General features: G+C 42.9%; 28 protein-coding genes, 3 long non-coding RNA genes and 1 other non-coding gene across 65 annotated transcripts; 13 read left to right on the forward strand and 19 right to left on the reverse strand.

The window, feature by feature from the left end:
• Positions 1 to 26,111: 26,111 nt before the first annotated feature.
• On the reverse strand, positions 26,112 to 28,164 carry LOC117235540 (somatostatin receptor type 2-like). Its single transcript, XM_033497672.1, has one exon. It carries the CDS (start codon positions 27,728 to 27,730, stop codon positions 26,456 to 26,458), a length of 1,275 nt encoding a protein of 424 aa, XP_033353563.1. The 5' UTR covers positions 27,731 to 28,164; the 3' UTR covers positions 26,112 to 26,455.
• Positions 28,165 to 103,451: 75,287 nt separating this feature from the next.
• On the reverse strand, positions 103,452 to 105,317 carry LOC117235571. Of its 3 annotated transcripts, XM_033497743.1 has the most exons (6): positions 104,839 to 105,316; positions 104,527 to 104,771; positions 104,328 to 104,432; positions 103,936 to 104,243; positions 103,769 to 103,874; positions 103,453 to 103,684 (listed from the first exon to the last, which is right to left on the reverse strand). In XM_033497743.1, the coding sequence occupies exons 1-6, from the start codon at positions 105,069 to 105,071 to the stop codon at positions 103,521 to 103,523; spliced, it is 1,161 nt and encodes a 386-aa protein (XP_033353634.1). In that variant the 5' UTR covers positions 105,072 to 105,316; the 3' UTR covers positions 103,453 to 103,520. The 3 variants fall into 3 exon arrangements, with proteins under 3 accessions (XP_033353633.1, XP_033353634.1, XP_033353635.1); XM_033497742.1 differs by having other exon boundaries at positions 103,452 to 103,684; positions 103,936 to 104,432; positions 104,839 to 105,317; XM_033497744.1 differs by having other exon boundaries at positions 103,454 to 103,684; positions 103,936 to 104,432; positions 104,527 to 104,700; positions 104,818 to 104,946.
• A 284-nt stretch (positions 105,318 to 105,601) lies between these two features.
• Positions 105,602 to 134,466, reverse strand: LOC117235522 (ras-related protein Rap-2a). 2 transcript variants are annotated; one of them, XM_033497640.1, is made up of 4 exons: positions 134,093 to 134,466; positions 109,744 to 109,854; positions 108,354 to 108,777; positions 105,602 to 108,180 (listed from the first exon to the last, which is right to left on the reverse strand). In XM_033497640.1, the coding sequence occupies exons 2-4, from the start codon at positions 109,836 to 109,838 to the stop codon at positions 107,881 to 107,883; spliced, it is 819 nt and encodes a 272-aa protein (XP_033353531.1). In that variant the 5' UTR covers positions 109,839 to 109,854; positions 134,093 to 134,466; the 3' UTR covers positions 105,602 to 107,880. The 2 variants fall into 2 exon arrangements, with proteins under 2 accessions (XP_033353531.1, XP_033353532.1); XM_033497641.1 differs by lacking the exon at positions 134,093 to 134,466 and adding an exon at positions 117,325 to 117,554.
• Positions 134,467 to 156,877: 22,411 nt separating this feature from the next.
• LOC117235586 lies at positions 156,878 to 164,945 on the reverse strand. The gene is made up of 3 exons (XM_033497764.1): positions 164,573 to 164,945; positions 161,433 to 161,615; positions 156,878 to 157,995 (listed from the first exon to the last, which is right to left on the reverse strand). Exons 1-3 carry the CDS (start codon positions 164,630 to 164,632, stop codon positions 157,807 to 157,809), a joined length of 432 nt encoding a protein of 143 aa, XP_033353655.1. The 5' UTR covers positions 164,633 to 164,945; the 3' UTR covers positions 156,878 to 157,806.
• A 24,077-nt stretch (positions 164,946 to 189,022) lies between these two features.
• LOC117235434 (probable G-protein coupled receptor Mth-like 1) lies at positions 189,023 to 342,684 on the forward strand. The gene is made up of 7 exons (XM_033497446.1): positions 189,023 to 190,074; positions 191,993 to 192,265; positions 194,592 to 194,827; positions 246,686 to 246,764; positions 308,975 to 309,159; positions 329,257 to 329,395; positions 337,845 to 342,684. Exons 1-7 carry the CDS (start codon positions 189,539 to 189,541, stop codon positions 338,176 to 338,178), a joined length of 1,782 nt encoding a protein of 593 aa, XP_033353337.1. The 5' UTR covers positions 189,023 to 189,538; the 3' UTR covers positions 338,179 to 342,684.
• An 890-nt stretch (positions 342,685 to 343,574) lies between these two features.
• On the reverse strand, positions 343,575 to 348,000 carry LOC117235433 (protein MTO1 homolog, mitochondrial). Of its 2 annotated transcripts, none has more exons than XM_033497445.1 (10): positions 347,937 to 348,000; positions 346,053 to 346,280; positions 345,686 to 345,985; positions 345,428 to 345,604; positions 344,944 to 345,351; positions 344,680 to 344,852; positions 344,150 to 344,590; positions 343,963 to 344,066; positions 343,819 to 343,879; positions 343,575 to 343,754 (listed from the first exon to the last, which is right to left on the reverse strand). In XM_033497445.1, the coding sequence occupies exons 2-10, from the start codon at positions 346,261 to 346,263 to the stop codon at positions 343,620 to 343,622; spliced, it is 2,010 nt and encodes a 669-aa protein (XP_033353336.1). In that variant the 5' UTR covers positions 346,264 to 346,280; positions 347,937 to 348,000; the 3' UTR covers positions 343,575 to 343,619. The 2 variants fall into 2 exon arrangements, with proteins under 2 accessions (XP_033353336.1, XP_033353335.1); XM_033497444.1 differs by lacking the exon at positions 347,937 to 348,000 and adding an exon at positions 347,772 to 347,900.
• LOC117235435 (MKRN2 opposite strand protein) lies at positions 346,367 to 347,765 on the reverse strand. Its single transcript, XM_033497448.1, has 2 exons — positions 347,324 to 347,765; positions 346,367 to 347,232 (listed from the first exon to the last, which is right to left on the reverse strand). The coding sequence occupies exon 2, from the start codon at positions 347,070 to 347,072 to the stop codon at positions 346,470 to 346,472; it is 603 nt and encodes a 200-aa protein (XP_033353339.1). The 5' UTR covers positions 347,073 to 347,232; positions 347,324 to 347,765; the 3' UTR covers positions 346,367 to 346,469.
• A 937-nt stretch (positions 348,001 to 348,937) lies between the features above and the next one.
• On the forward strand, positions 348,938 to 530,072 carry LOC117235448 (protein-tyrosine sulfotransferase). Of its 3 annotated transcripts, XM_033497477.1 has the most exons (10): positions 348,938 to 349,234; positions 394,413 to 394,492; positions 468,410 to 468,417; positions 519,202 to 519,521; positions 526,687 to 526,820; positions 526,955 to 527,063; positions 527,320 to 527,514; positions 527,913 to 528,166; positions 528,311 to 528,508; positions 528,591 to 530,072. In XM_033497477.1, the coding sequence occupies exons 4-10, from the start codon at positions 519,378 to 519,380 to the stop codon at positions 528,697 to 528,699; spliced, it is 1,143 nt and encodes a 380-aa protein (XP_033353368.1). In that variant the 5' UTR covers positions 348,938 to 349,234; positions 394,413 to 394,492; positions 468,410 to 468,417; positions 519,202 to 519,377; the 3' UTR covers positions 528,700 to 530,072. The 3 variants fall into 3 exon arrangements, with proteins under 3 accessions (XP_033353368.1, XP_033353369.1, XP_033353370.1); XM_033497478.1 differs by lacking the exon at positions 468,410 to 468,417; XM_033497479.1 differs by lacking the exons at positions 348,938 to 349,234; positions 394,413 to 394,492; positions 468,410 to 468,417 and adding an exon at positions 468,436 to 468,533.
• Positions 530,073 to 531,049: 977 nt separating this feature from the next.
• Positions 531,050 to 536,875, forward strand: LOC117235446 (DNA topoisomerase 2-binding protein 1-like). Of its 3 annotated transcripts, none has more exons than XM_033497475.1 (25): positions 531,050 to 531,202; positions 531,278 to 531,417; positions 531,512 to 531,644; positions 531,710 to 531,817; positions 531,885 to 532,091; positions 532,168 to 532,384; positions 532,455 to 532,592; positions 532,668 to 532,747; positions 532,833 to 533,002; positions 533,077 to 533,215; positions 533,273 to 533,402; positions 533,470 to 533,664; positions 533,726 to 533,907; positions 533,977 to 534,143; positions 534,213 to 534,418; positions 534,492 to 534,625; positions 534,696 to 534,926; positions 535,004 to 535,066; positions 535,137 to 535,300; positions 535,381 to 535,502; positions 535,564 to 535,628; positions 535,710 to 535,844; positions 535,925 to 536,125; positions 536,218 to 536,447; positions 536,556 to 536,870. In XM_033497475.1, exons 1-25 carry the CDS (start codon positions 531,095 to 531,097, stop codon positions 536,776 to 536,778), a joined length of 3,888 nt encoding a protein of 1,295 aa, XP_033353366.1. In that variant the 5' UTR covers positions 531,050 to 531,094; the 3' UTR covers positions 536,779 to 536,870. The 3 variants fall into 3 exon arrangements, with proteins under 3 accessions (XP_033353366.1, XP_033353363.1, XP_033353365.1); XM_033497472.1 differs by having other exon boundaries at positions 531,095 to 531,202; positions 536,218 to 536,487; positions 536,526 to 536,875; XM_033497474.1 differs by lacking the exon at positions 531,050 to 531,202 and having other exon boundaries at positions 531,278 to 531,413.
• LOC117235447 (cytochrome P450 6k1-like) lies at positions 536,598 to 539,399 on the reverse strand. Its single transcript, XM_033497476.1, has 6 exons — positions 538,965 to 539,399; positions 538,643 to 538,881; positions 538,312 to 538,533; positions 537,949 to 538,226; positions 537,234 to 537,423; positions 536,598 to 537,138 (listed from the first exon to the last, which is right to left on the reverse strand). Exons 1-6 carry the CDS (start codon positions 539,375 to 539,377, stop codon positions 536,978 to 536,980), a joined length of 1,503 nt encoding a protein of 500 aa, XP_033353367.1. The 5' UTR covers positions 539,378 to 539,399; the 3' UTR covers positions 536,598 to 536,977.
• A 1,924-nt stretch (positions 539,400 to 541,323) lies between these two features.
• On the reverse strand, positions 541,324 to 564,011 carry LOC117235480 (helicase domino). Of its 6 annotated transcripts, XM_033497541.1 has the most exons (33): positions 562,411 to 562,555; positions 560,873 to 561,081; positions 560,049 to 560,745; positions 559,552 to 559,683; positions 558,583 to 558,887; positions 558,166 to 558,492; positions 557,696 to 557,906; positions 557,410 to 557,624; positions 557,187 to 557,324; positions 557,026 to 557,116; positions 556,622 to 556,815; positions 556,438 to 556,539; positions 555,875 to 556,190; positions 555,632 to 555,806; positions 555,357 to 555,543; positions 554,945 to 555,081; positions 554,662 to 554,848; positions 554,254 to 554,572; positions 554,083 to 554,163; positions 553,537 to 553,794; positions 552,671 to 552,990; positions 552,295 to 552,587; positions 551,832 to 552,204; positions 551,553 to 551,749; positions 550,561 to 550,675; positions 550,152 to 550,484; positions 549,842 to 550,063; positions 545,081 to 545,116; positions 544,825 to 544,993; positions 544,229 to 544,713; positions 543,861 to 544,145; positions 542,643 to 543,779; positions 541,324 to 542,561 (listed from the first exon to the last, which is right to left on the reverse strand). In XM_033497541.1, the coding sequence occupies exons 2-33, from the start codon at positions 561,068 to 561,070 to the stop codon at positions 542,256 to 542,258; spliced, it is 8,541 nt and encodes a 2,846-aa protein (XP_033353432.1). In that variant the 5' UTR covers positions 561,071 to 561,081; positions 562,411 to 562,555; the 3' UTR covers positions 541,324 to 542,255. The 6 variants fall into 6 exon arrangements, with proteins under 6 accessions (XP_033353432.1, XP_033353428.1, XP_033353429.1 ...); XM_033497537.1 differs by lacking the exons at positions 541,324 to 542,561; positions 542,643 to 543,779; positions 543,861 to 544,145; ... (2 more) ...; positions 545,081 to 545,116; positions 562,411 to 562,555 and adding an exon at positions 563,702 to 564,011 and having other exon boundaries at positions 545,800 to 550,063; XM_033497538.1 differs by lacking the exons at positions 541,324 to 542,561; positions 542,643 to 543,779; positions 543,861 to 544,145; ... (1 more) ...; positions 544,825 to 544,993; positions 545,081 to 545,116 and having other exon boundaries at positions 545,800 to 550,063; positions 553,642 to 553,794.
• Positions 557,979 to 558,113, reverse strand: LOC117235642. The gene has a single exon (XR_004493710.1). It is a non-coding gene; the product is annotated as a small nucleolar RNA snoR639/H1 (small nucleolar RNA).
• LOC117235486 lies at positions 562,253 to 563,154 on the forward strand. The gene is made up of 2 exons (XR_004493680.1): positions 562,253 to 562,441; positions 562,551 to 563,154. It is a non-coding gene; the product is annotated as an uncharacterized LOC117235486 (long non-coding RNA).
• A 227-nt stretch (positions 564,012 to 564,238) lies between the features above and the next one.
• On the forward strand, positions 564,239 to 565,662 carry LOC117235484 (DNA repair protein RAD51 homolog 4). The gene is made up of 4 exons (XM_033497554.1): positions 564,239 to 564,582; positions 564,695 to 564,807; positions 564,873 to 565,083; positions 565,154 to 565,662. Exons 1-4 carry the CDS (start codon positions 564,439 to 564,441, stop codon positions 565,646 to 565,648), a joined length of 963 nt encoding a protein of 320 aa, XP_033353445.1. The 5' UTR covers positions 564,239 to 564,438; the 3' UTR covers positions 565,649 to 565,662.
• Positions 565,663 to 566,000: 338 nt separating this feature from the next.
• On the forward strand, positions 566,001 to 568,545 carry LOC117235485. The gene is made up of 2 exons (XM_033497556.1): positions 566,001 to 566,194; positions 566,667 to 568,545. Exons 1-2 carry the CDS (start codon positions 566,112 to 566,114, stop codon positions 567,211 to 567,213), a joined length of 630 nt encoding a protein of 209 aa, XP_033353447.1. The 5' UTR covers positions 566,001 to 566,111; the 3' UTR covers positions 567,214 to 568,545.
• On the reverse strand, positions 566,020 to 585,903 carry LOC117235482 (TRPL translocation defect protein 14). Of its 9 annotated transcripts, none has more exons than XM_033497551.1 (10): positions 585,604 to 585,903; positions 582,027 to 582,094; positions 580,847 to 580,884; positions 580,023 to 580,060; positions 573,666 to 573,782; positions 571,441 to 571,569; positions 570,877 to 571,350; positions 570,582 to 570,789; positions 570,318 to 570,499; positions 566,020 to 566,284 (listed from the first exon to the last, which is right to left on the reverse strand). In XM_033497551.1, exons 1-10 carry the CDS (start codon positions 585,641 to 585,643, stop codon positions 566,175 to 566,177), a joined length of 1,404 nt encoding a protein of 467 aa, XP_033353442.1. In that variant the 5' UTR covers positions 585,644 to 585,903; the 3' UTR covers positions 566,020 to 566,174. The 9 variants fall into 9 exon arrangements, with proteins under 9 accessions (XP_033353442.1, XP_033353443.1, XP_033353436.1 ...); XM_033497552.1 differs by lacking the exon at positions 566,020 to 566,284 and adding an exon at positions 568,465 to 568,605 and having other exon boundaries at positions 585,604 to 585,901; XM_033497545.1 differs by lacking the exon at positions 566,020 to 566,284 and adding an exon at positions 568,697 to 570,143 and having other exon boundaries at positions 573,672 to 573,782; positions 585,604 to 585,902.
• A 2,745-nt stretch (positions 585,904 to 588,648) lies between these two features.
• On the reverse strand, positions 588,649 to 592,813 carry LOC117235483 (kelch domain-containing protein 10 homolog). Its single transcript, XM_033497553.1, has 3 exons — positions 591,639 to 592,813; positions 591,229 to 591,558; positions 588,649 to 591,154 (listed from the first exon to the last, which is right to left on the reverse strand). Exons 1-3 carry the CDS (start codon positions 592,311 to 592,313, stop codon positions 590,978 to 590,980), a joined length of 1,182 nt encoding a protein of 393 aa, XP_033353444.1. The 5' UTR covers positions 592,314 to 592,813; the 3' UTR covers positions 588,649 to 590,977.
• A 120-nt stretch (positions 592,814 to 592,933) lies between these two features.
• Positions 592,934 to 597,165, reverse strand: LOC117235481. The gene is made up of 5 exons (XM_033497542.1): positions 595,581 to 597,165; positions 593,998 to 595,457; positions 593,740 to 593,872; positions 593,494 to 593,669; positions 592,934 to 593,406 (listed from the first exon to the last, which is right to left on the reverse strand). The coding sequence occupies exons 1-5, from the start codon at positions 595,825 to 595,827 to the stop codon at positions 593,335 to 593,337; spliced, it is 2,088 nt and encodes a 695-aa protein (XP_033353433.1). The 5' UTR covers positions 595,828 to 597,165; the 3' UTR covers positions 592,934 to 593,334.
• A 904-nt stretch (positions 597,166 to 598,069) lies between these two features.
• On the forward strand, positions 598,070 to 776,061 carry LOC117235528 (rho GTPase-activating protein 20-like). Of its 4 annotated transcripts, none has more exons than XM_033497651.1 (12): positions 598,070 to 599,277; positions 638,367 to 638,556; positions 638,711 to 638,895; positions 650,310 to 650,355; positions 651,009 to 651,181; positions 769,203 to 769,391; positions 771,648 to 771,803; positions 771,881 to 772,098; positions 772,391 to 772,517; positions 773,073 to 773,734; positions 773,813 to 774,111; positions 774,303 to 776,061. In XM_033497651.1, exons 1-12 carry the CDS (start codon positions 599,086 to 599,088, stop codon positions 775,472 to 775,474), a joined length of 3,609 nt encoding a protein of 1,202 aa, XP_033353542.1. In that variant the 5' UTR covers positions 598,070 to 599,085; the 3' UTR covers positions 775,475 to 776,061. The 4 variants fall into 4 exon arrangements, with proteins under 4 accessions (XP_033353542.1, XP_033353541.1, XP_033353545.1 ...); XM_033497650.1 differs by having other exon boundaries at positions 598,071 to 599,277; positions 774,300 to 776,061; XM_033497654.1 differs by lacking the exons at positions 598,070 to 599,277; positions 638,367 to 638,556; positions 638,711 to 638,895; positions 650,310 to 650,355; positions 651,009 to 651,181 and adding exons at positions 673,461 to 673,751; positions 679,471 to 680,103 and having other exon boundaries at positions 774,300 to 776,061.
• LOC117235531 (tubulin polyglutamylase TTLL4-like) lies at positions 608,095 to 611,326 on the reverse strand. Its single transcript, XM_033497660.1, has 4 exons — positions 610,627 to 611,326; positions 609,998 to 610,404; positions 609,231 to 609,621; positions 608,095 to 608,775 (listed from the first exon to the last, which is right to left on the reverse strand). The coding sequence occupies exons 1-4, from the start codon at positions 611,236 to 611,238 to the stop codon at positions 608,314 to 608,316; spliced, it is 1,872 nt and encodes a 623-aa protein (XP_033353551.1). The 5' UTR covers positions 611,239 to 611,326; the 3' UTR covers positions 608,095 to 608,313.
• Positions 776,062 to 777,726: 1,665 nt separating the features above from the next.
• On the reverse strand, positions 777,727 to 778,015 carry LOC117235532. The gene is made up of 2 exons (XR_004493688.1): positions 777,877 to 778,015; positions 777,727 to 777,814 (listed from the first exon to the last, which is right to left on the reverse strand). It is a non-coding gene; the product is annotated as an uncharacterized LOC117235532 (long non-coding RNA).
• A 98-nt stretch (positions 778,016 to 778,113) lies between these two features.
• On the forward strand, positions 778,114 to 787,426 carry LOC117235529 (serine/threonine-protein phosphatase 4 regulatory subunit 4-like). Of its 4 annotated transcripts, none has more exons than XM_033497655.1 (16): positions 778,114 to 778,317; positions 779,034 to 779,284; positions 779,401 to 779,474; positions 779,792 to 779,898; positions 780,082 to 780,311; positions 780,438 to 780,566; positions 780,637 to 780,743; positions 780,830 to 781,021; positions 781,095 to 781,253; positions 781,332 to 781,514; positions 781,597 to 782,043; positions 782,114 to 782,231; positions 782,310 to 782,352; positions 782,434 to 782,453; positions 782,536 to 782,581; positions 782,806 to 784,314. In XM_033497655.1, exons 1-16 carry the CDS (start codon positions 778,277 to 778,279, stop codon positions 784,247 to 784,249), a joined length of 3,591 nt encoding a protein of 1,196 aa, XP_033353546.1. In that variant the 5' UTR covers positions 778,114 to 778,276; the 3' UTR covers positions 784,250 to 784,314. The 4 variants fall into 4 exon arrangements, with proteins under 4 accessions (XP_033353546.1, XP_033353548.1, XP_033353547.1 ...); XM_033497656.1 differs by having other exon boundaries at positions 778,115 to 778,317; positions 783,115 to 784,314; XM_033497658.1 differs by lacking the exons at positions 778,114 to 778,317; positions 779,401 to 779,474 and having other exon boundaries at positions 779,185 to 779,284; positions 782,806 to 787,426.
• A 4,521-nt stretch (positions 787,427 to 791,947) lies between these two features.
• Positions 791,948 to 800,663, reverse strand: LOC117235530. Its single transcript, XM_033497659.1, has 6 exons — positions 800,219 to 800,663; positions 799,062 to 799,107; positions 797,944 to 798,174; positions 795,084 to 797,841; positions 794,711 to 794,942; positions 791,948 to 794,620 (listed from the first exon to the last, which is right to left on the reverse strand). The coding sequence occupies exons 1-6, from the start codon at positions 800,273 to 800,275 to the stop codon at positions 794,612 to 794,614; spliced, it is 3,333 nt and encodes a 1,110-aa protein (XP_033353550.1). The 5' UTR covers positions 800,276 to 800,663; the 3' UTR covers positions 791,948 to 794,611.
• A 545-nt stretch (positions 800,664 to 801,208) lies between these two features.
• LOC117235597 lies at positions 801,209 to 801,739 on the forward strand. Its single transcript, XR_004493700.1, has 2 exons — positions 801,209 to 801,427; positions 801,558 to 801,739. It is a non-coding gene; the product is annotated as an uncharacterized LOC117235597 (long non-coding RNA).
• A 374-nt stretch (positions 801,740 to 802,113) lies between these two features.
• Positions 802,114 to 803,802, forward strand: LOC117235527. The gene is made up of 5 exons (XM_033497649.1): positions 802,114 to 802,450; positions 802,554 to 802,604; positions 802,677 to 802,811; positions 802,882 to 803,098; positions 803,167 to 803,802. The coding sequence occupies exons 1-5, from the start codon at positions 802,341 to 802,343 to the stop codon at positions 803,710 to 803,712; spliced, it is 1,059 nt and encodes a 352-aa protein (XP_033353540.1). The 5' UTR covers positions 802,114 to 802,340; the 3' UTR covers positions 803,713 to 803,802.
• Positions 803,803 to 804,225: 423 nt separating this feature from the next.
• LOC117235331 (protein transport protein SFT2) lies at positions 804,226 to 805,212 on the reverse strand. The gene is made up of 3 exons (XM_033497234.1): positions 804,852 to 805,212; positions 804,608 to 804,759; positions 804,226 to 804,539 (listed from the first exon to the last, which is right to left on the reverse strand). The coding sequence occupies exons 1-3, from the start codon at positions 805,038 to 805,040 to the stop codon at positions 804,269 to 804,271; spliced, it is 612 nt and encodes a 203-aa protein (XP_033353125.1). The 5' UTR covers positions 805,041 to 805,212; the 3' UTR covers positions 804,226 to 804,268.
• A 7,824-nt stretch (positions 805,213 to 813,036) lies between these two features.
• On the reverse strand, positions 813,037 to 825,782 carry LOC117235329 (cyclin-dependent kinase 5 activator 1). The gene is made up of 4 exons (XM_033497233.1): positions 824,554 to 825,782; positions 823,523 to 823,765; positions 813,413 to 813,709; positions 813,037 to 813,274 (listed from the first exon to the last, which is right to left on the reverse strand). Exons 1-4 carry the CDS (start codon positions 824,998 to 825,000, stop codon positions 813,179 to 813,181), a joined length of 1,083 nt encoding a protein of 360 aa, XP_033353124.1. The 5' UTR covers positions 825,001 to 825,782; the 3' UTR covers positions 813,037 to 813,178.
• Positions 825,167 to 833,130, reverse strand: LOC117235606 (early nodulin-75-like). The gene is made up of 3 exons (XM_033497790.1): positions 833,110 to 833,130; positions 825,363 to 825,741; positions 825,167 to 825,321 (listed from the first exon to the last, which is right to left on the reverse strand). The coding sequence occupies exons 1-3, from the start codon at positions 833,128 to 833,130 to the stop codon at positions 825,167 to 825,169; spliced, it is 555 nt and encodes a 184-aa protein (XP_033353681.1).
• A 2,786-nt stretch (positions 833,131 to 835,916) lies between these two features.
• LOC117235607 lies at positions 835,917 to 837,809 on the forward strand. Its single transcript, XM_033497791.1, has 4 exons — positions 835,917 to 836,196; positions 836,284 to 836,558; positions 836,722 to 836,852; positions 837,671 to 837,809. The coding sequence occupies exons 1-4, from the start codon at positions 835,971 to 835,973 to the stop codon at positions 837,807 to 837,809; spliced, it is 771 nt and encodes a 256-aa protein (XP_033353682.1). The 5' UTR covers positions 835,917 to 835,970.
• A 7,534-nt stretch (positions 837,810 to 845,343) lies between these two features.
• Positions 845,344 to 997,938, reverse strand: LOC117235632 (protein gustavus). 5 transcript variants are annotated; one of them, XM_033497851.1, is made up of 6 exons: positions 997,843 to 997,938; positions 851,464 to 851,927; positions 847,841 to 848,070; positions 847,038 to 847,368; positions 846,807 to 846,965; positions 845,344 to 846,713 (listed from the first exon to the last, which is right to left on the reverse strand). In XM_033497851.1, exons 1-6 carry the CDS (start codon positions 997,857 to 997,859, stop codon positions 846,574 to 846,576), a joined length of 1,341 nt encoding a protein of 446 aa, XP_033353742.1. In that variant the 5' UTR covers positions 997,860 to 997,938; the 3' UTR covers positions 845,344 to 846,573. The 5 variants fall into 5 exon arrangements, with proteins under 5 accessions (XP_033353742.1, XP_033353738.1, XP_033353740.1 ...); XM_033497847.1 differs by lacking the exon at positions 997,843 to 997,938 and adding an exon at positions 943,584 to 944,125; XM_033497849.1 differs by lacking the exon at positions 997,843 to 997,938 and adding an exon at positions 880,612 to 880,763.
• A 36,923-nt stretch (positions 997,939 to 1,034,861) lies between these two features.
• Positions 1,034,862 to 1,090,878, forward strand: LOC117235525 (histone-lysine N-methyltransferase MECOM-like). Of its 3 annotated transcripts, none has more exons than XM_033497647.1 (8): positions 1,034,862 to 1,035,367; positions 1,067,274 to 1,067,657; positions 1,068,001 to 1,068,197; positions 1,079,767 to 1,079,898; positions 1,081,169 to 1,081,295; positions 1,085,681 to 1,085,780; positions 1,087,589 to 1,087,745; positions 1,087,827 to 1,090,878. In XM_033497647.1, the coding sequence occupies exons 1-8, from the start codon at positions 1,035,331 to 1,035,333 to the stop codon at positions 1,089,828 to 1,089,830; spliced, it is 3,138 nt and encodes a 1,045-aa protein (XP_033353538.1). In that variant the 5' UTR covers positions 1,034,862 to 1,035,330; the 3' UTR covers positions 1,089,831 to 1,090,878. The 3 variants fall into 3 exon arrangements, with proteins under 3 accessions (XP_033353538.1, XP_033353537.1, XP_033353539.1); XM_033497646.1 differs by lacking the exon at positions 1,034,862 to 1,035,367 and adding an exon at positions 1,063,543 to 1,063,959; XM_033497648.1 differs by lacking the exon at positions 1,034,862 to 1,035,367 and adding an exon at positions 1,063,543 to 1,063,959 and having other exon boundaries at positions 1,087,842 to 1,090,878.
• A 21,192-nt stretch (positions 1,090,879 to 1,112,070) lies between these two features.
• Positions 1,112,071 to 1,113,587, forward strand: LOC117235608 (collagen alpha-1(I) chain-like). The gene is made up of 3 exons (XM_033497792.1): positions 1,112,071 to 1,112,297; positions 1,112,545 to 1,113,011; positions 1,113,103 to 1,113,587. Exons 1-3 carry the CDS (start codon positions 1,112,071 to 1,112,073, stop codon positions 1,113,585 to 1,113,587), a joined length of 1,179 nt encoding a protein of 392 aa, XP_033353683.1.
• Positions 1,113,588 to 1,121,116: the final 7,529 nt, after the last annotated feature.

Here is a 1,121,116-nt window from a genome sequence, read left to right on the forward strand (position 1 = left end):
TTTTTAAGGATCTTTCGCGTTACGTTCGATATCCATTCCCTCGCGATCTCGTCGTTAGGACATCGACCCGGCATTGATATATTTGGATACTGTTTATAGTTATAGTTAATATTCAAGGCTAGAACTTTTTAGAAGTAATCGAAACGAAAAGCATAGAGAAAAACGTGTAACGCAACGAGAGATACAAACTTTAATCAAAAGCCTTTAAAAATCTGACCTATCTGCAGTTGTTCGTTCTAACAACTCTGGTAGTTGTAACTCGAACATACGCGACAAACAACGTTTGCAACTGAAAATTAAATTAAATTCTCTTGGCCCATTGCACAACGCAAAGTCGAGAATCCTAACGCGCCCGAAAGGAGATGAAGATTTAAGACGTTCCATTCGTGCCGATTTTCTGGAAGCGAGCTACCAACCGGATGGAAATAAAAATTCATGTTCCGTCGCGACGATCCGCGAGAGCTCGCTTCTCCGAAATTTTCCCCTCAAATTTCCCCGATCCTCGAAGCCTCGTAGATGACACCGTAGCACCAGGATTTTGTCAACCGCAAATAAAACCATGCCTTATCCGATGGTAGGGGGATTACGGAAGAAAGTCGGCCGATTCTTGGCCACCGTCCGACGTTCGAGAGAACGAGGCAGCATAGAGCGAAAGAGCTGCTCCCTGGTGAAACAGCGCATCGTGTTCCCTTCGAGTGTCTAATCCAGCGTCGACGAGTATTCAACCTCGCGTTTGCATCGACGAGGCTGAAACTTTCGACTCTCGTTTCATGCTACGTCCGAAAGTCAACGAGCGCGTACATACGATCTCGTTTTCTGTGTCTGTGTCTATACAAGTTGATCTTCACGCATGTACGTGTCAGTGGATCTATGCATGACAAGAGATTATTAACATCAAGTTATACCGGTGCAAGTGATATTGTCCTGGTTTGACGTCGAATGATATCGACATTCCTGTCGGAATGAATTTATACTCGATGGAGTCTGTTTCTGATATTATTCCATGCCACGATTATGCGTGTTGTACGAAACGTTTTGAAATTTCATCCGCACTGGAATAGGATCGGACTATCGCGATTATGTCGGTAAAATTTGAAGCCGTTTTAAAAATGTATATAGAAGTTGGGAGATCGTAACAATAGGGCGTATCGTTACAATGCTAACGAAATTTCAAAATGCTTCCTACGATATATACGAGAAGATGCTCCGTGATAAGCGCACAAATATTTCCATGACCCACTGTATCTTCTTGATACGTTCCAGATTCTAGTCTATTCTTTCGTTCTTCTCTAATGCTCTTGAGAAAACGTGGGAACCCAACGCTCCTACCAGGCACAAACAAATCTTCGCGCGCTCAGATTACAGATGAAATATTTGCCAGGCAGCTGTCGTATATTTTAAAACTACAAGAAGTCTAGAGCACCAAAGGCGTGCAAAATATGAAATTATGGTTCATCCGGCTTTACCGTCTTCTTCGCTGCTCCATTAAACATCGCCGATCTTGGGAAAGAAGGGCAAAAAAGTTCGCTGACAGCAACGGCCGAAACTTCGAATTTTTACGCTCCGCAGATAAATCTTGCCGGCCATATTTTTCCACGCGAGAGCGTTCTCCTTTTTGAACGCGAAGCCGAAAAAGCGCGATTGATCGATGGTGTTCGGTGGATCGGCTCGTGAAATTTTTCAGGTCCTGGTCGATCGAATTCGCCCACGAAATACTCGCTGTCACGTTGATCTCACGCGAAGTTTCGTCGCGATAGATCGACGAGGAAGGGGAGAAAGGAGGCGGAGTACGGTACTGCAGGCGGATAACCCTCTTTTTTCGCATCGTCCACCGATTATGCATTACGCAAGTGCGTAAGAACGCGCGGAACTCGCGCGTGACTTGCTTTGGAGAAAGGTGCTTCTACGTACTCGCGGGGACAAACCGTGCCCCTCGCCGCGAAACACATCGTGAATCCACTTCTTTTTCCAACTGTATTTCTGTCTACTTTCACGTAACACACGGCCCTTGTCCTATCGTAACTAAAATCCGAAATTTCCTGAAAACTCGTAGCTCGTGCGTAGTTCGACCCGAAATCGGACCGGTACCGCGAGTCGAAATTTATCGCCGGTTGAAATTTATCGCGAATGTGTTTCGAAGGCTCGTGGTTCTTTGGCTCCGAGCTCTTTTAAACGCCCGACCGGTGAAATTTACTGTAAGGACCCGTCTCGTTCGTTGCCCCAAGACAAATAATACCTTCTTTCGTAATTAACTTAACAAAGCATCTTTATTTCGCTTGGCCTCGTTCGTTTCTAATTTTTCAACGGTAATGGCCGAAGGAACGGAAGAATGGCAAATGAAAGAGGAAAGGGAGAAAACGATTTCGAATTCAGCCCAGTGACGCGATTAAAATATCGCCAAGCCCAACGGTGAAACGAAGAAAAAGTCAATCATCCGGCGGGCGTGAAAGTTCTTCTCGAGATTAGCCATACGCCCTTTCACGCTCGATCGAGGTAAATCACGCAGTTAGCATGGTAATCGCGTCTCCATCGTCGAGGAACGCGTCGTGAGTAAGACCTCGTGCGCACAACCTCATCCGCGATTTTTCTACCGAGCCAAGCGAGAAGAGGAGCGGCTCGTCCTCGGGATCATTGTCGCGCGACCTAGTTTTCCACACGGTTAATTAAATCTTTTTTTTACCCGGACGGCTCCAATCGAAATCGGGCCACATGGGGTGGGACCGGCCATTAAACGCTCGTTACGCCTCGTTTTCATGCCGATAGCACCGTCGAAAGTGTATAAAAAAGAGCAAATTCCGTGTAATTGCCATCCCCATCTCAGGCAATCGTCGATCTTGTTACACGAACGACAAAGCGACACGACCACCACGACGATCTTTCATCTCCTTCTGCGCTGCTTGTTTGTTTTTCCATCCCATTAAATTGCTTTTTCTTTTCCTCTCGTTTACCCTTTTTCATCGTTCATTTTTATTTTCTTTTTCGATCGAGGTTATACCTAGTCTACTCGCGAACGTCGAGAGGCTTTGAGAGGTTCTATTTGTTTCGATTTTACGATTTTCGTTTCTTTTTGTCTGCTTCATAGGTGTTTCTCTAATGTGTTCGTTTTATTTGTTGAGTTTACAAGATCGTATCGGCAGCGATACAGAATTTAGTTATTTTTACGTTTGCCGAGTTATATAGGTCAAGATACGCCATAAATTTCGTGTATTCTTTTTCTTTTCTTTTTCTTATGGGACGATCACCGTATCGTATTTTAAAATCAATTTATCGATACTCGTTGCACTAAAACTACACGCGACGAATTATCGGGGAAAAAAATCTGCGAAATAACCTAGTTATATTTAACGACGAAAGAGAGCAGCAGGTGGAGCGGAGCAAAGTAGCCAGTTAAGAGTGGCAAATTAAAAGACAAGTGAGCCTTTGGGACAAAATTCAACTTTGTGACAAGTATAACGACACAAAGATTCATCGATCATCATACGTGATCGGCTTGTTAAACAAAGCTGCTATCGTAGTCATCGATCTGGTTTCCGTATGTAGAATGAAGTTGTTGTTGATCGAACGAGACGAAGAAGACGACGAAGAAGAAGAGGAAGAAGCAAGAAAGGAACGATCAGCGGTTCAGAAGCGTTCTCACGTAAAAATACTCGCGTTAATTTCATTGCACGCGTTAATACATGCTCCGAAATGGTTCGCTTTCCGATCGTTCGTAATTACACCGATTATCCGTGGTGAGCGTGCATGTCCAGCCATTTTGAACATAAATTACTCGCGATCACCGATACGTCCCTGCATCGGTAGAGAAATAAAAGAAATCGCGATGGAGTACGTGACCATCGAAAGGTTCTGCCCTTTTTACCGATACTTTCTCGACGTTTGCAACTGTTCCCGAGTTGGCTCGGGGCCAACAATCATTTTATTATCGCAGTTTGCACCGCACGGGACTGGCTAACCACGTTGGTCGTTAGTATTTTGTTAGAGGTTTTCCCGGCTTAATAAATTGGATAGCATGGGACAAGTTCGAATTCACGATATCGTTTCGCCTATTCGTTAGAAAAATGGAGCAACGAGATGGTCGCGACCGAAAATTCCACCGGTCTCGTTGCTCTTCCCTTTGTAACTCGTATAAAACTGGCCGCAATTTAAAAACTACTTTACGAAACAACGTTTTAATTTCGGAATAATAGTTTCCGCTTAACGGTATCAATTTTTATCGCCGCATTAACCCGATAAGAAATTTCTGGCGAAGCGTAATTCTTGCGGTCGTAGCTTTACGACCGTGAAACCACAGACCCATTCAGGTTCTCAGAACCTACGCAATTATGTCTAATTCGCGATACATTCGTCTTATTTTTTCCTTCTTCGAGGATTTATCGGGATACACTGGGAAGTTTGGCGTCGAGCGTTCTTCACGGCAAAGTGGCTCGACTTTGTATGAAATTATCGATGTGGTTAAAGCTGTGAAAGACTATTAAAGGTGCTCGAACGACACCTGTTGCTCCACACCGAGTCTCCAACAGAAATTTCGTCGGGTCCGCTTTTCCATGGATTTCGATGTCGCTGCCAATATTTCACCTGGATAATTGTAACCTGCCCGCGGTCCTCGTAAACGTCGTTTCGTGAGAATTACGCTTGCACGTATATTGATAATAACACCGCTGCCACGTAATAACTTGGCAATACGTTTAATTTTCGCGATACTTGCCCCACCATCTCTTTACCCCGTGTACGTTTTACCTTACGTTTGGATTCTCGTTGTACGTCAAGACACGGATTCCACGAATAAAACGCCTGGAGCTTCGTCGCGATCCTGTATCTTTCGTATCCGTGCTTCGCGTAGTTTCAAAAGTTATTTAATAAGGACCGTTCGACGGCTGATGGCTAGGCGAAACTTCTGCCCGTTTTGCTGTCGACCTTCGCTCACGAACGTCTCTTCTTTATGTTTTCTCACGATGAAAATGCTTCCCCGGGAACGGAAGTCACGGACGAGCTTGATTAAAACTCCTTCCATAGCCTCCTTTTTTTTCCTTCTAGAAAACGTCTTTTCCTGTTTTTTCATTAGACTCGGACGATATCGAAGCGGTGCGCAATAAGAAATTGAATTCCAGATGGAAACATCGCGATAGATGAGTTTTTCTAGAGCTTCTGGCAATTTGAATTTCTGCTTCTTAAAAAAAAAAAAAAAAAAAAAAATTGAACGAGGATCGAATATTCATATCACTGTAGAGCTTCATTTGTTGGAACGAAACTTCAGCGTCTGACGAAATGAACTCCTGGTGACTGAATCTACTTATATGGACGCGAACTCATTGCGCACGAAGCACCGTGCTAGATGCGTTTTTCCGAACTTTCTACTAATTTAAACTTCTCCTTCTCGACCAAATTTAGACTTATCGTAGATCAATAAGGAAGAATCTCAGAATATTTTAAACTTATTCTCTAATATAATTAGTATCGAGACCGAATAATCTTATGAAATCGACGATGCTACTACTACTACTACGTTATCATGCTACTAATGCTACTATCGCGACATAAAATCCAAGATTCCAATTGTCGTTAATAATTATTCGATGTCAATTAACGGCAAAAACGATCAAAGAGCCACAATGAAAGGATCGAGACGCTCTCTGAGCACAATAGCAAAGTCGACGGCATATTTAATTTCCTGTCGCCGGAAACTCGGCAAAGCAAACAAGGATCGTTTCAGGCTAACTGAACGTCCCACTAATTCAAGCCAAGCGAACGGATAGATTTTGTCCACAAGGGATAGATCGACGCGGAATCGATGAATTCGACGCTGCAATTTAGCCACAGCCCTACCGACTACTGGTAATGCTATTTGCAAACGATGTTTAATTACTGACGAATAAGGATCGATTCGTCTCGACGATATTCAATTCACGAACCGACCAAAACTGTTCGATTAGTCAAAGAACGCGCAGATTAATTAGCTTCCCGAGAGTATCTTGTTTGAAATTGTTAATCGTACGATATTAACGTCTTGTTATTGGTATAATAAACGTTCGTTCGATTGCTGGGAGTTGATACAGACAGCGGAGATTCATTAGAAAAGTTTATATACCTCTGAGTGAGTACTAATAATATTGGAAATATTTCGAAACTTATTATTAACGTGGATATTCTTGGAACTGTTGGCTATCTATCTATATGCGGTTATTCGTACCTTAGATAGGTACGAGTGGAGGATGTTAGGTGAAAATTAAATAAAAATGAGATACGCAGCGATATTTCTGAAAAATAATGAAATATTGGGTGCTCGTTAGAAGAAAGAAACAACGAAAAAAAGAAGATCGATGTAACAAGGTTTGTTTGATAAATTGATAATAGAAGGACGTTTAAGAGGCGAGAGAAAGATGGCGCCACTAGTTCAACGCCGAGCCACCGAGTTCGCAACGCTTTCCTCATTTTTCTTTATCTATAACGGATTCTAATAAAGAGAAATTTGAAAAATTGCGCTAATTGCAGTATCGTTTATTGCCACAAAGTGTAATACACGATCACGTAGTAAAATTAAAATGCAACGTAAAAGTATTAATTAATTGCAATGATACTTTGTTATCGCATCCTCTTCTGTTGGTCGGCTTTTAATTCTCTCGACGACTCGTCCGCGAATCGATCGACAAAGCTCCGGGATTTCATGTCGAATCAGATATGAATAATTAAAACGTATCGCTGTTTCGATCTGGACGAAAAACTTTGTAACACTGGCGACTTAATTTCCTCGGAATTACGTATGGTTCGTTAGCGGCATGCGTTATCTAGCAATTCGACCGATAAATAATCGTCGATCTACGTGTAAACGCGAGATGCCCGCCTCTTTCCTTATCTCGATTCGATCGCTTATCGTTTAATGCACGAACAGAATCGAAATGGGTGCAGTGTGGTGAAAGAGGAGCGCTGGCTGCCGCGGAAAACACGATAAGAGTTAATTTGCATAACGCGATGCACGCTCTTGCGTTATTGGCCAGCGCGACTGTAGAAAATCGATCGAATTCCTTTTCGCGAAACCAGTCAGCGATCGAAAAAGTCGCAACTACTTCGTGCAAGCTATCGGTACATATGTATATTTGTATTCGTTTCAACTGTGCTATTTCAACACGGCAGATATTTGAAAACAGAGGGAAGATAAGCGAAGAAAAGCAAGCGAACGTGTTTGAACGATAAATAACGTTTTCAGGAAATTAGTATTACAGAGACGGTTATTCGGTACGTCTGGTGTAATGAAAAATCATCATTACCCTGTTCTGCCCTACTTCCCTCGCCGTGCCATTTCTTCCGTTTCTCTCTGTTCTCTTCAATGTTCGCCGTAACTTCGAAAACTATTCGACAATCGCAAACACGCGGAAATCTAATCTGTCGCGCTCAACGTCTAAATAAAATCGTGTTATTCCAATGGTTAGTCAATTTCTCGCGTAAATCGCAATTCGGTAAAATTGCGAGGAAACGAATTCTTTAAATTTAAATGGATCAAGGTATCGCGAAACGACGATACCATCATCGAGGAGCCTTCTTCTCCATATCGCATGGAAAAGAACGTTAACGTATCGCCGAAGCTTAAACGAAACGCGCGATTAAGAATAAGGGTTGGCGGCTGTGGCAAATTACCAGCACCGAGACGAGACTGGTTAATTAATTATGCATACCTTCTTTTCTTTTGCGACTTGCCGCTCGCATCTCTCGCCGTTCCATCCGTTAACTCACCCCATGACGCCTCCGCATCCTGGAACAGAGCGGTGCGGCGGGTAATTGGAAATCAATACTCGTATCCAACCCTCGAAACATTCTTGCCTTGACGAAAAAGCGATCGTGACCCCTCTTCAACCACGAAAGAAGCTGCCTCTTGCTCCGACCAGCTGAGTCTCGCCTTACGTACGAGCCCTCATTATCACTTTTTGCAACCGCGATATCCGATTTGGCCTGTTTCGCGCCACCCCCAACCGCGTTTCGCTTCCTCCTGCCGGTTTCTTCCGGGAAATACCAACGGGCTTTTAGAAAGATTCCAAGGAGATAGATGATACCGCGTATAAGTAAGGAAATATAATCTTTTCTTATCGACCTGGTTCTTTAGAGGGGCTTTTGACGATTCGTTCGCCATGAAGATAGGAAGCCATACGATTTCTTCCGAAAGGAATAAAAACTGTTGGAACTCTACATAAAAATGCAGGATTCATTTTTACCCTTCATGATGGAGGTTAACGTTTTCGTAGGAAGGTTACGTTCGATTTTTACGCGATTCGATTTCCTGGATGCGGCCAATATCGTTCGTTTAGTGGCCGTTTTCCTTTCGGGGAGAAAGTTGAATCGGGCCACAGGAAACTTGGCCCCTCGACGGTATCGCCGTGACGGGTTCCCTATTTCTTTACGATCTTCCGTTCTTATTGTGCCCGAAAAGAATTTACGCCGTAAAAAATTAATATGAATAAGTTCCACAGATTTTTAAAAGCTTGAGATCTTTATGGTCCATTACTTTGCCGCTTTTACGAGCTACCTACCCCCTTCACCGTCAATAATGTACCTTTATCGTTCCGATTTAGGGGACCATTGTACCGTTTCTATACGAGGACCCTTTATCGTAGTACTTTTTCACAATTAATAATCACATTCGCAACGCGATCCATGCCAAGGGATATCGAATTTAAAAGATGATCTTTTTCAATTTTGAATGTAAAATTTCGACCTTCGTTATTCGTTCGGTCCTTTACGAACCATTTATCTTCTTCAACGCGAATCGCGTACTTTTATCGTTCGAATTTAATGGATCGTTTCTACAGTCTTTGTAGGAAAAAGATCTCTATCTTGATATCTTTCTAAAATTGTCTCGTAATCGTCAATCTAATTCGTAACTCGATTCGCGAGAAGAGAGTGCAAAATTTAAAAGGTTATCTTTTTGAAATTTGCAGAGTCGAATTATAAATTCCATTACCCGTTAGTAACGAAACGACGAAACGCGTGATTTTAAAACGTGAGCGACAAAAAGCCGTGGGTATTCGTCGATACATTCAGTGGAGGAGAAATTCGACGTGGTTCGAATGCACGGCGTGTCGCGTCGCGTCGCGACGTCCTCGATCGAAAGTCGATCCAACTGTCAGAGGCCGGCTTTCCTCTCGTCTAATAGAATGAAAATTATGGCTCGAGGAGTGTCGTCACGTCGCCACGAATCTCCTCTACCTAACGACGCTAGATTACGCAGCAATATGCGTGCACGAAGATGCATTATCGCCGATAGAAACCGCTCGACGCGTTAATCCGTACGTGAATCGCATTCACACCGTTTGCCATATTTGACGCGTATCAATTTGCGTCGTTGCATTGAATTACGAACGACGTAATTTGCGTGCATCATAAGAGGTACATCGACCGATTATCTCGATAATAATGTTACCAAAATATTTGAAATTCCCAGTCTGTATACGTATTATTATCGCTTTTACAGCGCGAACGATTAAGAAAGTTTCTTCGCTTTTTCTGACTTTTATAGTCGAGAAAAAGCTTACGGAGATTGAATGGAAAAGTTTCATGAATTATGGAATATTCCGAATGAATTCCATCCAACGTGTTAAACTAATTTACAGGAATCACACTTTCAATTAGATTATTAATGTGGCAGGAAACTGTTATCGATTATTCCATGGTAATTTATTCAGCGTCAAATAAATTTCATAGCTTTTCAAAGAGGAAAAGCAACATCCTCTTCGCTGCCACGCTTTAAGCACTCAAATACGTGTGAGTTTCGTACATTCGTGTGGGTTTTATCGTTACAGCGCTAGCACGACCACGGTTCTTCGATATTGTCCCTCATCGAATTATGCGCATAAGCTTGAAACTTACCAACCTTCGCCGAACTCGCCGCTCGTTTAATTGCGTTCGAGGCAGCTTGGATTCCCAGTTATTTCATCGAATTACGCGGCGCTGTTCACGCAAACATAAGTTTCACGCGACGCATGCTGCCAGCTTTTCCCAAGCAAAATCCTGTCTTAACGATAATTGGATGGATAACGATGTTAAGTTACTTAGTGTTAATAACGTTTTTCTTTTCCGCGCGAACGAGAAGATACCATTAACAGGTAATTAGAAAATTGCTTTGTGGTTGAAGTTGAGAAGGTTTGTAGGGAAAAGGGTGGATGGTATAGACACCGAGCTCAGATTGAATATATATTTCCTGTTAATCGAAAGCGAAACGACGTTACAACTTTCTCACTCGCCGTATTTAACCCCTTAATTCGCACGAATCTCTTCCTGGTTTATCAACGGAGATATAGCATTAGTTTTACATCAGTTATCAATTTTTATTGTTAGAATCGTTAACGGAAATGCGAGCTAATGAACATGCAAATTATCGTTAACTGGAGGAAAAATTTTTTTGTCACGACGAAGTTTAATCGAACGAATCTATAATATATTCTTTATGAGGTACGAACTATAAATTTCTTCGTAATTTTCACTTTAACAACGAGTCTCTTTAGTCGTTCGACTCGAAGACCAAGTTCCACGATTTAATAACGAAGCGCGAGGATACTGGCGCGAACTTTCATAGTACCCGGTGACGAAATTTGATGGCCGTCAGTTAGGTGGCTTTGTAATTAAAGTTATTAAAGACTGGAGGTACGCACAGAAGCAGGGGTGTGTCATTGGCGCCGGTGGATTTGGAAAGGCGTAATGAGAAACGAGGTCGTCGAACGCGTCGCCCGACGACGAATTTAATTATCAGCGCGAAAATATTTTAATTCGTCTTTCCCGACCGTTACGATATATCGAAATTTTTCAGCCGTGGAAAGAGAATGCATTGAAAATCGTTGCGATTCTACAATGCGATTTCACCACGCACACGCTCGTAATTAAGTTTAAAAGCGTGCTTCGGCTGATTACGCTGCCGATGCTTCGCATGTGATACACACACGACGACAAGCCAATTAATTATAGGTGTCGAAAAAGCGACTCATTTCTGTTGACATTGCCAGACCCTGTTTTTTCGTGTTACTATACGGTACTGATTGAGCGCAAAAATTGGATATTCGCTTCTGAAATATTTCGCTATCACTTTGAGAAAGTATCGCCGATATTAACTGTACAGAGAAGAAAAAATTAACTTTTTGGAAAATCGTCAAATCATAGGTCGTAGGTTATACGGACTTGTGTTTTATATTTAATTTCACGATTTTACGTCGGATAGAATAATCGGATACGACTTGTAATTTGTAGAATTTCGTTCTACGATAGCTTTACAGTATCGAAAATTGTTTAGTTAAATATACGAACGTTTAGCCAGTTATCGACGCAAATAAGGACGCGACAGTGACGAAATCATGACCGTAGGTCAGGTATTTCTTAAAAGCAAGGCGTGGCGAATTTTCATCTTGGAAAGTATTGTACGTTGTCCTCTTGCTCTCTCACCGTCGTTATTCACTGCCCTGGGAATTTTCTCGTCTACTCGGTTGCCTGGCAAATGGACTGGCAAATAGGCTTAAAAGCGAGCGACGCAGTGGGAACAAAGGGATCAACTTCGATATTTCTGCTATTTTCGGCTCATCTGAAGATTCATATCGAGAAACATACTGACTCGCGAAAGTATTCGACACTTACCATAGGAACCTTTCGTATTCGTGTTATACGAAACATTTTGCAATTTCATTGGCATCCTAACGAGACACGACTGAATCGTGAGATTTAAAAATGTTTCGTACAATACACCTAATATATTTGTTTGTAAAAGGTGACGTCGATTGTTCGAATACCTCGACGTGCCTTCGTTTTTAGCTTCCCTATTCGTTGTTTAGCGAAAAAGCTGTTTGAAATTCAACAAATTGAGTAAAGCAGGAAGAGAATCGAAAGAATGGCGTCGGACGAAGAAGTTGCTGGTAGTCTCGAATTCAATTATGTCCTTGGTAATCCCAAGAGAAGAAAAGGAAACGTTGCTATCTTCCTTCCGCCGCTAATTGACACTAATTCAATGAAAAAAAATTTCCTTTCGAAGGTTAACCATGCGACACTAAGGGCAGCTAAAAGGGGTGGATCGCTTGGTCGTGTTTTGTCCCTGCTCCATCGATCTTTCTTCGTATCGGCTTCCTGGTTGTAACGTTATTTGAATATCGTAGCTACAGGACAATTGTATTTGCTTCTCAAGGAAACCGAGAATCCTATTGCGTAAAACCGGTGAACTGTATTGGCTTTTACATAAATATAAGTAGCCAAGAAACTGCCAGAGGAATATTGCATCGTTGCGGAAATGCTGCGTCATTCTTTATACCAACGAGGGAAAAGAGAAGCGAGGCAGGAGAGAAAAAAAAAAGGAAGTTCAATGAAAGTGATCAATATTTCTCACCCTATCAGCTCCCGAGGAAGACCTTCGCTGACTCTTCGTCTCTACCCGACGAGATTCTGTTCGCTTCACTGGCTGTGATATTTTGTTTCGCAATTTTTATGTACTTTTTGTTATTTGCTGGTTGTGTATGTAATTTCACAATGTCGTTCCTGCTATCTATCTTTCCAATTTGTTCGTAAAAAAAAAAAAAAAAAAAAACTGAAGTTGAACGAGGCAAACGTTTATTTTTCTTGTTCGGGATCGAATTAATTCGAGCCAGATATTATGTAACAAGTATTTCATCGTGTCGAAGCAGGGTTGCAGATAATTAAAGTTACCGTTATATGAATCTTCATTCACTGGAAAGCCAATGGTCTTGAGAAGGAAACTTGCCTCGTTTACGTTCAGCCTCTTCCATTCTGTTTCGGTCTATTCAATTTTATTGAGATGCACGTGACTTTTTCGATGATGTTATCTTTCATTCTAAACGCGTCTTTGTCATCTCGTTGGAAAGCAAAAGTATTCATCGAAACCGTCGAATTATTCTATTAACATGTACGCAGCATTGTATCTTAGTAAGTTATTTTATGATTAATTAAACGATAAGTAACCTTGTTCTCGATCAGATACACTGAAATTTTAGTTTCTATTATGCAGAATGTTTGAAAAATAATTTCTCTTGTCAAAGTAAAGAAGAAGCGAATTTTCCAATGAATCGACGAATAAAATGCATCGTGACTGAGGGAACAAGTAGAACAGATTAAGTCAGGATAAACTTTGTAATTTACATATGGAAGTAAGATTTATCTCACACAGGGAACACACACACATCGAGATATATTTACAATCGCTTATATTAGGTCATTTCCCATTGCTAACCATCGCAGTTACACATTCATTCTTTCATTTTCTTTCTTCGATTTTCCTTTTGAAATATCGAGTCTTATCTTGGTTCTGTGTTTCCATCGATGTAATTAAACACGTATGATCCATTGCTAGATGCTGTACAAGGTACGATTAAATTTATATTAAACTCAACTTAAACTTCGACTCACATAGTTTGGTTATTACGCTTATACGATTAATCGGTCTATGATTCATACAGCGATGTATGTATCTTAATGTACACTTGCGCTGATTCTGATTTTACAAGTACAACATACTTTCGAGTAAATCGAGAAAAGCGACGAAGGTGACATTGAGTGTTATACAATAGAGATTTATCGAGAGTCACGTTCAGAATAAACGTTATAGATTCAGTGAGTCACTCTTTAATTTAAATCAGACGTAATAATCGCTCGCTCCTTCGCACACAATTTACATAGTCGTGACATTCGTTCGATGCGCTATGAAGGTTACACGGTCGTCGATACGAACGGAAGCCGATACAATATTTCAACGATTTTATCAAAGTTATTAAAAAAGAGTCGCATAACAAAACTAGTCTCTTTTAGGTCGCTAGGTAATTGAAAAATACCAAAATTGGCGTATTTCGTATAAATATCTACGTTAGAGTAACTTCTGTTTGGTATCAAAATGATAAAAACACGCGTGAACCTGTGAATTTTTGAAAGAAGTATCGTGATCTTTCTTAAAAAAAAAAAAAAGAAAAAGAAAAAATGTGTTTTAGAAAAAGAATGGAAGAAATTTCAGACATTTACCTTACGCTTACTTTAATCAGACGCGAATTAAAATTTCATTCAAGTTATACTATACTTTTTGCACCTGACATTAAATGATACGAGAAACCTTGACGGTAAATAAATACTTATTCTCTAAGTTTGTTGCGATTTTTTGTTCGTTGCGCACAACACTGACAGATAACAAGTGACGACGAATAGAATGGAAATATTCCAGACGACTATACGCGTCTAAACATAGATCGTTGAATGGAGCAACCTGACTCGTCTGATGCGAGAAGCACGTTTCAAACGAATCGATCGTTTCAAGAAATCTCGACTCGTCGCGTGTCTGCGGTTCTCCGCAAAAGCTCGCGTTTGTGAACCGACTGCGGTTCGCGCCACGGAATTTCGAGCATCCGTGGCACAGCTTCGCCGTGGTGCATTCACATTCCTTCTAGAAAATTCCGAGAGTCGGTCATGGCAGAAACGTGGCTAGAATCCGGGCGAACCGCGAGAACTGGAAAATACCACGGGTTGTACTGTTTCCGCTACCAACCGCGATTCACTGGACCGTGCGATCTGATCGTTCGCGCGTTCGACCGCGAATTAATTATACCCTGGGCCGCATTACGATTAATTGTTTAATTGGCGTACCCGAAGCGATCGAGTTAGCCCTGGACAAAATTATTCGCGCGGAAGGATCGCGTTTTGTCATGAATTGGTCACGTTTCGCTGCGGTGCAAGTTGTTGTCGCAGTGCGAAAATTGAAGGCCGGAAGTGATAATTAAATTGCGGTCGAGTTAGAGCAAGTTCTCCTCGAATTTCTAACCTGCCTTCGGGTACAAAGTTTGTCACGGAATTTTTCTTATTGTTACCGAACATGTTCTATTTCATCGACGATTCACAAAAGACGAGATATTCCGTCGTTTGTGTATTTGCAATAAGTACAAATGGATGCTGCAAAGATGGATGGGTTGCAAAGTTAAATCTAAATATCTATTAATCGCGTATATTACGAGGAAAATTGGTATTCGATAGCGAAGCAACTTGGTATCGAAGATCTTTAGACAATTAGCCTCCTTATTTTTCCATTTCTTTATGAAAGATATAGAAACACTCGTACGAAGAGGGATTTATCTGCCGTCAATGTTACGAACGAGGATCTTTACTGCCACATAGAATATTTATTTCTGTTTGGTCGGTGGCATCGTAAAATTCGTTCTCGTATCATCGACGAACCAGTATTCCCGATATGGAGCGTGTTTTCTCGGCTGTCGAATAGACTGTATCCGGCTCTGAAGGGTACTTTGTCATACAAAGTAGCTGCGGTTTACTCGTGACCTATAAAAATCGCTGGGAAGAGGAAGAAAGAAAGAGCGGACACGTTCTCGAGCCCGCAAATCCTCAGCTTCTTACGTAAAGCTCGCATTCGAAAATTCAGGTGAAACTGCTCTCCGCCTGCCTCTCGAAGGAAATTCTCATTTGCATTGGCACAGCCCGGTGAGAATATCACAGCGAGGAACTCACCATGCCGAAAACAAATAACACTCTCGTCGGTTTACCAACTACCCACACCATGGGATAAATAATTTCGAACGCGACAACTTCTTCAATTAGTCGCAGAAGCCGTCTTATCTCTCGCTCGACGATCCGTGCTGCAATTGTTTCGCTTAATAGTTTCCATGAATGCATTCTCCAATTTGGGTTAATTATTCGTGCAAAAAGAGCCACTTATTGTTTCACATGACTCCATTGTTCCTCTTAAACGCAAATACTTTTGGTAAAACCTTCTGTGTATATAGATATATATGTTGTTCTATTTCCACAAATAGGTCGAAGACGTAGAATAAAATCTAATCGTCGGAAGCTTCGTTTTCTAGAATCTTCGTTGCGATTTCTGAAACTTTAGAAAATTGTCAATTTCATACGACTAGAAAAATTTGTCAGCGTGGAAATGCTTCGTTGGAAAGTTAGCTAAAGTTCTGTGTCGCTGCTCAAGTTCGAAGAGAATATCGAAACGATCGTAACGAAAATTAATTAAATTCCACGATTATTCAACGCTTTAAACTCGAACAACTATCGCGTATAAATCGTTTGACTCGTTCAAGGTTGCCAATTAATATCAGAAGCAACCTTGTGACACATTTCTTCGTTCGCGTCAGCCAGGTGCTGTTCTCTCGATGCAACCTTGTTCCAAGTTTTATCAGGAACTCGCTTCTTGACGGATGTTCATCGAAGATCGATCGTTCGTCGTGAGAACGAAGCTGGTGTTTTGTAATTCATTAAAACAGTTGTGGATTGATAGCTTCACTCGGCCATTTGCCATCGAGCTTGTACACACCGACACGGATGGAACGAATTCCACGCAGGAAGGTATCTGTTATTCACAGATCGTTACTTCCGTCATTCAAGTGGCACTCGATGCACCGTTACGAGCGCTCAAGCTTCCTTGAAATTTGTTTTCCATCGATTTACTCGAAGAAAAAGCAACTTTTAAAAGGGACCGATAACGAGGCGAGCACATTGTTCCACGGTAAACGAAGTAGAAACAGAACATAGCGTAACGTACTCTTGAAATATTCTTAGCGGATTTTTACGTAAATTCATGTTCTTACGGGTGCGACTATGTACAAAAATTTGCTTCATCCGTCAAATATTATATCGTAATAGAAGATGTTCCATTTAAGGTCACAGGTAGTTCCATTTAAGCTCGGACGAACGTTCTATCGATAGAAGCTTCGATGTTCTAATAAAGATAAATGAAGGGGAAAGATCGTTGCTAAGTGGAAGTTAGGAGCGTGCAGCGCACAATGTTACAACAACATGATCTCGTTACACCAGTAAATCTGACGAGTTTAACAGATCAACGTCACGGTTGATCGTTGAATACGCAATGAGCTCGATAATTACCGCGTGTACAACTATCTCGCGACCGTGCGATTAAATTTTCGATTAAACGGTGACGATAGATTTCTGCGATTTACTCGATCGTTTAAACATTGTTTCAACGCTGTTTCGACATTAACGTTGGCTCAACGTTAGCTCAACTTCGACGTTCCGTCGTCGCCTCTGTTTTATTTCTTGCATCTATCTCGTGGAATGAATTCGATCGAGCGTGGATAAAGTTCGATATATCGTAATAGGCATTATCGTTAACCGATAACAGGTAAAATTCGATTTTCAATTTCCCTTAATTTTCCAACTTGTTTGCGCGGCCACGAAGCCGTCATCGATCCATTCACTCGTCGTTCAAATGCGTGCGATCGAGAATTACAAGGTCGTCGTTGGGAAATTGTCGGAATACCTCGTTGTCGAGTAATAATTGCGCGAAAATTCGCGCCAAAAGATCGTCAACGAGCAGAAATTAAAGGGTAGGTCATCGAACGAAGTCGAATAGGACGGTTAACGACCCATTAGCGGGTCTTGAGTGCATTTCACGTTAATTAGTTTCTGAATTGGGAAAATGCTGACAAGGAAAGTACGATCGAGTTGCTAGCGCTTGACGCGTTTTTAGAAAATGGCTACATACTTTCATGGAGAAACGAATGGTCAAAGAAACGAGTCGAGTCGAGTGAACTCGAGATTGCGAATATTTATACGTTTATGAGAAATTTGACGACAGAAATTGAACATCATATGTGAAAATGTAGATAACAAATTTGTGGTAAGCGATCGTCCACGATTTACATCGTTGTTTATCGTGGCACGATCTGTAATTTAAAGTAGATCTTTGTTCAAGGCAGACACTAGCGTTATCGCGCAGTAAAATCGATTTTCACGAGGAATTTTTGGTGAAAACACGACAGGAACCTCGACAGCTCGACCGTTAGAGGTTCGAAGGTAATGTAATATCCGTTGTTTAAAGATTCTCGTTTTCATGGCACGGTGGACGTGTTAACGACATTCCATTTAGAAACTTCCGATGGAACGGAATAACAAGTGGCAAGCAAATTCGCGCGAGTGATAACCGGAAGACGAGTCTGATTACCGTAATCAGCATATGTATGTATGATCCGAATCCCATTTACTCGATAATCGAGTTTCGAAAAAAAAAGTCAATAACACTGGATTAATCAAGCGAATCGTTGACATTTTTGTCCTTGTATCTGTGTAACGTTCCTCCTCTCTGTTCTGATTTCAACTTAGTCGTCGAATCGATTTTCAAAACCGGAGAATTCGCTTCTATACGCTGGACAAACTTGGGCTCGAATTTTCTGGCGAATAACTTGGATCTTGAATTTTACGACAAACAGAGACTTTGCGATCCATGGGATCTCTATGTGTTTTCGCATGTAGCTTCTGCTATAACGTTTCCCTCGTTTCACAAGTTAGCGACAGTCCGTACAGTTTGCTGAACACTCGAGCTCACGAAGCGGTCACACGATCTGGTTGCGTAACATAGCCACGACTTCCGGTCTCGCTATGTCAACCATTGTTACGAGAAAACCGTAAGCAGAGTACGTTATTTCCATAGGTTTGTCATCGACGATTCGATTTTACGTTCGATTAAATAAATCGACTTCGATTAAAATAAGTCGAAGGAGACTCAGAGCCAAAATAGAATCAAAACAAAGATTATACGATCGAAGTGATTAGAAATCAATGAAATGGTAATTTGATTCTGAAAGTTCTTCTTTCGAAAGAGAAAAAGAAACACTGTTTTCTGTTCGAATCTCTCGCGTTCCTCGTTTGCCATTATCTTCCGACGGAATTTCAACCAATCGTTGATCAAAGAAGCGAAAACGCGCGGTGAACCGTATGCGAAACAGCGTAGGTGGCGAATTAATCGTCGACGAACCGTATCCATTTGCTCGTCTTCCCATTCGTTGCTCCTTGAACCGTACGAATCGAGACGCGCCACGTGTTTTCCGAATGCGAACGTCGAAGTAAATACGGACCAAAAAGAACCACGTGATCTCTTTTCTCTTTATCGTGCCCTCTTTTCGTATCCCTGGAGAATTCTCGGCTAATTTCTCAGAGTTTTCCCAAAGTACGTAGCTTGGAGCCGAAAACGTGATCGAAAAGGAAGATAAATGAAAAAAGTTTAACGGGACAAAACTGAAAAATTCAAACTTATTTATTTGTCTGAGAACTGTTACGAATCGTAAGGGAAAATAATTATTTAAAAATCTACAGTCGCGTGCGCGTTCTTCACTTTTGATCTACGTGACTTTTGAATTTTATGGACCATCAAATTCTCAAATAGCGAAATATAGATGAAACAGTGAAAAGGAGCCATACGGATTTCACGATAAGCATCGTATCTCGAAAATCATCTCGAATCCATCTTGTCGATTCCCATACGAGTATTTATTACTTTTCCGGAAATTTACGAGGCAATTTCATATCGATGAGATATCTAATCGGAAGCGGTGATGATTCTTTGTGATTGATTCACGCGAGAGCAACGGTTCTCTGATCTGGACCAAGTCCTTGATTTCTCAGAAATCGTGTAAGAATATTCCGGAAACGTTTCCTCGGACTTGCTGTTAATCAACGTCGAGAACCTTGGAATATTCCGTTTGACTTCCTTGATTTTCCCTACGACTTTCCTATTTCTGTGGAAAAATTTTGCTTCATAAACAAAGATATCGTCATCAGCCGATATTATCGCGTCATTTGCTCCTGCGTTTCGATTCTACCTGCCAGGAATCAACCGCGTCTTCATTAACCGATGTTCTGATAATCAACGTTCCCCTACATAGAATCGCTTCGAATCCATTGTTTGTTTCAAAATCTCGAATAAGAGGATCGCGGTGAATGAGCATCCTTGTATTCCCGTTACGACCGTCCTCGAGTCTCTGTGAAAGCAATGGTGATCGTAACATCGCGTTTCATTGGTAATGCCGTGGCGTTAAATCCGACGCGTAAAGCTGGAGGATTTTAATTATCGTCGAGAAGGCGAGGATCGTCAACGCCTACGTTCATCTGCCATTCTACAATTTCTGCATTTCAACGCCAACGAATTTCAATCTCGCTGCGATGTACGATAAAACAATTTCAAAAATAAAAAAGGAGAATAACATCCACTCAACCTTCTTCATTTTTAGAAACTAATTAAACGATTTAAAAGTATCGGCGTTAATACGTCCTTAATACGATAGAAAGAGCGCGATAATGAGAATAAATAAAAGAAAACTATTCTTTCGCGTTTTCTGACTATTAGCGTTCAGCGTGAACGAGACTTTGTTTTAATCTGTAGTACCGTTCGACTAGCAAATTACGGTCGTTTTCCGTCTCGCTTTTAACCGTATAAAAGCATCGCGATTAAACGTTCCGCCCTCGTAGTATACCGTGTAACGCCGGACATTAAAATTTAAATGTGATTGCAGTTTCGTTTAACGATATTAAATAGGAATTCCGCGGGCCAGCCACCGCTTAACGACCGTAACGACCGACCGGCACCAAAGTTACGCCTCCTTTCGCGTTATTTTAGCGTTCGTAACGTGATAGCGCCGCGACGGAAGCGAACCCATTGGCCGTACTTCTCTTCTCCCTGGTAAGAGGGTTCCTTGTAATGTAATTACCCGTTACCTTCGATAGCTCCGATGCACGTCATCTCGACGACATGATTCTGGAAAACGCACACTGCCTGGAAATGGTACAACACGGTACAACATTTGTACATTCAAGTTTTTCAAGTCTGTTTATCCGTTATTCCAATCTATGAATTTTTCTCTCGTTGTCGCTTTTCCGTGAATCAGCGAAGGGACTTTGGAGTTTTTAAGAAAATTTTCCTACACGAGGGTTGATTCTTTCGCAAATTTCTCTTTTCTGGAATTCGAGGAACACGTTAAGAGTAGAAAAACACAATTCGATAGTCGCGAACTGAAACTTTGACGATCCTTCGATTTTTCTAATCTCTAGAAAAATCTCTGGTAAGATGACTATTTGCGTCTCCGATTCACGCGATGTAAACTTCTGTCTGTTTCTAATTTCACGAGTAGAATACGTTTAATTATTACGATATATCGCAAATTCTCGTACGGAAAGAGCGAATTCGCGACAACGAGTATTTTACGCAATTTTACGATAAAAACTGTATGCGCCAAAACGATTATTTCGTTTGCCTCCTTCGAAAAATTTAACGAAAACACCTTTTTTTTTACAATGGTTCTTATTTTTCGAAACTTCCTTGTACTTTCGAGCGATGTACTCGTGTTCCATAGAAAGCATTTGTTTGTTCGTAACGAAAGAAATTCCACTTGTCTTACGATGATCGACTTCGTCGTTTAAATTTCAGGAGCAGGGTAAACTCTTTCAGCCGGCGTGCTTAAGTTTCATAAGAAGTTTCTTCGCCCTTCGTTTTGGAGATCCGAAAAGAGACATCGCTCGCGTACACAGGACTATAAATTTAGACGCCCGAGTACTTCGAAAGTGGCGCGTTATTGCTTGCGAACCGAAGTAGCGGTATTTTCCAACCGGATGTCTCCAAAGGACGAACATCTAGAATTCTCTCGAAGCAACAACCTCCGCTATGGCGCATCGTGTCACGAAATCGTTGAAAATTACAAGCATCTCTTGCATTCTGTAAAGAAATTGCTCTAAACATTTACAGCCATTAGTTTTCTTTTTAACGTTATTACTTTTTCTATCTTCGGCAAACTATCATATTCACCTTGCTTTAGTTTATATCAGCGTAACACAATCATTTTAGAAAAAATGAAATTTCTGTTATTGGAATTCTTTTGCACGATAATTTAACAGATAGTAATTAGACTGCGAATATTCGTGCAAATTTAAGATTTTACAGATAGAGTTAAAAGAACGAATTTCGAATAAAGATTTGTACCTCTGCGCATCTAAATTTCCACCCGTAAACATCTATGTTCTATCGATTAATATCGTTCGTTCGTTCGAAATTCATTCGTTCGTGAGAACCCAGGAAATACGTTCGGTGATACAGTTACGCGTTTCATCTGGAAATCTGTCGAACGACGGTGATACTTGGCGTGGAGAAGTTATAAAAATCAACAGCGGGTAACACGTTCCCTTGAAAAATCGTGTAATACGTGTCGTGTACTGCTTTAGAGGGCTATTAGAAACATTATCGAGCTGATATACGAAGGTATTATCGGGCTTATCGAGCAAGTTATGAGATCAGGACACGGTATTACCACGCCTCGTGTGGAAGGAACCCTGTCGAAGCCACGGCGGCAATAATAAATAAACAGCGTAAAAGAAATGGGAAACTGCGGACATACGTTCGACCGAGAATACTCTCGAAGGATACTAAAGCGAATTCTTCGTGAAAGCGTTTCGTTGTTTTTCTCGCCGTTCTTCCCTACCTAATTTCTAACCCCTGCGACATTAAGCTTGTTATTTTACGACTGACCATTTTGTCATTCGAATACGGTTAGGTAATTCGTAAAGAGTTATCCGTTTTACGCGGCAGAAATGATAAAACGAAACGCGGATGGTACAATTGGCAGAAAGTGTAGCATTTCGGAGAAAATCACCGTGGTTCGCTTGTGATTTATGGGTGGTTCTCGACGGGCAAAGAAACACCGTTGACGTGTCGGTTTCCAGTGGCAGCTATGTTCGTGAAAATAAAAGGCCAAAAAGAGAATCGTACGATAGGACGATATTTACATTCGTACGAGATGTCATGAAATACATTTTTCGGTACGATGAAATTTTCCTCTTTTATTGCCCGATTCACACTCCTTTAGCGTAATTGCTCATACGCGATTAACGTTAATTCGTCGGCGTGCTTCTCATCCCATTTTCCGAACCGTCCGTTTTCCGCGTAGAACCTAATCGTTCGTCTCTTGCGAAACTGTACTTCACCATATCGAACGTTCCGTGTCTTAACGATAATAGTAAAAAGCAACATGGAATAATTCGATTATTTTCTTAAGGAAGTATAGCACCCTGAGACGTCTAAAAATATAAAGTTTAGCGATTTTTCGCATAAATAGTTATGGAACGAAAGACTCAGATTTTTTAGGAATAATATCGATTATAAAAATACGAATATTCCGCTATTTTTTAAATCGTTAGGCTCGCGAAACAGATCCTTTTTTTTATTATTCTATCATAAGGACAAACTGGGCGACGTCGGACAAACAGAAACTAGCTAATCTCTCAAAGATTTCGCGTAATGATTTAAGCAGGGAACTTCATCTCGTTATGGACGACGGATTCTAATTGTTACAGATAGGTATTCAACTACTGTAATCCGTTAAGCGCGGCTGTATTTACCTGGATTCTGCAACCTGAATTACCGTTTTGCGTTTACCTGTTGTTTGCTGTACGCTGGAAACTCCAATGATCGCGCGGGAATATTCAGAGGGAGTTGGTAAAATGAGATTATCTTCCGCGGCGTATTGTATGTCTTTTGCAACGGATCGTGTCAAATATTTAGATTTTACTTTGGCGGAAATTAAGATATTTGGTAATTGATCAAGTTAACCTACAGTGTTTAACGAATATCCCGCACAGTTGACTGTTCGATCAGAGTTCGTATTCCTATCGCAAAATCGATTATGGAACTCGTAGGCAGAAGCGATAGCTTTTTAAGCAAATCTTCGAAAATTCCCAGCTCGTGTTTCCAGTGCTTCCGATATTTAACTTACGCTCTTCGAAGATCCTCGCAGTATCGCGCCGGCTTATATCGTCAAATAAAGACCATCCGTAGTATAAAGTTGCCAATGTTGACTGCAAGAAATTACTATCAGTTGGCGAACCCATGAAAATCGACTACACACTTTTCAACAAGTTCGCCACGGTATATCGTTTAACCTGTTCGTATCGACGATCCGATAATCGACGTTTGTTTGACATTTAATTAAGAAACGGAAATTTCTCACCGCTAGATCGCAATCTCGTTCATCCAACTGTTCTCGCTGAACGAGAACGCCGCGATGTTCTCGTTCGTTCTCGCAATTTCGAGTAAGTATTTTTATAACGACGTTTACGTTGCTCCTGTTCATTTTTTAAATGCATCCCCGCTGGGACTATCTAGGAGTAGGTCACATAATGATCCGCACTCGTGCTCGTTTCTTGGCTTTTACGAGCACGTGTGTAGACTGAAATTAACGAGCTGAAACGAACTGTGCTCGCATGTGATACGTTGAAGCTTGTTTCACGACTGGCCCCGTTCGAAACTGTGTGCGTATCTTCGATGTGGCTGTTGTAACTACTATGCTTTCTAAACAGAATGAGTTTCGTTGTTAGCTTGATCAGATCTTATACTCGAGCTGGTTTCGACGACGAATCTATTCTCTTTTAATAGTTGAACTGCGATAGCGCCTCGGTAATTTATTGTTAATTTAAGCGGGAACATGAGGATAATTGGAATAAAGTAAAATTCGATATTGGCTGTAAAATTTAAAAAATTGTAAAATTTCTGAATCGCGAGAAGCGACGAATCGATTCTGTTTCGTCGAGTATACTGGAAATTAGAATACATTGAAATTCAAATTTCAGTGTGATTTTATGAATCTCCCAGTCGGCGAAATTTAGTTTTTCTTGGGTAAAATTTCATCCCTCGTGAGGTAGATACATTCAGAAGAAGAATAACTCGAGGTTCAAAAGCATCGTACTTTTAAATTTGCGAAACAGAATAATTGCGTGCCATAGAACGACGCGTAGTAATGAAAACCTCTTCGCAGTTCAAAAGATATGCTGATTGAAAGGCAAACGTAGGACAATCAGCGCGACTATTCGCTACTTATGTCGCTAGTTTATTGAAGACCAACGTTCCTTAAACACGATTTCATCCTTTCATCGCCATCTCGATTCTTCAACGTGTTACTTGCGAAGGCAGCTTTTGATCTTTATGATCAGCTCTCGAAACTTTATACATTCACGCGTTAACTTTTACTTTACTTTACACAACTTGATAAGTAGAGAAAATTGATAGCGACTGACAATTTTCTTCCTCTTCCCGTCTTTTCTTTTTTATACGACTATTGACCGTCATAACGTCGATTTATTTGTTGCTCGACTTCATTGAACATTTTTCGAATTACTATCGAGTATATAGTGTTGTTGAAATACACGTTTTTGTCTCGAAGGTTCGATCAAGTCGAGCAAAAATCGTGATCCACGAACACAGTGTCCATCATCGGATGACGAAACGATGTTCTCTTCGTATTCTCCTCATCGTGCGCGTATACAAGAATTTTTCAAACTCGAACTACAACGACAGTTTTTTGTTTTTTTTAGTTTTAAGACTAATGAAAGCGGTAAATTCCCATAACTACGCAACACGCTGTCAAACGTTCGCTATTAGTCTCCGTCCACGATGTATTTTTCAATTTGAACGTTCTGAAAGAACGTTTAACTTTCTAAATGATCGACACGTTGTTTTCACAAAGTAAACCGATCCGAAATACAGCGATAAATCACGAAAATACTCGACCACTTCTTGCGATAGTCCTTGGAACAATTTTATCCCGATCTTCGCCACGATTTCTCTTCCACACAATGTGCGCCTTGTCACGAGTAAGAAAAGAGGGTGAATAAAAATCGAAATAATGGAACGAGGCATCGAGGAAGCAAGAAAACACCAAAGAAAGCTGTTCCAACCGCGAGTCTCCGGGGCAACTTGTTGTTCTCTACTTCGAGACATGCTGTATCGATCTTTCTCAGCCATAGATCGAATAGACTCGTTCGTAGAGACGTTGAAGCACTATCGTCGTGCTTCTTACTAGGCAGAAACGTGTCGCTGAAATACTCTGTCTTTGGCACGGAAACCATTCGCTTTTTCCTTTCGTTGAATCATCCACGTTAATCGATAAATACATCGATCGACTACGGTATATGTATATAATATGTACAAATTTGACTTGTTTTTCTTCTCGTTTAATTTATTTACCAATGGAATTTCATTAAATTTTATACGATCTCTCGAGCGATGGTATTCTGTACAGAAATAAGACTCGCCTCTTCAACAGCGATTTTATCAAAGGGTTTCTGTTCTTTGATAGCGCTTCTGTTCCCGCGCTTGGCAAACTCATCGACGATTCGTTTATTCTCCCGGTTGCTGTGCGTGCGTGTAGAGTTAACTAAACGGAATGACCGCGCTCTTGACCCGTTCTCCAAGAGGAGTAATGGCGGCACGTGCGTCACGGGTCAAGCAATGCTCGGCCTCCTTCCTCGACCGATTTCCAGTAATATTCCAGCCTTTTTGCGGCTATTGTTCGAAACCAGCTACTACAACGAAGGAATTGAACGAGACGACTGTACAGAAATGGGCGTTTACATTCGGTTGACACACGAACGTGATTTTGGAGCAAATCCATCGGTACCAGAATCGCGAGGGAAAGTAGCAAAAATTCGATGAACGATCTTATCGAGTCGCTGTTTCGACGATTCTAACGTCATCTGAAAATTCGTTCCACGACATCGATCTTCTTCGTTCCTTAAAATCAGTTCCCTTCTTGCACGATGATCCTAGGCTCATCTGGTCATCGTGACAAGGAAAAGAAAAAAATAAGAGGCCGTCGTTAGCCCGTCGTTCGCATTTCGTTGAATCGTTATCTTCGTTTTCTTCGTTTATTCTTTACACCTGCGTCAATAATGTCAATTGCGTTCCATTTTTCATCGCGTCTTTCTCTCTCTGCGTTTGATCTCTCGGCTCGTTGCCTATGGTAATATTCGATCGTGACGTCATGGTCACCGTCGTCGTGGAAGTTTTGCTGATCAGTAATCCTCTCTCGGCGTCTTCGTCTTCCAGCTCCATCCTCGATTGACCGGATGTAGCTTGTCGATTCGACTGAAGCCTTTCAGCGTTCGCCTTGTTCCTCCGTGGAAATACACTGTTCTCGATATGCAACGTGGCATTCACGTCCTTCCCAGCGGCGCAAGTGCACGCTTTCAAGAAACTTTTCTTGAAATTGTCGCTGAGGAAAGCGTATAAGATAGGATTCATCGCGCTGTTGCTATAACTGAGGAAGCCAGCCAGTAAGAAACTGGTAATCGTGATCTTGCTCTGACACTGTTTGGGTGGAGTGTAGATCAACGCCACTTGCATGAGCCAGTAGGGCAGCCAGCACAAAACGTACACCGTGATCACCGTCAGCACTAACTTGGTCACTTTACGATGCGATCGTTTCTTCTCCTTGGACTTGTTCTTTGGTCCGACCGTTTGAAGCTTCCTGATTACGAGGAAATAAAAGATCAGAATGAGAATCAGTGGAATGGCGAAGCCTAGGATGAACGTGTACAAAGTAAAGGTAGTGTGGCCTCCGCGATCGTTCGGCCAGTAGATGTTACAGTTGATTCCTTTCTCAGACTCCATCGCGTTGGCGTACAGAAATATAGGGATCATAAAGAGAGCGCTCGTGGCCCAGGCTGTTAGAGAGACCACTTTGGAGATGAATGGCGTACGAATCTTCGGCGAAGATATCGGATGACACACGGCGATGTAACGATCGGCGCTCATGATGAAAAGGAAGATGCTGCTGGTAAACTGATTGATGCTGGTTGTAGTCATATACGCTTTGCACATGATCTTCCCGAAGATCCAGCTACGTAGGCTCATCGTGGTCACCAAGAAAGGTATTCCTATCAAGAAACACTCGTCCGCTATAGCCAGGTTCACGATGTACATGTTGGTCACTGTTTGCATCTTCGAGAACCGTAACACCACGTAAATCACCAGAGTATTTCCGAGAAGACCAACGATACAGACGATAGAGTAGAGAATCTGATTGACCAGCGAGACGATCGGCAGATCAGCCTCGCAATTCTGGATCATCGACTCCTCCTGATTCATCTTGCGAGCGTAGTCGATCATGCTCGGCGTCGTCTCGTAGCTTATTATCGTGGCGTTCATTTTGCTCCAGCCGTCTTAGATTCTTCGTCCAACGAACGATCCTCGTCCCCTTCGTAAATTTACTTTTTTCTCCAACGATCTTCTCCCGGAGATTATTCACGCGACGGCTTTCGATTGATGGTTCAAGAGATCTAACTGCGATTACTCGGCACGAAGAAAGATTACCGAGACAGTCTTTACTTTCTCTTTTTCACGGGATTTGTTCGTCTTTAGGGGAGATACGAATGTATGAACCGCCTTTTAGGAATTAAACGTGTGTTCGTCGTATTCCGTCGAGGATCAGAGGATAGACGAAGGATCGCTGCGCCGACAACGACGATACGAGAGATGGATCCGACGTCATTCCGTCAGCTGTGAAACGATTGCGCTTCCGGACACCCGATCGCTCGGAAGTCAACGCTGCACGCTCGCCTTCTCCCGTTTCCTCCCGAGCACACGAGTCTGAAACAAAAGAAAGCACCGTTTTTCAAATTTGATTTCACCATGTTCAGGCGTAAATTAACGCCTCTTCGGATGAATCCGACATTTTTTCTTTATACATGTGGTAACTTATTTGGGTCTTAGAGTAAGGACAAGTAATGATGTTTTATTTAGAGTTTAGTTTAGTTTAATAAGCGATACTCAATACAAAGGAACCGATTACAATCTCGTCGTACGTCTTATTGTCATACTCTCCGGCTTCTCTGTTTACATTCTCTGACTTCTCGATTCACACTGCCCATTCTCAAACTGACACACTGCGTCCTCTCAACTAACATTCTAGCCGTTCTAGCATCCCTTTGTCTTTTCCTAAGCCCACCACACGCGTGTTCCGCAAACGCTCGTTGCCAGGGTCACGTAGGCTTTTTCTACAAAACTATACACTTGAAAAGACCGACGATACATTGATGGACCCGACGGCGCCTCGGCTCTCGCGACGTTGTTCATGGTTAACTCGATGTTTCTTAGGCCCTTTCCCCCGATACTACATACAGATTAAATTGAAATTTGTCTTTAAGCGGTTTCGATACGGACAGCGAGTGAGCTAAGCTATTGAAAACTTTCTGATTGAATTCCTGAGGATTTTTTAGATCTGCAGTACAAAGATTTCGTTGGCAAGGGTTCGACGAGCAGTTTCAACCCCATTATTGGCAACAATAGACTCAATTTGTGTGGTGTATAGCACCAGTTGCTTTCATCAGATGAATCGATGGAGGGTGTATCTCAAAGAGAAGGTGATCGAGAAGTTTGAACCATCTGAAATTCTTATTGCTTTTGTAATACGAGTTTGATCTTACGATTATAAGTTCTAAGTGTTTTCAATGGTTATACCTGATAAAATAATTATAGTCTCTTATATTGTTTATGAACGAGTATAATTTTTTATTTCGGTTGTGAAATTACAGTTGAATTAATCTTCGATAGCTCGCGATATCAAATTCTTCATATTTCATCAATTAAATATGCAATATTATGCACGCTTGCAAACATTAATCGTTTGAATGTTCTACATAATTAATAATCGATAATTAATTAAACATACATCTAAATGTAAATATGTATGAATTTGTAAATAATTATCACTTTTTGTTTACTATCACTATATTATATATATAACGATCCTTTTACGGCCAAAGCTTCGAAAGCATTCGCAACACGTTTGTTATACAATTGGCACGAAACGTGAAATTAAACAAATGTGCGCAAGTAAACTGCAACACCCAAAACACCGCCGTATTCCATTCTAATTAAATTCCACTCCAGTTAAACAGAAACAGACTGCTATATCATATTATACTTAACTCTAGTTCTCCAAGACAGTTCTCTATCCAAACAACTCTAACAGCGTAACTGTTGATTTAGATACTAGAACTTGGTGCAATTTACTTAAACCTCTTGCAACGTTTGAAACACCTAAAACGTCGCTCTGTGTCACTTTAATTAAACAAACTATGACTACACTACGATTGTTGTCGTTCCGCAAACTCTTTGATAGTAGTTGATATTTCACACAGCTCTCGTTCGGATTCTATTTTTGAGTTTGCTTTTCTTCTACTGACCTTGTTTCACAATTTCGTTAATAATTAATTAATTTCGTTGTATTATATGGTAAATCATTCATCGACGTCATAAATTAAGTACTAACCTCTCCAAGATCATTCTCTTTCCAAAATAAACCTAGCAACGCGATTGTTGATCAAATGAAACGTAAATCTTTGGGAACAGGGTAGCTCCGAAAACCGAGAATCCTGTTGACAACTCTGCAACAAGCAGGGAAGGTTAGATTGCGAGGAACATTACGGTGATCCGAGTTGACTCGTGACTTGAGAGTTCAACGTTTCGGGCAACCACAGCTTGTGGCTTTCGCCACGCTGGTAAGCCGAACAAGCGGCTCGAGAAACTCGAGAACTCGACGCGAAACTGTACCGGATGTTCTTCGTTGCCCCAATGTTTAAGGATGATTTTCAATGCAGCGAAAACGACTACGCACGATCCGTTGGTAAAAGCGTTGGAACACTGGCGTTGATCGCTCTGCACGATCGTTTCGCCAATCCTTCGCTGCTTCCCGAGACTCTGATGCTTTTAGAAGTCGCAAGATTCAGATTTGCAATTTTTTTTAGAACGAGGCAGCGACGCAATCAATTTTGACAGATTTCTGCTGGAGAACTCGGAAAACATGTAAGAGCTCATGGTGAAAAATTGCGAAGACTCAGGGTAAGGTGAAGTTCGTTTGATTCAGAAGTTGTTTTTCGATAAAGGTACGAGTGGCTGAGAATCGTAATGGTAAAATTCAATAAAATAACAAGACCGTAGCAAGTTAACATGCAAGAAACTAACGTTACTTTTCCAGTTGATACTTTCGAATGCTTTACAAGGTTGGCGCGCCTCGATTATCCATCGATTTTATCTGAAATAATTCAATGAAACTGTTAGGGAAGTGATACATTTACACTGTACATGAGAGTGTGTGTGTAAGGATTAGAGGGCGTCAAGGTCTTAGTGGAGACAAAAGACTGTTGCCAGATGTTAGAAGAATCTAGGATAGTCGGTTAGCGACAAGCGTGCGTGCAAGACGTTCTTCAGAGAGTAATATAGATGTATAGCTGTTGTGTGGGAAATATAGTCAATTATTCGTATTCCCAAATCCTCGAATTTCCTTAACAGAAACGATGATCGTCGATGTTTCACATCGGTAGCACGAATTCCTTGCTTCGATTACTCTCGCAAATTAGATCGCACGTCTCGTTTGAAAATCACGATGGTTCGTTCATGAAAGATCGTCATTATCGTTTCGGGCGCGAGTATTATTAGCAGGAAAGTTCGCGTTGTTCATGGAAAAGAGAGAACCTCGTTCTCGTTTAACTCGCTTCGCGTTTTCTCCAGTTTCATTAAACGCGAGTCATTATCGATATCCAATGGAAAGAGTTATCTGTGTTTTCATCGGGTCGCTGCGTTGAAATATTATTCGTTGGCGGCCTCTTGGACGTAGGAAGTTCGCCGAAATCCTCGTTAAAGCGTCGAACTACGAGATAATCGGGAGCCAAAAAAGGATCTCCTTCTCGTCCGACTCGATCGTGAAAATGTTCAAGGAGCATTCAGGACGATCGTTCGATTCGTTTTCTATTAAACTCCGTTGAAGTGGAATTAAGTCGACGCGCGATCGCAGCACGGGAAACATATTGTTTTAGAAGCACTCATTAGTCTCTGGTATTAGACGATGCGAAATGAATGGCGATATGACGAACGCTTAAACCGTGAGAAAATTCGCGGTGCGTCGTGTTGCTCCGCAAGCTAATGAGCGCCGATCGATCGCCATTATCGGGCCATCCTTCCTATAGCCTTGCAATTACCCGTAAAACGATCGTCTTAACGTTTCAGCAATTTACTTTCCGCCCCTTTTTACCCTGGCAAATTTATTTCCGCATTGTTTGAACAACGAGTAGAGCAAACGAAGATTAACCGTACGAGTGATCGCTTCACTGAACGAACGTTTTGATTAAACATTCACGACTATCTTTATTATAAAAACATTAAGCGCCATTAAATACAAATACCGTTGTTTAAATTGTAGAAGAAGAAGAAATTGTTGCATACTAAATAGTTTAATTACTAATTTTTTATTTCGAGCTAATTCTCTGAAAGATGTATTTTCCTCGGTTGTATGGATCTTCTATTTCTCCAAGTCATTTATCACGAACGATCACGAGCAGACTCTCCAGCGAATAATGACGCTTGTTCTGGCCAGGAAACAAAGTAGCAGTTGCGACAAGATATTATTAGCGTATTTGCTTGCAACGTTCCGAATAACCGCGGTACATCAATTTTGGCAGAAATCCAGATCTCAACAGCAACACGTGGAATTTTCGTATTAAACGTCGAATTTCATTCGAACTGCTTTCCAAATGAAACCTCCCTCTTATTGCGATTTTTTCTTCCTCCGTGTTATTCTTCCTCCGTGTTATTCTTCCTTCGTGCTAGAAAATATATCCTCGAGAAAAACACGACGAAACGTCTCATTACGTATACATCGTTTTCGTATTATTACATAGCCTCCTTCTGTCCCTGGGTAATATCGCATAAAAGATGAATAGCATAAGTCCAAGGAGAAACTAATATTCTACATTGTATTCGCTTGCCCCATTCTTTATCAACGTTCTTTATTTTCGCCGAGAAAAAAGAACCACAATTCTGTCCAGTATACAATTAACCATTGTGCACTTGCTACAAAAAGAAGAAAAAAAAACAAAAAAGAAAAAAAAAAGAATATCACGGTAATAACCTTCTTCCGTGCAGTTGCCGAGTACTTTTAATGAAGTGCAGACAGTTGTAGAAACGTATCAACATTTTATCCAATAAACTCGTGGTCCTCGTATTAATTTGATATATTCATCTAGCTACAAAAGACGAAGAAAAAAAGAACAATTAAGCGCAGATTTCCTAACAAACTTTCAACAGACTTACGATAAAACGAACGCTTAACAACACGCCAGCCTATTTGCAAGGTCAGATCTTATTCTGATAAATTTGTCACCGTATTACTGCTCGTCTGGCTTATGAACGACTCATATCACTGATATAGTCTGTGTTTATTCTTGTATAAAATTGAGAGTCGTGCAGCTTACGAATTTAAATATACGTCGATCTACATACAAAAGTGGAATTTCCACTTGACAACGAGCTTCCAAGGTCAAGCTAATTTTTCACTCAAGTTCTCTCTCTCTCTCAAAAAAAAAAAAAAAAAAAAGAAAAGAGACAAAAAGAAGGAAACGACAGATTTCAAGAGTTTATCTTGAAATATACGTAAGATAGTACAAGATCGCATTAACGATGTAAAATGTACAAAAATATCAAAGACGATATTCGAAACTTTTTCGTTTGGATATTGTTTATATTAAAAGAATTCTCTATACATAATAGGATTACACAGCAGTACGTTAGTCGCGTTAATATCGACTTAAATGATAAATAACTCGCTGTCCATAAATATTAAGCTCGTGGCTTGTTATCCGGCAATGTTTGCGAACGGAACAGAGAGTAGAGCGAAAGCATAGATACGATCTCTAATATATGAAGAAACCAGGGGAATTCGTATTTCATGAATTCAGCACGATACAGTGGTATCGATACTTGTTGAGCAAAAGTCGTCCGTTTCGCCACAGAGGCCATTTATTTCAATATCGTTGTCGTAGAACATAGTCCGCCGAGTTCGATAATTCTCGTGTGCCAGTGGTTGCAATATCGTAAAGCTTAGTTAGTCTTCGCGTGCAGTTTTGGAAGTGAAAAAAGAAAAACAGTCGGTTCAAATCGACGATGGTTCGTTAATAAACTCGACCTGATTCGTCGGATAAACCATCGATTAAAGGCGGAACAATTTTCGAGTGGAAACGATCGCGCTTGATACTTCAGCGAGGGGAATACGTAGCGAAACTCCATCTATGGACCTTGTAACATCGGTTTACGACCACCGGAGAAGATGTGCTGGTTACATCGGCAGTCGGTTCACACACAGCGTCGATCAATACCTATAGCTTGGAATTAAATTCAGAAATTCACGTAATTTACGTGGAACCAATAATATAGGGTTTCGCTACGTCGAACTGGTATTCTTGGAATTTTGAATTATGTGACAGCTATTGCTAGTTGCTCGACCCTATTTTACATCACAACTACCGACGAATGATGTATGAAACTGGTACCAAGAAATCAAAATGAAATGTGTGTGAGAAAATACATAATGTTACGTAATACAAGAGGAAAACAAGCTTGCACGTGTTTGCACGTTTAACGAGGAATTGTTCAAATTTCTAAATATTCACCCTGGTACTAATCTATAAAATTTCTATTCAAATTCTTCAACTGATCGTTTTCTATTTTTAAGAATAAACACTCCAACCGATCGATTTTCTACTTTTATCAGTGTGATTAGTTAGCTTGAATTTTGTATTTAACTTTAAAAATAGCGGTAGAACCAGGTCTATATTCCGACGTAACCTTAGTAATTCTTAATACGCTGGTTTCTCATTTCGACGATGCTTCTTATGCGAATTTTCATTAATAATCGGATGGACTGACTTTTGAATGTTCAATTATTTAGTCGACACGAACAGAAACGTGGCTGATAAATTATTAAATTTAATTCATATTCCTAGCGTGTTAATCTTTCCCTCCACAGGCAGATGAAATATTACGTCAGATTTCATTCCTACAAAGGATAGATCCGCAAAATTTAGGTACAGTTCTTTCATTCCGATCGTCAAAGGAATTTTCGGATCCGAGCGTAGGTGGGTTTCACGTAGAATATTTAACGAAGCAACCCAAGATCCGTGTGATAAGAGAATTCAGAAAGAGCTCGGCAGACTACGACCTCAAAGTTAAAATGTTGACGACCAACGTCACGAACGCACGTATTAAAGAACCTAAAAAATGTAGGCTCCCCATAAAGTGTTCCAGCACGTACAAAGAACTCCCCCGGTGTTTTACTTATGGTAATCACACTCGCCGGAAATTCTTCGCCATATAATTTATTCCTGCAACTTGTTTCAATTGTTCCAGTCTAAACAATTGAAAATTGTAAACGCAACCTAGAGTTTCTATTCACATCTATTCGTCCTGATTAACGCGCACTTTTAATTTCTCTCGTTCTATTAATCCTATTACCTCGTGTGATATGCAGCCGTGACCCAAACAAAGACGTATTATTACTCCACCATAATAGCAAGGCCGCGAGTGCTCAGTTGTTACCGTCGTCTACGACGAAACAATGCCTGCATTTCCGTATATGAGGTGAACAGAACCCGTGAATAACGAGGCGACGTAGCACGCGTAAATAAACCATCGCGTCGCCGGTTAAACCGGAAGTAATGACCATTCCCTCTGCAGTCGAACGAGGTAGCGGCGAGTCTCGTAACCGATACAAATGAATCGATTACGCGACCAGCAACGCGAATGCACAAGCTCTGCGAACAAATCGAAGAAGAAATCAAACGAAGATATACGCCAACGTGAAAGATCTGCTTTCCCGCTGGCTTTCGGATTCATTGTTCTCCCTCATCCTCTATTCTGTCTAGCAACTTGGCTTCTCATATAGAAGGCTGTTCTGCGCGCTTTGATCTTCCACTTTGCTTTATTTAAAGTTGGAAACACGGTATTAAACGGGAAATTCTAGGATTCTAATTTAGTCGTATTCTTGGAAGTGGTCGATCGAGTGCAAACGTATTAACTCGTCCTTTGTAAAAGATACGTTTTACGCATGGTCAAAAGTACGCGAACATTCGCTTATTTTTGGTGAAATTCAATGAAATTATGGATAAACTGGAAGTGGAGGAGAATATGGAACATTTGAATATAATTGTAGAATAAAGCGCAAGTTTCACGGGGAAAAGGGTCTCGATGTTAAATTTATCAAGAGAGGATTACGTGTTTCAACGTTAAGAGAGGATTTAGATCATACGATGTCATATACATATTTTAATAACGTATACTGTTAATAGGAATCGACTAAAATAGCCAGTTGATACTTGGAAACGTGACATTGCACGCGATAAAAAGAGATATTGTGCAAATTATTTCGGACAGCACGTTGAAAATTCGTGACTTTATGAAAAAAAAAAACCGAGACTCCCGCGACCTAATATAACTCGATGTTTCGCGTGGAAGCAAAAGTGGGAGAGGGTGTTGTGTACGTGAAATCGATAACTCGGCAAGATGGGTGGACGCGTTAAATCGGATGCCCGCGAAAAGAACGAAACTGTAGCAGCGATCGTCGGGAAAAGCAGGCTGCAATGAAATTCGAAATTCGTAACGGTCTACCAGGAAAATTAAATTCCAGCGCGAAGACGCAACATATTGAATGTGCTCGCGTTTAGGATGCTTTAATCGTTACGTTGTAAATCGTAAACCATGAACAACTGACGCGCCCATTTAACGCCGCGACTCTCTCGATTTTTAATCACACGCTGAACACCGAAGTATAAGAGGTCAATGAATCATTTTTTATCACATTCATCTTCATAATATCGCTCGTAGTATCGTTTTATTTTATGGTATCAAATTTTTGTAGCCATATGGAAGTATTAGGTTACTATGTACGTAACTTCTTCGAGATATAATATTTTCGTTATTGGAGGAACGCGAAATAGGAATCTGGAAAGTTCAACGAATCTCAGAGTCGTAAATCTCACACACTGGCACAGATTTCTTTGGAGCGGGATTATCGGTTGGCGACGTCGATAATAATCATGTCGAACTCGCGATTACCGTTTCCCATTCACCAAGCCCTTCTCTTATAATGGCAACTCTCCAAAATGGAAACGTTGTTTTCGTTTCTCGCCCGATATTTGGCCAAGAATCAAATCCAACGATTTCGGTTATCGCTTATTGTTCCTGCTAATTCTTCTTGTTTTCAATAGGCACGCCATTGTCTAGAATTTACATTTACATATTTCGAATCGTTCTACTCAACCTATAATTCTCGTCGATCAATCCTTCCTTCGACGGTTTAGCCCAATTATCACGTTTTATATTACGCCAGGTGTTCCAATACTCACGAACGTGAGAGTATGTGTTGTTAAAAACGGTAGACCTCGAGGAAGAACGAAATTCGAAAAGGCCAGTGACTGGAAAACCATTTTCGTTCGGATATTCCTGGCTGGAATAACAGCACCCTCACGGATCGCTTGCTCAATCGGATTATTCGAAATAACCTGGGATATTCTGGCAATTATGTAAAAGTCGATTTCGTCTGCAACGAAGAGCCAGATCCTTGAAATTTGTTAGATTTCTAGAGTACATCGGGAACTCGTGTCGTTTCGTGTTTGATTCTCATCGACGGTCTTCCCGCCAGTCCAGTTCGTGCCACTTTCTTTGGAAATTGTTTTAAATGGTACTATACAAACAGCCGTGATAGTTGGCGGATTAAACGAGAGGTTCTATTAAACGGTTTAATTAATTTTTGCGAGGAGGTTCCATCGTAAAGAATTCGAAAAACGGTTGAAGAAGGTATGCTGATAGCGCCGAAAAGATGGCGAATGGCAGAGGAAATTGTGAATTTCCGTGTCCGGGTTTTCCATAAGCCGGCCATTTCAAACGATAAGTAGATCAAAGGTCCGATTTTTCGTAAAATTTCGGATCTACCCCTTTAAGTAGGTTAATCTATTCGGTGAAAAAGTTCAAAAGAAAAGCTCCTTGTGGCCAAAAGAGTTTTACAGCCGATCTGAGATCTTTGAATGTCAGTATACTCGTACGTAACCGTGTTATTAAACTGACTAGATTCGAGGCTTTTATACGATTATGCGAAGTTTAAAGATGCAAACATGCACAGAATGCACGTAATATGCAAAGTGGGTATATGAAGAAATAGCAAATATATGGCGATGCATCTTCTTTTCTAAGAATATACGTCGATCAAGTTGCAAACATTTACGGTGTTTCTCATCGATCGCATTCCTTCCACCTTGGAACGTGACGTCCCTAAAGGGTTAATATCCGTTGGTGACTGATACGATGAAAAGTTGACACTGCAATTCATCATGTACTCGCTCGACGCTTGCGAAACCGAGAATAACATTTTATCAACTTGTGGCAATAAGCCGTGTATTTCAGTAGACCGAGAACCTTGGCTCTAACATACACGCAATTTTCGGTAAAATTACCTACATCTGTCGACTTGTATCTTAGGCGACGAACCACGTTATGCTTCTTTTGGCACAAAAACCTATATGTACTTAGCTACTCCATCATCGTCAACGAGACGGGTTACAGCGGTGTAATGCAAAAGTTTACGATGTTCGTTAATGCACGCAAGAAGCTGCCTCTTTGACACGGCTCGGACGATCGATGGAAAATGCCACAGACGCGATGATTAATGGAACGATGTACATTCGGTTTTATCTGTATGTTCCTAAAGGTCGAACCAAGCTTTTTCGATATCTGTCGAACTTTAATTAAATTAATTCGCGGCCCAGATTCTTCTCGTCTTTTTTACGATAACGTTTTATAAATATCAAACTAAAGAGCCACGATGTTCAAACGGGTAATTTACTTTTTACCTCCCGATGTAAAGTGGAAACTACGTAGTTTATCCGCGTTTCATCGGCAGATACAAAGTTTTTAAACCACTCGTACGAGTTTACAGGCTGGCTTCGTGAAAAACAGGCTTCGTACAGTTTACGACTCGAACTCGCTTTAACAGGCCAGCTCGCGGCACACCGCTCCTGATACTTCCTCCTTTTCTTTCATATTTATTTTTGCTTGGAATTAGAGCGCTCGTGGGAAGGAAACGAGGAGAGGGTTTTGGAAAAAATAAAGGTTTTGGTTTGATTTAAGTACCTTAAAGAGTACCACAGTATGTTATTATATTATTATTACAGTTACACAAAGTACAAGATATTTTTGATTTTCTCTTCGGTTCCCTCAATCAAGAAATTCAACATTTCTATATATGTATATATACAATACCTATTTAGAATTCATCGTTTGAAGACGGTCAATAGAAGTTTTTATATTCATCCGAAGATCGCCCTCTGCCAAAGTGGCTCTTTGATACGAACGCATAACCCCAGGTATAAAATCGGTTTCCGACAAAGTTTCCAACAAACTTAGACACTGAATTTATCCAAGCACATACATCAAAGGCATTATAAAGTGGGAGAAAAATGGGGGATCGTTCTGCGAGTGTCTCGAAAGAAACCCGTGCCTTTTTCATTCAACGTTTCCCAATTCCCTTATATATCGAGCTATCTACGACGATCCCTTTACGAAACTACGTTCTCGACGTTTTTATAGACTCGAAGAAATATTCGAAGCCGTAAAGATGACCGACTTGGAATTGGCCAACTTCTTTTCCCGCGGGGTTGACAAACTTTCCGGCCGTGTCTCGAAAATTACCCGCGAGTATCGAACACGCGTTTACATCGAGCGCGCCTGTAGAAACAGCGAAACAATCGTTTCGCGAATGTTGCATCCGCGGGTATGTCGTGTTTCGTCGAGGTTTCCTTGAAATGGAGAAAATTTGTCAGCAAGCGAAGCATCTCGAAATATTCGTCGGAGTCGTCGCTAAGTTCCATTCGTACCACGACTCTGTATATCTCGCGTATTGTTCGTAACAAGATGATCGTTTCGATATCACTGTGCGACGCGAAGAGTTTCAACGTCACGTACTTGTTCAACTTCGATCGATTCCATCGGGACGATAGCGACTCTTTTCCAGCTGTTTCGAGAATCGCAACGAGAGTTGACGTACGTGCCGCACGGAGATCGACCCACGCGAATATCAACGTGATAACGCTATAATACCGCATTGTGCTTGCAGTCAACTGATTTAAAAGTTCTCCGACGATATCCCGTGAGACGGACCAATTACCGAAACTAGCAGCTTCTGATGGAACTGCTGCTACGTGGACGACAATCTCCTCTGGAGATCTGGCCTGCGTCTCATTTGGCCTAACTTCGACTCGTTCCGTGGTAGCAGAGTTGGACGATTTGGTGTTTGAGCGACGATTACTTGGTGGAAGTTCCTCGTAGATCTTTAATGGAACAAACTTTAAGAAAAGAGTGACGAGTATAGGAAAAAAAAAAGAATGGAACTGGAACTGTAAGATAATATTTTGACGTCGTGTTCGTATATAAAAATATTATTCAGAAAGAATGATAGAGAGAAACTAACGTAAAAATATACGATCCACGTATATACGACTATCGAGCCATTCAAAGCTTCAAATTCAATATTTACAGAACTGTATTTTTGCGAAATATTTATTTCAATATCTTTTTTAACACGTTAGCTGCCACGCGAATTCTCTATAATTTGTTTAGGAGCTACGTCGAAATATACTACAGAGTAACATTTAATCCTTGCAAAATATTATATTTTATTTGCACACTTCTTTCTCGCAACGTTATCTGAATCATTAACATTGTTGACAATTTGGTGGTTCATAAAATGTATCGTATTTAGAAGAAGAATTAGTAACACGAGTCACCTACGACTATCGATGATAATCAACGTGTTAATAACATCGACAAACATACGTATAGCAAAGAGATAGTATAAATGATCACCAGTCTCGAGATAAATTTTCACGTACAATGTCTGTGATTCTAACTTTTCCTTTCTTTTTAATCCATTCATTTTTCATGTATACAGGGTGGTTGGTAACTGGTGGTCGGAAAAGCGGAAAGCGGGTGATTCTACGCGAAAAAAGAAGTCGAAAATATAGAATAAAAATTTTTCGTTCGAGGCTTTGTTTTCGAGAAAATCGACTTTGAATTTTCGCTCGGTACGCGTGCGGTACGTTATAACGGATCTCACAGTATATCGTTGTCTCGATGGAAAAATTAAAAAAAATAAAAAATAAAAAAAAAGTTTTTATTCCATATTTTCGACTTCTATTTTCGCGTAGAATCACCCCCTTTCCGTTTGTACCACCAGTTACCAATCACCCTGTATATCGTAGATTCGTGGTCACAGACTATGCCACGAAACGTTTAGCAATTAGTACGTGAATGGGTTAATCATTCAGTTTCTAACGTAACGCCAATCAGAGAGATGGAGACGCGGTTTCATCCGACGCTTGGTCGGACAACGTTCGTTCTGAATCTCCTGGAAGCTTTGATGGACATATCGGCGCCCGATTCCATCGATTCGAAATTTCTCACGGGCGCGCCGCCGGCTGTCGCGCGAGCAGTCTTCCTTTGCGGAATTTATGCGACACAGCTTTAGGGCCGTCGTAAACTCGCGACGAAACGACGAATCTCGGTCGAGGGACGATTTGCCGACGCTGAAACGGGGCCGCGATGAAACAACTTCTGGAAACGCGACACGATTCTAGCGTACAATGCCGAGGAGATGATACGAAACGCGATAGAAGAATTTACGAGGAATTGTTCGAGAAGAATGCGTGCATCGACGATGATCGCGGTCTAACGATATCACCGAGACGTTTTATGTTTCCAGACGAAATAACGTTAATTAAAGAAATCGCATGAATCGAATAGTTGGAAAAATATCTTATTCGTGGAATTTAATCGAAACTTCGTAGGATGAAATGGCAGATGAAAGTGGAATATTTTTATTCCAGCGAGAGTCAGGCTAATTCAAGATGACAGTAAGTTTGAAAGTAAGTCTTGCTTCTTTTACTGCGTCTCGTACAATGATATTAATTTGCAGTGTATAACGTTTTTCGACATACACGTGCTCCATTTATAATTTTGTGTATCGATAACACGAAGAGATGTACATTCACTGCGAATGCAATACGCAAAATGAACAATTGAATAAATGATGAGCAGCAATAATATTAAATTACGATTTGAAGCATAATTCAATAATAAATTAGTCAGTTATAAATTAATTTCCGCGTTATATTGGGAAATAATAAAAAAAACGTGAGTTAATTCGGCACACGGATAAAGATTTGTAAAAATTATCTCGTATTGTAAAATTTCTATCTAAATTGATACGAACCCGCTCGTATTTTCTTCGACCCATGAATTTCCTAGTATAACGTTGCTCGAAGAAACATTGATCCCGATATTCGCCACAGACTAGATTTCTTCTAAAATTCTGAACCATTTCGCGCAAGTACTTGTCATTTTTCTCGTGCATAAAGTCGATGTATCCTTAACGGATTTCCTCTGTTAAGGGGATCGTTGGGGAAGTAGAAATTTCACAAAGGACCCTCCGAACAGAGGTACGAATTTACGCTTCGCTTGGAAGCATTCCGCTGAGAAGTCACGTTCTAAGAAAGAAAAAGTGCCTGCTCAAAATGCGATGTTTAAAGACGTGTATCGCGTGCTGCGCGGCATTCTCGTTCTAACTTCGCGCCGTTACGTCGGTGGAACTCCTGTGAAATTTTCATGAATCGTTAATGTATTTCACTGTCGCGGCGATAAAGGGGCGATTCGAAACACGAGCCAGATCCCCCCGTTGGAAGACCGAAACACGAGGAATTGCAGTGGTCGCGCGATGCCTTGACACCCTGCGAAGAAACGCGAGCTTTTCGAATGTATAATTCGCACATCGCACGATTTCTCGGGAGAAATTTTCATGTACGAAAAAATGTCTCGAGCTAATTCTTCCAATCTATCAGAAGCATTTGAGATTTAACAGATTTAACGATTTCCCAGAGCCATAATATCTAAGGAACGTTTTTATCAAGTTTTCTTCCTTCGTTTCGTTCTACGAATTCGATCGTTCCATTTTCCGCGATTAACTTCGCTGGAAGAAATACAGCGAGCATCATACGGCAAAAACAGAAAGAGAAATATCGAGACAACGGTAGATCGTTGGTATTTACTCTCTGTCGGAGCGCGTCTAAAATAACAAGTAACATCAGCGACGAATCGTGCAGGCAACATGCGTTTCGTTGCGATACCGTTTGTTCAAACATCGAAATTGGAAATCGCCGACAAGCAAAGTCAGATAAACTCGTGCATTGAAAAACGGTTGCTCGCGAGGCAGCGAATGATTATTTCGAAAAGCGAGCCTCGCGAACGGCAATATCAGCAATGAAACACGAACGATCGAAAGAGCAACGATCGATGGAAAATAGTAACCAAAAAGTTTACTACGCGCCAATAAAAGATCCTCGCGATTGTTCAAGCGGATTCAGCTCGAATTAACCGGTTCCGTGTCGCTGTACTGATAACCAACCAAACGTTTCGCTGCTTCCTGACAGTTTGTATGCTCGTTCACGCGATTTCATGTGATTTTGAGATTATAGGACGAAGTACGATTTACGAATTTCAAATAAGTATAGTAGAATTTATATTTATAGACACTTCGTTTATACGAGCAAGATAATTTTCAATTTTAGGTGTGTGCGTGTGTGTGTGTATACCTGTGATTTGAAAGCCGAGCTTTTATTATCCGAACTATCTTTTATCGCGCGATAAAATGGAATCTTAGCTATATACGAGAGTGTTTTTATAATTACAATGTGGATTTATTTACGCATATTCGAGCTTTTACGAAGCTATGGAAATGGAATTTTAAAGCAGAGATTTGTTTCGCTTATTAAATATTACGACGAGTATCGGAATTTGGATATTTTGCATTTGTATATTTTTGTATATTACGTGCAATCTGTGCACAACTAAAGTTTCCATAAATCCACATATGTATGTTATATGCATAATCTACTTACGACATTTACATGTACGCAAGCATTTGTTTGTGTAGAATAAGTTACCTGTATCGTCTGCTAATTCTATTATTGCCAAAATAATATAGAGATTAATAAAATATCTAAAATTAATGCTACAGATATCAATAATAATGTTCTCAACTTGCACCAAATTTTGTTACTAAACAGTTTGCTAAGACACCGCGATTCAAACCGAATTTTCTCTTAAATTCATGCTTTGTATAAAATATATCGCGTTGTATAAAATACGTGGCTCTAACTTTTGACTAGTATTATATGTGAACACGACACAAAAATAGTTTAACAAAACACACTTTGGTATTCCGAACGCCAGTTGTACGTGGTAGTTAGCAACTCCTACTATGGCAATTATTCGTTCATCGAATCTTGTCCATTGACATGTTCGAGTAAATATTATTGAGATTTGTATAATTTTGTGTGCTAGACTAGATTAGACGCGTAGTAGTGACACACGTATGTGAATACGTGTCTGAATACGTGAGTACGTGAATACGAGTGTACGGAAGTATGTGTGTGCACAGTGTCTCGAAAGACAGATGAATGTGACTGTTTCGTTGGCAGTGTGGTACGGAAGATGGTGAGACAAAGAAAGTGCTGAGACGCGTGCAAATGTAAATCGACGAAGATCCTGGAAATCGTTAATTAAATAAATCTAAAACAATTTTAATATGAATTCTAAGAGTAACCTTAGTGTTGCTTTAATTTTATTTCGACAATTAAGATCCACAATTCTCAACAAATATAAAAGAGGATTATAATTGCACAGACAGAATTGATATTCGCACAATTGATCGTAAGATTCGAAGATCGACTTTTGCTCTAATTATTATGAATCTTCGACCAGGTAAATGTTACGTGCTGCTTTTCGAAGAGCGACGGTTTATAACGCTATTACGTAACGAAGGGATTCCTAGCTGGCGTAATCCTCATTTCGTTTGGTTAATTTTCCAGCTAGCTTGGGACGAGTACAATGTTCCGTATCAGACGAATCGGATTAATAATATAGAAGTTTCCATGGTGGCACCTGCATGGTTCCAAAATTTTCATACGATCAGTTTCTAAAAATGGTTTTGCAAGAAATTCTTTTTGTTAAAAAGATTGGTATACTATAAACGTGTTCGATAATCCTTCGCGTTCTTTAAATCGTTTCGTGAAGCGTTTTTCAAAGCAGTGCTTGTCTTCGATAAACCTTGCGAAAAGTGAGATTACATTGAACGAGCTTTTATTCTCTCATTTCCAAATTTTCCCTTTCCATCCGAGTGCATTTCATAAATTAATTATTCCGTTGAATCGTTTAACCAGTTCACCGAGGGCTACCCCTTCTCTCTCTCTCTCTCTCTCTCTCTCTGTATGCTTCCATCGATCGATAAATCCTGGCCAAGCAAATTATGGATGAATAATTCACACATACATAGGTACGCGCTGATGCCGGTGGCTGTTCGCAAATTACACGACTATTTTTATTTGTCTCGAGTTTTACGGTGCATGGGCAATGGGCATTCTGCGTTATTTAGCAACGCGTTTCGCCCGGGGAATAGAAGAGTTCAATCTCAATGTGCACGATGTATCCAATTGCCGAGATTAAATAACCCGTTAAACAAATTATCGAGAACGTGCGTTTATCTGCAAGGTGTATAAAATACGTACAAAATATATGGAGGATTTTACAAACAAGTATCTTTCCATAAAAGGTGAGGAACGTTTGATTGTATTTTTTACTTATAATCATTTATATATTTCAAAATAGAAATTTCGTCACACCATAGCATAAATAATTGTGAATTTCAAAGAAAATTTAGAAAAGCGATATTCGTAGTCCTACGCTCTTCCATGTATTTTAATTTATGTAGTTGATCAGCATGGCTTCTGAACGACGCCCTGTAGATAGTCGTAGGTATGGAATAATCGCGTGGATTAATCTGACACGATAAAAATTTTGTACTATTTTTCGGCGAGCTTCCACATGCAAATGTTTTGCTTTGGTTCGGGTCGATAATAGATAAAAGTTTCTGTGAGGTGTACGCAGTGCGCACGCGTCCGCCAGGTAATCTGCAACTTAAACAAAACGACAAATGGAAGGTTGACGAGATTGAAAACATACTTTCGTGCCTTTTAGTGTCCGGCAACGTAGGAAAACGCGACGTTTTAGCATTGTAATTAAGCGAGGAAGTCGTCGTATCCGACACATTAATTAAATGGGGAAAAAGCTGTAGCACGGGCAAAAGCTGTTGTGCTAATCATGCCAAGCGAGCGTCGGAACGGAGCGTCGCACGGAAATAAATCTTATTGCGAATCGATACGTGCTGTAGAGACATTGGAATTTCTCATTGCCCGTGATTTTTCCTTTGTTACCAACCCGTTTAATCTTTTAATTCGAAACGCTTTAATCGTAGATACGATGAAATCTATTCGGAACCTTTCAATTTGTTTGCTAATCTATTGCGTTGCGAATACTCGCACGAGTATCTCTCGATAACCTTCAAAATAAAGAAAAAAAAGGGGATGGATCGTGTAATTACGACGATCAGAAAGTAAACTGCGATCAATAAAGTCGATGGATGTTATATTTTCACGAATATGGAGAACAATTTTCGAGAGCGAATACGTCGCGTTTTCCTTATCACCGGAGAGTGGCGAATATTTGAACAGATTTGAACGATCATGACAAACTATCCGCGAAGCTCTTTAGCTGCGATTTCTCACGAATCATCTCATAATTCATATCGAGATTCTTAGAATGATCGATAGTCGCGAGCGTGGAATAGAAATACATTAGACGCGCATTTCCATTAGGTTACTCGCGAACGAATTTCTTGAGTGCTTTGACGAGATAATCGCTGGTTGGAACAAATCTGCTCGTTTCTTCGAACAGAGTTGTTGAAATTCCTGGTCGAACGTTGAACAACGAAAATGATAAAACGACGCACATTTCGAGAAATTTGTTTTCAGCAGAATAAATACATTTCTAAAGCGAGCAGCTTGTAGAATTTTCAATTTATTAAATTAACAATCTTATTTTTTAATTCCTGAAAATTGTAACATTTACTTTTAATTTTTTACAATTTTCAATCGAATTCCGATCGAATTTGGCCATATTCGTCCATTAAATTTTCTTTAACCCCTGAATGCCTGAATATTATAAGCCAATAGGTTAAAGATATTTCATAACGTTTGCATCGCAAAGTTTCCAAATGCTATCAATTCTGTAATTCCGTTGGTCGTGTAAGATGGACACCACGTGAAATTCAGATGGTGTGATATATAGATATCCGGTTAAACCTAGCTTGCCTAGTCCAATACAACAAAGCTTGTTACAGCAGGCTTATGTGCGCAACGTTTGGACTGTCTCGAGCTTAGATATCCTGCTAAATTTGTACCTACTGGTCTCTGATTACCTCGCGTGGCTGGGTCTTGGAAAATGATCGTTACTTCCATTCTGATCCTTTTCAATCTCCGCAGCCAAGTCTCCGAGTTTTCGCGAATAAGCTCGAAACCGGCTACCCATTCCGTTAAAGCGAATCGTTGCTTGTTTTCCACGTTACGTGACAAACTGTGAATGAATCATTCGAATGATTCTCGAGCGTTCCTATTGTGTCGCGGCAATTGTGCTGCCATGCAGAGGCGTTGCTCCTTCTGCCGTGTAACGAGCTCTTTGCACGATAAATTTTCCGCTACAGAGTTTACAGACTCGCTTCTTCGCCAATGCGTTGGCCGGATTACGTGGCACTGACAGATAAACCACGCGGGAGCTCGCCGTGCTTCAAGCAAGTTCGATGTTTTCATCGTACGGACATTGGCAAAAGTAATTTCATTTCCCTTGAAAAATGATCCTTCTAAAAATTAATCCAAAAAAAAGGTAAGATCTATTTTTTGTCGTTTTATACGTAACAAACGTAATAAAGTATCAAGTTTATTAACACGTGTCTCCATTCTCGGACCTCGTCCTATTTTATCACTGAACAGATTGCTCATTAAGACATTGCGTTCTCTACGTCGCGCTTCGTAATACGTTTCTCTCCGGAACGCTCTCCCTTCACCAAATACGATACTAGTCCATTCACGTATGTGGTAAGCTTTTCGTATTACCCTGTTTTTTTTTTTTTTTTTTTTTACCCACCTAATAACCCGGATCGCAAAGATAGACAGGTTGGCGGAACGACGTATAACGAGATGATTGATAATCGACGAGACTGACCGATTACTTTGATATTGGTAACAACGTCCAACGATGCGGAGTAGGATTGACGTTAATGCCATGGTTTGTTAGCCGACAAAGCGTCCCTTTAACCGAATCGTCTATCTGAAGCTTCGTGATTGTTCAAATCCTTTGTATCCAACACCGATTGACGACCATCGGTCGCGAATCAACTGCGTCTCAACTAACGTAAATTTAATTTTAATTAGAAACATTACGCAATTCAAGGAAAGCGTCGATAAAGTTGCAATTACAAACAATTTCGATCGGGGACAAAATCCGCGACTATCGATCGCGTCTATGATTTTATTGAGAAGCGATTACTATTTTTACGATGTTTGTTGCTTCCGTTATTACCTTTCATTCCCACTGTCCACGTAGATTTTTTTTTATTATTATTTAATTTTGTACCTTACAATTTGTTCAGCTGCACATTCGGTAATTTTCGGTTCTCCAGCTTAATCGCTAAATAACATGTGGATGATTAGCTCCAGCGAGATACCATCGTCCACGCAGATGTTCGAAGAAAATGGAAAGTACGAAGCCATTGAATTTTTGTTAATCGATCTTCCTGAACGACGCGTTCAATTTAATCTGGACGCGATTGTTATCGAACTACTTCGCTTAATTAATTCGAACAAGTCGATTTATAGTATTCCTGAGTTTTTACTCTTGCTCGATTAACCGTGCTCTCGTTACAGACTAATTAACATTTCTGTCCCACGATAGCGAACCTTGCAAAATTGACGGAAAATCCATCATCGAGCATTCACTTCCAATTCTATCTTCAGTGGTTCGTTACTGCACGTTAAACGTTTCCAATAAGCTCTTACAATATCAATATTACTTCTACAATTCCATTAACGACCCTTCACGTACCATTGGTACTACAAATACATATTTCAAACTAAAACTTTTCAACGTATTTAAATTTCCACAACATTCATCGAATTCATCTACCTTTCACTCGTTCTGTTTTCGACTATATGAAATTCGAATTCTACCAATAAAAGAACGGAGATTCGCGTGAAACGAATTCTCGATTCTTCTCGAGATTCGATAAGGTTTTCGTTTCTTTCGTCCTCCAACTGTCATCATTTTTAAACGAATTGAAAGCAGAACTTTCAGTATCCATGAAATCACGGATTTGAAATCAGAGGATTTTCATTTATTTTGCTTCGAACCGTTGCAACTTTAAATTCCAGGAACGTGAGACATAGAGCTTTCGGCATTCAGTGAAACCTAGACTCGAGAATTTGTACAACTTTTAGTCCCTTTTCCTTTTAACTGTTGCAATATTCAGTTTTAAGGGACGTTAGGAGCTAAATTTTCGATAAATAACGTATCTCTGTGATCGTGCTCGCAGGTGTTTCCTAGCTTTTATTTCCAACAGTTTCACATTTGAACATTGAAGCCATTGAAAACCGAGCTTGCGGAATTCAATGAATTGTATACCGGAACTCGCAAACTTTTATTCTTTTTTTCCTTTCGCGTCGCCGCATTCAAATTCTGCAGCCTTTAAAACCAGTTTCTCGCAGGATTCAATCATTTTCAAACTCGATGTTACTGCTTTCTACGATATTCCTGAATTTGTGGATTCGCTGCCGAGCAAATAATTCTCATATATATCTTTCGTAGGTTTTATGGGTTTTCGTGATTTATAGAAGTCGATCATATTAGGTCGTCCGGAAAGTTTCCTTCGTTTTATAAGAAAGTAACGGATGCGCAACATTTTTCGTTTTATATTATTTTATCGAATCACGTATGATTCATTTTGTTTTATCGAGATAAAAATCACAACGTTCGACAGATTAGGTTTCATGTTTGTATAAAAATGCGTTGTTGCAAAAGACGTGTTTGAAAGAAAGATACTTTTCGGAAAACTTAATATATTCTTCCTCGTTTTCCACTGTATCTTTCTATTTACCGTTCTTTCGTCGCTTTATCGATATTCTTAAAACGTATTGAATATTAAATACTGACTAAAACGATAGGCGAACTAAAATATGGGATTTTTATCGAAAATCGAAAATGAAAAATGAGAGGCCTTGTACGTATTAGGTTGTCCGAAAAGTTTATTTCGTTTTATAAAGAAATAATAGACGCGCGATTTTTTCTGTTTTATATTAGTTTATTGAATTATACACGAACATAATAATAGAGATATAACGAAATGGATCATACCTAATTCAATAAAATAATATAAAATAGAAATTGTCCATCTAAGATCACCTTACGAAACGAAAGAAACTTTTCGGACAACCTAATACATTTTTACATTTTCCAGTAGCTTTGAGACATTTTTAATAAACCCTCGATGTTTGATACAGATTGCATTTTAATCAAATTCCTTATGAAAACCAGATTGAAGTCTCGTCAGTAGTCGATTGCATCAAAAATGAAACTCGTATTCGGCTCACGAAAATATCATTCACTTGGACGAAAAGCGTCGATGTAGAGCATCGTAGAACTGTTGTAAGAAATCGTCGCTGAGGCTGACGACAATCCGGAATGACAAGAACGAGTGGCGAAGCTCGAGGAATTCTAACTGCTTCGAATCGAGTGGACTAAACTTTCCAAACTAAATTACGCGATCGTCGCTCCTTTTTCTGCAGCGCGTGTTACTCGCGAATGCCCCGAGCAAAACGGGTCTTTGAATAAAATCGACGAGAAAATTCGCGTCGCGTATGACGGAGTATAATTGAAGCAAACGTTCGCGACAGAACTGAAATAGAAATTTGATCGTTTCCGTGCAACTCGATTAATCGAATCACTGAAACGAAGTTGACTTGCCAGCGTTGATTTTCAATTCCTGGCCATATTTAGCCGTAGCGTATTTAGAAACGAATACGACATAGACACAATCTCCTTCGAAGCGGTGCTGTTTTTTAAAGAACCGATCTAAAGCTGCACTAATTTACTGTGAAATTTAGGCATAGAGAAATGTGACAATCGTTCAAACTTTACTTCCAGCTTTGTTATTATTTGTGCTACTTTTGTTTGCAAAAATTTATTTATGAAAAACGACAAATCGCGTAGTTCTAGAATTCATTTCCTATATCGTATGCTGTACACGATTTTTTAAAATATGCGACAAAGGAAGAAATAATTCTGGATATGCGTAATTTTCAACTAATTCTTTGGCTGCTTATATTTCATCGTGTGCCGCGAATTACACGAAACACGTAAACTTTAACCTTTTGTAGCGCCATACGCATTTCATCAATAATAAATCATTCATTCTTCCAGTATTGAACATTAATCCCTTTAATTGATATTAAAATCGAAGTTATCAGATTAGTCGAATCATCATATTAGTTCGTAGAATGCTCGCATAGATTGATTTGTTCATTCGTGCACGAACGTTGACATTCATTAAATTCCAAATGCCAGAAATCCGACAAGGATAACAAAGCGCATTTTAATCGTCAATGGCATGCAAGCTTTGCGCATCGACCAAATGGTCCAAGTTCTGCGAATATTCACTCGCATACGCGTGTACCAAGTTACGAATAAACTGTCAAATTTTTGCATCACCAACTCGATCCTCCCATCGAGGAAATAGTTGGGCGAGATCGCTAATCGCAACATCGAGAGCCATCCAGATCTATCATCGAAAGCAAAATCACTCGTTTTTACGCAATATCGCAAGTCCGATACGAGGAAAATTCGAGCTATTTCCTTCGCTCGGAAACAAAAACCAAAAATCGCTGAATCGCTCGATAGCCTGGTGGTTCAGTTACAAAAGTGAAGCTCGTTGCACGGCAATCGCGTTTCCAACTGGAAATTTCGTTCGTCGTAAATCTTGTTATATTTAATCGCGTCACTGCCACTGTATCGATCGAAATCTGCGCAACTTTCAAACGATTACCGCTACGATGGATTAATTTTTCGATCACTGTTTTCAAGGTTGCCCTCCTGCACACGATTCAATTAATATCGTTAGTGAAATTTTACAAGCCACGGGTCAAATTACTAATGCTAATAAATTTCTTCCTATAATAGCAACAGACAAAATGAAATTTTTTCTACCGTAAAAGAAAGAATAATAAATACCAATGAAATTTTCTCGCTGTTCTCTTGGAATTTTGCAGAGAAATCGACGAAACTTTCAACGTTAACACTTCACCCTACGGGGGAATTCGGCAGGACTACAACGATTCAAACTTTCTTTACCTCGTACCTTGTATTTGCAACGAAATTCGAGCGCAACAGCTCCCACCTTGCGTTGATCGACGAATAGGAGAAAAGAAACCGAGGCCAGGAGTTTCCACTTTCGAACTATTCTTCTTCTGGAAAAAACAACGACGCTTCGAATGCTACAACGAGGGAACTGCGATTATTTTCGGGGAAATTTTTGAAAGCTCGATCGCAGGATATCCGCGTCTCAGCTCCTCGTTTGACAATAGACCGCGATACGCTCCAACTGTGAAATCTTCCAGTTCCGTCAAAGGAGTTGACTATTAGAAGGCAATTCGTACGATACTGGTTGCATGCGATATATACGTTCCCGGGGAGCTTTAAATACGGTACTGCAGGTCGTACATTGTGTGATATTCGGAAGTGGACTTGGAATAATCAGTGTGGAACAGTCTGAGACACGGTTTGCAGGAAGAGGGCTCCGAGCGTTCTATTCCGTGTGCTCTAGGTGACCTGACACACTTGTGAATTTTATTTCGCCAACTGTTTGTTCTCCAGGGATACGGTCGATAATAGAGGAAAAAAGGGAAGCTCATGTAATATTTGCGTAGCTGTTTTAAGGTTCAGCCGCGGCTCGATATTTGCTAACGTTTAGCTTGTCTCTTTCTATTCTTGTATTCCATCCTGGATATACTGCGAGTTATCAGGTTTACTCCGTTCATTATTTTCAAAACTGAATTTCTTCTTAACCTGTGAGAAAATACGCTTATTAAAATACTGAAAGAAGAAGGGTCGATCATCACTCACAACCGTTCGTTATTTGCCTACAGAGAAGATTCAGAAAATTGACCTGCAGAAGCACGGAAGATAACTAGGATTATATTAAGAAGAATGGTTGCTGCAACCTCGCTACAGGATTAGATACGAGTTAGTTTGTTAAAATACCGTGGTGCTGAGAATTCGCGTGAGTTTGCCCCGTGAAAGGATCAATCTTTTAAAGCGAACGATAAAAAGACAAGCTTGCTATCCAAAATATCACTGATTTCGCGACATCCGTTATATTTCTCAGACTTTCGTACGTCTCGACGTTGCGTTGCTTCCTACGATAAAGATAGCAGCAGTTATCTAAAGAACAGGCGAGGGAATGGAATGAAACTATTAATCAAAGGTAATTTCGTAGACGATCGGCGATACCGGACGATAATAATCGACGCTGTCGCAAATTCCAGCAGGAAACACGTGAATCTCCGTGGCAGGGCTTGCTTCGTCGTTTCGTACCGATAGAACCGACCTTCGACCTCATTACAACTACATCCGACCGTATTATCTTCACTGGAGCATAAATGAAGTGTACATTAAGGTGAACGAGCAGGCATCGAGCAGGTGTTTGAGATCTCTCTGGTTTGATCTTTCACAAAGGAATTGAATAGATGCGCGAGTTAAGGGACGTATCGATCGATACGGGATCTATTCATACGCGTTCAACCGATTCGTTTCTTTGGCTCGCGTTTCTTTCCATTCGACGTATCTAACCCATTCGTGTGGAATAACGAGCTAGATCGTCGTACATAACCGAGAATGCGACCAAAACTCGTTTACGAGTCGCAATTCTTATTCTTATCAGTAAATCACGGACGTTTATTCGTTTGTGGGAAATGTATTGTGATATTTATCCAAACGAAGTAATTCGAAATGAAATCAAAATAAAAATAGACAGGGTACGATTATAATAGAGAAAAATAATAGACAGGGTACGATTATCCTTTTCAAAGTGTAAATAAATATGTTTGAAGTAATTTTAGCAGAGTTTGAATCGATAGCTACGGTAGTTCTCAAAGAATCTTCCACTTTTTATATTCGTAGAATAAATACAAACTTCGTAATGATTGAATTACACTTCTCGTCAAAGAGACGCGTGTAAAGTTTTTCGTCTGCAACGTATAATATCAAAATATTATGAGCTCAGGATATGCGGTTCGTTGAAAATAATTAAAAATATTATGAGGTTTAGTGTGTGGCAAAAAAAATTGTTTTATTTTGAAAACAAAATGATAGCACACTCTGTTAATACGTTTAGAAATTGCTGATTTATCAACGAGTAAAGATTACAGTACAATATTATATAAATTTGTAAGTATGTGGGACTCGGAAAAAGATTAAACGAGTCTGAAAAGAAGCAAATTCTTGAACTGAATCAGCAACAGCAAAAATATCGAAAGTAATAAGATGAAGTCGTAAAGTAATACACAATTTCTTAAAAAATGTTGAAGATTATGGCAAAAAGAAACGTACTGGTCGGCCGTCATCGTTATCCGATGCTGATAAGCGAGCAATTTTGAGTGTAGCTTCCAACTCGCAGTTAACAATGAAACCAATAATGGAAAAATCTAGCGTTATTGCCAATGTGTCAAATGTTCGTCGAGTTCTACTTGATTGGAAGGTATGTTTATCGTAGATCTATAGACTATTTTCTTTTTTTCACGAAGCTTCTCAATTAAGTATCATTAAATCTCTTGAAGTTGGAGACGCGGGATACAAAGGGAAGGAGACGAGATAAACGTAATTATATCCCGCAGCGAATGTGAGATAAAATGGCGAAAAGAAAGGTAGATACCTCACTGATAACTCGATTTTCTAGGTTTTTCTCTTTTGGTATGGCTCGACCTCTTGCCTTTTCTCGTCCCCGAAAATGCATCCTGTCACCTACCAAGCGATAATGTATTTTATGATAGGGCTACAGGGAACGTTTTAAATCTGATTGAAACGACAACGCTTTCGTTTAATGCATGCTGGAAACCGAGCTTGCCTGCTGGCATCCTGTGTTCTGAACCTTTTAACTTTATCTTATATCGCAATTCCACATAATCTTGTAAATTTTTGCCTATGTCCTTTCCCGCTTTATCAGAATCTTCTATAAGACGTTCGCGGAAATTTTCTGAAAAATCGTTGTCCCGGAAAATTAGGTTGCATTCGGTGATTCGGTTCTCTCGCGCATTTTACCAAATATTATTTCAACAGTGGCTATTCATTGGAGTATCAGCAGGATTTACGATATCCTAACTTGTCCGGAAAAGGAAAGGAAGAATTTCTTTCGAGGGTTGCGCGTGACAGCGGGTTCCGGTTCTTGCGAGGCAGTTCCGTCGGGACAAAAAGCCCATTACTCGTGGACGAATATTTTTGACGCAATAACTTCCTTTCCGCTATCGTGGGCTATTTAGTAAAACTTCACCGTTGGTTACCTTCTTCCGTATAAATTCCACGAAGAAAAATCGATGTTGAACGGTTCTTAGAATTCTGCATGTTCAGTACTTCTGCAAGTTTTTTTTTTTTTTTTTTTTAAGGCGAAATCGAGATTTAACGAATTATTCGAAGAACAGAATTATTATTATTTTCGACGAAATATAATTTTCTCGTTTCGACGTAATTTAGCATACTTTTGCTCGCATGCAACCGAAGTGTGAGAATCGAACTCCGAAGTACTTTGATTTTACTCGACCACGTTTAACGAATTGCTCAACCTATCGAAGAGCGCATTTCATTGCCAGGTTAGATCGTCGCTGTCTCAATTAAGCAGCAGTAAATGGTAGAAACTAATTTATAGGCTGACTTGGCGAGAATTGCAGACTTTGATTATCTCGTGGAACGATCGAATCTCCTTTTTCGCCTTAAATTTTACCACGGCATCGGCTACGATCGATTCTAGGATTCGCTCGATAAGATCGCAACACGTTCCTCTAGACAACTGATCAATTTCTCCAAGAGTGGTCCGTTATTGCTGATAAATTTCGTTGTTGTAACGTCATCGAGAATGAGCTCGTCATTCGATATATTTGGAAAATTTCTTCGCTAAATATCTCACGCGTACAACTCATTGCCGACATATGCAACTAAATTTCCATGCTCGTTTCTACGAATCGCTAAATTTCTACGAATCGCTCTACATTCTGCAACGATAATTTAGCACGAACGTTCGTTCGATTCTCAATCTTTCGTCGTCGCGCGAAATCTCACTGCCGCGATATCTCAAAAAATAACTTTTATCTAATCCTGTAGCCAGTTTGCTGCAGACGAGGAATTCTCGTAATCCCGTAGAATCTCAACCGTTCTGCGCCACTCTTCAAATAAAGTTTTCATAAGTTTTCTTCTAACCAAACGGTGAAAGAATCGCAGGAAATCTTTTGCCATTGGAAGTAACGAATCACGCTTTTTCTAACTTTTCAATCGCGTAGTAAGATAACATCGGTGTTGCGCAAGCTGCCATTGCGAGAAGAAGACAAAGAGTGTTAGAAGAAAAGAAGAGCGTAGCGACGATGACAGCGCTGATAACGATGCAGTGACAAACACGGTACGAAGGATTTTTCGTTTGCCTATGTATCGCTCATCCGTACCGATAACATCTTATTAATATTGCACGACGAGGTTTCCACGATGATTCGTCGACAATGCGTCCTTTTTTAATATGTTTTTGAAGTTCGAACTTTCTTCATATTCTAGCGACACACTATGGATATTATAACGGTAATCGGAGGAACTTATAATAAATAATAATAAAAATAATAAAAGGACTTGTAATAATCTCTGATGAATTAAGTACGTGTACTTTCATTCGTAATCTTCTTTCAATCAAATTAACAGCATTTTGTAACTAATTGTAATTCTAATTAGTGTCGCTATTCTATGATTGCCATTACTTTCAGGAAGCGAACTTCTGCGATAAAAGGGACGCAAGAAGTATCAGAAATATGGAAGAAATAAAATGAAGGAGAAAGCTTAATAATTAAAGCGTCCTCTCGCAACATGATTTTACTTTTTCGTTTGATTAAATGAGACAACCTGTTCCCGGTTCGATACACGTCGTACGTTGCACATGCACAATGTATTATATCAATAACTACCGTGAAGCGTCGGCAAAGTTGATTACAACAGCTTAACGAAAGCCGTTGATGAGTTTTCCATTTCACGATGGCCTCGACTGCAACGTATCTCTCGGCAAGAATTTTTTAATCCGATATCCGTACACCGTCGAGTATTTTTGTAATTTTCTTTCGTAACGCATCTGTTCTTCTTTCGCGTCTTTGAATGGACGTGCGCTTGTTCGAATGGAATGACGAATTCCGACTGTTTTTCGTGTTCGAGATTGATTATACTCGAACGACGCGTTAGGGAGACAATGTGAAAAATGTTAGTCTGTCAGGCTGTTAGATATGTACATCAACATGGATGGATGGATGGTTGAACCCAACGGTTGAATTTATTATCGTCAAACTCGAATTTCGAAATCTTCTCCGACGAGAAAATTGTAATAACTCCGTTTTTAAAACTCATCCCTGTTCGTCTGAAAAGAAAAAGTATTTCCGCAATTTTGAAATATGAATATCAAACGCAATTACGGCAACCATGATACCGAACTTCGGTGGAGATAACTGCGTCTTTGCATTCGTTTGTTACGGTATAATGTCCGACAGCTTCGTTCCCTTTCTACTTTCGGAAGCGACATGGTGAATATGCTATGCGATGGAGTATGTCACCATGTCGAGTGTTTCAGAAGCCAACATCGATTCCGCTTTGTGTATAGTTGTCAGTTTTGTTATCCAGTTACGAGATTAATATTCAATTCTTTAAAAAAATGATCTACCTGCGTAAGTTCATTGTTGGAATACAACGATATCAATCGCATGCAGATAAGGTGATTGATCGTACGGATTCTTCCGTTCGTTGCCCAGCGCCATCCCCACTAGCGTGCGTTCGTGAGATGCACCACGGCAGTTAGCACGTGCATGCTTTTTTAAAAAACACCGGAAGAAACGTGAGGATATGGATGGAACATTCTAGATGGGCACGTCGAGAAGCTACTAGAAGGTTCTGTGCCACATGTGACGCCACACAGACACCCACACAGGTCACACTCATTACTGCATAGAGAGTGGGGCTCTAAACCTTTTCAAGGGCCATGGCTCACTAAGCCAATTAGTCTGTGAATAACTAGCCAACTGTCTACATTCCAGAACGCACATTTATAATTCGTGTAACAATTGTTTAATAAATATCACATTATATTATTTCAAACACAAACATTGTGTTTTCCACAGATTATTAATCTTGATCCCAAGATTAAATTCTAACATTCATACATCAGAAAACGCGATACAAATAACAATGAGTACGATTCTTCTTTACTCTGATGTAGTACACGTAACTGTATAATATGTCGTCCGATTAATCCTAAAATCGTGCTGAATGTGATGAAATGTGCGTTTAATTACAGAGAAAATTTCATATATTACTTGAAATTAAATCCAAAGTATACACTTTCGTTGAATCAAATCGCGATAAACGTTATAAGCGACGCAAGCGATACGGAAGCGATATCTGTGAATGAAAATGCGATCGGTCGAAGTTCGAGCGGATAGACGCAAGCTTAATATAAATAAATGTAAAATATATTCGGAAAATTTCATTGATTTATAAAACAGAGCTAACGAATAATTCCATTTCGATGCGCTTCGGTGGTTTTAACAGAGGAGAAACGTCGATATTTTATTTAAATAATGCAGGTGAAATCAACCGGTACGTATTGTGCAAGGCTTTAGAGTGCAAAAATGAAACTCGATTACGTGGAATTTTCGGGCGAAACAGCGCCAATTCCGAAATTCATCCGCTATCTCGTTAACCAACTGATACGCATACACAAACACACCGACCATATGTTAAAAATATAACGATCTACAGCGGATCAAAAAGTTGGGCGAAAGAAATTCCAACTTAATGAACGTGATCGTCACGCGCGTTTAATAGCAGTCGGTTCGATACGGAATAACAACTGGACCGAGGTCGATTTCTCGCCACATCGGAAATAAACGTGATTCGGTTTTAGGTGGATGAGGAATATTCGTTAACTCGACGATACGCTGTATTACAGATTGCGGTTGTTCTGTGTACTTTTATAATTACCAAGCGAATAATGTCTTCCAATAAACGCTGTTTGATTGGAACTGATCCGTAAAAATGACGTATTACGTTTTGCCGTGTTGCGAACGATATGTCGAACAACTCGGTCGAAGGTTTTCTAAAAGCTGAATCTGAATAATGTTTGCCAAATTAACCTTGCTGCGATCCTCGTATTTCCGCGTTTCAAGCTTACTCTCGTTTTAACGAACAAACAGGATTTTCCATGTTTTAAGGAATTGCTAACGTAAAATCGAAACGAGAAATTACTCGTATCGATAACGATAAACGTGGAATTCTACTACGTTTACTTTATATCGCAAATTTTACGGTAAGATGTAAAATTTAGTAACATTGATATTTGCAGTAAAATAAGATTCAGTCGTCTAACTACCGTGTGGCCATTTTTTCGCTACCGGTGAAGTTATTTTAGGAGCGAGATACTCACGACTGTGTTGCTGTTCGATACGGTGGTCTTGGAAGTAACCGTGTCTCCCCAAGAACACACCGAAACACGCGAGAACCATTTATCTTTCGCGAACACTCGTTGCTGGACGGCTTCTAGAGAACAGGAACAACTGTTGTATGTAATTATTTCGACAGATATGTACGGCTCGGGTATTTGCCCGCATCTACGAAACACGGAGTTACATAATACACGCTAACGTTGAGGAATTTATTAAAGGAAGGATGAAGCGAAAGGTGGAATAAAAAGCGCGAGCGGAAGTTTCGAAGGTTTTCGTCCTCGCGAGGAGCGAATTCGCGAAGCAGGTGCACGGTTATCCTGGCTATTCTTCATTTTGAAAATTCGTTGCGATTTCCGGATGAACGCGAGCTTCCGGAAAGTTTCAAGAGCGGAAAGCTGTCTTGAGCGAGTCTTGAAAAACGAGAGGATCTTTAAAATATGAGCGAGATGTTTGAAACGGCGAGATTTTAGGATAAATTGAACGCTCTTAAAATCGCGGAGGGAATTGGATTTATCGGAACGTCCGATTCGAGCACCTCTTTTCTAGTTCTGAAATTCGAACGCGGAATCGGAAGCACGTGAATCTCGCCAGGATTTCAAGGACCAAGAGGCTAAAAGAACCTCTTTAATTATCTTGCTGCTTTTTCGACTTTCGCGTAATCCCCAGAACTACATGGCGATCGAGAGAGAAGAAAAGAAGAAAAAGAACGAAGATCATGCTGGAAGTAGGGCGCTCGTCAGTTTAAAACCTCAATTTAGGTGTCCCCGTTCAAACTGTAATTTCTCCGGTTGAGTAACGCAAAATACTGTTACACGAATGAATTTAGCGTCTCGGTGCGAGCCGATCGTTTGTAATTCGATTTCCACGAATCGACGAATTAAAAGAAGTACGTTGGTTCGTTTTCTGTTTCGTTTCACGGCAGGTAACGTTGAGTTTTCAGATCAATGGATGGGCTTTTATGACGTTTTACAACCGTGCATAATTTCCACCGTATCGTATATACGAGTCTTGCGATGTTCTTATTTACGAATTAGTCAACGAGCCACGAGCCTGCAGTGGTTTTTATGACGAACGATAAAAGTGACATCGACCGATTCTTGAAACAAGCCGTCTTTCATCACCCCACCTTCGCCGAATAATTGACAATAAACCCACTTTTACAGAAGCTTCTTATATCGAGCTCGATAGCTTCGCGTTGGTAACGTTCGTGGCCGGTCACGTGTTCTCTTCTGTGATTAGTCTTCTTTTAACTCGCTCCTCTATTGGAAATTTCCGCCGGAAGTTATACGAAGAAGGAAGGAGTGGGATAATTTTTGTTAATCTTCTTATGAAAGTGATCGATCTTGCAAGTTGGTCGAATATTTACTACCTGCAACGCCTTGTACGACAATTTACTAATTAATAACGTTGGTCGAAATTCTAAAATTTAATTACTAAGAGTAGCAACGAAAAGGCATGAATTCTTGGAAAGGCGGATTCTTGGAACGACTTTTCATAGTCGTCACGTAAAAAGATAGAATTCGATAATGTAAATTGGCCAAAAAAAAAAAAAAAATTGCAAATGAAATTTTGTATTAACGCAACGTTGGTCGTAATGAGTTAAGAGATAAAAGCGTAGAGTCCATAAATATTTCAAGATAGCAATCATGACACTGGTAAAAATTCTTATTCAGTTAAAATATCGCCTGGCTTTTTTTTAATCGCCAGGATAATGGAAGAATAGAAGGGTTAAATTTCGGGGAACCTCTTCCCTGTTGTAACGAAGCCAGTGTTAAATTGATCGCTTTGTCTTTGCCTGGCGTGAAGACAGCAGGCTAAGAAAAGTCGCTGTTTTTGTTTATCGAACGCTATCGCTTCTGAACCGGGTTTCATCGAAATGGTTACACTTGAAATCTCGCTAATCCATTACGCTTCTCCATTAGTAGCATACCCGATATAACAAAGACTCGCTTCTTTTTAGCCTCTTTCTTGTCAGCCCTCATAAAGGGGATCTCTTTTTACCAACTTCGAGGAAGTTCGAATTCTCTGATGGGCGTTTCGTTCCCAGCAGCCCGATTGAGTTTCATGAAAATGGAAACGTTGTTTACGAAACGTGGTTCTCCATAGGTGTATTTGTTGAGTTGTCAACGGACGCGACAGCCTGTGACGTAATAAGAGGCATCGGTGTTGGTAATTTGACTACCTTCGGTTTAAACGACTCGACGTATCAAAGTTCAAGATAATTCTGGATGTCGATTCTGATCGATATCGTAGAATAATCCTAATTTCTTTGATGCAGCGGTACATTGTCAATTTGTTGGTATCGTTAATCGATAAATCGTTGTAAGGAAAAAAAAGATCTATTCGTAAAAGAAGATCAGTCACGTTGCAGAAGATCGCGAATTCACCCTTTCGTTAAATTCCTTCAGGACATTGTTTCCACTATGTTCTTACACAATTAACAACGCGCCACTCTTGGAAAGGTACGAAGACGAGATAATTACCAGATTAAATGTACCGTAGCAAGGAGAAAAGTCAGCGAGGCGTGTTGATAAATCGCAGTGATAAATCGCTATTCGCGCAATAGCGCGAGTTCGACTACGATCGCTCGATCGATCGTCTACATCGAGCGTTTCGGCATCCCAGTCGAGGCGTTTCTCGTTTCTTCCAGGAACTCGCGCCGTTTCTCTTCTTTTTTTCTCTTCGCGAAACGTTTACCTCGCGAACGCCTACGTCGGATCCACGAGCATTCGAGCGCCAATGATCACGGAAAATCAATTAGAACGTCGGACGTGCAACACCATGACGGATCTAGCTATAATTATTCACAGTCTCGTACATCATCCGATCGATCCGTCAACTTTTTTACGGATGTTCTTTCGACACGGCTGAACCTCGATCGCCCTACCCGATATGCAAATGCGCAGAAATTTAATGGCCGGCGGATGTTTCGTAACTAAATACGAGATTATGAAGCGCTGCTTTTTCGCCAGGCGACTAAGGGAACATTACTCTATGGCGAAGTTTAAATCGCTTAAACAGGAAGCTTAACGAAGAAAGCACGCTCTTTTAAAGCGCGATGCTTCTCTCGCTGAAATTTTTCTCGTTGACAGTGAAAATAGAATATTCTGCAGACTCGTCTAAGATATTCGCCCTAAGTACGTGACGTTTCGGAAAGTTTGCGCTAGAAGAAAGGTTCTGCAAGCAGTTGACGAGAATTCCGAATAAACTGTCGAAACAAACGTTAGCCGCGTTATCGTGCGAGAATCGCGCATGACCAATCGTTTCTTTATCATGTAACATCTGCAAGTAGGAAATGCTTCGTTGAATGTCTCGTAACTCTGAAATGAATAACGATATTTAGACCCAGCTTTATTAAGACTTTTTCCGTTTGTTTCGATGAGTACTACGTGTTGTTGAAGTTCGACGCCAACTTGCCAAAACGTCCTTTACAATAGAAGTTGCAACTGAATTCAGAGTTGCCTTCGAGCGACGCAATAATGTGGACCGTTAAAAAGTTCTCAACTTGAAGAGGTCTTGCAGCCAACTTGGAGAGGATCTTCGAGGCATTTACGGTTCCCCGAACTTGTTTGTAATAAATCGCGAATTTTATAGCTTCAATAAGACATCTCTCTGTTCGAGGACGCTTTGCATCGGCAATTTCGCGTCCCGTTGTCTCCACAGCTATGATTTCCGGGGTGGCGAGCGGCAGCTTTATATTCCATCAACGTGTCCGCGTGAAAGCAGATTGATATGATTTTTAATCCGTCATTCTCCAGTCGATGTTTGGCGGTAACAAATAAAATGCCAGGAAATTTATAGGAAACACGCGAAACTGTACCGGTTCCATGGGAAAATTCATCGTTATTCGGCGAATTTGGAACGTGTCGCGCTCATAAGTCGGTTAATAAAATTATCGTCACTCGAATCCCTCCGCTCTTCCCGTTGTTCATGTTGTCGCTCAATTATTCTCAATGAAATATTCGCGAGTATCGTTACGTTCCATTAATAATATTTATTTGTTTGCCTGGTCACGGTGTTTGCATGAAAAATGCAATGAATCAGAATTATCGTGTCACGGTGTTTAGCGGTCTGTATTTTATATTATACTTCTAATTTAGCGGTTTCGATACACCAGCGTGGAAACAAAGAATACATAGAATATTTTTAGTCCGTTGAATTTCTCTTATTCTTCCTAATGGAAGAATCTCTCGAAAAGAAATAACGCAGAGATCGTATAATGGTTATTTCGTCCTAAGATTCGATAAACTACAACATACCGTAGAAATCCATTTATCCGAACTTGTCGAAGGATAAACGACTTATAACGACTGAAGGAGGGCGGCAACACAAAGTAAGAAACGTACGTTTTTCCGGAAAACAGGTTGAAATAGAGCGCTAATAAATAGATCGAAACCTCGCCGATTCTCTCTACCTATTTTCTGATTCGATCTCTGATTCGAATAAAAATATCCGTGAAAACAGGCGGATTCATGGAGAAAACTTCAGTTAATCAAGCACTAATTAAAAGTTCGTTCCAATGGAAAATTCCACTGTACATTTAATCTCCGTTTTTAATCACCCTGCTCTCTCCTCGCATAGCTCGCTATTCATTTTCCTACTATATTTACGAAAATCCTCTTTACAGGCACGGTTATCAGCATCGAAACTTTCCGTGCAAAATATACAAAGGCTCTAGTTACGTTCTTTTCATCGTGCGATTCACGTTCAGGCTGGATGGGAGCAGATGGCGGTCGCGTAATTGCCACACGCGGATCCAACGTTTTAGACGCGGCACGGTGAACCAATTAGACCTACTCGACACCGATGAAACGCGACACCAGCCAAATAGGGGACTAACGATTGGACAAAGGACGAAAATCGAATAGAACGAACGATAAGTAGGTCGATATCGCTAAGGCGATTAAGGTTCCAATGAAATTTCCATAATATCTTATCGCGTTTCGTCGCTCGTTAAAGCGTTTAATGCGCGTCAATTACATGGCAAGCTTGTTAAACGATTACGCTTTTGTCGGCGCTGGCTTGTCCGATTAAAAGCAACGTGGTTCCGTAAAATTTCGAAAACAGCCTCGAAATGGTCCCAACCTTCGTTGACCCGTATGCTCGTCGAACGGGATAATGAACAATCGCGCGTTCTGTCGTCCACGTCGTTTCACGATCGACTCGTGAAATTTTCGATGTTCTTTCTGTTGAGGTTATTCGATGTGTGAACAGAGAAAAATCGTGGATAAATTGTAAGGCAGAAAATATATTTAAATAGAAGTGTAATTATAAGTAAGAATACAATTTGAGCTGGTCCAGATCCGCACGCTAGCTGTGTTACCCAATAACTGAAAACCCCGAAGCCAACGTCGCCTGTCTACCGTTTATGGTCTGACTTTCTTCGCAGTCTTTTGTCTACGCGCTGTCGATGACTTCGGTGTTTGAGAAAACTAAAAAGACCAGATGTAGAGTTTTCTTAGAAGCGGTGACCACCTCGACACTTTCGATTAGAAAATGGAACGGTTAAGTCGACCTTTGATTTCCGAAAATCGAACGAGAAACGCCCGAGGTCTTTCCCGCGATGGGATCAAGTGATCGAAGAAATACGTGTTGTTCGAGATGAATAAAACATCATCTATCGTTTCGCTTCGTCCAATTTCGTGCGAATATTCCGTATAAAAGTTTGCCAATTCGCGAAGAAACGTCTGATAGTGGATCGATCAAGTATTACAGGAAGATATACGAAGGAACAAAGGATATAGCTGTGGAGAAGAAAATTCACGTTAAGAGATGCATTTAGATTTGAAACTAGAAGAATAAAAGATCGAGATTCAACGTCAGAAACATCTGCGACGAAGTTCGATCATCGAGCGTAAAAGTGAGTCGCGCTGGCGTGGAACGTCATCGGTAAATGTACATAGAGGAAAGAGACGACCGATAACGCCACTCGATTGGGAATATTTCACGTGACGAATGATAAGCAGACGGTGGGTATTACGCCAGACAACTATTTCCTCGCGCTGGCATATCGTTTGGAATGATGACCATGTGGCGTGTCAACGCGTTACCGTATAATAAGAGTAATAATTTAACGCCAACGTTCGTGGCCATGTTGGCGTTAAATTATTATTACCGTTGTATGTAACAACCATCGTTGCTTCGTTATTTACCGATCGTGAGAATGAAAATCTGTGATCGACGTCGTTTCGATATAATCGACGGATGATCGTTACTTTTAACGTTAACGTATGTGCACACACACGCATTAATAGATCCATATTTAATCCCTACATGTTCGCATTTCTTCGATTTAATTACAGATTTAGCAATATTTTATTTCTTTCTACGAGGGTTTCACTAATCGCTAGAGTGGCAATCGGAGCTACGAACAATAAAGATCATCAAAGTGGTGGAATGTACCAATATATTTATATCAGAAATTCTAAAGTACCTTTGATCATCAAAATTCATTATGAGAGTAAATAAATTTAGTAAATACATATAAATTGCTATCCATATAGGACACGAACTTGGGGGTTAAGGGGTTAAACGACATCAACGCCCGATAATTCCAATTTTACGACTCCATTTTTACACGTTTCTTTCTTTTATTACTCGTTTTATTGCTCTACTCCTTAAACGACTGTCATTGACCCGTTAACTCGCTATGTAGGTTTCTGTGACTTCAATCCCCCTTCCCCTTCCAGCTTTTAGGCTCCGTAATTTGAACTCGGTACGGTTGGACCCTTCTTCAACTTGTCATTACCATACCACAGAATCGTACCAACGTTTGTACACGACCGAAATTTCCATGACGGTTCTCCCAACTTCATTTCCATCCTCGCAAAATGGTCACGCGGATCGCTTTCCACCATCGAACAAATGCCCGATCCGTGACACGCTTTCAACGTACGTTCCAAAGTTTCCCTGTTCGAAAATCACGCGCAAGAAATACTATCTGACGTAAAGTTGCACAATTACGAAGAAAAGATTTATAGCGTGTAACTCGTCGCTTTCGTCGATTCGCTGATAATTATCAATCGGTAATTTATCGCGAATATTCCAAAATCGATCGTCCATCGGTGTTTATATTGGGTTGACAACTAAGTGATTGCGAATTTTGTCATTGCCACGTAATGACACTACCCAATAGTACATGGAAATGCTACTGGAACTGGAAGCTCCTAAACAATAAAGAAATAAATGGCACGAACTTATCAGAGCTGGTAGAAGCTTGAAGAGAAATCAGGCCACGAAAATGATAAATAGTATTAGCAGGTAACAGCGTGTGCGCGAACAAAGGGTGGGAAATAACGCGAAATAAATATTGTTCCGTGTCCCAGGGCAAATATAGGCAACCGGAGTGGCAGTCATCGGTTGGTTGTCGGTAATCTAGTCGTGCATGTGTCGCTTGGATCGCTGATATTTGGCGTCTCTGTTGGCGGTCACGGCCACTTGGCCGTGTGCACGTCTCCTCTAACCAGGGATTTAACCTTTGCGGCGTGATACGAATTGCGAAGGGTGGTCGCGCGGAGAAGGGTGGCTCACAGCTGGAAAACTGCCGCCATTCGTGCTCCGTTGAATGCAAATATCAAACTGGCGCGCGCGCGTGATCTCGCTTTTCATCCTTTCCTCTTTCCTCTCTGGTTCTTCCCTTTCTATTTTTTACTCCCCTGCCGGGCATCGTCGAAGCAACAAACATTTTCGCACGTACTTCAGTCAATTAACGGGATCTTTAATTAATCGACGTACACAACGAACGTGTATGCACAGGTTGCACGAAACGGGTAATCGAGTGGTGTGCGATGTATTTTTTACGTTTTTTTCTCGTGTAATTCTTTTTCACCCTCTTTGGCGTTGTCATCGTTCGTTTTTCAACGCTCCGCTTTGCCGTCAGCCTCGTCACGAAAGTGTCGGACGAAATAATTGAATATAACAGGGTACAGCCATGGTATTAGCCGACGTAAACGAGAATACGCGCGAGCAAAAGCTCGCATAAACAGCGAGAGGTTGTTTCAAAAGGATACAAAGGATCGGGGACACGGGTTTCGAAGGTTGTACGTTTCTATGTTAAGTTTCTAAGTCTACGCCACGGGGCTAGTGAAATTCGATTGAAACGTGGTAATGAAACTAATAGTCGAACACCAGGCACCACCTTTCTACGTGGCCGTCACTCTGACGGCCGCGGTGAAACGTGGCGTAAAGTCGGTCAGCGCCGCATCAAAGTGCGAACACGCCTGGCTTTATCGGCTGACCGTCGACTAATTCCACCTACGACTTTGGCCTTCGGTCTTGCGTTTCCATTGGCCACACCCAGAAAGGACCTGTTGATGTCGATATGCCTGGCCACGCAGTTAGCAGTGGCCGCCTTGTGACTGTCATCGTCACCCGTGAAAATCTTCCATTTGCTCGGTGATTTGCTGCCTTGAACGCGTTCCTCGAGGCGAAAGGTTTCGGTGCTGTTTGCCTGCGTTTGACGTCTCTTGACAGATATTAAATGCGATGTATCTCCGATTCCACCCTCTTTCGCGCGTATATTTATCACGATCGACGATGGCTTTTACTCGTATGTTTTGTATTCGCGGAGGAAGTAGACAAAATTCTATGGAAAACTTTCCTCGAAATCCCTTGCCAATCTATCGACACCTACACGAATTGGCCAGAGTATTCGGTAGAATTTCTGTGAAGAGAATCGACAGAGATATAGAACGATACCACACGTTCTAAATCCGATGTCACGTTTTTTGTCGATAACAAATTCGTTAACTTTCTGCAACGTGCATTGAATAATTGTTGTACGTTTCGCTTTGCACTTCCGTACTTTTACCGTCGAACGTACCAATCTGAACTGCAGGAATCGTTTGCACGAAACGAATATCGATGTCTCACGCCAATCCTCCAGGAAATGTCGCTCGAGATTAAACTGTTCTTCGGCATCTTTCGAAACGTATGGGATTACAGAGGGGCAGAAGAGAGACTCGATTTGTATTCCGGTTGTCGCTTCACCAACTGACGGAATTAATTTCGCCAGGTGTCAATCCCTGCGTGCACATCTGTCCGCAGATCTCTTAAAATCACGTTAGTGGAAAAGATGCAAAACCTACGAAGATAAAAAGTACGAAAAGAAAAAGTGTAGTACTCGTTTAATTGCAAACTAAAATGTTGAAGCGAGATGCAGAATCTTTTACAAACCGTCTACGAACTCTACAATGCTCCTCGTGGATCGTAAGCTTGTCCCTACTGCCAGACTTTCGGACAAAGAGCTGATGAAAAGTCGATTTGATGAATATTCGAACGAGCTACGTACACGGATACCAAATGGAAACGAAGAATAAATTATTTCCAGGCTGCAGTAGTATTGGTCGTCGTTAGTTCGGCCAGATTTTACGTAAGTAGAGCATCCTACTTCCTTGTTGCTTTATAGCTTCCGCTATGGTACTTCTCCTTCTCGTTCTTCCCACCATATTTGTCTCCAATCGGACATAAAGAAGCGAGAAATGAAACGTGAGGGTTGGAAAAAGGGTCGGACAAACGATAGCGGCAGGAAAGCAAATATGGGCAGCAAAGCACATTTGAAATGACCTTCGTCCGAGTATACTCAAACTTGATTTCTCCATTCTTTCTTTCTCTATTAATCGCGAATTTCATCTCTCAAACGATTTGTGTCACACAGTACTCGTTATTTCCTTTGTTCCAAGATAAACTTCTCTTATAATCGTCTTCGCGCTGGAAAAATATCTGTTGCCTCGTTCAATTTATCGTTTATACGCATTCTTCTAGTTCACGAAAATATTTTTTCTATACGAATATGATCCTGTGATTTTACGAACTAGTAATAAGCGAAACGAAATATCAATTATGCCTTTGTCAAAGTTTTCCCTGACGGAGTGGAACTGACAAATTTGTAGAAACAGGATAGAGGCAGGCATGTTTAATCGTTCCAACACGATTCCACGAGACATCGTTGCCTCCACTCAAAGGACCAGACGTTCTCTGTTCTTCCGGCGGATACATAATTTTCTGTGTCGTGGATTCACGACAAGCCAGCCGCTCTGGGTCACCACCGTTCCGTTTCTCCAGCACGGGTAGCGTTATTTTCGTACATGGACGAGCAAAGTACTTTTCTTACAATGGTGGTACGGCTACGTGACGCCGCCGGCAACGACCTCCTGGAAACTCTGTTATCTGAAAGTGCTGCTGTACCGGCGCATGCTGACAATAAAGCCAGCGTGCGCATTTTCTACCATGGTGTACTGATCGTGACTCCAGGGAGAAATGGAAGACAGGGATCCTACCGCGAGATAATCGACGACAACGCCAGAAAATTACCTCGATTAGCGATTGAACCTCCGCGTAAATGGTATATAGCAATGGTAACAGTTAATTGCGTCGTTGACTAAAGAAATTTCTAAGTGAAAAGGGTCCTCGAGATTCTAGTTTGTTCGATGATCGTGGGTTGGGATGCGTCGATACTATCGTCGAGGAAGAATGTCAAAGTGTGTTCTATCGATATGAAAGCAGCATGGAGAAATTACACGTAGGAGAGTTCCTGGCACGTGCACTTGTAACTCACTGCATTTTTATTAGCCAATACGCCGAGTATGAAAAGACCTGGAAATCGATTGCACTTATTACCAGGATTGCGAATAAAGAATTATGCTCGACGGTTTGTATCGAATTTCGCGTGGAAAATGTCACTCGATGTAAAAGAAACAATGACGCGCAGCAGACACTTGGGAAAATTTGCCGGACACGAGAGGGACGCTTGACGAAGGTTAGCTCGCTCGTCTCTGACGTGAAGTAGAGCCTAGGCTTTTCGAACAGGCCTAAGCGGCCCTTTCTCATCCTCCAGTCCTACAAATTTCGGGTTTTGTCCGAGACGAGAGTAAAGCGACTGAAACAAAGGACGGTCTGATAAGGTAGATATCCCGAGGGTATGAGGACAAAGCGTTGCGAGATAAACCGACAGAAGCGTCTTGCTCGTCTCGCGAGGTTAAAGGTACCGTGGCGCGCCACGCTGCCAGAGAAAATTACAAAAATAATTACTTTATGTACCCGAGACTATGTATCTCGCGCAAATTTTCTTTTCTACCACGTAATTTAATTCTTGCATTCGTCGTCACATTTTTAATCGGGGTGAAGTGATATTTGCACGAGTTTCAATTTCTTCGCCGTGCTTCTCCCGAGTAAACTTATCTCGAAAGCTACGAGCAGTCTTCGAGGACTACTGCACGCTGCCTCGTCATTAAAACAAACTAGTATTCTTTGTGCAACTGGCGGGTTAAAGCTCGCCTGGTTTCGCAATAAAACGGTAAATTAAAATCTCTTTGCGGAATTTCTCCTTTGCAGTTTGTTTCGGCGGCAAAGTTTCGACAAAATTTGCTCCAACGAGACCCTAGCAGGCACTCGTCTCAGGTACAGGATATTCAAAGGTGTAATGTTGTTCGTTTTACGTAGAGTTGTCCTCTGGTTACTGCGTTTGCATTTCCATGATTTTAGCATATTCGTCTGAACGATGACTATAAAAATTCCTAACAGAGAAATGTTATACGATTGTCTTGCTCGGTTCGTTCGATACGGAGCCTCTAATTAGAAACCAATTTTCAAGAACGATTTCGAAGTTCCGATGTGGGTTCCGGTCGTGAATTGTTCATCAAATTGATTCTTCCTTTATATAGGAACATATAATACTTTGTAATAATATAACGTAATGTTTTCTGCCATACTTTTACGCTATTTTATTTTCCTGATTGATAACGATAACGCGAATTTCTTGACCTAACGTCCATCGCATGGATGAGAAACGATATGAACGTATACGATAGGTCATCGATTCCGAACGAGTCGAACGATCTCCATCTTCTTCAAATTACTCGCTGTAAAAGATTTACAAATCATAACGATTCTATTCAAGAGCTTCGGCTCTTTACTGAAAAATTACATATCAAATAGAAAATTTACAAATCACAGTCGTTTCTATACATTAACTTCCAAGGAGAATATCGTACAAATAAATTTATCAGCATGATTCATCGAAGCAATCATCCATCAACCCCGTTTGCATCCTGAAGAATAAAATATTCAAGATTCTTTGCCTGGAAGGCGAACACGTCGAAATTACATCTCATGTTGCATCTTTGCAGTATATTGCCAGTGGCGAGGGACAAGATAGAACGTCTGCTTGGGAGGTAACAAACTTTGAGGAGTTCCTTCTAGATAAAGAAACGTCGGCAGTGGGTGTGTTTGAAAGCGGACGCCGTCATCGATCAAGGGAAACCAGACGACGCGACGAGTAGAAAACGAAGTCCAAGCGCATCTCATTCAGCTCGCGATATTTCTTCCTTTATTTTCCTCCCTTCGATCGTAACAGTCGGCTCGATATCGTAACGGAGAATAATGTCGGACACCGTTATTGCGTTCCCCGTCTACAGAAAAAACTTGGAAATTTTTTAATAATCGCTCCGCAATGCCGACATTTTCATCAAGCCATTTTATCTTCTTTCTCTTTTTTTATCTCTCGACGAAATGTGTTTCCACCTTTCTGCAACCTTTGTATTATTTTGCTCTTCTTAGACCAGGTTTTCGTTCGTACCTCCTCGGCGGTTCGTTATTTTGCTGTTCCGAGAGAATAATTTTCTTCTATCTAACATGAACGGAAGAAGTCACGTACGATAAAGATGTGGGAAATTTATGTAGAAATGTGTTGCATGTTATTTTATGGTAATGGTTCATGAAGGTTCAAGGAACGTGCAGTATGAGAAGAGTTTTTAAAAGGATTCTTATGTTGGATCCTCTGTCGCGTGTTGACGTGGCTGAGTGATGGTCGCGAGTATACTTTTATTTGCGTGAGGCAAACCAAAGCGTAAAAAGATGAAAGGGTTAAAAAACGAGCCAAGCTTGTACGAAGAGTTTTGACGTATATTTATCACCATTAACTCGTTATAAGCTGACGCCGCGTTAATGCGATATCTCGTTTGCAATCTTCTCCGATCGATCGATCGACATTATCAAGTTCGATGAACATTTCTTCTTCCTTGTTATTTCTTCCCACAATTTTATGAAATTTCAAAAACTTGATGTACCGTTAACGGATAATAAACGAACGCTCTGTGCTTAACATTATACGTAAAATTAATAAACTTCGTCTGGTAAAAAACCCACTTTCTTAGATTCTTCTTTGCAAGTTCGGCCTTTGTATACAACGAAAGACCCTTCTTAAGGAAACGGGCGAAGAACGGTCTTAAATATCGTTTTATTATTCACCGCGTACTTTTAACTTTCCATCCCTCTCGATGTTGCTCATATTTATTCGGAAAATATCGTTGCCAGCCTCGGCTCACCGCGCCCGTGTCCCTTCGCGCCATTAATAAATCATCGTGCATCGTAGAGGGTCACCCTGTCGCTTCCGTATTCTTCTCGACAAGCTGCCTTGGCCTCGTGAACTTGCTGTTAACTGGAAAAAATATCGGTGACTCGTCGAACTGATCGCGACACCGAATAAAGCGATGGATCGGGCTTTGGGACGAAAGATAACGCGGTTGGTTTATCATCCGAGAACTCCGTTTCCGTGAGTAGGTCGTGAATTTAGAGATTTGAGCGAGTCGAAGAAAAATGCGAGGTCCAATGAGACGCGATGTTGAGGGATTACTCGGCGATCTCGCCGGTTTCGCAGAAGATTGACTGACCTAGAACGAAGTACGAGGATAACTGTATTATCCGCTAGCGCATCCTGTTTGTCAGTCGACGAAATAATATTTCGTCGTATGTTTCCAAGTTTTTGATGTCGAATTTGCGCTGCGGTAAAGAGCAGATTCTTGAAAAGAACGGAAAACCTGGAGCTTTCAAAGGATAGCGAAGTCTGTGAATTTTTATATCCGAGCATCGTTTGTGTTAGTAGCTGGTCAAAACATAAATATGAATGAAGCATAAAGTACTCTACTGTCGTTAACATATTAATGATCTTATTTTAGCTTCGCTTTAGCTCTCGCACATTTAATGTCGAATATATTACCCGACGCTCAATTATTCGCAATATTGAACAAGCGAATACAAACAACGCATAATGTTCCGTAGAAATCATCATGAATGTACCATAAAAGTATTGAAACAACTAACAACGGTCTAGGGTACTTATCAGAAGCATACTTATCCTTATTCAACGACTCTCTTCTCCTTTAAAACACTCGAAAAGGTAATTCACCTCACCCACTGTCCCCGAATAACACACGTTACACCTACGCGCTGGCTGCCCACGTTCTAACTTCTAATTTTCCACAGTCGATAGGCGAGATACAAGGGATTTCGCGGCAAGTTTCGTAAGCGTGAAGGTCTCGGCTCACTCGCGATCCGCTGGAATCTCTCTTAAGTTGTTCTCCGTCACGTAGACGCTCGTATAAACAGGGAGAGATTAAGGGAAACCAGTAACGTTCTGAGATAGACAGAAGAGATTGAGGATAGCGTGGAGGAATTAAGCCAGTACGCTTTAATTTTCAAAGCGAAATTTACGAGACGACCTTATGATCATCGTCGCCATCTTCAGCATCGTTGAGTCATCAGTCGTACTCGCTATTCTCGGCCGCTCATGCTTTTCGGATGATTACATCCGTGACATTAGACGACGCCATTACCATATTGCTGTTCGTTTTCCGTTCTTGTCGCTCTTGGCTGAATGAAAAGCCGAGTCGAATGTTTTTGCTGTAGAATTCTAGGAGATCAGACCGAGCAACTTCTTAACTAGAGAAGATTGAAAAATAGTGGCAGATTAAGAGAAGTCACGAAGCGGAAATACGATGGAAATTAGAGAAATTTTTTTTAGGAATCAACGAGTAGTTTACTAAGAATAAGATCTCGATCTTAGCTTGATTTGCCTTAATGAATAAAAAGTAATATCGCGCCACAATGGCAACTGTGCTTCAAGTTTAATAGAAGCTGTAGCTCAGTAGAAAATAAAAGACGATGTCAGTCCAGAGAGAGAGAGAGAGATATGTATTTCGTTCTCCGCAGAGACAAAAAATAAAACAGTATTTCTTATTAGATGCCCTAATAGTTTCACTTTGCAGAGTGGTAGATTCTTCTTTTCACCTTTTCTTCATTGACTTTCCACGCTATCTGTGTCAGTTCGCACGCGACAAGCGGGACAAAAGAGGCGAAAAAAAAAAAAATACTACGCCTGTTTCCATTCGACTCGGGTAGAGTGAATTCCCGAAATAGCATCGCCGTTAAAAATAATTACCCGACGTCGACTCCGTTTTTACGTTCGCGACGTTAAGGATCCTCGAGAAGGTTCAGCCGAGAAAAACCAGCCTCCCTTTCTTTATCGTTCAGAACTGTTGCTCCGAAGAACGAGGGGGCGGATTTATGACACGGGAGAAGCGTAAGAAAATCTAACAGCAAGTGGTGGATCGTTGAAAGTTTAGTGTTTGGAAAAATGGATTTAACAACAAATGCAGTTGAAGACTACACAGGAAGAACATGACAAGTAACGCGATAAATTCCTTACTTCTGCGAGGAAACCGATTCGTTCGACTACCACGAAACTTTGTCCCTTCATCGGCAACTTTTTATAAAACCTACTATCTTTTTTATCTTTGAATCTAACAGCGAATTACGCCATATTAAAATCCATCTGTCATCAAATCCTTTGATCACAGAATATCGCTGATATCGGGAAGTCGAGAAAAGTATATGTACTTACGCTGTATTCTTCCGCGGTCTTCAATTTTAATTTAAACCCGTGGTAAAGATTACTTGTTTGCATCTAGATTGAGTCGAACGATTCTACCGACAACCGTGGAAACGAATCGTGTTTGCGATTCTTGGGAAAGTGGGTGGAATCACATAACAGCGAACGACAATTTTTATCATTAATATGCTAGCTGTCAGCGACAAGCTTTCTGTCAAGGTAGTTATCCGGCATGCGTAATCAGCGTGCAAAAAGTTCGATGGTTTCGAGTTTAAGGGTATTCAAATAAAGCACCCACGAGGGGCTTAAAAATTCTTGTATTCGCGCAGGATTTTGCTGCATAATGGATTAGCCTGTAATTTCTGAAGTTGACTCTTTCTAATTACTTTTAATCTATTTATTTTTAATTACACGTCTAAATGAAAATTTAGATTTGAATGCAATTTACATTCATCGAGATCGATCCTTTCAAATCATCGTGTCTGATTTTATTCAAGTTCCAAACGTTACCAGAATATTTTAGATATTACGAAGCTTTTAGAAATTCAGAATTTGTGCTGTTTGCTAGATTTCGGGACAAAATAAACATTCCACCGAGGATGAAGACAAACGACGCGCAGTTGTTCTGGAAACTGGAGAAGGATTGTATAATGAGTTTTCCCTGTGCTGATCACTTTTTTCTTTTTTTCAGGAAGTTCGCTTTCCAGTTTTAATCGCGTTACCGAGAAATCCAAATTGCATTGTCTTTGCCACGGAGTAGATAACACAGGCGGAACACGATTTTACTTTTTTCCCTCGCAGAAGTTCTACGGGACGTTGAATACGAAACAGTCTTCTGTAGAAGAACACGTTGTGGAATTACAATGTAACGCTTGAAAGGGAATTCACGTCACTTCCAACTGACTTGGAAAGTAGCTACAATAAAATCGAACGATTATATTTCTCTTTTTATAACTGGAACAGAGAGAAGGTCCCAAGGCAGCAACTAAGAGCAAAACTGTAATTTCGGGAAATATGTAGTTCTATTGATTTTCAGAAGTGACCAAAGACACGATTAATACGCCAAATATTTCATTGTATTGCAAGAAATATATGCAACGTAAATACTTCTCTTATGCTTACATAGATCAACGAATCTGCTATTTACTCGAAATACTTTCCTCTATGTTGCAAACATCGACTTTGTATTCTTGCGGTGCAGAGGCTTCGATCGAAAAATGAAACTTCGAACATCGATAGGATAATAACAGATGCTTGACGCGTTCAGTGAAAACACAATGGCCCTTGGATTGTAGTGCTTCTCGCGCGATTCGATATCCGTATTTATCGCCTGACGAAAAGCTGACAGTACGGACAAATAGCAGGCAAGCTTTGAAAAATTCGGTTATTCCTACGATCGAGAGAAAGGCCAATATCTGCCGACGATCGAACGTACGCGACAAAGGATAACATTCGGTCGACCGATTTTCCGGATGTCTATTCTTTATGGCTCGCTAAAAGTTGCGTAAACTGTCAGAGCCATAGCAGTTCGTGTCTCTTGTCGATATGCACGCTATTCTTTACACGTTTCTTTCTCACAAAGTCTAGTTATAGAGATGCTGCGTAAATAAAATTATAAAATCTATATTAAGTAATAAAAAAATAATTAAAAGTTCGAGAAAGAAAATTCTCTCTATGAACTACGAACTTCAATTTTCTCTCGACTCTTTAAACTTACTCGATATTATAGAAAATTTCATTATCACGGTATCGTAGAAGACTATACATCGCGTTTCAAGAAACTTTACGACGATAAAAAAGTCCTTGAATCCGTAGAACGTAAATCCTCCGTAACGATCTGTGTTTGCAAACTTCGAATTAAATTGCCAAGCAATTATTATCATAAAAAACTTTAAATCGCCTGACATTTTCACTCGCCAAGACCAAAGGATGACAAGTAGTTATGAGATAGGTCATCGAAAAGCATCCAGCGATGCCTATCGATTGTTGTTTCGTGAGACGCCAGTCAATATCCTGATCGTAACCATCGACGAATAGCCGCTTCTCCTTGGCCGTTCTATCCGTCTTGTAATTCATCGAATGTCGTCCGTTTCGCCATACTGTTTACAGCGGCTGTTTTATTACACGGTTGCGTAACGCTGATAAGTCGAGTAAGTAGCGAACGAGGATCATTCACGGAACGAGCCAAGTCCATATAGTTACACGGCTCGTAAAATACATCGTTGAAATAACGATTTGATTGTTAGAATGGGTAGGCCATGGCGAAGGCTGCTTTCACGCGCTACGTCCTCGTACAGCCTTATACCTGTCCGATCCGATGCATTATCCTCGGATCCGTACTTAAACCACGGCTATCGCCTTTGCACAGATCTACCGATCAAATTACGTAATTTGTATTGCGGGCCACACAGGTTTGGACATTATTCATTGTGTCCACCTACGCACGCTGTTGGAGGGGTACACAGCGAAGAACACGTCCTCGAAAGCATTCGTTCTACTAATCTGACGTCTACTATCTCGGCGTTTAATACCGGAAACGACCAGAATAGTCAGAAGGATTAATTCGTTATCTTTCATAAAAAATTTTATAACTTTACGAAGATGCGTTATTGCGAACTCGAATGATTTTTGGGAAAGCGTAAGTGCCTGTTGTTTCTGTAGCGGTACATGAGTCATAGGACGATTCGAATCGAGAGTGACTCATGTTGTTGTTTTGCCTCGGAGTATTAACACCGTTTCGATGTACAAGATTTAAAAGTAAACAAACTCCAGACAAAATAATATCACCGCTACGTGCAACCGTCAACCAGAGTCGAGTTCAAACTTTCCGGTACTCCCCTGATCGGTATAAATAAACGAACACGCTCTCTAGGACAGTTAGTATCGAGCATTCAGTAAGCATTACCTAGTAATACGAGCAGCATTGAGCAAACGACGATTTACTCTGTACTCTGTACTTGGAACAATTTTAAATTTATTGGACCATCACAAGTATTCACCCGCATCGTCGTTTAAAGTAACACATTGAATCATCCACCATATTCCCTTGTGCTACGAGTAAATATACTTCTTCATGAACTTCACAGTCGGATTTAGCAGTACAGACTTTATATTTTAGTTGTCAGTGGATATAACGTTTAATCATAGACCTGATGAGCGCGCTTTAACAAACTTCGGGCAGAGCTCTTCTCTTTTTTCTTTTTCGAACTATTTTCGAACTATTTCGAATATTACTATTGGTTCGTTCGGGTACGTCTCGTATGTTTGTCTTGGCCAGCATCGATCAGGAGCAGAATTACGAATAGTTGGCGCACTGTTTGCGAGCAAAAGTAGCATTGTGTTCACACACTCTGGAACTCGCGAACAGAAACTTACGTTTCCGGTGAATTTTGCACGTTGCTCCAGTTACTTCACTTACTCCAATTTCGTACGTACCCTTAGGAAGATTATTAATTATTAATTTCGGTTTTCTTCGTTCTATCGAGTTAAAACGCAGCACGATCTACGATGCATCGGTTTCTGAAAGAACAGCGCTCGCCATTCTCTGGAAAATTCGCTGCTTGTGAAAATATCTGTACTACGAACAGTTTCGTTTCGCTACTTATTCGCAAATTTCAGTGTGAACGCGGCATTACGATGTTCGAGTAACTTTCACGGCGGAGCAGGATGAAACACACAGGTTTACAACAGGATCATTGTCGCGCAACTGATTCTTCGAGGGACGATGGAGCGGCTAAAACGCTCGTGAAAACGTAGCGAACACCGCGATCCAATATTTTCCGTCTCATTGTTTTCGACCTCGTCGGATCGCAGAATGTTGATCCAAAGTGGCTGTTCGCTTGATATTTCTTCGGGCGCAATCGAGATCAACCTCGGTGGATCATCGAACAGCTCAGGTATCTCGAGTGGCTCCGAGTGGCCGAATAATAGAGACAGAAGCAGCGGTATGGACTATTCTACTTGAAATCCAGGGAATCGAACAGGAGAGGCAGCTGCAACTACGGCGCGCCGCTAGGAATCGTACTCGAGAGTGCGCTGGTTTGACGCTGGAATCACCCAGATTACTCTCTATTGAACTTTGACCTCGTCTACGCGATTCACTCGTAACTTGGATGAACTACTTCGCGTTCAACTCTGCTCATTAGAAAGGCGTGGTCGACTAACGAGCGAGTATTTGACGATTCAATGAGGAAATTGCGGGAAGCGATTCTTGTTAAACGAAAGTTCGTATTTAAGGGTATCATATTGATAACTTTCGTATTGTAGTTCAACTACGTCTCGGATCTTAGACACATGTCCAGCAGAATTTTACTTAGGACATCTCAGGGACTTAAAAGTCGTTCTGGTTCGATGACATGTTGGAATATATCCATTGTATTTTCACTTGTAAAAGTTTACTTTTCTTTCTTTTGAATTTTGTTTTTTCTCTTTTTTGCTTCGTTGCAATTTCTTTTTTGATACCTGTCCAAATGGTGCTTGTTTTATCGTTGCAGCTCTCTTTTCAGTATCCCGACGATTCTTTCTTAAATTCTGGAATTTTTTTCGATATTCTTATATTACTTTTTATTACTCCGGAATTGCTCCTTGCCAAGTTTGATTTCTCCCGTTGCCAGAGGATTCCCCCTAGAAATGAGGAAATTTTTCGAACTTCCAATTTCATTTCGTTATAGAATGCACTCCACGAAGATACCGTTGGATGGAAGTCCCTGGTGTAGTGAATTATTTTCAACTATTATTCAGACAGGATATTGTCCGCGGAAGTGATCGGAATCGGAAGTGAATGTTTAGGAACAACATTGCGGTAATCGGTACGGTAGTTGATTGGAAGAATTTTGGACAAAATGACCGTCAGAGACCACTGATCGGCCACGAAATGGCTGTTATTCGTGACAGATACTCGGTCAGGAGATAATTTGTAACGCGAAGCAATTATTGATAATGTGGACGCTCGTGGAAATGGAAGAAATAGGAATGGAATTAAAATCGTCTACTGAAAATACGCGGTCACCCAACTTTCTGTGAAGGATGCTTAACCTGGAATTGCACCTACCTGTAGACAAGCAATAGCTTTGCACTTGAGTTGATTATGCTTTAACGAAGCAGATGAAAATACATAACGATGCAACTTGATTGTGTCGTATCTCGCGACGAATTATCATTATTTTATCGTAATTTTTAGTATTAGAAACGTTAAATAGGGGTGTTACATACATAGACTAACATTCGAAGTAAATTTTCTTAAAAATAATGCCTCGTAGTGTTGGAATACAACGATATTAATCGCATATAGATGAGGCGATTGATCGAACGGATTCTTCCCTTCGTTGCCCAGCGATATCCTCACTAGCGTGCGTTCGTGAGATGTACCACGGCGGATAGCACGTGCATGCTCTTTCGAGAATTCGGCGGAAGAAGCGTAAGGATAGGGATGGAACATTGGGCACGTCGAGAAGCTACTAGAAGGTTCCGTGGCACATGTGACGCCACACAGACATCTACTCGGGTCACACTCGTTACTGCATAGAGAGTGGGGGTTCAAAACTTTCTCAAGGGCCATGGGTCACTAAGTCAGTCAGTCTGAGAATAATTAGTCAACTGTCTACATTCCACAACACACTTGCATTTCCTGTAATAATTGTTTAATAAATATCACATAATATTATTTCAACACAAACATTGTGTCTTCCACAGATTATTAATCTTAATTGCGAGATTAAATTCTAACACGTAGAAACAAACTTAGAATTTTTCTTTTTTTCATATAGGATTACCCCTATGTTGATCGTATCACACGGTGTACAAGTATACGTCAACGAATAACGATATCTTTAGCATTTCATTCGTGTACAAAGTTCCATTAAATTTTATTTACTACGTGTCTGACCATAAACGGACATTATCTACTTCGCGTAACCGCAGCCAGTCAGTCTGTATTTGGGTTTGCGCGCTATAAATTTATTCTACGCGAAACTTAGTCGTCCATAGAGAAATGAAATTTACTTTATACGAAATTCTAACGCGTCCGTGCGCAAAGCTAACGTAAGGGTCTGGTTCGAGCGCGGCTGACAATATCGCGACCGTAACTACGTGAAACCGCGTTCGAACGCACGCAAAGTCGCGATGAATTTAAACTCAACTAAGCCTGCTGTCCAATGCGCCGAGATTAAATCATACACTTGTGATAGATAATGCAATCACGACTAATATGCATCGAATTTGTACGCATACATTTGGCAAACAGTCACGTATGTCTCGAATTAAACGCGACCCTGGGCTGTTCAACCATCGACCGAAATTACTCCGTTTCAAAGCTGCTACAACTGTTTCAGCCACCATTAATTTATGCCGAATTTCAATGCGATCATCAAACACTACTGAAATTACTTTACCCTGATACCATCGAACGAGAAACAACTGAAGCCTCTTTGCTCTAAACTCCGATCTAGTTACTAGTATTTGAACTTCGACTGACATCCGCGCGTGTATGTGAATTTCCACAGTTGAAATAGTAAGACACGCTATTTTCATGCTCTTAGGAAATAACGATAACGTCTTACACAGTACGTACTTTTATGGCGTTTCTATGGAAAATCTTTCGAAATCTACGTTCACGCAACGCATCAAATTTGATCTGTAGATTTTTTCGGTACAGATATTTTTCAAGCTTCTGTCAGGAATTTTGAATTTTTCGATAGAGGAGAACGGATGCTTTATGGACGCCGAACGTACGTAGCATTCATTGGATCTTCGAATACGTAGACGTTGTAAAAGGGGCTGATTCGAACGTCGATGGGATGTTTGCGATAGATGGAAGGAAGGATCGAAGCGAAATGGATTTGAACGCGTTAACAAGAAGAATGCGCGTTAATATCTAGCTTCGAAAGAACTCATCCGTGTGTGAATCAGTTCGATCGATAGGGACGCTTCTAGACTGTTAACCTTTTTGAACGCGCGTTGAATCGTCAAAATACATATCGGGTTCTACTAATCGATCGCATTGTCTCGAACGTTCAGCGAGATGTCGCTTTTTTCTATTGCTGTGTTCGGTGTGGTTAAGCGGAAAATTTAACGGAAGGGTCCGTGTAACAAGCCATCCCACGTGGGCTATCGGTCTCTTTTTCTTTTCGTTATGCCGTTTTTTTATTTTCGCGCGAATGCTCGAGAGAAGACCGTAGTCGATTCTTTCTTTGTGCTTCGTTCAATCGTATCATTATTTTTGCTCGTTTTGTCGCCAAACGGACGGACATATGTCGCGTTTTACGAGACACGAAGGAAACGTAGGAGTCTGTGGGGAATAAAAGTCTATATTTTTTCATTTACCTAAAGCACGATATCATAACGCATAAAATGTTTCAATTCCTCCTAGAACGTGACATATCGGTCTCTTTGTGTAAAGAAACAAACACCAATGGGAATAAAACGGGAAACATAAATATATCTATCGCAGAAAGGTTTTTTTCTCGCGAAAACAACGTCGAAACTATTCATCAGAATTCCAATAAACTTTTATTTTCGTCCCACCGGCGGACATTTACTTCTTCCCTTTGAATTTCCTCCTGTAAGGTTGTACAACCGATGGCAACGATGCGGCTCGACCCTAATTTTTCACATTTTCCTTCGTTAAAGACCGTACAGATTGAGCCGGCCGAGTAATTCGTTCGTTGCTTCATACAGCGATGAGAACAGATAGGATGATTCTATTGGCCTCGTCGTTGGGAGAAAATTCGAAATTACCATTATACTCGCCGACACGCCTGTAATCCTTTTATTGCGTGTTACACCTCCGAGCACGAACACGATTCTCGACAATTACGGGCGTGAATCGCGAAGATGAAAAGGGAGAAATAGAGCGATCGAACGATTCGCCGGAACCGTTCGTTTTTGCCGTAATGGCGAATGGTTTCGTTCGATGCTACCGGGAATAACGGTGTAATTACATTCAAATGTAACATTAAACGTTAACAATTTTCAAACTGTGAATGTTCAGAAGAAACTGTAAAAGATAGATGTATTCGTATTTTTGCACTATTTATTTTTTAAAAAATTCATATACTCTCGTTTCTGTGCGCCACGCTTTTTAGTTAGGACAGTAAATATTTATATTTATATTTTGGAACGCGCTTTCGCCAGATTATTCGAAAAGTTATTCCAAGCGGTGACAGAAGTAATCTGCATTTTCTGTTCCATAAATGAACAGAGGTACTTTGAAGTTGCCTCTGTAACTCGAGAAACAAGCGACGGTAACAAATTAAAATTCACGACGCAAGACCACCTTGTTTTATTCGACGAGCAAGATGAGAAATCGTGACTGCAGCGAAATAATTAATCGTCGCGTCTTACTCTTCTTCGTCTGATCGGTGGATAACTGGTCGCTTTGGGACCGATGTTTCCAGCCGTCGAGAATAATTTAATACGTCAATTTATATAAACTTAATGATCGCCGTCGATGGATGACAAATAAATCCAGGAAGCCAGCTAGGGAACATTTTTGTTCGGGGACGAGGTTATTATCAGCTCTGTCAAGCTGTAACGCGACAGCTGGATTATGCCAGCGAAGACACGGGCAATCGCACGAAATTCTCGTGACCTGTCATGATTATTCCTGTGGCAAGCTATTCGGATAATAGAAGTACAGTTGTACTAAACGTAGTGTTTAGAAAAATTTAGAGATACAGCAAGCGGACAAACTACGTTGGAAATAATCTCGCTAGAAAGACAAAGTCGCGGAGTAAAAAAGACAAAGGGCCATTTGATGGAAGAACTCCGAAATTCGAGACTAAATACAGTTTCAATAATTCCACTCTGCGATAATCTAGTTATGATAGAAGTTTCCAACGTACTATATCCAAGTTTCCTGCATTTACACCTCTAATTCGATAACGAAACACGCAACGCGATTCACGAAAGGAATATTCGTGGCAGAGTTCGGAGAGAAGCTTTACAGATTTGAAAGCGGTCCCCACGGCGTTGCTGGAAACGGAAAATAACCGGGTAATATTCCATCGATGTAGCACGGCGTGCTCGCGCGCTCTTCCTTTCCACCCTTTCTTTCTCTCTCTTTTTTCTCTTTTTTTTTACATTTCCCACGCTTGAAACTATCGGCGAGGATAAAGGCGAATGAAATCCGGCGTTCTATCTGAAAAAGGAAAGGGGAAATATCATTCGTAAGAAGGCGAGATGTTATCTGCCAAGCAGACCGCGTTAACCCTTTTATCGATCGGTCAGCCAACGTCTGCTAACAATGTTTGCTTAACGCCAATTCAACGGCAACGCAGTTCGTTAAGGACATTTGCTCTCCTTTCAATCGTGCGAGCAAATATCTTTTGAACGCAAGCTGCCTGCGTGCACTCTGTTCAAAGAACAGCGCACTGCAAACGTATTTTATCGTTTTCTCCTCTCCTTTTTTATGATTTCACGGCGACACTGCTGCTTTGAACGCGCGCGTTCGTTATACCATGCCGGAATCGCACGCGTTTTATTTGAAACACGAAGCTTTGAGGTTGGGCTACTTGTCTGGAAAATAAATCACGAAACGCGATTCGTTTTACCCTCCGCTAAATGCATTTTCAACCCTTTCATCCATTCGCTTGTACGTAATTTCGTAAACGAACCTGTTTTCAGTAAAATCAGTTTGAAATTTTAATGTATTGTGTATTTTAATGTAATGTAATGTATTGTGTGTAATGTATCCTTTGCAAAAGCATCAGGCAATATGTACGCATTTCTATTATTTATAACCGACAAGGACGACATTTTCTTAAAGTCTAGAGGAGTATTGGTCGTAGAAGGTTTAATCGCGACCCTTGCAATTCGTTTAACTGCGTCTTTGTTCAATTTGACTGTGTCCAAGAATTTAATCGATTACGTTCATGCTCGAAATTGTTTGTCGAAGAAATGAAATACACTGTAACATTTTTCAGACGATACTCCGTATCGTTCTCGTGATAGAGACCACTATATTCTTCCTGAAGTAACATTTAGTAGAACAATAAAGTAAACTCGCGTATATTTCTAGCCAAATTTTCTACCGGACATTAATTTGTCGTAAGATAAGCAACAAGTTCGCCTAATCGGTATAAATTCTACTTCTTTCTTTCATTTTATTTTTCGTACCAGGCAGTATTCAATTAACTGGTTTTTATTACTTAAGCAATTAACCTCGTTTAGCGATGAACGCGAGGGTTGGTCTCACGAAAGCGTACGTGAGTAGTTATAGACTATATTTCGTTCTAACACCTTTTTCGTAAGCTGGCGAGTAGAGAACTCGGAGAGAAGCTAATTTTCGCTGTGGGATTTTTGGTTTCCGAAGTGTATTTGGCTACGATTCTAGGAAAACTCTGAGAGCGCGATTAGAAAAAGGGAAAAAAATAATTTCTCTTACGTGATATTTTTTCTACTATATATTATACCTTCGTATATTATACCTTCCTTCCTGAAGTTTCAAATAAAACATACAAAAATCGATATCATATAATTTTGTGGCGCATAAAATGATAATTCGAAAGTGACTTTAATGTTTTGTGAAAGTGTTAACGCTCGACTGCCGTGCCGAAATCACATGTTTCGCTCAGGACGCCACGGCAGTATTTTTATTATTCAAAGCATATAACGGCAAAATAATAATAAATCGATGATATAAGACAACATTCTTTCCCAATGGACCGTTTATCTTATTGGTGACCACCGTGGCTCCTTGGTAACAGTCGATAGCGACATATTATAACAAGGCTTTGTTTATTTCACCAAACCATTCGCGTTCGTTGTTTCGTCGTAAGCAAAACGTGCAGAATATATCGTTGAAACGCGTAGAAGATATTAGTAAACGGTATTTGCTGATTTTATATATAATAGTTAGGTATGTTCACACTTCTAACTTCAATTATATGATCATAAAGCAGCATTTACGATTATTTCCTAAGCTGTGTTTATAATAATATTCGTAGATTACTTCTCAAAGATATGGATATAAACACAGTGCACCTTTAGACGCAAGATTTGTTCTCATTTTTTTTTTATCGATGTTCTAATAAAAATGTTTAATCGTCCAATGGGGCACTTTTTATTTCAAAGTATCTTCTATTTATCGGTTATATTCAAAATGCCCTAACTGTCAATTTTCATTCAATTTTTACAATTGTAAGAAGTTCGACCACTTCGGTCACCAATGACCACTGTGACGTCACAGGAGAAACCGTGACCAACGTGGCAGTCAAAGTGTTAATATACATATGAAAATGACGTTCCTAAGATTCGATTCTTTGTCAGTTCTCCAACATTACCTTTGATCCTGCTACTTTGCAAGTTATTGTAATTTCTTAATATTATCTCCGATATCGCCGACTTAACAATTAAACGTAGCACAATTTAAAAATTCTCGATCAAGCGTCGAAGATTCCATCGTTCAGGCAAATGACAGAAAATTGCAACTAACAAGCTGTCTAAAACGCCACAGCAGAATCTCCAGCAGCGTTCGGCCTAGTAGTCGATTAAGTTGGTCGATGAATTCACGGAGTTTCGTCGGTGTTTGTTGCGTAATATGTTCTACGAGCGAGTAACACGCGTACTGAACGCGATCCGAATTTCGCTGTAGGGGGTGGCGCCGTGTAACGCACGGTGAAATCGCGTGAGAGTCAGAAATTCGCATCGTCCATTGCTTTCGGCCTCCAGGCGAATTTGCCCGGCAATTTTACGATCGTGAAAAAGGACTTTAACCATCGCCGGCAATATTACCGTAAAGTAGACCCATTCAATTTACCGGCGGCATCGTGTTAATGCCGGTTGGTTTGTAAATTTCTGGGCAACCACGTTTATTAGCCCCTCGATGCCATGCAACGTCTTGTTTCAACCAGCCGAGGTTAAGGGAATTTCGTTCTAACAGTGAAAACTGGAAACTGATGCACGAAATGGAAATTCGAAGCTGAAAACGTATTTCAAAGTCGAATGAAAATTCGTTTCGAATTGATTTCTGATAATTTGCTATTTTCTTGGATTATGGCTAATGGAAACGTATCTTCCCGGATATTTTTTTTTTTCAAGACTGGTTCAAATTTGGGGGCGACCAGTTTTATCAAAAAGAAACATACTTATAGTTGAGTTAATTAACAACTCATTAAAGCAAATTGTAGCAGCGTATACCGATGAAAAATTTCGTTAAAATAAATTTGAAATATCAATAATAATTATAATTGTAATCGTGTCCATAAAATCAAGCTCCCGTTAAGGTCTTCAGTTTTTACAACCCTCCTTGGAAAATCATGTTCTCAACAGGTTGTCAAGTTATATGGCGACCTATGAATTTTAGAATTACTATCGTGTATATCCAGATGAGAGGCATCAGCAGACAAACGTGAACGAAGGTTGTAGGGCTGGCTCGAGTCGAATGCGCGAGTGTGTTTGAAACGTACCCACCCGTCTGATGGCTTTTGTTGGACGAGTTCTATACAATGCCGCGGTAAGTGCATAAGTGAGATAATTTCGATTGTCCGCGTCAGCCGTTGGACACGCTGTAAAAGTCGACTCCTTTCATTCTTCGTTATTCGTCTCCTCGTTTTCTATTTTCCACTGTACCTTCAATCCCTCTACCAACTGCGCGCTCTTTGTGTAATATTCGTTTTTCTCTTTGCTCCTCTCTAGCGTACGCATTCTCTTTTTCCTGTAATCCTTTCGCGTCCACCCTTTCCCCCCTTTTTTTCTACATCTATTCACCCTGCTTCTCTTTTTGCTCGTCCTTTATCCACTTTGCATACTCGACTCCTCTTTTTCCAACGATTCCAGATTATACGGAATCGTATTTGAAAGGCGAGAAAAGAAGCGACGAGTTTCTGGCCCCGATTCGACCCTAAATGACGACAAGAGTGGAAAAAAGTGATCCAAATTCGATAAATCTGTCTGGCGAGTGGTACGATTTGCACAAGTATATTCTTGGACGTTCTGACAAGCGGTAGGAGGCGAAAAATCGATCCGACCGCGTTCGATTTACATCACAAAAGGGTGTGACCTCCGGTTTCCAGGAGATAAAGAACTGTGCGTGTCAAGTCGTTTAATCCCAGGCTGCGATATTTACCAGAAAAATGCGTTCTTCGATTTTTATAAATATTCCCCGAACCCGGACTACTTTTAATCCTTGGGTTTTCCTTTCCATTTACGTTGAAATAAAACGTTCGTCTCGCAACGTAAATTGCGTGTCTAGAAAGCTCGAATCGGAAACGCGTTGCGTGAATTTAGACAGATTGAGAAGAAGTAGAACGATTGAAAACACGTGTTATCATCGCGAAGAAAGAAGAAGAGCGAGGTCTATTTTTATTTCCATAAATCAACGTAGGCGACGTTCTATCTTGAAGTGTTAGACAGAAGATTAAATACCTCTGGAGAATGAAATGTTATAATCAACCTCATTGTCGCAGACCGATTGCATTCTACTCTTCGACCTTCTCAGAATTGAATTTTCCTTTTGCCTATGGGAAAAATATTTTTTTCAGCGTACAGTTAATGCTACAAACTTTTTGCTATGTTACGTTCAATTAACGATTCGTTAAAGCACAATATTGCGTTTACCACGTATGCAATACGAAACGTGAAATGGTGAAAACTTTGTCCCAAACGTATCGAATCCAGAAAGACCCAAACACGTATCTTTCCTACGACAACTCAATAGCAAACGCGTTATCAAAAACACATGTCGCCTGCAACATCTCACACTCTATTCCGGTATTACAATTCTCGTCGCGGCAATATACAGACCAGGAAACCAGACGCCATAGGAAATCGATCCGAAATCGATCTTGGATGCAAAAGGCACGAGCGTCACGTCGTTCGTTTGTGACGCTGCGCCATGGCAAAATTTAATATACCTGCTGGAGAGCGAGGCTAGTCCACACTCGAGCGACCTGTTCTTTTCATCAACAAATTCCAAGTAGATTTATCGTGGCTGGAAAGGGTTGGGTAGCGCGAGCAATGGATCCTGACTGGCCCATCCCTTGTGCTACCGACGGTAACCGGTGGCTAATAAGAGAGGGAAGGTTAGAAGATGACGCTGTTGGTATCTTCCGCGTGTGTCCGCGTGGACGCGCGTCCGTTCTGTCGACGAAACGACAGGAGAGGGAGAACGAAAGCAAGCGGAGAGACGTCGGAGAGCTACCTATGGATACCTATATGCGGGTCATGGCGCATGTCAGGCCCGAGAGGGTGCGGCAGAGAGTGGTACACCTCGAGGACCAAACCGCGCCAGGGCGGATCCGTCTTTTTCTATGCTCGATCGTGTTTTCGCTTGTACTCGACCGCCGCAAATCCTCTGGACGCGAACGCTCTCTTTAGCGGTGGCCGCGTCTCGCTTCAACGTGTACCAGCTCGGCTAAATCTCGCTGTGCTCGTTTCCACGCTCGACACACTTTCTTTGTTGCCGGCCGCCGATCCCTGGCAATTCGGCCATCGACGATTTTCCACCTCTCGTTTCCACGCGACTCTAGTTTTTTTCTCTTCTCTTCTCTTCCGCTGCTTTCGCTCTGCAATTTCTACATACACGCGTCCAACTCTCAAACGCTTTAGCCCTTTGCAAAACAGAGAAATTTCCCTCTGTTTCGCCGATCGACTTGCCTTTTTTCTGCAACATCGTATTCCGCTTGCTTCGATCTTCTCGTCTTCGTATCGTTACGCCGAATCGCAGAGAAATCGACGACTTCTATCGAGTGTCCATCGACTTATCGAGTTTAACGTGCTACGTTTTATCTCCGACGTATGGTTCCTCGCTCAATTTCTTCAATTTCCGCTGGATTCTATAGTCATAGTCTTTTTCGGGTGAGAATGGATACGGTTAAGATACAACGTTCTGATAAGGACCGGTTCCTGGTGCATTTTCTAGCAGAAATCCTGGTGTCACAGGTACCCTCATCGGCTTATCCTTCGATTTCATCGACTACGTGGAATCGCTTAGGAAACCAGTATCGCAGGTTTTCTTCTCCTCTGTTCTTCCTCTGTTTTAATTGGCACTTCGCTTTAATTTCTTCTTTAGAGATACGTGTTATTCCTTGCTGAGTTTCTAATCGAGCTCTTCCGCCAATTGCTTTTAATTCCATCCAAGTATTCCTATAGTCAGTTCTTTTAGTTTGGATTTTGATTTTAGAACGGACAGTGAATTCCCTTCGAGTTCCGACCGAAGCTTTTGTGACTCGAATTTCGATTAGTGGCTGCTCGATTTACCACTTACAGTCCTGAGAGAAACAAAGCATCAAATCCCGGTTTATCCGCGATTCGTTGCCAGGGTCACGCGGGAAGCCGACTTGTCGAAGACGCACGGATCCGACCACCCTAATCTCGAAACGCGAGCGAAATTTTTACGTAACGTTCGCGACAAAGCTTTTAAACTTCTCTTATTTAGAGCGATTGGTTTCTTGCTTCAGCAAGACGTTGACAGTAGGAAGTTGTCTTTTACGTCATTCGCGTGATTAAAGCTGCCAAAGTTTTGCCATTATTTGCCAATCTAACAAGGAAAACATCTTTTACATTTCCATTGTCATCTACTGAAACAAACGACGAAATTTACAAAGTGCGATCGACTGTAAGGAGGGAAATGTAACGCCTGAGGGCGCCGTATCGTCAACCTCGCAAGTTCAGCTAAGAAATGTGCAATCAAAGAGCACCTCGCTTGGATATTTCTCCGAAGATCGAACAGAGTTGTATAATAGTTAATGTAGCGAATTCGCAAATGATCTTCCTCGATGAACGAACAGATCGAACAGATGAATTAATATGGTTTCTTTAAGCAGCCGGATCTCTGTGAAATCAAAGGTAAAGGAAGTTTCATTAATGTTAGAAGTTTGACCTCGTTTCCTGCTTGCAGTCGATCTTTTGTTTGATCGAAGCAATCTTCCTGACCGATGCAAATCTACAGGTATATAATCGTAGAACCTTGACTGTTTTAGAGCGAGGCAATTTGCTGGCAATTGTAGATAGAACGACGGTTGATAGCATTCAAATATTCCAGCAATATGTCAATTTCGATGGGCTGCATTATTGGGCGTCTGCAGAACTACAGCGAGACGAAAGATGGCCATTTTGTGCGATTGTTGAAATAATATACGCGTTCGAAGCGAAGACAAATAGAGGCAGCTATACGACAAAGGAATTTCTCGTAAACGAAAAATACGAGGATAAGAATTAGAAGATAAAAGTTCGAAGGATGTAACAACTGTGTTTTTGGTATCGCGAAATCAATCGAGAACGTAACAAAAAACGCTTTTTTTATTTTTACTGTATCACGAAATAGTGGCGGGTGATGATATTTTCGAATCAATCCGAGTGACGAGAATATTAAATGGCGTTATTCGAATAAAAACTGGCTTCTGTCTATCCGATATATCCAATTTAATATTTGGACAATTCTTTTTGTTCCGCATAAAGCGCGAATATTCTGTCGGTGTTCCATCTATGGCCAGCGGAAAAAAATTTCGACTATTCAATAAAGAAACGACGTACATGAAACCGCGATATCCCCCGAATGAAGCTCCAGCTTTTCAAGCGCGAAGGAAACGATTTTACGAACGAAAAGACCACTGGTGATATTAATTCGAACGAAATGCTACCGTTCGGGAAAGTATTACGCTTGTGTGTTCGAGCTTCTGGGTTAATTGCAGTTTCAAATTATCCGAAGCATTTAAGTGACTATTAAAATCTCTGAATCTAAATTTGCCGCTTAACTGTCGTTTAATCATTCGTCGAGACCGGCAGTAAAAATAATATCCATTTCTGGAATATCGAAGTCAATGAAATTCCAGTGTCAGTTTACTCGCTAGCCTTACTTCCTTTCTATAACACACACCAGTAGTTCAAAAACGTCATTTCCTTAAACAAATCTATGAATAATCCTAAACCTTTAGATTTCTTGCGTTTAAATCAACTCATCCTACCAAAAGAGTTTGATAATTATTTATTTATTTTTATCGCATTTTATTTATTCTAATTATTTTTTTTATTGTTTCTCTCATTCAATGAAATTTATAACAGATCTGCCAACTAGGAACTGTAACTAATTAACCTGTAATTTAATACAGCTCTCAAATATCATTTTAATTGGTCTCTGCCACGCGTATATACATATTCTATATTATAGAATTTCAGTACTTGCATTGTACACTGGAATATATTAATAATCACAAAAGAGAAATATCGAAATTAACGATAGCCATAAAGATAGCATTGATATCTCTCCATATAGCGAAAGTTATTGGTAATAATCAACATGGCTCCATTTCTAGTCGAGCCCCTTGACCCATGACACAGTAGTATCAAGGGCCAAATTTATGGCACCCTCAAGAATTTATCGCCTTTTCTTCCTAAGTTCCATGATAACAGAAAACCGAACGACTATTGCAAAAGCTCGAAGCTTCACGTTCCCTAACGATACTTTGACAACCTATTTTCCTAATGAACAGTTTGCTCGGGAGAAGAAACCTCGTTACGATCGTCTCTTTAATCATAGATCAAGCAAACCTTCACATTCTCTGACAATTCCACAAACAACCTATCTTCCTTATGAAAAAATCGCCAGAGAGAAGAAACTATCTACTTTTTCTATTAGTTTTTTCTACGGACGCAACCAAGCGAACAAACTTTAATTCTCAGACGCGTAACGACATTTATAGGTATAATTATGATATTTCGAACGCGACAGGATCGATCGAAAGTTACGCAACATATGTCGGATCGTTCGACGCATATTTATCTAAGCGTATTCGAGTTCATAGGCGGATCAGAGCTGTTGCTCGAACGAACACGTATCCTGGTCTGTGATCTCGATTTTCACGCGTTATCGTTCGCGTGAGAATGAGAGCAAAGAAACGAAGAGGATGGAAAGTTGTAACGCGAAGGTTCGATGCTTGCCTGGAAAATAGTTAGGAACCTGCTGCCGTTGACGTGAGGTTATTAAACATTGAGCGAGTTATGTAAGACGCGTGACAGCATCCTGACAGCGGACGTACTTCTCACGAGTTTCCGCATATGCATAGTAGTACTCCTGAGGTTTAGTGGAAACTAACTAACTAGATAAAGTTTTTATACTATTTTTTCGTATTTCTGTTCCTGTGCTGCGAAACCACACACGATGCGATCAAATTGAACCTTACTTGACAATTTGAATATCTCGCGACTCTAATTACCACGTTCTGGGATCAATTTTATCTCTCTGGAATTTAGCTTAGTAACTTCAACACGTGACAAATTCGTAATTATTATATGCTAAAATCAATTCTATTTCCGCAATGATACGACCAAAACAGTAGAAAAATAAATAGAAATTTATTTTTGTCGCTCATTAATTAAGTAATTAATTACAACGATTTCATTACTTTGATTATTTTTTGCCACACTTTCGTTATTTCATACTTTTAAGGGTTTCCCGGAGGTTAATTTTCCGGAGATGCGTAAATCCCTGCAATCTGCTTATACGTATAGCAAAAGAGAAGTTAATGAAAGTTCGTAGAATTGAAGTGTAAACTAAGTTTCTAATTTAATCGTTTCCAAGTATTGTAGCAATTAGTCTCATCATCGATTCGTCCCGTTATAACACCATAGATAGAGCTTGATATAGTGTTACGTAATTTATAGATTCTTTTTCCAATCGATCCAAGTCCCGTACATACGCATCACTCTTGGCTAATTGGAAGCAACTATACGTTAAATTTGATGGATATTTACTTAATCGTGACGAAGCATCGACGAAGGGACACGTCCATTCGCCCCCCAGGTTATTCGTCGTCGTATATGCCATGATGTTGAAAATTTCATACATTGTGTTAAGGATGCTTTTATCTGAAAAAACGACGTCCATTTTCGATCGTCCAATTTCGAAACAACGCACTCTCTACGACTATCTCGAACAACGGTATATTTTAATCTCTCTATTCTTAAGATTTATTCTTTCATCTACTCTTCTCTACTCTACTCAACTTCTCACGAAGTTGAACTATTCGCCCTGGAACAATCGCAGGAATAAGATTATCTGTGCAGTAGAGTTCTAGAGAATAGTGAAACGGTATCTCTGAAATAAATATCTTACAATCGTTTAAGTTGTTTCAGGTATGTCTCACTTGGATAATAATTTCTCGATTTTCAGTGCAAACAGCCTAATTAATATCAAAATTAATAGCATACTCGACATTGCAAATTAGCAATAGTTATAAATAGTATCTGAAAATTCCTTCAATTATCAGAATTTCATCTAAAATTCCATTATAATATCCTCTATCCTTTCATCTTCTATTCCCACCGAAAAAAAACTGCTTTAATCAACCTACACGTGAAACATGAAACATATTCTGCGAGCATCGTACTAGCGATAAGAAAAACGAGCGAACAAGCTAATTTTTTCAAGCTAAGGGCAAACACATCTATCATAATGTAACCTGTTTATGCAGTGTTCTCGCGACAAGCCAGCATCCAGCGACAACGTTGAATCGTGCGGCATTTTACAGAGGTTGATCTACTTCGCAGCGGTGACACGAACCGAACGTCGCCAGTGCATATTTCCCATGGCTTGGGGAAGTTTGTGCCAGTACGCGACAAATATTGGGAGAAGAAATGAAGGAAAAATGGCAACACAGTGGTACTCGAAGCTAGAGTACAATAAGAAATGACCCAGAAAACGATAGGAAAGAAGGGTTAAGCGGAATGACTGAGCATCGTGATGTGAACAACGAACATGCACAAAGTGTATGATGAAAAAACGTATCGAGGTATGGAACAAGGTCAGTCAATTATTTTCCATCTCCGCGTACATTTGTGTCTCGAACGAGGCGTGAAATGTCGCTTTGATAATTTTTCACCCTGTATCGTGCATTCAAAAATGTTTCAACCGTTCGAAAAAATGTCAAACACAACGAAATGTTAACGTGGATTTGTTTCACAAATAGTTTGCTTTGATATTTATTGTAATGTTGAAATTATAACTGTTGGAAATGTTTAAAGTAGAGCAAATTGTTTACGTCGAATATGATCAATCTCGTAAACAGTACGCCCTGACATTTTTCATAATGGAATTCTCCGTCATATATCATGCATTTACAAACAATTTATCTACTCGAATAAATGCTAAATGGAGTGAAACGTGTACGTCATATTCATTCAGCCTTGTAAACAATTTGTCTTCATATTTTTACATCACAAGTATATTCGTTATAGACTAAAAATGTAACGTGAACGTTATTTATCGTGGTTGATCTATCTCTCCAATCTGATGCTCTGATATTTCGTAGTAAATGCTGAACTTTCTCGAAAAACGCGCTCGAGCTTTGTAGCGCTGCGCGTTCGAACGATAACACTTTATCGGGTCACGTCAAAAGGAAACGTCGATGGAAGTTTCCAGTGTTGTCTCGGCTTTCCACCTCGGTGGACAGCCCGTCGAAATTTCAGTTTTCGCCGAGTAAATAGAAGTGGAAAACACCGACGTGGCCACGGTACACGTGGAGCCTCAGTCAATACACCCCCTATGGAATGGTCGAGGCTAATAAGAACGGACTGTCTTTTACAAGCTTCTTCCGACGATCAGTTTACGGAAAATGGCAACGTTTTCGTGGCTAATTTTTTAATTTCCTTATCGATCGTCCGATGTTAAAAGAATTCTGAGTTTTCTCGCAAATAAATTCCGGACGACGAAGCAGCGACGTCCAGCGGAATCATCGTGCATGCAACATTTATGTCACGAATGCTCCGAAACGTTCGTTCATAACCATATGAATTATTCAGCTCCGTGTTTCTTTCCTGCCACTGAAGTACAATTTCCGCGCGACGCTGAGCGTCGCATAAATAAACGTGTCACCTCACCGCGTGTCTTCCAGTCTTCGTGCTTCACGATATTATTTTTGAACCGCGGATGGCCGACCAGGAAAAAAAGAATCGATGTCACGGCTCGCGTGAAGCGTCCGTACTCGTGTTCCGTCCCTTCACGCGTTTTACGAGACGGCGGCGTCTGTCAACGACCTGTTGAAGCGGGAACGTTAACTAGCTCGCGAAAAATTATTGGCCCGTCGGGATTCTTCAAAATATACGATTCAACCTCGATCCTTCGAAACGTGATAGCCTCGTGGTCCATCCCCGCGCTCCGAAGTTGCCCGCTAAATTTAAGTTTCCTGACCCGTTCCTAACGTCTTCGACCTTAACATTCGGTCCATTTAACTTCGACGTCGCGTGACTATTAACGATACCGCTATTATCGTCGTTTCTCTTACCTTCTCTGTTCCCTTAAATCCTGTGCGGCAAGATGGATCGAACCATTTGCCACATCGCGTCCTTCGTCGTTGAATCGAAACGGAATGCTTTATGGGGAGCAGAATCACGAAGAGTAGGCGAAGAAAATAGTCCCGGAACTGTCCGAATCTCGTGCTGACAACAGAGTCACGTGCACAAAGGGTAGTTAGGATGGCGTACGACAGCAGCCGAAATTCGTGAGCACTGGAGGATTGGAGCGACGAGTAGAGAGGAGCCGTGTCGTCGCGACGTGTGGACGCGCACTGCTCGAGAGACGCGGACGGCACGGTGTCTGGGCGTCGCGACGACGGCAACGAACACCACCACGACAACCACGACGTCGACGTCGGCGGGTGCTACTAGCGGTCGGTGGTCCAGGGACGTACGGCGGCTGCGCAGGCGCACCAACAATTCTTCAACTCTGCCTGTCCGATTAAATTAAAGCTAGACTTTTGTTTTCTCTTTCTTCTCCTCTGTTCTTTCCTTTTCCCTTCGTTTTCTTCCACGGCTTGCTCTTCCATAGTTTCTTCTTTCCTGCTCGCCTGGACTTTCCTTCTTCTCTTCCTTCTCCTTCGCCTACCCTCGGTGATTTCCAAAGGTTGCTACCTTCGAACACCTCTTCTCGTCACGCGATGGAGATTACCGGTTTTGGGGTTGCTTCCGGTGACGCCGGGACAATAATCTCAGGGGAACAGTGCTTTCGACGGGGAGTAGCTACCTCGCCTCTTTCCCCGTGATCCCATTGCTTGATCTCTCGGATTTGTCCCCGCGTTAATGATAACGCGTTAATTGTAACGCGCTTTTGGCACGAGAAGAGAGAATAACGGCGAAGTAAATAAATTAGAAGGGCAATGACGAGTTGTAGAGAATATGAGGGAAGTTTCTTTTATTTACACAGATAGCCACGCATCCCGGATCAATTCCCTCGAGTTAAATCAAGAAGCATCGCGTCCTGCGTCATATAGATCTGGAAATACTGTGGTAGTTGTCCAGAGAACCTTCTCAAGTATCGAATAACGTGTTGTAAATCTGTTGAACGAGTCAGTGACGTGCTATTAATTTTGAGTAACAGATTTTACTGACTAAGAAGAATGGTTCTCGTTTATTGAAAAACACTGTTGTCTTGAATTACAAGCGAATGTAAGTAGCGGAATATTGACAGCGAGGAAATTCAGTAAATTGCCTATCATTGTATATTAAATTAAGATGATAATCTTACCTTAAATCTTATCTTAAAATGATTATCAACCTGAAAAGTATCTCTACTCCTATACACTAAACCTGAAGAAAACCAAACTTCTGCAACAACATATCTGTCCTCCATAACACCTATCCGCAATGCCTATCTTGCCAAACGCAGCGCATAAGAGAGCTTCAACGACGATATCCAATGTATCGTTCCTCGCACACTGTTCCAGCTGAAATTCACGAAGCGAAGATTTTTGCAGACGCGAAAGTCGTGCGACACATACCGGACGCTTTTGTCATAAAAATTCGACTCGGTGAACTTGGACGTCTCGACAAGCAGCTTTATCTTCGACCGCCGTTTTACCGACGTCGTTCAGGACGACTTATCGATCCCCTCCGGCAGTGATCGTGAAGAGAGTCAACTTGCAAGAGTGGTATCGCGTGATCACGTGGCCGCAGATAAAGACCATGGATGTGCCGTTGCACGTTGCATTATTCTTATGATTTCCATAAAATCCAGTCAGCACACACACACACACACACACACACACACGCGCGTGCGATGTTCAAGAAGCAATCGTGGGTTATGAAGAATTGAACCTGAATTATAGAGTACTTTTTCAAAGTAACCCATTGAGAAAATACGCCGTGTTAGACGCAGAAAGAGACACTTTGCATTCGTGAAATTTTTAGTGTTCAGCAAAGTTACGCGAATACCTCGGGAATGCACTTTGCCAAAGTGACGCAGTTTATTGCTAGCTTGAACGTGTTTTGCTTAAAAATACCATATAACGATGTATTGAGGAAATTCTCAGTTACGTGAATAAATAGTTCGGAAAGTTCTCGATGACAAAGATTTGCAGTAGATAGTTGAAGAGGAATTCCATTTGAATATGTACTCTTTGGGAAAATCAGAAAAAGTCTTTCGTTTTTATGGCTGTTTATTCAACCCTATGAAGGGGTTGGTTTTAAAAATTGTATATGAAAGGACTAGGATAATTTGCTTCTCGGAGTAATTGTAGGAAATCGACGTAATATTTTACCGATTATTCTTGGCATTAGTTTTAATCCTTCGCTTGTCTGCGAGCGTTTTAACATGCGAAAACATCGGAGGGCAATTCTTTAATGGGAAGTTCAGCAGCTCTTTCAGAGGGAACATCTCGATCAAACTTTTTCAAGATTATCATTCAAGCCTTTTATCATGGAGAAACTTGCAGGATCGCAATTCGTCTTTGTAAACTAAATTTTCTTTAAAATGTAAGACCATTAAAGCGTCGGAATTGAGTTATGAGATCGTTAACTGACTACTTCCTTGGGGGACGTGTGCGGTAGATGTCAATTTCCTGTAAATCTCGGAGAAATATTGCCTGAAGCAACGTCGATACGAGCAACAGTGCTTTTTTAGCACGCATTTTTGTCGGTGAAGCAGCTCGTCGCGTCCAATATCGAGCTGGACTACTGTAAATCTCGTTGCAAAGTCTCGTTGTATTCTTTTCGAGTTTCATCCAGTTACTGAATTCGCGAGTCATAAACGCCGTTTCTTTTTACTTTTCTTAATAAACGTGTTTCCTAAACGAACTTTGTGCGAGAATACCAATCGAGCGTTGATCGTGATATCTCTTTAATAAACTGACACGAAACGAGAGAACCCTGCTAATATCTAGATGTGTAAATATGATTTCCAAGCTCTCCAATCGCTAGGATACGTTCCATTTGTTAATTAGATTTTTACGGTCAAAGTCGCGGACTATTTTTAACGATGACTCCGCGGCTTCGCTATCGATTTATTCGACTTTTTGCGCGTCGAATGTCGAATGTCTCTCCAGGAATAAGGTCATCCCTAAAAGAAGCTTTCGCCGGACGAGAAAAAGAACACGAGGAGGGACTGTCGAAGCGTCAAAACGTTCTGAACTCGCTTCAATGTCGTGTTTTTCTCGCCGTTTATCGAAATAGGGGGAGAACTTATGGATAAGCATCATTCGTGAACATAAGTACGACACGAGTCGTATCGAAAACATTTTACAGTAATATTCGCTTCAATTTACGACGTGTTCAGCAGCGTCTTTATCCCGCTTTTCAGCGTGAACTTTCGCTTACCTCCTATCCATAAGCGCAAACATTCGTCGTTAAAATTTATAATGGCCAATCTCCGGTATCAGTGCTTCTCGAGTAACAGAGATATTAAGATCTGGATCACAATCCTAACGAGTGGTGTGGAGAGACACTAGTTTATTCAAAATTTAGTCCACTCTGCTGAGGTAGGTACAGACGCACGATATCGTGGCGTTGTGATTTCGCAACCGGTGACGCAGGATTATATTTTTAATAATGCGATGCACGCAGACGTAAGATTATACTACTAGCAATATTATATATTACACGAAGGTGCATACTCGCGCAATATTATTATCATACAATCATAAGGATGAATTTTATAGGAGATAGTGCGTACTTAAATTTTGTAAAAGAAAAATTAGAAAAATAGATGTACTCAGTAATAACTAATTTTTAAATGTACGTAATTTGTGTTCTTTTTTTTTTATTTTGAAACTATACGGTACAGATTGGTCAAAATTTCATCGCTATCTCGTCGTAGCGTTTATTTTTATAAAAATCAAGTGTTACCTTTGTCACTCTTCTTACAATTTAATTTAGAGGACTGCGAGATCTTTATAGACTGTTTCAATAACTACGTTATATTTTATCTGTTAGTACGCACTCTTGTGCCATATCGATCGTTCGCACCTGGTTTCTAATACCAAGAAATAATCTCTTCTCCAAAAGCTTTTTCAAAAACTCCGATAAATTACCATCTCTCCCCGTAAGAATCCTGGAACACCGTTCAGTTACGTGCGTAGAGGTACTCGCGTGAGAATATGCGGTTGCTTCAGCCAGGGTAATGGGATGAAATTTCCACGAAAGGTTACCCGGACAAACTGAAAGCCTCCAATCTGGTTGGCTTCCTGCTCGCGCGACGTGCTCTCGTATCAACTCACGGATATGGATGCAATCATCTCGCTCACCACTGTCGAACAATTGGCTGTTTTATCGGGAATCAGGCGAATTTACACGAGAGATCCTTATTCCGTTGTAATTCGTAGAAAGCGATCGAATCGTCTCGGTACTTACGGAAAGCTGCTTACTCGTAAAATCCTCGTTGTGTGGCACGTGGTTTCGCGAAAGGAGGATTAAACTTAAAGGAACGCGGTCTCCAGCAAGGTAAGCGTTTAGATCTTCTCTGTGTGTAACGACGAAGGGAAGCTTTCAACTTGGGACTAACAATTTAGGGAAAGTTCCTTCCACTTTCTAATGCGGAGGCACGTGATATTAACAGGAAGAAGATCGTTAAGGAGCCGGGATCGTCCGAACTTTATGAGCTACATTCTTCATGAGCGACGAGTCCCTGTCAGAATGTTCTTTAGCCGTAAACTTAGTCAATACTCTCCCTAGTTGCTCGTCTCCGGTGCTCGTAATTTTCTTCGCGTGTTCTTGGGGAAATCGAACACCTCGTTACAGGTGACACGGAAAGTTTGCTCGTAAAACGTTTGACACTCCCGAAAGCAACGTGAACAAGTTCTTGGCTGGCTGACTTTGCGGAATTAACTTTGAACACCGCCACAGAAAGTCGCTTTTCGTAAGAGTATTCTCTCTGTTCGTGATTTATCGTTCAAACGGAAGACAACGCTTGCTTGTTACGAGAAAATCGCGAAGTACGTAAAACGTAATCGGGTTGAATTTAAACTTTGATCGAAACGTTTATACGATTCTACTTATCACAATGGTGAAGATCGATGCTAATTGGTTTGCTGCACGGAAACGTTCAGCCTTTTGAATTTTCAAATTTACCTTGAGCAGAATCTAGTGAGTGATTCGTGCGATTAAAACGAGTTTAAAATAGAAAATCACATTACGCGTGAATCTTCTAAAATATCCTCTGTTTCGAGAACGACCGCGGAAAAAAGGTAAGCAAGAAATTCGAGGTTACGTAACCGTGACGCACCCTCCCAGCTGCAATTTAGCTATGAATAATTCACCCTCGGAGAATAGAAATAAATCCATCCCCTTACACGGATGGATCCGCGAAGTTAGATCTGCGTCTGAATTTACTCTTGTGTTTTTATCTCGTGGATTATTCACATCCCGAATTACCAAGTTATACGATCAACGCAAATATTTGTACAGTATAGTACTTTCACGGTTAAAATTCCGTGATCATTATTTTTGTTCATTTGTCACTCTTCGACAAAAGAAAGGGGAGAAATATAGAAGGAAAGGTGAAATTTGAACGAGAAGTATGTCCTAGATCGTCTGCCGAAAGATTAATTGGTGTAACGAATTAGATTTCATCTATAGACGTTTGTTATTTGCTAGCTTTCTACTTATATCTATAAAATACCGCTTCGATACGCGGAGATTGGGTCCACATTCAAGATTAATAGCCATAGATTGTGGTATCACCGTTTATAAGCGAAAAGGATGGCACCGAAAACATACTCGAGGTCACGAAACACTATAACGTCGAGATTCTTTGAAACAAATTAATTTTCATCGTTTTATTCGGTATAGGACTAATGAATCATTGGGATTAAATTACTACTAGGTGAAACAAAGGGTACAACGTAGTGAGATGAATCGCCAGCTATTCGAGAAAACTAAGGAATAAGAGAAGAAGGGAGAGGAAGACAGAGATAGAAATAAGATGAAAGCTCTACAGCTAATTGTGAACATTCAGTTCGCTAGGTCTTTAATCGTTTTGTTACGAAGAACAAAGAGAATCGGTTAAGAGATATTAAGTCTACAATTTCGTGCAATGGCGCAATTTTCTTTGTATGCGGGTTATTAATAGCGCAACGGTTATGCGTATACATGGCCGTTCGCGGGAGCAAACCGCACGTTCACGCTGCTTTCTATTAACTGGTATTAATCCCAGGTATCTCGTTTGCGTTCAGATTTGTTGTCAAAGGCTGAACAACTAGGCGACGACGCGACGTGCTAAACTGGAAATGCTAAAACGAATTTAATTTCGAACTACGGTATCGTATAGAATCGTACGAGTATACATCAGTTAGCTATCAATTAAATTGAAATTTCAAAGAATATCTGCATTTGTTTTCTAACGAAATATACGCTCAGTACTGTGTAGTTTTATTTAATATAAAAACTGTTTTTTAATGAGCGAACATTTTCTGTTATTACTTGTACAAACCGTGGGATGGAATATGTAAAATTTTGCATATTATAAATATATATACTTCAGAGATGATCAATGTGAAAGGAAAAGAAAGAAGTTGACAGTTGAAAGAAACGTTTAATTCTACGATTACAAGCTCTAAAGCTTCTCCTTATCTTTTATGATTTTTTTCCTTGTTTCACTCTGAATTTATTGTGTTGGCAATATAGGAACAACGGTCAAGTTCGCACGCAGAAAAATGATTCGTCCATTAACATTTTTAGGTTGATTTTTATAAAAAAATCTGTTAATTAAAGATTATTAATAAAAGATAATCTTTTAATACAAAATAATGTTCTAAAGAAATATACATATTTCTATAAAGACTAATAAGAACAAACGAATTACGCGCGGAATTGTAAACTTGCGCAGTATTCCCTACTGAAATCTCATTGGTGGAATAAATTTGTATCAGCCAATCAGAGTGAAACCGCCAGAAATGTTTCTACCAACCGTCTTCTGCGTGTGCAATTGTTTCAGTTTTTCGAATGTGATGGACGCGATTGCGAAAGTGAATTAAATATAACAATAAAACAAGAAATGAAAGAAAAATATAGAAATATTCTGTTTTGTGATAGTGTTAGAGTGTTCAGTAATAAATTCTGTGAAATGGTATTAAAGATTTAGTCAAAAACGAATAGACATCGCACGTATGTGTCGTCACACATGCATCGTAGTAAAATTGTATGCATCGTACAAATTGTCACGTATCATTTACGAGCTTTTTTAAGTTGTTAATTCAATACTACTTATTATGTTTAAGTGAAATTAATTAAATTTATCCTGCGCTGTTCTAGTGTAAAGTGAAATTGAAGTGAATTATTCAACAATAGCAACATAATCTACAATTAACGTTCACGTCAGAAACGCTGTGTTTATGCATGGCAAGAAAAAGATAATTTTTATAAATCCCGCTCTTTATTTCAAGAGATATTTAATATATTCACATATTTAACATATTTAATTCTATTTAACATATTTAATTTTATTTGACATATTTAATTTTATTTAACATATTTACTTTTACTCACAAAAATATTTAATTTAAAATATATAAAAAAGTGTATGAAATTAACTAAGTGATCAGGAAGTAAACGAAAACGAATGTTTAGTGTTTGATACAGATACTAGTCTAGGTTTCATTATTTGTGCATAATTTAATTTAATTGTATTGTTCATCGCATGTTCCTCTGACTCATCCATACAGTTAAGTTTTCCAACTGGCACTTGCACTTCTGACAAGCCTTCTGCACAGAGGAATGTTAGATCGTAATTAATAAAAAATATATAGATATATCTTCGAGATACATTAATGATACAAAATCACATACGTAATACTTTAAAGATGTATAGTGATTTTTCTGGACTACAAGAAACAACTTCTGCAACAATAAAGTTTGATACTTGTGGTGTAAAATCTGAGCCAATCTTGAGCATCTAAAAATGAATTTCATGTAAAATTGTGATTAAAAATATAATTACTATTTAAAAAAATTACCTTAAATGCTATAATATCATTAATTTTTGGTTTTGTTGTCATGACTGGATATGTTTCAAGATCTGTATTCACAAACTCTTTTGATTCTCCCAATGCCATAATTGAAGCTATACTTGCGCTAACATTTGTATTGACTCCATTTACTTCATTGCTTTGATGCTTTGCATTCACCGTGTTCTTTACCCTGTTGTTCTCAAAGGTAGGTGGAGTAGAATTATTAACCATTGATAATAAATTTGTAAGTTCATGAACAGGTGATACAGTAGTATGGACTCCTCTTATCGTTTCTGGACATGTAACTGGATTTTCTAGACAAATTTCGTCATCTATGTTATCAAAACGAATATGTTTACCAAGAGGGACAACTTTAGCATTTATAACATAGGCTTTACTAGATCTGTCTCCTTCGTTTAACAGTAGCTGTTCAGGTTTCGAGCTTTTCCGTCTTCGTGTACGTTTTCTCCTTGCATATACATAAGGAATTTCTACATCTGTACCTGTAATACAACATAAACAAATAGAATCTTAATACCATAAATAAGTAATACTACACTTTTGATTCAACCAAGGTGCTTACATCATTTTACTTACTTTCTTTAGAATTTTGCAATTTGTCTGTTATATCACTCGAAAATTCGTGTTGCACAGGGCTTGACTTTGCAGCAGGAGAATTTATCGCTGTTGGTCCAATTCGTTTTGAATCTGCAGGACTACTTTCTGGATCTTGTTTACCTGCGTCTATTGGTGAAACTGGGTTGCTGACGGCTAAATGAAGCTGATTTATCAGTTGAGTACTGCTTAGTTGAATATTGCTTAGTCGAGTCTTAGGTAAAACCCTGCAACACTTTGACTGAAATGATACATTATTGCAATATCACATACCTTTATTGCAAGAATTCTTACAAAACCGTTTCATTCTCCTTCAAAATCCGTACGTCCTCGTTAGGTGGTAAATATTCAACTTCGTTTAGAAACAAATCAAATGGCTCATTAATGCGGAACAGTAGATTAATATGTGTTTTTACATCCTTTATATTTATCATTTTAGTCGAGTCAATAAAAATCCAACAAAAGCGATGCAGATCTTTATGGTATTTACACAAATCGAGTTTAATACGGAAATTTGTCCGGTTCATATTTTTTTTAGGTTATGCTTTCACTGTTAAGGTTATGCTTTCACTGTGAAGGCTACGTATATCATGTACGCATAAATATGTACTCATGTGTATTCAAACGCGTACCGAAAATTATTAAAAAATAAATCAGATGTATATGCACAGTAATAAATTTAGGTTTTTTTATTGCATTTAAGAATATTGCAGAGGTAAAGTAATAATTTAACCGTTATATAAAAATATTGACTATCTATCGATAATTACTCTTACTGTAACGAGTCTTTGAAATTCGTAAAGTCGGTATTTCAGTTCCCATTGAACAAAATTTCTACACAAAATTTCATAAAAAAATTAATTTATCCTGTACTTTATCTATGGTGCAATCAAAAAGATTCTGTAGTACCTAAAATCGTTTAGTACTTTGTTCGTAGCTAGTAAATGTAAATAAAAAATCTTACCAGAAAACTAAGCTTTTATTGTATACGTAAAATACGTAGAAAAGTATATTATATATTATGAAAATTTTAGGGGATAAAATGAACAAAACAAGATTATGTGGAAGTTAAATATGACATCCATCTTTTATTTAATTTCTGTTAACACAATGATATAAAGTCAAGGGCTTAGACTACTTAATAATTTGTTACCACATATTTTTTCCACAACTACGCTAAAAATAGTTACAGTCGTGTTAAGTGCAGTTTGCTCAGAAACTCCATATAACGTAGATTTATTGTACGAGTCGTAAAATTCTTTAGATTTCCGTAGTGTGATGATAAGATTTCATTTATTAAACCGATTGGTCTAACATTAATCTAAGTAACACGAAATAATGCGATTGCACAGGTCAGGCAAATACATGATTTCAGCAAAAGATTTCGTCTATAATAGATAATCTTGGAGCGATTAAATAGCTTTGATCTCGAACTGTTTTACATTCAAATAAATTATCCTCTTATCGTGATGTGCGATATTTCATAATCGTTGAACGCGTTAAATTACGTGCTGACCCGCGGCCACTTAATTACAATATACCTATGTAAAATTATACCCAATGTGGGTTTCGATTCAACGAGATATCCACATCACAATGCTCTGTTATTTACATAGACTTTCTACATTTACACTAACCTATATGTATTAGTTTTGTATCTGAATAATAGTTCCGAAAACGTGACATTTTTTCACAAACGATAAATTTATGTATCATGCGATAACGCGAAGTAATAAACTTTTGCATCTAATCTTAAAATCAATGATCGTTGCATAATATTTCCTTTAAAATTTATAGACACCTCTATCTCTGTTACCTAATTACGTAAACAGAAATCGTACACGCTACTTTCTCGTTATTAGCAAGTTTACCAAGTACAACGATACTACTTAAAAAGCTATCTGCAATCGATCAGAATTTGTACGTGGTTGTTCGTTTCACCTGAACATTATTGTACTCGCGGTAACTCAGATTCTAGGCAAGGCAATCGTGTACAATAAGTTCACGCTCATCGTAATTGACAAATAAGTCGATATTCCGTTTTTCCAATACGTCTCGTTAGAAGTATCTACATGTCGTAAATAACGAATAGAACGTTTCTTCTAACGCGATATATTCGCAAACTTTTTAATCTATAGATCAAATATGTGTAATATATATATATATATATGTATGTATATGGAAATGGAAATTATATGTATATATATATGTATATGGAAATTAACCTCTTTAATTAAACGATATATATGGTATAAAGAACAGCGTAGGCAAGTGCTTGATGTAAGATTAATCGACTAGCCAATAATGCTTTATAAAATATTGTTTGGCCGTTGTACGTGTCCGTAAGTGGATAATAAGATAGTGAGTGGGCAGTGGGAAACAACCCTGAAATAGGATACCTTTGTAAGATACTTTGATATATTTGTAAAAATGGAATTCTACGGTTTGATAATTCGGAATAATTATGTTAACAACAGCATATATGCCGTTTGGATCAGTTTACATTTCATCGATCAGCAACGTCGAATAAAATCTTTAAAATCATTTTGCATCGAGAAAGAAGGATAAGGATTTTTTTTCTCGATTGCGAATGAGAACCGGATGTCACAAGGAATAATTATCGCTGTCAGCTCAATCGCAGAGCGTTCCATTGATCTCTTCGTGGTGTTTTCTTCTACCTTGGAACAAGAGCTTCAAATTTTTCGAGACATATCTTCTAATCGGAGGCGAAATAGAGACACATCAAGTACGTTGACTCGCGCTACGCACATCGAATTGTTGAACGATAAACACGGAATAATTGAAACTCGTTTCTTTAAGAAAATTTGCTACCTAAATTTTTCAAGGTCGGACTACGAAAACTATGAACGGTACGATAACCGTACGAGAATTATAAAGCTTCCAATCGAATAGAGGCCATTTCTAAGGAAAGTGTTCTCCATTTTCAACTTGAAATTGTAGGCGGAATCTTCAATTGGGAAACTATGTTACTTTGTTTTAGCTTTCGATAATCTTAACGATATCGAATCCTCAGCCAATGAAAAAGAAGAAATTACCGCTAATGTTGAATTCCCTTGGCCAAACGTTGGCCTTTATCTTCTCGTCTACGACATCTTTAGCCGTGTAATTCTTTCGATCGGCCATTCGACGATCGATCCGAAGCGTGTCGAACGTGCCGTACGGAGACGTCGGAACGTCGAGCGGGAAACATCGATCGATCACAGCGAACGGAATCGCTAATAGAATCGTCGCGGCATAGCTTTGCCCTCGCCCTTTCGATTCCCTCACCCTTTCTCTTTTAGATCAGCTTTTGGATCAGTAGCGACGAGAGGCTCTTTACGATAGAATACAGGAATTCCTCTTGGACTCGGAACGTTCACGAATCTGCTGCAAATGCTGTAGCTGCGCCGGCGATGGAACGTGAGCGCTGCTGCTACGGGAATTCAAATGCTGCGGTGGCGGCAATGATTGCCGGCGACGACGTCTCAACGCTGGGCTCAAGTTGTATTTTAGTTTCGCTTGTATCAGTAGTTCCTTAAACACCTGCGAAATGTTCAGGTTCTCCTTGGCGGACACTTCTACGAAGCCGTTCTCCCATTTCATGATCACAAGTTCTCTCGTGCTGTCTGTATCCACCTGGAACAAGCGTGTAAAATAGTTCGAATACAAATGTAATGTTTCATATTCGTATTTTCAAATTCAAATTTCCAAATGCGAATTTTTCAAAATCAGACCCGTCGAAATCAAATACAGAAATTGAATGTCATAGACGAAAGAACTCTGTCGCATTCGGCTACGATAAAAGTTACCTCTTGTGCCGAGTCGGTCACGTCGACTTTATTGCCAACGACAACAATGGGCACGGCGCCTTTGGTGTTTAGGATCTGTGTTCTCAGAGTCTTCACCTCAAGGAACGTGTTAGCATCGTGAATATCGTAGACGAGAATAAACGCGTCCGCGGACTTGATGGATAGGTCTCTCATAGCCGGAAACTCGTACGAGCCTGAGGTGTCCAGGATGTCGAGCGTCAAATGTATCCCGGAAACATTGAAATCACCGTGATGCATCTCTTCTACCGTTCGCTTGTACTTTGGCGTGAATGTGTTGTAGAGGAACTGGTTAATTATCGCGGATTTGCCAACTTTCGCGGCGCCCATCACCACGATCTTGTGTCGTATGGAACTCTCCACTTGTTTTCCACCGCCGCTGTCTGACTCTGACAGTCTCTCATTTCTGAAATATATTTAGAAATATCCTCGATAGAGTCTAGCAAATTATAAGAAACATCGAAAAGATTGATACGTAACGTTCTAATGAATTTATTTGTTTTTTCTTCTTTTTTCGCGTAACAGCTATGGTTTGAAAAACAGTTAATAACAGGCCTGTACCTTAGAACGAAACACAGGGGACAAATAAGAGAGCCAACTGCCTCGTCCTTAAGGGGATAACGTCCTGACGAAGAGAATAGTGCTAATGAACATTGAAGATCCTCTTCGCTGTCTCCACGCGTTATTCAATATACGTTTTGTATAGGAGCTGTCTTGAATTTGAGTCGCTATTAGTCCCCGGAATATCTGCTGTGTATAGAGCATGCAAGTGGAGGTGGTGCACCAGTGCTTTTGCATGCACCAGATAACAACTGTTCCTAAGTATCTCCGTAATCATCCACGCTTATTACGAGTAGAAGTCAGACGCGGTTATTACCGAGCGTACAAAGGAGAAGAGCGCGAGCTTCTCTTTTTGCGAAGACTAGCCACAAAATTAAAGCTCGACCTAGCTTAAGAGCGAGTCAAGAGGAGGTCAGGGGATCGAGGAGGAAGTAAGGGGAGCGAAAAGAAGAGGAAAAAGAGCAGAGAAGAATGGTTGATGCTTGGAATTCGTTTCGAGAACGATGGAAAATGCACTTTCACCCGTAAATCGTTTTGTTCTTTCCCATGGGTTCGTGTAATTCTTTCGTTTGTTTCGTATTAGCGGCGATAGTATATTCCGCGAATGCAGGAAGGAAATCAGTCGACGCTTGTAAAAGCAGCGTAGCTTCGTTCTCTGTGAAACAAGAGGAAACAGAGGAGCACGAAGAATACGGATAGAAGTACCTTAGGGGCAAGAAAAGGAAGATTCTCCTTTTCTTGTCGAGACGAAGGATTTTCGAGCGCGAATAAGACAGATTTCGAGACGCTTGAAAAGTATAAATCTCCTTACCTAATGTTTTTCGTCGTTCCATCTTCTTGGCCCTCTTTCAACGATGACGGTTGTAGACTGAAGCGACGACGAAATTGATGCCGACCTTTCATCATTTGTGCAGAGGTATGCCTATAAAACAGACATCATGAAAACGTTCGATGTATGAAGAAGAAAAGATTTGATAAAGGCTAATTCTCGTAGGCTAACGTTTTAACGATAAAGTATCACTTGCTTATGATTTCGAGGAATTACAAACAAAATATTGCGCCGATCGATAGGAAAGTCACGCGGCGTTCAAAGAAGTCCAAGGTCTGTCGCGTCCAGCGTCGTATCATTCACGCAAAATTATGGTTCTCTCATGGAACGACGAACGCGAAAGTCGCAAGAGAGAGGCCGATATACCGTTCGTTATTACGTTACAGATCATCTCTTTTGCATTGTGTATCAACGGAGTTGCTCTCCAAGAAATCTCTTTAAACGCCTCCGACGCGTATAACGTCGGCGTTAAATTTAATTCCATAATTTGCCTTTATCTTTCGTCGGTGACTTTCAAAATTAGTTTACATAATTTACGAGCGCTGGAGACAGTTAACGTTGGGCGACACTCTCTCTACGTTCCACGGCGTGTGCATGTGGTTAAAAGTTTCGAACAGCTGGCACAAAGCTAGTCTATAGGAGCAACCGCGACCGATTGATCCACCTACGATAGGCAGATAGATGTTCGCGTCTCTTCTGATAAAGTGGGGCGAGTCACACGTATCAAATATCGTATCGATCGAGCTGGCGACTTTAATCGTGCTACGACAATCCCGATTGAGGAAACCCGCACGAACCAATTCATTACTGGAAATCCGTTAACTTCTTTCGATTTCCATAACCGTAATTTCCAGGAGAATCTTCCCAGGAAATTAAAGAAGGACGAGTCACGTTGGTTTAAATGAGAAATTTAAGGAAAGGAACGAATTTTAAGCGGCTCGAAGGAAGCGTTCACGCCTTTATTGGGCAAGGGTGCTCGTCTGTTAACAGGTTTCGAGAGATAGCGTTGGATCTGAACGTCGATTCCGCTAGGATAATTTCCGTCCGAGTGGATCGGTAACTAAATACGATTAGTTTCAGCTGATTCACCCTTTATGCGCGTGATAAGCCGGCATTAAGACACGAAGATCCTTTTAGGACATAGGTTTATGGTGGGCTTATTAATTCGCAACCAGCCAAGAAAATTATTCGCCTTGATTCTCCCGCAGCTTATACGTAACGTTCGTTCAAGGCACTTTCTAATGGAAATTATGAATACGCGGAATTTATACCCGTAGATGTCGTCTTAAGTTGTTCGCCGCATTCGACGCTACTTTCTTACCCCATGGTACTTTATTTAACAACTTTCTCGCGAATCTTTCTTCTTTCTTCTCGATTTTTTTTTTTTTGCATTGAGAATTCTCCTCCCCAGAAGGAAGCGCGTAATTTGAAATTCTTTCGGAAACTTTCTTATTTCCATATTTAACGAACTACGAAGTTCGGTGGGAACGGATATCGTGAAATGAAAGAACATTCGTTAGCGGTTGTCCAATTTTTCCACTTATATCGCGATTGGTTCCAATCCGAAACGTAGATTGTAAATTTTCTTAACTCTGCTGTGACCTGTTAATCTCTATTTATTTTACAAGCGAAAAGACTTTTAATCTTTTAAAAAGTCGTTTAACGTAAAATTGGAACAATAGATTACGCATGCCAGTAACAATTCTTGTATATTTTGCTCGAACTGGAGATATTTCTTTACCGTTGGAAGGATGCAATTGGGTTGAAAGAACGTAACGGCGTTAAATGCGCGTTTAACTTTGGATTTCATTCGCGTGAAATCGTTCCATTATTTAAAAAAAAAAGTCTGAAAGGCATCCACAAGTGACCTTTTGTTCCTCGGCGTAGGTGACATTTTCTGATCTTGTCCAACCGATTCTTTATTCCCTGTGAATAAACACGTGAACTTGCCACTATTTACGTTCACAGTCGCGTAACGCAATTTCCCATCTGGATAAATGATACGCGTGTTTCACGACATAACGTGCCTGTTGTGTATGTATTTGCACGGGGACAAGACTTCGTAGATCGATAGACTGTTACGATAATTGCCAGGCAACCACGTGAAAACCTCGCTGATATCGTCTCCGATTGTTTTGATTGTACTTTTCGAGTTCGGTGCAACACCAGGCGTATTATCAGCGTGATATTGTATTAGGTCGTAATATATCAAATGTTCGTATTATTCTATTATGATGAATATGCTTTTCATCGGAACGAGTTTACCAATGAAAATACTGTGTTGCTGTAATTGACACATATGTGCCATCGAGATGTGTATAATGTTTTTAATACTATGTTTTCAATACTATCGTAGAAAAATATTATTGTGTTAGATATTGTAAAATCTATATATCTGTTTATTGTGAAAATTAATATTGCTAAGAGGAAATAAAAAACTATGTTGGAAATTTAGGACTCAGCGTCTGGAAAACGAATAGTATGTTCGTTAGTAGTAATTCCTTCAAATACAATATTAATATTATCTATGACTTTGGCCACGAAGTAATTAAATTTATATTCGTAAAGGAAAATGAATTAAATTTTGTACGTATCCATTATGTTATTGCAGAGAGAATATCATAAAGCTTCTGACAGTATTTCGAGTAAAAATACGCAAGAGTATAAATTTACGCTTAATTTTATTCGGTAGATTATATCGCAGACAAATTATCACAGTCTATCATATAAATACATAAATGTATAAATGATATACAATGATATTCTTAACGTAATCTAGATAAAGAAGACATTTCATATGTTTCCAGTTAATGTATTAAAGACATGAAAACATAGGGTTTTGGCTACCACGAAGAAAATAATATTTTTATCGGGCATTTTACGGCGAGAAAGTATTTTAACATCCCTCTAACGTGCCACGTTGTTTCATACAGGGAATGGCTTTGTTGTTTCGTTAAAAATTGTAATGGGCTATTGCCGTGGTGTGGCTATAGATAAAGATGAGTAATGAACCCGACGTGTTTTAAAGAAAAGTCAAGCTCGAGAAAAACGGACGGTGGAGGGATTTCACGGCGCACTACAGGATCACACTGCTTTGTTTGCAAATGCCGTGCATCCTGCTTTCCTGCAGCCATTATAAATTACGCTTAAAAGTAGCCACTTGTTAAAATTCTTGGCGCGTTAATTTCTGACAGCTCTTTTCTAAATACTATCGCAATCTACCTTGCGGAGCGTATACTTCAGTTTTTATAAACTCGTAAAATATAACAAAAAGGTAATTGAAACTTTTATCGAGAATCTACTTTTAACGTCAATTACTTCGAAAGTGAAAAAGAATAGAATTGGTAAGAGTCAAAGGAGATTCGGCCAGTGCTCCGCGCACGTTTTAATCTTCGCGCTTATTGCTTCATAAAGCTTCGACCAGCCGATATCGACGCTTAGTATTGATCAACAATTTCCAGCGATATTACCCTCGTAAACCATCGATCCGCCGGTTTAACTTTTAATCTGGTTGCACGAGAATTTATTTCCATCGATACGAAACATTTCCAAATCTGGCATATCGCAGTGCGTTCGAAGTCGATCGGTATAGTTTCGTTTTGTAGGAAGCGACCTGTCGCGTCAAAATCTGTTTAATTAATTAAGAACCGCGGCTATCGGTAACGCAAATATACGCGTTGCGATTTGTTGTTTAACTGTAGAGAAACGATATCCCTATCGAGGGAAGGTAGCAGTTATGGTTCTACGAATCTTTAGAACGTTAGCACGAAACGCGCATGATAAACGATACTTAAAACCGTTTCATTTCCGTTTGGCCGAATATTTCACCCCTTGACATTCTTACTCGAATCCAACGTCTTCGTCGTGGAATTAAAATACTGTTTTTCGATAGGATTGTAACTGTCCTTCCGGAGACGAACGAATCCTTTCGTACAGCTGGGAAATTGAACGAACAGAAAGTAGAAATAAGTCACGCGAACGTGAAGTATCCGGACTGATAGCGTTACGTCGTTGTTCGCGTAATCAAATGCATCTCGAAATCCCCGGCTTTTCGAAATAATCCGAGCTAAGTAGATTCAGGCTCTCGTATCTCTTAGACTTCTGTTTTCTTCCATTTGCAACCATAATCCTCGCCTTAGATGCACGGAAAGAGCATGGTAGGAGTCCCGAGCCAGTTTGCACGAGACCCGATTTTAATTTATCGATGAAATACAGCGACGATCGAAACGACGACGCAATTCGGTGCGGGTATCGTTCGAAAATCTAAAATTATGCGGAAGCGGGTAATACGTTTCGGATCGATATTCAGATTAACTAGAAAAATGATGCGGGTAGATGCGTCGGTTTATCAAGTGGCATACCACGTCGCGATAAAGTCCTCAACGATTTATTTCCAATTTGACGGACGCATTTCTCCTTTTATCTGACACTCTAACTCCGTGTTTTTTTCGACAAACACGTCCGAGCAAATATATTTGTCCAACGAGTCGATGATGGCGGATAAGCGGAACAGACCTTAAACGCCGTTGTTTCGTCGACCTTCGCGATACATTTTAGTACAGAATCGAGTAAAAGAGGGGAGAGGACCACAGCTAGGAACAAAAAGCGGAGGATTTGGGCGGCGTGCAACGATCAAATTGACATGCGTCGTCATGGCACGACGCGTCGCTGCTGTGACATTAATTAAATTCAATGACTGCGTTAATGCCAGCGTTAACGGGTCGCTGAAAAAGTCACTTGACTGTTTTCCGATAAAGAACGTCGTGTCGATTTAACGTTGACTTTACGTTGAATCCGACTTGCAACGCGGATAACCCCTCGACTACATGTGTATCTCTGCGTCGGATTGACTTTCCTCGTTAGAACACGGATTTTCTCCCTATATGGGTAGATTTAGTTTCAAACATTATATACGACAGTGAAATAAATGAGCTGAGAATTTTAAAGATAGATAGACAGATAGATTTATCAAACGGAGGAAGAAAATTCATAACGCATATTAATTAAAAAGTTAATATTTTCAAAGTTACGAAGAATGTTTCGTTTCTTGAATTCTTTCAGAAATTTCTGCCGGTGTTCTAACGATATTTTACTTATATTTTCTCTTGAACCTTCTACTAAAATCTTCCAAATAATAATCTTCCAACTTGTATTTTTTTAAGGACTTTTTCCTACGCGTAGCGAATACTATTTTTCTCTGGACTTGAAGAGTTTTTTTTTTTTTATCATACTCTCGTTTTTGTAACTACAAGATGAAAAAGTTTGCCTTTACGCTCGGAGAAAACTCGAGAATATTTTCGCGTGACGCGTCAAATGAATTCTCGAATTTTTCCAGATTCGAATTTGGTATATCAAATCGTCCGAAACGTAGGGAAGAATAAAGTGCTGGAAGTCGTTGAAATTGTATTTCAAGAAGAGTAAATGGCGGGTCGAGCGTTAAGATAGTTCGAAGACGGCTGTACTTTAGAAAGAAGTTTCGAAAGGGAACGTTCCATGGAACGGTTCGACAAACATCGATTCTTCCACGTGGATTCTATTCTATGGTTTTTCCTCTCGCTGCGTGTGATTTACGACGTAGGGTTCCCGCGTCGGTTCATGAGAGCAACCAAGGGCTTTCCGTTGTCGAATCATACGAGTAATTTCAATTCCGCTTCAGGGTTCGTACCGATCTGTACAGGTTAATTCCCAGGACCGATTTATCTTTCATTTAACACACGTTCCTGGAAAGTATTTCCCCAAGTGAACTAAACTTGCAGACCTTTTAAACTTTTTCTCGAGAAGGTTAACTTCCATCAAACAGTAAGAGTAATTAAAGGAGGAAAAAGAAGAACGATCTTTCTGGAAATTTCTCACGACTACATATTTCGTGTTTTATTGTCGAGATTACATCGAATTCTGACGATTATAATTACAGTCAGCTGTAATTATCGTTCGAATCTCATTTGTTTTCGTTCAGTCCGAACGACGTTGAAGTCGGTGACTTCCTTTTCTCGGCGATGGTTCTAATTACGAACTCTTTAACATTTTCGCTGCGACCACAAAGGTCTTAAGAAATTCCTGATGATCCAAGGTTTCTAAGAAGTAAGGCCTCATTACCAACTTTTTGTCAAGAAATGAAAATGCTCCCCATTATACCAAATTGCTTCTCAGTCGAGCGAGTGACCTTTTAATTAAGAAAATTGCGACGCTCCGCATGCATATTCATAACATATTCGTAGCATAAGAATAAGCATTCTGATCGTAACTATATCGATGACTACTTCTCGCGAGAAAATTCTCTCGAACCTCGTACTTCGCGTTTATTATCCGAGTTAAAACGATTCCATCACGACGACGCGACGTTTTATCCAATGAATATTAACGAGGGAAAACGTAAACTGCAAATCAAACGCGTTTCCTCTTACAATGATCGAGATATGAAGCGAAGAGAGTACGACGCCTATAGAATCCCTTGTTTAGAGTGTGTTAACGCTTGACTGGAAATTTGTATGTAACGTAAAAAGGTTTGGCCGTTCACAGGACCGTCTAAAAATCCCACGCCGTTTACCGTCATAAAGGTATTTACTGATCGCAGACACACGTAAACACGGTATAAATGGCCCGGCAGCTCTGGCGGAAAATATCTTCACCAACCTTGCTCGACCTCGTGAATTAGACATTATGGAATAATGGCAACAAATTTGCGACAACTTATCGGCTGGCTAAGACTCTTCCCGTGAAGCTACACGATAATCGATACTCGAACGATCGTCTTCGAGCAGTTTTGCACACTCAGGAATGTTAGTCTGTGGTTGCAGTGGATACGTGTTTTGACAAACTATCGTTGACCATACGAAACCAATTGAGTATTTGATTAAGAAAACTGATGAACATATTCGAAATGGCTGTCATCTGGAAACCCATTATCGCGCAACGTGCATCTAGAGAAATGTAGAAGAGTATGATTTTTGAAAGTTTATTATCATTCATAACGTTATACAACAAGGCTATAAATTATTCTGTGCGAAGGACTGGAAACGAATATTCACGAGGATACGGAGAGGTCGGTTCGATTAATCACAGCGTGTGCGAGGAAAAACACAGAGAGGAAGAGCAAGGGCGGTGAAATTACAAGTTGAACCACGTGGGGTCGAAGAATAACAAGATCCGTCAAGGCATCGGGTGCGCGTTTCCTCGAACGATATTTTCCTCGTGCTGACTTGGCTAGCTTATTCCACGTCCGACGGCGTTCAATTCAAGCATTCGTTCGAAAGTAACTCGTGGAGGAAGCGAGACGATCCTTACGGTGACATATTCTTATATTGGTAACGCGATGTCGAAGAGTGAAGAGAGAATGAGCTCGTCGAGGGCCGAAATAAGGAAAGACGGTAAAGGAGAAACAGAGCGAGAAATAGAGCGAGCAAAGGAGAGGAGAAAGAGAAAGAAATAAAGAAAGAAGGGGGCGTGTGCCTAGAGTTTCTGACTCGACGGGACGCCAAAGTCGTGTCTATGGGGAAAAAGCTAGCAAAACCGAAAGGGAATCGCGCCCCTCTTGCTCGTCGACATTGGCGACGTCGTACTCACTGCCCTTACTCCAACTCGTCTGAACTGGATCGGTGCAATACGACGAAACCCGACAGCATGGAGCCGGCTAGTTCCGACTGACTTCCCGGTCGTTGCTCCACTTTCCTCGTGCACGCATTCACCGCCTCACAACCATTCTACATCCACACACATAGTTGGCTGATTATCGTCCAATACTAGATTCCACCGCGCGCGTACACACACCCTCTTTCTCTCTCCCTCTCTACGTACTACGTATCCGTATGACGCGATGATATGGCGGTATTCGAGTACACGTAACGACGCATCGAAACCTGACCGGTCGCTCGTGTTTCATTCTACGCGATCCAGTCAACTTCGGTAACAAAATTCACTCGTCATTCGCCGTCAGTGATCATCCAGAACACTTGCCGTGCGCGTACGAAGGGTGGACGTTTCGAGAGAAACCGGCCAGATCGTGTATGAGTTATGCGCGTTCGTTGCCAACCGTTGGCCAGCTTCCGAAAGCCACGACACGTTGCTTTTCGTTGACCTTAATGTACCGGACAACCGCGATATTAATGGAGCATTCTCCGCGAAGACAACGAGGTTGTTGACTACGGGTCGTACATACGATGGCTACTATTTTAGTCAACGTCGTCTTCCGGAATACGCGTCAAGGAAAGTTGTTGCGTTTATCGTTCCCATTTCTCAACGAGGTTCAGCTTTATAGATACCATTACAGTCCCTTAACAAAAGTAACTCCTCTCTTCGAGAAAGCCTCTTCGTCCTTTCCTGTGGCCTTGTTTCGTGCGATGTTGAATAAAATACACGCACGACTTATATAAACGTGGCCAGAGCGATACGCGTGTGTCGACCACACCTTTACAAATGTGCGGTCGCGTCGCGTCATTGCTCGCACAATTTTCTCAACAGCGATCGGTGTATGCTCGTAAGTAAACAAACGTGAATGTGAGTCACGCTGTTGACTACACGAATGTATGTATGTGTGCGTTTGTTCGATAGCGGAGACATTTTGGGAGCACTAAACATACTTGGTGCTCCTTCCTTCTCTCTTTCTCTCTCTTTAGACGTCTTCCTCTACAATCTTGACACGCAAGAAATTTACTATTGCCTTTGACTGAACTCGGTCCAACTGGGACGTTCAGGGCGTTACTCTGGTTTTGGTCGATGTTTTGGTGTCGCTGACGCCGCCGCCGTCCCTCGTCCCCGCGTCGTCGAACTCAACATTAATGGTACGAACGGTACTTCCCTCTTCGCCATTGAGGAGACGCTTCTTCGACAGCGAGGATATTCGCGATGAATTACGAGGCTTTCTCGGTACGAGCATCATCGTCCCGTTGCGTTTATTGGTGATCGTTGCGTTTACGAGCGGCGACGGCAATTTACAACGCGACGTTTGTCATGAGATTCGGGCTGTGGATTGTATCGAGGATCGTAGCCAGATCTGCGCGTGCTTCTTGCATATTCTGGAAGTATTCTAACGAGATGGAAAGCAATTGCTCTAGTTTCGTTGGCCTGTTTAGTTAGTCGATGCTGAAGCAAGCCATCTCAGTTCGATGCTAATGACGTCGACGATGGTTTAAAACTACTTTTTGGACGAGTGACATATGTTTCGAGGGAGATTGATAAATATGTTACTTCTGATTGATGGATGAGTCGCTTCTTCTTCTTCTCGAGCATCGATACACTACCCTCTTATTCCTTTTTGCTAACTTCTTTATCGTTTCAAAACAGAGTTTAATGTTTCAAAAAGACATTCTCGTACGTCATCAAGATCGATTTCTTATCAGGAATTATCTCCAAAACGAAATCTCTGCTCGCACCATTGTGCAGGAGCGTTCCTTTCAGAACATTGCGATTTATAAGCGTTAACCCGATGGATAAATCGAACCACCAAAAATTCATCTCCCGCTTGGCACTGACAAATAGCAGAAACGACATGTTTTCTCGATTCTAGGAGAAACGTAGATTCTGTCACGAGATTCGACGCGATGGTAAATACTGTTCTTTCCCATCAACGCCCATAGAAAGGGTTTCTCCTCGAGTGATTCGACGTTCCCTCCCGTGCCGTAAGACAGTTTCGAAGAAACGAAAGATTGTTAGAACAAGTAGGGACATAAAGAAGAAATTCGTTTTCTCTTCGTAACCCTTGAAGATGAGCTTTTGATAGGTTCTCGTACTGTGTTGATTCGTGGTATTGAAATACACAAACTTACGAATACGTGAGATTGGCGAAATTGGTTCAAATTGATGTTTTCCTCGCTTCCTATCGCCAGACATCGCAATTAACTCTTTGTATACTAAGGTGGAAGTCTTCTTGGTATAATATTTTTATCGAACGAACGTTCCTGCCGAGTCTAATGGAAATTCTACCAGAAATCTTCGACCTTATTCGTCACGTTATGAGTCCTACAGTTTCTATTTTTATCTCTTGACATTTAATGGTATACGCATAGTCTCTGAGAAGGAAAATAACAAACGGTAACTAACAATGTACCTAGCCCTTTGGTCTATCTTTAAATATAGATATTGTCTAAATAGTTTTATTAATCTATTACGATACGATCTAAATTTATTATCTAATCATTGAAAACAGTTGTGCATAGAAACGTATCGCTCGGAGATGATGCGGAACTTCTCTACTTGTTTGCAAACATTTTTATAACTGATCTTTCTCTACGTTCGTTCTCATAGGTTAGAAATATTTAATAACAAGATGCATAGAAAAATTGCTAAAAATATATATCTGACATTTACTCTGTCATTTGCTATTATTTTATTCTGTCGTTTACATATAGCACCTTAAAATATACTAAAGGTTAACGTATAAATATAACGTGAATATGGGTTCTTTGATTACCGATTAATTTGGTAAAATCCTAGAAGTGCATCGGCACAGATAAGCAGAGGATTTGTAAAGCAGGCACTTGGATATAAACTAATCCCGATCTTCGAGAGTTTCAAAGAGGTCAGTAGTTCTCATTCTAATCGCGAAGATTCTCTTAATACCACTGTCGCTCCATCGGTATACCTAGACTAGACTATTGGCCTCGTAATACGCTTGAACGCCCGCTTGAATCGCTCTCTCGTGAGCTTGCATCGCCTAGTTTTGCCAAATCTTCCATTTGTATCTTCCGCAACGATCTCGAGGAACTTTTATATTCATGTTAAGTGAAATAGAAAAGTGTCTCTTATCTCGAGTTCGTGATTTATCTCGAGATTCTTGCGCTCATGTGTAATCTTCTTTGAACTGAATTTAAAAGCATCGATTATTCCGCACAAAGTTTTCTTTCTTTTATACAACTTTCTGTCTTAAAAAGGAACTTTTGTCTGTATTGTTTAATCCCGCTGTCTTCTTTCCATCATTTTCGGCCCGATTTAAGTTCGAGTAAAATAAGAAAGAACTGCTTGTTCTCGTTTTAATCCGATACTAAGCATTTCCTTTGAAACGTTTCAGAGCATAAAACGAGAATTCGAGAATTCCTCGACTCGATTTTATTCCAGCTGATCTTTCGTTCAGATACAAGAATCGAAATCCGACCGACTGATGTCGACCACTCGAAATTCTAGGTCTGCCAATAACATTGATTAAATTACAGAGGGAAAAAAGCAGGCTAGAATCCCAGCCATTTCTCCTCTGCCTAGATCCTTTCGATTCCCTCGAGTTTGTCCACGTAATTCCAAAAGTCTCCATCCCATGACGTTCGATACTTACATCAGGAAAATTGTTTCACGAGGTAGAAACACGTGGCTCGCGGTAGAGACGAACGTTTGTTAAACAATATGTCGCATCTGTGTTCCAATGTAGACACAGGAGAACGCACGTGACACTTGTTACCGCGTATTTGGGTTAAGCCGCGATAACGCAGGCGACGCGATGCTCGATAAGTGGTGAAGCAGCTCGCAACGACGCATAAATTTCAAATATCATTACGGGGTTAGTCGAGCGTCTCTTTACATCGACTATGGCCTCTTTCCTTGTGATAAGTCGGGAAAAAAATCGTATCTCATTAAAAAAACACGGCGCCAACCGCTCGTTAAAGGGTATCGACCTGTGAAACTACGAAACAGCATCGTAATATACGCGTCGCTTCCACGAAGGGTTACAATTATAACGATGACGAGCTGTCCACTCACGAGGACAATCACACGTAGTCGAGCGGAATTCGTGATATTTTTCTCGACATTAACCGTAACGTTTATTACAAAATACGTGCTTGTTTCAATTTTGATTCTGAATTTTACTCTTCTATTTTTACAGCTCGTATTCGAAAAGGCTTCGTCGAAGAATAATCGATTTCATTTACGAGTTTCATCGTGAGAAAGTCTACAGATTTGATAAAATTATTTTCTCTTTATCAGATAGCGTTGGCGACATTATTAGGTAATTTAATAATACAGTAAAAAAAGTGATTTCGCAAAGACGCGTCTCAGATTCTATTCAATTTTTCTTCCCACGACTTTTAATATCCGCTTGCTTCGATTAACAATGAAGCAAACTTTAATTCCCTTGTGCAGCTTGAGTACAAGTTCTCGCGATAACATGAATCTTAATGTCTACTTTCCATAATTCATTTCTCCACGGCGCCAGTGCCGGGTTCTGATCGGTCCCGTGCGTTCGACTCTCGCACACAAATCCGATCGATTTCAATTTCCACGTTCGTTTGGTTCGCGGAGACCGTGTCTTGGTCTTGATGCGCAGAGGCGTTACGTCGAATACGAAGAATCGGGGTCAACGAAAGAAGTACGGAAATGCAAACCGAATCGTGAGTTGGGACAGCAATATTCCAGTGGGATAGAGGCGGGATGCGACCGGGGCAAACGATTTCTCGCGACAAAATCCGCTTTCGAGAGTAAACAATGAAGAGATCGTGAGTCGAATGTGAAGTTCGACCGTGACACGAAAATCCTCGGAACTCACGTTTACGAATTTGTATCGTTTACACTTTAAACATTGTTCTGTAGGTTTAACGATTTCATCGAGTCAAGAACTTTGCAATGAAATTAGTTGTCGGAAGCCAACGATATTACTTTATAACTTTTTCGAATATCGTTCGCCAGTTTTCTGATATCGACTCAAAACATGGCAAAGTAGCTTCGAAAATAGGATGACGAAGGAACCGGAGAAAAATTGCCGCGTTATAGTAGGTATTTTGTGACGAAACAATGTCAGAGAGGAAATAAACCACGATCGAAGATAGAGAGTGGGCTACAAATACAAATGAGGCGGTGAAAGCACCGTGGCGAGAATATCTTTTTAAAGTTCGATGAAGATCGACCGGTGGGTTCGTTTGGGTGGACAGAATGTACGGAGGAAGATAAACCGTGCAATTTTCTGCGACACGCGAAATCCATTGTACGAGAGAAATCGTCGAACGTTCTATTCTTCGCTTAGCGCCTGTAAATTCCTTGCCCGTAGGATGTCTTTTTCTCTTGCCACGCGGAATTTATTCAACGACGTATTCTCTCGAAAAGTCTGACGAATAAGCAGAAAAATTTCGTTCACTGTTACGTCACGATAAACATCCCTCATCGATATTCCAGACAAACGATCGCAGTTCGCGAGAACAAGATTCATCAGCCGTGAATAATATTTCATACAAAAATCGACCGAGTTGAAAGTTTGTTAAAAAATAATTTGCACGAGTTATCGCGCGATCATTCATACGGGTTATAATTGAAAAGCTTTCATAAAAAATTGATTTTTTAGTCATGTGGAAACAATCCGTTTAACGCACTTGTTCCGTGGGATTAATTCCTAAACGGGCATTAAACTGAACGTAGATCGCTTTCTCTTTTTTTTTTTTTTTTTTAATTCGTATTGATAGTCGATTGCGGAGTGTAGCGCTACGAGTTGACGGAGAATTTGGCGGAAATAATATCGGTTTCGATTAAAGATTTCAGTGGATTTCGACGTGCATTTGCGCGATCGGAGATTGAAGCGTTTACTGATCGGGATGAGATTGCGTACAACGAACGCAATTTGTATAGTACAGTTTGTCATCTTCTGCGGGGATGTCTGATCGATTTTGTATTAAACGATGATGTCCCCGTGTAATTTCGTTTATGTGTTCAAATTGTGGCGCGTTTGGCGAATTATGTTTAGTTAGGCCAGTAATGTTATTATCGATTAAACATTCGAGAGGCAAATAATAACTCGTAAGATTGGCAAAAATCGGAGAGATATTTTCAAATATAATAACGTGTTAAAGTGATTACTGAATCGTGCAATTATTTATCGCATTAATGTAATATTCATCGAGTGAAAATAAAGCGAACATAATCAGCAACGTATTAAATACGTGTCGCGTTAATTTGCAAATTGCCAGAGTAATAAATTGCTAGGATAAGTAATTCAAACTTCGGCATGTGGAACGGTGGGAAATTCACGGAGTTTCGTTTTAGTGGTTTACTTCCAGCCAAGTACTTCGTGTACCAAATTTTCCTATTAAGACCCGCCGTTTAATATGATTTTATTTTTTCAGAAGGAGAGAAATCTCCGTTACAGTTTCTTCGAATCGCGGACGTTCTTCTCATTTAGAGAGTCTTCTTAGAGGTTTAACGATTTACATGTAGGAGAGTTTACCTTCTAGCGCACCATCGTGGCATTGTACTTTCCGCTACATTATCGCTCGTTTAAATCGGATGGAATCTTGGGAAACTATATAAATTGATTCTGCCGCTGAAGCTTACGCGCTATCGAGTCGAAAGTAATTCAAATTCCAATGTTCATTCGCCAGGAACACGTGTACTTGGTTGTTCAAAACTTAAAGCAGGCTTACAACGAGAATGTAAATACGACGGGGCACCATATCCATTCAAATTTTCGCGGTTTAATACCGCGAAATTGTAAATTGTACTTTGCTCAATGAATATACGCGTTGAAAGCATGAACCAGAACAACGTTATTTATCTGGGCAGCATATTACAGCACGCGCTATCGATTCTTATACATTCGATACAATCTGTTAACCTTTCCCTGCCCCATTCGCGGGTGAAAATGAAATTTTAATCCGACTATCAACCCATCTTCACCAGATATTAAACGTTTCTTTGGAAGCCGGGTAAAATCGAATTTTCCCTACTTATCGATATCTGTGTATCCAGTTATACGTCATCAAAGAGTTATTAATCCCAGCCGATAGACGCCCGGTTTATCACGATGCAGCCATTCATCGCGCGAAACAGTAAGCCTCGGATACGAGAACCGTAAAAAAGAGACGAATACCTAGCAAACGTCCAGCCAATTATTTCACGATACTAAGAAACATTTAATCCTAACGTAGTGTGGCGTGAAATATTTCCCGCTAACAAGATCTTGTAACGCTCTATGACACTACGTTACAGTTTATATCAACAGGCACAAATATGTACTTTTGATCCAAAACTTCGCCTACAGCTAAAACGAGCAGATAATTGCCATGCTAGGAAAAACAACGGTTGTACTAAAAAATAGTATTACTTGTATAGTACGTATGCTTCACGCTAGTAAAATACTAGTATCTGTATGTGTATACCTCGGAACGGTAAAAAAGATAGCATTTACACAAAAAGTTAAACAAACACAAATCTCTCCTATCGAATAAAAACGATTACAAGATTCTAAATCCTGTTTCTTCGTTGGATCTTGTGAATTAGTTGTATCGCGAAAAGCCTATTCACAAGGTTAACGTGATTGGTCCCAAAATGGCAACGAAAATTTGACCAATGTGTCTTCTCTACGTCTGAAGTTGGATCGAAGAATAATTGGAAGGTGCGTCAAAAGTATTTTCCCGATTATCGTTCGTTATATCGTTCCATTGGCCGAATAATTCGCGATGCTAAGAGAAGAAGGCGTCGCAAAGCCCGTCGTAAATTCAAAAATCGACGTATTCACGGACGAGTTCCTCGAGCAATCGACGTAAGAGCTTCTCGCGGGACGCAAACCGCTGCCTGATGTTTCCGAAACTTCGCAACGTCGTGAAACTTGCGCTATGTTTTTGCGCCTCGTGGTCGTATTTTACCGATTGTAAAGCTACGATAGAGAAGCTTTCCAGGTTAATTACCTGTTGATTAGCCGTTTCTTCAGGCGGTTTTCTTAGAAAAACTGCGTAATCAAAAACGAATCTAAAAATGTTCCGATGTTTGGCACTCGATTCTTTAAATCGACGTGACCATTTCCATGACCATTTCCACGAATGCTTATAAAACTACGTTTAAAGAGTCTTCATCTCGTTGTTATTCTGTGTGGAAAGATTAAACGGCTAGGAAATGAAAAAAGGCGAGAATCCGTATAACGCGATTATTCTTCACTGACAAAGTTTCAACAGCTGCCGCACGACAAATCGTTCGCTGTCGCGTTGATTCAAAAGCGATTTCTCATTGAGCGAATTTCCGGCTTGAATTTCGTCGTAGCGTTATGGAACGTCGCTAACGTCGCGTGAAAACAGTCGGGCATTTTACGCCGTATCTTTCTACGTGGAAATAGAATCTATTGTTCCATTATGCCGAATGATTTTTTGCACATTTATTTTTTTCGTCGATGTTCGTGCACGAATGATTTATCAGCTCGCGCGTTAATTAAACACAAACTGTCTGGTAATTAAATCGTTAAATCGTTAATTCGTCATATCGTTGTAGAATTTTTTCCTCCTGCCTATAGCGTATGACGCGATTAACCGGATATTTTGAGAGATTTAACCGCACGGATTAAGAATGTTATAAAAAAAAAAAAAAGAAAAAGAAAAAATGGCATCCTCGGTTTAATCATCGTCCCCATTCGAAGAACGTAGTTACTTAATTGCTTGGACCCGTATTTATGAACCTCCGAGAATGAAGATCATACGCCCAGAAAAGAAAGAAGTTGGAAAATTGCGTTGCCATTTCGTGTCACCCAGTGAATTGTAAGGTAGAGATACGATTGATTTATACTTCTAACAAGTTGCGTACTCTCGGGATAGATCGACGCAAGTTTCAATTAAAAAAATTGTTACCGATGAACCTCGCTTATAAGTTGTTACAAAGTCTGCGGCGCGAAAGTGGATCACGCAACACTCGCTGTAATAATAGAAGGTGCGCGGCGCGAAATTAATCTTGTGTCTCCGGCGGTGCTATAATTAAACTAGAGATACATGGTTGGAAAAAGTGGCGCGATTATCGAGCAATTATTATCGCGTCGCACGAAACACCAGCTTCCTGTCTCAACCAGAGTTCATCTCAGTTGGTTTTCTTGCCTTCTCGTTCTATCAAATTGCCTCGTTTAGAGCAACGCTGTCCTCAAGTACAAGTTCTTGCGCGATTTCTTTCGATTCACGGCTCGCGTCGTTACGAAGTTACTCAGAGCGGAATCACGCGAGTAGAAGATAGTTGGAGCGGGTATACGCGAGCTCTAGCGGATCAAAGCGGATTGTAGGAGCAAGTCGGGGCGAACTGCAGCTGGCTAGAGGAGGATAATGCGAATCGAATAGCTGAACCAGATAAATGCAAGAGCTACGGGGAACGAAGCCGCGAACCTTATAACGTATTCCTGATGAATCTGCAATCTTGAAACAGCGAAATTTCCGATGCGGAGCACGCTATCTATCCGGTTGAAGTTGTAGAGAAGCAGGCAAACCGGGCGAATCGATGTTCAAAGGAGACAGAATCGAGAACCGCGAGACAGATCAATCTTTTTCGAAGCGGCTCGAAAGCAACGATGCAAGAGTGCGAAGCGAGGATATGAAAAATGAAAGGTGGGAGAATTATCCGACAAACGCGATTTCAATTTCCGAATATCCGACGGCAAGTTTTCAATGCGATTCTACTGAAAATCCATATTTTTACTTCTTTCAAAATATTTGACTCTCTATTCTTCCTACGCTGCAAAAAAATTTCGAACTTCGTCGTTTGTAAAAATACGTGATATTTTCGTGGAAATTGAAAATATTCGACATCGAAATTCGTTCCTCTATATGTATTAGGCTACACGAATAGGTGGTATATCTACTGCTTAGTTGGCGAAATACTAGTCACATCCGTGGCTAACCGCAGGAGAAATTAGATATCTGCCGCAACCATCGTACCATAATTATTTCTCTAACGCGACGGTATCGCTCTAACATGCGACGAGCAAAGGGAGAAAGACATTATTCTTCTTAACGCGAAACCCCTTACTTAGTTCGTATATTTTATGCATTCGCTGAATCGCCGCGCCCGTCCTAAGTAAATTTCTGCGAGTATTCACCGACCAAAATGCTGTCCATTCAACGAAAATCTAATTTCTCAGTCGGCCAAAATTCGTTGGTTTTGGTGGCGAACCATCCTTCTCAACTACTTTTCTTTCGTAAAGTACACAGGAATCGATTGATAAACCGTATACCGATCCTAAGTAAATTTTCTCGAGCGGTACCTAATCCGCGATCCAAAGTAAAATTCGATCCGCTATACCGAGGCAACATTCTAATTCTCAATTTGTAATTCGGTCTTTTAAACCGGTTCCAGGTGAATTAACATCGTTTCTTCTTTCAAAAAATTCATAGAGACAAAGGAATTTCGATTAAATCCGTTTTCCAGTCTTTGCAAACGTAAATGTGATATAGAGAATTTATTTTTAATAGAAATGAAAGAACATCTGAAAAAAAAGAAGAAGAAATCGCTGAACAAAGAAATCATTATTTTCAAAAGATTTACAATATAAATGACCAGCTATGTAACTCCTTTCCCCCGTTTAGTGGCTTAATAGAATCATATGCAACGAAACATTCTGAATTATAATGAAATGGGACGACCGGTCGTATGATCTTAACAACTTACGAGTGCATAAATGTTACCTAACTGTAATAGTCGTGGATGATTATACCAAATAAAGAAACCACATTTCGTATTTCAATAAGTCTCATAAGATCATGAAACTCTTTTCACGCCCACAGAGATCAGAGGTAAATCGATCTGTATGGCCTTCTATCTCCTCCCAAGTCCTATCTTTTCGTCGTCATGTTGCTCCGTGCAATCGATAGCAGTGTCCGCGCGCAGAGTGCACGAAGTTAAACATTATTATCGATAGTGGTCCCCTCATCCCTCGTTTCGTTGCGTCTAGCGTGCAACGTTAATTGGTCGTGCACGTACATCCTGTGGGTTTATGGTTAGAAAGGCGTCCGCTCGCTGTCCTTGCCGAGTCGCTCTCACAACTGTTTCCCGACGACAGCGTCCTCAACGAACCGTGTTTCACGGACTTATTGTTCCCGATTGATGCGACCGAATCGCAATTAATCGTTACTGTTGCGAACTATATTCCACGAATTTGAATTGCATACTGTTGTTATTGTTTAACCACGTTTCGGGTCGCAGTCGAGTAGAATGCGGTTTGCCTGGCGCGAAACTAATTACCTCTCTTTTCATAGTACCTTAGAAATAGTAAGAGAATGTGTAAAGAGAATGAGTTAGTGTAAAAGATGTTCGGTTTTTTCTGTTCAGATCTTAAGATCTTGAGGTGTTCTTATTTAAATCCACGGTAGTTCTTTTCACGAAGTTATATAAAAGAAGTTGCTGCGATAAATAATTTAACAGATTCCCCGGTGATAAATGAAGGGTGCAAACTTATCCAAGACCTTTGGGAAGGTATAGAACTCTTGCTAAATATAAAGATATACAGACGTTAATAGAGTTGCTCGTTCTTAATGGCGCACGAGCATGCAAAGGGTGAATGCAATTAGATCCTTCGCAGTGCTCAAATCGAAATATTCGTAGATTTATGTTTATGGGTTTTTGAATGTAAGAATATTACATGATCATAAATCAAAATCATACCATATACAGGGTGGTTGGTAACTGGTGGTACAAGCGAAAAGGGGGTGATTTTTAATTTTCTTTTTTTTTTTTTTAATTTTTCTATCGAGACAACGATCTACAGTGAGATCCGTTATAAGGAGACGCGATAAAGTGCACGCGTACCGAGCGAAAATTCAAAGTCGGTTTTCTCGGAAACAAAGCCTCGAACGAAAAATTTTTATCCTATATTTTCCACTTCTTTTTTCGCGTAGAATCGTCCCCTTTCCGCTTGTACCACCAGTTACCAACCACCCTGTACAATATGCTGACATTGTGTGTTATAATAAAGAATATTATATAATCGTATAAATGAGATATTCGCGTGCGTTGTCGTTGCTTGCGCGTTTAATTTACACGGCCAGTTATTGACCAATGCTCGAACCTTTATCGTTTGTCACCTTGCCTTGCAGCAAATGCAATTTGCCGAAACGATCATTGTGTAATATCAGCTGGAATGAGTTATGTACCAGAATGATGTTACCTGAACCAAAATCTAACCTCGTTACAATTTGCCGCGATCATTATAGGACATCGTCGCTTCACTCGGATGCAACAGATGTCTCGCGAAAAGCTATGAATATATCACCGGTTAGCTCGATCCAATTAATGCGCTTATCCTGAAAGATTACGTATCACGTAATTCCTATACCTACGTTGAATAATTGAATATCAAAGTAGTGACACCGAAATGCACAATGACGCACCATGGTGTCATAATCAAAGCTTCAATCTGTCGCACGAATCACATGTAATCTCCTTTGAACATATAATTTACAATTTAGATCTCTGACAATAAGACCAACACGTATGTCTAAATTAAATATTTTATTTCGGGAAATTTATATTACACTCGCGAAGTAATTTCGAGTTCTAAATTTACAATGTATACATGCTGAATATTCAATGAAATGCAAAAATATTCAACAACTTTGGACATCCTCCATAAATGTATTGTGTGTATTATCCGAAACATTCCGAAATTTCATTAATATTGTTACCAAGCCTGGCCATCATGATTATATTGGCAAAGTTTGAAACAAGTCTAACAATGTATATAAAACTCGCAAGACGTTCAGTATAACGACTATGTACAAGTATAACAAGTATAACAATTTTATAAAATATATATTTGCAGTAAATATCAGATTAGTTTCAAACACCGATGTAATCATGGCAGTCTTGTCTTATTACGCTAATGTAATTTCAAAATGTTTTATACGACACTTAGGACGTGGACAGAAAAGCTTTCTACGGTATCTTCCACGGTGCGTATCTTCAAATTAAATCACTTAATTTGGACACTCTGTATGAACTGTGAAGTTGCAGTTAAATATGATGCAGGTCAACTGTCGACACGGTTGCACAGCAATGGTGAATTACACTTGCGAAGGATGCAGTTGGGAGCGAGGAAAGCGTATTCGACACGTTCTCGCGCGTGCTCTTTCGCGGTTTGCGGCTCGTGACACGAGACCTCTTGCCTCTAGCTAGGCCTTGGGACCTATAGCCTGGAGTTATTCAGTCCAGGCATCGTTACGGGAAACAGAGAATGGGGTAAAATCTACTCGAAACCATCACCGCGGACAAAGAGAGACACCGAGTAGTTGAGCGCATAAGTAGGAACACAATGCGTAGACGAACGTTAAACCGCCAACTAATTAATTTGCGGCGAATAAAAACGAACAGCGTTATTCCAGTCACACACTGAATATATCGCGAGAGATGCTGGAAATAGAACAAAATTAGGACGAGCTTTTATAAAACAATGGGAGCGAAATTTTCGTTATTTAACACTGTGCGATCTTTAATTCTATTCGCTATGGATCCGAGCTGGCATTTTTAGCTTATGTCTATGGTAATGACGTGGGTCAAAGCGAATCAGAAAGTTCCAAAGTATTTCATATCGAACACATATCCTGCTGGTCAAATACGTTTGCCATTTCTTGATATTCGGTACAAATTGAATAGTTTCTACTGCTTTTGTCTTCCGACTGTTTTACTATAAATTTGTCAATTCACTCATCCCTGTTGTTCAAATACGTAGATTCTAAACGAGGTAAAGTTTTTTCAGAATTTCCCATTAAATGCAACTAGCGAATGTGGCAATACCTGTGACCGGCGGAGTATGTGATCAAATATGATAAATGAAAGTTACTTGATGAAAATCGCAGATCAGCGAATACGTTAATTTTGGTGGAAAGAACGTTAACCATAGACACCGTGAAGTCGTGTTGCTACCATTCGCAGGAAAGCTTCAAAGTGTCGTAGAAAAAACATAATTAGAACAAGAAACCCGTGAAACGTATTATCTCGTATCCACCGTGTTCGTCGTCCTCGAGAAACTTGTTTCGAGTTCCGGCCAGGCGATAATAGTCGTCACGATGATTGTACGAAAACTTTCCATGGATTTTTCGGTCGTGTTTTCAGACTTGGAACGAATGGACAGTTTCGATATTCTGCCAAACTTCCTGACAGTTAATTATCACGTTCTATCGCGATCACGAGCCACACTTTGGGAAACAAAACAAACAAAATACGACGCTCTCGATCGTCGAGTTCGCTGAAAACAACTATCCAGATTCTAAATTTAATCTTATTTATAGCTCTTACAGCTATTTTCCGCGGGCAATTCTCTTTTTGCAAACGTGAGTTTGGAATTATCCAGCGAATTTGCATGTTAGGCGACTGCTCTCGGGCGCAGAGTTTATATTGTTTCGCCGTGCAATTTTATCCGGGAAGAAATGTACATTGTCCAGGAACAACAGGTAGAAATTCCTAAACATTTTCTGCTTATTTGGACGTACGTAATTTATAATCAAAATAGCTTTCTTGGATGTCTAAGAAAATTTTGTAAAACCTTTTTCGAGAATAATATGATTTCATGAGACGTTGTAAGATGGAGCGGTCGTAAAAGAAGCTAAGTAATGGATTTAATAAAGAAAAGTACATTTCTACCTTCTGTCAATGTTTTCACGCGAAAGTTTATAGCAACACGTGACATGTTTCCCGCATGTTCCACTTTTTGACAAAATCACATTTCGAGATCGCCATTTTTTCGCGATCATAGTTCAATGACATGTTTATGGAACAACGAAATCAGTCTGAAACCCAAAACGTTGGTAAAAAACGACAATTGATCTTGTCATGGAAAAATGGAAATTGCTTTTAAAGAACCCGTAAATGTGAATCATTTTTCTAGAGAACTTCGATTGATATGAAACCTGACCTAAAATACGGTTCTCGCCCATAAATATTCCCGTTGCTTGCACATCTATCATTCAAAACGAAACGAGGATGCTCGTGAATCTATTGTATGAGATCGAACAACGATGGGCGAAATACGTGTCGTTAAAAGTGGCACGCGTGCGTTCGCGGGGATTCTGTTGGAGTCGCGGTCTGAAAGGACTTTGGTAAATGGCGCAATCTACCGCGCCATTTCCGACACCTGACGGAACAGTTGCACAGATAAAGCCGAAGGGGAACAAGGAAACATCGACGTGGGATATGCCGATAACCTGCTACGTTGTATCGAGATTCGTATGTGTTTCTCCGTGTCGTTTCAGGAGAAGGGGAATGCAAAGTACGAACTACAAACTCACGTTTAATAGGCAAATTACTTTCGGAAAGCTGAGATTTTAATCAAGACTACGATCAAGAGAAAACTCAAAGGAGTTCTTCAGATAGACTACGTGTGCAATGGGTTTAATAACGATGAAATTTACAGCCGCTTTGTAGGCAATAAATGGAAGTCGGATCGTTATTAAAGCAACTAGAAAGCATAGTGTCTCGCGCTCGCACCTTATCGCGATGGAAGCTGTATCTGTAAATAGAGTTTTCGAGGGACCAATGGGATGTTTACCGACTTTCCCGTCTTACATTAATTTCGTTCCTTGATACACAGAAGCGACAAGCTCTCCTTTATCGTTCTCGTTATTTCGGGAGAATGAATCGAGAGCGTTGCAATGAAAAGAACGAACCGAAATTGAAGCGCTGATGAGATAACCAACCGTTGATGGAAATCCGCCTTCGAGCGGAAAGATATGTACTTCGATACGGGAAACTTTCATTAGGTTTTAATCGAAATTCAGGTTGTCTCAACCACGTCGTTTCAATACGCAGGTGTATCCGTGAAAATCTGCGTAGGAAGATTAGAGGTTACATCGCGTCAAGTGACGTAACGAGAATGCATGATCCACAATATCGGATGCGACAGCGTTAATATCGCATCAGATACACGTAGCTGTTCTGCAACTTGTCTAGCAGTTGCTCCTAATACGAAAGTAATCGAATCAACGAGCCACTGTTTTATGAAAATGTTTCGCGAATAACAGTTTTATAGGAGAATTTTCGTTTCCCTGTTGCCAGAATCTGACGTTGCGAGGTCTATGGAAGTTTCATTAAGATTCGTTAGAGTTTCTGGGCAAACACAATGGTTGCGATTTAATATTCCACGAGGCTTAGGTAATTCACATGTTGCCCAGAGGAGTTTGAGAATGTTCCCAGCACAGACCAGCCGGTCAAAGCACCGGCTGTTTTCACTGACGCCTATGCGGGTACATTGATGTACGTAGTTTGTCGAGCGATGCGATGAATCGGAGAACCTCGTTTCAGCGGAAAGACTATTAAAGGAGCCCGTAGAGCGATGCTATTGAAATCATGACGAAACTTTCGAATGTTTGCAACCCCTTTTCGATTCAACGCTGATACTTCGCAAAACAAATATTTTTTAAGTACTTGAACGATATATTTGAACTAATATTTTAATCTATAGGTATTTTGATGTAAAATCGCGTTTAAAATTCCGACGATAAGCAATCCGAAACATAGGTATGTACCTTACGAATCTTCCGCGTGTCAGGTCACGCACCCTCCCTCATTTCCAAACCCTTTGAAAATTCGTTTCAAACCTTCATCGAACACGATCCGCGTGTTATTCCTTATCTTCCACGAACGCGACAATCACCTTCGAAAATCTCTATGAAAATTCACCGTACGAAGAACTTACCTGGACGCAAGCTTCTGAGAAAAGAAGAAGAGCGCGATGGCTCGGTTAACAGGTGAAAACCGAGTGTAGATACGGAGCGCGGGAAAGCGGCCCCTTTCGGTTGATCCACCGGTAACTCGTGTTCGACGGTGCAGTGATTTGATTCGGCCGGGTGGATGGGTTGCTCGCAACGAGTTCAGGAAGAACGTTCGAGCGGGCGATGATGCGTTCGATAGGTTCGGTCGAAGGAAGCAGGTGAACGTGGATCGTGTCCTAGGTGGACCGACTCGTTGCTAGACGAACACAGCGTTGCGGACGAGCTAGCTCTGTCCGGTACTTCGGCACCGTGCCGGGTACTATCCTCGATGCTTTCAGTCGGCGTCTGCGCTCTTGTAACCTTCCGACCTTCTCTTCCACCTGCACACCCCCACCGAATACCCAGCGTATTTTAGACTGCAGCCGTGCTAGCTGCTTGTGTCGCTTCGTAGCCATCCGCTTCTACTCGTCTCTCTCTCTCTCTCTCTCTCTCTCTTGCTCCCTCTCTCTACCTTTTCCCTCCTCGTGTACCTGACTCCCTACCAAGCGCTAGAGCACCTGATGCTGCACCTGAGGTAGTAGGGTCAATGCTTTCGCTCTCGTATTCGGAAGGGCACCAGTCGGAATAACCTGTGGACCAATCTACGAGCGAAGAGTTGGCGTTTCTCCGTGCTGACGGTAATTACCATCGTTCATTCTGTGTTTGGAGAATATTTACTGGAAACTTAACGGTCACACTTGCGGTCGTTGCGTGGATTACATATTTGGCAAAGATTATACCGTGTGTGGAGACGCGCGAATCGAAGGTGAACTATGGGAATATTTGACGAAATACGTGTGTTTAAGTCGTTGAATAATTTGTAAGGTACGTAACGGAGCTACGTTTGCTACTCTTGATATTTCTGACGGAGACCTTTATCCTGATATTTGATAAATGATAATTCTGGATGTTCCATTATTTCATCTTTCCGGTTGTTTCATTAATCTTTATTTTGTCAACGATTCGCTAATTATTTAGATTATTATTACGGTCGCTTTTAATTTTTCTGTACACACGTAGCACACGGTTTTCAACTGTTAGTTAACGTAATACTACAACGTTGTATCATTTGCTTTAAAACATAAACATGCCCTGGTTTCTCTTCTCTTCTTTTTCTCCTTTGACGATATATGCGTATGTATATCCAGTGACACCCATGCATCCATGAAAACCTTTTCATATTTCGCTATCAAATAACATCATTCAATAAAAATACGCGTTCCGAATTTTTAAATTACGATTCGATCTTTGGAACGTAACGTCTCGAAAGAAATCCTGATCGTCGGAGGTACGGTGTTTATCCTGAATTTAAGGCCAAACCAAATATTACCGTCATTTGCAAATAAACGGTATCGTTTATCGAAAAATCGAGATACCAAAACGTATCGACTTTCTAGCTTTCTTCGAGATATTCCATACCCCGGGGAACTCGTCTAATCTACGTTGCTCGACATGAACCCGTCTCTCATGTCCAGCGTCTAAATAATAAATTCAAAGATTATCTATAAACCGATAGATTTTTTTGTCGTTTATACACCGATGGAAGTTAAGGTGAGCGCCTGCAGTCGCGGCACGAATGAAATTCAACTCGTGTTTCGCTCGTTCGCACGCAGCCGCTACTCCATTTACGTAGACGAACTAATCAAACTTCGGTGGCGAGCGTAAAACGTGTCCATCCTCTTTGCTAAAAGACTCGTAAAACCGAACGATTCTCGCGGATAATTACACGTTCGATTTTTAAAACTTCCGTTTCGTCAAGTTTCTCTTGTTACGGCTGAATTCGAGTTATCGCCAGGTATCCATCGCGTTCTACGTCCGTAGACGAGTTTAGTTACCGTTCCACCCCCATTCTCCGAGCTGACTGGCATCGATGCACCTGAGACAGGGTCAATGTTTGTGCGCGCAACTTCGATGAGATTGAAGTTACTTCGCCGGTATTAGATGAATTCAACAACTAGGCGCAGCTCCAGCGTACGACGTCACGATGGTCATTCAATTTTACCAACTCGTCGAAAGTTTTCCAATTTTACGTTTGCGGATGGTCGGGATCAACGGGCGTCGTACGGTATTTATACCGAGTAAGCTATGCGTAACTCCATTCTCTTTTTCTGCCTGTTTGTTTTCGAAACTAATGCAGAAAAGAATACATTTTTTCGCCGGCGTATCTCATTTTCTTTCGTCTCTTGTCACTGCCTCTTTCGTGTTTTCCTTTCGACGAGATCGAGCTTCGCGAGTTTATCTTGCAACCCGTGGCTCGGTAGCAGAAAACATGGAAACTCGCGAGAGGGTCGAAAGCTCTCCGGATGTTTCTGACGGATGGATCGTTTGAACAAGCGACGACTGAAATCGAGCTGTCTTGTTTTCTTGAATTGTCCAATGAAAAAGTCGACGTTGACAAGTATCAGGGATCCACTCTGCGGAGGGAGAATGAATTTCTTTCGCGTTTTTAGCCCGTTTCTTGCGTGGTCATCCTGACACGCCCGACCGCGTACGCACCTATACTACTTGAATTCACATCTGACAATCTGGCAACAGCGAAACACAATAGTTCTGATTTAAAGAACGACTGTTTACTTTAACGCGATCGAAATGGGCCGATGAATGCTTCAAAGAGCGAAACAATAAATTAAATAAGTTACGACAGTTGATTCTCGATAAAATCTCCGGAATTTTTAACTACATTTTACACCAAATAAATTAATTAAATATCCTAATTATCGATGATAGAATTGTCGTTGTGGACAGATAGGACTAATATTTCTCTTCTCTCGTGAAATATCATCAGAATACACTTCTGTCTGATAAACAGTTAATTATAATGAAATTTCAATTAAACCGTATGCATGATTGGCTTTAGAGGTTACCGCGATACGGAGATATTAATTACGAAATTTATGATACCGTGTCATTTCCAATAGCTCCAAATATTTCCTGCAACATGGTCTTCTCGTTGGCCAGTTAATGGAGAAATAATGTCGATTTCTTTATTAAACATCGCACTTCTTCAAAGCTATTCTCATTGCCATCGCGAATATTTTTACCAATGAAATATTTATTTTGTACTATTCGAAATTTTCTACTATAAATTTTATTCTAGTTAGAAATTCACAACCGGAAAGACATAAAAAAATTGCCTGCGGGCGTCAACTTTAGAATTTTCAAATACGAGTAAACATTTACGAACTATGACGAATGAACACATTCGACGAATCCGTTAAAACTTCGTGGCGAGAGTAGAAGCTCGGTTTTTCCAAGCGCAACTTGTAAATAAAACCCGTGCTATTTCATAGAAAACATCATCCAATATTTGAGACGTTCCGCTACATTTATCTTCCATAGATCTAAAAACACCCACGCGCTTTCTCGCATCGTGTTCACTCTGAAAAACAGGGTCGCGCCGTGTACTTACCACGAAGAGGCTCGCAATGGTAGAGAACAATCGGCTCGCTTCGTTGGAATTAGGACGAAATAAAATTTTGTGCGCGTTCGCCGATCATTCGACCGTCTGTCCAGCTGCACGAAATTCCAGAAAGACGAGAAATTCCTGAATACCTGACCCGACGCAATCTCCACTGAATTTCTCGAAGGCGACGAGAATCGCGCGTCCTTAAAATAATTCAGAGTATTTGGTCGTTCGTCGCGTTGGATCCTTTCGTTTGCGGAAAGGAAACGTGAATAATTCATTTCGTTAGAATTTCGACTAGTTTCTCTTGTTTCTTGGTTCCTGTCGACTAGTCGAGTATCGGCCGCACCCGACCCAAGACGAATCGAAGGAACTTTATTTCCTGCCGCCTAGGGCTTTTATCCTGTGTCGTAATTTCATCATGATTGAGCGGAAAATGTCAAGGTCTACGATATCTGGGAAGAGGAGGGCTAAATGATACGCGGCTAATTTTATGATCGAGGCTTAGCCGATCTATGTTTCATTTAAGGATTATAAGCGGCTTCGAAACGAAGGTCGATCGCGTAGTTTCAGAGTATTAACGTGTAATAGTTATTGGCCTTTTAAGGTGTGTATATATAACCTATCGTTGAGCTTTTGCGAGTACCCATCGGATCTCCGACTTATGATTCCATGAGCTACGAGAGCAGAGGATTTAAAAGCGGGACGGTTTCGAGTGCGTTCGAATGATAGTCGTTAGCTTTAAAAAGCGGGCGTAAAAATGCACGCGAATGCTCGACTTGCTTGTTTTTCGTACATAATCGGGAAAACTGTAAATGACCTTTTGCTCTGGACGAGTGCTTTCTCGTTTCATCTATTTTGCCTCTAACCGCGTGCCAATTTTTAAGTAATTATTCCTTTATTTCTGACTATGCGCGGTAAAGGTGTATGGGACACAATGTATCGCACACAGGCTGTATGAATAGTAGATACGTGCTTTTTGTAAGACGTGATCAATGGACCTTGAACTTTTTCCACCGTAACCTGTAGAAGCGTGCTGCACTTTAAGGCACTCGTTATTCATCTGTTCAGCGTGCGTGATGTTTTAGCTCAAAGAAATGTCGTCTTAAACATCCGTGTTGCTTTAGGATACTAGCGGAAATTGACGAGATGTCTATAAGAGTCAGTAAATCTGAAAAATTAACAAATTCGTTATATGCATCAGATTGATCAGGTAATTCCGTAGTAACATTTTATTTCTATTTATATTTATACAATTTCATTTGGAATTTTTCGTAAATTGTAGATTATTGATACGCGTATTTTAGCTGAATATTTATCATATATCAGAGTTTCAATTAAAACAACGAAACATGCCGATCAAGCCACAGTAAAATTCAATTTTTGACGAACATCGAGTCTCGAGCACTCATCTTCGATTTTTATTTTCATCGAATCCCTTTCGTTCGGAGGGTCAAGCTTGAAAATGTTATTCGAGCGATTAATTTCCAAATTTTGTCCAATCTCGTACTGCGGAAGGAACTCGTTGCAGTTTGTTCGTCAGCATGTAGCATAATGCAACTCAACGTTCGGTATGCCTTTCGTCCTGCGGATACGCCGGTGAAATCGACACGCGACGGAATGGAATTTCCAATCTCCTTTCATCTTCGAATGAAATTAAGTCTCAAAAGCGGCGCTTTCGTGCGTTGATCTTGCAAGCTTGTCGATCGAGTCACGTGTACCCATCGTTCTCGAACCTCAACTACTCGCCTCATTCTCGTTAAATATTTCCCATCGACCTGTTAACCGATGCTCGATCAAGTTAAAAGTCTAATTTTCACCGCACAAGAGCGACAAAACAGGCTCACGAAAATATTCTAACACTTGTAGACTTTTATGAATAAATTACGCATGTTGTACGACACAGACTGAAATATTATTAGTACCATAATGAGACTCGACTATTATTATTATAGTGGCAAAGTTTGAAACAAATCTGAAATTATTCGCATATGTATATAAGAATTACTATAGGATTTATTTAGAAATATTAGAAATTAGGGTTTTCAATGATTTCGATTCTATATGATAAGTTTATTGATCGATAGATCTATTTACAATGGATTAAACAGGAAACGATTGTTATTTAACGTGAACTAAATACAGTAATGTGCTATAAATAGTGTAAATAGTTAATTCACAGATCACAACTAATAGTTTACAACTCATAACAACTCGGCAACTCGACTCTCGACTCCTCATCACTCGACTGTCAATTCACGATTACTACTCCACTCGACTTGACTCCTCACAAGTTGACTCTCAACTCACGACTATTTCAACTCCACTCTCACCACTCCACTCTCTACTCACAACTACTGCACTCGACTCTCACCACTCGACTCTCAACTCACGACTACTTCACTCGACTCTCGCCACTCGACTCTTCAGATAAAAAAGCTGCCGGTAAAAACTGTCAGGTAAAGACCACCCGTTAAAACTGCCCCTTTTGGCCTAACGGCACTCAAACCTTCTCGCAACATTGTTTATGGTTCACCCGATATTACTTAGACTATTTGTCCACGATACTGCAATACGAAGTATTTTTATCCAATATCTTCTACCGGTTGTACCCGCAAAATGGATTTGAAAGAGTTCTTCGAAGATAAAAGTGATACAATTTTCGTCTGATACACACATTTTTCGATGGTATCGCGAAGTTACCTGAAAGAAGCACAAGATAGTAGAAAATAACGTACAATACATTGTATAATGTGGTTTTAGTTAGAAACATAAAATTTGCCTTTGAATTTCTTTTAGAAAAGCTTTTGGCCAGCCCGATACTTTCGTCTCTTACGCCAGTGTACGATCGGTGGCACGAGCCTACGCTATAATCTTGTCCGCCACATTTTTATATGACTCAAAGACTACAAAGAGAAACGTTCGCTGCGATACAAATTGAACGCAAAATGAACTTAATGCGAGGCCAAGTTGGCCCCACGAGGACACACTTTGATTTCCACCATTCAGCGACTAAATTCTCCGTGAAACAAGCCACGTGGACTCGATTGCCCCGTGTTATTGTCGGTTACGACGACCCCATTCTTTTCTATCGTTATCTAGGAATAGAGATTCTCTTTTACGAAATTGGTCCTTGCCCTACTCGAACGGACAAAAACGAAAGAGGGTGCGTTTATTATACTTATCGTGAAAAATCAGGAAGCTAGACCAGTATTTTCGCCCACTTTATACTTTGCTCAACAGCTGCAGGATATTTATGAGAATTTTTCTCGAAATTCGTTCTCTGTACGCTTTAGATACTTTCGGCAAATCGAGTTAAAATATCAGAGGAAACAAACGGAATGAAAATAACGACAAAGGGCCATCCGAAAAACGTTTCCTGCGACCGGAACGCGATGCACGCTGAATCGGAAAACATGAATAGAGAAAATGTTACCAGCCATTTACACGATTCCACGAACAAAAAGTTGAACGTTCTAACGAGTGATTCGGAATTACCATTCTACCGAAAATACTTGAAGTTTCTACGGAAATTTCTGTTGTCTGACACGCGAGCGCCCGTGAAACGTACGACGCTGAGCTTCGTGTCAAGATCAAAGGCTGTACACGAGAACCACGTCACGCGTCGGAATTCCACCCTTATTTCAATCTTTAAAATTTTAGAAATTTTCTAAGCGCAAGAAATTTTAATCTTTAAAAACATCTATCTATATATGGCCAGATGTGAAAAATTTATCGACAAATATGGACTACTTCTGTTACCACAAATCGTTTCTAAATCGCTATGTGATGGTTATACGAAGGATTATTTAACGCTCATGGGACTACTGGTGATAATAAAAAACGAAATCGTGTCGGTTTGCTCGTTTCACTCGAACCTATTAATTCCCGTTTAGTTTTCGATAAAGGAACAGCGTTCCAGCTGAATCGCGTGAGTGAAGCTCTTTTGATCGCTGATGAAAATCGAGGATTTTAAAACGTTAAATTTTTCGTTTCTACAGAAGTAGAAAAGTAGATATTACTCCGCTTCGTATTTCTATGCAAAGTACAGGTGAATTGTTTTTGACGTAGAGAAACTTTCACGCCTGTCGAAAATGGTAAATTCGAAAGTGCGAGAGAAGCACAATCGAATGATATATTATAGTTTGCACGATCGGACTTTTCAAAAAAATATGATCGTAAAAGGTCAGCCGCGAATGCCAATCACACACGTATCAAAACAAAAATCCATTGGTGAAATTTATTGGTCGAAAGTTTTACTCGTTCGGAGACACGTTTTCAATTGTAGCAATAGAAAGCCCTCGTCCTCGTTTAAACTCATCCGGACTCATACGCTGGGTCGACGTACAATGGCGGCCAAGTACTTTGACCTGAACTTACAGCTTTAAGTCGGGCTTTCGTTGGCTCCTTGTAATGGTGTAACGATCCCCGGATTTTCTTGCCAACTCGGAGGAAACGTGACTCTGATAAACGTGTCTCCCAATAAAATCTATGACATGAGAAAATCGTTGCAGAGTACGCAAGCGTGTCGTACACGCGTTGTGTAAAACGCGGAGGGTCTTCGTTTCTCGTAACGCTCCACCAATGGAATTACACTGTCATTCATCTTTCGCGTGAATTCTGTGGACGCGCGCATCCTCGGCTGATATTTACGTTTGAGCAAAGTGGAAAATGGGAACGGATCGTCGAAGTTCGATAAGAATCTAAAACTTTATTTTTCTAATTAGCAAAGTAGAGTTTGGAGGGTGCGTTTTATAAAATCCTAAAATTTAATAAGCAATTACCTTCGAAAAAATGAAAGATTCAAAGTTTATAGCAGGAGCAACATAAATTTCTGGCTCATAATTTATATAACTCGTGATTATGTTTTGTGCCTGACTACCTTGATTAGCAAAATGAAGTCGTATAACAACGATAAATTTTGAAATTGCTTCTCGAGATTATTGCGCAATGGTCATGTGATAAAACTGTTATTGCATCGAGCATCTCGCCGCTTTATGAACTACCACTTTGATCAGGATAACATTTGTGTATCGTTGAACTGCGGTGATTTACGTTCTACAGTGAATACAGTGTAGCAGCGTTTGAATATCATTGATAATGGCGTTTTCCTATTCATAGTCGGAATAGCATTAACGGTTTTATTGCGATCCTGATAGTACTTCATAATATTCTGTATACGATCAGAACTAAACCTGTCGCGTATTATTTCAAAACGTAATCAAAGATCGATTCAATCTATGGAACGTACATAGGGTGATTATATCTAGAATTTCGTTATATTATTGAAGCGCAGGATACAGTTTCAGAATCGCAAATTCTGAACAAAATCGAAGTTAAAAGAGGTTATCGTATAGGTGCACCAATCTTCATTTTTCAGTTTCCTCGTCTCACTCCCTCGACGTTCATTCGAGAACCTTGCGCCGCTTTGATAAAGCAGTTCCGGACGCTTTAAATATTTGACGAGCTTGCGTGTATTCGTCGCGTTTCTATGTAATCTCGTCTTGTTCAGTCCGGTGCTATCGATGAAATGTTTGAAAGGGAAGCGTGGTATTAAAGCCTATTCGCTAAAGGCCGTCTCTGTCGTGAGAAGTAATTTCCGGATGAGCGAGGAACGAAAAGGGAGAAAAGTGATAGAAAAGAGAAGAAGAAGAAAAAAAAGAGGCGAATCTCTTTATATTTCCAGTCCGTTACAGATTTCCCACAGGCAGTTTTACATAAAATCACGACTGTAGGATCTCGGTTTTTAGAATCAGACCGCTTCGTCGTGTTGGATTCACGGAACATAATTATGCGTTTGTATGACGCTTAACTAACTGCACAATAGGGGTGGCGTGATAGCTCGACCTGCGGCCTCGTTCCGTGTTGGTCGTTGCAGCGAACGTTGAAACCTGTTGCAACCGACTGAAACGACCTAATGTTCTCTACTCCCAGTTGAATCCATTTACTTTTCTTCCTTTTTCCTCGATTTTGTTTCGCTTCCACTAAGCGACAGGGAATCAGCTCTTCCTGTCCTACTCGGTCTACGATTTATTTCCCGATTCCGTTGTGATCTCTTCCTTTATATCGCTCTAATCGTACAATATTTTTCTTCTCTGTTGTGGGGTACGATAAACTCTGAGATAATACAGAATATTCCTTGCGTAAATATAGATATTATCGATTAACCAGGCAATATTACACGTGATTTAATAACGACACAACAGTATAACATTGTTTGCATGTTTACTGACATTTATCTGTCTAATATAATATAATATAAAATTAATACAATTTAGAATTAATAAATTAATTATTAGAATTAATAAATACAACTGATGTCTATTAACAGACTAGAATATAATGTTAAACGTATAACATAAGGTGAAACGATTATTGACAGCGGTCGTTATTAAGCAATTATTAAACCAGTTAATTAACATTACTCCGACACGGTATTAGTATCCGTCAAACTACACAACTTCCTTGAACAGCCTATTGTATCGTGTCGGTGAACCAGCGAATTTACTTCAATAACAGGATCCTAAGGCTTTGTGTTCCTGTCAGAGAAGCGTGTGACGCGATCGCTGTGTTCGAAATATCTGGAAAGTTGAAAATCGACGAAGAATACAAGAGGAAAAATTTGCCACGGGAGGAAAACAGAATCGACGGACAGAAACGAAAACAAACGTCGCATCGATTTGATCGTGTTGTCAGTCGTCCTAACTTGGAAGTCGTAGGAAGCGCGCCTCGAGCACGAAACGGGAGTGCGACTGATTCGATAACTTCCTGGAACATTGTCGGGACACCTCCGTTCCTCGCTGAGCTGTCCTTATTAGGGTCGCTCACCGAGCACAAAGGCTTCGTTGAAAAGTTTTCCGCGGGAATCGAAGGAACGTCCGGAGAAATTTCTCAGAAGTAAGCCGATTTTCCGTAACGCTCTTAAGAATGTAACACTCTCCCCTTGAGTGTAACTCAACGAAAATACCATTAGAGGATCACGAAGTCGATTGATGAAACTATTTTAATTGAGCTTGCTGTGATTAACGCGTCCTCTTGAAAATTTGCGTGGATTTGAATCATCCTCTTTGAGACGGAGGTTAATATTTTTGTTTACTTTGTAATTCGTTTAAAGCGTAAATTCGTTGGTGGTGAAAAGGTGAAACGATAGAAACTATACTATTCCCGTTTCGAATATAAAAATTTCACGATCTATTCCTTCGTAATGAAGACGATTAACGAATAACGAAATTAGGAAAAGTTGAAGCGGCGTACGAGCCGATTGGTAATTAGTGAAATTCGCAATCAGAATTATTGTCAAACTGGACATTCGTGTGGTAATAGAATTCGACGTGATGCACAGACTTAAAATTGATCCTGATTGTATACATGTCACAAACCAGATTGAATATCATGATGGCACAACTCCCGGCTCTCTACTCCCAATCGAATATCCTCGTTTGCCGTGTCAATTCCACTTTGTTTACTTGATTGTCAGGGCATAATAATTAGACAAAGGTAAAAGTAACGAAGTTCGGATGTTAATAGTTGGTTAAATGTGCCTCATGAACTAAACTACAGCCTTTCCTAGTAGTAATCGATCAAATTATATCTTTCGTTTCATTTCGAAAAACAATATTTACACGAAATTATCTCAAGACACGAGTTACATTAGCGGTATTTCCTTTTTATTTTGTGTTGGAATACAACGATATTAATCGCATACAGATGAGGCGATTGATCGAGCGGATTCTTCCCTTCGTTGTCAAGCGATATCCTTACTAGCGTGCGTTCGTTAGATGTACCGCAGCGGCTGGCGCGTGCATGCTCTTTCGAGAATTCGGCGGAGGAAGCGTAAGGATATGGATGGAACATTGGGCACGTCGAGAAGCTACTAGAAGGTTCCGTGGCACATGTGACGCCACACAGACATCTACTCGGGTCACACTCATTACTGCATAGAGAGTGGGGGTTCAAAACCTTTCCAAGGGCCATGGGTCACTAAGTCAGTCAGTCTGAGAATAATTAGCCAACTGTCTACATTCCACAACACACTTGCATTTCCTGTAATAATTGTTTAATAAATATCACATAATATTATTTCAACACAAACGTTGTGTCTTCCACAGATTATTAATCTTAATTCCGAGAATAAATTCTAATATTTTGCCATCGATTAAAATATTTTGTTAAGGAGAATAAGCTCGAATAACCTTGAGTTCGCACGTACCGACCCCAGATCATCCTTATTTTAATATTCTTCCAACGTTACATATTTAGCTTGAACCGACCTGGCCTGTCCGTATGTACCTTATCGCGCACGTATTTGCTAGAGCCGTACAACAAGTTTGTTTGTTTTTCGAACCCGGTTCGAAATGAAATTTCCTCGGCCAGCTACCGTGCTCTCCTCATAAAATCTCGTTAATTTTCATGTCATCGTGTGAGGGAAAAAATGTCACCCCTATGAACGATACGCTAATGGCGCTAGCGGAAGTAATCCGGCATTAATTTTCTTCTTCGTGAACATCTGTCCTTTTCTACCTTCGATGGCAACCGTTAAATAAGGTTACGCAATAAATTCTCCACTGACTCTTCTTCTGTATTTGTCGTTTATACGTGCAGGATAAGATCGTAAATTTAATTGAATTTTCGTCAGCTCGTGATGAAATTCGACGCTCATATTTTTGTTTTTCCTTTTCCTTTCCTTCTTCCTTCGCGAAATGTTTTATAAATTTTTCTGAAAACGAGAATCGCTGGCGTTCTTGTTTACACGAAATGCATTATTCTTTTGTACGGGATTACGCTAACGCGTTGTCGGTATAATACGTTATAAAACCGGCGACATTGCTCGCCTTTGCACCGCGTGGGTATTAAGTAACGGCAAATGCACGCTCGAAGCATAGTTGATGCAATTACAATGAAACAACACCGTATCATAAAATATCTGTGCATCTGGTGGCTGATGATGGAAGCTACGAAAGTATTAGAAGAAGCGTGAGAACGACAAAATTCGCGAATGCTCGACAGACGAAGCGTTCGGATTTTCTCGTATAATTGAGGGTCCTTCGAAACTGGTGAACACGTTCGAATTCTCGTAATTAAACGTTGCTCGTGACACATGTTCTAAACACTCTTGCGCGCAAATATTGATTTAATATTATTCTGTTTTGGCGAGTAAGAGACACGTACGATGTACGTGTCCGAAATGTCCGATGAAATTTTCGTTAGGACGATGCTGGTCGATTTTCGACCAATATAAAACAAGGGATGAAATTCATTTACATTTAGCGCGGTTACAACATAGGGTTGTTTAAAGCGCAGATCCCGGAAATAGGTCGTCGTCAAATCGAATCTATTCGCGAGTCGAACTAATGAAGCGTGTCGAGACGTACTTAGCGGAAATTCAGCGGAAAGAACACTTGGCATCGATGAAAGTTCGAAGAAAGAAAATGCTTTTCGTCTTACGTCCACGTGTCGAACCAACCTGTATTCAAATAAACGGAGAAACGATTTAATAAAATCGAAAGCGGGGGAAGATATAATGCGAGAACTGGAGCGTGAAAAGCTCGTTCTAAACTCGCTGGAAAACAACCATAAATATGCGACTCGACCGTGGTTCGCACGAACACATCGAAAAAGTAAGCTTCGTTTCCACTCGCGGAATATCCTGGGCATGCAGGCAAAATAAGAATCCTCACGGTTAAGATTTGCATTCGATGCCGCGGCCTAATTATTCAATTTCACGTCGATTTGGAAAACAGCTTCAGAAATTTCTTACATCGGATTCGAATGTACTAATTTTCTCAGTTGAATTCTTATCCTCGTAATGTCAATACGGCCAGCTGTAAATTTCCAGGATTTCGTGATCTCGATCGAGAAAAGAGAAGATAAGGACATTAATTCAAAATGCAAATGATCCATTGTTTTCTAGAAATTCCATTTAGTATAGTAGCATCTATAAAATAAATAAACGCGACAAGCTTCTGTTGAATGGAGAAGATTACGTGCCCTTTGAAAAGTGACCCGAGATCCAACACCCTTCCTTCCCTCTCTTTAAAATTGCTTGGCTACTAAAGAATGAAAGTTCTCTCGGCTTGGCTATTACTCTGTGCAAGTTTTCAAGAAGCTTCAGCTTCGAGCCAGCAAAAGACCGCGTTCCCGATCGATTATTACATAATACTATGGTCATTAATTCTTAGCATCGATAGTCCTCGATTACATAACTCAACGTGATCGTAAACAGATTGTTTACCACGTTCCATGTCGAAACTCAAGTATAGAGCTCGCTGGAGTACGCTAATTAAATTTAATTCAACGATAGGCAGATTACTCACGTGACGCAAGTGTATTCGGTCGATTGGTTCGGAGGGAAGGGTAAAGTCCTGCTCTAGAAGTTTTCATGGCAAGTTTGCGGGATCCACGGAATCCACAGTCGAGAGAGGAAGGATTATTGCTTAGATTTACGGAGACAGTCACGGATTTACGGCGCCTGCTCGGAATTTCCATCTGGTCTTCCGGCAAATTATCCCTCGATCAAGGTTCGATGCACCGTTGTTCCTGGTTTCCTACCTGGAAATATTGATAAACAAACGCTCCTGCATAAGCTGAGCGTTAATTAATTGCGCAACGAACGATAGTAATCGGTTAATTCCTCGGCTAGCGTTTATTAACAACGCTGATCACCGAGCATACTGAACTCGATGCGCCGTTAAAACGGTGGTACGCTGCTCGATTTAGACTATAAAGTTATTTGTAGTTCGAATAAACATTATTTTAGTTGACTCTATATTGATTCAGCGCGTCTGGACAATAGTCGATGTTCTAAGTTAACAAGGACTGATTCCAAAAACGCCAAAGATCTTGAATATAAACGAATAATTATTTTCTAAATTATTTATTTGAAATTCTTCGTCTTGTTATTATACCGCCAAGGGGTTAATCCAATTCTCCCTTCGATGCACTGCTATCCGGGATACCTTTTCGTTTTAAATTCTTTTCAGCAAAGTACAAAAGTAATTGGACCGAGGGTAATCGCAAAGACAGCCTAGCATGACACGTTGTTACGGATACTGTCATGATCTCGTTAGAAATTCATGATTTTGTTTGTTCGATTGCATACACATATAACGAGGCGAACAATAGACATGCTGCAAGCGTATGCATGAGTTTTTCACACGACAAATACATATGCATGCAGTCGTTCCAATGTGTCCACACGACGCGTCGCCCCGGGTAGATTTGGAGATTGATTCGCGAGGTTATAAATATCGAAGTTTGAATAACGCATTCGCTATTTTAATTCAACTACTGGCTCGTTCCACCAATTTCGAGGACCATAGCTTTACGAGGATTCGTTTGCGGTGTTTTTTTTCATTAACGGATCAGTCAAACGACACCTACAAAGTGGACGAAATATTAGGTTGTCCGAAAAATTTCTTTCGTTTTATGACGAAATAATAGACATGCAACGTTTTTTCTTTTATATTATTTCGTCGAATTACGTACGACCCATTTTCTTCTGTCGAGATAAACACCGTGACGTTTCACAGACTCGGTTTCACGTTTGTACGAAGGTGCATCGTTGTAAAAAACACGTTTACGAAAGAAAGACACTTTTTCGTCAATCTAATATTTATCTCGAAGAACGCATTGCTGTGAAGTAGGAAAAATTTCGCTTTCCTCCTACTTCCTCGTATGCTTTTATTAAAAAATAGTGTAGAATAATTATACTTAATGATCGAGAGCCGGTATCTGTTCGATTTTACATCATTCTCAAGAATTTCATACCTCAAGCTTTAATTCGCTATTCGCTATTAATCATTAGCGACACCGTTGAAGACGTTGCTTCATTAATTATAAAACCATAGAACGTTCTTTTCATTTTACGACAGACTGTGACGACGAAGATCTCTTTTACTACCAGTTCATCGGTCACCGTGATAATGAATCTTCTTTCTTTCGCTGGGGGGAGGGGGTAGAAATAACGCAGGTAAAGAGATATCGTTATTGCGCAAACAAATTACTCGAACGTTGGATTTATTACGGGACCCATTCTTTTGGATCATCGCACTCGAATTAATTTTCCTCGAGAGAATAATGCGACCTGTCATTGCCCAAATTAAAGTTTCTCGACCGATTTATTAAACAGGAAGTAGGTAAATTTACAGGTAACGTGGAAGAACAATCACCGTGTTCGACTCACGGGCCGAGAAACTTTCGACGTGCACCGGTTAAGCATACTTCGCGTCAGTCCTTGAGAGAAACTCGGTTTCCTGCACTCTCAACCTTTCGATCCTCGAAACTGCTCGCGAAATCATTCGAGTCTCGTCGTACAGACGATTTCGAAGCTGTCGTATCGTATTTTCAGACACGATTTCGCCGTTATTCGCGTTTAGACGTTCGTCGTGAATATTTCAGAACGCGTTAAGCTGAAAAGATTCCTCTCGCGTCAAGGATGAATTGTGTCCGTACAATACAATTTGTGTTTACTCGAGTCTTACACTTACGCGTTTGATCAGGCTGATTGTTTCGTTAAAATATCGTTCGAGGTACAATAGAACTGCATTTATTGGATAAATTTTATTTAGTACACGATTAAACGAAGTATCGATCGAATCCACTTATGGATATGAATTCCAATTAGTTAAACGAGAAACACATGCATAATGAAGAGAATGATAGTAGGGAAAATTAGTGGACTCCTGTTACGTTGTTACGTATATTCAGTGACCACTGTTTAAAATGTCATGGCCTATGCTTATCGCGTAAATTCGAAAAGATAGTTGATCCTTACCGATATCAAGAATATTAATTAAATCGAATCTTTTAGGGGAAGAATAAAATAAAATCTTTTAGAATCTTGAATTGAATATTTATATCCAGCATCTCTCTTATTGTATACGTACGAGTATATATTCTACTCATGTTCATAATTAAACCTTGTGTGAATAAAAACGTAGACTGAATTAAAGCGCGATATATCTGAGAATCGATTGAAATTAAATTGATCGAGATGCAAATGATATTCAACCTTCTCAGAGATCCCTTCCATATTTATCAATCAACTTCGTTCCGATGAAACATGTTTCGCAGTCGACAATGATTGTTTAATCTTCCAGCGTATTTACAATTTACAAGTCTTCTACTTAGTCAATTTCGCACTCCCATTTTGTTAATTCCAGAGATTCTCAAATGTTACCGTTTTGTCATTCGAAAAGTTTCTCAATCTTCGTCCATCTTAATAACACTCGAGCGCTCGAACAAGATAATAATCTCTCGGTACAGTAACTACAGTATAAAATATATGAAATACATTCATGGAATACACGTTTTCATTCGCGAATACAAAACAGGAATTTCCTACTACTTTAGTTCGAATTCTGCTAGGAAATGACATTCTAATTTCAACAAAATTTGAAATTATGAAAGCTATGAACGGAATTCGTAGCATTACGAATTACCATGAGAATCTTGTATTCGCTTTAATGATAGAACCGACGTAAATATACCGATCGAGAAAGCGAAGATGAAGAAGGAATCTCATTCTTCAAATTTCTCATATCAAAAAGACAAAATCATCCTATTTCTTAAAAAAAACACACCGTGACAACTCTATAGAAATCTTTTGAAAAATTACTAATTGGTTATTTCGACTACTCTGTTGATTTTAACGTTAAGTATTTGCAAGCATCGTGTGCAAATTATTGTCGCTAGTATCAGAGGAATTTTACTCTGCGATCGTGCGATATTTCGCTAGATTCCTGAACATTCGGATTGCACTCGTTGGATTTTTTGACGTGTACTGCATAGGGCAGACTTGGTTGATTAATAATAAACGCATCGCGAGTTGCTACGAGCTGTCAAAACGGCGGACCATTAGCGTGAGACTGGTAAACTGGCAAAGTGACGAACGTGTGTGGCGGTTCGTTGAATTAATAGATGCCGCGATACACGTCAGTCTGTTAATGCAATCTATGTACGAGCTCGTCACACATACTTGCCATTCTCTTGCATGCGCACGTACACACGCGTGTCCATGACAACGCGATAACATTGAAATTTCAATTAAATGGAGACCACGCTGATCTGTTGCAAACATTCGTTCGTTTCATCTTTTACGTAGAGAATATCGAAACATCGCGTTATACTTTATCTCGAGTTGTTACAGCAAAGTCTCTTTTAATCTAGAATATTATTAGAACCTATAAACTCTGTCTAGTTCCTAAAAGTCTTCTTTTCGGGCACGAATAGTGCTATTTTGTATTTTAAATACTCGTACTTTAGCGAAGATCGCACGATTGAGGTTAAATCGACGAGGTAGTTACTGGTACAATCTTCTGTAAGCGGCGTGCTCGAAGGAAAAGAATATTCGAAAAGCGGTGTCGTTGTAACTTGTAATTTATCGATGCATCGAGGGGCCCGATTAAAGGCAGATTCCGCTCTAAGTACGTCGTAAAGCTTGATATATGTGGACCCGGTGCGGAAACGCGTTCCCGATATTCTACACGAGCTGAGATTTTGCCGAAGAAACGAATATCTCACGATTACTTAGCTCACGCTGCATGCTGTTTGTACTCCGATGAGATACGGACAGGAATTAAAGGCCATCCTCGTTTCACGACTCGCTCGAAATGGTATCTACGTAGACACGATCTCGTCACCAGAATATAGAGAAATATTCATTTGAGAACCGACCGCTTGGTATTCCGAAGGAACAGATAACGTTATATTTCGAATTTCCATTCGTTCTACGATCGCGAGATAAAGAGGAATCGTTGAATGTAATGAAAATATTCTTCAGGGTATGCGAACTTCTCATAAGGAAAGTTCTACTTCCTTATTGGTTCTTTAATTTCACTACATAAATGCACAATTAACGTGTATTTCAATTTTCAAATATTTATATTCTCAAGTATTCGAATACATGATATTTGATTGTTTCGATGTATCGAGTTTCCCAGAACGCGAATCAACCGTAGGCACAGCCTAAGCGTAAAGAACGTATCGAGATAGAAACGAATGTTCAATGTAGGATAAAAACCCAACTAATAGACAGAATGGATCCTATGCGTAAATAAGGGAGAATGTAACATCTACGGTACGAATCATTTCTCAGAAATCTCGTAAATACGTGTAACATGGACCACGGTTGGAAACGTGTTGGTGGTTCAAATGTAGGTAAGCGTCGATCCCCTGTCGCGAGGAAAGGAACGGGAAAGAATGGGTCCTGAAAGCTTTTTTCAATTGAGTGATCCACCACCCATGGCTTCCACGTTGAATCACGTGGCGTGCTCATTGATTTCGCGGAGAAACACTTTCAAAGAGAAACTTCCTCTTGGGAAGAATCGAACTTACAAAGTAACCTTTTCATCGGAGACTCGCCAGCCACGTTTCCGCGCAGCACTGAAACTCGTGAAATTCGAATTAACGAAGGCTAATTGATATACATTAATTTGGTGTCGTTGCAAAAACGACGAATACCAGATTCGAGGCTCGTTAAGCGGTGTTCAGAGCTACGTAAATCAGAATTATCGCAAATCGACGGTCGGTTCAATGCGCAATTAATCATCAGCAACGCCGATATCAACGCGAAATTTCGCAAGCACGCCCCACCCAGCTGGCGGCTACAATCAACACGATTCAGTCGACGAGAATTTACTGGACGCCGAGGACAGAAATTCGTCGGAAACCGCGACGTTTCGTCAGCCACGAAGAGAATACAATTTTATTCCGTGTGCGCTCATTCTCGAGCTTCGCATCTTACGAGATTGCTTGCTCGAGAACGAATCGATCCGATAGACCCGACGTTAACCCGATATTTTGGAAACGACGTTCGCAACTTTGAACGTACGCGAACGTGATAGCTAGATTTTTCAGTTAATTCGAACTATTTTCTGCTGCCATACCGGCAACCTTCAAAGAACGTGCTTTAACGGCGTCTGTCAGCGGGCGTTAATGCGTTCGTAACGATGGTCGTAGTGACACGGAAAGCGTAACTCGTTCATTGGAATTTCACGATAGCATCGCGTAAAAGTTCTGTTGCTTACCGTGCACATATATCTGTGTGTATTTTATACATCGGCGACAAACGTCACGCGTAAGTAGTAATTTTCAGAAGCTTTCCCCTATGACGTGAATATCGTCGACGTCGTCGTGACGAGAGTCGAAACAAGGATACCCTTTTCTATCGGAATATTTCACTTCGCTACGAGATCTGATCACGTTTAAGCGCAAGGAATATACAAGAGGAACACGATACGAAGAAAGTGTAGATGAAGTTTGGAACCTTTCGCTGAAATTTAAACGTGGAAATTTAGCGTGGAAAAGATATTCGCGAAAAGAATAGCAGATCCAGCGTGAGAATTATAGGGAAATTATTTAACATGGAGTACGACATGGATTCGAGTCGACACGTACTTTTACGTTATTTATATTTTGTCGATTGTAGTACGTGAATTATATATCACAAAAATCTGCATTTTATTTCTTGGATATAACTTACATTTCATATGTCAAAAAGCAAGACAATTATTTGTTAGCATACGGCATTGTGCGGAACGAAAACCGGATCCGAAGTGAACGTGTTGACACGCTAATACTTTTCGCCTTCTGTATTTCTCGTAAAATGCGTAAGATGCAAATTGCTTAGATTATTCTAAGTGGTAATTTTAGCTTGGATGTAGGAACATTGGTGTAGGAAACATTTTTCGGCAAGCGAACTTTTGTATTCTCTGGATCTTCCATAGATGAACGACTCACGGAATCTCTCGTTGGTTCTTTTCAGAATTTTTAGAGCATGTTGCAGCCAAGTGGCACAACCCACTTCCATTCTTTGGCCAGGTGATTTTAAATTTCGTTTCCTCGTATCGCTCGACTCGTGTGAAATTCGTGAAATTCTCTTCGAATTTCGTAGAACAAACGATCGAACGATTTGAAAGATCACCCAAGATCGAGTAACGTTTCTCTTCGAGTCTTAATTTCGAAAAATCAATTTCATCGGAGATCCAATCGTTCTACGACTACGTGACACAAATCGGACGAGAGGAGTTGCAGAAATCATATAAAATTTCAATTCTTATTCAGATAGAACACGGATATAACTTTTTCTAGAAAGAAAATATAAAAGTATAAAAAGAAGTATACTTGTTTGTCCAGCTTTCACGAATTCCTTTTCTCTTTCTCTCTCATCTTGCGTAAATACGTAGAGTGTTGATCGATTAATCGTTTCCTAGATAACTTGGATCAACGATCAGATTCTGCAGAAAATCAAAATACGCTTTAATTTAATACCTTAGAAATTGAATCTCGCGATTTGTTTGGGAACGTCATGGCTGAGATACGAGATTTTGGATAACGTATACGAAGGATATACGATGTCAACAAATTCTCTTGCAGGGAAATAGCTTCCCTGCCATAAATTAGCCTCTGTGCTCGTTAACCCGAAGCACAATGCCCCGAGACAGTGAACACCACCAGAGCGCGCTTTCTCTTCGAATAAATTCGAAGTTTCGTCGTAACGGACTGCTTGAGCAACTCGTTTAAAAGAAACCCCTTTCCTATCTACGCCAGTTTGATTACCACAACAATACGGAAGTTCTTTTTCGGCTAGGAACGAGCCAAGTTAATCACGACACCGATACCACGAAACTTGGACTCAATCGATCTTCACCGCACTCAGCGAGAAAACACTTACGAATTCTCTTCGTAATCGTGCCGCGAACCAGTAACAATGGCCGCAAAATCTTTAACCATCCTCGTACAATGCCTCTCAGAATGCTTCGTTTAAATAAACGATCGTTATCGATTCGATGGATTGTCAGGATCGAAACAACTGTAATTAGGTCACCGTGTGGTATTACAATCATAGACACAACGTCGTATGCTCGTTCCGCTAATTAGATTCTCCATCATCTACGTGACGACGATGACGGTCTATTACAACGAACGACGTCTTCAAGCTTCGAAATAATCAACGATTCCGAAATAATAAATTGACGCGCGAATAAAATTATTTCCCAACGAGAATTAATTAGAAAGTTGGAAAGTAATCGAAAAGTGTAATTGTTTTGAAATTGCCGCGTCCACCAAACGCGATTGGAAAGTTTCTGTTAACACGTCGAAACGAACACGGAAGGTCCTTAATCGATTATTCGCTCGCATGACCGCAGTTCTGGAAACGTTTCACAATGGTTGTTTCTCGTTGTTAGACGACTCGTGATAAGTAGGAATTTCGAGAGACGCCAGGATAGAGAGGAATCGAAAAAGCATTTAATCACGGTGTTCGCGTATCGAAATGGACGTGCTTCTTTCGCGGTGAAACCATTGAAAGATGGATGTTGCAATCGCGTGTTTCGTACCGGACCGAATCAAATTATCTCGAAATAGGATCGTAGCTGAATTACGGGACTACGTAATCCGCGGTGGGTCAGGGTGCTGGACTTGGACTGAAATCGCGGTTTCCTCGGTGGTCAGGTACGACATGTCGTGTTCCTCGTCGTTAACGCCTTTGTTAACGAGCTGGAGGATTTTATTTCACTGCCGTGGAAATTCTTCTCTTTATTTTCCCACCTTCCTTCGGATCTTTTCTCGTTCTCCGAGGTTTTCTCTTTCTCTCTTCCGTTTCCTTCGTCTTAATCGCTTAGCAGGTCGATTAATTAACCGCGTAAGAAATAATTAAAAGATAAGAAAAGGAACGGAGAAAAAGTATGGCGGTGGCTCGCGACGCAGATAAATCGCAACTGAAAGCTTCGCTAATGAATTACAACGTCGCTTTATATTCTTTTCTAATTAATGGACGCCATCTATTAAGCGCCGGAACATCGATGAATTGCTTTGTTTCGCCGCCCTTCGCTCCTCATCGTTCTGTGTTACGCGCCCTTGGCTTCTCCCCTCTTTTCGATTCGCTACGAATGGCCCTCCACGGTTATTGTTCAGGTGAGAAATTGAAACGAACAAACGGTAGCGCCGGAGGTCGTTCGAAACGATACTCGTGGTTACCACTTAATTCATTGTACCCGAGCTCGTTTCGTGTTCAAAGTCGGCTGCACAACGAATCGACGTTCGCAGTCTCTCAGAAAAGTATTTGGATAGTTACCGTAGAAAACATTGATCGGTATATTTCATATATGTAACGTGGTCGTATTTTCATTCTATGAACATTCATGCTATGTTTACGTCGACGTTTATTTGTCAAATATATTTGTGATCATTGCGTATGTTTTCAATGAATATCTTATTGTCTGGTTTCAAAATGCACGAGTGCAGTCAAAATAGCTGTGTCTCGTTACAGCGCTAATAAAATTTTCAAATGTTTCATACGGCACACAATATATATTCATGTAAGGTTTTTTACATATATCAAAATATTTTACGCGATCTAGCAAGAAAAAGTTATAATTCGTCGGTTTCATTCTTAGACAAAATAGACGCTTGTTGGATTTTATTGAATTTTTATTAAAAACAATGCTTCGTCGTTTTATTCGTCGCTTTCCGATTTGCTCCGTCGTTCGAGCAGAATGAGCAAAAACGATAGGATAAGGAAGCTTGCGTTAAGTCGTATTAAACGCAGCTCGTATTTTTCGACTATTATTCCGCGTCACTCTTCATAATCATAATTTACGAGCAGCTCGGAGTTTAAGTAACCATGGAAATATGGCCTTTCCACGGCTTCTATCTCGTAATCCGACACATGGACCTTCTAACCAATCTGCATGGACGGCATCTCACCCATAAGGATAAAAAATCACAGTGGTTCGTGAAATAAACGGATCCAAGTCGACCGTAGATCTCCAAGGGAAAGGTGCCCGAAATCGATCCACGCTCGAAGCTTCGTCCGCAAAATAGCCGCAACGATTTGTCGTGGCGATTGCTCGGAATAAATTTCCCAAGCGATCGCGACGCTTTTCGAAATTTATCTCCGCCACTGCATAGATTTATTTGCGAAAGAAGGGCGGCGTGCACACGCCGCTACCGCCAACGAAAACGTTGCGTCACGCAGCTAAATAATCCCACCGGCGGACCAAACAAATAATTCTATCTTGCGAAACTTGTCCGCTCGAATGGGACTCGTTCAACGCTACCGATGCGAACTTACGTATTTATTGCTATTAGCAGTAAAACGTAATAACCACCCGGCAAGAAACCGTCGCTCGAGTGATCGCTGAAGAGATGAGACGAAGAATTCGCGGCTGAAGGAAGGTATTTATCGAAGAATTCGTTATTCGTCGTGAAAAACCAAGGAAAGTCCGGTCGAAGAATGCGAGTTCTCCGTGGCTCCTTTCACGCAGCTTCGTCCTTGGATGAGAACGCAGGATTCTCGCGGGATGCTCGCGTATCGTAAGCCAGCTTCGACGAATCCGCCTTTCGTATCTCGTTCTTGCTCGTCCCGTTTCTGCAGATCATCTCGTTGGAAGTGGCTGGTACGCTGATTACTTCTGTCAGTTGCATCGCTGTGGCGAATCGTAACGCCTGAAAGCAAAATCGAGAGATCGTCAGCGCTCTGCGAAACTTGCAAAGCTATTCAGCGGTATGCACACAAGGGACTCACGTGTGTTCAATCGTGTTTCGTTGATGAGATCAAGCTATTGACGTACGCCGCGTGAAACAGTGTTGGTTGAACAAAGAGAAGGGAGTGCAAACGGGTCGGTGCACGCGCGTAGGGCAAGGGGTGTCGACTACAATGGTCGTTGAATCGCTCGGGAGTCAGAACCTTCCTTCGCGGTTTCACGCCCAAGAGAATGTTTGAATTGCCAAGCGTAAATTAGGGGATGACGAGAGTTTGACGCGTTCAGTGTTCTTCTTTGTTGGTTTTTTCAACTCTTAAATTTTTCTTATCTAATTGCTATTATTACTCTTAAAGAAAGCAATATCTTCTAGCCTTGTAAAGTGTTAAACGAGAAACGAGGAAGATGGAAAAATGCGAGTAAAAGTTAGTGCTACGTAAAACAATTACGAAGAGAATTCGATAACTTTACAAGGTTCTTAGGATAATTCTTTTGTGAGAGACGGAAAGTTACAACCTTCGCAGACTCGCAAAGGATCTGATGCAATTAGTTTCTTGGGCCGATATAAACGCGTTCGAGGCGAATTCATTAAAAAATTGTATTTTTCGCAGTTTTCTCAAGGCACCACTTAACTACAGAAAAATCCGCGCAACCAGCACCATTTCCAATCCTCGTAAATTACGAATCCGGACTACGAGTAGATAACGTTGTTTTATGTTATCAACTAACCTTGTTCCAGTTTAGACAGACTTTCTGCGCACCGTTCAGCCCCGCTATTTGTTGCTTATTTTTATCTCTTCGTTTTTCACCGTTTCCGTTTAACCATCCGATAAAACTTTCCTTAGTCGATGTTTCCGCGTTCAAGTCGTTTAACCACGTTCTCTATGTAAATCGGCCACGAATATTAAATACAACTCGTTCTAACAATGAATTTCTTACACGTATTGGGTTGTCCGAAAAATGTCTTTCCTCTTATAAGGAAATAATAGACGCACAATGTTTTCTGTTTTGTATTAGTTTATTGAATTATGCACGAATATAACAATAGAAATAGAACGAAATGGATCATACCTAATTTAATAAAATAATATAATACAGATATTATTGTTCATCTATTATCACCTTATGAAAGGAAAGAAACTTTTCGGACAACTTGATAGTATTTTGAACGAATAAACGACCACGTATATTCTAATTTTTATCTGTTATGTTCGGCTGCAAAAAATTATGGTTGAGCGATCTTGTGTAAAATCGCTGTATCCCATTGAAACGCTTTGGTCGATATGAATTCAGCGATTTGATTCAGTGGACAATTAAAAGTAATTTCAAATCGAAAAGTTATCAGAAAGGTTTCGCTATCCTGTATAGCAAGTTTTTATGAATAGGTTGGATAGGATTGAACGTTCGTACTTTCTACCTATCTCGCATTTAAATATACATATTAATGTTTTTATCGAAAGAGCTACGCCATTTCTACTGATCAAAGCCGAACTTCTCTGTTTAGTCGCTAAATTTGATATTTATTTGAAAGTAGTATTTTCTCAAGTAATATTTTACTAAAGTTTATCCCAAAATAACCAGCAACCACACCATTTAACAGAATATATCGGTAGTTGAAAGTGCTATAAATTTTTCGGACAACCCAACACAACGACCAAAAGTTCGATCTCGTGGAAATACAATGTACCACATAGAAAAAGCACAGCGGGAATAGAAATTGCATCCATCGAGGTGAATTTTTGACCCGCTGAAAACCAATTTCTAGAGTAGGTAAGTAAACCACGAACATAAAACAGGAAAATAAAATCGAAAGTATGTGCAAGTAACGCGAATCGTTCGAACCGATAAAACATACGCGCTTTTAACGAAGCGCAGCTCGAAAATGCTGAACCAACAAACGCGATTTCGCGATGTACAACTCAAGTGCAATTTGTTACAATGTCTACGAGTTTTAGATACGCGATCGTCGAACGATGCAGCTTCGTCGTCGAACTTGAAAAGCGATTCGCACGTGGCCGATTCCTGGACAATTCGATTAGTTTCTGCGCCATCAGTCGCGCTACAGCCACCCACGTGACTTATTACAAGATTAAAAGTAGCCGAAGGGCGAAAAAACTTGTCCAATTGCGAGGCTGTCTGTCGCTCGCGCAAACAGGACCCTCTAATTCGCCGCCATCCCGCTTTTTCCGCACTCTCGAAACGACATTTATTTCCGAACTTCATCCCCATTCAATTACGCGTTTCATCCTAGTCGTTTACGGAGAGTTTCGTCGCGCTCGCTTTCCACGAAAATTGAACGGAAATTCGCCAGTGGACATTCGGCTACAATTCGTTGCTACGTCCTCGTTAAGAACGTCGAGGACGTGTATATTGCATTGTTGACGACAACGTTATATGAGACTTTAGGCGAAATGAAATTACAAAGAGCGAAAAAAAGAAAAATAATGGCACACGATTAAAACGAAGAAGATCCAGGAGAAATCCATTTTTAACAAATGCCTATTTACTATTCTACTTTTGAGAAGAAATTCATCTTTTAAGAATTAACAGTCAGTATAAATACTCTGGTGACCAAAGGTTTTGCGACCGCCTGTAAATTATAAAATTCCGCGCAACTCAAATTTCGCGAAATAAGATATTTTTTATCAGAACTTTGTTACTTCGACAAGGAACAGTAAAAAATTGTTTAAATTGAAAAAGTATCGCTCTCTAAAGTACGAGCAGTGAATGAAGTTTTTGGTTCGACGGGAGTTCGACTAAGTTTAAGCGTAGCGGAATAAAGACAGCCATTGTAGAGAATCGCTCGAGTTTGATGGTTTAGGAACAAGCGCCAAACTTCTGTCTCGAAAGACAAACGACCGGGAGAAAATATCGCACCAATGCTTGAAATCATTTCGGCGAAAAATCGAATAATCATACACTCGTTCGATTCACTCAATTACTCTAGTCTTTTCGCGTAATTCAGAACTATCCAGCCAATCTTTTCGACTCATTGGCGTGCATAATCGTTTACCAGGTGGTGCGAACTATTGTGGCCTTATATTCTTATTAATTCAATCGTTTCGTTAATTGTACCTTTCTCTAAATTTTTACGCTCCACAGAATATTAATATGCCAAAGGATGAAAACGTAATCTCCAGTTTTCTCATCCCGTTCTATCAAAAGTTAACAATGAGTTTGGCAAAAGTTTGCTACGAAAATTCTATGGAAAGTAAGAAGATGAACAAAGAACGCTTGTGTAGTCAATTCTCGAGTTCACCGTAAAATTTGCCCCAGTATTCGGCATTCGCCGAGACTGCTGTAAACATTTAACGAAGCCATTGGCAGTTGTCCAATTCCGCGGAAGTTGACTTTCGTTGGCTGAATACGATTGCCGTGCGGTTATAACTTAAAAGTCATTACCTTTCGTCTGTCCCTGTGGGCAGAATACAGGATCCAGATAATGTAGCACACCATTATTATGGCCGGTATGCTGACACCAGCTATGGTGGACGCTTCCCGTAAGAGTGCATGATGCACAGCGAGTAGCATGATTGCCAGCACAGCTCCACCGGCGACGTATCTTCCGGTCCGACGCCGTTCCTCCTATCGACAAATAGCAAATATTCAGACGATGTTATAATTAGACTGCGAATTTTTATGGGAACTCATATTTTTATGAAAATAACTAAGAAAATGAAACCTAAGCGAAAACTTGTTTCAGCTGCCTAAGAATTTGTAATATAACGAGCGTTGTACTTTGAATATTTCATGTATCTCTGCATTTTGTATGCTTTCTATGTATATCTGCAAACCTTTCATAAATTCATAAAAATTCACTGACTATTTATGATTCTTCCCACGACTGTAGGTATACGTCATATTTAAATAGCGATCGCTTGAACACCTGCTACAACGAAACGTTAAGATATTACTGGACTATGGTTATTTACAATAAACGAATAAACCCGACCTGGCCTTATTATATAAGATATAATAATATTCATAATGTGTACATTAATACTAATTAACCATAATGTGTAGAATATGGTTCAGTATTATATGTCAATATTAGAAGACAATTCTTTCTGCTTGAGATTCTGTGATGGATAAGATTCTTGTAACCGACGTTTTGCTGCATTTTGTCCAAAGATTTCTTCATTAACTTTTCGCGTGTCCCGCATGAAACTTTCGCGATGGTTCGTTTAGAAACGTCCCGATGTAAAATGGACGATGATAAGATCGGTAACAGGAGGATGAACATGAACGATGCAATAGAAAGATTATGGTGCAGATTCTAAAGGAAAGATAGTGGCTTTGATGCTGACAGTAAATCTATGAACGCTGATTGATGAAATGGGAACAGTAACGCGCTTGAAAGCAGAGTAAGTAAGTCTCTGGAAACGGAGTTGTAAAGAGTACTGGTCTCTTAAAACAAAATCGTATTAAAGTAGTATTGTCCAATTAACGCGCTCGCTGTTACTGACGCAACCGGTAAATTTTTCATGCATTTTAATAAACAGATTTAGGAAAACAAGCATAATGGTAAGCAGTGAGGTTGAAACAATTGGCTAAACCAAGAATATTTCTGACAAAAAAGGTATATTGGTGAAGATGATGTTATTCATTAAAGTAAAACTGTTCCATCTCTTGGTAAGAAGCATAATTCAAAAAGTTCATGATCCGAACAAAGACTTTCTAAATTCGGTTCTATATCGAGAGATATAGTCATATTTCCGTGACAATAAACGTATTAATGTACAACACGCAGAATTAAAAAATGCATAGATGAAGAAAGGTACGTAAGCGGCAAACGTAAAGTAAAGATTTTCTTCGGGAACTGCATGGAAGAATCCCTGATACGCTTGATTCTCAAGATTCAACGAGGTCAGAGGATGGTTCTACGAATAGAATAGGAGAAAACCACGAGTACTGGAATTCGGACAGTCCGTATTAAATTTTGGATAACGGCGGCTAGCGGAAGTGACAGCTCCATTTCCATTCGTGCGACGCCGATGCAATTTGACCTGTCGCGCAGCTACTTTGCATTCGGTGCGCAAATGCGTCCATCCGCACCATCACTGATATCCTGACGCGTTTTCCTATTATTATCGTATTCAAATCGAAATATCGCCGGATATACACAGTCGGCACGCTCCGTCGCTGATCTATTTTGCCGTAAGTCGCGCGCAAGCGGAGGCGTGCCTCGTAGATACGCGAACGGTCGTATCACATGCACCACCGATTCTGAAATGTGTTTTGAGGATCGAATTCCCGACCATTCTTCCCATCGTTTTATTCGTTGAATATTTATTCGTTGTACGAAGTATACTGTAACATGCGATACCTTTCGGCATAGTTTCTCTTTAATAATTTAATCTGGTTTGAAGAAACTGTTCTTTAGATGAAAAAAGAAAAAACGAAGAGGAATCTAAATTCGATATCACTCGGCTCGCTTATCATTAAATCTTTGCGTAAGATGGACTCGATGCACGAAATATCTCTAGTAACTTTCAAAGACAAAATTGCGCGCTATTTCACTTTGGATTTTCGTATTTACTTCTTAACTGAATGAACTCTGCATGAATTTTTCTTTTTTTTTTTTTTTTTTTTTTTTTTTGATAGTTCAGCTTGGTTAGAAGAATCGTTTCTGTGAACGAAAACAAGCGATATATGTTGCCAATAGTTATTGGTTTAATCGTAACATTTAGAGATATGGAAGTGACGACGTCGGTCCTAATAGAAGCTACAGCTGGTGCGAAAAAGCAGCGAAAGAAATTATTATAAATAAATTTTTAAATAGAAAGAGTTAAGCAGGGAAATGGATAACGCGTTAATATCTGTAACTGCGTAATAAAAAATATTACATTTATACTTAGCAAGTTTCCAAATTGGGTAGAAAATACCATAGGGACACGGTTTCCTATTTCATCGCAGCATATGACCCGCTTCCGTACGACTCGTGTTATGCGAAAGCGAAGGATTAACGTTAACGATGCGACTATTCCTGTATTTTTATTTGCGAGAAGCATTCTACATGGAGCAACATGCGGAGGACAGAGAAACCAAAGCTTTACGGACTAAAAAATATTGCCACGGTTAAAATATTACGTTCTAAGAGCTTCGTTCGTGAAATTACGTTCGTGCGATATTCGCGTCTGCGGTGAGGCGTGCACTGCGTCGTTCTTCTGTAACGTACAAGCACGAATGGACTAATTTTTCATTCACGAGCGAATGTTTCAAAAAAAAAAAAAAAAAAAAAGTTCGTCTTATAAAATTCACATTCATAGCGTAACGTTACGAGAACCAGATGGCTGTCTAGCGAGGGAGATCTGCGTTCGAGGTTGCAGAGAAGTTTACACGGATCGTTGGAAAAGCTGAAGGGATCGAAGTAGGACGCATGGGACTGGAACAAAAGTCGAATGGAACTGTACTAAATTTCGAATAGCGAAGTTGCGGGAAAAGGTTCGTGCCCAAACACCTTTTACGAAACCTTTTCCCTCGACTCTGCTCTTTCGAAATCACCATCCCGCTAATAATCGTTTGAAAATATCGTAACTAACCGAGGTTGCAACAGTATCGAGGGTGTCCCTTGAAGAGGACTCGTTCGATCTGAGAGGCATGGTCCTGACAATGACATAAATCAGCTTCACCGACAGATTTAAATAATCCTCAGGGATAGGAAGGTCCCGGTGGATTCGAACTTTATTCTTTCACGAACATAGATCATCGATACTCCCTCTTCGCGATTCAATCTCCCGGTCGTTCTTCTCGATTCAAGCGACGACATGAATCATTGCCAGCCGAAGGACACCTTGCAGCACGACCAACACTCTCTTGCCGTGCATTTTATTATACACGGTATTTCACTTGTCTGGTATTGCAACTGGTTTCGTTTTCTTTTCTCTCTCTCTCTTTCTCTCTCTCTCTCTCTCTCCCTCTCTCTTTCTCTCTCCCTTCGGTCGACAATCGTCGAAAATTTTTACGACGGTAGGTACGCCTGAGGAGATGCCAAGAATTTCGCAGCGAAATTTACGGACATACCCGCCGTTAAATTAAACGTCGCGTATTTACGGCCGCTGTGGTTTAATTAGAAAGATTACGACGGTTGTAGTTTAATTAAAAAGATTACGACGAAGGGGAAGAACGCGAGTCATCGTGGAAAGTCTTCAAGTCTTTCGTCTCGATTCATCCGACATTCATACGCTGACAGATGTAATCACTTTGAAACAACAGACTGGACTAGCAGAAATCACCACTGTTGACTTCTTGGGTCAGGTCATCCCTTCAGCTTGGTCGCACCACGAAAGAAATGGCTGTATCACGATTTACAGCGACTACTTGGACCACGTTGGTCCCTTTGGTATAAAAGAAAGGATGGAAACAAAAGAGAAGAGTAACAAGGGTCTACAGTGGTTCACCAAGTTCACGATAGACGATCACGACGGACATCTCGCGTGCACTGGAAGCCGTGCGTCGATCCTCGCGTCGAACGGGATCGATGGTTGGTCGAACTGGCGCGAGAGAGCTTGGAAAATGAGAACGAAGAGGCGTTCGAAGGAAGATGTATCGGGAGAACAGTGCCAGCCGCCCATTTACAACGTTGCCCGGCACAATATAAGCCAGGCAAGCTAGCTAGCATAATAAACGAATAACACGATGGACCAACACACCCACGTACATAGACGTTCCTCTCTCAAACATGGCGCGTTGCGTTGCTCGCGGAACCGATCGACGATAGAAGATAACTGTCTTTGCCAAAATTTTCTCTGGTGCTTTGCGAACGTGCAGGTCGAATACCTTTGGTAAAATTGCTATACGAAACAGTTTGACGTTGCAGAAAATGAGCTTTGTACGTGTATCGTGTCCTAAATTGACGAGCGTTGCGATGAACTGTCAGATACCCGTCTTTCAATTCGTTTTTACATTTTATATGTATTAATGTACGCTAACACGTTGAAACGCGGCGAAGCTGACGGCAAACCGTGTTACGTTGAAATCGAATTAGCCTTGTTCCCGTGGTCCGTGAGAGAGTTTCGAACGGAATGTTGACTCCCGAGCATCTGATTGGAGATGCTCGTGAAATTGAATGCTACCCGCGCAAACCGTTCTATCGCAAATTCTGTTCCACGAATCTCCGATACTACTCAGTGCAACTATTATAGATAGCTTTGATTAAAGACAAGAACGTCTTTAATCAAACGTGTCTTTAATCTTACGTGTCACGATATTCGATATTAAATATCCCTAAATTTAACATTCTCCGTGTTTATACGCCACAATGTTCGATATTTGATATCTGAAATTGTTTTTCGTTTTCTAATGTGTGACGTCGTTCAGAATTATTCGAACGAGTTCGATAATCGATGGACATTGGCTTGAACGATTTAAACTTAAAACGCGTGCAATTCCTACACTATGTTTGTAGTGTACTGTACGCGTGCTATGTTCAACTAAGATATAAACTACCGGAGGAGAACACGATGAATCATATTTTCCATTTTTATACAAGTCTGCAGTTTTACGAATACGATGCACGCCGTGTATCGACCATAGTCGTGTTTCGATTCAAATTTCGAACGACCAAGAATTGGAAAATGGTAGGAATTAATGATAACGAAGAATTCTTGCTTAATTTTTATTATATCGGAGGTGAAGTAAATTATGAGAAGTTTGTCCTCGCAATAATTAAGAACTCAATTTTTACAAAGTCAATTTTTGAACGAGAAAGAATCGGGAAATGGTAAAAATTGAAGCGATCGTAAGCCGGCCATTTCGTTAGATCGTCGTCTTCTGAAATACCCGTCGTTACGTGTGGTTATCGTGGCGGAGTTCGTACGAACGTTCTAATGAAGAAATAAAATGGCTGTATTCAGAAGGGCCCACGAAATATCTCGCGATCAAATAAACGACTCATCGTGTGCCGTTTTATCTGAACATGACAATAAGCCCGCACGATATTCGATCAGTTTTTTCCATCTAGCACGGCCTTACGACATTGTCTCCGGGATGACAATTACGCGATTATGTTTCCGTGTATTCTTACCTTTTTCCCGGTTGGAAGTGTTGAAGAAAAAACCTCGACATCTTTATTTGTTTATTCCGTGACCTGGAAATCGCTATTACGCAAAAAATAGAATTTAGTGAAACAAAAATATTCTAAATAAGGAGAGGTGCATATTATTGTGCCCTTAAATATAAATTATGTTTTGGGTTACAAGGTCTAGGAACAAAGGAACTAATAAATAAATTTCTATTTATGTTCCTTGTAAGCTTTAGCCAAAGCTATAAGCTTAACTTTTTTGGTAATGTCCTTTTGTTATAAATAAACATGGTGATTGGTAACTGGTGGTACAAGCGGAAGGGGGGTGATTCTACGCGAAAAAAGAAGTCGAAAATATATAATAAAAATTTTTTTTTTAATTTTTTTCTTTTTTAAATTTTTCCATCGAAACAACGATCTACAGTGAGATCCGTTATAACGTACCGCACGCGTACCGAGCGAAAATTCAAAGTCGATTTTCTCGAAAACAAAGCCTCGAACGAAAAATTTTTATTCTATATTTTCGACTTCTTTTTTCGCGTAGAATTAACCCCTTTCCGCTTGTACCACCAGTTGCCAACCACCCTGTATAAACGTGCTCCCTATCGATTCTATTGTATGTAACACTAAGAGAAAAAGAATCTGGATCAGCATAAACTTATACATTATACTTATACTTACAGCTTTATTTATTTCAATATATTTTTCTATTACAAATTCATCCATTCGTTCTTCTATCGATCAACCTCAACAGGAAGAATGTCTCGCTGTGTATCCTTTACGACATCGGGAAAACCCTTAGCGACACGTAACGCGTCAATTCTGTGCCAGGCATACAGATCGTTTATCTTAAAGGGAACAGTCCCGCGTAGTATTCGAGCCACGTCGAGTTCATTTTTTAATCGTACGAGCAACCGTGTCGTTTAACAGGACAAATCGCGGCTCAGCCTTTCTCTCTTTATGCACAATCGAACGACTAAACGAAAAATCCACGTTACATAAGCGACGTCTAACAAAGAACAGTTCGGCGACCTTAATAGAAAACCAAGTTGACCAACGAAGATTGATACGACGACTGAAAAAGTTTTCGGATGTTCCGTCCCTTCTGTCTTTTCTCTGTTTGTCCGCAATTTTCAACTTCTTTGGTTGTTTTGCTTTCTCGCTTCGTATACTATGACCTAGTTGGTGACGTACAAATTCAAGATCGCAGATAGCCAAGTGTTCGGTGTTATCTGTTGTCGTGCTTCTCCGCGGATATTTTTCGAGGCTAAAAGAGAATAACAGCAACGTACATCGCGCAACGAGAATTAGCGAGAGTAGATTAGAGAGCTTGGAAACAGTTTCAACTGGAAGGTTTACGATTCGAGCGATGTAGGCTACGTAGATTTTGGAAATATTTCTTCCTCTTCTTCGTCGAGATTTTTCATGGACATTGCCGGCTGGAAATTCGCGTAGTACGCGTCGAAACACGATGCTTTCTTTCCGTGTGTGCGCGAGTCACACGGCTCGAAAATCTGATTCATCGATAGGCAAAAGATCGGAGGTACGTCTATAATAAGATTCTAGTGCAACTCGAACTGATGCGAATTCATTGAGAATCGCGCGCCCACGCGACCCGTTTTCAATCTTCGTGTCTCTGTTCTGCAAGAAAAGTCCCGAAAGAAAACGCTGATATTTTAATAATTCCTTTGTTATTTCATCATCTTCGCGATGCTCGAGGCAAGAAACATTGCTGAAACTACCGAGGAACGAGTAGCGAAGAAACTTTTAATTGCCAGTTACAACCGTGCCTTCCACGGCAAGTAAAAATCCATCTCAAAGCCCGATTCTTTCTTCGAATTATCTATTTTCGCCAAAACTGTCGTTAAAACTGGGTTGAAGCTATTTCAGCGAACCTAACCACCGTGTTCAACGAATTACGTGCATCGTCAAGATCAGTCCCCGAATAAACGACGATTCACGAGTGTCAATGTATCGTCGGAATACGTTTTCAATTATCGACGAATCTCGGTGGATCTAAACGTGCCGATGAACAAAATTAATGAGCGGTACAAATTGTGGAACGAATTTTGACCAAAGTCATCTTACTCAATTGTAGAATGAAAAAGTTGAAACCGTTGAGAAACAAAGGAAGGAAATATAGAGTATCGATTGTTCTTGTTTTATCTTCCAAGAGATTTCTGTGCATGTGGATTGGAAAAAAGGGATGAAAATAACTATCCCAAGAAACGAATCACTAATTGGTAAACCTAAACTCCGGTTACGTTCTTCTCCCGGAGGATGTAGATAGGCAATCGTCGGTTCGATTCATTTCCATTTACGTTCGGTTGGACGTCGCCAAGAATACATGAATATCAAGTGGTTTTCTATGCGATAATTGATTCCCAGCAACTACCAGGTTTTTCAGATTCTACAAACACGAGGAAAGAGATGAACTGGAACAGCAATTGCGAGGTAAAATTACTTGTATCCGTTGACTTTCAGTCGTTTGGATGAAAGCACGTGGGCGATTCGAGATTCCTCGCTAACATATCGCTCGTGTACGGCCAGTTAACACGCCGTGATAAACTGTCGTCGATTAATCGAAGTTTAACAACTCGTCTTAAAAAATAGCGTTAGAGAGAGGTCGTGTACTCTGTCGATTGTAACTCGTTTCTTTCTTCCAAGACTTTTGAATCATTCCAGCGTTGTTCGAGAATAATGATTGGCGAATCGTGTTTATCTTGAAGCGATAATTCGCGAGGGATACGCGAGGAGGAAGCGGGTATGCGCATGTTTTTTGTCAGTCGTCGCCTCGTAAAACGGACGTGGCTGGTGAAATTACGATATAAGCCGGATGTTCCGGTAAACGACGCCCCGATATTCCCTGAGTCACGAGGCTTTTCGAGGGATCATCGAGGGAAATACAATTTTCGAAAGTAAATCGTTTCGTTCGACGAAATAAAAATTTCACGTGGTTGTAGTTTTATTTGCTAGTGTATGTTTATATTTGGTACGCTTATGTGTATATTCGTTTGGAATCGATGGTGGCTTTTCAGCGTATATACGTTAGAAACATTTGTTTAATGCGCGTATATTCGTTTGCACAGGGTATCCTGCCCCTGGTTCGTATGTAAACGACAGGAAGTTTACTTTGATCGTGGAGAGGCAATACAGAGTGCGCCACCTTACCAGTAAGTAAATGTGCCGATAATTTTAATATAAAAATTTATTGTTTAATTAAATTAGCATGTCCCTGTTAAAAGGAAAAGCCGAAGTTGAAACATTTTATCGATGGAAGTTTAATGTAAATAATTAATCCAAGTCTAATAATTAATCCAGTCGCAGTACTCTGCATTATCTCTTGTAGATACGTGTAATCCTCATGAACGAGACACAAAACTTTTCATGTCCCACGTTTTGGAGATTACCCGAGTTCCTTATTATTTTCGTATCCAATACGATGTTATTTATTCGTTACAGTATTGCTTTCAACTATAACTAAAGTCTCCTGTGTAATTATAAATAAAGTATAGAACGGGATATCCTCTAACCGCAACGAAGTATAGAATTTTATACTTTTACAATAACTCAAAAAACATTGCACACTATGAAAATAATAAAATATCCTACACCCATTACGTAGATTACACGTGTACAATACATACTACCAAAATGATACATTACTGTACAATAACAGTTCCTTTTTTTTCAATTAGTTTCGACCAAAATTTAAATGTCATATATCTTACATGAAATAATTATCAATTTAATTATTTACGGTATTTTACGAAATTTCTGTAATTTGTATTTAATATACGACAGAAGTCCGTTTGTTTGAACCTGTCGTGCGACAAATGCTTATATCTCTACTATTTACGAGAACTTAAAAATTTATTTAATCGAGTACTAATTAAAATTTCGTTTTAACCAAGCGGATTCGATCAAAATCGTCGCAACGCGTTGTTATAAATTGTAGAGGGCGCGAGAAACACTGATCTTTTTCGAGGTCGGTATTTCAGAGCACGAGATACGAAGTTCCATGATACGATCAAATCTATCCTGTATTTAATTCGTGATCATGATTTTAATTTGGAAATATGTATGAAATATAATTTGAGCAACCGTTTTACCTTATTTATATCATATGCGGTGATTTCAATTTAATATAGAAGATGAGTAGTGGTAACAACATTAGTAGTGGTTAGAATTAGAACTAAAATCTATGAAACTATGAATATGTCATGGAACAGAATACTTGTCTTGTTATTGTAAACAAAATATAGAATTCTGTATGTACGTTTTTGTATGCTCGTTTGTCTTTATTGGAAAATCCTTGATCGAAACGATGATTGTAAACATACCAGAAGTTAGTCACTTAATTTCTAGTAAATTCAAATTTGAATTATCGAATCTAAATTCATACTGTACCGTTGTGCTATCTGGTGGTGGACACGAGAACACAATACTGCCACTCGATCGATGTAAGTCTACGATTCTCAAATTTTCTTTACTGACATACACTCTTTCAATTATTTCTTTATTACAATTAAATTGATCGTTATCATAGTATATCCAGTAGTTTGAGATGCGCATCGACTATCTAATTTTGCACAATAGGCCAGATTATCAGGTGTTAATGAACCTACACGCATAGTTTAAAAATATAGTTATTGAAACTTAAAGGAAGAAAATCCGCGACGAACTAAACGAATCGGAACAAAACGATAAATTGAAACTGGTTCTCGAACGTCTCCCTTTATATTTCTTCCATCAACTTGCATTCGACTCCTATCCCAATGAAATGACTGTTGTTAATCCCTTTTTCTTTGGATTTTCTTTTCTTTGTATTGACAAGAAAATCGAAACCACATTCCACCTGTAAATTCTAAGATTCTCTTCAATCTTTTTCCCCCTTTTCTCGTGAAGAGTCGTTTAATAGATTCCAAGCGCGCTTGCGATCACGATATTCCTCGAACAATGATTATCCAGGCGTAGGAAAAAGCGTATTCGTCCCCATCAGGATCGTACTTGCGTAAACCTTCGATTAAGATATCTGGTCGAGTGCTCGAAAATCGACGACCCAACGAAAACTCGATATCCTTGAAGTCGCGTACCACGGTCGCCGTATCGTTATCCTGCTCGTTAACGACGATAATTATTTTCTTTGCTCGACTTTTGTCTCCCTCTCGTCCACATATATGAGAAACTGATCCGTCTAGATCAAAGGTCATCCAGATCAAAGATGCAGTGGCGTTACTGTTCGTTGATCAACGCTCCACTCTATGTTTCCCTTCGAAACTTCCCTTCCCTTGGTTCAGTGATCTTAGGAAAAGTTGAAAACTAAGTTTACCCGATGTATAATAATCGCGATGGCTTCTCGTCGACAATCTCGATGCCCTTGTACAACTGAACTAATATTATTAATGAAATTTTATAAGTTACAAGTTACAAGTTGTCAGCTATAATCAGCATATCTTTGTCGCGAATCGGTAACAAGTTCGATAACAATGATAAAGTAAAGTTCTGCAAGCAAACTTTACGATTTACAAGGCAGCTAATTGTGCAATTCTAATATTTTAGAACCGTCTATAACATCAGTACATCTTGCTATTTGTCAATTTATTAATATCGTAGGTTGGTAGTATTATCTGCAAACTAAATAGTCGAGGAAATTCCTGAAAAAATAGTTTATAGCATATACATCGTTCACTGCATTTTCTAGCCATGTCATGGTAATTATCCATTGATATATTCGACGATAAGATAATTCAATTTCGCTAAAAAATAAAATCGTTTCTACAGTAATAAAATAATAGTACATAAGCACGATCTAAAAATTAACGTGCGTGAAATGTCGACGTAATAGTATCATAAAATTTCAAAGCAACTACCGAGCATGAACTTGGAAAATCAAGCAGTGTACAAGCATACACGAAGCGCGCATAATTTAAAGCGTCTCAGATCTCGATGTTTCGATTTATTTCCGCGCGAAAGACGATGCCTTTCAAAGAATATCGGCAATCTTTCGGTGGCAGCTTACGGTTCGTATGTGGGTCACGACTCGAACATCACGATGCAGACTCGAAGGAATGCGAGGGAAAATACACGAGAACGAATCTCGTAATTTTTTATGGGTTGTACGAGCTAGTTTACCGGCAACCGGATGGATACGCGTTGACAGTTTCGAGTACACTTGGAGCGTGTACACGCCGAAACGAAGAGCGGACGCGACAGCTCGTATCGTTCAGCCGATGGTGTGGCTATTTCCACGTGGACGCGTGGAACGAGGGTCGAAGAAGGAGGAACGCGGAAAAGGGGGAAGAACGAAAACGGGAAGGCGTGCAAATTCACGTCGAGTCGCCGTCCGCGCGATAATATTTCAGCAGGAGCGCGTAGAAGACGGGACGGAAAGATTGATGATCGCTGTTGGACCAATCCGCGTAACATGCGTCACTATCTGTTCGCTAGATTTGGCCAAGTTATTAACTTGGAATCGAATTAACGGTGACAGATGTTTTCTCTCGGGATTGCACGCGTTCTACCCATTCGTTCTCTTCTAATTATCAGTTTCCTTTTACTTTACCTAAAACGAACATAGGAGTTGAAACGTTTGCAGCGATAAACTGGCAGCTTCGATATTTAAAAGGAGCGAAGGAAAGAGGTATAGATTTCGTATTTGAAAAATAAAATAGTCGTGAATTTATAGCGCCTTTGAAAAAAAACCGATTAGTTTCGAATCGGTTCGTTCGGAAACGAAGAGAACGAGAATTTCTTCTTACCGGAGAAGCCCTCTTCGATTCGCCGATTTCGATTGAAATTGAGAAAAACACGTATAGATCGGAATTTAGAAGTTTTGGTTCCATTTTTGCTGTTTTAACTACGTTAATTTTCTACGATACTTTTTCAAATAACGTAATATCAAACTCGCAACTACGGTAATCCGGATTTCGCTGAGCGAGAATTAATTCATACGACAGTAGTTCACATTTAGATAACTGGATTCGGCCGGTGGTAATTAATTCGATAGGATCGTTTGTTACGATTTCGTTGCAATAAATAAATATTTCCATGACTGTTAAAGAAGAAGCGCTGCGAACAATTTCCCGAAAATTTCGTTATCGCTACCATCCCAGGTTCCAAGCGTAAGAGGAGACACCCTGGTGTCCAGGAAACATAGCAGGAACCTGTGAACGTCACGCGATCTTAATTAACAATGTACTCCAATTTGCTAGTTAGAGAGGCAGCATCGAACGGTTGCTGGCGGGTGGTGCAAATTTATGGGTCCTGTCTGGCTGCAACTTCAAAAGCCAGCTCCCCCGGTATAAATCAGTGAGAAACCAAAAGAGGGGGTTAGAACTTGAAAGGAACGAACTTGCCGGAGCAACGAAGATGTACGACTGTCATTGTTTCGGCATTTTCGTGACGTTTTGTTGAATGGATGCTGCCGGTCTGAATGAAGGTTAATCCGCATTCATAATCGGCCACGCAACGCGCGCGCGCTCGTGCACACGCACCATCTTAAGGTACCGTCCCCCATTCACCCGTTAATTCTCTCTTTCTTCTGGCTTCTGATACCTGAATGCAACCGGAAGCCCTTTCACGCGTCCTGATTTCGTAATCTGAATCAGAGCATGACTCTCCCTCTCTCTCTCTCTCTTTCTCGCGAGGGCCTCTCATCTTTTTCAATCTTCGTCTCTCGCTTCTCGATTCGCCAGCTGAAACACGCATCTTTGGCGACGAGACGATCCTTCGTTGAATTCTGTCAGGACACCAGGACCAGGGAGATCGAGAGACAAACGGAGATCGAGGGATTTCCAGGCTCCCTCGGATTATTCCGTGGGGTGTGTCGATCGAATATTCCTACAGCTTGTATACAGTTTAAGCGGTTCCATTATTCGGACGCGTATTATCCGGATGTATCGCTGGTCGAACATTCTGTTATTCGAACGCATTTTCTTGTACGCCATTGTGGCCTGTGTAAGCTTTGAGTGGAAACGCTCCGCGTGCATCTGTTTATAGGACGAATGCGGAGATCTGAATCTGCTGGCATAAACGCGCGTACATGCAGTAAGTACGTATTTCTGAGAGAATAGTTTCGCTGTTAAAATTCCATCGCCGTTTTCTCTGTACTTCTAACGACACACTCCGAAATCTACTGTTTGAATATTTCCCAGAGTCAAACGCACGATTCTTTAAGAACATCGTAAGCGTCCGTTCTTCTCTCGAGATGGAAACATCTCAGGCTAAAGTTTAAATATAACTCGCAACGAAAATCTCGTTGGAAATATCGACGATTGTACGGAGCGTCGGTCGATTAGCAACGATGGAATCGATCGAGCTACCCGATGTCAGAATTTTCGAGCCTCGACCCGATGCAGAATTCCATTAGCGTGCGTTGCACTCGTAACTACCGATCGTTCCCATTGAAAGTTCTCTTCTCGGAAATCCGAAGCGATCGCGAATCGTGTGCCAAAACACGCGATTCAGCACTCGATGTCCAAGAGACGCGGTGTACTTCCCTCTCGGTTTACGTTTTCAGAATTTGCAAGGATGAACGTTCGTTTCTCGGATCGCTGCACTCAGCAGCCGCGTAAACACTGGTTCGTGCTGCAGCTGCAGCTCGCGATCCTTTCGCCGTAACCTCGTGTTACCGTATCGCGTACACACCTTTGTCTTCAACTTCGACGCAAGAAACGTGACACGAAGACACCTCGCGAAGTTTCAACTCGTGAAATTCCAACCATTTAACCTCCATTCAGAAGGAACGTGAATTCTATTTGGAATTTAGATGTCCTCGTTAAACCGTTCTAATTATACCGAGAAGATCGATATCCGATTTTAGGCTCCTTCGACAAACACAGGAAACGTTCGTCAATAAACAGTTATCGCGCAGTCGTTGCATACTCTCGTCAGACTTTAAAATAACTCCGACCCGCCACGTCTACGTATAATAAAGCTATGAATTCGCATAATCGTCTTGGTTGTCCCGCGGAAAACGACAACCGACGTCGCTTGCTCGACTCTTTCTTTACAGACTTCAATTAGCAGGTAGCGCGTTATTTTCACGATAAACAGCACTATCGTCGTTATTATTCACGACGTCGCGATTCATCGATTCGACGATGTAATATTACGTGGTCGAGGATATTGCAACGGGCACCGGTGATGATATAACGGTGACTGGTCGTGATTCGCCTTCGTAAGGATTAATCGAAGCTGCAGCAGGCGGTGTAAAGCTTGAAATCGAATAAGACAACGTTTGTCGCATCGTACGTTTTACGTGCGCGAATACACGATCGGAAGTATGAAAGAAAAATGGAAATACAGTGGAGGTATGCCACGTGGAAGAAATATCACAACGAACAGTTTTTATCAGTAAAGTCAACACGCTGAGAGAAACGAAAGCAGATGATTTTTCTCATAACTTATTACATGTAAAGTTGGAAAACAAATATCAATTCTACGAAAATATAAAAATAGGGCGACTGTTTTAAATCGCAGTGAAATCATGATGTTTGGAAGTTGGAATTTTCGAACACATTCGATGTTTATTTATCCCGACGTCAATGTTGTTTTCTTACACCTCGGTGATTAGTGGAGTCGGAACGCGTTACGAGAGTTCGCCGATTAATTAAAGGAACTTTACGAGAGTACATAGTTATCGAGGTTAGCCAACCGCGGACAAATCTCTGTTGATCCGTTGGCGATACGAACGGTATCGGTCACGATGCACGTGGTGTAAATAGATAATAAAAGCAGGGGAAAAGTATCCGGGGTAGGCGACTGACCGGCGTCGAGTACGAGTGTAGCCTGTGCTGTTTATCTTCTGTCAACTGCCGATAGGAAAGCTTGCGTTGCGCTCCAAAGTCTCGTCGTGCTAACCCGAAAGCGGACTGAGTCACTTTTCACTCACGATCAGCGTTTGGTGCTGCTTTTACGTTTATCGAAGATCCGTTTTTTCTAAGCTTTTTAAGTTGCAACAAATAACAGAGAAGTTCCCTAATCGAGTCGTAAAACATCAGTTAACAGGGGAACGAAGATAAAAGAAACGAAGCGGATATGTTTGACTTACGGAAGAGTTTGTATTAATTCTTTCACTTTAAATAATCGTGTATTAGTTAAGGAATATTCTGTTTGTAGCTCGTTTCTACTTAACACTAGAATTACCACACGTCAGTCAAAATAACTGGTTCTACAATTTTATAAATGCGTCAACCCTCGTTTAGGGATAATGATCCCAGTAAAAATATATTACCAATAAAAATGTATTACGTAACATGGAATTCCTTCTGTAAGGAAGTAATAAATCAATAAATATAAAAATATTCTATTATTACGTATTTTTTAAGGACCAGTCATTTCATTGGTTTTGGTAGAAATAGCTACGTGTTGACTATCGGTAGTTCCAGTGTTAATATATAGATTCAAGAAGGTACTTGAACACCTACAGGCACCTTTTATGAATATGTTACGCGTGTAATTAAAATTTTGTTGGTAGCGTCACGAGGAGAAGTAAATTTTAGTTTTGTAAATTAGGATCTTAAAATTTTAAATTAGTAAATTCAAAGTTTAGAATGCAATTTCAAATGGTCAGAATACTTGGATTTTGTTAAACGTTTCAAGTCATTCCTAATCTGGATTCTTTTTATATCTGAAGCACGCTGTCAAAATACGAGCGCATCTACAGATTACGAAAGAATTCATGTAACATAATTGACAAGTACAAAAAATCTGTAACGTATCGAAGAGAAAGACGAGAGATACCGTCGCGTGTCACGACGCTGGGCCCAGAGGCGGTATCGTCGTGTTGGCGTTGCATCAGGCCCTGAAGCAGTCGTCGCTATCTCATCCGACGCCCACCACGATTATTTCCTCTCTCCCACGTGTCAATTAGTATTCCCTGAGATTTTTCGTTATTTCTTTCTTATTTTTTTTTTTCTACAAAATTCACTGCCTGTATTTGCCGAGACAAACGACCATGGGCGTGGATACGTTGGACATTCGCTGTATTGCTTAAAACGGTCGTTAAAGAAAATTATGCATCGAGAAGGTTAAAACGAGAATCCGTAGAACTGTTTCAATTATTCGAGGCAATTAGATACTCGGAGAAAGAGAGAGAGAAAGAGAGAGAGAGAGTCTTAGTCTGAAATTGTCGAGGCCAGTTAGCTGTTTGCTGATTAAACGTCGTGGCAAAAATGGCCACGTTTATTGTCACTCGGCAAACACGCGGGTGTCGTCGAGGCAAACATAAACCAAGGGTGTTAGTCATCGTAGGAAAAGCCACGGGATTTCGTGGGTAGCGAAACTGGCAATAAGCGGAACGCACCCTGCTGTTTTCGCCGGTCACTGATTCCGAAACTCAGTCGGATATCGGATTTCCTACAGATCATCGAAGAAGTTACGACTACCGGAGCCCTGGTAATCCTTCGTTAAACAACGGATATTTTGTTTAAAGAGCAAGCGAACCGAGCATGATAATTAATCGGTGGACGTTACGGTTATTTTCGCTACTGCCACCGCTAAGACGTCGTTCAATATTTGCGTTCCAGGACGCCGCTTAACAGTTCATCTTAACCTCGCGTTGCAGGAGTTTTTCGTAAAAAGTTTCTCTATTATACGCGTGATAAGAAAGCCATTATGCAAATCGGTCTAAAATAAGCGGGGTGCCTGAAGAACCGCATTAACTCAGCCGGCTTAAAAACGAGCTTTCGGTTAAATAAAAGCGACGTCGATGGATGATAGAAGCATCATAAACTAGCCTTAATTATCTTCGTAAATAAATCTCGTATCTATCAGGAGGAAATTTAGCAGAACAAAAGACCTTGCAGCGATCGATCGATCGATCGTTAAAAATAATTCTTCGGTTAAATAGTTGGAGCGTTATTCGTTAATAAAGCAACTTTGTTTTTACAATCACGTAAGCAAGTTCCGAGCAACATACCTAAACGCAAGATTACTTATAGAGCTAGCTCTTCTTCCTTCTCCTTCGTTGCTCGTCAAATTGTAAATTCACAGCGTTGAAATTCGTATACTGTATCTCCTGGAGCATCCAGCGAAGCTTCGTCGTTATTCCCCGGGGCAGTGGAAACCTTCCCTCTTGACACGGGACGTTTCGACCACGCGAAAGAAGCGTACCAGACGAATTTCTCGTCGGGAAACGCGTAGCCATCTGTTTCTGTGCGATCGACGCGCGGCCAACCGAGGGGTAAACATCCCCACGAGGCCTTCCAGTAACCCCCGTGGCTCGCAACATTACGCGTGCCCCAAGAATCGTTCATCCCACGGAATTGCAAGAGTAATCCCCGGCCGGTGGCGTTTGCCATTTACATAAAAATAATTAAACGGCTCGTTGTACGTTCGCCAACCCTCAACTTCCGAGCATCCACGTTCGAAGCTCGTAGGGCTCGTAAGGATCGCGTGATCGAACCATGCAAATCCACTGTTCCGAGACTTTTATAAAATTGTAATGTATGTAGATGTCGGTGTGCCAGCTTTCGGCATTTCGCCGTCATGAATTTTAACCACGACGATCGTCGTCTAACTCGACGGATCATCCTTCTCGAGAACGACTCGCGTTACCCGATTTCGTTGATCGACCATGGTATTAAGAAATTGCGCGTCCCGCTAATCTATCTATGTGCTCTTTGTTCTCGGTATTTTAATCGATGTCTCCTCCGATGCAAGAAGTTTCGTTCCATTAATAATTCATATTACGCGAACGATGCATCTCTGTCATCGTATCGAGAATACGATCGATTCGCTTCCCAAGCAACGCCACGAAAGGGACCCGTGTACGACGTTTTATTCTGTCTCATCCGGTCCAGTCGTCATTATCCCCGAAGTCCTATTACCGAGGCTCGATCGGGATCCCTCGAACCACGTCATCGAGATGAAAGGGAAAAAAATATCAAGGAGACCGTTGCTAGTCTGTGGGACTCGTGGCAGCTTCCCCACGTCGCGACCGAACCGTGTGACTCTTTGTCAAAAAACAAGTGGAAGAAGGGATCGTCGTCATCGTCGTAGAGGCTGTAGGGGACTTTGGCTGTCATCGTGAACGTACGGAAACGACGAAAGCAGACAGAAAGGGACAGTGAAAGGTAGAACGTGATGGAAGAGAAGTTTGGACCGGGAGAAAGGCGGACGAATCGAGAGTCAGGAAGGATGCTGCTTGCACCCTGCATAAACACGTGTTACGCGGTAGAGACGCGTGAAAGCATCCATCAGGACCAGCATGGTGCACCGCGAGCATGGTAGGCAGCTGCCGAGCTCCGTTCTACCGTGTCGAAGCTCGTTTCGCTGGCTGGGCAAGCTGCTGGTGAATTCGACGTGGCCCACGATACGAGGGTGGAAGCGTTCACGACGGGACGAACGCCGCGAGGGTTGCCACCAAGACGAGGGACAAAAGAGATAGGAGAGAGAGAGAGAGAGAGAGAGAGGAGCGAAGGAGTATTCCGGCGGATAACGTTGGATCGCGTTAGACGAACTCGATTGGGGTGCCTACGCAGCCGGAACCGAACGAAGGATGGAAAGCTCTCCGTCAACCCTTGACAGCCATTTCTTTTCTCTCCAACCCCCGACCCGACAATTTTGATCGATATCTTTAATTTTTACTCGACGACTCACGACTTCCAGCAACTTCGATTTTTGTTACTTCATAGATCGGTGAGAAGAGATAATAACAACTAGATCGAAAAATTTCAATCCATAACTGGTACAATTATCATAAACGTAACTTCGAGAGGTTTCGAAAAGTTTCTTTCGTTTTATAAGGAAATAATAGACGCACAATGTTTTTTTGTTTTATATCAGTTTATCGAATTATGCAGGAACGTAATAATAGAAATAGAACGATATGGATCACACCTAATTTAATAAAATAATATAAAACAGAAATTGTTGTTCATCCATTATCACCTTATGAAACGAAAGAAACTTTTCGGACAACCTAATATAATATTTCCTCTTTCGTGATATAGGAAAGAAACTTTCATTTTTCCTCTTTTATTGTTAATTTTTATCTGTTACCGTAAATCTCGGAATACCAATTAAAATTAAACAATCTGACCGGAGAGTGCAAATTGTTTCAATTGTCCGTTACCCAATGGCAGCGGTTAAACGTTAAAGAAGGATAACAATTACGAAAGAAACGATTGTTCGAGAGATGTCGGATTTCTGCGTGTGGTAAACGAACGCGCGTTTACATCCACATTTTACGATGTCTTTCGTTCAAGAAAATCGCAGCCATGGATTTCCACGTGCTCCATTCTGCCCGCTGCCGACTCCTTTGTCGACTGGTTAAATTTTCATATTTCTATGCATCTTGTAACGAGCCGAAACGCTAACTTCATTCTCCGTGCCTGCGTACCTTCTTGCCGGCAGACATGCCAGAAAAACGATGCTATTAATATTAACGCGACTCGCAGCAGGATCCGATGTTGCGAAAGTTTCGAAGTTTCCCTGACAGTGAGGAGTGCGAACCGTTTTGTTGTAAAATTCTGGCAAATTTCGTGCTTGATTTTCCGGATTAAACTCCTACCTGATAGCGATCTACTACACTTTGAGACACTTCCTTCGATTCTAGAAAACTTCAAAGGCTGTTCATAAATTTCTTCCTCTTTCGATTTAATGATAAAAGTCTTCGAAAAGTCTTCTCGAGGATTCTTAATACTGTATACGTATTACACGGATAAGATCACCGACGAAGCGCTGTTTCAAGGCTCTTTAAAGTAACTATCGATCAGCTTAAATCTGTTGCAAGTACCATTTGTATTGGAACAGATTTCCAAGGTTCGATGCAGACAAGATAATAATCACACAAAACGATATCGAGAGATTTATATTTCCTTCTTCGAATGTTAAAACTTCTGTTTTTCGATTCGTGAATGTACGTTGAATTTGATTCCATCGCTAAAACTAACCATCGTTGAAACTAACAATATTCGCGAAAGATCGTCGAGTATTTTAACGATGCTTGGCGCGAGAATATCTGCCGGATATTTGGGAAAATTTTAAGGCTTGGCGCATCTGATAATCCGGTATCTGAGAATCGCGCACCGAGCAAGGGTGCATTGTGCGCAACGTACACGAGGGTGTATTAAGTGCGCGTCCCTATATAGCTCATTCAACGCAATCACGATCGTAGATAAGACCTGTCACGATCTCGCGACGGGGAACTCCACGGCCGTTCGTTTTCCTCCGTTCATTATACAAACGCGATGGTTTACGTCCGGAACTCGCTTAGCGTCTGTTCCGTCTTCGCCATGGACGATCAACAACGATAGAAGGTACTCGTCGTCGGTGTGATTCATCGTGATATCTGCGATTTATCTTGCGCGAGAAGCTTGCCCGAACATACTCGGCGCCTACAACTTGATCGACATATTTAATGCGACGATGGAACATCGGAGAATAACAAATGGTTCATTACTCGAGCAAATATTTTTATATTCCAACATAGAGGATCTAAGAAATTTCATTAAAAATGTCGACGAGATTATCAAGGAAATTGAATCAACGTAAACATAACGAAATGTTGGCGTGGATGAAAGGAAGTAGAAATTTTGTATGATTTTCGTCTTTTACAAAACGATCGATTAATTTGCCACCCGTTGATAATTCGTCGATTCCTCGTTTTTTTAACGCTGTAACCTTACGTAAACGAAATTCTTTCGGTAAGATCCGATTCCGCGAAGCAAATGATATTTCGGTCGCCGAATGTTTTCGCCATTTTCACGCTATCGCACGTGGCCCGCGCGAATATCACCCAATGAAATATCCATTTCCGGAAACTTGTCGGCTCAGGAAGCCTGGCAAATGTTCCAGAAATTACAGCCCTTTGGCTTCGTAAATTCGACCATGATCGAGTAGCTAGCCGATATTGTTTCTATGGTACACACTCATTTCAAAAATAGATAAACAGACGTTGAATTTCAACGAACGAGCTACTTGTTTCTAGCCGAAAAATGAAATTACGGAGTACGGTGAACTCGTAACGATGTCGAAAGAGACCGGGCGCCAAGTTTCACGCGCGTGATAATACGATCGAATGACGGGGCAGTCTCGAAGGACAATCGTACAAGCCTGTCGAGCGTCGAAACGCAATTCATCATGCAGCTCGCCCCTGAAGAATAGGAGGGGAATGGCAAAGAGATTGAACGCGGAAGAGAGGGAGGGAACGCGGAAAAAGGGAAAAGCAGAAAAAGATAGCACGAGGAGAACGGGGGAAAGAGAAAGAGGAAGAAGAAGGGACGAAGAGAGACGATAGAAAGAGAGAAGAAGGAAGAAAAATAAAGGAAGAAAAACGGCCGCAGGCCCTGTAGGTACCCTTGCACGCACTCGACGCATCAATCTTCTTTGCCAACAATGTTCGCGTAAATTACCCTCATCGATATCAAAGTGACGAGGGTGGTAGGCGGCGTCGCTGTTCCCAGCTATGGTGCTGGCGGAAGAGACCAGCCCTTATCTCGCGCCAGTCAGAAAATTGAGTTTACAAAGATTCCATCGTCGAGCAGAAGGCTCTTACGTGTCCCTTTCCTCCGCCCCGTTCACGAATTCGCGCTTCGGAATTTTACTCCGGTTTAAGGGATTTTCGTATCTTTCGGAATGTATCGCAGGTGGAAATGATATAGCAAGTTCGTAAGTTATATCGTTAAGTAGAATCATCTATTAATCTAAGTTAGAGTCACTCGCAGGCAGCTGTGTTTCTTCAAGTTTATTTCTACCTTCGTTAACAGTTCAACGATAATACGAGTTAGAAATTATAGTCGTTATAGTCGTTCTGGTGTATAAAGAGATGACCTTTTTCAGATACGCTACGAAAGAATTTATATCCTCCGAAACGCCTCAAATTGGTTGTTTCGATCTTGGAAGTTGGAAAACGTTAATTACCGATCAATAGGAGTTGAATGAAAACCATGAAGACACTGTCACGTCAAGTAATTTATTACTATTTCGAGAAGCTTTACTATCGCAGAACGAAATTGTTCGTTAATAGACAATTTATATTCGACAATTTCGACAGGAAATTGTCTATAAAATCGGCATAGACGAAAATCTATCTACATGGGAAAATGATGAAAGGAGATTTCGTTGCTGCGTAGCTAGGATTGAGGTTTCTGCTTTACGATCCTCGTTTCTACAGATCATCATACGTTGCTAAGGCCTAACGGCCTGTTGCAGTCCAACCGCGTATACCTGCGTCAATTATTGGCCGTTTAGAAATTCCACGGTTGTCTGCCTGGTGAAACCGATCCGCTTGATGTCGTGAAGCCTATGAATCGCAATTAGTCGATCCTTTTCGGAGTAACCTTTAACTCGGACCTTTTGTTCGTCCCTTTGAAACCCAAGCTGCTTTGCACGTCGGGATCCGCATTGCCAGTGCTTTACAAAACTCGACTCGCGTGTTCGTGTTCGCTTTAAATTCCACTTACTACATGGTCGAAGCTCGTACCTGCCACTTTTCCTGTGGAATTTGTGATTTTCATATGGAAGGGTCGTTGCTGGGTAGAAATTACCTTCGATAATGGCAACAGCCACCGAAGCTGGGAAAAATCGCTGAAAACATGCGAGGCAATTGCGGAAAACAGGAAGCGGGCGCATGGTATCACGGAAAGACTGTACGCGAGCTGACCGACGAGCGCATAGAGCGTACAGACAGCGCAATCGGCCCATAAATTTCCAGTGATACCATGCATCGGTGGTAGCGGCCTAGCTCGAGCGTGCTTCCGATATGCACGGTCGGCTCTGGTCCGAAGCACCGCCTTAAATTCCCCTCAGACGCCTCTAAACAAGACCAAGAAGACGAAAGGGAGAACGTTGAACGTAGCTCTGCAGGAAGAGATTAGAGCGCACGAAAGTTTCGCGGTGCCGTGGCGTCCACGATACTCGGTTTAATGTACCGTTATGATCTTTATGGGGAGCGTTTATAGGCCATTACGATTGAGTTTTCACACCGAAACGGTGTTCCGTAGTCGTGCAATATTTTTTCTCCTCCCGGCACACCGTTGATAACTCGATCTCGCGAGACAGTTGCGCGCTCGCAATTATCGATGAGACGGCCGATTCGAAGTGGATCGTTTCACGTCAAATCGATGCTCGCGAACGATATTAAGGGGAAGAAAGAGAATGAAGAGGCACTCGTTAATAGTAGTTGCCCTCTTTCCAGCACGCCAGGACGTTTCCACTTTTAATCGCGCCTGCGTATATCTTCCACTTTCACCGGACTTTCCTCGGCGACTCTGCGTAATGAAAATCTCCAGCTAACAGGATCATCAGCGACGAATTAAGCGAATTTGCAGTAATCGCAAAGGCGGTCGTCACTCCGGCCAGGATCTTTAATTAACGAAGCTTATTTTAATCATCCCCGATCAACCGTGAAACCCTCCTCTGGCTACGTAATAATCGCGTTCGTTGGAAAAACTTCCGTCCAGCCCTTCCTTCTTTGGTCACGCCGCGATAAATTTTACTGCGTCTAGTATCACGTCGTGCAACAAAATTAATCGGCGCAAAAGCCAGGGGACGGTATTTTTCCGAAAATTATATCGGCGCCGATATTAAAACGATATCATCTTTAATTTTCGCGGAAGAACGTCTCGTGGTAGTTAATCGTAGGATGATAAAGACGAAGAAAATTGCTACTAGAAAAAGCATTTATCGAGAGTGTACGCGATTAAGCTGACGTTTCGTGCAATTAAACAGAACGCTTAATATAGATGGCCTCGGATAAATGCAGAAAATCTGGCAGTTTCGTGTAAACTCTGGAGGCCGCCGAACGATTATCTCAGGATGGTAAACGACTAGCTGTTCTTTCGACAAGAAGCGTGTTAATTTTCCCCGGTTGCTCCCTGTTTCGAGATCACTATGATCGACGACGGTTACTCCCATGGGTCCTCGTATTTATGGGGCTCGAGATTAGCTCGCGAGACCCCGGCGTAACCTTTACGACGAGGAAGAGTCTTTTACGACATTGCGACGTAATCGAACGACGTTATCATCGAGCCTGCCGCATGAGTAACTTTATTGCCTCGCGTTTACCCTTTTTTTCCACAACGTTCCTCCTACGTGTTTTGCATTCTTATTCTAGCTTATATAATGCCGGAATATAACAGGCGATTCTCTCAGCCGAAACGAATGCGAGAATTTGTTTATGGCAGCGCGAAGTTTTTTGAAAGCAAAGGGGAAGAATGAAAATCACGCGTGTCGTTTAAAGACCATTTTTACCACAACGTGCGAGTACTTTGCGTAATTCGTGTATTAGCGGAAATTCGACGAATCCATGGCGCCACATAAACCACCGTAATCATCATCGTCGACGCTTCACCCGAGACTCCAAAATATTTGGCTCGGCGCCGCGACCAACCGCGTTACGTATCTTTCCCGCTTCGTTTCATTGTTCCATCGTTCAATTAGTAAAACAAAACCACGTTTGGCGATCGCTTTTACGATTTATAATAAACCAAATGGAGAAGGGGTGGGCGAGAGTCGATGAGGGTGGGGGACGATGCATTATCGTGCAACCCGGAGCGCATTATTTTCGCGATAGGATCGTCGGCGCAGCCTCGATTCCCTTAATGAGTAACGGTCGATCGAACAATGATTTCGCCGGATTTCGAAATCGTCCGAGAGAACAACGTTGCGTTGGATCAAACCGTCTGGCTCGTACCCTTCACCCGACCAACCTAGACGACCACCGGCAACACACGGGGGTAGATAAAATCTGTATTACGTTTAGGGACGTTGCTGGGCGTGCGTGCACCCCCTTGCAAACCTATTAACGTGCGTGCACGCGTTGCATCGCGACCCATACCCGAGACAGAGACAGAGATAGGAGATGGAGCGAGATCGTTTCTGGATCCACGTGATTTACGCGTGCCGGCGCTGCTCCGAATTCCAAAGCTTCCTATTAACTGGGTGCAGCGCGCGGAATCGCGGCGACGCGGTGGTACGCTCCGCTTCGTGCGTTCCTACGAAATTTGAAAAACGATTTTATCGGCTAGTCCCGATTGCAGTCGTGTTCGAGCGGCGCTCGCGCGATATTTCAACCGCCATGGGACAGCCGCTTAATTGCGGCATACATCTCCGCCCTTAATTTCGCTATTAGCTTCGCATTAAGGCGAAAAACCAAAAAGAAACGGTGCGAGCCGTTAGTCCGACGACAAACAACTCACCTCTTCCTACCCTTCGTTCCTTTCCACCCCTTTGCGCCTTGTTCCAAGGTTTTTCCGTGGGTCGCGCTACTCGGCGTACCAAACGTTAAGGACACTTTAATTGACAAAATTTCGCAGACACACCGCCGCCACCGGCACCGCGACATAAATTTCCAATTTTCGTCACGCAGAAATGGCGAAGAAGTTTAATTGGCGCCGTCCGAAACTTTTAAAGCGTTTCCGCTTGTCGGCTCGGAACAGCGTCTTGTTCGTTCCTTAAAGGGGGTAAAAAGGAGTCTTCCGAGCGGTTTTTACCGTGAAAGCTTCCACTCTGGATGGAACCCGTCTTTCGAATCAATTTTCGACAGTGTTACACCCTAGAAACTCTTGGAAGCCTGGTATTTGCATCACCATCGACCATTAACCAAATTGGCCGCGTCATGCTAATATTCGAAAAAACCTTCTACCATACTGTTTTTGTATACGCTGTGTACTCCTTAATTACGAAATACTTTGGCGTTGCTGCTTCAAAGTATCTCGTTTGTTAAGAGGTTCTTCTTGATATGGACTCGAGGAGAATCGATGAAACGGCTGGATTCGAGGGAATAGACGGTAACGAGATCGAAAGAGTGTTCGCAGAACACCGTCTGCTGGCCGATCTAGCTTCGTTGAACGGGATCGAGCGGTACACTGTTAATCTCGCGCGAATATAACGCGACCATAAATTACCCAAACGAGCGGCTGAGCCACTACGTGGAAAGTGTGCTCCCCGACAGCGGATCTTCGTAGGCAGCCTCGGAGGATAGTTTATGGACTTGATCTTGCGTACTGTTACCTTGATTCTCGGTCATTATCATCGTCGACCTGCACGCGATCAGAACTCACCACCGATACATCGCCGCGGTTCAGGATGTTTGCGCGCTGAAAATACATAGGCAGAGATGGTAATTTCGCGATACCACGTCCGCCACGATAGTACCATATTTATTTTGTCAATAATAATGAACGCAAGGGCGGTGCTGTGTATTTTCTCACAGATTCCGTTCGAACATTGTATCTTCCCGGAAGCGGCGCGCGGCCGACTTCCAGATCTGGACGAGCGATTCTCGCTGGATTCTCGGCTCGTTTAACCTGCCTATTACCGTGCGAAATTTCCCGATTCTCGCGGTTATCTAATACATACGTAATTTTTAATCAAACCACCGAAGCCGGTCTCATCGAGAACATCGGTCGATGCGTTTGTATGTTTCCATCGTACGGAATCTCTCGAACCCATCGTAAAGCAACTCTCGTCTTCGGCACTAAAGCTAATTCCTTTGAAAACGAATCCACGCTGATGCATTTCACGCTACATATCTCAAGTAACATAACTCAAACAAACTTTTGGGGAAAAGCCAAGAGATAGGAAGGTTACGGAAATATTATTTAATTAAACGGATAGTGTTGGCGAAAAGAAGAAAATTCTAGGAAGCGATAATTTAATTAACAACACGGGATTTCGTTATTTTGCTCGATGTGTACTTTAATTCCTTTATACAAACGTAAGAGACGGAAGTATAAAAATGAGAAAAAGACGATCCTAAGCAGGAACCAGAGACGCGGGTGGCTTCCCAAGGAGGAACAGAAGGACTCACGCAAGATACCGTTGCACTTCCGGGAAGGAAGTGTGGTGGGAGCGAGCACGTGGTCGCGCCAACTCACCCCACGGTAGTCGAGGAGGTTCGTCGCGAAGAAAGAAGAAGGTTAGATGGTTGAATAAGGGCGGGAGTGGCGGGAGGCTGCGCGCGCAACCACAGGCCACGCTGCCGCCGGTGGGTCGAGAGTGAGCCGCGTGGTCGGCCCGCTTCAGTAACTCCGATACCTTCGAGCGAGCGAGTCACGTCCGATTTCGAACCCGACTGCCTACAGAGACGCGCCAAAACTTCTCTTACTCCGAGTATTTCGCGCTTATTTTCGTCCACGCTATTAAATTCAGTAGGCGTATCGCCATCGAAAGGATGCAAAAACACGCTTGCCTTTCCCTCCCATCTTACCGAATAAATTGATCGTTTAGTGAACATCGAACATTTGGTGTACGCTGTTTATAAACACGATAGTCGCGCTATCCAAACAAACGACTTCGAACTCTCGTGTATTCTACGCCGAATATGCGGTCGAATATTCTTGGCGAAGAGTGAGTGAATTTCGTAAATCCCATCGGATGTTTGATATATACGCGAAACTTTGACAACGGTGACTTGTGTAATTCTCCAAACATCGAGCTTACGAAACGACTGTCGAACGACTGAAACTTCCGTGTAATGTTCGTCTGATTTTATTCTTCGACTCTACTCGTCTGTTCGTCGTTTTACTTTTTACGAATGATTTTCGCTATGAAGGCGATTTATTACCTTACGATTCTCTGGACCATCGCAATCCCGGTGTTGTGCGAACCCGTGAACGTGCCTATGAAACCGAGATTGAACATTCTCAAGTGTTGTCGACACAACGAGGAACTGGTGAAAGAATCTGACAACGAGACAGACACGAGGACTCGTTGCAGACCGACCAAAAACGAATGGAAACCTATTATCTATTCGCCTTCCAAGGCAGATATGTTGGAGAAACTGCCCATGGAATGGGACATCGTCGAGGGAAGGAGGCCCGTTTGCGATCAGAATTCTGCGTTGATCTACGTACCCTACCGCATCACCAATCCGTTCGTGCTCATAGACGATGGCCACGCGGTCATCAACATTCACACGAACGAAAGATACGAGCCGAGCGAGTATTGCGCCGATTCGAACGCTCTTCTAGTTTGCATGAAGAATAAAACGGAAGGAAACCACGCGGCCGCCACAATGAGACCACGTATTAGAAAATGCTGCGGAGAAAACGCGACTTTCTACGAAGAAGAGTAAGTTTTGGAATTTGGGTGTCTTGAGGCGTTACGTTAGGTTTTGTTGACGTTCCTTCGATTCGCGCCATAGCTATTGCTTTGATAACAAAGGTAATAAGACACGTCGAGGATAATTGGATGATCCAGTGATATTAGCGTTCTGTTTACAAATAGGTACGCTGCACAGCTACGGAGAAAAACGATATTTCCAAGTATCGGTTCATAACATGTTGACATAAACTTTTACGGTTTTAGCTATTAACGTTTCGAACTGTGATATTTTATGATATGCTCGCATTGGGTTTTTTATTTGCGTTTATTGCGTTTTGTCTGGAAACAGCAAATATATAATTAAATCCTTTTAACGGAACATTATAGTTTACCGCAATTTCTGAAATAGCATAAGTAGTTCCATCTAACATGGAATTTTATATTTCCATATGTCTCATTGGCAGTCTACAACAGGCTTTCTAAACGTCACTTTGATACGTGATATACCATTAGTCTGTAAGAGGTTAAAGGTACAAGGAAACTCGTTTTAGAAACTCTTTTGTAGCTAGTGTCTGTTTCCATAGTTTGTCGGTATAAAATACGTTTGGCTGTTTGATAAACTCGTGATGTTTTTGTCGGAAATTTCTATCAAATAATTAAACGCGCGAACAAATACTGCTGCGAACAGAGTTAATATTTATGTACATATATTTACAGCCACATAAAGCCACTGATAGAGTTCGTATATACATGCACCGAACGGAAAAACAAGAAGGTAAATTAAATTTTATGCGGCTTAATATACAAACGAACCGCATAATTTAGACAAGTTAGAGACGATCGATATTCCTCGCAGACAAATATCCCGGTGATTTGTATTCTAGTGGCAAGCTCGGAGTCGAGAGGAACGCCGGCTAGCTTCGCGAATAACTGTAATCGTTCGGTCGGTTACACGAAATTTATTGGTTTACCCATGCCGGTGTATTTTTATTGAGAGGCGCCAGTTGTCGTTTGACGCGGTCCCTCCGGAAAAAAAAAAAAGAATAAATGTTCGAAAAGTTGCGCGAGGCTTCCCTCGGAAATGCGGTGTTTGCGATGCAAGCGTGACGCTCGAGTAAACAAAAAATGCCGGGTTTCGTTTTAATCGCGCTTTCAATCGTTCAAGCTTGGGCGTTCCGTGGACTTTGTTAGAATTCTATGTGGCCAGCCGGCGCGTTTCCTAGATAAATTCTTGCGATACGAACGATATATGCATTTTTCTTTCTCTTCTTTATCCACTCGTGCTAGCGGTTATGGTTTTCTCTGTCGCTTTGCCTCTATTCGTCCACGTCGAACTTACTTAGTGTAAGATGTCTTCGAAAACCCTAAATATTAGTTCTATGAACCGAGGTTCCCTCGAGACTCAGCGTTATCGGTGGTTTATTGGTTCTCGACGTGAATCTCTTAAACTTGATAGTGAAAGTCTTGTACATCTTAAGTATCTAACATCAAGAATTCAAGAAACGCAACGTAGAAATGTTGAGCGTAAAAGAACAATTATTTCCTAAATAATCATGGCGAATAATTTTTCAATTTATCACACCGTCGAAGGATCAACTGTCCTGGATAAAAGACAGATTTTACGCGAATGAGAAATATGCCGTTTCAAAACAATTTGCAATCCAACGTTAGTCGCTTTTTCTTGCTCAATCCTTCACTCGATAAAAACACAGAATATAGGTATATAGTATTTCTGAATCATCGCTCTTTAATATCCAACTTGTATACAATCGCTACCTAATCCTTTCACCTCAATTTCATCTTACTTAAACGTTTCTACAACACCATTAATCTTACATCACCAACGTATCCAGTCTTTCGTTTCTTCCATTATATTTCTAACGTTAATTTATCAACATCGATGCTTTCGAAACAAAGCGGAGTTCATTGAAAATTTCCATTGCAGACAAACGTGCGTTCTTTCGGAGGAAGCCGCGAATCCGACGCCTTTGCTGCCAAATGCCTCTGCCGCTGCTGAAATCGTGCCTGGCTTTCCATCTTGTCGTCGTTCCGATAATCTTACGATTTTGGGCGACGCTAAGGATGCCCTGTTGTTGCCAGATGGCGGCTTTGAAATCGGCGGCGTCACGTTACCTACTGATCAATTTTGTGTTGAGAGGATCAAGGAACTGAACCACGTGTCCAAGGTCTTCGCGTGTTCCGAGCACGGATCGCAAAGGTGAGTTTGATATATAAATTAAACGTAAAATTAAGGAAGTAAGAAAGTTATCTGGAGGCTTCTCTTATTTTTTTTTTTTTTTTTTAATTATGTTTCCTGATCTAAATCCTTTTGCATAATTGAACTGATATTGTTAGTGACATTTTGCAAGTTATAAGTTAAATTATGTTTCTTTTTTTTCCCTACTACTATGTGAAAGAGAAATCCTAACTGTTCCGATTTTTGATACATACCTGATAAGAATTGAAAAAACGAATATAACCTTAAATATCCCATATATTTTTATACGTTGTTACGAGCCATATACCGAGCTCTAAAACGGGAAAAAATAGTCCGCTATAAAAAAAAAATTCGCTGCCCTGCAACGTTGGAAACTTCAGACATCCTGCTTACGTAACCATACGCACCGATCTTTTACTATTTTTCCACTCGTTTCTCGGACTGGCATTAGGATTTCCTCTCGTTAGCGTCGTTTCTTCGCGTGCCTCCTCAAACGAGCGCAACGAGCGTTCTACTCGACGGACCGCGTTTCTTCGTTAAACAAAATTAAAGTAATGAACGAAACCGCGACTGTAACGCGACTGTCTCTGAATTTCTTCAGCCAAATAAAAGCGAACGAAAATGCAGGTTTCCAGTGAAATCGGTGAATATTATCAGAAACGTATAGATCTTGCGACTCGCAGCCGTAAAGCACGGGCTCGACGCTTTTTCACTCGTTTTTGTAATTTATTTTTAATCGATCGACAATCGATCGATTCACGCTTTTCAAGAGGGCAAGCTGGATCAAAGCGCGTCCTACTTGGAGGTTCGAAGCACGAATCGACTTTTTGTCCGGTCCGAGTATCGGCTGTCTCGATCTGGATTTATCGTACGGCTTAATTGCATCCTCGATGGTCGAGGTTCGGCGCTGGCCGCTTCTCTCCGCTTCGACAACACGAGAAAAAGTCGGTTCCTTCACTTTCACTTCTCTCACCAAGAATTTCTAGGTCACGTTCGTGCGATCGCGATGCGCCGCATCATCCGTGAACACATTTCCGTACGAGGTGGTGTATCGTGCTACTTGAAACGATGGCTCGTATCGATGACAAGATGAAATTCAGATTCCATATTTCGTTGCTATATGAAACACGAACTTGACGTATTCGTGTAATTTTTTACGATAGAAAAATATACGTATATGTAACGTGAAACATCTTACACGTCGTAGCTTGAATTCATCATGATCGATGGTCGAAAAGGACTTTTTTTTTTATCAAGTTTCGCGTTATCAATTCTTTTTATAATAGTTACATCGTCCAAATTGTATCGTTGAACTTTCTATTCGAAAACGACTGTAATAGAACGCTCGACACAAGAGTCTCGGAAATTGCACTCGGAAAACGTGTGGACGCGTACGCTTGTCGCGTGCAATTTGCAAAACAACGCTCGAAACTCAATTAACGGGACCGTTTACATGTGGTCGCGCGGAGGGCAGCTCTTTCACAAGCAAAACCCGGCCTCTGCGTAACGTTTTATTTCGAATAGAAGGTGGTCGATGTTTATTTACACAATGATCGTGATTATTCGTAGAAAAACCCCTGTCTTAGGTGGACCGACGAAAGAAAGCGAATACCTACGCGTAGAAAGCGCTACGCATCGTACATATGCCACGCATAATGAGCGTGAACGTTCGTGGTGCATGACTACACGCGCTGATTAGTTAGAAAACAGCCATATGCTTTTTTTCCTGTCCGCTGTCGGAGACACGGTTCTCCAACAGAGAAGCGATGAACGACGTGACTAAGCCCGAGATACCCTCACGAAACTCGGAGAAACGATTTCACCGGCGAGACTTTCACTGGCGAGGCTGGAGAGAATGGAGCGTCGATTTGCGTCGAAATTCGAGTATCGAGACACGAATGCGCGTTTCGTGGAACGAACAGGATGTTCCTGGAATCGAAACTGTCGACAGAGTGTCACAGAAGCGATCGGTGCTTGTAATGGCAAACAGTGTCTGTTGCAACGTAACGCAATAAAATCACTCGATCCTATATATCGCGTGAAAAAGACGCAATAGCCCCTCCAATAGACCGAAGCTTTGAATCAACGACTAATTACGCGAATTTTTAACAATAAGATAATTCACCGTTGACCGAAAATTTAACTTCTAACAGTCTCGAAATGTTTCGAGGAAAGATCCGCGCAGAATTGCAATCACGTAGATCAGACTCGCGTTGTTCGAGGATCAACGAGATTCTAATTTCGCGATATCGGAAGAAATTGAAACAGATTCATAAAGAGGCACGCAGAGAATAAAAAACGAATGCTTTTCTTGGTAAACTTTCAGGCCCATAATGCAGGCAGCCGACATCAGATTCACCTTGTACCCTGTGGGCTTCATCATTAGCGCGGTATTCCTGGCAGCCACGTTGGCCGCCGGTTGGTTGCTGCCAGCCTCTCATCACGTTCTGCACTGGCGTTGCCAGACTTATCATGTCACCTGCCTGATGCTCGGTGATCTCCTCATGGCCATCATTCAGCTCGCCGGTGACTCCCTGCACGGCGCATTCTGCAAGGTGGTCGGTGAGTCATTGCGCTTTATGTTTATCCCGTCCTTTTACATATATCGCATTGCAATCTTGCACGATTAGAACATCGCAATTAATCGATCGTTTCCTGGATAATTTAGATCAAGCGTTACGTGTTGTATGGAACCAAAAATATCCTGATACGTACTTACGAAGAGGAGTGTATTTCTTAAACGAAAGGTTACAGTTAGAACGACGAAAATTAGGGAAAATTACAGTATACTTTATTACGAGAAGATACACTATGTTTTCTATTCGGTTTGACACTATATAAAAGCATCGTGCAAATCTTTGGATACTCGATTCTTGAGATCCCCCTAGAATCAAAGACCCCGGAGCCACCGTTGTTAATCATTCGAGGTTCGATCATGCGGAACATGCGATTTCTCGCGAAATTAATCAACGACCAGCTTGTCGAACCGACGTTACCAGGAGAACGCGTTCCGCGGCTCGTTTTGATCTCTCCCTGCGTAGCGAATTTTTGCTCGTTTCACAGGGAACAATCGGCGGTGCTCACTCGTAACGCGCGCCAGCTATGCGAGCAAATATACACCGATGGAATTCGAATCGGCCAGGGCGAAGCTTTATTTGCTGTGCGCCATCCCACCAACTCCAGGCTAATTATTCGGATAATCGTGCTAATCCCTCGGCAAAGCTTCGCTTCTCCGTTTCGCTCGTTTCGATCGCGAGAATCGATTACAGCGTACACCTGCGAGCTATCCAACGGATGGTCTCGTCTGTGTCCACGAGTAACAGCGACTCTCATTTGCATCTCCGCTCGTTTCCGGCATTATCGCTTTGTAGTCGGCCTTTTTCGCATCTCTCTCTCTTTCCCCTCTACGTCCCTCGTCGTGGCCAGATTTAACCCGACCCATTCCGCGGGGTAATTATGTTGCGACCAGGGAAACCGGTGAATTTGCATCGAGCGTATTTCTTTCCGCGCGCAACGCGCGATCCCTTTGCGCGCCGGATCCACCAAGTCTCGCGGCTATTTCCGTTCCCCAGCCACCGGTAAATTTTCACCATAGGATCGCTCGTCCGTTTGACAGAGTACGGCGATTGCGCCCTTTGCGTCCTTTCACCTGATACCGCTCCGCTTCGCGTTCATCGATCGATCAATAGTCTTTGGACTTTTTTGCGCTTTCTACCGTGATATATTCTTTGGTAAATATATTCTTAAACAACAGATAAGAGAGCGAAGGATCTCTCTCGTTCGTGTAGACTCGTGTGCGTCCAAGTAACACGGAAAGAGGAGAAAGTAGGACATCGGCTGACCTACAATCGGACTCTCCACGGGTTGCTCTTCTTGCTCTTTTTCTTCCTTTTTCTTTTCGTCCCTTCTTCCACCAAAGTTTTCCTTCCCTAAGGTCTTATCGCCCTGTTCTCGAACCTTTTACGGACGAAGTTTATTGTATTGACACAGTTTGGTGATGAATTTGTTTGGTTGGCTAGAAGCAACTGGGCGCAACGTGTTGTAGGTTTGTTGGGAGAGACTAATGGTCCGAGTGACGACAGCGATTGTTTAGGAGATTACGCTTCCTAATAATGACATCACGGGCAATTTTTGTTTTCCGGGTTTTTACGCTTCTGATTTCGTTATGGCACGTTTTAAGCGAGATCGTGGAATTAGTTGGAAGTTCACTTTTGTTCGAAATACTTGGTCTGCCTTGTGCGAGGAGATTGCATAAGCGTGTCACGTTATACTTCCTCAGACATCTTACGCGTGGAGAGATAAAATGAGCAAACAGACGCATTTTCAAGGAGAGTCGAACTCGATGGAAGCCAATCTACTGTTCTATTTCTTACAATTACAACCGCTAACACGACGAGCCTCTCAGAATTCAAACTCATTTACTCCGCTGTACGTTAATTTTTCAATTTCTCGTTACTCGATCGCGCATTTTAAACTTTGTTTCATGGATAACGTATCTGTATTTGAATATGTGAGTCTCTCGGAGCTCTACTTTACGGTAATTCCTTCGTTTCATTGCATAGGTACACGATCCACATCTAGTTTCGAGGAAACGATTTATTTACTTCTGTAAGTTCGTTCGTCGTAAGATACGACACAAATAACAGTAAATTCTAAGGTAAGTTCAAAAAGCAACGATCGTAAGATGGTCGTATTTTTGTATTTTTCAACTTGCGGAATCGATGGAACGTGGCTTCGCGACTTCTTAACGGTTCGTGTGTACGCATATCGTCTAAAAGAAGAAGGAAGACGTCAGCTGTTATGACGCAACAAACAAATATAAAAGTACGCGGTCGATTAATTTTACTGAAATTTACAACCGTCACGATTACATATCGCTAAATTCGTGTTCCGTCATCTGGCTAAATTATTACTGTTCGACTTTCTGAAACGTAACTGGCATAGTTCCATAAATGCACAGGAATAATCGTAAATCGCGAAGTGAACGTTATAAAAATATTTTGCAATATCCTCGTCCCTTTTTACTTCTTAATTTATGGATCGGTATGTAGTTTCTATGAGCTTATATCTAACAGATACCAAGAACTACGAACAAAAAAAAAGACTAGACACGGTATTGGAATCGAACAGTTGCACAAGCAATCGAAAATTCAGCTGACTCGTCGGCGATCGAGCCGGGAAAACGAATTGGATTCGACTCTGTACTCATTTCATCGTAGCGGAAGTATTAAAATTCATGAGCGTTTTTAATTCGATTAGTTCGGTCGTCTTTCAGGAACCGACTACGACGGCGGCAACAGTAGCCGGTTAAAAATTCAACTCGATTATGTTCGCTCGGTGAAATCTAGTTTCCCCGAACTGTTAACTTCTTCTCCCTGAGGCCTCTCGCAGTGCTTCGCGGCCAGAATAATTTGTAGCCGGGGAAATCTCATCGGTTCTTAAACCGTGGATCGTGCTCGGACTTCTGTTTCCAAATCGATCGGTGATTCCGTTTAGAATCAGCTACATACACGCTATGTCCAGTTCGTCGAAAGCTATTAGCGAAACCGACGTATTTGAGAAAGCACCAGGACCACCGGTTCTACTGTTGACTCGATCGAAAGTTGGAATTTATTTTTCCATTGCCTCAAGTTCGCGGAAGCCCTCCGTTTCCTGTTACCTGTTTTCTCGCTGAAAATTCTACGCACTACTCCGCTGCTCGTTTTATACTGGCCGATACAATATTTGCGTAACGGAAACCTTGAAGGATGATCGGATCGATAAAAAATAAATTTTTACTCGTCACTGGAGATCGTTGTGTGTTTATCCTGGTACGTGCGGTTTCTTCAGGTAGCCACCACGTTCGAGTTCCAACGCTAGCACGATATCTTCGATTACGCGCCGCGCAAGCGGCGTACAATTTTACGCTAGCGTGACGCCACTTCGATCAACCAAAGAATTTCCCCGCGACGTTTAACACGTTCCGTGCCAGACCGATGTTTGGTTACTCTTTCGTTCAATCACGTTGCTACGATTAATAGTTTTGCCTATGCCTTACAATTGTTTTTTGTACTTCAAATAACACGATTATAAAGAAAAGGCTGTATCGTTTAAGATGTGTTAAACGTCAAGGCAATAAATTTCATTTTTATGGAATTGTTTCAACAAACACACGGTTGAACATTTACTCTGCCAAAATTCCAAATGATTTGAATGGAAAGTTGAGCGTGCGGCGTATACACACGGAACGCGTTAACGGTATCGCGATTGTCTCCCATCTTTTCTCGTTGTTCTCGAGCCGTAGGAAAATGTCAATGCGGAGACGTTATTGTTTCGTAGAACTAGATTGTTACGTATCGATGGCCTTGCAACGTCACGGCATCGAAAAACGGGTTAAACGCTCATTGCCGCAATTACGGGACTTTTTCAGCGTTTTAGACGACAGTCGGCCAGTGCCGGTATGCGGTCAAAGCGATTACACGGACGGGTTATGCCGTTTTTTTTTCGTTGAGGTTGCATTGCGATTTACGAACGCGTGGCGTAACGCGCGTATGCTCTGACGCGCGTGTGTTGCGTGCAAGGTTTACGCTGGTCGGTTCTTCGATCCTGTTAGATGGAAATAGGAGGCATCGCGTGGAACAGGTTGATCGCCATAGGTGTCCGTGATGTTACAGTAGCTTCCAGGACTTTATTCCTGATTTATAACGCTGTTGGGATTTGGAATGTTTCAAAGTCGTTACAATTTTAACTTAAAAAATATCTTTCTATCTTTTTTCCTTTCTTTTTTTTTTTTTTTGTATCGCAGTTGATAAATGAAAATGATTTTCTGTGCTGTTTATACAACCTCGTTCAGATTAATCAAGTTGTATGTTTGCATCCAAGTAAATTGAAATTCAAGTACTTCTCAAGCAAGTAGTATCGTAGCTTCGCTAACGCGAAACTGCTATTTTCACTTAAAGTACACTTATTCTTCCAAGTTTCAAGCGAAGCTCAGATTCTCTCGACGGTTCTTTGACTTTAAAAGAACAGGAGTTCCTTCCCAAGTAACTTGAAGTTATTTCCAGTTTCATATCTGGTAATATCGGTTTACCAAATGGTAACCAAGTCGACTGTCTCTATTTTCTTCATACTTGATGTACGTAATATTTTTATTATATTTACGCTTTATAGTTAATGTCTCACATACTTAATCGCTGCCTTCAACGTTATTTTCCATTGTGTTATTATTATTATTTATTAGTATTATTTATTAGTATTATTATTATTATTATTTATTAGTATTATTTTCCACTTACAACTCCTACGTATCTTTCAGCACATTCAGGTCGTTCAGTGAATTTTATCCGCAACTGAACCAAAGGCGTTTATACTCAACTTTACGTACAAATTTCCTCCTCGTAAAGGAGTTAATTCGGTTGATACACCCGGTATATAAGGGAATGCCTTCATCTCGTAACGCTTTAATTGCGCTCGTTCGCAAGTATCCACGTTCCCGTGGCTCGACTCTCTCCGCAATGGCTCGTAGCTCGATTCACTTTTAATTACTTTCGACCTTGCAAATATCTGTCGTGTCTGGAGCCGGATGACTTCATGGAAACTCTCTTCTTCCGGCGCGTACCATCGAGGCGTGACTTGACCTTCGCCAACGATCCGCGTTGCGTTGTATCGTAGTTCTTTTCTATTCACTTACGTATCTAACTTCGATAGCCGTGGAATAATTGCGCGTTGCGTGTCGTCCTTTCTCGTTCCACGACGCCCAAGAAAACTACGCGATCCTGCGTCTTCGTTGCTTTTCTTTCCAGAAAGAGTCATCGTGAAGGTAAGAAACGTTACTCGACTTGTTGATCTTTCTCGTGTTACCTTATTTCCTAAGAAAACACCGCGACCCGACATCGTTTCGCCGTGACTTTGGCCGAGAGGCAGCGTACACCCTTTTATGGGGAACCCTCGTCGATAGCGTATTCCGAGCGACAAACTGGAGGAGATTGAGAACGCTACGCCGGTTTCCATTCCTGCCTTTCGATCAGTTCCATATTTTGCTGTGATGCGTGTGCAAGCTTCGAACCAATAGCGTATTGTGAATAGCAGGACGATCGGAGTGCCGAAACGGGCAGTTTGTAATTTTTCATTGAAATCTTGTCAATTCGATACGTAGATGCAGCGGAGTATTTTTCGAAATTTGAATGATTTTAAAGTACAGCTCTGGCTAGAAGCTTGGAGTCGCGTTATCTATTCTGTGGAATTTTAGAATAAATTAGATTGGAATTTTATTTCCTTAGGAAACAAATAGAACATCCGTTGAATGTATATTGGCTTGGCTACTAAGCGATTGCGAATTACCTCATTGGATGGTAATTGCAAAATGAATGAAATGTAAGACCAGTGCCAAAAAGTTCAAGATAGAAACTACACGAAACAAATACGTGTTGCAAATATTTTTCCATGTACACAACCGGCTAAGAATTTGGAATCATTTTCTCAAACGTATCTACATTGAACGAAGACTATCGATCTATTGGGTTGACAACTAAGTGATCGCGGATTTTGTCATTAGGTGGTAATGTCGGTAATTCCTGTTAAGTTTGCCACCCAATATATAGAGAAAGGACAATTTGTTCGAATTTCTTGGGAGAATTAATAAAATACCGTTGAAGAAATTAAAGGTGAATTATTGGATTGACAACTAAGTGATTATGGATTTTGTCACTAGGTGGTAATGTCGGTAATTCCTGTTAAATTTGTCACCCAATATATAGAGAAAGGACAATTTATTCGAATTTCTTGGGAGAATTAATAAAATACCGTTGAAGAAATTAAAGGTGAATTATTGGGTTGACAACTAAGTGATCGCGGATTTTGTCACTAGGTAGGAATGGTAATCATTACCATTCAATACCATGCAATCACTTAGTTGTCAACCCAAGTGATCAGTCTTCGTTCGATGTGGATACGTTTGAGAAAATGATTCCAAATTTTTAGCCGGTTGTGTACATAGAAAAATATTTGCAACGTGTATTTGTATAGTTTCTATCTTGAACTTTTTGGTACTAGTCTTACACTTCACCCATCTGTACTTGTAGACGTGAATTTCTTAAGAACGATGCGTTCCAACGAATATGAAATTGGTTTCAGTCGTTATTTCCTCGTTCTATTTGTCTTTGTTAGAAGATTCAACTTTATTTTCTAGTAATTTCGATCGTGGTCATTTTCGAAGTCTCCTCCTTCGTCGAATGGACCTACTTTCGTTTCATATACGTTGCAGGAATTCGTCGAAAGTTTGGTTCAGCCCAGTTCTCCGATGCAAGTTCTCATTTACGAAAGGGTTCCCTGTTCCGTGATTCTCTGGACCGTCGAGTAAGCCTAAAAAAACGTACAGCAGCCTGGTGGGTGTCTTTCCTCTTTTTTCCTCTTTTTTTTTTTTAACCAACTCGTCCGCCGAGAAGACGACCTATAATCTCTTTTCGTGCAAAGGGAGAAAGTCACCCTTGTCGTGACGCCAGCGATATCCCGGAATTAATGACGGTAAAAAGCACGCTTCCCCGACGAAAAGTCACGGATTTTTGTCCGTACGCCGCCAACCATATTTGTTCTCCAGTTCGTTCCGAGACCGTTCGATATTTCATTTCGCTATTTATACGTTCCAGATGATGACTTCTTGCAAACTCTTTTTACGTCTTGGTTTTTCCCAGAATTCTCGCGTTTAGAAGGAACGCCAGTGGTAGAATCGTCTTAATGTTATTCGAAGAAATCAAGTTACCTTTTACGTAATCGAGCCAAGTAGAAAGAAGCAAATAGAAATCTTTCACTGTCACGAAAAGATATCGATGCAAAGTCGTAATATTCCCTTGCTCCCTGCGTAATAATTTCGATAATTCGATGCGTGGTTCTGTGGCTGTATTGTACCTTCTGCCATCAACAACGAATCGTTTCATAACTATAACTGCTTTACCGAAATCATAGCAGCCTAAACGGCACGCAAAAACGACATTGTTTCCAAGAATTAATTTCGACCGTCCGGATCTTTTTACAGCTACAATTTTAATTCCAAGAGAACCGTCAAACCTCCCTATTTCATCTATTTCTTTTAGCCCGTGATTATGGTTAATTGAAAGATTAGATACACCGGCAGTGTAGCGACACTCGAGGAAATCCGTTATCGTAGGTCGCTTTCTTTCGATGTCAAGTTCGTTTCTCCTCGGGTTGATTAATGACACGGTTAATTAGCCTAAAATAGCGTGGCACGAGCGAACGCAACGGATTCCGTGTTCCCTGACGACAACGTTCTTTTTCATTCAAACGCGTTGGCTCGCTATGCTCAGTCTGTACAGTGTACAACACGGTTGGCGTTCGCTTATCGTTGCTTGTTCCCTCTTTGTGGGGTAGCAGAGGGAAACCCTTTCCGTGTTCGCTTGCCTCGAACACTGGTTACGTTTCAAAGTCGCCAGGGAGAGATAATCGAAGTAATTGTTTCGCTGGAGATTTATAGGGTAAGATGCGTGAAGATTGGTGTCAAGAGCAAGGGGTAGATAATTGTTGGTATAACGACAAAGCCAAATTACCCTGTGGGGAGACCAGAATTTACTGTTAATCAGAATCGATAGGCCGCGAAGTTTTAGCTATTTATAGAAAATTTAAATACGCAAAAATATACAAAATGTCCAAAGGTAGAATACTTATTATAATATTTAGAGAGTGGAACAAGTTTCTCGACGTGTTCCATTTCTTTCCAGCCCCGGTTATAAAGATATAAATTCCTATAAAAAGACACGCTCAGCGATGCGAAACTTCTTGAACGTGACGAACAATTTTCTCAAATATAATCAGAGTTTCGATTAATACATCTCCATCGTCATTTTTCAGATAGACTGTGTATTTCAAACGTACAGTTGCATAAGAAATTGCATAGTGATTCTTGAAACCTCCAACCCCATCCCCCTTTCACATAAAGCGTAGGATTATGATTTTTAAATTGCCCTGCATTCGAGCTCCGCGTGAGTTGTAGGCAGAGGAATGGGCTATCCGTCTTCTAGGCCGGAAATTACACAGTCCTTAAGAAGTTGCGAAACTCGGTTGTTCCGATTGCTTAAGAAACTTTTCTCCCTGTGAATATTGCTTTCCCCGAGAGAACGCGAACTTTCGATTCGCTGGTTTTAATACACTTTTTACGAGTCCACGGAAAATTGTCACGCTTTCGCGATTTTATTATCTGCGTATACACGGTGTACGCTCCGTTTGTTCGACAACGCGAAATCAGAAGCACGAGCAGAGTTTACAGGAGACTGAAACACAGAGGAAACAAGATCTGGACGACGCGAGATCACACGTTATAAAACGAATAATTCGTAATATTTATTCGTTCGTCATACGGTCAGTGAACGCTGGTAATTTGAAGCAATTTTAAGAAAATCCTGAAGTTTGGAACTTCGGTGATAAAGTTAGGGTAATTTGGTGCGTATATCGGAGAACAAGTTAGAACGTAGAGAGAAGAAAGAATTGCTCAGTTTCGTGAAAGAGAAATAAACGAGACTATTCCTTTATGCCAGCAGCTATCATATTTTGGCTCGAGCATGGCACTCGGCATAGAATGTAACGTTACAGTCCTTGGTTCTGCCAAGCCATATGCATCGGTACGACCAAGATATCGTTTTAAACGGAGGAAAGAAATATTCGTTGTTTAATAGAACAGTATACGAGATATAAAGTTTCAGTAGATTATTACGACTAATACGGAATAAGTCGATGTACACGTCACTCGATCTGTCCAACGAATAAATGTCTTTTTATAACAAACGATAAATTGTAATTCCTATTCGAAAAGCTCATGTGTAGACACTGACATAATGTGTTTTATATTGGTCAATTAACGAATATTTGTTCCTATGGAATAACGCGTAAAATACGCTTGTCTGGCCACGAATGATCGTTTCTATTGACGTAAGCTAAAATTCTATTAAAATTCTTCCTCCAATTTAATTCAATTACAAAAAGAAGTTTCGATAAAGAGCGCTCAACTGTTCTAATCCTGTCAACGTCCAATCGTTGTTCTCTTCGTCGTTCTTTAGCACCCCATAAAAAACTAGATCGTAAATTCTTGTCTTGCCAGTTTATTACGTACTTCTGCCACCTCTCTATGAGTTCCACTTATCCAATTAGCCATTCGCCGTACAGTCAGATCCTCGACCAGGGTTTACAACGACACCTGGAAAAATAGCTCGTAAAAGGTGTATGCAACGACGAAAAGCTGACGAGAAGGATTTTCTCGAAAGTCCTCGACGGTTCCGCGCGCGGCGTGGCATTTTATCCGGCGGCAAATCGCGGCGTGCCATTTTTATGTTTGCAAGCCCCGGCGGCGCGGAGGGTGGAAAAGGGTGATTAAAGAGCGCCGTGGCGCTCTCGCAAGAAACAAGCCCGCGAGCAAAAAAGTAGCGAATCGTATGTCATACGTGGGCGGGGTGCGAGAATCGCGCAGAGGGTGGCGCAATTGGAAACACATGGGCGCGCTGGCGTTTCCTTTTTTCCCTGTTTTCCTCCTTTTTCTTCCTCCCTTTCTCCCGCTATTTCACCGTTACGCGGTCGTTCCTGCCAGCGGAATCGAGATTTTTACGTAATACCCCCGTGTTGGTACGCTTTGGATTTCGTCTACAAAGGGATTTTTCCTTAGCCTTTGACTCGTGCAAAGTCAGAATTCAGCCGACGCGACGTCTCGGTGTTTTCGAGTTTCTTTTAAGATAATTTAATGCAACGACGGCTGTTACTAAACTCTTTTTATTAAAAAATATACCATCGTTACGAAGCAGGTAGTGCATATTTTTTAATTCGATGTAACGCGATACGATTGACGCTAGATTTTGTAAATCCCTTAATTTTAGTATTAAGGTAGACGATTAGTAAATGGCGGGTATTTATGCATTTATCGGAAATCGAAACGAATTAACATAAATTTAAATAAATGCACGATCTATGGAAAATTTCGCAGGCGAAAAAGAGTAGCGTATTTTTTGTAATGCCTCGAGGCTGATCAGATTCTGTTTCTTTGATTATGATCGTAGGAATATTTTGTATTGAGATTCAACGTCTAACAGCTTACGTCCAATTCTTTAGAAAGCAAAATACCAACTACAATAAAATTACAAAATTTACGTTTCATATTTCTCGTATATCGTCGAAGTTTATCAACACCGAAATGAAAAATTCACGCCGATTCCCAGAAAAATTTCATCGCGGATCAAGCAGCAGCTCGTAAAACTTGTCGCGAACGCGTTAAGCGAGATACACCCTGTCAGTTCGATAACTTCAATAAACATCTCACGTGCGATTCGATTTGCTCTAGACGTCTCTCATCCTGCTTCCGCCTTCTGAATTCCTCGAATCAACAGTCGACGCTAGCTTTTCATCCTTCCAAGCCCTCGTCGTTTCTTAGTCAATCCAGGAAGCAACGTTGAATATTTCTGGATAACGTGATGGCCTTTATCGAGGAAGACACCGCGATTGTCTGGCACGGATAGTCGCGGTGCCTCTTTGGATTGCGAACGTCGGCGGTTGGGACACGACGATTGCCAAATAATTGACCAATTTAAGGTTACGTGACTGGGACGTGTCTCGTCGAGGCGAGACGTAATGTGACGAAGCAGGGGAAAAAGTCGAGGGGAGAGAGTACCCTGGTCGTGGTCCCCTGGCGCCATCATCTCTCTCTTTCTCTCTTCGTGTCGTCCCTTCGTATGCTCGTCTCTCCCTCTTTCCTGGCTCCTCGATTCGGCTTCGCTCGGCCGATTCTTGTCGACAAGCAGATTACGTTTCTGTCGCACAGTAAATATGATCGATAGGTTTCGTTCGGACCACCGTGAAAGGATTGCGAAACGGAGGCGTTCGAATCGCGCCCTTGCTCTGCTGAACGATTGTATCGAAAATAGTCGCAGACTTGATCGAAACAGCGTGGAAGAGCGAGTAGAAAGATTGCCAGGCGTTTCATAGCGTCGGATGGACCGTGCGATTTTTGTTATTTGTTTGTTGCGCGTATATGGGAGGATTGATAGAGCCAAACGTTTTCCTTTCGAGTCTCAGATTTATGGATTTTGATACAAAGATAAGGAATAGTGGCCGGTCGAGGAATAAATTAGGAGTTAGAAAAAATAAAATGGAGGTTTTAAGTTTCATCTGGTACTCACTCGAACACGGTGACATTAATTACACGTGTGCAATGTTTTACAATATATTTAGAGCTCCGTGAAAATTGTTTCTTATACAGTTTTATAGGAAATGGTACTTCGGGTAGAAAAAAATGTACGGATTATTGTCCAAAATTACCAAAAATCTTTTCCATAAATATTATGTCTTGTGGAATGTGTCGAAGTACGAAGCAAAGGGAAACATCCAATGGTGAAAAATTCGCGATACCATAGAGTGTAGAGCGTAACCAAATTGATATAACAAATGCAGCTCGGAAGCGGCGCGGAACGATTTTCAGACAGATCGTCTCCCGGCATTGGTTCGAGGGCTCGTTGTAAATATGATAGATGGAGCTCGTTCATTTGCTCGTAAGGACTGGAAAATATGTTACGCGGCCGACTGTAGGCAGAGACAGGGAGATCTCGATATGAAATATTGGTCGGGCTTCCATCGGCATGGAAATTTCATCTGTGACGGAGCCGGCGATCATAAATCTGGGTAAACAGCGTGCAGAGACGAAGAAATTTCTTTTTTTGTCTCTCTCCCTTTCTTTTCTGTCCCTGAAGCGTGTTCGAATGCACCGCGAGAGGGTGAAACTTGGAACCAGGCGCGCGTCCACGTCCAGAGAGCAAAATACGATCCCTCTCTTTCCCTCTCTTTCTCCTCTCTTCTCCTCTTTGTTTCCCTGTACCTCGGCCGAGCTTTCGTTCCAGCTCCCAGCTAGAGCTTTGTTCCATGGTGCATAAAAGCGAACCTCGGAGTCCGGAACTGTGCGAAATCCGCGATAAATAAACCGTCCTCCTATGCGAGCGATACGGTTCACGCGTAGGACAATTTACTTTTTACGGCAGACGCGGAGAAGCTGCAATCCCCCCGGAAAAAAGGGCTTTGAGATTCCTCGGGACAATTGGCCCGTAGAGGTTCTGCCGGTTGCGGACGATCGTCCACAGAGACGCGATAAGTCGCACTGGACACGTGAAACGAGAATCGAGAGAGCGCTAGAACGTTAAATATTTTTTTTCTTTTTTTTTTTTTTTGATACGAGGGTTGATTAACCCCGTAACAGTGGTAGGGTATACGTATCTGGAACCTTTGAAGTATGTTTTCGAAAGCAGGCAATTTTGCCTGGGATAATCAGGTTTCGCGGGAATATGGGCGACTCGTGCGAAGAGCGAAAAATGTTTTTTCTGGGAATGAAGTTTGTTAGGGCTGGTTCCTAAAATGTACGTGTGTGCCCTTTGAAGGGTGGTTCTTGAAAAAATATTTCCAAGAGGTAATCAAGGGCTCGCGTTATAATATTCAAACATACGGGGAGCGTGTTTATGCTAAGAGAATATTAACGCGTAAAATCTGTCCGATATAATTTATGTATTAACAACGAAAAACGTGATTTTTCGTAATGTAGGCGAACGTTTCGGAAACACTCACGGAGAAAAAGGAACAGCGGTTAAGAGGTGGTTCTTCCCTCGATCAAGAAGATGTTACTCGGAGCTCGAGGGAGGGAAAACTGTCAGGGGATAAAGAAATCGCTCTCTGATTACGTTTCGCCCATTCCGCACACACGCGGACCCGTTGGAAATCCCAAAGGGAAGCTCCTTTTTCCGTGTCCCGGAAGGTGTCTGCAGCTGGTGGATCTGAAAAGTCGCGGTTGCTCTCGAACCACCCTCTTTAATGCCGCCACTTTATCGCGAGGACGGCTCTCTTTTAAAGTTTCTCGAATTTACGCCCGGTTGCTGCTCCGCGTTCACCTGACTATCCTCGCTGCTGTGCAAAATCCCACTTCCTTTTTTTTCTTACGACGATAAATACACTCCAGCGGTCGATGATTTAGCGAAACGCATCAAGGAAAATATCGCGTCGTAGATCGTGGCTTGTAAGAGCTTTTCGCGATACGTTAGCGCGCAACAAAAATAAATAACACCGCGATTTCGCGAAAAGCCGGGGCAATCAGTTTCCTCGTGGAGCTTTTCCAGCCCAAGGGAGAGAGAATCCCGTTAGAAAAGTAACCACCAGCCAACGAGGAAGGGTGAGAGGCGACGCGCTCCTCGAGCTTCGCGTTGGTCGCGGCGAAGAATTATTTCCGTCGGTTCCAACGGCTCCTAACCTCGTTACTAGATGAAAAGGATGCTTCCCCCGCGTCTACTCGCGACGATGCATACCAGAGTGTCGGCGAAAGTCACATGGAAAACCGCGAGCCCGCGATCGAGCACACTTTTTCCACTGGCGGGGGCACGATATTCAACGAGTATGGCTCCAGAGGGATGAGACTCTCCGAGAAAATGTAGTTACACGCCCTATTCCACACGGTTTACCCCTAGACGCGTCCCCTTGCGGTTCTGTGTGTGCCGCGACACACCGAGCCACATTGGCCGACGTTTGGTTAGAACGTGAGTTTTATCTCAACGAGTAATTTTGTTATTCGTTTCTGCAGAAAAAAAACGTCTTTCCACCGATTTGACAAACGATGTATTTTTTGTCATTCTATTTATTTTTGTCATTCTACGGATATTCTCCGATTAGTGGCGATTGTTCGTCTCGCAAGGGCGTTGACTCGACTGCGACGTTTCCTTCGAAATAACAATTTCTAGTATTTGTTCAGGAGGGCCACGATTTCAATAACGGGAAAACGGTACGTTTCCTGGGCTTTCCGAAAACAATCGCATTAAGAAGATCTTGACCTGGCTCCTATACTATGTTAGTTCTTGGATATAGTAATAGTATAGCAATACCAGCATAGTACTAGTATAGTACTATGGTAATATTAGATATAGTAATTTGTATCGTTCGTTCCAAGGAAACACGTTCCTGACGGGTAAACAAGGCCTTTTTAAAAGTTTGCTAACTTCTTCGAGCTTCACTGGTGTTCTTCCGATCGAGCGAGATTGTTTGTTTCGCAAAAATCTTGCCTCGACCAGGAGAAAACAAATGCTTCTTTCGTCCGTTCGGAACGCAACAAGGGAGCAGAGAGAACAATTGGCCGGGGATGGGGTAAAAACACGAAGCGCAAATTGAAAGCAAGAGGACGGGAGGAGTAGCGAAAACGAGAATGGATGCCCTCTTCCGATTGCCCGGCTCGTTCCTGAGCGACTCTGGCGTCGCGATGCTGCCTCCACTCGTTGTTTTACCGTCGCTTTCTGGGAAACTCAGCGGCGAGACTGTTTCCTTCCGGAAAATGGACGCGTTCCAAGCGGCCAAACTGCCGTGTATACGCGATCTTCGTGTTTTCTGGACCCATGGCTCGCGACCCATTCCACCACAGCATATTCGTAAGTCGAAAAGTCGGTAGAAAGAGAAGCGCGATGATCTTTCACGGTTTTCCGCTTGAATTCGCCGCGACGTCTCGGTTGACCGAAGCAGACTGGCTGACTCCAGCAGACAAAAGATCGATTTATTGTAAAAATCCTCTGTTTTTGAGCGTCTTCGATTTTCATTCTTATTGTTCCGAAGTTGTACGCTTCTTCAGCAACTGGTTTGTCATTTCTTTACTAGTTTATCGGGATAACTGCTGGGAAATACATTTCCAATTGTGCAGTTTAATATATGTCTACTACAGGTCTTCTTTTAACGAAAAGAGGATAAGCTCGTTGCAATGATTTACCGCGAAAGTGTTGGTAAGGCCAGAAGAAGATTATTATTTTTAATCTTCCCGGGAGAAATAATCATTTATTTACAATAAAGTCCACTGAAACCTATCTTGACATTGTGTTTGTATGGACGAGAAATTAAACGGACACATAACGTGCTAGCATCCCTCGAGATAATAATTGGTCCTACCTTTTCCTATGTTCCAAATGAAATATACGTACAATCCCTGATTCGATCATCTCGTGGAATATTTCAATTCACTAGCGACACGAAGATTTTTGGTCGAAGCAAACGCAGCTTAACCTGCAGCAAGAAAAGCTGTCTTTTAAAAAAATAATCGCCAAATATTTGCCCCGCTGTGCCAAGCACCGGCAGTTCATCACGAAGCTCTGGGATTAGACAATGCACGGAGTATCATCAGAACGGTACCCTCTTGCTTCGTCGTCGTTCATCCTCCAGTTTTTCCTGCTCGCCAGGCCTACGTTCATCCGGCCGTAGCTCGCGGCGTATCTTCTTTGTCTGTCGACCTACTGTTTCAAATCCCGAATCTGCCTGTTTTTCGACGGACGTGAAAGCCCGATGAGTAGCGAAAAGCCGGATGTAACTCGCTTCACGTCGAGATTTCCGCGTGTCTTGCTCAATTTTTTAACATCCTCTTCGACAACGAGCTCCTAACCTTCTCGTACTCTCTTTTCTATCCTGTTGCGATTTTTCTTCGTACTCATATCACCGTTAACCGATCGATGGGTTCTATGTTTAGAAAACGTCTGAGACCTTTATCCCTTTTCTCAGGAACGAATAATAGCGTTCCCTGAAAGAAGTAACGTTCATTGTTCCTGGAACGACGAAATTATGGTTGTTAACACACCGAGACAACGAGACTTTTTAAAGATTTTTGCTACATGATGTCTCTGGGCTTCTTGGCGCTCGCAATCGACCAGAGGACAAGCGTAACGATGATTATGGGAATACGGCCAGCACCGGTGCATGCATATATCTCTGGAGTCGCGATAATAACGATAGTAGTAATAAATTGTCGTTGGCTGCGACAGCTCCGACCATATTCATGATTATGACTATAATAAATTGGTGGACGACCGCTCGGAGGACCGATCGCTTATTATTATTAGAGCGAATATAACAGCTTCACCGTCGATTATGCCCTGCCTACTCCCTCTCCCTTAAGTGAATTAACAGAGACCAGCGTGTTATACGTAGCTGGTCCGACCATTTACTTGCTGACCGGACATTTTATAACCTAAAATTAAACAAATCCCTTCAGAGTTTCCATTATTCATCCTGCCGGGTAATTTCAATATTCGTAATAGCAATTATTACCGTATTAAAAAAATCGAGGAAATTCATTTCCCTCTTGATCCACCCCTCCGACGACTTTCGGTCTCCGTTATTTTATTTTCAACGAATCAAGCAACCGTCTGCCTTTTATCACCGCGATAAAACTTCTTTCATCCACCGCGAAGGAAACGCGTTAACGTCATTAGAATTAGCGAGGACGAAGGCGTTCAAGAGGATTTTCGCCACGGTAGTCTCGATGAAATATTTTTCGGTGCAGCGTGGCGCGCGTCCGATTAAATTCGCGCGGCCGCGTCGCGCAATAATTCACGAGGACCGAGCGCAGTCGGAGCCTTTTCCCCGTTTTTCCGGTCCCCCTTTTTTGGCAACGTTTTTAAGGTTCCATGCGCGGCTAATAGGAAAAGATTGTGTCTCGCTAGGGTGACCGCGCGACGCACCCCAACCTCGTGCTTCTCGCGCTCGATTTATCATCGTGACGTGTACTCTGTGCTGGCTGCCGCGTCTCCCTTTCTCCGTTTTAGGGTGGTTTCCTCTGGATCCTCTTATTCCCCCCGATCTACTAGCTCTACATTGCAGCCCCCGATCCCGTGAAATTAAGGCGAATCGCGGAGTTTCGTATTTCGGCGACCTCGTACGCGATTAACTTTCTTCGATAGTCCTCAACCCTCGATAAATCCTCCGCGATTGGTGGGAGATTCTCCCGAGGGTTCTGATCGATAGCATGTTACTTCCTCGCCGAGGCTTTTTCAAATTTTGTTGGTGTAAGCGATTACAATTTCTTTTTATCGACGAAGAAAGGAAATTAACAATTGAAATATGGGGCTCACGTTATTTTTGCAAAAGTTTGTGCTTTCTTTTTTTTTACTAAGTATATGAAATCTTTAGCACAAATAACGCGTGTTATAAATAATATATTCATCCATTTATACATCCATCTTTTGCTGAAGAAAGATCTATTTCCGAGAGAAACTTGCCACTAAGAAAAGGCGCGAACTCGCAAACTCGCAGCTTCAAATACCTCGGTGAAGTTTAGCGATGCTAAACAAATGAGCCGTCTTCGAGAGCTAAAGAAAAATTAACATAACATTAACAATTTTCTGTCATTCGATCGGAATCCCTTGGAATTATCTCGGGTTGCCAAGTGGGACGATGAAATTCGAGTTGGACGAAATTCGGCGCGTTGCGGTGGCCGTCGAGCGATCCGTGTGTTCCCCTCGAGTGGGCGGGAAATTCGAAATAAAAGGAGCGCAGAGACCGCGACCAAGCCGGCTGCCGGACCTTCGGAAATTTATTCACCGCGACCAGGCGAAGTTAGCAGAGAAATGGAGAGGGGGAACCGGTCGTGAACGGTCGATGGTCTCGCGGCGGGTTGCCCTATGCGAAACACTCTGGCCACCGTGATCCGACTGTATTCCGTTTCGATAACATATTCAGTCGAGAGCGAAAACTGGCTCGCGAACATCTTCGTGTTTCTGTCTCCTTCGATCTTCCATAACCCAGTCCTACCTCAGTTTCTCGTCTCGGTCCCAGTAGGTTGTTGCTCGCAGGATATCCAACGAAATGGGACAGGTTTTACGTAGAATTTGTACGATCGATCAAACCCGGATCTATCTTGGAAGAGATGCGTCCGTACGTGGATGAAGAGCTACGAATAAGGAAATTGGAAAATTTGTTAAAGAAATAAGTACAGCTACATATAGAAGCTTTCATAAAGCATATCTTCCGTAATAAGACAGTTGAAGGGGTCGATGAAATAAAGATACAGCTCCATTTTCTAGTAATTTGAGCGAACTAAGAAAGATCAATGAAAATTAAATTAATTTTTTGAAACGTGCTGTGAATTTCATAGTCGACTATTATTAGTATATAGTAATAAACTTTTGAAGACACGACTGACAAGTGAAAGAAAGGAATGTTTGCCGGTACAGCGACGCAAAGTTGTAATTGATAAAAATCAGCTGTGCATTCAATTTCTAAGAATTTCCACGCCTCTGCGGTATCGTGTAAGAATCTCGGATAAAAGTTGTTCGAACGCGCGATACTCCGAAGCGCGAGTATATACCTACCATCCTCGTATCGGATACACGAGGACAGAAAATTGCGAGTACGGTCGCACAATACACGGAGTATTTCATCATCGAGTCCCGTTTCTCGTTACCTCGGAACTACTCGGAAGCGAAGCGGTTCCTTTCAACAGCGCCGGCAGCAGCAACCTGATTTCATTGTAGCGGCCAGTGGAAAGGCAAGAGCGCCAGATAGAGAAAGTTTCTCCCTGTTCACCGAAAAATTTACCGAGAGAGACGGGCTCTTCTTCCGTCAACGCTCAACTCTCTCTTTCTCTCTCTGTCTCGCGCGCGCGCGCTCGCAAGCTTCTTTCTCGTGAAAAGCCACCTTTATTCGACGTAGAGAAGTCGCGTGCTAGCAGCTTCTCACCGTTGAAAAGCGCGTCGAGATTTTTCTTAGCGTAGGATCTTCTCCCTGGTTCACGCTCGTTCTTCCTTTTTCCGATGTCCGTCACACGGATAACTCTACGAGTTTTCCCTCCTTCCTGCCTTCCTTCCTTCCTTCCTTCCTTCCTTCCTTCCTTCCTTCCTTCTTCTCCTTCTTCGCCTTCGTCGTTTCAGTCGTCCTCCATGAATTTCCTCTCTCTTCGCCCACCCACCCCTCCGTCTCAGCTTTATTTACGTGTTTTCGGACCGAGTACAAGTGTCCCCGACTTAGCGTGGCAAGTTCGCCGGCAGTTTACAACGAGAATCATTGCTCCCTTGCCCGATCCCGTGGGTGTGTCTAGGCCTGCGTCGAAAGTAATGGAATCGCGGCGGATTTTTCTCCCGTTTTCCAGGAAGAAAGGAAGAGGATCCTTTCTTCGCCTCGCGGTGGAAAAAAAAGGGACGTTGGCTCGGCAGCCTCTTTGGAGTCGCGGATTCTTTCATTCGTAGAGAGTGCTGCTTTGAGCCATCGGCTTTTCGCTGAGTTCACTGGAATGCGGCTAGAAGTTGTTCCATTCGAATATTCTTTGGTTTAGATCCGAGGGTTGCACAGGATTTTAGCTCGCTGGAGAGTTTACGACCAACAGCTGGTTAGAGATTTAGATACTTGGAGAGATGCGTTCTGTAAACTAAAGATCCTAATTCTAGTCGAGAGAGAGAGAGAGTCCCATGTTATATACAGTAACTCACGAAAGTGTTCTAATACATGTAAAACTTTTCATGAATATACTATGTTTGTTATACGAAACGTTTCGAGATTTCTCTAAAAACAACAAGTTTCTTTCGACTTACGAGAATAAACCAAAGATTTCAGACGAACAGCCTCCATTCGATTAGAATATCACACGAAACGGATGTATCTCCATTATGCAAGAGGGAAATGTCAATTTACGTGAAGTCGAGAAATCTATGTTTCTATCCTGAACAATGATATAAAGGGAAACCGAGTGATCGAGGGGTCGTTTCGCGTTGGAGTTCAGTGGAGCATAGTAATTAAAATTGATGCTCAACACGACTGAAAGAGAGAGAGAGAGAGAGAGACAGACAGACGTATGAAATATGGGAAAGGATGGGTCACTAGCCGCCAAATTTCAAGTCGGGACACGGGCCAAAGGTGGAAATCGCGCGTCGGCCTCGAGGAAATTGAAACCCATAAAACATAATGGTGAGCGACATTCAGAAGGATTTACGGGCATCGCCATTTCCCATGACCACCTCATTATTTCTCAGTCGTGTCATTTCGCATTCGTGGAACTAGCTACGTGCTTGGAATGTCTCGGACGTTGTCGACGACATACGATCGTCGTACGCGAAGAGCAGAGCTCATGCCAGGTGTTGCTGGCCCACCATAGACTCACTGTTCCATGGCTACCTATAGTGGATATAGTGCCATATGGTCGTATTCAGGGCTGTATCGATATCATCAGAATCCCGATCCTACAAACTGTTAACACGTGTTTCCTTCCATTTTCACTCGAGTGACGAAATAATGGTAGAGCTCTAACGGTTGACTCTGACCGTGATTTACAGTACTGCAGCTGGAATTTATTACGAGATCGTGTTACGAATGATTCTAGACGGTTGGAGGAAGCTCTTCGTGCTCCAATTAGCTTTTATTGTTCGTCTTATTTACGAATTAACAGTAGATCTATCGATGACTAAAATACAAAAATTCTATTAAAAGAATCTTTTTTCAACCGTATGAATCGGAAGCTAGAGAGAAGCGATCGTCTTACTCATATTTGTTACAATTTATCTTGGAATAAAGAATTGCCTGTACGATTTGTTTGCGACAAGTTCGTGAAAGTAAGTCAGTTACTGTTCCGCAAACACAATACTTGTGTATAAGAATGTAATTTAACAATTTTTTAAATACAATGAACTAGTTGCTTTAACTGCTCTGGTAACTTATGCGAAAACACCCAATATACTTAAAATCTCGACAAAACGATCCCAGATTTTCTTTGTTAACTATCGACAGCAACACGCTTTTAATGCGAACCCATGCAGAATTGCGATTCTTGCACCGTCGAACGATGCGTATCCTACGTTGATTTGCATAGAAGCTCACCGGACGAGTCGTCGTCGCGCCATTGTTTCCTCGATCGATCGATCAAGCGAATACACCGCAGAAGGTGCGCGCGTACTTTCAAAAGGAACGCGAGGAGTCGCGTATCTACGACCCGATCCACCGCGTAATGGCTCTGCGTGCGCTGGAAATCCGTGAAACGCGAAAACAGACGCGTTTCGCCGGTGGTCAAAGGATGCTGTGGACTCAACGATGCAGAGGAAGGGAAGGGAAATAAAGGCGCGACCTTCTACACGCGGGAGGTTAATCGCCGTGGCGAAAGTACACGCCTGTGTGTTGCCCTGTGGTGCACTTATCTTCAGTCGAGAGTCACCTTCAGAGACGTGCATTATACACACCGTGTATAACGCACAGGCACGCGAAAGTATTCGAACATTTGTAGACACTTTTTATCCTATGTTATGCGAAATATTTTAAAATTTCATTAGCACTGTTATGGAAATATAATATGTAGCAATAATATGTAGAAAATGTACTTGTAACATATAGAAATGACAGGACATTTAGTACAAGTATAGATTTCTCAGAAATGAGAAAAGTATTCGAGCAGTCAGTTATCTACTATATCGGTATAACGAGTCTCTGTGTTTAGCGGGACCATCTTCGACACTCGTGTATTTAACTCCCGGGAGTAGTTAACTCCGGCGTGTAGTAATTTTTTCATCTAAAAAAAAAAGCTGGAAATTTCAAAACGTTTTATGGAATAGGTACATACGATATGGACATAAAACTTTTTCGTGAGAAATGTTCAAACACTTTTGCGAACCGATGTGTATCTATGTGTTCGACTCCACTTGACGCTTACGTGAGCTGACCGACATACAAAGGAGCACAGCGGTGCTCAACTCAAACGATAGCATTCGAAAATTGGTTGAAATGTCACGAATGGATGGACACACGTAGAAAGTGCGTGACTGAAACTTCGTCACGGTAGCGGAGCTGCTGTCGCATTGTCGGAGATACAATTGGTGTCATTATGTCCATCTCGAAGACACGAAAACAGTGGCTCTCCTGTTCAATGCCATTCCATTCCACTATGAATGAATATTCTCTTGAGATTCTAATTTTCTCCTTGGCTCGTTTCTTTCGATCAAAGAGCCACTCGCAGCAGATTTATTCTTGTGAATTACCAAGTCGAGCGACAGAGATTTCTCGCTGTTCCTTTCAACCGCGTTTATGTAGACACGCTTGTTTAAAATATCTTTCGCGGCGTAATAGCGAGCTACATTTTCATTTAAAAAGAAAAAACAAAAAACCAAAGAACTTATATTGTAAAGTGATGGTACGAACAATCGGAAACGACCTCTTCGGCAGCGATGTTCCGAGAACGATCGCGTTGAGGGCTCTTCAAACGTATCGCGTTCGAGTCTTTTCGTCGGCGTTTCGCACGGGGAGCGAGCATAAAAAAAAAAGAAGAAATGACGAACCGCACAGAATCACCCCCTCGGTCGCGTTACGGTTAGCCGATAAATTGGTGCCGCTTCTGAAGCACTTTCGAGTGGCGCGTTCCGCGAATCGCTATATAAAAACGAGCGAAATTGCGTTTGCACGCTATTTTCGGTAGCCGATAATGCCGGAACGCGGTTTGATCGCGTAAAACGGGTAGCCAGAAGGGGTCTGCTTCGGCCTGTGTTTTCGATCGTCTGTAATTCGTCGATTTTTCCCTACGCGCGTGCTATTGACGGCTCCTGCGAACAATGCGACGAGTAAAGTGGCTAATACGCGAGAAAAAACGCTGGTTTCGCCCTTTTCTCCTCCCTGACAAATCTGTTAGTTAAAGACCGTGGAATGAAAGAGCGTGATCGCAGGACGAGAAAGAAAAAGAGTACTCGTTAGGGAATAAATCATGAAAATGTACGAAACCGCGGAAAGGAGACGAAGGATCTAAATGGACGAAGGTCGTGAAGAATGTCGTGTCGCTGGTCGTGATAACGAAACGAATTAAATGTTGCCGCTGTGAGCAACGAATTTTTTTGATAAATTCCACGGGACGATAAAATCGTCGGTCTTGTCCTGTCGGTCTCTGGTCCTCCTCGAATTCCTGCGCATAATTCCACGACGGAGCGAGGTCGACGGGTAGCGCTGGGATTGCGCGGATTCCTCGCGTAACTGGCTCCGATCGAACCGAAGGAGATATTTTAATAATCGTGCTCCAATTAAACATCTTGGCGACCGTGTACCATCCGCTTTATTGATTTCAAGCTACACACACCGATTATTCGTGTTCTCGTCGTGTTTCTATCTCTTAATTCTCATGTTAATTTCAACGTGGCTAATTGAGTACTCATTCCTCTATTAACATTTCAATCGTTTTCTAACGATAATACCACGACACTCCTTCGAATCTTCATTCGTCGAATACTCTTATGCAAAAGTTTAAAATATCGAATCCTTACATTTACTTAGATACATGCTGGATAACCGTAGTAAGCTTTTTAGTACCTACTAGCAGAGCTTTTTAGTACCTACGTAAAGATTCAACGCGTCTTACGAGATATTCTTACGAGAAATATACCACACAAAATTTTATTGAAAACGATCGAAATATACGAGGAACGGATGTAACAGTGGTAGAGGAATTCAGTAAGCATCGAAGATTTAGAATAGAAAATAATAGATTATGCATTAAAGCGGTAGTCGAAGTGGATGAAATACCGTCTTATTCGCACGAGTGCCAGCGATTGTTGGAATTCGGTGTTCCTCCTACACCGATTCGACCGCCCTTGAGTGTTGTTACAAGTGATTGGAACGCACCAAAGTTGCTTCGTTCTATCGTAGAATGGAGTAGTTAGTAAATTTAGTCTATCACTGTCTGGAGGGCAGTTACAGTCTGCGGAAGCTGCTAAAATTATCCAGTGCACTTAGCAAACGCTCGAAAAAGAGAAACTGTCGGGAGATTCGGCCATTTGACACTGGAAAGATACAACATCTGCTTATCCGGATCTCGAATTTAAAACTGCTGCGTTTTATCCTCGTTCCGCGTAATATGGTTTCGTTCAATCCAGTTCAAACTGCGACCTATTTTCTCGCGTCTAAGAATATCACGGTGACGCTGCAGTTGATCTTTGCAAATCATAGAACACTAACGTGAAAGATCTTTATTCGCCGGTGTATTTGCTCTCTGTACCTTCTCTTTGTATAATTACACCTACGAAACTCCCGAACCCCATCAGCATTTTATCGACCGAATCAAATCCATTCATTTTGCAATCTTGTTCCTTTCATCCGACGATCTAAGACCATCCCACTTCGTGATCCGCTCCCCTCTCTTCTCAATTAATCCCATGGAGATCGTGCTTGAGATCTGACAGATACATGCGAACTCTTTTTATAAATATCTTCGAATAGATATATCGTAGAGTCGACGAAGAATAGCAGCTATACGTTACATTAAATCTGTATATCTTCATTATATAGATATAAATATATAGATATACCGTTGGTTACAAAAATACCTGACTATGTTAGCAGAGAAGAGGAAATAACACGAAATCTATTTTCAACAAGCATTCATTATTTTACTTCACCGTGATGGACTAATCCTTTGAAAATTTCAAAACTGGATATGAAATATTCAGCTGGCCGAATATTTTTACGACCAGCCGTATATTATATTTATTTCTGTATATTTCCGTGGACGGGAGAAATTTTTATATTTTCAGCATACTAACATTATCCGTGATAAATGTTGCAGATATTTTGTACATTCGTCAACGAACTATCATCGATTGTTTATTCTTTATTTTCTCCCGAAATTGTCTATAAATATATACAATGTGTCGATACTGACAATTCGAAACTACTCGTTCTATAATTTTTCCAAGAATCAACAGTTTTAAATTGAACACCTTTCGCGCTTAATAAACGATAACTGTTTTGCTAAACTTAACGGAAGATTTTCGATCTGAAGCGGTCGACTCTCAAGAAAATAATAAAACCAATAGAAATTATCCTTATCGATACACGTATGGTATATATCCTCTTCCAACTTCTATCGCGATCTCAGATGCGTCTTCCAAACACTGCCACCAGAAAGTACAGTCAGCATCCTTCCACGTACGTGCAGCGAAGATCAATCCTTTCACGCTACAAATCTCGTGACTCGCTAGAATCTCGCGTTTCCTCCGACCCATCCTGACAATTACTCGCGTCTCGCCACCGTTCGTCAGATCTACGTGGCGGGATAATACGAAGAAAGCGTAACCGCGGTGACATTGCATTAGCGGAGAATACGGAGTAGTCCCTGGAGTAAGGTTAGCGAAGGCAGCGTGGCAATCGCGGTCGTTATTCAGCGGCTACGGAACGATCGCGTTACACGATCGCCGGACTAATAGCGCGAACTGGAACGCGCAACAAAGACTCGCTGGCCGAGCTCAGGCAAGAGGGAACTCCGGTTCTCGATAAGTAGAGCATGAATGAAACGCCGGTAAGTGAACGGACTGTAGCCAATGTGCAGCGGGGAAAAATGAATCGTTGCGGCGGCCTCGCAACGAGGTGTTACGCGAAAATACAGGATCGTGGCTTGCGCGCTTCGTGCTTCTGTATCTCGATATTACCTGTTTAGCCACTTCCGCCGGAAAGCGGGAACGCGCGGCAACTGGTCGATTGTTCACCGAAGAAGTAAAAGGTTTCGATCCGAACGAATCGTTGCGCCGTACTTCCGAACCATTTTTGTTCGAATCTCTTCGACAAATTTATGAGTGATATTGTTCCTTGATGAAAGTGGACCACCTGGGAAAGCGGAACTTTGGGGTTGGGAAGTCGGAATCATTAGAGGAGTTTGGGAGAACAGAGCTTCTTTGACGGCTGGGTCGCCGTCGCTGGTATATCGAAATGTCGAACAACTGCAGGAATTTCTGCGACGAACGAGCCTTTCAACGTTACAGATCGCAAGAGGTATTCGAAATATTGGAGCGATAGCAGTAGGCATCTCTTCTTTGTTCTAACAAAATTTCCCTATTGTATCGATATTTGTTAGATGTAGCAGTTTATACGTTTCTTACTATGTGTTATCAGTATCAAAGGCACAAAACAAGACTCTTGGAATAACACGATAATTTTTGCAACACAATGCGGGAGAACGCCGAAGTAGGTTGAAAATATTGCACCTTCGCTACTCATTTACAACCTAACGTGGTAGGTCTCGGATCATTTAAAAAGAACATTGCTTTCCGAAATAGACGGACGCTCGTCGTTTTTGTATCTTTTGGCACTGGTAAAGGAACCTCGTATTGGTAGAGACATAGGGACAATAAAATTTAGTATCGACGATTGCCTGTTTTTCGAATGCGACGGGAACTAATCGACGCCCGCTAACAAGGTCACGACACGCTCTCCTACGTACAATAAATCAGAGAAAATGAACGTAGCTCCGACGATTGCGTCACCCTCGCACCATCGGGCGCTTGTTCGCGTCATTTGTCAGTTATTAAAATACAAAATTAGAGCGGGAGAGGTACACGCGCGCGTGTTGAAAGAGACGAGCCGAGATCGGCGGCGCGCGTTCACGCGGATTAAAAGCCGCGGAATCGATAATGCGGCCACGTTGCTGGCGGTATGCTCGCGCAGCGTCCTTTGACGCGATTGGCATCATGCACAGATACCTTTTAATACTAGCGTCGCATGAATAAAATCCTGGGATAGTTATACGGCCCAGCGAAGTTAAAGCCGGCAAAAATCAAATGAACGAAACGCCGTTGGCGATAAGGGCGAGCGCCAGCTCGCCAGTATTACCACCGTTCGCTGGTTCACTAACCCGCCCGTTTGTTGCATTAATCTAGCGCATTGGCTATCGAAGATCTGCTCGATGCGCCCTTTTCAACCGGCGATGCCATATCGATACCATTTACTCGCTGAAAAGATACCGCGGTTTTCTTCTTCTTCGTCGTAGAACGAATCCGTTACATTTGCTGGCGAACCGGATTGCTCGTCGTTCAATGGCGGAATGCGGTCTTCGGGATGTGCTTCTTCATCCTCGTGGACGACGAGCGGATGATGACCTGGTTTCCGGTGTCGTAGTCGATGGAACGACTGGTCAATCATGCGTAGATTATGCACAAAAGATGGTGGATGGTGATTCGAAGTAAAAGTAGAGAAAATTGAAGAATATTTCGTAGGGTAGACGTTAGTGACAATTTAGGATGACATGGATACACGAACAACCATTCAGTTTGAAAGAAGTATAACAATTGGCTGGATATTTCGGATTTAGTTATTAGGGAAATCACGGCAGAAGAATTAACGATGGAAGCCTGCTCGGCATGCTCGCATCGTACGGAAGCGACGAGTGAATCTGGCCGTCGGTTCGGTTTTGCCACAACTGGTTCGGTGGCATTCAGCGACGCGTCGCTCTCGAAAATAATATCAGAGAGTCGCGCGCGCGCCGATCCGAGGGTTCTCCATTAGCAGTCGGCCGGTCTGCCACTAGAACCAGAAGAACCTCAGGTGCTTCATCCGGCTCCTAATTGACTCGCGTCATTCGAAATTTCCGGTCGAACGAAACGTATCGCCGTTAAACGTCAACTATCAGAGGAAATTAAGCGCGTCACAGAATGTTTCGAGATACGTATTCCCCACCCTTGTCCATCTTCGAGAATCTCTTGGACTAATTGCACACTGTCGTTATGCGAGTTTCTTGCGCCGAGTGAAGAGCGTTTTTTCCCAGACACTCGATAACAGAAGTATATAATATGTATTCAACCGGTCTCGTCGCTCCACGAGATTCATATACTTGGATCGTGAAGCAATGCTCGATAAACGACGATGGGAAGAGGAAAAAATGAACAGAGGGAAGGAAAGGGTAGCGAAAACCGTTTCGAAGACACCGGTTAGGCGTTTCGGTTTGACGACGCCCGGGATGCATTAAAATAATAAGCAGTCGCATTAAAGTGATTACGGCGCGAAGCGCCAGCGACCGCAGAAGGCGGAAGTTGAAGTGTCTTCGTTTAAAAGGATCCGCGACGGTGTTGGTGGTCGGTCTGTCGAGTCGCGTCGCTTTCGTCGCCATTGTTTTTCTTGCCGTTCTTTTAACGAGCTCAACGAGCCACCGCGACGTTTTCGCGAGAGAGTTAGAACAGAAAGACAGAGAATGGCCGTGCTTCGCTACGTCCCGATGAACCAGCGCAATTCGTCGTTCCTCGTTGAAATTCCTCTACCTTTTTCTATCTCGTGGGACGCCACGCTTCCCGTCTACCTGCGAGAACTCGTCGTCCACCTCTTTCTTCCTCTTCTCTCCTCGTCGTGGTCTCCTTTTTCCACCGCTCTTCCGGCCAAACTCGTGGGCTTTCGCTCAGGCTTTGCCTCGACCTTACCCTGTATTTTCAACTAAAGTTTAAGATTGAGTTTAAGACCTCGGCTAGCTGCTCTCCTCGAGGGAAGTTCGGATAGTCGACGCTGCAAGTCGGTAGTTTCTCGAGACGTTCCTCGGACAAGCCGTCGGTCGAATTGCGGGCAAAAGAGAATCACGGAGGAGGAATTCGATTTTCATTCTCGAATTTCATTGCTACGCTCTCGTGTAACGGTATCGACGTGGTTCGAGGGTCAAGGACATATTTTGCATCGAAAACGGCGGATATTCGAATCCAAACACATGTCGAACACACCTTCGTAAAACAGATGGTCCGCAGACTTTCGAACAGGGAAGGGCTGGCGTGCACGCAAACAAAACTGGAACAGAGAAACGCGCTGGCACTGATTTGGCAGCTGTCGAACACGTTCGCCGCTCGTCCAGCTGCCGCGTTAATTTTCCCGCCACCCTCGCGCTGCGGGAAAGCTGCAATTACGTCTGCCTCGGTCCACGAGCAAACTAATCGGTATACAATCTGGAAAGCGAATTTACAAGGACTCACTGGGAACTTTGGAGGACCTGGCCGGATAATTGGAATGTCGGTTATACGGTCTCGGAGGATCGTTGCTTTTAACGATACTTCATTTCCTTCTTTATCTGTTTCTATGCAAAAATAAATTATCGTCTCGTCTCGAATCATTTCTGTTTGCTTTCCCTAAGCATCGAAACTTTTAATTTCCATTTCACGCGAATTAAATAGTTGCTTCTTGTATACTCGTTTTACATTTCCAAGACGTAGATAGAGAAATCTCGACGAGAGACGAATCCTCGCGTCGACAAGATAGAAGATCGAAGAAGAAGAAGGATAAATATCGAATCTTCCTGGAAGGATCGCAAATTTGCCGAAATGCTTTACTCCGATCCATTCGAGTCTACTCAAATTTCCTCGGAACGACCACTCGATCGTGCACGGTCGCCTGAGCCCCGAGAATCGCAGGCGAAAGTAGTTTCAACCCTGCGAAGGGTGCGTTTATCGTCGCGCGGAATCCTCACGCGACGAGCCAAGGAGTTTATTCGATATTCCGTACGCGAACCAACCAGTCGTTCCTCCCTCGCTTTCTCACGAATCGGCTGGCTTGGCTTCTTCACCCCTTTACCTCCTGCCCGCGTTATCCGAACCGCCCCGATCGGTCGGTCGCGCGCACAGATCCTCACGACCCTGACTCGAATTTTTTATTAAATCCTTGCCACTTGATAATGGCGGCTTCTCGTGTGTATCGAGATGAAATGCAATTTTCATCGACCGCGATTCGCAAACCCCTCGAGCGCCTACGAGGGTTTATTTAGCCCCACCTCCCACCCCTTCCAATTGGATGCTCACCGTTCTCTCTCCTACCAGCTTCTCCCTTTCATTTCTCTCTCTCTCTCTCTCTCTCTCTCTCTCTTTCTCTCTCTTTATATATACCTTGCTCTCCTACTCTGTCTACGAGCCAGAAACAAAATTATTTCGTTTCTTTCGCGCATTTCCCGTTTCTTTCTGTGTGCACAGGTGTATCCTGTGCCAGCGTTTGCACGGAACGATATAATAACTCGTTGGTTCGCGGGATCTTTTGAGCCGAAACGCGCACCCTGCTCGCCGGTTAATTAATGCGCCGTATTAAAGGCGAGCAAGCGAATCTTGTGAAATCTCGTTTGGTTTATTAGCCCGTGGTACGTAAGTAGTCTTGTATCTAAAAAGTGGTAGTCTAGTAAAAATGTCGGACGAGTCTGCCGGAGGTATTCGGCCGACTTTGAAAATGACCGCCGATCGAAAAGCAATTTAACCGAGAGCGTGACCAGGGAAATTGGTACCTTCGCGAGGGAAACGCAAGGAAAATTACACGGCCGATTTCTACCAGCATAGTCCGAAGGCGTTCACACCAGACGATTACACGCTTTTGCAACTTTCTCTGTATCAAATAGCTACATTCTACCCGTCATGCGGAGGTTAATCCGTCGAGACATTAAAATCCATTCCTCGTGGCGAATACGAAACTTCATCGATTCCCTGTAATAAGCGGCTGTAACTAGCACGTTGCGTATCACGGAAAAGGAAAATGCATGGCCTCCGACTGCCGAGTGCAACGTCGAAGCACGCTCCTAATGCACAGCTCATTTCATAGCTGTATCGTTTCAATGTTTGCACAGAAACACGTGCATATATTTCTTCTTTCGTGCTTTCCACTCTTTCCAATTCCACAAATTAATTAAACTTGTCCTATACCGCACGGTTATATAAAATGGTGAAAACGAAGATTTATAACGGCAGTGCATCATAGCGATGGAAATTTTATAACGAGCGAATTTCCACCACGTGGAATTGTTTTTAAAATGCTTGATCGCTTAATTCTTCGTTCTTAATCTCTTTCAGCTTCTAAATTCTTGAGCATTCTTAAACGCAATGTCATTTGTCAATGAGAATTCTTAAGTTAATTTGAGACAACTCCGCTTAACGTTCGATGCTTCCTCTTCCCGTAAAAGGTGATACTTCTAACCAATTAGTTTTCGTATTATGGATTTTGCAAAGGATTGCGCAGGATGATTCTACATGGGAAAATTAATACTGTAACTCGTGCAGTTAAATCGTAGGCGATATTAATCTGCGCGACTTTCATCGTCAGACAACGAAACGCGAAACACCTTCGCATTTTCATAAATTACGGAGATGGTCCGCAACAAAATGATCGCCGCTGCGTGCGATCAGACGCGTATTTTTAAGGGTTTATCATTGACGAAATAACAGGATGGTGGAGGATCACGGCAATTCCAGGAGGGCAGACCAGCCATCCACGGTCGCACGAATTCGACCACGATCCTCCGTTATGTACATCGCGCGGCTCTCACCTTGATTACTCACCTGGGGTTCAGGGCAGCAGGTATGCATACCCGCATGTTTGCTCGAATAATTGGGGAGGCTATACGTGTTCCGGTATAACCCCCAGCGTAGCGCGATCCGATCGAAATTCAATCTACCTCTCGGCGAACCGATCGCTTCGATAAAGATCTGCGCCGCCTATTTGTAACTCGCGATCGAAATCGTTTTGCGATCGCGTGCCGAATTCTGTTAACGTTATCGTTGCTATTCGATTTCATGGGAAGTTTTTTTTTCTCTTTGCATCCTTTGCTTGCTTCGTGCCTTTTCGAGGTTTCCATTTGCGAACGCGACGGTGAAATTAGGGTGAAATTACTTCGCGATGTAATGACAGGGATGGAGTCGTGGAAAAACATCTCTTTAATAGGAATTCGTCGATTTCGTTGATCTATCGATGGCTCACCTGTTTCGATGCATCTTTGTTTGCACGAGCTACCATTTTTTTTTTCAAACCGTGCAAATTTTCTTGTATTTCTAATTTTCACAAAGAACATAACCTAACAAGCACGAAGATGGTACCCCGCTGGGGGTAGCCATTCACATGATAATCAAACAGCCAAAAAATTTTACCAAATGTCCAAATCGGACAAATTGTGAATGTAAACAACTAAAAAAAAAAAAAAAATTTCCAATTTGTATAATGGGCCCCTGTAAGATATCTACTGCTGTGATATATTTTAGGATAGTTTTATAGTTATGACCATAAGAAGATATAAATTTTTTTTATATTTATTTATTTATTTAAATTTTACAATTTGTCCAGTAGGACATTTGGTAAAATATCATAGCTTAGTGGTATAATAATATAACACGTGGGTGGCTACCTCCAGCGGGCTACCATCTTCGTGTTTATTAGGTTATATCCTTTGTGAGATCTGTTGGGTGTTTCCTTTTTAGTCTTCTTTCTATGCTTGATGTGTTACATAAGAAGATATGGCTGGGTAAAACAACATGTAGTTTATTTGCGATTTTTAGTGTGCAAACTGTTACACACTATCTCGCTGCTTGGTTTTTAATGGATTAAAAATTACTCGAGTATCAAGGGATATTAAGTGCCGAACATTTTTTCAGAAATTTTTGCAGTTAAATAGAGAACGAACAAAATACATATTTAATCCTTGTCCGACGATTTCCGTAGGCGGCCGGTGGTTTACGGGATGCTCGACAATAAAGATCCTGTTTCACGCACGAAGACATAAAGTATCCGTGACTTTAATGTGTTTTCGAGCGAGGTAATAGCCCGACGGATGCAACCTCGGGTTCGTAGTCGCGTTAATCGATTAACCTCGAATTCAGTTTACTTCATTGAAGGCACAATTTAACGTTATAAAGCTGTAACGAAAAATATTTACTAATAAAAAATCACGATGCACGCGTAGCTTCCAAATACGAGTTTATTCGATCTTGGTGAATGGGTCGAAAGTGCAAAATATTGGCATCGTAAATAACTACATACGCAAAATTCTTCGTGCACCTTATAATAAAAGAGCTATTTTTATAGAAATAAATATCTTTACTGTGAAAAATTGTTATTGTCGCATCAAGCAATAATAAAGCTACTTCGTAACAAATTTTCTTATTTTACAAAACTGCTCGAACCGTTATAAAGAGAATAACTTGTACTGTTTTATTTGCCTAGTTTATAGATTATGCCAATAATTTACGAGGGCCCGGCATTTCTTTTTCAAGTAGCTATCATTTGGTCCACTTAATATCTAGTACATTAACTAAATCAATATTCTTCGATATCTAGATTCTACGCATATAAATATATCTCGACGAAGTTTGCCAAAGTTTGTAAAGCTTCTTTCGCGAATTATAATCCCTGTTAAAGAGTAAATTGAATCACGACCACGGAATACCATCGTTCGTTCAAAAAGTCACGATAAAAAGCGAACAATTTTCAATCGCCGTTGATGAAAATTGTTTTCGGACTGCGCGAAGCGACTAGCCAGCGTGCTGGCTATTGCATCTCGATCGCGCGCGCCAGTTAATGAGCAAAGTTCCGAATTAATATCGGGTCCCCGTTGAAATTCGTAGTGGACGAGGCGTCGGGGAGCCTAGCAGTAGACGACAAAGTGACGGACGATCATTGCGGCGTAATTAATGACCGAGTCGCGTTGCGCGCGACGCTAATTTCGATCGCTGTCATAATTAAATAGGCGCGTGTACGGGTGACAATGTCTCCGACAGACAGATACACGAGAGTGGAACCAACTGGCGAAACTGTAATTTCGCGGCGAGACTAATAATCGATTCGCAAAAGCGGCCGCGCAAAGCTAGCCGGAAAATATTTCGAATAACGGGGACGTTGGAAAATTTCGATTAATTCTAAAAGAGGATTCGTTTCGATGCGCGCGCGCAAATATGTAACGCATACGTATATTGCGTGCTGGAAAGGGCCGACAGAGATGCTCGCCGCCACCAGTTTACGGAGTGAAAATCAGCGACATCGAGGGGCCATGGATTTCGCTCCTTTCCGGTGAACTCGTAAAAGAGTTTTAAAACTCGAGCGACGATGAAACGAACGGGGCGAGGATTGGTTTTCGCGGTAAAGCCCTGCAGAGAAACGCATTCGCGATCCTCTCTCTCTCTCTCTCTCTCGCTACTTGGTCTTAGACGCCGAGTAGTTAGAAAAGGAAGCAAAAGAAACAGAAGAGGAAGGAGCGCTTCTGAAGAGACTCTCCTCGAGCGTATCTTTTCTCGGTATTACGACCGCTTATTTTCTTCCGTTCGCGCCCTTACTTTTTCCTTCTTCTTCTCTTCCTTTTCACTCAACGTCTCGCACCATTTTCTCCTTCTCTGTCTATCTTCTTCTTGAGAAAATATCTCGCTGCAAGAAGATAGAAGAAGAGCCGCTCGAATGCGGAACACGCTCGAGAGAATGGCTCAATTCCCGGTGGTAAATTAATTTCCGCCGATGAAGAGAAGAAAATTAAAATTTCCTCGGCGAGTGTGTTTTCTCGTTTCTCGCAACCAACGACCACGAGTGGCTACCCTAGTCGAGGATAATCGTTACGACGCAATTTCGCAGCGGGTTAATCGAACCCTCCCACCTGCTCTACCTCTTGAATCGTCTTGATTCTCGAACGATTCACGAGGAAATTCCGCGCGGTCCACACAACGGAACAGAGAACGAATTGTGTAAAGCGTAACGAGAGAGAGAGATAGAGAGAGAGAGAGAGAGTAGTAGATCGGAAGAAGAGGAAGGAAATGGCGTTTCTGTAAACGCGTTTCATGAGATATCGTCGGAAACGAGGGAGCGTGGCCGACAATTTAGTCGCGATAATACGGAACGACGATCGGTTTCGGGGGTGGACCGCGAACGTTTTGAACTTTCCGTGTAGGCTGTGTAAACACGTGGACGTGACGCGTGCACCACCATTTCCAATGTACACGAGCATTGTGCGTGCATCGGAAGCGGCTTTTCAGCCGTTGCCAAAAGCCGAACAATGCCAAAGAAACGGCGGCTGTGCACTGGTACGTGCCAGTCGATCCTGCATACAGGGTGCTCCAGAACAACTTTGTATCTGTTAATGCAACGCTATTTAAGACATCGATCTTCCAATATCTTCACCGATTACGATCATTCCGATCATTAAATTAATCGTTATTAAAAATATCGTTTATAACGACTTCGTGTCCGACTAATAAAGTCGAATATTTGAATACAATCGAACTTGCCATTCTATTAACTCACGCCTCACTCACGTTTTACCGTTGTTAACGCATTGCGGATAGGTCGCGATAGTCTTCTATGTTCCGTAGCCACGTCGTTACCAATCCAGTCACGCCTCCACTCACGTCAAAACTTGGCGTACCTTCCGGCAACTCATTCACTCAGTCGAAACTGGCACTCTACGCTGCGAACAATTATCAACACCTACAAGCTATCGGTTCATTCGCGCCGAACGCTTGCCGTGACTCGAGAAAATGTGAAAAATCTCGAGTTCAACGAGCCAATGGGTCAGAATCGGATCGTTCGGGATCATGGAAAAAAGTCTGCCATTAGAAGGTGCCATTTCAGAGTGAAGAATCGATACGATGCAGGAAACGCGTCGTTTATCGAACACCCTGTGCGGTTCGGGCAAAATACGCCGCCAGAGATTCCCGTATATGTACGCGATAGAATCTATGTTCTCTGCCTCACTTTGCGACGTCTGCCATACGAGGCCGCGGTAAACGTGCAAAACCAAACGCTGTTCTACCAATAGCTGCATACCAAAGCGACTCCGCAAAAATGCGAGACGCGAAATCGATCGGCTCGGTATAAAAATACAACCGAGTTTTCGCCGGGGGTAGCTTTTTCGGCTGTTCAAAGGAAAACCACCGACAGACTAGTAATTTTGGAGTATTTCCATGGCACGTGTGTACATAGCTCCTACTTCCTCGTTTATTATTCTTCGTACTCTTTTCAGACCATTCACATAGATCTTGGCGTTTTCGGACAGCGTAAAATATCCTCTGTTGTACGAAAAGGATGCTCGTAGTATAGGAAGAATAGTGTAATGATTGGTCAGTGACTTTTAGAATAGTACGTGCAATCGTAGATGGAATGTGTAAACGCATGAGTAATAGTTTACCGACGAACACGAGCAAGAAGTCTTTTAGAGGTTCTGCGTGCGTCTTATTCATGAACGTAGATATACGATAACCTCGTTTATTATTTTCCGGTCATTTGATAGCACGTCGTAGAATTACGTTCCACGTTCCCTTGATTCAACATCGATTATTTCATTGCAAAATTATTTATAACTGATTCGCGCAAAATAAGGAATTCGATTCGTGCTTGAATCTCAGTTTCTCTCTTTTTTTTTTTTTTTTTTGCTGTTCAATTTTTGCGTCAATTATTGTACGTCATTCCGTACAATAACCATAAAGATTTTCTATTTAAAAACATTCTTGAAGATCTTAATTAATTAACGATCTCAATTTTTTATTTGATCGTTCCATGTATCCTGTCCATAATATATGGATTCAAAATAAACGCAACGCGAATAAGTTAGTTCCCCGTAATTTCTATTAAGATACAAGTACGATTGATTCTTAAACACGAAAAATAACGCCTCGGAATTTATCTATCGCGATTATTGATGGAGCATACAAACACGAATCACACTGAGATTCACTGTATCCATATTTACACAGTTCCTAACAGAACCTTACAACAAAGAGGTGATTATTTCCAGACGCGAGCGGAACGTTATATTGCAGAAAATAACGCGCGATGGAAGATTAAAAAACACGTGGATAAAGTCGAGCGGTATCATGGATAACGTATCGTGGATATTTTTCAGCCGGCCCGTGCTCCACACAAGCAAGCATCGAGTTAAAGCTCGTTCGAGTTTTGACGAATGACAGGACTCGCGAAATTCGAGCGTTCGCGTTGTCAGGGCTGACTCGTCGCGCGTGTTACCCCGCGAATAAAACAAATCAGCAAGGATCGTGGCTCGAGCGATAGATGGCCGCTGCTATTCAACGTCACTCTTGTTAATTATAGCGGCCAATTAACCGCGGTTTTCACCGTCCTCTCGCTCTGCCGCACGCGTCCATCAGCAACAAAGCTAATCTCGCAGTTTGTCGTGCGCTAAGGTCTATCCGGACCGCTTGTATTCCAATCGACACATACATTTTCAACTGTATCGATGTGAACGAAACTCGAAAACCGACGCGATGCGGTCTTTCAATTAATCGTGCCATTCGCGCCCATTTCGTATAACGGTGCGCGCCGATTCACGATTCGCCACTCTACGATCGATTAATTGTTTGCTTTCCATTTTTTTATACTCAGTTATGCGAACAATGGCAATCGACAGAAAGCAAAAATGTGAACGAAGTGCTTGAATAACGCCGAACGTTAATATTCCGCGAGATAGAGATCAAACGAATAGCCCAAATTAAACAGTTTCGAGCGATTCGTATCGCTAATACTAGGATCTTTCATCTTTTATATTTCACAGCGCACGACGATAATCGTGGAAACTTTTATTCGATTTCTTTCCATCTGTGGAAAAGTAGAAACGAAGGAAAGGCTATACAGATACATTTTTTAATACAATTTTTAATGAAAAACATGTAATTATATGTATTGCACTTCAGTTACCAATCGATTACATAGTAAAAATTAAATTTGACTCTTCAAGCAAAAAATAAAAAGTTTTGCGTCTACATTTTCACGCACGGAAGTTTAATTTTGCGAAGTAATAAAAATAGAAACGTATCATCCATCGGTAAGCTGAGAAAGCCAATTTAGTTGGAATTTCGAGCTCTTATATTAAACGAGGTTCGATCAATGAACAGAAAGAGTTGGAATCTGAACGAGATGCGGTAGACGGAGTTGAGTCGAGGATGATTTCGGATACTCTCACGTCCATCAGGACGCGAAGCGAACAGGCTGCCGGCCGAAACGGTGGCTGGCGCCTCGTTGTAACGGGTTTCGGGCGTCGCGCGTGTCAAGGCGCATCCGCATGTCGGTCGCATCCTTTGGCGCGTAAATGCTAACGCGGTGCACATGCAGCTAACACACGTGACACGTTCCATCGACAGATAATCGATACTCGGCTAAGCATCGATGATTCCTGTCATTAGGCCGGCCAAGCCTTCGATCAGAAATTTCCCGCAATTTGCCAGCACCGCTTTCCTTCGTGTAATTAATTTCTCTCGCGTCGTTAAACTATTTACCTTTTTGTATTCTGTAAAATGCGTTTTTGCGTTAGTGAAAAAGAACTACCGGTAGAAAGCGTAGTTTCTAGTCTCGAAGATTATATTTCATCTTCCAAACGCGATTTCCCTGAGAGGAGGTCACGATGTCGAGCAACAAAGAAAAAAAGAAAAAAAGAGAAACTCTGTATTCGTTTTCCAATATACATATTGCGCGGTTGATTATCCTGGGATAAATTGATTCTCGAGTCAGTCATCCTGTTTTCTTTAAATCAAAATTACCGTCTAGTAGAAATAATATAAGAACAATATCGAATTAGTTTATCTAACTTTTATGCGGTATATTTATATGTTAAATTACGAACAAACTTTTTATCGTAAAAAGTATAAACAAACTAGCATACGCGAAAGGGACAAATTGTAATTGTTGTAGCACTCTGGTTTTATATGAAATAAAAACTATTCGTCCTAGTATTCGTTTGTTATAACATGCGCTACTATTTGCATCGTTATTCCGGCGAAAACAGTCCACGGTTAGTTCAACTTGAACAATGCCCAGTCCAGCGCACCCTCGCTATAATCGTCATAATCATCGCAAATTCGACCTCATATATCAAGGAGCCCTTAACAAGCTGTCAGAAACTAATTGCACCGGATCTCCAGAATTCTTTCTTCCCCGTGGAAAATCTATTCCCAATAGTAAAACCCACGTTCCCTAATTATCCCACAGAGAGCCAGGAAAAAAGAGAAGGAACCCGGTTCCAAGCAGAAACTCGAAGCCAGAAGTCTGGAACATCTGCTAGGAAATCGAACGATTTCGAAAATTGAATCAAACCAAAGCGGAAATTGCGTAATCGCGCGAGTTCCCGAGGGAAACAGGGAGAGTGTGGCCGGACAGGACTGCGGACGAATATACACAGCCTCTGGACGAAAAGCTCCATCGGGAACGTCCGATCTACCACCTCTCTCGTCGCTCTTCTGGCTGGCAGAACCGGATTCGGTTTGCATTCGAAGCGTGTCCTCCGCACGAACGCGACTCGGAATTCGCCGATAGGGACGCGTTCGAGCGTCGGAACGTCGTTGGAGGACGAAGAGGACCATCGGACCTCTTTCCGGGATTGAGAAACGTCGCGGTTATTAGAAATCGTTGGCCGCTGAATAGCGAACTCCTTGTTTGCTTAGGACTTTGCTGACATTATGGGTATACACTGCCGGTCACGAGTATCGGGGCAGCTATTCGTGACACTTATTGAAAAAGTCGAACATATTTTACTTTGTTCAGTATTTGATACTTGTTTCATATCGAAACCGAAGAAAGTTTAAGTTTGGTCGTCTTCTTTGTGTCATCGTTAATTTAAAGTACTTGTTCGTTATTTCATAGCAGATTGTGTGTATTATATCATAATGTTACTTAAAAGACGAACACGTAGAACTTCGAATGTTACGACGTATTTCAAAAAATGTAAAGTACTAGATAGGAGATTTGAATTAGGCGAGTCATGTTTCCTTAAAATTCAAAGATGGAGCGATTTATTACGATAATACAGGTTGCCTCGTAGATTGATTAGGATAATGCATGGATCGAGATTCACGTCATTATATTTCCATCGAAGAATTTTCTATCGGCTCGTAAAAAGCTGGCTGTGACAGTGGCATCAATGTCAGTAATAACGTTCGAGCAGAGCCTCTTAGCGTGTATATCCCGGCCCAATCACGGCAAGGAAAACACAGCTTTATAAATACCGACAAAACGACATTTCCCTTTTTCCGCGTTCTGTTCCACGATTTTTAACGAGTCGAATCAGCGTGTGCTCGAGCGACGGTAGGCCGACGTACGCGGGAGTTTTTCACGAGTCCGTCGGTTTAATAGCCCCGCTGTGTACTGCGTACTCGAGCAACATTGGAAAGCGGCTTAACCCTCGAGGACCCTCGACTAGGTACGATCGACCGGCGTTCGACGTGTGCGCGGCCGCACACGCGTGCCACCACGTGGATCAGGAATACGTTACGTTACGGCTTCGTAAACGCGCGTACGTATAACGTACAGAGGGCGAGTCTAAAGTCTAAAGCCTCTCTCGTGTCTCTGCTCGTCTCGTTCTTCTTCTCTCCGTTATCTCTCCCTCTCTCTCTCTTTGTCTCTCTCTTTCACGAGGGACTCTGGAGTGGCTACAGAATTCCTAAGGCGGGCGAGCGTTATTATATCGCGACGCAACAAAAATTCGAACTTCGCCCCGCTTTCTGGCCGCTTGCCAGAACGACAATCTTCGGGGCTGGCCTCGTCCCTCCGCGTAAGCCGTTGTGCAATCGTGCGTGCTCCGCGATACATATTTTCCCTGGCAACCCTTTGTCTCCTGACTTTTTCCACCGTTTTTCTCCTGTTCCAAATCCCCCATCCCCATTAATCGTTCCTCTCTACGTTTTCATCTCGCGTCAGAGATTTCTCTGCCTGTACTCCTCCGCGTGTCACCTACGCGTTGCAGCTTCTTTCTCCAACCAAGTGCCCCTGTCTTGTTCTCGATCGTTCGCCTGACTGATTCGAAAAATCCCTGTATCGCTAATTCGTACCGGCCACGACTCTCGTTTATTTTCGCTTTACAACGGACCGATCGTCGTTCTTAATTTACGAGACGACAGGCCGTACGTCTGGACCGTAGGTCATCGTACCCTTTATTTCCCGAATAAAACGGGCGATCCGCGAAATTTTTCGCCGATTTATGCGACCATTATCTCCGGCCTATCGAGTCTCCAAGCCTTTGATGATTCGTGGCAGACGTCCGTTCCCTGGCACCGCTTCTTTGTCTCGATCCGCCGTCGACTCGACGTTTGGGAAAGAAAAATAGCTGGGCGAAAGAAGAGAAAGGGCGAAGCGCTCGGTCAAGAGCCGTTCGGGTAACAAGCAACCGGAAACGATGTTTCCTCGCGAGAAGATACAACGCGATACACGATTTCCAGGCCCTGGTTGCCAGGTTTCCTCGTAACGCTTTCCATATATTCTCTGTGCACGAGGCTTCTCGTATTTTTGGAAGCTCTCGTCCATTATTCAACGCGGTGTACGACGCGCAGAAGCGATCCTGGACACTGGGCCCTTTCGTACGAACTGCGCCACAGAAAGGAAACCGAGGAAAGAAAGACGGCCGAAGAACCCGCTAATTGACGTCCCGAGACCACGTTGTTACTCTTTGGCAACAAACGATGGAGAAGCGAGAGAAAAGCGTTCTGGCCCAGCTAGCCGCCGAGGTTCGTTCGTTAATTATCCGGGCGCAAAAGGAGGCCCGGTGTGTTGTAGTTTCGAGCGGAAAGGAGGAAGCGTCGAAGCTCTCGACGAGCGGGAAATTAATTAGGCGGGGAAAGGGGTGGAGGCTGGTTTTCAGCGACGTTGGAAGAAGAAGCCGCTTATTCTCCAGGTAATTCGTCGTGGACGTTTAGACTGGTAGCAGAGGGTCGAAGGAGAGACAACTATGAAGGTTCTGGTTGACGAGCTCCTCCAGGAACTCCGACGACGTCATCCGTCGGCAATTTCAGCTACACTCGAGACACAGACGTACACACAATCTATGGTGGCCCGTGTTCTGCTAGCGTCGCTCTGGTGGTTTCGCCGAGCAACCATAAGTGGAGATCTCGAGTGGAGTACAGAGTGTATACCGTGTTTCTCCGTCGTTCGACCGATTTCTAGTCCCGTTCTCTTGTTTGCTATATTCTACACGCTGACGCTGGTCCTCGCTGGATTCCATCTGATTGGCTCGTTACGTCTAAATATAACGGAATTTCGTCGGCACGGATCGCTGATTGCCTCCTCGAGAATCATGCGTCGATTAGAGTCGCGATGAGTGGCGTGACGAATCTGTTCGAAGAAAAGTTGCCGTGATTTTCGAGGCTAATCGGAAGCAGTCGAGACACGCGACGGTCCTCGTTGGTCGCTGGTTGTGTAGTTGGCATCTCGAGTCGCCTGGTAGCTCGTTTGCATATTGCTCGTCCACTTATGGCTCAGGAACAATGGGAAAGTTGAAATTTATTAGCCGGAGTTCGCATTGTCCGGATTACCAGGGTGCAGACCGGCAGACTTTCAGATGGACGCTTAATCCTCTCTCTCCGTTCTCCTGCAAATGTTTCCCACTGGTTTTCGTTAATCTCGATTAGAAATTATTTCTTTCTTTTTTGCGTATAACAAAATGTCTGGTATCTTTGTAGTAATTTGTCGCTACGAAACGACACGATTTGCTTCCTCGTTCGAACACGCTGTGTTTGTTGGAATAACAAGGATACACCTGTAGGATATTGTTCGACCAGACAACGCGTCGATTATATCGGAGTCCATATCGTGCTCCCAACTTTACAGTTCCAAACGTATACCATCTGCGAGAGTGGAAAATAATCATTGATTACTCGTGTTTTCCTTGATAACAGAGAGATGGCGCGGTATAATTTACAAGCTCGTCGAAGTTTCTTTTAAATAGCACGAACAATCGAGTTACGAAATATCGTTGTTGCTTTTGGCAACGAGAAAGTGGCCATTCCTGTTGAGTAGATGATTTACAACTATTATACGACAATGTGACGATTACGTCAAGTACTTACATCGGACTGTAGCATTATTCACCAGTCGTGTAGACACTTACTCGCTCTTTGTGGAAGCACGTAAGACGGATAAATTATGCTCGGTGGATGGTCTCTTCGACGACGATTGTGTCGTGGATTCGCATTGGGCGGTCTCGAGTGCGGCTTGTGTTCCGCGGAAACCACGCGAAGGGGTAGTCCGTGTGTATTTATACACCCGGTACGCTGATTCACCGTGCTTTTCATTAGAACTCCGTCTCCGTCGCGTAAACCTGCGTCGGCCGAAAAGCCAGAATATGGGCCACCTCCGCGGTTCTCAACGCCATCGGCCAGTATCCTCGTGACCTCGATTAAATTCGATCTGGCGTGAACGATAAAACGCGGGATTTGTAAGACGAGGTTTATTAAGATTTTCTTTGGTGCAAGTTAAAGCAAAAGTTAAGTTGGAATTAATTAAGGTAGAATCGTATTACGATGACATCCAGTGGAGTTACGGTAACGTCATGCGAATGTCAGTTATCGGTGGATTTCTATTTGTTGTTAAATTTTGTCAACAGTGTCGAAACTAAAATTTAATGCTTTACGATATTTCATCGACATCCGAAATTATTGAATATCCAATTACAGTATTTAGGGGCTAGAGACACACTTGTGAAATTTTATTAGTATGAAACGTCAAATTATAAATTGGAAATTTGAAAGATTCGAGGGTTCTTCGGTGTCATGAAGTCGCGTGCCACACCACGAAATAAATGCCAGCCACTTGTAAATTAGGACAATTCGGGGCGGGCAAATGCAGGAACGATGTAACCGTAGGTTTGTTTTCTTTGGACTTGCATCGAAGGCGCGTGTGCACGGTATACACTGCGTAATGCATTCTTTCAGCGAATCACATTACCCGGCACACCTTCCTCCAAACAATAAACCCTCCGCTTATTTATCTCAATTTCACCATACGCTTGCATCGAGATTGGAAACTCCGATTCGTTAATCGATGCAACAAGAAAAAAATCAAAAACCTCGCCAGACGTGACCGCGTTTTGTCAAACGAGCTCGCAGTTATCGAGATAGACCTTTTCCCCCGAGCATGGTGCCGGTGAAACGCGTTGTAAATTTCCTGCGCAGCTTCGATAGCGAACGATTATAGTCACGATACTTTTTCTCTCTTGCCCATCTTTTATTTTTTCGTTTCGCGTTTCACACTCCATAGGTTGCTGCGCGTTGCTGGCCTCTCGCATTTGTATTTCACGCGGGATTTATACTAGCAATCCATTTCGGAATCTAATATTCGTCGCATCAGTTTTATCGCGGGCTTGATTAAATTGGTTTACAGGCATGCGCAGGTGCGTTGTTTGTCGGCGGTGCGATGGCCCGTTTGTAAACGGGTCGAAGGAAGTGAAATGGAAAGAATCGCTTCGAATGGGCCGGTACACGAGTCAACGATAATTATTAATATTGTAGCGGATATATCGTTGTCGGCGTCGGATTTCCGCGAATAACCAACTTCGTCTACCTTCCCCTCCTCCCTCGTTCCTCTTTTTCTCTCGTTTTACCTCGACTTCTGTTTCTTCTTCCACCGTCCAGTAACTTGGATTCGCAAAATTTGAAACGTCTAAATGTTTAGACCGATTCATTTCCTGAAATCATTAATCTCCGCATTTCCGTTACATAAATTTTTCCCGGGTCGCGTTCCACCCTCCCCTAGTAGCTAGGCGTTCCGTTTATTTATTCACGTTAATCGTTTACACGGCCGGCGTATCGTATCTCCTCGTCGCGAAATGATTTTCGACGTCGAGGGCTGCGTGGCACCAATTAATTCCAGCCGGAATTATGGATGTAAAGTACGCACCGGCGAAACGCTGCTCGGTTCTCGAAATAACGCGAACGTTGCCGTAAAATCCCTGAACACTCTCTCCCTCTCTTTCTCTCTCTCTCTCTCTCTCTCTCTCTCTCATCCTGCCCGCGACCGATAACTCGTAAAAATGGTCGATCGTAATTCCATGGGAAAAGCGTACGACTTTTATTAATCCTGGCAAATTTATCCGTTTACTTACGCCTGTAATACGCCAAGACGACCGAGTATTTTTGTTTCTCTTGTCAAAGCCGCTCTCGATCCTCGAACCCGTTCCTTTTTGCCTGGGTGGTCGAGCGAATTTTTCGAAAACCCCGTGTCAATATGTCAACATCGTGTGATTAGAATATCCGTCGTGTTAGCGTTAGAGACAAATTGGATCGACTTATCGATTAGAAAAGCTTTAATCTCTTATCGATGTTTTCTCAAGGTTTCACTCATACTTTGTGGGAATTAGAATTCGATCGATATTTCTACGATTAGGAAATACATCCATCCGTACGTAGAAGTTCGCGAATCGTTCGACAAAGTTCAGTAGAACGATTCTGCTATCAGGTTACTTTGCTGACCCTAATCGATTTGCAGAATTAACAAATTTGAAAAACGAACGTGTAATTCCGCTCCAGATGGCCTGGTGGTTGATAGATTTTGCAAGAAAATGACATCGTCGTTCGTGGAAAAATAGGTCTCTCCTGTCTTCCTGTAACTGGGACAAAGACTGTGTATCTGTTGAGGGATTTTAGGTAACTAGATATTAGTGTTTATAACGATCCTCGGGCTAGCCGATCACGTACTGCGGAGACGCGTCGGCATCTGGTAAACATCCTGCCCGGAGAATAGGACCTGCGTGTGGCGAGCTACGGGACAGAAACCGTTGGAATGTTTATTGTCACGGGTCGCTACAAATCTTTCTTTTAAGGAGAGCTATAGGGTTACTCAATGCCTTTGATAGATGGAGAGTTCGTCCCGTTGACCGCGGCTACGTTCGGCGACTAATTGTCGCCTTGAGCCCAAGCTCATTGTCACAAGTCTCAAACAAATACAATTGGGTAGAATGACGGCAAATCGTTTAATTACAATGTTTTTATGGATTTTCCCGAGGTTTCAGAGGGAAGGCACCGGTGTCCTCTTATCTCCGACATACTAATATCATATAGTCGTTATTAATGCGTAAATAATAGGGAAAAAAGAATAGACTTGCGTTTTATCGATCGGAAAGAATACTTTTATCCTCACCTCTGTAAGTATACATTACCTTAATTAAACTCTAACACGGTTCAGTGGACGGACTACTTCACTTTTTCGACAAAAGTTTAGGTAGTCGGTGTTCGGGGAATCAAGTTGGTCCTGGTACGCGTCCACAGTGGCTGCGCGTGTCGTTCTTTTCGGGCTTAATATTTCAACTGACCGATAGAGGGTCCCCGAGGGCCTGTCGCTAACTTTCATAACTCATCGCCGCGTACCAACCCTTTCCGGGGGAACGAGAGCAAGCGAGACAGCACGGCACGGCGCGGCGCGGCGCGGCGAAGGGTTGCGACGCGAGGCGCGTTGAATCAAACTCTAATCCCATCTAAATCGGGACTACGCGATAAATCCAGTATGATTTAATTACGAGTCGTCGCGGTGCTATTCCCAAGTATTTAATTTAATCACCGATGTTAATGCACCGACATTAATCTCCGAAGTTGTTGCTGTCGGCTCACCCTGTCCATTCAGCCACGCTGAGGTTCTAATGAATTTCTTCCGTCGAAGACGCCAGACCACCGATAAGTTTCGCGGCTAAATTGACCGGGAATGAAGTTAACCGTTTGAGAACGGTACGCGCTTCTTGTGGTATTCGTGACCAGCACGCGGGACTCGACTAATTCCGTGTTTGGATTCGGAGGATCGTTGAAACACAGATCGTAGAGATTGCCGGGGGCCAGGTCTGTAGAATCGGTAATTTGCCACGCTGGCAAGAAACAGATGTTGAATGGGCGATTCGTGATTAGAAGGCAGATCGGGCAGTCGATGGACTTTATCTAAGGACTTGATCGAATTCCTACGGGTAGATGGAATTAGTGAATGAACGCTCGCAACGAGACTGTAATTTAAATCTAAGAAACGTACGACTTTTATACTAAAATAACGTTCGTTATTGTAATACGGAATCGCGTTAACAGTAGCGGAGTAGTCATTGTAACTTAGATTTTGTAGCAGAAGGGGATCAGAGATAATGGATAAAATCTGTTAAATAAGAAATCAACCGTTACTTCTTTCGAGCGTGTAATCGTAACCCATCGACATCGTGGCAACGATCCATCAGGGTCTCAACAAGATCGAGGAATCCATGGAAGAAGAAAAATAAAAATTTGGAATCATTTATAGATATCGCTTATTTCAGTCGAATTGAAACACAAACAGATGGTATAATTTCCCTTACACGTACGGTACTCGTGAATCGGTAGGTAGGCTAGAATTATGCAACGATTAAAAAATGATAAGGCGACGCGTTAAGAAGGAAATCGCAGTAAGCGGGCTCATCCGAGACATAATTCAACCCTATGATTCTGGTCGTCTGAATAACCAAGAGCAATCAACCACGGGGAGATCATAAATCAAGCAGCGATTCTACGAGCAGCAGTCGGGTAGTCTTAAGCTGCATTATTCATGCAGCGTGCAGAAACAAACTTCGGGCCAAGTTTCACGTTCAGAAGCTCGATCCGACAGATCAAACAGCATCACGCGAGCAACCCTTTCTCCGCATTAGCCTCCGCGAATCTCGCTAATGTCTCGAAACGAAAACGTTTCTGCTTGGAACTGAATCGAAGCGCCAGCGAGGTAGCGGCTAGAAATCGATAGTGTTTACAACGATTCAAGGGGTGCGTGCATCGCATCCCCTGGCAATTAGACGATCGCGCGAACGAAGAAAAGGATAAACGACGGGTCAAGGCGGCGCAATCTAATTCCAACCCCCCATGCAAATCGAGGCTCTTAACTAGCTGACGTTTCAACCCTTGACACTCGCCCTCGCGGCGCCATGGGGTCGTAACGCAGCAACCGGCCCGGTTCCTTCGGTTCTCCTGACTTAAATTAACCCTCGACCGCTTTCCAAGCCCTCTTTCTCTCTCACGTCACTCGTTATTTCCCCGTTTCCTGGTCCCGGTGTTGCCTGCCGCTGCGGGGTCGATTTCAACGACCGGCGCCAAATTACTCGCCACGATAATGGAAGACATTGCAACAGCCGAGTGAATGTCGATGGTGGCAATTTTTCGAAATTTTATCGCGCTTCTGTTAGCTCGCTAGCTAATTAGACTGTGGATATTTATGCACCTATGGGAAATTTAAATGGGCGAAGCTGTACAGAATGCAGCATAATATCTACAAAAAAAAAAGTATAAAATATCCAACATAGAATACTCGTTGTAATATATCTAGTAAAAATAATCTTCTACGTAGATACAATTTGCGTAGTTACATTTATAAAAGTATACATTTGCATGAACATCCTTATTCGAACCATAATTAGTAAAACGAGGAAAGTGTTTACGTAGATCGCTTCGTAGATAAATTTTACGTTCGACCTGGAAAACATTGGATCCGAAAAATTTCATTCAGTGGATACGAATGGAAACCGTGTCAGGCTGTTAATCAGAGCCTGACGAAGCACGTCACGGTGCTCGCAAACAGCGATTCAATCGGATTCCTCTCTGGGAGGCGTTCAACAATCCCATTCGGAATGCGAAGTTGCCGCGAAGAAAGGAAAAGCTCGATCGCGTCCTGGGTCGCGGTGCAACTGCATTACCATATCAAAGGGGTCTCGCGATATCGCGAAACTCTCGAGCACTCTCGATCCAACTATCGCGCCGTTTCTTCCGAGCGTTGTCACTTTCCTCTCTGTTCTCCTTCCCCTTTCCCCGTCCTAATTCCGACAAAGAAACTTGCACGATTGCTTGGAGGCGGGAATCGCTCGTCGTCCTTGTCGATCGAAATGGGAAACAGGAATGGAAACGTGGAACAAACAGCGAGACGCGGTCTTCTCTCTGTCCAAACGGCGAAACAGTCGCCGTAAATTTCGAAAGAAGAGCGAAAAGGATGGCGCGGCGTCGGCACCGGTTGGGCACGGTTTCGGGTTAAGCCGACCGGACCCACGCGCGCCAGGGTGTGTCGTTGCCTGTTCACGAATAAATGTCGTCGGAGTTGTAATTGCAACGAGGCGTAGTAGTTTTGGAAATTTAATTATTTCCGGGCGGGCGGGCGATAAACGCCGCCGGCGGAAGCCTCGACGAAGAATTATCGGAGGACTTTCCCACGTAGCAGCCGTTAATCCTGCTTCGAGCAACCTCGAACCAATGGAAAATCGTCGAGTTTCGAAACCTCCGCACCTCGACGCGCTTTCATCTCGCCCCGCTGCCTCTCCTCGGCTTTTCTACATCGCGTAATCCGTCGACAAGCGTCATTCGTTGCTTTGTTAATCAACCTCGAACGCCTTAGGACACGTCTAATTTGCGGGCTGGCGGCGAGCCGCGTAGACGAATGCGTGCGTACAGTTTTACAGAGAATCGATTTCCAGTCGGTGAAGAAATTGCCAACGAAAGTCGGGGGAATACGCGATGAGGCTATTACTCGTGTTTAAGAAAATTGCCTTTAAACGTCGTATTATCGCATGAATTCTTCAGACGGTTTTAATTTATCCTACATAGGTACAACGTGCGGCTTAATGTATGATACTTTAAACGTCGAGAAGAGTTTTCCTGAACGACACGAGAAGAAAGATAATATTGCTAACGTCGCTTGTTAGATTATGGTTCTTCGACGCTCTTGTGACACGATAAAGTATCTAAATCATGCAGAAACGTATGTGCGTACACTTTGTCCAGAACAGTGTTTGCATGGCTCGTAAAAGGTCAGTTTGTTTGCACCATACGATGTATTTATTTTTTAACACATAGGACAAGAATGAAACGTAATCGCTAAATGCGCAGTAAAATTTTCCAGCGCTTTATTGCAGTAGAAGTAACTTTTTGTACGAGCCAAGGTATATTTAAAAAGATCTGTTTCGTCTGTTATCGAAATTAATTCTCTCGCGCGTTAAACGCTGACTCTTCCATATACGAACCTACAAAGTTCGTGCTCACGTAAGCGAAACCAATTGTTCAAGGCCATCCTTGAAGGTGTTCGCTCTCGTAACATCGATTTCTCACATTTTACGCCGAACGGAACGATCTCGCGTTAACGCGTGTTAAATGCCCCTGCCACCGTACAGTTATCCACGTACTTGCACATGAGAAAAAGAGAAAAGATCGCAATCGTAAATATTCGCGATCGACGGTGCATAACGGGTGAATGCAAATCGCGAAGCGGTTACAAAACTTTCTCATGCGTCACCGGCATTCCTTGAACACACGTTTCCGCGCTTTGTCGGTGTGACATGTGTACAGAGCGAGATACATAACAGTGGTCCGACGCGAGCAAATATACCGTTAGTATTGCGAACGGGACTATTGCTTTTCTTCTACGGAGTAGTGTTTCCATTCGAGATGATGAAGCATATTCGAACGATTCTTTCCTACATCCTGTCAAGATATGCAAGAGACGTTGATAAAACAGGTAGCGAAATACGTGAATTTATCGAAAAATTTAAAGGCACGCTACTGGCAACAATCAGAGGATCGTTCTGCGTATTACTGCGATTTCTGTACCTGTTCCCTGCGTCTGCATTTCTTCCTGGTGACTGTCTTAAAGTCGATATATCGATAATACGTCAATCGCGGATTTATACAGAACTTTCTCGCTTCTCAATATTTCAGTAACATCTCGTATCCACGCGTATAATAAAATCGACGATTTCATTTCTGCTTCGAACTTAACAAATTTCATAAAGGATCAAAGAATACGATTGGATGGAAAGACGCAGCAAGGTTACTGTAATAGAAGCTTTCAAGAAGCTGCAATGGCTCTGGTTATCTTTAATTGTTTTCAGCCATGCCTTCAAGTAGTCACGTAGTATAATACGATTTATCGAGACGCGAAAGATGTTGGAAATGGTAGAAAGCAAGGTATAAATGCACGAAAGAACGTTTTTACGATACTTTTTGTATATTCATAGCGCACGAACTGATTGCTTTGCACAGCGGCCGATCGCGTTACAACCTCCGTTTATTGGAAAACACCGGTGAACCAATGATCCTGCGAATAGTGGAAAACAGTCGATGTAACGTGCGTAACAATACCGTGATACGATTAAATATGTACCTACGGCAATTCAATTCTATTAATTTAGACGTGCAAGCAGCCCCGTATTTGTCCAACCATTCTCCCCTGATCAGCCTATTACATCGAACAAACAAGCGCGCCAACCTTTTTGTCACGCCGTACATATTATTTAAACCCGCGTCGATCGAGTTTTCGGATATTCATGCGGCTCGTGGCTACGTTTACAAACGGACCAACCTCGACGTCTTTCGAATGCGCCTTAACCTTTTAGTGGAACAAACTGTAGTTCTTTGCTCGCCACCGACTATTCTTTTGACGAAGGGTGACAGGCCACCTACTCTTCGTAAGCGAAGGGTGTGCTCGATCGAAAGGATCCCCATGCGCGTGTGTTTTCTGTAGACGCGTGGCTCGCGATTGCGTTTTCAGAAATTAATGGCCAGCCGCGGTCTGAATTTCCACGCTCGTTGTATCCGCTGCCGCGATCTCTAAGAACGAATGCGCACGACAGCTTGAAAAATTTATCCAGTCCAACCGGTGTTAGCCCGGTGTGCGCTAAACCGTTCCCAGTCAACCGGCCGTCTTTTCAAACGGATCTTTACAAAAGCTGTCTTTCTCCCCCGAAGCTTTGTCCGAGGCCCCCCGACATACCACAGACTGGAACCTCTCTCCGCCCCTTTCCCGTTCATGAATCTTTGAGAGTTCATCGCGGAACCTGGGAATCAGCTCTGTCTTCTTTTGTTTCGACGGTTTTGGCGTTCCGTCAGCTGGGAACAGGCGTCGGAAGGACGGAAGAGCGATCAATGAGATCTTTTGTACTTATACCGGACTCGTTGATTAGAGATCTCCGTGGGTCCTGAGAATTTGTAGGTGGCACGATTTTAAATATGGCAATTTCGAATGTCATTCATCGAGATGTAAATTTCTGATCGTAAAAAGAATTTAAACGGTAAGATTATAGAGGGAAAAGCGATTATCAACGCGTTAATTATAACTTTGTCCACTGAAATACATAGTCACGGGAGGCCAAGCGTGGTCAATTAATCAGAGTGATTAAGTTTCAACGAATTGATTGCTATTATGTGACTGCAGCTCGTTCTATAGCGAATAAAATTACGCTGAATCAGCAATACAAAAACTGTATTTGCATTTTCTTATTTCCACGATGGCGGAACATCAACGAGTCGATCAATTTTCTTTTTACATCTCGTGTCCATTAAATTCTCCGTCCATTATCCGTGGGAAAAATAATTCTCTCAGGAGCGAGAAAAGCAACAGCTTTAAGCTCCTTACCCATTGGTAAAGAGGTTTGTAACGAAGTCCATTTTTCTCGTTCTGTTTCAGCAATCATGGCGCATTTCTTTTTCCTGGCTGCGTTCTTCTGGCTGAACACGATGTGCTTCAACATCTGGTGGACGTTCAGGTGAGTCTTGCTCCCTTTTGTCTGATCAGCTATAGGGTGCAAAGAAAGAAGATGGGTATAGATCTGTGGCGGAAGATTTCGCCGCGTGTGTACTCTTCCGTGCGACTGCTCTCGAATCAAACGGCTGTACCGCGTTAAGATTTATTTGATCGAACCTTCTTCCTATTTTTTCTTTTTTAATTTTTCTCCGCTCGAAAAGCTGCTGGTTTTTACACACGCCACGCAAACGTTTCAGATATACTTTTTAAAAATGAAATACACGAACAGCCGTCACGTAGCAATTAAGCGTCCGTTTGGTGGACGAGTCCCGTGAACAGGGTGATGAGGTAAAAATTATGAAAATTCGCGAAGCGTAATTGGCAGAGAATTTCAGAAGCGAAACGAGGTTGGTAACGGGAATGTCGAGGCCCCTGTCCCGAAGAGAGAGAGAGAGTAACTCTGGTGGTTTGTGCGTACGCCGTTAATTAACACCGGGTTGCAGGTTATCGACCTGGCCGAGTTTCGCGTTAGCCGCGTTGCCTCGTGTCGCATCTTCGATCAGAAGGCCACCACTCGTTACCTCGCAATTATGCAATTGCCACGTAATTACACAATCTATAGCGCGCTCTTGGCAAATAATTCATCGCGTTCGCGGCGAAATCCCTCGTCAATCTATCGAACAGTGAGAATTATTCCATTACAAAGCTATATGCTTGATAACGAACTCAGTTTCTGGAGCCGTTACTTTTTTCTCGTGACTATACTGAAGCAAATTCTCGCGGGAAATAATCGTTACGCGATATTAGTCCGAACGTTCGATGAACCGTAACTTTGTACGTTCTCATAGCCTCTTCGTCCAATATGCGTTGCATTAAACAACGCTAATGTCGCCTATCGAATTATCATAATTCGTTATTATCCGGTAATAACGGTCGCTAACAGACTATGGAACTCGCGGTTGACCTTTACCCGCGAGAAACGGATAGAACGCGCGCAGCACCTGCGAGAAATTACGTCTGGCGGTATGTTTCGCGGTGAGAACGCGTTACAGCGAACGTGAACGCGGGTGCGAACGTTGAGGTGGTTAGAACGATGATCTCCACCGGAGTAACAGCAGCAGATCGTTAGTGGCCGGATCACGTTTGACTCGAAGGATCGAAAGGGGACGAAGCAGGCCGTCGCGTCGTCGCGGTGAGAGATGGGATCAAGATCACTCGGTCGACTGGTTAATGCGATGCAACACGGTCGCTATAACGGGCCGTCCATCTCTTCTTCTTCTTCTTTTTCTTCTTCCTCTTCTTCTTCTTCTTGTTCGTCGATTTTGTCAATTTTTTTTTCTTCCGATACTGCCGAGTGGCTCATTTCTCACCTTTTTCTCTCGACAGCCTTCAACTTCTTTTGTCTCTTCGTTCGTCTTCCAAGTCTTGCTGCTCGTGTGCCATTGTTTCTCTCCGTTTTTATCTCTCCTTTGGTTTTTCTTTCTCTCTTGTCGAGTTGTAACATGTAAAATATTTCGCTTCACTAGCGAGATTTGTTCGATCGATCGCGTATTTCTCGATCAGGTTTCGGCGATATCGTTTACTAATTTTGCAAAGTCGTCGAGGTTTTTCGCAATAATTAAAAATTATTCGGTTTTGAAGAATTATGTAGCCGATCGTTATTTAAACGTTCGCGGATTTACAGCTTAAAAAATGCGGAGCTTCAGAATTTCAGTTTTAAAGTTTCAACGATTCGAAGATTAAGAAATTCGAGAGTTTAAATTCGGAGAGTCTGTTATTTCATTTGTAATTTACGTTAATAGCTACATTTCACTACGGGCTTATCTCCGATCTACCATCGCGGTGTTACGCGGTACACTGCATTCGCGAAACGATTCAAAAAATAGCTGCTCCGACTGGATGCATCCGCATCAATGACTCCGACTTTTCTCTGTTCCCCGAGCGTTGTACTTTTATCAGCGATTTTCGCGTGGGATGCACACGGCCGAAACGTGTCAGCGACACGTGCGCAACCCGTTGTATCCACTTGTTGAAGTGTCACCGACACGTTGCGTTCACGCTAGCTGCTCAGCTCCGTGATTTTCCAGCCGGAAAATTAGCCCGGTGTCATTTACCGCTGTGCAGCCGCGTTTAGCGCGATGCATCCTGTCGGATAACTCGTTTCATCCACAGTTTTCCTCCCGCTGCAAGGTCATTGCTTTCATGCCGCTACTTGCTTGCTTCGTTTAGGTTTCACAAAGATTCGAAAGGAGCTTTTCACAGAAGAAACAGTGACGCAACCTGGAAATAACTTATCGAATTTAATTAGCAGTATTATGAGAGTCTTCATAATTGGACGCATTGAGCAACGCCGGCAAAAGGTACGACTCTAGGCTGCTTGGAGAACGATTACGTCACTGACTAGTCTATAGACTGGTACCTCTTATAGATTGGCCATCGACTGAATTTCTTTGTTTCTCAACTCATTACCCCCTGAGTGGTTTAAGTCCATTAATCCTTACGTAGGCAATCAAGCGTATAAGGAAATCTCAGGTTTTGGTATTTTAAATCGGTGCATAAATTTCAACGTAGAGACATTCACGGAATAACGGTCTAACATAGTTTTTAATATTTTAATAATATAAATGCAGATACGAATCTAACTGTTCGTATTATAGAACTGGGTCAGATTGGAACAGACTGGCTCAATAGTCTTTGGTCTTGGTGTTGTCTTTGATATCGATTACGTTTGAATTTCGTTATTTCTCAACTTACTACAAGCTGTTTAAACTGTCGCGTATGTTTCGCTGCGGAAATATCCAAAGAATGGGAATTCGAAGTTTTATCCTTCTGAGAGATACAGTTGGTGCATTCGGTGATAAGGAAATAGCAAGTACAATTAAGTACAATGTACAAGCGCGATAACCCCGAGCGAATAGACGATTCCATCGCGTGGAAATTTATGCGCTTAATTGCTGACTGAGATAGCTGGTTTGATGCGTCTGAATACGCTTGCTTCTTACACCAAAGGTGAGCTCCTCGAACTTGCTCCTTACGACTAGTCGCGCGTACGCCTATTTTCCGAGAAATTCTTCAATTACCTAACATCTAGCAGCTTCCCACGGTCAGTGCAGTCGTTGCACATAGACGTTCATGTAAGAGAACATATACGAAGTCTTCTAACAGGGTTGACCTCGTCGCTCGCAATTCCTTGCTACCGCCGATGCTTCTGCTGTTGCTGGTTGCGCTCTCGACTCTCGGCGGTGCGTGCACTCAACGAGAGAGCGTTCCTTCTCTAAACGAATTTGCATTCTAGAAGCGAACTGGTTCGTCGAATGATTCGCCTGCGAGAATCAATGAGAGTGTCCTTTTATGCTTGTTCGCGAGCTTCTCGGAGATTTGGCGAATTTTCAGGAGAAAAATTTCTCCAGGAAGAAAGCCAGAAAATTTTTCGTTGCGAAAATACTTGGCTGCGTCCACGTTAATTTCTCTTCTCAGGGTAGAAATCAAAGAGATTTCTGAAAGAAGCTTTTCTAATCGGTTTCGATCGCTTCGAGAGTTTGGTCACGAAGATCGAAAATATCCTTCGAAGGCTTAATGGAATTCGGTCGAGCGAAAAAGCAAAGACTCGTCTATGAACTGGAGCTACGGCACGATCGGTCATTGTCAGCAACGAAGAAACGCCTAATCTCGATGCCTGCCTGCGAAACAATGCAACGACCAGGCCGCAGGCACAGGACAGAACGGAGAACAAAGGCGGAATGTGTCGTCTGAGGCTCGTGGTCAAGTGTATTAGCCTGTGACGGTGTAAGTACGCGTTCGTGTCGGTCGTTAAGGTCTCCACTGTTCTCGAAGAGTGGCTCATTAACTTCGTTTATCTCGTCCCCGATAGCTGCATCATGGACTCCACTTCTTTGGCTACACAAGATCGTACTCCCCCGCTGCCAAGTTAATAGCATTCACAAAATTCTAGATAGCGAGGAAATTCCTAACAAAATTTGCACGTCGAATGATTTTCGTTTCTATATTTCCTTCGACGATCTTTTCTTTTTCGTTCTTTAGATACTTTTAGATTGGAATTCATACAAGAGCTTTGATATCAAAATTTATACACATAGCAAGTACAAGTTAACCCCGAATAAGAATTAATTCCACTCCCGCTCAGAGATCAAATAACTGTCCTAAGATTTTTAAGTAGAAATATAGAAATGGGAATAATTTTCGAAACCCCTTTGAGATTTATGATAACTTTGCGATCGAATTCCCTAGAATATATTAATCGAATATATTGAATTAGTCCGACAATAGTCTCTCGAATCACAGAAACTAGAACGTTCTGTTCTAAGCATTAGAGCGTCTTACGTTTTATATGATAAGATCGGCCCGATACAAAGTCTGGTATACTTCGAAGTTAGTATTGCTCGAGGCAATGGAGATCTATATGCATAGATTCATCTTGCGCTAGGTCAAAGATCCGGAGCGTAGTAGTCGGAGCAGATGGTGAATTGATAGAAACGAGCGGAATCTGTAATCGGCGAAGTGGTCGTTGCCAAGATTCGTTTTCATAACGAGAAAGTTTACTTGCGTCGGGCGTGTAACACCGTCGCCCGAAGGCGATACCGGCAGAGTTGGCAAGCATGGCGGCGAAAAAGTACGAGGAAAAGGGAGTTTCGGAGACGCTTCGGGGACGTGATCAAGAACACCGGCCGGTCTGTCGTGGCGCGCATCCCAACGAAGCTTGATTAAGGTCCCTTCTGTTCTCGAACACAGTAGCTCATTAATTCCGTTATCTCATTTTCTGCAGTCACCGGATCTCTTGACCAGTGGATCGAATCAATTGCCCTCGTGTCATCCCCCTCTGTCGAGGGTCTGAAAAATCCCAAGAAATTTTCATAATATCGTCCGAGAAAGGCTCGAGTCTGTGCTTCGGTAGCGACAGAGAAGCGATCTAGTCGGTCGGTTATAAATAGATTAATTCTCGTTCATCGACAATTTGTTAGGGCGTCAAGTTGATGCCAACAGGAGCGTGACCTACATCCACGCGATGTTGGCTGTACCATGTTTCTAGATGAATTTCGTAACGAACATGTAAGTACGTTCAACCTATATTATGATCAGATTTCGTATCAACTCGTTGTTTGTACTTACGTCTTTCTTAAGCGTCGTTTTAAAATCAATCTTTGTCGCGTATCGTTCTTGGTAGCTATCCTCCAACTGTTTCCAACAGACTGTCTTTTATTGTACGAACCTTCGTCAAATCGATGACGAAGTTGATCTTTGCTACTTCGGAATTTTTGTAAATATCTAAACTTCAGAGATCTAATACGTCGCTTAGCGATTGTTCCGTGTCTTTCAAAGTCCGCGTACCAAAAATTCTCTCTTCGTACGACGAGGTTAACCCCTACAGTCATCGTTCGTGAAAAGGGATTACTCACACCTAGAAAGAAGCTAACTTTCCTGCTTAAAAAGTTCTACAAATCCAATGCAATCGTTTTCCTGAATTGTTCAAACTCTCCGTTTCGAAAATTGTCAGCTCGTTCGGCGAACCGTTTAGGTCAATTCCCTGGGACGTCCGATTAAGTTAATTGAATTAAACGGTCTCCGCGGCTCCCTTTGCGTCCTCACCGGAAGCGCTGCTCGAAACGCCCTCTTCTTTCGTTCGTCCACGTAACACCCACGAACACTACGGATTACCAGAGGATCTTGAAGAGACTTCCAGTTCGATGGCTTTTCAGCGGAAGAGCAGATTCTACAGCCGCGAGCAAATTAGTTTAACCCGGCGAGTAGGTTCGTAGTCTTCCCGGTCCCGATTCGGCAAACTTCTTCGAGGGTTCCTCAGTTCCTCGAGACTGTGGACGTGACGGCAACAAGATATCTCGCTGACCGTCACGTTTGCGGTTGTCCCTGTCGGTTTACCTTGTAGCTCTCTCTCTCTCTCTCTCTTTCTCTTTCTCTTGCATCTGCCTACGAGAAGAGAAGAGAAGCTTCGTGGCCGTCTTGGAAGCGACGCAAAGTCGTTGATCCAGCGAGTCGAGTTCTCCGAGCAAGTTTCGTATACATACTCCGCTGGTTCGACCACCGGACCGGTCCATTTCCCCTGCTCTGTTGACACTTCTCGACTCGACCGAGTTCAAATATTGCTCCGGACCAGCCGGCGCGGCGGACCGTGTCGAGGACAGCGTCCACGTGGTTCCCGAACGGAGCTCGGTTTTGTCTGTGGGTTGCTTTGAAGCGTAGTATTCTGTAGTACGAAATGAAAGATCATCGGCCAACAGATACGTGTTTTACTTTATTCCATCTTCTTCGAATGAGGTAAGACGCTTCTGGATAATATAGTAGGATTAAGCGAACATTTATTTTCACCAACTTTGATTCTCTTCCGTGCCAGTACTCCTGCGCGTAGCAGGTGAGCTGAAACGTGGAGTTTAATTGCCAATCGCGTTAAACATCAGACAACGCTACCATTTAATCTAAATTCAGAAATTAACGGCAACGCAACCAAAACGAACCAAAGAAAAACGTAACGGGGTAAATATTTTGGTTAATATCTATTTGGGTATCTGGAAAATGTAGGGAAATGTAGGAATTGAAGGAGGTTTCAGGATCCTTCGGTAAAGATATCGAAGTTATGGTTATAAATAATTAGATTGTATCACATTAACGTATTTTGTTTTGGTACCATTATTAAATGAAATTAGATTTCTGCGAGTTTATTCCGTGGGAGATGCTTCGAGTAATCGGAAAAAGTATTTCGGAAAAACGATATAATCTCGAACTTACATGACCAGCGGTACAAGGAAAGTTTGAGAATTTTGTATTTCATTTATTTAGATCACGGTCGTTTATTTGAAATATCACAATCGGAAGTAGCAAAAGATTAAAGAAAAGCGACGATATAAAAGTGATTGAAAAATTCCTCTTACCATTGACGTGTCTATCGAAAGAGCATGATTCGATCGATGTGGAATAAAATTAAAAGTAGGTGAACCAGGTATAAACCGAGGATCTACGGGGACTCGCGGTGAAAGTGTTTATAATCCATCAGCGTAGCCGGGACCGCGCCTATTTCTGTTCGCCATGGCGATCGTACTAATCCCCGTGGAAAAATTTTCTTGGCACGGACCACGGGATTCGACGGAATCGCGATCGCCAGCCTCGATGGAGTATATTCGAACCGACACCGAGGTATCCGGCAGTTCGTCGAAGATCTTAAATAAAACAGGAACAATTTGCGAAGCTTAAGACACGGTCGAAATAATTTTCTATGAATTTATCGCTATTCTTCGCCCTTTCTGAACTTCAGAGGATGAAACGAACCTCGCGGAAGCAAAAGGTAAAGCGTGAAAGCTCTATGAAGCGAAAATCAAGTCGACTCGGCGAAACTGTCTCGAAACGAAGTTATAATTCGAGGAGCGGAAAGGAAGAAGCAATCGGTGATGTCTGATTGGAGCCCAATCTAAATATAATCTCTCGTTTGATACACAGTAGCCGTGGGTAATAGCATTACTGCAGATTACTCGTTACGGGAGCAATCTAGCGACGAAGCTCGAGGAAAATCGAAAGTGTAGCGGATTCGCAGGAAATCGGAGGAAAAGATAATCGAAACGTCGAAGGCGTAACCGGACGTCCGTCGCAACGACTTTGACGGCAACTCGTTGTTTCTTTGCTATTTCCATCTGTCTTGACTCCCTTTCTCTCTCTTTCTCTATTTCCTTGCCTGTCTCTTGTGGCAGGGATCAGCGAGCTCGCGAGGTTAACGACTTGGTCCGTTGCTTCTTCTTTTCCTTCGTCCATGGCACTACGCTCGTTACGCGTTAGATAATGCATGCAAATTGCATTAAGTCAACGTGACTACCGGTTCTCGGGCACGGACGATGTAACGTCGCGTCGTCCAGCTCTATCTTTTTCTGGCTCTACCCTCCTAGTCAACGACCTGTCCATGTAAAGATAGGACGAATCGTCAGCGCGTTTACCGTTGCAGTTTCCAGGCCAATCTATTACGCCGACTGTCAGCCAGCTCTGAGTGTATTATAGATGTTCCGTGAGCCGGCCAGTGAATCACTCGAGACGTTCAGAAACATCGAAGACGAGATGCAGCGGTGGCACCCTTTGAACGGAGACTCTCGTTCCGACTCGTTCGCGTGTCGCGAGTCGTATTCGTTGCTCGCAGTTTCGTCGAATCTTGGCTCGCTCTGTTGGTCGTGCGGCTTCTTTGCTCGTCGTGCTTCCTCCTCGTCTCCGTGGTCCTTTCACGAGGTCTCGGCGTGCAATGGACGCGCGGGCTCTCCTCTCTCTACAGGCTTAATTACTTCGGAGGCAGAGATACCCAGCGTTGGTAGTCAGCTAGTCTTGCTTGAGACTGTAGACGGGAGTTCTCGTTTTAATGTACGGCAATTAGGAATGCCTCGAGCGCGGTGTAGATAAATTGCCAAGTATTAGCGGGTAAATTGCTACATTTCGTTATTGCCGCGTAATAATGATAATCTGCGATAATTGACATTCGCCGGTGGATGAGTTATCCTGCGTCGATGCGTTTACGCCAGTTCTCCAATTATTTCCTCTAATTAAATCGCGAGCAGATAGAGCAACGGTAGGGTTGGTACATCGCGTGTCGATCAGAGGAGGAAATTACGTTGGAAATAAGAATAGTCGAAAGTGAAGATTAACCATTTGAAGCAGCGTCCTGAAACTGATGGTGAATTATCCTCAAGTGGTACTCTACTCTGGTACTCTACAAACTACTTTCAACAGTTTTTCGTAATTTAAGTACATTTACTATTATTACTAGATATTCTGCGAGAAATTTGACGATGCGCAAAAACAGATAACACGTCCACAATATACAGCTTGTGATATCCGAAAGATATCACCGCGTACGTTCTATTTTGCATAGACGTTTCCAATCTGTTTACAACCGACAACGTATCTACACAGAAATATTTTTATTAAATCATCACACAATGTCCAAAGTGAAAAGAACCGCGTAAAATACAAAGTTTCAACTTCAATTCGACATAAAATTGCAAATAATTAAACTTCGATTTCTGTAATTACTGCGATGCTGGTAAGAAGACTAGCGTAAGAAACGCAGGTTTGTTTATCGGCCGAAAGTGTCTCGTACACAAATAAAACAATGTAGCAAAGGAAAGTTAAGTAGACGCGAAAGAACGGTTCTTCGCTGTATTAATGTACACTTTGATTGTCTCCATTTGCGTTCGTACGGTGCGCCCAGCAAAATCTACGTTCGTAACTCTGGTGTTTTCTGGTGGAACTCGACGACCTATTCGTTGTTACGCACGGCCATTAACTGGCAGCCGTGTGCTCGGAATTACTCGAGTGAATCACGCACGCCAGTCCGGATGTCGATGAAACCGGCTTCCTTTAGCCCACGTTACGTCTGTACCGATCGTGCGGATTATTCTATCGATGGAATTTCAATCCCCGCCGTGTTAATACGCTCGACGATACGATCTTTGTAGCCAGGGTTATTTGCATTTTACCTGACCCTCGATCCGCCACTTATAGATCTTTAATAGCCACCGTGGGCGTTGATTAAAAATACTCGCACGATGCTAAAAAGAGCTGCCACGTTGTCGAAATAGACGGACGATGATCCACGATTAGCGGAGAAAAAACAGCTTTAGGTGTTTCGAATGGTTGCTTGTTCGAGAATGATGCAGGAGATTGGTTTCTAATCCGTCAATTCATTGCTCGTTTGAAGCATCTTCAATAATCTCAACGAATAAAAAGGGTAGTTTGGAGATCGTAGATAGAATTAGAACTAGTAGATCAAGTTAATAGGTTTTTCTGATCCATACAAGGTACGATAGAAAAATAATGAAACTAAATCTATCATACTCTTATCTACTGTACGGATATGTATCAAGAACTACAAGTATCTGCTAACAAGAATTTTGACAAACGAAGAAATGTTAAATTCGTGTTATATTCGTGTCCAGAATTAAAATTGAAATTGAAAATTCAACATCAAAATAGTGTTCAAAGTATTTTAAACGCATGTATGAATCTCAGAAACACTGTATCAAGTATCTCGGAGATTACTTCAAAACTGTCGTCTTGTCCATTAAATGTCTTACTTCTTGTTAGCCTTGTTACTTTCTTATCTCACCATACATCGAGACAGTCTACGGTCAGAAATCGACTGCCTAAATTAGGAATATTATTCAAACGCAAAAGTTTCACGACGAAAAGCGGTAAGACCTATCAAGAAAGAACTGGAGACGGCCAAACCAATTACTTTGGAACTTCCATCTGTCCAAACGCGGCGCAACGCCTTTAATTGACACGGCGTCACGCACGGTACTCTCCTCACGAGGATCTGGTAACCATCGGCTGCTAACCACATCCCGTATGAACGAAAAAAGCACCGTAAAAAACCCCTATCCCCTGAACAACCCCAGCTTAACTTAACCCAGACCCGGATCTGTTAGGCAGATACGGTTCTCCCTCAAACAGAATCTTTATTTGACCGAGTCGTAGATATCAGGCTGGCGACTGCAAACGTCGTTTACAGATAAGAGAAATTACCAAACGGCCAAAGAAATTGCTTACGGCCAACACAGAGTTGTTGTATCGCGTACGTCGTGGTTGTTAACACCGTTCGAGTAAATCATGAATGGTCGTTAGGATTTGGACTATGGTTCCCTAGAGAGTAAGCTTCGAATTTCTCGGGGAGCAGTGCCAAGGAATTGCGCCCAAGTTCGTCCATCCCCTAGACCTTTCTCTCTCTCTCTCTCTTCCTCTGACCTTTGGATATACGCGATACATCTTTGTTCTTGCTCGAGGACTACGTAATGCTAGACGTTCATCCGTATTTTTGGTCGCCAAGATTTCTTGCTGGGTACACGTTGCTGGCATTTTTATTGACCGTCGTTGAGTCTCGTTTGGACCTGCTTGTACGTGTTTTAACTCGACGCTAGAATTTTATTAACCCGTTATTGCGCCACTCGTTCTCCCGAAACTGGTTTCACATCACCTTTACCGGCGAATAAAATGTACAATTTGTGTCAAAGAAATGTAGGAGTGTGTGAGAGGCGTATCGAAAAATATATAAGCGAAAAGGTATGCTTGAGTGAAAAAGAGGGTCATTCCAATTCTCAAATATATATCGTTGTAAATGTAAAAAATTGTTCAGAAAAGTTACGATAATTTTAATTACACTCTGCCAGTTTCAGCGTTACAGCTGACGGACTTGTGGAATGATCGTTTCATCGGTACGCTAACACGTGCAGATACATTCGTAAAAGTTTCCTTCTTACCTGTCTTCGGTCAGATTGCGTGCTCCTAACAATTTAACTTCTGCTTTCTCCAAGCAGACTTAATGAGACGTCTCTATCGTACCTGAATCTTAAAACGCTCTTTACAAGCGAGCGTTTTATATCGTCGAGAAAGGACATCTGCTAGCCATTCCGTTACTTCGTTCCATTCGAATCCATACAACTTTCGCGAATGTCATCGGTTAATACAATAATCTGCGAATAGAACTTCTACGTATGCTCGACCGCATGTAATCAAAGGATTAAACCCCTGTTAGCACACTTCCATTTGGCATCCGATTAGCCGGCTTTCCCCTGATATCGCTTTATATCTAATACGTATGCGTACAGGCAAACCAGGAACAATAGTATCGAAAGTAGTACCACCGTGTGAACTCGTAACTCGTGACCGCGTCGTTGTCGTTTTAACAGAGTGACTAAGTGTTAATACGTTTAGACGATCGTGGCTTCTCGTACGCCGTTAATCTCCAATTCCTCCCTTCGTTTCGTTTGCATACGTCGACCTACGGCTAATTAACTGTTCACGGTTACACAGTTTCGCCATTTCGGTATTGAAGCCGACCGAATGGCCGTCCTAAATTTCTCCTCGTTATCTCTTTCGCGCTGTTCACATCGTTATCCCTGGTCGATCTGGACGAGGATGGCCCCCGACTCGCTCGTGCATGGTGGCGAGACTCTCTCGTTACACGCATGATTTGCGCGCGAAGTGAACACGCGTAGGAGAGGATCAGCGAGGAGTTGCATATCCTTTGCATCAACCTTCGTCGAGTTTTTCTAGTCCTCGAAACGGTGTCTCGACAAGGGTTCGACAGCGATGTACTTACGCGGAATTCCTCCAGTCGTTTCTTTGCCGATGTCGAGAAAATGAAGTGGAAATTTAACGAAGATGTAATGAATCAAAGGGTATCGTGTTTGCAAGTTACAAAATTTACACGAGACATAGGCAAAATTGTAGTTCAACTTGATCGTGAATCATTGTACACTACGGGCTAAGAGATTCGAATCATTACGACTTATATATCAAAGTATTGTCATCTACATGTATTTTATAGCGTTAATCGAAAATTGCAATCATCTCGGTCGTTTAGACACTTTTGGATAATACTTAAATACGTTGCAATTATTGCATCACTGTGTTAGTAAAATATAAATATTCATATCGCTCAATGAGATTGTTTTTCAAGTAAAATAACAATTTTGTATCTTTCGTCTTCTGATTCAGAGAATGCCCCCAAAAAATGGTCACAGTCATCTTGCCCGCCAAAGTATTAATACCAAAATTTGTAAAATTGCAATGCTGTAAAACAAAGTGAGAAGGATTTAGAAACTAAGAAAAATGATCCCTAACTTCTGAAAGGTCGAACGAACTAAATGAAAATTGCGGTAAGACCGGTTCAGAGAGACTTAACCTTTAGTTGCCTGGAATAAATCGCGAAAGATCGCGAGATAATCGGACTAATTATTGTTTCATATCCGGCAATTTCGAGCACGCTGTGCGTGAAATGAATCAAGTCTGGTTCGATAAATCAGTACGGGGACGAGTTTCGGTGATGGGGGAAAAGATAGGCGAGCAGATCAAGACTCGTCCTACACGCCACCGTACCGCGAAAGAGGCCAGTCGATGGAATTACGAGAGTCCTTCGTTTATAAGTCTCTGTCTGTGACAGTGAACTCTTGGAGCGTGACATTGTCACGGATCGTGTTGCACGATACGCTCATCTTCCGTAACCGTGGCTCGTGATTGCGCACTTAGCCAGTCAGCCGAGGTTGAATTTCAACCGGTGCGAAACGCTTCGCGATACCGCTACCAGTTTTCTACGATTGGCCATTAGATGGTTTTCACGGAACTTGATTGAAACTGATTGCAGAGTCGTTGCACGATCGGCTTTACTAATGACGTTTCTTCTGGTATTAGATACTTGGAGATATAGAGACATCGTCGCCATATATCGATCGAGCGCCGAAGATTACGCGTTAGAAGTTGCTAAACGAAGTCTGCTCCAATTGCTACAATTTCTTTCCGTTTTGATTTAGGATTTAACTTTCTATTAATTTCACGCATAAGTCTTTATTAATAAGAAATTAAACTTTTTTATAAATGCTACGTTACATGCGTTTATCGACTAGGAATCAGAAACCGTATCACAAATTCATATTACAAAACAAGAAATTGAAGAACCTACGTAATAATAAATTTATCAGGAAGAAAGTAGGAGAATGTTGGTCTTAACGTTAACACACTTCTTCAATTAAGCTTTCACTTAATTTTACTTGCTAACACAACAGTTACTCGAATATGCATTCCCCTTTGGTAACCCTCACATTTTTCACGTACCGCGGTTCTTGTGTCGAAACTATTCGCACTCGCGAAACTTCAGAAACCGTGGACGATCCTTTGACAAGATTTTGGAAACAGGTCAAGCGACTCTCGGCCGGCACAAACGCGAATCTTGTCCAGGCTCGTAGGCTCGTTTCTTACCGGTCGCAAACTCGGTAACACGGTAACGCGAGGGCACGAGGAAGCAGAAAGTGGGATGAAAGAGCGGCAAAACGGTGGGAGAAGAGAGGGGCATGTCGATGACCCCGGCCTCAGGCTGCACCTGCATCACCTGCGGCCAGAGGCAACCCGTCGACGGAACTCTGACGATCGTCGCCGTTCGACCGTGCGGTGAACTTGATCTTAACCGTGAAAAAAGTTGCCCGGCCATCTGTGCCACGGAGAGGAGGAATTTCAAGTGGCGAAGCGAGCGCGTGGAGCTGCGAAGGACACGCGATCGCATCGAAGAGCAGAATGCAACGCGGAATTCACGGATTTAAGCCAAGCGTTTCCTCCTTCGTGCGTAAACATCGCCACCCATATCTTCGTTCGTACTTTCGATATGGCTCATTAACTGCTTGCTCTCTGGCATTCTAAGAATTATTTACCATACGTGGTTTACGAATTGATTACTTCCGGTGATTTCTGTGTGGTACTTGGATACTGTGGAAAATTACAGGCTAAGTTATGACTGGTAATTTGTTGGCATTTTTGTAAATAGATCTCGGCATCGTGGGTAAGCTATTTCGCGACCATTCTGTACTGGATATTTCGTGAAATTTACATTATGTTATACATAATTGGTAAATTGTTGGAACTCTTGCGAATGCATCGTGGGATAGAGAGTAAAGTGCAGATATGAATTATGACATTTTTTTTTATACCATGGGAGGTTTCGTACTTCAGATTCAGGAATTAATGCATCATTCTATAGACGAAGAAGTAGACGATTAATAGAGTCCTCGAGCTCTCCAGCGAATGCTATAGACGTTCTCTCAAAGATGATTAATGCCATGCGGTGGTAGGCCATTTAAAATACCATATATACAATCTGTCGATACGTAGGTAGATGAATAGTGCAGAAAATCACTATGCAGAGTAGCGAAGGAGGTAGAGTATTCTGGTGTGTATAAGATCGAGGCCGAGTTACCACTAAATTAACACGTTCACAGTCCCGTGACCCATACGCGCCTCTCGGAAATCAAACTGATCAAGTGCATCGAGGTTAATATCGTGTACTCTAGCACCAAAATGAAGACATTTCCGAGAAACACGGTCGATCAATTTGCTTTCATTCGCAATCAAAAATCATATACTCTTTTCACATAAAAAACACGAATATTCTGCTTTCGTTTCTCTTTCGATAAGCTTCGTAGAATACGTGTGCATCGTACAACATGTTTTTCGAAATATTATCGAATATACGTGATATTATACGATACCTGATATTATATGTATCTTTGGTTACCATTAGGTGATTATTATATCGCAATGGACAGAATTCATTCTTCTAGTACAACCATCCAACTGCCTTACTTTTCCATATTAAATATAACAAAATAAATTTATCACACCATTGATAGACAATGTAGCCCCATCGAGGCACGTGTATCATTTTTCTGAATGTATAAGAAACAAGAGCTGAATATGTGTTATCGAACACGTGTTGAGAAACACGGTGTGAATAGAAAGATAAAGTCTCTGCCTCTGAATAATAAAAGTTTCCACTTCTGTTCCACTTACACCTCCATATTTTATATTCTTTTATATTCTACATCTCATTTATTCCAGCGGATGAAAGCGGCCAGCAGTTCCTCCGGTTGATATTGCGTCGTTTCCTGTTCGAGGTAACGGTAACACCGTACACAATTCTCGTGGTGCAACCTGTGCCTAAGCACGCAGATCTTATCGAGGCGAACGAGTCGTGCACAAACGCTCTCGTTCCGATCTCAGCCCGATTTTCATTGTTCTCCGCGAAAAGTGCGCGTAGCCAGAAGCTACGCAGCGAGAACGCTTGCTGCTACTTTTCGTACCGTTACGCCACGTGCTCTCGAAACTTCGATAAAGCACCGGTAACGCGAGCATCATTGTCTCCTTCCTGGGACCAGACGCGAGACAGAAACGTGGAAAACCACTTCGTGACCGTGGAACAGAGATCCCGTTGCAAATCAAATACAAAACTCTCGTACGGAAGACACGGAGAACAAGTACGAACGTAGTGTCTTTGCTTGCCGTTCATATAATAAGTTTTATGAAATAAAGATTCAAATATCTATTGAACTAGTTGTTCGAGACTCACTTTTGGCCGTCTTTCTAACCTTCTCTCTTGGTGCTGCAGTGTCGCGGACGGATCGTCTTACATGACCGTCGATATACAGGGTGGTTGGAAATTGGTGGTACAGGCGGAAAGGGGGTGATTCCACGCGAAAAAAAGAAGTCGAAAATATATGAATCGAGGTGGTAATTTCAAGCGAGGCACTGTAGGAAAATAGAACGAATCTATATTACGGCCCAGCGCTATACTAATAACATCGTATATGCAATTGGTAGCATTTTGAATTCAACGAAAGTGTTCGTACGCTCAGCGTGATAGTCGAAAAAGAAAGCATAGCACTCACGCGATGGTGGGCACGTTTACGAGGGAACCAGTAGCTTTACGGGAAGTGGCGTAGAAATAGCGCTCTACCTAATTGTTCGTCTAGTAGAACTCGGGATTATTGCGATCTCGCCTTCGTTCCCTGTGTCCACGTAGAGTCCACGAATTTCCTCGTGGAAATGGGCAAAGGTGGTTACCGCGTTCCACGAGCCGCAACCACCACCGGACGATCCTCTCGATTTGTTTACGCACTCCGTTAATTAACCTCGATAATTGGGTACGTGCCAGGCATGCGTTACCGTGTCGATCGCTTCCGTTCTTTCCTATAAAAGAGATATTCAAACGAGTGGTAACTTTTCTCAGGTTCTCGCTAAAAAAACAGCTATCTCGATAGCTTTTAAAAGTCAGTGAATTCCATCTCTATTGATTTTCTAGAAATTTCAAAAAATTCAGCTTCTAAATATTATCTTTCTTGTGTCAAAATCACGCGTCCTTTAGTTATTACCTTGCAAATCACGAATGAGCAGTTCTCGTTATTTCGATAAGGAAGTGAGCTGGACGTTCTTCTCTTTTCTTTCTTCTTTTCTTACTTTGAACATACTTTGAATTTCCACAACTTATCGAATCTATAAGAAGGACATCATCGCCCCACATAATATAATCCACTAAAAATTCTTGTATCTTCAAACCTCGAGAACGAGACGTTCCAAGAACAGAAACTTCGTTTCGCGTCATAAAAATGCATCCCACCTGCCAACAGTACTACGCTCGTACGTTCCTCGTATCCTCTACCTTTCAGCCACTCTCGTTCAACCCTCATTTCCAACGAAGAACACCGAATTCCTGTGAAATTGTACTAAAAGCCATTTGACGGCCCGTGCATATTCCATACACGTAAATGCACTTCGTATGCAAGTATCGTGCGAGATGCAGCGGCCCCGTGGGCTTCTTTATTTCGAAAATTCCACATTCCTCGGCCGGAATAATAGCTGGCTGTCGTTCCGACGATTCATCCGCGAGCAATCTCGCGTTCGTCGCGTCGTGACACCCGCGCACGAGCCGATGAAACGACGCGAAGAATGCCTCTTTCTCTCCGGAGTCCATCCAACGTTTTAATAAACCCACGCCGGTCTTACCCCTTGGTGAACGCCCTTTGACCTCGTCTCTGTTTTCTATGGGAAACACGAAGTCACGAAAGGGACGACGGAAGCTCTTCCGTGGAGAAAACGTCCCAGTCCAGAGCGCTGTGAGAATCGATCAAAGGATAAGATTGAACGTTAATTGGCGACAGGAGACACGAACCGTCCGGACTGATTGCTGTAATCGCTGACCCATTGTCGTTCTTTATTAAATTAAAGGGAGTAGAATGATACGTAGTCGACAGTGATTCTCAGAACGATATTAGTTTCGTATCAAACTGGCCTCTTCGAGTTTAATTCGATTTTTCGGGTTCTGATTCCGTTTGATTAAACATATTGGTTAAGTGGCTATTGCTGTCCTCGTCGGTTCTTCGAAGTTTTAATTTATAAATTCACTAATATTATTAACTTGGAAATTATTTTTCAAAAAAGTCCTGATATTGCTTGCGTTTTTATTATTAACGCGTACGATTCGTTATAAGAATAACGAACATTGTGTCGATTATATTATCGTTTAGAAGTCGTTTAATATTCGTCGAATATCGATGTCGTTTAAATAAACGCGAACGATGGTGCGTTTAAAATTAACGAATGCGTCAAGTATCAGTAACGAGAAATATTTGGAATTTCTTGTCGATATACTATCTCGATAACTGATCATTGACCATTGAGTAACTCATGGCCAGTTGCCAAGACATTGGTATATATGAAATTGGAGAAAGAGATCCAAGTGGAATCAGTTGACAGAGCAATCTCTTAGCCGGAATATACGATTTGATTTCTAGTGTCGCTAAACCTTTTTCCCCTGGCGGAATCACGGTTTCTCGTTAGACACGACACGTTTTCGGAGAGAGGAGAGGAATACGCGTCGTCGCGTCTCCCCGCGGATCATGGTTGCCAGCTCGCGCGAACCCTCCAACGAAATAATTGAATAATTCAGGCAGAGTCGCGTAGTGCGCCAGTTTGCGAAGTGTCAGGCTCAGCTCGTGGCCACGCACACGGATATTCCGGTCGTATAACCGGCTGTTTCGGTGTCGCTTTTCGCGTCCGCTTGATACCGAAACCTTTCTTCCTACCAGCCAACGAATGGGACAGGTTTTCGTGCTAAAAGGACACCCGATACGTGGAAGCTTGTTTAAGAGGACACTTAATACCCTGTACAGATGGTGGCCGGAATTTCGGGGCTGTTCTTTTCAATTCTTCTCTTTTTTTTAACCCTCCTCCGTACTATATTCCATTGGTCGGAGTTCCACGAACTCTCTCTCTCTCTATATATATATATATACCAGTTTGTTTCCACGTATGTTGATTTTCGGTCGTAAAAAAGTGATTAACGTTGTTTAAAGACTCGTAGCATACCGGTCGTTATTAATTCCCGGTTTACCTCTCTTCCTCTCTTCTTTACGCGTTCGTCTAACTATCATTTACGTTCTAATAAGCTCCTAATTAAATACGCGATAATCAATGTGCATTTCTTTTACGATCGCGAAAGTAACGCGCAGTAAAAACATCGAGAAGAAAGAACCATTCTGTAGGAACGCAGACAATTTCTTTCGACCATAGGGGGATTCGTCGGAGGATAATAAATGATCGTTGGACGTGGAAACCGTTTGAAGAATCGATTCGATAAGGATCGCGAAGCGGATAGGAGAGGACGACGTCAGGCTGCCAATTAGACCGGCGAGTGCAAATCCCTTCGTTAACCGGCTATAGAGCGAATATAAACGCGGTGTACGGTTCGCGATGATAAAATTTGAATTGTCACGGTATCCGGTGCGGTTCTCTATCGCCTGTATTAATTTACAGAGCTGAATCGGAGAAGTGCTCACGACGGCAGAATCGTTGAACGATCGCGACGCGTTCGTGATTACGGGCGAGAAACGACGACGATCCACGAGTTGTTGAATCCACGAAGCCGTGTGGCACTTATCAAAGAGGAGGGTGGTCCTCCCGGAGGATGTGTCACTCGCGGCACCACTCAAATCAGATTTTCTTCGCTTAACGCCCTGTCAGTTCTCGCTTTGCAAGCGCGTTGCTCGCTTCAGGAATCACGTCGGCGTCCGTCAGGCCGGTTTATTGCATTTCCAGCGGGTTTCGTCTCGTTTTCACGGTTTGTTTCGCCCTTCATTTCCCGGCAGCCGCCTCGTCGCGCGAGTACCCCACCAAAGACGAGATAGAACGCCGACGACGTTTCTTCGGCGTCTCTGCCTCCGCGAAGACGCCGTTCTTGCAGCTTCTGACACTTTTCGTCGGGTCGCGTCACCCTTGTATCTTTTCTTCGCGCGTGTCTCCCCCTTCTGTCTCTCTTCTTTCTTACCTTCTCCTCTCCGTCTTTCCTTCCTTCCTTCCTTCCTTCCGCCACGTCAACTTCGATACAAAGAATTCCTCTCCTTTAACCCGTCAAACACTCAACCCTCGTTCCATATTCAGCCGGCAATCGGATGAATCCGCGGCGGTAGAAAATTTATAAGCGCTCGAAAGGTGTATCGTAGAAACGCGCGTATCGTCATCCGATCATATGGAACAAGAAACGCCGAAGACAATCGAGTACGAGCTATAGAAATAAAATACCGTTACTGTATCTGAATTTCATCGTGGATACTCGATTCTACCAAGATAATACCGGAGAATCGATCAAATTTTAACTTTCCATGGAAAGGACGTAGATATAAAAATGGTGCCATTCTCGTCGCTTTCAAATACGTTTCGATACGAATTCTTCTCTTCGGTGTTCCCTCTATTCAACGCGAGAGAATAGCTCCTCATCGAGCTCACTTGATCGAATCGAGCACGAAAGAAAATAGAATCAGTCGTTAACGTCGGGTGACGAAAAAACGCTGCAGTTATTTTTATTCCGTGGAATACATTTTTATTCGCGATCGACGAGCTTCTGAAATACAGCGTCTTCCCTCGCTCTTGTTCCATACCACGAACCGAGTACATTCGTTTCACGATCTCTCGAGTATCCGTCTGTTCACGAGCGCGTCTTTTACGAATCGAATCAGCCTGCCTGTGTACGCACGCCGAGCGAACGATCCGCTTTTCCGTGGCCACGAAACTCGCGGCGCCAACGAAACGCGTCTCCGACTGTGTCTCTGTACGCGCGAGTAACCGTACGAAATTCTCGCGCGGCCGAGCTGAGAACGCGCGGCTCGCCAACCGCTTTGCTTTATTTCCCTTTCTTGTCGTTCTGTAATCGAATCTCGAGCGTGCCGTTTCTTCCGTTTGCTCCTTGGAAACAATTGAAATATTTTATTTTAGAAATTTGTTCATCCTCGTCGATGAAAGGTTCTTTGATCTTTGATTTTATTAATTTCTCGAACGAGAGAAACGAGTCCTATATCCTTGCGTTCAAACGGAACTTCGTAGGAAAGAAGATTCTTCATCGTCCTAAATTACGAAATTGAAATTTTATTTCGTCCCGTGCCGATGGAGACTCTAATCATTAATCAAATTTCCCTGCGTTAAGATCCAATACGGAAATTTCGGATTGAAAAAGTAGAGAGCGGCAGTGAAAGCGGAGACGAGTTCTCGTTTATTTCGAATTAGAGGGGGGTGCTGTCCCCGCAAGGTCCTTCTTGCGATATGAATGAAGCTCAAAGGCGTTGTTCGAGGATCTCGCGAGGGGCCGGGCCCTTTCGGGGCTCGTCGAGCAAACATGCGGGATTATTAAACCGTCTACGCGCGCCGGAGACGTTTCATCTTTGATTGGCCCGGACGTAATGGGAATTCCCGGTCGATCCCAAGTTTACTAAGGGTGATACTATTCGCCTCGACTTCCGACCGTCTATATACACCGTGGCTCGGTTTCGTGCAGAGTTTCTCTCTCCATCTCTCTCTCGCATACATAGTATACAGTGTCACCATTGCTCTGTATGCTTCGTTGTATTCGAAACCAATGTCGGCTTTAATCGTGTGATTTGAAAGGCTGCGAGCGTGTACAGAAGAGCGCTCACTGACGGAAAATTAGGGTGGCTCGTGTAACTAACCTTTTTCTTCTTAGGGTATAAATCAATTTCCATAAGGAGATCCGGGGCGAGGATCGAAACCTTTTGAAATTCATCTACGCTTTACATTCCCAAAAGTTAGCGCGACGATTAGCGTAGATTAATTTTCGCCATGCTCCAGTTAATTGATCGCGAGCCGCGAAACAAGCAACCCTCCGACCACTCGTCACAACCACGAACACAAACTTTCCAAACAACTGCTCTCTCGTACCCGAACAAAGTAACTTCCTTCTACAAACTAACCGGGTGGTAGGCTGGCTAAAAAAATAAACCGTAACCAGCATCCGATTAGCCGGAGACCGATTAAAGCGACCGCAATTATCAAGAGTTTGATCCGGGCATTCGGTGTTTGCTTGCACCTCCTGCCCCTCTTCCACTGGCAAATTATCTCGCTGGAATTCGTAATTGACCCAGTGAACGGCCAATAAATCGATAACAGTAGAGTGAAGCTGCGCGGCGGTTCGCCTCTGGAATTCCAATCGTGTGTTCTCTTCTCTCGCTGTCTTAAAGGGGTGGTTTTTCCGCAAGCACGCGCGTATGTAAATCTTCGTGGCTTCCGTGTAGAGGACGGTGGCGAGCCGATATACTCGTTTGTCCTTGTTGTTGATACAGCTCGCTAGTTTTGGAAGCTGTTCCCAATGGGGGCACCAAAGGAAATCTCGCTACAGAGACGGCAGTACTATACGAGGAGCGAAGAGGAATGTCGAGCGCCGCGGGGGTCGACCGTTTTGCCAGCCAGATTTATGTAGCAAATATTTGCAAGGCGAGCCACCTTCTGTCCCCTTCTTCTAATGGATTGGACGACTCTTGTCTGCCGTTCCCCGTGACTCGTCGTTTTTCGCGACACCGACCCGTCTACCGATAGGTAGGCACTCCAATTCCCTTGAAAGCATCCGTTGTTCTTTTCGTCGGCTCGACCTCCTTCGCCCGTGGCCCGCGATGATTTACGACGAACCGTCTCCCAGGCCGCTGGTCCACCATGTCCGACGCGAAACAAGGTGTTTCGAATGAGACCTGTCTACGGATTTGGACTGCACTTGAACAGGTGTCTGAGTGACGACTGCTAGGGGAGATTTGATATGTAGGATATGTTTGACATGTATCCAGTATGTAAATAGCCGGCCCGGGGCTTTGAAAAGCTTCCAGGGATAATCTTATGAAAACCTGGAGTAAGGGTTCGTAGCACATTTTCAGAAAAGTTGAACGAACATTGAACGTATGGTTCTAGAATTACCTAGGATTGATCTTCCATCTTTAAACTATAGCGAAGCGGGTGAGTTCTTTGTTATCTACTCAATTTAGAAAACCTCATTGAGCAATAGCTCTCGATCTCAAAGGATCATACCGAGTAACAGATTTCAGGGACATTTGCATTATCTAAACTTATCATAATTCTTATGTTTCACCGTTTCAAAACTCATATACAGATCTGCGTACCTACTGATAATTTGTATTGCGGCAAGCTTCGACTTCCGACTGTCTGTTTCTTAAAAATGCATCCCTCGTCCCGGAATAACGGAGTCAAATCACGTTGCATAATTAAAATTTAATTTCCACGTTCCACTGTTCCAACGTAGTCCACTATCCAAATAGACTTAGCCGAAATAAACGAACGAATAAATAATTCGGCTCGACTCGAAGAAAATCGTCCCCTTGATGAGGGAAACACGGGAAAGAGCTAACGAATCCTCACGAAATCAATTAGCAGGCCGTCAGGTATTCGATAACGGGCAGGGAATCGAACAAGAGCAATTAAGTTGGAAATTAATTTAACCTCGGCGGAGCATCGACGCGGCTCGTCCCTGATTCGCGCGCAATTAGCCGACCGTTTTGTAGTTGTTAACAACCGAGGTATCGTTTAGGCAACTCGTGCTGCGTGTATCGTGCAGAGCGAGCTCGCTCGCCGGAAATTGAAGGTCGGCCCTCGTCGTCTACCGTCCCAGACGGGACGGAGAAACGAGGAAGAGGGAAGTCGGTGAAAGAGAACTTTGAGGGGAGACGAATGATTTTCTTTCCTCCTCCTCCACCCCCCCCCCCTCGCCTTTTCTTCGTTTCCTTTTCTGTTTCTTCTACTGCTTCGTTTTTTGTTACGGCTCTAGCCACGCACAATGGCCCATTGAGTTGTTTGGCGTGTAAATTTGGTGCCGGAATTGCTTTCTGTTAAATCGAATTTCGAACATGTATACGTGGTGTCTCGTAATATGTAGGATCCACTTCAGCAACTGATCGTACGTTGATCTGAAAACTATGACAACAGTTCGTACAAACGCGCGTCTTCTTAACGTTCCGTTAAAAATAAGAGAAGCATACTCTGAAAACGTTGGTAAAACGTAAAAAGAAGGTAGGGATAACGAGGAAACAAGGAACGAGACGAGGAGAAATAATTCTTCGTCGTAAAAAGCGTGACCAGTAAAAAGTAACCAGACATTAACAGAGGAATAAGGTGTCGTAAACGGGGAAAGAAGAGAGGAGTGTACGACGCAAAAATGAAAAGTCCACAGATAGACGAAACTAAACGAGACGATACGAAGAAAGGAAGACACGGAGATGGGAGGAAAAACGAAATGAAAGTGTGGCTACGGGAAGGAGGGAAGAGGTAAAAAGGTTTCTCTAGCGAGGAAGAGAGAAAAGAAGAAAGAAAAGAGGGGCGCGCTTGTGCCTGGCAGTACATCGAGGAAGAGGGTCGGGATAAATGAGTTAAGTTAGAGCGACGGAAAGGGACCAACCTCTGCCAGGCGCCGTGTCCGTTCCGATTGCCCTGCCCGTGGACGGAAGAGGAAGACGGCGAAACGAATCACGGAACAATAATGCTTAGAGCAGCGCGCCTTGTCCCGGCCACGATTAAAGTATTTCCCTCTTTACACCAAGGATAAGTAAGGCGTGCCTTTTTCTCCTCGGCTTGCCGGTAATTCGATTTTGAAAATGAAAAGACTCGACACCGGAGCCAAGGCACTAGCACCGAATCAGACCTAAGCGCAGCGATATTTCATTCGGTCCTTTCACCGATATCTTCCTGGCTAAATCTTGTTTTGCGAATTTGTATCTTTTAGCGGAGAAAGGCCCGCTCTCTTTTTCACCGAGCTACTCCATGTACATTTTCTCTTATTTTTCTTCTCTCTAGCTTCGACCTTGGCTGTAGAAATTAAATAATCCTCCCTCCGCCTGCCGACCGGATCAAAGAACGCGTTTAACCGTAGGAAAAGACGCGCTACTCAGAGGCTGACTACGTAATTCCTGGATAAGTAGGCCTGCAAGAGGAAACGTTTCGTAGCAATTTCTTACTTACGATCGTTTTACGAGGCTGCTGTGTTGCATCGAGCTTTCTTCGAAACAAGTATCGAGCAACGAGTATTCGTGAAACAAGACGAGAGGACTTCTTCTTCCTTGCTATGCAAAATGTAGCAGCGCGAGCCTGTAAAAACGTGTCAGTTACAAGGGAAGAAGTTGCTAGGGACAAGTGACAGCCGGTGGCTTCCGGGGTCGCCGGAAATCTGACTTTAAAATGAAGACGTTTTCAGTTCGTGGCTCGCAACGGAATCGCGAACGAACGCGACATTTTTCGGTGGTTCGTCCCTCGAATAATACGATTCAGAAGCGGCAGCATCAGGCAGTTTCGCCTGACGCATATTGTTTCACGTCGACGCGTTATAAAACCGGAAGGAAATTGCCTTCTCCGGAATCTCTATTCTCTTCCTCTTCTCTCGACGCCTCTTCGTCAAGGACCCCGTTTCTTTTTCGCCTTCTAATCCAATTTCCAGCGAAAACTTCTCCACGACCAACCTTCCAATTCCTTCGGACGCTTCTATACGCACAACATTCCTCGCATGCCTTTGGATTCGCATTCTTCATCGCCACCTCGGTCACGCATTCCGCTTGGTCGACCAATTAATTGCCCGTCCTCTCGTGACTCGCTGACAAGCGAGAAAAAATTCTATTTATCCTCGTTTCCAGTTCGCCTGCAGTCCGTTTTCGACGCGGTTAATGGATCACGAGAATCGTTTGTTTTTTCCTGGGTTAATGTATTCTGTGTAACTCTATGGGCTAATGGCCGTGATTTTCCGTTGAGGGGAATTATTTTTCTTAGGGAACTTCGTTTGAAAGGAACGGTGTGCGACCTGGATCTTCGTAAATGCACGCTAGAAGTAAAGTTAGGAACTAAGCCAAGTGCAATCGAGCTTCAGTATCGCCTAAACTTAGTGCACATGAGGTAATCTTTGTCCAGCGCGATGTCTCGGGCAAACACAGATTTAGCTAAAATCAGTATTATTTCTGGCCATCGTTTCAGTGAGATCCGCTGTATCCAAGTTCAACGTGACATAGGTCTAGAACGGTAGTAGGTTAAATATCGAGCTGTTTGGATACTACCTATACAGCTTATATTTGGAATATAATGGAATATCATAATCGGAGCTGTACATGGGCCATGTATAGCGCTATTTGGTTAAGCAGCTTCCGTAAACCCAGAGGCGTTTATCGAATTTAGGGTACCTTAACTTGCGAACTATACCCTAATGTCGATGTAATTCAACTCGTATTGTTATTTAAAGTTGTTGAGAATTGTGAATCTTAATTGCCGAAATAAATGTAAAGGAACGCTAAGGTTACACTTAGAATTCATATTAAAATAGTTTTAGATTTATTTAATAAACGATTTCCAGGATCTTCGTCGATACACATTTGCACGCGTCTCGGCACTTTCTTTGTCTCACCATCTTCCATATCAGACTGCCAACGGAACAGTTACATTCATCTGTTTTTCGAGACACCGCGCGCACACGTACTTCCACACACTCATATTCATACACGTGTGTCACTACTACGCGGCCAATCTAGTCTAGCACACAAAATTGTACATATCTCAATAAAAGTTTAAACAAATCGTCGTTGTACTATCATCTACTTCTACAAATATAATACACTGATATCAATGCTCAATAAATTATCGTTTAAGAGAGTTCTAGAAAAATAATTGAAGCAAAAGTATCAAAACTAGCGTCCCAAGTTTAACTGAAACGTTTAGGAATCCAAATCTTTGAGTTTAACGCAGCTCAGACTTCATCCAACTCCCCTCTCCCCTCCCACCTTTCTATCGTTCATGGAAGAAACTCTCCGCCTGTAATTAAACTCGTTTCATTGTAATCGAATCGATGATTAACACAGGCGGCGTTGTCAGTGGCTTCCCCCTTTCGAAACTCTCGAAAAGTGTAACCGGTAACTTCAACTTCACCCCTGTCCGCTTCCGCACTTGGGTACGGAGCCGTGACTCACCGTGAAAGGGATACGTTCGCACGTGTGCACGCGCATTTTAATTCGAGCCCGTTGTCGGGGCAGAGCGTTATTACGCGTGCGAGCCAACACCTCTCTCTGGCAAGGTACGATACGCAAAAGTGCGTGGAAGATTGGAGTCCTGGAATAGGAAAAGGGGGGAAAGAGGAACGGAGAACGTGACGATGGCTCGGTCTCACGCGACGCGGGAACGCGGTCGAGAGAAACTTATGAAAAGTTCCCTAACGAACTCATCCAGGACGTGCAACCGCGTAGGCAGCGTTTTCTCGTCGCCAGCTGGCAACGTTTAATACACCGTGGTCCAGAAGCAGCGGGTAATTACCGAGGGTAATTGCAAATAAAACTTCTTCCTCTGGATAGAGAAACTCGATACGCATATTGAATAGCCGCTAATTATTCCGAAACTTTTTCGAAACCTTGATGATGCTGCGTTTTTTTTTTTTTTGAACATACTTTTAGTTGTTTATCGCGTGTAAAATTTTTGAAGTAATAATCGGTGGTGAAGAGAGTCGAGTGGAAATGGAATTAAGTAATTGAATAACTTTAATAACGGAGCATTTAAAAATTAGCTTCTTTTTGTTCGTAGTCTTGGAAACGGGAGGTAATTACGGAGAACTGAGTGAATTTAATATAGCGTATGAACAAGCTTCGCTAGTTGCTTCCGCTTGAAAATGTTATATATCGGCCGTATTCGTTTCATAAGTAACGTCGTGCTTATGTATGTAACTCTAAAAAAGTGATGTACGGCACGAAGCAATCATTCGTATTGTAAATAGAGCTTTCAAAGTTTATTGCACGTTACGTCACGACGATTCGAATAGGATTGACATTTCGCGATTAAGATTGCAGCCGACAGAATGCCGTGAAATCTCGCGTTCCGTGTAAATATTAATGTAAAGCAGTAATAGCGTGCGCCATCTCTATATTGCGATCGATCGATTGCACAACGGGGCAAACATCGGTGTGCAAACACAGACTTTCAGCACGTGTACAGACCGGGTATTAATCCCATAATGGAAAGACATGTAATTAATCTGGTGACTGCGGTTGTTCGTGCGCGGAATGAAATAAGGTGAAAACAACATCCAGTTGTCAAAACGATTTACGAAACAATGACTTTGATAACGAATTATCGATCTCTTCCGAAAGATGCCAGAGAACTTTTTGCTGTCCTTGAAAAATGCAAACGTGGATGAGAAATTTATGAATTCTTTGATAATTTAATGGAATAAATCGCAACGTTATCGCGATCGGCGCAGAGTGAGCGACAACCAGGAAAAATTATCTTCCATCATTGGATATCGATGAGCGAGTGGGTGTCGGTAGCGCGAGGAAAAAGTTGCACGCGTCTCGCTTCCAAGATCGATCACTGTCTAATCTATCTCGAGAAGATTCGCGTCTGCCGTTGATAACTCTCTCTTCTTCAATTTTATATTGCTACTCGACGATCGTTTAACTCCACTGTCAAGGAAGGAAAAAAGAAAAAGAAGAGAGAGACGGTCCTTCTATTAAACTTCCTTCATCTTGTGAATTCTCGACGGACGAACGCTAACCTCGAAATGTACATCGTCGTTTTCCACGTTAAATATTAGTATTGAATTCTAAGCCGGAAACTGGAGTCGAATCCCAGCGTTGATGGAGTAAACGCGCGGAAATCGGCCAACCAAAATGGAGAACGCGATTTCAATCTCGATCCCCTTCAGTCGTGTACCTTGCCTGCTGAAAATTTCCGTCAAGATTAAAATTATATTTACACGGTGCGAGAAAGACGACGAGGCACGCGATCGATTTTCGTAGAACGTGCGACTTTTCCCTGTCCTGTGTACACACCAGCTCCCGGCCGCGTTGTGACGAGTCGTCAACGTTATCTGACAGAGAGATCCGACCGCCTAGAAAACCGTTCGAATCGAGTATCAGGAGTTTGCGTTCAAAGTGCCTGTCCCTTCCTTTTAAGAACCTCCGAATCCTGCAGAGGATCTCGAAGGGTCCATAAATCATGCGTTTTAGGTCCCGAGGGTCTGGCAATTAGACCTGACCCGCCTTATCCGTTCGACCCATCGTCGTCGTCTTTCCGATTTAATCCTCGTGTTCTGGAAACTTTCGGATTTCGAGCAACCTAGATCCCGTTTCGTAAAATTGGAAACGCTATCGATTCCTCGAAACGACTTCATCGATAGAATTTATCGTTAAACCACGTAACTTGGCACACCTCCAACGTGCAATTTATCACGTCGAGCGTCGTGTCGCTTGAATATAAATGATACGTTGCTCAAAGTAGATCGCGCCATTTAGAAAGTATTCATCCGACAATAGAAATAGAAATCTGCCTATCGTATAGAACAGGCAAGCGAGAAGCATACACCAAACTCCAGTTTCCACGAATTCATTTCGCTGCTCTTTCTAAGCTCCAAACGATCATCCACGATTCGACGATCCACGAACGTGACAAATATCCGAAACCCTGAAACCACCGTACACAAACATTGTACGTACGTATTGCAATGCCCTTCGCAACGATTTCCAGCGTTTAGATTTGCCAGAGGCATCTCGAAAGAAGCCTGGAGAGCTGCAACCCCGTGTGCAGCGGAAACGCGGCGGTTGCGCGGCAGAAAACAACGATTAAGCGAGCGTATCGGATCCTTTTGATGTGGGATAAACAAACAGCGAAGGCAGCTCTATCGACGCAACATATTGGGCTGGGGCTAATAAACAGAGAGACGGAGCCGGCTTCCTTCCTTTCGAGCCGGCCACGTACGGATTAATTAAACGTTATGCGACCAGAGGATCGATCGATCCTGCGACATTAATCGAATTCCGTGGGTGTACCACGGCCTAGCACCAGGTGCCCCTCGCTTACAATGCCATAACCTGCACGTCAGGCCTGTATTCGCAAATGTCGCGGGGGGAGGCAAGTTGCCTCGTGTCGTTAACCCCTTAACCGGCACGCCGAACGACCGAATGAGACTCGAAGCTGCGTTGATACCTGCGATCGCCTCGACGGAATGCAGCAGATACGTACGTGCATCGCGAGGAGAAGGCTGGATGAAAGGTCGCGGGTTAACTGGCTCCTTGGTCGTTGGAAACGCTTACACTCTCGTCGCGTTTCATGGTGTATGACTTTTGCTCGTTTCTACGATTCCAGCACGTGGCCACGATGTTCAGACGATATCTCTCGTTGGCAGAGTCTTCTTTTTACGTTCGATGGGTAGATCGAGTATTAAAGATGTGCTGGAATATGGGAATACAAGCACGAAGCTGAAGAAGAATAATAGTGGGACAAATGGAATGATCGATGATTATTGTAAAAGTTTATTTATCGTTTAAACACGTTAAAACGTATAAAGTTTTACGTACAACGGCTACAACAAATATTTACTAACCATTGTATTTATTATAGAATGTTATACATATTAATTGGTTCAAAGGTTTAACGCTGAGGTTGAGAATTGGTATTCTTGGAAAGTTCGAATAGGTTAATTAGAAAAACTATCGACCTACGAATGAACGATTTTGGAATGCCGAATTAGTTAAGGTTAGTAACCCGTGTTCCGCCTGTAGAATTCCCTCGGATAAGCGCACTGGATCTGTAACGTAGTTATCTTGGTGCCGATCTTCCGTACACTATTCGATAGGATATCCGGAATTTATTCACCCACGGTAAGCGTACTCCGTTCGCTACATATTCACGAGTACCCTAATTCCCGAAAGTGGAACAAGATCAGCCACCGACGTTCAAAAATGTACGACCTTTCGTAAATAATCGCGGTTGTCGAAAAGTCTCCGATCAGTCAGTTCGTTCGCCCCGGTTCGGTCCATTAATTAAAAATTATCCGGAATCGTAATTAGCTCGGCACGGAGCGAATCGATCGAGGAAATGCAGTGAATTAATTAAAACGGCGCACACGAAACACAGGCGACTGATCGCTGCTCGTACCACCGTAAACGTATATAATATATGATCCGTGGCCTATTCGACCGATCCAAATTATCTTTCGCTCGTTTCGCGAACGGATTAGAACCCTTTTCAAGCTCGACGTCTTCGACGAGTCGGCCGTTGCTGGACCTCTCTCTGGACGCCAGGTAATTATCCGTTCTCCCTTTTTCCGCTTCGTTCCCTTTCCCATCCCCCACGACGTCGCCGTCTTCCGGCTTTTCATCGCAGATTCCCTCCACCTGCCTCGATGTACCGTAAAAACTCATGACTCACCGATAGATTTTCCCGCTCGATGAAACGTTATCGCTCGGTGAGCCGGCGTCTTAACGGATCGCGGAAACGATCGTTGAAGAAAAAAAAAGAAAAAAGAAAGAGAACAAAAAGAGAGACACGATGGTGAGATGAAAGGGTGCGCGGGAAGGTGGTGAGGCGATAGACCATGGAAAAAATGTACCACGTTGAAACTGAGAGATTTATTGACTTAGGAGGCACTTTGACATGTTTCTAGAAAGGTTGGGGTTTGCTTTGAATTCCTCTTCTTATTTTTTTAGCATAGAATTTTTAGCATAAGATTATGAGATATCACGACTCGCTATCATACATGGAGTCTGGAACAGCGAGCAGGACCGAACTTGGCCAAGCCAAAATTCTGATCAGAGTCTTTTGGTCGTTGAGCTCGAGCTATTCTAATTGAGCTATTCAGGTTGTCGACGGATTCCTCTCCCTCGGCCTAATATTCCAAGTGGCCGCCTACAAGTTAGTTGGCTTGCCTCTTGAACAAGTCTGTTTCCCGATCCCTAAGTCGAAATAATGCTGTATTAAACTCAGCTTTCTCCAAACTTTGATGAATAGAAACGGACGCGTTGTTTGTTCAGAGTTAACGTTACCGCTGCTACCATTATAGGAAGAATAAAATGCAGGAAATTGAAAGAACTTGCTAACCGGCATCTACCTGTGATCAAGCTAGATCGAATTAAGTAAAATCAGGTCACTATATTCCGACCTAAAGTTAATATCGCTAATATAGATTACTCGTAGAATAAAATAAAAGAAAGTGAAAGAGCTTACTGCCAACGGTATCTGCCATGTTCTATTCTCTGTCTTTCAATTTCGAAGAGTTTTCACCCCACTGCTATAAATATCAATGTTCAGCATCGTAACCCTAATTACACCGCGCCGATGAACAAGGGAATAAGCAATAAACCCGACAAAGCCTGGCCAGGTTAAATTAACCTCGATATTGGAGGTTTTTCGTTGGTATCGCGTAATACAAGTAGAAATTCCTGGACGAGTTACATCGAAGACCACAGGTGGCCAGGCTGCAAATATTCGCGGAGGTTGTACAAAGAGAGCAGGGTCGTATTATAATTACGGCGTAATAAGTGCCGTGACACGTAATGAGTCTTTTGACGAGGCGGTAACTACAATTATCCGCGCGAACATCAAAGCGGAGCAAGCGGAGAGCCGCTTTTCGGGTTAATGTCCATTTCGCGCGGACATTTGCCGCTGCAATTTGACGCCAACTGTCCTGCCGGAAGTGGATTCGGAAACCGCGTCCGGAGAACAGTTAGCCAAGTACCGTTCGCGTAACGCAGTTCACGGAACTTTCGAGACGAGCTTTCGAGAGAGGAGAAGCGTCGCGACGACCGTGTACCTTCTCCTTCTCGTCGTCGTCGTTACGCTTCAACGACTCTCGTAAGTATCGAAATCGCGTTTAATCGATCCGTCGCAGGTAACGATAACGGTCGAACGATTGTTCACGAGCGACAAAATCACGTTTAATCGATGTGTCGCGAGCAGCGGGACGCGAACGCTCGAACGATTCTTCGAAGCGTCGAAATCGCACGCCTATCGATCCTTGTCCCACAGATTTATCGTCTCTCTCGCGCCGCTGAACTGACTGCCCGATGCCAATCGAACGCCACTTATGGCCCCACGTTTTTTTCCACCTGAAAGTATTAATCGCTCTTTGAGTTATACTTTGCACACTTGCAGTTTCCATTCTAGCGGTGAAACTTGTTCATTCTGGTTTGTAAAAGTTTAGCGCGTAATTAGATCGCGAACGTTTATGCATTGGTGGAAAATTTCAAGATGCAAAGATATATGGAACGCTTATAATATGAAAAATTATACGAAATATCTAAAGTTGTCTTTATAAAAATTTACAAACTTCTACTTCGTAAAATGAATCTACGCAAAGATCCGCGATCTACCGATAATTGGCAAACTATCTCAAGGTAAAATTTTCACTACCGGATTTTACAAGATACATTTAGTACTATTTTTCCCACTTTAATCGTAGAAGCTATTTTAAGGAAAATGCTGCGCTCCAAGTATTTATTCCGAGAAAACCATCGTTAAAGAGCAAACAACTTAAAACTTCCACGAACCTAATTCCATCGCCAAATGCACCAGTAAAGGGGCGCGAGACTTAAATTATGATACGATGAATTTCTCTAGTTCCAAATCCTGACAATCCACTTAGCTTAACGTTCGTCTTTTACGATCGACCAGAGGATCGATGTTCAAACAGTGTCAAATTAACGAGGAAAATTACCGTCGCGGTTCACAGATGTCCAGACTGATATATCGTTCGCCGCTTTGGAAACAAGGCGTCTCGACACTCTCGACAGGCGAATTCGTCGCGACGTGCGTGCACACGCTTCCGGGTGTCGGCGAAATGGAAACCGCGGCCAATTGCTTAATTGCAGCCATGATGTGTCGTGTAATCAGGATGCCGTCGTTTAATACATTTACAGTGCACCTACGCTAATTCGTCGACCGGCTACTCGTCACGCGCACTTTTTAGTTACTTTCGTCTTTACTTGGAAGAAAGAACAGAGAAAGAGAGCAATGTGCACGCTACTTTGTGTAATTCTCGGAAATTTCTAGCAGAGATTTCGCGACACGCTTTCGACTTCATTCTAAATGGCATGTCAATAGAATTAGACGATATTCGATGGCACAGATACGGTGGATCGTTAACCGGTGACAAAAATCGAACTGTACGTATTAGGTTGTCCGAAAAGTGTCTTTCTTTTACACGTATTTTACAACGACGCACCTTTGTACAAACATGAAACCTATCTGTCGAACGTTGTGATCTATATCTTGATAAAGCAAAATGGATCATGCGTAATTCGATAAAATAATATAAAATTGCATTATTTCCTTATAAAACGAAAGAAACTTTTCGGACGACTTAATATTTCATAGAATTATCTTGGATTACAGGCTGTCGAATGATTTGGAAATTGACGTATCTATCAGATTTATTTACGTAGCAAGTAGCAAGTTGAGTATTTCAAGAATCACTTTCCGATTTATGTGTTATTCGTAACTTTTTAAGTTCGAAATTAACATCATATGTATATTGCCGCCGTGTGTACGTTTCAAGCTACCGTTTCTGTTCTCGAAACACGTAAACTTTAACACCTGTGCAATTCTATAATCTTGCTATGTACACGATGAAAATCTCACACTCGTGCTTCCGTTTCTTTCGTTTCTTCGATCGAATTCTTGCTACCGCGCTATCTTCTTAAATAACCGAAACCGTCGCCAAGTGTTCGAATTCCGTTCTTAAGCCTGTCTCATAACAACGACCACTCAACGTCGAGAGATCTCAGAGCGTCGGAGTATAGAAGCGCAGCCAGAAGCATCGTTCCACCATCGAGAACTCGCAACAAGTTCAGCCCACAACATTTAAAACGAGAGTTTACGATTCGATGTAGAACGAAGCTCTTCCAATTCCTCGGCCTTTGTCTCCTTTAAAACAGAGACAACTGCGAGAGGTCATAAAGTCACGACGGTGTTAGAGAATTCTTGGGAAGCGGAACGAGGCAGACAGTAGGGAGTCTACGATCTTTTCTCAAAGCGCGGATTTATTTCTGGAAGTCCGACGTCCCAAGAATCGACGTGTACGCGTATTCTTAGATCGTGTTGCTGCAGTCGTTTCTCTCGCGTTCGACTACTTGAAAAAAGCTCGTTTCCTAGAACGAGCTGGAACGCGGGACTACTTCTGCCGGAAACCGCGTAATCACGCCAGGTAGGACTGGTTGGCGGGAGGATCAAAGGGAAAACAGGACAGAAACGAGCGGTACGATGACGCTTGTACGTGCCGTGGACCGATTAGCAAACCTGGCGGGATTAATCGATCGGCTATTTTGCCATTTCCGGCGACATTGCCTACCGTCAGCGGCAATTTGCCAAAATCAGAATGCCACGTCGAGCGATCGACGCGACCAATTCGCCGCTAATGGATTTATGATTTCGATCGTCTGGCAACCGGAATACGGTTACATCGTCACTTTGGTCTATCCGTTTCTACGCTCTTCTGTGTTTACGACACAGCAAGATGAAGCGAAAGCATCGAGCGAAGATTCGTTTGATAGGAATAACATCACTGATTAATCGTAGCAGTTTCGTTTGAAAAGCGATTTTAATTGAAAATACGAAAACCTTATAGACCTGTACCGTAGAGAATTGTTACGGGTATATCGCGTCTGTTGTACGAAACTTACTAAGATTTCACGAGCGCTGTAATTAACGGTGTAAGTAGAGTCTGGAACAAATCCAGAAATGTATATAGAAACTCACTGTAAACATAGATTTTGCAGAAACCACCTGCTAGAAAAGTGTTAATGGAGGCCATTTGCGGTGCAGCACGAGAGATACTCACGAATTTCACATTTTAAACATCATACATAACTCAACGATTAACATCCATTTTCTGTAGATAGTAGAAAGGGCGCGCTTCGTTGTATATAACAGCAGAAATACGAGAAATCTCGGGGATAAAGAGACGATTTTCTTCTACACCATTCACTCTGAATTCTTCGTTGCTCCGTTACACCGTGAAAGTGTCAGAAACAGGAAATTTTAGCGGCTGAAAGACATTGAACGCTGCGAAATGCCAACGTCTCTTTCCACGCGATCCTTTATAATTTCTCAACAAAGAATCCTCCATTCGGACGATAGATTTCAGATTTAATTCTCGGTGGCTCGTCCCGGAGGAATCGCGACCCTTTACGGTCGGGTAGAGCCGCGCCATTAAGAGATAACCGGAGAAGAGTAAGATCGCCGATGGCGTGGAATTGCACGGCGGATAGGTTACTTAGTTCCGTTGGCACGTGCCGTAACTTCCTGTCGCGGCCAGTCCGAGGAAAACGAGCCAATAGCTTGCCGGTGACAGATGGAACGGCTAGGAGTCAGGACCAATTGGCCGACATCGGAAATCGGAGATTTCTCTCTTGGTTGCCATCTCCTGTACCAAAAAAGACTTCGATAACGCGTCGACGCGACACAAAAGGGGCTGGCTACCGGCGTGAGTTAGTCGGGAAAATCGGAAAGGGGAGGGATACGCTGACGATACCGGTCCCCGACTGACACTTTCTATCCGTGGAAAAACACAAAACAGAAGGGGGACAATCGCGTTAACAATGTGTAATGGACGTTGTTGCGTGTCCCTGGGCAATAGACCCGGCAGGTATAAACGCGTCGCGTGTATGCACGTTCCACTAGCGTATTTTTTAAATGCTTCATTGACGCAGCAGTGTTGGTAGAACGGTACTTGGTCGACTGGATTTTCTGAAATTGGCGAAGAATATACGGCAACAAGGGTTTGTTCGTTCGTTAATTAAAATATACCGGTTTGTTAAATATATCGTAAGAAAGCACGAAAAACAATATACGACTCGTGGCAGACGTTTTACTCCAAACAAGCGTGATAACGAACGTTTTAACCGTTGTACACGAACATGCTAATAAATTCACAGTGTATGGCGAACAATTTTTTGAAAGCCACATGCAGATCGTTAGAGCTGAAACGATTAAATCGAATTCATTCTGGCAAACTCGACTAGTTTTCCCTTTTGTTCGAGAAATTTCCATTGATGTATGAATATTCGAAAATCAATTATCACACGCTTTACCACACAAGTGATATAAATTGCACGCATGAATCGAAGGATATTAAAGAACGCGTTCGTTAAAATAAAACAGAACGACAAAATCTTTCACCAGCTTCTCGAGAACTTAACGAGCGATCGAAAGCCGAACAGACGGAAGAGACTGAAGTCTTCGCGATCCGCCCACCTGATCTCGGTATCTCGTGGTTTATTTACACAAATCAAAGTCTCGTCGCGCGACCGAAGAACCAACGTGGATGTCAAAATTATGCGAACGCGTACGAAACACGCGTAGACAGACCGCGTGACACGCCCACGGGCTTTTGAATTTGCGCGAAAATTACGCAATTCGCATGCGGGCCTCGCGGAAGTGGCTGGTGGAATTGCGGCATCTCTTCGACGCTTCGCGATCGATCTTCGCGCTGGCTGATGGTTACGGTCACGAAACGCCTACGATGCAGAAGATTGCTCTTGTTAATGTCTTGCTCGTGGTTAGATCCGCCTTTCGATCGTTCTTAGTGTAGCGACTAATTGCTGCTAACTCTCGCCTAATCTGTTTGCAATGGTTGCCTTAGAAAAGGGGGATAGACCATTCGAAGTACCATAATTAAGGCTAAAGCTGGAAAGAACGAAAATGCCGATGCATAAAGATTGGAATTAGAGACGATAACGGTAACTACGTACGTGGCAAGATCTCCAACATGCAAAGTGTAAATTGCAGCCACAGCTCTGAGCCGTATCGATTCGTTTCACGTCCCCCCTTTTGTTTCCCACTATTTCTCCGCCATTTAAAATTCGCCTCTGTATTGTTTTTCGATTTACACAACTCGCACCCGCAACGGTGTGTCGTCGTCGGCGAGCGGTGTAAAGCGAACGCCGCATAAACTGTTGCTGGCTACGTGGTCGGCGCATTTTTATTCGATACAGGCCCAGAGATTTATCGCTAGGCGAACAATCGGTTCGCGATCGATACGCCACGAACCGGTCGAACGCGTCATCGATTGAACGCGACTGAACGGAGCCGGCTAGAAAAAACAGACGTAAAAAACAAAAAGCGGAAAAGATAGTAGAAACGAGGGGGAAAAACGAGCGTGAAAACGAAACAGAAGTGAAATTCCCACTCTCTATGGCTTTCTCGTCGCTATTTCACTCGGTCAAGAGTACCTAGTGCCCATAGCGCGCAATCGTAACCGGCTAGCAGCTCTCTGAACCGTAACGCGATACGTTTACGAAACCTCCTGGCTTTCTTCTTCGTTATATCGTTTATTTTCTTGCGAACTTGGACGCGACGCAACGCGTGTTGTCTGTTCGCGAATCGCGTGTACCAATAGCAGTCGTAAGATGTACGGTGTCGTCCGCTGCGATCCCCGTATCGTGTTCCATAAAACGATGAGTCGAACGGATCGATTTTCTCGCGGACGACGTCTGGCTTAAATTACGCGCCTCTGCTTACGCACATACTTTCGCACGTGTTTGATAACTCATGTGTGCGGAAAACTAGTACTTGTCGCCACTGTATGGTAGATTGGAAGTGATCGTGAATTTTCTAGAAATTTATCTGATAATACTAAAGATGCTGATATGGATAAGAGAATGAAGTTATTTCCAATTGGAAAAGGTTGTCAAGCTTTCGTATATTATACGAAAGAATTATTTCTATTGAAACGAGGCGATAAAAATAAGCTGAGATAACATAGATGTTAACATAACTAGGCCTATTTTATTATCGCTTCGTACCTCACGGAATAAATATGTTATGTTTTTTTTTATTTAAATGTATCGTCTTCATCTTCTAAGGTGTACGAAGATATCTGTAACCAACACAAGATTTGATAAGATCTATTACTTAATAAGAAATTGTATAGTATCGTGCAATGCAAAATCTGCATTAAAGCCAGCCGAGCATGAATCGAACGTCGTAAGTCTATTTGATGTAACGTGCCCCTTTATTCGCATTACCCGTATTGTATTCCCAATTAAGAATTCGCTCGGTTTATTTCCCGTTAGTCGACAAAGATAAGAATATTTAACCTTATGGCTGAGTCAGACGGGATAGCTGTTTCTCCGTTATGAATAATACACAGGTTCCCATCAGTGACATTGTTAACACGAACTTTTACGAAAATATTCTACAGCAGATCTCGGTTCGTATAAATCTATCGAAGGACAAGCAACCCACACATAATGAGAGTTCTATCCTCTTCGTTCTCTCCGCTAGTTATGATTTTCCGTTCACGCGATAGGAGTTGAGACTCGTATAAGTAGATTGAGTCGGTAAGAGCTCATTTAATCAGACACTAACTAAAATTCCGCTGAAACAAATGGAATTCATATCGATAGAATTTTACTAACTTCAAAGGATTCTCAAATTCCACTTGCATACCCCGAAGTTACTCGATGCCAACTTTTACTTCGCAAAGATCGATGTCAGTACGGTTCTCCGTCTCATAAATGACACATTTAACAACCTCCTGGACAGGCGACCCTCGTTTCACGCCAAATCGACCAATTCACATTTTACCTAAACGAGAAAGAGTACGTTGCTCTTCGAAGAAAGATACAGACGCTCGTCCGATCTTTACGAAATTGTCTTTTCTTACGAAAGGAAAATTCTCCTTCGTAGGCAAAGGTTTCGCTAGCAAAAGCAGGCGAGGACGCGCGAGCGTAAGAGTGCGAGGAACGTGCTGGTGGAAGGTGCGAGGCCGTTTATGGCGAAAGTCGCCGTGCTTGGCCAGGACCAGTCGACGTGGAGAACGCGTTTTTCCGTTCGATCGAGGGATCGTGATTCACGGCGCGACTGCTCGCCGCCTGATTAGATAAGGAAACTGGCCGACGAGGACGCCTAAGGGCGCGGCAAAGGGAGCATTTATATCGCGAATATTTACGGACCCCGTGCCGCGATCACCGATAAAGCTCTCTTTCTCGCGAGGCTACAGGATAAGATCGATCGTCGGTGCAGCACGGCGGGTACCTAATCATCGACTGCGGTGAGGAGATTACGTGCGTGGTGCCAGTTTCTGGAGTTTGATTCGCAGGCTGTGCATGTGTTTGCGACGGTTTGTGGTAGAGCATAATTACAAGACAAGTCGGTTTTGTTTATTCGAGGCAGGTAATTTGTTTATTCTACGAAAAAGTCCATATTTGTTAGAAAGATTTAATATAATTGACGTTCAGATACAATGCGGGGTAGAGTTTTAATATTAAAAACGCGAGACTGGTTTTCCTGCCTTGACAGGATACTTTATCGTCGATAATTTCAGATATCAGTGTACGATCTTCTAAAATTTTGGACGCATTCTTTATTTCGAACTGTTTTCTTCGTTTTTCATCTCGTTGTATGTCGGTTTTGATAATACGTGAAATGCCCGTTTGAAGGCTTCGGATTTTTCACTTAAATGTAGCAAGAATAGTTCGCATAAAATCGAATGGCCATTTATATTCTTTCGTCCGTTCGAAAATAGGTCGAATCGCGTACATGTGCTATCCGACGATTCTGCTTGAATTCCACTTTTCTTCTTTCTCGAGACCCTTATTTGACGGATGCGATGTCATAAAATAATATTTTAGAACGTTTGACTGTCCGTTTTACAAGTGACATTTAAAGTTATATTTGCCAGCTTTGAGAGGTTTCCGTGGCAACCACATGACAAATAGCTATCACGGATATAATTGCTTCCCGCGAGAACGTATTGATTTCTCCGTCATCGGATGCTCAGAAGGGGACGAAACCGCGTAAGGACACCACCCGTGGACTTTGCCGATCTAGATAGACCAGTTGGTCAGATTATCTAACCAGAAGACGGAAAATCCGGATTCGAATCTCATTGCACCAATCCATCGTCCCGCTTCACCCCCGTGTATCAACCTCGTCTTATCTATTTCCCCGAAGAAAACTTGGAAAAACATCCCCTACAAGTCAACCCATGTTAATCCTCGTCCAATTTAATCTTCGATCAGTGTTTTTACTCCTCGAGATTCGCGGAAAAGACTTTAACGGGACTCGGAGGAACAAGTTCGATATTATCCACGTTGGAGGTAAATAGTTGGAATAATTGCGCGACGATCGGCGCATTTGGCGAAGAAATGATCGCCGGTCGTATTTCTTGTCGCGGAACGATGCACATCGGGTCGTCGACACGCCGAGAGAAAACATTGCACCGAGTAGTGGCTGGAGAATCGCAATTGGCAAGCCAACGTCGAGAGAGAGAGAGAGAGAGAGAGAGAGAGAAGCCCGTAGGACAGCGTTGCTTGATTATGGTCTTCGCGTGGGTCGTGGTTCTTTCGCGATGCCGCTGGTTGTTCGGTCCTGCCATCGCTCGAGAATAATGCCCGACACGAATGACGGCCGCAATGACGACGATGATTGCGACCATCAGCAGGACCTTCGTATCCCAGCAAAACGGTGTCTTGATTGTCGGTCAAAGCATCCGCGTCGGTGAGCCACGAACGTGGGCGCCATTTCCTGCCGTACTTGCTTGTACTTACTTGTACTTGCTCACTCGACCAGTTTTAGCGTTTCTGTCTTTCATCCGTTTCCGTTGAAACAGGGAATATAACGGGTATTAGTCGCGATGATTTTGTTTTCGAAGACTGACCGATAGAGGTAATATCTGGATATTAATTGATTGTTTAATTGGTACGAGAGAAAAAAGCTGGATTATACTTGAATATATGTATATGATTACCGAGGGATTGGGTTAATAAACGTTATAATCAACGGGTTTTTCTTATTCAAAGGATCCTCTTAATTATAGACATTGTGGGGAAGTACCTGGCAATTTAATTTTATAGCTGTGTACATATCGTTGACTCGCAATCATCTTACCCGAAGCACTTAGGAGATACGCTGATAAAGTGAAAAATTACACGGTAAAATGTTCTGACTTTGTATGAAACAAGTTAATATATTCCCCTGAAAACGGAACTCTGAAAACATCGCGATAGAGTCGACAAATCCCGTTCTCTTCTAACGACGATGTTAAAAACGCTGTTTCTAGTATCGTTACGAGTATGTCGATTAAAAAAAGGAAACAAAAGGGGGAGAAAAAGACGCGCAACAGAAAGAGAAGCGTCCTTGTAAATAAATCGTCCGACAATTTTCACAAACCGAGACCAACGACGCGTCTGGACCACCGAATTTATCCCGTTTTGGCGAATAATCGTATGACGATTAACGCGTCGAAAGTCAGGGTGGAAGAAAAGGCGTGCTTCGTTGAGAGCAGGCCGTGGTCGTGTCGGGAAAACACGCGACGCGTCTGGCGACCACGCGGGGACACCTTTTTCTCGGAGGAGGAGGATCTGGCCATCTGCCGCCAGCTTTGGGAACGGAGAGAGGCGCGGCGCGGCGCGGCGTGCAGAAATGCGGGTTACTGATTTGAATATCGGAAGAGAGAGACAGAGGGTGGTCGACGGAGGACGACCACGGCTTTAATTAAAACCGCTGTTTCGCTCGAAGTGCCGCTACGTGTCGTGTCTAAATGAAAATCGAAATATCGTCGAGCGCGTCGAGACTCGCCGTTATGACCGTCTCTCTTTTCTCTATCCGGCCTACGTTTGTTTTCTCTCGTCGTAGACGAGGCCACCCCCTTTTCTGTCCTCCTGCACCACCCTCGCCCAGCCACCTCAAACCCTCGTGTCAAAATCGACCTGGCAGATCGGTCCTGATGGAGCCAACCGAGTTATTCGTCATTCGTGAAATTGGAAAGCTCTCTACAAGCGGATATTGGATCAGAGAGAGCGGACTGATTTCGGTCGATCGGCGACAACAGCAGGAGTTTGTACGGGACTTATATTAGACGAACATCCAGAGACGTTCATCGTGGCGTTGTTGTAATGCGCTGGGTTGATCGAGCTGCATCGATGTTTGGTAGGGTGTTCCGTTTCTAATTTCCCTGCTTGCAAATTTCCCTGCTTCGATGGGAGTTTCGTGAATTAGAATTTCCTGGAGACGGGTACACCCTGTTTAGGGGAGAGTGCTCCCAAATAAAAATTCTTTGCAGTCTTATTAAAACGATCTTTACACCAGCAGAAATTCGCCGTGCTCCAATAGCGCACGATAGAGATTAAAATATCTTTTCATCGAAGGATCGATCGTTCCGAATTTGCGTAACATTGTCTCAAATAAACGAGCCATGTGGAATAAAAATTCGCAACAATTCGTACAAAGTTATCGTGAAAGCCCGGAATAAAGTCATACGAATCTCAATAACGTCGGAAGAAACGAGACGGACGACGATAGATTACAGAAACTCCGTACGATTGCTCTGCTCCGCTTCGAAGAATCAGTCAACGTTCGATAAAGCCAGAAACTATGCAGCCCCTGCCGAGTGTCTCTCCAAGCGCGTTTCTCTTGCGGTAGTTTACGGTTCGTGGTGAAAAGAATTATACGACTGGTTGAACCGGCGGCTTCTTCTCGCCAGCCGGAATATTCATAGAGGACTTAATTACGACCGAACGAGCCCGCTCGTTCTCTGGTAAGGAAGAGAAAACGTCGGGAACGAGAAGAAGAGAGACTAACAGGTACCGAGTCTCGCAGAGGAAGAAGGGACTAATCGGCCGCGAATTCGCGGAACGAAAAGGCAGAACGATCATGGAGAAATTTATTGACCGTCGTTAATCGCACGGAGCACGATCGAGGCGGGGCTGAAAAATTCGAAGACATCGGTCTGCCGACCGTTATTGACTTCTTCCGTGAATTCTCGCGTACGTCATACTTTCCCAAGAAACATCTTACTGCGTCTACCTCCTTCTGCAACTAACGTCTAATTTACTTGCTCCTTCGTGCTCAACGAAACTGTCAATTTTTAATCGCGACGAAGTTTCACGCATCTCGCTACGGCGCCAAGTTTCGCTCGAAAACTATCGAACCATACGCACCACCGAGTCGATGTTTACTCGTTGCTCGTCGAGGAGAAATTCGGTTGCTCAGCAAGTTGCATCGGTTCGTTCTTTTCGTAGCACAAAACTCGATGAAAAATATTTTGGAAGCGAACGCTGTAAGCAAACAATAATCCCAGCGAGCGAGCGTTGCATCGAGGCCGCCCACGCGATAGATTCATCATCCTAGTTATTCGTTCAGCTCACGTGTCGGCCACATGTTCATTCTCCTATTTCTTCCTTCCTGTTTCCTTTCTTCTGCGGCAGAGACGAAGCTCGTGGGGGCTCGAGCGACGAGCTTTCCAACACGACCAAAAACAGCCTGATGGGACCTCGTTCCTCTTCGATAAATGATCGCGCGCTTCTTCAGCGATTTTCATCCAGCCCAACGAACAGCTTCTCCCCCGTTCTATCCTTCTCTTTGTCTCTCCTCTCGCCAAAAGAATCCTTGATAAATGATGGTGGCTAGCCACCGTGCACTTTCCCCCTTGGTCGATCCGATCTGCGCGAGGCACCGGTTTTACTGCCCTTTGCAAGTAAATTAGTACTCGACTCCGTTTATCGATCGTTCTCTCTCTCCTTACGCCGCTTCTAGCGTGCAGGTGTCGAAACGATTGATTTTCTTCCGTTCGTTCGATTAACGAGATCCGTCACAGACAGATAAATTATCGTTTACATTCACGAAAGCAGAGCAACGATGAGATATTGCGCTTGCAGAGAAAGTAGCAGAGATATCGCGTGGATCGGATTTTTAATGGACGCCCTTCGAACGAGTTCAACGGCCTGCAACTCCGAAGGTCGTTCTAGGTTGTACAGCAGATGGAGTTCTGCAGGTGTTATATATAAGGCTCCATTTAGATCTTCGAAAAGCTACCTCGCTACCAAATGGACTGTAGAGTGGATTTAAAGTTCGTTCAGGCTGCAAGTTCCTCGCGAGGTCCAAGGTTAATCCCTTCGAATGCACGAGCCTCGTTTTTACGCATAATCTCGAGATTATCAACTTTGAACCTGAAGAAGGTGTACTCGATCCCAGTTACTACGGTACGTCCAGAATTGTTCGATACGTCGTCCTCTAAACTTTCGCTCGTGCGTATCTCGTACACAGTCGAATTTACCTTCGCGTAAAGTCTCGTAGACCAATTAATCATACGGTTTAATACGATTTCTCCCGATTCCTGGAACGTCGAACGCAATGCCAGTGTCGCGGCTTCCGTGAATTCCGTGTTATCTGCGCGAAACGGAAATAGGGTGAGGCATTTCGTCGTGTCGGCGTTCGGTTAAGAATAACCAACGAAGAAAAACCGAATACGGACGAGCCAATCGGCCGATCGAGTTTCGGAAGCTACCGGGTGCAGCCACGTAGAGAAGATTTTTCTGCCAAATCCAGACATCGAGTTCCATTCTCCTCTTGTTTCGTCTATCTTGGTCTCTCGTTCGATGCTCGCCTTTTCCCCTGGATTCCGCGTTCCTCTGCTCACCCAGCGAGAAGATTCCGTGGGATTTGAAAAAGAAAACGTGCATACGATTCAGGCTCTGATCTTGAGGGAAGACGGCTCTCGGAGATGGAGAATTTGCCCAACCATTCTAGGATCTGTCAATTGGAAACTATTCCAAATTAATTGGTCGCTCTTCCTTCATCTTTCTGTCGCGTCTTCCAGTCGTGGAAAATCGCGTTATAGATAAAGCGTTCCTTCTTGCAGCTGAGAGCAAAGCTGCCTCGCTTTTCATTATTTCGCAGACGACACGTAACGAGTCGCGAGTTTCCATGAATACGAAGAGGCGGCGAAAAAATGGACGATCGCACGAGCGAACGGAAAAGGGTGCGGACCGTTGGCAAGAATGGTTTCTTTGTTGATAGTCGCGGGTGACCGAACTTCCGTCACCGGGGGAAGAAGAGACTTCCCTTCTTCTCCCTTCGAGAGGGTCTTTCAGTGGGGCGCGCAACGCGCCGTATCATAATAGGGGGCCGCATGAATGCGTAACGAGGCGGTTCGCGAGCCGGTTCGATTTCGCACGGAATAATTCCCATCGATAAATAATTCTCTCAACGCCGTCGGGTCTCTTCGAGGCGTCTTTTCCAACCGTGGCCAGTATGCTACGTCGATGAGACGAAGCGACGAGAAGAGACGAAAGGAGAAAGGGAACTTGGTCTTTGGGAGAAGTCGTCGCTTAAGCCGGATTCAGGCCTAATGGGCCGAGCAGCAGTTATATCACCGTCGAACGAGCGCGACCAGCACCAAGCTTTCATCCATATCAGACGTTTCGCTAATGGCAGCCGAACTACGCCGCGAGTCTTGCATCTGCGAAACGCAGCTGGACGTTAATCTCGTTTCCCGGTGTGCCGGGGATCTCTTCCTTTCTCGGCGACCGATTAGACCAAACGGGGTCGTCTCTCCCCAACCCACCACCCTCCTTTTTTTACCGTGAGACCACCGTGCTCGAATTCCGCATGGAATCTCATCATCGTATCCCGCGATACCATCGACCGTCTCTAAAATCCTATCGTAAAACGAGGCTTAAGCGTACCCTCGTGGATTTGCATTCTCAGTTCTTAACCTGTTCAACGGGACGACTGAAATCTGTTGGTCGGAAAGAAAAGAGATTTTCGTATTGATTGTAATTCGCGTTTGGTAACGTTTGAAATTGGAAATGATTCTGCCTAAAACGAAGATGTAAAAAGTAATTGGAGACACGGGAAGAACGTGATACACATCTTCCATTTTTTACAGGAAAGCAACCTTTTAAGATTCATTTGCGTCTATGTGTATCTGATATTAGAGCTAAACGTTGGTTGATCCTCTTGAAAATTTTCAAAGCATCGACTGACAAAATATTACAGTAACATAGATGTTAAAACATAGCGTGTCTTTAATAATTATGTACACCTTTGTTTCCCATGCAACTTGGCTAATTTATTATTTAAAATTCAATTATGTTATATTAAAATTCTCCTATCCATTCGACAAGTAGAAATAGAATCAGAAAATCAACAAAAATCTACTTATCATGTTTTTATCCTGTAATCTTCATCTTTCTGAATGCGAATAAGAACAACGTTGATTACGCGACGTGCAGATCTTCTGTGTATATCCTATTACGTTCACGAGTCAAAAAATGTCAATGTCCATCATGGACGATGCTCGGGCAGATAGAAACGCGTTTGTAGCGATAGATCGCAAGAAACGGGCAGGAAGAGTGATTTGCACGCGAGTTTTTTATCGGTAGATCCATTATGGCACATTTGTCAGCGCGCGAACGGCACCCTTGTGCGTGTCATGCGCCACAATACAAGGTAAAACGGGTGGAAACGCAACGAGACACAACGAACTGTGCATGGACAGCGTGTTGTTATCGTTCGATTTCATTTATCGCGCGGTTAATGCGTTTCTTGCGAACGAGATCTCGCGATGTCTCTGCGAACGCACCGAATACATCGCACCCTTTGTGCGACGAGCGTCTGCTACATACTTTGCCAGTCGATCAGAAGGTTGTTTGTAATCGGTTCAATGGCTCGCGCTGTACTCGCCGTGCGTCTGCCTCGCGATGAATTAATCTGCAGGTTTTTCGCGCGTGCGTTTCGTTCTTTGTGGCTCGATGTTCTTTCTTATTATCGGCCAACTGTTCGATGTACATATTTCCTTTCAAGTTGCCAGACCAGATAAATCTACGATATCATAATGAATACCCTGTGATTTTCATTCTTACGGCCAGACTGTACAATGTTCGTTGCATTTATGTGAGAAATTTACTTGAATATTAACGATACGTAAATGTTGCCATAATAATAACGATTAATTTCTCCTTTAAATAACTTGGCAACCTGACGTCGCGTATGTATCTATGTTACTGAAATATACAGGGTGGTTGGTAACTGGTGGTACAAGCGGAAAGAGGATGATTCTACGCGAAAAAAGAAGTCGAAAATATAGAATAAAAATTTTTTTTTAATTTTTCCATCGAGACAAAGATCCACAGTGAGATCCGTTATAACGAGACGCGATAAAGTGCACGCGTACCGAGCAAAAATTCAAAGTCGATTCTCTCGAAAACAAAGCCTCGAACGAAAAATTTTTATTCTATATTTTCGACTTCTTTTTTCGCGTAGAATCACCCCCTTTCCGCTTGTACCACCAGTTACCAACCATCCTGTATATTAGTATTATTTACATTTTCACGAGCACAGCTAAAGAGATAGAACTTAAATGGATATACTTGTGGCAAACATCCATTGGAAGATGCTAGATTTCCGAACGGGTCGTCACGAAGCGTCAACATTTTTCGAACGAGGTTACGAAGCCGAAGAATCGCGTACATCTCTCGCCACTTTATGATTCCATCGTCGTTTGCCGACGGGTGGCTCCGGCGGACGAGACAATCCGGTGCTCCAGTCGAAGGCGCCAGCAACGAGAGCCGCAAAAAGGCTTGGAAAGCCGCGAAGTGTACGGTGCACGAGCCTCGAACTCCCGGTGTCGCTTTTATCGCTCGTAAAGCTAGAATTCTCGCGGTCGTGCCAGCTTCTATAAACTCTCCAACTTGGATGCACGTTCGCTGCCGCGACTCCTCGCAAGCGCCGGTCCTATCTCGACGTTTCTTCTCGAACCTTGCTAACTCGAGAGGAACGTTAACGCATCTGGTCCTCTCAAGTTAGATCTTACCACGAGTATAGAAAGAACTGTGGAAAGTTGTGAGTTTGTAGAACGAGGCAACAGGAGAAGCTGCACGCTTGTTTCTCATGCGAACGTGTGCGGAAGCGTGCAATAAAAGAGATAAAGGCAGTAAACACGACGCAGTAAACGGTATGCGGAGAAGATTGTTTGCAGATAGCGGCTGTTAAACGTACAAGGTGTTGGATGGAAAACTTACAAGGGACGAATACGTCTTAAGAGCAAATTGTATTTTTTATTCTCACGAGCTATTCGATTTTATGGCGCATAATTGGTTGTAATTATTTAGGAGAATCGTTGAATGAAAGATTTGAAATGAAAAAGTTGTTTCAGAGTCATTTCTGGGTCGCGCGGAAGTTGTTCGCAAGTAGCGGTCGTAAAAGCGAATCGTTGAAAGAAACCCTTTGCCTGTAACCCGAAACTCTTATTTCCGCCGATTCGAGTGGCAGCGACGCCACCAGCAAAAACATGTCTCGCGTGAGTCGAACGTGTATCAACGAGCGGCGTGCATTAATTAGACAAGGATCTTAAAGACCGAAGCTGGGTCTTTTGAAACTCGTCGTCTTAAACATGGTCCGCTTTTTTTCGCCACTTTCATAAGCGACGCGACGTTGTGCGATTGATTCTGGCACGTGCTTCGTGTGTTTCGCATTTGGCTCCTGTACACATTTTGTTGGGGCAACAGATCGCAGATGAGATTTCTTTCGAAAAAAGACAATTTTACAACTTTTCTTTCCTCTTCAAAGAATAATTTCCTTTGAAAATAGATTATGGATCGACGTGTCTCGCATGTAGGCACCGTAAAACTTTTTCATTGAAACGACAGATTCTATACGATATTCTTTTCAAAGACAAAATCTCGCAATACTGTTTCTTTCTTTCCAGGAATAATATCTTTTTGCAAACGCTAGATTATACATATATCGAATAAAACGCAACATCTAAGGGGTACATACCAGACAGAAGAGAGCAATTACACCCTCGATTGAGCCATTCCAGGTCGAACTAAACGTCGATCGACCGTCGACGATTTTCCGTGCCGAAAACTTGGTGTTCGAGCTTAACTGTCGGTGAAAATCGGCTTCCGGTCTATCAATGGCACGCGTGCATTTCGGTTTTGTGGGTGAACATGGCGGACTAATGGCCATTTATCGACGCTATCGCCTCGGTAAATGGTGTCGAAGGGCTGAATGCCGCTTCCGTACACAGTCCGACGTCAAAGAGCTTCCTTCGACGTCGTCCGATTCGGACTACGTCAGTCTTGCGGATTTGCGGTTTCGGCCCATCGTCGCTTGGCCAGAATTCGATTGACAGTTTTCCGAGTATCGATCCGATTGCATAGTTTCGGTTTAGACGAGAATTCGTCGGTGGACTATTCGGTTTCGAAGAAAATCGGGATTTTGGTTTCGGCTTTGCTTTCTGTCGTTTATTGTAAATTGAAAGTTATAAATGTTAAATGTGATATTTATACGCTTAACATACGATACATAGCTGTTCAATGTTAAATAGACTACGTGGTTAATGTAAATATAGAGACTAGGTGCGATGGATTTTGAGTCACGTGGTTTCCATACAATGCGTGACGCGGTTAATGGCCTGTCCAGACGTGATGCGCTTTTATTAATTGTTATTCATTTCATGCATAGGTCCTAATAGTATATTAAATTAAACGAATTAATATATTCGCAAAGCGCCTCTATAAATTCCAATAGCGTTAAAGGATCATGATAATCACGAAGGCCAGAGTCGATACGTGAATTGAAAGCTCAGATCTCGATTACTTGGTCTTCGTTTCAATTCAATTTGTAGACATATGACTCCTCTTACCAATAACGAAAATTTTATCTTCATTCTAATCGTTGTATGAGAAAACATGAATTTATTAACGAATAATTTGAAAAATAATGGTGAAACGATTTCTACAATGCTTGTTCGCATATCAATTCTGTTGCCTCAAGTAGAATTAGTAGACGATCGTGAACAATGCGAAATCATTGGATGTACCACTCGGAACACGTGCAGCCAATAAAAAGACGTTATTTCGGAAGATGCACGTCGAAGCGAGGATTATCCTGATAAATTCGCGGCGTTATTAAAGTGAACGATTCGTCCTGAGGATTTGGAAGATGGAGAGGATTCGGATCATGGGCTGGCAGATATGACGTACGGACTTTGCGCGACGACGCTCAGCTTTCGGTACGAAAATCGCGCAGCGACAGAGGACGAAGGGGGACCGTTCTTTGCCGAGACGCCGTGAGAAATGTAGCATGCGAAACGAATGCGCGATACTCGGGATAAATGATCGTAAAAAATTTCCACAGCTTCGTGGATATTTATCTGGCAGGACCGTCATCTAGATATCTAGGGGATTCGAAGTTTCCGAGTGTAACGATTCTTCCGTGTCGTTCAATCTCCGAGAAAAATCTCCCGTCTGCTACCACTCTGTCAACTCGGAAATTTGTTTCCATCCGATGCAAACGTTTGCCCGGAAATCGAACATGTCCCTCTTAAACATCGAATTTTCTTTGTCCCAATTGGTTCTCGATTTTATCTTCGATCTTTCTCCAAGTTTCTTTTGCCTATGACATTTTAATTCGTCCTACATTACGGTCGAATTTACAAACGACGTGACTAAATTTACAGCTGTCAGTCGAGTGTAAGATACGCTTATTGTGAAAATGACTCGAAGAATTCAATCAATTTTTATAGCAAGAAATCTGAGAATCTAGAAAACCACCACCACAACCACCATGTGGCCCGTTCCAACTCTCTGTTTGCCTGTTTCCTTCCGGTATAAACTTTAATGTCGCTGCAATTTCTCCTGGCGACCACTCTCGTAGACTTCCCTACAGTTCCGCGTTTTGCCCTTCATTTGCAGATAACCACTCGTGGAACCACCAAACAATCGAGAGCACCCCCTCGAGTGCGTTCCACTATTCATTTTCTTCCTTCCTTTCTTCCTGTCTGCTTGGTTACCCTTCAGCCAGCTCCTTTTACGCGTGACAACGTTTAAACAGCTAACACCTGGAAAGGATTCGCGACGATAGAAAACGAAAGACAGGAGAACAGCAAGAGAGAAGGAGGGGCAAGAAGAACAGCGAGACGAGCCGAACCGTCTCGAGAGAAGCTTTGAAAAAAGAAAAAGGGGTGTCTGGGGTCGAAAGCGTGAGTCTCACCCTCTTCTTCTGGAATTATATCGAGGCGCGTGAGGGGTGACGCGACAGACTCCCGCCGACGACGAACGTTGTCCTTTTGCGCTCGCGAATGAAAGCTGATTTCCGCTTCCTTTTTTCTCTCTCCCCTTGATCCGAGTCTTTGACTCTCGGTCATGAATGAACGAGGAGAAAAAGAAAGGAGAAACGGAAATTAATTAACGACGAGAGAGCGTGTGGATTATCGGCACGAACACGGTTTCCGTTTACGAGTTTGTTGCTCAGGTTTGGCTGGTTGTTCGCCGTATTACGAACGGTGTATTTCAAAATATTAAGTTTCTCCATGCGCGGACATTATTGTTTTCCTTGTTTGCCGGCGGTGTGCACGCATTGTGAGTCCACGTGCACGTTACCGTCCGAGGAAATTTGATTTATAATGACGCCGCTTTATTGAAAACTGCGGCGGGGACGCGCGCGACACAATAAATATCGTCGACGGCATTGTGGGGATTAATTAAATCCGCGGGTTGTTTATATGCGCAGCGAGAACTGTTAATGAATTAATTGAAATATCTGCCCGTGAACCGAGATAATCCGACAATTATCGGATACCCGTTCGATTTCCATTATATGGCAAAAAATACACCGTATTACCCGGAACTGTGAAAAAGAGGACCAAAAAAGAGTGGGTGGTCCATTTCGTTGGAACGTCGTAAACGCGGATGTTTTTTCCCCTTCGTATCCGAACCAGCAAAAATCGTCGCACTGTGATCGATTCCTCTCGAATCTTTCCACGAGAAAACGACACCGAATCGATTCTCACCCTCGTCGTAGTTACAGGGGATGACATTTCGGTTTCTCGTCCCTTTAGTCAAACGACATCCAATACCGAGTAATCATCGTGGCTGATTTTTCCCCAATATAGCGCACCCTACCTTGAGGAGAACTTGTCTGCGAGCTTTTTTCTAAACCGCTAAGTGGATCAATATTGTCGCGGCGGGTGTTTTGAATATCCAACCCTCCGGCCAGTTTTAGGCGAGGTGACGTTTCGTCATCCAGGATGGAGTGTGTCGCAAGAACGAGTCACTCTTCGTTACCCCTCGACGGGGCTACATCTCGAAGAGCGGCATGCCTCGATAGCTTGTCCTCTTCGTAACCCTCCTGTTTGTTTTCCTTCTGGTCCCTTCTGTTTTTCCTCCATTAGCGACTTCACCACCCTCTCGTCTACGTACGTGCGACCCGTGTCCTCTTCCCTTTGCCACGTCTTTCCCGTCTGCTCTGTTGTCGTTCGGTTATCCGCGTCAACAAACACCTGACAACTTCTCACTACTATCTCAACGAAATGACTCGCGTCCTTGCTCGCCCTCGTCTTCGTGACACTTCTTGCAAACCCTCTGTGCAACGACCACACCGCGTTATCACCATCCGCCCCATCTCACCGTACATTTTTCCGACTTTTCTATCTTTCGTTCAACCAGAGACCAACGTACCGTGTAAACTAATTCACTTCTCTATCCGTTCCCGTGTTTTTAAAGCGGTCGAACGTCTATCAAGCCTCAAGGCCGGCAGTTGTTCCTCGAGAACTGCTCCATACCTACGTCAATCTTTCCACCTCCGGTGGTTTCCCGTCGATTATGCAACGGCATTCCTCGAACCAGTTACGTCAAGGACGCGCATTCCTCTCGGGCGCACGCTTCGGTTGCTTCTCGGGACACGATACGATCTGACCAATCGATCGTGCTTATTCTTATGGTCGAACGGCGCTACGATTAAGAGGATCATGGCGATTTTAATTGGCAACTGAATTTTAGACGCGTTCAAGAATCACTTTGAAGAATGAAATTAAGAAGGGAGTACGTACTTGAGTATGTTGGAGCAAAGGATATACCAAAGGAGAAGTTTCTGCAGGAAATTTCGTAGTCATCGAACGTTCCTCTCGTTCACGGCTAATGAAAGTTCTCGCGATGGTCGAGTTCCGGCACGCCTCCTACCTTTTCTTTGCAACAGCTGCAAAGGACGAAGGCAAAGTTACCACGGGAAAAGGAGCTGCAAGACTGTTCGTGTGGCACGCGAGACTCGATAACGACACGTGAACTCTCAGCCGTAGCTGTTTCGACCCTGATAGACCGATAACACGTACGGTGGCCGCGCACCGTGGCCACAACTCGACTTTATCGAGGCAATGAAAAGATTCTGACACTTTCAATTTCCAGCGTGTCTACCACGCAGAGTGACTAACCTAGATCTAACCTCGACCTAGCGTAACGTTTGCTTTAGGACGTGTTATAAATCGCTGCTCTTCTTTCTGATATCGATGCTTTTAGTGAAAATAACTAAATTCTACGAACGAGTGGGATTCATCAAGGATACGGAAGACGATGTTTTGAATGGTAATTTGATTGTTTTAAAAACATCGAAAATTTCGCTTAAATAAACGAAGATAGAACATAAACAAACAAACGTGGGATGTAAACGTACAAAATCGTGCGACTATATCCTAGTTCTAGTCGCGCGAGGAAACCTTGTAATATCTGGCTTATAATAATTCACCAAGTCTTTAAATATATTAATTTCTCAGAAAGAAACTCGACCTGCGTCTTTCGATTTTCTATTATAAAATAAAGAATAAACGTAAATGGCTGGAATAAAAATGCACGAGGTAAAAACTGTATAAGTATGAAAACAACGTACCCTACGATTTAGTTTCCATAACAACCTGTTAACTTACCCCAAACAAGTAACTCACATACATAGCTCACCGAAGGATACCGTGAAGGTACTTTTTATTCTTTCCTCGAAACACGATAAATTTCATATGAGGTTGAATATGACCTACAGTAAAGTAGTTGAAGATACCAAGAAAAAAGACTTGCCCGCTACAGTGTTTCCCATGGTCTAGGCCGATTCCATCGGGAAACTTCAGAAGAATTCCGTGTGAGAGGGCCACGTGTGCCGCATGAATTATTTCCCCAGGCTTTTCCATCGTCTACAGCGAATAACCCTTTCGCTCTCTAATTGCCGTAATCGCTTCGGCGACGTAACGGCGGTATATTGAAAATTCTGCGCGAGCCAGACGTCATTACCCTCTCGGTTTTCTATGTTCCTATCTGTTCGTCTTGAATTACTCCACGGAATTGCGTTAAGCCATCGCGGAAAGGGGTGAAAACGGAGTTGAACAGGGGTCGTGGAGGACAGTTAGAACCGTGTTACAGGGGGTGAAAGTGGCGAACCCCAGGTCGTTATCTTCCTCGTCCTTAATCGATGTCTAATTCCGAAAGTACGATATTGATTATGCAGAAACCGAGAAACGTCAGAGCAAATGCCGATGTAGTTGCGCAGCCTTTGGACTTTGTATCGGAATTTATATTCTCATCGACGTTACCTCGACGACGAGTGAGCCAGGTCACTCTGTAATTGTCGCGATCGTCGGTTATTGCGTCTAATTAACGTCCGTTCGTTCGTTAGCTGCTCTTTTCTCGAGCCGCTCTTCGCCTCTCTTTGCGCCGCTTTAACGTCGTCCTTCTGCCGGTCTACTTGTTTTTCAAGCGTGGCCTCTGTCGTTGAGAGGTTAAAAACACGATGATCACCAACCGACGGATCGAGGCAATGCAACTTTTGAAATGTATAAATGTTAGCGATAGTCGAAAGCGATTTAAGAAAATGACCTATCCTTTGCCATCGATAATATCGCTATCGGGATCATGAACGGTTAATTGGATGATCGATGAATCTCGAACTACCGGTTCTCGTGAAACCGATCTTCGAATGTGCATCTGATCAACAGAGATATAATATATTGGGGTTTGCTGCAACGATTTTAATTGGTTCTAGGATCTCGTCAAGCAAATTTACCGTTATTTAATTAAGATGATACCGTCATCTTTTTCTTGTTTGTTTTTACGCATTGTATACAGGGTGGTTGGTAACTGGTGGTACAAGCGGAAAGGGGGTGATTCTACGCGAAAAAGGAAGTCGAAAATATGGAATAAAAATTTTTCGTTCGAGGCTTTGTTTTCGAGAAAATCGACTTTGATTTTTCGCTCGGTACGCGTGCGGTACGTTATAACGGATCTCACTGTAGATCGTTGTCTCGATGGAAAAATTAAAAAAAAATTAAAAAAAGAAATTTGTATTCTATATTTTCGACTTCTTTTTTCGCGTAGATTCACCCCCTTTCCGCTTGTACCACCAGTTACCAACCACCCTGTATATCAAACCACGAACAAAGTCTAATATCTTAAAAAAGAAAGACCAGTTCATTCAAAATTATTAATTAACAGATATCGATAGAATTGTTCTCGCTAATAATTAACATTTTTCGTAGCTTTTGAATTTTCAAAGGTCAAACATTTTTGTCTACATTCCAAATTATAGATCGTAGATCACGTCCAGTTGATCTCTAGATCGACTTATCAAGACACAAGAAGTTCAAGCGCGAAAATTTTCTTTGTGCGGTGTTTCCGGTCTGGATAAAATTCACAATCGATCTAACGCATATATATCGTGATCGTTGTACCCGATTTTATCGATGGTACTTGTTCGCCCTAACATCATATGCTATAATTCATTACTAACACGCGTGCAATCGCGTTGCAGGCTAATTAGCGACAATAAGAACATATATTCGTGATAATTAATCGTTGCTTCAGCATGAAATCGGTGACGACGATAAATCAAGGGACACGAGCAAATGGCCATGGTTATAGGGATCGACAGGTCTGGTCGATGCTGGAGGATCGATCGTCCTGGGATAAACGAGCAAATACAACCGTCTCGGATAGATAAATTGACAGGGTAGCAGCGGGAGCTGCCGCAGTTCGGAAGTGAGAAATTCTCGCGGGTCGATGACACCAACTTCTCTCGCACTTAACCGCGTCTCCCGAAACTTTTCAATAAAGCGGGTCTCGGCTTTCCATACGTTCCGCCGGGGGACGAACTTTTGGGGCACTATCGTTCCTACGCAACATTTGCCGGATTCCCCGCGTGACACCCCTCCGAATGTCGCGGATTATCATTCTTGATCTTCTTTCCGAGAACTTTCCCCTTCTGGCTGTTCCGCGTGCGGTTTCGTTGAAAATCATCCGGGAATAAAATTGGTTTATCCACCAGGGATACAGTTTCGTGGACAAACCAATTTTATCCCCGTTTAGCCGATTTGAAGCGAAGCAATTATTATCGTACCACGACGATATGTACTATCTTCAGTCGCTAAAAAATCATGATTCGAAATTGAGGAATAAACGACTTCTCGACACTTGCGGCTGTTTCGCTGGTTATAAAGATCATTCGAGGTCGCTCGTATGTAATTAAAAGCTCGTCCGAGATCGTTCGATATCGATCCAGAGAGCATACAAATGTGATATCACGTCCGTTTGAAGAAAAACAGTATAATAAATTGTATTTTCGAGATTGCGTGCGTGCAAGGTGCACAAAAATTGCCAAGATATCTGTCCCTTAACCATAAGAAGCAGCGCGGTATGACGTAAAGAAGTCGTCTAACTTTTTCCACAGAAACTGTGACTTTTTCCCGCGTTTACGCGTACCGCGGCCAAGATAAATAATATCTTGCTCGTACATCGTGACTCCGCGTAACGACCTCGCTTCTTCCCGTTCCGTATTCTCCGCGAACCATGGCGTGATACCGTCTGCCAAGCGGGCCTTTACCTCTAACTGCCGCTAATTGCCGTCCGTATAATTACCATATCGGACAGATAAATATAGGGCTAGCACGTTCGTGGCCTCGGAGACAGTCGGCGACGTTTAGGTCGGCCGCGTATAAAGTCGACGGCGTGCGCTCCGCAGATACACAAGAACTCGCGACAACCGGTAGACAAAAACAGCCAGAAACCGAGACGTTGGTTTGTAATTCTACGAAATTCTTTTATTTCGTGACTTTTATTCCGCGGAGATAAAGCTGTCGTTCGCTGGTGAATGGACGAGCAAGTGGGTTTCGACGAGAGATTTGAATGGCGCAAAGTGGCGTGACGACTGCCGCTTCGAATACAGAAAACATTTTTGTCTCCCTATTCGTGCGAATATTGGACGTTCTACCGTATCTGTATTCGCTGCACGCGTTCGTCGTCGTCAATGATCTCTCTCTCTCTCTCTCTCTCTCTCTCGGATACTTTTAATAACTTCAAGCCGTCGACGGTTTAACTACAGCCACAAGGCAAGGCGATTCGTGTACAAAGGCTTAATGGCTCCGCGGCCCTTTACGACTGGCCTTCCCCTTTTTTTCCGTTCGCAAATACCGAACGATAAATAGTCACAGTGACAGGATACAATTAAAAGAAGCTATTCCGACGAGTCCTTTGTCAGGATTAAGCCGATTCGCTCCACCATTCTCCTTCTCCGTGTCTCGTGTGCTCGCGCTGCGATAATAGAATACGTATATTTCATCGAGAGCAACGCAGAGAGAGAAAAGGAAGAGAGAAGCCGTTCGTCCGGTTCGAATGGGAACCCTTCTCCGGCGAATCCATTATTACAAAAATAACCTTTATCTCTTCCGTGCTCCGACAATGGGTTATACTTTCGAGAGCACGAAGAAGAGCTGCGCAATAATCCTCTTTGTCAGAGAAGATGTCGTCGTTCGCAAATTGCCTGCATCGTGTATGAAGACACCGATGTGTAACCTATACTTTTCAACCCCATCCATATCCGGAAACACAGCGACAACCGTAAAAATATTTATCATGCGCGTTTTAGGGGTACAATCGAAGGAAAGAGAGAAAAAGAAACGATGCTATATACGTGTATTCCTACGAGCAGGGTAACAGCTCCCTAATTTTCTCGACAGCAATATTTAATGCGTTTTCCCTCGGCGTCCCTGGCAGCAGTTCGCTCCATTTCGTTCCATTTTCAGCGGGACACGACCGCCGGCCAGGGGTGGAAAATTATCGTGGCGCCGCACAGACATCGAAGCGAGACGCGAAAACCCACCCTCTTCTTCCTATGCGGCAAACTTTCTCTTCCGACCGGACGAGAGGCAACTAATCGCGCGCAACGACCGCGGTGACGGCTAATTAGCGTTCTCGGAAATGAGCCGTGCCACCAGGAATTAATATCTCCAGTTTTCTCTCACCTCTTCGTCGTCCTTTCGCGACGAGACATCGAATCGCGTGGCGTCACTCTTCCTACTCTTATTTCACAAGGTGCGACACGACGCCCGTGTTACTATACTACAATCGAGTCGACGATTAAGGAAATAATCGTAAAAGTAATTAGCGAAATAATACGATTGCATCTCGCTGCATGGTGTACACGACCGCGAGCGAAACTTACGACAATCGACTGGTAGTCTATACCACGTTACATTAACGAGCTCGTGTAATCAAGTCGGCTCCGTATATCCAGTGGAGAAAGCCAATCGAGAATCGAGAGGTAAAATAACGCATAATCGAATGGACGCGTTTCAAGCAGCGCAGTCCGACTGGCACCACCGGTGCGTCTCGCTTGTCCCAGCTCGTTTTATTTGAATTTTCACTTTTTGACAATAGAGCCACGTCGTTACGCCCGACATTTGCCATATCCGTAGTAACGTCGGTTCAGATAGGGTGCGATTTACGAGTAACAACCCCTGGTGCTAAAGCGCCGTGTTGGGTCAACCCCTTCCAATTCACTGTACAGGGGGTTTGTTGTTATAGCGACGTTAAACTAGCCAGACAATGACGGAGTCTCGTCGTTTCCATAGTCATTGCTCGTGATATCGGGGTCGCGCGTCCGAATTTAATTATTTTCAAGTCTCGTTAATAAGCCCTCGCGCTGATAAATTTGCAAGTGACCCTGTTATTCCGTGGTTCCGCTAATAATTGGGCTTCCCTTCGCTGTAACTGTGTCCCCGTTTCTAGGTTTAACGCAAGCACAAACACGTATTTTCTGTGTTATTTTTCACGTGGTGAATTTAACAAAAATACGTCTCCTGTTTTTAAGTTTACCTCGGAGTTTACCATCATTTATATCACCTTCCGACGTGAATCATCTTATTACGTGTTAGATCATTTGTTTCTTGGGAATTGAAAGTACATTCTTATGTAATGAAATTAGGAAATTAGATCGTTTTGATTATATCACGTCTTTGCTGTAATGAAAAATAGCGAGATCGGTTTAACTTCCGGGAGGCTCATTTACTGCTCGTATATCTTATAACTTGTTTATATAAAATTTAGCGCTTCCGTCCTGTTTCAGGTTTTTCATTAGACTCGACGTGATTTCCGTTATGTTTCATAACTCTTCGGGACACGAAGATCGACTCTTCGTTCGAATCCACAAAAAGCCAAAGCAGAAACACGTTTACCGTTCGTTATTTCCGTGGGAAAAGATTAACCGACGCCTAATAGGAGAAGGCAGGTCATTGAACAAGCGAGCGTTAAAAATTGAAAATCTTAATGGACCAGTTAATCGTTTCACGATCGAGTCCTTTTCCCTTCTATGAGTCGCGTGTCGTCATTCGTCACAGTTGATTATATCGTCGTTCTCGCGATGAATTCGTTGACTATATCCGAACGAGAAGAACGGAAGACACAGCCAGACGTGCAAACGATAGTCATTCTCGGACCACGACGTCCTACGCTACCAGCCGACATCCTTTTTATTGCGCGTCTCATCATTCTGTCGACTTTCATTTTTCCCTGGAATTTTGCCAGCCCTTTTGCCAGTGCTCTCTGCTCCTTATTGCATTTCATTTCGTAGACTTTTCGACTGGCTCCGCGGTGGCTGCAAAATTTCTAGCCTGTGCAAACTCTTGACCCAACATCGGTTGGTATTATAGGCGGAAGCGATATAGTAAAGTCGCAAAGTAAAACGTTGAGTAGGAGCAGCGATTGATCTAGTTGCAGCTATCCCACAGGCATTTGCATTAATTTTTTGACACGAATTTCTATCGTCGTTGATCGAGTCATAATATCAGGTTGTCCGAAAAGTGTCTTTCTTTCGCAAACGTGCTTTTTACAACAGTACGCCTTCATCTCAACAGAACAAAACGGACCGCACGTAATTCGGCAAAATGATATAAAACGAAAAACATTGTGCGTCTATTATTTCTTTATAAAACGAAAGAAACTTTTCGGACAACCTAATACTTATAGCCAACAGTATGTACGTGGCTAAACCTATTATACCTTCGATATGTAGCTAAATATGTTGTACATAGTTAATTAGAATCTAATGATATGTCGAAAATAAATCGGTATGTGTATGTAATCATGTTTCTGTCTCGACACAAGCAGATATCAATATTATCAAAAATATTTGGCTTCGGTAATTGAGAAAACGAAATATCTTTGTTGGAATACAACGATATTACACATGTAGGCACAAATAATCTTATACAGATACCTACACAGGCATTTGAACAGGACAACACTTACACAGGTCATACTCACTACTGTTTAGAGAGTGTGGTTGAAGATCTTTTAAGGGTCCATGGGTCACTACGTGCAGCCAGTCTGAGAGTGACTGGCCAACTGTCAACGATCCATAAATTCTTTACCTGCACACTTTCTTAATTATACCATATCACTCACTTATATTTTAAATAATTTGGTTCTGTAATTCTGTTTAATAAATATCACCTAGTATTATTTCAACATAAACATTGTGTCTTCCACAGATTATTTATCTTAACTTTAAGATTAAATTCTAACAATCTGAATCATTTTGACTGGTTTGGTAATTGTAGTGATGTGGTATTGCGTATATAACGCAGTGCTCAAATTATTTATTTCGGTCCCTAAAACCTGTAAGCTCTAGCCACTGACCGATTTTACCTCGCTATATCGCTTCTATACCGCGTATAAAAGTGCAGCTTGTAATTGTTAACTGCTTAGGAGGCAGTTTAACGAACGAAACAGCGTAACGGCGATCTATCGAAGTTGGACGTACCAGAGAAACACAGGGAGGTCTGTGTAGATTGCATAATAACATTCAGGAACGTACACACACGCATCGGAGATGCTAATGGTCGGGAAACTTTGCTAGCAAACTCGGGACGAAACTAGCGCGAAACTAGCGCGATTTGCTCTGCAGCAAGCCCTTTCGAAAAAAGGTCTCGGTGCCTGCATTCGATAGCCAGGAATGCGGACTATGCATTAATTGCATCTAAGGTAATTGTTTCGGCCATCACCCCATCGAACAGTGTGCCGGTAGTTTTTCACCCTTCTGCTCCGTCGATTGCTCCGTTTACCTCTCTAGAGGCTTGTTTGTGCTCGTTGAAACGTATGTAGATTACCTTTCTCGAGGCCCTTTGTCGAACGAGTGCCCGTTCCGACGATAAATCTATTTCGATGACAGTTTTTCTGCTGAAGGATAGAGTGCAATACACTTCGAGATCTGAACGTGTATTTCGTTCTATCGGTGCTACGAAATTGCATTCGAACTGCAATTGTCTTTTTTTTATCATGTGTTGGAGATCGAAGATATCTGCGACCTGTAGTGTTCTAGTCATGGAAGTACTATAGCGAGGTCGTAAATTAAAGTGCCATGTCCCGATAACCATTGTTTTAGGAATATAGAAGCTTTTAGAATGCTCTGTAAAAGTTATTTCCATTTAATTAAAGCATCGTATAGTGTATAACAATTATAGTATGTAACAAAGTATTTTTTTACGGTTAATCATCGTGAAACGAAACGCAATAACTTCGCAGCGAACTTTCGTAGCGTTCTATTTTAATAAAAATTACCTTTCTATAGAATGTACGAAGATTTTCATGAATGACTACATCGATATTAATTCCTGACCAATTTTTCTAATCTCGCTATATTTTCTCTATAAGTTCATCTTCCGTGCCAAATGGGCAGACAAAGATCTAAAACAAAGAAGCGATCATCATGCCCGCGTCCATTTTTCACTACTGATTACGCAAAACGCGAGACCATCCGTCTCCCGAAATAGCGTTCCGTGAAACTTTAACTTCCGCCGATTCTAATGGAACTCCTCTCTTCTTTTCTCCTTCCACGCGAAACTGTAGCGCGGGATTGCCGGAGTGTTTTATTGTTCGCGTTCCGTTTAAGTGCACAGGACGATCTCGTGTTTCGTGGCTTGTGCTCGCCCCCACTGACCATTCTTTTTTCTTCTTCTTGCAGAGACCTGAGACCAGCGAGCTTGGAGAAAGGCCAAGAGACCCTCCGACTACGCGTATACGCCTGCTACGCTTGGGGTGGCCCCCTTCTAGTCGCCGGTTTGGCCGCCCTTCTCGATCATCTTCCGCCTCAACCTCAATACACGTTCCTCAGGCCCCGTTTCGGCGACAAACAGTGCTGGTTCTACGGTAAGTTCCCATTCGCTTTCATTGCTATGAAAAAAGGAACTCCTCGAGAGATCCTTGAAATATCTCTCAGTTAGAGAAAGTTTGTCCTCGTCAAAGCAGTGGTTGAAACTTTGACTTTAATGAAAGCTCTGGTAGGATTTCTGCCTTTCTAACTGTTCAAAGAGGACACAACCGGATGAACAGAATGATCTAAAAGTGTGGAAGTTAATGTTGGACATGCGGGTAATAAACAGAAAGTATTTGCGAATGTTATTCGTATAATTTATGTATCTTTGCTTTCTTATACGCGAAATCAACGTAGCGATATTTTAAAGAAACGTCTGCCTGAAGAATCGAAAATAAACCGGATGCAATCTTTTATAAACCGAAGAATCTAAGAAAAGATTAACTGGCAGAAAATAGAAAGCGTTGACGGGACGATGCAGTCTGCTTCGTGTTATTCGAAAAATCAAAATTAGCGATTCAGCGTATACTCCGAGTATATCAAAATATATTGTATCATAATATTTAATTTTTGCAAAATATTACACTGTATCCTTCGCCTAAGTCGTTGGAAATTTTCTAGTCGATGAAGTATATCTTATTTTAATCGTTCTAAGAAATTTAGTAACGCGTGGTATAATAATATAATAATATTGCTTACCGAACGATACGGATTCGCGATCGACGTTACAATTAACGGCGTAATAACTCGGAACATCGTGTGCTCGAAGGAATTTCGCGAGGAAACGAGATCACGTCGAATAACATTTCTGTGGAACCAATGAGACGAGGTTTCCTCGCGATGATAATTAATCCGGTGCTGTACGAAAGCCGCAAATTAATTCGATCGCGTCACACACGACTTATCAGTGAATTAATTTCCGTCGATGCCACGAGCGTGGCCCTCGTTGGATGATTCCTCTGTCTCTCTCGTGTTCTGTTGTTCTCGAACGACAGTCGGTGCCGGACTTGCTGACATTAGTAACGGATCAGTAGCACAGACGGTAATGGAGCCTATTATCGAAAGTAATACAGGCTGGGAGGAGGACGGTTAACACGTAATTCCCTGTGATCCGATTATTCCGCTAATTAATAGGACTGGTCAGTCGTGTTCCGGGGCGCTGATTAAATCGGTTTCGTTAATCGATGGATCGATCGGCCGGCCGCGTATTAATTGCTAATCAAGCACCGTTTGCGGCGTTCCTTCGGTCGCTGCTCGTGAAAAAGTCGATTCATCCCGGAATCTGTCGTCTATGGAATTTCGAATTAATCGATAGATGAAAATTTAGCGAATTTAGTGAATTTTAATTGTACATTCGTGAATTACAGGGACACTTAGTAACGTTAAACGTAGGTTATCGTTAAACACGATTTTAACAAAAACCTTCCAGATATATATAAAATATAAATAATATATTATAAGTATAATTTAGCTATTTTTTTATAATACAGCGGTTTGACCGACTGACTCGGGACTAAATTATATCTATGTACTTTCCTGCTTCCGAATCTTCGTTAAATCCACCGCGATCGAAAGATTTGCGGACAATAGGTTCCTGGTGTCACGAGCGAAGGAAAATTCGAAGGAAACACACGGTGGTTAATAGGTGAGTATTCCGCTAAGTGGATTAGCAGAATATCTCGTTAGGTCGTGTACCCACGATTTTCCGTTTCTCTCGCCCCAACGATTCCTGTTACGTATGCGCAAGCATCGTAATCAGTTGAGATAAGAAACAATGGCACGCGCGCTATCAGGATTCCTTGCGTGGCAGGCACAGGAATACTTCGCTAAGAGGATTACATAGCTCCCGAAAGATTGTATTTAAGTATGACGTAGGGTAGCTGAATAAGAAGATCGATACCCCAAAGTACGTTTAATACCTCGAATCCCTAATAATAACCCCGGTGCAACCCCTGCGGCGCGGCACGGCGTGGCAACTGAACCACCAGCTGATTCCTAGGTACGCATGTACCCGCGGAATAGAGATTATAAGGAGGTGAACCACGCGACGATGTGTCATGTCTTTATTCATAGCACGGATTTACCATCGTTGCACGTTATTTAACGAGCATCCCCTGTAATCCACATTTACCGCAACCGATAATCCAAAGAGCATACTCTATCTTTCTACGTCTCCTAGGACAATACATATGAAATATAGTCTCTCTAAAGTTGCAATGTATTTGGGGTATGGATAATACCGCTCATTAAGTCTCGTCCTATCTGCAAACTGACCGACTCCATTTTCCGTAAATTTTTCAATTTCATTACGTAAATACCTATATAATATCTCTATAATACGTTATATAAATTAATAATAGATTTTCAAAAGAATAAATCACACTCCCATAAATTCATTCGTCCCAAGGAGATGACATAAACGTTGGCAATGACGTCTTAATCTATATCTGATTAAAAGATTTATTCGAAGAAACATTTTATATGCATCAACCTAACGTCTCTCTCTGTCTGTCTGTCTGTCTGTCTGTCTCTGTCTCTCTCTCTCTGTATATATCTCTGTATGTATGTACACCTCCTCGTACAAGCCGCTGGAAACTCTCTGGCCGCGTAAACACTCGTTTCAAACAGTGCAACTACGTTGCGTATTAATTTTCCGTGGCCGCGATATTTATCGACGCCGACCGGAGGAGAACACCCCCGGTGATTAATATTTAGCTTTTATATCCTTTGACAAATATAAACGTCGCTATACGCAGACCGGTTGTGTATTTTCGTTTCGGTTTCCGGGTGGGTCGCGCGACTGGTTTTCACCCTGTGCTTCCCTTCCCGTTCTCTCATTTTCGACTAGCTTACTTTACATTTCTATCGATCGTCCGCAAACGATTTCGTCGCTTGGTAGCTATATAACTTTTGAACTTGCAACGAAGAGAAAGGAATTTTAATTAGACCGAACCTTGATTCGTTTCAACAAAGTGCATCGTGAAATGAGATTCTTGCGACCACCACGCTACAGTATGAAGGACCAAGGGTCATGGTGTTCATCAGTCCATTGCTATTTTCTATAAAACAGTCGTATTTGTCCGGACTCGATGAACTCTATCTTGTCTATTTACTTTCTTTTTGGTTGATCATCGTTAGTCTCGGAACTAAACTTGGTTGATCTTCAGTGGAAGAAATTGAAACTCTCGAAACCAAGTATCAAAGATGATAGCGAACGTTTTTTCGAATAAGTACAAAACACGTTCGCCTGACGTTCAAGTACCAGCAAGATAATATTGGATTTACCATCAGGAGCTCATTGGAGCACCAATATTCAGGACTTCGACATTGTGTAACGCTGCGGGAACCACAGAGCCATTGAGAAACACAATCAGTCATCAAGCAACGCCCATTCAAGACGCCCTCAGGTCGGAACGCTTGATGCTATTTGTAAATATACGGAGCTTGTTGAGCCACTCTAGAGTTAAACATCGTCACGAGTGAGTCTCTTCTCGAACAATCTCCCGCAACATTAATTGCATCGCGAGCGGAAGATGCCTCCCGTTTACGTGTCTCTGGCGCAATAACTCTGCTGCCTTCTCCATCAGCCATGGAGTACCACCTGAAATATCCGAGCAAAATCCAAATCCAAGTATCGAGAGTGCTTGTTAGGTGGATGGAAGATGAGCAAGTTCTATCACATATATATATACGAACCTCTCGTCGAAAGTCAAATCGATCAACTCCGCTTTTCCTAAGTTTCTCGATTTTACTGTCCAAGTACATGATTAATGTTCAAATTCTCGAAACTTCGACTTCTCGAAACGATGAGTCTATTTCGCTAAGTCTATGATTAATGGTTACAGTGGATATATTTTTCGATGAACAAACATTATGCTACGTGCGCACTATGTAACACAGAGGAAAGATTCGTTCGTCCGTATCGAACCATAAGAAAAACGATCGAAAGCTGGTTCTCGTCGAGATGTTTGCTCTCTCACGTCGCACAGAGAGTACAATGGCGCGTCTTCGTGTCACGTAATCGCATTGGGACGAACATCAGGGAAGGGGAGTGAAAGAGTAAAAGGAAGGCGCTTCTCAAACGTGTCAATTCACTGGCCAGGCAGCGTTTCCTCTCTTTTTCGCGCAAATAAAGCTAAACTGGACAAAGGAGGGCGTATAGCCTGGAAGCGCGTAGGAAATAGAGTCGTAGCCGCGCGCTGCTAAATCAGGATAATGGTGCCCCATGGGAAGCTGCATCGTACTATCGCGAGTTGTTACGTTCTGACACAATGCTTTTGCACTGGTGGGACTAGATGAGGGGTTCAGAGGGACAAGCAGAGGTTGTTCTGCAACGGACGTTACCCTGCGTTCCATCGTGTTTCAACCCTTCCCTCTATCTCTCTCGACCCAGTGGCTGCTGTATCCATCCACTTTGCGGTCCTCCTCGTAGACCTTTGTTTCTCTCGTTCCGCTTTTTCTGCGGCTTCTTGCGGTCTACCCATGGAATCGAATTCAATGTTTTTACGCGATCGATCGATCGGTATCTAAATCTTTGCCGCGTTGTTCGTGGTTTATGGTTAATACAGAATGGTTACATTTGCGGTAACAGTGGCTACGCTCGAGCATTCTTTTTGTATTTGTAAATAGCTTGGATTTAATATATATTATATCTCTCCTGGTATATGGCGAGGTTGTAAATTAAACGACAGTGAAGCGATATCGAATAATATCTTGGGCTGTGCAATAAAAAAAATGCGACTCGTGACTAATTGTTTCAATATTCTATATTCTACATGTTCTATAATATTCTACAAAAAGAAAAAAATACATTGCAAGATTTTCTAATAGAAATTTCTTTGTACAGCTCTCGTTAAAGTTTCCGACTCTCGCCTTCTTATATTCCTAGCAAACGTCCTGATATTTAAAAAGTGATGATTTCACCCATGATTGACTTTACAGCTTCTCCGTATCGTACTTCGAACTACAAGAACGACTGCGATATTTCAAAAATAAATAGCAGCTTACTCACCAGAGATATTCTAATAGACCGGCGTGTAAACGTTCTAACTTGACAGCAGCGAATCTTAAAAGTTTCCCCTTTCACTTTCCCGAATGCTCCTTCCCATTTGATCGCCCGGCGCTTTTTGCTCTCACCTTCTACCCTCGCGTTCTTTCCGCTCTCGTCTTACACCCTTCGCGTCTCCGCTTTCTCCTACACACTTTCTGTTTCACGTCTCCCTCCATTTACTCTATTTCTACGGTGCCCTCGTACTTCATCCCCCACCCTCTGTGTCACTTGGGCACAGCCCATAACAACGTTGGCCGAGACGATGGGGACGAGAGATAAACCTGGCGCCAGCCAGTTCAACCCCTTTGAACGCGCGGAACTGTTGGAACTTCTACGACCCCTTTTCAACCCCCTTCCTGTGTACCTCAGGCGCGTAGATCACCGACAGGTTATACCGGTGAACGTCAGTGAATGATCGATTATACGCGTTTGTTCTTACGTCGTGCGCATAAACAGTCTAACTTCCTTCAGAGGAAGGATGCGTGTCCCTATCAGCCGCGATTTAAATTCCTAATTAATCGAGAGATCGAGTAACACTTTACGTCATCCGTCCTTGCTTTCTAACTTTCTAGACAAAAGAGAGAATGTAAAGTTGCAAAGACGTGTACTGATCGGAGGACATATTTGCGATCAGCGCTCGCGCGATTTTCCTAAACTTTATGATTTGATGGTAACTTTGATGATTTATGGTAAGATTTGTTTGTCGCATAATCGTGATAGTCGAGTCTACGAATTTTTACGAATTAACGGGAAATTTAAAGACACGAGAATTCACAGAATTTTATAATATGCAAAGATATAAAATACCCGAAGTAGAGTACTCGTTATATTTTCAGTAGACAATGTGATTCTGTATTTATAAAAATATAAAAGTCCACGGTATATTCGTAACGGTGCACTATGGCAGAATGATTCGTACAATACATTCATAAAATTTGTCGCACTTTTGACGTATTCGTCGGAACTCCGGTTCATCCAAATACGCGTCCATTGTAACCATAATCCAACACGTGAGACAAGCAAGAAACCGATGAATGGTGGAAGTGTCCCTAAGGGATGGGAGAGAAAAGGCTTCCCATGAGAAGGAGACGGTCGTGCAAAGAGGCTGAATAAACGGGAACATAAGAAAACTCATTTACCAGCACATCGAACAGAGATGGTTCAAAAGCCAGACTGGTATTCGAGCCTCCCCTTCACAAGGCCTGGTGCACTGGCATTCTGGCGTTCCGGTGTTCTGGCGCGCCCCATAACAACGTAGGCCGAAACGATGGGGTAGAGAGATAAATCTGGTGCCAGCCAGTCCCAACCCCAGCGTGCGAAACCAGCAGAACTCTCTGTTTCCCCTCTCTCTAAGCCTATACTAACTACCGTCCGCGGCCCACTAAACTGCACGCCTAAACGCACACGACCAAGTATTTAAGTAGCCTCGAAGCGAGCCCCTCCTTCGCGTTCATACGCATTATTACTGCACCTGCATACTGTTGATTCCTCCCCTGCTCGCCTCTTAGCTGCTTTTATCGGGGAACAAAAAATGTTCTACTTCAGTGTTGCGTTATATCGTTGCTGTTCTATTAGCTGCTTTGAAATCGCAATTTCTGCGTATACTCGTAAGCAGAGAATCGCATCGTATGGCGGAAGCTCTCTATGGAAAATAGGGGTAACTGTGGTAGCTACCGACAGAAGACGATTGTAGGGAAAGTAGAGGGACCGTGTGTGGGGTTGAAAAGGCTGAAAAGTGATGTTTGTTAGTTATGGGAAATCAACGGTTTTGCTTAACCCCTCGCAGGTTTGATAGTATTTGATATTTTATTTAAATTGGCTTGTGTTCGGTAAATTCATTTTTAAAAATATATCCGTAATACAAACGAATTTTCATATTTTTAGAACCAGTAACGTATCTACCTTGATATATATCTACTAAGATTCATTTATGACACACAAGACCACGATTCACGCGTAAAAGGAATCGAGTAGAATAGAACGTTAAATTTAGTTCGATGTAGGAATATTTCATCACATACGTAGAATAATAATGTAGGAAAGTAAATAGCGAGCTTAGGGGTAATTATGAAGGAAAAAATTCTCAGACCTTCCAGAATAAGTAAAAAATAACGTTTATCCGGAGTTTTGAGCCGAAAATTAGGCGAGTCCTGTTTAAGGAGAACTTAGCACGTTCTCAGTTCTGCAAAGCGAGTAACCCTGAAAAATAGTAAAAAAATAGAGTGGAAGTGCGGGCAAGGAGAGCTCGAGACACGTTTCGGTGGCAGCGGCTCGGCGGAATATTCAACTAACGTTCGCATACATTAGAATGGTAAATCTCTGGGCTATCCTCCGTATCTATGCAATCTCATGCCCCTGGAAGTTCGGCACAGGCTGGAATAGCGTACACCAAAACGATAGGATTAGAGAGATAACCTGTCCAACTCGACCGTGCGAAACCAGCGAAACGCCACCCCTATCTCTGGTCCCACTAATACACTCGCCCTTACGCGCATGCGACTATCGCGTGAGAGAACACTAACGTGCACTGTCCCGACGATATTTATTATCGTTCTGTTAGAGCCGCAAACTCTTATTGAAAGATACTCTCGACTGAAGAGACTTACCATGGGATTTACGTGTGGAAGTGGTATTGCTTGGATCAGAGTTTAATTAAGGGTATTCCCATTTGGAAGAGACATTTTTGGACCACGTGTACGTAGGATAAAATATCGTTAGATAATTGTAAAATTGTTGATTGGTCGTGTTTGATCACATAATTTTTGTAGACTTTTATTAATACTATTTTAGCGCACGATTAACTCAAAAAAAGGGGAACGAATAGTAATTTATTGGACATCTTTATGGAATTTGATAATCGTAGATCGATGGACATCAATTTTTTTAAGTATCTATGATCGTGTTTAGTTAACAATTTCATTAATTGGAATGTAGATTTCTGTTATTGCCATCTTTTTACAGAACGAATTTAGTCTTCGAAGAACGTCATGGATAAAATTGTATCCCCTGTGAATTTTAAATAAACTCAAGGATCTAACAAAATCGAGTCATCTGTCTCTTAAAATAACTCTTCTTCTAGTCTTTCCTAGTGTATAACTACAGAAATACGTGTTTTATCTTTTCACGAACCTTACAACAGACGTTTAAGCTTAAGAAATTGTTCAACGATAACAAAACGTGAGCACAGGAAATCCAACGACGCAGTCACGGACAGAAGACCAAAGAAATTCCTGTTCCGTGAGACAACGTTCGCGTAAAATTGGAAGGAAAACAGGATGCGGCAAAGCTAACGAACAAAGAACGTCAAACGTCGTAGAACGAGTCGGTAGCTGGAAATAAAACGAATCGAATGGGTGTAATGCGATTAATAAGCGCGATCGATCTCGTGGACGATTAAACGAATCAACGTGGATCGTTTAGCTGGTAATAACAGCGCGAATAATGAGCGAGGAAAAAAATCCTTTGTGTGTTCGCCGCGTCGACAGAGCGGAAGAGGAGGTGGTAGCTCGATGGGAAATCCTATTCGGAAAGATTGATAACGACCCACATTCGCGATGAACGCGTTAATAACCGAAAACCGATCGGATGCGCTTCGACGATACGAGAAAGCCTCGCGAATGATGGAATTAAAAAAGGATATCGAGGCTCGTGCGAATTATCGGATTTGCTCAGCCGATCGGTTGCTCATCGCGTGTCGAGAGCACGCCTCGTTACGCTTTTTAACTGGAATCAAGAGGTCGATCGACAGTAATCTACACGGTTTGAGCAAGAAACGCGAGCAATCTTTAGATCGATATCGGCTAATTAAAGCAAATCGTCGTTACGCTTAAATCGTTACTTGGTAAATCCAATCTCTAAGAACCGAAATCTTTCAGTTGTCAAGATTTTATCGACTTTTTCAAGAAAAAGAAAGGAAATCGCTCGAAGGAACGTTGATATAAGGATTAATTTTATCTCAATTTTAGAGATTCCAATTCGAATAAAGACAAAGCAGTCAAAAAGCAGTTAAAATCTCTGTAGCTTTAGACATTTTTTTTTTTTTTTTGGATCACAAAAATTCGAGTTAACAAGTCTCGGTTGCACGTAGTTTGTAGGAGCGTGAAACGAGTGGAGCTGCGAATTCGAAGAACGAATCGATCGAAAGGGGATACGCGATTAGAACACACCAACTACGAGGGTGACTTGGCAGAAGAAAATTAACGAATGCTAAAGAGCCGTGGCAAGTGTTTTGCTGTAAGCCCCTGGTCCGATCCCCCCGCGATCCTACTTTATTTATCACGCACTCCCTCTTTATTGGCCCCGAGCAATGAATCGGGAGTATCGGGGTTGAAAGGAATTTCCTTATTGTCTTTTTCGAGGGACGCAAGCTCGATCTGTCTTGAGGAAGGAAGAGTTCGGTCTTGAGAATCTATGATTGCTTTAGGAATGCCAATGAATCCTTCGATCCCGGAGGCTAATGGTTCTTCTTGCTAATGCGAAAAGTGTCTTCTAATTTATTTACTTCTTAAGCTAAGATTTGCGGGGTTTAGTCATTAATACACCGTGGATGTTTATTACACGTATCTGAGTAAAGAAATGGAATCTATGCGATGATTTGTTTCACTCTGGATATTTTGAATATTTTTGCATATTAGATGCAATGACTACGAAAAGTATATTCGTCATAGCATTTACGTACTAAATAATCCAACAGTTTCATATGGCTACAAACATTTCATATTACAGAGATAAAATATAGAAAAATAAGGGTTGTATAGAGATACTTTTCGCAGCCACCGTATATGCCGTAAATTTTGTTCACATTTAAATATCCCATAGATACATAAATATTCGTAGCCGAGTGACGGAGCGTGTTGGATCTTCAAAACGTGTGTTATCTTCACGGTTGTATGTACCATTTCGGTTACTTTTAAATCTTTTAAACTCCATTCTCACAGTTGCTCGCCTGACTCATCAATTCCTAGACTCGGACAGAATTTCGATAAAAATCGTATTTCTAATCGAGTTGATGTCGAAAGCCGCCGGGAAGTTGAACGAGCGAGGCAGCCAGTAAAATGTATAAAAAGAAGCAAAATATCCTAACGCGTGTAAATGAAACTGCTCCAAGTACCGGGAGGCAAAGGGTTACACAAATTCGTTTTTATTTGCGCTTGGAAAATTCGCGGAGCCATCGGTTTTTCAGGACGGGTCGACGTGGAAATTTGTTGGCAGCGGATTCGCGGGATTGTTGCTCGCCGATACGCTGATACAAGCTCGCGCAATCACTTTCGATTATCTGAAAAACCGTCGGTGATTAAAATGACGCCAACGATAAATCTCTGACTCTCTGTTGGAGGAAGAAAAAAAGTTGATTCTGGAAGCTTTGAATGCAAATCGGGAGCGAAGAGTCACGGTGCTCATGCGGTATCCTCGACTAATTATATTTGACAACGATTTGTGCTTGCGAGTTTCGCGCGTTTTTCAAATTCCTCCGGCGTTGATTTACGCGCGGTCGATTCCCGTCGCCTGGCGCATACATCGTAATTGATAAAGCGAGGAAAGCTTGTTGTTACGCCGAAACGGACGACCGTAAATCCCGTCCCCGATGATCCGGAAAAACAGCAACGATTACAATGACGCCCCGCAATAAATCCTTGTCGGCGCCTCTAAGAGGAGCGATAGCATTATCCAGCCATTCCGATGAGAGTTATCTTGTTCGACTGGAATTTTTGACGTTAATTCTGATCAAGATAGCGGCTTGCCGTCTTCGCGACTATTTTCGTCTTCGATAATTTTCGAGCTAATTATAGGGTCGCCATTACCGGCTAATTTTGAGCGCTGTAGAGATATAGTGATTTATGAAAGTATCCGGACATTTATCGTCGAACATTTTTCACGAATATATTTCGAATATTTAACGGACGAAACAATTTTTCCTCTGTGACATGATTTTATTAACAAAGTTTGGAAGAGAATCGAAAATGTCCGTGCTATGTATTAAAATGTACGTTGTCACGGTATATCCAATCTCATTTTTCATATTCACATTTTTATCAAACATATTTCTTTGTTAACTTCGAAGCTTGTTCACGATTTTTTTTTCTTCTTTTTTATTCGACGATTCCACGATAAGAATTTTTTACCGGGCGGACACAACAATAACGATAATCGTTAAGCGTATTAAACTGTTGGTACCCCGAACACTCGACACGCGCTGAATATTCATTAACGATTTGTTTCTCGTTACGCCGCTGATCTATCATAATCCCGATTTGCATAGCGTGAAAAATCTGTTTGTCGTGTTCCCGCACGCGATCAGCCGAAAAACCAGCCCCTATTAAAAGGATAAATCAACGACAGAGCGAAAGGGAGAGGAAGAGGGAGGAGGTAGGAAGGGACAAAGAGAGAGAGAGAGAGAGAGAAGGAGCAAAAGAGACTGTACGAGAGGGTGGAGTGAGAGCGTGAGATGATAGAAGGTGACACACGGCGCATGCAATTGATCTCGCGAAGCGTTTTCGACGCCGAACTAATCGGGTTTGACCGCCGCGCTTCTGTAAAGTATCGAACGCGGCACGCGTCGACATAATTCACTTATGTTTGTTATGGGTTGCCATGGAGTGAGATATAACCTAGCCGAAACAGCTATTGTTGGCGACCCGCCAAAACCCAGCAAATATAGACGCCCGTTTGCTCTCTGTACCCCCTAAGATTCGTAACTCGTTCATTACTCTCCGCGATTGTTCCTTTTGTTTTCCAACCGGGCTTCCCTCTTTCCCCTCTTCCTTCTCCATTTGCTACCAGCTTTGCGACCTCGTCCGCTGCCTTCTGTTTACGGACCGCTGGCAAAAATAAACTTGGCTACCTGCTTTCCGGTAATTTAATTGGATTATCAAAGTTGTTAATAGAAACGTGTCTCTGGTTCTGGCTTTAGCCGTTTAATTGAAAAGATATTTTTTTCAAGGACACTTTAGAAGTTGCAAATTTTACGTTATACACGAGCAATTCGATTAACTTCTCGTTTTATGGTTTCTTTCGTATGTAGTTGAATAAAATCAAGCCAACGATATACGAAATACTAATATGGAAAGCTTATTCGCTAAACTATGCTGTCTTTTGCTATAAATATTCGGATAAAATACATCTTCGTTTCATTACAGCGTCATATTAATATGTACGTTTGTACTCAGTAATCGTCGGTCCGAATAATCGAAACCGATGTCGAAATTCAAAAACTACGCTCTGTTGCGAGTAGAATCTACTTTTCGTCGAAACTACGATCCATATGAGTAACGCGATTCGATGCTACGAGACAAGAAACTCCAGAATGCAGCCACCTCCTTCCCAAAAGACACGGATACATAAACTTGGTTTCTCTAGAGCCAACAAATCCCATTTACTCAACTCGCCTCTGTCCACTCCATGCCGCCACGTCTTCAAAATGACTTGGGCCCAGAACCGACCAGAGTTTGAACAAAAACGCGCGGATTTCTCCTCTGCAGCAAACAAAATCTATTTAGAGTTGCGAGCAAAGACGATAACGGATATTCCTTTCCATCCTTAACGTCCAAGCCATGTAATCGCGATAGAAAAAGTTTCGCGAAGAGACCGGATCTCCCTCGATAGAAGAAGCGAGGAGAACACCCTGGAAAAAGTTGTTGAATTTTGGCCAGGGTCCGCCTGCACGGACGCTGAATTTTGAGTTGAACCGATGAACCAGTGAACCGAGATGAAAAAGGCAAAAAGGAAAAGCGAGACGACGAAGAGAGGCCGCGAAGGAGCGGCGTAACGCGTCCGATCCGACCGCGTTCGTTTAATATTCCGGCGCGCATCCGCGCGGAGTGCCGGTCCAGACGCAAGCTGCCTCGGTTATCCGGTCGAAACTCGGCGTTCCAAAAGTTTCGTGACAGCCTCTCGTTGAGTTTCGCTACGAACCTTCCCGTCCGGTCTGCTCGCGAAATTTCGCGGCGCGCCACTTGCAACCGGATCGGGCCTGATCGATGCGACCATACCAACGACTTCGTTAACTTGTACGAGATTGGGTTACATGGAGGAATAATGGGGTTGTCGGGAGGAGAGAGAAGAATTGGCAGGAGAAGCTGCTAGGGTTGAAAGAGATTGAGGAAGTAGAAGGGTGGATCTTTGGTATCGTCCCTATTATGTAGCTCTTGGATATCTTATTGTTAGCGAGACTACATGCAAGAACAAATTGTTGGAATCGGGTTGAAGAACAGACGCCGATTATACGCGGTGATTTTCTTGCTAGGGACCTTGGAAGAAGAAGTCGCTGGTCGGATATTGTTGTAATAATCGCTTGCGTAATGAATGTGCGATTCGTAATCCGTCTTGAAGTTGATCAGCCTGACTTCTCGGTGAAACTTTTTCGAGTCAACGTGTACTTTGTTCCGACAATTATCGAGTTATTCATGAAAGACGAGTAAGATATTTTTAAACGACGCCAGTAACAATAGGTACTTGTCGTTGGTTGCATGGAGGAATAAAGACTCGCGGAATTACTTCGACGATGGTTACTACAGTATGTGGCTGTTGGAAACAAACCACGAAAATATTGGAAAACAACAACGTATTGTACGTGTACAATATTCCGGCCGCACTATGCGAAAGTTACTGAGAAATTACGCACGCGGGGGATGAAAAGTGTCGTTCCAGGCTAGAACTTGGGTGCGGCGAATAAATTTGTAAGGGTGTATTAACCGCGCCGGAGGAAGATGAAATTAACGTTGTAACAAGATTCTACGAACTCGAGAAGTAACTTACCATCGCTTAAATTAATATCATTGCCATTCATAACACGATATTCTTATAGAGAATAAAGAACGAAAGATCCAGCCGCGTATATTTTTCATAGTATCGTACAAACTGAATCATGTACCTTAAAATTCCTAATAAAGGATCTAAATCTCTTCCTTGCTGAATTTTCAATATATTACATCGTTGATTTGACTAGAATTAGAAGATTTCCCATGGACGACTTAGCGAATCTTTTCTTCAAAAATCGTTTATCTTTCCCAATAACCATTTTCTTTAAACAACCCTGTGCAGGCTTCTGGACTATTTAATTTCGTACCTGCGTCTCGTGATCCTTGTGAAATATATCCTCGTAATTTCTACATGGCATATTTTCAGATTTATTTCACAGTTGTCGATAATAAATATAATCGTGATAGTCGAGTCTCGTAACAATTAATGAAATTTCATATTATTTCGTATACCGTACATAATACATTCATAAGAAGCGTTCACAAACGTTCGAACACGTCCGTGTGGGCCTTCCGTCCAATTTTCAATGTCCTTAAAATTCCCATGCAACAGAGGAAGGCGCGATTCAGCGTGAAATAGCGATCGATCCAAGAGCAGGTTTATTTATACTCGCGTGTCGTTGACAGTCACGAAATCCTCGGGATGGTCTTTCACTCCACGCCATGTCGACTGGATTAACGTTTGGCAACTGGGTCAGCTGCAGCCTCGATATCAACCGGCTCTCCATCTTTTTCGCTCGCTCCGTGGCGTATGCATCGCCATCCATGAAAGTTGCGGCATAAGGATTTTATTTATGAGTTTGTTTGCGGACGAGCGCGACCCTCTCGCCGATAAGTGGCTATGGGGCCCTCGCTGGGAGCGTGCTTCTGGCAGATTGCGCTCGTGGTTATGGGGATGCACGGAGGGAGAGACAGAGAGACAGAGAGAAAGAGAGAGAGAGAGAGAGAGAGAGGGAAAGAGCGGAGAGACCGCTTAGCGCAGAGGGAATTGGCCCGATAACGGGTCCGAGGCTTGTATGGTTCTTTATTTACCATAAAATTCGACCGGTGTTCGCCAAGCGGAATGGATTTCGCGACCGCGGCTAAAATTTTATTACCGTCGGCATGACAAACCGCCCAATTACTAACTACCGATACGTTAATAGAGCCATTTTTTTCTGGTATAAAAAAAGAGGAGAAAAAAGAGCAACCGCGATCCGCATACGAACTAACAAAAAAAAAAAAAAGAAGAAAAAAGCTGTATTCTTTATTCGATCAGCGACGCACTGTCCATCGACTGACCGCAACGGACGGCGGCGGAAAGGGGATGAAACACGGGGACATTTTTGTTCGCGTCCGTCCGCACGAGCTCGATAAAAGCGCAACGATCTCGGAATGAAAGAGCGTTTAGCGCTCGAATCGGTCGCCGTACCGTACCGAAAACGCGGTTGATGATCGGGAAAATCGAGCTACGCCAGTGTTTCGTCGGAACCGCAAGTTTTTCTGTTTCATCCGTGTAACGTGACGCATCGCAACGTTTTCCGCACTTTTATCCAACCAACGTGAAACGGACCAAGAAAAAAAGAAAAGGGGAAAGAAAGAAGGACGAAACCTTCCACCCTAGTGGTTATGGCAACTTGCACGATTTCGATAAGGGCTGCAATTACTTATCGACCCGGTAATTGTCCGGCTAGATTACAACTATCAAGGAAAAAGGCCCCTGTTCCTCGACCCTCGCCGCGAGGGTACACGCGCATGAAAATATTGCGCAAGATGAACGGAGAGGAAAAAGTGAGAGAGAGAAAAGCCGAACGCAACGTGTACGTGTACCGACGTATCAATTTACTCGGAAACTAGTTATCCGCGCTTCCCTGTGCGCGTATACTTACCAGATTGGCTGGTAGGAGGAACGTAGAGCATGGTATTCACGAAAACCAGCCCCGAGACCAGACGCATTACATTCGAACGAACGTATTCATATTCATAGGTGTTCCCGCGAATTCCCGGGATTTCGCGATCTTACCAACGGATCCAGACACGCACCCTCTCTCCCGTCTCCCTGTGAACGCCGAGCCGTTTCGATAAGTACCGGCTCACGTGATTTACCGTAATTTCGGCACGCGGAGGATCGTGTCTCGCGTGTTCGTGCGCCAATACCTTACTTTACTTTTATTACCGATCCACCGGCTTCCCTTCCGGCTGCTTTCCCTCTGTTGTGTTTCACAAAAAATTAGAATAGCTTAAGCTCGGCCGATTAAATCGTTGCTTGCGAGAAAATTGAGGAACAGAGCCCGCTTTCGTGACCTTTCGGCAATTGTTAGGGCTGAAATTGCGCGGCTTTTAGAGACGATTTCGGATAGTTAAGAAGCGAGGCAAGTACCTGCAATTTTTGATATTTCCTTTTACAAGGAAACTCGGTAGAGAAACGAATAATCGCGAATCTTCTTGTTGAGAGCGTAGTATATAGGATGGGCTTGGGTGGATTAAATTTTTGTCGATAAAATGAAAACGCTACAATGAAAGCAGATACGGCTAAGTTCCTCCTGACATACCACGCTATAGTTTCACTTTAGAGTTTATTAAGGAGAAACAAAGAAACTCGAATTAAAAGATATTGTTAGACAAACAGAAATGAGATTACTAAAAGAGAAAATATAACGCGGACGAACGTGTTTGTTATTGGAAAGAAACACAAGTGAAAATCAAGAATAATCAAATTGTTCTGGAAAACAGTTTGAACGAAGGAATGACAACTGGGTGCAGAACGGTAATCCAGTTGGAATCTCGTTGGTTTTCGTACGATAAAGTCGATTTTCGAGATCGGTTCGAATAACGAGCGAACAGCGTAACGAAGCAATAGAAATTGCAGAGAATAATGACATACGAGCCATGGCGGAAGCGTAACCACGAGAAATATCCGAAAACCCGGACTGCTCGTAATCGGATCTTGAAAAGGGAAACAAATGGATCCAATTAACGACATCCAAACGTGGAATATTGAAAATATCGGACGAAGTAATTAAAATACACATGGTCCGCCGGGTCCTTTTAACAAATTGATTCCGACGTTACCATGCATATATGTAGACCGGCTCGCGAATATATTTGAACATTTACTGTAAAATCTTTCTGTAGATGTATCGTATGTGCTATACAAAATATTTTGAAATTTCATTAGCATTGTAATGGAACACAATTACCATGGTTAAGTGGGAAAAATTTGTAGTATATCCAAAAATGTATGTAGAGAATAGTAAAAAATTAATTACAAACGTACTCTACCCAGAGATAAAAAAATATTTGAGCGAACGAATCAATTTGTACCAATGTGTATCAATAATCTGTGATACGCGTATCTATTTAGTGAAACCATCTTCATCTTCTAATTATATTAGGTTGTCCGATAAGTTTCTTTCGTTTCATAAGGTGATAATAGATGAACAACAATTCCTGTTTTATATTATTTTATTGAATTAGACACGATCCATTTCGTTTTATTTCTATTATTATGTTCGTGCATAATTCAATGAACTAATATAAAACAAAAGACATTGTGCGTCTATTATTTCCTTATACAACGCAAGAAACTTTTCGGACAACCTAATACATATGTTTAAGACGACGATCTATATGAAATATAATATTTTCGTGAAACGTATGTTCACAGTAATCGTCTTGTTACTTTTATGTGCATTTCTAAATTTGTTCTAAATTTTCCAAAAATTTTTCGTTATCTATGTTGTATGTATTCTACAATAAATGTTCGAATAATTTTACGAAACACTATATACATACAATGTACATATGTATGCGTCAAAATTGAATTTTTTGACAACAACGTATCATCGTTGAAGATAATCGTAGTGTAAGGATGTCGTGAAAATAAATGAAGGAAGGTTACGTCGTTCTCGTGTAGGCGCGCGGAATTAAGTATGACGACGCGCTCATTTCTTTTGAGCATCTTTTCCAACGCTTTAAGACGATAGGAAAACAAACTGTTGCTGTCAGCAAGGCCCGACTCTGCGATTTGTACCGGCCTCTATGAATTATCGATCTATTTGCAGCACCCACTGATATTTTTGCCGCATCTTATTTTCATCCCCCTGTCCTTGCACGTACTCCCCCAGGAACGATTTTTCTTCCTATCATTCGGACCGTTAAATTAACCACAAGCACAACATTGAAAACATTGGCGAACATTCGATACGTATTTCCCACTAATTCTCCATTCTTTGTTCTAAACATCTTGTCTGCCGAAGATTTATATTACCGACACAAAAATCTGGAAACACTTCTTCGATCATTTCTTTGTTATTAAATTAACGCTACAACTATTAATAATAATATTCTTTATTTTGATACAATCGTTGGCAACAGGATATTCTAGGATAGCAAAATTCCAAAGCGATCTTTCTCATTTCTACGGATTCTGTAGAATTTTATACATTCCGTGGATTTCCATGGATTCTGTGAATTTTTCTAGCGATTCGAAATTTTTCACTATACCACTGTATGTACCTATGTATCGGGAAATTCTATAATACGAGAAATTTGATCGAAAAATTGTTCAACCTAGACGTGGAAAAAATGAAGGCGACGAAATCTGCGTACGGCGCGTTTGTCTCCTTTCAATTCGTCTCATTTAGAAACGCAGATAAAGCTGTCAGGTCGGCGCAAAAATAGAACTTACGTAACAAAGACGGTGGAAATTGGTCGATTCGTGACCAGCGATTCCGCGAATAGAGAGGCGAGAATCAGAAGGAGGTCGGAATTCGCGAAATCGCGGGCATCGTCAGTCGTCGCCGGATTTATTTGTCTGTCATCGATTATCGAATGGTATTGGTCGTGTTGTTATTCCTATGCTGCCACGTTGTTCAGGAACTCGTCCTCTAATTCCTTTACTATTCGCGTACGAAGGATCTTCGATGAAATTTCCTCTTTCTGTGTTCTCGCCTACCAACTTCCTCTTCTCCTATTTCTTTTTATTTTCGAAGAAATCCGTCCTTGGACTCCTGCCTCGAATTAGCTACATGTTTCTAGTTAATTTTACACGCTAATAACATCTGGTGGATATCTTTCGCGCAAACATATACAATTTTTCAATGTTGATCGATTTCGAACAGTATTCGCGTTGTAGTTGAAATACCGTGGTAGATTCGAGTTAATAAATACTTCTCGACCAACTAATCAAAAGAAACATAGAACGAGAACACATCGCTCGTTATTTAAAGATACAAGAAAAGAAATAAGAGTGATTTATGAACAACTATAAGTGCTGAAAAAAATCTTGTCGCCATTTGCGACAGGTTTCAAGTTCGCTGAACGATACATTGGATGCGAGATATCGCTACGATATCCGCCAGATCTTAAGTCTATCAGTTTGAAACGCGTTTCACGTTCGTTGATAAGCCGTTCGAAATGTAACGAGCAGATCACGACAAGGCAGCCACATAATCATTCACCCGATGCGACATTTCGCGTAATAAGTTTAATCGCTAATGCTAGCTGGCGGTCAGTGTTCCACGACTTCCGGTTAACGAGTAGCTAAAGCGTTCGTTTCTTACGATCCTCCGCGTTCGATGAATCGAAACGCGTACACAGACCACGTTCCAATCGGACGTCGTAAAGATAAACCGATTCGCCATTCAAGCGATCCGAACGTTTATTATTGAACACGCAGGCGGACTCGAAGCGAACATCCAGATATTTAGAACGTTTCCAGGTCCGACTTCTTCTTCGACACTCCAGCTGCTTGCATTAACAATGACGCGGTGAATGGTAGATGGAAACATCTATTGTTCTTTTCGTATGACTATCGTCATTTCCGAAGAATAATATTTTTATCTATTTTCCACATTTTCGCTGAGGTATATTTTTTCCTATTTGAAGAATAATTGAGCGATAAATCGTAGTACGATAATTTAATTATATACAATTTAAAATATTCTTCCAGTTTTTAAATATCCTTGTAAATAGAGTGGGACATCGTCATTTCCGAAGAATAATATTTTTATCTATTTTCCACATTTTCGCTGAGGTATAATAACATTTTGTCCTATTTGAAGAATAATCGAGCGATAAATCGTAGTACGATAATTTAATTATATACAATTTAAAATATTCTTCCAGATTTTAAATATCCTTGCAAATAGAGTGGGACATTATTTTGTATCGTTTGAATATTTTAAATAAAAGAACATTATTCTGAAAAATACCGTAGAGGAAAAAATATTCGGCGATATCTGAATTAATATTCGATCGGAGATGTGGTTTCTTCGTGCTTATTTAACAATGCACGTGGTATATGTATTTTCTTAATATTTCAGAAAATTTCCTTAAATACTGAACACTAAAAATTTATTCCGCAGGTGACATGGAAATCTTGGCGTACTTTTTCGGTCCCATTGGCTTCCTACTCGCAGTGAACCTGTTATTCTTCGCAGCGACTGCCCGCGAGCTAACTTGTGGTCTATGGAAGGGCGAATTCGTGAAGAGCACCACAGAACGGTAAGCGAATTCATTCAGTTCGACCGAACGACTTGGAAAATCGAGGAGCACGGCTCACCGCGTCTGACTGTCCCCCCGAATCTGCCAGCTCTAAATTAAGTTCCGATCTGGTTTACGCGTTACTTCCCGGATACTCGCCAGTCTTGCACACGTCGGATATGACTGTTCAAACCGTATATCCCTGAAAGAAAAAGAAATATTTACCTTAAAAAGTTCCCGAGCGAATCGACGAGTCGAATTCGTAAACGTATTCTGTGCTTCGCGAACGGCCACGCGGTCTTCGTTTCGCGTAAATATTTGGCCAATTTCTTCCAGGAACGTGTGCCATTGGTACCGTTCGGCGATCTTTTCGCAGGACGATCGAGAAGAAGAAAAATCGACGATCCACGCGTACAAATCGAACTTTCGTCACGTTGCGTGCAACATTTTACTTTCGTCAGTTCCGTGGGTACACGCAAGACGCGGTTTACGCTACGTCCGGGTTATTTTCAGAATCTTGCAAGCGTTACACCGTAGCTACGTTTACGGAAGATGTAGATCTAGCGCTAAAGCCTAAAACGCTAAAAGTTTGCCAGTTACTTTAGATCGGAGATAGAGAGAAACCTCTTTCTGACCTGAGTATTATCTACAGTTCGATCTTGCCCACGCTATCGCCGCACTTTACACCCATACCATCTGGTAACCGAGTTCTCAGATAAACGGAAATTACCAGGAAACGTTTGGAGGCGCGCGTCCTTGCTAATCACCGCGAGATGCAACCGCGTCTCATTTCCTCGGGAAGTTAAGAGGGAAACGATTACGCGTCTCGGTGGTAAACTTTGAAGGAGTTTAAGTCGGCGATACAGCCGAGTTAAAGAAGTCCTGGTTTGTTTGTTCGAGAGTGAGACGAGCGATACACAACGATTAAGAGGAACAGGCGGCGCGCAAACGCGTAACGATCTTCGTGCTCTTGTTTTATCGCTGCCGGCGAACGATGCTTTATTTCGGCGCGAAGGAAAACGCTCGAGGCCGATGATAAATATCAAGGATAACCGGTTTGTTGCATTCGGTTCACACGGAATCCATAGATAATCGAGATCAGCGAACGCTCAACCTCGGGATGTTTGCTTAAATTAAGATACTCTTCGAATCTTGTCGCTCCCTCCCCCGCTCCCCGTCCCTTCGTCCTTTTATTTCGTGGTTTAACGAGCAATTATCTCGAGACGAAGGAACGGAGAAAGTGAATCGCGTCTCCTTTTGAAATCTGGCGAGGCCGTTTCGCCTGGGAAGTGGGGATTTACGAGCGCTTCCGTGTCGATCGGAATTCCAAGGAAATAAACGAGGGTGATTCTTAGCTGCTTCAGTGGGAAACAACGAGTCTTCTTCGATGAAATCGTATTTATCAATAAGAAAAGGGAGATTGGAATAAATAGAGAATCTGAGCCCTCTTACACGATTCGACTAATATTATTTCTGAGATTTTACAAGTCACGCGACGCGAACGCTATATAATAAACTCTTTGGTAGAATGGTTAACGAAACAAACGAAGACCCACGCAGGTGAATTTTACATATTACAAAATCAGTTGGCTTATCGTCTTATATTTCTTTCTCTGAATTTTCTAGTTGTAAAAAGACACGAGTACGCTGATATTGTTAGTTGAATTATCGTGCAAGAAGGGCTTGATCTACCAAACTTTACGAGAAGTCTAATCCCTCGCGTTGCAATATTAACCTACTCTGATACATATAAGTTTCCTCGATCGAAGGTGGAATCGTATGATAGAGGAATTGACCATTGTTTTCTATCCTTTGTATCCTTCAAGCAACGCCAAAGAGATATAAGAGCTTGGAATATTCGAATTAGCTGGTAACCGGCTGACGAATGAAAAAAATAGCGAGCTCTTGGAAAATTACGAATAGCGAAAAAATGGACGGAGAAAACGAGAAAACGAACATGAAAGAATCTCTATTCACCATTATGACCAGCGTGTGTCCCGGTCCCTCTGTATCGGCGGAAAGAGAACGGGCGAAAGTGAGGGAAGAGGAGGCTCGGCCGAAAGAGAATCGCAAATTGAGATCGTCAATATCAATTTCGACGGGACGAGGGAGCAAAGGTGGTTCGAAGGGACGGCGTGCGAATGGAAAATAACGATTCGATGCCTGATATCTGTCGGCGCGGCCGTGATAAAATAAATTCTCCTTTGAGCCCCGGTTGCTCTGTAAAAATGCTACCGGCTGCCAGGCATAAATATCCGAAAAAAATGCGATTCGTCAAACGACGCTCGTCGCCCGATGCCAAGGATCGATGGGGAAACGTGATATTTTCACATCCGGTTGGACGTATCCCTCAAAGAATTTACTGTTTATCCGACCCATTCGTCTTCGGGGAGCATTCTTCGAGTTTTCCGAAGTCTCGATAGTTCCTACAGCTTTGTCTTTGTTATTGTGCCGTGAAAATGATGATCGAAATAGACGTTGCGTCGTTGAGTCGATCGACTTCGCTACAGACCGATCCTCAAGTGGAAATTCCTCTTATAATTCCGCTAATATACGTTTGATATCTCAATATGCTTTTAAATCAAAGTAATCAGATGAAAACTAACACTGTGTCACGTGCAAAATATTGTATTCGTTGATCTTTCAATCGAAGAACAAACACGAGAGTTGAAGTTGAAATTAGAAACTCGAATGGAAAGCATAACGCGTGTTACAAGCGTAAGTTGATTAAAATAGCGTGGAAAGTAAAGACGAAGGTTGTTTTTCGGTGGAAGAGATGACTAAACCGGTGGTTTATGCCGCTAAAGGTGATTGATTTTGTTTAAAGGATTTTTCGAAACAATACGGTTGTCGAGGGATCTCGATTTCAATGAAATCTCGTTGAAAAGTTGATTCATGGTGCGTTAATTCGCAATATTTTTCATGCAACTTTCAGCGAGCTGTTATTTTGACGGATCGCTCGGATGCTTATTCGATTTATCGCAAATATTTGCAATTCTTCAAGGTGCCACGAAGAAATGAAACGTAAAAATACGTAGGTTGGATGAAAGAATACTCGTTAAACGAGTTGATGTTGTTCGAACGAGTCACGAATGTACAGGATGCAATAGAAGACGAGAACGAACAAGATCACTTTTAGAAAAAGAAAATAAATACGTAAAAATAGAAACTCTTCTGATCTCTGTCAAGGTTGATGCACGGGTCTACGTTAACTAAACTTCTTTTACTTCACTCCCTACAGTACGCTTCGAAAATATTTGATCGGATATCGAATATGAAAATAAGAAACTCGTATAAAAATGACGTTTTACGAGACATCTTTGAATAGCAAGTTCCAATAAAAATGTCCGATTTTGGAATGCGCATAAAAACCATTAGAAAAGCGATGTTTCGCTTGCTATAACGTAAAATATTCGAATAATTTGTGTTTAATCGAATAAAACGAAGAATTTAAACGCTTAATAAACAAGCGAAGATAGCAGCAAATAATTTATAAATAAATAATTTATCGTTTCGAAAATATCTCGTTATAATACATTATCGTTCAGCGCTTGAGAAAATAAAAGATCACAGAAATTAAAAAAATCACAGAAAATCGATGTTCAGACGAAATCATTCATTCACGTAGCGACCAATGAATGACGCGCCGGTCGTGAGCTCTCTGCTCGCGATTTAAAAGTTCAGCGTCGCTGCCAAAATAAACGCGTCGCAAATAAAACCTCGTCGGTGTATCATAGCGTTCAAAGGAGACAGAAGAAGAAGAAAAGGACTTTTACTTTTGAATTATGTTCCGAGCAGAAACGACAAGGTTGCCGGTCGAAACGTAAACGTGATAAAACACGCGCTGTAACCGTCAGCTGGATGATGCGGGTAGATGCAGTCCTTACGATTGCATCGTTCTCGTTTCTTCTCCATTTTCAACCTCCCACTGTTCCGACATCGTCTCTTTTCTGCTGGAAAATCTTCGTGGATCGTAAAGTGGATACCTGTGTATTCGCCAGCTTTTAGAGATTCCGGATAGATCTCGCGGAAGCAATGGAAAATATGCTGGTCGACGAGCTTTAGCCGTGTTCGCGACTAATGTAAATTCTTACAAACGTAATAGATAAATTTATTTTATAGCCAGTATTTCGTTTGATGTTCCTTTTTTCACCCTTCGTATTGTCGTTTCTCTTCTTCCGTTCGACCCTGATGAGTCATTTCCAAGAAAATCACATCTCTTTGTCACAAACGTCGCTCTATCTTTTCCGTTAAAAGTCCTTCGAAGACACGGAGAGTTCGAAATAAATCTTGATCGCACCAAGATCGTGTTTGATCTATCGAGATAGACTGCAATAAACGGAAACTCGAACGACTCTACTCCGGCCAGTGGTGTTTCCTATGCAGCTGCAAAGTTTCTCATAAATTGCAATCGTAATACCTAACACTTTGAACGTTTCTTCCTTTCTTTTTTTCATTATTTCACGCTGATTATATAAAGAACATCCATATAATAATAACGTCCAGACGAAATGGTCCTCATTAAACATGTTCCGCGTTACGAGTGTAACGAGCGATCGAAGCATGCATCGGTGTGTCGTTTCCAAATCTTTTTTTCTTCCTCTTTCTTTCTCCCTTCTTCTTTTTCTATCTTTTTCTTCTTTTTTTTTTTTTTTATTAGATGCCGTCGATATTTTCAGTCTCAGACAGACGCTAACAATCCATATTCACCCCTCTGTCTCGTTACGTCAATTAACACGTAGCTGGATCCGCGATCCTACTTTCTTTCCAAACGCGGCGAGTGGCATTAATTTGAAGCGTCGAACAAAAATACGAATGGCTGTCTGCTTCAAATGACTCTACTTCGCCCTTCCTCCGCCTCGATTCGATGGAAACCCACCCTTCTCAATTTCGTGCTCGATCTTTCAAACTGTTCATCGACTCGTTTCTCCACAAATTTTCTAGCAACGACGTAGAACGGAGGATGCAATCCTCGAGTGAGATGGCGTTGGTAGAAGTAGACCGAAATGCGGCCTTCTACGTTAAAATATACCCCGAACTTACACCAAACCGTAGAATACGATACGTGGTATTAAAAATATTTCTGCTTGTATTTCTGTGCCTAAAATCAAGTGTGGTGAATATACTGAAAATATACTAAAATTATTCTGAACGGTAATTTTTACAATGTACCCCTCAATATTTTTATCGGCAAGTGTGACGAATATACTGAAAATACACTAAAATTATTCTGGACGGTAATTTTTACAATGTACCTCTTAATATTTCTATCGGCAAGTGTGATGAATATACTGAAAATGTACTAAAATTATTCTGGACGGTAATTTTTACAATGTACCCCTTAATATTTTTATCGGCAAGTGTGACGAATATACTGAAAATATACTAAAATTATTCTGGACGGTAATTTTTACAATGTACCTCTTAATATTTTTATCGGCATACTTTTATCTTCTAACGAAGTGTTTTTCTTTTTTACCAGGCTCTACGTTTCATTTTCACAGTATCTAATAATCGAAACGTACCAAGTGCGCGTTATTCTGTAAAATTACTCAATGCATCAGTCGTCATGATGCTCCACATATAGCAAGTAGTAGATCAAAACAAAAGATGATAAAACATCAAAGATAGTCTGTTTGACTTGATCACGATCCAAGTGCAGTAAACGAACACTATTGATAAACAGAAATGGTGAAATCTTAAAAGAGGAATAAGGGGTATATAAAATTTGACCATTATCCGTAGCTGTCCTTGCTTCTTGCTCGTCGTTTGGCATACAAAGCCGATTCGACGGGGCTTTGATCGGTCAAGTACGTTCTCAAAAATCTTCTCTTTCATGTTCTCCTCGCCTTTCAAGCGTTCATCGTGTACCGTGGTTCTTGGGTGCAGCTGTTCCCGCACAGGTGATCGACCGTTTGTTTGCATTCCGCTGTTCGATGGGCCTTCATGCTTATCACGCGCCTCCACGTTTCCCACCACGGTGAAAGGTTCATCCTGCACGCGCGAGTTCACCTTCTGCATTCGTGGACGCGTGTCTAATTTGCTTTCTTCGCATATCATTACGGCTGTAGAGATTTTTCATGCGCCGATCGTTCCGCGAATTCGTTGTTTGGATTGAAACCATCGGCCCGCGGTGCACGCCGATGAATTTTTCAGTAGTCTCCGCACGATAAAATTTTCATCCGAATAATAATCGACGAACCGGTACTACCCGTACATACTCGTATAACGGTGGATCGATAATAAAAGCCTTGCATCATTGATGACGAAATCCCGACGATATTTCCATCAGTCTGCGTTCGTACCCATGTCACGTCTTGTTGACTATTGTTCCAATTTGAAAGACAAATAATTCTACACGTGGCAATATCAGATTTGTTGCTCGACTTGTTAGACGTCTGTGCTATTCAAGACGTGGAGATTCATTGGATCGTAGACTCGAAAAAATCGGATACACGAAGAATTAAAAATTAAGACAAAGGCTTCGGAAATTTTTGGCTACAGCACGCTATATAAATTTGGGCAATTAAGGATCTGTATAAAAAATTTGAAATATCAAAAAAACAAGGACGCGTTAGAAATTGTCTACTATAATTTATTATGGAAAATTAAATAATAATTATAAGCTTTAGATTTGTTACTATACTTGTCAGATATCTGGTATGTTTTTATATTGAGATGGAATATAGTAAAAAGAGCGACTTTAAAAGAGCTTTGTATAGAGTAGACCACCGGTTACAAATAGTTAATTGATTTCAAATAAGATGTAGTAAAATCTAATCGACAGCCGGTGCATTAAGATTATGTTTCTGCCTTTGATGGTTTTATTTCCACTGAGCATTAAACCGTAATTATCATAATACATATGCGTAACATGGTCGCGTGGCATCTCGTAATAGCTGGATGCAAGAATCTTCTATTTTCGAGGCGCCGCCTAATTGTTACGAGCGGGGAATATGCAAACATCTCGCGGCTTGCAACCGGTGGTGGTTCAAAAATAACGCGGCGATCAACGAGAGAGCGGAGAAGTAAGCAAAGCGGAAAAGCGGCGAGTAGAGTTGGCGTTCTCGCGTGGAAACGGCTGAGTCGACCTGATTCGAACTTACTTGCATGGGCCAGTTTCGCACATGGCAACCTGCTAAATGTGGCATCGGGAGGGATCGATTATAAAAGTCGAATCTGCGAGGCGAATTTCGTATCAAAATTTTAAAGTTTTCGTTGGATTATAGACTCGACAAAATCGGATACGCCAAGAATTACTAACTAAAATAAAGGCTTCGGAAATTCTTGGCTACAGCACGCTATAGAAATTTGTGCAATTAAGGATCTGTATAAAAAATTTGAAATATCAAAAAAAAGAACGCGTTAGAAATTGTCTACTGCAACAAAAAATACAGATTTTATCGACGTTCGATTATACGTCGTAAGTTGGAAAACATTGCGACAGCGATAATAAAGATTGGGCAACCACGAAAGTACTAAAATGGGGAATGGCAGGAGGGAAAGAGGACTCCGTGGCCTTTATAACGCTATAATTTCGCGACACAACACCGTAACGGGCTGCGAATACTCAGCCGGAACGAATTAATAATGCTTTGACTTCGACCACAATGCGATGCATACATTACTCGTGGCGGCGCAACGTGTCACGCTGAACAAACGGATACGTTTGCGGCCTGATTTATGTTCATCGTAATTGAACGTAGCGCTAATTGAATCGGGTCGCTTTTTGTCGCCGGAAATTCGTCGCGGTACCTGTGGCGTCGCGGCTGAACGATATCCCCGTAACACGAATAAAACAGCATTTTTACGAAACATGAAAAATAACGTTCCTATATGCTGCGCGTATAACGAGAAAGATAAATGTGCAGAGAATTTTCTTAAACCAACGTGTATCTCCATAGATCTCTGAATCACTGCCTTGTCATTCCTCGTTCTTTGAATTCAAGGCACAATAACCGTCATAAATCAAGCAGGCCAGACCCAAAAAATTCCTTTCACGCGCAACTGATAATAAATGCTTAAGATTCTCCGAGCAATGTGTCAACTACGCGAACCCGTATTCCCTCGGATGATCGCTTTAACCAATTCAATTATCCAAACCATCGACGAGTCTCCCTAAATTCTAATCGACCTTGTGGATTCTTTTTCTCTTAACCCCAGTGTGGGCAAGTGTCGAGTAGACATTTCTATATTTCTTTTAACAACTTAATTGATTTCTAGCGATGGTAACATAAAATCGCTTCAGAGCCGAAGAAAGTGCAAACGTTTGAAATATCGAAGCTTGAAATTTGTTTCGTGAAATTCTGTTCATGAAGATACGAGTTTGTAAAAAAATCCGACATCTAATAGGCAATCTCGACCGGAGTCCCCTATAGAGTTTCTAATGCGACTTCTTCGAGCACTCGATCATCTTCAAACTAAATACTCATTTCCTAGCTCTGACGAGGATCTAATGTTTCTGTTTCAGAGCCGCACTGGGCCGTGTGTGCATGAAGCTGGTGGTCGTGATGGGCGTCACCTGGGTAGCCGACGTGGTCTCGTGGGCAGTCGGTGGTCCTCAATACATCTGGTACTTCACCGACTTGATAAACGCGTTCCAGGGCGTGCTGATCTTCGCGGTAGTTGGCTGCCAGCCCCAGGTCCGCGCCGCCTTGAAAAGGATCTGCAACAGGAATCCAAGGACCAACGCTGGAAGGCAGGGAAACGGACTGAGCACCACCAGTCACGGAATGCCCAGCATGGGCGACAGCGTCATTCAGAATCCGAGCACGAAGACCGCTCCGCTGGAAACCATCTGCTAAGCGACTTCTCTGACCTGCCGCTTCCGACAGTCGAGCTTCTCTGACGGCGTGCTTGCTCTGTTTAGTCCGTTGGAACCGTCGCTGTCGGTCAGTTTAGAGTTACTCGACTCTCAAGCAGAGAGATCGAGACAAGATTCAGTGGACGGGAAGTCGAAAGCGTGTGTTGGAAAGAGGCAGATTCGCGAATCTCGTGAAACACGTAAAACAGACGCGGAAGTCCACGAAGCGGAAGAACACTGTATACGAAGCGACCAGCGTGAAAAGCATCGCATTGATGGATCACTACCAAGAAACAGCATTCTCTTTTCTCTGTTCATAGTTCGTGCGATTCTTAATACGAACGCTGTTGATACTTAATAATACGATCGTCTTCGAAGGAGATAGAGAAAAGCTTCTATATCTACTATCCGTTCCCGATTCGCGTTGCAGGGTCGACGACCTCGAGGCCGTGAACTTGAAATAACCGGACTTCCCCGTTCCGGATGACTTTGTGACTCGACGAGTGCCGTTTCACGAACATTGCCCGTATACAAGTAGGCCCGTCCAAGTAGGACTCGACTCGCGTCAAAAATCCTCGTCTACTAAGAAAAGAGGTCGTCGACCTTGGGAGAAGTACAGTCGCCAAGAACGCGTTTGCTCGCCGCTCGTGTCCCTGCGGACTAAACGCGGGGAAAGCGGTAGAACGCGCGAGCTGTCACTTTGAATGGTTGATTGTCTCGACAGGGAACACAATGGAGAACAGAGAAAACAACGCGAAGCGACAAATATTCATAGAGACACCCGTCCTGGTTCGAGTCCCCTCTCGAGAGAAAAGCGCGTTCCCAACCACTCTCGGTCCAGCTTTCACTCGCGTCGAATTTCCTGTTATCGTTGCAATTTGTAATTCGCGCCACTCTCTGGATTCATCCGTCTTTTCATCTCTCTAACGATGATTCGAAGCGAGAGTTGCGTTGTTCGTTGTCACCGATCGCTCAGAGATTCGTCGTCGAATCAACCAGGCCGTCGTTAACGCGCGTAGGAGCAACCAGTCACTGTCCATCGATTATACGCCGAGCGAAGTTAACGAGATGATGTGTGGCCGATACGAGACACGCTATTTCGGTATTAACAAACGGCGCCGGACGAGGTCGATTACGAGGGAATTTTTCGCGCGACAGTAAATACGATCATCGATATTAATACATGGTCGCTCGTTTTGCTCGTTTTTGAACGTCTGACGTTCTGCTATTCGCGATCACGCGTCGATTCTACAAATAAATGACACATCGGGACCACGAACATTTCCCAATAAACGAACGACGTGTGTGACGTGTACGATCGATGAAATCGCAACGACCTTGACCTGTGTTCGCGAGCACGCGTCAGGTGAATCCGGAACTTTCTTCGCGGCACGTCCTTCGTTATTCATCGAGCGTGCTTAAGGCCACGAGCGATCCCTCTTCAATTTCCTTCGGCATAAATTTGCATCAACCGACTACAATCGTGGCTACCATTAACGCGTTGCATTAGGAGTCTTGTAGCGTAGTCTCGTCGACGTCAGTCGCGCATCATTTTCTTGAAATACATTCAACGTCTCCTTATTCCACTTCTTTCGTACGACTGCCGGATCATCGACGACTTACATTTATCGATCCACGGCGTTAATGGCGTTTTTTCGATCATGCTATCTCGACAATGGACCGCGAAAAACACAGAGGGGCTCGAAGAAAAGCAACAACACTGCCAAAATCAATTTCAATGACAAAACTCGAAGCAATTTTTCGCCTCATGTTGCAGTAATTTTGATGAGATTTTACAATATCGCTAGTTTGATCGTAAACACAACGAAGCATCGTTCGCACATCTCCGTTAGGATAAACCATATTCTTTTTGATACTTTTAATACCGTGAAAATGATTTTACACAGGTGATGCGATAGGGACAATGTAAGTCGATCTAAAAAGCAATCAGTTCAATTGAAGTTGAATCGAGAGAGGAGAGTGTTTTTTTTTTTTTTGTACAGGTGAGTCACGCTTTCACGAAGTCATACGTAGGTAGGTCAGGGCATAATGGACGACAACTCGTGACAATACACACTAGGAATTCAATGCCTTCTGAAATGCCTTCCAAACGTGGTGTTCAACGTGCCGAATTGTATACAATGGGAAACCAGACGGAGACCAGATGAAGTCTCCTGTCTCTTTCGGTTCTCGCATCGCGTGCGACCGTGCGAGATTACCATTTCTCCAAGCGATTTCCGGCGTAACTTCCGATGACATTCCACGACAGATTCATTCACCTTGCAGCGATGAATTAATCACAATTACGCGTCAGTGTGCGATAAAATCACGACAAGCGATGAATATTGATATTCTTGATTTTTTATCAGTTCGCAAAACTATTTCTTTACGGTAGAGTCTTTTTCTCTTCTTTTTTTTTTTTGTCATCAGTTCAATTCCAAATCAAGTGCTGAGTCGTTGCGAATGTCATGGGAAATCGCTGAGTGCGATAACACGCACCGCATAAAAACCGTCTCACGTCTGCGTAGAATTAGTACCTCGCACTCGAGTTTGCTATTCTTTAGACCACACGTTCGCGCGAGTAACTCTGAACGCGCGAGCGGGAGTAAAGTAATCATTGTCATTGTTTCTTCAGGTGCATCCAAGAGACTGAGCCATGTACCCCTCCGCTCATGTTAATCGGAAACTATCTGAATTCTCTGCGAAGATACTCCACTACTGTTTTCTAAACAGATCTTCCTCCCTGAAATGGTACCAAAGCTTACACGTAGACTCAATTTCTCAACAACGTTTAAATCGAAAGCTTCTCCTTTTAGAAAAACCTTATGAGAGTTTATATGATCTTCGTAGAGTGACAGATCGTTTCTAAAATCATATTAGTTCCTTTTCTTCTTGTATGAATGAGAGTGGAGCGCAAAGTCGTCAAAGTTTCGTCGATAAATATCACGTGTTCGAAAACGGAAATTCTTGATCTTTCGTTTCTCGTAAATAACGAAACTCGTAATTGTTCGATTCCTTGTCGACATTGTTGTCCATGCCGCGTGTGTGTCGTGCCTGCGTGTACGTAATTGCGTGACAATGCGAGCGTGTGAATGGTACTGTGTAATTAGCGTATTAACGAACAGTAACTTCGTTATAAATCCCTTGCTATGTATAATCGCGGCCGAACAATGCGTAACGAGCCGGCGACAGTCGTAGCAGCTTTTCCGTTTCGTCCGCTCGTAATTCATCGCGATGTGGACTAAACCATCGCGTTTATTTTGCATCTGGCTCGATGACGCGAGTTCAAGGATCAATTAATCTCGCTGGTGATCGAGTCTGCGACAAATCGACGATCGTCAAGCTCGTACGCATCGATCGTTCCCCGTCATTGCATCTCCTTGTAGATAAACATTTTCTCGTCATTATGTTACTTGTAATTATACGGTAAGCGCATATAAGTTATTCGTGTCCGTCGTACGCGACCAGCAACAAGATTTAAGAATAATACAAGCCACTTTGAGAAATTGTTGCTGGTCGTAAGGATGGATCTCGATGTACATTAATTCAACATTCAGTGTAGTCGACGATAATTCGTTAGGTAGTTAGGGTAATCGATGAGCAAAGAGGAACAGCGTAGCCTTAAAACTAATTTATTCGGAGTAGTCGTTGTTGACGTATGAACAATAAGAGAAACGTAACATTTAGTATACACGTACATACACGTAAACGTATAAACATACACGAAAACTTGCCAGTATAGAGAATTAGAATTAAGAAGGGAACACGTGAATCACAGCGAGAGCACGATGGAGATCGTGGCAAGAGAAAAAGAAAAAGAATGGCTCTGGCGATCGTTCCGGGGGGAAAATACCCGCGATCGGCCAACGCGTTTAAACGGTTATTGAGGACCGCGTGCCTTCGCGTAATTTACGTGCGTGCATTCGCAGCGCGGAAAATCCAATGTTGAATTTAACATGGAGAACGTTCCCAACCACGGTGAAACGCGCTTGGTATGACAACCGTGGTCATTGGGATAGATTAGAAAGTCATTGATTTGGAATTTTATAGAAAATGCATTGTCCAAAATTGAACAATTAACACTAATTTAAAGTTATTGATAATCGATTCGACATTGGATTCTTCGCGAGGTAGGAAATTTCGTAAATTTGGCCAAAATAGTTCTTCACTTTTTGTATATTTTTTACCGTAATAGATGAAGAATGAAACGAAGGATTGTTGTGCGGAAACTGTTATATCGAGAAGAAGAAGGTTGATTCTTCGGAGACACGGAGGCTATTATAGGGAGACAATAGTATTAACTCGTCGTGCGATTTAGAGGACGAGTTTATGGCGAGCTCGTATTGGCTCGATTAACCATGTAGAGAGAGAACAGCCGGATTACCATGGTAGAGAAATTTATAATTACAACGACCCTGTACTACGGCCGATCGTACACCATTCCTGTACAATGTATCGTAACAGTATTTACTATTGCACTAATGGTAATAAAGAATAACTGTTAGTACATGTTTTGTTGCTGTTTGAAACATCGATTTATTGTCCAGTAGATTTATTTTCTAATCCTTATATATCCTCAAATTATTCTACTTTCTTAATTTGTTTTAGCTCCTTGTAGACAAATATAGGGACATCGTGAAATTTCTACGACATATAGATGTCAAAGTAGCCCTCATCTTCTCGATCTTAAAAAGCAATAAATTTCATTTAGTTCGTTATAAAATTTGAAGTAATGCGAGGGTACGTCGCGCGTGCCTTCAGCGAATAAATTGATTACGCGAGTAATCTCGTAACGACGTTTACCCTGGGTATGCTTCATCAATTCGGTAGTGAGAAGTTTGAAGCTGGACGAACCCCTCTTAATTCAATCAGGCAAACTTCCCTGCTATGGACTCTGACATTAGTTGCGCCAGCCGAAATGGAAACTTCGACCGCATTGTAAGTTAGAGACAATTACTCTAGTCTTATTAAACGAGCGTATTTCACAAGTAGCCGCAATTGAGTTTCGTCTCTTCCGCGTAAATTCTCACTACGGGATTCGTATGCGAACCAACCGATACTGACACGCGAGGTATTAATAATTTCGTAGTGTTTCGAAATTCGAGTAAACACGGAGTTTCGATAATTCTTGTCAAACAAGTGTAAGCAAGTTTCTATTTAAGGAAGATTGATGGTTGCTGGCACGATACATCCGGTGGTTAAACAGGAGGGCAACAACCTTCCATTTGTTCTACTCTTAAGACGAACGTTTAAGGCTGATAGTTGAGTGACATCTTAAGAATTGGGGTCCGTCTTCGAGTCTGAATAGACTCCAACTTTGTTTAGTTCCAGACGTGCATGCAAACGATTTTCAATGGGTTTTTTGTTGTTGATATGCACACATTAAATAAACATACGTAAAGTATATGATTTGATCGGCTATTTATTTTAGTTGATTTGCTATCAAAGTTGATTTGTTATTAAAGTTGACTTCCTAGCTCTATTCTGTACATTTTCCTGTATATTTTTCCGTATATAATTTATTAAACGAAAAATAGCAGGTGGAGTGACTCCTTGAATACGACTGGCTGCAGCGATCTATGCAGAAAAAATAATAAGGATAATGACTGCGAAAATTATGAAGATTTATTTCTACACTTACTGTATATGGTTGAAACTCAGAGAGTTTTTCTCTTTCCTCCAGAGATAAACTTAATTGAGGTCTATATCGGAACACATTCAGTCATTAGTAAAGATAACTGCACTTAATAGATATCACAATTTATATTTCAGATAATTAACTTACGAGTTATAGTCTATGGATGGCGGGATAAGCAACTGTTCGTTTTTGCGAATTTCTCTGATTTCTTCCTCTATTTTCTTTAAAGAATCTGCATACAATGCTTCTATCTATAAGATTAAATAGATGGTCATAATAAAAGATGATAAGCCGTACTGATTTAAAAATATCACTTGCAACAAAATATTGCTACCTTTAATCTTCTTGAAATAATTGGATCATCTGCGAGATGTCCAAAGCGATCAGGAAGTGCTTTGATAAATTTATCAACGTCATAAAACTGTATCATATCAAAACCAGATCTTAAATTAGTATTCTTAGAAACTGGAACACCCAGTAATTGACACCACTTTGCATTGTGATGAATTTCATTTTTAAACAACTCTATATTTTCTTTTAGTTTGGATAAAATTTCTTCTGTTTTTATCATTCTTTCCTCTGATACGCAACCACTTTCATACCCCTTTTTGGTAAGCCTTTGATCTGCATTATCTGGTCGTAGACTTAATCGAAATTCTGCACGACTGGTGAACATTCTATATGGTTCATTTGTACCAAGTGTAGTAAGATCATCAATGAGTACACCGATATAGCCTTCTGTTCGACTTATTATCAATGGCTTTTTATTAAGAACCTAGTAAATAGATTATTCAACGAAATAAAACAATGAATTTCTTCGTTATTAACTTAAAAAGTTCATAATAAAAAATGGGTGATAGAGACCTTGGCCGCAGCATTAACACCTGCTATAATTCCTTGTGCAGCTGCTTCTTCGTAACCAGTTGTACCATTTATTTGCCCAGCAAGAAATAGCCCTGGAATCCTTTTGGTCTCTAACGTAACGTGTAATTCTTTTGGGTCAATATAATCATACTCAACTCCATAACCTGGTCTCACTGCGCATAAGATTACAACGTTATATTAATATATTTAAAAACATGGAATGTCAGAATATACATATGTATATCATAAAGGGAACAGATTTACCCATTTTAGCATTTTCTAATCCTGGAATACATTTAATAAGTTCTTCTTGTTTCTCTGCTGGAAGTGTACATGATAATCCTGAGGGGTATATAATGGGTGAATCTAAACCTTCAGGTTCCAGCCAAATTTGGTGTTCATGTGTATTAAACCTAAGAACTTTGCTTTCTATACTTGGACAATACCGTGGTCCTGTTATCTCCTCTGTAACGTGTAAATTACAATGCATGTTGTCTTTTACAATTTTTGAGACAGCTTCGTTTGTATATGTTAGATAACAATTTATTTGTTGTTCTACAGGTAACCAGACAGTATTATTCATGAATGAAAATGGCGTTGATACTTCGTCTGGTTTATGTACATCACATTTGGAAAAATCGATAGTAGATTTTTCTAACCGCGGTGGTGTACCTAGAAAAATATTTTAAAACATGAGAACATTTAGAGCCTGTAAAGAAAGTATATAAAACATGATTATGACAATTACCAGTTTTTAATCTTCCCATTCTAAATCCAATTGTTTCTAACGTGTTAGCTAATCCAATGCTGGGTTCATCACCAAATCTACCAGCAGGTCTTTTTTCTAATCCAATATTAATTTGACCTTTTAGAAAAGTACCTGTTGTTATGACGACTGTATCACTGTATATTTTTGTCCCATCCCCTGAAACACGATTTTCATAAATATTTTATTTGTTTAAAAATTAATAACATACATATATCCAATTTAAAAGAATAAGCATACTAAGAATTATTCCATGACAACTTGGAGAATCTCCATGTACAATTAAATCTTCCACAGAGGATTCATATATTTGTAAACCAGGCGTATTGAAAAGCTCCTTCTGTATGTGCTTCTTATATAAGACACGATCAATTTGAGCTCTATATCCCCATACAGCTGGCCCTTTAGAACTATTTAGGATTTTATAATTAATTCCAGAGATATCACAGATACGGCAACAAATACCATCTAAAGCATCTATTTCTCTCATAAGGTTTCCTTTTCCAATTCCACCAAAGGATGGATTACATGACATTTCTCCTATGAAAGTATTGTCATAATTTTTATTCAATAATCTTTAATATTAAGAGAGAAACAAAAGTGATACCTATTGTGCTTTTCTTATGAGTAACTAATAATGTTTTTGCACCCATCCTAGCAGCTGCTGCACAAGCTTCTGTTCCAGCATGACCACCACCAATAACAATGACATCAAATTTATATTGATGATTGTTTGATGAAAGATTTCTTAATAATTGAAGAAAACCTCGTCTATAATTTCTGCCTAATGGAGGCAATCTGATCTTGTTATACTTCATTGTATTATCAAAGTATTCTAGGATGAAAAAAATGAGCATTTTATTAAACACGTACTAAATGATTTATTGTAATAATTATAAATATATAATATGTGTAAAAAATATACTCATATAATGATTTTAAAAGGCAAATACATAGAGATCTATATAATACCAATAATACATATAAATCTACGTAGAAAGCAAATATAGAAAATGAACTTTTCTTAAGATATAAAAAATTCATTATTTTCTAATTTCATAAATAAAAAATTATATGTAAGAGCATCTCTAAGTTTTGGTAATATTAACTTTTCGCATATAGTTTCTTTATTCGTAAAGTTCATATTCATATATTTCAAATTATTTATAAACTCTATAACGAAGTTAAAACAATTCATCGAGATTTCATCATAATTTTCAGATTTCCATTTCGAGTCTTTTAACATTATTTTTAATGTTTCATTCCAATGACTGTCCCAAGATGAAGGGATTACATTTATCGCAATGCAATTTGTCCATCTTGAACAATCATTTAGTATTAAACCCTCTTTGTCGTATTCAAAAACAAGGCCATTCATGTTAGTTATTCCTATATGCAAATCATTTACGATATGATAATCAGTTAAAAAATTGCCATTAGCTGGCCTAACAACTATAGAATTTGGTTCACACGCTGCATTTTTATATGGATATGGAACAAGAAAGGGCATTATTTTATATTCTGTAATACATAATTGACAAATTGGGCATATTTCTGGAACAGCTTTACAGAATATGCTTTTTGAACAACAATGACGAAAACACAATATTTTTGAGTCACAAGCCATAATTTTTAACTAATATCAATAATATAGTTTTGTTTCAAATGATGACATTGTATACAAGATGTTAGGTTATATCGCACAATTTAGTGACGAATGAAGTTATCTAGAGAAACACAGTCAAAATCCTGCTCTCTAATCTCATTTTTTACGCATGCGATAAGGGCTACAAATGAAATACATAATTTTAAATAAAAAAAAGGATAATGCAAATTATATTTGTAACAGAATAGTATGATTTCGAGAAAGCACATTACCTGTTATAATTTACTACATTTAACTGTGAAAATATCTTTATATCATTAATATACATATATTCAACTTTAATTTATTTGTTTATATGTATATCTATATTTTTACGGATTTCTCAACAAATACTTCCTCCACATCAATAAGATAAAAGCTAGAAGATCACCATTAACCGTTTATTACATATCTCAGTATATACTATACCGCCGACGAGGTACAATATGGGTCAGAATCATATAAAAAAAACTGTGGTCTGGACCACGATCATATAAGCAGATTTCATAACTAGGCTAAACCGTTCAAAAATTGAGTCGTGTCTAGTCATGAAAAATTAAAATCAAAGGTCAATAAAGGCAGAGACAACAAGATTTGTGCTATTTTTACACAATGGCGTTACACGACGAATCCTAATCTCTCGATTGAAGTACTCTACTGCGGAGAAATTAACGAACATACTTCGATCACTAAGAGCCTTATCTCCTCCATTAGAGTTTCAGATCTGTATATACGATCGTGTGATGAGAACCTTCTTATCTTCCATGTTGATTTTTCACAACTAATTACGACTCAATTTTTGGACGGTTACCCCTAGGCTTCGGCTATATGAGTGTCGAGACTTACAATCCTATTCTTAGTCAATGTTATCGTGGTGCCGTTTGTTCCTTCCATCGTGAGTCGAATCTCAGTCGACAAGTCGAGAGACAACCGGGTCCAGGCTACTCCTACACGATGGCGTTAGTCAATCAACCCTCGTTTGATTAGAGCGCCTTACTGCGGATAAATTGAACAACATTTGCCGCTGCCTAAGAGCCTCATCTTTTCCACGAGAGTAACTAGACTTGTATACGACCGTAGTTCTGTCTTATACGTGCCTATAGCACAGACAAAGCTTTGCACCTCATTGGTGCCTATACTTTATTTGTAACTTTATGGTAATGTCATATTAGAAGTTAGTTTTAATTCCAATCGCTGGAGGTACCGTAATCTCATTCTGCGCTGTTTCGGTAACGTTGGAAATGACACTAAAATGGTAAATGGACTCTAGTGACCCCGAAACCGTGAACAAAAAGGTACGTTGGGTAATAGGTCTATTTTGCACTTTGTTGGTGCTAATAGATCTATTCTATACCTGATCGGTGACTGTATACTCGTCTATATACAAAGCAGTTTATCTATTATCAACTAGTCATAATTGTAAAGTAAATGTTGTACTTTATCCATTGCAGGTAATAATTAATTAAAGAATTATTTTACATACAGTGATAAATACATATTCATATATATTGTTGTACTCCTATATCATGATTAGGCATCTCGAAAACAGATATCTCTTATTTGAAATATATGGATTTCATTCACAAGAGTGTTTTAGATTTTATCTAAATCCATATATGATATAGTGATTTAATAGTTTCATATACACATATAAACACATAAAAATTTTTGTAGTCCTCTTTTATTAATCGGAAACATTTTTATCTCAGCGCTCATTTTCACTTGCAATTTCGGATCAATGATACAGTCTGGGACTCGAAATACCACCAATATTACTCTTGACTAGCGCGTTCCCGCCCTTCCCCCACCATTTAGTTCAGGCGCGTGCCGCGCAGCGCGATAGCGCTGCTATAGTAGCAGCTGATCTATGGTACGGTGTGGAGCAGTCGTGTTCGTACCGCGTTTCGTAGTGTGTTCGTACCGGTACGGTTATACGACGTTTATGTTCGACTCTCGGTTTCGTCGCAGTGATTATCGTGTACCGTACTCGTGACAAGTGACTGTACCAAATCTGGTATTCCGACCGATTCTTTTGCTGACACATTGCGAAACGGTGAAAGGCAGAAGAGGACGAGCAGGAGAGGACAACGAGACGAAGGACGAGTAAGGAGCATCAGCCACAACGCGTTTACCAGGAAAGATCGGTGAGTTTTAATTCCACTTTGTTTGACATATACGAACATAACTGTGCGCAAAAATACATCGTGGATAGTCGGAAAGATGGCTACAATCGTGACACGTGCTTTGAAATTGCTCTTGAGGACCATCGTACAAGGCGCACACGTGAGACTTGCGTACCCTTTCGAGGTGACTGACACCTGATGCGTCAATGACCATACCACGCGTATGAGTCGCGTGTATCTCGCTTCTCTGTTTCGTGATTTCGATTCCGTTTGAATCTAATAGAACCATATTTACGAATGCTTCCTATGAATACAGTATGACTCTTGTACGAAACAAAAGATATCGGCATGCTTTTCGCGATTACCATGTCGCCAAGCGGACCGGAGATAGGTTATGTCACAGATGCCAGCCAGCATTTTTTTAACCGTGGGATTCACGGGAGTGGTGAGTCTCATAGTCTCACGATAGATAATTCTAATACGTATATACGTGTGTGTGTGCTTGATGCAATGCATCTTAGGTCATCGATGCATTATTCAGTGACGCGTCGTGGTCTTTGTCAAATTTATCCATTATCGAAATTTACTCTGTTTTCATGTTTAACGTCAGTTCAAGGTCACGCACCTACCGAATAGACCAACGTGTACACAGATTATAAACTCGCAGCTTCCGCATTAATCATTCTTTTTATACCGAATAATGCATAATCGTAGCAGAAATCATATATTTCATATTACATATCGTATTTCTTATAAACATAAGTGTCGAAGGAGAAGTTGTAACGATCTTATTTTACTACTGGAGTACTTTTGCACGATAATTTATTAACTAATAATATCGGTGATTTGACAAGTTACAAAATTCTTCTTTATAATTTTACAACCTTATGTCAAGTAAGATAATCAAGAGTTATTCTTACATAATAATTTACCAATTGATAACGTAAGGGAATTTGTTAGCGTTCATAATTTGTAACTTGTTAAATTTAGCTGATATGAGTACAATCGTATAAGACGTAGAATCAACCTAGGAGACGCATGTATCGATTTTTTGTCAGACATTCCATTCTCTGTTCATTCAATAACATCCTTACACTGTTCCGTTAACTCCCAAGTCGATCGTCGCAGGCTGGTACATAATATTTGCTGCTAGAACGCCGATGAAAATAGCCGCTAGATATTTCGCTGCTACGAGTGGCGTTCAGCTGTAGACGAATTATCCTTGTGATGCGATTTCACCGAGGAGAGGGCGTCATTAGCATCCGGTTCGAATGCATTGTGATATTTACCGAATTCACGCTTTGTTCACCTTAACGCGTTACGAAACTGCATTCCGTGAACTTTAGCCCTTGGAAGAGTAGGTCTACGTTTACGTGTATTATTCAATCAGATTGTACACCGGTAATTTCTATATATAGTATATTTATGTTCTACTAATATGTTAAAATCTATTTTCGTTCATACGGATCCGAGGAAACCCGCGAGATTAAACGAATTTTGTTATCACGTAGAGTAAAAATATATATATATATATTTTTTTTTTTCGTTTCGTGGCGAAGGTTAATGTACTATCACTATATCTTTCAAAATTTTCATCTATTTATTCTTTTTATTTTATATCGAGTTGAATGATAAGATTGTTGGTATTTTACCAGTATATATATATATATATATCAAAAAATGTTATAAAAATACAACGTAATGTATTCTTCGCTAAGTTCAATATCTTTTAACAATCTCAATCTTTTTTTTTATTTTAATATCTTTCGATTAACTATTTTTTATAATACGGTGGAACAATGTCGCCTTGTTTTGTATTCTCTGTCGTTGATGTTTAATAATGACACGAGGGGGAGAAGGAGAGTATCGATCAAAATAAACATAAAACTGCTTATGAAAACGAAAAAGTGGAAGAAGGAAAAAGAAACACGTAAAACTATAAAAACGCGTGTACGTGTGTTACACCGAGGAAATCTACAATTATTTCCAACGACGAATTTTGCTGCAGGGCCGCACGCGTGCGCTCGTGCACACGCTTCACCGGCGAAACTTTATGGAAATTTCGGAGCGGTTACGCTCGCCCCCGAGTGCTTCGTTTAAATTTCATTATCTCGAACACCGGCTAAATGACACGTCTCTCGTTCCCAGCGACGACACCAAAACTTACCTCGTCCCCGTTGGAAACGAATTAGGTGATAACAATTGTCGTTCGAGTGTTCGTTATTGCTTGCTATTCGTATCCACAAGGTATAAATAAAGGGTAGAACAAGAGAAAATTACATTTTATTTTTACCTCTTATCTTGTTTATAAGTTTCCGTATATTATTTTCCATTTCGTTATCATATTATTAGATTATTCATCGTTATCGTTTACTAATAGCAACAACTGCAGGATAACAATAGGAAGTGAAATAGGAATACGTGGAAAGATGTAAAATTTCATTTTTACCTCTATTTTACATTGGAATTATATCTCGTTATTTTTCGTTAATTGTATCAACAAGACGTTCTCACGATACATGGACAAACATAACGTTCAATTGCTATCTTTAATTTTTCCACAAATTTTCCATATTTCCTGCTATTTTATTCGACCATTTGTTCATCATTGGCCTGCGTAAAATTTCGTTGATAACGTAGACATTTTTGTTTCTCTTCTTTTTAAATAATTGATTTAATTGGGCCGGCTAGGAAGGTTTCTACGTAAATGGTTATATTGTAAATAATGGTAACGCGAGCGCGCTTTTTGAATCATCAACGCCGTACCCGAATGTGTACAATGGACCGGTTTCCGATATTTGAACGCGATACACCTTCCGCGGTCGACGAGCTTTGTCCATAAATCAGGAAGTGCACGCGAGTACACAGCGCGGATGGTTACACCCTCTCGTAATGCGCTCGTACACGCTTGAAAAATCATAGGCGGCTTTAATGTTTTTCGAGGGGACCGACGTGGTTATCGCAACACCGGTTGCGTAACTTTACATTTTATTGAATGTTCTTCGTTACATGACAAACTGAAAACTGAAAAATGTAGCGAGATGTAACGTGGCAATTCGAGTATTTATATACGAATATTTCTCCATTATATTATCCAAACGTTTACTGAACAAATTCGCTTGAAAATCGAGTTTCTCGTTAAATATAGATACATACACAGTCATTTAACGTGTAATAATATTTGACAAAAGTAATAATTGACAAAGAAACAATCTATGTATTCGAAACTCTGCGTACATTTGCTAATATTATTTGTACCTTAACGTAGCGATAGAACGTTCGTAACACACGGGTATCTGGTTGCTTTATAGCGCTTTGTGTGCTTTGTACATCTACCAAACGAATAAAGTCTACTATAGCGTCCACGTACATCGCTAACGATATTTGAACGTGATGTCGACTGGTATTTGGTAAAATTCCATCGAAATTCGACATAAGTCGTCGACTATGATCGTTACGGATAGTCGTATGTGTGTTTTCCTTTTTTATACTCATTGCTCTTAAAAATCATAGTTCGTTCAGATCTTCTAAGATGTTGCGCGATATACGTAAATAGTGACTTGTTAACGAGCTATTTAATTCTCAAAGATTGTAAGTGCTGTACAAATTACACGTCATAGTATTTTTACAAGTTTCCACTATATAAAACACGTCATTAAGCATCAGGGATATTACGGATAATGCAAGAATGTCGTTTAATACTTACGTCACACTTGTTTACATTCAATCCTAAAGAGATAAAACGCAGAATGTTGATCAGTCTCGCAGTATTCCGTTCGGTCAGGGTTTCTAATGGAAAACCCGTCCAGCACTTTCGCGTCGCAGATTAATCGACTATGAAACGGCGAAACTGGTTCTCGGTTCATCGTGTAATTCCAAGCACGCGTAACACGGCCGCGCGAAACTTGAATCGCGGCCGTAAAAACGCTCTCTTATTAAAGATTGCGATCGACGTTTCGTTTCATTCATCCGGCACACGCACTTCTTGTTATTCGACCGTCGTTTCTAGCTGTCAAATTGTTATGGAGTCACGCGGTAGAAACTTTCCTTTTCTGACTACGGTATCGCGTTATATCCATGGCTTTATATAAATGGCACATCGATATAAAAGGGTATTTGCTCGTCCATATTATTACCAAGTACGTATATTATGCGATTTGTTCAATTTATTAGTACGCCGTAGCGAAAAATATCTCCGTGTTTCCATAGTCGAGCAATTATATTCAACTTGTTGAATCAACCGTAGGTTCATCGTCGACTTAGATTATCCGATTTGAATTTGAAAATGAATATGTGGCGAAACGAGAATGTCAAATATGTCGAAGTACCTGTCACGTAAACTTAAGGGTTGGTTGGTGAAATAAAATAGCTGAGTCGTAACACAACTATTAATTTTGTTTTAATTAAACTTTATTATGAATTCAGCAACCACAACGGAATACACACTGAATTAACATAAATCACAATTCACTCCAACCACGTTATGTGAAACTTAGTTATGATGATACGTTAAGTACGCGACTGTTACAAGGGTAGAGATCGGTAAAGATACGTTGACTATTCTAAGGATACGGAATAAGTGAGTCTTACTGACGATACCGTGTCTGAGGAAGACTAGGGGTGGGTGTGTCTAAGGACACGGGACTATCGGATTTGTTGATGACAATTTTGGTTAAGGAAGCGAGGGCAATAGACACCGTCTCCGATTGGATAATAAGACGGCTGGTAGACCAGGAAGGGTTTTAGCCGCCCTCCTGAGAAAGTTGCTAACGGAACATACCAGATGTGAGGAAAATCAACTTTCCATGTTAACACGTGGTAGACGATAAACGTAAAAGGAAATCCAAGACAAGAGATACTCGCTTGGTCCGAAGGACCTTAACTATGAAAATTCCAAGACCCCTGGTAGGTACTTAAGACTACCGAGGATACGCGTCAAGGATGTGCAGACATCTAGGTGCCATCCTGTCCGCGGTGTGTGGCCTGGTCTCTGATGTGAATTGGCGTTACATACCGATCGCTGTTGTCATAACCGCGTTCGCTTAAAAGATCGCGGTTAAAAGGTAAAAAGCTAGAAAAATGTACCGAATGTCCAGCTGGACAAATTGTAAAGTACAAATTAAATAATAATAACAAACAAGAAAAAGGTAGAAAGCGAAGTAAAGGCGGCGAAGGGGAAGAAAAGGGAAATCGTTTTTGCTTTTGGATAGAACGTTCGTGAAAGAAGTGGCATGAAAACGCGAGGATTAACGGCGCGCGCATTCGCGGGAGAAATTTCTTGCCGTTTACCTTCCCACGAGTGTATTTTTGCGCACGCGAATCAAACGCAAGCTTTTCCCCGCGGGCGACCTCGTTTAATAGTTCCGACGATTCGCTAACGAGGTTAACAACGAGCCGCTTGTTTCGCGTCGGAAATAGAGTTGCCCCATTTGAGCCTAAGTCTTTCCGAACGCACTCGCCAAGTTCCTGTTCGTCGATTCTATCGATCATCGTCTTACAATGATAAAGAAAGCGACTAACAATTCGTATTTGAAAGACGAAATATGAAATCAGGCAAATAGAAAAATTATACAGTGTCTGACGCCTATGTAAAAGGGTTAAGTTTTCGAGAATTTCTTTCGACTATTTTATTTCTACTATAGGATTTATTTATTCAGAAATATTAGAAATTAGGGTTTCCCACGATTACAATCCTAAATGATAAATTTATCGATAGATGGATCTATTCTCAATAAACAGGAAACGATGGTTATTTAACATGAACTAAATACAGTAATGTGCTATAACTAAGACAACTAAATAGATAATTCACAGCTCACAACTAATAGTTTACAACTCGTAACAACTTGGCAACTCGACTCTCGGCTCCTCACAACTCGACTCTCAATTTACGACTGTCTGTTAATTCGTCCTTTTCCCTTAAGCATCCCTTTGTCATTTCTCATAGCCCCGCCACGTATGTGTTCCGTAATAGTCCACGGTTATGGTTACGTAGGCCTTCTTCCGCTTAACTATTCGACTGAAGGACCAAGGACACATTGAGGTTTCCAGAACCTTTTTTGGCCTGTCGACACTTGGGTTTTCTCGCAACATTGTTTATGGTTCACTCGATATTTCTTACGCAATCTGTCCACGATACTAAGCTACTGCGTGAAAATTACCATTCGTTTCGTTCTATTTTATCCTCAACTACGATCTTTTTCCCTTTCGAATAGATCTGTGGCGGCACTCGACGACGCAACTTTCCGCCGGCTTCGCGACACAAAGCGCTATACCATCAAAGCGTAAGGCCGACGTGCCTAATGTATCATCGTTATCCTTACGGTCCTTCCGAATATTCGGAAGAATGCATACGCGGCAATGGTCGTGGACGTCTACAAACGCGTGCGTAGTGGTGATATCGAGGAGCAACAAAAGAAAAGAATCTATCCAAAGATTCATTTGGTTTTGAACAGCGAAATCTGAAGGTGCAGTGTAATAGCGAAGCAAACATAGTCGAAAATCGTGGATCGTTGATTGTTGGCTATTGGTTATTAAATAAACTATATTGTTGAACATCGAGAGTATTTCTTGGGCACTTACCCGCTAAACCACCTCAGATGCAATTACAAATGGATAGAAAATAAGAAAACGAAAACTGCAATTATCCGATCTAGACTCCAAGGATTATTTTAAAACGCATTACGAGAACAAAGATGAGTGGTATCTGTGTCAATCCGATCGCATCGAGATTCTCCAAGCGTCTTTTCACTTGTCTATTATCCAGTCAGCATTGTGCTTGATCGAACGCGATGAAGTTTTAACGCGCTTCGTTCCAACTTATCGGTCGAACTTATTATTCGCGCGGGAACACAGAATAGAATTAAAAAGGGGGCGAAAGCGGATTCAGCCACTCGAACACGGTATTGTTTCAGAAAGATCGGTATAAGCCCGTACTACACGAAGCGAGTGTTTGATTGGGTCCTGGAACGGTTCCGTGTAATCGGGACAGCGATCATTTTAATTGAAATTTCGATAGTCGAATGAACATTCCGGGATTGAAAAGGCAATTAAGATCGAATCGACGATATATCGAGCCGGGTGACGCAGGTTCGTAATCGAACTCGGTTTTGCCACCCCGCGTTCGATCTTTTGGTTGTTCCTGCGAACGATTTGGAAAATTGAACGGTGATATTCGGATCCAGTTCGTTCGATACCGTCGTTAATCACGGAAAATGGTTTTTGCCAGCTTGGTTAACGATCCTCGCCTTTCCATTCATCCGGATAGCATCGAATCGTTGCGTCGATCGAAAACAGAAAACTGTTAAAGAACAATGAGTTGACGCGTGCACACCGTGTGCCTTCTTGTGTAATTGAAGTAACATCGTTAGTGAAACTTTGGTCACAAGCTGCAATTTATTAATATTAATAAATTCCTCTTGCATTAGATTAGCCTCCTTAGTTGAATTATCTTATTTAGCATCTTTCCATTTTTCGAGATACGTCGGAACATCCGAAGCTTACTGTGTCTTGTTTCTCGTACGTGAAGCCGTATCGAGCACAGGTTGTTGAACGAGGAAAAACAAAGGTTACGTAAAGAATATAATGAAACTTCAGTCTTCTTCAGCGTTGAAATAGTACGTAGAATATTTTCGCTAAGAAGAGTATAGCAACAGATTTTGATAATAAAACGAATCAAATTTTCGAAGTAAATTTTACGCGTCAGAAGTTATCTAATTGTTAGTCTGAAGATGTTTTTACATTCGTGGTACGTTTGCGTGAAATAATACGTAAAAATGTATAAAATATCCAACGTGTAATACTCATTACGATATTTACTGGGTAGAACAAATCTCCGTTTACATTCCATCTTTCCACTTGCTTCAATAGAAATATCAAATCGTATGAACACTCGTAATATATTCTATCTGAATTATCCTATTGCGATTAAACTGGAAAATTTGCGAAAGGGAATTCTACAATCTACAACTTGTAACTTAGCGCTTCGTTGATATTATTAGTTGATAAATAATAGTAGCCCGAAATGGTTCCAGGAAGAGGAATCTGTCTTTTCTTTTAATTTACGCCATTTACACAAAACGCGAAAGTGGAGTAAGCAACCGTGTAAGGAATAATGGAACGAACGTTCCGTGCCGGGAATTTCGCGATGTAGAGTAATGAATAGAGTCGTTGTATAATAAATACATAAAGGAAGAGCGCATCAAGCCGTCAGCTAATAAAACGAGTAAACAATAAATTGACTTAATAGCGCGTCATGTAGCGGGAAACTGGAACAGAAGTCTGTCGGACACGTACGAGCCACGTGAACTTTGTCTTCTCTTTCTTACTAACATTTCATTAATATCGTTGTTATTTATTGTCGTCGTTAGTTGAAGATTCCGGTGGAACATTCGTAGAGTCGCGTTTCTTTTCCAGAAGTTAGATAAATACACAAAAAGCGGCACATGTATATAAAATTCATACTTTGTTGGAGTTTTTTAAGAAAATATCAAAGAAGTTTTTCTAAAGGAACTCAAACGATGGGACTTGTAGAATTCTGTATTAAATTATGCTAATGAAATAAAAATTCATTAGAGACTACTCTCAGAAGCGTACAGTCTACAGTCGAAGGTTCAGTTGACCTACAGTTTCTTCGAATTTTTAAAATTCTACCATTCCTATACCAATTTCTTTTTCTAAACTCCTCGTTTAATATCGACCATTACTTATTCTTTTTTCTTTCTAATAAACGAATAAATTGTGTATTTTATAAACGTTCCATGAATAGGAGAACGTTTTTTGACTCGGTCGAATTAATGTACATGCGTGCACCGGTTTTTCCATTAAGTTTACGACGAGAAAGGAACGGAAGTCTTTGGTCGCCGGTTTAAATGCTATACTTTAGAATATTGCGTTTCGCGGCCTATAATACCCTGGCCACACGGTGCATTATTAGCTTTTAAAATGCCCTACACGAAGCAAAAGATATTGAATCGTTACGCTTTGCCAGGAAAATATCTCTAAGCCAGCGGATTTTAGCGAAGAATTTGCAGCAAACATAAAAAAAATTTCCAAGTAGAAACATCCATATTGTTTCGTATTATAAATTTATATATATCTTATCATTATAGTTTAAAAGATTAACTTATTCACGACACGATACTCTATTATACGTAGCTTTGATAATTATCAATTATAAGGAATACGATCATTGCGATTCGATTGTGTAATTTATAATTTTACAATTAAAATATATCGTGTGAAAAATAAACAAGTTACGTTTAAACGGTAGCGTACGTATTTTAATTCGCGAAGATTGTCGAGCAGGTGGTTGGTTTGAGTTTAGAGATAGTAAAGAACAGAGGCTCGTTTAAAAGATGATATTCGCGTTTTCTTGACGTTTCCCATAAACACCGGAAAAACACCTGCCTCTCTGTGGACCCGGGTCGTTTAAATATCTGGTCGTCTCACCTTTCTTCTCGCGTAAATACCGCGTCGCTGTACCGTGGTTCCATAAACAATGTTGACTGCGCGAAACACAGAATCTTATCGCGTAAAAGTACAAGTTTCGTCCGCTTTGTTTGTCGTTCCGCCATGTAAATTTAATATATCTCGTTTAAACGTCTGCGTTTGTTCCATGTACCTTATTACGTGAAATGAAATAATCGTTCAAACTAATTTTGCTTATTTTTTTTTTGAGATAGAAATTACCTGTTATCCTTCCTTTTTTCTAATCAGATCGTTGATTAAATGAATCGTCCTTGTTTCTAGCACGTTTATGGTATAAAGATGTTTAAATTGGATATTTATTGCGATCGTTGCAATATTTCAATGGTTGATCGGTAGAGCATGGTAGTTGGCTCATTGAATTCACGGTGGAAGCCCGCGAGGCGTTCTTTAAGGCGTGGTTCTGATAAATTTCAGCCGCACCAACTTCATCTTTGTCGATAACTTGGAATTTCAGAAGCTCGGCTGCCTGTTGTCGAAAACGATAACGCGAGATGAACTTTCATAGAGCCTCGCTTCCTTCCGGCTACGATTTTTGCTTGTTTTCACGACAATTGAATTGATTTTGTAAATTATTTGTTTATAGAAATCATGGTCGTAGCTTCTTCTCGCGTTAATCGCATATCTCATCTTCTTTTCTTAGAATTTTACATCGATCGCGAACTAATTCGAACGGTATAGTTGAAGCGTCAAACGTTACATTTTTAGATGATGATAAAATCAAAGATTAGAAAAATAGTAAATCCTTTTCGTAAATCAACGAACATATTGCTCGTAAGTGTAAAAATTACATGTTTAATCGTTGCCAAACGTCTGAAATTTTGTACAATACGATGTAATATAATTTCAATAATTTTAATAAATAAAATAACACTTTCTCGTATATTCCTTCGCACAAGCTAACGCATTACTGACACTCGCATGAAACGAACACACGACAGGGTTTGCCCGTTTGCATCGAACCCTAATAATTCTAAACACTCATCATCGCACGTACACAATGTTCAGCACACAGTCTCCTCTACACCAAACATTATCCTCGTTCTCGACTACTCAACAGCTCAAACACGATCCATGGATCGAGCAGTATGACGCTCAAACACAAGACGATGCGACGTAGAGACGTTCCATGCGCGATGGTGAATGATCGCGCGACCTAAGCCAAGCGAGCTTATCCGCATCATTCACCGTGTGAGACACGTGTTTGCGAAGGTTCTTTGTCGTTGCAGGCACATTTGCAGAGCGCGGCCGTCTGAATAATAGCTCAAACAGAGTGCAAGAGGGATTAGGAAGCGGCCACAGGGATAATCCTGGGCGAGGCGTTCGTGCAGCCCGAAACGAACGCGAGTTTCGAAACGGAAAACGGGGTAATTGGATCATGGTCCCTTTTCACGGCAGTCCGACTTTTAACTCGATTTGTTCCCGCGGCCGTTTATTCGTCCACGCGTCACATCGGGACACGGAGCCGCATGGAATTCGAACACGCGAACAGAGACCGCGTGTTTAGGATCTTTGATCTTCGTGTTATAGCGCAGTTGATTTTTCTCGTTTAACACGTGCGTTATTGTATCTCTGGAATCAGCGTATGTTTTAATCTAGATAGGCATTTATTTTCGCCGATAACGTTCGTTTCGATACGTTCGTGTTCGTTGTGATTTTTATTTTTCTATATAGTTTTGTCGGAACCACGTGGCATAGTAGCGAAAGTGTTAAATGCGTGTTTAATGCAGAAAGTATGGAATAGTTGGGTATCTATTTCGCTGTGTTTATGAGTCGAAGCGTTGTAATAGCTAGAATCTAGAGAACGTTGTCAGAGTCAATTATATAGCAAATAAATTAACATACGGTTGCTAATAAGTGTATTAGATATAAGTAGATATATTTGATATGTACAGGTTGAGATTGTCTCTAGTCTAGAACCAGTGTTTATTATCGTTCGTTTATGAATTCTCCTTGAACTCTGTACTTTCTCCTTTAATTCTTCACTTTCTCCCTGAACAAGTCGCTTAAATATGTCAAAACGAGGTTCCTTGTCGATCAAGCAAATTTTCAGTAGCAATTCGAAGTATCCATTCGTCGTAAGTTCTAAACGCGAATATCTTCTGTCATTCAGTTTTTGATATATTACGTGAATTTCTGTTGCAACTAACGGTACCTCAACAGTCAGCATCCACGTCCAAAGTAAACGATTCATGCGCTGAAATTGGATCTACAAACACGAGACCATAATTAGTGTGCGTTTGGGTACCTCTCGCAATGTTCCATATTTTTAAAAACGAAACATATCTACGTGCGATGTTATATTTTCATTAAAACGTTGTACCTCGAGTTTATAAAGTTCAAAGATCCCAAAGATAACTTTCAAACAGAAATTCTAAAAACAAAGACTTATCGAAATGGACACGTTGAAAATTCCAGGATCGCTGCTATTTATTTTCCTCTAAAATTTTCCTGTGTTTCAATCCTGCGACCATAAACCGTTCTGTTCCAGACTGGATACTTAAAAGAACTATAAAGTTCACGTTGGAATCTTTAACTGTTAATTGCTCTATTAAATTATCGACGCGTTCTCTTCGAGACTTCGCTTCGCGCGCTATAGTCTTACATCTTTTAGAGTGGTTCCATAAAATATGGAAGAGAGTCGTTCGGCTAACGTAAAACGTTTACTGGTTCGATACAGAGTCGTGCCGAATGGCACGATCATTCGTGATCGAACGCGACCGTTTCGACGAGAAGTACCACCGCATCGAGCTTCGTGACGCGTAGAAAAGTGCCACTTCTGAACTGCATCCGTGGCCTCCAGGCCGGAAATGGCCTTCTGATTCGAACGTCCAGTCCCGGGACTCGATGTTCTCGTGTAGTTGCTGTCCTCGATTTACTTGCGCGGAATTTTATTGCGCTCCTACGTGGCTTGGACGAGGAACCTCTGATCGTGATTTGAATACTATGTAACCGTGTCGACTTGCTGATTTTTCAGGTTCCAGAGAATATTTGTAGGTTTTTTAAGCTTTTACAATATCGCGATGCAAGTTTGTTAGGACTTTCTTTTCTTCTTTCTTATCGTGATTTCTTTTTCTGCGCGTGACTCTATGTTTGTCAGAAACGGCTGTCTGTTTTTTACTACCGAAGAGAAAAAGAGCGATCGTGTGAGTCGAACGTAACCCGGTTATATCCTGATTTGTATTTTCGCCAGTTCTTTCTAACTCGGTAAGACACGATCTTGCGTTAACGCGACAGTTCACTTTCAATTAGTTCTCATTCATTACGTTACTTAATTCTGTTGTCTCTATCGTAGCTAGTAAAAAGAGACTCCAACGATGTACTTTATATCGTTCCATCCCTGTTTCTCCCTTCTCTTTGATCCTACAACTTTGTAAAGTTTAAAGAACTTAAAGTATTTATTGCATCGTGATAAACTTCCTTTCTCTTAATCATGACGATCTCTTCGGTTAAAGTATAAAAAGAAGGAATCCAGAAAACTTCATTTTAAAGCAATTAAACGTTTCCTCGCAGTCAACAATTTCTTTCTATCGACTTGAAGAAAAGAAAAAAAGGAAAAGAAGGAAATCGAATCGAGTAGAATTCAGTTTAAACACACCTACCCCGAGAAATCGAAACTCCAACGCAGGTTCGATTTCCGTGTAGCAGACGTGCCTGGTCGTTGCACGTCCCAGAGACAGGTAGTTTCAGCCTTTAGTCTGGCTAAAATCGCGAAATTGTCCCGAATATCCCTAAATTCCGCACGAATCGTCTCGTAGCCATTCAGACGAAACGATTCGCCGTACCTGGTGTGCTGGAGCGCGGGAGGGAAAGGGACACCGAAACTGGAAATTTCCCAAAGTACACGGCGACAAAGTGGCCGTAACTGTGCGCGCCAGCTAGTTCAGAAACACACGTCGCGCGATACAAACATGGAGCGTTCGCAACACACGCACGAACGCCAGGGCGAAAGAACGGCTTCTGGTTCGCACGGTGCTACACCACTTTTACCTCTTCCACCTCTCTCCTCTACTTCCGTTCGCCACCTCGTCGGTTCTCTCTCCACTCGCAGCTTCCCTATTCGCGAGCCAGGCGCCAGTTTCCAACGACGATGTTTCGCTTTTACGTTTCTCCCCTCTAACAACGACGAGTTGCACTTTCCCTCTCGCCTCGCGTTCCCCGCCCTTCCTTCTGCCTATTCCCGTGTACTCTTCGACGAACGTTTTGCCTTCGTTTCGCCAACTCCTCCGATCTCTTTTCTCTTGCCTCCGCATCCTCCTCTTTTTCGTGCCACGAGAAATCCCTCGGGGGATGATTTTGATTCTAAAGAGAGAGAAACAGAGGGAGAGAGATGGAAATAGCATTTGGAAGCGCACAAAGTTGAACTTTGTTGGGATTTTTGTTTTTTTAATTGGTTAATCTCTTAATGAAATCATAATCTCTTTGTGAAAATGTACAAGCCTGAGCGAAACAGTCAATCAACCGTCACTTTGTACTAATAAACGATTGTTGAGAATTATGGATCGTAATCGCCGAAATAAATACGTAGGAACATTTACATTACACGTAGAGATGATAATAAAATAATTTTGTATTTATTTAATATACGATTTACAAGATGTTCGTAGATACCCGTTACACGTGTTTCAGCGCTCTTCTAGTCTCGTCGTTTCTTCCACCGTATGGAACAGTGACATTCTGTCGTTCTACGAGACGCTGCGCACGCGCATACTCACACTCATATATGTGTATCACTGCTACACGCTTGATCCGGTGTAACACACAAAATTACATATATTAGGTTGTCCGAAAAGTTTCTTTCGTTTTATGAGGAAATAATAGACGCACAACGTTTTTTTGTTTTATATTATTTCGTCGAATTACGTACGATCCATTTTGTTCTGTTGAGATAAACACCGTGACATTTCACACACTTGGTTTCACGTTTGTACGAAGGTGCACTGTTGTAAAAAAACACGTTTGCGAAAGAAAGACACTTTCCGGACAACCTAATATTTCAATAACGATCACGTTTTTTCGTATTTACAAAAACATTCGCTTTTTCTACTATCTTGCGTTTTTTTACACTCGATGACTTTTCTCCTCGCGTCGCTGCCATTTAAATCAAAGGCTGTGCGTAATGGGGTTGGGTGGGATCGTATTTCGACGATACATCGGCGTATTCGAATAGGCTTTTTAGTCGTAAATCTTTGTATCTTGCCGGCCATATGACTTGGGCTTGGCTGTGTTCTTGACACGCGCGCTTTGTAATGGTACAACACACATACTGGTGTTTGCGAACAGTTTGCGTTCGTTGACGGCACTGACGTTTTCGTGAGGTTGTATATCAAAGGTTGTAGTTTGTGTTCTGCTCTCAGTTCGTGTTGCTGTATAGTCTGCACACGATGATATTTTGGCTTACGATCAATATACCTGTCGTTCGCGAATAGTTTTCGTCTTAATCCATTAAATGTATCAAGGACAAAGCAACAATTTATATTTTAACAATTTATAATGTTGTAAAGAATTTCTTTGGATTTCGTAAAGCTATAGAATCTAGGCGGGAGAAATGGTATCTAAAAAAATTCCCCTTCGCCGCCGTAACATTGAAACCAGAATTGCATGATGTAAATTAACATTACGTTTATCCTTAATGGGTTAATAATACTCGCATTTTTCCATAACACCACGATTCTAAAAATTTCACGCGCACGACGGACATTCTTATCACGTACAACCAAATCTTCGTGTCTCACCGCAATTCTTGTTCTACTTACGCAGTCCTCGCATCCTACCGATACTTTATCATAAACATTTATCCGATTCTCAATTATTCACACGAATTCTCATGTAATATAGCTATCTCAGAGCTCCAAGAGACGAGCACAATATCGTAGAAGCACACGATGCGATTGTACTGGTTCAAACGTACTTGTACGAATAAATGTTGAAGAGGAAGAATAACAAGAAAACAGACTAAGAGAGTCGCGGTTCTCGTATTTCTCGTGTATTTTTATCGAGGTACTCCTTACTCTTCTCATTCGTCCACGTCGATATTTACGAACGTGTAGTGATGGAAGTTGGGAAGCAAGAAAGGGAAATCACGAAGTGTCCCGCGTGTAAACGAACGTGTCAGCGTCGACAGTAGGGAAAAACATCGAATCGAATGGAGAACGGAGTTGCATATGACAGTGAATTTGTACGTGTGTATTTTCTCATAGATATAAGAATTTAAATATTAATCTTGTTTGGATTTGATCCGCGTAGTCTGTTTAATTTTCATCAGAGTTCGCTTCTCATAGAAATTTAGTTCTCCAAGGAATTTGCTTCTTATTGGAATCTACTTCTCACCAAGTTTTGGTTCTTATCAGGATTTTTTGGTTCTCTGCAAATTTTAATTTTTGTTAGGATTCAACTCTGAAAACTTTGCTTTACCTCGGGATTTCTTTTTCGCCTGAATTTCTTTCTCGCGGGAATTCCAGCCTCTTCGAATTTTGGTTCTCATCGAAACCGAAAAAATATATGATACAGTAAGTAAGTTTGCATGTCCAAGTATTCCATGACGCCATTTTAACCCACATGCTATCGTATATAAAAATTTCAAGAGCTCTGAGATCTTCTAATCGCGCATGGAATTCTTTTTCCTTCTTATGTACGAGGCATGCGTAAAAAGCTATGTCTGTATGTGTCCTTCGTTCATCGTCTATTTCCGGTTTTCTCGCATGTTTTTGCTTCCTTAATCCCGGAAAATGCATATCATTGTACGAGCATGATTGACCATAACTTACGATTATCGAGGGTCCGCAAGTTACTTTATCATCGGGCAATTAGTTAATTAATATGGTGGCAAAGAACCGTGTCGAATAAGTACTCTTGTATCCGTTGGCTTTCTACCGAAAGCTTCATCTTGTACGAGCGAAAAGGGGATCGACTAATTGACACGGTGTGGCAAGGGAAAAGGCTGGAACGCTTTGGCCCGGCGCGTTTTATCGCGTTTGATCGAAGCATTAATGGCTTCTCTGCTAAAGGAGAGATTGGTTAATTGATACGGTAACGGGGCAATTAGTCGCTCATTGTTATGTTTTATCGCATTTTCACGCAGGCTCGATCGAACCGTTTTAATGCAAACAAAAGATAGGTAATCAGCTTTCCGCGAGACTATTCGATTTTACGACCGCAGAGATCCATTATATTTTAATATTCCACTTGCATCTTTGTGTGACTTCCAGAGCAAAATTTTAACCTACGATATAGAAAAAACAAGGAGAGAAAAAAATTGTAAATGAATAAAAGCATACGGAGGAAAAGAGAGAGAGAGAGAGATTTCAATCGATGGATGTCGACCCGATCGCGATGTTCTTTGTTATCGACACGACGTATTACTATATAACTAAAAACCGAAAAAAAGAAAGGAAAAAAAAAAGAAAAAAAAGCGGACATGTGCAGAAATAACCCGTTGCTTGATATTTGTATGGAATGGTGAATTTTTCGTTTCTACAGCGACCGATATGAACCATCGCCTGTGATATCGATAGCCACCTTCGCGAGGTACAAGCTGTACACGTATACCCCTGTTCATAGGTATCAGGATCTTTTTTGGACAAAAGCAAGATGAACTCGACGAATCGTTGGGAAATTACTAAACTTTATTTGCAACATTAGACTATGAAGAACTCGTATATTCACTATCGCAACATAAATCTTACGAATTATATCGCTGTCTGTAGATACACGATTCCACGAGTCGGATTTAGATTTTAATATTTTAATATCAAGTCTGACGTTCTAAGTAATGTCTGTACATGTCCTAATACCTGAGAACGGAAGTATAAGTTGCGCACGCGACAAGAGGCCAAGTAGAACAAGACGAAAAAGAAAAAAGAGAAAAATGGCAAAAAAATTAATGAAAAAAAATCGAGTTGGAACACGTCCAATTTTTGCGATCCTTCCCTGTCGCGTATCCCGATTCCCTTTGTCCGATACAATGGAGCGGTCGCTTTGTGCGCGCTGCGTAATTTCGGCTCTCGCCTATTAGCCAGCCAACGAAGAAATAATTTACCACGTGGATTCTCCGCTGAGAGAACGTCACGTCTCGTCCTACCACTCCGCTAACTCGAACGTCCTCTTTGCCTCGTTTATTCTATTCTTTTTTCTTGCTTTTCGTGCACGTCCAATCACGCCCGTTCCTTCGTTTCACTGTCTCACCTCTTCAGTTTTTCGCTTCTGCACGATGTTTTCTGGTCGACGAGGGATATAGTCTGATATCTGTATTGCAACATAGAAGAAGTTGGTCCTGTTGATCTAATTATTGCAGACACGTGGAACGCTTTCAAACATTTAGGTCAGGACGAAACTGGAAACGTGCAATTATATATCGGATGATTCTCCAGGGCCACTGTAGCCTACTAGTCGGTAACGTGAAACGATCCTTAACTGGATGTCACCGGATTACGGCGAGCAAAACGGAAGCTTTACAAGGCGCCTGGGAGCAATACGATGTAACGCTTATTATGCGCTACCTCGTCGTTTCGAGTTAAGGAGGAAACGTAGCCCGGGTATTTGGGCTGCACTCGCCACGGAAATATGTTAATGGCTGTACAGAGTTTAAAGTTGCATCTTCAGTTTCGCATGATCCCGTTGTGAAATGCTTTTCCTTTTGTTATTTAACAATGTGGCTCGTTTTGTCGTTGGAAATGAAAGTCGCTCGTTTGTTGCTCGCTTTTAATTCCTTTGTCCATTGTACAGAGAATTTTATTTCTTTACCGTGCTGTTTTTCATTCGCTGAATTTTCCCTCAGCGTCCGATATTTTCAATACGTATAGATTTATTTTATTTAATTTTCCTGCCGATTTATGCTCCTTCGTGAAAATTCGATATTTTTTATTTCTTTTTTACTCTCAACGAGTTACGTAACTGGCAGAGTCGCAGCAAACTCGATTTCCCTATGCACATCGATATAAAGGAGGAAGCCATGCATCACCATATCTCATGTATTATCTGGGCATACGTTACACGAAGGAAATCGACTTGCACGCCTGTCTTACCAAATTGAAGCTGCTTCGCTGGCTGGCTACGTCAAGTACAGACAGCAGCGACATACATCACGATATTGGTCATGAATCCGTGTTAGATGCACCTGGATTCCAACGAACTGATAAGAAATCCATTCTTTCTTGCGTCTCAAACTTTCATTCTCTTTTTCAGAACTAATAGTATTTGAAGTAAACTTGGAAGTAGTTTTTCAATTTGCAGTGTCTCGATCTTCTATATATACGTTCTTAGGTAGTTACGATTCGCTATTAGCGACGAAAAATCTGTTCAAGAGCTCCAGGATAACGTTGCAAAGACCTCAGACTTAGCTAGACAATAAAAATCACGCTTCACGTGATATTTTATTAACCGACTACGTAACACTTACTCTTTGTTTTTAAAGCCGATTAGATCATTCGTTAGTTCGCTTATATCGAGGATGAAAGTGGTCCACGCGATGAAAGGAGGCGGTTTCCGTCCGAGGGAAGTCATTTTTTTCCTCTCAAAGGAGCTTCACGAAAATTACTGTCGGCTTCGTGGAGCCTCGACTTTATTTACTCGTATACCTTGCAGCTTACCTTCCCATTTTGAAGAAATTCTAGACTCGAAGGAATTTCAAAGAGGCGTTCTGCCTCTAACGACAAGCCTCTTCCACGTACTAGCTGCATTTAGCGTTTGTCGAGCCAAACAAGAACCGATTTTAACCAGGAAAGAACACGTTTAGTATCCTGCTTTCATTTTTAAACTATTCGTTTAATTCTCTTCACACCGTGTTAATCTGTTAACCAGACCGTCTCAAATTTTAGTCGCAAATATAATGAAACGACAGATGAAAAAAATCGAAGGTCCATAATTAAAGTTAAATTGATATAACCAAGGAATTGAGAATCTGAGGATAATCGATGAACAGTTTATAAATCATTTCGCGTTACGTGTCATGAAACACTCGTTCGTAGTACGTTTATTCCTCTGGAAGCTGTGTGAGTATAGAAAATAGAAATCTTTTACATCGAAGATAAAATGGAGAGAGTAGGATACAAACTTGAGAGTAGCGAGAAAGAAATCTCCCACTTGGAATCGATTCGCGTTCTTGATTCTCGGTGCATGCGTCACGGGACCGCGTTTACTCGAGAAATTCCAGCTACGTTGCGAAGATACGGTACTCGGTGACCGTAAACTTGATAATAAAGTCGCGGGACGATGATCGCGTGGCCGAATATACACGTTAAAAAGGCCACGAACTCGCGAGAATAAGAATTCTTATTTTTATTCCGATATCTTTTACTTAATGAAAGGGAATACAAAATACCAGTATAAAATAGAACAAAACGATAATTAAATATGTTAAAACAATAAGAGGATAATGCAACACACCGCTACACGACGAAATATAATTCAAAGACTATTATTCAGGATCTAATTCAGGCACAGTTCTTTCACATAATGTATCCTAACATCCGTTCATTCTTTCCTTTTTTATTTTATAATTCTTTTCATTATCTTCAGGAAATGATCTCGAATTCTTCGCTCGAAATTCAGTCATACATAGTAAATAATCATCCAAAATTCCCATCCTTTCAAACGCGTTTACAAGTTCTTGAATATCGTGTCTCTTTGACTATAGAGAGAGGCAATTTGCGATTTAAACGTTGGATTCGACAAATCGAACAGGACACATAGCTGCAGCAATAATTCGATTTCCCTTGTTCACTCGTATGATTCTGTCCGATCCAGCGTCGATTGACGATGCTTTGACGGACGTTCAACGTTCTACAAAGATTAATCCAATGGGTTTCATGGGACTACCCTTTTGAGGATTCGAAGATCGAATAACTTGCGGCTGGTATCAAGGTTTTTTTCATTCGTGATTTTCGATATAACTGACCGGTGATGAAGGACACGGAAAGATCGAAAGGTAATCTTTTTCCAATCGATCTCGCGTGGAAATGGAGAGAAATTTTGGTTTTCGAAATGGATGTGCGTGGGAAATTGCGAATGTGAATCGAGCGTCAACGTGATTGCTTTTTCCAAAAGTAACTTTCGTAGTTTATAGCCGCGAGTAATGCAAACATTTTCGAATGAAATTGAATGGATGATTCTTTTGAAAATAATAATACAGAGTGGCAGAGCGGCAAAGAAAATTATTTTGAAATTTCATTTCAGTTATTCAATATTGAGGCGATCGATAATAAAAATGTTATTGAAATTATTATTTAAATAGTCGTTGAATTAATGACGAATTTACATTTATATAACAGGAGATTTTCCGAAAATAACGCACATGTCGCGGAAGAGAAAATTATTTCGAAATTTCATTTCACATATTTAATAATCGTGATGATTATTGCAGTTTAAACGGTTGTTGAATTATTAATTCGAATTTACGTTCGTATAACACGAGCGCTTCAGAAAGGAGAATACATGTTGACACGTCTAACGAAACCGAGCATTTTTCCAGCATAACGAAATCTCTCACTAAACTAACGCGTCCGCGTAGAAAGTAGCTCGTCAGTTGACGTAACGCTTTTGAGCAAGCTGCCGAGAACAAATTCGCACAATGAAACTCTTTGAACTTCTGGATATGCAATACAGCTACTGAATTCGCGTTTCCTCCTCGACGACTGTCGTTATTTTCATGTCTTTTAGGGCTTCGATAAGCTCGTATTCCCGTCACGAACAAGCGAATTTCCATGATACTTAAGAGCTTTGAAAGTCGTGTATTTGACACCCGAGTTATTCGCATTGCGAACAATTTTTTAGTCCATCATAATGTAGGATCTTTACCACAATTAATTTATTTACAATAAATGGATTAAACAGATGTTGGTTAAACAGAAAACGATGGTTGTTTACCGTGAGTTAATCACAATAACGTATTATAATTAAGACAACTAGATAATTAATTTGCAACTCTCGTCACCACAGATTCAACGCTCTCTCGACAACGCAATTTGCACTCTCTAACGTCTCAAGTCGCAATGACTGTTAATTCGTTTATCGTCCCTTAGCAACCTTTTGTCTTAGCCTCGTGTCTTTTGTCTTAGCCCCACCACGCACATGTTCCCCAACAGCTTGTTCATAATTTGCCCGACACCCCCAGGAGGTCCCTCGTCCACGATACTACAATAATTATCTTATTTTGATCATTATAAAAAGTTTAGTAACGCAGGTCACCGATGACCACCGTGGTAATTGTTCTAAATACTTTTGTAATCCCTTGCACCTAAATATTACGACATATATATCCATAAAAGACTGCTACAATTAGTTCGAATCCTTTCGTGTGTCCGCGTATTTGTCTCTCCCGTATCAAACGAAAATGTGTCCAACTTCAATCATTCCGAAAATTTTATCGAGTTGTCTCTAAAAAAATTCTACTGTGTCTCGAATAACTTCATAACGCTGGCAAATGTATAAAATCGCCGGGCGGCAATAGCGTGGAAATTTCTAAGAGATCGCTCGGTTGGATCCCAGCTACGGAAGCTCCCTGGCAACGGGTCGCGTTCGAAGGGAAGCAACAGTTGCAGGAGCGAGACGGTTCACGCGAATCCGCGCAAAGTGGCTCCGTGGAAAAGCATCCGCGTGTAGATCGACCGCTTTTGCGTTCGAGGTCGAGCCGAGAGGGATGGCTCGGGGACGGATGGCTCGAATCCATTCAACCCCGTAAATTATAAACGCGTACTCTTAAGCAGAGTACGCCGAAAATTCATAACATTTTACGCGCTGATGTTTGTGCATGCGCATCTTTTAATGGAACGTCGCCAGCGATACGTCGCAGGCGATTTATTTGTCAATTGGGTCGTTTAGTTGGTTCTGCAATTCATGGCCAGGATTCGTCGTAGGCTGTAAGAAGGTCGTTTTTTGATATTCGTAGTAGTTTTAACACGTGTTTGTCCATTACAGTGATTTTAATTGGATTTCGGTTTAACACATCGTTGACTGTGTATCGTGGAATATATTTTACCTCAGTTTTCGCATATTATTGAGAAATATGTCAAATTAAATAAAATGTAAAACATCGGTTCGAACGATTCCCGCCCTCGACGTTTAACAAAGTGAAATCGTCGATTTACGGTTCGCGTCAACAATGTGTTAATATAATTTTAACTTAACAAAAAAACAGAAGCAAAAGCCATTTCATTGTTTTATCATGATTTATCCGATTTCATTTATGAATACGAACGATTTCATTTGTGAGCTTTTTAACCTTATGTTAATCGTATTGATAATTTACGGTGTTTTCTATAAATTGAATTTGCTTGGAAATTTTAAATGCCTAATCGGTTTGGTATTTCAATTTCCGGAATCGATAGGAGAGTGCTTAGATACGAGTGTTCAAATATTTTGGGAAATGAATATACGTGATTCGCAAACAAGCTATTCGCCAAAAATGGTTGAACGAAGCAATTTGCGGATGCTAATTGAATGTGACTCAAAGTGATGAAAAATGATAAAAAATATTTTTTAGATTCAATTTTAAACGATAAATAAATTGCTGTGCAAGCAAGCGGATATATCTTTAAATATTACTTTCTACGTTTTCGCACTATTTGGTTAGAAATATGATCTCACAGGAGTAAATTAAATACATCGTATTCTTTCAGAGAATTAATTGTAAGATTTCTTTTACGTATCCCTCCTCCTGTTTCTTTCTCTTTTATAAATGGAAAAAGTAGACAAATTTTAAACGCTACAGTTTCGTTTAAAAGGTTCATTGTAAAATGTCTTTACGTATCATAATAGGGAATTCCGCTATTAAAACCGAAACGATCCCGGCCGAGTTGCGCGTTGTAACTGAAAACAAATAAAAAGCTGGCTCCATGGCGCGGTGTAACGAGCGCTTAACACGATGCAGATCATCGGAATGAAATAAGAGCAACAGCGCCGTGAGACGCAATCGTTCGAACGGCTGATAAAAAGGCCCGATGTAACTGGGACGATATGATAAAAAGCGGACTGGCAAATGAGCCGGGGATAATTCGACGCCGTTTTTAATTACTTGAGCGCGACATGGATTATTAGTACATCGCTGGGAGAGACAGTTCCTCGTGGTTAGACTTCCTCGTATTAACACTTTGACTGCTTAGAACGCCACGGGAGTATTTTTATTATTTAAAGTATATAATGGCAAAATAATAATAAATCGATGATGTAAGACGACATTCTTCTCCAATGGACCGTTTATCTTATTGGTGGTCACGGGTGACCACTGTGGCGCCTTGGTAACAGTCGATAGCGGCATATTATAACAAGGCTTTGTTTATTTCAACAAACCATTCGCGTTCGTTGTTTCGTCGTAAGCAGAACGTGCAGAATATATCGTTGAAACGCGTAGAAGATATTAGTAAACAGTATTTGCTGTTTCTATATATAATAGTTAGGTATGTTCACACTTCTAACTTCAATTATATGATCATAAAGCAGCATTTACGATTATTTTCTAAGCTGTGTTTATAATAATATTCGTAGATTACCCTTCAAAGATATGAGTGCAAACACTGTGCACCGCTAGATGCAAGATTTGTTCTCATTTTTTTTTATCAATGTTCTAATAAAAATGTTTAATCGTTCAATGAGGCACTTTTTATTTCAAAGTATCTTCTATTTATCGGTTATATTCTAAATCCCCTAACTGTTAATTTTCGTACAATTTTTACGATTGTAAAAAGTTCAAGCGCTCCGGTCTCCAATGACCAACGTGGCAGTCAAAGAACCACTAACTGGTGTGTTGCGAGTATTTTAAAAAGTTCATCAAGTCACGAGTATAATCGATAATTTGGAATCAGAAACGTAGTTACCATTGTAACAACGGTTACTAATGTTGGAGGCTGAAACTATGCGGAGCGCGACGTCTCTCGTGACATATGCATTGACCTAAAATCCTGTGAATTGGAGAGAGTTGAAGACAATCTTCGTTCCATATTTATCATCAGCCACAGCTTTTATAATCGAGTTGTCAAAGGTGCGTGAACACATAATCGTATCACGAGTGGCAAGATCACGTTCGAGAATCCCTGTTGGCAACATGTAACACCTCTGTCGCGTGTGTAAGCGCTGCACTGGTACAAAGGCAAACGGGACATCGATTACAAACTGTTCATTTCATGTGTATGTACTGCTGAAATTCGCACCCCTTGACGCACTATTATAAATTCGATACGGCAGATCTGACGCATTACAGGCCTGATTAATGATGCAACGCGTTGTTTCTAACGTTACAGATTACGCGATAAAATAAGATCGTAACATTAGCAAGCATTATGACGTGAAATTTATTTCCAATCATTTTTTCCCATAGATATATCGAGTATCAATCTTCGAACTTAGTTTTAAATTGATGTTTTCTGCGGTTACTTAGTTTTCAAATTGCAAATAAAAATTTAATCAGATCGTATGATTCAATTTATCTTGGAATTAAATGCGCTATAACAGAGGTCGGAATTGAACTAATTGTAAAATTGTATCGTGAAAGTAACCTGCAAATCAAACATACTGCATATAATAACGTCCACGTCTCGATACTTTTATTCGTTAGCACTGGATTGAAAGAAAAGCATCGATATCGAACAAAGCCAAGAGCACTCCAAACGAGAAACAAAAGTGCGTGGCGGAACAAAGCTCATCGGCGCAAAACCTGGCAACAAACAAATCGAATCGAATCAACAATTCGATTGCAGTGTCGTACTCGAAGTTCAGTTTATCGAGTAGCTTTCGGAGCAAGCGTATCGTCGGCCAAAGAAAATTTGCAAACAGCTCAACCTTTTATGTTCCTTTGTCAACGCGATATCACAGTCAAGCGGATTCTTCATCGCGTAAGCGTAAGTAACGTTTGTTTCGTTCGTTTCTGCGGAACTGCAACGAAAGCTGCAGCTGGGATTAATCTTGGAACTGAAATTCAATTCGATCCCAAGAGGGCGAGAGAATTATTTATCGGAGCGATCCGATCTCCTACCCTTCGTTACAAATCGCGTGGCGGCACGCGAACTGACGTTACAATTAGCGGCGTTCCGTGAAACTGGGATCGATGGTGCAATTACGCGTAACAGGCTCGGTAGTTCGCCCCCGATCGGCTTTGCCTTCGCGCCGTGTAAATCTTGGAAAAGTCTCGTTTTCTATCAATTGATAATTCGACCTTTTTCAGTTACTTGACAAGGTTCGTGTGGAACATTAATTCGTAGAATTAATAGCGTAGCGCGATAAAATTTAACAAAGTAAGATCAGGGTACCGATATCTCGTTCCATTCTTTCAGTTTTAGCATGTAAAGTAGATTCATTTGCATCAAATTTAATAGATTCTTATCATACAGATTTAATTTAATAGAAATTTTCTTTAGTCGTGTTCGGAAAGTGATGGATTTAACAATACACGTAGATCAATCGTAAATTTAAGATAGAGACATATATATATATATATATAGTAATAAAGAAAATTACCGGAAACGGGTAATTTTGAACTCAATCGTATTTTTCATTATCGATGAATTTCTTACGATATCTCTGTTTAAAGATTATTTTACTCGTTTCGACAAGAACAGAACGAAAATAGAAAAATTCGGAGACAATAGCTGGGTTGAATCGAGAATTTCGATCACCTGCTAACACCAAATCCATTGAAATTCATAAATAAACGACCATCTCTGATAAAATCGAGCATATTCTAGCCTCGGGTGGTCTGGAGGGTGCAACGACAGCTGAATATCGCCGCATCGACGAGTCATCCGTGTGTTCCATTAATTTAATTCACCGATGCCTGGTAATTCATCAAGAGTACGCATCGACGAGCGTTGTATCTTGAGTGGACATCGACGTTTCACGTCGATTCGCGGTGCAATTGGGACAATGTGTGCGTAATATCGTGTCCACCGATGGAAATCGCGGTGGTAACGCCAGCACGAACAAATGGAAGGACAAATCAGGCTATTTCCACGATCGTTTCTGGTCGAAACTCTGCGATTCAGAAATTAAGATCGCATCGGTCGTCGAGAGACAAATCCGCTTCCGGGGACACGTCGTTTGCAATTCGATTTGCGTCGACTAGTTCCAAACAATTCGGACAATTACGATCTATTAATTTAGCCCCAACTATTCCGCTCGGATTAACTAAACGTATTTCCAGCAACACGTGGAATAATTCATGGATCTATGAATTACCGGTAGGTTAACAGACGACGTCAGGATTCTCGCCAGCCATTATCACCAAGTTAATGAAATTATTTAGCGAGTTTAGTTGTGTAGAAAAACCCTCTGTTCGTTCCTGGTGGTTCAGTTTGAAACTTTACGAATTAGAGAGATTGGTCGAAGCTACACGGAATCTTCAGATCTCCTTGAGTCTGTTTCTTTGAGTCTATCGTTTCATGGTTCGTTGAAGTAGGACACTGATTAGATATTTGCCATCGCTGTTCCAGTGCAAATAAAAGATAACAGACTTGGATGGGTTGTTTCAAGATTTCGGTCATGAGGTCGCATGTTGGTCCCCTATGTTAGCGTCCTTTCTAGTATAGAATAGTATCTTTTGTAAAAACAACATAGATAACGCGTAACGGCTACACTATATTCTAATCTTACTTTGTTAAATTTGACCAAACTATGTTTGTATGTTATCGATGCTACATTTTCAGATTGGTTCAAAATTTTATTCATATAATTAACACAATCGCGTCTTATTAAAACGTTAATGAAATTTCAAACTGTTTTACATAAATCACGCGATATACACATAAAAGTTTTCTATGGTATTCCATTCGAACATATTTAAACAACGAGTACATGTACTTTTAAAGACGACTTCTTTAGTCGTTATACTTGTTATACTCGTTATACTCGTAAACAAGTTGCTGTCTTAAGTGGCTAAATGGAGCAATGAACGAGCCCTACACGAGACCGAGGCTCTGCGGCGACGATGCAACCGCCATAAACACTCATCATTTGCGCATTTGAAAAGACTAGAGTGTTTATGAAACGCATACAGACTCCTCGTCTCGCAACCACTGATGGCCAAATAACGATGCCGAAACGCGATGATGTTTTGTGATGGACGCGTAGAGAAGGAACAAATTCGCAATGAACGCGGTGGTGGAACGATCGCGAGGGGAGAAGAAAATTTACAGTAGCCGGCTCGGTAACAGCGTACTGCGTCGTTGTTCATTGTTTCATTGAAGGTCGTTAACCATCGTTAGCGGTCGTTCGTCCGCTTGTCGACGTTGGTTTGCGGACCGCCACAGAGGCCGCGAAACACGCGGCAAAATCGTTCCTCCGCGGGAACCACGACTCGCTATCGCCTCCACGAACGCTTAACGATCGTTATTCTCGCAAAAATTATGGTAATTCGCGAGACGATGTTCCGCCAAGATGCGTGAGATTTGTTCATTCACAGTTTGAACGTTAGATTAAATTAGAATTTCATCTTTTACAAGAGAGCAGCGTCAAAATTCAATTTGAAATTTCCGTGAAAATTTATGAACTGGTCTTATCTTAACTACTTCGGTAATTAACATGCAGATCATTAATAAACATTAATAATAATAATAATAATAAAGAGAATTCTCAAAACTGAAAGATTTCAAAACTAAACGCACTTTTGTCGGTGTAACGTGATTCTCCTTTTCATCGCGTTGTCTTGATTGCTCTTCATTCAACTGAACGTTTGAATGTACTCGAGTGTATCTAATATAACGCTCCAATATTTAATATTATAAATAGAACCTTATCAAAGCGACACTTGTTACGTATCGCACTCGACAAGACCGCCAAGGATAGTCACTCGTTACATACATTGTATTTACATAATAAAATTGCCAGACACTATCAACTCGAATCATCTACAACCAATTCTCCTGTGATATCTTCAACATACAGATACCCTGTTATCATTATCGTTCTCCTGGCATTAGAAGTCTGAAGAAAATTTGCATCTTACACGTTATAAGGATTCTGCTGTATTTTGATTTTCGATATAATTTACTATCTTTTATATATTCCGCGCTTATGACGAATAAAATATTTCAAAGAAAATATGTTAACGAAAGAATTTCGGCATTTTCCACCGAATCATTGAAAATTAGTCATCCGACCCTGATCTTACAATCGTCCTATCTTCTAATTAAATTAACCACACGATATCGGTACGGTCCGAAAGGAGACACCTTATCGCGGCTACACCTCCGCTACCCTTGCTCCTCTCGCCCTTTATCAACGTCCAACCCCTGCTGTTGCTAATGACTATTCAAGCCGACCTAGACTCGTGCCCCAGCTCCTAGCGGCCGATAATGACAGAGGAGGGCGACCGATGTGTAGCCTCGTTTGCAGACATCTCTCGTTCGGGACTTAGAATCACCGCTTGGCAAATTGGCCTGCGAACACGTTGCTCTCGCTGGAAACACCGCACGACTCTGTAATTTCGCGGTTCGAGGGCGGTTCCGCGGTAACAGCCGTTGGAACGGATGACAGGCGGTGGAAAAGACGAGAGCAGATTGACAGTATCGTTCACCGCAACTCGCTCGAGTCGAGCAAGTTTAATAAGATGATACGTACATAAGAAACCAGGCACGTGCTTGAACTTCTTCGGCTCGTGGCACGTGCTTGAACTTCTAAACAGATGTTACTACGTGTAGATTTTTTTCGATCGAGAAACTTTTTAACGAACCTCTTAGACGATATGTTGATCAACTGCTTAAATTAGAACGTAAAGAAAAACGACAATTATAAATACCGACTTTCACTCTCAGATCTTCCGTGAAAAACGAACTGGAATGTTCAAACAACTGGTTGACTTTTCCAACGTACACGACGGTTTATTTATCGTCAGTGGGGCGTGGTGCTGCGCTGGTTGCTGCGCAGGGTGGTTTTTGTGCGTAATTCTTACGGAGAATTACAGTGCCAGCCGGTGGTCACCAGGGACGGAATTAGGGATGATTTGTTTGCAGGAGAGAATAATCGCGCGGCTAGACGTACGTTCAGATTTTCACTGGGTGAAATTACCTTGCGGTTTGCGGCGAATCTCGTTTCGATATTTAAGTGGATAATAATTTACCATTTCAAGATCAGGCGTCTTTTGAAATGCGATAAAAGTGTCTTCCGTAGTAACTATTAATAATATTGTAGAAACACGATAGCGCGAATAATATAACTTTACTTTCGTTTATTTGATACTATGAATATATAGAAATAGTACGTGCCTGTATTTTTTATAACTATGTACGTAACAATTTTAAAGTAAACTTCTCGGTATTAAACCAGAACCGTATGCTTTCCCACGAGTATAACTCTACGCTCTATCTTAATATTATGACACAAGGGATCAAGATCAATTTTCCCAAAAATAAATACCATTTACACGACGCGTAACGCAGAGCGTCGAAGGGCTAAAAATTGCTATTTTCGAAGCTAACATCGATACACAACGCATCTTCCGTCTAATCTAAAATGCCGTACACGTTTAAAAGATTCTTTCATGCAGCACGAAACCGCGAGGAATTTTATGGCACAAAAGGATGCTCGTCCACGTATATACAGCCTAAAGCGACGTTCGTCAAAGTATACGAGACCACGCGTCTCGCAAAGTTGCCCGAGGATGGGTGGCATTTTGCGGCACGAAATTGCACGTGACACGGGAAGAAAATCTCCCATCCCCTTGCTCCAGCTTAGCTAGAAGTTGCCCGGGTAACATCCGTCCCATCTACAAGCACGTATCTCCCTATCGCGTGGGATTAATATCGCACGGTCGTCTTGTCGAGCTGAACGTGTCTCCCAAGGAGACAGAAATAGAAGAGTCGAAGAGCAATGACGGGTCAGCAGGTGGCGGAATATCGTCCCGTGAACGGGTCTCGTCGATCGACGCTCAAAGACTCGGGTCGTATGCATAGCCAGCCAAATTCGGTTTGTCTATCCCTCCGGACACGAGGCGTCGACCAGACCATCCAGATATCCGAAGTGAATCCCGACGAACGATCCTGGCACAGCTCCAACCGTTTCCGGTGAAGGGTTGCTGCCCCTCCTACTTTCTGAATACTTCACCATTCGGTTTCATTTTCATTATCATTTCTAACTGCCAACACGCAGGATATCCTGAGATTTGCCGCTGTTATCGATCATCGCGATAAAAATAGCGTGTTTTTATCTGGACGAGGAAATTGGACGATGAAGATCCGTTATGGTCTGGTGGAAATCGTTAATCCTTTTTTCACTCGGGAATTACTGAAACATACGTTTGTGTTAGCTCGGTAATTAAGAAACGAGCGCTGCAAATAAAGGACGGTTAGTTTATTCATATTTATATTTTGTATTTGCTATGGTTGAACAATTTTAAGTTTTATAATATATACATCGATGTATTCATATTTAGATGGTATGATATTTTTAAATGTGATATATTTGAAACTGTTTTCCGAATGATTAATCGGAAGATTAATTATGGAAAGATATTCGTCTATTTCAAGTCGCGTGCAAAAAGTTAAACACGTGGATGACCAATGGTGTTTGCGTCCACCGGGATGATTACTATTTACTGTTTGATTGGGAGGAAACACGGTTGTTCGTTGTCCCGTGTTATTTCGGCGAAATGGGACATTTATACGAAGGTAATGTGAATTGACGATAATGGTCTTTACTATATATTGCGATCGGAGGCACGATACGAAACTATTATCAAATGTCTTTTGGGCTTATTTTCTATCGCAGGAAAGCTTATTCGAGTCTGGTAGCCTGGCAGGTTAAATATATAAAAGCACGAGTGCTAGTCAAAGAGCATTAGTGACAGGAGCCAGTGCACCGCTCGAACGTTATCGAACATTGCTGCTGATTATGAATGCATAAACGACGTTTTATAAATGTATCTATAAGTTGTGGCAAAAAATATTTTGTGGAATAATATTAATGAGATTAAAATATTTTTTAAATTGTAAAAAATGTCCTAATAGTCTTTTGTATTTGTGTCGAGTAACGCATTAGAAACTATGTAATTGGGACAAGATTTTGTAAAATATCGAAGTTGATTAATAAATAACGAAAAGTTAGCGACAGCAGGTAACAACGCGTCTACCGTTTAACAATCTACTAATGATAATTAATTTCTTCCAAACTTGATTGCAAACTTTCCAGACTTAGCTCAATTAAATTAAACCCCAATACTCTTTATAATTCCATTTAATATTCAAAGGGGACATTATCGAATTTTTCGGGAATGGGTAGGGCAGCGATGGGTCGCTTCGTTTAAAGTTCTCACGAAACTCGGCTGGCATTATCCTTTTAGAAACGAATCGGTCGATTCGATGAAGCGAAATGGGACCAGAAACGAGACCGAAAGTCAGAAGAGGTTAGCTACTTGGGCGATCCTTTTGATTCGGTGAAAGGCTTCTGCTAGTATCTTCAAAGAGCTCCTCTGGCAGAAATACAGCCGCCGGACCGTAAAAACAGAGAAAAGGGGAGGCTGTTACTCGCTTTTAATTTCGCCTGGCGTAAAAGCCGCCATCTCTAACATCGATGCACGCTGCGTAAGGCTTTTTCCCCTTTTGTGGTTTAGACTATAGAACATTGGATGTCTCGAGATTTCTGCCTGTTCATTCCGTCGAATCGTCTCCACGAACGGGCCTTTCTTTTCCCCTTTTTCACATAGAACGATTAAACGAGTCGTTGCTTTTCATTCGCCACACGCGTGTTAGGAGAACCGTTAGGCTTTTAATCTTTCGTCTTGTTGACTGTTGATTATGTGGCAGATAGAAAGTGCAAGTTTCAATCTTGCGAGGTAAATGGTAGGTTCGGTATCCTAGAGTACGTCAAGTAGCATTGGGTGCAATTTAGTATGCTTGATTATTTAAGCTGTGCTTGCATTATCTAATTTTTGTATAATGACGTTAACGGCGTTGTCTCTGTGTCAGTGTCTCCGCGTATCTGCGCAGTTAACGTTTCCAGTGCTGATTAAGACAACCATGGCCTCGATTAGAATTGTATTGTTCAATTAGTATTGTTCATTCGTATTTAGAAATTGTTGTAAGTGGTATAAAACTTGAAGAACAGTGGTTCGCTTTCCTACTATAGAAAATTGTATATGTATTCTATTATATGTGTTATATAAAACATTTCGAAGCTACTATCGATGTATTGGGACACGACTGCGATGGTATAACGCGCTTAATATATTCGTAAAAGATTTCAACGATCTTAGACACTCTCGCTAGCCACTGTACCAATTCAACAGTAAAGAGGTTAAACATCGATCAATCGCGACTTACTTACATGTTTCGGCTTTGAAACGTGAAACGGCCGTCGTACATTGGCCCGATTCATCGAACGAGTCTCTTTGTCGTCTGATTGAAAATCTATCAAAGCTTCGCCACTCAAAGCTGGTCCGAACTGCTCAGGGAATCAAGTTGGCCGTGTATCGTTCATTACGAAACGACGCTGTTTGATGCGGCGATTCGCGTGACAGAGGCATGCATAATGCGACATCGTATCGGACGACGAATGGCGGTGACTCGGTTGGAGGCAGTAATCGCGTCAAGAGCGTCGTGTTTTATGCGCGGTGACAGAAACGGGATGGCGGGCCGTGTTGGCGACGAATCGAACCGCGTGAGATAGGATTACTGTACGGTTCGTCGGCTCCGAACACCCGGATGCGGAAGCTGCAGCAACGCCGCGTGTCACCGTAATCTATGTTCCGTCGAACTTAATCTGGTCCCGCGTGGAAAATCGACAAGACCAACGCGCAGCCTCCCTCTCTCTCTCTCTCTCTCTTTCTGGTCCATATACGAGAAACCGGAAGCGTAACCCGCCTCCGAGAATCTATTTACTTTGCGCGTCATTAAACTTCCACGTTACGAAAAGTTGGATTGCGTGAATGATCGATAGCTTCTTCAGGTGCCAGCATGAAATGTAACAAAGTTCTGTACGTGCATTAGGCCTTCGAATGACAGCACTGATTAATGCGGTGACACTTTAGACTCGCGTGTACGATTACATATCCCCGTGCAACCCTGTACTTAGAACGCGTCATTGATTTTACAACCCCGTATTTTGTTTAATGATTAATAGCGATGGGATTGAGTTCAGTTTGTAAATTTTTGTTCCTTAGTATTGCAAGTATTTGCAGTACTAAGTAGTAAGTTTTGTAGTGTTGCAGTATTTATGCAAACTTCTACTTGAACGAAGATAGTTGAAAAATGGAATTTAGATAGAAAATTTTTGCTCGCCAAATATTTAAGCGACTACGATGCTTCGGACATATTATATCCACCTTCGAATTTCCCGTAAATGCATAAAAGTTTTACTTGAGCCTATCGCAATGCTTACAATACCATCGTCAGAGTATTTATTTATCGAGATGAAACGGAGGATTCTGGCGGTAGGGACATTTCCATAATCGATCCAGGAAAATGCGGGGTGTCTAACCGACCTTGAACAAACATCTATTCATTTCCTTCGATCCGAATGTTCTTACCCTCGCGAACTAACGAGACTTCCAGGGGTGACTACGGGTCAAGCATAGGGCGGCATTAACCCCGAGTAAGCCGCAAAAAAAGAAACTTTCCTTGTACCAGCTGAGTGGCAACCGTTTCTATGAACGTTCCGCACCCTGTTCGCTACATATCGATTCGTCTCTCGGACAAAATTGAATTACGCTCCTACGGAAAAGAAAACGAGGCGAGAGAAAGCGTAGAAAGAAGAAAAGGTAAGAGCGGAACGAGTTTCTGAAGGGGAAAGAGAAATATAGAGATAGAATATCGAGAGAAATGAAGCAGCTGAAACGGGAAAAGAAACAAAATGGGAAGCGTGGCTTACTCACGGAATTTGCCGCGTTAACAGCCAGATCCTGTAATACCGTCGACACCGGGATTCCAATTAGCCTCTTTATCGATTTCCTAACCGAGATCTAACCTTCTGATTTCCTCTTCTTTCGACGAAGAAAAGAATTTGCCAAGGAAACATATTATCCGTTGATAAAGTCTGCTCTTTTTAGCTCATTTGCATCGCGGGCTGATGTGAAAAATCTTACTCGTTGATTTTTGAAGATTAGTTCGTCCAAGTGCATGACACTTGCCAAAGTATCAACGTCGTCACTGTCAGAAATTACTATTATATCAGGTCGTCCGGAAAGTGTCTTTCTTTTACAGACACCTCTTTTACAAAGATGCTTTTTTATACAAACTTGAAACCTAATCTCTGAACTCTTGAAAACTAATCTCTGTAATCTTTATTTTGATAGAACAAAATGAATCATACGTAATTCGATAAAATAATACAAAAGGGAAAATGTTGTGCATCCATTGTTTCCTTATAAAATGAAAGAAACTTTTCGGACGACCTAATATTTTTAATGATCGAGCCGTGAAAAATACGGGCGTCGAGCAATTGCATCTGCGTATTTTCAAATCTCTCAAAGAATTTTCAAATCGTGATGTTACAAGCCATTGGAAGAAAAGTAGCGGAACGTCGTTCTTCGCGTACGTTTTGACGTCTATGGCATCCTTATTTATTACGACGACGACTTCCCGTCGGCCAAGGAAAGTTTACTCTGACATTCTGCGCATTCCATCGGTAACCAGCCATGCCACGAAGGAAATTCCTTTCACGTAGTCAAAGGGCGGGAACGCGGCGTCTACACAGGCTGGTTTAAGGCTTTACGTGCACGCCAGATTCGAGGACAGCGATACCCTGGTTATTGTGGGAGATACCTCGATAACAGGGCAGAGGCAATGCCACCAGATCTGCGTCGCTTGCATTCTACTGGTGCCGGCCTAATGACCGGGAACGCCGGAACGGTACATAAAACACGAATTAGCGAACGGTGGTAATGGATCGAGCGAGCTTCCAAACGACGATATATCTTCGTACTTGCAACCAGTCCCTGGAAGATAATTATGTACCGATGTAACTGATCTGTACTGTACAAGATACGAATACCTATGGAAGATCCCGTGAAATTTCGTTAGATTCAGCTTGACATTAATTTATATATAGTGGCTCGTGTTGAAATTTTCTTTAGCTCTTTAATCAGGCTTGTTTTAAGCTTTACCAATATAATCATGACGATCGAGTCTCATAACAACGATAATGAAATTTCAAGATATTTCATATAATACACACGATATATAATACATAAAAGATTTTTGTATTAAGTGACCCACCGTAGATAGGTAGGATTCTTTTAATGTGATCGAACGTCACGATGAACATAAACGACGAATGGATAGATAGCTTTTGTAGATAAAATTGGTTATTCTGATGATCCTGGAGACATTGTTAGATCAACGAAACGAACAGGTGTTATTCGTTGATAAAATCGTTGCGAGTCACTTTAGAAAATAAGAATTCCTGGCGTGATCGATTGAAAGATTCTAACATCTAGATAACTAACAAAGATAACTAACATCTCCGTGTTAACTAACATAACTAGTCGATTAACCGAATTTCCAGCCAGGCGTTGATTGCGATACGATCACAGTTATCCTCTAATTACTCGAAGCTTGTCGGTAGTTCGACGTTCGACGCTAGTATCACGACGCGAACCTTAATCTGGGATCCGCTGTCAGACACCAATCGCTCGATGCGATTGTCGCGTCATTTCATAAGCTCTCCACTACACTCTCTGCTGGCCTATCGCTCGCTCCACGAGCTTCACCAGTCAGTACGCGAATACGTACGTTTGTACATTGTGTAAAACAACATTCCCCTCCATTGTTCCCTGGCCGAACCAAGCCGATCCTCTTCGCAATCTGCCAGTTTTCCGCGCTGTTTGCGAATTTCAGATTTTCGAAATATCTCTGCTCGCACAAATATTCCGCTTCAACCGACAAATCGTCAGCGATCGATTTGCCGGATTTTGTCGACTTCCGTGCATCGATCAAGGGCTTCGTGGATAGTCTGTCGTTCGTATTTCGTGCGAATAATCGTACGTTCATTTTCATTCAGTCGCATTAATCAAACATAGTTTGCAGTTTACCCGCGCGTATTCTCGCGATTAGCTGCCGTTGGACGAGTTTGCTCGTATTCATATAAGATTACCCGCGTTAATTTTCATTTCGCCGCACTGGTATCGCGTTAATTCGTCAGATTCACCCTCCGACTGATTCGTTGGTTTTCGTTTAATTAATTCGTAATAACTTCTGATTAACTGATTCTATGTTTATTCATTCGCGTTTAATTTCTGCTGTGTACACGCGTACCTGTAATATGTATAATATATGCAGGATGTTAGGAAAAATACACCGAAGACTTTGCGAGCCTATAGTTTTCGCTAAGAGGAATACAATGTAGGATCTAAGATCAACTCATTTCATTTCATTAAAAACACAGAAGTGGTCCTACCAAAAAAATTTTTTTGAATACGAAGGGTATTTTCATCCTGTCTGCCCACCAGAGATTCAATCGAAATATCGTTTTACGTTATAGTAAAATAAAATTTTAATACAACATCGGTAGAATCGACTCCAAGAGCGATACTTGTTAAAAGTTTTGTACTACTCTTTTTAGAAACACTTCAAGATCTTTAATTTTTACAATACCTTGTATATCTTCGTATGCGTACCATTATCTTAATTCCGGGCCGATTTCGATACGCTGGATCCGCGGACGTAATTTATCTTCTCCGTTGTCTATTTTCTATCACGAATCCGAAAGCTCCGACAAGAATATTTCTCACTTGATTTACCGCCCCCTGGACGTTCTGTTCCGCACGCGATCCGACACGGTACCGCGTAAATTTCGCTTTATCTGTATGCGCGTTTCTGATTTTCAAAAGCGAGGAACACCACGCGGTGATCTCCCAGGAGTTCTTCCAGTTCCGCCGGCAAAACGTGAATTTACGAAGCTTGTTCCTCGTTGTTTCATTTGCTCACGAAAATTCTCACTCTTCTCTTCTATGTTTACATCCACGTTCTGTACAGAGTGTCCAGTAACTGCTGGTACAACCGAGGGAAGAGTGACTCCGCGTGAAAAAAATAGATGAAAAATAAAGTTTTTGCGTATGAAGCTTCGATTTTGAGAAAAACCATTTTCAAAATCAGGCTGATATATATCTACTAACAGTAAATTTCGATTTGACACGCTTTTGCTCATGACATTTTATCGAATTAACTGTTGTACCATCTACCAGTTAGTTACCAGGCACCGTGTACATGCTCTGCTCGTGTATCTTCTGTTTCAACGTTTCAAACATCTCCAATCTCGCAAACATAAAAAAAGAAGAAAAAAGAAGACGAAAACGTCGTAATTTCTAGTAAAAGCCATCGAATATATCACCGGGAGGTTCGTTCATCCTGAAATGCATCTACCTAAAGGTTGTTAACAGAATCCTGGGGATCCATCAGAAAATTTGGTTGGTTTTTCGACGAATACCATGTCCCGAGTTTTCGTTCGAGCGTAACCAGATGAGGTTACCTGTCTCGTCCATCTGATATTCGCGTGGAATTCTCGAAAGTGTAAAGACGAGAGCGGAGATGTGTCTCTGTCGTTTTAACGAGTAACGCTCGAGTGGTTGCGAAAGCATTCAAAACGGCTGACCGCTGTAACAACGTTCGAGGTTATTTCAGGATGGTGACCGGCAAGAACGTGTGCTCCCAGCTCGAATTCTCTTCAAAGAATTGGACCGTTGCTGCTTCGAAAATCCCCGGCTCTCTGCCACTGTTTCTCTTTCCATGGTTATAGCAGGACAGAACGTGCGCTGTTTAAACGCGAGACTCGTAGTATTGGCGTTCCAGTTCGACGTTCCCAGCGAATTCGTCAAATCCTCGTTTTTTCACCATCGCTTCGTTCTGTTTCCTTTCTCTCGGTTATCCATGGCTTTTGCTACGTCATGGAAATTTTTCCTTGGAAATTCACAGAAATAATGGTATTTATTTAACCCCGTTGCACCTGCGGTATTGCTTCGGCTTCGCGAAATACGGTGTTTCCTTTAGTATCGTAATATGTATGAAGCAAGGTTCTTGTCAAAATCGAGACGTTAGTCTGTGTGGGAACGTGGCCCAAGAATACAAATCTAAATTAACAAGTTTGCAGTTCTGTGACCTTAGTGGATGGTCAGTGAAACCACACGTATGCTGGGCCACCTGTGGGTCGCATGTTCTATAGTTGAGCTAATCTGCCAGAAAACATTTATCTATCAATTCTTATACGAATAATAGAATTATTCGATTAAACGTAATAATTGATTCAAACATATCAATACCTCTTATAGATGCTTTTTATAAATCTGAAGAACATATCCTGGGAAATTAAAGCTATATAATCAAAATATCAAAGTATTAATTGTACAGTTAATTATTTATCGTGTTTGAAACCCTACTGAAATATTTCTAATTAATTGTTCATTTAATAGCGATCAAATAATTACATGGTTATTCGTGCATTTTACGCAATTCTTATTCATATTTACATAAATAACACAAATATTTTTGTACAAACATAATTGGATATACGTAACTATACAGTAGGGTGTATGAAGACGTAATATGTCTACATCTTGTACCGGGAACAACTTGAAGTTCAACCATTTTACTTCTCAAACTTCACAACTCAATTAACCGTTACAGTTTCATCCGAACGTTATAATTTCACTTTCGCGTGAGAAATCCACGAAACGAGCAAGTTCGTCTCGCAACAGAGGTATCGATGATTAATCGGTCTTTACGGAGAAGAAATAAATGGTCGATGAACCGTTGCGATGATAAACAGCGAACATCGTTAACGCGAACGATCGCGTGGATTCCTCCGATGGTAGAGTGTCATCGAGCTCGATGAACGTCGATTATTCAAGTCGAGCTTGTAAACGATGCTGTCTTTCCATTAGGTTGACATCTAGCGCAGCGAATGTTACATCACCGGCAGCGACCTTCTGTCACCATGGTCGAAATAACAAGGTTAATTAGTCCACGGGGAAGTTCTACTCGAAATCCTTCTATTAACGTCGTCACCTGCGAATCCTATTATCGTTGGGCGCCTGCTCCACCGGCATTCCGCAATTCGGCTGTCCCTCGTTTCTGTATCCCCCACGAATCGGCGACAATTAGTTCACTTACCGTCGAAATATTCAGCCGCTTCCGGTTCTGTCGGGTCGTCGAACTTGGCCGAGCGGTCACGTCGCGTCAACGGAGGCGCGTGTAAATTCGGTAACGAATTTAATTAGCGTTCCGCTTCGATGCGTTTTCACGCTGCCAACGAATCTCCTTCCAAATCGGCATTTTTCCACGTCGCGCAGGAATCACACGTTTAATTAATATCTTAACTAACATTTCGCTTTATTATTCTTGCATTGGCTGCTTGAGGGTTTCGTTGCTTATTGTAACAGTAACAGACGACACAATATCGAAGTATCGTACGCGTAGTTCGTGGTTACGGAACTAAATAGAATCTTTCAAAATTTTTAACACGATTTATCTTTCTAATAAAATTGTGAGTTCTGAACGAATTCCATATACTAGCAAGGTTTAGTGATCACCGGGCTCTTATACAGGGTGGTTGGTAACTGGTGGTACAAGCGGAAAGGGGGTGATTCTACGCGAAAAAAGAAGTCGGAAATATAGAATAAAAATTTATTTTTTAATTTTTTTTTTAATTTTTCCATCGAGACAACGACCTACAGTGAGATCCATTATAACGTACCGCACGCGTACCGAGCGGAAATTCAAAGTCGATTTTCTCGAAAACAAAGTCTCAAACGAAAAATTTTTATTCTATATTTTCGACTTCTTTTTTCGCGTAGAATCACCCCCTTTCTGCTTGTACCACCAGTTGCCAACCACCCTGTATATTTAACAACAATAATTTGTATATCTCGCCTCGCAAGAGCTTGTGCTTTATATTTTCATTATTTTACCAAACGTCTTCAATATCTTTGTCTTTAAATCGTAAAATACTGCTCGATAATGACTACGCAAATGTTATGGACAGGCCTCACACATTTTCGACAACGTAGATCAATATGTCTGTCTATGGCAGAACGATCTACCGTTTACGAGGGAATTCTGTGACGGATTTGCGTCTCTAACACAGTGTAGTAATTAATTGATCGTTACATATTACATGATCGTGCGCGTGTTTAAGAATAGTTTGTCATATAGCGTGGCAGTTGGACGAGTTTGATGGCCAGGCCTTATACTTAATAATCTCTCTTATCTTAGAAATTGAAACTGAGATTAGGCCCTTAACTAAACTTTAGTATGAATGCAATCTTTATGCGAGTCGTAACTACAAATTGCAAATGCAACTCGATGTTATATGGCAAGGCATTAGGTTGATCATAAAAGGAAAGGAACGAAGTGTTCGATTAAAGTCACGACAATGTCAATCTTCGTATCGATTATAGCCATTGTTTCAACGAACAGGTTGATAAGACCGAGATTCCTTAAGGTCCTCGAACCGGAAGATCGAGCTACAGAACACGTTCGATTGGCGGAGGGCCTGGTCTAACGTGCACACGCGATAACGAGGTTAATTAGCCCACGACGCCTGTCGGCGGTTCGTCCTGCTGCTGAATAATTTATCGACCTGTGGCAGGCACGTGTGTACACGTAAGTCTGTTGGCTTCGAAACCGGCTGACGTCGCTACCAATGCGATCGCGCGCACGCGCAAACCTTCGTCCTCTCTTTATATCCGTGGAAAATTGTTCCTCCTAATTAATTAGCTCCGGCCACCTTACGCGTTCTCCGATAAACTTATTAACGTTGAACCGAAGAGTTGCCAGCTTTCGCTCCGTGTATTCGCGTGTTACCCCCTTCATTTTGGCGAAATTGTTCGACTTTGTCGGGAACTCCGATGAATTGTTCAGTCGGAGGTAAGCAGTAGCAATCCCGAGTGGTATATAATTTAAACGACGTTCGTCGAATCGTACGAAATTCTTCGCAGATGTTTCGAGGAATCGACGTTGTGTTAATTGTGTAAAATGCACGACTAGAGAGTAGCGAACAGCAGGGTTGGCAGAATATTTGCGCAGTTCTCCGCCATTTACCGAAACTTGGAAATTCTCAGTATTCATATCGACGAGGGTAAGATGAATCGAATCCCATCGAACCTCGGATAAAGACTTCTCGAAGTCTGGTCGATGGAGGAAGATCTCGTTGCAAAGAGGCAAACGTCGCTGTTCGAAACTTTTGACCAACCGAGACACATCGAGCGCAGAGAATTTGCTCTTACTCAGCCATTTGCTTCTTCTTGCTGGCTCCATTTAAATGGGAACAACGACGGAATTTTTGACTTTGAAACTCAGTCGGCCTGTCCTCGTCGTAATCGACGTTGATGTTTAATTTCCAAGTGACACCAGAAATGGATTTTCCTCGTTCGTATCAATTATTTCGGCGAGGCCCGCGTTACACGGCTATCGATTTCCCGTCGACCCTCTCTTGTACCGAAACGAACGAGATTTAACGGTGCTAAGGCTGAAAATTAAATTACCCTGGTACTAAAATATCTCTGTGAAGCTTCTACGAGTCGGCTAGAAGCTCGCGTCACCGACCTACCTGAATTACGCTTGTCTCGTTGCGCTGGGATAAACACCACTTTTCGCGAGCTTTATCTCCGCGAGTGCGACGAGGGCCACTCTCGCGCACCTACGCTAACTTATACTCGTTCTCCATGGATATGAGCGAAATACGCGAAAATTTGTTTATTAAAGCTGAATTTCGTGTTAAGATTCTGGCTAAATTCTTTGTAGTTTTCAATTCAATCGATTAGTGATAGCACCAAATAATTGTCAGAAGTGTAGTATCGTGGACGAAAGGCCTAAGAAATATCGGGCGAACTATGAACAATGTCGCGAGAGCCGAGGCGCTGTCGGGCCCATCAATGTGTCATCGGTCTTTTCAAGTGCATAGTTTCGTGGAAAAGACCTACGTGACCCTGGCCACGAGCGCTTGCAGAACACGTGTGCGGTGGGCCTAGGAAAAAGACAACGGAATGCGGCAACGGCCAGAGCGTTAGTCGAAAAGCAGAGTGCGAGTCGAGCGGAGACAGAGGTTGCGAGTGGCGTTGCCGAGAGAGTGTGGATTGCGCTGTTTTCTGTGCGTTTGGCGTGAATAGTTCAGGTTGAACAACAATCGCCTTTTTCTGTCTGATTAACATCTCTATTGTCCACTCTTTGTAAACACATTATATCACGATATTACAGAAGTTGTTGATCAGAGTGTAGCTCTGTATTTGTGGATTTTATATGTTAATAAAATTCCTGCAAAAACTTTTACAACAGTGTATTTTATACGGTAGATGCTGAGTTCTTTCAGAAATTATTTATCTCAACGATATAGTGAAATTATACTTTGGATGGAAATTTTTAGCAACCAATATATGTAATTGTACATACGATATACATACATACATATGTAATATCAAATAAAAGGGGGTATACGCTTAGTCTATCGTATATTCCAGTTCCAGTTTTCTCGGGATGGTATAAGTTGTAAATTTAAGGTATAAACTAAGAATCGTAAGAGCGCTGGGGAAGAGAGAAAGAGAGAGAGTGTGTAAGAATGTATGCCTTGGTGACGTCAAAGCTAAATGAGTAAAGGGAGTGGTAGAAGGGTGCGAGGGTTGAGGGTCAGCATTTTTTTGACCTGGGAAGACAGAAGTTGTGAGCCGAGTGTTAGAATAGAACGTACGAAGATATTCTAGTCAGTTTTTGCATTGGGTATTGCTTGTTAAAATAAAATTAAATTTCACTTCAAATAGAACATCCTTTCTTGTCCTTACTCTAGACTATTTAGATACTACACATATATACATACGACTGGAATCTTCTTGTAAAGTTTCGAATAGCTCGTGAATATTTCAAGGAAGAAAATCACTCGGTACTCGGAAAGAGTGATAAGGTAGAACCGATGTTATGTTTAATATCGTTGATAAGAATGAATTGCAATGATGGCATAGGAATTCAAAACCAAAATTGATATCGCGTGTGAAAGATTACCGAAGCGTTGCACAAGCCCTGTTCCTTTGAATGCAAAGTAGATAAAAGCATCGCGACACATCGGTGAAGATGCTAAAACGGACCACAGTGTGCACATCTAACCGAAGAGCGCGATGAAAATCCATTTGCCAAATTACTCGAAACCACCAGTTTGTGAACTTAAATTCCTTAAATGCTTCCGAATCTCATTCTTTACAGTCCTTGCGATATTCGTGCGAATTCTGTACTCCGAATATCTTTTAACGCACTCTATGTATTTTTACATTTTATAATTTGATGCATTTTTCCATCTTTAATCGTAACATTACATTTCATCTTATCGATTTAGCTTATAAAATGTGCTCGAACGAACGCAGAGAAATCTGAGATCCACTTACGAATAATCGAATCCTACGAGAAGCAAAACTTTGATATCCTGATTCGACAGTTAGACGTGCAATTGTAAAGTGCTGTATTCCATCTATCCTACGTAAAAGATAAGAGTTTGCGCAAAGAAAGTTAAACGATTCTGGTGTATATGAAACATCTCGTTGTTCAAACGTCTCATCTCCAGTAATAACACGCGAAGGGAAAATGTAAGCTCCTGTTTGGCAAACAAAGGAATCTAACTCTGTAAACAGGTTGAAGATACGCAATGGTATAATGCTATGACATTTTTCTGGTTACCTGGTTTGTACGAGGAATCTGTCTGGCTTGGTACGTTCAAGCAATGCTGAAAATGAAAAAGGAAGAATCGTCGTAGCACGCGGATCTCGTCCAGCTTGTGGCTGGGAATACAGAGGGACGAATAAAACGAGAAAACGACCAAACCACCGGGGTTATTGTCTATTGTCTTGGTAGAATTCTGCGGGAGATTTTTGCCAGGCATTTCGTATTTTGACTCGTCGGTCGTCCCTGTTTACGTGACCATGGCAGAGAAGATCATTCTAATTGACCAGTCGAGAGTCGAGGCAGAATTTTACGTCTACCTGCTCGTTGCCCGTTATCCCGCGTCGTTTACCGAGATCAGTCAAATATTTTTGAACCCTTGGTTCTGCATGTTGCAGTATCGCAAAATGCAAATGAGGCTTGTAATTAAAGATGGAAAATGGTGTTTATCAGAATAACACGGGAATAATTGGATATTTTATGAGAAAATATCTATAATACATTGTTCACAATATCTACATATAGCGTGGAACTACGTTCATCCGAACACAGGTTGAATTCTATTATTTCAAACGAAACAACTTTCTCGTACAAAATTGTAAGAAAATATTATTCGCTACGCAATAACAAAGTTCTCGTGGAGAAGAGCTAAAGCAGACATTTGCAAGTACCGCCAGGCCTATCTCCGTATAACAAACGTAAACGTACATTGCATCTCGCTATCTGTTCCCCGGTTTGATTCTTCCTAGCGACACAATGAACATCGATCGAAATACGTTATCGGTTAATTGTTCGTCTCGCAGATGCGGGAATGCTGACTCGTTGCAGGCAACGTTCTCGTTTTCGAGTCGACTCGATTGCCGTCGTTCCGCATAACGCGAGGCTGAATCGTAGCACGATCGAAGGTAGAAACGTTGTCGGCGACACGATTATATCATCGTAGACCATCAACCGGGCGCGGATCGAATAATAATCCGGAAATTCACTGCCGCGTTCGTGTGGCAGGTCCGTGCGATTCCGTCTCGATATTCGTCTCGTTATTGCTGTATATCTCTGTCGGATCGTGCTACGAGGCGTCCTCGTGATCCGTAGAAATGGAACGACGCGCAATGATCCATCGAAGAATACCATACGGATAGCTTTATTCAACGATTTTCTATCTATTCTTGCAGAGGGAAATCTCGACACGGAGAAAAGGTGGCAGCTGCTCTGTCCGAGGCGAGGATCGTGTTTGCACTGGCGTCCACGAAACGTGAGTGTTACACGTTTTCTTTTTAAACGATTGGTTACAGTCGTCGTATCGGTTATTCGTAGTTTGCGGCCGTTTATGCAAATTTATATTCTTCCGCATATGATTGAACAAATGGTGTCTACATATATACATAGTTGTTTTACTTATTACGTGTTTTAACGAACGCTATAGTTTGAATATTTTATATATCTGCATATTGTATACACGCGCTGTGCATTCTTGGACCTTCAAATTATCCAAAAATGTATAAAAATCCGCGGTCTATTTGTTAGCGACTCGCACGAGTTGTCCGTCGTTTGGTATAGATCTCCAGGTGTTTTTATAAGATACGTATCTTTATTGCTGAAGAAAGTTTTTAGTTGTGACGTTTCCGCGAACAGGACTTAAACGTGCCGTATATTTCTACTTTTCCGTGCGACTTTAGTTTCAAGCGACTCTCGGAGGAGAGAGTAGCAGTTCGTAGAATTCAGGATTTTTATTTTAGCCAAAATGAGACAAGATAGAGAGAGAGGGAGGAGGGTGGATCGTTGAAGCAAATACGTGTTTTCGGTGTGTATTCGTTAAAATTGGATATGTACATGTGATATTACACGAGCACCGCGAATCAACATTTCCTCGCGAAGGATGACATGGAAAATAAAATGAAAAAAGGATAGAGGAATCAAGAGAGAAAAAGGAAACAAATTGAAGTTTTTTTTTTTTTTTTGCCTGGTCGAGAGGTAGAAAGGGGTAGTTTTTAACGCGTTCCGCAAACTGCCACGAAAAGTGACGTACGTGTATACGTGCGTGTACAGTGCAGTTCGTTGATGAGCAACAAAAAAAATCTTAAACATTGTTACACAGGTATGTTGACCCCGTCGTTCTGGTCCAACCATTTTGTTTTTCGTGCAAAAACAGAAATATCGGGGATGGGGTATTCACTTATTTATCATGAAAGTAGAATAGAAGAAAAGCAAAAAATTCGGCGAAAAATTAGGCTGCCACGTAGCTGTGACATGTCCCATTCGATTGTTTAAATTTCCTAAACATTGCTTTTTCGCAAATATTTTTAAACGTAAATTATCTCTTTTGTGATTTTAATTTTTCCAGCTTCGCGTGTTACACGTAAATATATCTTTCCTGAGATTTCATAAAGCACGACGTTTTAATACAATGTTACAACTTAATATTAAATTAATTTACTTATCGTAGAACTAGAACCGATGAAAACGAGAAACAGAATAGAAAATTATCAACTTTAGAATGATAAAAGAAAGTAGTCGATAGTATTTAAACTCTTTAATCCGGTCGTTAATTCGAGACCGCGATGGTATTGAAACGTTCCCTAAGCGGGGAGCAAGTTTCCTAAGCCGTTCTAAGCGATCCAATTGTGTTACTTTAATCGAACTGAAGAACTCGATTCCGAGTAGTACTTAGGTCGGTACAGTTGCTAGAAACGCATTACTTGGAAAGGGATCCTCTCCCGGCTGGCAAACACTCCTGGGGCTTGGTTGTTCGCAATAAACTGGCACTTTGGTCCGGCAACCGCCGTCACTCCGCTTCAGAAACTCGAACCGTATTTCTCTTCGTTCTGCTCCACGGATAAACCCGAATAAAAATATAAATTGGAATAAAGATATCGAATAAATCGCGAGAATTTTTCTCTAACAGAGATTTTTCATCGACACGGTCTTTTTATTATCGCCACTGACAGTTATTTTTCGGTGGATTTTTATATTGGAATATTTTTAATCGATCTAAGAATCTACGTGATTTATTGCTTACAAAAAATAAGTTTCTTCGTTATGACGCACGAACAAAGACTTGCACTTAAAAATATCGAAATTACGAAAGACGCAGATTAACGCGGAATGAAGGAAACACGGGGAAAAGGCGAACAAACGAGAGGCAAAAGGAAAGTAGTGTGACAGCTGGCCTGAAACGAGTTGTAGGAACTCTGCAACAGAAAAGCGAGAGCTGAAGTACCTCTTTTGAGGTTGGCCTCGCTTCCCCATTGCCAAAGGGTTGCACGTACGAGGCTCGAAAGAGGTCGCACAGAGAGACGCGTCACAAGCTCGCAAACGGTGATTCGTCAAAGACAAATCATCACGAACCGTGCACGGGGTAGAAGCTAAGGAGAAGCGGCGAAATTCGGCCAGTCGTTTGATGTTAGCGGCATCTCAGCGCGTCTACAAAACTGGCGTGACTGATAAGCGAAGCTAACGCGAATTTTAACGCGTTGCCTGAAATTGAAGCGGCTGTCGATCACCGGAAAGCGTTTCGCGCCTCTCGTACGGGTGACGGCCAGCACATGGCTGGTCTGGGTTAGGTAATCGAGAGCCATTCGAGCGACAGCACTCGCCGATCGACGGGTTCCCTCGTGATTGACGATTTCGTTAAATCTCCGGCCCGATTGCTTGCTTACCTTTTGCATTTTTATTACGAGTCTGCTAGAACGTTTGAGCTTCGATTTCACGATAGTATAGAAAATACCGTTCGTGTAATACCACGACATAAAGGTAGTCGGATAAAAAATAACAATCTTTTTTCATTAGTCGTGAATAATAGCTGACCTATTTTAATCGACGTGTATTCGTACACTCGAGGACTAGAAAGATAACATAAATATGATTGGAATAATTAATAACACCCGATGCATTCGTACGTCGATATATTTCTAGCGTAAAATAAAATTATTTATAGCTTGAGAGAAACAAGCCAAAAACTATCAGTATTTTCGTACATCGATATTTTTCATCGTTTTGATATCTACGATCGTCCGATTATTACGAGAAAAATTATTCCCATTCTCGTCGTTATCACGACGAAAGTATCTCGACATGGTAGATAGTGTGAACGGCGGAGAATAAAGTAAAAATAGTGAAATAAATCAGAGAAGAGCTCTTTGATTCATTTGACGGTTCTAACCGCGCGCTAACAGGGCTGATCGTTAAGGGAGCTGCCTTCGTCGTTTCATTAGCGTCGACCCGGTATACATCTTAATTAATGGCCGTGTTCGCATGTGCACGCACCACAGGCGTTAATTACGCGTTATCACGGTTAATTGCTTCTTAAACCTTTTCGAGTGGCGGCTCTCTTGCCAAAGAGCGAAGGAAGAGGAAGATAGAATAGAAAGAGCGTTTTATAGCTGAAAGCCTCCACTTCCGGTTTGAGTTCAAACGCCGTGAGATCGCGATTAAGCCGTTTCTCGCGTACTCGCTTTCGAATGAAACGATCGTTGGACATTTTGACGCCTTTTGCACGCGAACGATTTCGCACGCGTAAATGAACGTACAAAGAGAAACTTTGTTCAACGAATATCGTATAATCGATGAATCTCTGGCGAGCAAAATTATTTGTGTGCGTGTCTCTCTTTCTCTCTCTCTCTCTCTCTCCCCTCCCTCCCGATGGTAGCGAGTGTAACGCAATTTCGGGATACAATTGCCAGTTTCGAGCACCTGGATTAATGCCGAGTGTTTAACGGATATTGATCGTGTCGAGTCGTCGAGTGAATGGAGATATCGTTAAAGAGCTACCGTTCGTTGTTACAGTCTAGCGGAATTTATCGTGGAAAATTCAGTCGACCAGTCCGGATAGAGGATTCGTTACAGTTTCGAGTATCTACATCGTTTAATCGCTACTTACATCGATTTCCAGAATTAATTTGCGTTGTACTCGCGTTGCCTGGCTTTTACTTTCACTTCCAATTGTTCCGTAATAACTTCGATTCGTATGTAAGAAGTTGCAAATTGTTGGCTCAAAGAGTTCCTAACGATAGTTTGTATCTTTACAAAGGTATTATATCATTAAACAGCGCATTCAGTGTCGCTCGTTGTTTTGCTACTTACAAAGTAACTTGGTAATAATTTCTTGAAAGAAACTTGTCTCTGTTAACAAGCTGTTGCTCGAAGTAGATTCTTACAGACTTCTGCAACAATCAGTCGTTTTGTCGCGAATAAAAAGTGTTTCGTAAAAATGACAATATTCGTCCGACGTTCTTTCTGTTGGTCTAATTCGTTCCAGATTAATTATTCATACGTATTCGTCATTTCCATTCATTTACGTTATATGGAATGCTTCGCTATTTTGCATAAAGAATTCTGACTCGTTGTTTTACGAGATTTTACTACGAAACTCATTACCTTTTACAGACCGCAGCGGAGAATGCCAAAGAAACTGGTAAATATGTATTAGCATACAGTGGGATATCCGCGTTGCGTGGATCGGCAGGAAATTTACATCACGCGGATCTTGCTCGTATGTCGTAATGATTCGCGAACGAAGTGCGACGCGGACACAGGTATCGGATTAAAAATGTATAAAGACTCACACACGTGCTTCAGACACGCTAATGAAAATAGTACCGGCGCATTAACACGCTGACCAGAATCAAATATGTTCGTTAATGTCCGAAGCAGCGTGAATTAGTACCACTAATTACACGCTAACGAGACAGAAGTGAGAAAGGACTGCATGTGGCTGGACGTGAACGCGTATAATTACACAATTTATTTTGTTTGTGTAATTCTAACATGCTGGAGTATCGATTGTCGTTTGCGCGACGAATGATCCAATTTCTTTTTCACGTTATGCTGACGTATTTTTCCAGGAAATATTAGATATCACTTTATATCTCTATCGCTAGAATTGACGATATGTGAACGTAATCTCGTGGAATATTTAGAATAACTGACGATAGAGTGACCGACAATGAGTTTCGAGTATTTAATCGGTATAAAATTGAATGCAATTTGACAAAAATGCGAAGAAATATGTCGTACCGATGTTTGCGTAATTTGTCTGAAGCGAGTGGAAGAGATTGTAAAATAGAGGAAAAGAGAACGTGCAAATGTAAATTGTACGAGTATTCAAGATGCATTTACGCGGTAAACATTGAATCGAATTGAGAGTGAAAGTTATTTTACGTTGTCGAGTTGTAGTATCGTACTGAACTGTATATTTAGGAATTATTTTATTCTACTCCTGCATTTTGATAGTTACATCGTTAACGAATAAAAAATTCCCACAAAAAAAAAAAAAAAAAAAAGGAAAAAAGAAACGGATCAGATATCCTAAACTATTCGCTAGAAACTTTCCACCACTCTAACGCAAGATCCATTTGTGTCAAAGCAAATTACGACATCTCGACTTGGAATCCTCGGTCGGGTTCTCCTGGTGCACGCGTTACCTCAAACGCGGCGGTAGATCCAAGGATTCAACCTCAATTTCCTCGATCGTTTAACAGCGCTGCTTATCTAACTCGGTGCTGTTCCCTGTTATTGCGATCATTACGCGGACATGGAATTCAATATCCTTATCGGTTGGCGTCGCATCGTTGCGTTCGGTTCTCTCGACGAAGCGACGTTATTTCGACTTGCAGAGGATACGACGTGGCTCGATGGTCAGACGTGGCGGAAGAGGGTGGTTCGAGAGACAGAGCGAGGGTGATGAAAATCAGGCGGTGAAATGGAAAGGGAGAAGCGTGCGCGTGGCCGTGAGCCTCGGCTTGGTTTAGGCGAAATTGCTTTTGACCGGGTCTCTCTGCTCGCATGTCGCGAAAAGGAGTCCCTTTAGCCCCCGGTAACAAGATTTTACGGGACGTGTGTGCACACCAGGCTCTTTTCATCGAACTGTCCCCCGTGTGTGTGCACGCATCCCGACCAGAAACCGCGTGGGCCGTTCGCACCAGCATTCGAATGAACGACACATCGTTGTGCAGGAACTGTCAGCGGTTTAACCGAATTTCAACGCTGGTGAAGACGTAGGCGCGAATTCGAGCGTTAATGACTCGAAAACTCCTCTTCGTCTACGTTTCTCTCTTTCTCTCTCTCTCTCTCTCTCTCTCTCTCTCTCTCTCTCTCTCTCTCTCTCTCTCTCTCTCTATTTACGAGCAGTGCGGGCGAAATTCGCAATGGGTGTTTAGTGGACGGGACGTTTCCTGAATGTGGAACGAGGAAGCCTGGTTCTCGAGATTGTTTGATGAGATTTCGTTTGTGCGAGTCGGGCGTGTACAGTGTACACATGAGATCTTTTTATAGAGTTATCTTGCCGTGTTACGCATGATTCTCTAAGGAAAAGTCACGCGCTTGCAACAGTTTGCAAACGTCTTTGCAAATCTATGCCGAATTCGACGCTCTATTTTCTACGATCATTCGAAAATATAAAGACAGCTAAACAACAGGACAATAGACCGTAAATTCAATCCATATCGAAAGACTCAGTGGCTCGCTCTTCTATCTTCTGCAACATCTATGGAGTAACACGGCTAAAACACGTCTTAGATATTTAACGAACAAAATATTTGCCCACTCTCGATTCAAGCTACGTCTTTCTCGAGATTGTCTCGCAAGATCTTGTTCAGGCTACTTTGCCATGGATTAAGCACGAGTATAATTTCTCCGCTAATAGCTCACGTGAGCTCGAAACCATAGGGGATATGTCTCGATATCGTAGTTGGAATCGGCGTTCTCCGAGTCTAATCTACTCTATTGCCTCTATGCTTTTAATGAATCAATCTTGATAAAGAGGAGAGAAACGTCGAACAATTTATCTATCGAGATATTCCAAGGATGATTAAGTATAAAGACGATCCTCGCGTATAGAACCAATCTATAGTCGTAAGTAGAATACGTTGCGTGGTTCGAGTAGCCAGACTCGTAGAACGAACATTGCATATTTGAATCTCGAACCACTCAGCTGCTTTCGTTCGCGCTGTGTTCTTCTACATTTATTTATCTCAAGAGCAACGATCGTTGAATATATCCGAGTATACAAGAATTTTCTAGTATAATCTTTACAAATGTCGAGTCAGCACGATATATATCGCCGGTGATTACGTTTGCGTAACCCCGTATTACGCGATATTCGCACAAGCATGCAGTTTGCGGCAGGTGCATCCGGATCCGGGGATAAACAGTGCGTTGTAACCCATGTGTATATAGTGTACACGCGTCCACCTATGTATATACGCGCATAATATGATCGGTAATAAGCTTATTAAATTGTTGCCGCATAATACGAAATAATTCTACTGCGCATGAAAATTTCCTCGATTCCATGGAACGCTTTTTCAGTTGATTTGTAGAGTAGCAAGAAGCATCTCCGGTGGACGACACTAATTAAACGTCGATGCAACTTACAAGGAGCCGCGGACACTTTGCGAGACACTTAATTAAATCCGATGCTCGCCATTTAAGGTGCGCAGATTCTTTTAATTGAGGAAGCGTGCCGATTCGCGGAACTCGCACGGCCCATTTTCACCAGTCGATCTTTCATCATTTTTCCTGAATGCTGACTTTTTGCTATCACTGATATACGAGTCTTTCAACGCGCAACATCAGTTTCATTATCTACATTTTCGTATGTTAAGAGATAAATTTCGTACAAAGTTATTTATATTTTGTCGAATGTAGTTAGGTAACGAAACCGAGAGACCAATAAAAGGTGGAATTGATTAGAACTGGGATCCACGTCACGCGCGGTGAACGCGTGGAAGTTAATTTAAATTTAATTAGAATTTTGAATATATATGGATAAATTTTGGATGTATTGGGATAAATTTTGAAAGTTTGTAAAAAGACACGGATAATCTCGACTGTCGGTCGAGGAAACAAACGCACGAGTGCACAAATTGAACAAAATTAAAACGTATCGTGTGTTTGCGAGACGGCGGCGCTACCGGGTGTTGAAGACATCGTTACGAAACGCAATTAAATTCAAAACATTCGGCGGTCAGACGACATTCAATTAACGAATTTTAATTGCCACATCGTTATCGCGAAAGCAACTTCGAATTGCGGAGAGGCCGCGATTCAGTCGTGTTTTATGTTTCGCGGATTTTTCTCGATAACCGATAGCCCACAGTGTGGTTAACGTTGTTTCGCCACCGTGGCTCTTTGATTTACTTACGCCGGTGATCCGTTAAACCAAACAGCTGTTTGCATATTTATATTCGATTAGTGCCACTAGCGAAGAACTGTCCGTACGTAAAAAAAAAACTTACAAAAAATCCTCTGTTTATTCGTAAAAACAAGTTCGAATAAGCGATTCATGAACGATAAACCCGTAAAAAAGCTAACAACTCCAGCAAATAAATCATCGTTGCGAGTAAAACCGCGTAATTGAAAATTTCAACAACTACAGTCCGCGTATCGCTCGCGTATTCAAATTGAAAAATTTGCCACGCGAAAGTTTCGATATCATATCAATCCCCTCCCCCTTGGCGTCGTGGTAAACGTCGAATCGTAATTTCATCGGCCAATTTTCCAACTGTAGCGGCCCATTTCCGCGAGAACGATCGTCGATCTCGAACGAAAGCGCGTTCATAATCGCGCAACGCGTTTGTGCGATCGCCGAAACAGATTCACTCGATTAATATAATCGCACCGATACACGCGTCGCTCGTTATCGTCCTAGCGTTTTCGTCGCCACGTTCCCGTAAATTGTGATTACGTCGGGCAAACCGATCCTAACGAATCGACCGATATCCTGAATTATCGTCCTTTAGGTCGGACATCGCGCGCGCCAATGCGAGACCATCGCGTGCCAACCTTTTCTGCCCTCGTTTTCCAGCAGCGCGGAAAATATTCTGCTGGTAATTCGATTGCAGAGATGCCGTGACTCAAGGTGAAACTAGTGTACGGACTCTGTCAAGCATGCTTTGCTTTTACAATTTGCGATTCGTGGCGATCGAGCGCGAATTTTGAAATTTTGCAAATTTCTACTCGGGTGGAAAGAATTTTGGAAAGAGAATTGTCTGTCGGCTGCTTTCGTATAAGTGCGTTACGTGAAAGAAGGAAAGAGATCAAATAGAATATGTTAACTATGCGGAGAGAGGTTTCCTGCGTAAGATCTCTAGCATCAATTACGCGAAATATTTCGGTTATTTATCGCTAGAACGATGAAAATCTTTAAGGAATTTTAGCGATGCTTTGTTATTAAACGATACGCGATCCTCGACGAGGCAAATCTTGTGAACGCGACAGAAAAACGAGGATCACCGGAATGTTCTACCTGTCATACTTACACCATATATACGCGCGTTATCTCTTCTCAGCCTTACTCTCGTACTGAGACTCGGTTGATGCCAACTGCTGGGAGATCCAATGCGGTGGTGCCCACCGTAACTAGAAATCTTTGCTTAAATCGATCGATCGTAAACTAATCTGTTTCAGTTTCCATGACAATTCGTTAGTAATGAGGCAGCTCTATTTTTCTATAATTTCGATAAACCACCAGAAACCAAGATCAAAATCATTGAAACTTATCGATAACGAAAAATAAACAATTTTATCTCAACAATTTCGAACGATCTCGAAAAACATGGAACAGAGAATCGGATAATTCTTCCTGTTCTGATGTCGTACGCGAACAGGAATTTCCAGGAAGAAACTCTATTTCATTTCGTATTCGTATCGGGGACCGCCTGCTAAAAACGAGCAGCGCGCGTTTTGGAGCGGTGACAGGCAGATTCGATTTTCATACGGTAGTCGCCAGTCACCGAAGTGAACGAAGGTGAACGAGCTGCAGTTAGCACTGACAATTATCCAAGAACCTGCGTCGTTATCTGATCTGCTACGATCGATCAACCTGGCAAACGGAAAAGAGCGGACGCTGGCTATCGGAAACCGCCTGGTATGTTCACGGTGTCGCGTACGAGGAGCGCGTCGCAACGTAGGAGGACCGAGGGCTGTCATTAGCGTAGTTTTTCGTGGGAAAAGTCGAGGTTGGGAAACGCTGCATACGACTCGGACGTATCTAACGGCTGACCCGAATTCCGGCGAGAGTCCACGGACTCGTAGGTGGAAAACGAGACGGTGCACGCGAGGATGCAACGTTTCGCGCATAATAATTACGTACGCAACGTTTAACAGCCTTCTTTCTCCGATACTCGCTACGAGGAAAATTAGAAAACGTCGATCGACTTCTTTCTTCGCTGACTTTGACGCGCCTTTTTCCTTACTGGTTCGCTTGCTTAGGATTTTTTAAGTTAACGGTACATTCTTCGCGCGGTTCGTCAATTACTTTGATAGTTGGTGAATTTTGACGAGCGACAGTGACTGGTTATCTCAAACGGTGTAGTAATTTAGGAAATAAACTCTATTTAGTAAATATCTGAAAATATTTGTAGCTTACTAGAGCGACGATAATCTTTGCAAAACATCAGTCGTATTCGCTTCCTACGTTATGATAGTCTTAAGTAGCTACCTGTCGCTATATTATAAACGTTCAAACAAATCCAATTTCAAAGCAATTAGTTACCAGTCTGTATAATACATATATGTACATATTGTACAGAACATGCACACGTTGGTAACCATTCATTTCTCTATCTTCCTCTTTAAACAAATCCATTTGCAAACGAACGTTCCTAAGAAACCAGCCCTTAAATGCACCTCGATAAGACGTTATATCGTTCAAAATACAAGATGTCTATCTATCAAGAAGCTATACTGGAAGTAACGCACGCATGACGATAATCGAGAATCCAGTGGCATCCAATCCTTGCTAGATCCCCTGGTACACGTACCTCTATTAACCTTAATCAGCCTGGCGAGCAACTCGGAGCATCCAGCATGAAATCCAAGCTTACGCAGTCACAAAGCCGCGAATAGGTTAAGACACCGAGCTCCCCTTATCTCCTTCGTTCTCCTCCGTATCTTAGTTTCCACGACCAACACTCGGCCGTTTTGAATTCTCCAGCGGTGATTTTGCAACTCGTCCACGTGGCCACCTGTGTTCTCGCAGTTTCATCTTCTTCCGTGGGAAAACGCGTACGCGGGTTTCGTATGCGCGACATCGCGAGACGATCTACGGATTAATCGAGCAACGGAATTACCGTGCACGCGACAAGAGAATACGATGCCCGCAGCGTGCGTTTAGAGGCGTGCAGCGGATGATCCGCATTCCACCTGTCTTACAATGAACCCGACCGGGAAGTCGAGTTGACTGATGCGCTCGAGAATGCGTCCCCCGATGCGGAATGATTTATGCACTTGCACACCTCGCGTTGATTACACCTTTCCCCGGGTCTTGCACGATCCTACAATGCCGTTGCTCCGCAGTCTCTGTGCTCTTTCGATTTCTCGCTGGCTATGAAACGAGCTGAAAGCTCGCTGTTGTGTATCGAGTACGCGCTGATCGCAAAGTTTGATTCGAAAATGCGATTTTAATTGCTGCGCAGATTGATATTGCTTTTTATACAATTGCTTCTTCGTGGTAATTAGCTCAAGTGTGAGATTTGATTCGGTCGATGATGATGACTAGATAGCGGACTTTATGAACGTATTTTTACGAATGTAGTTGAAGAAATCGACAAATCGCTACTTTCGTTGCAACGAACGTCGATAGTGCCGCTTCTCGTGTAATTATTTCTTCGTGGCAATGAGTTTCAGCTTTCGATCGCTTAATCTTTTCGAAGGCGATAGCATTTTATGAATGGATTTTATTAAAAATAGTAGATGTATTAAGACTTTTAAATTGAGACTTTGTATCGTTTCTCGAATGTTTGGTATTCACGCGCGTATTACGTACGTTCTTTGTCGTTAAATTTCTCGTAAACGCGTCTGATATCGTTAATCCACCGATCCCACATCAAGTATGCTATTCAATACCTGCACAAAACAGCTAATGATACAGGTGCATTAGCCATTCTTTTCTTCGATATAAAACGAGAACAATTCTGATTCTGAAGATCGGTTTTACGATAACGCTCTGACTTAAAACAGATTAAAGAGAAAGAATTCACAGATAAGATCGATGCCTAAGTAATTTAATTCGCAACTATTTAAGAGAGACGGTTCGTAGATTAGAGATCTTTCGTCTTTCTACTTGCATTACGATGACGCGCAGACTTTCACTGATGCTGCTTCGTACAGAAGAATATAACTACGATTGCTTTCTTCTAGAATGTGTTACGCGCGATTGCGGCTTCGTTAGCAGAATATATCGAATTCTCCAACAAACCTTAACAAACTAACGGAAACCTTGACAACAGTAAAAACGTTATACGTCTCACGATGACTTGTGTTTCCGTGGTTATGATTGCACGGTAAAGAGGAAAATCCACAAGATCCCAGCGGGGATTCGTTTCAAAGCACAGCGCAATTTCTCGCGAGTGTAACACGAGAATCAAGCGCTGACGAATTCCTCGACCTCGTCCGAAATTGCATCCCACGCGATACTTCTTATCAAAGGGAACTCGACGCTTGCCTCAGGATTCTAGTTAACCGCACGATTGATATAATTATCTCACTGTCGTCCGTTGCTGTTCTCTGTTATCGTTTCAGCTTGGTAAATCCCATCAGCTTATCGAGATTCACAAAGTTTCGATAGATAATAGATAGGTGCAAGAGATTTGATTGATTCTATCAAGTTCTTGCAGGTATACGATCTTGCTCATAAATCACACGACGCTTGTTAATTCTAAACACACGCTTTGACCAAATAGATCTGCGATAGGATTTTCCAAATATAGTACGATCTAATTTTGCTATAATACACACGGTATATATAGATATCGATTTCACGTTATAATTATAATTTCGTAGTTGAGTTACGTAGCTTGTCAATATTATTATTAAACGAGGACCTAATCTAAATTTATCGAAAATCTTTTCAAATTTTCACTTGCAAAATAATCTTCAAAATTTAGACAGGCGCGCGTTCCAAGACTGCGTACGCAGTTAGGAACTCGTATTTATGTAGGTGTCATTCGTTGATTGAGGGAAATTTCATCGGCTCTCTGGAGCACGAAATCTACCCCATCGATGAAAATCGAAGGCTAACCAGACAAGCTCGAGGAACGAAGCTTAAATGGTAATTTCCCAGATCAGCGTAAATTGCTCATTGTCCGAGTGGAAGAGGCTTCGAGCCCGCGTGCAAGGTATCTCGCGTGTATTGTCGAACTTGCGCGCACGAAATGAACTTCGATCGTAGATCTCACGTGTTTACGAAGTACTTACAAGACGTCATAACGTAGACAACCACGGACCTGTACATCGTGCATGCATAAACGTATGCACAGTCAATTCTCCGCCAGTTAAACCAGATAATACGTTTATGGTAACCCATTGCTCCGTTGAATCTCCATTGAAACATAAACGTTACTCAACGAGCTGCCAGTTTGGCCTTGTCTCGCACTTAGACGAAACGCCTCATTACTGCGATCTTTTTCGACGTCACAGACAAGGCCCATTCGCAAGTTACATGGATGCTTCAGCGATAGTAATTTGTCACGAACATGATTCAAGGAAAATCTACTAGGCAAAACTACCGGTGCGATATTGTACAATGTGCGATACAATTAACCCCTTGACCTACAACTACGGCCATAGCCCGTAGTACGATGATCGGACCAAACGTAAATGTTACGGACACAGCCCGTCGTAGATGATCGGACCAAATGTAAATATTATGGGCATAGCCCGTAGTATGATGATCGGGCCAAATATAATATACAGGGTGGTTGGTAACTGGTGACACAAGCGGAAAGAGGGTGATTGTACGCGAAAAAAGAAGTCGAGAATATAGAATAAAAATTCTTTTTTAATTTTTCCAACGAGACAACGATCTACAGTGAGATCCGTTATAACGAGAAGCGATAAAGTGCGAAAATTCAAGTACCGAGCGAAAATTCAAAGTCGATTTTCTCGAAAACAAAGCCTCGAACGAAAAATTTTTATTCTATATTTTCGACTTATTTTTTCGCGTAGAATCACCCCCTTGTACCACCAGTTACCAACCACCCTGTATAATAGCTTGTTTACGTTTTCGGCCAAAATTCTCGAACGTAAATCGTAGATCGTAGAGATTAATACGTATTGTTGACTACGCTTCGTTCGTTTGTTTATATTCCCCATTTGTTTGTTTACTCCCCCTTTCTCTCTCTGATTTATTTACAATCTCCGTTTGTTTGTCTACAATTACTGGTTGTTTGCTTAAATACACAATAATTTGTCTATATTTGCGTTGAACAGAAGATTGTAAGGTAAAAGAGATCGTTGACATCCACCGTAGTAGCATAAACTTTTCGGAAAGTTCTCGACAACGTGGAAAAGTTCACGGTGCACCTTCTATGTAACGATCCTCTCTAACCGCTCTAACTCGATCTCATTCCTTGAAAGCAGTGGCTTTTGCCAATTTTCCAATGCACGCGTACTCGCTATTTAGTCGAACGCGCGAACAATGCATCGACAAAGGTCGATCACCCCCGTTCGAGACGATCCACGGTAATACAGCCTGCTCTATATCCGACTGACACGCGCACTGTCACGAAAGTACATCGCTGCACCGATCTATTATGGACGTTAATTGGTAATTATCAGGCACATCCATCGAGATGCGGTTGATGCTCCCGCGTTCTCAAAAATCACAATTTCCTCTCAGAAATCTCACGACCAACTCCCTACTTCTTCTTAAATTTCCAAGTTGCGCAAAATTATAGTAATTTGTTCTTTACTCATTGAGAACTAACGTTGCGATAATTCTTTTTTTCTTTCCTCTTTTTTTTTGTCGTCATTTCAAATCATATCAAATTCAGCGTTTTTAAATTTCAAATCATATCAAATTCAGCGTTGCAATTACGAAAGGGAAAATTCCAAGGATTCGCTTGAAATTTCTTTCTTGTCACCTAGATTTTATGAAACGTTACAAGTTTGGTCTGTAATATCCGTATCTTGTCTGCGTCATACTTTTTATCTTGTCGAATGGTTTACTTCGCGTATGCATGATAAATAGACTCTTGTTCGTTCGATTTGTTCGTTCTGTAATTATTCCGGACGATTAAACGGTAACGTCGAGACGTTAGAACGCTTACAGGAGACTACTCGGCCTCTTAAAGTGTCAGCCAGTGTCAGGACAGTAAACTGAACGCTACAAACTCAAGCGCATCCTTTACACGGCCAATAGACCGGCTAATTAACAACGTTAACCATAATCATGGCTCTCGCTGGAATTTCTTGTTACGAACGAACTTCCACGAATGTAGTTTCTATACAGTAATCACTGTTGCATTTAACTCGACTAATTTTGAGGGATGACGGAAGGTTAATTGGAAGTATATAAATTGCAGCGAGACAGCATGACGGGAATAGATTGCATTGTCTCTGATTTGATTAATCGGAGGAGGAAAATTAGGGTGGCAATCTCGTTGCAATAATTTATACATCACCCTCGAATATTTTTCAAACCAAATTTTCTGTCTCGGTGTTGTTTCTAAAACTCAAATTTCCAAGTTGGTAACGATCGGCTGCTTAGTTATTTGATTTTAACATAGATCGCAGTGATGGAACGCCATGAATCAATTCTATGGCGAGTGATTTGATTAATCGGAAAAAGTTATGCCAGAAACCTAGAAATATTAATTGAAAAACCTGGTCAGAATAATTCGCTACATTACGCTCAGATATTCTTAATACGCTGTATTCTAAATCAGTATCATCGCTTTGGAACCTAAAATTTGCAAATTTTACGCTCAGCTATTTAGCTAACATAATGTAACCATAGTGATTTCGATACTTGTTAAAGTTTCATATGTCAACGGTCGCCTAACACAACCACGACCCGACAGCTCGATACTCGTACAACCCTTTCAGTTGCCGCATCGATAGAGCTTATATCCGATAAGCTTATCGATAAACACGATAACTTGGTTACACGGTGTACATCGAATGAATTAACGTCAACTGAGAGGAAAGTGGCTATGGTGTATGGTGTGCGCGAAAACTGGATCCACGCGAAAATCACGAAAGTTCGTTGTGGTTGAAATCGGATAACGAAGAATCGGTATTAGATTGTTGGAATTACGCAACGCGCTGATCCAAGTCGTTAAATAATATGTAGTACTCGTATTAATAGGAAACACAAGTGTTAATTTTCACGCACGATGACGGTAATAACAGACGGAAAGTGGATCGATAACAGATGACCCGTAAACGGAACATCAGCCACTCCTCGATAATGCAACTTCTGTTCTGAAAAATATGCGTGCACGTAATTGACTCGCTTTTCGAGATGGTAATAAATTCTATATATTATTGTATGAATTGTTTCATTGTCATTGTTTCATGAAAGTCCTTTCTGTTGAAACTTTTAATAATTGGAATAATTCATTTGAAATAAAGTACACTGCGACTGAAGTTATTAAAGTTAGAAAAATACTGTTTATATCTTATCGTTGAAAGCGTATTAATTTAGCTGACGGTACGTAACGTTAAAATTAGCAATGAAAAATTAATCGCTGTTAATTAATTAATAGTTGTGAAACAATTAAAAGAATTAAAATGTATTAATGTATTTATTGGTGTTTGTAAACGAAGAACCTAACAATAAGAATTCTTGAAGAACTATAACACGTGTAGCCAATTAATCTTGTTTAACGTGGCTCGGTTCGGTAGTGTCGCTTCGGTTGGCTTCGACCAGCCCATTCTTTAACTGCGTTCTTTCACGTCTCTTTAACTTCCCGTTAGCTCGCCATGCAATCGCATCATCGCACGTTAACACATACGTTCTGGGTAATAATTCACAGCAGTTACGAACTCGCCTCTTGGAAACCTTCTTTTAATTCATCTTTCCAATAGCTGTCGAACGCGTCACCTATTCGTAGCATCTATAACTAATACTTTCTCTCTTACAACGTAGCAAAGAGGAAATATAAATTTTCCAAGTCGACTATCGACTATTATAACATAGAAAGCAAGCAAGAGAACAAGAATCCAATTTACGCAATTTACATTATTCCGTCATTCCGTTAACGTCATTTACAATCTCATTATTGACAATTACGATATATCGCTACTTTCTATAACATTTTACGCGAGTACACTTTACGCAATTCTTCTGGCCGTGGAAATAGAGCATTTTCTTCTTAAGACAGACATTTAATTCTTAAATAAAGAAGATTGGTATCTTCTTCTATAATTGTTCGAGATAATTTCGAGGGAATTAATTCGTTGATCGACAATTTCGCAACGTCACCATTTTCTACAATTTTTTTATACAAATACGCTTCGTACAATTCTTCACACAATCGAAACGCAGAAAATTTCCCAATTGCAACGAGTATTGCCAACGCTCTTCTGTTAATGGTCGAATTAATTTTGAGGGAACAGACCGATTCGTCGATGAAACGATATCCAGCTCGTTCGACGACTCATTACGATCCATTTGGCTTCGTTTTTATCAACAACTCTCTCTCTCTCTCTCTCTCTCTCTCCCCCTCTCTCTTTGCCCCTGCTTTTCTCTCTGTATTATTTACGAAGATTTCACTCGTTGAATTTCGCGGGTCATCGTTTAATCCTGTCGCGCGAGCCGTGGCTAATCGAGAATGCGAAATCCAATCAGCGTTGCAAAGCGGCTGAAAATTAGTTCTGGCTGAATATCGAGGAGCCAGGATCTTTAACGTGCTACCGACATTGTGTATCGGAGAATACAATGAGTTTGGCCTTTGTTCGGCATCCTGGCGTTTACGAGGACCGAACCTCGTTCTCGCATGCTCGAAATTATGAAGTCTGTTACATTGAAATGAAGCACACGAACGGGCAAACTTTATTCTACCGAAACGAAAACCTTGTTTTACAAAAACGAAAGCTTTATTCTACATTTTCCACCTGCTTTTTCATACAATGTAATCTCTCACTTCTAGCGATCGTACCATGACTGCTGAGACATTCTGTATATAGAGATTGAGATGTTACAAAGTGAGGCTGTTACGTCCTGTCGAGATACGATATGACGTGGAACTTTGGAAAGCTTGGAATTAGACAAACATTGTGTTAGAGTATCGAGTGTTTGACATATTGGCGTTAGTCGAGCTAGGTCAGTTTATTTTGTCGTCTACTTGTCATTCGATCGGTCGTGGGTCATGAAAATTTCATCGTTCGTTCTCGCACGACTGGCTAGTTCCATACAAAAGTTGAGAAATAATTTAATGAGAGTCATTCGTTCGTTGTTACACGCCAAATAAATGGAAAACGTCCGATTGTTTGCTGGACGAAATGCCTGATTTAAAAAAAAAAAAAGGAAAAATACAAAAAAAAAGCGAAAAAAGCTGTTTCATCGCGTCGAGTTCTGTTCGAGGCTCAATCGGTCGTAATGAAGGCTTTTTAGCGGCTGAATGCGACCGCGCAAAAATATCAGTTAATGGATCGTTTCGAGTGTCTAGCGGATTTTATTTCAGCGAATTTTATTTCAGCCACCAGGAAATTATTAATTTTACTCGGGCGGCGAGAGGCGACGCGCGTTACGCCGATAAAAGGCAACGGAAGAAAAGCGAGTCGATGCACCTGGATCCCGTTTCTTTTTCCTCTTCCTTTTCTTTTCTTTAGCGAGAATATTACCTGCGAACCGTCGTTGTTCTTCGTTTTCATTCACGTCGATCGGGTCACAGTGCGCTTCCACGCATAAAATGCAGCTTCTTTCGATCCTGCTCCACGGTTTCGTATAAATACTAATTACCACGTGTAAAACACTGCAACTCAGATCAGAGAAATTTAATTATATAATCGGACATACCTACTGTGAATTCCGTAAACGAGATCGCAAGATATCAAAGTTTCTTTAATACGTTAATAATTGTGTAATACTATATTTTTCTATAATCTCATTGCAGCTATTAGGTTGTCCGGAAAATGTCTTTTTCCCCCCAAACGTGTTTTTTTTATAACAAGACACCTTCGTACAAACGTGAAACCAAGTGTGTGAAATGTCGCGATGTTTATCTCAACAGAACAAAATGGATCGTACGTGATTCGACAAAATAATATAAAACAAAAAAACGTTGTGCGTCTATTATTTCCTCATAAAACGAAAGTAACTTTTCGGACAACCTAGTGCTATAGCTCTTGGTCATCGAATTAGAAGCAATTAAAATTTGAAAAACTACATTTACCAAGTTTTTTAATTGGACGATGTCGTCATAAACAGTTAATGGAAATTTTGAAAGTTCATCCTTTGTCTACTACATGTATACGGGATTGTAAATTATTCTGGCCGGGATTATTTTAGGAAAAGTTATGTCTGCCTATTTAGACAGAGAGTGTCAGAGGCGTATTGTGCCGCGGCGTCGCTGAAAGTCGAGAATTATGCGGCCGAACTATCCCTGTCTCGCTGAACCATCGACGCTGGAACAATGACTCCTGTTTGTCGATATTTCAAGGTAGTCGAATGCAAGCGAACGACAGACTTGGAAGAGAGGCGGTCGCGCGACCTGTGGATGAAATTCGGGTTTCGTGTACCGGCACGTTCCGTTCCATTCGTTTCCCGATCGTGATTTATCGTGCCTGATCCCATGATGTACGTTTCTTCCACTAAAAATCTTCCTTTGCTCGCTTAGAACCCAGCTAACGCTTGTCGATCCTGCGACAACGCCTTGATAAAGGATTGCTTGAAAGTAGAGAGGAAGTAAGGAATAATGGAAATAACGAAGTTTCAGGGCTGAAAGAAAATTTCTGAGAAATTATATTTTCCGTGGAATACTCCAGAAACTCTGGACACACCTCGTTCCTAGAAATTTATTGATTCACCGATTGTTAACACGAAGCTATTTCTACCAAAATCAATCAAAATGACTGGTCTTTAAAAAAATATGTAATAATAAAATATTTTTATGTTGGAATTTAATCTTGGAATTAAGATTAATAATCCGTGGAAGACACAATGTTTGTGTTGAAATAATATAATGTGATATTTATTACAGGAATTATAAGTGTGTGTTTTGGAATGTAGACAGTTGGTTAGTTATTCTCAGACTGACTGGCTTAGTGACCCATGGCCCTTGAAAAGGTTTAGAACCCCACTCTCTATGCAGTAATGAGTGTGACCTGTGTGGATTATTGTGTGGCGTCACATATGCCACAGAACCTTCTAGTAGCTTCTCGACGTGCCCATCGAGAATATTCCAACCATATCCTTACGCTTCTTCCGCCGAATTCTCGAAAGAACATGCACGTGCTAGCCGCAGCGGTACATCTAACGAACGCACGCTAGTGGGGATATCGCTGGGCAACGAAGGAAAGAATCCGTTCGATCAATCACCTCATCTGTATGCGATTAATATCGTTGTATTCCAACATTTTATATTTATTGATTTATGATCTTCCTACAGAAGGAGTTCCATGTTACGTAATAGATTTTTTGATATTATTAATCCATCTGGGGGCTACAGTCCCTAAACGAGGGTTGACACATTTATAAAATTGTAGAACCAGTCATTTTGACTGGTGTGGTAGTTCTAGTGTTAAACTTAACCACCAAATCGCTGTATGAAATTCGACTCAGGACTTATCAAACCCTATCCAGGATTTTATTCGATCTTCAAGATAGAATGAAACAGTTTGCACTCCGCATTTTGCTATCTTCTAAGCAAAGTTATATTGTATAAACTGTTACAGAACGATGGCTAAATATTTATATGGAACGAAGAAAAACAAAGATGATAGGAAGAAAGTAACGAAGCCCTAGCTTTCTCGTTTCGATACGACGCCTGATACGTTTGTACCTTTTCACATTTTTTACATTTTCGTGTCACTGTCAAGCCCTGGGACACCGTGTATATTCGGAACGTTCGAATCGCATTTATAAAATTTGACGCGTAAAATGTAATACAATTAATCGTTGCCAAAATTTGAACGATATTCCGTGGAAAATAAGGGAATAAAATAAGGGAAAAATCAATATCGCATTATCCAATGCTTTCAATGTTTTCCCTTCATCCTCTAATTGTATAATATTTCGAGCTGACGTTCATATCGAATTTCACGTCGGAAAACCAGTCATCGATCTCGACGTCGCGTTCGAGATACACACACAAAGGCTACTCGAGGTTAACTATCGACGGAGAAAGGGTAATAGGGCCGCGCAAGGTCTGTCGATATTTCGACTCGGTCCCGTGCACACTGAACGACAACGTTTGACATTTGACGGAGGATCCATCACCTGCCGTACCCTATGATACTAGTCGGATTTTATGCACTACCGCGTATTCCCCTGTTTCACCTGTTTCCTGGATGCGTTGTAATCGTAGGCGCGTCGCGACGGCTCCAGCCGCTCCATGATCGATGGTATTTATAACGACAGAGTTACGCCAAGCGTTAAACGACCAACCGCGTCCTTTTGCTTTCGTGCGAAATCCTCGATCTTCTGTTTCGAAGACAGCGAGATTCTGCTCGAGTTATAGCTTCTTGTAGAACGACTCTCCAAATGGAACTTGTGTCTATTTTTAACGCTGCTACTACTCACCTGTAATGCAAGATGCGTACGAAATTGGTTTTATAAATCATCAGGATAGCGAAAAGAGTTGGTATAATCGACGCAGAATTTTATTTGAAAATTGATCTTCTCTTATCTAATATCAGAATCGAATATCAGAGAAAACCGCAGTTAATCCACAGTTTCAAATAAATACGATAAATCTGATTTTCTGCATTCGTTATCACACGCTTGCATATATCTATCTTTAAAAACCTCAACGTTTGCACCGTTCATATTATTTTACAGAACATCAATCGAGGTCCATCAACGATTCCCAAACCACGGAGACCGCTTGACGGTCAATTTAATCACCAAAAACTGTTGTCATCGAGCCGATCGCTCGAATCGAACATCGAACCGTGCGCTGCGGGTTTCATCAGCTTCCCAATATGTGGCTGGTTAACCGCGACGTTCGTATTTCAAAAGTGGCTGGACAGGCTGCAGTTACATACACGGCGGTGCGATTACGCTCTCATTACGCTGATTTTCAGCGTCGAGAGACAAAAGGCCGTTCGCGCCAGCTCCAGCTTCCGAGCCTCGTAATTTTCACTTTCCACGGCCTCTACGCCGCCACATTCCGCCACATATCACTATACGGGATGAAGGTGTAAATGAAGAGAAAGAGATTTTGGCTGAAAATTCTTGGCAAAAAGAGCCGGCTGAAATTCAGTCCGATACTCGACGAGCTTCCTTTCCTCGTTCTTTTTTATTCACGAGAGATCAGCGTGGTAATTCGCAGTATTAATATTTCTCTTTCTTTATTCTCCTTTCGAATACACTGAACGACATATCGTATTTGTCGTTACTTCAGTTGCTTACAATCGCGATTGTTCTTTTCACAGAGAAATGCGGATATTGTTCGAACGTTTGATTCGTGTCGAGTGCTTTGCAAATAATTTCTATAAACAACCATGCTGAATGTTAAATAAAGAAAAAGAAAGAAAGAAAGAAAAAAAAAGAAGCAACCGACGCGAAGTCTAATGGAATTAGAGATCCGGGTCAAGCTCTCTTCACCTTATTCCTGTAGCCTAAATTTGAATACCTTCTATGTGCAGGGTATTTCCGTTTCCTTGGTTCGAATTTCTTTAGCGAAATAGTTACGACTCGGTTGGAAGTATACATATACTTCGAAAGTACCGTACAAGAGTTATGGCATTGCTAGTTTCCTGTAAAAGTCGGTCGCGGTCGTCTTTCATCTCTTAATACTTGACGAATTTCCGTGAAAAGTTTAAGACTCGAGTGGAATTCATCTTGTTTGGTCGACAGGCGCGAGGTAACTTCATTCTGTCATTTTTCTTTTGCGTTAGTCTATCTGTTCGGAAGTTTTCCTTTTTCGAGAGATCATTCGATATTTCCAAAAATACTTCCGTGTAAATCTAGAAAGTATCTATGAAACAGTGTACCAACTACCGTTTCCAGTGAAACTGCTCTTCCATTTCAGCGTATTATCTTCTTTTACGAAACCATCGGAAGAAATCTATTTCTTACGTCAATAATCGATAAAAAAAGACATAATCTCATAACTCAAGAACATTTTGTTCCTGAATGGATGAAATATATCTATACCGTTCTTTAAAGTTACACATCGAGCCAATCTGTTCGAATTTGAAGAGCATCTCAGCCTTTTTTGGACTATCTCGTCGATAGAAGCTCTCTCTCTCTCTCTCTCTCTCTTTCTTCCTTCCTTTCTTCACCTGCATTTCCCTCGACGATGGTACTAGGTGGTTTACGACACCTTATGCCTTCCCTATAGCGTTGCGTATAATGCTTTCGATTCTTGGGATACCGTAAAAACACACGAAGAATATCTTTCTCGGGGAACAAAGAAAGAGCCAGGCGGGAGAAATACTCCGGAAATGCTTCGACGTCTGCTACGCGACTCACGAACAACCATCTCATTGCCCCTGTAAAGTAGCAGTTTTAGGTTTCCCCGAGAGAGCTCTTTCTGTCGCGTTGAACCTCCGCCAATTGAACTACGCATCGTACCGCGGTTCTTTGCTCTAAGTGCACTCTATGTCCGAGTTGCTTCTTCAAGTTACGTTCTTTCTTAAACGAGCAGAAGAATGGTCAACCTTTACAATTATTCTGATTTATGGAAGATCGTGGAAGCCGTAGAGATCGTAAGACACTCATTTAAGTTTCAATAAATTTCAGCTGCTCGTAGAGGAAGCTGCTACAAGTTTTCTTGTTACGACGAGACGTTACGGTGGATTTGCTCCTTTTCGGCACTTCGTATTTCAACTATGTCGTGATGTTGAAATATTAAAAGAGTCTCTAGCGCGAATTATCGTCAAAGAAGAAGAAATTTGTTTGACGTTAAATAAACGCAATTATTAAGATACAAAACTCGTGGTACCTGGTGAACGAAGAAAATGGATTTCTTCGGTGATTTTGAAATATCGAATTTGTCTGTTAATTGTTACCTGTGTGTTATAATAAACAATCGTCAAAGTGTTCCAAAATATTCTGACGAATAAGATCGAAAACACGATTTGGCAGGATTCTCATCGAAGCGAAGTTCGCGTCGACTGCGAATAGAACTTGATGCAAAACTAGTTTAACCATTACGAAGCAACTCGTTGCCCGTAGAAGGAAACTTAGTCGCACATATTTCCCAGAATAACTCTAATTATAGTTGCGGCAAACTTAGATAGGGAAGAGTGCCAATTACTTTTCATCGGGTTTTACCTGCGCCATGTTTGGAGACAAAAAGCGGTATATCATTTTAAACAATGCTGCGAGCGCGATGCATCGTGAAGCAGGATGTCTATGCGCCTGCTTGTTTCACATTGAAACGAAAGAAAATTCTGATACCGGCGTTCGTTTCCTTTTCCTCGGACAAAACGATAAATCACCGGACAAGTTTTCTTGCCACTTGGCTCTCCGGTTGCTGTGATTTCTTTCGATTAATCAAACACGTACATCCGACATACGGATTACCATTAATTTCAACCGTTTCAACGAAACGTTCCGTGACATTCGTCGAATTAATCTTCGTTTTAACGAGAAAAACTTTCCACATCGAGTCCTCCACTATCGTCTAACTTTTTCCGTCGCCTTTTCCTTGAGAATCCTCTAGGCACCCTTCGCGAAAGTGCAAACACGCGTGGCAAGAAAACTCGGTGAAAAATTCACCAAGATTATCAAACGCACAAAAGGTATTGAAATATTTTCATAGAAACTGTTGCACGAGAACTCGATCTCGAAAATATCGAAACATCGAATTCCACTCGATTTCTGTCCATTAACCGACGATTTATTTTACTCGTTCGATCTACCGCGAACATTTCCAAAACGTATGACAAGCGAGAAATAAATCGGGCGCGTGGGAAACCCGTGCAGCTTTCATGGTGGCGATTAAATGAACGCGATTGTACGACCATTAGGGGAGAGAACACGGTTCAAAGACCAGTTTTCGAGTGACGGGTTTGCTGCTTATTCTTTGACCGTGACCGTTTCCAGTCCCTGCTTTCCACGCGGCTCCGCGAGACGCGAGAAGCTTCGTCGCGGCGCTTCCAATTCTCTTCGACTGATTGTCGTTTCATTTATCTTGCAGCGTTATCACGGCGAAAACTTTGTCGTGCGACAGGACGGAGACGAAGCACATTTTCGTCGCGCAGCGTGAAAATCCTCGAATTTAGAGCGGTTTGGACGTTGCAAATTATTTGGCGAACGCTGGTCAATTGATTAATGGCGAATTTGGAAGTGGAAAACGGATGTGTTTTGTGAAACTGAAGCTTGATCGTGCACGTGTTCGTAACTTTTTTTTAGAGCGTTGATGCGATCGAGATTTGTTTCAGTTTCGAGGAACCACTCGCTTCTTTTCGATATAAGTGTTTCTTCTTTCTCAAATAAATCTTTAGTCGCTGTATCGTTTAAATTTCAAGGCAATTTCAACATGATATAACAGATTTATAAAAATGATCTATTCGTGTCGAATCAATTTCTTAAAATATCGTTCGCGTGGTAGGAGACACACCCTACGAAATGATTTCTCTTTAGACAGAAAGCACACGGAGAAAGAGTACGGATTAGAGTACACTGTACAACAGAGTACAGTTAACAAAAACATCGAGTTACTCTCGCGAGGGTAAAACGCAACAGTACTAAAAGGGATTTGTACGGAGTTTGGAGTTTGAGAAAATGCTGCAATAATACAAATTGGTCGTTTTCAAGCTGGGAATATCTCGTTGCGTTCAGGAACAAAGGTTTCATTCTGAATTTCACGTGTCTTAAATTAATCCCTTTGCTAAATTTGGCAAATACATACGCGGAATGTTACTGCAGGCCTCTCGAGTAAATCACTGGATCCTCACGAGCCCGTAAAATCACAATTAATTTAAAGTTAGCTTCGTGGCTTGACCACCTGCACATCACTGTTACGTTAATTTCGCAGATGAAATTCAGAATTTCGTCGTCACTTTTGTGACTCGTGTGGATACGGTGCATCGAACTTGGTCGCGTATCATTGTCAGACTGCAGGTATTTAAATAAATTCATATTTATAAAAACGAAAACATTGTTCGAAATAAAAGACGCGACTTATCCTTGTTCCATTTTATGGCCATTTTATACAGGATGGTTGGTAACTGGTGGTACAAGCGAAAAGGGGATGATTCTACGCGAAAAAAGAAGTCGAAAATATAGAATAAAAAATTTTTTTTTCACTTTTCCATCGAGACAACGATCCGCACGCGTACCGAGCGAAAATTCAAAGTCGATTTTCTCGAAAACAAAGCCTCGAACGAAAGATTTTTATTCTAGATTTTCGACTTCTTTTTTCGCGTAGAATCACCCCCTTTCCGCTTGTACCACCAGTTACCAACCACCCTGTATATTACGTATTTATCTTATTGGTAAATATGATCTTTTATTTTATTTGGTATCCCATTTATTTTGTATTTCCTCTCATGGTATTAAACGACTATTGCTAAAGACCACTAGACATGCGATAAACGAGGAAGAAAGTCTCTCGGCGTAAAGGTTAACGAAATGGCAAGGAACTTTGTAAGAGGGTCTCGGCAAAAAGGATCATGGATTCTAGTAATCTTGCCTGGTTTTAAGTTTAAAAGAAACTACCCGCTAGTGTCTACTATTCCTCTGTTTCCAGATATACATTAAATTAAGTTCCGGTCCTTTCTCTGCGAACGATTTACCGGACCTTGTTAATCTTCTTGGAAACGTTCCACTAAAACGATATGTCGTTTAACGAGAAGCGTTTAACCGAATTTATATCGCGTATTCGATAAATTCTTGCTACGTAATTCCATGAAACGGCTAGCAGAGATTATTAACGGGAAAATTGCCGTGAATTTAGTAATTGCAAAACAAGATGTTTAAAATACATGTTTTCATGAGTTTGCTAATTCTTGTGTTAATATGTTCATATAATTCATCGTTGATAAAATCATCATTATCTGTGTTACATTTATGCTAACAAATAATTCACGTATCTCTCGCGAGACGTGTCTCTCCATTTCGAAACTTTGCATATTACTTTTGCCTTACAGAAGCTCTCACATTTTTTCGTACTCGAATTCATTTTTTAATGGACAATTTACTTTTTTTAAATTCTTATACAATTCTATAGATTCTAATCGCTTTTCGATTAATTGACATATTTTCTGCAATTATTCGGTACATTTACATATCTTTGAATTGAAAGAATAATTCCTATTTCGATATCATAATCATCGATGTTATTCAATTTATAGAAATTTATTTTTGTAGTCGTCAAGTAGATCGCAGTTCTCCTTCCAAGTCGACATTACACGAATATTGTCAAAAAACGTGTCTACTCAAATCCAAACACGCACAACGATCCTATTAAATACAATGTATTGTACAAGGAACATTGTCAAATCCGTATCGCATGCAATTTTTTTCGTAATTGGCTATGTTGTAAAAATACACGTCGATATAAATTTAACACGCACGCTGTAAACAAGCACACGAAATGCCAAATTACTCTTCGTTATTAACAAACAAGCGATATATTATCCCGAACAAGATTCACCGAGTATTCACAAGATACGATTCTCGCGTTCCACAAAGTCGTGAAAACGTCATTTCCTTTGCTTTATCGCGTCATCACACTATGTTTCATAATTTCACAGCGTCGCGAAACTCTTGCTCGTAGGATTTTCAGTAGCACGAAATCCCGGATAGCATGCATAACATGCATCTCATACCCGAACGACTCGAAATACGTGTCATTAAATTATTCTATGTTGCCGGTGAGGCTAACCATCGTAGGGTACATGCAGGAAATTAAAAGGAGATCCGAAGTTCGGGTAGCAACACAGAAGATAGAGAGACACGTGCTGCTATGGCACATTTGGTATTCTTCCGACAGACGGTCGGGTACCTAGGGATGGCAGCTTTTAAAGTAGTCCAACCCCTGTTGGTTTCATCCGTGTTGTAAGAAGTCGAGAGGAAGTTTCCGACCGGAGGAGGATCCGAGGAATCCGCGCTTTCCTCGCACGACCATAACTTCTGTCTCTCTGGTGTATGAAACCCCGAACGAAAATAGCGATCTTCGAGAATCCGGCGAAATTTATTTAGTCCTTATTTTGAGTACGCTGCATAGATTTTCTGAGAAATGAATTTTTCCCGAAGAAAAACGAAAATACGAGATAGTATGCGACGTTCTGTACTGTACGTTATCGTTCGAGCGATACGTCTATTACGTTATTTCTCTTCTACCGTAAGAGTTGAGTAAGGGTTCCTTGATATTACGTAAGATTTACGAATATTGTATCATTGTTTACGAATCGTACGCACGTTTTTCAATGATTGGAGCAATTCACTTTTCCAGTCGTTCATCTTGAGAATCGTGGATCTTAATCGACGAAATAAAAGTAAAGCAACACTAAGGTTACGCTTAGAATTCATATTATAATAGTTTTAGATTTAATTAATAAACGATTTCCAGCATCTTCGTCGATATACATTTGCACGCATTTCAGCGTTTTCTTTGTCTCGCCATCTTCCATACCACACCGCCAATGGAACAGTTACATTCGTCTGTTTTTCGAGACGCTGTGTACACACATACTTCCATACATTCGTATTCGCATACGTGTGTCACTACTACGCGGCTAATGTAGTCTAGCCCATAAAATTATACACATCTCAATAGTTCATAACGATTTGAAAATTATTGTCAGCAACTTTTACGGAAAGTAATAAATTAGCAGTTCTATTTTAACCTGCAAACCAACGGTATGTATCAAGGGAGATTTGTTAAAAAAATGCACATATTTTGGTGGAAGTGGAACTCGTTGGAGTAGCTTGATAACCGCGAGGAAAAGTAGTCGTCGCGAACCTATGCGGATCGAAAGTTTCCGCGACAGGCAGGCGCATCGATGTAATTTCATTCAGTCGATTCAATGATTCGTAAACAATGATACGGCTTTATCGCGTACGCCGACGTCCACAATGAATACATTATGCATGACGGGAACAGAATTGCCCACGATCCTATTGTTCCGCGACGAAACAGGGGCGCTAAGACCGCGTGCAAGCAACTTTTGTCATCGAAAACGCATCCTCCCGTTAACCCACCTTTTCTCTTCCTTCCTCCGCGATGTTACACAATGAAAAAGAAAGAAAAAAAGAAAAAAACACAGGAAGAAAAATATCCTGCTTTTTTTTCTCCTTGAAGATTTATCGCGAAACTGTGGTAGCTGGCGAATGGTCATTTTTTAAAACGACGCTTCTTTCATTCGTGGAAATATCGAGGGAGATATTTTAAAATGTCGAAAGGTCTCACCTTCCAATTTTTAGTAGAAATTGCTGGAAGGAGTGACGTCAGTGCGTTCAGTGTCCTACCTGAGGCAGGACGGTTCGGATCAATGGAAAGTAATTCGCGTCTCAGTGACACGGCCATGAAGAAAAGTCAGGCGTAAATCAGCGACCCGATGGAAATGGGTTAAATCCGCATCGATAGCGTCCTCCAGCGGAAAAGAGAGTCGATAGAAAAAAGGTACAAAAGCTTGCTCTAGTTCGTTTGGTTTTTATTATCCCGTAGAATCCTCTTCTTTTTGTCACCGTCTGTCGTCATTGTTCTTTAATTTTCTAAAGCGACAGGCAACCTTTTGTTTGGCCATTCTTTATCCAAGTTTTTACACATTTCGAGAAAACTAAGAATCGCTAAGAATCATTAAGATTCCATTAACGTGATTAGAGGACGGTTCCCGATAGAAAGAATATCCGATAGCTTTCTGCTGTTTTCCTTTTCCCGGTGTCTCCTAATATTCCTTTTATCTTGCTTAAAACATTTTACGTTCTGACTCGTAGCCTCTCGATCTTTCGTCTTATCTCGAAAATCTTGGAAAGTTTCCTCAGGGAACGACTTACCAATCGTTTCGAAAGACGGTCGCGGGAATCGTCGTTTCCGCGTCAGAATATCCGTATTACAGAAGATTTCATTGATTTTATATGACGGGATCTGTGCTTCGCAGACGATAGAAAGAAAACACATCCGGCCTTGTTTCTCGGCTCGTTGTTCCTCTTTACACTCCAATTCTCCGCAAATCCCGCTCCTGATTCTTCCCTTCCTTGTCTCTCGTCGCGTTGCTCTTCTTCAAAAAACGATCAAAATTATGAGCTTTCACGCGCTCGAAACCGAGCTCGCTCGCTTCGTCCTTCACGGCGAACATTGAAGAGAGAAAGAGCGTGAAATCTTCGCCATGATTCGAACTTTTTCCTCTTCGACCTTCCCCTTGATCTTCTCCTCGCGCGAATAAAACGTCGAAACCTTGGAAAGCGGCGCTGATCCGTGCATTCACCGGCACCATTCGTGCGACTTCCAATCGCTGACAGGGGAGTTCCGTGCGGATCATCGAGTCTTCTCTCGACTACGATCCATCGACAGCTGGTTTCGCCGTAAAAGGCCCGAATCACCAGCGTCGGATGCACTCGTCAAGAACGTGCTTTCGTATTCTACGCTTTTACGCGTTCCATAGCCCCCATTTCGCGCGTACACTATGGCAAATGACAAGGGGAACCGGCAGAGATAACCAGCTCGAGAGTATAGCAGGAGAACGAACATCGAGGGGAGAGCTTGAAGAAGGGGTTATTAACCGGTAGAACGTCGGCTCACGGGTCATACAGAGACACGTCTCTGTTCGCTAAAAATATTCTTTTGCGAATAGACGCCGGTCGAAGGGAAGAACGTTGCAGCTGACGACCGCCGAAACGAGATTATTTTCGCGACTTTGCAAGTACCGTGATGTCTTTCGTTTTACCGCTTTCTTGAGTACAATTTCAACGCGGTCATCAGTCAGTGGTGTTCGCGCAGAGTGTTCTATTTAAATCAGCACGCTCGGATATCTTTGAAATTGTTGATGCTACTGAGAAATGTTCCAAATGAAAGTTAGGAGGGACTCGTTATGTGAGACGAGTCAAGATACGCTTGTAACGAAATCATATATTTTTTAATATATCGCTCGATTTAGCGTGCGATTCAGTTTTCATAAAGAACATCCGAAGCTACGCTTTTAAATAGTAGCTGAGGTACTGACATCTTTTTAAACTTGGTATTCAAGAAGTACAAGTACGTCTAGTTTGAAATACGTACACCTTGGTATAGTTTCTAGCTGCTGATAGAGAACGAAATATTTCAAGTTCATCGCGAAAGTAGAGGAAGAACGAGATGGTGAAGATTTTCTATTATGATATCGCGACGATTTAATTACGGATAGGACAATATTTGCTAGAATATCCATCGGTGGGCAGTGAAATATAACGTGACGGACGAGGAGGCAACGTTCGTGGATAGTGACAAGATTGATTGCGCGCGTTAACTCATAAGCGGTGTTATTGTAATTAACATGGACGACGGTAGGCCGGCAACGGTAGAGATGCATCGAACGCGGTAATTAATTTTCGTAGTCGGGTATCGCGAGATTCACGCGCATCCCTCGATCGAGCCTCAACCAGGGTAGTTTCCTCTGCAAATAGTGCTTCGCCGATGAATAAGTTTGCGTCGTTAATACCGAGACAACTCGCTGCCACCTCCTATCAAGTTTTCCTAGCGAACAATCTCGACGAGTTTACGCTAACAGCTAATAGTCGAAAGATTTACCGAGTCTTCTCGAACGTTCGTTCCACCGACCCAACGTGTTTCTTCGGAATTGCCACTACCCTAGCCGTTTCAGTCCCAAGCAGCAGCTGAATCGCGCTGTTTCGATTTTGTGTCGAAAAGTCCCGGTACATTCGAACGCTACGGACGACTGACGGTATTTTGTATTTCGTTGTTATCTTCTGAATAATTTTTATTGAACAAAACCTGAAATATTTGCAAACTAATAATACGCATATGTAATAATTGCCTCTTGATTCGTTTCGTGGTTGAATTTAACGTAATTTTATATATCAAGGATTGTCGATAACTGGAAGCTTGGTATCTCTCTTTTTATGTTACTCATCGAAAGACTGAAAGTCACTGAAATTAAATTATGAAAATATTTTAAAGACTTCTATTCGATACACTAAAATACATCTTGTTAAAATAAGATACTTTTGAACGGAGGTGGAGGCACGCGAAAAGAACGTATATCGATTTGTAGTGGCAAACAGAAGTTACCTTGACTTTCGTTCGATTCCCGTTGGAACTTGTTCCGAACGAGGCGAGATCGATAAAACCGATCATTGGAAATGGCCAAGACCGAGCTAAACCGATCGAGACTAATCAATTGGCCGGAAATGGTCCTAATGTAAACCCGACCATCGCCTCTTGGACAAACACGAGATATTCCGAGTGTCTGGTGGCAGAGAACCTGTCATTTGTCCTCGGCCGATCGATCGCTTCGAGGAGGGATTGTGCCAGGCTTCGATTGTCTCCTGAAAAATTAATTAACTCGCCGTAGAACCTATTTAGCCCAAATGGAATTTCAAAGTTTGATCATCAAATATGTATACATATACATATATTGAACATTTTCCTCGTAAATAGATTTGTGAAAAAAAGAAAGAAAGAGAAATAGGAATTTTACTATTCTACCAAATAAATAATAATAGAAATATTCCGAATAACAAAATGTAAAAATAAAAGGCTAAACTTTGTTACTTTTTACACGCAGGACGATGGTTCGAATAAATGTTCATTTATTTGTCGAGGAAAATTCAACAATGTCCAGCACGGTAGAATTCCAAGCTCCTAAAATCCAACTATTATATTTACGCCATCGTTGAAAATGTTTCCTTTGGCTTTTAGCGGGAAGCTAGAAAACGCTAATACGCGGAGACACTAATATCGGCCGCGATGCTCGGCTTATTTCCACAGTCCATTCGCGGTGTCCGGAGGAAATAACTCAGACTTTTTTCGGAAGCTCGAACACGCTCGTTCCGCACGTTCTTCGTTTTTTCGCGGACGATTTTCGAGGAATTAAAGCGACGGCGTTCTCGGCCACGTGTCGGCGAAAGTTTTAAACGGTCGACACAAGCCGCCTTCTCGTGAAACGCGCTCTCGCGGGCCAATTAAATTTTGCTGCCTCCCTTGGGCCGAATAAAAGAAGTCTTCCCCTTGTGCGTTTTCCTTCCCTACAAAGCTCGGATTTTCTACGAAATTCCACGTTTTACCATACAATTCTTCTTTACGATGCTTAAATGTACTGAACGTTCGATGCATTAACCCGCTCGCCAAACTTCTCCTTACCGATAACGTAACGTGGCTTTTCCACAAAAGTTTGAACCGTAAACAATTCATCCTTCTAACATTGTTATTTCTATTGCATTTTCCTTTCTTCTGGAATAAATGAAATGTAGCGGCGCATGAGTTACAGGACATTTCAAATTATGTTGTTGTTTTGCCTCGGAGTATCAAGATCGTTAGATTACAAGTAACGCAAGAACAAATAAACTCCGAGCAAAACAATGTCGCCGCTACGTGTAACCGTCGAATGAAGACGAGTTTGAATTTTCCGACTCTCCCCCGACCAGTATAAATAAACAGACGCGATCGCGTGCGACACAGTATCGAGCAGTATCGACGAGCTATCTAAGAGTTATCGACGAGTATCTAGCGAGCATCTATCAAGTATTAATTAGCAATCTTTACGATTTATACACTGTACGAGCGACTTAGCGAATATAGCCTGTTTACTAACTTATTATTTTTTAAATATATTCCACGGTTTCAACAACGAGCAATAACATTTAATAAATCTCACGATCAAACATTCGCTATACAAATCCTCTCCACAGAAATTAACGCGTGATATCGTGATAAAAGTAATTGTTGCGCCGTTAATTTGATCGATCCAGTGCTTTCTTTCCCGTAACAGTTATAATCGACGCGTTTCAGGATATTTTATAACAATTTTAAAGGTTCTTCTTCACATACATGACACGTAACATGAATATGAATCGCGTCCTCGCTAAACTTTCGCAGAACTTTTTCCCCGCTTGTTTTACATGTTTGAATAATATTTGCAAAAATATACAACACTGGGTCAATTACACGAGCTCACGCGAGTCTCTTTGTAAATGTTGCAATTAAATTGTCACGCTTTGAATCGTTTCGCCTCGAGTTAAATTGGACTCGGATCCCTCGTGTGAATCGCAGCCCATTTAGCGCTAAACCGTTGCTCGTGGCTATTTCGATGGCTGAGTTTCTTGGTCAAGGTCGACGAGTCTAGGTTCCGAAATAATTAAGAATACCTCGTGACTACTCTTTTCGCGTTAAGTCTCTGTTATTAAAAGAAAGAGAAAAAGAGACAAATATAGCGTGCCGTTAAAAAAGAAAGTCACATAAATACACAAAACTATAAAAGAGAAACATAAAAAAAGACCGTGTGTCTTATTTTTCAACGGTAACAAACGACCAGTTATATGTTTTCAGACAAATCGTAGTAACAAAAATCCTATTTTATCCTGGCCGCGGCAAGCATAGAAATTCGCGGCAGCAAAAATGGAGAAAAACTCAGTCGCTGTCGCGTGCACAACTTCCATCAAAGCCCTGTTACAGCATCGAAAACTGGGAAACAATCCACCCTCGTGTTCCCTCGATATTTCGTTGTCAGAATAAAGCGTGGGATGTTTACGCCAGAAAACTGCTGCAACTACAGCCCAGCGAGAGATCGACATCGCGATGAAGCTCACGCAGCCTCTGCTTATCGAGTCATTTTTCGCCCACGGAATTCCCGATGCGCCCACGTACAACCACCGTAAGATGCATAAACTTTCCAAATTGCGTCTCCCTATTAATACAGGCGGCATGTATTCGAGCACATTTGCGACCGCAACCAACGCTACGCCGTGCTTTGATCACTCGCTTTCGTAACTCCCTGCCCCGCAAACGCCGGCGAAGTGCATTAACCGGATGAAACGGAATTTCCGAGTGTTACGTCGCGGTCCGCCCGCAACCGCCGTGTCCTTATCGCGAAAGTAACAACCTGAAATCGCGAAATATTTCAACCTTACGAATCTGTGTCTGACGTTTTTCCGTACGCTTTTGGCTAATATTACAAGAAGATGTGCTGTTTTACGTGTCAAAACGATGAAACCTGGTTCTTCGAAGATTCGGTAATCTCGGATCTTTGAACGATAGAAGAATAGGATCGATGAGTAACCAGAAATACGTACAAGAAAATAAATAAACGCGTACTGGACGCTAGTAGTTGACACATATTGGATTGGCAACTAAGTGATTGCCGATTTTGTCGATATCACCTAATGACAAAATCCGCGATCACTTAGTTGCCAATCCAATATAACGCTAGCGTCGCGTCATCGATCGCTGTGACGTTCAGTTGATCGAAAACTTTGAAATTGTATCGTAGATCGTACGATTAATAGAAAACTAAAGAGTTGCTCGTCATTTTTGAGCGAACAAAGAAGAATTTTTCCAGGGGAAAGCGTAGTATGTCCTAATCTAACAGCTACAGAGTAATTTTTGTCTGGTATGGACAAATATGTCGTATCACGTAGCTTTTGTAAAAGATTGATAAAATAGTGTTCAGCGTGCGAGGTATAAATCTTCTTTTTGAGGATTTAATTTACGACCGTGCTATATTGTTTTCACGTAGTATATACATGCGTAGTTGGGATCTGACGATCCGAGATTGGCATGATTTAAAAATAACAGGCACGGGAAAACAACGCGGTGTCCTATGAAAGCATCGATGCCGGTGGTAGATTATTTTTAACGGGTTAGAAGGTTTTGTTGCTTCACGGTCTATCAATATTCTATGTGTAATCGCTGGATAACGGAAGCTGTATACGATAGGAAAAACGTAGCGATAAAAATTCAACGACACGAATTTATAAAATGGGAATGCCCTTCCACCTTTTTTACTTGCATTTTAGCTCGATATAAACGATTATCGACGCGTCAAATTATTTCCTATCAATCGTATGTTTTGATACATTTTCCACAAACTGCTGGAAAAGCGGCGACAGACAGTGAATCGTGTCTAAAATATATACGAATGTATATAAAGACGTATATACGATATAATTCGCATTAGTTGAAACGTTGACCACATTTACAAAAACTATTCTTCGACACTAACGCAATATTAAGATCAACCAATTAAAGAATAGATTTTTGGAGATCTGGTGTACGTCCAATGATCGTGAAAAATTGGTACTCGCGCAATGAAACATAACGTCGAAACGACAGTAAAAATTGATTTATGGCATTTACCTAGAAAGTTAGGAATAGCATAAATCTGGTTATTTTGCAGACATACTGTGTCTTTTGATGACCACGGTAGCTATAATTTCACGGTTGTGCATTTTATCGTAGACTTACCGAATACAGAGAACATTGGATGTAAAATGGGAGTTGGCCGCGGACGCGGAACCATCGGAAACGAATAAAGTTACTCGAAGAATTTTCCGCCTCTGCTGACTTCACCGAGAAAGTAACAACATCACTGCAGGAAGTTAGTCCGATTTTTCGATGGAAATGTTTAAACGGGATAATAAATATCTCTGGGCAACTACGTGACCCGTCTTCAGAACGAGCAGTCCGGTCCATCCTTTCAACCAATCTTGTCACCCACTTCGTTCTCTTTCTTTTGTCCTTGCGCTCCTTCTTCCGTTTTCGTGCCAGCCACTTCCTTCCCTTCCTCGCCTCCTTTTTTTCTCTTTTCTCCTTTTTTTTTTTTTCTTTTTTCAACTAACCAGTGGCGCACGTTTTCTTCGACCACCCTCACCCCGTTCGTCGTTTGAATTTTAATCCTGTCCCTGGAACGTTCAATTGTCGAACGTCACGAGACTTTCTTCGCGGTTTCTCACGGCGAGTGTTTCTGTTTCGCCAAGCTGGGACCTGTTCCGATTCGAAGCGCGAACTTTAAAACGCTTGCCAGAGTTTCCATTTTCGATTACTTTTCGTGAGTTTTTTCAAGCCGATCCAGTTAACGCTCGACAACTTTATTATCGTTTCTCGTTCGCGAGATTCATCAGAGTAATTGTTACAGTTTGAAGAGAAAACACCGTATATTTCGTAATTTCTCGAGGGGAAGGAATTAAATTAACCGTCACACTCCACGAAGCACTCTCCTTTGGTGGCTGTTCTGACTTAACCTCCCTTCAGCTTTCCAAACTTCTGTCGTACCTTTTTCTTTCTCGCCGTATAGCTCGCGCTTTTTCTCCCTGATCCTTTTGTCATCCTCCTCGTCTCCTCGCCTAGAATAACGAGGAGAATGTTAATCCGAAAATTGCCGATCTCGACACCTTCTTTCGCTTCTTCTCTCGCTTCTCTCTTTCTCACCGCGTCAGCTTTATTTCTCACGCGCGGACACAGGATCGTGAATATTTTGCCCGACCGATTGAATATGGAATTTCCTCCGTTGCGCTGAATATTCGATTGGATTCCGCGTAACTCACCTGATATCCCCCTTTGTTCACGCTTTTTATAACGACGACGGCCTTTTCCCTGCCGACGTTCGCGAAACAACGAATCCAATTATGCTTGTTCTTTGATCTTTTCCCAGTGACGTCATTCCACCCTCCTCCGCCCCTCTGTTTCCCGTATTACGCGTTCACTACTTTATGATTCGTTTGTGTTTTACGTTTTTATTGTATTACGTTATGTTCCTTTCGTTGTTTGTATTTCTTTCCCTCTTTTTACGCTTGACGTTCTCCAAAGCTCGTACAAGGACCGGTATACATTTCATCTTATTTTCCGAGTTAATTTATATTAATTCATATTGCGTTCATTTTCGTCTGCTGAAACCGCCACGAGTCGTTTAATTAAATTGGACATTCTTTTATTCGGCAATTTATTTTTCAAAGTTTCCGTAATAATCGTTAATTTATTTAATTTGCTTTCGCGTTTGATTAAAGTATTTGTTCAGTCGCGAAAAATCGCAGAACATTCGCTCGATCGTAATCGCAGAGACGAACTAGAATCTTCAAAAATATGAAACGCCAAATGTCTGCTTGGTATTTCGAAAAGATAATTCTTCGTTACATTTGTTCTGCTGTAAATTTACACCGAGTTTCGACGCACGAAAAAGTTAATAATCGTTAATTTCAAGTTTCTTGTACTTCTCCTACGGCAGTCTTTTCCTACCTCACGATTTATTTCTGAATTTTCCCGGCGTCTCTCATCTTGATTTACACTTTTATTCTTCTTCCTAAATGTTTGTCCACCGAACATTACCATAGCTCGCAACAGTTGCATAAGAAAAATAATCGGCTCTTTCTTCTGGCCTGCTGTTTCCTTATTCTCTTCGAAACTACTTTAGCAGTATTTTCGCCAGCCCCTTTCCACCGTTTCGTAGTTCCATCATCGTAAAGCTCGACGCGAACGAAAAATTACTTCAACGCTGTATTACCTGCTGCCTCTGTTTCGTTGGCTTCTTCTATTCTTTACATCGGCTTTCTTTCTTCTTGCAACGCTGATCAAGCCTTCTAAGAAATATTCCGCATCTTCCGCCTTTCTCTTGCACCGTTACGTTTCGAGTTAATTCCAACCCTTATCTTTTAATTGCGCACGTCGTACGATGAATCTTAATTACCTCGGCCAACTATTTAATCGGTCGATTCTCCTTGATCCTCGGAGCCTAGCCAAGAGCTTCGTAGCCTCTTCTCGTTATTCCTTTTCATTACGAAAATTGCCAACACACCGCTCCTCCAACTATTTCGAATCTACATTCAGCTTTCGTTAAACGCAAGATGTATTAAGTTGTCCGAAAAGTTTCTTTCGTTTTATAAAGAAATAATAGACGCACAATGTTTTTTTGTTTTATATTAGTTTATCGAATTATGCACGAACGTAATAATAGAAATAGAACGAAATGGATCATATCCGATTCGTTAAAATAATATAAAACAGAAATTGTCGTTCGTCTATTATCAAACTTATGAAACGAAAGAAACTTTTCGGACAACCTAACAATTTGGTGAAAAAGCACTAACTCTTTGAGTTATTCTATTTATTTCGAAGATTGCAACACGTCTAATGATGGTTAAACGGTATGAAAAAACGTTGATTAATTTAATCTAAATTATCGATATATTTTAATAGTTGTAGATATATTTCGGTTAAATACAAGTGAAAATAAAAGATAATAATATCTTCCTGTGGCATTAATAAATTTTTGTCCGATCCCGAGGGATTAGTTTACCCTGTTGTTACCCTGCGCTGGATCTAAGCTTCGATATATTTAACATTTTGAAGGCACAAAGCGGATATTAGTCTAAAAGCAGATACTTTGTTGCACGTGAGCCGCACTGATTAAAGCCCCGGTCCACCTTGCAACTTCTTGCAACCATCTGTGCATTTTATTCCTACGTTTTACGTTATCCTACGCAAACCACGCGAGATATTCCCTTTTCGAACTTGTGTTCTCGAAAGCGGACAGCTTTTACAAAGCCAATGCACCTCGAGAAAACGGAAAATATTCTCTACACACAGAACCGCTAGTCTCTGCCTCTTTTATCCATGTCCTCGAGAAAAACACCATCGTGCTTCTCTCCTCCCAGCGTTCTCTGCATCCCTCGCTTCTTGTTTGCTCCCTTTTTCCCTTGAAATCTTATTGTTTCTTCGCCAAGTCCCCTACTCGAAGGCTAAACCCGGTGCTAGTCGAAGAAAGGCACTTGTGGCGCTCCCATTCTTCACGATTCTCCTCCTTTATTGTCTTTCTCTCGGTACTCGTCCACGGAATCGAATGAATCGAGCACGGCCCCCTTCTCGTCCCTTCGCTATCATGATTAATTAAAGCATTTTTCCTTTCTCCGTTGTGCTACGTCGGCCCTGAATACGTTTAGCATCTCTCCGCCAACTTCGCTTTGCTATTTCAACCTGTTTTTTCTTTTGCGAAGCTATCGAACGATCATCGATATTCGCTGCATCGATTGGATACCCGCTACGAGTTTTTACATTCTACGTCAGAGACTCTTCTCTGACTTTCGTTTTCTAAATATCACTCGAAACTTGGTTCAACCTTTTCAGATTCCACGTTGAATTCGACTTAACATTCGATCATAATTCTTCTCAGTTTTATGTAAAACATCGCGAACGTTGTTACATCGCTACAACATAATAGAAATTTCCCAACGTATCAGGTTGTCCGGAAAGTGTCTTTCTTTTACAGACACGTGTTTTACAACGACGCATCTTTGTACGAACATTTTTTTTTTTTTTTTTTTTTAATTAAAATTTACAATCAATTCTCGCACTGAGAATTTTCAGTAATTTTTTCTGGCGTGGCGCAGTGACATGGCTAATTATTTATAATAAGTTAATACTTATTATAGATAAGTATAATTTATAAGTAAGTATTATAAATAAGTAAATATTACTTGATTTAAATAACTAATTGAATCTAGCGTTTAGGTCTAGCGGGTAGTGTCTCTTCAGCTTGCGGATCTGGTCCGACGTATCAAGTAGTCCAGTAATTAGGGAGTTTCGATGTTTGTTGACTCTTTCGCTATATCTGTCGCTACATTTTGCTATTTCCTCTTTGACTGTTGATATCTTGAGGTCGCGATGTATTAGTTCGTTGGTGATATACCAGGGTGCATTTATAATGGATCTTGGCGTTTTAGATTGGAAGCGTTGAACTATTTCAATGTTGGAATTACTTACGAACATGAAACCCAATCTGTCGAACGTTGTGATCTTTAGTTCGATAGAACAGAATGGATCGTACGTAATTCGATAAAATAATATAAAACGGAAAATATTGTGCATCCATTATTTCCTTGTAAAACGAAAGAAACTTTCCGGACGACCTAATAGATGCTTTACTGGTTTTGAAGATATCAAAATATTTCTTTATTAGATATTTCCTATTTTTAATATATAAAAATATATAAATTATATAAACATAAAATAATTAAATATTTATTTCCACTACCCAGCCACCCATTTTTGTTCCCAACTTTGTACGCAACTGTAATAACTCGGATCGTAAATAGTTGAACAGCCGCTAATCGATCTTCGTAGTTAAGGGATTAACTCAATTTTCAACGTCTTGACTGATTCAATATTTAACACAAACGCTACTTAAGCTTCGAGCAGATGAAGCGTCGATCGTTCACGCGAACGATACACTGTCAGTTTCGAGCTGACTCGCCATTCATCATCGGTGTGCCAAGCATCGCTGAAGCAACACGTTTCAAAGGACCTCGAGGAATACGAATGGAAAAGAGACGCTGCAGGCGTGCAATCAGCGGTTCTCAACCTAGATATAACCAAGAGACCGATGGACGGTGAAGCGTTTTGGGCGATCCTTTGTACTCTCTTAATCATCGTCTCTTGTTTCTTTGACTCGTCTAGCCTCCGGGCTTCTCCGTTCCACTTCTCTTAAATTTCCACCATAGAACAATAGATCGTGTCCGAAAGTTGTTCAGAGAACAAACCCTTTCGGAAGAGAAATTTTCGTACGAAATAACTTTCGCACGATACGAAGGAACACAACGTTAGGGTTCGTCGTTATGTTCGGCTTCCTTCCTCTTCTAGATGAGGACAGGGAAATAAATGTTATCTCTGAAAAGCAGCAGTTGTCCTGACCATGATGTAAGCGATAAAGACCCTAACAAAAAGAAAGAGAAACTGTTGTACAAAAGACAACAATGGCGTGGCAGAAGTCATCGAAAGAAAGTGTCCGAGGAGAATATCTAGATCGTCGTAATCTCAGCCTTGTGCAACTCGACACGGCTAACTAGGAACGCGTGGAGGGTTGGTGGCAGGATCCCGCGGTTGTTCTCGGAAGTAAACGGCCGAAGCTTGTTTGCGTTGATCGTTATCGTTATCGTTAGTTAGCCGAGGGTTATTTCGTAACACCAGCTCGAAATGAACGGCACTCGCAATCGGCCTCGAAGATTTTAGTCGTCCGTCGACTGTAAGCCAGTTTTACCCACCGCTGTGTATTTTGATTACCGCAATTACCTATTTCTTGTTCCCACGTTCTAACGAGATTAGTTCGAGTTCAGCAAATGAGAGATTAAACGCGCGAAACGAGGGAAAAAAGCGAATAAAATAGGATAGACGATGTATAATATCTTGCGATTATCAAAGCTAGCGTTCTCTCGCAGAGTCTTTAATAAAAATTTAAAAATTTTTAATCGCGTTACACTCGCGACACTGAACGATAGTTTATATGCTAATTATTGCCGCAAAACGAGAAGATAAAGGAAAGGAAAGCCTGTATGAGCGAGATCGTATAACACAGGGAACGCGATAAAACGATTTCAGCGCGCATCTAAAAACTGTCGAAGAGGCTACGAAGCGTGATAACAGAACGACACGAATTTCAAAAGTGGCGGAGAAGTTGAAGGGATTTGCGAATGGCCGGAGGGTGCATCGAGCCGGATCCTTAAAAACGCGATATCTCGCGCGAAGAGGCCCTTATCGGTTCGCTAGAAACTCTGTGAAAGAAGATCGATCACCTGGAAATAATGGAGCCGGGCTGTTTGGCCGCGTCCATTGTTTATGGCCCACTCCCGTTTCCAACTTTTTCCCAGAAAATTCGAGCGCTGAATCATTCACAGGATCGGTTATCCGACTCACCCTCTTTCGAAAGGTAATTTCAGAGAAGCAGGGACCTTTCACGGAATTACTTATCGAGTCTGTCAGCGGTAATTGGAGCCTTTTTTTAAATCTCTCGGCAAATAACGAGCACTTTAATTGTATCGAATTTTATCGAACTACGGGAAGGTTCTTAACGAAGAGTTAGAAGAGAAACTGTTCTTCTCGCGACATTTCAGATATCAAATAAAGTCTTGAAATTGTATAAAATCATTCCAACGATACGATATTTCACGATGGTTCACGGTGCGTATCGTTTTAAAGAAATGCAAGGGAAAAATATCGAAAGTCGGACACGAGTGAAACGAACGAACCCGATAGCTGTTTACCCCGAGAGCCGAGAGAATTAATGGAATTACAAATGACGATTCGAATTAAAGGCGAGTCGATTCGCTTTAAGGGCGCCGCGAGAGATGCAACTTTCAATTTGTTGTTTTTCTTCCGTCGAGATAAAAGCTGATCGACTAGCTGACAGACGCTCGCTCTTTTATCGCTCGTTAATTACGTTTCCATCGCGAATAATTCCGTTGTACTCGCGTTCGATTATAATTCCGTTTGTACTTGAATCGCTGGACCACCTGAACGAAAAGACACAAAGAGGAATAAAGGAATAAAAGGGGATAAAAGGAGGATAGAGGGTGTATTACAGCCCCGGGGAAATCAGTAAGACACCGCCACGAATACTTGGCAACTTTTTCAGAAAACTTTTTATTCCGCTCGAGGAAAAGAGTAGAACGAACATGTAAAGTCCCTATGCCTTTCCATCTCGGGTATTTCTCTTTTGTCTTCTCTCCACTCCTAAACCGTCCCTCTTCTACCCCCTTCCTGTTCTCCGTTTTTCTTTTATGCGCTCGGAGAAAATGAAAAAGTAAAGGATTATTTCCGGCAACCCTGGTAGCGATCTCCCTGGTGCGCCATTTGTTCGGCCATTATTTCGTTACGCTCGTAAATCCATCGGCGATTCGGATGCAACGCAATTGATCGTACGAATTTTGCATGCGTTGCATCGTTGTACGCAAAAAAAACGAAAAGAATGAAAAATCTATCGATTCGAGGAAAAGGAGCGGAGACAACGCGAGCGGACAAGAATTGAAACTGTGAGAAATGTCTCTCGAGGAAAGTTGATAGCGTCCGGTTCAAAGTGGTTCGAAGTTTGTCTTCGACTTCCGTCTTCCTTATCGCGGCCGCTTTGGAAAAATGTGGCTGAAAAAGGGGCGAAGTCTTTGAAAGAAAACGAAACCCGACAGAAACTTTCTCAATTCGCTAAGTGGCCGGGAAGCGAGCGACTACTTTTTCAATGACCGCGAGTTTTCACGATTAATTAAAGGCAGAATTTCGACTTTCCGTCACTCGATGAGAAGACAGAAGGTAGCTTCTGTCGAAATAATGGAAAAATAAAGGCGAGCAATCTTCTGTTCCGTTAACGAGCTTCGTTGTAAAATCCCTTTTGGCCCGCTACAATTTCCTCCCGTTGAAGAGAAAAAAAAAAGGTCATCCTCGACGAGATTGTCCCGCGAAATCGTCTTACTTCGGGTTCAAAGAGCTGCGAATATTCCGCGGTTGAATCCTCGGCCGATGTAACTTTCGACCCTTTTTTCCCCCCTGTGCGAGTGTCTTTAACCGCTCCGCATTCGCATTGTTTTTTTTCACGGCCCTTGAAGAAAGGTCAGCGAATTGCAAAGGGTCGCAGAATGTTCAGGAACCTAAGCGAAGAGGGGTATCTTTCATCCTCAGATAGGGAGGGGTCTTCGAGGCTTGGAGCGTACTCGAGGAATCTCACAATGGCGATTAAGTAGGTGCGCACTCAGACGTCCCTCACCCTTCATGGAAAAACTCCCCCGCGGTCTTTGCGCGCCGTTCTTCGATTCAACCGTTCCCTCTTCCTTCGCCAACCCTCTCTGGCTTCGCGAATGTGAAACCGAGCCCCTGTCGCCGCTCTGAATTCGTTGAAGCTTGAAAACAGCGAAACCGCATCACTTTAATTTCATATCTTTTTGTGCAAATTCGCTTAGAATTTCTATAGAATTTTGAAACTGAAGATGACGAATGGCAATACACGCCACACACACACACAAAGATGTACAAATAATATTTAGACACTTTATCGTTCGTTAGGAAATACGAACGAAGACTAAGATCGAATATCTGGATAGCGAAATCGTTGAAAGAAAAATCCGCTTCGAAAGGTCTAAAGTAAAAATGGCTGTTCTAAAAGCATCGAATTAATTTTCTCGTCTAATGTATAGGAACGTACGGAGAAAACTATTTTAACGAAAACAATTTATATACTACGATTGACAGCACTTTCGAACTAACACGCTTTCGACACCATCTCGAGAGACGCGTATTTTCGATACATTTTCCTCGACCAGAACGTCTCGTCAATCATAATATCTGTGCTGGAAAAACAAGTAGCAATATTTTCCAAATAGTTCTCTATACTGTCGCAACAGACGGATCAGACAGTCGTCTGACTAAAACTTTCGTCTAATTAAAATCGTAAATCAGACAGGTTAACGTGGCAGTTTCGTCGATAGCGAGTTAAGCTTCCGCTTCGATTGCCTTGTCGCGCGAGATAGACTGTTCCACGGGTTATCTGAACTTCCGAGACACTCAAGTTCCTCGTAACAAAGCTTTCGAACGCTTGTCGAGCAAATCCGACGTCAAGGCGTCTTCGAATTTCAATCGTCGATACTTTCGGTCCAACGATCTGCCTCCGCGCTTTCCATCGAATCTCCCACGTGCACGACGATAATTTGAAATCCTCTTGTCTCGAGAAATAAGGAATATTAGATATTCATTAAAGTCGCAATTACGAAAGAGCGATTAAGTTTATGTTAGGTTCATAATTCGCACGTGATTCCTCTGTTACTTTTTAGGTCAGGATATCGATACGCGTGTTTTGTTATTTCATTCGCCGCTAGGAAAGTTTTCGATTCTTGAGAATTAATCGAACATTCGGAATTTTCTCCGTGTTGTAGTAACAACAGTCGACGTATTACAAGTAAAATCTCGAATTGCACGATTCCAGGTGATTAATCTGGTTAAACATCGACTAATTTCATCTGGTGGCCATTTTAAACATAGTCTTTCGAAAAAAGATATTTATCGAGGAAACTGTTCCTTTAAACTCGCTCCTAAATATAAATAATTTTTTAACGGTTAGATGTGAAAAAGTGTTTATTAAAAAAAAATTCTTCCACTTGAAACGAACGCACGAACGCATTAATACGTCAAACAACATTACGTTAGCACGTAATCGAAAGATAAAGAGACCAGCAGTTTAACGTCTTTCATTGCTAAAATTCTCTCTTTCAAACGCAAAATCATGGCGGAAACGGTTGCTCCGCATGTCTCGAGCTCGCTTGGGAAATCTCCCTGGACCAGGAGTCTCTGGCGCATAATTAGAATGTCAACGAGCTAACATGGTATACGGGACGAAGCTTAGCTACCCCAGAGCTGCTGTCCTCCAGCCGGTTTCTTCCAACCGCTACGACGAAGAGAACCACGATATCCGGATTCGCGTTGCCGCTGGCCAGGCAAAAGAAAATACCGCGTGCTCCAAGAAAAGCTTTCTACGATTCCACCAGTGAATCGTTTGTCGTTTTGTAATGTAACGTCGAATAGAGGAACAAGCAATTTCGCAATTAAAATATATTTCGACAAAACTAAACAAAGGATAGTATCGAGCGTTAGGATACGCATAACGATTGTCCTGTCGCGACTAGAAATTTCAAATGGAACTATTTGACCGATCTTTTGGAAGCCAACGACATGGAAACGAGGGAAGTGAACACAGAAAGAATAGAAAATTCACTTCTCGAAAGTATACCGCGGGAGACGGATGGTCGTGTGTACAAGTTTCGATTCTTGTTTCGAGCGAAACGGTAAAAGTTGGAACGCGCGATAGAACTTTCAATGGAAATATTTCTAGTCATTTTCTATCGAGTGTAGAAGCGATATATCGATGAAATAGAAAATCGAACGACGTACGTAGCTTCTATGAGATGTGAGAAGAATTCCGGAAGGATCGTGCTTTATCGTGGAAATATTTCATCACGTTCGCCTGCGCAACGGGAGACAGAATCGCATAAGTAAGAAAAGTTAAAGGAACGAGGGATTTCGCTTGTAAAATTTCTGCTACTACAGGTAAATCGAATAGTAATAGTCATCTAGGTGGATGCAATAAAAAATAACGACTCGATCGGTCGTTTAGATCGCACGCGTGCTTCGTGAACGAAAACTCTCAGGGGTGTTAAAGAAACGTGCGAACTTTACAAAAGGCGGCACCGGTTTCCCACGCGTGTTGCGCAACTTCAATGGAGTTTCAAGGCAGTTTCAATGTACCCTCGGTCCTGTGTAATTTCCCTGTAATTTCGAGATGGTATCAACCGTGGTTTGGTAGCCACTCGATATACCTCATTGTAGTTTCATGTAGGTCAATGGGGGGACCATCTCGAAATTTGAGACTGCGAGTTCCGAACGTGCACTGACCTTAATCAATTTCCGACTTCCGATTAATGGATCGGATTATCGTAATTCTTCGTAATAGGGAAAATGTTGTTCAGAATTCTATTAACGTTCTCGTCTGCCTTCGCCGATCCTTCCTACACAATTACGCTTTTCGCGGAAAATGCTAACAGGATTGCCTTGCATAATAATTTATCAACTAATGATATCGGTAAGCTATTAATCGTAGCACGCGAATTCTACAATTTTACGCCAAATAGGATAATCGACTGATTTGTAATTTGTAAAATTTATTCCTAGAGTTACGTTCGTTTCATTGTGTAATTTTCCATTTGTAACTTGTAAGTTACTAATGTTTAATAAATTATATTTATTCCCGTGGTTGATCAAGCGTTGATCGTTCGGAATTTGTCGACGTTTGCACCTGATGTACCGACTGATAAATTTCCAAATGCGTTCACAACGAAATGCGTACTTGTAGCTGAGGCGATGAAGCTGGTCGCCGATGGACGACGACTGTGTAACAGCGACGATTCCACCAGGTCAAGTCGGCACTGCGAAGTACCGAGAATCGTTAGCTTCTGCACCCAACATCTGGATTCCAGACGACCCTTTAGAATGTGACTTTACGATACCTGCAAACGTAAAACCGAACAAACGACCGGTCTTTAGCAAATGAATTTTCGCTAAAAGCCGCACGTGAGCTACGGGATCGATCCGCTAAAACGAATCAAGAAATAACGAATTGGAAATGCAGGAGTCTTCATTCGCTGTATCGCAAAGTCATGTCATCTCTTTTTATAGCAACTGATAATATCGGTTCGATTCTGCAAGAGGGACCATGGTGTACGTAATAGACAAGACAAAGATGGATTTTCGTTTTAGAAATGTTATTTAGTCAAAGAAGCATCTTGTAACTTTATCAAACTTGCAACACTAATTAATTGAAAATTTTAATATTGTTTGAAAAGGCACCGGATTAATTTACGCGTCTAATACTTTTTCGTGTCGTTTCAGTTTAAAAGTAGGTACTGTACATGATTAAGATCATCGAATCACCTTCTATAGAAATACTTTTATCCTCTTATAGACGGTCGAGACTAATTAGTAACAGCTGTAATCTGACTTTCTCACTGACGCGCACAGCTGTGAGTGGCACGTAGCTTCTCGTCTGCTGTTTATCCTGATCGATATTAAATTTCCGCTCTCTCTCTTCCTCTCTCTCTCTCTCTTTCTTTCTATATATATATTTCTTTTCTGTTTGCTTGCTACTTAGAACAGCTTTTAAGAGTTACTTTCGTGTAACCGTTTTCTAAAAATCTCGTAAACTTGGCTCGTTGCGATTTGCTTTAAGCTCGTTAATTAATTAGCTCGTTTCGTTAGAGAGGAAGGAGAGTAATCACGATATCGTAAGCGAATTAGGAAACGTTTAGTCGAAGGAACGTAGAAACACTTTGGATCCAAGACGCGTAGTTATTTATTTATGTACGTAACGAAATTAAGAAATGAATAAAAAGCAAACTCTCTTTGCGTTATATATCGTTTTATTGCGATTTCTTCGGTACCAATTTTACGCTGCAGTGTAGTGTTAATAAAGACGATGGAAAATTCGATGTCAGGCTTCTTCGTAACGAGAGTCCCAACAGCGTAAAAAGAGCTTCGTTCGCAAGTGTGTTATCTCAAATTTCCTGGAGAGCATGGCGCAGTAGATTTCGCCCTCTGGTATTGTTTGTCTGTCTCGATATTGTGGCAGTTGCGAAAACAAACTGCATCACTGGTTGCCGCCACGCTTTCGTTTCGAGTTACTGGCCGAAGGCAGTGCGCGCGGACTTCAACCGGGGCGGAAGACAATATTCTCAGAGACAAACGACCCCGAGTAATAATCGTCCGAATCGAACCTTGGCCGTAGCGTACTTCTTGTTTTTCTTTCTTCTTCTGCTTCCCTAACGCGCGAAGAAACGTCGGAGAGTTGGAAATAACGGGCCTGTAGTTTCTCGAAGAAAACAAACAGTTTGTTCTAGATTCGTTTTGTATATAATTCGGACTACTTTTGAACGAGGGATATTACGTTTTGTTGTACGTGAAGATTATTAACCACATGCGCTAGAAAGACGTGGCACGCTTTTGTTCTAAAATCGCCAGCGACCTGTTTACCACGTCGATAGGCATTCGTTGCAGAAATAAAAATGACGTGACTGCACATCGGCTAACAGTCAGATCGTTCGTTCGTCGAGCTACAGTTCCAGAGTGCACGGTGTTACGTCGCGTGAGATAATCCGTACGCCATCCCTCGTTGTCTGGCCGCCAAAGGTCCACGTAACGTTATTCAGACCCTCGATAAACCCGAGGACCCACCATAAAGCTTGATCTTTTTAACGTAATCGTTTTAATTTAATCTTTTTAACTCGAAGGACCAAATGTTTCGACCGCTCGCGGAGAGACGCGAGCGCGAGGAAGCGCGCCAACGGCAGTCGTAAATTCCCGTTACGATTCGAATAATCGACGCCACGAACAGATCGATCACCTATTTCGATTAGGGTAACAGGGGTGGTTCGATGAGTCAAAACACAGTCGCCTACTCGAAAAGGGGATCGATCTGTTCGTGGCGTCGATTATTCGAATCGTACCGGGAATTTACGACTCCCGTTGACGCGCTTCCTCGCGATCGCGTCTCTCCGCGAACGATCGAAACACACGGTGTCACATAGAGTCATCGATATCTTGTGAGTATTTATTCGTATCCGTGTAAAATTCTTTATGTAAGACCCTACCAACGCGTTGAGGCGCTGCTTAAAAGATCGCACTCGCAGACACGGCGAGGCGTGTTGTATCGTAGCGCACGGCACGCGCAACCGCGATTTTATTGGTAGCGCGAGTGGTTAAAAGAATGGTTCTAATTTTATCGATCTGCTAATCGTTTGATTGTAGAGTACTCGATTCTATTCCATCCAACATTCGGTGCATCAAATCTGTTATCTACATCAATCAACGGATGCTTTCAGGAAACCAGCACGTTCCATCAAATACCCAAAGATAGATGAAATAACAAAGACCAAGAATCAATATGTTCCTACGATCGAATATCGCCATCTCCATATTCGCAGTTCTATCTCGATCGAATACCATAGATGAATATCATCTTCTACGAATATGAATCTTCTTGTTCCTTCTTCCATTCACGAAGAACCGCATTTGGAAACCCGTTTAAACGCCCAATCTCTGTGGGCTGAACGAAAACGCGCAGGGCAATAGCCGAGGATAAAAGAAATGCGACATAGAAACAACGCGGTCGAGATTCACGATAATAGAAACGATCGGCGTCGTGATGGAAATGCAAATATCGCGTTTGTCGTTGGCGAGCACACGAAAGATCAAACGATCTTTCCCATTCGCTTTCCACTGCAAAGGATCCAGCCGTACGGCTCGATCTATTATTCGCTCGCTGTCGGCTTCAACCTCTCAATTACCTTTCTGGCGTTTCTGGGCCGATCCACCTCGACATTTGACGAAGCTGTTCGTGGTTAATTGCTCGCTGAACGTCGTGGAAAATTCTCGCTAGCCTATGGATCCATATAGAGGAAGCTTAATGTCGTTGGAACGTGTCGAAATTTGACCCGGGTGATTTGGGTGAACATTTTTAGGCTACAGGATTGTAAGAAGCTAGAATAATTGGAAACTATACAAAGCTAAAGAGAGCCAGCCACGTATGCATATACTTACGTACTGGTATAAACAAATCTTCAGCCATAATTTACATATATAGAGTTACATGTGTGGTTTTTTCTTCGCGACACGAATGTATACGTTCGGGGACTTGATAAAACTGAAGAGACGGCTAAGAGATGCAGATAGCCAGGAAAAGGGTGGAGTAATTACACGGTCGAGACGAACGATAGTCGGGAAACTTTGTCCACGATGTCCATCTAAAGGACGGCTGGAAACTGGGAACTAGATAGAGGTAGTTTGTTCGCAGGCAGTCGCGACCGCCAAATTCATGAGGTTTATTTATCGCGGCTCGAGTTGCCGACCGGGCAACCTGAGTTACACGCTTTAATTTACAGAGACTCGCGACGAGACAACGCGTTTTTGCCTCCTCGACTTTGATATCTGACCCCTACGAGCTACCCCTTTATATTATCCATTCTCCTCTAATAATATTTCCACTTCCTTTCTGGAGCACGTCGTTAAACTTCGATCGATCGAATGTTTGCCGGTCTTGTTGCGATATTTTAAGAAGAGAGTCTTGAAATTTAAAAAAACTGAAAGCAGACATCATGCGTATCGGTAAGACCATTTTCGTATTTCATTCACACTGTGAAGATATACTTAATGTTAGAAAAATATAACACGGTAGAAAACGTTCGAGAGAACACAGCAGACCCAATCGTCATACAGTAACCTTCTCTCGATAACTAAACCAACGAGCCACGTTAACAAGCGTGATCCATTGAAAGGCAAAAGCGAGAAGCCGGAGAAGCAACGTCGACTCACGTAGAATTTCTTGAAGTGAACGGTAGCCTATTAAGCGGTCGTCATTGATCGAGGGCAGCCACTTCCGGTGCACGAGAGCATCTCGATTCTCTATCTTCTGCAAGTCTCTAGCATACCCTTGCCACCTCTCTCTCTCTCTCTCTCTCTCTCTCACTTTCTTGTTCTCTTTCCCTGTCTTCCTGCTGGTGTGGCTCTCATTATGCAGAAAGCACACTGTGAAACTGGACACAGTGCAGGGAAATATACCTGCAGGCGGCTTTTGGCGCTCGAGTTTGCCGACTATAGAACCGGAAATTTCAACGACCTCTTTCACAACGACCTACCCCAAGAGAAAGGCGGTCGTTGCTCGACTCACCGAGTATTCAGACGTAGACGAACGTATACGTACCGCGCCCCGAGGTATGGAGCAATCCGCGAACCTCTGCATGATTCACCGGAAATCGTCTGCCGGTCTATGTTCCCGTTCCCGTTCTCATTCCCTCGATATCGGCTGTCAATCCCTGTTCAACCTCTCTTCCAGCCTTTCGTTTAGCGCTCGATCGAACTTCCTTTTTTTCGTGGATAAAAGTGCATTACTTCTCTTATTCTTCCTCTATGTTTCACTTTCTTCAAAGGGACGAATCGAATGGGCGCTGTGTAGAAATTTCGTATGTTTATGTTTATTGCGTTTTCTCGTATGTTTATGCTTATTGCGTGTTCTCGTACGTTTATGTTTATCGCGTGTTCTCGTACGTTTATGTTTATTGCGTTTTCTCGTATGTTTACATTTAGAAACTGTACATAGAGATAATATAAATTTTTCCTGTTAACATTGAGAATATCAGAAATGTCGGGCAGGGCAACTTGCATTTTACGTATATTCGGAAACATCGAGATCGACGGTTTTAAGGTTTAGTCTATTAACACGTCATTGAGTGGTCACGAGTGAACCCGTGTTTTCATGTATAACGTTCAGTCGTTTGATTTTGCATAAAATAGGCGGTGGCACGCGTTGCGTTTTGCATAAAATAACCGATCAACAGTGTGTTAATACATTTAGAAATTTCGAATAGGGGTAATTCAGGATTTATTCGTCGATATACCTATGTATATAGAAATTTCACATACGAGTAGAGACGATAACTAAATATAACTGTAGAACTGTTACAAAATCGACGAAGCTTTCTTTACACGAAACTATTTCTCTCCGTTTAAGAAATAAACAACAGGTGAAATGAAATTCGCGAGAAAGATAGACTCCCGTGTCGTTTCGATTTTCTTTCTAGATCAATTTCTTGGAATGATTGTATCGGACTGAATACTCGGTGGAGAAGACTTCCGCGCAACTAGTCACGGGTCAGTCGCGTAGAAAATCGTGGTAATTCCGTCAGTATTCCGTCGTTATTGCCACGGCCGAACACGAGTTCCTAGCTAACGATGACTGGAGAACCTCATGGAAGCCCAGTATTGTGTCAGAGCTATGCTATTTGCAAATCTGCTAACGTTATTTGCCTATCTTTTAAACCGTCTCGATGTTGATTTATCGCGTTGAACTCGCTCCATCGCGATCTTTCTGACTCAGCCGTTCAGTGTAAATCGATTGTTGCTTTAGACGTAACCGAGCTCTTTCACTTCCCATAAATTTTCTCTTATTTCTCGAAATTTCCCCAAGGGAAGGTATGCCCACTCATGCTTCGAGTTGTTACTTTGCTGTATACAGAGCTTTTCAGGCGTTCTGATCAACTTTTGCATAATCCTGCGGTGCACGATGTTACGTAAACAAACGTTGTCCGTAGATTTGTTTAAAAGTATATAGGAAAAAAATATGAAGGTTAATGCGTGCCTCACTGAACTTTTATGCTGTATGAAAAGACATATAAGTGTTAATTTTATAATAAAAGGTCAATTACCAATGGTTTTGGGCAAGGGAAGAATCCTTACGCTTATTTAAATCGATAATACTAAAACAACCTAGTTGAAAAGCTTAGAACATCTTGTATAATGTGAAGAAGAATATAGGAAAGTAAAGATATCGACTTGCCCCGGTCAACTTATCCAAGTCTATTTAACCGTAAACCGACCCGCTGACTCACAACTCTAAACTTTATGTTTCCTCGGGATACCAGGAAAGTTTTACGTCTGTTTAGAGTGGAAGATCTCATCGATCGGATTTGCCAAGAAATCAAACGATAAAACTATCGCGATTCGGTGACGATATAATCAAAGACGTGACCAATTCCTGCCCGCGACAACGAGCCTGGATCCAACGTCCTTTCGTCGAAAGGTTTTATCGCGCTGCCCTTAAACCTTTTACGATTGTACGCGATAGCGAAGCATCGAGTGGATTCTAACTCCTGGATCTCTTTCTTACTCGACTGCAAAGCTTCTTAACGTCGATCTCGCGATGCTAATTTCCGAATCGGTTCGTGGAATTAGCGATAGTTAGTCTTAAGCCGAATTTACTCGGCCTCGGGAAAGTATTCAAACACTTGTAGGAATCGTTGCATCGTTACGGGACTATCGCGATATCACGTAATACAAACATAAACGTTTTCTATGGTACGTTGAGATAGTTTCGCCGGCTACAGCTGCATCTTCGCTGTTAAATCTCTTTCCTCCTTTCTTCGTTCTCCGACTGTAAACTATCTTAACGTGAGTCTGGCGATGTTAATTTATGGATCATAACCGGCCACCTCTGAAGCAGCTATGAATTATGGATCGAATTAGAGCAGACCTCGTAAAGCGGTTTAGCACTGGCATCAATCCGGAGAGGACTAAAAAGATCTTTCATCAGGTTTACGAGCTCGCGACCACACGTGCTGCTCTTCGCACCTCTCTTGTTGGAGAATAAAATGGACGTATAGCGTACAGCGGTGGTACGTGGTTTGCATTCGAGTCGCCGAGATTCCTCTTCGCCGCGAACGTCTTGAGCCGCGAACGTTTGAACATTGTCCGTGGGAAACGAGATTATAACGAGTATTCGCATTTACCGTAACGACGCGACGGGCCGACTTAGAACGACCCTTTATCCGGTTAAATTGCATTAATTCAACGAGGGTACAGCAATTTTGAGTCTGAGACCAGATCTTCGCAAACTCTTGTCACGTGCCACTTTCTTGCCTTGCTAATCCGCCTACAAAAGCTTCCGAACTAATGAAATTTTTACCTGTTTCTCGTCATTTTCCTAGTTTATGTTGTTTATATGGCAAGTATTCTTTTTTGGGAAACCTTTGTACATTTTACTGACCGCTGGCGGTTCAATAGCATACGCACGTCCGACCGGCAGCCCAGGCGCAGATTCTCCCTGACGCCGGCTCTCTTTCGGTTTAGACTCTCCAATACCGTTCTTTTCGTTCATCGCGAACGGTAAGTTTTTCAAGTTGCTATAAAACTGTGGGAGCTTACAAGGCAACGCAACTGACGCAACTGAGCAAGGTACCTTGGTACTAAATAACAAATTACTGCTCAAATAATGAGAAAGATCGTCGACGACAAAAGGCCAATTAATCGGCTATCGGTGGGTAAAGTGTTAAGAGAACGTGTGTTTGCGACTATATTTTCTATGTTAAAAAAAGAAGAAACGATTGTGAATCGATGTTGTACGATTCGTAACGAGGTCTCGGGATCCTCGTCTCCATATTTCGAACGGTTGCTTTAACTCTTGAAACACGCACACGTTAATACCTGACATATTTCATAACGTCATTCATGTACAATCTCCTGTCCCAACGGTACTGTAATGAATCATTGGCATTTGTTTGTTTTACACGGAGACTCAAAGCAGTTTACACTTGACCCAAATTATAAGAAATGTTTATAAATAGAGGCGGATCGATAGTACTTGAGCTTGGTGGAAAGTGGGCCAAGTTGCTGGTGTAAATTGACGTTGATTACAAACCGTAATTTCGAGCCTCTTCGTCCCTCCTTCAAATACACGAGCACGAATGAAAATCTGATCCTTTGTTCCGTCATTTTTGTCTCCGGATCGCTCTCTTGTTTCTCGCGACGGATTTCTTCCCGCTGTTCCACTTGCAAAAATTAACCCTGCTTGCCCGAAAAAAATTACCCGCTAATATACTACGATGTTATAATAATCCACTTTCTTTCTAATTTCAGCTGCTCGAAGTAGGAAATTTGAGATAAAAATGTCGGTCAATCGTTTTTACAACAAAAGTATATTTCCATTGCAAGAGCCATCCGGGCTTATAAGTTCCACGATAAATTGCTATTTTTCTTTCTTCATTTTCCCCTAATCAAGATAACATACCGCGAAAGAAGTAGCTTGGGGAACAAAAGCCCGTCTTTCGTTCGCTACTTTGTTACTGCTCGTTATTTCGAAGATCCTTTAGTTGGCCGCGGAGTTTTGTTGCGCTCGTCGACGTCTCGACAGTTTATTAGCGGCGGGCTGCGGTAAAGTTTTCGATCGAGACCTCGAACACTGGCTTTTTTCAACCCGAACAACTTTCCAAGAAAATTTCCCGTGTAATTAAAAAATGCGATGCACGCTTTCTGTAAGAACATCCTCCGATAATTTCTCCTCTATTTCACAAGAAGTAATTTAACGCGTTTCACGAATTCTATATTACATCCAGACTATATATTTATTATCTAATTTAAGAGAATAATCACGGCAAATTTTCTCGTACAAATAAACGAAACGAAGATACAGACTAGACGTGGATTGATACTTGGATTACGAGGGCTTTGACGATCTTCTCGCAGAGATGAAAAGTCCTGACGCACGAAGTTCGTAAAGGAAATCGATAGTACGAGTCGCCGTATGGTCAGACACCGATCAATGTGCGTCACTATCATAGAATTGTTACTTGCTTTTCGAGGATTTCGACAATATTCTCGCAGAAACGAAGGAGACAGAGACACGAGATTTTCCAGGTAATCAAGTAGCACGAGTCACTGCATTATCAGACACGAGCGGATGACGACGATACGAGTCACCGGTAATTCCGACTTTCTCCCATGAAAATTTCATACCTTCCTGTGTATTTCCATCAGAAATCCCAGCATTCGGATCTCCTTTCCTCCCTCCTGCTCGTAGCAAAAGAGCCTGTTTAATATTCAGAAGTACGATCTCAAACAATTTTTCCCAGACGTTTGTTCCAAATATTTGTTCGAATCTTTTCTTCCGTTTAATCACTGTGTACTTATCACGTTCGTTCTTATCCTGGGAGCACACGATCCACAGCTAACCACGATGATCTATAGCACTCGAAAGAAGTTGGTCAACTTGGCGGATCGTCGTCGTCGTTCCGTAGATCCCGTCGAACTGTGCGTTATATTAATCACCAACGATGGTCGAGAGACTTGGAAAAACTTGTCACACTCCTTTCCCTTTCCCGCACGATATCGGCTACGTTGCACGCTGATCTTTCGGATGTATCGTCGCATTCGAGGCGAGCATGGAGTGCAAGAAGAGGACGCGTATGAATAAATTCAAGGCGACGAGGGCTCTCGAGGTCAGCCCGCGAGTGCTTATCAAGCAACCGCTATCGAGCTTATCATCTTTTATTCAGAACAAGATCTCGCGATACGGTGACGAGGATCATAGGCTGCGGCAGATTGCCATACAGTTCGCAGAGCCGACTATCCAACGGATAAATGAAACTGTGCGTTTGTTAACGTTAAATATCCTTAATAAATATATAACGCCTACAATAAATATACAACGTTCACAAATGTGTTCGAACACTTGTAGAAACATTTTACGAATTCGTATAACGTATTATACGCGTCGTGTGTGTGTGTGTATATTTTGTGCTGTAGATTTTCGCATCGGTTTCGAATTTTCCCAATATAATCACGATGGTCGTGTCTCGTTACAGTGCCAGCGAAACTTCAAATAACAAACTTCGTATAACAAGCATAGTATATTCGTAAAAGGTTTTCATTTTCGCGAGCAACTGTATAGGCTGTCCTCGATCTCGAAAGCGTATGGTCGAGGGCGTAAATCGAACGATCCGCGTCACGCTCGTATCAAGCACGGTGGAGGATGTCCTTAAAGGTCGTACTTGAACAGCAGCTCCTTGCTGCTCGAAATAAGATTAACCTTCCCGTTCCCTGGAGTTTCAGTTTTCCGCTAGACCTGCCCTGTTTCCGCCAGAAGCGCCGCCGCATACGTAAATTTCATGAAGCCGAAGCAAAGAGGGAAAAATAAGGAAAAGAAGAGAGAAGACAGGGGGAACGTTCGGTGGAAGTCAATAGGTTCTCCGCTCACGAGCTTGTTTCGCGTCTTTCGTCCTGTGTACGAGCAGATTTTTGAACCGAGACGAGTGGAAGGAACTGAGTGGACTGGTGGGATCGTTAGACGCGAGACTCGAACTCGAGAAACTCGGGTAGCTACTGGGATATTGGAATTATTCTCACGTTGTTGTCACTCGATTCTTCTTCACATCGGTGGAGTTACTCTGCTGGAAAGCGAACGGGATTTCGATGGACGGGAAATTGATTGTATCTCGGCGGTTGTTGTTGCTTTCTTTTTGCGCTTCGTCCATCGATCGAAGAGATTACTCTGCTCGTCTTTTAACGATATATCGCGAGAAAAGTGTGAAAATTAGAGCGAAAATTTATACGGGTAACATGCCCGAATCTTTGTAATTGCTTTGTTACAGTGAATTTTTGCGTTGAATTGTCAGTTTGCGAACAAGAAAGGATTTTAAGAACGCAAGAGTCGAAGGATCGACAGAGTCGTTGAAGAATTCAGATAGGCGAAATTCGAAAGAGTTTACAACGAGGAGACAAGGAGACAATGGCGAAACGTGTCTGCGATTCAACACCCCTACAAAATATTATCTCTCGTTATAAACGTAATACACGAATTTAGATTTCCACCTTCGATATTTCTATACAATTTACTATAATCCATGAATCTCTCTTTCGATGAACCGTAGTCGGTATTATATCGCGCGAATAGCGTGAAAGAGAAGAAACTGAAACTGAATATTCCTCGCAGAGCTGTAAGAGCGCGGAAAATTCATGAACAAACACGCTATCTTTCACTGGCGGCAAGGATGAATAGAGCGAAGGTAGCACGGATGGAAAACGGAATATAAAAGTCGCCATCAATAAGGATATCGCGTGGAAAACGGTTCGTCGACGGTGATGGAATAATAGCGACTATCTGTCCAGAATCGCGAGTGAAAATTCTGAGAGGCGGAGAGGGTTGCAGTCGCGGTTTTATTGGATCGTTTGTTTCGCTGGCGAGAAGGAAACGAATAAGACGGGGCAGAGAAAGAGAGAGAAAGAGAGAGAAGAGAAACTGTGTGGGTGTGTGTGTGCGTAAAATAGCGTGGCTACATCGACTCGAACAGAAGCTTACCCATTTTCCTGTTGAAATTTGCATGTTTCCGCAAAGCATCGAAACAAGAAGCTCGTGTTGCCAGATCGGAAGATCAGGTGGTTGTTCTCGTGTCGTGTATTTACTTGCTCGGGACAAAATGAGGGAGAAGGCAGATTCTAGGTAAGAATAGTCACCAGGTATTTTTTATTTAACGCGTTCTTCGTAAACGATGTACGGTAATATACTTAAACGCTTCGTGATCTATTTTGCCACGAGACATTAGCAGGTTAAACGATCAAAAATAAAGAACGATCCTTCTCACGAATTCCAACCACATTTTCATGGATAAAATTTCAGTGAACCGAAAACCTATTCAAAGTCACAGCGATCCGATCGTATTCTCTTAAACGAGGACCGAATGATACAGAAAATTCTGTTGAAAACGCATCGCGAGTCTTGGTGGAGCAGCGAGAGATGGAAATCTACGCCGCGACAAAGCATCCCATTGCACGCTACGATCTTAAAATCCGACGGAATCCGTTCAGTCTGTTCCATCAGCAGCGAAGAAAAATTCCATTGTTCGCGAGAATCTGCCCCCACCCGATGCTCTTTCTTTCCGTCCATTTGCCAAGCGTTTGCATATTCCATTCGGATTTGCCGGGAGTCGGAAGCGAGACGCGATCGTTGTCCCGCGCAAGACGTATTTTATTCCCATCGGTCCGGAAATCGACACCGCAGCGTTCGTGTTCCAGGTGCAACGCTGCTTTCCTAAACTCAATCGCGATGTCCCGAAACGAAAGGATTATTGGCATTCGGTTCGCCTCGAGAAGCTGGAAAAAGGATCCGTCCGCGTGGAGAATGGAATCTCAAAGGTGCCGGATTATTGGCTATCGCGAGGGCCGACCATCGCGACGATTCCGAAGAAATCCGGCTGAATAGAATATTGACTATCTTTTGTCACGTTATTTGGAACAGTACGTGTCGGTTTCCAGTTAAGGAGTCTGACTTTTTACACTATTTTTGTTCATTTTTTTAAGATTCTCTTTCGAAAGTTTATTTATTCAGTTGTTTGTTTGTGTTTTCGTCCACCCGTTTGCTGGTTCGCTCGTTCGTCGCTCGCTCGTTTATTCGTTTTATTTGTTTACCTGTTTATTAGCCTCGGGAAAAACACTTTAACCGTAAAAGGATACGCGTAATACACAGTGGCTATAAAAAGTATTTGCCCACTAGCGCATTTATCGTTGCGTTTACGTAGCAGTTAATTAGATCAAACTATAATAAATTTCGTATTGTATTCTTCCCCTCTCACGTACGACTCGAACGATGAATACCAAGAGAAACAATTGATTTACAGGCTTTGACGTCTCAGTTCAGTTTAGCGCGTCTCGATTTACAGAATGTCGTTCCAGTTCGTTTGGAGTGGAAAATAGGTCGAACAGCTCTCTAAATCGATTACTCCATTCATCGTAGGAGGCGCGAACGCTTTGATTCCAAACTCGGCTGCCGGTCGTTTCCATAGCGAGGGAAAAAAATCGATAGACAACGACCATCTTTCTTTCGAGTCTGACACACGTCAGCCCGCACATCGATCGTCACCGACGGAGGAACGAGTGTCAATAATTCTTTGTTCGTCAAGGACCACAGAGGAATTCGTGTCCCGCCCTCGATTCGGCCTCGACCGACCACTCGATTCCATAGATCACCATCGTCAATCGTTTTTTATCCTCGATTTATAGCCTAACGAAACCTGTTAACCTAACGAAATGGTACTAACGACAAGAATTTTTGATTATTACGCGAAGAGCGACACATCTCGTTCGTTTCATTGATCCTGCTACAATTGATACTAACGATAACGTAGGTACCGTAAAATTATCGAGAACTTTTTTTACGAGAAATCGAAAAATCTACGATAACAAGTTGCCCTCTTTTCGAGCCACGTTTAACATTCGACGAGAAATAGGCGAAGATGTATATCATCTGTCCAAGTTTCTCGAATCTCTACTATTTCAAGAAACTCCGGAAAACCATTATTCTAGAAGAGAGAAAGAAGTGGAAAGCACCGCTTCTTACCAACTATTTCTACGCACAGTTCGGGAAAACGTTCTAAAGCGCTGTTTCTTCCCGACTATCTCCACGGCCCTACGCACAGTTCCTTTTTCTTAAATCTTCCCCGACCCCGTACTTTGCATAAGTATCATCCCGATAAGGAGTGATAAATTGCATCCAGCTTCGTTATTTCGAGGACCATAAAGAACAGAGAGATACCTACTACGTAGAACATTATCTTCAACAAAGAATCTTCCCTCGAAAGTATGAGTCGAAATGAATGCAGAAGATATCTTTGTTGAGAACGCCCTGGAACTCTTAGACGATCTATTGTTACAATGTATTTTTTTAAACGAATGACCCAATAGAGAATAGCGTATGATGCGTACCTTTCGATTTACCAATCTCTTCATTCTCCTCGTTGCTACCATTGACAACGTAAGGCAACATAGAAGATCAGAAGATTGTGGCGACACTCGACAACAAAATACCGCCACTCGACGCTAACTTCTACCGGACGACGGTAGCGCAGTGATTAGCTCCTTAGGTTACGAACGTTCGGCACCCTGGTTCGAATCCCGACGCCCGTAGTCCTATTTTTCTTCCACGCATTTAAATTAGAAGAAAAATAGCAGCACCCCAGCAACGACATTTACAGCCAACGCAACAATTATCACGGACACAACTACACCTCAAGATGAAACGAAGAACAACCACCGGTTCTTCGTTAACGTTCTCATCGTATTAGCGGCAGGAGCAGAAGCACACTTCTCGAAATACGAAACTCGACAGTCGTGTACTATGTTTTCGTCTTGGAATCGTCACACGTACGCCTCTACACCGTCGAAAATAATCCTGATTGTAGGGAAGGAAGCGCATCAAGGGAACAGAGAGGAGACTAAAAGGGTCGTCGTAGCAACAGAAAAATAGTTTGAAGATTCAACGCCTGTTCTCCTCGGGCAACGCCTGGCCAGCCACTTGCCAGAGGCAACCGACCAAATTAGAGATTCTTGGTTGGATTAGAGATGACTGGAATCCACACCGAATTCTCGCCACACTTCCTTCCACTCGCTTCCACTTTTCCCTTTTCGCTTTTCTCTTTCCTAACCAAGCCAACAAAAAGACGTATCCACGGGGATCGAGTTTGCTATTACCGTGTCATCCGGATTTGTTCGCCGATGCAGATCCCTCGAAGGAAACAACACGTTGCTTGGGTCGGATTAGAAGAGTTTCTTTCGTTGTTTCGGGATTACTAGTTGGACAGGATCCGCGTACAAAGAACGATATATTGTTTTCTAGTTCATTTATCGTACGGAACTCTTTTCACTCGATACTTTTGCACAACTTCGAGTTATTTTCTTCTCCTTCGAGAGAGTTTCTTTTCTCGTCGTTGAAGATTTTAACGTCTGTGTCGTTTTATATAAAAAAATTCCAACATTATAATATTTAATATTACGTAACTTACCATGGCAGGTTTGTCAATTGAAATTTCATTTATGAATGTCATATAAATCGTTATAATCATCTTTCGTTACATAGTTATAGGTGAAATTACGTAAACGCGGATGATATTTTGAAACTGCCGATGAATAAGTCTAAAGCTTCGTTGAAATCCAATTATAATCAGTATCTAAAAATTGTAACTAATTAATTTTCTAAAGCAACTGCAAACCCAGACCTGAAAGGTGTTAGCTGAAACGTGGATCAGCACTTTTAGCGGGAGATCAAGTCATTTCTTCTAAATTAACTGGCTCAACTCGGAAGAAGATTAATCGAACGTAAACGAGTATTCGAATTAAATGCAAATGTACAATTTCTCCGCGTCGCCTCGCATCGATTCGCAATTTCAGGCGTAAGTTTATTTCAATTAGATGGAAAAGAGAAACAGGTGACCTGGTAATCGCGTTATCCCCAAGCGAGTCTTTGCCTGAAAAACACATGCCAGCCTTTCTTTCGCCAAGGAACGCGTAAAACAATTTCCACTGTGATTAACGCTTAATTGTTTCTCGATATATCGGCTTGTAACGATCCGATGAAATTCCTCGCGACATTCTTGCCAATTTCTTATCGTATATTCTTTTCTTGTCGCCTATCGCAGGAAATATCTCGCAATTTTTATACATATTTTCAGCTTGGTTTCAGATTTTATCGACGAATAACGAAATAATTCGAATAATAATAATAATAATAATAATTCGAAACGTTTGAAAAAAGAAAAAAATAACATCGTTCATAGGGTGGTAAATAATTTTCTTTTAACGACGTGACGCGAACCAACTTCCGCTGTCTGTGGCATCCGCGAAACGACACGGTCGATTACCATCGAGAAACGTTACCGATACCATTCAATTCACTCGGAATAATCGTGTTGGAAAACACGAGGCTTCGCACGCTGAGCACGTCTCGCGTGGAACAGTGATTTCGACCATCGAGATCGTGATTAAATTCCGCGATCGAGGCTAACACAGGGGTGAAACACCGGAGGACCGTGATCGTTGGAAAAGTCACGCATCGAGGAACGCGACGAAACTGCCATGTGAATTAACAAACCGGCGAAAAGCGACGCGTTTATAAAACTATCGTGACAGAAGAGGTCTCGAGTGATGGCGTGATCGAATTCGCGATAACGTGGAAACACAATGCACCGCGGATTATGGGAGAGCATAACGGCCTCTGATGGCCAGCTGCAATTAATCGATGCTCTTTGAAGCTCTCCTATAGCTGCCTACTAGTCAAAGAGTAGGGAAAATCGGGCTTGTTGAAAGCACGAATTGATCGATTGGTAATTGGATAGGATTTGTTATCTATAGGGAAGCCGGGGATGAAAAAGTTGGGAAAAAGTAGAGGAGAACAGATGGAATGGAAGAAAGGAGGGCAGATTTTCAGAGAATTATCGTCCAAGTTTGTAAAGCTTTTCTTGGTTACGGCAACGTGTTACGAAGGGTTGAAAAGAATCGTAAAGAATCATGGAAGATTACAAATGTTAAGAAGCGTTGCAAGGAGTATTATTTGACAACACGTGGCAAGCTACGAAAGAAGAATCATTTCGTGATCGAAAAATCTTCCCATAAATGGTTGTTAATTAATCGATAATTAAGAAACAGAGACTGATCGATAATTGGTCGCGACTATCCTCGCGTGTAATCTAAAGGCAACGCAAAACTTGTGGGAAAAGTGGCTTTTAACCGTGCAAAAAAATTCATTACTGCTAGTAATGTATAGTTTGTGTAATTCCGTTGACCATATTAATTCTACTGTATAAAAGACTCTTAAATCGGCAATGACCACATACACACATACACACATACACACTCGTATTTCCCACGTTCTCTCACAGTTACAAGTTCCATTTACGTGTTCATGAAACCACGACACGATACAAAGAATAAAATATCCTTCTACTATCTAAGTTACTTGCTTTCAGTGGTGGCGAGGGAATGGACAAAGGATCCCGATAAAAGGTAAATTGGGGATGAGAAAAGCGATGTGGGGACGATGGTATTCGCGACTGTAACGATATTTCGGGCACAAAATGTTGGATGCCGTAGCATGTATCCCGAGGGGAAGACGTCGAGTCACGAAGCTAATTAACGGAAACCGTAGTATGTACATTCGCGCAAACATATCCTTGGAAATCCATCCGTCCCGTTCCCGTAACCGTAGGCGTGCCCAACCACCGTCTCTTTCTAGTCTCAAGCGTCGCGACGCGATCTGCCGCGCGATACTAAACTCGCACTAATTGAATCGTACCGGTGCAAAGCCAGCGTGCCTCCTAATAAGAGCTGCAAATACATTAGCATCCAATCTCGATGGGAACTGGAGGCCTGGTCCGGATTATAATTCGTGAGATTCTACGTTGAAATTCCGTACGATGGTTGTTGCTTGCTATCGTATCGATTCGTCGGCGAATCGCGAAAGGAACGTTGCTTCTTTGTTCAGGTAGCTTTTCACCGTATCTCGATGATCATACTTTTGGGGAATGTTTCGGTTAATGTTATTAAGATATGTATAATTTTGTATGCTAAACTAGATTGGCCGCGTAGTAATAACACACGTATGTGAATATGAGTGTGTGGAAGTACGTGTGTGTACGGTGTCTCGAAAAACAGATGAAGGTAACTGTTCCGTTGGCAGTGTGGTATGGAAGATGGTGAGACAAAGAGAGTGCTGAGACGCGTGCAAATGTATATTGACGAAGATCCTGGAAATCGTTTATTAATTAAATCTAAAACTATTTTAATACGAATTCTAAGCGTAACCTTAGTATTCCTTTCGTTTTATTTCGGCAATTAAGATCCACAATTCTCAATAAATGTTAATCTTATAGTCGATTTTGTCAGCGTCGCGGAGCGTGTCAAGCCGCGGCTGTCTAACCGCGAAAATTTTGTAATCTTTTGGTTGCAAAACTTAGTTACGTATCTTTCTCCGCAAAGTCTATAGTAATTCTATTCAGGGACAAATCGCTTTAAACATCTCTTCCCTTCGAAACGACATTAAAATCAGAAAATCAGCAAGAACGTACTTGTCGTGTTTATTCTCTTAGGATCTTCATATCCATGCAATAAAGATTACCATCTCTCTGGTGTTTGAGATTGCAGAGTTTCGACTAAGAGGATTATACTGTCCTGGGAATGGGGTGTTATTTTGTAATTATATGGAAGTGAGTTCTTCAGAATTTATAGTTTGTAGCAGAATTTGTGGTTTGAAGTGGACTTTAATATGCATAAAAAATACAATTACAAGGAAACTCTGAAATTGAAAAAGGAAATATGCGACGATATTCAAGGAAATAAAAGGGCAGATAAAAAGGAGAATAAAATAGCGCAATTTCCGCGATATTGGTAATGAAAAAAAGGTAGGAGGAGGAATTCAAATCGAAAAGCCAGAAAGTCCATAAAAATAAAACAGTCATACTGAATTTAATTAAAGTGTAAACGAAAACTCGCGTTCCAATTAGATTATCTCTATTATCTTCCAATAACCATCCCACTGTCTAAAATACTTCCTGTGAATACGAATTCAAATTACAATTAGTCCACATCACTGCCTCTCTCTCTCTCTCCCTCTCAATCTATTCTCTAAATTTGCAAACTTCAAATAAAAGAGATCGCGTCAGAAGCAGCACCACCTTCAATTTGATCCAAATGCAAGCGCAAACTCGCGTTCCAATTAGATCGTCTTTACTATCTTCTGAATTTTTCTTTCGATACTTGAAAACTCGCTGTAACTACGAATTCAGCCCGCTACAGGCCATTGCTTTCCCAATCTATCCTCTCAATAATCACAAACCAATCATTTTTTCCCGATAAGAAAGAAAAATCCCTCTCTTGCCACGGAACAACCTCCATCGTGATTCGAAGAAGGCACACCATCCTCGTCGTTATCGGTAACGAGATTCCTCCGGAACGATTGCCGAACAAGGGTCCCGGGCTTGTTACTTTGGAGAAGTCATCGAGAGGGAGACAGTCGAAGACGAAAAGACGACGATGAACGCGCGTCCACCGGTCGCTCTCGAACGTTATCGCTTTCCAATAACACCGGACACAGGCGTTGCTCTGCATTAACAATTCAATTCCATATTTCCCTGGAGCCGACACGACTGGTGCTACCGGACTCCCGTCTCCCCAGGGAAATACGTTGTTAGTTAATGTGGCCAGATCCAGACCACGTGGATCCCAAAGCAACGCCCGTTGTTCTCATTATTGGTTCGTGATCCCATCACGAGACTCGTAATGCAACGGACGTGTTTCCGAATCCCGTTACGTCTCGGACGTGACACGCTCTCGCAAACCAGTACAGGAGATGTACTCCTCGTACCCCCTACCAGACAGTTTTACCGTTTCCTACCGTTTTATCACCAACCTCCGATAGCACGAACGTTTGTCCAGGATACGTCAAACGAAGCAGGCAAATCCTCGCGGTTCGTCCGAATGACGAAAAACGGAGAAAACGATTAAAAGTAACGATCTTCGAATTCTTTTTCTTTCGTTGGTGTTACGCCACGAGGCTCACCATACGACGCGATCGCGTCTCTCCGCGAACGGTCGTAACAATTGGAAATGATCCTACAACGCGAAGAACGTGTACGCGCGTATAGGACAATGAAAAGGTTAAAATAACGCGATCGATGTTGGTGGTGGTTTTCAACCAAAACGCAATATGATCTTCTAAAATCAATGTTCGTTTCAGATCGGATCAAATCCGAGAGAATATTTATAATATTATTATCCTTAATTTTTCCAATGCAAATGTATGTACACGTGTAGCTGGTCGCAGCGATTGCGTTACTCGTGTTAAAATTAAATATCTAGTTTCCTATGCACAGAGGGAAGAAGAGAGATAAATAGATAGATAGAGAGAGAGAAAGAGAGAGAGAGAGAGAATATAAAGCAGCCCAGGAGCATATCGGTATCAGCTCGTTGCAGATCCATTAATATCCGGACAACGCAGAGCGTTTTACGATGCAAATGTTGAAACACGCTGACTCGGTGTAATCTGTAAGCTTCAGCTCGACAAGGTAGACAAGGACGTAAAAACACCACCGAGGACGCATATTAATATCGTTCGAAATTTACCAGCGTTTCAATTTTCGGCCGATATAAGCGGCGCGTGGAGATCCCGCGTAGACGAGATCTTTTATTCTTAAAAACGTCTCGCAACAGTCGGTTACATCGCTGCTTGGCGCTGATAAAGGAAACCGTCAGCTACGCTCTCCATTTTCCAAGCAATTTTTTAAGGATTAGCAGACAGATTATTAAGTCGGTTTCATGGATAAAGATACAAATTCGATCGATGCGAACGAACACGTGGAATACCATTTTCTCTTCGCTACATTCCACGATTTCTTTGATATCAGACTTCAATGCGCATTCTTCTTCCGGTTTTACTAAATAGAAGGTATTTAGTATAATATTCCAAGCTTTTATCTCGAGTCTTGGAATATTTTTTGTGTCTCAAGGAATTGAAAGCAATTCCTATACTGTTGGCTGTTTCGTTCGAGAGCAATCTCGAAATAAGATCTCCGAGGATAATAACTAGTAATCGATATTTTAAAGTCACGATTGTCCTAGTTCCTTTCTTTATCTCGAAACCAATACCAGCTTTTTAATTTCACGTAATATTTTCCGCAATTGGCTGATAAAACGCAAATTCTTTCGTGCACGACGCACGTTCGTTAAATTAAAAATGCACGAGGATGGAAATCGCAATGGTGCGAATTAACGCTTTGAAAATCTCAATGAATTAGTTACGGATTTTTAACTCGTGAAAATATCGCTCAGTTAATTTCATAATTAATTAAATCGCAACAAATTTTCACCACAGAAAAGATATACGAATCACTTCGGCACCTCTTTTTTCCCAAATATATCATCGATATCCTTCGTGAAACTGCATCTCAGCTAATAACTCGCAATCTCGCGACAAAAACTGAACGTTAAGGTTCACCAAGAAGATCGCTCCATCAAATATATTACGGAGATCCGAAATCATATTCGAGATAGTACTCCGCCGACCAATTATCGGTAATCGATTGATCGAGTGGCCACTATGTTACGTGCAACTGCTACACTTAGCGTCGATATATCTTGTAATCAACCAGTTAACGGACATCTATGCATTAATCTGCGTTAAGTTATAACGTGCTTGTACCTCACCTTGTCTTTTTACACGGAGATCCTATCTTTGTCCTTTTCTCTCCGATGTAATCAATAACGTAACTTATTTCTCGTATCATGACATAATACTATCAAATTTACTAAAGATTCCCTTCGGAGAATGTAGGACAGAATGACGCTTTAAAGAAACATCTATTTTAGTAGAATGTAATTGAAAGCTGAAAGAAGTTGTTAAAGCCCAAATCTTTGGTCTTTTAACACATTGTTGACCGGCAATTTTACTGAGAATTTATCTTGTGTCACCGGTTATTTCGTAATTGGATGTGGAAGTAAAACAGTATAAATAAACTTTAATAAATTTTATTTATTATTCAACTTTTAATATTTCTTTTTCGTACGATAAACTGTGTAACACTCACCTGCGTGTAATGGCACACAACAGTTCTCGCAAATATATATTTTCGCTGCGTTTTCCTTTTGAAGAACATACTCTATGCACTATGCTGACCAACAATTGCACTATATTGCACTATATTATTTGTTAATTATTTATTCTGAAATGAATTAAACAGGTGTTGGTTAAAGAGGAAACGATGGTTATTTAACGTGAACGAAATACAATAACGTACTATAATTAAGACAGCTAAATAGTTAATTTGCAACTTGTTAATGTTACGATAAACGATTTTTTATGTGGTAACTTAAAAGGGTCTTAGAGTAAGGACAAGTAATGATGTTTTATTTGAAGTTAAGTTTAGTTTAACAAGCAATACTCAATACAAAAAACTCGTTGTACGTCTTATTATCATACTCGGCTCTCAACTTCCCGACTCTCCGGCTTCTCCACTCACATTCTGGCCGTTCTAGCATCCCTTTGTCTTTTCTTAGGCCCACCACGCGCGTGTTCCGCTCGTTGCCAGGGTCACGTAGGCCTTTTCTACAAAACTATACAATTTGTTGGAATACAGCGATATTAATCGCATACAGATGAGGTGATTGATCGAACGGATTCTTCCCTTCGTTGCCCAGCCATGTCCCCACTAGCGTGCGTTCGTGAGATGTACCGCGGCGGCTGGCGCGTGCATGCTCTTCCGAGAATTCGGCGGAAGAAACGCAAAGATATGGATGGAACATTGGGCACGTCGAGAAGCTACTAGAAGGTTCCGTGGCACATGTGACGCCACACAGACATCTACTCAGGTCACACTTTTTACTGCATAGAGAGTGGAGGCTTAGCTAATCGAGGTAGCAAGGCACTGGGTGTCTTGCGCGATGGTTGGGCGTAATCCCAACCCCTATGGCCCTAGGGGTGCCCGGGTTCTGTATGACGATAAGTAGACGCCGAGGAAAGTAGCCGTTAACGAAGTCTGACAATACTCGCATAGAGAGTGGGGTTCAAAACCTTTTCAAGAGCCATGGGTCACTAAGTTAGTCAGTCTGAGAATAACTAACCAACTGTCTACATTCCACAACACTCGCTTATATTTCCTGTAATAATTGTTTAATAAATATCACATTATATTGTTTCAACACAAACATTGTGTCTTCCACGGATTATTAATCTTAATTCCGAGATTAAATTCTAACACAATTGAAAGACCCACGGCGCCTCGGCTCTCGCGACATTGTTCATGGTTAACTTGATGTCTCTTAGGCCTTTTTCCACGATACTACATTTGAAATATTACGGAGTGCGTGTGAAAACTAAATAGGAATACGATTTTGGTAACGTGAAATCGATCGACGTCGTACTGAATTTAAAAATTGCTCGCTCAGAAAAAATGGAAACCGTAACATGTTCCCAGGATAAATAAAGTAAAAGTTATGTCACCGTGGAACGAAAGTAATCGCGACTCGTTAAAACTTCCATCGTGAAAGAACACCGTCTCAGACGTCTGTGTTTCTGTTGGTCTCGTCGACAGCTTGCACCAACAGGCAGATGAAACGTTCGGAGACAATGATACGAGAGACCGCAATCCCTTGTGCTGGAATCATAGCGACGCTGAACACGATTTCCCCCGAGCACGTGTCAGTGAAATAAGGCGACAGACGCGAAGCTTGTCGCTTTCGCCGCCGACGAAGTACATTCTACTTTAAACGTGTGGTGCAGATCGCGCATCATTGAATGCCATTATTATTCGCGCGCGACGACACGACAGAAGCACGAATTGCGGAGCTTTTGAAGCTTTCGTGCTCTAATTATCGTCGAAAGGCAGCCTTTTGTACAAATCCACCGAAATCTTGTATCATAAATCTTTTATCGAGATTCCTATGATGCTGGGATTGCGTCTTTGCGATGTTAACAGATTATAATCGCACCATTTCGAGAGAAATAAGAATTCATTTTGAAACGTAAGTCACGAGAATTTATTTTGCTAAAAAGTTTTGCTCAGGATCAACGAAACGAATAAATTTTGCCCATGCAACGAAAGTTGATCGTCGTACTCGAAGTATAGCAGTTGTCTGGAAGGAACGAAAAATCACTCGTCGACTTGGAACGATACGTCTTGCAAAAATGTAATTTCTAAAATTTCTCCAAAAAATTACGAATCCATCATTCCCACTCTAATATTACCAACATTATTAATGTCGCTCATCCTTCCATATTACTCGATCGAGGTAGATCTAACTTTAGCAACACTCAGCTTAGTTTAGAAACTGTGCCAGCGAATTCGAAGCACGCTCGGCAAATCTCGAAACGTGTCGATATACAGCATTTATCGAGGATGCGAATGCGATAGTAAACGCGCGCGAAAACCGTTTACGTGTTCCTTACGGCGCGTTATCGTACCGAAACGATCTTCCTACGTTCGTTAGCTGAAATTCGAAGAAACGAAAGATCGAGGAAAATAGCGTGGTCTGCCAAAATTTCGCTCGAGACAGCATCATCGCGTGTATTTTATTCGTGCATGCACGTACCATGGACGTTATCGCGCGCTTTTCAGCATCGCACGGTCTGTACGGAATATTCTGACTCGCTATAACCGTACACCATGCTCAGTCGCGCGCAAATAGCTTTTAGGAAAGCCACTCTTATATAGTACAAGGCGAGGCAACGTTAATGATACCTGCTCGCATGCAAATCCTTTTCTAGACTGAGAAGTAATTAAATCGGCAACTTTACGCGGCAATATACGCGAGGAAAATTACCGTGGATCAGAGACCAGGAAGAAAAGCGTCTGTTCCGTCTTAACACAAAAGAATCCGCGTGATCTTAGTCGGCGAAACTTATAGCACGATCACAGAGGAAGGAAAATTTTTCTCCTCTCTCGATGGCCGAAGACGTGTTATATACTCGGTGTTCCCGAAGAGTAATTTAGAAATATGCAATTGGCCGCGAAAATATTTCAGCGTTTATTATAGAAAACTTTTAACCTATATACTGCGTGTGTTATTAGGTTGTCCGGAAAGTGTCTTTCTTTCGCAAACGTGTTTTTTTACAACAGTGCACCTTCGTACAAACGTGAAAGCGAGTCTGTGAAATGTCACGGTATTTATCTCGACAGAACAAAATGGATCGTACGTAATTCGACAAAATAATATAAAAGAACAAACGTTGTGCGTCTATTATTTCCTCATAAAACGAAAGAAACTTTTCGGACAACCTAATATATAAGACACTGCGAAGTTTCATATTATAACAAGACACGACGAGTAACGACACGTTCCCGTAACGTGTGTTATGTTCGTGAGATACAATTATTCACACACATCGGCTCGTGCCAAAGTAGAAGGAACAGGAAGTCTGATTCTTGTTCGCTTTACGAAGCGCAACTAGAATTTAACGCGAGATCCTTCTCAAATGAAAGAGCGATTGAGAAACGTAACGACGAAAGTTTAAAAAGTTGGGCAAAGAGCTTCGAGCAGCTTCTCCTTTTCAGGAAGACCGTAATCGTCTCCTTTGTCAGTCTAATTTATTCCGTATGAAGCAACGATCTCTCATAACTGCAGTCCAAGCTGTATCCTGCCACTGTTTTGCGCTCTTTACGATTCGCCGCTCGTCGCTGGACGAATTTCTATTTTTCCCCTGAGAAAAATCTTCCCTCCCATGGATGTACGACTAGACGTCGGATGATCTACTAAATTTCTCTACTGTTGGTTCTGCATTCTCGTAGATGCTTGGCCAAAACGATTTCGACCCTCACGGGAAATTATATCTAAGGATGGTAGAAAAACCTATGACAATTCGTTCGATTCGTCCATGAAATTCCAAGTTTCTTTGTTCAATCTCGTTGCTGTTGTTTGCGACGATATTGGCTTTGTATAATTGACGGATTGAAAATCATAAATTAAGATTTCGAGTATTTGAAACATCAGGAATATCTTCCTCAGCTTTCTAAGTAATTACACATTTATTTTCTGATACGTTTGAAAGAAAAATCAGTAACGTTATATCTAAAACAAGAAGATAGAAATAATATACGGCGGAGTAAGGAAAAGTAGGACGAATGCTTTTCGTAGGGATTTGTAAAGAAAGGTCGAGGAACGCGTTGAAAGCGACGCATTCATCTAGGAAATACGAGAGAACCGCGAATATTCGCAACGGCGTATATCTCGATTTGTCTGCAGTGTCGATTCGAAATACGCTGAGCGTGCAACATTAGTCGATCGAGGCTAAAATTCCATTTGTGGAAGAACGGGAAACGGAGCAGCGCGTAATTACTCGAATCAGAATCAGACGGATCTCAGAGTAACGAGGAAAGACAGCCGGGGATGCATTCGAAATCCAGGCTCGCGAATCAGCTTGTTACTTCTCTCAGAAACGCGCGTGTTAGGTTTCAAATGAACGAAATACAGCCGTCTCGATTTATGTACGTGAAAATCGATCAATTTGCTCGATAACTTCGGGTCGCGGATACAAATTTTGTAAAATATCCAATTCGTTTTTCAATTTTTATCGAAATATCGTACGTGGACATTGGAAAGTTAATTTCGACGTTAGACGACGACAGAACGTTATAAAGTAACATTTGGTCGATTGTGAGCAACAATAGCGTGATAAGAGGTAGCATGAAGGAGAGAAAAGTTTGTCGCCGAAGGAAAGAAGATAACTGACGTAGACAGATGGAGGATAAAGTTGATTGATTACGTTATTTTCGATTTTGTAATGCGTTGAAACGTTGCTCGCGTCGAGGATAATGAATATTGATGATGACACGCGTCCAACGAATAGCGATGCGTCAATTGTGTCAAAATTATAATTGTGTTTCTGTTTCATCGAACATATATATCCCACCGATAATTACAAATGTATCCTATGAATTTTAACGCTATTGTATTACTACGCCTATATCTGCACCCAAATTTTATATATATATATGTAGAGAGAGAGAGAGAGACAGAGAGTAGATAAAATCATACACCTTTTCTCTGGTGTTTGATCTCTCTCTCCCTCTCTCTAAGCAAATTATTTATTATAAAACAGGGAACAATGGTTAATTAACACGAACTAAATACAGTGATGTGACACAACTTATACAACTTAAATGAATGATTCACAATTCAACTCACAACTTGCATTTAACAATTCGTCCTACAGCACTTCTCGACTCTGCACTATCAACGCTTATTTTACCTTTCTCTTTTTACCTGGGGTACATCGGCGTTTTCTCCAGGGCTTTTCCTCCGATAATACATATATGTATTAATTTTTCTTAGTTGATACTTCATATGAAACTATCGTCTTAAAAATGACACGAGAAATATCCGAATCTAATTACGATTGTTGCCAGATTATTAGCTCTTAATGACGATTAATAGCGCTCACGAGAATAACACGAGAACGTTGTTTTCTGTTTCAGATCACGAGGTACGCGAACGATTTGCTTTACGCCGAACGAGCGCGTGAAGCTCCAGATTTGTTATTCAATCTTCCTGGGCATTCGTTAAATTGGCCCAGGTGCTTCTCGAGGGGCTATAAAAATGGTAAAACACTTCTGGAGAAACATAAATTCCCATTTTACGCGTCTGACCGAGCCGACCAGGCCGAGTTCACCGCGCGCCAACTTATTCCCCCATTCTTCTTAATCCGATTAAAAAATGCTTTACCCGAATTAAAGTAACATAAATTGCAGCGGAGTGGTTCCTTTAACAAGTTTATTTCTCCAAAGCGAAGATGTACAGTAAGACATAAAGAGAATTTGCGCTTCTATAAAACAATTTTATAAAACTTCCGTCTATTCTACAGATATATGTTTTTTCATATTCTATGGGGAAAAATATCACGATTTTATTTTACGCTCGGCTCTGTAATTAAATAATACCGCAGAAATTATAGGAACGAGCGAGAATTATTTCCTGAAGAGGGAAAATCCCCGGAGCACTTGTTGAGTCATTTCGCGTCATAATTGCCCGCGCTAGATCTCTCGAACAAAATTTCCACGCGGCAATTTTCGAATAACCCACCACTTATGAATACCGAGCCGCGCAACTTTTTTAATAATAATACACCGCTAAAATCTCAAACAAATTGCAATTTTCTGTACGTTCTGCGTTTAATACGAACGCTAAAAAAATACCATTTCGGGGGGGAGGGAGATCTTCTCGAATTCGAGTATACAGGGTGATTCACAGAAAGGAGAACACCTAAAACATACACATTTTATTTATGCTTTACCGTTGCACGAAAAATCTTCTCAGGGTAACGTTGTATCTTAAAAAACGCGTGTAACGAGAGGAAAACTTTCTATACAGTATAGACTCTATTATCATCTTAAATAAGAATCGAAGCTGCATTTGAAAAAATAGGTCGCTGCTTTTTCTCTCCATTATTCCGTATAAGATTACGAGACATCCATCGAAGTTGTGTTCCTCCTTTCGTCCTACTTCGTGAATCCACGTTATCATCCGCCGATCCACTCGCGACTATATTAATATTCATCGTTGGTGATTTATTCCGCGCGAGAGACGAGTGGCCAATCGGTGGCCACGAACAGGGAGAGTAGGTGCAAGAGAGAATTGCGCGCAAAAAGGGGTTAAACGGGCTCGTCAATGGTTTGCGCCTTCGGCCTAGTTTCCGGATTACCACCGAGGTCACGGAGGTTCATCCTTCCTGAAGAACTATCGAGGTAACGCTGAATTTCGAAAGAGACTAATTGAAATTCCTGCGCAAGATTCCGCAAGAGGGTGAAACTGCAGGTCTCTCGAGTCGTCGCAGCTCTATCTTTGAAGTTTCTTAGTTTTACTTTTTGGTAGTCTTAATGCGAGATGCTTGAAAGGAGATGGTCTACTTTCCGCCATGATCGATACCGTGAAGTATTTCTTCTCGAAAAGGTGCCATTTTTTTGTCTGATTACTTTTCAGCTAACGTTCGCAGAATTTTAATTCAGAGCTGGATAGATAGGCGTCTTCTTACGATTGTAAAGAGATTATTTCGGAGATTGAGAGCGTTTACGTCCCATTTTTTACAGATTTAAACGGCAAAGAACCTACTCTCTCTCTCTCTTTCTCTCTCTCTCTCTCTCTCTCTATAATACCTAAATTCGCAAGATTACAAATTCAAGAGTTTGCCGCAATAAGAAAGTAATTCAAATTCTTCACGTAATGTTACACATTCTGGAAGAAAGGAAACGACTCGAAAGACGATTTCAAAGAATTAAAGCGAACGATAATGGCCAAGAGACGAGGGAATCTCTAATTACAAACAGAGATGGAAGGAAATGAAAAATTCAGTTCGATCCTGGCCACAGGCAGACCTGGGGTACAGGTTCTTCCTTCCGTGTAATCTCGACGCGCGCGTTTATCGCATGTATAAGAAGATAATGAGCCACGAGTACAATGAAACAACGGAGAAAGAAAGCGGCAGAATAATTTAGTAATTGCGCGGCCAGCGAGCGTGTAAAAGGTTTCATCGTACGGTTAATGCTTTAGCGAGGAATATTCCTCAGCTCTCTTAGTGTTCCTTTTAATGTTACGTCGTAAATGAAGGGCAGCACGGACGATATTGGAGCGTATTTCTGGTGTTACTCGAAGAATCGCGAATTATTACGATAAAGACCGTGTAACCATCGACGTGTATAACGATGTAATCATCGACTCTCGAAATATGGATATGTAAAAAAAAAAGGTACCGCCATAAATTCTTTACAAAGCAGTGGTAATCGGAGAAGTTAAAGCGCGTAGAACGAAATTGCCGCCCGCTTCGCAATTTTTTACGTGACCTTTTCTAGCCGCGTACGTCGCGTCATGTTTTCAGGTTAAAAAAGAACTTGTTCGTTCAAACAGAATTAAAGGAAGAAAAGGACACGATAAAAACGTTACCATCGAAAATGTAAATAAAAATGCTACTACATGCGAACAAATAAAATCGCGAATACCGTTAGAAACGCCAGTCCAATCGACGCAATCTCTTCATTTCGCAGTTTCGCGTAATTCCAAGCGATTCTTCGATGGACGTGTCGTTCGCGCGCAAATTCGGGGACATTAAGTGCGCCGCCACATTTGTATCGCTTTAATATCCGGTAGTTGTCGTGATTCTTTCGTATCGGGGTTTACGTTTGAACGCGCTACTCCTCTCCCCACGATAAACGAAATTGGCCCCGATTTGAGAGCGAAAAGATTAAAATAGCAAACTATTGAGCGAGTAGCGGCAAGAGCCGAACAACGATTTTATCAGCGACAATTTATTTATTGTTACATTCTCTCTTCCGTTTGACGCGCGCACCTACAATCGACACGAGATTGCTTTTCGCCGAATCGCGATATCGATAATGATAACGCGTTTCACCGGTCAACGTAATCGTTGGAAAAGCACGGCCGACGCCATTGTTGCTTACCAGTTTCATTATAACGCGCCGTAATCCGGAATTTTCCACGTGCGCGGCCTCGTTTTATTTATCACTCGCTTTTGTGCTTAAATCGCTTTAACGAACCTCCCCCGATAATATCCTTTCGGCTCATCGGACAGAGGTTACCAAGTTAATTCGCAAATAACGAGGAAATTTGCTGGCCTTTCCGAGACGCGATGCGTGAAAAATTCATACGAAACGCCATTTCAAATTTACATGCGTCTCGCGCGAACTCGAAGCTCCTGCGCGAAAAGTTTACGTTAAACTTCATTGGACATTTAATACTCTCAATTTTTCATAGTTAAAGCTGCAATTTAATTTCTTCAAACGCAGCATGTTCTTGCGCGTATCCGACTTGTCCAAAGAGCAGTGAAATTGCCAAAGTATTCATCGATGGAAGATCATTGGTCCCTCATTTTCTTCGAAGTAGCTAAGAATTATCGATAGTGAAAAGACAACTACATTTCTGGAAATATATTTCTGCAGTCGTTTTGTAACAGCTGTTTGCACAGCAGTTGCGATATTCTGGCTGAAACCTCAAAAAGACAGTAGAATTAATACGTAACATTTACACCGTCTAGAAAGATATAATTAATACAAATTTCCTTATTTTCCAGATAGATCGTGTGTATATGTCATATCCTTAAAAACTGCCATGAACGCGTCCTTTTACGCTACTTGATTACTCCCTGAAATATCGAAAAATATTCGTAAGACTCGCATCGATGTCTATCGGCACAGGTCGTTGCATAAAATTTTTATCGCCAGCTAGATTCATAGGCTAGCCACGAAATCGTGGTTCAATTTCACGCTGGAATAAGTAATCCTGCGTCGCGAAGAGTTAACGGGCCACCCCGTCCCTTCCGAGGCTTTTGATAACGTGGCTTAGGGTCGATAGCGTGGAGAATTTAAACGGATTTTACCTTAATTCTCGGTGAATTTCCACGGTATTCGACGGTCGATTAGCGCGTGTATGGCTGGTCCAGATATAGAACTATTCGCTTGGCGAATTATGGAAAGTTCCACGACTACTACATCGCTGATGATGCACTTTAACTTTACGGAACAATTCACAAAAACCTTTTCTTCGTCTCGATTCCTCTGCTGCAAGCAGAAGAAAGGGAAAAGATTGCATCGGTAAACTAGACCAGACCACGACGAAGCATCTGAAAAGGAATTCTCCCACGTATTTACATACGCCATGACAAACGTACCGATAAAGTATCACAGAACAGCGATTCGAAAAAAGGATACCGATAGATGACCTGTCTAGAGTCTCCTTGAATCATAGAAGGATACAAAGAAAAACCTTCGAACAGGAATTCGTATGTGGACAGACTGGTAAAAGGAAGGACTAAGAGGGAGGACGAGAACTTATTTCCATAGCCATAAGCCGACACGGTAGAAAGTACTTGAACGAAATAGTTTGGAGGTTCAAAGAGAATACGCGAAAAAGAACGTGAGATACACTGCGTGCTGGACTAAGATGGATTACCTCTGTTTCCCTGTATTTTTATCTCAGCCGCGTTCACAGTTTTATCTTCTTCCAATGAGAAACTATTTCACGCCGGTAATTCCCCGGATGGATAGATGATGCGCTAAAAAGATTCGCGGGGTGCAACGAGCCGATAAGAAGCGGCGCCTTCGCGCAATTTGATACATTCTTTTCCTGCCGACAGAGAATTCCATTTGGGGATACGGTTTACCAGACGAAGACCCAGACACTTTGTCCGTCTCCGTTTTCCGGGGAACATTTTTATGAAACGGCGAATCGGTGATCCGTTGAAGACGAAGGTCTTGTCGGAAAGAAGCGTACCCTCTTCCGCGAATGCGTTTCCGGGTGATCTTTATTGGAGAAGCTACGATGAAAGATGGATGAATTTGAAACGCCAGAGGCTGCACTAAAGAGGGAACACTCGTTCCCAAGGAAGCTTAGCTACGTTACTTCGCTTGTTACGGTTCAATTTACCTTTCTTACTCTGCGTCGAGAGCTCCGCGCTACTTTCAGACAGATATTTGTCATTGAGTGCATCCCGGATCTTCTCTGCTCCAGTATAAGAACCGATCTTCTTTCCCGTCTGTAATTTTCTCCCTTTTTATAAAGAAGCTTCCCGCTGAAGGGAATTAATTTTAATTAGCTACGATCTTGAATAATTCTGCTTTGATAGAGTGGCCACGTTTTAACTTATGCAAACGCGTGTCGTTTACGACGTATATACATTCTCTATCTCTCATATCATTTTCTTTATCTTTACGGTTGCTTGCAGCGGTCAATTTTTCGCAATAGATAGAATAGAACCGTGCAGCACAGACGTCTCAGTTTCGGTAGAACAATTAGCGTCTTCGGAGCATCTAACAAGAATCGTCAAATTATACTTTTCATACGTATCTTCTTCCTCAGTAGTGTAGTATCGTGGACAGATCGCCTGAGAAATATCGGGTGAACCATAAGCAATGTTGCGAGAAAGCCTAAGTACCTACAGACCGAAAGGATCTGAGGTCCCGGAGCATCCCAGCTGGACGTCAGCTGGTCTATCGTGGGGTTTTGAAGGTGGGGGTATGTCTATGAGGATTTCCCGCGTATGAAAAAAAGAAAAAGCTGAAAGGGTCTGGGAACTTCGATGGGTTGAACGGCCCATCAATGTATCGTCGATCCTTCAGTCGAATAGTTACACGGAAAAAAAGGCCTACGGGACCATAACAGCGGACTATTACGGAACACGTACGTGGTGGGGCTATGAGAAAAGACAAAGGGATGCTTAACACTAGAACTATCTCATCAGTCGAATTGACGGGTTTTACAACTTTATTTTAAAATTCCTACTTCGTGTTATATTTTTTTCCGCGATAATGTAATGACTTTAGTAACGATAACTAAAAGAATAATATGATGAATTTCATTTTGTTGTTTATGTATTCAAAGTCGAAATAATTTTGTATCAAGGCTACTTATACCAATACCAGTCAAAATGACTGGCACTTGTCAAAGTGTAAAAAGGTCCTGCAATCTGTTTATCGAAGCCCAATTAACCAGTTTCCTCGTTTTGTACAACCTTCCACGCGTTTTCAAAATTTTTAACGCGTATCATTCGGTATGATGATATCAGTTATCCGGAAAATTCCGGATCGATCGCTAGATGCCAACACGAGAAATACCACACCAGACAAAATAACTGATTCTACAATTTTATAAATGCGTCAACCCTCGTTTAAGGATCATGGTGCCAGATGGATTAATAATACCAAAAATGTACTCTACATAACATGGAATTCCTTCTGTAAGAAAGTAATAAATCAATAAATATAAAAATATTCTACTATTATGTATTTTTTAGAATCCAGTCTTTTTGGTAGAAATAGCTTCGTGTTAACTATCGGTAGTTCTAGTGTTAAGGGAGAAAGACGAATTAACAGGCAATCGTGAGAAGTCATTGTTGTCAGTGTCACGTAAAATTCGTAATAAAAAAAGCAGGAGCTGAGCAATAGCTTAACTTGACTGTCCTTGTACATTTTTATATGCTTTTATTCACAAAAGTGATCGAGTATAATATTACAATGAAGTAGCGAAGTTACAAAGTATTAAAATAGTTGTTCAAATCACGGCCAAGACTGTATCCAAGACTAGTCTCGTGGTCGAATGCTCGCAATTTTTATATGTTGAGTGTGTAGGAGTTGAGGGACAAGGAGAGGATCTTGAGTGCCCTACGTAATGGGGAAAATTTGGTGTTGGGCCGTGTGCAAAGGTAAGGTCAAAATCTAAAGGTTCATTGTCAGGTAGTGTGGAATGGCGTGGATTTGGATGTGTCACATCAGCGTTGTCGCTGAGGAGGATTGTCCGCGTGAAGAAGAGCGTTAGAACCGCGGCGACGGAAGTGAGCGACGAATGATGACTGCGTGCATGTAGACTGACAAAACGCGCCATACTTGATTTTGTGTTGGCATGAACGATATTGAAACAAATCATACCGTTACCAAACCTACTAGCACTATAATTTTTTCCCACGATAGTCTCTCCGTTTTCGAAGAGAATTATTCGTGCGATGAGATTACATTTAATCAATTACGTAACTAAATGATTCTTCTTTAGCAGAGTAAAGCTATCCAACAGGGGCGTTTTAATTTCACGAAAGATATCTTGGATACGTCTAATGGATATCGATCAGATTGGTGTTTATTTTTCTTCAAACCGTCCTATCGGAAGGCTGATCAGCCGACGCGGCTACAATTTCGATGGAATCGCTAACTTCGTTAATTTCTCTAATCGACTTCGTAACTTGCCAACTTTCTAAATTCATACTCTAGCGATGATCGGTATCGATAGTATTCCAAGGTGGTTTTCGGCACGTTATCCGCGAAGACTTGCCGCGCACGAGTAAAGACGAGCCTGTTAGTCGTCTAAATTATTCGAATTCATTCGCGCGTAGTCCACGGAAAAGAGTCGACCGCGTAGTAATTGAATCGAATTAAGCGCGAATTCGTAGCTAAGTCGAAGGAACGAGTAATATTCTCCGCGTATCTTGCAGGGTATTCGGGAAATACGATAACCTCGTTGACGGGGACGGTTACTGGGAATTGCGCGTTCCGTAGTTCAATACACTTTAATAATCCTCCGGTTTTCTAACGAAGATTGCGTTCGACGCGGTTTCCTGTAATTCCCAGCGAATCTAATTGTAGTTTGGTCCATACGCTGGAAAGCTTGAATAATCGCTTCTCTGCGATTTCATTTGGAACTCGCGAGAAGCGAACTCGATACTTTCTGTATCAAAAGATGCGAACTTTATTACGTGATACATTTTCGGTATCTTTTCTAATTCTCTTCGCTTCTCGACGGTGAAAGAAACCGAGGTAGTTTTTCGGCTATCGAAATGAAAGCGGGTTACGTCGGTGTTGGTAACAAAAACTTTCCTGATACGAGCAGCGAAATAGGCAGGCGGTTGAAAAAAATCGACCAGCTCTCCGATTCGAAAGGAACGGGAAATTCCTATCGGCGGAGCTGTTTGATCAACCGCTACGATCGAACGGGCCGAGCTACGAGAGTAGAACAACAACCCCGGAAAAAAAGAATGAAACAGAGAATAGGAGAAAAAAAGACAGGAGAAAGGAAGGAAAAGAATGGACCAATTGCTTGCACTTAAAACGATCGGACCAACTTGTTCCCGACAGGCAGAAGTTGCTCGCGTGCCGTTGAAAAATATTTGAAAGTTACTCTTTCGCTCTGATCCAGCTCGCCAGAGAACCGAGTACCGAGGTGAATGAATATACGAGCGGTGAAAATACGTCGAAAAGTTTGCCTCGTTTCGTCGGATATCCACGCTACCGTGACGATCGATTCATCCCCCGTGGATGACCATCCTGTAAACGGAATTAATCGGACCGGCAACTGATCCCCGAGTGGTTCGGCAAAAAACCGAAATACCCTAATTATCGACTCGAAGACTCGTCCGGTGTAACGAGTTTCCTATTTTCCAAAATTCTCTTTGTAGTTATAACGATCTTTTTCCACGCGACAGAGTAAATATCTTTAGAGATTTGTAATGGTAGGATGGTTGCAACATTAGCATGATTAAACTGACCAGTGCGCAGTTTTTATAAATTTACAGAGACGCATTTTACAGGCGTTTCATTTTTCCCTCGTTTTTACGTCTTTGTTAAGAATTTTATATTTTATATTTTACTTGGAATTTCATTATTAATGTTATATTTTAATTCGGCGTTTAATTACGCTTAAAATATTTCGAAAAATTGATTTATACTCGACGCAAAGGATACACTGCCCTGTTTAAAAAAAAGAAAAGAAAAGACCTATTTACGTTCTACCGATAACTGTATTTATGAAAAAAATAGGTGAAGTCATAGAAAGACCTATACTTCCCGATACCGTTCATTATTTCCAACATTTTCTAACCCGTTTCCGCCTATGCAACATTTAGTTGAATAATATGTTGAAATTGCACGAGGTAATGGAGAGGTTGTTTCCGAGAGTTTATTATTATCACCTGTACGAGTAACATAATACATTATTGTCTGGGGATTAAGTTGCAAAACAGCAGTTTCTCGGTACAGATTCTTCCTCTGCAACACAAAACCTTGAATATTACGATCCAACTATAGAACAATGTTCGCGTGTTTCGTTATCGCTCTTAAATTAAATTAAACGTAATATACATCGCGTGGTATTAAGTAGCAGCTTGAAAATTCTCCTAAAACGACGCGCCTCGAGATAGGTAAAACGTGTATTAAAAGGTGCAAACGGTTTGGTAACGAAGATTAAAAGAAGGAAGCTGTCCAAGTGGCGCGAGTCAGAAAGTAGCGGTTAATTGGAACAAACCGGAGGCCTCTCAAAAAATCGACGTTTTACACGTCGAGATATCTCGAACATGGTCGGAATTCAGAGGGGAAAATGCAGATATCCCGGGATTTTCTTTCTTTTCTTTTTTTTTTTCTTTTTCTCTTTTTTTACCCTTTTCCTGTGACTGAACTGTGACTTCAGCACGCGCGAAAAGGGAGACGAGGGGAACCGTGAAGCCAAAGTAATGGATCCAGTCACAATGTAAAACCGATGTGACCGACCGCACGGACCGAGTATAAAAAATTTCATTTCTCGGGCTGGTTAGGTTGAAGATTGAATGAAATCTGGGCGCGGAGGTTGCAGACTGGTGGAAAAAGTCGTTGCAGCTGTAGCCGCAAAAGGCAAGAGGGATACACGACGACCGCGACGGCTTGCATACTCGAGTGGGAAACATAAAGAGGGGGGAAATAATTCTCGCGGGTCGTCGACCAGGAAAAATATTTACGGCTCGAGTATTCCACCGACGGGCTGTAAATTTTTTGGCAAGGAGTGCTTTACTTTCTGTACTCCATCCCCAATCTTCTCTCTCCCTCTTCCTCTCTCTCTCTCTCTTTCTCATCTTCCAACAAGATTCCCCGTTCTCTCACACCGAGAAACGCTCTGTTTCTCTTTTTAATGTATCGTCGAATGGCCGACACGAGCCTCTGCAAGTTGCACGCCGACCTTAAATTGAGCGTTTTACGAACTACGAAACTCGACGACATCGTGACAGCCAGTGGGAAATACGGTATCGAACGAAAACAGTCTCGAAACGCTCCCTGAAACATTTGGCTCCGCGCCTTGCGAACACATTCCGCCGAGATTAGGAGGCTGAAATATATCGGCTGGAAAGTTTGCAGGGGTCGACAAAGAGAATCAAGTTTAACAAAAACATTTCATCATCTAGTCGAGGAATATGTATAGGGGCTAAACATATGTACAGTGACAATGTTGTACAGTCGATCTACATTTTTTTATATCAGCTGCCATGCTAATTTACTTTATCGATGAACCATGAGAGTATGATATCAACTATCTTATACTCTCGTTACAAATTTTCACTGTTAAACACAATGTTAATTATTTAACCCTAGAATATTACCATGGAGTATTGTTTCTCTCCGCTCGTTTTTATTTTAGCCATCTCTGAGCAGTGTTAACACTTTACTGACCGCTTGCGGTTCAACAGCATACGCACGTCCGACCGGCAGCTCAGACGCAGATTCTCCCTGGCGCCGGCTCTGTTTCGATTCAGACTCTCCAATACCATCCTTTTCGTTCATCGCGAACGATAAATTTTTCAAATTGATAGAAAACTGTGGGAGCGTACAAAGCAACGCAACTGACGCAACTGAGCAAGGTACCTTAGTACTAAATAACAAATTACTGCTCAAATAATGAGAAAGATTGTCGGCGACAAAAAGTCGATTAATAGGCTATCGGTCGGTAAACATCCGTAAGAAAAAGCCGATTAATAGGTTATCGAACGATAAAGTGTTAATGTTATAAGATGAAATTACTTCCAATCTTCAAATTTAATGTCGATGCTCGAGCAATTACATAATAGCCGTGATTAACGAATTTCTATTCTATTCTAAACATCACGTAACTGGAAACGTCTTAAAACTTTACGATTACCATCGAATCAATCTCGTATTGCCTCATGAATTTTTAGCTACGTTCGGTATGCAGTGTTCTCCCTCCGTGGAGAACATCGAGAATATCACGTGCCTGTGAAATTCTATTTCTTAGTTCATACCTAATTCACGATTTCCTCCTGGCCTGGAATAAGACAGAGAGAAGGATCGTGTTCTACCAACTTGCTTGCACTATCTGTTTGATCCCTTTATTACGACGAAAATGCAGATCACGGCGGAGACTCGCGTGTCCCGATGCATCGACGCTCTCAGTTTTTCCGAGTTATACCAAGAGATTCTCTACCAACAGTTCCGCCGATATCGCGGCAATTTTTATGATTCAATGGTCGAAACGGACGCAGAATAAAATTTCGTTCCCTACTGGTTGGCCAGTTGCAGAACTACGATACCGAACTTTCTGTCCGCCGTGTGAAATTATTATTCTTCTATGATGTCCCTCGCCAATCTCCATTCCACGTTTTTCCCAGCGTTAAAAGAGAAAGGAAATTGGCGTAAAAATGAAATCAGTATCGTATTTTTGTTCATGGAACACGAATGATTTTATTGTATATAAATATTGGAAAACGAGGACTTGTAAAAAATCACCAAAAAGATGAAATAAAAAGTAGACGAAAATAAAAAGGAACAAACGTAAATACGATCAACAAATACGATCTTTAAACTGTCACGATTCTAAACTCTTTCTGATAAAAACGTATCGTGATAACGTTGTTCGATGTCGTCTTGAAGATTTTAGCATCCCTCGAATACCAATAATAGCGAGAATATTCGGAAAGAAGGTGAAAGGTGCGAAAGGAGAAAGGAGTAACGCCGAAGGGGTAGTTAGAGCCGCGTAAAGAGTTTCAGATAAGCTGAAAGTAAGAATTTTACAAAACCAACGATGTTGAATTTTTTCGCATTGTCGACGGCTCGTAATCTTCGTCGAAACTCGGAGAATAATAATAGCAGTACCACGGATTTGGAACAACGGGGACGAAAGAAACGAGAAAACTCCGGCCAGTGGCGGAGATTTTATTAAATCCTCCGCGATGAAATATACAGAGAATATGTAAATACGGTTTCTGGGTTGGACGAATGAATAACTCGTAGTAACAGACGTTTAACTATTTCGCTCTTGTTTCGTGACTACCATAAACATCTTCTCAATGTTTCTTTCTATATAACATCAACTTATACATCTTACGATCCTCATTTGTCAAACAAGTAACACCACGAAGAAGCCGTGCGTGGAAAAGTTGATCGTCTCCTCCGCATCCAGATTTCATTGTCAAGTAAAGGAAAATAAAAAGTTTACAACGGAGCTCGTGGTTTCATCTTATCGATGCTCTTTTTTACGATTTATACGCTATATAATTCTACAATTTTCTGTACAACGTTCAACGAAATAAAAGTTACTTTAAAGAAAGCAGCTTTCTAAAAATTAAGAATTTAGGATCTTCGTGATTCGGTCCTATGTTATTTAAGACTATGCAAAGTTCCCAAATATGGGTCGTATACAGTAGAACTTACAATGAAACCCCATTTATCTAAAGTCACCAGGGGATAAACACTTCGTATAACTAAAGTTCTCATAATAGGAGTACGCTAATTTTCCTCGCTAGATATTATTTATCGTCCACGTAATAGAAGTTCGTGTCCACGTAAACAGAGAGTCAACCGACGAGAGCTCGAGTAGTCAGACTATTAACAAAAATAAGTAGATTCAATCGGCCGGAGATCAAGGCATACCATCACAGGCATTCATTAAAATAAGTAGATTCAATTGGCAGGGCTCCAGATAATCAGACGTTAACTAAAATAAGTAGATTTGATCAGATGATCGATTAATTAGGACCCGATTCCTGATCACACACGATCAACATATATGTCTGTTTTATCTCGGAATAGAGAGAGCAAACGCGTGGATGAATGTATTATAGAGATCCTTTATTCAGAAATGTTAGAAATTAGGATTTCCAGTGGTTTCTATCCCATGTGATAACGCGTCGCGTTCGTCGCCGGTGTTGTAGCTTTCGCGGTACTAAGAAAACAAAACACTACAAACGACGTAGAGCTTTTCTTGAAGCGAGACTCGCTTCGACAGAACACACGAGAATTCCTGTACAATCCTGGAAAAACTTAACTATAATACCGAGGAAACGTGCGAGTAGATAATAATTTCTTTTGAACGCAACTCGCACCCGGAAGCCTGCAAGAACCGATACTCCTTCCTGTAACTCGATTTCATCATAGAAAGATGAAGATAGATAGAGAAAAGTGGTGGAAGGCTCGGAGCGATCGAAACTCGTACGATATTCCAATGTTCACCTAGTTGGATTCTCGCTTCAGCGACGAAGCATAATTACAGCGCTCAGTTTTATCACGATCTAGGGATCGATGATGAAACACGGTAGTCACGGGGAGAGATCGGTTTTTCGTTCGAGTTGGCCGGCGATCATGGATATCCATAGCGAAGACGAACAGCTTCGAACGACGATTTAACGCGCGAAAAACGCTTCGATCGCGAAGGATTCGAGACGAAGTCTCGCGAACCAAGAAAATCTCGTTCCTTTCACGGACACCACACAGTCTCACAGTGTGTCTCGAATTTCTCTCGAAGTTGTACGTGTTCGCGATGGATCAAACGCATGTACCTGATTCGTATCAAATTCGTGCCTATATAAATACGAACGACACGCGGTTCCTCGTGATCCATACTTTTATTCCCTGTGCTCTCTCACTATACGGAAGTATATATTCTATGACGTTCCTTGGAGATCGTCGACACGTGACGCGCGTCCCCAACGAGGTGTGATGTTCCCCGTTCCATGAAAATTCTCGTATTGAACTTTATCGAGAAATTAATCGAAGATGGTAAGAGAGCTTCTTTTAACGGGAATATGAGAGATAGTCAATGGCTCGTTTAAATACGAGATATCGAGCAAAAGTTTGTAATTGCCAAGCGTTAAAAGATGCTGGTTATCGTGTTACCATAGAAATTCATAATTTCGAGCTTGCAAAATTTTGAAACCACTGCATGTCGCACAGTTAATGATCGAAGATTAAGAAAAGGAGTCACCTTAGAATTCTATTATCTTGGAAAATTCTTGAAAACTATCGGCTTAACTTTATTGGAACGGACACTAACTTTTGCACGTTAATAATTTTCCTATGCAAGGAGAAAAGTGATTTCGAATTTTTTTTCATCGATAACGTAGTCCATAGACTTTGAGTCGCGAAGCCTTCTTACAACGTTCTAGAACTTCCTAAGTTCTACGTTATCAAACGAGTAAGGTTTACTCGTGCTTAAGGAGTAACGAAAGTTTTATCGAGAAAATTCCGTATTTCATAGCTAATAGATGTTGCGCAAGAAATTGATGAGCAAGAAACGGAGGTACTAAACGCGCGATAAATTTGTTCCATATATCGAAATTTCTTGGAAGAAACCAGGGAACGTATATAGAGCAAGGGATATTTACGTATGTACGTGTACGCGTGTGTCTTTATGCTTTCCCATTCTGCGACCGTTATCGATACTCGTCTGGAATTGTTCTCGAATTGCTCTCCCGTAACGTGTATTTCCAGAGTGGAACACATCAAAGGGATCTCGCGCACAAAAGACGAACGAGAGGAAGAAAAACGGACGGAAAAATACTGCACACCCAAAAAGTGATTTCCGAAACTAGAACAATGGAAAACTTGGTACCTCTACCGTTCGAACTTTTAAATAGCCTTTACAGTGAAAAATTTCGAGCGAAACGTTAATTCTTTAAATAAAATAAAATGCCACTACTATTCGAAAAGAAGTAAGAAAATTTCTGAAGAAATCATCGAACTACAGCGTCGACGACAATAAGACTTTTCAGAGTTATCGTTATTACTCTGCTATTAAATATTCAATGAATAAAGAGCCATCTGTAATCTAACATTCCTAAACGTTCCTAGAATATTTAGGAACGATTGGAACGCCAAAATTAGACGCCCCAATTGCTCACCAGGGAGAGAATCGCTCACTACGTTTAATTTTAGGACTTTCATAAACGCGCGCGCCCTCGATATCCGCTTTCGAAGTGAACAACTTCTTGCGTGGCAAGCAGGAATCCCTGATACGGTTGAATTTTATTTCTTTGTTTCTTCTGCTGGAAATCGTAACCTTTCTTTGGTAATCTCGCGATTATTCGGCCGATCGAAGATGAAATGCGACCGAGCCAAGCGTTCTGTCGTTGATTAATTGTATCACGTTCAGAAAGAGGGTTAAGAAAAAGCTGGAGGAAGATAGAAAACCAGCAGAAACTATTCGTTCCTTCTCCGACCATGTGGTTTTTTTGCTATTTCCAGAACGAATGTCGAAAGGATATTAGGAGCGTAGAAGGACATCGAGACCGAATCCTTCTCGTTTTCTTTTTATCGTCCCGAGTGGAAGAAAAATTAAAGTCGAGCTTGCCGCCATCACCCTAGAGATCCAACTCTTATGAAATTTTTACCACCCCCAATCCGGATACTGAATTTTCCGCACACGGAATTATAAATTGCCAGGATATTGAATGAGCCCTTGAAAATGGTACGCTCACGGGTTCCTTGCCGAAATGTTACGACTTCTGCTGTTTCTGGAAAACCCGGTAGATCAGGGTCGACGAATTAAAAAGAATCTACGAGAGAAATATAAAAAAAGGAAGAACACGGAAAATTTAGTATGAGACGCGGAGTTATCGGAAGTGCGCGGATAATTTAGTTAAAATTCTATCCTCGATTAACGTTTTGTTACACTCTCGGCGCGTAATTAAAACACCTTCGCGGAACTGGCTAATAAAAAGCGAGAAATACCCTCGTATTTCCTGATTAACGAACCATATTCATGCAGAGGAGAAAAGAAAGAAACAAGCAAAGAGAAGAATGAAATTGTAAATTCGGAATGAAATACCGGATAATGTTGAAGATTCGTTGTGACGCGGATATCGCAAAGGGAAAGCAAGATAAATGTAATTATGTAATAGCTCGATCTATAAAATGAACAAAATACAATTTTTTCCAACGAAGTAAGCGATTTATGATTTTGATCGTAATGCATAAACCAGATGATTCTAATTTTTTTTACCGTTCTAGGAATCTAAAAAATCTGGAAAAATTCTAGTATACCTGCTATAATATTTCTACTATTCCCTTCATAAAAATAAAAATTCTGTTTATTGAGAGAAGTTCAAACGAAATTGTTGAAATTATTGGCAATCCACCGCTTTGCCTACAAAGGGTTAAAACGTACAAATTCCACGATTCCACCGATACGGTACGTAATTTCAATTCGGAATCGCGTTCGATGAATAAACAGGAAGAGGGAGAGCCATTTTTCACGAAACGTCGATGAAAACGATGACACACAGGATTCTAGGTGCACGCGAGGTTCGCTGGCGTACAGGCGGAAACGGCAAAAACAATAGACCGTCTCGAGCACGCGGCAGGATTTATGCCAGGCCTCCGTTGAAAATTTCGACCCCTTCGCCAGATATTAACACTTGTCATGTGCACTCTGCAGCGCTGGCAAGGAAACATAGCCGTTTGGCCGCTTTCGACTTTGACGGAGCTCGTACGATCCGTTAGATGTTCCACGGAACTGGATTTCGTCCCTGCTGGACACGAAACCGTTTCAACGATCATTTCACCGTTCATTCTACGCGATATTAGTTCTCTCTTGAAATCATACACGCCAATTAAAATTAGCGAATAACGTAAACCTTTTATTTGAATCTCGCGTATGAAACTTCCGCGGTTTAATCTTGCTACGCTTTTAAATTGGTTTCCGCTGTTTTTCAGCGGATATTTCTACAAATTCAAATTATCTCGCGCTGGAAATAAAATTCATTCGAAACACAGATACGTAATTTTTGTAGTTTGCTAGCGCTATTTCTTTAACGTTTCGGCGAAAGGTTTTGTCGGAAGAATACCTAACCGCTACAGGTGTCACGAAACGAAAACGGTGATAATCCTGTTTGTTCGGAGTAAGCGGTGACAGGATATTGTTCACGAACACAAGTCCATTCTAATTGCCGTGGCTTTGTCCGAAATCGCGGGTCCGCGAGTCAAGCTTCGTTAATTAGTTAGCATTCGATCGATCTCACGTATACCGGGCGGCAAATACTCTGCGTTAAAACATTGTTTACTTGGTACAATAATGCGCCGCGGTAAACGCCACAGCGAAATGATATTTGGCTGTGTTTGCACGATTGTTGATGTTCGTTGGTTGATTAAACCGTTACACGCAGATCAATTTCGAATACGCGTCTGGAGGATGCGTTAACGATTGGATATGAGGTTTCCTGACCACAAATTCGTATCTTAAAATCGTTCGTTATCCTTTCAACCGAATCATCTACTCTATTAAACGGACTTTCGAATTTTTCGCTGATGATCGAAGCAATTTACGACTAGGATTTATCAATAGCTAGGGCAAATAATTATTTATAACATACGAACGAATATTCGACCGCGCGTGCAATTTGTAGCGCGAAATTTCGTTCGATAAATTCATCGAAGTTACGTAAAATGGACGTGGCCCTGTTTTCCTGTTCAATTTTCTAATAACTTTTTATCGCGCCTGATGTGTTTTCCACGCAAAACATTGTTCGAGCGTCAAATAGCGGAAGCATCGCATCGCCGGCACACGAAATACGCGTATGCATTATGCAGCGAGCTTGTAAAAGCGCTTGCATGCTCTGGGATTAAACTGAAACTGGCTGAATTAAAAGCAAAACCCATCATCGCGTACCTTGCAACCGTCCCAGGACCGTGACGCTCTAGCGCAAAGCAAAGCAGGTTTGCCCCATATCGCAATCAATTTAAAATGCAAATATTGTGCGATTACTATAATTTTAACGAGACACTTTTTCATAAAGAATCCCTTACGTTGACTAATCGTACTTTAGACCCTAGAATTTGTTCATCTATCGTTCACAATATCTTCGTAATTTATTTATTACGCTCGACTTTTACGACACGTTACAATAACTCGTTCAATTCTTGCTGCCAAATAGAAATTAGTTCTGCGCTTTTGCAATCTACGTAATATTCTCTGGAAATATTCTATCGAAAATTTTGTCTGCTCCGAATTCAATAACCAGAGGCTCTAAAACAATCGAAGTCGCTTTTTGTGTCCCTTTTCAAAGCGTGCAGATCGAAAAGAACGAAACACGTAGAATTTTCCGATAAAAATTCGTTTTTAAAGTTTCGCATTGTAACGAGTTCTGACAAGCTTGCGTCAGACAGGTTTTTTCGTTCGCTTCACGATCTCTTGCTAGAAGAGTCCGGTTAAGGACAGACAATTTTTTGCTTTGTTCATCGGGCAGAGCGACGAGGGTACACGATGTTCGACTCGACTTTCAACGAGGATCAGCTCCGCGCGTACATCGTTATTATCGTAGTTAAGTGTAATTAGCGTTAATTGAACGAGAAGAGTGTCCTAGCCGAGCCGGAGCGTACGGCCGCTTAACGACCAATTAAATCTCTTCCCAAGAATCGCATCGGCGATTTCGCTGTCGTTGTCATTCCGCATCTTCCAACAGGACGAATTTTCCCCGGCCAAATTTCGTGCTAATAGATCGCATGTCCATTACGTCCTCCGAATGTCGCCTTTTTTATCATGTTTCCGCTAACTCCGCGTCCGAATATCTACAATTTCTGGCCAATGTTCCACCTTGTCTGCCTTTCGTCTCTTCAATCTACTTGAATTTAACGGAAACTTTGTTGTTGCAATTTTCCACTTTTTAACGCGATTATCTCCGAGTTCTCTGGCTTCGAACAAAAGGTTGAAATTGTATTTTCCACCCTTCTCTCTTTTTAAATCTGGCTTTGTCTCGAGATAGCGTTATTTCCACGATATATCGAGGCTAACGTTTAACGCGAGCGTCGCAACGACGCGACCCGAGATTGTAGATCGTCGTAGAAACAGAAACGCCGAGTTTACGCGTCGGTTATACACAGCCGGCACTTCCATCAAAGAGATTCATTCGGGTTCCGACCTCTCCGACTAAATCCTTGCAGCGACTTGTCTTAGGTGTTGCTGGCAATGGTCGTCGACACAAAAGCCCGGCAAATTCGCGTACACGCGAACCTCGATGGTCGAGCCGCCGTCCTTCTGCACTGTCCTGTTTCGCTTTTACATTCGTCTCTGCCTGTAATTCGAACGAACAATAAACCGTGCATCCCTGATACACCTGAACAGCACTGTGTAACGTTGTCACTTTGACCACGTCGTTCGAAATGCTTCTCTACGGTTTCAACATGCAAACGAAGTGTATCGCGTTTGTAAAACTGCACGTTCGAGAGTATGAAACGAATATAGAATTCAAATTTTCTCGTTTTATAAATTTCATAAATTTCTCTTAATTTTCTAGACGATCGAATAAAAATCTTGTACGCGAATCTGTGATCTTTCTAGCGTCCATCGTCCTGCCTTTCTCAGTTGGCAAACGAAACGTTGCAAACGCTTGAATCTCCGCGTTTTCCCCCACACAAACGTTTAAAAAGACGCGCGACGTTCTACAGAGCGTTTCGCTCTCGATCACAGTTCCGCTCCATTCGATAGAGAAAGTCAAATTGGCCTCAGGCTATTGACTTTGTTAAATTAAATGCACGCAAATTCTTACCACGAGCGATTCAAATATTTGCTTGTTAAGTTCGTCTTGTCGTATCGACCGTCGAAAGATCTGTTTTAATTCATTTCAGAAATTTCGAACGACTCTGAACAACGTCTACGTTGCAACGAGCGACACGAAGGAAGGGTAAAGACGAACGCGAACACGAAATTTAAAGGGCACGTCGCAGTCTGCCGGCTACTTTGTTAATAAGCTCAACAGGTGTGACTGGCTCTCGAAGGCGGCGAAGAATCGAGCAAGATGGTCGGGGGAACGATGCGCGAACGTTCGTTGAAAAATAAGGGAAACTCGTTCTTGAACTAATTGTTGGCCGAGATAGTCCTCCTTTAAGCAGAATTCTCCCCGAAACAGTTCATACCGACTGCTATTATATCGAGTGCTACCAAGCGTTCAGAATTCAGCCGTTCTATCCAACGTGTTTACGTGCAATCTTCTCGAAGAAATAGCGTATCTTGCGAAACTCTTGCGGAAGTCCCGTGAAATCGTAGAAAATTGCAATTTTCGGGAAGCATGGATCGCCTCGTGTTTTTCTATAGTTCTTCTATTTCTTCAATCTTCTTGTATATATAGCGATATGAGGCAAAGGTGTACGGTATGGTATCGTGAAATGGACAAACGTACGATGCACGATGATCGATCGACTGCGCACTTGCACACTCACGAGGACTGGTTTGTCGAGCTCGCGGTTTTCCGCTCGACTCGTCGTAACAACCGTACGAAGCAACTTTTACGATTCGTCTAGTCGATGGTCTGCCACTGATCGGCTTCGCGGATGATGAAACACGCTTAAAGTGAACCTGTTCGCGGCTGCCTTCCTATTAGGTTGGCAACTAAGTGATTGCGGATTTTGTCATTACCACCTAATGACACTTAGTTGCCACCTCAATAGATTATAGTTGTATCATTAACTGTCGAAGGTTGGGACAATTGAGCGCCTTGGAAATCAAACTCTGCTTTTTGCACATTTCTCAATTTCATTATTTCGATACACAAGTAGTATCGAACTTCTCCAAGTATTTCCTTTCAAATGGCGAGTATCGTGGAAATTAGAAAATCGACGAAAATCGACTCGTCGTGTTTCCTTCGTGTGGCGCTCCAGTAAATATAAAGCTAAAATAGTGGAGTACGGTGATCCGATTCCCATCAGATAGATGTGGCAACGAGTTTGAGAGAATTTTCAGAAGCGTCGGAATTCTGTATATTATAGAGGAAGATTATAGAGGTTTGCAGAAGTAAGGTGAAACTCGGGCATCGCTCGTTTACCTTCCCTATCTCGTGAACTATTAAAAGCGAAGGGAAGCTCTTGCGCTTTTCGTTGCCTTCTTGCAAAGTAACTCGCATACGAAAGATGCGTGAAACGTTGCCGCGCTCGCGATGCCAACTTGCGACGAGATTAATTTGTTTGTTGATGCTAATGCATATTTAATTCTGGCCAGGGAGAGGTTGCAGCTACTCAAAGTATACTAGCGATAAATTACATTTGTGACAAAATTCACGACAGAATCGAGAACTAGAAGTTTCGGATGGTCCTTTAATATCCCAGCGTCGTCTTTTATATTATTTATCAATGTTGTTTACTGCGCGCATGTACGTAGAGAAAATTTGCTATACAGCGTGAATAATCATGTTGAATGTATAAAAAGTGTTAAGAACAGTCCTATCAAATATCCAGACTTATCGATATAACGGATAATTTACTTTTGTAATATCTGCAAAATATACAGGGTGGTTGGTAACTGGTGATACAAGCGGAAAGGGGGTGATTCTACGCGAAAAAAGAAGTCGAAAATATACAACAAAAATTCTTTGTTTTTAATTTTTCCATCGAGACAACGATCTACAGTACCGAGCGAAAATTCAAAGTCGATTTTCTCGAAAACAAAGCCTCGAACGAAAAATTTGTATTTATATTTTCGACTTCTTTTTTCGCGTAGAATCACCCCCTTTCCGCTCGTACCACCAGTTACCAACCACCCTATATATTTTCGTCTGCTCCAAACTTTAGCGATACGATGGTGATAATCGGGTCTCGCCACAGCGTCGATAAAATTTCCCAGTTTTACGCAAAATATAACACGCGTAATATATTCATAAAAAGCGATCTGAGCGATCTGAGGTATATCTCACGTACGAAGAATATTTCCTTGGAGAAAATCTCAAAGGCAGGATCCAACAAATTTCTCCCCTACACGAAGCTCTTTCACGCAGCTTTCGTTCCCTTCGAATTGAATTGCCTGCGTTAGCCCAATGAAACAGGCCATTTCCTCGACTTATTTATTCATTTGGTCGGACGACTCGAGGTTCCAGGCCAAAAACGTACAGTTGCCTACGGCACCGGGAGTAATAAAGCTCCTCGGGGGTTCGTTCGTCGGCGTTACGACACACGACACACCAGCGTCGGCGAACCGCAAAAACCGTGCCATTAGTACACAGCCAAGACGAAACCGAAACGAAAGCCGGACGTTTGCACCAGCTCATGCAAATCATCGTCTGAATTATTCATTAACGACTCGCCCCGCCGCTCTCGCCTTTCCCAAGGACTGTTCCTTAAAATGTGCACCCTTATTTCGACAGTTTTGCTACCGGAGAATCGATACGACGGGAAACAGAGGTTTCGCAGCCTTTCAACATTGTGCACTTTACTATGGCCAAACCAGGTCGCAGATGTTAATTCGGGAATGATGGAGCTACGCTCGTATTTGACTACTTGATTAGTAACAGCTAGGGATCGTAGGTCGAATCTGGTACTCGTCTCAGAGAGAGAGGAAGATGTTTGAAGTTACCGGGTCCTTCCATTTTCTCTTCTTGCGAATCCTGCTAATGGACTGGCTTGTTTAACGCCGTTTAATATTCGGGTCGTTAAGACGGTTTATTAGGGGTTACGTATTCTGAATTTGCATTTGCTGGACCTGCTGTTTGTAGGAGAAATATCGAGGAATAAGATACGTCCAATTCTAAGTTGAGTCGCCGTAGTATCGTTTGTTTGTAGAGGAAAATTCAATTTTATTGTAATTCTCCGTTGAAAGGCGTTTCCTGTATAGCAGTTGGCTAAATGTTTGCCTCTCTGTTAAGGGTTAGTTACTACGAATTTCTGTTCAGTTGTGACCTAGATAGAAGGAATAAGAGATAGACATTTTTAAGCTGAATAATCGTAACATCGTACGTCCAAACAGGCAACTTCGATTCTATAATAACTGGAAGCTAAAGGTCTTTTCTTTTTTTTTTTTCTGTAGGACAGTTAGCTAAGCGTTTGTCTCGTTATTAAATATAAACGATATATCTTTCTTGACGCGTCTGACACTCGCTCCGTTCTATAAGTTCGTGTCGTTGTCACTCAAAGGAGATTGCCGGGCGACTGCTTCCTACCGTTAATTTTACACGACAGTTTAAGTGGAGAGAACGACGTAGCTCCAGTTTTACGGTGGAAAATCGTTCTCTCTCTTCTTTCTTTCTTTTTTTTTTTTTTTTTTAAGTAGCTCGATTTTTATGGTTCCAGCAAAATCGAGCGTCGTTACTTACGGACATAAGTTTTAAAGACGACGTCGCGTCGGTCAAATACGCTTCGATATTCTTAGCAAAGATATGGACGAGCGTTGTACGAGAAAGAGAAATTTCTCTTCTCTTTCCCCTTTCTTTAACCATCGATCGCCGAAATCGATACATTTAGATCTACGAAAGATGATCGATTCAACTGCCGCTAACGCCTATAGTTTTATCAATTTATTTCTTAAACTAACGCTTCTATGATATCTTGGTGTCACCGTATCGCCATCGTCAGAACCCATCGGTTTTACGCTTCTTCTCGCGCCTTCCTTTACGACTATCGATTACCCTCCCAGCAGAGAATGCCACCATGTCAGTTGCCATCGTACTGCGATTTTTTATCGACCATTGTAAAATATATTCACCGACGCGGAAGAAATTGTCGTACGATCGAAAGATGCTTTTGCAAAGACATTTCGAATTAATACCGCGTCGTAAAATAATGAGTTTTACGATTTAGAATGGTTGTTTAATGCGGAGATCCTCGTCGTCTTCGTTTCTCCTCTTCGTTTTTGATCCTTTCACAGCATAATGAAATAACGAAGAGTTCAGAACGAATGATGTCTATTATATCCGACAGCGATCGAAGATACTCGGCGATGATCGAAGGATTTCCTCTGAAAGTCGAGAACGACAGGAATCTCTTTGAGGCGCGAAATTGCAGGTTTTTCGATGCGTTAAAGCTGGAACGCGCAAAGGTGAACAGACGAAGGAGAAGTCGGAACGCAAAGGAAGGAGTATGGCAACGTTACGAATATAGAACACGGGGTAATATAACCAGAAGTGTGCGGGGGTTAGTTGCTCGCAACTTGCTAAGCAACGGTCCTTTTTGCTCGAGTCATGGCAAAAGTTCTTAATTAAATTCACCAGGTACCCGACGGGCGTAAGCGAAGGGGAAAAAATAGAAGTTCCCGAGGAAAAACTGCCAGGCTGCGAATCGAGAGTCCCCGCGAGGAGCGGCCAAGTATCTTCCAAGATCCTGTTCCCTTGCAAGGCGAAGGGCCGGTGACTGACTCTCCGTTCTCGCATGAATAAACAATGAATTACGGGACCGGTATCGTGTCAGTCGTTGAACGTCGTTTCACGGACATTTCGGAAATTGCTCGAACCACGAGGCATTAATAACGCTTACTCCTCTTTGCTTGTCCACGCGCGCTCTACCATCCGCGGCACTGCGATAAAACAGAGACCACACGCGCCGTTGCGTGCGTTTCGCGATTATAATTAATTGGTTTCACCGTGATTTCATAGTTGCGGATAACATTGCTTTCGTCAAATTGGTTTTCTCTGCCCCGCTGCCGGCCACCCAACGAAAAATGACTGTAGTTTTGCTCGTTATTGCTTCCGGAAATTGAACGTTATTCTACGAGCTTTCGCGGTTCGAATAGAATTTTTTAAAAAAGGAAAATTGCTACCGAAAAATAAATACAGCGTGTACGATGCACAACCGACGAGAGGACAACGTACAGTGGCCGGTGAAATTTTCGAATTCGTTTCGAATTTTATCAATATGATTACGATAATCGTGTTTGGCTACGGTGCTAGTAAAGTTTCAAGATGTTTTGCGTAACATGCATATTGCACGTATCTATTCGTAGAAGGTTTCTACGCAAGAAAAGGCATAAAGGCAAGTTTATCGGGTTGTAAAATAAGCAGGAAGCAGATAACGGAGCATCACCGCAGAAGCTCGGTGTATCGTAGGAGAAAACGTCTAAAAGCACTTCTTTGAAAGTAACGTAGAAGTACAGCGGGGATCAACTAGGCAGAATCCCTATTTATGGCAACTATTTCGACATACGTGCACCGGATATTCGTTTCGAACCGAGTGTCGCCGGTTCTCCATAAAACATTGAAATCTCCACGATAAACGGGAAATCGATAAAAGGCGCAGCAAACCCCGGAACGATAGATCGAGCTTATTTTGTCAAATAAAGGAGTAGCTTAATAACGAGACTTGGAACGGTGCCCTTTGGATCTTTCTCGGCTTGACAAATTCCCCTTCCTTCGCGGATATTCTCCAGCAACATCTTTATTGCGGCTTCAGAGCCTCCTTATTCGTGCGCGCCGCGATAAACTCCGAAATTTTACTTCGGAGAGAGCGACTACGTTATTTCAAAGAGTATAAGAGCATAGACTCGGGGTTATCGTTCTGTACAAGCATTAAAGAGCATCGATCTTTCGACGAACGATATTTTAACACGTTCGCTGTCAGCGTTACGTATATCTGCGTATTGATTCTGTTAGATTAATTTCGTCTTTTTGCAAGAATGGTTTTGCAAGATGGTTTAATTAATTTTTAATGAGAACGAAACAACGTGTTAAAAAAAAGTGGAGCCGTAAATAAGTAGGGGAACGAGACAATGAACAACGTGCTAAAAGCAATATTTCGATGTGAAATAAAAATGATTCCGACGAAACAAATATTTTAGTAGCAGCGCGTGCGTTAATTGGCCATAAAATCCAGCGACAGATAATCCCGTTACAAGTTGAGAACTTAATAGATCCGGAATTGTTGTCTCGTTGGTGTTCAGAGGAATATCGCGTTGATATTTTCTCTCCAATTACGCAAATATCACGGAGATTTAAGCATCGGTTGAGCTCAAATGGAAACGCGGCATCCAGGGATTCGAGCTAAACGCGAAAGAGGGTGAAACCAATTCTCACGGACTATTCTACGCGAGGTTAGACAATGATAATTAAATTGTTGATGCACAATAGAGATCAGGTGTAATTCCGATGAAATTTCGGAATTTCGAATGAAATTTATAGCGAGATAATTTCGGGAATTACAAGAGCACGTGTACCATTTCTAAGGAATATTCATCCCCTTTAACATTTCTCGCTTGTCGATGCAAACAGGAATTATTTAAAATGTACAATTATTTAGAGAATATTATACATTGATTGAAATAACGAATTAATGAATTTAGTGATCGCTAGCTGCGTTATTTGCTTGCTGTATCGATATCAAAATTTACATCGACTTAATAAAATTTATTAAATATCGTCATATGTTTATTAAAATTTATTTGAAAGTTACGACAAAAGGCACGAATACGAACAATACAGTGTTTTCGGTGTTGAACGTAAAATTAATTTAAATTTCATCGATTTAATTACTTGGCTATCGTATTATTGTAAATATATAATAAATAAACAATCGCGCGACAAGAGGATTTTGCTTTAAATCATGAAATTTTAATTATCTTTCAAATAAAGCTGTTCCATTCATTCTGAAAATCAGACTTGCGTATTCGTTTCGATAATTCATTGATACAATATTAAACTACGATTATCTGCTTTTTGTTTTACGTATTCAAGTATTTTTATACCGTAATTTATATCATTATATGTGTATGTTTACATTATTCCGTACAATTGTATCGAAATTTACATTGCTTAACACAGTTTGTTAATATTTCGATCGTTATATTTATTGAAGTTTATTTTGAAAGAACAAACGTGGACAATGCAATGCTCTCGAATACGTTATTTACCTACAAATTTCGTCCTTTTATGGATCTTTGACAAATATAGCACTGCATCGTTTTATTTAATATCGAACATGTGAACAGAATTTAATTTTATATCGCAAAATCAAATGAAATTAGTTCGTTCTTGTATATAGTATTGCATTAATACAAAATAAAAACCTCAAGCTGTTTGTAATATGATCGAGTATGCTACAATTTTAAGGCAGTAAATAAAAAACACATTTCAACGTTCCTAAGACGCGTTTCAAGTCACACACCGAAGAATACATTTTTCCACTTTGTCGCTTAAACTATCGATCACGTAAAAACACAAAAAAAAAAAGCGAAAATAAACGCGAAAGCGAACGAAAGCGGAAAGATGGTATGATAAAAATTTATGTCACCCGGTATTCGTAGCTGTCCCCATCGGTCCCTGTTTACTCGTGGAACTTTTCCATCTGTGTGTTACGAGTAAATCTCGTTGAGACAGCCGGATAAGTGCGAGGATGCGCGGTAAAGGCCACCAATGAACGACGCCAGTCTCGGTCCGATCGTGCACTGGAAAACGCAGTAAATCCTCGGTGACGTCACGGATTAGGCATACAGCTTATCCGATTCCCCAACCGGACGGATTTGCGCCAGAAAGTTTTCAACCCCCTGAAGAATCCGCGCGACGGTTTTCTCTTAAACCTCGTACCTGCTTCTCGCTCTCTGATTTCTCTTCCTCGACTTCACACAGCATCGCGCTCGAAATCATCGAACTGGGTTCTTTTCTTGCGAAAGGAAGTTCGTAAATATTCCCATTCGCAAGTACTTGGACACCTATTCGTAAACCATCGATTTCGTACGAAACGTGACAATTAATCTAAGGCACCAGGGAAACGATCGATCGATCAGAATTTTATTCCTGTTAAATTTACCATCCAATGTACGTAGAAAGGACAATTTGTTCAAATCTCTTGGAAGAATTAATAAAATACCGTTGAAGAAATTAAAGGTGAATTATTGGGTTGGCAACTGAGTGATCGCGGATTTTGTCAATACCACCTAATGAAAAAATCCGCAATCGTTTAGTTGCCAACCCAATAGATAGAGAACTCGAGATCTGGAAATCTGTCGGGGGTGTACGTGTTTCAAAAGGATTCCCGTAAACTCTCGTGCAAAGTATTTTGTCGAACGATATCTTTCCGCGGCATGATACACGGTGTTGAATATATCCGTGCTCGTTTACACGATGAAATCGAAAACACCCTTACTCACTTTCGCTCGCGTGTGATTTATCGAATCCATCGGTATCGAAGGTAAGCACAAGTGGAACGCATCCATCGTATCCGAAACGACGCGAGAATTCTTGGATTTCTTCTTCGTGGAACACATGAGAATAAGAAAAGTGGAAAACGATACGAAACCAGAGAGAACTCGCTAGGCCAATAAAAGCGTGTGGGAGTAGCACGAACGGAAGAAAAGGGTTCGAATTGCAACCGAATTCTCTGGCAGACTTCCCACGAGTTGAAAAGAATATCCAAATATTTCGTTCGTGTCTCAAGTTCGAAAAAGCTTGCCCACGCTACCAAGGATATAACGGTAGAATTTCGTTCTACATTAGGAGTCTACACGAACTTTCGGAAAAATCACGCGAAATTCTACCGAAGTTGTCTTCTGATTTCTCCACATATGTACACTTACTTATATACAACGACAGTATTTCTACATCGCTGCTTTCTATTATAACATTTACGTACCGAATAATCAATTATATACAATTTTGCTACTTTTCTATCATCGTCTATTCGCCTAATCATTTAGCATAATCGTTCCATCGTATAAATATAAAATACAGAACGTCGTAAAAAGTTGCTTCACTGATATATAAGATGCTGTGTAAATATGTATTTGTCTACACGATAAGAAATATTTAAAGCGACGGTTTCCACGTTAATATCTGCCACGAGAATTATTTATATCCGGCCAGTAAATATACGTCTTCTTCATTGTCCGTCGATGCAACAATATCATAAAGTCAGTTGGCTGGTCCAAAAAGCCGGCTGACCCAATACGAGCTCGTTCCACTGTTTGCTCTCGTGTCTGTTTCGCAGCCACCGTTCTCCACAGGCCTCTGATATATTGCCTGCATATACGAGTTGCTTTTCCGTTTCCCGATTCGGCAGGAAATGAATCGTCCTCAATTAAACCGGCAGCCCGATGGATCTTCATAAGCCCTAAATGTTTAACTGACGATTAATCGATGCTCGTTGAACGAGTCGTCCGTTCGATCGAACCTCTTGACCGTTCGTTCTAAATTTTCAATAGAACCGACTTTCCACGTATCGAATAAAAGATCTTTTGGTCTTTTTCCAGTCGATCTAACAACCACGCGACATCTAACAACCATCGAGCCAAGCAAGCAGCGCACCACGGAAATCGCTTATAAGCAATCGATGCATACGGCAAATCGGTCGCTGTAACCGACTCGCTCTGTCCCTAAATTAAAATCCTTCTAACCGACAACTCCGATGCCTTTTGGCATGAACGTTCCTCGTAAATTCCGAAGCGCGTCAATTTTATTCTATGTAGTACAGTGTATACCAACGAAACCGTATATGCCTGTCTACTTAATCGTTTCGTCGATTCACCGGCAGTTGCTTCGAGAAAATGTCAATCGATGCGCCGCGAAATTGCGCAAAACTTCGTTCGTTTTCGTTCGTTGTTACAACTTTGGCAGGAATTTGGAGTTTGGTGAATCGTTTCGGAACGTTATTCTACATTTTGAAGAGTTAAAACGCTTAGAGGTGGAAAGAAAGGTGTGTTCTTTTAATACTTGAATCGCCAAAATCATCAAAATGAGCAACTCGTAATTTTTTGATAGGTTCCATAGGTTCCATAGATCGTTTTACAGTGTTTCAGTTTTGAGAATTCGAATGACGCTAGTGTAAAATATATCAACGAATTTGTAAAACTTCATACTTTAACCGTCGCATTTTTAACGCAAACGAAGGAATGTTCTTTGCTGAACCTGAAAGTAAACGTTCGATGATTTTCAAGGCAGCGCGCATAATTTCACGCCGCTGGCTTTCGGGCAAATAGTCTAGCCAGAATTTCGCAAACTTTCGTCGATCGAGGACAACGTGCAACGTCCTACGGTCTCGAAATTCGAAAAGCTCACGTGTACCGAATGCTTACGTGACTACAGTTCCCTGAGACTCGTCTCACAATATCGGTTAGTTAATGCACGCGTACAACATCCACGATTAGTTCAATTATTCTGACAAATAGACTTTTGACGTTTAATGAAACGACAACGATGGAATTCCTTACAGACAAGTAGTTGGCGAAATATCGAACATCCAATTAATATATTCGATACTCGACGAGATAGTCGGTCGAAATAAAACGTGCAGTTTCAACGGCACCTTTGAGTTTTAAATTACTGCCGTTGGTTCGTTCCTCTAATTAAGTTACACTCGACTCGATGCGGTATTTAATACGATATTGGAAATGAAATATTCGAAATTTCATAAAACCGAAAGAAAGGCCTTTATAATTTCGTTCAATTCGTTTGTAGAAAACAATATCTCCAGACACGATGGCCCACGAACGTATTTGAACGCTTACAGAAACTTTTTCTGTGTATATCATGTATGTTGTACGAAACATTTTGAAATTTCATCAGCAACGACTATCGTGATTATATTGGCGACATTTGAAAACAATCTAAAAATGTATATAAAAGTTACGATACATTTATTGCAAACATAGTTTTCCTAGAGATCGTTATTAATTATATTAATAAACCACAATATTTATCGAGGCCATATTCGATACTAATTATATAATTAATTATAATTTAACACCGTTTTTCATATTGTATATCATTTTTTCATTTATTGCTAAACGCGTGTTTTCAATAAAAATCTTCTACCTATACACATTTTTGGTTTCAAATTTTATCGATATCATCGCATCAATCGTGTGTCACTGCAGTGTTAATGAAATTTCCGAAAGTTTCATATAACGTGTGTATTCGTACAAATTTTCTCTGATAATTGTTCGAATACTTTCGTGAAACGTTTGAATATTTGCAAAACACTGACGTTCCAGATAAAACTGTGGATCGAACAAGAATTGATACGTCGTATTATGGCAGAAACGAATTTCGTCGAGCATTGTCGAGAACAGCAGCGTCGAAAAAAGACTGACGTTGAACGACACGTGGAAAATTCGTCGTAGGATTCAGTTGCTGCCCGTGTTTTCAACGATTTTGATAACTCGATACGGTGAAAACGACGTTCGAATATCACAAACGACTGACGGATGTTCTAATTACTCGCTGCTTCGTACAACGTCCCCTGTTTTCTTTTTCCTGTTCCCTACCTTTTTTCTCGCTCTTTTCCTTCCTTTTTATTTTATTCGAAACAATCGGATCGACAGGGTGGTACAAAGCGACGCGCTGCGTCAAACCTCGGCAGGACGAAAGGGAACACGCGCTGCTGGCCTAGAACGATACGAGAAAAAGAAAATCGACAGCCGATATTTGCGGCACGCTGTATTGAAAAATTGAGCCGGTCTCAGTCCAGCTAACACGCTCTCGCCCTATTCTATTTCCCTACGCGTTGAGATAATCCTTACACTTTGCGGATATTTCGGCAGCAGTCAAGATAAGTATTATTATTATTATTATTATTATTATTATTATTATTATTATTATTATCGTGATTATATTTGCGACCAAACCGAATACTCGTTCGCGAAGATCGATTTTAGTTTTATTCGTAAGAAGGTAAATCAAGAGCCCTCGCGATTTAATCGCATCTTTAATAAACTTATTAATATATCGGGCTACCTTTATTTATCATATGAAATGGCAAATTAAATTGTATTTCGTCGTGACTTTTTCGATCGAATTTGATTCGCGCGAAATTTTAATCTCCATCTTGGTCGATTGGTCGTTTGCAATTCGAGCCGAAAAATAATCCACGAAAACATTGATCGCGGCCAAAAGAGCTTTGTTGCTCGATTCCGGAACTTTTCTCCCGATATTTATTCATCTCTTCATAGGTCACGGTGCGTACGTAAAATCAGAGTTTTTTCCGACCGAACGCAAATTGTACTCTCAATCCAACCGTGCATTCGCTTTAATGTTCTTAACGCATACGTTTCACTCACTCGCACAACCATTATAATCGTCTATCGTTATACACCGTTCGGGAAAAAGAGTCGAACTAACCATTTTTGTGATTCGAGATTCCATACCGCAGCTCTCTTCTGGGATTCAGTTACGTTAAAATGCCACTTCAACCGAATTTTATTCGATGTTCATTCGACACACTGTTGTCCATCCAGGCGGATTCAAAATCAGGAGTTTGTTCTGTAATTGTCGAAGCACTTTGTCAAAATTTATATAAGAACCGTGTACATTTTAGTTTTCTCGCTTGATCTTGTGTTCGGTTCAACGTGATAAAGATTGATGTAACGATAAATCTAAGAGAGAATATGTGCAAAAAATATTCTCGAAACGCTCTTGTTGCTTTGTTAAATCGTGTACGATTTTTCTGTATTTCCTGGTAATCTTTTTTTAGATGTCAAACTCGTATTAGTATTGTAGGAATCCTTATTTTTGAAAGAGCGAAAAACTGAAACCATAAAACACTACCAATACTAAATGAAGCTGCCATTCAAGAACTAACAGGAGCCTGCAACATCCACGCGATATATTCTATCACCCGTACATTCTCCTTTTCTTCTATTTTATTCGTTTCATCCAACAAATATTTCGGCTCGAAAAATTAAAAATCGACGTGCGAGATTGATGCTTATCCCCGTTCAAATAACAAAGCGGATCAAAATTGACGAGCGGCAGTGTTTTGTACGTTAAGCGGTGCTCGATCTCGTCGACGTTTAAAAGAATCACAGTACTTGAAAACTTTTAATAGGCAATCGTATAAAAAAAAGCACCGACCTTCAAGCTGTCACTCTCCCATTCTTCGAGACCTTTTAAACGAGTTCCAAGTTTTTCATAGCAATTTCCATTTTTCTTTTTTTTCTTTGCAACGATGGCTCGTCGATCTCGCGTATTTCAAAAGCGTATTTCTGGGGTGTATTTCATGAAATTTCATCGGAGGAGAAGGAAAGAGCATGACAGTCGAGAAGATCGGTCCATCTCCGAAAATGTAAATGGGATGAGACCCGCTTGAAATTGATACAAACGTCGTTAGCCGTGTCGCTTTGAGCGAGAGTCACCCTTCTTTCTGCTTTTTAGATCGTGCTTTAACCTTTTGAAAATATAAAACGTACTCGTGACCTGCTATTTTTTATCTCGTTTTCCGTTTCTCCTCTCTTTTCCCTTCTTTCCTCTTTTCTTTCTCCCTTTTTTCTCTCACTTTTTGCAACGCGCGAGTCGAAAGCTACATCAGCTACATCAAATGACCTCGACGAAGAGTAATAAGGCTTCGAAAACGTTTTATTTTTTTGGGCGATTCACGGTGAAAACACGGACTACGTAAATTACTATCTCCCTCTTTTCTTTCCTGCAAGATTTGCTCTTGCGAATTTCATAGTGTAAATTACGTCCAGGATATTTTGATGAACGTCAGTCGAATAATCGCGAGTACGAATCAGCTCGCTCTGAATGCGAGAAAATCTAAAAAAAAAGAAAAAAAAAAGGCGAATAAAAGACTAGGAACGTGTTCAAAAGAATTGTATTTCAACGGATCCGTTGTTATCGCTGGCAAGAGAATGAATATGCGCTTCAATCAATTATTCGTACGAAGATTGATCGGCATTTTTACAAATTAAGTTTACGTCGGAACGGGAATTCAGAGCAGGAAAGTTTCGTCATTAACGGTATAATAAATGACAAGACTTTTTAGCATTTTTAGTCAGTGATCTGAAAGAGGAAAGAAAAAAGATCTTTCGATCGTTAAAAGCCGCAACTGCTGACGCGATCGTCAGCTCTGGCGCATGTATTAATCACGAAGAACGATCGTTAGCCTTGGAATTTGCATAATTTCAAATACCCGCTCGGGAAACGATCGATTTTCCACCGTCGAGCCTTAATGCACCATTGGAATGTGCTGAATACCAATTTTGTACAGCGTCGCTCTATGAAACGTGCCTTATACACCTCGCATAGAAAAAAGAAGTTAAGTACGTAAATGAAATACGTATCAAGGCTCGTCGAACGTCGAAAGCGAATGAAATTTCTACGACGAATCGTATAAAACAAGCTCGATTCCTCGCACGCAGAGACGGCGTGTTTGAAACGCGATTTTTACAGCTGCGACACATAGCGGGACAAACAACAGAATATTTAATCGAGGCTTCGAATTTGCGATCGCAATTGCATTTCATTAACGGGAAACGCTGTAATTTTATTTCGTCTCGTTCTCCTGATTTATCCTGCGACTTTAATACCTGGTTTCCATGGGGATTTCCCGACGACCGATTTCATTATTGCTCGTTAATGACATTACACAACCGTTTTTAACTTCCGTCGAATCACTAAAAAATCCTGGGAATTCGCATAATTTCGCACGGCGACCGTCGTCCAATCGATTCCGCGCTGATGAACTTCAACGTGCTCGCGTGATACCGGCAAACAATCGCGTGACATTAATTTTTCCGTGTCCAAAATTTCGCTCCATCGATTTTTCAGTGGTTCCTCCTTCAAATGGAAGAAAGAATCGTATTTGTTATAGCACTTTCGTAACGATCGACTAAACCAATGTATATTAAATTTCCTTTCGTGTAGCAGTACTTTCGTATGATTAACAAAAATTTTATACCGTGAAAATGAAACGTAGAATCTGAGGAAAAAGCGTGTGAGTGGAAAATAGGGCAAATACTGGGAATACTTTTTATAGATAGCAACCACTGTAAATGATTAAGAGCGAGTGGTGGGCGAAAAAGCAGACAATATTTGGCTAAAGAATCGTATATACAGGGTGGTTGGTAACTGGTGGTACAAGCGGAAAGGGGGTGATTCTACGCGAAAAAAAAAGTCGAAAATATAGAATAACAATTTTTCGTTCGAGGCTTTGTTTTCGAGAAAATCGACTGTGAATTTTCGCTCGGTACGCTTGCACTTTATCGCGTCTCGTTATAACGGATCTCACTGTAGATCGTTGTCTCGACGGAAAAATTAAAAAAAAAAAAGAAATTAAAAAAGAAAACCACTAGTTACCAACCACCCTGTATATAAATTATGACGTTAATACAACATCGTAGAACTAATACGAAAGCTTGTAATTTAAATCTCACTTACTCGAAACCGCGATTCCTCCGTGTGTTTCGCCTCGCATTACGAATTCTCTAGCGGCAAGAGAGCTATTACACCGTAAAGGGTGGGAGTAATTGAAACGAAAGATACAGGGTCACTGTATTCGAAATGGATTTCGATTCCCTGGGTGGCAGACGATTCTCGCGATACGTAGCCCAAGTGTGACAAAGAAGGAGACGTGAGTTGTAATTCTTAAAGAAAATCATCGAACGAAGCGAATGCTTGGAGCAAGCAACTTAGATAACGAATAATAGAATCACCACGAGAAGAAGATACATTCTTCTCGTTCAGGATATTAGAAACGTGCGTGGATTGCAAACGGACAGGTCAATGACAAGAACCGGAAATAGGTACGGATGCCCGATAGCCTAGTGGAGTTTCTCCGGGCTTGAAGTGGACAGAGACGGGAAAAAAAGGAGATTTAACGGTCGAAGAAACTCGAACGGCCAAATGGAACAGGGGTGGAGACTGTGTAGGGGTTGAAAACCACCCCCTGTTCGTTCTGGGTTTCGAAATTGAACGCGCAAGTCTGCTTGACCGTACAGAACACCGCATCGCGACACGGAGAAATAGGGAATAACCATCCGTTTTATACCGGTGCGATCGCGTGAAATCAATTTTATGCCGGACTGGGACTGGACCGTTGATTGACATTTGGATAAAAACAAAATGCCGGAGATGCTTGATTTTCAATCGACGTTTTCATCGGCGAATAGCAATTTTGTTTTTTCATAAGAGAAATAAATGGGTTTCAAGGGAAATTTACAAATTCCATGTTGATAATTTGTAATTTGTAAAATCTCTCTTCTAACGTTAGTTCGATCGTGCAAGACGATGCAGGGCTGTAAATTTGAACAGCGCGATTAAACGGTAAATCGTGGATAAAAAGTAAGATAATTATTTAAGATGCAATGTAAAATATTTCTACATGCGCTGTTGAGCCCGGAATGTGAACGTTTTCGATATAAATTACCCAAGCAGGAGATGTGAAAAATTGAGGACAGATAACATCAATGTTCGTACGTGACTAAAATAAACCGCTCGCGCCATATTCGAACACCTGCAATTTTAACATCGTCGCTGGAAACTGGATCGACGATAAATTCATATAATCCGTATATAAACATATTTTTGTCACTGTCCCTCGCATCTAGCACGTTTTTGTCGACTCGTATCGACGCTTATTCCTTCGTAGATGAATACCCTCGTTCGCTCGTCGCGGCGGTTTCCCTGGTAATTTTAATTGCACGCTTCGAAACAAATATTGACCGGGAAAAAATAATCCTCGAGGTTGGTAAATAAACGCGATTGTCGTTTTTATCGGTATTTCACTCACCTCCGATCGCATCTACATGAAACTTACATTCGTTACGAATAATCTCGTATCGTTCCCATGGCACCTGGTAATTCCTATTTGCCTACCCTTTGCCAACAGCATTTCGTAAATAAGTAAATAAATCAGAACAGCGCAAATGAATAGATTGAGAAAGATGAACAAATAAATCAAACAAGAGAAATGATACACAATAAGAGTACTGTAATACTTTGATCTAGTGTGTGTTGCATAAAGCGAACCGCCTCAATCCTTTAATAAATCTTATCTTCGAAAAGCGATTCCAAAGGTCCAGCACCTCGTATACCGGATTACAGAGGAATAAAAAGTACTCTTTCCTACAGGATTTTATTCTCCATACTTTCAAGGGAGAAATTGATATATCTGTTCTCCTGCTATCCCTCGAATATATCCGAAACCGACAGCTTCTCGCGAACAAACGAGATTCTACCTTTGCCTCTGATCCTTTCATAAACGTCTCAAACAACGTTCACACAACTTACGTAACAGTCTCAAAAATGGCACGTATTTTCTACGCTTGGCTACGGCGTACAGCGACAATTTCGTTTCACTCGCGGAAGATAGTGTTTGCCGCCGCGTTTCCCCAACTTCCATATATTTGTCAAGAGTCAATCTTTATTATCCGTAAAACACTCTGTCAGCCATATTATAGTTATTCATTCTTAACTTGCCCTTCAATTTCTGTGTCTATCATTTTTTTTTTCTCTTCTGCACGTAATATACATATCATTTTCTCTCGCGTTATCTTTCTCATAGCATTATCGCGTTATCTTTCTTACGTGCGATGCTTCGTATCTTTATGAAAAAGCATATATAGTAAATACAACGAAACGTAATTCACATTTTCGCCCCTTCTACGGTGCGCTATGTTCGTCTGTGTTACCGTGGAAAAGAGGTCGGCTTGCGCGCTGACCTCGTAAAAGCTATGAAACCAGAACCATCTTAATAATGATAAAAATAATAATAATCGTAATCGCGACGGAAGACAATAATCCGTGGTGAGCTTAAGGCGCAACGAAATTGTCGGCAATAAAAGCTTAGCACTCCATCGATGCTGCTCGTTCTCTGTGGTTAAGCTCGACAAAGTCGAGTTTGGTCGGCTACGTTTCAGCCCTCTGGCCGCCGCCACGGAACAGACGAGTCTGCCTCCGGGAAAGGAACCGGAATATGGACGAAAAGAGGAGAGCGAATAGAGTGGAAACCCGGTTATCCCGTTGGAATTCCAATTTGTTGGGCGCGCCGCGTGTATTTTCGCGCGGGGGGAAAGAAACCAGCCGTAGGCGAGGAGATGAAGCGTATTGTCCGGCGGATGAGTTCGGCAAAGACAGAAAAACGGGACAGGGAATCGCCTCTTTGAATCCACGGCATCGTCGAATCTGTCGCATCGTTTACGTTCGATGGCTATTATCGCGTTTATCCGTCGATGCTGTGGTCGTGCGCGACATACTTTTATGTTTCCGAGGATAGCGTTATTTTTGTATCAAACACGCTAGATTTTACGAATACGTAATAGTTTTTTATTATATTACACTTTTTTGTTCTAGAAAAGTTTTACTGCGACGCAATTAACGTTACGAAGCGATTTATGTTTAACTCTAAATTTCAATTTTCACGACGATTTTTCCGTAGATTTAATATTCGTATTCATGAAAGGTTCGTTATTCAAAGTTCCATACATGACTGATTATATTTCATTGACGATTTACAACAATAAGGCCTCCGATGATCGTATACTGCGTAACGTGTCAATAACAAGCGAAGCATCGCACAGCCGTGTGGCAAATACTACCCGTAGAGAATTTGAAAGCTCGCAATGCAAGTAACTTGTAATTTTACGTTAATCACGGTATTGTGCAAGCTCGTTTACGTATTACCATGTATAATTGCTTTCGTTGAACGCTTCGTTCTACCGAATTACTAACTGAATCAGATTATCATGCTAGGTAACGGCTCGCAAAGCGATCGACACCGAATTCACTAACCCGAATAATCCGCTTTCTAATGGGATCCTTCTCCTCTGTGAACGAAATAAAACATCGATAATACATCGATGGGAAAATATTTTCAATCTTTATCTTTCGTTATGCTATTAACAAAAATCACAGGACGTTCGCACTTATCTACAAGGTGGTCCAAAGATACGACAACATTTTTTTATGAAAGGAGGAACAAAAGTGAAGCCACGTTTCACGGTGATGTAGAAAAATGGCAGAGATGGAACGAGTGCGGCCGCTGTAACTGATGCAAATGACCCGCTTGCACGGCAAAAAGATAGACGAACAATGTCATTCGTGTCAGCTCTTCTGCTGTTGTACGTCACTTTCACGTACTGGCGCATTATCGTTTCGGTCCTAGCGACGATAGATATCGCGACCTGTTCGACCACCGTTAACAACTTTGTAAATTTCTACGCGGAATGACAGATGGAAAGAAAAAGAATTTTGTTGGAATATGTCAGAAAAATTATAGACCGGGTACAGAATACCGACTGCACACTGGCTGTTACTAGATTTCGTTACGATATTAATGAAACTTGAAAACATTTCGTATAGTATATTCACAAGAGACTCGTAGTATTCGGTTAGATTCGCGAGCCTGTGTATATTCGCGTTACGAGAAGTCTTTCGAGTTTCGTAAACGAGAAAGATAAGACGTTTTATCTCTTCCTTTCCCAATGAAGATTTCGCACGAACAGAGTTTTAAAAAGTCTCTCGCGTAAAAGTATCGCTAACGAGAATTTTCTTTCCTTCGACTCGATCCTCCTCTTTCTCGCCACTCTTTTCTCTGCCAAGCAAGTAAGTAAGTAGCAGTCCTCGAATCTTCTCTGAGATTCGCATAATCAAACGTTCAGTCAGCGAGATGCATCCGGTATGAGGAGGACTTTCATTTTGCCCGATATGTCATCCAAAGAACAAGAAGGAAAAAGAACAAGAGACGTTTGAAAGGTTGACGAGGTGAAAACGAGGGCGATGCTCCCGTTTTCGGCAAGCTGACGGTTCACGCGCAAAAAGATGCGTGTCACTGGATCAGACTTTGTTCTTATTGTCCTACGTCTTCCCCAGTGCTATTTGTCCTTCTTTTTAGAGCTTAATACGTACACGGACTGTGATAGGCAAGTTTTCTGGTACGACGTCCCGTTGGTACTTCGGCCCTTTTCTTTTTTCCTTTCTTTTCTCGTCTCGTTGAAAGTTTACCTGGAAGATTAATACTAAATCTACACAGTTTTCTCTGCGAGTTGCCTGAATCGGTGGTTTCGTCGTTTTACTTGGGGAAATTATCTGTTTCAGAAGAAACGAGGTTGGAAAGCTCATTGAGAAAAGAAGGTTCGGAGAGTCGAGCATTTGGCAGCGGAGTTGAAAACTGAAAGGCGACAAAGTTTCGCCACTAAGTTGGAAACTTTGAAACTGATATAAATGGCCGGTCGGTCACTCGGGCTAAGCGGTTTGCAATTTACTCGCGAAAAGTTCTTCCCCCCGTTTGCGGTAATAAACCGAATCGATTAGAGCTTCGCACAGGATGCAATATCGTTGAATGAAATCGCTGCTATATCGCGATGGGAATGGCTATCTCTCTCTTCCGACCGAATTTCCATTTCACAGAGACAACCTGTCTTGTCCATCGAGGCTCGGTTTTCGAATTCCGTTTGATATCGCTGGCAAAATTCTAATAACAGAAGATATTCCTCCTTGCGCGGTAAATTAAAACACGAAGTAGCGATACAATTAGAAGCGGCACTGCAGACAATTTTGCTACGAAGATTGAAAGATGACAGTATAATGCTGCTCTAATCAGACCCTTGATAAAAAAAAGAAAAAAAGAAAGACAATAGAAAGTTACTAAAAAGAAACTTGGTTCGTTCGAACAAAGTTGTGTAAAGGCGTTGAAAGAAGAAAAGCAGCAATAAAGAAACAGCTTGGAAACAATCTAGCGAGAATTTCAGAGTAAAAATGAAAATAACATAAGCGTACTAGAAAAAAAATTCCACTGAAATAAAGACGGTGTAGGAATAAAAAACACCAGAAGTACAACATACGTAAAGAACAGGCACCATAAAGAAGATAGAAAATATCACGTTAGGAAAAGAAAGAAAGTTCTTCTAAGTAAAAATATGATGTCTGTAAAGATCAACAGGCTTCATAATTTCTAGGATATCCTAAATGGACTACGCGAAACTTGGAGACGACGGCTTTAAGCGAAGCACAGTCGAATTACAGAATCCTTAATGTGAAAGTATGATAATACACGAGCTGTAGACGATGCCTGATGAATGTTTCGTACAAAAGAACTTGACTCGCAAAAATTCGAAACGCAACAGCCGTTAAACTTTTCAAGAGTGAACAATCCAAACAGCTTGATGAATAAAAAAGGCAATTTCCATGTTATACGGTCGGGTGGATTTTTATGTCGAACATTTCCACGTAAGCTTTTTAATTACACGTTTTTTCGACGCGTTATCGCTACGATGAGTGTTTCTCTGAAAGGTATTTACCGTTCGTTGGAATTGAAAAAAAGTGGATCGTTTACACCCCCACCATTTTACAGATCAAATACGTAGTCGAACGGTGTTTCGACGATGCACGGTTTGTCGACGAAATTTTAATCGAACCATACATTTCCGTTGGTAATTTCGAACAAAGTTACGGCCGATCGCGCATATCGTGTCATCCTTCCTCTTTCCAAAAACCGAAAAAAATATTCCCCCCAAAAAAAACAACGACGGAAAAATCGGCAGTACATCGCAACTAAAATAGCAGATTCGCGACATACCACCAACGGCGTATAAGCAACCCTGTGCTCCGTTATTTATCCAGCGAGTATTTCAAAACTGTCTCGCGTTTAATTTACCGTCTCGCATTGATCAAAACTGTCTGCCGTGTTTTGACAAAAAAAAAAAAAAAAAAAATAATGCAAATGCTACAAAACAGAAGGGCGAAACGAGCGTACGAGGGAAATATAAACGCGTCATAAAGTTGCAGCCTGATCTCGCGCGAAAAACGGGCGGTTCACGCTTCTCATCGTGCCTACCCCTTTTTTCTTTCTCGTTGACTGGAACGGGGTTTTATTCCGACCGGGGATGGCTGCCTCTAAATTAGATTCGAGAAAAGTATTTAACTTTCGATCAGATGCGGCTTCTCGATTGGCGTAGCAGAAACAAAAGGGTCCCGAGAGCCAGCTAGTTTCGACCATTTGTTTCAATTACATAACATGCTCGAGACATTCGCGCGTGATTTGCTGTTCCGCAACGCCATTTACTGGTCATCGCTGAATTATGGTTTCCCAACAGCCCCATATATATCCTATCAGATCCCTATAGGCTCGTTTTCCAGATACGATTACAGTTTTAAAACAAATTCGACAGTTATCGTAATCCTCGCCGATCCGGTTGGGGTAAAAATGCACGTTGCGTGGGATGTGTTTCACGCGCGGTTTCAACAACGGAAATCCGATTGCGTCGAACAATCGAACGCTATGCTTTTTTCTTTCACAGAAAAACGAACAGATCAGGATTTCGCGCGCGAACCCATCCCATTACCGATTATCGTAAAGCTGCTAATTGAATGTTATATTCAATATATCCGCGAATTTGTGCATACCGATATTCCGTTTTATTTCTGGTATTGTAGCAACTTGAGTTCGACGCTTTTATGGAGTGGCTCACGAAAGTATTTGAACATTTATCAAATCTTTTATTCATATGTTGCGAATGTTTTATAAAACATTTTATAAGAAATTTCATTAGTGTTGTGAACGAGACTGATCGAAAAATTATGAAAAATATTGTTTAATGTGAATTTGTTTGACGTTTCTGTGCAATGAGATAGAAATACGTGGTACGATGTCATCGTAGGAATATAATGTATTTGATATTCAAATCTTGCGCACTGCGAATAACATCCAGCATTCCTATTTATACAATTAATTTGCACATCATAGACGCGATGCTCATGAGATACCACGTACAGTGCAGAATCGAATTAATATAAAGTTCGTTTCATTTAATACGATATAATTGCATTTAACAGTAATTACAATTTAATCTATAAATCTAAATCCTTAATATTTTACCATTCAGTTTGCACATACTGCATTGCATACTAAATAACTAAATGAATATAACCGAAATAACATTCTTCAAAATATTCTTCAACTATATCTATCTATACATTGTTACATATATATTTCGGTTCTTCAAACCGATATTCCAGTTGATCTTTGGCAGTATCTATTTATTGTTAATAGTATCTAACTCTGCTGCATTCGTCGAAACGGTATCATTCTCGCTAAATATGGTTCCATTATCTAATATTGAAAGCAGTCGTCCCAGCGGCAAATCGACGCGAAACGGGATCAAATGAAAAGTGCTAATTAAGCGGTATCGGCGCTGAGCACCGAAACAGCATTTTTAGATTATCCGCTCTCCGTGACGTCCATTTGCCATAATCATTACAAACGCGATCAAACGCAAAGCAACGAGGCTGAGCTGCGCGTTATCCGCGTCCCTGTTCCCAGACTACAGTTTTTCCCGATGCACGCGTATTAAAGACGAGGCATCGGCGGAGCGGTGAAATAGGGTGAATCCGTCGTCAGATGAACGACACACGGCGATGCATATTGCGACTGGTAATATACGCGCATCGGCCTCGTTTCTACCTGAAAGCGCACTGCTGTTTGCACGGCCGCTGCATTATACGTGTGAGTGCACACGGACTTCGGCGATTAATTAGATTGCTGCTAACGCGGTGCATCAACGAATTGTACACAATCAGAGAGAGAGAGAGAGGGAGAAAGAGAATCTGATCCGCACCTTCATTCCTACGTTCTCTCTGTACTTTTTGCCCCCGATGCCGATTTTCAGCTACTTTCCTCGATCGTCTACAAACGCGCATAATACATTCATATACATTCTCGTTCATAAATATGGAATATTTATATAACACCAGGTGTATCTTGCCGATAATTTAGTAATTGAAATTAATGAAATTTTAAAACATGAATTAAAACCGACTCGATTGATATTTATTTATCTTTATTAATTTTTAACTCTGTAATTATAGAAGAATGTGGATAAAGGATTGTCCAGTTAACGGTATTTTTGCACGCTAATTTCAAACACTCAATACTTTCACGCATCTATAACGCTGAAAACTCAAAATCTCACCTTGAATTATTCACCCCCGAATTATTCACCCTCGAATACAATATATCACGTTTCAGATTACTTTCAAATAAAATTCTTTTCCGATTTTCACGACCATCCTAATGTTTTCCCGTTTTCCTTTTTATCTATTGTGATATTCTTGTTGAACCGTTCCCGTGCGCTCGAGTTCGACTTTAACGCGAGTTGTACCGTCTGTTTCCACAAAATTCTCCGCAACTCCTATTTCCACGGGCTCTGAACTTCGATTACCGTCTCAAGATGTTCCCCTTTGTTTCTGTATTTCGATTTCTATTAGTATTACGTCTCTGCACCTGTCTTCCGGCGGCAACCGTTCTCTCGCGCGTTGCGCATTTCGAATTCCATTTCTCTGTCCCGTTCCTTCTGTTTCCGCAATTCTCGGCACCGATGCCGGAATCTCAATTCCCGGGCCGAGAATGGTAAAGGAAACATATTAACGCGGACGATGTAATTACTGTGACTTTTCGAGCGCCCTCTTTGCTCCGCGAATCTACGATCAGCTCGTTTCTTTGAAGGGAAATATCTCTTCGTGGCGTCTCTTCGTTACTTTGAAAATTCGTGAAAGCTCATATCCCTCGTGTATTTGTTCGAAATTCATCTCGTTTATTCACAGAATTTATGCATTTGCGCCAACGTTACCTTTCGCTTGGTACAGATCAAATTTTCATTCGTTGATACGTAATCCGAAACGTTGATACACCGTAAATAGAATAAAAACATTCTTACGACAAAAAGTCGATGGCAGATGCAAGAACAATACAGTAATATGCAATTATTGGGGAGGGATCGCTATCGTAACATTTTCCTCCATAATTCATCGGTAACTATTGGTCCGAACGAAATACGATTAAACACGAGGAAAATCAGAGTATTACGATTTAGAGAACAATTAAGGTGACAAAGGATTAGTCGATGAAAGCAATTAAGGATTCTCCTCGCCCAGAAACGGCCAAAAACCTACTTCCATCGAATTTAATCCGCGAATGTTTCTCGGGAGTTCTTTGTTTCGTAGAAAAAGGACGAAGAATGAAAAGAAAGAGTAATTTCAAGTAAAATCTGTGTCACGCGACGTGCTTAGCGTTAAATCAGACGATTGCATAGTTGTTTGAAAGGTTGGCGAACGAAACGTCGTCGTGTCTTGCGAAATAGGTATTACGATTCTAACGCTATTAATTAAAGGGACGATACAACGCTGATAAGAAAGGAACTGGTAATTATTCGCAAGCTGACGCTTTAATAAACTTATGCTCGCGGCCTGTAATCATAATTAGTCAAAGCACAGCTACGTGTTTCTTGCAACAGACGCGTGTAGCACGGCATTTAAGTTCAACACAATTCGCAAGTAGGTAACTTGTGCGCACGTGTGTCAACATCTCGTTTCCGCTTTTCCATGGGTATTTAAAAATTTGCTAACTCTCGCTGCAAGTTTCTGCAATTTCCACTATCCAGAGATTCTCAGATAAAATTCTCTTGATGTACCAGGTTCGATAAGATAGGATTATCCGTGTCGCAAGGATATTTGAGTCGAGCTAAGTAATTTCCCTTGTAATTCAGCAAATTCGGTTATGAATTTTGTAATGCTTCTTGGTTGGATCTAAAGTACACAGAATTTTCTCATTCTCCCGTTATTATATTAAAGACTAATGGTGTCCCGTGATATACTAATAGTATCTCAAGTTTGATTATTCTATACAAAGTTCAAAATTGAATCTTGAAACGTTCGAGCTAAGTTGGATAATTCTACTATATCGTTAAACTCGAAATTCAACGACAAAGGATCGAATCAATGATATACTTGGTGAAAAAGATGCCTCTCTGGTTAAGCGTAGAATTTGAACGCGTATCGCTTTGAAGGTTTTCGAGTAAGGGAATCGATAGATATGATTTCCTTGGAAACGAGACAGGCTCCCTGATGGAATCGATTCGTTCTCGTTAGCGGCGGTTAAACGACCGTCGATTGGAATATCGGCTTAAAGTTGCTCAGTACCAAACTTCTTTCATTAAACTTGCGAGAATTCACATCCGCTCGTTCAACCCTGTAAGGAAATCCTTTCGGATCACACAAAGCGACAAGGAAGTTCGAAAATTCGCCCCAAACCGCGACAAATTTAAATAGCGAGGCAAACGAGCCGTATCATTATCCGGTCGTCGCTGACCCTTCTGGTGACATTATAAATTTGAACGCGACCAAAGGCCACGAGAGACCGATGGAATCCAATTACGAACCTGCTAACGAAATTATTGCAAGAGGGATTAACGCCACAAACGTGTGCCAAGGTGTGAACTCTTCGTGTAAACGTTTCTCATGGAGAAGTCGCCAGAATCGTCGACGCGGTGGCAAGTGTTATTTTTTTTACTCGACGTCGCGTCTTACGCTCTTTTATCCGGCAACCGTGTACACGTTTTCTTTCGCTTGCAAACTGTTATGGCTGAAATCGAAGCTTTAGCCGAAGTATAAAGTTGTTGGCTGCGAGCCCAAGCTCCTTTTAGGCGGCTCGTAACACGACTGAATTATACCAACTCTACCTCTGGCTCTCGAGAGAGACGCGTCATCTCTTGCGACTTAGTTTCTCGAATCGCGACTCACGCCACGATCCACCGAGGTTAACGTGTTCCGTGACGCGTCGGTTATCGATGCCACATGTCGAAGCTTATGTTTAAACTTACGTTTTATGGAAAAATAAGATCATCACATACCTTTTGATTCCTAATGTATTTTAACGAATTTCCTTCCACATACTTTGCGGATAGAACTGATTTTCTCATTTTGAATACTTCACTTTTTCTTTTCCACTCTTTTCCACCTTTTCTAAGCAACAATTTTCGGCAAAATTTATTTAGGTAATACATTTCTATGTATTAACGATTAACGCTACGTGTCATCCGTATCGTCATCGCTAGCTGCACGAGTATGTAAGATAAAGACAATAAGACAGATTACATTAAGAAAATTATAATTTTATAAAGTAAAGACAGTCGCGTATATTTTATAGATCAAGCCTTTTGTTTGCAATATAATAACTTTTTAAATTCTGTAACCATTAGACAATATAATTCATCCAACAAGTATAACGAGCATGCTATACACGTCACAAAATCTTCTAGAGAATGATAACGTGCTTTTCTAGAGAAAATAGAACAGGTCCAAGTAATTATATTTTATGCTTCGTGGTCTCGGACACTCGATCCAGTTTTTTCTTCGTTCAACGGTTTATTCCATCGGAATATCGGATCAACGATCCGCGGCATCGAAGTTCTTTCATTAAACTTGAGAGGATTCAGTCGCCTCCGTAGATCCCCCGAGGGAATAACGCGTCGAAGGATCGATAAAGTTACCGGTACCGAGACAAAGAACGGTTTATGGCGCGCATAATTTCCAACCCTCGATCCTCTCTCTTCGGTCAAGCCTCGATTTCTCACGAAATCGCATGCACATCGCGAACTTTGCCGCTTATCCGTGACACGCGAATTTTTCCTTCTGTCCGACACGCGTTCCCCGAGCTATCTCAACTTTTTGCGTATCCTGCCACATGTAGCATAGTATTCGCATCTGCGATCATTCGTGCGATCGCTTTGACGCGAAATTGGTCGACGAAATTTGGAACGATTCCAATTTGAAACGACCAAGCTGAAAGGAAATTCGTAGGGGAAAGTAATGAGAATTCGAAGCGAGTATATGGAAAATACAGAGGCTCGCAAAATTCGAATATTTAACGCGAGAAATTTTTACAAATGCGTTACGTACGTCGTACGAAACTTTTTGCAATTTTCAACGATTATATTAGTAAGATTTGAAAACAATCACTTTCTTGGGACAGAGAACGACGTAATTTTGAAATAAGAACGCGGTGCAATTAATGGAAACAGAACTTCGATGGTAGATATTTCTAATAATCACACAACGATTGATTATATTTTTGCTCGAGTGGGCTCGCATCGTGCAGTTCCACGATAGCTAGAATTTTCGCAAAAAGCTGGTTCGCATAAAGTGGTTCCAATTGAAAATTACTGCGTGCTGCTCGCGACTATTGCGTTATCGATAATCAGAAATCGGTTCTATCCGTCATTTCCGAGAAGGAAGAAGAACCGGTGAAAAATCTCGGTCAGGCGGAAAATGAATTTATCTTCGTTATACATCTATGAAAACGAATAGGATTTACATTATCGAATCAGCCTAGAAAATTACGATTAACGATGCGACATTGATATAAACGCAAATGCTGTATGGAAGAGTACAAAGCTCAGTTTAATTAACAATAGCACGACTGGTCCATAGGAGGACAATCGGAACTCGCACAGTGGACTCTGTGGAGTGTGCAAAAGCGTGCAATCATAAAGGCAACGACCAATAGGGGCGTGTAACACGGGGAGAAATGCAGTTGTCGTTCAACGCCAGGGCGAAAAGCAACAATATGTCTAAGTGCCAACAGCCAAACGCTATCGTAAACATCGATCTGCCAACGTCCAGCGGTTCCCCTCCTGATATCAATTTTCCACCAACGATTCGCTGTCGTAGACAAATGTCGAATTTAAGAAACCTACCAAAACGAACAGCCTCCATATGGGTCGCATTTATGCAAAAGTTACATATATACTTGAAGACGCTTTGCAGAGTATGTAACGAAATTAATCAAACCAATACTGTTCGTATTAAAAATTATTGATCGATAATAATCAGGTAAATACGAAGGTTTAGAAATGTGACTATTGAAGAAAGAAGATGAAATTGATTCGTCTTCCCTTCATTAACGGTTAGGAATACCAGGATTTTTCTTTTCTCGTGTTTGTCTTATAGATATCTACACTTGCATAAAGACACTTGCTAAAGAAATTATACAGAGACGATAAGCGACGATAGCGACGTCACTTGAAAGGTAAAGTAGACATCGAAGGAGGGAAGACAAGAATTGATAATGTAATCAGCCTCATTTTTTGGCGCAGTTATTTCAACGAATTCAGCGGCGAGTACCACGTGGGAATACGAGCCTCACGTTCATGGATATTAAAGGCGGCATAAATATGAAAGTAAGAAACGAGGGCCAGCCTCAATTGCGTTTCTACGAACGATGAAAAGGGGGAAAAAATTTGAGTGGTCGCCGGAACGAATGCAACAACATAACGGAGCGAGCCCTTAGGCAACCAGGACTTGAACTTTCACCATGCTCTCACTAATTGAACGCTCTACCGGTAGCGAATTGCAAACAAAGAAACGTTTAAATTAAGACTAACAGGCAAAAGCTTTTACAACGACCATTGATATGGCATGTTAATCGAATAATGTTGTCAAATAGAAACGCTCGTATCATTTGTAATTCAAATATTAAAGGAGATTTTCGTTTACTATGAAAGTATTAAACAAAAAGCTTTGGCTCTACAGACATAAGACGATGCTGATAACTTTTCTGTACTTTTTACTTTAGAGATCAATGATCGATCAATGTGAATGATACATATATCAATAAGCCAAACTAACTTACGTAAGATACAAATTTGTACGAATTTCCACGCATAAATACACACGCTGACACACAAATATAGACGTGTATTTTGTAGAAAAAAATGCAACGTAAAACTATAATTAATCGTGCAGTAGAGTAAATAAATTATAAAGCGTAATGGTCGATTACGGCGTCGCAAAATTCGCAGAAAATTCAGAAATTCAAATTTTGAAACTCGAGCGAAATCTTAATATCGTGATTCACGAAAACAACTGAAAAATCTTTGTATACTATCAGTGCCAGAATGGTTGGTGACAGAAGTGTACCTATTTGAAGAGGGTTTATTACTCGTCTCGATTCAATTCCACGGACAATAGAGAACCACGCGTCGCAATGAAAGGCGTCCAATCCAGAAAACAATTGGTGTTGGTACAAGGAAACGAAGTGATGTTTTATTTGGGAGTGAGCGAGGAAAACTGGCGAGATTGAAGGTACAGCACGGCAGCGTTAGATTGGAAGGTAGCACAGAGCTAGCAATATGTGGCGATTGTCCTCATCTTTCATCGCGCGAGGAATGGTGGACCTCCAGAGTGAGAGAGGTCAAAGGCGAGGCGCGAAATGGAAAGCTCTCCTTGAAAGCTGTCGCCGGAAAATAGATACAGGTCGCTTATATACGACCCAGTTCCTCTTCCGTTTTCATCCCCCTTTTCTTTTTGATCCTTTTCCCGTTCTCTCTCTCTCTCTCCCTCTCTCTCTCTCTCTCTCTCTTTCTCGTTATTTCGTCCTCTTTTCCTCTCTTTGGTCGTAGACCACGTTTCACGAATCACCGGTTGACCATCCGCCCCGATATGGGTCTTTCAAACTCCTATTTACTCTCTCAGTTTTTTCCTCTCTGAATGTTGCCTGGAATCACGCGAAACTGCATCGCGAAATAAAAACGTATCGACCAGTCTCCAAAGAATTGTTTCCCCTCGGGAGTTCCTTCTTCATAGCTCGTTCCAATTTCATTACTTATACATTACCTCGGGCTTATATCAAATAAACGCGACCACCTAACTTCCTAACGAAATTTGCAAGCTTATCTTCTGCAAGTATTGGAAACTCTTTAAGCACACAATACGATGTTATTAACAAGTTGCTCGTCGACAAGCACCACCGCTTGCAGGATCCTCCATCGAAAATTCTATTCTATCGTGGCCCTGTTTCTTCTTCTTCTTTTTTTGCTAGCTCGATCGATTCAGCACCGATGATTACGATGCTCACGCACAATGAAACACAGGCGAGGACGGTTCCTATTTCTCCTGTATTTTTTCTCATTTCTTTGGCTGTAAAATCTAAATGGACTTTGGTCACGGGCTATTCGATAATCCACGAGATTTATCGTATTAATGCATCGCTGATTTCTAAGTAGAAGCAACGAAGATCTCTGGCACCGTTAATAAATTATATCAAACAAAGCCGCGAAACGGAAGAGGAGCAGCTAAATCAAAAACGCTCGAGGAACCGCTCAAAGGCTCAAACTCAGCCGATGGCAGCGAGCCATCGAAATGAAAATTATGACGGCACGAACGAGCTTCCGCCTCTTCCGAGATAAATATTAGTCGGAAAACGTGGCTACAATTTCCTCCAGCGGATTATTCGTCTTCGTGTATGATTTATACAAAGTAATCGTGGCAATTAAAATTTGTCATTCCGATTGAATTTATATCGAGACCCGCCATCGTTACCTAATCAAATTATTACAAGTACAGCATTCGTCGTAATATTCGGTAAATAAAAGAAATGCTTAGATTCCATTTCTTAGAATTCCGTTTCTAGTCGTATTCGTAAAAATATCATAAGTATCCACGATCTATCGATCGCCTTAAACACCGTACTCGATTCCGCTATAAACTTCGCCGCTGTTACCTAATCAAATTTTCTCTTTGGTTGAACAGGTGCAATGAGCTAATGGCGTAACCGGGAACACGAGGCCCCGAAACCTTGGCCTCGAGTAGCCCGCCGTGACCACCACACCGATCCAGACGATCGCATCGGCGCTCACTAACGTGCCGCCTAAAACACGTCCAAGTACGTGCACGCGAGTGACGTGGTCGTCGTTCGAAACGACGACATGTCGTTCTTGCTTAGTCGAGGCGGCCGAAAGGGGCCCATCATCTGCTTCGTCGGCCTTCTTCTGGTCTTCGCTCTTTATCAGCTAGGCATCATCTGCGGCTCCATGAAGTACGTGCCCACAGCGATGATGGTCGCCAAAGATGTAAGTCTGTTCGCATTTTATATCCGCTAATTAGGTCATCGTTACAACGAATACGTGTTGTATCGAACTGTTGTTCTCGTCATAGCCTACAAAATAGATGAAAACTTGACGAATCGGATCGTTGGAATTGAATTATTTTAAAGGGAACCCCTCGAACAAACAGCATTCGAAAACTTTTCTGGAAATTTCTCCACCACGCATGAAGTTATTATCGTATTGACGATTTACGAGCGTGCCCCGACTACGGAGCCAGTAATTACGAATTAGTTTTATCCCAGTTTTCGCGAAATTGTCGTGCAAACAGTGGGTACGTGCCGCAGTCGGAGCCAGAACAATCGTCGGTGCCCGAACGCCTAGACAAACGCGTGTTTCCGCCAACTTTGTCTCCCCGTATGTGTTGCTACGATGAACGAAATGCCAGAATTACATGTTTTATCGAACAGTAAGGATCAACTGACCATGGTGTGAAGAAATTTTATGTGGGAAACTCGGTGGAAAACGAGATGGGATTTAATGATATTTGTATACTTCACAGTTGGATGCGAGAGATGAAAGGGCTGTTTATCTATGAGCACGAAATATTACGGGTTCTCGTAAACCAGTTTTTCCCATTTTCTCCGTGCAGAGTTACGTTATTAAATAATAAACGACTCTAGTCGGAAATGAAAATAGTTTTGCAATTTAAAGGTTTGATTAAAAGTCCTCGTACGTGGTGTGTAACGTTTTAAATTTATATACGATTGATTTAACTTTAAATATAGCTTACGATGAATTCTATATATTTCCACTGCTGATGTTTTACGAGATCTTTAAGTTAGACTGAAACTCGATCATAAATTTGAAATGATCTTCGGGCGGCCTTAATGTCATTGACGCGATCTCCACGATCATCTCGTTACCTTCGAATGAATTTAAGGGTCAATAACGCAACCTACGAGACCTTCGAATTCACTTCTACCATCTCACCTTCCATTCTCGTCATTATGTTCGCATCGTCTTATATCATCGTATTCCCCAATCCAGTATATACAAATCTGCCGTGTTGAATCTAATTTGAATAAAAAATACTCACGCTACGAGTATAATCCTGCGAAATTTTCGATGATTTAGTAACAATAGATCAGTCACGTCGCGCAAAGAGAAAACGGTCGTGACCCAATAGAAATTATTGCGTAATTAATAATAATAATAAATAATAAAGACTAATAGTCTAAAGAAACGAACTTCCAGTACGACCGCTGAGGCATGAAGTGGGTCGTAGGTCGTTTTACAGTGTTTCTACGAGTTCCCCGAGAAGATTTTCAATGGAGATCCGGGTTGGAATTAGGCGAGACGCAATTATAGCATCGTCAGTCGGATTTTATCGTGCGAATTAACCGCGTCCCAGTTGTTCCTTTCCTTATACCCGGTCGTTGTCTAGGCCCGTCTTCAACGCTGCAGAAATTAAATTTCCTCCAACTTTTTGTTTTACCACCCGAAAATTCTTCTCTAATTCAACAAGAATGCAATGCTCGTACATAAAACTCTTTATATCCGCCTGGCAGAAACTTTATTCGTTTTGCGATTCTTCCATCCCCCCCACTGAGAAACCGCTTTAACTCGTCGATGTTTTACCAAGCGATTCCTTCCATTCAATGTGCGTAATTCAACGTTCGAGTAAGACAGTAAAGGCTCGCGCGATTTTCACGCCATTTTCTCACAAGAGGACCGTGTTTACCTCGTCGCACGGATGTCCGGTAAAATCAAGGAACTTTTAATCGAATTTTCAACGGTGGCGCATTATGAAAGCAATTAATTAACAGGGGCAAGGGTCAGGATGATGAGATAGGAGAGAAAATCGATCGAACGACGAACAACGATGGAACAACGAACGCTCCTGGCCTCTATAGGCTTCATAGAATTCGAAAGAAAAACAGAAGACATACACACGGTGCATTCTAATACGTGATTCTTGCGAAATTCCAGGTCAGTTGCCACTGCTTTGACAACCGTAGCACGCGTCTCTATGCATAGATTACGAGGGAAGTCGGAACGCAACGGGCGCTATGAACTCATATTGTGGGTTCCGAGAGGACAGAAATTTCCTTGGAACTTCGTTTATGCCGTGGAAAGTTTGAAATTGGATTTTTGTTCGTCGAAATTAGTCGCGACGAGAAATACGTCAACCGACGTTACTTCGCGCCGTCATTCTCCATTTTCGTCGAAGTAAAAAAGGCGAAAAAGAAACCGAGAACTAGCAAGAAAATTGCGGCTTAGCCTCCGATGTGGGTTTATCCGACTAATTACTCTGTCATAATCGCGAACTCCTGCCTTTTAACCGATCTTTCGCTGAGCAGAATGAATCGATTAATCGAGTCCTATTATCGGCGTGAAAGTTTTCCCTCTCCAATAATCGATGAGACACGTCTCGAAGACGCGTTTGACTTAATAAACGATTAGCATAAGCTGCCCTCTTCGTGGGGAAATTTTTTACGCCTTGATTTACATGTAGTCAGTGGCTCGTGAAAGTATTTGGACATTTAGCATAAAAATCTTTCGTGTGTATATCGTGTGCGTTATATAAAACATTTTGAAATTCTATCGGCACTGTTACGGGACACAAATGTCGCGGTTATATTAACCAAATTTGAAATCAGCCTGGAAATTTATATCATAATGGTTACAAAAATATATTTAATAAGAAATTTATACGAATAGCCATCTTAAATATACTGCGAACGTTAAAGATGGTGGACCTGCTGAATATCGAGGCTTCTTAGTAGATGGTATTTCTAATAATTCATCCTTTCTCGACAGGTGAATAAAAAAATCATTATTTCAAAATCTACCTCTCGAGAGATATCAAAGAGTTGTTGAAATTAAATTATAAGATAATATTTCCATTTTGCTGGTTTCGTTCTTCCTACGGGTCCTTTACTTATTAAATTTTCTCTGCAAGAGAAAAGAACGCACCATCAGAGAAAATAATAGAGGACGAAGCAAAGAAGAGGAATAGAACGAAGCAAGAAATTATCCTTTGGGTTGCGCAGAGAGGAGCGGAAGTAAATCAAATTTTGAAAACGTGCGATAACCAACGATAACGCAGCGATAAGAGGAAACTTTCTAAAGCTCAGACACTCGATCCGCTGGTTGTACGACACAGATGCGAAAAATCGCTTGACGACGAGAACAGCGCAGAATGTTCGCCGATTGATCGTACTCGCTAATTGTTTCGTTAGCAAACGAAAGAATGAACGAAAATAAAACCGAAGCGGCGAAACTTTTTCTCGTCGAGACTGTTGTAACGAGGAACAAAGAGATTCCCGTTAAAGGATGCACTGTCATATTAAATCCTGTAGATAATGTATCAGAAGCACGAACTTTAAAGGGAACTCGACAGCGTGTGCTTGATCCGACCGGCAAACAGCTTGGTCTAGTGAAAATGGCAAAGGAAATGTTGCGTCTTTCTAACGACCAGATGCACTTTCCTTACCAGGGCTTTATTACTTTCACATTTCTCCTTCAAATAAAAAAAAAATCGACGTTCCATTATCTTACCGAGGGAAATATGTGCCCTTTTCTAATATTTTCACGAAAATAAAATAGCTGCTACCCCTTGAAATAATTAAGAGAATCTTATCATAAACAATTCTATCGTATCGATCAAGTGAATTTCAATACATCAATGAACAAATATATTGAAACAGTAATTCCATTTCTAACTTGCTATTTGAAAGCTCAAGGGAAGAACGAGTAATATCTACCTATAAAAGAGCGTTCCACTAGCAACGGAAATATTATCATTGATTTTACTAACGTCAAAGAAGATCCTCGAACTGATAGTTTCGAGCAATTTAATTAAATCGTCCACCGACATGTGTACAGCACGACCGCATTTCCGGCACAGATCATATAGAAACGGGGCTATTCGTGTTAAAAAAAAAAAAAAAAAGAGAAAAACGTTAGAACGCTTCTGCTGATTCGTGTATCCAGCGTTAAACGTGTCGCTCGTGGAGGAAAAGTGGGTGGGAGGCGTGTCCCCGTGAAGAGACGAAATCGCGGTTGTTCGCCTCGAAACTTTCCGCCAACGCGTTCGACCTTTCTACCTTTTTGCGAGAGTTTTCAGAGCACGCGCGTCGCGACGTCGACCAACCAGAGAGGATGGGAAAGACAAAAGAGAACGAGAGACGCAAGAAGATGCAACATGCGTGAATACGTGCACGCTCGAAGCAGCGAGCATAGTTGTATTCGTAGGTTCCTGGCGGGAAACGCGCGCCAACGGAAGAGAAACGAATTTCTGTCAGACTCACCACCCTCCGCGCAACATAAATCGCGTCGGTTGAGCTTCACGCGTACTTTTCCTCCGTGTGCTTCGATGCTAAAAGCAAAAGAGAATAGGAAGGCCGGCTGACGGCAGGCCGAACAGCGAAGCCACCACTGTTACCCGAGAAATGCTAATTGCGAAATGTAGTTTTTTCTTTCTTCTCATTTCTATTTTTTTTTTGCTTCTCCGTTTTTCCCGTTGTTCTTTTTCTTTCTTCTCTCCCTTTTTTTGTTTTCAACGTCGACCTCTGACAACGATGTCTGGCGCGCGAGAAAAAAATCGTAACGCGAGCCAGCCTAACAACACCCCTTTGTTCAAAACAAGAGCTTATTTTACAGGGGTAGATGAGGGATCGCGATGGAATCATCCATCTATCTTAACCTTCTGTTCAGCCTTCGTGATCTTCTTTTATTTATATCTATTTCTCGTATCCTTTTATTATTTAGAATAGGAACATCATCCAGGTATCTGCTTTTTCTTTATTACCAAATCAAAATCTAACCAAAACGAAACCTAAATCGACATTACATTTACTCACAACGCGATTACACGCAGAGTGTTGAAAATATAATTCGAAAACTAAGTGGCGGCTATACGTATACGGAAAAATTACTCGGTACGTTGATCTTGACAGTTTATTTCAGGCTCATTAAAATCGGTCGAGGTGTCTCCTATTGTAAATAAGTGTTACTTCTTTTTTTCTCGTTTTTCATTTAATACTCGGTACTATTGCACAGCTTGTATGCATATTATCATTTATTGTTTTTCTCGGCCGTTTAGACAGATTTATTTACGCGATCGTAACCAATGTTACAACGCGATCGCAGCTGTGATACACGCGAGTTGCGGGTCGTAACATCAATTGTTCCAACGATTGTTCATTTGCATGCCGGTGTAATTTTAATCGCGCAGCTAATTAAACCGACGATCGCTAAATTTTGCCGCGCGTTGCACGTCAGCCCCGATATCCAGCCGTATTTTCAAAAGTACAAAAGTCGCTAGACACTCGAACGACCGTGTGCAAAGTGTATTTTTCATCGCCTCGAAAACCACCGACGCTACCCTTTGAATTTCAAAATGCGGACACCGCTTTCACCTCTGAAAGATACGACCGTGTTTCCAATTAACCCGCAATTAATTATTTTTATCGCGGAGTGCCGCGATCGATACAATAATTAAGCCAATATAACTACCAATTAGAACGTTAATTGCTAGTTTTTATTAGAACCTGGTTGCCGCCTAAAGCATAAATTCTACGGGCAGCGTTTCAGACGCCAGTTTATTCGACCTTTTCAAATAAAAGCACGGGAAGATACAGAATGCCGGGCAAGAAACGACGTAAGTTATTTGTTGTAGCGCACGAAGGCGAAAAAAATATACATTGAAATTCGTATTCTTTGCGAGATCTAGTTGGAGCACCTAAAATACACGCGCACCGAGAAGTTTCAAGCATGTCAAAAGAAATAATGACTCGCTTAAATAAACCATTCTTAATTAATTGAATTAATTATTTACATTAATTAAATCATTCTTAAAAATAATGTACGAAAAAGTTTGTCTAATCCAAAACGCGAAGTATCACCAGCTACGCCTTTAATTAGTATTAAATTCGGTTAATTTTGAAAAGAAGAGTCACGTGTAGATAATGCGTGATAAAATTATATCTAGTAATTTAATTTCAATTTGTACGCCACATAAATGAAGAGTAACGGACATAACATTTATTAATAATCATGCAAAATAGATGGACGATTCGATCAAACGATAAAGTTCTTCGTATAATGTTCGCTTAATCGAGTCCGAGCTAGTTGGAATATTATCCTATTTCGCATTGATTGCGGCTAATTAAATCCTATAAAATGTGCTGTTAATTTTACCGTTCGTCAAAAGAGGCTATCGTGAAATTTATCGCGAGTCATTAACGTGGTCGCTTTACCGAGAACGAAATTTACCTTGTGAAAACATTTTGATAAACTATCGATCTGCGTCTCTCCGATCGCGAAATTTAGGTGCAACGCAACCGTGTACATAAACAGCGTAGAAATTGCCGCTAAACATAGATCGAAGTCACTCTCTCCCTTAGATATAGCACAATTTATGATATAATTTTTAAGTGTGTAATATCCACAGGTCTAAGTAAAGAAAGATACTCGAAGATAAGAAAATAAACGAGAAAAGATCGAACTTGAGAAAAGTACAAACTTCGTAATAGCAGGCGAGTCGTTTGAACTTTTTCCATGATCGAATCGTCATCGTTTCGAAAAAGAGGTGACGATTCCTCCGTACAAAATTCAAAGCGTATCGATCCTAGTTCGAGGCTTACGAAGTATCATCTTCGTAAAGTTCGTTCGTTAGGCGATATTGTAGGACAAGGCAGAAACTCCTTCGTTGCCGAGGTTTAATCAGACTCGCATAATTTTAGAAGAAATCGTTCGACAAACTGCATACATGCACATGGCTAGCAGAAACTTCTCGATCATTCACCGAGCAACTACTATCGTCTTCGCTAACCAACACCAAACCAAACAAGAAATTATCGTCTATCTTTATCGCTGTTATACGGGAATCTATGTTTTATCAACGTTTTCTAAAAATATGAAACCGAATTTTCCTGCATGAACGAGTAAACTTTTTCTGCGCAAAGTTACTGGACCTTAAATATCGGATTTTACGTGTTCTGCTCTTAAAATAACCATCTCTGCTTTAATCCTCTGTTTTAATTATAATCCCGTTGTAAAATAAGGAGAAAAACAGTTCTGGTCGTGTATTTCGATGGACGTAAAAATTGAAATAATTAATTCACGATCCTCGCTGATGAATCGGTTATTAAATATAAATATTAACGACGGGTATATTTTTCAGAAATACGTGGTGGGCCCGTTCGATCACAAGAGATACGCGTACGATCGCTACATGCCGCTAATTTTTATCGGTGGCGTGCCACGATCTGGCACTACCTTGGTACGCGCCATGCTCGATGCACATCCCGATGTCAGGTGAGTTCCATACACCGGACAAATCGCCAATTATCGGCGGATACGACCGACGTTGAGTGTTCTTGGTCAACATTATCGTCAAAAATCAATCCATCGTTCGAGTATTTTATACACGGATAATTTTTCATCGACAGGTGCGGACAGGAGACACGGGTGATACCAAGAATCTTGCAGATGAGGATGCACTGGCTGAAATCTGAAAGGGAAAATCTGCGTCTTTCGGAAGCGGGCATTTCGAAAGAAGTGAGTATTTTTAGTAGCTTAGATCATTTTATGCAAACGATTCGTCTATACGGTTGATCAAAATAGAGTCTTTTGAACGACTCGTTCGATATTAAAATCAAATAAAAAGAGAAAAATTGATAATACGAAGTGATTGGAGCGACGTATTGAATTTTAAAATTATTCCTCGGTAAAATATGAAAAATTTGACATGTTCTTCTCCTGTGATTTTCGTGTCTAATTAACGATATTAATGAGAAAATAATCGATTGTTTAGGTAATGGACAGTGCTATAGCAGCATTCTGCCTGGAGATAATAGCACGACACGCGGAGCCGGCACCGCGGTTATGCAACAAGGATCCCCTCACTCTGAAGATGGGCTCGTACATTCTCGATCTCTTCCCAAATGCCAAGTTTATCTTCATGATCCGCGACGGTCGTGCCACCGTGCATTCCATTATCTCGAGAAAGGTATGGCCCGATCGAAGGCTTCGACCTCCGCCCTGTCGGCCATTTCGGCTGATGTATGCAAATTTATCCCACTTCATTCGCGAATATTAAAATGAGACGTACTCGTCGGTACAAGCGAGAGCGAAAAAAGAGGACGAACAGGAATTTACGTATTTCTTTTATGCAAAACAGAATGAATCGAAACGAGATGTAATGGCAGCATGTAAAATCATGCAAATCCAAAAGCAACTCGTCGTAATCTTGTAATCGAGTGGATCGTTGATTTTATGCGCAGTTGATCGAATATTACCTTATCGTTTCGAACGAGACGAAGGACGTATATCCCTTTTCGAATAACTATACAGATCGATGGTTGTTCTACGTAACTATAACTATATAGAGAACGATTTGTCTTTCAGGTGACTATAACAGGATTCGATCTGTCCTCGTATCGACAGTCGTTGATCAAATGGAACCACGCGATATCTATAATGTACGGCCAATGTAAAGAAATTGGCTCGGACAAGTGTTTGATGGTTCCGTACGAACAACTGGTGCTACATCCGCGTGAATGGATGAAGAAGATTCTCAAATTTTTGGACGTTCCTTGGAACGAGTCTGTGATGCATCACGAGGAATTCATTAACAAGCCAGGCGGCGTGCCATTGAGCAAGTAAGCGTATACGTATGTACTTAATTGGTTCGATGAAAAATTAGGGTTTAATAAGAGACGAGACCTCTGTTGAAATGATAAATGCAAGACACGAAAATGAAGAAGCGGTCGGGGACTAAAATCTATCGTATTTTTGGAATGTAGAGTGGAAAGGTCGTCGGACCAGATCATAAAGCCGGTCAATCTGGAGGCACTGACCAAGTGGGTAGGCCACATTCCGGATGATGTGGTCAGAGAGATGCCTGACATCGCGCCGATGCTTTCTGTGCTCGGCTATGATCCTTATGCTAATCCGCCGGTGTACGGAGCACCGGACAGGCTGGTTAGCGAAAACACCAGACGGTATGTAACCAGATAATCGGGCAACTTTTAATTATATCATTTCCATCGGTAAATTCTTGACTAGACATCGTTTTCTTTTCAGGGTGCTAGCAAACGGTGAAGTATGGGCAGCCAGGGCACGCCAGTTCTCTCTAGAGAAGCTGATTGAGCTGAGCAAAGAGGACGAGGCTACCAACGCCCCAAACGCGTGACCTCGGACACATCTTTCCCTAGGCACGCGAATCTCGAACCCGTACAATTTCTGTAACGTCTAACGACGGTCTTGGGAGAGCCAGTAACGAATAATACTACCGGAAAAACGCCAGATGAGTGCGGTCTTTTTCATGCGAAGTTGTTTCTCTAGATCAGAGCCACGCTCGGACGTCTTGTCAAGAGAATATATTCGAGGACAGTGAATTGTAACCTGGCGAACGAAAGGGACGCAAGGATCCGTCTAGTTTAAGGTTCACTCTCGATTATATGTACATGTTCAATCTCGGCCCATAAACACGGAGTTATAGATTGCTGTGCAATTTTTCGCATACGCGAACGTGATTATTCTCTCTGTACAATATATGTTAACCGGTAGATATTCATCTTCGATTCGTACCGAACGCGTAACGATCTCGTTACTTTCCGTGATTCAGTACTATTCTTTTTCGACGAATTAGATGAATTTTCTGCGATACATGATTGCACAGTGCGGAATACAAGCGTACTGAATCAAGCAAAGTGCAAACGGGAGAAGAAAATGCCATGCTAGAGTTTCTAATTGTTTCGGTATTGTTTGTTCTTTTTTATTATCATGAATGATATAAATCTCGCCGAGTATGTGCTATGTTGAAACTGTTTCTGTACGATTTCGTCTGATGGCCAGTGACAAGAACCTATGTATGCTATGGAGCTCCTATGTAAAAAGTGTACAAGGTGAACGTGCTGAATGTCCTGGAAAGGAAGCGAAAGTATTGTATCGATACGAACAGGAAAATCTCTGTACAATATTTTGTATTGTGATAGAAATGATTTCTATGACGTTCTACATACAAACAAAATACGCGTTTTCGTATGTAATACTTATTTCTTAATGAGACATGAACTTTGATCGATCACGGGATAAAGGAAACTTTTGTGTTCCCTTCCTTCTCTGCTTTTTGTTAACCTTTTTTCTACATTCATACATTAACGAAAATCCGAGCTGGTAAACTGGCGAGAACTTTATCTTTCTATCGTATTCATTGTATTATGTATATTAGCGTGATCGTGATTCGATTAATTGCAAGAAAATTATATTTATATGCTAACGAAACGTGAAAAAGTGTACCGAATTAACAATTGCAAAGAAAAAGGGTGTCGAAGAAGCTATTCCCTGAATTTATGATTTCGTTATTGACTGTCAATAATGATGCGCAGCGAATGTTGCTGCAAGAGCTACTACGATTGTAAGAGGACCGAATAATGTTCTTGATTGTTGTATCAACCGGCACTTGATACAAATGCAACAACTTCGATGTGGCATTATGTCATTCGTGTCAACCGTGTTACTGTCTATCGAATTATACAATTAAATTATTTTAATATTACAAAACCTGCAGCTATTCCTTTCCCTCCTTCGAGCACAAAATTTTAATGGAAGAAAGTAAGTATGAATGTTACATACCAAACTGAGAAACTCGAATAATTTTGATTTTACAAACTTGGAGTTAGATTATACACATAAAACATGCTAAAAAGAAAATAACAAAACAAAAACAATTTGTCACATGATCGTTGACGCAGCTGAAAGGGGACACAAATTTTGAAATTTTAAAATCAATGATGCCAACTCTAATAAACTTAAAATAAATTACACTGTTAACTGATGGAACATAAAATTACATTTTTGCAATAGATATTTATTTTATTCCATATTTAATCGGAATAAAACATACTCTTTAGTAATTCATACAATATTTTAGTAGTTCATTTTATTTTGTATCATAACTTTGTTCAGACTGTAATGAGAACGAACATTGTACTTGTTTAAAATCGCTACAAAAGAGTTGTGAACTATCTCATAAATATATTAATGTACTATATTTAATTTAAAAAAGACATACGACATACTATTTAATTGTTGACATTCGTCTACATAAATTAAATTCTTTTTAAAGTTTTAACCATAATTATAGAAATACTAATATTGACTTGAGTAGTAAAATTGGGCGCGAGATCTTCCACATAAGTAACTGTGGTATTAATATCTTACCATTTAAAAATTTTAACAAAAAATTTAAATAGAAATTTAAATGAAATATTAAATATTGTTTTATTGGGCGTAAAATAACACGTCTCTTCAAAATTAGCGATCCTTCTAAAATCTATTTGTGAAAGCAATCTAACCTATCATCACGACTATTAAACTGGTAATACCTAAACCTTAACATAATTTGTGCAGTATAATTTTTTAATAAATAAATAATGAAGCTTTCGAGTTGTTTTAGTTATAAAATGTGTAATGTGTAAACATAAGTCTCTGACATATAAACATTTTATTTTTTCATTGAATATCTATTTGTCAAATAAAAATCGTATCAGATTCAAAGAGACAGTGAAAGACAGTATTTAAAAATGACGAGTCAAGGGAGCCAAATTGTAAATATAAATGTCTATTTTATTGTATCAAATGAATATAATTCTGAAGATGATTGTGGTGAAGATATGTGTCATGCATACAATGTTAGTAAATTCATTTTTACATAAATAATAACTTTTAAGCAACAGTAAAAACAATGTAATGAATTGATCTTTTAGAAATGTTGTGAAAATGATTTACACCCAATATGGATCAGTGAAAAAGATTGTAATAAAATGAAACCTAACAAAACTGATGTCTTTGTAATGGAAAAATTCGAAGGAGATACATTTAATAAATTAAGAACATTTAAATGTTCGTAAGTAGGAGCTTAATTACTGATATAATTAGTAACAGTTTAATGATACTTTGATTTTTTTTTAATAGTAGATAATGTTATTTTACTTCTACAGCATAATTGGACCAAAATGTTTATTAGTTTGTTTTAACAATGGAGAACCAATTCCAGAAGGGACAAGCCCGGTGTATACAACAACAATGAGAGGTCTATGTGTATGTGCTTCTGGCTTATCTTCAGAAGAAAAGGTATACCCATTAACTGTTTCTACGCGCAACAAAGAGGAAATTATCAAAAAATCTTATTATTACAGGAACATGTACAAAAATTAGTAGAATATATGGGAGGAATTTTTACAAAACAGTTACGTAGTCGTGTAACACATCTTGTAACATCATCTGTCATGTCTGCCAAATATGAGGTAAGTAAATTTATATCGGTAAAATTACATAGATATTCTTATCGTAATGTTTATTTCTTTTTAATAGACAGCAATAGATATGAAAATACCAATAGTTACAAAAGAATGGATTGAAGCAATCTGGGAAATGAATTTAAAGGATTTTGTTACACCACATGACAAAATGTTTGATAAATATAAAGCTTCTGTGTTTCTTAACTTAGTTGTAACATCAACAAATCTTCCAAAACGTCAGAAGGAAGAAATTAAACGTTTAATTAACACTAATGGAGGAGTAAGATATATAACTTTTTAAATTTTTATTTTCTTTTTTACCTAACTATTGTCTTATATTATTATTCTCTTTCTAGATATTTATGGGTCCTTTGGATGGCGCAAAAGTGAAAGTTGTACTTGCACCTGAAAATAGTCCAATAAGTGAGAAGCTTAAATATGCAAAAAAAGCAAATATTGCTTGTTTAACACCAAATTGGGTATATGAAAGTATAAACATTGGCTATGCTTTGCCTTTTAAAGACTACCTAATTAAGACACTAAAAGCATGTTCCACTCCAGAAAAGTTCAACGGTAAAAATATTTCTTTAATGTTATAAATCTATAGATTAGTAACTGATATTACAATTTTTTTAATGCACAGTATGTGAAAGTTTTAATTGTTCTACGATAAGCTCCATAACATGTGACACACAGCAAGGCAATTATATAGATGAAACCTCAATAACAACAATGAGCAATGTTTCTACCCTCGATACTTTATATAACAACATTTCTACTGGTTAGTATTATAAAATGCACGAAAGTGTCTTATAACAAGGATAAATTGTATTTTAAATTTATTTAAATTTCTCAGTTTCTACAACTACTACAGTCTTGGATAGACTTACATTTAGTGAAGCTAAAGCGGCTGGTCCGTTTCTAGATGGTTGCAATGTGCGTAAATTACATAAAAAATTTGTCATGTTCTATAATATTGTCCCATGATATTTCTGTAATCAATTCTTGTTTTTCTCTTTAGATTTACCTAGCTGGATTCGCTTCTAATCAACGGGATAAACTTAACAAAATATTAAACGTAGGTAGTGCAACGCGACTTGATGATATATCTGACGCTCTAACACACGTTGTCGTCGGGGACGAAAACAGAGCAGCTAGTGAACTAAAACTATTGAAATCGAAAAGATTATGGTATAATGTTAATTTAATGTCTATAAATATCTATTTAGAATTCTGTAATTTAATACCATGGATATTTGATATAGTCCATACATATTGACATTGGAATGGTTGGAAGAAAGTGTCAAATTAAAACGGCCCGCGCCAGAAGAAAATTTTTTATGTGGACAAAAAAATACTGTAGTTCAAAAAGTTACAGAGCCAGCATCACCATTAAGTAAGAAGGTAAATACATAAAAAATATAGTATATAAGTATTTGACGTGTGCATGTATTTTTGCAGAATTTACAAATGCTACAAAAACCGAAGAAAGTTTCTATACCGTCTTTTGACATAGACCGAAAATTGGCGATGTTAGAAAAAGAGAAAGAATCATCCGATCTACTTCAACATTATCTTCAAGATACAGCTGGTAATATCTGTAAATAATTGGTTACATTGTTATAAAGGAAATGAATATATATCTTATTTATTATCAGATGCAACAAATGATAAAACAATGCAAGAATTTTTAAAGCCCGATACACTTGTTTTGGGAGAAGATAATGTTAAAACCTTGGTAGATGATCATGAAAGTAAAAAAAAATGCTTAAAAGAATCTATAACACTCGCAGCAGATGATACTGCAGTACCGATTAATCAAACATCTACTATGAATGATAGACTATTTGAAGGTAATGCACTAGTAGAATATGTATAGCAATGAGCTAAAATAATGCTAAAGTATACATATAGGTTTGACATTTGTCGTAACTGGCTTCAACGAGGAAGATAATTTTGTAGTTGAAACTATAATGGCAATGAATGGAAAAGTAGTTTCAAGTACGTTCGCTGGTATTCCAGATTATGGTGTAGTACCAAAATGTGGCGCACCTTTAAAACATACAGTGAATGAAATCGTTACCGATTTGTTTATTGTAAGTTTAAGCTTTTTATTTCGATATTTATATTTTGATATATCTTTTAATATTAATATTTTTTTGTAGGAAGATTGTGTAAATCAGGAACAAATAGTTGAAATTATGTATTATCATAAACCTCTATCTATAAAAAAGCATTCTACTCCATTATCAGACTGTGTTATTACAATGAGCACATATGTTGGAGTAGAACGAACGTATCTTATAACATTAGCTGCGGAATTGGGTGCCATGTATTATTCTTATCATACACCTTAAAGATAACTAAACTGAATCAAGTATTAAAGCATTGTTAATTTTAGGTGTCAAGATATTTTCGTTCGTAAAACTAATCTTGAAAAAAATATATGTAGAAGCACCCATTTGGTTTGTCCGACACCCGAAGGAAACAAATATAATGCTGCAGTGAAGTGGAAATTACCAGCTGTTACTGCAGAATGGTTAAAAGCCTGTGCAGTTCAATCGAAACGGGTTGACGAAACACCGTTTCTTGTAGGAGAAACCATAGGTACACAAATATTTAACACATCCATATTAAATATGTATACACAAATTTTTTTAATATTAATCCCTCCTCCAAGCTCCTGAAAGACCAACTGAAACTAACGAAACAGACGCAAGTTCACTTAAAGTGAACTCAAATCAAATGGATCTACCAACTGAACCAGCAGCTAGGAACATTATTACTCCAAAACGACATTTATCAAATTTACAAGTATATATATAGTTTTACATATTTCTTTTATTATTAATTTGCGATTTATTAGTAAAAATATATATTATAGAATCAAGATGGCAGTTCCGGCGATAAACCGTTAATAAATAAAAGACTCAGTTTACTTATGAACAAAACTCCTCAATCACAGTTTCATATGTCTACGCCAGAAACAACATCTAGTCAAGTATCCAGACCCAATTCTTCACCAGACACAAGAAAAGATTGGGCAAAATGGGTTGATAATTTTCCAGAGTCAAAAATAGAAGAACCTCCTTTAAAAAAAAGGGCACTTAGTACAGTTAGTATTTGTTTTAAGCTTAATTATGTGCATAATGCATAAATATCTAATAGATATTAACATAGTTGAATTTATAGCCTCTTTCAGAACTTAAAAGACAGTTATGGCAGAAACTAAAAAGTGAGACTTGTGATCCAGAGGTAGCATGCTTTATTTATATATAATATATATATATTGATATATATATTAATAAATATTATAACATTACAGCGGAATAATGCAGATGAGACATTATCTCTTAACAACGATCAAGCGTCAAAAGAAGCACCGGAAGAAGCAAAAGATGATAGCAAAATAACCGCTACTACTCCCATTAGGAAAAAATTAGAATTCACAGATGAAAATAATGCACTGCCAAATAATGAGATTAATATGTAAGTTAATACATAAATGTGTTTCACAATTTATGTATAAAATTCTTTATAGACCTTTCATAGGATTTTGTTTTTTATAGGCAAATTGCACAACTGGATCAAGTACTTCAAAGAGCATCAAGTACTCCGGAGAATAGGTATTCTCTTTCCGGAGAGAATGCAGACACATATAGCGCTGAATGTTCCGATCCTATACAAAAATGTACGTACATTTATATCTATTTGTTAATATCTAATTATTTAATATATATTCTTTGTTATAGTTATTGTAAAAGATTCTCAACCTGTCGATGCTATTGTATGGGAAGATCCCAGCCACTCAAAACGGGTAGGTTCTTTTCATAAATCGATTCTATTTTGAATATTTGATATCAATTAACCGTAATTATAAACGTTGCTCTGTACTAAGTTGATAACGCATGGAGAACAAAATGAAAGTATCGCACACGAAGGATATACTATAAACAATGATGAAGAAGAATCCTTAGAAGAAGAAATTGAACCAGTAAAAAAGAAACCAAAATTCATGCTATCAGGCATGAAGGTATATTAATTGTTATATCTATGCATTATACATATTCAATACGTATATGCATGCATAATATTTTATATTTATCTCAATAGGATAGAATATCATATGAAAAAGTGATAAGAGATCTCGACGGTGACGTATCATCGGATGCTTGCTTTGATATAAGTGCAACACATTTGCTTTGTATTAGACCATCAAGGAATGAAAAAATGCTTGGAAGTATAGCATCAGGAAAATGGGTTCTACATTGCATGTATTTGCGGGACTCTGAACAAGAAGGGAAATTCCTTGATGTTAGTATTGATTCTCTTGATCGTTATCATATTTTACCTATATTTTATGTTTACGAGTAGTCTTTTACTTCACTCCAATTGCTTATTGGCAGGAAGAAAAATATGAATGGGGGAATCCAAAAAGTAAAGGCATTATACCGGATCCTAGTGACAAAATTGAAGAAACAATCGCAGCAGCCGCGTATAGATGGAGGCTTAGATTATTAAAAGAACCGAATAGGCCGTTTCACAATATGGTTGCTTTGTTATTAGCTTCTGGGGACAAATACGATCAGTTTAAAAGATTAATCGAAGCTGGAGGTGGGAAAGTTGTCCAAGCACGGTAAGTTTGTTTTTTTATTAAACTCTTATTATTTACATATTATTTGTTACATGTTATATATGTTATATACAATATTACATATTATAGTTTACATGTTATTTGTTCTAGACCACCATACGATACAAGTCCAACTGGAAAGAAGATTACTCATTGTTTCGTGAATCCTAAACAAGCCAGTCAACCGATCGACTGGGCAATGTTGGCCAGTAAAGGTATTCTCTGCTTTATGCCACAATATTTAAGCGATCATCTTACTGCACAAACCCCATTAAATCCACGAGAATGTGTAATTGACGAATTTAAGAAGTATTTAACATTATTACCGAAATAAAACGTTAACAAATAACGCCTCCAAAAGATTTTGTATAATAGTATTTACAAATGTATATCTGTATATAGAAAAAATACATATGTCATATTTTATTAAATAGATTCTTTATTCCTTTATGACGTTCCCTTTTGTTCCTTTTTATGGAAGTATAAGAAGAAGAAGAAGAAAAGATATATTTTTCAATAATGCGATAGATTCCTTATAGTTTTGTAAAATTTAACCTAAAGTCTTCCGTTACTGTCAAGAAAACATTACGAACATCAATGCCATCTTTGTTGCATGTGGGATCTAATGAAATTTCGTAATCTTTAAGTATCGCAATTAAAGCCATACTACTTTGCAATAGACCGAGTCGTACTCCTACAATGAATATGTCATTAAAGTGTAGAAGTTAACAATATTATATTAATTTTACAAGAATATTTTATGTTAAATAATGTTAAATAAATATTTACCGACGCAAACTCTTGGTCCATCGCCAAAAGGCATGTACGTGCATTGTTTGATATTATCTTTATTTTCATCGCTAAATCTGTCAGGATCAAAATGCTGTGGATTTGAAAAATATCTTGGGTCACGGTGGAGACCCGTTAAAGCCACATAGACGGGTGTACCTTTTTCTATAACTGTCTCAGTTCCTGGAATCTAAAAAATCTATCATTTAGAACGTTATATGACCAATGAAATATTCGACTACAGCGTGTAAGAGATCTTTAACGGTACAAAAAATAAGACTCTTTTTGTCTTATCTTATAAGATAATAATATGAACTCATATATTATAAAAGAAGAACAAAAGAATAACATCTCTGTTATTGTGGCTATATATAATATTTTTTTCATTTTTGAAACTTATAAAAGACTCGAATAAAATACAAAATTTTGATAACAATCGAATTAAAGGAAAATATGATCTTCATAAAAATTTTTACGAGGAAAATAATCCGTGTTGTTTGCTAAGAATTGCATGTCCTTCGATCTTGTTTGCAATGGTAAGTAAACAGTTATTCGTTTCCTTATTTGTTACATAATAACTAAAACAGTTAGATAATAACTAAACACACGCTCGCAAGAAAAAGATACTCTTCATATTTTAATATTCGAAATATCCGAAGAAAATATTTCGTTGAACAAGTTTATAACGAATCATTATTCTAATTTGTCGATTTACCTTGTAGTCTTTCACACAAATACGGTCAATAAGTGGAGCTGGAGGATAAATTCGTAGAGTTTCCGAAATAACTTGATTCAGATATTTCATACTCTGGAAGGCCTCGTAAGTCATTCCATGTTCCTTCAATTTCTCGTGAATTTCTTCTCGCGTTCGTTTCTGAATCTCCGGATATTTAGCAAGTTCGTAAAGCGTGAGGCATATAGTTGTTACGCTTGATTCACGACCAGCAACGAAAAAGATTGCTGCTTGACTCACTAATTCATCGCCCTCAAGCTCTAAAGATAAATCATTATTTTTTTTAGACAAATTACACGCATAAGAGAGCTAATCAATGGTTAAGATTAAATATCTAGCTCTTACTCAAATCATTTTTATTTTTCAAATCTATTAAAGAATCGATCAAGTCCCCTCGCTTAGCTTTGGTCATATTTCTGGTATCCATAGAATTCCAAAATATTTTACGGAAGTAATTTGTAGACGATCCTAGCATTTGACCGGCAATCCACTTCGAAAATTGTGGAAAGAAGAACATAACGCTAAATTGGATAGCACGAAGAAACGTTATTCGAGTGCCTTCTTGAGCTTTTACGAAAAAGAAAAGAAGAAACGCAATAAATGTGAGATCGTTCAAACTTGCAAGAAAACAATAAAATAAAATAATACACAGCATCGAAAAACATTTGACAAATACCTTTTTCAAAGAATTGTACCGTTTCAGGATCGAACGAATTTACTTTAATTCCAAAAGCGACGGAAGATATAATGTCAGTCGTATATCTCAAGGCAATATCCCTTACGAAAATAGTTTTCGTTTTCGCGTCATGTGAAAATTGCTGTTCTAAATATTTGATCATTGAACCAGCGGTTTCGCCGATCAAATGAAAAAGTTTCTTCATTTTCCCGCTGCTGAACACCGGCGATATTTTTGTTCTAACAAGAGTACACGTTCGTCAATAAATTCTTTTGCCATGCTCATAAACATTATTTTGATAAACGTTTTAAAAATTAGAAACCTCATTTGTCTCCATTCCGGATTGTGCATCGTGAAGAGATTACTGCTTCCTATTTTATCGCGAATCGATTGAGCCGTGAAATAACGATCCGGAAAATAATCGAAGTCCTTGACTAAAATCTGTTTAATTAATTCCGCATTTCTCAATAACAAGAACGGTTTGTGGAAAATGTAAATTCCAAGAACATCGTCGTTGTCTGAAGCTTCACTGTGTAGATCACCGATCACAATGGACGGAGATTTCTTAAATTGTATCACATCTTTTACGTTACCAAAGAACCAGTGGGCAGGTAGGGTAGGAACACCTCGTCTTTGCCAGTAGGTACGTCTATACTTTACGTATAAAAGCAGGAACGTCACAAGGATGGCGATCGTAAGAAAAATATTGAGAAAGCAGGAGTTTAGTATTGCCATCTTTTGATGACACTCTCCCAGCTACTTTGAAATGATACTGATGGAGTCTGGTTGTCCGCACTTATATAAGATTGGTCATCAGTTGAGTTATCTATAGGTGATACTTGAAATTATTTTATAAAATTGGAGGAATAATGCATAGTTTTCTAATTATATATTGAGCATATATAAATTCTTTTATATATTCTTTTTTGTAAAATGAGATGAAAATATTTATTATAGTAAATAATCATAATAGTAAGAGTTTATTTATTTACTTTAGTATTGGACACTTCGTGTTTTCGTTAGAACATAAGCTGTATCAATGACGTTTATAATAAAACAATGACTGTGCATTTTAAATATATGCATTCTTCATGCAGTTAGAAGATAAAACGTATCGGATAATTGGATCGGTCGGATAATAGTCCAGCCAAATTAACATTTTTTTAGGAACAAATTGATATCGAGGATTTTCTTGTAAAAAAGGTTGAAGATGTTTATTATGATATTAAATAATCATAAAGGTAAAAATTTATTTATTTATATTATTATACAATGCTTTATATGTATGACAACATAAGCTCTATCGATGACCTTTACCAGTGTTTATCGAAGAATGACTATGCATTTTGTATACATTCCATTTATCTGCTATAATCAGTGGACAAGATATGTCATATAACTGGATAATAGTCGGATAATAGTGCAGATCATTCGTAATTAACATTTTTCCAAAAACAAATTAATGGTAGAAATATTTCGTATGATATGACTCGGAACGATATTGAAAACAAAATAAGCGACATTTAATAAGCTCCTCCGGAGCCCCGTGAACAAAATATCAACTGAACGAGAAAAACACGAATTCTTTTTACGTTTTGCTTTGTATCTTATAAACTATTGGTCGTACGTGGAAAGTTCCGATAGAGATAGTTGCAGTTAATAAAATTATCTGTAAAGTGAGATCTATTACGTTACGATAAGTCCAATTGTTAGGTCGCAAATTAATAAAAAGCGCAAAGAAATCCATTTTTAGTAGGAAATGACCACAGACACCTCCACGCACCGTTTCTAACTCGACCGCGCGAAAACGGTAACTAATGGAACAAATCGCATTATCTCGGCAATTATAAAATAAGCTCGAGTGTAGTTAGACTAACAAAGGCTCAGTTATATGTTCATATAATTAACGCATATAATTAACGTTCGTATAAAGAAGGAACGGATAAACGAAGTTCCACTGTACACGATCAAAATTATCAAATGGATGTAAAAATGTGTCTGTCTATATATATGGGTGTCCGGCTATAGGTATAAAAAGATTTAAGGGGTGATTCTTGAAGTTAAAATAAGATGAAAATCAGAAATAAAAAAAATTGTTTTCAGCTTTGTTTTTTAGTTACTGTCAATTAAAAGGCCACCGAAATACCCCTGTACGCGTGCAAACCTCCTTACACGAGCGAAGTAAGTCAACCAGAGCAGCGGGATGCACAGCAATACTCAATGGAACATGGGCAGCAGAGCTTACCTGGTACAAGTCATAGAGAAGATCGTGGCATTCCGGATGTAAAATATCCTGCAGGACATTTCGTAAGAAAAATCGTAGATTGAACATTAAATGTATCTACTCATAAAAATCCATAAGATAATCCGAGGTATTTCGGCTGATTTTTAATTATCAATAACTAAAAAACAAAGCCAAAAATGCCAATAATTTTCTTCTTATCCTTGATTTGTATTTTATTTTAAGTTCAAAAATCACCTCTTAAATTTTTTACACCTGTAGCTGAACTCTCTATATACAGCGTAGCCCACGAACTCTGTCCACCTGAAATATGTTTGTTGTTTCAAACAATACGCGAAAATATTTCTAGCAGAAGATACGGGATTTAAAGGAATACATAACATGGTAATAACGGTTTCTTGACAAGTTATTTGACAAGATTTCGTTGGAATACACAAAATTCCTTATGATAGATTTATTTTAGCGTCTATGATACACGAATTATACATATTTATATATATTATTAGTACAATCTTACACAATTCGGTAAAGATTCTAGTATAAACATCGTATCATCGAATGAATTTTTAATTCCTACAGGTAACTATAGATACATATACAGTCGTAGCTTCGTAGTACTCTTTTCCATTCGTGTGTATCAACAAATTAAACATATTTCTCGAAGCTGAATCGCCTCTTCTTATTTCTTACAGAGTCAAGAAAAATACATCTTAACATATGATCAGGATTATCGTAGAGATATCTTGAATTTCATGATTGACTTCTATAAATTACTTGCTTCTCTCGGGATGACATATTAAGATTAACTCATATACACCATATTATTTAAACAGAATTGCATTACTTAATATAAATTAGTACATCAATACCTTCGCAAAACATTCAAGTCGCATGGACTTACATTTCAATGAAATTAAAAAATTAAGCTGTGTACTTGTATTGCCTTGCCACTTCTGTTGCTGTTTGCAATTTCATAACCTTTTCCGAATTTTTATGAGCACTTAAAACAATGTCATAATACCATATCGCAATTTCTCAAAACTTAGTAGCGCACAAAGTTTTTCTCTTGATGTTATATACAAATTCGACTAGCAAATTTTGAAAGGCGATAGTAGAAATATCAGTTTTCGTAGATAGAATTGAAATACAAAAGAAAGAAAACCTTCTAGTAATATAAACGTAAAGATGTAAGAAGATAAAAGATCACATCATCAATTATAACATCAAATTAATTGTAGTTAAATTACTTGCAATATTTTTTGGAATGTCATCATTTGTTTTTTATTCCACAAATAAAAGCTTTATTTCGACTAACGTAAGTAGAAAAATTTGTAACATCTAATAAATTTGAACGTATGTAATGAAACATATTCACTTCGGTTGAGTATCTGGTTGAGTTTGTGATTGCTGTTGTTGTTGTTGCTGTACCTGCTGGGGATGAATGGGATGTGCAAGAGTTTGCAATTTAACTTGACTAGGACCAGGACTACCTCTTGCAGCTGTAACGACAGGTTTACCCTGAGCAGGTGCAGCTTGGCGCAATTGAGCACTACTTGCAGTCATAACTTGGATCGTCTGTTTCAAAGCAGCGGATGCGACTGGAATTACTCTCGTCTGCAACGGAGACTTTGCTAAAACTACTTGTCCAGGTTGAGAAACTGCTTGTCCTGTAGAAACCTGAAGTCATATTTTATTTTAAAAGAATGTAAAAGAAACGAACGATATCAACAAAATCGGCATCTGAGGTATATAACATACATGTGTAAATTGTTGCATCGCTGATGGTTGAACGTGTTTCATAACTTGTTGAATCTGCTGCACGGTCATAGTCGCAGGCAATGATTTCTGTTGTACAATCAGTTGAGTCTGAACACCAGTTTTCGCAGCGACTTGCGTTAGTTGTGCAACTTTCTGCGCTGGCAATTTTCTTTGAGTGATGATTTGTGGATGCAGAGCGAGCTGACGGATTTGTTGAGGTGTTGCTGTACGTACACTGGCAACGTTTGCAGTTTTTACTAAGGTAGCAACTGGAGTTCCACTAGCTGATGTTCCAGCTTGTACCTGCAAACCTGCCTGAGCAAATATTTGGGCCGGAGTAAGTCCAGTCTGTGCAGGTACCTGTACTTGAGCTACAGCTTTTGCTTGTTGTTGCAAAGCCTGCCGTTTTATTAAAGCAGCCATTTCTGTCTCTGATACTGTACGAGCTACCGTCTGTTTCCCAACAGTTGCTTGTGCAACAGTACCAGCAGTTATATTCTGCTTCATCAACGTAGCCCTTTGTTGCGCAGCGGCAGCTGAAACGGCTACCGATACCTTTTGACCATTTGCAGCAGCCTGTGCTTGCAATACCTTTAGTTGCTGCTGTCGCAATAAAACTTGCTGTTGTCGGTAATATTGTAATTGCGCCGCAGTTAACGTTTTAGTACCCGGAGCTGTCGCCACGGTAACCCCAATACCTTTCTGCGTAGCCGCGGGTGAACTTTGTGCAGCGGATACTAAACTCGCTGTTGCAATTCTTTGAGCGGCTTGAAGATTACCAACACTGACAACGGTTGGCGTTGCCCGTGCATCTTGCATATTTAACGTTCCTCCTGGTCGGGCTTTAACTGTCGACGTAGCAACTGTCGTACCACCCGTAGTAACACTACTAATTGTGGTAATAGGTTTCATTGTAGTTAACCCTGTTGTGACGGTGGTCGCAACTTGCGTTAGTTGATGCACTTGAGGACTTGAGGTATTTGAAATATTTTGTTGAGCTTGTTGTTGCTGTTGCAGTTTGATTTGCTGCTGCTGCTGCTGAACTTGTTGCTGCTGTTGCTGCTGCTGCTGCTGCTGTTGTTGCTGTTGCTGTAATATGCGAGCGGCTACTTGTTGCTGTTGCTCTGCTGATAAAACCTGGATACAAAATATTGAATTATGCCATTAAATGTTTAAAAATTTCGATAATTAAAAGACATTACGCCTTATTATACTAACAGCATGTTTCAGTTTCTCCTTTGCGATCCTATCGGCGCGTCGCGTTGCAACTTCTATAGGAGCTAATGGGTTATCATATTGGATACCACATTCAGCTAAAACTGCAGCGTTGGTAGGATTTTTCATTAATGGATTAACAAGCAATGGTTTAACAGTAGGCGTTCTCTTATTCGAAACAGATTTAATGGTGTCAAATCTCTGACAGCACATTAATGTAAACGAATGATTTTTATCCTGATTATATAACTGAGACGTTTTCATTGGCCTGTTTGTTTTACTTTGTTGCTAAAAGAAGACGATTAAAAAATGATAACTATTTTCCAACAAATATCTCTCGTCAAATGTAGAATAAAAATATCTCGATATACCTCGGAAACCTGAGGCATTTTGTAAACCCCTTTCTGTTTCTTTTGTTTCTTCGGCGTAGTATCATAAAGTAACTTTCCCTCTTCTCTTGGTACTATTACTGATTCGTATCTGCTTCTACATTGTTTAGGAGATCTATATATTCGAGAAGTATTATTAACTATATCCGCAACCAAATCCCAATTGGGAGTATGACCAGGAGATAAAATCATCAAATTCAGCGGCAGTCCTTGATAAACCTGAATTGCTTGCAGAAGGGCCCAATCCTCATGTATCATCCAATCTAAAACATGTTCTTGGTCCGCGGAAGACTTTGACATATGCGACGGTTTTATACCAGGCAGTGGAATTGGTGGTCGAACTATACGATATTTATGTAGTTTCATATCGCGACGTATTTTCATAAGCGCTGGTGAAGGTCGATCGAATAAGGATCTCGGTGCATAAACAGATTCTTCCTTGTGTCGCATTTTAACCGTTCGCCGTCCTACATAGAAGATAAACAATTTAATATACAATTAAAAAAACAATATCAACTGTATATGTACATAAAGAAAGTACCATAGATAGATTTCTTATAAATATATAAACTACTTACCATCGCGATCAGTAATTCCAGCTTCAATCCTACTTCTTTTTTGTTCCTTTTTAATGTATATTGGAGGTAATTGTGCCTCTGACATAGGAGTATTTTCATAAAGGAATCCCAAGGAATAGTCGATGTAAACATCATTATCTGTTGTAGGAGGTGTAGGAGGGCACCACATCTAATCATTAAAATAAATTTTACATAGATTAAACTGAAAATATAAATAAATAATAAATGAAAATAGAAATAAAATTTCTATACTAACCGGCATTTGCTCCATATTGTCGTCCGATAACCATATCTGCAAGACATTAAAAAGTACGTCTATGAGATTCGAAAGTTATAAATAAAAAATCTGCTTCAACAAGATTTAAAAGAAAGATTACGAAGAACGAGCGTCGTGTACGAAGCACTCACTTTTTAAACATGACGAATAATTTGAAGAAAAAATGATTTCTTCTTCGTTTTTATATATGTCTTCATATGTCTTCTATTAAATGCAATCGAAAAAATGCTAGAATGCTTGAATAACTGAGTAATTTTGGAAGATCAAGGAAATGAATAGGAAATATACATACATTTTGCTCGTTCAAAGGCTCATTTTTCTACTCAAGAAATTCATTACTTCAATCCCGCGTAGATATTAAATATTGTACAAGACGCTCATTAATGTGCCTGCTTATACCTTGGCTGACTCCAAGTTTGGAATGGCAAAGGCAGTGTTTTGGTGCCATTTTTCAAATAATTATTTGGAGCTTTCTACTGCATGCTATTATCTAATATTTGCAAAAAAAATTCTTTTCTTTAATGTGCGGTCATGATAGCCTTGCCACACCAAAACATCGCGAGAATACAAGATCATTACTTTCAATGATCTCAGTATATATAACCAAGCACACTGAGCAAAATTTGACACCAAAACGGAACTGAACCTTTGATCGAACAGACTTGGATCCGCACCAAGAAATAAGAAAACACATGATCTTCATAGCAAGGAATATTTTGTTTATTTCCTTCCTCAGACTCACTCGATCATACAAAATACAGGCACGCAACTTAAATATTACAGTGGGGCATACCATTAAACGAAGAATCTCTTAAGTCTAATATGTAATCAGGTCGCGACCTTGCAAAGTATGTAGAGTGCAAGGCGTTAATGAGAACAAAGTACGTCGCATTCACAGAATTATTTCTGCTTTTTACTTTTGACTCGATTGTTTATTTCTTTTTATTTAAGAAATCAAACGCTACAAAATCGTCGCAAAGGTGAGACTTTCGCAACGTACTAATGAGCTAAGCTGTAATGAATCTTTTTCTCCTCTATATATCCTATTATAATACAATCGAATGCCTTGCCTTATTTCTTTTATCATTTTCTTTCGTTCGTTTTTATCACCAAGTATAAATTACAATGTCAATTAAAGACACTTGAATTCTTTACAGGAAAGTACAATTTACAATGCTAAAAATGTTACACGTATGTACTTAGTACAATAAAAGAAACATCTCTCACTTATCTTTACTTTTGTGATTATATACAAGAATCATGTGAAAATTAAGAAATAATTAGAACTTGGTTTCTTTTATGCGCACGCCGCTCCAGGTAGTAGTTCAAGACAATGTTAATGTCTAAATTATGAGAAATATTTATACAAACACGCTGCTAAATGTTACAGCGATAAAGTTTTAGCGGGACTCAAGATATAGTACCGCTACTGAATTTTTCCAATTGAGTTGTTTGCGAAGAAGGAGGAGGAGGAGTAAGCTGAGTACGAATCGACTTTTTCATTGGCGGTATCTGCTCTTCGTCATCTGGAGCGTCAGCTATTTGTGATACATTCGTTTTTCCACTTATCAATGGCTTTGCAAACGATGACAGTCGTGTTCGTTTAATTTTCCTTCTTAATTTCTTTGATCCATCTGATGAATCGTAATTAGAGTCGTTGTCCAAATCGACCAATGCTATCACTGTTGATTGTATCGGAACCTTATCAGTTTTAAGTTTAGAATTCAATGACGTATTTTTGTTCAATGTCGGTGATTTTCCTGCCTTATTGGAACTGGTATAAGTACTTGCTACATTGGAAAATACATTAGAGGAAACGCGATCTCGAGAACCAGTATCCAATCCAGAATCACACCACCCATCTACTTTACAATTCGGAGTAACATCTGAAATCCTAAGAACGCAATTTTTCCCTGACGAATCAGATGCAGAATTTGAATTAGAATCGGCGTTTTTTTTATTATTTTTCGTATCAGAGGAATTGCAATTAGATGTTTTTGCATGAACGGAACTAGAAGCTTTACTGGTATGATTACTTCGTGTATCCAAAGTAAGAATAGCAACGACTTTAGCAGTTCTTTGTGGTTTCTCGTTAATTTCATTAAAGGAGGATAGGGTTGAATCATCTTGTTTGGGGAAGGTTTCTGATACAACCGCGTTACCATTTGAATCTGTGTTCAACGTTTCTGTTTTTCCAGACAATGGTGAAACGGCAGAAGAAGGCTCCTCTTCCTGTGATTTTGAATCAGAAGACGAATCTATCTTCCGAATGTGCTTATTCCCTTTGTTCGACACATGATTAGGACCCTTTGCCGAATTTAGCGTAAAATTCAATCCAGATCGAGTAACTCTCGATCCTTGTTCAGAAGTAGGAACAGGTGTATCCGGCCGTCGTCTCGGTGTACTTGTATTCGTACTTGTAGATTCACTATTTCTTTTACATCTAGTTGAAATAGAACTAGTACAATCTTTCGAATCGGATGTTGGTTTCATAGGTGGTATTGAACTGCTTCTTCGAAACACAGTTGGATTCAAAACACCATTATCCAAAGTCTTTGACCTACGCGTCATGGGTTTCTCATATGACGATGTATTTTGTTCTTCGTTTCTTAGTGATGAACTCAAATTTGACATAGACCTTGTCGCTAATCGTGGGGAAGATCTAAAGCATTCAGGCAAAGGAGTGTCTGGTCGTTTTTTTTGCAATGATTTTGTGGAATTTGAATTCGGTGGAGGTGTTAAAGAACGAATTGCACTTGACCTTGTAATCCTAGAATGTTCTATCGTCGGTCGAGGTGTGTCGGGCCTTCGAATCTGTGTTACTTTGCTAGTTTCTTTTCGATGAGTATTCGAATTCGAATTTGAAATTTCGCTTCCTTGACTTTCACTTGTATCACTACATAATATCAAATTTTTATTTTCAGTAGTTTCTACGCTAATGTTTACTTTCGCGCTTCTTGTAGTCACTCCGTAAGATATCGTATCTGGTTTACGAAATTTAATCTTATTTTCTGCATTAAATTCAGATCCACTTGATTCATTCGAGCCTAAAGTATCAAAGGAAAAGGTATTGTCACTGTTTTGTGTCGATGAGATCGACTGAACTTTTGTATCATCTTCGTCGCGCACACATTCATCTAATTTAGTATAGTTTTCTTCTTGTTTGCTGCTACTAGGTTCTTGACTAGAGCTTGATTCTATCACAGAAATGGATTCATTATCATTGACAGACTTATTTGTTGTATCTGAATTTGAAGTACTTTCATCGTATTGTTTATTATTTGTTGAAGTTTCTTTCATATCCATGTCTTCTTTCATTTCGATAGGACTCTGCGCTCTTGTACCATTTTTTACACTATACTCGTCATTAGAAATATTTATATCTTGGAGCTCGTCTAGAGATTTATTTTTTAATACCTTTGATTCTGCGTTAGAGATAAGTAGTTCTCCTTTTAATCCCTTATCTGGTTCATCAATGGCAGATGAAGTTATCTTACTCTTAGAAACAGTATCACTTACTAATTTCTTTATTGTAGATTCATCATTCTCATCTGTATCTTGAACAACTATTTTATTTTTTAAAGGAGCAATCAATGAATCTTCCGATATATTAATTTCTTCATCTATCTCCAAAGTCATTGAACTTTTCAAGCATTTTGAATCAGAAATTCTTTTTACCATGTTCGATTCCATTACAACTGAACGAGGACTACTATTCTGTGAGATCAAATCAACGTTAGAATATTCGGAATCGTCATTACAACTTGCAGTACCTTCTAAATTACTAGATTGCGCCATTGCTGTAGACATTAACTTTGTAATATATATTGAAGATGTGGTATTCTCTGTTAACTGTTGTGCTGCTTCACCACCGTCTTTGTTATCAATTATACCTTCTTCTAAATCTTTACTCTGTTCTGACATGCCCGATGAATTACCTGATTGAGAACACGGTTCTATTTCTAACGAATCTAAAGCTATGGTGGCATTAGATTCGTCTATGACAGTTTTATCGCAGTTCGATTTTGGCGAAGTTGCAATGGTGCAATGATTTACAATCACTTTACAATTTTCGATGCTTTCAGATCGCTTTTCATCAGTAGGCAGAATTGTACTTTTTTCAGCATCTGTATGTTTTAAATCAGCTGTTACCACTTCTTTCTCATTCACAGTATGATCTCCTTCATTGGGATTATTCGAAATGTTGGTATTATTTAACTTTTTCGGACTTGAAACTGGTGGCAAAGGCAAAATGAAATTTTCTTCTGCTTTCATCCTCATTTCAAGCTCACGTTGTTTGCGCAAATTGCTGGCTCTACCTCGGCATTTCGGTTTTATACCAGGCAAGATAGGACTTACGTCCAATGTCCACAAATTAATTTTAACATTTCCCCTTGATCTCGTCCGTGGACTGTTCAGATCAAAATGATTTTGACTAAATGATTTATTAGAACGGTTCTTACGTTTGGGATATCCGCCCTTTTCAGAATCATTTTGATCGTGTGCCTCTTCCTCCTCCTCATCCTCGTCGCCTTGACTTTGACTTTCCGTATGACTCGACTCTTCGTCAAGGCTATCTTCTACCACATCTTCTTGTGACTCTGATTCTGATTCTGTAGTAGTCTCAGTTTCACTTTCCGATTCTTGAGCACTTTTACTAATATTCTTACGCGAATTCCTCCTCCTATTCGGTGGGAGTTTCTTATTGACTAATTTCTTAGAATTACTAGCACTATTAACCTGATTTTGCGCATCCTCGCGTCCAAACGTCAAAGGCTTCTCATCGTCATCTGCTAATCGCATTCTCCTTTCTTCCTCTTCGCGCAATGCTCGTAGCCGATCCAACTCCCATTCTTTCTTCTGTTCTTCGAGTTCACGTTCGGCTGCTGCAAGTTGTGCCGCAGAAAACGCACCCTCTGATTCCTCGACAAACTTCATCGCGTAACGTTCTATAGGTGTTAACTATGTACAAAAACACAAACATTTTTATCGATATACATGCTAAGATTTGAATAAAATATTATAAAAATGGATAAAAACGTTATTTTACCTGAGATACTAAATTTTGTACTTCAAGCTCAGCCTTGCTAACTTGCATGTCATCTCTGTCCGCGTCATCCAGGGGTATATTTTCGTCAAATTCTGCTAAATCAGCAACAGCCTCTGCTTTAGCGGTCTTTGCGGCTTGGACATCAAGATCCTCTTCAGCAGCAGCAAGAGCGCTTTCAAGCGCACCCATCGCTACTTTATCCTCTAAAGTTTGACCTTGGTTATCCTTTTGCAAGAACTTCTCTCGATCTCTATTTTGTTCCAATACTTCGGCCATTCGAGTCGTTGCATCATTCTCCGATTGATCGATGTTAAACAGATCTTGAATCGTAGACTGTAAAGATAATTACAATCATAAAATATTATGTTTTAGAGCATATTTCTTCGTTAAAATTTTTCAAAATACTTACACTTTTGAAATAAGCTGTTGTGAAATTACCACCCTCGATAGCTAAATCTCCAAGTAGTCTCTTCTGATTAGCTTTTTTCAGAATATTTTCTTCTACGGTTTTTTCACTTACTAACCTAAAACATGTGAAGAATAATTAAATATATTCATAAATATAATATACGTATATATATATTATTATTATATATGTCGGGTTAAAATCGGAATTTTGGGCGCGTGACAACTCTTCACGTGAACTAGCCATCGTTTCACAAAGCCAAGATTATATGTACACGTATATACAAGATTATCACTAAGCTTAACAAATAATTAAGTCTAATGAATGATAAATTTAATGAACAATGAAGTTAATGAATAATATGATTTACGAATAATGAATTTATGTACACTATTAACAATGTTTTTGTTGAATTCAAACGAATCCACGGCCAACGAGATAACTCTTTACTAAGCGTAAAAAAATAATCTTAGGCGCAAAATACGATTGACGGGAAATGTTCGATGTGTCACTCTCCAAGGCAATCGCACGAATGCCAGCCTCGTCTGCAATTCGATACGCACTCGTTAGAGCATCGAGAAGTTCCGAACGCCGTTGCTAGGCAGTTTCTGCCTGGAGTTTGGTTATTGATACAATGTATGTCCCATCGTCTCGGTACCTCCGAGGTAACCTCACACGTGGCTAGGCCCGCTCAAGAGGCCGCCTGCCACCACAATCACACTTCTCGGAAAACCCATACAACCACTCCAGACCTCCGTTAGGCAAAACGCTTATCTCGTGACCGTGGCTACGTTCAACGACCAATTGTCACTTCGAACCCAATCTCGCTATCACAAATTTTAAACAATTACAGCTATAATAAAATCTAGGCTAATGTACTAGAGGATGTTCCCAAAATTTCCAAAGAAAGGCTTCGGCTTTCCTTTCATCTCCGACATATATATATATATATATAATATATTATATGTATATGTATATATTTTTTTTATATATACCTGTAGATATGTACATCACGTGTTTGACCTATTCTATGACACCTGTCTTGTGCTTGGGCATCCATCGTAGGATTCCAATCACTATCATAAAATATAACAGTGTCTGCTCCTGTAAGATTCACACCTACACCTCCAGATCTCGTCGATAAAATGAAACAAAATATTCGTTTGTCTCCATTAAATCTTTCCATCAAAACCTACAGTTCCCCGTAAAATAAACCATGTTAGAGAACAATAAAAGAAATAATGACATAATAATTTACAGTAAATAATTATTACCTGCCGCTGATCTACTTTAGTAGTACCATCCAAACGTAAATATATGTGTCCATGAAAATTAAGAAAAGCTTCTAATACATCTAACATTCTGGTCATTTGTGTAAAAATTAAAACTCTATGGTTCTCAGATTTAAGCTTTCTAAGAAGTTGATGTAAAGATTGCAATTTTCCACAGTCATACTGTATCAATCTGGGATCTGGGAACTGCGTCATCATTGCACTAGCTACTGGATGGAACAATGCCAATTTTGGCGATAGTTGACGTTGTAACTCCATTTGTATACGTCGTTGAGCGAACAATTTATGTGGAGGAGGATGAGAAACGTGAAAACGTGGCGTAGGGGCGCACACAGCAGGAACATGTACAACAAACCTAGCATATATTATATTGCGTCAAGAATAATTAAATAACTTCAATAAATTACTGAACACTGAACTCTCTTTTTTTATCAATATACAATACCTCTCAAAAACTTCCTTCAGCTCCTCAACAATTTGTTCTGTACTTTTGATCGCCTCCGCAAGTGCTTCTGTGCGAGAAAAAAACTGCCTTCGTGTACGTGCATTATCTTTAGCAGTTGCACAGTGAACCCAACCATTATGCCACCGACATGCCGTAGATGGTTTACCAATTCTTAATGCCATAAACAAATCTTCTCCATATAGAGGACATGCGGCACATCGCCTTTCATTAGTATTTGCAAGTAGACGAAGTTTAGCTTGTCTTCTTTGTTTCCGTTCTTCTTCTAATTGTGGCTATAAAGAGATATTATATTTTAAATTTTCTAAACCTTTAAATCCTTCAAATATTTACTACCTTATTTGATTAAGATAATTACCAAATAAAATTCGGATTTTGGACGTTCTTTGATTTGTGCCTTTTCTGATTCTTTTTGTGCGTGTCTAGTAACAATACCACAACGGTTCGATTGTTGTTGAGATTGTCCATTGCCAGCGGGAGACTGTGCAGTGACATTAGGAGAGGCAGTAACATTAAGAGGCGGCACCCTCATAACGGGTCTTCCACTTGTTCCGCTTGTAGTTGTCACCACTCCTCCTATAACTTTGTTTACTGTAGTTGCCGAGGTAGATAGGCCCATTAAAGATTTTGGTAAAACTTTCAAACGTGGTACACATGGAGTCATTACTGGAAATGAAACTGTAAATATAAACAATGTTAATCATTCGTATATAAATTTAAATAAGATCTGAAAAATATATCAATTTACTAGGATAGAAATATTGCCTATTAATCCTTCGCGGACTACCGCCGAATATATGCGTTCTGCGTAAGCCATCAATTTGACCGAGGAAGTCATATATCCGTTTGGCGAAAACAACTGATAGAGCCGAACGACTCATATATATGTGTCATTTTATTTATCCTGTGGAGAATCTGTGCATGTACATATGTTAGAATTTGACACCTATGAACGAAAAGCGCGTCTAAAGCAGAAATGTGCGCTGGCAATTTTAAATGACTATCGCGGCAGCAGCTCGGCCCAACGGTACGGCAGACTTCGAACCGTCCCGTCCGCAAAGGGTTAACATACGGAATATTGTAATCATGCATTTTTGTATTATTCTTTAACATTCATCTAAATGCATACAAATGACATGAAAAAGGATATATGTATATGGTGCACATTTTTTGAACACAGAACATAAATGAAATCAGTGGGATATGAGCACTCTTAGGACAAACCTGTGTTAGTGTTTTGTTGATTTGAAGTCAGAATGATATGTCTACCAATAGATGTTTGAACCACTTGTGCAAGATTAGGCATTGCTATTCTTTGGACGGAATCACCTTGTTTAACTGCAACTGTTTGTGTTGCTAGCCGTTGCAGTCCATCTATAATATTTGCATTCCCTACTGTAATCCTCTGTGCACTCGTTGCTGCTGTAGTTGGTGTCACTGTTGTACTTTGTGGGTTATGTGCTAGTGTTCCAACAGGAATTGCTATTTTCGAAGCAAACACAACAAATGTTTTACACAAACTATGATTCACAAATGTTAGATTGTAATTAAATGTAAGTTTTGTTAATGTGCTCTCGGTTCTAGAATGCTTATAACATGGGAAACTATAAACAAGCTGGCCCGAGATCAATTGCTCTAGCACCATTGCAAGAATGATTACACAGCGATAAGTTTGAGTGCAACCACTGATCGATGATGCACAAGGATTTCAGGTTTTGGATATAAATATACGTAGTAAAGGTGTAAAAACACACAACAGAAAACCCTCACCTTTTACACTACCCTGATGTTGAACTAATTGTACGGAATATCCTTGCAACTGTTGGCCACCTGCTACTTTTAGTGTGACACCTATGAATTTATAAAAACAGAGAAAATTAATTGCAAAAATTGGAAAAATCCAAAATATGAAATGTCTATAAATCTTATAATCATTCTTACCTTGTCCTGGAGTGCTTTGATTATTTGCTGTTTTTATTAAAGGAGATGTTCCAACTTTTGGAGTAGGCAATATTCCAGTCAAATTCTTTAATTTTGTTTGCGTCTGCCGCGGTACGGATGACGGTTTAACTTGATTAGATAATCTAACATTAATTTTAATCTTTCCAGGTGGACATCTTGGAGACGGATCTGGTTGTGTGTCTATTTCTTCTATAAGCTTGTGTGGTGTTTGCAATCGTCTGACTCTATGCGCCACGAACGCAGTAAGACTTAACTCCAAATCACATAATAAAAGATTAATACTAGATAGATCGATATGCTAGAAAGTAAAAAATAAATATATTATACTTTCCTCTAAACTTCTAAGAGCATAATTAGTATTAGAAAAAATTAAATTATATATTTTACCTTAAATGGATCATAATCAAGAGCACTCCATACTAACGAAGCTGTGACATATTCAATAGCTTCCATTTGAAATGGTGATACAGTAGGTCTAACTTCAAATAAATTTGGGTGGTTGCATACCTTCCGTAATTGCATTAATACATTAATCACACTTAACAGATTGCCACTGGCAAGGGTCTCCTTTGTTCTTCATGAAAAACAATTATAAATATATATATATATATATTCATATTACATAAATCTTTGTGATATAAAAAAAAGTGACAAAATATGTAATACTTACTTTGCTCTGGACATAAAATCATCGTATAGGTATCGCTGACGTTTTGACAAACGGCACATAACGACGTGCTCATACTTTTTGGGTAATTGTTTTTCTACTTCTGTTTTTAATCTTCGTAATAAAAAAGGCCGCAAAACCTACAAACAATATAATTGCTATATAAATAACATATAACAGAAATACACAAATTTAGAGGAAAAGATTGATACAATGAAAGTTGTAAGTGTTTCTCTAGACAGGATTCGTATGTCAAATCAATACTTTACGACACGCGAGTTTTAATAGAGAATTTTTTTAATATCTCGCTATTTATATAAAACAGACATGCGATACGTAATCATCATATATCCGTGTCGGTAGCGAATAATTGCATATGTGAAACAAAGTATATAAAAATAAATTACGTACAGACCTTATGCAGACGACGAATAATATTTTCATTGTATTCACTATTTCCTTCTATCATTCCAGTAACAGGATTACTAAACCATTCTTTAAATTCTCTATGTGACTGGAATACATTTGGCATTAAAAAATGCATCAATGACCATAATTCCATTAAGTTATTCTGTAGAGGTGTACCAGTAAGCAATAATCGTCTGTAATAATAAGGATTTTTATATATAAGTTCTTCATATAATTTAAAGTAATATATTTATAAATTATATTATCCAAATAGATATTTACCGTTGGGTTTGAAAATTCAATAGTAATTGCCATCTCTGTGATTTGAAATTTTTTATATTTTGAGCTTCGTCCAATATAAGATATTTCCACTTTTTCCTTCTAAAGCTTTGATGATCCTGTATAACCAGTTTATATGATGTTATGCAAATATGAAAAGCATTAGGTTTAGTCCAACCTAAAAATAAATAAAATATTACAAATATTGCTATTTTCACTTATATTTCTTCAGAGATAAACTAATACCTGTTCTTTTTTGTTTCCTTTCTTTTTGCGTTCCGTAATAAGTCAAAATCTTAAATCCTGGACACCATTTCTTACATTCCATTTCCCAGTTAAGCATCACAGATGTTGGTACTATTATGAGATGAGGACCCCAATTTCCTTTTTCGCATGCCAAATGCGCAAGTAAAGCAATCGTTTGTATGGTTTTACCCAAACCCATTTCATCTGCTAAAATACCATTTAATTTCCTGTCGTACATTGTAACAAGCCAGTCTAAGCCTATATGTTGATATTCTCGAAGGGGATGTTTCAGAAGAAATGGAATTTTCGTAACAACCTAAAATTATATCAGTTTCGTTAGACAATCATACATAACTTTATTTTAATTCGTATAACTGGTAAAATTTGTCATGATAATTCTCTAAAATAAATCGATGAATCAATTTACTTGTTAAAAGAAAATCACTTATGCTTTAGCCTTCGTAAATGGTCATGTGCAAAATATTGTTACACAACCTTGGATGAAAGGCTGAATAATTGATATACCCACAATGGAAATACAAAAATATTTCAATGACACATACACTGGTGGTAAGTAAAGTATTTCCTTTAGGTTGGATACTTTCTGCCAATGCCGCGACGTTATCCATTTCATCGCGAGCATTTGAATGGTCCATCTCTGCAGTCTGTAAAAGGCAGATTGACCAGTGCAATTATTTTTTTGTATACAAAATTCCTATATGAGTACTAATGAAAACACCATCTTACCTTATCATTTGATGATTTTTCCATGGATACATCTTCTAAAAGAGATTTAAGTCCAATATCGGCTTCATTATCAGTTTGTGTTTGAGACTCTTCCTCATCAACTTCGTTGTCACTCTCTTCACTTTCACTTTCGTTACTAGTAGATTCTTCGTCATTTTCCTGAGCTTCTTCTTTTATGCTTTCTTTATCTGACTCTACACAAATAAATACATGTATATACGTATTATAAATTTTCATGTTTATTGGATTATTGTAACAAATGTTAATTTTCAGACAAATGCCTCAAGTCACATCAGTAACAGGAATTAAGAATGAAAACCATTTCTTAAACCATCAGGATCGGTAGAATATCATCATCAATGAACAAATATAATATAGCGAAAATTAACTTAAATAATATTGACCTTGAATAGGTTCTTGTTCAACATCTATTGGCACATCCGACATGTTACCATATTTGGCCATAAGTTCGTCAATAGACATTTCATTTTCAGCCTAAAAGTATTAAACTTTTATAGAGAAAATCCATAAGTCCTCCATAATAGCTAGAAGAGTATACACATACTTTAAGATCGTCTAATTCTTGTTTATAATCCGCATTTTCTTCCAGTTTTTCTTGTTCCATAATAGTCTCTTCCTCATCGGAAGATTCATCCGATGCGGCAACAAAATCCATATCGCCATCTGTTGTCTTTTCACTCTCCTATTAATAAATACATATAACAAATTTTGTCTTACAGTAAGAAATAGTGTCATTAAAACCCTTGGTCTAAAAATATTTTACATACTTCCTCTACTCCTTTTGATGCAGGTGATAAACTTTTATTTCTATTTTCCAAGTAATCAGGTGGTAGCTCTTTAAGGAGATCTTCTAGGGGTAGCTCTGATTCTTTTTTCAGCAGTTCAACTTCTTCTTTATGGTTTGTCACAGATTTCAATTCTTCTTCGGCTTTTGCTATGGTTTCTTCATCATCATCTGAGCTTTGGTTTGGTTGAAAATCCTCTATATTAAGAAGATTAAAACTATTAACATAACTGAAATACGATGAGCTTAGGAAAATGTATTTTACATACCATCAGAATGAGATTTGCCAGGTGGTACTGGGGAAGAAATACGCGAACTATTCATGGAGGCTGGCACACTTTGAGGACCATCAGTTTTATTAAGTCCTTCAGTTAACCATGTAGAATATTTCTCTGTTTGACCCACAATAAAATTTAAGTGTTGATCTAGTGCCTGCTTTCTTTTCTCTTCAAGCCTTGTCTGTTGTTTATATTCCACTAACTTGAAAACAAAATATAAACATGAAATATACATTCAGTCTTATAAATAGTTTAAGTGTTATATAAAAATATATGTCCAGCATCAATTCTTTGATTATACCATAATAATAAATACAACCATACACGATGAGCAGACTTTGCTGTTCCCACAACGAGCACACAGTTTCAATTGAAATACATTGAAATTGTCGGCTTAATAGTGTGGGGTAAAATCTTTATTATTATAGTTTACAATTCTAACTCCTTTTCTTGTTACTTACTTTCTCCACATTTGTCCAGAAGGTTTTGATTTCTTTAGCAATAAAACTAGCAATTTTCTTTAACCTAAGCTCTTGTGATTTTTCAGCTTTTTGTGCTTGAATTGCTTTCTCTTGGAAATATTTCTGTACCATACGCGCACACTTTTTCGCTGCAGCTTTTTTCCACTTTCGTTCTTGAGCAAAGTCAGCAGCTAACCAAACCATCTCTTCTAACAAATAGTCCCAGTGAGCCTTTGTACGAGGTGGTTCTTGTACTTTAGGCAACCTTCTTTCTGACCATAATCCTTCCCGCTGTAATTCCGCAATCCTTTGCATAACATATGCTTCCTACAAACATTTTATGTATCAAATTATACCAATTTGTAGTTATCACAATAATTCATTAAGTGTTGCATAATTGCATAGAAATTACTTTACCTGTTTTGCCTTCTCTACAATTTGTTCTTGGTTATTTGTGATATCACATGACGTAGCCGCATTAGAGGCAGGTAACTTAACAAGTTTAACAATGGGCTGAGTAGGTATAGTAGGCGCAGAAGATGTTTTTGTAACAGTAGTAACAGTAGCTGTAGTGGTGGTAGCTCCAGTAAAAGTAAGGGTAGGAGTAGTCATTGTAGTAATAGTTGTTGTAATAGATGTAGCTATTGTAGATTTATCTATCACTGGACTTGTAACAGTTGTTGTCATAGATTTTGGTGAACCTGGAACTATTGGTGCATTACCTGTAATAGTAATAAAATAATTTAATACATGAAGAAATCTATTTAGAGAAAATTAAGAGTATGTATACATGTATCAACAGCGCCCTTAGGCTGAAAAGCATATTGCTAAACAACCTTACTTATGCTGTGAATTAATATTTCCACTAAGAGTGAACTGATCCAAAATGTGTAACTTGAATCAGCCGTCTACTGTGGAATACTCTACAATATCAAAAAGAATATACTATCATAATACATAAATGATTAACATAAACACAGCTGTAAGTTTTTTTCAAAGGTATAAATCACTAAATGAAAATGAACTATGAATTTAATATGATTGGATTAAAAGATAAAATAAAAAAAATTACATCTAATATGAAAGAAAATGGCCTATTGCATTTTTTTTAATGAAAATCGTTGCTCTTAATACTTTAAGGAATATACAATATTATTTGAGTACAAAAAGTAGCCATGTCATGTTTCACTCACCATATCATGTTTATTTAATGAAACCTATAATAAACTGTTTCACTAATAATGCAAAGTAATATCTAGTGATATTTTCTCAATTAAGTGAAATTTTTTTTAGATATATTGAAAATAAGTTTACAGAATTCAATAAAGATTATTTTTTAAAAAAGTAAGGAGTCTAAACATCAAACGATAAGCCTGCAGTAATCACCTATAATGAGCGTGGGTGCTAGAGTAGAAGAAGTAGGTGGAGGGTGAGCGGTGACTGGTGAAGACTGAATTGCTGCTCTGAAGGCAAACACCATGCCATGGCGGCCCCCTTGAGGCCTACCTGGTACATGTCCTATTATGCAAAGTAATTACATATTTGGTTGTTGTAAAATATATACTAAAACTCCTAATTGCTTCTCCACATTCTCAAAAAACTACTTATTAATAATGAGAAACTAGTATAAGTACCTAAATACAGAACATATTCTAAAATATGTTTATAGTTTTTGTGCAAGGTTAATACATTACACATGAATTGAAATTATCTTTTACTCTATAATATTTATACTTTTTTGAAAATAATGGTGTGCCTTTTAATATTCTAGTGAAAATGATTAGTGTTAAATGTAAAACATCTTATTAGGAAGTAATATTGCTATAATATAATTTAAATTATCAAATCAGTTACAACTATATTCACAATGACAATATGATTACCTTGTTGATTAAGTTGAGCTACTGCAGCAGGCAATGTCGTGGACACAGCAACTGGAGCAGCATTCATTCCAGAAATTTTTACTTCTGTACACTGATTCACAGGAACTATTGTAGAAACAGTTGTTGCAGTTGGTGTTAATGGAATTTCTGATATTGCTGGCAGTGGAGCTGTTAAATCTTCATCATCATCTGGATCTAATCTATTTTGCTGTAAAAAATGCAAATATTGGGGTGTTGGAGGTTTCTTCTTCCATGATTGAAAATCCATCATATTGCCTCCAGCATGAAGAAAGAATAATTCTGATGCATTTTCTGCATATCTCTCTCTTATTGCACGCATCCTTTTCATTTTATGTTCCATAATTCTTCTTCTATAACCCATTGCATCATCAACAAGCATAGTATGTTTTTCAGTAGAATCTGTTAATTTCAACTTTTTTCTTGCAGGTGGTGAATGCATAGAAGCTTGCGAGGTTGGTGCAACAAACATATTTCCAATAGAAGTTCGAACAAGTTTTGGAGATGTTGCTAAAACAACTTTAGGTGAACCCTGACGAGTAGGAGATGTAAGAGGTGAACTGCTTGCACCTGCAACTCCCATGCTACCTGCACGTGGTGGTGTACCACTGATATTAACAATTCTTGTAACTCCAACTTGTTGAATGTTTGTATTTGTTGTTGCATTACTTGGTATAACCTGCAATCATATAAAAAACAAAAAATCATTAAATTTTTATTATACAACATTTATTATATATAAAATTTCATAAAAAATTATGTATAAAAAAAGTTACAAAAATTAGAATACACTAAAAAATATGCACCTGTGTAAGGCCAGGGACCTGTGAAGTAATAACAAATTGCTGTCCAGCGCCTGTAGTAAGGACATTAAGTCCTTGGGCAGTAGCAAGAACTTGTTGTAAATTAACAGTCTGTTGCGGTGCACTTCCATTGCTACCCCCATTATTTCCTCCACCCCCATTAAGGGGTGGTAAAATAGGTGCAGTCTGCTTATCACTCATTACACATTACACTATAATATAAAGTAATAAGAAATGTTATTAATAACTTTGTCATTTGCAATCGAAAAATAAAGGAATGAAACCATTTATCATTTGTAGCAAAAAAAAAAAATGATACATAAGAATAAAATATTGATAATATTTAAAGAAATATAAATGTATACAAGCACATTACATTGAAACTGAAAAACATACTTCAATAGATAAATATAAACATATATTGTTACCAATAAATGTTAAATTGGTATATTCTTACTCAAAATCCAGATTTTTGTATAATTCTATCTATACCTTTATCTATCAAACCAACAATACAAATTTAAATAATTTCTAATTATATTAAAAAAATATATAAAACAAATATTTTTTATACTTTATAATAAAAGTAACTTTACTAAATGTGTTTGTTATTCTCATAAGTATCTTAGTAATAATGTATCAAGCATTAAATATTTTAATCTTTGTACCTTACATTTATCAAGCAAGCTTTTTTTTAAAACCTATATGTTTGTATTCAGAACAAATTAATAAAAAACAAACAAATAGGGAAAAGAAAACAAACATGAGCAAATTAAAAATTGAAAAGATGTGAAAATAAATTGAAATTGTGCTTCTTTGTAATAAATTGAACATTTCTGTAACAATTACATATCTATTTTGCAATAAAAAAATAAACATATGAAATTGATAATAAGAGAAAAAGATGTATAAGAAACAACAAACTAAAGCTTCACAAATTACTAACAGTTTATTTTTCAATTATTTAAAATGTATATAAGTAATTTATTATTTAATTGTAGATCAAATATGTACATTTCAAGCTTATTCTAAGTAAAGTAATCTCAATAGTTCAAAATGAGAACGTTAATTGATTTGTGAAAAAAGCGCCGAAATCAAAATTTCTCCGTTGATCCAACTGATACACCACATTGGAATTTGTAAAACATGCGTATTGCGCAGAAGAAAAAACACCCTCAAAAATACGGCATCATGAGTAATAAGAATGTATCTACAATCAACCGAATAGTGAAATGAACGATGTCATTTAGAATATCAAAAGATTGCAACGAATACGCAAACGTCCAATATATCAAGCATTCAGGGCGTTCAAGTCTTTTTATTAGAAAAATGTCAATTTATCTTAATGTAATAACGACAATCATCACACCGGTCTATCAGTTAAGCTTTTTAAGAGTGGAAACAGCTTTTCTGGTCTTTTAAAGTGTATCGCTTTCCAAATAATACATTTTTCACAATTGCGTCAGTGGAGCCTCGCGGCGATACAAAGGAAATTTTTCGTCCGCCATGTTGGCGTTGGTCTGATAGGAGGGCGGACTTACCATACTGTAATCACAAAATTCTGCAACGTAGGTGAGCCATCCACAAAAATAATTGTTACACCCGTGATCGACAAGCATTAAATTGTAATTAGGTACTTCACGTAATGTACAGTGCATGAGCTATATCTAATATTTTACAGAACATTTTCGCTCGACTCGCTCAAGGACGCACACACTTCTAAACATGGCGACGGCTCCCGACAAATTTCGACCGCGACCAGATCTTGAGCTGCTCGCTACTTCACGTTTACACAAGCCACGGAGAGATGCCGCTCCAACTGGGCGCTGAATCTACGATTGGCCGAATACAACCGGATACTTGGCAACGTGGCAGTATCAGACGTTCCCGATTGGTTAGTAGTAAAAATATTAAAAGGGCTCGTTTTCCGACTAACAAATCAAATCAGCAACTATTATTTCCAAGTGTAAAACATGCATTCTTTACAATCTATCACTATATGGATTACAATATGCATGAAACCTATTAATAAAAAGATACTACATGTTATTACTTGTTGATAAGGATTGAAGATATATAAAAGCTTTATCGTATTTGGTAAAATAGTTTTATCTGATTATCTGTAAAATAATCAAATTTCTTAAAAATGATCACAAAGCGGGCGCTCTTATGATGTTAAAAATATAGAAATTAAAAGATCTTGTAACAGTAAATTATTATTATTATCCTTCGGTAATAATTTTATACTATTGTATAGTAACCGACAAATATAGGCATACATTACATGTAGTATTACATCATTTTACATTCCTGGCATCGTATAGAAAGCCGTTATCCAAATGTTTCGCTTTAATTTATAATGCAAACAAATTGTTGAATAATATCATGAAACTACAAATCTTTTAAAACGTTTTCTCTTTTACTTACAGCTACGCACCACGTGATTCGTGCATTATCTGTATATAGTATTTTAATAATTAAGTATTATATTTTTTCTTATTGTTTCTTGCTTTGATCATTATAGTTATTTATAAGGGAAAATGCCATACATATCATTAAAACACTTGTAAAAATATTTATGAATTTCATATTTTTAATTGATAATATATTTATTCAATGGTAATGTTTTCTATTTTAAATATACATAATTTCTGAAGTATTATTAACACGGTGTATTTATTAGAATAATAAATTTTAATCAAGTTTCATACTAAGCTCCGCATTATATACACTTAAATATACCACATGCTACTTATAACCATTATAATGTAACTACTGTTAATAATACATGTAAGAGGAAGTACAGTTAAAAAAGAAGAAAATTGTACTTACTTTTTCGTTAATTCCGTCTGTGATTTTCTGTATCCGTGAATGTGCACATTTTCTACCCAAAATCGAAAAAATATATATCTATATGCTGAACACATGCGCAACTTCTCGTGATACAACGTATGCTAAACACATTTTCAAATGCAATGACACAGCCTCGATAAGTCTTCTCACAGAAAACCATAATTATATCTACGATAGATTCTATGTGAATCGTAATCGAATAATAAATGAAATTTTGTATACTTCAAGTTTGTGACACGTTTTTCTGACTCTACTCGACTCTAGTATGCTCAACGAGATGTCCACGTGCGATACGGTACGTACAATCGTAAGAATGACGCTGAGGTCATTTCGGTACTCGGCGCATCATCTTTTGATTGCCTCTGTTACATTTACATTGATCTACGTAGTACGGGAGATAATGATTTAAAATTTTTACCTAAAATTAATAACGAAAGATAGCAAATTTATTAAATTATTTTAGAACGATTATAGATTTTTATACGAATATTTTCAAATTCGATTATGATTAATCATATATATCATGCAAATTGAAAAGTAGGGTTACAATATAAATAATAATCCTAACTTTCCGGAAGTTTGTAAGTTTCAGTTTCAATTAATTTAAAAGGAAAATTACAAAAAAAGATTATAATACAAAAGTAGGAAGTTTAAAGTATGATGTATAGAACTAGCGAATAGCGACAATAACGACTAAAGTACTGATTATCTTAAATATGACAAAACTAAGTGCGGCCATAAATTCAAAATTATCAAGCTCTGTGATAGAACAATTAGAACGTCAACACATTTGTACTATTATACAATTTGTAGATGAAGATCCTGAAAGATTGGCACATTTTACAGGATTATCGTTCAAGGTATATATACAAGATTATTTATAAAAAAATAATCGTAATAAATATTTCTGAATTAAATTTACTAATAAATAATAATTTTTATAAAATGTTAATTTTAAGGTTAAATTTACAGGACATAATTGAAATTAAGCAAAATATTTTAAAAAGGTTTGGAGGTATGATTAGAAATGCACTTGATTTATTTGAAATGGAACAGAATGATATAATTCCTACTAATTTATCAAGGTATATAAGTATGTTAAATACAAATGGCATTAATTGAGAAATTGATATAGGATTTGATTGATTAGTTTAGACAATCTATTAAAGGGTGGTTTGTATTATGGTCAAATTTATGAAATATGTGGTGTATCTTCAAGTGGCAAATCACAATTATGCTTTGCAATTGCAACTAACATTGCATTGAAGACTAATAATATTGTACGGTACATTGATACAAAAAGGGATTTTTGTGGTTCAAGAATAGAGCAGATTTTATTAAAACAGGATTTTAGTAAGCAGGTATATATAAATATAAAAATATAATTATGATTTAAAATGCCAGTAAAACACATTTTTATTTCAATTTTAGGTTATAGATGAAACTATGGAACGTATCAAAGTATGCTGTGTATACAGTATACATCAGTTGTTTAAAGTTTTATGCTTGTTAACAGTTAGTTTGAAAGAAGAAGGTGAAGAGTGTCGTACTAGGATTATAATCATTGATTCTTTACCAGGAATAATTTTTAAATTTTGTAAAGATAGAAAAATAACAGTTGCTTTAAATCAGCTAGCAAATATGTGTCACTATATTGCAAAAGAATTTCGTTTGTCAATTATTATTGTTAATTTGATTACTCAGTGGGATGTTGTCAGTGAAGAAGGACCTAGCACAAGTTCAAATGAAAATTATAGTGTAACTCCTACTTTAGGAAAATATTGGTTACATATTCCTAATACAAGACTGTTATTGGAAAAAATTGAACTTGGAAAGAGAAAAATTTCAATTTGGAACAGTTGCCAATTGGAAGCAAACCTTACATGCACGTTAACTATAAATGATTCTGGTATTTCATGTCCATAAATACATCATGTACATCTATAATTAAATATAAGTTTATTATTACTTTGATTTACAAGGATCTTGTAAATAATATAAATAAATATATATACATATATTTTGTATGCTACATAAACTGTTTGCTAAATTATCAATAAGTATGGAACTCATGTTATTCGTAATATATTAAAAATATCTATAAATAAAATAAATTAATTCTATTTTGGCATTTAACCATTAGAATTTTAATATCGATTAATGCGGTAAAACTAATCTGACAGAATATAAAATATAGAATAGACTCGCGTAGTAAACTTTACGTTTACCGCTAATTTCAAAACTACAAGAACGTCGTCAATAACTTCCGGTGACGTTAGATTTCCAGCGTTGCCATATTTTGTGAATGTGGACAGAAGCACAACTGTTTATAATGGTTATATTAGATTAGTGTTTGTTAGAGAATATTGTTAATTAATTGCTAAGAACCATGGCTTCCTTAGTTGCGGATTATGGAACTTCCTCGAGTTCAGAAAGTAGTGGCGATGATATTTCAGACGGTGCCGATAACACGTAAGCTTTTACCCTCATGAATCTGTTTCCCTATTGTTTGTTTTCTCCCTTCCTTCGTATAACCCTTCATAATCTCATAAATTTTGACTCCTAAAACAAATTACATATTATTATGTCATTACATTCTTAACACTGTATTTTGTGTAAATGTATGTTTATTTTTCGTGAAATATATGACTTTATATATTTTCGTCTGAATTGGCGAAATGAAAATTAGAGAAAGTATGTTCACTTCTTAAATTTTATGTTCTACAATATTAATGTGGTATTTTTTTTTTCTTTTCTTTTGCATTAATAATTTTTTAATATCACGTTTCGATATTAATAAACTAAATGCATAACGACATTCTGCATTTTTTATAGATTAATGTTATTTTTATATTTATATTAATATAAGCATATTAAATCACAGTTAGTAGTTACACATCAGATTGAATTTGTTCTTTGTAATCTGATATTGCCTAACCCTTAGTTTTAAGGAAGAGGAAGAAGAGGATGACGAAGAAGAAGAACATAATGAAAATAATGAAATATGTAAAACAGCTTCCAAAGAGAAACTTCCATTACCAACTCCAGACTTTAATGGTATACCCACCATGAAAACTTCGGTCTTCTCAAATCCATTTGTTGAAGCAGAAAAAGCAAAGAGTGCAATTCTTGAGAAACATGTGAAAATGACGCCGACTCTTGATGATACAAAAATGATAAATGGCAGAAAGATTTGTTGGAACTATAGGAAAGGTAGATGCCGATTTGGTCATAATTGTACCTTTGCACACGATTCAGATTTACATCGTACAGCAGCTGAGTTAGAAGCAATTAGAACACCACAGGAAACAGTTATTTGTCAGACTCAGTATAATGGCCAAGTTCCCATCAATGACGATGATGAGATAGATCAAGAAAATAATCAAATGAATAGACGCAAGAAAAGGCCAGGATTAAGTCAATCTTTAGTACCAAGCAAAAAAGTCTTAAAAATGTACAAAGCACAACAAGCTAAAGCTATTAGTAGATAAATGTAACTGTGTCAAGCATACGAATGATGTTAACATTTAATTAGATGCTCTGAAATGGGAGTAACTTATGATTCATATGCTTTATAACTCAAATGAATTTATACAAGTGAAATTGATTATAAATTGTATAAAAAATGATAATCAAAAAACATGGAATGGTTTATAAGCGAAAAACAGTATAAAAGATTAATAATTTCTTTACATATGAACAAAGGAAAAAAAATAAAACAAATATATGCTTCCAGTAAAATTTTACAAAAAAGATATGACACATGCAGATAATGCCTATTTCTAAATGAATTAAAAGTTTCAGGATGATTTAAATACTACTTAATATTTATAAAAAGAAGCGTTTGTTATGTATATAAAGAATATAGAGTTTAATTGTATAATTAATACTTCCAGGGACCTGTATAAGTGGATCATAATTCATTGTCTTGCATGCAAATAGTTTTATAAATATATTTCTATTTATACTTGGTATTCTTAACTTGCCCATGAAAAAATGATGAAACATGTCTTCTTACTACTTACATTTTGTTATGTAATTTAATTACCTATATGTCTCTCTTTCATTAGAAAGAGGCAGCTATTTGAAAGTTTTCCTGTATCAGAATTCTGAAATATTTACAAGTAGCTATAAATAGTTATTCTACCTAGATTGGGATTAGATAGATACAAAATATCACTGCAGCTTTACTAAAAATTTTTTTAGATCCTGTTTAATGTACAGAGCAAAAATTATCTATATGAAAGCGATGTATGTAAAGAAAGGATTACGCGAGTTGTGTACAATATTGTTAATACTTTTTCTTGATAAACTATTTAATCTAGTATCTACCTTAGATACTAATAACACAATATTATAACAATGGTATACCAAAAAAAGAAAAAAACTATAATTACGCTTCCATTATGCATTACTTTTTATATAATGTTATAAGATGTAAAATAAGGCTTTATAATTCTACATGGAAGAATGAAACGTTAAATATTTGGTTTCATCAATGTAACGTCATGTAGCTCCCTTTTCACATGATTTATCTGTGTCAGTATTTTTACTAATTTTTTTACTGTGTATTATAACACACTGTATGTGTGTACTGTCTACTTCCTATATACATAATTCGTATTTCATTAAACTTCAGCAATATATTAAATATGAAAAAAATTAATTTATTAAACCAGAAAATGAATGTGAAGTCCGAAAATGCTTATATGTCGGAGAATGTAACACAAACACAGGTTTACGACTTTCCTTCTTTATTTTATATAGCAATAAGTTTATGAAAGGAAATTTTTCGAAAGAGCAATAAATTACAATGACCAAGATATTACTAGTTTTTATCCTTCTCCTAGCTGTACCATATGAAAATCGGTATAAGTTTCAATCTGCAAAATAAAATGATAATAAATTACTTGGCTTATACGAATAATTTGAAAGAATGAAAAAGAGAAGGGGTATATCAAAATGGGTAAAAAATGATAGGCACATGACATTTTATTAGACAATCATGGGTACAATATATGAATTCAGACCAATTATATATGGCATAAGTGCATTGATAACTGATTATTGCATCTTTCATTGAAAATATATATTTATATATCATTTTTTTCACTTCTGTGACTGAACATCTCACAGGCACTTTGTCTCTAAATAATAGTAAAGTTTGTGACAAATGTTTTTATGTAAAATATATATATATATATATATATATATATATATATCTTATATATTTTATGTTCATTAAGTTATGTTCAATGAGAAAACAATGTTTGTTGATAAATTAAATAATAAAATGAACGTTCTTCATAAGGGACTACAATATAGAAATCGATATTTTTATTTAACCCAACAACATTTCCAATAAATTAATTAATCATACTTTTCATAGTTACTCAACGATATTATTCATCTAAAGACAAGTCAAATATTAGATTTATGTCAGTATTTTACAAGACACCACTAATGATTAATTTATTTGTAAAATTTATGTCTATAGCAGGGACCGAAGTTTTCCGTCTACAGTACTATCCATAAATTTAAAGTTGTTCACATTAGTGCAGAGTGTTACTTTTCTATTGAGATAATGTTAAATATTTCTAAAGAAAAGTATACTTCATACAGATCGTTTGTTCTTGAATAATTACATAGCTCCATAGTTTTGTATGCTATGTATTACATGTGTTTTGTATCACAATTATTCATAGTAATATTCTTAAATAAAGAGTTACTACGGTACTCTAGATAAAACACACAACGAAGCAAAGAGATGAAAAGTGAAATGGAGTGATTTAGATGTAAAAATGCTTGGTATATTAATCGACATCACTTGTTAAACAAATTGGTAAAAAATAAGTTACAGTCGAATTATTAAGTACATTTCGCATTGGTACCTTCAAAGTGTGCACGCAAGATTAATTAAAAAATAGGTATTTTGTAAGTTTCGTATCGTTTGTCATTTTCGTATTGCCTAGGAAATTTTAGATCGAGATAGCAGCTGTCAGTGCCAATAAAATATTTTGTTTCTTTTTAGAATTGTGTAATTTGTCCCTTATCATTGCCTAATGTATTTATACCGTCGTGTTTTCACATCGTTTCGAAACCTGCTCTCATTGCACCTCTTCGTACTTTTTCGTTTTAAGGATCGTCATTTAATGTTTCGTAGGACTACCGCATTCTTGACTATTGCTTTTTATACTATTTTGTTCGGCAAATTTCACGATACCATTCGTAACACCGTAGACACCATTCTGTACGCCATTTACAACTTTATCTACACTATTTATAACAACGTCCACACCATTGACTCTACAACAATCAAGTCCATTTACTGTTTTTTTAACCGATGTATCTTTCGCTTCCGAAGAGCAAGTACTTTTTGTTTCTGTTGATCCAGATTCCGTTAAGCCTGCAAGAGCGTAATCTGTGCAATTTAAAAGAAACTGATCAAACAAGAAAGACAATCAAAGACAGATCTACGCGAAAAAGAGTGTATCAAACGACTTTCTCGATATATCTTTTTCATTAAAGAAATACGCGTAATTTATTAGTTACGGATGTCTGTATAATTTAATGGCAAACGATATTCGATACGTACCTTGTAAATTATGGCAGAATTTATTCGTATTGTTCCATTCTTCTCTTAGACTGAGATTGAACATACTGTAATCCGGGTTTCCAGTGACCTCTTTTTCGATTGTCAGGAACTGTGGTAATATGTTCTTAAGCTCGTCTCCGGACAATGCTGTGTACGTTTCAAGCAGCATCAATCCCCGACACCTGTAATCATATTAGACACATTTATCTATATATATAATAAATTATTTCGTTACACGATTGCGCGTGATTTCTTAACTCTCACCTTGGATGAGCGGGTTCTCTGTATATATCTAATTGGAAATACTGATTGTTGATGAGGAAACATCGTCGACGCTTGAAGATGGTGAAATGCGAGTCATCGCGTTGAGCGAGCATATTCAAATAATCTCGATGAGTCAATTGTGTTTTTACTTCGATCACTTGGCCGCACATTTTTGGACGTCGAATTGTATGAATGTAAGACCAGTGACCTATCAACGTAAATTTATACGTGATTACGCGTTATCGATACAGACGTGTTAGCATCGTAAATCTCAAATAGTAACTGTCTCGCGAACCTTTTTGCCCGCGTTTACGCAGACGAGCCTGCATCTTCGGATTATTACTTTGGAGGTAGTTATGGACGACATCAAAGTCCTGGAACGGCGGGAACCCAGAGTCCGCCGGTAAAGGACCTTTGACAAGGAACTTGACTTTTCTGCTACTTGCTCTCAATCTGTCTCCGGTATCGATACCCAGCTTCTGGCACACGCATTCGATCATACGACAGAGTTTCGTTTCGAAGTCCTGCGAATTGTCTATCACATCGAAGTAAGGATGCCCAACCCAGGCGGCCGCCGCTTTATAATCGAGTTCTCTGGCTACCACGACGCCTTCCGAACGACACGCGTGATCTTCCGTCGAGTAGAATTCCTCGGCGCCGTTTGCTGCCGAGACCATATGGATGATCTGATTGTACCTATTGTCTCGCAGCTCCACGTTGTTCCATCCGTTCGAAGCCATCATCAATTCCCATTTATCTTTCGATATAACTAAATTAAAGAAGAGAAAGATCTGGTTTAACTTTGATTCGTAAAGGACCAGAGGAAAAGATAGGCAGCATAGTTATTAATATCGCTCACATGCAGAGGCATCCATGGCACCACGATCACAGATAATAAGACAATTTCGCGAACAGCTGTCACCCAGCTGGAAGAACGTATTCTCTATCTGTATCATCGTGCGCAGAAGATTCTCTTGAAATTTGAACGCTGAAACAGAATAACATAAATCACGTACAATTTTAGATCGGTCAATGCGAAACAAGTAAAGCAACTATCGTTATAGTTTCTTGTTTCTACGAGTCAACTTTTACATGCTACCTGGCTGATCGGTAACTACGCAACAATTACTTTTTCCGTCTTTGCAACTGTTTACGTAATCGCAAGCCATGAATTAATTGAACGTAGGAATTTATTAACACATTTGCACAATTGCATTGATAAGCGATAATGATCGTGTATTTTTCTCAACGAATGATCATATGCGTAACGATATGCTACTACGAGCGTAACACGGTGATTAATTTAAATTTCTTCGAAGTAGCGTGCTCGTTAACTTCTACAGGTATTTCAAGTCTTCTCGTTTCGACGTCGTTCAAAGAAAAAAACAAGAGAGAGAGAGAGAGAGAAAAAAAAGGTAAATATCAAGCACGAGGTTGATGCTATATTTTACGTGAAAATTATCTTAATAGTTCGCGTAATAATCAACGCGCTACTAACTAAAGCGATTAGGATCGATCGTATCCAAGAACAAATCACAGCCTTATCTAATCGAGGTCAACTGCCAAGAGCTTCGATACACGATTCTTTCAAATAACTAAAATCGCGTTATCGCGAGAGCCGATAAATCAAATGCAATTAATAGTAGCTCGAAAAGTTTTGCAATTGTCGAAATAGGAAATACGAGGGTCGAAGTTGGCTCCCTTAACAACATCTTTCGAGCATCTCTTTCCTTTCCTTTTTTTTTTTTCTTTCTTTTTGTACAGACGATACTCCAGATCTGTTTATGTACGTGTCTCACAGTGTTTTATCTACATGTATATTTCTAGGTTTCTCGTATCTTGACCCAAAGTCAAGTTGGCCCAGCTGATATCTGGTACGGTGCACGTATTCTTTTGCAACGAAATCCACCACAGACAAACAAGTTTCGCATTAGTCGTTGGCCGTTCAGACACTCGTTGCTTGCACGCATCTGCCAGAGATGCGACGCATCGTTTTAGACGGGCCAGACGGGCCAACCGGCTGCTATTACTGCGTGTATGCGTGTGTGAGTTCTTGTCACGATAGGTTCTCGTTATCGAAACGGTGAGAAAAACTCGAATTAACGGAATGATCGTCCGCAGGCTTTGACGGTGTTCGATAATCGTTCGAAACGATTGGCGTTTTCGATTATCAAGCCGTAACCAGATTCAGCATTTCCCAGTATCAGCGTCGTGAACGCGTCTTCGTCTCGACGCGCGCGGTTCCACGAGCATAAAACAATCGCGACTAATGGTCCGTGGGACGTCTTTATGATTTAACGGATGAACGACGACGAATATCGTGGATATCGTGCGTGCAATTAATAGCATCGAACGCCTGCATACGTTTATTAGCAACGGGCTATTACGCTCCCGAAAGTTAATAGAATTAGCAAGGAGAGCCGACAAGTACATACGAGGTTGATCTTTTATCACGGAGGAACGTACTTTCTTAAATTCTTCTCTCGATGTATAAGTACATCGATTAAAAACGCTCGAGCAAGGTTTCTGTACACGTACACGAATATGATCCAAGTATACAGAACGAACGAAAGTAAAAGTTCGGAAGGAAATGCTGGACGGTGTATGCGATGAGAATGCTCATACCTAATTTACCAAGAGTGGCACAATGACACGACTCGATCGGTCGTACAGGCGGATTTCTAGCAGCAGGGATCGACACGAATCGCTCTAGCAAGGCGACCGGACGGCGAGCCTCTTTTACTTTCGACAACGTTAAACAGCGTACAGAGATTACCGCTTCCGAGAAGTAAATACAATTATCGGGTACCAATGATCGCGTTGTTCCTGTAACTACATACGGTGCATAGAATTACAGACATTACACGAACACGAGCAACAGAATTCGATAAAACGAGAAAAGTGGGTTACCGACAACGGAGAAATACCGAGAAACGAATGTCGAACGAACGTCTTTAGGATCGTTCGGCGTGTAATCTCTGTATTTGCCAGCTTTTTCGTTACGTTCGTGGTGAAAATAAAAGATAGGCAAACTTTTTTTCGTCTGTGTCGCTTTTAAAAACGGGGGCACTTTCTAAAACTCACCCTCACCAGAGTCAACTTCCAAGATCTCCGGCCACCTTGCTTCGCCTTTGTCCGACCTGTTCCTGTAATGTCGCTGCGAGGACTTCGTAATCGAAGGACGCGACCCGGATCCCTTTGCTAGAACCAACCGACCTTGAAGACACTTCCAGTTCGATAAGCCTCTGTTGTCGTGTATTCTCCCCCTCCCCCACCTTCTAGCCGCTTTTCCTTTTTCTCATGCACGGTTTAATTAAATCGTGCCAGGACGATCCATAGCTACGCGTTATCCGCGATCTTCCACCTGTCCCTCCGCATTGAAATTGCTCGACATTTTGCACGCAAACTCGTCTCCACGCGATACCGAGCGTTGCGATTCCCCTTGCAATTAGTTTCTTTTAAGAAAATTTCTTTAAATACACGAGCGACGTTACCAGTTGCTTTTGTATTTGCGAAACTTTCGTTACAAACGTATAATTCGTCAACGTTCGATCTTCTACGCTATAGCCCGGTTCGAGTTGGTCGTCACGTGCTTGAACTTTGAGCGAAAGAGCCAATTTCTCGCAAGCACGATTCTGTGTAATAAATCACGGTTAAGCTTTCGAAGGATAAAATAGCTGGACGAGGGTTGAAATCGAGGAGCGAGATTTACTCGGTTCTGCGCGTCGACAAATACGACGAAAGGCAATTGCTGCGTTGACAGACACGTGGGCTCGATAAAAAACACTGGAAATGTATCGCACGCCAGTGGATAATGTTTCCATGCGTTGGCGAAAAAAGAACGAAGGATACGAGCGGTACCAGGCGCTTTCGACTTCAGCTTTCCAACGACGAAAGAAGGAAGATTCCAATTACGATTTTTAACAAGCTGCGCGAAATTCAACGCATTCTCAACAACGCAGTAATCGTTCGCGAAGGTTTTTATCAAAGGAATTGCACGATCGAAAATCGAGCAACATCTGCATCATCTATGTTTAATAATCGCGTCGGATAGAATGTTTTTTCTTTTTTTTTCTTTTTTTCTTAAATAAAGAGAAGGGATTTAGCCGTCAGTTAACGAAATTTTTAATGTAATTTTCTCAAGTACGACGCAGATAGAAAAATCTACATAACTGAATATACATTAACTATTTCACGATGCGTCAACACTCTTTTACCGATCGCGCAAATTCATTCGGCTCGCTCCAGCTTGAGATATCTTGTCATAACCAGAAGACTTGTTAATTGTAACCGGTTGTTATTAATTCTTGGGTGCAGCTCGACATTGAAACAATTACTGCCGCTCCACTAAATTCACAGCAAAAAGACGAAAAAAATGTTTTGCGTTGTTTGCGTATATGAACTTGTACGACGCGATAGCGTATCGATATTTCATAAGCTACATTTTTGTCGCTTCATTTGCATACCCAATTACACTTCATTACCGCGAACTGTTTAAGGCTTAAGTGTTTCTGGTCGGAACCGGAAAGCGTTAACGCGTTCGTGTCTTATCAACCATATCCTATCTCGTGTACGAAACTTCGTAGGAAAACGAAAGATGAAATTTTGTGTAAGAACAGACACGGAAGAAGTTGATCGATCAACGAACGGTGCGGTTCTTTGACGACTAAATTATTTTTTGTGAACATCGTGCATGAAAAAACGTTGCGTTTCGAGCGTATACTTAAATCGTTTGAAACTGTGGCTCGTTTCATCGCTTTTCCGCTACGCTCGTTTAATCATCTTGACGAGCCGACGAGTTCGCAACGATATTCGAGGCGCCTCTTTGAAACATAATTTCATTTCCACACCAACTTTGATCCGCGAGAGGTTTGACGTTTCAAAAGCTAACGGGAAGCGATGCCTTTGGAGGTCCTTTTCTTCACCTTTCTTCCGACTCTCGTTTTCATTCGAGTCTTTGACTTTTCGCGGAATACGTTAAACCTACTAATCGGTCGATGTTACGTTAACGCAACGTTTCATTTGTAGCTTGCTTCCAATCGGTTTACTATTCCACTTTTATCGGTTTAAAATTCCGCTTTTTAACATCGTAACCGTGAAAGAAAATTCCAAAGATTTCCTCCATCCTACAGTTTCGTGAAATTTAAAGAAATTGTAACGCTTATAACATTGCGATAAACTAATGCTCGATCCATAACGGATCATAGAAGAGACAAAGCTCGTAACGAATTCTTTATTCCCATCATCTTTAACATATCTTGTCAGTTATCGTCTCTGACAAATATGTTTTGTGCCCTACCGTTTGCTGCAATAACGTACGATACAAGGAGGACTGTTTTGGAAAAGGGGTGAAAAAAAGGGGAAGAAAGAAGCCGAGGCGATTGGCCAGACGCGAACTCATAACATGTAAAAGCAAATTGGCGTTAAGCCAGAGAACGGTGCGCGTACCCTAACTACGATAGAGGGGAACTGACAATCGAGTGGACAGCGTCGAATATGAATTTATTAATAACCGGTGCTCGGTATAACGAACTTCTTACGAAGTGTCTGATACATCGGAGAATATATGGAACGCACTTCGTCACAATCGACCTACATTAACCAATGAACGTTGGTTCTATCGCGCGTATCGATACCAGCGAATAATGATAAACTGTAATGACTTCAATTACGGCCTACCACGCTCATTTACACCATTTCCCTTTGTTATATTTCACGTACGGATAAACAAAAAAATGCATCAATTATCATTCTTTGCTCGATAGCGTAAATGCGATATAAGCGTAAGAAGAAATCGTGCTTGACGATGGCAAAGAAAATCGACAAGCATTATAAGCACAATTCGATGAATCTATTTAAAGAAGAAGCCAAAAGGAGGGTATAGTCGTATGAAGCCCGATTTGTATCGGTGTTTCAATGCCACGGATCAAACCCGACAAATACAATTACATAAAAGCACGTAAGACAGGCTGAAGCAAATACATGCTTCACATGAAACAACAATTTTAAGGTGCTTTAGTACTTGGTACTTAGTACTTTAGTACTTGGCGCTTTGTACTTTAATACTTGGTACTTAGTACTTGGTACCTTAGTGCTTTAGTACTTGGTACTTTAGAGCTTTAGTACTTGGTATTTTAGTACTTGTTGCTTTAGTACTTGGTGCTTTAGTACTTGGTACCTTAGTGCTTGGTACTTTAGTACTTAGTGCTTTAGTGTTTTAGTACTTGGTACTTAGTGTTTAGTGTTAGTGTTAATAGCACGAGACTTAAAGGACAGTGTTGTCTCTGTTACAAAAACACGCACGTTTCATGTTAATTGGTGAAGTAACTTTACATGTGAGAACGAAACACGATGCACGGGGAGAATTGGAGCAATTTGGAATGCAAATTTCTAAGTGGTGTTTGCATCGAGAACTTGGCGTTGGTCGTTGGATCGCCAGGTACATAGTTACCATCCGGCGACTCTTTCGCATCGAAAAACCTGTTGGAAGCTTCGAAGACGATGGAACTGGTATTTCAATTTCATATAGGATGAAGCAACGAATCTGGCAAGAAATAGCGGATGATACGTAACGACTGGTACGTTTTACAAGAAAATACATAGGAAGACGTGTTAAATAAATAGCAGTAACGAGAAATCACGAATTTCAGGCTAGGCACGTTGCCTTTGACAAAACTCTGATCCCAATTTTCCGTTACGTAATTCTTTTCGGGTGGTATATTATTATCTCATGGTTAATCTCGTAGGGTGTGCAAATAGAATGGAAAATATGTATAGATCGATGTGACACCTGGTTGGATCAGTTGGTCGCTTTAATCGATACGTGAACGAGCATTTTGAATTAATAATTGATAATTATAGCTTAATTTACGTGGGATTTACGTGGAAGATGAAAAGCGCATAGCTGTGGATTGCGCTACAAGATGACGAGTTGCGGACGAATAAAATGGTTGGGACAAAGGTAAAGCGAGAAAGGTGAAAGAAATATTACCGTGGTATCTTTTGCGTTATTTTAAGGCAAATGTGCTCCACTATCGCGATACTCGGGTGTATACAGCTGTCTGGTACAATTCCACGCAAAAAGCTTTAAAAAATCTTTTTGTGGTAATTCTTTAGGATAATTGTAGCCTACAAAACCGTCGCGATAATATAATCGTGTGTATTACGTAACGAAAAGCGACTTAGCAGTTCTGTTTGCAAGAAAACGTCCTATCGTAATCCAGCTATCAACCATTTATCAGAAACATATAAATGCTTTTTTGTAATTAGGTATGAACGATTAATCGCATAACAAGTAGGCTCGCACAAGGAGGCACCTAACTGACCTATCGAAGAAAAGTTCACTATCCAGAATGGAACAGGGATGCTTTGTCATTGAAATAATTATAGAAAGCCCACGTTTCAAAGAAGACTTTGTATTCATGGCCGCTCCATAGAAGACTCTTTTAAATACGTACTTATATTTTGTCAAGCAGTCGAGATAACGATGTTTATAATATAATCAATAATTAGATAATTAACGATATACTTCTTAATGATATACTGTTTTATGTTGATAAACTTCCTCGTCAGGTCAACGACAAATATTTTCGATTCTAACAAAGTACACACATATGTATTGTACATAAATCTCGAAAGATCTCGACTATTTTCTCGTCGTCTTTGAACGTATCTCGGCGGAAATCAATTATTTTTGTTTTCTTTTTCTTTTATTCTTGTTATTTCTCTCTACTTAGTTACCCATTGAATAACGAGCGAGTTCAGAACACAAGGATCGTGTCGTGAAAAACACGGTCTGCATCTCGTGACTCGATCGCGTTTGCCACTTTGCGAGAATCTTGGCAAGTCGCCGATTTTGATTTTACGCAATCAACGAACGTTATACATTGGCCATTCTTCTTTGGCCCATCCGCAACCAACTGTATGAATTGTTCTGTTTTTAATGTACGCGAAATCCTTTGCTTTTTTAAAGGTTTCCCCTCACGGCTCTAAAACTAAATCATTTTCTACGTCGTTTCACTCGCTTCGACGTTTCGGCGAAGTATTTGACAGAAACTCGATGATGGAACACCGAGTGACGTAGACTGACGTAACGTTGCGTAATTCGACGTGAAACAGCCTCACGTTGGCAAAAAATTGCAATTTCGATCTTTGACGATCATCGACTGCTACGAACGTTTGTTCGGTTGCAAATACGCTTTGTTACCGAATCGTCCGTCTTCTTAACGAACGATACTGCGAAAAAACAGTGTTCAAGGTAATCCGATCTGATTTTCTCGTAACCGGTCACGTATTTTGACAAACACGATCCGATGAGTAACCATAGACTTCGTAATAATAATCACAAATATATTTTGCAAAAGATCAGAATTATCAGCTTTTTTTATATATATCGTAAAAAAATACACGCGCTTTTATCTGTTTCCGGTCCTGTATTTGAACAAATATCGTTGATAAACACCAAGAGACTTCGTAATGTTGATTTCGTTTCGACGTTTTTCAAAAGTTCGTTCTTTCCCCGTAAATCGTACCAGCGCTCTTATCGTTTCGCGCCATTTCCATCTCTGTCACATTTTGCGCGGTAAAAACGCGGTTGTGTTTTAAACGGATAGATTTGACGGGATTTACGTAGCACGCGACTTAAGGCCAGCACCGACGAGCCAGGTAATTTGAGATTGTCATTGAACATGGATGGCTTCTTCGGACCTAATGGAAAGTTTCGTCGATGACAGTCGACGCATACGCAATGATATCAATACTTAAGCGGCAGCAAGGGGTAAAACGAGAGGGCATGAGAGGTACTCGTGCAGACCAGCGATCGATACCGCCATGACATTGTGTCTCTCCGCGTATCCGCTCTACCATAATCGCAAGATAACCGCGTTCAAAATCCGCCACGAACTTCCATCTTCGTCGTAAATTCAGATTTATTAACTCCAAGACGTTTTACAAATAAGACAGTTCGTTAGTCGATGTTTTAGACTTTCCCGTACAAGCTGTACAATGTTTCAGCGAAGAAATAAATCGGGGAAAATATTAGGATCTCCGCGATTCGTTATTCTGCTTTTGAGTTTGATTCATTCTAGATACGGTTAAAGTTTCGTAAGGCGATTCACGGATATACCGGGCTTCTATGTTGTTTCGCGAAGGCCAGAACGCGCAGATGTAATAAAAGCGGCCAAGTATAAATTTTGTAGCCGGGTAACGTTTCCTTTCTCGTGGAAGCCTCGTAAACGCCTTGTTGCAAGTACTTTTTTATCAGCACCGTAAACTCAGACCGAGTCTTGCGAAGTTGCGGATACCAACAAGAGGTCATAGATAAATGCATAGTAGATAAAACGCGAATCTAAAATACGGTAGCTCGGAATACGCGGATACGCGTGTTCAAAACGAGACTAAAGCTAGAGGTCGTTAGAAAAGGAAAAGTTGAAGTGAACTTACCCTCTTCGGCGTTCAGGTCTGAAAACTTTATGCCGCCGCTGAAATGGAAAAAGCAGACGAGAAATGAAACAGTTGTTAAATTAAAGTTAGAGAAGTGGAGAGAATTTTGGAGAATTCTGTTCGTTCATCGGCCAGAATTTTTCCTCCCTATTAGGTATATAGTACAGTCGATGTTACTCTGTCACGAGTGTTGTTTTTCTAAAGAGTCGTGTACCGGCATGCCAATGTCTCGGCCAGAATAGAATTGTGCGCGACGCGTATATTCGTTGAACTGTTTCTGTAATGTATACATAGCGTTCTTTCGAATCGATTGATTTTACCGTTGATGAATCATCGTTTGTCACGATCGGAGTTTATAGCAACTTCCATCGATTGCCGTTCCGATCGTTGACAAAGGATCTAGAAGCACGTTAAACACCTATTGTATATTCTTTCGTGACGAATAGGATCGTGAATCTTTCTTACGCTGTTGCGATTATTACGTTTATTAGTACGGTTATGTGGAACGTCTTAATTAATCAATAATTCTATGACTGGGCAGTGGAAGGTAACGAAGTAAGTTCTCAACGAAAGCTTGGGCTTACGAATTAAAGCGATTCCTTGCGCGTGGAAACCCTATCCATTTCCATCAATATCCAAGGACGTTAAAAGAACGCAATTTCGCGAGTTCTTTTATCCTAAGAGATGGAGGGAAACGAGGAGAGACCGGATGGTTTCCCAAGCAGATCGAATCGGCCTCGGATTCGTATCGAAAACTTTCGTTCTTCGGTTACGTTCGTTCCCTTTCTCTGCGACTATAAATTTGTTATCGTGTAATTGCATACCTGAGCAGCACGGTCGCTGTCTCGGGAACACGGAACACCTGAAAAAGAAGACAACCAGCGCTCTATCGAATCCACATCGTAAGGTGATGATAACCCCAAAATCAGTTCGCATATTCGATTCATTCTCTTTTTCTCATAATTCGCTTTTTTTCATACCGTTTATCTCAATGGAATACGATTTAGCTCTTATTGCTAGCGTTGCTACGTGGGCGAGTAATCTCGATGGAGTAGAAAATCTTTATTAACAAATTTTACAAGACGAAAGAGTCATGTATGTAAAAGCATGTACACGGCGATCCCTTTGTGCGTTGTTAGATATATATGTCGGAGATGAAGGACATCGGGACCTTTCTTTAGAATGTTCGGAAAAACCAAATACTCCAATTCAGATGTTTACGACAACGACGTTTAAACGATAAACGAAGAAATAGCTATGCAGGTACTTAAGGTTTATGACCTTAGTTATATGACCACAAATAGTTGTGCAGCTCCCCTCAAAAGCAGAGAATGCCCCAAGGAGTGGAAAAAGGACTATATAAGATCAGTTTCATTTGAATTACGAGTTAGTTAGTTAGTTAGTCGTTGGGCGAATTGCTGATTGAGTTATCGAGAGAGTTATCCGAATCGTGTATTACGATGGTACTCGTCATCCCGTGGACCGTGGGTACGTTCGGTGGCTCATTATGTCACCTCGAGCCCAAACCCATCGTTATAAACCTTAAGTACCCGCATAAATATTTCTTCGTTTATCGTTTAAACGTCGTTGTCGTAAACATCTGGATTGGGGTATTGTGTTTTTCCGAAAATTCTAAAGAAAGGTCCCGATGTCCTTTCATCTCCGACGTATATACAAGTTTCATTGAACGAACCGGCTAACGTGAGAAGATTAAACCAAGTAAACTTTATGTCCTGGACGATCCGAAGAAACAAAATTAGATAAATGGATTTGCTTGACGGATTTGTATAACTCAGTTTGGCTATATATGTGTGTGTACATATATAGACTTTAATTAATCAAAAGCTACTGAACTGTTTGGGGTGTTTTATTCAGATCGAATCATCGGTCAAAGAGATAGGCTCACGTAGAAGGAGAACTCATGGGACCCTTTTTTCACAGGGTTGTTATAAACCCCTTTGTTATACGTAAAGCGGAATGAAAAACAGAGCGAAACATGCCTACCTTCCAACCCATGTTCTCGAAGAACGTGCATAGCCGTGCCTGTCCGGTTGTTTTACCACCACAAGGTCCTGAAACACAAAAGGGGAAAAATTCTTTAGCCACCTCGCTCGTTTCTTTATCTCTCGGCCGAGAATCCCGATCTCGGCTACTTTTGCGTCTCGTTATTATTCGTGAGACGAAGATCAGACGAACGACATTAAGGAAATTATGCGATATTAACCATTTTCATTTCGATAGATAACGGCATATCGATAAAAATAAATGGAAAAAATAGGACTTAAAGCACAAAACTTTTACCTTCTTAGATTAAACTATCGTACTTGGAACACTATTCTAAAGAAAATTCTATTTTATTCGCTCACTTTAAAGTAATATGTCGCAAAGGTCACGAAAATGAAAATTAAAAATGTTACCAAAAGTTGGTCCGGCTTTGAGAGACGAACAAATGCGGAAGGAAGGAAAGAAGAAAAACTGTCTGCTCGAAGATAAAATTACTTTTATTACAAACAATTATAATAAATTAATGACATAAATTAGAAAAAATGAATGATAATACCAGTGAAATCATAAGTGTGACTAATTACTCCTCCAAAATAGGATTAGTACTATCGCTTGCTTTGATCATAATACATACCGCATTGATATGTGTGATCTGTCGATCAATCTTCGCAGAGATATTAGAGGCTGATGTCGCTTGTGTGTCATCCATAATGCTGACCGCGTGTATGAAATGAAAACAAGAATGTGAGAATGAGAATGAAAACTCCTGAATCGGACTAGTCGACAGATCATACATAACGGTATTTAGCATAATCTAACAATACGATAGTAAAACTCCAATCTTAGATTCGCTATCAATTTTCAGCTGAAAGATACAAGAATATGATCATGTACCTTTACATGTTTTAAAACTACTATGAAGTCAAACGAGACAATGTTATCTTTGAAACACTAGCCGCGTTGTGTTTTAAGATGTTGCCAGATTATAAATATTTATTTTAGACTATCTCGTTGGTCATGGTATGAGAGAAATAGTATTCGCTCGTTACAGTTGTTATGAAAATTATTATTGCTTCAATCACTTTTTTAAATCTTCTGATTTTTTTGATGACAAAATTATCATGAATGTGATCTGTAATTACCCATTATTATGATTTCATCAGTATTATCGTTAATTTTTCTTGTTTACTATCCATCATCAATTTATTATAACTTATTTCTATATAATAAAGATAATTAATTTTGAATAGACGGTCCTGTCATTTCTTTTCACTCGATCTTTTCCTTTTTGTTCCTCCTCCTTTGTTGATCTCTCAAGGTCAGACCAGCTTTTAGCAGTATTTTTAATTTGCATTTTTCGTGACTTTTCGACATACAATTTCGATCTATATAAAAAGACCCTGCGTGATTTTATCATCAATTGAATAGCGTGACAGATTAGGTTTAAAAAGTCAAGTACTTTAGATAAGAAAACTATTTATTTTAAATAAATAAGATTTACTATTTCGAGTTATTATTGCGTTTAGGAAAGCACATAGCATTTCGTTATTTATTAGACACGCGATAAATTCAACATTAAGATTCGTCTGTTTTATGACACCGACTTTCCGTATGTTTGAGCATATTTATCGCTGTTGCTCCGAGCAGTGTTGGCGAATGAAACGATCCGCGGAGATTAAAAGACGCTCCCCGAGATATGAGATACGATGCATTCGAGATACATTAATGCACCTCAAGTGCATGCAATCGACGAATACTCCGCGTGCAATTGGCTAGCCGTGCGCTCATTGACTCGTAATTGGTTCAAATTGTCACTAATACGATAAATATGACTGATGATGACATCATAACGCGATACATAAGAATGTTTGATGTCCGTTCTTTGGATTTGTGTTCATTGGCCAAACGCTGTCGGTAAAAAAGTTCGAAAATGTGCGGGTAACACACTGGTCATTGAATGAATTCTACGAATATTTAATTTACTTTAAAATATGGGAAATATCCAAAATTGTACGTGTAACGATATATCGAAGTGTTTTATTATGGACGTAAATGTAAAATTACGATTATATGCTCGAGTAAATCGATAATCATTGATTATGATTTATTCATAAAAATGTTATCTCGTAGAAACATATCTTTTATTGCTACTGTGTATAACATTCGTGTAATTCCTGATAAAATAATTGCACGCTGAACACTCATCGACGGCTGACATCGTGGATATAAGAAAATGTCGTTTACAATTACAAACAATTGTAAAGACTAATCGTGTTTATATACCAGCGCAAAACGTTTGATTCAAGACTATCGAACCAGATGAAGGAGCCGATCATTGATCATCGTGATCTTTTATTTACGAAGGCTAATAATTCTAGAATAGTCGCTCTATTTCTGACATCAAGTTTTCTCTGTTCAATTAGTCCTTGTTTTAAGTTACATAAAAAGGAAAAATAAAAAGTAAGTTGCTGATGTATATATACATATAATGTACAATGTGTTTGAAAAACCATTCAATATGCATATGGTATATAAGACACACCATACTTAGTAAAAAAACTTTGGTAAACGTACGTCGAAAATTCAATCATTTCTAAGATATAAAGATTTTCTATCTAGCATTATAATTGACTTACTACTGACTTTCCGACATTTACAGAAAATGTTCCACGTTTTTTTCTTCCATTACACGCTTGGCATCTTCTTCTTGATAGAGTCGCAAAATATGGAATGGTTTTTTCTGAACACCCTGTATAGTCAATGTATATATATGTGGATTTTTATAGAAGTCGTAATTCGACTCTGTATTTTATTTACAAATGTAGAAGTACATAGCACAAACGGGAAAATAAGTTTTTATGCATCATATATTGCTCCGATGCTATGTAAATAATTCGAGATATATGTTTTCGACGAATTAAATATAGCCGGATCAAGTTTGTTTTGTCAACGTTTTTTAAGTAATAGCCGTATTCTATTAAATACAATATTTCGGGTTATTTTATTTCATTTGCTTTGTCTATTCTAAAATCAATTTCAACTTATCAAATGTGTGTTTTAAGATATTCGTGAAACAGCAGGAAATTTCAAACTGGGTTTGTATAGCTGTCCTTGCGATTAAGTTTGTACGGACTACAAAAAAGGGGATGACTTTCAAAGCACGCAAATTCAATTCGAAATAATGCAATTTCCTTCGTATACCATAGGAATTCAATCAATATTTTCACACCACGGATAAACTCGCAAAGCATTCTACGTGAAACGTGATTGTCACAGCAACGAAACAATGGAAACGAACCACTTTGCGTTTGTTTGTACGTAATAAAAGTTCAGAAATAAATTTCTATAAGTAAAAACTGTAGAATCAACGAAAGGATTATAAGGTAGTCGAAACACGTGGTTTCCGCAGCACGCACAGCACGCCTTTTTCGTAGATATCTTTGTCGAGATAAATATATTATTCGTTTGAAAATATATGAAAGTATCTATTCAAACGAACGAATGTTTTCAAAACGAAATTACGACGCACGGAATGCATGACAATGAATTGTTTGCTCTAAAGAAAAAAGCCGCTTACCTCCAGTGAGCACCACTTTATACAGACGTTTTTGTTCCATGTTTCAATGAATATTTTTAGAGGTTTTTTTCGCTGATCAAGTCCACGAGGTGTTTCGAGTCGACGTCGATGGACGGATCTTCGTCTGGCACGTGAACGGTGTCTACGGTTACAACGAATACTACATGAAAACTTCACCGTATATTTCGATATATCTCGAAGTTAAATACGTTGGAGACATGGGAATAAAGTGATGATATCTCGACGCAGAAAGATAGCAAACTGCTACTCGAGGAAGCAGACGTCCGCCTTAAAATGAAGCGATTCACGAGTTTGGTTAATCGGGTTATGCTATTCCCTCTGCGTTACAGTCATGCGCGACACGGAAACGTACGAATCTACGACCGCTGCTCACGAAACTACCCGAATAACACTGCACGTTTGTCGCCTTGCTCTATCAGCCGATCACCAATGAATGTTAACTTAAAATTTCGTATTTCGTAAAAATGCTTCCGTCAAAATTGTTTTTCTTCTTTCCTAATCAATATAAGAAAAAAAATTGCGGAAGATTTTTGAAATTTTAATATCGAATAATTTACGTGATCGAACTGTATTCGTTGACTACATTTAGGTACGTCAGTTATGCTTATAGAAGATGCAATTTTTAACACCTTCAAAGAACGTAATACATTCCCGGACAAAATTATAGCATATGTGTGTTATCTTCTGAGAGGGCAACAAAATAGGCTACTATACGTGTTGCCTCAAACTCGATGTTAACATCTGGCAAAATTGCTCACGTACCAGGTATCTCTGCAAACGTTCAAAGTGTTCGCTGTGTTCTTCAGAAGTGTAAATTTATTTAATTATTGAAAACGAAGCAAGTACCTGCGTTAATAAAACCTTTATGTCAAGGACAGCGATTAACATTCATAAAAGAACGTATTCACTGAAAGGCGTAATGGAGAAGTATTTTATTTACTGATGAAAAAATGTTTGTTATGGACGATCTAGATGAATCTTCGTTTTATTATCATGATTGACGAAAAGAAAAAATGGTGAAAAAGCGATGACAAATGGAGATAGTGGTGATGATGTTCTAAGTCGGAATTGGGTATAAAGGCAAAACCGATTTATGATTCGTTGAAGGGAAAATAAATGTTCAAAAACATATAAATTTAATCTTAACGTATTCAACGAATTACCAAAGGAAATTTATTTTTCAGTGTAGCTATGCTGCCGTTCATCAAACTAAAGTTGTAGAAACATTCTCTACGAGAAAATACGACATGACCTTCGCTATGGTTTGCACGTTCCTTAGTTTATATACATATATATAATTGAAAATTATCGAAGAAAACTCATACGTGCTGTATGCAAGAATGGAAGTCAATACGATAATATTTTACAATTAAAAGAATCTACTAAAGTAAAATGGGATAATTTATTCTAGAACACCATCCAAAAACTATACAAATTCTTACCATGATTGGTCAAAATTATAGAGAACAAAAGCGTTTATAGTCATTATTAATTTTATATTAATTATGATGTCAGTTTTCTTGTTAGGCTAAATATACGTATAGATTTTCTTAATTTGCTATCGTTTTCTCCACATATACTGAATGTTGGTAATAACAACTTTATTTAATAACAGATTCCTTTTTTATTATGTACTATATTTCCACTTTGGTGCTGTGATACATATGAGTCTCTGATACATATGAATATTCGCTACATTTAAAAAAGTCTTAAATTGTCTTCGAGAAATTAAGGATAGCACACATGTGTTATCATTTTCTCCGGAACTGTATGCAATGCCTTTTTAAAGGATTTTGCGCGCTAAATTTAACTTCGGTAATGTAATAGAAAGAAATGGTAGAAGCAGTTCATATAGCATCTCTTTATCTTTCCATCGATCGTTACCTGTACAATGGCTATAAATTACAACGACCCTTTTTTAAGCGTACAATAAAATTTTCCACTTGTTTTCGTAACGAAATTAATTTACAATATCTTTCTTGGCAATACGCCATTTAATAAATCAATCACAATGTACGTCTGTAAAATATATTTTATTTTCGCTTCGATGGGTATTGCGTATTTTTGTTAGTTCGAATACAACCAAAAGATACAAACATTAATTTATATATCTAGCTAGTTTAACTCTAATATTTAGAAATATAGTCTTACGTATTTGATCTCATCGACATAATAATTTTGAATTCTTTTTTTTTTTTTTATCTTCTCGCGTCTGTTCATATCATTAATAGAACAATTGAGATATTAAGAAATGTTGTCAGTCTATCGATATTCTATGAGCAGACGTAATAATACTTAAGTAGTATATATCTTATCGTTGACGTTTTGCGATCATCGTGAACGCGTGTACACGCATTTAAAGGCACGAAAACAAACACGCGTACTATAAGATACTTTCACTGTCATTATTAATAAGATAAAGGCAACAAGTGGAATTAACATCCAGACCGTCAAATGAGATCTTAATTGCTTCGTTAATGTACCAATTTAGATTTCAATGTAGTCTTTGCACAGCTGTCTGAAAACCCTTACTTCGTTTGGTAATTTCGTTTAATATGAAGTCGTAGAGTATGATACTTCAACTATATGCGATGTTTATAACGATATAATTTTTACAAAGTGTTTTGTTACATTGCTTTTCCAGATACACTTGCGCATTGTCAACCACCTGTTACATATGTAATTACAACATTTACAATTTCATACTATAGGGAAAAGATTCTTTTTACACAAACTTTTTGATCATAAAATTCGTAAGCATTTTCAGTACATTAGTTATAATATAAAGGGTGTGTGAAGAGAAATAAACAGGATTAAGGGTATCAGCTTGACTGTATTCAATTTCCTATTTACAATCTATCTTTGCTAATACGTTCGCCTATGGCGCGCGTCTCCTTAAATTTAGATAAATAGCACCGAGAATTGAACAATATAAGAAGAGAAACAACTTTGTGTCTACTTAAATGTAATTCGTGTGATTTTTCGCATGCCGATACGATCCACTCATATGGAAGGTCAATAAGAATTTTTTTTTACTGTATTGTAATTATTGACGTATCGCATACAAATATGAATGCATTTAGCTTATCTAATTTTAAGGCAAGAGTTACTTTGCGTTTCATACAAATTCACGCGAAATTTATCCTTCTCTTTACCATCATTTGTTCCCCGAGTTCTCTTTCAATAGTCATGCCTACTAATAATAATTAGATGCATTCTGCACTGCGTACTTAAAGTAACTTTTAAGCTATTTTGTACTCCGAAATTGGTACGCAAATACATCGTCTGTTTGATATGGAGTTCTGCTTCAGAGAAACTGCAAATGCAGAGAAAGGCAACATCCTATATGGTATTGTTTTCTGCCGAAAGAGAAGCAATATTTTAGTTTTTTTTTTTTATTGGAAGTGAAGAATCTTCTGTATAAAGTCATTTCAATTTGCTAAAGAAATTTTCTCGTTTCTTTATCTTAAATGTTCGATGATATTCGATCACTAACATCTCTTCGAAATTGTTAAGATACTTCTTTTCTATGCAGATTTCATAGTCCAAGTATAATTTACTTAACGCATAAATGAGAATCAATACAATGAGAATTTTGGTATTAGACTTTGAATTCAACTGCCATTCATAATGTTGAAACTTAGCTTGCAATGTCACTAAAATATTACTAAAAAGTATAAGTTATATCGTTACTGATTTCTGTTAATCTGTTATTCATATCCGCAGGCCAGCTTATATTTATTAAAAAAATAATAATCTGTAATATGATACAGATAATAAATAGATATTGTGTAATTAATATTCTTATCAATAATATCATTGTAAAAAGGCTGTCGTTTGCAATGGAGCACTTTCTGCTATTCAATTTCCCTGAATAGAAGTAGTGAATAAAATTATTTCGATTATGTCGTATAAAAATTAGATTTAGGAATCGTTTCTTCGCCGAACTAAATAAAACTGTGTTATCTGAAAGAGTAAACTTATATTGCCTAAAGATTTGTGTATTATTTGTACTGTTGATCTGTATGTGAATGTATAAAATTTGCTTCTAACCGTTGTAGATTACATTAATTCATATAATTTGTCTCTGCAAAACAATAATCGTTTATTATAAACAGAAGGAAAATTTTATCTACTAAATAATATGTGACAAACGACAATTATATTAATATATTACGGTACTATTGTGGTATTACATAAATTTATTTTTCGACATATTGAACTGAATAACTATCGTAGCTAAAGTGAGATAACATTTTTCGATGTCTTTGTTTACATGTCCTTATTCTTCCCCTTTCACTTCAAGATATACGTATATTATATGAATTATTGCTTATATATATATTTATATATACATACAATGATGTAGTGAATTTTATTGACAGGCGTTTTATAGTGCAAATAAAGAAAAAACAACATAGTTTTTTAACAAGGTGTGTGTATGCATAGTTCGAGATGAAAATTTATATGCTGTATTATAGGCATATCTGCTGTGAATGTTATATAACAACTAAATTAATGAGCATATTTACCAGCAACCTTGTATAGCATGCAATACAATTCTTTGTTCGCTATGAGAACCTGCTTTATTAAAAGTTCAAGTAAAAAACAGGAAAAGAATAATTCAATTCGACGAGGTAAATAATAATAAAATAAGATGTATACTATAAAAAATAATTTAGAAACATGATTTGAAAATATGATTCTGCAATTGTTTCCATAAATAAAGCTTTGTATAAAAAATTGTACTTACAATTTCTAGCTCCACAAACTTAGAATTCTTATAATCATAACTGAATAAGATTTGGAAGGAACAAAAAGATTTTAAGAGTATTATATATATCTTTCGTTATATCAAGTGTATTAAAGCATTTGATAAAGATAAAACTTTAGAGTGCAGATTCTATTTGTCATAACAAGAAAAAGAATTTATATAAACATATTTCCTGAAATGCTTCTTTCGAGAAATAGAATTTGATTTAGTTCTAGTATATTTCAATCTAATACGTTTTAAACAGCTACATATTTTGAAATTCTTTTGACATTAGTATTCATTTCTGAATATATGTTTATAAGAACTTTTCTTCTATTTTTAGTATGCATAATGCATAATTTCATTCAATACGTAAAATATTGCACGATATAAGTAAATTTGAAGAAAGTGATCCATTGATAATATTTGTCGTATTAATTGCCCAACACACTATGTACCTTTTTTTTATAAAAATATCGTAAATAAATTATGGCAATAATGATCAACAATTACAATATTCATGCAATAAGTAACTGGTAACAATGGTCGGAGTGGTAACGCTTTGAATGTGTAGCAAATATCAAAAGAGTTTCTTAAATATTATGCATCATACCAATCAATTCTTTGCACAAATTTTAGGGGTATACCCATGTGAAGCAATTCATCCTGTGACTTGTGCCTTAAGTCTGGATAGTAATGAATTAATGCTTGCCAACATATTTCTGATAATTTAGGAATTGTTAACCAAACAGAATGAACTGCATCTGTCCTTACAACCTGCAATAAGATTTTTCACGAAAATGTAGGAAACTGTATATATTAAAGTAAAAAGATAAGAAAGCTATAACAACCTTATTATTTTCCTTAACGATACCACCAAATGTATACATGCGTCCTTCCGGAGTAAGAGCTGCAGAATGAAAATACACAGGACATGGAAGTATACATTTCCTTAAACATGTCCATTGTAACAGATTTAAATCTAATCTCCAAACATCAGAGAAGACATGATCTCCATTATATCCTCCAGAGATTACTACCGATGTGACACCTGTTTTTTCATTTGTATATTGCACAGATCCATGACAACGTCTAGGTTCTGGCACTGTATTATCATCGTTATCACCATATGTGTTTAATATTATCCATTTATTTGTTTCTAGGTCAAAAGCAGGGATTTCCTAAACGTAATTTGTATTTAAAAAATTTTAATGCAAGTATTTAAAGCTTATTTTGGACGATTATATTAAAATTTACATACCGAAAAACCAAATGCTTCTGTAGCTGTTCCTCCTCCCAAAACATATATAAGTTTCCCATCAAAAGCTAATTCGTGTCTATATCGTCCTGTAGGTTCACTCTGATCTCTTCCAGAACATATATAAACAGTCTCCCAAATACCAGCCCTAAGATCAAATCTATGAATATCACAAGTATATTCGTATCCTGTAGTACCACCGACAGTATATAAATATGACCCATGACATATTAAAGCTTGTCCATATTGGGGTTCAGGTAGATCTCCTTTTGCAGGAACTATGTACATTCTACCATTATTAACATTACACACATACAGATGATTGCTACAACTATGACCAAATGGTACACCAGTTCCACCATAAACCATCAAGGCATTGCCCCTTAAAATCACTGCATTCGATGCCAACTCATTGGGCATATTATTTTGACCTGGTAAGCGTTTCCATTGTTGTGTAACAAGATTGAACTTCCAGACTTCTTTGAAGAGTGGTTTACTAGAGATCCATGTCTGATCATTTTGCATATCAGGATCAGTATCAGGGATACAGGGATTAAACCCTCCATAAGAATATAAATTCTTATGATCACAGACTATTCTATGTCCACTTCTAGCTTTTGGACGTTCTATACTCTGTGCTTCGTGCTTTATGAACACAAATGGTTTAAATGTATACATGTTTGTCAATTAATTGACAAACTGATATTAATTCCCCAAAAAGTAGTTAAAAGTACGAGTTGTTCTCGTCACAGGTTTTCTACAGAATCCAAAAAAAGATGTTTAAAAAGAACCATGTGTAACATTTATACATATCGTTCCCTGTCTATCTAAACGAATTACTTGTCGCGTTGAGGTTTATATGTTAAAATAAACGTCGTGCTACTTTGAATAAACATGTGAGCATTGTTTCGATGTTCATAAGAAATTTTTAACATAGACATTTTGCACGAACTCTGCAATACATCTGGTGTACTTTTCTCACATCGGTGAACATGGCGTAACGCAATAAAATTCTCCGCTGGTTTTCTGAACGATCGTTTAGTCAACAGATATCGAATATTCTACTCTAATACAATTTTTATATTTCACTTTTAAACCACCTTTTTTTAACTGTGCACATACAGCTGTAAACTTATGCTTCATTTAAAACAGCAAACTTGTTCTTTTACGCCTATGCAGTAATACAACTGCGACTGCGCGGAGCTGATCAGCTGACTGATTATATTCAATCGTATTCAGCTAACAGCTTATTGTGGAAATTAGTCTTATTTTATGCAAACAGTGAAATACTATATAAAATTGAACTACATATTTCATAAATCCTATTTAGCGTACAAATTATTTATTGAAATCTCAGATAAGTAGGTATTAAGTTCCAGTGCTGACCTTATATGGCTCTTACAGCACTTCCCACAAAATGTTATAGTTCACGACAATTTTATAATTTTATTTATAATAGAAAAGTTTGCTTTATACTTTACACAAGTTTAATGAATTAAAAAGAAGCGTATCCCACATTTTCCGTTTATTTGTAATTTTAAATTTATGTCGCCAACGAACTGCACGAACAACTTTTGTGCCATCTACTTGCTATATTCGTAAACAAGTACGAATTCTATTAACAATCGGTAAATATTCGCAATTTTTTTGATACAAAATGTATGTAAGCGAATAAAATGATTAATTTGATTTATTTAGTTTATACGATTTCATTTTTTAGAAAACTTTCCAAACGTCGTTTTGTTTCATTCTCTCCTACATTTTGTCGTATCTGAAAAAAATAAACTTAATAATTTATCATTCTTCGATATTATTATTATTCTTTTTTATATACAAAGGAATATATTTGAATACCAACCTCTGCAAGCAAAGGGCCAGTCAACTTATCCGGAACTACAATGTTATCCTCTATTTCTTCTTCATCTGTGGTATTCCAGTTTGAAAATACCGTACCTTGTGTCAAGACTTTAATGCTATTGCGCGAAAGGACCGGAGCAATTAGCGCAGCAAGAGGTACGCTCTCATCAATTAGACCTACATAAAAATCGAGAAATAAATTATAGATATCACAAGTTCTACGATATTAATTTAAACCGGATAAGACCTTGATTATTAATTCTCTTGGTCTTGAGAGAGGCACACATCTGTCCTACTAAGATTCTCTGAGTGTTCGTCATTCTTCGCAATATTACATGATTTGCGTCTAAATGGCCGAGATCCTGGGCACTCTTCCAAGACTGCAACCACATGGAATAGGAAAAATATTTGTTATCAGATCTCTTCCTTTTGAATATTTCAGAGTTCGAAATGCCGTTGCAATCATTTTTTCTCTCTTTGCCCTTTTTCTCTACGGAGACCTTACTTTGGAATTCGAAGTACGTTTGGCGAGAACATTTCCTGAAACTCTCGGTTGGTCGGCCGCTTTTATCTTCGATGTTTTCCTCAGGCTGTTTCCACACTTTGTCTCCGAGAGTTGCATAACATTATCTTCTTTCGACTTGTTATGTGCGAACGCATCTTTGCTGCAATCTTTACTCTTATTCCAGTTGGGATGATTTTTCAGCTTTGTTATGTTCGCACCTCTTTTCTTTCCAATTTTTCCTCTATTTGGATTCGAAGATGTCGTACCGGTATTTCTACTTGGTTCGGATTTCTTTTTTGTATTATCGAGAAAAATGTTATTTCGTATCTCGGTAATCAGAGCATCCAGAGATGGAAGTGACGGCATTTCTAGAGTCAACGCGATTATCTCCTTTTCTAGAATTCCTTCGAATCGAAGATCTATCTCATTCGCCATTGTCGCTACTGAAACTACGAAACTTTCTGGGGACGAGACCAACGATTGACCCAACAGATATTGTATAAAATTTTGTATTTCTGGACGTGATAACATCTTATTTATCTCTCCCATATCTCTCGCAGTATCGATTATTTTCTTTGATTTTTCAGGATTCACACGTTCAAGAACTCCAAACACCGTCTGCACCAACGCTTGCAGCTGATAATTCACAAGAATCGGTACGATTTGATATTCTTTGTTTCTAAGTTCGATGCATTTAACAGGTGCGTTCAGATAAATACATTTTCTATATTTTTTAATTGTCATCTCTGGATTTAATGTGGCCGAGACGAGAGAATTCGCGGATTGTCGACTGCCAAACATACTGTGAAAAGGAGATTTGGTGCTAGAAGTTTTCGAAGATGCTTCTTTCATCGCTTTAGTACTAGATTTTATAGCAATAAGATCTTTAGGCATGGCATCGTGATTCTTTCTCCGTCTCGGCTTTAACATGGTAATTTCACGATTGATTTTAAACGTGGATCCAATTGTAGACCTTCTCGAGGGACTATACGATTTTGCAATCCAATTTCTAGTCGATAAGTTCGTGGTTGTTCTACTGGAAAGATCGTCATCGTCATCGAGACGAAAGGACAAACTATTCTCATCCAATTTGTTCAATTCTGTATTAGGTCCAGCGTGTCTTCTCCTGACTATACCTTCGGCTAGAGCTTGTTTAATCCGCAGCTCATGCGAGGCTCCAAGTAAAGAGTAGACGTGAGGTGAAATCGCGGGCATCTTATCAATCCCCTGTAACATTATTCTCTGCGTGTGTTTAGCATTGGACGACAAAGCTCTCTCAAAATCAGCGTCGTTCTTCATATATTGCTTATATTTCTCCTCGAACTCGTAAATCGCCTGATCATCCAAAATCTTCTTCCGTGGATCTTCATGGAGCTTCGTGTCTGATGAGATTACCTGAGTGTCCACCACGTAACAGGGTATGACGTTGTTCCATGCGCCAGAAAAGTGTTTGTTCTTAGCTTCAAAGATTCACAAATAGATAAGTAGGTATGATTCATAAATGCTTGTTCTTAGCTTTAAGGATACAAATTCACAGAATTATCGAATAAGCGTTTTTTTATCTCATTCGTAGAAAATTATACCTTTTTCCATTAAAGGTGTAACGGGTCTGATGGTGGTGTCGTCGTTGCCTTTCCATCTCGTACTGTGAGCGGACAGTAGATGGAGACAAAGAATTTTATCAGGATCTACCTCGCCTCTGGTGAATACTATCGAACGCACGAACTCGTAGGAATCTTTCGACGCCTGCTCCTGTTCTATCGTCTGGCCACCTTTTTTTATGGCGCCCGTGCAATGGTAGCAAAAGCCGGGATTATGAGTTTCGTACATGCGCACATTAATAGCCTGCGCGTCAATTACTGTGCTCGCAATTAGATCGGAAGATCAAACGATGAACCGCGTATCCGCCGATCGTACGTGTCGCGTAATTGTCAGAATACACGGTGCCGATCTTTGATCTAGAGAAATCTAATCTCTAGTCGAATCGTGAAACGTTGCAATCGAAATCCTGCAATTAACGTTATTTCAAGCACTGTATAGACTCACGAAGGTATTCGAACACTTGCACGTTCAGAAATATATTCTGAATATGTGATTTACATGATACAATTATCATGATGAAATCTGAAACGAATACTTTCGTCAGTTCTAGAGACAGTGTAACATAAAATCATCTATTAGAAACGAAAAGAAAACCGTGCGCATCTTTGGTAAGCGTTTATATACGCATTTTCCGAGAGATCTTACGTTCGATCCAAAGGAGGGCTGCCGTGTTTCCAGGTTCTTGTGACGCGATCGAAACCGATGCCTCGCAGTCTCTAACATCCTCAAATCCGACTTCTCCACCTTCTCAAGTTTCGCAACCTCTTGCGCCAACCTTTGACGGCTAATCTCGTTCTGCTTAGCAAGCTTGTCTTGCAGCGTTGCATTGGATTTCATGGTCGTGGCGCTTATGATTTTCGTGGTAGTCGAGAAATTTTGTACGTCGGATAAATTGGTGGTAGGGATGCGAGAGAAAAGTCAAGGATGAAACGGTCCTGCTTTCCTTCCGCTTTGCTCGATTGTGCAGAAACGTGAATGTAAACGCGCTTCACTTCATATTGGATAATTCTTCTATTTAGTCGTTCCTGAGATTTCCCCTGACTTTCGACCAATTAGGCTTGGAATTCTAATAATAAGATTAATTGAGATAACGATGCTTCTTATTTTTATACTTCGTCCTGGGAATTACTTCTTCTAGCACCAGAGACACAGAAATCATCGTTACTATGCGTGATCTTTGTTTTAGATTGAATTCATTGCACGCTAGCGTATAATTTATACGTTTAAAGAGACGATAATATACCGGGGGTTTAAATATTTAGTTAATTGCGAATCAGCCTATTACGTAACTCGTTAGAACGATTGGCACGACTAGACTTACACAGAAATGAGCTTCCTTATAGGCTTTTGTTATTTATAGGCTAAAGAATTTATTTACCACGAACAAGAATATATAGCAATGGCGACTGTGCATCGTTCGAGCTACTACGATCGCAACAAGCGTAAATACGCTCTAATCGTGCCAATTGTAATCGATTGCTTTTCTTTGATTTCTCTCGTCAATGACAATCGTGAACATCGCCGAGTATTCCAATCTTTAATATCATTGAGCATCCAAGTACGTCACAATAGCAATGGCACATGGTGTATTCGAAAATTATTCTTCAGTCCTACGTCCTATTACAGACATACGTCAATTCCTACAGATCATCGAATTCGATTTGCCCTCGAGCGTGTTGATCGATCGCTTCATAAATATTACAGGGTACGAGTTTCGTAATCGATATGCGCGTTATCGATCGTTACATCGACCTTCAAGAATTACTGACTTTCGAAAATTTCATTGCTCGTATCTTCGTAGATACGATAAACTAATTAAGAGAAAATATGTCGTCTGGAATTTGGGAATTCGTTAAAACAAAATTATCTTTTATATGTGCAAGCTGTATCGAAACTCATACAATCGAATATCTACGGATGTCAAATATGCAATTATGTACAAAACATTTAAATGGAAGTACAGTATTTTAGTAGTATTTCTCTAGTATAGACTATAACAAGTTCGATAATAATGTACACATATTTTACAAACTACGCGTTATCTGATCATCTTATTTAACTTACAAAAGTTAAATTGATTATAATGTCTAAAACATATAGTAAATCTTCATTTAGACTATATCTCTTCAATTATATTCATAACAATATTAATTTCCATAATCATTTGATTTTAATCCAATAATCCGTTATTTCATTTCAATGTACTAATCGATAATAAGAATCTCAATTCTTTACGTTTCTATCGATTAGAAAACTTCGATATAAGAATAATATAGAAAAGGAATTTGAAAATGCAAAACAACGACATCGTCGATTGGCTGATAAACAATGCCCTGTAATTGGTGGAGTGCCTCTAATATGGTAGCTTTGATTGGTCTAACGGTTGGTTAGATTGGTTGAGATTGATCGCGCGCGCATCGGTTACATCGGTGTTTGATCGTGGAGCGTGCGCGCGGGTTACTGGTTTTGAAATGCGTTTTGTTTACGCGGATTTGTTCAGTAGGGTAGAAGCGAAGACACGACGAGAGTGACGAGAAGGCACGACGGTTAGGAAGGCCGGCAGTGTGACGGGCCGCGTGGTAGGAGGTTGCTGCGATTCAATTTCAGTCGAAGCGCGCCAGGCAGACCGAGCGCCAGCAAGAACCGGCTGCTCTCTTTTCCGCACCTCGTGCTTTGCTTTTCGAATACCATCGAATCTCCTGGTGCACGCGCGCACCATACTGTGTCTCTCTTCGTCTCGTTCCACCACGGTGTATATACGTATGTGAGCCTAGGATGCATGTGTGTACGTAGTCAGTATGAGAGATGTTGGGTTGTAAACGTAAAGGTGTGTGTGCACGCGACCGAGAGCGGCCCTCCAGCATCCGAGCAAGTGTTTACGTCGTGCGTGTAATCCACTGCGGACAACCGTTGGTCTAAAACCAGTATAACCCTTGTGCGTTTTTGAACGCGTTCGAAAAAACCGATACGTCAACGACCCAGGTTCATTTGGAGGAGCGACGAGACTGCCGGGAGTGATCTTTGGCTTCGATCGAATCATATCGAATCGAGTCGAATCGAATTGAAAGTCGTAGTCGATCAAATCGAATCCGCAAAGTCCGTTAACAACAACTGTTCGAACAGAACGAGCGTTCGTGTTGACGATTTCACATGAACGACGCGCGTGCAAGATATCTTTGAAAATAAACAGGCAAACGGTGGATCGACTCGTTAGTGTTTATGATTCGCGAAGGATGCGTTTGTTGACGCTGGGAGGAGACACGGTAAACGAAAGTTTCAGTCCAGGGACATGGACGATCGAAAGATTCCTACGTATTGTAAGCGCAGTTCTCGATCGTATACTGTAGTAAAGAGTTTTGACGACTCGCAGATAGACTTTCTTCGAGTTATGATCGTGTAATCTGTGCGGCCACGTGACACACGAGATGCGACCGTTTGCCTCCATGAGAACACGGGGATAAGGAAGGAGGATACACGTCTCTCAGGATGGAATTCGGAGGCTACAAAGGTACCGGTCCCCGTGTTAGGGTGCGACGACGCGCGGAATTAGGTAGACGGCTCACCAGGAGGCTATCTCTGGTCGCGAAAATGCCAGCTGCCATTCTTAGCAAAGCGAATCCACCTGAACCAAGGCCAGTCGAGATCACGGCGATCGCGCCTGACAAGACACACCTCACCGTGAGTAAATTCTATTTTAATCTATTTATTTATTTACCGTTAAAAATGGAAGCTCTCGCTAGTGTGCAAGAAGTTGCAGCTGAGTTTATTAAACGTCAAATCGATCAACTCTACTTTTCGCAAATTCCTCGTGCTTATTGGTTACGCGATTAATTTTCAATTCTCAAAAAATAAATGATTTATTTTTATAAGTTTCTCTATCGTAAGAAGATGGTACAGACAAAAACGATAAATTCTATAATGGAACTTTTAAGAACAGTGTTCGTAACATCGCCATCTTTTTGTTATTTTCAATTTATGAAGTTGATCAATATGGATTCCGGACGACTCGATTAATCATAGTTTAACCGTTATAAGAGAAGAAAGCATAAAATAGATTTCTCCCATTGGTGGCACGAGGAACGAAAAAGCACATTTTTTTTCTCTTATTCGAAATAAAACGATCTCGTCGTTTTAGCTTCGCGATTACGAATTCGAAGTTGAATATACGTTGGTTGTTGGTATTTGGCTTGCGAGTCACACGCGTCGATCCATTCGGTGCGATATTTTAGCGAAGAGTTCGTGAACGATCGGATCGATTCGACTGTATCGCGTTGAGACCCGATTGTTTCGAACTGTGTCGCGTATCTCCGCCGTAACATCGTGGAAAAGCTCGAACCTATATTCGAGCAACGCGGATTCCGTGGTAGAAATCGAAACTCTCCGTGTAGCTTAGGGTTTGAACGATTAATGTACCAACACGTACACCATGCACCAACTACAAGGTGGCGTACATTCTATACAGGAGTAAAAGGCGTTACCTTCGGTATTTAAGCGATCTATAGAAACGTTGCACGTCATTCTCTCGCGTGTTCGTACACGTTTGCTCTTGCCTCTTTCTCTTTGTGTGTAAATTGTACATACCCTTTCGATAACTTTTGTTGCTACAGTATACAGTCGGCGAGTAACGTTTATTACAGAATTTAATATATACGACATATACGATACGCTTAATTATTTCCGGAAGAATTAACGAATGTTTGGATTCTTGTTCGATCGTGTATTTACAACATTCCGATTAATAGAGCCTACAGGCTGTAGGAAGTAAGATACGACGATGTAGCGATAAATGGCTGGAATTTTGTTTCGTTAATGGGACATTGTTATCCTCTTTACTTCTTGGAACCGACTTTGTGGAGTGAGTCTTTGGTTCCCTTGTACAATTAAAGCAACGTTATTAGTGAATTTTGCCCTAGTGTTATCTATCTAACGTAAATAAATGCGTTATTACGTATTTGTATCTCGTTTACGCTCGGTTTATGGTCGGTTAACGATGAATTGCTATATATATATAAAGCAGCAACCTTTGATTCACAACCGCTTTTCCCTCCATTCTTTGACAGTCTAGCTCGTAACAAAGATCGCAATCTTTACATGCTTCTTCGAATAATCATCGTTTCCTCTTTTCTATTTTGTATCGCGGTTCTCTATCGTATAGGATGAGAAATATTCTCAGCTTCCGAATAATCTTTAATATATGTATAGTGTATGGTTGTTTGCACGTGCGTACGTCGAGCTCGCGAAAAGAAAAGTGAAGGCGTCGTTATATACGTATGCACGATGGCGTTCCTTGAACTCCGCCGACTTCTACACGTAATCGTCGTAAGAAAGAAAGTGCGCAACGTGATCGATAGCAGCACTTTCTACCGGTGAACAAAATGCACTTTGTCCCCGTTCGAGCTTTTACGAGCGGTTCGCGTTCGCGATGTATCGATCTCGCGATCGATCACGATATCGGAAGTTGTGCTCGACAGAACGCGTGGGTGGAAACAAATAGGTACGAACCGCGCGTATCAGTGATATCATTTTTTAACGCGTTACACGTACGACACGTGACGTGTCAAAGGCCTGACATTCTCTTGATTACGGAAAATGCGTGTATAAAGTTATCAAATCGAACACAGAATGAATTTCACCGTGTTTTGTACAAATTTTACCTAGGAATTTTCTTTTCGTTTAATACATTTGCTTTACGATGTTAATTTTGGATATTCTAGTTGTTAACGTGTTCATCTTTTTCTCCTGCAATTTTTTTTTAATATATTTCCCATTTTCAGATATATTTTTCGAACTCTATTCTTTTGCTTTCCTATCAATTCACACGTAGCTGTAGCAAATAATTTCTACAAACTTTCGCGACACACTTTAGCGATAATTTGCATTTCGGAATAAAATATGACGAAAGATCTACATGTCCTCGTACTTTTGAACGGGGGTGTATCTATACCGTGTATATCTATGTTGCTCACGACATAATGCAGTTCCAACTACCGATTGCGAACTAGATACCGATCGTTTAGACCGGAATGATAATTTTTCAATTTTTACCTGGACATACGTATAGCTGATTGCACAAAGTAGTCGCACGTGCACGCGTAACATGTAGCCACGGTTGCATCGTGCGGATAACTGTTATTTCAAACGAGCTTTCGTGCCGTTTACCTATAAACAGAAAACCCTGATTAAATGCTAATACGGCGTAGACAAGTGTTTTCGCCGTTGATCGAACGATCTCGCGTCTTTAGACGCGTTTCCTGGGATTTACGACGTAATCGCCGGATAATTTGTAGTCCTGATCCCTACGGAAGAAATAACTCTTTCCGTTGTCTCGTTAAACCGTCCACATAACGCTCTCCTCTCTACGATCCTCTTTTCATACATTTACAATCTTTTTCTTTTTCTTTCTTTTCATTTCTTTTTTCGTTTCTCTTTTATCGTCCAAAGATTTACACGTCGTTGCGTTCTTCGCCAAACGAACGTTGCAATTAAATCGTCGTTTTACAATACTATAGCAGGCTCGGCTGTTCGATTTCAATGGTCATCGCGTTATATAAGAGCGACGCGATTGCGAGTGTTAGAAAACCTTTCGAAAGAAAAACGACTTTCGTCGAATCGTTCGTCGGTGACAAGAAAATCGTATCGAACCAGCGATAAATAATTTCGCTCCTTCGTGATCTTTTCGCTCGTTCATGGCCACCATCGCGTATCATGAAATATCGCTACGATAGACGGCCGTTGTTCGCGCCGTGCTAGCTGATTACTTTGAGAAATTGTATGGTAATTTATTATATAAATCGAACGAGACCGGGTATAATCGCTCAGGAAAGGAGACTGATTGAATCAGCACCATTTCCCATTATACAGATGTAGATTTTATGCAACGCTTTCTCCGTGCAACTTTGTACGATTACCTTGTCGAATCAGAAATAATTAGCGGCCAAACATCCGGGGATTAGATGACTTTCCACGTTAGTCAGGGTAGAAACTCGTGTCCGTTATTCTAGAAAGATATGGCAGGATTGCACGTGAGAATGATTTTTCTTGGATCGTAAACTCTAAGAGCTTTCGGAGCACGATTCCAGTACAAATAGAAGGACCTTTAACGTCTTAACAGAAATTTTACGATCTTCTCACATTTTTCTTAAATTTAAGATACTTTTTAACAGTAGCGATTAACGATTCTATGGAATTTAATCGAAAGAAGACGGGGATAGTCGAGAAGATTTTTGGAAAAATCGTCGTAAGACGAGACGATGAATCGAACAAATCGCTTTGTAAGATTTCGCTGCGTTCGAACTGTAATATCTCTTAGAAAGTTTCTTTCTTTTTACGTTTATCTAGAAAAAAAAGTAAAGGAAAGTTTCATAACAATTTAACTACGTGACTAGAAAATGCACCAATATATTTACTCAGCCAGCGAACGAACCGCTATTAAAGCAAGACCTTGAATTCTCCACCTTAACAACTTCTTTCAAACATTGTCGACTATAATCCTGCTCCAATTATACTTCGTAAGATGAACCGGTCTATAAATGAAAGCAAAGTACTTTGTACATACGATCGAGCATCGAACGAGTCACTTTCTTCGACCAATTACAGTTACTACGCCATAAAATGTCTCATGACACCGAATTTATGGCCGATGGTATGTACACCGGTCACCGGTGGCATCACGAACCTCGTTTAGCTCGATCGACACGTGAGCACCCGTTTAAAGGTCACTGACACTCGGTGTAGCGCGAAATTCACTTTCGACTTCGAAGATCGAGGGACCAAGGCGACGATCGATCGCGGCGCTGACGAAACCAACGCGGTTCTTCTAACGAAACGGAGAAAGTGGCGCTCGAATTGGCCGCATATCCTCGCGTTTAACATAGAACGCGTTGAAAATAGCCAGCGCACGATCGTTCGTGGTCGATTCCTGCTAATTACGCGCCTTCTCGTTCATCAAGTCCCGCATTCTAACAGCCACGAATAGGAAACAGACGAAAGTACTTTTGCTTTATCTCGTCGGTATATCGCTCTGATTGCCCTTGTCCGTAGCATTTTTACCATGGATAGTATCAATCATGGTGACTAATCCAACGTTGGTTGCGTTCGATCGGATCGTAATTTCTATCGCGAGAAAATGTTAATTTTGTATCGCGTAGAATAGAACTCAATTTGCTGGAATTTATCGGTGGTGAAACGATTGATATAATAGGGATTCGTTGATTCTCCTCGCCAAGATTTCTCAGATAAGCGGATTTAATTAGTAGGTGTTCGTTCGATCGAGCATTACGCGATTAAAATTTCGTTGCAATAAATCAAGTTTTACCGTATCGTAGACTCGATGGCGAGAGTAGCGGATCGCATTTTCTTTTCTAGGCGAAACTAGTTGGGAAATTCGGTTCGGGCGAAAGACTTTAGCGCTTGAGTAACTTCCGCACCGCGTGTAACTCGCACAAAGTAAAAGTGGAAAAAAACGACATCTACGTTGTCGTGGTTCCGCGAATTCGAGGATTTTCCGAATAAGAGGCTGGTTTAACCTGTAACCACAGGCGTGGAAGTGTCGTTACGTTTAGCACGGATGCGTGGCCACAAATATGTATCATCGTGTCAATGTATCAGCTAACGTTCCACGAATATTTCTCACGACCCAAAAAATTCCAATTCTAAACATTGACATACAGCTTTACGCACGATCCAATTGACCCGTAAACGGAGAATCTACCGAACGAACGAAAGTATTCTCGAATTAGATTCCAATCGCTATAAATCTCGTTTGATTAACCGTTTATCCCGTCGTTGAATCGATTCCATTTAGCCGCTCTCGATTCCATCCTCGTCGAACACCTATCAATTATTATCGTCGTGAATGCACAACAGATTTCCTTTGCCGTGCATGCGCGTCTTGTTCTCATTGTAGGCTATAGTATGAGTCAACGTCAGTCAGAGACAAAGAACACCGGCGCTGAGTATCGTTTTGCTACGGTAGAAACGTCTGTTGTTTCTGGCGTTGAATGCAATTTCCGGTATTCCTATTGAACCTGGTTTATTTTCATACACTGCTCCGGTTTAATCTGTGCAGAGAATACGATATTTTTTTTTTATTTGGATGAATTTTACAATCAATTCTCGTTGAGAATTACAAGTAAATTTTCCTGGCGTGGTACTACGTCGCGTTTAATAAATGTTTATCGCGTGTTTGGTTCTAATTGAATCTAGCGAGAACACGATACTAACGCGAATAACGTAACGAGGATTTAGGTGAAAATACACGGTGCGCCAAATAAGTAGGCGACCGAGACAAATAAAATCGATTAGCGCGTAGATAAGCGATAGGTTTGACTAAACTCTAGAAAGATACTTAAAATGGGCCACGCTCTTTCCTATTTCCGTTTTACCTGCTGCGTTTTACTTTCTCTGATATACGCTTGTCATGCGGTTTGATTTGCGTATGTAACCGAGAATTCCGAAAGTTGTACATCTGCGGCTGATTGTTCCGAACGTCGGAGGCTAGCGATCACAGTGTCGTAATTAAGCGGACTCGAGTGGATTCATTCGTGAGATTGCGAATTTTAGATCTCATTCTGCTCTGATTGTCAGAGTCACGCAGCCGTACACTCGCTAATAATGTGACAGTCGGAACGCAGCCACGATAAACAGTCCAGTATTTTATCACGCTTGACCGCGACAAAGAACAGAGAACACTCGTATCTGCTTGAAAAAATAATTTCAGAACGATGATCTGTCGTTAAGATTAAGAAAGCGAACGACATCTGTCCATGCGTTTTTTAATATCCTTTGGTTCTTTGCGATTCAAATTATATCGAACGTCTCGTTACGACTAACTTATTATCCGATAAGTTCGATTCAAAGGCTATTCGTAATTGAATAAATGAAACATCGACGCGAAAGAATCAATTTTACGTATTAAGAGTAAGAGAAATAAAATATGACCGCAAACAGATAATTCTGGTCGATCGTATCGTGTCTGGCAAATTGGGTCCCGATATTTCTAGAACTAGACCCAACACCGTTTATCTAGTCGTCGCTTCACTCTAAAGTTTCTATCTGTGTTTCCAGACTAAAACGCCTCGCAGGTATCGCAAAGCTGAAAAAGTACCAAAGGTACACAAATTGGGATAAACAGGCTCGATAAGAGCGTCGATAAGGATTAGTGGAACCTACCGAAATTCTTGAACGTGACAGGAACTCTAAGAGAAACGCTGTAAAAATTTTCGCTTGTATTTCCAAGGATTTGCAGCGAAACGTTTACGAGAGTCAATCGAGCCGGTACCTTTTAACGTTTAATAGTTTTTAGGGTTCCATTCTCCTGTGTATTCTCTCCCATAGCGATATATCTTTGCACTTTAAGATGTTTCCTCGCCTATCGTTCCGGAACCTATTTCGTTTCCGACACGATAATAATCTTTGACCGTTGTTTAATATCTTAAACCGTGGTCGAGTTAGAATCGCATAGAATAATTACTTAGACGGATTAACGAAGGAAAGTTGGAGCAGCTTTCCGCCTTGGTCGACTAAAAAGTCGGTGGAGCCAGTGGCTTGCGTGGTTGATAAGTTGGTATGCGTAACGCGCGAGACAGATAAAATAGCGGCGCGTTAAAGCGCGATGCTCACGTGCAGTCGCCGAGGAGAAAAGTAGGTTGCATGTGACGAGCAGCCGGGCCGATTCGAGAGAACGCTCGTCTGAATGAACTGAAAACCGCTGGATGCCGCGTCTACGGAATTTTCAGGAAGTGATTCACGTTTCTGAAGCCCGCGGGGAGCTTTCACTGGCCACTTACGTCACCTTCGAGCGAAGTGACGAGCACGTTACCGATCGAAATTATTGCCAACGCGACCACGCTAAACGCGTTCCATCGAATAATTACGAGTCGACGAATTCCATCGCTTTGTAGAATTGCTTTTTTCGAAGTATCGACGAGATATTAGCTTCGTTGCTTAATTACAGATCGGTAGCCTCTGAGATCATTTGCCAGCTCCACGTACTTATTACGTTAGCGTGCTACATAGAAATTGACGTAATACGAATATCAGTATCGAATCGAAGTCTAATTATTATCATTCGTCAGGCGATACACGTATACTTGTTTAGCGAAATTGTTCGCTATGAAAGATATTCGAACGTTGCAGCTTTCGACATTCCCCGCTGAATCGCGTTAATGAAGTAGAAATTTATTCGTCCGAAAGACGACTAGTCTGTAATTAAGGGTCAAAGTTCCTACACGGTGAGTGGAAAAACTCCTATGAACACGTTTTTCAGCGTATGACCGGCAACAAGAATAGTTTGCTTTTGCCATTTGCATGCGGATAAAGCGTGCATTGGAGTGTTGTTGTGAAACTGGTCATCGACGTACGCGGGCAACTTGAAAGCTACGAACCAAAGCATAGAACGTTGCTTAGTTTTTGTCATAAATAATCATTCGCGTATAAATGTTTAGCATCCTCGCAAATTATCCTTAATGCGGCTGCTTGTGCAACGCGAATATTATTCAATTTAAACTAGTTTTTTCCCGGCGTGACTCTCGTTCCATTTAAATGACACATTGCGCGTTTCTTTATTTACCCGAGGCGGACTTGGCTACAAAGTATTTGCGCAACCGTGTAATTTTGGCTGCATAATCTCTCGACAAATTATCATCATGGGTAAATTAACTTGACTATACGACACGAGCGCTTGAACAATGGACGAAACGATAAGATTATTTCAAAGTTACCCATCTGTGTAAAGAAAGTCGATTCATCGTGAGACACGGGACTTGAACGTAACAAGGTGCGTATAGAAACGAGGAAGAAGGCGAATAATTTCGAGCGACGATGTATCAAGTACTTGTCGTTTCGTCGTTTGATCGCTTCGTCTTAAGAGCAAAGCTCAAAGCGCTACTACTATTTCGAAAGGGAAATTGAGTTACGCGTAATTCGATAAAGGAAGTTCTTCGTGGAAACGGATACTCCTATTCAGTGGAAGTTGTAAACGGCGAATGAATGACGTCAACGTGACCGATATAGTTAAAACGACTTACAGTACCTTGCGGTTATGGCGTTGCGTAACCCTCGACTAAGGTGGATTAACTGGCGTAAGGTTTCGTCGGATTTCTCGAATTCCTTTGACATCGGATGTCTCCGAAGACAAAATAATCTACGATTAAACTAGTCGCGATTAGCGTGTTAATCGCCCATCGAGAAACAGTAGCCGCGTACTTATCCAGCCGTGCAGAATACGCGATAAGCAAGAAAATATAAACTCGACGTAATTCCTGGGAATATGAACGAACGAAGGTTTCAAAACAAAATTACGTAATCGGAATTGGGCTATTCTATCTTCTCCTTCGCTGTTATATTTTCTTAAGGACACTCGTAGAAAGCGAGATCGAACTTGCAAACGACAAGGGAATTATCGAAGCCTTTGGCTATTATTATCTGTTGACGTAAATTAACATAAATAAAGAATTCATATATTCAGCGTTAGCTTGCACGAGTTCTGACTCGGCTAATCATTCGCTTCGTGATTTAAACGATTTTATAAGAAACCAGAAAATACCCTTACGAATATACTTAGGAACAGGCGTGTACGTTACGTAAGAAAGTACACGCGTCACGCCAGTGACCTTGCTCCGTGTGAACTATTTTAATTAGAGTTGAAGCGATTTCAGTGCCGTATTAACAGGATAATTTCCATACCGAAGCACGAACGAACGACAATGTTTGTGCTCAATCGGTGGCTTGATCTAAGTGCTGCATCGTTTCGCAATGTCGTTTCAGTCTACGAATTCCTTCCTTTCTGTTATCGGAGTAACGATATTCCCAGGCGTCCAGTAATCGATCGTAGTATCTTTCGACCTCGAAGAATTTGAAATACAAATAAGAATCCTTGGTAGGGAATAGTTTCTCAAAGTTATCAGCTTGACTGAGCTCGTCCTCGTAGCGGATCAGCTGCCTCAGGTCGTCCCTCGTCAAATTCTGCAGGATTCCATCCAGGTACTCGTCGCGAGTCTGCATCGCGTTGATTTCGTTCTGTTTCGTTTTCTCATGAAGGTTCAAGGCCGTGCTGTACAATCTGTAATTATGGCCGATCGAGTCGTACTTTTTGTTGCAAACACCGTTGCTCGAAATTTGCTCGTTCTTGGGGATTTGGTAGCCAGCCACGTTTAACACGTCCTTCACCAGAGGGCCCTGCAAAATAATAAAAATCGTAGCCACACGATGCTATTAATCGCTGCTTATGACACGCGTGACTCAATCGACCTGACCATAAATAATTTATCGCGTGTCTCGCGCGGTTTTCGTGCATCATTGCGGAGGAATTCGAAAGTTCGAAATTAACTGGCGACAAGTGCGAAGAAACCACGCTACCAGCCACGAGCGTTAGGATACCCTTTGATTACGCTCATTTTCAAAACTATGATATATACGCTGTTTTATTTTGTTAAAGCTCGTATTGGCAATTTTTTCACATATTTCAAGAAGTGTGTCCGATGACTTATGGACAAAAGCGTGCATGTAGTATGCGATCGCGTTTAGATATAATTATCCGCGAGTCTAACTCCTCCATTGTGGGAAAGTTGGTACCGCGATGGTAGACGTTAATTTCCAGTTAGCCGGCGAACATCCATTTAAATCATAAGTACCTTAATAGCGATATCGAGTGGCGAGTCTGTCTGCAGCGACGGTAGAATGTTCACTTCGAGTAACCACGGTCTTAAATCCTCGTCGAGAAGTACGTCGAACCCGTACAATTCGTAACAGGTGTAACTGGAGACCAAACTCTGTAAAATAGTCGCGTTCATGCTCGATTCCACGGATATGAAAGTCTTAACGATGATATCCTTGATCCGGGACCATAGGTCAGCGACGTCCACCCTTTCCTGCCTCAGATACGACCATAAACTCGCGAAGGACCATTTGTGTCCTTTGAACGAATTCACTCCATCGTTTACCACGTACGCTGGATTTTGTTTGTTCACGCTGCTGTTGGTTAGGTGCATGTATTTGTCGCTTAGATTTGCTCCACGAACGTATCTACATATTTACTATTGCTTTAACAGAGTATAGGATAAAGTAGAATTATTTAAGCGAACTGGGATACTTGGATCAAACTATAATTTGCTTGTGAATCATTTTTGAACGATCCACGTTTGAAAATGATTGATTATTTGTTACAGATCGATGCTGGTTTAAAGCTAATGTAATTAAAGCCGAGTATCTCGTAATATGTAAATTTGATTGTTCCAAGTAAAGCGGTAAATTAAATTTTAAGACGTCGAAGTTTAATCGATTCGAATAAATCTACTTCTCGCTGTTCGCAACGCTTATGTAAATCACGAAACGAAATCAGGTTCTGATCACTATCGTGAAAATCGATGAAATATCGAGTAAGTTAGGGTCGTCGAATTACCTGACCGAGGCGAAACGAACCAAGCCCTCTTTGTAGACATAAATTCTCATCGGGTTAATGCTTGTTAGGAGAACGTAAATTCGCAGATCGAATTTCAAGCCGTTAATGAGTTTCGGTCTGGTGATGTATCGTTGAATGATTACCGAATGCCACTTTGGTATCTCCCACCATTGATTAACAATCTTGATACCCTGGCCACGACCCGCTGACGGCGGTTTAATTATCCACGTGGTACCCATACCGTGTCTGCTCCACATGCTTTCGAATTTCTGTATCTCCTTCGGCAGTACGTACGTTCTTGGCATAAAGTTATATTCCTGAGGGCCGAACTTTCGCGACATTCTATTCAAGTGCGTCCATAACAGGTCCTTGTTGCCTATATTTTCAGATCCTGGTATGTTGTTCATCTGATTTTTAACATAAATTTCATTGGAATCGAGTAAATTATATCGGAAGTTTTAGTTCCACTTTTCTAATATTAGCTATCTTTCAATTCGTCGTTATAATGGCTGTTAAAGAACTCTGAACATAACGATTCAACTATTTCGCTAGAATTACGTATTTATATATTTACTACGAACTATATAGATGTTTCTTTTCCTCCAAAAATCTTCTCACTTAATTCGTACCTTTTGAAAGCTTTTCATACGTTGATACCTCGCCGTGTCTTTACTGGATAAGTTCCAAACGCCAGACCAGTCAGTCCCTTTATTCACCACTTGATATCCAGAACTGATTAAAATTTTGATTAAAACCCTAGGCATAGATGTGGTAAATTTCCATTTAAGAAGTCGAGCAAAATCCTTCGGCAGTTTTTTGGGTATATGATCGTGACTTTGGAAAAGAACGTAGGGCGAGACACGAGGGAAAAGGCTCGCCCTCAACGGCAGTGGCGAAATATTCTCGGTAGCCTTATCTCCATCGGCCCGTTTATCGAAAACAACCGGTTGAGCCGCATTTTTCAGAACAATGCTCTTGTTCTTCGCTAATTTCGCCGATTGATGTCGTATAACGTCCACAGATTTAGCTTGATTGTTACGTAAGAAGGCAGATCGATGATCGGTCGATTTCGCCTTCGAACGAAGGAAAACTATCTCCGTGAGTTTTTCGTACGTCAACCATTCTTCGTCGGAGTCTGAATTAAGGTTAATCATGCAGCCATTGGAGGTACTGGTGGCCGCGCATCGACTCGACGAGCCTTCGTATTTCCGTGGTTTAGGATGGCCAAGGTCAGCCTGCATCGTGTTATCGGTATACTCGTAAATTTTGCGTTCATTATCGTTCAATGTGTATGTCTGCACTGGGAATTTTAATAGAACTCCATAATCGAACGTTCGTTAGATCGGTGCGGGTTGAAGTTGTTCGTGAAACTCGTTTCGGTTCGCACGCTCGATACTCGATAAATTTGTGAAACACGCCGACGCGACGAGTCGTGTTATAAAACCGTGGAACCCTGATACGGCAAAGCGTGGCCAAAAAATCCGTTCACCTAACGTCGAGGAGACGCGTCTCCGATTCGAACCACGCTCTCCACTCTCTTTCTCCTTCGCGATTAGACGTACGGAACGAAAAAGCGGGGGTGTCCATTAAGTCAGTTTCTGTTGGTCTCTTTCCTATCACCGCGTCGCGAACAATGCCGCGATTGATTCGACGGCTTTCCGTATTTGCGTGCCAGCCACGCGTTTATCTTGCACGGCAGAGCGCTCGCACGCGGTAAACACGCGGCTGCACAAGCAGGGGTTGGTTTATGCGCGTAACGCGCGCCACATGCACTGCAAACGCACGTGCTTCTCTCTGGATTAATCGCTGCAGGGCAGTCGTCTCTAATGGCACGCATCTTAAACGAAATGTTTCATAATTTCATCGAAATTCAATGTTCCAGGGAAACTTCAAATTTCGTTCCTGCCGAAAGAAAATTGCGAGCAGCGAATTTTTAGTTTTAGTTTCTTAACGTTAGCTACGTTTGAGTGGACAATTACGATTGATCGCAAAGTTACAAAATAAATCCAAATTTCGTAATAATTCGACTATGCGACTAGGAAGGACACGCGAACGTTTGTTCCAACTAGTCTGACTAACCAATGCTTTGAAACTATCCGAGGAAAAGGACTAATCCTACGGAGGAAGAAGAGAAGCAAAAGGACGAAAGAGCCAGGGAGGGTCCTAGATAGATCGGCAAATACGCCTATCGTTCTCCATAGTTCTCCCATCCGGACTCTAATAGCGATGCTGCTCGATGCTAATTTGATTCCCGTGTAGCGCAATCACGGACCTGATTGTCGATGTTACGCGCATCACGCGCATTCCTGCGTGCACGTTAGTTGTGTTTTCCATCTTGCACGATTAATTGTTCGCGGCTGCGATGCGTGGCCGTTGCTTGGCTACTTTCGATCGGTCGGCGAGGAATGCGAGCCTCGTGTGTCTCTAATCTGCGCGCAGTCACACAATACCCGGGACAAACGCGAGCGGGCTGCTAGTGCTCTAGCTACGGAGTGTAATACTCGCGCGATGCCAGATATAACGCGCATTTACATACTGAGCAGCGGCGCGCGCGATCCACGATCGCGAAAACAGCTCGTCTCGGTCTTCCGGCATCGAGAACGCTCACTTTCCTCGTGACTCTCCGCTTTCGGCTTCCCGGTTCGTGTGTTCGAGCTCCGCGAGTAGAAATATCAGAAAATACTTGATTTAAGGAGATCTAAGCTTGTACGTTTCTGATCTAACCGCGCAGCGTTGGATCTTGGGAAACGTATATAATGCATCGATGTTAGATATCGCGTGGATTTACATGGCAGGATGAACGATCTTCCGAGCTATCCTTCCGGCACTCTCCGATCTTTCTCGTTTCATGGTTTCCATAGTTAGTAAAGCGATACTTGGTGTATCGATGCGACGAACTTTCTGCACGGTAAACGATGCGAATTATTAGCCTTCCCTTTAGACGTAGGATCTGTGGATTCGGCTAAGCGGAATATACAAGTGGCTACAAAAAGTATTGGATATATATCTTTATATTTTTTTTTATTTTAGTTATGATCACAATGTTTCGCGTTAATCTCACTGGCACTACGATGCCACGGTAACTTTTACACGGCTCTTGATGGATGGTCTACTTTTTGCTGAATCACGTTGCACTCTTTATACAGCGTCCGTAGATAAACATATCTTTTCATACTACGCGAGTAAACCGGGTCGTTTATATCCAGGCCTAGTTCTTTCGCTATTCTAGGCTTTTAAAAGATCTGAAAACACTCTTTCCGAGATACTTCCCCGTGTCTCTACCAGTCATCGTGCAACTCTTTCCAATCGTAGTTTCGTTGGACGTTTGAAATTTTTCCAGCAACGATAAAAGTTTAGAGGAAAAGCAGATTCGAGAATGAAATTTCGCTGGAATCTTCGAGTCGTCGAACCGAGGTTGTCCTAGTTTGCCAAAGTTAAAAAGCTTCGCGCGCCTATCGTATACTTTTGTCAGCCACTTTTCGCTTATTCGCGATACTTTGATACAAGTTTGCTTAATTTTCAATTACTTATATATCATCGACGCGTTCGTGCTTGTTCAAATCGTTCATGCCACTATGCAAACACTCAGGTTCACATTCGTTTCGCGTGCATATGGTGTTATACTTTTAGCGCGATTCCGAAATAAGATCCAAAGTAAAAGGGATACACCGCCATTTGTTTTCTTTCGAAACGATCCCAGAGACTCGTACCGTTAGCAGTCGACCAGGTCCACCGTAAATCACGAGCCTCGCGATACGTTTTTTATCGTTCGGCTTGAATTGGGGAACGAATCGGAAACGGTACCCATAGAGGTGTCTCATTGTTCTTCCCAGCACTTTTTTCTTCCCTCTTTCTCCTGGTTTTGTTTCAGCACCGTATTACGGTATATATATCTATATATATATATATCGATTCTGGCTGTTTTACGCCCGATATACGCCCCGCGTTGATAAAATGATAAATCACTCAGTGATACACGCGTTCTCCTACACTCTCACGGTTCACGCGACGAATATAATACGCCGTGAATTCCATACAGAGATATTTTCGGTAGAAATCTGTCGTATTAACTCTGCTGTTATTGATCGTAGCGTTTCGTTTTTCGAGAATGCAAATTTAGAAAATTTTCGAAGAATAAATTACTTCGAGATACGTAGTTACGTCGAATTCGGGTTATGCGATTGTCGTTTTCTCGGATGATCGAGAAAATCTGTAGTCGACGGGCTATTAGTTTCGCACATATACCGATGTTATTGCGAAACCGAACTTTGTGTCAGTAACACGGATACTGTTGTTCAGTTGGATAAAATCGTTTGCAGATTATTTATGTTTCTTCCACAGTTTCATTCGAATCGAAGTACTCCTTGATCGTTTATTTCTTTTATCACAGGTACGTCCTTAAACTAAGTAAATTATTGTAAATTAAGTGTAAAGTAAAAAAGAACGTATTTCTCGTCAAACGTAATTTCCTCGCCACGACCCAAAGAACGGATTGGGCTGCGAAAGGGCTAACGAAAAATGTCTTACGTTTCAAAAATATGCGAAGGAAGAGCCTGGTAAAACAGCGTTTATCGTAATTCTGCCACGTTCTTCCATTTTATGCAAATAAAAATATATAATCTTGGAGATCTGTTTCACGAAGATTCCCAAGCATCTTGTAAAAGGGAGAAGTTGCACGGCGAGAAAAATGGCGAAAAAGGAGGCCGCGGTTTTCTAAGGGCGCTCGAAGCGGTTAATGAAGAGGCCGCGTTGCGAAACTCGAGTGCGCGAAGGATGGGAACAGAAAAACGCGACAGATAAGAATGGAAGAGGCGCGAAAGATGTAGAAGCCTTGGAGGTGTCGTTGAGATCGCGGACGCGCGTTCAAAGCGTTTGCACGACACCATTCGAAGAGCTTCGTGCGAGAAAACGCGGCAATCCGAGACGTCCGTATCCCCGATGTATCTCTGGTTGCATTGTTTGGATGACGGGCAAACGTCCTTCGGTTCGTGAGTCCATGCGAGAAGATTCTGCACGCGTGTACTGGCTACGCGTATCGGTGCGTCGAGTACATTAGGAATTTCGCAACCAGTCGACGATCGGTATACGCGCGTGCTTTCCTGTCAGGAATGGTCCTCTTGCGAATCGTCGTTTCATTCGTTGGATCTTCGCGCGAAAAGATCTCTAATCTCCGATTCATAATTAAAAATCGATCGGCTTTATTCAGGTAAAACGTACGACAAACGGAATCTCAGGCGGCAAACTGGTTCTTCTATTAGGTTTCTATTTGCGTATATAATATTTTGATTATTACAAGGCTGAAAATACTATTAGATTAATTTAGATAATGGATGAAATTGAAAAAAAGAAGAAGACGAACGAACGTTATGATTCAGCATCGTTTGCCTGTTCTTGATCGATACGCAAACTACAAGCCAATTGCCTCGTAACTGGGAAAGTTGCATAAAAGTCGGATTAATCGATGGCTAATATTTTTTGCGTGCTGTTTATCGGTCCAGAGAGATCCATTGACTGTGAGAAAAATATTATCTTATTGAAAAACGAGATCACCGTAATTAATCACTTCCGGATATTTCTCGTCAATTTCTTTCGATATCCAACTTCTCGTTTAACCGTATCTTCCTCACTTGTATCAAACACATACCATTAATCATCGACTATCGAACACGTTGCAAACTTTCCGACCAAGCCAATATAAAAAAGAAAACGCGTCTTAGAAAGTACCAGCTGGTTTATTATTCGCGTATTGTCGATTCTTTTGCCTCTCCTTCTCGTCGAAAGGTTGCGTTCATTAATACAGTGCGATTGTTGTCTACGCCAATTAGACGCTCGACCGCATCGTCTTCATTGATTCATTTGTCTCACGTCCGATTCGGTTCAACGTACCGCGTGAATCTCTTCGCATCTACATATTTTTCCTACGTTTTCCTCCTTCCCCTTCTTACGAGGATTTAAGTCGCTCCGTTTCGAACACTTCCATAAGCAGAAGGGAATTCCAGCCGTTGTTCGCTATTCTCGTAATTTTGCAGTGCATCCACGGCTACATTCTGTACTCACGATGCATTAGCGATGTCGCAATGCCGACATACGTATATGCCGCAGTCCGCCTCTCTCCCCGAAACAGAGTTAAAATCTCGAAAGCGCAACCGAACGGCCGACGACAGATTCACAGACAGAGTTCTACTTCTTTTTGGAAACTCTGTCCTTCCACGCTTTATTCCAAGTTCTTTATCTTTGCAGAAACTATTCACTGTACCGCGTTCTGCACTCCTGGTGCATTCGTGATTTTGCAACTCGCTCGCATACACGCACGCACGTACGTACTACGAACGGTCGATCCGCGCTGGCACAGAAACAATCGCGACTACGTTCGAACGACGAACACGCTCCAAAGACTGTCCCACGCTTCCAGAGAAGATAATCCTTCGAAAATCGTCGAGCATTAGAAAAAGAAGAAGGATAAAAGATAAAGGAAAAGCGTTATTAACGAGTAATCGTGTAATCATTTGGGACGTTGCGCTATCGGTTTCTGTATTATTACCATTATAGACGTCTGATCGTGACGGTCATTAACTGGCGATGGTCATTAACTCGCGATGGTTCTCGCGTTTAGCCTCGTTCACACTTGCGAGGAACTACAAATTTCACGACTAAAGATCGCAAGGCAACAGTTTCTTTCTCTCGATAAAGCAACGTTACAGCTCGTACATCGAAGTAATTTTCAATTTTACTGGAACGTTCGTCTCCATCTGTCTCGTTTAACAAACGTGGTATAGTTTGGTCGTTGTTCGCTACGGTCTCGAAGTAAACTCGTTCGAGAGGCGAGAACAGACGAGAAATTAAACACTCTGCGAGCGTTTAGAAGCTACTCGAAGGAACTCGTTATCGAAGAAGACCAACGGTTTCTCGTGGAATAAATGGCAGAAAGTTTACTCGAATCGTTTCTTTCTTAGCTTTCGATCTGCGAATTCTTCGAAACAGCCAAACAGCACGCTCTTTCCAACTGCGTCAAGAAATCAACGCGATTTCAAAAGGCAAACGAATAGCAGCGTTTCCTGGCAGACACGTCGAAACGAGAACGTCTGGCGGAAAAAAAAAAAGAAAAATACGAACCACGTCGACCGACGCTGTCTTTTTCTCCGGAGAAGACGCATAGAGCACGCATTCGAAACGATGATTCGATTTTTCCATTGATCGCGAACGTTAACGAAGAAAATAACCGGGCACGTAACGATCGCGTGAATTATTATTATCGAGACGTCGATGCGGTCGATTTATCATCGACATCGTGTTTCGATAGCCGCCCTCGGGCAGGTGAGAGCATAATTTCCAATGCACCGGTCGGAACGGTGCGAGAGCTCGCTCTATTCGTTGACCTCGTTTCCGTCGAACCTTTGCATCGTTGAAATTGTTTAGCAAAGACAAACGAACCATTGCGGATTTATTTAGCCGGACGAAAGCTCATAGATATGCATCGAGGAATCGAGGGTCTCTCGCGTAGGCGAATATTTTGTTAACGCATTTAACGAGGATCGTGATCGTTGAACGACGTTTCGCATACAGTGACCCTTTCTTAATAAAACTGTTTCGACACCGATCCGTTACGAAACCGTATTCAGCTATGAGATTCGGTGTATATTTTTTTCATCTTGAAAGTACAGACAAGGAAGGAAAGAAAGACACGCGATTATCTCTTTCAAGATATACGCTTGAACTTCATTTATCGATAAATCAAAGTATTAGTTAACATCTGATTAGTCGAACTCCTACCGACCGAATCTAATTATCAGAATGTAAATTTCTATTATGCGAACGAAACATAATAGATAGTGGCAGGTGGATTCTCCTAATATACGAACTCTGGTCGGATAAACCGTTTGTCCTCGGAACAGTTTAGAAGAACAGAGTCGCAGTATGTTAGTAGCAAGATGCGCGTTGTACAAACGAAGTGCCGAATCGTAGTATTGAATTTTAAAACCGCTTGTTTGCGAAAAAATAGGAAATGCAAGGTATCGTCTGCGAGCGGAATCGCGCGTAACGTTGCCTGGTATTTGTACAAATGGAATTCGATCGCGTTGATAAATAAGACATCAGTGCGAAAGCATAAATATTCAACAGGCTTTTTTCTAAACACGCTCGATGGAGGAGGATGAATTCCACCAATCGTGTTTCACTTTGAATTAATCCATTTATGAAAGACTCGCGACCGTCGCTTCGTTAGCTCTTTCTCGTTGATTCAACGATTTATTATCGGCGACGTACTATTTATGTGGAATCCCAATGAATACGCGTTACGGTTGTCTTTTATGCTCAACTTCTTCGCGATCCTACGGTACCGACAATGAAATATCGCGATCGTATTTTATTTTCCATTTTTTTTTCCGGTTCAATTAAAAATAATTCCACCGCGGCCCGAGAATACTAGAAGGTACGACGATATATTCCTCTGTCTGACTTTCAGGTAATGACCACGCGAAACGACCTAATATGTAAATTCCACGGAACGTGATTCGTATGCGCTTCGCGCGGAACTCGAGGCGTGGCGAACATTTAATAATTTACTTCCCGGTGAACAGATGCATTTATCGTAACGGACACCGATCCGTAGATCGTGTTGCATGTTTATCACCTACTGCACTAAAAAAAAGAAAAAAAAAGAAAAGAACATCGTAATAGCGATTAAACGGTCTTAAACGGTCTATCGAGTTCTTTGTTGCACGAACAAACGAATTATATCGAATTGTATCGCTGTACACTGAATCACACAAGTACTCGTGCGATTGATATCTTTTTACAATTAGACATATTGCAAGGTGCATTAAAATTGAGAAAATGTCTGACTTTTGCAATTTATCAATGGTTGGTACCAATCGTTCCATTATTTATTGCGCATAAAAGCATAGTTGCTCAATACGAGCGTATAAATAAGAGATACATCACGCAGGCTTTACGAAAGTTTTCGAATGAAATTTTGGGAAGAAAGAGCGTAGCACGGTACCACAGGCACTCGCCATCGTCGCTATAGCAATGATCCGCATATGGACATCTTTTGCATCGACTTACAATCGAGAAAAGACAACGGATTTGAGAAAGCGATACTCTCTAAAGACGGTAACCTGTATTCGGCACGATGAGGTTATATTCGAATACGAAAATTTCCGCTCGATTTCACATTCGGTGGAAAATAAGAATACTATGGATTCTAAGAAATGACAAACGTTGTCTGCAGGGAACGAAGAAGGTCGGCCGAAGATATTTTCGGTGTTTGACCGCCGAAAAAGATCGAATAGGTGTTGAAAATAACCACGCGCATCGTAGCGATGTTAAAGCGAATATTTACACGAAGAAACGATCCAAGGAAAAACTGTATCGGTGTAATGTTGCGTTTGTATGGTGGAACATGTGGTCTATGAATGGTGTCTCGATCGATCGATCGATCGATCGATCGATGGCATCGAAGAACACACAGGAGGCAGTTAGGAACGCGGTCGGCACCGATTTGTCCAAGCAGTTGTCAATCTCTCTCCATGTTGAGAGATACGAGCGCGTCAAAGGCAAGAAACACGTCAAGGCCATCGCCATTGGTATAGTGGAACGAATACCAGTACTGGAGCAACTGGAAGACGGATCGAATACGGTTCAAAGCAGATGCCAACCGCGAGCGCACGTTATCCGCTCCGAGTCTCGAGAAGCTGGCAACTTTTCTTGCGGTTTCGTGGTACACCGGTCGGTGTCTATTTCCGATACGTTACGTAGGTCGCATTTAAAAAGCGCTAACTTTCAAAATGGCGTATCCAGGTGGCATTGGTTCACGAAATCGGTCGAGGTGTACGCGTTGTCACGGGAAAATTGCCAGTCGATCCTCGTGCACTGCTTTAAACGATCACTTTGATCGTTCACCGCGGTTCCGTTAACCCACGACAGGCGATTACGATGTGATCGACGATTGTTTGATATTCTACGGATAATCGATCGATTCGATCTTGCTTCGATCTTGCTACCGATACCGCGTTAATATCCATCGATACCAGCGTACGAATTTCCATCTTATACTCGTAACACGCGTGACTCGTTCGGAAGTCACATTGATTCGTAAACTGCGAAGCAGAAAAAAGCGACAATGTTACAAACATCTTTCTATACAACGTGAAACTTGCTGTTATTTATGTCGCCTTCTTGCGATAAACAAACTCGTGGAAATAGGTCATTTGCTTTTCGAAAATCAAACGTTGATCGTTTAAGTTTCTCTACGAAATTGGGAAAAGATGGACTTGATCGTCGTTTGGCTGGCGTATCATATCGGTCGAATCAATTGTTCGTTAGCCGTCGTTCGCGACACGTTGATTCCGCAGATGAAGCGGTAGAAATTCCCCGTTCTTCTCGAGTACGTCTCAATATTCTCGGACGACGAGTTCGCAACCGTGGTTGCGAGAGATCGGTAATAGCGTCGGTATTGTTTACGCTTGATCGATCAAAAAATCGGTGAGAATTTTTCCATAATCGCACCGTTCGTGCAGGATCGTCTCTTATCTCGCGTGTGAAATTACACGTGAGAATGAATTTCCCTGGAATTCCATCGTATCTTCGACAAGCGAGATCGCGGTTCGAAACAGCTGGAGATTCTCGTTTTTGGATCTGCGTCAGGGTTGATGAAGAGAGGCATAGAAAAGCGTGTAGGCACGTGTGCAGCTTTCACGTATCTGTTGATGTCAGGAAGGTCTCACGCCGTCAAGGTCTCTCGAGGCAAACTGCAACCGCATTATGCAGTCGTTGTAGACATTTTTATGCAAATCCATTTAGTAGTGTGTCGTGCCATCCGTTCCACTAATCGAGCGCCGATGCATCGTGTTGGTCGCTCGCGCAGAAAATCACGCTGTGTCCGCTTTATCGGCTTCATCTTCTAAATTTACCACGCGTTACGTAATCTATACGTGTTTAGTTTCATGCGTGTCTTTCATAAACCTTTCCTGCATCGTTTCAGACGTACGTCTGTACACCGTGTGATTTGTATCCAACCAGTTGAAACGTGCGTCAATCTTCCGAGAAACCATCGATCGCCTCGAATGTTCTTTCTAATTCTAGCTTAGATCCGTAGAAACAGAGTTGGACTCACGGTCCAGTGTTACCGCGAAAAATCCGTCGAAACTTTTTGGATAAACCGAGGAAGCATCGGGAAGGTTCGTCGTCTTCTTTTCCTTTGCTTACCTACCAAGGACTCGGAAGGTTTCATCGGACGTTATGCGGTTGCACGAGACGTTTTTATGCAAATGCGACTGGCATTGTGCGTGGAATCATCGTCGGTTTGGTCGCTCGTCAATGGAGTCGAGATAAAGCGGCTTTCCTACTCGTCAGACGTTTTAATCGACTCCACCGGTAATTTATGGTTCAAGCTGACGAAGCTGTTCGTGAATCGTATACGTAATACGCATTGACTAGAATCGCCGTAGGAGAAATTAATTTTCAGTCGTGTTTATCGAACACAAATCGATATCCTCTCCGGTCGATTCTTTTCTTTTTCTCTTATCGTTTATTTTACTCTTCGACGGTGCGCCTCGAGGAGCCTTCCTCGTCGAAATCATAAATCCAAGCGGAGCGGTAGTTATCTTCGCGCTATTGCGTATAATTAGCGTTGACTTATTAACTCCACGATTTCCCATTATCCACTGGTATACCAGGCACGTTTCTCCTATTACAAGCTTGCAGATTCGTGTCCGACTATACAGATCTGTTTTCACGTTCGTGGGAAATCGTTCGATCTAACCGATGACGAACCTACATCCAGATATTTGCGAGTTTTTCTTTTTCGCGTACGCTGCTCGTGTAATTGGGTTTTCGGAATTGAAATACGCGTAATCTTGCGTAATCGTGTTCGCCGCAGGAATGATAAAATTATCGTCGTGTATCGGCACGTATTAATTTCTTCGTGACGAAGATCGAGAATCGAATCTGTGTTCCGATTGGATGGAACGATGCGCGTGCGTCCCTGACCAAAGCGATCTTGCATATTAGTTAATATACACACGTATATCGGCTCGTGCGCACAATATATCGACTGTTCGCTAATATGGTTACACCGTGCATACCTTCGATCATATCGATACGCATATTCATCGACGCTACCAAGCTGTCCAACTTTTGTCCTTGTCATCGCGAACCAAGAAGGTATACGGCGTTGGAATTCGAAGTTAGATCGTCCAGACGGTATTTCACGTCGATAACACAACAAGCGATAATCGCTCGAGAGTCAAAGAGATTTCACACGCTGGTAAGAAATCGAGGAAATCTTCCGATTCAGCTTGGTTCGCTGGTAATAACTTCTTCGGCGTAGTAACACGTGCACGGTCGGAAAGAAGTAGAAATTTTATAAACGTAGTATTATTTACTTTCGTGCGTTTTACGTATTACACGCACGAATCGAAGTTTCACTCAACGCGATATTTCTATTCGATCGAAACGAATAGAAGTCGTTTCGATCTCGCTTTATCGTTCGAGACGGCGATAAGGACAGAAAATGAACGGTTGCTTTGCAATTAGAAGCAAATTAATTTTTGAGATCTTGATACGACGCATCTACCCGCAGCTCGTATCTTTCTACAGGTAAATACAGTGCTGATGTAGCTTCTTCTCGTGCCGGAGTGCGAGCCAGATTGTAATAATAACATAATAATAGTGGATCAAGCGTTCGTGTAACCTTTGTTATCGATCTACGAGCGATCGCGGTTCAAGTTGAGTGAGTAATTGCTACGGGCATTTGCTTATCCCCGGTCTACGTATTAAGTCGGCCATAGTACACGGCGTGGCGCGAAGTAATACGATAATATCCGCCAAAGAACTCGGAATGTCGAATAGTATCGATGGAGGAAAGCCGTGGATCGATTATCGGTGCTTACGAAAATAGAGCTGCGGTTATTCGCCTGTGCACAATTCATCGAGATGGACGATAATCTGCGAGAAAACTTCGTATTCGATCGAAACGCCACAGATTTATATCTTCGACGATCTAATGAAGTGGCTCGTGAGAGAAACTGAACGCGCATTACAAAAAATGAATCAGACGCTAGTGAAATTTCAAAGTGTTTACGCGACGTAAATTGCGCCCTTTGTTCTATCAATTTTGTAATTTACGCAGCAACTTGACAATATACGAACGAAAAGAGAAGAAGAAAGAAACGTAGAAACGGAAGCGGAATGGAGATTGCGTTTGATCGCGGTCCGGTCCACGCGAGGAAACAAAAATGGCATCGACGCAGTGGTTCGTGTCGAGCTACGATTTATCGCCTCGCGTGCGTTGTCACCCCGTTCTACGTTATATCACTCGGTCGTAAAGCCCTCTAGTTCTCGTTCACCCGATAACCTTTCGAGAAATTCCTTCCCTTCGCTCCACGTGACAGCCGTACGCATATTCCGCGCGCGATACGCTCGCGGACTTGGGTCCAATTCGAGACAAATTTCCAGATTAAAATTCTCTGTTAGGACGCGCGACTCGTTACCAAAGTTGGAGATCGTCGCGAACCATCTTTCGTTCGTGCGACTGCTATCGTTAATAGTGGCGATTGGAAGCCAAATCGTACGTTGGAAAGAATTTTTGAAGCTGAGATAGAATGAATCATCGATGAAAAAATTGAAAGGTAAAAAGAGTCGGGAACCGACAATTTCTTAGTGGAACTTAGTGGAACTGGACTTTGTCGAGAAGCTTTCGTTCGTCTGATTCGCGGTTTATCCGTCCGGATTAACAGACAGAATCGTACTCGCTAATAAAGTATAATTGACACGTCGACGTTACGCTATACAAGATTGTCGCATTAATTACGCGATACGGTTTTCGCTGCAAAATTATGCGCAAATGTAAGTACTTCTTCTTATCGATTAGTCGTCGAGCGTACGGACCTCGCGACGCTATAAGCGTAATAAATGCACCGACGATCGTTCGTCCGGGTCGCGAACTAACTCTAGCCAGCGTAATTGCTAATTACTAATTAGACCAGCGAGACCTGTATTACGACAGTGTGACAATAATTTCTAATCCACTTGCAAACCAGTTTTCAGTAATTGCGTCTAAAGATATATCGTTGCAAGATTCTCCAGTAATATTGTCTTATATCTTACAAGACTTTCCTCTTTCCATCTCGAACGATTTATAGAAAGGAGGAGCTTATCGATGCGATTTATGACGCAATTTATTGAACATCTAATAATATCGGACGACAAATGAACTTGTGGAATATGCCATTTGTTCTTGGCGATCGAACGTTAATCGTGTTCTTATGTAACGAGATGATAAGTCGACGAAAAGCGGAGTTGTTCGATTTCGCTTCCGAGAGACTCGATCGATAAGAACGAACTTTTCTCAAAGTCGGACGGAATTCAAATCTAAAATCTTGAAAGAATCGCAGTTGAGCGCGGCAGTGTACGTATGTGTACAAAGATAGTCGTAACGAGCGGTAACGTAGGTAACCAGGATGCACATCGGTTAATCGACACGCACTGAGTGATTTTCCCCTTTCATATCACACCACTCTTAATGAATTCGCCTTTTTTTATACTTTGATCGCCGACTCGGTACCACGTTCCATTCTTGTGAACTTGGAACCCCTCGCCAATCGTGTTCGTTCTTACTGTACTGTAGGCGTTGCCAATCTGCGAGAAAGAATAATCAACGAGGAGAATATCGTGTGTAGAAGATTAAGAAAAAATCTGACAAAACGCGATCGATTCTCACCACTGCTGATCGAGTCCCGAGGATCAAACGATATCCGTGTCCTTGACGAACCACGCTTCGGTAGGAGGAAATCCCAAATATTTTCTATTTTCTCACTTTTCCTTACCGAACGTTTGACAAAACGTATTAGCCATCCATCGTCTATTCTCTCATAAGCGCATTCGTCTTGCGAGACAATATCACCTTAGATACATCTTTAAGGATCTCCTTTCACCGTGGCAAAAAGAGGCGCATAATAGGATGAGTAACGACAGGAGACCAGCCGGTCGTGATCGTTGCGAAAACTTGTAGGCTCGACGTGCCAGCCAAAGATTTATTAAGCTGCATACTATAAGCGCGTGCCGCTCGATGGCCACCACCTTTTTTTCCTTGCAATTCGCTCGATGAACGTTATTTCCATGGAATTGTGTTGAACATCTACCACGCCTTGTTTAGCTCGTTTTATGAATTACGGCGTCTCTGTGTCGCTATATAAAGCCTCTTGTCTCCTTTATAGCGTGTACTTACTTACGTACGTTGTACGTTTCGTCGTATCCCCCGAAGAATTATAACATCGTGCACGGAATTTCTCACGTGGCGCACGCGACTTTCGTTCGCGCTCGCCTTTCAGCCGTACCGTTATCGAAACGAAGCGGTTAACCGTTTGCAACCTGCTATCTTCTATGGAAATGATACAGTGACAAGACGCGATGGACGATAGAAAATGCACGGAGATAATGGCATCGACTGCAGGTCAATTCGAAGATGCAATCCTTGTTAAAAGTTTAAAGTCCCCCAGGCGGAAGACCCGTTAGCAAAATGGATTCGTACGTTCCCTTCTCTGGGTTTCCTCTTCGCGATATATTCGTTTTAGTAATCAGAATCGACCCAACCTTGGCGCGAACGGGCTAATTCGTCGTTTCCCAGAAGTTCGACCGATTTTCGAGATCGTGCCAGATTCCGATCATCGAATCCACAATATCCGTTTCCTGGATAGAAGTATCCGGTACTAGAAACGCACCTACGTCGCCGAAAGTTCAAACGGAATTTCTCTTTTTCGCTTTGCAAAATATGGCGAGGAAGGACCCACGCGTTTTTCATTTTTAATGCCGATGACTTCACTCGTAAGCACGAAGACATTAGGCGAGCGAATGTAACTCGAATTCGATTCCGCAAAGGCGTTGACATCCTTTCGATATCCTCGTAGATCGCGAGCACGTTTTTGGATTCGATCGATGTGGAAAAAGTAGGCGGACGAGGCATCGAGGAAGGCGAGCCGAGCCAAACGCCGATGCTAATTGCAATTTCCTTCGTTTCGGTCGCCATCGCTGGCTCGTCGTGCGACAGCAATGGCGTTCCTTAAATTGTAATACAATACCGTGTTACGTATCGCTGATCGCGCCCGAAAACTGCACGATCGATTAACATCGAATTCTACGTGACGTAAATTTCGTCTTTCGCATAAAGTGCGCCAGCAACGGCCGTACATGCCGCCTCTCGTTACGTAGAAAGGTCATCAATTAAAAATATTACGAAGCTGTACCAGTCGTTGAGCGGCGTTCGGAGTCACACGCGGACATTCTATGCGAACGAATCAAGGTATACTGGTATTGATTAAAAAATGTACGAAATATCCAGGTAATCGTTGAGATATCGAAAGGCGACCTTGCGGTATTAATTACGGCTCGACCGTGGACGACGTTCGTCTTGAGGTCAGACATAACGGACACTTTCTTCAAAATTGTCGTCGCCGTGAGTCAGCTCGACGATTACTCGATTACCGTGGACGAGCGATAACGCTGCGAGTTACAGCTTGTCAATGAAAACGTGATCGAAAAAGGTTATCGTCGGATATGTTTCGTGTAAACGTTCGTTGAAACGTTTCTACGTTGACATCTAAATTTAGAGGGAGAGAGCCATTTTAAAGCTGACGAGGTCAAAACGTGGTCGATATCGGCACAAAATTACGATAACTATGCTAATTCGCGGTTAACGTGGTGACGCATCGGGGAACAGCAAACGCTCAACAAGTGGGTGTCTCTACTTTCACCATTATCGTAACGGTATACCCCTGTATTCTAATTCCTCTGCGTGTCACCAGTCTGTTGGCCGCGTGTATCGAGTTCTCTCGCGTATAATATTATATTTTCCTTACGATGTGCGCCTGCACGTTCGTTTTCTATTTAGAAATGTAGCTTGCTCGTAATATCCTTGTCGTAGTACGTATCATTACGTACGTATTATCCGCTTTATCACCGTGCACGTCGCTTGCCATGTATACGTAGAAAATATCGAATTTGTGAAAACGACCGAATCGAACCACGCGGCCCTCGTTGTTCGCAGAACGAAACGCACAATTTTCAAGAACAGTTTCGACGAGTAACTTGCAAGTATCGTGAACGGGTAACGGTGAAATAGAATCGAAAGTATATACACGATTATCGTTAATTATAAAACAATCCAGAATCGTGCATACATCTGCATCGTGTATGAATAGTTTCTCTCTTGTGAAACGTTGTTAGGCCATCCGAATGCCAGGTTTATCGTCTAAATACCAGCTCATTTTTCCCTCTCGTCGAATACTTCGCGAATGCATCAGATATTCATCGTTGGCAATCACGCGTTCCTCGATGAAACCGAGCCTCTCCGGAGTCAAACGGAAACTCCTTTTTGTAAATTTCTCGATCCCATTGGCCAGCTATATAATTAACGCGAAATTTTTGATAAAACACGCAACTTATCTCTACGGTAATTTATGTAACCGCGCGTAGCTGTAAATTAATAACGATATAATTGAACCATAGGAATTCGAAGGAAGGATATTCCAAAAGAATGTTTACAACATCGTCGCTTGTCCTATTTCTTACTTTTAATCTATGGAATTGCGTGGCTCGTAAACGGTTCAACGTCGACCGTCTGATTAATCGTACACGATGTTTATTCTCTCGATCGTGCGAGCGCGTCATTGTCCGGAAATGCACCGGTCTGTACCGGGTCGTGATAAAAATTGGAACGGTTTTATGGAGTGAAAAATTGAAAATCGCCAAAGCGAGACCGAACGTTCGATCGTTTCACCTTTCCAGCGAATCTCTCTGCCCGTCGTCGTGAACGATTTGGCAAGAGGCAGCAACGAGGCTCGCAGTCACGGAATACCGAGCGAATACTCGATCGAATTTTCGTGGAAACGTTTAGCATTTTCGCGAGACTGACGGTTGTGCAAACGCGGCTGTCGTTATTCCGAAATTTCCATCGAGTTCTCCCGATCTGGTTTTATGACTCTAGGATCGCGTTCGTTTGCGAAATCGCGTTGTGCTCCGTTTGTTTCGGTAAGAAGGCGATCGTGAAAGTATAGTACGCGGGCCAAGATGCAAGGAGGCCAGAAATTATCCTGCCACGAGTCATATTAACGTTATTTCTTGATCTTCCTCGAAATTTCTTAAATCGTCGCCTCGTTCACCGAAACATTTACGATTTTCTGCTCGCCTAACCGTATCGCGGATCGTGCGCCGCCATCTGTCTTTTTTTTCTTTTATATATCGCAAGCGAGAATTTGCAAAAATAGTACTCACGCGTTTTACGTTTATAAGAAATTTCACGATTAGACGATCTACGGTCGTAGGCTTCTCTCTCGCGTGTTTGCGTATTCGAGCAACGATTCGATCTAGTGCACGCATGTCGCTGCAGAAACGATTAATTATCGTTACGCGTTCGTCAAGCAACGTCTTCGGGCCTGACAGGCTTTCCCGATGCGATCCCCGACTCGACCGAGGGCGAATTAATTCCCAAGCCGTACGGATCCGCGCACACTTGCGAATTGTCGCTCGTGTGATTTGTAGGATAGTGGTTTCGACCCAGGCGACACAGTTTTATTAGTTCCGGAACATCGAATCGTTTGATTGCAAGTTAATTCTTAACTATCGATAGGTCTCTAACAGCAGCGTGGTCCTCGTTTCGCTGCTACGATTTAATCGACAGTTTTAGAAACTCTGGTAGTTGGGTACCTTCGATGATGAAAGAAACTGTCGAACGAAATTAGTCGGAACTGTTTTGTAAAAAATAGCCAGTGGTTAAAAATTATTCGACGATTGGGATTAGAATCTCAATTATCGCGGTTCTATGTCGCGTACTTCAAAAGAGCGAGATTGAAATGCGTGTGCTTGGTATACGGTCGCATCAAACTTGATAAAACTTCGAGAGTCTACAGAACCGTTTGGTAACGCGTTCGTCGTAAGCAAAGATTCCAATACCATTTTCGGAACGCGTCTCTTTGTATACGTATCGCGAAAGAGAATAGCGCACCTATACAGATTAGTCATCGAGTGAATTTCAATCGAGCCAGTCGGTTAAGTCACTGCCACGAAACAGATGCAGTCGGTCGATGTGACCGCTGAAACAATTAATCGAGGAACAGCAGAGATAATTAAAAATGCGTGTATCGCGCGAACGTGCGTTGCTTTCTTGCACTGTAAGCGTCGCCGTAGATCATCGAACCTCGCGAAATTACAACAAGAAGAGTGACGAAACCACGTAGAAAACGTTTTTAGCATTATTTCCTGCAGCGTCCCTCGTCCGCCAGAGAAACCGGATATTCATTCACGCAGAACGATAGAACGAGTTTCGATAGATCGGAACAGAACGTGCGATTTTCCAATTTCGAAAAGATCCAGGAACTGACCTTGCCGGCCGAACTAAAAAACTACGCGGATTCCGTGTCAGTGGGTTAACCGTGCGAGCTACGCGAACGCTCGGTTTCTACGCTTCGCCGTGTTCTTTTTAACGTTTAGAAAATTGCTGCTTATCGATCACGGATTAACGAACACGACGAATCGATTATGCCAAACGATTATCCGCCAGTATACCGTTCTTTTCTGCAAGACCGCGGTGCAAATGCTAAATCTCGAACCATAAACACGCAAAATTTATCGCCCATTCAAGGATCCGCGCACGGTGTAAATCGCCGAAGTGACACCGAGGTGTGAAAACTTTCGTAGCTTCCCCGACCGTTTACCTGTTAACATCAGGAAGTTGACTTGCCACGGATAAAAAAGACAAGATAGGCGCGGTGGCTTACAAAAGTATTTTGACGCTTGAAAATTTATCGCGAGCCACTGTATATTTCGTAAATTCGTATATTACGAACCTTCTCGGCAAGGATCGACGCGACTCGTTATCTAAGATCGTAACTAATCTCAACATCCGTGAGTTATCCTTGAATTCGCCCGTGGATCGATCGCACACGATAATATCTGCAAATAGGCGTGTACTTGGTAAACGAACGATCATAACGTCGTTGCCGAGAAACGATTATTCGGTAGATTAACATCAAGGTTCTCGCGTTTTTAAACAAAATGCAAGACGAACGCGTTTACATTGTACTTGCAACGAGTTCAATAGCGCGCGTGTAATTTCGATCGATCGTTGAACGATCGTCCGATAAATCACGGGACAAACGAAAAAAGAGAAATGGAAGGAAAGGAAGAACGGAAGCGAGAGCAAAGAGCGAACAGAATCTAATGCATTATCGCGAGCCAAATGCGCCTCGCTCGCGCAGATTCTGACCGTTAAGCCGTCTGACACGCGCGCAACCACCCACGCGAATCGTCCTTCCCGACAGCTCGTTTATCTCGCCTTTTTCGCTCTGAAGATCACCCTGCTGACCTAGAGAACCGAGTGGGTGTATCCTTCTTTTTCCCTGCCATCGTTATTCCAGCGACAATTAATGCAGTCTGCTGGCAGGTATCACCTTGACTTGGCGCGAGTCAGCAGAGTTATGGTAGCTTTTTTCTGCAGGGACGCGTTTCGAATCGAAATCGCCTCCTCTCGGGTCTCGACTTTTTGCAGCGTCGAATTTCGATAGCTTGGGAGACAGAGACGGAGACAGAGAGAGAGAGAGAGGACGTGGGTCGAGAGCGATTAGCAAGGTCCTCGGTGCCTCTACGACGAAATTCCACCGTCGGCTGTCGAGTAACGTTGACTAAAATTAGAAAGTATCATCGAGGAGTACTTGTACCGCGAAAAATCTATTTTCGAATGTATATATTGGGTAATGCAGCGCGCAATACGTTACGAAGTGACGGTTCCAGGAAATTTACTTTCGACGATGGGAGATCAGTGGCCCCTCATTGGGTCATGCAAATTTAGACCGAGTGAACGTCTATTCTCGAATGCGTAGCCCAGGCCGAGAGAGAGAAAGAGAGAGAGAGAAAGAGAGGATCTATCCTGTGTGCCTCTCTACCACGACAATAGGGCTGAATTAGCACCACTTTGCGCTCTTTGAACAACCAAACAAGTGGCTCCACTAGCTGAATCTCGAAAAAAATCCATCCATTTCTCTCGGAATTGGTTTATCAACAACTGCCTTGGAATAGGAAGGGCTCGAGCAGACGATGCACAAAGACAGAAATTGTCGCGGAATATCGCTCATCGTGTCGTGAATTCGGGTACTGTAGTCTCGTGTAGTCTCCAACAGGCTTAGTCAGACTGTAACAATGTCCTGTTTTCGAGGAGTGGAGAATTAAACTGATTGAACAATTACGTCAAACTGGTGCATATTTTTATCCTAATTTTCTAATTTTTCCTTTTCTACATCGTATTCATACGTCGTCCTGCGACGTAGAACGTACGTACGATGTATTATGAAATAATTTCTTCGCGAAGATTCGAATTGTCGGTCTGACTAAGAAAAAAGAGAAGAAAATGGTCGTAAATTCAAGTTGACGCGTAGCAGATGTCGGTGGTACCAGAATTATACGTTGAAATCGTTGTCATAAAGATAATCGCCTCCTCCACGTCGGTATTGTTCGCGCTATTAATCTCACGGCTATCGTTAACGCAGCGAAGAAACAGAAGAACGCGATATTAAGGCGAAGATGAACGAAGCTCGTTGTTGCGAGAAACATGTGCGTTCCGAAAGCAGGTCATCCGCCTCTAGCTCGATTTTACTATTTTCGACCGCTGCATTGCCACTTCTGAGACGAGCCAATTATTCGGCCGGGGATCTAGAGGATCTAGGATAGCCGGTCGCGCGTTTTCCACGAAACCAAGTTCGTATTTCTCTACTTTGCTTTGTACGGAAGACTCTTAACGGCTTCATTGTGAACAGCATAAAGCGTAAACAGTCATTAGAAGCTTTAACCTCGAGAGTCAACTAGCGGAAATACCGGTGAATCTGCGTTTCCTGTCATAGCTTTCTACGCAGGAAGGAGCGCTCATTGTCGTTTCGTTATGACGAATTTCGGCGAATATCTTCTCGCCGAAAGATTAAAACGATAGCGACTGTTCAACCTTTATGATCTTCTCGCAGCGATCTGCTGGCTGATGAAAAAGTTCTTGCGTCATCTCTTTATTGCTCTTCTCGAATGATTCATGTACGCTGCTTCTTTCGAAGCAACTTGCGTCCGAAAGCTTACGAGAGTCTGTGAAAACTCGAACGTTCTACGATCCGAGGTCTACGTTTGAATCGAGTTTGGCTTAGTTTTCGCTCGTATAAGTTTGAGTCACGTGTCCTTTCGTTCCTAAAGCAACCTGTACGATAAAACGTACGAAAACTTTCGAAACGTGGAATATTCCGAGACATAAATTCTACCGATCGTAGTTGGTGTTTGTCGTTTGATGCATAGAAGCGCAAGTTCATCGGAATTCTCTCGCGGAATCATTTCAGCTGGAACGATAGTTTTCAAGCAGCGATGTATAATGCATCGCGCGCATCCCGCCCGATCCGCGCGCTGAATCGCGATTTTTCATTTAACACCCGTGTTCTCACGAATCGACGACGCGACAAACAGCCTCTTCGTGTTCTCCAAGCGTTCATTTGTCGTCGTGGCAGACCGATTCGATTCTCGTAGCGAAAGGAATGAGAGTGGCTGTTGGTGCTGCAGCGGTTCGACGAATTGGTTCGGCCGTTCTAGCATGGGCGAGGCCTAGAACGCGCGTGCACCAACACATTTCTCACTCTCTTTAAGCGTGTTGACTGCATTCACACGCTTTTTTGCCTGCACACAAACCGGTAGCTTAAAGCCCATACTGGTCACATGTGTCTACATACTGCGGCGCACATTTGTACCGGGTGTTTGTCAAGAAAATATTCGTTTGTTCTTGAACTAGATTCAGAGTAGAAAATTGGTACGATTATTAACGATAGATTTATTCGCTTGCGTAGAGGAATTTTTGCCGTTTAATTTCCTCGCCAGCGGTTTGTATCGATAGAGCGGAGGTAATTTATTTATGTATGATAATTTACTTTTTTGCGTTGAAAGCGTTTAATTTTGACACGGAAGTACACGATGAAAGGAGATACGAAAGAAAGAAGAGCGGTGGAAAAATAAACGATGAGATACTTTCCCTCGTTAGCTAACGAAGTGTAAACGAGAATTTCTTTTCTTCGGTCCATTATCGATGATTTTTGTTAAAAAACGCGAATTTTTATTTTTTCATTGCGAATATTTGATTTCGGCGGAGGGACGAGGATATCAAAGATACGAATTTTCTCCATTTAGTTAATTTAGTGGAAAAGAACGGAACTCGGCAATGGTTCCACCGAATGTGTTTTCGTCCTACCCCCAGTGAGCGACGCGCGTCAGTGGTGGGACGACCTACCTGGTTGTCGCTACCCTCTTAGCAATTTTTGTCGAACGGAATTATACGAAATGTTCGCAATTTTATATTCACCTGGGAAGTTTTTAGCATCCGTACGTATATTATCGATTTTTTGCCAATTTTATCGCGCGATTATTTATGCTTTACGGTCGAACGATTTATTTGAATCCATCGGGAGAAAACAGTTTATGTAACAACAGTTCCTTGATTCTTTCTACTAGCTGTAATTTTTCAGTCAGGCGGATTCAAACGATCGTAGTACGGTTTATTTATTTAATTAAACGCCAAGTAATTTTACTGTACGATTTTACTGTAGCGTATGTGTACTAAATATTATTCCATCGTATTATAAATTGCGATCAAACTGTCGTCGAGTAAGTTCGATACAACTATTCGGTCGATCTTCGATTTACAATGTAAATTCTTTAATTAGATACGATTAAATACGTATGAGACCGAGTCTGAAATTCTTTAGGCTTAGGCGATCTATTCAAAGCAAGTGTATCTCTCTGTGTACTACGCAAGTACTTACATTCTTCTCCGTGCCACCACTGTGTCGAGCTATATATACTTGGTATGGCCTTCGTTCTCTCAGTCGCATGACAATCATACCTCTCGATCCATTATTGGCAGCCGTTATTGGGTAACAATGTTTTGACTAGAGCGTACGTTCGATACGTTCGACGATATAAATTTCAATAAAATAAATATCATTGATAAAATTAACGACACGCAAAACCGTTTTTGATCTTCAATTATTGAAACAATTGGTCGGTTCATTTGTTAAGAGCAGATCCCTCCCCTCAGTCGAACAACTCTTATAAAACAATTCCAGACACGCGCACAGCCCTCGATCATCCGTCGCGGCCACTTTCTTCTAACTGGAGCTCCTCCTATCCGGTAATTGACCAATGATGTAATTCTTCGAATTGAAAAAATTAGCCTCGTTGCCGCGTGCCTCGAAAATCTTTTGCAGACCAAGAACCGTCGTTTAAGATAGATTGTTTCATTATATAGTTGCAAATAGCGCTCACTTTAAATAGATATGTCTGAGTCAATTCTGATTCATGCAGATATCTCGAGATTATTACATTTCAGGTTATATTTATCCCTTCTTTTCCTTTTTTTTTCTTTTTTTTTAAAGTAAATTTAGTTTTCAATAAACCGCGGATATTTGCGCGAATCTATACGTCTATGAACGAGAAATAAGTAGAAAGTTTCACTCGTTAAATGTTAAAAAGGTACGCCCTGCTTTCCATATTTTATATAATTTCGAATCTTGTTAATTAAAAAGGCGCGTTTGAATTTTCCACGATGGCATAAAAATCCGCGAATGGTATGTAAAATTCGCTAAAACTTCTCGCTTTATCGCTATAAAACGAAATAAAAAGGTCGATATTCGTGAACTGCGGATTATCTCTCGCTATTACTAGTCGACGATGACACAATCCGTGCGAATTCTTACGTCACGTTATCGAGCAGGAACTGTATCACGGAAATTCCAATCGAGTTTAAAGTGGCAATCGTATCGTGATTGATGGTTTTTCTATACGTCTTAAGCTGGCGATACTTCTCGTTCAAACGCGGGAGAAATTAATCGGCGCGTTGCATCGACCGGCTCCTCCTGCTCGTGGCCACTCGAAATAGTCCGCTCTCTTCCGCCTCGACAGAATGGTCTGGCTTGTGATCGATGTAACGACGCTCATTGTCCCGTAATGAGTCTGGGAGGGACAGGATGCTCGTGTACGCGTATTTTCAACAGATACATGCACGAATCGATGTATGAAACGTACAGTTCGATAGACGCGAAACTTCTGAATCCTATTAAGCGGAGAAACTTTGATCGACTCGTATCGATATTTCCCATTTATTACTTTGCAAGTGGCGTTTAGATATTATTATTCTACGCACTAGATACGTACGTATTATCGTTCGGTTTAAATGATCGAAAACATTGTATTTCTCGAATGAATTTAGTTTCCACAGGGGCGAAAAGATTTTTCAATCGACTCTTCTTTCTTATTGCTAAGAAATAAAATATTTGATACTCGACTATAAATCGAAGCGTTCTACGATGGTCCATTCGATAGCGTGAAAAATATGTATGAAAATTTGTCAAGCTAATAGATTTATACGGTGACCCAATATTTCTGAAATTAAACACTCGTAAATACATAGTGGACGTTTAGCAAAATTATGGTAACGAAGGTATGCAGAAAAAGAAAGTGTATTATCATCTTGTAGTATCGACGCATCGTTCTTCGAGCACGACCAGTCTCCTCTCATCTCCCTCTCTCTCTCTCTCTCTCTCTCTCGTCCATTGGAACGACTCGTCTTGCGATCGAATACTGATTCGGATTCGATCGCGGACGACTCGTGGGACAGAGAAATATGGTCTATCGGTATTGGTAATGGGTTCAGTAACAGGTTCGACCGCGTTGAACATGACAAAGAGGCGTTTGCTTTTGTGAGTCGTGCTCGTTTAAACGAAGAACGGATGATAAAGCGGAATCCGATTAAGCTTAATGGAGAGGGATTTAATCAAAAGACGGAGAAGATGGGGAGGGGGTAGAGAAGGAGTCGCGGATATTCAGGATGAAGAATGAAAGTTTGCGAGGCAATTAGAGGCAATTTCCGGTCGGCAGGGGCTCGAGTGATTCGCGCGGTGGAAACATTCGCGATCCTTGGTCGTTTTTCTCTCGAACACCGTTCACGAAGCGTACGAAGAGACAAAGAAAGAGATAGAGTAAGAAGAGAAGAGGGAGGAAGAGAGAGAGAGAGAGAGAGAGAGTAAGAGAGGCAGAGGCAGAGACAGACTGTTTCTGTTTGAACCCTTTGCTCGAACGACTTGTAATTTTGTTGCTGTCCGGTCGGCGAGTGATACATTAAAAAAAGCAGCAGGCTCGATCGTTAGCCTAATATTAACATCCATAAAGTGCAATCGCGTGTAGCGCGAGACGCGCGAGCCCTCGTACGTCTGGTTCGTATCAAATGTTTAATTACAATATAAAGCGGCGAGCGAGCGGTTGCGGTTGCCGATGCTGCAAGGCATTTACTTTTGGCCGAATAAGGCCGGTTTTAAAAGCCGTTGCAACGGGGGATGCGCGCTGTGTACTCGTATTTCGCGCCAATTTATAATCTTGCTCGCTCCGATGTCTTCGTATCGCAGCGGCGGAAAGAGGACAGGGAAACGTTGCGAGGCGAAACACGAAGGCTGCGAGAGAATCGAAAAGAAGCGAAGGCGGAGGGTGGCGAAAACGAAGGAAACGAAGCGGAGGCCGTTCGCGATCGAACGGGTACAAAACGCCAGATGGAAGGGAGAAAACGGAGAGAGACAGACCGGTATAATTACGCAATTTAGATTCAGTTTTACGATTCCGGTTTGACTTTATTAAAAGCGAGAGTGGGCGTATACGCGAATTCGCCCTTTCTCCGATCGAGAGTAATATCAGTACCTTGCCGGTCGTGAAAAAACTTGGTCACAGAGATAACGCGCTTCTCGTTTAAACGAGAAATTGGTATATACGTCTCGAACGGGCATCGCTCTTATACCCGCGATGAGCTGATGAGAATCGTCCTGGATATAAAAGGGACTCGTAACGCGAGCCGCGAACGCGTATCTTCGACCATTCCTTTTCTTTAATCGCGTTTTCATCTACCGATCTATTAACCGAGAAAACACGTTCGTGGATGGTCGCGGAACTCCCAGATTTTCTTTTTCTCTCGTTTCTCTCTCTCGCTTCGAACGTTCTACCGTGAAAGAAGCTCGATCTTATCGCCGGACATTATCTCGGTACGTATCGTCGTTTAAATGTATCATAATTTGCAAAGGAAACGGCTTACGCGATAGAAAGAAACGGTGTGACGACTTTGTGCGTTCGATGATCGTTAAGAGCGTGGTTACGCGTATACTTGCGCGTAACTCTGCTTGAGCGGAAAGTCGCGAAGAACGTTCGACTTGGACAAAACGAACGCACCGAATTCCTGAACGAGGCGCGCGCGAGCCACGTTACACCGGAAAAAGAATTCGCAATATGATTAACGGTACGCTCGACGTGGAGCTCATCGACTACCGGATTCTTCCCAATCATACCGATCGTATCGTCGATCCTGGGTGATCGCACGCTCCGCACCGGATCATCCGACTCTGCCTGATTCCCTTGAACCGTCGATTATTCGGTCGAGAAGAAAGAATCTCGCTCGCGTCGCTTGCCCCGCGTCTACCGATTGCTCTCCTCTTCCGAGCCATTCCGAGAACGACGATTAGAAAAGATCGGCGTCGGGTGTAAGCTTGGCTGTTGTAAACCGAGATTAAATTGCATTGTCCGACCCGTTACTGTGCCAGCGATAATTGCCACGCCGGCGTAAGGTTACCAACGAGGTCGCGGGTTAAGCACAGTGGGCAACCACGAACTCGTGCAACACATTACAATTTTCGTTTGCCTGGCCCCGACGAATCGATACTCTCGCGGTTACCATCGTCCGGCTATATGGCTCGATTTAAACTTCGATTAAACTTGTTGGCTTTGTTGGAATTCATCGAAGGCGTGGATCGAAGCGAAAACGTATGGGTCGATGGAATATAGTTGTACTTTACAAAAGCCACGTGGTTATTACCTACTACCAGACTCCGGCTGCACGATTCTTCGGATTATTGGATATCCCAGTCAATCCGATAATTTCCTTTCATCGATCATCGAGCTTTTAATTTCCGGACAATTCGCAGAATTTCCGACGGTCCATGCGGTTGAAATTTGTCTTCCAAGGTTTTCCAGCGCCAAACAATTTTCACGGTTTCCACTTTTACGCGTACAACGTGTGAAAGATATTTGAACGTATTGGAACCTCGTCAGGAAATTTCCAGTCGTTTACGATTTGTCGATCTACTGTTTGTATTCTATCGATCCATCGATATCGTCGAAACAGATATACGATGGTATCTGTGAATCGCGCGCGTTTCCATTAAATATAAATTACGATACGAGACGCGTAAATCGATACCGGAAGCTAGGATTCTTGTCGCGACTGTTTATCGTTGCTACACGTTTATCGACCATCTGCCATGTCTGATTGCAGCTACCTGGTGCGTCTCCCGGAGCTATTTCGTCCGTGGTTGCTCCCGTGCTGTTGAAGTATCGGGTCTGCAGGCCTCGATTGTTGCTCGCTGGCTCCAGAGCGGAGATCGATCCAGCCGCCGATGTTGCCCTGTTGCACGGAGAAGTTTTGCTGATCGAGGACTCCGCGAGACAGTACGATCCGATAGGAGGTGAGTTTCCACCGCTTCGATCCGACTTTATTCGCCGAAGAAGTCGGTTGCTCTCTACGCTATCACCGTTATTGACGCGTATGTCGATAGCTGCTACGCTCTAACCGGTGAATCAGTGACGCGATCGTCGGTTTTTTGTTTCTTCGTGTTACAGATACGGACAGACGATACAGAGCTACGGAGAAGCTTCTTCATGCCGAGGAGGAGTACCACGAAGCTCTGTGCAGCGCGAAGGAGCTGTACGCAAGGCCGCTGGCGCGAAACTATCCCGAATTTCACGATGTTATCTTTCAGCCGCTCGCGGATCTCTCGGTGGTCACTTCCGAACATTGTCAAAGGGTGAGTGCGATTTAAAGAATTTTGAATCGAAGTCGCGAACGTCCTTGGAGAACAATACGCGCCAGTTTTCTACACGGATGGTAGAGCTCTTCTTATCGACCGCTTTCTGACCTAATCGCAAGGCTGACTGAAGCTCTCGGTTGAGAGATGGCGGCACTCGAATCGAGCCACGTTGTTCAAGTTCGCGCGGCACCTGTTACTTCGACCACGTTGTGCCTTTCTCCTGGCGTGTCGCAATTACGCTTCGCTCTTCGATCCGCGCAACCTTTCGCGAAAGGCAATTCCTCACGATGGCGGATGCGACGATTTTTCGCGTTAAACGCGTATCTCTTCTTTGCATTATTTTTCGTCTAAAAAAAAAAAAAAAAAAAAAAAGAAAAAGGGAACCCTATGCCTTCGAGCCTCCTTGTGGAGGATTTAGATTGCGCACGAACGTTTCTTTCTCGTCGTTTTTGCATCTTTTATACTCCGATATCGATTATTGTTTCAACGGTGAAAAGAGCTCTTAACGTTGGAAGAAGGTCGAAAGAACCTTTTCCCCTGGAAGAAACTTTCCAACGGAGAAATACGATTCGATCGAAATTGAGCGAAAAACGCGCGACTGTCGATCTCGCGATTGCCTCAGTGTTCGCTCGATACAATACGAATACAGTACGAAAGATCTGGACACTTGCTCGAAATTCCACTCGAACGGCCCTCGTTAGAATTCAATGTCCGGTTAGTTAGCTCCGCAAGCCTGGTGCGTTTCTTATACAACAATGTAAACACCTACCGAGAGTAGCCAGGAGGCAGAACTCACAGCTTACTTTGGCGCGCAGACCAGTCTCTCTCTGGATCGGTCGTAAGAAAGCGTAGAGAGATGATCGTTGGTCGGGCGGGCAAGGTGTTTTCACTAAAAACACCGTGGAAAATATGGTGGTCAGACAGAGCGGATACTGATAAGGCGATGGTGCCCGGGGCTCGACGAACGTTGGCTACTCTGGATGCAACGGTGGACGTGTTTTCTTAGGGCTGACAATAAAGAGGATGGCTGTCCTTCGGATGTAAACACAAAGCCACGCCGGCGGAGCTGGTTAACGAGTCGGGATGAGCGATGACGGTGGTTAGCATCCTCATAAATATTGACTTTTACAAGACGCAGCGAGAGTTCGCGAGGATGCAACGGCGTCGTAAAGTGAAAAAGCCTCTCTTCGCGCCGGCGAAAGATCGTTCCGCGGGATTCGAGCGAAACCGACTCGCCGAGGAAACGCCTACCTTCTTTATTCCGCGCGCTGAGACGCCGATGGTCATCGATAACGAAGTTCTCGCGCAAAAACCGTGCAAATATACGCTCCGTTCTCGATGCATCTCGCACCGAGACCGAGACACCGATCTTTTTCGCGCCAAATGATTATTACGATCGACGCGTGGATTAATTATAGCAGACACGTACAGGCTCTCTTTCGAGTTCCATCGTTCGGTCGTTGCGAAAGATATTTTCCAGAACGCCTTTGGTTATGGAATATCGCTCGATCTGATTCCAACTTGTGCAACGTGATCACGTACAGGGTGTCCAGGGAAAAGCGAAAGATACGATACAAGCAGTACGCAACGCGAGCGACACGATCGGAAACGAAACGTCTACGATGGAGTAGGAACGATCGTTAAACCAGCGAATAGATTTACGTTCGCGGAAACGACGTTTCGTCGTTCGAACCTGTAATTTGTCAGTCGGGAAGTTTCCTCCTAGGACACCCTGTATTAATTTTTCGTTTTGCTTTTCGTCGTTGCCCTCGAACAATGCACGTCGAAGATAATTTGAAATTTACGTTAAATTTATGACAAGACGATAGCTATTTACGGATTTCCTTTTATATTCTCTCTCGGAATGATTCATCCGAGAGATTTGACTCGATCCATCGATGGAATCTGACGCTTTGTCATAGAGTTACAGGAAAGGAAAGACGGTGTTTGCGAACGTCAGCCATCCTACGTACGTATACGAAACTGGTCGAGGTTGATCCGAGATCGTCAGGATGACGCAAAACCTCGCGCAGGACCGAAGGTTAATTAATGAAAACGCTTCGAATGGCAGGCACTTTCTGAAGCTGCGCACGAACCCGGCAGTTCTCTTCCCTGCACCCTTTTTATTCCGGGCTTGTTGTCGCCGGTCGGCTGTTGGCGCGATCTCCGCTGCCACAGAGCAATTTCACTTTGGAAGCACCTTGGGGCCAGAGCGCGGGCAATTAGAAGCAATCGCGCACCTGGAAGGCGAGGGAGACTCGTTCCGTCTCTCTTCCTCTTCCTCGTACACGCTCTCCTCTTCTTTCTCCGTTTTTCTCTCTTCAGAGAGAACGCCAAGGGACTCGGCGAACAAGGAGGGACTTATTCTCGTACGTTTATTTGCTCCAAGGATTCTTCGAGTTCTGGTGGCGTCCTGTGGCTAGCGATGGGCGTTCGAATCTCAGCCTCGAGGTTTTTCAAGACCACGGAATACGAGGATCACGAAAGAAAAACACCGTACGTACATTTCTAACGTCACTTCGTGATTAAACCGATGTGAAATATCTACAAACGAAAAGAATTCGTTAGATACGCGAAGATATCGACAAAGTTTCGTAGAAGCTGAGGGTATAACCGTCGAGACAAACGATATTCGAACGTGTTCGATGCTGTGACGTTACGACGAAGGATATTGTCAAAATTTCGAAGAGACGAAGAAAACGCTCGTTCGTTTCCAAAAGCAAATATCAAGACAACCTAGCGAATGTTGAAACGACATACGATGCTCTTCCGTGGCTTCGTACGTATACAGGTTCGAAGCGTCTCAAACCTTGTCGCTATCCGTGATCCAGCCTCTTCTGACCGTTTGCTTCCCTGACAAACCTCGGAGGATTCCACGAAAAGTATCGTCCCTAACGACTGATCCCTCGTTCGTCCTCTTCTGTACCGTTTCGTCGTCATCCAGAGCAGCGTGTCTCTCCTTCGGCAATTGAGCGTAGAATTTCGAGAAGGACGGATGTAAAGTCTGGCGCGGTCTTTTTGGTCCAATCTCGCTCTCTTACTCTTTTGCTTTCTTCCTTCTTTCTCCGTTTCTCTGCGACGTTCTCTACTCGCTACGACCGTAAATTACGTTTTTGCGGCAGAGCAACGCGCCACGGTAACCGCGGTCATGGCGGCGGCTCAAGAGTAGCTGCGTCGCGATGCGCACGTGCACCTGCGCTCGTTGCCCCGGCCACTGCCAATGCGACAACCAACGCCCTGCTATCTTTTATTTCTACCCTTTCCCCGTATCTGCCGTTCTTCCTTCTCGTTTACCAATCTGCTTGTTTACGGAAGAGGATACAACGATCGATTAATCACCCGCAATCGTATCGAACGTTGTCTTCGCAACCGGCTTTCTCGATCTTACAAAGCGGAAAGTAATACACGTGAAAAATGAAAAATTGCGGGGCAACTTTGAGAAAATAATCGCCGTGTTTATCCGCGTACGAAACGAGTGGATCGGCACGGTGTATCTCGCAGGATCGATTCTCATTCTCATTAGGAATAAAAAATAAGATTCGGTCGAGCAGAGCGAAGACGAGAATCGAAGAAGGAGAGCGAAGGAAGAAAGTGGAGATTTATTTGGTCTACTTCGGCCGTAAGAGTAAAACACGGAATGGAGCAGAAATGAAATTACTCGTGCGCGAATCTGGTGGACATGCGCGATAATAAATGACGGACGAAGATCGTTTTTGGTCATATCGTGCCGATCATCGTTATCCGTGTCCGTATTCGTCGCGGTAATATTCATGCAGCTGCAGGTCAACGTTTTTTTGCGAGAATGTGAAAGCACCGTCCGAAGCCGATGATCTCGCGAATATCGCCTTTCTTGCGACTCGTTCTTTCCAAAAGATCGCGACGAGAGTTCGCTGAATTTTCTGCAACGCGATCGTCCGTCTGGCCTTCGTTCGTCTGTCGCGCGACGCCTTCTTCGACGGAGGACCTTGGGTCGCTTTAATAAAATCCGTGCAAACGAAACGTTACGCTTACAACGGCCAAAACACCGTTCGTTACCGATCCTCCGTGACCGAATTCCACGATTCTTCGGCTAATTCCTCCACCCATAGATGTTAATCAGACCGTGTAAACGTACTTACAGATTGAGTTTCGGCCAACGATCCTGCTACACTCGCCGATAATCAACGTGCTTGGCTGAAAAGTAAATGTACATGGAGCCGTTTCTTTACGCTCAATGCCGGTCGGCTAATGAGTAAGTAGCAGTTCGAGTCTGCGGTTAACAGTCCTTCTCTAATCTCAAGACGAAGCAGCACGAGCCGGATATTGTTCGTAATCCAGTTTGATGGTTATGGATGTTAATTACACCGTAGATGCCGTAATCGTGCCACGGACGAAGAAGAAAAACACGAGCTGATATGTACATTGTCGGAGAAAAAGGAAAAATTTATCGTTGCGAGTTACGGCGAGTCCTCTTCACCATCCTGTACCATGGAATCGACGCTCTTATTGAAATTTGACGTGTTACGCCAGTATCGACGAGTACCGGTACTTTGCGACGTTAACGAGCTTGGTAACGAAAGAGACGAAACTTTGCAAGAAAATGTTACGAATTACGAGTTATCGCGTTATCCCGGATGACGAGAATACAACTCGTAACTCGTCCGTTTACCAATATCGCTCGCTCGGCAAATTATTGCGCGAGATAGCTGTAGTAGAAAATTGAAAAGGTGGCGCGTTGCGCATTCCGAACGCAAAGGATGGAAAAGGTGAAACAGACGAGAAGGAAGTTAGAAGAATGCTGGAAAATTAATTAGCCGGTGTGCAATCATCCGGCAGCGTATACATTATCGCAGAGAAACGAAAGAGTTCTCGGATACCGACGCTTAAGTCGAGTTCCTCTTTACCACCTCGCTCATCGACCAATGAAGCAGTCCGTAATAGCGGACGAGCTCTGGCAGACGTAATTTTATTCGCATTAGTGCATCGTCTGGCCATTCCATCGTCCTCTTTCCTTCGTAGGCTCTTTTCGTTCTGTCTCTCTTCGTTTTCCTGACTCGCGGAAAAAGAGGAGACGCGGGTAGAAAGTAGAGCAACAGCGAGGGGAAAAAATGTGCCGCGCGGCGTGCAGCACACGCGGGTTAACGAGAAAAAAAAAAAAGGAGAGACGATCGTGTCGCAGGAAAGTGGATGAACGTGGTGGTATTTTGTTGGGAAAGTGGACTCTGTTGGGATAGCGGATCGCCGAGAACGGTTTCGATTTCATCGGCAAGGGTCTCTTATTTTTCTGAGACGGGGGTGGGGCGGACACGGTCCAGTTTAATTCTCGCACGACGCGCCGCGGCAAAGTCCTTTACCTCGACGTCCACTTGCCACATTTTTCTAGCCGCTTTCCATTCTCGGTTCGAGAATATATCGCGATCCATCGTATATTTTGTTCGTTCGTGAGAAAAATACAAATTTATTGGCAACTACGATGTTTCTCCCGGATCTATCCGCATCGTCGTTGTATGTATGTATACGTATGTATTTTATTAAGCCTTAAACGACGGAGATCGAGTGAAAGTTTAAAAAATGTGTCAGAAACGATCCAGCCTGCACCGAGTGAGCGTTAATTTCTTGCGAATTCGTATTATCGTACGCGAGAGTCTTGTCAATGTTTCACTCAGCGAAGAAGAAAGAGAAGTTTGCTCGGAAAGTTTTTAAGCTTTACGAAAGAAGTAGCGATCGCTTGCTCTATCGATCGCTTTGCTAAATAGCCATTCGTCACGAATGTTCGACCAACTTGGCAACTTTAATACGCGCGATTTCAATCTTTCCATCCACGTCTTCCGGGAACCTGTCTTCTCCGACAAAGAAATTCCACGGTCGGATTATGTGTAACGCTCGTCCGTGTGATGACGCGCGAGCTTTTAACGCGAGGATAAGAGGGAAGAAGGAGGGTTCGAACGAGGAATCGAAAGAAAGGACGAGTGGAAGAAATAAAAAGTTCGTCGACGTGGAGGGGGCTTGATCACCTCCGGGCTTCGCCTTTCGGCAGCGACATTTATTTCCGAGCCACCTCTCGGGGGCGTCGAGTAGCCGTTGAATGAGAAACGCGATAGTAGCAGGAAATGATAAATACAGGGACGCGGAATTTCGATGGTTTTGATCGCGTTGCTAATGGGACCAGTTCTGCTTGTCGATCTCTAATTTCTTCTCACCTTGTGTCGAATATCTTTTGTTCGTGTCTTTGGTCCCAAAAAGCTACCCAAATTAATAACGTAGTTTCGCAGATGCAAATTAATCGTTGTCGGTGTATCTGAATTTTAAAAACTAAATTCACCCAAGCCAGTCTCTTCTTTTCTTTTTGCTGCGGCGATCCATTCGATTTTCGCGACGATCGAAAAGACTGGACAGTTATTATAAATTCTTCGGCCGTGTTGCGTGTGCGATGGAAGATGGTTTTCGAAATGGAAATCGAGAGAAAGAATACGAGGACAATGCTCTCGCGTCGTGGTGGTGGATGCATCGATCAAACCGATACTTCCCGACACCCTAGAAAATCGCAAATCGCTCTCACCGCGGCACGGCTTTTATCTCGGACGGGAGAAAGTGCGTTGTGCGGTGCACGCAGGTTGGTTCGTCGTGTGCGTGAACCCAGGACACGTTCCTTCGTAGCCTCCGTTCGTAAAACGGTTTCGCCTTCGCGTGTCACGTTGTTTCGTGGTCGCAGATTCAACGTCCGACAGTCGCACGATGCAAAGGCGTATTGCGTCAAACTTTGGCATTTCGGAAGAATAAGTTCGTTAACGAGTTGCATCGTTAGCTTTTGCCAATCGAACAAACGGTTGGCTTGCGTAACCAAGCCGAGAGAAATTAAGCATCGCGATCCCAGCCACTCGTTAATCGATTGCTCGGAGAATAAAGGTGTGACCAGTGGGAGTTACGATCGTAGTCGGTCCGAATCGACGTTGATCGTGACGGATCGATAAATTTTCATTGGTATCCATGCCGTCCTGCAAGTCGTAATAATCCTCGTTGGAATTCCAGTTGTTCCCTTTTCACGGTGTTACGTATCATAGTAGAATCGGTATCGCGAGAGAAACGTACGCCGTTCTAACTTGCGATGCAGTTCGCGTATGAAAAAATTGATCTGTGCCAAATAATATACACGTTAAACGTACGTCAGGAATTCGCTTCCGCTTCGATGATTTTATTCCTCCGTTCGACCCATACGTTTCTTTACGACGTCGAAACGATGATCGAAGAGGAACATCAAAGGTAATAATAACGTATCTTGGATAACCATCGGTTGAGTGTACGCAGCAGTTAGCAGTAGGAAAGAGAAAGAAGGTTTTTCAAGCGCGAATCTGCTTTCTCTGCACAATCGACGCGCGGTCAACGCTCTCGTTAGCAACGAAGACGAACGCGTATGTAGGGGCCTTGTTAACCCGGCGATAAAAGAATAAAGAGATTTACGCGCGGCCCACGTGGCTAGCTCCGCCTCTGGTTCAGCTTCCTGCAGCCGAAATTGTCGTTCACGCGCCGGTAAGATTCACGCTTGCGAATGGCTTCGATCGCGTGAAACGCGTTCCTCGTCGTGACGGTTACGCCGACAAACCGGCCGCGTGACAGAAGTGGAACGTATTCTCGAAAAATCGCGGCTAAAACAGAACGGCTCGTCGTAAATCGTCGGTCTCCGGTCGCTCCTTTTTGCCGGTTTGTCATTAATTTGCGACGATTTGAGAAAACTGGGACAACGCGAAACGAGTTGCACGCGTGGCTCTTTCGAGTCTTCCAACTCGCGTCAGTGTCAATAAACGAAGAGCAACAAAAGCCGAGCCGTTGGAGCACGTGACTCGGAAAAACGCGATCGAACGATTTACTCGATCGAAACTAGAACAGCTTTAAACGTTCTTTCTTACGCTTTTGTTCGACGGGACGACAAACGCGTATCTGACGCGTCTCATTTCAACGGAAATGCTGGCGAGCTCGGTCGATCACGAACGTAACGTTAAACAGGATGCAATGGCGTATCGATTATCGAGTATAATCGTGGATCGAGTATGTATAGTTCGCGCGTGCGAGAACGTTGCCAATGATAAGAAACAAGAAGCGTCGCGATAAAGGCAGGTGATGATCAGTGGCGATCTAAAAATTCCGTGTAACCTAATTATAAACCCACGGTGCTTTCGTCGTTCACCTATATTGATATATCTGGAAGAAAAAACCTGTTTGTGATTTAAATGCAACGAGGCGTGTAATTATTTAGAAGAGCCGGGGCGAAAATGCGATTCAGTTGTACCGGATGAAAAAGCTGATTTACATAAGCGAAATAGAAAAGCGTATTGACATCGTGGTTGGATGGATGCGACAAGAAGAAGCATGGAGCAGGTAACTTGGTGCCACTCCGCAGGTGCATATCCCGTTTATCGATCTTCGATCTCGGCTCACGGGGTAAAAAATCTTTATAGAGAGACCGTCCGGACGACTATAAAATAATAATGGGTGGTTGAAACGCCCACGCGTAGTCCCTAATAACACGTGGTCTGGCCTGTTTTTTTGGGAACGCCCTCCGGAGTACTCATCCTCGAGAGCTCGTCCTGGATGGATAATGCAGGCTCGAGGGGACGATCGCGGTCGCGCGACGTGTAATTAAAACCGCCTCCAAGAGGATGCGCGTCTCCGCGCACGATTCGCTCGAGCGAGGCAGCGGAAAGGAGAGAGGGACCAGCGAAAAATTGGACACTCCGGAGACTCTGTAATATTCACCAGGTCCTGGAGATAATCGGTGATCGGCTACGATCGTCTATCGCTGTTCCACGAACCTAGATATCGAGGAATCCCCTCGTCCTCTTCGTCTCTGTCTCGCGACTGCCTGTGCATCGTAATCTGACGCGGTGATGAACCACGGTAGCCGAGACAACGTCGTTCGACTTTGTTCCCCGTTGTAACGTTGGAAAATAAAGTCGAATGTTGACGGGGAGAGAGGTTTAACGAGGAGGTTGCCGGCTATTTTTTCCATTTTTCTTTCTCTTTATTAGTTTCTAAACCGATTTATAAAGTCTCTCTAGCCGGTAGAGCGCCTCATGAATACGAATCATTTATAATTAATCTAGGATTGGGTTTTCGAGAATAACGCTCGGAAATGAATGGGTCACGGCGTATGCTCGGACTCGCCGGCGCGTATAATGCGTTGCATAAATGCATGGGCGCATGCACTGCGTGTGCGCTTAACATAGATACGTATCTGACAATAAGAAACACATCGACACGCCGACGCACCGTCACGCCGCGCCGTCGCCGACGTGACAATGCAACCGACAACCATACGATGCCCCTTACAACCACACGCATCCCTTTTTTCAATTTACTCGGGCGGCAGCCGTCATCCCGCTGACGTTGCACCCTCTGCTCCAATCCCATACGTCCTTATCGAAACTTTAACTTAACGAATGATACCGCGAAAATTCATCCTCCGCGTTCGAATACATCGACGTATCGCACATCGGTACCCGTTCGTTTCCAATCTTGTTCGGCGTTCGTTCGTTTATCTCGACGCGGTTTATCACCGATCGTAAGTACCGATCGAAGAGTCCATCGAAGGTTTTTCTTCGTAACGCGATAACAGCAACCGCGTTGGATCACTCCCTCGGACGAATTCTAAGATTTCGGGAATTAATCGAGAAACGTTTCTAAAAGACCAAACGATTTCGAACACCCGCGCGCCACATAAACGGGCTCGTCACCCCATTTTAGATGCCTTATCGCGTATCTTATGACTCAGCGGGTCATCGTCGTAGGCTGCCTTTTTAAGGTACGGATAACAGAAGGTTGATGACCGTTTCCTAAACTGGTAGTCGGACGTTTCTCTCGTTCATTTGCTTCGGAACACGTGCCAGAGATGCACGAAACTACGTGCGTTTATCCAATTGTAATACATACTTTCGAAAATCTGTGATAAACGCGGATAAAGTCGGATAAAGGTTTCTCGATCGTTGGACGACGATGGTCTACGCAAAACGTAGCAATTAAAGCGCAAGAAATTGCTCGTTAACGAACCTGCGCACAGAGGCCAGCAATTTTATTATGATTACACGGTGTCCATGATAGATACGTATTCGTAGCTCGCAGGCAATTAACCGTGTATCATCGATAATCGCTTGTCCTGGCACAGCGTGATCCGAAAAGAAGTCGAAACTATACGATAAATATTTTTATTCGATGTAACGTCGGTTGGTTGAAAAAAGAAATGCAAATACCGTGCCCACGGTTACCACCTGTCCGTCGGTCTTTATTTACGCAACTTTCTCTCGATTTTACGGCCTCGCTGAAATTAACCATTAACGCGCCGATTAACATAAGGTCGATACCGTTGCTGTACAAGCGTCTTGCCACTTTACACGCCGCGCGGACCAGTCGTTTTCCCTTTACCTACTGTAATGGAAACGTAAGTGGATTCTCTCGTGACAATGTTACTCGTTAAAGAGTTAAGTGGGTGTCGGTCGTACCTGTACAAAGTCCTCGCATCTACCTGGTTGATCGGTTCATCGAGCTTCGAGCAACGAGTCGCCGTTGCTAGAAAGTGGTTTCGAAGGAAATATGAAAGTCGAAGCGTTCGTTTAAAAAAAGTAGTCTGTCTGCGCGTAAAAGTCAGATTACGGACGTTTACGTATTTTCGAAATTTTTCAATCGATTTAGAAATTTGTCAGAAAAATTTTATATTCCGACAACGAGATCGATAGGCATCCGGATATTTTGTTTTTTTTTTTTTTTTGTTTTTCCTTTATTCGAAGAGAATTTCATCCTCGTTTCACTCACGCTGTAACGTGATAATAGAAAGAACCTTAAGGACTATCGAGCTTATTCACGCGCTGATCGAGCATAATGCCGCGTTATAATTCAACGAAACAAGCTGGTTTCGAGGACGTGATTTAGCCTCTGAACCATCGAACCACCGCCCAGACCGAAGTAGTAAATTTGAAAAATGTCTTCACCTTCTCCTCTCTGTATTTTTATTCGATCGTCATTTCTTTCGAAAGATCGTAAAAGCAACGGGTTCCTCGATTCCGTTCTACATCCAATTGTGCGTGGTCCGGATACTCGCCTTAATTTTTTGTTCGCCGCCTAATTCGTATTTTGCTACGAGAAAGCAACACCGGTTTCGTTTTTCTTCTCGGATATCGTTTCTTCGTCGTACGAAAAAGATCAATTGTCCGCTAAGGCTATCGAGCGCAGGATGTAAAGAGGAGTATAAAAAAGTAATCAAATGATCGGTTGAAACTCGCCCGTTGTATAAAACTGGCGTATGGCGCCCCTCGAGCTCCACTCATTCGGGCATTATACATCATGTATTATACATGGTCCGCCGTATCTCTTCCCATCCCTTCCTCGTATCTTGGTCATTGTATTTTAAGAGCCAATTCTACCATGGCCGTTTTGCTTTCTTTCAGATCCGCACAGCGCTGGAGAATTGGGATGGCGGTACCTTCAAATCGGGTGAGTGTACGCTTTCGTTTTTCGTCAGATTTTCTTTAGATACTCGAACCGTAATACGATAGCGAAAGAACGCGAAGATTGCAAAGAAAAATGTAAATCGCGATAGGTCGTGGTGTCTTTCACGAGGAAGTTTATGGCGAGACCAAGTCGGATAATGGAGTCGGGGAGAGGATGTTAAAAAAGCCGAAGGATTCGATGGTAAATCATTGCCGATGCGCGAGTGTCTGTTCCGTGATGGCGAAGACCCCACCTGACGAAGAACGGTAGAAAAGAGAGAAAAAGATAGGAATCCTGGAACGGAAATAAGTTTCGTAGGGAAGGTAGCGAGATGATGTATCGCTGAATCGAATCACTTCGAAGAAGATTTTGGACGCGAGGTTCTCGTTCACGGTTATTCCATCATCGCGGATAAATTTTGCATGCCTTTCCAGTGCGTCTCGTATAATTAGCTTATTCTCTCTCTCTTTCTCTCGCTCGCTCTCTTATGTTTTGTATCGTCGATCATTCTCTTAAAATGGGTCAACGAGCTCACGATTTAGTCTCTCTCGGGACGATCGGAACGAGCCGAGAGAGAATTTATCGAATTCGTCAAGCACAGTGGGTATACCGACTTCGATACGGTATCTAATTGCCTCGTTCGGTGTGTCCACCAGGTGACTTATTCCCTGGCTCGTTTTGGAATTCTTACTGGGAATACCTGGAGAGTTACGGCGAGGCCAGGAGGATTCTGGACGAGCTGAGAGCATCCGAGGACCCCCTACTGCACTTTCTTAGTCTTAGGCAAGCCGCGGCCAGGCATTCCCCATCCTCGTTACTTCTTCTACCGGTAAGTTATTAATAGCTACATGAAATAGAGACACGATGTTTGCTTGTAAGCGATCGAATTATCCCGGCGATTAAGTCGAACCAGCTCGAGAGAAACAACACCTCGAGCAAACGTACGGGAATATAGATCCGTTGAAACACACCGATAGGTCGACACGAATATCGATAGGATCCTCGGCTCGACGATGAAATATACGGTAGTTAGTTAGCTCGACCAGCTACACGGTTTTCACTTTTTAGCACGCTAATCTATAAGGCGTTAAAGTATCCGCCGTTTCGCGTTATGCGTACAGCAACCAGTGGAAATATTCGAACGCTTACCATAGAAAACTTTAAACTTTTATCGTCCATACTTTACGCGTTATAAAAAACATTTCGAAATCTCGTTAGCGCTATAATCGCACTCGACTGTCGCGATCCAGTATATCGATAACGTAGGAAAGAAACCTGAAAATACGTACGAACGATCGAACAAATAAATAAGCAATTCGTAAAAGGTGTCTACAAGTACCGAAGCAGATACTTTCGCGAGCCACTGTACAGTGTTACGAGCACGTTGCTGATATATGTCGAGAATATCTCGAGCGAATTCTGTCGTGGATACGTGCGTAATTAATCGCGCGCTCGTTAATTCTAATTACGCTCGTTCGTGGCGAAAAGGAACCGGCGTTTTTCCAGCCGGAGCGCCTTTGACGAATTACGTCGAGGGCGTTTTCTCGCGTCCGAGAAATCGACCATGGTAATTGACCTTAACGATCTCGAAGCAATAACGAGACCTCCCCCTGTCTTTTTACCGCTTCTCGAAGAACGACGAGAGATCGTGGTCGTGTTCGCGCACAGTGAAAGTTCTATCACGCGGCTGGTGACGCAACGGTGTACAAGAACATCATCTTCGGTTAACCTTTCGAGTTCCTGCCGCGTCTGCAGACAGACGAAGCTGTCGATGTTCCCGATCGGATCGTCTAACGATCGACGACAACGTGCACACGTACGTGTGTATCATCGTTCCGATAACTTTCGTTTCGATGATCGAACACGTGACATCGTGTTGGTTAGGTTTACACCAGCACAGTCGCACCATTCACGAGATCCAAGTTTTGGGTCAGTCGGTTTAGGAATTTTATACGTACGATTCGCGTGTATTTGGCGCAACGACCAAAGAAGAAGAAAATATCGTACATCGAACAAACTTCTTACCTCTTGATATATTATTATATTCCGGAACGCGCACTCCTTAACCCACGCAATACGCGATTTCGCCATGTATCATTAACGTGTCAACAGTCTGTTGTCAAAAGTAGCCTACGAGCTAATTTAGCGAATTACCAGTGAAAATCGCTCGATCTGTGTCAAATATCCGAACCAAATATACCGACCGAACAAATAACTCTGACTTACCCTATATCAACGTGTATCGCAGGAATAATTACAAGAAAGAATATGGGTTTTAGCCTAGCGGCGCGTCCATCGTTTTGTGCGTGAATCGTCTTAAGAAAGATCGAAAGTGACGCGCGTAAGTTAGCCAGCGTCGATGCGGCGCTGATTACAAAATCGAAAAAATGGCAAAGTACCCCGGACGGGGTATCAGTGTGCGGGACCGCGGCATGTGTGAGATGAGCTATGTGACAGCTTATAACGGGTGTAATGATCGGACGCTTCGAACAGCGTCTCTCGGTACGATGGAATCGACCTCGACTTTAACGCCCGCTGAAATATAGACTCGAGGCTTGTAAGTCACGCAGCTACCCGAGTATCTTCGCGTATACCTAATGCTCGTAGCACGACGATCAGGCCTCTCGGTAAATGTGGTTTTGTCGTGAATACTTAACGAGCAACATCGTTTCTCCCTAATATCGCCATTGCCGGTATCGCTCGTTACTTTTGAAATTCGCACCGTCCAACCAACTTTTCTCCAGTAAGGTAAGTACCTGGATGCTCGGCGACCGCTTGATGGGAGAAAAATTCATTAGATCGCCGAGCACGATTCTCAGATATCATCTATCCTATCGTCTGGTTGCGTTAACGTTGATGCATTCGCATCGATCATTCCGATTTTCCATGCTTTCCCTCGCGCCGGAGTATCCACGTAATTGAAACTTTTCCCCGGAGCATAGCGGATTAATCGCGTTATTCGCTATGAAATTTCACCTGCCCATCGAAGCACCTGTAGCCACCGCGGCTAGTACCCTGCCTACGCTAAATGTCCGGGTAGATTATGCGATGCCTTGTCACACGTGGGTGTCCCTGGCACTCCGGTACTCGTTCGTATCAGCTCCCCGGGCCGCGTCACCTTCGTTCCCGTTTTGCTTTGCTCGCTCGATCCACCGGTTGCAAATCCGAACTTACACTTTGCTCCATCCGTACACGTGTCTTACCGCCTACCGCGTTACAGAAACCACCCTTCGATATCTCACAACACGCTCGTCTATACCGCGAGTTTCTTCCATCGTGAAATCTTTTTCGGCTATTTATAGCTGTAAACCAGATTGTTTCGCGAATTTCGTATTAAGTATTCTATAGGATACGACGTAACACCGTAAATAACGTGCTCGAGCGTAAATACAAGGCGTATATAAAGTGGCGATCGTTATTACGCGAACGAGAAATTACAAAGAGCGAACAAAATATGGCCAAGTTTCGTCACTCGCAAAATTACTCTTACGCGTTAAAAAGAAATCGGTAAACTTCCGTCGCATTCTGTTCCTTGGCGAGTCGAAGCGAACGAAATTCTAGGCGACGTAGAAAATGCTTGGACTCGCGAATCGAGAGAAAGCTACACGGTGTTGTTTGCTTGGTACGCACCTGCGTTCGGATATACGCGGCCGAGCAAGCGCTCATTGTTTCTCTCTTCTACCTTGGCGTGTTGCAGAACGGCGAGTGATTTACGAGGTGCACTCGTCGTACGCCGGTAATATGTGCTTTGCCCGAAGGGGCAGCGAGATAATTTTGTGAAAGGTGAAGCCTCCGGGACGCGTACAAATACTTTACGATCTAATTGATTCGGTTAGGTATATTGTCTCTTTCTGTCGGAGCTTTCTAAAGATGCGCGCATCTTAGAGATATATAGCCATCACCGTTGTTCGCGCGGACCGTTGCACAAGTCGCGGAAATAGTTAGGAGTATTAAAGCGAGGAATCATCGTGTAGGCAATTAAAAGCGTAAAATACTAACGGTTTCCCCTAGCTGGTGGATTATAGCCGTACGCAGCAGACGGAGCGATGCTTCGCGGATGATAAACGATCTTTCGCTCTCATCGATGGTCTCGGCGTAAAATTCTGACGTTAGTCGATGCTTCTCGAACTGTGGAAATATACTCGATGTATTATCGCGGCAAACGAATATGAGCGGCTGCATGATCTCTCTTACGTCGTAAGAATAAAAAGAATCTCTGATTTTTCACTCGACGATATCTCGAGAATTCTCGAGGATTCTTATCGGTGATAGTTCGAATCGCGCGCGAGTCTGAAACGAAGATGGTACTATTGGTTGGATCTTTCATTCCGAGTTAATGGAACCCATTCGAGCTAACAAGGAGATACGAATATTCGATTAATGGAATTACCCCCTTTGCGCGTTCAAACGGGGATTAGGAAGATTGTCAGTTTATCGCGATATTTAACGTAATTTCTTTTTTCCTATCCTTTTTTCTTTCTGCCTCTTGAATTATTTAATATTCCCGATAGTTTCGCGGTATAACGACGATACGCTTGGACGATGACAACGACGCTAATATGGTCGATCAGGTAACCGAACGATGATAATTGACAGCCTTGTGCGAAGAGATTTACACAAAGTTGCTTGCACACAGCGCGATGGGAGTAGCAATCTGGCAAGTTGGACGAGCCAGGGTTTTTTCTTTCTTCCGTTCAAGCGTGGATGAAAGACGATTTGATGGGCGATAAACGCGATAATATAAGGGACAGTATGGCGGACCGTTTAAAGACGAGCAGGCGCGACGCGATACTCGGAAAAACGAGCAAATCGGGCCCGGTTGCGACCGTAGAGAATTTACTTTGCTATAAATTGTGTCACTCGCCACGACGCGACGCCGGTGTCCGTATGGAAAATAAAACGCCGTCAGGTAAATTAATTAAACTCGGCGGATCGTCGTCGCGCCGTTTAAAAACCGAGAATCCGAAGAAGCGATTCGTACGGAGTAGGAATTTATCCCATCTTCGAGTCGGATGAAAGAAACAATCCAAGCTGCTGGCGAACTCTTGTTTCATGCAAACGCGGCCGTGTTTGTCTCCTGAATAAGTGCGCATTCCTCTCGGTGCCGCGCATGTTCCAACGATTTTGCTCGATGATAATTAAAAAACACAACCGGTAACCTGTTTCCTGAAAGCGTCGAAGCGCGTTCACTCGTGACTTCCTCCGTCAACGACGTACGTCCTGCGTACGTCCCGGCCTAAGGGGACGCTGTTAGACTTCTACGAGTGGAAACTGCTTACGCAGGTACGAGCACGAAGGGACAATGTTTCTCTCGGCGCGCCCTCGACGACGGTCACGTAACGCAAGAAGAAAAGGAAGAACTAGAAGAAGGTTATTAGCGATCGATCCGAGCTTCGACGTCTGGATAACAAATTGTTGCCGGACCAGTTTCTCGAATTCGAAGAATCGTCGCCAAGTTGTAGGAAAAAGATGAGAAGAAGATGGGACGAGGTGGAAGACGAGGCAGAGGAAGACCTACAGTGACGCGCACTTGCAAGGTCTCCCCGTTTCAGGCCGCGCATTCCGCTTATTCTTTGGAATTATTATCAAGGTCAGAGCACGGTATCGCTCCTCGGGCTTAACCATAGCCGACAGGGATCTCGCGATGCTTGCGATTCGTCGATCCGAACGAATCCGCGAACAATGCGATCGATCGCGTTTCCCGGGGATATAATTCGGCCGAGTGCGACGAGCAATTTTCGGCGAAAGCACGCGCGGTGACCTTTACGCGTATCGCTAGAGGGTAAACACGGTGCAGAAGTAACTTGAAAAGAAATTGTCCGCGGGCGTATCTCCATCGTAGGTGCGTAAATCGCCAGGGAACCTATCGGCGCATTGCTATAAATAATGCAACGAAAGCTATTAGTCATAGCCGGTGATCGCGCAACAAGCGTCACCGAAGAACTCGGTCTAATCGATTCGCCATAAAATCGCGTCGCGCGGTTCGGTAAGATTCGCTGTTAGCGGCGTTGATGTTCTCCGCGAGTAGGACGATGCTTCAAATCGACTCGCGTGTCGAAGAGATCGGATTGGCCTTAGAAAAGTTAGAGGCTGGCGTGTCCTTGACACCTCACTTTTTCACTTTCGTACTTTCCATTTCTTCAGGGGCAAAAAATGACGAAATAGTTAACGGATAATTGAACCGTCCGCTGGGAGAACTGGCCGAGTCTATCGAGCGTGACATCTGTCTTAGAAAAAGCAATAAACATTACTTACATAGGCTTCGCGTGTATGCATAGAGAAGAGCAGCGCATAATCGACGGCATTATTTTCTCGCAAATGGAGTAATTACGCGGTATGCGTCGACCGGATAATAATAACATTATTCGTACGAGGAATAATCACGGGATAGAAGTGGCTCGTGCAACAAGGGACACGTAAGTGTTTCCCTTCGACCGGCCAAGTCGGGCGCGCGTAAATTTTAACGCTAACGATTACCATAAACGCGAAGTTGGCCTAGGACGACCTCGAAAACGTTCGAATAATTGACGGCAGGCCGGCAATTAGTCGAGAATGGTTATCCGCAATTACCGTTCGGCCAAGAATAATAGACTACGCTAAGGGAGTCGAAACGAATCCCGGGACACGGCGAGACGAAAGTGGCACGAGAAAAAACCGTGTAACGAGCCATTGTCGGTGGAAAACGCTGATTGGGCAACCTACACGCGTGCACGGAGAATTTTCGCCGGCATTAATTTTACGACGGATAAGTGTGCGCGTATATAGCCACGCCAGTCGAGAGGAATCGGGCATAAACAATTACGATGGACCTTTACGCAACCCCGAATTATTGGAATAATTGCCACGTTCGTGGTAGTTAAACGACGCTTATTGCGCCTTGCTTGCATTCCACTGGTCTCGGGCTTACGGTACGCTGGTAAACCAAGCCCACTGTGCGTTACATTCTATTGACATGCCCGACAACGATTGTACGGTACGTTCTACGCGCCAACTATCCTACGCTTGGTATCTTGGTATTTCTCGGCAAGCGCGAGAATTATGGGCGAAATGGCAGACATTTTGAAAAATTACTACCGTGCTTGTAGGTGGCAATTTATAAGGGAAAATTTACTCATTACACGTACATATACGTATTATCCTTAAAAAAAAAAAAACTGGTATCTTTCAAACAGAGTCGCTGCATTTTCAGCAGTGACTTTGCATTCGCGAAAAACGTTTAACGTCTACTTGTCGACTCGATGTTTTTATCTAAAAAGTTAGCGAAACGAAAGTAAAAGCAAAAGTGGAAACGTATTTTCATCACGCAACGTACAAATCCTCCGACTATTTTTATTATTCGAAACGAGAAACGCTAGAGAGCAGCGAGGGATGGAAAAATCAGACAAGAAATGTATACTTTTCGTTATAGAAGAATCGTTAGAAACGTTGTTCGCAATATTTCCGCGAGTATCGGAGAGGATAAATCGTCGATAATCGCCGGTGATAAGCTGCAATTCTCCGACTTATCCGCGTATCTTGATTGGTCGGCTTTCCCCTTGAGGGACGCGAGCCCGTCCGCGCATCCCTTGCACGGAAATTTATCGACGATTACTTGAAAAGCGATAATGGACGTTCCGCAGAGCGAAGGAAAGTTGCTTTATCGGCTGGCTAACGAAACTAAATCGATCGCAGCTGACGATTATCGTCGCGATGTTAATTTATCGCCGACCGTTGGACGCGTCGCGAGTCGGCCCAGCGTTTAACCATCGTTTCGTAATTCGAACGACAGTTTAATTATTAATAATTGGACGTCTCTCTGGTCCCGATATTTCCAACTATGATCTTACGATGGAATCATCCTCGATGACTGGACTCGCGTCTATAGGAAAAGAACAATGGGTTGTTTAAGCGATCGTGATTTTTCGAGAGGTTGCTCCTCTCCACATACCTGGCGGACAGGTTGATTTCTCGTTAGAATCGAGGCTAATTGCTCCGTTATGCAATGCTCGCGGAGAGAGATCGTTTGATTTATCAATTCTTGCGACACCTTTGTCTTTTGTTGCTCGGGTTTTTGTCGCCGCCACGTTTCCCATACATCGTCGAATGATTGATTTTAACGAGCTGTCCATTGTTGAAACGAAAATTAACCTTTATCTATGTAATTGCTGTACTATAGACATACACCGTACATCTGTGCTAATTTCCTTCGAACACCGATCACACGAGAATATTTATCGTCGATGATTTACCTATCAGTAAGTAGATATTTAGTATCTACGCCGTGGACGCGCGTTCGTTTGCCAATTTCGTCATCGGAATTAATTAAACATCGGGTTTGCGCAATTCTCGCGTCGTCTATCAAGATCCTATCTACTTTCGAATTTCATTTCCTTCCAGCCTCCGGCGCTTCCGCTCCAACTGGTTAATTAATCGCAATTACGGCCAGTGAAATCGAGCTGTAGTTCGGCCAGTATCGCTTTTACTATAATTCGATGTTTCTCTTTCTTCCTCGCTTGTCTCCATCGACCGGTTAATTGCATTTACGCTGATTTATGTCCGTTTCGCGTTCCACACCTGAATTGTAATTTCTTCTATTCAATTACGATCAGCTTCGCGACCCATCCATCGATTCCGACCAACGTTTTCTTTTCTTCCCCGTGAACGACGTCGATATTAAAAACTATAGCGATCGTATCATCCTTTTCGAGTAATCCTGATTCATCGGCCGATGACGAAGATTGCTCAACGGGTTCTTCCAACGTTAAGGATCCTCGTTGGCGAATCTCGCGAACCGTTCTATCTCATTTTTTCAGATCGTGAACGTATCGCTCCTTCGGCTATTAATTTAACGCTTCGATAACAGAGGTTAAGAAAACCAAAAGAGGCCGTAAGAAAGACGTCGAACGTCGAAGGTAAAGATTCCGTTACAGAGCGATACCGCGATAATGGCAATTATTCTCAGTTGTGGCCCCTGCGGGTCGACGTTGCTCGTGGGCGATTACACGGCCCACGAATGTCAGAGATAGAGAGAAAGAGAAAGAGAGAGAGAGAGAGACAGAGCGATATCGCTTATATTTAATATTCATTCGGTATAAGCGAGCCACTGTCGTTAAAGCTCGGTCGTCGTAAAGCACTGTACACACTGTGGCGCGCACGTGTATCGCACTCGTCTTTCCTTTATGGTTTAAGGCTGACCAGTACGTACACGCGTAACGTCGTTACTTGCGGCACGTCGTAAGTAACACGTGTAAAGGCGCGTTTGCACGAGCGCGAATCGTCTCGTACAACCTTTTCTGTCTGAATATAAATACTCCACTCGATGTGTGCGCCTGCATGTGTACGCATACGGGCCCGTTACCCTCGCGCCTGTTAAATGCCTCCCGGAATTTCGTGGAACAATAAGTTAAAATAATCATTCGCGGAACCGTGCGAGACCAGAGAACGCTATCTTACGTCCCGGTGCGTCTCGGATTAATCGCCACGAAGGTTTCGCGGACGTTGGCCAACATAATTCTCGTTAAATCCGAAAGAAACGGGTGGAACGGTGTTGATTTCGCGCAGCAATTCCACGCCGACGATACCAGCTGCGACAGTCCGCTTACCAAAACGTACACGCGTTACCCGATTGTCGGGATTATTTTATTCTATCTTTTTCCGTTTACCGACAGGCTGCAATCTTGTTGCTTTGAAATTATAGCAATGAGAAACTAAGGTTTATTTAGGTAACCACCGAAGAAAGTATAAAGCAAACAGCTGGATAAAGTTGTTTGAAAAGCTACCGGAACGCGAGATTTAGCGCCGCTCCCGGAACGTTATCGTCGCGTCGTATATTTCGGGTAGGAATGCGTCGCTCGCTGGAGGAAGGGAACAAGAAGTTGGACGTTGTTACGCAACGGTAGGAAACTCTGGCATGTTACGAAAGGGGTGACGGAGGCACGAGGTGATGCATCGATAATCACTTTAGCGGGGAGGATAACCGAGAAGCGTCGCGTTTCGATGAGAAATATTCCCGTGCAACGTTACGTCGCATTCCGATACGACGTTCGATGAAGATACACGATGTACACGAGGACCCGCGATCCTTTTAGTAAAATTCAAAGATGTACGCGTAGACGCGAGGCAGTAGGGGCCGGATGTCACGCATACATTGCGTGCGACGCAAGCACGGGGGAATTGCTGCAGCATCGGGACGCCTTCTGGAATAATAAGCCATACCCGGGACGTACTCGTCCTGCTCGAGGACGGCTATCGACCGTGAAGGATCAGGCAAGAATGCAAATATTTCTCTGTATCCGCTTCTCATCGATTCGTTAAACGCGAGGATAATAAGCGGTTCGCGAATGTCGGTTCACGGGAAATACAGAGGCGAAACGAAAGTTTCAGTCCGATTCTTTCTCCGAATTTCTCACTCGACAAGATATTTCCATCTGTGCGAAGCGTCTTTCCGCTTCTCTGCATCGACTCGATTCTATCGATCGAGCATTCAGCCAACGGCGAATGTCGGATCAGCCGGTCGAAACCCTTTCAGTGGATCGCATAAAAACGATCGTTTCATTAGGATAGAATTATCGAGTAAGAACAGGCTGAGGTCATTAACGTGGCGCGCTGTACCTGTTTGCCGTTTATGAGGCGAGTTATAGTCGAACACGTGTTGCTCCTGCCGCGGAGGAAAGGCCGCCGTCGGGGGAGGAAATGAAAGTTACTTATTATCGAGAGGACGGGTTCGAAAGGTGGATATAATCGCGGTAGGTTGGCGGCAGAGATGAACGTTCGGCCGGATATCGGCTGGAAACACCTCCATGGGAAATGCCGCTCGGCTGCAGTTCGCCTCGAGCCACGCGTTTTCACGTGTACTTACCGATGTTCGATCCTTCGCGATCTAATCTTCTACCACTTAGAAATTTATCCGTTGGTTACGTGGTTTCCGGTCGGTGAAAAAGGAAGCGTCTTAGGAAAAATGGCGAAACGGGAAAAGCTGGTTAAATTGATGTTCGGCTTGTCCCGACATCATTGACCCGGTCATTGATAGAGTATCAAGAGGAACGTTGATGCAAGATCGCGAGCCCGGCGTGTAATTATCATTAATTATGCGGAGGAAATGCGAGAGCGAAGGTTGCTTCCGTGGATAGTAATTTGTTAGTATTATTAATCGCGTGGATGGAACGACCACCGTCCCAACGTGTACGATTGAATCGAAGCCATGAATCGAAAATCGAGAGACACCTATGCGCGATGCATGGCTGGCGTAATTACAAAAAGGACGCCACGATCCTCATGAATAAAACATCGAACTGCTCGCAACGCCAGGCACGCGCTGAATTATTGAGAAAACATGCCGTTTGATCTCTCTGGGGCGTGATCTATGCAACGATCGAACGATCGAATGGAACTCTACCCGGCAGGACTTTGAACTCCGGTGATACGGAGCGAACGGCGCGTTCTCTACAATTTTTCTATCGCCAATCGTTTTCGAGTTTATCTCCGTGAGACGTTTAATCGTGTTTTCTTTCTCTCGCGACGTAGAACAGAAGAGAGATCGTGACCGATCGCTTCTATCTCGCGTAGTCACGTTCCAGGCAGGTTACAAAATTTCGTCGTCGAACGATGAGAAGGAATTCGCGCGTGCCGCTCGAGCGCGCCTCCAACTTCGCAACGACGCAAGAAACATCTGCCTCGAAAGCCGTCGATATAAATCTCGGCTAGCTTTTCCAGAGTCGTATTCCGTATATTCCGACCGTTATGTAAATATTTCAGCGAAGATTCGCGCGCGAAACGTACCTACGTCGCGTATTCTCTTTGAAGCGCATCGAGAAAAATACTTTTCCCCCGACCGATGATGGCGCGTACTCGCGCGACACGCCGATGCGCGTGCATAGAATCGGCAAACGATCGATGTGTGCGCGTTTCGCGTACACGTACACGCATACCATGGTAGGGTCACGCGCCTGTGTGCACTTTCACCGTCGTGCACGGCGGAACTGCAAAGTAGCCTACATGCAGGGCGTTAAACTCGGCTCGCGGCGGTTTGATCCGCGACCGAGAATCGAGATATCGATCCGTTGCAACAGCAGCGAATTCCTTCGACACAGAGGACAGCCTGCACGCGTTCCAGTCGAGTTCCATGTCTGAGTATAGCCTTTTCGACCGACATCGTCCGAGATCGGTTGCATCATCCACGTGTCCAGCTTTATGCCGCGATTAACGAACCTGCGTGAAATCTTTTTCCATCGGTTCACCGATTTTTCGAGACTACGAGCGAGTATCTGCTCGGCTCTGGCACAACGCAACTCCGTTTTGTCTTATCCGGAGCAGGCGGGTTCGCGCGAACAGGTCGTTCGAACGCTTTATCGGGGATGAAACGACGAACGACGCACGGCAAACTTTAGCCAACTTCGATACAAAGTAATCGTTTATTTAACTGGAACAACGGTCGGTAGTTGTTCGGGTGGTACAAGCTTCGTTAAAGTTCGACGGATGGTGTGATTAAAACGTCGCTCGCATAAACGATACTCGCAGGAACAAAGTTCTACCGTAAGCACGATCGACGTGGAATTTGCAACATTCCGTTGGTTATTCTACAATTTCGCTGTAATAGGCGGGGTACTCATCCGACGAAAGTATTCGACACCGTTGAAATTGATCGGATATTTACGCCGTGTCGGCTGGTTTGCCAAGTTACCAGCGAACATCATCGTCGGACACGCGGTTCCTTTGTAACCATCGACGATCCTATGGAAAAATCTTAATCCACCGTAATTTCGCCGCGACTTTACGTACCGAGAGAACATACTCTACGTGCCTGGCGAGATTCGAAGTCTCGTTCCGGAGAATAACTTCCGGTATCTTTCGTGCAACACGGGATCCTCTCACCTTCGAACAATTTCATATTCCGTGTTGCGCGCGTTCGAGAGAGTTGCGCCGCGATTCGACCAATCGAACCGACGAACTATATCGTCGGATACTCGGAGATCGGTGAGCAATACGTGTCCGCGTTTATTTCTTATATAATACGTGGCCGGTTTCTTTTTGGCGTTACGAGGAATTTTGTAAAAGAGGAAGAACGAGGAAAGCGACTCGTTTTTCACGTAATGCCTGGTATCGAGGCTCGGACAAGAGTATCGGATTACCAAGTTAAACGACGATCGGACGTTGATTATTTTATATGAAATTGCAGCCGCATCCGATCAATTTGATCGCGATACATTGTCCGGTTAGCGTTTTGCTTAATTCGCCGATGAAACAATCCGATCTTTGCGCGAAAGTTTACAGCGTGGAAAGAAAGTATTATAATATCGAAAATTACTTTGATCGATCATTGATACCGCCGTAGGTTCCATCATCTTTCTTCCACGCTATTCTTTGTTCGCTATATTCCATACAAACCTGTAACGTACAAGGTATGCATGAAATATTCGTTTTGGACACGCCTGCTCGTTTCGGATCACCGTTATTCCTATTTAAATCCTATTTATCTCAGATATCGCAAAAAAATTTAATTTTCTACCGCCATACGCGTGTTGACTCTAAATATTCGTAATTATCGCGACTATCAAATATTCGTCGAGAGAGAAAGGGAGAAATGTTCCTCGTTTCGATAACTCTCTCACACACACACACACACATACACATACACGCGAAGGAACACTCGAGAACGAATCGAAATCTCGACTTGGAAGAGAGCATTGTTCGTAAGTGTATCCAACAGGAAAAGAAACGGAGACCGCGCGTGATAAATTGATCGATGCGCGTCTTCTCTCTAGAATCGCTTTCGAACCGATCACCGGGATACTCGTTAAAGATTTACGAAGACAAACAATCGATACAATAATTTATATAGCTTCATTGAACGCGGCGCGGCTCTTTCTCTTTTCCCGGCCGGACAAATCGTTCGTCCGCGATTCGAAGCGTACGCGTTCGCGTGCGGTAATAAAATTTCGTGCGGAATTTATTTATCGATTCGCCGCGTTTAACCGCATCGGCGAGACCAGATGTATTCTCTTTGTCGGTGTTGGCCGGGTATATATCTCCGCGAGCAGAGCGAGCAGACCGTGCAACGCGTACCTTAGAAGGTAGACGCACGATAACCGGCCGTCCCTTATCTCGCGCGGTTCTAAGCGCGATCCGGCCGTCCGCGGTACGCGTTTCAACGTATTTAAGGCTTAATCCAATTTCCCGAACCCTTCGAGATCGCAACGCTTCCCGCGAATGGATCGTTTCGTCGTGTTGACGTTTACGAGCACCGCGGTCTAATCGCTTTTACGACTTCAAGGTCCGCCACGAGTCTCCGATCGAGACGAACCGTGCAACGTCCGTGCGATTTAGCAGCCGTGTTATTCGGTAGGATTATTATGTTTTTAATGGTGCTACACACGAGCCTGCGATTTCGTTATTAGAAACATAAAAGCGCCGAGTTGCAGCGAAATTGCTACGTCATGAAATAAAAGTAAAAGCTTCCGATACGAGTTAGAATCCATAGGTGGATGATGGAGGAATTCGTGAGAAATTTTCAACCATCTTCGACGATTTTAACCATCGTAACGCGAAGATTGTACGGATACGCGATCGACAAAGGTCAACGAAGGCAAAGTATATTTCGAGTAAATGAAACGACCATAGACGACCAATATTGGATGGAATACGCGATACACGTATATTTTGAAGAATCGACGCCGTGTTTAAACCTCGTGACAAAGAATTTTTCCAAAGACAGGTACTTGTCGTTGATAAAAAGTGTCGTGCTTCTATCTCCATTGAAACGAATATACGTCGCGGAATGGAAGATTTTCGAGACTTTCGGTCGATACTCGTCGATGTAACGTTTGCGTCATAAATTCGTAACAACCTTCGTTCCGTTTATCACTGGCAATTTCACTTTTGCTCGGTCGATCTATAAATACGTATAGAGTGGCACGCAGGCCGCGAGGCCGGGAGATTTCGATGCGTGGAAGCCGCAGAACCGCGCGTATTTGTTCAGCTGGGCCCGCGTATCCACCGCGTCCACGTAGCTGCGAATTTTTTGCGAAAACGCATTCTCGTCAGGGCGTCGGCCTAACGGGCCGAGAAACCGGACACCGGAAGTCATTCAGAGGAATTTTAGGCACGTAAACCGCGTGTCTTCTGCTTCTGTTCCCAGCTTCCTTATCTTCGCTTCGGCTACTTAGCCGATGAAAATCAAGACCAAGCTTCGTCCAAGTGAACGCCTGTCGAAGATAATCGAAAATGTAGTTTCGATGGCGAATTTCGTAACGGCGGATGCGTGCGGAATATAAATATGCGTGTTCGCTTGTCCGTGAGCGTACGTCGAGTAAAAGGGAAAGCCGAACAGAGAGAAACGAGAGGAGACCGTTCCTTTTTTTTTCTTCGTTCGATCCAATTATTTGGCTGGCTGGATCGTTATTAATGTAATAACGTCGGGAACAACGAAATTGTGCAGTCGGTGGTCATCGAGGACAGGAGAAAGAGAAAGAAAGGAAGGGCGGTTCGACGTAGTGAAATCTCGCCGCGTTTTTTGATCGGTCGTGCACGGTACGCTTGGCCACCCAATGCGTGTCCTACAAAAGGCAAGATCGAAACGACAGTGAGAGGAAGTGGATGCCTCTGGACCACGATATTACCGCTCGAATATCTCTTCGAGGTGTCTTTATCGCGGTTATTCAACAGCACCTGGATTTCGTATATCATCGGGCTGCGATCGAGAGGTTCGTAAAACCGTTCAACGTGGTAATCGTTTAAATTTGCCGGAGCGACGTTGGATAAGAAAGAGCGCGTAAGTATTAAATAGCCGGTTTGGCGCGAGCAACGCGTCGGTAAAGTAAAATTGTTTCGAGTCAAGTACGCTTCGCGTGTTCTCCGACCGCGCTTAGATTCGGCTCTTATTCGGCCAACTTCGATCTATTTCCCCGGGGTTGGCCACGGATAGACCGAGAAACCTGTTCGTCGATCCAGGAATTCTAACGAAGGGTATCGGAGTAGAATCGTTCCGAGGAAATTAGAGGGCGAGACAGAGACCGACAAGAACGTACGGAAGATTTAGTGGATATGGAAATACCTGTTACTCGAATCATCGAGCCTGGAATATTTAACGCAACGTTAACGAGATATTAGAAATCGTCGGCGTCGTAAAGCAGGATACGGTCGTGGCATATATCGTCGTTGTACGATTATTGCATCGAAAGTGGGAAATATCGTTTGAAACTCGTAGCGATGAATACACGGCCCTCGCAATCGTGATTTCGCCGCAACCACGCCACGAGGTTTCCCAGATTGGCATCGACTGTTTCTAGCGGTACCAAAACGACTCCGTTACCGCAATTTCTTTCGGATCCTGTCGGTAGATAGCGCCTAGATTGTTATTAAAAATATCAGAAATCTCACGGCGCACGCAACACACCTTCTCGAAACCCTCGCGTTACCTAGCTTCACGTGCCAACTCGGTACTTGTAAAGGCGTGTATGTTCGTCAGCCGACTGTACGAGATGTTCATAAATATCTTATAACCGCTCTATGAATTTCCCGCGAATGCCGCTTGTAACAAGCTCGCGAACAGTTTTCGAAACCTACAAACACGTTACACGCGCGATACGCTGTATCACACCGTGTTCCCGAGAATTTTTCCATACACGTTTCAAAGAAGTACGTTTCGCGAACATCTTTGAAGATATTACTCGGCCGGATGAGAGACAACGAATTATTCGCAAACACCAGCTGCGACGCAACGTTCGCGAACGTAGCGCGTAGAATTCCTATTTGCACGTTATCGCTGGCGTTTCTTATCGTTGCTCGATTCGATCGTTTACCGAGTTTTATAGTCGTTCGGGTAAACAATGCTCGCTTTTCAACCTTGCCTCTATCGTTTTCACGTAAATCAGACATTCTAACGAATTGCCTGTATTATCCGCGAGATAATTCCTAGGAGAAAGCCGATCGATAAAACGTTGAAAAACGTAGGTTATACGACCGCGTCGATTTACTGTCCGGTCTAATAAGAGTTCGTTAACGCGTCATCGACGTGTTTCGTTCTGTTTTCTCGTGTTTAACTAATTTTAGCGTGACGAGACGAACAGGTTATCGTGGAGAGGACGCACGAGTCAAGCTCGTGAACGAACCTTTTTTTTCTCCTCTTTAAACTAAGAAGCGTACGAAGGAATAAGCGAGTAAACGATATCGATATCACGCGTCATTGTTTCTACGCAAAAGCAACGAATTTCAGATCCACGTAGTTAATTATTCCGAACGAGCCATTAACGACGTCGTTATCGTTTGTGGACACTCTACTTAATGAGATTTCCTGCGAGTTTCTCCTATCGACGATCAAGGATATGGCTGTTGTAAAATGAGCTTCGCCCTTGGTTTACGACTTTTCCAAGACGTCGTAGCGTCTGCGTTTCGCAGTTTCGATCGTACATAAATTAGAGAGGAAAAGACTCGAATTGGTATCTTGTAAGTAAATACGCGTTGCCAGTAATCGCTCATAGATTCATCGTCGTATCGCGAACCCGTCGATTCTTTCTCTCGTTTGTCTTTTCTATCATCCCCCCTTGGCTTTCCTTTCTTTTTCGTTTTTCTTTCTTTTTCTTTTTTCGTCAAAGCGCGCTTCACGGTTCCACTTCCGTTCATTTTTCATCGACGAATCGACGACACAACGCATTGAGGAAGGTCCCTAACCGGTCTCGCGATTCTCGTATACACGGAGAAAGAAGGAGGGGGACAGGTTGGCACGTATGCAGCGCGTTGAGCGTTTCACAAAGCGGAGCTTTCACCGATGGAAAGCTAGCCGACGGCCAAGGTGGCCGAGCACCTTGACGATCGCGCTACGTACAGTGGGTCACAAAAATTCGTGCAGCCTTTAAATGGGCTTTTAGTTCGCGTAAGGTCGTTGAAAGTGGGTCGTGCGCGCGGTAGTGCTCGATGTAATTGAGAAAATGAGCAGATTTATGTTCGCCACGCCGCACAGCCCGGCGCTCGTTACGTTTTACAGCGAAACTAATCTACTTTGTCGATCGTGATTTATGTAACGTCGAACTCCGTTAATTGGTTCATTCAGCTTTTCGTTCTACGAACGACTGTTTACCGTCGATCTGGCTCGATAGACACGGATGCGTTTCATCGCGCGACGAGATCGAAACGGAACGACGAAAGGCGTTAAAGGCGTTAAAATATAAGACGCGAAAATGTGGTAGGATGCGTGGTAGATCGAATTCTTAGCGCGCGACCTCCGTAAGGTCGAATAGACGACCTTCGCACGAAAGTGTCACCTAAAACGTTTACCTGTACGCTCACCTGCGACTTGGCTCGCCGCGTAACAGGTATACGAGGAAACGCGCGATAAAATACGTGCGAAATCTCGACAACCGCCTTCCTGGAAACCGCGTAACCAGTCGTGCAATTTTCTCCCGAGCAGGTTGCTCGCGTGTATTTAACTGAAACTCTGGAAATATCGCAATTCCAATTGCTACTTTAGATTTTCTTTCATTATGGCTCGAGTAGTTAAACGATCGACGATTTAATATCCTACTTTCCGACTTTCCTATTTTTACGTTTTAAGTTCCTACAGCGTTTTCAATCTCTAAGTCTATAATTTTCACGTTTGCGGTTTCTTCCTTTCCAATTTCCAAGTCCGTAGTTTCTATATTTTCTACCGTCCACCAACTAATTCCGTTTCTCGTCTCCTAAAGCTGCCAACGAAGTTTCCAACTTTGGTTGCCTATCGTTCCTTCGGCGAAGTACCGCGTACCACGTCTGCTCGGTTCCAGCTGGAACAAACGAGCGAGTTCGCTTTTCTGCGATCACGTCCGAAGACGGTGGTACGCGGCACCGGCAAATCATAGCTCTCGGTATACACGGACGTGGCCGAACACGCGGCAACGCACTTATTCACGCACCATCGGGACGTTTGCATACTCGTAACCGGTGTTCTCTCGGCGGCGCTCGTAACGCAGATTGAATTCCTGTTGAACCGCCTTGGATAAGGGTAACGACGGGCACAATCGCCACTATGCCGTAATATCGAGCTATCGCGGCTCCTCGTTCAGCCTCGTGATCGGCCACTCTCTGACGTCACTCGTAAGTCCTTTAGGGGAAACAGACTTCCGCGATACCGGCTCTTCTTGCTATGGCAGTAATGGTTTCCATGGATCGAGACGGTGACGATGATCGTTCTTTCGTTTAAACAGCGATAGACCACGTAAATTGTGTACCGTTTAATGGTAGGATAACGTTTCGGATCTTTATTACTCTGGTCTTTGTTTCTTCGACGGGAAAAGATACAGCGCACGTTGTTTCAAAGACGCGACTGAATCGACATCAGCGAAGAGACTCGATACGATTTTGGTTGATTTTCAGTTGTCTTTTGTCGGTTTGCTGAAATTTACTGGAACGCGCAGCTCTCTTGTCGCCACGTTCCCTTCGATTTCTAACGTACACTATAATTTGCGTGGAAAAGTACGCCTATAAATAGGTTTTCGTTCGAGAAGGAATCGCACATTGTCGTTCACCGCTGAAACATATCCGGTAGAGAAGCGTTAAATTATTCGCGTTATCAACGTACTTCGATATCCGTGTACTCGATATCGTTTTAACTGCCTTAACAATAAGTGGCATCGGTCAAGCGTTCGAGATATTGATCCGTAAACTGGTCGAATCGAAAGAATTAGATGCTTCTACACGAAGAACAAAAGGGGTCTTGTAAAGGGCGCAATTTAATCGGTCGGCAAGCCACGGCTTTTTACGTCGGCTAGGATCTGACGTTACGTGTCACGGTTTTCTGATTGTATTAAACTCATCCTACGAGAATCTCAGCCGGCAGAGTCGTTCAGCGCCGTGAAAAGAGACTGCGTTCCATCGATACGACGTTGAGTCGCATCGAGTCGAGTCGTCGGTGTTAGAACACGGTGTCTAAATAGCATCGAGAACGCAGCCTCGATGCGCGCTGTAAAGATCGGATCAACGGGAGAAGGATGGGAAGATAAAGAGAATGAAAAGGATCGAAGAGTAAGGCAACGAAGAGGAAAGCAAGGGAGGAAAGAAAGGAGGTAAGAAAGAGGAGAGAACGAGAGGAACGCCGTCGCGATGGAACAGAATCTGTGAGAATGTCCTTCGAGAAGTTCGCCCACGTTCGTTTTTGCTTCCGAAAAGCGAGTTCTCCGTGCGTTCGTGGAACAAAGTGGCACCGTGCGCGAAGGGGCGAGGGAGAGGGCTCGAGCGACCGGTACGTGAGTCAGTCCAAAGGAACCTGGTGTAAGGTACCGGCAGGAGGATTCTTCTTCTGCAGGACGTTGCACCGATGCTCCTCGAAAGATGTCTCTCGATCTTCTCGGCCCGAATTAGGAGACGCGTCGAAACTAGCGATCGCTGCTTTCTCCGTCTTTTTCCAACGCTTCTTTTCCTCCGCGTAACCAAAGTCCCACGCGAATTACAGACTCGTCGAGAGAACGATAGGTTTTGTAGGTTGGCTTTTTACACGATAGCGCGCGTGTTTTCAAATTGCTGGTAGAAACGCGAAGGAGCAAGTCAACGCCCGTTAAACCGCGAAATAGAAAAGGAAGCGCGATGAATTCGCGAATTACAGATGGAGAATTTAGAAATTTCGCGTTCCAACTGAAGAGAGTCTACAAATCTGCCGGTAAAGTGAGTCGATCGTTTCGTTTCGGATCCTCCGTTCGTCTTCGCGCATCGACGTTACATCTGCAATTTCTCTGTCTACCGTTTCAAGAGCGTCAGCAGAGGCAACGAGATACGAGACACAGAAACGGCTCTAAATACAAAGTATCGGTGATCGACCGCGGCTCGATTTCTCTAATGATCGAAACGGACGACTCGCGTCATTTATCCCACACCAGATGCGCGGCAACGTTCCGCAGTTTGTACCAACAATATTGCGATGGACATTTCCATAAAGGACTTTACGGACCCTTTACTATACCAATTTGCGGTACCGTTAACCAGGATCATTACCCCGAACGAGCGGGTTCGTATACGCGGCACGCTTGTGTTCCGAAGAGCGTTTTTCCGCGCTTTAAAGGCTCGCGCGCAATGCGGAAATGCTCGCTCGAGGGCGGTTTGCGCGTCGTTAGCACACTTTTGCGGAATAGGCTCGGCTCGAGGGGCATCCCGCGGATTTCTCGAAGCTCCTGTACCGGCCAAATGCGTCGAAAACGATCTTACTGCCATACCTTTCGTGCCACTTCCGACGTATCAACGCTGCTTGATCGCGTGCGGTCCAACGTAACCGAACGATATCGTTGCCGTTCCCTTATGCAAAATAACGTTAACGCTGTGTAAATGTCGATCGTTGGGTCACGGTTGTGTAATTCGGAGCGTTCAGCGTATTGCTACACGCGTCGTTGCGTAACGCGACGCACTTTCTCGAGCGACGCAACGTCGTCTCGGCGTAAAGCTGTGCATCCTCCCTGAAGCTACTCGAGCTACTTTTTCCTCCGTTATCGTCGCTGAAATATTACGACAGATGGTTAAATCGCGTTGTGAAGCGGTCGAAAAAGAGAGCATAACCAACCTGTGACGTTTTCAAGATACGTGGTACCTCGGCTAAAAGTTCCACGTTGCTCAAGACCAGAAGATACGGCTTACCTCGTCCACGAAGCGGAATCCATCGATCATTGTCGTAATTTTTCTCCTCGTGAATGGTACGGCTGTACAATTTTCTAAGCAAAACGCGTCTGACAGGAAGCGGAAAATCGTCTATATACTCGCGACGTAGGCAGTAGCCAGGGGCTTGTTTTCGAGGAGCACGTGCACGCCGGTAGCCGCGACTCTTAGACGTAGACTCGGTGGTAGCGAGATCAGCGGGCAGCGGGTGATAATGAAATCTAAATTGCAAATTATGACGGGACATAACTCGCGCTCGTTATCCTCCGCGTTACGCGCCATTGTCGCACGCACTCTCTCTTTTCCCTGGCGGATTTTCATTCGGCTCGAGCCAGCTAACTCGCAACTCGGTGGCATGCGGATACCTCGCGCGCCCATCTTTAATACCCATTCGAATCTCCCCGTCTACGCACGAAACGACCGATGCAATATGCCGTGGACCGTTAAGTGGCGCGACCTTACTGGGTCCGATGAAAAAAAGGAACGTACGAAAGCCAACGTTGGAGCATTGTCGGGATCCGCGTGCGATGCGCACGTTCCGCGAACGGGGCTTCGCAGGAAACGAGGAACCACGCGTGTTCCAAACACGCGGAAACGTTGCCACGGCTCGTGATTCTTCTTCTCTTCGAGGTTGATTCGCCTTTCCTGGAAAATTGCCCGATCGGAATCGCTGAGTGATTATTTGGAAGCGAGATCGAGCTTCTTCGAGTACCCTTTCGGGATGGAATCGCTCGTCTCTTACGACGCGGTGAAGCAGCGCAATTAAAGATTTATATCGCAAGAGGGCCCTCTTGCACGATAATTTATTAATACTATCGGCGAAGTGGTGTTTCTGGTCTATGACGCGCATAAGCAACGTTGTACCTTAACGTTTCGTCAACTAATTATACGATAAATTTATTGGAACGCCACGGCTGAAAAACACGACAAGTCGTATCTCTGATCTTCCGTAGACGAGCAATTACGAAATTCAGTGGGTTAACGACCAATTCGGCGTGAAAAGTATCTTTTTGCGCGAGTGATTGGTAAAGCTGTAAACGATTCGCGCAAGCACTTGTGTCGTATATAATTTTACAATCTTTCGTAGAATGGGACGATCGACCGCCTCGTAACGTACGAAATTTTATTAGCAAAGTCGCGTTACCGATAGACAAGAAAATTTATTAACGCTGGTAAATTGCAACTTGTAAAATTTATTAGTTCGATCGTGCGAGAGAATCAGGGTGTAAAGGGGAATTGATTCATCGAAGGGATGGGAATAAGTTAAACGAAGCCGTGCACAGAGTGCGAGGCATCAGGCACGCGGAAACGTTGCGTGAGGTCGCGGAATCCTGGCAGAGGGATCGTCTTCCGACGGAAGAATCGTCAATGAGATAATGGGGCGGGTTGCGAAACATAAATTAAGATATTATCGCCTCGGTGTCTAAGAGTACGACTGCTGGGGTGATTGTATTTATTACGACCGTTGCGTTAAATCTTTCCCACAATTACATAAATAACGAAACGCGCTCCGATCGCGTTATAAAAATGCGACCAGAATTTACGAGATGCTGAAAAGAAAAAAAACACCGGCTATGCTTCGTGCGGATGGTTTCAAAGTCGAAGTTAAGCTTCCATAAGCTGGCTGGTAGTTTAAGGTGCGCCCGAAAAAAAGAATTCAACATAGTAGCACGCGGAAACGTTGCGTGAGGTCAAGACTCCTCCTGGCCCTGGAACAGGAGGACGAGCCGTTTCCTGGCCACCCGTGGAAGATAGCCTTGGCGTGGCCAAGGTCTGAAAGATAACTCGCCGACGTCATAACAACGGACCCGTACAAGGTCTGGAATCCATTTAATTCGACGCCTGGTTAAAGCTTACTCACGGAACGAGTCGACAGTTCCCGCGCGACACGCGAGACTTTCATTATTCGTGATTTACGAGAACATAACGCCGCCGTTAAATCCCGCCAAGCTGAACTAATTTCTGGCGAAAAGGTAGTAGCCTGTTATTAAAGGAAATTAATTAACCATGTTTACTGATTCATAGAACTTTACCACTGGTTCCTTGAATAGTTAGTTACAGACGTATCCTATGGTTCGTAGGATCGATCGAACGTCGTTTTACACGAATCGGATAACATTTCGTTGTTAGGTGTCGACGTATAAAATATAAACTGATTCGTCGTAGAGCTTTGCGACGATATCTTTGAATAATTACGAACGAATATCGCGGTTCGTAGGGTTAATCAATCAGCGTTTCGTACGAGTCGGACGAATCCTTGAAAGGAACCGAGATATATAGGGTGACGCGTAGATACGTAGAAAGATATAATTTTCCATCGATTTCTCGTCGATTTCTCGTCGATTTCTCGTCGATTCTCTGCTACATAGTAGAACCGTATAAAACACGAGGCTAAACAAGGGGCAATCGCGCCTCGTTGCTCGAATTGGAAGATCAAGCTTCACCGAAGCCGGCGAATTCCACGCCCATTGTCCAGCCATTTATTAATACCTCTCCATCATTGACCTCTCCATTAACCCGTTTACGCAAGCATAACCGCGTGGTCTGCACACGATAGCCAATGCTCTCGAGCCTTTAGATCGCGAGTTATTAGACCGGTCTTTGCGGATCGTTATCGTTGCTCGATCGATGGAATGGAGTATTTCCTGGCGGGACTCCGTGGCCGTGTGCATTCGCGACTTTCACGAAGAAACGATCTCGTTCGCGGTCTTAACTCTCGATCGCATAGCTTGTTAAACGGGACGACTTGAAAACCGAGCGCCGAATGCGCGACGGGCACACGCGTCGCGAGTAGTGAAACGCTGTAAATCACTATTTTCTCTCTCCCTCTTTCTTTCTCTCTCTCTCTCTCTTTCTCTCTCTGTACTATTTCGAATAACTACGATTCTTGCGTGGCCGATTTTTTCCAATCTGCCGCGCCTACCAACGCGTCTATCTTATCTAAACCCAAACCTAAACCGTTCCGTTCATTCCAAATTCTTTCGCAATTTCCTCTCCTCTCTCTTTTTCCTCTGGAATTTCGCGGAAGTTAGGCGAAGTTTCTGCAATGGTTGCTTTGCCCAATGCTTTTGCTTGCGATTCATATTGATTATCTTCGATGTCTAAACGTTCGGCTCGCATATTTCCGTATTAGTCATGCGCGGATTAACTATGCAAAAACAGGGACTTTTAATGCACACGAGCCAGTCGATAGGCAACTATAAGCCCGTAAGTTTCAGTGTTCTGTGTAATATATGTACATGTTCTGATTCTTATTGCAGTAGAATTCCGTTTATCTCACCTAGGAAAGAAACAAATATTTCATACACCTAAGGTTCGTATAGCGTATTGCCTAATTTATTTCCATCGTACAAATTTCACGCTGCTGTTAACCGATCGACGATCGAATTCGTTTTATAACATCCTCTATCTTACACTCCTTGACCCAGTTGATCCAACTCGTTGCAGAGATTTCACGTTTGCTTGTTCAAACTATAGCTGGTACTATCGGCTGGTTCAACCTTGCATTCGAGTGACACCACACGAACCCTGCCGGTCGTACGCATAAATTTCTCAAATCGTCATCCTTGACGTATATCACCGAGTTTAGAACTGTACGAAGCATACAGGCGTATGTACGCATGGATTAAACGCGAATGGTTGCTTAAGCTCGCGCTTCAATGTCAGGGGAAATCGCTGTTCGACCACTTCCTGCGGCACGTTCACTTCCGTCTCGCTCAGGCTCTCTCGCGACTGATAATCTCCGAAGGCAGGTCGTACTGAAACGGCGGGCCGTGGTCGTTAATTTCTTGCCGGAGTGAAACCGGCACGGAGTGCGCAGCACCGGAGATCAAAGGATAATATTTCTCACACTGGCCGACAGTATAATCGGCACGCAATGTTTCCCTTCTCGTGCACGTACACGAGAGAGCACGTTCTCTCCCAATAAGAGAGGAGAGAGAGAGAGAGAGAGAGAGATGAAGTTAACTCTTGGATTTTACCAATCGGTCCACGGCGTGGTGCACGTGTGCATTCGCGATTCGTGAAAATCGACGACACGAGCGAACGCGCGACGTACTTTGCCAAGACTCGCTTTCGCGTTCGCAAGTCGCTTAGGATTGCACACCGGAAGGGAAACGACCTGTCGATCGAGGTATCGTTTTCGTGATTCGCTACAGGGTGACGATCAGTCACGGTAGATCGACCGACGATTTTTCTCTTGCTGCAGAAAATTCAATTCGATCGGTCCTCTCGGCTATGACGCGGTGAAACGCGAAGCGGATCGAGTCCGATGCAAATGTCGCGGCCAAAGTTTCGATTATGAACCGTATCCTGGACGCTGCTTGCGCGCAAAACGTTCGCGTGTGCTCGGTTCGTTGAGTTCGAGATGGTTTTGCGCGGCGCTGAAGAACTTTCCGCGTTCCGAAAGGACGTTGCGTTGGTCGGAGGGTCGAAAAAATGGCTGGCTGAAAAAACTTACCGCGATTTCTTCCTGATAACATGGATTTATTACGCGGAGGATCTCCGTGGCCACGCAGTTTTGGCATTCCAGTTTTAGCGCTGAGAAACTCGACCGAGGAACATGACTCGGTTTTCTGGATGTATACGATGCATTTTAATCGTGAGCCTCATTGTCGGCTGTCCGTACGTGCCAATACCTTTTGTAGCCGCTGTAGTACACGAGGGAGGAAGCATTACGTAAACTTACGCGTGTAGGATTTATTTTTCGGATTATGACTGGTGGAAGAGGAATGCGCCCAGCGACCTGATCTAATCGGATATTTATGGCGCTTTGACGTTATCTTCGATTCTAGGCGGGCACTACGTGTTTCTTCTAGCGGCGTGCTCCAGATTCGCTCTCGTGAGTGTGCAACGTAGAAACGTGGAGGAGGCGCGATGGAACACGAAACTACGAACAATAGGCAGACACGTGGCACGTTTCAGTCGCACGTACTAGCAAACTCGTACCGAATATCCTGAATCTCGTACTTTTACTTCGCAATGACGGGCATAAATCGAGGCCTACGAAAGCGAGAAAAAGAATGTGAAAAAAAAAGTCAGCCACGACCGCAGACTGACGCGATTCCACGATAGCTGGGATTTATTCAGCCTTTGCACCTGTCGCGGTCTTGAAATTTAAGCCTTCAGCGACAAGAAGCGCGATCCTACGAACGAAGATTCCGTACGTCAAGAAACTTGGACGAATTTCTCCTTCTCGCTTTCTTGTTCCTTTCTTGCCGCTACTTTATTCCTCCTTTCGCCGGTAAACTAACCGAGGACGTCTGCAAGAGTAATCACCGAGATTTTGGACGAGACACGATTAATTATTTCATACGTGCAAGGATATATTCAACAGGTAGCCGAGTAGGATAACGCGTACTTCTAGTTACACGCCTCTTACGTTTTATCGCATAGGTGAATCGCGATGTAGGACGAGCAGACTTCCGCGAGACGAGTCGAGAGGAGACTCGACACGACTCGACTCGACTCGACGAGACAAGACGAGAGACGATGAAGACGAGAGATGAGCGAGAAGAAACTAACGCGACTAACCGCACACGTTTCGAGCTGCATCATGGATCACGCGCTCGTTACAGAGGGACGAATCTGAATCGGTTTGCCTCGCGTAACTCAGATTCTCACGGATACCGTTGCCATAAGATAAGGACACGGAACGGAGAATGAACCTGGTATCGGACGATTCGCGCTAATTACGCGGCCGCGTAATAATTACCGAGTGGGCCTCTGACACGATTAATCAACTTTCCAGTATCACCGTATATAGACGCGAGAATAATTGAACTTTTGACGGGATCTTACTCTAATGATATCGTTCAAGCAAGAAAGAGGCACGTTGCGTTCGTTCTTGATTCGCGTCAGGCTTCGTTGTCCTTGAAAGCGACGAAGAATCACGAGCGTGCCTCTTTGCTTGATTACCGGGTAGGGTAGATCGCGATGCGTCAAAGCTCGATGAAAATCATCGGGAGTCTGGACGCGCGATTAACCCTGCGTCCATCGATTAAAAGCCGGGATCGGTCGGTGTCCCTTTGCCGCTTATCGAGCTCTCATTTTCGCCTCTCTCGTGCTTTCAACCGGCGAGTCTTCGTGGAAGCTGGCGTTCCACGACATCCCGGCAACTTCTCGCCATGTTCCGCACGACTACTCCCCATTTATCGCGTCCGACATGCAAGAATATCACCGCGAAGCAACCGAGAACCAGTCATCGTGCCATTAATTAGCCGGTTGACGCCTAGAAACAGGAATTCATTCCGGGGTCAGGCATTATCAATTCGTTTTATCGTTACCGAGACCGTTACGGCGGGACACGTTCCGCCGGTTGCAAATAGAGTACGATGCACCCTGCGGCGCATCCAGCCTCTGTACATCTCTGATATCGAATCCTTCGAAATCTTGTAAAATCAATCGGTACTTCGTTATTTATCTCGTTCGTAATCCGTTGCGATCTTCTACGATCCAGCGGAATAAATACCGCGTGTTTCTTTAGCGATCGCCGCGTAACAACAACCACATATACGGTCGACGTTTAGATTTCCGATCGTTGGACGAAACGATGATAAAGGGCTCCGTGGGAAAGAAAAGTGAAATATAAGAGAAAATCAGGCATGGAAAACGTGCGGAAGAACCTTTTATCGGCGCTCGGTTCGGTTGGTTCGGTTTCCCCAGTCAGGTACGAACGACGTGTAAGGCCCAACGGGGAATAAGTCCCGATCGCCATGGTAACCGGTGACTCGGTCTCGCGTCTCGTCGTCGTGGATCGTGCAACTTCGATCCGGTTCGTTCGAGTTCGTCCGTACTCGGGCATTTTCGTAAGAGCGAGGCCAACCGGTCGGCAGACGCAGTCTCCGCGCGACCAGTTCGATTCCGCACGTAGCCAGTGATCGGTGCTCGTAGCGTGTATGTTTCGCGTCGCGTTTACGTTCAGTCTCCGTCTCGAACGTATCTCGTGTTTTGTTGTCACGTTTCGGTAACACGGTTGTGCGTTCCTTCGCGTCTCGTTCCGATCGTTGGAACATAGCACGAGGGAAGGCCGTCTAGCGAACGGCGAGTAACACTGGAAACCGCGAACCGTATAGAAAAGAAACGGTGCACGTAGACTACCGCTTTAAACGCGGACCGTGTTTGCGAGAGAGCGCTGCACGCCCGAAGGCAAATACCTGTGCCTGGTTTCAAGTCGATCCGGCCCTCTGACACGTCGCTTCCCCGTAGGCCACTACTTTTCTGCTCGATCGGTGAAACGTGCTGTAGAACACAGGTACCTGAAACGGTATCTGTCTGCGTTCAATTCGCGTACGCACGGAAAAACAAGCGTGCAACGTCTCGCGTAGGATCAACCAAGATCCAGACTGAGAGAAAAAGAAAGAAAGAGAGAGAGAAAGAGAGAGAGACAGGCAGATAGACAAGTTACATACACGAGCTCTTGAACCTATCTACCTGCGGCGCAATAAAAATCGTGTGATAGTAAACAGTGACCGGTTTTTTCTATCGCGTCTTATCTTACGTTTTCGTTTCTTCCACTGCTCTATCCACGCGTTACAGTTTCAAGTGAACCACGGTGTTTTGCTTCGTTCCTACCGGCATCGTCCATCGACAAACAGAAAGCTGTGTATTGGCACGCGAGGCACGAGTGTATACACTCGGTGTGCACCGTGTATCCGTTCCGGGAACCACCTGTGGATTTCGCGCGAACCACCGAGTGACAGAGAGTGTTGTATACTCTTCTCCCCGTGGAAGAACACGAATCGTGTGCTGGCATGAGCTGAACCACGTTATCGAAGGACGAGGCGCGCACAGCTCGATACCACGATGTCCAAGTCGGAGTGAAGTATCGTTGATCGTTACGTCGGTGTTAAAGCAGGTCGAATGATGACCATGTTCGGCACCCTCGTCCAGAGGCTCACCTCGCCGGTGACCTCACCGACGAGTCCTCGACGTCGTTTTAAATCTCCGTCGCGTTGGGAGGTGCAGAGCGATCCGGAGGATGATCCGGCCGCGCCAGTCCGCAAATCCAGGGCGAAGCATCTGCTGGACAAGCGCAAGAGCAAGAGCAGGGCGCGAGCTTTGAACGTGCATTCGGAGCAAGTGCAGATGTGCAGCTCCGGATGGCACGACGCCGCGTTTCCGCCGCTTCGGGGTACCAAGAGCCTCGGCAGGCTCGATGGCATGAAAGAGGTGAGTCCCATTATTCCCTTCGAATATTTTCACCAAGCTGATACGTACATTTTATGGGATTACGATACCTGGAATTCTCGAGCGGCGTTGTTCGTTGCGTAATGTAATTAAGCAAGGTAACGTCGAAATTCCTTCGATGCGTCATCATCGAGACAATTCGCGTTGTTCGATGGAATTTCTTTAATTTAACCGGTCGTAGGAACGTACATGTAACGATTAATCCCTTGTTTTATAATATCAGATTCGTGACGTTCGTGGATTTTAGGGACAGAATTAGACGAAGACGGATTCTACGATATTTCTAATCGTTTCTAAATCGATATTTAAAATATCGAAGATGTTTAAACGCCGTTTAAAAGGACTAGGAATTCGTTACTGTGAACGGTTCAACGCAATGAACCAAGCGAACAAAATTACGCGCGTTACGTACGCTATGTTTACACGAATATCGCCTAAGCGAGCAGAGAAATCACGAAACAAAAGATAAATAAACAACGTGCAAGCATCTCTTGGAACGATTAGAAGTACGAATGGAGGTGTTCTAGTAGAGTAACTAGCAGGAATTTCTGTCTCGCGTTATTCCACGAATTCGAGAACGATAGTAAACACAGAACAGTCGAACGACGGTAGACGTAAGTGGTTTGTAAGCCGCGTCTGATGTTTTTATCACCGATAACGCTCTACAGCTCTACGACTTTAATCGAAAACAGGTTTCACCGTTTTCCATGCCGAAACTGGAACAGAAACCGTGACCTGTCTCGCGGCTCGTGGAAAATTGGGATATTAGGTTGCGGCTGGAATCGATTAGTCGGAGTGGCGGGGCCCGTGCGTTGTTTCTCGCCGATAGTTTTTAATTAAATACGATTGGAAACCTGACGATGTACGTGCCGCAACCTGATTACATAATTGCATCGCAACGTAATACCAGTTTTTAAACGGCTGTTTTTACTATGGTCTCGTGTTCCCGTACTAGCGAGTTTCGCGTAATCCGCGCGCGTGGTTATGTAGGCAAGCGTTAATGACTTTTTATTTCGCCGCGCGTCGAAACGTTGCGGCCATTACTTCCTCGTATCCGTGGCACGCTCGTTCCATCGCGTAACCGGAACACCGGATAGCTCGAAGAAAAAAAAAAAAGAATTCACCGAGCGAGCGGAATTTCTCGCTTGCCTCGTGTGTTTACTTCGCGTTGAAACGGATCGACTCGTAAGTTGACTCGCGATTATCGGCTATTTTCAACCGCGGATGTTTTCATCCTTCTCTACCTGTAATATGGATTTCTAGCTATTTCAAATATCGACGTGCATACGTATATTCGGAATTACGAGGGGATTGTTCGAACTGGTTTAAGTTATCTGAACGCGTTCTCCGGCTTCCACGGTGGAACCGATCAAGAAGGTAATCGATCTCGCTTCTCGTCATCCTTCGGTGTTTCAATTTGAAGCACGATTGGAAATGTGTCGCTCCGATTGCTTTCCAACGGGCTTACATCTCGTTCGACCACAATTTCCGCTGCATTACGCAAAATGGGCTGTATCGTGGTAATTAAAAGAAAGGAAAGAAAGCTGGTGGTAGCTAAAATTGCGAAGATCGGGTCGAGACAGCCAAGGGTAGGCCCATAGGATGTATATCTGTAGGAGAAGAAATTTGTTAAAATTTACCTGAGAATGTCCTGTTATCCGAGCCATCTCATCGATGTAAATCGTTTGTCCCCCGAGAAAAAGTGGAGTTTCCATATTCTTTGGTTTCTGAGAAGCTTCATTGATCGAATACTTCCAAAAATTCTTCTCGACGTGCATCTGTCCGATGGTACAGGAAAGCAACTACGAAATAACGAAAATTGCGCGCATCTCGCGGGTTCGTTGCGCGTGTTTCCTGGCCGGTGATGAAAAAGCGTACTTCGAACTGCAGCGCAGAAAAAGGATGATCGTAAAATCGGCAGCTTTCACCGAGCGTAATGCAATAGCGTGGCTCGTTCGTAACTTGAGCAAATTGTGCTCTCTCCGTAAAGCGGCGAGCAGTGGGTCGCGAAATTGTGGGTAGAAGGAACGGCGGTGCACGCGGACGGGGCGGGTTCGGTGCGCATAGCGGCCATTAAATGTCGTCCGCGGTGGTGCGGCGCGATTCGTAATTCGACGAAATTGCACGGTTTTAACGACTCGGTATTTGAACGACGAAGGCCCACCGACAGGCTTTTGTGCGTTTCTCTGGCCGGCGCCACACACGTGCACTCGCGTCTATATAGGATGCGTGTGCAACGGGGGGTATTAAGCCGGCCAGTAAAAGCGGACGTTGCCAAATGTTCGTAATTCGAGCGACTCTTAACTCTTAACGACGACAAGACTTTCGTCGTTCTTTCCCCTTCTCCAAGCCGGGTTGCAGCGTAGCTAACCTTCGTCAACTTGGTGTTCCCCGAGCAGACATTCCCCTTTTTTCTTTTCGCCCGCTGTTTCGCGAGGGTACGCGAAGTGCCATTAATTTCGCACGGAAAAAGAAAGAAGATGGATCTCGTCGAACGCGTTAGCGCTATGTAACTCCTGGTGGTACGCGCGCAGCCCTTAACGACTACCTCGCTCCCCTTTAGTCGAACGCGAGAGGAGACGAGAGAAGGCAGCGGAGCTCTTGTCGAGCAGCAACGACTCTTGCAATCGCGGCAGATAGGGATCTGCCTGGGCGCATCTAGTTAAATCGCTGAGCTCGCAGGGCTCTGGTTCTCTCTCTCTCTCTCTCTCTCGCTCTCTCTCGCTCTCCGCGAGACACAAGGAAGTCCCAGGCCGCCTCTCTCGATCAGATAACATCGACGATCGGACGTGATGGAGCACGGTAGCCGAATATCCTCAACATCGGCTCGCGTGAACGTTTGGTCGATTTTTTCTTCGCGCGCCTCCGCAGCATCCACGCCCAGGGGTCCTTGAACGCGGCAAGGCCTTGAACCACCTTCCAACATTAGCCAGACAGTATTTATCCCATCGAATAAACGAAATACACTGGCACTTACGTTCGATACTTGTGAATCGGTCGAATGGTTGGAAAGAAGTTGGATAAAAAATTTGAAGAGAATTCGCCGATTCGGCGATCTTAATGTCATCGATAGTTGTTGCGAATATTACGTTTAAGAGTACGAAAGAGACTGAGTACGTAGCTGTGCTGCGATCGAGTGTAAGATTTTGGTCGTTAGAAACCGGTGCCGGGGTAGACCGACTGAAATTCCTCGTTGATTGGAAAGCAACCTTGCGAGGAAGCTCGTTGGCCCGGAGGCTTAGCACGAACCGCGCGCATTCCGAAACTCTGAATCAAACCTCGTTTTCGTTCGCCATACCGCCGTAGAACGGCGTACCCGTGAGCGATCGTTACCGCAACAACCTGTATCTGGCGTTGAGAAAAACTTTGAAAATTCGTAAACTCTCTTTCGTCGATCCTCCCTTTCGCGTTCAAAGATTAAACGAAATTACCAGCTTGACCGATGCGTTTTCTTCGAAAGATTTACGCGCGAGATCGCCTAAACGCGAAACGAATGACGAGAGGAGCCATCAATTTCGAATATATCACAGCCAAAAGGGATTAGCGGAACACGCGGCGGGTTTCGGCTCGCGTTTTTATTTGCCAAAAATCCGCGTTGCTTTTTGTCCAATGGAACGAGCCAGTTCGCCGCGGGTGTCCCTGCCATTGTTCGGACGAATTCGAAAAGACGAGGCAGAGAACATGCTAATTGTGAATATGAAAATCCCGACGGGGGTGTTTGGTCATCGGTTTCGTTCTTTACGAGAGATACCAAGGATCGTCTCTCTCTCGAGAGAGAGCACCGCTCTGTAATCTTCGCCTTTTTCTGCATCCCTTAACGTCCACAGGGCCAAAGGAGTTACGACACGCTGCACCATTCCCGAGGGCCAGCAGATTTCGTAGAAAAACGAGTCTTGTTGATGGCAAAAAAGACGAGAGGTCTCTCGAAACGTTTTGACCGTGACATTCTTTGATCGTCGTTGCTCGTTCCTTCCACCTGTCCTTGATCCTTCCTAGAAGATGCTAGATTCTCTCGTTGAGAACGTTGTTTAGATGTAAATGCCCGATTGAGAAAGAGGAGGGGAAACAAGCTAATAAAATACTCACGAATATATACGAACCGGAGGTGTCCGGAACGCGCGAGCAGGAAGCTTTTGACGCGCTCGATCGTTATCCTAATTACTTGGACTTTTTTCTGCAATTAACTCTCCTACTCCTGGCCCCTCCGAAGATCTTTGCGATATCTCGTGAGATAGTTCGAACAAACCGATTCACCGAATGCCCTTTTTTCTTTACGCGATTCTTCGAAATCGTTCGCGTCTTGGCGCGCCAGCGATTTTTCGCACGGCGCTTCCCCTCGCCTCTGTTCCTTCTTGTTTGCAGTTTGATCGATGAAACGCCGCCGTAGCGCGACTCAGACGCGCATGAATAATTAAACGAGCCGTGACATTAGTAGCGTTATCAGAGTGTAAACACGTCGAGGAAAACGTGCGGTGGTTTCGCGAAACAACGCGCAACGATACTCGAATCTTGCTCTTTGGCACATTTCGATGGAAGCTTCTCGGAAGCGGATTAAAACGTCGCTAGTTGCTCGTAATTTACACGGCCAGGTGGAAAAATAACGATGAAAACTGAGCGATACGAGGCTGTAATTAGCGAGCCATTAAGTGGAAGTGTATGTAGAAAATGTAAATCGATGGTGGATTCACGCTTTTCAACCGTGTCGTTCTTTCTCAGGCTCTCTCCCGCCAGGCTTTTCATTTCGTTGTTTTCAGTTTTTCTCAACTTCCACTCTCGCGGTCGTAACAGCGCGTGGCGAATGAAATATCAAAGCGATGAATCGTCTCGTTACACCTGGCTATTAGGGCGTGCGCGAATTCACTGGCCCAAAACTATCGTTCGTTCACGGCCAGATCGTTTCGTTAACGAAGGTAATCGCATCTCGTCGCTAAGACGACACGCCTTACACCGAGGAAAAAGAAACCGGAGAATGTTTTCGCGGTTGCCACTTGCTGCTGTCTAATGTTGCCCGAGCGGGATCGTTACCTCTCAGGGAAATATAGCCGCGTTAATGATCGCAATTAGATTCGAGACAATTCCCTTCTTTCACTGTAATTCCTCTCTCTTCCCTGCTCTTTCTCCCGCTCTGTCTCGTTAAAAGCGCTGAACACGGCCGAGGAAGCGTGGTGAATTCGTTTGTTTTGTTCCCGATGCGATCCAGTTATTCGCGGTAATTAATATAGTTACCGGTTACCGAACGTTGCTTTATATTTATATACCATACGCCCGTTCGTTAACTTTGTTTCTCCTTGCAGTTCATTTTTCTCTTCTTTTCTCTCGGAATGTTTAAACAGCTTAACAGTTTCGTTAGAAAATGAGCCACGGTGCAATCGTGATATACGTACGTACGTACGTACGTACGTACACAGGTAGAAAACGAAAACGGCTTTAGGACTATCTCGCTGGGAATCCACGAGAAATGTCGTCGTTCCGATCGTAGCTAGATTTAGCGCGTTCGATAAGAACACGGCGTTTTCTCCTTTTCTTCGTTTACGGGACTTCATGGACGACAGACGGTTAATCGGGCACGCGTTTCAACTTCGCTCGATAATATCGTTCCTATAACAAAGATCTTCGTTCATGATCGGAGCCTAACTTTCGTTTTATCCATCGACCGTAAAATTAAGCAAAACAGACGGTACTGGACAAAAATATTTCCTCGTTTCGTTTCGTAGAATGTCACGAAACGAGTAGTCGGAACGAAATTAAAAATGAAAAAGAGCTCTTGTATTGGGTTGGCAACCAAGTGATTGCGGATTTTGTCATTAGATGGTATTGACAAAATCCGCAATCACTTGGTTGCCAACCCAATAGAAGAATTCCTTCTTTCTGTGACCATGAACGAAGAAGACTTGTATTTATATTCTGCAATATCCAAGTTTATCGAACTTTCTCTGCAATTCTCGGTTCATAGACCACGGAATAACGCGATATCGATCCAAGCAGGGCGTTTCGATGGTAATTGGCCGACACAGGCCGTTAGAAAACGCAACATCATAGAGCATTCTTTCATTATGGAATCAGATTGTATCTTGTCGAGGCGTGCTCCCATAATTCAATTCTCCGGTCTCACACGAGTTTCGTGCGAAACTCTTCGCCTCGCAATCGCGACGCATTTTCCTCGATATGCTTCGCGATGCACGATGCGAGATGATGATATCGAGGATGGCGCATGAATGAAAGAAAGATACCATGGCTCGATGGTATAGCTTAGGCTTGTTCGAAGCGATCGCGAGTAATCGATCGAGCATAGAAAGCTGGAAAGAATATCCTCATCGATGACGTAAAGTTCGATCTCGTGCGCTAAAACTCGATGCTAAAACTTGACAAATAAACAACACTACGTAATATTCTCGTGAATATGATATTGCCTAGGAATAATATTAGCATTTATTATAAATACTGTAATTAGACGGCGGATGTTTGTGGAAATTCGGAAGAAATAAAATTGAAATAAAAATTTGTTCGATATTCTGTACATGTTTCCGTATTGTACGAACTCTGTATGTACGTTCTTTTCACGGCTGTTTTCGCGTCTACAGTGACGAACGATATTTTTTAGAGCATAAAAAATGTAACTAAAGGAATACAAAGGTCTGAGTCTGCATTAAATTTAACGTTACGATGTTCCTTCTAAGAAAGAATTTTTAAATTTTCCGTGGTGTGATTTTTCATCGATTAACGTTAATTTAATCGTCGATTACCGATAATCGCTAATTGGCTGGTGTAAAGGAATGTACCAACGCTGGTCGAAGGACGCGCGTTCTTGTTGAACGAGTCATTCGCCAGATGCTTTCACCTAAATGGAGGGAACAATGAACGTGGAAGGGTCAGTAACTGCGTAACGAAAAGGCGGAAAAGGGGCGCGAGTCACCGTTGTACGCTGGCCGGCTGTAATGCAGTGAAAACGAGGTCTTAACGACCTCGACATTAAGTCGCTTCGTCGTGTCTCCTTTTCGCTCTTCCTCTTTGCTCGTTGTTCTAGTCATGATTGTCGGCCCGATGTCAGAGATCCTCGACCCGAAGAACGCGAGGTTCAGGTTAAAAGGAGAATTAACGTCGCGCCACGGACAAAGTGGCTGAAAACGAGCTTTATAGTAGCCTAAAAGACACGATTAAAACGGACGAAGGAATAGTCGAGGGAAATCGAGATTGCGTGCCATTTTTTTTTATAGCGGTGACTCTATTAACCTCTTAGCCTAGTGATTCTTTTAAAAATCGAACCGCTTTCTATCGTTACGTTTTTACTCTTACGCGACATCGCGCAAAATCTCTGATAATTAAGGATTATACGATTATTGCTTTTTACAGGCATCCGATCGATTAGTCGTAACCTCGCTTGAATCTCACAAGACGAACAATTTAAAGGGATTGCGTTTGCGAGAAATGAAATGCTCGACCTGTTCGATAGTACCTCTTACTTTTTTCGTCTTTGCTCGATACGATTGCGCTTAATCAGCGTCGACGAAACATCTTTCATCGAGCCTGAATCTCGTAGATGGTCGATATCGAACGTTTATCGCCAGAAATTTGCGTATATATCTTAATTAACGCTTCGTACGAACGTCTGGCGATGCAGAACCGCATTCCTCTGGACTCTCGTGCCGGATTAATTGCTACTGCCGACGAAATATTATTTTCGGCCGGTGAACGCGACGTTCGACATGCATGCTCGGCAAAATTACAACCCGTGAGCGTTCACGTTCGAAGTATCCGAGGTACCGTTACCGAGTTAACCAACGTAGCGCACGAAATGTTCGAATGACGGCTTCTCCGCTCCATGGTATCGTTCTTGGAGCTTCTCTAATCGCATCGCAGGGGACCATTGTTTCGTAGTTCCAAGAAAAATTCGAAAGAGAACGGAAGAAGGAACGATGCCCTGGCGTTTAGATCGCGATTCGTTGGCGGACACGTCCCTCGTGCGCTCGGGTACGTCCACGACATTTGTACGTGCGCTATCTCTCGAGTCAGCGCGATTAAATCATCGACCAGTGAAAATCGTCGATCGTAGCTCTACTACGTTCGGTTGTCGCGAGCAGAACGAGTTCCGATACGAGACGGCTTATTCATCGGCTTGTTATTCGCGGTATCGATTTTACCGCATACCTAGGCTGTCTATTATTGTTCCGGGGCTCGACCACCTCAACCTCTCTGTTTATTAATTATGCCGATTATACAAGGCTTATCTATATTTTACATCCTCGCTTGCGTACTTACGCGGCAGTCTCGCGGTGTCTAATCACATTCTAATCGCGTTTAACAGATCGGCATTCCGTATTTCGTATCTCGGCATTTACGATGCTTTACAGCCAATCGAATAGCTTAACCCCCGTGAACTATCCGTTCCATTCGTTATCCTCTGAGAGGCATAGAGAGAGAGAGAGACAGAGACAGAGAGAGAGACTCGTAGGCTGTCTCGTACCATTCGGAAAGCAACGACCAGTACAAGAAAGATCGATTTTTTCCTGACTAAATTACGTTTGAGAAACGCGATCGATGGCCACACGGATCGAATGCAGATACTTTGGTGAAGATGCGCGCGGAACGCGGGAGGGACCGAACGATCGCACCGTTAAAAAGACCGATGGACGATGCCGATTAAAGAGTCCTGCTGGATCCCAGGTGTGGCTGGTTTACGCGAACACGATTTTAGACCCGTTGTACTTTATTGGCTATTAGTTTGATTTGCGGTAAGTGGCTCGTTACGCAATGAACGCCATCGATTTCTGCCGCGGGTGCACGGTTCCATTGCCGTACCTCGAACTCGATAAAATCGATCGGTATCTCGAACGCGGTACGGCTGCCCAAGAGCGTATTAGCACCGATCTAGTTGCTCCACGTACCACCCCACGGTCTTTACGATCTTCGATCGCGATCCTCGATCGCACCGCGGGACATGCTTAATTCGAATTACGCTAATTGACGAGATACGACCATCGTATGTACATTGCTCTCTCTTTCTCTCTCTCTCTCTCTCTGTTTCTCTCTTTCTCTGTCTCTCCGCCGTTATACATAATACATGCAGAATGGTGCGCACCGGAAACGGAGAATGAAGTCTTCGTTGGATCTAATTCGATCGAGCGGATTAGATGGCGAAGCGGTTGCTACGCATGGCCTTCGGCTGACTCGCGTTAATCCGCGTTATATTTTCGTTCTTTATTGCACGCGATGCTAACTGCCAGGATGGGATACTCGAGGAACGACGCACATACCAACGCGTCGCTTGTCGAGGCATCGTAAATATTTGATATCACGATCGAGAGAATTTCCTGGAGGACAAGAACTACAAATTTCAAGTTTTTCTCGACTTCGGAACTTCCGGCGGATTATCGTGAATTTTTTTAACGACAAAAACCTAGATGATTGACACAGCCGTTCTTTGAAATGTCATTAAGCTACTCGATCCTCGACATTAGGTATTTTATCGTGAGAAAACGTTTCGCCTTAACTCTTAAATCTCGCTCTTGCTATTTCGGTCGGGCGAAATGTTTCTCACGATTTCTTCCGATTGCGTTTCCACCTAGTGTCGGAATACCGTGTTTCGGAAATTTTGGAAATTTCGCTAAACAATTTTGCGTGGGTTTGGCGACGCGATGTGGAATCGGTGGCGCGTCGAACAGGCGTTTGGTGTAGACAGGGACCTTGTTCCACGCAGAATACGGCCCTCGGGAATGCCGAAGGTTCCGGTTCTGATTCATTGTCGCGTCATATATCTAGACGCCGGTGCCTCCGTCTCTGTTGCGTGGGTTGGCACGCACGCAGACGCGTGCAACTTGACCGGAGAGATACATATTTGCCGGCTGAACGCGGCAGAAAGAGAAAGCCGAACGGTGGAGCTTAACGCGAAAAAGAGAAAGAGCCAGGACACGAAGTAAGGGAGACTCGGAGAGCCGGCAAAGAGAAGTAACGAGCATGCCTATCCGCGCCATTCATATTTCCTGGAACACAAGCCTCCTCCGTGCCCAGCCGCGGCCCATTTCATTTAACGCGTTACGACCGATACGTTATCGTCCCTCTTGCGTCCGCCCTTTCTCGCTTTTCTTTTTATCATCTTCGCAGTTACTCCCATAACGATACGTTCGGAAGACAGATGGTTGTTGTCTCTTTCCCAATACTCGGAGCATCTCTTTCGCCAGCCTTTTCTTCTTATTAGCGATTTTTTTAGGTCTCTTTTATCGATCTTTCGTTGTCAGTATTTTAGCTCTCTTTGCGTTCGTTCGTTCGCGGAGAGACGAGTTCGCGGCAGATCGCGTCAACGAGAGTCGTAAATTCTCGTTACGACTCGATAATCCACGCCACGAATTAGTCGATCCCCTATTTAGGATAATAGAGATGGTTGACTGATCATAACACTGAAGCAACAGGTTACAATATATGTAATTTATTCCAACAACTTTGTAGATATTATTGAGAATTTTGGATCTTAATAGCCGAAATAATGATACAGGAACACTAAATTTACACTTAGAATTTATATTAGAATAGTTATATGTTTATTTGATAAACGATTTCAAAGATATTCATCGATACGCACTTGTACGCCTCTCAGCATTCTCTTTCATATCCGACTGTTAATCCCTTAACCTACAACTACGCGCATAACCCGTAGTACGATGATCGAGCCAAACGTAAATCGGCCCAAAATTCACGAACGTAAATCGTAGGTTAAGGGGTTAACCGACTGAACAGTTTACATTCATTTGTTTTCTAGACGCCGCGCACATACTTTCACGTACTGATATTCACATACAAGTATTACTACTACGCATGTGACCTAGTCTAGCACATAAAGTTATACATATCTCAATAGATATAAATAGTCACGCGACGTGCGTTCAGACGTATTCTCAGAGACGCGTGGATAGTAAGTTATAACCGATGACTGATCAATGAACGAAAACCAGTCGGTACATTGGCCGATCAACGGAGGAAAAACCAGTGAAGAGATGTTGACTGATCCAAAGATCCAAAGACAAACCAGTGAAGTTCGGTGACGATACTGTCGCAGAGGAAAACTATCGCTGAGTGTTGGTCGCTCCACCACCGGTCGCTTGCAGGTGCAAATGATCGTTGAATATGGGAAAACACGATCTTCCGATTTTTTGCCCGATGAAACGATAACAATAACGATATTTTATAACAATAAAGGGCCTTACGGTAAATACAAATGCTGAGTTTTATAACAGTTCCTTAGGATCATTGCGGTCCGACTAATTATATTTGCACAGCTAATAATCGCCTCGATCGAGGGATGGATTATGGTTTATGTAAAGAATAATCGGACGCAACATTTTGAGTTCGTAGTGTGGTATCGTGGACGAGGGGCCTAGAGGGGTGTCGTGCGAATTGTAAACAAGCGATTGTCGAGCGTGTGCATGATGGGGCTTAGACAAAAGATATCAGACAAAAGACAAAGGGTTGCTAAGAGACATAAACGAATTAACAGTAGTACGAGTCGAGAAGCCAGAGAGTGCGGATTGCTTTGTCGAGATAGTGTTGTTAGCGTTGTTGAGAGAGAGTTGGATCTGTGTTGACGAGAGTCGTTAATTAATTATAATACGTTGCTACGATTAGTTCATGTTAAATAACAATTGTTTTCTGTTTAATCCATTTGTTATTAATTAACTAATTATTATTAACAGCTTACGATACTACAGTAGTATATTTATCAAATACACTGGGGTATCTTGTATCACGTCAATGTACAGTGTAAAATGTAGATCGGAGTTCGTGAAACAGGAATTGTACCGTACATCGTATCGATTTGATTGTTCTTCAATTGAAATCGTTCGAACGATGTCGATAAACTTTTTCAGTCGTTCGAATACAGTTGCGCGCTACTATCATGGAAGAAAGAAATGGAGGATGTATCCTTGATGGAATTGGACGACGTAGTCCGATGACGAGTCACACAGCGATGTCTCTCCATCCAGCTGCATCTTTTTCGTTTTTCCGGTGAGCGTATGCTCATTTGTGGCACACCCTGCTCGCGTCGTATTACAAGCGTCGTTCCAACCACATGTCGAAATCGGTCGTAGACGATTCCCCGCCATTGTTTGCAAACACCTACGAGCAAGCCAGGTATTTTCCTTTCGCGTTCGACCGCGACGCTTACACGCGTCTTCTAGGCGCGTTCAATCTTCGCTCGGTGAGCCAGATGATCCGATCATTAGGGAGTCGAGAGGCGTCTCGATCGACCAAACGATAATCCGTCAGTCTACGCTCGTCTTGGCCTTTACCGAGCTCGATGAATCGAGCCGAGCCTATCGTAATTTTAAGACACCGTCTGCCGTGGAATTATTTCGCGGAGAATCAGTAAAGAGTATAAAAGACGCGTGATTAATTGTACGCTTTAATTAATCTCGTTGGCTCCGATCCTGCTACATGTATTGCGTGGTCCGTGTAAAGATTTCTTTTTAGCACGAGATGGGAAAGGATTTCGAAAGATTTGACTCAATATCATTGTAAATTACACTTTATCGTGTCGTTGCGCGTTTATACGTCTTTGTGGAATTTCTCAGCAATTTCCAAGGTTTCACCCGTTTCTCACAGTAACCTCACGAACTCGCTACAAAGATACTCCTTTCGACTATTACAAATTCACAGATTTCGTTCCGTAATGCCACGTCGTTCGATCCATTTTTAACAGCGACTCGTCCACTCGCAAAACTACGAAAACACGCGAGTCAGAATGCGAAACGAGCAACCGACGATCAAAATTCTCAGCCGTAGCTCGCTCGTGATCTTCTTACGTGACCGGCGAAAGCAACGAATGGATTTCGGTTTCACCTTCCGAAAAACGCTTCTCCGCTTCTTTCGAAACGCTTTTCGACGCTCGGTTCGGACAACGAGATCGAAAAGTGGATTCGATCGATTCGGTTTCCGACAGGCACGAACATCACCCACGTATCTTCCGCTATCTTTTGCGACGACGAGCAAGTACCACAAGCGTATACGTTGCAGTATACGCGTGCGCAAACGTGTTGCACGAGCGAGTCGCATAGCAGCACGCTGCACCCACCCGCTGGCTCCGAGTACCGATCGATGATCCATCGATCGCGCGAACGATCCACCGCGGGTAGTCCCCGGGCAATATCACCGAGAACGAGATTTATCTCCGGACATGCTCTCTCGGTCAGCATCCGTGTACACGTCGCCGTTGTCGGCGCTTGTACGTACACGATGCCGGGTGTGTGCACACCATAGGCCTCTGTAGGCGAATAGGAGATCAGCGTGCCTCTTCTTCTTCGTATTTGCCGATCGTCCCAATTGTAACGTCCAGGGTTACGATGTTTGTCGAGTTGATTTCGATATTCGGTGTATTCTACGTCGATCGCGAAGTATAGACGAAGTAACGGCATATGCACGCTAACTCACGAAAGTGCTTGAACGCTTCTATGGTATACGTAATTCATCGACAGCATCGCGATTATATTAAATTACATTTTGCATTAAAATTTAAATTAAATTAGAAGTTGCGAGATGGCTGCTTCGAACATTGCACCGAGTACTTGAGCAGTCGATTGTTCGTTTATTGAGAAACCGGAACGTTTAACGAGATCATCTTTGACACCAATTATATGGAATTATATGCGTTACAATATTGCGATATTCGCGTTACGTTACGGTGCTAATGCAATTTCAAATGTTATCACGAATATTATCGTTCTAAATATATCGCAGCTCTGTGTGTCGTTATGTGTTTTTCTACGATTCTATTTATGATAGAAGGTTCGTTCCATTCGCTAGAGCTGCGAGCTGAATTACGCCTTTCTTCTTTCCCTTTGCTTTCGTCTCGCTAAATCTATAGGCTCTTAAACTGATTTGTATGAAATATGCGCTTTTGTGCACACGAGCTCTCTTGATCGCGATCTCTCGTTCGTATTCCTTCGCTTTGATACGTGTCAGATAAACGTGCACGCACTCCAGCGCCTCTTGCCCGCCATAGAATAGGAGAGGTATGATTTAAGTGCTCCCTGACGTGCACCGTTATACGCCACTATGCCATCGTTCTACGCGAATTCTACTCCAGACTCGATATTTTTTTACTGAAATCTCTTTCGCTTTTTCTAATCGCCGCTTCTTATCTCCTCTTTCATGGGCTACTACTCTTCGCGAATTCGCTGCGAGCTTCTCGTAGATCGCTTTCTATTTTAGAAATTTCTATCGTAATATCTTTTTTAAAAGTGAAAAGATGCTAATATAAAGCAGTTCCGACGTTACGATAAGAGTACAGTTAAATATATTAGAAGCGTAAGAATACGACGCGACGTAATGCAACAAAATACGCCTAACGAAACTACCGTTTTAAACTTGACTAAAAGAGTAAAAAAGAAGAGCGACCATGTTGCAAATACCATTTTTGAAATTTATCTTGTAATTAATTTAATTTACCTTGTAATTAATTGTTAATCGCCAACTTAAGCAATGAGATTGAGAAATTGAGAAACAGCGGAGTCGGTCGATTTGGCGTCCGACTCAATTATGAATTACAACTCCATCACCTGCTACAGACAATTGTCCAAATATACCTACTCTACCGTTGGTAAACTCGCCATAGTTTGCCTGGTTCGGGGAAGATTTAGTCGACAGGTGCGAAGATCGCGCGACCAGGCCAATAAAGCGGACTTGGAGAGTGCTCCTCGGGAGGACGAGTCGTCCCGTAACTCCATTACTTATACATTCGTGCGGCTGGCTCGGCGAGTCGCCGCGTTCTCTCTCTACCCCATAATCTACGGCGCACAATGTCGTCTGATTATGGCCGGGCCGATATGTCGTTGATTCGGCCGGGTCAAACCTACGCGCGTTATTCAAATATTAAGCCAGAGCTCGCACACGTACGTATGTCCCTTTAGCCCCGGTGGACGCTTGTATTCTGCCCATTACAAAAACGAGCAACGGGAGTCGAACGCGAGATCGAGAATTCGCTGAACTCCGACTCGCTGGGTCGATGAACTCTCTTTAGAAAAAGTTCTTCCAGCCCTGCGAACGCGATAACGCGCGAGTTTTCCTTGATTCGGTATTTCACCATCCGCGAACAGTCCGTACCTTTTGCGCTTTCCGTGAAACTTCACTCGATTTCTTCGAAGCGAAATTTGCTTTTCGCGAAGAATCTTCGAAATAATCCATCTTCCGATCGAAAAACCGATTCTACGATATAACCGAGACTTTGCTGAGCGTTTTATAGATCTTCGTTGAAGGTGTAAAACGGCGATCTTCCTTCTTTCTATCCGTTAACGCTTGTAATTTTGTAAAGTACCGTTAGAACCACGTCGCTATTTATTATGGATGGAGTATAGAACGTTGACAGATACGACGGCGAATCGATCGAAGCAACGAGCAGAAGAACGAGCATCTGGTTGTTAGTTTAACGGGGGAAGACACTCGAGGTCGGTTCGCAGGAATTCTCGCGAGTACGAATCCCCGGTAAATTTGCATCACAATGCCAAATCAAGTTGGCTCGGAGGGAAAAGGATGGTGGAACACGTGGTCCAGGGTCGAGATGTTCCGCGAAAGAGGCTTGGCCCCTACGAGGACGCGTACATACTTAAGTACTCTCGATACGATGGTACACGCGCGAACGATTCACGACAGGGTTGTGTTCCCTCTGCTTCTGTCTCTCCTTTAGGGTACTTCTTTCTCTTCTGCACCTTAAAATTTGCAAAGAATCTTCCCAGATGACGTACGTTTACAGCATCTCCTAGCACCTTCTTTTCTTCGGTCGTGATTTATGCATCTCTCGCGACAGTCGCAACGATCCTTAGAAGATCTTTGCCATCTTTTCGTATCTTCTTCGCTATTTAGAGGACGAAAGAAGATAAAACTCGCATAAAGGAGTCGATTTGATCGATTTAAAGATCGAAGATAGATTTTACGCTTTGCCCCTGATTGCACCCGATGACGGTTTCGACGCGTCATCGCTCGATTTTCTAGGCCAAGTCAATTTTCATGTTCGTTTCGGGCGTCGTTTCCATTGATCGCGTTTAGATATCGAACGACGCGACCTGGTTCCGCGCGCATGACCAACCAGACGACCTATTAAACGCGACTCGATACCGATTTCATTCGGAAACGCCTTGTCCTTGGACGAGAATCTCACGATATATCCACCGTTTGCGCAATTCCGCCGCACCTTCGTTTTTTTTTTTTTTTTTCTTTAATATCAATTTGCACCTGTGACTCGTAGCTGTCTCTCGGAAAGGAGTCGCGAGAAGTCAGGTTGCAGCACGTGCACGATATCTTAACGCAACGCTGTCGTTCACGGTACAGGCAAGGTAGGCGATCTGGAAGAGATCCGTTCTCGCGTTTCCGCCATGCATGATCAGTCAGGCGAAATGGTGTATGTAACCTCCAATGACGTTCGAGTTTACGTGCAATTACTTCCGATTGAAAATGGTTCTTTTTTTCTTTTGCAATCACGTCGGTCGATTAACCTTTGTTGGATCGTTCAAGGGAGATTTATTTCTCTATACGTGAGCTCGCTATATAATTACCATGGGAATAAAAGAAACTTTTTTCACGATAGCGCTGTATAAAGAATATCAACCTTGTTCCAATTGCCTAATAAAGATTTATGTACTTACGTTTATTTTCCTGAGTTTACTCACACCGTCGAACGAAGGGAGGTATTTTTCTGATTATTATTGTCTTCTGATCGCTCATTGCAAAGAATTAACCCAACTTCTATTAATCACCAATGATTCGTTTTTCTATAACCGAGTTAAACCATGCTATTCTCTACGAATGAAAGAAGCTTCTCTCTACGATCGTAATGGACTCCGTGATGGACTGTGACCATACGATTAAACATACGTTTGATTCCTGTGAAATAAATGCAGCCATTTTCCACGTACGTGCTCGCTAAAGAACGAATCCTCGTTCGATTAACCACCGAACACGTTTATTATGTAAAACGTAAGCTGGCAGGAACAGAGTGGAAGAAGTGGCTGGATCTCGAAACGTATGCGAATCCACGGTCTCCCTTATTCCCATGCGCGCACGAGAGAAATCCTCGGCTGGAACCCTCTCTTCCTCGAGAGTCCCTAATACGTTTTTATATCATAAGGGTCGTGCTCGGTATGTTTCCCGATTTGTATGGCGGACGGCTGGAAAGCAGCCCGCAGCAGCTGTCGCTTGCTAGAACGCGTGACGAGACACGTCGACCCGTGTGACGGACGTTAAAAAATGGGGGCTCATTGTGCATCTCTGACGCCGTGAATCTGTTCTCGCATCGATTTCACGGGGTCCTCTCTGTCCCCATTTTCTCTCCTCCTGTCTCTTTCTCTCTCTCTCTCTCTCTCTCTCTCTCTCGAACTTTCGATGAACTTTTGGAAGAGGAAGAATAAAAGAAATATAAAAGCAAGCGCCAGTGAAACAGTGAGTCGTTCGTTTTTTCATTAAGACGTCGCGCTCGTTGCACGTTCACTCACTTGACGCGTTCTTCGTTTCGACTCGCTCTCGAGGACCACCCTCGTTCTCCGTGTACAACGCATCAACGGGGTAATTAGTCTTGGGCCGTGACGTAATGCTGCGTTGTTTCTATGCAGGGAACCAGGTCGATGGAATTTTCACCTTTGACTCGCCAAGGTGAGCGTTAAACGTGAAATTATTACGAAACGTTAGCGAGTTTCTTAAGAGACTGAAGTTGTAATTATCGGTCTGTGGACGTCTATGATTTAATGAAAAATTTCGAGGCGCGAATACATCGGGATTTACGTAATTAATTATACAGAGAATTTTAGTAACACGGGATTAATCGACCGCGTATCGAATCGTAAAATTGTTTTCCTGTAAAAAAATGGTACGGAAATGCGGCTCGTCGCGTGTTTCAGCTGTAGTCTTCGAACGAAGTATCGCGTCAAAATTCTTAATGGTTTAAAACCACGAACGATTTTTCACTCTCGATCAACGAGAAAAACTAGATTAATACTTAGGTCGGTACTCTGGATAAAGGTTCGACGCTTATACCGGCTGATACGGCGCTTTCCCTTTCATATTCGACGAAGAACGCGTGTTCCTTTTTATCTCGGCGATTCCACGAAATTTACGGAGCATAACGAGGAGGTGGCGAGGCAGTTTGGTGGCTCGCAAGGGAACGTTCCAACAAAAGCAAGCCCGAAGAAGCAAGGGGAAGAGAGAATGAAACAGAGAGGGAAAAAGAGAGAGAGAGAGAGAGAGAAGTGGAGCGAGAAAGAGAAAAGGTAAAGGGAGAACGAACCGGAAGGAGGCATCCAACAGGATGCGAGCACGTCCTTTCGGCATTGTGTACAGCACCGGAACTGTGGGAAAACTTCCACACTAGCGAAGTTAGTCTCGCGTTAACATACGAGTCGCGAGGTTTTATAAATATTTCATCGCGGCGGACGCGAAAATTGCGATGCAGCGATTCGAGCCGGTCGCGTTCCGGATGCTAATTAATTAGTCCAACGGAGGACTAAGTCTCTCTCGATGTGCTGGTCGTTTCTTCTCTTTCGCCCTTCGTTCCTTTAAAACGTTGTTTGCTGCTGTATATATACAGGGTGTCTCAGAGTTTAACGACTCAACTTTGTCAATGTATTCCAGTATTCTATTCTAACACTTTATTTTAAACACACGTACCATTTCCCTCGATACGAAATTGACAGCGATGAAGAATTTAATTTACCTCGTCTCATCGAAGGAATATTCGTCTCGACGAAACTCTTCGTATCTTGCACCAACGTCGTCACCTAACGTATCAATGTTTTTACTCGACGTAGTCTTCTTTTTTGAAATTATCGACACACAGGAGTCCACTGAGTCGCTAATCGAAATCGATAGTACGCTTTCCTTCCTATTTTCGTGTTTTTCTTCTCGTAACTTTCTACGATGATAAAACTTTGAACGACCCATGTTTATATAACGTGTGTTTCGCTTGCATATAGCCATAGAACGCACTGACAAAATTTATCCGCTTAACCTTGGGACACTCTGTATACGTGGATATATGTGCGCGCGCGCTTGTGGATGAAAATAATCTTGGATCGCGCAATACGTCGACTTAATTGCGCGATTAAACGTTCTCGATAGGATCGCGAAGCCTTTGAGAACGTCGAATAGCCGCGCTGTGGAACGTGTTCCCGCGCGCCACGCGAGCGTCGCCCGACCCATCGATCGTGCCCATACAAAATTCGATTTTCGACCGCGTTCGCTGCCGTGCGTTATCGTGGAAACGCGCGAGCAAAACTTTCGCTTGCAAAACAAGCTGTGACGTTGCGCCGACACGCTCGAGGAAGCACCTATTGCGCGAATACGACAATGCTCCTACCCATTGCTAACTATCCTGCGAAACGATCCTCTTTCCCTTCCTCGAAAATACGCGGTGTCCCACATTTTTCACACTCCGCTAGCGTGTTCCATTAAGCGTAATAAAAATAAATATTATCGCGTTTTCTTTCTCTCTTCGTTCGCATTTCAATATTACTTTTGACGAACTTGGAACGAAACTACGGAATACAGGACACCCTGTACATTCATAGCCAAAGTTGCTTTCCCGTTCGTTTTGCACCGTGTTGCGTCTTGAATTATAACGGAAGAGTCATGCAGACTGAGAAAAACGTAGGAATAGAAATGGCGAAACTTAGACGCGACACGCGATAATGTTTGTCGGTTGATGGTGTTGGTGTAGAAGCTCGCGTCTTCCTGGATTTACGTGACATCCGTTCGAAGAAGTTTATGCCTACGCATCTCTCGAGGTTATTGATCTTCGCCATAAATCATGACGCCTAGTTTGCATCGAACAAATTCATTGGATTAGAAGGTTCGCTCGGTGTTAATTAGCTTAGGCTGCTGTGACGCGGCTGTCGCCGATATCCTGTCATCTCGCGTCGTTTCGCGAGTCCGTTATGAGAAACCTTGACGCGCTGGAACCGAGGTGGGATGAAAAAAAGGACAGCCAACCGAGAAGAGACTCCTGGGCGAGTCTCTCATTCTGCCTTCTCTCGGATCTCCGATGGATCGAGTCGATTTCTTAACTCCAAAAGAGTCGAGGTTCGATACTCCGGTTAGATACGTGACCAACGTACACACGTCGACATTTATCGATTTCCACGCGAGATCGCGAGAGGGAAAGACGTTGATCGAAGCCTTTAGATACTCCCTTGCCTTTCGAGCTACCGAGTCTATATCTCTCTTTCTAAGGCGTGCGTGCGTACAAACTGTCGGCCACGGAAAAAAGGAAAGATTCTCGCGGATCTAACCTGTTCCATCGACGAACCGAGAGGCAGACGAATCGGTTTCGATCCGCGTTTCTTCTTTTTTTCTTTCTATCCCTCTTCTCTCTCCGATCGATGCTACTTTCCTCCCTGCCGATGAAATATCTCGCCGTGCTCCCCAAGACGTTTCCACGAATTTCTTTTCCGCGAACAGGTGAAACCGAAGGTAGATCTGAAAAGGGAACGAATTTCCAAGGGAGAGAAATAGCCGCGTCGTAGTCGCATTTATTCAGTAGAATCTTCCAGCGACGAAGAGAAGATATACGATTACGTACGGTGAATCCCTTCCGTGGATCGTTGTATGTAAGTACAGAAAGTGGAGAAGCGATACGGCGAGATCGTAAAATCAGTCCGTGGTCGAAGTTTACAATTTTTATTTGACCGTTTCGTTCGAACAATCGCCATTTCGTTACAAAAAAAAAAAAAAAAAAGGAGAGAAAAAAAGAAAGAGAGAAAAGAAGAAAAAGGAAGAAGAAAGAAGATTGGAATATATCGAACAACGATGAAAGACGCTAGAGTAGCTGCTACGTACTCTTTTGCTTTCGCGGGGAAAGACAAATAGGTGCGTAAGAAAGAGGATAGTTTTCAATTGAAGAAGCCGTTGCAATGCAGAGATAGTACTAACATTTAAATTGCATGTATTCAAAGAGAAAGAATCCCATAGGTTTCGCATTCAAAGGCACGAAAGGATATTACCGCGAATAGTAATCGACTACTTCGTTTAACGATCTCGCTATATCGCTCTCACCTACTGTACTCAGCTCACGTTTCATTCGATACACTGGCCGAAGGTTTGCTCGAGGTCTCGGTCAGGGTTTCGACGCATCGATCCGCTTTTAAAGGGAATATCGACATCGAAGACTGGTCACAGAGCTGATGTACAATATACAATGCGAGATATACCGAAAGACGAAAGGCGAAACGTGTCTCGTTCACGTTTTACCGGTAATGCTCCTGTCCGGGTCCAGACACCGGCACCAGGCACGAATATTTCGATGCTCGCGTCACGGAGTACCGTTAGCGCGGGTGATCGGTGATTTTTCGTGAATTTCGGGACTCGTGCGGGGCCGAGGTGAGTGGAAAATTTCGCGCCCAGGTCACGGCATCGCGATGGCATGCGCCCGTTTCGCGTTCCAGACTCGCAGACCGCGGTCGGAAACGAGTCCGACCACGTACCGCTGCTTCTCCATTTCTCGTTAATTTAGTCCTCGGGTGCCCTCGCGAACCCTATTGCCAACGTGAGCGGACGCTCAATTATTTCGTCATTGTGTTGATTGGCCGAGCTCGTTCTTCGAGTCCTCGCGCCACCTCCTTTCGAGTAACCTAACCTTAGAAAGAGATGCTAATTGGTGGCCTGATTCAACGAAGAGCTATATAGCCGGCCATGTTCCATTTGTCTCTTTGGGATATCGTTCGTCTGCCGACGATGTTGGCTTTATTTTAAATATCGTCGCGAAAGTAACTACGAAAGTTTGCTTTCCCTAAGCAGATATAATAATTAATAGCTTCCACAGCTTCGATCAAGGAATATGAACGCGTAGCTCGATCTCCGAAGAAGAAGCTACATCTAGAAACTAGGACGATATCGTCGAGTCGAGATGTAATCGTCACTGGACCTAAGCCGCGAAAACTCGGAATTCTTGTTTTCGCTTTCACCGAAATTCACGATGCTTGGAACATCGAAGAGTTTTGAGTTTGCCACGAATCCACGATCGCAGCGTGTTTCGGTTCGGTTCTTAAACAAAAACCAATCATATTTTATCGACGCAGCAAATCACCGATTCCCCGAAGGAACGCGTTACGAGGATCGATCTTCTGGCTCGTCGACGAATCGGACAGTATGGTCAAAAATGTATCACGGCCCGTTGAAGAGTCGGCGAGATTATAACCGCGCGATTCCCAGCAGGAGCTCCATTTCGTTTTTCTTCTGTTTCCGCTCCAGATACAGACAACCAGGCCGTATAACTCGCTTGCGCCGATTATGGCAGGACGGGCTTTTGCGCGAGGCTCGTTACGCGCGTCTCTTGCACTCGCTCGCTCGAAAACCCGCCTTTATCATCGTACACAGTTCGTGGCCAACGGTGGGACCTATTTCGAACTTCGCTTCCGCACTAGAAAACGCGATCTGTCGCTCGGTCCGTTCGCGCTTGGCCGTCGTCGGTTCGAGCTTCGACAGCCACGCTGTGGGCTTTGAGCACATGGCCGAAGTCTGTCTTTCAGTTTCCGCCGACGTTGTCACGAATTTCCGTTACACGATAAGATTCCGAACGAATGCACGAGGAAGAAAGTGAAGATTGCGGAGAGGAGGGAAGCGAATGGTCCGTTCAGGTTCGACCAAAATGAATATCGTTTCAACATAAACGACCAAAATTTTCTACGAGATATTCTTTCCTCTGGCGACGTAATCCTGTAACGATCATGCTTATGTCGCGTTCATACGCGATAAGATCATCCGATCGATCGATCAGCGAGATTTTACCAAAGTAAATTTGAGTAATTTGTATCGCACGATACGAGCATTGTCTTTCGTCTCTGTTACCGTGAAAGTACGCGTCGTACGCGGTTCAAAATACAGAAAACGGTATAAGGAACGATATGCACAAAATATGAATTTGGAAAGAGAAGGTTTACGTATCCTTGAGGCGGTAAATTTAAAAGAAATGCGAGCATTACAGCGTTTAAAAGGCCAACAAATAGCACGAGAGTACACGCATACAATAAAATTCACGAACATCCTTTCTTCAACGTCCTATGGAGAGAATTATAGGGACGAGGGGTGGGAAATATTTGAAAAGGGATTCTCATTAATTCCGGGAAGGACCGCCAGTTGACGGGGCGTCGCGCGGGGAAAGGGTTCGCGTTACGGACGTAATAATGCAGGGGAAAAAAATGTGGAATTACCGTAGTCGCTGTTGTGCTGCGGTAACACGAGATCCCCACGGAAATCTTGATACACCTACGTCCGTGTAAAACGTATTTCGCGACGCGCTATTTACATAACGCAGTTACGTACCATGGATTCGTATTGTACATCCGCCATCCAGGTCTCCGGTGCGTATATTGCGTGTGATTCGCGCGCGCCGAGACGATCGTGCCGCGTTCGAACACGTGTCCAACACGGCGAGCGTCTTCTTCGTCCGCTCGTCCTCTTTACCCAGATGAATATCGCGTTCCAAGGACATTTAATTGAATCGTTGCCGCGACGCTCTTATCTAACGAGCCAATGCACCCTCGCCTTTCTCCGAATCTTCCTTCGATCTTTCGATGTACAGAGTAAAGTAGGGTTATTCGATTCGGATAAGCTGCGACATCTTAAAACTCCATCTTACAATTTGCATAGGATAACGAAACTCGATGCGTATTACAAACACGCGATTAATATAAAGTATCGCGCACGTACTTTACGCTCATCAAGAGGAAACGTTAAAAAGAGAAAACGATTCGAATGCTGACCTTACCCTATTTCTGACGTCCATCCTCGTGAATACTTACGTCAGAGAGCCTCGCTACTCTCTTTATACTACTAGCGTACGCGTTTATTTTCATACGGCTTGATCGTTTAGAAAGGAAATAAATCGTCAACGAACGTTGCTCTCGTTGCATCGATGCCACACTGTGGGTATCTTCGCTAAAATTAACGTTGCGCTAGCTACGCCAGGTGCCGACTATATCGAACCAGGTTATTCTAGACTCAATACTATTTTTAAAACTTGCTGCTAGAACAATATTCGATGCGCTAAGAGATTCTCTGTTACGTCGATCCTTTCTTCGCTCGCGAGTTGCCCTTTCCACCCTAGTTCGCTGTCGCGATATAATTCTATTTCTGGATACGAAATCGTCTTCTAATACGAACCTTAAAGCAATAATAAGCGCTCTTATTCCACGATCGTACCAAAATTCCCTTTGCCGTTTCCTCTCGGACGAGTTCTTTGCAATTGTGCGTATACGTATTTACGTAATCATCGACAGTTGCGACTTCCCCTCGTTTCACCCTTGCCCCAGGCACTCCATATTTCTGCGCGAGATTTTCCGGATGTCCCTTCCGCTCACACGCGTCCCACCTTGTCTATTTTAACTCCTTCCCTCGAGTTTTCACACCCCACGCCACCCATCCGTACACCTGTTGCAACTTCGCGAGTTCCTTGCTCCTCTTCCACGTCAGACACTTCGCTATATCAATGACGTTGTTGCAGTCACCTGTCATAATTCTACGTGTCTATACAAAGAGATATTTTATCGTTGTATGAGAAGAATTACCACGTACCAGCAGTAGTATCGAATCGAAAGAGGACAGATCTGTAAAACAGAGTGGCACAGTTGCGTAACCTGTTACAAATCGTCGTATCGCGTGCGTGTTCGCGCAGTCGCTCATCCCAGCGCAGCTTTGTCCGTACCTCGTTGACCGAGGTCCTCGCATTCGCGTGCAACCGCTAAGAACTTCGATCAAATCCGTCCCCAGGAACCGTTCACCGCGGAGAAAAGTTGCTCGAGGAAAGCATACGAGCACCGGCGACCGCATCAGCCACGCAGCGCGTATGAAAAGTAGCGTAGAATCCGTCGCTTATAGTCGCCCGTTCGCCAGACCTTTGTCGAATCGATTGACTTCGCGGACGTTCCTGAGGAACCTAATGACTGGCAGCACTCACGAGTATTTCTCGACGTTGTCGCTCCAGGCTTTTCGCTTCTACCGGTTCTATTTTTATTTGACGCTGTATAATAATCTCCATAATCGGTCTTGTAAACGCAAAAATTAAGCCACGTTCGAAGCATAAATGCCAACGAAGATTCCACCAGTTCGCTTTGCTCGACGCTAGACCCCATAGTACGTTTCTGGTTACTGGCGAATCTGACGTCGATCGACTCAACGAACGATCGAATATGTACACGTACGTGGATCCTTACGGGCGTACGAATCGCGATTCTTCGACGTTCGCAGCGTGTTCGGACGAAAAAACGATTCTATCGCTCTGCATCTTCGTTTCGCATTGATCTCCAGCGTCGCTCGTTTAAAGTTTAAACGCAAGAGTTGGCGCCGTTCGGCGACTTCTGTAACGTAAGGACGCTAATGCTTTCACCGTGGACGATCATTGGCATGGAGGATCGCGATGCAGTTAACGGACGATGGCGACCGTCGAGACATCGAGCGTTCTTCTCCGCGGCGTCGTATGTAACTCGCGGTCTGCCCGCTCGTTTTCCCTCTTCTTTCCTTCCTCGTTCGAGGGCCCGTTACACCGTTATATTCTACGTGATCCCATCGCGTCCAGCTGTCGGACAGCTGTGCAGGTGCGCGACGCGATGCGACGCGTCAGGACTCTTCCACTGCGAATCAAACTGATTCCGCATATACGCATTCTAGAAACTTGACGAAAAGAAGAGTGGAACGAAACGTAGCGCGATACGAAAAGCTTCCATCCGGGATTCTCTGCCCACCGGATCTTTCCGTCTTTCGCCTTTTCGCCGTGCATCGATCCTCGAGTAGAAAAGCCTCTTCTTCTCGTCTCTTGGTCCGTGGCCGTGTGCCGCGAACGCCGCCACCGCAGTACGACTCCGCTTGCGCGCACTTTATTCACGTCGCGCACGAGCAACGATCCGGAGAGAGCATCTTTTCTCCGCTCTTTGTCTCTGTCACCAGTTGCCGCACGCGATGCGTCTACACCTCGATCGATGACCGATCAAAGATCGGCGAATGCCCGCAGCGATAGATCTCGCGTCGTAGTTCCATCCTTCGATGCTACACGGCCGAGGTCTCGAGAGCTTTCTTCAACGTGCACGATTCATGCGAGAAGAATCCTCAGAATGCTTAGAAAGAGGCGGTGCATAGTTAAAGGCATGTTGCAGCTGGGCTTCCACCTGATGCGTGTCGCGACCCCTAAGGAGATTGCGAAATGTTCTCCGCGAATTACGTATTTTTGGTAGCCGCGGTTATTTTCAGTCGAAGATTCTTAGCATCGATCGAGTATCAATCGAGATCCGAAGGGACTGCTGCGATAAGGAGGCAGCACCGTTTCTCGGTAACTCGAGTGGAACTGGTTTGGAGGCCAGAAATTTTCTATGTTTTTTAAACGGCAGGAATAAAAGTATGAAGTATATCCGGCGTAAAGTATTTGCAATCGAACATAACGTCTATTCGCGTCGGTTAATGCAAGTAGTTTAGAACCCTGTCGATGGGCCTGGATCGAGGCTAAATATAGCGTGTCGATAAAAATGATGGGTAGAAAGCGAGCGAGCGAGCTCGGGGTGGATAAAGTAAATAAGCCGGAAGAGGGAGAACAGCGAACGAATCGAATTTGATATTCAAATGACGTCATTCTAGGGCGTTCGTCTCGGTTAAGAGCTCGCGTAACTCGTATTCGCGAACGCTAGCCAATCGGTTATCGATCTCTCGATAAGCGCAGCGAGCTAGCGCAACGCGATCGCGTTCCTCGACCAAGCAGATGCAGCATCGTTGCGCGTGATCTACCTACACCGTGCCAGCGAATTTATGAGTACAAGCAGATTAAGACCACGAACCGAGCTTTCGAGCTAACTGACCTTGACGGTCGCGAATACCTCGCGATTATACATCGATCGCGCGTGCTTTCTTTACGATCGAAGAATCCTGAAACGATTATCGAGAAAGACGTATACGTTTTCGTTCGTTTTCTCTTCCGATCTCTGAAGAAATCGTTTGCCATTGGTTTCGGGTTATTAGGCAACGTAACGTTTCATTCGTAAACGAAGAATCTCAAAGGAGAAGTTTTGAAACGTGTTTGGTAAAAATCGCGCGCGTTTCTTCCTCCGCGTTTTCGTTTTCGATTCGTTGGAACGAAAGGATTCTCGAAAGGAAACCGTTTCGGATCGTTTGGGATTGGTACGCGACCCTATCGAATCCTGGACATCGAATCGCGATAAATCTGCTTTATTCCTTTGGCCTGGATGCAGCTCCCCCTCCTCTGTCTTTCTCTGTTCGGTTCGCACCTATTTCCAGTTCTCGCGCTATATCCGTCCTCTTGCCATTGAGGATAAGACTTTTTCTTCGTTGTCCTGGCCTGGCTGTTTGCCTGGCCGGCTCCGGCTGCCTGCTCTCGCTGCCGGTTCTCTGAATGACCGTACTGCCTCTCCGCTGCTCTACGCTGAATCTTCTTTCTCGCTCTTCCTACTATCTCGCCGTCTTTTTCCTTTTGCCTGCGCGTTCGCGCACACCACCTATACGTTCACGCTTCGACGCGAAAAGTAACGCGTTCGCGTTGCCGTATGGAAGTTGGCGCATACACGGAGAAGAAACTTCCTCGCCAACCTTGATCCTTGGATGTCCGTCGAACTCTCGCACCTGGTCTCACGACCTACACTCGACGAATCCCTTCTGCGAGGTAGCAACGTATCACCATCTATAGGTATCGTCTTGCGGAAATAAATCGAGATCTCTCGACAGCCACGATCCTTTTCTTCTTTAAATTGCACTTGAGGCAAGCGTGCCTCGTATTCGTAGCGAAATTACGTTTATACGGACTCTATTTGTATTTGGACGAAATTTTGTTTAGCGTCAGATCGAACGAACTCTCGTCGATCGAATGTATTTCTTACTCGAATCTATCCGAACGCGAACTCCTATTACACGAACGAAAAAGTTATAACGGCGCGGTGAACAAACGCTTGTACTTTCTTTTATCGTAACATTTTTTTGCAAACAGATCGACGATCGCGCTTTCCGTTATTCGCCACTCGTCGTCTGACGTGACATTCCTAGTTTTATAATTCTATAGTTTGAACGTAGCCGGCAAATAAGCAAACCCGCCACTCCAAACCAAACTCTGTGTCCAGGGGTTAAAAGCGAATTTTATCTCGCGATATAGTCGCGCTACTTTGGACTAAATTTTGGTATCCTTGGAGCAACCCGCGTTGCATCACGCCGAAGGAATTCCTTGAATCGAAGCAGCGCAGCCACAAAGGGCTGCTGGCCTTAGCTTTCGTCCCGCGGACGCGTTCAACTTTTCGAATTCCTCCACACTCGCGCGGGCACGTTCCGATGAATCATTCCGATACGTTTCTCCGGTCTCATGGTTGCAGCCCTGTCAGACCACCGGACGCGATCATTGTACGCCGCTTTGTTCGCGATCTCGTTCGTTACCATTTCACCAAGGCTCTGGTCGCGCCTATCTATTACGTCTCGCAGATTGGCCGCGAATTTTTCCCCTCCGCTAAATTGTTTTTTTCAGTCCCTCGAATCATCCGTCTTCGTCCAGCGACCGGCTCGATTTTATTCCGGTCGAAACAAATCTACTCTATCTGCCTGGCGAGATTCGATCAGCTGCGTTGCCTGTAAATTATCTACGAGAGGCTCGTACACGCGCGTGCATGCCTCACCTAGCCACGAAATGACGTGGTTTTGCGGTTAATTGGCGCGGAAATCTATATCGATCGGGTACCGTTCGTTCGCGTAATTCGAGAGAATTGCCATGTCGGTTTTCACGATTGCAGATGCTGCTGTCATCGTCATACGATATCGTACCGTTGAAGGACCGAATTACGTCGAGAGAAAGTGATCCTATTATACCACTCGATCCAATCAGATCTACGTTCTTCGCGTTAGACATCCCGTAGCGACGATAACGTACGGTACGTTACCTTATCCACCGCTACCGTATCGATCGACCAGCGAAAATCGAGATCTCACGCTCGACTGTGGAATCCCGCGGCATTTCGCAAAGACCAGTATATCGGGAACAGGTCCGTGACACGGTCCCTCTTCTATACACTTTCTTTTTCTATCCACTTCCTTTCCTCGTTTTATTCTCTCTATCGCGGCGTTTCTGTGCCCTCGCGGGACGAAGGAGACGCGTGTGTCCAGCGAACGTGCATTCAGTTCGCACATGCACGCACGCACGCACGCACGCACTCACACGTCCGCCGCGTAACGCACAGGACGGCCTTCGCGGCGAATAATTATGTAGAGGATTTTTCAGTTGCTTGTACTCTCTCTCTCTCTCTCTCTCTCTCTCTCTCACACACACACACACACACACTCTTTTTCTTTTGCCCGTGTGTACGTTAGTTCCACTCGCTCGTTCTTTTCGATTCGTCCCTCTTCGAGGTTCTCTTTCTAGAAAGAGTGGTTCGTCCCCCTCGCTTCCTTCTCGTAGCCCTTGCACGCAGTCTACCCGTCTCGTTCCTCGAACTCGAGTTCGAAACGGCAATGCGGTGAACTGGTCCCGCAGGCTTCAAGGAAGACTCGTCCCGCACGGTCGATCGTCACCCAGAGTTCGTTCCCCGTTCAGCGACGGATCTGTCCCGGGACTGGTCCAGAACAGGAACAGGTCGCTCCGGATGTCGACCGTGGACGAGCTTAGATCCAATCTAAACGCGACGTTTCGTATAAGCATCGCCTAGACGTTTCAGAATTCGTTCGTTTAAGCGCGATACTCAGGTGTGAAATTTGTCGTCCAAGGTATCTCACGTGTGCTCCATTACCGACTGTTTGTGAATTTGGTTGACGGTTCTTTCTTACTTCAACTCCGTTCGCGCGAAAACACGAGTGGAACTCGGGCAAAGCACTGACAAAAGTCGACGCATCTATCGCGCATCGATAGAAACTCGATCGATCTGATAAAGAAGAGAAAATGTCGCAGCTGGAGGTGCGTTTCTCACAGCGGGAATTGCGCGTGCTCGGAATTCGCGAGGCGGAGAATCGATCGCCTCGGGGAGAAAATAATGGTATTACGAAAACGCGGTAATCTCGTGACCATTCACTGGCCATTTTTCCCGGATCCCGGTTCCATCCCTCGCAATAACTCATCGCTAATGTCGCTCGTCGCTTGTACCTGGCGAACTGGTTTCGATTGAATACCAACCGAGTTCTCGGTCTGCGCTCTCTCTAACGATTAGAGAGATCGCGTGTCCCTTTCCTTTCTCTCCTTCTTCAACCTCCATTAATTCCGTTTCCATCCACCGGAGCTTTCCACCTTGTGGCCCCCCACCAATGCGGTAGTTTTCTTTCCTGGCTGTTGGTCGCGCTGGTCGCGCGCGACGAGTCGCGCTCTTACATATAAATATTGCATGATCGAGTAAAATAATTCTACTCGAGCATTTCCATCTACGCTTTTCCTTCTTCTCTCTTCCTCTCCTCGGCTGTCTCTTTCTCTTGCCAGAGTTTTATCTCGTTGGTTGCTGGAGCGCGGCGGATAATTGGACGGGATGCAGTAGGACGGAATGCTGGTGCATTTGTCTACGGTACCAGCCGCGAATACATCTCTTATCCCCTTCCTCTGCTTCCTCTCGCGCATTCTCTCTCTCTCTCTCTCTCTCTCTTTCTCTGCAACGTGTACCGATGCGCAAATTAAGGGCGATTCCGCTCGGACGGAATCGCCATTTCGCATGAAACGACTGCTTCTTCTTCTTCTTCTTCTTTCTTCTTCGTCGTTCACCTTCCGCTCTTCCTCTTCTTGCTTCTTCTTCTTCTTCTTGTCTCTACTTCTTCCATGTTCGTTTTCTTCGTCCGCCACCGGCTTCGCCCGTGTACGCCGCAGCGCTGCATTCTCCTCGTAAACGATCGAGCAAAGTTTATTAAAATGCGGTGTAATTGCGCGGCATAAATATTGACTCTACTTTCAGAGCTTTATTTTAAACCGCGTCTTAGGATTTTCTACGCGCTCTCAACCCGTTCCGCGTGGTTTCTTGTCGTTCGCTAGCGGACGCTAGCCCGCGAGGCAAATTCGCATCGAAGATTTGCCTTCTGCGCGTCAGAACCTCTTCCTGTCTCTCCGGTTCTCTCTGCTCGGAGAATGCGAAACAGCTTACACGTCGGTGAAAAAATCACGGTGATCGATAGGAATCAACCGAACGATTAGTCTTGATTAGACGTTCGAGACTGTGATCGCATATGCGTAGCTGTATAGGAGGAAAAGCAAGAACAAATCGGCCGGTCTGCGGATACCTACGTATTTGCCCCAAGTCTATGATCTGTCACGGTTATGTTACACGTTCTATCAAGCAACTTGCGAAGTAGAGTTTCGTGAAAGAACCTGTTTCAATGAAATTGGTCGTGCGTACTATGAAGCATCTAGAGTTTAGGATGTTAAGCTTTATGGAGCAACCTTCTCTATAAAAAAAAAAAAAAAAAAAACATCAGAAAGAGGCCACGGTGGTCATTGGTGACCGGGGCGTTGAACTTCTTACAATTGTAAAAATTGATTGAAAATTGACAGTTAGGGAATTTTGAATATAACCGATAAATAGAAGATACATTGAAATGAAAAGGTGCCCCATTGAACGATTAAACATTTTTATCAGAACATCGATAAAAAAAAAAAAGATGAGAACAACTCTTGCATCTAACGGTGCACCGTGTTAAAACACTGTGGCGTCCCGAGCGAAACGTGTGAGTTCGGCGTGGCAGTCAAAGTGTTCAGAAATAATTAAATCCATCGAGAGGGATCGTCAAATTCGTGCGGCGTTACGAGTGTTCTGAAAACGTTAGACACGAGCAGAGAATAATTCGTGGTTCGTAGAAACAACAGGCAACAAGTGCCTGATGCGCGATTAGCAGGTGCACCGACGGGTGCAAACCTTTTCGGTAGCTCGAGGCAACCAAAGAGAAATTCATACCTATTCTTTCTTTGAAGAGTGCTGTCTAACGGGTGCCAGGCAATCAATCTGTTCAGCCGATGAAAACCCCACACTGTGCAAAACCATGGTAAAAAGACGCGGCGAATAAATTACGCGGATCCACTTAACTAGACTTAATAGAATCCGAAGCGAAAAAGAAACGGAAAAGGAAAAGAATAGATTAGATTCGACCAGATTGGACGTTGATGCGAGAGCCATTAGGGAATGCACGCGGATACAAGGGTCGGACGCATTCCCACGGATCGTCGACAGAGGTACCCCACGTCCTAAAGTCAAATTTTCGACCCTTCCGAGCCCGTTACGCGAGATTTGCGGCGCCTTGAAGTCTTCTTTCGGTCGGTTGCTTTTACCGACGTTTTACCGTCATAGATTTTTTCCCTTTGTTCTTCCGCTCAGAGTAGCACACCAGCTCCTGAACTCCTCTAATCTTCGTGTCCCTTCGTCCTTTTCTCGTTCATTTTCCCTTCGATTCTCTTTCCTCTCTCTCTCTCGCTCTTTGGTAGAAGCAGCCGCCCTACGGTCTCTCTTTTTACTTCGTTCGGTTGTTGTCTACGTTTCTCGGTGCCGACGAAGCTTCGTGGCACGCGATCGCCGTAGCCAGGAAGAGATCGACTCGAGTATCTCGTCGAAGCAACCACGTCCACGAAATACACCGCAGTCCCGTAACTACATATTTCGACACTGTCAAATTATCGCGAATACGGTACAGTGATATAATTTTGATGTAATTTTTCCTGTTGATCCTACCTCGAGCAACCGTGTACAGTTAATATTATTGGGTTGGCAACTAAGCGATTGCGGATTTTGTCATTAGGTGGTATCGACAAAATCCGCAATCACTTAGTTGCCAACCCAATAGATATCGACAAGCACGATAGTTAAGGTTAATCTTTTTGGCGTAGTAAGTTCGCTTCTCTCCTCCTGTTCCGTAAGAAATTTTCTTTCTTTTTTTACTCGCTTCCTTTCTTCCTGCGTTTCTTTACTTTACCGTTTGTTTCGTCCATCGATGTGGTTGTCGTCGTTAAGTATTATCGACGATTAGTACCTTGAAGCTTTCTCACGTGTGCAAACACACAGATTTGCTTTTCGACGACCGATTGGAGCCAGCCCTGGGAAAACATCGCCGTGTTTCGCTCAGCCCCTAACCAATTCAAACATTGCCAACCGGGTTCCGTTCGGACAGCTTCCTCTTCGGTTAAACGGTTGCGGGCTCCGAGCGAAGAGGTTTTTTTTTTCTTCGGACAGTCGATAGTGTAAGGGTTTGGCTGATTATGTAACGGGTAAGAGCATTGTGTGCTGGCGTCTAATACTCTATAGAATCTAAACTTTAAATGCAATTTAACCGCAAAGAGCCGCAAAGGTAATACAATGCCAAGTATCGATAGCCGAATGCACGTGTCTCGTACGGAATATTTTTATATTTTAAGTTGCCATAATTTAATTATACAGGGTGGTTGGTAACTGGTGGTACAAGCGGAAAGGAGGGTGATTCTACGCGAAAAAAGAAGTCGAAAATATAGAATAACAATTTTTCGTTCGAGGCTTTGTTTCCGAGAAAATCGACTTTGAATTTTCGCTCGGTACGCGTGCACTTTATCGCGTCTCGTTATAACGGATCTCACTGTAGATCGTTGTCTCGATGGAAAAATAAAAAAAAAAATTTTTTTTAATGTTTATTCTATATTTTCGACTTCTTTTTTCGCGTAGAATCACCCCCTTTCCGTTTGTACCACCAGTTACCAACCACCCTGTATACTTTAATATATTAAAGTTTCTATATCATCGTGTACACGCTTTAAACTAGCTTATTCGAATTTTGTATTAATTCTTCGTGTCCTTTTTTCTGTTACAGGTAAGCAAAGACGCACAGTTAATCGATCTACTAATCGTGAGTAACTGTAAAGAAAAACTAGTTTATACCGGGAAGAAAAAGGCTCGATTTTCTGAACGTCGTAGGGTTTACAGTTGTCTAGGTGCATTAAGAATATTCCTCCGCATCGTTCGACACGGATAAAGGGTTGCTCGCATCGGGGATTATTCTCGTGACGTAATCTCTGCCCAATAGAGGGAGAGGGCCTTTCCGTTTCATTTTCGTGCGCTTTTTTCTAGGAAAGTAATATCATCGCCCCATTCATCAATGGGATACGGTTTTTCCTCTTCGAGCCTGCAACCTCGACTTACCTCCTTGTTTTGTACGAAAACCGAGATTCCTCGAAATAGGCCACCCATATTCCTATAATCAAGATTAACAAATTTTCTATGGTCACCTGTAGGGTAGAATTACGAAACTAAGTTTTGAAAAACGCGTTATTAATCGGATCCAATGAAATAATTTCACATATTCGGAAATTTGTATGTTTCGACACGGCAAATTTTGAACGGAAATTCGCGTTTCAAGTTACTTCGTTGGGGATGTCGTTAATTCGGTACGCGTCTCCTCTCACGTTGATATTTAAGTCAATTCAGCTTACTATGTCGCAAGCGATGCATTTTTAACATTTTAATTTATCGATTAATCGATCCTCCTTTTCAATTACGTTCGATATTTGTTTCAAGAACACTCGCGAGAACGTATGAAATTTGTACGACCAATGCTCGTCTTCTGGTCTCGTAGGTATAATTTGATCTCTATAAAGCGTTGGTGCCGAGTTACTTCTGTAAGAATCGGTGCTAACGTACGTACTACAATTTCTCTGTCGCGAATTTTCCTGAAACGTCTGTTCCAGTTTTCTCCAAGAATTTCCTCCGTCCAATCTCGTACGATCACGACGCTGACTTTCCTTTCCCTTCGATCCCGTCGAGTTTCAATTATCCCCGGAACGGCCTCGTTTCGCGTTCACCGGCTGTCGTGGCCTACTCAGGCTCTCGTGATCCTCGCTATTGTGACTCCGGGGTCGGAGGTTGGGTCATCGTGGAAGGTCGTGAACAAGCGACAGCATAGATCCGCGGGAATGTGTGCCAGCAGTTGGCGCGGGCTTCGACGATACCTGATTGCCTGGGTCAAGGTCACTGCTTCCTACCGAACCGTATTCTCGTCCTACGTATTTTCTCTCACACGCGTGCACTCGTATTTGCTCGTGCGCCAGTCTTTTTGCCCTTACCTCGTTACCGAAGCTAACGTTCCTAGACTTTGAGATTCCTTTAAAATTGCGTGGCTAACTCTTCGCACGGCATCCAACGAAACGCGTTCCGTTACACCGTCGTGGCAAACGCAACGTTCGGATCGAACCGTATAAAGTTTACCTTAAAATTCTATATACCTTTAGCTTTGAAACCGCTGGAGGATTCTGTTAGAGGACGCCGATTGCTAAGAGTCTCTGTCCATTAGATCTGAAAGTTTGGCGAAGCTCTGTATTTGGAGAGACCGTTGCTGAAGATTGCATTCATAAGGGGAAGAAAATTTTCACAGGTAGCTGGAGACACGAATAAAGCGTACGTGGTGCTGTAATAGGCGAAGCTGGTCGCAACACGCGGCTCCCTTTTCCGGTGTCGTGACTCCATCGATTTATTCGTCCGTCCGTGTGTTTAAGAGAACCTATCAGCGTTGGAATTAGAATTTCATCCCGTGACCGTCGCTCGATGGGTCGAATTAAAGGAAAACGCGGAATCGAGCTACCTCTGCTGATCGTTAGCCAACATCTCGTATGAAACGCGAGATACTCGGTGTTGTATCGCGCTCGATGAAAAAGGTAGCGCATCCAACTTCCCGCTGAATCGCTAATCCTACTTGCCGGTCAATCTTTTCAACTCGACCGTCCAGAGTTGGAATTCGCGGGAATCACACGGAAAATGTACTTCGTGACTCTAACGATTTATTCGCATGAGCTCGTGCAGCCATCAATCCGAAGGGAAATCATACGCGTGCGCCTCGCGTACACGCCTATGAAACGTGCTCGCGATGCCTGCGCGTTTATATTTTTTTTCTATACGGCTTAAGCAGGTCACACTCGCGGTCAGCATCCAGCATTGTTGTCAAGATCACGATCTCCCAGCTAACTGGACGATCGATAATTGCTCCGGCGGTGGAATTTCGCGGCGTTCTCTGGATGGGTGCGCCGGTGATCGATCGAACAGAATTCCATTCTCGGTGCACCTTGCCACAGCAGACTCTCGGCCACAGTAGAGTTTTCCTAACGACTGGAACGTGGATTTTATCTGCGTAATTATCGAGAGCGGTACGTAACTGGTCAAAAGTTTGGAACCACTACGCGTTACGATAAAAATAGATTGATAACGATTAACAACGAAATTTATTAAAATTTCTATGCAACCTCGGTTGCACAACGAAGGGTTGACGAAGCAAAATCTCTGCCAAACCCAATTACGTAGCATACTCCTACGTCTTCAAAAAACCTTAACCTAATCGAGGGCTCGCTATTCGTAACGATACGCTTTGGAAGAAACGGATAATCGAAATGTCCAGTTTCACGCTGAGGGTCGGTAATGGGTCTCCAAGGTGACATCTATCATTCTCAAATAGGTTAATTCAATTCTCCATCTGGCCAGCCGCTAATGCGGTCTGAACTCTAGTAACTCTTGGCATCCAGGGAGTCGATTTCACCCAGTTTTTCTTCGAACCCGCGCTTCCACTTCTCGACTGCTACTTATTTTCTTTGGTCATTCCAACGATACATTCAAGCTCGATGTTCCGTGGCGAGAAGGGGGTTCTCGTTCCGATACACGTTGTCGGAGGATGCAGAGACGAAGGCAGAAAGCACCGGCGGCTACCGTGAAACTCGTAACGCGAGCTTCTTCTTCCTCGAGCTATTGTTCGAGCCAGGCCGAGCTAATCGACTGAGACCGATACCGTGATATTCCCGTAAATGATGCCGAGGAATCTGGCCGCGGTTTCAACGTTTTATCCGTGTAGCTGCAGGCAGGTCGATGTTAAACGCGCCGCCGATTCCGCGTAAAATCCCAGATCACCTGTTCACGTTGCTATTGGCCGTGCTGCTTCCGCGGTTACACGCCCTCGTCAATTTCGCCTTTGATAACCCTCGTCGATTACGCTGCCCTGCTGGACTGAAATAATTGTTTTTTCCGTGTTAAGCACGTTTCGTTCGTTTTATTCGTAGCTTTGCTCTCGTAGCTCGTCTTATTACGCGCGATGTGGCCTGAATCTTAATTTGACTCCGCCAACCGGAACGAGCTCTCGAGCTTTCCCCTTTGACATTTCGGATACTTCTCCACCTTTAAGAGGGACTTCTCGAAAATTTGAGAAAATAAGAAGCTCGACCTTGGCTCCAGCTAACTCGCACGATCTTCGTATTCTCCTCGCTACTGCGACAGCGACAACGCGATCTTCGTACGACGTTCAGCTTCCAAAGGATATTTTTCTTACAACACTCTTCGTCCCATTCTGTGTATGAGTTTAATCTTAACCTAGGATAACTCCGATGAACTCGATCCTCTTCGCTTTGTTCTTTCCGATTTGAAAAGAGTTTCCGATCATTTTTCCGTCTGGGACGATCGGTCCTAGCTACCAGTTTCTTCTGGATATTTCGGTTTTTTCGCGAGTCCTTCGTAGCACGTTGTTTCGAACCATCGTTAGTCGCCCTCGAATGATCTCGGCAATTGCCAGGACCGTTCTCTGTGCCAATCTCTCTCGGAAACGCTTTCGTACTAGCAGAGACGCAGCGTTCCGTGCCACGATCGTCCCATTAGCCGACGATTCCGGCAATGCGCCGGACGACGAACCGCGATGAACGACCTTCCGAAGGTCTCTCTCGCGTTTACCTCGGTTAACTAACTGCATCTCTTTAAAACTAACTTCCTTTGCACCTAGTTAGTTACATCACGGTTCTCCTACGATTGCATTAATTTTATCGGTGACATATTACGAGTGCCAAGATACAAGTTCTTAGTAGATATAAAAGAATTCTATTGCACAATGAGTAAAGTATAAATCGTTCGATCATTCCGTCTGACTTAACATCGTGAAATTGTAAAAGATGAACGCATCGAATACGCTAACGAATAATATCGACTGTTCGTTTAATTCGAATTCGTTTGAAAACTACCCAAAATAACCCAAGTCGGAGCTGCACGTTTTCTGTCACATTCCTGTCGGACTCTTTTAAAAGCTCTATAAAAATTACGGCGGCGGACCATAAAAAAGGCAGTTATTTTATAAACGAAGCATTCACGGTTGCTTCGTCGCCGCAATTAATAGCCAGCGCGTGAAATTGCTCTTCGACGTAATTTACGTTTGGCGAGAAAATGGAAACGACGTGATGGAAGAATCGAGCTGGAAAGGCGCAGTGTGGAAACTCGATCGAAGGTCTCTATCGTTCCTGGATTCGATCGTGTAGGTTAGGGTTCAAGCAGTTCGACTCTCGATCTTGCCTTATCCACTCGTTTCCATTTTAACGCGAACAGTTACGTGATTGTTTCCCGTAGATGATTGGGCCCGTTCCCTTGCCGATGCTCTCGCCTCTGTACACACGAGCTACGATTATTATCCGCGTTTCTTGCGGTATCGGGACGTGCATAGAGCTGTGTGCTTCGAGAAACCAGCCGCTTAACTGGTAAAAAATTGATAACAGGTTGAGAGTATCATCTGATACGCAACGCAGTTTCTTGCCATTGGTACGTTGCTTATCTATGCACCCTGTCGAGTCTCGAGTCGATTCATTCACTCTCTATGATCCCCTCGAGATTTCTCCTAAAAGCAAACGCGCCGTTTCTTCCTCCGCGTCGATGCTACTTTACGACGATCTCGCTTCTGTCTTTCGAAAAATATGATAAACTCGTTCACGCATCTGGTTCATCTTATCTTTCGTCGACGTGGGTGGATACGCCGGACAGATATATTTCTTTTACAATTTGTACAGCGAACGTGGGTGGCAGGACACGCGAACATGCGGTTGCAATTTTACTTGGACCCCGAAAATTGATATTTAACCGTGACCTGACCCAAGTTATCGATCAAGTCTCGGCAAGACGTAACCGAGACCTAATCACGGTAATACTATACCTAACCTACATCCGAACGATTCTCGCGTATCCGCAAACTTCTTTTATCCTTAGCCAATCGGAAGAAAACTCTCCGCTCCACGGACCTTCGAAAGGTATACTTTTCTTCCCGTAGAATAGAGACATCGATCGGATTATACCACGATCGATGTGAAAGAGTCGACTCGTTTCATGCGAGGATCGATCCTTCGACAATTTACATAGAACGTACGAGTTACGCGTTCGTGAGAGACTTCAACGCGCAAACATATTAGTACAAGTGTACAAAATATTCCAAGTAAAATATTTATTCTAATACTCGCAGCGTTAAGTTCTGCTTTCCAGTCAAGTACCTTTCTGGCCCGGGTTAGTAAAGAAGGTAGCCCCGGAGACCGACAAACCTATTCGGACGATAGTGCTACCAGATCTAGCATGACCGTGGCTCGAGATAAACTGTCTCAGGGATTTAACCGTTGTCCAGCCTCCTTTATACGGCCAATAGTAGAGAACCTTAACACATGTTAATTTTAACGAACAACACCGATCAGGATATAGTAAGTAGTCTGTCGGACGCGTGTAGAAGTCACGAGGCCGCTGCATTGCCGGCGTTCACGCGTGCTTTCGTTAAAGCCGCACCAGGAAGAGATGGCTCGTTACGCCGCCTCGTATTCGTCCTCGTCTCCTCGTCGTTTATTTCGACCGGAGGCGCAACAATGGCAGAGAGAGAGAGAGAGAGAGAGAGAGAGACCGGTGAAGAAGGAGCGCGAGCCGAGACTCTCCGGCAGAGAAAGTTTATTACCAGCCCGCAGAAGTCGCCTGTGCTCGTCGATTCCCTCTCCCTTTACACCATTAGCGTCTGTGAAAGGTAGCGGCTCTCGCAGGTGCCACGAATCCGCAGCCTGTTTCGTCGAAAGTGCACCGCACAGGTGGAATGGTCGCCGAGGACGCCCCGATCTGGAGATCGTCGATACCTCGCGGTGTATAGCGTATGTCGCACGGTCCACGATCCGTAATCCATGAACCCAGAAACGAATCGAGCTATCGGATTTTTACGTATATTCGCCATCCACGAACCCTCTATATCTCGATAAGTCGTTCGTTCGACGTGACCGGAGGGATTGCTACGTGATATTTTCGGAACGCGCGTACAAAACTGCTAAGGAAATTTACGAACGTGCTTCCAAGTATCCGATTAACTGTCTCAAGGTTCCAAGTATTATGTACTAAGTGCGTGTTTAAAGATTAGGAAAATTTGAGATTTTAAAGTGGAGAAGATTATTTTGGAAAGTCACGGCGTAACAACGTAATCGGAGAAAGGACAAGGCGACTAAACCTACTAGGTGGCAATCCGTAGGCGCCACCTTATCGAGTTCATAAAATGTATCGCACATAACGTCGAATGGTGGAAGGCGACGCAGAGGAAACCGATCTTTGCGGTTTTTCACCTAAAGATCCCCTGATAAAATACTATCGGATGTGGCGTACCTAGTTTCGTGGGCATCGTTTTCACGCGAACCCTATGTATTGGCTTCTTACGAGACGAGGGACACGTTGTTTCAAGGGATATATCCAGAAGCAAGAAAAAAAGGAATCGGATTTCCATGGTTTCCAAGAAAAATCTTTCGTTCTGGACCCTCATTTTTCTTCATCCTGGTCGTGTCGTACCGTTACCAATTATTATCGTCGATCGTGGAGAAATGAGCCTCGGTCGTTCCTTGGAACCGCCACGATTATCTCTGAGTCCGACCGACATAAACCACACCTTGCCTCAGAAAAGAGGATGAATAATCGGCGAGGAGAGCCGCGGTGCGGATAAAATCGCGTCTTTCGAGCGAACCGGCCTCCACCGGATGCCAACGAAACTGTCGTGCAAAGGGAACAGCTACCGAGTTCTCTCTCCTTTGGTCCCTTTGAATCGCTCGATGCGTGATCGACGTACAAAGACAGCCGTCGACGTTAAATTCAGTCTGTATGGGCCGCGACGGTTAATCGACAGAGTTTACGTTTTTCTCTATTGGCAGACAGGTTCGAGTTTTCGACGGTCGGACGACGAGGGTGAAGCGAGATGCGACAGGAAGTTGGATGAACTCGTAGGTCGAAGGAAATTTCCCGCAACGAGATTTCACCGCTAACCCGCATCCTGTTCTTCGTGTCCACCGCACAATGGCCCTGCGTGAAAACTTTCTTGCAGACGGTGAGACTTTAAATAAACTGAATTTTTCCTCCAACGATATAGAAATCTATTTTATCGCGTATACGCCAGACTCTCCGAAGGCAAGTCGATCGATTCCGCTTTTTCTACGTTCCTTGATATCGTTACTCAGCTTTCCGATTAACGTCCAACTTCACCGAACACGGATAATTTACTTTCACGGTACGCTCGTCGTGAAACGATGCGATAAATAATAGTAAGTTTCAAGATGGATTTTCTAATATATTTGAAAAAAAACTATATCTTTCTGCGTACGGTCGTTAAACGTTCTTGATCGATAAATGACACGCTTTTCGCGTAAATTATCGCCGAATAGTTAGACGCGGAGGACACCTCGTGTATCAAAGACACGGGCGAACGAAGGGCCACAAATTACCTCCATTAGCGTGGCAAATTTACGAGAAAGCGTGCCCTTGATTTTTCCTCCTCGAGCAGGTTCTAGACTGGACAACGGACAGGCACGAGGAGGCAGAGGGGAGAGAAAAGGCCACTCTGAATCGCCCACACAATGTACTTACTCGCCTAGCGGAACCGCTTTTCGGTGAATTGCGATGGAGAGATCCGGACAGGGAAAATCGGGAAACCGGCAAGTGGTCTTTAAGCACCGGCCGGGTACCGGTAATGACCACTGGATTTTTACTCGCACGTCCTCGATTCGGACTTGCGTCGTTCGCGCTAGCAAACACACGGAAGAAAGGTTCGATGAAAACGCGTTTGGTAGCAGACTTCGTCGAACGCGACGTACTGTAAGTCGAATTTCGAGTGGCACGCGTTTGGCCTCGATTTCGACGACGACGTCGTTAAACTCGCGCGGTCTAGTTTAACTACGCTGGCGCGTGAATCGAGACTGGTCAAGGGTACAGATGACTTTCACTGATTCGGCATCGAAGGATGCTCGGAAGGTGAATCGAGGCCGTGTTTAAATCCCCGCTGCTGCCCTACCTACTGAGGCCTCTCTTTCCTCGAAGATTCCGCTTGGTAATTCGCAAGGTGATTCCATCCGCGGCTTTCTCTCTCGTCTCAGTTTCCTCCTTTTGCACGAAGAAAGGAATAACTTCCTCGAAAGATAACACCCACGTGATCTCGAACTTTGATCTCGATTGTTCCGCTACACGTGTTTCCAAGCAGCGACGTACGAACCACTAGTCTCGCAAGCTTTAAACTTTACGATTTACGAATGTCATCCAGCTTCGACGAGTCGACGTTCGAACTCGCGAACTTCCGCCAATTTCGATCGCGAGTCGAACTCGCAAACCTGTAAACTCGAAGCTTACGTCAACGACGACGACGACGACGCTTCGATATCTTCCAACTTTGGACGATCGCTGTCTTGGAAATATCGTGTAGAAAATAGGAAATAGAAGCCTAAGCGACGATCGAAGATCGTAAATTGCCCTACAAAGACAAAACCAATCGCAGACACGGAGGAAAGAACTGGTCGAACGGCAAGATAGAAAACAGTGACCAGCGTGGCGATAAGTCGCGCAGGGTGTAGGCCAGGAACGGTACGCGTCGAGTTGTATGTAGGTTAGAAGGTGGGTGGACCTGCGTCGTCTGTTTGTTCATTTTACGTGTAGCACGTAGCGCGTGTAAATGTGCTCGTAGAAGCGGATTGTGTTGGAGAAGGCATGAACAGGCGGACAGGCAGCGTGTTCGAACCGTGTCTCGTGGCTCGGATAGCGTTCTCTCTAGCGTCGGCATGATCGTAACGGCGTGTTCTCGACGATCGAAGCCTGGCGATTAATTGAACCGAATCATCGATCTATACCGGCTGCCAGCAGATACGCTTTGCCCGGTCGATACGCTGTTGGCTAGATCGATGATGCCTCGCATTACAGTTAACGTAACAAGCCCACGCCACTGCAACGTAATTGCAGCTAATAGAATTTCGAAGAGATCGTGACTCGCCAACTGCGTTAAACGCTTTCGCCAATTTCCATTCACGTGTTAATTCTGGGTTAAAATTGGAGAAATTTTTCAGCAAAGTTCCTCGAGTTTCAGCGTTGTTTTTGCAACAACGTGTATTGAAATATTCATCGTACGAAGGATCACGTGGGAACAGCGTAACAAATCGTGGTTTGCTCGATTTACTAATTTCGATACTAATTCGTAACAAAATTAATCGTGGTGGTTTAAATCTTCTAAACATCGCCAGACGCTAAATCTACCGAGTCTTGTCGAAAGATGTGACTCAACGTTGCGACGAGACATTCAGAGAGAAACTTTGGTCGAACGCTATTATCGCAGTGTGCTACGCTGTCCATCGACGACCTTTCGTCCCCTCCGCTAAGAAATTAATTGAGCGCGTGCGTTACGGCCTCGAAAGGAACGCGGAGTATCGAGGAAGTCAATCTCGCAAAAAGCCGATGATATGATTAAACTGGGAAGGAAAACGCGGCTGAAAGGCCTGCGCTAATGATAATGCCCGGAAGGAGTCCGACCATCCGGATCGAACCTTCAGGTTACTTCGAGTTGACCGTGTCGCGCGACAATACATACGTAACGTATGTAATTTGCACTTGCATGCAGCCAGGCACGAAAAGCTGCGCTGGTCGTTGATCCTGGCGCGCGAGCAAACTGTGCGCAAGCAACAGATACACACGATGCTGCCAACTGGCCGCTTCTCGTTATACCGTGGCATTGTGATCGTTTTAATGGGGCGTCGTTAGGCAACGCGAATAAGCCAGCGGATAAAAAGCATCTGGATAGAGCTCAGCGTAATTTCAACGACCGTATACACCTCGGTTCGGTTTACGACGGGTGATCGTCTGTTCGCCAACGTCATTAATTCTATCGGTAATTGACCAGCAGAGTTATGTGATAATTTGCCGCGAGAGTTAACTGGAAAATTTTTGCTCAATTTTTTCATATTTCTTCTCTATATTCTTCCCTTAGATATCTATATATCTTTTTGCCTGTTTCTTTCGTCCGACGAACGTATATAGACAGTGACTCACGAAGCTATTTGAACGTTTACCGTGGAAAATTCTTACGAATACGTTACGCGTGTAAAACATTTTGAAATTTCAGTAGCGTCGTTACGATCGTATCGATAAAATTTGAAAGAAATTGGAGAACGTACGCGTAAGCTACCGTAGAAGCAATTGTCCAATCAACGGGATCAGTTTGATCTTTAACCGATCGAAACTGCAACCGATCGAGATTGCAACTTCTTGTCAAACGGATAGCCGTTATCAAAGACGGTGCAGCGTGCACAGCAACGTTCTGTCGTCGCTGCCTGCTAGCTTCACAGATGAGAAGCGAGGCGGTCACCTCCCTCGTGGAATGCGCGGTCAGTACCCCTTCTCGCTGTTAAACGCACACGCGTAAACCTGCGTACACGCGCGCACGATCGTGCAGCTCCTCTGCTTCCGTACATCATCGTTCCTAGCTGTTGGCTCGCGCGAATCGCCATAGAAATTTCAACGAACAGTTTATTCGATCCTAAGTACTTGTCTCCGTGTATTCTATGGATCTCGGCGGTGCTTTAGGTATAACAGTATACGAGCAGAGTCAGAGATTAGGTAATTCAGACAGATTAATCCGAATCTAGCAATATGTGTTTCCCGAGATACATATTAGAATGGCAAGTTTACGACCAGGAAGTTGCAGCTGCCCTCCAAACGAGCACTATCGACTACTTGGCTGCTTTAAATCCTCTCGATTTCTCCATTCGTTCCACGCAAACGGAACTCGTACGAAACGATACGCGCGATCATTTGCGTACGCGTAATGGGATAATTACGCGTAGACGTTCTCGTAAATTCTCGAGGCACGATCCAGACGAACCACCATTAGACCGTCGTGCTCCATTTCAGCTTCGTTCTCCTCTGTTCGTCTGATTGCTCAGCTAGAGCAATATCTCCGATGGATACACGAAATGTATACAACTCTGTGCAAAAGCGTCAGCGTATTTTGGCAACTGTTTCTCACGAACGAAACTTTCTAAATTCGCCACTGTCTTCGGTCTTGTCCGCTTCGCACTCTTCGCTCATCGACGCTTTCGAAAATAACAAGAATCCGAATTTGAGAATCGCGCAAACTGCTCTTCCGTGTCGATCAGCGACGAGACGATAAGCAAAGGCCAGCGCGAGAAAGCCCGAAGATAAGAATACTCGCGACGAAGCGTCCGTATCGCGTTTTGACCAGACACGTGTTTCGTTTTTTACAATTACAAAGCCGGTGACACCTGTACGACTCGTGTCCCTCGTATCTGCACAGATAAAGCTTCTTTCGGGAAGGAATACGACGGAGTTACGAGCACGGTTAACGCTCGTAACGGCGCGAAGCTCTGCAAATCGACTCGAAACCAATTCTTATTCGCCAGTACCTCGAGAGATTCAAGAAGTTTCTTCTCGAACGAAACGCTCCGTGTTCAGTCACGGTGTTCGATCTTTCTTTCTTTTTCAAAGATCCAGTTGGGTCCTGTGAAACCGAAGAGAAACGAAGACAGCCACGATACACGATGCTCACATTGTAAAACTGCAGCTGCACCGATTCCTTTAAGTGCAGCCGGAGTGCCGCGGACGCATTTTACGAGGGAATTGGAGATCAGGCCCCGACTGGCTCTTGGTTTTCTGCCTCGCTGCCTCGGACGGCCGTAATATGCAGAAGCCCGCGGGGATTCTTCCGTTTTCTCTGCCGCTGCCGACTCCGCAGCTTGGATTTATTTTATTTCTATTTAATGCGGCCCGCACTCGTATCGCCCCGTAATCATAATGTCCACGAACGTATGGTCGAAAGTAGCGCGTACCCCGCGAGTACTCTCAATAAACCGCGTAATACGAATTCCCCATCGGTGGCAACCGGATGCTGATTAAAAGGCTCTCGACTATCGGATACGGACGGAGAACAGAGCAAGCTACGCGTTCTTCCTCCCTTGTTCGAAAAATAGATCTTCGGTAATCTTCTGGCAATTTTCTGGCTGCGGTTTTTCTCCGAAAGCGAATCAATTTGAATAGCATTTGCTTTTCGGATCTTGTTTTCTTCGGCAACTGACGAAATTACTCATGAGCTTGCGCTGTTACACGGCGCCAGTTAATCCCAACTGTAACGTTTAAGGAGTAATCCAGCAACGACTTTCGTTCTCTATCGACGAAAGCATCGCCGGAGTCGTTGGCGCAGGATAATACGCGAGTTACGCCAAGTGGTGCCGAAACGCCCAATGCATTGGTCGCGATTCTTTCCATATTTATTTCGTTAACGCTGTAAGATCCAGCTGCTGAATATAACTTTCGACAGTGTCAATCGACAAAATACGCAAACGCGAAGTAAAATGTGCTACGAATAAATCGGAATCTTTCCATCGAGAGATCGATCGCGCCTCGACTCCGCATCGATCGCACCCGGCGAATCTTCGCTGTAATCAGACTCTGAACAGAAATACAAAAAGGTGTTGGCGATTTTCGCACTTTTTCGCCCAGCCACGCGAATAGAGTGCCTGGTGAGAAACGCCAGAGGTTTTATGATTGCACTGGCTCGAGGTTGTCTCGTCTCTCTTTTTCCTTTGCTGGTGCTGTACCAAACCGTTTACTCCTGTATATTTGCGTTCAGCTGTGTTCGTGGTTGTTCGTCCGTATGTATCGAGCAACAACAAAAGCGCGAAACGCGTATACTCGTATCTGGAGTCGTTGCACCGGAACCGCGCTGATTTTCTCTGCTCGATCATCCAACGATGAATACGCTTCGAGTAACACGAACGTGAATCGCGTGCTCCATCTTCGGATATGTAGATGAAAGGCGACGGACGCGTGAGCATGCGGACGCGTCGGGAATTTCTTTCTCCTTATCCCCGAGTCCGCGCATCGAGCAAAACCCCGAGGACGAGAATCGTAATGGATTGAGCCGCAAGAAACTTCTGATCGTGGATTCGATCCTCGTGTACTACATCTGCTCTTCCACGTTAGACACGCGCTCGATCGTTCCATGGGCCGTTTCTAAGCTTCGGCTGTTGAAGAGTTTGATCGCTAATTGCTGGTTGATGATTAATTGAGAGAAACTGCTAGTATACTTTCTATGATTTATTTCTTATTTGTTTATTCACCGGTGTAACTCCATTTACGTCAGGTTCTTAGCAAAAGGAGAAAAGATATCAAAAAGAAACAAGATGAATGTCGAAATGATAACAAGAGAGGTGGACATTGGTTTCGTATTAAGATATAAATAAAAATATACATGTGGGATAGTGTGACGTCAGGGAAGGACGTGGCGTGAGGGGTAATCGTTTATTAACGTTGTCAAGATATGTTAATGTTGTCAAGGAATGTTGCGAGCGTTACCAAGGTAAAGGTTAAGGGAAAAATGAGCATGGAAAATGCTGTCAGAGTTGAATTTAGTCGTGGTCGTATGAAGTACGTTGTGTTGTTGTGTCGTAGAATTAGTGAGAAAAGTATTATATTCGATTTCGTGTGAGTGCAACGATATTGTATTTATCATACTGTTTTCTATCAATTTATAATATAACATTCCTACATATATACAGATAATTGAATGATGCAATTGCAATGGTTGATGGTAACTTTTTGTCGAAGATGCGGTTGTGTATAGCAATCGAAATGGTAGCTTTGGAAATGAATTTTCGAAAATCGAAGCATTCCTCTTGCATATTCAACGAGTCGAGGAAACTCCATACCAAAGTCGAAGTATCTTGAAAGTTTTGCAGATTGAGATACTCGAATCGAAAGTTTAAACGTTCTGGAAGTTTGACGAACGAAGAGTGTTCCGTTGCAAAGCCAAAGGAATACAGAAAACCTCTGCGTTGAGAAGAGCGAACGAAAGTGTGATTTCGCGAAGAGTTGGAGTATTTTCGAGTAGGCCGAGCGAAAGAGACTCTGACAAATTCAACAACTGGTGCGAAAATCTCGAAGAGAACCTCAAATATCCCGAAGCTTCGAAAATGGATAACCGTTGCGCGGTATGCGTCCAGTTTCTTAGAAGAGACAACGAAAAGGCGACAGAGGTCGAGTGTCCAGTGGCGAACACAGACACGTCCATCCCGTTTCTTGGTACACATACCGCTCCTAGGGTTACTACGGCCCACTCTGTTTTTCCATTTGGCCAACGTTACGCCTGCTTTTGTTCCTAGCCTGTTATCTTGCTCACCCACTACGCCTGGGCACAGGTGCGCCAGCTGAGAAGATAACCGAGCGTCTTCGAGTTTCCTCGCGTCTTATCTAAGCGATTAACCAACTGCATGAGAATGGATAAGACAAGATGGTGATCGTGCCGACTCTGAGACTGGCAAAGAAAAAAGTTCTATAATTTTCTTCGATCTAAGAACTTCTTCGATCTAGGTAGATACGCGATAGGTCACAGTCGGACTCAACACTTTGACACAATAATCGCACGTCGTACTGCTTTTCCAAACTATACGTATTTTGGCTGAGCGATGCCTTACGGTGCGCTGACCACGTCGTTAAACCGATATTCGAAATATACGGAAAGAAAAAACTTCTCCGAGTCGAAGAACCGAGTGGTTTGGAAAAGTATCGTAAGCCGAATTTATATTAGGTTGTCCGAAAAGTGTTTTTCTCTCGCAAACGTGTTTTTTACAACAGTACACCTTCGTACAAACGCGAAGCCAAGTCTGTGAAATGTCGCGGTGCTTGTCTGGTTTAGAACAAAATGGATCGTACGTAACTCGGCAAAATAATATAAAACAAAAAACGTCGCGCGTCTATTATTCCCTCATAAAACGAAAGAAACTTTTCGGACAACCTGATATATTTTCACGCGCAGATCGTCGAAATTTTAAGTTATTTAGGATCGCCAAGGAGAAGAATTAAGGACCGGCGAGTATCGAACGTCGGCGCATTGCGATCGCGTTCCGGGCAACCGCGCGCGTTTCCGAAACAAATTACGCCGCCGACGAAGGAAGCTATCGTCCGAAGTACAAAGCCTGGATATCGGGTTTTTGCGGTTATTATTTGCCTGGAAGAATTCAAAAAATGAACCGCAGAGGGCCGAGAAGGGGGAAGCAAACAGGAAAGAGAAATGGGTGTTGGTGAAATGGTGTAGCTTGGCCAGCTGGTAGCCAGAGAGAAGAGCGAGCAGAAACGGCGAAGAAAAACGGCTGGTTAAGGACGAAGAAGAGGCGGAAGAGTCTCGCAGAAAGGTAAACTGCAGAAGAAATTCGCGGTTGAAGTAGCGTGTAGTAACGGCCAAGCAGAGAACCAAAGGTAGAAAAAAGCTGAAGCTTCTCGGTCTCGACGCCGATGCTTCTATCGATATTGAGATGATAAACTCGTCTCGCTGGAACGTTGCGTTTGCTAGCTTAATAGATGCAAAATGGACGCGAAGCGAGCAGATAAGTCGTTGGCACGTCATCTTGACGAGATTAACGTCGCAACTATCGACGATTCAAGTGGAAAGGTTGTACCAAAGAAGTTGAAACGAAGGGTGACTAGATCGAGTCACGATGGATGAATCCGAACCTGTTGGAGAAACTGATCTACGATTTTTCGATCGATCACGTCGTTTAATCGAGCACTAATGAACATTTCGTCCCCGTGAGTGAAATTCTATCGATTGATTGAGACGTTGATCCTTTTCCATGAAAATCCTGAGAAATGGATCGCTGTAAATGCGCAAAATGTGTTACGTCCGGTGATTCTTTGCGTAACCCGGAATCAATCCCTCGGTCGAGGCGGCCACAGAAGTGAAAATATACTGTTGTTGCTTATATTGTTGGAATGAAGTGTAAATTATAACCTGTTAGCTCGGCGTTATAATCAATTCAACTACCTCTATTATGCTAACCGAAATAGGGGATCGAGCAGTTCGTGGCGCCGATTGTATAATCGTAACGGGAATTTACGACTCTCCGCGAACGGTCGAGCGAAATGAAAAATTTCAAAGTATTAGGTGGTTCGAAAAGTTTCTTTCGTTTTATAAGCAAATAATAGACGCACAATGTCTTTTGTTTCATATTAGTTTATCGAATTATGCGCGAACGTAATAATAGAAATAGAACGAAATGGACGATACCTAATTCGATAAAACAATATAAAACAAAAATCGTTGTTCATCTATTATCGCCTTATGAAACGAAAGAAACTTCTCGGACAACCTGATAATTAAAACGATAAGTTATAAAACTTGCAGTTATTCTAGTAATAACATCGATGAAAAATTGATAAGACCTTTTGCCCGAAGGTAAAGAAGCAAGTTGGTTTCTTATTAGCACTGGAATTTCAGTGACTTTGTTCGTGTTCTCCAAGGAATCGGTGGCCGACGAGTAGAATTAGATTTACACAGCCTGGCAGTTCGATGTTCGTAGGTTACGGAAGAAAGGATTGTGGTCGGAAGACGCAGATAAGATCGATTTATTAGTCCATTACCATAATTACCGTTAAATGCGGTACACGAACAATTTCACGCGATCCAGCGATGGAGCTCATGTTCTATCGGAACGATTAAAAGAGAGAAGAGAGGTTTCACCGAAGCGTTATCCCGCCACACCTTCGGATGCACGGTTTCGCACTTAATAGAAACGGCAGCGATCTGAATATCCTGTTTAATTAATCGCCGACAGCGTCCTGACTAATATACCTGATTAAGGTAAACTCCATTCAACGGCAATCGGCGATTGCAAGGGGAACGTGCATCGTTAAATCATCGAGCACGCCACCTCTGGCTTCTCTCTTCGCCTTATAAATAGATTTCTTTGCGTCGCCATCTATAATTGGAGTTACCGATCTCGGATCCTATCGGAGATCGCTCGTGGACTTTGGAGAAACTACGCGTCCCATTGACGCAGACTTCTCTCCTTTAAAACTTCTACAGACTGTTCTCGTCTGAATCGGATCGCCTTAATTAGTTATATAAGTTAGCATCGACGAGTACAGGCTGATTCAGAGGTAATTTACCACGAAGTATTCGAGACTCGTACAAGAAGATCGATGAAGAAACGTGTACACGCTTTGACGCTTCTAACTCGCTCGTGTCACAGCTATCGTACGTACATATCGATCTTTGATTCTTACGACGAAGCAGAAGTATTACGTTGATTATCCGATGAAGCTGTAATATAGATATGCCGGTAAAAATAAAGCTAATTGCCGACTACTGAAACACTTGGTCTCGCGTGTTACTTGACATCACAATTACGACGTCTAATATCCATAAATATGCCGCAAGGCCACGCAGTAGCGGTCTTAATCCTTAAATTATCAGTCGAGAGACCAGAGTATCGAGCTACTCAGCCGAAGTACTCGATAGCAGGCGTAATTGCGATATTAAACGTACATCGGGCTCGATCGGGCGGAGGAAAAGCTGGTTAGCCAGGACTCATCACGATGCGGCAATTATATAGCGATCGCGAAGTCGCGTGATACACGACGCGACGTATCGTCGGTTGTCCCGCGACTTTATGATACACGACAAGGTTGGCGGCGGCACGTCGATTCTCTACGGTGTTCCCGATGTTCGGCCTCGAAGGAACGAGCTGCCAATAGACGTCTGTCAGTCGAAGGGACGCGGAGGTTTTTGCCGGCGCAACGAGGAAGCACGTTCGCCGCGCGGAAAGATTGCAACGAGGGGAAAAACCGGCGAAAGAGGCTCGCGCGTTGTTTTGCAGTTGCACGAACACAGCACGCTCGATCGCTCGTGCGCGTCTCCCGAGGACCACGTCGCGCCGTGACTCCTCATCCTGCCATTTTGTCCGTTCGACACCTTGCGGCTAAATCACTCGCAAATACGTACAGCTTGTACATTTATCTTAATATTTTAGGGGTACAGGATGGACGAGAAGCGTTGCTTTTTCATTTGTAGGACATTGTTTACGAGAACCGATAGCACGAACAGCGGGCACGTCGTTAACAACCAGTCGATTAGTTTGTTATCGAATATAAATCGTTTGAAAATTGCTCGCACTCAAATTTGGCAAATTACAAGGCAAATTGCTTTTATACAGCTTGACCCAGATATTTCTTAACTTCTCGACGATCGTCTTAATCGTCTCTGACGTTGGAAAAATTACTACGATCTCGTGGAAAATAAGAGCTAAGAAAACTGTATCTCGTGAATTAGCAGTAATTAAACAGAAATGTATACGGTAGAGATTTCTGCTTGCTGGAAAAAGAGAAGCGTGGCACAGTAGACCTTATTGAGACGCGGAACGCACCCACACACGCCGAACCGATACAAAACGCTTCTTTATGCTCCCCGATACCGATGTCAGCGGGCCACGATGCGCTTTGTAAATGTTGAAGAGCCGTACTTCTCCTCTCTCTCTCTCTCTCTCTCTCTCTTTCATTTCTTTGATCGAGAGAAACGTTTCTCAGGATTCTACGAGGACAGTGAGGTTCTTTCTTCGCTGCGTGGAAACGAGGGGAATCGGTCGTGCACGCCTACAAGTTTTGCGGATCGATGGAACGCAAAAAGCCAGCGGGAAACAGGCAGAGGACGAAAAATTGAATAATCAAGCCCGTGTCCGAGTGCCGAGTGGAAGACTCATTACCATAAATACCTCGCACCAGTGGAAGACACTCGCATAAATTTGAATCGCGTCCCCTAAGGAACGTCCTTTTATTTTTTTACTGCGCCTCGAGTATCGAAATTTTTCGACTCGGCTTAATCGATATATCCGAGGACCAACGATGGATTCTGAGTCGTTCGAACGGACATCTTCTCGATTACAGCGAGGTTACACGTAGACGCGTGACCAGAAATTTTGGATAAATTCGTCGGTGATTCGACGACTTTGATCGGAATTACGCGAACGATGTACAGCGAGTAATAAGGTTTGCGCCCCTCGGAAGCGAAATCGAGCGACTCTATTTTTTGTAAATTTCTCCATTTCTTTACACTGACACGTAGCTAACATTCAACTCTTAAGAAACAAATTATTTGTAACAGCGTCGCTTTTCGAAATTTGTCAGTTTGCGGAGTTGATCGATGCGATCGCCAAGTCGTTCATTTATGCAAACTTGCCGCGTGCGTGACCACGTGGGTCGGTCGATCTAAATTTACTCCTTTCCGATATAATTAAGCGCGAAAAAGAAAAAGAAAAAATCGACATGTCACGAAGTTTATAGAAACTTTGGACGCCTGCAGCTATTTTCTCTGCCCTATTGACCAACGTTGTCTCACAACAGACAAATCCAAAGACATTGAGAAAACCACTCTGCTCGCCGTACGCGTCGATATCATTCAAGCAAACACTCTTACGTTCACGGAAACACGAAGATCTTGTAACTAAAACAATATTTGTGGAGATAATATTCCGACTCCTCCTCTTTCTACGATATCTCTGACGCGCGACTAGTACGCACGAGATGTGTTTCGCCACGTTCATCGTGCACCCATGCAGTTTGCTTTCGAACGACGACAAACGCTTTTATCACGCTGCGACTGCGTCAGATTTTACTAGTCGTGGGATTAGAGAGACTCGTTTCGAGCAATCAAAAGCGCCGACTTGTGCGCCCATGTCTCTTTCGAGAACTCACACAGTCGTAAAACTGCGCTCTGAATGACGTTTTCAGGGTGGTATAACCGACGAAATTTTAACATCCTTGTACGCGATCTGCTTCAGCTATGCTTCTCGAACGACTTTTTTTTTCTTAACTGCTCACCCTATACGCTGTCATAATGGAGTAGGATATCTGGCGAGATTCCTCGGGATAAAGCACTCAGAGTACTAATTCTAAAACGATTACGTTTCTGGGATGCATTCCGACTTTATACGTGGATCGACGTTAAAGCCTTAGGACGGATTCTTTCGAATATCGAGGATCTCTTCAAGGATTCTAAAGTATTCGTGGCATGAGTCCGAAGCGAATTACGAACGATGATCTTCGAATTTGGAAATTCCCACCTGAAAGTCGAATATTCGTGTTCGAATACTTGAATCAGTTAATTCGAATCTAACGATTCGAACGGAACGTAGCGCGAGATAAAATTTGAATAAAACGTACGTCGCAAAAGAACAGCGTAGAATAACCTCCCCTCGAATCCGATCCTCGGATCGTCTACCTGCGTCTTCCCCCGTCAAAGTGTCGTACCCTCTCGATCCGCCAGCTTACGATCCAGATGACTGAAAAATTTGTTCGCGTGTAATCCGACGGTCTCTGCCCTTTTTTTCTCGATAATAGCAGGTAATGTCGGAGGTAAGCGGCTGATCCGGGGCTGTCCGCTTAATTAAGACATCCAGCGAGGAATGTATCATGGAAGAAACGAAGAAAGGTCTAATAACGGTGCATCGAGATCGTTCATTTGCAAAAACATTTCTTATTTAGCGTCTGAAATTACGACTTTGCATTATTTCAAAACCTAGCCGTTGCCACCTAACCTGGAAACTCGAAATCAATCAAAAAGCTGGAGAGTACGGCTGGAGGAAGGATCGTAAGATGTCTAGGAGAGGCCTGGAAGACCGTGCTACACGTTCCCAGTGCGTCATGGCGCGCGATAACTCTTCGTTCTGTCGGGACATGTTAATTCACAGTTGCGTAGACCGAGTCGTGATGGTCGAGGAGCCAGAAAATAATTAACTGCGAGGCCCCGAGTTCTTAAGGCGAAGCCTCGGGCGTTTTTCGACGACGATATCCGCGGCGATGGGCAGCGACTCGCGCGTCCACGCTGCCCACCGATCGTCTATGATAAATCCACGAATTAACCCAAGCCGCGCAGCTTATCTATCATACCGTGCACAGGCATTATGCAACAGCCTGTGCCGGCTCATTTTTCTTCCTCCGCCAAGTTTCTACGTAAGACCGAAGAGAAAGGAAGACGGAAAGCCCGAGACGGCTCGAGCCTCCTTCTTATTCCCATTGCTATTACGATTATCATCGTCGTTATTATTGACACTACCGTCATTAAACGTTGTTATTGAAACATGCGCACGGTCTAAGAAGCGAAAACTATTATTCCACGTACGGCGATAAAATGTCGGGGAGGCTTTAGCTGTCCTAAATGGCGAAGAGCCGGCGCATAATCGCGCGTTCCATTGGTTGCGGGTGCAGACGAGAGAGGTATCGGACGGCTCGAGAAACAATCGGCCCGTAATCACGGCCTCGAAGGTGATAAATCGACTCGCGAGACCGTGCAACGCCGACGATCGCGAGCCAGCCTCATAAATTTGCTCGACGATAAGTCGAACCGCGATAATGGAACAGGCGCGTTTGTCAGGAGAGACAGTCACCGGTCCTGAAACCCTTCTGACGGGTAATTTCGGATCATTTCGAAGGTATACGAGCGAAACGTAGTTACATTCGCGTTCCTAAGTATTGGAATGCCTGTTGATCGAGTATAAATTATATAAGCGGTAATTGGCAAATAGTACTTGGTATAAAACGTAATATTCTCGTGATACGTGGCGATACGTAGGACTAAACGTAACTACGAAATAAATTAAATAATAAATACATTGACCAGTAATAGGAATATCGAGATTGACCAAGGAAGCGGTTAACCGATGCCGCGGTCATAAACGAGAAGAACGTTTAATTTTATGACGCGTAGTTAATCATCGAAAGCATGTTCTCTTATTGTCTATAATTATAAATGAGAGGTTAGATTATAACGACACGTTAATGGTACCACAACTAAATCCTAATGCTTCTGAATTGAGGGTATGGGTCTAATGGTGGATAAGTAACGACGACGTATTAAAGTTCCTCTGTTTCTTCTCTTTCTTATAGCACGGATATCTCGGTCGGTCCGTGTTTCGATGATTTTAACGGGTGGTTTGTTACTGGAAACGACGAATCTTCGAAACGTGAGATCCGCGTCCACTGACAGGGCCAGGACGTTTACCTTTCGACCTCTTTCCACCACTCGATTCACCGAAGAGGATCTAAATCGGGTCTCTATAGATCTGCCCTCCTCTCGGCTTTCTATCGGCATGATGAAGCCCCGGTGCAAGGTAGGAGGAACGACGATGATTTCTCTGACCAAAAGAAAAAAAAATGCGATTCTGCCGCTTCTCCTCGACGTGACAAGGAAGAAAACAAGTTTCACCCTAACAGATGTCTCACAGCAACTTCGCTCGATTATCCATCTTTGCATTCTGTCGCTAGAAACTTTGCGATTTCACCACCGATACTTTCAACGCAACTGTATACGTGTACGTCGTTGAAGAAACTTCGCGAGTCGAAGGGAGATCGAGCAAACTTTAAGCGTTTTCCATAAAGCATCTTTTAGCGTTATCGGTCCGTTAGCGCGCTGTTTATCGTTGCACGACGAAATCGCTAATTTACAAACAATTGAAATTCATCACGCGCAACGATTCCCTTGCGTTCTTAAAGAAAGCGACCGTGTACGTAGAATCTTCTCATGGACGTGTTTTCTTCATCCCCCAGTGCCGCGCGTCGGCCGTAAATAAATCCGCAATGGGTTACCTCTCGAACCCTTTTATTTCGGCCGTCTATAAATCTCACGATCCATCGTTACCCGGTCACGTATGCCGAGAACGCAGGGGGGAACGAAATCGGGATTGCCAAGGGTCGATTTTAATTCGAACAACGATGTACGCCACCTCTATGACGATGATTCTACGACGACTATTGCTCGCGTGGTTGGTTCGTTTTCGAAGGTTCGAAGGGATCAGAGGCGTGGACATCCGCGCGTCACAAAATCGCCACACACGGTGGGACACGCGTTCGACCGTTCGGGCTTAACTCACCCTACCGAAACTCCGATTTTCGTAGCTTGGGTGTTTCGTGCTTCGAGGCCCAACTCGTGCTCCTTTTCTTCTCGAGCCGAGATCCTTATCGTCAGAAACCGAACGTCGGAGACCGAGGCGAGCGTCGTGACCAAAATCACGTAGGCACTGGCTCGGTTCGTTTTTCTTCCCTCGTGGAAAAGCTGTCCCGCATCTTGACTCGGATAACGTTGCTCTGTCTGTCGAACGGACCGCTGGAAAGCTTTATCGTAAGCAGATTAGCTGCGTACTTTCTATATAAGAGACGAGTAGTCGACAACCGATGAAACAGCTCACGAACCGTTAGTCCTTTCGAGATCGTGTTTTCTTTTCCCTTCTTGGAACTCTTCAATCTTCCAATTAGGGCAAAAGAAAGGGCCTGTAATTTGATTGTGACGCAAGCGATTCGTATAATATATCGATTTACAGTGTTCGAAGCGAGAAGTCTGTTGGGAATTTAATGGATCGGCGAGTTACTCGCTTAGCCGGTATCTTCTTTAAAATGCAACAGATTCGGCTAAAGAGATTTAGCACTGCTACTGTCGAAATGATATTCGCTTGTGTAAAATTGCCAGCTATAAATACGTACGTCTTTTTCCACGAGTAACGATCAAAGTCTCCCTTCGCGAAGCTTTTTTTCGGATATACGCACCGGTCCACCGAGAAAGCGAAAGCGGATGAAAAACGAAGAAGAATTTCAAGTGTCACAGAAACTGAGTCGCAGGAGGGTTTGCGTATTTCACCGTTGTTTACGAGTCACTTTGGAATGGAAGGAGAAAGGAGGGAAGCTTTTAAGCACGGCTCCGGGCAGACAATTTTTCGACTGACTTTTTTATCGTGCCGTTCGAAAGCACAACCGCGAAGAAACGCGGTAGTGTCGCGGGAGGAAACTATAAAAATTGTCGTAAAAGTCGCGCGGTCCTCGAGGTCGGTCAAGAGGGCCGGGAGGTCCTTAGGGACGTGGATTTTATTCCATTGGAAGGCGAAGTGTATTTATATTATACTCTGCGTCAACAGGCGATCCTTTCACGCGTGTTGCGTCACGCGAAAGAATTTGACGAAAGAGAAGATAAATAAATTGGAAAGGATCGATGGTCGAGGAAAGAAGGATCACAGTAATGTAAATGACAAAGGTATTCTTTCAGAATCCTGCGCGTGACAGGAAAGTACGACAGGATCGATTATTTAATAAACGGATCGATGGCAAAGAACTAAAAATCACGGAAAGGGACGACGAAAACGTTTTTCGCTTATTTATACAATTGAGAATTTAGCACGAGGCCACTACGCGTGACAGGAAGATGCAGTGCAACCATAAAATACAAATAGAACGGTGAATTGTACGGAAAAGTACGTGAAGAGTAATACAACGAGAGGCTTTAAATGGTCAGGATAATTGAATCATGCCCAGGAGGTCATTACAAGGGCGTCAGAGGACGGTTAGGGTCTTACAACTAAACAACTAACCTGCACGTGTTGCCTAAATGGTAAGAAAATCGTCGACTTTCCCTGGCGTCGTCTTACGCTTTGTCGCTTTCCTGCAACTAAATAGCAGGTGGCGGCGTGCTTCGGACCACCCTCCAGGCGTTCTCGTCTTTCTCTTCTCTTTCTTGCAAACGATTCGCAAAACGAAGGGCAGTTTTCTACGTAAAATTATTGTTACAACTACGGCGAGTGTGGGAACGACGAAAATGAAATTACCATTCCTCGGCAGAAATTTGATGGATTAACGATATTAATCGGAAGAAATAATAGCGCGGAGAAAAATATTCCACCAACCTCTGGAAATCCCATTTACAGTCAGGATATTAAAAACGGAATTCGATAACGCGAATCGATCGAACAAAATTGCGAATGGAATGTTGCGTTGATACGACGTTAGATCAGTCGGTAGATTAATATCACGCAGATCTGTTTCTTTTATACGAAGCAAGCTTTATACAGGATGGTTGGTAACTGGTGGTACAAGCGGAAAGAGGGCGATTCTACGCGAAAAAAGAAATCGAAAATATAGAATAACAATTTTTCGTTCGAGGCTTTGTTTCCGAGAAAATCGGCTTTGAATTTTCGCTCGGTACGCGTGCACTTTATCGCGTCTCGTTATAACGGATCTCACTGTAGATCGTTGTCTCGATGGAAAAATAAAAAAAAAAAGTTTTTTTATTCTATATTTTCTATTTCTTTTTTTATCTCTTTTATTTCTTTTTTTATTGTATATTTGAAAATACTCGAGCAACACGGAGACTTTGTCGAACCGAGACGGATGTAACGATGCGCGTCCATCAACGCATTTGCATGCATCGGCACGTGATTGACCCAAAGAATCGACGCGGCGCTAATTACATCGCCGCATAAACGTAAGCACGTAAGCACGCATTTAACGGTGATTCACGGATTAACGTGCATTCCGTTACATGGGCTGGCGAGGAACGTGAAAAATTCAAAGAGAGACTGGAATCGCTAGCTCGATGTCCGATCAGGCGAACGTCCATTTTACGCGTACTCCGTAATTATTCGTTTAGAAATCCAGCAATTTCCTCACACCATATAACCGTTGCAGTACTTGTATAATATTAGAAGACACGGAAAGAGCTCGTCTCGCGTGTTCTCACATTTGTTTCCAGCGATCAAACGGTTCTGGCGTGGGAGGCCTCCTAAGTCAGAGTGGTTGATGTTCGACTAACATCATCATCGCTATTAATATTACTTACGGGGAGGTCGCTATTGTCATTTCCGTCTTATCCTCGTCGATTTTACATCAAGTGTAGCAGAATATTTCTTAACGCGCTTAACCAATATTCAGTCCGTAAAAAGAACGAGAAAAATCGATAAAAGTCTCGTTCGCGAGATATATCGTCCATTATTTATAATTATATGGCGAGTTTTGTGTTGTAATAATAACTGTTGATCCTATTCCCTGGTTTATTTGAAATCCGGTATCTACGAAATATGCCAACATTTACTAGAAACGACGAAATACCTCGATGAAAAATCAAGCGAGCGTTTCGTCGAATTGGAAGAATATCAGGTTTCGAAGTGTCTTCGAATGTGCATTGTCACGCAAGGGGATGATATACAAAATAGCAGAACGCAAGATTTGCTACGTTTCGTTAATTCTTTCTATACGTTGAATCACTTCGTCTACTTGTATATTTGTATATTTTCGGAAACGGTTAGACACAACCATCTTTGACGAGCGCGTCAAATCAACGTCGAAGATAAGTCGAAAGGTTTCTGCGCGTTTATTTCCAAAGACGTTCGATTTCCGAATTGTTCCCATGTCAGTTCCTCGCTATAGGCGGTACCTTTCGGTATCTTGGGTAACGAAAATAGCCACGTCTTTTCGGAGTTCAAAGTTGAGAAGGAAACAGAGGGTCGACACAACCTCGATGTCGATTCGTCCAATCGGAGGCCAACTAGGCATCCCTACCCTTAGACTCGAGTGTTCGAAGCAGATGTCGCGTAACCGATGCGTCTAAAACTCAGTGTGATTCTGACTAACGTCGCGATAACTGCTTGATAAATCTTGGAACGCGCGTTAAACGTTTACTTTTTCTCGTTCTATCGTTTTTCCTTTTGTTTCTGTTTTTCTTTTTTAATACTTTCTATTCTTCTGCTTCTTTCGCTGTGCTTTCGCGATTCCTCGTCCCTTGAGTTTCCGTGAGTTTTTCATGTTACACGCGAGGAGCACAGCCACGCGGCGTCAGCGAGAATGTGCATCACGTTTGGAACAGTTAAGGTGATTATTTAGAAGTAGATCTTATCGTTTTTACCGTTCGCTATGTTTTATGTTCTCTAGAAAGAAGGGAATGACTATGAATTTCATTTATTAAAATTTCAAGTAATTGCATTATACAATGATGCAGTGATTTTTGTTAGATTCGTGACGAAGCACGTGGCACGGAAATCAAGTTTCACGGATCTTCGTGTTCGATATTTCCTGTTCGGAATAACAAATTTATTTCATGAATAAACAGAATTCTTATTCGTTCGGCTGATTTTTATCGAGAGGTAGATTCTCTAACGCGTGGCATAATCGTTCAATTTCACAGACCCCCGTTCAAAGTTCTTCCTTTGCAACGATGCGACTATTTCTCGAATAAAAAATTCTTTCCTACGAATCTTTATCTACGAGTTTATCGAAAGCTCGTGGAACTCCGCACGTTCCTTCACAGAACCTCTTTTATCTTCTTCAAACGTTCGTTGGTAGACAAATATACCAAACTCGCTCCAAAGCTTCAAAGACAACAAGAATCTAATCTCAACATTTTTTCTTTTCTTTCTTTTTTTACTCTACACGCTACAATAATACGAAGTAGAAAAGAATTTGCATCGTAACGCAGTTTCTCCTCGAGCTATCGATTAACCATTGTTTTCTTCTCTGTTTCAGGTAAGTTCCTATGACATGCTCGACGTGGCAGCGGTGAGTAACGTGTCTCGAAAGCCGTAGCAACGCGAGCAACTTGCAACGGACAGAAAAGCAGAAGAATCGGAAAAATGGAGCGCGTAACGGTTGGGTCGCTACGAATTCACGGTGCAAGGTGCATCGCATTGCTACGTCATGCGAGCTGGCTCTCCCCTAATCGCTCGGCCGAGCAAAGAATGGATTCTTGATTGCGCGTGGATTGCCCAGGCAATGGAATGTAGAACGATAGAGAGCCGAGGATACAGTAGGTGAATGATTCTGAAGCTTTTTCGTTTGTTAATTCGATAATTCGATTAACGTTTGATCGAGGGGTTCGATGACAAAGTAGCTCTAATCTTGGCTAAGAACGAGACGAGTATAGAAAGCGTTAAAATAACGTCGATATTTATAACCAAAAGATATTGATACTCTTTTTCTCCGAACCCTTCGCTTTGACATCCGATCAATCTAAAAAAACACATAGTATCTGGTAAGACAAAAATATCAGGTTTCTCAATAGAGAGAACGTATTATTAGAAAAGAGAGAAAAGTCTCTGTGTTGTACTAGTATAACAAATATTTAAAGTCTTAAAATTAAACACAAAGTAACTGGTTTTTCTTGGAGTCAGACTACAAGATAGAGCGATAAAGCGGCCAGTTTACCGCGCGGCCGATTTGCAAATCTGGCTTTCGCGGCTCGACTACCGAGCTCCCTTTAATGGAGCATTAAGCTCGAAGCAGATGCTCGTACGTTCGGTCGTGGCTCATTAACGAGACGATTCGCGGACAAAATACGCTTGGTTGGAATCGAGCGTTAAGGAGTATTATTTACGCGAGCAATTAGTCTAGCTTGCGAATTTCGCGTTCAAGCGGAGAAATTTTCGCGTTCGTTCGGAGAAAGTGTATATACGGTCGTTAATTAGCGTCTAGGTATTGTTGGATTAGCTCCACGCTTAAACCACTGACGATTCTTTCGATATCTCGTGGATTTAATTTGAAAAATATATAATCGTCGCAGAAGGTTTTCGTACATCATGTAAAAAAAAGAAATATTTTTTTTCTGATAAAATACTACAAAATTTCGCTACACCAGCCGCTTTATTATTGTTTTGAACGTTAAGAGAAAAGATATTGTGTCGTAGAATGTTTGATTTCGGCAATAGCCGCCAGTTTGCGAGGCAGGACGAGGATTTTTACGCGTGACTATAAATAAATTACGAAAGGAAAAGGCCGATCGTACAAATACAAGAAACGTGACAAAGAATATCAAAGCGTAAATATCGATATTTTTATCTGGGTCGATTTGCGTAACGAAGGAACTTGCAAGATAATTCGATCGGTAAACCCCTATTGTTCCGATATCGTAGAATAAACGGGCTCATTATCGTAGGGACGAGCATTCATTCCGATATCCGAGAGGCACATAAATCTGCCTTGATGGACGAATATAAAGACAGCTCTTATATCCACGGTCAGTCTTTTTCAAGTAGCAGCAACTTCGAGAAGACTCGTACAACCCGACACAAAATCCCCATTAATCCTCGATCTTTTCGTCTTAAAACTCTCGGTATCAAATAGATTCGTTGTAAGTATCGAGTGGCGTGGATCTCTTTGGTGAACCAAGGCAACGTGAAAAAGATTTAAAAATCAGAGAGAACTTTGGAAGAATATCAGGTGGTCGTTAAGGCGAAGAGCTGACTTGCGCCGCTGTGATTCTCACACTTCCATTTAGATGAGGGTTAGGTTCGAGTTAGGTCAAAGGATAGCTGCTATACGTTAAGGTAGACCTTCCTCCTCCTGCAACAAGATTAATATCAGTGTTTTTCATATATCGTATTTATTCTATTAGTGGGTTATTACAACTTGCATATTTCTTTTCTTCGCTGTCGCGCTTCGTTCGACGAATCTGTTGCGAGTCGCTTGACTGTCTTAAACGATCAGAGGAAAATACGAGAGAGGGGTTGGAAAAGGCGCGAGACAGGCGGTGAAAGATTTCAAAGCGGCGTGTACGGTCGATCGACGCAGGACTCTCTCGGGCTTCGCGATAATTGCCAGTGCCGTGCAATTGCACGGACACGCGAGAAGCTAGCGTTGCACCACCCTAAGCTTTGTAGGGAGAGATAAAGTTTTGAAAAGTGCACGCGTTGCTCGGCTCATAAATCAGGAATCGTCGGACGTGCGGAGATGATCGTCCGGTATCTCGCGAGTCCAACCACCGCGCACCAGTGGACGTCGTATTCCCTCCCTCTGTGGTATGGAAATCGAAATTGTGCCCAGCCTTTCCTTTCTCTCTCTCTCTCTGTCTTCTCCTCCTTTCTTCTTCTCTTTACCCCTTTCTTCTCCGTGGCCAGGATGCAATTATGCGCGCGAGCCCCCTTTCAACAGAAATGAATCTGCGATTTTTACGAGCGCGACCCGATAGTATTGATTAATGGGAGCGTGGTTCATAAATTTCGCCGCGATATATCGGTCAGCAGCGGAGCGGACGATGATTGATTTTTCGAGACGGCATTGATTTAAATTGAAACCCAGGAGCGAGATGGTCGCGACGACGTCGCAATTACTGGAATTTTCCCTAAGGAAACACAGACGATAGCGTTAGGATAAGGTAGGATTATTTTTGGGTGAGAAGAACATTTGAGTTATACCGACTCGAACAGTCCTACCGTATAATCGTTCGAGTAATTTTCTCAGTTTTCGTATTTTCTCTTCTCGAGTCTAGTGTACACGATATTTTCTCATTCTCCCGTTATAACGTTAAAAACTAAGAAAGTCACGTGATGTATAACAGATTCGATGATTCTATGCAAAGTTGAAGATCGAAACGTAAAACGACGAACCTTAGCTGCCTCGAATAACCATAGCTCGCTATATTCGTCATAACAGAAACAAGCATGTTCTTTCGCGCTTTTCAACGATCTTCCTTTCGTTTACGTCGTATACATATCCGTTCCTCGAGAGAGGATTTTTCAGCCAGTCTACGAACAGTGAGGAAAAGAGAGAGAGAGCGAGCAAGAGACCGGTCCTCATAAATTTTACGATATTGGCGCGGTCGAGATACGATCGATTGAAATTAATTCCGACGCCTGGCACCGCGAGCCCGTTGAAACGCGAGATTACGCGCGCGAGACCGAGAGCAGACACGGGGGCTGGTGCGTGTAGGAGCGTGCGAAGCCAATCACCGGCCGCCGGGAAAAATGTAATTCGAAGCGTTCAAAATAGATACAATCTTGAAAACTGCGTGAGGCCGAGCCGTTCATAAATCAGAAGTCGCCTGGTCACGCGGCAGATGATACCACTGGTGCTGCCTCCCTCCTGTCTGCGTACACCCTATCTATAGAAATTGTGTTTGCGTAATTACGATCTCGCGGTTAACGATGCGCATGAATAAGACGCTTGTGAATTTACGAGCGCATATTTCAGCAGGACCGCGGACGAGCGCGGAATATTTTACGGACCTGTCGATTGGTGAAAGCGAGAGAATCCCGTTGGACGTGGAATCGCTGAGTGATATCGATTCGATATTAAGATCTAACGTTGAACAAGTTGGTGTGTTTACGACCGAAGAGTATTTTTTATCCTGCTACATCTCGTTTCATAGTAAATATCGTTTTGTAATGGAAGATCTAAAACGCGAATGCAAAACGATTACACCTTGACTTATTGAGTTGGCAACTAGGTGATTGCGGATTTTGTCATTCGGTGATATTGACGAAATCCGCAATCACTTAGTTGCCAACCCAATGAATTGTTTCACCTAATTATATATGTCGGAGATGAAAGGACATCGGGGCCTGGTTGGGGGGAAACCCCAATACCCTAGTCCAGGCTTTTACTATAGTTACACTTAAGTAATAATGCTAAGATATAGTTGTAATATTCTAATCCGATTATGGGTGCTCAAGGTTTATGACGATGAGTTTGGGCTCGAATTGACATAACGGGTCACTGAACGTAACGACGGACACGAGAGGGACGCGTGCCTAATAGAGGTGTGGAATAATTATATAGCTTCCCTTAAAAACAAAGATTGACCCGAGAGGTGGGGAGAGGACTATATAAGGGCAACTGCCCTTCCGGTTCCACGTGTACTGTTTGGAGTATATCGAGGGCAGTACTACTTGCACGTTGAGTGACACCAGGATCGTGCATCGCATCGCATTCGTCGTCCCGTTGGCCGTGGATTCGTTATCGAACCTGAGGTCACCGTCATTCGTGTCTAATCACCGCGGTTACTCGACAACTTTGTAATACCTACGATTGTGATAATAAACGTTACCGCTATTGTATTACAACCATGGCTAATCCTAGCGAAAGTTCGTTAAACGCCCCTAACCCTATTCTTGACGTGAACCCGACATATATAAACGTTATTTCTCTTTGACAATGCGATGATATATGTTGAAACAATCGGTCGTTCAATTTTCTTTACATTTTCGAAACCTTATGAATGAAAACATAGTATGCATTTGAATAATCCCGGTTTATGTAGGGTAATTGATATAACTATAATATACCAAGAACTGCACCGAGGTCCCGGGAAGTAAAAATTCGATTTGTAATTCGCAGAAACAAAGAAAATACGAAGGATGGTTTGAATAGGTTTCGATGGATAGTACGCGCTAGTGTGGCCGAAACCGCTGATCATACGAACGGGATAATTGGTCGCGAATAACTGGCTGCGATTCCAAGATAAATCGGTGGCAACGGAGGGTGCATCGAAAGCTGCAACATCACGCGTTTCGACATAGCAATCATTCGCTCGAGTCGCAATTATCCCGATAATTGCGCGTCCGCACGGAGATTAATATTGCCCTCTGCTAACCGCCCTGTGATTGATAAATGTCGTTGGATCGCCGTGATTAGCCAGCTTTTTAACGCTTTTAATTCGCCCGGCTAATCGCTTAAGATACGAACGGACAAGCTGCCCTTTTAATCGACCGTGAATCCACTCGTAAAATATATTCGACTCGATCGTAATGCATTTTATCGCGACGCGCGTCTCGTCGCGATCGATTATCATCGAGTGCAAGGACGAACATCTCCGAATGTTCCGAGAACGGACGAGCTTTTAAAATCTACGCAAGGTAGCTATAAACCGATAGACGAACGTACAATGGGAAATATTTGAACATTTGTCGCAGTTACATGTTGCGCATGGATCTGTCAGAAACTAGACCGACCAACTCCGTTTTTTACGCGGTTATCAATTTTACTTTATTCGGTTACATGATTAATATTCAACGTGTCAGAAAGAAATCTTAGATAACATAGCTCGTTTATGCATTTTTAATATTTGGTTTGAACTCTACCAATAGATAAACTTTACCAACGATTATCCAGTTTCATTGCAGTGCTGAAATTTAAAAATGTACAACTGTACGTGTATGTATATACAGAGTGATTGGTAACTGGTGGTACAAGCGGAAAGGGGGCGATTCTACGCGAAAAAAGAAATCGAAAATATAGAATAAAAATATTTCGTTTGAGGCTTTGTTTTCGAGGAAATCGATTTTGAATTTTCGCTCGGTACGCGTGCACTTTATCGCGTCTCGTTATAACGGATCTCACTGTAGATCGTTGTCTCGATGGAAAAATAAAAAAAAATTTTTTTTTAATGTTTATTCTATATTTTCGACTTCTTTTTTTCGCGTAGAATCTCACCCCCTTTCCGTTTGTACCACCAGTTACCAACCACCCTGTATATTCGTGACAGATCCACATCCAGCGTTCGAATACTTGCGTAAGCAACTGTACGCGAACAATGGTTTTTCGGAATAAATGAACGCGAATACGAGCACGATGACTAATGGAAGTGCCGTTCATAAATTTCCAGACGCTGAGTAAACGAGTAGGGCCGTCGAGGATTTAGAAGGGGGCGGTTGATTCAGGCTGTAACGACGAACCAACCTCCTCAACTCGACAATAGGCCCGATTTCCTCGTCAGACGTTATAAATGATTTTTCTCGTTAATCGCGTTTACCTTACGAACGAAGATTATCTTCTTACGACGCGTCATTCAACGTCAAGAAAGTACGTTTATAGGTAGTTCCATAGAGGTATAGTACCAACGTATACAAGGGGAGACCGACAATGCAATCTCGACGAGATCGTCGATGTTTAAGAAACGATTTTCCAATTTATTCACGAGAAGAGCGAGTTCAAAGAAGGCTCTGGTACTCGCGGTCACGTGTTCGAGATCCAAGAAATCGATAGCCGCGTGTCGCCTTTGTGCGTGATGGTAGGAAGAGTGCATTCTAATTACTCGATCCATCGCGTCCCCACGACGCCCGGAAACCACGTGTACTGTCGCTTCCGTCGCCATCAAACGTTTATTCTTCCCTTCTTCTAGCGACTGTCTCTTGAATCTCAATTTCGAAGTATAGTTGAAAGTTCTGTGCTACGAAAATCCTAGTCATTTCGAATATGATTCGATACTTAGAACGTTTGAAAAACTTTACTAAAGTCCCGAATCGTGCGTCTTGATAGATCTTGAGCCTTTGAAGTTTCGATAAGTCTTGAAATACTCCATTGCTATCTAATTTCTTCGTATCTTGTATAAGATATCGAAGGTAGAGTATAACGCGAGATATCGAGTTTCCATGACTGATCGGAACTTTAGAGGGTCAAGATCGATCAAGATTCAATGATTATCGAGTCCCTCGAAGGTTTTGCAAGTACGGAATCGGTTCCAAGTTGTCGGATTTAATTATTTATCGACAAACGACGCGGTGATAATGCAGCGCGAAGGAGAATGTAGCATCGCGTTGAAACAATAACGTGCTCGTTCAAGTTACTGTTCTTTATCTGATAATCATGCTGTATCAGTTAGGTTGGCTAAGATCTGTACAATCTAAAATATTGTAACTTTAAAAATAGATTTCCCATGAAACGTTCAAACGTTAAAAAGATTCGACGATTTCTTATCGAATATTTTAATCTTGAAGAGTTTCGCAGATCGTATTGGTTTACTTGTCTTTTATCGAACTTATTTAGTTATTATTTAGTTACAAAGCAAGAAACGAACTAAAGCTATTCGAGGTGTTTCGAGGAATATCGCTAATCGCGCGAACAGGCGAATCGTTTATGCAAATAAACACGACAATTACGAGAAGAGGAGAAGGAGGTGACGAAGGAGAAGCAGGAGGAGGTAGAAATAGAAAGGGGAAGGTCGCACAAAGTCGGTTGACTTTTCCCAAAACGAGGTAATTCATTTGTGCTTAACCATCGTTCTTCCACGATCAATTTCAGACGCCTTGCCAATGGACCTGCAGCCCTTATAGCTCGTTAATTAATTACCGGTAAGCAGCGGCTTGCTCTCTGTTCGACCAGTTTCGGACAGGAGGTCCCCTGTACCCTCGGTTTGTAATTTTCGATGTTACGATCAGCGCTTTCGACGATTTACTGCGTTCCCGGTAGCTCGAACCGGGACGATAAATATTCCGTAAATTACCGTTGCCTCCGATGTTCCGCGATGCGATACCGCAGCTAGTCGCTCAGTCACGCGGCTGTCTCGTTAGCATGCAAAGCAGTTCGATAACATCCAGAAATTGGGAAAAACGAGTCTTTCGTTAAACGAACATCTCTATACTTTGAATATCGAATGTTAGATCGATTGAAAATCAGTCTTTGATACGATGTACGCTGTTACTCGTGATCGTCCTTCGGTTATCCGGCAATCTAATTCCGCGTTGCACTTTCTACGCGAGAATATTTTTCTAATTTACTGATTTGTTCTCCAACCTATACACTTTTGCATGTTATGTCCTGACGATTAAAATATTCTAACTTCGTAACTTCGAGATTTGGCAAAAACACGCAAATAAAATCTGACGTCCCGATCAATTTAACGTTGAAATAATTAGAAACGTTGTTTCAAAGATATGCAATGCACGCTGAAGATGTTTTGAAAAGTGTAATATCTTTCCTAGAAAGGGAGATAATCGTAGTTTCGTTAAAAACGATAATTTTACCAGCTTATTTTAACAGCCCTGCCGGTTCGAGAAAGAGGCCGAGTTCGAAAATTCTGCTACACCAGGATTTTCTCAGCCGAAGCAACGTCGTTATGTAAGCCAGAGCATCTTCTAATTAACCGAATCAATGGTATTTCGTAGACAAACGCGCGCCAGATAAACGTTATCGTTATGCGCGCAACTAGATAATATTTTTATTCCAGCGAGCTCTTGCAACCGGCTATATATAAAACGGCAGCCTCTCTTTCTGCAAGAACTTTGCACCATGCGGCAGGGGCACCAGGGGATTCGGTGCACTGGTTTTATCGAATCGCCTCCATAAGAGAACATACGAGATCTCTGGTTTTCGTGTGAAGTAACTGTTCAGCAAGCGTTTATTTCTCTTCCGCTTTCGATTATTCTATGGATCATCTTGTATTCAAGACAAAATACATTCTTCGATATAGAAGGACGGGGCTAGCATATTTTGGGAAAAATTTCATTTCAAAATCATCATTAAAGTTCGTATATTTAAAAGCACGAACAATGCGCGAAGAACGTGGCAATTTCATTTACGAATCGACGAATAATCGAATATGAATCGGCAATACTTTTCCTGGATTTTCACGACCACCTATTTAAACATCGCGACTATTTCCGATGCAGTACGCAGTCCCAGTCGTAATTAATTAAACACTGTTCTGGTGTGGATATTTCCGAATGTGTAATATCTCCACGCAAAGATAACATGTAAATGCGAGTGAATCGAATTATGACAGAATAGAATACAAAGTAAACTCGATCGCATATCGGAGAGAAAGTAGGCGTAATTGCACGTTCTCGATGACGAAGGGTAACGAGGCTCGTTGAAACGTTGAGCGACAGAGTTGACATTAAAATCGTCGTATCGCAAACACAAAAATATTCATAAGGTAATGAAAAATTAGCGGAATCCGGTTCGCCCTGACATAGTTCTTTCCACTTAGAAACTCGTTCGTCATTCGTTAGGAATCGATTACCGAACGATCACGGTTCACCGGCCGACACCTGATTAGCCTGCGCGATCTAGGCCGCGTAGATAAGCTAACGAGCCTTAATAGGACTGACTTTTCTTGCGTAAAATATCCTTGAAACGTTTAGAAATATCTAGATAAACGAATTTTCCAAATTCTCGAACGAATCACGCGGAAGTCGGTAGGCAGTTAATCCGGAAGAAGTTAATCTAAAATGTAATTCTGCTGGCGTAGTCGTAGCATGCGATCGAACTTCGCTCGTATACGCCTCTAATTATCTCGTTAGACGCTAACGAGAATTTATCGTAAAAATCTGACAGGCAAGGCCGGTTCGGATACACAAGTAACGCTTTGTGTCGCGTTTACGCTAGAAAGAAGACGAAGAGGCAAGACGAAGAAGAAGCGCGGTGCCGTAGTCGCGCGAAATCCCACGTGGCTGGAAAAAAAAGGATCGAACGCCAGGGAGTCCCGTTGATGAAACGGCTAATTAATTTTAGTGGCCCCGTGCATACACGGCAAACTCGCGAGCACGCACACAGAGGGAGGAAAGAGCGTAACTAACGCTCGCGCTCGTACACCAGCAGCCCTCGTCTATACTTGGCCCCCGAGTTGGCTATGCCGAGAGGCGAACAGTTTCCCAAAGGTCCTCGAGTGCATCGTATCACGCGCTTCTTTCCTCTCTTTCTGACTTCGTCGATCCACCGTTCCATTCCAATCCGTCTATTTATCTTGCGCCAACTTTATGCTACACCGATACCAGCTAGCCAGCGAACCCGTCGAACAGAACACTCTTTCATTCCATCGTTCGATGCTACGCAGACGGGATCGCGCGCTGACACGCCGGAAGTGCTCTTCTACACGGCCTTTGATAAAGCGACGAGACCACGGTGGCGTGTAGTGTGTGTTGCGTGTTTGCATATGCGTCGATTATTCTATAATATAAGACTATAATATAGGACTTATAATACAGGACCGTAATACAGGAAGTTTCATCGTGGATTCTTAATATCCTCGAAGAGTTTTTCCCCTCGTTACCTTTACGTGGTTACCATGCTCGATAGGGTGAGAAGTGAGAAGTGAGAAGTGATGTGGTTCAAATATTACAAGGGATACTACGACGTGCGCAAGCTGGAGCTAGAGCTGGTGAGTCGACGACCTGATCTTTCGCTTGGAATTTCCATTTAATCGTACAGTTTGCCAACCATCCCGTAGTCCTCGAGTGTCGAGGGTTTCCCTCCGTGCAACAACGGTAATCGAAGACGGTGGAAATATTCGAGGGAGACGCGTCGTAACGCGATTGAAATTCCACGCGGACCTTCAACTGCTAAACGTAGCCGTCCCATTACCGTGTTTATCGAAATTGTTTTTTCGAATTCCTCGACGACCACGCCGCTACCGTGCAGTCCAGCCGTGTATCTTGATCTCCTCGGTCGCTGGCTCGCGATAACGAGCGCGTGGAAGACAGTGGACACGGCCCTCGTCAACGGAGACGAGGACGCGTCTTCTGTTCGTTTTCCAACAGAGCGTGAAACCAGCGACCGCTTTTATCCTGCGAACGCGAACCTCTCGCCGTGGAAAACCGTTTTCTGCGCTCCTTTTCACCGCTGCTACGTAAAAAATTCAACCAGATTCCAAGTCGACTCGAATTGTATTTGCTCGATGGAAAAACATCGCAAACGACAACGGATAGATTTTCTATATAGACACGAGAGTCTCGAGACGAACGAGTGTTTTGCACACGGGAACGTCGCAATCGCGAAACGTTCGATAAGGAGGAAGAGACCGTTCGAGTCTCGTGAATGACGTGCACTGTCTTGTTCTTTGCCGGCGCGTGCAAAGACAGTCTCCTTCTTCTTGGACTTCTTCCAGTCGTTCGGTTATTTCGATGCATCTCTTCGTCGGTTTCTCCTCCTCCTCCTCCTCCTCCTCCTCCTCATCCTCCTCCTCCGCCTCTCCTTCTTCTTCTTCTTCTTCGTCGTCTTCCTCCCTTCGTGTTCGTCGTCGTCACTGACGTGTGTTCGTTTCACGACGTCCCACTTGTAGCGTTCACCCCGATGCGTTTCTATTTTGGCGCCGGTTCCGACCTGTCCTTCCCCTTACCCGCTGCTTCTCGTCGAGTATCCAGGGTATCCGGTTTCGAAATCAAAAAAACACACCCCCTCGACTCCGGGAAAGACGATAATACGAGCCGGACGAAGAGAACCGACGACAGGTGGCGAAATTATCGTCGCCACCCTGAACCGCGAAAAACGAGCAACACTGTCATCCATCCAGAGGCTCGTTGAAAAATGTGACTCGTTGTAACGTTTCTCTCTGGCCATTTTTCGTTCCGTTTCATCGCTTTTTCTTACCCGCGAAAAGAATATTCTTTACACCGTGTGTTAAACGTATTTTTGAGTCTTTGGTACAGAGAGACGAGCCCCATGACTTTGCCATTCGGGTTATTAGGTGCTTCTTGCCGCTAAATATAATGTTTCCAGTTCTGTTTCTACGTATCTCAAGAATTTATGCCTCTGTCCGTTAGCGCGTTTAATATTTCTTTCGATTCTTAGCAGGATTTAATAAGCACAGAAATATCTCAATAAATTCCGCGAGTAGATTATCCGATTCGGTGGTTTAATAAACAGAGAAGACGCCGACAGAAGCACACGAAATATTTGTCCTTCTGCCAGACAATTGAGAGTCGATCGTGCGAGGTGACCGATATTCCCCAAATACGCTGTTAATTTATCGATCGACCTACTCTATTAACGCTAGTATTATTTATTCACTTATTATACGATAACGCGATAAGTCAAGTAACATAAATCAAAGTCTGAGTGCACCGACACGGATCGAAGGATTAACAAAATACAGTAAATTTCATAACAAATATTTGATCATAAAAGAAGATAATGCGGAAGAATATATCAGGTAAAAAAGGGTTTCTTCAAACCGTAATAGCCAAAAACAGATAATAGTTGACCTGGGATCTTATAAGAAGGGTTCTAAGGATATGACCGCCATAATTGAATACAGAAAATTTAACAAACAATTTCCAAATGACCCATTGTTTAGACAGTTGTGGCATTGTTACATGCGATTTTGTTATCCAGGATATTAGTACACGTTCGTTAAAAGTACTGAATATTTATGAGGTTGATAAATATTGTCTCTTCCATCTCTTTGTATTCCTAATTGTCTCTTGACAATACTTTCGTGTTTGGGTAATTAACACAGGAAATATTCTGTAGGAAAGGTTTCATTCTTTTATAATAAATGTGTGCAGCTGTGTTCATAGTGTTTGCCGAAAGGTACTGTTAAAATCCACTTAAAATCGTTCTATACTTTGTAGTAAAATTCAAGAGAAACGTAAACGTGCAAGGGTGTGCGAAAATATATAAAATATTTAAAGTATTCGTATCGTAATATTTAAAATTGATATTAATATGAATATTAGTATGAAACAAATTTTTACTTAAAATCCATTACCTTAGTTATAATCGTAAAAATGCCTAGTTCGATAATTACCATATCTTTGACCATCAACGATCGATACAAAGATGAATTGCAAACGTGGAATAAAATTGTTTCGAATGTCTCGAGCGATCGATAAGATTGCATTCTCGAGCGATCAACGTTATTGGCTTGTCCCTATTATTCCCGCCAACTGCCAACAACATTATTCAACCGTTTTGAAAGCCGAGCAGAATAGATAAGCTCTCAGCAGTTTGAAGATCTCTACGTCACCGAGATAAAGAGTGAAAGGAAATCCAACTGTAAACGCTAATGACTTAGGGGTAGGTTTACTTTCTTTACCGACCACCAGAGTGTCACCTCCGATAATCGGTACCTCGCAACCCCGGCTGTCAGTCGTGAGCCAGTCGATCTTCGAAGCATCGATCCTGTTGGTTGCATTCGAAGCCGGTCTCAATACCTTAACGATACACGCGTGTGATTTGAACGTAACTCTGTTTTCGCGATATACGATCCAACGAACAATTTATTTTTAATTAGTTAGTGTAGTATTATTTAACTATCATTTGCTATAAAAGTGAATATTACAACGAATTTTCAAATTATTATTATTGCAAACGTGCTTCAACTATATTTTGAATTTTATTTTTGTGACATATTCGAACAAGTTGGAATTTTTGTGATAGCGAAAGTTGTATATCATTGTATTAAGTTTTCGTAAATATTATCAGGAGAAGAATGTTCTAAACTATATCTTAAAATTAACTGTGTTAATCATGTGTCTGACGAAGACGTCGAAGTGTTTTTCGTGGACTTTGAGGATCTTACTAAGAAGTTGCAGCAAGAATCGGAACAAGGTAAGAAAAGCTGTATGAGAAACGTGTAGTCGCACACATTGCAGAGAAATTTCTTCCAATTACGTCCGAGTCTCGGTGATGTATTTATAAGCGATTCAGTTGGTAGACCACGCACGATTATAGAATCGGCCTATGCATATTCCCATGTCGGTGCACAAATATAAAGTGGGCGATTTGGCGCCTGGTCAAGAGACAGTCTGCGAATGTCCGAGAGGGATATTCTCGATTCCGTGAAACGATGGGAAAGAAGAAGACGGCGTATGGTGGAAACGAGACAGGCAAATAGGCGCGTTTGAAGTTATTTTGAAAACTGGGCTGGTGCATTGACCGTATGCTGACTGCAATCCTCGCGCACAGTCTGCCGGCTGTCTTGTCACGCGTTTTCCGGGAATCGCCACCTTCCACCTGATACACCTTTCATCGTCCGTTTATTGTTATCGTTATGCTGTTTAGAATATCTATGTTTTTTCATCGCGATTCTATTTGATAGAATCCTAAATCTTCGTTACTCCGTGAACTACGTAGACGTGAAATTATTGTGCAGACTTCGTCGTTAACGCTTCGTTTCACTTTTGCACCGTCACATTTAACAAATATTTCATATCTCGCGATGTACTCGTTTAATATACAACGGGGTATAAAGCCAAGGTAAAAGCTCATTTTTCATGAAACGCGAAGAGTGAGTCGTTAAAATTTTTTTTTTTTTTATTTTCACTTTGAATTTTGAATTTGATTCTATCCGAGATTTATTAAAAGATAGAGAAAATTTGGGGCACGCCGCTAGACGTATTAGGACTAAAGAAAATAGTCGACTCCATTACTCGAAAGACGAATCCGTGGGTTCCATTAAGAATATTCGATACACAGCTGATACGCGTAACCGCGTCGTTTCCTTTAACTTCTGGCAGATAGAGGAAGTGCATCGGCATCCGTATATGCGTTTAGTGGACATTCCTACGATGACTAAGGGCCATTCTCCTTAGTCGGACGTCAACAAGGTCGTTGTCACGACCCTTCGCGCGCTTTATAGGATCCCTCTTAAGGATGTCAAAAGTATGCTCGTTAAAGGCGCCAGTCACTCGGTGCGCCGCGATTCTCTCTGTACGTGTCTACACTCTCGCGTGTTTCTCTTGACGCGTTATGCAGCTGTCGGCGCGTCCTATACGTCGTAAACGTCCCCTAATGCGAGAATCCATGACCAGGGTGCACGAGATCAATGAGTATACAAAGCGTTAAAAGCAAAACAGTTTTTCTTCGAAGACCCTACGTTCTACCTCTTTATTGTAAATTCTCCTTTAGGAAGATAACTTCATTTGGAGACGCCACTTTTAGGAGACAAAAAATTAAATTGAACGATTATTAGATTCGATCGTGGACCGCGAGATTTTAAAATTTTGAAATTATGTAAGTTTGGTTATATTTCGAGAGAACGCAGTATAACTTTTCCGTAAAAAATTTCACAACGATTTGTTTTACGAAATACTCAATTGTCCTGGCAATCTCTTCCTATGGCGATTAATTAAATAGCACTGAATTTAATTATTGAAAGGATTGAACCAAAGAGCGTCTGGCGAATTACGGTTTTGCTAGTAAACCGTCGACGCGTACCGCGAATCCTAATCAAAATACAGTTATCGTTTACTCAGCGAAACGTGAATTTCCAAGATGACATCAAGACTACCACCAACTAAGTAGCATCTCTCGACACGATTTCATCACGAACGGTTAACGATCCGCGCGAAACTCGATCCGATTAGAGGCGCGCCGCGTCAGGTCGGTTATTGCGGTCGTCTATTTCCTTCCTCGCGACTAATTTCCACGTAGACCACGGCCGAAGCAGTTTCGTTTATCAAGTCCGCACCTGTTCGTGACGAATGAGGAATCATTCTCGGAGCCGCGAACTAACAACAGGAAGAGCTCTCTCGAGCGGAGAGCAGAAGAAGAAGGCGGCGGAGGAACCGAAGTAATAAAGAAGTAAGAGGAAGGAGAGTGGATAGAGAGGCGGACCAGCTAGAGATAGAAGTTGGTCTCTATCTTGCTCCGTGTGTGCATTTCCTGGTAAGGGACTTGGCGGTCTTCAAAGCCCTCGCGTCGCCGAGAGTAGTCAGAAGCGGTGCTCGTTTCTTGAAATAGGAAGAGCGTGACGTGGAGCGCAAGAATTTCCGCGTCTCTTCTATCCGCTCGTTCTTTCGCGGCATTCGCCCGACGACGAATCCACGTCGAATACCAAATTTTTGTCTCTCCATCCAGGAGATCGTCTCGGTCTTTGTCGTTCCAGTGTTCGTCGTCAGGGCAGTCTATACGAAAGAAGAAGTTGTTCGATTCGAGGGCTGCCGCTATTACGCGTAATTTTGCACCTGTGTACGAAACGCGAAACGGCAAGCTGGTCGATATTTTCGTTAAAATACGACCTTGCTACATGGTCGAACGCGTTCGCGAAGAAAATTTGCATAAAGCGTTCTCTCGGTGTTGCTGCGTTCCAAAGAGAAGAGAACCTTCCGAGAGGAAGAAAAAGGCGAGGACGAACGCGGGGGACCTTTAAATTTCGGTCCAATTTCGCGCGGCCCGGACTGGTTTTGAACAGCTCTTCCCTCTTGGCCTTCTCCGAGACGAGTGTTGCACGCGCGAATAATTTGCGCGAGCCCGAACGAGAATTAAATCGTACGTTACACTATAATTATATATTGTATCGTTGCTACCTGCCGCGGGCTACGAGCCGATTTACGATCTCGAACGGGTGCAAAAAGGTGCCGCGACTCTACCAACGATCCGCTCCGCGATCTATTTTTACAGCAACGATTCTATCGAGACCTTAGCCTCTTTGTTTCTCCCGGACATTGTTCAGATTTTTTTATTCCTGATTTTAAACTCCCCGTTATTTATTAGACCCGAGCTTGAGAGAAACTGAAACGAGAAAAGAAGAGGAAAAAAATCACAAAATGAGAAATATCTCGCGTCTGCCTGTAATCGCTCCGTTTTAGCTCTTATCTTATGCACGAACATCGACCTCTGTCGAGTATCGCGTGCTCGATAAAGGCTAATTTTTTCTCACGAACGAACGACAATCGGTGCTCCAAAACCAATGTTTCTCTCGACAGCTATCGTTATCGTTCGAGAGGCCCGAACTCGAAACTGATCGTTCGCAAGCTCCTCGTTTAGCGCCTTCCACTTGTACAGTTCGTTCGTAGGGACGTGCAACCAAATGGAATAGCATCAAAGTTCAATTGTTTCCTCGCATAGAGTTTTGTCAAGCCGCGGCAGTGTCCCACGCGCATTTCCCAAATTCAGGACGCCAGCAAAACCCAATAATTGGACGATCGTAAAAAGATAAGCAGAAGATCTGGACGAAAGGCAAAATTAAGTTAGATAAGCTTTGATTTTGCCTCGATAGCGTTATCGGTGGATGGGGGCGCGTGCACGCACCTTAATCTACGTTCGAAGCTCCCTTCCCTTGGACGAGATCCATGACGATGGTAATGGTCCCTCGTGGTCGATGCTGGTGGTGGTTAACTACCATGTTTCAAGGACACCCACCTCTCCCTCCTCCCCTGTTCCTGTCGTCGTTCAGTTCGCTATCGCAGATCTGCACCGTGAAACTTCTGACTTTACTCCGACCAATCTCGCTGCGCTTCCTCTCTTTTTTTTTCTCTCCCCTCATGATCGTGATTTTTTGTTGTTGTTGCTGCTTCTCGTCGATTTTCGCCCCGTCCCTCTCGTCGATACCTTCGACGTTGCGTTAATTGCACGACTTTTCTTCCATGGAAAGTGAGCACAGCTCGTAAGAAGCGTGAAAAATGCCAGAGATACACAATACCCGACGATTAAAACACCATTTTTACTGTTTCAACTGCGCATCGAATTTAACGGTGACGCCTACGATGTTCGAGTCTTTGGAGCGAACACGCGATGGACAGAAATTCGTAAACACAGCTATTTACGAGGTTACGGAGAAGTTGCTTTTTCTCTTTTCTTTCAGCGGACCAGTCGCTCAATGAATATCTCGCGAGTAAAAGCTATGAATCTTTCGAGGAACTTTCCACGCGATTTCGGTTTCCGAACGAATCAACGACCGCGTCGCTGCCACGAATTACAACTCGAACGCGCTCGAATTTCCACGCGAGAGAATAATCGTGGGCGGTGTGGTCGGACGCCTGCCAGGAGAAGCGCAATTATCGGTCCCATCTCTTTCACGGAATGACGTCAAAAACTTTCGATGTCGCTGTAGGGAATTTACTCGGTAGGTTTCGAAATTTCTGCTCGTCTTCGATATCGACAGATCCTCCTCGATCACCTTGGGATATCGTGGTCGTAGCTGTCGACTATGATCTCTAGAAATTCCACGGTTCCCGATGCACGGACCGTATGCAGTGAGTTTGTTTCTTTCTCCAGTTCCTCTCTATCTCTTACGACAGTGCCATTGTAGTGGAAAACGAGTCGTGGCACTCCCATTCACCAAATTCCTTTCATCGGCACCGATTCTCCTTGTCCGACGACACAACTTCTCGATTCTTTCTTTCTCCCCACTCAGTTGTCAAATTAGATTACTTTTTACGGAGGGATCGAACGCATCCCCTTTGTTTCTTAAACTTCCCCGGTATTTTTCCTTTCTTACGGCATAACCTCTGACCTTTTCTAGTTTACTACGATCAAAAAAAAAAAAAAAAAAAAAGAAAGAAACTTTCAGAAAAATGTACGCAACGCCAAATCGGACAGACGGAACTTCTACCAGAACGTTTATCACGAGTCGATGTTTACAAGAGTAGTCCTGTTGTCTCCATTGTCGGTCGATCGATACCCGGCTCGGTATGGAGTATGGAACGACTTGAAGAGAAAGCACGCGACGCTCGTGCCTCGACAATGTTATCGTTGTTACGCCGTTAACGTACGGGCCGTCTGTCTTCAACCCGTTAACCTACAACCTGTGTGCGGTACCCCGCGATCGGACTAGCGAACGCGATACGCTGCGACTTTCGTTGTTCGAGGTCGAAAAATCGGTTACAGACCTGGCCAACGCGATTAGAAGAAACGCACGCGTGCCAACTTCTCGTGGTCGCGTATGAAACGCGCTAGGTCGCACGACTTCCACCGCCGTCTACCGACCGAACGGCTAACGGTATACGTTGTGCCTAATAAGACTCTTCTACCTGTCAGGGATTAAAGCCTGGATCTCTCTCGTCAGGTAGACGGCTCACGATCGATCGTACATCGTTCAACAAATTGTAACGTTCGACGCGTTTCTCCAGAATGGAATGGAATGGAAGTCGAAGTGAAATCGTTCGCCTCGGTGTCTAACTCGACGGTTGTAGATCTGAAAAGAAGTCTTGGAAGACGAACGTGAGTGGTGGTGATCGATTATATTGTTAGTTAGAAACCGGGACGACAGGGTTGAACGTTTGTAGTTGAATCGCTAGGATCGTGGTACGGCACGAAGCTTCTAAGCATGACAGAGGCTCGGTCAGCCTCTCCGCTATCGGAATTCCGTCATCGAGGTGAACGGAATGAGATTCCTTGGTCGTGGTTCGAATACCTTTGCCAGTTGTTATTACGAAGTGCCGCTAAATAGTAAAGGTGTGTACGTGTAAACGCAGAGGCGTAGAATCGCGGTCTTTCGCGTTTTCTCGTCTTTCGCTAGAAATTCAATCGTTTCCTGGTTCTTCGGCTGTTGTCCAGTTACCTTGGTATCGAAATTACGCTCGTTTTATCCGTTTTCTTTGCTCGTTACAAAGGCATAGGAAATAAGTTTTCGGCGAAACAGAGAGAAAGAACCGTACGGCAAGCGAAAGACCGCTGATTTCTGCTTGGAACTTTCATCATAACCCGTCGACGAAAGTATGCAATTACGTGTCACAATCCCGCTGCGCGGAGAAAGTACCGTACAAAGCAAGATTCGAGAGAGAAAGAGAGAGAGAGAGAGAGAGAGACTTAAGAACGGCCCTACGCCACTGATCGCGAGTTAGCGTACGCGACAAAGGTGGAATCTAAGCCAAGGCTTGGCACTGCCTTCGCTCGACCGCTTCGAGTATTACTATTATACGCCGCGAACTGTATCCGTACACGCCGTGCTCTACCATCGCGTGCGCTTAATGAATGAACATCGTGCACCGGTGAATTTTTACGCGACCACCTGCTTCCATTACTGGAATCGCTTCATTTCGACCCAAGTAACCATCTTTCCCCTCTTACGTGCATCGTCCTTATATTTTACGCTTTGGAATGTTGTTCGATATTTTTATAAGAAGCTCGACTGTTCCATACGTTTCTGTGGTTACGGATTTGCGATCGTGGTCTTTTACCCAGATTAGCAAAGGGTATAATAAATAAATACGATGAGATCGTCTCTCCGTGGCTATTGTTTCTCTTGGACCACGACCAGATTTTAGATTCCTCTTATCCACCCACGCACTATCCGACAGATTTCGAGACAGCGTACTCTTCGAAACACCCGACGAGATCGATAAAATATTTTGCGATCGGTGGAAAGCTACAGCGATTGATACGAACGGATATTTGCCACGATACGTGGAAATTGAGGAGAAATCGACTTTTTCCGAATGTCTCGTAGACTGGAGAAATGTTGGCAAGAAAACTCGTGGACTTTGAAACGGACGAGAAGATTCGATCGTACAGCCGCGTTCTGTATCGTCGTTGAACCCTTTCAAAGAAGATTCCTCTGTTCCTGTAAAGCGTCACACGCGAATGGCGAAAGGCGAATGTGGGCAGAGGAGCGTGTCGTGGCTTCGTCGAGGAATTATCGTTGCTCGCGGATAGTCGAGGTTTCGTAATCCGGCTCTCGGTAGTCGGCGTGTATATCGTCGTGTTCCTCGTCCGTTAGGCTCGTTTCAATGGATCGGTGACCGGAGGAACAGGTTCACCGTGCGCGTCACGGCTACGACCGAACTTTCTTTCGAAGAAATCGATGGGACACCCTCCGGGGTATTTGCCTTGGGTGCACACGAACTTTATGGTGACGCGCTTGACAAAATATCGAATATTTTTCGACGACATAAAAGGACATATGTTGTTTGGTAAAAATACTTTCGTCTTTTTAATTAGCACGTATAACGCACACGTATTCCGTATGTAGCTATATAAATAATTTTTACGACCGGTACAACGTAAACGCGTGTATAAAGTTTCGTGAAAGATGCAGTTATCGATATCGTGTAACAATAACTATATATATATATATATATATATATTGGATTCGTGGTACAACTTGAACGAAACGTAACTTCGAAATATATTACGACGAAACGAGATAAATTAAAAAAATCTTTTTCGAAGAAGATCGAAGGATAAAAATTCGACGACCGCAAGAGGATTAACGCAGCCTCGGATAAGATCGAATCGGTCGAACATCTCCACGAGATCTTCGGCTTTATTTTCGCGTTATTACATATTCTTGACGGGGCCAGTTGGATCGCGGCGGAATTATCGTCCATGGTAGATATACGGTGTTTCGTAATCCCTTCGGTAGTCGACGTATATCCTCGCGTTTCTTGCAACGTGCCTCTTGTACGTGCTCGTTTATGCACGCCTATATATCGTACGTAATGCACGTTGCATTCCTCGACATTCGTACGCGCGTTATGCATTCCGCGTGGATTTGACCTCGATGCCGTGTTATTAATGCCCATTACGTTATATAAACGAACCGCCGTGATCGGCCAGCCGTGCGTACAAGCGAGAAACGAGCGAAGAAGGAAGCAAAGGATAAAAGGATATACCCGTGAAACCAACGAGGAACGAACGGAACGTTTTCTTGGAGTAGAATCGCTCGGCGAGAGAGCCTTTTATTGATCGACCCAGCGATCGGTGTTTCCAATGGCGGACAGAAGGAAGATTTGTTTCTGTTGATATCGATTCTCTCGGATGTAAATCTAACCGTGGTCGCCGCGTAAATCACCGCCACAGGAAGCGGATTTTGTAACTTTTCCAGACAGGTGTTCTACGTTGCGTCAGCCTCCCAGCAATTTGTTCCGTGTGCGTATGTAGTACCCGTCCACGCTCTCCGTTCTCGTAACATCGGGATGCTGGATGGAAAAAGTTATTCAAGCCTGCGTCGAGCCTTCGGGGCCACGTTGACTTCCATTCGCCGTTCGCGATTGCCGCAATCGCTAAAAAAAATTGTGACGTCGCGGAGCTCGATTCTCTTCTACAGGCAGCTTCGTAACGAATATACCAAGTATCGTACAGAGATTGGAAAGACGGCAAGTGAAAGATTCCGGTTCGATTAGTCGTAACGGAATATATTCGTCTCATTCTCGTACGAATTTTCGCCTGCAGCGTATTATCGGTCACAGTAGTCAGGTTCTATTAATCGAGCAGTACGAGTAAAGTAGCCGTCTTGCTCCTGTATCATCTCGCTGGTCTTATTCGCAGCTCTACGTATCATTCGCGTCGCACTTAGCTCTGCTCCGTCGCGTTCGTTTTACGATGCGATATAGAAAAGTGGTCGGTATAAAAGCCAAAAGAAAGGGAAGAAAACGCAGATAAGATCGCGACGATAAATAACGCTACAAAGAGGTTACCAGTTCAGAGAACACTCGTAGGGAGCGAGAAAGCTAGGAACCATCACATGATTGAACCGTTGAACCGTTTCATGGAAGGGATCTCTATTAACCAGCAAACTCGTTATCTCCCCGAAGAAAACACGATAACAATCGAACCTGGCTAGCTCATAGAAACGTTGACCCGTGAAATTCGCAGGGAAAGAAGCAGTTCTCCGTTACCCAGTCATCCTCTTGATTCTCGTTCGCGATTCTTATCCCGACGTCGCGTTAATCAGAACCCGCTGGTGGACCTCGAGAGGTCAACCGAGTGGTCGATCGAGAGTCATCCGGGCTGGAATCGCGTTCTGGACGGCGCAAAGGCGTAAACAGTCCGTCGAGAAATAGCTCGAACGCTCGGAGTCGCGAGGTCGTCGATTGGAGCATGGTATAACGGTAGATACGTTTAAGTACGCTTCCAGATAGATGACCAAGAGGTATATATACCATATCCGTGCGTATTCCAGGCACCGGTTGATGTATGCATTCGTGGACGTATCGCCGAGGAGCCGAGGCAAAAAGGCCGTCACCGCGAATCCCCGCGACCTTTCTCTTCCATTCACCGCGTTCGAACAATTTCCAGCCGCGGGCACGTTCTCGCTGACTAATTAAATGATTGATCACCCCGACGGGCAAATTATCGTGCCGGCCGGCCGACAAATTAACCGCCGCCAGCCCTCTTCTGCCCGATCGCTTTTTCTCCTCTTTGTACAGCGCGACACAAAAGCAACGGGCTCCCTAGGTTTCGTCACTCGAGAAGAATCGCTGGGAACGGTTAAAGGATTCTACCGTGTATCGTGCGGTTGCTGTCGCCGTTCTTCACGATGAACCGACTACAATAGTTGGAAATTTTATATATCAGTTATTTTTATCGCGTTTCCGTACTTGCGTACGTGAGTATTACACGAGTATTAACTTTTGTTCTCGACAGGTTTTATCGTGTCGTTGATTATCATATTTTTGGCATACGTATACAGAGTGTTAATAAAAGACGATTGTTCGAAACCAAGACGACGAACAAAGTTTTACACGCGTAGAAATATTTGGGTTACGTCATCGAGAATTTTATTTTGCGCTAGAAGTATCTGCACGCACGCAATCCTCTTTGCAGTTTGGAAGATCACACGTCGACCCGACGTGGATAGAAACGGCGGTCTCGCGATAAACGTACAGTAGACGCGTCGATTGTGCAAAGCATCGGGAATAATACGCGGAATCGGATTTCTACGCCCGGAGCCAGAAAGCTCGATTTACGAGCGCACACACGACTCGTCGAGCCGCAACTTCTCTCGAATAGAAAAGTACACGTACTTCTTGGGTCTCCTTTTTTCCCCCGATGCGTGCTTACTATGCTAATTAGCAATAATTTAACCGGTCGGCGCTTGTAGCGCCGTCGAAATCCTCTCCGGAACGAAATGTACGTTCCTTACCTCACCAATTTTTTTTCCTCTCTTTCACACGTCGCTTTCTTTGCTCTCGCGAGTCCCCAGGACATACATGTCGCTCCTTTGTGCCGCTGATTAATATGCGAAGGCATCCTGAGGCTCGCCCAGCTGCATTAACAAGCAGCCTCTTGTGCATGGTCAGGACACCTACCCCTCGAAAAGCCACCCTGCAAGAAGAAACCTTCCTACGGTTTCCCTAGAATAGCTCTTTCTTTCTTTCTTCTACGGCCTATCCAGCAGAAGTTCCTTTGTACCGAAGAGCACTCGAGCTCGGTGAAGTATTTATTTCGCTGATCTCGAGGCGCGATTGGGATGGAACTCTTTGTTGCCCCTGGAACGAATCATACGAACCGTGGCATCGAGGATTTCGGTGGTTCCTGACGACGGCTGTTTCTTCTCTTTTATTTGGAAGACACGGAGGATTCTCGAATATATGGGGATTAGTCGAAAAAAAAGAAAGAAACGGAGTATAAAATGTTTCATCGTGAAAGCTGCTGGTATTAGTATTCAACGTCTGGAATTCGAACGTACATATTTCAGACGTGTCACGGAATATCTCGTTTCCGTGTGTTTCTTAGCGATGTACTAGACGCTGTCCGCAGAAGGTTGAAAAAAGAATTCAATTAGGCTGTTAGCGAATCGGTAACAACCTCTGAGAAAAATGTCTGGGAACTGGAGTGCGTCACGTGGAGTTCGATGTGTTTTAACGCGAACGACTTGTATATTCGATCGATCGAGTTGTTTCGACATTGGTCGAGCAAAAAGGCCAGTTGATTCGATCGAACGAAGAATATCGTGTACAGAAAGCGATTCGAAGCTTTCGTACGTTCGTACGAATGTTTTGCGACTATGTGTCGTTGCTTGTAGAGGAAATAGAAGAAAATAAGTACGTATGACTCGGTCTCGTGATACGTGGGCCAGCTCGTGACTCGATAACGATTATCGATCGTCGATCGAGCGTACAACGCCGCGTTCCATGTTCCAGGTATTCCTAAGAATATAATCGATGTGGCGCGGTGAAAGTGTGCGAAAACGGGCCCAGAAACGGTGCCGGTGTAAGAATGCCGCGTAAAAGTACGTGTCGTTGGAACAATGACGATGGGAAACGGAACGAAAGAAAACGAGTAAAGAAGAGAAGAGAGAGGATATTGGATGTGGCCTCGTGGTCGATGATACGCATCGAAGAATGCCAATAGCGTCAAACTGTAAAAATTACTCCGTGAAAGAGAAATTTTCCGACTCCCGTAAAGCACGTCGAACACGGCAATTATCGCGAACCAAACTAGCGTCGGTAAAACGAGAATGAAGAAAAGGAACTATGATTAGAACGAATTCCATCGTGACCCTGATTATCAAGCGCTATTACAATCCTGGGAAGAGTGGATTTTTAAATGATAAAGGGAAAATATTCGGATAATTTTTAATATTAGTAATTACGAAGATTTTTGTTGATTATGGTTTGTTGCGATATCGCAGAGAAATACTTTGTGGATTATAGAAAATTCTTGAAACCTAAGGAATTTTTACAAAATAAATTTACTACGAATTTTTCATAAATTTCTTAAATGTATTGGATCTATTAAAAGATTAATTGATAATTTTGTAGAATTTTTAACAAATTTCTATCCTGGCTAAATTTATTAAATATCCATATGTATTAAATGTATTAAAAAAAAAAGAAAAAAAAATTCGCCACAGAAAATTCTTTCCACGATCGCCGAAATATTCCTCCGCAACATCCTAGCTAATTCGATTAGCAGATTAAAGCGAAGGCCTTCCATCGAAGGAAAAACAAACTTTCGATGACACAGAACGCCCAATCGTTTTCTACGGGTCGGCCCACTCGAGAAAACTTTCCATCTCGATAAAAAACGATAAAAACATGATGGCGAAAAAAAAAACGTATTCGGCCACGCGTTCTACGCGTCTGCTGGTACTCGTCACGCGAGAAGGCGCGTAGATAAGAAAAGCGGTGACATACGAGGTACAGTCTCTACTCAGGTGGAAGCGATTACTTCCGGTGGTCCGATGATTCATTGCACGCGAAAGATGTATCACGGGGCGAGATGTGTTGCGCGCGAAATCTCGCTCCGTTCTTGTAGTCAGTCTGGCAGCTCTGAGGCGAGCAACCGGTCCTCGTCACGCCTTCCCTCTCGACGTCCGCAGCTGTCCCGTATATTTTCTTTCGTGGCGTGTTGTCGCGTGTCGTTGTCAGAAACGTATTTCACGATCGACGTTCGTAGATCGAGATGTTCATCAAGTACGTGGACGTGTTCATGGACGAGGGTTACATGTCCGACTCGTCGAATGTAGGTATACCAAACGTGAGAAGAATTTGTTGCGATCGAATGAATCGAAGCAATTGCGAGTTTGAAACACCGTTTGAGATCGTATAGCAGTTTCCACGATACGGCGAGGCTCTAAATTAATCAAACGATGCAGCATCTACGAATGGGAATCTGAAATCTGTAAAGAGTTCGCTACCTAAGTATTATCTAAACTACTTATGTACCTTATTAAGAAGTAATCAACTCGGGCGCACAGTTACCGCAAACCATTCGCTGGCAGCCAGCTGTAATTTCAAGTTAAACGTCTTTCACTGAAGTTCGAGAGGAAAGATCGCTAACCGCGTATTCTTCGCAGGTGTTTGTAATTTAGTTCAATTTTCGCGGCTAACCTTGTCTTCTCTAAGTTGTTTTACGTTACGAACCGCCTCTTGCTCGATCGTCTATCGCGAATAGAGCCCATTCTTTGATCACCTAGCCGTCTCTATTGCTCGCTTTTTGTTAAATCGCCCATATAACTAACTATCCGACTATTCGATCGCTGCGTATGTTTACGGAGGTTGCGTTACGATTCCAACTGATTTATCGAATACAGACGTTCGTTTTATAATTATATCGCTGGGAGAAAATAGTCGTCGTTTCACGTATTTTCTTCCAACGCTAAAGCACAATTGACAGAATTCTAAGACATCGAGGAATTTCCACGTTTCGTAAGTAATTCTCTGCCAACGACGAAACTTCGTTCAGCGACTTCAAACGTGACGTAGACTCGACCGACTTCACTATCTCGTTGTATCACAGAGGCTACTATAGAATACACGTGTTGGCTTATGATAATATCGAAGTGATTGCACAATCCTCGACGATCGATCATCGAATAATCGACGACATAGTGAAATTTGGGTTCGTTAGCGGCTCGTCTTAAGCCTCTGCCTTCTGTGGGATTAACCGCGATTTGACCGGCTTTCAGTAGATTCGTATTACCTCGTTTGTACATGGACCATGGATACCAAATCCGATTCCTGGTTCGATCACGCAGCGGAACACGGACGTAGAAGTGGTACGTACACTTTCGTTACGAAAGCCGGTTCTGTGTGGGTGGTACGCACCGCGGTGGTCGCATTTTAATTGAAAATTTCGAAGCACGTGTGGGTGCGGATAATAAACGGAGCAATGTAAAAACGTCGGCGTACTTACCCTTGACGAATCGACTAGTCAGGGAAAATTGCAATTCACCACGATATTTCTGTCGATGTCTCGCGTGTACACCCCCGCTCCCGATTCTTAGAATAATTATTTATTTCACGAAAGACGAAAGTAAACTTATGTTTCAACGATCGACTATCGTTTCATCAAGTTCTATATTTTATTTTCATGCTAACAAATTTCTGCAGTCGTATAAAATTTGAAGTTCACGATCGACGTGAAATCATCGAAGTCGCGTTAAAAATAAAAATGAGCTAAGACTCACGAGCGTACATAGTTCGAGAATGAAATAGTTTTGCAATAATATGACGTTGGCACGGGTCTACAGCTTGGGCCAATCCGTGGGCGGTTATCGTAAACAGTAACGGAAATTCGAACAGCTGATGCGAACAGCTCGTGCCTCGTAGCAATTAAGCAATGAATCAACCGATCGCGTGGTCGCGAGTCGGTAGAAGTTCGTTCCAGCGAGCAGAGTTAGCTCGAACGAAACGGCACGACGTGATTGAACGGTGACTCGCCATGAATTTACATAACTCGCTTCGATGTATCGCGGACGACGATTATCCGGATCGTCGCGATTGAAAAAGTTCGCGTCGATTCTTTGCCGCGGCAGCATTTCGCGTTACGACTCACCGAACGATATCACTGAGTAACTTGGTGCGTCGATCGCTGGGGAAAACGAACACACTCCCTGTTTCCCAATGGTTTCCTTTTCCTGCTTTCACAATCTTACCATTAGAACTTCACATTATCGTAATTGTGGCGAAGTAGAGGAATTTCGCAGAGTGTTGCGCAAAATTCATCGATTTACTGTGGTGCGATCACTCGAGCCTGGTTTCTCGAGAGCGTGCGAGAGTTGGTAATGCAAAGGAATAATTTTCTGGATATTTTAATTTTTTTTTTTTTAATTTTCTAATACGTCATTAAGAATATCGTTGTTGAATATGCAAAATATCTTCAGGAAAGAACAGAAATACTCGATATTGTTTTGTTATTCGGTAATTTCCAATAGGTCAGGCTTCTTTCCAATAGACAATGGTCCTCGTCGATAAAACATCAAAAATATATCGAATACAATATCGATCGATATTTTTGTCATTTTTAAGAGAACAAGCTACGTACTGCATTCACAATCCTGTTATGAATAAGATATAGTAGAATTTATGATACGATCTAGAATGCAAAGAGAAACAATTTACTGAGATAATCTAACGAGAAAACGTTTTTTAAATGTTGCAGGTCCAGAGGCTGGCCGAATACGAGAGGTACCTAGGCCAGGAGGCAAGAAACCTAGTGGAGAACGGAAACGGAAGCGTCGGCAGTGGCGCCGTTCTTCAACGTGGTCAGCTCGAGGGCGATCTTCACCGTATCCAGGAACTCTTTCCTGGTGACAATCTTCGGCTGCACGAACGAGATGTCCTTACCACGGTACTTGTCTGTTTCTTCGCGCTTTACTAACATATACATTCGCGCATAAAACTTTTTCCTTCGTCATCGCGATTACCCAACGTAGAGAAAATCAGTAAAAAAAGCGTAAAAAATTTGTTGCTTAAAAAATGTAACAGTTATGGGAGAAATAGGAAAGAACGTTATCGTACGATGCGTTTCAACGATTCTCACGAGCACCCCACAGCATATTTCCTGGCACTCGTGAAAAACACTGGCGCGTCCAACACGCGTGATGTTTCCCACGGATCTCACAAGCCACTCCACAGAATCTTTTTCTATGCCATTTTCACGTATGATGGATGTGACGTATCGTGAAAAAACAGCGTTGCTAGTTTAGTTGCTAGGATTAACTGGGAAGCGCGTTGTGCTTTTTGACCCGGAAATATGCATACTTAATCCATAAAACTGGTCCAGCTCCGCTGCAAATTATATTCGTCGTCGAAATTCTCCATTCTAAACGGTAACTAACGTACTACTCGACTTTACAATTCGTATTTCGTGAATCAACGGATCCAACAGCTATTTTATGCTTCAGACGCTTCGCTTTGCAATTCTTCGTTTCATAGGATTGGACGACAGATGATATATAAATCTTTGAAGCTAATGGTAAACGCCGAGTCTTCAGCTTTGTCTTTAGATCGTGACTCGATACTTCGTATTGCCGATCTCGAGTAGATTGTTTTCTTCTTCTTCTCTTTCGAATTCCTTTTTGATCATACGCAATGATTAAAGTACGCAAGTCGGTGATACAGATTTTCATTCGTATCTACGAATGACAACACTGTTTGCCGCGGTGCGGCGTGTCATCGTCCCACGTGTATCGCAGTCTAATTTGCATACTGGGCGTAAAGAGTACGTATTGTCAAGAGCAGGGATTACGGGGCATCTAGTGAGATCATGGTTCCACTGCACTGGTCGCATAGGTGGACGCGTGCTCGAGTTTCTCAATGCTGCTCTGCACATTCGTGCGCATATTCCTGAGAACGATGATAGAACGCTTTCACGAATCACGTAGAATCATTTGGAGTCATCGGTATGTTTACCTGGATTTCCACGGCATTTATTAACATACGATAATTCGATGCAACGCAACAACCAAGCAGTAGCATTAGTAGAGAACCGATAGTTTCAGAAACGACTGCGAGTTACGACCTAGTCGAGAGAACGGAATACGAGGAGCATCGATTTCGTAAGGCAGAAGAAGGCCAAGAAGGAACGACGAGGGACACAAATCTGGCTCTCGACGCCGTCAAAGCGAAATATGTTAATCAGTCTGCCCTGTGGTCGTTTGTAATTTCGTGTGTCGTCTTCTTGCTATATTTGGTAGGGTTATTTGTCAGGCGTAACCGTTCATCCGTCTCTGTGCGTCTTGACATCAGCGGAAGTCACGGGAAAAGCAACTGGTATCCGCTGGAATCTCTCGACTGGAACTGCGTCGCAATACATCTAGTAAACGGTTGTTTAATTTTGCTATTAAACGGCTTCGATATAGATCGGTATTTTCCACTGTTTTCCAGTAGCTTCGTTGAATGTGAACTAGTCTTTGCTGAAAATTTCGAACGGGTTCCTTGCCGAAAATTTCGAACGGGTTCCTCGCTGAAAATTTCGAACGGGTTCCTCGCTGAAAATTTCGAACGGGTTCCTCGCTGAAAATTTCGAACGGGTTCCTTGCTGAAAATCTCGAACGGGTTCCTCGCTGAAAATTTCGAACGGGTTCCTTGCTGAAAATCTCGAACGGGTTCCTTGCTGAAAATCTCGAACGGATTCCTTGCTGAAAAAAAAACGGTGCTTCACTCTCGGTGAATAGAGAGCCGGTGAAATAATGCTGTTCAGTCATCCGAATGTTAATGCGGCTTGGCACGTTGGTGTTCAGTTATTAGCCGCCTGCTGCGAGGATGATAATAATTTATGTCCTAGATCCGAGCATCAAAATTAGTCGTTACTTTGTGACCCTTTAACACGGTAACTGGACAGAAGAGCGCCCCTTCCAATGGATAATTTAATGCTAATCCCTTGTCAACTATGCTCGATACCGCGTCGATATTTTCCATTTCCAATGTCGATTCCCTGCGTGATATTTCGTGCAACAAATATAACGGCGATCCAAAAGCATCGGTTAGGTCGAATCGGAGGAATTTTGTTTTGCTTCTCAGTGGTATGGTATTGCCCTTGTTCAAATATAGCAGAGTTTGTTATTGATTTCGTTATACGGCAACGCGGTCTGTTTCGTTTCAGAAAATGAAGAGTCTGATCCGCAAGAGGAACGGCGGGAACCCTGGAAGGCTGACGAGAGTGCTGTCGCAGAAATCTCTAAACGTGTCCAACAACTCACCAGCTCCGAAATCTCCGCCGAGGACTTTCCTCTTGGAGACTCCGGTACAATTCACCACGGTGAGTGATCATAACAGTAATTCGAACATTACGTTTAAGTTCACCGTAATAATACAGTCTCTTTTCCGTATTTACAGGGTGTACAATCCCAGGACAGACACCTTTTTCTCTTCTCCGACCTATTGCTCATAGCAAAGGCACGAAGCGGCGGTAACTTTAAGCTGAAACAATCCGTAAGAATGAGCGAGCTATGGCTAACTGCCGGGCACATAGAGGATGTGGCCGAAACGAGCAAATCTCAGGAAACGAGCTTCGTCCTCGGCTGGCCCACTACGAACGTCGTCGCAACTTTTATGTACGTGCCTGCCGATGCTTTACACGTGCCTTATCCACGCTGTTGGTATCTCGTTCTCTTGTGTTATTGCACCCTTTTCACGTTTCTTTACACCCTACCTGGACTCGTAATGACGTCGCGACTCCGCGTCGCTTCGAGGTTCCAGCCAGAATTCTTTTAGTGGCGCAATAAACTCGCAAACGAGAAACCGCTCGAGGGTGGCGGCAAAGAGATATATCGTTCGATTAACCGTCGAGGTGTCGGCTTTATCGCGACATCGCGCATCACACAAACGTTTATTCGTTTCTTTCAGGACTGCTGCAGCGAGGGATCTCTGGTGGGGACGTTTGACCGAACTCGTACGAGAGGAGAGTATGAAGGAGCCGCCCGACACGAACATTCAAGTCGTGTATCACGACAGTGACACGAACACGGAATACGTAAGTACTGCATACTGCTCTCCGTCGTTGCGCGCAATATACAGTCGCATACGCGTATTCAAAGCCGAACGAGAGGGAGATACACGCGGTCACGCCTTCACGGTCCATTCTTTGCACATCGTAGCGCTCCAAGAGAGACCGTAGTTCGATCGCTTGACCTTCCTGGAGGCATTCTTCTTTCAGATGCCCCTTTTATATCATTGACGTCAACGCTGGAGTGGATCGGTTCTACTAAAAAGACCCTCCTTCTATCTCGCGGCCTTTGTACGACGTGTTCGCTCCTCCGGTCGAGGTTCATTATCGACCAGCGCGTCGTATTTAAATACACGCGCCGCTCGACACCTCTATTAGAGAACACGCGAGCGCCTATCGTTTGCCAGAAGCTGCGGTCAACGTGAACGCATACTCTCGCGTAACCCCTAATAACTATAATCGCGTGTACCAGCACGTATTCTCTTTACCGTATGTCTGTGTTGCGCGCGATTACGATTCTCTCCGAGCAATCCTGTTATTCGTGTTGCGAGCTACATCCGCGTCCCATCTTGGTATTTGCAGTGTAAGACGATTATGGTGGGATCCGAGATGACAGCGGCAGCCTGTGTGAATCTGGCCACGCGTCTCTTGGATCTGCAAGGACCTTTTCAGCTGTGGGCCAGAACGTCTGCCGACGAGGCGCCGTATCCTCTGATAGGACACGAGAGGCCTTTCGCCGTCAAACTGTCGAATTTGAGACACACGCTGTCCGCGGAGGAAGGTTTCGATCTGGAGCATTGCAACAAAAGTGGACACGATACGTGCCACTTTATACTCAGGCCGGTACCAAAATCGCCGGTAAAGAAGAACAAGTCCAAGATCACTGGATTATTGAGGAGATCCCTTTCGTTGAACCCGAGTTTGTTTGGAGTCAATTTATCGAGGCTCGACGAAAATGGATTGCCCAAACCTGTGTTAGTAATGCTCCAGCAATTATTCGCCAAGGGACCATTCACGCAAGGAATCTTCAGAAAATCGGCGAATGTTAGAATCGTTCGAGAACTACGAGACCAGATCGAGTCTACTGGAGATCCCAGTTGTTTGGAAGATGCTCCAATTATAGCCGTGGCAGCTCTCCTTAAAGACTTTCTGAGATCCTTACCGGACCCTTTGCTAACTTCCCACCTGTTTCCCCTCTGGATGGATAGCCTGGACACACCAAATCCTGTTCAAACTATTAAAAAGTAAGCGAAGAAACGGTTTCACAGTAACGAGAAATTCTTTGTGTTTGTACGATATTTAACGAACAATGGTGATTTCAGTATTTTAGATAGATTGCCCAAAGCGAATTACACCCTGCTATCGCATCTGATCTGCGTTCTACACCATGTGGCACGGCGGTCGAAGCACAATCTCATGTGTGCCAGTAATCTGGGCGTGTGTTGTGGACCAAGCTTACTCTGGTCGCCAAATCCGTCGGTGAATCAGAGCAGGGCGATCCCTACACTGACGGAGATGTTGATTCGTCATTGTGAAGTCCTGTTTGGGGAGGGCGTCACGCAGCTCTTTGGGGAGGAACGCAGCGACAGTGGAGCCGAAGAAAGCACCGATAGCCTTCACTGTGAGCACTTTGCTTTATCTTTCTTCTTCTTCTCCTCCTCCTCCTCCTTCTTCTTCTTCTTCTTCGTCTTTTTCTTTAATTCTTCTTTCTTTTTTTACTCTGTGAATCAGAAGCGAAGCATGCATCTGTTCGTTTGGTATTCAGTTTATGTAAGTGTTCAGTCCACTGAGGAATTTCTCTCGTTGCAGCAGGTGGGCTTTCTCTGGACAGCCTGGACCTGACGGAACCACCGCGTAAAGACCACATGTCTCTTTCAAGAGATTCTGGTCTGACCCTGTCGGATTGTCAGCTGTTCATCCCAGAGTCTCCGGTGGGATCCGAGGACTCTGCCGCGAATGCCTCGTCATCCAGCTTCGACAAGTCTCTGACCAAAGAGGACAAGTCTACCAGCAAGTCGTATATCCGTGTCTACGGTGGATGGGAAGAGCGAATGAACGGCTACGCGGCAAATAATCATCACACGAGCGCCGTTGAGCATAATTTCAGGGAGGAGAAGAGCGGCATCGGTTACCCTAATCCGAATTTTCAGAGACAAGATTGGCTGAGGGCTCAACTGAAGAGAACGCCAAGAACAAAGTTGGACGAGCACGATCATCGTAAAGACAGGTTCGATGAGAAGGATATCTACGGTAGGGAGTATCTGAGACAAGATTCCATGAAGGAGAACATGGAGAATTGCAAGGACATCTACAGGAGTTCGCAACTGGACATAACGCGGGATCTTCGGACGGAATACGAAAGAGCTACGCAACAGGACATCTGTACGGAACGGGTCTCCATTCATAATTCGGAGCAGGATCTGTCGGGAGACACGACGTTGACCAGTGACAGATACGAATTCAAGAAGGAACGGTTCAACGAGTTCAAAAAGGTCAAGTCGGAAATGTATGTTAATCGCGAGTCACCAGTCTCTCAGAACGGTAGCTACCATTCGGGAAGCGATCTGTACGAGTTCAAAAAGGTGAAGAGCGAGATATACGTGAACAAAGAAACGACGCGTACGGAGAGATACGAATCTGAGAGTAGCATCTATGGGAATAGGGACAGAACGAGCGAGATATACGATTCGAGAGAGAGGAGTGATTTGTACTCGTTCAAGCAAGCCGAGGCGATCGATTTGTACGGTGACGAAGACGATGAAGAAGAGAGAACGTGGCCGGATACACCACCACCACTACCACCGAGATTGAGGCATCTGCCACCGGTACACATGAATCTGGAGGACAGACACAAAGTGGCGGGTAGGTCAAGGTCTTTACCACCGCCTCCTCCTTATCGTCCGCCTCCTCAACCTCGTGCCTCGGTTACCACCAGGCACCTAGGATATGGAAGATCCGTCGTCGATGACGAGAGTTATGTTTAATATGAAACGCTATTCGAATTAGGAGCTATTAGAATCGCTCTCGCGTGTATGTTTGTGTGTACGTGTGTGGTGTACGTATGATGCGTCTGTGTGTATGTTGGCACTTCGGGAGAATCAAAGAACCGAAAAAGTCGCAGGTCGAGATCATGGATACATGTTGGCTCGTGTATTCATGCGATCTCGTTACGGCTGAAACTAGTCCAAACTGGAACGCACGTACGATATCGGAAAGAATAGCGATGTGTATAATATTGAATTGTATGCTCACCGAGGAATGAAGAATTATACAGAGTTGCTTAGTGTTTGTTTCGTCAAAATGTAAAACAGATCGGAAAAGTTAAAGTAATTACGTTTAAAGATATATTCGTAAATCACAAAATGCTATCGGTTATCGACGATTCTTAGCTATAGAACTTGACTGTTATACAGTGATTCAGGGTGCTTCCACGAACCTTCATAGGTTTCCCCTTTTCTTTTAAATTAGTTATTCATATAGAGACATTTATTATTAAGTATAGATTGTAGCGGACAAGACTTGCGTCGAGATGATATTATTCGTAATTTCTTTTCTTACGTGAAGAATTTTTGTAAAAATGGAGAAGAATAAAATATATATATATATATACATATATATATATATATATATATATATATATAATGTGTAAAGTACTATGCGAAAAAAAAAACAATCTGTGCGATATTCAAATGCGAACTGCCGTTTAGAGAGGGAGAATCAGGCGTCAATATCTACGGAACGAATCCCGATAATAAAATGCAAATTTTATTGCAACTACGTCAGAAAAGGCAGAGCGAGGTTCGTTTCCATTCGTCGTCCTAACATCATCTTTTTAAATACGTTCACATAGCTAAGCGCACATCTCTGTATTGATATGTTCCGCAATTTCGAGATTGTCCGACGTTCGCAAACTCGCGCAACAAGAAAACAGCATTGACTGCCCCCCCCCCCCCTATCGCGTTTCCTCTTGTGTTCTTTGTATAATAGATTTACGTTTCCTTCTTGTCTCCCAACAAGAAATTGATTCATTGCGGAATAAACATGACAGTTAAATAATTCTTCCTCTCTTTCTCTCTCTCTCTCTGTTTATTATAATTATACCATTTTGTCTTCTATCTTTTTTTTAAACTTAGAACATATAAATCGTAGTGTTTCGTGTACGCGAATAAAAGAGCGATTATCTTAAACTATAAGATACACGCGAAAGTTGAACGTAGCTGTTCGCGCGATCCAAATCTTTCGCTCTTCTCTGTATATATTAATGTATACTGTAATCTTTTATATTGCTAAACGTATATGATATACCCTATGCAATGCCCGTAAGGTATGTATACTTATCTAAATTATACGACATGCTATGAGAAGTAAATATATTTCGTATTTTATACAGTTGCGTGTGGTTCAACTCTGTTCAATATTCATTTCTCGCATCCTGCTGATACCCTGGCGAGCGGCCGCAAGAATTTCAGTGATCAGTACTGAAAATCATCGCGGACGATCGTGTTTTTTACTTCCGCGCGAGTATCACCTGAATATGCGTTTCTTGTTCTGATCAAATCTTTCAAATAAATGGGGTTATATTCGTATACAGCATTTATCTGTAAAATGCGTTCACCATGTTTATGGATTACGAGGAATTCGCTAGCCTTCAATTAGACAAGCCTGTGCCTGATCTGAGAGTACGTAATATCACGCGTGAACGCGATTTTCTATGAACGATCGACTCATACTCTAAATGTACGTTCCTAGAATGAAGAGCAATTAAAGAAGCACAGTTTAGATCCTAATTTGGAAAAAAGGCCTATAGACAGAGCGCTTCATCTTTTGGCGTAAGTGGAACTTAAATATACATATGATAATAAACCCGACTCGATAACGAGTCACTTTCGCCGAAAATGAAAACCGCGTCTTCCGTATTACCAGGACACGCCTCTTTACAGAGAAGCGGCATATCCTTGGGGCATGGTTAATAATAGTAATTTTGCGCATAGCGCTTCGACAAATCACTGTACAAAACCTTGAATTAAACCACGTAATCCCGTATGATTATCGTATCAAGGCTGCCACAGCATCATTAATTAATTTTATAAAATCTAGATAGTGGTCTATAGCAGAAGCACAGGTTGCACTTGCCGTACAGATGATACACATCGATGTTGTTACTTGGTTCAATCTCAGAGTAATATTTATTTCAGTTATAAAACGATAATAAATCTGTTAAATAATACATATTACGTGACAGTAGATAAAAATGTTTATATTTGGATCTCGATGATATGATCGAATTATACAAGTAATTCGTGTCATACTCGTTGCGTAACGAGCTATAAAAAAAATATCGCTGTTTTAAGCAGTGTTCTTTTTTAGAAACGCGAAACCGACGTACCTTAAAGCGAGATGCATCATCGCATGGGAATCGCAAAATAACTACATCGGATTGTCGATTACACAACATCGACTTACGATCAACGCATCCCGGTCTATTGTATTACGCGTTACGCGCAACGCAGCATTACGTGTTTTTCATTAGTGGCGTACGTAGGCCGCATTCGGTCGGTTCCGGCAGAACTCGGTCTTGCTCGCTGTCTCGTAGGACAAGTCACATATAATCGATACCTTGGAGTCAGAGCCCAGTTTAGTTGTCATCTACGTTCGGTCGTGTTGTTTTTATTGCGTCAAGTGCGTCATGAGAGTGCGTACGCGTGTATCGTCGTCCACGTAAAGAAATTAGTATATCAGTCCTCGCTGCTTTCTCGTGCGATCGTTGAATAAAATGCGCTTTGAAAATGTTGCAAGAGGAAGCTCTGTACAAGAGCACATCTCCACGGTAAGTGGCCGAAATAGAGAATGGTTTTTTAGCTAGTGAATCTTACTCGCAGTTGTCGCGCCCGTCTTCTCTCATTCTCACGACTGTTTCTCTTTCGTTCGAACCCATGCATGGTTTCTAAAAATAACGCAGCGTCGTTCAAGGAGTATACTGTCCTGTCGTCTAAGCGTTGCTAATTATAGTCCTTTAAAGACTCGGAAGAAATGACATTCTACGAGTAACTGATAAACAGTTAGCTAAAGACTTCGTTCGAAGTAATAAGATTTCAAGGTGTAGGTTGTTCGAAGATTTGACAGTATTATCGATTGTCTTTTTTTCCTCTTTGCATAACGATGTCGTAATAACGAGTGTTTTGTTGTAACAATGAGGATTTACGATGAAATAAAAACCTTAAGAATCGTGCACGTTGTACCAGTGAAAACATTGTCACATGCTTCGAAAGGATATGTTATGTAAAGATTCCTGTCCTTGGAGGTTGCATGCATTTAAGAAAAATAACGCGAGGATGACGGGATTGTTTTTATAAATTTAACGATTCCAGAAAATATTATACTTCCTAAATATATTGTTATCATGGTAATTTATATCGTAGTTAATATATTTGTAATAATAAATAATATTAATGTTTAAAAATGTGTTGTTTTCTACATTATCTATCTTCGTTAATACAGCTGTCGTTTTTGCGTTATTTGCTGTTATATCCATAATTATTGCAGGAAAGGCGATGAAATTCAAAAACTCAATTTTATACAAACATTACCAAGCCTCTTAGCCACAGACTCAGAATCATGTATAACACGCGTGATACCAAAAGTGCAGCAGTCACTGGCTACAGCATCCACGGAATTCCATATTGCAGCTTCAACGACATTCAAAACGATTCTAGAGCAGAAACTTGTGAACCATAATGTCTTCAGTCGAACATTCCTTCAAAGTATCTTAGATTCCCTTGAAAAGCGTGATCCAGGTAAAGAAATTTTGTTCACTCTTGTACAACAGGGTTGCTAGTTAAACCTATATCGACAGTTTCATGCATTTGGTATTATTCCATGTAACTAAACATGTATATATGTACATTTAAAGTTATCTGTCATGCATGGCTGGAGACCTTACTGGATGTGATAGAGTTACTGCCGGTAGAAGTCATAAGAAAGCAGGTTTGTATAGATGATCTTAGAAATTGATATTCAGACAACTTTGTCATTTAGAAGGGCAAATGTATTGTAATTTTTGTAGCACATATGCAACCTTACAATATGATTATGGTAGATTGGTAATTAGGTTGATTTATTTTATGTTACTTGGTTACCTGGCATTAGACTAAGCATCAAGTACTCTATCAAAACTCATATGTTGCAAAGAGATGCTATGTATTTAACATAGCCTTAACGATACAAATATTTTTTGAAACTTGAACATACTCAAATATAGTAACTAACATCATCCGGATGATAATAGAAATAAAATTATACAGATTCTGCCATTGACTGTAAGCAAAGGGCAATTGTCACAACCTATCCACTCCAGGATAATATGCAGCAAGATATTAGGAAAGATTTGTACAAGATTTGAATCTGCTCTGTGAGTATGTTTCATCTTATCAAAATCTAATATTTTTGTTATCGAGGGTATCAACTTTTAAACGCTATATTCTTGAGTGACAGATTAAACGTACAGAAATTGAATAGTATGCAACATATGCCAAAAGACAACTTTTTCTCAATAAAGTCATTAAATAAGTATACGAATTGAAATTGTTGTCAGGATACAGAAGGAAGTTCTACCAATGGTACACTCCCTCTGTCAGGATGTAAATAGTGAAGTACGAGCTAGTATCTGCTTGCAGCTACGTTTTGTTGCTGAAGGCCTTGGTGCTGAGTCTGTAAAATCTGCTTTGCTACCATCTTTCGTAGAATTAGCAAGTGATGAAGAAAGCAATGTAAGATGCGCCTCTGTACAAACAATAGCGTATTTGCTACCTCATCTTCAGGAAGGTATGCTTAATGACTAGTTGTGCATCATAAGCATTCCAAGATTTTTGTAGTAAAATATGTTTCGATTAATTTTTGGACGCGAGTTTTTTTAAGAACGCGACGCAACGTAGTTATAATTATTTACAGATACAATAAAAACTACCATAGTGCCACTTGTTAAGAAATTATGTGAAAATACACAATCTGTACAGTCAGACGATAACGTGATATGCGTCATTGCCCAAGAATTTGGAAAAATTGTACTCGGCCTAGAAAGTAAGATCTCTTATGAATTTAAATTTTATTTTCACGATCGCAGTCAATTGATGTACAATTGATATTTCAGCATGCTTATTACCTACGGAAAAAACATGGTTCGTAAAATATTTTCAACAACTTGCACAAATGGGTATTGTCTTAATGAAAAAAGAATCCAAGCCTCATCTTCCATTTGTAAGTGTGTACGAATATGATATAGACTCTGATAAAATCGAATGTGTTTTATAATGAAGTTTCTCCATAAATTTACACCTTTCTAGATGAATATTAATTTTGACGAAGATGAAAAATATGTAGAATGCAGAAGGTGTTGCGCGTTTAATTTGCCAGCAATGTTCATCTTTGTATCAAATTCCGTGGATGATACAGATGCATTACTTCTTACATTCACTGCATTGGCGAGTGATCACTATTATTTGGTTCGGAGAACTGTAGCGTGTGGAATCCATGAAGTGAGACTTTTTTGATTGGAATATGAAATTGGGATGTATGACTTTTTAGTAACAATCATAATTTACCATGCAGGTGGCCAAGGTGTTAGGTCCAAAAAGTGGACGGATAAAAACAGATCTAATAAAATTATTGAAAGATAACTCTGAAGAAGTTTTACAAGGTTTAATTCCTCATATAGGATTAACGCTTGATTGCTTGGCTGAAAGTCAAATTATTGGAGTAGATAAAATGGTTCGTATGCGTTTTCTATAATTAGACATTTTCTAAATATATTTGCTCTATTTCTATTAATCTGTTTGTCGACTGCAGGATTCCACTGTTATGGAAATTGGTAGAGCTCTATTGAAATGTGAGTCGGAAATAGCAGCTACACATAATTGGAGATTAGTGTCTTCAATGCATTCACAACTTGAGATATTGCCTAAATACTTCCCAAGTGACTTTATATATTCATATTTTGTGCCAATGGCCTTTTTTAGAATATTACACGCTGTAAGTTTTAAAATTACTCGTGTTTCGTTTTTAACCAAAATATATGACATAATCAAATTTCAATACTATTTTTAACTTGCAGAGGCCAATACCCGTTCGACTCTCCGCAGGAACTCTATATCTTTTCCTTTTACGTTATAACATGAAACCTATGCAAAGGGTAGAACTTCGTAGCAAATTGTATTCAGATTTAGCTAGTAATCCGAATTGTTATGTGAGAATGATGTTTGTTCGTATGATGATAGAGGCTTTGGAAATTTTTTCTTCTGCATATTTCAAGGAACATTTTTTTACTGTTTTATTGAACTTGGCAGAAGATCCCGTAGCTAACATAAGAATGAAAGTAATTTCTCTGTTGCCTCAGTTAAAAAGTATGCTGCGGATGCCGGCCGATAAAAAATTATTAACTTTGTTAGAATCAACTATAACGCATTTAATAAATAGCGAAAAGGATAGAGATGTACTAGCCGAGTTGTCATCCGTTATAAAAAGATTGGATGATATATCGCTTAAATACGAAGGTCGAGTTGTAAGTAATATTCAGTATAATTCACTTTTATTGTTAGCGAATTATGTTTGTACAAAATACTTTGTTTCAGGCATCTGGAGCAGTTTCAAAACAGGGCACTGAAGATATTAGAAAGTTAGAGGAAGAGAAAAGATTATCAGGAATGGCAAATGGGAAATCTCCAGGCGGAGGTGCTACAATAAAGAAAGGTACGCGAGGATAAATTTCCATAATTATAGCAATTCTTATTACTTACGGATTGAATATTTGGAATCCTGTAATTGTAGGGGGGTGGCGTCATGCGACTGCCGATTCCTCGTCGAAAACGATGTAAGTTATACTTTATAATTTGAACGTCTAATGATTTTCCTATGAAATTTTGAACTAATTTATTCTGTTCTTTTCATCCAGGCCGCAAACATCATCGAAAGGTAAATATTCGCTTTCGTTACCACCGATTAAACATAAAATATTATTCAGAACAATGATTAAAATTAATAATATTTATTACAGATAGCATAGGCTCACCTCGCCAATCAAGCGACGGATCAAAAGCGAGGTACATAAATTACATATCTACTTATTCCTCGCATATACAAATAAAACTAACTTTAATTTTAAGCATGATGCTAACGTCTAATATAACACTAATATTCGAGAATAGAAGAGATAGATTTTTTAGAACCGATGAAAAAGTAGAGTTAAATCTCACTATCTTTCTTAGTTTACTAACGATATCATGCAAAACCTAATATCAAATTCTGCATGCTTTGCATCTAACAGAATTCAACTAACACATCCTTGGGAAAGAATAGGGCATACCAACTCAAACATTAGTACAACCCATACTAACTTTGACAATGGATCGTGCAGTGATTATCTAATGCAAAAGGCTCAGCAGAGTCGATCGAAATTAGCATTGCCATTTATATCGTGGCCGAAAACGATCATGAGAGAGAATCGGCGAAGATCGCAGCGAAATTTCCTACTAATCCGAGACTATGCCCGCGAGTTTTCCACTAACATTGCCAGCAAGGACACTGCCACTGTAGGAACGCTTGCAGCTCACTATAACTCTTGTTGGCCTTGTAGCTCTATGCCGGAGATACCGGTAATGCTGTCGGATGACGAATTCCTGGTAGACGCTGGTATCAGGATACCGGTACAGTTCTCTCAAAGCACCTCTAAGATACCGCATCTGCAAGATTCCATGTTTGGCAAGAGAAGAACTTCGTTCAACGTGAATCATGCTCGGCCTACCAGTATGAATTTCGACAAGGGAAAGCCTAAGAGAAACTCTTCCGTTGAATACGAAGATTGCATGAAACGAAGAACGAATGCCGATCAGTCAGACGATGTCAGAACTTCCATCGATTGCGAGGACGGATTGAGACTGGTAAAAGAAAATCAACAGCTGGGTAAGAAGGATCCTGTATACGTTGGCCCTTTGATGAGATCTAGATTTGGATTCGGTGTGAATCAGGAGAGAACGATGGACGACAAGATGAAACGACGAAATTCGTTAATAATGGATAAAGACAAGCCGAAGATTGTGCAGTCAAAGTGCACGTTGGACAGAACTAAAAGGAACTCGGTCAATTTCGACAAGGGAAAGCCCAAGAGAAATCTCTCCGCCGAGTACGAGGATGGTATAAAACGGAGAACCAACGGAACTAATCAAGCGAAAGGTATAAGATTACGATCGATCGATTACGAGGATGGTTTGAGTCTAGTGAAGGAGAATCAACAGCTCGACAAGAAGGATCCATTATATCTTGGGCCTCTGATGAGATCTAGGTTCGGGTTCAGCGTAAATCAGGATAGATCGATGGACGATAAAATGAAACGGCGGAACTCACTGATAATGGATAAAGACAAGCCTAAAATCATACAGTCAAAGTGTATGCTGGACAGGACTAAACGACACTCTGCGAATTTTAGTTTAAAGATGCTGAATACGAAAGAGACTAAGCTTATCTTGATGACTCAGCATAGCTTAGACGTGGCCGACGATACATCTTCGGAACGTTTAAGCCGGGCTCCGAGACGATATTCGACCTTAGACGTGAATCATAATCAGGGACATAGTAAAATACCCTTAAGAAATTTTGTACGTCGTAGTAGAACCGCACCAGCTACCAGGGCTTCCAGCCCCGTAGGTTCGCAATTAAGGTACGAGGAGATCGACAAGCTGTGCCGAAAGTTCGAGGAGTACCAATTGTATTAGTGTAATTACACAGAACGCATTTAAGGTATCGAGAAATTAAAATCTCCATGTAAAAGGAGGGGGGGGGGCGGGGGAGAAGAAAATAACTGTATGTGCTGGTTCGCATATTATAATTGCAAACATGTTGTGTGTCGGAAAGATAGAAAGTTTCGTGGGATACTTTTTATTTTGTGCAGTTTGATCTTTTAGAAAATCTGAAGTTCACAAAGTCTACGTTTTCCTTTAACGAAATAACGGCGTATTTAGAAACTGTTACGAGGTTGTCTCGACTAGTTTCGTTTCGTCCGTAGTTGACGATCGTTTTTTTTTTTTTTCACACGGCCTTGTACATTTCTCACTTTTTATTAACGAGTTTAACGATGAATTTTTCTATTCGTGTGCAATTGGTAAAAGGTAAAGAGGCCAAGGGATAGAACTCTTGCGATATCTCATTTATTACCATTAACGCGTGCTTTACACAAGATAGTTTTTTAGTTACTTTATCTTGTCCAAAGTATTTCCATGTTAAATTATAGAAGAAAAAGTTTATCTTTCGATATATCGTTTGAAAAGAATTCATCGCGTGTTTTAGCGTTTGTACAAGTTTGTACAAGACACGCATGCTTGAGTTGGAAGACTGTTTTATTAGACGATGCCGTATCGCAGTTCGTAAGAGTAAAAAATAAGACTATTTTGCACTTTAATTTTATAGCTGCATATCTAATACGTATTGCTCTATCAAAGTTTACTCGCTAATTGAATATATTCTAATAGATTATTGCATTTAGGAAACTATACAAAAGAGTTAACGAAAGATAGAGTTTAATTATCTTAGTAGCCAATTGTAGGTCTAGTCTTGAATAGTTATAAAAAGCAGCTCTCGTTTTCCAACGTCCGTGAAATGGCGTTTTTTAAACGTTCGATACGATTTTTATATTTCGCTTTTTTTCCGTTATCGTTATCTTCCTTTCAACGAATTCATTTAACGAAGGTAGATAAGTTTTTACTAGGATCTTTTACCGCAATTTTTATGACCTTTATTGATATAGCATGAATTTACAGAGAACCAGCTTGGTACAGTATACATAGATGCGCGTATTTGTATTATACGTTATTTGTAACAGACAGCGTTATACTAATTTAATCGTTTTCCATTGTTGTATCGCGTTGCGTAGAGACCGTTGTATACTAGTTATCGTAATTTTCGATTTATTTACAAACATCGACACGAACGATTAATTTTTATTCGAAGAAGGAGTGAACTGACGAGAAACGAAAAAAAAAAACAAAAACAAAAAAACAAAATCTTTTTGAGCGCAACTTTAGGGACTCTCGATTCCCCGATTCCCTCTAAACACGTTGAACGATTATAATTATTCTCTTATATAGCGGACTGGAGTTACTGTTGTGTCTTAAAACGAGAAATATCTACGAAAATATCATACAGTCTTACAGAGAAAAATCACGCATATATTAATATATATATATATGTATATAGACTGACCAAGACAATTTAGCGAATGTCTAATTAATAAAGTAGCATCGAGGGAGGGAAGAGAAGTTAATAAATTTATCATGGAACGAAATAACGACAAGAGGTGTACAACTGTACAGCATAGGAAGGGCACGTATAATATCTTCGCAGAATATTTTCATTGAGCTTTTAATAAATGTATTTTGGGATGAAGGACGAAAAGAATTGAAATGAAGGATAATAAGACGCTTCGAAGCCAAAGATGTTATCTAAACGATACGATTAAGTATCAACGTACAAACCCTTAAAGGCATTATGTACTTGTATCATGTACATATACTATGTAAGCTTGACAGTGCAAGTGCCATTGAATAGACGCTGGAGACTTCAACGCCTGAAAAGAGGGTGACCGTACCGTCGAACGATGAATTTACGGTGAAACTTGGAAAAATAACGCCCAAAATACATATATCGTGCAACTAATACGATATTCACGTCCGATATTTAATATCACGGTCTCGATACGTTGCTCGAATAAAGAAAGATTATAGTAGTTACATAGTAGACTTATATAAAAATATTGTTCAAGAATCGAGGCATCGACTAATTCTTCTTATACGTATTAATAACTCGTTCGTTACGCTCGATGCTTGTCCGTTTAGTTTCGACCTCTCGTCATCTTTCGTTCGTTTCTCCGATCGTATTTCCGAGGATAACAACTCGATTTTATATAGAACGTTTTTGAATAATCGCTAGTCAATCCGTTTATCGCGAGATTCGCCTGTATAGCAGTTAATCGTTATTTGATTTTACCGTCGATTTTACGAGCAGGATGATATAGTTTTTTTTTTTTCTTCTACAAGCTACCGAACATCGAGAATAGATCACACTCTTTACGCTTAGGGACTAGAAAGAGACGCAATTTACCGATCGATTGTTGCCGCGTAACGATATTAATTATTTTGTTATAATTGTAAGATCGTACGGCTACCGACTTATATATGTATAATAACATAGCGAAGCTTGTTGTATTATTTTTATAGGAAACTTTAGGATAGCGTCAGCCGTACGATTTCGCGAGGTCTAATGACAAACACGGATCCGATGATACTCGTATCTATCGAGTACAGACATTTCTCGATAGAAATTTCTATCCTTCTACGACGCGTTGAGTTTATAGAAAGAGCGTGTGTGTGTGTGTGTGTGCGCGTGTTTCGCATAATCGTACGGTTGTTGGTTAACCATGCGACGAAAAAAAAAACTTCTTTTTTATAGGAAATCTTAGAATATACTATATATATATATATATATATACACACACGCTAAGTATACATGATTTAAGAAAAATTGAACAAATTGTTAAATGTGCAACTATAGGATCAGCCGTAGCGCGGGGAGGCGCAGTTTGAAGAAAAGCAAGCGAAAGTAGAAAACGAAGAAGGTTTACTCGGGCATGTTTAGAAGGATAACTAGGAAAACGCAGGGAGAAAGTAAAGTTTCTCGAACGTCGAATTTTCGCCAAGAAATAATCGCTTAAAATGCTGCTCCTTATTTTTGTACAGATCTCTTACCGTGTACGTTAATATTAACTTTTGTGCCAGAAAGTAAAAAAAAAAAATACGCAGTATATTATATATAAGAAGTACACACACTCGTGCTACGCTCGTTTTACGTAATTGTTATCTTACGTATTCGTTTCTTTATATACGTAGAGGGAAAGGATAAAAAAAAAAAAGAAAAGGGAAGAAATGGGAAAGAAAGAGACGAGCGCTTTTATCGCTGACACTGTTATATATATTATACATATTGTTACGTATATCGCGTACGTAAACGTCGTAAATCGAGAATACTCTCGAGAGATAGAATCTTTTCGATCCTGGATAAACGTCGGTCGTCGACCGTATTAAAAAACGAACAACGGCGTGGTGATTATCGAACGAAAAAGAAAGAAAGAAGAGAAGCACGTCGTGCGTCAATTGAATTTATCGCGTTAGAAACTGTTAGGGAAAAAAGAGATCGAACGCTATGGCCTGCGTGTTTCTTTCGGGAAGGAGTAATCTGTGATGACAAACAAAAAAAATAAAGTAACATAAAATAAAGATACATATTTAAACGCGAGAACAAAGAGGAAACAAATAAATAACGCGAAGAGTCGTTCACGTCGCGCATGATGAACGATGAAATTCGTCGAACGATATTTTTATTACTCGTAACTGCTCCCGTAAAGAATAAGGAATGTTACAAACAGAGAGAAGTGTATTTTTGTGAGGTATACCTGTAAGAAACAAAACAAAAATCTAGTTAAATGTGAAGAGACTAAAGAACAACGCGATCGTAGATTATATTGGCTCTGTCGATATTATACATCTGTTTTAATATACGTTACGAACAATAAATCGAACCTTTTTTGTTACACAACCCGTCTCTCTTAACGATCTTATCGCCCGATAATTTGTTCCCTGTAAAAAATCAAAGAATAGGGAGAAGGAGAAGTAAACGGAGAATTTCTTTTTAATCTCTTTATTTCTTCTACTTTCTTAATAAATCAGTGACTCGAGTCGCTACAAACTGTGTATGAGTTCCTTTTATAATTTACTTACGAAATACGTAATAATGAATTTTTTTTCCTTTTTTTTTTTCTTCGATCACCCTCGCTCATTCACACGCACCCGCTTACCTTGATTATAAAAAACTTCGAAAAAGATAAATCGATCGGAAATTTCCATTCACCGTTCGATAGAATGCGTTCTAAATGTTCGATTATGGCCCGGTACGTAAGCTCCCGTCGCTTTATCGTTTCGTTTGCTCTTTTCCCCTTTAATCCGTCGAATTCATCGTCGCGCCTTTAAACGCGTCGATGTTTACGCTATAATAATGAGGATTTCGAAAATAAACGCGGCATTTATGTATATTAAATATTTTCTCGAGATTCTCGACAACAAACACCTTCCATCCCACAATTGTAAAATACCATCTTTCCATTCTATATATTTTCCTCTTCTAATTCGTAGAACTCTTTCAGGGGGGAGGGGGAGAGTAGAACTTAAACACACTGTCGAAGGACGATTTCTCGCGATTGGCTTTATATAAAATTTTCTCTATTTCTCTGAACGATATCTTCGCTTAAAACGAGGATCGTTCTTTCGAATCCTTTGTAGTACATTCGAACAGTCCGAACTGAATATTTTCTTTCGTTTTATGTCGAGAACGGATTGTCAAAGTAAACGGATTCCGATCTGCTCATTTTTCTTTTCTCTCCTTCTCTCGGTGCTCTTGCAATGTATGCCCTTATCGCCTAGTGGAATTCAACCATTCCCCTTTCCGACTCTTTCACGTAAGTACACATCTATCGCCTTAACGCGTGCCATTTTAAGGTTATAAATAATAGCTGAATAAAGATGGCACGGTATTCATCACATGCGAATCGTTTACGCGGAACCAGCTCGCTTGGAATGACTCGCGTGCAACCAACGTGTTACTTCTTTCGTTATATCTATAGCGTTCTTTCATTTGCACACGATCATCGTCCGTCTGATCAGCAGACTGTCTGCGGCAGAAGTATGTACAGGAGACTTCGTGACTCGATGCTATCGGTCTCGTCGAAATAGCCCTCGCATTCTTGCGCTTAACGTCTTCTCTTTTCTTTACCTGGCACACGGAGACGGTTGGATCGCACGCGTAAAACTGCTCAAAACGAATAAGAAGGAAAGCAGCGTATTTAAATCGAGTATCGTGTAGATAGATTACAAATCGAAGATGAATATTTTATTGAGAATCTCGTCGAATGATAACTGGTCGAGTAATTTTCTAATTAGTCGAGACAGCGTAAATAATTGTTGTTCGTATTGCGTATTCTATGCAATTACAATAGAGAGTTGTATTTTTCTAACGTTAAAAAATCAAGTTCGAACAAAGTGAGACAAAATTTGCCATTGTAATTTCACGTTAGCCATTTTCGTCAAACATCAAAGATCTGTCTTCGTTTGCAAAATTGAATGTAAGATCGAGATATACAAATTCGAGAATCACAGTAGAGTTATAACAAACTTCTTCTAACCTTTTTGGTACTGTCGAAAGTACGACCATGAATCATCCAACCAGAGATCGTATACTCGAAATATAAGAAGGATGTACTTTAAGAAGCAAACAGCCATTAGCAGTTCGTCGAACTGAAATATCCTTTTATCGGTGGCTCGACGATATCGCAGAAGAAGAAACGAGAACGCGTTAAGTAAGAATCGAAGAGCGTAGGAAGACGCAGCGCGTCCCTCTCGATTGCACTTCTCCCATTTTTACCCGTAATTACTACGATCGCGTGCAATCGAGAATACTTTCGAGTCGACTCGGTAGCATCGACGACCACGAGGAACGGATTGCTTATGTATCTGTGTTCGCGTGTACGTACAAATGATTCGCGATTAGTTTCTTCTCTCGAAAACCGTTCGCGAAACCATTGCACACACATTAAAAAAAAAGACAGATTTAAATTCACACGGAGAGAACAAATATCGCCAGTCTGTCTGTCTGTCTGTCTGTCTCTCTTCTTACCTTTTTGGTTTTGTCTCTGACGTTCGTATGCTATAATATCTCTGTGTGTACGTGTGTCTTTGTTTGTATACATGTGTATATATGTGTACGCGCGGTAAAGCGTTTCAGATTGCTCGTATCGCATAAATAATCCCTGACGACGACAATACGGACCGCTCGCGGTTCTGCCGCCATTAAATCTCTTTCTCTCTTTGTTTCTCGCGAACCAATTATTCCATCGTTGAACGTGCGATTACACGAAGCGGCATTGTCACGCGCGAGCGAAATCAATCGAAACGCGTTAATGGTTACCGAAGACGATCTCAGCGCATTTCGTCACGCTAGATAGATATCTCTCAATCTCCTCTCGAGCCGTTCCATTCTCTTCTTTCTGTATATTATCTCGTATATACATTAAGTAAAAGTCGTGCCTCATCTTCTCGAGCGGCGATTCTCTCGGATCACAAAATAAAGAAACCTTGGTTACGCTAATGCCACACACCGACTATATGTACAGAAATTATAAACAGAGCATATATAATATATATATATATATATATGTATTATATATATTATATATAATACCCTCGAAAAACGTTACTCACTATTCGTGATCAATAATATCGTTAGTAAATTCTTAGATATGGTTGTTCGAGGCTCGAAGGCTGGCACGCGTCTTCACGACTTCCAGCAATTCCTCGTCATCTCGTCTCAAGCTCGTTCGAATGCCTGGAGGGATCGTGTTTTTTCTAGAGCGTGTCAGAGAGTATCGAACACGTTGTATGGCAACGTGCGAGAAACTCGATTTGATTATTCTTCTGCGTTCATCGTACTTTTCGGATTGATCCTTCGTTGACTAGAAGCTACTTGTTAGCATTTAAGAAGTCTTATTATAAATGCAATCGTTATTATAGCTTTGTAATTACACGATACGATTCGATTTTTGTACGTTGCAATCGAATATTTTTCTAAAAATGGAATGATAAAGAAGAAGAGACGATTCAATTGACGATTTGGTCGCTCGAATAATGAGCCCCTTCCGTACAATGGAGCGCGTGCTCAGCCTTCGACCTGTCCGCGATAGTCCCTTTTACAGTAAAAATATATTATCGCTACGATAGTACTTAACTTTGACTAGCATGTATTCATAGAACCGATTCCCAATTCTTACGCCACCACGTAGAATCGATAATAGCGATCACGTTAAACGGTACACTCTCGTCGAGACGTTTCATTTTTTGATCGCTTCGAAACTCGTTCTTTTCGGTTGGGAATCATCGGATGCAACGTATAATAGAGTCGCGTAATAAATCCGTGGACGCACTCTCGTCACGCATCTCTATTATTCCTTTTAATATTATACAATATTTACTGGAAAATCGTGGGGTACAATGTCAGCTTGTATCTTAAAGATTATACCTTTTCTCGACGTTACGTTCTAACAACTTCCTCCGGGTCTCTACGACCCTCGCGAGAGAAATATAAAGGTCGATCGATTTAATTCTACGTTCGAATAATCTTGACATTTTAATAATATTCGTACGATTCTTGCTCGACAAGCATCCTTCGTGCCGTGTTCTATAAATCATTCGTATGGAGAATACGAGTTTCTCGTAATGTAATTAAGCATATGAAATTCGGACAGCTTGGACAGAGCAGAGCGGCTTGGTACCTGCTAAATTTGCCAAGCACGACAAATGTCTAACCTTATTCTTGCGTTTTCGTATTTTTCTTTTCTTTCGTGTTTACGTCTCGCCATATCTACGATATTATAGAAGACACAGACACAGGTTCGATGCACGGAATGCAGAGTAGAAAATAAAAGGGAGAGAAGAGTCTCCCTGATTAAACATGGTTAATCGGAAAATGGCGCTCGAAGGGAGCCGCACACGTGAACAAAAAAATGATATATAAATCTAGCTTCTTCAGATATTTCCTACGATTTAATCACACAGCAACTATTATTTCATTCTTCTCTCTTTTCTTTTTTTTTCATTCAGTCTTGTGATTAATACTACTTTAATACTTTTACAATTCGTTATAAAGTCAACTGTAAGTATATAATTCTTTATACATAATCGCTCTCTGTGCGAAACAGCCTTTAGAGCTAGTTGCTCGTGGCTCGTTTCGCTTCGGATCCTTACAAAAAACCGCGGCGTGATAAAAAGGACAAGCGTGGCATTGCTACAGCGATAGTTGCGATTGCTCTGATAGAAAAAAGTAAAAGAAGGTTAGACCAGAACATAACCTCGAAAAATCATCGACGGACGTAGTAGTGTTAGAGAGTTATTACAATTTATCGTATATTACAAATTCTGTTCCGGCTCGATGAAAACAATTCCTTGAGTGTTGGAGAGGGGCGACGGGGGTGGGAATACAAGCTATATTGTCGTTGAATCGTGATTCCCGGTTAACTTTACATTGTTCAATGAACCTCTAATACGCATGATAAATCCACGTTACCGTTGATCTTTTTGATTCTGAATACTGATTTGATTATCCACTCCGCGGAGCGTAACATGTACATGAAACAGAGAATAATCCGCTTTAATATATTTCAATTGCGAAAACACTCGATATCGATTCTTTCATTTCTCTCTCTCTCTCTCTCTTTCTCTCTTTTCTTTCTTTTCATTCTTAATGGCCATATAACTCCTAGCATTTCTATTATTGCGTTCAGTATCACTGCATTGCATAATATCAATATCGACCAGTCCGACCAGCGCGTTCCAAAACTCGATTATCCTCGGTGCAAGATTCTATTAACGATCGCGTAACCTTGCGCGCGTTTCTTTGTTTTATTTCTCTTTTTTATTGCTTTTTATGCGCGATTTCGACATAAGCAAGAAAAATTGCATGCCATGAAAAAATGTTCAATTACAGCTCGCGCATATATAATTAATCTTTCCCTTTTTTGTTAATGACGATCAAAAGAAAGTTCGAAGCCGTGCAGACGTAAAATAGGCCTAACTAGTTCGATTTCCCTTCGATACGTCGTACTAGCTCCCTCGCTTAATCGTCTACGATATACTTTTATTATCAAAAAGATCCTGCACCGTTGAAGTAAAAATAAATATTCTTCGTTTCTTTTTTTTCTTCTTTTTGTCGCTTTTTTTTCGTAAAGAATTCCATAGACATATACGTTCTTCGCGCATACGAAACGACATAGATATATCTTAAGTACGAATAAAAAATATCTTAAGTACGTTTGCTACTATTACGAATAAAAAATGAGAAGTGAAGTATAATATTGCAATTATGATTCTAAGAACTAATTCGTTGCGTAGATCTACGTAAATCTAGTAGGAAAATCATATGAAATCGAATGTACATGAATGTATAAAAATGGGAACGTATTACGACGAGAATGATTACGAATAAAAATGTCTGCCCATGAACCATTAAAATGTTCAATAAAAATAATTCGAGTTTTATATCAGTTCGCGTATCCTTAGGACTTATTTAAATCTTGTTTATAATCTATACATAGTGCCATCTTTGATTGCCCAGAGACTACGATATCCACCATATAAATCTCGTTAAAAAGAAGACCATTTCACGGCTATATAAATGTTATCTTAAGCCTTTAGAAAATAACTAGTAAAGATTTGAAAACCCTGTGAACGCTATGCAACTGACTACTTTCATTGCATTTTCTTTTCTTTCTTCCTCTCCATCTGCTTTATCTTTTGGTTGTATATTTTAGAATGTAAATCGATGGTATCGCGTTAACCAGTATAAACACAGAATGCATTGATTGCAATCCTCTGGTTTAACCGCTTTACAATACCCTATATAGAAGTATACTCATATAAAATAAAACATATCCAAAAAACGATATACTCATATAAAGTATACGATGCACACATTTGTTTTTATCCTAGGGCAGGATTCTTACTATACAAACTATTACAGTTTCTTATTGAGCATATTTTAGAAATTGTTTGAGTCGTTGTAGGAAGTATTTCAATTGTATATTGACTTCATTTCGACTATACGCTAGAACCTAGATTCTCTTACGAAAACTCCCCTCTGTTAGGTTCTTTTTGATTGTGCGGGTTCGCTTTGTAAGAAGACATTATCATAAAAAGACATAAAGAACGCAGAAAGATAACCGTCCTGAATAAATTCCTTACTATGATTCCTGAACCTTGGACCACTGGAAGATGATATCCTCGTTCTTCCCGGTTTAACGAAATGCACCTTTCGTACCGTGTGCAGCTTCGAAAAGCGTTAATGGTCAGTTACTAGATACCCGCGTATAGTGTAAACAGTCACGATGCCCCGATTATAATTTCTACCATGAATACTCTTACTGGTTTTGTTTGGAATTCCTAGGAACTTCAAGTTTTCCGCTCTCTTGCCAAACAGTGTTGTTATGTTCAAGCTTCCTGTAAAAAGAATTAAAAAAATAAGCATAAATTATTAACAAAGAGTTAGCGTAATCGTAATGCAACAATTCCGTTAATCATTCTACTCACATCGGGAAACAAAAAGTGTTCACGAGTAGGTTGTGGCTGTTCAAAGGGAGAGCTACTCATGTATCCAGGCGAAGGGGACTCGCTTTTCTCAAGCACCGGGGTAATATTCGCGTAATTGGCGGATGGCGTCGTCAACGTTCTTCCTTGCTCAACAAGAATACTTCTGTCAATCTTGTAATACTCTTTCCCGCTGCGAGGACGAAGCGTCGTTGCCACTGCTCTGCCACCCAGTCTGCAAAAAGCCGAGTAAAAGACTGAGCATTCATCTTCTCTTCTTAATGACCTCTTCTACGCTTGGTCGGTGTTTCTTCGCTAGAGGGCGAAGAAGCTCTAAGAAAACGTAACAATTACATTCTCTCCACGAGTACCTTACCTCAGACTGTCTGGCGTATCGGATGACGAGTGGGACGACAACGACAGTGTCTCGATGTAGTCGGACATATCGGATGTACCGCTGCTTGTGCTTCGCGAGTCGATATAAGGAGCATTAGACACTTCCCCTGGACTATTGAATCCTTTCGTGGCCTTAGGTAAACACGTGGGAATATCGGCTTCCGCTGAAGAGGATTTTGTAGGAATCTTAATCTTTTGAAACTGAAACGACAACTCTCGAAGCGGATCGCTGGACTTGGATTTCCTTGGTAGGCTGCTGTGATAACACGTAGGCGGTGGACTCTTCCTATAAACTGACAACACGTTTTGCTTTCTCGCCGACGTCGATGGGGCCAATGACAATTCGAACTCGACAAATTCCGCCGTTCTGTGACTAAGAGATCCCGTAGAAACGCCTGAGTCGTTGCTACTGGAAGAGTCTCTATTGTGACCGGTCTTGGATGGAACGGAGGAGGAGCGTCGAATTTTTATGAATGACGGCTGAGGTGAGGTTATCGATATCTGCCCGCTATCTTGATTTATCTTGACTTCTGAGTTAACGCACGGGGAATGGGTCTCTCCTCTAACCAGGGAAGCTTTGTCCGCTTCGCTGGAACATTTGTGAATGGTCAACGTCGATGGGAACGTATGATTCTCATCGTCCAAATAGTGAGCAGATTCCGCAGAGTAAGATCGTTTTCTCAACAATAGACCAATGTTCCCGTTGGATTCTGTTCCGCTATTTCCCTCCAGGTAACGGCGTCTAAGGTACGGACTAGACAACATCGCCGAACCTGGAACGCGAAATTCAGAATCGGATCTCTTTTTCCCTCCCTCGCTTAACGCGGAGCCTGATAACGCAGGGTTACTCGAGCTCTTTATACCGCTACAAATTCTCGACAAAATCTCCTTTGAACAAGCATTGTGCGCTGGCTGCATCGGTAGGTATCCAGAGAACGGTTTCTTTGGTGTTTGCTTTTCGAGATCCATGACTAAGTAATCGTTCTCTCGGTCCTTAACGTGGCCACATTTCTGGCATATCTTGGACGAATCTTCTGTGGGCGGTTCAGATGTCTCGTCCTTAATTTGATTGGAAAACTTCTCAATTTCCTCCTGTGAAATTCCACTCTTTGCTAAAAGATCTTTGCTGTTTTCATAGTGTTCGAGAGATTGGGTAAAGTCTATGTTCGCGTAATTCGTTTGTTTGGACTCAGGTTGCGTGTCGATAACAGGCTCGACGTTCTCGTAATTGTTTGTTCTATTCTCTGGGCATTCGCAATTGTCTTTGTTCTTGTCTTCGTCGTTCTCCGTCTTCTCCGACTTTTTCGGCCGTTTCGCCGTCGCGTAAATCGCGATCTCCCCGCTCGCGTTCACAACAGGCATCTTACCTTCTCCAGAAAGTTTCACGGGATGTACGGCAACACCGGTTGGTTCAATTCCTGCTCCGCGTCTGCAGTACGGCAATACAAAACCAGCCCAACTCATCATGTTTTGGCAGGGACATCCCGAAGATCTGGGAGATTGAACGGTGAGTTTAGCCGGACAACCACATTGTTGTAACACCACAGCTTGAGGCGCCTGTGGCGTATCGTAATTAGGATAGGTTTTTGGCAGTGCTAGACATTCTTTAATTTTCCTTGGCGTGTCGTAATACTGATCCGGTTGGGAACTTTGTTCTAACAACATATGATGGCCCAAGATCGTTTTGGGTACGTCGTAATTCTCGTAAGGACCAGCAGCCGCGGTTGCATTTCGTACAACCAGCTGCTGCTTGCTACGCGAGTGCACGCAAACTTGTTCGTTTGGCAAGGGCATAGGAGGTTTCTTAACCTTCTTCGTGGCAGTGTTTTGGGACGGTTTCGGAGGTCTCGGTGGCAGTGCGCTAGGGCTTGGCGACACGCGATGAACGCTCGTTTGTTGTTGCGAGCTCTTTGAATTTTGCGAGCAGTGACATTCCATCTGCTGTGAACTGGAATAGTCACTGTCGTGGCTGCTACTACTGTACGAGGATAACGATAACCGATCGAGCGTACGTGGCTGTAGATGGCAACCAAAATTATTCATCGTTCCTGCTGGACTGCCTATACTGCTTGCTCCAGTCGTGGTGGCTAAAGTCGACGATTTGGATACAGTTCCTAGCTTGCTGATACAGCTAGCGCATCTCTCGAGAGCGGATGTTCCTTGACGAGTAAGAGAACAGCTGCGCCATTCCCCTGGCTGATCGGTCAATTCCGACACGGAGACAGTGTCTCTGCTACTGTAATCCCTGTCGAGCTCTGTTTGTTGCCTACTCTCAGTGGACGACCAATAGGGGGAGCTCTCGTTCTTGCAGCTGTCGCACTGCTCTTCATATGTGGACGAGTAAATAGCCGAGGGGAAAAAATCGCTGGCCCTCGTTTCCGATCGAGAGAACTGACGACGCGGGCTCTCCTGCGTTATCTGTTCTCTGCTAACCGGTCGTTTTTTGGTCAGCTTCCCCTCTGCCGCTAATTGCAGCATCTTCACGATATCTTCTCCTTGATCCGTTATCAGTACGTGGAGACCTTCTCCTCGGCCGCATCTCGAACCACCCTCGAAGCAAAATCGTCCTTCGACCACGCCATATCGTCGGAGATGCGCGATTTCCCAAATACCGACTAATCTGGGAGGTATGCCGACGGTGATGCAAAAACGGCGATCTTGAATGTGTAAATGTGCTGGTCCATTTGTGAGCTTCGCTTTCGATGGAACCGTGGAGATCAGTATCAGGAACTGCTGATCTGTGGCAGCAAAATAAATATTGTGTTAGATCGTGAATTTTTAATTGCTGATTTTTTAAAGTAATTTTTTCTTCTTTTTTTTTTATTTTTGAAAATGCATACCTTCGCCCAAGTTGTTCGAGATTTTCACTTGCCATTGTATCAATCGTTCTCTAGTGTCGAAAGCCAGAACAACCGTCACGTCTTGGCATATTATAGCTATAGTATTGGATTCCTTGTCAAGAGTGAAACCACTCTCCACGCCGAGAAAATGTTGCAAACTTAATGAAGCTTTCGTTTGACCTTGCTTATATCGATCCTTGCTATCTCCGTAAAGTTGTAAATGAAGACAATCTACAAAGGAGTATAAGGTTTTCTAAACAATGTGCATTGTTTGAAATATGCAAACGTCGAAGACTTTTTAATGAAAAATTTCTTTAACGAGTACTTTTTATCGAAGATCGTTCGAACGAAATGTGTCAACGAAACTTCACACGCTAACTGACGAGCACAACATGCTATTAATACAGTTATACAGACGTAGAAACGCACTAAATCCATTCTGAGACCCTTCTATGTACTTTTAACTAATTCTCCCCAAAGAAAATTTATGAGGTACTGCTGTCCCTAAGTTTTAAAATATCCTCCAGTTACTAGGGTCAGGTATTAATGGTTATTGCCAGAAGCAAAGCTCTTCTTGGAAATTTTTTTGTTTCTCCAGCTAGTCAATCTATAACAGATGTGCCAGCTGCCACCCTTGGACAGAATCAGAGGGAGAGATTCTTTATGCTGATAACAAGTAAGGAAATTCTTTCAGGAGATATGATTAGGAATGTGGTAGGAAATAGAATTGGCATTGCTTTTTAGGGCCAGTTTGCAACATCTGGCATTCCCTTGTTCCTTGTAGCTCAAACATTATCATTTTTTTATCAGCATTGATAAGATTAAAGGGACTCATTCTTATGGTGCACAAGAATGATTCATTGTGAGGAATGCACAGATGTTATATAAAAAGGGAAGTGTTTTCATCTTTGACACCAAGAACAGAGATATGTGCTATAAAATATCCAACACTTCCTGTCTACTATCTACAGTTGATTTCTCATGTTTTATGTTAGTGATAATATCTTATATTTCTGTAGGTGACATAAAAGGCAAAGCGATTTCTTATCAAGTATACTCCTTAATTGTAAAAAATGAAAATGTAGTCCATTAAAAGAATATAAAAAACACATTTTTACCTGCAACCGGTGACAACTTCCTCATGACACACCATCTTGATTTCCACTGTAATGCAACAAACAATTTTGAATAACTCGATACAGACATAATTGCTTTATTAAATTGATATCATTTGATACAGTGTCGACAAACATGACTAGTAATCATATGCATGAATATCATATATTAGTATGCTACATGTTTGCATAGACTTATTATGCAGGGAAACATATACATATGTAATACACATTTGCCTGAATCTATTCAGACCCTCCGTACCCCTGTGATAAAAATAAAAGAGTTTCCTACCCTTTCTCATCTGAATGATTTCTTTGATGCCCCAATGTAAATAAAAGAAAATGAGCTAGCTTTTTATGGCTTTGTGGCTCTTCATTTCTTTCACATTAAATACTTCCTTAAGCCTTCAACAAACTACTTAAAAGTTGTAATGTTCATTGAAATCACATCAGGATACCTCAATTTGACTTCTTGCCCATGACAAATAAACTTCACCATTGTACTTAAATTTCAATGGGCATAAAGAAATAAATATTTGATACTAACACAGGCTCATTGAAACATTCAAGTTTTCAATTACTACATGAAGCATGGCTGCTAATTAGTATTTAACTATGTAGAAAAAGTTTTAATTGAATGTATAAAATTATAAACTTTTTTACAACATAATTTTCAACATATTACTGCAATTTATGGTGTGTATTCACAGGAGAGGCAAAATTTAACCATATTTTAGTTGAATTCTGACTTTCATATTTTTCATTGATTCAATGAATGCTTATACATATACACCTTACATGCAATGTATATACGTATATATAACTGTTTGCCGAGCGCGTTAGCGCAAGATCCTTACATCATTATATAATTTTTTTTATTGAAACCGTACCGTACTCAAGTGACTTTGGAATAATTAAACATGAACGTGAGTTTGCTTTGAATTATGATCTATCAGAGCGGAGCATCGTTAAATTTCTTCGCGAGGATATGAACGACCATCGTGTAATATTACATTACACAGATTTGTGAGATAAATTAAACCATGTTATTTTAACGAATATTGAATTAAGCGATTATTCTGCTGATATTAATTGGATACCTCGATGGTAAATGAAGGAAAGATAAGTGTTTGAGAAAAAATTCGAACGAAAGTACTTACCTTTTTGCCGTCACGAAATTTGACGTTTCCCTCGATAATACAATTGTTATCCACCATTGTAGAAGGCCGCTACTACCGCACTGCTTTTAGGTGCTTTTCTCATCACTATATGAAAGCATTCCGTTTACTTAACGCTGCATACTGAGACACTATGGAACACCTCGGAACACCATGAACAACAATGCTTCCCGACGCACGTTTTCCTTTTTTGCTCACTGAACAACAATGACAATTCTCGTTTACGAATCACGCGGCAAAATCCATACTCCGCACCGACGGCACCGAGCATCCATCTTGACAATCTTGACTTGCTGCGTGCACTGCTGCGGTCCTGCTCCCTTTCGAAACCGTATTCTGCACATTATCCATTCCCCTGCACTTTGGTCCAGTGGCGTAGCATCTACGTTTTTTACTTCGATAAACTTTCTTCGCAAGCGCCGCTGGAATCGATGGGTACCGTTTACAACAGCAGGCGCACGCCGCTTTCGCGCTAACGATTCGAATTCTCTACAGAAAACTGAATTTAAAGAATTAAAAGTTCACGTACTATTTTCTATTCATTATGTTATTTCGACATAAACTTGTAAGCTTTCGCAAACGATGGTCCATTTATATATTATGTATATCATACTTCACGATGTACTGAATTTTCATTAGTAAAAGAAATTAATTAAGAAGGTGAATTCGCGAACTTTTGTAATTATGTCTTCCGAATTAATTCCACAACGTTCTCCCTACATGCCTTTTAACCTACGAAATGCATATATAAAGATCTACAAATTCTATTCAACAGTTCGAAGCAATAACTGTAATAATAATTAATTTCTCATAAATTACATTCGAAACTTGGATAAAAATTATAGTAGTTGAAAGTGTAAACTTTGAAATACATGTGTTTAGAATGTAAATTGATCTAATCAATCTGCAAAAGTTAAAATCAAATTACACTTAATGTAATTTGGTTTTCTTTCTACTAACAGGTAAAACATCGGAAATGTAGAAGAAGAATAGACACATACAAGGAGAACTTTTAAACAACAACTAGATTATAGATACAAGTTTTTTCAATCAAAGATGAGTAGAGAGAATGCCGATTTAATGTTTAAAAAGTCAGCCGAAAAGTGCGAACAAACAGTAAGGACCTCTAGTGACCAACGCTCGAACTATACGTACATTTCCTCGATAGTGCTTTTGGTGGGAGAAACGTGTGTATGTACGCTAAGAGTAGAAATGTGTCTCGTACCGACGATCTGAAAGATAAAGGCGGAAAAACATAAAAATTGCTTATAAGTTTAATGAAATATCGGAAATAAATTGCGTTTCTTTGCAATGATTACAGAAACAACAATAATAATATCAAGAGCAGTCAGCAATAACTAACAGCCACCACTAGTAACCAGCAGCAATCAGTTTGTTAGAAATAATTATACGATGTAATAAAAACTAAGATTATTTATTGCAAGATAATTATATAAAATGTGTTTAGAAAGGGTTTCAATAAACCAAAGTAGTTTAACAGCATTTCACGATCCTTTTATTTATCCGTTTCTCTAACTATTTCCACAAAAAAATTAAACGAGAAATTCAAATAGAAATAGCATAAAAAGATCGCAAAATAGCTTTCGAAAGTTCTGAGAAGTGACATCAAATTCCAAGAATTATTGAAATCGTATCATCTTCTATGCTGTAAGTTTACACTAATTATGCAATTTTACAATGAGTTCATAATTTTCTGTATACAATTTGTGTAATTGCGTAATTTTCAAATGATTTAATTCCGTTCCTCGACCGATGAAGGTGAAACTATTCTTCACATACGAAAATGATGGTCAAAAACTTATAGATGCTCATGATACGACTCACCGTTTTACCGCTCATTTTCGAATCGTCATACCGAAGAAAGAAATATGCGAATAGTTCGGTTCTTTGACCGTCAGGAGCGGTAATTCGTAAAATATGTTTTTGGTTGAATTTCCCTCATGGTCATGAGAGTTCTCTCTACTCATCTCTGATTCGATTATCACGTTAGGACACGACACGACGCACTAATCGTGGTGATACTATCGTGTTACAACGTGTCTACGTGAAAGCTAACCTATATCAATATTTTAACGTTTTTGCTATGGGTACTCCAATATTAACAAAACAACAACAGAAACAGTCATTGTCAGCGAAGAAAGGATCAGTCAAAGGGTTACGAAATGTCTTAGCGCAACCACAAGATAGTTATTGGTAAGTGTAAAGTCTACAATTCATATATAATTCTAATTAATAATTTCATTTTAAAGATACCATACTAAAAATGTTTATATTTGCATTATATATATATTTTTAGGCCAATTGTTGATGAAGGAAAGTGTCCATTGTTGGAAGATGTTTTAAACAAGTAGGTTTTAAAAAATTGTAAAACATAGAAAATATTGGTATAAATTAATGCTTTTATAATTCATATTTATAGATTAATGCCATCTATAAAACGTCCGTCTAAATTAGTTCCATGGTCACAACTTAGACATATGAAGAAAGAAGAACGTATAAAAGCCAAAAAAGAAGCGCTTCTAAAACAAGAGAATATTCCTAATTCAGAATTAATGTAAATATTCTTAACTATATTGTTACATACTTCTCTGATTCACATATACTTTTAAAACTTACATTTTTAGAAATTCTGTGGTCTTGGGCATAAATAATATCACAAGATCTTTGGAAAAAAACAATGTCTGTTGTATTCTAATGGATGCGAACATTTCACCGCCGCTTTTAATAAAGCATGTTATTTATATGGCACAAAATAAGAAAATACCAGTATTATTATTGCCTAAATTGAAAACTGTAACATTAAACACCATAGGATTTGCATCTGCTGCGTGTGCCTTGAAGGTATAATTATTTAAATACATAAATGACATTTTGCTGATATTATTTTATTTTTATTATTTTGATTTCAGAATGTCGTGATGGGTAATACAGATCATCATTTTCATCCTTTGTATACAACAATATGTGATATTTTTAAGGATGTACCTTTACCAAAAAATAGGCTCCAATTATTCAAAGATATTGAAACATTAGAAGAGATTACATCAGATAAAGAAAACAAAATGAGCGTTGAGAGTGAATCTCGAGTCTCCTCGGAGCCAATTAAACATACAGTATCTACAAATGTATATATGTATAGATCTTCACACAAAGAAAGGGCATTTGTTCCACCTAGCACAACAGAAAGTTCCACAAATGAGCCCATTGTGAAAAAAGAAGAACAAGATAATTTTATTTCTTTAGCTAATTATGATTCTGATGAATTCGATACAAGTATAAAGAAACATACGAGATATATTAATATTCATGAAGATCAGCATCCGACAAAACGAAAAAAGTTTCCAAGAGTTAATAATGCATCTGCAAATGTTAAATATTTACCTTTAAAAGTCAAACGCTTACAGGGTAACGTTAATCGTGCAAAAGCGGCGAAAGTTTCCAAATATAAAAAATAATGTCGCATCATAGTAGTATCATATACTTCATGAATGTCACCAGAGAATTTCTTATCTTACATGTTAATAAATATCGAATATACAAGTACACTTTTTATTTTATTAAATAAATAGTCCTTACATCATATATATACATATATGAATACATATATATATATATGTATACATAAATATATAGAAATAACAAAACTCTGTTTTTTATACATATAATATACATACATATAAATACATTATATACAAAAACTATATTTTCATATAACTAATTTATATATATATATAGCAACTTTTATTTTTTAGTTCTTATAACATAAGTGTTTTTACTGATTCATTCCTTTAAATACAAATAAACATATTATTATACATAGTATATAAGGTCTGATTATTTGTTAAGATAAGTCAGTCTTTCGTATATGTTGTGTCCACATAAAAACATGCAGTATAGCATGTCGTTGATTTGCATATAAATATCGTATATATGGAGTTTTATAAAATATTAAAATTGAAGATACAATATTGATTTCACATGTATATATTTAATGCCTAAGTAATTGTAGTATCATACAGGCAATGTAGAATTTACCGAAGATTTGAACATTCTCGTAAAAAACATTAGGCCTTTAGTTCCTCCTGGTATATGACTTATCAGGAATGATAACATAGCTATTAATTGCAAAACAGCACAGAGTACCGTTAGTGGAGTAGATTGTAAATGCAGAGCGCAATAAAGCGTTCCTACTAAAGTTACAAAGTAGGATATACTGAAACACCTTCTTTCAGCGCTGAATAATGACTTTAGGTAACTTAATGGACCAAAAAGGAAGCAAAAGCTATAAAAATTAATTTAATATAAATCTTATTTTATTCCCGACAGTGGCGTCCGTATTTATCAACTTACCTTGAGAGGAAGAAAGCACTTCCTAATGTATACAGAAGTGCAAATTTTCTTGCCTTAAGGAGCAAAACTGGGATATAAATCGCCGACAAACAGAAACAAAGTAAACCCATAGAAAAGCATGCAACAAATGCTACTAGCCTTTGTACTCTTGTCTGTTGAGGAAAGATGGAATTTGTTAACTTTTTTATGTAGACTTTTTAAGAATATTTAGAGGGTTAGGTTATACTAAAACGTATATACAAACCATGCTAGGACAACATTCCTTTTGTGTTCCTTGGATCCATCCCGCTTCTTGTTTATCATCTTCGCTTCGACCGAACCATTTTCCAATATTCGCTTTCGGTATCGTCACCGAAGGTACGGTAATTTTGAATTGTTTTTCATTTTTACTGCTAAGAAGATATTCGTTTAGTTCTTTGTTGAGATCGGCCATTTTGACACGTCGCCATACTTTATATTTATACGTTTATATACACAAAGTACAATAGGCAACAATTCCATTTTGAAAGATATCTTTACTTCATAGTATCCTTCAAATACTAATCTGGGAACATGACATATTCGTTATCTTCATCGTACTCTGGCAAGCAAGAAGTGCACTGTGTAAACCACATATGTTATGTGTACATATCACAAGTGTGAAGTTCAAATGTACCGCACATGCACTTTATGTATATGCCGATAAAATAGATTTCATCTTATCTAATTACATTTTAATCGGCAAGAGAATCGTAGGGAGAATGATAGCAAAAATGATTACATCCGTGATGAGTTTTCAAACTTACATTTATTTAAACAAATCAACATTGACCTCATATTTACGGGTTGTATACTGCATTTGTTGCACAGGTAATGCATCACTCTATTACGCAAGAACTATGTGTCCTGCAACGCGTGGTATCATTTTGGGATTATTTGACAAAAAATCAAATACATCGGGGACGGGGGAGACTAAGTATCGACAGTACTCTAATTGGGACTAGAGAAATTTGACTAGAAAAAAAAATGAGCGGTCGATCTTGCTCGCTTAATAGTAGTAGTAATAATAATGATAATAAATAGCAATAGTAATAAATAATATTCAATAATAATGATCGCAGTCATAGAGCTAATAATATTCGCAATGATGATAATACTTCTCGGAGACATAATAAACATGATGATAATAATAATAATAATAATAATAAGAATAATAATAATAATAAATACATCAGCAATAATAAAAAGCACAACGTAACAATAATCAGGGACATAAGTAACAAATCGATCACATTCGAATACAGTACACACTACGAACCGTAATTCTTTTTTAACAGGTTCATCATTTTGCATTTTTTTTTTGTCATTTAATGATTTTATCGCTATATACGTACTGATCACGGTCACTCGATCTCTCGATTATACGATACATAGAATGAGACTGCTAATTATTCAACACGAAGGCTCCTAAAATCATTCTCATACCGCAAAACGAATCTTTTTTGTCGGGATTAAAGTACTTATTAGTTACATCGCTGGGTATGTAATGTACGTGTTGTATACGTGAAGACCTATATTTTGTATGAAACATACGTATAATATCTATATATATATATATATATATACAGATAAACTTATGTTGCATACTCAACATACCGATCTTCATATGTCATCATATGTATATGTTTTCTCACCTTCATGCGTGATCCACTGTCTGGAACGTGTGAATGTGTGTACGTGTCTGGGTGTATCGTATTTATATGTATGTAATACCCGCGTGTTTTTCATTAACTATAATATTTTGGCTTTGTCTGTCCTTTTAATTTGTTTTCTTCTTTCTCCTTTTTAACGCTAATGGCAGCACAGATACAATATTATTCTTCTTTTTTTTTTTCTTTGTTTTACATCGTATAGCATCTTAACGTGCCCGAGTCTTTTCTTCTTATAGAAATAACTTGTTATGAATCACTTTGTAACGGGCGTTTAGCGGCTCCCCTGCGCACGGAAACCGCTAAAATTGCCGCCATCCGAATAATAATTACGCAATTAATACATTACGCTATGTATACATTTATACAGTACGCAATGAATACGTCGGAATTAATTACTGTATGCACTACGAAGGAAAGAACCTATATATGTATATGTATACGTGTGTACTTCGAGAAGAAACGAATCGCTATGCAGCGCGTTATTATAGTACGTTTAATATAAGTGGCGTGGCTCCTTCCTGTTTCCCTTCTTTTGTCCCTTTTCTACTTTCTCCTTCCTCTCTTCCCTTTTTCCCTTCTTTTCTTTCGAACTTATCCTATTCGGCGAACTGATCGCGTCTCATCGTTTCCTTCGCCTTTTTTCATCTCGCGAAAACAATCGTCTAGAATGACGATCCACGTGGAATTTCAAACGCAAAAAGGAACACCTTCGTGTATACGATGCTCTGGTATCCGATGAAAAACGCATCGTGACCCTTCTCGACGTCACGTATCTATACGCTTCGTTCTAAAGGCGACCACGCGAATCAGATTCGCGTGTGATCTCGAGAAAGCTCGATCGGGAAAGGATCCTGCTCGCTATATAAATACTATATCATATTCGTGTGCAGCTACGAACGATCGTCGAGTTTTAAACAATAAATGCAACAACAGCCTTTGTCTCGTAAAAGTACATATTCGTAATTTATCAGCTATCGTTAATCGGCTACAACATCGGCGTCCTTAAATATACGTAGCGAGAGAATAAGAAAGTAATCGAAACAAGAGACAGGGCTCGTACGTCTAAAATGATCATAGTCTTCTGGGAATAGCTCACATAAGTACACATATGCGTTTGTATGTACATGACTGTATTCGTGTATGTATACGTGTATATGTTTATGCGTGTATGCGTAAATATCTGTGTGTATGTGTTGAGTCATTAAAAACCCTTGGAGCCTTCGAGGGGGAATGTAAAGTGAAGCGTTCAAAAAAGAGCGCGTCTCTATCCGCTAACGATTTACGCTAGAATAATCCTTAACTTCTGAACGAAGAAAATGGTGTGTCACGGTTTCTCGAGATCAAACGAATCCTTCGTGAGTCGACGAAAGAAAGACAGATTGCTAGCCACGGATAACTGCCAACTAATTAAATATATTATCGATCAAATGCAACTAATGGCGTATAATTATCTGCAGACTGCCCCCCCCACCCCCTTAAACGGTACTTACAAATACCTAAGTGAGAATTTCTCGTACGCTATGCAACGGTAAAATCAGGCGCGCAGTACTTTAGACATTGTTTAATCTCCCATTTTCTCTTTTTTTTTTTTTGTAATTTTCTTATACTGTTGTATCTGTCGTAGATTTTTTGTATTTTTCTATTTTTTTTCAATTTGTTTAGTTTGTTCGATCTCGTCTTAAAACACCCGCAGTTCCATAGAAAAAGTTTACGAGCACGAGATCGCGCGTAACACGTGGAAGAAAAAAGGGAATTATATTCGTCTAACTCTTTAGCTTTTTTTACTTTTCTTTTAAATCTTTTTTCTCTTCGTTTATTTTTGTTCCGTTCTTTTATTCCTCGCGCGATTCTTGCGCAAGCAAAGTCGTTGACATTTAATCCTTTTCCGTTAAATATTTTTTTTGTTTCTTTAAATTTATCATACTTTCGCTCTCTCACTTTCTCTCGATCACTTTCTCTCCTTTTCTCTTACTTCACACTTTTTTTTTCATTCTTTAGAAAATAATTTTTATCTCTGTGAGTTTTCTTTGTGTTTCAGTACGCTTTTCTTTTTGTAATTTTTTTTTTTTTTTTTTTGTAGCGATAGCGTCAAGTGCCACACGAGTAAAACCCGATACGAACGAGCGACGATTTCTTCCCGCGATATCACTGCGACCCTACGTCTGCTTGGTTATTGTTAATTGGGAAAACAAAGAAAGACGTATGATTGTAGCGATATCGCGCTGATAAAAGACGCTCGTCTGCATCGGGACTTAGAAACCGATCCGGAAGTTCCGATTTCTATTCGTGCGATTAGTTAGAATTAAAGTGTCCGTCGCGAAACTCTAATCTTTCTCTTCTTTTCTCTTATTTAGCTTACTTCACACCCCCGCGACGTAAAACCACCTCCACGTTGCTTGCAACAGGTTCATACAACGAGACGACATCGAGAAACCGCGAGGAAAATGAATGATCGAACAAAAAATTCGAGTCCGAAATCTATGGGAGGAAGTCCCGAGTTACTACAAAAATTCTTTTTTTCTTTAACAGAATACGTCTTCTCTCTTTACCTCTTTTTCTTTTTGTTCTCTTCTTTTGGCATACACGATATAATACGATCACGCGCATTATGCAACTGTGCCGTTGGATACTCTGGTACTCGTAATTTAGAATTATAGTTATTATACATTATTAAAAATATGTACAAAATCTGTGTGTACGCGTGGTGTATGTGTTCATGTATGTCAGATGCATGAAAATGTTCAGCTCTGTTCATAGCAGCTAACATAGGTGTTACTTTGAAAAATTGATCAACAAAGTAACACACGTGTTAAACGCTTCAAGTCGATAAAATGCTCGTTTCTGTGTTCTTGTATTTATGTTCGTGTAAATATACGTGACACGTTGTTCGAAGCACTGATTAATCGGTATAGCACAGACCGATGAATGATCGGGGACACATTGAAATCGAAATACAAAATGGACTTTCGATCGAGGCTTCCTCCGTATCGTCAGAAAAACGTCTGAATCTCCTTGGAATAATATCAAAAATCTAAAACGATCGAGTATCGCGGCTAAAGAAGCCGGCAAGAGACCGACGAACGTGTGTACAGAGAGCATATGCGTTTTACAATATGTATACAGTACTCGAAAATCCTCGACGAACCGCGAGCTTCGTCGATTCCACGGTTACCAGTCAATGGAAAAAGATTCGCTACTGAAAAAACATACCGTAGTCATTGATAAGTACGTGCAGCCGTCGATAACGTGGATTAGTTGCGTTTTTGTTTCGCTTAATCTTAGTACCCCATCCTTAAGTGACTATTCAATGAACTGTAAATATAATCCTAATTAATATTGCACGCGCCGGCACATAGGGGCTGCTAAATGTCGTTTAGCTCAGCTGTCAAACAGCGGCCCCCTTTCTTCATTTCTTTTTTACTTTACTTCATGTATGAACTTAATTATGCGTATTATGCATTCGCGAATCGATCCATCCGAGACCCTGAGGGATCCACTATTTTCACTATACGACGACGAGTCGTTGACGCGATTTTTAATATTATTCGCGAAAACAGAAAGGAATATGTAACAAAGATGTCTTTCTCGTCGAGTCCCGACGACTCACCGAACGAACTTTTATACTCTCGTCTCGTTCTTGGTACGAGACCGATTTATACTCGTATAACCCTCACAGTGCACTTTAATCGTATCGTTCGTTTCGTTTCGTCTTCCTTTCCATTCGATTATCCTACGATTCTTTTTTCGTATTCCATCTGTCTGCTCTTTCATCAGCAACACGCAAACCGCATAGTTTTTGTAACTCGCCTTTCCATTCTCCTTTGTATTCGATATTAATATCAACTATACTTAAACATCTAAGCTCGTATTATTATCGTTATGTCGGATGTACCATTTAATCGAATATTACGTTCGACCGTTAACGCGTCGAGCTGTACTTTTCGGTGCTCAGTGTTGCTGAAAAAGTTCAGTATTATTGAGCCGAAAAATCATTCTTCGTTTATCAGAAGAGCGCTCACACGAGGGCTACCATGATTTCTGGTTTGTTCGTTTTGAGTATTTCCAAGCGTTGTGACGCGAACTTGGTTTGATTAGTCCTTGACTTGACCCCTCGCCTCGACCTTTGTGTATCCGCTCAGTTTTTAACATCTCTTTTTTACTTTTTTCTTGTTTTTTCTTTTTTATAGAAAGAATCGTTGACTCTTCAACTACTACTACTTCAACCGTTTTCTTTCGGTATATGCTCGAAATAATCGATTCGTAGTCTTCGTTTCGTAGGCCAACGATGTGGAATTGCGCCAGCGTGGATAGCCGTCACGAGATTCTCGTTCTCACGTCATCTTTATCCTCTCGTTCTTTCGTTCCTCTTCAATGGTAACTATACATCGTTTATGGTGTTCGTAAATTTCTTCCTCACCTTGTTCGTTCGCTCTCATGAATCCACGGTCTCAGTACGATTCCTAGCTACTCATTCATCACGCGTCGACGATGAGTGAAGCAGAAGCAGCAATTGAACAAAGTGTGTATGGCTCAGAGACGGAAATAACCTTGTCATCGCAGTTGCACGCAAATTTCTCTTTAACGTTCTCTTTTTTCTACACCGGTACAAAATATCTAAGCGGGCTAACTATGAGAAACGCCACCCCTCCTTCCCATCGTATAGACGAAAGGGAGGGACGAAATTAATTATAAAATACCTTCGCTTCGATTTCGAGTACCGTCAACCGTTTCTACCGTCCCCACTTAAACCGTCGTCACGTATTCCCGCAACTCGGTCGTTTCAGCTAACCTGTCGTTAGTAAACCACGGGTCCTCGTATTGGGGCACCTCCTCGCTGCGAGCTCTATTAGGAGCACGTGCCCGTTCACGAGCACGCATTCGGGGCACCTCCTCGCTTAACGATCTCTTGGTAATCCCCATCGTCACGGGAACCTCTAACAAAGCTTTCGATCTCATCAACTGCGGCCTCTGACGGCCCTTTGCTTCCTCGCTAGCCGCGCGAACGATCACAGTAGGCGGTATCAATCTGTCCTCGCTCTGATGACTACTCTCTGATCTAGCCCTTAGAGCCTTTTTCTTCGACAAGCCACGACTCTTTACGATACTCTTCCTGTGAACAGGCTGCGGAGAGTACTGTTGTTGTTGCGATCTCTGTCTCTTCACGGGAGTGACAGGAACCTGAGGAGACCAAATTGGCGGAGACAGATCTACCGGAGACTGTATCCTTTTAGGCGGAGTTCTTTCTGGAGATTCGTCCTTCCAGCCGCCTTGATAGATAGGAAACGCGGAGACTTGGTTAAGAATTCTCCATCGAAAGTCCTCGTCGTCGCTTCTACAGGGAGTCGCCTCTGGAGGTGGATGATGCGTAGGCGTTACGTTGTGGAAGGGCGACCAGGACTTGGGTTCTTCCGGCTCTTGAACCGCGAAACTACCGCCACCACCCTCCGTCGGTGAACCGTCGTAAGGAGTCCACTTGATCTCGCTGATGTGCTTCGGCTCCCGTTTTTTAATCCCGACCGTCGGCAGAGGAGAAGCGTCCTCGTACGGAGCCCACTTCGCGTTCGTGATCGTGATCTCTGGAGAGATCAACCTTCGAACGATTCTGTTATCCAGCTTGGACATCTGTCGAGGATCCGGCTCTGGCGACATGCTCCTTCGAATACTGTACTTTGGCCGTTCCTTCAAGCTCTTGCTCTTGAACCCTTCCGTGGAGTCCTGACTCCTCCATTTCGAGTCCTTCTTCTCGACGGGCAGAGAGAAGTGCGGTTTCATCGCCCACCTGGATCGAATCTTTTTCCCTTCGTCGGGGCTACTCACTTTCTCCTTCACGCCCCATTTTTTCGATGTTTGGCTGTCGACTCTCGCGTGAGATCTTTCCAGCTTCGGTCTCTCCCTGACCCTCTCGGTCTTCACTAGCCTTGTATCTTCGCTGGCGTGTTTCTTCAGTTCCGGCCTCTCCACCGCTAGCTGCACAACCCGCTCTTCCTTACGTTCCACCGTCAACGACGTAGAATGGTACAGTTTCTTTTCCGGCTCCTGTATCGTCGGTTTCTCCGGTTCAGGCGGTTCCTTGGGTTCCGACGGCGGTGAAGGTGCCAAGATCTTCGACTTTGGACAAGTGCACCTTGGCTTTGGATTCGGCAACACCTCCGGAACTTGAAGCCACCTGGCTTCCCTGGCCATTCTGGTGTCGTCGCTGCTGTGCTTTCTCAGATCGTGCATCGGCGTTTGCAAGTAATCCGGCTTGACCGACCATTTGTCCGTCTCCGCGCTATGATGCTTTCTGAGATCACCTCGCTGGATATCGTGCGATTTCTTGTCCTCCGGTGTCAGGCTATGGCAGCTGCATCTCGTCTTCTTGGCCAGATCCAGATCGGTGCTGGACGTGTGTAGAGCCCATCGAAACTCGGTTCCTTCGCTGGTGCGCTTCTTCAGGTCCCAGATCGCGTCGTCCGGCGAGAGGAAGCTACCGTCGGTCCATCTAGAATCGATGCTACGGTACTTGCGTAGATCAGTACGATCCCTATCGGTTACCGCGTCGACCGACGTGTCACAGCTGCATGTCCTCTGGGACGTTGGCGTTCTCTGGGACTCGAGAGGCGCTGGCTCGATCGCGTCCAGATCCTCGATGGTATAGTAAATCTCTTCGCGTCGCCTCTGACCACAGGACGGACATCGTCCGCTTGGCTCTCCATCGTCGCGGCTAGATCGATGATGATGGTGATGCTGATGAGGCTGTCGATGCAACGTCGAGGTCGAGGTCGATGCTGTGGGGTCAAGCTGCGGGGGCAGCTCCTCGTCGTCGCGACGGCCGTCGTCAGAGCGTCGTGACGTCGCAGCCGTGCCTGTCGATGCGCACCAGCAAGTGTGTGTAGCTCCGTCAAGCCGCCTTGGTGGGTACCGCGACTCCGGAGACGACGAGGCTCCGCTCGAGGCCAGTACCAGGCAGACTACCTCGATCACCAGCTCCACAGGCCTGTTTCATTTATTTCGCACTCGGTTAAACGAAACGTAATTAAAATTTATAGTATAATTTTAATTCTAACGCGATCGAGCACCTAGAGAGCACGCATACGTGTTAAAAAGCGGACTAATAATATAAATTATAACAAACCTTTAGCTCAGTGAAGACCTCCGTGAAGAATCCTGGTTCGCTGTTAATCCGCAGCATCTCGGAGCTCAGTCGATTGACGATCAACAGGCATCTATCCCAGAACTTGTCTTTGCTGTCCTCGATGAGGAACGGTTTCAAGGGATAGCTGATCTCGTTTCCCATGTAGCTGTAGCTCAAATACAGACACGTTAATACCGTCGCCTGAAGTTCCCTCTCGGACGCTTCGTCTCCGTCGACCAGCTCTCTCACCAGCATATAAATGAACACAACGTTGGCGGGATTAATGAATGCGACATCCTGTTGAAAAACATTCTATATTAATACCAACTTTAAACATTCAACCATGTTGTTTCATATATATAGCTCGCCACTTTTTTTTTTTAACCAATAACGAATATCGTAACGCGTAATGTACACCTACATATCAACACTAACTAAACCTGTCTTTTCTCATATATACATCTTCCTTTATATTTGTATTTAACCTAGCCAATAAATATCGCCCATACGTTAAATACGTATTGTCGCTATTTTCCTCAGCTTCGACGTAAAAAGATCAACGTCCAGGCGAGTTATCGTAAGCAACGACCAAGGAAAATAACAAGGTAAAATCGAATTTCTACGAATATAGAGGGCTAGACGGACATTCGATGCATGTCTGGTGCAGGGGAGCGCACGTATTGTTGTTCCGCCGGCGCAGCCCCGTGCATCCAGGTGAAGCGAGGTGCTTCTTCTTGCCAGGCAGACGATACTCGTCCACCGGTAGAAAGGGATGATTCACGCTCGGTGTCGCATTACGTGCCGCGCTTACGAAATTGCAATCGGCATTGTCGCACTCAGCACTCCGGCTGCGGTCGATACTTCGATTGCAAAGGGTCTTCCTCTCATCGTGACGTCCACGGGGAAACGATGTTTCGCGGTTTCCACGAAGACCCGTCGCTGCACTCTCCGATTTGTTTGCCGTTGTTAAACGGAATACTTCTGCCTCGGTGCACTTTGTATTTTAGCGGAGCTCTCGTATCTCTCTTTTCGGTGATATATGTAGGTTTTGGGAAGTACGTGTTTCTTATTTAGTTAGATAGAGCGTAACTAGGAAGTGGAGGAGAACAAAGTATGTTCTGCGTGGTAAGTTTGATTTTCAGGGTTCGAAGATTCATCTGCGGTCAGTTGTGGAAGTTTTTGTACATGAGAAGACTGTTTTGATGAAAATGAAATTTCATCAAACTTTATCGCAAAATTTTCCTAACGTCGATTGCATTACCCAATATTCTTTTGAATTTAGGTAGCCATCTTTCGAAAACTGGCTAATGACAACGTAAAAGTTTGGTATATTCAATTACACCCCGATAAAGAGAAAATTGACATTTTAAAAGATATCGATGTATAGACTCTATACGATTCAAATTGTAGGCAATCAATTCCTCGTCAGACGTAAGGCAATTTACGTAAACGAAGTTGTTAATATCGCATATTACGATCTACACATCTATTCCTGTTCTTAGCGTGTTAAATATTAGCGATCGCGGCTGGAATCGTCCACTTTTGTCAGCTGTCCTTTACCAAAGGCGTTCTCCTTGCTCTAGAAACCGAGTCCTCCGAGTCATTAGCGAATTAGGACGCGGCGCGTAGGTCGGTTTGGTTCCAGAGTGCTCAAGTCAAAGTGCATTGGTTTGTCGAGTGCGCTTAAACCGCTGGTATATAATTTCTTCGTTAGCTTCGTATTCGTTTTACGCTTAACACGCAGTTATCTCGCGTATACGTGTGGCTTGTAAATACCAATATTTACACAAACATCCGTCAAAACACACCCATATTCCACAGGTAACGTTTAACGTTTCATCGATACGTTCTTTGCGTCAATATTATCGCTGTAATACGCAAGTATAGTTGATATATTATACAAAAGCTATAAGAAAGCTAAACTTAGATCGTCACAATCGCTGTCACGAATACCACGACAGCGTTGAAATATTCAGAGAGAAAGATATTAATTAGATAAGTGTCTCTTTAATGTCGTACAAACCCGTTTCAAAATCAATCGAATTTCGGTACTTTTTGCGCGTTTGATCTAAGTATCTATCGTACATACAGGTATACACAAAGTGTTACAGTAATTGTAGTATTATCGAGAAGAAAATGATACTACGCGAAAAAATAAGTCGGTAGAAACGATTGCTGGAACGCTCTGTACACACATGTATATTTATCTACCATACACCTACACATACGTCGTCGATTTCATATTCAAAGCGGAGCGAGTCTTTGACCCTCGAAGCAATCTCTAGCCCCACTCTCGTAGTTCTCCAATTACAACGACTGCTTTGTGATAATTAAAACGTACGGTGGTGATCATAGGCGAGGCGGTTCTTTCGATCGGCGAGGGTTCAACGGCGTATAGGGAGGTGGTTTCATGCACATATGGATGCACCGGCAGTGAGACCCCGCGGTGACCTGACAGGATCGATGCTCCCGATACTACGCGTTTCCTCTTGGGTAGCAGCGATTTTGCCAGCGCGTTGTCGCCCAGCCGGTTGTTGCACCACCGCCATCGTCGCCTTCTCGTTAAGCGCGTTAAACGCGTGCGTTACGCGGTACAAAGCGCCGGTACACGGCTCAATGCCAACGAACAACTCTGACGTGTCACGATACTCGGAGACGTCGGTGTTTCTACTAGATACATACGCCCCCCCCCCCCCTTTCGCAAGTATTACAATATTTACTGATCACTCGCGTAAAACGCGATAATATAACGAATGTGAGCAATATTACGAAGAAAACGATTGATCGGTCAGAGTTAGGATAAGGTTCAGAATGCAGAGAAGAAGTTTGCAAAGGTCTTAAATTCTTTTTGGGGTACGTTTTATTTTCTGTGTCTTAATACTTATAAAGGGAACTGTACGTAGTCGTATGTCGCGGTAGATGAAAAGCACTCTCTCTTAATGATTTTCTTAATGATAGAAAATCCACGGAGCGGAAGATTGCTTCGGAGGCTGTAGAAAGCACGAATGTTTGCTCGAATCGTAACAGGTGGATCCAGGAAGTGTGCCACGAGTGATAGCCGTAACTATCGTAATAGAATCCGAAGCTTTGCGGTCGCGTTAACGATATTGTGGCGCACGTTGCAAAGGAAGAAAAGAAGAAGATCCGAGCGAACGGTGAAAAGAAAGCAAAGAACTAGAGGAAAGTAGCCCGCAAAAGGAAGGAAAGGAAACCCATCGATATTTAGCGAAAAGGAAGGAGGTTTACCGCGCGAACTTGTAAAAAAAGGAGGAAAAAGGCCAGCTAAGTTACAAAACATCGCGCTTCGACGTATTAATAGCCCGGCTATTTCCGTTTTTCAGGACAGATAATAACTTTCGATATTAATTGGTAGCCTGTATCGGAGGTGAACACGGGGAGAACACGATGGCACGGCAAAGGAGGCGCGATTTATTTTTAAAATAAAGACCTCACCGAGCCATGTACTCGATACGTATCCGTGGAGTTTCCGCGTGTCTTGGTCGGTTCACAGAGCTCACCTGCTCGGGTATAACGTGGCTCTGTGGCAAAGCCTTCGAGGGTAGAAAAACGGCGATACAGAGCCGACGGAGCACACGACCCGCCTGGTATATTCGTTCCCTCGGTCGATATTCCCTTGGGGTGAGCGGCCTGCATCCATACACGGACCTCTGCAACCGCGTTTTTCATCAGCTTATCGAAGATTCAACGGTTCTAATTGAATTTTCGAGACTCTGTACATACGAGACTGTGACGGACCTTTAATTCGACTGACCAGAACCCGACCAGGTACACGCTTTTAACTCCAATCAACTCGAGGTCGCACTCATCCGCACGAAAGTGTCTCTTTGATGTTACAACGTACTCGAGCCATCACTCTCTTCGGTATAATTGAATTCGATACCGCCTCTGGAGAGTATTTGGACAGCGAATATCAGGTAACACTCGTTCAGCTATCGGACGAGTTTTGAAAACTCAGGAATCGGTTTTCTTTCGTTCGTCCTTTATTTTTTAATTTCTTACGACTCAAGTAAATACTTATAATAAATACTTAGCGAACGATCATATATTATGTTTTTAAATTTATCTTGGAATTTCCTACATCTTGTGTCAAGTTTTTGCGATAAATGGACGTATGGAAGTAAGTCGTTTATTTTTCGAGAATAAAATGTAGAGTCGATTTGGCTTCTGAGAAGCTTCACATATGATCGCGATCGTGCACGCGTTGCATACGGAAAGATAATCCAAGGATAATTAAGCACGTGGGCGCGTGATGGACGAGCGATTACCTATCGTGATACCGTGGAATCCGGAATCGGTTTATTTGGCTTCCTGTTGACAAAGAATAAGATAGGCTATCTTACACGTGCGCTTTCCCTTTGTCGTCACAACCCGACCACATCGTGAACACGAAAAACGATTGCACCGGCATATGGTTTCCCTTTAACGAGATTCTCCGCAATGACGTTCAAGCTTCTTCTATTTACCGTCTAGACAAAGTGGATTAACGTTCTAACTTAAACGATCTACGTGTTGCTCCTGCTTCGGTATTTCGCGATCGCCACACTTGCTCTCGAGTCACGTGCTTTTTCTCAACGAACAAACACGTCGGCGAAAGTGGATTAAATCGAAATTAAATCGGCGTTGATCGGTCGAGATCGGAATCTATCTTGTTAGAACGGCGATCGAACCTTTTCGAAAAATCGAACGACCAAGCCGCGGTTTGAAAGTTTGGCAACGTTTTCGCTGAACGAAGATTATGCGACTCGACACGGGAACGCTGTTGCAACAAATAAAATAAACTCGGTTACCTAACCACGAGACATGGAATATTCCGATCGTAAGCTTCGAAAGTTCGTTGTTAAGTAGAATTACGAATAAGTTTTATATAATCTTTTTGGAAGGACGATATTAGCGTAGTTAGCGTACGTTTCGAGAGTCATCGTGAAATAGTCATTTTGGCGGAACAAAAGCTAAGTGAACATAATTGTATTGGTGATAATTTGTTTCCTTTTACGCTGTTCGTCATTCTGCGTTCCGTGAAAACATCAATTTTACCATTGATCGTGTCAAGTGTGCGAAATCTGTCGACGCCCTCGCTGTGAGTGTGTTTCTAGGGCGGACTGCATGTGTCACCCTTGACTGATTAGATTTGAGCACGTGCACGATCGATTTGCGGTTCTTCGTCGCCGAGTAGAAACCTCAGAGTGAAAAGAGCGTGCTTTCGCATTATTTTATTTCTACATGACGTACACAAAGTTACGCCGAGAAAAATCCAGATATCACTGCCTCGTTAAAAAATGAAATAACAACTTTGAAATCGAAAAGTACAAATATCAACTACCGCTATTTTCCAATAATTGGCGAGCTTTTGCTTTTTTTTTTTTGCTCTGTTTCGTACGAGCAGCGCAACTTCTCAGGAAGCATATATTTCGCCATTACAGTCGTCGCTTCGATGACCGTCGTTGTTATGCGCGCCACTTAACGTCGAATTAAGTGGCATCTGGAAGGAAAAGTGGCAGAAAGCACGATGGAAAATTATTCAGGGCATCTGATTGCCCTACTTGCGTCAAAGTCACCACGAATCACGACTAATTAAGTATGCAACGATCGTCCTTGTGAAACGCCCGATTTCTGAACTTTCCTGACAAGAATGGGCGGGAGTAACATCTTCGTTGAGTTTTAAATTATTTTCAGAGAAAGTGGCAAAGTAAGCTTTTCCCATTCCCTTTTTTAAATATTTTCTCCATACTACGAACCGTTTACCTGACGTTCGTTTACGTATAAATAAAAATATATTTAGGGCAAACATTTTTTATAGACGAACGATTTTCCAGCCCTAACGGATAAAAGAAATTTTCGTCCGATATTTAATAATAGTAGCGATTCGGTTTCGCAGCGAGGAATCGATAAAGGCAACTTTTACGTAACACTAGCTGGGCTTTCGATAATTCGATGCAGCTACGATCCGTCCAACATCCAGCAATAAGCTTACTTCACCCTGTTCTACTCCAACTACGAAACTTCTCTGTTCGAGTTGGGGTTCACCCTCAACGAGCAACTTTCAACGACACCCGAAATCCTAACCTTTGAATCTACACACCGACTACTTTATCAAGGAAGCTGCGAGCTTCTTCGACATTCCTTGCTGCAGACATTTCCTCCCCAAAAATCCTAGTTTCCGAAAGTAGGGTAACGTGGTTGCATCGTGTCGATAAACCTATGGTACGCTGGCAAACGGCTGACGAAAGCTGCAATTTTTTTAAGTAATCCCCTTTCCCTTGGCTGGAAGCTTCTTCTTTCGAGGGTAAGAAGCTCTGGGGTTCGGGGAAGAGGTCGTCTCCCCGTTGCAATTAAAACCGAAGGGTGAACGTCCCTAGCGAGGTCCCCCGCATATTTCCACACGGCGCTGGTTAAGGGGTGGTTCTGCAACGTTGCCGCTCCACGCACGTGACCCTCCACCCCCACCCTGGCACGCAGTTTCCCCGATGCTGCACATTGCTGCACACATTTTTTTACCGCGGCGCCTTAACCACCCTCTTCGATGCCCCCTCCCCCTATCGATTCGCGACCGTTCTTTATAATTAACCGCGCGGCGTTCCAATTTCTGGCCGAGAAAAAAAAAAGCACATATATACGCGCTGTACGCGTAGTACGAGCGAATTAGTGCCGCATGGGAGATGAACTAGGGAATGGAGAAAAGCGTCGAGCCTAGCTATAAAAGGATTTTAGTCAGTTTATTATAGAGAGCCCGCGGAGGAAAGTAGGTGACTGAAAAAGGGTGGATGATAACGTAACGGCCGAGTATCGCGCTAAAAATAATTATTCCGCTGATAATTCTGGTGGATTTTACGTAGTGTGTGATGTCACGTAGGCAGGTTCGCGATATCAAACGTGGAGGAGAAGCGGCCAGGAAATTGAATACTCGTAGCAGGGACTGACGCGAGTGCTTAACGTTCGAGTAAGGGCTAGTAGGATTTGGGGTTGAAAAACAGGGTAACGACGATCGCTAGAGAGATTCTTCGACAGCGAAAGCTGCGGCTCTGTGTATATTTACCTACGCTGTACACTCGTTCGAACGAATAAACACACGCACGTGGATGGGCTCCATGCTACCCTTATTACGAATCGACGTGTGCGTGACTGCACGTTTATATCGATGCTACTTTCCCTCCCGAACGTCTACCATCGTGGAATACCGCATACTCGTGACTTTTGCACAGATAGCTCCTCGATAGATGCTGAAAGGGGATTGCTTTCTGCGTTTCTTCGCAAGAATTCTAGGAACGAAGCTTGGCGTAGTTTTTCATTGGCTTTCGCTGACGTTTCGAACGATGACGCGCGAAATTAAAAAAACATAGATCAGATTGTAGATATTCACGAGTTTATAGAAGATTTATGGATGCAAAAATGCATGAGCTAAGACAATAAATCAAATTTTTGTATATATATGTTTGTATATATGCAAATTACCATGTACAGTACGCTTAATGCATTATGATCAGAAAAAAGGAAATAAAAGAGATAATTCCTCGATCGTTGTTGGCGCGACGTTTCAGGGATGAATCTAAAGATCGATGTTAACAATTCGACGCAAAACGCGCGGCCGCGTGCCGATGGAAATGTCGCATTTCGATCGAACCTTCGAAACTGGATTAGCGCCACGACCATATCAATATTCCAGTCGAATCTCTCCTGTTCCCAATATAGATAGTTCAACTTTAGAAGACTCGAGCTATTCCTCGACCATTCCTCTTCTTCTCTGTCGATGTTCGACTTACAGCGATAAAAGAATTGACGCATCGTTGCACGATAGAAGGATGTCATGGCGAAGCATTTAGGATAAAGTCGTTAACGGAGGATTTTTTGAATGGAAAGATAAACTGAACCCTCGTTGCATTTGTTTCGAGGGGGAGACTTTATCGGCAGCGTGCGCCATAAACGCGACGAACTTATCAACGTAGGAAATCGTTCGGTATCGTATAGTCTCACATGTTAGAATATTTAAAAATCAAAGTTTCTCGTATTCGTATTCGCAAGGATCAAAACTCGGCTAATTGAAAATTCTGATTAAGGAACTGTCAGGTTCGAATAACCGGTTAAGATCTGGAGAATTTCGAAACTCGTAAGCAATAAAATATGAGCATGAAGTTTTTTCTGAAAAAGACAAATAGGTTGCTCGAACGGTGGATAGAGCAAGAAAGCGTGGAAGTATTATATGTTTTTACGTGATCGGTGATAATTATCCGATTCGCGTGAACGTGATGACATTGTGCTTAAGATAGCAGGGACGCGAACGTCACCGATGACGAAGGAGTCGCTTGTCAATGGGTGAGTAAATATCGTTTTCGTGGGCAGATTGACGATGGTTTTCCGCAAAACCTAATGCAACGTTGCGTGATAGCTCGTAAGCTGGATAATCGATAATGACCTTCGTAGCTGCGAAAGAAAAAGGACAGTGGAAGGAATCGTGGTTTACAACGAGATACGTCGCACGAAGGAATATGTTGATTCTGGAAAAACATCAGCTTGTAGAAAGCAGGTTAGATATCGGAGAACGTTCGTGTCGATTCCGTGGGCGAAAATAAAACGATAAATTCGCGGTAGTCTTGAATTCAAGGTATTGTTTAATTCTACGCTAGTACTTGACCCAATTTGTTATTAGCAGCTATTATGTTTCATTCTCTCCGAGATTTTATTGTAGAAACCAGAAACAATCGAGGCAGCTTCTATATCGCTAATAATTTTTTCATTCCTTCGCCCACGATTCATCGTGCGACAACCACATATTCCAATGACAAAAGAGTCGGTGTTCCTTTCGCTTTCAACGTCTTGCGCGTTGATCGACTTTGCAACAATACATCGAAAATGGAATTCTCGTCTATTCAGAGTGTCTGAAGCGACACGCGATAATGGTATGTCCGACAAACTAGACACGAAAATCAACTTCGTTCTACGTCCAGAGTACTCGCTCTCCTACACATACGCGAACGTTTGTTAACGAGCAGAGATACGTCAAAGTTATTGCTGAAAACCTGAAAGCCAAACGAACGAGTAATCTAACCTGTTACAAGTTCATAACATTTGCATAAGCCGCGATATTAGCATAGAAGCGTGATTTGGCGGTAAAATCGAAACGAATTCGAAGGGAAATCGCGAGCAGTTCGCTCGATCGATCCTGTACCTCGAATGCGTGTCCCACGTTGTACGTGTGCAACGAACAGTTCATTGCGCCGCCAAGTACCATATGGATCTGTCTAAATGGAAGCTGGTGTTTCGTTGAGGGAAAAAGTTGAATTCCCTTCGTGGCATATTGTGACTAACCTGCGGCCTCGGCGGCTCTCATTACGGAGCCACGTATTCCCGTGGGTCATCGCGTATGCATGCACCCTGTGGAGCATTTCGAACGATGGAAGGAGCTTTAGAGTTTCGATAGGAAAAGAGTCGAGGGTGCTCTCACTGTTCAGACGCGTGGCGAATCTCGTATCGCCTAAATGGCAAAACGACACTTTCGTTCGCCTCTCTTTTTCGCCATGCTCCCCCAATATGCATCGAGTCGGTGTGAGACGGATGTCGAGGAGGATTTGGCTGAGCTGCAGGGCAAATATCTTGCGCGACCAAAAGTTTGTTCTCGATCATCGAGGCTGATCGAACCTTTCGTCTCTCGCGCTTCTCGTCAGCCGCTAATGGCGACGATAATATGATACCGAACGGCTGAATCGCCTGGTGTCTCGCTTAATTCACTCGTTATAAATGATATTCCAACGATGAACTTTAACGAGGTTGTACCTAGGACGGTCGATGGGATAAACACTGATTATCGCGTTATCGTTAATTGGTTGGCTTTCGTTATCGAGCGTGACCGCGTTGCTTGCCTGCAAACTAATTCTCATATCGATAAAAGTTTCTAACGATAAGTTTTTAAGGTGGAATCGAAGGAATATGAGGACCAAAAGGATATAGTTAGGTAGAATTATTCGAGTCATCTAAGTCTCGGTCATCTTAAAATTCAATCTTAAACTTTGCAGAGAACGATGAAATTTGTCGTGTAATCGAAGTAAGTCTACCTTGCCGCATCGTTGATATAACGTTAAAGTTATTTCAATGACTCACCTGCCAGCCTTGAAGCAATAGGCTTCTATCGACGGTCCTCAGCCACATGACAGCGTCGCCGGCCTGGAAGTCTCTTAAACGAGTGCATTTCCTGTGAAGGAAGACGCCGAGGCATTTGAGCAATTCCGAAGTCGAGGCTTGAATCACGGTTTTCCTTGGCTTCGGGGGTAAAGGCTTCTGTACGAGCTTCTCGCACGTCGGGTTGTGCGTGGTATGATTGTTGTTCGACGCCGGTGGTTTCGTCTGCTCCAAGGGAATAGGAGATTAATCTTCGTAAAAGTACTCGCGGGAGAGGATTTATCTTTCATAGAGAGAGAGAGAGAGAGAGAGAGAGGGAGAGTAGCGGATTTCACAGCGTGGCTAGCGATAAATAATTCCTTATCGATAGGGGAGTCTCGACTTCCGCTTTCAACTGAAATTCTTGAAGAGTTAGAACGATGAAAGTTGAACACGTCTCTGAATAAGCAATGTTGCGTTTGGAGAAATTTTTCGCGAAGGGAAGGAAAAAGTACGCGTGTGTACCTGTGCAATAGACGAAGGGAAACATCGACGCGATCGATATAGTTTCGATCGTATCTAGGGTCAAAGCACCTTCGACGTTCTTCGCACGAGACTGCCAAGTCAGTTTCGAGGCTGATTCGCGGACATTTGCACGAAAATGGGCCACTTTTACCGCAATCGCCACGCAAACTATGCCGTATGCCGTAAACTATGCAACGGCGTTTCTTTCTTCCTATCGTTTGGAAAATTTTAAGCTCTCGATATGATTGACGGGTGCCATGCCATTGGCTTTTCGTTCGTTTTGACGTTTCGCGAACATTGGCGCAAAAGCGCAACTCATAACACGACTGTCTCGCGAAAAACCAAAAGCATGGCATTTATAAAATTATAGTTCAAAATATAGTACGAATATTTGGTACCATCGATATTTTTTGCGAATTTGATATCGATAAATTAATTAAGTAGGAAACGGCCGCAAATATTCTGTATCTTTGGTAAAAACTAAGAAAACAAAAAAGAACGAGACTCACCTGAGGCGTCTGTATGTTCTTATTCTTATCGACGATGGGTATGTTATCGAGCGGCTGCCTAAAGCCGATATTCTTGTTCTTATTGTCGAGCTTCTTCTTGTTGTTGTTCGACGTGCTGAACCGTTTCCACGAAAGCGCGTTTATAAACAAAGAATGCTTCTTCAAGTTCTTCTCGAGCGCGTTCTTCTCCGAAATAATTCTCGCATTGTCGTTGTTATTCAAATTGATATTATTGTTTTGCAACGAGTTATTGTTCGTAGGCGGATGGTTCGTGGGCGGCGCCGGCGCCACTGTAGCGACGCCACTCTTGTTCTCCCGATTCTTCGCATTGTTCAACTGCTCGTAATTGAAATTGTTCAACGTGAAGTCAGCGGGATGTTGATGTCCCGTTGGCGGATAAACGGAACCGCGTCTGTCACGCGGACTGAACGACAACACCGTACCCATGCTGCTGGGTCGGTTCTCTTGTTGTTGTTGTTGTTGTTGATGTTGTTGTTGCTGTTGTTGTTGCGACGGTGCCAGTGGCTGTTGCTGCGTCTGCGTCGCCTGATGACTGGGATTCTGACCCTGTCGACTTACGTTTTGAGTCGGATGTCCAGGATTTTGGCCCGGATTAGTCGTCTGCTGTCCTGGGTTCTGGGCGTGATGGCCTGGGTTCTGATTCTGGTGGTCCGGGTTTTGACTCGGATGGCCTGGGTTTTGACTCTGGTGGCCTGGGTTTTGACTCTGGTGGCCTGGGTTTTGACTCTGGTGGCCGGTGTTCTGGCTCTGGTGGCCGGGATTCGAAGTCTGGTGACCCGGGTTTTGACTATGTTGTTCCGTTTTCTGAAACTGTTGAGCAGGATTCTGATGAGCGGGGTTTTGAGTCGAGTGATCCGGATTGTGCGGCTGCTGTTCCGGACTCTGTGTCTGTTGTCCAGGATTCTGGGTCTGATGACCCGAATTCTCAGCGTCCGCGTTCAGCTCCTGGGTCTGATGACCCGAATCTTGTGTTTGCTGAGACGTAGTGGGCGGAGGTCTCGGTGGTCTCAATGTTGTAACGCGGTGCGGGGGTGGCGGGGGGATTCGAGGAACCGAGGATTCCCTCGAGGGTCCCGTCAACGGGGTGGCATCCCCTGGCTCGATGGCCTCCTCCACGACGGGACCCACCACCTCGCTCAGCCGACCTCCCAGCCTGCTGACTTCTACCTGCGACGTGAACGACCCTGTCTCCTCCTTTACCTGCACTTCCTATCGAACTTCTCGCCTCTGTTTTCGTCGCCTTCTCCCCTCTTCCCGTCGTCTGTCTCGTCAGCTACCGTTAACGCGATCGCGTATTTTCTCCTCCGCGAGAAAACCGTGAAGAACGTCGTACGACCAACCGCGATCGATAAACCAACAAGTCCACCAAGAAATATCGTACAGTCGGCGCACACTCTTTTCTCGATCGTTTCGTTGGTCGTTTCGTTCGCGAAAACTTCCCTCCTCGAGCTGCTTGTCACGAGGGAAAATGTCGTCGCTGCGTGGAGAAGATGTCGGTCGACGTGCAAAATGGCGAGCGATCGATGCCTCACCGCCCTCCGCCTTTCGGAGGGAGGATCAATCGGGTGAATGAAAACACAGAAGCGACACACCGAATTACCTCACCAGATATATTACTCCGTTCTCCCTCTTAGTCTGATCCGAGGGGGACGCGTACACCCCTTTTTCTGGCAACTCTCTTCCCTTTCACGATCCTTCCCAACTTCCGTGCCGTTCACCAGCACACTCGCTGCACTCTCGCCGCACTCTCGGTTACCACTTTCCAGCCGTTGCTTCCACGCGGTTCTCGTGGATCCGATTTCGTAGATTGGCTCGAATCTCCCTTGCCGATAGATCGATGCCAGCCAATAACAAATCATCCACGAGAACGTTCACTCCGCCGTTCACTCTCGGACCAGTCGAACGCTTCTTTGTTTACCACCCTGTTTTCTCGAACCTCTCGGCTAATCAGAGAAAATCCACCGTTCGTTAAGAGCTTCCTCTTAATCCCAGATTGCCTTGTCTCTCTTCTAGTTTCTTCTTCGATCGGACGAACGTTTAACGACGCAATTCACTCTTCCCAACGGCGAATGTCGAACACTTTGACGGCTCACGCGACACGACCTGTCACTGTTGACAACGCGCGAGGGCTGCGTGTATGTTGACAGAGCTAGTGGGGAACCAGTGGCGCGGCGAGCTCCGATTCGTGTCTGCTGGCTGCCGTGTTCGCCGACGTCGCCGTCACCGTCCTCGTCCTCGTCCTCGTCCTCGTCCTCGTCGTTGTCGTCGTTCGGTCCTCTCGTTCGTTCGTTCGTTTGTTCGTTCGTTCGTTCGTCCGTTCGTCCACCGCCAGACTTTCTACGACCAACCAACACGTAGCACGCCCCATCCCTGTTATCGGTGCGCGCGCAGTCGTTCGATAAACGCGCTACGTCGATTTCACGGGGGTGGAAAGACAGAGACAGAGATAAGGAGATTAAGGAACACGGAGAAGGAAAGAGAGAACACACGGAACGGCAAGGGACCCCCGAACAGAAGGGTGAAGTACGGACCACGAAGGTGAAACGAAGAGAGGCTAGCCACGCCGCATACGCCCAAACATTTCTTTCGTTTCCTTCGACGCCGCGACGCCCGCTTCTCCACCTCTAGCTTACTTGCGAATTTACGAATAACCGCCCCTCACCTTCTCACCCCGCGGCCCTTACGCGAATGTTTGGCCGGAAGCGACCGCGGGACCTGAACGTAGGTCGAGATTCTACCTCGCGGAGAACAGCCATTGCCGAGTGGGGGTTGCTTCCCGCTATGCGGTTTTCGACTCGGCGAGCAATTTTATACCTATACCCTTTCATGCCTTTTTAACTCTTTGCCTCCTCTCTACGCTCTCCTTTCATGGGGTTTTCCAAGTGTTTCGATACGAACGCGTCGATGCTTTTTTAAGAGCGGATTAGATTGATCGTAATGATCGATGAGAACGATCTTGTACTTGCTACAAGTGCTACGAACTACGAGTGTATATATATATTTTTCTATCGAAGATTCGCGCGAGATTCACGAAGATGAAGGAGATCTAAGAAATTTATAAAGAGAAAATTCTGTTTTCTTAGCATAACGGTCAATATGCCTTAACTATTAAGAATTTTCTACAACCATTCGCTAAACATTCGTCAAAAACAAATGTTTTTCGAAGCAGCGTAATCGATTCTCAGGATCGTGTGGCAGTTAATAAACCCAGTAGGACACTTTGGAGATTCGCGTTCGTGTATCACAAGTAAATCTTTCATCGTTGCAAAATATAGATTATTATACGTCATGGTTCGCGAAGGTAACGTAGATTCCTCAAAGCCTTTGAGAAAGGTCATGACACCTTTTCTACCTGCAACATTTTATTACGTTTTCTGTTCATCTATCGGATATGTAGCCGCGTTGCGGCCTCTCAACTAGTCGACGATCGGTTAAATCGCAGTAATTCGGTTGGGGTCACGAACCTTGGACGATATTAGCGCTCAAGGTGGAGGATAGATTAATCTCTTAGGTACGACGCGCCACTATAGTGGCTTTCGCGGATGTCATCTTGTGTTACGACTTTATTGTGAGTCACTTTACTGACTCATTTGCTCACTGTTCAAACTATATAATCTTTTTCATTTGTTTTGCTTCACAACATTTTATAACAGTGTCAACAATATACAGACAGAATATATAGTCTTTGTTTTTGATACGCCATTATCAGGTATCAATCGTTGCTTTTCGTTAAAACAAATATACCATTGTTAGATGCTCTTTTTAACATGCCAATGCGTATCCTTATAATTTTGTAGAATCTTCAATCTGAAAATATCGCTCCAAAATAGAAAACTAAGAAAAATTTGAAAGACACTATCGCGCTATGAGCGTGAAAATTGTGACGTGAGTCTATGTGTGGGGCAGTCCTTTAAAATATATCACGCTCAATTGTATTATTAATTATTAAAGTAAATTATTAAATTTAAAGTATACGCATCATATTTTGAAGAAAAATTATAATTTAGTTATCAAACTTTGAACTTCGTTCCAATGTGTTTGCTTATCGCAATACTGTATCGTTTACGTGTAATTCGTGTAAAACTCTGCAGTAGAGAGAAACATCCTCGCGCAAAATACAACCGCACCTAAGAGGTTAAAGAGTTTTACTACGGTTGTGATTTTGTACGTCTATTTGAAGAGTTGCAGTATGATTATAATTTGTACGTCGTTTTTATTTTGAAGTCCCTTTTGAAGAGTGTCAACGCTAAAACTACCACACCAGTCACATTGACTGGTTTTACAAATTTATTTTAAAATTCCTACTTCGTGTTATATCTTTTCCCTTCAATGGTGTAATGACTTTCGCAACGATAACTAAAAGAATAATATAACGAATTTTATTTTGTTTTTTATGTATTCAAATTCAAAATAATTTTATATCAAGGCTACTTATACCAATGTCAGTCAAAATGACTGGCGCTTGTCAAAGTGTAAAAGGGTCCTGCAATCTGTTTATCCAACTCCAATTAACCAGTTTCCTCGTTTTCTACAACTCCCCACGCGTTTTTAAAACTTTTACCGCGCATCATTCGATACGATGATATCAGTTATCAAGAAAATTCCAGATCGATCGTTAAATCGCTAGATGCTAACATCAGAAATACCACACCAGTCAAAATGACTGGTTCGACGATTTTATAAATGTGTCAACCCTCGTTTAGGGATCATGGTCGCGGATGGATTAATAATACTAATAATAAATACAATAATATTAGTAAGAAAGTAATAAATCAATAAATATAAAAATATTATATTATTACGTATTTTTTTAAAGACCAGTCATTTTGACAGGTTTTGATAGAAAGTTAGCTTCGTGTAGTTCTAGTGTTGTGATTCTTATATGATTGGATCTGTTTTATTCTCGAAGCGTGTGGTGTTTATACTTTAGGCGACGGTCTAAGGAGCCTTTCCATGAGGTGAGAATCTATGTCTGTTCAATAACGTTCAATAATATGATCGTCGAAATGTCGTGAGCGTCTCGTGAATTGTGCCTCGTGTGCGTACCGTGTTGAGGGTACATAGCGTAACGTCCTGTTAGCGATATTGTCCGGTGGTCTACTGTCGAAGTTTATGACACATTGTTTGCCATTGAGCGGACACGTCGAGCGCTTAAGATTTATAAGTTAAAGGTTGCAAACTTTGTAAGGTGCATCGTGAGAAATTCAATCGTTGATATTCAGAAAGCTGAAAAGCAATCTTTCAAAAATAACAAATACGCTGTCCGTATCGTAAACTTGAGATAAGCTTACAAGCTTATATACTCAACAACTTGCCTCGTATATCTATCGCATTTGATTATGGGGCTATCGAGCTTGCAGCAACCTTTCCTTATTTTTGCATTGTCAAACATTTTCTGTAAATCATCAATGTATATATATTTAAGAAACTACGATATATATATATATATATATATATTTTCTACGAAGCGATGATTCACGTTGATTTGATAATTTCACGAACTTAGCTTTGAAATAGGAAAACTCCACTGTTCCAAGAATTGTACACAGAAGCACGATATCAATGTTGTTCCGTACTTGCAAATTGAACTACTCGAAAGATAAATAGAGACGAAACCTACACAGAGGCAACGTGTCTTCATTGTTACTTAACGTTCATCGTCGCTTTCGAAACGTGACTAGACAACATTTATCTCGATAAGACACCCAACGTATGAACCTTTTCCATTTTACTTCCATTGCTCGACCTACCGAGCACATTCCATAAAAGCTGATCGAACATCCCACCGGACACCACCTATTTTCATCTCTAAAACTACCTTCGAATCACGAAATTTTCCACTCGAAATGCAATTTCTTTCATTCGGGGGAATTCGCTTCGTTTCCTACTAATTGCGTGCCTTTGGTTAATCCTCTCTAATGAGTATTTTCAAAGAAGTCTTTCGCGTCGTAATGTTGCCAGAAGGGCAATTGTTAACACCTAAAAATAAGAGTAAATTGTACGCTTTACGGTAATATAGCAATAAAACACAGTAATTCATAGTAACACATATATATAGCAATAATTAGTATATACAATTTAAATTTCTAAAGGTAAACCACTGCAAACCTACAAAGTTTCCACGAAAAGTTATGAATTTTTATTATTACAATTTCTCAGTAGGGAGGATCGTACCTTTGACGTTTGGAGGATTATCCCGAAACAAGGTTGGGAACGTGTTACAGATATGATTATCGTCGGTACCGTGGACTAAGTTTGCCAGGCGAGGGTGAAAAAAAAAAAGAGAACGAGAAGAAACGATCGGGGGCAGTTTCATCGATTAACCACGCGCTAATTAACGTTTCACTTAACAACCAGGTGAATGGAGTCTAACGACACGATGGAAAGATCCAGAATCTTGTTCTGCGATGTTCAACGCGAGGACAAAGAGACAGCTGCAACGATGAAATATAAAATGGAAAAATATCGAGAAATCGATGAAACGTTTACGGACCTCGCCTGATAAATGCATCGCGTTCTTGACCGGTCATCGAGGAGACGCGAGAGAAGGGAAGAAGCGTCGCTTATTAAAAGATGAATCCACACGCCGCCAGCAAAGCGTATCGATCTACCCTATGCGCGAATTTAAAGGCTTCCTCGATTGCGAAAATTATTTTAGTTTCTCCCGTAACGTTTTCCCTTCCAACGATTCGCAATTCGCTCGAATAAACGATTAATCATGCCCGATTGCTTCGCTCGTCAATTTTCGACGGTTTTATTTCGGGGAACGACCAGCTGCGAGTGTTCTTCGAGTTCCACTTTCCTTCTAAACGAGAACTACGTACACGGATGAGAAACTGTTACAAGGTTCCTGGTCGTTGAGACTCCGCGAGAGAAATTTCACAGTTACTTTCCGCGATTCTGTGCAAGCCGCGAACGAGTGACCCGGTCGAAGCGTTAAAGATGCACGCGCGTCTTGGAGCGAATAGTTTCGCGGCGCAGACTCGCCCCGCTAATTTACCAGCACGCGTTCATCATTCAGGCGTCCAGGAAGTTTTCCAGCGATATTAAAGCAAGCATGTCGTTCCACATATTAAACACGTTCCGCCGGCGACCGTTCGTAGACTATTGCCCGAGCAGCGAAACGAAGGAACGTCGACTTTTATAACTGCCATAAAATTGCGATTTTCAAAGTTCAAATCTTCCGAACTAATATAAAAGGAACTGGCGAAAAGAAAAAGAAGCATAACCGGAGATCTCTGTAAAAATTGTATTAAGAGGTATTCCGAAATGATTAAAGTTCTATTTAAAGTATGCAAATACAGCGCATTATTAAATACGTTTCCGGAGGAATATTCAAACAGGTTGAAACGAGGAACGCTTGATCCACGGTGAAGAGCCGCTCGAGGCGCGACCGTAAGGAATAGAAGAACTCGTGCGAGGTCTCGAGCAGAAGGTAAACAGGTCGGCGTGGAAATGGAATCACCGAGATCTCTCGGCTTTAAAGGATTTCCCAGGCTGCCTGACCCGAATGGATCCTCCGAGGCTTCCTCGGTCGCGCCGGATTTCTGGATACATATATTCTATTAATATCGGAAGGTCGATGTATTTCTCGTACCGAGGTGAGAGAAACGTCGTTCGATTCGCCACACGTCCTGATGGGATCTGTCTAGGTTCGAAGAATTCTAAGAAGCTCGCACGATCGCGTACGTTACGTGTATCTAATCTAAACTTACATTGAAATATAATTTCGCAGAAAAGAGGAGAATACGTTCCGTGTAAATAATCCGTCTAACTCTATCCTTTCCATAACTCACGATAATGAACCTGAAATATTATGTAAATTGCGCTGTCTAACCATTCGCATTAATCCAAGTTTCGCTCCCTTGCTTGGACCTGGAACCAACCGGCTGAATTATTCAAACGCACGATCGTCTAATTGAATTTTCCCTTACGTTACGTCATACTAACGAGCAGAAGAATCGTGTAGCTCGAACGCACGTCAGGTACGCGGGCGTTCTCCGATTCGTCAACAAAATATTCGTCGGTAATCACTCGAGGACGAAACACGAGTTGGTTGCGTGCCAGCGAGTAGTAAAGACAGCCACGGCTCAGACACGATACGAAGAACCCTCCAATTAATTAAGCGGCGTACACATCTACCGTTGGTAGTTTTGGTAAAAAAAAAAAAAAAAAAAAAAAGAAAGAAAGGAAAGAGAGACGAAATGGAAAATGTAGCTGTTTCTTGCGTACTTTAACAAGCAGCCAACGCGACGAGAAGCGGGATGGCCATGCAAACGGAACAAACACGAGTTATCCATTAATTCGGGGTGGTAATTGCGGTCTTAAAATCCCGGCTGGCTCGCGCCAAAAACTACCACGACGATCGAACAAAAAGAAACGCGAAAAGGAACAACATGCATAGTGCTTGGCGATATTTGCCGAGCGTGAAATTGCTTCTGGCTAGGGCAACAAAGAAAAATGAATTTTAAACTCCAGCTTTACGAGTTCTATTCTTCCTTCGAAGAAATCAATTTCTGTTTATTAGGGGGATACCCAGCTAATAGTAATTACCATGTTTTTATCTTCGTTTTATACAAACGTTCTGGCAATCGCTCGTAGCAACGAAATTACAAACGTTTATATCAATCGATAGTTTTATAAATACGACAGAGCTCACTGAAACCTGTATACAGATTTGTTTCGTCTATTAATTACGTTTTTCATATTCTTACGTATTTATGCATTTTGTACTTTTAAATTTCTATTAAATGTACAAATATTTGTAAGCTACGAGTGATCGCTACGCTGTATACATGGCGATACCTTTGACTCATAAAGCGATCGTAATTATCGCCAAGTATGTTTCTTCGTCACGTACTTTACCCTTGTCGTAGAATCTTCTTACATTTTCATTGCTTTCTTTGGCCAGCAAAGTAAACTGGATGAGAGAGGCTTTGCTTCCATAAATAAATACGTAGAAATGGGTCACGAAGTGGCCTACAATTAATCGCAAACAAAAATAGGAAAAATGTAGAGAGAAAATAGTAATAAAAGGAAAAAAAAAACAGCGTGATACAGGTCCAAGGAAAAGGTAGATGCCAGGCTGGGGTAAATCGACTGGAGGGGTGGGTGGTGTCTAGCCGCTGTAGTCAACCGGCCGCATAAAAGGGCTGCTAACGAAGCTCTGATTGCAGGCCGAGCGATTTCGATTGGACCGTGATAAAAAGTCAGCGTGCAAGGTGTCCGAGCATAGGGCGGCTGCTGTAAAAGCGTACTAAAAATATAATGCTTGCTCGCGTCGCGTTGGCGTGAAACCGCGTTTTGTTCACGCGGTGTGTCTATCGATGTGACCCCGATACAAGTACGCAGCTCTAGAAAAAAAAAACACAAGCCCGCTTTTATTGTTCGCAATAAACTGGCAACGCCCGACGAGGGTATAATCTCCATGTTCCTCGTTGTCGCCAGAACGTCCGTATTTCATAGATACGAAGACGAATCGCGTTTAAAATTACATTCGCTTAGAAAAATTCTAAGATATTCGTTTCTTCTTTGTTTCTCTGCGAAACACGAACAGGGGGAATCGTTTTGTCATCGATCGGAGTTTCTAGCGAGATGGTTCGTCGAAATGCGTTTTATCTTAGAGCGATCTATAAAAAAAAAAAAAAAAAGGATGCAACGCAGAGTAGCTATTTATAAACCAGGGTACATAGACGTTCCATTTTCCCGGTGGCTTTCAAAGAAGCGCAGTCCCAAGGATACCGTATGCTTCACTACCTAAGGAAAACGTGTCACCTGCTGTTGAAAGTGCACTGTGACAATTATTGACTCTGATAGCGACTACCGTATTTGTAGAGGTTAACAGGGGGGTGGACTATTCGAAGATGTTGATACATATCGTCGTAAAAACTGGACAGATAAAACTGGACTAATAAATAGCGGAGGAGGAAAGTTGGTGGTGAGCGAGCGAAAATTTCCTCTGCGGAATCTCGGAGAATATAGAGCGAGGATTGGCCTATTATTTCTCGAGACTTGTCACGAGAACTGGAAGAACTTTCTTCTTATTAAACCTCTGGGAACCCTTCCCCGGCAATAATATCGCGGTGATGTCTCGTGTTCGTAAATCTACGCATTTTAACCAGCTGTTAACGCAATTCTGAATTATATTTTTCATCTGGAAGTCAGCTTATTTCGCTCGGGCAGAATCGAGCCGAACCTCTACGATCTCATCTACGACGGTAAAATAATTTGTCGTTGTTTTCTTAAGAAGATCCGATGAAAATGTCGAGGAAGGGTTACACAGTTGTAAAAAGCAAGCAGCGATGAGTTAATTCGTTCTTTAGGGATAGCTTATGGAGGAAACGTCCGCGAAACAGCTGACTCGGTGCAAAACTACCAGCTAGCAGTCCAGACAGACAGAACGAAGAACATCATCCCCTTTAGAAGGGCTCCAGACAGACGAACCCTCCAGGCAACAGCCCTCTGTTCCCTCCCCGACAGCGACGACCGTCCCATCGCCATAGCAACCCCTTGGATTCAGCAGCCAACCTAACCAACCGATTTGCCCACACTCCCGGTCCCTTGTTCGTTGTTCGAACATTTACATCAAACACGACGTTTCTTTCTTTTATTTTTTTACGCACTCGAAATCAGGCAATCCTTTGTTTCTTCGTTGCGATACGCTCGCGTGTGCGAGCGGAGTGGCTGCGCATCGGCGATTTCAATTTACCTTTCATTTTTACGATTGGGTAAATGTTACGGTTCGTCGCGTGTACCGTTGTAATTGGAAAGTTTCTGTTTCGCAGGGATTGCCGGATCAATTGCGAAGAAAAGCTTAGACACCCTTTGTTGCCTCGTATCAAAGATCACGATGTAGCTCGTGAATCATCGTCGGCGATGCTATACCGTTTTTCGTTGTCTTTGCTCCGTTTGTTTAACGTTTTCTGTGCTTTCTCTCTCCCGAGTTATCATTTCTTCTTCTTCTTCGACTTTAAGGAGAGAAAAGTTACTTAGAATAAGTAACTTGGAAAAGTCTACCTCGTAGACGTAGTTTCTCCAAGCATAAAATCACGTCGCGAATAAAAGATTCTGCCTATTCGCCTGCCATTACAGAAACCACCGCTTCGAGGATAAGTCATGGCGTTTTCTGCGTGAAGTCGCGGGATAGCTCAGCGGGCCGAATGATGGCCGCAATTTCTGAAATTGCCGCTACTTTTTTTTTTCGCTTCTCGTGTCTTCTGCTTCAATTGCTTACGTCACGAAGCTGTTCTTTCTTCCACCTTCTTAAGACCACCGAACGCCATCGAACCTCCGTCAGTCGCGTATCGTAATTCATTCCTTTTTCGTCGAAAGCCAACGACAAACGCCACAAACAACGAAAGCCACTCGTCGGATAAAAGATTCGTGCGAAAGGAAAAATGTTGTTCCCTGTAACGACGAAAGCTCTTCCATTATTAAGCGCGTTCACGGTGTCGATCGTCGCTCAAGATACAAAGACTACGGTGTTTCCGTTCGCCGGAAATGGCTCCGTTCTGGAATCACCGAGCAGAGAGGAATCCGCGCTTCGACCGGATATGACGCGTTCTTCCGAGCTTCTCGCGCGTCCTCCCACTCTACCTGTACCTGTCAATAATTATCTCCTCGGTAACGTTTCGCGTGTTTCTTTAATCAATTATCGTGACGAGGACGCGGATAGATATTGGAAAATGCTAACGTTGTTACGCTTTTCAGCGCCGCAGAGAACGTTTATTCATCACAGGGGCGAAAACGTGCCGCCTTACGTGTACGATAATCCACATTTCAGCTACCCAGTAGCGCACTCGATCGATTACCCGCTTGGACCATCTTCGAAGCAGCTCGTAATCGTCAGCTTCATCGGTTTACTGTTGCTGTTCGCGGTTATTCAGAACACGATCGTGAACGCGAAGCGCAGAGACATTTTGACGGACGTGCTGTCTGCCAGGAAAAAAAGAGAGCTGTATGCTGCGTACAATTTCGATTCAGTGGTAAGGATTCGACGAGTAAACATTCCGTGGTTCGTTCTGTAATAAAGATATTCTTTATATCGACGATAATTCGATGCGAACTTTCTTATAGCTTTATAACGAGATGGTAGTTGAAAGTTTTAACGATCAGATTTCTTTATCTTACTTGCTATGTTGGTCTCAGACAGCGGAACAGGAAGACGTTCTCGAAGAAGACGCTAGGGTACGATGTATACAGAGAACCGTGTGCTTGGAGAATCGGAAGCTCTCGAAAGCGTTCGGCGCTACCGGCAAGATACTCGCCAAGTACTTAACGTGAGTTCCAGAACACGACGATATTGCTTCGCGTCCAGTTTCCAGCGCGACGCGGCGTAGAAATTTAATATTCAGAGTGTCGTCACGCGAACGAACGCGAGTCGTGGTATCCGGACCGGGAGAACTTCGACGTATCCCACTCTTATGTCTCAAAATGCCATTTGCACGCCGTAGGAATATCGACACGTTGAATACCACGGCAGTTTTACAAGGTTTGGCCAGGGCGTCACGATGAATTTTTTAATATGCGATACATATAATATATGAAATATTACCTACAAGAGATATGTTACGGTGTATAATCATCGTTTTAATGAATTTATCTCAACGAGGTCACCGGTGACCTCCGCATCGCTGTTACGCAGTTTCGCTCGATTCACTTATTTTTTGCGATTATGAATTATCTCATATAGCTTGTTCGCATTGCTAAATAATTGTTCCGTATTGTTACGTCCTGGGACCTGCCATAAACTATAATCCATGTCCTGAGTCATACTTACTCGAACCCGCGACATTGTTCGCTAAGTTAAAAGCGGGTCTTCCTATGATCGACAGCCACTGCTGGGGGTTGTGCATACTAAATTTATATTTCATGTATAAATAAAACTATTTTTATATGTTTTATACTGAATTCACACAATTCTAATAACGAAGGTAATAATAAAAAATGTATAGCTACTGTATACTAATCTTGATACACCGATGGCATTCAGCGTGTTAAAGATGCTTCTCACTTTCCTGTCTTGGCAGGGAATACCGCGGTTACGGATATTTCGCGAGGAAGAGGAAGCCGATTCAGATTGTTCGTGTGCTTTCAGACGAAGCGTGGAGAAATCTTTGAAATCGTCTTCTGGCTGGTTCCGATTGGTACGGGATGCCGGGGAGGCAGGGGTTCGCGGTGAGGAGTGCGAGGTGCTTTACAGAGGCTGCGACGAAGAAGTTTCCTCAGGATCGTAGAGAAACACGCGATCAACTAAAACACAATCAGAATATGTACGTTGCATGTAGAAATAAAACATACGATAGTAAGAAGAAGAAGAGGGATGCGTTTTATTTTTTATTCGCAGCTTTCCTGATACCGCGTACAGTTGGCGGATTATCCAAGGGATACAGTGACTGTAATCTATGTTACTGTGTCATCTTTTGTGTCATATAAACTTTGTACGGATACGTGGAAAGTGGTCAAATTTATTGAAATAGTTACAGTTTACAATTATTAAACGAGAAATATATTATTAAACAAAATGTAAATACTTCCTACGGATTAACGATGAAATATATTTATGTATATGCTAAATGAGATATAGAAATGAATAGTTAAATAAATTAATAAAACGGTTAAATAAACAATGATTCAGAAGGTTTTTTTTTACTAATTATACGATTAAAGTTAAATACCTCGAGAGACTTTTGATAAAATTTATTATTATTTATTATATCTTGATAGAAAAAAATTTAGTGTTGGATAGTAAAGAGATTAGGATGAAAGATTTATCAAAATATTTCTTCCCTTCCTTTGTTTCTTAACTTGTCTTCTTCTTAGAGATATACAAATGTATCCTATTCATTAAAATATCGTAATACCGGAGAAAATCCTTGGGAATAATCCCGATGTACTACAGGTGGGAAGCAATAAAAGTGTTGACAGACAGGGAAAATTTGGAAATTTCTATACTTGTGGCCTCTCATGACTCAAAGTAATTAAAGAAGGTGTACGTGATCGTAATTCACCTCCTTCCCTGTGCTAGAAATGCCAAAATTGTGGTATAAAAGACAACTGTTAGTCAGTTGAAAGCACAGTGGAACTAAGACCTCCGCCATGACTTGAGTAGCGAGACAGTTGCGAGTGAGTAGTGAGGAAGTTGCGAGTAGTTACAGGCGAATCGTAAGTTGTAATAATCAAAGTTCGCGTAAGGTAACCGTTGCTTCCTGCTTAAATTCCAATAAATAACTCTGCAGACATCACTAACCAGAGAAGGTGAAAGTTTCTACAAATTTTCGGTACTGGTCAAGATTGAACAAAACAGGAAACGAAACATTCGGCAGAACTGTTCGTGAGCGTGAGTTCGTGATAGTGAGCCGAAACGAAGTCGAAGCATCTTCCACGACGAGCGAGTAACAAAACCCGGATAACACCATCGCCGACGTCGAAGACAGGTGCATTGCTAACCATAAGCTAACGTGATTCGAAACAATGAAATCGAAAGACGAACCTATGCGACGAAGATTAAAAACAATTGGTGAAAAGAAAGAATTGAAAGAGCGTCTAAGAGCTGCCATCGCTTTGGAAATGGAGCACGGCAAAGGCAAAGAAAACGAGGAAGAAGAAGTGCGCGAAGTGTCCAAAACACGCGTAGGAGTCGACAGTAGCACGTTTTAACATTTAGAAACGTCACAAAGTTCATGAGCACGTTCAGTGGTGTCGACAACGTCAATGTGCAAAGCTGGTTGTTGGATTTTGAGGAGATGTGCGACCTTTGCTATTGAACCGATGTGCAGCGCGTAATATACGCGAAGAGGCTTTTACGTGCTTCGGCAAAATTGTTGTTCCTCTTCGAAAGGTGTTGTAAAAGTTGAAAAACGACGAAGAAAATGCTGAGTACCGAATTTGAGTAAAAAGTGAATGCGTAGAAGGTGCATAAAGACTTGTGTCGAGCCAAAAAGAAAACCGAGACATACCAGGAGTATGTCTACGAAATGTTCGACATAGTGAAGCGAGTGAGTCATGGAAAGTCCGTAATAAAATATAATAAAAAATATAATAAAAAATAAAATACATCATCGACGGAATTCGTGACGAACAAAGTTAAAAGAGAAGCTTGCCCTGTACGAAGCCACGAAAGAAAATGCGAAGACGAAAGCCAAACGGGTTGAAGAAAGATCGAAGAGGACGAGTCGCGACGAAGCAGCACGGGAACCAGTGCGACGATGTTTCCTATATGGAAACAAGAATCGTCTAAATGCGAAATTTCCAACGAGGAGCAAAGGTACCAAATGTTTCGATTGCCTGGAGTACGGACACATCCCATCGAAGTCCAACAACCTGAGTAAGTCACCTTTAACTTACACCATAGTAGCGTAGTGTGTAGCGATTGTTACACACGAAACGTTGTAGAGATGTTAAGTTCCCCCGGTCGAGAAACTGTTACAAAATTAAGAATTTATATTTTACCGTTAAGACACTTCGTTGCTTGAAAACATCCTCCAAGTCGAGAAGTTCCTTAGGTTTACTGTTCGATCCGATGGGAAAAGCGAACATTTCCACCCGCGAGCGACCGTTGGCGGAGCAACCAACACCCCATCGCTAGTTCAGTATAAATATCGCCTTAACAAACATAATTGGACTTGCTACTAACTATTCTATCAGTCAACATCTTAACTTAAATACCGTGGAAGTAAACGTGAAGGAAGTAGACGTTTCTACTCGTAAGATAGACAGCAAAGATTGTTACAGACTGCCAGAGGTGTTTAAAGTAGCTGTAGAAGTAGAAGCTCTCCCCGGAGAGCGCGGGGTGGCCACGAAGGTCGTCTCCACTAAAAAACAAAAAATGAATTTAATTCAGCAAGATGAGCAAACATTCTCGGCCATAATTCTCGAAGATACCGAGCGTGGATATGGAGTCTCAAAATTACATCGATTCCAACGCGTTGAGTTTGTTGGACAACGCTGAATCTCCGTGCAAGGATAGTGCAAGGAGAAATTGTTAGACCTTTGAACAAGATCTCGAAGATGGACGCAAATGAAGTGGCAGGCGAATGGAAGCAGTTGCGAATCGATGCCCTGATGAAGAATGGCAAGAAGGCGAGTTGTAAGGAGAGAACGAAAAGAATGAAATTCCCTCGCAGTTGCTTCATTTCCAAGTGCAGCGGAAGGCGAGCACAAAGGTGGGTTCGAAGTCGTGGGTCATTGATAAAGACAGGGATGCGAGTAACGGATAAGTAAAAAAGCAGACGGTATTAATGACTTTTAATTTTAATTACAATATGCTGTGTTGTGTTTTTTTTTTGTTCTTTATCTGCTACAAACATCGACATCTAGCCTGAACTATTTTAGATAGCAGTCCGTTCTCTATACACGCTCCATTTATACTCACTTCCTCTCTCTTTCTCTCTAATATCGTTCGCCCTCGTCGTCGGAATTATAAAAAAATATCAAATCACGAACAGAATGGAGACAAACGGCCGCACGTACTACACTCCTTTTTGTTATTTTGTCTGTTACACATATTCTTTCTTTATGTTTGCTCGTTCGTTCGTCATTTTTTTTTCTTACCACCCACCCTTTCGATCTATCTAACTGTCACGATCATTGTTTTCCCCAGTCCTTGCGCGTCACTAATTATACAGTAACGGTATTCCATTATTATCGTTATATAACATTAAGGCATTACATATTTATAAATTCTTCGCGTTCACTCGCCACTATACAGCAATACCATGTTAAACTCGTAAACTTATGCTTAAATAGACGTGAGATCGCTCGTTGCAATAGTTCAGGCTTCAAAGGAAAAAAAAAAGAACACATGAGAAAAGAACATTATGTGAAACAGGCTTGTAAATCGGGCCGGAAGTGGTCTTCGTACGTATCGCGTTCTTTCGCCTTTTCCACGCAACCAACTTCGTTTTAGTTGTGTTTATTTCGATATTTATGAGACTCGGATAAATTTTTTGATTGGCCATTAAAATTGTTTTTTTTTTTTCGCCAACGTACAGATAGAAGGGGAAAGGAACGAATATTCCGTCGAAGACCATCCGGTGCCAGATGCGCGCTCATTCCTTGTTCCGGCTTTCTTTCATTCATTCACACTCACACACCCTTCAGTTTACACCCTTCGCTTCTTTCACACTCATTCTCGGCCGAAAGTACACGCACACGCGTACATACACACATACACAGCATCTTATTTTGTCGGCTATCACTTACACGCACGCAGCTTAAATGTCCTGCTAATTATCGTATCGTCAATAAATTAGACATATTTGTCGAGGCAACGTAGTTTGCACAGGCAGGCAGCAGGCAGTTGACGAAAAATATTTCGAAACACCCACGCTTTTCGTATTTTTTTTTTTTTTGTATTTTCCTCTGTCTCGTAGTTCTCAAACATCCTCCGCTACGACAGCGGAAATGAATAGAACGTTACCGCGTTTCCATTATCGATCGTGAAGATATTCCATTGGACGATCGATCGATCGAGCTATCAGTTTTTCGTGCAAATTATTGATAATTATTTTGTTCGTTCTTGAATTCGATCATCTGAGTTGATAAAACATCAACGGAAGTCCTATTTGTGAATTGAACGGGTACAGTTTAACGCATACTAAAAGGAAAATTATTCCATTGGGTCATTGGATCGATCGATCAATCCTTATGTCGAAGCGCATATAGATAAAATAATTTCGACCAATGCATTTTCATTTTAAAACGAACTGTATTAATTAAGTAAAAAGAGAAAATTGAATCAACCTGGCGGAGGGTATCGTCTAATATGCATAACCATGCATAAGGACAAGAATGTCGAAATACGAAGACTACTAAAATTTAGAACGTAGAAAAAAGAAATTAATGTAAAATACGCTTATCGATAAAAGAAATAAGTAAAAAAAAAAAAAAAAAGCAAGAAGAAAACGCGTTGCAATAAAACAAGAACACGCACCGGTATAAAAACGCGTTTCTTCGCTTTTTATTTTGCTTTATTCGGTATAATTCATAATCTTTCGTTAAATCTACGATGCGATTTAAATAATAGGAAGTCTCTGTGATTTATCCCGAAAGCATCGTCGCTCGAACGCGAAATACGAAAAAAAAAAAAAAAAAGAAAGAAAAGAAACTAAAAATGAGTAGTAAATCGTAAGCGTAAAGCGACGTGCCGAAGAGAACTTACCTACCCGTTTTTCAATCTAATGCTTGTCGATCGATCGATCGCATTAAGTAGATCGTTTCTCCTACCGTACAAAAACTGAATCCACAATTATGCCGACTACCACGATATAATTGATTAATCAATTAAACTATCGAGCCGATACAATAATAATATTAATATTAATCATTAATCAATAATATATACAACATTCTTGCTAAACGCTATTACCTTCTTTTTTGACCTGTCTCTAGCTTGGAGCGTGACACGCGCATAAAGAGAAAACGAAATCATCCGTTGGTTTATATAGAAAATAGTTGGTAAAGAATAGGTACAACACGAAGTCAGAGGAGAGTATTACTCCTGGGAAAAAAGAAAATATTTTCTCTGCGCGTGTGTGAATCTTTCCTTTTCCTCTCTCTCTCTCTCTCTCTCTCTCTCTCTTTGCGTTGTCGACGACTCCTTTTTTTGACTCTTCTCTTCTATATGTGGTTTACCTTATATAATTTCATTTGTTTTGCTCGCTATTTGTGTGCTCTGTTTACTTCCATCCGGAGACATTTGTTTCACGCATATGAGACAACACGCACGACGTCCACGCCGTGCTCGAGAGAACCATCTTCTTATCTATTTTCTTTCATCTCTTTTATTCTTACAAACGAGGTTGAGGTTTTCGACGAGCGGTGTGTATTTCCGGCCACGCCGCGTTCCAGAGAACCGTCCTCTTATCTATTTTCTTTCATCTCTTTTATTCTTACAAACGTGACAGAAGTTTTCGACGAACGGTGTGTATTTCCGGCCACGCCGTACTCGAGACAACTGTCCTGTTATTTATTTTTTTTCATCCCCTTATTCTTACAAACGAGGCGCAGGTTTTCTCGTTCACGACAAAGACGTCAAGTCATTATGATCTTGGTAAATTCTTCTACCGCTGCGCGATCGTACAACACGCGACACACACGGTGTGCGATCTTGCACTAGCTATAATTTCGAATGTTCGTGACGAGCATTCGCTTTTCTTTCCTTTTCTTCCTTCGTCACGAATCTTTTAAATTTTTTTTTTTTTCATTTTTCTTGATGCGTTTTCCGTAGCTCGACGAGTGATCTCGACCGAGCGGAAAATCGAGCGAAGATAGTAAGGATGAACGTTGCTCTAACAGACAGTGGTTTGGGTGTGCGTATTGAGGACCGCAAGATCACGACGCAGTGGCTGCCGATTGCGAGATCGTGCGTGTCATTGAAACCTTCAGTTGGCGATATATCGATGAACTCGGTGGGTCGTTAAACAAATGTGGCCATGGTCTATGGTATAAAAGTTTTCACTCGTTAGAAGAAAAAGAATGGCAGTCCTTTTCTTCTGAAAGGTGTAACTGTATGTCCGGCCAGACAATCTGGAAGACGCGTTCTTGTAAGACGAGTTCCACGAAGGAATTCGCTTTCGACGGGAATGAACAACAATGCGTGGTATCAGCAAGAAATCTTATTTCGTTTGTGGAAAGTATAAAGAAAATGTAAAGAAATCTAAAGAATTTAAAAGAAATGAAAGAATTTAAGGAAATGAAATAAACAGAAGAAAATGGTATCTTCGTGATCAAAAGGAGAAAAGTGTTTTCATCGACAGTTTTGCCTTTGCGTTTTCTTTTTTTTCATACGAGAGGATCCTGCTTATATTTTCTTATCTTTCCTTTTTTTTCTTTTCTTTTCTTTTCTTTTCTTTTCTTTTCTCGCATTCGGTTCGTCCTTACGGTCTTTGATACAATCACTACCCACAATACATTCATTGTCGTACCGATAGATATTATTATTATTATTGTTATCATTATTATAATTATATCCTATGTACAAATCGACATCGCCGATAAACGGCACATTATGATTAAACTTAAGCGACAAACGTAAGATTAAACGTAAGATTAGAGTTACTAGGGACCAGTCATAATTTGTCATGCTAATAGTATAGGTAGCAACACGCCCGATAGAATTTTTTACTATCATCGCAATTCATTCATGGCCGTCATCGTCATCGTGATTATATTTTCAGGATCGTCGGCATGATTTGCATTGTATCATAAACATAACATTCACACACTAGTGCCGCAGCAGTTCTTTTTCTCTCTTTTTCACTCTCCCAGTCAGTTTTAATTCGTGTTTGGAATATACTCAGCCGTAATATGACCGTGTTCGTTCGCTCGCCCTAAACGTTTAACTACGTACACCTAATCCTCTTCGTTCTCTTCTTGCGTTTTTTTTTACTTCGATTAACTTAATCGCGGTAAGTTACTGCTGTCTATCGCTTTTCTCTTCATCCAGTTTCGTTAAAACATCTTCAAATGATCGATGTTCGTATAACGCTTTAAATTTTTATGGCTCCTTTGTTCGTAGAGTTCCGCTCAAACGTCATTTAGTGATAATTTCTAACTGTGATACGTATGCTTTCTTTAAGGGCTTTTTCTAACTAAACGAACAACAAAATAAGATGAAATACACAGAACAATCAGAGGCGTGTTACTCATTAAATCGCATATATATATATATACATACATATATACATATATATATATATATATATATATATATATATATGCATATATATATATATTTCTTAAAATTCTCTTTTGTTTTTCTCGTGTCCATCCACGAACCATGTACACCACTATATTTTATTAGACTTAGCATGCTTAGAAAATATTTGAAAAATGAGTCTATTGGAAGGTGGCTGTTCAATCGACTGGCATCTTCGTCACTATACACACATTTTCTTTTTCGATAGCCGTGTGAGCAACAACTGTCCGCATAGTGACATCTACTTGAAGTTTCGTCGATTTTTTCTTCGCTCAAGTTGTGAAGCAAATGTATGTTTCTATCCCATTGTCTTCTCGTTTTCTATTAGCGCAGTGTGCCCGGACTAGAACAAGCCCGCTACCCATTGTTGACTAATAACCGAAACGTTATCCGTATCAGCCTTTAGACTCGACTAAACGTTTTACTGGCCAACTGTGTGAAGAACTATTTTCCTTGTGCTCATTTTTTTCTATTGATTTTTCCACTTGACCGAGCCGCACGTGTATGTATTCTCATCCTCACACTCAGGTCCTCGATTTCTCACCTTGCATCTTCTTCGTCAGACGCAGAACGTTCTAGTAACGCGACAACTTAAAGGACTACAAAAAAAAAAGAAAAGAAAAAGAAAATAAAGTGAAAAAATAACAGCGTCGAGCGATGTGCTCGGAAAGCTATTCAACTGCATCGTACGTCACTTTTTCATTATTAACAATTAATAAAGACTCCTTCACGATTTTAATCATATCGACGTTAACACAAGACAACAATATTATCTAAATAATTCGCTAGACCTGATACGGTTCGCGTATGTGTCCCGTCTGCGCGTCCGATTTTTCTTTTTTTTTTTTTTTTCATGTAGCTTCGTCCGATTGTATGCGGGAACGACAACGACGATAACGATCAGATTAACAACGACTATGACAACGACAATGATGAACATATGATAATGGTGACAAATATCATGCCAACGATGATGATGAGGATGACGTAGACGTAGACGTAGACGAAGACGAAGACGACGACGATGACGACGACGACGACGACGACGACGACGACGACGACGACGACGACGACGACGACGACGACGTACGCGACCACGTTGATCGTGCTCGTCTCGACTTATCCTTACATGGATACAAACACCATGGATCGTACAAGCGGCTTATGGGCTGGTGCGTTCGGTGGCTTGCGACGGGGTAGCGGGCGTTCCCCTGTGCGTCGTGGTGGCAATGATTCAATAGGGCGGTGGTGTTCACAGTCGTAATCGTGGTGGTAGTGGTTTCGGAGCTAGCACTCGGTAGTTACCTCCTGTCGCGATACAGGAGATAAGTCTTCACCGCTAACGGCAAGCTCAGCGCATTCACTTTCTCGTCTATCTTATCCTTGCCGATTCGTTTTCGAATCACTCTTCGACAAAGATCCATCAAAGGCAATGGTTCAGCTGAAACAATTACGAATTACATTATTACTTCGTTAATTTTAAACATACATATAAGATATTATTTGAACGTTTAATGATTCTATCGTTACTTACGATCAAGTCCACCGATGTACTTCATCGTGATCTCACAGTGTCCCCATACAGCGGATACAATAGGATGCAGCTTTTTGCCTTTAAGGCCTTTGAATGCGATTCCAAGGTATTGACCATCCACAACGAAAGCTAACGTACCTTCGTCCATGTCCAAGACCACTGAAAAAGAAATTTTTATCAGTATGTGTTACAAAAGGTATTGGTATTTCGTGAAATTATAACGTTACTTACCGAGGAATTTGTCAGGAACAATGAACGTTTCATCGGGTTTAAGTAGAGCCGGGTACGTGACACCGGCATTGTTCTTCGAGTCGTGCAAAAGCTTGTTTCTACCGAGATCCCAACCCCAACTTTGTTCGTTATTGCCAACCAGGCTCTGGTATCCGACGCTGTGAAGAGGTGCCTCTGCCGTCGCGACGCCCACTACGGCGTGCGTGCCTCTTTGCCTCGTGCTCCAGAACAGTTCCCAGACATGCATACCTTTCGTGTATCCTACCCTCCCCCTTATGCAATCTGTGCTTTGAGCCACTGGATGTCGGTGAAACGTTAATTTGTCATCGTCCTGAAACAGAAATCATTCACCAGTAACACATACAGTACAATTACACGTAATAAATCTGTAGAAAGATACTATATTATAATTTACCTATATTTTTGTATACTTTTAATATTTTATCGTACAACTCGATGTTTTGTATAAACAGTATATGAAATTGTTAAATAAAATCGTTACCGCAAAATAGAATTGACTTAAACGATTTTAAGCCCTCTTTGTCTCTTAAGTAGCGAATATTAGTCCCCGATACTTGGAAAAATACGCGGTTGAAGCGTATAGCTTGCTTATCAGTGTAGAGACGTAGAAGGAAACTTTAGAAACGTAATACAAACGGAATAATGGATATATTTAAAAAAAAAAACAACGCGTCAAACTAAATTTACAAACAGTAAAGAACGGAGGGATTTTGAAAGAACGGGAAAACGAAAGATTGTAGCGAGTACTCCAAGTTCACCGTGTGCATTCTTGAGATATATACCTTGACGAATATGTTGAGGCTACGGTCGTTGGCGTTCCAGCTATGATGAATCTGCGTCTCCCGCGAGGCGGGTGGCATGTCGAGCAGGACATCGAGCCGCGGTGGCCTCGCAAAGTGTTGCGCCAGCTCTCTTGGTACCACGGGTTTGTACGCTACGACGCCGCCACCGCCGACGCCAACTCCACCAACAGATCCAGCTGCAGCCTCACGTGTCACGCTTTTCACACCGCCTGAAAAAATAAAAATAAAAAGATCCGTTAGTCGTTCATTTCGTATCATATTCTATACGTTATAATCTATAATACCTTGACACTTAACGCGATTCTAATCCCGTAGAGGATTTTAATAAAACGATTTCATTTCACATTCGAATCGCCTGTTAACGCTTAGCCAACCGATCTGTAAAGTATATCGCTGCGTGATCGAACGGGAAGATCTTCCTTTTTGACTTATAGAACGCGTTTTTGTTTTCTTCTTGTTATTATTTTTGTTTGTCACTAGTTATTGTTTACTTGGAATTGTTTCCAATTAACTGGTTATAAAGTACAGTATATAATAAAATACATCGATCTAGTGGTGTCAAAATTAATTAAAAAGTAACACTATCATTTATGACTAAATAAAGTTATAATCGAACGGTATGTAGCGGCACGTAAGTCCATTTAAGACTATTAAGACTATTCAAATCATGTTGTTGTTTTGCCTCGGAGCATCAAGATCGCTAGGTTACGAGTAATGTAACAACAAATAGACTCCGGGCAAAACAATATCGCCGCTACAAGCAACCGTCGAATGAAGACGAATTTGAATTTTTCCATTATCCCCTGACTAGTTAAGTACACGGATGCGATCGCGAGCGACAACACATATCGAGTATCTAACGATATCTAGAGTATTTTCGAGTATCTTACGAGCGTCTATCGAGTTACGCGACGAGCATTCTACGAGTATTTATTCCGCTATCTTATTTTGCGATTTATACTTCGTACTAACGACTCGCGTATACGGCTGTATATTAATTTATTATTTTAAAGATATTCGACGGTTACAACAACGAGCAATCTCGTCATTAAACCTCACGTACCAACGTCCTCTTCATATAAACATTTACAGATACCACGTGGTAAGAAAATATTAAAACGTATTATGAACTTTTAATTTCACGTTTAAGTCGTCTTATTTATCTTTAAATCATCTTTAAAACGTTTGTAATTGTGCCTATATTTTTGCTATACTTTTAATATATACTTTTATTTTAATGTTTTGCATAAACAATACATTTTGCATAAACAATGAAATCGTTAAATAAAATCATTACCGAGAAATATAATTTGTTTTTTAAGTAGTGGATATTAGTCCTCGATACTTGGAAAAATGCGGTGCAACTCTACAACTCGGTGTGGCGCGCGCGTTTAGCTAAGTGTTAAGAGGCAGAATGTCGTACGATCATCGATCAGCCGGATACGTCGAACGAAAAGAAGATCGTCACTGAAATTCCACGCGGGCTAAATTTCCACGGGGTCGTTAATAATTCAGGGCGCGTCCGTGGGATTCTCGTGGCGCGGTATTCCGGAGATACCTGTGCTGCCAGCACCGGGTAGATTTGCCGAGGAACGGGGGAAAAAAGACTGGAAGAAAAATAATGAAGGGACCCCGTCCGGCGGGATCAGCAGACCTCGCTCAAGGTTTTTCGAAAGTTCGCCCTCTCTTTCCCGCGTTTGGTCTCTAGCCTCGAGAGAACGATATCCTTGGATGCTGGTTTATTTGCTCTGGCAGCTGTTCCCTAGCTGGTGCGCGCGTTCGAGGGTTCTGAAACGAGGGTTCTGGAAAGGAGCGCGAGAATTTCAAAGGGTCTACACGTTCGTCTTGCTTCCACTTGTGGCCAAAAAGCCGAGGGGTACTGATAGAAAGGCCCTTTCACGAACTTGCGTGTATCCGGCTCCAGACGACCTTTCGGCTCTCTTTCTCTTCTTCGAGGTTCGGCGCGTTCGTCGCGTACATCTTCTTTTTGTCTTTTTTTCGTTGTTGCCCCGAGACAACGAGACACCCTGGACCTGGCTACTGCTGAGTTTTTCCCCCCACTCCACGAGATACCAACAGTAGCCCTCGCCGTGTCACACAGCTCACTGCCATGTATACTTGCCTCGTAAATTTCACGGGTGCAGCTGAGCTGCGAATTGGCTGCGGTCGAGGGCGACAAATTTCCCGAAAAGACAAGCGCGGCCAGGCTCGGGCGGACGCAGCGTGAGAGGGTCGTTGCACGATCGCGCCACCGAGACATAGAATGAATCTCCGGAAGCGAGCAAATGGCCAGTGTAAATCATGACAGAGGGACGCGCGATGGCAAGCTCTACACGATCTATGGAATTGATTCATGGCGACAAACGGTCTCCGTGAGATTTTTCTTTTAACGGTCCGGCCATCCTTTTAATCAGAATCGGAAATTTAATTGGCTAATTATCTAGGATATTTATACCAGCTGGATAATTACAGAGTTGTGGTTCGTAGTAGCGCGTAGTTCGTGTTCCGTAATGTAGGTTTTATTGGCAAAGCTCCCGCGAACGAATTGAAATTTACATTTTGGACATCTTTACGATCGGGATATAAAGAGAATGCTTGGATGTTTGATATAAAAAAAAAAAAAAAGAAAAAAAAGGAGGAGAACCGTTCGAACGCTAACTTTCAACGAGTTAAGTTTAATCAGCAAACTTTTTGTTTCGCGGTATTAAAAATTTATCAAACGACTGTGTGCTGCTGTGTTGAACTCTCCTCTCAGCTTGGTATTTTATACACACCGGGCTTCGCCAGAGGATAGAATCTCGGTCTCGAGGACCTGTTCGAGCTTCTACCTGAGAGCAGGTAGGTAAAATCGAGAGCGGTCAAAGGCCTTGACCCTGGACGAAGTCCGACGAGGTGAATCAACCTCTTAGACTCGGTCTCGACGCTGTATTGCATCATATAACGCTGCTGCGTTGGAAAGCTACTAAACCTACTAAACATATGTATTACGTATCTTCAAACAATAATAGGTACCTAAACTATCTGCTTGTCCCAGATAATCTGAACTTTACGATATTACTCTACCCCGTATGCTATTTTAATCAACGAACGAGCCTTTCGGAAATTAAACCGATGCAACTCGCCTTTCGGTAATTTCATAATCTCGTTATATAAGTACACGATTTAATCTTCAATTTTCAAGAAACGAGCAACTTACTTCCACGAGTTAGAGGAGATGAATAATGGTAAATTCTAAAGTAAATTAATAAAAAAAAAACAAACAAACAAACAATTCTTACACGATCATCGAAACTTTTTACATGTTTCGATTTATGCGGTTGACGAATGCAACATTCGAAAATGTAGCTCAAACTCAACTCCTATGTATACTACGATACTACACGAACCCACCTACAAGCTATACGAAAGAGTTATTTAACCCTAATCTCTCGATGTATCATCCAACCAAAGTTACCTTCGACGCGTGAACCGGTTCTCGACGCCCACGCTCGATCCCTCTCACCCACCCAGAACTCTCGCGACGATCGCAGACACCCGAAATCATCGTGGTTCTTACTGATCGTATATTTCGATCGTGGTTCGAAGAAAGGTGTGTTCCTAACCTGAAATCTTTTGGCCCATGTTTACGGCCCGATAGGGGGACCGATGGTGATGCCGGTGCTGAAGACGATGTTCGAGGCACTGTTTTCCAAGGGGTAGTTTGTGCCTGAGGTGCCAGGCGACGCCAGTGATGGTAGTGGCGTCCGCCGTGGTGGTCGTGGTGACGTGGTCGTGATTACGATGATGATGGTGATGATGATGGTAGCGGTGGTGGTAACGGCTGATGGTCGGTGGCGTAGCAGGTACCGCGCCACCGTCTATTCCTCCGCCGCGACCTCCGCCTCCTCCAACGCCTCCTCCGCCGCCTCCGCCGCCGCCTCCTCCGCCTCCGCCGCCGCCCCTACCGGGGCTACCGCCCCCGCCGCCCCCGCGGCCGCTGCCTCCGTTACCTAGACCGCCTCCGGTACCGCCAGTCGCACTGTTTGCGCGGCCACCGCCCCCGCTCACGCAACGATTCGCTTTGTACCTGCAACGCGAACACAGTGGAAAAACCTGATTAGTTAATTGTCCTCTCATCAACGCGACTTCAGGGGACACACTAGGGGGTTGATTTCTCACTGGGAAACCACTATCACGCGACTACTAATCCTTAGAGTGTTTATCACTCTCCTTGCTCGTTCGTTTTCTGCTCTTTCGCGATGGTCTGAATTTCTCTTTCTATTGGGAGTCATATTTTGTCGTTAAAGTTTCGCGCAGTCGAACTAACGAACGATTTTGTAGCAACGTTGCGCTATATCAAGTTTCATTTGGAGTGGATTTTATATCGTGTTAGATTGGTATACCGTTTTGTGGGAGATAAAGCGCGGTGTAGCGCAAGAACGCATAAACTATCAAGATCGTATGCTCGTTGATAGATATTGCAAGTACAGATCGAATTGAAGCCCGCTAGAACGATTAAATTGCACGTTGTATCGCGATATTTATTACCGTGGTGATCATGTCGAATAATATCCTAATAAATTCATTGCATATCGTATTCGCGGTCGTTCAGTTGCGTAGCTCGTCGCCTTGTTCGATATCGCGCATAAATCGCACCGCGAAAACGAGACATCGTCCCGAAGCGGAGAAAACGCTGCCCGGCACAGCTTGTACCTTGTCTCGTACGTTTTCCGCGACGCACGTTCGACGGGGACAATATCGCGACACGCAACACACCGGCACCGAGCAATGGATTACAGGAGCTTCCAGCTTGCGGATTTTCGTGTCACCGCAGCCCACCGGGGTTTTACGAACCGAACGGAGAGGAGGATTTTAAGCTCGCTGATCCTTCGACCAGCGGAAAATCGTCGCTTTCGATCGGACGTCGATTAAACAAATTTCTCGTTTCCGATATCTCTTTCCCATCTGCTACGGTAATCGTGTGTCTACGTATGCGTTAAGGCAAATGCGTTAAGATCATTTCTCAAATTAAATTCACGACGTCGTTGTCGCGATAAAAACTAGTTGCTCGTCGATATCTCGATTTCGTCGAATTAATCGTCGTCCGCGATTACGTTGACCAAAGAGTCAAGATAAAAGAGTGGCTCGATGTAAATTTCGAGGTCTGTGGAAGGCCGTGGCTGGCTGATAACGAACGCTGGCGAGGAATTACGTTTCATCGCGGAGCTAGCCGGAAAGGCGGCGATTTCGAGAAGCGAGTCTCGCCAGGCTCGATGTTCCATTAAGTGCCGTTGTAATTCCATTCGTTCTGGAAATCCACTTAAATCAGTGTGGAGAAACGCGTCGACCTATCGTGGATTAACGATCGTTTCGATTAAAGGTTAACCATCGACTGGACCGCTGCGATTAACGCGAGATTAACGTTCTAAGAGGAAAGGTGTGTAAGCTCACTTCGAGTTGATCTCGAATCGTCGACATTGCGTATTCTCGAGTTCCAATCCGACAGACCGGACGGCGCGTCTTTCGGCGCAATGATGGTCGTGCTTTTTCTCGCGACTCTTAACCAGTTGCATGTTCGAAGTGACAGGACGTGAGAAACAAGCGACGAGAGAACGAGCCACGATTCAGAAAACGAACAGAGACAAAACACGGCTGTAGCGCCACGAGGTCGTTCCAATTTTTCCTATTCCATTATTTCGTCTGGATCTTGGTTTGGTCGTATCCGTGAACCAAGACACGTTTCCGGCCACGGATACCGGACACTGGCATCCTGAATCCGGCTCTGACTTGCTTCCCGAGATTATTACACACGCTGAAAAAAATCTACGCGGGAAATCCACCGAAAGATACGGACGAACGAATATTTTATAATCATCGGGTAAACAGACAGGATTTTCGATGATTTTCTAACAAATTTCATTAAACGGTACTTGGCCTCGTCGCGAATCGAACAGCGCTCCGTCTCTCGACGCCAGAGTTGTCCGTTAGGAGTTGTGGAACGAGTTTACGCGTGCAGAAATTGCATCGAACACCTAATTTCCAGGAGCGGAAATTCTCTTTCTCAGACGATGCATCCTTGCGAGTCTGTGGAGGAGTTCAAGGTCCCTTGAGAACCGTGCCATTGTCCGAAACGTTATTCCGCATATTACTATCGAAGAAAAACTCGACTGGCTTTCGCAACTACCCAAATATCGCAACGATGCCCTCGTTATAACGCGCTCCCGCTTTTAGATCGTTCGGAAATCCCTTGAATTTCAAACGCTCGATATTAATCGAAACTAGCGCGTTTCCACGCTGCTGCAAGAGCTAGAAAGTCGATTCAGTTTTGAAAGAAATTTTGCTCGCGTGTTACGTTCAAGGCGAGCACCTGATCGTCGTTTCCTCTTTGAACGATTGCGAAACGCGGACAATTAATCATCGACGGGTCGAAGAAACTAGTAGTTAGGACCGCGCGAAACAGGAGACGCGGTCGAAGAAGCTCGAGTTTAATTTGCTTCACGGCGGAGCCGTGAACCGAACGAGACGCCCTTCGTTCTCCTCGAGTCGTCATGGTCGTTGCTGACGTGCGCTCATTGGGGTCCGTTAACGGCGTTCGCCTCCGTCAGCCACGCCGGCTAATCGCGAACAATATTACGACTGTCCGGAACAGGAGAAAGTAGCCGAGTAATCGGCCAGCGTGTACGTTGCGTCAGCGTCGTTCATCGGCCAACTTAAAGCGTTCGCTTCGTCACGCTCGCTCGAGCCGGGCTACTTTCGCGCCTTGTGAAAAGGCGGCGGAGAACCGGCTTGCAACCGGCGTATCCGCGGAACTGATTCGCGTAGATTCTATCAACGAGATATTTTGTTTACAGATGAAATCCAGAAGAAGATATGGTACTTGTTTTGATGTTTAGTCTGGTTCTTTTTTTAATTTCAAGCAAATTCATCGTAAATGAATGGTCTTTGCTATTCTCGAAAGGCGAAAACTAAAACTAGCAAAAACGATTTGACGCATCATAGCGGAATTTTGTTTATACGAATTACATCTATACATGTACATTTGAATGAAATTGTACTTAGTGTCCGAAGTGATTGAATCTACTTATCCGAGTGTGAACTTATACGAACTTATACGAAACGAACTTATTTCCATCGTTACAGACGAACGAAACTCTGTACTGCACCTCCTTTCTCTAAAGAATAATTGATTTCTTTGAAAAAATAATGGACTCAGACTGCGAATATGCCGTGATCTGGACACGTTAAATCGTATCGATAGAAAATAAGTCTGCCAGAATTTTCAAACAAAACTGTCTGACAAATATGAAATACGAGCGTCGACGAATCGAATCGAACAAACCGTTATCGCGTAGATAATTAAACTCAAAGATTCGCGGGTCGTGTAAAAGATTTAAATCCCCGTGAACAATAAATGGAAGAATTAAACACCTGCTTCAATTCCAACGGAAACCGTTCTCTACCCTGAAACCAAAGTCTGCGGAAAATCGAGTCTCCGACGAAACGAACTCCGGATTTGCCGAGAATACCGAGCACGGCGAGTCGCGTACATTCAAGAATGATTTTCTCGGAGTGAGTGTACCGAATGGCATTCGATTTCGAGATTCGAGAGGAAACACGAGAGCATCGGTCGTTGGAGCAGGCTGGAGGCTGCCGACCGACGGCGGTATTGATCCGCGGGGATCACCTCTGCCCCACCTCTCTCACCCTCTCTTTCTCTCTCACTCTCGACACGGGTCCAACCCCCAAATCTACTACCATCCCCCTCGAGCTCCCTCAGCCTCTCTGGACCCCTCTAACATCGACAACTACCATCGAGAGGGGAAGAGCGAGAGTACGAGGGTGCGAGAGAGAGAGAGAGAGAGAAAGAGAGAGAGACAGAGGGTAAACCACCCCTCAGCTGCAAAATAGACCGACAAAAATGCTCGGGAAAAAATCCGGCGGGCGTCGCAGATCCCTTCAGTTTTACGTCTCGAAGCCTGAAATGAGACACGTTTCACCTGTTTTCACCGGATTAACAGGTTTTTACGACCTGCTCCTATAGACAAGTGTGCTTCGATTAGGTGAACAAAAAGGTGGGATTCGGTGAACCTGCATGAAATTTCTGTAAAATACGAAATATATAAATTACGAAAAGACGTTTCGAGCCGATAGTTATCGAAGAACTATATTTACGGTAGAGTCATTTTTTCTCCCGTTTGATCGATCAACGGACTGACTGTCGATCGATTTGTCCGAAACCACGGAAACCTCTGTTGCGATACTTGCGTCTTTCGATCGCGATAAATCTCTTTTAGAACTCGTGCTATAATCACAGATCCATAAGTCAGCTGTATCGACTAAGCAAAAGGGGTAGAAACAAATTTCTCCTTATAGCATTAGGGAGCGTCACGCGACGAGTATTAAGTGTAATAGGAACGGTTAAAGGCGTCTACCGCGCGGGGTTACGGAGCTTTCCAGCGAGCTTTCCGCAAGTGGATAAGGCGGTTATCGGCGTGGAAACGCACGACTCAGATCGATCAAACACGAACGAGAGAGAAGAGCCACGGACACGGCTAGTCGCGCACGGCACTGCCAGCCATCGACGAGCCGGTTGCCAACCGGTACTGAGCGTCGGCCAGCAAGATGTCAATTGCGCTCAATGATAGTGAAACGACGCCGCGTTACGCGTCGTTATTCTCGGCCGACGTGTCGAGAGCCTTGCGAGCTCTCGCGACACGTGTACAATCTCAATAACGTTCGTTTCCTGACAAACGATAAACAGACATTTCTCTCTTTACAAGGCGATACAAAGATCATTTGATCTTTTACGCCTTCATTTTTTTCAAAGAAGATAATTCGAATAAGAAAAAAAGTTGACACGTTAAGGGATTTATCAATGCGACAAGTACTTCAACGACTCTTTAAATCTGATTGAATCGTAAGATCCAGATGAAAGAAACGGTGACTAAAAATATTAAACGAATGCTTGAAACTTTCTTTCACTGCGATAATGTTAAGACAAAAGATTTTGTTCGCGTATATTAATTAAAAAATTTACGAACGTAACGTTGGCATTTTTATCGTCCTCTGTTTCTTGCGTCATCATACTCGCGATATTTCGTTAGTTAACGTTGGTAATTGCATTTACTTCCATTTAGAAAGGTGAAGAGGATTTATCGGACAGATCAATCCACTAATGTGCTCTCCAGGGAAGCTCCTAATCCTCTTAATTGGTGTATTTAAAACGTGGCAATTAGCGAATCGAATTTAACCGAACTAAATAGTAGGTCAGAACTCGAATGCAGACATTTCGCCGTATCGGAGTTGCTATTTCATTCGCGCGAATCAAAACTGTTCTTTATGATAGTAGAAACGATTCTCTGCTACGGACACGCGTCTCCCAACTACGGTTTTCTCGATAACGATCGCGTCAATGAAAATTATCTCACCATCTTGCGCAATGCACATAACGTCCGTATGTTAGAAATTCCAACGAAAGAAAGGGTTCACGAAGCGGAGTGTCGGGCGAAGTTCGGTGTCGCGGGAACGGCATATTTGCATGAGAAAAGGAAGAATCGACACGGCCGGTTTCTCCGCGACAGTTCGCGTTAACTAGCGAGCAAAATAACGGCTGTTTCACGCGCGTTGCAACTTAGTCGGTTGGCTTAGAAGCGGAACAGCTGACGGCTAGAGGCTGGCCAGGTCAACACCTGTTCACCAGCTGCCTCGACAAAGCCCTTCTCTTCCAGATAAAGACCACTGGCCGAACGTTTTCCGCGCGGAACTCTTTTGTCGGGCACCACGAATCGTTCTTTTTCTCTGGTCTTCACGGCGGACCGCGACCTTTTAAGGATTTCGCCCGTCTGGAACCACACCCTCCTACCCGAGGAGCGCCGAAACAATGCCTTCTCCCGGCTTGATCGCGACTCTTTGCATTAAGATCGAGACGGTTATCGCTTTATTCCGATCTGCGTGAGCCGTGCGATCATCGTGGCTCCCCCAGAACGAAAGGGCTGACGCAACCGCGTGCTTCGTCAGACGTACAAAGAGAAGTATGACTTAGGGAATTAGAGAATATATTTGGCTGTTCTATTGTTCGCCACGGATTGTGAGAATCGAAGAGGCAGACCGAACAGAAATTACCATCTGCTCGAGAGCACTGCGATCCGATTGAAATAGTCCATCACGTTCTGTTAAGATTGTAATAACTGTTAAAATCACGAGAATTGTGGCTCCAGTAGAGTTAACGCGTAAAGCGCGGACTACCGTCGTCTCCGTATCGAAGTTACGTTGCAAGCCGAGTCAAAGTAGTACCAGACGTTCCCATCGGACACGCCGTCCGACCGACTAGTTCCGAACAAGTCTACTTAACTTCTCACCGATTTCCCACGATAGACGAAGCAAATATATGCCCAAGATTACTCGAAAACGAATCTACTCTCAGCAGGAAATTGAGCCACGTCGATCTGGTTTCTCTGGTTGCAACGGACGCTCCACCATAGATCGTTCGATTTCGATTCATTCGCGAGTGCCACGCCCCGACAGCGAGTTCCAAGACAATGGACCGATCTTCGCGTGTTGATCGAAGTCAAATATCAGGGCGGCCGTTAGCGGGTCTCAGCTGCTCTCGCGCCTGATTCTTTCGAACGAGGCGGCTCGTCGAGATCATTCCCTTGCTCTTCGAGTCGCACCCGGGGGCCCCGAGTCCTCGTGGCGCTTTCTTTTTTTTTTGGCTCGTTTCAATTACCCCGCCACCTCTTTTGTCTCGGCATCGCGAGTGCCTCGTACGTTTTCACAACGCCGATCCATCAAGAGAGAAACGACTTCTCGACAGCATTCCCTCGAAAGGAACCAGCAGCGTAGGCTTTTTGTTCGGTCGGCTTCCACGAAACGCGAAGACGAAATCTGGCTGCGGAGAGTCGTCGACTCTTCTCAAGAGTCGTTTCTCCGTTTAAGACTTTGTTTTTAGGCACTTACGGACACTCCAGACTTTCTTTCTTCTCGACTGACTCAGAGAATCGGCGCCTCGCGCACTCTCGCTTTTCGACGCTTAAATCGGCGCGACTGTTCGCGCTCGCGAAAGTGAGATCATCGTGAGTGGTGTCGCCACGCGTTGCAAATGCATTTAAGGATGGGTTACGCGGGTCAACTTCTCGCTTACGCTGCACACGCATCGAGCGCACGTGCAGAGACGATCAGACGCGATCGTTGAAAGATATTTTTAAGCCCTGTCGCGAAGACGATCGCGTTTCTCCACCTTCGAGAATTTCCTTTTCCCACTTAGAAGCTATATTTGCAGATTCGCTTGATTTTTCTACCTAAAACATTTCAGAGGTATACTGAAAGAGCTATTATTCGCAGATTTCTCCTACGTGAGTTTTCCTGTTCGGAACATATAATCGTATCATAGAACAGGTATGGCAACTTGTCGCTAGAATTTTTAAGAAAAGAAATATCCCGACACGTTTGCTCATTATCCTTCGGGGACGGATAAAAAGAGAAGTCATCGCATTTACATGTTGCACGTGCAGGACTCGCGGATCGTGTTACGGATAAACGAGTCTCGCTGCACGACAAACGATGGCAACAGGAAGGAGGTACAGGTGCAATCGAGACTCTATCTGAATGTACCAGCCAGTTGGTTGATCGAAACGACCGATATATTTTTATGTATATAAGTATTAGGAAATATCTGCAAGTGGAACATTGTAATAACGAGTGGACAGTTGTTGCTAACAACCAGCATGGAATTCTACGTATGAAAACAGCGAGACAACCAGTCGTGCGTTTTTCTTTCGCCGCTTATTCAATCGCATGCAAATGCGGCGCAATCTCTTTAGGGAATCATCGAGTGAACGAGGCCGTAGTATCTCTTGCCAGCCCATATGAGCCGTATTTACTTAGTTGCCAGCCCAAAAAATTCGTATTTTCCTGAACTTTGCCAAATCGATGATAAATTGGTTTCTAAACAGATATTCCTCTCGTTTAGCAAATACTCGGCGATTATACTCGACGTATTACGAATTTTTACGTATCTTCGTACGTCTTTATGTATTTTATATACATTTATCGATTGGGTTGGCAACTAAGGAATGCGGCTTTTGTTATTAGTTGGTATCGACAAAATCGACGTTTCCTCAGTTACCCAGCCCACAAGAGCCGCACTCACTTAGTAGCCAGCCCGTATGAGCCGCATTTCCTTAGTTGCCAACCGAATAAAATTTGTATTGGAAGTGTGCTAAATCTCGCGGAACACCTGGTTCACGCGTGAAAGACATTAAGTCGCTCTATTAAGCTACTTTCGAGTTTAACTCGTTGAAAAAATCTTTACTGTACGATCTAAATGGAAAGCCAATAATCAATTCTTTCATATTTCCGACAAATTTAAAAAAGTATCTTAGCAATGAGAAATTAGTATAAAAGCAGTTAGAAACTGGCAAAGAGCGATTAAAAATTAAGAAAAATATGCTGCTTGTTACGTTTGTATATAGATCCAATAATTTAAGGCATTTAAAAAACAAAAAAAAAAAAAAATTGAAATAAGAAACGATCAAAGACACGCTTAAATAGACAAGCAATTGTATGCTAACAGTTAACACTTTCATCGTTACAGATCGTCGCAACGTCAATTAAAGAAATAAAACGAGTAAGTTTAATTTTTAGTTATCGATAGAGGCGTTGTCTTCGTTCGACGACGAACAGATGCTCGGAACGACGAGACTGAGAATAGGGGCGAGATTTCCTCAAGGACTGCGCCACGTCGTCGAAGGAAAAACGAAAGGCAGACGAAGAGCTCGGTTCGTTTCTCCGCTCGCGGATTTTCTCGCGAGCTGCCGGCGACGAGCGCGCACGCTTTTTCACCGAGGGACTGGTTCGCGAAGAAGGTATCCTTGGCGGAGGATATTCGCGCGAAGCTTTTCTCGTTCCAGATGACTTTTTCATCGACCGACTGGAAATTAAGTTCGAAGACGAATCGAGAAATCGCTGGTGGCAACGCGTATCCAATCTCTGGCGCACGATTTTACGAGGAAAATTCTACAGCCGAGTATTCCACGAAAATACTTCAACGAGTTAATTTAACACGACGCGTCTCCGAAGATTCTGTAGAGTTGCACGAGCGAGAGAAGACGACGTAAAGAAGATTAAATCTCTTTCAGTAGTGTCAATGACAAATCAGTTTTCCACGTTCGCTTGTTAACATATTTACCAGGAACGTGATTCGTCGTTGCGTAAGAAAAACCGTTCTTTCAATGAGTTTCTTTAAACACACGAGTCGCATGGTCGTAACCAAGCTAATACTTGATAGGTAGAACGAAAAAGTGTTATTATTTCTAAATATATCTATCTGCAAAAACTGTTTACGCGCGTTTCCTCTACGAGCTATTTCTTGCCAACAGCCAAGCAATTTTCTTATTCGATAAAATACCGAGAAACAGAATTATCATACTGCTCGTGACCCAGGTACCGAGAACGCTCGAAAACGAGAACCCAATAGACGACGAACGGGGCCATTCGTTGGAAACGCGACCGGTTTCCCCGGTGGAACGGAAGGCAAAGTTCACGGTAAGAAACTATCCTTTGCTTAGGCAACGTTCTTTTTGCCGACAACTGTGACGGCCAGACGAGCCCGTAACGAGGCGGGATCACGCGACGCGAGAGCTAATCGTCTAGTGACTAGTGGTTGGTGGAGCGATACACGCTTCTTGTTGAACACGTGAAACAGAGAATGGAAGAGGGAGGGCGCCATTGCGGAAGTAGGAAAAGAAATTGAATAAATTGCTCGTGTTACGTAGTACCTCCTTGTGTTCTATGGAAAATTAACCCTTCAGAGCCTGATACAGGCAGATACACAAGCGGCCTATTCTATTATAGTTGCTCGAATAGAATTCTAGGGATGGCAAAGGCAATATTATAAGTAGAAAATGGTAAAAGAGTTATACGGTATAGAAATTTTCTACTGTAAAGTCGTCGTAGTGGTAAAAATTTATCGACAAAGGAAATTTTACAACGAAAATTGTTTGATACACTCGTGTTTCTCGTTCGGACGATCGTTTGCGTCGATGATTCTATAAAGGCTGCGCATTACAAAACAGTTCTCTTGGCTGAGGAACACGGTTCACTACCAAGAAGTGCCTAATTTATTCAAACTGATTACGTAAATTGAAGGATCCATAAATTTCAATTCATATATCTCGCTTTATGAAATCAATTTATATAACTGTAATTTATATCAATTTCGAAGCTCGCGTTTTCTTATGCTCGCGTTCCCAGTCGTTTCTTTCCCAATCGTTTCGAGAAGCATTTTGCCTCTTACTCAACCGCCTCGCATCTGCATCATTCTACCTTTGTATTTCTCTTGAAAGCAAACCTCGAAACGTTATCTCGCTAGATTCTTCTCCGAACGCCGGAGGAGAAATAGGAAGAAAGCGAGCGAGGTGAAAGGCTCTCGCTTTTCAAGACCAACGAACCGGGCGGCGTGTTATCACGGCTTATCGAGAAGCAACCGCAACCTATCGAAGGCAAGCGTTCGCGTTTATCTTCGTTTGGCGCCTGGTCGTTTGATCGTGGAGCAACAAGCATCGGCCCGGTTCAACGACCCGATTTCTGTGATCTTGCGTGGCCTTGCAAGACAGGCCGGATGTTGGTAGAGCGGCAGCAGCCTCCAGAGAAGGAGAGGAACTCGTGGAACGAGTCACGAGCAACCTATGAAAGGTTCGAGGTCGCGTACATCCGTGGGTCAGCCACTGTACGCCACCGTTTCGAATTTAGACCGGCAATTTTTGGATCCACCGCAACTGTTTCCACCCTGGACTCGATCGGTGAGTAAGTGGAAAACGTGAGTCAAACGTGGCTGGCAGAAATGAGTCACGGGACTCTCCAACGTAGTTCCAACCTCGGTAATTTCTCTACGTAATAGGTATCTATCGATCGTGGCCTGAAATAATCTCGCTGAATAAGGATTTTCAGCCGAGATTCGCTTACGAATAGGATACGAGATTTAAGGAAGAAGGGCTGAAGGTAGTCGCGACGTTAGCACGACGGGGTTAGCAGACTGCTCGCGCACACGCGAAGAAAAGCGAAGGGGCACGGGCAGACAATGAACAATCGTACATTGTTACGAGTTATAGCATTGTTACTCCACCATGGCCGGGCCCCGTGTTCACATAATTAGGCTGTAAACGTTTCGAGACAATCACCATTGTTTTCTTTCTCTCTCTGTCTCTCTCTCTCTCTCTCTCTCTGTCTCTACCTTCTTGGATTAAGGTGCCTCTGCCACCCCCACCACGTTATGCGCGCGATAACCACGTCGAGATGCTTGGCCGAGATCAGGGTGATCGTTAAAACGAGAACTCCATATCGTTATTGGGAATTCCTATCTTTCTTCGGAATTGTACTACCTCAGACCGATCGATCGGTCTTGATTATCGATTTAGATTTGAATTTGTATTTGAAAGTCGAAAGGTACAATCTTTTATGTTATGGACGGTACGTCGGTATGGACTCAGGGGTGCTGTTCTTGAATTCATGCGAACAAGATCGGGCATCGAGAGATCGTGGATAAGAGGGGAGAAGGACCTTCTCTTCTCACCGTTCTCCGACGTCTACCGACGTATATCTCTTCCCACGGGCGTGTCCCTTTGGAATTTGTTTTTCGATGAGATTATCGCGGGCTGTATCGTGTCCCCTATCGACGAGGAATGGAAATAAGGGAGAGATCTGTTGCGAGAGTGCCAGATAGACCAACGAATCTTCGACGATTCCCAGAGAACCTAGCCCACCACGATTCTCATTGAAACATCGGATACTCCTCGTTTAACGAACCAACAACGGTTTATTAAGCAAGAAATTCCGCCTGGATTATCAGGAAACTGTCGACCATCGCAATTAACCGAGGATTAAGATATTCCAGTACGCGGAGCCTTTAACGAACGTGCAAACATGCGTTAAAAAGACTGGAAGGAATCTGCAAAGGTAGAATATAGCTGGCACATGCTACCTTTGAAACGCAGCTATCGCGGAAAGAGCGAGGAAGAGTGCGACGAAACGAAGGAAACAGAGGGCAAGTCTATGGAGGTGGAAGGTGAGAGGCGACCAAGAGATAATTTATTGTTATTCTCGGTGCATTCGATGACGTTACACATTCCCCAAGATGGCTGCTTGCCTCGAAGGGGAAAGAGACGGGGGACAGGCAGAAAGAGAATGAGAAGCGATGGTGAGACGGAGAAGAAACTAGCTGTTGGTAGCCGTGACCTTGTCTGGTACCCGACCCCACCGTGTGCCTTGGCTTCCACACACATCCTTACCACCCCACTACGAAGCGAGCGGAGAACGCACCAGAGAGGAGAGCCATCGAGGTAGGGAGAGGAACGAGCGGATGGATAGAGGAGGTGGTAAGGTAGCCAAGAAGGTGGCCGCGAAGGTAACCGCGCGACGACCAAGCAGGACGAGGAGGAGGTGGAACGCGCGTTCCTCCACCGATTGTTACCTAATTTAACGAGCAGAAACTAGCAGCACGTGTCCGTGATAGCCAAAAGCTCATTAGCACCTTCGTCCTTGTTCAACCGTGACCGAGACACGGCATTTTTCCTTCCTCGTTCTACGTGTGTTGTGAAAATTAAAACAAGTTTTGTCCGGACCTCCTTCATTTTGAATGGCTGCGTATGAAATATGAATTTTTTATCGGTACGATCGGTCTCTGCGACAACGATGAATATTCGGTGAAACAAAAACATGCTCTATACGGCGAGAACGTAACGCGTGACTCAAAAATACGACATACGCGTCAGTAGGTACTGTGCGATACTCGGTGAATTGAAAAATTAAGAAGCTTAGAATTGAATTTTCCTTCGGCTAAATATCTCGACGAAAGGATCTAGAAATTAGAGAGAATAACTGAAAATCTCGGAGAAGGTTCGCGTTAGAAGGGGAAGTTAGATTCTCGGAATGCAACCGGAAGTTACGAACGAAGAATTTATGACGCGACAAAAAAAAAATGGCAATCACCGGAAACGCGTTTGTGGCAATTATATGCGTAAAAACATATCGGCAACTCGTCGATTTCCTCTGTTGCTTCTATTTCTATCCAATCGGCTGGTTTATACGTGACTAGGCTGTGTGGAGCGATAACGCGTGAAACGTGAATGCCGAGCTTTTAGCATGTCGATCGTGTCGGTTGGGATTTTTGGAAGGCCTTGAGATATCTTGACTTTACCTGGCTTCGGCTGAACAAAGACGATCTTTCTTTGAATGACCGTGATAATCGTGCGGTCAACAGAACGTTAACGCGGAACAGATGTTCTTAGAAACGAGATAATTCTAAGCCACCAAACATCGTCCTGCTGTGACGTGGAGAAATTTGTTTGAAGATAGTTTCGCAACTCTGACCGTTGGAAAGCAGAGGAAGAGCGTAGGTGGAATCCAAGTTACGAAACTTGCCGAGAAAGATGCCGCTCGTCAAACGTTTTAATCTTCGTTTACTCTGGCTTTAACGAATCTCTTACTGTTGACGATCCGTTAAAACCCGCTCCGAAGTATCGTCGAGTTTCCCCGAAAAGAAATTCGACGACACTGTGAAACAAAAAAAAAAAAAAAAGAACAGAAGGGAAAAAAGACGGAATAAAGAGAACGGGATCAGGGGTATCGATATAGCGGTCGTTCGTTGCTGAATGCAACCTCGTCGAAGACAGAGAGAAGCTTCTTCCGGCGGATGTGCAGCGGCGACGTGTCGTCGATACATCCTGCTACCAGGACAACAATAGCAAGCACCCTCCTCTTCCTGGTTGTATGTGCCAATTATGCCACGTTGCACATGGAGACAGGGGTTAACGCTTGTACTTTTCTTATCGAACCTTTGGCAGACGCCTCTCGAATGTCTCTTCCGATTCCTCGTAGTCGATTTCCAAATTAAGAACTCTCGTGTAACCAAAGATAGAGCGAAGAAACGATTGACGCGTTAACAAAAGGTTGGAGTTGCGAGGAGGCGTGCCAATTTGCCCGTCGAATACCACGAGAACGTGTTCGAATCACACGGCGAAGCTTCGAACTCGACCAATCGAGGTCAAGATCGAGAAATTAAGATCGATCGGTTCTCGACGAGGTTCATCGACCGATCGAACTCCTCCAAGCTCGCATCCGAGGACCAAACGTACTTACGTACTTGGTGGAAAGAACCGCGCGCAGAATCGTGATTCGCGAAACACCATCGAGGAGAGTAAGTGGTACCAACGGCTGCGTCGGGCGTATTATTAGCATCGTGTAAACGTGTCTGTTGGCCGTGAAACCAGTGAAAGTATTCCATGGACGAGGCACACGTATACGAGAGACGCATACAGCGAGGAGCCTCGCGGCTTTATCACGAACACGAACGCCGCGTTCTACGTGTTTTCTCCTCTCTCTACACCGCTCTCTATGTGGTGAAATTCTTTCGAGGCGGCCACCACAGGCGCGGCCAGATCTGGGCCTTTGTCCTCTTTGTCTGGAACCTGCAGCATATCTGGACCCTTCTGCCACAGCCTCAACGGACCAAACGAGCCTTATTCTCCTTCTTCTTTGCACAGTCTGACGGTCAACGAGACACGAGCCTGCATAAGCCAGTTATTCTGAAGTTATTCTCTACTCTTCGTTCGTTCCTCGTGCCAGTCTTCTGGATTGTTTTCAATTTACCAAGTCGATTCGACGATACTTTACAAGTTCTCTGAAGTTGCAACAGGATTCGCCGTCTTCGAAGAAACGACCAGTTCTTCTCCGACTGATTAACGTCGTTGATATTCATCGATTTGGCGGAATATATATGACGTAAGATACCGTTAATTTTTCGGTCATATGATTTAAATACGTCTCTCCTGCGAAACGGCTTTCGACGTCACTAGCATTCCCTAGGAGTGAGTCAAGACGATCATCGATTGCAATAAACGCGACCTGCCGCCATCGAGCTTCTTATGGTAGTATGATCTTTCGTCCGTGGAGAGGAGGATGAAAATTACGAGATCGCGGTGTCCTCGTTTTCTAGTTTCCCTTTCGAATCTTATTGTTTCGCGAGCGCGGTGTACTTACGGACTAGCCTGACCACGATATAGGAAGATAATTTTCAACGATTGGTCGCGACTAATTTACAACTTCTACGACGATCAGACGACTCATCTAAACCGATAGCTTTGTTGTCGTAGCACAGAATGCAAATATGCGAACAAATCGCGAGAAGCGAGATCGAATCGAACGAATCTATCGAGAATCGAATTACCGCGATTCGATATGAAATTTCAGCAGGCAAAAGTGGAGAGCGGCGATCGAAACGAATTCAGATGCCCGATCGTTCGAGCATTTTGTCGACAACGTGTCGAAACCACGCGCGAGTTCTCCTTTCACTAATTGTAAAGGAGCCGAGGACCGCGAATATGTGACTGAAATTTGCGAAACCGCGCCGCTCCAAGCTTTTGCGAAAGCGTCCGCGGAGGGCCTCGGTGAAAGAGAAGCCTTCGACCGAGAATTCAAAAAGGAAACCTGTCGATCGAAGCGTTGCGCGATGCGTTACGAAAAACACTGGCTGGAGCGGGTTCGAGCCAAGGATCCTCGGGAGGGAGGTAGAGAAAGAGCGAAGAAACGCTGAAACGACTAGAAACAGGCTGTTTGCCATCGAATTAACCAGTTATCGTCCAACCAGCTAAACACGCTCCGCGTTACGTGCCCAGGCGGATCATCTTCTGCCGTAATTTCAAGTTGCATCCGACGACGATTCGCGGTCTCGTTTAAATAGACGTTGCGCGAATAGGCTTTTTGCGAGGATGGCGAAACAGAAAATCGCCTGGTCTCTCGGGACCAACCTTTGCACAGCGTGGAAAGGGAAAGCAGAGCGTTAGTCGGCTGGCAAATTACGAATATCGGCTCACGACGCGACCCATCGATCGCGATCTAGTCGGAGAGATCGGTAACGGAGCGAGGCGAAGCGGAAAGGTCGCTGGATGCAAATTCGTTAAAAGATAGGCATCGTCCTGCTCTCGTAACAGTGAGCCAGAAAAACGATTTCACAACGAGGGGGCCCCACCGCGTCGATTTTTCATCTCTGCTCGCGTCCGTTTCTCGTTTCGAGACGGTCGTCCCGTTTCTTCGTGGTAAAAAGAGAAGAAAAAAAAACACAGGGACGAGGTTGGAGAGGGACGAAGAAGGCGGGATAAACAACGACTACCAGCCCGCATACCGCGTACGGGACCATTGTGAACCAGACTTTCGGGTTCGACGATAAATAAAAACGAATCATAAAAGGCAACGGCGAGAGGGACGTAGACAGAGACGACGAAATGGCCCATGCACAGCCACGGCTTCAACCTTCCACCGGCAACAAAGGGGTCTGGCTCTCTTTGTGATCGAAACATTTTCTAATGCACCGACCAGCCGTTCGAATATTTCAGCCTGATTAACAAGTTTCGCCCGTGTACCCGGAATGTGGGAACCAATTAATCCCTCGACGGTTCTCAGCCGCGTACGAAATTTATACTCTCGTCGAACGAATCGCGTTACGCTCACTGCGATTCCTTTAACGTAATCTTTAGACGATTTTTTTTACAGCTTTTCCAAGATATTAACCAAATAGATAAAACATATAAAACGATAAAGAAGAAGATACGACGAACCGAAGAGCACTCTGCCTCCTCCCCTCGTCGATCGCAAAAGGCGTCTCAGAAAATGGAATTCTTTCCTTTCGCGTCGTCGCACGACCCTTTTCATCGGAAGACCGTCTTCTCTCGGATCAGCGTTCACTGCCGTCCAAGTTGAACAACGTTTCCCAAGCACGCGCAGGAGAAAAGAAAAAGGTGGATCAGTGACGAAACGCGTTCCTGATAAGTTCTGAAGCCAACACACACGTCTACCATCTCCCTTTCCCGTTCGCACGTAGGTTACAAGTCTCTTCGATTCTTCTCCTTCTCGCGCGTCTTTCACTGGCGAAATCTCTTCTTTCTCCGTGGATCTGACCAGCAGCAGAGATCTCTCTGCCCACGTCGCGGCTCGTCTCAAAGGCTCTCCTTTCTGGAAATCCGTGCGTCTTTGCCTTTTACAAAGAGACGAGCTTCCAATCCCACGACCTTCGCGCGAGCTACGTTCCTGCGTGTATACACGCCGCTCGCCGCATATGTACCTCCTCTTCTGCTCTCGTGTACACAAAAGTCCGCGTTCCGGCGCTGTTCGCACGGAAAATGTCAATTTGCCAAGCGAACGATCCGCTTGCGCAATACGCGCGGACGTGGCTATCGACGTTCGCCTCCCAGACTTCCTCCGTTTATTTTTCCATCGCTTGCCGGGATACGAGAACGAATTTAAGAACGCTGCCGGATTTAATGTCCAGAGCACAATCGGATCAGTTCGGAAATCGAGGTCTTTCGTAGGTTATTCTCGTTTCGTTCGAACGGAAACTCGGATCGCTCGAAATACGTCGTAGAATTTATGATCAAAATTGTAGCTACTCGCATTTTTCTACCGTTTAATCCGTACCTGGCGCGACGTCATCGCTTTATCACGCAGATAAAATTGTTTAGAAATCCATGAAACAAGTATCGTAGATTAAACAGACACCGACAACGGTTATTGTCATTTTATCTGAATTACGAGCTAAATTAATTCAACGATATTGGTTCGAGCGAAACAGAAGTTGGATTGGTTCGCGTCGAGTTTGAAGCATTTTTCTCGCAAGGAACTTCGACGATATCGATCGGAATCAAACCGGAGCACATCAAGTTTGTATGACTTTTCGAGCAAACAACGTTGAACGCATTCCGAATCTTTTTACTAGGTTCGCTTTTAGCCGAAACATCGGGGTCAGCTTTTCGAAATTCTTCGGTGTACATGTCCCCAACATCGAAAGGCACGTGCCCTTTCTCCGTTACGAATCTTTCCAAAAACATCGACCGGGTCAACGCGCAGGGCCGCTCTCTACCAATCAGCCAGCCACCTTGGTACCGCTTGGTCTTTCTGCATCGGAGATAGAAAGTCAAAGTTGTCTCTGGCGAGTGAAAAATTCAGTCGGCTGAAAGAGGAGAGCCGTTTCGCTCGCAACGGAGCTGGCCTCGCCAAGGAAAAATGCAGGCGGCAAATTACACGAGTCGATACGCGTTTTATCGGGCCGTGTATCGCGTGTACTCGATAAAGCCGCTTACACCGAGGGCTCTGACCGATACCGGCTTCTACTACGTAGCTCTCGCCACGAAATCGTACAAAGGCCTTTGTAGTCGGTCGCCAGTCGGAGCGCAACAGCTTCGTTTCAAGGCGTTATCACGCGAACCATTTTCAGGAACTGCTCTCCGCTATACGCTTCTCCTGTCGATCGTAATAAAGAAAAGGAAGGAAAATAAGACAGGAATTACATCGAAATCGTTCTCCTTCTACGCGATCGTGCCCTTAATTGCCGTGGTAGACATATTAATTCTCGGGAGAGACGGCAGTACCAAAGATACGATGGAAACCTAATTAAAATCGTTTCGTGGAACGGGAAACAGGGAGGAAATAAAAATAATGGAAGAATCCTGGGACACGGGGAGAACAGGCATTGTTAGAAACGCAAGAACCGCGGTTCTAATGCAACACAATCGTATAGGTACTGTTACGAGGTTACGAGTAAATCAGTATGCAGATAAAGAGATGTAGAAACGAAGTATGAGAAGATTCGAAGATAACGTAAACGAAGGTGTTTTCTCGGAGGTGGCCACGGTAATTGTTTCTGTGCAATTGTTATCCGCAATTGTTTACGCGAATCTTAACGTAACGAATCTTCCGCACGCGATGTCTATATTTGAAATTAGCAATTGTTTCGCGATTGGACGTTAGATTTTTTTCAATTCGAGCGATTTACAAAAGTAAGAAAAATAATACGGCCCTGTCGTGCCGCGGTACGGGCTCGACGGGCCCGTGTAATTCGTAAAAGTGTTGTAATAATCGAGCGCGCGCACGGCAGAAGGTGTGTGGCAACGCGAGTCGCGCGAGTTTCACAAATGGGTCAGTCGCCAGCACTGGTAGCAGCGGCACGCCGCCGTTCCAGGCCGTTTCGTATACGTTTGGAAATATATTTATCGTCGCTTACGAAAAAGCCTCTCCCTCGGCGAGCTGCCGCTCCCCCACTGCCCTTTTCACTCTCTTCCTTCGCGCGACCGCGTACGCGTGCTGAATTTTTTAACCACGCGCTCTCCTCCTCGTTTTTCTCGCTTTTGGTCAGCTGAAAATCATGTGTACGTATGAATTCGAATAACCTGCGTATCTTATATTTATATCTCAGCATCGACTACGGATATTATTCTCTAATTATGCTAGCGGGTTTCCCCTTTTCTCCGTAGATATACAGATAACGAACGGTTCTTTTATATCTTCCTATTATCTTTGTTAGTGTACGACACACGTTGATGATTTTCTCTATATCTTCTCTATCGCTGAGAGAAACGAAACTTTCTTTATTCCTAATTAAATATTCAGTTATAAATCTCACGCACTGTGTGATTTATTTTCAATGAAATATTCACTTATGATTTAATCATCGAAACTGCCGGAGAACAAATAGTTTATATAATTGGAGTTCGTATAACAGCACCTCATTGATTTTCCCCACTGCCTATAATTTTCCGCTCGTACAATAAGAGTACGCACGGTACAATAGATTCAGGTGGGCTCATTTAGTCGGGCGCAGACTATAATTTCGTTCAAACGAATGAAATTCATACGAACGGAATCCTACTGTGATTGGATTAACCTCGTTCCCTGCATATTGAACGTTACGTGCAGTTAAAAGCAAAAAGATGTAACAAATAAGAGAACGATGTATAAAGAAAGAGACTGAAATCGAGTTACAGATCTCAAACATAGTTGCAAGTCAGGAGCCAAGCAAACACGGAGCCAAGCAGGCAGCCGTATCGCGCATTAATCGACTTCCTCTGCGGGCATCGCGAACTTGCACGGTGAGGAGCGGTTATTCAAAGGAGCGGCGTCGATATTCCCGTTTCGAGTCGGCTACGACGCAGATACTCGGATTTTATCAGGCATCTGGTGCGCACTGGGTCACCGAGAGAAGACCGAGAGAAGACGAAGAAGCCGGCGGCGAGGGACGACCGATCTGAAATCGGTCTAGAGGCGAGCAAAACGAACCGCGCGAGCCGAGCGTGTCGATTTATCGCTTGCTACGCGCGGCTCGTTCAACGGCGTCACGATTGTATTTAAATTCGTCGGCAATTGCCGCCATTTGTTTCGGACCGGAAGACCGTTTCGGCGCCAATGGATCGATAAATTTCGCGGCCTCGAAAGTGGGAACGTGCCAAGACAAACGTTGCGTAAAGCTCGTTCGGGGAGGAAAGTCTTGGTGGAACGCAGACGCGTATCATCGTCATCGCTTCTTTCTGGCCTTAGAGGAACGAATTGAAAGTGAGAAAGAGAGAAGTGAGAAGCGAGCGCGAGAGAGCGAAAGAGAGAGAGAGAGAGAGAGAGAGAAATAAAAAAAGGAAGAAAGGCGTCTGGTGGCTGGTTGTAGAGGCTCGTTCTCGAGCCTCTAAACGACGGACGTCGAGGGTCCAAGCTTCCAATTAGAGCTCGTTAGGAATGCGTTTCGAGGTCCCTCATTGGCCGTAAAAGCTTGCAAGATAACGCTCGTGCCGGCCGCGTCTTTCGCGCGTCTCGCAAACGAGCCAAACACCGCGGCGAAAATGCTTCTCGAGTGTCCTCGAGAGGTAGCGCGCGGATCGTTCAGCGATTCGCGGTGAGCCGCGAAAGCGCTAAACGTTTCAGGTTTCTCAAACGTTCAGCGTGTTCGTACAGTTGCAACACGTTCGACGGAAAATATCATCCGGCGAGCGAACGTTAGGTGAAAATTTTGTCTATTTGTCGAGCGAGTTGAACGTCAAGGTGCGCATGTTAGGAGGTATCAAAGCGTTTTCTCCGTGGTCGGGAAATCCTTGGGAAAAGCCCAAAAAGCATGGTTGCGGATGCCAGGACGTTAATTAAATTAGCCTCTCGTCGGTAGACGCCTCGGTCCTCCGAGTGGTGGGCAATTAACGCAGCCCCGAGGACGAGGGGCTGACTTTAATTAACCGGCGACTGGCTGAGAGCATAAAGAACGTTCCCTTTCCTCTCCTCTGTCGCTCTCTCGCTCTCTCTTCTACGATGTAGGATATTGTGTCAGCTATTACGTCACTAATAACGCGGCAGGCGTTGCGCGGACGTTCTATCTCGCGTGGGTTTATACGTAGAGTAATTCGTGAGGCGCCTTCAATAATTCGTAAGACGGCTCCCTTTCTCTAAAACGTTCCCTTGTTCCCCTTCGACGCGACCACTCGACGATGACGACGATTGCGACACAACTAAGTTCGATATTTTGTTCGATTCGGTTGGTTTGCTCGACGAGCAAATGCGTACGCGCCACGGTCTTTGGTAAATAATTAGCTTCGTTCAAGGCCGAGCCAGCGGTAACAGGGTTCTCCACTTTACTGCGGCTCAACAAATGTGTTTGCATTTTGCGAAATCTTTTGTCTCTCGCGTCCGAGTAGCGTTTCCGTTCCTGCGACGTCCTCTTCGACAGAGTTCTCCGAACGAATACTGAAATTGCATAATGGATTTCGATGATCCAGTCGTGTTTCTGTCGTGAACATGGCAGGCACCGCTGTCGATCCGTTGGCGCTCCTCGAGAGGTTTGGAGAAGAGTTTGGCGAAGCGAGCTTACAAACGGCAGAAGAGCGAGTAATTGAGAGGGCACAAAAACTGCACGAACGAGGTTGGCCAAGAGGAAGGGAGTGGCGGGGGAAAAAAGAAGATTCGCAAAGAGCGCAGAAAGAGGAAGAAGCCTGGGGGGAGGAGAGAGTTGCAAAAAGAGGGTTAAAAGATGGTGGACGAGGAGGTTAAGAGAAATAGAGAGAAAGGAGGAAGAGAGCGTGGTTCGTGCACGTTAATTAAAAGTGCTGCAAAGGAAGTCGCCAACTAAGGGCGAGGCTGAATGAAAACAGCTGCTACTCGATGACGACACGGTCTAAGAGCGCGCTCGGCTTCGACTAAGCCAGCTCGACGCTAGCGACGCCGTTAGCGCCTCTATTTTCGCGCATAAATATAAACCCACCCGCCCACTCGAAAACCGTATCATCCATTCGTTCGTTTCTCTTTTTCTTCACAACCGCCCCTTTGTCGTTCCATTTCTCTCTTCTCTGTATTTTGTCTTGATTTCCTACCGTTCGATGAAAATCACCGAAAGATCGAGGTTATCCTTCACGTTCCAATTGTTCCGAATGTATGTTTATAAACACGTAATCTTTTCTTGGATCTAGCTTTGGATTTGGAAGTTGAAAATAGGTGACGTCACGATGTGTTTCTGGTTGCGGTAGAACGAAATCGAGAGATTATTTAAAATTAAACCCGCCGCATTGTCAGCGAAACTCGTATTTTTACCGCAGTATGTTCGTAGCTGACAGTTAAATAAATAGTTCAGCTCGAAATGTCAAACGCCATCAAGATGGACAGTCGGAGAACGAATCGCGTCGAAGCTGTACTGAATAGAATATAGAGCACTCGAAATTGAACTTTTCAAAGACTAAACTCACAGCTGTCATCGAAAACTCTATCCTCGTGACGTCGGAATGCTTAACCTAGACGTTCGATTACGTATCGCTTTCTACTCTTTTATCGTCAACAAACTATAGAATGCCTACATCGCCTACAGAAAATTCCCTTAAAGCAAACTCTCTTATCCATAGCAGGCTGAATTAAATCTGGTGATTTCGATTCGTAATGTAAATTTACAATAAATCGTGCGATAGACTGAAAACCAAAGATCTCAATGTCCGAAACTCTTTTGCCAGAGAAGCAAACGACGATCAAACGGAGCTACTTCTGTCATTGCCAATAGAACTCGTTTAGTTAATCTCGTCGCAACTTCGTGGCTCGCGATTCGAATTCGAATTCAGCGTGGCATGTTTTTGAAAAAAAAAGGAGCAAGAGCACTTGTTTCATCGACGAAGCAATCCCCCGGTGCTTTAGAAACGGCAGAATTAACGACGTTTCGTCGAGGAGACGTCGAGGAGAGAGAGAGAGAGAGAGAGAGAGAGAGTCGAGAGAAAGAGAGCAACGTCGAAAAGGAAATGCTTCCCTTTCGGGTGTTCTGTTACCAAAGAGCAGTGCCAGCCACACAACACGTGGTGTGTAAGGCACACGCTACTCTGCCTCCGGCTTGGGTGTGTATTTCGAGACGAACCTGCCTGTCTTCAACATGGTCTTCGCGAGGCACGCACATGCATCCACCAGCAGGAAAGTCCTAGTAATGGTAGACCCTCTGCTGTAGACAAGGGATTGTGTAACATTTTCGGTGTGACAGACTGTTCGTTGATCGAAGAAAGAGACAGGTGAATCGTGACGAAATTGGAGTACTCCGAGGGAATAAAGAAGCGAAATCGAAGTCTACACCGATTGATCAACTTTCATGGACGGAAGATTTTGAGGTGTTCACGAAGAATTTGATAGACTCGAACGTTACTTTGAACTTTTTACGATCCTATTCCGATAGACATAAAGATTCTTAATGCCTGAGAAAAATTTTTGGTATAAGATTGAAACAAGAGATTACACGTATAAATAAGATTTTTTAAAGAAGCTTCTTGTAGATTCGCGTGGAATAACGAACGCCATTATCACGAAGAATTCCTATAAAACGTAAATTTTATCGACGAAAACAAGATTTGAAAGTCAATAAGCAATCAAGAGCTACGCCAACCTTTATACCTTTCTAAAGCGACATTTTGCAAAAATGTTCCAAAAATAGCATTAGACTGCACGTGTTCCATGTCGTTGGAGTAGAAACACAGGTGCCTGCAGGTGTATTCCCGGGAAAGATCGTAAAAAGGGAAACGACTCCTTAAAGAAGAGAACGTAACGACCGTCGATCTATATTACACGAAATTTTCAAGACGACTAGCTACTACACGAGAAGTTCGGTGTATACACAGACGCGCATGTGCATACACGCGCATATACAGAGTTTAGAAACAAAGAACGTCTTGCTGTACCTAGTACTAGTCTGGTCTTTAGAATATATCCCAACTATACCGAGCAACCTGGAACCGAGTAGCCGTTTCTGCCAGTCGAAGCTTCTTCGAGGAAATGGATCTGTTGGCTGGTCGCGCTATGCCAGTCACGCCTGTACTTCGAACACCATTGTCCTGTCCGGCAGACTCGCCGAATATTACCGTTCTTGAGCGAGTATTATCATATTCAGGAAGTTCTCTGACTGAATACGAAGTGACTCCTCGTTTGATATCGAGAGTTCTGCGAATTTTCCCCTTCCGAGGAGTGCGAGTATTCAGTGTGACGACCAGTAACTGTCTTCTAACTCCGATTTTCAAACACGTGTCTTCCATTTTATCTTTTTAATTTAATAACCAGTCATACGCGTGAATTATGCATCGAATACAACGAAAGCAAGATTTCTTGCGTCAAAGTTTGATTTTAACTGACACCTTTTATCTTCAGATTGCGCGGTCGTGTATTGTCAGAAGTAAATCGTGTACATGATATATTTCAATGTTTCGTCATAGGCGAAATGGTGAAACGGTAAATAGCAGGAGAAAGAAAATTACGAAGCATAAGGCGATCGGTTGAGTTATGCATTTTGAAGTTCAGTTATTTCCGCGACTTCTCGTAGGAATTTTTTAACCGCAGACATTCAGCAAGAGGCGGGGCAAGATCCTTTCATTCGCTAACGTTCGTTCCAACTATCTAGCAGCCAACCATTCTCTCCTCTTTGGAAAAAGTCGCCCTTCTTCAACGCGTCTGCGGGAAATTTATCGCGCGTACAACGGAACGAATCATCGATTTCTTTGTCAGAGCGTCGCTCCAAAAAATCGCTAAAAAATCTACCCTCGCAACGACAAAAGCCTGCGCTCCAGTCACAGGGATTTCCCTCGTCGATATCGCTCGTAAATTTCCAGATGGATCGAGTTCATCGCGCAAAACTCCGCGTCGTTCCCCGACGTATTTATTAATTAACAAAACGTGTCACTGTCGCTTCCGTATTTTCTTAATAAATTTCTTCCTGTGATCTAATTAATCCAGCTATATAGGTCGTTAACAGTCTCGTTCTCCTTCATCTTAATATCTTACACGGCTGCTGCCATCTACATCCTAAAACGCATATTTTCTCCCCTCTTCCTTCGTGACAACCGTAAACCTTTCTAGCAAGACAAATTCTAAGGAGAGGAAGATAATTAAGAGAAAAAAAAAAACGAAAGAAAGAGTAAAGTGACACAGGGCCAACGCAATCGAAATGCAGAATTCAAAAATTCCTATACAAACTTTCGTTATTATGTATCTCTCGTTCTTTATAAATCATCCGTCATTACCACTACGCATCCTTTATTCATCGTGAAAATCTAAGATCGCGTTAGTCGATCTATACATCACATACTCTTCCACCGATTCAAACTGTCTTCCTGTAATTATTAAACGCTCGTACATCTTTACATAATTCAAATTATACTAACACGAAGTATCGTTTGAACCAGTTCTACCAAGGTACCAAAGCGGTCGTGTTCATGGTGGACGTTCGAACGTAGTTGAAACGTTACAGCTCGTTAACATGCGAGGTCTTCTGAGCGTGTTATTCCGTGGCTTGTTCCTCGTATACTCCCTCCACCGTGGGCACATGGTCCTGACGTTTATCGGACGCGTCGCGAACTCACCACTGTTATGTCGTTAAACAACGAGCAGCTGTTCCACGATCCAGAGCCGTTTAACGGGCACCGTCCGGTCCGCGAGAATCCCGACGGTAAAGCCTCTTCCCGGCTTTGGTTATCCCGATACGTTAACCATATAGCGTTATTCGCGGGAGCGAAACCTCTTTTTCGTCGTCCTTCGACAGCGCGACATTGTCGGTATTGATCGAACCGTTACGCAACGAACTTGTCGGGAATTAAAGGGAATAATGAATGAGAGAAAGGAGAATCGAGCCGCGACCACGTTCGACGCGAATAATCACTTGTATTGAACGTGCAACGGTTTCAATTACTTACATTCGATCAGACACGAGGATACCACGTTACAAGAGAATTCACTGCCGGTTGCAATCGTTTAAAACTCGCTTCCTTTTTTTCTAGAATAACATTAATGAAGAGACGTCGAATCTCGATGTCACTTAGTAAGATTAACGTTTAATTTCTAACTGTGACGATATTTGGAGATGTACACGAAGAAAATAACGTATTTCGCGTTTTCTACGGAACTCTCATCGGGAATCACTGATCACTGCTACTATGCAAGATGCACCGTTTTCAGCTCGCTTCGTGTAAGTTGGAACTTCACTACTTGATATATATACTGGATCTATATATATATACACACACATGCACACACACATGTATATATATATATATATAGAATCTTTCTCTCATTTAGAGAAATCGTAAACTAACCTCCAAATTCAATAAGGTTTAGAGACGCTGACGAAGAATTATTCTATATATATGGAACATATCGTTATCGAATAGAGTCTGCAAATGTTTCAGGAAACGTCAGTCTTGAAGAGCACAAGAAGAGCGTAACACTAACGACTACTAAAATTCAAATCGAGTCACGCTTCGAATGGACGGTTACCGCGAACCGCGCTTCCGCGAAATCTTTCACGGTGTGATGAATCCACGGTAGTTTGGTCGGACGAGAGCTCGATTCCCACGGGCGAGTGGTGGCGTGTCACAAGCGACGGTTGTGTCGTTGTGTGAGACAGGCACACAGCCTTTTATTTTTCTCGTATATCGGCTTATCAAATCGGTTGACTTAATATATATGCAACGCGCCGAGACGGCTGGGCAAACAACACTGACCTCGAGACACAAGCACGAATGACGTCGCGCATTGAATTTTTTTTTTCTCCTCGAACTGAGACCAACGGTTCGATCCACGCAAACATATTCTGTACACGTAGGACACATCTGTGATTCGACAGGAACCACGAAGAAACGAGATTCGAACAAGAGACTCACTTGAAGAGATAGGTAAAACACTGCACGAGTATCCGTTTCGTAGAAGCCGTCACACTGATTACAAACGAACGAACTGAATATCCGTTGATGTATAGAGACGTCCATCTATACACGTCCAAATCTTCCTACACTACACTCCAGAGTAGAGAAACGCCAATGAATTTCAGGCCGAGCAACCTGAAATCGGGTTTCCAAGTCCGATGAGAATACGATCTCGCGGGAATCGAGAAACACGGCGCTAGGGACGATTTGGAGCAGAAACAGGGCTATAGAAGAGTGACTTAGGGACTTACGTTCGGCGAGCCTTGAGCGCCCAATCCATATCTCGCGCGACGTTTTCGGTGAGTTTTACGATACACCTCGTGTTTGCTTTCGTGGCGTTTTTATCCCGGATGTAACCAAAATATTGCACACTCCGCACACGCACAACAGCACACAGCGTTTTTATCTTTCTTGGCCGTGTTTCACCACTGGTCCGACCCGCTACGCAACGAGCGGCTTGCGCGCGCATGTAACATATAACACACTGGGTCTCTTGTCTGTGCGGGGGAGAAAAAAATCGGGAACTGAAAGGGAGGGAAAAAGAGAGAAAAAGGGAAGAAAGAGTCGAGGCGAACGAAAAACCACGCCGAATCGACGCACAAGGGTAAACGAGTGCACCGATCTACGACACACACTTGGCAACGATCCAACGAAGACTGAGCCCGTCGACTCTAGACGACTGCGACGCGCATGGAGCGCCGCCCAATGGAGGGGCAGAAAGAGGCGGTGGATGCATTCGCGTACCGACCGCTTCCAGCGCCCCGAGACCAATGACGTGCCGAACGCGCAGTGGCGTATAACCCGAAATTCGTTGCTTCCATTACCACGATAAAAACTATATGATATATCACCAATTAAAACCAACTGGATTTATCGCAGTACATCGTAATGCACTTACATATAAAACCTATCATATTATATTTCCATATTGTATTTATGAAACATAACTGACATCCAACTGATAACTCATGTATATTTTTCAACCTACTCCAAAGTGCTTTCTATCGTTTAATTTTTCAATATTTTTAACTTTTCTACATTTTAGTCTATTCCGGTAGATTATTTCCTCGGATCAGACGCTTTAGCAGGGTGGCGCGCGTAATCCCGTGGATTTCAAATCGAGCTTCAATATCATCCTCGGCTCCCTACGCCAGTGCCTAAGCCTACCCAGTGCTGAAACGTTTACCCGGGGGGACTGTACTATGGGGAAGGAGGAGAGAAAATACGCACTCACGTGTGTGTGTGTGTGTGTGCGTGTGTGTGTGTGTGTGTGTGTGTGTGTGTGTGTGTGTGAGAGAGAGAGAGAGAGAGAGCAACAGTCGAAGGGATACGGAGGTTCTCCCTTGTGCAGTGGGGTTTCGCGGACCGCTCCCTGAACCCAGACGGTCGGACGTCGAATTAACCCCAGAAAAATGTGTACGTGCCCGCGCACTATCGATGTACAAGGAACATCGCCAAGTGTCGGTCACAACTTGCTTGCTAGTTTTATTTTAGAAAATTGCCGATGATTTTTCGAAGCGGCTGTGCGCGTGTTGCGAAACAGCCATACACACAGCATAAGAACTCTGCCTTTTTTAAGCAAGATAAACACGAAAGGAGGGTTGCGTATCCGTGGTCGACAGACAGGCATCTCGCAGGCACCCATACATACGGACATTTTACGAAATTGCGCAAACCGTGCGTACACCGAGCCCGTACGCGACTCCGTGTCGTATTTTAACAGCGCAAAATAGGCGCGTTGGCAAAAGCGGTTTTCGTAATGGTGGAACAGCTTACCGAGCAATCGATAGCAGCGGAGATTCATTAAAGATACTTGGCGTACAGAGGCTTTCACGCAGCATGAAGGATCGGTCCCTACAGCCTCCTCTCACTTTGGATCTGATATTAGACGCACACGCTAGGGTCTCGCGCATCCCTCCGGTACCAGCTGTTCCGATGTTGAGTCAGTCTGACGAATATGCCTCTGCCGCCGCGATGTGCCCATTACCATCTCCCAAATTCGGTGAAACCGTCTTCAAACGTTTTTAATACAGCAACCTTTTTCGATCCATTAACTTTCGACGTAATGCTGCGATTACGGTTCACGCGTGTTCTGACAAACGAGATATCTGCAGATCGAGATGCATACGCTCGTAACAATTTATATACGTGTGTCGAAATGATTGAAAACTCTCGCTGCTTCCACCATCGTGTGCTCGAAACACTCACAGTCAGTCACAGTTGCCTAAATGTGCGCGTTGATGGAACACAGGTTTTTGTCTGGTGAGTGGATAGATAAAAAAAAAGGACTAATGGAGAGTGGGTCGAAAGAATGCAAAAAGATGCGAACGAATTACATCCGTTTCCTTTTCCGATCTATCGAAAGACCGGTCACTGCGTTTCTCTGTTGAGACGCAGATCGGTGCGCCTGTTTTCAGGAAGTACGATGTAATAATAGCTACGTCATAAAGTCGCGGCGAATTTCTCTCCCTTTCTCTGGTGGAAACGTAGGGGGGCCTCGACAGACAACGCTGTTCCCGCGACGAAAGAGAAGAGTGGTCGGCCACGATTTCTACGGAATAAACGATACGCGGATTCCGAGCGGACGTTCCATGCCGCGTATAAGGACGCGAGAGGGAATCTGAAGAGGTTCAAGGCCAAGCTGGCGAGAAGGGCTATTTTTCGGAGGTCCGAGGTACAACCAGGTAAAAGGAAGTCGTACAAGCGGAGGACCAAACGGAATGACAAATGCGCCGGTGGACGGTGAAGGGAAAGGTGAAAGGAGCGTCGAGGACGGGGAGAGGGTCTCCAGATAGTTGTCTACGTGGAACAGAATTCAGGTGTGCCTAACCACGAGATTGATATCAACGGGTTTTATTCTCGTAGAAAAATCCTAGGTAGCGTTGAATTCAACGCTTCGACTGGACAACCACTGCCTTCTCCACCTTCTCGTCCGTTCAAGGAATTTCTTTTGACTCTGATTAGCTTTTTTCCACGTTCCTTTCTTTTTTCTTTTTCCTCTCGGTTGGAGGGAGAAAAATTGCGCGTTGTTACTTCGATCCAGCGCGGTATTACACACGCGTTTCCCTTTCGAATCCGAGAATACGCCCGAGCGGAATAACGAACCGGGGAAAATTTCGAGCCGTGGGGGGAAAAACGAAGAAACCAGTTATGTACGCGGTCGATGGACGCCTGATAGATCGATGGCGTACAAATCCGTAGGGCCGGACATAAAAGCGCGTAATCCGAAACAAAACGAAGGAACAAAAAAATGTTCGCGGCGCGGTGAACAACCCATCCGATCATCCTGCGCGCTCGACGACGGATTAAATGGCGGTGGTCCCCGGTTCAAGGACACCGAACGCCAGAGCAAACGATAAAATCTCGGTGAAATTAAAATCGTAATACCGCGAGATCGTCCGAACGAGTGTGCTGTATACGAGAGAAAAACGGGAGGAACGAAAGACAAAAAAGATGGAGAGAAAAAAAAAACAGAAAAAGTCGCAGAGATTTTAATCCCTGGCCATTGAGACGAGCGGGATAATTACGGCGTAATATCGTGCAAAATAATAGCATGAAAAGCGCGGGATAATTAAATTCCCCTCGAAACTCGAGTACCGCAACCGGCTGCACCACGAGATCGTTCGAAAAGCTTCGAGTGCATTTCCACGGCGCGGCGCACGGTGCATCCCCTTTAAACTTTTGTCCAACCAGACGCATACTCCCGTGAATTGTGTATAAATTTTATGGAATATCCGAGCGAATTTTCGAGGTCAATAAATCCGTGTAAATGGCCATCCACCATGTATTATTTACAGCGAGATATCCGCTCCATTCGAGCCTCGTCCGAAAACGTAACGCGTTAAGCTTCGCATTCCATGAAACATATGAAAAGGCCTCCGGTCGTGAAAAGTTTGTCCTCGGGGACGATAGCCGTCCCCAAAACCGATGTCATAAATTGGAGTCTAAATAGGATTCTGTGCGAACATATGGGAAAAGACTGTCGCAGATCGGTTGAGACTGTCTGTATATTCGGCCAGGTATTTAACTTGCAGGCAAATTCGACAAAGAAGGGGAGAGACCCGTTTGCCTCTCACCTGAATACACCTCTGATCTGAGATTCTAAGCAGATTTGAATGTTGCGCTGACATCAACCTGCCCACAATGTTCTGTCTGTCTGAATGGTATGGGAACTTCGGCGAATAACTTTCGAGTCTAGAACTTCCTAAAAATCTAGTCTAAACGCGAGAATAACGAAACAACGATCGTATTGACTGAAAACTTTGACCCTTGCGTTTCTAAGGGGTATCGCAGAGGGGAGACTAGATTCCAGGGGTTAACAAGATAAGGGAACGTTTATTTTGTTAACAGCTCGTCCCTCGGAGGCAAAGGGCTGTCGAGAGCAGACTAGGGTTAAACTTTCAGACGAATCGAAGGTTCCGTGCGAGATCGGACGAAGTTACGCGTTTCCGAGAACAAAGGAGATCCTCAACGTTTGCAAAGAAACAAGAAAGAATAGAAGCGGATAGGATACTGCGAAAGAACGACGAACGACAGGAAGGCAGCGTGCTCGAGAAGGGGCTCCCACCCGCCTTCAACTGTATAACTTTTGAAAATTTCTGCTCGAAAACTCCAGGCCAGAACCGCTTTGATCGTTCATCAAGTTCGACGCCGATGCGACGAGAGCACCGGACGGGAGAGAATGCGCCGGTGGAGGCCGGGTCGGAGTCGCGGAATTTTGAGGCGAGCGTAGATTGCCGGAACGAGCGGCTCGCCAGAAGAAAAAGGCGAACACGGAGGAGAAGGAAGAAGAGGAAGGTCATCCGTGGAACTTCGTTGCCAACTCGAGCGACACACCGCCGCATTGTATGCAGATCGCGCGCCTGTAATTACAAATAGGCGAGCCGATGCCGATCTTTTTCTATACTTCGAACGTGTTCTTTCTTTGTTTCACTTTTGGAAATTTGGAAAATTCCATCAGAGAATTCATCACCAGAAACGCACTCACGCCGCTGCGCCCAAGTTTGTCACTATCGCAAATACCTGTCTGAAGGAATCGACGAACGGTTCGCAGCTATTTGCATTCTTCGCTGAAACGGAGATTGCGGAGGGCGAGGGCAAACGGGAGTTAACAATTACGCTGCGGGTTCGATCCACTAATCTTCCGATAATGCGAACCTAATCGCAGCCTCTTGTTATCCTCTCAAAGGATTAACTGTACGGTATAGAGCAAGGATTATAGGGATTTATTCGATCGGTTACGAATTTCCAAAAAATAGCTCGCAACCCAATATTTGGCTGTGTATACTGGATCGTTGAAATTTAATGGCGCCGCGTCGTAAATTCGTTCGAAGGAGGAGCTCGAAGAGTCTGCCGTAAGAACGTCCGATCGTTCACCGCGCAACCTGTCTCCTGTCTCGCCTATCCAAAAACATTTGCTTCCTTCTATGTCGCGTTTCCGTCAACTATTTTCAATTCGAACGCCGCCTGCATCTGACCGGCCCTGGTAAACGATACTCGCATCCGCCCGCCGGCCGCGCCGTCACGAACCTTCCTCTCCCTCTGGGAAACACGAGTCGTTGCTCCGTTCCTTTCATCCCCGCTCGTTTCATTCGAAGGTAAAAAACCAAGGGCGAGATGTACCGTTAGAAAGCAGACACGTCCCATACCACCTGCGTGAAACGCACGTACTTACACGTTCTTCGAGTACGTATGTACGTTGGAATCGCGTGAAAAACTCGGTCGAACGAGAATGTCTATAAGATTGTCTATAAAGACCGCATGCTGAAAAGCGGAGAACACCACGGTTCGTCCTGCGATCGAAGTTTACGCTCGATTCCGACGAGGGATTCGAACCTCTCCGAGTGTCGAACTCGAAACGCTGGCTCGTTGGCGAGAGACGGTTCTCCTCTGCTGAACTTTGTTTCCACGTCGAGTCGAGGAGAGGAAGGACACGCGAGTTGGCCGGAATGACGGGTCTTTGTGCTCGGTCGGTCGGGTCCAGTCCTCTCTCGACGAGAGAGGCTATCTCTGGTCGGGTCCAGGAGGAACCGGGAGGAAGCGTAGACGGAGAAGGTGAGCGCGAGCTGAACCATCCGAGAGAAAGAAGGAGAAAGGGAGACGGTTGATGGAAGGAGGAAAGAAAGAGAGGGAAGAGGCTCGGATGTGAAGTGAATGTCAGCTCGAAGGTCGGCTTTTGTCAGGCCCAGCCGGAGGAGGAACGGAGAAGAAGCGAGAAGAAACGCGCCTCCGCCTCTCTCTTTAGCCGCTTCTTTCTTCGTGTTTCGATTCGCTCGCTCCCTCGCTCGTATTCGCGATGGCGATCTCGTCGGTGTACGATGCCAGCCACCTAGATCCATTTATACATCGCGCGCATTGCCTGGGCCTGGTCACGATAGATAGCGCACTGACGGGACAATGACCACGGACGAGAGACGGCCGAGGTGTGGTTGATGCGTGCGGGCAACGCTTCGTCTAACGCCGGAACGAGAAACGCCACTCCGAAGGCTGCTGCCCTGCGCAAATCACCTACGAGTTATGCGCTCGCGGGGAACCTCGCATACCGAGCCGACATACCTTTACCCTGCTTTTATCAGCGTGCCACGCTGCCACGACCGTATTACACGATATCACATCGATATAAAGTCAACGACTTTCGATCGAACGACTTGTCCTTTAAAAACTTTCCTATATCCTCGAGAAAAATATCACGCAGTAGCTCCGATATAGACACTCGACATACTTATCGACTGCAAACAGAACGCGAAAAGACCGACGCTCTTTAAGCCTCATCCAGCGTCGCCCATCTGGCTCGCGGATCAAGTGAAAACAGCCAGCGACTGGCTTCATTTACAAACGATAGAATCGTAAACCTTGCTGATAAATAGCTCGCGAACGAGACAATGGCTGCGCCAGCAGCACGAACTGCGGTCGACGCCGATGTTGCCGGCGGACAGAGACGCCACGATGGATGCACCGGCTAGTCCGACGAGGATCCACACTTCGGTGCATCGAGAATCAAGCTGAAGAGAGAACGAGAGAGGGAGGAAGAGAAAGGGTTGACGTGCCGAAGTTGGTGCACGATGGGTACGCGTGTGCAACAGAGACAAATGAGGGTTGCGGTAGAGCGAGGGAAGGAAGAGGGAGAAGGACGACATTGACCATAGGGAGAATGCAGCACGAGACACGCACAGCCCCGGGATGCACTCTCGGCTCGTGCACACGTGCGGAAGGGGCAAACGCGCGCTGGTGCAACGGTGCATCGATGCAGCCGCGTATATAGACACGGGCGAAAATCTTCGGCCGAGGCTGCGTCGACGTATTAATTATTGCCGTGTCGCGTGTGTACCGCAGAGAGAGGTTGCACGGCTCTCTTCGTGCGTGCATCAGGGACGACGAGCTATTCCGGGCACCGGAATCTGAATACGCGATCGCCCGCTGCTCTTGCATGGGATTCGAGCGAAACACAGGACATATACAGTTTGACGACTTTGATTTAGCCAAGTCGAGCGGCGAGTGTGCGCGCCTCGAAATCCGCCGAATGGCTACGTTTCGCTGATTCCGACTGCTTCTCTGGTTTCAGCCTGCCGGATGGTTTCGATGGTTTCACGGATATTATCGTGTTTGTTTGTTATAATTATTTCAGGTAAGACAAGAGGTAGCTACCATGGAAGATGCGTTTCATTTTTCTGGAAAAGAGGAAGTTCGTCCCGAATCCACGTTATCATCCTCCGGGGTTGGTTACGGTTTTTCCGAGGCAACAAACTTTCGTGGATGCTACCGAGTGGAAAAGATGCGGGTACCGAGCGGTGGGGTTGGCCTGGCGGTATCGATCTTCGTTCCTTCGCTAACAAAAAGACGAAAGAAAAGTGGAACAAAAGTGGCAGTCTGAAATGGCGGCTTTTTCGTGAAAAGCATCATCTCCTTTTCACGAAGAACAGGCAGACGTCTCGTGCCAGGGCGTCGATACCTGGACGATCGAAAAATCAGGAGGTGTACGATGCACGAACGGGACGAACGAGGGAAAAAGGGGGTAAAACAGGGGAGAGGAAAAAAGGAGGACGAAAAGGAGAGGACGAGCGCAATCGAGCTGTGCACAGTGAACGCTTCCCGTGATGTTTCACCGAAGGCGACGGAGCCTCTAATTTTAATAATTGGATATAGCCTTCCTCTCCTCGTGCCAGAGGCGTATCTTTCAGCAGAACCGACGTGTATAGCTACGTACAGTCGCACCTGCCCTTTACCTTTCTTCTTCCCTTTCAGTTCCACTCACCTCGGTTAGATGCTATACCTGCTCACCGCGAGTACACTCCTGGCAAAAATTTCTCAGATAGTTCATATCCTGAGAACTAGTGTTTACAATAATTTCCCTCGTACCTTTTCCAACTCGTTTTGTTTCGTTTCAACCGAAACAGAGTGTACACCGAGCCATTACGATATCTTACATCGTGCGATCGTTTTTACTCCGTCCAAACAAATTGCCAAGTTTCTGCGTGTCCTAGACGGAAGATTCGAACGAACTGTTCGAACAGAATCGAATTAAATTCGATTTAAAATCGCCATTTTAATTCGAACCTCGAGCAATTTATCGCGGTCTATATCTCCGACTATCATCGGACGAGTTACATCGAGAACCGCAAGAAGACGCGTTCGCCGATGTCCGTCATCGGCCACCAAGGTTAACTCGTTCGTCCGTAATGTTTTTATCGAAACCGTCCACTACGAAGGAACGTTTCTCGAAGCGATGACAAGCGAGCGGACGCACGAACGATGAGAATCGCGACGACAATGGTAACGACAGTCGTTCATCGAGACGGTGCGTCGCGTGTCTACAGGCAATTCGATCATTTCTCGCCGGTCGACGCTAATTTTTGCACGTTTCCTCTCGCGATACGTCCCGATAACGTATACTCGCTTCCTTCCCGTGGCCTCTGCAAACGGAACGGAACGAAACGAATAAAGTACAAGACTTGTTGGTGAGACTCTTTCGATATACGAATCGATCCACCATGCAGGTACAGGAAGGTCGTCTTTTTCAGGTAAGAGGTCGTTAGCCATTGAGAAAGCTTCAACGACCATCGACTTCCGTTTGAGGATTCACATGGTACTCTTTGTGTTGATCTCTTCATAAAAAACCAGAACGCTCGCGTGGAAGAGAAGAGCAATACGGGGAGAAAAAAAGAAAAGAAGAAAAAAGAAATACGCGCGCAAGAGAGCATTGACGAACACGAGGGAACCTTTCTAATTGTCGTAGCTTCTCAACACACGATATTATTCGCGTCGCGTTCCTTTTCCATCTCCGCGAACGTTTTCCAACGAAAACTAGCAAAGCCTCCTTCAATTACCAATAGAACAAGGGGTTAAGAGCTGATTTCTGGTTGATTCCAAGTTCTCTAGGTTGTTGGATCAAATCGTGAAACTTCATTACTGACTGACACAGGAGTTGCGATTGCAACCGGAGATCGAGGTTGCAACACTTCCATTTAAACCCCGCAACAGCTTCTGTGCACCTTGGGAAGCTCGAGAATGCGCTCTCTGTCTCTGATTTCAGTGATTTCTCTTCGGTACTCTGGGGATAATGGATGGCTTCGGACAGCTGATTCTTCGGCCGAGTCTGATGACGTTGGTAAAACTTATCAGCTGGTGGAAAACATACACGGCGACCGCACCTCTTCCGAACCATCTCCGTATTACGTAGTGGGAATCTTTGCGCCGCCATTAAACAATTCCCAAACCGGAGAGAAGATTAAGAGAAATCTCGCGGAATAATTTTACAACTAATAATATTAGCGGATTGACTAATTACAAGATGTAGATTATAAACTTGCGGTTTTACAATTTTACTCGAAAATTACATTCGAACTCGATAATTGTCTTTTCTTAAAGACGAATTATCAATTCCGTATAGATTTTCTACCGCACAGACAAACACAGAGGTTTCCTCGCGATCGACGTCTCGTATTCTCATCCGTTTCCTCTTTGCTTCGCTATCGTTCGTTTCGTGCAATTTGCGCACCGCTTTTTGTTTCACGTGCGCGTCCAAGAGCACCGGAGGTGATCCCAGGAAACGTGATTCTCGAAGAAATCGCTCGATTTACCCGGACAACGCGGCTCGGGTTGCCTGGTCAGGCAATTCGGAGTTTCCACGTTTTACGAGGAATTCGGAAATTCCCCTGTTTTTCTTTATGTGAAACTCGTGACGAGCACCTTCTGGCGCTGACCATTCGGCATTTTATTTTCCAGCAACTCCACAGGAATATGTATTTCGATATTTCCAGTGTCCTTTACTCTACTTTTTTCTAACACATTTGTGTCCTTGAAAAGCGTAAGATTTTTCTCGCTCCTTATTCTCTACCACCACGTTACTTCTTCGTCACTGATTTTCTTCTGTCCTTAAGAAAACATACAATTTTTCTATATACGCGCCATTGAATATTTAAGAAATATCGCTTTGCTCCTTTCGGAATTGGTTCGTTCAAGTTTGCAAGAAGGATCGTTTTTCCATTACTTGGTAAACGCGGAAATTTTTCCGAATGGTTTTTCGAGAAAAAGATACAATGCACTAAAATCTGAGAACACTCTTACCGAAAATAAATACATTTATCCTTCAACAGCAATGCCAGTTATTGCCAATAATTGTGTAAAATACAATGTTGCATCCAGGCAACGCTCACGAACAAAGAAAGCTCTTAAATTTAGCGAAGTCTCGTATCTTCGGGATCGTAGATGCCTCCTCGTCGGTATGTTAAAAGGAAGAAAGCGAGTGTACGTCGTTCTAAGTAACGGATACACTCATTCGTTATCCTAATTGGAACGTCTGGCTGGTACACGAAGAGAAAGGGATGATTAGAAAAAAGAAAGGACAAACGGGACGAGCGACAAGGAAGGTAATTCTCTTTCGGTGGATCCATGGACCAGGATGACACCTGCGATATCGCGAACAAAGATGACGAAAGAAGTGTTGGCGTGAACAGAAGCAGTCGTTTCACTATTCATGGTGAATGTGCGAGAGCGACAGTCTCCTACGCGTTTCGTCTGGATGAAAAAGTGAAATTCGCGCTAATCTGCCACCTGTACTCATGCCATAGCAGATGCAATTACGATTATTATCCCAGCCAGCGTCGCAACGCTGATGAAGTTTTCTATTAGCCATGGTCGGATTTACATGTTCTCTTCCTTCTTCGGAATAATCTAAGTATTTGCATCTCTCTTCCAACAACGACAAAAAAAAAAAAAAAAAGAAAAAAGAAGGACAACGTTCAATCGTCGAACAAATTTTTTAACTCCGATAAGATCGAAACGATTAATATGAAAATTATTTCGAGTTTGAAGCTTTGAATTCTCCGTAGGTGAGATATTATTTCGATTTTCATATATGGAACACCCGAACCTAGAAAATGTTTCGAAACGGTAGACGAACGTTTGTGAAAACCGTGGCGACGTGAAAAAGTCTTCCTTCGATGTACGTGGTGCACTTGATCCGAAAAGCGAAAAAGTGTCCTAGATGGTTTTCGTGCTTGTTCTAGAAAACGTGGCGGCGGTACATATAGAGAGGCGTTTTCGAGATGACTCTTGTCGTCGACAGGAAACGCAGCTGGTCCTCCGAGGGATTGGCCAGCTGTTGATGGAAGGTTTAGGTATGTCGAGCGTCGATCCACTGCCGTGAGAAAAGGACGGGCCGGGCAGTCGAGTGACTTGCTCCGTGAAGCCGAGGTCGACGAGGAAGACCTTCAGGGACGTGGAACTGGCTCCTTCCTTTCATCGAGAGACGGCCACAACCTTCCTGCGAGCCGCTGCTTTCGACTCGAAGCCGCGTGCGCCTCCTCGGCCAACTTGAAAGTCATTTTCGAAAAAATTCTCCGTGTCTTCGAACGATGTCTGTGTCATTGACCCAAACAGTGTAGAAAATACGCTTACATCGAATAAATAGACGTATGTACGTGTACGTATATACGTATGTGACGTATGTACGAAAACTGAGAGAACTATAAAGTTTGAGAGAGCAAAGATCAATTGAATATATTATTATTATTATTATTATTATCATGGATGAGTAAGAGAGAGAGATAGAGAGAGATAGAGAGAGAGAGAGAGAGAGAGAGATAGAGAGAGAGAGAGAGAGATTCTATTTGACGGTTCAATTGAAGCATTTACAGCGATGAAACGAATTATATGAGCGAGCTGGTGGCCGTTTAGAAGATCCCAATCAACTAGCTCGAACAGGCAACATCCGGTGCACGCGCGACCTAGCAACAACGTGCTCTGGGGCACGGGGCGAAGCGAGAGCAGAATTTGAAAGAAACACGTTTCATTCAGCGGCTAGCCTGAATAATTCCCATTCACGGTGGCTTCGGTTCCCCGTCTGTGCAGTTTCTATTTCGTCCGGCCGCGATTCTACCGACTTCTTTCAGCCGTTCCTCTTTGTTCATCGCCTATCCATAGAATCCGCGTGTATCTCTCCTCGCGTGCAAAACAACCGTCGCCGTGAAAGAAACCCGCCTAAAGAAACTTCCATTCGACGATAACCTCCGAATTTTATCTTTCACCATATCCATTGCCAGTATGTAATCGTCGTATCCATTAATCGATAGGCTAACGATCACGACACGATCGTAGTACCAGCGAAAGGTAAATCTAGGAACGATTTGCGCAGTCCCCTGTCTCCAATTGCCTTCATTCAGTATCATTTCATACGAGAAAGTATAGCTGTACTAGCTGTCGCTCCTTTCACAACGTCACTCAGATGTTTAATAAATATTCGAACCTGTGCGGTGTCCGCCGGCTCGATTTCAATTAACACGCTCGCTAGCGGCAATTAAGCGGTCGATTCGTAATTTCGCGGACAGCTCGACGCGGCTCGCTCTCCGGTAATTTCCACTTATTAAGTATTCTATGAGAGTTCGTAACGGCAGTACCTTAGACATGGCGGAGCTCCCTTGCTAGCGATTACCGCACACCTGTCGGCAATTGCGTCTACCGGTAGAGGTTTACTTATGTAAATATCCGGTGAACGCAGGCAGCCGCGAGACAAATGTCCGGATCGGCCGATACCCGCTGTTCTATTCCACGCTCGTCTGTCATCTATGTTTCTTTATTTATTCATCTTTAATTTCGCGGGAAAGAAAAATCCCCTCAGCGAAAAAAAGAAAGATACGACGCCGAAGGTACAGTGGCGATTAAGAGGAAGAAGCTGAGATATAAAACTACGAGTTAAGAGAAGCTGTAAAATCTGTCTTAAGGATCGTCAGAAACATTTCAATCTTGTAATGGACGAAGCTTGTGGGAAAAGAAGCAAATATGGTAGTCGTATCGCGGGACCACGTCGCTCGGTGTTCAAAAGCAAGTAATTTCGCATTCTTCTGGAAGGTATACCTATATCTTTGGTTCTTTATATCGAGATATGCATAATTTTGTGTGCTAGACCAGATTGGCTGCGTGGTAGTGACACACAAAAACAGATGAATGTAACTGTTCCATTGGCAGTGTGGTATGGACGAGACAAAGAAAATGCCGAGGCGCGTGCAAATGTGTATCGACGAAGATCCCGGAAATCGTTTATCAAATAAATCTAAAACCATTTTAATATGAATTCTAAGCGTAACCTCAGTGTTCCTTTACTATTATTTCGGCAATCAAGATCCACAATTCTCCACACTTTAACCATTCGTTCGGAACACTCGAACCGTGGACGACGTAATTTCTGGATGTTATCAGGAAAAAGATTATACAGAGATTAATTAGCTTAAGATGGACGATGCTATCGCTGTGTTTGTTTTTTGACAGAAGTCGACACGGGATCGAGCTACCATTGCAATCGTCGCGCACCTGTCGCCTATTACGTTCACCGAGACGGTTTGTTTATGTAAACGTATCGTTAGAGGAGAGAAAGGAGTGGCACGGTAGACGAGGAGAGGGCTGAGTCGCGAGAAAATCCACGGTAATTCCCTTTCTTACGCGAATACCGGCCTACCGCGATTTGTTCTCGGCTGGTCGCAGCGATACGATTACAAGTAGCCGCTTACCGGCGTCCATAAATCTCAGCGTCCGATGTGAAGGCGTTAAACGCTTCGATCTCGACTGTAAGGCGACCTTAATACCCGTGGCTCGCGCGATCGAAACCGCCCCTACCACCATCGCGATGGAACGGTATTGGGAACGGTGTTCACAGAGACGAGGAACGATGTTTTCTTCGGTTCGCTCGTTGAGTAACAACCGGGAACGAACGTTCAGTCGCGTGAAAATTATAGAAAGCGGAAGCCGAGGAAAACGATATTACGTGCGCGGAACCAGGGTACTCCGTTGTATCTTTAACGCTTTGCCGACCTGTTCCGGCGATGCGATTCCCAAACGCACGCGTATCGACTATGAGAACTCGTCGAACGATCTTGGTATTCGGTGGCTTTCGTAAACGTCGTTTCATTTCATCAAAATGTTTCATGAATTAGAAATTTTACTATGGGCAAGAAATTTGTACACGGGTCACGGTGCAAATACAATTTCACGATCGTAATAATTGTGATTTACTCGTATTTAAAGCTTTATGTAAGCTACTACACATTCAAGCAATGTGAACGATTTTCTCTGTATATGTATCTGTACATACTATACGTAGCTACGTATGTACAGGGAATTTCGTAATAAAACGCAAACAATCTCAGGTATTTCACGAAGTAACATGATTCTCGTATTTCAAAGAATAGCTGAATCAGCGACCTATAAAGACAAAATGTAGTAGAAGGAAAAAGACACACACAGCGGAGGGATGATTCAGTACACACGAGCTCGAAGGAAAACGCAAACAGATCTTCGTTTTTCCAACGAGGAAAAGAAGATAGAGGTTGGTGAGGAAGGTGAAAAGATAGGAAGACGAAGGAACCAGCGGGCTACCGTGATAGATCGACGATATATGGCGTCAGAAAGCGCAAACGGATCGAGACGACCGGCTGGAAATCATGACGCTCCATTGTTGCGCCCACGAACAGACCCTTTTCAGGTTGTTGCCGCTCGCTAACAGTAGGTTACGAGCGTAGGACCGTGTGGAGACGATTGGAAACATCTGTCCGGACAGCGAGAGAACGTTGCCCCGAGGGAAAAAACGCACCTACGCTTTCAGCTTTTCGGATCGGGTCGTCGGATCGCGTAAGAGACACGTACCTGACGCAGCTGCGATTTCGATAGACTTTTTCAAACGCACGCTGCACCTTGTGCACACATGCGGACATACGTTCTTCTCCGCAGGACACACATTGTCGTTTTATAAAGAGTAAATCTACGCTATACTAAGAAGAAAATAGAAAGGAATATGTGAATTTCGAAATCTTCCGCCCCCTTCTTTATTATATTCCTTTAGAATTTAGAACTTTGGACTATCAAAATCCACGGGATACCAATAGCAATTTTCTTAACTCTGGAATACTATATTTCTCACGCGTTTTCTTTCCGTTATTTCGAAGAACGATATCTCTTTGTGATATACGTTTTTTCATGATTTTATAGCATAGAAAAACTAAGATTTATAAGATTTGCAAGGACTCGTTTGAAACGGCTGTTGCATACGATTATATTCTTCAACCCCACCTGAACGATAATTCCATTCGTATTCATGATTAGCAATGTCGATTACTTCTGTACAGGTATAGTACTGCGAGATTAACATCGTGACAGAGGTAAACGACGCATCTATCGCAACAATCCTACGATCGTGGATGATGGAATATGATGACTTGCATCCGAACACGCGTGCTCGATGTTGAAGTATGTATAAGGCAATTAGAAGGTCGAGAGAGAAAGAGAGATAAGTAGGGAAGAAGAGAGAGAGAGAGAGAGAGAAGCCCAAGTCCGTCCGGATTCGGGCGCGGCGGTCGAGAAGTCAAGAGGCGAGATCGGAAAACGGGACGCTCACCTTTAAAGTTCCTTCGAGAGAGAAAAGTTCATCGAACCTGCGGGGCGGGCAGACGCATTAAAGACTGGCTTACGCGGGTGCAGCGACAACAGCGACGCTTTTGCACGTTCGAGGGCTCCGAGGTGAAAAAGCGCGTTAAGCGAAAGGGTCGGCGAAGTGTTATTGAAAAAAACACGGCGGACTTTAACAAAGAGTTTCGTTCACAGCCACGTCGAGGGTTAGGAGAAAAAAAAACCGAAGGATCGCCCCTCGCGGCCACGGAGACGAGTGTCTCGCTCGCCGCACGCTAGAAACCGAGAGGAAAAAGGAGAAATTGGAAAATTCTACCCTTCTTTCCCTTCCTTCTTTTTGCTTTGTGGTCTGCAGAGTGACTAAATAAACGACCATTTCGTCGACGACAAGGAGGTTAAATGCACTTGGGTAATTATCGCGTCGCCGAGTATACGGTTACAAGGATTAATCGATTAATTGGCTCGTTCGCTAATAACGCTTGTTCTTTGTTGGCCTTTACCAACCTCCGCAGAACGTACGATCTTGATTAATTTGTTACCTCGATCGTATGGAATACGATTAACTCCTCGTTAGCTACTTGTTGGACCGTCTATACAGGTTACTCGGTGTTCTTTTCGATCGAAGAGTACGCGTAACGTATAAATATTCGCTCTATTCTGCCGGCTACCTGCTTTTCTTTTCCCGATTTCATCGAAAGAAGACATCACCGTAAATTAATTCCCATCCACCCACGCGACCGTAAGCGTTAGACAGCAGGCGTTTAATCAATTTCTCTGCAGGCACGGATAATATCTCGCGAAGCATAGGTCAGTTTCCTCAGTGGACCATCTAGCGGCAAGAAGCGGTGGAAAGTGCGAGGGAAGGCACGAAGCTCGGAGCAAGACACGGTCCGGGGCCGTAACCGCAAGCGGCACCACCGTCCCCTGGCCAGCGATTCGCTCGTTGAACCGCGCACGAAAGCGATTTCTCTGGAAACCGCAGCGAACAGGAGGGAGCTGTGACCGGGGAAGCGTGAGCGAGCGGGTTCGAGTTCGATCGAAAGGTCTGAAAGCGCGCAGGAGATCGACGTCCGCTCGTTTGCGTGCGCTCTACTCCTTTTCATAGGTCAACTGCTCGTAAATCATCGGCGAACGCTGAAACTCCGGGCGTCGTTTTAACGATCGTTTAATTACGTGTCAATTAATAGACGACGACAGGCTCTTATGCGTTTACTCGAACGACGTTTGATTCGTTCCGTCTAGAGGCCCGCGAAAAGTCACGGTCGCCAGTCACGTACGAAGCGTCTTCCTCTTGAAGATCACGGCGATTCGACGAATGCTTGAAACGATCGTCTCGCAATCGTCGAGGAAGAGCGCGTCTCAGCATTTGCAATTTAATCGATTCGATGTCCAATGTTTCTACGACTGGACCATGTAGTTTTCATGTACGTCATTCGCGTAGTGTTCGTACACGTACCTTACGCATCGGAATAGTTTCTGACTCGCAACGAGTAATTCTTTTTCTACTCCTTTCTGTATAGGTCACACGCGAGTAAATGGAAGCAGCTGCAAGATCCTCTCTCTCTCTCTCTCTCTCTCTTTCTCTCTTTTCTGTGAAACAGCAACGTGTTAATTACAAACACGAGGAAGGTCTAACTATCGACTCTTCCATTACGAACAAAGATCTTGCATCAGCTAGAACGAAACTCGTATACATTTCACATTTTCGAAATCACCCGACAGCCATACGAAATTCTAAAAAACGAAAAAGAAATCTCCTACGTCGTTGTAAACTCCTACGAACAACCCACAAGATCAACGTCCCATGGAAGCAAACAGCAAGACGATTTTCACTGGAAAGAGAACGCGTTTCCGGCCAAACTTCGACCGGAGGAGAATGTCGGCGCGGCTGGTCGCCGGTTTCGCAAGCGGCTCGCGAGCGGAGATAAGCCGAGTCGCGTGCCAATCGCTTCCGCGTTTTGTACCGTTATTAAGCGACTACATCGGAGAAACTCACGGTACGTTGTGTACGCGAGCTTTAACCATAGGCTATCGGCCCCTGGCCGTCTCGGCTCATAATTCCTTCTCCCTTTGACACGAAGCTGAATTTAGTTGTCCCGCGACACGCCTCGGCCATCCACGCGCCCCTTTTGCAATCTGACTGGCGGATTTATTTCTGTCTGCTCGACGCGTGCGATTGGCCAGGAACGCGGTGTACCATCGTGTCGCGGAATTCGCGTGCTCTTCGAAGATTCTTTCTCCACCAAGCAACAACATTGTTGCTTTGCTCGTTTCTTCCGGGAGGATAAACGGACTTTGTGGGAATAATTGTTACCACAGCGAATAAAGCTTTTTACGAGGGCATAAACTTGATAGAAAGATATACGTTAGATATACGCTGCTGTGCAGGAGACTGGAATTCTGAAAATTGGAAAAACGAACAGCCATTTTACGACGCGAACACGCCCGTGCGGGATTACACGAAATTAATGATCCCTGAAAAACACGACGAGAGGCTAATCGTGTCAGGAACAGATCGTCAACCCCGTGACCTCGAGATCTCCCTTTACCTGCTTATTTGAACTCGTCGCACGACTAACAGGGTGTATTCGAAGTTTATATATCAGGGGCTCGCGAATTTTTCCCATTATCCGTTACGTTACCTTCGCGTAGTACGAGTTTACGTTGAAATAAGTAGAGTCGATCCACACGGAACGTTAATCAAAATGGAACATCGAGAACGACGGTGGACTAGCTGCGATATTCGACGAATCGAGTAACTCGTTGTTTAAAATAAACGCGAGGATAAAATATTCTATGCGACAAATTAAATTAAATTAATGCTATATATTAAAGTAAATTAATGCTATAAATTTAGATGGAGAAAAGACGCGGCTCGATTCACTTTTACCCTGAATGTCCTAAACATCGTTCCGCTATGTCTCTATCTATTTCACTGTCACGCCTCTCTCACGACCACCTAACTCGCCGTGAGATCGTAACACACTGCTCCGTGGCGACGTATTTCCGCGAAATTGCCACCAATTGTTTATCGCGGCGCGAGCTAGAAGCGTGGCGATCGTGAACGCTGTACAAGGAACGTGGTAGGGTTGGTGGAGCGGTGGTGGCACGTGAAAAATGTCGCGCGGACAACACTTTCACTCGCCGCCGTTCGCGAGGCGAAAAGAAGTGTCGAAAAAAATCCACGCGCCAGGGAAACTGGGGCGTGTGCGTATAATCGATCAGGAATTATCAATCGCAATCTCCTTGGAATCAACCTTGCTTTCGTTGCTCGCATTCCGAGCCACGAGTGGGCACGCTTGCCCTGTCCTATACACGCAACGCAACGCGTTACTGAACCAGATAATAAGTAACGCGCGACCAAGTTTGCGTTGCATCCATTTTCGTTCTACGTTTTCGTAACGAACGAATTTTCGTTTGGCGTGCGCGTGAGAGAAGCTAATGGAGTGATATGACAATGGAATCACAGCGTATCGTCCTTTTACCGCGAGAAGAAACTCGTTACGTTTCCATGTTTACGAGGGGAAAAGTAATTTACAGCTTAATAAGGATTTACAAGTGCCGGGTAAACGTTAATCCACGACCGCGTTAGAAAGGTGGAATGGTCGGCTGATACTGGAAAACCGAGCGACACGCGCACGTTGTTCGTAATATCAAGGAGAAAGGACTGGCTCTGTTCAAGAGCCTTGAAGTTTGATGGAAAAGGCAGATTAACCCGACTGACAAATTGATCGGCCCACGATATCCTGTGGTGGTACGAAAAGACCCAGTCACCCACGCGAATTAAGAAACACACCGTGTACGCTCGATTCTCCGTAGTTTCGCAAAGGGAAATCACGTTTCTACCAGCAGTTTCCACTGAAACTTCGCACCTTTCGCGTCTTCTTCTTTCCCCGCGTCGTCGGTCGTTTCACGCGAAAACTAACTCACGTAGAAAACGAACGGATGAAAACGGCGGAGAAAATGGGAGAGAAGAAGGGTCCGGCTGCCGGAAGGATAAAATTGAATTCGCTGCTAGACTTTCGGCAAGTGGAGAGTTTACAAGGTTCCTCGACCCCGTTTCACGGTTTGTTCGTCGCAATGTCTGGGGACGGTACGCCGCGAAAAAATAAAGAAGACGATATAGTACACGAGCAGGAAGCGTTCTCGAAGCGAGAGCACGAGTGGTCGCCGGCGATCTCGAGGAAGAGAGTCCTTAACGAGCAACGAAAGCCTTCGAACGGTCTGAAGTGGCGGTCGGTGCGGCGATGAAATTACATAAACGGGCCGGTTCGATGGTCCTCGTGAAATGGCTCGCGTCGTTTCAGCCTGCTTTATGCGCAATCGAGCGTCAGAAAAAAAATGCCACCGGCGCTTATTATTCCCTTCGAGCGGCCTGGGGGACATTAGCGAAATTTACAATCCCGCTATTTCGTTCGTGCGAGAGAGGCAGAGGGAAAGATCGTCGGTGGCGACCTCGATGCCAGTCGCGAAACGACCAACGACGACCGATGCTTGAGAATCGTGTATAAAGAAGAAAGAAAGAAGAAGAAGAAGAGAGAGAGAGAGAGAAAAAAAAATAAGAGATCGAATGAAAATTGGCCGAGAATCGATCGCAATCGATGACATTTAACGTGACATTTGACTTAACCACCTAACTGCGAAATTTCGCTCCTTCGAGGGATCATTGCGGATCAAAGATCAATCTACTTTTCTCTGCCACGGTATTCATTAGCTCCGTTCCGTTGCCCGCACCAGAAGAACCAGATCGCAATTGGAAATTCAATTTCTCTTTCGATTCGCCTGTTACTCGAGCGAATTAAACGGAGAAAGGATGATCGTCTAAGAAAAGAATGTGATCGTCTCTCGGGTTCGTTCTTTGCTCGAGAAATAGCAGGCTCCCAGTTTCGATTTCAAATTCCAAAGAATTCACAATGTTCCTGTTAACGTAACGCTGTACGACTTTGTGTACGACTTTCGATCGAAATTGGCTAAAGTTTCCGTAACCTACACGGTAAGTATCCACGTAAGTGTAACGTAGCTGGAATAGCACGGTTTAGTGCGTTTATTAGAAACGGGCGGCCCACGCTGGCCGTCGGTGCGTTCGCACGCAGGCTACCTGACAAAGTATGTACGTTGTGCGTGCGTGCATTTGCGGGCACCCACACGTGGCCGAGTGCACGTGCAACTTCTGCGTCGCTCTGAAATTAATAATGGAGCGAGGATATACGCGGTCTGCGCACGGTCACACCGCGAGACCAGCCACCGTCCCGTTCTACCGGCTGAGCGCGGCGAAAACCAGCCACACAACGTCTGTTTTCGATCGTCGATGCGATATGCTTGGATCCTGATTATTCCTTTCTATCGTTGCAGATTGTTGGAAATCTTTCGCCTGAAATTTTCTTCGTTGAAAAATGACTGCACAGACCCCTTGATGATAACTCACTGTAGTCGTCAAATACTACCGACAAACGTTTAATTAAACAGACGCTTGGCAATTCGGTCTGCTTAAAATTCCACTCGATGACCTCGGTTACTATGAAACGTTCTAACCAGAAATTAACCTCTACTTTTTAATTAAGCGTCTCTCTTGCCCCGTAAAGTCTCCGTCCCTCCTCCTTCTTTCTTTCGCATAATAAAATAGCCAAGCTCGGCGATACCTCGCAAAGGCGTAAATAAATAACGATGATCCTTATGGTCATGTGACGCGCCGACAGAGAAGCGGGCGAGTAAATAAAAAGAAAAATTATTAATACAAGCACGGGTGAGGCCGCCTTTAAGAGTTCCTAATTGCATCGCGACTTCAAAGTCTCGTCGAAGAGCCGAGCCACCCGAGAACTCGCGATACTCCCGCTAGCCTCGGGCATTCTAATTAAAAATTATGACCCGTTTAACGCGAGGGCGTGTGGAGAACCTCGACGAGTTATTCGAGCGGTTTTCGCGATCGGATAATACGACAGCTCCGCTTTCTTCGTCCACTTGTCCAAATGGTGCACCGCGATCACACAAAGATTCGCGAGTTAAATTTCGTCTTCCTCGGCTGAAACGAAACTACGGTGTCAAAGTTAGCCGTTCGCGAAGCTTCGAAGTTCGATCGAGTTCTCCGTAACCTCATCGTCGACGCGTCTTCGGAAAACATGGATTTCACCCCTTGATGCCCGCAACTGTATTTATTGCCTTGTCAGAAGTTGGCTCCGCTCCACCGTGTGGACTCATCGAAACTGGAGAGAATGGAGATTGGTTGTCTGTCGTTCGAGGCTACAAAAAAGAAGATGCTGGTTGGAATGTCAGAGGCGAGTCAGTTATAAGAAGTTTACGAGGGATACGTGGTGAAACTAGACATAAAAGTTGCTGGATCTGCCGCGATCGTGTAAACACGGTAGGTTATGGGGCGAGACGATGTTCCGTTGCATGAACTACGACTTCTTAATACAATAATTTATTTTATTCTATCCGAATGAATATGATAATAAACAGAAAATTCAATATGATATATCGTATTTAATTTATTCCGTTCTACGTTACCCCGTTATTTCTACGAGTGTGTTATGGGAATATTATCAGGTAATACTAGTTTTTAGAGGCGCAAGACAAATTCAGAAAGCAAGAATTACGTATTAACGAATAAATAACATTTTTTTCTTTTTCAAACTCTGTTTGAGAGGCACTCGAGCTGCAGGCGATTTATCGATCGAGCGTGTGCTCGACGAGGTTTCCCTCGCGGGGTTAGAAAAACACGTGTACGAACCACGGAAAAATAGGAGCAAAAATGAGGAATCTATATGCATCTGCGTTTTTTCTCCGACACTATTTCGTCCCTGAATGCCGTAGGTAGTACACTCGAGAGAAGCAGGCCCGTGTCAAGTGTCTGGAGGTGGCTCGGTCGCGACTGTGCTTTGACATTCGCTCGTCGAAACGTAGTCGATGAAAAAAGTGGACTGGGGCAGAAAACCCGGGGAAAACCGTGCACAGGTGGTTCGCGGCGTACCTATGTACGTGCGCTCGACGGATTTACACGGTGAACGGAGAAAAACTCTGCGTAAATACGAGAACGATCACCGATACGACTCCCTTCGTGTTTCAACCTCTCTCGGTATTTACATTTCATCGGGATTACTCGCGGAAGACTAACAACGCGGCTCTATTATTTATACGTACGTACGATAGAATTGAAGAAATACAAGAGCAGGAGTTATCAGGTCGGAATAAGAATTCTACCGAGCTCGTTTCTTAATATCATTGAACGTAATTCCGTGCTGTTTTCGAGTTCTCGAGAGCTTCTTCAAACCGGCATAACGAATTAGTCGAGGTCAAGAACGAAGCGGCTGCTGCGTCTATTGCGACGAACAGGGCAGTTCCTCCAGGCATAAATATCAATGAGAACTTTCATAAATATTAACGGAACGTCGAACAAACTGGCTGGCCTGCTATCAACGTCGCGCTCGCTTCGGCGCCCGGCCGATCACAAAGGGTTAAATTGTACACGTCTATCGCGATTGCGGCTCGGGCAACGTTTCCAGATCGTTCGGTCGTCGGCCAACCTACCTCTGTCCAGGTAGCGCGTTTTGTCCGTAAAACAAATTTCAACCAGCCGCCAGGAAACGGTTAACGACGAGTCCGCACTACAGAGATCGATCTATCCTCTAAAGCTCGCTTACCTGAAACAGACAAACGATCGTTGTTCGTGAACAATTCCTAGTGTAACGACATTCGAACAACTCGAATTACGTTTGTAATCCAACAATAGGAATACATTACAGGTACGTGCAGTACGACGTAGATGTAACGTTTTTGCGGTCATTGTCATCGTAGTTACCTAACATTCTCCAGTTATAATTCGTATATAACCAAAATGCTTTGTTCGATACCCGACAAGCGTACAAGTAAGCTAAGCGAAGCTTCGACATCTCGAACGATCGACTGAATTTCGACGTAAAAATATCCAAAGAACAGGCACCCAGGGTATTTTCATCGTAAAATAAAAATTTACTACGACGAACGGGAACCGCGAAGTCTTATCGTTATGTTGGAAACCCGCGCGACTTCAAGGCGCAGCATGGTTGCACCGAGGTATCCAAGCGATAGAAATCGCACGCGATCGCGGTGTTTACCCAAAGGAAGGAAGCCGTACGGGGCCTGTGAGTCATTTACCCGGAGGATCGTGCTCGCGTATTTACATGCGAGCGCGACAATAAGGCGGGATATGAAAGGTGTTCCAAATGCAGCAGGCACAGGAGCACGACAGACACAAAGGAAAAAGACGTTCTCCTGTGAACGGATTCGTGCTTCGAGGCACACAGGTGACACGGTATACTGGGTGGCGGTTTAATACCTACTAACAGTCGCATTTCACGTGAAATTATATAACATGTCACAACACGAACTTTACGTTTTTCCTTTTATCGTAACTCACGCAAGCGTGTTACGCTGTTCTTTGCTAATTCTTTTAATTTCGCTTTGCAAGCTGATTTGAAAAGTTGGCGCGAAGTTAGCGATCTAGCAGATCCTACCGTGTATCGTGTTCGAGTTTATTTCGTGGGAAGATTCGTTATTCCCATCGAGAAAGTAATAAATAAATATTAACGATACGGTATTAAAGAATAAAACACCCGATATAGTATGCGTCGTGTCTCGAGCAACCACGGCAAGAACGATCGTCCTCCTTTTAACAGCGTGCTCCTTTTTAATTTCTCTACCCTTTTGTCGACGCGAAACTTTTGCATTTGAACGAGCGTCGTTGAACGGCTAGACGTGGACGAAGAGCGGTGCTCGTAGAAAAACAGGTTTTTCCGAAACGGCAGACGAGACGAGGGCATCGTACAATGGGACTACGCTAGGTTTGTCCCATTCATTATTTTGCAATTGCAATTCCGCCACGATAACACGAGCCTCTCCGACCTGTTCCTCTAGACAGCAACATAGCTTCGCGTCGCATCGTTCGCCTCTCGAACGAACCGATTACCTCTCATGCTCGAGGGAAAAGCAACAACCGGAGAACACTTTTGTATATATTTGTCGTGAAATAACTTCTCGACCGTTCTTCTCTCCGTTCTAACAGACTTTGCTACCTGTCGTTCCAATACGCATGCCGAAAGTTTCAGCCGGTCTAAACGCCCTCGTTAAAGTTTCGACTAAAAGCGGACAAAAACGAACAAGCCGAATTGATTTCTATCGCAACGTTGCAGGATATATTATAGGCCAGGTTGTTGGAAGCAAGATTTACGAACGGTCGGAAGAAGGTGCAGCAGGCTGAATCTTTTTCTTCGCTTTTCCGTTTCGACGAAACTCGGTGTGGCTCAGCAGGAGACGACTACGAGGATCGACCTCGTAACACGGATTTCGATCATCCCATCGGCACGGCCAACGTTTCGACGATCGCCGTGCGGGGAATACACCACCGTCTTTATGCAAATCGACGACGGTGCCGATACGACCGCGAACGCGAGAGAAATCGCGATACAGGGCGAGCAAGAGAGAGAAAGAAAAGAAGAGAAGGTACATCGCGAAGGTCGGTGGAACGCGACAGAGATCGAGCTGCATAAATACACGTAGGTCGAACCAGTTGGCGTCTAGACGAACGCGCGTGTTCTAGAAACAAACACCTGAAAGTTATTCCGGACGATCTCGCAAAGGTTAAGGCCTCGAGTTCGATAGCCCCGTCGTTCGAGTCCATCCGGAGTCCGGAGACACTGGCCGAATCGATTCGTTCTTCTCTTTTCTCTCTTTTCAGTTTCTTAGCTTCTGCTGTCGATGGTCTTCCCGACGAGTGAAGGGAACATCGTTGAACGATTGTAAATACGCGCAGAAACGACGACGTAACGCGTTTCTAAAATTAAAGAGACGATACCAGCCACGGCGTTTCGATCGCGGTGAGTGGACGTAAAAGTCTCCATGGACTTTTTATCCCGCTTCGATCAAACGTTCAAGGATTTTGATGCGTGCTGCTTTTAAAGAAGCGATTCTTCGCAATTTCTTAATCGTTCTATCGAACGTGTCGCAATCCTTCCTGGCCTAACTTTGCTTTACGTCGATACGTCTTTTACTCTTAGATCGGACGTTGAACGTTGAACCAGTTGTACGGTTTATATCTTTATACGGAATAAATTTATGCCGAATCTCCGATATATCGTATACTTGGCCTATCCTCTGTTATCCAAGCAAAGTTGCTTGAAACTGGCCGAATTTAAGACGAGTGCACACAGTGTTCGTGTCGTAATCGTTTGTCGGGCGAGAAAAGAAAATCCTTTTTCTATTCGATCTCGTTTCAAGCGTCGAAGGAGAATACGATTCGAGAGTGGAGCGAAGAATAATCGATCGAAAGCATCAGCCTTCGGTTACATCCGTTGCGAAGCATTTTCCACGAGAAAAATCCATTCTACGGTTGACTCACGCAACTCGGCCGCCGTTTCCATTTCGCAGGAGGTTCGCGTGAAACGAGACAAGGCTAGCGAACGTCCTTAGCGGCAGGAATCGCAGGTTTCGATCGCGGATTCATCGATTGCTCTTTCGATCGCGATCCTTTCGTTCGGTCTACGGTACACGAACGAACGCAGCATACGTACGTTTACGTGGAAATTTCACGGTAACCGGTGCCCACGCGCGAAACGCTCTTAGTCGCAGTCGTCACGGGCCATTAAAGATAGAAAAACCGGCGTTACATCGGCGCTAGCAAATCGTTAGCCCCCGTTCGTCGACGCGACCTCGCCTCCGTTTTGTCGCCTCGACGAATCGATTCGCGTTCACGGGCCGCCGAGCAAATCTCGAATTTGCGGTGAAAATTTCGCTAGCGAACCTCGAATGCTTTCTGTGCATTGCTCGGGCGTTTCACGCGTTCCCCGAGCTCCAAATTCGCTCTGGTTTGCATGGTGGTTTGCATGGTGGTGTATTATTAAACCGAATTAGACGAACCTCTTAGAAACCAGAGCGATCGACTTCGTATTTCGTACATTTGTACAATTCGTTGCAAACCTTCGATTCTTAACGCGCGATTTACTTCCACGAGTCCATTTACCATAAACAGACTTAATTACGGGTTTCGCGATACTTCGGAAGCCGAGTTAAAGATAACGCATAACACGAAACGCTAACAAAGTTTCGTAGAGTTTGCTATAAACGTTAACGACGGAATTACGTGCGTCCAACGCACGTATTCGCGTCAGAAGCGATCTTAAACCCGAATCACACGTATGCGTCGGACGCATTTGTACCGTTACGACGTAGGAATATGCTTTTGCTTTCGCAAACGTGTCATGTCATTCGGTTTTAACATTGCTTCTCGCGTGGACGCGTGTGTTGGACGCACATAGGAAATCCTGTCTGTAGACAAACGATATCTCGCAGATTCAAATATTGCGACGTTTGAAAATGTTGAGACGGTTAACAACGACGTAGAGAATCTGTTTTCCAGCGAAAAAGTAAGAAATGCGACGTATCGCGATCTTCTCCTCTAGCTTTCAACTTGAAAACACGATAATCGATTCGATGCGAAAAGACGTTGCGCGTATCTCCGGTGCTCTTTGTTCACGATCGGATTCCATACGAAGCGACAGAAATCGCGGCTGGATATTTCCACGCAAGTGCCGGTGTACGACGGTCCGAACGTTTCACCTTTAATCGAATTAAACGCGAGACGTTTGTGCCGGCGGTCGGCTATATTTAAACCAAATGTACGAATTGGTACGCGCCGTGGCTGCACGCAATTTACAGGCGCGTTTTCGCGCGCGCGTTGCGTCCCGCTATCGCACGGCGAACACTTACAGGCGTTTACAAACGCTCGAGACACGCACGCGTCCTTGTGTCGTTAACACGATTAGAAGTTGCCTAACGGCGGCGTGTGAGCGTGCCTATATTATCCAGCGACGCCAAGTAAGTCTCTCCGTGCGCTCTCTTGCAAAATCGTCAAGTCCACCTCCGTAAAAAGCGCGACACCGCGCGAAAACACTCGCGACAGGTATCTCTCTCCTTCGGCTGCCAGTCGAGTCGCGTTCGAGAGAGGCGAGATCGACGCCGACGTCACCGCTCTCGTGATCGAGCTCCCGTGTGGCCTTCGACATGTCGTAGCTGTGCGAACGCTCGATTTCGGCCACCCAGGTAAAACGCAGAAACGTTCAGAATTTTGTAATCGAGTTTGCGAGCCGAGCAACTCGATAATCGAACTTGCAACTCGCGTCCACAGGCGAGTGGTTTCGCTATCTGCGTAGTTGGTTCGCTATTTTCACTGCTATTCTACTTGTACCACGAAATTGGCATGCAATGCTATTGCAAATACTGCTTCGAACGAAAACGTGATCGTAAAGTCGGTGGTTGTGCCGGCATTCGAGTAGCCGATTACACAGGGTGACTATTCCGCTGGTTAACTCAAAGTCAATGCAGCAGCGACAGCTATGCGCGATCTGTCTTCGAAGGCTAATATCCCTGCATTAAGAGACAAAAAGCTACGCGTGTTTACATGTAGGCAGAACGAAAACGAGAGTACGTGATTGATGACGCTGCCTTACAGTTGACTAACGAGAGGATCGTCTTATGTACGTAGGTAGCGCTTATCTTAACCCGCAAGAGTCAAACGTACGCAGCTGAATGTATGCAGGTGATTCGAGCCGAACAGGAAGAATAAACCAGAGGCCTTGTATCCCGACGATAAATAACAAGCCACCGCGTAACCGGTACTCGTGCCAGATTTTGCACGGTACATTGCCAAATTTTACGAGAACTCCGGAATACTTGACCTCCGAACACGCATCGCTCGCACGTGTTCCCGCTGTTGAAACAGAAATTCAATTGTGTTTCAAATTTAGTCGAAGCTCGCTTCGACGAAACTGTTCGTTCTGGCACGTACTTAACCTTTCTAACACGATTTCCAGTAATTCCCACATCCCCCCATAACCGAGGACAGGGTTAACCTAACTGACTCAAGGATAGCAGAGACCTCGTTGTTGCTCGACTTTCAAACGTCACACGTCGATCGATCGCCTCTAGTACTCTCATCCTTCATCCAGTCCGGTTTCTATAGAAATCAAACAGTTAACGAAACATTTATCTCTGGTTGTCAATTTCTGATTCTTCCGGGTCGCGTTACGCAATACGAATGTAAATATAAGTCGACGAAGAAACGAGGATTGCGCGGAGATACGGCCTCGGGAAACTCAACTTGGGAGAGAGAGACAGTTTCGCGACGGCAGAAAAGTGGTCGGAAAAGCGTGAGAATATTTATAGCATTGACTCATTACGGAGTGACGGATCGTGGTGTCGCGCGCGAGTTGCAAGTGCGCCAGCCAATGAATGAGCCACGGTGCAAGGACGCCGTCGACTAGCAACGAATCGAACGTGCTCCAGACTCTCCGCTCTCTTTCCATCTGTTGCCTTTTTTCCAGCGCCGTTAATGACAAATTAAGGTGATCGCCACCTCTTACTCGCGACCCATATCGCAGCCATTTGTACTCGCGTCTCTTCGCCGAAACGGTTTCGTTTCCAATTAAAATTATTCCATACCTTGGCTCTGATACCGACGAGATTATCGCCAGATTAGTTTTCGTTTTAACGAATTTCGACGATTTCTTATTACGTACTAAGTGGAGATCCGATATACACAACTGTATCGATCGCAACGACTACAGTGATCCGAAGATGCGTCGCAGATGACGAGTGTCGGAAGATCAGCAAAGAGGTCAGCTGTTTATGCTAAAATATCGGATTGCGAGAAAGAACTGACTTCGATAAGCTACGAGGAGATCGAGCGTCACGTGGAGATTTTACCGTACCAATGATGCGCGCATCTTTTACGTAGAAATCTTTCACAAAGAGAATTGTCAAAGAACCGTGAATCATCGAGGAATCGTTCCAAAGTCACTGCAGTGTCATAGACTTCTTGGAATTATTGAAAAGCGGCGTATCTTTATTTATTCATCGACGAATACGTAATTTCACGGAATCCGCGCTTAACCACGATTTATATTTTCTACGGATCCTTCGATCAAGAGGAAATGGCGTCGTTTCGCGTTCTCGAGGAAAAGTCAGGATTTCTCTGGACACGTTCGCTGGATATGAAACGATCCTACGGTCGATCGCCCACGAAACGTTCCTTCATGGTAAACACAGAAAATGTATACACGTTTGCGACTGGTCGGTTGAGTCGTATGCGGCGTGACATGGTTGGCGGTTTGGTATTTAGGAAAGGCCAATCGACCAATGTCACAACACTCACAACCCGTTTGAAAGGCGCTAGAATCAATAAGACACAGGTGATCGGGCCGCGATCTCCCGTTTCTCCGTCGATCTCTCGGATCAACGGCGACAAAGGTTGACGATTGCACGCTACGAGTCAACTTATAGTCCCGCGATCAAGGACCGTTATAAATACCGATCGAGCCGAGCTTCGACTCGTGGAAAATTAACAGAGAAACGTTGCATCCACGGAGAACGCGCGATTCCACGTATTCCAGCTTTAATTGCTCTTCACGGTCGATCGTACTGTTTCGATTCGAAAATTGGCTAGAACGTTGGTCGAGTTTCCAAACACGGTAATTAATGGATTACTTGGGCTCGTATTTTCTATCGAGTTAATAGCCACATAACCGTTAGATCTAGAAGTTTAACGTATCTTAATCTTCGTGCTTTGCGAAATACGCACGGCTCGCTCTGGCATGTTAAAAACGGGCAAAAGAATTCTTTCGTTCCAATAAATATTCGTTATCTGCGAAACAGGTTCTCCGCGAATTAAGCCGTGATTCGTGAATAAACATCGAACGACGATCTTTTTCCCTGGCACCGCGTTAGGAGTTAACCTCCGTGCAAGTAAATTCCCTCTCAATCATCTCGGAATTATCTTCCACGATTAAAGAAAAACGCAGAGTACGCGTCTATTATTCGCGATTTCCTCGAAGACACAATGGCCGGCGTCGATTCATCCGGAGGTGACTCGCGTCGATGGTCACGAGTGAAAGCTGGCCAGCGCGTAACTGACCTCGGCCATTCGTGATCAATGGGTTATCGTTAATTAGCGAGCCTGCTGTGATAATATGCAGAACTAATTCAACGATATGGAAAGGCTGCGGAGAGTGGAGAAGTGGCTCGCTTTGCGAGAAGAAGACAGTCAACCGAGTTTCCCATGGACACGCTCGATTCAACCCTGTTCCGAGTTTACCCCGTACAGCGTCGTGAAACGGTTTCAAAACCGGACGGTTTTTCGATGGAACCGGTCGAACCGGTTCTCGTTTGGGTGCCCACAGGAAAGCTCTCGAAGCCTGCTCGTAAATCCGCTACACCCTTGAAATGGCAAAAGACTACTTTTGTTTCGACGAGGCTACGTCTATTCGCGGAGGAATGAAGAAAGGGAATGCGCACTCTGGACGCAGGTAACTTCGTGCTTGGGCCAAGGATCAGGGTGGAAATTCCTTTCGCTGCCCTGCGGATAGCCTCGTAAAGTATTTCGTAACGCATAGCGTGGAAATCTTACGAAGAACGTTGCAAGGAAACTCGAGAATTTCACTGGTGAAACGGTGTACGGCGAACAGACGCTCGAAGACGCGTTCACAAAAGCGAATGACTCCGACGAGAAGAAAGTAAAGATACGTATGGGGATGAATTTACAAAGGGACAGAACGACACGGAGGGACTTAGCCAGTTGTCGTAGCGTCGAGTTTCTTTTCCATAGCAGATGCTCGATGCGGTTAGACCGAATACCACGTGGATGAATCACGGTAACCTAAGTTATCGAGGCGATTTTCGTTGCTCGGGTAAGGTACAAAGTGATTATCAGAATATACGAGTTTGTGAATCGTTTTCGAGGTACGTGAATCTTTTTCGAACGGTAAACGCGTTACGGCTGCCTGTGCGAGAGTCACAGCATCGAAGGAAATCGCACGACATCAGAAAGCCTTTGTGACAACCGCGTGGAGTTGTATAACGCCTGAAATAAACTGGGACACCGTAGAAATTGTAGAGTGGTGCGACGCGTGGGCGCCGGAAACAATTTTCTAGCCAGTGCCTCTGGACTAGTGCCAATGACGTCTCTCTTTTCTCTGCTTCCGATCGGAAGCGGTTACTTTTCGTTTCGCAACGAAGCGGCCACTCGATTACGCTTCCCTCGATTAGAGAGTCGACGAAACCTTCGAGCGAAAAGAAGAGAAAAAGAGAGGAGGAGGAAGAGACGAGGCGCGGGTCGATCGTTTTCATCCCTGTGTCGCGCGCGCGGCCGCCTCCTCCTCGTCATAGACATTGTTATTCCACTCCATATTGCTCTTCGGGTTTAATAACGCTTCTAGCACCCTTGTCCCGATTTTCCTGCTTTCTCGATACACCGACGACAAAGATTAATTAATCCGCGCCAAAGAGCCAGCCGGGTGTCGTCTCTCTTCCTCTCTCTGGATCGCGTCTGCCAAGTAGTTGGTCGAGTACTTTTCTTTCACCCATCCTTTTCACGATTCCTTCCCTGATTGATCGTATCGCTTTACAACGACCTGAAACGAATTCCCAAAGCGAAGCTTCGAAAGCAGAGTTTCGTTTTCGACGGAACCAACTTTCGAACCAACTTTCCTCTCCGCGCCCGTTCTCCCTTTCGAGCATTCGCTCGAGTCGAAAAGCGTTTCGATCCTCTCGTTCGTACTCGAGTTATTTCGCTTTCGAAACACGCGCGCACAGTGGCTCCGACAAATCTTCGGTTTATTTAATGCATTATTAATGGGACGTGCAAGCCGTTCACCATCTGCATCGCGACACCGCGGGAGGCGAGTCGGCTCGCGTGTCTTACATAACGGTGGCGAGGAGACCTTTACGGGGATTTCCCTTAAAGGGGCTAAGCGGAGGCAAAGGACATGGCGGTAAACGAGAAGGTCGCTATTAAAGGGACAGTTTAACCATGAGGTTAGAAGGGTCTGCGTGGAATGACCCTGGCATTGTCCGTTGCCTGGTAAAAGGGATTCTCTCTCTTTCTCTCTTCGTCCATCCAACTTTTCCCAGGACAATCGTCCTTAGATTCTCCCCGTAGTCCTTTCGACGAACTTCGTTTCAACTTCGTTCCTCTACCGTTTCCTCCCTTTGGTTTCTCTTCTCTTCTCTTTCCCTACGTTTCGTCTCTTTCCCAACTAATCTTCTCCGAGGGAATCGAGTTGGTTCGCCAATAGCTACGGTTCAGCGAAACACACGAATGGCGTTCGATCGGCAAAGATTCTAGCGACGAGGAAGAAAACGCGAGACTAGGCGAATCGAAGGATCTTAGTTTTAGAGCGAGTGCGAACGAAGCCAGTGGCGGGACGATTGTTTCGAGCGTGAAAGGAAATGACGAGGAGACACGAGACCGAGTAGAAGAATAGTTCGCAGGAAGGAATTTTCTTCTCGTTCCTATTGTGAATCCACGTTCGGAAACCTTAGCATTCTAAGCGTCTCTCCGTTTCACGGAGCGTGCTTTTGTTTAATAATAAGTTCCACGTCCTATTACCGCTTCCTGAAATTATTATCATACTATTAGCTCGATTACCATATCACTTTTCAGCCAGCTGGTTATTGTTCGATGTTTTATCTGCGCGTTTCATTGAGCAGGAACGTGAAAGTCGAGCGAAAAAAGATGGCGTTCGTCGAGGTCGATATTACATCGATCGCGTCATCGGGGAATAACGCTCGACGAGATCGGTGGCAAATCGATGCGATACAAGTTCGTACGGCGTACGGTTCGGCAACTCGCGCGCCGCTTGTTTACGCGGTTCGCCGATTTTTGCTCGGCTGCTTCGTTACCGGCCGTTTATCTTCCGTGAAAAAATCCTTGGAACAGGCCGATCCTTTCGCTTCCTAACTAGGACGTCACGGGGAAAGAATCGGCTGGCATTCCTGTACAGTGCCGTGGAGACCGTAAATACGTCGCGACTAATTATCGGTTAATCGGCGTGAGTGCGAACGCGAACGCGAAAGAGAGACAGGAACGGCGTATTGGAGGACGGGAGAGAGAGAGAGAGAGAGAGAGAGAGAGAGAAAAGAACGGGGGAAAAAAAGAAGGGAATCGTAGAAACGAGGCGTCGTCGAGAGCGAGAAATTCTAGCGGGGAATAAAAAACGGGAAACTATCGAAAGAAGGTCTGCACGCACGCGGCGGTAACAATTATCCAATGCATCGGGGCGCGCGTTTTTGTCGGTTCGATGGTTAACAAAAATCGTTGCCATATTATGTAGACACACATAGCCGCGTGAACACGCAGGAAGCCGGGCAAGTGGCAAACAGGTTTTTCTCGTTCGCTTCGTCGCGCTATCTCACGACCGCGTGTCCGATTCAATTAGCGACCGTACAATTAACGGTAGAGATATCGAATCGCGCGTCAAGTTAAACGATCCCCCGTTGCTCCCTCGTTGCTCCCTCGATTGCATCGATCGTGGATGCTGCAAACTATCAATGACGACTTTGCAACGATTCACTTATATTACGATCTACGTTAAAACACACGCAACTTTATTATATAGCGAGGTGTTCTAAACGTAGAATAGGGTCGCCATGCTTACACGTAATAATACATCGTGTCACCGTCATAGTAACCGGTTATATATATTTGGCGAATTCTATCGATACTTCCCTGCCATTTATTTATCGCCCAAGAAATCCACCGACCTGAACTATCGAAATCGTCATGGAAATTTTTCCTTACGCAATCGATCGATTTAGCTCGTCGAAGCAAACGTCGTTAAGAGCCCTTTCGAAGAACCTTGGCATTTGACGTTAGACGTTTTGGGGGGATTTTAGCGAGTCGGTTGGAGGTCGATTGGACAGCGGCAGAACTCGTGATCTATTCGCGTGGTCACCGGATCCTCCTTCACTGATCAATCGTCGAACTCGACCCGTTAGGACCGCTTTCTAATGGCGCCGGATCGGCCAGACACGCCGCGCCATTGCAAATTCTCAACCGATTCGAATTGAGAAACCACAGACGGGAACTTTCTCTCGTGTAAACATCCAGCTAATGCGACTCGACTAATATTACGACTATTATATACAAAAAGTCAACAAGTAATACGCTTTATTCCAAAACGCAGCTACTTTAGAATCTAAAGATCCAACGTCTTCGTCGTACGTAATTGCAAACGAATCGAGAATGCCGCGTCTACTAAATCCGTTGCAAATTCCACGGAAGGATATTCCAATTTCTCGAACGGTATTACTTTAATCGTTCGAACCAATCTGTTACGCCATGCGGCTTACCATAGGTCATATTTTTAACTGTCGATCGCGGCACTATAATGTCGCAGACGGATCGTCGCGTCTGCCCGGCAAACAAACATTGTAGTGGCAAGCGCATGGTTCATTAAGCAGGGCGACTTCCAGAAACGTCGACTCGTGGCCGTTATTTTACCTCGCGTAAAAGAATGTGGCGTGATCCGAACGTAGTGGGGGTCGGCTTCCAGAAAAAAACGAAAAAAATCGAAAGGCATTCAGAACTTTTCGAGAATTACTTATCAACCAAAACGCAGTTACATTTTTTTTTCGTTCCATTTATGTCTTTCTAGTTAATAAGTTGTTGAAATAAACATTAATTTATTTGTGTTAATTTTGTGGAATTTCATTGAACTATCCTTATTATCATAATCGAAATAAGGGAATCGATCAGTTCGTGGCGTCGATTATTTAATCGTAACGGGAACTTACAACTCTCGTTGACGTGCTATCTCGCGATCGCGTCTCTCCGCGAACGGTCGAAACACGATCATAACGCGTAACACGAATTCGCGTAATCAAATATTTTATTTTCATACGAGAGGAAGTTTTAGTATCAAACGGAAACACATATTATCGATTAAAGATTCTCTGAATTTTTATGATCTTTCTTCCGAGGGAGCATCCGCAAATTTTCTATTACTCGACGTTCGTACAATGGATCGTTGTATTAATCGGACAATTGCATTTTTGACGGAGGAAAAACTTAGAAAATCAGACACAACGGATGAATGAAAGTAAGAAAGCATCGTGCCGTATATCACGATCGGACAGTTTTATATCGAATGAAAAGAAGCGTGGGGCAGGGATCGGTGTAAGTGTGCCACGAGTAAGGTAATAAAATAAGCTCGGTGAAAGATAGAAAGGGAACGTGCGTGTGCGCTTAATCAAGTATTAATCAAGCAAGGAGTAAACGAACGGCGACCAATCTCCGTCGCATTGTCGGTTAATAGAGACATCGATACAGCCGGATAATTTCGAGCGTTGCTGATCCGAGGAAAAAATCGCGAGAAAATTGCTAACCTCGGCGATCGTCGCTTTTATCTCGATGTTTCATCGGCGGTATCGCTGGTTGGTTCGTTATTCATCGGAGACAGTCACCGGGCCGTGACCAAGAAAAAACTGGGGACATCTGCTTCCCCGATTAAAATCCTGCCAAGTCTCATGCAGTGCTGTGAAAATAAAACGCGTAGGACGTATCCAATCCTTTCAGCTACGACTCCTCCTATATATTTCGTAAAATTATTCACCAACATTCGGTATGCGTTTCATGAAGTCCCACGTATGTACGAGTCGAAAGGGTTAATTTTATTTCGTCTTATTTTTTCTTTTACGCTTATTCTCTTTCTCCATATTAACTCGATACGTTATATCATCGAATGCAACCAACAGCTTCCAAACAAGACGAGTTCGCTTTCTACACGCTGTTGATCCCCTCCGAATGATTTACGCCATCGGCACGTCGAAGACCTCCATAGACAAGACTCTCTATTCCACTTTGGCTTAGAAGCCTTTCAGACAAGCTGCGGAGGGTTTTCACACCTTCTTGCGAGCAAATTTATAGTAATCCGCTGTCCGTTACATGCATCGACCGATATACTCTTCCCAACCTACCAAAATTCCCTACACACACACACACACACACACACACGCTCGTTCATCATCCTCGCTTAGCATCCAACGATATAAAACGACGCCTCGATTTACGTAAGATTCTGCATTTTCTGTTTGACCTGTTCCCAATTTACCCACGACTGATGCAAAGCAATCGCTCCGAGCCGAGTGTCGCGCAACAATACCGCGAAACGGCTGGAAGGGCGAGCGAGAGGAAAGAAATGGGAGCGTGGGTGCGTAAAATCGAGCAGAGATCGGGCGAGAACGAAGCGGATTCGCGGGGGAAACCTTGCGAATGTTACATCATCAAGGCTACCCTGGGCGATGGTTGCGCGCGTTAGACACATCCACGATGTTTATTCGCGTAATCGCGGTTTCGCAGCGCGTGGGTGCGCTCGCGAGAGAAAACAGCGACACGTCGATCGTGTTCCTTCTGTGCGAGCTTTCGGTGGCAAGCCATGCGTGACCGGTGCCTCGACCTCGTAATTAATTCGCCAACCAGACCCTCGTGCCCTTGATACCAGCCCCGATACAGCGAAAATCCAGCCAAGCACGGCTCCTTCTCCTCGCAAGAAACCAGCTCAATTATATCTCGGCTCTCCTAAACGGTTTGTCGTCCAGGTGGTCGACGGATCGCTTACCGCCGAGGAAAAATTCCTAATGCAACGAGATCGCGTCTTGAGATTCGTGTTAACAAGAATATTTTCCGTTGGTGGTTAACACGACTGCTGCAACTTTATATACCTTGAACACCGCATTACACTGCGAAGCCGCTACTTCAGCACGATACATTGCTATGTGTAGTTGTAATGTAGGGTAGGTTAGTTTCCTTTATACTTGTGTCTCCTTTTACGTGTACACGTACGTAATTTATGCTTATTATACACCGCTGACATTTCATCGCATTTTTTAATAAAACTTACTACGTTTATTCCATGAAATAGTCCAAGTACTTCACGGTACATTCCATATGTCACCTTGTCACTGTGTTTTTCAAACTGTTACGAATTTTAGGAATACGATCGTTTCTTTAATTTAAAAGCTTCGGTCGATACGCAGAACTGACGATTATCGTTAAAATATTTGCCAGTGTCGGTGCCTGTTATAAGGACGAGTGTCTTTTTCTGTTTCGTTACGATTAATCGAATCGATTACTCGAATTTTCCCATTTTTTTTTTTTTTTTAGTATTTTTCCGAAGAAAGAACTTTCCGTTTCGTCACCGAAGATCGTTTAACGAGACGCGACTGAATTAACTCGTGACAAGCTGCAGGAAACTGGTTCCAAGATGAGATCGCGACAAATCGCCAGATTGGAATTACAAATAGCCTCGAGAAGTATCTTTGAAGCTCTACGTTGCTTCACGGATCAAGATCAAGGACTTGCAACGTATATCTATGGGGCCAGGATTCGAATCCTTATGAAATCAACGGTCGATCTTCGGGACGGTGATCTTTCACGCTCGACCGAATTTTTACCCTGGCTACGTAACTACGTAACGCATAAACAAGAATTCCTTTTGCACGAAGGTGTAGGAAGCCAAGACAGGCAAAGGTGGAGACCGACAAAAATTGGTGAAGAGAGAAAAAGCTTCCCGGAGAGAGAAAGGAGTGGAGAGAAGGAAAAGAGAAAGGAAGAGACGAAGGAGGTGGTGGACACGTCTTATGCATAATTCATACGGCTGCCTTCCATGTATATTTTCGTGTTTAAATATTTGAATACCTTGTTCGCTGTAATACCGAGAGAGCGGGTTAGGAAAATATTCCGTCGCTTATTCACCGAGCTTCTTCTTCGCGAGGCTCGAGCACCGATCCGGACGAGGATTCCTTCGACTTCCTTCGATTCCATTCCAGTCCCTGCAACCTGGAAGCTGGCTGCTTGCCTTCCTTCCTCCTCCTCCTCTTTATCTTTGTCAAAAAGAAGATTTCATCGTGGCCGCGATATTTTCCCCGAGTTATTTCGCGTCGTTACGGTGTTTTTGTCGGGCGACAAAGCGACGGAACGAAAGGTGAGCGTTTACCGGGGACCGATTCAACGTCGTTCGGAAAAAAGGAAACGAAAGAGAAGCGGCGAGGTTCGCGTCCTCGAGTGACACGAGGTTTCGTCAACCTACCGTCGATTATTTCTACGCTTGTACGCAATTGTTCATTGTTCAGCGAATAATAAGGTCGATTAGGCCTGTGCGTCATTCTCACTATGAGAACTCGCGTGTCCCCGACGCGCTCGCCGCTTTATTCTTTCGCCCCGCTATCGTTGCCAACCTCTCGCGCTAACGCTTCTATGCCATCGGGATTTTCCAACGCGCGTGATTGCTATGTGTTTGCAGATACTTTGAAAATTACCGTTTCGTGCCTGTTAATTGTTACCTTAGTTGTTAATCTCGTTTTCCCTTTCTTTCTCATTGCGAAACGACATTCGTGAAACATTCGAGTACGATTCCAATACGACTCGAGCATTGATCGCAAGATAGAACACCGACGGAGCAACGTACCTTACCGGGAAATACGGTCAATGGATTGGCAACCCTTAGGGGATATACAGGAAGGCTCGCGTTTTCCTTGCGGAACAATCCTGGCGAGGTCGGCCAGAATGTTCGGAGCGTTACAAGAGAACGGCGTTATACGGCTCCCATGGCAGATTCTCTCTTTCTTTCTCTTCTTGTGTATCTACGAATTGACGAGATTCCTTTCACAGACTACGAAGGGGACGGGACAGAATCGAGGAGAGGAGAGGCTAAAAAAAAAAAAAAGGGGGACAGTTATGGAGGAAGAGAGAAGAAAAGGGACGAGCGAAGAGCACGATGTGCTGGCTAGGGTCGGGTAATGGAAGGGACGGAGAACAATGTCGTGTCATCGAGCAAATCGTACAATACTGCTTCGACTAGGACGTAAACTATCACGGGCCACGACCAAATTTCGCCAGAATTCAGCGAAATATTCGTATTTACGACAGTTCTATCTTCTGTCAACCGTAGAAATTTTATACGCGGCTCGGGAATAACTGCTGCTGATATAGATATACGGGAACCAACCGAAAAAATTCTCCGTTTCCTTTCCTTTCTGCCAATTTATCTATTTATTTGCGAAGTTTCCTATTTATCGTAGATCCTTTTGTAGACAACAGATAGCGCGCAGGAGAAAGAGCGTATCAAATACGAACCGACCAAATCGTATAATACGAACGAAGAATTTAGAAAAGACGTCACAGGCAGATCGATGAATGTTATTCGTTCGAGTAACGGGATAATTGCAATTAACTTGAACGATGACATTTTGGCTTTTTGTCCGATTATCCTGCTCCATGAAAGATATATACGTCGAGAAAAGAGACTTCTACTCGGCCAAGGACGCAACCGTAACTTTTAATTAACGCTGATCGGTAATTCGCATCGGTAATTGGTCGACAGGTAACAATGACAGCGACGATGAGGAACATGGTCGTGAAACGGGACCGCGATAAGGGAACATGACTAATTACATGGGTTTAATGAAGGGTCCCGACCGCGATAACGAATGGAATACCCTGGACAGCCACGTGGCGCGTGTTATCTCACCAACGAAGAACGAACCTCTCTCCTTGCAATTACTCCTCAGGCGTCTTTTCCAAAGGAAAATTATCTTTCGAAAAGTTTTACCGGATAATACACCTTTTGCTATCGGTGTAATTCAGCTAAATCCCTTTTTCCTCAAACTTTGTTTCCAACGATAGGCCTGGGACTCGTACTACCAGTGGGCTACAGAAACGAACCACTCGGATTTCCTTCGTATCGCAAAAATTTCCGAGGAAAACGTTCCGAGAAGAAAAAGGAACGGTACGTTTCGGACGAGTTTCGAAAACCAGTAACGAAAAGTAGCGACAGTTTGCGATTCGAGGGACGAGTGGAGATCTATGGCGATCGGGTTAGGAACGGGTTAGTACACGGGGCGTCAAAAAGTCGCGTACGTTATTTGCTCGGCAAACGATGGCCGCGCTTCGCTGTTAGGTGTAAACGAATTTACGATCGCGGGTTTTTGCACGTCCATCCTCGCACTGATGACTACAAATTGCGAAAAAATCGGAAACCTATAACGCGCGTGTACGCGTAACGCGAGAACACCATCTCTTTGTATTTTCACGGATCCTCGGCCGCTCGTTTGTTCTCGCGAATTAATCAAACAAAACGTTGTTGGTTCGCAAAGGAACGTAAAAATTTCTCAGCCGGTCGTGAGAGAGTATCGGCTCGGTTAAACGAGCTTTGAAAAAACCTGTAACGACCGCGCCAGCCCCCCTCGATGAGAAAGAAGCGGACGAGCCACAGGGAAAAAAGGACGAGACCTAACCCGAAAGTACTTTTCCGGCAACGTATACGCGTACAACGCGAGGCGTATGTGCGCGTAAAGTTCCAGCACACACGCGTTTATTTATACGCTTGCCACCGCTAAGTGAACGGGTTACCTGCCTGCAAACACGTACCTGAACAAACCACCGACGGTGCAACGGATTAATGCCTTTTCAGATGCTCGCTAGCATCGAAGATTACCCGTAAAACCTGCCTTTCCTTTCGACCTTCCTTCCCCTTCCCTTTTTCGCTTTTTTTTTCTCTCTTCCATCTTTCGGTTGGTTTTCATTCCACGCTCGTTGATTTTCGACAGACGCGCACAGCGCCTCGTTACCGCAACTCGAGCTTTCACTCTTTTTTTGCGCTTTACTCCCTGGCACGTTCGTTCAAAGATTCTTTCGGATTTTCAAAGGGTAGTAGATGCTTTCCATGGAATTATTGCTCGCGTCTGATAAATGACGATTGCTTTCTGGACAAGCAAATACACACGCGTATTTATAGTGAAATCGGAAATGCGGATAAACAATCAGAAATGTCAACAAACAAATCTGAAATCTAAACACCGGAATCTGAAATGTTTAACAAATTCGGTATAGAAACGTAAACAAACAGCAGACGCGAACAAACAAACAACGTACAGGAAGATATACAGAATAACAATATATTTTCGATGTTTTAAGCATATCGTAAGAACATACATGTTAAAACTATGAAATAGTCGAATATCTGTCTTCTAATATATCGCGAAATGAATGCATCGCCCTTTGCATCGTTCATATCCGAACGAACATCCCAAATGAAAAGTACCACCGATGCAAACAGAGACGAGACAGGTTAATGCACCTTTCGAACGAGAGCCGTGCAACTTTTTCGGTGCAGAGGAACAAGAATTTCGCTGCATCGCGATTCGGAGCTGGTTAAATGGAATTGCAAATTCTCTTCACCGAGAGACTTCTCTCTTCGCAAAATAACCAATCATCGAACTGGATCGATTTTTTAAATTCGTTCAAACGTTTCGACCGTAAACGGTACAACGTACAATAACGTCGGGCATATAAATGTGACACACGATTTCCTATCGTTCTCTCCGCGAGAACTGTTCGAACAACAAACCACACGTCCAGGTGAACCGCGCGCGATGGCTCGACAGACCATCTGGCCGACGCGACGATTGTCCCCCCCCCCGCCAGCGATGTTATTAATTCGTTACAGCCGCAGCAATTTGTCGGAACGCAGTCGATAACGGGGGACGAAGTTATCACGAACGGCGAAATAGGATCAATTTGTTCCGCGAAAGTGAAAACTGGCCGCCGCTATAACCGCTCGATCCAACAATTTCCAACTTGTTCCCAAAAACTGATTTTGAACACTGTCAGGTTATGGTTGTAGCGAATGCTCTGGCAAACTGTCCTTCCGATAAGCGAAACATCTGAGAATCGAAACGCGTACGAGTACACTCGCAAAAGTCTGTACACGTACACACGAGGGGACCACAGAGAAAGAACGCGATAAGCAATTTTAAGATTCAACGCGCGATCAATCTGTTCCATATTACATCACGGTATCAAAACTGCCTTTCTCGATTGATCGTAAAATGAATGCAAATAATATGCATCCTGCATATCGCTATCGGCCGTCTCAAAAATGTCGTCACATCCTATATCGTATACAAAATTCCACAGTGACACGTATCACCTACTTTTAGCAGACCTAAATCTAGGAAACTTTTCCTCTCCCAACTTTTTTAGCCATTCGCTGACATCGAAGTCAACAAGTCAGCAAATATGGACTTGTCACGCTCTTTCTCCTACGCTTTTTCACGGAATCCACGAAACACCTATTCTTTCGACTTTATTCGGCCGAGCTCTGATACATGTGCCATCCGCAACAAGGGACAGATAGAGGGTAAAAAAAAAAAAAAAAAAAAGGAGAGAGAAAATAGAATTGAAAGAGAAAAATCACCCTCTGCACGATCTATCGATGTCACGCCGGTCGAGATTCAACGGCGCAACACGACCACCATAGAACACACGAATAATTACGATCAATGGGATTAATTAGAGCAGCGAGAGAGGGTCGGTCGAATTTGAGCGGGTTTGGAGTTTGGACAGACTGTCGGCGGATTCGAGGCAAAGGAAATCAATGGCGGATTACGATGGGGCGCGCGCGAGACAGAGGGTGTTGGTTGGCAGCGTTCGCTAAAACGGGGTGGCGGGACGTTGAAGGGGGCCAGCTTTCAGCTAGCACTTTCTGCGGATGCCCCCTCGCGCGCGCCGATCGTTGCCAAGGGACATTTTCGACGCGATCGACAATCCCGGACTTCACACACATATACACGCACGCACACACACACACACTCTCTCTCTCTTTCTCTCTCTGAGCGGTCGTTTGCATAGGCGTAACGCGCCAACGAAAAAACAGACGGACGCGTTGCACCACCATATGGCGGCAACCGAGACTTCCTGCCTGAAATTGAAATACGCGCAACAACTACTCGTTGTACTCGTTGCATGTACGTTTATTTGAGCGTGATTAACTCGATCCTCTTCGAGCGTTACTAGACGATACGACTTTTCGTGCGTTGGTTGGAAATTCTGGAGAGTCACCAAATGGGTCGTAACTGAAGAAAATTACGAGTAATATACCTTTTTACGTTTAATCTCCCTGAACGCGTAACCCCGAAAACGTGATTCATCGACTTTCTATGATATCTGAGGTCTTAAATTTACTAGCGTTGGTTATAAGTATGGCTGTAGGATACACGAGACTCTAATCAGTCTCGTTGTTAACGAGCTTCTCAATTCCATTATCCAATTACATAATTGCCACTTAACACATTTCAAAAATAGATTCAAGGAAGATAGGATAAACAATATGAAATTCGTTGTAACGAAAAAGGTAACGAAAATGTCTGCCATCGTCATTTTCCTCTGCCAATCCAATTACGGAGTTAAACTGCTTGGTTTCGGAACGACTCCGATATGAATTGTACGATGCGGTGGTACTAATAAATATCCCAGTTCGAACATACCGCGTGTAACTCCTTCGCGAACGCGTTAAAGCGTAAACCAAGATATATAGATCCCTATCGCACGTAGTACCACGAGAATCAATCGCAACGTATACCAAGTTGAGTCTGGTCCTGATTTTATTCGGTTTTAAAGTACGCGCCAGTCAGCAGGGTGATGCACCAGCCTTTTTCGCCCAACGTGTCTCCCTATCGCATCCTCATGCCCCTCTCTCTTTTTATTCTGTGCATGCGTCCGTCGTATTGTCTCGCACCGACAAACGTTACTACCCTTCCTCGCGACGATTCTTTCGGTGCCCTGCACACACCCACGCGAGGATCGATACAAAGCGTTGGTTATCGTGCCGATACTGGTCCGACCGTCTAGCATCGCCGAAAAAGCTTTGACGAAACCGCGGCAGCGGGGTGGCTCGGCCCCTTTTTTACAACAATCATTCAGCGGGACGCCGCTCGCGGAGGAAAGGATAACGAGCGAACCGCCGAGAGAAAGTATGCCGGCTCGCAATTAGACGTAGTACTACGCGTCCGAATAGGGCTCACCCCTCTGGAAAGGGAGCGTTCCTCGTGAAAGAGCGCACTCTCATTTTTTTCCTCTTTTCTTTTCTTTCTTTTTCGCTTCTCGTACTCTTCACGGCCCGTTTTGCGTTTTAAATATTTCGGAGCCGACGCGTCGACGACCGTACGCTTCCCTCTCTGTCGAACACGAACGCGAACATCGATGCTGTCGCACTCTCGTTTTGCTTTTCACTCGCGATCAAATTGATGTGTTGCTTTTCATCGGATTTTTGCTTTCGTTCCTTCTCCTCTCTCTCTCTCTCTCTCTCTCTCTATCTATCTCTCTCTATCTCCCTCCCTGCTTTTTGTCGGCCGTTTTGTAGACTCGTTTCGCGACTACGAATCGAGGGTGGAGCCGCCTTTTCGAATACACGCGATACGCTAAATACGCTAAGTGGAGAACACGTGTCCTGCATCTGTTGAAAGCTATTTCGGCGAAACCGCCCACCGAGACGCGATTCGTCCGCCACGGATTCTTCCTGTTCGATCCAAACGCCGTCTTTCTTAATCCTCTTTTGGGATCGCCGGAATCGAGGTACTACAACATGTTTCGGAAGGGGGAATAGAAAGATTTATGAAACGATCCGTGAGAAAAGAGAAAGGCGTACGAGGCAAAACGGCGAATTGCGTTGAAAGTTTTGGTTCGACTCTTTTAATATTAGCCATGTGTGTTGAAATCGAGAATTATGTGGTAGTTCTTTTACAGAATGAAAACAAATTTCTTAATAATTCAGTCGTTTCACTGGAAAATGTACGCAGCAAGCACCGCGACTTATAGCTCAACGACTTTCTACACCCTCCTATTAATTTTCGTATCGTTAAAATACTCGGTGGTTCGAGCAAGGAAAAAAAAAGCAATTAAAGTCCATAACAAAAGCTGGAGGACCAGATATCGACTGGCGTACGGCAGAAACAACGGGTTGTCGCAGTGGTTATCGGTTCTTTATTCCGATACAGACTAGCCGTGACCACCGCGGTCAACGATGCGTTCAAAGTCGGACGGTGAATCGACGCGGACGATCGATACGCGCGCATCGTCCAATAGGATTGGCTAACGAGCCGCTATTTGCTTACGGGGGCTATCCGTGACTTTGCCGCGTGGAAATACCCACGACTTTTCATCAAATCGCGAAGGGTTTTAAATTTTCACGATTTCAGGGGCTCCTACTTTTGGTACGCGAGCTCGATGGAAGCCGGCTCCGAAATATCCAATAAGGAAACGATGAATTTTTCACACGACTTCCGTGCCGTGCAAATTAATTAACGATTCCGCTTTCAACCGCTTCGATGAATTATGCCGATAGCCGGAAGAGGCGCTGCCCTTCTGCTTCCAAATCTCGATTAACCGCGGTTTCGTCGGTCTGCTGTATTTGCAACGTCGTTAAACAGATTCGTAAGAAAGTATCCGTGTATATTTTACCTTTATCAAACAGAGGCTCTATGAAACGTTGGATTATTTTCCATTCGATCGTGTTTCCTCTTTGTCGAAAATGTGAAAAAATTACGAAGGTAGAAACTTTACACGATCGTTTATTGCGAGTGTTTGAATTTCAAGTGCTCGAGATTAGCGCGCGAAAGAAACGTGTACAGACAGCCGAGGTTTGACGTTGACGCGACCGAACGTGTTCTAAGAATTTCTGTAGTGTTTGTTTGAAGTGAGTAAAAAATATTGGAAAATAAAGAACGTGAACATGCGCGGCTATATATTTTTTAGGCAGCCTTCGATAACAGTCAGCGAGCTGTGTTTCATCGTCTCGGTTTCGTGTTTCAATTGGTTGCGAATATTTTTCTTAAGACGTTCAAAGTTCTTTTGCCTATGAAAGAGAGAAGAGTAGCGAGATTAATTATAATAAACGACGTTCCACAGAAGCTCGTAATTATCGAAGATGAATTACACCCGTCGAGAGAATATTGGTGGACGTAATTTTCCAAGAAGCGGGAATAATGGAAACACGGATAGCAAAGCAACCAAAGGAGATTACCTGTCCGATGAGCGTATCACGGATCAGGGCCAACCGAATGTTCAAAATTCAACGTCACGGCTGATGCTTGTTACCCCTGTTCTACAGTCACACGATACATCGTTGTGTCGAGGTGCACGATTTCAACGATAGCCCGTTGTTCGCAACAGCCAAGGATGAACCCCTTGCTCGCGTGGATATTAATCCTGTTACATGGTGGCGGTGGTTCCACGTAGATTACGAGTCCGGCTCGAATGTAACATTCACGGTATTACCGAAACACATCGTAAACGGAGTAATACGAGATCGTAATTTCACCATAATCGATCATCCCATGCAGCAAACCAGTAACTCGTATTGCGTTTCAAGGATTTCATTAAATTCAAGATAAGATAAGAAAATGCCGATTTCGTTATTATACTCGTTGTCGTTGTTGGTGGCGATTTTATTTCGTTTGCTCGTACAAATTTGGGAAAAAACAAAGACGACGTAGCTCGAAAGGCAAGGTGCGCGAGTCTGCCCGGTCGTTTACCAAGGGTTGATGCACCCTCACGCTGAGAACGGTGTCGCTGGCCGGCATGGAACGAACCGAAAGTGCTTCAGATCTCGCTAAACGAAGCAGAAAATCGAGCTTACGGTTGAAGCTGGTCGATGTCCGAGAGAACATATCCGCGCTCCTAGTCTCCAATTTTCGTCTTGCGTTCTTTGCCGCTTAATTGTGCTCGTTTAATTGGCCGTGAGAATTTTTCACGCCCTCCTCGGATACGTTTACGAACTCCATAAACATTGTCCGTGGAAACGTTAGAATTTTGCTTATCGACGTCCAAAGGCGTTGATAATTTCGTCTCTGTGTTAAACTCGCTAAAATCAACGTACCAAATATACCGATCTACGGTTGCTAAGAGGGAAGGCTCGCGAAATTACGTCGTTGCCGGCCGATGAAAAATGCAATCGACTCTTCTTTGCCTTCGAGAGTTCCGCCCGCGGAAACTTGGGAGACTTCGTTAGGGCGGCGACGCCTTACAGAGGAACCAAAGAGAGAGGGTGGTGAATTCAGCCGCAGGTTCCCAAGAAACTTTCCACCCCACGATTTTCTCTCTCTCTCTCTCTCTCCCTCCCTCCCTCCCTCTCTGTCTCTCTCTCTAGAGGCGAATATTCGCGCGAAATAATTGAAACGGAATGCTTAATTTTCGTCTGTCGACGGAGTGCTCGAAGTTCTTCGCGGAGCCCGCCGAAAAATCGCGCTCGAGAGAGTCTTCTCACTGGTAGCTCGACGAAAATTTCCGTCGAATTCCGATCGTTGTTCGAATCCAGGCACTGTGAATTCAATTGTACTCGCCTCATCTTTTCCAACTTTTTCGCCAACTCCGTTCCTCCTCTGCAAATATTCGCTGTAAATTCGAGAATGCAAACGGTTCGGTGCACGGATACCGTCTGTCTGCCTTTCGAAGCACGTCGACGAAATTCCAATTTCGACGTTGCCAACGCCTACTGTTACCGACTAGACCTACGGCCCTCGTCTCTGTCTTTTTAGTCGCGAAGGATAATCGCGAAGTAGTCGAAGCGAACGAACGGAGGAAAGAAGGAGCGTGGAACGAGCAAAGTACGATCGAGTGATTCCGGTTTCACGGAACGAGCTGTGTGTCCTGATAATTATCCTGTCGTTAATTATGATCGTTGCCCCGCGACGCCGTGTGTTTTTTATCGGCCATATGGAGGCCCCGCGCGACCACGAGCCGCTTAATTGTTTCCGTTTTTCCTCTCTATTCCGGCGTTTCGAGCCGAGCGACACGGATATTACTAGTATTTTTTACCGGAGAAACGAATAGGGCTGCGGTCTCGAGCCACGAGATCGTGTAATTTTTACGCAGGCGTGTGTCTACGGAGGCGATGCAAAATGCCGTGTTTTACCATTGTTCAGCTTTAAGCTAACGAAATTCCAATTACTTCGAATCGTAGAAAATAACAACCGTAGAGTTCCAATTTCACCAACTGAAAATTACCGTTTCTCGTAGAATTTCATTTTTTCAAGTTCTCTACCTCGAATATAGAAAATACTCACGGTGGAGCTCTATTTATCTAAACTCGTCGAAAAACAAACAGCTCGTATAGCTAAAGTTCATGCGACGGATATTTACGAATTTTTCTATCTTTCGTACACAACGGGAGTTCACGTCAGAGTGTAAGGTTTCGTGTCGATAAGTAGAGTTCAAATAAATAGAGATCCGTACGTTACGTATTCAAAGTACCGATCAAGGTAGCCTTATCGAGTTCGTTCTTCCCCTTTCCTAGCCATCTTATCCGACACTTTGCACGCGACAGTGTTTCCTCGGACGAAAAAAAAAAAAAAAAAGAAAAAAACAAAACGGAAACCCTGTCCGGCCGGAAACTTGGGCAGCACGCCACCACTAGTAGATTGTGGTGGAGCACGGAGGGGCGCAGATGTCGAAAACAGCTGGTCTCGTGGACAGAAGTGTACACGCGTGACGTCATCGGCAAGTAAACGACTGCTAGCAAACGCGACACGCCTCTCGGAGATGCATAGATTGAACCTATTTCGTGGCCCTCTCACCCTCGTGCTACCACCGCCTCCCACTCTAGCTATCCCCCATTCGCTACGAGCGCTGCCTTTGTCTGGGAGTTAACGCGGCCGGGGCCAAAGGATTTCGCGATCGCGAATCGAAAAGGGATCATCCGTGCGGAAAGAGGCCTCGAGCCTAGCCGATCAATTGATATCGCGCACCGATTAATTGGCTGCAACCCCTCTATCCACGAAATCTACTTCCCCCTCCCCACCCCACTCCTGATTCAACCGAACCCGCGGTGTTTACACATTGCGAATTTTAACGCGTCGTTAAAACTACGAGCTATCGGCCGGTCCAATTAACGCGACGCGGCGATATTTCGCGGGACACCGCGACGCTGGTCTGGCGAAATCGTTTCAATCGGAGATGACATTTGTATTCGAAGATTCGTAATATAGAGTCGTTCGTACTATTATAATGAAATTCTTGCGAAATTTTTTCTTTAGCGCGCGATTCCTAGAATGCTGACGATTCGGATAACGAGCTTTCCTGCAGACGATATTGTTAAACCGCGCGAAGAGATGAACAGTCGTGTCACGTACTTACGAATAAGGAGCCGTGCCGCGAATACCGAGTCCCGGCTTACCTGAAACAAACAAGAGAAACGTTTATTAATTGTCCGTTTGAAATTGCAACGGCGCAAACGGCCACGTTCGAAACGTCCGTTGTACGATGCAGGCGGAGGCAAAATCGCGGAACAACGAGGCACTCGAGCGCGATCGAACACGATCGAACGATTCGAGATGAGTTCGAGAGGCTGCACGAGTTCGCTCCTTTCGAGTCGAACATATGTATGCCACGTTAACCGGAACACGTGCGAGCAACGTTGCGGTTTCACGAGGACGGAGTCCTCCGGTTCAACTCGTTTTTGTCCAACGACCACGACGCGACGCCGGCTTTTTCTGATAGATACACGGCAGAGATCGAGTTTCCTGGGAATCGAGGGAAAAAGGCTGGTGAAATGCCAACGAGACGACGACGCCGATCGCGACAATCCATCGATAAACGTCGGCTCTTTAAGCGACGCGGCCGAGCATCGATTAAAATCAGTTCGACGGTTATTAACGGTCGGATGGACAGCGCAACAAAAGTATTGGTAATAAACGATTCGGACTAGATGCAGGCGAATCTCTGACGCGTACAGCGATTAGCGCTCGCTGAGTTCTGATTATAAAATTGATTTCCCGATTACGGCTTATCAATGACCCCGACGCGGTAACAACGAGCGCGTTAATATCTTTTCCAGGTAGATTATCGTAGCTCCGGGCTCGAATTTGTAAATGGAAATTCGTAGAATCGTAAAATAAGGCAGGATCAGGGTGGCAGAAAGGAGAGCGGAAAAATGGCAGGCGACACTCTGGCAACCATTCTCGACGACATTTTATCTTCGACGTTTGACATTTCGAGAGTATTAAATTCCCTCGGTTTGCACGCCCACGCCCTTGTACGCGCCCGACGAGGGGGAACGTTCTCAACATGGCGCCGCTCGCGAAAAAGACCCGCTTCCCTCTCTCTCTCTCTCTCTTTCCCTTTTCTTTTCCTTTTTACCCGTTCCCCCGGCTCCGCTTCTAACGAACTATTGTCCTACAGTACCGTGACCGCGTTTCTTCGGGAATGGATTCCTTCACGCTTCTTCTTTTCTCTTCTCTCTTTTCCTACGGCTTTTTTCCACTTCTCCGTTTCGCAATCTGCCAGCGGACGCGGTCAGCCGCTCAACCTACCGTGCAAAGTAAATTATGCAAGCACATTTTCGTGCAGCGGACAGAAGAAGTACGTTGAAAAGCCGGACAGTTCGATCCGGAGACCATTTGCACGATGTCGCGACGCGAAAACCTCTGCGCGACGTCCCTAGTCGAGCCGTCGATTAACACATCGTTGACGGTACGCTGTGAAATAAATTTTACCGCAGTTGGCGCATATTTTTCAGAAATGCGAAGAAGATATTTATAAACTGAAAACCGTCGTCGATTCGCGTCTCTCGTCAGCAACGTGTTAAACGAATATGATCTGCCTATTCGAGAAGGCAACACGATCGTCCTTAGCCAGCTACCGAAAGCGTTAGCCGAGTTATCGTATAAATTCTAACCAGAATTTCTTGGAATCTACGTATTTCAAGTTCTCTGAGAAGAGAAGGTACACCGTCGTTTAACGGCTCGTCGATTATCGCCTCTCAGCTTCCAGCAATTTATTTTTAATGACGATCAACGGTAATTATAAGCGGCTGTACCTTACGATAAAACGATAAATCGTGTTCGTATCTTTGCAAGAAGAAAACGATGTTCGATTGATTTTACCAGGAGAAACGTGCCGATACGTGCGAACTACCTTCTACGGTCACGTCTGCTTTTTCAGATACGAGCCGTACCAAAGAACATATCGTGTATTTACATATTTGAAAACATTAGTATCCACAGAGAGTTTCTACAGAGATGTCGACTAACACCTCACGACTTACTAATTCAACAAGACGAGCCGCGTAATTGCCAAGTTGTACAAAATGATATAAACTCGGAACGACGTGCGAACGAGTAGCAAAGTGTTAACACCACGGAGGGATGACGAAACGTCGCTCATCGGCGAGGTTCCGCGACCGTAAACGTTTATTACTTATTAGCCGGCGACTTATTAGCGACGGGCATTGTTCGACACGCGTATCCATTTCGAGACAAATGCCAAGGTGAGTAGCGTGAACGCGCGATTATGATTGTTGCAACTCCTCTCTCGCGGCGGTAATTAATATGCGACCGTTCGGGGTGACTCGCGCTCGCGCTCGTGAGCGCCAACGTCGTCGCCGGGAATTAGCTTCCTAATTAACGAGCGAGCTTCGGTACTCGCGCCATGGTATCGGCGCGCAGGCGTTAAAACGAACGAAGATATACGGGCGAGCGTTTTGCGCGCTGGCGAGCGTAATTAGAAAGTAAAGATCATAAATTTTTTAATTGTCACACGATGCGTGCCGACCGGATTTAATCGACCGTCCGCCAAGCTCCAAGCTCGTCCCGAGATTTACAACCTCGCCCGTTCTGCGTTTCGTTGCACCACGACCGGCCAATCCGCGATTTCTATTCGATTTTGTCGATAATTTATGATTTCGGAAATCGCGCGGAAAATTCTCCTTTGCTTTGACACAAACCGAGACTGGCTTTACGAGCAACGTGTGGTATAATGTACTTGTATTTATTTGTATTTAAGCTCGCAATAGGAACGAATAACGGCATAATGATCATCGTACGAGTTACGTAAATAGCACGAAGGTACAAGTACATTAGATTTGAAAAATGGAAATGTTGGAGACAGACGAATTTACGCAGCGGTATATAGAAAGGCATTTACAAAAAATCGACTTTATCCCTTTCACGAAGATATCTTTTTCGACGATCGGTAAAAATTAGAATCTGCTATAATTCCAAAGTGACCAAATGACAAAAGATAAATTGTTGTACTAATAAGTTTAAGAAAAGCATCTGAATTCATTATGTTAAGATTATACGAAGAAACTCAGAAATCGATCGGCAAAGTTGAGTTCGCAAAGTTCGAAGCCTGATTACTAGAAATAAGTTTCGCATGCGGATATCCAGGGACTGGTTTACGATCAAAGGCACTCTGCACGACATCGAATTAGAAGAAAATTCGAAGGTGATAAGCAGCGGTCATAACAGAAGATGCGTCGCGATCGAACAGTGTGATCGCGTGGAAACGAAATTTACGATCGCGCCACGGTACATTGCGCGGCGGTAATCTTCTGGAGACAAATCTCTACGTTTTCTTGCTCTATTTCCAGCGGGCTGCGTCCGCGGCAACACTCGTCCCAAGGATAGAGAACCGGTTTCCACGTTCTTAGACGGGACGAACCTCTTTCGATCTCGCGTTCGCGCATCGTCGATTATCATATTAAATGGACCGGAGTGTTTGCGGTCATTGGGTTGAGACCGTAGAACGTGACCATTTCCATTTGCTTCCATTCTCCGCAATCTTCTCCGTTTTTGCACGTTTCGTATTTACTTAAAAACTAAATGGATTACTTTTACGCTTCTCTTTACGTCGAATCACAGACACTTCGTAAAGAGACTGTTGCGATAAAAAGAGAAACGAGAAGAGAAAAATAGCTTCCAAATATGTACGGTTAATTTGGCGAAATTGAATACAGTGGGAACTTGTCGCCGATTCCCTTTAATCCATCCAAAATTGTAAATTGGACGAAGAGCGGCGCGTTTCTCGGTTAGTCGCGGCCCATTATTGCATAAAATTCATACGCAAAGCTTTTCGATTCGCGACGCGGACAATTTGCAAACACGCGGCTCGCAACGCATCGTTGGACAACGCACTTGCCGTTGTTTGCATTTGGACCGTTGCCGGCAAACATTAATTAAGTTAATCAAATATTAAAGAATAAATAACGACGGTTATTAATAGATACGCGCTCCAGCTGTGACGCGCCGTACGTTCCAAATGAAAATTTCCTTTCTCCAAAGGTCCGTGGGTTATTAAATTCTCCGCGAAATCGCATCGAGCTCTTCGATATCGTCGGGGTATTTCTTATTCCATGCTGGCCTTCGTCTTTTCTTTCGCAAATGCCAAATTTGGTCGATGAGAAATTCGAAAGGCGCTACGTAACGGCGAGCACGTAAACGATGATACCTCGTCAAGTTCCTTTTACGAATGAACGAAAATTTCCAAACACCGAATACGTATATTATAGTTAGCGTAATAATACCGCAAGGATACGAATAGTGGAAGCCACGATTTCGCCATGTCATAAAATGGGTCGCTAGTGTCGTTATTACACACAGGAGGGTTTCAACGATCCTGAGAAAGGGACGCGTGTCCCTTTGGATCTCGTAATGTTTTTTTTTTCTCCAGAGGAATACGTCGATATTGCCTCGACCTCGTCTTGCCGCGTCCTCGACGATCCTTTCAATGCCTCCAACGATCAATCTCCGGCGTCGTCTGAATTAAAACGATCCCATTGTCTCTCGAAGGTTATTTTGCAATCGGGTATTTCACGCACAGCGATAGAGCTCGAAGCGATCGTTGAAAAGCGGCGGAGTCGACTCGCTGAATCGTATTTTCCACGAGATGCTTAAAAAAAAAAAAAAAAAAAAATCGGCGGATTAAAAAATGCCACTCGACCGATGAAATACCTGCAGCAAAGTGGGAGTAGGCTAAGAGGTCGTTCGCCAAAGCTATCTCGTTGAAATCGGTTAAGTGGCTGAGTTCCTCCGGCCCATAAAGCGAATCGCTAGAAATATGTATTCGTCATTATCATAAGCCACTGGGAATAAAAGAGGGCTCGCGATAACGAACCAACGACTTCCTACCTTTCCTGCAGACTCGTTTCTGTCGGCCAAGAATTTCCCAAGTATGATAGAGCCACCTATATAGGTATACCCTGTGGTCGACTGTTTATCAATGCGATTATATCCTTTTCGGGGATGTGACGGAATGGCCAATAAACGGCCCTGATAAACTACTATCAAGCTAATGAGGGTATCGTGCTCTTTAAGCGAAAGGCGCGATAAGATTCAACGCAGGTAAAGCGTTTGCCCGAGTAATTACAAGGTCCCGGCGAGTAAAAGATCCCGCGGATTCGTCTGACCTTCGGACGTTCAGGTAATTTTGTTCGAATACGTGAAAACCAAGTCTCGAAACGTCGTTGCCAACCAACCATTTTTTTACCCTAACGCAGGCAACCGGCTACTAATTTCTATATTTTGCGTAACAATTTTACTTTCGAGTGAAAATATTTTAAGTATTATATTATATCAAGCGGAGTTTTACAACGATCGAATCCTCCATTCTTCGAATACCTTTTGGTCGAAATTTATCGCTAACATTTTCGTACGTCGAACGTGCAAATTTATTTACGGCCTTTTCGGATAACCACTACACGTTGGTTGTCTACGCCAGGGTTAAACGTACCAAGTTGCCTTCGTACCGATCCAATTCCAGTTTCACGTTTTCGGAATGTTTGTATCGATCTAATCATCAAATTAGCTTCGAGAGCGAGTGAAAAGACGCGGCGGCAAAGCGCGTCAATCACGGAAACGATTCCATCTGACACAAGGCGTGGCAAATGACGGACAATCACGAATAATTCCGGCGTGTTTCCAGATTTCCAAACACGCGGAGAGAGAATCGGCGTTTATCCGTGGTTACCATTCTTCGTCGCATCCATTGTCGATAATTCGATCGGTAGTGGTGTACTAACGGTGGCCGATTCGCCGATCCCATGCAGCGACGCGTACGTTAGCCGTTCTGGAGAATCCAGTCAGATTTGAATGATAATCGGACGGATACGATTGATTTATGAATACAGGAATGGTCGGTGCTTACTAGACGAGATTAATCTTCATTACACGACATTATCCCGTCTGGCTGCATCGAGCATCGAGGGGCGCGCGGAGAGACCCGCTTCGCTGTAGGTAAACTTGTCCACGATGACGGACCGCTGACCTTTATCCGCTTTCGAACGAATCGTTCTTGCCTTGTGTTTCACCTGTGATTTCGGAATTGAAACCATAAAAAAAAAAAAAAGAGGGGAAAAAAGAAACAGAAAAGCGACGAACCTAATAGAATCCGAACGACGGAAGTTTTAACGATGCTGGTAGAATTTCAGAATTCATCTTTTAACGGATAAATTCATCGAGCTTTTATTTCGCCAAATGTCCACGATAACGAGAGGCGTTTCCCGCTCGATAATGAAACCCCCGTGATGCACGCGCGCCCACACCTTTCGCGTCGCGCTCGATTAACGGTCGTAAAAAGTAACTGTTACTTTTGCTAAAGTGCCTGTAACGAACGAGTCTTTGTTCGGAGATGCGCTCAATTGCTTGGCTCTGTTCGTTCCTAGAGAAACAGGCTATTACCGGTCTACAATTTGGAACAAAGTAGCAATGCGATACCTGGATACGATAGTTCTACCTGTTATTAATCGATGATCCTATTTTCTCCAGCTAACCTTTCCAACTTTCGTTCGCCAGATACGATCGCATATTTGTTATTGAATCACGCGGTTTCGATAGCTCGTTAGCGTGACTGTTATACGCGGCGAAAATCCTCCGACTACGTAAACCAACGATTCCCATTCACGACGGTCGCGCGCCAAGACGTAATCTACGATCGATCGATCGATTAATCGTGCCAACTAAACAACGAGCGAAACATCCTCGGAATACGCCGCGGTAATTGTCCGCCTTGGAAATTTCTTTCCCGATTCCGTGTATTATTCGAAAGATGCGCCGGCGATAGCTTATCTTCGGCGAGCTATGTCGTCCTTTGCGCGGTAGCGGACGCGTCTTCCCAGGTTTCTCTTCTACTGTACGCTATACGGGACGACTGAAATCGTCCCAGATCCACGTTGCCCTTCGACCTCCACCTACTGGTAATATTCACGGTGAGTCACGTCGCGACGAGATTCGCCGAGGATATCTGGTTTGAGTTTCGAGACCAACGCGGATCAGAGGGGACCAACTCGAAGCGACGAGGCACACGGACCAACAGGAAACGTGCCTTCCGAAGCGATCCGCGCGATCAGCTCCTCTTTCGCTCGCTTTAGAGTTTCTCCTTCGACCATCCGAGTTTAGAAGCGACTAATGGAACAACCACGAATGATACGGTTCTTGGATGGAAAAATCCGTCAACGACGTTTCTTCACCGCGTATCTCGATGAATACAGATCGAACGAACATACCGGATTTCGTATATAACGTAACTGGTTCATGCTCGATAATAGCGTTCATATGCTTAAATAATTCATACAACGTCCCGTGAACGTTGCAAGCAAGGAGGCAACGTTCGCTAGAGCTCGCGGCAGAATCGAAGCAAATGCCTTCAACTGGCCCGTATAACGAAGTTATTGACCGGGCTGACCTCGAGACCGCCGGTCATCCGTTTCATATTTCTTTCATGGCTGCTTTAATACGAGCCTGGCGGACAGTGTCGAACGCCAGCCAACACTCCAGGGAGCGTGCTTGAAAGGAAGAAGGGAAAAAAAAAAGGAAACGGAGCCAGACCGAGCCTCTTCTTCGACCACCAGTCGATTCGTCGAGAGGAAGCGGCGCTGGTGCGAACGTTTACGCGCTTGCTTCCACCGAGAGCGTACGGAGGACAAGACGGTCGGCCGAGGTGATCCTGCGAAACCGAGATTCCGTGGCAAATCTCGAAGAAGGATCGAGGTCGAGTCGATCGTTCAGCCCTTCGTGGCCGGATTGCCCTTATCGGGTAATTACGAACGAATACAGTGAAAAAGGGGAGGCGAGGAAGGGAGGGGCAGGTACGATAAAGGTGATACCGCGGCGAAAGGAATAACCGCGCGGCATCTGCCCTAGGAAGGTTAAACAGCTGGGCAGAAAGAGGTGAGGCGAAGAATCAGGGATAAAGGGCGAAGGCAGAGAGAAAACGGGATGGGTGGAGAAGCGAGGGAGGGGGTAAATAAAGACGGAAGGACGAAGAGAAGAGAAGAGAAGAGAAGAAGAGTCTAGGCCCGACGGTTCGTAGCCCGAAGTACGGATAAAGAAAGAAATATGGCGTTGAATCGAGGGGGAGAACGAGACCGCGAGTGCTCGAAAGGGAGGGACAAAGCAGAACGCAGGAGAGGTAGAAAAGGGAGGAAGGGAGACGAGTGGAGGGCTGCATGGAAAGGGGCGATAAAGGCATGGAAAAGGAGCTGGCAACGCTGCTCGGTCGATAGAAGAGTGGAACCTGCGATATGCGGCAACGTTGCGACCCGTCTGCTTTAATACAGTGACTCTCATTGCCTCGTCCTCCGTGGAGATTTCGAATCTTCAGCTTGAAAGCAAGCACAGCTGCAACGATGACCCTAAGATCCGTCCGAATGGTCGTAAAAAGAGTATCGTGGAAATGAAAGTAGAAAAAACGATGATGTCGCTTCATGGATGAGCAGTAGACATTCTTGCGGTTGGTTGAGAACCCTTGATCGGTGTGCAGCCGTGCAGGTTGCTCGACGCCGCGTAGTTTTGACTAAAAAATTCTTGTTCCCAATTTTTGTTCCGAGTTGGAGGTTTTTTCGCGATACACGGTCGGCCGAAGAGTCACGTAGTCGTATCGACGTATCGACCGATCGATTTACTCGTTTCGAGCATTCCCCACGAACATCTGTTCGTTGTCAACCCTTGTGCAGAAGGCCAATATTGCGATAAAACATTAATTTACTGGAAACCACCGGTGTAGATCGAAGAAACGCTTTTTTCTATAGATTCCGTACAACGTAACAAATGGAAGACGTTATGGCCATAGAGTCGAAGCAAGGCCCTAAATCCCCGGGACAACAGCCGATACCGATTTTGCTCGCCGCAAAGAGAGGATGCACCCGATGCTCGAAACAAGCGTGTGCGATCGAGATTATAATTTATCGGAGGAAAGTTATAATTGGAGCAACGACGGGAAAAGATGACAAGCGCGGCTCCACGTTGGTCCCGCTGTTTGCAGGTTCTTTGAAGAAGGCTCGTTTTACCTACTGCTCCGCTATTCCGTTTCGCACGAGCGCAGCCAACACGCGACTAAATCACACGTGACGTAAATTGGTACGACGCACGCTTTGATCGACGAACGGCCGCGAACCGCGTCATGGAGCACGTGCATAGGAGATTTTGTTTGGTAATTTAATCTTGCCCGTATCCCGCGATCGATGGAAATTAACGTGTAAATAAATCCGTGGATACGGCGCGGACACGGGCGGGGGGCGGAAGCGCGCGTCGCGTGTGGGCGGTCGGACGTAATACAAATACATCGCGAATCGCGCGTGAAATTCCCTATTGATGCTCCGAGATATTTTCATCTCGCCAATCGTTCTATTTTCATCCGATGGAAGATCGGTTATGCATGCGCGGCGAATGGATTTCATTGTTCTTACGATAGAACGTTGGCAACGCCGAAACACGCAATGGAGAACAGATCCTCTGTAACCAGGGTGTGCAAACCATTATTTAATGGTGGATTTCGAGTCGGATCGAAAATCGAGCAATTGCCTCGATTACCTTCTACCGACGATTCCACCGGCGTTGTCAACAATGAACGAACGAGTCGTTGATGGTAAATAATCGTTTCCTCGGGAATACGAGATTCTTGAACAGGCAAAGGGCGAGCACGAGGCGAGCGTGCACAGGAAACACGTAATTCCAAATAAGTTCCGCAGGTGCAGAAGACTGTAACGCGTAAAAACACGAGTCGTTGCGAGGCTTCGTTCCTCTGTGTAGCGTATACGAACGATAAGCGAAGACACGAAACTGCCTCGATGAATTTCCTTTACACACTGATATAACCTAAAAAGAGGACCTCTATATCTTTAACATAATTGCCTTCTTCTCGATGGAATCGCTTTTACATCGCGCAAAACAGAAGTAGTAACGTAATCTCGCTTTTTACGGAATAGCTTCGTACTCGGTTTTTTCTATGTCATCTTATTGACGTAGCACGAACGCCGCATTATCGCCAGGCCATTCAACTTGCTTGTCATGGTTTAAATAAAATCTCGCACGGCGTTGTTCCTGACGTCAACGGTCTTTTATTCGCCAGAATTATCGATCGTTCGATATCCCACGAAAATCCTGAGATTTTCACCGTTCGACACGTCGCGCCAACCACGAACTTCGTCGTTCTCTAAAAGTCACCTTTCGTTTCCAAAAACCTTCGACTCGCGTATGGTCTGACGCTTCTGTTCTTCCAGTTGATTCGTCACGGTTATCGAAGAAATCTCGCAACTTTGCGACACCTGGCAAATTTTCACCGTTTCTTCTATCAATTTCTATTTTAGAAATCCTAAAGTATCTCACTGATATCGATATCGATTGGTAGAAGACGAGAGCAAACAGGAAATGCACGACAGATTGGGGAAAATTTGCGCGGTTGAACGAGAATTATTCACGGTCGTCTCGGGGGCAGCGATATTTCAGTGTCGCGAACGGGTCGTCGCACCTTCGGTCTTGTAAGTAACGGTACGCGTAATCGAAAATAACTTGGTGACGTCACGGATGCCAGTGATAAAACGTAATGACACGGACGAGCAACCTTTCGCCGCTCGACAAGGATCGATCCGTGCAAAAGGCTGCGATACACCGTTCGATCTCTCGCGAGATCGCTAGAATCGGCACTTACTCAAAGTCAACGTCGATACGCGCGCGATCGCGTGGAAAAAAGAAGAGGCACAACACCTGCGCACAATTTATAGGAATCTCCTCGCGGCAGCGTCGCTTTTAAGCGCGGCAAACAGCTCCGCGGATATCGCCGGCATCATTCTCACGCTGCCGCGATAGTTTCTGTGATATTTTATGTTTTATCCGAGAATGGAATCTGCGGAATGATCCGCGCCGAGTGACAGATGGGTCGATCCTCGAAGCTCGAGGACGCCAGAAACAACGATAACCCGGCTGTTTCGCGATAACGATGGATAACGATGCGCGTGAAAGAAGATGCAAGTACGATCGTTCCGTGATCGTCGCGAGTGAAAATATTTCGCTTCGTTTGTTCGCGTTTATCTGGTCGTGCTTTGTTTTCCATTTTCAAATTTTCAAAGGTTTACGCTTTCCACAGTTTCAATTTTCTATCTTCACCTGTAGCGTATAAAGCTCGGCGAGTGAGATTCGAGTTTATCTCGACGGCCCGCTTCGTTCGTTCAGCTGCAAACTTCGCGGAATTAGGACGATATCGAGCGTCCTGTGTCCCGTGCCAAACGCCTCGAGCTTCGAACGTCCAAACGCGGTCGGATGTTCCGTGGAAATCTTCCTTCTTTTTCGGAGTATTCTCAAAAACTAGCTGGATTCGATAGTCTGGAGGATCGATGAAGCAGAAACGAGTGCACTCGAGGAAGAAGAGGGATTCCAGCGAGATACGAACGACCGTTTCGTTCGATGAATTCCGTTCCAACGATCGAATCTTTCCCAACAACGTGTAAGTAACATTTTTTAGACGATTGGAAATCGTCTTCGAAGAGGGATGCATCTACCGTTCGATTATTAACATTCTCTTTTCGCTCACTGACGAGTGAGCAGCTGGGAATCGGAAAATCATTTACCTTACGTAACCTTTCAGTGAATTTCTAATTAGAAGATAATGGCGCTAATGTTTCTGAGAAAGGTTGAGCGAAAGAAACTTGCTGGATATGTATAGAATCCCGATCAAGCCACGGGTTTATTAATGCCACGCGATTACGACACTCGATAACTCTCGCGTTTTCTTTTCTACGATATTTGCACAGCTGGTTACAACTACGTCGAAGCAATAATTACGTCGATAACAAAGCAGCGTATGAAATTCGATCGCCGAATTACCAAACACCCTTTGGATTCTCCGTTTCGCGCGACTCTTACCGCGCGCGATTTCTCTGTCTGATCGTGACAAACCTGTTCCACTGTGTACAACTACTAGTTAGCAGGTCAATTCCCTTGTTTCCTCGTGTGTACCTCGAAGGATCTTCTACCTGCGGTTACGCGGAAAATTGAAACCAAAGCCGGCTGACTAAAGTAGATTGAATAATTCAAAGAAAGAAAAGAAAAGTTCTATAAGGCGAGTCGAGGTACAGCGATTCATCCCCCTTAGCAGGAAGCGTAATAAGGGTGAAACTGGCCACGATGAAGGAAAGGTCGTCTCTCGTACGTCGCGATATCGGGCTAGTTTTTCTCTCTGTCCCTTTTATTCGCCGTTTATCCAGATAAAGTGTCGTTCGGTTGAAGAGGGCGATAACGAGCACGTACGTACTCGTCGGCAGCATGTACGACACGGAACGAAGGAGGGATCGATAACGGCCGCCGCTTTCGTGAACGTTGCAATTTCAGCAGCGACGATAGCGGCGCGCAACCCCTTCCGTGGCACACGAAGGTGTCCCTGAAAAATTAGAATTTCCTCCGCCACCGACCGTGCCGGCCTCGCGAACCCTGCAACCACCCTAGAAAATTACGCTCCCGTAGAATAACCGTGCCCTCATGAATCTTCCCGTAGGACTCGCCGTAATGGCCCAGCTTGCTTAGATCCCGAGATAAAAATGTATTTAATCGAGACGAATCCTCGCATAAATCACCCACTCGTGATACAGAGTTCGCTGCATTTCTATGGACACCTACGAACGACTTTTGAAAGTTCCACGGTCAGAATCACGTAAAAACTACGGTGTATTTCGTATAATTATTTTCGCAAAATTCCAAAGAGATATAACACTCGTGGCATTGATTTTCAACGTAAAAGTTGAAAAAATATCCACCGATAAAAAATGGGAGAAGTGGTGAGTTTGACTTTTACAGGAGAATCGGTGAATGAGACGTCGTGGTTTTTCAAGAAGATTTCACGCGGCACGAATCGCGGTAACGGTGGAAGAAATATGGGGATCGGGCGGTTTTATCAGGGGAATTCATCGAGCCCGGTGCTTTTCTTCGGAGCTGACCGCGGGACGGATGTAAAAACTTAAAAAGCATCGCTGATAGGTCGTCGGAGCTTCGGGGAGCTTTTAAGCCACGACCAGTTGCCAACTCAGCTGCTGCAAATGGTTTACCGTGAACGGTCAGCGAAATCCTTCGCATTTGCTTTTTCCACCTTTTTCCTTTCGGGATTTTCGCAGAAATCCTTTCGCAAATTCCTTCACGGAAAAACGAAGGATGCGCAAGATTTTTGAAACTACGAAAATGTTACCTGCTTCTTTATTTCAACTTTTTAAATACAACTCTATTCGAACTTTTAAAACACAAAGCTCTAAGGATCTTTTTATCAAGTTAAATACACTCTTGATCAAAGTTTGACAACGTTTATCACCTTCAATCGTATTTCCCCTTTAAAACACATTACAGAAATTCAATTTTTCTACTCGAAATCGAACGTAATACAAAATATTATCGAAATATGTACGCAATGTTCGTTCCTCGATCAGATTTCTACAACCGCGATCGAGCAGATTCGAACAGAGACGTACTTTATTTCGTTAAAGATTGCTTCTAAAAAATCTTGGTTATATTCATTTCCTAGCGCGTCAAGGGGGAAAAAAAGAAGAATCGCCTACGCGCGAAGAGCAGCACGTGACCGACATCAATATTCGCGCGTAGTTTCGGAAACGCGTTAAGCAGGAATATTATTTTGCGCGTGCAAGACCGCCGAGACAAACGGCTCGATTAATATTCCGGTCAGCTCGCGGCGCAAAGGACAGTCGGGAAAGGATCACTCCACTTTTCAAGTCCGGTTGGAAAGAAACTGTTGGCCGCACGGAGTTCAGTGTCCGGAGCAGCGGGAGGTCGAGGAACGAACGCGAAGAAATCTGTCGACGCCGGCGAACGCAGCAGGCGTCGTCGACTTAGTTTTTTGGTTTAGAACGCAGCGACATCGCCGCATGGGAGCATCGAATTTTCCTGCCAGACTCCTCAAGCTTTAACGAAGCTGGCTTATTCGTATTTCGTTTCTAGCGTTCTATAAATAAATGCGAAGTTGGCCAACGTGTTTACGAGATCGTGGAAAATCATCCTAAATTTCACTTGGTCGCAATATCTTTGAATTGCTTCTGGTATGACACACGACAGGCAAGGGAACTGTTGTTTCGCAAACGTTCGAAGAAACAAGCAAACGAACGAACGCGAGGCTACATAAAACGCAAATGGGTCGAAAAGACCGGCGGATCACGAGGTTACAGCACACAACGAGCGGGATATAAGCAACGGATCGAGTCCAACGCCAACTCCACTGTGTGCTAATCAGCAACTTTTCTCTGCCATTGTGTCAACACCTGTTTGGTATCAAATTTCGAGGTGACGACGAAATGTTTCGACGTCGCTGTCAAAAACCGACAAGGGTGTGACCAGGAGGAGGCTAAGGGGGTTGAACGACAATCTGGCGTCGCATCTCGCGAGGGGTTTAACAGTGCGCAGGGGAGCAAAGGTAAATTTCTATGTAATCGAATTGCGTCTGCTTCGAAGTTTACGTCTACGCGTTTCTGCTTTCTTCTATCGGAGCTAATGATCGAGGATAGGCGTTTAATTGGAGAACGGAAAAATTGAAGAGGCGAACGTGGCAAAGAATTCGCGGAGGGAAAAGGAAAAGGCAAGCTAATAACGAGAGAAGATCGAGGTTGATGGATAAAAAGTAAAAAGCACGCCGACGAAACTGCATCTCGCCTTCACCTAGCTGCCTAGCCAATCAGAAACGACCTTCGTTGGTTTTGCTGTTCCGTCGGTGGCACGAGTATCGATCCTTTTTCTTTCGACGAAACCAACAAAAAAGCGGGTGAAACGTTGAAAAGTTTCCCGATACCGAATTACAATCTCACAGTGCAGTCCGTCGCGGCGTGAAAATGATCCAGAAAATCTGGCGTGTCACTCAACGTTCCAAGCTGCACCGTTCCATAGTCTGCACGGTGAATCAGAGTTAGCCTTTCGTGAAACTATCGTTGCCCCGTAAAAGTTATCTTCGAAACCGAAATATCATCGAGTGAAGCACAGCGGGCGCTCGGTCGAAATCTAATCTCGTAACTCGTTTAGACGTTAGAGGCGAGTCCTAATCGCGGAAATCAAATATCAAAGGGTACAGAGCACGCTCTGATCAGAACAACGGAACACGTAGACGTTCTGACGCGATAATTTCCGCGATATTCAAGGTGTCCGGTAGACAACAGCGCAGGCACGTATCCCCGAAACTAATCAGGGCTCACCTTGTTTCCATACCAGATACCGTAGGAAGATCGCCTCGCTGCGAGCTACTACAAGCGTATGGAAAAGGATAGCTGGACGCCGCGAAGAACGGGACAGGATGTCTTCGAGGCGTAGCCGTTGCTTGAAAGTGTCGGCGACGACGCTGTCGATGGCGACGCTGATAACGATGTTGTCGGTGATGCTGATGATGATGCTGTAGCGGGACCTGGATCCTGTGGATCGTCGTGCTGGGTACCCTCCAGCAGAGAACATACGGGACCGCGTAATCAGGTTTCACCTGTACCACGGGCAGCAGGCGGTACTCGACTCCACGTGGATGAAACGACACCGATCGACCGTTATCCTCGCTCGATCCGTGCGCCAGGAGGCGTGCCTCTCCACGGAGGACAGCGTTGTAGTCGCGACAGCCAAGGTCACGGGGTAACATGTCACGAGGACATCCCTATCAACCAGGAACTACCGTCCCCTGGTGCGTCTCGTCATGCCGAATCGGGATACGTCTGTCTATTCTTCTAAGATCGAAGCTGTCCGATCGTTCTTCGACCGCGCAACACCCCGTGTGGCCGTGTGTTACCTTCTCAACGAGCCGCGGATTCTTTCACTCGCGATCCTAATTTCCTCGAGTCACTCCTTACATACGACTCCGCTAGTTCGAGTTCTCGTAGCCAAAAAACCAACTACACTTTGGTATCGTTCGACGATCCTACCATCGAAACCCAAACGATGTCTCGTCCGAGCAACTCTTCGAGAACACCCGATCAGGGAACAGCGTCGCAATCTCGCGAATGCAACCGGCGCTCGACCACAGCCGTCAAGAGGAACATAGAACGAAGCATGGTGGGCCGGCGAGAATCGGTCGGAATCGTCGCGAGTCCAAGCGGTTCGAGAGGGCGTCGAGATGGCCGGCGACACTCCCTTCGCGGCACGACACGCCGACCTTACATCGACTTGTGCGCGAGCGGCGCGGAAGCGGGCGAGACCGAACGAACGAACCCAACGAACGAACGGACGTGGAACGAAAGCCGGGAGAGGAAGGAACGCAGCCCCCTAGGAGGATCCGCGCCACGCCGCGCCGCGCCACGAATTTCAAACGGCGCTGCGCGCGCGCACCTTGTCGCGCGCTTCGTGCCGCACGGTCGGCCGAGACTGTGTGTAAAAACAACCGAACTGGACACTGTCGTCTTCGCGTCGCACGTTCCTTCGTCACGCTCCAGATCACCGAATCGCGCGTCCAACCAACTGTCTCACGCTCGCGCGTAATTGCCTCGTTCTCTGCAATTTTTTATGAAGCAAACGTCCAGACTTCCGAATAGGAATTACGCGTAATTTCAATCGATTCGTCGTGATTCATATGGAAACGAGATATCGATTCGCGAACGCATCGAGCACGATATGCTCTGACAAGCGTATAGCCTGAATTCCCGCGTACTTCTCCAACGATCGAAAATATTCGAAAGAGCGTGTTTGACAAGTGTAATATTTTATTAAAAATCAACGAGCATATTTAGAGATACTTCGAGCAACGTTTTTCAGCGTGATATGCTGGAAAAATGTGCACGACGGATACGTAACAGGCAAAATTTACAAATATATCGTGCGTTGTCCCTCCTTTTATTTCCGGTACATACGCGGCATTTTCTCCTTGGATACTTTCGTTTTTCAGCGCCGACAATTTCTTCTAAAATAAAATATGCCGTCGCATATTCCCGGACAATCTTCCGGCAAGAGGACCGTGAGAGACGGCATGGCACTTATCCCAGAACCTCGATCACAGACACGCATCTGGCAAACTTTTCAATATGATTCTTTATGTCGACTAAATTTCTTAAAAGTCGGACGAACCTTCCGAGCGATCAATATTATTTACTTGATTTAAAACACATTCGTAACATTTTGTTTATAGCACCCATTGTCTTTTTTTTACTGTTTTATTTAACGGTAGTTAACGCTTTTTGTAGGATTCCGTATGAAGTATGTAAGACGCGAATTAGCGTCACCCGTCCTCAATGCGTTAACAGAAATAACACTAATCAAGATCCAATTACTCGAGATTAACTTTCCAATTTATTGACAAGTTGAAACATTTCTAACGGAGAAAGTTACTCGCCCGTTAATCGTATAAAAAGTTGCTATCTCCGAGTTAGAGTCTATGTAAAGCTTCTGTTTCACAGTGACCGATACGAAGCGGTTGATATTCTTACAAGATCGGTTTTCATTCTCTGACACAGTGGTATATATTTTTATACATGAACGGTATTCCCTGGTACGGTATACTCGTATCAGGCCATCCGCTCCGTGCAAAGTTCCGGAAACCACTGACGATTCTTTGCATTCGATCGATATCCTGTACGTCGGTAGAGACCGACCACCTTTTCAATCTTCCGCCGCGATGCACGCTGGCTTTCGCGTATCCACACGCACAAACATCTTTTTTATCTTTGAAGCTTCCATTAATTAGGTTTACGACATAAGTAAAAGTCATAAGTAATAAGTAAGAGAATCATTTTCTTCCGATTTTCATTACTCTTTACTCTCTTGGCTGCCGCTACGTTAATTCTAATTTTTTCAAGAAGACAATTTTCCACGCGTTTCTCGATCGAGTGGAGAGTAGGTTTCTGGTCAATGAAATTCGTGGCAATTTTCGTTGGACGATCGTCGACACGCAATTAAGCGGTTCGATTTGGCGGCAACGAGGCTGCTAATGAGCTGAAGTTGACCGTGGAATTTTTCAATCGTGCGATTCCGCGTTATCTCGATACGACGGTGCACCTGCTGGCTGTCGGGTCTGAAAATTTCATCGAAGGGTCGGAGAAAAGGGTGAACGGTCGCGTGGGTCGTTTACACCTGTCCCCCTCTTGGCCTCTTTTGCGGCCTGCTACCTGTACAGGTGCCGGCTAATACCGTCACGAATCAGTGACCATCGTGACTGGTTGGTAACGAGACGATTTACGAGCTTGTCGATGAATTGAGTCGTCGTGCCTTGACATCGTAAGACACACGACGAGTGAACGGCAGACTTTGGTAGATGAAGAGAAAAATACGAGGAAAAAATTGACGAGTGTACGCGATACGGTAAAAGGGAATTGGGTCACTATATCCAGGCTTTTGTTTGAGTTCTCGGTCTCGGAAGGAGGAGAGACAGTATAGGGGCGGTGGAAAGTCGAGCAAAGGAGAAGGGTAAGCGTCCTTAAGAGGATGTCTCGAGGCGACCTTCGTCGAAATCGATCGATCGCCTTGTTCATCAAGCATCGACAATCTCCCGGCTCGTTTATTACCGACAACAGGCTATCGCGCGATGCTTCATCGGCGCATAATCGCCCGTTACATCGGCGACTAATTGGTAACGAGAAGATCGCGTCGAATAGATAGCGCGTTCCTGATTGTCTCGACTCTAAGGTAGCTTTCCAACGCGTGAAAGAGATAGATAGATGATAGATAGATAGATGAATAGATAGATAGAGGAGAGAGAGAGAGAGAGAGAGAGAGAGGACGCGAAAGGGATGCAGAGTACGCGGGCAATTTTCAATTACCTTCGCGGTAAAATCGCGGACCTGGCAACCGCTAATTATCGACAGCGTTTCTGCCGGTCGATAAATAAATTTCCACGCTTAGCCTCGTTAATGCGTCGTGTCTTCCTTCTTTATAGATAGAACGCGCGTTTCTCTCGATCGCTTAGAGATCCTGGATAAAACGCTATCGCCGCGAAGACGTATTAATTTCGAGTCAATCGATGATCTCCGTTCTGCAAGCTGTAATAACGTAGTTTTATACATCGGACAGCGTCGGCAGCGAAACGATGCCGATGCGATCGATCGATCGTTATCGGCCAAAGATGAAATCTAGAGCGTGAAAAAGAAAATGACGAAGGCTGTGACGCAAACGGTAAGGCGATTAGACACCGATCTGTAATTATTCAACCGGTGAGAGCCACTGGTTAAATATCGATGCGTTGGATAACGCGAAGCGATAGGATCAAACAGCCGGCTTCTATGCACCGGCTAGAAGCGTACGCCAGAATTCTATGGTAACGACGGTAATGCGATAATGTTTCATGCTCGTGTATAACCCGGTGAGCACGGTATATAGTCGACGAGGTAGCTCGTGCATCGGTGGCCGTATTTTCCTCGTCGATATTCAGGCGAATCGAAAGAATCGAGACGTATCATCGGACAAAACCTCGAGATTTCTTTCTTTGTCGCAAAACGGGGTTAAAAGTACGGCTGCGTGTAATTATATTACCGCGGTGAATGATAGCGTAAAGGCTGTCATCGTGTAGCAGGCGGTGTTCGGTGTCACGGGTCCTTCACCCTCGACGACGATCAACCTCGTGCGTAGAATAATGGCATCCCTCGTTCTACCCTCTCTCTGCGAAGCAATTCTTTTTATTCGTTCATCGACAAATTACAGAGAATACAATCTCCAATACCGACATCCTTCAAATTCAGATTTAGACGGAGACGGTGAGCAAGATCGAGGGAAAGGAAAAGGAAGGGAAACGATCGTGGTACAGCTGCTACGGTCGAACGATCGTTCGTGCAAAGTCGAGGCGTGCAGCAACGCGCGAACGCGAACAACAAAGAACGGGGTGCAGAGATCTGCATGCCCAACGCCGCGCCGCGCCGATACGTGATATCCTTACGAACAGGCTTCTGTTCTTGTCCGACACTGGAAAGCATGCATCCGGACGTGGTAAAACCCGCGAACAAGCAGGCATACACGCGGCCCAACGAATACGAAAGCACGCGCGTCGTCGACAATTTCGACGAATCTCGCGTCCACCCGTACATCTTAAACTCCTCGAGTCGCCGCTCCATGGATTCGTTTTGTCGTGAGACGCGGCAGGTGTTCTAATTCTTGGCTAGTTGCACCGTCTGCCGGTAGCGAGATCCGCTATCGAGTGAAACACGCGCCCTCCCGTGTCAGGGCTGAACCCATTAGAACACACCTTCGTATACATCCTGGAAAATTCTTTACCTTGTAGGTTTACGGCGCAAATATCGCTGCCTTGTGTATTCGTCAACGCTATCGTTGCGACCGTTAAAACGATCTACGATTCGAACACAAATACGACGACGAGACACGGATACCATCGAACGATATAGTTGGAAAAGAGAAGAGAAAAAAAGAAACGAGACAGCGTAGAAAGTTTGGAATCGAGGGTGCGTTCGACGCCGGCCCTGGGCGTCGCACACACCACCGCCTCTCTGTCCCCGTTCTCCTTCGCCCAAGGGCGGCTAGGTTCATCGAAACTACCCTCGCGCGACCATTGGTGCCCAGGCTCGCATGCGCGCCGCTCCAAACCGCTCCTATCGATCCGCCGACGCGTTTCCTCCAAAGCCTCGCCCCGCGCCACTCCTTGCCGTCTTTCTCTCACCATCACCCTTTCTCGCGCTCCTTTTTTCCTCGTCACACCTCATCCCCTTTCCGCAAGGACACTCGCACGCAAGATCCAGCAAGATACGAAGCCGGATCACCGCGGCTGCTGTTCCTCGTTGTCCATCGTCGTTGCCGCGCCATCGCCACCGGCTCTCTTTTTATACCACCATACACCTTTTCGCTTATTGTTTTTAACTGCACGGCTGAATCGCTTTTAGAACTCGAGAAGGATGTTTCTAGGCTCGTGTAGAAGTTACTCGAGTATTCCCTGTCCGGAAATCTGATACACGAGGGAAGATTTCCGAAGAGAAACACACGAGTCTCGTCGGTTCTCTCGTTGGTGGTTGTCGATGCTCGAAGAGATATTGGTTGTCGAAGTATTTTCGATTCATCGGGGACTACGACGGTCGCCCACGCGCTTCGACGTGGTTTCTAATAATCAAGAAGTTATCCGCGAAGACGTGGTAAAATGTCAACGAGAAGTAGACGGGTAGGCAGAATCGATTGCAGGAAATATCGTTTCTCGTTACACGGAGCACGATCGGGACGCCGTGTTTCGTAACGAACATTTTGCGTGGACGATTATTCGTCTCGAGCAATTCCACGACGTCTCCTCGGATCAACGTTTAACGATCGATCGATCATTTTATGGTGCTGCAGGGGAAACGCGAAACACCACTGGTGGAAGAAGAAAATTGGCCGTAATTACGGCTGCAATATCGATATCACCGGACGTCGAACAAAGGGGGTGGTTGCGAGACAAAGAAAAGAACGCGAAAGAAATCGCGTTTCTCCTTTGAATCTCGCGAGGTACTCGAGCTTTTTCAAGTCCATCCAAGGCGTTCTCCTCTCTTTCGCTTAAACTGTCCGTCATTAAAGACAAATGAAATCACAATTTCCTCGGGGAGTCTTTCACCCTTTCCGCCGCGATGGCCGAACTCCTCTGTAATTATTTCTGCTCCGCGAAGATCTAATTTCCACGGGCGGTAATATCGATTAAAGTCGAGCTCGCGCGAGTACCCGCCGAGTAAACCAACTTGTAGGAAAGAAAATCCTGGCAGCTCTGTTTCTCTCCATCCCGATGTCTTCCCGTCTTTCTAACGTGCCCCAGTGTTTTTCCTCGAATATTTCGAAAGCTCAAGATGGAAGTGCGAACGAGGATCTCGAGACCACCTCTGCTTCGAGGATATTCCCCTTCCTCTCTGCTAATTTTCGTTCGTCTTTTCGCATGCAAATTGCGGTTGAAACATCACCGACAGCCGCCGTTAATTTCGGATGCCGTTCGACGAAAGATTTATGAAAAGAGGCTGAACCGACGCATACTTGAGATATACTCGCGATACGATTCTCTCGCGCTTGTTCCTTTTCGTTTCGAGAATTCCCTTTACTCCAAACTTGCCTAACACGTATCTGCGCGAAGTAGTTGGGAGGAAAGTTGCGCGACCTACTAACCTTTCGATGCCTCGATCTCCTAAACCTATACTTCAACTTTGATACTCGACAAAATGTAAAGTCCATCGTCGAAACTCTTTACCATTATGACAAGGAGAGGAAACGAGCTTACAGAGACTGTTAAACGAAAAAAAAAAAAAAAGAGAAACTTTCATCGATGCAAAGAACCTTCGTTCGAAGTTTTGCCACGGGTCAGGGTTAAACAGGCGTAAATCGCGTAACGATTTCAACCAGAAAAACGTAATACCGACGAGAGAGACCCGCGGTCTCGCTCGCTGCGTTACGATACGGATATTCGGAGAAGGTTCGAGTGGAAGTCAGAGAATCAAAGGGCTCGTCCTCTGGTCGAGAGCTAAGAAATGGTTTTTTCCATCTGCAGAGAAGGGAGAAAAGCAAGAAGAGAAAGCCGAAGAATATACACGAGAGAACGAAGGAGGACAAGCCCGGGTAACGCGGTGGATTGAATATTTAAGAGGCACTCCATTCGCGCGGAAAATCGAACGCTGTTCCTCCATTAAGGGGGCAAGCTATACCAGAAGAAAAATAACGAGACCGAGAAAGGAATTCGTGCGGGGTTTCCGCTATTTTCTCCTTTTCTGTCCCGCGTGTTCACCCTCTTGTATTTCGAATCGTTCGGTCGGCGATAAGGACAAACAATTTTTGCTCGTCCATTCCTGTCCGCCAAAAATAGAAACAACGAGTTGTCGTGTTTTCCCTTTTTTTTTTTCATTCGTAAAACTCACGATGTTTGGCGAAACGGAATCAAAAAGCAAAAAGAATCGATATACCGGGCGACGCAAGTTATAAACAGAGGGGAAAACGGAATATCTAACGAGAGGAATAACGATACATCGGGAACGGCAAGTTATGACGGAATTAATTCGATTTGCTGGCAGAAAATGTCGGTGTACGTTTGACGGAGGTTTCGAACTGCTACGTCGAGCCGAGCCGTCACTGTATGCGCTCGTTCTTGCTCGAGAAGTTGTTCGAAAGAGGGAAACTCCGTGGAACAGGGTTACGAAAATATTGATTCAACGTATGGCACGGGAAAGGATTTAGGGAAAATACATATTGTACCAAGAGATTGAATCGGCATACACCTTCCTGCAGGATCATAGGATAAAACAATAAACCTGGATGCGTCGTTAACACGAGCAACTTTGTTTAAATCCTGGTTAACCTACTAACTTTTTAGCAACTTCAACGTCGCTGAATCGATGTTCGTTGACCCAGAAGTTCGTACAACGTAGGCATCGCCCTGTACAACGCGCATTTATGACGATTAATCATTCTAAAATCGTGTAACAATCTCGAAATCCGGTTGAACCGGTTAGAGGCATGACGGTGCAAACGTCGGACGAGGCTTTCCTCGGCCGAAAATAAGCCACGGGGATGAAAAGGTGGTGGGCGAGACGTTGCACAAAGCGTTGACTAGGGTGAGGAGAGTAGCTCGACGCAAAGTAGCTCAGTCTCTCTCGTAATCTGGCGGCTGCCTCGATATTCTCCCTTCTCTCTATCCGCCCTCCGCGTCCAACCATTGTTTCCACGTTCGCTCTTCCTTTTTCCTTTGCCTTTGCCCTCTTTTTCTTTTTCTCTACACTTCCTCGCCCTCCGGACAAGAACCGCGTCATTTTTCAAAGTGACGGATGGTCGGAACCGCGTACTTCGCGATGGGCGAGTCCGACTACTCGCGATAACACCCTTTGAAATTCTATCCGGAGCGCAAGAATAATTATCTTTAAAACCTTCGAAACAATCCGATCGACTCGAACTTTCATCAGTCTCCTAATTCCATCGAAAAAGTAGCAACACGACTGATACTCCCGTATTTGTCGAGCTGTGAAGTTCACGTGACTTCTGAACGTCTTCGATCGTGGCAAAGAGATTCGAAGTGTACGATGATATCAAGCATGTTTATCGAAGGTGGCGCTAGCTTTTAACCATTCTCTGTCCGATATGGAAAAAAAAAAAAAAGAAAACACTAGCGACACGCAGGCTTAAAGACTGCACGAAGGAAACATGGAAACCGAGAAGAGACTTTTGGTAGAACTCAGCCCACGAAATTCGAAACGATCAACCCTCAGTCATCTCGTTGGTGAGTGGTTTCTACCTAACGAGGAAGAGCGATCCCTCTTGCGTTGGTTTCTACGCGCGATGACTCGTCGCATTCTCCTATCAGCTGAATAAATAGGGGCGTCTAAAACGTTCCGAACAACGCGCTTCTTCCGCGTTGTCCTTGCTTTATCCACTCTCGTCCCGATCGATGCGCGACGAGGGTGCACACGCAAAAACCCGAGCGATTCCGCTCATTAATACAAATGGCGGATCGTCGAAGGAAGCGAAACGGAAGGACAGGGTGGATCGCCGGAAAGAGAACTGAGAATGCCACGGAGAAGAGAGGAGAGAAAGTTGACGAGGGCGAGCGACGTAGCATTCGCAACGAACGCAACCGTGGCTGCGTTCTTCAGCCATCGATCGCGCGTATCGCACGCTACTCACGTGCGACGAGCGAAACACGCACGCGTAAAAATCGACCAGCAACCCGATGCTTTTCTCTGTTTCGCTGTTCGAACGACGAGGGAGCGAACGCCGCGCAGTTCGTTAAGTATCGCGCACTTTGATCCGCGCGTTTTTTTCGTTATTACCGCTGCAAGGGTCGCTAATTCGCGACCCTACCGAACCTGGCAATATCCTTAATTGGCTGGCGAGGTCTTTTCAGCATCGCGGCATTTTTTATTTTTCCTCTTCAAAGTCCTTCGACCGTGTTTCTCGTGGATCGACGAAAAATAACACGAAAGAAAGTAGCTGAACGCGAAGAGAAACTTGCTGGAAATATAGAAAGTATGGTGCGAAGTGCGACAGTTTATAGTTGGAAGTAGCGCGGTCGTAGTAGCTTCTGTTATGGAATATTCCTACGATAAAATCGAAACAGTTATTTCTGGTTTTTCTGTTTACCTGGAGCAAACACGTACGAATAAGACGGCGATTCCCGCAGAAGTCGAAGGATAATCTTTCCAGACATCGACCCCGCGATCTGCCGTTCCGCTCGCGAAACCGTTAGATCCTCCGTTTGGTCATGCGGTGACGTGTCACGCGCTGCGGCGGAAGATAATTCCGACAGCATCTTCGATAATGGTCTTTTCTCGTTGCACCGTGTCACAGGTGATCAACGGTGCGACCGTGCGAGATGGCCGGTCGATTCTTTAGAATCGACGAAAGTCGACCGCGGAAGACCGACTCTGCACCGATGGGAAAAGACACGCGGGCAAGCGTCGAGGAAAAACGCGACGCTGGAGAAAATTAATTCCGACAACGATTCCCGCGAGCTGCGACGGAAAAAAAACTTCCTTTTGAATTTCTTAGTCCGACAGTGACTTCCAACTTTATCGTTCTCGCGGGTCCAGTTAATCGACGCTTGGCGACCGAAGCCAGTTTCTCTTTCCGTTCGATCGGACTAATTAAATGGAACGTAATAAAGCGGAGAGAGAGAGAGAGAGAGAGAGAGAAAAGAGTATCTGCTTCGAAGCGGACACTTTGACGAAGTTACTACCGGAACGGAGGAAGAAAGCTAAGAGGACGACGCTCTGAGCGAGATCTAGCGAGGAACGAGCAAGATTGAAATTAGATCGGAGCTCGGCGCGCACACGGTTTCTCTTTTAGCTCGTTTCGCCTCCGAGGCTCGTCTTAATCGACGTGTTCCGAGGGGGAAGGCGACTTTTCGCCGCGAACGTCGCGCCCGCCAGCGCCTCGAATAAGCTAATCCGGCGTAATGAGGTAAGAATAAGAAGGCGGTGGTGGCAGGGTTACCGGAAGAAGCGAGAAGACTCGGATAAAAGCACCTCCCTTATCTATCGCGAGCGAGAGAACAAGATGAGGGGAGATAGGTAGGTCGCTTCGAGGAAACTTTCCAAGAGATTTCTTATCAAAATGTAAATCCACCGACCAACCTCTCTGATTTTCTCCTATCTTCTCTTCTGCCGCTTCGGTCTCTGTTCCCTCTTCCTTCCGCGACTAGAAAAGCAAGAAAAGAAGCTTCTTCCTTGCCCCGTAGTTCGCGTTTCTTCCACTTCTGTTTTCCAAAGAGTCATCCTTGTTCTTCGACGGATTCGCATCGAGACAAATGGAATCGTAACTTTTAATAAAACGATTCGTCGGAATTTCCAGCATAGGAATCGGCCAATATTTTTACGATCGAACGATTGGAAGCCGGTATTTGGACGATGGCTACGCGATCGAGCTTCAACGTTGGCGAAACGATTCAAAAGCGAATGGAACGGTGTAAACGCGCGGGGTTCGTTGTATGCAAAAGAGCGGACGGTTGAAAGGCTAATATAAATCGCGGCGACGAGGTATCGACGGGCATGCGAACTAATGACCATTTACAATTTTACAACGTGCCATTTACAATTTAGATGAAGATCCATTGTCTGCACAACCCTTCTTCCGCCGGTTATGAAAAAGCCAAAGCACCCTCGGCAAAAACCACCCTCCACTGGCATGGTGAGCTTCTCTTTCTCTTTTTCTCTCTGTTTCCCTCTGTTCGTCCCCTGCCGTCTATCTCCGCCGCTTTCCACCCCAACCCGTCAGCTGTGATACTTTCATTTCGTGCATTCAGCAATTTCGCGCGAGCCCGTCCAATCTAGCCGGCCTAAGGCCTAGTTTCCGGGGATGTTCGCCGCTACAATCCGTTTCAAAAGTTCTGCGTTCGTTTATTTCTGTCCGAGTACGCGGATACTATCCTCGGATAGATCCTCGGACATTTTTATAGCGCGATTATCGTATATTTCATTCTTTTTTCATTATTGAGATATGTATAATTTTGTGTACTAGACTAGATTGGCCGCGTAGTAGCGACACACGTATGCGAATATGAGCGTGTGGAAGCACGTGTGTGCACGGCGTTTCGAAAAACAGACGAATGTAACTGTTCCATTGGCAGTGTGATACGGAAGATGGTGAGACAAAGAAAGTGTCGATGAAGATCCTGGAAATCGTTTATCAAACAAATCTAAGACTATTTTCATATGAATTCTGAGTGTAACCTTAGCGTTCCTTTACTTTTATTTCGACAATTTAGATCCACAATTCTCAACATTTATAGCATCGAATTTGCTAAATTATACATTCAATTTATCATACCTAGACTCGATTAATCAACACTTTCACTGCCACGCGGAGATCACATGTTTCGCTCAGTACGGCACGGGAGTATTTTAACCCTTAGAGTGCTATGGACGCATGTATGCGTCTGTCGAAAGCTATCGGTGTGGACTAAGGACGCATACACGCGTTTGTCAATTTTTCCGAACACCTACGCAGAAGTAATGCCATTACGTTTGTGCGAGATAAATATAAATGCATTGCTTATATATAATGCATATATTTTATATCAAAAATCTACCGCTTCGAAAGAAAAATTTAGCGAATTTCATTTAGCGTCGATAAGAGACATTTTACGAGGATATTTCCAACGTAGAAGCATGGTAGGAGGAGGAAAGGGAAAGTCCGAGGATTTGCCATTTTATTTAATCGATAGGCATTTTCCGTCAAAATGCCCTGACCGTGCCGACACAACGCGATTATCGAGAAGAACATGCGTCGTTCGTGTGAAAAATAAGAGAAGGAGCGACACGCGATACGAATGCAGAAAATGCGATGTCGGATTACGTATCGATAATTGTTTTGAGATTTTTCACGCGCAACTGAATTATTAACTTGTCCTATATTTACTAAATTTAATTTTTTAGTTTATCGTTTTCTAGTCTATTACCCAAATTCTAGTTTATTGTAACTTTCAACTTTTATGACAAATAATTAATACTAAAAAATAACGCTCTCGAATCGTTTAATCTCGTGCAATGGAATTACTATAACTTATTACGATTTGCGTTTTGAATAGTCGATCGACAGAGTTCAGTCTAGCGAAAGAGTACTTCGTCCACAGGGCATAGGCCGCGAGTATTCGGCACTCTAAGGGTTAATTATTCGAAGCATATAATGGCAAAATAATAATGAATCGACGATGTAAGACGACATTCTTCTTCAATGGACGGTTTATCTTATTGGTGGTCACGGGTGACCGCCGTGGCGCCTTGGCAACAATCGATAGCGACATATTGTAACAAGGCTTCGTTTATTTCAACAAACCATTCGCGTTTGTTATTTCGTCGCAAGCAAAACGTACGGAATATATCGTTGAAACGTGTAGAAGATATTAGTAAACGGTATTTGCTCGTTCCATGTATAATAATAAGGTATGTTCACACTTCTAACTTCAAGTATATCATTATAAAGCAGCATTTGCGATTATTTTCTAAGGTGTGTTTATAATAATATTCGTAGATTCCCCCTCAAAGATTTGGATGCAAACACAGTGCACCGTTAGATGCAAGATTTCTTCTCATTTCTTTTATCGATGTTCTAATAAAAATGTTTAATCGTTCAACGGGACACTTTTTGTTTCAAAGTATCTTCTATTTATCGGTTATATTCAAAATGCCCTAACTGTCAATTTTCATACAATTTTTTACACCTGTAAAAAGTTCAAACGATCATCAATGACCACCGTGGCGTCACAGGAGAAACCGTGGCCGGTCATATGCGACCAACGTGGCAGTCAAAATGTTAATACGTAAATGAAGCAGCAAATACAACAGATACAATTACATACGATACAAAGATGGTAATTACTGCAAATTCATCGTTACGTAGACCATTCAAATCTGGTAAAAATTTACTATTCTTCGTATAGAAACTCTACCGTAGGTGTATGAAATCTGGCATCCACGATGATCGACCGGTTAATTAAAAAAGAACGTGGGAGTTATTCCCGACGTGCTGTCGATACATGCTACATGCGACGTGGATAACCGACGTCCCGCAGGATATCCCTTTTCCACGATTTGCTCCGACCGACACGTTCGCCGACGAGCTTCGATCGGTATCCGCTGAAATCTAAGATTCCGGACACGCGTGGTTGGAATACCCTAGCGCCTAAAACCGAGCGGCCATCGTCGGATCGACGTGGAATACCGCGTTTTCCACTCGTCGAGCCAGTTATCAGGTCGTAAATGGAAGTGCGATCGATTCTATCATCGAGCCAAGATTCGAATTCAAATCGAGTCTCGGATATCTTTCCCGAAACCTTAAGCTCTCTCGTTGAAAATTTCGTGAACCGCATTTTCCAGCAAAACGAAAACTCTCTGAACTTTGTTGGAACGCGAACGACGAACCTGCTGTTAAATGGTCGATGCGTCGAAATGTTTGCCGACGAAAAGATCGTTGGCGGTGACGAGCGATCGAAGCCGAGCGTCGACGCGCCACGCGTTATCTCGTGCGTAGCGTTACAATTAATAATGCATGCGATACACAGCGGTCGACCGGCTGCGTACGAAGAGACAGGCAAGCGGTAAATTTGTACCTGTGCCGATCGTCGAAGAAGGTGATTCATCGCCAACTTGCCGTGGATGATGAATGAAAATGTGCATGCACTTAAGCGAAATATACGCAGCACGTATGTTCATTCGGACGCATGGTGAACGAACTCCGCAAGAGGTTATCGAAAGAATCGATACTTTGTCGAGCTTCGTCCAGCATTGTTTCATTGATATGTTGTACGCGATTGACTTTTATTATTTCGTTTACGTTCTAATAATTATTAGGAAGGTTTCTTTCGTTTTATAAGGAAAGAATGCATGTACAACATTTTCCCCGTTTTATATTATTGAGGTAGATAGGTCGTGGTGATAGTACTACGGCCGGTGTATAGGTGTCGCCGAGATACTGCCGCTTTTCTTCTCATTTAGATGCAGTGGAAGAAAAATCGGACTACGGGTGCTGGGATTTGAACCCGGGTCCCGAACCTTCGTAACCAAAGGCGCTAAAACCCCTGCTCTGCCGTCGTCCGGTCGTACTTGGCTGTCGAATGCCGCTACAGAATACCTCCTTATCAGTGATAACGTTTCTTCCTCGAGTTGTGCATATGGTCGTACGACTTTCGCTCGTCGTTTTCGCGTGCGATTGCGAGAGTTTGTCATCTGCGGATTTGTCGTTTCGACGCGGGACAAAGCGTCGGCCGTTTGTTGTCAAACTCGTGCAGAGACGTTGCGCGAAATGTTTGATGTGGCGGTGAGCGTTTGGTGGACTACGGACTTTCCTATCGCTTCTGGGGTCCGCCACGATTACGTCAAAATTGGCAGTGCAACGCAGGCTAAGTTGACTGACCGACCCATCCCCTCTCCCTTTAGGAGAAGGGGCCGCTACATAGTGACACTCGCGTGTCCACACTCTGAGGAAAAAATCGGACTACCGATGCCGGGATTTGAACCCGGGTCCCGAACCTTCGTAACCAAAGGCGCTAGCCACTGTTTTGTTTATTTAGCCCAAGATACAGTTTTAGATACATATTCACAATAAACGATGAATTTTTGTAATGACATGTTAGGCAAAGGTACGGATACGCGGCGGTACGACGTAGCCATGCTGTATTATGTGTCGGCGCTTTACATTTTTTATGCATAATACAATTTTTGGGTTTAAGCCGCTGGGGAGCGGAGCCTTTTTATGAATTTTTTTTATTTTTTTCTGTCCTGAAAACTTGGTCGCAAAACAGGACGCTTCGGTAGTCTGCTTTTTGGGTGCTGTGCAAGCGCTAGCCACTGCTCTGCCGTCGTCCGGTCGTAGTTGGCTGTCGAGTGCCGCTACGTTATTTTATCGAATTACGTACGATCCATGTTGTTCCATCAAACTAAAGATCAAGACGTTCGACAGATTAGGTTTCGCGTTTGTACAAAGATGCGTCGTTGTAAAAGACGTGTCCGTAAAAGAAAGACGCTTTCCGGACAATCTAATGTCACGCTCGTGTCTGATCGTAGTCTTCTTCTCCTTCGGGGAAAGCAGTGGTTTCGGAGCGTCTGACAAACCGAAGGACACGGTACCGTAGAAAACGAGTCAAATGAAATTCAAATTGATCAACCGACAACGCATTAACGGATAACCATAACGCGTATTCCGTCAGCTTAATCAGCTAATTGAAACTAGGAATAACGGTGACAAGCCGATCTGCTGGCGTTCGAATGACCGCGATACATGAAAAATTCAATCACGAGACGCATTTGCTAATGATTCTGGTGCGCTGCACACCCGTCGCATTCTCGTTTTTTCAATTAGCTGATTGAAACGTAACGCGTAAACGCGGGCTCAAGTAACCAGCGAACGTTCCCTGAAAAATTCATCAAAACCGACCGTTCTATCTCCCCGCGTTCCCTTCCAATTCCCGTCTCTTCTTCTACCGTATATCCAACGCGTTCTTTAACCTATCTCGTCCAATCGAAACCGATACGGCATCGAAGAAGAACGCGAGGTTGTTGCCTGCGACTAAATTTGCAGAAACGCGACGTCTAGCGAATTACCGCGACGTACCACGGCCGATTTTCCATAGTTTCGGCGGAAAGATAATTGCGCGTACGCGGTCCCTCGAGTGTACGAGTTCGCGTGACGCGCGTGGATTCGTCTGGAAACGACGATTACGGCCAGAATGCCTGTTACCAGCGCGGATAACTCTGGGCCACTCGCGTGCCACGTTCGAAGGGAGGCCAGCTTTCGCGAAAAAAATGCAAATCGTCCGTGTAACTCGCGGCGAACGTTATCGTGCGATTCTTTTTTCCCTCGAAACTTACACAGTCTTCTTTCTTGTACGACAGAAAGTTGTTCGAGTTTCTTTCGCTAGCAGGGGAAAGAAGTTTGGACGTTGCGTGGCGGATATTAAATACGACGGTGCATGTTCGACGGCAGGGAAATACGATTGGCGGGCCTCCAAATCGTCCGATCGTTTCGTGGGTGCTGGTTTTTTGGAATCGCGCCCACGCGCTCGCGATGGCCGTACTAAAAATTGACGGAGTCGAAGAGGGCGATTAAAGCGAAAAGAGGACGACGACGCGTTTCGTACTTGGCGAAAAGAGACGATAGCTAGGAAAAGTGGTCGGAAAGAGTGGAAACGAGGAGAAAGATGGGCAAAACGACGAAGAGACGAGGAACTATGAGATGAAAACGAAAGGAAGACCGAGAGACCGGAGCTTTGTTCCACGAAGGAGCCACGTTTGCGAGCGGTGGTCTGCGAAAACGAGAAGCAGAAGGGAGAGGAGGCCCCGACGAAAGGATACATCCAGCCTTGGAGCGAAAAAACGTAACGGTCATTCGCCCGCAAGGTGAAGAAAAGTTGGCCGTAGCCAGCCACTGACCGGAGCCAAGGAGACGCTCCGAGCGATCGCCGATTCCTGTCCGCTCGGACGAGCCTCTCGAGACCGGTCTTCTTCTCTCTCTCGTATCCCCTGTCCTCCATCCTTCCCTCTCTCTTTCTCGACCTCTTCGTTTTTCTTTTCTACTCTTTACGTTCCGCTGCCCCCTCCTGACGGACCGGTCCCGGAAAATTACCGAGAACGATCTTTCGAACGGAAATTTCTCGGTTTACGTTAACGTTTACGTTAACAGTTTATCCTACGCAGCATCGTGTCAGTTTGTTACAACAATCTGTGTTTCCTAGATTGCATCGATCTTTAACTAATAATTGCGCTATCTATAACCTGGACGAGAGGGTCGTTGTTATCGCTAGTTTTTAAAGTTAGTTAAACGATGCTTTAACTTGCGCAAAGGTTATAAACGAGTGGCAAATGGACGGTACAAAAGAAACGCTCTGACCGAACGTGTTATTGGAATCGAAGAAGTCGATCAAAGTTACTCGTAACGAAAACCCGAACGTCCGTGAGTGTCGTTGTGGCTTTAGAATACGTATGTTGTACACGCCGGTACAAAGGACGTACAGTATGTACGTCGTTTCTTCTCGTACTCGCTCTATACATTGGATATTATACCGGAGTACCCTCGGTACCCGTATTTTCCCTTTGATAGCTCTACTCGGCAACCTCGGCAACACCTTCCACGAGTTTACGATCCACGCACCAGCTCCATATACCTCAACCGAGAATTTTCCATGTCACTCGTTCGCTAACTAACCGATTGACCGGTCCTACCCCAACAAATACGGCAGAACGAATCGAGTACCAGTCGATGTATGAAGCAAGAGAACACAGAAAGAAAGGAACGACCGAGCGTATCGTTCGATCTCTCGATGCATCGATTCGCGAAATCCAACACCGCGCGGCTCCACGCGCTGTCAGTAGCGTCCCAGAGAAATAAATCTCGCGATTCGTGGACACACCGCAACGATCTCTCCGGTCGAATCGAGACTGGATTTAAAGGAAAGGAGCCCCGCAACGGCTTGATGGAGGCGCGGCGTTTCGATTTGTCGGCACGCGAAACCGTGCTCGCTTTCTTTCGCGTAGTTACGCGATCGACGACATTTGTTCGCGTCATTGGTTTCGTTGTAGCCGGTTATCGAGTCTTAATATTCCGTGGCCGCGATCGTTTATCAATCGCGGTAAGACGACGTTCCCACGCAGATTCCACCGATCTGGCGCTCTAATCCTTTGAGATCCAATTTTAAACAACGGCGACAACGGTAATGCAACGATTCTACCGCAAATTTTTTTCCATTTCCAGGGATAATCACGTAAAATTGCAGAGAAAACGCGTAATATACAGAAAAATATAATACTCGTTCTATTACTAGGTATAGTATTACCGGAAAGTGTCTTTCTTTCGCAAACGCGTTTTTTACAACAATGCACCTTCGTACAAACGTGAAACCAGGTCTGTGAAATGTCGCGGTGTTTATCTCGTTTAGAACAAAACGAATCGTACGTGATTCGACAAAATAATATAAAACAAAGAAACGTTGTGCGTTTGTTATTTTCTCATAAAACGCAAGAATCTTTCCGGACAACCTAATATTTCATCGGTGAAACAGGTTTTTATCTAAATTTCATTTTTCCTATTATATTCATAGAGATACGAATTTGGGTAAATATACGCAGTCTAATAACGACATATGTTATAACAGAATATTCCTATTCAGATATGTATAATTTTGTGTGCTAGACTAGATTGGCCGCGTAATAGTGGCACGCGTATGTGAATATGAGTGTCGAGAAGCGGATGAATGTGACTGTTCCGTTGGCAGTGTGGCATGGACGATGGTAAGACAAAGAGAGTGCGTTTTCTGTAAGTGTCCGGCATGGACATGTAAGGACGCATACACGCGTTTGTCAATTTTTCCGAACACCTACGCAGAAGTAATGCCATTACGTTTGTGCGAGATAAATATAAATGCATTGCTTATATATAATGCATATATTTTATATCAAAAATCTACCGCTTCGAAAGAAAAATTTAGCGAATTTCGTTTAGCGTCGATAAGAGACATTTTACGAGGATATTTCCAACGTAGAAGCATGGGAGGAGGAGGAAAGAGAAAGTCCGAGGATTTGCCATTTTATTTAATCGATAGGCATTTTCCGTCAAAATGCCCTAACCGTGCCGGCACAACGCGATTATCGAGAAGAACATGCGTCGTTCGTGTGAAAAATAAGAGAAGGAGCGACACGCGATACGAATGCAGAAAATGCGATGTCGGATTACGTATCGATAATTGTTTTCAGATTTTTCACGCGCAACTGAATTATTAACTTGTCCTATATTTACTAAATTTAATTTTTTAGTTTATCGTTTTCTAGTCTATTACCCAAATTCTAGTTTATTGTAACTTTCAACTTTTATGACAAATAATTAATACTAAAAAATAACGCTCTCGAATCGTTTAATCTCGTGCAAAGGAATTACTATAACTTATTACGATTTGCGCTTTGAATAGTCGATCGACAGAGTTCAGTCTAGCGAAAGAGTACTTCGTCCAGAGGGCATAGGCCGCGAGTATTCGGCACTCTAAGGGTTAAATAAATCTAAAGCTACTTTAATATGAATTCTAAGTGTAACCTTGGTGTTCCTTTACTTTTATTTCGGCAATTAAGATCCACAATTCTCAACAATCGCACGTTCGGTCTTATCCACGTATATCCCATTACGTTTCAACGATGTCGAAAAAATTGCAACAATTCTGTAACAGAGTTTCTTTCTAAAAAAATTACCTTGGCATGTATATTATATTATGACCCCTGGAAAGGGTCGAGACATTTGAGTAAAGACTCGACGAAATACGCTCTCGAGCACCGGATCTAGTTTCGTTAATTCTCCGTTTCTCGAAGATAAGGCCATGTTTTATTGCTGTTGCACCGAGATTCTTCGCTTATCTGTCCGCGAAGAATGTCGTTCTCCGCTCGAAGCTTCTTCGTTACGCTCGTTAAACTTGCTTCGGATATAAGTTGTTGTAAAATCTTTGCGGTATAGCCACGGTGAACGAGGCGATAAATATTCGATGGATCTCGCAAGTTAGATAGAATTGATTTAGAGAAACGATCTCGACGACAGATTGCCGGAGAAACGGTCGAAATGAAATTGATTGGACGTGGCACAGGGTGAGTTCGCGGCACCTTGTCGCTATAAATTTCGACTGGTTCGTGGCACGAATATTCATGCCCATTCGTTACCACGCGCAGGTTCCTGCGAAAGTCCAGAGATTCCGCTGCCGAACGAAATAGTCGTCGAAAGGTCATGGTCAATGGATTTTCGCGAATCCACCAGCGTCTTATCAACCGCCACGATGTACGTTGTCTTCAAAATTTTACCACGGTTACAATCCGAATCTTCGAAATCGAAATAAACGTATTCGTAAAAACAACTGATACGTATCTGTTGCGTTCGTCTGGTCTAGAAATAGACAAAGTCGCAGAAATCTATTTGTTTATTGTTCGATCGATGTTGACGTTGTCGCATCGACGTCGGAAAATATATTTTGAATAAAACGAACGATCGTTACAAAGGATACGTTCGGTGTTTGCAGCGATATACTTCTGCGAGCGCTATTTGCGTCATTGAGAAATCTGCATCGTCGTTAATTTGTTTACGCGACGAGAGATTGCCTTCCGATTGCTTTCGTAAAATGGATACGAGTTCCTGAATAGCCTCGTTCGTAATAAAAAAAAAAAAAAAGAAAAAAATGTGATACGATATAACGGAAAAATAAGAGGTACGTCGGATAAATAACGTGGACGGAATAACGTAGAGTGTAAACGTCAAGAGGAGTGTCGTTGGCGAAAGAGTAGCGCGGAAGTAGTTCCTCGGCAGGTTCCAGGAAATGAAAAATGCCGTGGCATTATTTCGTCAAGTTGCGCGTGGGAAAAATGTCAAGGATACCGTGCGCGGAATTTTCATAACGGGGCGCTTACGAATCAGCGCGTGGCAAACGAAATAGAAATTCCTCTGTTCTCGATTCTCTCTGTAATTAACCGCAGCAACGTCGATCGAAGCGAACGCTTCGGATCTTGTATTTTCGCCGGCGTGGCAAGGATGCTTTAACTTAGAACAGAGGGAAAGAAGAAAAGAGAGAAAGAGAAAAAATGGGACGAAACGGAGAGGAAAAACGGAACGGAAAAAAGGAGGTCACGAGAGCGGCGAGGAGCGCCGTTCTCCGATATTTTCGTTGCATCGAGCGTGGTTCGCGAATTTTCGCGCGATCCGCCGGAACTAACTGGAAAACCATCGTTTCTGGTATTACCGTGGCTTACGGTGAAAATGTAAACGTGGACACAACCGTAACGCGTAACCGCTTCTGTTCGAGACAGCTGCGCTTCTCTCGCGCTGAAATCTCAAGCCACGCGATAATCTATGGCAAATGGATTCGTGGCTTATCTGGAACGTTATCGTACGGGTATCGTCTCTGCTTAAAACGTTGCACGTTAAAGCGGAAGACGGAAGCAACGACGAAAGATCGATAACAGTAAAGTCGTTGTCAGTCACCGGTGTTCCCGCGTACTAATTTCGCTGTCCATTTTGCGTCACGAATCGATGATCGTAACACGCGCCACGGGGAGCTCGTGCCACGGAGCCACGATCGGTCGTTGGAGCGGAGCTGCCGATTTTTTTCCTCACCACGTGGCCCCACCCTCCGCTATCTGCGTCCCCTGGTTCGCAGCTTTATGTAACGGGGCTGCTTGTAATCGAGTCGCGCGCTCGTCGACTCGCTCCGCAATAATTTCGGGATTTAATACACAGCTGAGCGTCACATGGCACGCTCGCTGCGCGGAGATCGACGAAGAAAGAAAGAGGCGGACCCCTTTCGGGGACGAAGGGGAAGGGGCAGCGACGGTGTAGCGAGCGAAACGGAATCGTCGACGAGGAGGGTGACGCGGGAACGAGCTCCCCCAGGACGAACTTGCCCCCTGGATTGGCTCGTGCGCAACCCTATCGCCCTCTTTTCCTAGTCCGCTCCGGAGGGTATCAATAATTTAACGCGTTTAATTCAGCCGCGTTCGCAGCTTAGAAATTTATGTCGCTGAATTACAATGTTGCCCCGCAACGTTTGCCTCCGCGTGCCGTGGCGGATCGCTTAATATGTATCTTTGCGAACGGACACGGCCTGAAAAGGTAGTCGTCGTACGCTTTGAAAGGAAATCGTATTTTTAAATCGATCCTGCCTAAACGAAACTGTACGCTGGAACTTGCCAGGTAATTTAACGCAAGTTGTTCACTTGGTCGGTGCCAAAACATTGATTCAGGAAATTCGAGTTTGCTGGTTCCGGTTCTGACCACGGCTTCTCAGAGCCACGTACCGGAAATGCGATCTAACGTGCAGCGTAGTTACCAGCTGAAAAGGTCAGGCGAGCGCCTGCGTGAACGACGCTGACGGAAACGCGGATCGAGGGCTGGCAAAACTGAAAGCACGAGTAACGCGAAAGTCGATAACGGACGCGTGCGATCGTCGCGACAGGATTTGGTGGCGCCATCGGAGTACGAATAGCAGAGTTCCTCACTTCCTGTTACTCCGTCGGTAAGGCAGTCGTTTCCGAAAATATTTTTCTGCGATAACGCGAGTATTGGTCAAACGGAGTGACGCGTATCCGGGCACAAAACCTACTTTCCACTTTGAAATATTTTTACGACGTTTGCGACCGAACGAAAACGGTAAGAAAGTTTTAGGAAAGAAGAAAGCGTACAAACGCTAAAAAAATTATCGTAAGGGCCGGATTATTTAGCGGCTGCTATAGAAGTGGAAAATTCAAGGTGATTAGTGCAATAACATGTATCGAATCGATTGGTAAAACGAAAATGCAATTGCCTTCGTTCGTAAGTACATTTATTTGTATGCCTTGTAAAAAAAAAGAAAAAAAAAGAAAAGAAAAAGAAGTCGATGAATAGTTCGTTGCTGATAACTCCGACATCTACGTTACCTTCTCACGAGGAAGAATTCCTCGCAATCCCTTTCTGTCTGGCTCTAGGTTAAATATCCATGGAAATGGACCCTTACCTGAAACAAAACGCACGAAAGATAGGCATCAAATGGTATAACCATATTACATACTATAAAAATAACGATCACACGGTCTGTAGGTCGGCGTTGATTAAGTTTAAAAGGTTCCATATCCCGACAGAGAATTTGATAACAGGCGTCGATAAAAGAGGATTCTGTCCGTAGGCAATAAAGTCGAAAACGGACGAAACATTTTACAATCGCGTACATACGCCGCGGAGATAACAATATTTTCCACTCGTTTAAATCAAACAGATGCACCTTTAACTCGCGTTAACTGCTGTTTGGCCAATATCCAAAGCTCTTCGAATCGAATCACTGAAATCTCTAGGAATACTCGTTCGTTCGACGGTCTTCCAAGATATTCCTTGATAATTAAACTTAATTCAACGTAAAAGATATAACCCGATAGAAGTATCCGATTTCCTCTACTAGGAAATTAATCTCTCGAAGGCGAAATAACTGTTTAAACGCGATCGTTCCTTCTTCAGCTCGAACGAATGACTAATCGCACTCGTTGATCCGAACTCCACCCAGCTGCCTCGAAATTTACGATACACTTCCGTTTGGTTAATCTTATCAATCAGCGATCGATTGCCCCTCGCGTATTATTAATAGTATACCGTTGTATAACGCTACAGGCTACGTATCCTTAACCTATACTCTCCGATCGTCGATCATTGCAATTATTTTACAGATAGTTACAAAACGATAGAATACGGAACGAACTACCAACGACATCTAATAATTCGCTCCTAAAACTTCGCTCGTAAGACGATATCCTTTCGTCTATGAACGCGTACTTCTTACTTACAGCAATAAGGTTCTCGTTAGGCTGCATTTACGACCATCTAACGTTATACACGTGCGGTTATTCGAGTCGCGATGAACGAAAGCGTGTTCCGCGAACTTGGAAATACCAGGGCGGAAGCGGGGAGAGGGAAAAGAGGTGGATATGCGAAACGAGGGAATTCTGGCCTCGGTGAATACGAATCCCCCATTTTCCACAGACGTTCGAAGACTCGACGAGGGCCGGCTTCGATCACGTAGCCGAAACGCCAACCACGACGCCTGTTAACGCGTTCGAGCAGTTTGCAAATTGCGCGCCACGTAATTACAGTCTCCGACAGACGCATACGAAGAAAGGGCAGTCGTTGTCGGGTCTCGACAGTCTATCGAAGGGATTTCGACGAGCTCGATATTACACCACGTCGACGACATCGGCACAGATACTTCCTTACGAACGCGATAATCAATTTTTGTACTAAGAGATAATTAACTCGGAGGAAAGGCGATTAATTCCGGAGTGCGACGACGGCCGATGGAAATTTTTGAAAATCTATGTGGGCAGACGAGACGAGGATCGTTTATCATTTAGAAGACCTCAAACTGCGCTCCGACAAAAATAGTAATAAACGAATCGGAAAACCGAACGTAGATCTCCCTCTCCTGTTCCCCTTCGATTAAAGGGGGCTTCCTCCTCCGCCTACGGTTTCCAGACGAGGGATTCACCCTCGTTTTTGCGTTTAGTTACCGCGGCCGCTTTGAATTTTATGCGCGATCGAGAGTGACAGATTTCCACGACTGGCAGACCTGTTGAGACCGTTACCCGTTCAGAGAAAGAGGACAGAGCACCGTTCGATCGTCGAATCGGGTTTATACGAATTCGAATCCGGTAATCCGATCGGATGACTTTTCCCTCGAAAAAATATAGAGAATCAGAATGTCGATAAAACGTCGCTATCCACAGGGTTAACAATGGAGGAAGATTCGACAAAGTGGGCCGGGAAGAGGAAGAGGAGCGTATCGCTCGTAAATTCTGCTCGATCGTCTACGCGTCGTTTCGTTTTTTCGTATATTCGCCCGAGCGAATGCGTGCTACTCGCTTTTGCAAAGTTGGCTTGCTCCGATATGCAAACGATCCGCACGCGACTCAAAAAAAGAATCGACGATCAAAAGGAAATAATCGTATCGGCTGTTTCGGACGATCTTCGTATAACTGAAAATGATAAGCGCGGTGGTGGCATGCTGCGGGACATTTATCCTTAATACGCGTTAATGTTGCGATTAATATTGTATCGACGTTCGCTCTCGGGCGTCGATAAATTTTATCGGGGACGAAACATCTAGTGTGCACGGCAATTCCGTGGAATTTCCATTTCTGACGGTCCTTCCCCAACCGAGCCCTAATTACAGATGCAATCAGTCAGCATACATGCACACGCGTACGCACACTCGCTCGAGTCGTTGCGTCACACGCGTGTATCGACGTTGATTGCGACAGGTAACCGAGAGAGCTGGTGTTGGCCAGTTGCGACGCCACTGGCCGGAAATCGAACGACGTTTTACACCGTAGCGGCCAGAACATGGCATCCGTGCGCCACGTAAGAAGCCCCATCGGTCCGAACCACACTTCCGATTGGGATTGCGCCGCCATTTCCTGCAGATGGGATACATCGGTCGAGTTATTCAAGTCGCCCGGATCAATTTGCCCCTCTTCCATCGAATCCTTCCCATTTTCCTGGCTATTTTAGAGGCCACTTTCGTGTCTGCGTTACGTCCGTTTCCCTTTCTTTTTCTGTCATCCCGGTCGCGAGAAAAAGGATCGCTCGATAGGATCGCTGGAATGGAATTCGAACGACGATCCATCGTGACTAAGACGTTCGGCCAACCGAGGAATTTCCGTCGACCGACCGACGCTCTTCGTTACTCGCCGTTCTATTACATTATTCCTACGAGTTATACGATTATCACACGGAAAGCAAAGAGGATTACATTAACTCCCTGTTTGCACTAAGGTAACGCAGTGACGTTGATAGGTACTACAAAATTTATCGTTACACGAACTGCATTGTCTATTAAAGCATAATGCACCCAAGAGAGGCGAAGTTTGTTCAGTCGAGTAGCAGCGGTAAGTTCGCATTCAACTTCGTCCTACCAATTACAGCGTCCAGCAAGTCCCCGCGACTATTGATTCCCATTTACCAATTGATTCCGATCGTTCCAGTTTCCCCGGGAGCACGCGTTAAGCTCGTGTCTTCCTTTAAACGTTTTTTACCGCCGCCTGTCGTGCCGCAATTTATGGCGTTTCGCGTTCAGTTACACTCGCCGGACTCGATTACACCGTCCTTCTATCAACGCGTAAAATCCCGATTACCGTCGAAGGTGGAAGAAAGACGAGGTTTTCGCGCGAACAACAGATCGAATTATCAGCGGACAAACGCGACTCAACGACCGCAGTTGGCTCGATGATAGGAATTCTTTGGCGAAGCTCGTCCGCGGTGTTAGACGATCAACGCGCGATTAAATATCGAAGAGGAAAACAAAGGAGCGTTTAATAAAATTAACCTCTACGCGATACCTGTCACGCGCACACCCATATAAATCGATGTAGAAGTATCTGGCTTAAAGCGGACAGAATAATTCTAGAAGAATACCACACGACACAAACACAGGTGCAGGGAATTTTTTCGACGTACAACTGTTAGACGCGCGACGCGACAGAAGAAGAAATGGGAAAGGACGAAGCGTTGCTGGCATGTTTCATCCCAGGATGTTGATGGAGGAATCCAGGACGAAAGAGGACGTTACGAAACCGAGAGAGCGGCAGACAGCAGGTAATCGGCCGTTGAAAACGCAATTTGTGGACGAGAGAAAGAGGCAACAGAAGCGACAAAAAGAGACAGTTCGAGATTCCCCGGATTGATAGGGTCGCTTCTTTTCTTCTCTTCTTCCTCTTCCTTCGCCAAGATTCCTGCTGCAGCTGGCGATGGCGAAGTAATTTCCAGCCAAATATTATGTACGTTTACGAGTAAAACAACTTCAGAATTCAAAAAATCCATAGAATAGCGAAAGGACTATGTTACGTCGGGCGACCCTCTACCTAGACCAGGCCATACACCGCGGGCCAGACGGGAACCAGATATCCGCTCATCCTTGCTGCGTACCTTCGATAGTCTTAAGGACCCATCGTAAATTCCAGTAATTCGCCAGCTAAGATCCTTCAGACTCAACAAATATCTTTTTTCCGAATCATTTTTTACAAACTATCGTCTACTACGGCTTGACAAGGGAAAGTTAGTTTTTCTCACGTACGATGCTTCCTACTAGCAACTTTCTATCGAGGGCGGCTAAGACCCTTCCTAGTCCACCAAACCTTCGTTTATCCAATCAGAAGCAACGTATACTGCCCTCACTTTCCTGACCAAAAATGTCATGAACAAATCCGATGGTCCCGTGCGCTAGACACACCCATCGCTAGCTTTCCTCCGACACAGCATCGTCACCCAACTTTACTTCTTCTACACCGCTAGAAGAGTCAACTTACAACGTCGAAGTCTAACGTCTAAATCTAACGTCTAAGTCCAAGCACGAACATTCACTTCCTCTGTTAAGTATCCTCTAATGCTACGTCCACTAACATACTAAATTCCACTATAGGAGCCTTGCTCTATTGTGCATCTATCTTATCTTCGTGCGACAAAGTGTCATCTAGGAATTATATCTACTCGACAGTGTAACTTAAGTGTTGGAAATAAAAACCGTACAATTCAGTGAATCACAGTGTTATACTAACTGAATCACCCCTATTATCTTAACGGAAATCAGGAAATCGATCAACTCGTGGTGTCGATTATTACAATCGTCGGAATTTACGACTCCCGTTGACGTCTCTCCTCGCGATTGGTCGAAAATACAGATTATAACGACGAAAGAAAGCATCTACGAACGAGATCGAACGGTTTTCGAGTGGCTGGCCAGAGCGATGAGATAAAAATTACAGAACTTGTCGACCGATAAGTCGCATAAGATTGCAAGTGGCGGAAGTCTGGAATCGAGGATAGATAGGATCGCGATGAGTCGGCGTAGCGTGAGCGAAAAAAGTTGCCAGATTGTGGCACGAAAACAGGATATCCGATGATTACGTGAGAACGTTCTGCCATCGTGACCTTCAGGGCCGTTCGTTCTTCTCTGCCATTTGACCTGCGCTTCCTCTTCGTTCGTGATTCAGCCACCTCGATCTACGCGCTACGATACATTTTCCGCGAGTGTCGTTTCGTTCAAGGCCCGACAATTTAATGTCATTAATGTCCGTCACGTGGACGAGGGAGAAACAAGAAACGGGGCCTTGACAGTGACGTTTGACAAAGGAAACGTAAAAATGTGGATACGAGAGTAAAACTTGTTCTCCTTCGAGAGAAAAGCTGATGCGTTTTACGCGCGGACAAGGAAGGAGAGACGCGTTCGCCAAACAGCAGGCCGAATATTTAACTTGCATCGATAGGAAGCGTTTGTATTCTTTGTTCGTCGGCTGGCGGAGCTATCGTTTCAAAGGAAAATAGGAATTTTCCGGTGGGAACAAGGGGGCGCGCGAGCGCGTTCTACCAACGTGCTACAGAGGAAACAATGGGAATCGTTCGGCTTTGTCGAGGCCAACTTTGTTTCGTAAGTTCTCGTTGTAAACGGAGGTAGCAAATCGAAAAAAGGGAATTTCGCAACGTGGCCGGTGGGCGGAAGCAGAAAGAATTCTCTGTCGTGCCGTTTCATGGCGCAAACGGTTTCGACAAGTTCTGCGTCAAAAACAACCCCGGAACAACGCGGTCTCAGCCAACTTCCTCGTTTCCCAAGCATTCGCGGAACAAGGTATACACGGAATAGATTCGTTAAAGATCTTTCGACGAAAGTTTGAACGTCGAATTCTTTTTGTTAAGTAAATTCAGCCATTTTTTCTCCCTCGGCCTCTTCCTTTCCCATTCGAAAGAGAATATAGGTGGAAATTGTACGGAGGCAGAAATATCGCGCCGGGAGTCGATAAGTCGACAAATCAAAGCCGGAGAGTAAAGAGAAGAGAAGTAACAATGCGCAAAGGATCATCCGTCTCCGTCGAACAGCCATGTCACTCGTGATTTCATACAACAAACGTCAGAAGGAAATATGGGAAGGGAGCGAGAACCCGATCGAATTCCTGCACAGGAAGCACCGAGGAATTGCCGCGAATCGCAGTCTCGCGTGGTTGTTCGCGCGAATCTTGGGCCGTCAATCTTGCCAGCCGATCGATAGACACATACTCGAGAGCGTTAATCACGTATAAATCTATACAGCTGTTGCGCAATCGATCGTTTTTACGACGTTCTCCGTTCGCGAGTTTCTGCTTGATTCCTTTCGCGTGAAAAATTGAAAAGTCCATCAAAAATAGAGATGGAAACGGGAAAGGCAGACTATCTAGAATCTCCCAATATTCGCCCGTGACTGTTACCAATCTATATAACCGTTCTGCCAACGTCTTACTATCAAACACCGACGTCTTTATATCTCAATTTGTCAATTTCAAGTATTTCGCAAGCATCGAATCGCGTTCCAGGAAAGAATAGAGCGACGACTACGATACGAATCGACAACGTACACCTGAGGCGTATTTAAAACCAGCCACGAGCGTGCTTCTTTTCCTCGAACGCGAGGAAATTGCGATCGTTGAGAGATCGCGTAACCTCCGAAGCGAGGTCGTTACATTGACCAACCGTTTGGGTTCGATGGTGTTCGACGCTTCATCAATGAGTTCATGATGCAAACGCGCGCGGAACCCGGACAGCGCCGATCATTTATTTCGCAGTGTCCACGATGAAAACAGGCACCGCGAGATCGACAACCGGCTGACACAGTGCGGTGTTTGCTGCTGCCTGTCCAACCACGGGTTATTTAATCGAAAGAATTATCGTGTTCGAACGGCGTATCGGTAAACACGCGACTGGACACGAAGAGGATAAATTCGAGAGCCGGAGAATACGAGAGGATGTGCCTTTTCACGGTTGTATTTAAATAAAGTAATCGTTACCGCGCTTCGCAGGAAATTACAGTCGACTCGATGTAATATCGAATTGCGTGGATTTTAATATTTCAACCGATGGTTTAAGCAACGAAATAGAAAAGAACAGAAGCGTAGATCGAGGCACGATTGCGTTATCATCGGTTAACGGGATGGAGATCAGAACGAAACGAAATAAATGACTTTTTCCTCGTTCCTCGAAACCCCGTAATATTTTCATTTATCATAATTCTTGTCTTTCGATTTGACGTGGCTTTCGGCTTACGTCATACGTATTTACAAGCATATTCTAAAATCTTATGCCACTAATTGCTTAATTCAATACATTTTATTACTACTATCTTCGAGTGCTGTTCTAATATATCATATATTATATTGTCTAATTAAATGCACTTACATCACGAAATCACGTAATATATGGTCAGAACGGAGACGAGACCTCGACCGGTTATGATATCGGAGACCATTTATTGTTTGCGTTTCTGGCACGATGTCTGTTCTCTGATACGCTGCCCCTGCCGCTTCTACCCGGAACGGTGTTTAATTTATTATTCTTTTAGCGTAAATGTACGGGCAGACAGTCTTGCGAAGTGTGTCGGACGAACGAATGGCTTAAATTTATCTATGGTTTTTAAAGGCTGAATATGTGCCGCTACAGCGACGATATACAGTATCGTTCGTTCAGAGCTTCCAATAATCCTGGCAAAGCCCCGAGAGGATTTGTCCAATATTTCAGCCTGGATGGCAGAAGATAATAGAGACGTTAGGTTCGAGCACGAACCGCTGCGAACCAGACCGAGTAAAGTTAATTAAATTCTCTGATCTGACAATAACCGTTCTTTGATCAAGATTTTTCCGCGCGATTATCCTAATCGTTCGTGAACTTCGTCGCAAAGTAGTCGCTCGAATTTTTTTCTGTCACGCTGAAATTCCTGTGTGCCCGTTCTATTTTTTCCTATTCCGGTGAATGGTAGTTGGTGTTTTCGAGAGAAAAAACGATCGCGATACGAAACTACGTAAACATGTGTACGTAATTACCGTTGCACGCTCGACCGTGCACAGTCATTGTCTGACTCGGAACGAACAACTCTCCTTGAAACTAATGTTACTTCGATGCGCATTTGGCGCTATTTGTCTCGTGACTATGTTTACGGCTACGTGTTAATGAATAAATGGCGCCGAGTTTACGAGTTGACAAAAGTCACTTAACGAACGACGGCAAACTTCTAATAACGATGTTTAAAAACTTATCGTTCGACAGATAGAGAATTGTTCGAAAAAGTACGTCAATGCAAATTACTTGTGTTATATCGAGTATTACATTATATCGCGCAATGTTGCTTACCGACACAATGTCGCTTATGACACTGGAAAAATCCAGTTCTAACGAACAGTGATTACAGAAATGCTACGTAAAGTGCGAAATATTCGCCAGGGGAAAAAGGAAAGAAAAAGAACATTCGAACGTCTCTCTTCGCTACGACGCTGTTATTTCAACTAACTGTACGACTATTTAAAACGATCTCTCGGGCCGCGATTCTTTCTTCTCAATTAAGCGAAGTATAAAAAAAAAAAAAAGAAAAAAAAAGAGGAAGGAAGGAAGAAGGCAAAATGAACCCCTCTGCCGGAACAATAGCAATCTTCGAGCACTTGAAGCGAGAGCGAAGTTTCGCGGAATTTTCTCTCCGGTTTTCCCTGCAGTCGCGATGGGCTGGCGCGCGTTAGACATCGAAACAGCCGCTTCAACCGCGCACTGCTCCAAGAAGTTAAACAGTTTGCCTTGGATGGTACTGCCAACACGATTATTATCCTATTACACCCGCGCAAATACGCGAATTGCGTAACTGCGCGCCGCGTGTAACTGGTACACGTACATACGTAGGCATTTACACGTTGATTTTTCCTTCCCGTTCCCGGTACAGCCTCTTACCGCGTGCGTATATACGCGCAGATGTACGTGCAAATGTACGTATGTATAAACGTTGGTACAAGTGTACGCGCGTTGACGATGGCGCTCGCTAGAGTAGGCTCGTCTACGATTACGAGATTAATTAATGAGTCGGCGTGTCGCGCGTTACAATCACGGTCGGGCTTGTAATCGCGGTGACATAACCGCGTCGATTCGACCCGTCGCGTCGCCTCGATAATTAATCGACGGAGGAAATTACACGCGCGCGCGAAACGTGAATGTCAAGCGACGATGCCGGCCGATTAAGAGTACAATCCCATCGAAACCAGATATCCAGATTATGACGCGGTTCCGACGCGTTGTTAGCTCAACGATCGAATCGTTAACGAGGTCTCGATACGTCGGAATTATTCTACTCGCCGTGTATCGATGGAAAAGCGAGCGATAAAGCGCGCAATAAAGCGTGCCAATAAAGCTTCGTTGTAACAGCGAAAGAAACAACGTCCGATAGACGCGATGATAGAAGATGATGGAGAGGATGAGGCGATAAAGCGTCGTCCGGAAAAGAGGTCGTGTCGCGTTTCTTCGTTCAAGTTCGTTCGGCTTTGTTGCTACGGTTGACGTCAAAGACGCGCGCACGCGGATCCGTGTGCAAGCGGAGATCCGGCATTTGCCCGCCACTTCGTGACGAGAAAGCTGGAATTTGAATTTTCATTGGCTCGGCTCGCGCGTTCTCTCTTTCTCTTACGTCGCACAGAAAGGGTTTAGAAACAAGCTCGAACGACATTCTTTCTCTCCCCCTGCTGGGAGCTTGACATCGACGTGGAAAACCGATAAAACGGAGCAAACACACTCATCGCTACGCTCATCGTTACGCGATGATTAATTGCCGCGTTCGAAAAGTAATAAAATTGCCAGCCAATAATTCACCGACGCTCCATTTGTTTCATCGCCTTTTCCTCTCTGATATTTCATTTGCCAACAATGCGTTTCCCAGCGTTATTCGTCCAAGGTACAAGGTATCTTTCTTGCATAATAGCACGCGTGCTCTTTCGCTTCATCGTGGAATCGTTCGATTTAAAGACAATGATGTTTCCAAGTTCTCCTCTTTAATCGCTACGCCGCTTGAAAATCCATCGTGATTTGCATACCCGCTCGTGGGATCTCGCCGTTCTCTCTTTACACCGCGAAAAGGAGCAGCAGGTTGCGCTGGCAGACTTCTCTGTTCGCCGAAGACACTGGGTCGGAGTAACAACGAGGGCCGTGTGAATATTTATACGCGATTCACGGAGAGTCGTATTCGGTTCGCGCGTATGCCCGATGCCGCATGCTGCACGCTCGTGAGTTTGTCCGAGTGTAACATTCCACGTCACCCGGTCACAAATCCAGTCGGTTGCGTTTAATCCGTTGATTTAAGGAAGAATCTCGCTCGGATCGCGCAGGTTCTCAGGAATTCCGTAAACGTCCCTTCGGACCGACGAACGACCAAGAAACCAGACGACAAAGGTGTTTGATCGTTATTAAATTTCAGCCTGCGCGGCCCACCGTTATGAAATTTCCACGAACGTTATTTTCTCATCAGCAAAATAAATATTTCCTTAGCTCGTCGGGACAAGGGAACATTGTCACGAGCAAACTTTCCTTGGTCGAACCGCTCGCTAGACGAAACAATGCCAGAGCAAATATTCCGAATTCTGATCTCATATAAATATTTATAGATCAATTTACGGGAGAGATGGAGAAGTGGAGCGAAGTCATGCTGCGTTCGATGTTTGCGACGTAATTATCATAATTACGCTAAAGTATTTGATACGTAAGAGGGTGTGGAATAAAAGGAACAAGATCGTTTTCCTGTAAACTTATGGCTCTCACGCGAACAGTCGGATACGGCTTGCATTCTGCTCCTTTCTTCCTCCGAGTAGCTCGATCTCTTTTTTGTCCGGACTTTAACAGCCATGAAAATTGCTTCGCATGCAAATGGAACGATGGCCGACGTATCTATGAGCGGAACGTTAAAGCAGCAGGGTCGAAGCGAAAAACTTTAGGCGCATCTCTGGCTCTCGGTTTATTTCCTTGCGTCGTTATTAGACTGATCGACCGGCGCGCAGCCGCCACCGCGCACTAAAAGAAACAGCTATCTGGGACTTCGTGAAATTTACGAGGCACGAGATTCTCTACGGCACCGTTCGAAACACGGCAGACGTATCCTGTGCAAACGCGAACGCAATAAAATCGGCCAGTAGCCGGGCTACCGCTCGAATCGCTCGTTCGAGCAAGATACTTACATCGATTCCCGGAGGCGACCTCGTGTGCCTTCGACTCGGAATTTCCACGACAGAAATTGCATAATTATCGCGGCGACTACGCTCGTTTGCCCGTTGGGACCTGCCCGATCGTCAGGAAACCGTTGTACCGCCATCCTGGCAAAAACCATTGCCAGGAACATCCACGACACTGTGTAAAGTAAAATCGAGGCGAACGAGCATCCAGAAATCCGGTTTCTATCGTTCACGTAACAAGCGCGCGCAAAGTATTATAATATAATCGGCGACGAACGATCGTTAGCGAATAATAAAAGCGGAGAAGGTGATCGCGCGGCGAATTTGTCATGGTAACCTTTGTACGTATTCAATTTCCCTTAATTAATATTTTTACCAAAAATAACGCGCCAAGAGAGAATAGTAAATTAGATTGGACCGCGTTCGTTCGCTAGGTTTTGTAAGTTGAGATGAATACAGCAGCGCAAACGTTCGGATAAACGAACCTTTCCGTTCACCGATGAAAACGTATTAAATCCGTGGAAAAGTTCCGTCGTTTGTCTTCCACCTTTGTAGGAGAACGTTCGTTGAATCTATTTCTGTCCTGCCGGCCTGGGGCGCGAAACGGATAGTGTTTGAGTTAGCCCATTGATACTTCGTTGAGTGTTCGGCACTGACACATCGGTGGTGAAAATATACGCGTGATATTGAATTTTTCATGAGTCTCTGAGGGAAGATAAAGTTTTGAAAAGGGTGTATACAACCGAAATAGTTCGCTCGTTTTGAAAACTGCAGAAGGATTCGCGACACCTAATGAGATTCCGTGCTCCTGTCACGAATACATGCTGCTATTGTCCATAAAAATTTGAACGATAAAAAGCGTTACATACGTAATACATTCTAACCGTATATGTGAATAATATTAATGGGTAGCTATTCTAACTGGAGATATTTACGTACGTCGCAGCGATAAATCTAGACGCATTGCCAACAAATTAAAACTTCGTCATATCGCTGGATAATATAGGGAACGATAAATTTTCCGAAAGATCCTCTATATTATGGAAAATGATTTCCTGGATCAGATAGGCTCGCGTATTTCAGCGGTCGCCAGATGCCTGCAAAGTTAAGAAATAATCATTTTTCTCGGCGATCGCGAAGGTATCGAGCGACTGTGATTTACGAGGCCTATCATCCGTTTACGAGGTCGGACTAATATCGACGAGGTTCTCATTCGATGGGGGTAATTTTCCAGACGGTTCGAAACGGGCGCATTCATCTTTTCTTCGGCGGCCAACCGCTCGTGAACGACCGCAGACGCAGCGACCGCGATTACACAAACCTACATTCACCTGAAATATTGCATGTAACACGACCTTGATGAGGTAGCCGTGCCATTCATGCCACGTACAAAGACATGCCTCGACTTGGGCCGTGCCAAAACCGACGATGCCAAGTTCCCTGCCATTTATCGCCACCCACTCGTTCAAATTGTTCGCTCAAATTTCCCCCAACGTCACATACAACTCGAAGTCATTAGCAATTTGACGGTAACAACTTTGAATATTTCAGATCGCTAAACTTCCATTATTCGTCACTCGGATTTCCAACGTTTCATCTTTGCTTTTTAGCCGTTTTTCTACTCGTAACTCATATTACGACGAGACTTGCTCGTTTAACGCCTAGACAGCTTAATTAAGCCGTGACCCAATTGATAATCAAGACCTTCATCAGCTTTAAAAGCTTTTTAAAAAGGAGTCGTTTCATTCGCAAACGAAAGGGTAGGTATGTAGTGTGACGTTATGAAATATGCAACCTGACGGAATGAATATAATAAAGGCAGATATAACGAACGTTGGAAATGATCGACGAAGCACCGAATCCAGCACCGATTGATCCAGGTCCCTGCTGTAATTAGTCTCGTCTCCGATGCGCGTTATCACGGCGAGGTTTCATGAATATCCTGCACTCGAAAACACGCCGGAAACTGAACGGTCGGTGAAAAGCCGTGCGGGACAGGGGAACGCTTTCATTAAAGTCGTGACAAACACAACGTCCCATCGGTGTCGCTGCCCGAAACGTAGTAGACACTTTGAAATAATAACGAGACCAAGTAGTTCGTATAAACCGCGCGGAGCGATAACCTTTGTGCGCGAAATTGCGCGAATAAAGCGCGCGTGTTTCGTTAACGAGAAACGCTTTTGCGAATGGGAGGTGGCTCGAGTTTCAGCAAGTGGAAAACCGAGCTTCTACCGTCCTCGTGGTACGAACGTTGCCAGTAAAGTGTTCCTTTTCACGGTGAGAGAGAGAGAGAGAGAGAGAGAGAGAGAGAGAGAGACAGAGAGAGAGAGAGAGAGAGAATGAGATCGATTTCATCCGGCTCCAAAAACGATACCGATCATGTTCATCCTCGTCTTCTGTCCCCTGCTCTTTCCTTCGAGGAAAGAAGACAACGCTTGCGAGCACGAAACTCTTCCAGACTATTGGCAGCGCTCGTTGCTTGTAGAGTGCATTTTATTTCGATAATGCGATTCGACGAAACGATGTCTTTCACAGAAAGATACATTCCCCGATGGAAAATTAGCCGTGTGCCACGCGATCGCAAATTTCCTGCTCACCGCGGAAAGCACCTTAATCCTGGCCGGTGGAACGTGGTTGTCAGCGCGGGAAAGGGACGGCGCGTCGAGCGTGCCACCGCACGAATTACGTGGATTCATTTCGACGAATCCTGCAATGTTTGGCCGGCGGTTTTTGCGAACAGGCCAAGCGTAATCCAGGCATCGGAGAGGACAAGCCGCGAGGAGAATTGGTCCGCGACGACTGGATCGCTGGTTGGCTTGGAAACCATCCGTAAGGATCGCGCGTTGATACATCTGCACACCGTTGGTAAACTGGGCTACGCGATATCGATTCCGAGTCGACCCGGTCGAGACAGAGTGGTCGTATGCGCGACTTTATATACGAGGGATACGACGTCGGCGGCGATGGCAGCAGTCGCTGCATCGAGCACATGCATAAATACAAGCAAGGATACGGCTACACGACAGGCCGATTAAAAGTGGCTAATTTGATGGAAAAACTCGTCAGAGCGAGCACAAAAGCAAACGACGTAGAAAATCGCGCAGGGGAGGAACAGCAGCCCGGGAAATACGGGGCATTTAAAATACGGGTAATAAGGAGAGACGTCGAGGGCTGGGTTTCGCCGTGCGTTTCTCCGCGGTGCACCAGTCGTGAACGATGCCGGCACGAATAATTGCCAGAGAAAAAATTCAACAGTCCGTTGGTAGAATCATAGCACAGTTTCATTGAAAAGTTCGTGAACTTTCCACCGTTCGGGTGCGCGTTTCGCGAAAGTGTTCGAGAGGTACATTTTTCTTTCCTTTCTTCCTCTCGTCTTCTCTCTTTTAGCGGCGCAGAGAAAAATAAAATGGAGAAGCAGCGATGCAAATTATCAATTAGAGACGGCAGTTTAACAACCGTACACACGATGTATCACGCTGTGACGTATCCGTCCCCTGACGTTCACCAACGTCGAAATTTTCCCCCGGCAAATTTAGACCGCATTATTCGATAATTAAGCCCTAGAACGATAGCCATTTAACCGGTCGATTAGCAAGCGGAGTAATTATACAACTTTCATGCAGATCGGTCAGCTAATTACTATAAAATCATCGATTCAGACAGGAATTCCCTTTAGGTCGATACGTTACCTACCCACGTACAAGCTTCTCGTACATAATCGACCCGCAAGCTATCCTTTTCCTCTTTTTTCTTCTTCGGAAGAGCGACTGGCGGCTTCCCCTTTCGCTGTGTAAATACATCGAAAGCCTCCTATATGACACAATCGAGGTAACAGGCGTCGATTACGTCAAAGTGAAACCGGCTCTTTCGTTGTATAATACGCGGACGAATTTAACCACGGCCAAGTCGCAACATCGAACAGGAAGCCACGCGCGCGCCAGCCTAACCGAACGCGAATCGTGGCTTTCACTATCCTTGGCAATTGTTCGCACTAGATGGTACCTCTGGTCGCCTAACTCGCTCGACTTAACCGACCGTGAACATCCTCATGGACCTTGAATACGAATTGTACGCGTGCAACGATTGGCTTCTCGCTGGCAGTGGTGAAACGTCATCATCGATTCGCCGATCGGACTTTGCCTCGGCTACCTTCAAGGTTCTACTAATTGTATCGTTCAATTGATCTATGCTGAGGCAACGTTTGGCTAACGATCGGACCGAGAAGCACTTTCCCTGGGAAATTCGGAACGTCCTTCTCGCTCGACGATTCAAAGTTCACGCGAAGAGAATGTACAGTCGTACATGTAATTTGGGACGTAGTTCATAAGTTTTATCACTAATGGAGGCATCGAATCGATCGATTTCGAAATAAGTCGCGTCTGTCGAAGATACACTCGATACGAGGATATTCGCGGTGAGCGGTTGGAAATTTTAATCCTGTTTATTCGCTGACAATTAACACGGATCCTGTGCGAATCGAGTCGCTAAGAGAGAACGCGTTTGAGTTTCACGATCGACGGAGTAAGACCGTCCTTTTTGATTGTATCTCATGTCGAATCCGCCAAAGTTGCATCCTTTTCTCGTTGCAGCGCGAAGAGACGAAAACGGTTGTCCTTGGTTTTTCGTCTTGCTGGATTAGATATCAACGCATCGGGTTGTTTGTTTCGATTTCGAGGGATATTTCGACGCGAACTTGGCCTATATCGAAACGAAGTACTCTCGTTGAGAAATACCGCAACGGATATTGCTGGATCGCGTCGCGGGAATAATAAAAAGATACGTGACATAGTCGTTGAAAAGAAAAAACCGTGTCGAGAATATCAACCCGTAACGAGGAAAGGTAACCTTCGTAATCGAGAGCCGCTCAAATGTTGCAAGTGTAACGAGCAGCGAGATTTCACATCGCTTCGATGTCTAATTGCAAAACGTTTCGTGGGAATCGAAAACGTGTCGACAGCCTTCGACGAAAAATCCATCGACAGGATTTTATTTCGACGAAAAGATGAAACAACGGTCTTCCAAGATGAACGATGCAAGCGACGAATTTAATAAACACTCGATACGTATTTGACACGACGGATACTCTAAACTGGAAGTTTTTCAGAATACTTCTAACGCAACGGTTTAACGAATTTCAAATTTTCGAGATTTCCTTCGTTCCCGATGAGTCGATTCGGTCCTCCTTTGGCCGTTGGTGAAATGAAACGTGTTGTACGATTTTTACGAAATATAGTAGTTTTTCCTTTACTAAGCGAGTAATTTTCTTTCAAACAAAACGACTGATCTTGATAACCATCGACGCTCGAAAGGCAAAGAGGAGACACGAGGGAACGGAGTCAGAGGAAAGCGTGTAATACTCAGCTCCTTCAGAACCATTATGAGAAAAAATTCAATTTTCGACGTGGAAGAATCCGAGGAAGTTGCTGGTTCGATAGAGGACGTCGAAGATGATCAACGTGGTATTTATTGAATTTCGAGGATGAAAAATGCAAGCAACCAAGGGATGGGTAAAAAGAAGCAGGTGAACGATACCGACCGGTGGCAACGGCCGAGCAATCGCCTTCTTCCCGCTCTCTCGTTCACGTTCTTATGCCGTTCGTCCAATTTGGTCGTGAAAAGGGTGTAAGAAAAACGAAGACACGGAAGACACAAAGGGAAGATAGCAGGAATGCCCTTCCACGAAGCACCCTCTGCAAACACAACCAAGCAAATGGACTGCTCGAGGCGCTGTTCCCTCCACGATCCACGAAGAACGCGTTCCATCGCGGCCATCGCGCGACAAAGTAGCCGACCAACTGTTCTCGAGTATTGTTCCGTGTTTTCCGGACGAGTTGGCTACAGAATGGCTCGTCGTTCCCTAGAATCGGGCGTCCATGTCATTTTCCCTGATTCTTCGTTTGCCTTTCGCACGACTATTTCTTTTTGGCTACTTCTGAGTATTCTCGAAGCGATAGCGACCGCGTTCGTGTATCGTTAAACAGCAACAAGGCGATCGCGTCGTCGTATCGTTAAGCGGACACTCGATCGAAAGAAAACGAATTTCGAGATGTAATTCACAAAGAAGCGACAAGGACGAGACGACTTCGAGCCATAAAATTTTTGATACAAGCTTCCGGTAGACGGTCGGTGGATTCATCGGCATACATCGTGAAATAACAGGGCAGCTCGTTGAAACGCGCCAACCATGAATTTTAGCTAATTAAAATACGCGATGCCGATATCGAAGCGGCGGCGGTGTTCGAAAAATGCATTAACGGTAAAGTAAACGGATAATCCGGGGAAACAAGGGGAGCGGAGTGGAACGTTATCGCGATTGTCGCGGCGCGCAACAATTGAATTAACGAGGAGATTAATTGCAAATAATAACGTTATAAAGCGGGTCCGTGAACATTCCACTTGGGCAAATGGTGCGGCCGTTGCGCCCCGATAACACGGGCCGCGTTATTGCTACGTTTTTCATCGGTGGAGCGCGCAGCATAGAGCAACGTGGACCGGAAGAGGGCAGGGGGCGTTTATTTCTCTCTACTTTGCGAGCTTATATTTTTTACGGCTCTTCCACGAGAGAGGGTGAAAAGGCTTCTCATCAAGGCCAGGCCAGTGCACACGCCGTGGCTCCTCCCAGAGTTTTCAAGGTACGCGGCAGGACAAAGAAAAGCTCGTTTCGTAAAAAGCAACCGCGACTGGAAATTCAAGAAAAATCTCGAGTGTCCGTGAAATTTTCTGCGAGCGCGACTTCGAAAAAGGAAAGACGTTAACAACGCTCTATCTTCCAAGGACGGTGGCCGGATAAAATGCAAATTTATCGTAATTCTACCGCCGTAAACATTATGAGAAGTCGAGCGACGCTATAAACTGACTGCTAATCGAAATACATTGTGCTCTTTTTGTTATTTTTCACCGCACCGAAATCTTTTCATCGCGCTTCCTGCTCATAAGAGTAGACCTTGCTCGATCTTTTTTCCTTTTCGTCCTCGGTCTCTCCTTTCCCCCCGACCGTTGGATTGGAAAACAGATTTGGAACTCGCAACGGTCGCATGCGATCGTCAACTTCATTCGAATGACGAGCCTATGTATATCTGATGAGCCGCGAATAAACTGGAACGAGCACGCTATTCTATCGAAGCCAAGAATTCATGCACCAAGGGATTAAGTAAGTACAAGTTTTCAGGTTAAGCCGGAGCGCTGGGATTAGTCAGGTAACTACAACGCCGGTTTCCTAGCTCGCGACCATTTCGTCGATACACGTGTACGTACAGCCAAGTTCTCCTCAAACATTTGTTCCGGCTTGGAGAAGCATTTGCTCAGGATTTCCAAACTCGAGACGGCCGCCGCCGTCCTTTCATAAACGCTACCGTTTGCGGAAACAAAGGTCCAACGAATATTTTCAAATGCAACACCACCGATGAAAATCCGCGGACTTCATAGACCTCTTCGTCGACAAGATTTTTCCTTTATTCGCACATCCACCTTTTCTATCGTTGGACAGAAATAAGAATTCGAATACCGTCGCGATTCGAAAGAAAGAGGAAACGCTATCCTTTCTTGTTCCTTTATCAATTCTGTCGCTTCCGGTATCCCATACACCTTAAATAGCGCCCACGCCAACGTTCTACGAGGACAGAGTCGGTGATTCATCAGCCGTTACTATGCCACAATAGACTTTTTTTTTGGTGCAAAAATAGCGCTCTAGTGAAACGCATACGAAGGAAGTTTCACTACAAAAGTCCGCTCCATGCGCGAATAATAAATGTAAAACAAAACAAAAAAAAAAAAGAAATAAAAATAAAATGTGTAAACAAATTTTCGTTGCATTAAAATTCAAATTGAAAAATTTCATCCTTGCGTTTATTTAATTCTCACTCGTGTTTCTTCTGTTAATTTCACCCGGAAACATTTTAAACTTTCTTCGCGTCGTCGTAGCTATTCCTTCTACATATTTCAATCCTAATGTTAGCCGGTGCTATTTCTTTCAATTCAACGTATTCTTGGCAATATATCCATTTATGGGTCAAATCGTGGCGTCCTCTATATATAAAGGATGAGCCGCGGAAATAAAAGTTTCATGGTCCGTGACGTTCCATCTTGCGCGCGTATTTATTTGCCATAAAGAATGAAATATCGGGTATGCACGAGCGAACCGTTTGCGGCGTAAATTTTAACATTCACAGAGCTTCTTGCCGAGAGTCAAAACAACCGAGAGCGACAGCATTTTTCTTTTCTATTTCGCGAACTTGAAACGATTAACGATATCGATCCGTAGAAAAATTGACAAAAAGGCATCAGGCCGATGGAAATGTTTCGTTGTCCGATTTCTCGTTGCTCCGTGCCACTTGGAGCGGATTCTTTGACAAATCTGAAACTAAGTTTCGATTAAATCTGCGAAGCGAACGTTCGATGGGACCGACGACGCGTAAACGCGAAGCGCTTTATTAAAATGGAAGAATCGAGGATGGCAGAACGGCTCGGCAAGAAATTAATATCGCTCGGTTCGTAACTTTGACAAACAACTCGAACACTGTTTATCTTCGTTATTGTTTCACGGCGACATTTTCGACTACGTATAACGTTCATCGAACAACGAATCGATTTTTTACGTTCGCATAACGTAAATTTGTATAATCACTCGCAGCCTAACGATAAATATTTAGCATAGAAGAATTAGGAAAGTTTGCAGGCATCATTAACCGATCGATGTTTGTATCGACGCTATTCCAACTTTGACTCAGAACGTTCGCGCAAACGTTCTTTTTCTATTGCTTATGTACGTCGCCAGCAATGAAATAAAACCGAGTGAAAATCAGACAGGAAATAAAGAATAGGTCTGGTTGTCATAGCACGGAAAGCATAAATCTTCCAAGAACGACCAACAGATCTCGGAACAACCGATTTATTCAAATTAGACGGTACGAGTTCCGATTCACACAAGGAAAACGGTTACACGCGTGAACGATCGCCCGGAGACAGTGAGATACAAAACGATGGAAGTCTACAAACGAGACACAAATTTCTAAGGAACGCGGATATTTCGTAGCGAACGTGTAATAATATGGATCCCGGAAAAAAATAATTTCGTACGCGTGCTGAAAAAAAAAGAAAAAAACAGCGACAAACGAGGTAATAAAAATCGACCTTGACGAAACGAAAGCTGGAAACAAACAGTCACGTCGGACAGTTGTGCAGTCATGAATAAATCGAGAGAAACCATAGACAAATAAGCATATTCGAAAGAGATGACACGAGACAGTAGAAACATCACGCGATTTTTCGATCAAAGATACGTCGACGTAAAACACGAAGCGAATCGATGTAAAAGCGCTTTCGCTATCGACGATCATAATCCTCGTGCAAGGGTCACAGGAAAATCACTTTTCAAAAATATTACCTCGTCTTGTCGAACGAAGTAGCTTTCGCTCCACCCTGAGCTTCATCGCCATCGTTAACTGCAGAGGACAGTCTTTCCGCGGAAGGAAACACCGGAGACAGCTTTACATTTTCTACCAAATACTTCTCTGCTATTCCGCGAGCTATCGGATAACAGACAGTCGAAAGCTACAGGCCAGAGGTAAATACGTGTCATACATAATTTCAGATTCCCAGCGGCGTACGTACGTTGCTGGCCTCGGCTGAAAACCTTCCCGTAAACCGATCGGAGACGGGTGGAACGCGCGTTTTAGCTCGCAGCGACGAGGGAGCGAAGAAGCGGAGCGTGGGTGGGATCGGAAAGACGGAAGCAAGCGAGGAAGGTAGGAGACATAAAAAAAGAAGGAATAACAGGAAGGGAAAAACGAGAAGGGGTGCCGTAGGGGGTGGATGGAATTGAGAGAGAGAGAGAGAGGGAGAAAAAGAGAAATAAAGAGATAGAGATAGAGGGAGAGAAAGAGAGAGAGAGAGAGAGAGAGAGACAGAGAGAGAGAGAGAGGAGGAAAGAAGCGGGGAAGATTTTCCTCGAGCGCGTAACGACGTAAATAAAGGCGGTAAATCCGATCGAGAGCAATCCCTCGAGCGAAGGTGTGTACCAACAGGCGTGCATCGCAAACGAAGCGACGTATAGACGTGCGCGTGCATCGCCTCGCAACCAGAGAGAAGATGCAACGGAGCCGTGGCAGAGGCCAAGGATAGAATTTTCGAAGCGAACTCGCGAATCATCTACGTGCTACGAACACAGATGCGAATCTTTGTTAGTGCAAAGCAACCACACTCGGAACACGCTATCGCGTACACAGACGATGAACTCGCGTTCTGTATGCGTCAACGTGCACACAAGAATGAATATAATCATGCTGTTTTACGCGACGACGGTAGCGACGGCACAACCGACATACGAGCGCCTACGAATACCCGGTGAGAGCGAGGTACGAGCACGTAGACCGCGTCCAACAGGGAACGCACGCACGAATTCCTGCAGCAGAAATTAGTATAATTATCGTCACCGGGTGAAGCTAGAATTCCGCGCTTCTTACCTTGCTTCGCAAGGGGAATTTAACGAACATTCTTCTTTTACCCGTAACGAACTTACAAGCAAGTATTTACATCTGCTATTTCTCATTTACGCTTTCACCGAAATAAAACTTACCGCTTTCTTCCTATGAGAGATATATTTTCAGAGAGATATATCGATTTGCCAGAATACGCGTAGTTCGTGGAGAAACAAACGATCGGAAATCGTGACACGATACGACGAAAGAAAATAGCACGGATCCCGATTGCCTTTGCCGAGAGTCGTCTAAACGCTCAATGGCAAATATCCAAAGCAGTCTTTTATCTATTTTAGCGTAATACCAGTGAAGTATACCCAGCGTATGCGCGCGTATACGGAAGATAATATCGTACATACAACAAAGTAGCTTCAACGTCCTTCCTCCATTTATAAGGATTTCCATTCCCGAGGCTGCAGGATTTGCGATTTGATTTCCTTAAAAGGAGTAGCTAGCGAGTACTTGGCGAACTTGGCGTTTTCGACCAATCGGATGTTCGAATTGACCGATCGTCGAAGGAATTCTACGTTATTGATATTCACCGTGACCTCGGGGTGGTTTCTTCACTTTCCTATGGATAACGCCTTTTCCCTCTTTGAACGGTACGGCGGATTACTTAATCCCGAGGACCAGCTGTTCACGCTCTCTCGTCACGTCCCTTCAAACGCTGACGCAACCGGTCGCGTTTACACTGATCCGCGTCGTAATCCGATCGGTGAAATTGTTTCGTTCATAACCAAGCAACCGTGAATCATCTTTGCTACCCTATCATTCGGCGATCGATAGCTCGTTGTTTCGGAAATTTTCGCCTTTGTCGCCGGAACTCCCGTAAAACTACGACGGCCCATCGAAGTGGTCAACTTTCCTCCAGGGAAAACTTTGAGACAACCGATTGACCCTGTACGCCCGAACAATAATGCAAAGAAAAACAGTGTCTTCCACGTCGTGGCTAACGACAACGAGAAGTACGGTGTTTCTTCGTATTAATGAACGTTATGACTTTAATGAGTCACATTGGTAAGTACGCGCGCAAACGCACCACATGATCGCCGTACCTATTACGCTTATGTAAACAGCGTATTGTACGTATGCAAAGAGCGTATTATATTTATATGCCGGTAGCCGCGGTTCGTTATGTAAAAGGGGCATTGTGTTAATGTAAATCGCTTAGGAATCACCGCTCAGACGATTCGGGAATCGAATTAACAGGCGTAAATGATCGTCGAGAGTTAGTTACGACGTAAGTCGTAAGGGAACGATCCGAGTACGTATATAAAACTATCGATTGGAAGATAGGGAAATTAAAAAAAAAAAGGAGCTACTTCTTTGGAAATGTGCCTTTGCAAGCGACCCGTGCAACACTCGGTAACGCGAGAGCGTTTTATTTATAAATTGACCGTTGTCGATGTTAAAAACTACCGGCTATGTGATACGACGCTTCCGGTAATAGAGAAGTAGCAGAGGTCATCTAATACGAAGCTAAAGTAGTAAATTGCAGTAGCAGTTCGGTGCATGGCGCTCGATGCAGCATGAAGGTAATTCAGTCGCGATATTACAGTTAGTACGACAACACGATTTACAAGTCGGTGCAAACAATTCTATTTCAGGGATAAGTGGCTCTCCAGCGTGGTAACAGCGTATTCATGATCCATGTCGGTATGCAATCGGTATGAAACTGTGAGCTGTTCTGCGAAGAAACGCGACACGCTTTTCCGTTCGTTATTATCGCGAGATATCGATGACATTGCCACCGAAGCATCAAGTATCACAGACATCCACCTATCCTTCCAATCGAAATACGGTTCTTTTTAATTACTTTCTCGAAGATCTAGAGACGCTCCAACTCCAAGTTGTCTCGCTTTTGAAATTCGGCGAACCGCGAAAATTAGCGAATATTCTACAACGAGGCTATTTTTATCGAAATATCATATCTTTTTATAGTTGATAAAACTTGCGAAACGGTTGTCGTTACTTTGTACCTTAGATAAACAAACATGATATTGCACGAGTATAGAACGTACAGAAACTTACCTGAACGACTGTAGGAGGCACTGAGCGAAGTACTATGGTAGGTGAAAATATACGATGATCTGTCTTTGTGCGAATCTCAAATTTCATTAAGAAAGAATACCTAATTAGCAAGGATGCCGAAGCAGTGCTCCGAGATCTTCCGGCTCATGCGCGCACCGCGGTCAGAGCGGAACGTTGTTCGTTAAGTTAGAGAATATTCGTGTGACGGGGCATCGACAATCTACGGCGCAAACGGCCAATTTATTCTTCCTGCTCAGGTTGAAAATAGCAAGAACGTTAAACGTTCGATCCGGTCAGACGGTAATAGAGCGTTAAATTCGGGACGATCGAGAGCAAAGAATATTCGACGATTTTATCGGTGATAGAAAATCGTCGATATATCGTGGATGAAATTTAAAAGTAGCAGCTACTTCCGGTCAGAGGGTAGCTAACGCAATATCTGCTTTCACAAGAAGGATTTATCGCGTAAGGCACCGATGCTTTCAGAGCGGACGCGTCGTGAAGCTCCATAATCGATTTTCTTTCCCCTCTCTTCTGATATCAGCCTCTAGCTTAATGGAACTGGCAAAACGCTTCTCTCTTCTCGGTAACCGAATTACCCGAAAAATGGCCAAGGATCGCGTACATGGTTCTTGGCCGTTTGGGAACGAATCGCTAGAAAGATGAAAGAACCTAAGAGACGAGATAAAAAGAGAGAGGACGAGAAAGACGAGGAAAATAAAGGAAAAAAGGAAAAGATGACGCGACTCGATCATGGAAATTACGTGAAATTACGTAAAATTACGCGGAAAGGAACGAAACCTGTTCACCGGGGTTGAAAGAAATTGCGGAAACGATAGATTTCGGCTGTCGAAAAACGCCAATCCCACGATCATTCGCGTCGCCGCGACTGTTATAAACGTGTGCGGATGGATCCACTTATTTTTCACCGAAAGGGAAAAAACCATCGACGTTTCCCATCGACAACGACGAATCACCGGACGGCACGTTGTAAACCTGCCACACGACCGCGTTTCTGTTTCTTCTATTTCGCGTTAGCGCGCAATCTGTCCCGATAAAGCGTAAATTGGAAAACTCATGGTCGTCGTCGATCACCGGGAGCATTGTCGTGCACCATCTCCAAAATAACAGAAATGAAAAAAATAGAAAGAGAGAGAGAGAGAGAGAGAGAGAAAGAAAGAACAGGCAAAGAGAGAAAAAGACGTGCATTAGGTCGAACGTTAGAGGAACACCGACCTGTCGCCGATCGATTACCAACGCCATCGCGAATACGACGTGGTAATTTTTGCGTTTCAACGATCGTCTACGGAGGAAACAAACCATCGAGAATCGACGATCGGCCATTATCGTTTCATATTTTACGACCACCCCCGATCTAACCGCTATTCGTATTCCGGTCGCGAGGTAGACTTTCGAAAAATATAACGGGTGTTCCGGATCGGCGAGCGACTTCATCGCCGCCACCACGACGGTCGAATACCAAAGAGGAGGTTCCCGGCCCGCTGTCTCGGCTGAATAAATTTCAATTTCAACTGAAATAGGGAGAGAAGAGAGGAGAGAGAGAGAGAGCGTGGCGCGCGACGTCGATGCGACAGCGACACGGTAAAGAGAACGAGTTCGAAGTGTTGGTGCATTTACGTAAGCCGCGTGTACCACTTCGTCTACGAATAATGCAATTAACTTGTTCTACAGATAGCGTAATTCAATTTCTGGAAAGGCACCCCGCCTCTACAGGTGAAATTAATTGTTCGTGGCGCGAAGGAGAAAGGGCTAAGCCTGCCGCGGTCGGGAGAAGGCGGAATCCGAGCGAGTATTCCGAGCAATAGCGAACCTTCTCCAAGGGGTGGAAGATTCTTACAGAGCTCGATATTCCAGATAACATCGCCGCGGCTAATTGCAAAGTACCGTCGCCAAGATCTCCTAGCAATTAATTATCTCGACAAGTGGCCAATTAAATAGGTAAGACAAATCGTCGACGTTCGGTACGACGTAACACATTCTCGCTATCCAACCGACCTAGATCGGTGCTTAAAAAAAAATCATTCGTGAAATCGGGAACCTGGCGAGAGGTTAGACAGTTTTGCCGCTATTTCACGAAGCCGCAAATTTTAGAGTAAGTTTAGTTACGGCTAACCTCGTGACTTTATCTCACGGTAACGTTTAGTAGATCCTCCGCGAAAAGAAAGAGAGGGCGCAGCAGAAATTTCCAAGAAAACACGCTTGAAGATGGATCTTCCTATATTGCAAACGAAGGAAATATTGCAACGTAGAACGAGTATCGCGGACCCGACGATGCGCGATACAAAAGCAACGGCGTCAATTAATTCAAAGCTGACCGAGCTCGAAAAGCATCGAATCTTCGAGCAAATTGTATCGTGTGTAAACAGGGATACGGGCTAGCTGTTTTCAACGGTAGGATGGCGTGTTTCTAGCGACATCCGATTAACCAACGTCGAGCCGGGGTAGCTTCCGTTATTGCGGACGAGTTGCCTCGGCCCTCGTGAGTGTACGATCGTACGTGGCTAAACAGGTGACTCGTGTACACAACGCCGCTTTAGGGAAACGTACCCTATGAACCCGATGGTTCTCGAATCAGATTACGACCATCCTGTTAAGTTCTACCCATCACCTAATCGAGCACCAGCCACACAGTGCCCCTTTTTATCTGCAGCTGGCCTCTGCACTCGTTTGCATTTCGACGAAACGCGGCTTCTACTACTTGCGCTTGCAAATGTTGCGATTTCCACGAAGCAAACGGTCGAAACAAAGCAAAAGTCGATTATCGATCGAAACGACGCGTGACGTTCCTAAAGGGATCGACCAACTGTCTTTAAATAGCTTCTCTGTGTCTGTGAAATCAATTTTTTACAACACAAAATAAATCAGGACAATTCGTAAAACGAACGACGCTAAAATTGTAGAGTTTTCACTTAGGAGGCCGGAAGAAATTAGTCCAACACTGTCGGCGGCGTGTTATAAATTCAGGCGATTCTGCCAGGACGCATCAAGAAGCGCGACATAGTCAACGCCAGGTGAATTCATTCTATAGTTTCTGTTCGAATTTCCTCGAGCTTCTTCCGTTGAAACGACAGAGAACAAACGAGAATCGACAGACTCAGATATTTAAAATGTTTCGCGAAACGTCTAATTTGCTCGGACAATCGAATTAACATCGACGTTCGTTATAAGTTACAGGCGAGCTGGCTACATTTCCCTGGGAGGCACAGCGCAGGATGAAACAGCGAGTATTATGAAGCAACTGGACGAACACAGTTTTCAGGTTAGCAATGCGCGCACAATATTCCACGTTCGAACTCGTATATCGCTACCGAACGTGAAAGGGGTCAGGCTAATGGTTCGCGGCGAGATGCAATAATCTATGCGATTCCCGTGGCGGGCCGCGCTGCTGCATCTACGTGTACGTTGCGCTCAAACGTGTACACGGTGTCTGGTCGTAACGGTTACCGTGAAATTCAATCCCCTTCCGGGTTGGTTCGACAGGGAAAAACTGTTCACAGTAAAAAATTACAGCGAGATAAAATTGATACGGGGATCGTTCACCGAACGCCCGGTTATCTCCGATGATTAAAGTCCTAAAACCACTCTATCCTCGTCGAATTTATGCTCTCGATGCTAACGTTGCGATCGTTAAACGTGAATAAGGGAATATCGCGTACCAGGAAGTATCAGTGCAAGCGACAACCTTATCTTTCCTAATGAAAGTGTCGCTACCGATGATAAAAGCTCCCTGGGGGATGCTTCCGGCGTTAGCTCGCGTACGCTTCTCCCTGGTAATAATATAAGAAGCTATCTGCTTAGGAGTACGCGCGTGAAATCTCCTGGATACATACGTTCGCTCTCCACTATCTGCAATATGTATAATGCGAGCATTGGATGATTTACAAACTATGTGTACGAACGTGGTTGCAACTGTATACCCTCCTCTCTCCCCTTTAGATTTCTCCGATCCTCCACTTCGATCTTCCTCGCTATAGTTCCTCATTATCGTCGAACAACGATGTACAACAGCTAGCTACTCGACGTTCTACGAGCCTGGCCATTTCCGCCTAAAAGCGATATCGCTAATAGAATGGACGATCGGGCGTGTTCGAACCTGCTGGAAATTAGACGCACGATCGCGTTTACTCGGTGCCTTCTCGAAAAACGCGGCGATTCCCAGCGTCGAAGAAAGAACGCGCGCACTCGAGTCTAGAGTGGCTTTCATTTTACCTCTTTCTACGATTTCGAAGTAGGAACAATTTTCTTTCTTTTTGTAATTCGGCGATAAATATTTCGCGGCTCGAAGGAATTCTTCGTGCGATGAATAGCTCTCGAACGCAGCCTCGAGAGCTCGGCTTTCTCCGAAATTAGCACGATCAATTCCGCTCTTGAAAATTAATTGCCTCGCATGTCAAGAGGCTCGGTTGATTTAATCTCTCGGCTACGAACCCCGTGATCGACCGAGGACTCCACACTCGCTCGTTTTGTTCGCGATTTTCCTTTATCCTCCGCCGATCGTACGTGAATTTTCCATCGATCTCGCCTCTGTCTTCTAGCCAGAAGACAGCGCGCGTATAGGATACACGAGGAGTCAGTGGATCGCAAACTCCACGAAGAAGGCCATATTCTTTCTCTATTCTTCGAGAAAATAAAGGAAACGACGAAACGAGCGAGAATACGGTAGGCGAGTAGACGGTCGGCGTATAAAAGTTTTATAAGATTGTCACCGAGTTGGCGAAATGATTTGGGAGTTCACGAGCTTGCCTCTCCTCTAAGGAAGACGAGCAGTGTGTATTACGAGGTGGCGCATACACAAGGACCGAGCTCGTAACCTCCTTCGTCGAGAGTTTAACAGGCCCTGGCTACGAGCTGAAATGCGGCCTTTCCACTTTACCGAACGGCAATAAAGCATCAGATACAACCGGCCGCAAGAGGAGAAACTCCCTTTCGCGTTCCTTACTTCCTCCGCCTCGAACCTAGACTCTCGTCCCGGCGTACGAACGGACAGAGTTAAAACGTTTGTTGCTCGTGATTAATGGTAGCACGCGCTACGGTCGTTAGAACTTCTTTTCAACGTTTCCCTCTGCCTCTTTTCCTTTTTTCGTTAACGCTTCTGCGATCGGGTATATACGCGGGCAATTTCGCCGAGTTTCACGCTCCTTTTACCGTTACAAGGTAACGCGGGTTCCATCCGCCCCTGACCGGATGACACAACTTCGATTTTACGCGTTTAAATAATGCAGCTCGGCGCGTTACTCTGCGCGCTGTACAGTGATACTTATTGGGAACGTTCCCTCGGCTCCCTAACGTCGAGTCATTATTGCACGCGATAAAATATCGGATGCGGCAGGAAGCTGGTCGTTCCCTTCTTCGTTCTAGATAATCGTAGTTCACGGACGAGGAAAACGAACGACCGTTTTATGTCGCTGCCTAGCTAGCTGCACGCGTTCCAAAATATATGGCGACTAGCAACTTCTAACACGTTTTCGCCTGAGAATACGCGATTTACGCGTACAATTTGTCTCTTGTCGCGAAATATTCCTCTCGTTCTTCAAGTGTTAGGACGCGTGTCAGCGTTAGCTCGTACAATTTTTCACGGAAAATCAAATAGTATCGGCCTCTTGACGACTGAATTCGAAATCACGAGTCTCTATCTTTCCATAGCCGTCAACCTGCGTTTCAATCTTGTTGCGGTGTTCGCCAATTATGCCGTAACTGAGAGCACCGGCGCGAGTTTTGTAGCCACAAATTAATATCGAGATTCCGGTGGCTGACTGATAACCGGCTGGTTCGGGATATGTTATCGTTACCGGATATCATAATGCACGCGTTACATACAGACACCGACGACATTTCGTAATAGTCGTAACAAGATATCAGAACGGTCTATTTGCTTGGTCGTTGGCTGCGAAGCTCACAGGGGACATAACGAATCGAGCCAGCGGAATGTTTCCCGCCGCAGTTTCCGCGATAAGACGAAGGCCACACATTCGTTCGCGGATCGTTTGTAGCGATCGATCGAACGGTATCGACGGGCAAGACAGGCTGAGCGAAATCCATTCAATTTTTCACGAGGTTTCTCGATGACGTTTGATGCGTCTAATTTATTCAGAAGGCGTCGCGTGCTGCGCGCGGAGCGGAAACGTCGTGCCGAGAGAAGAAACGCGGGAAGAGAAAAGGAGAGGAAAGAGAGAATAGAATAGAATAGAAGGCGTGAGTTGACGAAACGAGACGCCGTTAACGCTCGACAGTGTGCTAAGACTGATTTAATGGCGGCACGTAAAAACAAAGAGCACTATTAAAAACGAGTTCTGAATGCGAGCCAACGAGAAGCGCGGAAACCGCTGGTATTTTCAACTCGCGAAGAAAACGTACGGGAAGAGAAAAAGAAATTAGTCGTTTCGCTGGACAAAACAAATTGTAAATATATAAATATACGCGTGCGTGTACAGTTATAGATGTATAGAGAACACGTAGGCGTTGCCAGGTTACTCCTACTGGCATCGGTGTTAATAACGAAGCAATTCATTAGAGTTTACCTCTGGCCGTTCCATGAATTTACCAATAAATTCTCATTACTACTCCGCGAGCTGCGAGCCAGCTCTGTAAGTACGTCACTGAGCGCGAAACGAGCAAACATAAAACTCACGAGAAAACCGTTTGGCCGATCTCGTAACACGGGATGCAAAAATAAAACAAGGATTGCGGGTGGGAGAGGGGAAAGTTGTACGTTGCATTGTCGATATCCATCCCTTACGTAAGCCTTGAGAAGAAGGACGAGTACGGAAGTAACGAGAAAAGAACGCAGCCTCGAGGTCTTCCCGGAACATTTTTACGAGACTAACTACGTATTTTCGTTTCGCCTTCGCCGACTCTTTGACCATTTGGCTCTCGATTCGCGACGTCTTGCGAACGCAGAGAATGATTCTCGTAGATTTTGACACAGAGACAGACGAGATGACGGATGAGAGACCGCAGGATGTTTCTAAGCGCAAAGTCAGACGCTAAACGATTCGCGGGATGAAAGAAAAAGTTGTCCAGAGGAAACTGCAGGGAAGTCGGGCGAGATAATTTTCTAAAAGAATTCCTTTGTGCTACTGGTGAAACACGGGTGAAACGACGTTTTCCGAGAGAGAAGACGAACCGTAAAAAACGCGGCCCGTAAACTCCATAATTATTCACGAAAATGGGAAAAAACAGCCACGGCGAAATTGCCTGAAATTCCGAGTGTCGGGGAAAGGTTTCTCCCCGAGGAAAATTTTGCATAAGATTAGCTCGAAGGACGCGAATATAGGATAGAAAAGCAAAGGCGAAGGGTTCAGCCGGTTCTCACGCGGGTCACGAGGTCCACGGTGTGAAAGCATATTTATTCGATCCATTAGCATCGATTCGCAGGCCAAACTGCAAATTGAATAACTTCAAAGTCACACAAGCCACGTTGTATTAAACGCTGGCGTGTATCGAAAGTACCTCTATATCGATCGACCCTGTTTTTCCGTGACAGGGAAAATTAAACGTCAATGCACGTCGACGGACATTTTTTTGAGGTGAGGGGTTGAGGTACCGAGAACTCGTGGTCGGTAACGTTTACGAACCTATCGTTGCGCTGCATTAATTCCAGCTCGTCGAGTTCCCTTTTAATCCTCTCGAAAACATTTAACCAGTAGTGGCGGCAACATCAAAAGTCACATCCACCGATCACGTAGCACAGACCACTTACCAAGCACGACAAGCTGCCTTTCTAGACAATTATTATCGCGAGGGGACAGACGTCCTTGGATTCTGACACGTTGTCTTCCTGAGAAGTTCCGCGATGGCACGCACGGCTCCTTCCGTCTCGAAGGAAGTTTTCTTCTCGAATCACAGGCCAACTAAACAACTTCGTACTCGGTATTGTTCACACGCGACCGATCAAAGAGCCGTATATCACGATACAACGATAGACAGAGAGCAACGAAGAAGAACGAGGAAACTGCACGCACGCATCACAACATGTGATTCTTCTTCGTCGTCGAGCGAACGAACGTGTCAGCGAACCAACGAAACGATAGAACGACTCAATTGCTTTTTTTATTTGCCTGTTACACTTTCGCAAGTTACCCACGTGACAGCGAATCCACCTTGACCACGAAACAAGGTGCCGATACGAGGCACGAAGCAGCAAGCAACACCGTGAACTGAATTCGGTGGTAGCCGAAGCTACACTCGGGGCACGATTGACTCGCAGGCAGGCGCCGCCTGAGGCGCCTCCACCATCCGCAATGTGGAAACTTCCTCGTGGGCTCGTTACGTCAAGCATCCTTGTTTATCTACAGGATTTCTCCTGCCTTTACCTTCCTGGTTTCTGCCACTGTCGTATGTCACCGAATCGCGAACGACATCGAACTGCCGTGATATTCCTCGTGCTACGATCCAACATCCACAAAAAAAAAAAAGAAAAAAACGTGACTCTTCGTGGAAATAACTTCGATACACTGTTCGTTTCGAACCAACGTGTGTGTGTGTGCGTGTGTGTGTGATCCCTGATACGTTCGCGGCAAAAGGTGCGATAAAAGTGCATTTAGAAAAATGCACGTATGATTCAACTTTGGAAAAAAGAACGATCACCCGAAGCAAACGTTCGTAGAAACGATTTTAGTCGTGATTCTACTTTATCGCAAAATATTTGTTTTTTTTTTTTCAGGAAACCGAAGAAATGCGCGAATTCGATTTACCGTAACGGCAAGTATCGGATTCTCCTTAATAGCGTTATCGACGGAAACGTAGAACGAAGACAACATTTTTTCCCCCCTGCTTTCTAAGACGCCGGTGTGCTCGAAGGTAGAAGGGAAACTTGCCCCTTGGGATCGATCGATTGCCAATAGGTGTTTGTCGATACAAATTCAATATCCTCGCGCGCGCACCCCGTCCGCATACACTCTCACCTCCGTACCAGGGCACTCTATCGACGGTGCAGCTATTTTGGGAATAAAGGCGGGAGAGTCTATGCACGCTTGCATTTTCGAGCAGTTTCTTGAACGGCCGGTCTGTCTACCTAACCGATTCGCGAGCCACGCGCGTCAGAAATATGAAAGTCGCTAATGTTATTGGGTCATCAGGTTCGGCCGGCTCATTTGTCGACATAAACTCGTCGAAACGATCTTGTACACGCGCCTGCTCCTCAACCGAATAGTCGATGAATCTGACAAAACAAAGTTTCTCTTGAAACGAACGTTTCCGCCAACGTTTCTGTAAATTTTCCCGTTCGAAATAACGACAGATAGGATATCGTATCGACGTCTCTCGTCGAACAGAGACTTTGCATCGCTAACCGCTGTCGATACTGGCGAGCACACGCGGACAATAAAGTTCGAACGCCAATCGACGATAGTTGATCCCAAAACGGAAACCGCGTAAATCACTCAGCGATGAAAAGAGAACGAGACGCAAGAACGGAGAACGAAGAATTTACACGCAGCTACTGCAAACTCGGGACTAAAGGATCCCTGTTCGATAAAAGTTAATTTTCTTGCAGGAAAAATGAACGGATTCCGCAGTAGAACGAGCGAAAACTGTCCGTTCGTCGAACATGTTGGAAACGGCGAGAGCGTGGAAGGAAATGTTCGCAAAGCGCTTACTTCGCAGTCGATTTTGACGAAGGTCGGAGCCACGTTAAGAACAATCAGCCAGTAGAATATTGCTTAGGAACAAGTGACTCGTACCTCGAGCAGCCAATATGTATTCCAGGTGCATACAACGACCGAAGGTTCTTGGCCCTTGCGTGCACCGTTAAGTCAGGCGAACCGACCAGTTTCGAAGCCGTGCAGTCACACCTGAAGCCATCTAGCCATCAGTGACGAATTCGATTAATTTAATCGGACGAACGAACGCGGATACAAACGTGTGCTAGATTTTTTCTTCGCATATGCAAATCGTACGACGTAAAGTTCTTTTTTATCGATTCAAAGGTTATCTATACGTGGCACAATCTTTCGGAAAGGCCGTTAAAATTTAACTACGTTCGACGTCAATCGTTTTCAACGTGATTCGTAGTTTGAAGAGCATGAAATTATTATTTATTTAAAGAATGCATCATATATGACCCTAACTCCAAGCAACTCGTTCTAAATTAAAGCATATTCAGCGCGACTAAAATACTGCGAGCCCAAAGCGCAGGAGATCGATACATATTTTCCATATCATTTTAATGTTTCAAGAATCGTCTATTCGCGAGACTCGAACACGAAACAACGATTAAGCGTGACATTTATGCCACGAAATGCATATCGACTCCCTTGCAGACGAGGCCGATCGTCGATTCTCTGGCCAGGCTGCGAACAACGATCTTTTTTCTCCGACAAGTCGTGGTTCTCTGGGTGAAACCCGCGCAAAACAAATGCCAAGTTTTAAAGCCGCAGGTGCGTGCGGACGTGGCATTTATTAAATGATTATTTGCGCTGGACGCAACAAACGTTATTTATACTGGACACGTCAAATGTCAGAGAGGAAAGAGAAACGTTACGAAACGCTGGTCCACGGCTTAAACCGGCGCGACGTTCACCATCACGTTCACGCGTATTCTCGGCGACATAACGCGATATTCGCGTGAAATTTTTGTAGCTTCGGGTCACGTTTCGTCAGACGTTTCGTTCCTGTTTCGACGACCGTACGTACGGTCACTGGTACAAGGCGATTCGCTAGACTAGAGAGTCACGACGAGTTTTCTTTTCTCTCTTTGCGTCACGGTGCGGCACGTCGCGAGAAGACATTACGAAACGAGGATGCGCGCTGCTCGAAAATCGTACGGCGCACCTGTGTAAAGAGAGAGAGAGAGAGAGAGAGAGACCCGTTCAAGAGTCGACTTCATTAACGGAAACGCTGTTCCGTTCCCTGGCGGTGGGTTTCACGCATCGAATTTAAAGACATTTTGCTAATGAGCGACAGAAAAATAGCCCCGCTAGTAACCGACGTGACACGATCGCGCATTAATTTCTATCTGGTCGGGAAAACGTGATTAATCGGAATAATTTTTCAACTTCCAGCGAATATTACGAGAATATTCCACAAATATTCGTACGGTCCGCTTTCCTTCGTTTCTCTGGAGCGTGCACGCGTATCCCGGCAGGAGAATCTAATAATTTTCCCGCGATTTCAGAGCACGCGGACGACCGACCTAACGGGGCCAATTTTCTCCGGGAAATACGATAAAAAGTTACGGGTAATATCGCGTGACATTGTTGCTAATGGGACGACGACGAAAGGTACATGACAGCCAAGGTCTCCGGGCAATGAAAATTAATGTCGCATTCACCGAGATGACTACTACGCGGCTATTACTGGCTCGTGCACGGCTTCGTTACGATCGTGAGATCGCCACCAGCCACCGTTCGATATAATACATATACCGAAATCGATGGACCCTTCAACTTTGACTTTTATGCCTTCTAGCGTCGATGAACATTTATGATCGAGAGTTCGTGAAATAGCTACCACTCGTAAAGCTTTCTGCCGTTTCTGATTTTTTTTTTTTTTTTTCGCTTTTCCGATTTTTCGCCAGAATCGACAGTCGGCCAGTAAAAAATGTACGAAAACGCGCGGAAAGATATATTCGCGACAGCTGCAATCGAAATCGAATTCCTGGCCGATGTACGAGTTTTCTGTGTCTGATTTACCGGACATTTGTCGATGACGCGTAAAACAAACAGCCGCGTATTGATGGAAAGCGAACCGGCTAACTCTGTTACGCGCTTATCGCCAACATGCCGCGAGAACTAGCACGTTGTGAACACACTTTCGGCGATTTGTTATACAAATTTTACTGTTCCCGGTTCTGGCAACCTTTTCCGTCAACGCATAAATACTATTAACACCCTGGGGACCGGCTGCTTCGACTAGCATATAACTTGAATTCCCGGCTGTTTTTGGAGCGATTGAAAATGATTCAAGGCGACCGATATCACGTCTAATATATCGATAACGATTTCCTATTATTCAAGCGTGTAATGTGAAGACACTTTTGTAACATTTCGTTTATATCATCCACTGCTTTTTTTTCTTTTTACTGTTTTATTTAACGGTGGTTAACATTTTTACAGGGTACCGCGTGAAATACGAAAGACGCGAATTCGCGTCTCGATTGGCCAGAGTGTTAAAACCGATTTAAGTTTACAGAATTTCGGTGACCGTGCTCGTCGCGAATGCCGTGCCGGAATATTAATGGACGTTTATTCTAATTACGTTCGCAGCGAGGATGAATCGGCCCGTTAATGACGAAGGATCGATTCGATCGACTGATCGATGGCGCTCCATCAGCCGACAAAATTGACGCGGTAACGCGCAGTTTGCTTTCATTTCGTCGCTTTAACGAACAAATACTTGGCCAGAATCTAATTGCAGCGGATTCGGTCGACGCGACGCGCCAATCCGTCCCATCGTTTATCATTTCGGCATCGAGAAACACGCGAATTGAGCCGTTTCCGCGGTTAAAGTCTTTCCATGCGATTCCACTGATTAATTTCGATTTAACCTTTTCCACGAGCTTCCCCATATTTTTAAGTCCGTGTATCGTGATCCGTGAATTATCGTTCAACGACCAAACAAAAACGAAAATAGGAGCCTCGTATAAAACTGACCTCTAACACGATCGATTTATCGATCTTTCGATTCAACCGATTGAGAAAAGGATAGAGAAAGCTTTCAAGAAGTCTCGAAGCTTCGTAGACCGTAGAGTATTTCGGTAGAAGCTCCGTAGCTAAGGTAAACGAACCGTGAAGTGTCTTTGGAGCTCGTGTAACGAAACGCAGTGACAGACTATGTACTTTCAGACTCAGACACGCGTGCACATGACAAACAAGTGACTCTTAAACATTTTTTTTAAAGCCTCGAGTCGAACGACCATCCGAGACTCGCGCTATCGACGATCCAGCGTGCTTTTCTATCGAATCTCCTTTCTCTGCTTTTTATTGCTGAGAGGTATCTCGTAACTTTGTACGCTGTAATGGAAAACCTTCTTGCCTCTATCCACCACGCCTTAATACAAGAAAGCGATAAACTAAAAAAATTATTGCTCGAGAAATTAACACGAGGACACGGTGAGGAACAATGGCAGATCGTTGTGCAATATTCCTCTTATTGTCACGGTTATTCGTGTAAAGAGCTCCACATAAAATCGCTGAATTGCGGTTTGCATAAAAGCCGATTTATTCGCTACGGCGCGTGTTAATGTAGTAAACGAAACCTGGTCAAGGCGAACTGACTTTACATATCGATTAATTTCCGTTATTAGCACATCTTCGGTAATCCAGTAGTTTTACCTTTTTTTTTTACGGATTCGTCGTGTACGACTTCGCTCGTTCCGTTAGTTTTCCCTTGTTTATACAACTTTATTTATTTAATTATCGTTCCTTTATACATCCGGCTTATTTATCTTTCTGATTGATTAAGATTATTACAATTTTTTTGTAATAACTAATCTCAATGTTATTAAAATATAGGTATAAATAAATTATAAAATCGCCTGCTACGATCTGACATCAACGAATTCCTATCATGTACTATTACGCTGCTTTTTCAACGTACTTTTCGTTATACATTAATTAATATATAATAAGTAACTACTTACATCTAACATTTTTTGCGATTTTAATATTGAAAGACCGTCAAATTAATCGATAAGCCTCGTACAACTTTTTTAACGTTACGCTTTATATTCCAAAAAATGAATGACGTTATACTATAAAATTCAGTGGTCCGTGACTCGGCCTTTTCGATTTCAAAGGGTTGCATAATTACGCGGACACGTGTCCTTCGTAAAATTTGTCGCGCAATATACGAGAATTTGAAATCAATATTAGTTTAAATTGCGTGCGTGCGGAGGTACGAGGACTGACATAGCGTAGCAACTTGTGCATAGAAGAACTCGTATCTAAATCGACGTTGCATCAGCGAGCAGTTGGTGGCGTCGTTTATGAAAGCGACAATATTAATAATACCGTCGATAACAAGCGACATTCCGAGAAAATAATTCCTCCGCGAATTTACATTGCACAGCCGCCAGCTCGATAAACTCTCTAATAATACGCTTCCACGCGAGGATGGGACGCGAGATTCTTCCACTGCAATCATCTTGCGTGAATATTTCATCCAGAATTAGTCGAAGGAGGGAGCACGAATAGCTTCGGTCGCCTACCGTGCCTCTAACTAAGAATTTTCTTTTATCGCACAGAAATTGCGACGAAAGTCGATCTCTTTTTCTCGATATCGCTTCGATCGCGAACGAACAAACAACGGAGGATCGTTGTTACTTGAAACGTTGCCTTCCGCCTCGTCGGTCAGGATCTCTTTTAATGAGCGAAATATTTTTCTCGACACGGACGGAGCCATCCTAAGAAAGAATCGCGGCGAAAAAACGCGTCGTTTCTTTCGCGGCTATCTCTTCGAGAGTTCTTTCGGGCGAAGATTTCCAATTGGAGGCGAAAAGGGACAAAGGATCCTCTCATTTCTCAAGTTGAAATTCCCGGGCTCAAATTGTCTCGTGGCTAAGAGTCCGGCCAGGTTAACAACGCTGGCCCCTATCTCGGCGAACAACGTTCGATAAAGCACGGTGACACAATAGTCGCGGTAAAAAAAAATACGTTGGATAGGAATCGGACACTCCTGCGGTCGATAACATTGTGCTGCCGAGCCGAGACATTGATGCTGACAAGTTTCTTTCCCAACGTGCTCTGTCCCGCCCTCGATAAAGCCCCTGTTTCTCTCTTCGTTCTGTTCTATACGCGGCATCGAAAGCAATGCGGGCGGCCAATGTGGCGATACGTAAACGCGGCACGTGTGACATTTCGACATGCACACGCCACTACGCGACATGCTGCAACGTTAAATAAATAAACGTGTATGTTAGCTTTCTTATGATTTTATACGAGACAGTGGTCCAAATGGAACGCTAATGGATCTCCGGGTTTTCGTTCGCCCGCCTCTGCTCGCCATTGTCAACTGCGACGTCGCGTCGGCCGATTTCATCGTTGGATATCGGAAGTACGTTCGACCACGGTGTTTGTCTTGAGACTAACGCGCGTCGCAAAGATAGAAAGGAAAATAACTTTGAACTAGATACCAAGGGATATAACTTTTAACAGTAAGGGATATCTTTCATTCGATATGATTCGTTACGGAGACCGTAAAGACACATTTACAATTAGTTATAACAAATTTCTATAACCACCATCTGCGATCCATCCGAGGTAAGCAAGAATTAAAGCTACGTAACGAGGCTGGCGTATGCACGATATTTGGTCGTGCGACGCGAAGCGTCTACCTTCGAGTCGACTAACGAACATTACATCACGTCACTTCGCCAGTTGCTACATATTTCGAGATTTAATTAAGAAGACGGTAGTCTCGACGATTGCGCGTATTTCATAAAGTTTCCGCAGCTACTAACGATACCGAAAACGTCGTCGTTATAAGCTAATTATCCGATCGACGACGGAAGAATCATCCGACAGCGCCAGACGTTTTCGCGAAGAATCTCTTCGTTGATAATTCGATGTTTTATTAGCCTGAAAAACGGAAACGCGTCTGTATCGTGAGAATTTCTTTCGACGATACGTTACACGTATTCCGGTTAGCTATTCTCTGACGAATGGAAAATGCGCGCGTACGTATCGAAGAATCGCATGTAGCTGCATCGCGCGTCACAGATATTCTAATGGCAACAGTGTCGCTTGCCAAGCGACGTTCCTTTTTTCCATTTGCGCTTCGCCTCTATCCGATGCTATCCTGAATTTTCCCTCTCGTCGTGAGGAAGCGGAGAGCAGCGCGATAGGCGTGAAAAAGTCTGGGTGCTCGCGACGCGTTATTGCGCTCGTTAAGCTCGTGAACGCGCATCGTTTTGTAACGGGCCGCGCCTCTTTAATCGCGCGTTTATATTCCTCGCAGTGACACCGGGGCGGGATTAAAAAATTACGGGGCCGTAAAGCAAGTCGGTATAGAGGCGGTGCTACTACCTATATACGTATATAACTAAATCGCAGTGACATTTCAGCGGAACGGTACGATATGAAAAGCCACGAATAACGAAGGCGCACGAATAACGTCCGGCCGATAGTCGTATCAAATGAAACGTTCCTTCCTTTTCTTCCTATTTTTCCTTTCTTTAGCTCTTTTCTTTGCCTAGATGCACAGGGGTCACCAAAGAAACTTCCCTATGAATATTTCATGCGCATAGTCGTACGTTTATGTCTGTATATATGTACCCAGTCATTTCATAATATTGTTCAGACTGAGGTCGCTGGGAATAAAAGGACCGTAGCATAAGAGGGAGAAAAAGAGAGAGAGAGAGAGAGAGAGAGAGAAACACGCCCTGCACACCGACTCAATCGCGACTCAGAAATCCAACTCGTTGTCTGGAAACATCGTTGCCGAACAAATTAGCGATACAAGCTCGTTGTTAACGACAGCAATGGAAACTGTTTGTCCACGTTTTCTCCCGGTTATGTCATACAGACACGATTTACAGCCTCTGCCAATACCTTTGCACTCGCTGCTACTACTATCGTTTTCTTTCACTTGCGTAATACCAGATACACGTATGTTGGTCAAGGCAATTGGGTTAAAACATCGATGACGAACACGAATCTCGTGAATTTTCGCTTGTGAAAGCGATCCGAACGGTTGGCCAGTAACGCCGCTCTAAAGACCGTTCCATCGATCATTCGCAGAAACTTATAAAAGGCGAATTAGAAAACGAAAAATTATCCTACGGATCCTCGAGAAAAATATTCGTAAACTCTGCTCGCTGCGAAAGACAAACCGAAAAGACAAGATTTCGAGAGGAAAAAAGAAAGGAGAGACGAGAAAAACTACAACGACGTTAACGTGCACGTAGATAAAACGCGATTCGAGAGGCGGTATTCGATAAGCGTGGAAACGAAGCGGCCTCTCGTCGACGTTTCCGATCAATCGACGGTGAAACAACTCCGGCGAAATTACGGCGCCATCGAAAACGCATTTAACACCGGTTCACCGAAACTCGTTCGCGCTCGGCCGGATCGCCGTCCGCGCCGCGTCGGTCGACGGACGCACGCCGTTTTCGTGCCGTGCGGCGTTCCGTGGACCGATCGTATACATTGTACAACGTACACCATCACCTCGCTTTACACGCTCAGCTGGCGCTTGCTGGAGCGCGCGCGCGCGCGTCGCTACCACTCAACGAGAAATGCATTTGCCCGTAGAAGGAGACGCCATTTTCAGTGGCGCGGCCTTTGTACAAAGTGCTACTCGTTTTCCGCTGTCGCTTCTACTCTCGACTGGTCTCTACATAGAAAATAGAGTTTACGATACACGCGTACACACGCCCCATGCACCATTTTCCCATGGTACAGTCTGATTCTTACAAAGCAGTCCTTACGCGTTTGTTCGTGAAACCCCGGTATACGTGGAAACGTTTCTCTTGTAACACAATGTAGCTCGATGTTTTCTCCTTTCTTTACAAAGAATTTTTATTCTGTGTGTTTAACGAAGTTTGAATTGCTTCGAGTTATGATACCTTGCGATATACCTATGTCCGGTACTGCCGCTTTTAAATTTATCTTTCACGCGGTTAAAGTTAGCATTCGATAACGTGAAACGTTAAAGTTGGCTGCTATCTTTTCCATTGAAACTACAACCGTGGATTTGATCGATAATCACGGTCGTTGCGCTAAAATCAGCCTGTACGTAGCAGCTCTAGAATTGAAATTCTTATCGTTCCAGCGAATATTTTTAGCCGACACCTGCACAGACTGCGTCGTCGACGCGTAATTAAATTACAATTCCTGTGTTCCCCGCGAAAAATTAGTACCAATTCGTTCGAAAGATCGAAAAACGCGATTAAATTTATTCGACGCGCGAACAACGACCTTTCTCTAAACGGAACTAAGTAACGACTGACGGACTCCTGGAATCTTTGAAACGGGTAATTCTCCTATTTTCAGCGAGAACATCCGAGTAATAGTTCGTTTCTCTGGTGTCGTCCTCGTTAAGTAGAAACGGACGAGTGCGAGCGAGCGTACGTCCGTGCTTTTCGCAACGAAACTCGACAGACCGAAGCAGAAGCGAAGCGAAGGTTTATCGCTTTATCGTCGCCTCGTGAAATGTAATGACACATGAGAAATCCTGACGCTGAATTCCCTTCCACCGTAGATAGTAGATCTTAAGACGAAGAGTAGCTACACAGTGCCAACGAGATCGATACGATTCCATCCGAAGAAACGGCATCTTACGAAATTCTATCCTGTTTTCTCGCTCGTCCCGTTCTCGTTTTTTTCCTCCGAAGAGTATGTTATCCGAAATTCGAGAAGCAAACGAAAACTACCACGAGAGGAAGCTGCGTAATTTCTATACGTAAGACGCCGAGACTTCGATCTGGCGAAAAGTTTGACACAGTTCGACAGCAGGTTTGGCGAGGAAATTTCGAGCGCACGAATTCCGAATTGACGGGGCATCTTCCAACTTTTGAATTTCAGGGACGTCGATACGCGTCTAAGACATGTGACGAAGTTTCCTTCGAAGTTCACGTTCGATTCTTATCGACTCCGCGACACAGAACAGCGACGAAGCCGTTGACCCGATTGCTTTCATCGAACTAATACCAAAGACAGAGACACACGTGGCCACGTTTACACGCGTCCCTTCTCCGATAGTCAGAGAACAGATGACAGCGTCTGGTGTGGGTGGCTACTGAAACACCCATTGTCGGACCAGATTCCCAGTGACAACCGAAAGATGAATTAATCCGAGTACCAACGAAATATAGCAGGGAAGAAGGCCAATATCGCTAGAGATTAATACGAAAAAGTAATATCTTCGTGTTCGCTTGGTATTTAAGGAAGTTCGTATATCGTATCGTGTTAAAAGAATTATCGTATAATTTGAATTATTTCGTTTTGTCTTCTGGGAACTGGAAACATGTAATAAGAAATATACGGACGAACGCGTTTAATAAATTTCAATTCGATAAATAGATTTAAGATGGATTGTTTTCGTTAAAACAAAAGGGTAGTTTATATTACAACACTGTCCGTTAACAAGCTGCATATCGGAATTGCGTGTTTAGCTAGAAAATCCGTTTAGCGGTTCGCTATTGGATTACCGCTCTATACCGATTCGCTAACTGGAAAACCTGATGCAATTACGTATCTGAATTGCCTGGTTTTTGCCTGGAACCGCGCTCGACACCGCCTCTCGGTTCCAGCAGGCATAAAATTTCCAACGACTGGTGGAACGTCGGAAGCAGGAGCCTCGCGTCGACACCGAGGGATGAAAATAACGAAGCTCGAGGAAGTCGAGCTACTTTGTTTACAGCAACGACGACGTTATCCCCAAAGGATACTGGAGGAGCGCGCGTCTTTCACGTTCAAAGTTTCCAGAAAGCAGCGAGCGGGCAGAAGTTGCGGAAGGTTCTGAGAGACTCGTAAACGGACGCGGCGAAGCTTATGAGTTTTAAATCGCGAGTTATAACGCGTGGCGAAGAGCTGCTTAGCTTTTCGGCCGGGGATCCACTCGGCTGCTTTGACCCGAGTAACGTTACATCGCCTATTCCAAACGACGTTAGCCGAGTTCTCGCGAGTCGGAGAGACTCTTCCGGCGGTACAAGCACAATCTAGTTTACCCCGTTACCCTGGCTAAATTAGAAAAAGTAACCTGACGCGCTCGAGCCGCGCAACACCGCAACCGCCGTTCCGCGTTACCATCGAATCTCGTTAAAATAACTTTTCGCATTATCACGACCGCATGTGTTTGCCCGCGAAACCGAGTCATCGGTTACCTTCAACTACGATCTCGTGTTTTCGAAAACGAGAGCACCGTTTTCTTTCAGCTTCGTACTCGGACATTGTGTAATCTCCGACATTTATGTGTTTATACTTGCATCGTTATACGTGTAAACTTTCTCGACCCCGTTTCTAACTTCTTCGCATATGTAAGCGAGATATCTGCTTCTTGATACGTACGAACGAACGTCGGTTCGTTTAACAAGATAAAGAAAAAAAAAAAATAGGGGAATTTGTATTTTTAAATGCACAGAGATGGTGGCTAAAAGTAACGGGTAGGTAACTATACATATGCAACTGTTTTTGGAAGCTGATCCGTTACAGCATTCGGCCAGTGTAGCGTATGCTGAAATACTGTATTTATTTATCCAAATATGTTACCGAGCCACAGTATCGTATAACTTCAAATTAATTTATTTCACTTTGGTAGATCGCGTATGTCGTTCCACGAACAAACTTTTGTTTGATAAAAGCAATGAAGATCGTAATATTCGGGAACAGGCAGAATCACGATCGCCGTAACATCTGCTTTTGTTATAACATCCTGATTTTCTTGGGAAAAATTGTTCCCTTGGTAATAACGTAAAGCTTCGAATGCTTGCAGTGCTCATAAGTTAGGCCTTCCTCCATACTGTGACGTGAGCCAGCCGGCCCCAACGATTTTTACGATTGCGACGCTTAGGCGGAAAACACTATACTCCGCGCGTTCTAGCATCCTGAATAAAACGTGACGTTTCAGAGCGCGTTTATACGTACGAAAGTTCATAGAGTAAACGAACAAAGAAGAACCAAAGAACCAATCGTTCTACGATATAAAAAGAGCTTAACAAGAGACTTTTATTTGACAAGAATATAATCGTTTGAAAAAATAGTTACGTTCGGCACACGTAGACACACGCGTGCACAAACGGGAGAGAAACAAAAGATCGGTCGACCGGTTCTGTATAATAAATCCAAGCCCGCAGCAGGAAGCCATGAATCAGGAAGTGCAACGATTATTGGAACAAGACACGCGGCTGCTACACCGCTGATTAACGTGAAATCGTCGTATAAGAGAGCCAAGCGACTGGCTATACAGAAGGTAATAATACGATTACCGATCGTCGTTACACGCGAGCCGTCAATTCTGCCCCGAGAAAGGCTAGAAACCGTGTACGACCACATTAAATGCGTAAAACCATCGCGGGACTATAGGGACACATCCGCGATTCCATTGGACGGAATAGTACGACAGAAAAAAAGAACAACGTAACGTCGTGGTAACGGTTGTTTACAATCGGACATCGGTAGATAGCAAGTTCTTACGAAAGCCGATTACAAGCCGGACACACAGTGTTTCTCGGTTATTGCAGGTTAATCGCTTAAACACAGCCAAGGTTGGCGTAATATTGACGATAACGCGGAGTACGGCACCGACGTGCGGTCTCTTTTTTCCTCGTTACACGTACGTGATGTTTCAAGATCGCTTTCATAATTGAAACCGTTCCGTGTAAATTGGAAAATGATCGTCCAGTCCCATCCCGTGGCCCGTTTCACCGGCCAACGTTATCTCGTTCGGCGAGAAATGCCCACGGTGAAATTGATATTTGATTGCTTTCCTGCATTGTGAACAGTTTCCCTCGTTGTCCCTTTCCGGCTAAAATTTTAACGCGAGCGGCCACGGTTCTGTTCGAATACGAAACTCTAGAAACACTGTGGAGAAATATCGTAAAGTTTTTGCCCTGTATCGGTCACCAAAAAAAAAAAGCCGGCATCGTTTCTTCGAACGAGCGTAAAGCAAGCGGGAATTTTACGGACGACAGCAGAGCGCCGAAAAACCGCCGAAACCGCTCGCATACCGAAGCTAGAAATTACATACTTACTGCTCGTAATGAGATTATCGCGAGCAGTTGAAGGGATTTCGAACGAAAAACGCACGAAACGAGATAGAAGCGAAGACAAGGTACAGCGGATGCGTAAACAATGCACCCGATCGTACATCCGATAGCGAATTCGCGAACGACTTTATCGATCGATTCGTACCGATGTGACATGGTTTTAAATTCGTGGTGGCCACGCTCGTGTGCACGCAACTTGGAAGCCGAGACGATTAACCCAAAGATCAAAAATGCACCGTGTGAAATTCGACGAATACCGTATCGCTACCGAATATACGCAGCAGGACGATTAGCGTTACTACATCGATAGAATTGGATGTACATACGTCGAACGTGCGTGGCGATCGGTATTTTCAAACGGTCGGAATCGTTACCGCTTCCAGACGGCAAACTGTCCATGGAATGGCGTATCTTTAACGAGCGCATCCGTATTGAAACGTGTCGGTGTTTCGCGAGATACACGCGGTAGATGCGTAAAAAAAAGTCAGCTGATCGGTCGCGATACGATAAGGTGTCAGATAGGGAGCCATTATCGCGAGAAATCTTTCCACGGTAACAATTGAAACAACGCAATAGCGTTCTATTCGAGGACGGACCAGACGTGGTCGTTTCTGCTCAAGAGGACGACCAGGAAGAATACGAAAATGAAAAGAGGAACTAACCTTGATCGTCGGGCCAGTTTCGGGCGCGCGCTCCCGCGACTCGTCCCTCCACCTTTGCTTTTGTTTTCTTCGTTTTCACTGCGATTACGAGTTAAAGTCCCGGGATGAATCAACGCACGACGAATTCCTCTGTCTTTTGCACCACGAAAATCCGTGTGTTCGGGACCTTTACCGTCCTTGTCCGTACACGGATATCTATCTTTTTCTCGCTCGTGCACCGCAACACACGGAAAATGGCAGCCCTACTGCACTCGAGCAACGCTTGCCAACCCGCGCACTAACACCACCGTAAAAACGTTCGGAAAATGTTGCGTTTGCGGTGTCCTTCGGTTGCGAACGTTTCTACGCCGTGGCTTGATAAACGACTCGCTTAGTGATATGACGAAATATCCACGTACGACGGACAGATTCGCGAGGAAACTTTGGAAATACGGCTACCGATGAAACGGTTCCTTGTTTACGACGCGACTCCGCGTACGATCTGCCGTGGATGCGCGCGTCTCGTTGGCATCCCTGCTCGACGGCTGATACTCGATTCACTCGCAACTTCGCCACAAGATGACAGAATCAGTCCGCGTTTTTAGTCATTCCTCGCTACCAATATCGTCGACCTTGCGAATAAATCAACAAAATTCTTTTAACCGCTATAATTATGACATACTACTCTATATAAAATACTAACGAAGATCTCACTTCGGTTATCTCATTTTCATGTAATTGGCTATTTTAGAACGAAGTTGTAAGAGAAATAATTATTTGAGACCGAACGATGGTTACTTTTGGTATATCGATAAAAATTCAGTTACCTCGAGAGATATGTTTCTGGCAGATGAAACGTGGCATAAGTTTATATTTTTAGAGGACTAAAAAATCAATTTTGATTTATCAGTCGTAACGTTAGATAACATCCTAAAGTAGAATTTCTCTCTTGAAGCGATTTATTTTAAGTATAATTTGTAGCTAAGGAAAGTAGGTGGAAAAGTAGTCAGAATAAATCAGTAGGTATAATTTTAAGAAATTATTAGAACACTTTAAATCAGATTACTTTATATTTCCTTTTCAAATTATGTAACTTTCTATTTGATTTCAAATGTAGTCAGCAGACTGCGGCAATCTTATTCCGTTGGTAGGTAACGTTGGAAGTGATACGCCGACGGTAAGATACGTTCCTGTGGTAACTGTGGTAACGGTTTGTTTGTACCGATAGTACGTAATTATTGTAAGTCGATACATAGTGTCGCGATACATACGTATCTCTAATAATTTAGAGAATGTTGCATCAAACGAATATTATAAAAAAGAGTCTGACATTGTAAATCCCAGTAAGTCAGGAATGAAGTTGCTGTAGAATCATAACATCACATTATCGTGAATACGTTAGATGTAGATTACGAAATCAAACACCGTTCATACGATTATCATCGACAAAGTTCCATTGTTATATAATTCTTTTAATGGCAGTGAGACTCTGGTTTAAAATTCTGCGCACAGATAACGGCAAACGTCATTGTTCGACCGACGCAAATACAAATGGAACGTCAAACTAGTGTATACTACGACAGCATAGTATAGTAATGTAATTGCTTTATTTGTAATCACAGCAAAACAAGTAAAATGTTCGTCAGTCGTGTTTACGTATCGAGAGGTAACTCGACGGAATCATTAACCTCGTAACTTAAATGTACGCAATACATAGTAGGAACGTTTCGAACGATCGAAGCTGGACAACATGGAAAAGAACATTGAAAAGAACATGGAAAAGAACATGAAACGGAATAATTGTACTTTTTCCATAAATGGCAACCGTCGTTTTACTCGCTAAGGACACTCGGTTTCGTTCATTCGAGCGTAATAAATTCGTTTATCGTTTCATCTGCGCGAACGGTGCAGAAGGCGACTAGAAGATACGAAAGCAACGGGGGTTGATGGGAAAAGGGGGTTAACTCGATGGCGTGGCGAACGAAGCGGTGGCGGCGATGGTGGTGGTCGGCGATGGTCATTTGTGGGAGCTGAACTGACTTCTTGGGGGGACGAAATGTCTCTTGCGATCCCAACACGAGATACCGGACACGCTACACCCTTTCGAGGCGCTCTCTTACCACCCACTCCGAGCCGGAGTGATGTCCACCACACGACACGCCACACAGCGACGGGAGACATCGAGATTGTCTTCGGAGGAGGGTGTATAAAAGAACCCACGAACGTATTTTTGCCTCGGTCGCGGAAAGAATTGCCCTGACACGCACGGCTTGGCCTGGCCTGTCTCTCACGAAGAGGAATACTGCCGAACTACTCGTAAATAACGTCGTGTTTAACATCGTTCTTTATGGTATCGCACGGTACGATTTATACCGGCGACCAAGCTGATAAATTTCGAGCACATCGAAACGAACCACGAATACCGAAAGCGTACGACCATTGACCGCTGCTAATTGCGAGTACAAGTGACAAAGCTAATTGCATCGGGAATTAACAGGCTCTATCATTTGCTGCACTACATTTTTCATTAAAAACTATAGGTGAGAATAAATTAAAGGCGCGAGTCGCGTTACCAAGAATATCCATTAGTGTCGATTGTTAAAACAATTACAATATCTTATGAAAATCACGGTGAACGCGAGAAGATTGTTCGTGCGTGCACGGGTACACGTCAGTTCTTAATAACATCGTGTCCCCGCGTACGCTTTCCTTCCGACCGTCGATCTATCCTCACCCTTGAGTCGTGTTAATACCTTCGTTTTTCATCCTTCTCCGTACAACACATGGACAATCTCGTGTTTCATCACTGATTATGGATTATGGAATAACAATGAATGGAAATTCGAGGTGCCGCGCAGGAAGCACGGTGTGACGTGGTTTACCTTTGAGCGACATGTTTACAAGTCTGGCTTTCTCTCTCCCATTCCTCCTCTCTCTCTCTCTCTCCTCTCTCTCTCGATTCCCGACTTATATATCAGAAATTAATTTTGCTCTAGATCTGATCTACGTAAAATGAAGTTGTTCGGATCGTAACAATTACGAATTTCATAGGTCCCTGTCTTTCCAACAAATTGTGAACCGGGTAGCACCGACGTCTAACCGGGAAAAGTAAAAGGTGAAAACTATAAAACAATCGGCGACGAGATCGGTCGGATAGGGGAACGCCACGCGATTCGACGATAGAAAAGATCAAAGAATCCACTCGTGTTTGTCCCCTCGACGAATCCGACATATTTTGTGGAGAAGAAAGAGCATGGTACATCGCAAGTCCCACGTGTATTCGCATAAAGAACAGGAAGACCATATACTGGTCGCGAGAGGTATGATAAGCCGTGCACATACTTGACGTGAGTACTTCCAGTACCCACGATACTTACGTGAGTACCGTGTGGGGCAACCGGTATCAACGCTGCGAGACACGGCAACGCAGCTCCTGGACATGCCACCGAGATCAGTAACCAGATATCGTCCGCTCGTATTTATGGCTACCGAGATTTCACATTATTAGGGCTATTTACCGTTTTCGCCCTATAATATCGTGGTCTATGGCCACCTCGAGAGGGTGGAGAAACCACCTTGAATCATGGATCGTGAATTTCAGGGACGTCATCAGCTACTCGAAGGTAGAACGACTTACCGATCCTTGGTAATCGAATCGGTAGATACCTCGTTGCTTTTTGCATCTTTGATTCATTGCCGGCCACGATAGAGTCATTTTTGACTATGTTTCACGCGTAACGCGCGATAACCGTATCAAATTTATCGGCGGGGTGGTTTCTTAAGTGGACGCTCGTATTTAGGTTTAATTAGGAACGCCAACACCATAATTTCCGTTCCCTCTGTCGGAAATGATCACGCGTTCGCGCCCATGTTCGCTTCGCTGTCACCTTTATCACGCTCGAGACGATACAGTACCGTGAGCACTCCCATTACGCGCAATTATCCATCATAAATCGTAGATACGTCGGTTTAATCAAAGGGTGTCTCCCGAATGGGTGGAGAAGACCCGCCGTAAAAGATCTTTATTCCAACGATGATACTCGTTCAAACATATTAGCGAATAATAGCTTCGTTTACCTTGGTGGCCGATTAACCCGCAGCGAGAAGTCGAGCAAAGGTAGCATCCCTAGTCGTTGCCTTCGGTGACGTATCTTGAAAGTATTCCTCATTGCTCGTAACAGAGCGTTGTCACTGTCTGGAACAAAAGTTTCCGATTACGTTTCATCTTTCTGAAGCAACTTGCTGCTCGTAATAGCTGCAAAATAGAAATGCAAGATTTATCACTTGTACGCAAAATTAGCATAACCGTTACTGGTTTATAAATAGTCAAGATACGTTTAACCTCGCGCCGTGCGCGGCTACAATTTGGATCACTAGCGGTCGAGTGAGCGTAAAATTAAATTGGCTACAACCTGACTAGAGCTTTCGTGTAAATCAGTCACCGATAGGTTCGTTGCTAGCTGTTCGCGCACGTTCCAACAGATAAGCCGCATTTACCGCGTTTTATCTTAGCCGTAGCCATCTATCTTACGACGCTATCACCGTTTCCGATAACGTTAATCATGGAAAGGTCGAGACACGATCGTCCTCTACGAAGAAACTCGAACAACCATCTATCTCCTAGCGAGCCGCGTTATCGTCAACGTTAACATTCGTTTTCCCGAATGCATTGTCCTGCGATCCAGTTGGGGCAGACTCCTCATTCGTCTCCCATTCAGAATGCCGGGTCCCGACGTTTCCGAATCTCCGACGCGGACCATTGTACTCGGCCCTTTGCGTTGCTCTCTCCACCTCTTTCCTTCTTCCTCTTTTCCTATCTCTCCCCTGTAGCGCGGCTCGTCTCTCCCTCTCCTCGGTGGTCGATCTCTCTTTCCATACTCGAAGTCCTCTCGTCCAGAGGTAATGTGGTGCCTCGAGGAGTACCGAAGGGGTGGTGGTGGATCGAGGGAGGCGAACAGGCCGAGCGCTCTCGTAGATGGAGTTTTTAGGGGTGGCGACATGGAATCCGGGAATTCGTGTCTCGCGGGGTAGTCTCGGTAGGAGCTCTATCGATTCTCAACGAGACACACCATCCTCCGCTGTATCTTGCCCATTTCATACCCGTGGAACTCGTTTACGCAAAACCACTCGGTTCGGTCCACAAAAGGAAAGTTTCACTATTACGTCGTGGCAACGCGATAAGGAGGGATACGACGAGGACGTAAAGTTCGAAGCTTTCGACCGGTCGAACGTGACCGAGTTCGGAATTGCCCTCATAAGTTGCAAATAGCGGTGGCCCTTTTTGTCCTCTCGATACGGGGACGTCTTCGTGCTTTTACGAAACTCATTAGATAGGGAAAAATTGCACACGGCCACGGCTAAAGAATGCTTTTAATGCCCTAGCGACTTTGAAAAACGTTCCATGGAGAATATTTGATGTTAAAGAGCCGTGCACCTAATAGACGTCCGCAACAGGATCCCCATCGGTGACGAAAATGGCGAGAAAAAGTAGGAGTAAAGCTGACGGAGCCGCAGCCGAGGGAAGTGCACGTAACCGATAACCGATAAATCTCGCGATAACGCAGCATATTAGGGAGGTGAGCGCCGCAAACTCTGACGTGCACCCGTATACTTACGACCCTTCGATTCTAATCCAACCTTCTCACCGGTAACCCAAATTACGCGTCGATAAACTAGGTCATGTAGGCTTCATTCATTCTTTCGTAGTCGTACTACCGTCGCTCTTTCGCCATTTTTTTTTTACTATAATTATCGCTTGATCCGTATCACGACAGCGTGAAAGGAAAACGACTCAAACGTTTCACGTTCGATGATTTTTCGTTCATTTTTCATATACTCTAACGTTAACGTTTCGTCGCACGAAAGCAGTGCTTGATTTCAATGTAGCTGGAAAGCAGATGGCAAAGAACGATACGATAGAAACACGAAACTCGAGACAAAAGGAAGGTGAAGGCGTACCACAATATCGTAGCCATAAATCCATCGGGAGTTGATCAGCCGACACTCTGGAACCAGTGCACGTACCTCTGGTATATCCACGGCATGACCAGGAAGGGTCGCCATCTTGAGGGTTTCCTTCCTCCGCCCACAGGGGTGATTCTTTATTGTTTCAATAAGCACAGCACAAGTCCGGTCTTATTAGCGAAATAAACCTCTTTTAACGGCATTGCCGTGCCCCCTTCTGTCTTCTTCTCCCCTTCGCTCCGACTCTTCCGTTCCTTTTCTTTTCCGGAGACCAACGCCAGAGAGTAAAAGCTGACCCTATCGAGGAAGGTAAAGCTGTGGCTCCCGCCGGAAAGAGGAGACGAAAGAGATCCGTAGAAGATGAGAGAAACGGAAAGTGGCCAAAGGATACTCGAAGGAGTTCTCTTTCAGAGGAGTCGAAAGGGAGAATCGATAGGTTTTTCCGCGGGTTCCCATGGAGACCGCGAAGCGAATCGGACTATACACACGATAAGCGACGAAGACGTGGAAAGAGCATCGTATCGCCACCGTGGTAACCACCCTTCCATCCCCATGTAGTACCTCTTCTCTTTTCTGCCAGGGTTTTAAGAGAAATTCTACCACCGGCCTTTAACCTGTTTCCTTTCCGTTTTACCGCGATTCGAACCGGTATATTCCTTCATCGCCATATAGCTTCGGTGTTAAGTATTTATATCTTTTCTTTTAGATACACGTCCGTCCATATAAGCTCAGCGACCGTTCAACGGTCCATTTTCCTTCTCGATATTCGCCCCTTTTACTTTCTGCACGCTGTATATCGGTATCTCCGATATAAGCGGCACTAGGTAGAAAACGCGCGTCCAACATCGTCAGGTCGGCCATCTTGCTGGATCGTTTCTCATCTTTTACGAGGCTCGACACCGCCGTTCTGCCGCCGTCTCGTGTCGTTTCGGCCCCTGCGAGGAACAATTGAATGTCGCCGAGTTTATTTTCGGAAGCCTTAATTTAATTCCCGTCCTGTCGAGGGAGAGTCGTCGAAGAAAAAGGATAGGAACGACGTTGGGGGGCGGAGAGGAGTAGGAACGGAACGAACGGCCGCGGTTAAGAGGCGGATCTTTTGTTTCTCGCCGCTCTCCTGCTCGAGATGGTCTTTTTAAGTCACGTCGACTTCTCGAGAGAGGCCCGGTTTATGTCCGCTACGACGATCGATTGTTTAGATCACTACGCGCAGCGCACGTTTGCTTTTACCTTTCAACCGTTTGCAATATGCAAGTTGCGAGCGTTCGTTCCTGATACGGCGAATGGCCTTAAAGTCCAAACGATAATTTTAACCCAACTTCCATTTGGCAATTCTCTCTTCCTGCCGAATATCTCCAAGTTCAAAGTACTAAGAGCCTCGAACGTTACGAAATACCATATGCGACACCTCGACCGATACTTGTACAGAGATCAAACGATCGTCGGCTCAAAGATGAAATTCGTTACGAACGAGCTCGGCAGCGGCAGCGACACAGAGAGAAGGTACTCGAGAGAAATTATCTCGCGATGCGTACCAGGTAGCACAGGTAGGTTCGTAGTACAGGCAAAGAAACGTGTCTGTAGAGACGATATTCCGCGGTACGTAGGTATCCGTACAGGTGTATAAGTGCGTGGTAGCTTTGCCAGGAGTCAGTGACACCTCTCGCATCGTCGGTGGCGGCGGCTGTGGTTTCTGGTAGCCATGGTAACCACCTCCTGCTCCCCCGCCTCATCATCCACCTTTTCCACCTCCTGAGGGGCCTCCACCACCACCTCCGGCCCCCACCAACCATGAAACAGCGCCTCCACCTACGCTACGCTCTTCTCTGTCTCTCCCTTCCTCTTCCCCAACCCGTTTCCTCTTCCAATTATCACACTATCTCGCTCGGTCTCACCCTTCTTGGATGTCACTGTGTTCTCTTGAACTCCGCGAGGTTCACGGTAAAATGAGAGAAACTGAGAGGAGTGGAACGAAAGACGCGAAGGCCAGAGAAGGTAGAACGTACAAGTGGCCACTGTTGCCAAGCCTGTCTGTTTCTTCCCTCCGCTCTTCTCGCTTCTCTCTTCTCTCTTTTCTCGCTGACTCTCTGTCGCGGTCTTCCCTCGTCGACGCTGGATACACGCAAGCTGCGCGCCGTCGGCGTGGGTGCAGCCGCTGTGTATGAATAGATGCGGCAGCGTGTTACTGGCGTCGCAAATGAACGCTGCCAGTGCATTCTCCGTTTCTCGTTCTCTCTCCTCTTCCGCCAGCCGGTCTCTGCCTTCCTCCTCGTAAATGTCTTTACTCTCCCCCTCGCTTCGTTCCGGTCGCGGTGCACGTATCGCTTCTCTCTGCGTGTCTGCCATAATGGCGTTGGCCCGTCACAGACGCCAGTTATAGCCAGATCTACGACGGGATGTATGACTAACGCCTCCTTCTATTCTCGGAGACGAACTCGATCGTCCGAGCCGCGCGACCGAGAGGAAACGTCATTGCAAATAACGCGACTATCTTTGCTAAGGAAAATTATCGCCGCGCGTTACGTTTCTTTTCTTCAGCCGAACGATCGCAGGATCTCCCATCCGAATCTTCAACGCGATCCCTGCAACTTCGTCCTTGTTAGCTTCTTAATATAGAAATTGTTAGCTCCATTCGTTGCGACTTTGGTTCTCGTATCTACGGACATACGTACACCGAGGAATCCACCATTTTGGATAACGCAGCTCCGACTATACACGCAACGAGAGAGACGATGATCGTGGTAGACGCGCAAACGCGAGGATGAGCAGAGATGCTCTCGGTGCCGGCCCAATCAGAAACGGAGGATGCTCCCCTTGGCCCAATGGGGCTTCTGGAATAGCTGCGAGGCTCGTGCACACACGCACGAACTGAATGTCCTGAAGAGCCGAGGGACAGACGAGCTTTGGAACACGCAGGACGGTTGCGATGAGCGAGGGAGGCATCACTACGAGTGGGAAGATCAACAACCAATGGGGAGTCTTCTTGTCGGAGATAACGATGGGTAGAGTTATAGCAGCGAGGGGCCGTGAACAGACTAGAGAGAGGCAAACGAGAAGCGAAACAGAGTGGGAGAAGATAGCGAGCAACTTTTGCGCCAATCGTGCTGCCACGTTTGCAACACGGAACAAGCCACGCCATCGAGGATTCTTTGATTTCCATATGTATATGCATAGATAAGATCGCGTATCGCGATAGATAATAAGAGAACGAGTCACTCTTGTAGGTGGAACGCGGGAGGGGAACGCGTTGCAAGGAAGAAGTCATAAACCTTGATGAAATGCAGCAACGATAAGTCGTAAAGCTAATGAGACTAATACATCAAAACTGTCCAACTGATATTCCAGTGATATATGAGCAAACCGCAAATACCCTAGTGCATCGGTCCAAGTATGTTCCGAAGAATGTTAAATATAAACATGGCGAAAACACGTCGCCAGCATCGATCAATCATCTCACGCGGGAAGGACTCTATCCGGCTTTATCGAGTCGCGATAAAAATTACGAGTAATTACAAAGCGAAGAAGCAATGCGAGGCATTTGTTCTGTGGCAGAGTTTTAAAATACGTAGCACGAGCGAGCGTGTTAACTCGGAAACTAAACGTCGCGGCGGTGGTCCCTCTCTTTCTTATCGCAAGAGCGAATGCACAACAGAATTTCCAGAAGTAATTGGGAATACGCTCGATTACGAGACTTCCGGTGCAAAGATGAAAGGATCGTTTGATCCAGACACGCGGCAGCTACACATTTAGTAAAACGCGTGGACTCGTGGAAGGCTCCAGTTGTCGATGCGTTTTCCCAGACTCGCAACACACAAGCCGAGTTGCAGAGAGAACAGTTCTCATTCCCTCTGTCTCCCTCCTATTTCCGTCAACTACATCGTCGTCGTCGTCGTCGTGGTCGTCGTCGTCGTCGTCGTCGTCGTCGTCGTCGTCGTCGTCTCTCGGAGCGTAGAGTAGTATTGAGGATGAGGTGGGATGGAAGACGAGGTGCGCGCGGCTCCTCCTCGGAGGATCAATAGAGACAGGGAGACGAGACCTCTTTCCCTCCCCTCCGTGCCTCCTCCCGGTTCTCTCTCGTCTCTGCTCTCATCCCGCCATAGCAGCACCCTCGAGAACAACCCCTCCCGCTCTCTGCAGCGTCTCAACATCCCGGTATCCTCCGCCTCTTCCCTTGCTTTGGTGAACTTCCTCCACTCTGCCATCGCGCTATGTCGATGCCGAGGGCCGTGCGATAAAAGAGGATAACGCGAAAAAATGGAGGATGAGTAGTAAAAAATGCGAGCTCTGCGATACGAGCTTCGTCTCGAGCTAGAAAACGCATAGAAGGTTGTTAAGCGCAGAAATATCGTTTACCATCTGCGGAGTGTCCATTATCATCTTCGGTTCCTAAATAACGAGGAAGCAATGGAGTGAAATTTTATCGAGAAAATAATCGGCAATTCTACGATACGTACACGTGTATATGTGTGCCCCTGAAAGTGAGTTGAATTCGCTTCGAAGGACTTTAATATTCTGCAAGTTGAAGCGGTACTCTCTTCGCAATTGGAACAGGAAAAAAGACGCAATAAGATGGAAAAAGAGGAAGGGAAGGGAAAATAAAACGTTGCCGCTTACAGAAGGCTTCATACAGTCTAAGAAAAAATGGGAAGGAGTAGGCTTAATGTTACGCGGCCGGGATGCAAGGAGTTCCGTCGGTGGTCCGACTATGTGGGTGGGTCGGACAGAGATGGGGAAGGGTAGAGGGGATGAAGAAGGACAGGGTGGAGAAAGGCAGGAGTCGCGGAGGCTTGTGGGTAATGTTGCGTGATGAGACGCCTCGCGGATTCATCGAGGAGAGGAGAAGAGAAAAGGAAAAAGGGAAAAAGAGAAGGAAGAGAAGAGAAAGAAAGAGAAATGCAGAAGCTGGCTCTGCTCTAATTCTAAAGAGCACTCTCGGCGGACTCTCCCCCGCTTTTTCTCGTTCCCTTTCTCCATCTTTTTGTCTTTCTCTCTTTTTCAATCCTGCGAAACGGGCTCTGCAGCGCGACGAAAATCCAGCAGGCCACCACCGGTAGTCGTGTCATGGGGATGAAAAACGCATTTTCTTCGTCCTTTCTTCTCCTTTCTTCCCGTTCCCTCCTACCCCGAGCTTCTCTCACGCTGACGAGTCCTCGTTTTTTCCTTCCTTCTATCGTTTAGACGCCGATGGAGCCACAGGGAAAATGATTCCACGCGATTTCGAGGCACCGTTGTTTGACGAGCTTTTAATGCCTGTGCTCCGCGTCCTACGCCGCCGAACGTATATTACCACAAAAAAAACTTTATGGAGGTGAAAAACCCTGCATTTGATTCTTAGTTATCGTACCAAGGGAACTCATGACCGGCATGACTACGGAACACGACGTAGCAAGTTCTTTACCGATTGAAATCCTTAATCGATTCTCCAATCATACGTACGATATATGCACTATGTAAAAATATTAGACCATCCAAGTACTCACGGCGTTGCTTTTTGCCACAATATCTTTTTAGACTGTTTCTACGTGTTACGTTCTATTTACGATGTTTCCTAATTCACAAATGTTTGGTAAATGCCACAACAAACGAAGCGCCGGCTAAATGTTATGAAACAAGAATCGTGTATAGGAAAGGAAAGGAAAACGAGTCAGAAAAAAAACAGCAAAAATTAATTTTTTGAAATACTGAAAAAAGGATGGCAGGAAATACGAAATGAGTTTGTTAAAATATTATTAAACGGTACGTATTTCCCAAGGAACTCTTGCTGCTGGCGGAACCAAGAGAAATGCACGCGAAATATTTATGGTATATTTTAATTACTAATTCATAGATCAAATATATACAATTGATGAACTGATCGTTGAAGTTAAAATAATACAGAATATCCTCATATCCGTGCATGAAATAAACAATTCGTTTCGTAGACGCTTCAAGACTTTCGCATGCAACTATATCTATTCTTGTCAGAAAATCAAGAATTAGATTACAGATATATTTGTCTAATGACAAACCGACGATGAGACGAGAGAGTAAAAGCAAGAATCGCAAAACGAGGAATTATAGGTGTTTGCCCCTACCAGCAGCTTGTTGGTGCCTTTCAACTGGAGAGGGCAGGATCCAGAGGGTTGGGCAGTCTACCTCGGCTGTGATTAATTTGAATCAGCAAATGCCTTCGAGGGTTTACACTGACTGAACTGAAGGCACTGCCATGCCGATAATATGCTACGGTCGAGAAGCTGAATCGAAAGAGAAGGAGCAAGACGGACGAAACGGTGAACGAGGGAGGATATACCAAGAGAAGGGAATTCTATGGATATGTTCACAAGGGAAGGAAACATCCCCTACACAAACCGCAACGAAAAGCCAACGGCAGCCACGAAACAACCCCCTGCTGCCTCTCCACCGGGACGATGCATGTACACAAGAAAAGAGAGGGAGAGTAGGGAGCAGAGGGAGGAAGAGGCAGGATGTACAGGAAGGGAGAGAAAGACCGAAGAGGGTGGAAACCACGGAGGTGAAGACAGAACGGAACCAGAACCGCGGCAGGTTGGAGACCGTCTTAAATCACTTCTCTCTTTCTCTCTCCTTATCAAATTCTGCTTCCAACCACGACCAGTTTCCAAATAGCAACCCTTAGGATTACGCCAACGACAGACCAACTTTGGTGCACAGAATATGGTTATAATCCTGAATTATTTTAGCTTCCCGCACCATCCTGAAAAGATGGTTGTTAAACAGCGTAACTGTTTTACATAAATTTTTCAAAACATAGAGGGTTTCTTTCACGGGATTTCGAAGCTTAATGGTCAAAAAGATTTTACGACCACATCGGGGCACGTTGAGACGCGTATGATAATGACTTCATGGTCGGTAGGAATCTTATTATGGAAACAGAAACAGTGAAATTCGAGAGGTTCCGTTTTATTGACCAACGTGGACCGTCTTTGTGGAACAAGGCCGGTCATTGATGAATTTATCGTTTCAAAGGTAGTTACGCGGAAATGAGAGCACACAATTGAGAATTTGAAGCGATCGATTCTCTCCGCGAGACCGACGGCACGTATTAACAGGGAGTATTTACGCAAAATTCTAGAGTGCTAACCCCCGTTGTTAATCGACGGACCGAAAAGGGGAAAAAACAAGGAAAATCTAGTGAAACACAACGAGAACCGGTGTACGGAGAAATTTCTCTCGCTGGCGAAGAAAAAGAATCGGAAACATATTAACGATGACGACTGGGGCTCGCGTTAAACTGGAACGTGAAGCAAGGTTTGACACGAAATTCTTTTTTCTTTTCTTCGCGAGCTTCGAAAGTTCCGCCAGGGCAGCAGTTAACAAATTTAAAAAGATGAAATCAACCCGTCCTGTAAACAATCGTTTTCAAAACGATTACTCCAATTTTATACTCTGCTACAATTTTCTCCATCCTATGAATAAAAATCGGCTTTAGAATCGACCACGAAACGATATCTCGCATGCGATCGTTCAAGCAATACGGGAGATGACTTAATTTGTCAAGTATCCTCGCCTTCTCTTTCAAGAACTCGCATTTCGTTTCCATGCCATGTGATAACAGGCGCCACGATCCACGGTGTCGAAGAAACGACATAAACAGGAAACTCAATATGACAAATACGGGGGTAAACATTCGGAGGAAGTAATAAACGAGCATGGATTCGTCCCTGGCGGAGCAAGGGTGTCGGTAGACCCAGTGCGCCTCGAATGTACCCCCCCTTGGGCTTCCAATTACTCGCGTTTAGTTGCGTTTTTCCGCTCGAATGCCCTCTCTATGATACACTCGCACACTCGACCCGCGCTTGGCTTTTAGTTACCCAAACCCACTTACTAACACGCACGCTCGCTCGCGTACACCTGATCCGCTTGTACGTGTGTGTCTGTATTGGCGCGGTTCGAGCTCCTACACACTGAAAGACGACTACGCAAACGTCTGTACGAGCCCGGTAATATTACAAGGGGTAACGATTGACTGGGTGCCACGCCAAGGATTACCAATCAAATTCTCACTACAAAGCTCACTCGAGCCTCGACTAACCTTTAAATAGCGACGCGATAACTTTCTTGTCAATGAGAATGCCGGGTAATCGATAGACGATTCTCGATCGCGACGATAACAATTTCTTAATTTTATGAAGGACGAATCAATCCTTTATACGAGTCGGGAAATCGATATCGATTCTATGATTCGGAACAGACTTTAGCCGATGTATTAAAACACGTATAAAGAATAGGATGTAAATGTAAATATAAACATATGAATGAGGTAAAAACGAAGGATGTAAATAAACGTAAGAAATATAGACCGCGGATGCCAACTGAGGCGCACGGTTCTTGTTAAAAAAGAGATAGAGACATTTACTCCCTCCGTAGAAAAGGAAATAGAGATCCGTTATTTACTTCTATCTGTTTTTTAACGAAGCCTATTTTCTCAATGCGGTATATGCGGTCTACCTTTTACGCCTACGGAATGACATAACCTCACATTTATGCCAGTCATTGTTCGATACTGTGTTAATGATGTACTAATTGCGAGACTTGTTTGATGCAATATGGTGCGAATTTGCGAATGAAAAAATGCGTTCAAAAGTGACAAAGTAAATTTGATATCTTATGAAGTTGCTCACCTTCTGCTGAAAGATCGTCGAACACGGATATACTCTGTTCAGTGAAATTGTCTTCGTCTTAAGGTATTGTACTCTCGCAATACGTTATATATGAAGAAAGATTGTACACCACTCATGAAAACTTTAAAATTATACAAGTCAAACACGGTACATTGCTTACTATCCATTATAACAAAGAATTATCACGCGAATGTCACAAAAGACTGAGAAGACAAAACTTTATACGAGTAGGATACTACGTCTGTCAATAATTATACCATTTTCATTATGATTCGTTTACTACTTTTTATGTTTAACTATAACTGTATTAACAAACTTGAGTATTAATAATATAACATCAAATAATTTAAATATTTCCGCCTGTGAATTTCTTAATATTTAATTTTGATGTTGAGTCACGTCCATGTTACGCGGTAAACCAGTTGAAAGTCATCTGCGCGTTTCACGACATTGTCAAAGCGTCGTTTGAAATGTAGCATCTTAATTATATATATAGTGAAAAATAATAATCATTGTGTGATAAGTATTGTGATAATCATCTCTAGAGCAATCTGCACGCGAAGATGCCAATGTAGTAAGAAAAGAAAGCAATCATTCACGAATCTATAAGGAGGCTGTATGGTGAACTGCAATCGCGTCGCGCAAGGTAAGGTTATGGCATTTTAGACAACACAATTATCGTATCTTTTTTGCGTCCTCAAAAAGTGTTAGATGTTACGTCCTGTCGACGTACGATCCAAGACAAATCCACTTCCGTCTCTGTTCGCCCATTGCGTTAACCAGCAGATGTAAGTTGAATCGTCTGTAGAAATCGATGACACGGTAGCATATGCTGATTTTACGAGCTATCGATCAAAGATTTGGGACGCGGTCGTTAAAATAAATCTTTGGTTGGCCACGGCTAGATAGAGCACGTCGTGTGTCTGGTATGTGATACGATAAAAATAATGTCCGGGCAATAAATACATAATTCTCGTTACCATCCAGCCACGTAATAATATAATAACGAAATATATTGTCTTGACCTGAAACGTAGAAGTCACGCCATGTTTCTCTGTCCACCTTATTGAACGCGCATAATTTGTGCGGCGAAATAACTGAAAACGTTGTACCATAATGCCATGCGGGACCTGAAAGGGAAGGTAGTTAGGTCGAGCGATTTGTCGTCAAGTGACGAAGCTCGTGAATACCTGACATACTTATCGCTCGAAATTTTCGTTTGGGACAATGTCGAAAATACCGAGATTTTCGGCGCTGATATCGAGATACGAATTCTGAATCCAGAGGGAGATTCCGATTCAACGCGAAATACGTTTTGCTTTACATCGATAAGCTATCGCTTCCATCACCCTTGTTTAGTCGGAATAGTAAGCCGAGCACAGACTTATTAATACGCGGCAGTAAAGGTCACTCTGTGTATCTCGTTAATCATTCGGATTTAATTTAGAATGGCTAGTCGAGGTTTTAGGCCTCGCGTAATTATCGTGGAAATTTATAAATTAGTCCTAGGTTTAACGATTTCGGGATTTCCTAACGAGATCACTTTCACGTCCTCGTAACGAATATAAATAAGAAGTCGCAGACGTTGCTTTTGTTAGATCAGCGTCGAATACGATGCAATTATACGAGTAAGACACTGCTGTTGGCGGTGCGCTCGTTTTCGCGATTTTCCAGCGCTCAAGGATCCGGGATAACGAGTTAATTTAAATACGAAACATCAAAAGCTTTTAATCTTTTGCGCGGCTTAGTCAGCCAGGCAACCTACTTTTTTTACCGCTGATACACGCCACCCTCATTCATATACATTGTAACGCGAATATCCACCGCGTATATCTGCGCGATTATTGAACAATCAGATACGTTAACGACAGAATGAAAATGGTACTTAATCGGAAAGAAGGCAGAAGGCAAACACCGGGCGATCCGTTGTGGCATTTTCGCTCTTTATCCTCGTTCGAAAATGCATCGTGCGTTTCTAATTGGCGTATCTTCTGTTTCTTGCCAGTTATTCAATATGATTCTCTTTTCTCATCGCGATCGCTCGAAAACCTTGTACCGATATCGCCTCAATGCGCAAAAGACTTCTTATAATACAGTGCCGCGAAAAATACGGGCGTGCGCTTCATCGGGTGGACACATGTTTTGTGAAGGAATTGCGTAAACTCGAGTTAAGTGTGCAAGGCGATCGAGAACATTTATGATATTTTTTTGCGGTCTTGGAAGGCGATACAGGGTCTCTCGTACAGGTCGGTTCGCATGTCTCGACGAGGCGGTCTCCGTGGTCACATCAGTCTCCGAGCATGCGAGGGCCCCCGAGCTAAATCCCCGTAATATACACACAGGGGCACTGTCGAGGTACTATCGCGGCATTATACAGACATACCTATATCCCAGCCCGATGACTGCTGATATGACATGCGACCGTCTTAGATATAGGCTGCACGACATGCTTCGCTCTCTTTCTCCCTCCATCACAATTTCCTTCCACTCTCTTTGTAACCCTTCTCCTCGTTTCTCACCCTCTTGTAATTCGCCATCAGCTTTGGAAAACGCTTCGCTCGAACGGCGCGTAATCAGCTTACTCAGTCACGATCTTTTTGAAATGCGAACTCGATGGTTGGTACTTTTCGAACAAGATTTGCCATCGAGTAATTGCCTTAACTATCCGACGAATACAAGTAGGAGAATCCATAATGCAACGCTGTTCGATACGTTGAAATAAGTACGTGACGATGTAAAAAATAACGAGCCGTTCGTCTTTGAAAATAAAGTGGAAGGCGCCTCTTTGCTTCCTCAGCAATTATTGCTGGTACTTTACTGCAGGTAAATGCGATTCGATTCGTCTTGCTCGGTGTGCTATCCAGCCGGAGATCTGCATAGCTGTGCGTCACGCACTCGAATAAAAAAAGTTATGTACTCATGGTACTCGGAGTCCAATGTTAATGGATGTTAAGAGTAAAAGCTCATTCTTCTTATTCACAGATACTTTTAAGATAATCGCGTATACACGCATGAGAAACATTATTTCATAATCTGCGCCGCATTACGGCTGAACTAATAATATATTGCAAAATTACAACTTTCAAATCGATCCGGCAGATCTCGCTGCTTTGAAATGTTGGCGTAATTGAAAAACATGAGTCGCGAGCTCCGGCATGATACTTCGGCAGCGTGGCTGGGGAAAAAACGGCCAGTGAAAATTCGCGATGAATATGGAGAGTCGCGCGATAAAACTTTTAAGCGCATGAACGATGTACAAGCATTTGGGAGTTCCACGCTTCCGCGAAGTCGTACGAGAGCGGAAAACAGGCGGATGTAAAAGCCGCTGTAAACCACCTCTTCTGCAATCTTCGTCAGGTAATGTCTCAAACGGTATCGATTAGCAGTGGAAGAAAGTAGACCCGTTTAGAAATCGCCATTCAGAAATCGATGCTCGTTATCCTCGTTCAAATCTCATTTTCGACAGATCAACGATGTACGATGTTTGATTTTCTTCGTATCGAGCAAACCCTTTCAAATTGCCTCCTGAATATAAATAGAAAATTTCATCTTTACGGTTGTAATTGTCAAATAGGAAGGAAATGTCTTGCCCTGTTAGAACGAAAGAAAACCAGCGGGCTGTTAATTACGCTCGCAAAGATGTATCTAGAAGAGACGGTAGGGGGTGAAGCCGGGTGGTCGCGCGCAAGAAGTCGAGTCCACAAGCCGAAGAGTAACCGAACGCTCGTTCCTTTTGGATCGATAAGGGTGGTAGGGCGGATTGGCCTTTTAGCTAAGGGTCGAGAAGGAAGGCGAGTGGTTTTTATAGCCAGCAAAAGGACAGGGAGGGTCCTGGAATCCTCGGGTGCCTTACTCGACCAGAGTATCCCTAATATACGTCATCCGTTAGCGGTACTTTCCTACATCCCTTCCTCTAGCGACCTCTCCTTTTGGTCAGAAGTGGCCAAATCTACTTCCTCCTTCTCTTTATAGATTTCGAGATCTCGAGTAGCCTTGTACAACTACCCTAGAGATTGATCCTCACCCTCCGGATTCCTTTCCCTCCTATATCGAATGATATACATTTCTGCCCGCTCATTTTCGATGGTACCTGATCATACGTCGTGCGTTGTAAAAATTAAATATGTTTTTCAAATCTAAATCCAATCTGGTTACGTGCTCCATGGATCGTAGATCGAACAAACGATGAAAGTGAGATTAATTGCATAACAAAGGTGGAAAGGCTGGCAATTATTTTCCCCGAAAAGCTTCGATCGTTACGCGGAATCGCTTGGAAATCATTGTGGCGAAAGTTACGCGCGCGAAACGTAGAAAGAGAGCAGTCGTTTCTCGTACGTTCGTTCGTTCAGAAATCTTACCTCGAAGAAGTCGGTCGAAAGAATTGCTGCACTTGTACAATACGTTGTATCGGTGCGACAGTCGAGGTTATCGTTGACTCCTACGCCACTGACAGGCACGTATTCAATTTGTGCGGAAAACGTGTGCACGTTTACCTCGCGTAGATACGTACGACGCGTATATGCCTTCGTTCCACCCTCTTTCTCTCTCCTTGGTTGACCCTCGCCAACTAAAGCGGCCAACACCTGCCTCGCGTTAGCAAGCGTAACATAACGTAACGCAGCGAGCGTGCACACGCGCGTGCATCCGCGTAAGAAATACTATATCCATTTAAAACATGGATGCCTTGCGAAGTTACACATATCCTTCGGCCGCACTCGGTCTCCTCCGGGTGCTCCTTTTTCTCCTTCTCCCCGAGGGACTGGTTGCGTTTTTATGCGTATACAACCGCGGGTGGAGCACGTGCAGCGGGAAACAAAGAAAGTCTGGCGAAAGAGGAAGGCGTTATTGGAGGAGGAAAGCCAGAGAGATGAGGCGGGTGCCGGCGAGAAACGTACGGAGAAGGTGACTCGGAGAACGAGCGGAGAAAAAATAGAATGGAGAACGAAAAGGAGCGTGGGGGGAGGGCCAGATGAAAGTGTGCTGCGAAACAGTCCCAGTCGTTGTGCAAGACGAGGCAGCGTCTAAGAAAATGGAATGGAGGTGAAAATAAAGGGTACAGATCGTCGTGCGAAAAGAAAAAGAATTTACATGAGCTAGCATATACTGGCGAACGAGTTGACTTTGCCAGGAACGTTCAGTCAGTGTTAAACTGGAACAACTGTTTCATACCAATTCGACTGATCTATGTTATTCGCAGTTCTCGTAAAAGAAATAAGAATGCATGAAAATTAGACGACGATGATATGTGTTTGAAATGTGCTTTTGAATATTCGTTTTCGACAAAAAGAACGGAGCAATCTTTTATGATTTCCCGCGATGAAAATAAACGTTGAACTATATTGGCGTGCGGCTCGTACAACGATACGTCGTGATATTTCTGCACTCCGCACACGTCGTAGCGTTCCTAGCGAGTCGAAACCCAGAATCTCCGGTCAGACCGTCACCAATAAGCAGATTGTGCGAGCTGCACGTAGTTCTCATTAAAATAATGTCTACTTACTCTACTCTATACGTAGTTGCATTACGAACGAAGTAGTCTGTGAAACTGTTTCACTTAAAATGTTCACTTTAAAATTTTCTAAATCGCTACCTAGCCGAATGTCCTGTCATTTCAGTAGCTTGTCACTCGTTTACGATAAGATGTTCAGCTTTTGTTGGAAAACAATTTTCCTGGCCTGATTAGCAGGTACTCGGGAGAAAGAAAGAAACGATCATGGAAAAAAATCAGCATTTTCGCAAACGAGAGTTTATAAAGGCCGCGATGTAAAGTAAAAAATTCTCGAATCGCGCTTTCAACGCGAGCCAAATTCTCGTTGGTTTTTCTTTCTTCGCGCGTGCCGTGTTTCCACGTTCCACGCGTACCGATGGAAACACACGCTGAAAAAGAAGGGAGAAGAGGTGCCGATCCAGGTTTCGAAAGGGCGAAGAAGCAGGGCGGAGCTGCGCTCGGAAGGGTGCGCGGGCGCGTTTCACGCCGAACCACCATCCGTGGGGTCGGAGGTCGTATTCAGGTGCGACGAAGACGGAGAAGAGGGGCGCCTAGCCGAGCGAACGTACCCAGAAATGCAAAGTCGAAGTGTCGGTGTGAACCGAGTTGCCAGCCAGCGAGCCTCCAAGTCGACGCACTCGCGGCACTTCTATTCGCATTCCCTTCGTCGATTTTCATTTTCTTGGTGACGCGTCGCGCACCACGCGTGCTTCTCCTCTCCGTCGCGTCGTCCATCGCGCGACGGCCGCCGCTACGCGATTCGCGCCGATCGAAAGAGTTGCAAAGACCGCGGGCAATCGATCGAACGGACCGATTCACGGATCGATCGATTCTCGCGGATACCAAGCGGCGCGGCGGTTCGCGAAACAAGTGCTACGTGTACCCGTCATGGAAAGTGTCCTTCTCTCTCGTTGATCGCGTTATCGATCCGGCGCCATTCGTCGCCACGTGTTTTCGGCAACGTGCTTCCGACGATTTCTCCTACTCTTTTAACACGCGTTGCTGCCGTCGAAGAAATCTGGACGACGAGATCGAATTGCGACCACCACGATATCGTTACGTAACGCTCGATGTGAAAGTTGAACTTGAGCATGGACCGAGACATAACCAAATTATCAGACAAGAATGTTTATAATCAGTGCACACGTTAGATACTTCGTATCGAACGGCTACAGACTACACGTCAGCAGCAAGAGGCGATAAGCTTCCAGCCGGACAAAGTTGCGATTCGGTGATCTGTATCGTCAGCAAAAGAGACTGCACGCGGTGAACACCTGTTCCTTACCAAGTCACCGTCATTGTTGCAAACGATACATCGAGTTTCGAATTTTTAACTCGGCGAAAGACCAAACGCAGCATCCGACAAGCTCATCGACCAGCACCGAGCAGAGTGGCGAGATGTTTAAAATGTTGCACAAGACGCAATCTCGAGGATATCAAAGAAATAATATAATCGTATATTCCTTTTTCGAACCTGGCATAAACATCGATAACGTTAATCAAATACAAACATTACGGACACGTGTTTCGCATCCGGAAGTCTGCATGGGAGGTCCAGCGTTGCGTCTGTCGAAAACTTCAATCTGCCACTGACAGACCATTATATCGCTATGTATACCGACGACAGTTTCGCCTACCAGGAATCCTTCAGGATGGATCTAGGCAGAGAAACTAGAACGAGGAGTTTCATCTTTGTTCGTTCATACGCTAGGTTACAGTAGCTTCGGCTAGACGGAGGTTTCGATAGGAGAGGAGCCCGGGAGCGAAGAAACGAGAGGTTGCGCTCTCGTAGGAAGAGAGGAACGCGGTGGAGAGACAGCGGCTGATCATTGGTGGACAGCAGAGCCGGATTGCTTAGGTAGTGGGGAAGCGAGCAGGTCGACTCTGCAGGTGGGGAAGGCCAGGAGGCAGAAGGTGGAAAAGGCGGAGGTGGAGGCGAAGTAATCGTAGTAGTAGTGGCCCGTAGTAGTAGAGTAACACGAAGCAACACGGTCAGGAGAAAGAGGAGAGAGAAAGGGGTGGAAGAAGCGGTGGTGTAAAGGCAGAGGTAGCGGCGGAGCGAAAACCGTGGCACCGAGGGAGAGACGGCAAGAGCAGGGAAAGAGCGAAAGGGTGAGAGGAACGAAAGAGAGAGAGAGAGAGAGCGGGGGAGGCGGAGGAAGAGAGAAAAAGAGATTGGAGGGAGTGTGGAAGGAGAGGGGGAGGAGAGGCAGAGTCGCGAGGGTGGAGGACAAGGTGGTGGAGAAGGAGGAGACGCGGAGGACAGGAGAAGCCTCCACTGTCGGAGGACAGATCCAACGCACGTCAGGATCCCAGTCGGACGGACTGACGCTGCCGTCGGATCACCGAGGAACCGGGGGACCCGGTGTACCGGAACCCGCGTGACGGAATGGACTCTCTTTGTGCACCCTTCGCAGTGTCCGGCTCGAACCACCACCGAGAATTCTATCGTACTATCATCGATCTGAGTGAACCGGGAAAGAAAGAAAAGGGAGAAGCTTGTGGTATAGACAACGTTTTGATCGGTTTAATCGAACGAACTGTTTCTACGAACGAGGAAGGAGGTTGTTGGATAGAGTGAAATAATTGACAGGATAAAACGATCGTGCATAAACTCGCATGGCTCGGAGGACTGTCAGCGTTCTTACAATTAGTGTTTTGTTTTTGAATTCATCATCCGCCGTGCAGCGATGAGATCCAAGCCGGTGGCTAGAAGATTGCCACAGGGTAAGTAATCTGTCAGCGTGCTTCTCGTCTTCTCGGAGGGTTAACGTTCGATGGTAAATATCGTTTGAAAGTGGACTCCGATATAAAGTTGCTATTTTAATGATGGAACGATGGTCGAAATTCTATCGGAATACCACGCACGTGGTAGGGTAAATAAACAAATTTCGGAGCTTCGCGGGGTGTAGTAATTGTTATTAAGTAATTGTCATCGACTCCACATGCGTTCTAATAATTTGAAAAGTATTATTTATTTTTGAGATTGGATATTGCACGTTCGTAAAAATGACAGAGAGGGAAGAATTTATTTCGTTTTAGTTCTGAAAATTGCTATGTTTAAAACGGCAGACATTATTAGTTCTTTCCGCGGAACTTACTCGACGAGACTATAAAACTATACCTAAGAACCTATATAACACTGATTCTCAGAACTATCGTATCAAAACGAACTTGTATGTTCGCAGCTCGCGATTTCGCAATGTTAACATCAGTAGTTTGACAATTTTTTTTTACTAAATTGATCGAGTGGTCAATAGAAAATGTTAAACAGCAAAATGTACATCTCCAATTCCTGTTTCGTTGCCTATAATTTGGACCTGTTTGAGCCTACGCTTCAACCCTGCGCATTTTTCTAAATGGTAACCGTGAGAAGATACGAACTCGAAATCGTAGATTTTCTCAAATTAACGGGAATTCGAGTTTTCAAACTTTAAAGTGCGATTTTCAAAACGAGCGATAAAACAATACTTCGACGCTCTTCCTTACTACTTGTAAACATTGGACAAACAATGAATGTACTGTAGTTTTGATAAAAATACGACGTTAACGTGTCATTGTTCACAATGGTATCGTTCGTGTCGTTAAAACGACACGGAAAAGAGTAGTAGGCGGTCCTCGCGCTGGCGCACTCACAACGTCGATATCATTTCTTCTTTTCCTGTATTGTCTAGTCACTTTGCTCGTCCTTCGCCTCCACCTCCTTGATATCTCCTTTCAAAAGTCCCGCCCATTCTTGCCTGTCACCATGTTCGCCAGTCTCTTCATAGTTTGTGAAAATCACGCGAAAAATTGCTGGGGCTTTTCATTCTCAATTTTTTCATGAAAATTACTCAAACCCAGAACGGTACTCCAAATTGTAACTCGTTGAAAAAAAGTCAACAAGTTCGATGAGTTTCTGTGAAACATGGTCATTGAGTGTGTTCACGCACGTATTTTTTTTTTAACCAAGGGTCAACATTTTGAATAGTTTCGAACGGTCAAAGAACATTTGTCCCATAAGAATGCGGATCGATCTTCTTTTGTTCCACGGTTAACAATGCAGCATCGCTTCGTGTACAAAAGATTCGACCGTACAGCGAGCCAATGTTAATTTATTGTTGTATCTTGAATGGCGGCGCGCGGCTAAATTTTTATCGGAGCCCGTGGATGGAACGATAGGTAAATTGATGAAAGACGGTTACGCGATCACTCGGTCTCCCTTCCCTTCCCTCTCGGTATCCCTACGCGATATTTTGACATTGATAGCTCGTTTTAGGGAACAAAGAGTGTAGGTATTTGTGTCTAAAGTCCCTTACGTTGTTCCATATGTTACTTTGTAAAATCATAGCCGAAAGATTATTCAATTTCGTCGATGAGAAGCTTCGCGTAAGATTCATATTTCATAATAAAAACCGTATCAACTTGAGGAATCCAGCGACGTCGTTGTCGAGAAGTAAGAATTGCCGCTTTGCTTCTCCGGAATGGCTGTCGGGGTGAGCGTTTTGCACCGGGGATGATTTATATCGTGTTCGCGATTTATAATAAAGCTCCCGCTTCCCACGGTCTGCCACGCTCCGACGACGGTAGGCAGTTTCAAGGGATCTAGTAATCTGTAAGACAAAATCCGTTAACGCTTGACTCACGAGTCGACGAAACAATAGACCATCCATCCACGAGCTTACCCTCTGTTTCGCCGAGAACGAACTCGGACGAGACACGAAAGGAAAGAGGTGGAAAAAGGGAGGACTCAGTGGCGTACCAGGACAATTGACTTCTCACCGCGTACTTCTGCTATAACGAACTATACGAAATGCATCTTCTCGTCTACGGTTGCTCGTAAGAATTGCCAACGACGGCGGAAGTTCGGAGTTTACGTCGAAAGGAAAAGATTTCCCGTTAGTCGTTCGATATCCGATCGCGATGGGCTATCGGTTCCTCCGACTCAACATTCGTTGAAGCGGAGTTTCTTCTGAAGTGCATTGTGCCCGAAAACAGACAGGGAATTTTTGAAATTGATAGGAGGCAGAAAGAGAAGAGAGCCATTTCGGGCAAACCGCAGGAATAATCGCGGAATCCACCTACCACCCGTTTCAAAGGCGCATCATCCCATTGAGGGTTGAGTCTAGCCGCGGCACCGGAAGTCGTATCCGAGAGGAGACAAAGCCAACGAAACATACGCACAGAGTGCCGTGGAACGAGGTAGGCAGCGTGGGGGAGAGGTTCTGTTTCATCGGTGCTTTTGTCTCGCATCCTGAGAGAGCACGATTGAATAAAAAGCCTGAATAGATCGGATGATCCTAAGGTAGGTCAGTCCATTCTCGTCTTGCGGGAGACTCCTGCTACCTCCGATCCCACCTCTTCTTCTTCTTCTTCTTCTTCTTCTTCTTCTTCTTCTTGTACCTTGTACAGTGTGCTTCCAACCCCGGACAGTCCCAATTAAAAACGTCTTCCTTCTCGATTCGCTCGACCTACGTGGAGAATAATAAGGTCGCTCGCTATATCTCGGTACGCTGACGAAAATTTCCTGTCGTTTCTGTTATCGTTCAGCTGCTCCGTCAAGAACGGGAAAGTCTCGCGAGGGATGGATTTAAGGATACTTAAGCATTACGTTTCACCGGTGACACAGTATTCCAATAAATTTCTGTCACGTACCTACGTTTTGCATACAAATACAACATATGCATAATACGTTTGAAAGTCACGCGAACAATTCCAAGCAGTTTGAATTTTTCCTAACGATGCCGGCTTGTCGACTAATGAAATGATCACTTCGTGCGACCGAGGTATCGACCGTTATAAGTTAATTAGTCACGATCGTGCTGCCCAGCGATCGAGCAACGAGCCCTTACGGGACGGTGGATGGGATCGTCGCGAAAGGATAGGCGAAGGGGTAGCAGAGAGTGATAATGAAATCGTAGGATACTAATCCGTCGTGACGTCATAGGTTCGGGAAAGTACTGCACGGTTATTGGACGACTGGACGTGATCGATTCGAGCTGTATGAATTAAAATACCAACAATACCCTCTCGAATAACTGCACGCGGCCATGCAAATCCGATAACAGAAAGCACGAACAATCGTCTCTGCTCCTTCTTCGGTTTTCCTCTTCACCCTTTTCTTCCAGCCTCTGCTCCCTCCCCCTAACAACGCTCGGCAATAATTCCGCAAGTCTTCCTTGACTCTTTTCTTTCCGGCTCTCGCCTTCGCCAATTAACGATAAGGCCGCTGTTTGTCATTTGTTTGCCGTTTCCGGTGGAATGCAAACAGGCCGGGGTGAAACAAACACGGCCAATCAGCCGCGACGGACAAACGCATCGAAAGCGACTAGATCCCTCTGCATCGAGCTACGTTTCCACTAGCGATAATACCGATAATTGGTCGTTCAAGGTAGAATTGTTTCCGTGCTGAATTTCCTCGTGCCCTACGCTTCGGCTAGAACGTTAATCTACAGTATAACGTAGCCATCACGATCCGCGTAAATATTATTGATCGACAAATCTGACAATTTTTCGATCGGAGTTAGGCTCGCGACAAAATTCGTCCTCCGTGTAGGTGTGTAATTTAGGCTTCGGGGTACCGTATGTTGCCATCCAAAAGCACGATCGAGCGATAAGCGTGCCATTGTTGCCAGAGTTGGCTATTGAACGATTAATCATCTAATTAGGCATCCATCGTGCCGTACCGCCGCTATCGGGATTCCTTTCCACCACAACGATCGTTTTCCTGATAAATATCCGTTTCTTACTCATAATCCCGCGCGAAACTTTTGCCAATCCGCCGTGTTTCACGCGTTCTCGTTACCTCGTTCACCATTGGTCGACGTTCAATGAGTAGAGAAATCACGAAGAGTGCGCGAATTCTCGATTTGCGAATCGACTGCCGGGCTTCTGCATCGAATCGCGCGGCAGACAGGTACTCGCGCAGCGCCTGAATACGACTGACGTGTCGTACCGGCGAGCTACGCGATTGCCTGAGTACTAGAGCGAGCTAAAGTCAACGTTTATTCGCCTCGATATTTCGAACCCGCCTGAAAAGGAGCCGTGTCGAATACACTCTTCTTGTTTCTATCCATGCATATGAAAACTTTATTCGAGTGATTTTATTCGATCTGTTGTACTATTTTACTATTATCTCCCTTTTTTCACCCTCCTCCTATTTCTCTGTTAGATTCGCGGAAAGTGACGTAAAGGAAGATAGAAGATATTGCACGACTTTACGCGTTAGACAAAATACTTTAGAAGCGTAGAACGTAAGTATCGACGTATTGTAACAAAGAAAAGATGGTACATGACGATGGTACTGATAAATAACGACGTCTGCTCGGTTATTTATATGCCGATGCTTTTTCATTCGCTCGATGCTCGGTGAGTTACTTGAATATTCTACCAAAGATCGTTACACAATTATTATATAAGAGGAGATAATACTGGCGACTGTCATCGGTCGTATTTGCGACGGAGATATTGAAACTAAAAAATCTTCCTTTATTTCGACGGTTCTCGGTATGGCATTCACACGCGTGAAGAGAACCAAGGCGAAACGAGCGTTCGGCGGAGGCGTACGTACGCGAAGCCAGAAAGAGTAGAATACCGTAACGGATGAGCACGCGTGTTCGTGCATGAACTTTCATACATTAAGAGCTATCCTCGTCGTTCTTGTCTTCTGCCGTAACGAACGTCCACTCTTCTCGGTTTCGCACGATTTTTTTAACTCTTCGTTGTCACGGCGAATAACGTTGATTTTATCCCATGCTCGCGTAAAGATCGAATGCATTTTGTGCGTGGAAAGAAAAGTTTTTAGTTGGCCGGCGGCATTTATAACTTTGAAATGCATGCACCAACCGGGGACATGCAACGCGAGAATCACGAAGATAAATCGATAGGACATTAATTAATGTCGAGGACACTTGGCCGAGATGATATGAACGTACATTCAGAAGCGAGTTCACGATTGCTGGAAGGGTGAACTCGGGCCACTTTCTCGAAGTGTTCGCGTGTCTAGCATTGTTTTACGAGACTCATTTCCCGCAACGTCATTCCACTACCACCAGCGCTTTACTCCCGTCAACGTTACCATCACTTTTCGCTGGTCAGTTCACAATCTCGGCTTCCATTGAACTGGGCCAGAGTTCTAGGATTATAATCGATCTGACGCCTCCTATGACTCGTAGAAAAATTAGTAACCGATAGCATAAATTGTCGCGCCGATTCGTCCCACCACTGATCGCCTAAGATTCGAGGGTTAATATTCTTATGGATGTCGTCGTGGAGATAAATGGCAAAATATAGATACGCGTTAGGTAAAAATGCATTAACAGTTCTCTCGATATAAAATGTAAAACATGGGAGTATAATTCGCGGGTACCACGAATGTGGTGTAATTTAGACGTAACATTCTTTTCGCTGGCAGATAACTTTAACAACGTGGGCCCTAGTCTTCCATCAGATAACAGTCTAATGAATCTAGTATTAAAGGGAATCGAATTCTCGATAACGTCAAGCGCCTCCCCCTGTTCCGTAACATAATAACTTCCATTCTCATTTCCTTGGTGTCCAGCGTAAGCGTAAGATTTTCCTGATGACAATCGGCTTTCGACCATGTACTCGGCTCTCGTGCAACGCAAAAGTGTCCCTACCGAGGAGAGTACACCGGTCACACGAAGAACCTGCTCGGTGTTAGTTGGACTGAGAAGTAGGTAGTCGATGTAGGAATGACACGACCGGTTATCTCAGTGGCCACGCGATATTGTCATCAGGGGTAGGAGGGGATAAAAGTAGTTAGCGAGAAGGAAGGAGAAAGGGGTGAAAGAAGGAGCAAGATGAAAGAAGGGGAGTGAAAGGTAGTGGCGGAAAAAATGAAGGAGGAAGGACAGGGAGAGGGAGAGAGGACGCGATAAGATCATCTTACCACCCCCTGGCATAAGTCGACAGTGGCCTTTCCCTGCCCTGACCAACCCCCTCCGTGACTCGACGGAGACCATTTCAACGATAGCACACACAACCTTACTCGGGCACCGCGTTATCTCGCACGCGAATTAGCTCTACAGATTTCCTTTTTTTCCTTCTCTCTCCTTCTACCCTTTTCCTTCCTTCCCTTCTCGGTTCTTCTATCTTTCTTCCTCTCCATACTCCCCTCGTTACCTTCCTTTTCCTTCTGCTTTCCGTGTTCTACGCCTCCGTCTTCGTCTCCCTCGCGCTGCCACTTCTAGTCGGCGACGCTGCGACAACGTCGAAGGAGGAAAACCTCTTACACACGACACACGACACATCGCGCACGACCACCACCCCCTACCCTCCAGCACGTCTATCGCATTAGCGCGCTGCCACGTTGTTGCTGCACCACGTTGTACCGCATCGGCTACGAAATGCATGACGTGTGCGTAGGTATGTGAATTTTCATTGGAGCAGGACCGACGCATAATTTTGCATAAACCAGCTTGGATCGTAATGACTGCGAGGCAGGCGATTAAATTACCGCTCGCTCGCGGTTAAAGAGAAACGCTTATCCCCGGTTGTCCTTGTCGAGCCAGGAACACCTCGTGCCCCGATCGCTCTTATTCCACCTGGAAAAAGAAGTGGTCGCCCGGTCGATCGTAGATCTTGTTTAGACAGCTTCGAAAGATTTATCGATAACCACACGATTTTACGATCATTCCCTGGTCACAGCCAGTACAATAGTTGTGGCTGTATCCCGCTGTTTGTGTATCACGACGCCAGACACTTCGGCTTTTACGATGCTTGAAAATTTACGCGCGCGAGGATGATGTTACGCAGTTTTTCGAGATTGACAGCCTTTTGCTTTTAAAATCGATACGTTCGTATTCGATTAATAAACGATCTTTCTTGTGCTCCGTACCAATAGCTTATTTTTTTCGTATCTTAATGGTACCTCTCCCCCTCTCTCTCTTTCTCTTTCTCTCTCTCTCTCTCTCTCTCTCTCTCTGGTTTCTTAGTGCCACTTCTACCGCAATACAGTACATTCCGCATTATCTCAAGTATGTGGTTTATTACCCCTCGATGATCTCACGGGAACGAGATGACACGGAAAAACCTCTAAAACGAAATGCCATACTCGCTCGCTCGAAAATTCTTCTCGTCTCTTTTTCTGCCAATTCACGCGTCTCCCCTCGCTTTCGTCGATCTTCTAACCATCCAGAGGAATATACCTCGCAATATTTAAACCAGCGTATAGTGACAGAGGAAAGAATAAACACGTATACCGAGAAACATGTTGCCATTTCAAGGCACGTACGACTGTTGCGTCTATTTTGTCCTCCCAGAGGTACGTGCACGAGGCTAATGCTCCTCTGGCAAGGTGGATACGTATGCGCAGTGGAATTCAATTTGGTATCAGTACAGGCTTCGTTCAGAATTTCCTTCGAAACGAAATACATATTTATTTCAATGAAAAGCGTCTAGGTTCATCGTTACGACGCGCGGTGTGCAAGAACTGCTGTCTAACCGAGAGAGAATCACAATTTTGATCATTTCCTGTTGGACAATTTTTTATCGAAAGATTTCACGATGTCTAGAAATCAATCGTTTTATTAAATACGTTCACGCGGAAGATCAGTTTCTTGCGAACAAGAACGTTGCCCCTGAGAAAGAGTCCACTTTATCGAGTAACTTATACAAAAGGGAGTTGATTATCTTCTCAGTGGACTTGGAGATGTCTTTCGGCTTCGAATGTCTTTCTACGCCACGTTTCTATTCTTCCTTGAATGGTGGTCTCCTTATCTTTACGAGAGATTCGCGGACCGCTCTTTCAATTGAATTCCGCTCTGGGAATCGTGATCACCCGCCTCTCGCAGTTTCGCTCACAGACTTCGTGCGTGTTCGCACACATCACCGTATGACCCAACACATCGGCAGACCGTGTATTTTCGCACAAACTCGTTTCAACCCTTGAACGTACGTGTGCCCGTTTGAAACCGTGGGTGTATGTGTACCTGTACGACGAAATACGTCAATGCCAGTACATGGAAGTTTATTTATGTACACCAGGTCGCTCGTGCATGGTATTTGTACGCGTCACAAGTATTTACCTACACGCGTGCTTCTGGATTCTTGCGTGGGCACACAATTACGTAAGTCCATCCATGTATACATGGTTCTCTCGTTTGTTCTCTGCTTGGGAACGGCCACTACGAGACAAAAACTGGCAGTTCGCAAGAGACAGACGTGGGTAGGAGGGAAGAAAGAACAAGGAAGGAAAGGACACGGAGAAGAAGAGCGAGGATCAGCTTGTGGCGCGAATCAGGTTTAGGACTGTGTCAAATGACACTCTTGCCAGGACGCAACGATGGTCTCGAAAATCCTCGTACCAACACCTCTTTCTTTCTCTTTCTTTTTTTTTTTGCCACTTGCTCGAAACCGTGATGGGACGTTACGAAGGATTCGTGCAGGTCGTAGGTCCCGTGGGAATGAAGAAAGCACCGTGAGCCAGAGCTCCATCGCCAGATTACACGGTCCTATATGCTTCACTTTCTTTCTCTTAATCTTTACATCTTCAAACATATTTTACACCGTGTTTGGACAATATTGAAATACAAGGAGTGGTGGGAGCGAGCTTCGACAATTGTAAGTCGTTGATTTCTTCAGGTGGACAATATCGAAGAATGGAAAATAAGCTTGTCCAGATCTTTCGTAATATCTTTTTCTGTAGCGTAGAGTGAGATGAACTAATATAGAGTGGAAACGAAGAAAAAAATATGTGACTCGAAAGGGACACGTGTGGACGTCCTCATAGGACATATGTAGAACATTACGTAATCGTAAACCCCGAAGGATGTGGGCGGGATCTTCTTGCAGAAGCAAGTAGCCGTGTCTCGCGCGTGTTCGACCGATCAGCCGGACAGAACCTAACTAATCGAGCGGCACATCCGAGCAGATGTTGCCATCTTCCACGGACAACTGTCCGGTCGACGTTTTTTGATTTTATCTGAGCATCGTTAGCTGCTTCCTGAAAGTGAAACGAAGTTGGATATTCCACGAATTCCACGAGGTATTGAAAAATGAACGTGCAAGGAACGTCGAACTCTGACGTATGTTTGCTCGGTGTAACAAATGTATTAATTTACCCGAAGAATAATGGTTGTCATTTGAACGTCTTCTTTTGATATAGTCATTCATCAGGCGAACATAGTTTCATATTATGTCACGCGACACTGTCAACTGTCAAGCGTGAATGTAAGTGAATGGCGCGAAGCGGGCGGACATGTGTGAAATTAGCTTAATCTTTCAGCTCGGATGACAATGGTGATACAAACGTGGTTCGTGTACGACACGTATCGTTCCGTATACAGGGTGACAAATCCCCCCCCCCCCCCATAGACATCTCTCTCCCGGCACTGTCTCCACCCCGTGTAAATACATTAGAGGATGATCCTTTCATTGGCGTGGACCACTTCGGAAATTTTCTTATTCATTGACTGTATTTAACGTTACTCGGTCGAGCCAACTTCTATCTTTTTAATATAGCGAAACTGGTAACTTCGTATAGATCAATGAAACATCGTCTAAATATTTTGTGTTAAATTATAAGATCAGAGTTAAAGCAATCCCAAACGTTAATGGACAGGCTCGTGTCACGTTATCGCTTAGGAGAGGATAAAAAGGAGTTAATAAATTTTTACGATCGTGATTCTACGCCGTTGACAAACAGATATCGGTGGGGCCGTAATTTAACAATGAGCCAGCTGGCGCGTGCTACGGGGGAAAGGTTGCGACCCCTAATGTAGTTATATAGTGTACTTTCCTGCACGCAGACACACGCGTCCGGGCACGCATACACGCGCGGAATCTCACGCGGTGCGAACGACAATAAGCAGGGATGCCTCAGCCCCTTTGTCACGGTGGTTCTCGCGTCAATGCGCATTCAATCTTTCGCCCGTTTTATCATCCCTCTGTCTCGCCTCCTCTTCTTGGCTTCCCTACTTTACGTCGCAAAACGGCAACACCACGAGTCACCTCTTCATCCGGCTAATTGAGTTGTTCGCGCTTTTCAGGGGCGAGAAATATGCTTTTCGGAAACAGGCCACGAACGTATCTGCCGCAAAAATCACGACCTATAATTCGCCACTTGCGTTCTGCAGTATTATAAAGAAAATCAGTAATTAAAAAATAAAGAACCAATTCCTGGCAAATAATATATATTACGATATAAACTTTTACGGTTTCAGCGATGAATATTTTAGACGATGGTATTTTATAACACAGTCAATGCTTTCCTCCTGTGTATTTACTATTTATATTTTATCTAGGAGCAATAAATATGTCATTGACTTTTTTAACAGAATATTATTTTGATTGCAATTTCACAATAAATCTAGGTACAATGTAACAAGATTGACTCAACGGTGCACAAAGAAAGAAAGAAACAACGGTATACATTTTTCTCTATTGTTGAGCAGCGTGTTTGACGAACGAAGCTTGTCTGGTTCGTGTCACATTTTCCTCTTATCCCACGAGATATCTCCGTGATTTATTCTTCTGTAAGGACCTAAGTCTTATCCTCCGCAGCCCATTCGACACGTATGAATAATTGGGTCGCGGAATAATTCCATCCGATCCCACCCCGTCCAGCGCATTATGTTCTATTCGTTCTATCCCCACCAGATTCTCCGACAACCCGCCCCCGAACGTTATGATTAAGTAATAAAACATTTAGGCCCTTCTCCCGCGACCCCAAACTGAAAAACATCCCTCGATGCTGCTTATACATCTCCATACGACCGGTCGACATGTGACTTCGCACGTATGCGCGCACGCGAGTACTCACACAAGTATATTTGCGAATACATACGTATACGGACGGGAAAGGGCGTGACGACAGATGCAACGGAACATATCTACCCTCCGTTGGGCGTTTCAGATTCTCTGCTGATTTTTTCTCTTCTTTCTCCTTCTCGTCGTCCTTCGTTCACGATCATAGATAGCGTCGTTGCGCCGAGCATTTTCAGACTTAGATCCCGATCGTAATTTACGGTTAGAGCATGCCAATCTAGCTGCCTCCATTGTTGGCTGTGGGCCATTGTTTATGAGAAACATGCGCTTCCGGAATAGTGGTAAATGCCTCTCGATACCGGGAATCGGGAAAGATTGCATAAATTGGTTTGTAGAAAGTCGACGAACTAGTTCCGTTTGAAAGTCAATATAACTGGTTACTTTCTTATCAACGCTGTGTAAGTTGCGTAATTCTTTTCGATGAGAGAATACGTGGGAAATTGGATACTCTTCGGGCAGCGGAATTTTTCCGAAAAGCATCTGGGAAATTTTTCCAATTCGATCGTTCCAACATTTCGTCAGGCAAGCGTTATTGGCTGAAGCGTCGCGAGCAGCTCTCTGTTGCGTGTACCGGGCCAATGGCACGAGCAACCGGATGCTCGTGCTTCCACCCTTGATTTATCGGTCCTTCGAAGCTCGCGGATTGCCCGTAATTCCAGTTATTTCGTCCTAATCCGAAAGTTCGTTCCTGTCCAGTTACCGAGATTCCGCCCACCCTTCGAACTTCGAAGCGCGATTTCTTTCCCCATGTCTTCTGCTGCCTCGAGCAAATTCGTTTCACCCCGTTCGCGTTTATATCTACCTTCGCTTCACCCTTAAATTGTACTTTCCGCCGAAATTGTGCCGACTATTTACGAGCTGTCTCATCGAAATGCTCGTCGACGGAAATTGAAATGTTGATGAGCTACCGGGCTCTGGAATTTGAAGTTCGTTTCAGGAAACGAGTCGACTTTAATTGCGTTCCATTATCGACAGCCGACGAAGGATGAAAGATTGTGCCGCGATGAAAATGATAGGTACGTTGCGTATGATAATTATCAACGTAAGTTTCGTCTATTTTCTAAAAAATTCGCTTTTCCTTATAATCCGTTTCTTCCGTTTTACTGATCAACAGAGATTGTAAAATGATAAAATAGAAGGATCGTACGTTAGAACATTTTTTTCTTAAATAGATTTTTTGTAAAATCAGTCGCTATATATCAACGGTTATTTTTCGCCGGGACCCCAGGATATCCAGTTTCTTCGTTGAGGAAGACTTCTTCAGGTCCCCTGCTGATCTCTCGTAGGCGGATCCCCCTTCTTGAAGGTACACGCGACTAGTTACGATAACCTGAAAGATCGAATACAATGGCATACGGTTACCAACATCTGACCTCGCTCACAATGTCGTTATTAGAATATGAATGCGGCTAAAACTCGCGTGTCTTAACGGCACGCGACGCATTTCACTACAATTCGACTTTCGAGATTCTCAAGTTTTTGCATCTGTCGTAGAATTATTTTGGTGAATCGAATATTTGTAGGAACGAAAGATAAGAGAATATCGTTAAACTCTCAAGGAACAAACTCAAGTGGCGTCTTTTATTGTCTCCTTTGTAAACGTTTCACAGCTCTAGAGGCGAGAATTGGAGATTTTCGTCGCGGACTAAGGAAATTGTCTCCAGTCCTTCGACGATGGCTGACCGTGCGAAAAACAAACACGCCGGAAGTTTTCCCAGCGCACGAAAGAAAATGCAATCAGCAAAACGGCAGATAGTGGCGTGATCGGTGTGGCGCCGTGCCGTCACTTCCGGCGCGGACGATAGGCTGACGCATAATTTCCGGTCCGAGACTCGAGGATCCATCGATCAAACACTTTGGAACTCGAAGAAGCTACAAAGTTCCTGCAGAGATATCCGAACGTTCTCTGTGTCCTGCTTGTTCTCGTTAACGCGATCGATCCGTACAGCGGTGTTTTACGAAAAACGACCCCTTCGAGACGAGACGATGGAAAAGAGAAGGAAAGCAAGGCGCGTACATCGAAATGTATATCGGATACTTTTTCTTCTTTTTTTCTTTCTAAACGTTCGTTTATCTTGTTTACCATTTTCCAAAAGCATTACCGATCGTGAGGTTAATAAAACCGATCGTTTCGGTTTCCCTTTTACAAACGAGTATTTTATTGGTCGATGTTATTGACTTAGGATCTGATATATAGCCGCGTCAAGAAAGGAGGCTTTTTTCGGTGACGAAAAAAGAAAAATATACGTTTCCCTGACTTATCACCGTCTCGTGGAGATGTTGCGCTCCTTTCGGCGACTCGTAGCTCGCTTTTCGGAGCTGCGCGACCCGGAGGCGGTAATTATTTGGAACCCTTTGATGGACGTCCTCTCTGACTACGTTCGTCTCTGCAGTCTCAGGTTGCTCCATAAAGAACTCGGACATTCATTGGCCCGCCGAGCTACTGTGTCACCGAAGAGTCGAGCACCACGACCTCTCAAATTCGAAGCTTCATTTCACGCCTGCCTGCCGCACAACTGCGCGGTCAGCATCACCAGGAGTCCTGCGAGTCCTTCGCATAAATCATCGAGCGATACTACGGCCATGAACGTGACTCAATCACCAGACAGTTGCGTTCGCCACGATACTTGGCGTTTGCCCCAAAATATTTTCGACCGCGTCGTCGGTGGCGACGACTAAATTTTCCTATCTCGACGAAGGCGGATGTCTGTCTATCTGAGAACGACGAGATTTCTCATTCTACGATTAAACATTAATTCTGTTATAATCGTTTAAAATGTAAACCACTTCCATCGAATTGATCACGTTCGCGACGCGCGATTACCGATAAGAAAAGGAAACCATTCGAATGAAACGGAGTTGGAGAAAGAAGAGAGCTCGACGAAATTGCGCTCGACGAGTAACAGGAAGCCACACGATATCTCCAGACAATGCGCGTCATCAAGGGGAGTAATCAGGAAACCGGACCGATGTCTGCCAAGATCCCGGATGTCATCGACTGTGGCCTCTTCAATTTTATCTGGCACAGTGCATACAAGGGCTACGAGTATCTCCGGAGGCTTCTCGGAGTACAAGCCGGTGCTTCTTTATCTCGTTGAGTTGTTTAGGCTGCTGGAGCCCTCGTGACACATTCAAGAACATCATACGAGGAATCCGACTATCCCACGCTGTACAGGTGGTCCAAGGATTAGAGGTTCTCTTTGGAGCGATTCATTTAACTACGAACTGGCCTGGATTATCATTCAACCGTGTTTGCTTTAACCTTTTCAAAATATGAACACTTCCTGTGACTATACTGTACTCTATTACAAGACACGATTACATTGTTACGACTGCTTTACTTTAGCGGCAGGTGACGTTCGATTGTTGGACCTTGATCAACACACTCTCTCGATATGATCTGTCTTCGAGGTTTGCAACTTTGAGTTTTGTGTATCGATTCGACTCCGTACGAAAAGTATCGATAAACTGCGCATCAACGAACGATATCTCCGATTCTGATTCAGAGATTAAGCGTCGATAACTTTTCGATCATGCACCAAATTACATTGTACACAAGTCTAATTGCACCGCGAGCTACTGACACGTTCGCCTCGCTATCATATCTCGCTCGTTAGTTGCCATTACCATACGTTCTCGGTGTCATAGCAACTTGCGGTTACGACCACGTCACCGCGATACGATTTATCTTCCGGGTCCAGATTCTTCTCCGGTAAACTTTATCGCAACCGTCGCAACTTGTTAGACATCTTTCGGACGACCATACCGTTTCGAATAAATTTTATTTCGAATTTCTTCTTTCCTATCGACGATAGAATTCTTTATGAACGATAGAAAAATACTATAATACCGGTAAATCAATCGTTACACAAGAATTCTTTTGTCGGCTAATCTATGACACACGCGTGAGTGACGTAACACCGTACGACAGGTGTTATCAATCATCCAAGTAAGCGTCATTCGATGAATTTTCGAGTGAACAGCGGATGGAGTACTTATGTCAATTTCGTCGTGTGTTGTTCCGACATGATAATGACAAAGGGTGGCCGAACAGATAGAATCAGATAACGGGAACGTATCGTCACCTCCATTCGATTTCCAGCGAAAACATTTTCGGCTGATTCCTCAGTAAATACTTGGGCGCTATGCATGCCGTTTCTATATCTTTTGTACCGGACACACCTGATTCTAAGTGTGCCTCTAACAAAGTGTCTAAACTTCTAGTACGAACCTTTCAACTTTTACTTGGCCGATGACCGTTGTCTTTCAACATGATATTCGAGACCATTCGTAAGTAGCGATCTATCGATAAATGTTTTCCGATTTCAAATATATTTATCGTTGTAAGATACTCGTGCAAGATATTTCTATAATTTCATTGCCATGGAAAGGAAGTGCCAGATATTTCGAGAATGATTTTAGAACGATTTTCGAGCTTAATCGCGACCGCTGTTCCGCGTTTGAAAACGTGATTTTCGCCGTTAGAGCGTAGAACAAAGAAAAAATAAAAGAAAAAGAGGGTTACGGTTAGGGTTACGAACGAAGAGAAAGAGAAGAAAAAGAAAACCGAGGAGTGAAGAGATACAGAGAGTGGAAGAGATAGAAAGAAGCAGAACTGTAATTTGTGTCGTTTCTTGTTCGGCGAACTTTACCAAGTGGCCATTTGCCTTATCGACGCTCACCCTCTATCGTTCCTCCTTCTCGCCTTGCTCGCTTTTTTTTCACTCTCTGCCTTCTAGTTGGCTCGAGTCGTCCTTGCCAGGAAGAGAACAGGCCGCGGCACGCAATCTGTGAAAGCTACTCGCATGCTTTCACTGCGTTTCGACGTAGAAAGAAAAAAAAAGTCCTCCATGGGCATCTTGATAATAGGAGGAAGAATTATGCCGATAATCGCCGCACTAGATGATCGCCGATTAGGTCTCAGCACGATGCCCTACATTCTTTTCAGCCGTCTATTCGACGGTCTGCTTTCGACTTAATTCGTCGCGTCGCATTCCACAAGCCCTTTCAACACGATTGAAACTTTTATTCCAGTCGGTATGTCTATTTCGATTCGCGTCCGCGTAGTAAAAACGTCGCAGAAAAGTAAAGCCGTGGAAAGTAATTAATTTTCTGAAGGGATAACGAACGTTTTCCTGTTCTATGTAGTAACTCGTTCGTTAGTCGCATGAGTTATCGAACGACGCTCCGATTGGTGAAAGTTTTCAAATCCAGCGGTAATCTATATAAGTATAGATTTTCGCGTAGTCGACGTCGTTAAAATAAATCCCAATAGATCGTCTCATTGATAGGGAATCGGGGATACGGAAAATCAGGTGTCTTTCGATTTTTTATATATATGTACTAATCTTCGACTGTCTGCGTTATCCGTCGCATCAAACGTTTATTTCGGGTTTGTTAAGACATATCCCGATCGCGCAGATAGAACCACCCGTCTATCGGATACGATAAGATTAGCCAACTCGTGATCGGTTTAGAAACTAACGAACCGAGTTCGCTAATTGCGAAGATGCTCGCTTTTGGAGAATTATCAAACAGCATTTCACAAACCGACGATTGTATTTTTACTATAACCGCGATCCAAGCGAATAAAAGTGATCAAACATCGAATTTCCGTGTCACACCATGGTAGCAGAAATTACGCCGACCAAAGACTTGCATTTTCATTTTTATCGTCACGGTTGCTCGTTATCGCTGGTAATCGCGCAAGGAGAGAATCGTGGACGAATTGTACGATGGTTCGTAATCGTTTTCTTTATGCTATCCGAGAACCGTAAAATTTAGTAACTAATGAAAAATAACAATTTGATAAATATATCGCACGGTATAGAAAAGGTGAAATGTCCGAACGACGCGGTTACCACCATCGCCATCTTCGGCTCGAGACGAACGAATGAATAAAACCTTAAAGGCGTTCGAGATGTCGTAGGGGTTGATGTCGGTCGCGGGGCTGTCGGGGGAGAAAAATGAGTGAAATCCATTAGAGGGGAGATTCCATAGCTGTGACCTGTGTCGATCGACGCTCACAGCCGTGGCGGCGTGCGCGAGTGCGACATCGTCCCGTGTCTGCACACGCGTACGTATGAATTGTAAGTCGATGGGAACTCGTATGTACGGTTGACGCATGGGAGTTTGTCACCGCGGCGTAGTTTCGTGTCCCAACTGCAGCGTCACGTGCATCGCTAATGCGTTTTTCGACTTCTAGCCATCGAGAGAAACGAACGACTCCGGTTACGTGAATCGAAAACGGAACGACTCGTATTTGCCGAGGAAGAAACGAGAGCACGATGGGTGGGCGGTGTTTTGTATAGGCTCGCGCACAGCTTTATCTATGTTTGTTTAAGGAGAAGGAAGCTCGTAAAGAGTTGGAGTTCGCGCGCGCGCCCTGGCGAGCTCCAGCGCAGGGGCCATCCGTAGAAAGCATTTTGATGGAAATGATCGTAAAAATAATTGCTTCTCAATTGTACGATAATACGTACGAGTGGATGGTTTACTCTAAGAGTCTCGAGTATACAAACGTACGTAATAAAGTTTGAAACGTGACAGATTCGAACGGTGTCGTTCGATACTTTGTTTATCGTAAAAGTCGCCTCGGGGAAAATTAGTGGCCTTCGATGAGTGAGAACTGATATTCGTTAATTATTTATTCAAAAGAGGACTTTCTTCGACGAATTTCTCGTAAAAGTTACAAACCGTGGCGTTTTTCTGATCGATAATATAGACACTTGGTCGCGTAGTAGATGCGTATCGCTGTCCTTGAGAATCTCAGGCACGAAACGAAATCGTAAACGGAGCATATGCGTCCATTGGTGACAGAACAATCGGCAACGATTACACCCGTCGTAAAGACAATCGATCGCCGCGGTCCAGTCGGCTCGTTGCACTTGCAACAGGCATCGTGTACAAGTACACTCGGAGCGCTACGAATATTATTATTCGTGGCCGCGTGTTCGACCAATCGAATCATTGTCTCTGGCCTGGCTACGTAATAATTCCGTTCCTCCTTCTCTATGTCTCTCTGTTTGGACATGTGGTGCCTGTTTCTAACGAGATGATATGGTCGATCAGGACTTCCTGAACCACCATGATCCCTTTCCTCCCCCAACAGCGCTACTCGAGCCTCTCGCAGCTTTTCTTTTTTTCAAAGGGCCGATCGTCGAGTCGTTTTGTTCCGGTAATGCGACGATTGTTGGCGCGAGCCTTGAAACAAAAACGCGGCCGAGCCATCTGTCGAGCTCGACGGACGCGTGTGCGTGAGTGAGAGGCAGGGAGGGAGGTAGTTGGATAGGGCGAACGAGAGAAAGAGACGAAATGAGCGAAAAACACCGACGAGAGGAAAGAGAATGGAAGAAAAGAGCATCCGCAAATGCGACCGAGGGATTGTTTTCTAGTGGCTCGTCGTTTAACCCCTCCAATCTTCTCCTCGCGACGAGAGCTGCCCCGGTCTCGACAGGGTTGTCGATAATATTCTTTAACTCCGTCGGTCCTTATTCCGTGTCTCCTGGAATACGCATCGTTGCTTTTTTTTTATCCAATTTTTTAGATACGTTGAAACATATCGTTTTAGAGTCTGTCGATCACGTACATTGATTTCGTTGAATTTCAACGACATTGTTTTACCGGGAAATCTAGAGATTCTTTAACAGAAGCTACAATCTAAACTTTTGTGATCTAAATCGTGCAAGTCGGCGCGGGCCAAAATTTACGAGACACCCAGTAGGTGGTCGATCCGTAGCCAACACGCACCCCGCATAACGCGTAAATGCGGCGTGGTAGCAGGGCCGTGGATTCTAGCAATTACACACCCTCAAGTGCCCTTAGAGACGGGTCCCCATTAGGATGAGAGCCGAGGGATGTTTTAACGCGGCGTGGCTCGATTTTCGAAATCGCGAGTAGTACCGATCGCCGCGGCTGCGCCATTACTCTCCTCCTCCTCGAAATTTCACGTCGGTTTTTTACGATTCTCGTCTAAACGCGTTCTAGATTGCAATTAACATTTAGTAGAGCAAACGGATTAATAGGACGATAAAGACTGCAAATAACCGCTCGCCAACATCACTTCGTATTCACGAGATACGAAGTTCGTTAAAACTCTGTAATACGGTAAACCAAGCAATAGGGTAAAGTCGAAAATGTAGCAAAAAGCAGACATCTGTTTATATCGTGTTGTCCTAGCCTAGTGTCGAACAAAAACGAGAAACCCTCTCTGAGTGCTTCGCTATGTAAGCTATTTCGCTGAGCAGTGGGTATCGGACATTGGCATCGTTATATCCAGGTACACGTTCGCGATATTCCATCTCTCTCTCTCTCTCTCTCTCTCTCTATGTATATACTTATATACACATACATATATGTGTATATATATAAAATATATATATATACATATACAGATATTACACGAGCACAGGCATGGTTGGAAACGATTAATCGTCCACGTCGAGACGTCATTGCCATCTTTGGTCGCTTAATCGGAAGTCTCCTTGAGTCTCGGGGGAGTACGTGGCGTCGACGTAATCGAACTTCGGTATCGCTGCTCTCTGACCAACAGTCAAAACTTTGCCCGCTGAAAAGAAAGTTCCGAGGGAGCGGAGGAAAGTCCGATGAAACTCCGAGACCACCGTCGACTTCGTTGCTCGCCGCTTCAATTTCTGAGAGAGCTCTGTGGCTTCGTCCACGTTCCCGAACGATGAATGTTAATGATCGCGGGACATTCGGAGGAGTAGAAGGGATTGAAAGTTACCTACCCCCCTATGGGAGATCTCGAGTTCTCCTGTCAAAGACATTCCGAGGAACCGTATCGGGATTTCGCTTGCAATTCGGTCGTTGGCTATATCGAACGAATCCATCGCCGGGTGTCGTGAGTTCGATGAAAAAATGATCCGTGTCAATCGACGCTACCGTGCATGCGCGAAAAGCGTCAATAGGTATTCGCGCGGTGCCCATGACACAATAATCAATTTTTTAACGCTTGTGCCACTATGCTGATCGGCCATGGTCGACAAGAGTCATCTGAATGACAGAGCTTGATCAAAGGGCCAAGCCAGGCGTTTGATGTCTGACGCACGCAGTACCATTTCAAACCGTCCACCACTGACTGAATTCAAATTCACGATCGAAGTTGAATTTCCATAGGACAGCGTCTGGCTGCCGGATAAGCTTTAACAAATATTTTCCACTGGTTTGTTACGGATACTGTTTTTCGATGCACAACGTCAGGATCGCATATTATTCAACGGTTACTCGTTTGATCGAAAACTAGTCATAGGCCACAGTCATTCTATGTGCAACAGCACCAGGGGTTAGGTTTCCAGGGGCACGCGAGGAATATTTTTAATAAAAGTTATCGCGGCTTGGAGACGTTCTCAGTATCCAGGGAGTCGCAACCCCTAGGCTGGCAACGCCTTCGAATTCGTATTTGATGAGCGTTCGTTTCGAATCGGCGACGAAATTGAATCTCTTCGCGCTTCCGGCACGTGGGTGGCGAATTTTTTATTCGCGCCAGTTCGATTCGCATCAGTTATTTATCGACTCGGTTGTTCTTCCTTCGGTGGAGCATCGAGTGTCGACGCGATCAAAATCGAATTAGAAGGATGGAAGGAAGAGTTCGTTTCTTCCCCGGTGAACAATTACGGATGAGTTATAGATTCCCCGTTATTGGCTACGAATCATCGAAAGAGAAGACGATTTCTCACGCCTCGAACCAAATTGCTCGCGATTGTGTCGCAACTTTTATAATCGAAATTTTTCGGGGAAGTCGGCGACGGGTTAACCGCAGACAATACTTGACGAGTAGCTGTTACGAGAAGCACGAATCTTGAGAATGAAAAAAATAACAGAGAGGAGCCCCCTCGTTGATTTTTTGCCTTTTCCACTTTTTGTGCTTGACAAAAATCTGAAAAGGGTGACTTGACTTTTCGACCCTGGTGTCGAGTACCCTATACCGTTTTCGCAAGAGTTATAGTTCGTAGGTACGTAAAGTGTAGGTAACAGTGGAGCGTAAAGGTTCGTCGTACCACCACTGTTCTAAAAAAAGAACGGTTCATATCGAAAAGTTCGTTCGAATCTGATTAGAAAGTACATGTTGTTTAAAATCTGCAAGTTTTCAAATAGTCAAACTTTTGAATGCCAACGTGTCTTTATAAAAGTTCAATTACATTTCGATGCGTGTCACCGCGGCGCTTGCTTCACCCTCGGTCGTCAAACTTCACGGTTCTCACCATCCCCTCGCGTGGTTCGACTCCATAAAAAATTTCCATAGGACAAAACGAGTGCAGGTTAACTGGAGGCGCGATCTCGCAAAGCTGGAAAACGTCTTAGTCGTTCGGCGCCCTTTCACCGGTGCCCCCCGGATGGTACCAAAGGGTGCGTCATGACGAGTTTCCCCGAGAAACTCACGTATCCGACTGTCCATCGATTACTCTTCCACAATTGCGGATATTTCGATGGAAAGATGCCTTTGGATCGAAGATATTCGATTCCCAGATGGCTGAATGCCCCTCTTTTAGATTCCCTTACCCCCGTTTTATTTCTCTTGTACCGATACCGTAGAGTTCTCCGCGCGTTTCGTCGTCTCTCTCTATCCGTCTCTCTCGCTCGCTCCTTTTTCTCTTTTCTCTGAATAGAATCACGGGGCTATTCTTCCAGGCACCGTGAATAGAGCCAGAGGTAGTCTATTCGCACGTGATGGAACGACGACTGCCAGGAGATATCTGAGCTCTTATCTGCTAGATTGCGAATGCGACTGTCGGATATTGCCGATCGGCCGGATAACGAAATTATCGATCGGCCTCGAACGCGTCTTCATATTCCCGTAGAAAATAAATGAGCGAAAATCCTTCATCGGAGACAATTTACGATTACGATTGCTTTGTTTTTCTGTCGCGTTATCACCGAAACGCAGGAAAAAGGCAATCGCCTTAACACTTCCATGGATTATAAACTCGTTCGTTATCGTCGTCGCTTGATGCGACGCGAAGCAAATTCTTCGTAAATTACGGCAGATGCCAGATACATTTGTTTTCGGGTAACGATTCAATGACAATGATGCCCGATAAATAATGGTAGTCATGGTAAACACCGATAAAAATCAAACGAAAGTCGTGATTGCGAGGATCACGTATTTACGATTGCCATCTCTCTCTCTCTCTCTCTCTCCCTCTCTCTCTCTCGAGAATAGAGGGGAAGACGATCCGCGCGTTCGTCAAGCGGTGTGTGGGCCACTCTTGGCTTTCTCGTATTTCCATTCGGCAGCACGGTTTCTGTAAACGAGGGTGTAAACAGTTAGATTGTATCTATCTGGAGGAGAGTGGCCACCCTCCGTAAGTCGTGCCGTTTTTCTCTTCCTGCCCGTGGAAAAGGCAAGCCACTGGGCCGTCGGTGGCCGTGGATTTAAACTTTTAAATCCACTTTATCTCGTACGGTACGATTCTACGGCTGGAAACGGCCCGACGTAAGAGATACGTGAATGCGGGAACGATCACGAAAGGGACGGTCAGTTGGCATTGTTGGCTTTGTTTACGAGCCAGGCGTGAGATTCAAGCACGAAGATTCGATTCTTTCAACGATTTATCGGCATCGAAGAACTCTCGCGGATAGCCATGCGAAAATTGAATCGAGCTCTAATCTATTCGGCTTCGAAATAGAACGGCCATGTCACGATAAGTTTTTAAGCTTCGTTACCTTCTACGGCTTATCATATCGGCGTAACGATCGCGATCGAAGTAACTGATGATTTTATTCGGGCAACTTGTCAAACGTTAATCGCCACATCGCGTATCTTACTTCAAAAGAATGCTAGGTCTCGCATTATCTTTAACATTTATACTCGAACGTGAAAGGTACTAATGCTTAAGATATCGAAATTGATGCACGAAGATTAGAAGAAGAAGTGGAGAGGAGGAACATCTATTTTTCCTTAATTACGATGTTGCGAAACATAGATTATGATGTTGGCTCGCGCTCAAAAACATCTGTTCCCCTTCCTTCGGACGAGTTTTACCCTTACGCAGCTTGCTCCCGCTAAGGGCTGATATCCGCAGGGGTTTTGCCCTTCGATCTTCTCCTCTCCAAGCGAGAAGAGCTCGTCGAGAATTCGTTGAGGACGTGTGCCTCGTTTAAACAGCCCGGAGCTCGAACGATGCGAATCTAATTAGAATCTAATCGTCCCGATTACCATTCCGTTCGCCTCGAGCCGCAATCGGCTGTGCTTTCGTATTTGACAAACCGGTTGTTATTTTAACGTTACAAGGATAATACTACGCCTAGGCGTATTGTGCGATACTTTCTTTAAAATGGGCAAGAAATTTGCAAACGTCTTTGCTGACTTTTCTATGAGAAACTCGAGCTGTACGATCAGGAAAACAGGGGACGCAGAGAAATCAAAGGGTAGCCAGTCAAGAGGTAGACTGATCGTGGTAACCGTGTATACAAAATTAATATCGGACACGAGATAAAATTAATTTAACGGCGGGTTGCGCCTGTGAACCGCCCGGAGGCTGTATACTGAAGTCCGGATCACAATGGCGAAACGGTCGGGCTGGTGGGCACTGCAAACTTCAGCTACCACCACCGTCCTCCGCTATCGTCGTCGCCACACCATCGTCGACGGGAAAGCCATGCTCGTACCAAAACATAATTAGCCTGCATTGTTAATGCATCAATATTTGCACACTGTCCTACCTTCCCGTCCCTGTACGCGCTACGCGTTTTCCAATAAGCTTGCACTTTGTTGCGTTGATATTACGCGAATATCGCTGTTGATTCCCGCTATTGCTTTCTCTCCTGTCTCTTTCTGCCTGTTTCCCAGCGCCTGTCGATTGTACGGAATATACTGTGTCCACCCCTCTCCGCGTTGCGCGGTTCACGCTTTACGACGTACCTACCCGTTCGACTCCGGCTCGTTGTTCGACCTCATGATGTAAACTTGATGCACAAACCTTCCTAAATTAATCGCAGTTCATCGACGAATTGTGCACGCCCAACGTTTAATTCGCCACTGAATTTTGACCAGGCCGGAACGTTATTTGTCGATAACAATCGCGCGCCTGTAGCCATAATTTTGTTACTTTTGCTCGAGATTATATTAGTACAATGCACTCGCCCATAGGATCGTAGCCTTTATAAAATTGTAAATACGTAATATTCGTCGAACGCATGACGGAAAACTACGATCCGGTTCAGACATTGCGATCGTTCTTTCGCTGGTTGCGTTAAAAAGGCAGGCAGAGTTTCGTTTAAGGAGATGGCTAAAAAGGAACCGTGGCCGTACGGAGGCGAAGAAACGAGGGTGTTGCACGCGCACGGGAAGGCCCCAACGTATACCGGATTTTCCCTACTTCAGCTTGTTCCGGTCGCTCGCGTGCCACAATTCTATCGTCCACATCTGGATCTTCTGCTGCGTTTCGTCGATCTTGACCCCGTAACCCGGATCTCTGTTAGGAGAATCGTACCGCGCTAGCGTATGCTTACGTACAACGCGTTTTTAACGTGCACCGAATTAAAGGTTCGACGAGTAGTTTGGTATCGTAGCTTCTTACGTCTCGCCGTACCAGCCAAAAATATAAATCGCGTTCAAAATGAGAAATTTCGTGAATCGAGTCATCGAACCGTGCGAAGTCGTTGGGTATCCTTAACGCGATGACGCACGCGATGAAAAATCGTTAAGTCGTAATAAACGGAACGTCTCCGCGGGGGGAGAGCAAAGACAAGCTGCAAAGTCTGTCGAAAAGAAGGGCGTCGGCAGGAGGAGTTGGAAGGTAGAGGGTCTTCCGTCAGTTGATCGTCTTCCGGTGACTTCCGGTGGCCTCTAACGAGGGACAATGCTTCTGGTACACGGCGTGCACGCGGCGCACAACAATCGCGTCTCAAGTTCCTCGAGGCAGGAGGGCGGTGCTCCTGAGCTTCATAGAGAGTTCGTTCTCTCCTTTCCTCTCCTCTCTCGTTTCTTTCTTCTGCTCGACTACTTATGCCACATAACGTGGCTCTCAATGGCACATTAGAGGGCAGCGCGTTCGAAAGGCAGTCAAGGCGTGTGCGTACACAACGCGGAGAACCAACTCGACTCGAACACAAATTATAGACTCTCGGCACGACCGTTGAAGCGACTCCAGCCGACGTAGATTCACCAATCGCTATTTCGGGTACTCACGGACATACGTGCTCCGTTGCTAAGGGTACGCAACAAGCCATTCACGGACACGCACGTCTCTCGATCCTTTTCGATCCTTTTCGATCCTTTTCACCTTAGCGCTCGCGTATCCCGCTCGAATTATTTCATTCTGTCCCCGTCCTCGTCTCTGCCTCTGCCTCTGCCTCCTCGCGCTTTCTTTCGCTCTCTCGCGTCTTTGTCGAGAGACGCGCGAATCGCTTTGGGGTAGATCAAGAAGTCGACTACGCGGGCTCTTGGAAGACCACTCGAGCAGTAGCCGATTGTTTGATCTCATCCAGCGCTGACTTCTTTCTTATTTCGTCCTCGATGAGAATTGCTCTCTCTCTCTCTCACTTTTCTCTGCATTAGCTGCTTCTCTTACTCCGTCGACCGTTAACGGTCGACGAATTCGGCTGACAAGAAGTGTTCGTCCTTTCTCGATTCAAACACACCACGATCCGATCTCGAGAGTCTCCTCGTCGTGCCACTCGAACTTCGTCTATCTGATTTATATCGGCATAATAAGCCTTGTCGAGACGCGTAACGATGAACTCGCGCTGGCTGCTTTACGTTTTTTTACCGTTGAATCCACGTCGCATCGAACGCGTCTCGTGACTTTGTAAAATAATAGTCTTCTCTCGGAGGACCGGTAATTAAAATCGGAAAGGAATTTCGTAGTTTATCGATAATCACGAACGATCACGGGCAACAATAACGGGGTCGAGACTTGCCGTGTATCTTGTCGTAGTCGTTTTGACAGCGACAGGCGGTGACACGCCTGTAAAATTGCTTCTCCGATACAGCGAAAGTTGTTGGTTCGCCGGGCACACAGGAGACAATTTTTGGGGGTGTGAAAAATATTAATAACTCCGGTGTTGCAGTAAGGGACGAAGGGCTTCCGAGTAAGGGATGGCATAGAGTCGGAGGTTGAGGGGGTGGCTGGGTCAGAGGAGGGGGTGGCAAGTGTTTCTGTCAGTTTAATAGCTTCGCGCGCCTCCCCCTCCCCCCTTCCGCCTTTTGCCCTACGGACTCACCCCACATGCGCACACTTTGCCACCGACATTACGGCATCGTCACTCTACGTGTCAGAAGTTGCGCTAGACCTAGAAGCTCTGCTTAGATCTGATAACCCTTTGATACTCCCGTTATTTATTACCCCTTCGCCGTCGCCATCATCGACAAAGACGACGTCCCGCGTCCAACGTCTTTGAATCGATCACCCTTTTCTCCCTCGGTGCGCGCACAAGTAGAGGATAAATCTAGTACATGGATCCTGGACAATTTACGTTGGTTACTATCGACCGAACTAATTAATCGATTTCACGAACGAAAATATGATTGTACGAAACAGAATGAAATTTTATAGACGTACTGCAAATTACGTGTTTGATTAGCTTTTGCGTTCGTGGTCGCGTTTATCACGGACCAGTATATGTAAAGGGCGTGAAAATTCACGAACAAGACTCGAAGGTAGGCGAAGAAGGTGATATCTATGTCGTAGGATAGCGGGAGGGGAGCGGGACATTTTTATGCCGGTGTAAATCAAGGCTCCCGGCCAAATATTGCGCGGACGACGTTCGCGTTGAATGAGCGAAGGGTTCCGGCATAGCCAGCCATAAAGAATGATATAACTGCACGCGACACATGTCTTCCTGCCTGTGGAACGCACTCATATCGCCTCCGCGACTTTCCTTCTCCGCCAATTTTCGCGGGAAATGAAGATTTGTTTCGACATCTTTTTGCACCGCCATTCGTTCTTGCAACCGTTTCCCTGGCGCTCGGCGGATTTAAATCGTTGCAATTTGAACGCCGCTCGCTGATGGAACGACACGAAAGAATAACTGACATCGGACTTTTTACACAGCCGAAACGTCGGACGACGTGAAACGGAGTAACGGAATTTCCTTTCACAAGCTTGGCTTCTAGACGTCTATAACGAAGGTGCAACGGCCTTCAAGTAGATTCAGTTACACGTTTCCGTTAAGCAGAAAAGTTATTCAAAGGCTACGAACGAAAGAGTGAGGGAAAAAACGGGAGTGACGTTTTTCGAAATTCTACTACTTCGATTGATTTCAAAGTCAATCTGTCCGAGGTACAGACCGCAAACGTATTGTGAACGGTGGCTGTAAAAAAATTTAGACAACCCCGTGACAGCTACTTTCCGAAGAAAAAGGTGACCGGGCCTGTCCAATAAAGACTTCGATAGGTGTTCCACTGACCCTGACTCTGCGTGAGGTCCTCTCCAACTTGCACGCGTTTCGATGGAGGGGTTCGCGCGATGGAAAAAATTTCTTCGCACGCTGACATCTGACCCTTGGTCGCCGGCGAATCGAAGACTCAACTTTATTTCATATACCCTACATCGTATCGAAAATCGTCGAATGAAATTTCAAGAGAAAAACGACCAAACATCTTCTTCAACGTGGTAAAGTACGTTCTACGATGCTTCGTCTTGGTCGAGCTATTATTATAAAAAAGTTGTACAATTCCATTTGATTTAAATAAGATCGTCGAAAAGAAAGGAAAGATATGGTTATCGTACGTCGAATAGATCGATCGATAGAAATCGTATCCTGTAAGAAACTATGAATCGTGCGAAGAAAAATCAGTCGGTGTTTAATGTTCGGGGCAGCAACGTGTCTCTTTCGTTATCAGAGTCACGTTTTCCGATTCTTCCCCACCCCCTTCCAGAGGCGGCGGTCTTTCGGACTCAGTCAGGCAGCCGCAGCTTGTTCCTCTACCAGCGTATACGTTAGCTTCGTCTCTCGTTCTCGCTCTCCAGCTCGCTCTCCTGCTCCCTCTCTCGAGGGATGCTGTGGCGAATTGGTGGGGATCTGAATGCGATAGGGGTTGCTCCGCCCGTGAGCCAACCAGAGGTCTCGATGGAAGCGGATCCGCCACACCCCATGGATCGTCTCTGGCCTCCCTTGGGAACCCTCGTTGTGCCATCCTCTTCTGAACAGATTTCGAATCCTCTAGTCTGCCAAGAGCCAGCTGACGCGGAGCAGCGCTCTTCTCGTCATCCGTTTCTTATTTCGATCGTGTTTTCTCCGGGCAGCGCACGCCTTCCGATATCGTACATCTTCCACGTCGAGCTACCCCCTGCGAACATCTCAGCCCCCCGCCGCCCAAGCCAAGCGCCTACATTTACTTTGCCTTTTATCGCAGCACGATCATGCCTATCGATCGATCGATCATGAACGCTACTACTGGCCAAGAAATTCGTCCGATTCCTTTGCTATTTGGATTGTGTTAATGATTTTGTGTCATCGTGAGACTTTCTGGTGATAGCATGTGTGACAGACAGTGATTTTACGTTATACGACTGACCGGGATCGGGCTGTTCGATCGACACCTATGAACGGTCTCGATTTGTCTCGACCCACGGTCGACTCCAAGATGAACGGTAAGTTTTATATACAATTGTTGTAAAGGAGTTGATAAGAGAATCGGAGTAACGATGAATCGTACACTCGTCGTAGGTGTGTCGAGTAATTTAAAAGCCTGCAATAGAAACGAGCAAAGGTGAAGTGTGCCGATAAAACGAGACTGTTTATGCGATGTATACGGCAAATTTTTAAATACCGTCAAATTTATATTCAGCGTGCGCTATTTTTATCGTGTATTCGGACGATTAGATAGATTTAATCTAACGATCATTGATTTGCCTCTTCCAATCACAGTCGATGATATCGCGATCTGCAAAATATTATTCTCCGGTCCTTTTTTAGTTTCTGTCGGTTATGTATTCGGTTTTTTGAATTTATTGTATTCAAACTACCGAGCAAACACGTTATATCTGTGAGTACCGACACGAGGAAATTCAACCGCAGCCCGTCCGGAAGCTGGTCTGCAGAGATTCGTTCTTGTATCTAATTTGGTTTGCATCTACTGGTAATCCGCGACGACTTTGATACTCTTTTCACCAAAATATTCTTCACATAGGATTCGGATATACGTTGTTCTAACCATTCTTGTCATATTGTATTAACCTTGATCGCATGTTCAACGCAAAAGAGGCCGTGATTAGATGATGATCGCGGAAATTCTTTTCGTTTTCGCTTACGATATACGCTAATAGGTACGCGTCCGTTTTCCATCAGGATCTTCGTATCGCCAGGACATCCTGTGTGGTCAGAGCAATGCGGTTTACGCGCGTGTGAATATAGTCTACGATGCAATCGCTCTTCCGACACCCCGTTGCTTGCCTGCCAATTTGCTTAATTATCTTTTCCGGGATTCGTCGACGAATATCTCCGGCCGTCTACTGGTTTCTTATTTTTCAGCGCACAACGCGTTCGCACCCAAGTCTAGCTGACCCAGTAAGTCGTTTCACGTTCAGTTTGTCCTTTGTACGTGTAACGCAATATTTGGCGATGATTTAAACGCGTCGTTCGTCGGTTACCATAATTCGTCAAACTTGTTTCTTTTTCTATCAGTATGTAATTCGAATCTATGCACGGAAATAACTTTAAATTACATATTGAACCTTTCGTTTAAAATTAATGGTATAAAATGTACCGTGTATGCGATGGGTACACAAATTTTCTCAAGCATAAGTACCTTATTAACGCTTTAATTGGGTTAACTACGAAAAAAAAAAAAGAAAAAAGAAAAAGAGGAGGAGAAAAAAAGCTGGAGTCACGTCGATCTTCCCACGAACAATTTTCGATTCTCTGAGTCGCGGCAAAGCGGCACTTTACTCTAATCGAGTTTGAAGCCTCTCGAGCCGCTATCATCGTGGATAACATCGCGTATGGTTTAAGTACTCGTGGTTCTGTCAAGGGAGAAAGTGCTCGAGCACTCGTGTCCCGTAGGAGTCAAAGACCCCTGTGACGTCGAGAGTTTTCCAAATATTGTTGTTGTATCGTATCGACTAGTCGCGCGAGAGGTCTTCGAGCCCCCTGCGCGTCCCTCCTAAGTCGCGCACAGAGTTCTTCTTTACGATCTTCCGCGGAAGCCGAGCTAAAATCCACGCGATCATGTTTGTTTCATCGATCAGGCCGGATTTCGGTTTATCGACTTCGTAGCGTCACCGCGCGATCATCCCTTCCAGCTTCCAAAGGCGTATCTTTACGATTATTTCACCTCGATCCGGGAGTAAGCACGATCGAGAAAGACGTTACGGTTCTCTTCGGTGGCCGTTCGAATCGAGACACACGGTTCTTAGGAACAACGCGTGCGCGTCTCGATATCTCCGTATTAACGTTCGGCTGCGAATTTCGTGTCGATCGACCCACCACGCGGGATCACCGTTTTCTTTTACGACTGGCTCGCGTTAACGTGACTCGCGGGATCCTTAATCCGATGTTGACTTTCTCGATTAGAATGGAATCGAAGCTGCCATCGTAAAACGAATGCTTTTAACGTTTTATTCTATAAACACCATGGCGCTCCGTTTTGATCGAAGAAAGTTTCGATTGTCGCAACTGTAGTCCCAAAATGGTTATCGCGAATGTAGTTAAGAGATAAATTTTGGTAGAACGTGGATCATAAAAGATCGACGCCACAGACGAGGAAACGTGCCAAGGTGTGAGTTCCTCTCGAATGCACCTGCGAGTTTGTCGGCAATTTGCTTAGCCGTGGATTCACGGGGCTTACAACGTTTGCAGAGGACTCTCGATCGTCGCAGGTCCCTCCGCGTCACTCTTAGGAGCGCACACGGTTTATAGTTTGTTTTTAGATAGCCGATAGAACGCCGGAGATATCGTTCGATTCGAAGATAAGTTTGGCATTAGAATGACCCGTCGTATTCGGTCCGGAGTTATACAAATAAATCCAGATTCGGAGGATGGTTCTTCGCGATAGCGCGAGCCAAAAGAAAGCGAAAGCTGTGAGTAAGGTCTTACAAAAGAGATAAAACGAAGATAGTGGAGTACACGTCGAATTTCTGCGAGCTACGTGCTCCAAAAGCTACGTGTCGCGATTCTATGGTCGCACGTTCGGTTTTTGCGACGCATCACTTTGTCGCATCACGAGACTGTTTCACGGCGCATTAAAAGAGCCGGGTAAGGGGAACAATAAAGTTCTCGGTTTATCGCGTCAAACATCCTTGGCTCGGGTGTCGCATTGTACACTCGTAGCTCTGTGACTGAGAAAACGACCGACGCGACGGACCGAGGAGATAGCGTTGTTCGATCGCCACTTGTCCTTGTGTACCTAGGATCTCGACCAGTCGCTAAGGGGACAGATAAATTTGCTGTTTCTCAGGAACCAGCATACCTCCTTTGCTTTCTCTCCTCCGTGTTTCTCTCTCCGGTGATTCCAGAGTTTCTGATATAATTTTACGAATTTCGCTCCTCGTCGTTGGCCTTGTCTTCGCTAAACGTGACCTTTACAACGCAGGATCGGCGACGAGGCTACTTTATTCCAGAGTACCGATTTTTCTGCAAATTAAGGACCATCACCGACATCGTTACGTTTTAAGAACACGTTCTTCCTTATTTCTCTGATCTTGTACCAAGAGTTTCTTCGAGCAAATCTTCGCGTACAAACTGAATTTCAATACTTCGATATAAAGTTATTCTGAAACGAATGCATCTTATTTCGCGAATATGGGTGTTCTGACTTTTCGCTCGAACGACGATCGACGACTGATCGACTTTTACGCTTTCGATCTTGCTCGAGAACGCTAAGATATTTCTCGGTCGTCGATAACACGAAGCAACGTGTTATTAAAACGCGCATGCGTTTTATCAAGTTACGTTGGCGTTGTTTCAGGAAGCAGTGACGAAGGCGAGTCGATGTCAGGCACGCCGGCCGGTGGAGGTACGGGGGGAACCGGCGAAAATCAAGAAATGGAGGAAAACGGTTCGATTCGTGGCGGCAGCAACTCTGCCAGTAATCTGGTATACAGAGATCTGAAGGCTCTTCACGCGACCAGTGTCCACGACGTGTCTCAGGATTATAATCCGCAATCGAGGCCGGCTTATCAATGTGGCTATTCGCCCGCCATGGACAAACAACATCAGAATTACGAAAAGGAACAGCACAGACCACCTTCATCCAGGGACGAGGAGAAATCTTCGTGGGAATACGGCGAGAAGGCTGACAGGAAGGAGTATTTGAGATCACGAGACGCCGTCTACAGGAACGAAGCGTATCGTGAGTGAATAAATTCCATTTTTTCCCCCTTTATTTCCTTCGTCTTTCTTCTTAAACTACCGCTCGAATCGTCGTGAATGGCGCAAGCTAATTGCGTAAATTAGAATACTAGGTCAGCCGCGCGGGTCGCTTAATGTTACGAATTACGGTGTAAATTATCGGGAGACGTGGTGGTTAATTGTCCGGATTAGAATAGTAGGTTACACAATAACGATCTACCGTACCATGGGCGGCTTATCGAGAGGATTTAATCTGTCAAATTGCGACATAATTATCGCGAAACGCAGCTTCTACCTTCTTACCTTCGTTTACCACGTTGAAGATTTCAATTCGGCTTTTGCAGAGGACGCGACCAAACAGGAACAAAAGGAGCAATCTAACCGCGAGTGGGTATCACCGGTACCGGAAGTGGAGGTGGGAGGTTCGGCACCGGGTGGCCCTCAGGTTCGAGCGCGGAAGGACATTCCACGGGGTGCGAGATTCGGCCCTTTTCTTGGAAAATGGGCGAGCGAGCCTTTCAACCCCCGTTACGCGTGGGAGGTGAGTTGTATTTCTTACGATACACGAGCGTGCTTATCGCTTCGTCCTCGTTCGATGGGATTTGAAGGCGGAGCGTAGGTAAACGTAGCGAGCGAATCGATGCTCGATCGAACAACGATAGCCAGCGTTCTCTAGATAAATTCAGAAAATTCTCGATAACTCTTTGCTATTGCGGTAAATGATCGCAACTCGTTCGATCGACGCGTTTTGTACATTCGAACTATAATCAAGGATATTAACCGGAATTTCGAATATAGTTGTTTGTACTATATCTGGAAAGAGATACATTGAGAATTTTCCGCGAATCTAGGCATTCGTACGCGATATCATCTCGCAGGGGTTCTGGTGAATCCGTTTGAAAGATGATCGATCTGTTTATGGCTCGGGATCCGGTAGAGGACTACTTTGCTCGAAACCAGTGTCAGTGGGTTCGCTATCCTCCTGCTATAATCCCCGGTATTATCCGGCAGATGCGGAAGACAGAAAAACCAAGAAAAGAGAAAGATAGGGGAGAAAAGGGAGAGAGGATAGACGGAATCGTCTCTTCGGTTGGAAAGTAGACACCTGGTCGACTCGTACGCCGAAGGTGTCATCCATGTTGACAGATCTGTCAATTGACTCGCCTCGGACAGTTCTCTTTCCATTGCTTTCTATTCCTTCTGGTTCTGCCCTAAAATTCTTTCGATACTCGTCCGGAGCTCGAACGTCTCTGTTGGTTCTTAAGTCGACCGTAAAATCGGCGCACAAAGTCAAACTCGAAGAAGTAGTCTGTGAAATCGTTGCTACAAGTCCAGGATCTTTCATCCGTGTGATTCGCGAAATACACGTATTTTTCTAGCCAACGTAGGTTCGTTCGTCTCCGAGTTATATTCGCGATGATTTAAAATCTTCTGTCTGCAGCCTCGCGGAAAAACTTGATCCATTTCGAAACGAGATTACGGCGCGGAGAGAATCGGAAACTGGCCGTGTACCGGTCCAGAGGGTGTGATAGATATGATAGCGGCAACGTTATGTTACGTTAGCGCATGTCGCACTGACAAAATGTAAATGGCGCCATCCATCTAACTGCCGACAAAAAGGCAACCGGGGCCAACTGTCGGACCGGCGATTACAGGATCGATTAAAGCCAAACTACCCCTTCGTTTCGTCGGGCCGATCTATCAACCCCACGCGCGTAAACGTGCGAGCGCACGAACGGAGAAAACATCGCGACACAGAGGTCTGGCTTCGAGTTCTCACAGAATTTCGAATGTCCCTTTAAATCGGGGACGAGAGTCGAGGGAAGATCGATCGGGATGAATTTCGGATATTTTTACTCGTTTGTGAAATAGTATTACTCGAGGATCCGAATGTTTGTGAAATAACTGACAATACGATTTATACACCAGTTACGGTGGTGTAGTAACGAACCAATCGAACGGTTAACAGACCGCGCGATCCTTTTCTGAAATTGGAGAAATCTACGAGGGATCCCTTTCCATCGATTCGCACGCTATCCCCTAATCCTAATCCTTTTCTCACATTCTCGGGGAAAGGCGTTTCCAAAATGAAAGGGGGAGATAGGGAAGATGGAAACTGGATTACCGATAAACCACTATCAATATGAGTCGGTATATCATTTCGAATATTAATCATGCATTGAGCCAATAACGTCACAAGAGTGTTGAATAGAACGGAAAGGAAAGAGGTAAACAACAAGGAGCGAAAGCATCTCGCTGTAATGTCGGAAGAAAAGAGGCAAAAAATAGCCGAAACCGAAATTTTTCCTCAAATTTTGTGAACACTTATTCGCCGCGTACACACCTGAAGCAGAACGAAGGAAAGAAGGTCGTGGTATCGAGGGGTGTTGTTCGAGGTATCGCTGGTACCCCACCTGCCATACTGGCCGGGTCTCGTTTTTCGGATACTCGTGGAGGGGTACGAAATGAAAAACCAAAGGAAACCAGAAGGGGATCCTCTTTTCCGGTTGCGTTTTGCTCGGTGACGCGTGATCCGCAGAACAGCCGACTCGCGGCGTGCCATAGCGGCGACTAAACCAATCTTAGGCTTAGCTCGTTCGGCCGTGAGACCCTCGTGTCGAGGGTACAGCTCCAATTTACCGAATGATCTCGAGAATCCGTCTTAAATGATCAATCTCGTCGCGTTTATAGCATTACTCGTTATTCCTGTTTCGAATCTAGTCTCTGGAAGATACGACGTCGTTAATTATGCGCTTAGGGGATGTTCCTATGTTTCATATTCTTTTGAATACGATTGTATTTTGCATCGAACAGGGTGTTTTATATTAATCCTGATTTTTGACATTTCTGTTTGTAACACATCCATTTCCATATGGGACACGAGGGTTGGATCCACCCCCGTTGGCGCGTCTGCTCTCCTTCTCGCGTCGTTCGCTCATCGACATATTGAAAGCATCGTCAATTTTTCCACGTGATCGCTGACGACCCCTCTCGTCGTCCTCGAGTACGAGCCGCCGGCTGGTTTTTTCAAGCGGCCACGGGGGAGAGTAGAAAAAAGAACGGAAGATGGGTTGTTTTTCATATTGAAGCAGGCACACGCGCCTCGTTGATCGTACGGGCCACTTTTTCGACAAATCGGCTGGAAAGCTGCGCCATTAGCGACGTATGTCGCTGACAAATCATATAAATGGCGACTCTCGACGAAACGTGTCCTCGCGCGAACCGCACCAACCACCCCGATGTCCAGTAATGAGACAAATTGTGACGCGTCGCAAAGAGAGAAACAGAGAATCCGTGCTGGGCGATCCCGTACCGTTTCCCCGTTGTGGCGCGCCTCTATCGAGCTCGAACGGTTTTCAAAACGTTACTTAATCGCCGTCAACGAGCGAACAACGCACCCTTCTCGAATTCGATCGAGACGATCTTCATTGAAATAACAATGTCCTCGCAATGGAGCGAGGGTATTCCTTCTACGCCTACCACTTACGAGTGACGAAAACGATGTAGAGGATCGAGAGAACCATCGAGGGGTCTATGTAGGTGGTGCCGACGGATCTTATTGTGGATATTATTAAATTCTCGCTCTATCTGGAAGCACGTATTCTAAACAATCTACGTATCCGTCGTACCTACCGATCGTACAATGCACGCCACCGGTGCCCATTATTCGTGGACATTGTCCAGGTGAACTGGTCTTTAGGGCGTTGCTGGAGGTCAAGCCCCGGAAGCGATTCGACAATGAGCCACATTATGCTCACCCTCCATTCCCTTCCTTCTCTCCACCTTCTCTTCTTCTCGATTCAGCCTCCTTCGGATTCAGCTTCTTATTAAGCTGGCCGGCGCGAAGCGCGCGATTCGCAACGCGACGGCAGTTTCTTCCTCTCTCCTCTTCTCTTCTCAAATCTTCTCTTCTCTTCCTCTTCGCATTCCACATGCCGTGCATATTCTTCGTCGCCATAATACGAAGGGAATGGTGCTTCAAGGCAACGCAGTGACCTTCGCTTTCTCAAGGCGTAGGGTTACGCGGTTGGTGATTTTCGTCATTTGAATTTGTAATCGGAGAAAGAAACGGTGCGAGAGAAAAGTTCCGCGGTGGACAAAATCGGCAGGAAACAAGTGACAATCAGTGACGCGGGGAATATCTGGCATTGTGAAGCCTGTCAGACGGTCAGACGTGTCCCAGCTAAAGGATCCCCATTGATAGCCATCTATGCGAATCTACCGGTCAACGGGGTGATTCGGTCTTATAACGCGAACTTTTGCACCCCTTGCATGGGGCTAGCGCGCGTTTCTCAAGAAGCTCGATCGAAAGTAGAACGTACCTTTTGAAGTAACTCGAATCGTTTGATCGTTGTAATAATAAATAATACGGGATGCAATAAGACCTTACGTAGGGGCAAATAAGTCTAGAAATAGGCATGAAAATATTTAACTGTGCATGCACCGTGGTATCGTATACGTTATCCTGTGTGAAGCCAAGAATGCACAGGCCACCGGCTAACTAACCCTTTTCTCGTGGATCGGGTTTTTGATTGACAGGTTTGCCCAGGCTTGTTTGCGGCTGCACCTTCTCCTATTATGTTAATAAAGCTATGATACAGCTTCGCGCGACCTGAATAGTTAACGTGTATATTTTGACAATTAAATTTACATCCAACGAGTTTTACTCTCGCCCCATGATCCAGTCGTTCGAGTAAACGCTCGCCTGGTTATAGCAAAAAGTTACGGTGGTAGAAAGTACTAAATTTGAAAATATCGTTCGCCCAAATGTCTAGTTTAACGTGGTTGTTAAAATTCCTTGTCCAATGAAACATAATTCTTCATCTTTGTCTAGATGAGATGCTACGTACACGTGTCTCGGCAGGCCAATAAATTTCCTCCCGGTAAAGGCGTTTGTATACTTTGGCCGAAACGAGCACGCGTCGCGCGAGATTCGACTGTAAGGCTTTAACTGGCCTTTCTTTCTGTCAAACCAGCTGTAAACCGGCCTTCTCTCTCGCTTTACCATCGCAGCCCTCCGCTTCTCGTTTCTCTAGGGTGGCAACGGAGGGTGATAAATCTCGTCCGCTCGTTACCCCACTATCTGTCGATAATAGACATAACAGACACGTGTTGCCCGGTCGTCAGGCTGACCCGGCTATCCGGTACAATGGAGACGCGTCGTCGGAATCATCGTCTTCAAAGGATCGCTCCTTGCACGCTGGTTTTCTCGTCCCTCGACCGGCCACCCTTCGAACCACTACGATTTACTACGCTCATTTCTGGACCAAAGGCTAAAAATCTAAAAAGGATCCCTCGATCTTGCGACACACCGAGAGTTTATTAAATTTTCTTTGAAATTCGTTCCTTGTTCGAATCGTTCTCAGTTCAATTTCGTGAATCGTCGAGATAGTTCGTGCCAGTGCAATATCACGAATCGAAAACGTTCTCGAGATACAAACGACAGTTAAAATTTTACGACTTGATAACTAACTCGTTGCCTTCCTGGTTTCTCGTTGTCACCACGTCCTGCTTCGCTCTTCCCCTCGACGTTTCCTCTCTTTCTCTCTCTCTCTCTCTCTCTCCGTCTCTCTCTAGCTCCGGATCTCTTTCTCGGAACAGTGTTTCTACCGTTTGGGTAGTTTCATGGGGTTGATGGTGCTACAGACGCCGGATAAGGTCTCCGCGTGTGTAGGAAGCCGTTCCTCGTTTTCGTCGCGTGAACTTAATTGAACTTGTTCGCCAACTCATAACGAGAAGTCATGCAAGTGCCCTCCTAGTTATAATTTACAGGAAACAATCGACGCCTTTGATGTGCCGCCAATTGTCTGGAATCTGCGAAACTGTTACTCTTTAGGGGTGACCCGGAGCAAAATGAAAACACCTTCTTGAGATTACGTTTATCCAAAGAACGTTTACCGAATCTTTTTACCCCGCGAGTTCGAAATTCGTGTTGTCCATGAAAATGTTTTCGAGGGCGAGCAGAATGCAAAATGGCAGTTTGAATCGCGTTGGATTTTTCGAAATTAGTTTCGGCAAAAATATCGTTGGATATTACCTCCCTGCAAATCGAAATCGGTAATTTTATTCTCCAATGCAACGAAATTTTTAGCTTCATCCATTAAAAAAGTACCGCGTAACGAATCTATCGTTAAACAGCTCGGTATTATTTGCAATATTCATCGACGCACACCAGTCGCTGCATTGAAAATGTAAACTCAATATCGTAACCATGAATCGACGAGCGATCAATGGCAATTATTGTTTTCCAGTGGCTTGAAAAAAAGGGAAATCGTGTTTCATGGCGACGCGACGCTTTGATCCGCCTGGTCGAATGTTTGATCAGTTCGATGATTTTCAGTCGCCGCGATGGAATTACAAGCCACGATATTGAAACGAACTGATCGTCGCCGAAAGCGAAAATCATCGAACCATCGTACCTGCCGATATTTCCTTCCATCGCGTAATCAGAGATTCGTTCGCGACGATTTAATTCATTGGATTATTGGAATTCGCTGGAAAATTCAAGCTTATCCATAGAACGGTTTCGCACATAGGTCTACTTAGTCCGAGATTGGCAGAATTTGGTACGCGAACGGTTGACAGATTGTGCATACGAGCGCGCAGGCCCCGTCACAATGACCGAACTAATCTGGTCCGGTCCGGGAAGGTAGCCTAAGTTCAATATACACAGGAATACACTGCAGCCTGGAGGCGTTTCATGTATGCCTTCCACCATTGGCTTGCATTAATCACGACGCCGTTGGCAGGCCCGAGCTACACGAGTTCCGGCGTCAACTTAATTGTCCCGCCTGTTTCGCCAGGGATTCATTAATTGGGATGCACTTACATCGACGAACGGCCTACCTCTCTCCAACAACGAGATGTTATGTTGCTCGTTAAATAAAACAGCCTTCTATCGCGCTTGTTCGATGGAAAGGAAAAATATACGGGTAATTTGAAGTGGAAACTCTGACTTTGTCCTTTGAACGTCCGAAACGAAACGGTCAGGAAACGGGCCACGTCGTTAATTTTCGAAACACCAAAGATCATTCGTCAAACGAGGAAACTTCGTTATCTTTCCTTTGGCGGAATTTCTCGAGGAAATACGAGTCGAACGATTTTGGCAAATTTTCTGGCAGGCTAGTCTCTCTAATGATCGATCATATAAGGGGCTGGCAGTGACGCGACTCGGATATAATTTATACCGCTAGATACGCGAAGGGTAGCTTCCCTTAGAAACACGATGGAATACAGAGAGAAAGAGGTTCGGAGTCGGTTCCGTGAACGCGCGTCGGGGGTGGCATCTGCTGCGCGTTAGACACGGGTCGAAGGGCACCGTTTGCTTCGTCATTACTTGCATTACTTTTCCGGCACGAGTCAAGTGGGTCAAGTACGGGAAAATATGTACCTAATCGGGGAGAAAAGTCTGTTCGATCGGCGAACAGCGCATGAATCAGGGAACCGACGTTCTGACATAAAAACCAGGCTTACCTTTTGTCGAGTCGTACTTACGAGTCGTTCTTTAGCGTATTCTGCGTTTAAATGGAAAACTCGATCGTCTTTGTCCGGAAGTGGACGCAGCCGTGCGATTAGACACCGATATCCTAGCGCTTGCGTAACGCGCGTTTTGATTTTACGATTCGCGCTCGTGTGCTTCGTCTCTTTATCGCACGTATGGTTCGTTATCAAAAACGTAATTAAAGTTGGTCCGTCGGTTTGATATCGGCTTCATTCGAATTTCATTCCGTTTGGGAATTCGACCGACCGTCGCGCGAGTTCTCCTCCAACGGCAGCTTCGATACAATAAATTGCTTCTGACAGTCGTGAAAAAAAGGACACGCCGTTGAAACACTCGCGAGAGTTTCTGCAGAAAGTTTCTGCGTGGCAAACGGACGAATCCTCGAACGATCGACAGAAATTAATCGCAGACCAATTAAGGGCGGCAGGAGACTTTGGCAGTCGGCTCGAGTCGTCTACGATCTCCTCGCAGGGGCGAGCTTTAAACTAAGAGGAAATTAAGCAAAGATGTCGCCATGGCTAATGCCGCATTTGGCTGGGGGATTGCGCTGACGCTATACGACGCCTGAAATCGTAAACAGTCCTGTTATTTAGGGGATGATAATTGACCGTTTCAGTCTCCCTGGCGCGCGACGCCCAACGAATTTCTCGAAACTCTGGGAAATTCACCGCTGTGCCGGGGCACACGATGTTTACGAGTCTCTCTTTCGCCCCGGTGTCGACGAGCGGAGGGATGAAAATGGAATTCGATATGCCATTGTTGCGTCACAGGACGATAATGACGGTTCACTGTCGCTGTTGTAATCTACGTGTCGCCCGTGACTCTGATCAACTCGGAAGGATCCGAGGATTCTTGTCATCGACCATTGTCAACTTGTATTTGTGGAATTAGGCGAAGAGTCGTGTGGTGGAAAAATTTCGGTAATATTATACGAGGAAAAGCTCGAATGGAAACGTTGCGATGCCTTGAAGTTGCCGAATCAGGAAAGTTGCGAGGTCGATTTTTGAGGAGGGGGCGGACACGCTGTGTCGGCTAAAAGCATTTTTGCGTCGGCCATCGCGGTACTATCATATGCTATCGATCCACTTTATTCATAACTTTCGTCCCTCGTTACCACGTCGCACAGGTCTCTCTCTCTCTCTCCCTCTCTCTCTCTCTCTCTCATCCCCTTTCTCTGTGGCCGTTATAGTTGTACATTAAAATTACGCGAGGACAACATTTTTCATTTATTTTTACATTCTCGTCCGTTCAACCCGACTTATTTTTCCTTTCACGATTCAAATTAAATACCATCGAGCGTTACACGTTTAACGATATTTCCATCGAGCAACGTTTCACTCGAGCCGAAAGGACATCTTTTAAGAGCTTCGAAAAAGGATCGACGCGAGAAGCTCTGACCTGGGCGTACGGTATTTTAATTCATGAATGGACACGTTCCATGGACGATGTTCCCTACGAAACGCCACCAGATAGAAACGCCGGGTTGGACAGCAAAAGATCACGATCGTTCCTTCCCTCGTACGACGGCTGATCCTCGAGAAATGTGGAAAACGACGCGGAACCTCGCCGATTATGAGGGTCCATTGAGAGATGAAGATTCACGAAGATCTGGCGCGCTGTCTGACCTCGTCTCCTTTCTCGTGGGGTATTTTCGGTAAAATCCAGCCGACGTGGAAAGATCTTTCGTCGGTTCGGTTTTGTCGAAGGTGTGAGATTACAAAGGGAAAACGAAGAGATCGCATGTTTTGTACGACACGACTGTGTCCTGTGGGCCTCATGCCGGGCGAACGAGGAATCCCCTGACCGTGTGTTCCGCAGAACGACCGAAAGCCTGAGATACATCTTGTCGCCTCTTGTCGCTTATTCCGATTTCTCGTCCTTTTCTTTCAGCCGGTGCACAGCTTTCTTACCCGCGCGAACGAACAAATTAGGTTTCGAAGGATTTTCTTGGTGCATAGCTCGAATGGGTCGCTAACGGCTCGAAAATTTAAAGTAAGAAGCAAAGAAATATTCGCGGGCGCACTTTTATAGACATTTCCTTCGTCTATTATACTATTTTTCCACGTTTTCCCTTGCTGTGAAAGTCAACGCCGGTACGTTCAATTATCATCGTTGCCTTCTGCTCGTCGAACTGTGAATATCGCTCGGTGTTTTAGAGGATGCAGGTTCATAGAGAAAAATCAGCACGAACACCGGGAATGTAATTAAAATGGTCGCGTATTTCTGCCAATTTTAGCAATTTCGCGGCGACGCGCGGCGTGCCGCTAAAGAAGCTCAAGGAATCATGCAATTATAATTTATTCGCGTGTCGCCCGTCGACTCGCTCGCCCCTCCCCCCTCTCTCTCTCCTCCTTTCCTCTACTCCTGCTTTCCATTTAACTCGTACTCTCGTTTTTCCTTTGAGCCCAGTTTTCAGCGGCTTTACCGGTGTTCGTCGTTATTGTACAAAGATAATGCGCGGCTCGTAATTAATTCTTTCCGATTCGATAAAAGGAACAATATCTGCAGGCAGAGGTCGTGGAGAACGTCAAAATTTCGAGTATCCCTATTCGTCTTTCCCGGAATGGGTATTTCAGCTTTTAATTTCAAAGAGTTCCGATGTTAATGCGCGTTCCGGTTGCGACGGGAGAACTCTCGGAGCCGCAACCCCTCGTTTGCCGCTGCTTTCTGCGCCACGATTATGGGAATGAACGAGATCCACGGCTAGACAAATCTGTCCTTCGAATTGTTAGCACATGTCCGCGCTCGCCGACAAAGCGAATAGAAATCCTGCTGCGTGCTTTGCCGTCAGCTGAACGGTCACTTTCCGACAACCGCTCGAGTATGATACGAATCACTGCGAAAATAAAATTCAAATCGTGAATGATATTTTAATATTAAATTATCGTAATTATACCTAATCGAATTACGATTTCGTACGAAGAAACGTAAGTGGAAAAAACGAATTTATGAATGGACGCGATGATGTTGCAGTTCGTAGAAAAATTCTCGAGGACCTGAATATGAAGTGGGAATTCTAACAAGTTACTATTTTTCCCGGCAAAAATGCTCTTTGCTGCACGAGTAAGTAACAAGTTGGCGCATCATGGTGAAAGGTATTAGCCTGAGATCCTAATCTGTCGCGCTACACAACTAGAAGCCCTATTGTGATGGCTCGTTCGTGCCCATCTTCCAGAAACGCTCCTTACCAGGCCCGGTAGCTAAACTGGCCATTATGAGTGCCGAAAGAATCATTGCCATCTCGCTCTCCTTTCTTCGCTTTCCTGTCTGCCAAACTGTCCCACTTCTTATTTCAGCATTATAGGGTATTACTAGTCCTACCGTTCCTACCTGAGCTGTGTCCATCAATGATATCCGATGCAACCGACGCGTCCTACGTAATCATTGAAGTCGCCGAAACGGGAAATCGAGCGCGACACGTTGTCGCGAACATTATCATTTAGTTTTACGAATCCTAGACATTTATATGTCCGTCTTTGCATATCGAACACTCGATATCTTTTAATAACGTACTGATATTTTGAAAAGAATCGCCTTCTTAACGTTAATGTTCAAGCGTGACAGTTAAGAACGTGATGCAGACATACAGAATCGCCGAGACGTAAATAATTCCGGCAGGCTCATCCCATGTTTTCAGACTTTACACAAGCTACGGATCATTGTCCGTAAAAAACAACCCTTCAAGGCACGGTAACCGTAATTACTTACCTGTAAGGTAGACGCTTATCCACCTGCGAGATTCATTGATTTTTATGGGCACACCTAGTTTTATTCGTGACCGGCAGGTGGTAGGGTAAAACCGACCAACGGACGAACGTCTGTGACGAAACGCTCTTAGATACCTCTGATACGAAAGCATCGAGTACCTCCTTTACTTTTAAGGAAGAAGCTTTACATCGACGAACTCCTGTGACATTTTTCAGTAATAGACGAATCGTTATATTTGCGATCCATTATCCTTTTGTAAATATAAAAAGATATCTCGGAATTTATATAATAAGGGAAACTCTTTCACTTTTCACTTTTAACGTTAAACGAAACTAAAATTAAATCGCACGTTGATAGTGTTAAACGGTTCTTCTAGGAAGGCTACAGACAACGAAGTTCTCGACAGAAGTGTGAAATGTGTTTACAGCGTGAGTCGAGGGTGGGAATTGGTTGGGAAACGTATCGAAAGGCGAGCTGTCCAGGGGCGTATCAGGGTGAGACGCTTGGTCGGCCAAGCGTCTCGGAGCGAAGCGTGGTCGCGCGAGACAATTGAAAAAATCACTTGTCTCGCCCTAAAAGTAGGGAGAGTGGAGACCCTAGTGGATGCTGGAACGGCAAGTAACACTGGGTGATGAGAGGGCGATATCCGTGAGCGGTAGTCCGTTAAACGCAATGTCCCGGATCCAAAACATTGCGGTTCGCCTCCGGAAGTTGGCGTTCATACTGTTTTCAGCACGTGCACTGGCCGCATCGTGTTCCCAATAGATATTTATTGGTTCTTAACGATACTCGAATACGATTCTCGTAGTGTCAATACTGACGTCAGGTGCGATGGATGACGTTAAAACAAAAAAGAAAACGTTTCTGTAGTGGTACATTATGGGGAAATGATTTTTTTCAGGTTCGTACAGCTGGAAGTGGAGTCAGGGGATGGTTGGACGCATCCCACGAAACAAATAATTGGTTGAAGTATGTCCGAAGCACTAGCAGTCCGCACACCGTTAATATGCGACACGTGCTTATTGGTGGACAGGTAATAACCGTTAATTAAAAAAAGAAAAATTCGATACATTACAAACATAAAACGTAACGATTGCTCGTTCGGCTTTGCCAGCGGTTTATGTAATGATCGCAAATACCACTCACCACGAACGTTTCCATTTCCGTGCGAGCTTCGACAATTTGTTTTACAAGTCGATAGTAACTTCGCGCGTGGCGTTCGGTATTGACCACTAACGAATTCGATTTCGAACGCAACTGACACTGGATCGACAGTTGCAGTTAATAGGAAGGACTAATTACACGGTGTCAGACGCACTCGTAGTTAATTCTACGTGTGCTAGCGAAACTAATAAAAAAAAAACACGCGCCCACACTGCCATGTTTCCGTGACTCGCTAATGAGACGACGATGGAACGGAAACCGCGACCAAGTTTGTAGATTTACGTTTAGATTTGTAACTGCCAAATGCACTACTTCAAAATTTTAACTCTCTTGTTCTTCCGCACGCAACTACGCTAGTCGCCGAGTCGTTGTTTTCAACCATTAGGCCAGCGGTATTCTCGTCAAATAAATAGACGATATACCGTCATGTTCACCATAATCGTATTTATTTCGTGGAAGACAACACGTATCGAGTTTCAACGCAGCAGCGTTTTTACGCAGTGAACTATTCAGGAACTTCGAGGATGGTTCTATAAATTGGACAGAGACATTGGAGGTCGCGGTGTCAATTTGAGGTTGATCCTGACCTCCCGTCCTTTGCATTTTCTATCTATGTGAACCATGGCACATGGCGTTGGCTACGTTGTGGGCGCTCCCTAAGCTACGTGTATACAGGGTGTTTAGTTATTAAGTCACCCTACGGGGTCGTTTCGGTGACTTCCTATACGCCCTGTTTGCAATCGCTGTGGGAATGGGGGATGTGGCCCGCTCTATCAGAGCCCTACAGAATCGCCGTTGTAATGACTTTTCGGGGACCTTCTGACGATATCATAAAGATCCTTTCATTGCGTTCGACTGTTATGGACTCGCTGAAAAATTTGTACCGCTGAAAACTACGATATTAACGAATGGCGAGGGAATTAGAAATTATTGGAATTTCGATTTGCTGGTTCACTCGACGATTCGCTCTGCGATTTAACCGATCTTTATCCTTTGTAACACGATTCGTAATTGTCGAAGCATCATTTCGATATTGTCATTGAGCGGTACTCGAGATTGTTCGAAGAAGCTCGAGATAATTCGCGATGAAAGGCAACGAAAGAGGGTCGGAAGATTCAAGGAGGTGTCATTGTCCGCAGATGGTGTACGAAGCTGTGCGGGATATAGCGGCGGGTGAAGAGCTGCTTCTCGGTGTTCGAGAACCTCTTCAACTTCAGGATATGCTTGGTGAAAATACTACCGAGGACAGAAGCGATCGAGAGACCGGTGAGTATCAAACGCGCTGCGATCTTGTCGCAAGAAAGGACGCGTGCTATACCGTTTTCTCGTTGCGTTATTGTGGCTGTTACCGTTTTATTAGCCCACGAGACGGTTACTCGGTCGAACAAAAACCGGGCCCGTTAAAAAATTTGCTTTTCCATCGAAGGAGAGATCGATCGCGAGCCAGCGAGTGTTCACCAACTGACGTGATAACGGAAGCACGGGGCAAACGAACAGATAATCAAACCCATTAAAATATTCCCAATCGTCGAACATGCGGGGCAAGCTGCCTTTACGACTTTTCGGGCCGATACACATCGTGACTTGCGCGCACTTGTGCGGGATCGCGCGTAAAGGTCGGAATGACAGGAGGCAGGTGTCTTCGGAAAGCGGAATTACCGATCTGATGCGAGGGAGGACAGAGGGTAAATCGTGAATCGTTGATTGCACGAGCTGCTCGTCATGCACCCGTGATTCTGGCGTGATTCACCTGGTCGCCCGTTGCGTATTAACCCCTTTTTATCGTAATATGCGCTGATTATCGCGAGATAGACGTACTCGTGCCGCGTGTTACTTCGCCTCGAGTCGCTTTAAATTTCAATTTAAATCGTCGTTCACCCAACTGCGCCTCGATTCCTACGGAAAAAGTTGGAAATCCAATAGCGAAAGGGAAACTTTCGTTCTCCACGACCATTTGTCTTCAACTTTCATTAGGTGAAGCGCGAGAAATATATACGAGACATTTGCAAAGAGGGTTGCCACCTAGGTGCCTGACTGCTCGACAATTATCTGGTTGTAACTCCTGCACGATGGTCAGGATTCCGATGACTGCTAGGCAGAGATTAAAGGGGGCTATACGCGACACCCAGATGTCGCGGTAATTAAAAGCGGGATTATTATGAAAGTTGGAGGCGGCGCGGTGTCTACGGTTAATTCGCCGGCGATTTTTCCTCGTAATTTCACCGACTCGTAAACGTCTCCTCCGAGGACAGAAGACACGGAGCGCAGCCGACTCGTTCTTAATTAAATCGGTCTCACCCTCCAGCCAATTAAAATTTCGAAGATTTCAACCCACTTTCTATTCCACTTATAAATCGTCTACGAAGAAGGGGTGGCAGGTTTCTTCGGTTACCAACTCCGTTCTCGATTTCGAGTCAGCCTGACAACTCCCGGAGAGGTTCATTGTAACGTTTTCGACTGACGTTTATTCGCAATTATGCAAGTTTGATCAGAGAATCAAGGATTATCGAAAAATTCGTATCGCTAGAAATACTACTTCATTTTTTCTTCGATCGTTTCAACGATACGCCATCCCTACGCAAAATCATTCGTGTTCTTCGTGTTTTTTCTCCCCCTTAGGGATCGTAATAAGCTAAAAAAGACTACAGCCTATGAGACATGGAAAAATGTACAACAGAATCGCCGTTAATCCAGCGAAACCATTTTTACGAGAAATCCCTGGCAATCTGGTACGTTCAGCGAGAATAATGATGTCAAACAAACGGCGTACACCCCGTTGCAACCCTTGCAAGGGACATCTCTGCTCCGTCTCCCTTCAGCGGATCATTTCTTTTCACTGGTGCGGAGGGATGCTAAGGGAATCGCTTTAACGCGACTGCATGAGGGTGCGACTATGCATGGAACAGCATTAAAACAGCGATAAGATCTCTTTTATGCGTTTGAAACGTTTGGAAATCAGTTTTTACACGATTCTTCTGTACGATGAAAATACCGATATATCCTGGGAAGCTTTCCGGAAGCATATCCGGTTTTATTTGCGCTTGATTGTTCGCGCCGTCTCTGGCGATCAAAGTAGCTGGATATATTCGCGAACGAAACCGTTCTCGATAGGCAGTTACGCGAACTAATGCTTCGTCGAATGACGAGCGAGGACGTTTTACGTTGGCGAGACAGGCACGACTTTTTGCGACGATTCGGTAAACCACGCTTGCACGAAGCGCGTATCAGGGGGGCGTAGATGCAACGGGCTGCGGCAGTTAACGTGAGTTATGGTTTTGATTTTTCGCGGCGCTCAGTTTTTTCCTCTATTACCTAGTGGTGCTTACCCCGCCAGTTTTCGTTCCAACCATGAGACGCATCTCTTTTTTTCTCTGGATGGCTCCATTTAAGGTTGTAGATAATTTATGGCCTGGTATTGTCGATTAACGCGCGCATAACCTCGCCTCATGGTCGGTGAAGGAAAAAAAGAAGGGCACAGCTTAAAAAAAGGGGTATCCGCGCATAAAAGGGCACGCGACGCTGTTTTCGAGGGGGGTGCCACGCGCACGCGGAGGGCGGTGAAAATGGACGACAACCCTATCTGATTCATCGAACTAATGACACGTTCTGCTTGACATTTTACTCGCGTTGCGATACTCGTGCAACGCAGTGCTTGTGGAATTTGCGAATGTGAATTACGATTTCCCTGTTCGAAAATTTTGTTCCGTTAAACCTTCGTGGACAACGCACGCCGACGAATAACACATTAGCGATGACGAGCTGTTTGTTTTGCTTCGAAGTGTCCGTTATCCCGCTCGAACTCCTCGGGGCCATGTACTTGGTCCTGGTCCGTCACGATGCCACGGAAACATTGATTTCCGTTACTTTTTCCCATGTAACCGCCAACTGACACGGCTGCAGGGGGTATTACCAATGGATCCCACCTGTTGACTTTCAACGACGCGACGTTACATTCCGCCAGGTTTTTTCGTAACGTGCTCGATAGTGATGCATAATACCAAGATTGATCTACACGATACTCATTTTTTGGTGAAAATTTAATATATCTTGCCCCACGACGAATATATCAGAAACGTTTATAATCATCCGACGGCAACAGTCGGTTGAATTTGACGAAAAAATATTCCCAATGTTGTTATTTATGTTTTCAAATTTTTCCTTCCATGAAACCGTTGACATATTTTTTGTCTCTATCTACTGTCGATCTATGCGATGGTTTTTTGAAAGAGCAGTGCACGACCCTGTTAGCAGATCGCGAGGTCGACCGCATCCTTCATTGTTTAAATTCACGGCGTGCCGCTTCAAATTAGTCGTGGATAGAGGAACGATTAACGTTCTATGGGGGGTTGGCTGCGTGGCGAAGGGCGTAGTTGGTGGCGTAGGGACCGTGCCCGGTTCCCATGAAGGTCCGTTGGGGGCCATCGCTCGACCATATGGTTGGGACAAGTGTAGCGGCAGATTTAAATAACCGTTGGTGGACGGGTATCGTTTCGACTTTGCCATTCGTCCGGCTAATAGTCGATCAACGTACATCGATCGATCAACTATTTCCATATTTTTAATTCGTCTATGTCTAGCTTTGAAATGACGTTAATTACGATTAAATTACGATTTAAAATTGATCTCTATCTTATACTTTTACATTTAAAAGATAACGTATTTAGGCAAGTGAACCAAAAAGGCTAAGTTATTCAACCTATCGACAGATTACACTGCTTATATCGATTTAAAAAGTGTATTTTTTTACTTGCGGAGATTTTAGAAAGAATACGTTACTCTTGCCGTTGGATCGGTCTGAAATCTCCATCATTAAAAATTACACGCTGTCTCGTTCACGGACTCCTGATTTTACCTGCCGTTGCTCTTGTCAGTTGGGGGTGAACAGAGGCCGCAGGGGGCAAACGAGTCTCACCTGTGATTGGTTGGATTCCGACCTCGCTGTTACCAATGGGAAGCGGTCCCCGACACCCCGTTCGCGTTTTCAGTTGCAGAATAACATTCTACCAGCTAACTGGTGCATCATTGTATCCATTGTCTTCGTCGACTGCAGCATCGTGGCCGACTAACGATAGGAGAAGGTACTTGATAGTGATCGTGATGTGTTCTCTCGTGTTAACTTTCTTCTTCGCTCCTTTCACACTCGTCCATCGTATTTAGTTTTGCGTTTATTATTCAAACTTTTGAATGTTTAAAAAGAAATCGTCGTCGATTTTTCAAAATATTCATCGCGATTAAAAATAAAAGGCTGAAAGGGCGACGTTGTAATTGTAATTTTGAGAGTGCAGTGTTTCGACGTTTCTGTTGAAAAACGGAGGAACGCGACGTTCAGGAAAAAATTGTCGCGTCCATAGGATGCTCGTAGACAGACCGAGTTCTTCCACGGATAGATAAACCGATAGTGCCGGTTTGATTTAATAATTCAGGAACAATCCCGGCGTCCACTTGTCACGCCACTCTCTGCTGGCTCCCCGCGCGCTTCTCGATCACGTAATTCGCCCACACTAGGACGGGTCACGTATCATCGTTCTCGGGGTTGTAATTTATAGAGCCGCAGCCCGTCACAAAGTGGAACGGAATTATGACTTCCAGTCTATCTTCGTTTCTCTTTCTGCAGGGTCGTTTCATGTGTCTTTTCTTTTCTATGCTTGTAGCCTCGCAACACAGTGGGACCGTAGACGAAGATAAAGAAGACGAGGAGGAAGGGGAGACCAGATGCCCTGTCTGCGACAAACCGTTTCAAGATATTGAACTGTAAGTATCTTAAAAAGATATCATACTTTGATCGTAATAAATTTCAGTAATTTCGTTAGGCAATCGATTCGCTCTTAAAAACAAGATTGCTTGAACAAAATCGTTAAAATTCATATCTTTTACTCCTCGACCTCCTTGAACCTTTATCAACGAGCAATAGATTTATTATTACGTTTTATGAAGCGAGAAATCACCATAAAGTCGACGATACTAAAGCTTGGTTCATGAAGGATTTATAAATAACTCGTCGTTATACGCTGTTGAAATCAGATCGTCGGGAATTGTCCCCTCTAGCGACACATCGACGACAAATCGCGATCGAGATTGATATATTTTTCGTAACCATCTACTTATATTATCACCTTGAGGATTAATTTTTACATCGATACCAGATACGGACGGTCGTATTTTCATATCTAGCATTAGTGCTCGAGAGAAACAACAGAGCGAACTGGTAATCGTAATTTGATATGACGGATAAGTTATTCATTAATCGACAGGAAAATACAGAAACGAGAGGTGCGTTATCCACTCGAAATCTGAGCGTTAGCTGCGCTCCGTTCGAAAAGAGGGGCCCCGAGCACGCGAACCATATCGAGGGTTGCCTTCAGAATTACGATAGCTTTTTCAGGGGCCGACATTGTTTGCGTAGCGCTATTAAACGAAAAGTCAAATACTTAACCGATGCGATCGCCGTATGAAAGCTTGGATTATTTGCCTTCTAATTTCTTCCCACGAGCTTACAAGACCAAAGTAAAAAGGTATTGTCCTAATTACCTTACAGAGGATCGAGTCTTCTAATTAAAAATAAATACTCTTCTTTTCTTAGTATTTGCAATTATGCATTTCCAACGTTATTCCATAAACATTTTTGTTAGGCAACGGTTAGTTTTCGTAATTAAGTTGGCGAAAAGTTTTTCAGTGTTACGTAACCGCAGTTGGTCCAATTTCGGACATCCATTTTGGCCCGTTCCGGCATCTGTTTCCCGGTTTGGCGACAGACCGCAACACCAGCCGCTTCCGTGAGCCTCGGCTCGGCAGAGTCACCTGTTGTAGCACATAAAGTACGCGCGAGATCCGCATTTGGTTGCATCGAGCCACCCCCTTATGCATCATCGAAGGCGTCGCGTGCCCGCAGCTCATCTGGCACAGCGCACCGTCACCGTGAACCTACTATCTCACCACGAATAGGTTTCACGCGACACGTGTGTTCGAGGGTGTAAAATCAATGCCGCCACCACACCATGGCACATCCTGTGACCATAACCCGTGGCCAGCTCGCGACACCCTGCTCTTACAACGAGCGTTGTTCGTGTTGAACCCCGCCATCGCCACCGTTGTCGCGACTCTCTTACTCTCTCTCTCTCTCTCTCTCTCTTCGTTTCTTTGTGTGTATACGATGACCACCCTCTTCCTTCGGGGGCGTGTGACCGTTATTACGAGAGAGCTTGTCCGCTGGCGCGCTACCGGAGTCACTTAGTCATCATCCTCGACTGCACCGAGCGCAGTCTTCGTCGGTGCGCTGCCCCGGATCGATTATATCTGAGGTTTCTTGTTCGACCCGCTTTGAGATTTCGCCGCGATTACGCTCCAGTTTCCAGGGCTTTTGCCGACAACACAGCGCCGTTCTTCTAGCCGGGCTTGTCATTCTTGAATATTGAATTTAAGAGAGTGGGAAAACTATCGACGATTTGAATCGCTAAATCGACGGAACGAGGATGTGACATATGGTTTAGTGTAGGATTTTAGTGACAGATGTCTGAATAGTGTGATGAATTTCTTAGAGATCCTTGGTGTTTTTCTTTCAGATTGGACAGTCACCTGATAACGTGTCACAGATATCCAGCGGAACAGCATCGCTGCGACAATTGTCCCCGTGCGTACGCCTGGCGACCACTGTTGGTTCGTCATCGTGCGATCGTTCACGGTGATCTCCGCAACTACCCCTGCGAGAACTGTCCGAAGGTAAGCATCACCTTTGACACAAACTTTACAAAACACGACACGTATCTCCTTGAAGTAACATCTTCAAAGTTTCGCTAACAGTCGGACAAACCGCAGGTCTTCACGGACCCGTCGAACCTCCAGCGTCACATCAGGACTCACCACGTGGGCGCGAGAAGCCACGCGTGCACCGAATGCGGAAAGACGTTCGCCACCAGTTCCGGTCTCAAGCAGCACACTCATATCCACAGTAGCGTGAAACCGTTTCAGTGCGAGGTCTGCTTCAAGGCATACACGCAGTTCTCGAACCTATGCCGACACAAACGAATGCACGCTGACTGTCGTATGCAGATCAAATGCGTTAAATGCGGACAGTCCTTCAGCACGGTCACTTCGTTATCAAAGCATAAGCGATTCTGCGATTCGACACCGCCGACCGGTCCACCTGGCGCCATGCCGCAGTTACCAACCCCAGCGCCGAGTCCTTTTCTGGTCTATCCCAGACCTCCGGTCAGTCTCCCAGGAGGTTTGCCTTTCTACCCACCAAGTTTGATGGGACCCTATCCGGGAATTTTCCCGAACGCTCCTAACTTTTTGAACACACCGCTCTTGTTCCCGCCAAAAGTTGAGGAAGCTGAGAAAAGGAGCGATAGTCCAAAGAAAGAGCGCTTCACCCCGCCGAGAGTACTGCCGCAGCATAGTAAAGTATCTCCATCCACTGCTGAGGAGGCTACCTCCTCGTTCAGACCATCTCCAGCTAGGCCACCTGTCCAGCCAACTCCCGAGAGCGACGACGATCCCTCTAAGAAACGAGAGACCAATAGAAACAACGAGAAAAAGACGGATTCTGAACATGCCCCGGCAACCACGAACGAAGAGACGACGGATCAACCTTTAGATCTGAGAGTCCAAACGAAGAAGCAACGAACGAATTCGAACACCGCAGAGAGAAAGAGTCGTAGCCCGTCACCAACGCTAGCGCCGATGGAAGAAGCACCACCTCCTCCAGATCCTCCAAAACCCGAGGAAGAGACGCCCGTGCCAATGGAGGTCGATTCCAAGGATGTGCCCAACAGCCCGCAGCTAAGAACCAGCCTACCCACGGAACAACCACCTACCACCACACCACCGCACATGGCGTATCCTAGACCGATTCACCCGATGTTGCTGGAGGCCATGTATCGCGGACCAACTAGTTCCTTCCCAGGATTTCCAGGTGGACCACCGCCTCCTGGTAGTGCAACCCCGGAATCCAGACTGCTACCACCGCTACCGCCCTTCGGACCACCGCGTGGGCTTCCTTTTTTAGGGACATTTATGAACGGGCTCAGCGGCGCTAGGCCAGGAGGCGGAGGATTCGACCTGCTTGCCAGGCCGCCGTTGGGACCGTTCCCCGGCGTGAAGCCGTTCCAAGAGGCCGTGATCGCGCCCCATCACCACCACCATCATCATCACGCCCACGGCAAAATGAAAGACCGATATTCCTGCAAGTTCTGCGGAAAGGTGTTCCCCCGATCCGCTAATTTGACCAGACATTTGCGTACACATACCGGTGAACAACCTTACAAATGCAAGTATTGCGAGCGGTCCTTCAGCATCTCCAGTAATCTTCAGCGGCACGTGAGGAATATTCACGACAAACAGAGACCTTTCAAGTGTCCGCTTTGCGAGAGATGCTTTGGCCAACAGACAAATTTAGACAGACATCTGAAGAAACACGAAGCCGACGACGGTAGTGGCGTTGTTTCCGTGGCGGATTCACCGGGAAGCAGCAACGAAAACGAACGAGAGGACACGTACTTCGACGAAATCAGATCGTTCATGGGAAAAGTGACTTATGGTGGCGAGGCTGGCTATGGATTGCCCCCACACCCGGCCTATTTACCTAGTCGACTTCACGAGATGCACGAGTCCAAGATGGAAACGGAATACGACGAAGACGAGGATAGCGAGGAAGGAGTCTCTCCTTTGGATGAAACGGATGGCTTGTCACCCGCAGAGGCTAAAGAATCCACTCCACCACCGCAATACGATCTGAAGCTGAGGGAGAAGCAGGAACTGCTCAACAATAACACGGCCGAGCCTGTCATTGAGATTTCCACATAGCCCATAGGTCGGATAGTTTGAAGAAGATGGAAATTAATCGCGGAAATGCTGTTTTAGTGACGCACATAGAACTGTTACAAAGGTGTTCGTCTTGATGTAACTGTTATAACCGTAGGAAAATTCGATCTATCGTGTTTTCAAGTAACTCGTCGTGAAAAGAGTGTCAGTTTGAGAATTTCGTCGCTGACACCGTGACTTCTTTGAAGTTGAACTTTCTTCGGGGTACGATAAGAAGATGTTAAAGACGCTAAAGAAAAGTGCGTTTATAATAATTCGCAGACAATTTTGGATTCGGTGGGCTTTTATTTTCCAAGTTTCTATTTTCTTTCCTTTTTGCACCGCAAGAGTGAGAATGTAAGAGAGATCGAACGAAATTCACTGTCCTTTTTCATACACGAACAAATACATATACACGTACATACCCACATATACACATATTCACGTTCGTTACGGACAAGCTGTTCAATAGCGTAGTTCCTACAGGCTCGTTTTCATTGTACACGCGCACGTAATTAATAATCGTTCGAACTTTCCCTCTTTTCCCTTCGACGACCTGACTATCGGTCGCTAATCGTAGTATCATTTACTCAAGTTACTGCAAGTTATTTTGCGTCGTGCGAAGCTGTCTAACGCGAAAAGCAGATCCCGATTCGAGTTTCTAAATCTCGATTACCCTCCTTTAATAGTATGTATATTTACACAAGACGATCTAATCGTGCAACGATTCAAAGATATCAGAGCCGGGAGAAGATTAAGCATCGACGTTTTTTTCTTTCTAGAGAGTAGTTCGATGGTTACAATTCTCGACGGAAGCGAATTCAAGGAACCTCGTGGAGCTCGTGCTCGAATAGGTAGAAAAGTACGTGCATATGTCTGGTGTTAGTCGGCTCGAAGCCAAAGCGACGAGGATGACGATTATTGAAGTGAACGTGTAATTAAAAGAGTAACGTTTTATGAGAATCTGTGTACAAATTTCTATTAGGTGATATAACGTTTGTAAAAAAGAAGAAGAATACAGAAGTTCTCCGCGATTTTTAATATATATATACATATACATATTAATCTATATATTTATCTATATATACATATACATATATATATTTATATATATATATATATATAGATAGATATTATACATATGCATATATTATAAATATGCGATCTTATCAATTTATTGTGACATGGGTTACGAGAAGTACTTTATAGAGACGCATAATTGTTACGTTTATTTCACTGGATAATAAATAAGCGGATCGCGCGTGTTTTCATCCTGTTCTCGATGTTTAAGAATGATGCTCGTGAATATTCAACGAAACACTTGAAACATTTGAATTTTGTACAGGCGTAGGCGTGTACGGAATCGCAAAGAGAAAGAAAAAATAAAGTTATTTCCCTTCTTTTCTTTTGATCATTCCCAGGCAATGTTTGTGAATAGCGTTTTGATAATGGCGTTGACAACATAGGAAGTTATTTTGTTTTTTCACGTAAAAGTTTACGAATACATGCTCTACATATCTCTTCTTCTCTCATCCTTTTCTCTAATAGACGATAACAAACTTACAGTTTGATTAAGCATACTTACGTCGATCATACTAATTAAGAACGATTATATTATGAATCTATCTATACATATTGTATAAAAGCATCCTGTAACTTCATTATAATTACTATTAAAATATTACACTTCAAATATGATGATTACTATTAATTACCTCATCATTAATTACCCAACACCTCTGTCTATAAAAATTCGTAGTATAGGATACAAGTATGTAAATGTACAAATATATAAGTGTTTATTGCAGAATTATTTGATAGAATGCTCACATTTTCTTGGAAATTATTTATCTATGTACATACAGGTACCATTTATCGAGAGAAAAGTAAAACATTCAAATTATTTTGGATATTTAATCGAAGATTTTCATACTTTATCAATCGACAAAATTTCTATATAACGTACTATTTCAATTTCGCGCGCATGCCAAAGCTGCTCGCCCGAAAGAAGAAAGTGGTTCTTTAGCCAATTAGAAAGCAGCTACGCGTTGCTTTGCGCGGGACGTCATTTACCTGTCGAAAATCGCGGCGTTCAGAAATGTTACTCAGCGTGAGGTAAAGTGCTTAGTACAATTTTGTTACTTTTGTTACTTTTTGAAAACTTTTTAATTAACATTTAACTCGAATTTGTGGTTTTCCTGTATGCAGATTATTAATTGATTGAATGAAAAAAAATGGAAAAAGGGTTAATGGATACGATGACAATCAATGGTTAATTCAATGAGGTATCAAACAGTATGTACTAAACAATTACTATATACTAGACGCATGATTCACAATTGATGGTATGTAATGCTATTAAGAATACTGAGATAAAATTGGAAAAGATTACAAAAATGTTTTTTTTCATTTGATCATACATATATCTTAAGTAGAATTCTAAACGGTTAGAATGAATGTTCTTAATAAACTTTTCTATTTCTTTCGTATTGTTCCCTTAATAGACTGGTAATAAATATTTTTTAATAAATTTTTAAATTTCAAATCGAATGACTTGATTTTATTGTATGTATGTATGTAATCTCATTTAAGTGATTGCAGTCATACTTTGTTGCATTTCCCGCGTGAATTTTCTATGGTATCGCCATCTCACGACTTTTATCAATAATTTTTATTGTTTCTAAAGAAGACGCCATTACAAGTTCAGATTTTGGCGCGTAACATTATCGTGCTCTTCCAGCAACTGTTTGGTCAAGAAATTCTGGATGTTGCAAAGATTTAAGAGTGTTTATAAAATGTGATACGGTTTATCTCAGCCTTCGGTAACGCAATATAATCCCTAAAATCAGTTATATTGCATTTAGAGTATTCGTTAATGTTCAGTGTAGCGATACATATTTTATAACATTCGCAAGTAATATTTTACGCTTTCCCAGACGTCGTTTTAACATGTAACTTTATAACAGCAGTAAACAGCAGTATTTTTCAAAACAAACGCTCGGTAAGAGAAGGAAGAAAAGCATATAACAGCATGTAACGGCCCTCCTCCCTCTAAGAGTTTTACTTTCAGAGAATGTTTCTATGATTGCGTGCAATGCGATTAGTGAAGTCAGTGTTTGTTTCGTAATTGTAATTTCAATATTACTCAGAATAGAATATCTCTTATTAGCACCAATTGCAATAGTTATACGCGAAATTAGAATCAGTGTTTGTTCGTTGGTTTATTTATCGAGCGCGATGGTAATTATTTATTTCTCTTTTTGTATATAGTCTTTTTTTTTTAAACATTCGTTTTCAATTTTCGAGTCAGTATTCAAGAGGATAAAGTATCTTCTGGAGCCTAGCAGTGTAAGTATTTTTGCACATTATTCATCCATTTAGTTTATTCTTTGTATATTGCTTGAATTATTTTATTAACTATTGGAATGAAACCTCAAAGTTTCTCTATATTGAATTATAAAATCTAAATTTGAAATTGTTCTATTAAAGTTTCAATTCTTATAGTAATTACAGTTTATTAAGTTTAATAGAATTTTATGATTCATTATCTTGGACTTTTGTGAAACAATCAAACAATCAACACTTTAAGAATAAATTATAATGTTACATATTTTGTTACAGTTTCCCCACAATCTCCACTTCCTCGTGTCCTCTGGATAGAATCTTACGGTATTACAAAAGCCAAGAATATAAATATTGTACTTCAATTAACTCTATTTCTTTAATTTTTGTCTTAACCATAATTAATTAATCAAGGAATAAAATTTACTGAAAATTTGTATTTTTGCCTATTACATTAATAAACTGTAAAATTTTGTCTTCAACAATAAATTATATGTATACTATTGCATATTTTGTTACAGATATTTCATAATTTGTACTTCTACCATAAGGTTTGATAATTTTTCTGGGATGACAGCCTTCATGATGGTTTCTTCTGAAGTACGTCAAAATTGTCGACATCGTCCGTCGTCCAAATGTAACTGCGAGTCGCATGCTTTTTTGTCCCTCCGGTCACTCAATCATGTCGTAGGATGAAAGGTCCGAATCGACACGGGTGATTGGTTGTATCACGTAGAATTTTTTACGAGCATAGTGACCGCGAGTATTTATTATATCCGTGAGTGGTAGTACATATTTTCTTTTTATATGTTTCATTTATTAGTTTAGGATAGATCTCCTTGCACATCGCTTTTTTTAATAACATGAACAATGCTATGTAATGTTAGTAATTGAATAATTAATTATGATTGATCATGAATGCAGTGAAATATCATATTCATATCGGTCAATGGATATAAGTACGCGTATGAATAAAATACGAATCTTTTTGAGTAAAATATCATTTTCAAAAGTTTAATAAGTGTTCATTGTATTTCTTGAAGTTTATCTTATACTATAAAAGAGTGCATTTACTTCTGCGCTAGTATGAACAGTTATTAGACAGATTCATATTGTAGTTGTAAGTTATTAGTCGGTATCATTGGCACGACCACGTTCCCTCCGACGATCAGTTATTATACTCCACGTTCTATGGATAAGGTAGATTACATAATGCGCCTTGTTTCATTGACAAGGCTGCGATTTTGTGTTCTCCACTTTATTAACTGTCGGTATTTTTCGACGTATGAATTTTTATTCATCTTAACTTTTATTGTCTTAATCACTTCTTATTGAAAGTTTGAAACTTCGGTAAAAATATAACATATATATAACAAATATATATCAGTACAGTTATTTTCATCATGAACTGGTATTCAATATAAAATAACACAGTTCTAAACCAAAAACTAGTATCGCAGAAGCGTGAATTCAGTTTTCGCTCGTAAAAACTATTAAAATTATACAAATGATAATTGTAATAAATCGTTAGAGGCCTCAATTTACAATAAAATTGTTCAAATGATTAAATTTGTTTGTATTCTAATGGAAAGACACATGTCTCGCGCGCGACGTCTTTCGTGCTTGGGACCGTACAGTGAGGATCGAAGAAGAACTTCTACAAATAAAGGTATTAATTTTTAACATTTGAACCATTAATTTATTACATTTATCCCACTAATCTATAACATTTATTAATTTATAATATTAATTTATAATATTTAAGCCATTCATTTCTAACAAATAAACTAATAATTTATAATAGTTACACTATTCATTTATAACAATCTATTAGTAAGGTAAAACAATTACTCCATTAAATTTTAACAATTATACCAATAATTTATAACTGTTATACCATTAATCGGTAGCAATTGTACTGTTCATTTAAATCAATACCATCAATTCATAGCGATTACATTAATGATTTATTTTGCTTTATTTAATATTAACGAAATCTTTCAAGTCTCTGAAATAGTATTTTACTTCTATTCAGTTTCTTTTTTTTAGTTTTAAGTACAGTATTTAATATTTCACTCAACTAATTTGTAATTTGACTTTAATATAGTCTGGTCTAGATGATCCAAATCTGTTTTGGTGATCTAGACTGGACTAATACCGCCCTACGGGAACACCGTGTTCAGTGTTGCGAAAATAGAATGTTAAACAGTTCAGTACAACGACTCGTATGATACTTTTACAAGACACGAAATTGTATATACAGTGTCAGTAGCTTCATTTCCTTTCTTTCGTTCCAAGTTAGACAAATGTGTCTTTGATACCGAATGCTGCCAGTAGGGATGTGAATTATTGTACAACGTTTGTCCTGACCGATGTAATCGTTGTGTGGGAGTGTATTTGTATGATGTTGTGTTGTCTATGCTTTGTTTTACGTTTGTAAAAATTCATGTAAGCGCTGCGTGGAAGATACGTGTTTTGCAGTTAGGCTACGAAACAACTATCTAAAAGGATAGCGTAAAGACGCATGGTCCAGTAGAGTACTCGACATTCTGGCCGATTGTCGAATATTAAGTAACTCATGGACGGGTCTCGTGCGTAGTCACCTCCTCGTGGTGAGACCTGGTAATTGGCATCGTTTTCCAAAAATTAATCAGTTGATGAATCTTTAGAAAACGATACCACGCTAAGAACTACGCAACAGTCCAGTTTGGATCACCAAAAGCCTCTAAGAGAATTTTGTTCAAACTAATTGATAGTCGAAAACTAATATGAAAAAAGTGTGAATTTAGTCTTAGTTTGCAGAAACTATTAAAATGATAAAAATGGATATCGTATTAAATCGTTGAAGCCGCCAATTTACGATAAAAATTAAGAGATCGTTCAATTTGATTTTGTTATAATGGAAAAAGCGTCCCCTGCTATGTGAAAATATCGTTACCGTTTGATTAACAAACCGGCATCTTGTCAAGGTATATAAGGAACACGGAAGTCGCGCGCGAGCTCTTTTGTGCCTGAAATTCCGGAGAGTGAACATCGAAGAAGAATTTAAATATAAGCTAAATAAAAAAAGAATCAAATAACAACATTGCAACCAGTAATTTATAACGTCTAAACCATTAATTTACAACACTTAAGCTATTAATTTATAACATTTATGCTATTAATTTATAACATTTAAACTATTAATTTATAACATTTAAGCAATTAATTTATAACATTTATGCTATTAATTTATAACATTTAAGCTATTAATTTACAACATCCAAGCCATTAATTTACAACATTTAAACTGTTATTTTATACATTTAAGCCATTAATTTATAACATTTAAGGAATTATTTTATAACGTCAAAACTATTAATTTATAACATTTATGCTATTGATTTATAACATTTAAGAAATTAATTTATAACATTTATGCTATTAATTTATAACATTTAAGCTACTAATTTACAACATCTAAGCCATTAATTTACAACATTTAAACTGTTATTTTATACATTTAAGCCATTAATTTATAACATTTAAGGAATTATTTTATAACGTCAAAACTATTAATTTATAACATTTATGCTATTGATTTATAACATTTACGCTATTAATTTATAACATTTAAACTATTAATTTATATCATCTAAGCCATTAATTTACAACATCTAAGCCATTAATTTACAACATTTAAACTGTTATTTTATACATTTAAGCCATTAATTTATAACATTTAAGGAATTATTTTATAACGTCAAAACTATTAATTTATAACATTTATGCTATTGATTTATAACATTTAAGCAATTAATTTATAACATTTAAACTATTAATTTATATCATCTAAGCCATTAATTTACAACATCTAAGCCATTAATTTACAACATTTAAACTGTTATTTTATACATTTAAGCCATTAATTTATAACATTTAAGGAATTAATTTATAACGTCAAAACTATTAATTTATAACATTTATGCTATTGATATATAACATTTAAGCAATTAATTTATAACATTTAAACTATTAATTTATATCATCTAAGCCATTAATTTACAACATCTAAGCCATTAATTTACAACATTTTATAACGTCATTTTAAACTATTTAAGCCATTAATTTTAACATTTAAACATATTATGCTAACATTTGATTTATAACATTCAAGCAATTAATTTATAACATTTAAACTATTAATTTATATCATCTAAGCCATTAATTTACAACATCTAAGCCATTAATTTACAACATTTAAACTGTTATTTTATACATTTAAGCCATTAATTTATAACATTTAAGGAATTAATTTATAACGTCAAAACTATTAATTTATAACATTTATGCTATTGATATATAACATTTAAGCAATTAATTTATAACATTTAAACTATTAATTTATATCATCTAAGCCATTAATTTACAACATCTAAGCCATTAATTTACAACATTTAAACTGTTATTTTATACATTAAAGCCATTCATTTCTAACATTTAAACTATTAATTTCTAATATTTAAGCCATTAATTTCTAACATTTAAACTATTAATCTATATCATCTGGGTCATTAATTTGTAACATTTAAGCCATTATTTATAACACTCAAACTATTATTTTATAACATTTAAACTACCAATTTCTAACATTTAAGCTATTAATTTATAACGTCTAAGCCATTAATTTATAACATTTAAGCAAATAATTAGCAACGATTAAACTATTAATTTAGAGCAACTGAACATTAATTGACAACATGTAAAACATTAATTTATAAGAATCACACCATTCTTCAAGGAATCAATAATAAATACCTAACCGTGATTACAGCCAATTAGATCATATTGTTCGCTACATAATTAATAACTGTATCACGTACAGCGATGTAGGCGGTATTGAAGAAATAAAGCCATTTTATGTTACAATTATAACGAGTAAATTTACTCGTTTAACTTGAGAAGAATTAAAAAGGTACCTGACTTTTAAATAAGCATTAAATAAGAATTTTAAATATCGCAAACAGTGATGTAGGTGTTATTCAAGAAAAATTTTGTAATTAGAACGAGTAAATGAACGAATATCGATAATATAATATAATATTTAATATGAACTTTATCTGTCTGATTATTTAATACCTTAACTTATTTCACAGTAACGTCATCGATTGCCGTTAGGCTTTTTCCCCTTTTTGTTCAAACTAATTGATAGTCGAAAACTAGTATTAAAGAAGTGTGAATTTAGTCTTAGTTTGCAGAAACTATTAAAATGATAAAAATGGATATCGTATTAAATCGTTGAAGCCGTCAATTTACGATAAAAATTAAGAGATCGTTCAATTTGATTTTGTTATAATGGAAAAAGCGTCCTTTGCTATGTCAAAAGATCGTTACCGTTTGATTAACAAACCGACATCTTGTCAATGTATATAAGGAACACGGAAGTCGCGCGTGAGCTCTTTTGTGCCTGAAATTCCGGATAGTGAACATCGAAGAAGAATTTAAATAAAAGGTAAATAAAAAAAAAATCAAATAACAACATTGTAACTAGAAATTTATAACGTCTAAACCATTAATTTACAACACTTAAACTATTAATTTCTAACTTTTAAACTGTTATTTTACATTTTTACATTATTACATTACATTATTACAATTTTACATTATTTAAACATTTAAGGTATTAATTTATAACACTTAAGCAATTAATTTATAACGTCTAAACTATTAGTTTATAACATTTAAACTATTAATTTATAACATTTAAGCTATTAATTTTTAACATTTAAACTGTTATTTTATTATTAAACAATTACACCATTAATTTATAACATTTAAACTATTAATTTATAACATTTAAACTGTTATTTTATACATTTAAGCCATTAATTTATAACATTTAAACTATTAATTTATATCATCTAAGCCATTAATTTATAACATTTGAGCCATTAATCTAAAACAATTACTCCATTAATTCCTAACAGTTATACCAATAATTTATAACCATATTCTCGCATTAATTCAAAGTAATTATGCTCTTAATTTATAACAGTTGTACCGTTAATCGGACATAACTCTACGTTCCTTGATTTAAATCAATACCATCAATTCGTAGTGAGTGAATTAATGATTTATTTTGTTTTATTTTATTAACAGAATCTATCAAGTCTTCGAAGTGCTATTTTATTTCTATATAGCATTATTTTTTAATTTTAAATACAGTATTTAATTTCTCATTTCACTATTTCGTATAAAACCAGTGGTAACACAGAGTGTAATTTTGAGATGTAATTTTCCGTGTCTGCTCAAAACCAACAAAACAACACCATATTCATGGAATCAAGGAATCAAGTGCAATTGAACCGAAGGCAACCACATCTTATCTGTAGCTGCACATGAGTCAGAGGACATTTCAAATCATATTGTTCTTTTGCCTCGGAGTATCAAGACCGTTAGATTACAAGTAATGTTAGAACAAATAAACTCCGGGAAAGACAATATCGTCGTTACAATGTCGCTTTATTATAAAATAATTTTACATCTCTACTTCCAATGCTTAAAAACTGTTTATGTAAATGGGACCCGAGCGTAGTTACCTCCTCGTGGTGGGTCCCGGTAATTGGTATCGTTTCCCAAATAATAATACACTAAGTACTATTTTGAATATTAGTATTATTATTTGCGAAACGATATCAAGCTAAAAACTACTTCAATATAGTCTGGTCTTGATCATTCAAAATAGTTTTGGTGATCTAGACCGGACTAAGACCCCCCCGCGGGGGCGCCGTGGGACATCGTGGGACATCGCGGGACACCGTGGGATGCGAGCGTTTTAGCCTTAATTAGTCTTAAGATAGATACCTATGTTATGTGCATTGTAAGCTCATTCTGTACAAAGATACTTATCTATCTTGGAACGAAAAATAAAAATCTCGTCTCTCGTGATGCCCTCGGTTACCACATTGGAAAAATTGTTCCCACGATTTATCGGATCACGGTCGCTCAGTTCTTTCAAACCGTAGCGTGACGTACTCGCTCGCGCGTATTCCGGGTACGTGCGGGTCAACGTGCACTGGGCAACTCTTTGGATTCGTAAGTCGCCCCAAGGACACCTCTGTCTTGGTGACTGCTCGACGACTGCTCGACGTTCGCATCGGATCGCGGGAGTTGTCGTCGCGCCGGTGATGCTTGCGAATCTGTTGAGGATTCAGTCGTGGATCTGCAGTCCTGTCCGATTGGTACTTTGGTACTCGGTCAGGGACCTGCAATTTCACGTCCTCCGTAATTCTGTTCGGGCCCGCGGGAGTGGTCCTCACTGTTCAGTTGAGGACAATGCCTTCGTAATCCTGTTCAGCGGTCCCTCCCTGTGAGTGGACCCCACTGTTCAGTTGAGGCCTCTTGCCTTCGTAATTCTGTTCAGCGGTCCATCCCCGGGTTCCACATGTTCAGTTGGAGTGTGTTAAGTTGCTGGCCTATGTGCTGGATCCACGGCTGAATTACCCGTGGATCACTAGCATCATCGGTCGGCGGCATCGACCGCGACTCGTGTAAGTTTCGAACGGCGAAACAGGAATCGAGTTACGGTCAATGCTTGGGCTTTCCGCTGAACCTTAGGGTTATCTGGTGCACGGGGGTACGTAATGTAGGTTTGTTAGTTCTTTCGAGAGATCGTGATTTCGTCCGTCCCGGGCGGGCCGCGGTTTTTCTTTCATCGTCTGATTGGGACTCCTTTCCCGTAGTAGCCTCATATTGTATCTTTCGTTCCAAGTTAGACAAATGTGTCTTTGATACCGAATGCGGCCAGTAGGGTTGCGAATTATTGTACTGATCGATGTAATCGTTGTGTGGGAGATGGATATTGCGTTGTGTAAGCTTTGTTCTACGTTTGTAAAGATTCATGTAAGCGCTGCGTTGGAGATATGTGTTTCGCAGTTAGGCTACGAAACAACTATTTCTTTACGCAGGCCCATGGCAAGTAGAGTCAAAACTCGACATTCTGCCAACAGGTTGAATGTCGAGATCTATGTGTAGTGTTACATAACCCATGGGCGGGTCTCGTGCGTAGTCACCTCCTCGTGGTGAGACCTGGTAATTGGCATCCTTTTTCAAAAATTAATCAGTTGATTAATCTTTGGAAAACGATTAATCAGTTGATTAATCTTTGGAAAACGATGCCAAGCTAAGAACTACGCACCAGTCCAGTTTGGATCTCCAAATGCCGCCAAAAGAATTTTGGATGATCCAGATTGGACTGCAACGTGGGACACCGTGGGACACCGTGGGACACCGTGGGATACCATCGGTCCAGTTTGGGTCTCCAAAAGCCTCCAACAGAATTTTGGATGATCTAGACTGGACTGCAACGTGGGACATCGTCGGTCCAGTGTGGGTCACCAAATGCCGCGAAAAGAATTTTGGATGATCTACACTGGACTGCAACGTTGGACACCGTGGAACACCGTGGGACACCGTGGGACACCGTTGGACGACGTTGGACAACGTTGGACAACGTTGGACACCGTGGGACACCGTTGGACAACGTTGGACGCCGTTGGACACCGTGGGACACCGTTGGACGACGTTGGACAACGTTGGACAACGTTGGACACCGTGGGACACCGTTGGACAACGTTGGACGCCGTTGGACACCGTTGGACACCGTTGGACACCGTTGGACACCGTTGGACACCGTTGGACACCGTTGGACACCGTGGGATATGTCTTGGCTATGTCGAATCCATTCTGAGCCCATTCTGTACAATGATACTTATCTGACTTGGAACGAGATATAAAAATCTATTCTTTTTTTCCACTGAATCTTGCGGTTATTTTGTGCACAGGAGTGCGTCGCGCGAGCCCATTGATTCTTCTGAAAGATCCCGATGTATGAAATCATTCTCTTATTTCAAGCCAATTTTTAACGAATTATCTTATTGTTTCAAATTGAGTTATAACGTCATAAACTTGCAACTTAGTAACAGTTGCATTCAAATACCTCGAAACAAGGTTTCGTGCGCGTTTGTGCAGTATTCTTTAACTATATTTAAGTGGCGAACTTTTGAATCCTTGCAAATATTTTCCAATATTTATAACACGCGACTATAGTGTATTAGTGGAATGTATACTTCGTATTCTAATAACGAAAATTCATAGTATATATTCTAATTGCGAACAGTATAATTCTTGCAAACGATTGCATTGCATTCGCGATAATCGTAAGCATTTGTTCGCTATCGAGAAATATCTTACAATTTTCAACTAAATAATATTTTTCAAACTTGTTCCAATTACTTAATAATAATTTTTAAGTGTAAAAAAATAGCAGTATTTTCTAAATAAACGTTCGATAGGAAAAAAAAGAAAATTGTCGAAACGATGTTTGGCTTCTTTCTCACCCCCCTCCCCCCACCCGCCCAAAAACAACCACCATTTCCACCACTGGACTTTCAACGGCCCCTGCCTGATGTTAGTCTTCCTGATCATATTCGCTGGGTTATCGCAGCATCTACGGTAACGTCCTCCGTTTCTCTGCTTCAAACGGTGAGTCGCATGCATTTCTGTTCCTCCGGTCACTCAATCATGTCGTAGGATGAAAGGTCCGAATCGGCACGGGTGGCCGGTTGTATTACGTAGAATTTTGTTGCGAGCATAGTGACCGCGGGTATTTTTATACCCGTGAGTAGTAACATTCTTTTTTTAAATTTATTAGTTTAGGATAGGTTTTCTTGCACAGCGCGATTATAATAATTAGTTTAAATACATACACTTGAGAATATATTCGTGTTATTTATAAATATGCATGTTAACATTCCGTATAAATATTTGCAAATGGCAAATATGTACACGAATATACCTGTTTAACATAAACATACTTGATTTTAAGCAATGAATTAATCGTGACTATATCAAGTCACGTTCGTTTATTTCATTTCGGTTAGAATTTAAAATATGAGTCAAAATTCATTTTTTCCCGTACAAGAATGTGTGAAATTTTACGTGCAAGAAGACACTTCGCGACAGGCAGATTTTTGAATCAAAGCAATAATTTTGAACACTTCTTCTGCATTTTCGAGTATGTGCTTTTGATAAGGAGATCGCCTGAGATTATTTCTTTCTTAGTAATATATATAGAGTCGATTATTCCATTTGATCGAATCTCAGTCTTTTTCAATTAACGCTACCTTTTTTGCAATATTAAAATTTTGTTCTGATTTATTAAATTAATAAAGTAGAGTTACTTAGTTACTATTAAATCAATAAAGTAGATTTAATCAGAAACGATGTAGTAAAATATAAAATCAGAGAACGTTAGTCCGTTAAATAAAAATTACACGAACTAATAATTTTTTTAGATCAGGATTTTCAGGTTTAACCCTTTCCGTGCCCATTGTCAGGACCCCATTCACGTGCCCAGGTGCTACTTGAATGGGAGAAAGACACTGGGCACGATGATCTAGAATTAAGTAATGTAATAATTTGTCAGCTACTGACGATGTGTTAGTGTACCGTGCACGACGTATTTTCCACGTTATGTGTGTGTGTTGTTAGGCCGTGGAACTGCGTCGCTTTTTTTCATTCGTTAAAACATCAAATATTAAAAATGTCGAAACATATATCGATTCAATTTATGTCTCGATACAATCACAATTTGTGATAATATCGCCCACGCGATTAAGTGTAACCACGCTTTAAATGTTGCCGTAAATTATAATTATAATTCCAAGTTTACTTACATTTATTTTAACGATATCATTTCCTCAGACGTGTTTTATCACGTTTTACGCAATGGTCACTAGCCTTCGTCAGTCGATTTCAGGAAAACGGTACGTACCTTAGAGTGTGCATGGTGTGTGCTAAGCTCGGGTGTCGGAGGCGTCCCGGGACGTCCTCTCTAGTGTAGGACCTTTGCGCCCGAGCGTTTGTGTGAGAACCGTGGAGCGAGTGTGTTGGTGTGCCTGTTTTGCACATATTTTTAAATATAGCGCTAGGTAGGATAGGTAGTATACTTTCTGGTATGTCTGTTAATTATAAGTAGGTAGGGCCGGGCAGGTTGGCACAGTCTCTGGTCAGGTAGGCGCGTTTTCGTGTAGCCAACCTGTTTCTGGACATATTTGGAAAATCGACGGTGAAACTGGCACGAGTAGAGCATGCACTCGTCTCTGGTTTTGCCTTTCGATTTTTCGAATTTCGCGGTCGCGGTCGCGAATGGGTCGAAACGAACGTTTATTTCTCGAGCACGCACATGCGAGTGAGCAACGATTACTGCTGTGATCGTTGGTCAGTCCATGTGCACTTCAATCAGCTTCCGCGGTTTATATTTTTATTTTACCTTGGTAAGTTTTTTTTTTGTTTGCGATTTAGAAGTCTCAAGCTTAGATTTAAGTTTCAGCGGGCATTGCGCTCGAAGAAAGAAGAGGCTATAAGCCGAAGAGGCCCGGCAAACTGCCACTCAAGAGGGCAACTACTAATGGCTCCCCATCCTCTGGGTCATCCAGAGCATGGGAAGTCATTATTGTTACTACTTTGTCACTATGCTCGATTTTAGTACTTGTAGTAGTAGTAGTAGCAGTAGTAGTAGTAGTAGTTTGCTTTTTTGACCGATGTATATATCGGTCCATCGTCCCATTGGGCAAATCGCGATTTTTCTTATTAGTGTTGTGATAAATTAATTACCGGTTGTATTAGAGTTGCGAGATGACATCGCGGCTTTTTATTAGTGTGATGAGAAAATGATTACGGTTTGAGTTAGAGTTGCGATAAAATGATAATCGCGTTTGCTTTAGAGTTGCGAATTACGATATCGCGATTGTCTTTTGCAAATTTTATTATAAATTTTTATAATTTCTTATAGAATTATACGTACCAGAATTTATTCTGCTTTCTATTGTTAAAAATTAGATTATAAAAATGTTAGTTTTCAGTTAATTTTCTAGTATTACAAGTAGCAATATCAGAATATTTAAAGTAGCTTTTTCATATAGTAAATAGTAATTTTTATTTGAACTCACTATAAGAATTAGGCGTTGCGATAATGAATGATCGCGTTTTGTTAAGTAGAGTTGCGTTTACAAAATGCCCAAACCCTCCGACTGCATTTGTCGGACACTGTTCCTGGATCACACGTTCAGCTGCAAGAGCTGTGCAAGTGTGACCGTTCATCAGCAACCTCTTAAATGGTTGCACTTTGATCTCTCGCTATTAGTGTTGCGTATTGCTTAAATACGAGTGCGTAGATTTATACTTATTAGCGTTGCGTATCAAATATCGGGAATTTTCAGGCTTAATTTTTTTTTAATGGTAGATTAATTGATATTGCAGATATAACGAAGCACTCGTCGCGTTTGATTTTGAAAATTTTCTGCTTCATAAATATTTGTAGTAAATTAGTGTTGCGAAACAAGAATATTCAGTTCCACTCTCGGCGTGTTGATCGGGTTTATATAGAGTGGAATACGATTGAATTTTAGTAGCCCTTCTGGCTACTGCTTTGTTTCCTTTTCAGCGCCCCTTATTACCACGTTTATTACTGAAAATACTGCTATAAGACATATTTCTTTGTCAGCGTTAACGTTACCATAACTGCTAAAATACAGAAATTTATTACGAATGTATATTATATATAGATTTACATATTTGAAACTGTGAGCGATTTCATGCGCAACAAAGTATTATAATGAAATATCTTAAAGTTGCTATGAAGGCTTCAAATATTTTTTAAAATTTAATTCATTGCAATTGGAATTTCCGCTGGTGATTGTTCGTTCTTAGAACCATAACTTTTAACATTTCTTCGACCGCGATATTTTCAATCTTTTAACATTAATGTAGAATTTTATAAATATTCGAATTTCATAGTGAATTTTTAATTCAGATTAAATTCAATTACTTAAAATTCTTGTTTTCAACGTAACCCTAGTTTCGATCAAAAAGATACAAATGATTCTCTATATTTGCTAAAATTTAATCAATGGTAATTTGATCTATAATTAACCATTATTAGTAGTTTATTTTTCATGTATAAAATGTTCTCGTTTTAAAAATACCTGTTTCTTCCATATACCACACCAAGTAAACGAGTTTGCTTCAAATTTATCAATTAGCAGAAAGTAGATTTCAATTACATGTCGGATCACGATTCGAATTTTGGGCGCGCGACGACTCTTCATGTGGACTAGCCATCGTTTCACAAAGCCGAGATTTTATTTACACGTGTATACAGGTCTATCACTAAGCTTAACAAATAATAAGTACAACTAATAATAAGTCTAACAAACACTAAGCCTAATGAATAATACGATCTACGAATAATTAAATTAAATAATACTATTAGCAATGTTTGAGTTCAAACGAATCCACGGTCACCGGGATAACTCCTTACTAAGCGAAACTAACTTAGACGCAAATGCGATCGTCGAAAATGCTCGATGTATCACTCTCCAAGGCAATCGCAAGAATGCCAGCCTCGTGGAGATTTTTCTCCCTGTACGATTGCATTTTGTTTTCTATACCCGTTTGGAAGCATCGAGAAGGTTCCAAACGCCGTTGCTAGGCACACTCGTTGGAAGCATCGAGAAAGTTCCAAACGCCGTTGCTAGGCAGTTTCTGCCTGGAGTTTGGTTATTGATACAATGTATGTCCCATTGCATCGGCACCTCCGAGGCAACATCACACGTGGCTAGGCCCGCTCTCGAGGCCGCATGCCGCCACAACCACATTTCTCGGAAAACACATACAACCACTCCAGACCTCCGTTAGATAAAACATCCATCCCGTGACCGTGGCTACGTTCAGCGACCTATTGTCACCTCGAACCCAATCTCGCTTATTACAAATCTTAAGCAATTACAACTATAATAAAATCTAGGCTAAGGTACTAGAGGATGTTCCCAAGGTTTCCAAGGAAAGGCTTCGGCTTTCCTTTCATCTCCGACATACATATATGAACATTTCATAGCATATTAAATATGTATGCTAGATACCCAAATGATTTTTCTTCCATTGTCTGATTGTTCAGGCTTCTTCCCGTTTCCCCATTTTTAAAAGAAGCATATTGCGGTAACGTTGGAGTATATAACTTTTCGATATTTTCATAAGTTTAGTACAACGAGTCGTATGTCTCTTCTGCAAGACTCTAAATTGTATATGCAGTGTCAATAGTTTCATTTCCATTCTTTCGTTCCAAGTTAGACAAATGTATCTTTGATACAGAATGTTGCCAATACGGTACCGAATTATTGTACAATGTTTGTGCTGATAGATGTAATCGTTTTCGCAGATTAATCAGTTGATTAACTTTTGGAAAACCACAACATCCATAAATACAAGCATTGCACAATAATTCAATACCAAGCTAAGAACCACGCTAATACAGTCCAGTTTGGATTACGAAAAGCCACGAAGAGAATTTTGGATAATCTAAACTGGACTGCAACGCGGGACGCCGTTGGACGCCGATGGACACCGTCGGACACCGTGGGATACCGTCGGTCCAGTTTGGGTCTCCAAAAGCCTCCAACAGAATTTTGGATGATCTAGACTGGACTGCAACGTCGGACACCGTGGGATACCGTCGGTCCAGTTTGGGTCTCCAAAAGCCTCCAACAGAATTTTGGATGATCTAGACTGGACTGCAACGTGGGACATCGTTGGACACCGTGGGACGTTGTCGGTCCAGTGTGGGTCACCAAATGCCGCGAAAAGAATTTTGGATGATCTATACTGGACTGCAACGTGGGACATCGTCGGTCCATTGTGGGTCACCAAATGCCGCGAAAAGAATTTTGGATGATCTAGACTGGACTGCACCGTGGGACACCGTGGGATACCGTCGGTCCAGTTTGGGTCTCCAAAAGCCTCCAACAGAATTTTGGATGATCTAGACTGGACTGCAACGTGGGAAACCGTGGGATACCGTCGGTCCAGTTTGGGTCTCCAAAAGCCTCCAACAGAATTTTGGATGATCTAGACTGGACTGCAACGTGGGACATCGTTGGACACCGTGGGACGTTGACGGTCCAGTGTGGGTCACCAAATGCCGCGAAAAGAATTTTGGATGATCTATACTGGACTGCAACGTGGGACATCGTCGGTCCAGTGTGGGTCTCCAAAAGCCTCCAACAGAATTTTGGATGATCTAGACTGGACTGCAACGTGGGACACCGTGGGAAACCGTCGGTCCAGTTTGGGTCTCCAAAAGCCTCCAACAGAATTTTGGATGATCTAGACTGGACTGCAACGTGGGACACCGTGGGATACCGTCGGTCCAGTTTGGGTCTCCAAACGCCTCCAACAGAATTTTGGATGATCTAGACTGGACTGCAACGTGGGACACCGTGGGATACCGTCGGTCCAGTTTGGGTCTCCAAAAGCCTCCAACAGAATTTTGGATGATCTAGACTGGACTGCAACGTGGGACACCGTGGGAAACCGTCGGTCCAGTTTGGGTCTCCAAAAGCCTCCAACAGAATTTTGGATGATCTAGACTGGACTGCAACGTGGGACACCGTGGGAAACCGTCGGTCCAGTTTGGGTCTCCAAAAGCCTCCAACAGAATTTTGGATGATCTAGACTGGACTGCAACCTGGGGCACCGTGGGATACCGTCGGTCCAGTTTGGGTCTCCAAAAGCCTCCAACAGAATTTTGGATGATCTAGACTGGACTGCAACGTGGGACACCGTGGGAAACCGTCGGTCCATTGTGGGTCACCAAATGCCGCGAAAAGAATTTTGGATGATCTAGACTGGACTGCAACGTGGGACACCGTGGGAAACCGTCGGCCCAGTTTGGGTCTCCAAAAGCCTCCAACAGAATTTTGGATGATCTAGACTGGACTGCAACTTGGGACACCGTGGGATACCGTCGGTCCAGTTTGGGTCTCCAAAAGCCTCCAACAGAATTTTGGATGATCTAGACTGGACTGCAACTTGGGACATCGTTGGACACCGTTGGACATCGTTGGACACCGTTGGACAACGTTGGACACCGTTGGACACCGTTGGACGTCGTTGGACATCGTTGGACACCGTTGGACATCGTTGGACATCGTTGGACGTCGTTGGACGTCGTTGGACGTCGTTGGACACCGTTGGACAACGTTGGACGCCGTTGGACGCCGTTGGACAACGTTGGACATCGTGGGACGCCGTGGGACATCGTGGGACACCGTGGGATGCGTGCGTCTTAGTCTTAATTAATTAATCGTAAGGTAGATACCTATGTTAAGTGCATTGTGAGCTCATTCTGTACAACGACATTTATCCACCTTAGAACGAAAAAAAGAAAGATCTCGTCTCCCTTCACTCGCTTACCACACAGTACTTATTGTACTCGCGATTTATCGGTTCGCGATCACTCAGTTCTTTCAAGCCGTAGCGTGACATACTCGCTCGCGCGCATTCCGCGTACGTGCGGGTCAACGTGCACTGGACAACTCTTTGGATTCGTTAGTCGCCCCAAGGACACCTCTGTCTGGGTGACCGCTCGACTACTGCTCGACGTTCGCATCGGATCGCGGGCGTTGTCGTCGCGCCGGTGATGCTAGCGAATCTGTTGGGGATTCAGTCGTGGATCTGCAGTCCTGTCCGATTGGTACTTTGGTACTCGGTCAGGGGCCGGCAATTTCACGTCCTCCGTAATTCTGTTCGGGCCCGCGGGAGTGGACCCCACTGTTCAGGTGAGGTCAATGCCTTCGTAATCCTGTTCAGCGGTCCCTCCCCGTGAGTGGACCCCACTGTTCAGTTGAGGCCTCTTGCCTTCGTAATCCTGTTCAGCGGTCCATCCCAGGGTTCCACGTGTTCAGTTGGAGTGTGTTAAGTTGTTGGCCTATGTGCCGGATCCACGGTTGAATTACCCGTGGATCACTAGCATCACCGGTCGGCGCCATCGACCGCGACTCGTGTAAGTTTCGAACGGCGAAACAAGAATCGAGTTACGGTCAATTCTTGGGCTTTCCGCTGAACCTCGGGGTTATCTCGTGCACGGGGGTACGTCGCGTAGGTTTGTGAGTTCTTTCGAGAGATCGCGATCTCGTTCGTTTCGGGCGCGTCGCGATTTCTTCCTTTATCATCTGATTCATCGGGCATTTTCTTGTTTTCCGATTTTTTTCTTTTCAAAATTAATCAGTTGATTAATCTTTGGAAAACGATGCCAAGCTAAGAACTACGCAACAGTCCAGTTTGGATCACCAAAAGCCTCTAAGAGAATTTTGGATGATCTAGACTGGATTGCACCGTGGGGCACCGTGGGATACCGTCGGTCCAGTTTGGGTCTCCAAAGCCTCCAACAGAATTTTGGATGATCTAGATTGGACTGCAACGTGGGACACCGTGGGAAACCGTCGGTCCAGTTTGGGGTTAGATTGGGGTTAGGTTGGGGTTAGGTTGGGGTTAGGTTGGGGTTAGGTTGGGGTTAGGTTGGGGTTAGGTTAGGTTAGGTTGGGGTTAGGTTGGGGGTAGGTTGGGGTTAGGTTGGGGTTAGGTTGGGGTTAGGTTGGGGTTAGGTTGGGGTTAGGTTGGGGTTAGGTTGGGGTTAGGTTAGGTTGGGGTTAGGGTAGGTTGGGGTTAGGTTGGGGTTAGGTTGGGGTTAGGTTGGGGTTAGGTTGGGGTTAGGTTGGGGTTAGGTTGGGGTTAGGTTGGGGTTGGGTTGGGGTTAGGTTAGGTTGGGGTTAGGTTGGGGTTAGGTTGGGGTTAGGTTGGGGTTAGGTTGGGGTTAGGTTGGGGTTAGGTTAGGTTAGGTTGGGGTTAGGTTGGGGTTAGGTTAGGTTGGGGTTAGGTTGGGGTTAGGTTGGGGTTAGGTTGGGGTTAGGTTGGGGTTAGGTTGGGGTTAGGTTGGGGTTAGGTTGGGGTTAGGTTGGGGTTAGGTTGGGGTTAGGTTGGGGTTAGGTTGGGGTTAGGTTGGGGTTAGGTTGGGGTTAGGTTGGGGTTAGGTTGGGGTTAGGTTGGGGTTAGGTTGGGGTTAGGTTGGGGTTAGGTTGGGGTTAGGTTGGGGTTAGGTTGGGGTTAGGTTGGGGTTAGGTTGGGGTTAGGTTGGGGTTGGGTTAGGTTAGGTTGGGGTTAGGTTGGGGTTAGGTTGGGGTTAGGTTGGGGTTAGGTTGGGGTTAGGTTGGGGTTAGGTTGGGGTTAGGTTGGGGTTAGGTTGGGGTTAGGTTGGGGTTAGGTTGGGGTTAGGTTGGGGTTAGGTTGGGGTTAGGTTGGGGTTAGGTTGGGGTTAGGTTGGGGTTAGGTTAGGTTAGGTTGGGGTTAGGTTGGGGTTAGGTTGGGGTTAGGTTGGGGTTAGGTTGGGGTTAGGTTGGGGTTAGGTTGGGGTTAGGTTGGGGTTAGGTTGGGGTTAGGTTGGGGTTGGGTTGGGGTTAGGTTAGGTTGGGGTTAGGTTGGGGTTAGGTTGGGGTTAGGTTGGGGTTAGGTTGGGGTTAGGTTGGGGTTAGGTTGGGGTTAGGTTGGGGTTAGGTTGGGGTTAGGTTGGGGTTAGGTTAGGGTTAGGTTAGGTTGGGGTTAGGTTGGGGTTAGGTTAGGTTGGGGTTAGGTTGGGGTTAGGTTGGGGTTGGGTTAGGTTAGGTTGGGGTTAGGTTGGGGTTAGGTTGGGGTTAGGTTGGGGTTAGGTTGGGGTTAGGTTTAGGTTGGGGTTAGGTTAGGTTGGGGTTAGGTTGGGGTTAGGTTGGGGTTAGGTTGGGGTTAGGTTGGGGTTAGGTTGGGGTTAGGTTAGGTTGGGGTTAGGTTGGGGTTAGGTGGGGGTTAGGTTGGGGTTAGGTTGGGGTTAGGTTGGGGTTAGGTTGGGGTTAGGTTGGGGTTAGGTTGGGGTTAGGTTGGGGTTAGGTTGGGGTTAGGTTGGGGTTAGGTTGTCAGCGCCCGCTAGCCGCGGTGGAAACGCTGACTTCCCACCGGCCACATGGGTTAAGCAACGGTCGCCGCGGCACGGACAAGGATGGGTGAACGTTTGGCGGGCGCTGATGAAGAGGAAGGCGGCCCACCAGAGCCATTTTTCTGGGATTCTCCAAGGAGTACGAGGCAGGCAGAAGCCCCGGGGCACTGGTCCACCCTGGGGAAAACCGGTGGCGCCATCCCACCACCGCAGGAGTACATGGAAACCAGGAGGAGGCGTCAGGGGACGGGGTCCCCCAGAAGGACGCACCAGGAGCGAGGCGCTAGGGGGTGTGGTCCCCCCTGGCGGTCCAAGAAAGAGCAGGATGCCTCCCTTCGATGAGAAGGAGAGATAGACGCCCGGGGGTGACCGGTAGTAATTCGGAAGAGATCCCGGGTGCATCTCGACTCAGGCGTCAGGCAGGCCACCGTGGAGTTTTAGTCGGTAAGAGTCCGACACTACCCGCCTAGCGGGTGTCCATGAGGATTTCTCCACGATAAAAAAAAAAAAAAAAAGTTGGGGTTAGGTTGGGGTTAGGTTGTCAGCGCCCGCTAGCCGCGGTGGAAACGCTGACTTCCCACCGGCCACATGGGTTAAGCAACGGTCGCCGCGGCACGGACAAGGATGGGTGAACGTTTGGCGGGCGCTGATGAAGAGGAAGGCGGCCCACCAGAGCCATTTTTCTGGGATTCTCCAAGGAGTACGAGGCAGGCAGAAGCCCCGGGGCAATGGTCCACCCTGGGGAAAACCGGTGGCGCCATCCCACCACCGCAGGAGTACATGGAAACCAGGAGGAGGCGTCAGGGGACGGGGTCCCCCAGAAGGACGCACCAGGAGCGAGGCGCTAGGGGGTGTGGTCCCCCCTGGCGGTCCAAGAAGAGCAGGATGCCTCCCTTCGATGAGAAGGAGAGATAGACGCCCGGGGGTGACCGGTAGTAATTCGGAAGAGATCCCGGGTGCATCTCGACTCAGGCGTCAGGCAGGCCACCGTGGAGTTTTAGTCGGTAAGAGTCCGACACTACCCGACTAGCGGGTGTCCATGAGGATTTCTCCACGATAAAAAAAAAAAAAAAAAGGTTGGGGTTAGGTTGTCAGCGCCCGCTAGCCGCGGTGGAAACGCTGACTTCCCACCGGCCACATGGGTTAAGCAACGGTCGCCGCGGCACGGACAAGGATGGGTGAACGTTTGGCGGGCGCTGATGAAGAGGAAGGAGGCCCACCAGAGCCATTTTTCTGGGATTCTCCAAGGAGTACGAGGCAGGCAGAAGCCCCGGGGCACTGGTCCACCCTGGGGAAAACCGGTGGCGCCATCCCACCACCGCAGGAGTACATGGAAACCAGGAGGAGGCGTCAGGGGACGGGGTCCCCCAGAAGGACGCACCAGGAGCGAGGCGCTAGGGGGTGTGGTCCCCCCTGGCGGTCCAAGAAGAGCAGGATGCCTCCCTTCGATGAGAAGGAGAGATAGACGCCCGGGGGTGACCGGTAGTAATTCGGAAGAGATCCCGGGTGCATCTCGACTCAGGCGTCAGGCAGGCCACCGTGGAGTTTTAGTCGGTAAGAGTCCGACACTACCCGACTAGCGGGTGTCCATGAGGATTTCTCCACGATAAAAAAAAAAAAAAAAGGTTAGGTTGGGGTTAGGTTGGGGTTAGGTTGGGGTTAGGTTGGGGTTAGGTTGGGGTTAGGTTGGGGAGCACAAGGCGGGCATGGGTTCCCGGGGCATAGGACCATGCCCTGGGAAACCCCGATGGATCTGATGTTCTCTTACAGTCGGGTGGCGGCCGATCGGTGCCCTCGGCACCCGTCGGTTCGCCGATCCGGTGCGGAGAACTTCGGAGAAGTTGGTGGGCCCATGCCTGTCAAGACCACTCACCTCACCTTCTCGCGGGGCTCCCTGACGCCCTGCACCGGCTTCGACCGGGGCAGGGCGCGAAAGAGTGAGTGGCACCAGGACGGAGACTTCGACGACGACCTCGGCGAAACAAACGAAATATGAATATGGAGAACTTAAAGGACAAAGTTTACGGTGCAGGGGAGGGATACCCCAGTACCGGCGCAGTCGCGGGTAGTGAAGTGGGCCCCGCTGCGTCGATATCTCGCGACCACGGCCGTTCGAGGGTGGACCGCCAGGCCCCCGGACGCGTTTCCACGACTGGCGATGGAACAACAGGAGAGAGGAGGAGGATAACGACGGGAGGACATCCAGAGGACGACAAGACGGAGACCGCGGTGGAGCCTCCGAGGAAGGCGACGAGACGTTCGCTGAGAACCGCGAACGGGTCCGAGTACGTTTTTCTCGCGCCGGCCACGATGGACGACGGTACGTCACCGGTGGCGGGGGGATCGAGGGGGCGGGCGAGGTCCGACGACGAGGAGTCGGTCGCCTCGGTCGCCTCGCGTTCGTCGCTGCCTTCGACGGCGTCCAGGGGTAAGAGGAAAAGAACAACAGCCTCAACGACACCGGAGGTGTCCGAAGAATTGGAGCTGCAGATGAGGACGAGCTCTCCGGCGGAAATCAGCGCGGGCATGACGATGCACGTGTCTGAAATAATGTACGTCGCGACGACCTCGTCGAACCTGAAGGGGACTTACATCAGATCCCTCAAGAACGCGGCGAGCTATATCACCGCCGCCTGGAACAAGGAATCCGCGAGGAGGGAGAGGCCAGCGCGTGGCACCGACGACGTGGACGCGAGGCTGTCCGTGCTGGAGGGGGAGAACGCAGCCCTCCGCCAGGAATTGAGGAGACTGGCCGCTCGCATCAACGAGTGCCCGCGATGCTCCGACGCGGCTTCCGAGTACGCCCGCCCCCCGTGGGAAGGCGGAAACGACGGGACGCGTCTGGACGCCCTGGAAAGAGCGGTCCGAGAACTGGGACCCTCCATCCTCAGGACCATCGAAGAACGATTCGGGGACGCACGATGGCAACGCACCCCCGAAGCACGACCCAGCGGGGACCGCCCCGTCGACCCTCCCGCCGCCCAACCGACGCCGCCCCGAAGGGAACGGGAGGACGGCGGATGGGAGCTGGTGGAGACGAAAAAGGAAAGGAGGAGAAACAGGAAGAAGGCGAGCGGGGCGAAGGCAGCCGCCGCCGGAGCAGAAGAGGCGAGGAAAGGACCGATCGCGCCACCACCGACGCGGGTACGGCAGCAACCCCTGCCCGGCAGGACGACGGGAGCACCGAAGGCGAGCGCCCCCGCGACGCAGAGAGGACCACCGCGGACACCCAAGGTGGTCACGCCCCCTCGCGCACCGCGAACATCCGCGGTGACCCTGACGTTGAACGAGGGGGCGAGGATGTCGTACGCCGACGTCCTGGAAGCGGCGAGAACGAGGATCCCGCTATCGGAGCTCGGCGCGGAGCGCCTCGAGATGAAGAAGGCGATGACGGGCGCCATCATAATACAAGTCCCCGGAGACAAGGACAGGGGAAAGGCGACGCTACTGGCGACGCGGCTGGCCGAGACGCTGGACCCGACGGCGGTGAGAATCGCCACACCGACCAGGATGGCGGAGCTACGCGTGACCGGGATAGACATCTCGGTCAAGAAGGAGGAGCTGCGAAGAGCACTGGCCTCGGCGGCGGGATGCGGCAGCGCGGAGGTGCAGGTGGGAGAGATCGGCGCCACCAGAGGCGGCCTCGGATCGGCATGGGTCAGGTGTCCGGCGGCAGGAGCCCGCAAGCTGGCCCAGGCGGAGAAGATTGCCCTGGGCTGGTCAACGGCGAGGATAAGGGCCATGCCGAAGCGGCCGTTGCAGTGTTTCAGGTGCCTGGAACTGGGGCACGTGCGCGCCACTTGCGTATCCGGAGAAGACCGAGGGCACCTGTGCTACAGGTGCGGCGGGAGCGGACACCGCGCCAGAGAGTGTCCCGCCTCCGCTCCCAAGTGTCCGCTGTGCGAGTCGCTCGGGGCGCCCGCGAATCACAGGATGGGTGGAGAGGCCTGCAACCCGCCGAAGGTCAAGAGGAGGAGACCGATCCGCCAACCGGCAGCGGCAGCAGCAACAGCAGCAGCCGCCGCGGTAGGGACACCGGGAAGCGCCGCCGTACCACCACCAGCAGCAGCGGCGGATGGCCGGGAGGAGGCCATGGAGGTGACGGCATAGTTCGAGCGCCTGCTGCAATGCAATCTCGGTAGGTCGAGAAGAGCGCAAGATCTGCTCGTCCAGACCATCCGGGAGAACGAGGTGGCCCTAGCGGCGGTGGCGGAACCGCATCGTATACCCGACTCGCCCAACTGGGTCGGGGACCTGGACGGATCCGCGGGGATAACGTGGACGTCGGCGTCGTGCGTCCCGCTGGACCGTGGCAGCGGCTTCGTCGCGGTCGAGTGGCTAGGAGCGGCGGTGGTGGCGGTGTACGTCTCTCCGAACGTCGACCTGGACGCGTACGGGGAGTTTCTGGACCGAGTCGGCGAGTGCATCCGAGGATGCCACCCCCGCCAGGTGCTCGTCATGGGGGACTTCAACGCCCACTCGACGCAGTGGGGAAACCCCAGGACCAACTCCCGAGGAAGGATGCTCACCGACTGGGCAGCGGGTCTGGGGCTCCTGCTGGCGAACAGGGGCTCGGCGAGCACCTGCGTGGCGTGGAGAGGATCCTCGGTGGTGGACATCACGTGGGCTACCCCGGAGCTGCTCAGGCGAATCCGCGACTGGAGAGTGGCCGAGGGGGTGGAAACGCTGTCCGACCACCTCTACATTCTGATGGAGGTGACCCCGGGGACCGAGGAGGACGACGCCGGGAGGAGACGACGACGACCGGGAGAGAACCGTCGCCGCCCGCCGCCGCCGCGATGGCGCCTGAAGGAGATGGACAAGGAGATGCTGCGGGCGGCCACGATCGTGTCCGCCTGGAGCTGGGACGCCCGACGGACGGCCGAGCAGGGAGGCATCGACGAGGAGGCGGAGGAGCTCCGAAGATACATGACCGCGGCGTGCGACGCCTCGATGCCGCGCTCCGTCCCGGGGGGTGGACGAGACCGGGGAACGTACTGGTGGACCCCGGAGATCGCCGAGATGCGAGAGGATTGCGTTCGGGCCCGCAGAAGATTCCTAAGGGCCCGCCGTCGCAGACTGACGCGCGACGAGGAGGAGATCTCCCGCCACTACGAGGAGTACAGAGAGGCGAGACGGACTCTTCAGCGGGAGATCAAGGCCGCGAAATCTCGGTGCTGGACGGAGCTGATCGAGGAGGTCGAATCCGACCCGTGGGGACGGCCGTACAAAGTAGTCACCAAGAAGCTACGACCTTCGGCGCCCCCGCTGACCTCGGACATGGACCCGACGCTGTTGGACAACGTCATCGGGACGCTGTTCCCGCCGGAGGACGCGAACGCGAGCCAACCGGCGCCATCCTCCCCCTCCGTCGACGACGACCGCGACGAGGAGGCGGCGACGACGACCGCGACGGGATGGAGCGAGGAGCTGCGAGTCAGCGACGAGGAACTCTTCGAAGCGGCCAGGAGGACGGCGTCCCGCGACGTGGCGCCAGGCCCCGACGGAATACCGGGCCGAGCGTGGGCGGAGTCGATCGTCACCATGGCTCCCCGCCTGCGACACCTGTTCGACAGATGCCTGGAGGAGGGCGCCTACCCCCGGACATGGCGGACGGCCAGGCTGGTGCTGCTACGGAAGGAGGGCCGCCCGCCGGACTCGCCGTCCGCGTACAGGCCGATATGCCTGCTGGACGAGGTGGGCAAGATGCTGGAGAGGATCATCGCCGCCCGGCTGGAGGCACACATGACCGAGAGGACGCCCGGATGGCACGACAGCCAGTACGGATTCCGCCGCGGCCGCTCGACCGTGGACGCGGTGAAGAGGCTGAGGACCATGGCCGAGGACAAGGTCTCCCGAGAAGGGGTGGCGGTGGCGGTGTCGCTCGACGTCACCAACGCCTTCAACTCCATCCCCTGGGGCAGGATCGTGGAAGCCCTGCGCCGCTTCGAGGTCCCGGCGTACCTGGTGGGGATCGTTCGAGCGTACCTCGCCGACAGGTACATCGTCTACGCCGGCAGGGACGGGGAAGAAAGAAGACGGATCGAGCGCGGCGTTCCGCAGGGGTCGGTGCTGGGACCGTTGCTCTGGATCACGGCCTACGACTCGGTCCTCCGATGTCCGATGCCCCCGGGAGCGGGAACGGTGTGCTACGCCGACGACACCCTGGTCCTGGCCGGGGGACGATGGTGGCAGGACGCGGCGAACCGCACGGAGGACGCCGTGGCGTGCGCGATGGGCGCCATTCGGAGGCTCGGCCTGACGGTGTCGCCGGCCAAGTCCGAGGCGCTGTGGTTCTTCGACCAGCGACGAAGAGGAAACCCTCCGGCAGGGCTGACGGTGAACATCGGCGGAGAAGAGGTCCCGGTGAGACGACAGATGAGGTACCTGGGTCTCACGATCGACAGCGGATGGACCTTCGGACCGCATTTCGAGCAACTGGTCCCGAAGGCGACGGCCGCGGCCAACGCCCTGTGCGGCCTCCTACCGAACATCGGCGGAGCGGGATCGAGAGTCCGCCGACTCTACGAGGGAGCGGTTCGGTCCCGAGTTCTCTACGGGGCACCCGTCTGGGCCAGAAGCCTGGCGACCAGCCGCCGCAGCCTGACCTTGCTGCGGAGGCTGCAGAGGACGACCGCTATCCGCATAGCGAGAGGCTACAGGACGACATCGTACGCGTCGGCGACCGTGCTGGCGGCGTCCCCGCCGTTCGAGCTGCAAGCCCTGGCGCTCGAACGCGTATACGAACACCGGAGGAATTCGACGCCATCGACCGCCTCGAACATCCGGGAGGAGGCGAGGAAGGAGACTTGGGAACGATGGCGCTCGCAGCTGATCCAGGAGGACGCCGTGCGGCCGCACCGGGCCGTTCGCGCCGTGCTTCCCAACTGGGAGACGTGGAGGGATCGAGGCGGAGCACCGCTGACCTTCAGGATGACGCAGCTGCTCACCGGCCACGGAGTATTCGGCGAGTACCTGCTAAGGATTCGGCGAGAGACGACGTCCGTCTGTCACCACTGCGAGGAAGAGGAGGACACGGCGCAGCACACGCTGGAGTTCTGCCCGGCGTGGGCGGAACCACGACGCGTCCTGCGGCTCGAAATCGGCGAGAGCTTAGCCCCCGAAGCGGTCGTCGCGGCCATGCTCAGAGGGCGCCAGGAGTACTCCGCTGTCCGCACCTACTGCGAGCAGGTCATGCTGGCGAAGGAGCGGGCGGAAAGAACCAGGGAACGAGATCGCGACCCGTCCAGGACGTCGCAACGCCCTAGGAATACAACGCGCCACAGGGGCGCGACGCCGCCACCGGCGCCGCCGCGACCGCCGTAGGAGCGCGTGGAAACCAGGAAGAGGCGTCAGGGGGACGGGGTCCCCAGGATGACGCGGTAGGAGCGAGGAGCTAGGGGGCGTGGGCCCCCCCCTAGCGGTCCAAGAAGATCAAGGACGCCTCCCTTCGACGAAAGGAGAGATAGACGCCCGGGGGTGACCGGTAGTAATTCGGAAGAGATCCCGGGTGCATCTCGACTCAGGCGTCAGGCAGGCCACCGTGGAGTTTTAGTCGGTAAGAGTCCGACACTACCCGACTAGCGGGTGTCCATGAGGATTTCTCCACGATAAAAGGTTGGGGTTAGGTTGGGGTTAGGTTGGGGTTAGGTTGGGGTTAGGTTGGGGTTAGGTTGGGGTTAGGTTGGGGTTAGGTTAGGTTGGGGTTAGGTTGGGGTTAGGTTGGGGTTAGGTTGTCAGCGCCCGCTAGCCGCGGTGGAAACGCTGGCTTCCCACCGGCCACATGGGTTAAGCAACGGTCGCCGCGGCACGGACAAGGATGGGTGAACGTTTGGCGGGCGCTGATGAAGAGGAAGGAGGCACACCAGAGCCATTTTTCTGGGACTCCCCAAGGAGCACGAGGCAGGCAGAAGCCCCGGGGCACAGGTCCACCCTGGGGAAAACCGGCGGCGCCATCCCGACCGCCGCAGGAGCACATGGAAACCAGGAAGAGGCGTCAGGGGACGGGGTCCCCCAGGAGGGCGCAGTAGGAGCGAGGCGCTAGGGGGTGTGGTCCCCCCTGGCGGTCCAAGAAGAGCAGGATGCCTCCCTTCGATGAGAAGGAGAGATAGACGCCCGGGGGTGACCGGTAGTAATTCGGAAGAGATCCCGGGTGCATCTCGACTCAGGCGTCAGGCAGGCCACCGTGGAGTTTTAGTCGGTAAGAGTCCGACACTACCCGATTAGCGGGTGTCCATGAGGATTTCTCCACGATAAAAAAAAAAAGGTTGGGGTTAGGTTGGGGTTAGGTTGGGGTTAGGTTAGGTTGGGGTTAGGTTGGGGTTAGGTTGGGGTTAGGTTAGGTTGGGGTTAGGTTGGGGTTAGGTTGGGGTTAGGTTGGGGTTAGGTTGGGGTTAGGTTGTCAGCGCCCGCTAGCCGCGGTGGAAACGCTGACTTCCCACCGGCCACATGGGTTAAGCAACGGTCGCCGCGGCACGGTTCGCCGATCCGGTGCGGAGAACTTCGGAGAAGTTGGTGGGCCCAGGCCTGTCAAGACCACTCACCTCACCTTCTCGCGGGGCTCCCTGACGCCCTGCACCGGCTTCGACCGGAGCAGGGCGCGAAAGAGTGAGTGGCACCAGGACGGAGACTTCGACGACGACCTCGGCGAAACAAACAAACGAAATATGGTTATGGAGAACTTAAAGGACAAAGTTTACGGTGCAGGGGAGGGATACCCCAGTACCGGCGCAGTCGCGGGTAGTGAAGTGGGCCCCGCTGCGTCGATATCTCGCGACCACGGCCGTTCGAGGGTGGACCGCCAGGCCCCCGGACGCGTTTCCACGACTGGCGATGGAACAACAGGAGAGGGGAGGAGGATAACGACGGGAGGACATCCAGAGGACGACAAGACGGAGACCGCGGTGGAGCCTCCGAGGAAGGCGACGAGACGTTCGCTGAGAACCGCGAACGGGTCCGAGTACGTTTTTCTCGCGCCGGCCACGATGGACGACGGTACGTCACCGGTGGCGGGGGGATCGAGGGGGCGGGCGAGGTCCGACGACGAGGAGTCGGTCGCCTCGGTCGCCTCGCGTTCGTCGCTGCCTTCGACGGCGTCCAGGGGTAAGAG

Source organism: Bombus vosnesenskii, unplaced genomic scaffold, assembly GCF_011952255.1.
Source record: "Bombus vosnesenskii isolate JDL3184/JDL3185 unplaced genomic scaffold, Bvos_JDL3184-5_v1.1 scf7180000013316, whole genome shotgun sequence".
Lineage (NCBI taxonomy): Eukaryota > Metazoa > Arthropoda > Insecta > Hymenoptera > Apidae > Bombus > Bombus vosnesenskii.

Bases quoted from the DNA above. Each gene is read 5' to 3' on its own strand.
- LOC117235540 (XM_033497672.1), bottom strand. From the start codon at position 27,730: ATGAACGCCACGATAATAAGCTACGAGACGACGCCGAGCATGATCGAC.
- LOC117235571 (XM_033497742.1), bottom strand. From the start codon at position 105,071: ATGAACCGGACAAATTTCCGTATTAAACTCGATTTGTGTAAATACCAT. The intron at 104,772-104,838 runs GTAAGAATTCTT...AAAGTGTTGCAG, and splicing joins AAGGAGAATGAAACGGTTTT to GGTTTTACCTAAGACTCGAC. The intron at 104,433-104,526 runs GTAAGTAAAATG...GTTGTATTACAG, and splicing joins ATTGCAAAATTCTAAAGAAA to GTACAGATGTAGAAATTCCT.
- LOC117235522 (XM_033497640.1), bottom strand. From the start codon at position 109,838: ATGATGAAAGGTCGGCATCAATTTCGTCGTCGCTTCAGTCTACAACCG. The intron at 108,778-109,743 runs GTAAGGAGATTT...AATATATTTCAG, and splicing joins GGAACGACGAAAAACATTAG to AAATGAGAGACTGTCAGAGT. The intron at 108,181-108,353 runs GTAACTTTTATC...CGCTTGTTCCAG, and splicing joins TGACCGACTCGGCACAAGAG to GTGGATACAGACAGCACGAG.
- LOC117235586 (XM_033497764.1), bottom strand. From the start codon at position 164,632: ATGCCTCTCAGATCGAACGAGTCCTCTTCAAGGGACACCCTCGATACT. The intron at 161,616-164,572 runs GTTAGTTACGAT...ATTTGTCGATAG, and splicing joins TCGATACTGTTGCAACCTCG to GAGGAACGGCGTCGGACCGG. The intron at 157,996-161,432 runs GTAATGACTTTT...TTTTGCTTTCAG, and splicing joins CCCACAGGGACAGACGAAAG to GCGTTACGATTCGCCACAGC.
- LOC117235434 (XM_033497446.1), top strand. From the start codon at position 189,539: ATGATTTTCGCTATGAAGGCGATTTATTACCTTACGATTCTCTGGACC. The intron at 190,075-191,992 runs GTAAGTTTTGGA...TTTCCATTGCAG, and splicing joins GCGACTTTCTACGAAGAAGA to ACAAACGTGCGTTCTTTCGG. The intron at 329,396-337,844 runs GTAAGCGAATTC...TTTCTGTTTCAG, and splicing joins GTGAAGAGCACCACAGAACG to AGCCGCACTGGGCCGTGTGT.
- LOC117235433 (XM_033497445.1), bottom strand. From the start codon at position 346,263: ATGAAGTATAACAAGATCAGATTGCCTCCATTAGGCAGAAATTATAGA. The intron at 345,986-346,052 runs GTATCACTTTTG...ATACTTTCATAG, and splicing joins TCATAAGAAAAGCACAATAG to GAGAAATGTCATGTAATCCA. The intron at 344,591-344,679 runs GTCTCTATCACC...TCTATTTACTAG, and splicing joins GTGTTAATGCTGCGGCCAAG to GTTCTTAATAAAAAGCCATT.
- LOC117235435 (XM_033497448.1), bottom strand. From the start codon at position 347,072: ATGGCTTGTGACTCAAAAATATTGTGTTTTCGTCATTGTTGTTCAAAA.
- LOC117235448 (XM_033497477.1), top strand. From the start codon at position 519,378: ATGTCGTTCTTGCTTAGTCGAGGCGGCCGAAAGGGGCCCATCATCTGC. The intron at 528,167-528,310 runs GTAAGCGTATAC...TTTGGAATGTAG, and splicing joins GGCGGCGTGCCATTGAGCAA to AGTGGAAAGGTCGTCGGACC. The intron at 528,509-528,590 runs GTATGTAACCAG...TTTTCTTTTCAG, and splicing joins GTTAGCGAAAACACCAGACG to GGTGCTAGCAAACGGTGAAG.
- LOC117235446 (XM_033497475.1), top strand. From the start codon at position 531,095: ATGACGAGTCAAGGGAGCCAAATTGTAAATATAAATGTCTATTTTATT. The intron at 532,092-532,167 runs GTAAGATATATA...TTCTCTTTCTAG, and splicing joins TAATTAACACTAATGGAGGA to ATATTTATGGGTCCTTTGGA. The intron at 535,845-535,924 runs GTATATTAATTG...TTATCTCAATAG, and splicing joins TCATGCTATCAGGCATGAAG to GATAGAATATCATATGAAAA.
- LOC117235447 (XM_033497476.1), bottom strand. From the start codon at position 539,377: ATGGCAATACTAAACTCCTGCTTTCTCAATATTTTTCTTACGATCGCC. The intron at 538,534-538,642 runs GTATTTGTCAAA...TTTTCGTAAAAG, and splicing joins GGTACAATTCTTTGAAAAAG to CTCAAGAAGGCACTCGAATA. The intron at 538,227-538,311 runs GTAAGAGCTAGA...ATTTATCTTTAG, and splicing joins GAAAAATAAAAATGATTTGA to AGCTTGAGGGCGATGAATTA.
- LOC117235480 (XM_033497537.1), bottom strand. From the start codon at position 561,070: ATGAGTGATAAGCAGACTGCACCTATTTTACCACCCCTTAATGGGGGT. The intron at 556,540-556,621 runs GTAAGATGGTGT...TGCCTTTTACAG, and splicing joins AAAAATCATCAAATGATAAG to ACTGCAGAGATGGACCATTC. The intron at 555,082-555,356 runs GTCTGTACGTAA...TATTGTTTGTAG, and splicing joins TTATTCGTCGTCTGCATAAG to GTTTTGCGGCCTTTTTTATT.
- LOC117235484 (XM_033497554.1), top strand. From the start codon at position 564,439: ATGACAAAACTAAGTGCGGCCATAAATTCAAAATTATCAAGCTCTGTG. The intron at 564,583-564,694 runs GTATATATACAA...TTAAATTTACAG, and splicing joins TTACAGGATTATCGTTCAAG to GACATAATTGAAATTAAGCA. The intron at 565,084-565,153 runs GTATATATAAAT...TTTCAATTTTAG, and splicing joins AACAGGATTTTAGTAAGCAG to GTTATAGATGAAACTATGGA.
- LOC117235485 (XM_033497556.1), top strand. From the start codon at position 566,112: ATGGCTTCCTTAGTTGCGGATTATGGAACTTCCTCGAGTTCAGAAAGT. The intron at 566,195-566,666 runs GTAAGCTTTTAC...CCTAACCCTTAG, and splicing joins TCAGACGGTGCCGATAACAC to TTTTAAGGAAGAGGAAGAAG.
- LOC117235482 (XM_033497543.1), bottom strand. From the start codon at position 585,643: ATGGAACAAAAACGTCTGTATAAAGTGGTGCTCACTGGAG. The intron at 582,095-585,603 runs GTAAGCGGCTTT...TTTGTGTTTCAG, and splicing joins TAAAGTGGTGCTCACTGGAG to GACCTTGTGGTGGTAAAACA. The intron at 570,144-570,317 runs GTACGTATCGAA...TAAATTGCACAG, and splicing joins ATTCTGCCATAATTTACAAG to ATTACGCTCTTGCAGGCTTA.
- LOC117235483 (XM_033497553.1), bottom strand. From the start codon at position 592,313: ATGTATACATTTAAACCATTTGTGTTCATAAAGCACGAAGCACAGAGT. The intron at 591,559-591,638 runs GTATGTAAATTT...AATTACGTTTAG, and splicing joins CAGAAGCATTTGGTTTTTCG to GAAATCCCTGCTTTTGACCT. The intron at 591,155-591,228 runs GTTGTTATAGCT...ATCTTATTGCAG, and splicing joins TCGTTAAGGAAAATAATAAG to GTTGTAAGGACAGATGCAGT.
- LOC117235481 (XM_033497542.1), bottom strand. From the start codon at position 595,827: ATGTACGAAACTCATAATCCCGGCTTTTGCTACCATTGCACGGGCGCC. The intron at 595,458-595,580 runs GTATAATTTTCT...GAATCTTTGAAG, and splicing joins TACACCTTTAATGGAAAAAG to CTAAGAACAAACACTTTTCT. The intron at 593,670-593,739 runs GTCTTATCCGGT...ATTTTTATGTAG, and splicing joins CAAGAGAATTAATAATCAAG to GTCTAATTGATGAGAGCGTA.
- LOC117235528 (XM_033497650.1), top strand. From the start codon at position 599,086: ATGGAATTCGGAGGCTACAAAGGTACCGGTCCCCGTGTTAGGGTGCGA. The intron at 650,356-651,008 runs GTGAGTGTACGC...TGTGTCCACCAG, and splicing joins TGGCGGTACCTTCAAATCGG to GTGACTTATTCCCTGGCTCG. The intron at 772,099-772,390 runs GTACGTGCCTGC...CGTTTCTTTCAG, and splicing joins AACGTCGTCGCAACTTTTAT to GACTGCTGCAGCGAGGGATC.
- LOC117235531 (XM_033497660.1), bottom strand. From the start codon at position 611,238: ATGCAGGCTGACCTTGGCCATCCTAAACCACGGAAATACGAAGGCTCG. The intron at 610,405-610,626 runs GTACGAATTAAG...GTTAAAAATCAG, and splicing joins GTATGAAAAGCTTTCAAAAG to ATGAACAACATACCAGGATC. The intron at 608,776-609,230 runs GTACTTATGATT...ATTATTTTGCAG, and splicing joins CACTCGATATCGCTATTAAG to GGCCCTCTGGTGAAGGACGT.
- LOC117235529 (XM_033497655.1), top strand. From the start codon at position 778,277: ATGTTGCAAGAGGAAGCTCTGTACAAGAGCACATCTCCACG. The intron at 779,285-779,400 runs GTAAAGAAATTT...GTACATTTAAAG, and splicing joins CCTTGAAAAGCGTGATCCAG to TTATCTGTCATGCATGGCTG. The intron at 779,899-780,081 runs GTGAGTATGTTT...AATTGTTGTCAG, and splicing joins ACAAGATTTGAATCTGCTCT to GATACAGAAGGAAGTTCTAC.
- LOC117235530 (XM_033497659.1), bottom strand. From the start codon at position 800,275: ATGGTGGATAACAATTGTATTATCGAGGGAAACGTCAAATTTCGTGAC. The intron at 799,108-800,218 runs GTAAGTACTTTC...GTTGCATTACAG, and splicing joins AATTTCGTGACGGCAAAAAG to TGGAAATCAAGATGGTGTGT. The intron at 797,842-797,943 runs GTATGCATTTTC...TTGCTGCCACAG, and splicing joins CTCGAACAACTTGGGCGAAG to ATCAGCAGTTCCTGATACTG.
- LOC117235527 (XM_033497649.1), top strand. From the start codon at position 802,341: ATGGGTACTCCAATATTAACAAAACAACAACAGAAACAGTCATTGTCA. The intron at 802,605-802,676 runs GTAGGTTTTAAA...TCATATTTATAG, and splicing joins TTGGAAGATGTTTTAAACAA to ATTAATGCCATCTATAAAAC. The intron at 803,099-803,166 runs GTATAATTATTT...TTTTGATTTCAG, and splicing joins CTGCTGCGTGTGCCTTGAAG to AATGTCGTGATGGGTAATAC.
- LOC117235331 (XM_033497234.1), bottom strand. From the start codon at position 805,040: ATGGCCGATCTCAACAAAGAACTAAACGAATATCTTCTTAGCAGTAAA. The intron at 804,760-804,851 runs GTTTGTATATAC...TTTCCTCAACAG, and splicing joins AGGAATGTTGTCCTAGCATG to ACAAGAGTACAAAGGCTAGT. The intron at 804,540-804,607 runs GTAAGTTGATAA...TAATTTTTATAG, and splicing joins AGTGCTTTCTTCCTCTCAAG to CTTTTGCTTCCTTTTTGGTC.
- LOC117235329 (XM_033497233.1), bottom strand. From the start codon at position 825,000: ATGGGTACGGTGTTGTCGTTCAGTCCGCGTGACAGACGCGGTTCCGTT. The intron at 823,766-824,553 runs GTGAGTCTCGTT...CCCTTGGAGCAG, and splicing joins AGAACATACAGACGCCTCAG to ACGAAACCACCGGCGTCGAA. The intron at 813,275-813,412 runs GTTTGTTATAAT...TAAATGAAACAG, and splicing joins AGGTCTTCACTGAGCTAAAG to GCCTGTGGAGCTGGTGATCG.
- LOC117235606 (XM_033497790.1), bottom strand. From the start codon at position 833,130: ATGGTAATTACTATTAGCTGG. The intron at 825,742-833,109 runs GTATCCCCCTAA...TTCACGTCGCAG, and splicing joins TGGTAATTACTATTAGCTGG to GTAGAAGTCAGCAGGCTGGG. The intron at 825,322-825,362 runs GTCAAAACCCGG...CCCGGCCACCAG, and splicing joins TCAGAAAACGGAACAACATA to AGCCAGAACACCGGCCACCA.
- LOC117235607 (XM_033497791.1), top strand. From the start codon at position 835,971: ATGTTGTTCCCTGTAACGACGAAAGCTCTTCCATTATTAAGCGCGTTC. The intron at 836,197-836,283 runs GTAACGTTTCGC...TACGCTTTTCAG, and splicing joins TGTCAATAATTATCTCCTCG to CGCCGCAGAGAACGTTTATT. The intron at 836,853-837,670 runs GTGAGTTCCAGA...GTGTGCTTTCAG, and splicing joins ATACTCGCCAAGTACTTAAC to ACGAAGCGTGGAGAAATCTT.
- LOC117235632 (XM_033497847.1), bottom strand. From the start codon at position 944,011: ATGTTACCCCGTGACCTTGGCTGTCGCGACTACAACGCTGTCCTCCGT. The intron at 848,071-851,463 runs GTTAGGAACACA...TTATTTTTTCAG, and splicing joins CATGGGCCAAAAGATTTCAG to GCGGTGTGAAAAGCGTGACA. The intron at 846,966-847,037 runs GTAAGTAACGTT...TTTCTTTTTCAG, and splicing joins TGTTCCTGACAAATTCCTCG to TGGTCTTGGACATGGACGAA.
- LOC117235525 (XM_033497646.1), top strand. From the start codon at position 1,063,911: ATGAACGGTCTCGATTTGTCTCGACCCACGGTCGACTCCAAGATGAAC. The intron at 1,063,960-1,067,273 runs GTAAGTTTTATA...GCGTTGTTTCAG, and splicing joins GGTCGACTCCAAGATGAACG to GAAGCAGTGACGAAGGCGAG. The intron at 1,085,781-1,087,588 runs GTAAGTATCTTA...TTTTTCTTTCAG, and splicing joins CCGTTTCAAGATATTGAACT to ATTGGACAGTCACCTGATAA.
- LOC117235608 (XM_033497792.1), top strand. From the start codon at position 1,112,071: ATGGGTGAACGTTTGGCGGGCGCTGATGAAGAGGAAGGCGGCCCACCA. The intron at 1,112,298-1,112,544 runs GTGTGGTCCCCC...GGTTGGGGTTAG, and splicing joins CAGGAGCGAGGCGCTAGGGG to GTTGTCAGCGCCCGCTAGCC. The intron at 1,113,012-1,113,102 runs GTAAGAGTCCGA...TTAGGTTGTCAG, and splicing joins CCACCGTGGAGTTTTAGTCG to CGCCCGCTAGCCGCGGTGGA.